This window comes from Halichoerus grypus, chromosome 13 (assembly GCF_964656455.1).
Source record: "Halichoerus grypus chromosome 13, mHalGry1.hap1.1, whole genome shotgun sequence".
NCBI classification, from domain to species: domain Eukaryota; kingdom Metazoa; phylum Chordata; class Mammalia; order Carnivora; family Phocidae; genus Halichoerus; species Halichoerus grypus.
In genome coordinates this window covers 52,323,133-53,476,565 of record NC_135724.1, presented here as the reverse complement: position 1 = coordinate 53,476,565, position 1,153,433 = coordinate 52,323,133, and the positions used below count along the sequence as shown (strand labels likewise).

The window sequence follows — 1,153,433 nt, the reverse complement described above, 5'->3', positions numbered from 1 at the left end:
ATCTGTCTTAGGAAGAAGAGAGGGTGGCACAAGAAGAGAGGAATACAGACTGAGTACATGCGAATAGATAGAGGTGGAGAAGTGTAGAATATTTTTAAAATATGGGATGAATGACTTGTGAGCTGGTGAGCTCCCCATCCCTGGAAATGCTGAATGACCATGCAGTAACAAAGCTTATATATAAACTTCATATGTTGACTAATCATGTGGTAAACTCTAAGGGCGTTGCTGCCTCTAGATTCCTTCACTGCCCAGGTTGGCCAAGTTGAATACAACTGGGTGAAGGTCATTATTCATTGAGATTGGAGGTGTTAGAAAATGTTCAGCCAAATGAAGCATAACGTCTGTGTTTTTTTTCCCCTCTAACTACCCAAATGTGTGGTGAATTTCTGATGTGGAGGTGGTGAGGGCTGACTTCAGTATGATGAGATGAATTTTTTTTGACATCTCTATTTTCAAGAGTATCATGACTTAGAATTTAACACTTCTAGAGAACATTTAGAGAGCATTGGTATTATCAGGGGCCATTAGAGATAACTGGAGGCAATCTGCTACAATTATGGCTGTTGGTTTTACTTAATGGATATATCTTTTAAAAATTCATTCTGTGTATTTTAAACTCTTATCAAAGAAATTACACATGTATTTTAACAAATCAGATTAAACCAAATTATTTACAAGGAAAATCAATATCTCCTTCCATCTTCCACAAATCTCAAGTCTTATCCCCTGGAGGCATTCACTTTTAACTCTTTCAATCATTTCTTCTGGCATCCTTCTAATATTTATTCTTTACTGATCTCTTTTAGAAATTATCTATTGGCTTCAGTTATAACTGATACAAATTTAAATTTATTTTCCTCTTCTGAGGTTTAATTCCATCCTCTGTAAAAAGTAAGAAAACAGTAAGCATTCAACTGGTAGCTCACCTCAAGGCTCAAATGAACCATGTCACTGCTACCGTTTTAAATCTGTCTTCCATCCATAGAACCATTGTGCATCCTCCCCTTTGGCCACAGAAGCTCACCAAGTTTAAGCAGGGCACATGGCTGCCCAATTCTTTGCAGCCTACAATGACTATGTGACTGTTTGACCAATGGAATATGAGTGGAAATAATGAGTACCGCTTCCTTAAAAGGAAATGTCACCACTCCAAATCTTCCCTTCCATCCTTTCTAAAACCTGGAAAACAAATATACTGCTGTATACAGCTTTGACACAGAGCAAAGGCAACACCTTAAAAGATAACAAGGCAGCAGGATGGAAGGATTCTTAGTTCCTGGATGATCTCAAGAAGCATAATTTTTCTCAACAGGATCAGCAGTTTGCCACTGATTTGGGTTACTAATGAAGAAAATATGATGTTATCTTTACCATGTTTTCCTATAATCTCTGGACTTCTTTGTGACAAAGAAATGTTTTTATTGTTTCTTTGAACCACTGTCTTTCAAAGTATCTTTGTTACAGTACCTCAGCCTACATATTAACTATTGAAAATACTTTGTAAACTTTCCAAGTTCTAATGTTCAGTTACAATTTGGCTCATTCATATATAGTCATTCACAATCACTGCTCATTCACTGTGCCCTACCAAGTTCCCATCCCAGCTAAAAATTAGAGCAAGTCAGCCATGCAAATTAGCACAGAACTAGCAATTTACTAAATAGATCCCTTGTGGTTTTAAAGAGTTAATATAGCTTCTAAAAGTACCTAACCAAGCCTGCTAATAGTTTAAGTCCTGGAAGGACCTGGCTTATTATAAACTAGTACTTTTAAGTCTAAAGGTTTTGATGATAGTTTTATATATCTAGCTATTTGGATGAGAATAGCTAAGGAGTTCAAAGGCAATTGGTTGTTCAATCTAGCAAACATGAATTGAATAGCCAAAATGCATATAGCTCTAACTTAGTAAATCTCTCTTAATGGGGTGGGAGCAGTTATCTCCTGGGAAAATATTAAGAAATAGAGGCTTCTGGGAAAGACTTGGTTGCCAAGGCCTAAAATAACTAAGTTTTGTGGAATATAGAGAATAATAGCACTTAAACAGGCATCTGAGAATACATGCATTCCAACTGTCACCCTGAGTCAAAGGGAATACTTAGGGGGAGCATTCCAGAAAACCAGCTGGTTTTCCCCTTTAGAGAAAGGTTTATTTTGTCTTACACTGTAATGGTACTTCTGTTTTATAGTGATAGCCTGGCATATAGTATTTTGATGTCATTATGGCACATGCCTCTATACTTGATTTGAGCTTTTCAAAGAAACTTCTAAAATGAAATAATTGAATTGAATTAATTTATTAATCTCCCTCAATTATAATATATATATATATATATATATATATATATATATCCCATATATATATATATATATTAGTGACAGGTTGCATTCTGAAGTCCATCATCTAATAACTCTATGAAAACAATGAATATATATTGTCAAGTGATAAATTTGGACGTGCTGCCTAATAGGTATGAATATGGAGACAGTGAAATTGATAATTTAAAACTGAGGAGATCCCAGAAAAATCTGTGTATGTAATTGTCATTACAATGTTCAATTTATATTAGTATCAAGCTACTATCCACATAAAACCTAGGTAAGAATGAGATAGTTGCTCTGGAACTATAATTAATACAAGTACTGCTTATCACCCCTTATTTTAAAATCTGGAGATTTTATTTTAAAACCTTTCTCCCACCGCATTGGGCTCACTTTCAGCAGTGAGTCTGCTTCTCCCTCTTCCTCTGTGCTCTCTCTTGCTTTCATTCTCTCTTAAATAAATAAATAAAATGTTTATTTTTTAAAAGATTTTATTTATTTATTTGACAGAGAGAGACACAGCGAAAGAGGGGACACAAGCAGAGGGAGTGGGAGAGGGAGAAGCAGGCTTCCCGTGGAGCAGGGAGCCCAATGGGGGGCTTGATCCCAGGACCCTGGGATCATGACCTGAGCCGAAGGCAGACCCTTAATGACTGAGCCACCCAGGCACCCCAATAAATAAAATCTTAAAAAAAGAGAGAGAGATTCATCCATGTTGTAGCATTTAACAGAACCTCATTCGTTTTTATGAAAAAAAATCCATTTTATGGGTATATCACATTTTGTTTATCCATTAATCAGTTGATTAACACTTGACTTGTTTCCGGTTTTTGGCTATCATGAATAATGCTGCTATGAATATCTGTGTTCAAGTTTTTGTGTGGACATATGTTTTCATTTCTCTTGGGTTATACAGAAGTGGACTTTCTGAGTCATAAGATAACTATGTATTATCCTTTGAGGAACTACCAGACCGTTTCCCCAAGCGACTTTACCATTTTACATCCCCCCAACAGTGGAGGGTTCCAATTTCTCCATGTTTTTGCCAACACTTGCTATTACCTGACTTTTGGATTCTAGATATCCTAGTGTGGTATCTCATTATGGTTTTGATTTGCATTTCCCCAATGACTAATAATGTTGAGCATCTTTCCATGTGCTTGTTGGCCATATGTGTATATTCCCTGGAAAAATGTCTATTCAGATCCTTTGTCTATTTTTCAACTGGGTTATTTGTCTTTGTATTTCCCATAGAGTTATTTTAATTCCATCTGATATTACATATTCCATGGATACACAACTTCTCTTTCCCTTCACTAAAAAGGAGTTGAACTGTTTTCTTCAAAGGCTGAAGTCTTTTTAGAACATTTGTTTCCATGTGGTAAGCTTCTCCTTTTCTAGAGAGCATCTGAGATTTTTATTGCCTTCCTTAAGGCTCCATGACATGACTAAATAAACCCAACACAATTCTTTTCTGCAATAGTAGTTAGAGTTTTCCAACTGGAACATCTTTTATTGGTCCCTAGGGGACCAGCTAACAGAGAATGACAATGAGTTGGAGAGCTAGGTAAGCTGTGAAAGTGATGACAAAATTTTAGTGGTTTTCTTTTACCTTCTTCCAAATCTAATGTATTTTTCATAGTGACTTTCAAATTTTGCTTTTTATGTTCTGGATTCAGACAAAAAAAAAACTATTTCACAAACCTTACATAGTTAACTTCATTATGGGTAAACATTCATTTTTCTGTGATTTGTGTGCATTTGGCATTTTAATAAGATTTCCCCTCTACCATAAAGACATATTTTTTAAAGGTGCCTATGAATTTTATTTTTATTTTTTTATTAACATATAAAGTATTATTTGTTTCAGGGGTACAGGTCTGTGATTCATCAGTTTTACACAATTCACAGTGCTTACCAGAGCACATACCCTCCCCAGTGTCCATCACCCAGCCACCCCATCCCTCCCATCCCTCCCTACTCCAGCAATTCCCAGTTTGTTTCCTGAGATTAAGAGTCTCTTACGGTTTGTTTCCCTCTCTGGTTTTGTCTTGTTTCAATGAAACATAAAGACATATCTTTCATGGAACCTTTATGTGCTGAATAAATTATATCAATATATATGAGTAAAAAAATATGAGGAATGGACAAAACAGACAGTAATGACACTCTAACATACCATTTTATGTCTTTGATCAATAAGCAAAATAAAAAATGATAGACATCTGCATAAATCTGTATAAGAATATAATAGAATTGATAAACAATCAGAAGCTAGTTGTTGAGCAAGGAAAAGTCAAGAATCCTTTTCATCAAGAATCTTTTTATTTTATTATGTTATGTTAATCACCATACATTACATCATTAGTTTTTGATGTAGTGTTCCATTATTCATTGTTAGCATATAACACCCAGTGCTCCATGCAGTACGTGCCCTCCTTAAAACCCATCACCAGGCTAACCCATCCCCCCACCCCCCTCCCCTCTAGAACCCTCAGTTTGTTTCTCAGAGTCCATAGTCTCTCATGGTTCATCTCCCCCTCTGATTTCCCCCCCTTCATTTTTCCCTTCCTGCTATCTTCTTTTTTTTTTTTAACATATAATGTATTATTTTTTTCAGAGGTACAGATCTGTGATTCAACAGTCTTACATAATTCACAGCGCTTGCCATATCACATACCCTCGCCAATGTCTATCACCCAGCCACCATCCCTCCCACCCCCCACCACTCCAGCAACCCTCAGTTTGTTTCCTGAGATTAAAAATTCCTCATATCAGTGAGGTCATATGATACATGTCTTTCTCTGATTGACTTATTTCGCTCAGCATAATACCCTCCAGTCCCATCCACATCATTGCAAATGGCAAGATTTCATTCCTTTTGATGGCTGCATAATATTCCATTGTATATATATACCACATCTTCTTTATCCATTCATCTGTCGATGGACATCTTGGCTCTTTCCATAGTTTGGCTATTGTGGACATTGCTGCTATAAACATCAGGGTGCACATACCCCTTCGGATCCCTACATTTGTATCTTTGGGGTAAATACCCAGTAGGGTAATTGCTGGGTTGTATGGTAGCTCTATTTTCAACTTTTTGAGGAACCTCCATACTGTTTTCCAGAGTGGCTGCACCAGCTTGCAATCCCACCAACAGTGTGGGAGGGTTCCCCTTTCTCCACATTCCTGCCAACATCTGTCATTTCCTGACTTGTTAATTTTAGCCATTCTGACTGGTGTGAGGTGGTATCTCATTGAGGTTTTGATTTGGATTTCCCTGATGCCAAGCAATGTTGAGCAATTTTTCATGTGCCTCTTGGTCATTTGGATGTCTTCTTTGGAAAAATGTCTGCTCATATCCTCTGCCCATTTCTTGATTGGATCATTTGTTTTTTGGGTGTTGAGTTTGATAAGTTCTTTATAGATTTCAGATACTAGCCCTTTATCTGATATGTCATTTGCAAATATCTTCTCCCATTCTGTCGGTTGTCTTTTGGTTTTGTTGACTGTTTCTTTTGCTGTGCAAAAGCTTTTTATCTTGATGAAGTCCCAATAGTTCATTTTTGCCCTTGCTTCCCTTGCCTTTGGTGATGTTTTTAGGAAGAAGTTGCTGCGGCTGAGGTCGAAGAGGTTGCTGCCTGTGTTCTCCTTTAGGATTTTGATGGACTCCTGTCTCACATTGAGGTATTTCAACCATTTGGAGTCTATTTTTGTGTGTGGTGTAAGGAAATGATCCAGTTTCATTCTTCTGCATGTGGCTATCCAATTTTCCCAACACCATTTGTTGAAGAGACTGTCTTTTTTCCATTGGACATTCTTTCCTGCTTTGTCAAAGATTAGTTGGCCATAGAGTTGAGGGTCCATTTCTGGGCTCTCTATTCTGTTTCCACTGATCTATGTGTCTGTTTTTGTGCCAGTACCATACTGTCTTGATGATGACAGCTTTGTAATAGAGCTGGAAGTCCGGAATTGTGATGCCGCCAGGTTTGCTTTTCTTTTTCAACATTCCTCTGGCTATTCGGGGTCTTTTCTGGTTCCATACAAATTTTAGGATTATTTGCTCCATTTCTTTGAAAAAAGTGGATGGTATTTTGATAGGGATTGCATTGAATGTGTAGATTGCTTTAGGTAGCATTGACAACTTCACAATATTTGTTCTTCCAATCCATAAGCATGGAACGTTTTTCCATTTCTTTTGTCTCCTCAATTTCTTTCATGAGTAGTTTATAGTTTTCTGAGTACAGATTCTTTGCCTCTTTGGTTAGATTTATTCCTAGGTATCTTATGGTTTTGGGTGCAATTGTAAATGGGATCGACTCCTTAATGTCTCTTTCTTCTCTCTTGTTGGTGTACAGGAATGCCACTGATTTCTGTGCAGATTTTATATCCTGCCACTTGACTGAATTCCTGTATGAGTTCTAGCAGTTTTGGGGTGGAGTCTTTTGGGTTTTCCACATAAAGTATCATATCATCTGCAAAGAGTGAGAGTTTGACTTCTTCTTTGCCGATTCGGATGCCTTTTTTTTTCTTTTTGTTGTCTGATTGCTGTGGCTAGGACTTCTAATACTAGGTTGAATAGCAGTGGTGATAGTGGGCATCCCTGCTGTGTTCCTGATCTTAGGGGGAAAGCTCTCAGTTTTTCCCCATTGAGAATGATATTCGCTGTAGGTTTTTCATAGATGGCTTTTATGATATTGAGGTATGTACCCTCTATCCCTATACTCTGAAGAGTTTTAATCAAGAAACGATGCTGTACTTTGTCAATGCTTTTTCTGCATCTATTGAGAGGATCATATGGTTCTTGTTCTTTCTTTTATTAATGTATTGTATCACATTGATTGATTTGCGGATGTTGAACTAACCTTGCAGCCCAGGGATAAATCCCACTTGGTCGTGGTGAATAATCCTTTTAATGTACTGTTGGATCCTATTGGCTACTATTTTGGTGAGAATTTTTGCATCCATGTTCATCAGGGATATTGGTCTGTAATTCTCCTTTTTGATGGGGTCTTTGTCTGGTTTGGATATCCAGGTAATGGTGACCTTATAAAACGAGTTTGGAAGTTTTCCTTCCATTTCTATTTTTTGGAACAGTTTCAGAAGGATAGGTATTAATTCTTCTTGAAATGTTTGGTAGAATTCCCCTGGGAAGCCATCTGGCCCTGGGCTCTTGTTTGTTGGGAGATTTTTGATGACTGCTTCAATTTCCTTAGTGGTTATAGGTCTGTTCAGGTTTTCTATTTCTTCCTGGTTCAGTTTTGGTAGTTGATACATCTCTAGGAATGCTTCCATTTCTTCCAGATTATCCAATTTGCTGGCATATAATTGCTCATAATATGTTCTTATAATTGCTTATATTTCTTTGGTGTTGGTTGTGATCTCTCCTCTTTCATTCATGATTTTATTTATTTGGGTCATTTGTCTTTTCTTTTTGATAAGCCTGGCCAGGGGTTTATCAATCTTGTTAATTCTTTCAAAAAACCAGCTCCTAGTTTCATTGATCTGTTCTACTGTTCTTTTGGTTTCTATTTCATTGATTTCTGCTCTGATCTTTATTATTTCTCTTCTCCTGCTGGGTTTAGGGTTTAGGCTTTATTTGCTGTTCATTCTCCAGCTCTTTTAGATGTAGGGTTACGTTGTGTATTTGAGACCTTTCTTGTTTCTTGAGAAAGGCTTTTATTGCTATATAATTTCCTCTTAGGACTGCCTTTGCTGGATCCCAAAGACTTTGAACAGTTGTGTTTTCATTTTCATTTGTTCCATGAATTTTTTTAATTCTTCTTTAATTTCTGGTTGGCCCATTCATTCTTTAGTAGGATGCTCTTTAGCCTCCATGGATTTGAGTTCTTTCCGACTTCCCTCTTGTGATTGAGTTCTAGTCTCAAAGCATTGTGGTCTGAAAATAGGCAGCGAATGATCCCAATCTCTTGGTACTGGTTGAGACCTGATTTGTGACCTAGGATGTGATCTGTTCTGGAGAGTGTTCCATGTGCATTAGAGAAGAATGTGTATTCTGTTGCTTTGGGATGGAATGTTCTGAATAGATCTGTGAAGTCCATTTGGTCCAGTGTGTCATTTAAGGTCTTTATTTCCTTGTTGATCTTTTGCTTAGACGATCTGTCCATTTCAGTGAGGGGGGTGTTAAAATCCCCCACTATTATTGTATTGTTGTCGATGTGTTACTTGGGTTTTATTATTAATTGGCTTATATAATTGGCTGCTCCCATGTTAGGGGCATAGATATTTACAATTGTTAGATCTTCTTGTTGGATAGACCCTTTAAGTAGGATATAGTGTCCTTCCTCATCTCTTGTTATAGTCTTTGGTTTAAAATCAAATTTGTCCGATATAAGGATTGCCACCCCAGCTTTCTTTTGGTGTCCATTAGCATGGTAAATGGTTTTCCACCCCCTCACTTTCAATCTGGGGATGTCTTTGGGTCTAAAATAAGTCTCTTGCAGACAGCATATCGATGGGTCTTGTTTTTTTTTTTTTTTTTTTTTTTCCAATCTGATAGCCTATGTTTTTGATTGGGGCATTTAGCCCATTTACATTCAGGGTGACTATTGAAAGATATGAATTTAGTGCCATTGTATTGCCTGTAAGGTGACTATTACTGTATATTGTCTGTGTTCCTTTCTGGTCTATGTTACTTTTAGGCTCTCTCTTTGCTTAGAGGACCCCTTTCAATATTTCTTGTAGGGCTGGTTTTGTGTTTGCAAATTCCTTTAATTTTTGTTTGTCCTGGAAGTTTTTATCTCTCCTTCTATTTTCAATGACAGCCTAGCTGGATATAGTATTCTTGGCTGCATATTTTTCTCATTTAGTGCTCTGAATATATCATGTCAGTCCTTTCTGGCCTGCCAGGTCTCTGTGGATAGGTGTGTTACAACTCTAATGTTTCTACCATTGTAGGTTACAGATCTCTTGTCCCGAGCTGCTTTAGGATTTTCTCTTTGTCTCTGAGGCTCATAAGTTTTACTATCAGATGTTGAGGTGTTGACCTATTTTTATTGATTTTGAGGGGGGTTCTCTTTGCCTCCTGGATTTTGATGCCTGTGTCCTTCCCCAAATTAGGGAAGTTCTCTGCTATAATTTGCTCCAATATACCTTCTGCCCCTCTCTCTCTTTCTTCTTCTTCTGGAATCCCAATTATTCTAATATTGTTTCGTCTTATGGTGTCACTTATCTCTCGAATTCTGCTCTTGTGATCCAGTGGTTGTTTATCTCTCTTTTTCTCAGCTTTTTTATTTTCCATCATTTGTTCTTGTATATCACTAATTCTCTCTTCTGCCTCATTTATCCTAGCAGTTAGAGCCTCCATTTTTGATTGCACCTCATTAATAGCCTTTTTGATTTCAACTTGGTTATATTTTAGTTCTTTTATTTCTCCAGAAAGGGATTCTCTGGTATCATCTATGCTTTTTTCAAGCCCAGCTAGTATCTTTAAAATCGTCATTCTGAACTCTAGTTCCGACATCTTACTAATGTCCGTATTGATTAGGTCCATGGCATTTGGTACTGCCTCTTGTTCTTTTTTTTTTTTTGAGGTGATTTTTTCCATCCTGTCATTTTGTCCAGAGGAGAATAGTTGAATGAGAGAACAAAATGCTAGCCGCGTAACAATGACCCCAGAAAAATATACACTAAACAAATCAGAAGAGACCTGCCAGAAAGTGGTCGCTTTTCTGGTCAGAGAGTTGTTGCTATTCTTTTCTTCGATCTCCTGTTGAGTTTGTAGGTGTTCAGAATGGTTTGATCCCTATCTAGCTGAATTCCTGGGACCAGACGAAATTTAGGTCTCCTAGTCCTCTGCCATCTTGCTCCTCCTCCATCAAGAATCTTTTTAAAGGTTATTATAATGATTTTTCTCCCCTGTTTAAAGCCCTCAGAAGCCTTCCCATTACTCTTACTTTTAAATTGCCTGTATTTCACAAGGTGTTAAAGGGAAATCCTGCACAAGCTGGGCCCTCATGGCCCCTTACACCTCATTTTCACCAAATTCCTCCCTGATTCTCTCAATTCCATCCATATTAGCCTTCATTGAATTTGTATTCAAACACATGAAGCTCTTTCACATTAAAAGCCCTTATATATAATGCTTCTGAGAACTCATGGTGAATTTGCACTTGTATTAAATGGTATTAGGGCCAGAAACCTAGAAATAAATAAATCAGACACAGGCTTTTTTTCAAGTAGTTCTCAAGGAAGTTACCTAACATAATTATGACACAAGAACACACAAAAAAATTACAGCACTCATGCAGGTTTTGGCCCCAATCTAATCTGAACTCTAGTTAACTGAGCTAGAATATGTGTCGACTGGGATAGTGAACTAATTGGTCTTCTTATTTCCTAAGGCAAAACCCAGACTTGATTGATCATACACCAAACAGTGCCAGGAAAGACAGAAAGCAAAGAGTGACAGAAAGTCATGCTGTAAGGGTCGCTCTAGGTCAGGCAAGCATCTCAAACAAATGGATTTAAAAAAGAAAAAGAGAACCTACCACAAAAGACCGCTAACAATATCAAGCCAGGAGACCCTCTCCTCTAGCAGAACAGTGACTTCATTGTCCAGGATGCCACCAAATCCATAGCACTTTCTCATCCTAAGAGAAGTGAGAGCAAGTTGTTGGTAGTGTTAGATAATATATTTGAAAACCCATCTATGATGTCAACAATATTCCCTTTTCTGAGATTACTTAAACCTTTTCATTTTTAAAATAAATTAGAATAACAGGCTCAAAAAAAGGGTGGGAAGGCAGAAAACCACATCAGATAGTGGAGGAAAAGTCATACAATTATTTTTCCCAGATAACATCAGGGCCTTACCCCAAACTGACTTACAAATAAATGTATTCAAACACTTAAGCAAAGGTGCTTAAGTTATTTAGGATTTTTAAGTCCCTAGCAACCAAAGTAAAGCTTTTCAATTTATCTTATTTATTAGTGATGAAATACACCAAATAGAGGCATTAAAGTTAGGGTCTGTAGTTCACACAACACCAAAATAAACCCAAAGTAAATAAATAGTTTCAAATTCTTTTAAATGTCTTAAAAGTGCTAGGAGAAATACACATCAATGTTGTTATAAATGTGGGATGTGGACCTATACCCCAAAACAATTAAAGAAGAAAAAGACAACAGAATTGAATACATGAAAGTTTAAACTTCCATATGAACAAATTATCATAAATGACCTAAAAATAGAAGCTGGGCAAACTATTTACAATTTACATAACTGATAACACATTAAAAATAAATACATAAATAACTAAGATCCAAGTAGACAAACAGGTAAAGGAAATTCATATGCAATTCACAAACATGAATTGTAAACTTGGGGAAAATTGTTTTGGTAATGTATATAAAAATTAATAAGATAAAGAGTAAACACCCAGATTGAGAAATAGATGAGGCTAATGTAGAAACAATTCCCAGAGCTTTCATAAATATATAAGAACATGTGCACTAGACAAGAACAGGTGGAAAATAATAATTTAGATTTTCTCAGGCATTTCTCTTGTCCATCGTCTCAAATAAATTGAGGTCTACTACTACCTTTCCCTCTTAGATTCTTTCAACAATGGCTAGAAAATGAAAAGAAAAAGGAGAAGGTGGAGAACATGGCCTGGGGAAAGATTTAGGTTGTTTCTGTGTGGTTGGTGAAGGAGACAGATTCAGAAGCAATTGTGATATATGAGAGAAAGGTGGAGGGGAAAAGTGAATTTTCTAATGTATTATTGAAGACTTGCTGAAAACCACTAGGGAACTTATTTATATTTTCCATTGTTTTCATACACTCAGTTCTTTTTTGCAGTGCTCTTGGAATAAACTGCGTGGGTTACAGCATTGCATGATTTATACATAACCTTATAGACACAGAATGACTGTCTTTATAAAGATCTGATGTCTTCTATAAGGAGGGAGGGAAGGAGGGAGGGAGGGAAGGACCAAATGCTTTTTGTTATTTCTGGGGGAATATAGAATAACCACTGATTTTTTTTTTAAAGATTTTCTTTCTTTATTTGAGAGAGAGAGAGTGAGAGAGAGCATGAGATGGGAGAGGGTCAGAGGGAGAAGCAGACTCCCCACTGAGCAGGGAGCCCAATGTGGGACTTGATCTCGGGACTCTGGGATCATGACCTGAGCCGAAGGCAGTCCCTTAACCAACTGAGCCACCCAGGCGCCACAACCACTGATTTTTTTTTAAGTTTTTCTCCTGTATTTTAGAAACAATGTATTTATTTTTCTTATTCTGTCCTCAAAAACATACATTTAAAAAAGTAGAAAATTTAAGACATTTTACAAGTTGGTTATACTATTTTTAAAAGTGGCATTGCCTTAGTATATTTTTTAAAAAAGTTATTTTTAGGACAATGGAAAAGTTGTCCAAATAAAAGAGGATCAACTTAAAGAGTTTTAAAACAAATTTAATATTTTTGTAGAATTAATGATTAATCTGTATGATTCGTATCACATTTATTTTAGCTTTAGAATATTAAATAGGGAAATTAAAGTTTGTAGTTTTTAAATAAGTTGACTAATAGTAACTTTCGAAAAGACTAAAGGGGAAAAGGGACACATTTTCATAGACAGGTTTCAAAATATATTACTGAGTTCTGCCTTAATATTTTCTGAGTCAGTATAAACCGTTTTCACTATAGATGTCTTTTCACTTTCCCCACAACATTTATGTTGGACGTCAACAATGAAAAAGTGGTAACACCATACAGAACTTGACAGTGACTGTTCTAGTTCTAAGTATGCTGAAGGTCTGTGCACCAATAATGTTCAACATGTATGTTTCTAACTTTTACTCCTCAGAACAAGTAGGGATGTATGCCAAATATGCTGCCTAAGAAAGCAAAATAGAACACAGAAAATAAATGGAATGTGTACTAGATACACAAATGCTATAGTCGTGCTAAATTTAGGCAATTTTTCATTGTCCATGTAAATGAGCTAAGACTATGTCCAATTTTATGAACAATAATACCCTTCCAATTTTTTTTAAGTATGCAGATTTTCTAAGGCCTACTAAAGGAAAGTTGGCAAAAATCCCAGCTTTCTTAGGAGCCATGCAAAAACATCATATTTTAAAAGTCAGAAACAAATTTTTGTATGAATTTTAGCCTCGCACAGGCTAGACTAGAAGAATCATTATTTTAAAACCTATAAGATTTCTGCCCATTTGCAAGATTTCATGAATACTTTGTGGAAGAAGGAGGTAGTGAAAAGTTAATGACGATTCCTATATATAGTAGGTATTAAAGGGGACTGAAATAAAATATTCAGTGGAATTTGGAAGCAGGAGTTAAACTGAAAAAGTCACAAAATCTCTTAAACCTTAAGCTCATTTTGTAGATGAGGCAAAAATTATGTATTGCCTGTGATGGTTCTGGAATTTTCAGTGTCAGATTCTAAATTATATACTGTGTAGCACTCAATCAATGTTAAATAGATGAATATATAGTATTTTACATTATGTTACCTGGAGTAACTCTACAATAAGATAATGTGTCTCCATTTCAGATATTAGTGGGAGCTCTTAGACTATTCCACTTGGCAATAATCCCATCAAATAGATTATCTGGGGCAGTTGGTTCAAGTCTGGTTTCTGTAGAATAGGAAATACTATAATACTATATGCTGACTACGTAATTTAAGATACACATTCACATGTCAATGGCTTCAGAAATCCTGTAGTAGAGACACCTTTTAACTTTGCTTAACTCATTGTTTCCCCAAATTATTTGACTATTGTTTAGTCAGTTCAGGCTGCTATAACAACGTAGCATAGACTGAGTGGCTTAGAAACATCAAACATTTCTTTCTCACAGTTCTGGAGGCCAGAAGTCTGAGGTCAGGGTGCCAGCATGGTCAGGTGCTGATGAGGGCCTTCTTGCAGGTTGGACACTGCCAGTTTTTTGTTGTACCTTCACCAGGTGGAGAGTGTGTGAGCTAGAACACTAATCCCATTCATGAGGACTCTACCCTCATGACTGAATTACCTCCCAAAGACCCCACCTCCAAATACCTCACACTGAGGATTAGACTTCAGCACATGAGTTTTGAGGACACAAACTATTCAGTCCATAACAGCTACGAAATCTTTATGGCTTTTTTTTTTTTTTTCATATAAAACACAGTAACATTTCTACTAGTTTGTCTTCTAACAACACTCTTTTTAAAAAGTCAGATCAAGGGAAATGCCTTGATTTTAGGGAAAACTGGATCAAACTGATGGAGTAGCTGAATCAAAGCCGGTATCTATAGTCTGTCACAAATGTTCTTTCCTAAGGCAAAGTAGGATGTTTCCATTGGCTGTGGTCTTAATAGGGAAATGTGGATAAAATTCATCCAATGAAATTTCATAGGACAAAATAACTGAGATAGCATTTAGAGAAATTTTTTAAAAAGCAGAATAATTTTGCTTAAGATGGCAAATTTTCTAATGCCTAGAGGAAGAGGAAAGAAATGAAAAAACAGTATTTCTCTAATTAAAACTTACATGTGATGGAGTAAAAATCATAAATTTCTTCTTATAATTTTTTCCTTTTTTGTCCCAATTGTTCTTTTGCTCTATTTTTATTTATTTATTTTTAAAATCTCAGGCTTATCAGTCAGGATTGAACCAGAAAATCAGAACCAGTAGGAGATATATATTAGATTTACTATAAGGAGTTTGCTTATGTGATTTGGGAGTCTGGGTAGACATGACAGAAGTATGGCAGGGTATTAGGGTATGAGGAAGGGCAGGCTAGAATTCACAGGCAGAAACTGCATAGGTGGAGTTTCTCCTTCATCAGAAAGCCTGAGTCTCCCTTAAACCCTTTCAAAGTGATTGAATCAGACCCACCCAGATTACCTAAAATAATCTCCCTTACTTAAAGTCAACTGATAATAGACTTCAGTTACATCTTCAAAATACCTTACAGCAACACTTATATTAGTGTTTGAACAACTGGGATTATAGCCTAGTCAAGCTGACACATAAAACTGACCATCACAGGGAATATGAATTCATAGATACACCATACTTTCTATAGACTCTAGATGTGTTTTTACCAACAACCAACCACACACACACACACACACATATACGTCAAATCACATGGTAACATGCCATAGTCTAAAACAAATACGACATATTTGTTAGGATTAGGTTTGACTTTATGTAACAACAACAAGGTAACATTGTTGTTTTTAAAGATATTGCTCTTTCACATAAAAGCAGTGTGGAGATACACTACTCAGGACTGGTATGGTGGCTCTTCTGTTTCACCAGTGATTTAGGGTCTCGTTTTTCATGTACCTTTCTGCTTTAATCTCTTCAGCAGATCTCTCCCATTATCAAAGTTAACTCACAGTCCAAGAAAACTTCTGGAGCTCCAGTCTTCATTTCTGTTCTCTCAGCAACAAAAAGGACAAAAGAGAGAAAGGCTCTCTGCCTCCCCTTTTAAGGAGCCTGGAAGTCTCACATGTCTGCTTAAACCTCATTGGCCAGGATTTGGTCACATGCCACATATTGCTGTGAGATAGGGTAGGGAATGTAGTCTCTGGATCAAGGAGGCAGTGTGCCCAACTAAAATTTGGGGTTCTATTACCAAGAAGCAAAGTGAAAATGGATGTTGGAGTGGGCTACTAGTATCCTTTGTGTCACCAGGTAGGCGGCTTTAAAATCCTTGAGAACATTTAACTTCTCATAGTTTTAGTTATAGTTGTTATAGTGCTGGCTCTTTGAGATGGATTTTGAAGGGTGAGTTGAGTAGGCATTATAGATAAATTTATCAAGTATACTTGTGGTTTTTTATTAACTATTTCAGATTTTGACAGGTTAGCAATTTCTACTACCTTTCCATTTTTAACATATGCCAGCCATTCTATCCAAAATGCCTGACTTAACTTTGAAACCCTTATTTTGGAAATAATTTCAGGATCTGTGACCAAATTATTTGGAATTGACATCACATCACATTAGTTTGGCTCTTTGTGCCAGTTCTGGCAACTGGTATTTTGTCTTGCTCCCCAAAGTCATTCTCACCATATATCCAGTTTTAGACAATGAATTTGTGTTTGTGCTTCTGTTTTTACGTTTCTCTCTCACATATATCTTAGATTCTGTGTTAGATGAGGAAGAGGGGTGGTCCTGCCTTGCTTTTACCAGTATGACCTTAGGCTTTGGTATGTTTCTGATGATGTTACTGAAGTGAATACAAATTTTTTTTTTGCCAGTTTTGATTTCTGAAAATTATTTGAAGAAATACATTATACAACATTTGCCTTCTCTCTTTCTCATCAGTTACCCAGAGTAAAATTTCTCTTTAAATATTGACATAAAATTATTACTCTTGTGTTCAATAAAGGAGGCTTAAACATGTGAATCTAAGAAGTGTGCTATGTAGCAAGTGGTAGTGTTTTGAAGAGGACCATAATTTACTTTTACATTATCAAACCTGCAAAAAATTTGCAGGGAGAAGTGGGGGAAGGTTAAATAAAACTATACAATTCTATTTGTAAGAAGAAATGCCTCATTTGTTCATTACTAATTTCTTTGATTAATATTAAAATGCCCTGATTATGCAATAATGAGGTTGAATACCTTTTGCTTATTGCTGTAATTTGTAATCATTTGCAAGGTTGCTGAGTAATAATTTTATTATTGTTGTGAGGAGATGAGTCTATTAGGAAACAGTGATTGCCAACTGTGTATTCCTTATAGCACCATGGAAAGAGAATTATGATACCAATCATTGCTTGCCATGAAACATTGGTCTTTAATTGGTGATACCAGTGTACAATAACAGCTAGCAGAGAACTGCTTAAAGGTATGTTTTTTCCCCTAGATGGTCATAAAGGGACAAATGTCTTCTCACAGTCTAAATAGGACTGAGGCCTGCATTTTGTGTTCTCTACAGTTTTGAGTATTTTTGTTTCCTCTCTTTGTTTTGGCCTACTCCATTTTTGGCATAACCTTTTGTAAAAAAAACTATCAAACTATTATATATTTCATTTTACTTATCATATGTAAGCAATTCATAAATTTAGACCACTATTTGGTTTCTATGTTGTTTGAGATTTTTTTTTCCCCTTCATTCAGAAAATAGATGAGTGATTTTGGCTTAGAAATATGGAGAGCTGGAAAAAAAGCAGCAACCCCACTTTACAATAAAAGAAAATCTGGACAAACTGCAAGTTAATGTATTTTCTTAAGTCCATCAGAGAACTGAGGTAACAGGGCCAGACTCTGAAAGGATACAGTATATGATAACATTTATATGACATTCTTGAAAAAGCAAAACTCTAGAGATGTCAGCAAATAGATGGGTGGTTGCCAAAGGTTGACATTTGGTGAACGGGGTGACTGTAAAGAGATTGCAGAAGGGAATTTTCTTTAAAGTTTTTATTTAAATTCCATTTAATTAACACATACTGTAATATTAGTTTCAGGTATTCAATTTAGTGATTCAGTACTTCTCTACAACATCTGGTGTTCCTCCCAAGTGCACTCCTTAATCCCCATCACCTATTTAACCCATCCCCCACCCACCTCCCCTATGGTAGCCATCAGTTTGTTCTCTGTAGTTAAGAGTCTGTTTCTTGGTTTTCCTTTCTCTCTCTCTTTTTTTTTTCTATGTTCATTTGTTTTGTTTCTTAAATTCCACATGTGAGTGAAATCATCGCAGAGGGAAACTTTTAAGATGATAGAAATAAGGACCTCTTAGTTTGCTCAAGACTGTCCCAATTTTTGAAACCAAAAGGCTATGTGCTAGGAATCCCTCTTCCGGGCAAACCAGGATTGTTGGTGACTTTACATGGAAGTACTCTTTTTGGTACTGGCTTGGTAGGTACTTGGCTCTATGTCTTTGTTACAACCAAAAGGTGAATTTTACCATATGAAAGCTTCTCAAAAACTCAGCTAATATCTCAGGGATCCCAGGACATAATGCAGGCTGTGACAAACAAATCTAAGTGTATTGAAAATGAAGAGAACTAGATCAAAAATTGAATCTGACCACATAAATAAAAGTAAAAAGCAGGTATGTAGAGTTTTAAAGAGCACATGATAGGAATCTGCAAATATTTGCAGGGCTATCATGAAAAAAAAAATGGATTGAATGAGTTCCGTTCTAGCAGCATGGTGTAATTAATACTCCTACCTTTGTATAATATACAACCTGAACAACTGTGTTCCATGGCTTTGCATGATTAGGTTTAATCATTAAAGATCTGGAGATCTTATTTTCCTTATTCATAAAATGAAGAAATCACAATAATAATCCCTATTGTAATTATTTGTTGAGATTATGAGCTCTCAAATTGATCATAACTGTACTCAAATAACTGGCTCCAAATCTATCTTCCTCCAGACTTTGGTTAAGTTATTTAACCTATCTGTGCTTTGGTTTTTCTATTCTTAGAATAATCAGTTTAATGGCACCTCCGTCCAGTGTTGGGATAAAGGTAAAAAGAGATCATGTGCATAAGGGATAGCATAATGCCTGGCAAATAGTAAAAATAGACAACATTATATCTGATATACTTTAAGTGGCTTGCTAGCATTCTCATTTAGCATTTCTAGTTTTGGGACTTATGTAATACAGAAGAATATAAGATTTAAAATACCAAAATGGACTCTCTTTTCTGTTTCAAAAAAAATCAGAGTTGAAATTCTTATAAATTTAACTTTATCACCTACATACAAGAATGGAATTGATAAGAACATAGAAGAATGTTACAAGCAGGAAATAATCACATAACAGAAAAACAGATATCAAAAAACTGAGTGATTTTCTTTTGTGTGACATTGTGTCAGGCCCTTTTTATCATAAGCATAGACACTCTTGTATTAAACACATAGCAGAATTAAAGGGCTGAAATGCTTCTTTCTGCTCTACTGCTATAAATCTATAGAAAGCTACCACAGACAGCTGTGCAACTGTTAATACAATAAGCAAGAACTTCTGGGGTTTTTATTATTTTTACCTGAAGATGTCTCTTCTTGGTAATGACAAACGTGTTTAAAAAAAAAAAAAAACACCTGGTTTTTCTCAATACACCTTTAAAGGTTTTTAAATTGTTTCATATCTGGTCAAGTTGAGATTTTTAAGAACCTTATTTTTAATTTGTAATAAAAAATTTACAACTTGATTTTTTCAAAAAAATCAACAAACGGCAAGCACCCGTTAATAAAGGTCTTAAATAATTGTAAAAAAAAAAAAAAAAAAAAAGACAATAAGCAAGGACTTCTACATTCTGGTTCCACATGCAAAGAGATTGGAAGTTTCTACCTCATTCTAACAACAAGTAAAAAGCTGAACAAACTGAAAAATCAACAACTCTTTTCAGATTTATAAGAGAGGGGAAGACATAGGACAAACCGCTGGCCCCCAAATTGTAGAGACAGATGAATACAGGTCATTGCCACTTAACAGAGCAGAGACTCATCAGCAGAACCTTTGTGAGAACCAGTGCCAGGATAGGAAAACCTAAACCTGATGAATTTCTGGAGCCTCAGTGTGAACAGCTATCAGAGTTAAAAACTCCAGAGGGGCCCCCAAAAGATTATGAGATTTAGCTTCAGAAACTCCATCAGGTTTGCATAGTAAATATCACAGTAAAGTCCTCTCATGCTCCTGGCAGGGGAAGAGGAAAAAGAACCATTATGAACTATGCCAGAGCACTCCATTCCTATTAACAAAGCCTTTCCATGGGAGAGACTGGTTAACAAGAGCCTAACCTGCTAGGGTTCTATCAGAATCTGACAAACCTGGGAAGGAAAATACCCAGCTCCAGCCCTCTCTAGCCATCTTGTCCCACCTAAGGGGAGGAGAAAAAAACAAAGAAGAAATAGTTGTAAAGTTCCCAGTCCAGAGGCCACAGGCTCACTGAAAGACTGAAATCTAATCCCAGGACTGTAGAACACTTCCACTTTCCCTGCACCTCACCACCACAGGACTAAATTACAGCAGTTTCTTTCACTCAGTACATCATATGTGGCTATCAGGAAAAGAAATGACACCACAATGTGAAGACATAGAGCAAGCGCCAGAACCAGGGCTGGCAGCAATGGTAGAATTGTAGACCAAGAATTGAAAAGAACTGTGATTAATATGCTAAGGGCCCAATTGGCTAAAGTAGCATGCAGGAACAGATGGGCAATGTAGACAGAAAGAAGGAAATCCTAAGAACCAAAAAGAAATGCTGGAAATTAAAAATACACTAACAGAGATGAAGCATGCTTTTAATGGGCTTATTTGATAGGCTGGACATGGCTGAAGAAAAAAAAATTTTGACCTGATAAATCAATAGAATGTTTGAAAACCAAAAAGCAAACAATGAAGTAAACATAACAGAATATCCAAGGACTCTGGAACAACTACAAAAGGTATAGCATATGCATAATGGGAATACTAGAAGGAGACAAAAGAACAGAAGAAATTTTTGAAAGAGTAATGTCTGAGAATTTCCCCAAATTAATGTCAGATATCAAACCACAGATCGAAGCAGTGCAGAGATCACCAAGGAGGATAAATGCCAAAAACCAACCAACCAACCTATAACTTTGGCAAATCATTTTCAAGCTACAGAAAATCAAAGAGAAAAATCCCGAAGGAAGACAGAGGGAAGAAAAAGCACCTTGCCTATAAAGGAACAAAGATAATTACATATGACTTCTCCTCCAAAACCATGTGAGTAATAAAAGAGTGGAATGAAATATTTATACAGTGTTTAGAGAAAAAAGTCCACCAACCCAGAAATCTATAAAATTATTCTTCAGAAGTGAGGGAGAAGTAAAGACTTTCTCAGACATACAAAACTTGAGCAAATTTGTTACCAATAGATCTACCCTGCAAAAAAAAAAAAAATGTTAAAAGAAATTATTTAGAGAGAAGGAAAATAATATAGGTCAGAAACTCATATCTATACAAAGGGAGAACACTGAAGAAGGAATAGTAAAGGTAAATAAAAACTTTCATGCTTCTTGGGGCACCTGGGTGGCTCATTCAGTTAAGTGTCCACCTCTTGGTTTCAGCTTAGATCATGATCTCAGGGTCATGAGATTGAGTTCCATGGGTAGGCTCCAAGCTCAATGCAGAGTCTGCTTGAGATTCTCTGCCTCTGCCCCTCCCCCTGCTTGTACTTCTCACTCTCTTTCTCTCAAATAAGTCTTTTTTAAAAAAAACCTTTCATTCTTCTTAATTTAACATATAATAGTTTGTTCAAAATCATGATACCAGTGATGTATATGTAATTATACATATATGTTTATTTATGCTTATATATAAGTGAAATGAATGACAGCAATGATAGAAGGGGTAGAAGGAAGGAATTAGGATTATTTCATTATATAAGGTATAGTGTGAAGTGGTATAGTATTATTTGAAAGTGAATTTGGATATTGGCAAACTCTAGGGCAACCACAAAAAGAAGTAAAAAAAAAAAAAAAAGAAAAAGAAGTATAACTGATATACTAAAATGGGAAAGAAAATGGAAATATGTAAAATAGCTCAATTAAAATCACAAAAGGCAGAAAAATAGTGGAAGACAAAAATTAGGAACAAAAAGAATAAAAACAAAAAATAGCAATGAATATGGTAAACATTATTCCAACTATGTCAATAAGTGCTTTTAATGTCTATGGTCTAAATGCATCAATTAAAAGACAGAGATTGTCTTAGTGGATCAAAAAACACAACCTGACTATACATTGCCTACAAAAATACACCTAAATATAAAGACATCTATACATTGATAGTAAATAGATGGGGAAAATAGACCATGCTAATACTAATCAAACAAAAACAAGAGCAACTGTGTTAATTTCAAACAGAGCAGACTTCAAAGCAAAAAAAGCTATTTGGGATAAAGAAAAAACATTACATAACAGTAAAAGGGTCAGTTCTCCTAAGACACAACAATTCTTAATGTCTTTGCACCTAATAACAGAGCATCAACCTACATGGGGCAAAACCTGATGGAACTGCAAGGAGAAATAGATGAGTCTACTATCATCACCCCTCTCTTAGAAATGGACAGCAAGCAGAAAAGCAATAAGGATATAGTTGAACTCAATACCATCAATCAATTAAATACAATTGGCTTCTATAGACTACTTCATCCAACAATAGCGGAATATATCTTTTTTCTCAAGACAGTAAACAGGAAATTCTAATCTTCCTGGTATACTGCCACTCACTAGAAGTATATATATATACTGCACTAAGTAGGGGACATACACAGTGCTAGTTGTAGAAGTTACAAAAGTGAATATGGATAGATATATAGATCAACAAAATAGAGTCCAAAAATTAGGCCTCATGTATATGGTCAATTAAATTTTGACAAGAATACCAAAACAATTCAGTGGGGAAAGAAAGATCTTTCAACCAAAGATGCTGAGTCAATTAAATGTCCACATGTAAAAAAAATAAAATTGAATCCCTATCGCACACCGTATTAAAAATTAATTCAAAATGGATCAAAGGCCTAAATGTTAGATCTAAAACTGCATAAAACTCATAGAAGAAAACACAGTTATAAATCTCTCTGGCTGTGAATTTGGCCACAGATTTCTTGGATATGACACCAAAAGCACAAGTGAAAAAAGAAAGCATAAATAAATTAGATTTCATTAAAATTTAAAACTTGTGTGCTGCCAAGGACACCATCAAGAAAGTGAAAAGACAACCCTCAGAATGGGACACAATATTTGCAGACCATGTGCCTGATAATAGACTTATATCTACAATACATAAATAACTCTTATAGCTCAGTAATAAAAAGACAACCCAACTAAAGTATGGACAAATGATCTGAATAGACATTGTTCCAAAGAAGATATACATATGGCCAACAAGCACATGAAAATGTGCTCAGTATAGACTAATAACATCATCATTAGGGAAATGGAAATCAAAACCAGAAGGAGATGTCATTTCATACCACACTGGAATGGCTAGAATAAAAAAGACAGGTAATAGCAAGAGTTGGGAGGGAATATGGAGAAATTGTGTGGTGCCACCACTCTGGAAGACATTCTAGCAGTTTTTTAAAAGGTTACACATAAAGTTAGCACATGACCCAGCATTTTTATTCTTAGGTGGATAATGGTGAAAATTTGAAACATATCCACAAGAAAAAACTTGAACATGAATGTTAATACCAGCATTTATCATAATAACCCCAAATTGTAAGCAATCCGAGTGTTCATTAACTGATGAATGGATAAATAAAATATTGTATATCCAGATGATGAAACAGTATTCGGCAATAAAAATGAACAAAGTACTGATGAATACTATAATATGAGTGAGACTTGAAAACATGCTGAGTGAAGGAAGCCAGTAACAGGAGGCCACACATTGTATGATTCCATTCATATGAAATATTCAGAATAGGCAAATCTACACAAACAGAAAGTAAATTAGTGGTTATGTAGGACTAGGGAGAGAGGAGAGGTGGGAAAAGGAGAGACAGCTAACGGTATGGAGTTTCTTTTAGGTGTGATGAAAATATTCTAAATTGGATTGCAGTGATGGTTGCACAATTCTGAGAATATACTAAGAAAAAACATTGGACACTGTAAATGGGTGAATCATATGTATGAATTGTATCTTAATGAAGCTGGGTTTTTTTTATTGTTACGTAATCACCATACATTACATCATTAGTTTTTGATGTAGTGTTCCATGATTCACTGTTTGCATATAACACCCAGTGCTCCATTCAGTATGTGCCCTCTTTAATACCCATCACCAGGCTAACCCATTCCCCCACCCCCGCCCCTCTAGAACCCTCAATTTGTTTCTCAGAGTCCATAGTCTCTCATGGTTCATCTCCCCCTCTGATATCCCCCCTTCATTTTTCCCTTCCTGCTATCTTCTTCTTCTTCTTCTTTTTTTTTTTTAACATATAATGTATTATTAGTTTCAGAGGTACAGGTCTGTGATTCAACAGTCTTACACAATTCACAGCCCTCACCATAGTACATACTCTCCCCAATGTCTATCACCCGGGCACCCCATCCCTCCCACCCCACCACTCCAGCAACCCTCAGTTTGTTTCCTGAGATTAAGATTTCCTCATATCAGTGAGATCATATGATACATGTCTTTCTCTGATTGACTTATTTCACTCAGCATAATACCCTCCAGTTCCATCCACGTTGTTGCAAATGGCAAGATTTCATTCCTTTTGATGGCTGCATAATATTCCATTGTATATACACCACATCTTCTTTATCCATTCATCTGTCGATGGACATCTTGGCTCTTTCCATAGTTTGGCTATTGTGCACATTGCTGCTATAAACATCGGGGTGCACGTACCCCTTCAGATCCCTACATTTGTATCTTTGGGGTAAATACCCAGTAGTGCAATTGCTGGGTCATATGGTAGCTCTATTTTCAACTTTTTGAGGAACCTCCATACTGTTTTCCAAAGTGGCTGCACCAGCCTGCATCCCCACCAACAGTGTAGGAGGGTTCCCCTTTCTCCGCATCCCTGCCAACATCTGTAGTTTCCTGACTTGTTAATTTTAGCCATTCTGACTGGTGTGAGGTGGTATCTCATTGAGGTTTTGATTTGGATTTCCCTGATGCTGAGCGATGTTGAGCACTTTTTCATGTGTCTGTTGGCCATTTGGCTGTCTTCTTTGGAAAAATGTCTGTTCATGTCTTCTGCCCATTTCTTGATTGGATCATTTGTTCTTTGGGTGTTGAGTTTAAAAAGTTCTTTATAGATTTTGGGTACTAGCCCTTTATCTGATATGTCATTTGCAAATATCTTCTCCCATTCTGTCGGTTGTCTTTTGGTTTTGTTGACTGTTTCTTTTGCTGTGCAAAAGCTTTTTATCTTGATGAAGTCCCAATAGTTCATTTTTGCCCTTGCTTCCCTTGCCTTTGGCGATGTTTCTAGGAAGAAGTTGCTGCGGCTGAGGTCGAAGAGGTTGCTGCCTGTGTTCTCCTTTAGGATTTTGATGGACTCCTGTCTCACATTGAGGTCTTTCAACCATTTGGAGTCTATTTTTGTGTGTGGTGTAAGGAAATGATCCAGTTTCATTCTTCTGCATGTGGCTGTCCAATTTTCCCAACATCATTTGTTGAAGAGACTGTCTTTTTTCCATTGGACATTCTTTCCTGCTTTGTTGAAGATTAGTTGACCATAGAGCTGTTATTTTAATGATCCCTGTCATTGCAGAGTTCCTAACCCAACTAGGTAGAATGGCAAATGAATACATACTTAAGTGATAATAAAAGCATGAGTAAAGCCCCCTTGGAGCAGAGTGTGGGGAGGCCTCACATTATCATACACTCATGTATGTGTGTATTTACCCTCATAGTGCCAAGGATTGAGTTTATAAACTCAGCACCCTAGAAGCACTTTTACTATACTAAACTTAGATATACTCAAGTTATACATACTGAACTTACCCCAGATAAAAAGTATATATTTCAAACTAAAATATAGATTAAAATCTTACCTTTCTTTATAAAAACTGAAAAAAACAAATGAGCACAAAACCATATCATGACAAATTATTTTGCAAAGGCATGCAATGTACCTATGTATGTTTTTACATGCTCTTAATCAATGTAATTATACTCATTTATATCTTATAAGGTAATTTTACACATATATCTTGAATATATTGGTATGTATCAACATATTTTAGTTTTAAATATATATCAATATATTTGTTTTTTTGTGGGGCGCCTGGGTGGCTCAGTTGGTTAAGCGTCCAACTCTTGATTTCAGCTCAGTTCATGATCTCAAGGTCATGAGGTCAAGCCCAGCGTCAGCCTCTCTGCTTGGCAAGGAGCCTGCTTAAGATTCTCTCTCTACCTCTCCTGCTGCCCCTCCCCTGCTCTTGCTCTCTCTCTCTTAAAAAAAATAATATATATATGTATATATATATTTGGTATTTTGATATATCTATAATACATATAAATTTAGTGACTCTGCATATTTATATCATTTAAAGGGATACCAAATAGTTTTATCATAGCATACAATTAAATAAATGTGATGCAATCAATGTACACATGGAAAAAACATAGAAAATGGACCAGAAAAATCTCTTCATGTAAAATTGACAAAGCAAAATCAGGGAATAGTAAAATTATAAGGAAATCTTAGTAGTGTCTAGTTAAGTCTCTTTCAGAAATAAAAATCCCATCTACTGTCTGTTAATCACGCAGTTATGCTTTGATATCTTCAGTATGAGAAGCTCACTCCTTTACCAGTCTGCCTGTCCCAACACTGGCCAGCTCTAATCTCTTGGAATATTTGTTCAGAATTTCTCTCTTTGCAGTGGCTCCAGTATGATTTAGGTTTATCTTTTGGAGCATCTGAAAATAGGTTTATTCCACATTAAAATCTTACATATGTATCATTCCTTACTACCTTTTCAAGTAGTTTCACATACCTCACCTCATTTCATTCTACCTCTAAGGCTTGCAGAAGTCGGATTATCTCAATTTTGCAAAGAAACAGCAGAGTCCTCTGTTACCAGCATTTATAAAGAAAAACAAGAGAATCCCATTTAAGTGGGGAAATTGTATTTGTTTATTTATATGCTTGTTTGTTTTTCAAAATGTTAGAGAGTGCTCAGAAACTTGTTCAACTCTGTAAGAACAGGTACATAACACAACCTGGAATCCCAGAACCACAGCTTAGAGTGGTTCTGGCTGCCACTGAGCCCGCCCACACCCCCAAAATCAATGCCTTCCACTCAGGCAGCTTGATTCTGACCTGACTTATGTGGGTGTATCTCAGGGGTGGAATATAAGTCACATGTTTCACCTTAGTGACCAGGGAAGCTAAGAAAGGTGGGTTTTGCTGAATATTACATGGAGAAGGCAAGATGACAATATAAGAAAATATCAAAATATGTAGAGAGTGATTAAATTATTTTGAGCTGTCAAAAAAGACAGATGGCAGCTATGACTTCCTGAGTCCTCTGATCCTGAGTTCCCCCTCTCAAATGATCTTCTATGCCTTTCTCTTCTGTTTCTATGCATTTTAAACTTGTTCATGGAACTTGACCTCTATATCTGTTTAACTTAAATTTGCTAGCTTGAGCTCATTGCTTCCAATTTTTTGGATCATGTCAAAACCAGTTTTGTCACTCATCATAAGAGCATGTCAAAAACCAGTTTTGTTTATTAACACCTCGAATACGTGTCCTTCTTCATTCTATGGGGGCATATCAGAATCTTTCTTGGGCAGTGATGATGGTTTAAAAAAACATTACCAAGGTTACTCGAGTTATATTGTCTCCTTTAAGAATCACTACTTTGTATACTTTAAATATATTTTAATTTTATTTGTCAATTATACCCTAATAAAGCTGAAAAAAAGATTATTAGTAAGAGAAGATGAGTGTAACATAAACAGGAACTCTCTGTACTATCTTTGCAACTTTTCTGTAAATCTAAAATTACTCCCAAATCAAAGTTTATTAAAAATAGAAAACAAATGAATCCCTACTTTGCTGGATAGTGACTCAAACTTCTGTGGATTTGCCTTTCTTCCCCATACCTCTTTTTTTTTTTTTAAAGATTTTTATTTATTTTTGAGAGAGAGAGCACGAGTGGGAGGAAGGAGCAGAGGGAGAAGCAGACTCCCTGCTGAGCAGGGAGCCCAACGTGGAACTTGATCCCAGGACCCTGGGATCATGCACTGAGCTGAAAGCAGATGCTTAACCCACTGAGCCACCCAGGCGCCCTTCCCCATACCTCTCTACCCTGTCCTTAAGAATGTCATGAAATGTCAGGTCACCTTTGCCAGTTTTACTACCTAACTGTTACAATCTCCACTTTCACCTCCTGCATTTTACTTACAGTAGGTACTCGTCCCAATATTTTTTATTCTTACCCATAACATTTTATTTTCTAGTTGTTAAGAGTATTTTAATGAATGCAAGACATATGGTCAGGGGAAGGAGTACAGAAATTTGACCACTTCAAAAAAATGTCAACTATTCTAGAAATGATTTCACCGATTGATTGACTCATTCATTCAAGAAACAGTGATTGCAGACTGTGGGGACTCACCTTTCCTTGGGAAAACCAGACCCTCCTCCTCATGCAGTAAAGCTTTCAGGCACTGTACCTTCCCCTAGTCCTGAGAGAGAGGGGTGATGAGAGCCAGGTTGAGAACATCAGAATCATTTTGTGGGATTCATATGTGGACGACATGCCCCATGCTTACAGCTAGATGCAGAATGAAGCTGCCCAATGACAAGCAGAGCCCAGAGTTCCAGGAAAGAGGGGAGCCTTGATGGCATCCTTTGAGCCCTGGGTCCTGCTGTATATAAAGCCAATGCCAGTTCTTGGCTTTTCAGTTTAATGATCTGATAAATTCCATTTTTGTTTAATCTAGTTTGTGTTCCACTTCTGTGACTGCAACAGAAAAGGACACTGAAAGAACACTAAAAATATTCTATCCTCACTCTGACTTTTAGGTGTATTGGTGAGTTTTTTCTCTTTAATCTTCAAAAGTATATACTGGAAATGCAAAGAGGCTCTGCCAGGGGCTATTCTGTTCTCTGTAATACAGGGAGGCATTAGTCATAATGCACACGGTGTAATGGGTAAGGTTAATAACAGCATGTTTGAAGTATTAGAGGAATATCAAGGAAAAAATGACCAAATGCCAAAACACAGAACCCATCCCATCACCACCTTCTTCCCACTCAATGCCTGTGGCCAGATACTTATAATAGTGTCAAGGCCTGGATCAGTGCCTTCACCTCCTCTCAGATCCTGCTCTCAAAGAGGCTTCAATTTTCCTCTTGGTAGATTCTAGAGTCACGGGTGAATTTATTTTTCTCTTTTTTTTTTTTCCCTAGAATTTTTTAAATGTTGGTTTGTTTCTGGTTTTGGGTTTGTGTGTGTGTGTGTGTGTGTTTGGTAGAGTTTTTATGTTGCCTTTTGCAATATCCAGTCTTAAAGGTTAGCCTATGAGCTTATGTTAATTTCAGTGACTATTGGCTCTGTTTTTTGACCTTCGCTTGAATCATCATTCAGGTACTTTTTTTTCTCTTCCGTTGACTTTGGATCTGGAGATGCCACTGGCTATTTACTGCACCTTGGTATACCCAGAGAAAGCAAGGAGGGTAGGAGTTAACCTTGCATGTAATGATTAGAAGATAGTTACTTGGTTTGGAACAGGTCTTAACTTGCATTCGTTGGTTGGCTAATTAGCTCTAAGTCATATATTTTTGACCTTCTAGAAAATGGCAGTGTTTCATTCTGAGTCATCAGGCTGATTGCTCTTTTGCTTTAAAAAAAAAAAAAGAAAAAGAAAAAAAAAGAGGTTCCTGTGTTTTAATTAACTTAGCTATATTGTTTATGGAGAATTTAACACCCTTTGGCTCTGACCTACAGTTCTTGCCAATGGCTAAAATTTTCTAATGTTCAGTAGAAGCTGCATTACAGGACTAGCTCACGGGGTATTGGCATTGATGAACTGATCTTTTTGAAGATAATAGATTAATTTGCTGCCCACAGTTTGCGAAACCCAATGGCATCGTCGCCATATCTTAATGATATTTTATCCCTCAAGCAACTAACACAGTTTCTAGCACAGAAAGGGCCAAATAAAAGTTTTTACATGAATAAATAAATGAATGGACTCATTTTCTATGTTTTGACAAGATTATCTTGAGTGACTAATTTTTTGTAAAGTGTACAATGTTGTACACTTAGGCTGAAAGAAATTATTTATGTTGGGTGTTCTTTTAGGCTGAGTTTATTAAACTGAAAGAAATTATTTATGTTGGGTGTTCTTTTAGGTAAGGAGGGATGAAAAACAAGTATTTTCTACAACCAATAGAACTTTGCTGTTTGGGGTATAATTCTCCTTTATAAAGGTGTTTTCAAAGCTTTTTCTCTCTTTCTATAAAAATGTCTCTATATGCCTTATGCTGTACCTACCATTTTGCTGTGTTTCTGTTGATTCCACGTATAATAGCTGAAATATTATTCACAAATTGTTTCCTACAATCTTAACAAAAAAGTTAAAGGTTATCCAGCTTAATTATTAAAATAACTATAAAGCATTATGTAAAGATGGCTTGTTATCTTAGAGAACAGAAAAATAAAGACATCAAAGGAAAAAAAGTGTGAATCAACAAAGAATCTTCAGAGAATTCATCTTCTTACATATTATTAAGATAGTCTGATTTAGTCTCATGTCATGTTTTAATCTGCATTAGGAATGAGAACTGAATCATAATAGGACATATTAAGCGATAAACCAGTAAAAGATGATCACGAATGTGAGAAACAAAAATCTATTTATGTACTTTGACAAATAGTATCGGTTCAATAAAAATAATATTCAACGTTTCTGAAAGTGATTGTATTTATTATTGTACTTAAATCTGCATTTTCATTTACTTCACTTCTCCAGAATAAAACTGCCCACCTGTGTCAGGAAGTTCACAGCTACAGCTGAATACAGAGCTGTTTGTTTTATTATCATGCACCGCTCCTGGTTCAGATGCATAGTCTTGATATAATGACATTTCCTAGGGAGGCTATACAAGTAAGAACTTGGACTCTGGGAACAGAGTGATGCATTTAAGTCTTAATTTAGCCTCTTGGGCAAGTTAATGTAATGTTACTAAAATCCAATTTTCTCATGTGAAATGTAAAAGTCATAACAAGTTAGAGGCTTTGAGAGGCAAATGAGAGAATATATTTAAAGTGCTTAGCATGATATCTGGCATAGTAAGTGGTAAGAATAATTATTATTAACATAGTATATAGGTGAAATCTTACAAGCCATGAGGCAGTAGTTTTATCTGTTTTCTGAAAGGTTTTACAAAAAAATTGGAATTGTGAATTTCTAAGTGTAATAAAAAAAAGACTTAAGACAATCACATTTTCCCAACTTTTTACTTCGAAAAATTTCAAATACATAGAAAGCTACCAGAATAGTACAATGAACACTATATATTTACCAAGATTCACCAACTGTTCACTCTTTGCCACGTTAGCTATATCTCTCCTTTTTCATGTTTTAATACATATGTGCAATCTCCTAAAGGACCTTCTCCTATACACCTTCAGTATAAGGATCACATTCAGGAAGTTTAACACTGATATGCTATTAAGTAATATACTGCTTATATTCATATTTTACCAATTGTCCTAATAATGTTGTTTATAACTGTTTTATTTTTATTTTGATCCAGAACACAATGATCTGGGATCATTATTTGCTTTTTTGTTTTCCTGTTTCTTTTGTTTTTCTTTTCTGGGTTGTTTTTTTTTTTTTTCCTTAATAGAGAAAATCCCCAGCATTTTTTTCTCATCTTTCGTGATCATTAATTTGAAGAGTATAGGTCATTGTTTCACGACTTGTCCCTCAGTCCTAGATTCACGTTCATTTTGTTGGCCAGATACTGCCGTAGCTGGCGCTGGCTCCCTCTTGGGTGCCTCCTGAAGGCGGCACCTGGTGTCTCGTTCTTTGTGATACTAAGTTTGATCTCTTGGATCGTCTACCAGATTTCATCATTATACAGGCTCCTCTGTTCCTTTACTGAAAAATAATCTATGAAGCAACACTTTGAGAATGGGTAGGTCCTGTTCTCCAGCAACTTTTCACCTAGTAGTTTTACTATTGGAGTTATGATTTTAGCCTGAATCAGTTATTACAATAATGTAACCATGGTTACAATGGTTAATGTGACTTCTCTAATTGTACCAATATTTCTACAATTATTAGTTGGTATTCTTCCATAAAGAAGATCTTTCCCCCCATTTTAGAATCACGATGAGCTCATAGATCTTTAAAATGGTGGTTAAATATATCAGAGCACATTTAATCTGTACAAGATAGGTATGCCAAATATTTTTTAGGTCTGGAAGATTAGAACTGTGCATTGTCCCTGCTGAGAACTATCCTGATTCAAAGCTTGTAGCAAAAGGACAAGTGTATATTATACATTCTTTCTTCATAAGGATTTCTAAAATTGATGTAGCTTTTAAAGATAAATTTATGCTTTGTTGATAACATGTTAGGATTCTTGTAGTGCTGCGCTCTCCATATTGATAGACCTCTGACTCAATTAGTTTTTAAATATAAATCTCTATTTCCTATAATACTGCTTAGGATATAAAATAATTCCCTTTATTTATAGCTATTTAAAACACAAAGGCTTGGAACTAGTACCAGAGGACAGAGCTTTCCATTTGTTTATTCTAAACGTATAAATCGTATATTAGATAAAAAACACAGACCTGTACCTCTGAAACAAAAAATAGATTATATGTTAAAAAAAAAAAAAAAAAGAAGATAGTAGGAAGGGAAAAATGAAGGGGGGGAAATCGGGAGGGGTAGAAGAACCATGAGAGACTATGGACTCTGAGAAACAAACTGAGGGTTCTAGAGGGGAGGGGCGTGGGGGGATGGGTTAGCCTGGTGATGGGTATTAAAGAGGGGCACATATTGAATGGAGCACTGGGTGTTATACGCAAACAGTGAATCATGGAACACTACATCAAAAACTAATGATGTAATGTATGGAGATCAACATAACAATAAAATAAAATTTTAAAAAATAAATTAAAAAAATTTTTAAAAAGTTATTATATACTTCAGGATTCTTTTTTGGAATACTTATTTGTTCTGGTCAGAAATAAACAGGTTTTTGACCTAAAGGGAGAGATCTGTACTGAGTTTTCATTTGCAGAACTATTATGTTTAGAATGACTGCCCTAGAAAAATTCCCAGTTCTGCTGATTTCCCCAGTCTAATGTTTTAACCTGAAGGGTTATTATTAAGTCAGTTGTCTAACAAATCACTGTCTCTTTGGAAGCAACCTGTTTTTCCTGTCTCTTTAATTTTAAGATGTTCTCTGCATTTAGCTTTTCTAAAATTTCACTACAATATATTTAGTTAGGAAATTATTTTTTACTTATCCTTCTATTTGAATATTGCTTCTCGCCCATTCTCTCTCTTCTTTCTTCTGAACTCTTATTGTGCATGGGGTCTTTTTATTTTAACCTCCATATCCTTCACACCCTGCATTGCCTACCCTTCACCTCTTTGGACAATATCCTGTGTGACTTTTTCCTATTTCCCTACTGACCATCTCTTTGTCTTTTCACCTGTATCTAACTGCCTATATTTTCTTCATCTGAATTTCAATTTAGATCTTTTCAAATGTCTTTCCTTTTTAGCACCTTGTTTTCTTAGTATTTTGCTTCCTTTGTCATATAATTTCAGTTCTTTTTAAAGTTTGTAATTATTTTAAAACCATTTTTTTATATTCTTCCTTGAGATTATTACACACTTTCCTTAAATTCTTGGGATATTTTATCTAACCAAAGTGAATCGTTTACTTAACTGTTATGCCATTTCATAACTGTGAGTTCATCTTTAGATAGGCTGGCTTCCTGTGGGAATCCACACCGGCCAGAGTTGTGGGAGTATCACTTCAGAGCAGTTTGCTTTTGCTTTGTCTATGATCCCAGGTGTGTCATCATCCAGGGACTTTTTTCATGTTAATTTTTTGGCTTGGATTTTATTGATCCAGAATTTATACCTTAGAGGGTTATAAGGCCCAGATCAGACTCTCAGGAGAAGCTTTTTCCCATGAAAACATCAAAAGGAAACAATGCCTTTCTTATCATCTCTCTCTGAGGTGGGTGATGTTTTCCTGCTACCCTCTTACTGGGAGGACCATCACTTGAGGGTTTTATCTTAATGTGGGTTCTTAATCTTCACACCTTGCCTTAGACAGCCCAAGGTCTATGGTTTCTCCCCACATGGGTACTCAAACACAAGTCCCTAGAGTTATGATGAAGGCTGAACTACCCCAATGCCCTTCCCATCCCACTGAGTATCAACATTAACTGCTGCAATTTCTGGGTCCATTTTCATCTTCAGCGTCTGGGGTATCTTTTTCTTTCATAAGATTGTAGCTTTGTATATAACAGAATGTGTGTTATTTGATTTTTACATAATTTCTAGGTATTTTAAGAAAGATGGCTTTTATGTTATCAAGTCAGACATAATGTTACAACTGGAAGTCTAATCCCATAGTTTCTAACTAGTCTTCTCTTTAAGATAGACATTAAGATTATTTATAGTGACATGATTGTGCCATGTAACCTTGTTCAGGACAAAGAAGTATAAATGGAATTCCACTGGGTGAGGCTTCCTTCACTTTCCTAATAAAAAAACAATGAACTTTCTGTTTCTTCCTGCCTGGAACTTTAAGCAATGCCTGGAGGTGGAGCCCCCACCTTGGAGCCAGGAAATGAATGTAACGTGTTAAAATGGTAAAGCAGGAAGACAGAGGAGTCTGGTTCCTTGACCACGTGCCCCAGATCTGAACTCTAACATAGGGATTCCTTGTTGCATGACAAAAGTAAACTATTTTTTCTAGTTTAAGCTGCTGCTTTTCAGACACTGGTAAATGCAGTATAATGTAAATGGCAGTTTCAAACAAATATATTTATAGATAAAAAGTATTCAGGTTTAAATTTTTTGTATCTAAATTGCAAACGCAGAAACATGAGACTAGCTACTACATTTAGCCACATTAAACATATTGCATGTTTAGGACTTGGAACGCCTCATGCTTCTGGCACTTGAAAAAATACTCTTCTCTGTAAACACTGTGCTTTTCCATGTCCTCATTCCTTTTCTCCTGCTGTGCTCACAGTTAAACTGTCCTCTGTACTTTGTTTATCTTATTATTTTGCAATTATTGCTTCATGATGAGCCTTCCTTACAAGAGAATGACTTCCTTGAACATAGAAGATATGCCTTAATCATTTTGTATCCCTAGCACTAAAACAGGTCTGGTATTGCTATATTTTTCATTGAAGTATAGTTCACATATAATATTAAATTAGTTTCAGGTGTACAACATAATGATTCAACAATTATATATACTATGAAGTGTTTACCATGATAAGTATAGTTACCCTCTGTCAACATACAAAGTTATTACAATATAATTGACTATATTCCCTATGCTGTACTCTTCATCCCCATGACTTATTTATTTTATAACTGAAAGTTTGTACTTCTTAGTCCCCTTTTACCTATACCCCCATCCCTGTCCCCTCTGGCAACTACCAGTTTGTTCTCTGTATTTATAAGTCTGTTTCTGTTTTTTGTTTGTTTATATGTTCATTTGCTTTGATTTTTAGATTCTAAATGTAAGGGAAATCATATGGTATTTGTCTTTCTCTGTTCTCACTTATTTTACTTAGCATAATACCTTCTAGATCCACCCATGTGGGCGCAAATGGCAGGACGTCATTCTTTTGTATGGCTGAATAGTATTCCATTATGCATATATACTGCATCTTCTTTATTCACTCACCTATCAGTGGACACCTTGGCTATTGTAAATGATGCTGCAATAAACATAACGGTGCATATATCTTTCTGGATTAGTGTTTTCATTTTCTTTGGGTAAATAATCAGAACTGAAATTACTGGATTGTCCTATATTTCTATTTTTAGGTTTTCGAGCAATTTTTGTACTGTTTTCCATAGTGCATGCACCAATTTTCAATCCCACCAACAGAGCACAAGTGTTCCTTTTCCTCCACATCCTCACCAACACTTCTTATTTGTTGCCTTTCTATACTAGCCATTCTAACGGGTATAAGGTGATGTCATATTGTGGTTTTGACTTGCATTTCCCCTTTGATTAGTTGTGTTTAGCATCTTTTCATGCATCTGCTCTATATCTTCAATACATAACTGTCTATTGAAGCCTTTTGCTCATTTTTAAATCAGATTATTTGGCCATTTTTTTGGTGTTGAGTTGTATAAGTTCTTGATAGACTTTGGATATTAACCTCTTATCAGATGTATAATTTCCAAATATCTTCTTCCATTCAATAGGTTGCTTTTTTGTGTTTCCTTCACTGTGCAAAAGTTTTTTAGTTTGATGTAGTCCCAATTTTTAATTTTTGTTCTTATTTCCCTTGCCTGGTGACACATATCCAGAGAAATATTTCTAAGGCAAATGTCCAAGAGTTTATGGTTTATGTTGTGTTTTAGAAGTTTTATGGTTTCAGTTCTTACATTTAGGTCTTTAGTCCATTTTAAATTTATTTTTGTGAATGGGATAATAAAGTGATCCATTTTATTCATTTGCATGTAGCTGTTCAGTTTTCCCAGCACCATTTATTAAAGAGAATATCTTGTCCCCATTGTACATTCTGCCCTCTTTGTCATCAATTAATAATGTAAGTGTGGGTTTATTTCTGGACTCTGTATTCTTTTTGACTGATCTCTGTGTCTGTTTTTGTGGCAGTATTATATTCTTTTTATTACCATAGCTTTGTAGTATAGCTTGAAAGCTGGAAACATGATACCTCTAGCTTTGTTTTTTCTCAAAATTGCTTTGGATATTCAGGGTCTTAGGTGGTTTCATACAATTTTTGGATTATTTTTTCTAGTCCAGTGAAAAATACTATTGGTATTTTGATAAGTATTACATTGAATCTGTAGATTGCTTTGGATAGTATATGTTAATAATATTAATTCTTCCAGTCAATGAAAATGGTACATATTTCCATTTATTTGTGTTGTCTTCAATTTCTTTCATCAATGTCTTAGTGTTTTCGGAGTACAGGACTTTCACCTCATTAGTTAAATTTATTCCTAGTTATTTTATTCTTTTGATACAATTGTAAGTGGGATTTTTTAAAATTTATTTATTTATTTGAGAGAGTCGGGGGGAGGGGCAGAGGGAGAGAATCTTCAAGTAGATGCCCCGCTGAGCACAGAACCCAATGTGGGGCTTGATCTCATGATCCATGAGATCATGACCTGAGCCAAAACCAAGATCAGTCGCCCAACCAATTGAGCCCCCCAGGTGTCCCTGTAAATCAGATTTTTAAAAAATTTCTTTCTGCTATTTCATTATTACTGTACAGAAATACAACAGGTTTCTGTATATTGATTTTGTATCCCTCAACTTTACTGAATTCATTTATTAGTTCTAATAGTTTTTTGGTGGAGCCCTTAGGGTTTTCTATATAAAGTATTATGTCATTTACCAATAGTGACAGTTTTAATCCTTTCTTACTAATTTGCATGTCATTTATTTCTTGTCTAATTGCTGTGGCTAAAACTTCCAACGTCATGTTGAATAAAAGTGGTGAGAGTGGGTGTCCTGGTCTTCTTCCTAATCTTAGAGGAAAAACTTTCAAATTTTCACCATCAAGTACAATGTTAGCTGTGAGTCTATCCTATATGACCTTTATCATGTTGAGGTATGCCCTCTATACCTACTTTGTTGAAAGTTTTTTTTATCATGAAAGGATGTTAGATGTTGTCTAATGCTTTTTCTGCAGCTATTGAGATGATCATATGATTTTTATCCAACATTTTGTTAATGTGGTATATTATGTTGATTGATTTGCAGTAATTGAACCATCCTTGGAATAGATATCACTTGATTGTGGTGAATAATTCTTTTAATGTATTTTTGAATTTGGTTTGCTAATGTTTTGTTGAGGATTTTTACATCTATGTTCAACAGGAATAATGGCATTCAGTTTTCTTCTCTCCCTCTCTCACTCTTTGTAGTGTCTTTGTCTGGTTTTGTTATTAGGGTAATGCTGACCTTGTAGAATGAATTTGGAAATATTCCCTCTTCTTTTATATTTTGGAATATTTTGACAAAGATAAGAATTTACTTTAAAAATTTGGTAAAATTCACCTGTGAATCCTTTTGGTCCTGGGCTTTTCTTTATTGGGAGTTTTTTATTACTTATTCAATTTCCCTGCTAGTAATCAGCCTGTTCAGTTTTTAAATTTCTCTCTGATTCAGTCTTGGAAGATTGTATGTTTCTAGGAATTTATACATTTCTTCTAGGTTACCCAATTTTTGGTGTAAATTTTCATAGTAGTCTCCTATAATCCTTTGTATTTCTGTGGCATCAAGTTGTAACTTCTGTCCTTTAATTTCTGATTTTATTGACTTGAGTCCTCTGTCTTTTTTTCTTGAAATGTCTGGCTAAAGGTTTATCAATTTTGTTATCTTTTCAAAGAACCAGCTCTTAGTTTTACTGACCTTTTTATTTTTATTTATTTATTTTTAATTTAATTTAATTATGTTAGTCACCATACAACACATCATTAGGTTTTTTTTTTTTTTTTTGCGTATTCTTTTCTTTTTACTATGTTATGTTAATCACCATACATTACATCATTAGTTTTTGATGTAGTGATCCACGATTCATTGTTTTCATGTAACACCCAGTGCTCCATGCAGTACGTGCCCTCCTTAATACCCATCACTGGGCTAACCCATTCCCCTACCCCCCTCCCCTCTAAAATCCTCAGTTTGTTTCTCAGAGTCCATAGTCTCTCATGGTTCGTCTCCCCCTCCAACTCCCCCCTTCCTTTTTCCCTTCCTTCTCCTAATGTCCTCCATGCTATTCCTTATGTTCCACAAATAAGTGAAACCATATGATAATTGACTTTCTCTGCTTGACTTATTTCACATAGCATAATCTCCTCCAGTCCCAACCATGTTGATATAAAAGTTATATTCATCCTTTCTGATGGCTGAGTAATACTCCATTGTATATATGGACCACATCTTCTTTATCCATTCATCTGTTGAAGGGCATCTCAGCTCTTTCCACTGACCTTTTAAAAAATTATTTTCTTAATCTGTTACCTTTATTTCAACTCTGAATTTTATTAGTTCCTTCCTTGTACTAATTCTTGACTTTGATCTTCTTTCCAGTTTCTTTAGGTGTAATGTTAGATCATTTATTTGAGATTTTCCTAGTTTCTGAGGTTGGACTATAAACTCTCCTCTTAGAACCTATTTTGCTAGATCCCAAAGATTTTGAACCATTGTATTTCCATTTTTATTTGTCTCCAGGTTTTTTTTTAATTTACTCTTTAATTTCTTCATTGACCCTTTGGTTATTGAGTAGCTTGTTGTTTAGTCTCTATGTGTTTGTGTTTTTTCCAGCTTTTTCTTTCTTGTAATGATTTGTAGTCTACTACTGTGGCTGAAATAGATGCTAAATGTGATTTCAACCTTCTTAAATTTATTGAGACATTTTTGTGGTCTAATGTGCTCTATCCTGGAAAATATTTCATGTGCACATGAAAAGAATGGGTATTCTGCTGTTTGCAGATAGAATGTTCTGCAAATACATGTTAAATACATCTGGCCTAATGTGTCATTTAAAGGTGATTTTCCTTATTGATTTTCCATCTGGATGATCTATTCATTGATGTAAGTGGGGTATTGAAGTCCCATAGTATTAATGTATTACTGTCAACTTCTCCCTTTTTGTCTGTTAATATTTGCTTTATATATTTAGGTGTGCCCATGTTTGTTGCATAGATACTTACAATTGTTATATCTTCTTGTTGGATTGATCCCTTTAACATTATGTAGTGCCCTTCTTGATCTCTTGCTGCAGTCTTTGTTTTAAAGTCTATTACGTCTGATAAAAGTTTTGCTATCCCAGCTTTTTTTTTTGCTTCTAGCTGCACAAAGTATGTTTTTCCATCCTTTTATTTTCAGTCTGTATGTGTCTCTAGGTCTGAAGTGAATCTCTTGTGGGCAACACACAGATGGGTCTTGATTTTTTATCCATTCAGTCACCCTATGTTTTTTTTATTAGAGCATTTAGTTCATTTCCACTTGAAGTAATTTATTGAAGCATTTAGTCCATTTTAATTTAAAGTAATTAGTAAGTAAAGTAATTATGTACTGATTGCCATTTTGTTAATTGTTTTCTGGTTGTTTTGCAGTTCTCTGTTCCTTTCTTCTCTTGTTTGCTTTCCTTGTGATTTAATGACTTTCTTTAGTGTTATGATTGGATTCGTTTCCCCCTTTTTTTATTTATTATAGGTTTTTGGTTTGTGATTATCAGAAGTTCATATACAACATCCTGTGTATACAGCAGTTTATATTAAATTAATAATTGCTTAAGTTCAAACACATTGTGAACTATAAAACATTCAATCACTATATTTTTACTGTCACACTCCTATGTTTTATGTATGTGGTATCATGTATTACATCCTTTTATTTTGTGTATCCCTTGACTAGTTTTGGAGATATAATTGATTTGTTTTTTAACCTTCATTCTCACTTTATAAGTGATATGTTTGCACTTACCATTGAAATTTTTTCCTTTCATAATTTTCTTACTTCTGTTTTTGGCCTTTTCTTTTCCATTTAAAGAAGTCACTTTAACATTTCTGGTAAGGTCGGTTTAGTGATGATAAACTCCTTTAACTTTCGTTTGTCTGGAAAACTGTGTCTCCTTCAATTTTGAATATTTTTTGCCAAGTAAAGTATTCTTGGTTGTAGGTTGTTTTTTGTTTTTGTTTTTTTCCTTTTAGCACTTTGACTATATCATGCCACTTTCTTCTGGCCTACAAAGTTTCTGCTGAAAAATCAGCTAATAGTCTTGTAGGGTTTCCCTTGTGTGTAACTGTGTGCTTTATTTTGCTGCCTTTAAGATTATCTCTTTGGGGTGCCTGGTGGCTCAGTCAGGTAAACATCTGACTTCAGCTCAGGTCATGATCTCAGGGTCCTGGGATTGAGTCCTACATCCAGGCTTCCAGCTCAGTGGGGAGTCTGCTTGTCCCTCCCCCTCTGCCCCTCCCCCTGCTAATGCTCCTTCTCTCTCTCTCTCTCAAATACATAAATAAAATCTTTTTTAAAAAAGATTCTCTCTTTATCTTTAGTTTTTGCCATTTTAATTCTTGTGTGTCTTTGTGTGGACCTCCTTAGGCTCATCTTGTTCAGGGTTCTCTGTGCTTCCTGGACCTGCATGTCTGTTTCATTCTCCAGGTTAGGCAAGTTTTCAGCTAGTCTATCTTCAAAGGGTTTCTGCTCCTTTCTTTCTCACTTCTCCTTCTGGGACCCCTATAATACAAATATTATTACACTTGATGATGTCACAGAAGCCCCTTAACCTATTCTCATTTCTTCAAATTCTTTTTTTTTTTTTGCTATTCAGCTTACTTGCTTCCCATTATCCTGTCTTTCAGATTGGTGATTCATTCTTCTACATCCTGTAATCTCTTTTTGTTTTCCTCTCATATATTTTCCATTTTAGTTATGGGATTCTTCAGCTCTGATTGGTTCTTTTTTATATTTTCTATCTCTTTGTTAAAGTTCTCACAAGTTCATCCAGTCTTTGCTCAAGTCCAGTGAGTATTTTTATGTCTATTACCTTGAACTCTTTATCAGGTTGATTGCTTAACTTCATTTTGTTTAACTCTTTTTCTGGGGTTTTGTTTTGTTCTTTTGTTTGGGTCATATTCTTCTGTCTCCTCATTTTGTCTGACTGTTTGTTACTGTTAAGTTGGTCAGCTACATCTCCTGGTCTTGAAAGTAGTAGTCTTGGGTAGAAGGCATCTTCTGGTACATAGGGCAATCCCCTCCAGTCACCAGAACCAAGTGCTCCAGGGGTGTTCCCTGCGTGGGCTGTGTGCACCCTCATATTGTGGCTGAGCTGCAACTGCTGTGGACACTCTGGTCTTTGGGGCTGGCTCCTGTTACAGCTGACTGAGAAGCCCAACTGTAGCTACTGTGGGTGCCCTGGTCAGTGGGCTAGCTACCCACTTCCCCAAGTCAGAAGTTACTTTTGGAGGGGCATCAGTCCCAGCTGGGACTTCTTGCCAGGTAGAATGTAGTGACAGTTGCTCTGGGGGAAATTCTAGTCCCAACTGAGGCTGTCTGATGGATGTGGCAAGGAAGAAGCTGCTTTGGATGGGCATCTGCCAGGGCAGCTGAATTGGATAGGGCAGGTTCCTAGAGAAATGCTTGGGGCAGGGGTAGAGGGGGTAGGGAGGTAGAGGTTTGTGGAATTGGTACTAGCAAGGTAGAAGGAGAGTGTCAGGACGGGTTCCCACAAGCAGTTGGCTAGCTAGGCTAAAGTTGAGCAAGACATATCCTAAAATTAGCCAGCCAATAAATCTTTACCAAATCCCAGGCACTTTTCAAATTGCCACCTCCATGACGAGTCTCAGACCAAGTGCTATAGTGTGTAGGCCATTGAAGAGCAGAGACTCAGTTTCCTATTGTCCTCTCACTCTCCCAGAGTTAAGCCCACTAATATCCAAAGTTCCCAGATCTAAGCCCTACTGATTTTCAAAGCCAGACTTATGAGGGCTCATCTTCCCAGTGCTAGTTCCCAGAGACAGGGGTGCCCTCTGTGATAGTTTGATCCCCTTGCTCCTCAAGGAGGACCTCCACACTCGTGATATCTCTCCCACTTATGCATCACTGTATGCCAGGTGCAATTTCACAAACATATTACTCTTTTTCTCTTTACTTTTGTTCATGTTCTCTTTCTGAAATGTTCTTCCCCCTCACACCTGGCTAACTCCTGCTCAAGTGTTACTTTTGCCTAAAGCCTGTCCCTCCCTATCCCAAAACCAGGCCTTATGATGCCACCCTTCCATGCTTTCTTATCCCTGTGCTTACCTCTATTATAGCATATAGAAAAATATTTTTAAATGCTTACATTTCCAAAGGCATTCTTTCTAAATCAGTTTAACAACAGCATGCATGTTGTTAACTAGAAAGTTAACAACAAAATGGAATAAACGAAAAACCTTTGCCTTTCTTTTCCCAAAAACTCACTCTTTCTTTGTTTTACAAAAAATAGATTTTCCTTATTTTTAAGTTTTTATTCTAACCTTGTGAAACTAACAAAAACTAAGAAATTCTACATTCCATGAATATGAGTAACTTATGACAGAGAATAAAAACTCATCTTTAAAAGGTAATTAAATTAGGGGCACCTGGCTGGCTCATTCAGGAGAGTATGTGACTCTTGATCTCGGGGTCATGAGTTAAAGCCCCACATGTGGCGTAGAGATTACATACATTACATACATAACATACGTACATACTTACATAAATGTAATTAACTTAGTAAATGTTAAACAGTTTTCTGGGTAATATTTATTTCTATATTTAGCATACTAAGCATGGTAATAAAAGTAGCAGATTGAATTGTATATGTTGCATTTTATGATCCTGTAGTATTTAAAGTTACAGAAGCACCCAAAAACAGTTGGCCTCCATATGAAACCATATTTTAGGAAACCACATGATACCTTCTTTATCATAGAAATACAAATGCCTGCAATATCATAGAAAACAGGGACCGAAAAGGAAAATGGGCATGCTAAGACTACCACATCATCTCCTGCCAAATTTAACAGTTTTTAAAGTTATGAAGTAATTCAGTTTTGAAGTTAATTTAGCTTTGTGGCAGAAAAAAACCTAAAAGTTCTTATTTTTCCCCCACAATATCCATGAAATATCACTTATATTTTCTCTTCTTGTATCTCAAGAAATACTCTAAATACTTAGGATATTGAGGGAAACTATAGAATCAAATAGAAGCCCCTGAACTCCTCCTTAGTCCCCCCATTATAGTGGCTATGAAAAATTGCACAGCCCTGATGCCTCTGTTTTAAGTTTTCCCTTACTTCTTAACCTTAATTTATCCTTCCATGATTTTCAATAAGTTCTAGTATATCTTAAACACTCATATTTTCTTGACAATCCCAGTAGCAGTTGATGCAGTGTGATGTGCATGAAGCCTGGATCCTTCTTAGTTTGGCTCTTTTCAGAGATCCTAGAACTCCACCAATCATGGGCAGCCATAGAGTGAGCTAGAAAATGGGATTGAGTAATTCTAAGAGACTAGACATTGGCTTGCAAGGATGTGGGCTTCTACCAAAAGGATAGAAATTGTGTTGATGTGTGTGCATATGTGTAATATAATAATATTATATATTATTTATATATAAGTGGGTAATATATATAGTATATCTATCTATTCCATACATATTATCTATATGTATGTCTAAATCATAATATATTCTTATATGCAGCTCCTTGGAGCATATGTGCCTAAAAAACATATGTGGAACAAGCAACCAGAAACATGTCCTATTTTAAATAAGATAGCCCTAGGCAAAATGTGCTTCTTAGCAGCAATAATTAGCTTTGTTTATGTCACCTGGACAAGTTCAACAATGAATGGGGTCCCCTTAGAAAGCCAGGAGAATGTAAATTCTTAACAAAACCCTGCTTCATTCTCTCCACTAATTTTCCCGTGCTCCTTTCAGGGCTTCTTTGCAGTTTTATTTTTTTTTTTAATTTTTTTATTATGTTATGCAGTTTAATTTTTAAGCAGGTTTAAGGGAGGTGACAAGTTGTTATTGTACCTAATGTCACCCTGAAAAAGAAACGGCCCTACAGAGTAAACAGCAGTGACATCTTCTTCAGTCCAAGGAAACTGTTCTTCTAAGAATCCATCTTTTTAATATCAATAAGAGCCTTTGTATAGTAGTAAACTCTTCTAAAATTATACAGCCACAACTAATTTTCCCAATTTTTTGCCATCCCACCTTATTTCATCATCTTGTAGGGCTGATACATTTCCTTAGAGAACTGGAATGCTATAGCAACAACCATTTCCTATGCTCCCAGCACTCAAAGAGTTAAGAACCGAGGCTATTTCTCATCAGAGTAGTGGGTGATATGCCAATTGTGACACCAACTCTCAGTCAGTGAGTTCGGTTATTTTTGTAACGATTGTCAAAAGGAACATGGAACTGAGCACACTGTGCCACCTGCTTCAGAGTGGGGTACAACTGGCGGCAGGGGAGCGGAACAGGAGCCAATGCCAAGGATGGTTATGGATCTACTGGAGCCATAAATAGATTTACTCATTGTTGTGTCAATGAGGAGGTCACAGTAGGAGGACCAAGTGAATAGTGTAGCTGTGGATTTCTAGACATTCTGTGAGATATTGTGATTCTCAGTAATAACCAGGCGGTGGTTATTGCTGATATGTTTTATATTGTTTTAAATCATATAACTTCTTCAAGTGCCTGCCAACATTTCTAGGATTTAAAAACAAGTCATAAATTCCAAAAGGTTGAGAACCACTGCGTTGATAACTAAAGCCACTGCATTAATAAATAAAGCCATTTGTAAAGAAGCCTAATATTTTCTTCTGCATAACAGAAAACAGTTATCCCAAAGTTAGGGGGGTTGTTATACTAAAGAGTTTAGCAATTTGGGTTGACTCTACTGCATAACAAACTACCTGAAACTTAGTAGCTTAAAATAATGACATTTATTTTACTCATGAATTTGTAACTTGGGCAGGCCTCAGTGAGGACAGCATCTCTCTCCCACTCTGGTATCTACTGGAACCATTGAAAGGTTAAGGGCTAGAATCCTCATTTACTCACATGTCTGGTTCTTGACACTGGCTGTAGGCTGGGACCTCACCTGGAAATGCCAGTCACAACACCCATACACAGCATCTCCATTAATCTGGTTTCCTGAAGACATGGTATCAGTTCTCAGGGTGAGTGTCTCTAGATAGAAAGCCAGAGGGAAGCCATGTCTTCATGGCTTCAACACATGAAAGTGTTCTAGGAGTCAGCATTAAAAGCCATGCAATATCATGTCCACCACATTCTATTTGTCACAGTACTCACGTAGGCTCACCCAATGTCCAAAGAAATGGGAATGGATTCTACCTCTTGGTAAGGGATTGCCAAAGTTCTGGAAGAGCGCATCAGACCAAAAATGCTGCTGTGGCTATTTTAGGAAAATATAACGTGCTACAGTCGGCCCTTTGGTCATATAATTCATATCCTTCCCACGTGCAAAATGCATTTTAGTGAATTTTTTGTCCTATTTTTCTGATGCTTTTTGGTACCCCTTTGCATTTTTTAAAATAGTGGAGTTTTCTTTTCCTTTTAAAATTATACTTTTTGCTCTATGGCTTGGAAATTATGCTTCCAAAGAGTTATAGTCTTTATGATTTTCTTCTAATGTATAGCCTAGATATTTTGACATATATGCAAACCTAACAGATTTTTTAAATAATCAATAGCTTTATGTTTGTCCCAAGCAATGCAAGGATGTTACCACACTTTAACTCTGATTGTCCCTTCCAGCTTGTTATGTGTCTTAGCTCAGGCTGCTATAACAAAATAGCATAGATTGAGTGGCTTAAACAACAGACATTTATTTCTCATAGTTCTAGAAGCTGAAAGTGCAAGATCAAGTGCAAGCAGATTTGTTGTCTGGTGAGAACCCTCTTCCTGGTTTGCGGGTGGCCGCCTTCTTGCTCTATCTCACCTGGAAGGGAGAGAGGGCTCTGTTTTCTTCTTAATATTTTAAGGGCATTAATCCCATCATGGGGCTTTATCCTCATGACCTTATCTAAATCTAATTACCTCCCAAAGGCCTTATTTCTAAATATCATCACATTGGGAATTAAAACTTCAACATGTGAATTTGGAGGGAACACAAACATTCAGTCCATGGCATTATGCTACTACTTTATAATATTTTAGATCTGGCTTATTTTCCCACCAAAAATTAAGTATTGTTATATTTGCTTTAAGAAGTTAGAAAAAAATACAGTGGATTGTTGTTACATTAACCGATGTTTTTACCAATATTTTTTTCTCATCACTTTTTTTTATTGGGATATAATTCACATATGATTAAATTCACCATTTTAAAATGTACAGTTCAATGATTTTAGTATATTCACAATGTTGTGCAATCGTCACCAATATCTTAAAATATTTTCATCACGCTCCCCCCCCCAACAAAACAAAGTCCATATGGGTTACCAGTTACTCCCTGTCCCACTCCCCCAAGGTTCTGGCAACCTCTAATCTGCTCTCTGTCTCTTGTAGAGATTTATGTATATAAATCATACAATATGTGGCCTTTTATGTTTGGCTTCTTTCACTTAGCATAATGTTTCAAGTTTCCTCCATTGTTGTAGTATGTATTAGTACCTCACTCCTATTTATGGCTGAAAAACATTTCATTGTATCCATATATCTCATTTGGTTTATCTGTTCATCACTTGATGGGCACTTTGCTTGCTGCTTCCACCCTCTGGTCATTTGAATAATGTTATTGTGAATGCCAAATTGATCTTTATAGAGGCTACGCTATTTTGGATTTCCACCAGCAAGCAGTCTCTGAAGGTTCCATTTTCTCCACATCCTGATCCATACGCGTTATTTTCTGTTTTGTTTTTTCTTTCTGATTGTAGAAATCCTAGTGGTGTGGAGTAGTATCTCATTTTGGTTTCAATTTGCATAAGCCTGATGACTAATGATGTTGAACATCTTTTTATGCACTTGTTGGCCATTTACATATCTATCTTGGAGAAATGTCTGTTCAGATATTTTGCCTATTTTTAAATTGGTTTATCTGCATTTTATCATTGGGATATAAGAGGTCTTTATGCATTTTGGATACTAGACCCTTATCAGATATATGATATGCAAATTTTTCTCCATCCTGTGGTTGTTTTCTCAATTTCCTTTTTTTTTTTTTTTTTTTTTAGAGAGAATGAGAGAGAGCACATGAGAGGGGGGAGGGTCAGAGGGAGAAGCAGACTCCCTGCCGAGCAGGGAGCCCGATGCGGGACTCGATCCAGGGACTCCAGGATCATGACCTGAGCCGAAGGCAGTCGCTTAACCAACTGAGCCACCCAGGCGCCCCTGTTTTCTCAATTTCTTAATAGTGTTCTTTGAGTCACAAAATTTGTTCATTTTGATGAGGTATTTTTTCTTTGTTGCTTGTTTTTGGTATCATATTTAAGAAACTATTGCCTAATGCCAAGTATGAAGATTTACACCTTTGTTTTCTTACAGATTTTATATTTTTTATCTCTTACATTTACTTTTTTTATATTTTTGAATTAATTTATGATATGAGGTAGAGGGTTGAACTTCTTTCTTTTGTATGTAGCCATCCAGTTGTCCCAGCACCATTTATTGGAAAAAATAGTCTTCCCTCCTTGAATGGTCTTAGCACCCTTGTCACAATCAATTGACTATGGATGTTTGAGTTCATCTTTAGACTGCTGTATTCCATTGATCTATATGTCTATGTCTGTGCCAGTACCACATTATTTCGATGACTATTGCTTTTAGTAAATTTCAATTTCAGAAAGTGTGAGTCCTCTAACCTTGTTCTTCTTTTTCAAGATTATTTTTCCTATTCTGGTTTCTCTGATTTCCATATGGATTTTAGAATCAACTTGTCATTTCTATAATTAAGGAAGTTGAAATTTTGATAGGAATGGCATTGAATCTGTAGATCAACCTGAGAATATTTCCATCTTAACATCTTAATATATACTGTTCAGAAAATATATTTGCTTGTTATTGAATTCTAAGTTGAAATTATTTTTTCTTAGCATACTGAAGATAGTATTTAATAATATTTTCCCTCCATCACTGCTGCTGTTGTCAATCTGTCATTCTTTCTATGGAGCTTGAGGCTTTACTCTTTCCTATACAATTTAGAATCAACTTTTTAAGTTAAAAAATAACTTTTTGGAGTATTATTTAAAGTTGCAATGAATCTTAAGATCTTTCTTAAGTTCAGCATGAAGAACAGTAGCATGCTTACTATATTAAGTATTTTTTCAATGAAAAGGAATATTGGTCTATAATATCTTTTATTAAAGTTTTATAATAATCTACATGTTGTCCTTGCCCATTCTTTGTTAGATTTATCCTCAAATATTTATATTTTTGATGCTATTATAATTGCTATTAATTTTCAAGTTTTATTTAAATATTTTTTTGTTTGCATGCATGGAAGTACAATTGACTGTTTTTATGTTCCTCTTATATGCAGCAACTTGCTGTACTCTCTTAGTGATTCTAATTATCTGTACATCCTAAGAAGAGTTTCTATATAGTCACTCACATCATCTGAAAATAACAATAATTTCATTTCATTTCCTTCATTTCCTTCACTCCAGTGTGTATGCAATCAATACTGTGATTGTTAGGAAGTTTAGCATAATGTTTAATAAACTGTAAAATTAGACATTTTAATGTTGCATCTGAGGTTAAACAATTGCTTTTAACATTTCTTTAAGTTGGTGTTTCTTGTACCATTTACTTAGTTTCCATTTTGCCTATAATGAGATGTTATGGTTAGAAAAAGTAAATAAATTATTTTATTCCACTTGTCCCATGTTGGAAATGGGAATAGGACCTGGAATTTTAAAGTAGTGCCTTCTTTAACCCCATCATATTTAGTCTCATGACATTTAACCTCACCAACATTTCCTAATCTGTATAAACTAAGCCATTTATTTTCTGATTTATATTAAATATTTTCACCTTGGATGAACTTAATGACTGTCAAGATTAGCTGGTTACCTAGAATGTAACTATTTCAAGAACATAGTCAGCAACAAATTGATATTTATCTTCTCTTCAGAAAATTAAAAGGGTGCCTTTGTTCAAGCATTTTTGTAAATTTCCTAGTTTTACTGTCATTTTAGCAAAATCTTAAAGATCATCTTTTATTTTTTAAAGCATAACTTAAAAATATAGTTGAATCTGAATTTGTAATGGTATTCCCAGAAAAAACAATCCCAATCCATTTAAGTGGGAGTTAATTTTATGATAAATAGGGACTTAGGGATATGTAATCAGCATTTGAAAATTTTCCTCATACAAACCTTACTTATGCATAAAATACCATAAAAAAACTAAGAGGCTTAATTTATTATAGTGGTATAATTTGATGAAATTTTAAATTAATCCATTTCTACCTTCAAGTACAAAGCACACAACATGGGTGTTTTTTATCAGATAAATATATAGTAGGTTTCTACTAACTCATTTATCATATGCATGCAAGCAGACTATAACAATGTATGCTAAAACTTTGAGATAATCCTTTATAATCTGTAATTCAGTTTTAGATAACAATCCTGGTGGCTGATGGCCTCTTGGCATTGGCTAATGGCCATTTGGAAAACTATGAAGAATTTCAATTAATGCCTATCTTAAGGATGCTTGGATATTACTCAAATTTATTTTTTAATGTAATCTTGTGCTAGTCTTTTTTTAATTTTTAATTAAGTTTTTAAAATTTTAATTCAAGTATAGTTAACATACAGGGTTATATTAGTTTCAGGTGTACAATATAGTGATTCAGTAATTCTATATATTACTCAGTGCTCATCATAATAAGTGTACTCTTAATCCCCATCACTTATTTCACCCATCCCCCTACCTACCTCCCCTTTGGTAACCATCAGTTTGTTCTCTATAGTTAAGTCTCTTTCTTGGTTTGTCTCTCTCTCCCTCTCTCTTTTTCCCCCTTTGCTCATATATTTTGTTAACTAAATTCCACATATGAGGGAAATTATAGAGTATTTGTCTTTCTCTGACTCATTTTACTTAACATTATTATCTCTAGATCTATCCATATTGTTGCAAATGGCAAGATTTCTTTCTTTTTTATGGCTCAATAATATTCCACATACATCTTCTTTATCCATTCATCTATCAATAGACACTTGGACTGCTTCCATAATTTGGCTATTGTAAATACCACTGCTATAAAAATAGGGGTGCATGCATTCCTCTGATTTAGTGTTTTTGTATTTTGGGAGTAAATACACAGTAGGGTGATTACTGTATTGTAAGGTAGTTCAATTTTTAAATTTGAGGAAACTCCATACCATTTTCCACAGTGGCTGCACCAGTTTGCCTTCCCATCAACTGTGCAAAGGGGTTCCATTTCTTCCACACCCTTCCCAATACTTGTTTCATGTGGTTTTGATATCAGCCATTCTGACATGTGTGAGGTAATATCTCATTGAAATTTTGATTGGCATTTCCCTGATGGTCAGAAATGATGAACATCTTTTCATGTGTCTGTTGGCCATCTGTAGGTCTTCTTTGGAGAAATGTCTATTCATGTCTTCTACCTATTTTTAATTGGGTTATTTGGTTTTGGGGTATTGAGTTGTATCAGTTTTGTATATATTTTTGATACTAACACTTTATTGGATAGGACATTTTCAAATATCTTCTTCCATTCTTTTAGTTTTCTTTTTTTTTTTAATTTTTTTTATTGTTACGTTAATCCCCATACATTACATCATTAGTTTTAGATGTAGTGTTCCATGATTCATTGTTTGTGCATAACACCCAGTGCTCCATGCAGTACGTGCCCTCCCCAATACCCATCACCAGGCTAACCCATCCTCCCACCCCCCTCCCCTCTAGAACCCTCAGTTTGTTTTTCAGAGTCCATTCTTTTAGTTTTCTTGATTGTTTCTTTCCCTGTGCAGAAACTTTTTATTTTGATGTAGTACAATAGTTTATTTTTGCTTTTATTTCCCTTGCTTCAAGAGACATCTAAAAAAAAAAAAATGTTGCTACAAGCAGTGTCAGAGAAATTACTGCCTGTGTTCTCTTCTAGGATTTTCATAGTTTTAGGTCTCACATTTAGGTCTTAGTCCATTTTGAGTGTATTTTTGTGTATGGTGTAAGAAAGTGGTCCAGTTTCATTCTTTTGCATGGAGCTGAGCATTTTTACCAATACAGTTTGTTGAAGAGACTGGTTTTCTTTTTATTGTGTACTCTCTCTTCCTTTGTCAAAGATTAATTGATTATATAATTGTGGGTTTATTTCTGAGTTTTCTGTTCTGTTCCATTGATCTACATGTCCATTTGTATGCCAGTATCATACTGTTTAGATCACTACAGCTTTGTAATAAACTTGAAGCCCGAAATTACGATGCCTCCAGCTTTGCATTTCTTTTTCAAGATGCTTTGGCTATTCGGGGTCTTTTGTGGTTCCATACAGATTTTAGGATTGTTTAGTCTAGTTCTGTGAAAAATACTGTTGGTATTTTGATAGGGATTGCATTAAATCTGTGGATTGCTTTGGGTAGTACAGACATTTTAATAATATTTGTTTTTCTAATCCATGAACATGGAATGTTTTTCTATTTCTTTGTGTGTCATCTTCAATTTCTTTCATCAGTGTTTTATAGTTTTCAGAATACAGGTCTTTCATCTCTTTGGTTAAGTTTATTTCTAGGTATTCTATTGTTTTGGTGCAACTGTAAATGGGATTGTTTTCTTGATTTTAGTTTCTGCTGCTTCATTATTGGTGTATGGGAATGCAACAGATTTCTGTACATTGATTTTGTATCCTGCAACTTTCCTGAATTCATTTATCAGTTCTAGTAGATTTTTGGTGGAGTCTTTGTGGTTTTCTATATACAGTATCATGTCATCTGCAAATAGTGAAAGTTTTACTTCACCCTTACCAATTTAGATGCCTTTTATTTCTTTTTGTTGTCTGATTGCTGTGGCTAGGACTTCCAGTATTATGCTGAATAAAAGTTGTGAAAGTGGACATCCTTGTCTTGTTTGTGACCGTAGTGGGAAAGCTCTCACTTTTCCCCATTTAGGATGATATTAGCTGTGGGTTTTTCATATAAGGCCTTTATTATGTTGAGGTATGTTCCCTCTAACCCTGCTTTGTTGAGGGTTTTTATCATGAATGAATGTTCTACTTTGTCAAATGCTTTTTCTGCATCTATTGAAATAATCATACAGTTTTGTCCTTTCTCTTATTGATGTGATATATCACGTTGATTGATTTGAGAATATCAAACCACCCTTGCCTCTCAGGAATAAATCCCACTTGATCCTGATGAATGATTTTTTTAAGATTTATTTATTTGTTTGAGAGAGAGAGAGACAGAGAGAGGGAGGGCAAGCATGAGTGGGGGGGGGCAGAGGGAGAGGGAAATAATCTCAAGCAGACTCTCCACTGAGTGCAGAACCCAATGGAGGGCTGGATCTCATGACCCTAAGATCATGACCTGAACCGAAATCAAGAGTCAAATGCCTGACTGAGCCATCCAGAAACCCTGGTGAATGATTTTTTTAATGTATTGTTGGGTTCAGTTTACTGGTATTTTGTTGAGGATTTTTATAAATATGTTCATCAGAAATATTGGCTTGTAGTTTTTTGTTTTGTTTTGTTTTGTTTTGTGGTGTCTTTACCTGACTTTAGTATCAGTGTGGTACTGGCCTCATAGAATGAACTTGGAAGTTTTCCTTTCTCTTCTATTTTTTGGAACACTTTGAGAACATTTACTAACTCTTCTAAGTGTTTGTTAGAATTCATCTGTGGGGCGCCTGGGTGGCTCAGTTGGTTAAGCGACTGCCTTCGGCTCAGGTCATGATCCTGGAGTCCCGGGATCGAGTCCCGGGATCGAGTCCCGCATCGGGCTCCCTGCTCGGCAGGGAGTCTGCTTCTCCCTCTGACCCTCCCCCCTCTCATGTGCTCTCTCTCTCTCTCTCACTCTCTCAAATAAATGAATAAATAAAATCTTTAAAAAAAAAAAAAGAATTCATCTGTGAAGTCATCTGGTTCTGAACTTTTGTTTGTTGGGACGGTTTTTTTATCATTATTATTATTGATTCAATTTCATTGCTGGCAATTGGTCTGTTAAAATTTTCTATTTCTTCCTGCTTCAGTTTTGGTAGGCTATATGTTTCTAGGAATTTATCTATTTCTTCTAGGTTGTCCACCTTGTTGGCATATAATTTGTCATAATATTCTCTTACAATTGTTTCCATTTCTGTGGTCTTGGTTGCTATTTCTCCTCTTTCATTTTTGATTTTGTTTATTTAAATCCTTTCTCCTTTTTTCTTGAGTCTGGCTGTAGCTTATCAAGTTTTTTGATCTATTTAAAGAACTAACTCCTGGTTTCATTGATCTGTTTTATTGTTTAGTTTCTATATCATTTACTTCTGTTCTAATCTTTATTATTTCTTTCCCTCTGCCAGCTTTGGGCTTTGTGTGTTCTTTTTCTAGCTCCTTTAGGAAGAAGTTTAGGTTGTTTATTTTAGAATTTTTTGTTTCTTGAGGTAGGCCTGTAATGTTCTAAACTTCCTGTTTAGAACTGCTTTTGCTGCATCCCCAAAATTGTGAAACACTGTGGGTTTTTTTTTTCATTTGCTTCCATGTAATATTTTATTTTTTCTTTCATTTCTTGGTTGAACCATTCATTATTTAGTAGTGTGTTATTTAACCTCCATGTATTTGTGCTCTTTTCAGATTTTTTCTTGTGGTTGATTTCTAGTTTCATAGTGTTGTGGTCAGAAAAGATGCCTGATAGGACTTTGATCCTTTTGAATGTTGAAACTTGTTTTGTGGTCAAATATGTGATCTATTTTGGAGAATGTTCCATGTGCACTTGAAAAGAATGGGTATTCTGCTGTTTTAGGATGGAATATTCTGAATATATCTGTTAAATCCATCTGATCCAGTGTGTCATTCAAAACCACTGTTTCCTTGTTGATTTTCTGTTTGGATGATCTATCCTTTGATGTGAGGTGTTAAAGCCCCTTACTATTATTGTATTATAATTGATTATTTCCTTTATGTTTATTATTGTTTTATGTATTTGAGTGCTCCCATTTTGGGTGCATAAAAATTTACAATTGTTATGTATTCTTGTTGGATTATCCCTTTATTATTCTATAGTATCCTTCTTTGTCCCTTGTTAACAGTCTTTGCTTTAAAGTCTATTTTGTCCAATATAAGTATTGCTACCCCAGGTTTCTTTTGGCATATTTTTGCATGATAAATGTTTCTCCAGCTCCTCACTTTCAATCTATAGGTGACTTTTTTAAAGTCTGTAATGAGTCTCTTGTAGGAAACATATAGATGGGCCTTTTTTTTTTTTTTTTTTTATCTACTGTTACCCTTTGTTTTTTTTTTTATTTTTTTTATTTTTTTATTTTTTATTTTTTTTAAAGATTTTATTTATTTATTTGACAGACAGAGAGAGATGGTGAAAGAGGGAACACAATCGGGGGAGTGGGAGAGAGAGAAGCAGGCTTCCCGCTGAGCAGGGAGCCTGATGTGGAACTCGATCCCAGGACCCTGGGATCATGACCTGAGCCGAAGGCAGACGCTTAATGACTGAGCCACCCAGGCGCCCCTATGGTTATATTTCTTTTTTTTTTTTTAATTTTTTTTATTGTTATGTTAATCCCCATACATTACATCATTAGTTTTAGATATAGTGTTCCATGATTCATTGTTTGTGCATAACACCCAGTGCTCCATGCAGAACGTGCCCTCCTCAATACCCATCACCAGGCTAACCCATCCTCCCAACCCCCCTCCCCTCTAGAACCCTCAATTTGTTTTTCAGAGTCCATTGTCTCTTATGGTTCTTCTCCCCCTCCAATTTCCCCCCCTTCATTCTTCCCCTCCTGCTACATTCTTCTTCTTCTTTTTTCTTTCTTAACATATATTGCATTATTTGTTTCAGAGGTACAGATCTGAGATTCAACAGTCTTGCACAATTCACAGCGCTTACCAGAACACATACCCTCCCCAGTGTCCATCACCCAGTCACCCCATCCCTCCCACCCCACCCCCCACTCCAGCAACCCTCAGTTTGTTTCCTGAGATTAAGAATTCCTCATATCAGTGAGGTCATATGATACATGTCTTTCTCTGTTTGACTTATTTCGCTCAGCATAATACCCTCCAGTTCCATCCACGTCGTTGCAAATGGCAAGATCTTATTCCTTTTGATGGCTGCATAGTATTCCATTGTGTATATATACCACATCTTCTTTATCCATTCATCTGTTGATGGGCATCTTGGCTCTTTCCACAGTTTGGCTATTGTGGACATTGCTGCTATAAACAGCGGGGTGCACGTACCCTTTCGGGTCCCTACTTTTGTATCTTTGGGGTAAATACCCAGTAGTGCAATTGCTGGATCATATGGTAGCTCTATTTTCAACTTTTTGAGGAACCTCCATACTGTTTTCCAGAGTGGCTGCACCAGCTTGCATTCCCACCAACAGTGTAGGAGGGTTCCCCTTTCTCCGCATCCCCGCCAACATCTGTCATTTCCTGACTTGTTAATTTTAGCCATTCTGACTGGTGTGAGGTGGTATCTCATGGAGGTTTTGATTTGGATTTCCCTGATGCCGAGCGATATTGAACACTTTTTCATGTGTCTGTTGGCCATTTGGATGTCTTCTTTGGAAAAATGTCTGTTCATGTCTTCTGCCCATTTCTTGATTGGATTCTTTGTTCTTTTGGTGTTGAGTTTGATGAGTTCTTTATAGATTTTGGATACTAGCCCTTTATCTGATATGTCATTTGCAAATATCTTCTCCCATTCTGTCAGTTGTCTTTTGGTTTTGTTGACTGTTTCCTTTGCTTTGCAAAAGGTTTTTATCTTGATGAAGTCCCAAGAGTTCATTTTTGCCCTTGCTTCCCTTGCCTTTGGCGATGTTTCTAGGAAGAAGTTGCTGCGGCTGAGGTCGAAGAGGTTGCTGCCTGTGTTCTCCTTTAGGATTTTGATGGACTCCTGTCTCACATTGAGGTCTTTCAACCATTTGGAGTCTATTTTTGTGTGTGGTGTAAGGAAATGGTCCAGTTTCATTCTTCTGCATGTGGCTGTCCAATTTTCCCAACACCATTTGTGGAAGAGACTGTCTTTTTTCCATTGGACATTCTTTCCTGCTTTGTCAAAGATTAGTTGACCATAGAGTTGAGGGTCCATTTCTGGGCTCTCTATTCTGTTCCATTGATCTATGTGTCTGTTTTTGTGCCAGTACCATACTGTCTTGATGATGACAGCTTTGTAGTAGAGCTGGAAGTCCGGAATTGTGATGCTGCCAGCTTTGCTTTTCTTTTTCAACATTCCTCTGGCTACTCGGGGTCTTTTCTGGTTCCATACAAATTTTAGGATTATTTGTTCCATTTCTTTGAAGAAAGTGGATGGTATTTTGATGGGGATTGCATTGAATGTGTAGATTGCTCTAGGTAGGATTGACATCTTCACAATATTTGTTCTTCCAATCCATGAGCATGGAACGTTTTTCCATTTCTTTGTGTCTTCCTCAATTTCTTTCATGAGTATTTTATAGTTTTCTGAGTACAGATCCTTTGCCTCTTTGGTTAGATTTATTCCTAGGTATCTTATGGTTTTGGGTGCAATTGTAAATGGGATCGACTCCTTAATTTCTCTTTCTTCTGACTTGTTGTTGGTGTATAGGAATGCCACTGACTTCTGTGCATTGATTTTATATCCTGCCACTTGACTGAATTCCTGTATGAGTTCTAGCAGTTTTGGGGTGGAGTCTTTGGGATTTTCCACATAAAGTATCATATCATCTGCAAAGAGTGAGAGTTTGACTTCTTCTTTGCCAATTTGGATGCCTTTGATTTCTTTTTGTTGTCTGATTGCTGTGGCTAGGACTTCCAATACTATGTTGAATAGCAGTGGTGAGAGTGGACATCCCTGCCGCGTTCCTGACCTTAGGGGGAAAGCTCTCAGTTTTTCCCCATTGAGAATGATATTCGCTGTAGGTTTTTCATAGATGGCTTTTATGATATTGAGGTATGTACCCTCTATCCCTATACTCTGAAGAGTTTTGATCAAGAAAGGATGCTGTACTTTGTCAAATGCTTTTTCTGCATCTATTGAGAGGATCATATGATTCTTGTTCTTTCTTTTGTTAATGTATTGTATCACGTTGATTGATTTGCGGATGTTGAACCAACCTTGCAGCCCAGGGATAAATCCGACTTGGTCGTGGTGAATAATCCTTTTAATGTACTGTTGGATCCTATTGGCTAGTATTTTGGTGAGAATTTTTGCATCCATGTTCATCAGGGATATTGGTCTGTAATTCTCCTTTTTGATGGGGTCTTTGTCTGGACCCTTTGTCTTTTGATTGGAGCAGTTAGTCCATTTACATTCAAAGTAATTGTTGATAGATATGTATTTATTGCCATTTTTTTATTTGTTTTGTGGGTTTTTTTTGTTTTGCTTTGCTTTTAGTTTTTCTTTGTTCATTTCTTTTTTTCATGGTTTGTTGGCTTTCTTTAGTGATATAATTGGATTCTGTTCTCTTTATTCTTTGCATAGCTATTACTGGTTTTTTGATTTGTGGTTACCATTAGGTTTGTATATAACATCTTCTGCATAGAGCAGTCTATTTTAAGCTGATGGTTGTGTAAGTTTGAATCCATTCTTTACCTCCCTCCTGCCCCCATTTTAGGTATATGGTGCCATATTTTATATCCTTTTATTTATGAATTCCCTTTTACAGAAATACTTATTTTTACTGCTTTTGTGTTTTTACTCTTCAGACTCTCAGTTATGCTCTTTCCTTTCCACTCAAAGTCTCCCCTTTAATATTCTTTTTTTTTTTTTTGTAGGGCTAGTTCTGTGGTCATGCCCTCCTTTAGTTTTTGTTTGTCTGAGAAACTCTTTCTCTCTCCTATTCTGACTGATAGCCTTGCTGGATAGAGTATTCTTGGCTGCAGATATATCTGCACTTTGAATATATCATGCTACTCCCTTCTGGCCAACAAAGTTTCTGCTGAAAAATCCTCTGACAGCTTAATGGGATTTCCCTTGTATATAACTGTCTTCTTTTCTCTTGCTGCTTTTAAATTTTTTCTTTATTGCCATTTTAATTACTATATGTTCTGCTATGGACATTCTTGGTTGAATTTGCAGGGCTGATTTCTGTGCCTCCTGGATCTGGATATCTGTTTCTTTCCCCAGATTAAGGAAGTTTTTAGCTATTATTTCTTCAAATAAATTTTCGGCCCCCTTTTCTCTCTCTTCTTCTTCTGGGATCCCTACATTGTGAATGTTTTGCACTTGATGAAGACACTGAATTCCCTAAGTCAATTCGCATTTTGCATAATTTTTTCTCTCATTTGCTCAATTTGCTTACTTTCCATTACTCTGTCTTCCTGGTCATTAATTCATTCCTCTACTTCTTCTAGCCTGCTATTTATTCTATCAAGTGTATTTTCAATTTCATTTATTGTGTTCATCTCTGATTGGTTCTTATTTTCTCTTTGCTAAGGGTCTCACTGACATCCTCTACTCTTTTCTCAAATCCAGTGAGTATCTTTATGATCATTATTTTAAATTCTCTATCTGGCATATTACAATATCTGATTTGCTTAGGTTTCTTGCTATGGTTTTGTCCTATTCTTTCATTTGGGACATATTCCTCTGTTTCTTCATTTTGTCAAACTCTCTGTGTCTCTTTCTGTGTGTTAAGAAAGCCAGCTACATTTCCTGCTCTTGAAGGTAATGGCTTTATGAACAAGAGGTCCTGTAGTGCCCTGCAGTACATGTTTCCTATTCCCCAGGGCCTGGTACTACAAGGAGTGTCTTCTATGTGTGTTGCCTATGCCCTGCTATTGAGTCCTGGCATCTTTTCATTTCAGTCCAGTTGTCTGCAAAGGCTCTCGTTGTCTCTTGTGAGCAGTGTTTGGTCCCTGGCTGGTTCAGGTACATTTTAACAAGGTCTGCACTGGTCTGCTTGTGAAATCTGACCTGCTGCCACTGCCAACAGAACTGAGGCTCCACAAAAGGCATGGGGCAGGAGATAGTGCTGGTGAAATTTGCACCAGTCTTCTAGGGGAGGGGGCCCATAGCTCAGGAATTGAGGCAAGTGTGACTGGGAAGGGTGGATCCACTGAAGCACAGGGAGGCAGGGCTTGGTGTAAGTAGGTTAGGTAGCAAGTGTCCTCACTGGGCTGGCTCTAGCTGGTGGTAGTTTGTTTATGCTGTGGGGCAAGGGAGAAAAATGGTGACTGCCAACATATCTTTTCCCGGAGGGGTCTCTTGTGATCCCTGCCTTTCTGGGCCATGCTCTAAGATGAGTAAATCCCTTTTCTCTCCCATCTGTACCAGTGTCTTTCAAACTGTTTCTTCCCTGCTGTATTTCCACTGCCTGTTTGTTATGCTATCTCTTGAAGGGTGAAGACTGAGCTTCCTAATGCCCTCTGTGCTGTCCCAGAGCCAAGCCCCCTGATTTTTAAAATTCCAGGCTTTAAGTCTCACTGGTTATAATAACTCATGAAATTCAGCCCCTCTCACTTACCAAGCCAATGTGGGGGTTCATCTTCCCCTGCTGGATCCCCAGTGTGATAATCTGTTTTTGGCCTTTCTCTGTGCCACTGGCTCCCTCCACATTGTAGGTGGCCATGGTCTGTTTCACTCCCAAAACAAGTCTTCACCCATCCTACTTTCTTTGATGCTGCCTCTTCTCTACTTCCAGTTGTGGAGTTTATTTTGCCAGTCTTCAGATCATTTTCTGGGTTATTTATGCTGATGTGAGTCTTATCTAGTTATATCTATGGGATGAGGTGAGCTTAGGGTCCTCCTACTCCATCATCTTCCCCCAAATCATATCTTCTGATGGATTTTACTCTAATTTCTGAACTAACTTCCTATACTTACAATTGCCACATTTCCACAGTTGTAGAGCTGGTTGCATCTGTGTAACAGAAGGCAAGTGCTGTACTTATCTAATGAGGGATCATTACACTTACCTTCAACTGAAAAGAATGAAGTTACATTCTCATCCACTGAGAGTTATCCCTAAGACACAGTGTGGAGGGTGACTGGTGCCTAGGTCAAGTCTATTCTCAGATAGGGATTTTTGTTTATCTGGAATTTTATTTTCTTCATAATCTTTCTGACCATTTAAAATTAGTAATAACTCATATTTATTCTTTCAACCTGGTAGGTGAGAATTATTACTCAATGTCAATTTTAATCTGACACATGTCATTAATAGCCTATTGTGGGCCAGAAATCCTCATTTCCAATGATACAATGTGATAAGCATTCAGTCAAAGGACTCCTTTGGTGTCATCCATAGTGACCTTAATGGATGGAAAAGTTCAGATTGGGTATCCTATCTTAAACTATTCCACAAGAAGGATACGTACCTGAAGCAGTATCTACTCCTCTCATTTTGGGAAAATCTTAAATTATTGAATATAAATGTATTTTTCTACCATCTTACATCTGTCTAGCATAAATCATTAATCACTTTCCTACAAGGTATTGCTTGGAGCACATTTGTTAGCCTAGCATCCTCCTCATCAACCACTTACTCCTGATATCACAGGGAATGCTATCTCCATGCACATGCCTCATCTATTACATTTCATATAAGTGATCTTGGCCTATGCTTCCTGGTCCCAGCCTCAAGGAAGGACACCTCAAAAGCCCAAGGTTCTTGCTGTTTTGGTATGTCAAACTGTCAACAGTGACTGCTTCAAAGACTGGATCCTGTGCTCTAAAAAATATAATTTCAGAGTTTTGCTGGTATGACATCAGGTTGGCAGGCTAAATAAAGAGACTATACCATACTTATTTGAATGACATACTGTGATTTAATAATCATGGTTTCTTATTCTCTAGAAATTAACATACTGTTAAAATAGTTCTTCCTTTTATACATGATTTTTTATAGTTCTGATAATCCCTTTATCAAGATACTGACTGCCTAAGATAAGAGAGAATGAGTGCAAAGAGAGTGTAACATTAATATATAATGTGGTTCATGGCAAGTATGCAGAGAAGTCTCTTAACAAAGGCTACCTGTTAGTGCTCTTTTTAGTTATTGATGGATGGTTCTAAGTAAAAAAAGAAAGAGGGAGCATTGTAGGTAAGAAAAAAGATGTCTAATTCCCCATACATATATACATACAACTTGTGGGTTGATATGAAGACCAAAGGAGGAATCGACAACCACAGCATCAGAAATGACTGTTGAAGAAGTAACTATTACTGCAGGATTCATAAATAGGAGAAGGCACCCCAATTATGAGCAAGGGTTTCTTGTTATTGGTGCTGGGACTATTAATATTTTTAAATTGTGGCATTTCAAAATATTAGAGAGCAAAGGATGCATAGAATTGTCAGCATATTTTCTGGCATGATGTTGGTGTTAGAGTTAGAGAATACTGGGGGTGGCTCATTTTGTTGGCAGTGTAGGGACTGTTGAAGAATAAAGCTTTTGGGTTGACACTGTGAAGTTGGAACCCTGTATGGCACAGCATAACCTGCTCTCTTGGCATGTATGGCTATAAATTCTCTCCCAGAAAGACTGAAACAAGGTATTCACTAAATTGTAGAGAAGACTACATTTTCCCAACCTGCCAAACTTCAGTATTATAGCTTGTAAATATTTGCAAATTTGCTAGGTAAAAATTAAAATTTTTTATTCTTTGAATTTATATGTGTTTATTTTTTTATTTTTTTATTTTATTATGTTATGTTAATCACCATACATTACATCATTAGTTTTTGATGTAGTGTTCCATGATTCATTGTTTGCGTATAAAACCCAGTGCTCCATTCAGTACATGCCCTCTTTAATACCCATCACCAGGCTAACCCATCCCCCCACTCCCCTACCAGGGGAAAAAACTCTTACATGTGTCATTGGACTATTTATATTTCTCCTCTTGGATTTATCTTCATGCCCTATTGTTCCAAAGGTGAATTTCCATTTTTTTTTATATTTTATTCATTTGTTTCTAATTCATAAAGCTTTCATTCATTATCATATTTTACTGCACATATGATAAAATATAACCCAAGGATTCATTATTTACCTTTTAATTTGGTTTAGGATATTTTGTGATGAAAAGTTAAATTGTATCAAGTTTTCTTTATGGTTGCATTTCTTGGATTCAGCCTTTGAAAAGCCTTTAAGCAAAAAAGACTCTACTTCTCAGAATGTACAAAATGACCACTATTTTCTTCTTACCATCTGAGTTTTACTTTCGAAGAGTTATGGGATGTGTCTAGTTATAAAAAGAGTGGAGTAAATACTTCTTTTACTAACTATTTTTAATGACATGGATTAGTAGGAATAATTGCTTTCCACATGGAGTGATGAAGCACCAAAAAAAACAGAATGTTATTTTACGAAGCACAGATTAGTGCATTTTAGGGCAGGCAAGCTGGGAATGGGCACTTCCATACAAAGAAAGGAACAACACCTTATTCTCATACATTTAGCTATCTTGAACCATCTTGGACTTGGTCCTGAAGGACTGAGCTTCCTGGAAAAATATGATAGATCAATATGAATAACCTCATATTTAAAGGTTACACACTCAACCATACCAAAGATTCTGATGTGTTATCTGCCCCTGTTCCTAGAAGGAAGAAAGAAAATTTAGAAAGAGGGAAGGAAAAAAAAAAACTTCTTCAAAAATAATTGTCATGAAAATAATAAATGCCATGTGATTAATGTTCTTAACAATGTTGTAATCTTATTTAAACCCATGTCTATTAAAATTAAGCTACAAATATGTATCTGTTAATTCAGTCAACATGTATTGAACACCAATTATTGTCCTCTTTCTGTTTCACAGGGATTATATTCTCACTCTAGATCTGGGTGACAGGCCATAAAAAAATAATAACTGAACAGGAAAAATTTAAATAATGATAAATGCTATGGAAATAAATACAGTGATGTGACATAACATGACAGAGTTGGCTGGATGGTTAGGGAAAGTATCACTGAGGCAGTGACATTTAAAGTAAGATTACATAACAAGAACCACACTTACTCCTCATTCTCTTATCCCCAGTAAGGGATATTTGCTCTTTTTACAATTTAATAATACAAAATCATATTGGGATTATTAAAATACCTGGAATCTTGAAAGAATCAACATTTATTTGAGACATTTGTTTTCTATTATAATTTTTATTTCTCTATAAAGAAATAGTCTCAGAATCATTTGTAATTATAATAATAATTTTTAGGGGTACCTGGTTGGCTCAGTTGGTAGAGCATGTGAATCTTGATCTTGGGGTTGTGAGTTCAAGCCCCACATTGGGTGCAGAGATTACTTAAAACTTTTTTAAAAACCTAAAAAATCAAAATAAAATATTTTAAAAAGTAATAATAGCAATAATTCTTAAATTCATGTCTATCATTGATAAATTATGGTTTTTCAAAAATAGGTTTATATTAATCCAGAATTTTTTAAATATTCAAAATCAAAATTATAGGGATTAAGGAAGGCAATGCTAATGTACCTGTTAAGTTATAGAGATATTATAGATAGATCCTGATAAATTTAGGTAATCAGTACAAGTGAATAAATATGAATATGGATTTTAAGAACACTGACCATTAGAAACCTAGAATGTAGGGGCCCCTGGGTAGTACAGTCAGTTAAGCACCTGCCTCTTGGTTTTGTCTCAGGTCATGATATCAGTGTCTTGAGAGCAAGCCCCATGTTGGCCTCCGAGCCCAACAAGGAGTCTGCTAAAGTTTTCCTCTGCCCCTCCCTGTGCTAACTCTCTCTCTCGAATAAATAAATAAATCTTAAAATAAAAAGAAACGTAGAATGTAGAATTTTAAAAATAATCAGAATATAAGTCATTCAGTCTAATGGAAAACAAGAAAGAAGAAAAAAAAACAAGAAAAATAGAATAAATGAAAAGTGTGAATTTAAAAGGTAGAAGTTACTCCTAAACTATAAGTAATGAGGATATATGTAAATAAGTAAAACTCATCAATCAGGGACTCTACAATTAGATTTTTAAAAATTGAACATGTTCTGGTGCATCTGAGTGGCTCAGTCGGTTAAGCACCCAATTCTTGATTTCGGCTCAGGTTGTGATCTCAGGGGGTCATGAGATCGGGCACCCTTACCAGCTCCATGCTCAGGGTGAGTCTGCTTGTCCCTCTCCCTCTGTTCCTCCCCTTCCCCCTCAAATAAATAAATATGTATGTAAATGTAATCTTTTAAAAAAATTGAACATATTTTATACAGAAAGCACTCTGAAAAAATTTCTCGTGGATACATAAGAGGATATGTTCACAATATTTTTTGAACCATTCATGATAGTTTAGAGTTGCAGGTAATTTAGGGTGTATCCCTGGAGTTCATAGATCAAATATGGTAGATGGACACCATGTGGTTTTATACAGCAGTTTGAAGCCATATTTTGAGTATATTAAGCATACTCAAAGAATAGAGTGGAATGAGAATAATAAGAAAGAAAATGTGAGCAACAATACAATTTTTATAAATTAAAACTCTACATAACATAATGCATATATTCATACAGAAAGATACAAGTTAAGCATATTTAAATTGTTGCTTTTATAAATTTGACAGCTTAAAAGAAACAGGTCATTTCCTTGAAACCACAAGCTACTACAATTCAACAATGATTATCTGAAAAACAAAACAGATAATCTGAATAGTCCTATAACCATGAAATAAATTTAATTTGTAATTTAAAATCTGCCATAAAAGAAAATCCCAGGCAAAAGTCATTATTCTGAAGGATTTCACCTAAAAAATTAGTGTTAAATTACATCATGATAGAATCACAGAAAGCATATGAGGATATAACACTTCTCAACTCATTTTCTAAGGCCAGTATTACCCTTATACCAAAACCAGATAAAGATAGCACAAAGCAAGAAAACTATTGACCAATAACTGTCTTGCATTGAGATGCAAAATCCTCAATAAAATATTCAATTCAGCAGGGGATAAAAATAATTAAATACTACAATCAAGTAGACTGTATAACCCTGGTTCAACATTTGAAATTTAATTAATGTAATCCACTATATTAACAGGCTAAAGAAGAAAAATTGTATAATCATAGCAGTTGATACCATTTCACAAAATGCAACATATTCATAATGAAAGCTCTCAGCAAACTAGGAATGGAGGAAACTTCCTAAACTTAATAAACAGCATCTATTAAAATAAAGAAAAAGAGCTAATATCATACTTAATTCAGCAAGACTGAATGCTTCCCTACAAGATTCTACACAAGGCAAGTTCTCACTGCTCTTACTCAGCATAGCTCTGGAACTTCTAGTTGACACAACCAGGCAAGGAAAAGAAATAAAAGGCATATATATTGGAAAAATTTTCCTTACTTACAGATTATTTGGTGATTTTAACATTAAAAAATCACAAGGAATCTACAGACGAACAAAACCCTGCTAAAATTAAGTTTATCAAGATCTGTATTTTGAAAACTATAGAACACTTATGAAAGAAATTGAGGAAGACACAAAGAAATGGAAAAACATTCCATGTTCATGGATTGGAAGAACAAATATTGTGAAAATATCTATGCTACCCAAAGCAATCTACATATTCAGTGCAATCCCTATCAAAGTACCATTGACATTTTTCACAGAGCTGGAACAAATAATCCTAAAATTTGTTTGGAACCAGAAAAGATCCCAAATAGCCAGAGGAATGTTGAAAAAGAAAACAAAAGCTGGGGGCATCACAATTCTGGACCTCAAGCAATATTACAAAGCTGTAATCATCAAGACAATATAGTACTAGGACAAAAAAAAAGACACATAGGTCAATGGAACAGAGTTGAGAACCCAGAAACGGACCCTCAACTCTATGGTCAACTCATCTTCAACAAAGCAGGAGAGAATATCCAATGGAAAAAAGACAGTCTCTTCAACAAATGGTGTTAGGAAAATTGGACAGCCACATGCAGAAGAATGAAATTGGACCATTTTCTTACACCATACACAGAAATAAAATCAAAATGGATGAAAGACCTCAATGTGAGACAAGAATCCATCAAAATCCTAGAGGAGAACACAGGCAGCAATCTCTTCGGCCTTGGCCTCAGCAACTTCTTGCTAGACATGTCTCCAAAGACAAGGGAAACAAAAGCAAAACTGAACTATTGGAGATATTTGCAAATGTCTTATCAGATAAAGGACTGGTATCCAAGATCTATAAAGAACTTGTCAAACTCAACACCCAAAGAACAAATAATCCAATCGAGAAATGGGCAGAAGACATGAACAGACATTTCTCAAAAGAAGACATACAAACGGGGGCACCTGGGTATCTCAGTCAGTTAAGCTTCTGCTTTTGTCTGCCTTTGACTCAGGTCATGATCTTGGGGTCCTGGGATCCAGCCCTGCATCGGGCTCCCTGCTTAGCAGGTAGTCTGCTTTTCCCTCTGCCCTCCCCCCAACTTGTGCATTCTCTCTTTCTCTCTCTCTCAAATAAATAAAAAAAAAAAACTTTAAAAAAAGAGAAGAAGACATACAAATGGCCACCAGACACATGAAAAAATGCTCAACATCACTCAGGATCAGGGAAATACAGATCAAAACCACAATGAGATACCACCTCATACTGGTCAGAATGGCTAAAACTAACAAGTCAGGAAACAACAAATGTTGGATATGGAGAAAGGGGAACTCTCTTACACTGTTGGTGGGAATGCAAAGTAGTACAGCCACTCTGGAAAACAGTATGGAGCTTCCTCAAAAAGTGAAAAATAGAGCTACCCTATGTCCCAGCAATTGCACTACTAGGTATTTACACAAAGGATACAAAAATAGTGATCCGAAAGGGCACCTGCACCCCAGTGTTACAGCAGCATTGTCCACAATAGCCAAACTATGGAAAGAGCCCAGATGTCCATTGACAGATGAATGGATAAAGAAGATGTGGTGCATATGTGTGTATACACACACACACACACACACACACACACACAAATATTACTCAGCCATCAAAAAATGAAATCTTACCATTTGCAACATGGATTATGCTAAGCGAAATAAGTCAATCAGAGAAAGACAATTATATGATTTTACTCCTTTGTGTAATTTAAGAAACAAAACAGAAGATCATAGGGGAAGGGAAGGAAAATTAAAATAAGAGGAAATCGGAGAGAAAGATAAACCATTACAGACCCTTAATATAGGAAACAAACTGAGGGTTGCTGGAGGGGAGAGGAGTGAGGGCATGGGGTAACTGGGTGATGGGCATTAAGGAGGACACGTGATATAATAAGCACTGGGTGTTATATGTAACTCATGAATCCCTGAATTCTACCTCTGAAACAAATAATACACTATATATTAATTAATTGAGTTAAGTAAAATAAAATTTAAAGAAAAAAGAAAAAAAAATAAGACTCTGGTAAGAAATGAAACAAACACTACAGACTGAGAGAAAATGTTTGCAAACTAAATAACCTACAAAGGACTTGCTATGATCTGAATGTTTGTGTCCCACAAAATTCATATGTTGAAACCTAGTCCCCCCTCGATGTGATGATACCAGGAGGTGAGGACTTTGACAGGTGATTAGTTATGAGGTTGGAGCTCTCATAAATGGTATAGGGCTCTGATAAAAGTGACCTTCCACCAAGCTCCCTAGTCCTCTTCCTACCATGTGAGAACATAGCAAGAAGGTGGCAATCTGCAACTCAGAAGAGGACCGTCACTAGGACCAGACCATGCTGATACCCGATGTTAGACCTCCAGACTTCAGAACTATAAGAATTAAGTTTCTGTTGGTTTTAAGCCATTCAGCCTATGGTATGTTGTTATATCAGCCAGAATGGGTTAAAAATACTAGTATGTATAATATATTAGGAAGCATCAAAACTCAGCATTAAAAAATATCCAGTTAGACAATAGATAAAAGAAATGAACAGACATTTTACTGAAGAGGATGTACACATAGCACATAAACACATGAGAATATGTTCAATACCATTAGATATTAGAGAAATACAAATAAAAACCAAACTACCCACCCCTTAGAATAGCTAAGATGAAATATAATGGCAACACAAAATGCTCTTGAAGATGCAGAGTAACTAGATCATGCATACATTACCAGTGGGGATGTAAAATGATTCAGCCATTCTGGAAAATCATTTGTCAGTTTCTTTTAAAACTAAATATGCACAGGGAAATGCAGCTGTATGAGTGGAGGAGGGAGTCATGGGCTCAGGCTGGAGATGAAGGCAGGAATCAGAACTTGGAGGGCCTCAGAAGTCACACAGAGGGCAGCAGGAGGCCCCTAAAAGCTTTCCATGGTGTATGGCAAGATAGCCTTCATGTGCTGTGCAGTTATTTTTCACTTGGATATTTTAAAACTAGAGAGACTATGGGATAAAAGAGACTTGCCAACAAGTTACTATTGCATTGTAGATATTAAAACATGTCAATACCTAGAGAAAAATATGTCAGAGCATTAACTCTAGAGCTACCATGCCTGGATTTAAATCTTTGTTCTATCACTTGCTAGCTATGTGACCTTAGGCAAATTGCTCAGCTTTTTAGTGCCACAGTTTCCTCATCTATAAAATGGAATAATAGCAGAATTGCTTCAGAGAAAATAAATGAATATAATAAAATGCCTAGAACACTGCCTAGAATACAGATAATGTTCTAGAAGTCTTTGATATTATAATTTATAAGATCCTATACATAGGAGTCTTTGAATATGACCCTCAAAGGCACCCTGTTTGGTACTAAGGGAGACAGTTCTGTTAGACTATGTCCAAAGGGCCTCATTAACTACATATGGTAAGGTTACCAAGGTGGACCTTGTTAAAATATCAATTCTCTTTTAACTCTGTTTGGCAGCAAAGACTCCAAGGAGACCATTAAAGTGACACCCTGGGGTATTTCAGAAGTGTTCTCTGCATCCTTGTGCCACCAGCTGGACAGGCCTGTCAGGGTAGCCCAAAGCAAAACTTGTGTGAAGGCCAAACGTATCTTTGATATTAGATACCAATATACTCTCCTTCCAAACTTGAAAAGATGCAATACTTTCATTACTAAATGAAGATACCTCTCCGATCTTGCCATTACTGCATGGGCTATTACCTTTAGATCCTTATTTTAAAGTATAAGTTTTTACTTAATATTTATAGTGAATAGTTAATGAAATTTCCTGGCATTTAGTAAATTTTGGAGCTCACATTTGTTTCTTGAATCCTACAGCTTACTTCTTTGTTTGGTTTTCTTCTTGCTGAAGTATATATTTGATAGTTCTTTTAATAAGAATGTGTGGGTGGTAAATTCTTCTGGTAATTGTTAGCATGAAACTGCTTTATTTTTCATTTAGTCATGAATAATAATTTATCTGTGTATAAAATTCTAGGTTTACAGTTACTTTCAGCACTTTCAATTTGTTATTCCATTGTCTTTTAGCATTTATTGTTGCTGATGCCTCTTGATTTAATTGGTCATGCTATGGTTGATAATAGGTTGCTTCTCTCTGGTGCCTTTTAGGATTTTTCTCTTTATTCTAATGTTCTACAACTTTACCACTATATGTCTATGCATTTATTTATTTTAAAAATTCTGCTGAGTACTTGGAGTACACTTTTGCTCTGGAAAATTGCTCTGATCGTTGCTCCATTCTGCTCTTAACTGAATTTCTGGCTTCACGAATGTAGAAGCCTCACTATGCATCCATAATGTTTTCTTTCTAGGTTGTTTTTCTTTTTCTTTTTTTGCGTGGTTTTTCTTTTACTTTTGTTTCTCTTGTTTTATACTTGTTTCTGGGTGATTTTTCCAATACTGTTTTCTAATTGACTGACCCCTCTTAAACTCTATTCTAGAATTTATACCAGGCTGCATTGCCCCCTTCTGGAAGACCCAGGGCTTTAGTTTCACCCATTCTTTGATATTTCCAATCCAGTAAGTCCTTTTGGACTTTGAACTCAACTTTGAATATATTATTGGTTACTGCTTTGTGTTTGGAACAGAGGGGATAATTAGAGGATTAATTAAATATATCAGTTTGTGCATCTAACCACTGTTTTTCGAAGTTGTATGTTATAAAACCTTGCTGAAGTATTTAGCATTCTATAGTACAAATGCATGTTATATATACATCCTTGGCTAAAAGAGCCAAAGTGGATCATTTGAAATGTCTAAGTAAGTTTTAAATTCAGGAGCAAAAACACCTTTAGACATATGGAGACAAAGTTCTTAAAATACTTAATTAGTTCATCAACAGATGTCAAAATGAGTCATTACAGTAAGCATCACAGTAAAAAATTGAACACTAAATTTTTTTTTTACATTTTTAAAATAATTTTAACAACTATTCAGAAAACAAGTCTAAGTTCCTAAAATATAACAAATACTTCTGAAATTGCTTTAATGCCTATAGAATTTTATGTCTTTATTATATTTTATTACAGAATAACTTAATTTTGTAGTAGCATCTCTTGGTATTTATGTCATTACAAGCTCTTTTACTAACTTTTCTGGAAAACTGAAGCTCTGTCACTACTTCTTTGGTTAACTTTAACTTTTCACTGTATCTTCTAACACTTTCCATCTTCTAATACAAAATACTTCCAAATTCAGTATTTGCTTTCCACCCCAGTAGCATCATAGCTTCATATATTGCAAATAGTATGCTTGAAAAGTCTCATCACTTGATAATTCTATACATAATTTCTATTTTTTACCATTATACAAATGTGAGCTCTCTTGTGAGAAGTAGTTATATATAGTGGAAAAGAACATGCAATCTGCAGACCAACTGCCAATGTTCAAAGTGTTGAGACCATGAGCAAGTTTCTAAAGCATAGTATGCCAGTTTCCTTAACTGTAAAATGGCGATATTAATAGTGTCAAACTCATTGAGTTGTTGGAATGATTTAGTGAGTTATCATAAGTGCTTAGAATAGTGCCTTATATGCAAGAGTTGCATATATTTCATATATTGATAGGTGTAAAACTTATGGCTGTAAAAGCTATCCTATATGTGCTTAAAATAATTTCCTTTTATAACCCAAACTGATACTGATTGTTAGTCATAAAATAATTAAACTACTTTTTAGAGAGTGATGTTGAAATGAGAAAAATGAACATATGAGAAATATCTTAGGAATAATTTATGCAATTCTGTGTCATAATTGTTTATAGCATACTAAAAAACAATAGGAATGAACAAGCAGTACTAAGAAACATAATGTTCTTTAAAGGGTAAAATAAGTCTTGAGTTACTGTTAACATCAATTACCATATTTCTTTGCTTCTCATTTATTAAAATATTTTAAGAGTTGAATGTGGATCTCTTAGGACACTTTCAGTGGAAATTCCATTTTAAATGCATAGCTTTTAAAAGGTAAACTTTATTATAAGTGAAACTTTAAAAGAATCAAATTCAAGGGGCACCTGAGTGGCTCAGTCATTAAGCGTCTGCCTTCAGCTCAGGTCATGATCCCAGGGTCCTGGGATTGAGCCCCGCATCGCATCAGGCTCCCTGCTCAGCGGGAAGCCTGCTTCTCCCTCTCCCACTCCCCGTGCTTGTGTTCCTCCTCTCGCTTTGTCTCTCTCTGTCAAATAAATAAACTCTTTAAAAAAAAAGAATCAAATTCAAATAAGCAAATTAACTACTACATATTTTTCTACTTTTCCTAAAATGTACTATTCTTTAATTTCAAGGTTATGCAACTTTCACCCTGTCACTTTTATATCAGAAGCATACTAGGTTATTTAAATATAAATCTGCAATACTATTAATTCAATGGCAATATATTCAGATGTAAACCAAAATGGACCTAGTTATGGAAAACCTGAATTAATTTTGCAACATATTATTTAACAAAATACTTTCAATAAAACTTTTATGCCAACAGAAATATGACAAAAGTTTTTATACTTCTAGTCATATTAGCAACATGTAAGATGCACCAACAACTTTGTAGCAGTTTTATGTGAAGAAAAATATTCCCATATTCCATGTACACTTCCAGATTTCAGAAAAGATAACATATGAAAAGAAAATGGGTAGTTCTGAGTTGAAGAAATGTTCCCTATTTGTATGTCTGTCCTGATTTATTTTATGTCTTTAATGCAAAGTACTTAAATCTAAGTACTTTAGCAATATAAATTTAGGTTACTGCATTAGCATCATAGCAACATAAGACATCTCTCCTTTTCTGCCCATCCAACAACAAATTTGGCATTCATCCACAAATAATAGTGTCTGTGTGGGAGTTGTCAAATACAGCACTAAGTACCAATGGACCAAGGAAGAATAGTATCATCCCAAAGTTAGCAGAAGGAAGGAAATAACAAATATCAGAACCGAAATAAATGAAAAAGAAGCCAGAAAAACAAAAGAAGAGAAGAATAAAACTAAGAGCTATTTTTTTTACATTTTTTACTGTTATGTTAATCCCCATACATTACATCATTAGTTTTAGATATAGTGTTCCATGATTCATTGTTTGTGCATAACACCCAGTGCTCCATGCAGAACGTGCCCTCTTTAATACCCATCACCAGGCTGACCCATCCCCCCCACCCCCCTCCCCTCTAGAAACCTCAGTTTGTTTTTCAGAGTCCATCATCTCTCTCCAGATATTATCTTATATGCAGAAAATTCTAATTACTCCACTAAAAAACTGTTAGAACTCAATACATTCAGTAAAGTACAGGATACAAAGTCAACATACAGAAAGAACTTGTGTTTCTATACACTAACAATAAAACATCTAATAGAAATAAAGGAAAAAATCTATTCACAGTAGCATCAAAAGCAATGACATACTTAGGAATACATTTAATCAAAGAGGTGAAATACCTGAACACTGAAAACTATAATATTTTGATTAAAGAAGCTGAAGACACAAATGGAAGAAAATTCCATGTTCATGAATCGTAAGAAATGATATTGTTAAAAATACCTATACTACTCAAAGCCATCTATAGATTGAATGCAATCCGTATCAAAATTCCAATGCCATCTTGACAGAAATAGAAAAAGAAATCCTAAAATTTGTATGGAGCCACAAAAGACCCTTTTTAACCAAAGGAATCATGAGAAAGAAGAACAAAGCTGGAGTGCAGCTTTGCACTCCCATGTATTTTTTGCAGCATTATTCACTATGGCCAAGGCATGGAAACAACCTAAGTGTCCATCAATAGATGAATGGAATGAATAGAGATTATGTATATATGCAATATTATTCAGCAATAAGAAATGAATTTCTCCATTTGCAGCAACATGGATAGACCCTGAAGGCATTATGCTAAGTGAAATAAGTCAGACAGAAAAAGACAAATACTGCATAATCTCACTTAAATGTGGAATCTAAAAAAGCCAAACTCATAAAAACAGAGAATAGAATGGTGATTGCTAGGTATTAGGGGATTGGGGAAATGAGGAAATGTTGGTTAAAGGGTACAGACTTCCATTTAGAAGATGAAAGAGTTCTGGGTATCTAAGGCAAAACGTTTTGGTTATACTTACCAATAATGTATTAAATATTTGAAGGTTGTTAAGAGAGTAGTTTTTAAGTATTCTCACGGGAAAAAAGAAATGTAATTATGTGACATGATAGAGGTATTAGCTAACACCATGCTGGTTATCATGTTAAAATAAAAGTATATCAAATCGACACATTGTTTGCCTTAAACTTACACAATGTTATATGTCAGTTATATTTCAAAAAAGCTGACGATGTTTTTAGTTAAAAAATAAAAATGAGAAATGTACATTTATTTAGACTATATCAGCATATATTTATATTTCTATAAATTTTAGGCAGATAGCTTATACTATCTATATACTGTATTATGTATAAGTTATATAACATATATTGCTTTCTTATTGTTGTATGTTATGTTAAATAAACAATATTCCCATATGATTCACTAGTCCAGCCCCTGAAAAAGCAGCATGTATATAGTGGATAATGTTGGACTACCAGAAACTTAACAAAGTTGGATCCATAATCACAGATGTTGTACAGGCATAATGTCTCAGCAGAGCAACAGACTCTGAAATTCATGCATGGCTATTAACATGGTAAATTCATTGTTTTCAATTTAACCAGAAAGAGAATCAGAAGTTTGTATTCTCTTGAAATAGACAACAATATATATTCATTGTCTTGCTGCAGGGCTGCATCTTGCCTCACTGACTACAGCTGTCTGTCCCAATAAAGACTGAAGACGACATAATCTTCTGGATATTGATATTCTGCAGATTATAATATTTGCTCACTGTATTAACTGACCTCAGAGTAATAGAGGGGCCCTAAAGTAAGATCCCGAAATGCATAAATCATAAAGAAATTGATGCATTTCAAAACATTGAAATTTAAAATTCAAAGGCAAGAGAATGAATTAGGTTATCTAATAGGAGGAATGAGAAAGGGGAGGTGCACAAGGTTCTCCAAAGGTTTGTTTGGTTCTATTTTTCAAGTGAGATGATTGGTACTTGGTTGTTTTTATTATCATTATTATTATTTATATTGTGCATTTATATGTTATACTGTTATTTTACACATGTGTTGCTCAATAAATTTTTTATGAGTTAGCAGAGCTCTTATCAAAGAAACAGAGATAAAATTTAATTATTATAGAAAAGAATAATGCATCGAAAGCAATAAAAAAGAGATTATATAACATTGGAAACAGATCTGTAGGATAGGTTTGAGAAATTCAAACAAAATAGAATGGGAAAGAACATAACGCTTAAAAAGTTAAGAGAAAAAAATGGTGCTATAGACAAAGCATAACTGACATCTGGTATTCTAGAACAAAAGGAAGATAAGTATGTTTTAAATGCATAGAGCAAAAATTCCCTGATATAGATGAAGAAAGAATAAACGTTTCAGTGGTACAGAATAATGAACATCAGAGATAACTTAGTAAAGCTACTGGACTTTAAGGATAAAGAAGTAATTATATGGACATTGGAACAAAATATTAGGTTGGCCTTATAATTCTTTACTGCCATATTCAAAGATGAGAATGAGATAATAAATAGATAACCTAAAATTCTAATGAAAGTCATACCCAGCATGTTGCTATTCAAAAATCAAATCAAGAAACACAATATTCTTAAACATTCAATAATTAAGAACTTGCAGCATCTATGAATATACTTCTTGAAAAATACCTGTTGAGAATAAATGCTAACCGACCTGAAAGTTGACTGGCAAAGCCACAATAAAGAGATGGATTATTAGCATTGAATCATTTTCATATGAAACAAAGGCTAACAACTGTAAACTCTGTGATTAAAAATGGAATATAAATGTTATAAATATGCATATAGTAATGATAATATAATAATCTTCAGGGGATAGAGAAGTGGGGTATAAGTTATCTTCCTTCTTAGTGGAATAATATTCATATCTCTGATGACAGGGAAGTACAGGCAATTTAAATTCAGCCAGTGGTAGCAGTGTTAACATTTTACCAGTTAAGACATAGTTTAGTCATAAGATTCTATACCTTATAATTTTTTTTCAAATATTCTGTTTTTTATACTGTCTGAATTTGTATTTATATAGGTACATTTTAAAATATTTTTATTAAAATATATATTGCCTACCGAAAAAGCCCAAGTAATATGTGTACAATTTGATGAATTATAACAGTGAAAATATCAGTGTAACCACCAACAGGTTAAGAAATAGAACAATGCTAGAATCTCAGAGATCTCTTTTGTGTCCCTTTCTAATTACATCTCCCTATCTCCTTCCCAAATGTAACAACTAACCTGACTTCCAACATCAGAAAGTTTTGGAAATTTATATAAATAGAAAATAATGTTTTATAGCTAGCTCTTTTGCCCAAGGATATACTGCTCTTGTCAATTTTTTCTGCCTCAGCTGTTGTGGCTCAAATTAGCAATTCCTTAATGGCTAATGAAATTTCACAGCTCTTCATGTTTATTGGCTATTTGGATATATTCCTTTGTGAATGACTATTCAGATTCAACCTGTTTTGTTTTTTTTTTTAATCATCTCTTTGTTTTATTGGTTTTTAGAAGTTCTGTAAGTTTTCAAGATACAAGTCTTTTGTGGGTTTTATATGTATTAAATATCATTTAGTGTCTTGGCTTGTCACTTTTATAAAGTTCTCTTTTGATTACATCTAATTTTAGATCAGTACAAATTATCAACCTTTTCTCTTATAGTCAGTGATTTTTGTGTCCTGTTAAAGAAAATATTGACTATTCCTTGTTTGCAAAGATATTCTCCTATGTTATCTTCTAGAAGCTTTATTCTTTGGCTGTTCACATCAGTACTAATATCTAATTTCTTTTTTTTTTTAAGATTTTTATTTATTTTTTGACAGAGAGAGAGACAGCGAGAGAGGGAACACAAGCAGGGGGAGTGGGAGAGGGAGAAGCAGGTTTCCCTACTGAGCAAGGAGCCCAATGTGGGGCTCGATCCCAGGACCCTGGCATCATGACCTGAGCTGAAGGCAGATGCTAAATGGTTGAGCCACCCAGACGCCCCCTAATATCTAATTTCAATGGAGATTTGTGAAGAAGATATTGAAGAAGGAGTTTGAAGTGTGAGGGGTGATATTTTTAACAGCTTTATTGAGGTATACAAAAAAAAACTGCACATGTTTAATGTATGCAGTTTAAGAATTTTGGACATATCAATACACTTGTGATACTATTAGCACAATCAAGGTAATAAACATACCCATCACCTCCAAAAACTTTTTTTTGTTTGTTTGTTTCTCTTTTATGTGTATGTGTGGGGAGGGAGATAAGAGCACTTAACATAAGCTCTACACTCTTAACAAATTTTTAAGTATATCATACTGCATTGTTAACTATAGACACTGTGCGGTACAATGGATTTCTAGTGGTTATTCATCTAAAATAATTGAAACTTTATACCATTAAACAGTACCCCATTTCCCCTTCCCTTCAGGCTCTGGCAAAGACCATTTTTTCTCTGTTTCTATAAGTATAATATAGATGCCTGATATAAGTGGAATCATACAGTATTTGTCTTTCTTAGATTGGCTTATTTCACTTAGCATAATGTCTTCAAGTTTCATCCATGTTATTGCAAATCTTAGGATTCCTTCCTTTTAAAGACTGTTTAATACTTCCTTTTAGGTATGTAACTCATTTTGTTTATCCATTTATCTTTCTATGGACCTTTGGGTTGTTTCGGTATCTTGGCTATTGTGAATAATGCTGCAGTGAACATGGCTGTAGATATCTCTTCAAGATCCTGATTCCTTTGGATATATAACCAGAAGTGAAATGGTATTGCTGGATCATGTGGAAGCTCGCTTTACTTTTGTGAGGAATCTCACTACTGTTTTCCAAGTGGATACACCATTTTAAATTCCCACCAACAGGGCACAAGTGTTCTCTTTTCTCCACATTTTTGCCAACATGGTGTTTTTATTTATCCATGTATTTACTCTTTCCAATGCTCTTTTTTCTTTCTTACATCTCCATACTTCCATATGGGGTCATTTTCCTTCTGCCTTAAAAATTCTGTATATTTCCTTTTGGAGGGTCTGCTGGTGATACATTCTTACAGTTTTCCTTTGTCTGAAAGTGTCTTTATTTTTCCTTCATTTTTAATAGTGATTTTACTGGGTTAAATTTTAAGTCAGCAGGTTTTTATTTGTTTTCAGCACTTGTAATTCAGTTGTTTTCTGGTCTCATTTTTTTGCAATTGATAAATCAATTATTGGTCTAATTTTTGCTCCTTTGAAGGCAAGGTGTTTTTAACCTCTTGTTAAAAGGTTATTTGTCTTTGGTTTTCAACAGTGTAACTCTGTACACAGTTGTAATTTTCTTAGTTTTTATCATGCTTCGGATATATTTTAATTCTTTAATATATAACTTGATGCCTTTTATCAGTTTTGGAAAATGCTCACCTGTTACCTGTTCAAAATCTACTTCTGTTACATTCTTTCTGTGCTCTGTTTTGTGGAGTCCAATTACATCTGTATTAGGACTTTTCATTGTGTTACGTAAGTCTCATATAAACTCTGGTTGTTATTCTGGCATATTTTCCATTCTACTAATTCTTTTTCCAACTGTATCTAATATGCTACTGAACACAATAGTTGAATTTTTATAGCCAGTTTTTGGGTTTTGAGTTCTAAAACTTCCATTGGGTTCTTTTTTATAGTTTCTTCTTCTTTTCTAAAACCCCTTCTTATCTAATTTCTGAATATACTAATTACATTTATGATATTTATGTTATTGATAACTATAAGTCTGTTTTTGATAACTATAAGCACTGGGTCTTCTATAGCTCTATTTCTTTTTCTCTCCCTCTTTCCCTCCCTCTCCCTCCCTCCCCTTTTTTAATCATTTGGTCTTATTCCCTGATATATCTGGTAATGCTTGATTGAATGCTGCTCATTGTGTATGAACAATTGTATTGATTGGGTGCTGCTAATTGTGTATGAACAATTGTAAGGGCAGTTTTTGGCTCTGGCTAATGTTATTTTCCTCCAGGAATAATTTGCTTTTACCTCTAGAAAGCAGTTATGTAAGGGCAGAATCACTTTCACACAGAGATTGAGTTAACTTCATAGTGTACTTTAGCCTTTGTGGAAACCAGATTTATCTGTGATTCACTCCTATTTCTGGAGTTTAGCCAGCTTCTCAGGAGTTCTTATGAGAAACCTTTCTCCTTGCTGGACTCTAAACTTCAACTTTTGTATGTCGAGCTATTAATACTTTGGAATCAGTGCTCATCTTATCAGCTTCTCATTGTGATTTGGCAAATGGCCAGATTAAAGGCTAGGTGAAATGTAGGTTCTTCCTTTCTCTCTGGGAACTTTACACATTAAGTACTTGCTGCCTTGTTAGCTTTGTGATGTTAATGCTTATGTTTTTAATTCCCAACAATTACTGTTGCTCTCAGTGGAAGGATTGGTCAGTAGGATGCTAGTCTGCCTTTATTGGAAATGTAAACGATTTTATTTATTTTAAAGGCCATATTTCTTAATTTAAGAAGGTATAGGAATACATTTTTGACAGTAATTTGCGGTTTGGAGAGGGACCTCTTACACTTTGGTAATTGTAAAACTAGTAAATTTTTGTCCAAGTTGTTGAAGAAGGTACTTGGACAGAAAGAAAAAGAAAGCAGTTGGTAAGGCTCTTGACCTTACATTTGCTCTCATTTTGACTTTGTTTTGCTTTTATATTTCATGAATTGTTTCAGACTCCAGCCTAGCTTTATGGAGTCATAGAAACATAAAATATTTGAGTTGAAGTTAGACTTCATCTTTAACATTTTTCAAATTAAATCCCCTATTTCCATTTTGTCATTATATCCTATCATTTCTTCTTTCTGCAGGCTATTAGGTTTACTTTCTACTCTCTTTATTTCCATTGTCACCATCTTTATCATGTCGGGTATGAAACACATTTTACATCCTGTATTTCTAAGGTAAGTAGTTTAAATTTTCCAACTCTCTTTCTACTACAGTGGAATTGTTACTTGATAGGTATTTTCAAGAGACCCGCTAACCCACCTAAGAGCAGAGTGTTGGTAGGAGGATGGAACAAATATCTTCAAGGAAAGAGTCAATCTCAGATTAGAGGCCAAAGATAAAATTTCTACTGGCTGTTTCATAAGTAGACAATTTATACTTATTGTCAATGAGCCTACTGTGATTGTGTGAAGGGACCTATTTCCTTATAGTATATGCTTGAATAATTCTCCAACTAATCTCACTATTTTCAAATGTATCCTTCTAGTACTTGCTGGAGTAAACTATCTAAAATACAAATATGAGCACATTAATAGATTACATTACTATATTAATATACATATTACATAGTAACATATATTAATATCATTTTTCAAACCTTTCAATAGGTCCCCGTTACTTAAACATAAAGTTCAAGTTCCTTATGCTTTTTATGGTTTGTCTCATACCTCCACTCCAGTTTATCTAAATCTAAATCTTTCTACCTTACATATATATTATGGCATTTTGGCCATAACACAGGTACTCTTTACATACATGAGATTATAGGTATGTGATTACATCATGTGGAAATTTAACACACATCTTGTGAGGAGACTCTCTTGCTGGCTTAATAAAGTAAGCACTCGTGTTGGGGGAGCCCATATGCCAAAAAAACTGAGTAGACCTCCAGGAACTAAAGGCAACCTTCAGCCAACAGCTAGCCAGGAACTGGTATTCTCAGTTCTATAACAACAATTGAATTCTGCCAACAACCTGAGTGAGTTTGGTTGTGGATCTTTGCCTAGTCGAACTTCTTATGGACCTACAGTCCTTACTTATAAATGGAATGCAGAATTGAGAGTCTGAAGCAGAGAACACAGCTAAACTGTCCCCAGATTTATCTCACACCAAAACTGTGAGCTATAATAAATGAGTGGTATTTTAGACTGCTAAGTTTGTTATGATACCTTTTGCACAACCACAGAATACTAATACTCACTTTATGCTGTTTCTTTTGCATGTATAATTCCTTCAGCCATGATGCTGTACCTACTGACCTTTGCTCAGATAACAAACTACTATTTGCCATTGATGACACAATTTATCACTTTTACAAAGCCTGTGAGTTCTTCCCTAATTCTGCCTTTTTGCAAAACACAAATAATCTTTCATCTTGCTCCTTAGCTTAATTAATTTTAAACCTTAATTTTTGTGCTATTTCACACTATAGTAGGTACATTTATTTTCCATACCCTAAACCTGAGGATAGGGCCTGTATCATGTTTATCTTTGTGTTCACAGTACCTACCATCTGCCTAGTACTATAGGTACCCAAATATCCCTTGTTAAACTCTTATCCAGCATCTTACTATTGCTCTACTTTACTCTTGTTATTCCCTTCCCTAGAATATCCTTTCTGTCTCCTTCCCTTTATGCAAATCTAAATCATTATTCAAGGTCAACTGCAATTTATTCAATTCCTCTTATTATCTGTGAATATGTATGCTTAAGTCTAAAAATTCATAACAAAGACAAAGTATAGATTTGATTGCAGAAGGTAGGGAAGTTGCCTGGTTCTTACCATGCCTCACTGCTCAGAGCTACTTCTTGTTCTCCATTCTGTGCTGGATAGAAACACTGCCTGTTGCAGTGAAGCAAAGCATCAATTAAAAGCAAACTGTTTCTGTACCCTTACTGTACTTTCATCTAAATTTCCTGTGTTTAATCATTCATGTTTTTGAGGGGCATCAAAAACTTGATTGTTTTAGTTTAATAGGGTTGCAGGGGGGAAGTTTGTAACAAATAAGAAACAAATGGCTTGTAACATTACTAAGCAAAATATATATACTTTGATAAGAAAATTTCAGAAATACCAGTGAACAATAAATTAAGTACATAGTCAATTTACTGGAGGGGAAAAAGACCTTTGTTTTGACAACTAATTATTGTATGCTCTCTTTGGTTCCAGTATCATGCTAAAATGTTTTACATATATACACCATCTTATTTAAGGCTTCCACAGTATTGTGGGTCAGCATGGTATAACTGTTAAACAGCAGAGATTGTGGACTAATAATAATGCCTTTTTTTCCCATGGAGTTATGGAGATATCCTGAATTAATATATAATTGTGGAGTAATAATAATGCCTTTTTCCTGCCATGGAGTTAATGTAAAGTACTCTTAGAAAAGTGCCTAACATTTAGTAAATGCTAGCTATTATTATTATTATTATTATTATTATTATTATTACTACTACTACTATTATTGAAAAAACATACTTACAGAGCTCAAGTTACTGGCTAAAGGAACATCCCTAATAGGTGCAGCTTCTAAAGTTTAAACCTAATCTGTCTGACTCTAAATCCCATGATCTTAACCACTAGGCTATCTTGCATGGTAATCATTTTTTAGGTTTATTAGAGACAAGGAAGTGTAAATTGAAATAATGACATTTCTCATTCAAATAAGCAAAGATTAAAACAAAATGTGGAACCAAATCTCAAAATTGCCTTGTAGAAGTGAAACCACTGAAATTAGCAGTCTAATATTATTGCAGGAATTTAAATGATTAGACCTTGATAAAACTAATTCTATCATATATAACATATTATTTAATAGTTTCTATCCTAAGTGGGGAAAAAAAACAAGAAACTAGTTACAAAGATCTTGATCCCTGAATTGTTTACAATACCCTTGACTGTCCAAGAATAGTACAATGGTGGGGTGCCTGGGTGGCTCAGTCTGTTAACAACTGCCTTCAGCTCAGGTCATGATGTCAGGGTCCTGGGATCAACCCCAAGTCAGGCTCCCTGTTCAGTGGGGAATCTGCTTCTCCCTTTCCCCCTGCTGCTTCTCCCCCTCCCCCCTCATGCCTGTACATCCACATATAGTCTCTCTCTCTCTCAAATAAATAAATAAAATCTTTAAAAAAAAGAATAGTACAATGGTTAAGTTGTGTTATTGAATATTTCATTTTTATATACTTACATTATTGGATATTATATTGCTATTAAAGTCATGTTTTTATTTTGTTTTTTTTTTGAGAGAGAGAGAACACATGCATGTGTGCACACAAGTAGGGGTGGGGGTTGGGGGGGAGGGGCAGAAGGAGAGAGAGAGAGAGAATCTTAAGCAGGCTCCATACCCAGCACAGAGCCCGATGTGGAGCTTGATCCCATGATCAAGGGATTCCCAAAATCAGGAATCCAAAGCTTAACTGACAGAGCCGCCGAGGTGCCCCTAAAGTCATGTTTTTAAATAATACTATCATATAGAAAGATAGTAAAATAAGGCTATTTTTAAAATAGAATAAAAAGATAATTTTGGTGCATTTTATGAAAGAATTACCTAAGAAAAATTTTATATACAAAATAAAATCTAGGGGCACCTGGGTGGTGCAGTCCATTGAGCACCAATTCTTGATTTCAGCTCAGGTCATGATTTCAGGGTCATGAGGTCAGGCCCATGTTGGGCTCCAGGCTCACCATGGAGTCTGCTTGGGATTCTCTCTCCCTCTGCCTGTGCCCCCCACCTCAAAATAAATAAATAAATCTTTTAAAAAATGAAATCTAAAGTATATAAAATCATAATTGAAATAGTGTTTATATATGGGTAGAATAAATGACTGATATTTTAATTTTCTATTTAAATATTTATTTACCATTTATACCTCTGTAATGAGCATGAGTTACATTTAAAACCAGAAAAAGGATAATATATGTGAGCATTCTTCTAGTTTTGGGGTTATTGGAAGACTAAAAATAAAGGATTGTGAATAACTTCAAAATATAGGGTATTTGTAATATCATGAAAGCATTATTGCTATAAACAATCCACCAATTGATCTAATAATATAGGTTTCCCCACTATCTGAAAGTAGACGGTTCCTATGGAACCTTGTGTAAGCTGAAGTGGCATAACGCAAAGAAAAATTCCTATTAATTTTAATTTACATGGAAAAAATTTTGAGCATTCCACACCCAAAAAATCACCCCTCTTAGGCTTTTCTGTTACCTTAGGGCACATCTTGCTAGTAAATGCATGAAATAAATCAAGAGAAAGCACAGTTGCTCACAGATACAATTCAAAGCTACGGCGGTTGGGGGCTGAGATGTCAAGTGTAGTTCCTGGGGAAGGAGGTTGGCGGCGCCACTCTCGCTGCTCAAGGTACACACTGCATCTGATGTAAAACAACTGCTGAACACTGTTTCCACTTCTCACCTTTTTCCATAAAAACGTAAATCCTCTTCACATTTCTTTCAGTTAATGAAAGCAGGTTCTAATATGAGTCTTCTGTGAAAGCTAAGTGGCATAACACAAACTCTGGAAAAGTGGGGGCACCCTGTACTACACTATTGCCGCCCAAAGCTGGTATTTCAGGAGTAGAGATATTGTAACTTGAAATGAGTCTCAATGCATTTCCACTAATCTCATGATTCTGTGAATTGCCAGTGGATACTATGAGAGAAAGGAGGAAACACACTCAGCCCAGTCCATGTCTCATTCTCCTGTCCTATTTTTTCCATATCCTAGTGGTGATGAATAATGATCGACCATGGCCACGCCTGACCCTTTATAATCATTGCAAGAGCCTCATAGCCTATAAGCTCGAATCAACAGAGAACCCTATTTATATTTTCTATGTTTAACATAGCTCATAGTTGAGTCTTTTTAACTTTAGTGACAATGCTACCCAGGAGAAAAGAAGATGCAAAATATTCACGTCTTCACAAAATGTCAGTTATCAGCATGTACATATTGCATCTCCCTAATGACTTGGTTTGATAAAAGAGCAGAAAACATTACCTTGTTACTGTGAAATAAATGCTATGAATCAAAGCCTGACCTTCTGCATTCCCTCCATGGTAAGCCTGGCTGTGTGGCTCTTTTATGACAGCATTTAAACATATTTAAGTGTCTCTAATAATTGAAAATAGCCTTCCTGGCACCAATATGCCCTTTTATTTCTCCTCCCCCTCACTGTCAAACTTCTTAAACTGTTGGCTCTCTCTACTTTCTCATTTTCTTTCTTTCATCAAAGAAAAGCAATTTAAGCTGGCTTCTACTCCCAGCACTCTACTGAGGACTATTGTTAACGTTACAAACAATCTTCATATTGCTCTATTCCATGGCCACCTTTGGGTCGTTATTTAAATTGATCTTACTACAGTATTTGACACTAATGAAGACTTCCTTTAGAAACATTTCTATTTCAGGGCACCCGTGTGGCTCAGTTGGTTAAGCATCTGACTTGATTTCTGCTCAGGTCATGATCTCAGGGTCAGGAGACTGAGTTCCACCTTGGAACTTCTCCCTCTCCCTCTGCCCTACCCCCTCACTCACTCTCTTGCTCTCGAAAGAAAGAAAGAAAGAAAAAAATTTTATTTCTTTGGCTTCTATGGAACACTGCTATTTCTTCTTTAATTCCTTTACATGGTTGCCTTTTCTTTGTCTTCTTTGTAAATCTTCCCTTCCCTACTATGTTTATGCCACAAATCTGTGACATCTGTGACATCCGTATCTTCTCACTCTCCATGGACAGAAACATACATTCCCATGACTCCACATTTACAAGTTATATACACTTTCTCCTAAGTTCAAAATTTGGGATAACTAATTTCCTTCTTTGAGGTTTTCATTTTGATTATACCGGGGCCTCAAACTCAAAATATGTAAATCTACTAAGTTGTTTGAGTTTGGCTCTAACTTTCCCAATTTATCAGCTGTGTCACACTAGACATATTTATTTTTTATTTCTTTTGAAGGAGAAACTTTGGGAGAAGTAGGGTTTATTTATTTTTTTTAATTTTTTTATTAACATATAATGCATTATTTGTTTCAGGGGTACAGGTCTGTGATTCAACAGTCTTACACAATTCACAGCGCTCACCATAGCACATACCCTCCCCAATGTCCGTCACCCAGCCACCCCATCCCTCCCACCCCCCTCCACTCCAGCAACCCTCAGTTTGTTTCCTGAGATTAAAAGTCTCTTATGGATTGTCTCCCTCTGTGGTTTCTTGTTTTTTCATTTTTCCCTCCCTTCCCCTATGATCCTCTGTGTTGTTTATCAAATTCCTCATATCCGTGAGATCATATGATATTTGTGTTCTCTGATTGACTTATGTCACTTAGCATAATACCCTCCAGTTCCATCCACATCATTGCAAATGAGAAGATTTCATTTTTTGATGGCTGCATAATATTCCATGGTGTATATATACCACTTTTTCTTTATCCATCCATCTGTTGATGGACATATAGGCTCTTTCCGTACTTTGGCTATTGTGGACATTGCTACTATAAACATCGGGGTGCACGTACCCCTTCGGATCACTACATTTGTATCTTTGGGGTAAATACCCAGTAGTGCAGTTGCTGGGTCGTATGGTAGCTCTATTTTCAACTTTTTGAGGAACCTCCATACTGTTTTCCAGAGTGGCTGCACTAGCTTGCATTCCCACTAACAGTGTAGAAGGGTTCCCCTTTGTTCGCATCCTCGCCAACATCTGTCATTTCCTGACTTGTTAATTTTAGTTATTCTGACTAGTGTGAGGTGGTATCTCATTGAGGTTTTGATTTGGATTTCCCTGATGCTGAGCGATATTGAGCCTTTTTCATGTGTCTGTTGGCCATTTGGATGTCTTCTTTGGAAAAATGTCTGTTCATGTCTTCTGTCCATTTCTTGATTGGATTATGTTCCTTGGGTGTTGAATTTGGTAAGTTCTTTATAGATTATGGATACTAGCCCTTTATCTGATATGTCATTTGCAAATATCTTCTCCCATTCTGTCAGTTGTCTTTTGGTTTTGTTGACTGTTTCCTTTGCTGTGCAAAAGCTTTTTATCTTGATGAAGTCCCAATAGTTCATTTTTGCCCTTGTTTCCCTTGCCTTTGACGATGTTTCTAGGAAGAAGTTGCTATGGCTGAGGTCAAAGAGGTTGCTGCCTGTGTTCTCCTTTAGGATTTTGATGGACTCCTGTCTCACATTTAGGTCTTTCATCCATTTTGAGTCTTTTTGTGTGTGTGGCATAAGGAAATGGTCCAGTTTCATTCTTCTGCATGTGGCTGTCCAATCTTCCCAACACAATTTGTTGAAGAGACTGTCTTTTTCCATTGGACATTCTTTCCTGCTTTGTCAAAGATTAGTTGACCATAGAGTTGGGGATTCATTCCTGGGCTCTCTATTCTGTTTCCATTGATCTATGTGTCTGTTTTTGTGCCAGTACCAATCTTGATGATTACAGCTTTGTAATAGAGCTTGAAGTCTGGAATTCTGATGCCACCAGGTTTGCCTTTTCTTTTTCAACATTTCTCTGGCTATTTGGGGTCTTTTCTGGTGCCATACAAGTTTTAGGATTATTTGTTCCATTTCTTTGAAAAAAGTGGATGGTATTTTGATAGGGATTGTATTAAATGTGTAGATTGCTCTAGGTAGCATAGGCATTTTCACAATATTTGTTCTTATAATCCATGTGAGCATGGAATGTTTTTCCATTTCTTTGTGTCTTCCTCAATTTCTTTCATGAATATTCTATAGTTTTGTGAGTACAGATCCTTTGCTTCTTTGGTTAGATTTATTCCTAGGTATCTTATGGTTTGGGGTGCAATTATAAATGGGATCGACTCCTTAATTTCTCTTTCTTCTGTCTTGTTGTTGGTGTATAGAAATGCAACTGATTTCTGTGCATTGATTTTATATCCTACCACTTTACTGAATTCCTGTATGAGTTCTAGCAGTTTTGGGGTGGAGTCTTTTGGGTTTTCCACATAAAGTATCATATTATCTTCAAAAAGTGAGAGTTTCACTTCTTTGCTGATTCAGATGCATTTTGTTTCTTTTTGTTGTCTGATTGCTGAGACTAGGACTTCTAGTACTATGTTGAACAACAGTGGTGATAGTGGACATCCCTGCTGTGTTCCTGACCTTACGGGAAAAGCTCTCAGTATTTCCCCATTGAGTATAATATTCACTGTTGGTTTTTCATAGATGGCTTTTATGATACTGAGGTATGTGCCCTCTATTCCTACACTCTGAAGAGTTTTAATCAAGAAAGGATGCTGTACTTTGTCAAATGCTTTTTCTGCATCTATTGAGAGGCTCATATGGTTCTTGTTCTTTCTTTTATTAATGTATTGTATCACATTGATTGATATGCAGGTGTTGAACCAACCTTGAAGCCCAGGAATAAATCCCACTTGGTTGTGGTGAATAATCCTTTCTGTTGGGTCCTATTGGCTAGTATTTTGGGGAGCATTTTGGCATCTATGTTCATCAGCGATATTAGTTTGTAGTTCTCCTTTTTGATGGGGTCTTTGTCTGGTTTGAGGATCAAGGTAATTCTGGTCTCTTAAAATGAGTTTGGAAGTTTTCCTTCCATTTCTATTCTTTGAAACAGCTTCAGAAGAATAGGTATTAATTCTTCTTTAAATGTTGGGTAGAATTCCCCTGGGAAGCCATCTGGCCCTGGGCTCTTGTTTGTTGGGAGATTTTTGATTACTGCTTCAACTTCCTTAGTGGTTATAGGTCTGTTCAGGTTTTCTATTTCTTCCTGGTTCAGTTTTCATGGTTTATACGTCTCTAGGAATGCATCCATTACTTCCAGGTTATCTAATTTGCTAGCATATAGTTGCTCATAATATATTCTTATAATTGTTTCTATTTCTTTGGTGTTGGTTGTGATCTCTCCTCTTTCATTCATGATTTTATTTATTTGGGTCCTTTCTCTTTTCTTTTTGATAAGCCTGGCCAGGGGTTTATCAATCTTATTAATTCTTTCAAAGAACAAGCTCCTAGTTTCATTGATCTGTTCTACTGTTCTTTTGGTTTCTATTTCATGGATTTCTGCTCTGATCTTTATTATTTCTCTTCTCCTGCTGGGTTTAGGCTTTAGACTTTATTTGCTGTTCTTTCTCCAGCTCCTTTAGGTGTAGGGTTAGGTTGTGTATTGGAGACCTTTCTTGTCTCTTGAGAAAGGCTTGGTATTGCTATATACTTTCCTCTTAGGACCACCTTTGCTGTATCCCAAAGATTTTGAACAGTTGTGTTTTCATTTTCATTTGTTCCATGAATTTTTTTAATTCTTCTTTAATTTCCTTGTTGACCCATTCATTCTTTAATAGGATGCTCTTTAGCCTCCATATATTTGAGTTCTTTCTGACTTTCCTCTTGTGATTGAGTTCTAGTTTCAAGGCATAGTGGTCTGAAAATATGTAGGGAATGATCCCAATCTTTTGGTACTGGTTGAGACCTGATGTGTGACCCAGGATGTGATCTATTCTGGAGAATGTTCCATGGGCACTAGAGAAGAATGTGTATTCTGTTACTTTGGGATGGAATGTTCTGAATATATCTCTGAAGTTCATTGGTCCAGTGTGTCATTTAAAGCCTTTGTTTACCTATTGATCTTTTGCTTAGATGCTCTGTCCATTTCAGTGAGGGGTGTGTTAAAGTCCCCTACTATTATTGCATTATTGTTGATGTGTTTCTTTGATTTTGTTATTAATTGGCTTATGTAATTGGTTGCTCCCATGTTAGGGGCATAGATATTTACAATTGTTATATCTTGTTGTTGGATAGACCCTTTAAGTAGGATATAGTGTCCTTTCTTATCTCTTATTATAGTCTTTGGTTTAAAATTTGATATAAGGATTGCCACCCCAGCTTTCTTTTGATGTCCATTAGCATGGTAAATGGTTTTCCACCCCCTCACTTTAGTCTTTGGGTCTAAAATGAGTCTCTTACAGACAGCATATCAATTGGTCTTGTTTTTTTATCCAATCTGATAGCCCGTGTCTTTTGATTGGGACATTTAGCCCATTTACATTCAGGGTAACTATTGAAAGATATGATTTTGGTGCCATTGTATTGCCTGTAAGGTGACTGTTACTGTATATTGTCTGTGTTCCTTTCTGGTCTATGTTAATTTTAGGCTCTCTCTTTGCTTAGAGGACCCCTTTCAATATTTCTTGTACGGCAGGTTTCATGTTTGCAAATTCTTTTAGTTTTTGTTTGTCCTGGAAGCTTTTATCTCTCCTTCCATTTTCAATGACAGCCTAGCTGAATATAGTATTCTTGGCTGCATAATTTTCTCATTTAGTTCCTAAATATATCCTGCCAGCCCTTTCTGGCCTGCCAGGTCTTTGTGGATAGGTGTGTTGCCAATCTAATGTTTCTACCATTGTAGGTTACAAATCTCTTGTCCTGAGCTGCTTTCAAGACTTTGTCTTTGTCTCTGAGACTAGTGAGTTTTACTATTAGATGTCGGGTGTTAACCTAGTTTTATTGATTTTGAGGGGGTTCTCTTTGCCTCCTGGATTTTGATGCCTGTTTCCTTCCCCAAATTAGGGAATTTCTCTGCTATAATTTGCTCCAATATACCTTCTGCCCCTCTCTACTTCTTCTTCTTCTGGGATCCCAATTATTCTAATGTTGTTTTGCTTTATGATGTCACTTATCTCTCACATTCTGCCCTCATGATCCAGTAGTTGTTTATCTATCTTTTTCTCAGTTTCTTTTTCTCCATCATTTGGTCTTCTCTAATTCTCTCTTCTGCCTCATTTATCCTAGCAGTTAGAGCCTCCATTTTTGATTGCACCTCATTAATAGCCTTTTTGATTTTGACTTGGTTAGAGTGTAGTTCTTTTATTTCTCCAGAAAGGGATTCTCTGGTATCTTCTATGCTTTTTTCAAGCCCAGCTAGTATCTTTATAATTCTCATTCTGAACTCTATTTCTGACATCTTACTAATTAATGTCTGTATTGATTAGGTTCCTGGCAGTCAGTACTGCCTCTTGTTCTTTTTTTTGAGGTGATTTTTTCCATCTTGTCATTTTGTCCAGAGAAGAATAGATGAATGAGAGAACAAAGTGCTAAAAAAGTGCTAAAAGGCTAACAACGACCCCAGAAAAATATACACTAAACAAATCAGAAGAGACCAAAGATTGGGGGGGAAAGAAAGGGGGAGAAAAAAAAGAATATGATCAGGCTGTGAAAATAACAGAGCCACACACTAGATTTTGGGTGTATTTTGGTCTGTTAGATGAAAGTGCCTCCCAAAATTTTAAAGAAAGAAAAACTTATATATATACAAAAATAAGGGTGAATACGATGAAGGGATGGAATATGAGTGCAAAGAGGAAAATTAAAAAAGATTTTAAAAAAGGAATTGATAACAAGTTGGTTGAAAAAAAGAATGAAAAAAATTAAAAAAAAAGAATGTGATTAGGCAGGAGACTAGGACAACATCATACACTAGATTTAGGGTATATTTTGGTCTGTTAAAATAAACTGTATCGCAAAATTTTAAAGAAAAAACCATATATATATAATAAGGTTAAATACAATGAAGAGATAGAATATGACTGTAAAAATGAAAAATTAAAAAAGATCTTAAAAAAAAGGAATTGATAAGATGTTGGTTGAAAAGGAAAGAAGAAAAATTCAACTAAAAAAATAGAAAAAGAAAAATAGAAAAGAAAAAAAATTAAAAATTCATGGGAACAAAGCCATGAATTCTATGTGCTGTATTCCCCTAGTGCTGGACTTCTGCCATTCTCATTGATCGGTAAACTTGGTCTTGGCTGGCTGTTCTTGCTGATCTTCTGGGGGAGAGGCCTGTTGCAGTGATTCGCAAATGTCTTTGCCCGAGGCGGAATTGCCCTGCCCTTGCCAGGGGCCAGGCTAAGTAATCTGCTCGGGGTTGCTCTTGGGAGCTTTTGGTCCCTGTAAGCTTTCCGCACAGCTTTGGAGGACGAGAGTGAAAATGGCAGCCTCCCAATCTCCGCCCCAGAGGAGCGGGGAACTTGGGGCCCCACTCCTCAGTGAGCCCCCAGAGAAAAGCAGTCAATCACTCCTGTCTCCCCGGTCTCTGGCCGCAGTCCGTGCTCACCTGGCCTGTGACTGAGCGTTTCTATCTCTGGCACATGACCCCATTTGGAGTCTCCAAACCCAGCAGATTCCTGGGGTGTGCTTCTGTGCCGCTCCTCCCTGGGGGAGGAAGGGGAGTCTCCCCAGATCTGCCGCTTGTTGGGTCCCTGCTAGAAGGGGATCACGGGTTATGGCAACCCCGAGCTGAGAGCCCACTCCTCGGTTCTGTCTCTGCAGCTGGCTTCCCCGCTCCGATACCTAGGAGCTCAGGCACCCCCGGTCTTTCTGTGACCCTGAGGATCCTGAGACCACACTGTCCCAGTGAGGGTTCCACCCCCCACTTAGCCACTGGAGTGATGTCCCAAGCAGAGCGGACTTCTAAAAGTTCCGGGACTTCTCAAAGTTCCGATTTTGTGCTCCACTACTCTATCACTTGCCAGTAACGGCTGATGGAGGCCCCCTCCCCTGCCATCTATCTTCCCGAATATCACCTCGGATTCACTTCTCCACATGTCCTACCTTCCAGAAAATGGTCGCTTTTCTGTTCAGAGAGTTGCTGCTATTCTTTTCTTCTATCTCCTGTTGAGTTCGTAGGTGTTCAGAATGGTTTGATCCCTATCTAGCTGAATTCCTGGGACCAGATGAAATTTAGGTCTACTCCTCCGCCATCTTGTTCCTTTCACACTAGACATATTTTTAAATAAACTGTCTGAGACTTCTTCCCTTGTTTGAGTTATTGGGAAAATTGATTAAGATAATGCATGGAAAGCAAACACAGCATAGCTCCTACCACATAGTAGGTGTTCATCTGTTGTGCTCCTTTCTTGTGATTTCATTCTTAGTACATGCCTTGTTAATACACCTGATTGTTCAAGTGAGTAACTTGAACACCAACATTTACTCTCCTTTCTGTCTCACACTCCACATTGAATCACCTAGTTTTGCTGATGGCCCTGTTTAAATATATCTCAAGTACATCTACATCTCTGGTCTCTACTGGCATTTCCCATCATTATCTTCTGAGTGTTTCTTCAGTCTATCATCATTATCATCAGAACCTACTGTTTTTCTTGTGTTCGATCTCATTTACTTCTAATGCATAAACCCCAAAGTCACCAGGTAAAATTTCTTTTTTTTTTTTTTAATTTTTTTATTGTTATGTTACTCCCCATACATTACATCATTAGTTTTAGATATAGTGTTCCATGATTCATTGTTTGTGCATAACACCCAGTGCTCCATGCAGAATGTGCCCTCCTCAATACCCATCACCAGGCTAACCCATCCTCCCACCCCCCTCCCCTCTAGAACCCTCAGTTTGTTTTTCAGAGTCCATTGTCTCTCATGGTTCTTCTCCCCCTCTGATTTCCCCCCCTTCATTCTTCCCCTCCTGCTACATTCTTCTTCTTCTTTTTTTCTTTCTTAACATATATTGCATTATTTGTTTCAGAGGTACAGATCTCACCAGGTAAAATTTCATGACATTAACCTAGATGAATCTTTTTAGCTATTAATTATCCCTTTCAATGTAATTCCCAGGCTGTTTAATTAAACATGGAAAGGCTTTAGAGATAGCTCCCTCACCTCATCTGTCTTCATCCTTTGGCATTCACTTTATTATATGCTCTGACCATACTGTGCAGTGGTCCTCTCTTGATTTTTCTTATATTTTTTTTTAAATTTGAGTATAATTGACACATATTACATTGATTTCAGGTGTACAACATAGTGATTCAACACCTCTGTACATTATACTGTGCTCACCGCAAGTGCAGCTGCCCTCAGCCACCATATAACGCTATTACAATATCATTGCCTTTGTTCCCTGTGCTGTGCCTTTTATTTCCATGGCTTATTTATTCCATAACTGGAAGCCATATCATCTACCCCTTTTCACCCATTTTTCCCACTCCCAAACTCCCCTTCCATCTGGCAACCGTCAATTTGTTCTCCATGTTTACAGGTCTGATTCTGCTTTTTGTTTGTTTATTCATTTTTTGATTTTTAGATTTCACATATGAGTGAAATCATATGGTATTTGTCTTTCTCAGTTTGACCTATTTCACTTAGCACAAAAACTTCTAGGTTTTTCCATGTTACCACAAATGAAAGATCCCATCCTTTTTATGGCTGGCTGTGAAATACTCCATTGTATGTATATACCACATCTTCCTTAACCATTTTTCTATCAATGGACACTTAGGTTGCTTCCTTATTTTGGCTATTGTAAATAATGCTGCAGTTAAACATAGGGGTGCATATGTATTTTTAATTAGTGTTTTCATTTTCTTTGGGTAAATACCCAGTAGTGGGATTGTTGAATTGTTTGGTATTTCTATTTTTAATTTTTTGAGGAAACTCCATACTGTTTTCCACAGTGGCTGCACAATTTGCATTCCCATTAACATTACACAAGGGTTCCTTTTTCTTCACATCCTCCTCAACATTTGTTATTTCTTGTCTTTTTTATTTAACCATTCTGAGGTGGAAGGGATATCTCATTGTGGTTTTGATTTGTGTCTTATCTTTATTTTAATATGATTTTATATACTTGCATATGACAAATATTTTAGTGTATGGTTTAATGTCATGATTTACAAAGTTATGGTGAGTCTTTTTAAATAAAAATAACACAAAAAAACATTGTTTTCCCCCACCTTGAAAACCATATGAAATTATCAAAGGACGAGCACAGAAAATACTATGTCTCATTATCTGATTACAAGACCAGACTTAGGCAGGTGCTTAAATTCTGTGATAACTTATAAAAATATCAGTAAGAATATGACAATAAATTCAAAAATGAAATGGTGATTATAAGTACAACAAAACTTGTTCAAAACTTGAACAATTAGGTACAGAACATAAAGCATGTGGGAGAATAGGCTTATGAGAAACAACTCAAAAATATTTCCAGGTGAACAGAATATCCAAGCAACACTAGAATAGGGGTTTAATTCCAATATACTACTTGGCTTTGGAAGAAGATGCCTTCTGCAGTATAGATATGTTCTCTTTGTTTATTTAACTTGATTCAGGACTTTTAGTGAGACTTTTCTTATGCCAACCTTGACTTACCATTCACAATACATTTCTAAAATATAACCTTTAAGTTTGTAGAGATTGCTGTTCCTAGAACATGCCATATTTTTTTCTCACCTATCATTTCATAGTTGAAATTTTCTTCCCTATTTTTATGTTCTTTTCTTTAGCTAAATTTTATCCATCCTTCATGTCCCATATGTGACATTCTCCAGAAAGGCTACTCTGAAGTCTCAACACTCGGTCTGGTTCCTCTCCTATGTCTTATCATATTGTTGCTCTTCTCACTCTGACTTGCGTTCACCTCATTCTTTGTATGTGTCCCTATTAGACTGTCATTTTCGTAAGGTGAGGTACCTTGACTCATTCATCATTATATGTCCAAGAGCAGGCAGAATGCCTGCCTCTTAAGAAGAGCTCAGAATGCATTTGGTATCATGTATTTAATACTTTTAAATGTGGAAGTCAAGAATCAGTGATAAAAAATCCTCTGCTTCGCTATAAAATTATTTTCTTAAAGTTTCCTACTTTCAATAATTTTCTTCAGCCATTGCTAATAAGTGCTCTATTTTAAAATTAGGTCTAGTGACATCTCTTCCGGTAATGTGCTTAGTGTACTTAGGAGGCTGTCAGCAAAGTCCTTTCTCATAATGAAGATCCCTTTTTTAATATGGGCACCACTGTTTGTTGTTGCTTCTTTATTTAATATTTCTCTTTTTTTTAATTTCCTTTTAATTTTATTCTTTATCATTTGTCATCACCAAAGCATCTATTTTCTTTTTGCTATTGTTTTCAGGGTGAAGGAAAATGACCTTATTGCACTTCTCAGTTGCCTGACAAGAGAGTCATTTCTTCCCAGTGATTATGCTGATAGCCCTGGGGCAGTCATTATCAAATATGATGCTGCTGAATTTTATGTACAAGACCATGACAGTAGTTTACCACTCCAAAGAACTAAGGAAAGTTTTTAGACAATTAAAAAATCTCTTAAGCTTCTGGAAACTTCCTGAGGCCTTGGCAGTCATAATTATTTGCCTAAAAGTTACTGCAAAAAAAAAAAAACTCTTTTGATTATAATTTACTAAAGTCTTAAAATGAGATTTTATTCTCTGTTTTTACAAAGAAAAGCAAAAGCAAAACTGGTGATACAAGTGCCTATAGAGTAATAAAAGTACCAAGTATAAAAGAAAATATGAATTGACATGAGAAAAGAGAACAAAGATGTTTTCTTGCTTTAAAGGAGTTTACAGCATGCTGGAAAAGACAGACATGTATAGATAGAAATAATCTGAATATATTCACATGTGTTCTGTTATAAAAACGGGCATGGTCTGGAGGTTCAGAACATGTGCATGATCTTAGACACCAAGGTCTGTCAACAGTTTTTGTATTACAACCTCGTGTAAATTCATTACCTTTCTAAACCTTCATTTTCTCATCTGTAAAATTGGGTTATTAATAAACCTTATCTCACAATAAATTATTAAAGATTAAATAAGGCAACACATGTGCCTGCTGCATAGCAAATATTCAATGCATGATAACTATTATAATTTACAGAGGGCTAAGAGAGTCCAGAGGAGAAAGTTTGACCTATGCCTGGAAGGGACAACTGAGGCACAAGAATAGGCCACAGGGGATATCCTTGTGCTATTTGGAAGGCACAAGATGAGTAGCAGCACTTTGTAATCCACACATGTTGTTGCAGATCTGCTGACTGACCTTATTGGTGAACACTTCCCTGGAGCCTCCTTTAGCTGTCTGACACCTGCACATATGTGTCATGTTTAGCTTTGTGACAAAGTATGGCTTCTGTAGGATACTCTCATTACCAAAGCCAGGGAAAAGAAGATACGGATTTAGTCCATCCATGTGGGTTTCTAGCTCATCTTATGGACTCCACCTAACTTTTGGTCTTCCCCATTTGCATCCATACCACTTTGCCTCCCCTGTCAACTTCAAGATCTAGCATTATATGAGGACACAGCAGTCTTACAGAGACTTCCACAATTGTATAAGCCAATCTCCTGCAATAAATCTATTCTCTTTCTCCTCATCCTCTTCCTCATTATCATTGACCTCCTGCTCCCCCACCACCCCTCTTCCTCCTCCTCCCTTACTCCTTCCCCCTGTCCTTCTCACCTACTTGTTTTTCTTCTCTGATTGAACCCTGACTGATGTTCCAATTTCTCTTTATGGGGCACCACTCTATGGCCTTATCTTCCATTGCATACATACATCATGCCCAAAACAAAAACATGAAAATTTCCCCATCAATGTCTCTAAATACAAGAAGAAACTTGTGACTACCAAGACATACATATATTATATACATTTATTTCAAAATTTCATTATTTCATATTTTTATCAATGAAATAAATGAAAATATAAATGCATAAATGAAGTATTTGAAATCTGAGCTGAATGGCCAGCTGAAATAATTTCCTCAAAAGCAAGATTACAGTACTTGAATTTCCACCATAACAAACATTACATAACATTGATGAGGCAAACCATTTATAAGATTGTGTATTCTAGAGGACAGTCCATGTGTCTCTAATCTTCTTTGTAAATGTTAAAGATCTTTTCAAATTGTCAAAAGAAAAGAGCAAAATAGGATAGAATGGAAATAGCTATTAATAATACTTACATCAAGATCTTTCTTTTACATTTCTATTAGGAAGGACTTTGCCATTTAAAAGATTAGCATCTGAAACAAAGGAGAACTTCAGTAAGAAAATTACAAGTAAATAATTATCTTTCAAAAATATATACTTATATAAAGAAACTATTCTTGGTTCCCATCATTTTCTTTTGCTCCCACTCATGATTTTCTCTACTGCACTGGTGTCCATGGTAACATCCATAGCTAACTAGTGGATCACTACCAATGTCCTGCCACCACCAATCACTATTTTCTTGAAGTCAATGAAAATTCCCTCTAATTTCGGTGGTTTCTTGCCCACCCCTCTGATAAACAAGACTTGAAGACATGAACACATGACTATCTGATGCCTTATCTATTTTACCACAATGGAAAATTTTATCGAGTTAATAATGTTTTTTTCATAAACACTTGGACAGATTGAAAAACCTTCTTGTTCTTTTTACATAACAAACATGAACATAATAGACTAACCTATGTCAAATTATTCAGAAAAGGCATGTGCCTTATGTACCATATTGATGAGTATTTCACAATGTTTTTTGTGTTAAAAGACTTTATACTATTAAGAGCAACATACAAGAATAATACATAATTTAAGAGAATGCAACATTTTTATTTTCAATTAAGTACAGACTGCTTTTTCCTTTGTGGGAAAGTTAGGGAGTGCTAGAGCAGTGTTTTTTCACATTACTTTCCATGATTGATTCATGAAATCAATTTGGTTGGTCAGAGACAGCCTTCTTTTATGACATCAAAGAAAATTAATAGAATAGAATAGATAAATCAGAGTGCATCATGTGTGGGAAGAGTTAATATTTTATGAAACTTTTAAAATTAAAATATATTTCTCACCATTTTTGCTGTCCTATACAATCTAGAGATATAATACCAACCTATCTCTTGATTCTGTGAGATTTACTTTTAATTTTGTTCTATGAGATTATTGTCTGGTTACCAATTGGATATTTATATAAATGTTTCAACTTTTGTCTAATAGTTACAGATTGAAGTAAATTTTTCTAACGAAATCAGATTTCTTCACTGGCATCAAACTCCCTATATTCATTTCCTAGGGGTGCTATATACCACATACTAGGTGGCTTAAAACAACAGACCTTATTCTCACATTTCTGAAATCTATAAGTTTAAAATCAAGATGTTGGCAGGGCCATGCTCTCTTTTGTAGCTTCTGGTAGTAAATGGGCCTGCATCTGCATTATCCCACGCTCTGTCATCCTATGGCTGCCTGATCTCTGTCTTCACACAACATTCTCCTTACTGCATGTGTCTCTTAGTACAAATTGGCAGTGTTTCTGCTGAGATCTCTGACTGCTCTATGAATCACATGCCTAATCTCTTCACCAGAAGATTACCCAGACATACTCTTGACTCTGTTTCCAGAGAAGATATCTGGAATTTTAGGGTGATAATTTTCCCAATTATAAAGTTCTATTTTCTTTTTGCTTAGCAGTTCCTTTCTCAATTTATCTCTTCCCCTAGTATTTTACTATAAGCAGCAAGGAGAATTCAGATTGAACTTGGATAGAAAGTTTTTGGACAGTTTTTTCCCTTTTCTTGGAAATCTCCTCAGCTAAATATTCAAGTTTATCACTTAGAAGTTCTACTTTCACCCAACAGAAGAAAACAATTTAGTCAAGTTCTCTGCAGTTTTATAGGCAATATCACCTTTGATCCAACTTCTAATAACATGTTTCTCATCTCCATCTGAGATGTATCCAGAAGGACCTTTAATGTCCATATTTACCAACAATCTCTTCAAGTCAATCTGTTTTTCTGTTATGGACTACAAAATTCCTTAAGCCCCTGCTCACTGCCCGATTCTAAAGATGCCCACATTTTTAGGTGTTTGCTACAGTAGCTCCCCACTCCTGGTACCAACGTATGTATTAGTTTCCTAGGGCTGCCATAAAAAAGTACCCCAAACTGGGTGGCTTGAACCAACAGAAATGTATTCTCTTATGGTCTAAAGTCACACAGAAAGGGAAATGCAAATTAAACCGACATATACATCCTTCTCATCCATCAAATTGACCAAAATTCCAGAACTTGAAAACAATACTGTGTTCTTTAATTTTAAAAATGCCAGTTATACATTATAGGTACTCCATGATAATACAGTATATTCAATTATACTTATACTATTTTAATTCTTTAAGAAGTGATCTGTATTCCTAGTATGCAAAGCTGATTAAACATTAGAAAAGCAACCAATGTAATTCATTATGTGAATAGGCTAAAGAAGGAAAATCAGGGGCACCTGCATGGCTCAGTCGTTAAGTGCCCGGCTCTTGATTTCAGCTCAGGTCATGATCTCAGGGTTGTGGGATTGAGCCCCATGTCAGGCTCTGTGCTCAGTGGGGTCTGCTTGAGATTCTCTTCCCCTTACCCCCACTTGCACGCACACACTCTCTCTCTAAATTAATAAATCTTTTTAAAAAAGGATGGGAAACCATACAATCATGTCATTATATGCAGAAAAAAGCATTTGACAAAATCCAGTACTACCCAAACGTGGCAGACTGACACTACCCAACTTCAAGACTAAGTATAAAGTTACAGTAATCAAGACAGTGTGATGTTGGTGAAAGAATAGACAGATCAGTGGAACAGAATTGAGACTCTAGAAATGGGCCCACACAAATATAATTAACTGATCTTTGACAAAGAAACAAAGGCAATTCAGTAAAAAAAAAAAGAATAGTATTTTGCATGAATTGTACTGTAACAAATGTACATACAAAAAAATGAATCTAGACACAGACCTTTCCCCTTTTACAGAAATTAACCGAAAATGAATCATAGACCTAAATGCATCATGCAAAACTATACAACTTCTAGGAAATAGCATAGAAAAAAATCTAGGTTTGAGTTTGGTGGTAACTTTGTTGATATAATACCAAGAGCACAATCCAGAAAAGAAAAAATTGGTAACTTGGACTTCATGAAGATTAAGAATCTAGAATATGAATGAAAAAATGCTAGGGTTTGCTACAGCTAGGTAGCAGGCACATAGTTCATGTTTTATACTTTTCTGGATGTCTGAAATTTTTTAGTAATAAAAATGATTTAAACTTTAAAAAAGAAAATATATTTTTTCTCCATAACTTTTTCTAAAAATGTTTTATTTAACTTTGTACATTCCTTTTGAAAAATATATCTTCTTTATTACTAAAGCTGTGTTTTGAGTGATCTAACATGATTGCTTGAGATGCAGGTTTTTTACCTATGTGTGGTACTGTAACCGAAAATTTGACTCAGGACATAGACACCCAGTTGCATAACACTATAGTAGTTTCTTTTCTTTTATCAATTCTTCCTGTGTATTTATATTTATAATCTCCACAGATAGCTACTTAGTCTATTGCTTGTTAAAGTGATCTTTACATAGGTTATTTATGATATTCAGTACTTGAAATCTGAGATAACATCCCCAGGAATAATTAGCAAATTTACATTAAATTCCTTTAACTACTTTTACTTCTTCTATCTGATGACCTGTCTAAGCAGCCTAAGAGACTATTGATAGTTTGAGTCTTCCTTAAGCAGCAACTTTCAAAATGAAGTCATTGAGACAGTGTCCTGTAATGTGGAAGAATATATTAGGACACAAATATAAAATGATTACACTTTTTCTGAAAGACAATATTGAAGGGAGAATTGCCTATTTTATATACAGATATAAGTTATTACCAGTTAAACTTCTCCCATTGACACTAGACTTCAGTATAAGCTGTGTTCTGGGCATTCAAATACCCCTAATCCTAGAATTGTGCCTGACTTATTGTACATGTTAAGTAAATGCTTGTGAATGAATGAATGAATGAAAGAAATAACATTTGATTTGGTTAAGCATTTGTCTGGGTACAAATAAGTTGTACACTGCACAATATTTGGGGTAACAATCACATCATTAACATAGAATTGTATGTTGGGTATATCATTTTTTCTGGTGCTTGGCAGACAAGTTTCTCATTTTAGCTAAAGTAGTATGTATTAAGTCAATCTTCTGACATGAAATAGGGAAATGTTTAAGAAAGGTGCAACTACTATGGATTATGGCCAGCAATTGTCCCAGTGGTAGTGCTGCAAACGGAGTTGTTAGGTGCTAAACAATTTACTTCCTTCTTGTACATTAAAAGCTTCCCAGAAGGAATTCTTGCCATTTAGGAGAGAAAAATTATGTAAAACACTTAAATCACAATAATTTAAAATTATGCAAAATTTTAAATATTTAAATAAGGGGTCATATTATGAATAACCTGATTTTAAGGGGGAAAACCTTGATAAAATTGACATTTTATTTTTTTTAAAGATTTTATTTATTCATTTGACAGAGAGAGCAAGAGAGCACAAGCAGGAGGAGCACAGAGGGAGAGGGAGAAGCAGGCTCCCCACTGAGCAGGGAGCACGATGCCAGGCTCGATCCCAGGACCCTGGGATCATGACCTGAGCTGAAAGCAGACGCTTAATTATCTGAGCCACCCAGGCGCCCCTAAAATTGACATTTTAATGTATCACACAGCTTCAAATGTTGTAACCAATACTGTCAATAGAATCAACAGATAAGTTGTATTTTACAATGGTAGCTTATTTGGCACTTCCATTTATTAAAAAAAAATCCACTTTGGGTGAAACTTAATAATTTGTTTTGTGGAAATATTACAAATATTAAATTTTAACTATTTGGCATATTTGTTGTGTTTTGTAAAGCTTATTTTAAAATAATATTTTACTTCCACACAATAAATGGGCTTCAGGCAATTTCATACCTATTTTGTAGATATGTAAAAAAGCATATTATTTGGTTTTAAATAAATAATTGTCACACATATTTTCTACTCTATTCTTAGCCAATATATATCACCTACTTATCTCTTCAGATTACTGAGTGCCTGTGAACTCTTCTAAAGAACGATTTGACAATCTGTCTAAACCATTTTTTATCACACTGCTTGCAGAAAACTATTTTGACTAGAATATGAAGTGTCTGTAGCACATTAAGCAAAAAGGGGAAAAAAGCAATTCATTAATAACCATAAAATCTTTGAAAATTTAGTTAAATAATTTCATGGTACATTATACTACTTAAATTGCCCTAAATGTAACATAAATAACATATCTATGTTAACATGTGGTGGCTAATCTCCAAAAATGATTAAACCATTCCTCCCTGTTTTCAAACCATTGTTCAGTCCCCTGCCACATTAAATCTAGATGATTTGCTTTAACCAATGGGATGTGGCAAAGTGATAGGCCATTTCCAGACCTAATATTTAAGAAGACCTGGACCCTTCAACTTTCTGTGATTTAGGAAGTCTGCGTCACCATTAAGAAATCTTTCCCTGTTAGAGAGGCCATATGGTGAGGCCACATATTAAAGCTATGTGGAGGGGGAAAAGCTCTGGAACCACACTGATAGAGTGAGAGGCCCAGCCATTGCAGTATCCTAGCTAATTCCAGAATTCCATCTATCCCTGCTGAGGTACCAGTCACATGAATAAAGCCCTCTTGTAGATTCCAACCTCAGCACATCTAACTGCAGCAATAAAACAGACCCTGAGTTCTAGAGGGAAGGGGAGTGGGAGGATGCGTTAGCCTGGTGATGAGTATTAAAGAGGGCATGTACTGAATGGAGCACTGGGTGTTATATGCAAACAATGAATCATGGAACACTACATCAAAAACTAATGACGTATGGTGATTAACATAACATAATAAAAAAATAAAAAGTATTAAAAAGAAACAGACCCTGAGTAGACTAACAGAAGAACTGCCCAGCTAAGCACCAGTCAACTCTTGAATCAGAAGACATAGGAAAAAAATTAAGACACTAAGTTTTGGGCTGTTTATTATACCACAATAGATAACCAAAACAGAAATTGGTATCAGAAGTGGGTACTGCCATGGCAAAAAGTACAGTATTGGTTTTGTTAGCAGGTAGCAGGGAGAAACTGGAAGGACCTGAAGGTATTGTTAATAAAGCCTGGAAGGACAGTATAGAAATCATGATGGGAGGCTGGAGGAAAGGGAACCCATATTATATAATACCCTAATATTCCATTAGAAAAAAGGCTGCTTGAGATAATGTGGAAGATAGAAAAAGCATCAAAGGAACTTGTGATTTTAGCTGTGGAGATTTCCAAACAGAGTTGAAAGTGTCAGTTGACTTATCTTGGCCCCTTTGATGAAGTATGGGAGGCATGAGATAAACTAAGGAACTTTCGGCTTGCAAACAGTATTTAGAGGGAATATAATGAAACCAGGGCTTGCTAAGTGTGAAAATACAACTGTTTATCATTCTAAGTATCTCCTGTATAAAGACCCTCAGAATAGTAATTTGCTTCAGGACAAAGATCACATCTATATTAAAATACAACCTCAGGAAAAGATGAGATCTAGGTTGCACCTATAAGTTTCTTTGTTAAAACCTCAGCAAAATTTAAGGCAAGTGTGCAGGCTATCTTAAATAGATGAAAAGACTTCTAAAAGTCTAAGGACATTCTTCATAGACTGCCTGTGATAAGTAATAAGGTATCTAAGAGAATGTCTAAGAATCTTAAACATATTGTTCCATAGCAAACTGACCCATGAGCCAAGTAGAAAGGAGCCTGTCTTATGGCTTCTGTCCGATAGAATGGGTTATAACATGATACATAGATAGATGACTTTAAAAGTATATAGGGTCAATACTAGCTCAGACTAAATGGTAAGGAGACATTCTGAGAAGAAAGGAGACCTCTGAGCTCTCTAGCTCCAAGAACAGAAAGCTGACTGAGGGGGCGCCTGGGTGTCTCAGTTGGTGAAGGGCCACTCTTGGTTTCACTGAGGTCATGATCTCAGGGTCGTGAGATTGAACCCGTTAGGCTCCTCAGTCAGTACAGAAAGATTCTCTCTCTCTCTCCCTCTTCTCCTCCCCCAGCTCACTCTCTCTCTCTCTCTCTCTCTCTCTCTCTCAAATAAAATAAATAAAATCTTTTTAAAAATAATAAAAAATAAATTAAAAAGCAGAGAAATTTCCTTAAGCTGCCTACACAGGCCATTTTTCATGAAAAAGGAAGAATAAACTCAGAAATCAGAACCAAGAAGACAGAGCTGAGTGATCAGAAGAATCACTCCTAGGAAGCAGAATTGGGTCTAAATCAATGCCCATTCCCTGTCCGCAAACCAGGGCAGTTGGTGACATATACCTGTGTGTATTTCAGAATTTCCATGTGCTGGTGTCTTTTATATGCTTTCCCAAATATTTTTGAATGAATTGATTCCTCAGTACTCTCATTTCTGCCTTTTCTTTGTTATATTTTGCCAATTCCAGGCCTAAGCCTTAAAAATTCTCTGCATCTTAAGTTTTTTGCATTTTTGCAAGCCCTAAAAGATCACATATGAAGGCCAGTTACCTTACTGAAGAGATGAATATAGGGAGACTCCATGGAGAGCCCTCATGGAGAAGGAAAGGTTTCAAAACCCCTTCAAGAGAGTTAGAGAAAGAGAGTGACCAGGCCGACTCATTGGCACAGGTGAGCCATGTCTTCAAGAACCATCCAAATCAGGCCACCAGACATGTCAGTGAATACATCTTGGACATTCCAGTCTCCAACCAAAATATGCTGTGTGTAGGAGTCCTGAAATAAGAGCAGAAGATCCAACCCACTGAACCCTAGCCATGACATAGGATTCTGAAGATAATAAAATGGTGGTTATTTTAAGATACTAGGTTTTAGAGTGGCTTGTTATGAAGCAATAAAACAATGTGTTTTATAAACAAATATAACTATTACATGAACCTGTGATTCTCAAAATATTGCTGCTCTGGAGGAAATGCCTGTGGTGGATCCATCCAGATAGTAGATTCACCCTAAAATTTATGGCCTACCCACTTAATGCCACAAACCTACAGAAACTGAAATGTCCACCATACTTTTATAGAAGAATGCAAAGTATAAGTAATGTGAGTTTGTATTGTGGGTTATTAAATAATTTATAAGGACAACACTTCATTTTTTTCAGCAGTACTTTAAATTGCCACTTTTGAGGGTTGGCAGTCATCGATTATAAAAAGTACTTACACATTCTTACAAATTGAAATCAGACCTGCAATTGGTATTTTTTTTGTTTTGTTTTGTTGTTGGTTAATCCCATCATGGATGAATGATTTAAAAGAGAGTTTTTAAAGCATAAAGACAAAGAGAGTGATAGAAATGTGAATACTATTAATGGTAGTGATTCAGTCATATGTCTTCAAAGAATTATGAGGACTAAGTATATAAGTTAATTAGTGTTTTATAAATGTCATCTCCAAAAAGCCCTAAAATGTGATTAAAATATATAGAACTAATTGACTATATCAAACTAAAAAGCCCCTGCACAGCAAAGGAAATCATCAACAAAGTGAAAAGACTGCCTAGAATGGAAGAAAATATTTGCAAATCAAATATCTGATAAGGGGTTAATATCCAAAATATATAAAGAACCTATATAACTCAATGACAGCAAATAAATAAATAAACCAATTAAAAATGGATAGAAGATCTGAATAGACATTTTTTCAAGGAAAACATACAAATGGACAACAGGTACATGAAAAGATGTTCAGCATCACTAATAATTAGGGATATGCAAATCAAAACCATGATGAGATACTGAATGGCTATTATCAAAAAGACAAGACATTAGTGTTGGTGAGGATATGGATTATGTGTATTGGTGGGAATGTAAGTTGGTGCTGCTACTATGGAAAACAGTATGGAGGTTCTTCAAAAAATTAAAAATAAAATTACCATACGATCTTTCAATTTCCTATCTGAAGAATATGAGAAAACTAATTCAAAAAATATATACAGCCTCCTGTTCATTGCAGCACTATTTATAATAGCCAAGTTATGTAAACAACCTAAGTGTCCATGAATGGATGAATGGATAGAGAAAATGGATATATGGAATATTATTCATACAAAAATAGAGGAAATCTTTCAACATGGAAGGACCTTAAAGACATTACGCTAAGAGAAATAAGTTAGACAGAGAAAGACAAATACCATATGATCTCACTTATGTGTGGAATTAAAACGAAAACAAAAACAAAAACAAGTTAATAGATACAGAGAACAGAATGTTGGTTGCCAGAGTGGATGGGGTGTAGAGGGTCAAAATGTGCAAGCTTTCATTTAGAAAATAAATGTCATGGGGATGTAGTATACAGCATGGTGAATACAGTTAATATTACTATATTGCACATTTGAAAGGCCTTAAAAGTCCTCTTCACAAGAAAAACAAATTATTTTTTGTAACCACATACAGTGACAAATGTTAACTAGATTTATTGTGGTGATCATTTCTCAATATATACAAATATTGAATTATTATGTTGTATACCTGAAACTAACATAATGCTATACATCAATTATATATCAATTTAAAGAATTAAAAAAATATAGAAATATTTAATGTTTCTTATTTTTATGAACTGGCAATGTAATTTGTTTTATCCTATTTTGAATCATTTTTGGAGACACAAATTAATCAACCTCAAGCATAATTTTGAAGTACCCAAAGAACACCAAAGGATATCTATTAAATATTTGAAATTAAGTTTAAGGAAATTCAACTGTGTCCCAATAAATTAATGTGTCTTATGGCAGAGAACAAATGCAAAAGCTTTGGAAGAATTGTGTACAGTGTCACATTTAAACACAATGGCTAGAGATGCTGAAGTACTGGCAGGATCATTAGTAAATTTGCTGTGAAAAAAATGAAAAAAATAACGTTTGGGCACAGAATGATTGTAAAGTGCTTTCATCAAGACATAACATATTTTAAAATTCTAGATATGGCAGAAACCAACAAAATGATTACTGTCTTAGTGGATATATAATTCATATATATATATATATATATATATATATATATATATATATATATAATTAATTAACAACTGTTTTTCAAATATGAGTGAATAATAAATTCCATGAAGCCTTTTTTTTTTCAGTCAAGCATTTCAAATAGCTGTGCGTAGAGATTTCTAAATGAATTGACAACTTCATCCTAAACAGTAACATGGACAAAACATGATATATTGGGTTAAGCACCAATACTAACCATGTACTTACTCTTAGGCTAAGAAAACCTGTTTGAAGCATTTAAACTGTTACAAGAGAAGCAAATTATATTCTGTGTGGAATGTATAAGGAATGTTTTGTTGCATTGTTGCATTGGGTATACACAATCATTTAGGAAAAGGATTTTAAAATTTGTTAAAAGTGTCACTTATATTAAGGGTATACCTCCAATTTCTTGACTATTTGTGAAGGGATGGGAAGTCCATTCAAACTGAACTGCTATTTCAAACTGAAACATGTTGACTTTCACTCAGAAAGTCTAAAGTGTTTTACCAGGTAATTAGAACTTCAAGTTCCTCTGAAAGAAATATTTAATCAGTATGATTTATGTGCATAAATTTCCAAATTAACTTATTTTGTATGTATATCTGCTTATTTGAAAAATCTATCATCTATCTATCTATCTATCTATCTATCTATCTATCTATCTATCATCTATATATACATATGTATATATATATACACACACATTAGAATGGGCTACATTAAATTGTGACAATAAACAATCCCCCATATTGCTTGACTTACAAAACACGATTGTGTGTCCTTCTCAGTTTGTCTGGGACTCTGCTCCACAATGATGGCCTTCATTTTAGAACTGATGTGACAGATAGCCACCATTGAAATATTGTCAACTGCCATGGCAGAGCAAGGACATATAAGGAATTGGGCACTAGCTCTTAAAAGCTTGCACCAGGAAGTGACCCACATCATTCCATTTACCAAAGTAAATCACATGACTAAATTTCAAGAGGGCAGCAAAGTGCAAGGCTACCATATGCCAGGAATCAGGAGAACTAGAAAATTGTGAGCTACCCTAATGACAATAGTTTCCTTACAAGTGAAGTTTTCTTAAGTACAAAGCCAAAAACAAAACCCATCTACATGATACTTACATTTCAGACCTAAAGACACATGAAGATTGAAAGTGAAGGGATGGAAAAATATTTGCCATGCAAATGGAAGCAAAAAGAAAGCTGGAGTAGCAATACTTATTTCAGACAAAATGTACTTGAGAACAAAACCTGTAAAAGAGACAAAGACACTAAATAATCATAAAGGGAACAATCCAAAAAGAAGATATATCAATTGAAGTATTTATGCACCCAAATACATAAAGCAACTATTAACAGACATAAAGGAAGAAATTGATAGTAATACAAGAATAGTGGGGGACTTTTAACACCCCATTTATATCAATGGATAGATCATTCAGGCAGAAAATTAAAAAGGAAACAGGGGTTTTGAGTGACTCATTTAATCAGATGGATCAACAGATATTTTAGAACATTCCATCCAAAAACACAGAATACACATTCTTTTCAAGTGCACATGAAACATTCTCCAGAATAGACTCCATTAGGCCACAAAACAAGTCTCAACAAATTAAAAAAGATTGAAATCATATCATTCATCTTTTCTCACAACAATAGTATGAAACTAGTAATCACAAGAAAAAATCTAGAAAAAAAAACACAAATACATAGAAGTTAAATAACATGCTATTAAGCAATGAATGGGTCAACCAAGAAATCAAAGAGGAAATAAAAAAAAAAGGAGACAAATGAAAATGAAAGCACAATGATCCAAAATCTTTGGGACACAGCAAAAGCTATTCTAAGAGGAAAGATTATACCAATACAGGTGTATCTCAAGAAAAAAGAAAAACTCTAATAAATAACTTAATCTCACACCTAAAGGAACTAGGAAAAAAAAAAAAAAAGCCCAGCTCCTGTAGAAGGAAGGATATAATAAAGATTAGAATAGAAATAAATGAAAGAGACTAAAAACACAATAGAACAGATTAATAAAAGAAAGAAAAGATCAACGAAATTGGTAAACTGCTAGCCAGTCTCATCAAAAGAGGGAGGGAGGGACAGACAGAAAGAGAGAGAGACTCAAATAAAATCAGAAAAGAAAGAGGAGAAATAACAATCAACACCACAGAAATAAAAAGGGTTATAAAGAATGTTATGAAAAATTATATGCCACCAGTTAGACAACCTAGAAGAAATGGATACATTCCTAGAAACATAACCTTCCAAAACTGAATCAGGAAAAAAAAATTGAACAAATTGATTATTAGCAATTAAATTGAAGCAGCAATCAAAAAACTCCCAACAAACAAAAGTGTAGGATCAGATGCCTTCACAGGCGAATTCTACCAAACATTTAAAGAAGAGTTAATACCTATTCTTCTCAAATTATTCCAAAAAAATAGAAGAAGAAAAGCTTCCAAATTCATCCTATGAGTCCAGCATTACCCTGATACCAAAACCAAATAAAGACCCTACAAAAAAAAGAAAATTGTAGGCCAACAACACTATGAACATAAGTGCAAAAATTCTCAACAAAATATCAGTAAACTGAGTCCAACCATACATTAAACAAACTGAGAGTTCTAGAGGGGAGGGCGGTGGGGGGATGGGTTAGCCTGGTGATGGGTATTAAAGAGGGCACGTACTGCATGGAGCACTGGGTGTTATACGCAAACAATGAATCATGGAACACTACATCAAAAACTAATGATGTAATGTATGGTGATTAACATAACATAATAAAAAAAAAGAACTTAATGAGAATAAAAAAAAAATCATTCACCACATCAGGTGGGATTTATTCCAGGGATGCAAGGATTCAGTATTTGCAAATCAACCAACGTGATATATCACATTAAAAAGAGAAAGGATAAAAGCCATATGATCCTTTCATGCAGAAAAAAACATTTGACAAAGTACAATCCATTCATGATAAAAACTCTCAACAAAGTAGGTTTAGAAGGAACATACCTCAAATATAATAAAGGTCATATATGAAAAATCCACAGTTAACATCATACTTGACCAGGAAAAACTGAGAGCTTTTCTTCTATGATCAGGAATAAAACAAGGATGTCTACTCTCACCACTTTTAATCAACATAGTACTGGAAGTCCTAGCCACAGCTATCAGACAACAAAAAGAAATAAAAGGCATCCAAATTGGAAAGGAAGAAGTAAAACTTTCACTATTTGCAGATGGCATATTTCTATATATAGAAAAACCTAAAGACACCACCAAAAAACTACTAGAACTGGTAAATGAATTCAGCAAAGTTACAGAATACAAAATCAATGTATAGAAATCTTTTGCCTTCCTATACACTAAATAATGAAGTAGCAGAAAATTAAGAAAATAATCCCAGGACACCTGGGTAGCTCAGTCGGTTAAGCCTCTGCCTTCAGCCCAGGTCATGATCCCAGGGTCTTGGGATCCAGTCCCCCAGGCAGGGAGCCTGCTTCTCCCTCTGCTTCTATCTGATGCTCCCCCTACTTGTGCTCGCTCTCTCTCTCTCTGACAAATAAGTAAATAAAATCTTTTTTTTAAAAAATAAAGTTAATCTAACAAAGTTCACATATGTTTTCAGGAATTAATCCTCAGCATTTAACTATATTGGTAAAAATAAGCAATTGTTCATTTTGCTTTTGATGCATATGCAGTTTTAATTCTTTAACTTAAAAATTTTTTAAAGCAAAATTATTATATTTAGGAACCTCATCTTCACCTCATGTTAAGCCAAATGTGACTTTATCATTGACATATCAAAAATGTTATCATTTTTCTTATTGAGTAATATAATTTTAAGTATGCAATTCTGCAAATTGATTAGATTTAGAATTAATTATATATCCTTTAACACAAAAACTTGTTTTTAATCATATTTACATCTATAATTACTCTACTTATGGCAAGTGAGATCATTTTAAATGTATGGCAATGACCAAAGTTATTTTAAATACACGCATTTTAATAAAAGGTCACAAATATAGAGTAAGCAAATATATAGGTGGGACAATTTAAATACTGATGTACAATGTGAATACTCATGTTGACAAAGCAGTAATCTAGTGAACAGATTAAAAACTATTTAATTTAAAATAGAAAGATAATCAGCCTAAGTTTGTTCTGAGTTAAAAGTGAAAAGTTGGGACTTTTGATCATGACTGAAATTTGGATTTGGTAAAGATTTTTTTTTTTTATGTTATGTTAATCACCATACATTACATCATTAGTTTTTGATGTAGTGTTCCATGATTCATTGTTTGCGTATAACACCCAGTGCTCCATTCAGTACGTGCCCTCTTTAATACCCATCACCAGGCTAACCCATCCCCCCACCCCCGTCCCCTCTAGAACCCTCAGTTTGTTTCTCTGAGTCCATAGTCTCTCATCGTTCGTCTCCCCCACCGATTTTCCCCCTCTTCATTTCTCCCTTCCTACTATCTTTTTTTTTTTTAACATATAATGTATTATTTGTTTCAGAGGTACAGGTCTGTGATTCAACAGTCTTACACAATTCACAGCGCTCACCATAGCACATTCCCTCCCCAATGACTATCACTCAGCCACCCCATCCCTCCAACCCCCCAACACTCCAGCAACCCTCAGTTTTTTTCCTGAGATTAAGAATTCCTCATTATCAGTGAGATCATATGATACATGTCTTTCTCTGATTGACTTATTTCGCTCAGCATAATACCCTCCAGTTCCATCCACGTCATTGCAAAAGGCAAGATTTCATTCCTTTTGATGGCTGCATAATATTCCATTGTATATATACACAACATCTTCTTTATCCATTCATCTGTCGATGGACATCTTGGCTCTTTCCACAGTTTGGCTATTATGGACATTGCTGCTATAAACATCGGGGTGCACGTACCCCTTCAGATCACTACATTTGTATCTTTGGGGTAAATACCCAGTAGTGCAATTGCTGGTTCGTATGGTAGCTCTATTTTCAACTTTTTGAGGAACCTCCATACTATTTTACAAGTGGCTGTACCAGCTTGCATTCCCACCAACTGTGTAGGAGGGTTCCCCTTTCTCTGCATCCCTGCCAACAACTGTCATTTCCTGACTTGTTAATTTTAGCCATTCTGACTGGTGTGAGGTCGTATCTCATTGAGGTTTTGATTTGGATTTCCCTGATGCCGAGCGATGTTGAGCACTTTTTCATGTGTCTGTTGGCCATTTGGATGTCTTCTTTGGAAAAATGTCTGTTCATGTCTTCTGCCCATTTCTTGATTGGACTATTTGTTCTTTGGGTGTTGAGTTTGATAAGTTCTTTATAGATTTTGGATACTAGCCCTTTACCTGATATGTCATTTGCAAATATCTTCTCCCATTGTGTCGGTTGTCGTTTGGTTTTGTCCACTGTTTCTTTTGCTGTGCAAAAGCTTTTTATCTTGATGAAGTCCCAATAATTCATTTTTGCCCTTGCTTCCCTTGCCTTTGGCGATGTTTCTAGGAAGAAGATGCTGTGGCGAGGTCAAAGAGGTTGCTGCCTGTGTTCTCCTCTAGATTTTGATGGACTCCTGTCTCACATTTAGGTCTTTCAACCATATTGAGACTATTTTTGTGTATGATGTAAGGAAATGGTCCAGTTTCATTCTTCTGCATGTGGCTGTCCAATTTTCCCAACACCATTTGTTGAAGAGACTGTCTTTTTTCCATTGGACATTCTTTCCTGCTTTGTCGAAGATGAGTCGACCATAGAGTTGAGGGTCCATTTCTAGGCTCTCTATTCTGTTCCATTGATCCATGTGTCTGGTTTTGTGCCAGTACCATACTGTCTTGATGATAACAGCTTTGTAATAGAGCTTGAAGTCTGGAATTGTGATGCCGCCAGCTTTGCTTTTCTTTTTCAACATTCCTCTGGCTATTCAGGGTCTTCTCTGGTTCCATACAAATTTTAGGATTATTTGTTCTATTTCTTTGAAAAAAGTGGATGGTATTTTGATAGGGATTGCATTAAATGTGTAGATTGCTCTAGGTAGTATTGACATCTTCACAATATTTGTTCTCCCAATCCATGAGCATGGAATGCTTTTCCATTTCTTTGTGTCTTTCTCAATTCCTTTCATGAGTATTTTATAATTTTCTGAGTACAGATCCTTTGCCTCTTTGGTTAGATTTATTCCTAGGTATCTTATGGTTTTGGGTGCAATTGTAAATGGGATCGACTCCTTAATTTCTCTTTCTTCTGTCTTGTTGTTGGTGTATAGGAATGCCACTGATTTCTGTTTTCTTTTTTGTTTCCATGAATTTTTTTAATTCTTCTTTAATTTCCTGGTTGACCCATTCATTCTTTAATAGGATGCTCTTTAGCCTCCATGGATTTGAGTTCTTTCTGACTTTCCTCTTGTGACTGAGTTCTAATTTCAAAGCATTGTGGTCTGAAAATATGCAGGGAATGATCCCAATCTTTTGGTACTGGTTGAGACCTAATTTGTGACCCAGGATGTGATCTATTCTGGAGAATGTTCCATGGGCACTAGAGAAGAATGTGTATTCTATTGCTTTGGGGTGGAATGTTCTGAATATATCTGTGAAGTTCATCTGGTCCAGTGTGTCATTTAAAGCTTTTATTTACCTATTGATCTTTTGCTTAGAGGATCTGTCCATTTCAGTGAGGGGGGTGTTAAAGTCCCCTACTATTATTGTGTTGTTGTCGATGTGTTTCTTTGCTTTTGTTATTAATTGGCTTATATAATTGGCTGCTCCCATGTTAGGGGCATAGATATTTACAATTGTTAGATCTTCTTGTTGGATAGACCCTTTAAGTAGGATATAGTGTCCTTCCTCATCTCTTATTATAGTCTTTGGTTTAAAATCAAATTTGTCTGATATAAGGATTGCCACCCCAGCTTTCTTTTGGTGTCCATTAGCATGGTAAATGGTTTTCCAACCCCTCACTTTCAATCTGGGGATGTCTTTGGGTCTAAAATAAGTCTCTTGCAGCCAGCATATCGATGGGTCTTGTTTTTTTATGCAATCTGATAGCCTGTGTCTTTTGATTGGGGCATTTAGCCCATTTACATTCAGGGTAACTATTGAAAGATACGAATTTAGTGCCATTGTATTATCTATAAGGTGACTGTTACTGTATATTGTCTGTGTTCCTTTCTGGTCTATGTTACTTTTAGGCTCTCTCTTTCCTTAGAGGACCCTTTTCAATATTCCTATAGGGCTGGTTTCGTGTTTGCAAATTCCTTTAATTTTTGTTTGTCCTGGAAGATTTTTATCTTTCCTTCTATTTTCAGTGATAGCCTAGCTGGATATAGTATTCTTGGCTGCATATTTTTCTCATTTAGTGCTCTGAATAGATCATGCCAGTCCTTTCTGGCCTGCCAGGTCTCTGTGGATAGGTCTGTTGCCAATCTAATGTTTCTACCATTGTAGGTTACAGATCTCTTGTCCCAAGCTGCTTTCAGGATTTTCCCTTTGTCTCTGAGACTCTTAAGTTTTACTATTAGATGTCAGGGTGTTGACCTATTTTTAGTGATTTTGAGGGGGGTTCTCTGTGCCTCCTGGATTTTGATGCCTGTTTCCTTCCCCAGATTAGGGAAGTTCTCTGCTATAATTTGCTCCAATATACCTTCTGCCCCTCTCTTTCTTTCTTCTTCTTCTCGATCCCAATTATTTGAATATTGTTTCATCTTATGGTATCACTCATCTCTCGAGTTCTGCCCTCACGATTCAGTAGTTTTATCTCTTTTTTTCAGCTTCTTTATTTTCAATCATTTGGTCTTCTATCTCACTGATTCTTTCTTCTGCCTCATTTATCCTCGCAGTTAGAGCCTCCATTTTTGATTGCACCTCATTAATAGCCTTTTTGATTTTGACTTGGTTAGATTTCAGTTCTTTCATTTCTCCAGAGAGGGTTTCTCTAAGATCTTCCATGCTTTTTTCAAGCCCAGCTAGTATCTTTAAAATCATCATTCTGAACTCTAGTTCTGACATCGTACTAATGTACGTATTGAGTTCATCCCTGGCAGTCGGTACTGCCTCTTGTTCTTTTTTTTTTTGAGGGGATTTTTTCTGTCTTGTCATTTTGTCCAAAGGACAACAGATGAATGAGAGAAAAAAAATGCTAACAGGGTAACAACGACCCCAGAAAAATATACACTAAACAAATCAGAAGAGACCTGAAACTGGGGGAAAAGAAAGGGAAAGAAAGAAAAAAGAAAAATAAAAGATAAAGTTTAAAAAAAAAGAATATGATCAAATATGAACATGCTGGTGCATAGATCAGTGCCGCACACTAGATTTTGGGCGTATTTTGGTCTGTTAGAAGAAAGTGCCTCCCAGAATTTTAAATTAAGAAAAACTTATATATGTACAAAAATAAGGGTAAATATGATGAAGGGATGGAATATGACTGTAAAGATGAAAATTATAAAACATTTTATAAAAGGAATTGATAAGAAATTGCTTGAAAAAAGACAGAAGAGTTATTAAAAAAAAAAAGGGAGAGAATATGATTAGGCAGGAGAGTAGAACAAAGCCACATACTAGAGATTTAGGGTATATTTTGGTCTGTTAGAAGAAACTGTATCCCAAAATTTTAAAGAGAGAACAACTTATATATATACCAAAAAATAAGGTTAACTACTATGAAGGGATAGAATATGACTCTAAAAATGGAAAATAAAAAAGATTTTTTAAAAAAAGGGATTGATAAGATATTGGTTGAAAAAGGGAAAAAGAAAAATTTTAAAAAAAAGAGAAAAAGAAAAATTAAGAGAAAATTTAAAAAATTAACTTTGAAAGACTAAAGAATCACAGGGAAAAAAACCATGAATTCTATGTGCTGTATTCCCTAGCACTGGAGTTCTGCTGTTTTCATTGATCGGTAAACTTGGTCTTGGCGGGTTGTTCTTGCTTATCTTCTGGGGGAGGGGCCTGTAGCCACAGTTCTCATATGTCTTTGCTGGAGGTGGAATTGCCCCACCCTTGCCTGATGGGCTAAGTAATCTGCTCGGGTTTGTTCTCGGGAGCTTTTGTTCCCTGCAAGCTTTCGGCACAGCTTTGGAGGCCGAGAGTGAAAATGGCGGCCTCCCAATCTCTGTCCTGGAGGAGCCAAGAACTCGGGACCCCACTCCTCAGTGAGCCCCCGGAGAAAAGCAATCACTCCCGTCTCCCTGGTCTCTGGCCTCACTCCGTGCTCACCCAGCCTGTGACCGAGCATTTCTATCTCTGGCACCTGACCCCGTTTGGAGTCTCCAAACCCAGCAGATCCCTGTGGTGTGCTCCCGTGCCACTCCTCCAGGGGGAGGAAGGGGAGTATCCCCGGATCTGATGCTTGTTGGGTCCCTGCTGGAGGAGCCGTGGCCCGACTGTGCCGTGGATCACAGTTTATGGCAACCCTGAGCTGAGAGCCTGCTCCTCGGCTCCGTCTCTGCAGCCGGCTTCCATGCTCCAATACCTGGGAGCTCTGCTGCACTCAGGCACCCCCGGTCTTTCTGTGACCCTGATGGTCCTGAGACCACACTGTCCCAGTGAGGTTTCCACCCCCCACTTAGCCACAGGAGCGATGTCCCTCAGCAGAGCTGACTTCTAAAAGTTCCTATTTTGTGCTCCACTGCTCTATCACTTGCCAGTAGTGGCTGATGGAGGCCCCCTCCCCCACCGTCTATCTTCCCGAATATCACCTCTGATTTACTTCTCCACACGTCCTACCTTCCAGAAAGTGGTCACTTTTCTGTTCAGAGAGTTGCTGCTATTCTTTTCTTCGATCTCCTGTTGAGTTCATAGGTGTTCAGAATGCTTTGATCCCTATCTAGCTGAATTCCTGAGACCAGACGAAATGTAGGTCCCTACTCCTCCGCCATCTTGCTCCTCCCCCCCGGAAATGGTAAAGATTTCAAAGATCACTTCCAGTTAGAAGAAACTGATCTTCTAGGACTCCTTGTCAATAAGCAAATTTTTGGAAAAAATACATTGTGAAAAATAATTTACATAAAATACTTCTAATGTGTACACATTGATGCCACTATTTTTTACTATAAAATATTTGTAATTATTTAAATCAGTAAAGATTTTCAGGTCCATAGTGATATTTAAATTGTGACATATTTTTTTCCTCTAAGTTGCTTTTTGGGGATATACAAGAAGAGTGAGCGTTCCTTACCAAATAATTTACTGCCGTGAAAGTTTACTCTTAGCCACAATGGGCCTTAAGAAGACCAGAAATTACTTGCATAGGCCATTTGAGAGATATTGAAAAGCTCTCTAGCTCCCATGAAACTGTAGCAAAAGCTTTGCTTTTTTAGTTTATGGTGTGAATCCTTAAAACCTAAACAATGCTGAGGTCATAATATTCTCACCTGATAACTATTATTTATAATTTGCATGAATGAGGTATTTGAAAACAAACTTTGTTTAGCAAGGAAGGAATAAGGGCTAATGTTTTAACTGAGTATTTGAGAGAAAAGTGAGGAATGTGAGGATCATGGGGAAGAACATGGGTCAAACACAGAAATTTCACAACTTTGTTCAGGGCTATCCCTAACAGTTCATCTAAAATCAGTTACTCGTGGCATCCCACCAACCCTCTGTAGATGCCTGAGAATTCAGATCTAAAGCCCAAATACTAATGGAGCCAATATGGGGAATTTCCAAAGTCATGTTTTCAGCTTCACAGTCATGACACCATGAGAACATTCTCATCTGTCTGTGTCAAGAAGGGTGTCCTGTGGATAAAGGATTTTGCCAGTGAGCATCTGAGATCCTGTACCTCTGCCTCCTGTATTAAGTCCAGGATCCCCGAGCACTGCTTAGGGAGCACATTTGGAGTGGAGTCCCTATGAACTTAGATGTGTCAGCATGCTATTGAACACCAATCTGTATGTAGAGTTGGACAAAACTTAGTTAATACAAATATCTTAAGAACCACTTCTTCAATGGAAGAAAAGTATTTCCTGAGTTAAAGTCACATTTCTCATATATCACTGGTTTGTGGCCTCAGGAAAACAGCTAGATATGAAGACAAAAAAGCTATAAAGTAGGCACAGGAATACTTTCTTCACATTAAAGGATGGGTATTAAAGAGGGCAGGTACTGCATGGAGCACTGGGTGTTATATGCAATGAATCATGGAACACTACATCAAAAACTAATGATGTAATGTATGGTGATTAACATAACATAATAAATAAATAAATAAATGAAATACCAAAAAAAAAAAAAAAAAGACAACTACTAAGGAGATAGGAAAATACTTTGATATTCTAAGAATAAAAAAAATTCAAATAGAAGCCAGAAGAATATGAAGTATACAATTTATGCACACACAATGTGGAAAAATTATAGAAATAATTACTGTTTAGAGGTGTGTGCATTTGATAATTTTAGAGCAAGAAGGAATCAAAGATATATTTAATCTGGTCCTGTTTTATACACTGAAAGTATAATTTATTCCGTAACCACTATATCACTGAATGGAGAGCAAAGCTATTTTTATCATTCAAAATTTAAAGAAAGCAATATAAAAATTATGAGGCAAGAAAAAAATTGATAAACTTGATTTTATTAAAATTAAAACTTCTGCATAAGACACTGTTATAAAGTCAAAAGATAAGCAACAGCCTGAGAGAAAATATTTGCAGAACACATATCTGATGAAAGACTTGTATCCAAAACAGACAAAGAACTCTTAAAAGTCAAGAATGGGAAAACAAAAAAATTGATAAATTCAGTCAAAAGGTCTAAAGGTCTGAAAAAGTACTTCTCCAGAAAAAATGCACAGATGTCAAACACATGAGAAGATGCTCAACATCATTTGTTATTAGGAAAGTGTTAATTAAAACAATGCAGTATCACAGCATACTTATTAAAATGGCTAAAAAAAAAAAGGAAAAAATAAACTGGCAATATCAATTGCTGTTAAGGATGTGGAACAATAGGAACTCGTTCATAGCTGGGGTGAACACCCAAAGTGCTACAACCATTTTGGAAGACAATTTAGCAGTTTCAAATAAAGTTTAACATAGCTTCAGCATACAATCCAGCAATCATGCTCCTTCTTATTTAACCAACTGATTTTAAAACTATGTCAGTACATGGGGTGGCTGGGTGATAGACATTGGGGAAGGTATGTGCTATGGTGAGCGCTGTGAATTGTGTAAGACTGTTGAATCACAGACCTGTACCTCTGAAACAAATAATACATTATAGTTAAAAAAAAAAAAAGAAGAAGATAGTAGGAAGCGAAAAATGAAGGGGGGAAATCGGAGGGGGAGACAAACCATGAGAGATGATGGACTCTGAGAAACAAACTGAGGGTTCTAGAGGGGAGGGTGCGTGGGGGGATGGGTTAGCCTGGTGACGGGTATTAAAGAGGGCACGTATGGAATGGAGCACTGGGTGTTATATGCAAACAATGAATCATGGAACACTACATCAAAAACTAATGATGTAATGTATGGTGATTAACATAACATAATAAAAAAAGATTCATAAACTGCCACATACACACACAAAAAACTATGTCAGTACAAAAGCCAGCACACCAATGTTTATAGAAACTTTTGTCATAATCACCAAATCTGGAAGAAACCAACATGTCCTTCAATACAGGAACTGATAAATGATGGTATAATAATAAAATATGATATAAAATATATGGATAATGGAATATATTCAGCCATAAAAAGAATGACCTATCAAGTCACACAAAGATATGGATGAAACCTAAAAGCACATTGTTAAGTAAAAGAAGCCAGTCTGAAAAGGCCACAGCCTGTCTGACTCCATTTATGTGACATTTTAGGAAAAGCAAAATTATAGAGTTGGTACACAGATCAATGAATGCCAAGGCTTCTGGGAGAGTGGAAGGAGCAGAAATTGAATAGCTGAAGCACAGGAGGTATGTTTAGTGTGCTGAAACTATTCTGTATGACATTATTTCAGGATTATAGGTCATTATGCATTTGTCAAAATCCATAGAATTTACAGTGAACAGAACAAGTCTTCATGCAAGTGAAAAAAGTATCATCTAGGGGGCTGGGGGATCCACAGGATGGAATGTAAAATATGACAAGGTAATCTAACTGTATAAGAAATATATGAAACACTGAAGGGGTAGCCGTAAAAAGTTGCTTACCTAAATAACTTTCAAAAATGAGTGTGGAGTCTGTAGGACTAAAGGCAAATGGAACTGCACACAAACTCTGTACTGTAATTAATAAAGTGGTTTTCCATGGAAGTACAGGTTAATAATTCTGAAATCACAATGCATGTATACTAGAATTGAACAATTAGGATGGCAAATGGTGGGAGCCAGGCTTTCACTGTTGGAGTGGGAATTTACATAAAAACAATGGATGGAGGCTACAAGATCCATGCAGTAGTGGATTGGAGTTGGAGACATCAGTATTAACTCACATTTAGCTTAATATAAATACAAATGGTTACACACGGAAATAGTTATAGATGTGTGTATATACACAGGTTAGCATACACACATGTATTTCTTTATTGTGTCAGCTGAGAAGGACTTAAAGAAATGATACTCCAGTAGCAAAGAGCACATGTAGTGCTAAGATCTTGGTTTCCAATATCATTTTTTGATCAAAGGAACTAGAGATACAGACTCCCAGTTATGGACTGAAGAAGTCATGGGAATAAAAGGCATAGCATAGGGAATATAATCAATGGTATTGTAATAATGATGTATGGTGACAGATTGATGGTAATTACACTTGTGGTGAGCATAACATAACGTTTAGAGATGTTGAGTCACCATATTGTACAACTGAAACTAATGTAACATTGTGTGTCAACTATACTCAAATTTTAAAAATTAATTATTTTTTAAAGGGAACTTCAACTCCTTGGAGAAATGGCTTATTCCAGGCCTGGGGCAGGGAATATAGAAGATGAGCCTGGAATATCTTGTAGTGCTAACAACTAAGAAAGTGTTCAAAAAAACAAAACAAAACAAATCAAAAACTCAATCCACACTGATGGAGGATGTCAACAGAAGAAGGAGCTAGAACAATTTGACCAATAAAATGTCTAAAGTAGTATTGGATCATCCAAAACTTAAAGAAGGCAAAGATATGAAACAAATATCCATGAATTCATACTGATAGAAATTATTAAATAAATAAATTGCAGTAGATAGACAAATCTCCTAGACAGAAAAATTCCAAAAAATTTATGTAGATATGCTGTTCTCAAGGAGATGGAGCCTAACTTCTCACTCTTAAAGTCTGGGCTGGATGTAGTGACTTCCGTTCCACAGAATGCATACAATATGGAAAGGAATAGTGTAGCTTCACAGTGGAGAAATCAGACAAACACTCCCTCAGCCATGTGATCAAGGATGGCATCCACAGTGACAAATTATTTTGATAGTATATAATCTTGATGACATGTGATGAGAATGGCAACTTATCTCTATGATCTTTCTCCCAAAAATGAATAACCTAGTTCTAATCATGAGAAAATCATCAGACAAATTCCAATAGAAGAGTATCCTACAATTTACCTGGCCAGTACTCCTCAAAGCTGTTAAAATCATCAAAAACAAGGAAGGGTATGAGAAACTATTACAACCCAGGGGAGCCTAAAGAAACATAACAACTAAAGATAATGTCATATCCTGGATGAGATTTTGGAACAAAAAGGACATTGAGAAAAAAAAACAAGAAATACGAATGAAGTATGGACTTTAGTTAATATTAATATATCAAAATAGGTTCCTTAGTTGAGACAAATGTACCATATTAATGTGAGATATTAATAATAGAGAAAACTGGGATTGGACACATTAGAATATTCTGTATTATACCAGGGTCCTAGGATCAAGCCCCCGCATCGGGCTCCCTGCTCAGTGGGGAGCCTGCTTCTCCCTCTCTGCTACTCTCCCTGCTTGTGCATGCTCTCTCTCTTTCTCTTTCTCTCAAATAAATAAATAAAATAAAAAATAAGAAATAAAAATCAAACCTAGAAGATATTTTTATTGGACAAGCATATGAATTCAAGACCCAAGTTCCTACATCTGCACATCTAGAATTTATTTCAACATTTTATGATTACCTGGGTTACTCAAATTAGTAATGATTTTTATTGTTAGTAAAAAAAAAATATGGTGAAATATAATGGTTTTGTTTTTAGAAATTGGAAATATACTACCAAAGAATAAGAATATCACTAAATAATCTAGAACATTTTTCTTCCCATGTTTATAGTGATCTTTTCTCCAATTGCGATTAGAGTGCCACTGGCAGAAGGATCACATAGGGTCCATGCTGGAAAGATTTATTCCTGTGGCCAACCCCAGAACTATTTAATAAGAATCTCAGGTTAGGAAAGTGTGGCCAGCAGGGAAGGGGAGACCAATATAAATCTTTAACAAGATTTTCAAATTAGCCAGTTGTCATCATGACTTCTGTGGTTAAACATTCTGTATTGAGGAAGTAAATTTTGAAGTTCTCTTAGAACAGTGAAAGGTAGATTTTGTTCATACATGAGCATCATAGATCAATTTTTCTGTCTCTTTTCCTTCAAGTATCACATAATTAATACAAAGCTTGTATTTGCAGATAGGCATATAAATTTTGATCAATGTTTATTGTCCTGCCAGCATACTCTTTATTTGGTAAATTAATTGATCTTGTTTTTCTAATTTGTTTTCTGAAAAATCATTAACTGAAATTGTTTTCAGGAGTTCTATACATTGGACCCTTTTTTAAAAAACCATTTTGTCACCCTCATTCATTCATGTACCATATAGTTTATTCAGGAAGGTTTTTGAATAGCAATTTTAGATAAATCCTAACAAACAAAACTTGTGGTACTCTATCAAACAATTAATTTTCAATAAGCTCCTATTTTGATAACAGTTGGTAGATCACTTTTTCTTGTATGAGTATGTGTGTGTTTCTTTTTAATTTAGAAATGTTTTCATTCAATATTTCCTTGGCTGAATGATATTCCATTCCTGTTGAAAGTCTAGCAGAGGCTTGAAAGTCCTAAGCTCGGTTCCTGGTTCATTTTTTACTGGTCTTTTTTTTTCATATTTCTTTTTTTGTCAGTTTTTTTTATCATGAAAAGTGTACTTTTTAATCCCCATCCCCTATTTCCTCCACCCTCCCACCTACCTCCCCTCTGGTAACCATCAGTTTGTTTTCTACAGTTAAGAGTTTGTTTCTTGGTTTCTTTCTCTCTTTCTCACTTTTTCTACTTTGCTTATTTGTTTTGTTTCTTAAATTTCACACATGAGTGAGATCATATGGCATTTCTTTCTCTGATTTATTTCGCTTAGCATTATACTCCATCCATGCTGCTGTAAATGGCAAGATTTCATTCTTTTTTTATGGCCAAATAATATTCCATTTTATTTGTGTGTGTGTGTTGTGCATGAGCTGTGTATATGTGTGTGTGTGTGTGTGTGTGTATGTATATATATATATATATATAATGTCTTCTTTATTCATGTATTGATGAAAACTTGTTTTTACTCTGTTTTTATTAAAAATCATCTATCTCTGATTTTTTTCTCCAACTAAACTTTCAACAATTCAGATGTGTTAGACATTTTAAATTACAACTCTACCCATGTCCTAAAATGTCCTAGAATGGGAAATTATTCATTTTGTCCAGAAGCATATCATCATTAAATCAGCATCTTCTTTAGTTTATACTTGGGTTATAAGGGCAGTAATATAAAGAGAGATTATTAGCCAGTGGCAATAATCATGAAAGGTAAGTTGTTTTTAGTATTGTGATACACAAAACTTTCTATTTCTCTTATGCATTGTTATCACTTTATGAAATATCATCACAATTTGATTTTTAGACAGAAAAGAAAAGTATATTTTTGAGGGTGAATGAAAAGTAAAACCAAGGCTAATGGATGAGAGCTACATAGAACTCAATATAAGAACCTTCAAAGAAGCTGAGAGCCACCCAAGATGACAAAACTATGTCACAAAGTGATGACACTTATCCCTGAAAAGTACAATCAGAAGTTGAACAATTATTTGGTGCAGTTAAGAAAGAGAATGATTGAAATAAATGTTCTAAGACCTAATATAGCTATAGCTCTGTCTTCTGTATTAAGCCACCTAAGTTTAAAGAAAAAAAAAAGGAGAGAAAGAGGAAGGGAACATTAATATAATACTTTAGTGCATTTGTTATGACATATGGATTTTTAATTTTTTTACTATGTAGATATAATGATTTATATATAGATTTGCATAGAGAATTTTGTGTATAGAATTTATGCATAGAATTATATATAGAATTTATATATAGAATGTGGCTTATAAGCCAAATTTAGAGTCTTAAAAAAGACATTTTATTTTGAACATGAATTTATGGATTAGGAATGTGGGAAGGACATAGCTAGGAGATTCTTCCTTTGTGATTTCTCATGCAATGAGATTATGGATGGGGCTGCAGTCATCTGAAGGTGAACTGGGGTAGACATCCAAGATGGCTCACTCACATGATTGATGGCCATTGGCTGGAAGCCCTGCTGGGTTGTCAACTTGAGCATCCCCATTTGACCTCTCCAGCGTGGTGGTCTCAGAATAGTCGGATCTGTGGTTCAGTGCTCCAAATATGAGTATCCATCAAAAAAAAGGCATAAGGTACATTTTTTATGACCTACCTCTTAAATCCCATAACATCACTCTTAACTTCTTGCTACTGGTTTCAAGCAAGTCACAAGTTACATGACAATTAGAGTTGAGATGCATTGAGCTAGATTCATTTAACCAATTTGGATTAGGAGCCTTAACGAGTAAAGATAGTTGACATTTCTTGATCATGCTCTTGAGCTGTTACTACTTTTTAGTTCCCATGTTGGAACCCAGCCTTTATCTGAGGAATAGGTTTATAGTTGCCGACTATTCTTCTGATAGAATATAGAGTCATAAAAATGATTTCTATAACATGAAAATTGTTCATTTTATTTTTTAGTCATAAAAATGTCAAATGGTATGACTTTGTTGCACTCACCCATACAAATAGAGCTCTGTTAAATTTTGCCTAACTTCTTGGCAGATGAATTAAACTTGATAATTTACTGGCTGAGAGGAGACATGTGGTATAGAATTGCCCCTGAAATTTATCAGTATTACAGAACAAAGGTATGTGATACTATTTATAAGTAAAACTAGTGTTCTTCTCATTACACAGAGGAAATCTATCCTAAAAAAATCCAAAATATGTGCAAATATGTAGTCATAGGACATTATTCATATTTTAAAAAAATCAGAAACATCTTAAATGTCTAAGGTTAGAGAGGTCCACTGAAGAATGTAGCAAATAAATACATTTGGGGGCAACTTTAAATCACAGGGGAAATCATATGGGAAAATGCTTATGAAAGTGCTTTTCAATAAGTCAGGATATAAAATTATATATGCTGAATTATTTCAATTGTAAATAGAAAATAATAGAAAAAAGCAAAAAAAATATAGTCTAAGCCAATTTATATAGAACTTTTATTTTTTATTTTATTTTATTTTTTTATTTTATTATGTTATGTTAATCACCATACATTACATCATTAGTTTTTGATGTAGTGTTCCATGATTTATTGTTTGCGTATAACACCCAGTGCTCCATTCAGTATGTGCCCTCTTTAATACCCATCACCAGGCTAACCCATCCCCCCACCCCCGTCCCCTCTAGAACCCTCAGTTTGTTTCTCAGAGTCCATAGTCTCTCATGGTTTGTCTCCCCCTCCGATTTCCCCCCCCTTCATTTTTCCCTTACTGCTATCTTCTTCTTCTCTTTTTTTTTTTTTAACATATAATGTATTATTTGTTTCAGAGGTACAGGTCTGTGATTCAACAGTCTTACACAATTCACAGCACTCACCATAGCACATACCCTCCCCAATGACTATCACCCAGCCACCCCATCCCTCCCACCCCCCAACACTCCAGCAACCCTCAGTTTTTTCCCTGAGATTAAGAATTCCTCATATCAGTGAGATCATATGATACATGTCTTTCTCTGATTGACTTATTTCGCTCACCATAATACCCTCCAGTTCCATCCATGTCGTTGCAAATGGCAAGATTTCATTCCTTTTGATGGCTGCATAATATTCCATTGTATATATACACCACATCTTCTTTATCCATTCATCTGTCAATGGACATCTTGGCTCTTTCCATAGTTTGGCTATTGTGGACATTGCTGCTATAAACATCGGGGTGCACGTACCCATTCAGAGCCCTACATTTGTATCTTTGGGGTAAATACCCAGTAGTTCAATTGCTGGGTCGTAGGGTAGCTCTATTTTCAACTTTTTGAGGAACCTCCATACTGTTTTCCAGAGTGGCTGCACCAGCTTGTATTCCCACCAACAGTGTAGGAGGGTTCCCCTTTCTCCGCATCCCTGCCAACATCTGTCATTTCCTGACTTGTTAATTTTAGCCATTCTGACTGGTGTGAGGTCGTATCTCATTGAGGTTTTGATTTGGATTTCCCTGATGCTGAGCGATGTTGAGCACATTTTCATGTGTCTTTTGGCCATTTGGATGTCTTTTTTGGAAAAAAGTCTGTTCATGTCTTCTGCCCATTTCTTGATTGGACTATTTGTTCTTTGGGTGTTGAGTTTAATAAGTTCTTTATAGATTTTGGATACTAGCCCTTTATCTGATATGTCATTTGCAAATATCTTCTCCCATTCTGTTGGTTGTCTTTTGGACAGAAAAGGAAACAGTCAATATATAGAACTTTTAAAATTGTTTTATTTTTACAGTGTATACATTTTCTTTTGATGATCAAGAAGACCTAAAGCAGTGTTTTTATTATTGAATGTTAAAAAATAGAATGTATTTTCATACCTTCTATACATATCCTTCCAGATAATAAAAGACTTACTATTTACTTCCTTCATTTACTTGTTGTAACTACAGCATTATCTGGCTCATCTAATGATGTCAAGGCCATATCAAATATTATTTATTTTTGTTGCTTTTTCTGATATACCTTGACAAAATTCTTTACTCTTAAAATTGTGTTCGCATAAGACATTTTTAAAAATTAAGATACAACTTACAAAAATAAAATTCTTCCTATTAAAGTATACAATTTAGCATACTTAGCTATATACTTAAGTAAACTATTTCAGTAGTTTTTAGTATATTCATAAAGTTGTGCTATTATCACCAATATCTTAATTCCAGAACATTTTCCTCACTTCATAAAGAATCCCTGTACCTCATACCTCATTCATATCTCCCCCAAAGACCCTAACAATGACTAATCTTCTTTCTGTCTCTGTGGGTTTGCCTATCATGGACATTTCATAGAAATGGAATCATAATATGTGGTCTTTCATATCTGGCTTCTTTCACGTGGTATATGTTATGAAGATCTATCTCTGTTGTAGCATCTATCGTCACTCCATTCATTTTCATGGCTGAATATTCCATTACATGGATATGCCACATTTTGTTTATCTTTTCATTGCTCAGTGGGCATTTGGGTTGTTTCCATTTTTTTACCATTATGATTAATATTTCTATGTACATGTATGAACAAGTTTTTATGTGAATATGTTTTCCATCCTCTTGGGTATAAACCTAGGATTAGGTTTGCTGTGTCATATAGTAACTCTATGTTTAATTTTTTGAAGAACTACCAAATTGTTTTCCAAAGTGGCAGCACAATTTTACATTCGCACCAGCCATGGTTCCAATTTGCCTACGTCCTTGCCAACACTATTTGTCTTTTCAATTATAGCCATCCTAGTAGGTATGAAATGGTACCCCATGGTTTTGAGTTGCATTTCTCTAATGACTAATGATGTTTAGCATCTTTGCATGTGCTTATTGGCCATTTGTATATCTTCTTCAGAGAAATGTCTATTCAAATCCTTTGTCCATTTTTCAGTTATGTTTTTTACTGTTGAGTTGTAAGTGTTCTTTTTACATTCTGAATACTAGAGGTTTATCAGATATATTATTTGCAAATGTTTTTTTTTTCCAATTCTATGGGTTGATAATGTCCTTTGAAGCACAAAAGTTTTTAATTTTGATAAAGTCCCATTTATCTATTTTTTCTTTGTTTGCTTTGCTTTTGATGTTATATATAAGAAACCATTGCCTAGTTTAAATTCACTAAGATCCACACCTATTTTTGCCTCTAATAGTTTTACAGTTTTAGCTCTTATCTATAGGTTTTTTTTTTTCACTTTGTGTTAATTTTTTAGATGATGCACAGAGGACTTTATACAGACGTTCTTTATTTTTTTTTTAAGATTTTTATTTATTTGAGAGAGAGAATGAGATAGAGAGAGGGCATGAGAGGTGGGAGGGTCAGAGGGAGAAGCAGACTCCCTGCTGAGCAGGGAGCCCAATGTGGGACTTGATCCCGGGACTCCAGGATCATGACCTGAGCCAAAGGCAGTCGCTTAACCAACTGAGCCACCCAGGTGCCCAATACAGACGTTCTTATTACACTTGACACTACATCATATTACACTTGACACTACATCATTCTCTACTGAATTTATTCTTTACTCTCTTCCTGTAGATTTTGATCTCCTAGAATACTACACACAGTAATTAATAATAATAGGTCCTGAAAAAATAGTAATTTCTTAAAATTGAATTGGTTTCAACAGATTAAACATTAGCATTGATGTGTTATCCCAAATTATTTAATTTTGATCACCAAAATAATTCTGAGTATCTGTACCATTAATAGTTATTTTCAACTTAATTTCACCTTATTGTGATATTTGCCTTTTATGGAAGGTAGTGCAAAATTCATATGAGTTGAGATAATGATGTATTCTTTACACTTTAAGTGATTTTTGTGGTTGTTTTATTTTATTTTATTTTATTATGTTATGTTAATCACCATACAGTACAACATTAGTTTTTGATGTAGTGTTCCATGATTCATTGTTTGTGTATAACACCCAGTGCTCCATACAATACATGCCCTCCTTAATACCTATCACTGGCCTAACCCATCCCCCCACCCCCCTCCCCTCTAAAATGCTCAGTATGTTTCTCGAAGTCCATAGTCTCTCATGGTTGGGTTTTATTTTTTGTGATTTTTTTTTTATATTTCAAGATTTTATTTAAATTTTATTAGTTAATATATAGTGTAGTATTAGTTTCAGGAGTAGAATTTAATGATTCATCACTTACATATAACATCCAGTGCTCATCACAACAACTGCCCTCCTTAATACCCATCACTAATTTAGCCATTCCCTCACCCACCTTCTCTCCAGCAACCATCAGTTTGTTCTCCATAGTTAAGAGTCTCTTATGGTTTGCCTCCCTCTCTTTTTTTTTTTTTTTCCCTTTCCCCTATGTCCATCTGTTTTGTTTCTTAAGTTCCACATATGAGTGGGGGCACCTGGGTGGCTCAGTAGGTTGAGTGTCGGACTCTTGATTTCAGCTCAGGTCATGATCTCGGGGTAATGGAATCGAGTCCCGTGGCAGGCTCTACATTCAGCACAGAGTCTGCTCCAGATTCTCCCTCTCCCCCTCCCTCCACTCACTCTCTCTCTCTCAAATTAAAAAAAAAAAAATCCACATGTGAGTGAAATCATCTGGTATTTTTCTTTCTCTGACTTATTTTGCTTGGCATAATGATTTCAGTGGTTTTATTTGTTTAATTGGTTCCTATCTTCAAATTTCTCCTTTATCCCCAGAGATAACTCTAAACAAAACAAAATAAACATAACACTAATAATTTCTTTTTCTTATATCAGTGGTATTGTATTACTGACCTATATTTTCAATGATTTAAAAAACTTAACAAACTTCTAAGGCCATGCCAGATACTTGCAAGTTGCTTTGCTCCCAGGAGAGTGAGAAACTGACTGTTTTACTTGAGCATCCATAATGGTGGAACAAGAAGCACCAGAAAGCTAGAAAGTATGCACCAAAACCATAGGATAGATATGAAGCTGCTCTGTGTCTTCAGGTATGCAAATCGGAAGAATGATTTTGATAGTGTTAAGGATTTGTTGTCAGAGAAGGAAACTTGTCAGATAAATTACCAAACATTAGCTTGAGATTCATGGTGTGGTTTTCTGTTAATCAGTTGTTGAGTATCAGAAAGCCCAAATGAACTATTAACTTGTCATTCACTCCTTTCAACAGATAAGGAACTCAGTTTTAAAGTGCAGATGTAAGATGAACTACCAGAACTGAGGTCTGATGGAGTGGGACCCCCAATGTAGACACACATGACCTATTTTATGTGAAAGGAGAGATGTTCTGGGAGGAAGACAACAGCAAAAAGCCAGAGTGAAGTTCTCTAAGTGGTGATCCAAATAACAACCTAGACTAGAGGAAGAGGTAATCTATTATCTCCTCCAGGAAGAACAAGGAGTCACAGGTAAGTGCTTGGAGTCAACCAGCATTTTCAATGACAGGTTAGTAAAGAAGGGTCAGGTGTCTCAAGCATGCATGAGAAAGATTCTAAGTGGACATGTATAAAAATAAACTTAGAAAATGGAGCACATTGCAATTAAGTATTGAGAAGCATATATGGTTTGTACTTAAAATTTTTGGTTTTTGTTTTGTTTTAAATGCTCACTGATGGGGCATATTAAGTTGTTTATAGATAAAAAGTAGAAATTATAGCTATATGTGTTTTTAAATTAATAAAGACATTTTTATGAAATCAAAAACAGCTAATAAAATTATTTGCAATGCAAAGTAAATCATGAACCAATTGTAAGAAACAACACTTACCTTAATGGTTTCCATCAATTACATGTGGTGATAATTTTAGTTTCTAAAACAATTATTAACAACAATATATTTAATGGCATTAGCTGTTGCTAAGAAAAGCCTGTGCTGTTGCTGGTAACAATAATTCATGCATTCACTAACAGGGGGAGGAAGGACACTACATCAATTTCCTTTTTTTTCTGTTAATGAAGTAAAATTTAATATCTATTCTTCATTTAAGAGTTTGTTAATATGTGTGCCTGCAATGTTAAAGAAATACAGGTTTTTTTCAGTAAAATATTCATTTAGTAACATTTATGGAGTGCAAGCCATATGCCATGTACAAGTCTCTCCTCTTATGCTATGACTATTAAATGGGGCAGTGGGAATTTGAGATGAGAGCTTGATAAAAAAGAGGTTAGGTTCTTATAAGTACTTATTCACATGCATTTTGAGGAAAATTTGTATGTAGAGTCTGACCTAGCTATAAAACTTCAGACCAAATCAAACTTTTTGAAAGGTACAGAATTACAGAGATTATTGAATGTGAAGGAATGGGTAAAGATGAAGAACATTGTATACAGGTGCCTATTTAACTAGTACTGGCAAGCATTGGTCAGATTTCCTTAGTTACTCAGAGCAGCCCCATTGGAGAGAATTACCCTGAAGCTAGTGGCAGTGGTGGTGAACCTGGGTATCTAACTGTCACCCCCTTATCCCCTACTTTCTCTCCTAGAGGTCCAAATGGCATTAAAAAAACAAGATAGTCAAAAGTGAGCTTATATTCCCCTACTACAGGGCCCTTCTCTCACATTTTTAGTCTTGGCCAATGATAACACCAGTCACCTTGTCACAGAATACAGAAATTTAGGACTTAGCACAGACTGAACATAGGCTGTCCTTACACTTTAACTTTCTATCATGATAAACCTATATCCATGGTTGAGTCAAACTCTTTAATATCCCAATCATCCATCCCTTTGTTCAACCTCTAGTATGACAACAGTTGTCTTCCAATTCTGGACCAGAATTATGGTTTCCTAACCTCCAGCCTTCATTGCTTTCAAGTATTTGTTACCAGAATAATATCATCAAATTACAAACCCTCCTATTACTCTCTCACTTAAAATGCACCACAGTTAAAATCTCAGAAAATAATGTCTCTGAGGCCTACCTCAATCAAACTCCTTTGTTTTTCCCCAGTTGTATCTCCAGCTTCTTCCAATGCTTCAACAATATAAAATGACTCGCCTTTTTCTATGCATAATAGGTTTTGTTCTATTGGGACTTCTCTCATTCTTCATATCTCCCTTGCTAAGTCTTATTCATCCTACTGTCCTTCAGTTCCATGTTCAAATATGTCTCTGTTAAAATAGTGATCAATTTTGTGTAACTGGAGCATATGGTCATATGTAATGGGCAGTGGTAGAATTTATTGGGGTCAGATTATAAAGGATCTTATATGACAAATGGAAGGGGCTCTTGAAGTAACTAGAAAGTAAGAGCAGTGGCAGATTGGAGGGATTATCAAAAGCATTTCTGAGGGCAAGAATTGTGCCCATATTAGATGTGTGAAGCAAAGGAGGAAAGTAGTAGACTATTCCTCAGCTTTGAGCTTGAGAAACTGGGTAGATAGTGACACCATTATTTGAGATAAAGAATATAGGATGTTGACAAAAATGAGGAGATTTTTTTTCCTAGATAGAGGATTTCAGATATTTGAAGGGTATAGAACATGGCTCTTATTCTCATACATATGAAGGTTGAGTATGCTGGGACCTTACTACCAGTGATATAATTTCAATTTAGAATTGGACAAATTTCACTCAAAGATTATGGTGAAGTCCCTGTATACCAGAGGAATTTTGAAAAGGAGTAGCCATATTGCCACCTCTGCCCTAATATCATCCTTCTTTACTTTCTTAAAAAGCATCAAAGTAAACAAAGGAAATATGATCTCAAAGGCCACTCGCACAACAGCAACAACATACTGCCTCTCTCTCTACACCATCAACACACCTGGAAAAAAAAAAAAAACAATGGATCAAGGCTTATACTTAATAAAAGAAGTAATGATAACATGCTTTTGTGGATGCACCTGGGAATCACTTAGAATAACCAAATAGTTAAACCAAAGGATATAAACAAAATCATGAAAATCCAAATACCAGACAAATACCTTTATTTTAGTTGAAGACCAATCTGTTAACTCTGAATAATCCTATGTGAACAAGGATATAGCTATTTCTTCATGATGTCACTTGTCCAGAAAGTTTACTCACTGAGATTGTTTCTTAAGAAGGGGGGGGAAAGCTTTTTTTCTAAGGTTTGACTCACTTTTTAGTGTCCTAAGATGAAGGAAATAATGTTCCAAACATCACAAAAGGGCAGGTCTCAAATCAAGATGAGGAGTAAAAAAACACAAGACATATTTATATGTTAAAATAAAAAAAACCTCTTTATCATAGAGGAATGTAAAAGCTCTTGGATATACCTCTGTTTTATACACAACAGATTCAATCTTTCCATAAGCATTTGCTGACAACTCTCTTAGACATTTAAAATACAAAATGAACAAGTCCTCTGTCTTCTGGGCTAACTGCTCCTGTGCTTTTATTTCTGTCTCTTATAATATGGGTTCCAGTTCTGGCATCATTCTGCTTGTCCTACTCTGGACATATTCCAGTTTCTTACCAAACAACCTGAAATATAACCAGCAGACTGAATTCTAACCCTTCAGCCATTGACTGAGATAAGCTGGAAACAGGAGAAGCTCAACTCCCCAGATCAAAAAGCTAGTATGTCTGTTAATGAAATTATATCTTACATTCAATTTTAAAGGAGACGTGCTTACTTTCGGTTCACACTGAGCTTATATTAAGCTTTGGGTTTTTTGCATAAATCGTCAGTTTGTTAATGTAATATGGTGCTATTCCTTGGAGCACCGTGCATTATCAGATTTAATCAACTTGGGTTCTTTATTCAATCTAGTGACAAAATTGTAAAAAGGACACGGGAGAACCCTGTTCTATGCCACTATCAATTTTTCTGCTTGTCATCCTCAGTGACTGACACAGTGCATTAGTCAACACTCTTGGGATAAAATTGTTCAAATAAATGTGATTTTAACTAATTGGACTATAATATAGCTCTCATTTTTCAATCTTGGCTACTGGATATCAGTGACTTATTTACATGCATTGCTGAAAATCAAGATATCTTCCCAGTATTTGTAAGCTTCTGGTCTAGTCAATAATCCTATCTTGTTACAAGTTAGCCTATGAGAATTTATTCCTTATGCATGTGTATTTATTTATAACAGTGACCAGTTTCTTGGCTTACTGAATTTACTGAATCATCTTTTTCATAATCCTTTGAAGAGTTTTGCTGGGGACTGAATAAAATTTGGCAATATTTAATATCAGAACTTTTCTGTAGTCCCTTTTAAAAAATATATTGAGATTGGTGCAACTAAAGTCACCCAATACTTCTCTCCATATCCAGGATTTTTTTAAGCTTATTTACAATACTTAATTGTATCTGCAAGTTTATTCAATACATTTTACTTTAAGTACACTTTAAGTACCTAAGACTGTCACACTGTATCTCACCTCCATAGGGCTTCAGATCTCTCTTATTAAGTTTTAATTTAATTAAAGAATTACATTACAGAACTTTCTCTCTGATTAAAAAAAATAGTAACAACAAAAATAAGTCATGTAGTTTGGTAACATTTTGCCATCTAAGCATTTTGCTTAGACTGTCTTTGGTCCTATTCCAATTTTGTTTTATAAAATCCTATACTTTATACTAAAATCTTTAAAGTCCTATTCTTTATACTAAGATCATAAGAAGGGAGGTTGGTCATGTTTTCAGAGATATCCTTGGTTGTAGGTTTCTCTTTTCAACATTTGAAATTGTGATTTTCAAAACCGAAGCTAAACAGAAAATCCTCTTTGAAATCATTTTATTATTTTTTAATTTAAGTTCAATTTAATTAACATATAGTATATTATTAGTTTCAGAGGTAGAATTTAGTGATTCATCAGTTGCATACAACACCCAGTGCTCATCACATCACAAGCCATCCTTAATGCCCATCACCCAGTTACCCCATCCCCCCACCCATCTCCCCTCCAGCAACCCGCAGTTTGTTCCCTGTAGTTAAGTCTCTTATGGTTTGTCTCCCTCTCCATTTTCATCTTATTTTTCCTTCCCTTCCCCATATTCATCTGTTTTGTTTCTTAAATTCCACATATGAGTGAAATCATATGATATTTGTCTTTTCTGACTATTTCGCTTAGCATAATACCCTCTAGTTCCATCCACATCATTGTAAATGGAAAGATTTCATTCTTTTGATGGCTAAGTAATATTCCTGTGTGTGTGTGTGTATCACATCTTCTTTATCCATTTATCTGTCATTTTATTTTTTCAGAAGATTTGCTCCCTGTCAATTTAGAATAATTATGATTGTACTAATTTCAGAATGTTTCATACCTGTTGAATATTATTCCATTTAAGGGTTTCTCACTATTAGATCATATCTGTTTTCTCTATGTATTTTGGGAGTGAGGGAGCAATGTTTAATTGTACTTAATATCTTTTCTATCATTATAATTTCCTTCCTATGTCATTTTTACTTAAAGAATTCCAATTTTGTTTATTATTTCCCTTATTTGTATCAAAGTAAGACATGCACATAGTAAAAATTAAATAACATTAAATAATTTATGGTATTCATCTCATTCCTTACCACCTCCAGTCTTTCTACTGGGAAGTAAGTATTTTTAGAAGTTGTTACAGTGATTCTTCTGGTGCTTAAAACTGGTAACTCCATTTTTTTTTTAAGATTTATTTATTTATTTATTTTAGAGAGAGTGGAAGGGAGAAAGAGCGTGAGAGTGGGGAGGGGCAGAGGGACAGAGAGAGAAGACTCCAGCAAATCCCCTGTAGAGCAAGGAGACTACCATGGGCTCAGTCAGTCCCATAACCCTGAGATCATGACCTGAGCCAAACCAAGAGTTAGACGCTCAACCAACAGCACCACCCAGGTTCCCCAAAACTGTAACTCTTAATAATATAGAGATATTTCTTGATTTATCAAACACATTTTTGATTCTCCTATGAATGATTAAGAATTAGCTCAAATCAAATATCCCTATCTAGCTGCCTCATAATATTTTCAGTTTTATTCATTATATTATTTTTGTTCAGTCATTGCTTGGTTTTATAAATTTAAATATCCATATTTGTATAGATATTTTTAGATATCTATATAGATAGAGATATATTTATATATAATATATATTTATATAGATATAATTGACATATATTAGTTTCAGGTGTACAAAATAATGATTTGATATTTGTATATATTAAGAAATGATCACCATAAGTCTATTAACATCTGTCACCATAAGTAGTTAATTTTTTTTTTCTTTGATGAGGACTTTTAAGATTTATTCTCTTAGCAACTTTCAAATACACAATACAGTGTTATTAACTATAGTGATCATGCTGTATATTACATCCCCAGAATTTACTTACTTTAAACTCAAAGTTTGTATCTTTTGACCACCCATTTTGCCTATCCCCTACCCTCATGGGGCAATGACCAGTCTGTTCCCTGTATCTATAAGTTTGAGATTTTTTAGATTCCATATGTAAGTGAGATTATATGATAATTGTCTTTTGCTGTCTTATTTCTCTTAGCAAAATGACCTCACAGCCCATCCATGATGTTACAAATGGCAAGATTTGCTTCTTTTTATGACTGAATAATATTCCATCATATACATACTACATTTTCTTTATAATTCATCCATCAATGGACACAGGTTGCTTCCATATCTTGTCTATTGCAAATAATGCTGCAGTGAACATGGAAATGCATGTATCTTTCTGAGTTGGGGTTTTCATTTCCTTCTGATGAACACCCAGAGGTAGATTTGCCAGATCATATGTTAGTTTTATTTTTATTTTTTTGAGAAAACTTCATACTGTTTTCCAAAGTGGTGCTCTAATTTCTTCCCACCAACAGTGCACAAGGATTCCCTTTCTCCCACATCCTTGGCAACACTTGTTATTTCTTGTGTTTTTGTTACTAGCCATTCTAACAGGTGTGAGGTGATATTCATTGTGGTTTTTATTTGCATCTCCCTAATGATTAGTGATATTGAGTACCTTTTCATGTAACTGTTGGCCATCTGTATGTTTTTTTGGGAAAAATGTCTATTCAGATCCTCTGTCCATTTTTTAATTGGATTGTTAATTTTTTTCTATTGAGTTGTATGAGTTCATTATATATTTTGAATATTATCCTCTTATCAGATATATGCTTTGCAAAATTTTCTCCCAATTAGTGGGTTGCCTTTTTGTTTTGTGAATGGTTTCCTTTGCTGTGCAGAAGCTTTTTATTTTGATGTAGTCCACTTGTTTATTTTTGGTTTTGGTTGCCTTTGCTATTGGTGTCATATCCAAAAAATCATGTGCACTTAAAAAGAATGTATATTCTGTTCCATTTAGATGGAATTGTCTATATCTATCTGGTAAGTTCATCTGGTCTAACATGTTTAAGATCAATGTTTCCTTATTGATTTTCTGTCTGGATGCTTTATCCACTGGTGAAAGTCAGGTATTAAAGTCCCCTACTATTATTGTATTTTCTGTCTGTTTCTCCTTTTAGGCCTGTTAATACTTGTTTTATGTATATTGGGTGCATAGATATTTACAAATGTCCTCTTGTTGGATTATCCCTTTAACATTATACATTCTTTAACTTAAAGTCTATTTTGTCTGAGGTAAGTGTAGCTACCTTAGCTTTCTTTTGACTTTTATTTGCATGGAATATTCTATACATCTTGATTCAGCAATTTGAGACAGTCCATCCTTATTTGAAGATACTAGCTCTCCAACTTTTCTTCTTCATCTCCCTCACATCCACCTTCTAAATTCTGTCAGGTATAGCTTTTTCTTTACAATAGCAATAGTGATAACATCATATGTTCTTCTGTAGCTATAATAAAATATTATATAAGTTGATTCTTAAATGTTGGTAAAGAGTATTATGTAATTACAGCTGTGTAACAAAAAGAACAACATACTGGTTTAAGATAGTATTTTAATCCCTGCATGCTCCATGTCACATACCCAGGATCCATTTGAGAAGAATGTTGCTTGAATGTATTTTTTGTATACTTCTTCAATTGCAGGAAATGGTGTTTTACTCCATTTTGTTTCATCAATAAACCATGGGTTTTTATTACAGTTCCTTATTTTTCCTAGGATTTCTCATTTTTCATACATTTTCTGCCTGAGAGAATAAATATGTGCAATCCTCAACATAACACTAAGAATCTCCAGTTCCCTATGTATTTCACATATTAATTGGAATTTATCCCATTCTTTTTAATGAAATGTAACATTCTGCATTCATTCAAAGTCCATTAACTTTGAGATCTAATTTGAACCAATGACTTTCTAGGCTTAGAAAGATGAGTCATCCCAGGGTTTGTTCCATCACATTCCTAACTCTGCTGCAATGTTCCTCTTTCTTGATTATTATCCTTGTTTTTCTGGAATACAATCTCAAAAATTTCCTCAGAAAGGGTCCATCAAAAGTAAGCTTTCTTGGGGTGCCTGGGTGACTAAATTAACTAAGCAACCAACTCTTGATTTCAGCTCAGGTCATGATCTCAGGGTCGTGATCTCAGGGTCCTGAGATGGAGCCCTATGTCAAGCTCCGTGCTGGGCATGGATCCTGCTCAAGATTCCGTCTCCCTCTGTCTTTCCCTTCTCCTGATCTCTCTCTCTAAATAATAATGATGATGATGATGATGATGATGATGATGATAATAATAAATAAATCTATATTTTTAAAGTGAACTTTGTTGCTGCAAGAATTACATTGTCTTTATTTTGCACCTAAAACTGAGTAGCAATTTGATCAGGTATAGAATTGTAGATTAAATGTTTGTAAATTTGCTGTAGTTTTTTTTTTTTAAAGATTTTATTTATTTGACAGAGAGAGACACAGTGAGAGAGGGAATATAAGCAGGAGGGGTGGGAGAGGGAGAAGCAGGCCTCCCGCCAAGCAGGGAGCCCGATGTGGGACTCGATCCCAGGACTCTGAGATCATGACCTGAGCTGAAGGCAGACGCTTAACGACTGAGCCACCCAGGCGCCCAATTTGCTGTAGATTTTGAATGTTTTGTAGAATTTATGTCCTCTGTCTCTTTCTGTCTTTGTGTGTGTATTTCTGTCTCTGTCTCTCGCTCTCAGATGTTAGGATATTTATTAATTATTAGTGTTATAAAAGTTCATAGGGATTTATATATGTATGTATTTTTAGGATCCATCTCTTGTCTACATTTTATGGATCTCTTTAATTTTGTTTGAATTTTTTAAACTAAACCAAAAACACTTTATGGTGTTTCTTATCTTTGTCCTCACTGTCTTTGATATTGTGCTTTTAATTTCCACACAGTAGAATTTACTTTAGTGTACAATTCTATGAATTTTGACAAAAGTGTAAGTAAGACAAACAGGATACAAAACTCTTCTGTTGTCCCCAAATACTCCTGTGATGCCTCTTTTCAGTCAACTCCTCCCCATATCTAAAACCCCTGGTAACCCCTGATGTGGAAAGTCTTTCCTATGAATTTGTCATATAAATAGAATCATACCATGTGCAAAGTTTGAATCTAACTTCTTTCCCTTAGCATAATACCTCTGGGATTTATTGTGTTGTATCAATAGTTCTTTATTCTTCCTACTGAATAGCATTCCACTGTATGGGTGTACCACAGTTTGTTTACCCTTTCACCAGTTAAAAGGACATTGGATTATTTCTAGTTTTGGATGATTATAAATGAAGCCACTATAAACATTCACACATAGGCTGTTGTATGAACATAGGTTTTCATTTCATTTGGATAATCACCTAAGAGGAATTTTGCTCTGTGTATAGTAATTATATGTTTGAATAAATAAGAAACCACTGCACTCTTTTCTAAAGTGCTATAACATTTTGCATTCCTGCCAACCATGCATGAAAGTTCCAGTTGTTCCATATCCTCACCAGTATTTGGTACTGTACACTGTTTTTAATATTGGGCATTTTGATGGTATACCATTGATACCACTCATGACTAATGATATTGAACTTTCATTCATGGGCTAATTTACAATCTGTACATTTTTTAATTTGATAAATTTAACATGTTAATTTCACAGATTTAATGTGTAGTGTGTTGCATTGATATATTTATGTGTGTAATATTATTGCCATTAAAACAATACTTATATCATTATAGTATAATATTGTTGTATACATTCATTATACTGTGCATTAGATCTCTCTGGCTTATTTATTACTCATTACAAGTGTGTACCCTTAAACACCATTCATCTTATCCCCTCCCCATTCCCCTGGTAACCACCATTTTACTCTCTTTGTCTTTTTTACAGGTTTGACTTTTTTAGATTACACATATAAGTGATATTATACAGTACTTGTCTTTCTCTGACTTATCTCAGCATAATGTGCTCAAGGTACATCCATGTTATCACAGATGGCAGGATATCCACCTTCCTCATGGATGACTAATATTTCACTGTGTATATACATCATATCTTTTTTTTAACTTCTTTTGACTCTTTTTTAAGGTTTTTATTTAAATTCCAATTAGTTAACATACAGTGTTACATTAGTTTCAGGTGTACAATATAGTGATTCAATACTTCCATACATCACCTGGTGCTCATCACAAGTGCCCTCCTATTTAACCCATACCTTTCCTCCCCCTTCCCCTCACCTCTGGTAACCATCAGTTCTCTATAACTAAGAGTCTATTTCTTGATTTCTCTATCTCTTTTTTTCCCCTTTGCTCATTTGTTTTGCTTCTTAAATTTCACATATGAGTGCAATCAGATGGTATTTGTCTTTCTCTGACTGACTTATTTTGCTTAGCATTATACTCTCTAGCTCCATCCATATTGCTGCAAATGGCAAGATTTCATTCTTTTTAATGTCTGAATAATATTCCATTATATATTTTATATATATATCCTTCTTTATCCATTCATCATTCAATGGACATTTGGGCTGCTTCCATAATTTGGCTATTGTAAATAATGCTGCTATAAACATAAGGGTACATGTATCCATTTTAGTTAGTGCTATTGGATCCTTTGAGTAAATACCCAGTAGTGTGATTGCTGGGTCATAAGGTAGTTCTATTCTTAACTTTTTGAGGAAACCCCATACTGCTTTCCAGAGTGGCTGCACCAGTTTGCATTTCCACCAAAAGTGCAAGAGTGTTCCTTTTTCTCCACATCCTTGACAACATATGTTGTTTCTTGTGTTGTTGATTTTAGCCATTCTGATAGGTGTGAGGTGATATCTCATTGTAGTTTTGATTTGTGTTTCCCTCATGGTAAGTGATGATGAACATCTTTTCATGTGTCTGTTAGCCATCTGGATATATTCTTTGGAGAAATATCTGATCATGTCCTCTGCCCATTTTTTAATTGGATTATTTGTTTTGGGGTGTTGAGTTTTATAAGTTCTTTGTATATTTTGGATACATCATATTTTTTACCCATTCATCATTGATAAGCATTTGGGTTTTTTCTATATCTTGATTATAATGAATAATGCTGTGATAAACATGGGTGTGCATATATCTCCTTAAATTCTTGTTTTAATTTCCTTTGGGTATATATCCAAAAATGAAGTTGCAGGTTCATATGATAAATCTATTTTTAATTTTTTGAAGAACCTCTATATTGTTTTCCATAGTGGCTGGACTAATTTACATTCTCACCAACAGTGTGTAAGGGTCCCATTTTCATCACATCCTCACCAGTACTTGTCTTTTGTCTTCTTGATAATAGCCATTCTAACAGGTGTAAGGTAATATTTCATTGTGGTTTTTACTTGCATCTTTCTGATAATTAGTGATGTTCAACAACTTGTCATATGTCTGCTGGCCATTTTGATATCTGCTTTAGAAAAATGTCTACTTAGTTTTTCTGCCCACCATTTAATCAGATTGTTTATATATTTTGGATATTAACCTCTTATCCAATATATGATTTGCAAAAATTTTCTCCCATTATGTAGACTGCTATTTTATTTAATAAACTATTTATTTTGCTGTTTAGAATCTTTTGAGTTTGATGTAGTCTCATCTGCTGATTTTTGCTTTTGTTGTTTTATTTGTGCTTTTGGAGTCATGTCCAAAAATCATTGCCAAGACCAATGTCAATGAGCTTATTCTCTATGTTTTCTTCTAGGAGCTTTATGATAACAAGTCTATGTTTAAGTATTTTATCCATTTTGAGTTAATTTTTGTGATTGGTTTGAGATAGGAATCCAATTACACTGTTCTGCATATGTCTCTCCAGTTTTGCCAGCACCATTTGTTGAAGATAACATCCTTCCCCCATCAGGTGTTCTTGGCTCCCTGTGAAATATTAGTGGCCCATATGTGCCAGAATTTAATCCTAGGCTCTTTTCTGTTCCATTGGTCTATGTGTCTATTTTTGTAACAGTACCAAACTTTTTATTAATATGATTTGGGGTAGAGTTTGAAAGCAGGAAGTGTAATACTTTTGGCTTTGTTCTTTTTCTCAGGATTTCTTTGGCTATTTGGAATCTTTTGTGGTTCCACACAAATTTTAGAATTTTTTATATTTCTGTGAAGAATGATTTTGGTATTTTGATGTGGACTACATCGAATCAATAGATGGCTTTGGGTAGTATGTCCATTTTAACAATATTTATTCTTCTGATCCAAGAACACAGATATCTTTCCATTTATTTGTGTCTTTGATATCTTTCAGCATAGTCTTGTAGTTTTCACTGTACATATCTTTTACTTTCTTGGTTAAATTTATTCCTAAGTATTTTATTGTTCTTGATGCTATTGTGATTGAGATAGCTTGCTTGCTTTTCGTTCTTTTCTTTTCTTTTCTTTCTTTCTTTCTTTTTTCTTTCTTTCTTTCCTTCCTTCCTTACTTCCTTCTTTTCTTTCTTCTTTCTTTCATGCTTCATTATTAGTGTAAAAGAATGCCTCTGATTTCTGTAAGTAGATTTTGTAATCTGCCATTTTACTGAAATCATTAATTAATTCCAGTAATTTTTGTATTGACTCTTTGGGTCCTTCTATATATAAGATCATAATAACTGTTTTACTTTTTCCTTCCTGATTTGGATGCCTTTTATTTCTTTGTTTGGCTAGTTGCTCTAGCTAGGATTTCCACTACTATATTGAATAGAGTGGTGAGACCAGACAACCTTATCTTATTCCCAATCTCAAAGGAAACCTTTTTGATTTTTCTCCATTGAGTATAATGTTAACTATGGGTTTGTCATATATGGCCTTTATTATGTTGAAGTATGTCGCTTCTATACTAAATCTGTTGTTTTTATCATAAAAAAGATGCTGTATCTTGTCAACTGCTTTTTCTGTGTCTAGCAAGATGATCAGGTAATTTTTATCTTTCATTTATTGATGTAATGACCTGTATTTATTGATTTGCATATGTTGAACCATCATAAATCTCACTTGGTCATGGTGCAAAATCCTTTTAATGTGTTCTTGAATACAATTTGCTAATATTTCATTGAGAATTTTTATATCTATATTCATCAGAGACATTGGTCTGTAGTTTTCTTGTGGTATTCTTATCTGGTTTTGGTATCAAGGTAATGCTGACTTCATAGAATAAGTTTGAAATAGGCGAAGCGTTCACCTCTCTCAATGAGCACTGAACACAATATATGGAATTGTTGAATCACTATATTGTATGCATGAAACTAATATAACACTGTATGTTAACTACACTGGAATTAAAATGAAAAAAGGGAAGAAGGGAAGAAGGGAAGGGGATGGGAGGGGACAGTGAAAGGGGAGGGGAAAGGAAGAAGAGTGAGTTTCCTCTTCCTCAATACTGTGGAAGAGGTTGAGGAAGATTGGTGTTAATTCTTCTTTAAATGTTTAGTAGAATTCACCAGTGAAGCTATCTAACCCTGAAGTTTTCTGTGATGAGAATTTTTTGACTAGTGTATCAATTTGTTAACTCATTATTGGTCTATTCAGATTTTCTGTTTCTTCCTGATTCAGTCTTGGTAGGTTTGTGTTTGTAGAAATGTATTTCTTTTTTCTAGGTTATGTAATTTGTTGGCATATAACTGTTCATAGTAGTCTCTTAAAATTTTCTGTATTTCTGTAGTATCTGTTGTAATACCTCCTTTCATTTCTAAATTTGAGTCTTCTCTGTTTCTTAGTCTAGATAAAAGTTTCTCAATTTTGTTTATCTTTTCAAAGAACAATCTTCTAGTTTTATTGATTCTTTCTATTGTTTTTCTGGTCTCTATTTCATTTATTCCTACTTTGATTTTTTTTCTTTCTTTCTTCTAACTTTGGCCTTAGTTTTTTCCTCTTTCTAGTTCCTTAAGGTGCAAATATAGGTTGTTTATTTGAGATCCATCTAACTTCTTAATATATGCTTTATTGCTACAAACTTTCCTCTGAGAACTGCTTTTGCAGCATCCCACAAAATTTGATATGTTGTATTTTCATTTTACTTGTTTTGAGATAATTTTTTATTTCCCTTTTGGTTTCTTTTTTGATCTATTGGTTGCTTCAAAGTGTGTTTTAAAATTTCCACATATTTGAAGATCTACTCTCTTTCTTCTTGTTGATATGTTATTTCTCACCATTGTAGTCAGAGAAAACAGTTGGTATGATTTAAATCTCAAATTTGCTATGATTAGTTTTAGGGCCATGATATGATCTATCTTGAAGAATGTTCCATGTGCACTTGAGTATAATGTGTATTCTGCTGCTATTGGATGGCATGTTCCATATGTGTCTGTTAAGTCCATTTCTTCTAAAGTGTGGCTTAATTTTAATGTTTCCTTGCTGATTTTCTGTGTAAACAATCTATCCATTGCTGATAGTGGGGTACTGAAGTTCCCTATTATTATAATATTGTTGTCTATTTCTTCCTTAAGATCTGTTAGTATTTGCTTGATATATTTTAGTGCCCAGATGTTGAGAGCATTTATATTTATGATTGTTATATCTTCTTGATATATTGATCCCTTTATTATTATATCATGACCTGCTTTATTTCTTGTTATCATTTTTGGCTTAAGGGTCTATTTTAAGTATGGCTTACATCTGCTTTCTTTTGGTTACCATTTGCTTGGAGTATCATTTTCCACTCTCCATTTTGAGTGTATGTCCTTGCAGCCAAGATGAATCTTTTGAAGGCAGCATATAGTTGGATCTTGTTTTTTGTCCATACAGCCACTCTGTGCCTTTTGATTGGTGAATTCAATTTATTTAGATTTAGTGCAATTATTGATATATAAGGACTTACTATTGTCATTTTATCTTTTGTTTTCTAGTTGTTTTGTATCTCTGTTTTTTCTTTTTCTCTGTGTTTCTGTTTGCCTTTTTAGGCTGTGGTTTGCTATGATGATTTGCTCTGTTTCCTCTTTTTAATGTTTTGTCCTTTTGGTCTAGATTTTTGTTTTATGGTTACCATGAGGTTTGTATAAACATCTCTTAAATAGTCCTTTTTCTGCTGATAGCCATTTGCCTTCATTTGCCGATACAAGTTTTGTCATTTATCCCTCCCCTTTCATGTTTTTATTGTAACAATTATTACTTTTTATGCTATGAGTTTATTACTAAACTGTAGTAGCATTAGTTATATTAATGTTATTTTCTCCTTTATCCATTATGCTGTAATTGTTTAACAACTTATTCTAAAATAGGGTTAAAATTTTCTGATTCTATTTATAACCTTACTCAAAGTTTTGTGTACTTTGTCTTTTTGTTTCAAGTAGAAGAACTCCTCTCAACATTTTTCGTAAGACAGGTCTAGTGATGGTGAACTCCCTCATTTTTGTTTGTCTGGGAAAGCCTTTTATCTCCTTCACATCTGAGGGAAAACATTGGAGGATAGAGTATTCTTGGCAGATAATTTTTTTCAATACTTGAATGCATCATTCCACTGTCTCCTGGTCTGTAGAGTTTCTGCTGAGAAATTTGCTGATAGTCTAATGGGGGTTCTTTTATAGGACTTTCTTTTTTCCCCTGGCTGCCTTTAAGATTCTTTCTTTGTCATTGGCTTTTACAGCTTCATTATCATGTGTCTTGGAGAGGGTCTTTTTGCATTGAGATGGTAAGGTAATCTATTAGCTTTAAGGAATTACATGTCTTCATTAAGACAGCTTCATTATCATGTGTCTTGGGGAGGTTCTTTTTGCATTGAGATGGTAAAGTAATCTATTAGCTTTAAGGAATTATATGTCTAGTTATTTCCCCAGGTTTGAGAAATTCTCAGCAATTATTTCTTTAAATAACCTCTCTGCCCTTCTCCTCTTCTCCTTTTGGTATACTCATTATTCTTATGTTGGCTTTCCTAATAAAGTCTGACAGCTCTTGTAGGGTTTCTTCACTTTTTTTTTTTTTTTTTTTTTAAGTAGGCTCCATGCCCAGCAGGGAGCCCAGTGTAGGGCTTGAACTCATGACCAAGATCAAGACCTGAGCTGATATCGAGTCAGATGCTTAACCAACTGAGCCACCCAGGCGCCTAGGACTTTTTCACTTTTTATTTTTTTTACCACTTCTTTTTTATTATTATATTAGTCACCATACAGTACATCATTAATTTTTGATGTAGTGTTCAATGATGCATTATTTGCCTATAACACTCAGTGCTCATTACAACACGTGCCCTCCTTAATACCCATCACCCGGCTACCCCATTCCCCCACCCCTCCCATCTGAAACCTTCAGATTGTTTCTCAGAGTCCATAGTCTCTCATGTTTTATCTCTGCCTCTGACTCCCCCCCTTCAGTTTTCCCTTCCTTCCCCTAATGTCCTCTGTTCTATTCCATATGTTCCACATGAGTGAAACCATATGATACTTGTCTTTCTCTGCTTGACTTATTTCACTTAGCATAATCCCCTCCAGTTCCATCCATGTCAGTGCAAATGGTGGTTAAAAATAGAGCTACCCTGGGGTGCCTGGGTGGCTCAGTCGTTAAGCATCTGCCTTCGGCTCAGGTCATGATCCCAGGGTCCTGGGATCGAGCCCTGCATCGGGCTCCCTGCTCCACGGGAAGCCTGCTTCTCTCTCTCTCCCACTCCCCCTGCTTGTGTTCCCTCTCTGGCTGTGTCTCTCTCTGTCAAATAAATAAATAAAATCTTAAAAAAAAAAAAATAGAGCTACCCTATGACCAGCAATTGTACTGCTGGGTATTTACCGCAAAGATATAGATGTAGTGAAAGAAAGGGCACATGCACCCCAATGTTTATAGCAGCAATGTCCACAATAACCAAACTGTGGAAGGATCTGAGATGTCCTTCAACAGATGAATGGATAAAGAAGATGTGCTTCTTCACTTTTTAAAAATATTAGTTCTCCTCTTCCATCTAAATCATTTCTAGATTCCTGTCCTCCTGGTCACTTACTCTCTCTTCCATCTGATCTGTTCCATTTCCAAGGCATTCTTCATCTCATTTATTGAGCTCTTCTGCTCCAGAATTTTTTTTTCAGAATTTCAAATACTCTGGTGAAATACTCCTTCTGTTTATTAATTTTATTCCTGAGTTCATTAAATTTCCTTTCTGAGTTTTCTTATAGTTTATTGAATTTCTTCATGTTAGCTCTTTTGACTTTTCTATAAGTTAGACTCCAATTTTTTGTGACTTTGAGTTTGGTTGCTGGGGAATTATTATTTTCTTCCCATGATACCATATTACGATTTTTCATGGTGTTTTATGAGATGTGACTCTGCAGGTGCTTTGAAGTAGTGAACAACTTTCTTATTTAGGTAAAGTTTTGTTTACTTTGACTTTAATAGTTCAACAGGTTGGAAATTAGAGGTCTTTCTTTTGTGTTCCAGCAAGTGGTGATATAGCACAGATTTTTAGTTTCTTTTAACCGAACTGCCCCATGGCTATATTTAGGAGTATACAATTTCTAAGGGGGGTCCCGGTGCAATCAGTGCTCCTAGGGTCACAGGTACCACCACCACTGCTGGGGTTGCTGGGATCACTAGGATCCTGGGTGCCCCACTGCTCCCAGAACCATGGAGAGTCACATGCACCACAATAGCTTCCCTGGTTCTGCCAGTCTTTACCCCCAAATCTGCCAACTCCAGTGAGTCCAATCCATCCGCCCTCAGATAAATAGATGTATGAATCTCGGTGTCCTGGTATGCCATGTAGGGAAATCTTTATTGGGTTATAGATGTCCTAGTGGTTGTAAATTGAAGGAGAAAGAAAGGAAATGACTCATTTGACCAAGATGCCAGCATCACTCCTCTGTATATCTTCTTTAGTGAAGTGTCCTGTTCAAACATTTTACCCAGCTTGTAATCAGTTTGTTTCTTATTATTGTGTATAAGTGTTCTTCATGTATTCTAAACACAGTTTCTTTGTCAGATATGTGATGTGCAAAAAATTTCTCCAGGGCTGTGCATTGTGTTTTCCTTCACATGATAGTATCTTTTACAGAGCAAAAGTTTTAAATTTTGAAGAAGTCCAATTTATAAAATTTTTTGGGTTGTGTTTTTGATGTCATAACTAAGAATTTTTCACCTAATTCAAGATACCAAATATTTTATCTGGTATTTTCTTCTAGAAGTTTTACAGTTTTAAGTTTTATATTTGGTTCTATGATCCATTTTAAGTTTACTGTTCTATACACATACCTCATTTTATTGTGCTTCTCAGATACTGTTTTTGTTTTGTTTTGTTTTTCTGTATGTGTTTTTGTATGTTTTTTGTTTTGTTTTGTTTTCTTTACAAATTGAAGGTTCATGGCAACCCTGCATTGAGCAAGTCTATCAGTGCCATTTTTCCAATAGCATTTGCTCACTTTGTGCCCCTTTGTCACATTTTGGTAATTCTTGCAATATTTCCAGATTTTTCATTATTATTATATTTGTTATGGTGATCTGTGATCAGTTATCTTTGATGTTACTATTCTAATTGTTTTGGGGTGTCACAAACTGCACTCATATAAGACAGCAAGCTTAATTGATAAATGTTGTATGTGTTGTGACTCCTCCACTGACCAGCCATTTCCCCATGTCTTTTTCCTCTCCTTGGGCCTCCCTATTCCCTGATACATAATATTGAAATTAATCCAGCTAATAATCCTACAATGGATTCTAAGTGTTCATATGAAAAGAAGAGTTACACATCTCTTCCTTTAAATCAAAAGCTGGTAATGATTAAGCTTACTGGGGAGGGTATGTTGGAAGCTGAGATAGACTGAAAGCTGGCCTTTTGTGCCAAACAGCCAAGTTTTGAATACAGAGGGAAAGTTCTTGAAGGAAATTAAAAGTGCTATTCTAATGAACACATTAATAATAAGAAAGCAAAACAGACTCATTGCTGTATGGAGAAAGTTTTATTCATTTGGATAGAAGATCAAATAAGCCACAATATTCCTTTAAACCAAAGCCTAATCCAGAGCAAGGGCCTGACTCTCTTCAATTCTGTGAAGGCTGAGAGAGGTGGGGAAGATGTAGAAGGAAAGTTTGAGACCAGGAGAGATTTAAGGAAAGAAGCCATCTCCATTGCATCAAAGTGCAAGGAGAAGCAACAAGTTATCCAGAAGATATAGCTAAGATAATTAATGAAGGTGGCTACATTAAACAAGATTTTCCATGTAGATGAGACAGCCTTCTATTGGACAATGCTGTCTAGTCTTTTCATAGTTAGAGAGGAGAAGTCAATGCCTGGCTTCAAAGCTTCAAAGAACAGGCCAAAATCTTGTTAGAGGCTAATGTGGCTGGTGACTTTAGGTTGAAACCGATGATCATTTACCATTCTTAAAATCCTAGGGCCATTAAGAATTATGCTAAATCTATTCTGCCTGTGCTCTCTAAATGGAACAACAATGGGTGACAGCACATGTGTTTACAACATGGTTTACTGAATATCTTTAGCCCACTTTTGAGACCTGCATAGAAAAAAAGATTACTTTCAAAATATTACTGCTCTTTGACAATGCACCTGGCCACCCAAGAGCTCTGATGGAGATGTACAGTAAGATGAATGTTTTCATGCCTGCTAAAATAACACCCATTCTACAGCCCCTGGATTAAGGAGTCATTTAAACTGGCAGGTCTTATGATTTAAGAGACATTTTATAAGTCTATAGCTGCCATACACAGTGATTCCTCTGATGGATCTGGGCAAAGCCAATTGAAAACCTTCTGGGAAGGCATCATTCTAGATGCCACTAAGAATATTAAAACAAGGTCACCTCGGTGGTTCAGTTGGTTGAGCCTCCCCAGCTCTTCTTGGGGTCCTGGGATTGGGCCCCGCATCAGGCTCCCTGCTCAGCAGGGAGTCTGCTTGCCTTCCTCTCCCCTGCCCCTCCCCCCCACTTGTGCTCGCTCTCTCTCTCTCTCTCAAATAAATAAATTTTTAAAAAAAGAATATTCAAAACAAACAAAAAGAGGAAGAAAAGATGGCGGAGGAGTAGGGGACCCTATTTCAACTGGTCCCCGGAATTGAGCTGGATATCTGCCAGACCACTCTGAGCACCCATGAAATCAGCCTGAGATGTAAGAAGATCTGGATCTCTACAAACAGAATATCGCGGGCAGTTGGTTTCGAGGTACAAAGCGGGGAGCCGTGATTCCGTGGGCAGATATCAGAGGATAAACGGCAGCGGGAGGGAGCCTGGCCGTGGGGATCCTACACCGCCAGTGAGCGACAGCCTCCCGCACTGGGGATGGGGCACAGACTTGCAGAGAGACTGGTAGTGGTGGGGAAAGGACTTTAGGGCAGCCCCCGGGGTGGAAACCCGTGGTGGCAGGGCTGCACGTTGGAACTGGGAGTAGCTGGCAGTTTTAGAAGCACAAAGGGCAGAGATGTGCTCCGACCTGGAGGCAGAACTGGGAGCACTGCAGAGGGGCACACAACCCAGGATGCTGCAGTGTATAGCAGCATGGACAGAAATGGAGACAGTGTGGCCTGGAGAGCTCACTGAAGAACAGACTGCGATCTCTCTGCTCTGAGGCAGAGGGTTGGAAACGGTCTCTTCTGCTCTGACTCATGGAAGAGATGCAGAAAGCCACCAGAGAACAAAAGCCCCAAAAAACTGATTCCCACTGAGCCCATCCCCCGCCACAGGGGGGCAGGGCAACTCTGCCCAAACAGGGTTGCTTAAGTAACAGCACAGCAGACCCCTCACCCAGAAGACAGGCTGGGAAAACAAGAGGCCAGCAACCCTAAGGTTCCTAGAAAACAGGTGCATCTTGCTTGGGTTCTGGTCAATAATTTGGGCTCTATACATTCCCTCAACCACCCATCAACAGGATGACTAGGAGGAGGAACCCCAAAATTGAAAAGACTCAGAGATTATGACTTATGCCGCAGATTTACAAATGGGTGCAGATATAACCAAGATGTTGGAGATGGAATTCAGGCTAGCAATTGTGAAGACAATAACTAGAATACTAGAATGGAGAAATCAATTAATGGCAACATAGAGTCTCTAAGGGCAGAAATGAAAGCTGAATTGGCAGAACTTAAAAATGCTGTCAATGAGATCCAATCCAATCTAGATAATCTAACAGCTAGGGTAAGTGAGGCAGAAGAACGAAAAAGCGACCTGGAAGACAATATAATAGATAAAAAGGGAAAAGAGGAGGCCAGGGAAAAACAACTCAGAATCCATGAAAATAGAATCAGAGAAATAAGTGACACCATGAAGCGTTCCAATGTCAGAATAATTGGAATCCCGGAGGGAGTGGAGAGAGAGAGAGGACTAGAAGATGTATTTGAGCAAATCGTAGCTGAGAACTTCCCTAATCTGGGGAATGAAACAAACATTCACGTCCTAGAGGCAGAGAGGACCCCTCCCAAGATCAAGGAAAACAGGCCAACACCCTGGCATGTAATAGTAAAACTTGCAAATCTTAGAACCAAGGAAACCATCTTAAGGGCAGTTAGGGGGAAGAGATTCCTTACGTACAGAGGGAGGAACATCAGAATAATGTCAGACCTATCCACAGAGACCTGGAAAGCCAGAAAAGCCTGGCAAGACATATTCAGGGTACTAAACGAGAAGAACATGCAGCCAAGAATACTTTATCCAGCAAGGCTGTCATTTAGAATGGATGGAGAGATGCAGAGCTTCCAAGACGGGCAGAAACTGAAAGAATATGTGACCACTACGCCAGCCCTGCAAGAAATATTAAGGGGGGTTCTATAAAAGGAGAAAGACCCCAAGAGTGATATACAACAGAAATTTACAGGGACAGTCTATAAAAACAACATCTTCACAGGCAACATGATGACAATTAATTCATATCTTTCAATAATATCTTTCAATGTGAATGGCCTAAATGCTCCCATAAAACAGCACAGGGTTGCAGATTGGATAAAAAGACAGCCCATCCATATGCTGCCTACAAGAGACTCATTTTGAACCTAAAGATACATCCAGACTGAAAGTGAAGGGATGGACATCCATCTTCCATGCCAACGGACCTCAAAAGAAAGCTGGGGTAGCAATTCTTATATCAGACAAATTAGATTTTAAACTAAAGTCTGTAATAAGAGACACAGAAGGACACTATATCATTTTTAAAGGGTCTATCCAACAAGAAGATCTAACAATTGTAAATATCTATGCCCCCAACATGGGAGCAGCCATCTACATAAGCCAACTGTTAACCAAAATAAAGAGTCATATTGATAACAATACGTTAATTGTAGGAGACCTCAATACTCCACTCTCAGCAATGGACAGATCATCTAAGCAGAAAATCAACAAGGAAACAAGAGCTTTGAGTGACACATTGGACCAGATGGACCTCATAGATATATACAGAACATTCCACCCTAAAACAACAGAATACTCATTCTTCTCAAGCGCACATGGAACTTTCTCCAGAATAGACCACATACTGGGTCACAAATCAGGTCTCAACTGATACCAAAAGACTGAGATTATTTCCTGCATATCCTCAGACCACAATGCTCTAAAACTGGAACTCAATCACAAGAAAAAATTTGAGCAAATCGTAGCTGAGAACTTGGAAGCTAAAGACCACTCTGCTCTAGAATGTTTGGGTCAACCAGGAAATCAAAGAACTTAAACAATTCGTGGAAATCAATGAGAATGAAAACACATCAGTCCAAAACCTATGGGATATTGCAAAGGTGGTCCTAAGGGGGAAATACATAGCCATCCAAGATTCACTCAAAGAAATAGAAAAATCCCGAATTCACCAACTCTACACCTTAAAGAACTAGAGAAAAAGCAACAAATGATGCCTAAGCCATGCATTAGAAGAGAAATAATTAAAATTAGAGCAGAGATCAATGAATTAGAAACCAGAATCACAGTAGATCAGATCAACGAAACTAGAAGTTGGTTCTTTGAAAGAATTAATAAGATCGATAAACCACTGGCCAGACTTATCCAAAAGAAGAGAGAAAGGACCCAAATTAATAAAATTATGAATGAAAGGGGAGAGATCACGACTAACACCAAGGAAATAGAAACAATTATTAGAAATTATTATCAACAACTATATGCCAATAAACTGAGCAATCTGGATGAAATGGATGCCTTTTTGGAAACCTATAAGATGCTAAGACTGAAACAGGAAGAAATTGACAACGTGAATAGGCCAATAACCAGTAACAAGATTGGAAGCAGTGATCAAAAACCTCCCAAAAAACAAGAGTCCAAGGCCTGATGGATTCCCCAGGGAATTCTACCAAACATTCAAAGAAGAAATAATACCTATTCTACTGAAGCTGTTTCAAAAAATAGAAACAGAAGGAAAACTTCCAAACTCATTCTATGAGGCCAGCATTACCTTAATTCCCAAACCAGGCAAAGACCCCATCAAAAAGGAGAATTTCAGACCGATATCCCTGATGAATATGGATTCCAAAATCCTCAACAAAATCCTAGCTAATAGGATCCAACAATACATTAAAAGGATCATCCACCACAACCAAGTGGGATTTATCCCTGGGATGCAAGGGTGGTTCAACATTCGCAAATCAATCAATGTGATAGAACACGTTAATAAGAGGAGGGAGAAGAACCATATGGTCCTCTCAATTGATGCAGAAAAGGCATTTGACAAAATACAACATCCTATCCTGATTAAAACTCTTCAGAGTATAGGGATAGAGGGAACATTCCTCAAGTTCATAAAATCCATCTATGAAAAACCCACAGCAAATATCATCCTCAATGGGGAAAAGCTGAGAGCCTTTCCCTTAAGATCAGGAACACGTCAAGGATGCCCACTCTTGCCACTGTTGTTCAACATAATACTAGAGGTCCTAGCAACAGCAATGAGACAACAAAAAGAAATAAGAAGTATTCAAACTGGCAAAGAAGAAGTCAAACTCTCTCTTTTTGCAGACGACATACTTTATGTGGAAAACCCAAAAGACTCCACCCCCAAATTACTAGAACTCATACAGCAATTCAGTAATGTGGCAGGATACAAAATCAATGCACAGAAATCAGTTGCTTTCTTATACACTAACAAAGCAACTGTAGAAAGAGAAATTAGAGAAACGATGCCATTTACAATAGCACCAAAAACCATAAGATACCTCGGAATAAACCTAACCAAAGAGGTAAAGGATCTATACTCTAGGAACTACAGAACATTCATGAAAGAAATTGAAGAAGACACAAAAAGGTGGAAAAATATTCCATGCTCATCAGTCGGAAGAATAAACACTGTTAAAATGTCTATGCTACCCAGAGCAATCTGTACCTTCAATGTCATCCCGATCAAAATTCCAATGACATTTTTCAAAGTGCTGGAACAAACAATCCTAAAATTTGTATGGAATCAGAAAAGACCCCGAATCACCAAGGAAATGTTGAAAAGGAAAAACAAAGCTGGGGGCATCATGTTGCCTGATTTCAAGCTATATTACAAAGCTGTGATCACCAAGACAGCATGGTACTGGCACAAAAACAGACATATAGACCAATGGAACAGAATAAAGAACCCAGATATGGACCCTCAACTCTATGGTCAAATAATTTTTGACAAAGCAGGAAAAAACATGCACTGGAAAAAAGACAGTCTCTTCAATAAATGGTGCTGGGAAAATTGGACAGCCACATGCAGAAGAATGAAACTTGACCATTCTCTAACACCATACACAAAGATAAACTCAAAATGGATGAAAGACCTCATGGTGAGACAGGAAGCCATCAAAATCCTAGAGGAGAACATAGGCAGTAACCTCTTTGACATCACCCACAGCAACTTCTTTCAAGATACATCTCCAAAAGCTAGTGAAACAAAAGCAAAAATGAACTTTTGGGACTTCATCAAGATAAAAAGCTTCTGCCCAGCAAAGGAAACAGTCAACAAAACAAAGAGGCAACCCACAGAATGGGAGAAAATATTTGCAAATGACACTACAGATAAAGGGCTGGTATCCAAGATCTATAAAGAACTTCTCAAACTCAACACCCAAAAAACAAATAATCAAGTCAAAAAATGGGCAGAAGACATGAAAAGACACTTCTCTGAAGAAGACATACAAATGGCTAACAGACACATGAAAAAATGTTCATCATCATTAGCCATCAGGGAAATTCAAATCAAAACCACACTGAGATACCACCTTACACGAGTTAGAATGGCAAAAATGGACAGGGAAAGACACAACAAATGTTGGAGAGGTTGTGGAGAAAGGGGAACCCTCTTACACTGTTGGTACAGCCACTTTGGAAAACAGTGTGGAGGTTCCTCAAAAAGTTAAAAATAGAGATACCCTATGACCCAGCAATTGCACTCCTGGGTATTTACCCCAAAGACACAGATGTAGTGAAAAGAAGGGCCATATGCACCCCAATGTTCATAGCAGCAATGTCCGCAATAGCCAACCTGTGGAAAGAGCTGAGATGCCCTTCAACAGATGAATGGATAAAGAAGATGTGGCCCATATATACAATGGAATATTACTCAGCCATCAGAAAGGATGAATACCCAACTTTTACATCAACATGGATGGGACTGGAGGAGATTATGCTAAGTGAAATAAGTCAAGCAGAGAAAGTCAATTATCATATGGTTTCACTTATTTGTGGAACATAAGGAATAGCATGGAGGACATTAGGAGAAGGAAGGGAAAAATGAAGGGGGGGAATCGGAGGGAAAGATGAACCATGAGAGACTATGGACTCTGAGAAACAAACAGGATTTTAGAGGGGAGGGGGGAAGGGGGATTGGTTAGCCCGGTGATGGGTATTAAGGAGGGCACGTACTGCATGGAGCACTGGGTGTTATACGAAAACAATGGATCATGGATCACCACATCAAAAACTAATGATGTATTGTATGGTGACTAACATAACATAATAAAATTTAAAAAAAAAAAAAGGGAAGTATCACAATCCCAGACTTCAAGTTATATTACAAAGCTGTTATAATCGAATAGTATGGTACTGGAACAAAAATAGACACATAGGTCAATGGAACCGAATAGAAAACCAAGAAATAAACCCACAATTATATTATCAATTAATCTTCAACAAAAGAGAAAGAATATTCAATGAGAAAAAGTCTGTTCAACAAATGGTGTTGGGAAAACTGGACAGCTATATGCGAAAGAATGAAACTGGATGGTTTTCTCTCACCATACAGAAAAATAAACTCAAAATGGATTAAAGACTTCAATGTGAGACACAAAATGATAGGGAAAAATCCTACAAAAGAGTACAGGCAGTAATTTCTCTTACATTGACCATAGCAACATTTTCTAGATAAGTTTCCTGAGGCAAGGGAAATAAAAGCAAAAATAAACTATTGAGACTACATCAAAATAAAAACCTTCTGCACAATAAAGGAAGCAATCAAAAAACTAAAAGGCAACCTACGGAATGGGAGAAGAGATTTGCAAATGACATATCGATAAAGGGTTAGTATCCAAAATATATAAAAAACTGATACAATTCATCATCCGAAAAACAAATAATCCAATTAAAAAATGGGCAGAAGACATGAACAGATTTTCTCCAAAGATGGCTAACAGACATATGAAAAGATGCTCATCATCACTTATCATCGAGAAAATGCAAATCAAAACAACAATTAGATATCACCTCATACCTGTCAGAGTGACTAAAAGCAAAACCACAAGAAACAATAGGTGTTGGCGAGGATGTGGAGAAAAATGAACACTTATGCACTGTTGGTAGGAATGCAAACTGGTGCAGCCACTGTGGAAAACAGTATGGAGTTTCCTCAAAAAATTAAAAATAGAACCACACTACCATCTGGTAATCACACTACTGGGTACTTACCCCTTTGGCCACTGCCCAAAACACAAAAACACTAATTCATGCACCCTGATGTTTATAGCAGCATTATTTACAATAACCAAATTATGGAAGCAGCCCAAGTATCCACGGCTAGATGAATGGATAAAGATTTGGTGTATATATATACAATGGAATATTACCCATAAAAAAAGAATGAATTCTTGCCATTTGCAACAACATGTATGGATCTAGAATGTATAATGCTAAGTGAAATAAGTCAGAGAAAGACAAATACCCCTGATCTCACTGATATGTGGAATTTAAGAAACAAAACAAATGAGCAAAAGGAGAAAAAAAGAGACACACACACACACACACACAAAAACAAACAAACAAAAAAAGACTCTTAACTGTAGAGAACAAACTAATGGTTACCAGAGGGTAGATGAATAGATGGGTGATATAGGTAATAAGGATTAAAGAGTATACTTATTAAGATGGGCACTGAGTAATGTATAGAATTGTTAAATTACTATATTGTACAACTGAAACTAAAATAATACTATATGTTAACTATACTGGAATTAAAATAAAAAACTTAATAAAAAAATTTGAGACTATTGAAAGAGGTGAAAATATCAACATTACCAGGAGATTGGAAGAAGCTGCTTCCAACCCTCATACATGACTTTGAGGTCTGCAGGACATCAGTGAAGAAAGTAACTGCATATGTGGCGGAAATAGCAACAGAATTAGAGTTGGAAGTGGGGTTTGAAGATGTGACTAAATTGTTGCAATCTCATGATAAAAGTTTAACAAATGAGGAATTGCTTCTTATAGATGAGCAAAGAAAGTGGTTTCTTGAGGTGGAACCTACTCCTGGTGAAGATGCTATGAAGATTGTTGAAATGACAACAAAGGATTTAGAATACTACATAAACGTATTTGATAAAGCAGCAACAGGGTTTGAGAGGATTAACTCCAATTTTGAAATAATTTCTACTGATAAGTCTGGCTAGGGATTTACTGATCTGTAAGTAAAATGTTATCAAACAACATCACATTACTGTAGAGAAATAATTTGTCAAAGAAAGAGTCAATTAGTGTGGCCAAGTCCATCATTGTCCTATTTTAAGAAACAGACACAGAAGGTTGACAGGAAGATGGTGACACAGTAGAAGGAACCTAGGCTCACCTCATCCCAGGAATACAACTAGATAACTATCAAATCATCCTAAATACCATAGAAATTGACCTGAAGACTGACAGAACAAACTCCACAACTAAAAAGAGACAAGAGGCCACACTGAAGAAGGTAGGAAACTCAGAGGTGTGGTTGAAGGGAGAAATGGATCTGGTTGCTACAGAGAGAAGGGAGCTGTGGTTGTGGAGAAGGTTAAGAGAGAAAGGAACACACAGGGGAATGCACCAGGAGAACGTTTCCCCATAGCCAGTGGCTTGGAGTGAGAGGGGCCGAATTTTGTGAGTTCTTACAACCAGTGGGGCTTAAAGCCTGGAGTATTAAAGGTCCATGGGCTTGGCTGGGATAGAGCCCAGAGGACACTGCACTGCTCTTGGAGAGAAGGCAGGCAAACAACCTGGGGGTTGACAGCATGGAAACAGGGATCTGAAGATACCTGGGACACACAGTGGGGAAATTATTTGCTCATCTTGGATCATGTCTCTGAGAGGCAGCATTCATGAGATACCTCTCCAGGAACAAAGGAGATGGCCAGCACCATTTCCTTACCCTGCCCCTCAGTATCAACACAGAGCCACCCGCGGGAAGTAGCACAGTGCTGGCACTGGCTGTCTAACTTGCTTACAGTAAGCCCCGTCCCCTGTGCTCTGGTAGAACTGCCATTCTCAGTCATGCTTGCATCAGTCCTAACAAAGAAGTCCCCTCCGCTAGAAGACCAGCACAAACCCCTGCTCACACTAAATCTTCCAACCAGAGAGTTTTGCAGGGCCTCAGTTCCAGTAGAGGTGGTGATAGAGCAGAAAATTTATTTGAAGAAATAATAGCTGAAATATTCCCTAATCTGAGGAAGGAAACAGACATCTAGATCCAGGAGGTGCAGAGAACTCCATCAAAATCAATAAAAACAAGCCAACACAAGACATATTGTAATTAAATTTGCAAAATACAGTGATAAAGAAAAAATCTTAAAAGCAGGAAGATGAAAGAAGTCAGTAACTTACAAGGGAAACCCCATAAAGCTAGCAGGAGATTTTTCAACAGAAACTTTCCAAGCCAAAAGGGAGTGGCATGACATATTCAAAGTGCTGAATGAGAAAAATCTGTAGCCAAGAACACTCTACCCAACAAAGCTATCACTCAGAATAGAAGGAGAGATAAAAAGTTTCCCAGACAAACAAAACCAAAAGGAGTTTGTGACCATTAAACCAGCCATGCAAGAAATATTAAAGGAGACTCCTTGAGTGAATCCAAAAGTTATAAAGGTAGGAAACACAAAGCAGTACAAATGAATATTTCTGTAGAAAAATCAGTCAAAGAACTCACAAAATAAAAGGATGTAAAATATGACATTATATGCCTAAAACATGGTGAAAAGAGGAATAAAGAATGGGTTCAAACTTAAACAGTCATCAATTTAATATAGATTGCTATATGCAGAAGAGGTTATATCCAAACCTAATGGTAACCGTATATCAAAAACCACTAATAAACTTGTGAAGAAAAAAGAGAAGGAAATCCAAATATACCACTAAAGAAAATCAGCAAAACATGAAAGAGAAAGACAAGAAAAGATCAGAAAAAAAATCTCCAGAAACAACCACAAAACAAGTAACAAAATGGCAATAAATATATATCTATCAAAAAATACTTTAAATGTAAATGGACTAAATGTTCCAATCAAAAGTTGTAGGGTATCAGAATGGATAAGAAACAAGACCTATCTATATGCTGCCTACAAGACATTCATTTTAGACCTAAAGATACCTGCATGTTGAAAGTGAGGGCATGGATAAACATTTATCATGCAAATGGATTTTAAAAGAAAGCCAGAATAATGATACTTATATTAGGCAAACTAAACTTTAAAACAAGACTATAACAAGAGACAAAGAAGGACATTAAATAATAATAAAGGGGACAATCCAACAAGAAGATCTAACAATTGTAAATATTTATGCACCCAACATGGGAGCACCCAAATATATAAAACAATAATAAATATAAAGGAACTTATTGATGATAATACAATAATAGTAGAGGATCTTAACATCCTACTTACATCAATGGACAGATCATCTAAACAGAAAATCAACAAGGAAAGAATGGCTTGGAGTGACACACTGGACCGGATGGATTTAACAGATACATTCAGAACATTCTATCCTAAAACAGCAGAATACACATTCTTTTCAAGTGCACGTGGAACATTGTCCCACAAAACAAGCCTCAACAAATTCAAAAAGATCAAATTCATACCATGCGCCTTTTCTGATCACAATGATATGAAACTAGAAGTCAAGCACAAGGAAAACTCTGGAAAGACCACTAATACATGGAGGTTAAACAATATGCTACTAAAGAATGAATGAGTCAACCAGAAAATAAAAGGAGAAATAAAAAAGACATAGAAACTGATGAAAATGAAAACACGATGGTCCAAACCCTTTGGAAGAGGGAAGTATAGAGCAATACAGGCCTTTCTCAAGAAACAAGAAAAATCTCAAATGAACAACCTAACCTAACACCTAAAGGAGCTAGAAAAAGAACAACAAATGAAGCCTAGGGCCAGCAGAAGGAGGGAAATAATAAAGATTAGAGCAAAAATAAATGATATAGAAACTGAAAAAAAACAGTAGAACAGATAAATGAAATCAGGAGCTGGTTCTTTGAAAAAATTAATAAAATTGATAAACCTTTGGCCAGACTTATCAAAAAGAAAAGAGAAAGGACCCAAATAAAATCACAAATGAGAGAGGAGAGATAACAACCAACACCACATAAATACAAACAATTATAAGAGAATGTTAGGAAAAAACTATATCAACAAATTGGGCAACCTGGAAGAAATGCCTAAATACCTAGAAACATATAAATCACCAAAACTGAAACAGGAAGAAATAGAAAACAAACAGACCGATAATCAGAAAAAACATTGAATCAGTAATTTAAAAAACTCCCAAAACACAAAAGTCCAGGACCAGATGGCTTCAAAGGCAAATTCTACCAAACATTTAAGGAAGATTTAATACCTTTTTTTCCTCAAACTAATCCAAAAAATAGAGAAGGAAGGAAAATTTCCCAGTTCATTCTATGAGACCAGCATTACTATGATATCAATACCAGATAGAGACAACAAAAAAGAGAACTACAGGCCAATATCTCTGATGAACATAGATACAAAAATCTTCAACAAAATACTAGAAAACTGAGTCGAACAATACATTAAAAAAAATCATTCACCATAATCAAGTGGAATTTATCCCTGTGTTGAAAGCCTCATTCAGGATTTACAAATCAATCACTGTGATACATCACATTAATAACAGAAAGGATGAGAACCCTATGATCATTTCAATAGATGCAGAAAAAGCATTTGACAAAGTATAACATCCATTCATGATAAAAACCCTCAACAAACAGGGTTAGAGGGAACATACCTCAACATAATAAAGGCCTTATATGACAAACCCACAGCTAATATCATCCTCAATGGGAAAAAACTGAGACCTTTTCCTCTATGGTCAGGAACAAGACAGGGATGTCCACTTTCACTGCTGTTATTTAGCATAGTACTGGAAGTCCTAGCCACAGAAATCAGACAACAAAAAGAAATAAAAGGCATCAAAATCAAGGAAGAAGTAAAACTTTCACTATATGCAGATGACATGATACTCTACATAAAAAACCCTAAAGACTTCACCAAGAAACGGGTAAAACTTACACACAAATTCAGTAAAGTCACAGAAAACAAAATCGATGTACAAAAATCTTTTGCATTTCTATATACCAAAAATGAAGCAGGAAAAAGAGAAGTTAAGGAATTCATCCCATTTACAATTGCACCAAAAATCATAAAATTCGTAGAAATAAACCTAACCCAAGAAGTAAATGATCTGTATATTCTAAAAACTATAAAACACTGATAAAGAAAGTGAAGATGACACAAAGGAATGGAAAGACATTTCAGGCTCATGGATTGGAAGAACAAATATTGTTAAAATGTCTATACTACCCAAAGCAATCTACACACTTAACACAATTTCTATCAAAATACTAATAGCATTTTTCACAGAGCTAGGACAAATAATCCTAAAATTTGTATGGAACCACAAAGACCCTGAATAGACACAGCAATTTTGAAAAAGAAAAGAAACGCTGGACGCATCACAATTCCAGACTTCAAGTTATATTACAAAGCTTTCATAATCAAAACAGTATGGTACTGGCACAAAAATAGATCAATAGAACAAAATAGAAAACCCAGAAAGGAACCCACAATTACATGATCAATTAATCTTTGACAGAGCAAGAAAGAATATGCAATGGAAAAAAGTCTTTTCAACAAATGGTGTTGGGAAAACTGGACAGTGAATTACCAAAGAATGAAACTGGGCCATTCTCTTTCACCAGACACAAAAATAAACTCAAAGTGTATTAAAGATCTAAATGTGAGGCCTGAAATCGTAAAAGTCCTGAAGAAAGCACATGCAGTAATTTCTCTGACATAGGCCATAGGAACTTCTTTCTAAATATGTCTCCTGAGGCAAGGGAAACAAACAAAAGTAAACTACTGGGACTCCAACAAAATAAAGTTTCTGCACAGCAAAGGAAACAATGATCAAAACTAAAAGGCAACCTACAGAATGGGAGAAGATTTGCAAATGACATATGTGATTAAAGGTTAGTATCCAAAATATATAAAAAACTTATAAAACTTGGGGCGCCTGGGTGGCTCAGTCATTAAGCGTCTGCCTTCTGCTCAGGTCATGATCCAAGGGGCCTGGGATTGAGCCCCACATCAGGCTCTCTGCTCAGCGGGAAACCTGCTTCTCCCTCTCCCACTCCCCTGCTGATGTTCCCTCTCTCTCTGTCTCTCTGTCAAATAAATAAACAAATAAATAAATCTTTTTAAAAAAACTTCTAAAAGTCAACCCCCAAAGAACAATTAAATTAAAAAGTGGACAGGAGACATGAGTAGAAGAAGGCATCTAGATGACCAACAGACATGAAATGATGTTCAACATCACTGATCATCAGGGAAATGCAAATCACAACTACAATGAGATATCACTACACACTGTCAGAATGACTAAAATCAGCAACACAAGAAACAAGAGGTATTGACAAGGGTGTGGAGAAAGGGGAACCCTCTTGCAGTGTTGGTGGAAATGCAAACTGGTGCAGCCACTGTGGAAAACATTATGGAGCTTCCTCAAAGAGTTAAAAAAAGAACTACCCTACAATCCAGCAATTGCACTACTAGTTATTTACTCAAAGAATATAAAAATATTAATTCAAAGGGATGCATGTTCCCCTATGTTTATAGCAGCATTATCTACAATAGCCAAATTCTGGAAAAAGCCCAAATGTCCACTGATTGATGAATGGATAAAGAAGATGTGATATATATATATCATGCATACACACATACACACACACAAGCACAATGGAATATTACACATGGAAAGAGCCCAAATGTCCACTGACTGATGAATGGATAAAGATGTGATATATATATATATATATATATATATACACACACACACACACACACATACATACACACAAACACACAATGGAATATTACTCAAGCATAAGAATGAAATCTTGCCAGTTGCAAAGACATGGATGGAGCTAGATAGTGTTTTGTTAAGTGAGATAAGTCAGTCAGAGAGAGACAAATGCTATATGATTTCACTCATATGTGGAATTTAAGAAACAAATGAGCAAAGGGAATTAAAAAAACACACACAAAGAGAGGCAAATCAAGAAACAGACTCTTAGCTATAGAGAACAAACTGATGATTACTAGAAGGGAGGTCGGTGGGGATGGGTTAAATAGGTAATGGGGATTAAGGAGTGCACTTGTTATGATGAGCACTGGGTGATGTATGGATTTGTTGAATCACTATATTGTACACCCACCTGAAACGAATATTATACCATATGTCAACTATCTGCAATTTAAATGAAAACTTAAAAAATAAAAGAAATTGACACAGCCACCTCAAACTTTAGCCAACACTACAGTCATCAGTCAGCAGCCATCAATGTGGAGGCAAGAACCTCCACCAAGAAAAAATTATAACTTGCTGAAAGCTGAGATGATTAGTGTTTTTTTTAGCAATAAAGTGTTTTTATTTAAGATATGTACATTATTAGTTTAGACATAATGCTATTGCGTACTTAGTAGACAACTGTATAGTGTACATGTAATTGTTATATGCACTGGGAAACCAAACAATTCATTTGACTTGCTTTATTGTGATATTCATTTTATTGCTGTGATCTGGAACTGAACCCACAACATCTCTGAAGTGTGCCTGTATATGATGCAAAGAATATATCAGACTTCTGTTGGGTTTTTTTTGACATATGAATATCTATATTGATTCCTTTAATGGGACTCATTTGAGAGTCAATGTTTCATTGTCTTCTTGCTTCAAGGGCTGCTATTTTAGAAGGGTAACACCATTTGTAGGCTAAGACATGTTTATTCTTTAGAGAATACTGAGATTTTCTTTTTATCAGTGGTATTTCAAAATTTTATGATGATATTCTCTAGTTGTTTTAAAATGTTTTGATGATATACCCTAGTTTGAGACTTTTAATTTAATGAGCTGGATACTTGGTTGGGGACATCGATGGAGAAGATATTTCAAGAAAACCATGTTGGCAGGTGAAATGGATTCCAAGATGCTCTGGGCCAGCACATGCAAGGTACTGGTAGGAGTGAAGGAGTTAAAAGAGGAATAAACAAGAAAGATGAAGATAGGGTGGATGAAAAGCCTGGCACTTGGAGTAGATGCATTAGATGATAAGCTGCCAGAAGGAACTTCCTAGGCTCTTCTCATAAGAATTGAGCCTCATTCTCTGGGAGAACTGGAGCAGCTTATCTTTGTGTTAGTGGTCAGGGCTCCTCACATAGTACTCTGCAGAGTGGGGCAGAGTTTTGTGCAGAACCTAATCAAATGGTCATTTCCTGACCATCCTAAGCTCTAGTGATCTGCAGATGCAGCTGTAGGACAAAGAGAGAATAATAGACTAGGTAGATATAGTTGGATAATTGGACAACATTAAGGACCAGTTTTGTTTAGAGATCTTCTGTTTAAAGCAAGTTAGGGCAGCATGGCTGTGTCTGCATCTCCAGCCACATTCATCTGCCCAGTGTGGGTACATTACAGGTGGAGAGTGGGAATCTTGCTCAGTGCAATTACATATATTAAGTTCTGAAATCTCATAATCATCCATTGCAATTATCTACTTGGTTCTCATCACAAAACTTTCACTCCAGTTGTTACCCAATCTCTATTTTAGGATTTTCGCAAACCCAATCTCTATTTCAGGATTTTCTAGAACTCTCCACTAATGAATAGCCCTCTCATCTGTTCCTGATTTTGCCTCCTATGTTCTTATCCCTTTCTTGATTATTTTTTTATGTAGTGGAGCCCTTTCTGAGGGGAAAGGAAAATAAAGGTAAATGACCACTGTTTGAGGGGGAAGGCTACTTCCCAGACAGGTCTGCTCCAGCAGTGTCTGAAACACACCAGCATTGATGCTAGGGAGCAAGGTGCTGGAAGGAGCCAACTCAGTCCCTCACTTGTCAAGGGAAATGAGATGAACAGACTGATTATCTGAGGAGGGGCCGAGGGGGGCTGGTGGGTTCTGGATAAGTGGCATCAAATACCCCACTGAATGCCTGAGGGCCATTTGAAGAGTACTAAAAACAGAGATAGACTAGAGCCTGAATGACATTCTAGAAGCATTCCCACCTTCGCACTTTAGTGGATCACTTGACCTACCATATGTATATGACCAACCTTTTGACCCCTATGCTCTTGATCAGCTTCTCTCAGAAGTCTGTGAACTGGAGCTGGTCTGCAAAATATTTGATGCTGGTCTGTGGGTAGATAAGAACCAAAAGTAAGAGTAAACATTAAAAAAAAATTATGAGTTTGACACTGCTGTGACATTCAAACACATTTTGTATTTTATAAATTTATTGGTTCTTGACAGATTAGGATTTTTAAATTTAAATCTGCTCTGTTCAGTAAGTGTTTGAAAAAAAAAGTGCATTTTTCAGGCTATTTTAAAATTTAAAATGATTTTCTCGAAAGGCAAAAAAAGGAAAAAAGAGAAAAACATTCTGCTAAAATGACTTAAACTCATTGTTTTAAGGACCAAACCCGTTCAGTTTTTCTTTAACTGAGGCCAGCCCAGGTGTGACTGTCAGTTAGAAATGGGTTTCCCACTGAATGGTGTTTTATTTCAGTCTTACCAGAATCATGTCAAGAGTGGGAAGGTCTCCAAACAGCCCTTTTTCTTGATTTGATTCTTTTAATTCTCTATTTTGTATTTCCTTGCATTTTCCTATTATTGATTAAAGGAGCAAGCAAGTTGGAATATTTTTCAGGACCTTCTTTGAATGGAAACAAACTGTAAAGAATGTTGCTTTTCAAAAATTGGATTTCTTGGGGTGCCTGAGTGGCTCAGACAGTTGAAGCATGGACTCTTGGTTTCAGCTCAGGTCATGATCTCAGGATCCTGAGATTGAGCCTGCTTGTCCCTCTCCCTCCCCCTCTGCTCCCCCCCCAACCTTGGGCTCTCTCTCTCAAATAAATAAATAAAACTTAAAAAATTTTTTTTCTTTTTCTTTTTTTTATTTTATTATGTCCTGTTAATCACCATACAGTACATCATTAGTTTTTGATGTAGTGTTCCATGATTCATTGTTTGCGTATAATACCCAGTGCTCCATGCAGAACATGCCCTCTTTAATACCCATCACCGGGCTAACCCATCCCCCCACCCCCCTCCCCTCTAGAACCCTCAGTTTGTTTCTCAGAGTCCATCATCTCTCATGGTTCGTCTCCCCCTCCAATTTCTCCCCCTTCATTTTTCCCTTAAATTAAAAAAGTTAAAATTTTATTTCCCTCACCTTTTGCTGCTGCCATCAGTGATAGCTGATTTTTTTTGTGTCCGTCATTGTCAACTAGAACACCTTAGCAGCTCCCCGTTGCTAGCTACATCAAAGCTAAATGAATCTTGCTCAAGGAGGCTGAGACTGTGGCTTTCCTCACACTGGTGAATGTGTAGATGTGTACAGCCGAGGCAGATAGCACTCTGGCACCTCTGTCACTTGACCCTCTTGTTTCCCAGGGGTAGCGAACAGAGTTGAGAGCCGCGCAGCAGCAAAGTCAAAGGTGTGATGTTGCAAAATAAAACCTCCAGGAGCTGCTTTGAAACATAGAATATTCACACTTCCACCTGAAATCTTTTTCCCAGTGTCTGTACAGTATTGGAATGTCTAACACAGGAACTGTGCGAAGTCTAAATTCTCTGAGGTACTTTTTGTGACCACCTCATTATTCTTAACTTGGGTATTATCAACCAGTAAGGAAAAGGAAAGGAGAAAGGAATTGGCTGAAATATCAGGAGGGTTCATTTTAATTTAATATCTGCAAAGAGCACAAATCTTTGCTACTAGATGCAGACTTGACTAGAACGGGCACCTGAGATTCTAAAACTGAATAGTCAAGGTGACAGGGAAGCAGCATGTAAGGGATGCAAAATGCTTTAAAAGTGGAACACCCTTACATCATTGGTCTTTTCAAGCAGAATCTTTTCTACGGGAAAGATTCCTCCATTTATCATAGGACTAATTAAATGAAAATTACCAAATTTTCAGTAAAGTAGCAACATTTATCTAGCACCTATTCGTACAGATTATCATCCTAGCACTCAGAAGGAGGCATCTCTATTAAGTTTAATTACTCCTGCTTGCCAAAGCAATGCTTCTATAGATTTAGCATATATATATATATATATATATATATATATATATATATATATATATAAAATTCTGTCTTATATTATCTGTTCCTATTTCTCATTTCTCACTAGACTGCAAATTGTTTGAGGGTAAAAGATGAAGTCTTACACGTCTCTGCAACCCCTTCAGTGTCTATCACAATGCTTTCCAAATATAAGATGCTCAAAGAATGCTTGCTAAAATGAAATATTGGAGGAATAATGCACTAGTCATGTGGGGTTCAGATGGAGAACATGACTACAGTTGAGAAGCAGGGTTAGTTATTAATTAACTCATTTGGTTCCAAAAATATTTATCTTGCACCTACTGTCACTAGCACACTCAGATGCTAGGGCTATAGCTACAAAAAAGGGCACAGATCATGTAGTCAATGCTCTCGTGAAGTTTACACTTGAGTTTGAGCCCAGGACTAAATGGGTTGACTTCTGGTGTTGCACCTGTCATAACTGTGCCACTGGTATTTATGCTTCTCCCCATCTCACCCATGATTCCTAACATGTACACCTGCACCCTAATTCCCAGCATTCTTCTTTGGTTGCTGACAGATGTGAAGGTAAGAGTATTTGACTACCACTCCCATTCTCTCTATACCCTAATAAAATAAAGACCCGGAGTTTTTCAGAACTATCTCACTCTTCCTGGTGGCAGGTTTCCTCCAAGATTTGTCGGTTTGGCCAACCCCATTAGCACACAAACACAGAGTCAGCAGCCAGGGAGGAAGGCCCCAGCATTCAGTAGAGGGCAGTGCAGCCCAGGACAGAAGAGGCAAGGGCTTTAGAGACTGGGGATCTGGGTTCAAATGTCACCCACAAATACATATTAGCTATGTGGCCGGATGCAAGTCTCTTTTCTTTTCTGAGCTACAAGTTTCTCAGTTGTGCCTAGAAAATAAAGATGCTCATGAATTAAAACTAATTATGAACATGGTAGAATGGAAATAGTATAATTTTGAGCATCACAATTAACTCAAAATGGATCATAAGCTAAAATAGAAAACCTAAAACTCTATGACTTCTTAAATAAAACAAAGGGGGGAAAAAGCTGTGTGACATTGGTTTAAGCAAAATTTTCTTAGATACAACACCAACTGTATGGCCCATAATAAATAAAATAATGAACTGGATTTCACAGAAATTAAGAACTTCTGCTCTTGGAAAGACACTGTTTAGAAAAATGAAAAGACAAACTACAGTCTTGGAGAAAAGCTTTGCAAGTAACATAAAGAACTTCTACCAATATCTATAAAGAACTCTCAAAATTCAATAATAATAAAATAGACAACCAATTAAAAATAGACAAAAAATTTAAAGAAATTTTACTAAAGGAGATAAATGAATAGCAAATGGGCACATGACAAACATGTCCAAGATCATTAGTTTGTAGGTAAATGCAAATTAAAGCCACAAGGGACTACCTCTACACATGTTAAAATGTCTAAAATTAGGAAGATCGAGCACACTGAATATTAGTGAGGATATGGAGGAATTTACATTCTTATCCACTGATGGTGAGGATGCAAAATGATCCAAACATTTGGAAGACAGTATGGTAGTCCCTTAAAAATTAAACATACACTTACCATATGACCAAAGTGATTACTCTCCTGTGTATTTTTCCAAAGCATATGTCCATACAAAGAGTTGCTCATAAATGTTTATAAAAACTGATTTTGTAACAGTCAAAACCTGGAGAAAAAATATCCATCAACATGTGAATGGATAAACAAATCATGTATATACTCAACAATGCAAAACCACTCAGATTAAAAAGGAGTGAATTATTATTATCAGTACACACAGCATCACACATGACTATCAGATACACTATATTGAGTGAAATAAGCCAGAAGGGAAAAAGTACATGCTATGTGATTCCTAGAAATGAATCTATGGTGGCAAAAGGGGGAACAGAATTTGCAGGGAAAGGGTGGGTATTGGAAAAGGTGGGAGGTGATCGAGGGACAAAGGACAATTTTGGTGGTGATGCCTATATATGTTCATTATCTTGATTCTGATGGTGGTTTTATGAAGATTTTACATATATAACACACACATCAAAACTGATCAAATTGTACAATTTAACATGCATTTTATTGTCTATCACTTCTATTTCAACAAAGCTGTTTCATAAAGCTGCATAGTTCTCTGCCATCTTAAACGTTGTATAAAAATAAAATTTCCTGGGGTGCCTGGGTGGCTCTGTTGGTTAAGCGTCTGCCTTTAGCTCAGGTCATGATCTCTGGGTCCTGGGATTGAGTCCTGCATTGGGCTCCCTGCTCAGCAGGGAGTCTGCTTCTCTCTCTCTCTCTCTCCCTCCCTCCCTCTGCCCCTCCCCACTGCTCATTCTCCCTCCCTCTCTCTCTCTCTCAAATAAATAAAATCTTAAAAAAAATAAAATAAAATTTCCTTTTTTGTTCTAACTTAGGAACATTATTGGGTATATTAAACTTGTTTTAGGACCATAGTAGACAGGTAATGTCAGTATCTCTAAAGTGAATTAGGCCCATTTACCCATACAAATGGTCCTGAGCATCTACGGTTTGTGAAATTTTGTTTCAGTTTTTTATATTTTATTGTCTATGACTTCAGATATCAAAATTACTGTTTTTCTGATTTATAGACTTAAACTTTCATAAAAATAGAACCGTTATCATGCAGTTGTTAAAAGTCAGCCAAAGAGTCTAAGGATATGTTGTAGAAAATACAATCTTTGAGGCCAGTAAATTCAAGTTCAAGTTCTTATTCTGCAACTTCGTGGCTGAGGATCCCAGGAAAGTTACTTAGCTCAAGCCTCAGTTTCCCTGTCATGGAATGGGACTGCTTTTGGCTAATTCATAGGATTAGTTGGGAGAATAAATAAAGTAGTATATATGCAAGGTCTAGTACACAGTAGACACTCTAAAAACTTTCATTCCTTATCTCACTGTATTATTAGATGAATTAACACTAGCTCTGTAACTGATAAACTCCCAAACCTCAGTGGCTAAATGCAATAGAAATTTCTTCCTTGCTCATAGAATATCCAATTAGTAGCAAGGAGTAGGTGGGAATTCTTTGGGGGTCTCTGCCATTTTCACCACAAAGCACACTTCATGTGTTAATATCCAGCTGGCCATGCTGAGTGAGGTACTGGGAGATATTATAAGACATTTCTATGGGCCAGCTTTGGAAGTAGCATCCATCATTTCTACAGGTATTCACTTGCCCAGAATACAGTCATATGACCATAACTGTAGGGTTGTCTGGGAAAGGCAGAGGAGCTCTGCCCAGGAAGAAGTGGGAATCAAGTTTTGATGAATAGCTAGCATGTTTCTGCCACATTCCCTGTATAGATTAAGAATGAATGAGGAACACTCAAATGAGCTTTAGGATATAGCCTTAGAAATACCTATTTGTTGTGCAGAGCTTATGTTATGGTATGTCTCAGAGAGTTCTGGTTGCAGGAATGTGACTTCTTATGCAATGTGTCCTCACTCTAAACATTAATGCTTACAAAACCGTAGTAACAATAATCACTGTGCACGTCATCAACTACCATTTCTTGAAAGCCAACTTTCCAACAAGCATCACTCTATTTTTTCTCTTCTCTTTTTTTATTTTTATTTTTTTATTGTTATGTTAATCACGATACATTACATCATTAGTTTTTGATGTAGTGTTCCATGATTCATTGTTTGTGCATAACACCCAGTGCTCCATGCAGAACGTGCTCTCTTTAATACCCATCACCAGGCTAACCCATCCTCCCACCCCCCTCCCCTCTAGAACCCTCAGTTTGTTTTTCAGAGTCCATCGTCTCTCATGGTTTGTCTCCCCCTCCAATTTCCCCCCCTTCATTCTTCCCCTCCTGCTATCTTCTTCTTTTTTTTTTTTTCTTAACATATATTGCATTATTTGTTTCAGAGGTACAGATTTGTGATTCAACAGTCTTGCACAATTCACAGCACTCTATGTATTTTATTAATAATACTTCATTAATTTCTGCTTTAGAATGAAGAATTCTTAAGGACAGAGACATACCTTGTTTTGTTTTATTTTGTTTTGCTGCAAGTCTCCTGATGTTGAATAGAGTTAAAAACAGACTATGACATTTTTTGAAAGAATGAATATCAGAAACAGAATCTTAACCCTTAGGAACTGTCCCTCAGTCATTTTAGCTTCCCAGACATGAATGTACACTACCATAGTTTTAAATTTATCTTAAAATGTCTTAGATTAACATCAATATTAATAACACATGTCTGGGGGTTATGCTTCTGAGGATCCTATAAATTATATCTTGTGAAAAATTTGTATCTAGAGAAACTGATTCTTAAGAGAATATGATTTATTCACAGGATTCTTTGTGTGTAACTTATCCAGCTATTCATGCAATCACTGGAAATTCACTGCTGACTTTCCCTAAATTATACCTTCCTTTACAAGAAAAGGAAGATGTTTTCCATCTAAACCTGCTGAACACAATAGTAAAAGCAAAAAAAACTCTGTACTAATAATGTGCATGTTTATTGTTGTTTTAGTTACTAATTTATGTTAATTTCAGGTCATTCCAATTTTATGAATTATTCTTTAATCTATATTCCAACAAGGGTCATATTTAAGTAGCATTTTCCTCCAGACAAATCAAAACCATATCTATCTTTATATGAAAAATTGAAATATGAACTGGTTTGAGAGAGTCAAGTTAAGTGTAATGCAAAGACAAAATATTGAAATTAATAATGTAATTATTTACTCTTTCAGTTGGCTGGATATATTGCATATAAAAGTAAAGGTCAAACTCTAACCCCATTATTTGTTTTATGAACAATTTTACTTAATGTAGTCTGTCAAGAACATTTATGTCTCTGGAGAAATGAGAATACTACCTAATTATGAGCAATTTTTTGAAAGGGTAGAAATGTCTTGCCCAATTAAAATACTTAAAGGAGAACTCTTTTTTCCAGCTTTATTAAGGTATAATCGGCAAAAATAAAATTGTAAGATATTTAAAGTGTACAACATGATTATATATATATATATAGTGAAAGGACTCCTCTCTTCTGGTTAATTAACACATCCATCACTTCCTATATTTCCTTCCTTCCTTTCTCCCGCCCTCTTTCCCTTCCTTCCTTCCTTCCTTCCTTCCTTCCTTTTCTCCTTTCCTTTTTTTTTCTTTCTTCTTTCTTTCTGGTGAGAACATTTAAGTTCTACTATACTAGCAAATTTCAATTTTAGAAAACGGTGTTATCAATTAGAGCCACCATGTGTTACATTAGATCCTCACATCCTCCAATCTTATTCGTTGTATAACTGAAAGTTTGTAGCCTTTTACTAACCTCATTGTATTCCCTCATTTCCAGACTCTGATTTTTCTATTTTCTGTTTCTATGAGTTCACTTCTTTGTAGATCCACATAGAAGTAATGCCATCATGCAGTACTTGTCTTTGTCTGTCTGGCTTACTTCACTTAACATAATACCTGCTGGTTTCATCCGTATTGTCACAAATGGCAGGATATCCTTTTTAAAGGCTGAATAATATCCTATTGTATATATACACCACATTTTCTTTATCCATTTATCTAGGGTGAACACCTAGGTTGTTTCTATGCCTTGACTATTGCGAATAATGATGCAATCAGCCTGGCCCAAGCTCTCAGTTGTCTCTCAAACTGTTTTTTTTTTGTGAGTGTCCAAGCTTCCTTCTCTGTTCTTAGTGGCTCCCAGTAGTTGAGAGTGTGCCAAGACCTCTGTGTCCCAAAGGGGAGAATTATAGTCAGCACCTAAATGCAGTTTGTTTGGAAGTTGAGCCCTCAGACAGCAGCTGGGCTAGTATATAGGTAAGTCTCTTCCAGGGGGTAACTGGGAAATGAGGATTTTGCCTGCTTCCTCTGTGCTGGGCCCAGGTGTATAGCCAAGGGAGGGGATTGCTGCACTTGTTAAGAACTGTTTGTTTCTACAGTCCTGGGAGACTCAGGAATACAAGCCCCATTGACTATTAGGGTCAGGAAATCTGAGGCCCACTCTGGATAGCAGCTGCAAAAGCTGGGGCCACAGATACGTATACAAACTCCTTCCAGGGAGATACTGGCACCTTGGTGTTATTATTGGAGTGGCTGGAGGGAGGAGGTGGGAGAGGAATCCACCAGCTTCTGTGGTCTCTGAGGAGGATCACAGCCAGTCCCTAGTGCCTGCTGAGTTAGAAGCCTGACAATCAGGCAGTGGTTTTTTTTTTTTAATATTTTATTTATTTATTTATTTACTTATTTATTATTTATTTATTTGCAAGGGAGAGAAAGAGTGCACGGGGGAGAGACACAGAAAGAGGGAGAAGCAGACTCCACACTGAGCAGGGAGCCTGACACCCTGACATGGGGCTTGGGGCTCCCTCTCAGGACCCTGGGATCATGACCTAAACCAAAGACAGATGCTTAACCGACTGAACCACCCAGGTGCCCCAGGCAGTGGTTTTAAAAGTATATAGGGGTGATTAACATAATAATAATAAAATAAAAATTTTTTAAAAAGTGTTAAAAAAAAAGAAATGGTAAGAATTCTTTCCATGTAAATTACAAATTTCATGTAATTCCAATAAAAATTCCAATGTGATTTATATCTAAAAAATAAAAATAAAAATAAATAACAGTACATAGGGAAACCTCTTTAAAGGAAAGACTGGGAAATGGGAGAGTTTGCCTGCTCTTTCTGTGCTATACTCTGGGAGGTAGAGGCCAAGTGAGAGCTCATGCCCATTAAGAATTGGACGTTTTTTGGTTTCCCATAGTCTTGTGGATCTCATGGACATAATCCCTTTGGCTTTCAGAGCTAGGTATTTTGGGAGCCCTCCCTCTGATGGGTGTCTTAAAAGTTGGAGTGCCCGATGTGGGGTCCCACCTTTCATCCCACAAGGAGAAGCTGGGAGTTGGGGGTTCCCTCCATGATATGCTGCAGTGCCAGGCATGGGGTTTATTGTAAGAATATGTCTCAGCTTTTCCTACCCATTTTGATGTGGACATTTTCTCATTCATCCAGTGTATAGGAGTCACTCATCTGGTTTCTGGTTCCTTCTCAAAGAAAACTGCTCTGTGAGTAGCTGTGCATATTTAGTGCATCTATGGGTGGACGGAGGCTCAGAAGCTCCTATGTCACCATCTTGATTGACTCTTTCAATCTATGCCTTATTTTCTGCTTTTAATTTCTTTTTTTTTTTAATTTTTTATTGTTATGTTAATCCCCATACATTACATCATTAGTTTTAGATGTAGTGTTCCATGATTCATTGTTTGTGCATAACACCCAGTGCTCCATGCAGAACATGCCCTCTTTAATACCCACCACCAGGCTAACACATCCTCCCACCCCCCAAACCTCTAGAACCCTCAGTTTGTTTCTCAGAGTCCATCGTCTCTCATGGCTCGTCTCCCCCTTTGACTTCCCCCCTTCATTCTTCCCCTCCTGCTACCTTCTTCTTCTTCTTTTTTTTTCTTAACATATATTGCATTATTTGTTTCAGAGGTACAGATCTGAGATTCAACAGTCTTGCACAATTCACAGCACTCACCAGAGCACATACCCTCGCCAGTGTCTATCACCCAGTCACCCCATCCCTCCCACCCCACCCCCCACTCCAGCAACCCTCAGTTTGTCTCCTGAAATTAAGAATTCCTCATATCAGTGAGGTCATATGATACATGTCTTTCTCTGTTTGACTTATTTCGCTCAGCATAATATCCTCCACTTCCATCCACGTCATTGCAAATGGCAAGATCTCATTCCTTTTGATGGCTGCATAATATTCCATTGTATATATATACCACTTCTTCTTTATCCATTCATCTGTCGATGGACATCTTGGCTCTTTCCACAGTTTGGCTATTGTGGACATTGCTGCTATAAACATCGGGGTGCACGTACCCTTTCGGATCCCTACTTTTGTATCTTTGGGGTAAATACCCAGTAGTGCAATTGCTGGGTTGTATGGTAGCTCTATTTTCAACTTTTTGAGGAACCTCCATACTGTTTTCCAGAGTGGCTGCACCAGCTTGCATTCCCACCAACAGTGTAGGAGGGTTCCCCTTTCTCCGCATCCCCGCCAACATCTGTCATTTCCTGACTTGTTAATTTTAGCCATTCTGACTGGTGTGAGGTGGTATCTCATTGAGGTTTTGATTTGGATTTCCCTGATGCCGAGCGATATTGAGCACTTTTTCATGTGTCTGTTGGCCATTTGGATGTCTTCTTTGGAAAAATGTCTGTTCATGTCTTCTGCCCATTTCTTGATTGGATTCTTTGTTCTTTGGGTGTTGAGTTTGATGAGTTCTTTATAGATTTTGGATACTAGCCCTTTCTCTGATATGTCGTTTGCAAATATCTTCTCCCATTCTGTTGGTTGTCTTTTGGTTTTGTTGACTGTTTCCTTTGCTTTGCAAAAGGTTTTTATCTTGATGAAGTCCCAATAGTTCATCTTTGTCCTTGCTTCCCTTGCCTTTGGCGACGTTTCTAGGAAGAAGTTGCTGCGGCTGAGGTCGAAGAGGTTGCTGCCTGTGTTCTCCTTTAGGATTTTGATGGACTCCTGTCTCACATCGAGGTCGTTCAACCATTTGGAGTCTATTTTTGTGTGTGGTGTAAGGAAATGGTCCAGTTTCATTCTTCTGCATGTGGCTATCCAATTTTCCCAACACCATTTGTTGAAGAGACTGTCTTTTTGCCATTGGACATTCTTTCCTACTTTGTCAAAGATTAGTTGACCATAGAGTTGAGGGTCCATTTCTGGGCTCTCTATTCTGTTCCATTGATCTATGTGCCTGTTTTTGTGCCAGTACCATACTGTCTTGATGATGACAGCTTTGTAATAGAGCTGGAAGTCTGGAATTGTGATGCCGCCAGCTTTGCTTTTCTTTTTCAACATTCCTCTGGCTATGCGGGGTCTTTTCTGGTTCCATACAAATTTTAAGATTCTTTGTTCCATTTCTTTGAAAAAAGTGGATGGTATTTGATGGGGATTGCATTGAATGTGTAGATTGCTCTAGGTAGCATTGACATCTTCACAATATTTGTTCTTCCAATCCATGAGCATGGAACGTTTTTCCATTTCTTTGTGCCTTCCTCAATTTCTTTCATGAGTATTTTATAGTTTTCTGCGTACAGATCCTTTGCCTCTTTGGTTAGATTTATTCCTAGGTATCTTATGGTTTTGGGTGCAATTGTAAATGGGATCGACTCCTTAATTTCTCTTTCTTCTGTCTTGTTGTTGGTGTATAGGAATGCCACTGACTTCTGTGCATTGATTTTATATCCTGCCACTTTACTGAATTCCTGTATGAGTTCTAGCAGTTTTGGGGTGGAGTCTTTGGGGTTTTCCACATAAAGTATCATCATCTGCAAAGAGTGAGAGTTTGACTTCTTCTTTGCCGATTTGGATGCCTTTGATTTCTTTTTGTTGTCTGATTGCTGTGGCTAGGACTTCCAATACTATGTTGAATAGCAGTGGTGATAGTGGACATCCCTGCTGCGTTCCTGACCTTAGGGGGAAAGCTCTCAGTTTTTCCCCATTGAGAATGATACTCGCTGTGGGTTTTTCATAGATGGCTTTTATGATATTGAGGTATGTACCCTCTAGCCCTATACTCTGAAGAGTTTTGATCAAGAAAGGTTGCTGTACTTGGTCAAATGCTTTTTCTGCATCTATTGGGAGGATCATATGATTCTTGTTCTTTCTTTTGTTAATGTATTGTATCACGTTGATTGATTTGCGGATGTTGAACCAAACTTGCAGCCCAGGGATAAATCCCACTTGGTCATGGTGAATAATCCTTTTAATGTACTCTTGGATCCTATTGGCTAGTATTTTGGTGAGAATTTTTGCATCCATGTTCATCAGGGATATTGGTCTGTAATTCTCCGTTTTGATGGGGTCTTTGTCTGGTTTGGGGATCAAGGTAATGGTGGCCTCATAAAATGAGTTTGGAAGTTTTCCTTCCATTTCTATTTTTTGGAACAGTTTCAGAAGAATAGGTATTAATTCTTCTTTAAATGTTTGGTACAATTCCGCTGGGAAGCCATCTGGCCCTGGGCTTTTGTGTTTTGGGAGATTTTTGATGACTCCTTCAATTTCCTTAGTGGTTATAGGTCTGTTCAGGTTTTCTATTTCTTCCTGGTTCAGTTTTGGTAGTTGATACATCTCTAGGAATGCATCCATTTCTTCCAGGTTATCTAATTTGCTGGCATAGAGTTGCTCATAAAGTGTTCTTATAATTGTTTGTATTTCTTTGGTGTTGGTTGTGATCTCTCCTCTTTCATTCATGATTTTGTTGATTTGGGTCATTTCTCTTTTCTTTTTGATAAGTCTGGCCAGAGGTTTATCAATCTTGTTAATTCTTTCAAAGAACCAGCTCCGAGTTTTGTTGATCTGTTCTACTGTTCTTTCAGTTTCTATTTCATTGATTTCTGCTCTGATCTTTATTATTTCTCTTCTCTTGCTGGGTTTAGGCTTTATTTGCTGTTCTTTCTCCAGCTCCTTTAGGTGTAGGGTTAGGTTGTGTACTTGAGACCTTTCTTGTTTCTTGAGAAAGGCTTGTATTGCTATATACTTTCCTCTTAGGACTGCCTTTGCTGCATCCCAAAGATTTTGAATAGTTGTGTTTTCATTTTCATTGGTTTCCATGAATTTTTTTAATTCTTCTTTAATTTCCTGGTTGACCCATTCATTCTTTAATAGGATGCTCTTTAGCCTCCATGTATTTGAGTTCTTTCCGACTTTCCTCTTGTGATTGAGTTCTAGTTTCAAAGCATTGTGGTCTGAAAATAGGCAGGGAATGATCCCAATTTTTTGGTACCGGTTGAGACCTGATTTATGACTTAGGATGTGATCTATTCTGGAGAATGTTCCATGGGCACTAGAGAAGAATGTGTATTCTGTTGCTTTGGGATGGAATGTTCTGAGTAGATCTGTGAAGTCCATTTGGTCCAGTGTGTCATTTAAAGTCTTTATTTCCTTGTTGATCTTTTGCTTAGACGATCTGTCCATTTCAGTGAGGGGGGTGTTAAAGTCCCCCACTATTATTGTATTATTGTCGATGTGTTTCTTTGCTTTTGTTATTAATTGGCTTATATAATTGGCTGCTCCCATGGTAGGGGCATAGATATTTACAATTGTTAGATCTTCTTGTTGGATAGACCCTTTAAGTAGGATATAGTGTCCTTCCTCATCTCTTATTACAGTCTTTGGTTTAAAATGTAATTTGTCTGATATAAGGATTGCCACCCCAGCTTTCTTTTGGTGTCCATCAGCATGGTAAATGGTTTTCCACCACCTCACTTTAAATCTGGGGGTGTCTTTGGTTCTAAAATGAGTCTCTTGCAGACAGCATATCGATGGGTCTTGTTTTTTAATCCAATCTGATAGCCTGTGTCTTTTGATTGGGGCATTTAGCCCATTTACGTTCAGGGTAACTATTGAAAGATAGGAATTTAGTGCCATTGTATTATCTATAAGGTGACTGTTACTGTATATTGTCTGTGTTCCTTTCTGGTCTATGTTGCTTTTAGGGTCTCTCTTTGCTTAGAGGACCCCTTTCAATATTTCTTGTAGGGCTGGTTTCGTGTTTGCAAATTCCTTTAGTTTTTGTTTGTCCTGGAAGCTTTTTATCTCTCCTTCTATTTTCAATGACAGCCTAGGTGGATATAGTATTTTTGGCTGCATATTTTTCTCATTTAGTGCTCTGAATAGATCCTGCCAGTCCTTTCTGGCCTGCCAGGTCTCTGTGGATAGGTCTGTTGCCAATCTAATGTTTCTACCATTGTAGGTTACATATCTCTTCTCCCGAGCTGCTTTCAGGATTTTCTCTTTGTCTCTGAGACTCGTAAGTTTTACTATTAGATGTCGGGGTGTTGACCTATTTTTATTGATTTTGAGAGGGGTTCTCTGTGCTTCCTGGATTTTGATGCCTGTTTCCTTCCCCAAATTAGGGAAGTTCTCTTCTATAATTTGCTCCATTATACCTTCTGCACCTCTCTCTCTTTCTTCTTCTTCTGGGATCCCAATTATTCTAATGTTGTTTCGTCTTATGGTATCGCTTATCTCTCGAATTCTGCCCTCGTGATCCAGTAGTTGTTGATCTCTCTTTTTCTCAGGTTCTTTATTTTCCATCATTTGGTGTTCTATATCACTGATTCTCTCTTCTGCCTCATTTATCCTAGCAGTTAGTGTCCCCATATTTGATTGCACCTCATTAATAGCCTTTTTGATTTCGACTTGCTTAGATTTTAGTTCTTTTACTTCTCCAGAAAGGGTTTCTCTAATAAGTCCCATGCTTTTTTCAAGCCCAGCTAGTATCTTTAAAGTGATGATTCTGAACTCTAGATCTGACATCGTACTAATGTCCGTATTGAGTAGGTCCCTGGCAGTCGGTACTACCTCTTGTTCTTTTTGTTGAGGTGATTTTTTCCGTCTTGTCATTTTGTGCAGAGGAGAATAGATTAATGAGAGAACAAAATGCTAGCAGGGTAACAACGTCCCCAGAAAATATACTCTAAACAAATCAGAAAAGACCTGAAGCAGTGGGAAAAGAAAGGGAAAGAGAGAAAAAAGAAAAAGAAAAAAAAAAAAAGAAAAAGAAAAAAATAAAGATAAAAACAAACAAAAACAGAACAAAACAAAACAAAACAAAAACAGAATGTGATTAAATATGATCAGGCTGCCACACACTAGATTTTGGGTGTATTTTGGTCTGTTAGTAGAAAGTGCCTCCCAAAATTTTAAAGAAAGAAAAACTTATAGATCAGTGCCACACACTAGATTTTGGGTGTATTTTGGTCTGTTAGTAGAAAGTGCCTCCCAAAATTTTAAAGAAAGAAAAACTTATATATGTACAAAAATAAGGGTTGATATGATGAAGGGATGGAATATGACTGTAAAGATGGAAATTATAAAAAATTTTATAAGAGGAATTGATAAGAAGTTGTTTGAAAAAAGAAAGAAGAGGATTTAAAAAAAAAAGAAAAAAAAAAGGGAGAGAATGTGATCAGGCAGGGGAGTAGAAAAAAACCATACACTAGAGATTTAGGGTATATTTTGATCTGTTAGAAGAAACTATCTCAAAATTTTAAAGAGAGAACAACTTATATATATATGCCAAAAATACGGGTAACTACTATGAAGGGATAGCATATGACTCTAAAAATGAAAAATAAAAATGTTTTTTAAAAAAGGGATTGATAAGATGTTGGTTGAAAAAGGGAAAAAGAAAAATTCAAAAAAAAAAAAAGGAAAAAGACAGTTAAAAAAAAAATTAACTTTGAAAGACTAAAGAATCATGGTAAAAAAGCCATGAATTCTATGTGCAGTATTCCCCTAGCGCTGGAGTTCTGCCGTTCTCATTGATCGGTAGACTTGGTCTTGGCTGGCTGTTCTCGTGGATCTTCTGGGGGAGGGGCCTGTTGCCGTGGTTCCCCAATGTCTTTGCCCGGAGGCGGAATTGCCCCGCCCTTGCCGGTTCCAGGCTAAGTAATCTGCTCGGGTTTGCTCTCCGGAGCTTTTGTTCCCTGCAAGCTTTCTGTACAGCTTTGGAGGCTGAGAGTGAAAATGGCGGCCTCCCAATCTCCGCCTCGGAGGAGCCGAGAACTCGGGGCCCCGCTCCTCAGCGAGCCCCCAGAGAAAAGCAGTCAGTCACTCCCGTCTCCCCGGTCTCCGGCCGCACTCCATGCTCACCAGGCCTGTGACCGCGCGTTTCTATCTCTGGCACCCGACCCGGTGTGGAGTCTCCAAACCCAGCAGATCCCTGTGGTGCGCTCCTGCACTGCTCCTCCCAGGGGAGGAAGGGGAATCTCCCTGGATCTGCCGCTTGTTGGGTCCCTGCTTGAGGAGCAGTGGCCCGACTGTGCCACGGATCACGGTTTATGGCAACCCCGAGCTGAGAGCCCGCGCCTGGGCTCTGTCTCTGCAGCCAGCTTCCCCGCTCCAATCCCTGGGAGCTCTGCCGCACTCAGGCACCCCCGGTTTTTCTGTGACCCCGAGGGTCCTGAGACCACACTGTCCCATGAGGGTTCCACCCCCCAGTTAGCCACCGGAGTGACGTCCCTCAGCGGGGTAGACTTCTAAAAGTTCCGATTTTGTGCTCTGCGGCTCTATCACTTGCCAGAAGCGGCTGACAGAGGCCCCTCCCCCGCCGTCTATCCTCCCGAATATCGCCTCAGATTCACTTCTCCGCACGTCCTACCTTCCAGAAAGTGGTCGCTTTTCTGTTCAGAGAGTTGTTGCTATTCTTTTCTTCGATCTCCTGTTGAGTTTGTAGGTGTTCAGAATGGTTTGATCCCTATCCAGCTGAATTCCTGAGAGGAGACGAAATCCAGGTCTCCTACTCCTCTGCCATCTTGCTCTGCCCCCCATGTCTGCTTTTAATTTCTTGAGGGTCCTCCATACTGTTTTCCTTAGTAGCTGTAGCAATTTGCATTCCTACAACAGTGTAAAAGGGATTCCTTTATCCATAACCATATGAATTCCTTGTATATATTGGTTATTAACCCCTTATCGGATAGGTGATTTGCAAATATTTTCTCCCATTTCATAGGTTGTCTTTTCAACTTGTTGATGGTTTCCTTTGCTGCATGGAAGCTTTTTAGTTTGATATCACCTCACTTGTTTTTTGCTTTTGTTGCCTTTACTTTTGGTGTCAAATCAAAAAAATCACTCCTAAGTCCAATGTCAGCTTACCTCCTATGTTTTCTTCTGGGTTTTACAGTTTCAGACTTAACGTTGAAGTCTTTAATCCATTTTGAGTTGATTTTTGTGTGTGGTTTGATACTGGTCCAGTTTCATTCTTTTCCATGTAGCTGTCCAGTTTTTCCAGCACTGTTCATTGAAGAGACTATCTTTTCTCCATTGTGTATTATTGGCACCTTGGTCAAGGATGAGTTTACCATAATGTGTGGGTTTATTTCTGTCCCACTGATCCATACATCTGTCTTTATGCCAGTACCATACATTTTTTTATTACTATAGCTTTGTAATAGAGTGTGAAATCAGGAAGTATGATGCCTCTCTGTTCTTTCTCAAGATTGCTTTGGCTATTCAGGATCTTTTGTGTTTCCATACAAAGTTTAGAATTTTTTTTCTATTTATGGGAAAAATTCTGTTGGAATTTTGATAGGCATGACATTGAATATGTAAATTGTTTGGGGTACTATGGACATTTTAACAATATTAATTTTTCCAATCCATGAGCATGGAATATCTTTCATTTATTTGTATTTTGTTCAATTTTTTTATCAATGTTTTATAGTTTTCAGTGTATAGATCTTTCAACTTTTTGGTTAAATTTATTCTTAAATATTTTATTCTTTTTGATGCTATTGTGAATGGGATTGTTTTAAAAGGAACTCTTAAATATAATACTTCTAGACAAAAAAAACTGGAGTTTTTTTCTCAAAATGTATACAGTAATACATTCATTTATTTTTTGTTATCAGGGTATTCTAATTCTTTTTCTCCCATTTACTCTTATGCTGATATGTAGTTGGCCCAGGGTCAGGTACTATTAGCAGTCCTTACTATATATGGGTAAACATATGTACTTCTTTGTTATTTCTTGTTTTAAGATTCATTTATATTTATTTTTAACTATGAGTTATTTCCAACCTGTTAAAATTATTTTAAAAACATTTTTAATCCAGAATGTGAAAAGTCACCCTACTCAAATGAATTATTTTGACAATTTAATGAAGAATCAGATTATGAAGGGCTTTGCATGCTCTACGTGAAGTTTTAGTATCTTAAAGGTCAGGAGAATGTTCTGAAAAATTTTCAGCTGTACAGTGAAATAGATAGCTTATTGTTTTAGGAATTTGATAAAACTTGATGACTAATTGGATGTAGTGGATAAGGTGGGAGGAAGAGTCTCAGAGTGCCTTCTATATTTCTGGCTTCAGTATCTGGGTACACGGTGGAAGGGATCGTCAGTGGGAAGGCTGTGTGGAAAAGTGCTAACGCCGGATGGAAGATGGCCCATTTGGTTTGCATCTACTGAATTTGTGAGATCTATACATTTCTTGCAGGTGGACATGTTATGTGTGTAGAAATGCTAGTTTGAAATTCAGCATCCAACAGTCCTAGCTTCTAAAATTTTTTCATCCTTTGGTTTCCATGGAACTTCTGCATAGCACTGTTTCTCTGGGTTTCCTTCCACAGTCATGTTGGACTTTTCTGTCTTTACCCATGTGTATAGCAGAGACCCTCCAGAGTTCTGACCGAGGGCCCTTTCTCTTCAGAGATTTTGCCCTCCCCAGGGCCTCAGCTACCATCTTGGGGGCATGATAATTGCAACTTAGGAGAGGTGCTAAGAAAGCTTGGGGGCAGAGAGCTAGAAGGAAAACCTGGAAACAGTAAAGTAATGGAAGTTTCTAGTGGGAAATTTGAAAAATCAGTTATTCGCAGCATAACATTGTAATTAGAGATCAAGGAAAGGGACCTGCAGAGGGTCTTTTCTTGGGAAAATTAGGCCACCTTTACCTGAACAAAGTCACATTGCAGTGCACATTGCTCACACCACATTGCAATGGGTGAGGGTGGGGGTGTGGGGGAGGTGACAAGAAGAGGAGATAGTGTTTAATTTGTGAACAAAAACAAAAGAAGGTTTGGGGCAGAAGTTAAAGAAATTGTAATTCCAGCATTTATATCTTTAATACAAAAGTTAAATAAAGTATAATGCAAAAATGTTCATTGAAAAGCATTTGAGAAAAACAAGACTTTTATTTCACCATATTAAAAAGGAAAATAGGCATGATGTCTTCATATATCTCTCCTCAGTATTTTTTGTTGTTGTTTAGCATGAAAAAGAAAGCTTTCCATTTTTTAAACTTGATGAATGATGGGTTTTAAAACTTGGCTACAGGTTATATTATATCACACATAGGCTTCTACTAAATTTTATTAACATATATACTGACATCACAAAACATTCTCAAAGCAATTCGGGTTAATTCAGTCCCACAAATATGTATTGATTTTCTATTGAGAGGCAAGTATTATGCTAGGTAAGGGGATCCAAATAGGGATAACTACAGTCTCAAAAATACAATGCAGATAACTTAAAACTTTTAATATAATGTGGTAAAATCCAAGAGAGTAGTAGGTACTGTGAGCATTGGCAACAGTTAATCCAACCTAATGATTCAGGCATGAGGAACACTGAAGCCAATGTTGAAGGAGAAATAAATATTAGCCAGCAAGAGCAGAGAGAGGGCATTCAAGACAGAGAGTATAGTATGAGAAAAATACAGGTATACTCCAGAGTGTGTTACATGAATGGCATCATAAGCAGAGTCTGATTTACTGAAACATAATTATAAATCATGGAGTAAAGGCTGAAGAAATAAAGCCTTCATAAAGACCCAAGAGGACAGTCTTTTGGTCCTTTTGGAGAGGTTTCACACTTGGAGAACCAGAACGTTTCCATGTGCCACCAAGCCAGGCCCTAAGCTCCATGAGAACAGAAGGACCTCATTGAGTGGTGTAAGAATTCTGGAGATGCATAGTCTTGACAGTTGCACTACAATGTGAATGTACTTACTGCCACTGAATTGTACAATTAAAATGGTAAATTTTTCATTATGTATATTTTATCATAATAAAAAATGTTAAAAAAATAGATAAAAGCAAGTTTATGGAGAGCTTTATCTGTTATTATAAGAAGCTAAATTTTATAACTGTATAAGGAGCTAAACTGTAGGTAGAGCACTGGAGTAACATGGTTGGAGTTATGTTTTTAGAAGACCATTTTTGTGGGGCGCCTGGGTGGCTCAGTCATTAAGCGTCTGTCTTCAGCTCAGGTCATGATCCCAGGGTCCTGGGATCGAGCCCCGCATCGAGCCCCGCATCGGGCTCCCTGCTCAGTGGGAGCCGGCTTCTCCCTCTCCCACTCCCCCTGCTTGTGTTCCCTCTCTTGCTGGGTCTCTCTCTGGCAAATAAATAAATAAAATCTTTTTTTAAAAAAAAAGAAGACCATTTTTGTTACAATGAAGAGCAGGAAAGACAGCAGGGTGGGGTGTAGGAAAGAAATTAGGAGGATAATAACCCAGAGGTGAGATGACAAAAGTCTGATGGGGATATGTAATAGAAATGGAAATGTAGGAAGGATTCAAGGTGAATTCAGATGGTAAGAGGAGCCAAGAGTATTTGGTGATGCCTGAGAAGTGATGGGTGAGCACAGAAGTCCAGCATGACTTGCAGGTGTCTCCTGTTGGTGCCTTGGTGGATCACAATGCCATGAACCCATATAGTATAACAGGAAAAGAAAGAAAATTTGAATGGAGGGAAAAGGCAGAACATTTACTTTAGAATTATTGAGTTTGGGATACCAGTGGAAGTTTCAGGTGGATTTGTCTTTGGATTCACAAATATGAAACTTAACCCAGAGGTCTAGGCTGAAGATACAGATCTGAGATCACCATTTAAGCATTACTTAAAACCATGCGAATGAATGAGAACGCTTTATTAATGCAGAAGAAACTTGTATGTCTTTCACACTTACCATTCAGTCTCCCTTCCAGTTTATTTTCTTTAATAACTCTACTTCATTTTAATGGAATGTTACCTGTTTGACCATGTTGTGGTCCAGGAGGAACACACCCATTTTGATTTAACCAAAGACATGGAAACTTCTGAATGGTAACCCTGTCTGTCCATTGTTTCTAATGTTCTGTTCTTACCAACATATCACTGACTTAGCCTCCTTTAAGTTATCTACCCCAAAAGTAGGTCTGTGTGTTTCTTGTACAGTTAGGGCTCTCACATGTGCCTACTACCGCCAATATGCTTCAGAGAGGGTGCTGTCGGTCTTCGTTCCCTGTGGTGGCGGCTCTTACTGACCACTAGAAACTCAGTGGCTTAAAGCAACATGCATTTATTATTTTACAGTTCTGGAGATCAGAAGTCTGAAATCAATTTAACTGGGCTAAAATCGAGATCTTAGCAGACTGACATCCTTTCTGGAGGCTCTAGGGGAGAATCATTTCTTTACCTTTTCTAGCTTCTAGAGACTATATATTCCATTGCTCATGGCGGCTTCCTCCATCTTCCAAGTGCAGCAGTCAACCACCTCTGCTCCCATCATCCCATCTTTTTCTTTCGCCTTTGACTTTCTTGTTTCCCCCTCATAAGGGCCCTTGTGATTACATCTGGCCCATCAGGGTAATACAGGATGACCTTCCCATCTCAAGATCCTTAACTTAATCACATCTGCAAATTGTCATGTAGGATAACATTTACTGGTTCCAGAGATTAGGATGTGGACATCTCTCCAGGGCTACTATTTAGCTATCACATTGTCTGTGACTAGAAATGAACACAGTCGCTAGCCCTGGATTGCCGTAGTACTTCTAGGCACTATAAATATAAATAAGGTAACTGGTCATACCTAAATTTAAATAGCATTCCTTGATTCCAAAGAAGCATATGCAGAGTAACTACAGAATAAGTGCTATCAGTTTTAGTTGCACAATATCACTTGCACAATATCTAAGTAATTCTAAGAATTACGTGATTTTATAGCCCGCCAATATAACATTTTTTCTTTCTTTCTTTCTTTCTTTCTTTCTTTCTTTCTTTCTTTCTTTCTTTCTTTCCTCCTTCCTTCCTTCCTTTTCTTTTTCTTTTTCTCTATCTTTTCTTTTTTTTTTTTTTTTTTACCTCAGGATCAAATTCTCCTTCTTAATAGCTCCCTGAACTTGTTTTACACTTGCCAGTCATGTGTCCTTATGGAAGGGTGATAAATCCAGGTACCTGCCTTCCATTCTGGAAGTCAAAGAATCAAATGTTTTCTCTCCCTCTCCTGGTACAGCCAGGGGTTACTGCCTGACTGAAGCTTCGCGGGTCAAATGCTCTACCCTGTGACTTGAATCTTGATCCAGTAACGTGAGGCCAGAAGAAACAGTTGGCATTTACTTATGTTGACCATGTAGCACCAAACCAGACTGCTTCTGTCTTTCAGGCCTCCTAGACCTCCTGTATTGCCTTAAATCTTGCCCAGTTCTCAGACTGCTTTCCAGCCCTCCCCTCCATTCTGGAAGCTTTCAGTATCTTTCCAATGAATTACTTTCTCCTAAGTTAGCCAAATTTGGTTCTGTCGCTTACAGTTAGAAAACCCTAATAATTGTAGTGTTACATAGATATTATCATTGCTAGGTTCAATCTACCATAAGAATTTTGTAAGAAAATTGATTTTCCGCTTCAAGTAATTTTATTCAGTAATGTCACCTGATTTGAGTTAGGGCATTCTTATTTAGGTGGCCTCATTAAAATTCTACGGATTAAACATGTTTACAGATCTGGAAAGGCAACATAGTTGCTTTTTCCAGATTAGGAAGGCTATTTTTTTTACTTTGCCTTTTTATGGAATCGTAGTTGAAGCATTAAGCACCTCTGAATAACCATTCTTGAACTGCCTGGGGAATATCTTTTAGAGCTTTGTTAAAGCATTGGTGATCATAGTACTACATGCTGACGATTTACCTCCATTTCTTTGGATGTTTCGTGGTTTAAAGACTTTTTTCTTTAATGGAAAATCACTCAGTGAAATTGCGGAAAAGTGAATATTTATCTGAGTCATATTTTTTATGGAAACCGTTTTTCACTTCTCTGCATTTTTAGAAGTGTTTCTTTAAAAAGGATATTCTATTAATATTTATAATTAGATATCACACAAAGCAGATGCTAAATCTTATGCTATAACTTTATGGGTAAAATTACATAAAGAAGATTATATACTCTTTGGCATAATGTTCTTTCTGGGAGCTGTAGAACAAAAGAAATTCTCCATGAAGACGCCTTTTTTTTTTTTTTTTTAGTAAAGGAAAACAGGAAGACGGTGATTAACTATGATTATTTTAACTATTATCCAGAACATTAGTACTTAATTGATTGACTTTTTTCTCTTTGATCCACATCTCAGTTCACCTATTCACACTATCTCTATTCTTACTTTGAAGCCACGTGGATTCTTCCTATTTGCAGAGCACGTTAGAGGTGCCGTCCTCAGCCTCTGTGAACTGACCTGGCTTCCAAAGACACTTTGGGGGCGAGGGGGAGGGCAGGGGGAGTTAGTGGGGAGTTTACTGAAGTCAGAGGCCGGATGGGAGAAAAAGGGATTGGTTTTTGTGATTACCGTTAGGCCAGTGCCAAGAGAAACCAATGGAATTAATCTTGTGTAATCTAATACACACAGCCACCCAAGAGCCATCTTTGTATTAGATGGGGAAACTGAGGTTCCGAAGAATACATGTTTGAAAGTAATGGCACGGGCTTTGCACGTCAGTTCTCGTGAGTCTAGCCTCTTTCCACTACCCCGTCTCCTCCCTGGCGATTACTTCTTCAAAAATTCTAGTAGGGACCCCGAGGATGGAGAGGAGAGGACAGCAAACCCTCTGTCCGCCAACTTGATCTCCTGTGATAAAAACTGTTAAATGAGTTCTGACTCCCTCTCTTAAAAAGACAAGGTTAGGGACAACGGCTGGCAAGATAAAAGGGAAGGTTCAATTCTCCCGAGACGCTGCGCCAGGGAACGGATAGGGCACGCCCACTAATGGGTGGCCGCCTTTCGATTCCATCCCAGGGATGCGGGGCTTTCCCCTCCGTCCGGGTGGAGTGCGTGTGAGTGCACTTGCCACCGGAAGCCTGAACGGGCAGAACCCGCAGGCCAAGAGCAAGCTCCGGGAGACGCCGGGCGCCTCCCCGCGGCCTCGACGCACGTGCCTGGGCTGGGGCCAGGGCTAGTGGCCGCGCCGTAGTAGCTGGGGCGGGTGGGAGAGGCTGGCTCCGGGCCGCGGCCGCCGCCCGCCCGCCGGCTCCGGTGGTTGGGCGGAGGAAGCGCGGGACTCCTCCTCCCCACCGTATTAACATGCACCCAGGGGCGGGTGACCAGCCCAGCCTCGCCGCCCCAGCTCGCCGCGTCCCGGTGCTCAGCCTCCGTGCCAGAGGCGAGCGCTGCGCTCCAGGCGCCGCAATCCCGAGGACACGGCCTCTCCGACACCTCCAGCCGCGGAGAGTCGGTAGCATCATCGGCGGGAGCGGTCGCAGCCTCCTCGGCTCCTCTCTCGAGTCCTTCTCATCACCTCGCTGAGACCCTGTCCTGGCCGCGGGGACACCCCTTTTTGTCCTGCCCCCAAGGCTCGTGGGACCGACGGACGGACGCAGGGATCCAGGGCCGGACTGCGGGCAGCGGCAAGGTAACGCAGGGCTGCGCTGCTGGGTGGGGGCGTGCGCGCTCGGCGGCGGCAATCGGAGCCCGGGCCGCCGCCACCACCGTGATCCCCGCGCGCTGGGTGTCTCTTGCCCGCCGCTCGGTCCCCGCTCCTCTCCCCCGCGGAGGGACGATGGGCTGGGCTCCCCTGGCCGCTTCTCCTTCGCCATCCGCCGCCTGCGGCGCACTCCCGGACCCCCTGGGGACCCCGGGAACACGGGCGCCAGCGTGCCCCTCTCCGGGCTTGCGGTCCTGGCAGCTCCCCATTGGGGCCCAGGGAGGGACAGATTTCTAATTGCGACAGGGTCCTGGAAGGGGGAGGGGAGAAGAACACTAGTTCCCGTCATCTCTACCGGCCAAATTCACATCTCCCCCCGCCCCCAACCCCTGGTACACCTTGCAGGGGAGGAGGAGGCTGCTCAACTGCAGGGGAGTTCTTGACAGGCTCCTGGGTCGTTTGCAAAGCAAGTTGTTGCACTTGCTTTTTAGGTGACATTTTGGCTTTGGTTGTGGAGAGAGCCTCCTCCTGTGTGTGTGTGTGTGTGTGTGTGTGTGTGTGCGCGTGTGTGCGCGCGCGCGCGCGTATGAGAGAAAGCCAGAGAAACAGAGACACAAAGAGAGACAGAAGCACGCAGGGGGAGACCGAGATACAGAAAGAGAGACACACACAGAGGATGGGATTCAAGGGGAGGTCACCGTCGAGTCGCCCCTCGCCCGCGGCGGGGGCCAATTCCCGGCGAATCGCGAGGCCAACCTTGAGACACGGTATTCAGTGAATTGAATGAGCGGGGCTGGAGCCGAGACCAAACAGGGACTTCTCCTCGGGGCTGGGAGAGATAACAAATTGCACTTTCATTGAGGGGCGGCTGCAGCTGCGGGAGGGACCTTCGGAGGGCCGCGTGGAGATGAAGACCCTGCATTCAGCACTCCGGCTGCTGCGCTCTTCGAGGAAGGCGAGCTGTCCCTGCTTCACCCGGTGGCCCCCGGGAGGCCGTGGGAAGGGGCGACCCGCGCCGGAGACACTGAGTGCCTGTGCCTGAGGGCGGCTCCCGCCCGCGGCTCCCGGGCTCGCCTTCCTCCAGGGCAGTAGGGCTGCGGAATTTTCTGTTTGAAAACCTGTGGTCGTGCGGAGGGGAGGGGGTTTGAAGTGGCCAGAGGGCCGGGACAGGGACGCGGGTGGGTAGACGTTATTTCTTTTATGGACTTAGGCAAGACTACATTTACACTCCTGACACAGTGAGCCTGGCTTGAGTTCGTGAGAGATCGATGCATCCTGTCTCCCTTGGCATAACCTGTAAAGTTATGGAATTACAAGGATGAAAAACATATAATAAAAGTAACTATTAAAAACAGATCTTTATCTTTTATAGTCTTCATCAATGGCTTTGTAGAGTGGTGATGGATCAATCTGAGTTACAACTGTAGTGAGACACTGGGATGAAGAATGTTTAGAACTAGGAAAGCGATTTTAGGACCGAACTCAGAAACATCTTGCAAATTATTTTTGCCAGGAAGAAGCTAACTGCCTTTTGACTGTTATTTATAACGGAATTTCAGTTTCAGGAAGCAACTTTCTGTTGGCCAATGTAATTTTGCATATATAGCAATACTCGTTCTTCCAACTTGGACAGAAATGACATAGAGGCAAGAAATGTTATAAGTATCCCAATTTCTATAATGTCAAAAGGATAAAGTTTTCTTTGCTTCAGTTTTTACAAAGGAAATTCAAAGCCACAAAAACACATTGAATATGTATCTATGAGAAATATGTGAAATTTAAATGTCCATTGAGGTCATCAAAATTACTCGGTTCAGAAAATCTGTATTCTGGCATAAATAGGAAATGGAAAAGTTCATAGAAATCTGATGTCAGTAGCTATGTTTTTGATTTCCTTTGGATTTGTCACTTCAGGTTAAAGTTGCAGCAGGGGAAGTCACTGCTTTGAAATATTCCAAGTTTCGGATCTAAAATTCCATAACTACTTTTGAAAATTAAAAAAAAAAAAAACAGACTCAAGAGAAAATGTTACTTGAATGAGAAAAGCCTTGAGCACATTTGCAAATATAGGATATTAAAAAAAGCTAGATCTATCTCTATTTCTCTGTATGTTTCTATCAAGGTTCCTATTCTAAGATTAGTTTGCCAAATAAAATATCGTATCTCAAATATTATAGGCAATATTAATACTGGCAAACTGAACTGATTGAGAGATTCCTTAAAAAGTTGTGAAGGAATTTTCTGACAAAACTCTTCAAATAACACATGAGCAGTTGAGCTTTTGAGAGATAATATGCATGTGAGTTTTCCCTGTGGGGAATTTTCATCGGTTAGTATCTTTCATTTCTCCTTCAACATAAATTTTTTTTCTGCGGGGACTAAAACCTTGATGAAACATATCAGCAATTATTGAAAGCAAGACCTTCTTAAAATATTACGTAGCCCCTATAGAGAACTAGCTTAAAACTAAGTGATGTTCTACTTTCTAAATCCTTCTAAGCTTAAGTGTCCTATTGAATCAAACTTGGAAATATAAATTGCATACACTTTGATTTAACTCTATTAGATATGTGTACCTTTGTTCCATATAGCCATCTAGATTCATTATTTTTTCAAATCTAAAATTAAAACTGGGAAGAAGGGAACTGAATTTTTACTAACTCCTCATTTAGAGATATGTAGCATAGTAATAGTTTCAGCTACAACTGAATTGTGGCAAGTACCATATTTTTTTGTATAGCAACTTCTAGAAACAACAAAAAAAATCAGCATTCTGATTTTGATTTCATTAAATATTTTAAATTGAGAAAGAATAGTAAAATGCTATCTAAATGTGTGTTTTTATAGTGAAGTTTATATGATAGAGTCCAGTTCATCTTCTGGTGTCTTCTTCATCATTCCCAGAAATTGCTCCGCCCTTTATCAGATCCACTGTCCTCCCTGCAGAAGTTTTCTGTTCCTCTCAGGAAGCATTGAACTGGAGGGTTTTTATGAAGATTGCATCTCTATAGAAACCACACTTGCCTCTCTTTGCTTAATTTAAGGAAACAATGTAGTTGTAAGTTCTTTTGTTTCTTTTCTCTTTTTCATTGGTAATTATTTCTTCCTGCTAGAGGAGCAGCGCCATTAAAGCAGAAAGGCTGCAAGGACTTTTCAAAAATCTCAACACTTTGCCCCACCCCTCACCTTTCACATTTACAATCTTTGCCTTACCTTTGTGGGATGTTGTTCTCTTAATACATTTTTATTTTAAAGAAATACAATCACAAGAAGGCCCTTTTCTAGCATTCCCCCAATTTTTGTGCTACTGAGACACTTGGAGCTTCAAAAGCACCCTGTGTCTTGTGCAGTCTTTTATTCCCAGAAGATCCTGAGGGCTTATAATTCTCCATTTTCAAAGAGAAGGATCTTTTCACTGGCTCCCAGATGACTTTCTCTACCCCCCCACAACCTTTTTTAAATCATGGGGAATTTATAGTCTGATTCCTGTTACTGCCCAATGAAGGTGATGTTCTCTAGATGTGTGGTCTATCAGGAATTGCTAGAGATGCTGTTCCTTCTTCTACCACAGAGCAGGATTTAGAACTAGTCTTCAGGCATTTGCTTTAATTTATTAAACATCCACTAATAACATTGTATGAGATACTAGGTACCGGCTGGTTTTCCTTTAACACATATTTGGTTTATGCAAAAAAATAACAAATATACATTTAATACATAAAGCATTAAAGTATTTATGCATATTTGCTACACACACACACACACACACACACACACACACCACCTCCAGAAGTTGGTATTGCATATGAGATGTGTTGACCCATCAATTTTACATTCTTCATTCTAATAAATGGCAGGGACCAGACAAGTGGTGTACAGGTGAGAAACTAGAGTTATTCTCTTCCTTTATCGACTTAAAGGTTGGTGTGTATTGTTTTGTTTTCTCCTTCCTGTAGGAGTTCAGGATTGCAAGGTAAGTGAATCCCACTTCAGAAGACCAACTCATACACAGGAAGCCCTCTGGACATACAGCCGTAGATCTTTGGCCCAGATTCCTGGACCTTTTCTTGGGTAGTTGAGAACCAGTAAAACTGGGATATGATTGCCCCACTTGGGATTGTTGTGAATGAGATATCAATGCTCTGGATCTGCTGTGAAGTTGCAAACCCACTTTCCTCCTGGAATTTGTGCAAAACCCAACTGTTCATTTTTATATTTACTTATCATCATTTGCTCACCTGTTGTCATTGACAATTTCTAGATTTTTTCTCTCAACATTTTGTGAGATTTATAAGCAGCAACACAAAAGCAAGCCATGAAGAGTGTAGTTAGTTGGGCAGTGTATTAACTGTCCAGTCCTGTGACAGTTTCTTAGTATTCAGCAGAGTAGGGGCTTGGTAAAGCCCTGGTTAAGCAGTTAGGAGAGGAGAGTTTGTGGTAGGGCTGGTTATCTCCCCAGCTCTTGTGTCCCCTTCTGCACCAGGAGGGCTCAAGACATTGAAATGGCTCCCTCAGGCGGCCTGTGGGGAGGTCTCTCTCTCTCTCTCTCTGTCTCTGGGCGTGTTTCCAGCCCTGCTGCTTTACTCTGTGACATGGTTTTGGCTAATTTGAAAACATCTGCTAGAGTGACTTCCCTTTTAATTCTACTACTGGAGAACATTTATTAGTATATGATGGGAGGACTGGCATTAACCCTTACTCTGACTTCAAGATCATACCCGTTGTCTGGAGACCCTGTCTTGGTTTCAGTTTCAGTGGAAACTCAGAGTGAAGTCTATTTCTGGACTAGAAATTTCCCTGCTAGATATCACTGAGATTTCTTTACAAAACACATGCTGCAGTTTCAGAGGCAAATGGCATTTTGATCTTGTCTCAGACTTTGCAAACAACTATTCCATGATATGATTCATCCTACTACTCTAGTAAAAAAGCAAGGTACAGTCACTCCCTTGGAAGCTCCTTTTCCAGACACTAACCCAGAAGGCTAAGTAACCTTTTCATTGTTTCCAACAGGGAGGCTTTTTTCCATTAGAGCCTCAGGATGAGTGGAGTGGGAGGGGTGGAGGGGTGGGAGTGCGGACAGGACCTTGAAGCAGTAAACACATTTGGAAGTTTATTGTGTGAACCCTTGCCTAGGTGATTTAGAGACTCACCTGATTCTATAGCTTCTGTGAAGCAGGATAAGATGTCTTTCCCCCACTTTCCCTGGAACACTGTTTCTTACATTATTTGCTCTTTCCTAGAACTCAGCCAAAAAGTAATTTAATCAGTGAGGCTCTCCAGTTGAATGCAGTTTTAGTGCTTTATACTTTTTTCACGGTCCTTTCACAGTAAATAACAATGCTTTTTTGACTTTTCTGATTATCCTATCAACTGTCTTCCTCACTGAACTGTGCATTCCATGAGGTCAAGAACTAAATACAGCCTGTTCACCAGAAATCAGCAATGCCTAGCACAGTCCCAGGCATTTAGTAAGTCAGTAAACGTTGGTTAAGCGAATGGGTTAATAAACAAATGAGTGAATGGAAATCTGTATTCAAACTGTGTAAGGACCATAACTGAGGGTAGTATTATGTGGCTTTTAAAAGCCCCCCACCTCCCCCCGCTCCTTGCAAACTTAAATTCTGCATTCTCTACTCTAATAATACTTGGTAAACACAGGGCTGATCCCAGCGTGGCCAACGTGTGATGGGGTAGGTTTTGCTACATTTCCCAACCAGGGAAAGTGCAGTCCACTGGAAAACAGAGGAAGGTTCTGAAATAAGGTAAGGATTAAAAAACAGAATAAAAACAAACAAAAAAGCCTCCTGTCCCTTCCTCTTCCTCCTCTTTCTTACTCAAAATAGCCATATGAATAGCTTAATCACTCCACCTGCGTGTTTATTGTGCATGGAGTGCCCCTCTCCCCAGGCTTAGCACTGGCTCATTTCTTACTCTCCAGCCCAAAGGATTGAGGACTCCTTCCTACGTCTCCATGGAATCTGATACATATTTGTTTCTTATTTCATTTCTGTTTATGTGCCTACCTCTATGAGACCATAAGCTCAGAGATACCGGCTAGTATAGGAGTCGCATATGGAAGAGATACAGATGTTCAATGGACGGTGAAAGATTGAATCAGATCACAAGGCTGAGAGACAAATCTAGTGGGTTGGAGAGAAGTGGATACAACTGACTTTTTGCTTGAGGCTGATTTCTGTATAAGTACTTAGAACCTACGTGGGGTGGCTCTCACTAATAGGTGATGTTGGAATCTGCCATTTAAAATTATATGGAATCACAGCCTTCCAAGTAGTTCCGTGATTTTTTTTTAAATACTAGTTTCTGGCCAGGCATTTAGTATATTCTATCCCACTCTGTGCTTCTGAGATACTCGGGTGGTGCAATGAGGTGGGCTTAACCTACCACTTGGCACCCTGCTTTAGTTGCCACATCCACTATTCAGCCTTCAATGAGGGTAAGTAAGCCCCAACATGGACATGGCTCATGTTATTATAAACTATGATGTGTAATAATTTATCTAGATTTGCTTTTCTTTTATTGGAAATTTAAAATATCTTACTTTGATGATAAGAATCCTAGGGGATGTAGATGATTGATGTAGATATTGGCATGGATGTAGCCCCCAAGGATGGGCAAACAGACAAACAAAATTATGCTATCTCCTGTGTACTCATTAGCATGGAGAATACAGAAGTGCAAACATTGTTCAGATCCTTGGGTGGCTTAAAATCTAATCCAAAGGATAAGATTAAAATGTAGAAAATAATTAGTAAGAACATGTTACAGAATAAAAGTAAGGGCTCAAGTATCTGGGACCAGTCATACTTATCCTGGGTTTTTATGGAGTGGCAGAGTGCAACAAAAAATGGGATCATTGTGGAATGTTCCCTAAAGACTAAGGTCTTAAACTGGGCTTCCCTGGATGGGTAAGAGTTAAATGGAAGAAGAGATAAGGCAGAACATTTACAAAGACGCGGAAACGCAAAGCGACTTGGCATATTCCTGATTCAAGGAGATAGTCATCTGCTCTGGTTCATCCAGTGCATTTTCATTAGAGCTGGAGATGAATTTGATTGAGAAGGATGGAGAATGTTTAGGGTTGATAGGAATGTTGAAGGATTTTGAATAGACAGTGATACAGAGAAGTGGCCTCTTAGGCTGTTAGAAGTAAATCTGTCTACCACCAGATTGGAACAGAGAGAAGCATTAGGAGGCTGTTCATTAATTGTCACATAAATGATGAGAACCAGGTCTAAGGAAGTAAAAAAGGGGGAAAAGGAGACATGAAATATTTTGGAAAAAATTTCAACTAATGTTTGACTCCTTCCTTTCTCTTTTACCTATACCTGTATCACAAACTGTTTTTTTTAACTCTTTATCATTAATTAAAAATTATTGTGAACTACTTCAGTAACATCGAAAAATTAAATATTAAAATAAAACCTATGTATCCACTCCCCAGATTATGAAATAAGTCATTATACATACTGTTAATACTCCCAGAGTACTCTTTCTCCAAGCATATCTCCCCTCATGGTACCCTCTCTAGAGGCAGACCTCAGAGATATTCCAAGTTAGGTTCCAGATGACTGCAATAAAGCGAATGTCACAATAAAGTAAGTTAAATGAATGTTTTGGTTTCCCAGTGCATTTAAGTTATGTTTACACTATACTGTAGTCTATTAAGTGTGCAATAGAATTATTTCTAAAATAAATGTATGTATTCATACCTTAGTGAAAAAATACTTTATTGCTACAAAATACTAGCCATCCTCTGAGCTTCCATCAAGTTGTAATCTTTTTTTAAAAATTTTGTTCAAAATATATTAATTTCGTTGCTTTTTTTTTTAATTATGTCATGTTAGTCACCATACAGTACATCATTAGTTTTTGATGTAGGGTTCCATGATTCATTGTTTGCGTATGTAATCTTTTTGCTGGGGGGTGGGTCTTGCCTCCTTGTGGCTGCTGAGTAATCAAGGTGGTGGTTGCTGAAGGTTGGGTGGCTGTGGCAATTTCTTTTTTTATTTTTCCTTAAACATTTATTTTCATTTTATACTTTTTAAAAGGATTTTATTTATTTATTTGATAGAGAGCGTGCATGAGAGATCATGAGCAGGGGGAAGGGGTAGAGGGAGAAGTAGACTCCCCACTGAGCAAGGAGCCCAATGCAGGACTCAGTTCCAGAACGCTGGGATCCTGACCTGAGCTGCCCACAGACGCTTAACTGACTGAGCCACCCAGGCGCCCTGTGACAATTTCTTTAAAAGAAGGTAGTTGATGAGGTTTGCCACATTGATTGACTCTTCCTTTCACTGGAAAGCTTAGAGGTCATTGTAAGGTTATTAACTTTCCTAGTTTCAATATTTTTGTGTCTCAGGGAACAGGGAGGCTGGAGGAGAGGGGGAGAGACAGGGAATGGCTGGTCAGCCGAGCAGTCAGAACGCACACAACATTTATAGACATTTATAGATTAAGTTCATGGTCTTATAAATGAATGGTTCATGGCACCCCAAAACAATTACAAAGTAACAGCAGAGATCATGGATCGCAGGTCACCATAACAAATATAATAATAGTAATAATAATAATAATAATAAAATGAAAAGTTTGAAATATGACAAGAATTACCAAAATGTGGTAGAGAGACATGAAGTGAGCAAATGCTGTTGGAAAAATGGTGCCGATAGACTTGCTCAATGCAAGGTTGCCACAGACATTCAGTTTGTAAGAAAAAATGTAATAAAGTGGAGTGCAATAAAATGAGGTATTCCTGTACTGAATTCTGTGTTTATATTCCCATGCATTTCCTTGTGCTTTGCTATGTATTTATGTGTACTTAAGCAATATAGTCTCATTTTGCTCTTTTTAAACTATTTAAATAGTAACATGCTCTGTAGTCTTTTTCACCTTACTTTAATTGATTAGTATTTTGTTGATACATGTAGATCGTTATTAGTCATTTCTACTGCAATATGGTATTCCATTGCATAATATATCATGATTAATGTATCAGTCATCTGTTGGTGGACAGTCAACAAGGCTGCTATGAACATTCATATGCATATTTCCTGTGCTAACAAAGGAGACTCTCCTTAGCATATCTCCTTAGGAGTGGAATTAGAGGAGGGTGGGATTTGTACCTTCACATTTAGAGGATAATGCCAAATTACCAAAAAAGCATTCTACCTCTTTATACTCCCACCAGCAATCTAGAGGAGCCCTTTTTTTTTCCCCATATCTTTGCCAATATTTGGTGATACATTTTATTTTTTGCCAGTCTTATGAATGCAAAATGATAGCTTTTTATAGTTTAAATGTGTTGTTCCCTGACTGACTGCTAGTAATGTTGATCATTTTTTCCTCTTTTGATTAACATTCAGGTCTCTTTGGAATGCTTATTCATACATGTTGTCCACTCTCCCACAGCTTTAAAAAAAAGTTATTGATTTGTAAGGGTTACTTATATATTCTGAATACCGGAGTTTTTTCTGTAATATGCATTTCAATGATCTTCTCCCAACTGGTGGCTTGTCTTTTCATTTTTATGATGTCTTTGGGTGAAAAGAGTATTTTATTTTGAATTCCAGTATAATTAACATACAGTGTTATATTAGTTTCAGGTGTACAATATAGTGATTCCACAATCTATACATTACTCAGTACTCCTCATGTTAAGTGTACTCTGAATTCTCATCACCTGTTTCACCCATCCCTCCACCTACCTCCCCTTTGGCAACCACCAGTTTGTCCTCCGTATTTTAGAGTCTGATTTTTTTTGTCTTTTTTTTTCTTTGTTTTGTTCTTAACTTCCATGTAAGCATGAAACCGTATGGTATTTGCCTTTCTGTGACTGATTTATTTCACTTAGCATTATCCCTTCTAAATCCATCCATGTTGTTGAAAATTACAAGTTCTCCTCCTTTTTTATGGCTGAGTAATATTTCACTGTGTATATGCTCCACATCTTTATCCATTCATCTATGGATGGATACTTGGCTTGCTTCCATTTATTGGTTATTGTAAACAGTACTGCAATAAACATAGGGCTGCATATATCTTTTAAAGTAGTGTGTTTGTATGCTTTGGGTAAATACCTAGTAGTGTAATTGCCAGATCATAAGGTAATTCTATTTTTAAGTTTTTAAGGAACTTCCATACTGTCTTCCACAGTGGCTGCCCCAGTTTGCATTCCCTCCCCAACAGTGCACGGGGGCTCCTTTTTCTCCACATTCTTGTCAAGTGTTGTCTTCTTGATTTTAGCCATTCTGACCCATGTGAGGTGATATCTCACGGTGGGTTTGATTTGCATTTCCCTGATGATCAGTGATGAGCATATTTTCACGTGTCTGTTGGCTATCTGCATGTCTTCTTTAGAGAAATGTCTATTCATGTCTTCTGCCCATTTTTAAATCAGATTATTTGGTTTTCTTGGTTTTGAGTTGTGTAAGTCCTTTTCATGTCCTAGATAGTCTGATGTTTTACCACAAGCAGGGATTTCTTTTAAAATGATTGCTTCAGAGCCCTCTCTATCCTGGAAGGCTGGTCAAATCTCACCTCTCATAGGAAGTACTCTAGGCCAGGGTAAACTCTCTTCTGAATTCCAGTTACATTTTTCTGGATCATTTACTCTATGATTTACATTTTAAACCTTTTATGTGAATACTTCTAGATTTTAAGCTCCTTTAAGGGATTCATTGGCTTAGGTATTTCTGTCTCTTTCCAAGGCCTAAGCACAAGAGCCAGAAGAGTGGGTTTTCAATGGGTCACAGTTGCTTTCTTGATGATTAGTAATTAGTTACTGGAGATGACATCGGCTGAGTTGGGATTTGGAATGTGACAACATTGGGATTAGTGACATTGCTGGAACATATAAGAATTTGGGATAGGGAGCTAATTCTTAATGAGTAAATTGAGTTCATTTTGTTTATGTCGACTTTTGAGACAATATTGGACATGTTCCATCAGCAACTTGGAAAACATTAAAACCGAGTTTTAAGAAAATGACAAAATTTGCGGTGTTGACTAGGGGGTTAACTGCTGGGAGGTGATCCGTAGATTCATGATACTAACAGCTATTTCTGTGTTCCAGATAGGGATGTTCCCCCAACCCCACTCTGGATTCTACTATCCTGAGTCATCTAACTAGCTAAATGGCTTTGGGCAAGTTACTTAATTTTTCTGAGCCCGGTTTTCTCATCTGAGAAATGAGGATAATTATATTTACATATCAGAGTTTTTGAAAGGATTAAATGAGCCAACCTATGTAAAGTAATTCAATGGGGGTCACCCAATAAATGCTGTTATTAACAATATATTTTATCTGGGGGCGCCTGGGTGGTTCAGTCAGTTAAGCATCTGCCTTTGGTTCAGGTCATGATTCCAGGGTCCTGGGATTGAGCCCCACATTGGGCTCCCTGCTCTGCGGGGAGACTGGTTCTCCCTCCCCCCAACTCCCATCCCCTGCTCATGCTCTCTCTGGGGATCTCTCTTTCTCTCAAATAAATAAATAAAATCTTAAAAAAAAAAAAACCCAGAATATTTTATCTGTAAGAACTAATCTGCCAACCATTTTTTTTCACATCAAAGTAGCATCAAGAATTTAAAAAATACTTGTCTACTCATGAAATATTTCTTCTCCTATAGAAAATTCCTACATCTTAGTTCATGTTCCTTTATTATCTGACACCAGTGACAGCAATTTGCTGAACAAGTTCAGTAATAGCTAGTATTTATTGAGCACACACTGGTCTTTGTGGTCTTGCAAGATACAACTTTCAGTCTTGCCTGCATGCTCCATGTGCTGCATCTATAGGGAAAGAAGCCTCAGCCCCCACAGCCGAGGCTCGTCTGATATTGTGGTGAGAATACATTATTTACTAAGGCATATTACCAGGACAGGGGAAAAAATCCAAAGGCTACCCAGAAAGAGGAGGTTACACTGGATCCTTGCAGAAGAGCATGTCGTAAAGGTCCTGGGGAGCCCTGAGGTAGTTGTACATTGGAAGGTGGAGCACACATGTCTTCTAATTACATCCACCTTCCCTGCTCCGTGGGGTTTAACTTCTGCTTTCTCCTAGAAAGGACTCAGCAGATGAAAACCAGTACAAATCAGGATGAGAATTTTACTCATTGATTAGGTGGTAAAATTCCATTGTTTTTTCATTAAAGGACATGTTTGTGGATAATTAATCCATTAAGTAACACAATATTTCTTATCTTTGTGATTTAGGTTTAAAACCCCACAGAACATCATACAAAATATATTTTCTCAAGTCTTTATTCTTTCAGGAATTCCTTTTGGGTAGAAATGTTGTCACACATGAAATGGCTTGATATGCTCCATAGAGAAATGATAAAGTCACATTAATGTAATTTAAGTGTTGGCAATACTAATTTACAGATATGGTGTGTTCCAAAGATGTGCTTATAAGATGAATATTTTTGGACATCAAACAGGATTATCCCATAGAAATTGCTATCTGATGGTGGCTGGCTTCTAAAGATAAATTTCTAGAGTATTTTTGACCCATTTTCTACAAACAGTATTACTCTAATGAATACCACATCTATCTAAAATTCAGGACTCTGTATCTATTAAAAAAGAGTAATTCTACATTTTTTTAAAGATTTTTATTTATTTATTTATTTTTTCACTGGGGAGGGTATGTGCTATGGTAAGATTTTTATTTTTAACTAAACTCTACACCCAACATGGGGCTCGAACTTACAACCCCAAGATCAAGAGTTGCATGCTCTGCAGACCGAGCCAGCCAGGCGCCGTAAGGAATTCTAAATTTTGACTGGGGACACACAGTACTCCTTCTGCCACAGAGTTAGGAACTCCCTGCTTCTGCCAGTGGTCAGATGCTAGATGATGCTCAGGCAATATTCACAGTGGTATCGTTTCCATTGAGCCAGGACCAGAATCCAGTGAGGGGATAAGGAAACCAAAAGCTCTTACTCATTCACACTAATAATTGTTAATGGTCTACATTTATACAAACTATTTCTCTTTATTTAAATTTGAATAAAGGAAGAAAACTCTATAGATCAAGACATGTATGTTATTTAAAAGTTAGATGTCAGTAGGTTAGGAGTGATAAGCAGAACTGTATTTCTTTGTACTTAGGTCATTTTTGCCAGATTTTTTTCCCTATGCATTTCAGATCCTGAAGATGGCCACTATTGGATGATGGGAATTAACCAATTCATTCATTCACTTATTTAGTCAACAACAATTTTTTGAATAATTGGTATATGTTAGGCACTATTCTAGGTGCTTTGAATTCGGTCCTGCACAACAAAAACAAAAGAGGCATGCCATTGAGGAACTTAGAATCAAGTGGGAGGAAACACACAATAAACAATAAACATAATAAATACTTCATTTACAATGTTAGAAGGATTAACAGCTGTAAAAAAGATTGGATCGGATGAAAGAGATCATTGAAGTACTGTTCTTCGATAGATTTCTGGTATAGAAGGAAATGAGGTTTTTGTTTGTTTGTTTTTTAATTCAGACCTTCACTTGAAATGTTCTAGCTTTAGGATTTGACAACTCTCTAAGAGAGATGTGTGATTACCTTCACTATTGTGTCATTCTTTTATCCTTTCTGTTTTAACAGCTGTGTGTATACTCTGCAGATATAGTATCTCCCATATTGCATTATAGCTAGTTGGGTTTTTTAATCTCCCACTAGACTATAAATTATAACATAAAGCATGTTTCTTACACACTTCTCTTCCTGCAATAATAGTGCTAGTAATAATAATAGTGATTATAAATCTTACTGAATGCTTACTATGCCCTAATGCACTAAGCACATTATGGCAGCATTATCTGGAAAGTGATATGCTTTATAGAATATCTTCTTAGACCACAGAACTACCAAGGGTAGAGCTGATAATTGAACTGAGGTCTGTTAGCACTAAGTTCTTTGTTTTGTTTTGTTTTTTGTTAGCACTAGGTTCTATACTCCCCTGGTGCCTAACCCAGTGCCTGGCACTTGGCTGGCATCCAAGAAATGTACAGTGAAATGGAAATCAAATAAGCCATAATCTTGTGAAACTCGTAAGTCTCACAAATGTGTCTCCAGTTGCCTGTAAGTTATACCCTCCTCTTGTTTTAAATTGTTTGACTTCAAGATCTCACTGTCCCAAGAGGTGGTTATTTGGAAATTTCTTGAAGTGACACTTTGCTTATTTTTTTTAAATTTCTTCCTCCTGTTTCCATATATCTCAGATGTGGAGAACACGATAGAAATAGAATTACTTCTGTTGAAATCACAACCCTCTAGTTTGAAGGCAGAACTACTTTGCCCTATAATGTCTGTTGTAATAAAGAATCTTCATGGATCCTTTTGTTGTTGTTGTTGTTTTAGTTTTACCTTGATTTTTGCTAGTACCTGCTTCAGTGGGTTCTTTCAAGATGCAGGTACTTTGATGGCATCAAGAACCAAGTGCATAAATAGGTTGTGTTTGGCTTGACATTTGCTTTCTACCTGCTTCTTCCTACTTGTCAGAGAAATTTTGTGTGACAGAGGTGAATCTCAGTGGGACCTTCTAGGGGTGTGACCATCTGCTTGCTCTGAGGAAAATCAGTCCCTTCTTTCCAGGAAAGGGCCTGTTGGCCGCAAGAGAAACTTGAGCTGTCTGCTTCCCGTTGAGTAATCTATTTGAAAGAATAAATGAGAACATCCCTCAAAGACAAAGAAACACAAACACAGATGAGGTCTTCCATAAGGAACACAATTTAGAGAACACAATTAACAAACCTGACACATCTTTTGCAAGGTTCAGATTAGGACTTTGGTGGCAAGGGGAAACAAAGATGTTAGATCATCCTCCTAAGATATCCCTGAAAGAAAGAGCTTATTGCTTCTTGCTTCTTAGGATTCTTTGCAATCCAGCATGATGGAATTAAAAAACTTCCAACTGTTTAAATACACATTGGTAAATCAACATTATTATACCTTAACTCCAGAATAAGGTGATTCAACTGACCTATAAAGCAGTAGAATGTTCCTATAGTTTTTTTTAACTTTAATTTTTTAAGAAAAAGGCAAGTTGACTGTATAAGTATCTCTGCCTCAGATAAATAAGTGTTGATACAGGGTGTTTAGCTCAGGTCAATTAACAGAAGCTGAAATGAAGATAAGTACAGATAAAACTGAATGCCTTTTATGAAGTCCTTGCTGTCCTGATAGTGTCACAGACAACAAATGCATTTTATAAATGAAATACCTTAAATCTTTCTTCCCATGTTTCTATACAGATTATTTCTAATGTTTTTGTTCAGAATTTACATTCCTGACCCCAACTGAATTTGAATGTCTAATTGACATAGGACATAAACTTAGTAGAAGATCTAGACAAGTACTAGTAAAAGTAATGTACTAACAGTAATGCATTAATTTGTTGAAGGCAGAAAATAAATGGCCAAAGGCTTGGCTATTTTTCAGTCTACAAGTGTCCTACATTGAAATTCGAATTCAATTTATATTAGACATGCTCTTAAAATTAATTTGTATACACACGTATGGAGTATACATGAGTCAAAACATTTATTAGAAATTCTGTAATTGAGGGGCGCCTGGGTGGCTCAGTCGTTAAGCGTCTGCCTTCAGCTCAGGTCATGATCCCAGGGTCCTGGGATCGAGCCCCGCATCGGGCTCCCTGCTCGGCGGGAAGCCTGCTTCTCCCTCTCCCACTCCCCCTGCTTGTGCTCTCTCTCTCGCTGTGTCTCTCTCTGTCAAATAAATAAATAAAATCTTTAAAAAAAAAAAAAAAAAAGAAATTCTGTAATTGAAATTGAGAAGTTCACATCACACAGTTACATATGTTCAGATAAAGGTATAAGAATAACAAATATTTTCTAAGATATTTTGTTCCATCTACCTGGAATTTTGCTCCACCTACTCTCAACTCCTTTTCACAGGACTGCTTTTTTTTTTCCTCATTAATGCCACTTATGACTACCCACTGAAAAATGCTTTAACGTGTCCCCATTATTCTCTTTCTCAGCATCCTGGCATAGAGTTTCTCAACAAATATTTGTCAAATATTGGTTCTTAAAAAAAGTTTTTCCAGAGAATGAATATGAAGTAACAAAGTTCTCAGTAATTTAAATTTCTTGCTTATAATACCAAGGCATGTTTGAACACAAAGTTTCAGTCATTTTTAGTTGAATACATGGAGTTTAAAGTTTTGGTTTTAAGTCTGAGTCCTACAAATATGTCAACTCCTAATAAGTGTTTGGAACTCATCATCAGAAATAGAATCATTCCTATTTCAGACAGGCTAATGAGAAAGAAGGTCAGAGTAGGATTCAGTCCACTGAGGTCAGTAGGATGATGGGGTGTTACAGAATGCTGGGGCAGGACTGAGCAAAGTCACTAATTCAGCAAGTGAGTACCAGGGGAGGAGGGTTTCTCAGAGCTGGGGATCAGTGATGGAAAGGAAGTGATGGGAAGGAAGTGCAATTGTTCTTTACTGAGCCTTTTAAGGCAGTTCAAAGGAAGCTCCTTCTCTTCCTACCATCACCTTACCAGCAGCAGTGCTCTCAAAGTCTGTTTACCCTTGTGTCAACGGACAGGGATAATTGTGTGATTTTGAGGTTCTTCAGATGAGACTGGTATTCCATGAAAGTTTCAGTGAAATATGAAATACACACTAAAGTTGAATGACTTTACAAATCATGTGATTATAATGATCAATAGGCTAGGGACCCAGCAGTTAAATTTTGAAACACTAGGAAACCCATGTAGGGAGATTGAGTATGTTTTATGTAAACTAGGTAGGTAGTAAGTGTAACAAAGGAAGCTGAAGATGAACTAATTTCTTTGGGGAACTATGGGATATATTTTTGAACAGGGAGACTGATGAATGTGATGAAGGGAAAATGGGAGAATGAGGGCAATGGGGTGGTGTTGGGGGTAGGTAATGAGGTGATGTTGGGGGATAAGTGAGGCGGATGGTGTTGGGGGTAAGTATTGAGGTAGTGTTGGGGTTAAGTAAGGGGGTGGTGTTGGGGTAAGTAATGGGGTGGTGTTTGAGGGATAAGTAATAGGGTGATGTTGGGGGTAAATGAGGGGTGGTGTTGGGAGTAAGTGAGCACTGGGAGGGAGCATGAGATATTTTAAACAGTTGTGGGTGTTGAAAATCTTGGGAATAAAATATCTAAGAAGGATTTGTAGAAGTTTTCTATGTCATACACTATAAACATCCTACAGAAAGATTTACATTATTCTTCATAATTTCTGGAACCATTTTTTAATCCATCAAATGGAGTCAGGTTTCAAGTCATTACAACTGTGTATATACTAATAAGAATGAATAAATAAAAGTTGAATACTTTTAAGGATCATGGGCTGAAACATGATGGCCAGAATCATTTTAAATAGGGAATTAAAGTAATGTGGGACCTATTAGGTGCTAGCATCAGTCTAGTATTTCAAAAACCTTTATTGGTGATTTCTTTGCCATGTACTATGTTTGGTACTGGGGTAGAAAGGTACCAGGTCATGGAGGGATTAGCATATAAGCAAAATTCAGCAATATGTTGTAATAAACTACACAAGAGATACTGGCAGAACCCAGGGAAGATGGTATGTAAATCTTCCAAATGAAACTACGTAAGTTCTTGAGTTGTTTTTCTGAAGGGGACAGTCCATTATTTTGATGACAAAAATTAGCCCTAGTAAAAGGAAATAAATACCCTTTCTCTGGTAATTGCTGTTTCTCTACCTCAAAATATCTTCCAACTCTATGCAGTGGGCAATTCAAAGGTTGTAAGAAGGAAGTAGAAATGCCATTTCAGTATATAATTGTTTTAAAACCATATTTACTGTGCAAGGAAGAGAAATTGGTAAACAAAATTAAGATCATACCAGCATAGTATATTATTTTATATCTTGTTAATTGATCAATTATTTAGTAATTCTGAGAAATGCAAAAGAGGTTGCAAATGTTATCCCTAGCTTCAAGCATCTCCCCTAGCTTGCATGTTAGAAGGAACTTGATTATTTTCCCTATCTCTAAAGTTTCATTAAAAAGTCTTTGTCAATATTTCAGTCAGTCGATATTCTTCATAAAATTTCAGAAACGAAGCAGCCCATCTTTTCCTAGAGCACTGTCATTTCTCGGGAACTTTATTGGATTTTCCTCTTGGCTGCTTTATTGTTGTTTTGGAAAAATTGTTCTTCTTTATCTTGGAGACATATATGGAGAAAACCAAAGTCTTCCTTCCATTGTTAGAGATTATTCCTTTGTTTCCTAAAGACAAATTGAACCTTTTATAATGGTTTCTAAATTATTGATGATATTTTCTAAATACTTTATTGGCATAAATTGGACTTCGAATGAACAGAACTGTTAATAAAGTGCTTTGGGTAAACATAACCATTATTAGATCTCGTGAATTTAAACCTATGGGCCTAAAGAAAGAAGCCAGCTCCCCTTCAAAAAGTTGCCTCGCTAAATCCAAATTAAGAACTAATTTGTCATCATTTAACTCTACACGTACATGTATCAATAATCCTCGACCTTGTCTAGATATTGGAATCATGTAGAGAGCCTTGAAGAAAAAAAAAGACTGATCTAAGGTTCTATCCTAGACCGCCTCAATCTCCATCTCTAGGTTCAGGTGTGAGCATTTACGAAGCTTGTCACGTGAGTCTGGGGCACGTCTAGGGATAAAAATGGTTGACCAACAGCAGTGGTTCTCACAATTCAGTCTCCAAACCAGCAGCATCACATCATCTGCAAGTTGTCAGAAATGCAAATGCTTGGGCCCAACTCAGACTTCATGAATCAGAAACACAACCATTGGCCATTAGGTTCCTGCCTCTGGCCAGGTACTGCTATTGTATGTCTCAGCCTACAGGTCTCAGACAATTATGCTTGGGAATTGGCTCTTTTGATAAGAGGAAAAGACATAAAAGATCACTGCTGGAAACAAGAGCTCCTTAACAGTCTCCTGAACTTGGCCCTGTTGGTCTGCTCTCAGACAACTTCCCTGCTTACTTCCAGAAATACTTCTCTGAGCTCTTGACCTTCTCTTTGCTACCAAAACAAACTTTCGCCTTTTGAGCTTCTTTGCTGATTGTACTGGCCATCTTTGGTATAGTCTACTCATTTCTAAACACTGCAATTATGATACCCTCATGTACATCAACTTGACTTTGAGCCGCCGAGCACCCCCCGCAGCTCTTCATGAACTCACAGCCTGTCCTCAACTTCCCTGGCCTCCCCTCCTGAATCTATGACCTGTTGCTACCCCGGCTTTGGGTGCTATGCAGTTTAATCTTTTCATGTATCGAGAGACGGGAGTTAAAAAAAAAAAAATTCAGAAATTAGGCAGTTTCCATCTCTTCAGAAATACATTTTTGTAGAGGGATTTTATTACTGTGATTAAAGACTTACGAGTTTGTAGAACATCTGGAGCAATTGCATTCAAATAGACCAAAACCCTTTCCAGAGTTAAATTATGAATGCAGCTAAATCACGGGAACTTCACATCAGTGCCCTCCCTCCAGTGGTTTGGGGATCAACAAATGATTGAATAGTGGTGGCTCTTTTGTGACCTTTTAAGTTCTCTACTTCAATTTCCACTCTCTCCTACCTTGTACCATGTTTTCTGGGATGGTAGGAGTTACCTGTCCTGAGCCCTATTCTCTCTCTTTGCTTTGTACTGTACTACCCCTCCATTACTTAGAATGTTATGCCAGTATTTTTATGTGACTATATTTTACGTTTCATGTACATTATACGTCAAATTGCACAAGCCAGGAATCTGCGGCAGTTTCTGAGGTAGCCTTCAAGTAAGTCAAAAGTGAGGTAGCCTCCACTTTCACTTCCTCACATTCACTCATCAAATTCTACCAACTACCTACTTTTCTCTCAAATAAACTTCCCTCCCACAACCCAGGAACCTCAGGCTACCTGGTCACCTTCATCATCTTTTTCCTCTGCTAACCTAAGAACCTCTGTATTGCCCATTCTATGTTCCCTCCGATGCTCCTCCAAACTGCCCTCTGAAGTAATACTAGATAAATCATTTTAAAATGTTTTTATTTAGCTAAGTTTCCAAATTAAATCATTTGATGTCTAGCCCTCCATGACCCCTAAGATAAAAAGTTGCAACTTAGGGTGGCATTTAAGCTCGTTATGACCTGGTAAGTGTTATTTTCTGGCCTTAACTCTTAACATGTCATGTGGTTTTATGCCTCAGGCCGTCTTCTTTGTCATTTCCTAAATGACATCATGTTTCATCATGTTTCTCTTTAAGTCTTGCCCCTATGGTTTCCTCCCCTTGGGTATCCTTGCTCCTTTCCTGCGTGGCAGACCTCTCACCGTTGTTCAGGACACCATTGTTCAGGCTTTGGCAGCTCACCTTGGAAGATTTAGTTACCAACTTCCTCAGGCTCCAGCAGTAGCTCATGTGTATGTATTACAACATGTTGCAAAATTTTGCCACCAAACTAGTTTTCCCATGATCTGGTTGAGAAGAACTAGCTTCTTACAGGACCAGCAGAAGGAAGCATTCTCCCCCCCCCCCCCCCCAGAGGTTGGGAGTTGGGAACACAACAGGATACTGTGGGAACAAATGATAAGTATGGGGGACTCAAGGTGGGTGAACTGGGTGATGGAGGCCTAGCTGCATGAGAGGAGGAAAGAGAGTGATGTGTGGACTCTTTCTATAATTTGGGCAGATTCCAGAAGAAAAAAGGTTTAGGGGAAATGTTCAGAAAACAGGGTATAACTCAAAAAACAAAGCGAGAGAAATGAAAAGGTAGAGAAAATTAGTGTATCAGTTATCTTTTGTTGCTTAACCAGTCACTACAAAACTTAGTGATGTAAAACAACTATTTATTACACTTGCAGATTCTGTGGGGCAAGAATTCAGACAGGGCATAAACATTCTTTTTGGAGAGACATATGTAGATGAGCATCTATAACACATCTTATAATGCAAAGCAGCAGAGGAAAATGCTGTTGTATGGGGACATAATGCTTTGGGATAGAAAATAGGATGGAGAAGACTTTATGAAAGAGTTACCTTTTGGGTTGGGCTTTGAAGGAGAAGTTACATTGCCAGGCTCAAGCCCAAGATCTGAGTGAGTAACGAAAGGGCTAAATATGTTTAGGCAGTGCATAATTTGTGGGGGCTGAAGCCTAGCATGTGTGGCCAGATACAGATCCTAGAGAAGCTTGGGGGCATAAACTAAAGAGTTGGATCTTATTAGTCATGCAGCAAATAATCATTGATTTTTAAATATCATTAATTAATTAGCAGAATTGTCTCTTGTAGAGCCCATCCAGATTTCAATACTAGCATACTCTGGAAATAAGAGGAAATAAATGAGAGTCAAATAGATGTGTATGGGGGTTTATGTTCCCAAATCTTTAATAGGTAGATGCTTTAAGATTCTGTGGTTGAGATTATGTAATAAATGGTCAAACTGATAAAGAGTGTCCTTGCTCTCTACCCTCCAGTAATCTTTCAGAAAAGTCACTTGCTTGGTTGGGACAGGAATCTAAGCTCCGTGAGGGCTGCTATATTTATAGTAGCTAAAACAGTGGCTAGTATATTAGTAAATATTAGGTTAACACATGAATTAGAGAATTTTTTTATGTGTCTCCATCAGTATGTACCCATTTCCCTTTAACCTCTTCAAAAACAAGGTATTCCTAATAGAACTAGGTGGTTTCTGGAAGTTTGGTTTTGGTAGCTGATATCTACAAGCTATTTGAACACTTTTTGTTAACAGTTGGTTATTAAGTCAAAAATAGTTCCCAAGAGCAAATTGAAATTATGTAGAATTATACTATGCTGGAACAGAAAATGTTCCCAGAGAGCTTTAGTCCATTTCCAGCATCTTATTACAGTTGAGTAAATTGAGACCTAGAGAAGTTAAATGACTTCACCACAGTTACCTGTCTAGTAAATGTCAAAGCTAAGGTTAGGAGTAGGCTTCTAATATGCAGTCTGGTGTTATTTTGATTCTATAAAGCTGTATACCCCTTTGATTTAAAAGTCAAATCTTAGCTTGAACTGTATGAGAAAAAAAATCTCCGTCTGGTTTTGCTGAATTTCCAGAGGAAGAAACCACCTCATGTGGCTGTTGAAAAATTTAAATCCTAGGGTGGAAGAATTCAGGAGAGGAGAGGAAATTAACGGTGTGGTATAGTTAAATAACTTCATGTTTGAAAAGGCCTATGTGGATGCTCGTACATTTGATTAACTTCTTGTGAGCTTGTTTTCCAAAATTGAATTCAGGTAGACTGGTTTTTGTCTAGAGTAGAAGCTCAGTGATTTATAGAATTATAAATATATATTCTAATATGTTTTCTTTTTTAAATTTAAATTCAATTAGCCAACATAGTACATCATTAGTTTTTGATACAATGTTCAACGCTTCATTAGTTGCATATAACACCCAGCGCTCATCACATCACATGCCTTCCTTAATGCCCATCACCCAGTTACCCCATCTCCCCACCCACCTCCATTTCCGCAATCTTCAGTTTGTTTCCCAGAGTCAAGTCTCATATAGTTTGTCTCCCTCTCTGATTTCTTCCCATTCAGGTTTTCCTCCCTTCCCCTATTGTCCTCTGAACTAGTCCTTATGTTCTACATATGAGTGAAACCATATGATAATTGTCTTTCTCTGATTGGCTTATTTCACTTAGCATAATCCCCTCCAGTTCCATCCATGTCGATGCAAATAGTGGGCATTCATCCTTTCTGATGGCTGAGTAATATTCCATTGTATATATGAACCACATCTTCTTTATCCATTCATCTGTTGAAGGACATCTGGGCTCCTTCCACAGTTTGGCTATTGTGGACATTGATGCTATAAACATTGGGGTGCACGTGCCCCTTCTTTTCACTACATCTGTATCTTTGAGGTAAATACCCAGGAGTGCAATTGCTGGGTTGTAGGATAGATCTATTTTTAACTCCTTGAGGAACCTCTCTACTGTTTTCCAGAGTGGCTGTACCAGCTTGCATTCCCACCAATAGCGTAAGAGGGTTCCCCTTTCTCCACATCCTCGCCAACATTTGTTTTTCCCTGTCTTGTTAATTTTTGCCATACTAACTGATGTAAGGTGGTATCTCATTTTCTAAAGAATATAATATATACTCTCTAGAAAAGACCTAAAGGGTTGCTACCTAGGACCTGTATTTTCAGGTTGGAAAAAGAAGATCCCCAAAGAGAATAAGTAATAGGTTGAAGGTTACAAAACTATTAATGATGGTATCAGAGCTGGAAACCAGAACTCTTCATTTGGGATAAGTAAGTACTGCTTTTCAGGTATAAAATCACATCCTTAAAGGAAATATTTGGGTTTAAGGTGGTGCATTCAAAAATGTTTTATTTTTTTAATATTTTATTTATTTATTTATTTTATTTGTGGGGGCACTCACATGAGGGAGGAGCAAAGGGGGAGGGAGAGGGACAAGAAGAGTCCTGGCTGAGCGCGGAGCCTAACATGGGGCTCCATCCCATGACCCCAAGCTCATAACCTGAGCCCAACTGAGAGTCAGATGCTTAACCGACTGAGTCACCCAGGCACCCCTAAAAATATTTTAACTTTTTGATGTCCATTCATGATATGAAACATAACAATTAAATACCACAAGCATGCTGCCCATAGATGATAGAACATCATCACCAGCCATGAAGTACTCCATGTGCTGATTTCCTGATGTTTGATCCCCTTTCATTTTCTGCAATGAACTACTCTCCAGAGCTTCCCTTGTTGACATGCTCTCACTGCTTATTCTTATACCATTATATGCCTTATTCCTAGACAATCTGTTTTTTTGGCTTGCTTTTGAACTTTGTCAAAATGGCAGCAAAATATTTGAATTCTTCTGCAAGTTGCTCTTTTTTTGGTTTATCAATATGCTTCAAAGATCCATTCATGCTGATAGACAGTTAATATATTTTCAGTGTTGTACCAATTCTAGCTTAGGACTATTCCGTAATTTGTCCATCCATTTTCGTGTATTTGGTTTGTTCGACAGTTGTTTTTGTTTCTATATTTGTTTGTTTTTGCTATTACCAACCAGTCGGCCACATACATTCTTATGCATGTCTCATGATAAATCTGTGCTAGAGACTGTGCAAAGCAGTGTGCCAGCTTCTCAACATAATGCCCAGCTGTTTTATAAAGGGGCAGTGCCAATTTGGGATCCCACAATTGGTGCATCAGAGTCCCCAGTGTTCTCAATCTTTGCCAGTACTTAGTCTCACCAATCTTCTTATGTTTTGCCAATCTGCTGGGTGAATATTAGTATTCACAGGTTATTTTTTTTATTGTGATTTGGGGTCTATTATTTTTCCGTAAGAAAAACACATACAAAATTACAAGAAGATTCAAAAAGAAGACATTTTATAAATACTCACTTGAGATAGAATAATTAAGAAAAACTCAACACATTTACATGAAGACAATCTATAATGTTTTTGTTAGAGGATAGATATTTTCACACATTCAGAGTGATGGTTGTTGACAGATTCAGCAATAACACCTTCATGTTCATTAATAATGAATTAATCAAATATAATTAATATTATTAATTCAATTAATAATTCAATTAATACAAATAGTAATTGAATTAATTAAATAAAGTTCAATTTATTCGTAGTTATTCCTTATCCTCTGTTTTAACTCATCCTGGAAAAGAATATAGCAAGATATAATAAGAATATAAGAATATATATAAGAATATAAAAATATAGTAAGAATATACATATAAATTATATATGAGTTATATATATAAAAGACTCAAGATGAAGTCATATATTGACTAAATAGATTATGTTGAAGGTTATAGAAGTAATAACACTACTCTTAAAAGCCATTTTGAGATTTTCGCAATTTAATCTTTTTAAAACCCTCTTATGCCCTTGGTTGAAAATGCTCTGGCTGTGCTTATTGTATGACATTTAATGACATAGTAGTGATGTGACACAGGCTTTCCTGGCTCAGGGTATAGGTTGGGACTTGATATTGTGACACCAACTTCCTATTTTAATGTGGTGGTAAAGCATTGGAAACCCTAGTACCCACTCCCACCCTCCGCTGAGTCAAGTAAAGGCACCTTTGCTATAATAACTTGTTACCAACAATAGAGGAATACACTCAGAGAAGTGGAACATCTTTTGGTGAAGACCTAGTAAGTGCCCAAAGTTAAATGAGATTTAATAAATACCTCCCTCTCTGATCACAGATATATGCAGTATACATTCAGGGTTGGCAGAAAAATTTGTGTTTGTAGTATGAAATTATTTTGGAATGAGACACTGAATGTTGGCATAACAGGGTCATGTCATGCATTACCCTTGCCATCAGGACTTGGTATGGTCACATATCAATAATCAGAAGGGAGGAATTAGGAGACCCTGTTTACTTTAGGATCCACTTGGAGCTCAGCATTTCCTCTATAACTTACAGTTCAAACCTGTGACCATCCCAGAGTATCTCTTAACAGTGGATGACAGCAGCAAATTTTTTTTCTCTCTGAAGCTGGATTTAACAGGCCTAGTCACTCTCGATTCCTGTCCACCCCTCCTACTCTCTCTAGGTGGGTTCCAGCCTTTGGTGACAGCAAGGATCACAATCTAAAGTTCCAGCTGTGAAAATTGTCAGAAGCCAAGTTAACTTACAAAACCTCCCAAAAGAAAAAGCTCTACTAATCCAAACTTCCTTCATTGCATTATGAGGCCCAGTAGAAAAGCTCAGGCTATGTGGAGTCCCAAACACCTGTTTTACTTGCACTGGCAGATTTGCAGGATTTAAGAACTGACAGCTTCATAGCCAAGGATGTCCCTTCAGGTCCCACCCTTTGTTCATTATATAACCCCCTTCCCTACTCCACCTCCAACCTTCACCCAAGGTGGACCTAACCCATCTGCTTGTTGCTCTGTCCCATTTATTTTTCACTTCCTCTGCATGTGGTTTTTGCTCAATATGATATCACTAGTATGGGAAAGCAGTCTCTCTGCTCCATTTGGTTAATTAATCTCCGACTGTGTCTGTGGCTCACCTTGTTCTTCTGTTTATAAGATTATAAGAACTCTGAAACTTTCCCTTCTTAGTTTTCTTTATATATCACGCCAAACAAACTATAATTTTCAAATTCCACTACATTAAGGTCTTCTATTTCTACTAACTCAAAATCTATAATACCTCAAACATTAATAATCTCATAATCATATCTCAAAAGATGATCTTCTGAAACAAATACGTTTCATATACTTCTGGGTTTTTTTTAAATTTTTATTATTTTTATTTAGTTGAGAGAGTACGAGAGGGAGAGATCATGAGCAGGGAGAGGGGCAGAAGGAGGGAGAAGCAGACTCCCCACTGAGCAAGGAGGCTGATGTGATGAGGGGCTCGATCCCAGGACCCTGGAATCATGACCTGAGCCAAAGGCAGAGGCTTAACTGACTGAGCCACCCAGGCACCCCTATACTTATGTTTTTTAAGATAATAATAATAATGGACCACTTTTACTAAATAGCCAGACAACGTCCCCAACATTTTACATCAATTAAGTAAATTACCATATCCCCAAGATGTGGGTGTGGAAACTGAGAGAAGTTGAGTGACTTGCATTGACAGACTATTCTTTTCAGAAGTGTAATGCAAAGGAAGAGAAAGTACAAGGAATGGGTATGTAGATGGTGGATTTAGTTTATCATTCAACTGAATTCTTATCTGAACCCTGTCCTCTTTCCTAGAGAAGATGGTGGCTCTGTGCCTGGCCCAGTGTTGGGGAAACACTGGAGAGGGATAAGAGATGAAAATGGCAGCTTTCCTAACTTGTTGGTGCTTATAGACTGTTTGATGGGGCAAGAAGTAAACATATAGAAAAATAGAGAATAGGTGGTGCTTTTAAAGCTGGGTTGTGAGGTAGTTGCTTGGAACTTGGCATACCTTTTATGTCAGGAATTTGCTAACAATAGGTACTTTGACAGCTGCATCTGTAAATCCAGTTTGTCCCTTGACACAGCTGAAATCCTGTGTATTTGTTATGAAAATTTGTATGAGAAATAATGTTGTGGTACTAATAATTAAATGAAATGAACTATACAGTTGAATAAGACACAAGTTTTAATGCTGGTACCTGAAGAGAAGCTGACTTAATTAGGAGTGGGATGAGGTAAGTGAAGCCTTCAGTGGAGATTTCTGAATAGGACTTTGGTGCTTTCAAAGATCTTAGAGGAGGCTGCATGCGTTCATTATCATGTTTAGTTTTACTCTAAAGCATATGGCTCTTCATTCTTTAACTTGGTTGCATTCACACTGCTCTTAACACTCATCAACCATTATTAGAGTTTTAGGTTGAATCATGAATGGAACAAAGAGGAAAATGTTAAGGTCACTATAGGTCCTTGACTCCCTAGGAAGAGTTTCACCTCCTACACACCTGGCCCTTAAGTTTCCATCTGGCCTGTTTCCACAATACAAGGACCTAGGTCCATATCTTCCCCAATTTCTGCCTTGTTGTTTCCCCTCTCCAGACTGCTTCCTTTCCTCTATGTACAACTCCTTGGGTGAATTCTACCCATTTTTATAGCCTCTGCCCTCTCTTATGCAGTCCCTAAGTGCTGCCCAACATTGACCATAAGATGATTGCTGCTTCCACTTTCCTTGAAGTAGCAATATTTGTACTTGTCATGTCCCACCCTTACCCATTTTTAGAAAATGGGTATCTAATTGACATAAAATATTATAATAGTTTCAGGTGCATTAGATAATGATTTGATAGTTGTGTATATTGCTAAATGATCACCATCATAAGTCTACTTAATAGGTGGGTGGTGATGTCATTGTGGCTTTTTTTAAGTTTATTTATTTATTTGTGTAAGTATGATCTCTATACCGAACATAGGGCTCGAACTCATGACCCCAACATCAAGAGTTACATGCTCTGAGCCAGCCAGGCATTCCCAATATCATTGTGTTTTGAGTTGTATTTCTCTGATGATTGTTATATTGAGCACCTTATCATGTGCCAGCTTCATATACTTTTTTTTTTAGTAGGCTCCACACCCACCGTGGAGCCCAACATGGGGCTTGAACGCAAGGCCCTGAGATCAAGACTCAGATGCTTAACCAGCTAAGCCACCCAGGTGCCCCACCAATTTCATATACTTTTAACTTAACCTAATATATTTCCTCTTTCATTGCAATGTGTTTCCTTTCTGATCAGTGCTACTCAGTATTCTTGAAGGTACCCAATCACATTTTGTCAGTTTTACATTATTTCAGAATTAATTGAGTAGATTTGCATATATCTAAGGGGAAAACATAATAATTTAATAATATCTAGAATATATTTAGATCTTATCTTGGCCTGGGCAGATGAATCTTTGCTAAGTATGTTATGTGTATTATCCTTTAATTCTTGCCAAGTGTGATATAGTAGTATTATTATAGATATGGAAACTGGAGCCACAGAATTGTCCATGGTTACAGAGGAAGTAACTTATGCAACCCGTAGGGAGAGAATGTAGACACAAGAAGTCTGGCTCTAGACGTAGCATACTTCATTACTAGTTTCCACTTTTTTATTAATATACATATTTCATACATATTTCATCTTCTTTAAATCCCTCCTGAACAAGATGGGTTTTAGAAAATTTTTTTACTATTATTATTTTTTTAAGATTTTATTTTTAAGTAATCTCTGTACCCAACGTGGTGCTTGAACTCACAATCCTGAGATCAAGAGTCACATCCTCCACCAGCTGAGCCAGCCAAGTGCCCCAAGATGCTTTTTTTTTTTTTTAAATTAATTAATTTATTTTAGGGGTAGGGGCAGAGGGAATAGGGATTTTGGGCTTTTGGGATATGGCAACCTTCATGTTGTCAACTAAGTTGTTTTTCTGGAATCAAGTAAAATTAGACAGAAGTTTGCTTAGATACCCTTCTAAACTGCATGGATCTTACTGCATCCTTTTAGGACTCTCCACCAACCTTCCCCAAGTGCATAGTAAATTTGAATGGCTTCATATTCTCTGCCCTCATCTTCCTTCTCTCAGGAGAGAATTTCCAGAAGAATCCTGAACCCTACATGGGGCTCAATCCTATAACCCCGAGATCACAATCTGAACCGAAATCAAGAGTTGGACTCCTAACCAATTGAGCCACCCATGTGCCCCACCAAGATGGGTTTTTTAAATAAATAAATCTGTTTCTTATTCTAAGAGTATGGGCAGAAAGTAGTACAAGAATTCAAGAGCAAAAGCAATCACAATCAATATTTACATTTACAAAGAAAGAGGCTTTGTGGACTTTAACTCAAAGGAATGAATGAGACAGAACTTTCAAATGATGTATCAAGCCCATTTGGTGAGAGATTTTTAAGGAGAGGACATCTACTTCTACAGTGGCCTCAAGTCAGGCTATACTGATTTCCTAAATGCATTAAAGGTGTGGAGATGGGAGTTGGGGGGGGACCAGAAATGATTGGCAGTTGATATGCATGTGTAATGTCAGTTGCATTGGTACATGACTAACCCAACCATCACACAGGCACCCTGATCCATTGAGAAATTTTACCGTATCTGTGCTTCAGGGTTCTGAACAGGGGCTGTAACTTCCCTTTGCTATTGCTTTTCCCTGGAAGATAGTATGATCTTAATCCATTTTGTAGGAAAAATGCTGGGCCAATGGGAACATCTAGACAATTGGGTGTTACAGGAGTTCATAAAAATTTCTATGATGTAGGGTTCCTGCCCTTAAGGAAATTATTATCATGTCAGAGAGAAAAGACCAGTGCAACCAAACTCACCAGGGGAAAAAATTAGTGGAAGACTTTACGGAAGTAACTATCAAACCATTATAATGTGATGATATTAGGGGGCTTGCAGATGCAGAGAGGAAAGGAATAGGGTTGTTCCTTTGCCTTCCAACCTCCCCTTGGTGAGTCTTACTGTTTAGATTACATGAAGGCAGTGATCATGTCTACCTTGGTCACGACAGGGTCTTCAGCACCTGACATAATGCCTAGCCTTGTAGCAGATGTTCAGTAAATGTTTAGAATGCATGAATGAAGAAGCATGTGACGGTTGAAAAATACAGGGGGAAGTTTTCTGCATGCCTGAAAGCAATGTTTAGCGAATTGACTATACTTTGTGTCCTTAAGTAGATGGGTAAGCATCCTTGGCACTGGTTCAATTCTATTTGCAAGGTTGAGTTAAGTATGCCCTGTCTTAGTGGCTGTGCCATCGAGCCAGTCCCTGGGAAACGGAGCTGACGCTTTCCTTCACCTTAACTTCAGCAGTGGGGCAAAAGGTGCCTGAGCTCAAATCTGGCTCAAATTAAGAGCATGAGCATGAGTAGTCACTGGTGTCCAGCTTCAGTACTTGTGGCCAAATATTAAATAGTTTTACAGTTAGATTTCAAAAACAGTGTACAGTGTATTATTATGCTCAAATATGTTGCTAACTCTCTTGTAGTAATGATTTGTGAAACCATTTAGTTTTTTAAATTTAATACTTGTGCTGGTTTTGAAAGATTTTCCTAGATTTGGAGCTTGAAGAAGTAACACCAAAATTAAATACAATGCCCACTGAAGAATATGTAGTTATGTTTCATTTCCCTGGACACTTGCACAGAGTTTGCTATATATTAGGCATTACAAATGTGTGGGAGTGAATGGGTAGATGGACATAACTATATTTTAGATTTAAAAGGATTTTTTTCCAGTAGAATAAACAATAGCAGTAAATGTTAAATCCATGCTGCTAGGGTAATCTACCAATAAATTGGTTTTGGGAAAGGAAACGGAGATTAAGGTGAATATTTAGTCATCAATTTCATCAGCTCTTGGATTTCACTTTCTTTCCAAAAATAAAAAGGAAAGAAAGAAAAAGGGAAAAGAAAGTCTTCTAGGAAAAAAAATACTTAAGCAAAACTTTCTTTTTCTTTTTTCCAATTTGTGATTAATAACTTTGCACTTTCAGATATGCAGTGAATTGAATCAGAATCTCACAGAGAACAGTATGCTCAATATTTGGTCACAGTTTGAAGGCATTCCCAGATGGCTTTAGAGAAAAACTAATTTTAAGAGAATGCAGTATAAATGACTTATTTTATCCTTGAAATTATTAAAGGTCCCTTTATCTCAATGACTGTGGTCACCTGGTATTATCTTCATATGAAATGTATATGAATTTAAATTTATATTAAAGAATTTGGATAATAATAAAACTGGGAAGATGGTATAACAACCAGAAACAGAAGAGATGGATTCTAGCAAATATTTGTTAACATTTTAAGCTTTCTCCAAACTGGAATGAGGATTTGGGGCTTCTGGGATATTGCACCCTGCATGTTGTCGACTCAGTTGTTTTTCTAGAATCAAGTAAAATTAGACAGAAGTTTGCCTAGGTACCCTTCTGCCCTACATGGATCTTACTGCATCCTTCTAATAAGACTCTTCACCAGCCTCCCCCAAGTGCATAGTAAATTCGAATGGCTTCAAATTCTCTGCCCTCTTCTTTTCCTAAGATTGATGATATCTCTTCTGGCCCCCTCCCACTTGCTACTTACTATCTCACACCCTCAGGGGCTTGTGGTATATCACCCTTCTAAGGATATCTATAGATGTTGTTCTAGGGTGAACAACCTTTTAAGAATCCTATGAACTGACACAATTGAAACAGGTACATGATTAGCTTCTGTGTTAGAAGAGGCTCATTCAAGAAGTACTGATTTCTCTCAGTGACAGAAATGTGAATGAACATTTCTACCCTAACTTTCTATCAGACCTTAGAATTATCTAGCAACTTCTACTGATGAAATATGAATTTGGAAAAATTTTCTCTTAGGTAATTAATGATGTGAACAAAGTTGAATTATTTACTATACTTTGTTGTAGGAGGTTGAGGATTCCAACCTACAGTAACAATTTAGGGTAACCATTCTTGTAGCTTGATGTGAAATGCTTTGCATTTAGTAGGCAAACAGTCCTAGAGTGAATTAAAAAAATTAACAACCTAATCATTTTCAGTTGCTAAATGAACTGTGCACTACTTCTTACCTTAGTATTAATGCAAATGTTCTGCTAGTGAACACTGCACAATTTCCATTATTCATTTTATGGAAAGCTACATAAAGTTCTCCATAAAGCCTTAAGAGGACATTTTTTGATTAATCCATTTTCCAGATGAGGAAGCAAATACCAGTGGAAGTGAATATTTATTGGTTTTGGAAGAATTGGTGGATCACATTTAATGATAACCAAAGAGCAATTGCATGATATTTTTTAGGTTTGAGCTATAAAATATACTCTGTACTGGTACTATATAAAAGATCATTCTTTTATGAGTTAAATATAAATCAAATTAAATCTTGAAAAATGCATTTTGTGGGCAACCATATCAATAATCACAACACTTAATAAAATTAGAGCCTCTTCCAGAAACAATTAAGTTTCATAATTTATGTGTATAATTTAAGTTTATAGATGTAATTCATTCACAGTCTCATTTACCAAGCACACATACATAATTGGCTTTTAAGTGACTTGTAGAGTATATTTACAGCTATAGGCTAGCTTTTTCTTAAATAAGGAATATTTATTATACTCAGGAATAAAAGTTTTACTCTTCTTTGTTATGACATAAAGAGATAATATTAGTATTAACATTTTTACATAGGTGGTTCAAATTGTTTTGACATTTGGACTTTGTAATATTTAGAAAACAGATATTTGGTTTTTTTATGAATTCATTTGTAAGTATATCTATATCGTTTTCTTTTTTATCTATCAGAAGATAATTTATGGCTAAATTACATTGAAATATCTGAATGTTTAAGAAGGGTAATATATTTTTGAAGAAAAGTTAATACATGTCTAACAAATTCACAATTTTGTGGTTTAAAAAATATTGTAAATAAGCTCATTGAAGAAAAAATTCAAAATCATAGATAAAAATGAATAAAATTTCATTGATCTTACTAATATTAATATATGTATGATCAACTCATCCAGATTCTTTTATTTTTTATATTTTATTTATTTGTTTATTTTGAAAATATTTTATTTATTTTTTAATTTTTTTTTTAGAGAGAGAGAGGGTGCATGAGCAGGGAGAGGGGCAGAGGAAGAGGGAGAGAGAATATTATGCAGGCTCCGCAAACACAGAGACTGACACGGGGCTCTATGTCATGACCCTGAGATCATGACCTGAGCCAAAGTCAAGAGTCAAATGCTTAACTGACTGAGCCACCTAGGTGGCCCTAAAAGATTTTATTTTCAAGTAATCTCTACACCCAGTGTGGAACTTGAACTCACAACCCTGAGATCAAGTCACATGCTCTACCTACTGAGCCAGCCAGTCACCCCTCATCTAGATTCTTTTAGATGTCTTTTTATACTAAAATGTGATCCTACTATATATACTGTTTTATAATCTTTTATTTTTTTATATTGCATATTTTTTTATGTTATGTTAATCACCATACATTACATCATTAGTTTTTGATGTAGTGTTCCATGATTCATTGTTTGCGTATAACACCCAGTGCTCCATGCAGAGCGTGTCCTCTTTAATACCCATCACCAGGCTAACCCATCCTCCCACCCCTCTCCCCTCTAGAACCCTCAGTTTGTTTTTCAGAGACCATAGTCTCTCATGGTTCATCTCCCCCTCCTATTTTTCCCCCTTCATTCTTCCCCTCCTGCTATCTTCTTCTTCTTCTTCTTTTTTAACATATAATGTATTACTTGTTTCAGAGGTATGGATCTGTGATTCAACAGTCTTGCACAATTCACAGTGCTCACCATAGCACGTTCCCTCCCCAATGTCTATCACCCAGCCACCCCCTCCCTCCCACCCCCCACCACTCCAGCAACCTTCAGTTTGTTTCCTGAGATTAAGAATTCCTCATATCAGTGAGATCATATGATACATGTCTTTCTCTGATTGACTTATTTCACTCAGCATAATACCCTCCAGTTCCATCCATGTCGTTGCAAATGGCAAGATCTCATTCCTTTTGATGGCTGCATAATATTCCATTGTACATATATACCACATCTTCTTTATCCATTCATCTGTCGATGGACATCTTGGCTCTTTCCATAGTTTGGCTATTGTGGACATTGCTGCTATAAACATCGGGGTGCATGTACCCCTTCAGATCCGTACATTTGTATCTTTGGGGTAAATACCCAGTAGTGCAATTGCTGGGTCGTATGGTAGCTCTAGTTTCAACTTTTTGAGGAACCTCCATACTGTTTTCCAGAGTGGCTGTACCAGCTTGCATTCCCACCAACTGTGTAGGAGGGTTCCCCTTTCTCTGCATCCCTGCCAACATCTATCATTTCCTGACTTGTTAATTTTAGCCATTCTGACTGGTGTGAGGTGATTGTTTTATAATCTTTTAATGTGATGATATTGTGAGTCCTTTTACATGCTATAAACATGGAATTATATTACCAATTTTAATGGCTACACATGATGTCATTGTATGAATCCAATATACGAATTATGTATTACATTATGTATATGTGTGTGTGTATATATATATACATGTATTGTATATATGTCTATATGTTTACACACATATATAAAAATATAAGTTAAAACCCATTTTAACCCCTATTGTTGGGCATTTTAGTTTAGATCCAGCTTTTTTTTCGAATATTAAAAAGATTTTGTTGAACACACTTGTGCGTTCATGTATGACCAAATATCTTCTTGGGATAGATTTCTAAAGTTGTAATTACTAAATTAAAGGCAATGTGCACATTTTTAAAGACCTTTTTCTTGACCTTGCTGAATTGCCCTCCAAACAGATCATACCAGTTTAACTTTGTCAACAGTGTATGAATACCCTTTCCCTCAGACCTTTTTTTTTAAAGCTTTTATTTATTCATTTGAGAGAGAGGGAGAGAGAGCAAGAGAGCATGAACAAGGGGGAGGCAGAGGGAGAAATAGACTCCCCACTGAGCAGGGAGCCAGATGTAGGGCTCGATCCCAGGACCTGGAGCTCATGACCTGAGCTGAAGGCAGATGCTTAACCATCTGAGCCACCTAGGCGCCCCTCCCTCAGACCTTTCTAACAGTGATTTTTATTATTTTGAATTTTTGACAAAGTGCTTGAAGTAATCTGAGTAGTAGTCTCTGAAAACATGAGTCTACATCCTAATCTTAGTGCCTGTCAATATCACATAATATGGCAAAAGAGTGAACGTGACCTTATAATGCAGAGATGTAATTAAGTTGATGATCTGAGAGGAGGATTTATCCTAGAATATGTGAACTCTAAAAAAATAAAAAAATGCAATCACATATATCCTTATAGGAGAGAGGCAGAGGAAGTGTTGAAATGGATACTTAGGAGGGGAAAGGTAATATGAAGACAGAGCAGAGGGAGATGCAGCAATAAGTTGATGAATGTTGACAATCAATCACTAGAAACTGGAAGGGCAAGGAATGGATTCTCTCCTAGAACCTCTGGATGGAATGTGGCCCTTTAGACACCTGACTGGCCTTCAGAACTGTGAGAGAATAAGTTCTTGTTGTTTTAAACCATTTGTTTATGGTTATTTGCTACAGCATACCCAGGAAGTTAATACAGCACCATAAAGAGCTCACTATGTATGAAGAGATATTTTTTATAGTTTGAAGGAAAATTTTCTGATCCAAATTCTCAAGTATCATCAATACCTAGTCAAGTTCCCACTTTGTCTTTAATATCTATTTATAGTTCTCTCTTCTTATCACCTCAGTTGCCCCCAGCAGGTCCCAGAGCTTTGGGTTACCTCATTGGCTTTATCCTTACATAAGTTCTCCTCCCTCACTTGGAAAGCCTCGTTCATGGTCCAGACTTCAGTTACTACAGTGCACTGTTAAGTCTCAAATTCTTATTTCTGCATCACCTCTCAGGGATCAGATGTAGACACTATACAGTTACTCTCTGGATCCCTTATTAGTACCTCAGACCAAGCAAATCTATTGCTAAACTGCACATCTTGCTCCACTGTGATTCCTACCTCCCTGCACCTCCTTGTTTAAGCTAGAATAGAACATCTTCTCATGTATAACTTCCACATGAAACCATTCCCAAGGTATTCTTGGAATGACAAGGGAGGTCTTTGGATCTCTTATTCCTGCCTACCTACCCATCTGCCATGCTGGCTTTGGAAATCTATGCTCTAGTATTGGAACCAATAGCAGTTTTCCAGTTCGTGTGTGCTCTCACGGCTTCCTGCTTTCCACAAACCATTCTCTCCCTGGATGTTTCCTTTCACTTAGGTAACTACTAATTCTTTAAATCTTAATGAGAGGTCTCCTGTATCTGAGAAACTTGGTTAATTCTCCCAGTCTGGTACAAGCAGCATTTCTCCGTGGTCTCCATTTTATGTTGAGTAGTAATTTTTGTAAATCCTCGTTAGACTGTGAGGTTCTTGAGAGTAAGGATGGTTTGTCATCCTTATCTCCAGTTCCTACAAAAATGTTTACTAATTAATGGAAATTAATAAGAAAATTAGCTGAGATTTATTTAATACTTAACATATGCCAGGCATTGTTCTGAGAGTTCTACATATTTCTAATCTAATCTAATTCTTACTATACCCCTAGGAAGTAAGAATTATTGTTATCTTCGTGTTAGTGATTAGGAATTTGATCCACTGAGAAGTTAAGCAAATTGCCTAAGAACATATATTTAGCATGAAGTGGGCCCATATTTGAATACTGACAATCTGACTTGAGAATCATTATTTTTCTGATATAATAATTTTTATACTATACTTTTCTTTCAAGCATTGCTTTAGCCGCATCCCACAAATATTGCCTTCTTGTATAAATTGAGTTTTTTATAATTCCATTTATCTTATAAACTTGTTATTTGTTAACTTGTATTAATTTTTAGTGTTTGCCCTATGATATGCAGTACACCCCTTTAATTAATTAGAGCCTACTTTCAAAGATCTTTATATCACTTCATGCAGCATGTAAGGACCTTATATATATTCTCAATTCTTCCCTCTCATCTTTTGTGCTATTGTTGTTATAAATTTTACTTTCTTTTTAAAGTTTATTTATTTATTTATTTTTAAGTAGTCTCTGTATGTACCATGGGTCTCAAACTGATGACACATGATCAAGCACTGCATGCTCTTTTTGACTAAGCCAGCCAGGTGCCCCTATACATTTTACTTTTACAAACACATAATATGTTGCTACTAATTTTGCTTTTGACTGTCAGTTATGTTTTTGATCAATTAAAAATAAGAAAAAAAATGAATTTTATTTTATATTCATTGATTCCATTTTCAGCATTCTTTTTCTTTTTTTTTTTTGACCATGTGAGATAAGTTTCTCTTGCTCTTGCTATATTTTTCTACAGACCCTTTACAACTTTTTATATCAACTCAAGTTTTTTTTTTTTCTACTTTCCTCTTTCTCATTCTGGACCAACATTGATTGATTGATTGATTGATTGCAAAAGGTGATTTTATTAAAGCATGGGGACAGGACCCGTGGGCAGAAAGAGCTGCTGCCCATTCTGGAACAACATTTAAACAATCTCTAAACAACTACTTTAGGACAAAATTATTCTTTTTCCCCCTTCATAGAAATATATCTTATATTCCTTGAATACTTTTTTTTTTTAAGATTTTATTTATTTGTCAGAGAGAGAGAGAGCACAAGCAGGGGGAGCGGCAGGCAGAGGGAGAAGCAGGCTCGCCACTGAGCAAGGGGCCCGATGTGGGACTTGATTCCAGGATCCTGAGATCATGACCTGAGCAGAAGGCAGATGCTTAACAGACTGAGCTACCCAGGCGTCCCAGTGCTTGTGTGTGTGTATGTGTGTGTGTGTGTGTGTGACCTTCAATTTTCTTTTTTTTAATTTAAATTTAATTAATTAACATATAGTGTGATATTAGTTTCAGAGGTAGGGTTCAGTGATTCATCAGTCTTATATAATACCCAGTGCTCATTATACCATGCGACCTCCATAATGCCCATCACCCTGTTACCCCACCCCTCAATCCCCCTCCCCTCCAGCAACTCTCAGCTTGTTTCCTTATGATTAAGAGTCTCTTATGCTATGTCTCCCTCTCTGACTTCATCTTGTTTTATTTTTCTCTCCCTTCCCTTATGATCCTGTTTTGTTTCTTAAATTCCATATATGAGTGAGATCATATGATAATTATCTTTCACTGATTGACTTATTTCACTTAGCATAATCCTTCTGGTTCCATCCATGTTCTTGCAAACGGCAAGATTTTATTTTTTTTATGACATTTTCAGAATCCTTCATTTCTTTGTGTAGATGTTATGTTTCTGTATGCCGTCATATTCCTTCTTCCTGAAGAACTTCCTTTGCCATTTTTTGTAAGGTAGTCTGCTAGCAATGGATTATCTCAGTTTTCTTTGAGAATATCTTTACTTCTTTATTTTTGCAAATATTTTCACTGGGTATAAAATTCTGAGTTCACTTTTTTTTTTTTTAGCATTCCATTGTCTTCTAGCTACAAGTCCACGGTAATTTTTATTTTTATTTCTCTGCATATAATGTGTCTTTTGTAGCTGTTTACGTTTCCTCTTTGCTTTTTTTTCCCTCCATAGTTTGAATTTGATATGGCTAGGTGGATTTTGTTAGCTTTTTTCTTTTTTCTTTTTTTCCCCCTGCCTCATGTTCTCTGAAGTTCTTGGATTTGTGGTGTCTTTACTTTTGGAAAATCCTCAGCCATTATTTCTTCAAATATTTGTTATGAATATTCTTTCTCTTCTCCTAGGATTTCAGTTACGTATATGTTAGACCATTTAATATTGTTCCACCAATCTTGGATATTCTGTTGCGTTTTTCTTCTTCTCTTCACTCACTTTTCTTTCTGTATTCTAGTTTGAGTAATTTCTATTGATGTATCCTCAAGTACCTTGAGTCTTTGACTGTGTTGAGTCTACTAATAGACATGTTGAATACATTCTTTGTCTATTTTACTGTGGATTTTTTTTTAATTCTAGCACTTTCATTTGATTCTTATTGTTCCTGTCTTTCTGCTGAACTTTCCAATCTGATCTTATATGCACCTTCCTTTTCCATTAGATTCCTTGATACATTAATCATAGTTATTTCAAATTCCTATAAGATAATTCCAACATCAGTGTCATAGCTGAGTCTGGTTCTGCTGATGCTTTGTTTATGGGGAATGTATTGTTTTTCTTATCTTTCCATGTACCTTGTGTTTTTTTGCTGTTGTTGTTGAAAACTGGACACTGGAGTAATTCAGTAGAGACTGAGATAAACAGTTTTTATGCTTAGAAATGGGCATGCTTTGGGCAGAAGACATGAACAGACATTTTTCCAAAGAAGACATCCAAATGGCCAACAGACACATGAAAATGTGCTCAACATCACTCGGCATCAGGGAAATCCTAATCAAAAGCTCAATGAGATACCACCTCACACCAGTCAGAATGGCTAAAATTAACAAGTCAGGAAATGACAGATGTTGGCAAGGATGCGGAGAAAGGGGAACCCTCCTACACTGTCGGTGGGAATGCAAGCTGGTGCAACCACTCTGGAAAACAGTATGGAGGTTCCTCAAAAAGTTGAAAATAGAGCTACCCTACGACTCAGCAATTGCACTACTGGGTATTTACCCCAAAGATACAAATGTACGGATCTGAAGGGGTACGTGCACCCCAATGTTTATAGCAGCAGTGTCCACAATAGCCAAACTATGGAAAGAGCCAAGATGTCCATCAACAGATGAATGGATAAAGAAGATGTGGTATATATATACAATGGAATATTATGCAGCCATCAAAAGGAATGAGATCTTGCCATTTGCAATGAAATAGATGGAACTAGAGGGTATTATGCTAAGAGAAATTAAGTCAATCAGAGAAAGACAAGTACCATATGATCTCACTCATATGAGGAATTCTTAATCTCAGGAAACAAACTGAGGGTTGCTGGAGTGGTGGGGGTGGGAGGGATGGGGTGGCTGGGTGATAGACATTGGGGAGGGTATGTGCTATGGTGAGTGCTGCGAATTGTGTAAGACTGTTGAATAACAGACCTGTACCTCTGAAATAATACATTATATGTTTAAAAAAACAAAAGAAAGATAGTAGGAAGGGAAAAATGAAGGGGGGGCAAATCGGAGGAGGAGACGAACCATGAGAGACCATGGACTCTGAGAAACAAACTGAGGGGTTTGGGGGGGGATGAGTTAGCTCGGTGATGGGTATTAAGGAGGGCACATATTGAATGGAGCACTGGGTGTTATATGCAAACAATGAATCATGGAACACTACATCCAAAACTAATGATGTAATGAATGGTGATTAATATAACATAATAAAATAAAATAAAATAAAATAAAATAAAATAAATGGGCATGCTGTTACTTTTTCTGATTCTTTAGTGCAGTGGTTTGAGTAAGTCTGGTTAGGAGTTGGGTTAGCTTTGAAGTATGTTGTCACTGGCATTAACCTCAGTGGACTTTGTGCTTCAAATCCCTCTAGTGACACCTTGTGCTTAGGATTGGGTCTGGGTTTTCTGAGGGTTTTTTTCCCCCCTCAATATCTGCTTCATTTTTAGCTTTAGGTCTTCCTTTTGCACTGAACCTCAGAGAAGGTTTCCTCCCACACCTTTGTTCCTCTCTGAGTAGTGTTTTCCACACATGTAACTTGAGATGTATTAGCAAGACATGGTGGTGACAGAGTGTTTTCTGTTGTTTTCATTTACCCTTACTATTGGGCAGATACTATATCTTTGGGTATTCAAGGTGTGGCTTCCTTAGTTCTCCTGCCCCTTCCCCACCTATAGTTCTGAGCCAAGCATATGTATTTTCCCTTTTCTCAGGAGTAGGTTGTTCATTGTTTTGTTTCTGTTTTCTTCCCATAGCTGCAGTGGGTTTTTTTCCAGTGCCCTAAGGTGTAAGTATTAATTGCCTTTTTCCCAACAGATTAACGCTTTTTTTCTGTAGGGGAGATAGGGAAGAAGGTTCCAGATGGAGTTCTGTGACCCTTTTCTACTGTTCCCTTTCCCCAGGTCTTTTCTCATCTTTCCTTAGATGTTGGGCCAGTTGTTTGCACAACCCACCACTTCAGCTGTCCAGTGGGTACAAAAAGTTCATGAATTTTCAACTTGTCCAGTTTTTCATTATAAGTTTAGGAATGATCTCTCCCAGCTTTTCATATGCCTAGGTGGAAGTTGGAAGTCTCCAGAGCTCTTATTTTTTACTAAATCATTACAATGAGGTATTCAGGACCCCTTTACACAAAATTTATTGAAAACTTGAAAGATCTTTTGCTTATGTAGGTTATATATATTAGAAATTAAAGCTAAGGTATTTTTAAGTAATGTATTAATTCATTTAAAAATAAAAATAAGGGGCACCTGGGTAGCTCAGTCAGACACTTAAGTCTGAGTCTTCGTTTCCACTCAGGTCATGATCTCATGGTCATGAGATCGAGCCCGGCATCAGGCTCTGTGCTCAGCTTGGAGTCTGCTTCAGATTCTCTCTCACTCTGCCCCTCTCCCCTGCTTGCATAGATATGCTCTCTCTCTCTCTCTCAAATAAATAAATAGAATCTATAAAAAAGTTATGTTAATATGCAATGGACTTATCTTTATTTTTTTAAGATTTTACTTATTTTTTTGATGAGAGTGTGCACGTGAGAGAGCAGGAGCAGAGGGAGGGTCAGAGGGAGAGAGGGGCACAGGAAGAGAGAGAGGCAGACTCTTCACTGAGTGGGGAGCCTGATATGGGGCTTCATCCCAGGACCCTAAGATCATGACCTGAGCCAAAGGCAGATGCCTAACCAACTGAGCCACCCAGGTACCCTGTATTAACATAACTTTTTTGGAAAATGAAACATATTTTATAGAACAAAATATATTTAGTTATTTTATTGATTGTTTTATAGTTTCCCTAATCTATTTACTGTCTGGTTTAAGACAGAATGCAGCTGGAGTCTCATATCTCCTTTCTGTATTTGGTGGATTGCAATGTCACATAATACAACCTCTGGAAAATTCCACTGTAAACTCATGAGAGAATGAGAATGGAAAGTGGAAATGATGACTTATTTCTTAGTATTATTATGAAAATAGTTTTGATCTTGCAGACCCCCTGAACAAAACAAGGATTGAGCACTTCCAATGGATATAGGATCACTGAAATAAGTAATAAATGCAACTATGCCCTTGACTTCTGACCCTCACAGTGATGAGTATAAATCAAGTCCCAGGGTGTTAGGAAGTATAGTTTTCTTATAATATACTACACTTTTGAAATTTTGAGAAAGAGAAACATATAAAAGCAAAACTAGGTCCAGTAAGTGACTGAACTCATTTTTGAACCCAGGTCGACCTGACTGTAAAACCTGTGTCTGTCTCCCATGCCATTATGTTTCTGATGGATTGAAAAACAGGCAAATCAAAATGCACTTTGCAATTAGTGCATATTTCCTATATCATCTTATACTGGTCTTCAAAAAACTGATAACAGCATCTCTTACCTTCTATAGCTATAAGTAAATATTTAGAAGATTACTGGATCTTAAAGAAAGTTAAGTAATGAGCATTACCTTTGGGCATTTAGAATTATATAGGTGTATGTGTATATAGGTAGTTTGTAGACTTCTTAATGTTTCAGATATTAACCAAACATCTTTAATATTTTTTCAAAAGTCACATTCTATGTTCTCCAAATGTCTTCTGGTAAAATTCTTACTTGAATTAGAAAATGGCTCATATCAATAAGTAATTCTTCACATTTCATGAATGTAAGTGTAGAATTTATTATTAATGAAATGTGTCTATTCTGATATTACCTTCTAATGTAGCATAACTCAGATTAGCAGCCTATTAACAGTCTGATCTTGGTATTAGCTCATTATGGAATTTGAAATTATTATAAATTATCCACAAAGGACACAATTACCAGGGCATCTGACAATAAATAATGACAGGATAGACAATATTTTGTGATGAAGTGCGAACATATGCTTTGTTCTTTCTTAAAGGCCACTGCATCTTTATAGACGTTCATGATGTATTAATATGTCACTACACAGTTAAGTCCTGAAGCATAAAATATATTCTAGCCAGAATGCTTGCCAAGATACTAGTGCCAGAATTGAAATACTGTAATGTGTTTATTGAACAGCATAAACATAATGAATAGGATTGCAGGTTTGTATTTTACTGTGAAACCTCAAAGCAATTAAAAGAGAAAGAACTGACAAGTTCTGTAAAAACTAAAACTAGATCAATTCTCAGGGACTCACCAATAATATAATTTTTAATGCAAAGCTCATGATATAAATAGCCCCCTTTATTTTTTTTTAGTTTATTATGTTACAATAGCCCCCTTTATTGAATTCCTACTGCATTTCAGTGTGTTAGGCTCTTTCCTGACTTTGCTTCTATTTTTCACAACTACCCTTGGAGGCAGGTGCTACTTCCATTTATAGATGAAGAAACTGAGGCTCAGATAGATAAGAAACTTAGCTTAAGACACAAAGCTAGTAAGGAACAAAGCTTATATTTGAGCTTGTATCAGCCGAAGTACAAAATTTGTATGTATCATTTACATTCCACCAAGCTTAGTTTTACAACAGTAGAGTAAAGGTAAACCAAATTTATAGTAAAAAAATTACTATTTGTTCTTGGAATATTGAGTTATTATTCCTTTGTTAAAAGACAGTTCAGTATATAGAATTACATTGTAATGAACTTTACAAATCTGTAACCTAATTTATTACACACAAGTTTTCTGATTTAAAAAAAATTAATTTCTAATGCAAGTAACAAAATAAATTTCAGTACTACAAACTAATTTTTTGTGGCTTATATTTTATAAAACATTGTCATATTATCACATTTAAAAAATCAATTTCATAATTCAAGTTGTAAGACACTAATTGGGAAAGTTGTCCAGAACATGATACTGTGGTCTAAATTATGGGTTCCATTTCCATGTAATTTTTATTCATCCATTGTAAACATTAGTTAATATATTATTACAAGTCTCTATGCTGGATACTAAGGTTTATATGGAATATGAAACATGGTACTTGATTTAAAATTTTTTTGAGAATTATTTATTGATGAAAGATTGTTCCTCTAATATCAGCAGCCATCATGTAAACATGTCCTTGACCATAAATAGGAAAAGGAATGAGAACCATTTCAATCAACCCAGTGTGCTAAGCACAATGTTGCCTTATATAGTATAACAGAAAACCCTGTAAAGTGATCATCATCATCTTTACTTTATTTTAAAGATTTTACTTGTTTATTTGAGAGAAGGGGAGAGAGCTCACAAGCAGGCGGAGGGGCAGAGGGAGAGGGAGAAGCTGACTCCCCACTGAGCAGAGAGCTTGATGTGGGACTGGATCCCAGGACCCCAAGATCATGACTTGAGCCAAAGGCAGACGCTTAACTGACTGAGCCACCCAGGTGCCCCTCATCTTTACTTTAGAGATGAAGAACTAGGATTCAAAAGAGAAATAACTTGTGCAGATTGTTGCAGTTAGTAATTGGGAAAGTTAGAATTCGAATATGAGAATATCAAGTTATATAGCCTACGTTTATTGGATAATATGAAGATACCACTGACCCTCACTTTGCTGAGAGAGAATATAGTCTCTCTGTTACTTACCACTATTTTTGTAACAGACTAAATAGATGTCATAATAACAATGATTATTTATAAACTGAGCATCACATAAATATAACTCTTCAGCGTACTCTAAATCAGGTAACTTCTATTTATTTTTTTATGGCTAAAACAAAACAAACTATCTCATCTTTATTTTGAAAAGCAATTTCCAGAGATGTTGTAGAAATAGTTTAAACACACTCTAATCCCTTCATAAAAAAGAACCATGATTATTGACATGTTACTAAAAGTTTACTATATTCTTAGTCTTCTATTCTTTAAATGAATCATCTTATTTAGTAATTCACAACAATTCCATATGGTACTATTTTCATTCATAGGAGAGTTGAAAAACAGGGTTAACAGGGTTGAAAATCTGATCAGTTTGACATGGTTAGTGAGTATATAAGTCTGGCATTGAATACAGATTGTTGAATTCAGAGCTTAAGGAGCTTAAGGATGAAGGGTGATAATTCATATGTATCTTGATCATCTCGTGGCACCTCAAAAGTGAAATCATTTCTGAATTGTCAAGGGTTGTGAAGTGTGGATTTCTAAAAAACATTATCTTGAAGTACAGAATATATAAATAAAATGCTAGCAATCATAATTTCTAACTTGATGAGTTTTCAGTGACCATATCCATGTCATTAGCCTCCAGTAAGAAATAAAACATTATCCATTCTTCAATAGCCTCTTATCTCCTCTTGGAGCCATTGCTGCCCTTCAAAATAAACCACTGCCCTGATATCTAACACTATATTTTATTTTTGCCTGTGTTTGAGCTCTATATAAATATGGTTATACTATATGTGTTCTTCTGTGTTTAGCTTCTGACTTAGATTAGCTTCCCTAGAAACTGAGATGGAGATTGACATGCAGGAATTTTACTGGGGAGTCCTCTTGGCATCATTACCTGTGAGGGAGTGGGGGGAAGGGTGTTTCAGTAGAGAAGGAAGTTGAATTGAGATGCAGTTGCACCAAAGGACTCCAGAGCTGGGTGACCCAGATGGGCAAGGGGGCCGAGCCCTTATACCCCCACTTTGACCATCCTTCTTGAAGAGGAGATTGAAGAGGTGCACTTAGTACCCACACTGGGCTAATAAGATTCACTTGATTCATTTAATCTCATGGGGTAAATGTTCTTCCAGGATTTTAGTTAGTCTGTTTTCCTGGGAAACCTTGCAAGAGGAGGGCTAGTGGGGTGAAATAAAGCCCTGCTACAGCAGTTGGTCTCTGGGTCACAATTAACACTCATCATCCCTTTCCTCTCCTACTAGGGTCTCCTCATTCTCAGCCCCTCTGCTTGTCTAGATGGATTATCATGTAGAGTGATCCAGACCACCTTCTCTAAGGGGTCTGAGTTCCTAAACACCTTGTCCTTCTCAGGTTGTTGCACTTCACTGTTTACCATCGGTCAGGAGGGTATCAAAAATGCCCTAGTGAATTACCTGAATATTAAACATGATCATTGCCCCCTCATGACACATCAGACTTATCTCCTCCTGATGATCAGAATTCCTGCCAGAATTGTGACTTCCCTGTTTGCTGGTCTGTTGATACAAGATGCTCAGAGTCACTGGGTGGCAGCTTTAGCATAAAATTTCATTTTTCTTGGGGTGCCTGGGTGGTTCAGTCAGTTAAGCATCTGCCTTTGGCTCAGGTCATGATTTCAGGGTCCTGGGATCAAGCCCCGTGTTGGGCTCTCTGCTCAGCAAGGAGTTTGCTTCTCCCTCTCTCTCTCTCAAATAGATAAATCAAATCTTTTTAAAAAATCATTTTTCTTGATGTATCCTCTTTGGAAGTGCTTCCCCTCTGGGAAACTTTTAGACCTTCAGGACCTAGGGTTTTGAGTATGGGAAGAATATTTTTCCTACATGGGTCATTGGGAGAAATGGCAAATGAACCACTCTTATATTTGCCCTTGGTTCTTAAGCAATCTTGGTGTATACTGTATCTTACCCCGTGCTGCCAAAGTATCACTCCAAGCTGGCACCTCAGTTGCAAATTCAAAAGGCCATTCCATCAGTGTTAGGCTAGCAGCTTTGGGGTGTGATAGCATTGGTGGATCCTCGTAGTCATATGTCCACCTCCATACTTCATTTGATGTAGGTGGTGCCATGGTTCAATGCAATGTTCATAAGATCCTATGCCAATGGATTCAACACTTTGTAAATCTGTGGACAGTGGTGCTGGCTAAGATCCTTTGGGCAGCAAAAGCAAACTCACACTTGGAATATGTATCAATTCCAGTTGAGATGAACCAATTCCTCTTCCAGGGTGGAAGTTTTCCAGTGTATTTCAGCTTGCCAAGTGTCTGGTTGTTCTCCCAGAGGGATGGTGCCAAATCAGGATATCAGTGTTTGTTTCTGTAGCTGGCAAATGTGATGTGTGGCCTGGGCAGTGGGTAGATCAGCCCTAACAAGTTGGAGCCATGATGTTGGACCTATTCATAGCATCTGGCTCTCCTACCACAGCCACTCTGCTCATGTACCCATTGTGCTACCCCTGGAGTGGTCAATGGGGAGTTGGCTGATGTCAGCTGACTAAATAATCTGTCTCTCGGATTGTGTCTGCCTTTTCTGTGGTGGCAGCTCTCTTGTAGGCTCCAACATGGGATAAAAAGTTCTTCAAGCTCTTCATACTTCATATTCCCAAAGGTCTTTCCAGCTCTCTCTTCCCTTGACCTCCTTCCTCTCAATCTTCCATTCATTCTCTCTCTCCAGGACTTTGATTAACAGGGCAAATCACACACTACTGCCTGTAATTTTGTATACTATCTCCAGCAGTCCTGTACGTGTCTTTATTCCCCTTTTCCTAGTTGGTGGATACTTAAGTGTCTGTAAGCACTTTTGCAGGACTGTGGGAAACATTAACACATATGTGTGATGAGCTTCTGGGTTCTTCTTCATGGGAAACCTGGTTTTTTTGTTTTTGTTTTAGTTTGTAGGCTTGGTACCTAAAAACTGGCTTGGGTCCAGAAATTAGGCAAGAGATCATGAATTTTTATTGAGTCAGCTCTTCTCAATTTCATGATCATTCACTTTACATTTGTTTTAAACATATAACTGGGAACAAAACCCTTGTTGGCTGCCCATCTATCTCTGCAAAGAATGCTGAGTTTTATTAACCATCTCCATTAGCCTATATGGGTCAACAATCCCTGGCTGCCATGCTGACTGCCATTCTTGATAATAATTGTGTTCATCATTGCTATCAGAAGTATTGCTCCATAACAGCATCTCCTATGATCAGTCCTAGCCTTGGAGGACAGCACCACTGAGCATGTCAATGTAATTCATGCCTATTTAGTGCATTTCTTATGACTTTGGCAAACCGTGTCCTCTGGAATCTTCCATAGAACATGGTCACCTAGTGGGTTTTTACCTTAGTATATTCTGAAATATATACTGTACCATACTCACTTTTCTGTACCTTTTTTTTGGTTTTGTTTTTTAAGTAAGCTCTATGCCAACCTGGGGCTTTAATTCACAACCCTGAGATCAAGAGTAGCATGTTCTATCAATAGAGCCAGCCAGGCGCCCCACTTTTCTGTACCTTTTGATCTTTTGTTTTCCTATTGTCTGCCCTGGTGTGTACCATTGCTCCCTCCAAATTTCCAGAAGCCATCTTAGCAGCATGTTAGCACTGTCTTCCAGGTTATTTTCAGGAGTTAAAGTCTATATTGTAGGTGATTGTTCTCCTATCAGTAAACTGGCCCTTATTAAACTTTATGTTCCTCCCCACTTGGTCCAGGATTCTCAGGATCCAAACGGAACCCATTCTCTCAGCTCTGGCCATGTATGTTGGCTAGGTCCCACACTTCTTTTAGTATATAAGCCCTCTCCTCCCTCAGTGGACCCAGCATGTACCCAGCTAGGTTATGTTGTGACTTCTGACAGGTCAGAGGGGAAATGGGTTATATTCCAATGGTGACACTATTGTCTTGCATCATCTTTATACAGGGAGTGCTGCCAGCCTTAGAAGAGTGGAGTGAACCACTTGGTTAGGCCCAGGGGCTTCAGGGAAATCTAGTGATAAAAAATTTTCAAGTATATTGACCGAGATATTCATCCTTCCCAACAAAGAACTTGGTCTTGGTACAGCAGACTTGCTAGGGCTGACCAAGAAGTCAAATTTCCCCTTGTATTTAAGCTCAGAACCTCATCATTGGCCTTTTCTGCTGACTACAGGCACGAGAACCTCTTTATATGATACCAAAACTTTTTTAACCAATTTATACTACCATCAATAATTTATGAGTCTCATTGTACATAGTTTCATATTCCATTTTAATTTTTGGAAATATGATACTTTATACATTATATACTTTATATATGTACACATATGGGTATTTCTGATAATTCTCAATTAAAATGCTACATTATTTAGAAATATTTATAATGCACCAACTTAAAAAAATAAGTTTCTTTTATTTGGTTGTTTTGATTATGCTAGTATTGAAAAATCTGGCTGGATTTACTGAATTTTTCACCCTATTTAATTTTTTTAAGATTTCATTTATTTATTTGAGAGAGAGAGACAGAGAGAGTGCATACAATAGAAGAGGGAAAGGGAGAAGCAGGCTCCCTGCTGAGCAGAGAGCCCCATGCGTGGCTCAATCCCAGGACCCTGAGATCATGACCTGAGTCGAAGGCAGACACTTAACTGACTGAGCCACACAGCTGCTCCTCAACCAATTTAATTTTTACCTGCTTAAAGCTTTAGCATAAAAGAAAACAAAGGATTTGTTTTCCTTTCAACAATGTTAATTTTATATTTTATGATCCCTTCAAAAGGAGATCAATCTGTTGTTCTAATATTTTCTAGATATGTGTAGTCTTTGATAGAGATAGGAAGGCCAAAAGTTATTATTTCTCAACATGACATGTTTCTATCAGGTGCCCAAATTCATGGATATCACATGGTGGTTGGTTACCTTCCACATGTGAACTTTTCTACAGATTTTAACCTACTTGAAAAGAGGATTATAGGAACTAAAGCAGAAAGAAACAAATAACAAATATAATCTAAGGTATCATTGTTTTTCAGCATTATTTTTTTAATGACTACACTCAGTAACCACCTTTCCTCACTGAATCTTTTCATTAGGGTTATTTTCTTTGTAAAAAACAAAACCTATGAGGGAGCAAGATGGTGGAGGAGTAGGAGACTTAAATTTTGTCTGGTCCTGGGAATTCAGGTAGATAGGGATCAAACCATTCTGAACACCTACAAACTCAACAGGAGATCGATGAAAAGAATAGCAGCAACTCTGAACAGAAAAGCGACCACTTTCTGAAAGGTAGGATGTACAGAGAAGTGAATCCAAGGTGATACTTGGGAAGATAGACGGCAGGGGAGGGGGCCTCCATCAGCCACTACTGGCAAGTGATAGAGCAGCAGACCACAAAATTGGAAGTTTTAGAAGTCGGCTCCTCTAAGGGACGTCACTCCAGTGGTTAAGCGGGGGGTGGAACCCTCGCTGGGACAATGTGGTCTCAGGACCCTCGGGGTCACAGGAAGACCGGGGGTGCCTAAGTGTGGCAGAGCTCCCAGGTATCGGAGCAGGGAAGCTGGCTGCAGAGATGGAGGCGAGGAGCGGGCTCTCAGCTCAGGATTGCCATAAACCATGATCTGCGGCACAGTCAGACCACTGCTCTTCCAGCAGAGACCCAACAAGCAGCAGATCTGGGGAGACTCCCCTTCCTCCCCCGGGAGGAGCGGCGTGGAAGTGCACCGCAGGGATCTGCTGGGTTTGGAGACTCCACACCGGGTCGGGTGCCAGAGATAGAAACGCTCGGTCACAGGCCAGTGAGCATGGAGTGAGGCCAGAGACCGGGGAGACGGGAGTGATTGACTGCTTTTCTCTGGGGGCACACTGAGGAGTGGGGCCCCAAGTTCTCGGCTCCTTCGGGGCGGAGATTGGGAGGCCGCCATTTTCACTCTCATCCTCCAAAGCTGAAAGGAAAGCTTGCAGGGAACAAAAGCTCCCGAGAGCAAACCCGAGCACATTACTTAGCCCTGACCGGGAAAGGGCGGGGCAATTCCGCCTCCGGCAAAGACATTTGGGAACCACGGCAACAGGCCTCTCCCCCAGAAGATCAGCAAGAACAGCCAGCCAAGACCAAGTTTACCGATCAATGAGAACGGTAGAATGCCACTGCTAGGGGAATACAGCACATACAATTCATGGCTTCTTTTCCCATGATTCTTTAGTCTTTCAAAGTTAATTTTTTTAACTTTCTTTTTTTTCATTTTCTTCTTTTTTTTTTGAATTTTTCTTTTTCCCCTTTTCAACCAACATCTTATCAATCCCTTTTTAAAAGAAATCTTTTTTATTTTTCATTTTTAGAGTCATATTCTATGCTTTAATAGTAGTTAACCTTATTTTTAGTATATATATATAAGTTGTTCTCTCTTTAAAATTTTGGGATACAGTTTCTTCTAACAGACCAAAATATACCCTAAATCTCTAGTGTATGGCTTTGTTCTAGTCTCCCGCCTGATCACATTCACTCCCCTTTTTTTTTCAAATCCTCTTCTTTCTTTTTTCAACCAACTTCTTATCTTATCCATTTCTTTTACAAAATCTTTTATAATTTTCATCTTTAGAGTCATATTCCATCCCTTCATCATATTTACCCTTATTTTTGTACATATATAAGCTTTTCTTTCTTTAAAATTTTGGGAGGCACGTTCTTCTAACAGACCAAAATACGCCCAAAATCTAGTGTTTGGCACTGATCTATGCACCAGCCTGATCATATTTAATCATATTCTGTTGTTTTTTGTTTGTTTCTTTGTTTTTTATCTTTTTCTTTTTCTTTTTTTTTTCTTTTTTCTTTCTTTCCCTTTCTTTTCCCAGTTTCACGTCTCTTCAGATTTGTTTAGTGTATATTTTTCTGGGGTCGTTGTTACCCTATCAGCATTTTGTTCTGTCATTCATCTATTCTCCTCTGGACAAAATGACAAGATGGAAAAAATCACCTGAAAAAAAAGAACAAGAGGCAGTACTGACTACCAGGGACCTGATCAATACGGACATTAGTAAGATGTCAGAACTAGAGTTCAGAATGACGATTTTAAAGATACTAGCTGGGCTTGAAAAAAGCATGGAAGATATTAGAGAAACCTTTTCTGGAGAAATAAAAGAACTAAAATCTAACCAAGTCGAAATCAAAAAGGCTATTAATGAGGTGCAATCAAAAATAGAGGCTCTAACTGCGAGGATAAATGAGGCAGAAGAGAGAATTAGTGAGAGAGAAGACCAAATGATGGAAAATAAAGAAGCTGAGAAAAAGAGAGATAAAAAACTACTGGGTCATGAGGGCAGAATTCAAGAGATAAGTGATACCAAGACGAAACAATATTAGAAAAATAAGGAGCCCAGAAGAAGAGAGAGGGGGCAGAAGGTATATTGGAGCAAATTATAGCAGAGAACTTCCCTAATTTGGGGGAAGGAAAAAGGCATTGAAATCTGGGAGGCACAGGGAACCCCCCTCAAAATCAATAAAAATAGGTCAACACCCCGACATCTAATAGTAAAACTTACGAGTCTCAGAGACAAAGAGAAAATCCTGAAAGCAGCTTGGGACAAGAGATCTGTAACCTACAATGGTAGAAACATTAGATTGGCAACAAACCTATCCACAGAGACCTGGCAGGCCAGAAAGGACTGGCATGATCTATTCAGAGCACTAAATGAGAAAAATATGCAGCCAAGAATACTATATCCAGCTAGGCTGTCATTGAAAATTGAAGGAGAGATAAAAAGCTTCCAGGACAAACAAAAACTAAAGGAATTTGCAAACACTAAACCAGCCCTACAAGAAATATTGAAAGGGGTCCTCTAAGCAAAGAGAGAGCCTAAAAGTAACATAGACCAGAAAGGAACACAGACAATATACGGTAACAATCACCTTTCAGGCAATACAATGGCACTAAATTCATATCTTTCAATAGTTACCCTGAATGTAAATGGGCTAAATGCCCCAATCAAAAGACACAGGCTATCAAATTGGATAAAAAACCAAGACCCATCGATATGCTCTCTGCAGAGACTCATTAGACCCAAAGAACCAGAGACCCAAAGACACCCCCAGATTGAAAGTGAGGGGGTGGAAAACCATTTACCATGCTAATGGACACCAAAAGAAAGCTGGGGTGGCACTCCTTATATCAGACAAATTAGATTTTAAACCAAAGAGTATAATAAGAGATGAGGAAGGACACTATATCATACTTAAAAGGTCTATCCAACAAGAAGATCTAACAATTTTAAATATCTATGCCCCTAACATGGGAGCAGCCAATTATATAAGCCAATTAATAACAAAAGCAAAGAAACACATTGACAACAGTACAATAATAGTAGAGGACTTTAACACCCCCCTCATTGAAATGGACAGAGCATCTAAGCAAAAGATCAATAGGTAAATAAAGGCTTTAAATGACACACTGGACCAGATGAACTTCACAGATATATTCAGAACATTCCATCCCAAAGCAACAGAATACACATTCTTCTCTAGTGCCCATGGAACACTCTCCAGAATAGATTACATCCTGGGTCACAAATCAGGTCTCAACCAGTACCAAAAGATTGGGATCATTCCCTGCCTATTTTCAGACCACAATGCTTTGAAACTAGAACTCAATCACAAGAGGAAAGTCAGAAAGAACTCAAATCCATGGAGGCTAAAGAGCATCCTACTAAAGAATGAATGGGTCAACCAGGAAATTTAAGAAGAATTTAAAAAATTCATGGAAACCAATGAAAATGAAAACACAACTATTCAAAATCTTTGGGATGCAGCAAAGGCAGTCCTAAGAGGAAAGTATATAGCAATACCAAGCCTTTCTCAAGAAACAAGAAAGATCTCAAATACACACCCTAACCCTACACCTAAAGGAGCTGGAGAAAGAACAGCAAATAAAGCCTAAACCCTAAACCCAGCAGGAGAAGAGAAATAATAAAGTACAGAGCAGAAATTCATGAAATAGAAACCAAAAGAACAGTAGAACGGATCAATGAAACTAGGAGCTGGTTCTTTGAAAGAATTAACAAGATTGATAAACCCCTGGCCAGACTTATCAAAAAGAAAAGAGAAATGACCCAAATAAATGAAGTCATGAATGAAAGAGGAGGAATCACAACCAACACCAAAGAAATACAAACAATTATAAGAACATATTATGAGCAACTATATGCCAGCAAATTATCTAATTTGGAAGAAATGGATGCATTCCTAGAGATGTATCAACTACCAAAACTGAACCAGGAAGAAATAGAAAACCTGAACAGACCTATAACCACTAAGGAAATTGAAGCAGTCATCAAAAATCTCCCAAAAAACAAAAGCCCATGGCCATATGGCTTCCCAGGGGAATTGTACCAAACATTTAAAGAAGAATTAATACCTATTCTTCTGAAACTGTTCCAAAAAATAGAAATGGAAGAAAAACTTCCAAACTCATTTTATGAGGCCAGCATTACCTTGATCCCAAAACCAAAGACTCCATCAAAAAGTAGAATTACAGACCAATATCCTTGATGAACACAGATGCAAAATTCTCACCAATATACTAGCCAATAGGATCCAACAGTACATTAAAACTATTATTCACCACAACCAAGTGGGATTTATCCCAGGGCTGCACGGTTGGTTCAACATCCGCAAATCAATCAATGTGATACAATACATTAATAAAGGAAAGAACAAGAACGATATGATCCTCTCAATAGATGCAGAAAAAGCATTTGACCAAGTACAGCATCCTTCCTTGATCAAAACTCTTCAGAGTATAGGGATTGAGGGTACATACCTCAATATCATAAAAGCCATCTATGAAAAACCCACAGCGAATATCATTCTCAATGGGGAAAAACTGAGAGCTTTCCCCCTAAGGTCAGGAACACAGCAGGGATGTCCACTATCACCACCGCTATTCAACATGGTATTAGAAGTCCTAGCCACAGCAATCAGACAACAAAAAGAAATAAAAGGCATCCAAATTGGCAAAGAAGTCAAACTCTCACTCTTTGCAGATGATATGATACTTTATGTGGAAAACCCAAAAGACTCCACCCCTAAACTGCTGGAACTCATACAGGAATTCAGTAAAGTGCCAGGATATAAAATCAATGCACAGAAATCAGTGGCATTCCTATACACCAACAACAAGACAGAGGAAAGAGAAATTAAGGAGTTGATCCCTTTTACACCCAAAACCATAAGATACCTAGGAATAAATCTAACCAAAGAGGCAAAGAATCTGTACTCAGAAAAGTATAAAATACTCATGAGAGAAATTGAGGAAGACACAAAGAAATGGAAAAACATTCCATGCTCATGGATTGGAAGAACAAATATTGTGAAGATGTCAATGCTACCTAGAGCAATCTACACATTTAATGCAATCCCTATCAAAATACCATCCACTTTTTTCAAAGAAATGGAACAAATAATCCTAAAATTTGTATGGAACCAGAAAAGACCCCGAATAGCCAGAGGAATGTTGACAAAGAAAAGCTAAGCTGGCGGCATCACAATTCCGGACTTCAAGTTCTATTACAAAGCTGTCATCATCAAGACAGTATGGTACTGGTACAAAAAAACAGACACATAGATCAATGGAACAGAATAGAGAGTCCAGAAATGGACCCTCAACCCTATGGTCAACTCATCTTTGACAAAGCAGGAAAGAATGTCCAATGGCAAAAAGACAGTCTCTTCAACAAATGCTGTTGGGAAAATTGGACAGCCATATGCAGAAGAATGAAACTGGACCATTTCCTTACACCACACACAAAAATAGACTCCAAATGGTTGAAAGACCTAAATGTGAGACAGGAGTCCTTCAAAATCCTAAAGGAGAACACAGGCAGCAACCTCTTCGACCTCCGCCGCAACAACTTCTTCCTAGAAACCTCGCCAAAGGCAAGGGAAGCAAGGGCAAAAATGAACTATTGGGACTTCATCACGATAAAAAGCTTTTGCACAGCAAAAGAAACAGTCAACAAAACCAAAAGACAACCAACAGAATGGGAGAAGATACTTGCAAATGACATATCAGATAAAGGGCTAGTATCCAAAATCTAAAAAGAACTTATCAAACTCAACACTCAAAGAACAAATTGATCCAATGAAGAAATGGGCAGAAGACATGAACAGACATTTGTCCAAAGAAGACATCCAAATGGCCAACAGACACATGAAAAAGTGGTCAACATCGCTCAGCATCAGGGAAATCCAAATCAAAACCTTAATGAGATACCACCTCACTCCAGTCAGAATGGCCAAAACTAACAAGTCAGGAAACGACAGATGTTGGCAGGGATGCGGAGAGAGGGGAACCCTCCTATACTGTTGGCGGGAATGCAAGCTGGTGTAGCCACTTTGGAAAACAGTATGGAGGTTCCTCAAAAAGTTGAAAATAGAGCTACCCTATGACCCAGCAATTGCACTACTGGGTATTTATCCCAAAAATACAAATGTAGTGATCGGAAGGGGTACATGCACCCCGATGTTTATAGCAGCAATGTGCACAATAGCCAAACTATGGAAAGAGCCAAGATTTCCATCGACAGATGAATGGATAAAGAAGAGGTGGTATATATATACAATGGAATATTATGCAGCCATCAAAAGGAATGAAATCTTGCCATTTGCAATGACATGGATGGAACTGGAGGGTATTATGGTGAGCAAAATAAGTCAATCAGAGAAAGACATGTATCATATGATCTCACTGATATGTGGAATTCTTAATCTCAGGAAACAAACTGAGTGTTGCTGGAATGGTGGGGGGCGGAGGGATGGGGTGACTAGGTGATAGACATTAGGAAGGGTATGTGCTATGGTGAGCACTGTGAATTGTGTAAGACCGTTGAATCACAGACCTGTACCTCTGAAACAAATAATACATTATATATTAAAAAAAGAAGAAGAAGAAGTTAGCAGGAAGGGAAAAATGAAAGGGGGGAAATTGGAGGGGGAGACGAGCCATGAGAGACTATGGACTCTGAGAAACAAACTGAGGGTTCTAGAGGGGAGGGGGCTGGGGGATGGGTTAGCCTAGTGATGGGGTATTAAAGAGGGCATGTACTGAATGGAGCACTGGGTGTTATATGCTAACAATGAATCATGAAACACTACATCAAAAACTAATGATGTACTGTATGGTGATTAACACAACAATAAAACAAAAACAAAGCCCCTGTCATCATTTTAGTTATTTTATATATTCTATGATGTAGATATACCATTAAGTGCATTATTGCTGGACATTTGGGTTGTTTTCAGTCTTTCTGCTCTTGTCAAAAAAGCTAACATACAGCATTTTGTAGTAGTTTGATTTGTTAACTAAGCTTAAGTTCTAGAAGGAATTGCTAGGTTAGGTTAAAGAGTTTTGCTAGATATTGTCAAATTACTTCCCGAATTATTCTTATTTGATAATGTCTTACCTTCACTGTTGAGGATTCAATTTTCTTACCCTTTTGCTGACAGTACTAACAATGAGTTGTCTTTGACAGTCTGATTTATGAATAATATATGTTATTGTTTTAATTTTATTTCTTGCTTACTAGTGAAAGAATATTTTAGCACACTTGTATCAGATATTTTACTATTCCATTTGCAAATTGTCTTTCATCCCTTTTTAACTGTTCATCTTTTATCAATTACTGTCCACTCTAAACCCTTTGCTATCCCATAAGCCAGTACATCCTGTAGGCCATATCCCACATGTCAACGTCATGTTTATGTCTTGCCATTGCTTTTCAACTCTTGCTGTAATTTTGACAAATTCTTTTTTTGTTTAGGATTTCTGTTTTGGCTTTATGCTGATAAAGACCTTTCTAAACCCTCTTTTTCCCCCAGATTTAGATCTTAAATTGGACATGTCAGCCACAGTGGACTGCTTACTTTTCTATTTCTGTGCTCCTTCATGGCATTTTTTATGCCTAGCAGAGCACCACCGCCCCACTCATATATATATTCATATGCACACCACTATAACTACTACCAAGAATATGCACCTGACAAATATTGACCCTTTTGTGAAGACTTAGATCAAGGATAACCTTTTCCTTGGAGCCTTTTCTAAGTCTCCTCCTTTCATCCTCTCTGTAATGTTCACTGTTCTTTCTCTTATTCTTCCCTCTACCACCCCAAAGTAGCCATCCTAACACCTCCAACACTTTAAGGCTGTAACTTGGTAACAGATTTGTATGCTTTTATTGAGGTGTAAGTTCTTTGGACAAAATTCATATTATGTTCCTCTTCAAACCCCCAACCGGATAGCATAGTTACACACAGACGTCTGTTGAGATACATGATTGAATGAAGTAATTTGCCCAGGCTTAAGCTCAGAGAGCTGCCAAGAAGGCCAGCCGAACCTAATCCAACACTATTCTTTTGACTGCACTGTGTTGCTGCTGGTCTACCTGTGAAGTAATAAGGACCAGTGATGGATATCTTTAGGTCTTTTTTTTTTTTTAAAGATTTATTTATTTGAGAGAGCGAGAATGAGAGGGAGAGAGTACATGACAGGGGGAGGGTTAGAGGGAGAAGCAGGCTCCTTGCTGAGCAGGGAGCCCGATGCGGGACTCGATCCAGGGACTCCAGGATCATGACCCGAGCTGAAGGCAGTCGCTTAACCAACTGAGCCACCCAGGCGCCCCCAGTGATGGATATCTTTGTGCAGATACTTAATCCAGAAAGTTCAAATTCAAATACCCTCTTTTTCTTATCTAGTATTCATCCAGCTGGAACTTATTTAATTTACTTGTATAAAGATGACACCTCTTTCTCTTATATAAGGGAAAAACTTGAGCGCCAAATTGTACTTTGGGGTGGTTTAATGGAAGATTTTTCCATTTTCTTTAGAATTAAATTTCCTCCCACCCCCAATTTTCTTGTTTCTTGCTGCAAATGTTACTTTTTTTCCCCCTTTTAACTAAATTGTGTTTTGCCCATTATTTTTTCTGGTTGGTAAAATTTGTATTGCTAAAGTGGGATTAAACTTAACAGTTATCGTTTTGTGGCTAGAATTGCGTAGAATAAGCCCCCTTATTACATAAAGTAAATGGATTTCATGCTTCAGCAACTAACACAAAACTAATTTAATGTGACAGGACAACACAATTTTAAATGTAAAGATCCAAATGATCATATCATCAACTTCTTTTGAGTTGGAAGCGACCACAGAAATGGTTGGCTCTTTAAATCACCAAAGTCAACATCTTAAGAAAGATTAATCCTTGGGTGCCTGGGTGGCTCAGTCATTAAGCATCTGCCTTCGGCTCAGGTCATGATCCCAGGGTCCTGGGATCGAGTCCCACATCGGGCTCCTTCCTCGGTGGGGAGCCTGCTTCTCCCTCTCCCACTCCAGCTGCTTGTGTTCCTGCTCTTGCTATCTCTGTCTCTGTCAAATAAATAAATAAAATAAAATAAAAAGAAAGATTAATCCAGCTTTTTTTTTTTAAAGATTTTATTTATTTATTTGACAGAGAGAGAGAGATAGCGAGAGAGGGAACACAAGCAGGGGGAGAGGGAAAGAGAGAAGCAGGCTTCCCGCCGAGCAAGGAGCCTGATGTGGGGCTCGATCCCAGGACCCTGGGACCATGACCTGAGCTGAAGGCAGTCGCTTAACCAACTGAGTCACCCAGGCGCCCCAATCCAGCTTTTAACTAAGTCATCTTTTTTTCCCCATATTTTCTCAAAGGTCACTCATTTCATATAGTTCTAGTTATTATAAGTTTATTTTCTATTTCAATTTTTTTGGCCCCCTTATCTCTCCATCAAGTGCCTGTTTGTGGACATGTACTCAGTGGCTCTCATACTTGGACTATTACAATACTCTTCTGACCGGTTTGCTCATTCCCATGTAATTCACCCTGTCCCACAACTTCTAATTCATATTCCACATGAATTGCAGTGTGCTTGGGATGCAAAAGGACACCTGCTTACCAATGACTCTCTTCCCACCTAGTGCAAAGATATCGGCCTCTTCTGGGCATATGACCTTGGACATTTATTGAACTTCTGTTAACCTCAGTATTCTCAGTTACAAAGGATGAGAATACCTCTGTCACCTCACAGAGTGGTTTCACAGGTTAAATGGCATGTACAAAAGCCACTATTACAACTAAACAGACTTCGTGGTACAATGTCCCAGAGTTCTAAATCTGTTCTAGTGAAGTGTCACCAGAAATGTCTAATCCTGCCTCAACATAGTCTTGTGAATGTTAGAGCCCCGCTTGTGTGTCTAAGTTCTTCCCCTTATGGACACTCTCTGTCTGAGCTCAATGTCTGCAGCCTGTTCACTGCTCCTATTCATGTGCTAGTTATTGATACTATGGTTGTTCCTGTTTATGCTCCTTGAGAGCTGTACACTTTTGTTCAGTGCCCTATTCTTTTCAACTCTCAAGACAGTGCCTTTCATGGGGGAAACCTTGGGGTGCAGTTGTTCTCACTTTTTTAGCACTCTGGCACCCTCACTTGGAAGCCAGTCCACCATTCTTTAAGCCAGTTTAGGTTCCCAGTGAGTGACACCATTGATTCTGTTGCTATCAGTGAATTCACTGTACCCAGTCTCTGTCCTGAGAGAAAATCTTCTGAACATGCAACATAAGCCAATTAGGTAAGAAACAGTAAAAGCCACTTTGTATTACCTGTGAGAGTGTGAAAGGTCAACTGTGAGAATTATCATGCTCCCTTTCTACCATTTATTTTTGTTGTTATATATATATTTTTTAATTCTCAGGAGGCAACCAATTTTCTGAGAAAGAAAAAGAGATTGGCACTTTGAAAATTATTTATTTTATTGTTTTTTGAATAGTGCTGACCCAGTGAAGAAATATAGGGTCTTTTTGTTGTTGTTGTTTTTAAAGATTTTATTTATTTATTTGAGAGAGAGAGAGAATGAGAGAGAGTGAGCACGAGAAGGGGGAGGGTCAGAGGGAGAAGCAGACTCCCTGCTGAGCAGGGAGCCCCATGTGGGACTCGATTCCAGGACTCCAGGATCATGAGCCGAAGGCAGTCGCTTAACCAACTGAGCCACCCAGGCGCCCGAAATATAGGGCCTTATCCCTTCCTTCTCCTTATGAGTAATGGTGACTATTTCTGTGTGGTGTCCGGATTACAGAAAGTATGCAGAGAAAATGATCTCATATATGCTGCTAGATCTATCACCTATGTTGTCCAACAGTGGGAAATGGACCAGGAATTTATACTCTGATTTGGATCCCATCAAGGATAGCTATGACATTAATACTCCTGCTTTGCGACAGCTCCATTCTGGGCACTGATGTCAACCCAGTTTCAAGTTGTAGTTAGTAACTGCATAGAAACCCCCTTTTTTTTTCCCAACCACTAACTACGCTATGGGCTGGAACCGCATTTATGGATGTGAACATTTTTCCACCTGTGTGTAACTGAATATATTTAATCATAAGTAGATCTCTGGTATTCTTGTTCTTTTTCTATGCAGTGAAGGTACCATTCTCCACCCCACTTATTCTCTATCTCAGGGATTTGTTCAAAGAAGTGGTAGGTTAGAGGTGTTTCTATTTTTAGCTTTTATTTCAAAATTATAGGAAGGAATAAGGAACAGTCCCTTTTTAATCATACCGTGGATACTCTATATAATTGTCCTCTGTAAACCGTGCAGGGATGTTTCCTTCTCCTGACGAGTCTTCTGTGACTTTGCTATGTTTGCCAGTCCCTTTTATGTTTTCCACATATTATTGCATCCTCTTACTTACCAGGATTTGGTATTTACATTGATATTTTTCCTTTGAGGGAATTTGAAAATAAATAGACATAATGACAAAATTATGTAGAATAAGAAAATAGAGAGTCCATTACAACTTATTAGATTTATTTTAACCCAAAAAGCTATTTCCCAGGGGGTGTATGTGAAAGTAAATCACTGTTTATCTATATGTTATATTTTATATAGTAGTCAGCTCATGATATCTATACTATCCACCTTGTGTATTACCTGTGACAGGTATATACACTTCTATTGTATAAGCTTTATTTTAACTTCTTCCTCCTACTTGCCACATTTTCTTACTGCCTCACAGAGCAGTTGCTGTATGCTCAATAAATGCAAACTCATAATAATTTTTAGGAAAGAATAGCTTCACAGGAAAAAAGATCAAAATGTATTTCAAACTAAGCTAGAACTGAATTTTGGTTTATCTCACACTATTAAATGAGATTTCATTTGCTTACATTCCTAAGTGCATATCTTTAAGAGTTGACTATTCTTTCCAAATAAAATGTAATAAAACCCTCGTGTTTCTGCATGAAACAAAGATGTGTTGGATACAGAACATTTTCTCCACCATCTCCAAATCTTTTCGCCTTCCTTCCTCTAGAGTTCTGACTGGGGTGTTTGGCGTAAAGCCTCCCTCGTCCAACACTGGCCATCTGTGGGATCTATACAGGCCCTGAACCTCAGACTATTTAGTAGAGACCGAGTTTTGACTGGGATTGAGACGCTTAAAAGTTGATGACCGGATAGTGTAGGAAGGAACAGCCAGGTTGGAACACATGGGGAAAATAGGCTGCAGAAGGGAGTCAGAGAGAAAAAATAAAAGTGAGATTTGTTTCTCTTTAATATTGCAAAGCCTAATAGACACACAGCATTTTCTCCCAGAATATCACATCGGTCCTACAAATAATCCATAGACTCTCAACTAGAGTTTGGCAAGCAAAAAGAAAGAAAGGAAGGAAAGAGGGAGGGAGGGTGAGGAGAGGAGGAAGGGCTATTTCCATTCCAAGAGACAATCTCTACCCTTTGAGTAACTTTTGCTTGAAGACAAGAAGATTCCTCATTTTGTGATGTAACAAAACATTGATTTGCATAACTGAAACACTTCTGAAAACATAATTTAGAATTTGGCAGGGATATGGACTTAATGGGGGAGGGAAACTTTATCATCACAATTTTTATATTTTAAAGCATGGTGAAATATTACCTCTCATTTAAGAAATTGTTCTCTTAGGAGAATTTTCAGCTAAAGACATTGCTTTTTCTTTTCCTTTTAAAACAGGATAGCATTAAACATTGTTATTATAATACTGAGCTTAAGAGATGGAAAGAATTAAATAATTAGAATTGTTAATGTCTTGGTCAAATTGCATTACATTTTCTGAATTTAAAAGAATTCAACCTGTATGTTCCAGGTAAATTGTAGTTGATCATGGAGAAATGGCCTTTTTGGCAAAACGTAAGTACTTTGTTTAAAGACCAAATGAATATTACATGTTCTTAATTCCCATTAGTGACTGACAGGTCATACATTACAATGGAGACTTTTAAACTGCAGTAGGGCTTATGATTAAAAGTGAATTATAATGTATCAACTTTAAGATTTGCTGACATTTCCAGATCAGGACTAATTGTACCTTACGTGAAGTTATTTATGAAAGAAACCTGTAGTTTGCAATATTGTTCAGAAAAAAAGAAAAACAAAAAATGGAAAGGATTTCTTTTAATCTGATATGGGCCTAGGCCTCTTTCTACCATAACTGATATATTGAGCCATTACCTTCCACAGTATGATATTAAGTGAGGATTTCAGAGTATGCAGTAATGTTGGAGATAAGAACGTCTAAATTCACACCGTCACCGTCAAACCTGGCTTGACCTGTAAGCATTTCAAATAATTTCTCTGGGGGGATGAAAGAGAGAGAGACAGAGACAGAAAGAGAGACAGAGAGATTTTTATGGGGACTGTGGTGAAAACAAGTCAGACCACATTTTCTGACAGCCCAGACTTTTCTTTATGGCCTCTAGCAGTCCTTTTGACTTTCTTCTTTTTGCTTTCTCTAATATTGCTTGTGAAATTTTGCCTATGGCAAACTGCTTTAAAATAGAAGTATTACATAGAGTAGGAATAAAGTGAAAAGTGAGTATGATTTACAACATATAAAAGACCTGACTGGCTGGCATACATACAAAAGGGCTTCTAGGTATTTAAGGATGAACTTTCCCTAGGCAAGTATATGACTGAAAACAATTATAATAATTATTATTGTAGACAGATTAATCCTTTTACAAAGCAACTTTTTACCAATTCAGCACTTTTAAATAGTAAGTCAGTGCTTTAGAGTGGTGAAGTCTTGAGGTCAGAAAAGTTGACTTTGAGGTCTGGTTCTCAGGTTCATGGGCAATGTGACCTTGGAAATGTCATTTTAATCCATCTGAATTTTTATGATCTGTAAAATGGAACTAACCATGTTTGTCCTCCCATAAGTTCTTGAAAAGCAAGTAAGGTAATTCATATTGTTATTTTGAAAATAACTGCTTTAAATGAGTGAGATGATTATTATTTCAGTTCCTAACAATAATGTAAGTGGAAATATCTGTTTCTGATTAACCTGTTTTGTTCATCAATGTAAAAATAATTTCCTCAAATTTAGTGGATTTAATAAAACATTGTAATAATATAATTGTGAGTTTGACTATGATCGCTCATACATCTTAATATCCTAAAGAAATATTCAACTTTATTATCACAGCTACATAACACAAAATAATTGATTTCTATGTAGGTACTTAATGGTATGGAGTAGCGACTTCAGCTGTTGCTCTATGTACAATAAATCTTACTGTTCTCTAAAAGCTGCAGTCAATGGCCCCCTGATATTGGGCTGTGTGTCTGTGGTTACTTTCTTTCAAGGGGCCCTGGGCACATTACTCTCTCGTCTGTGCCCCTCAGTCTGGTACTTAAATCACTTGGGTGCTTGTTAAAATACAGATTCCAGGCCCTTTCACCAGTGAGGTTTTGGGATTATGATTTTTTAATAAGACCTCTAGGTGCTACTGATGAACACGAATGATTAGGTATCACTATTGAACACTAAATTCTGAGTGTCTGACAATCAGTAAATGTAATTCTTCCAAATTGTATACAGGGAAAACTCAGGGGGAAAAAAAAACCTTTATCATGCCTAACATAGTGGCCAGTACTTTTGTTTTAGACCTTCTTCTTACCAGCAGTGTTGGCTAACCAGTCTGTTCCATTCAGGATGAGTGGCTTTATTTTTGAAAAAAATAAATGCAAATATGAGGTTTAAAGATTTAAACCTCTTTGACCCCTTTTGTTCGACCACAGCCTGTGAGTGTTCACTGCGAAATTACAGAGCCCATTTTGGCAGAAGAGTTTTGCATTGCCAACTGTAAGAGGCATTGATTTGGCTCAAAGTACAGCTGAAATAAATGGTTGAAACTTTTCATCTGACCACTGACCATGTGGGAATATTTCCCTGGCCATTACCGACAGGGTGTAAGTTGAGTTCCTGCTTTTTTACATGACTGATCCACCCTGATATTATTCTAGCTATCCTGATCATGTCTTGACTTCAAAGTAATTTAGAAGATTTTGCCATTTTTCCGTTACGCAACAACAGTTAACTGGTGGTAGATGCTGGGAAAAGGGACATCTGGTGTTCTCATGGGTAGTAAACTTGGTAGAAGGTGGTAGATGGAGGTAGGGGAAAGGGGTGACTGTTCTACGACAGTGGTTCTTGCAGTGTTTGCGTTAACCAGCAGGATCCCCAGGACGCGCTGGAGCTTGTCAACAATGCAAAGGTTCGGGCTGCTCCCCAGATCTACTGAATCGGAAACTCCGGGAGGGGGAGGGGGGGGGCGCTGGCAGTCTGTGGTTCTTATGCACGCTAAAGCCTGAGAACCACCGCTCTACAGCATCGTTCGTGAGCCCTGAGAGGCAGTCCAACTACGCATGCTTCCTATATTCCCAACCTAAAACAGCTCCCAGTAGTCCGGCACGAAGCAGCTCGCCCAAAAGTATGCATGTGACACCGGAAGCACTGACCTGACGGTTTACTTCTATTGATTCGAGTCAGTGCCGCTCTGGTCCAATCTTCTCAGAAGCGTATGGCCATCACCCATCACTAGCAGATGCTGTAGCAGCAGGTTAGAAGGCTCTGCCCATCCATTCTCTGTTCAGAACAACAGCAGGAGAATTGTCCTTTGTGATACATTTAGGGCAAAACTTGCACGATTTTACCGAATAATACAGGTCAGCTTTTCTCTCGCCAGTCAAACCCGATCAGCCACCTGTTAAACGTCTTGTCAAAAATCTTTGATGGTTTCTAGTCCTAAAAGCCACACCTGCTCCCTCCATGGGGCAGGTCCCAGATTTGTTGGCATCCCAGTGCCTTTCCTGGTAATGGAAATGATTCTGAGACTGGACATATCTAGCTTTCTGTCCAAATCAAGTCACTACTTTAGTATACAAAATAATTAAGCTGTACGTATACACACAATTATGTATGGAAGGAGAGAATGCGGGTGTTGGGAAATCTAGGGCACTTACAGAGTAAGTTAGCTACACACAACCTGACGGTTTCTTCCTCTTTCCCCTTTTTTCCCCCTTTCCCATAGCTGGCTCTTCCTATGCCTACCTGCTTTACCACCTGCCTCTCTTAATGAATGAAGCCTGCCTTGGTAATTTGTAAGAAAAGAGTCAAGCATCACATACTTTGAGATTCATTGCACTGAGTCAGAATGCTGGCTTTACTCTCAAAAACCTCAACAAAGGATTTCTGAGAAAAGATGGGGATAAAGCTTTCATAAACATTATGGCATAAAGAAAAAAAAACATTCAACATCAGTTATTACGTTTACATTTTTGTTTCTCTATGCATTAGCTGTTTAACTTTGGGCAAATAGCTTGCTGACCCTGTTTCATCACCCGTAAAGTGGGATAATACTTATTTACAGGATTTTGTGTGCCTCATATAATTAATATAAAGTACATGCACATAAATGATGCTTAAAAACTAGTATCTGTCATTTGTTCCTGTTGTTACATTTAGAATTTCCTGTTGGCATCAAAAGATTAAATTGATTTGCAATGCAGAAAATGGTAGTTTAAAAAATAGAACTATATTCTTTCTTTTTAATAATTTGACATTGAAATGTGTTATCAAAAAGATGTTTTGAAATCATCTTCCCTGAAGGTCTTTAAAATAGGTCACATCTGATGTAGAATTGTCTGGCTTGTCTCCGATGACTAAACTCTAGAACTTCTTCCCTATTTAGAGGTTTAGTGATTTATCCCTGGCCTAATGGACACATAGAAAATTGATTTAAGTGACACAGATGAAAGCAAAGGGATAACAGTTGCTCTCAATTTACCAATTTCCAGTGTTTGTGAAGTGGTTCCTATATTTATCTTTTAGTAGCCGCAATAATGCTTTCAACTGTCATCCCCATAATCATCTTCCATCAGTTTCAAACATTTTCTGTAATAGCTGTTCAAGCTAATAGGCATTTCAGAGTTGGTAAATAATTTGTCCAGGATACAGAGGGGCCAGGCATCTCTAATTTCAGGTTTGTGTATCAACAGCATATCCACTGAACATAAATGTAGTTTCCCCTTTCACTCTATTTGACTTTAATATTTAAGATAATTGGAAAATGTGAAAAGTAATATTTCTAATAATGAAAAAATTGCTTTATTAAGGTCTTTTTTTTTCTGTAGTCCTGCAGAAAAGTCGAGGGGATTGTGATATAATCAGAAATACATATTTGGTCTTGATTCCAGTTTCTGGCGTAGAGCTCCCTTTCCAATTCCCCAAGTGATGAAAGCAATAAAAGTGATTTTCGTTATGTTACTCAGGTGATTTGGAAAGTACTGAAGGATGGGGCTGGTTGCAGGTGGAGCCAACCAGTGATCAAGGGGCATGGAACTTTCAGCCCCACCCCCTGACCTCCAGGGAGGGGAGAGGGGCCGGAGGTTTAGTTCAGTCACCAGTGGCCAGTGATTTAATCAATCAGGCCTATGGAATGAGCCTCCATAAATACCCACACGGAAGGAGTTTGGAGAGCTTCTGAGTTGTCGATGCGTGGGTATTTGTGGAAAAGGGCTTGCTTGGAGGGCATGGCAGCTCCTTGCCCTTTCTCCATACCTTGCCCTTTGCATCGCCTCTGTCCGACTGTTCCTGAGTTGTATCCATGGTAGTAAATGGGTAAGTAAAATGTTTCTCGGAGTTCTGAGAGTTGTTCTAGCCAGTTAATGAAACCTGAGGAGAGGGTTGTGGGAACCTCCAAACTATAGTTTTTCCTTTAGAAGCACCGGTGAGAATCTGGAGTTGAGATTGGTGTCTGAATGGGGGGGAGCAGGATTATAGAACTGAGTCCTTATTCTGTGTCATCTGACGCTATGTCCAGGTACATCGTGTCAGAATTGAATTGTAGGACATCCAGCTTGTATTGAAGAATTGCTCGGTATGGGGGGAAAAAAACCCCACACACATTGGAATTGGGGTGCAGAATCTTAGGGACAAATCAGAATGTGTAAGTTGCTGTGTACTGTTAAAACAAAATTGAGCTTGAGTGAATTTTAGAAATCTTACTAGTTTTAGTCAGTGATTCGCGGATCGGGCAACATTCAGTCTAGCATATAGAAAGGAGCACCAAGGAGCTGTACAAAACGAGAGATGTTTATAGGTAGAACGGAACAGGAACAAGGAAGTTACACCAGGCAAAAATGCAGGTTGGTTTTTGCAAAGTTACTTTCCTTTAGGGACTGGCTGGGGTCTGTCCCACAGATTACCTCACTAGTGCTGATTAGGCGATTCCTGTTCTGGGAGAGCCAGAAACTATAGTTAAGTCTTGGTTTGGTGATGTGGGGATTGGTATAGTGATGCCAATTTTTGGTTTGTTTGCTTGTATTTAACACTACTCAATGTGTTTAAATGCTGGAACATATGCTGTTCTTTTTCCACTGCTTGTTTCACATGAGTATACCTTCTCTCCCAATATGATTTTATATGCCCCATGGTTCTGAACACATAGTAAGAATTTATAAGTATTTGCTGACTTTACTATTAGTATCCAGTGATATTTCTAAAAAATACATATGGCAGAAACAACACACATTTTGGTACACCGTAACTGATATCGTGGTGTATGTTCCATTTTCTCTTGAGAATTGATGCCTTAGGAAGTCATTAAACCTTAAAAATAAAAGCACACACTAAATTAGAGTAACATATTGATGAATGATCTATAAAACAGATGTTTCTGCTCATAAACCCAGCTTAATGGCCAGATAAATATGTCCCGAAAAAAAGTAGAATTAAGAAAATCTTTACCTTGAGCTGATTTATTTAAATATTAAATACCATTGGCTCCTAAGATGGGAGAGGATTGAACTACAAGATTACCATTTAGTTTATCCCCATATATCCTAACCTTCTATTAAACACAAATAACAGGTGAAATTTACTGATTTGGGTGCTAATGATTCCAGATTTGTGATCGTTTTACCCCCACTAAAAGTTGTGGGCTTGGGGCACCATGGTGGCTCAGTTGCTTGAGCGTGTGACTCAATTATGGCTCAGGTCATGATCTCGGGGTGCTGGGATGGAGCCCCGTGTCGGGCTCCCCGCTCAGTGGGGAGTCTGCTTGTCTCTCTCTCCCTCTGCCCCCTTGCGCCCCACCCCCCCGGCTCTCTTTCTCTCTCTTAATAAATAAATCTTGGAAAAAAAAAAAGCCATGGGTTTTGTGGTATGCTACTTGGAGAAAAAGGACTTGGTACTTTTGGAAATGTAATCAAGAACAAAGTATTTGAATAAAAGTATTTGGGGACTTGAACATATTCCTTTATAATAAATGGATGTTGATAATTTCAAGTGAATGTTCTCTGTTCAAGGATGGTGAGTATAGGACCCAAGAAGTATTATGATATAAGTAAAGTGTGGTTTCTAAGTATGCAGAAGGAAACAAAATTTTTAAATGTGACCTGGACTTTTGTAATATAAAACAGTTTCAGGATTAGTGCTCACAGCTGCCACAGACAGAAATCGGGCTCCTGAAACTGAGGAATCGAGGCTCCTGATGACTTAGAAATCGTGGTTTTTGAGGAAGCTACTGCTAATGACGATTAGAACAGCCTGTTAGACTTGGTACTCATTAGGCATTGTGTTAAGCCCTTCGAGTGATTGATGTCCTTCTCATAAGTACCCTAAGGTGGAGTACTCTACCATACCCATTTGACAGGTCAAGTCATAGACACTCCGTGTTTAAGTGACCTGCCTTGGTCACACAGCTAGTTAGTAGCAGTGGGATTCGAACTCAGTTGTGTCTGGCTCTGGAGCCCATATCCATCTGGCTCTAAATTCTATGGCAGCTTTACCCCTTTACTTTTGTTCTTTCCCCCACTTTGAAGTATTGCACAGATGACATTCTAAATAGTTCAGGGAGCAAATTAGTGCAGGTTATGCAATAAAAGTTTTGGAAACAATGAGCACAACCTAGGCAGGACCCCTTAATTGAGTGAACCACAAGCCCTGTGCTCCAGCCCATTGGCCCTCTTCACCTACCTAGAAGACTTGCTACCTAAGTCAGAAGGATTAAGTCTTCTAGGAGATACAGGAGATGTTGCTCTTCTTGGACTTCTTTTGGCCACCCAACCCCCAGCATGAGTTCCTCCCCAGAGGAACCAGCCAGATTGTTCTTGGAAGGAGAATATGCTTAGCTTTCTGTCAGAGATCCCCAATACCAGTGCTGCTGTCAGCTCCATGTGGTTGGCTACATGGGAAACCTACTTTGTTGATTCTTGGTAAAGGCTTTTCCTTAATGTATTTTGGACCTTACAATAATTACTAAGAATAACCTCTCCCCTTAATTTTGCTACTTTGGAGAATGCTTGGTCCTCACCATCATGAAGGTCCCTGCCCTTGAGGTGGCAATGGAATTCGGCAGTCATGGTCTCTTTCACAAAGTGAGGGGAAATAGACCTTCAGATGGTGTATCCCCATGTGTATCTCAGGACTATCATCTTTGTGTCTCTGTAAAACAGACTTTGTATTATGGAAGTTTCACAGTTTGCTTTCCTTACTGTTTTTCTTTATTTTTGGAATCAAGTGTTAAATTTTTATTTCTTCTTGGGAGTAACCGTGGCAAAATCCTCTATTCCAGACTAACTCATCATGTTTCACATATTTACAACCAATCACTCTGGTTCTCTTTGCCTGAGAACTATGGAGTGGGACTCTGCTAATCTTAGTTAAGCTCAGGATGGCACGCAGTATGTCTGTTTTGTAGGATTCATGTTTCTTGAGTAGAATAAAGCCTGAGTCTGACTCCTATAGGCTGTCACTTTTCCAATAGTCTAGGGTCAAAGTGCAAGTGATCATCAATTTGTCTTTATCCTGGGGTTTAGAAACATTGTGATAGTTCCAGCTCTCACATTCAGTGTTAGCTGGGCTATTGACTCTGAGTGGTTTTTAGAATTCCTTTTTGGTATTCAAGAGAAGCTGTAAAGCATCCTTGCTTTCCTACAAATTGGGAGGCTTATAATTCAATGGGTATTGACTTAAGCAGTTTGTTATAAACTCTTAGGGTATTAAAAAATCATTAGGTTGTAAAAAAAAAAAAATGCCATTTGGCCCTCAGAATATGCATTGTATTTCTCTATATTTGCCAGAATAATTCACCTTTTAGTCTTTCCTGCATCTGTTTCCATCCTTACTCTTTAATTAATGGCAGATATTTATAGGGTACCTACTTTATGCCCATTAGAATTAGTAGGTTAAGGAATGCTCATCTGGTTGGAGATCATGCCCTGAGTTCTCTCACTGAGACAGACAGTAAAAATAGGAATCTTTAAAATGAGACAAAATCTTATTTATATTTTAAACTTGCTACTCAATTTAAATGAATTTATCTTGATTGATTTCAACCCAGGAGATGGCAATACTTGCCTCCCTAATTTTTTAGAGACTGTCACAGTGGTATAAAAAGAAAAAAGGTAAGATTAAATAAGTTAGTGCTCATTTGTAATTTCATCTTCTCCTCCTCCATATTTCCGATGTTGAGAGGGGGAAAATATAAGCTCAGATAGGAAATTCCAAATGCCATATGCTAGCTCTCTTAGAACATGTGTTTTGTGTTGGAACATTTCAAAGTTAAATATAAAACTCAAATGAAAGACTGAATCAAAAACTGGAAAATTAACATTGATGTTTCTCGGTAAGATGCTTCTCTTTTTGACACTATTGAATACTATCCTGACTATTCTGAGGAAGATTTTATTTGCACTAGTGGCTTATTTTCAGCATTGTTGGGCCTAAAAAACATATTCCCCATGTGTATCTCAGGACTATCATTACCAAATGAGAGGTGAAACCCCTGTAAATCAGTTTATGAAATCCTTTATGATAAATCTTAAAATGTCACTTTTGACATCAGAACCTTAGTAATTTTTCTCATCACCAATCTTGATTGCCAAAAATAGATTTGTTCCCACCTGCTTAAAACTATTTGATTCACTGGGAGAGGAATTTAAATTACAAAGAAGGGATATTTTAACAATAAAACTGAAGCTTTCATTTAGGAGCTCTAATTTCATGAATAACTACTTCGGAAAAGCAATTGAGGCCAGAGATTTGGGGGCTTTCTGTTTTGGAGGGTTTTTTTTTTCTTTCTTAATTCTTCAAAAGAATCTTTCCATTTACAAGTGCATCTTTCTGTGCTTAGTTTAGATGTTGTCATGCTTTGACTGAAGTAAGTTCTTTACAAAATGCCAATGAAATAGTGAAGAAAAAGGAAATGAAATTTCAGTTCTCACACTTTCAATAGCTCCTTGTTTCTTCTTGATTGAAGAAGTGATAATTGATATTTCCTAAAATTTCAAAAATTTATTAACCACAAAATCCATGTCTTCTAGTAAATGGATACTTCTTAAAGCTCCTGAGGCTCAGTGGGCCTCACTGTGGCTTTCTCCTTTCTCTGCCTACTTCTGAAGAAAGTCAAACTTGATTGTCCCATTATTACACTCAGCCATATAGCCACTTTTGTGCTCAGTCAGTATTTATTGCACACCTTCTATGTACTGGTTACACTAGGGGATGGGACTTGAGGGCAGGTGAAACACTGTGCCTACCCCCAGAGTTCATGAGCTGACAGGAGAGACAAAAATCAATAGAGACAAATGTTAGTCAAAATTGGGTCCTCAAGTAAACAAGCTGTAGATGGAGATGAAGAATGGGGGTGGGGGGTACTAGTTTAAATAGGTGGGGTAAGGATGGCCTCTTTTAAAGAAAGAATCTTTGAGATGGGACCTAAATTGTGAGAAAGAATCAACCACACGATAAATGAGAGTTACAGTACATTCTAGCTAAGTGCAAATACGTGCAAAGGCAATGGGTGGGAAAGATGAGCATGCTCAGGAAACAGAAAGCAAAAAGACTGCTGTGACTGAAGTGTAGTGAGAGTGGGACATGGAATAAGATAGAGTCTAGCTATGCAAATAAGAGTTTAGGTATAATTTTCAAAGACCACAGTATGGCATTGGAATTCTAAGTGCGAAGGGCACACAACAGAATGGAAGGATGCAAATGACAATCTCATTCATGTCTTAAAATTGTTCCTGTTACTTCAAGGAAACTCTATCTCCTAGGACTTTGACAATCATTTTGGGATCTGCTCTAAATAAGGGCAATAAAAGTCTGGTTCAAGGTGGTAGCAGAGAACATAGAGAAAAGTAAATCAAGTCTTCATGCATTTTGGGGATTGAGTGGATATGAGTTGCCAAAATGGATCCCAAAGTGCACAGTCATGAACTGGGGGAGGGGAGGGACCAAGGGCAGCTCCGATGTTTCTGATCGGTACAGTTACTCCCTGGTGCCATATCAGAAGAGGAAGAAGCTTGGGACACGGAATAGATGAAGGTCAGGTCATTCTAAGTTTGAAACATTTTTCAAACACCTAAGATGTCAAAGGCAGTTTGAAATATTCAGCTGAATCTCAGAAATGAGACTTGGCCTGAGGATAACAATGTGGGAATCATAAAATATAAAGATATTTAAGTCCATGGGTCTGAGTGAGATCACTTTAGACTATACAGTTATTTTAGAGAGCTCAGGAGATCATAAAATTTCCTATCTTAGCCTTTAAAACTTAAGCAGATTGATCAAGCAGGTGGATCAGCCAAGATAAGACCTCAGCAGTCTCTTTTATTAGTTGTCCTCAGGAAGACATTTTAAGTGTAATATGACATGCAGCCAAATTCCTTTTCTTCCTGGAGCATCTGAAGCTTGGTTGTAGTCTAGAATGAAGGATAGTCTAGTAAATGGTCTATTTTGAGGAATTAATCCCCTGATGAATATCTCCTCCTGAACCAAATAGTTCAGTTTCTTAAGTGTTTGTAACCTAAACTCCACAACAAATCAGTAACAATGACAAAATCAACTATCTCACTCTCCATTGCTATCTAAGATTTTTTTTTTTTTTTTTAGATCAGTTTAAAGAGGACCCGGTATTAAAACAACACACAAATGTGGTGGGATCAAGGTCAGAGGGCTTCTCCATTTCCATGAACTACTGTCTGGAATGTTGAGAAACTCCTTTGGCCCCAGTGAGATGATTGATCAGCCTGACATCTGTTTCTGGGTGCAGACTTTAACAAAGGGTACGGATCTGCTTCACTGTGAAACAACATAAGAGTCCCTATTTCTACTTCAGCAACTGTGTAAGTTGCTGCTGTGGGGAAGGACTAGTTAATTTAAGTTGCAAGCCATAATTCAAAGGCGCTGCTGTTGGTTATGTGGTTGCTTTGTCAATTGCCTTCAAGCTAAGGTGCTTTTCATCAGTTAATGCCATAGAAGTCATCATATAGGTGGCAACCTGCTATTGGTTGGGACAAACATCACTCATCATTCAAAGTTGCAAAGCAACAACCAGTGGCAACTCTAGAGGATGGTGTAATGGATAAATAAGACTCTGAATTGCACAAGGAATTGAGACCCTTGACATGTAAGATGGTGGTTCAAGTTGGCCAAAAGCAAAAGTATGATGAAGAAAGCAAACTTTCTGAGCGCATACATAGCAACTGGACTCTGTCATCTTTCTTGAATGAAAGAATGGGAAAAATAATCTAGGTAAATTTTTCTAGCTGGAGAAGTCTCCTGCCCCATGTTGGTGAGGGGGGAAAAAGTGTCTGCATTTTAGAAAGTGATCACAGGAGGAACAGTCTTCTCTAGGAAATATTAGTTTTGTGGCATACAGAAACTGTCCCTGAAGATGCTGTATATCCAGTTTAAAGCATATTTGTACACAGACTTGACCAACTATATCAGTTGGGATAGGCTGATTTAGGTTGAGGCAACAAATACTGCTAATGAGGTGTGCATTCTGGAGTATGTAGTCCTGCACCCAGCTTCTTTGTGCCTGGATGTGTGCAAGCTAATGGAACTGGCCACTTAGAGATGAGAGCAAAAAGAACCTGGAGGCACCATGAGAGAGATCTTACAGATTTGCTCAAAAGGTGCATGCACACCTAGGGCAGGTTTATTCCTAATTGTCAAAATGTGGAAGTAAATAAGATGTCCTTTGGTAGATGTGGATAAATAAACTGTAGTATGTCCAGACAATAGAATATTATTAGTAAGAAGGAATGAGCTATCAAGTTATGAAAAGGCATGGAAGATATTTAAGTGCATATTACTAAGTGAAAAAAGCTATTCTAAAAAAGCTACTTTATGATTCCTGCTATAGAACATTCTGGAAAGGGCAAAACTATGGAGACAGGAAAAAAAATTAGGGATTGCCAGGGGTTAAGAGGGAGGGAGAGATGAATGGGTAGAACACAGAATTTTTAGGGCAGTGAAGCTATTGTGTATGATGCCACAGTGGCAGTTACAACTCATTCTACATCTGTCAAAACCCATACATTGTACAACACTGAGAATGAACCCACATGTAAAATATGGTCTTTGGGTGCTAAGGATGTGTCAGTGCAGATCCATGAATTGTAACAGGTGCACCACTCTGGTAGGAAGTGTTGATAATAGGGGACGAATGCATGTGTGGGGGCAGGGAGTTTATGGGAAATCCCCGTACCTGCTTCTCTATTTTGCTGTGAGCCTAAAACTCAAAAAGAATAGTTTATTGTAAAAAAGGGGGTACTTGTTTTCACAATTCACTGGCCAAAATGGTGTGAAGTCTATTTCATCCATAAGGAAAAATAATATTCTAAAGAATAATACCATCTATAAAACCTACTCTTCAAGATCAAAAGCTCTATGATTTATCCCTATGTCCACCACAGTAACTAACATTGTGCCTTATGTGTAGTTGGTGTTCAAATAGTCAAGTAAAATTGAATTAATTTTGTAGAAGTATCTTAAAAACATGAAAAAAATAGACTTCTAGGTTAAATGAAGACTATTCACAGTATTTAAACTATCACTAATTACAGGTTGTAGTAATTGCACATCTTAGTGGATAGTCATTGTGTGCCACCAGCAGACTCATGACACTATTTCATAATTCAGTTGATCAGAAGGCACGTTGAAGAAATTTATTCAATATGCATGTATTAGATGGTCTGGATTTACTGAATGTAATAGCCTCTGTTTTGATTATAAAGATAAACATCCCTTTGTAGTAATTTTGGATAATACATGAGAATCCATGAAAATAATATTTAATGCAATCAACAATAGAATTTATAGTTAACTTTTTTTACTATCACTATTTAGTTTAAAAAATTATGGCAAAATACATATAACAAAACTTACCATCCTAACTTTTTTAAAAATTAAAGATTACAAAAAATTTTAATGAATTTTTTTAAAGTAATCTCTACATCCAACATGGGGATCAAACTTAAAACCCTGAGACTTAAGAGTCACATGCTTGGGGCACCTGGGTGGCTCAGTCATTAAGCATCTGCCTTCGGCTCAGGTCATGATCCCAATGTCCTGGAATCCAGCCCCACATCGGGCTCTCCGCTTGGCGGGAAGCCTGCTTCTCCCTCTCCCACTCCCCCTGCTTGTGTTCCCTCTTTCGTTGTCTCTCTCTGTCAAATAAATAAAATCTTTAAAAAAAAAAAAAAAACGCATGATTTACTGACTGAACCAGCCAGGCGCCGCCGTCTTAACTGTTTTTATGTGTTCAGTTTAGTAGTGTTAAGTACATTCAATTACCCAATCTTGAGGAATTTTTTGTCTCGCAAAACAAACTTTGTATCCATTAAACAACTTCCCATTTCCTCCTCTCCCCAACCCCTGGTAACCACCATTGTACTTTCTGTTTCTATGAATTTGATTATTCCAGCTGACTTATGTAAGTGGGATCATACAGTATTTGTCCTTTTGTGATTGGCTTATTTCACTTGGTGTACTGTTCTTAAGGTTCCTCCATGTTATGGCATGTGTCAGAATTTCCTTCCTATTTAACAGGTACTCCATTGTTGGTGTATACCACATTTTCTCATCTGTTGATAGGCACTTGGGGTTCTTCCACCTTTAGGCTGTTGTAAATAATGCAGCTATGAATGTAGGTGTATAAATATCTCAAGATCCTGATTGCAATTTTTTTAGATATATACCCAGAAGCAGAATTGTTCTATCATATAGTAATTCTATTTTTAATTCCTTGAAGAGCTGTGATACGGTTTCCCAAAGTTGCTATACCATTTTAAATTCCCACCAATAGTGCACAAATGTTCCAATTTCTCTACATCCTTGCCAATGTTTACTTTCTGTGTGTGTTTCTGTTGTTGTTGTTTTTATGGTAGCCATTCTGGTTGGTTCATTTGCTTTTCTGATGCATTTTTGAGATCTATTTTTTTGTTCAAATTTTAAATTCTAGATCTATTTTGATATATTTGTATGAAATAACTTAAAATATGTTAAATACATTATTGGTTAAAATGTCTTTGGCAGTTCTAAGTAGAACTTTCCCTCAAATTTACTGAAACAGAAGAGTTGAAGGTAACTACTTAGGGGAAATCCCACATTATAGTTTTGAGAAATTCTGCATTAAAGTTTTACTTTACCCCAGATAATAAGAACAATCTATGGAAGAGATGTTTCAGGGAATACACTTAAATGCTCTTAAAGGGAGCAGAATGGTTTGTAGAATTAGGACATCAGGATTCAAATCCCAGTTTTCTCTCTTAAAAGCTGAATGGTCCACAGATCCATTGACTTTATTAGATCATGAAATATTTCTGCAATAGGAAAATTACAATTATTTAAGTCTTATCCAAAGATCTTTATCAGTGTCAGTTATTCCTGGGATTTTTTTTTTATTATGGTATGTTAATCACCATACATCATTAGTTTTTGCTGTAGTGTTCCATGATTCATTGTTTGCGTATAACACCCAGTGCTCCATTCAGTACATGCTCTCTTTAATACCCATCACCAGGGGCGCCTGGGTGGCTCAGTCATTGGGCGTCTGCCTTCGGCTCGGGTCGTGATCCCAGGGTCCTGAGATCGAGCCCCGCATGGGCTCCCTGCTCCACGGGGAAGCCTGCTTCTCCCTCTCCCACTCCCCCTGCTTGTGCTCTCTCTCTCACTGTGTCTCTCTCTGTCAAATAAATAAATAAAATCTTAAAAAAAATACCCATCACCAGGCTAACCCATCTCCTGAACCCCCTCCCCTCTAGAACCCTCAGTTTGTTTCTCAGAGTCCATAGTCTCTCATGGTTCATCTTCCCCTCCGATTTCCCCCCCCTTCATTTTTCCCTTCCTACTATCTTCTTTTTTTTTTTTTTTAACATACAATATATTATTTGTTTCAGAGGTACAGGTCTGTGATTCAACAGTCTTACACAATTCACAGCGCTCACCATAACACATACCCTCCCCAATGTCTACCACCCAGCCACCCCATCCTTCCCACCCCCCAACACTCCAGCAACCCTCAGTTTGTTTCCTGAGATTAAGAATTCCTCATATCAGTGAGATCATATGATACATGTCTTTCTCTGATTGACTTATTTCGCTCAGCATAATACCCTCCAGTTCCATCCACGTCATTACAAATGGCAAGATTTCATTCCTTTTGATGCCTGCATATATTCCATTGAATATATATACCACATCTTCTTTATCCATTCATCTGTCGATGGACATCTTGGCTCTTTCCACAGTTTGGCTATTGTGCACATTGCTGCTATAAAGTTCGGAGTGCACGTACCCCTTTGGCTCCCTACATTTGTATCTTTGGGGTAAATACCCAGTAGTTCAATTGCTGGGTCATAGGGTAGCTCTGTTCTCAACTTTTTGAGGAACCTCCATACTGTTTTCCAGAGTGGCTGCACCAGCTTGCATTCCCACCAACAGTGTAGGAGGGTTCCCCTTTCTCCACATCCTCGCCAACATCTGTCGTTTCCTGACTTGTTCATTTTAGCCATTCTGACTGGTGTGAGGTGGTATCTCATTGAGGTTTTGATTTGGATTTCCCTGATGCCGAGCGATGTTGAGCACATTTTCATGTGTCTGTTGGACATTTGGATGTCTTCTTTGGAAAAATGTCTGCTCATGTCTTCTGCCCATTTCTTGATTGGATCATTTGTTCTTTGGGTGTTGAGTTTGATAAGTTCTTTATAGATTTTGGATACTAGCCCTTTATCTGATATGTCATTTGCAAATATCTTCTCCCATTCTGCCGGTTGTCTTTTGGTTTTGTTGACTGTTTCTTTTGCTGTGCAAAAGCTTTTTATCTTGATGAAGTCCCAATCGTTCATTTTTGCCCTTGCTTCCCTTGCCTTGGCGATGTTTCTAGGAAGAAGTTGCTGCGGCTGAGGTCGAAGAGGTTGCTGCCTATGTTCTCCTTTAGGATTTTGATGGACTCTTGTCTCACATTTAGGTCTTTCAACCACTTAGAGTCTACTTTTGTGTGTGGTGTAAGGAAATGGTCCAGTTTCATTCTTCTGCATGTGGCTGTCCAATTTTCCCAACACCATTTGTTGAAGAGACTGTCTTTTTGCCATTGGACATTCTTTCCTGCTTTGTCGAAGATGAGTTGACCATAGAGTTGAGGGTCCATTTCTGGGCTCTCTATTCTGTTCCATTGATCTATGTGTCTGTTTTGTGCCAGTACCATACTGTCTTAATGATGGCAGTTTTGTAATAGAGCTTGAAGTCCGGAATTGTGATGCCGCCAGCTTAGCTTTTCTTTGTCAACATTCCTCTGGCTATTCAGGGTCTTTTCTGGTTCCATACAAATTTTAGGATTATTTTGTTCTATTTCTTTGAAAAAAAGTGGATGGTATTTTGATAGGGATTGCATTAAATGTGTAGATTGCTCTAGGTAGCATTGACATTTTCACAATATTTATTCTTCCAATCCATGAGCATGGAATGTTTTTCCATTTCTTTGTGTCTTCCTCAATTTCTTTCATGAGTAGTTTATAGTTTTCTGAATACAGATTCTTTGCCTCTTTGGTTAGATTCAATCCTAGGTATCTTATGGTTTTGGTTGAAGTTGTAAATGGGATCAACTCCTTAATTTCTCTTTCTTCTGTCTTGTTGGTGTATAGGAATGCCACTGACTTCTGTGCATTGATTTTATATCCTGCCACTTTACTGAGTTCCTGTATGAGTTCTAGCAGTTTTGGGGTGGAGTCTTTTGGGTTTTCCACATAAAGTATCATATCATCTGCAAAGAGTGAGAGTTTGACTTCTTCTTTGCCGATTTGGATGCCTTTTATTTCTTTTTGTTGTCTGATTGCTGTGGCAAGGACTTCTATGTTGAATAGCAGTGGTGATAGTGGACATCCCTGCCATGTTCCTGACCTTAGGGGTAAGCTCTCAGTTTTTCCCCATTGAGAATGATATTCACTGTGGATTTTTTGTAGGTGGCTTTTATAATATTGAGGTATGTACCCTCTATCACTATACTCTGAAGAGTTTTGATCAAGAAAGGATGCTGTACTTGGTCAAATGCTTTTTCTGCATCTAGTGAGAGGATATGATTCTTGTTCTTTCTTTTATTAATGTATTGTATCACATTGATTTGTGGATGTTGAACCAACCTTGCAGCCCTGGGATAAATCCCATTTGGTCGTGGTGAATAATCCTTTTAATGTACTGTTGGATCCTACTGGCTAGTATTTTGGTGAGAATTTTTGCATCCATGTTCATCAGGGATATTGTTCTGTAATTCTCCTTTTTGATGGGATCTTTGTCTGGTTTGGGGATCAAGGTAATGGTGGCCTCATAAAATGAGTTTGGAAATTTTCCTTCCATTTCTATTTTTTGGAACAGTTTCAGAAGAATAGGTATTAATTCTTGAAATGTTTGGTAGAATTCCCCTGGGAAGCCATTTGGCCCTGGGCTTTTGTTTGTTGGGAGAGTTTTGATGACTGCTTCCATTTCCTTAGTGGTTATAGGTCTGTTCAGGTTTTCTATTTCTTCCTGGTTCAGTTTTGGTAGTTGATATATCTCTAGGAATACGACTGTTTCTTCCAGATTATCTAATTTCCTGGCATATAGTTGCTCATAATATGTTCTTATAATTGTATTTCTTGGGTGTTGGTTCTGATCTCTCCTCTTTCATTCATGATTTTATTTATTTGGGTCCTTTCTCTTTTCTTTTTGATAAGTCTGGCCAGGGGCTTATCAATCTTGTTAATTCTTTCAAAGAACCAGCTCCTAGATCATTGATCTGTTCTACTGCTCTTTTGGTTTCTATTTCATTGATTTCTGCTCTGATCTTTATTATTTCTCTTCTCCTGCTGGGTTTAGGCTTTATTTGCTGTTCTTTCTCCAGCTTCTTTAGGTGTAGCTTTAGGTTGTGTTTTTGAGAACTTTCTTGTTTCTTGAGAAAGGCTTGTATTGCTATATACTTTCCTCTTAGGACTGCCTTTGCTGCATCCCAAAGATTTTGAACAGTTATGTTTTCATTTTCATTGGTTTCCATGAATTTTTTTAATTCTTCATTAATTTCCTGGTTGACCCATTCATTCTTTAATAGGATGCTCTTTAGCCTCCATGGATTTGAGTTCTTTCCGAATTTTCTCTTATGATTGAGTTCTAGTTTCAAAGCATTGTGGTCTGAAAATATGCAGGGAATGATCCCAATCTTTTGGTACCAGTGAGACCTGATTTGTTACCTAGGATATGATCTATTCTGGAGGATGTTCCATGGGCACTGGAGAAGAATGTGTATTCTGTTGCTTTGGGATGGAAAATTCTGAATATATCTGAAGTCCATTTGGTCCAGTGTGTCATTTAAACTGATTTCCTTGTTGATCTTTTGTTTAGATGATCTGTCCATTTCAGTGAGGGGGGTGTTAAAATCCCCCACTATTATTATATTGTTGTCGATGTGTTTCTTTGCTTTTGTTATTAATTGGCTTATATAATTGGCTGCTCCCATGTTAGGGGCATAGATATTTACCATTATTAGATCTTCTTGTTGGATAGACCCTTTAAGTAGGATATAGTGTCCTTCCTCATCTCTTATTACAGTCTTTGGTTTAAAATCTAATTTGTCTGATATAAGGATTGCCACCCCAGCTTTCTTTTGGTGTCCATCAGCATGGTAAATGGTTTTCCACCCCCTCACCCAATCTGCGGGTGCCTTTGGGTCTAAAATGAGTCTCTTGAAGACAGCATATCAATGGGTCTTGTTTTTTTTATCCAATCTGATAGACTGTGTCTTTTGATTGGGGCATTTAGCCCATTTACATTCAGGGTAACTATTGAAAGATAGGAATTTAGTGCCATTGTATTGCCTGTAAGGTGACTGTTACTGTATATTGTCTGTGTTCCTTTCTGGTCTATGTTACTTTTAGGCTCTCTTTTTGCTTAGAGGACCCCTTTCAGTATTTCTTGTAGGGCAGGTTTCGTGTTTGCAAATTCTTTTAGTTTTTGTTTGTCCTGGAACTTTTTATCTCTCCTTCTATTTTCAATGACAGCCTAGCTGGATTAGTATTCTTGGCTGCATATTTTTCTCATTTAGTACTCTGAATATATCATGCCAGTCCTTTCTGGCCTGCCAGGTGTCTGTGGATAGGTGTATTGCCAATCTAATTTTTCTACCATTGTAGGTTACAGATCTCTTGTCCCAAGCTGCTTTCAGGATTTTCTCTTTGTCTCTGAGACTCTTAAGTTTTACTATTAGATGTTGGGGTGTTGACCTCTTTTTATTGATTTTTGAGGGGGGTTCTTTGTGCTTCCTGGATTTTGATGCCTGTTTCCTTCCCCAAATTAGGGAAGTTCTCTGCTATAATTTGCTCCAATATACCTTCTGCCCCTCTCTCTTCTTCTGGGATCCCAATTATTCTAATATTGTTTCATCTTATGGTATCGCTTATCTCTCAAATTCTGCCCTCGTGATCCAGTAGTTGTTTATCTCTCTTTTTCTCAGCTTCTTTATTTTCCATCATTTGGTCTTCTCTCTCACTAATTCTCTCTTCTGCCTCATTTATCCTAGCAGTTAGAGCCTCTATTTTTGATTTTTGATTGCACCTCATTAATAGCCTTTTTGATTTTGACTTGGTTAGATTTTAGTTTTTATTTCTCCAGAAAGACTTTCTCTAATATCTTCCATGCTTTTTTCAAGCCCAGCTCGTATCTTTAAAATCGTCATTTTGAACTCTAGTTCCAGCATCTTACTAATGTCCATATTGATCAGGTCCCTGGCAGTTGGTACTGCCTCTTTTTCTTTTTTTTGAGGTGAGTTTTTCCGTCTTGTCATTTTTTCCAGAGGAGAAGAGATGAATGAGAGAACAAAATGCTAACAGGTTAACAATGACCCCAGTAAAATATACACTAAACAAATCAGAAGAGCCCTTAAACCGGTGGAAAAGAGAGGGAAAGAAAGAAAAAATAAATAAAAAAGAATATGATCAGATATGATCAGGCTGATGCATAGATCAGTGCTACACACTAGATTTTGGGCGTATTTTGGTCTGTTAGAAGAAAGTGCCTCCCAAAATTTTAAAGAAAGAAAAACTTATATATGTACAAAAATACGGGTAAATACGATGAAGGGATGGAATATGACCATAACGATTAAAATTATAAAAGATTTTATAAAACGAATTGATAAGAATTTGGTTGATAAAAGAAAGGAGAAGAATTAAAAAAATAATAAAAAGGGAGAGAATGTGATCAGGCAGGAGACTAGAACAAAGCCATACACTAGAGATTTAGGGTATATTTTGGTCTGTTAGAAGAAACTGTATCCCAAGATTTTAAAGAGAGAACAACTTATACATATAGACCAAAAATAAGGTTAACTACTATGAAGGGATAGAATATGACTCTAAAAATGAAAAATATATTTTTAAAAAAGGGATTGATAAGATATTGTTTGAAAAAGGGAAAAAGAAAAATTTTTATAAAAAAAATTAACTTTGAAAGACTAAAGAATCAGGGGAAAAAAGCTATGAATTCTATATGCAGTATTCCCCTAGCACTGGAGTTTTGCTGTTCTCATTGATTGGTAAACTTGGTTTTTGCTGGCTGTTCTTGCTGATCTTCTGGGGGAGGGGCCTGTTGCCGTGGTTCCCAAATGTCTTTGCCGGAGGCGGAATTGCCCTGCCCTTGCCCGGTCTTGGCTAAGTAATGTGCTCGGGTTTGCTCTTGGGAGCTTTTGTTCCCTGCAAGCTTTCCATTCAGCTTTGGAGGATGAGAGTGAAAATGGCGGCCTCCCAATCTCTGCCCCGGAGGAGCCGAGAGCTCAGGGCCCCGCTCCTCAGTGAGCCCCCAGAGAAAAGCAGTCAGTCACTCCTATCTCCCTGGTCTCCGGCCACACTCCGTGCTCACCTGGCCTGTGACTGAGCATTTCTATCTCTGGCCCCCGACCCCATGGGGAGTCTCCAAACCCAGCAGATCCCTGCGGTGCGCTCCCGCATCCCTCCTCCCCGGGGAGGAAGGGGAGTCTCCCCAGATCTGCCGCTTGTTGGGTCCGTGCTGGAGGAGCAGTGGCCCGACTGTGCTGCAGATCACAGTTTATGGCAACCCCGAGCTGAGAGCCCCTCCTTGGCTCCATCTCTGCAGCCGGCTTCCCCACTCCGATACCTGGGAGCTCTGCGGCACTCATGCACCCCTGGTCTTTCTGTGACCCCGAGGGTCCTCAGACCACACTGTCCCACACTGTTCCACCCCCTGCTTAGCGACTAGAGCAACGTCCCTCAGCGGAGCCGACTTCTCAAAGTTCCGATTTTGTGCTCCCCGGCTCTATCACTTGCCAGAAGCGGGCAACGGAGGCCCCTCCCCACGCCATCTATCTTCCCGAATATCGCCTCGGATTCACTTCTCCACACGTCCTACCTTCCAGAAAGTGGTCACTTTTCTGTTCAGAGAGTTGCTGCTATTCTTTTCTTCGATCTCCTGTTGACTTCGTAGGTGTTCAGAATGGTTTGATCCCTATCTAGCGGAATTCCTGGGACCAGACGAAATTTAGGTCCCTACTCCTCTGCCAACTTGCTCCTACCCCCGGATTTTTTTTTTTTTAAGATTTTATTTGTCAGAGAGAGAGAGCATGTGCGAGCAAGTACACATAAGCAGGGGGAGCCTCAGGCAGAGGGAGAAGCAGGCTCTCTGATGAGCAAGGAGACCAATGTGGGACTGGATCCCAGGACCTTGGGATCATGACCTGAGCCAATGGCAGACGCTTAACTGACTCAGCCACCCGGATGTCCCTATTCCTGGGATTAATAAATATATTCATCACTGGGTTCTGATTCAGGCACCATTCTTGTGATATTTGCTAGCTATGACTTTCTGCTATCTACTCTGAAATGTCCTATCATGTTCTTAAAACTTTCTAATGTTTGTCATCATTATGTTATCTACTGCTCACAGGAATAAGTTGTCTTTGCCCTGTCTCCAATCTGTTGCCTTCTCATGTAAAAACTGATGTTTTGTGGGAACAGCTGTTATCAGAGAGATGAGAATGAAGAGGAGATGAAGTTGGGGAGGCTAGTAAGGAAAGAACCAGGTTAAGGATGGGTCTCTTGTGCCAAGCTTGGGAGACCATACCTTTTTCTATAGGGTTTGAGTGCTAAAGTGGGAAGTACTGGGGTATACAGTATGGATGGTGGATTGGAGACTAGCTATAAACACCAAGATAAGTTCAGAGATCTTTCCAATGTTTTGAGAGAAATAAAATTGTATATTAGGGTAAGAGCAATACTAAAGAGCCATGAAGAAGGAGAATAGACAGGACATAGTAAAGTAAGGTATAGAGAAGGAGAATGACTTCAAAATTTCTCATTAGGAGATAGTGGAGCTAATGACTAAAGGTTTTGATGGAAAGAAAAAGGCTTCCATTTTGGACATGTATCCATGGAACATCCAATTTGGAGATACATAGGAGTATATGGGTATGCAGTTTTAGAGCCCAGGAGACCTGAACATATACAGCTCTAGGAGTTTTCAGTGAGGAGGCAGTGATTGAAGCCATGGGAATGTTGGGAAAGGATGAACTTGCCTAGTGAGAGCAAGTAATTCAGGAACACAACTGTGATCAGTAGCATGCCAGGGATGGACAAAGTCAGAGAAGATAGTGAAGAATAACAGGGAGGTGTAATGAAATAGTGAACTACAGCAGACAAGATGACCATGTTTTTCTTAAGGAAAGTCTTTATTAACATCAGATACCACATTAGCAAGGAAAAAAATTTCTCCAAACTTCAAGTGTAACTCAAAACCTGTATGGATTTGGCACTCTGATGCCTTCTCTATATCTGGTTGTAATAAGAGGTAGATATGATGTAATATAAAACACACATCTCAAGGTAAGAAATAGAACTCACAAAAACTGACCCAGAAGAGTGACAGTGAGATGTGTTAGAAAGAGCTTGAGAAGTAGAAGACCTGAGTGCTAGTTCATATTTTGGCAGTGAATAGCTATGTGATCTTGAACATCTAATTTAACTTGTCAGAAACTCAGTTTTATCATCTGAAAATTAGTCATGTTCTTCATTTCCTTCCTGCTCTAAAATTCTATTTTATTATTTTAGAGAGAGCATGTGCGTGAGCAGGGGTGAGGAGGGGCAGAGGGAGAGGGAGAGAATCTTAAGCAGGGGTTTGATCTCATGACCCTGAGATCATGACCTGAGCTAATTGATATCAAGTGTCAGACGCCACCTAACCAACTGAGCCACCCAGGCAAAAAAACCTTATTTTAAAATAAAAGTCATACATTATTTTTATTCGAGGTCAGAGAAATATGCCCTAGAAGAAATGGTATAATATTTAATAAATTAAAATTTCCACTAAGGAAATGTCCATCAGTTATTTTCTATAACTTTTTTTCAATTTGCTTAAGCACTAAAAGGCAGTTCAGCCTTTATCCCACCCTCTACTCCCCACATCTGACAACCCCCAATCTGTTCTCTGTATCTATGAGGTCCTATTATATATATAAGATATATAATATTTATATAAACTACATATAAGAGATCATACAGTATTTGCTTTTTTTCTTATTTCACTTAGCATAATACCCTCAAGGTCCATACATGTTGCAGATATTAAGATTTTATTCTTTTTTATGACTGGATAGTGTGTGTGTGTGTGTGTGTAATCACCTTTATTCATTCATTGATGGACACACAGGTTGTTTCCATATCTTGGCTATTATAAAGCTGCAGTGAACATTGCAGTGTGTGTTTCTTTTTGAGTAAGTGTTTTGTTTTCTTCAGATAAATACTGAGAAGTGGAATTACTGGATCATATGGTAGTCCTCTTCTTGATTTTTATTTTTATTTTTAGGAAGTTCCATGCTGTTTTCCACAGTGGCTGCTTCAATTTACATTCCCTCAACAGTGCACAAGGATTCCCTTTTTTTCCATATCTCTGCTGACATTTGTTATTTCTCACGTTTTTGATAATAGCCATTCCCCAACAAGTGTAAGATGATAGCTCATTTTAGTTTTGATTTGCATTTCCCTGATAAGTGATGTTGAACATCTTTTCATGTACCTGTTGGCCTTGTGTAGGTGTTCTTTGAAAAACTATCTAATCACATCTTCTCATTTTTTTTTTTCTTTAGACAGAAACTCCAAAAACAATGGTTCAGGTTGGAGTAGAGGCTTTGCAACATCATCAGGGACCCAAACTTTGTCTGCATCACTCTTAGGCTTTTCCAGCTGTGGTCCTTCTCTTCTTTTCCAGCAGCCAGTGGTGCTGTTCACTTGTCATGTAGAAGAGTGGTTCTTAAGTTGGGTATACACACCTGGAGAACTTAAAAAAAATCTCAACACCTGGGCTACATCCCAGAACAATTGAATCAAAACCTCTGGGGGGAAGGATGGGGAGGCAGGTGGGACCCAAGCATTCTGCCCATTCTAAAGCTCAACAATTTTACTCACCCACCACGGTTTTGTTTCTAATGTCACATTTTTTACCTTTTTATCATGAGTACCCCTTAACTAATATTGTAATCAATTTTACCTTTGTCTCTTAGCCTTCATCCTAGCTTTATAAGTGATTAATCCACTACCTTTACTATATATTTACTGTTCCAGTGAGGTTTATTCTTTAATATGTGTCAGTGATAACTTTTATTTTTTTAAGTTTTTATTTTAATTCCAGTTTCAGTGATACCTTTAAAATCCTCAACTGGTCAATGATACAGCCTTGCTTTAATGTTTGTCACATAAATTTTTAAAATACAGCCTTGTTTTTTTTTCACTCATATACCTGTTATTTCCCTATTAGGCTACTTTTTTTTTTTTTTTTTAAGATTTTATTTATTTGAGAGAGTGAGGGTGAGAATCGGGGGAGAGAGGCAGAGGGAAAAGCAGACTCCTCTGAGCAGGGAGCCCAAGCAGGGCTCGATCCCAGGACCCCGAGATCCTGAGCTGAGGGCAGGAGCTTAACCAACTGAGCCACCCAGGTGCCCCCCATTAGGCTACTTAATTCTTTTCTACTCTGCAGAAAGGCTAACATGCCTTGTAGACCTGTTTGTAATAGAGGCCCAATAAATGTCTTGTAACTGATGGATATCACCTACATTGCCACTCAACCTTGCCCCATCATTTCTCTTTTCTACCCTTTTCATCTATTCCCATGGCTTTTATTACCATTCCAATGAGGATTTGAGTAGTTAGAGTGCTGTGGGTGTTCAATAAATATTAAAGAACGGCACACTCCGCTTTCTAATTTAAATCTTGTTTCATTTACAAGACAGGTTAGAATTGGTAGTTTTGCTTATCTGAGTATTATAGAGGCAACACTTCTACCCCAAATACTTTTGCTCCACAGATTTTATACCCTAATTATACCTATTATGCATCCGTGATGCTTCACTATTTTTCTTTTCTTTCTTTTTTTTGCTTCATTTCCTCTGTTTTACCTGACATCTCCACTATTCTAAGCATAACCTTACATGATGCTTGTTTTCATTCTTGCATTTCTAAGTCTTAAAATGTTGGTCTCCCAGTTACTTATCTTCTAACGTTCTCTAAAATAATGCCCACTACTCCGTTTCCCACAAATGCTATTCATACAAGATCTTTTTCATTAATACAAGGCCCTAAGAGGACTTTTGCCCATGCTTTTTCATTCCCACCTGTATTAACTTTTAACCAGCTCTTTGACCTTGGATAGGTCTACCTATCTGGGTATGGCTAAGACAAGAAGGGTAATAACTGTAACTCCTACTTCTCCATATTGCCAGTGTAACATTTATCATGATGAACTGCAGTTATATTTGGTAATTTGCCATATCCAGTGGACTATAAACTCCGGAAGGGATGTTTCAGTTCTGAAAGGAGGTCATAGCTATCATTGTAATCACCCCACAGCCCATCTTTGGTCATAAATGTGCTTAAATATTTAAGTAAACGACCCCTTTAAGACTCTTCATCAGCCCACATCACTACATTTCCTAAATCCTCCGGGCAGGGTTTAAAGTCTGTGGTTTGTATTTTATATGTTTCTTTGTGCTTTTCTATGCTTGGAAAGCTTTCATAGGCTTTCCTCTAAAGACCTACAAAAACTTCATATCTCTACAAAAATGATTTGAGCAACAGTATGACATTACTGTCAATTGAGGGGCATGTTTACCCTAACTCTGTTCCACATTGCTCCACAATTAATATGGGATTACTCATAACTTAAGTGATGAAAATAAAGTATGAAATACAAATCTACTATTTTATTATATGTATGTTTCTCTGTATTTTTATTGTATATATTTTAGAAGTCTCCAGATGGCAAGAACCCTGAATATGCAGTTTTTTTTGTTTTTTTTTTTGTTTTTACTGGAACAGCCTGTCAATTCTATGATACCCTGTAATTTTTTAAAGGTCCATATGCTAATTCCCATGGTTATTATTTTATTATATAATATGGTAAATTATTCCTTGCAGCAACAAACAATCTGCACCTCTCAAATCAGATGCTGCCTGATATCACCTGGGAGTACATATATGAAAAGAGTGAATAAAGGAAAGGGAAACCTAGTGGTCTAATGGCTTGATCAAGGGAGTAGTTGTTAGTGACAGTAACACTGAGTTCTATTTCTGGCTCTGCTTTCCTTTCCTGGCTACAGTACAGGCTGCTGAAGCTCTCATTATTACTTACTTTATTGTATTGTATTGTTTGTTAAAATGATTATTTCCATGGCAACAAGGCACAGTTCCAGGCATCAGGGAGGCATGACAGCCACAGTGGAGTTGGGAACCAGCAAAGATAAAGGGGGTGGAGGAAAAAGGAGTGGGGGTATGAAGAACTTTGAGGGCAAAGATGTAGGATGGATCTGGCAAAACACCAAAGATGTTCTAATTTGAAATGTCAGTTAATGGAAAATTTAGGTTTCTTCATGTTTACTAAGTCTAGTGAATAACATAGCTGTTTTTATTTTTCTAATAGTAAAAAAGTAATAGAAGACTACCCTGAGATGATATTGCTGATGCAATTATAAGGTCGCACTTGTAGACCTGAGTAGGTAGTTTTTCTTGATCTAGGCATCATTCTTCTGAGTGTTCAAATGATCAATGATAATAGGATAATTTTAGCTATGTCAGAATGAGGGAATATATACAGAGAGAGTACTTGATCTAGAGGCAGCCCTGATGTGTTTAAAAAAGGGGGGGGGGGGAACCTCGCACTGTTGCCATTGAGGTTCAACCTGTTTTCCAGAGATGAAGGCATAAAATTCTTCTGATCAATAAGACACAGTATATGAAGATTGATTAATCCTTGCCATCACATTCTGACATCACAGTGGACTGTGGTGGTTCCCCAGGAAGACAAAAATAGGTAACAGATCAGTGAGAATAGTAAAGATCGCAACTTCTTGAGCCCTTACTAAGATCTGAGCACTGGTCTAATCAATTTCAATGTATTAACTTAGTAAATTCTTTGATAAAAGGACAATCTTCTGAAATCTTAGTGTGTGCAGTTATCTCCATAATGAAAACTTATTTCTTAAAGTGTCCTCACTGGGCCCCAAGAAACCTAGATAAAGATGTTAGGTAGGTTAGATATTTCTCATTTGTCAGATAGAATATTGAATCATACATTTGAGTCCATCATTAGTACTCACCTTAAACATGTACTAAGCCCCCATTGACAAGAATTGCTTCAAGAAATTTGCCATTTTAAGGTATTACCATAGAACATAGTGTTTAGAAGCTTTTGAACTTTTGCACATCATATTGGCAGAGTGAAAGGGTATTTTGTGCTAATCTTGTCCTGTCCACTGAATTCCAAGAAATGATCCAGACTTAACTTACTAGATTGAGTCATTGAAATGATCTCAGTGAACATTATTCTCAAACTTGTGGATTTTGTGTCAGGGACTGTGGGTTCAAATGGAAATGGAAGGATTTAGTTTCTTCGCTTCACTATCAGGATACATGGGTTTTCTCCATTTGGTTACTTAAAAAGGCCACGTGGGTTAAAAAAATAAAAATCCATTATATTTGACTACTTTGTATTGTATATAGCATAGTCCCAAAACGATTCTACTTGATCCTCATGGGTAAACATTCCTTTGAAATATTCCTTGTTTTATGAATTGGGGATGGGGGCTGATAGGTTATACAAATCCATACATAGTTCATTAAATGACTAATCCATTTAGAACCCAAGTCTCTTAAGTCCCAGTCTAGTGTTAATTCTAGCACAGCCTTCTGCTGCTGAACCAGAGATATCTTATATCATGATTTTATTAAGATTATATTTTCAAAATTTAATTATATGGAAAAAGAAAATGAATGCTAATGAAAACCATGAAAATCTCATTAGTACACTGAATATTTTGGGTTCAAGTACATAATATTTTACTTGTTAATAAATTTGCTTACACAGTAGTTGAATTTTACAAGTTAAAACTCCAAAGATAATCTTTCATTTAGATGAATATTAGAACATTATTCCCCAGGTGATGTTATAATGTTTTGTTTGTACTTTGGTACTATCTAGAAGATAATGCAGTAATTCTTAAGACATTTACCCTTTGTAAGAAGCAGTGAGGCTAATTAACGTCTGATTCTATTGCTAAATTCTGTTAGAAAGCATATCTAGAAGATAATGCAGTAATTCTTAAGACATTTACCCTTTGTAAGAAGCAGTGAGGCTAATTAACATCTGATTCTATTGCTAAATTCTGTTAGAAAGGATATCAGTAAAAGGCGAAAGATTTGATGCGACCTGAAGAGAAACCTCTATTAGGCAAAATACTGTGGTGGAAGGACATGGCCAGGAATCCTGTTAATTTTAAATTCCATTACTGAAATACTGGCTGGACCTATACATGTTACTGGTTTCCAAGTTATTTGGTTGCCCTGGCTTTGAAATAATTCATCACATTGCCATTTAACCTACATTGCTAAAAGGTAGTGTCAAATTCATTTTAGATTTAAAGAATTTTAGGAGACCCATTTAACAATCTTTATTACATTCTTGTTGGATTTTAAATACTGTGCTGAAGTGAAAATTGTACACATGTGAGATAAGGTGCTCCCATAACATTTTATGCTAAGTGCCCATCGGTAGATGAATGGATAAAGAAAAGGTGGTGTGTGTGTGTGTGTGTGTGTGTGTAATGGAAAATTACTCAGCTGTTAAAATGAAATCTTGTCATTTGTGACAACATGGATAGAGCTAGAGGTTATCATGCTAAGTGAAATAAGTCCAAGACAAATAGTATGTGATTTCACTTAGATGTGGAATCTAAAAAAATAAAACCAATAAAAAAAACCTCAAACATTCAAACAGAGCAAACAGGTGATTGCTGGAAGGGGATGAGGGATGGGGCAAAATAAGTGAAGGTACTAACTAGCTTCCAGTTAAAAAATGAAGTCACAGCATAGGGAATATAGGCAATAATAATGTTGTATGGTGACAGATGGTAACTATACTTACGGTAACTCACCACAACAGGTGGTGAATGTAAGATACAGAGTTTTATTTATTTTAGTTCCAGCATAGTTAACACACAGTGTTACGTTAGTTTCAAGTGGATGACATAGTGATTCAACACTTCCATACATCACCCAGTGCTCATCATGACGAGTTCACTCCTTAATCTCCTTCACCTATTTAACTTACCCATCTACCCACCTCCCCTCTGGTAACCATCAGTTTGTTCTCTATAGCTAAGGTATTTCTTGGTTTGATCTCTCTTTTTTTCCTTTGTTCATTTTTGTTTCTTAAATTCCACATATAAATATCATATGGTATTTTGTCTTTCTCTGACTGACTTCTTTCACTTAGCATTATACCCTCTAGATCCATCCATGGTGTTGCAAATGGCAAGATTTCACCGTTTTTTTATGGCTGAATAATGTGTGTCTGTGTGTCTGTGTGTCTGTGTCTATACATAGGATCCCAGGATCGTGGGGTTGAGCCCCACGTCTGGCTCCCTGCTCAGCACAGAGTCTGCTTCTCCCTCTCCCTCTGCCCAACACCCCAACTCTCACTCGCTCTTTCTGTCTTTATCTCTCAAATAATCTTTATAAAAAAAATATTGGGATGCACGTATCCCTTTAAATTAGTGTTTTTTGTATTTTTTTGATAAATACCAATAGTACAATTACTGGATCGTAAAGTAGCTCTATTTTTAATTTTTTGAGGAACCTCCATACTGTTTTCCAGAGTGGCTGCACCAGTTTGCATTCCGACCAACAGTGCACAAGGTTTCCTTTTCCTCCACGTCCTCCCCAACACCTGTTGTTTCTTGTGTTATTGATTTTAGCCATTCTGACAGGTGTGAGGTGATAGCTCATTGTAGTTTTGATTTGCATTTATTTGGTGGTAAATGATGATGAAACTCTTTTCATGTGTCTGTTGGCCATCTAGATGTTTTCTTTGGAAAGATGTCCACATATTATGCCCATTTTTAATGGGATTATTTGCATTTGGGGCATTACGTTGTATCAGTTCTTTATATATTTTGAATACTAACACTTTATTGGATATGTCATTTGCAAATACCTTCTCCCAGTCAGTAGGTTGCCTTTTTAGTTTTGTTGTTTCCTTCCCTGTGTATAGCTTTTTATTTGATGTAGTCCCAATAGTTTATTTTTATTTCCCTTGCTGCGGAGACATATCTAGAAAAATGTTGCTACAGCCAATGTCAGACATTTCTGCCTGTGCTCCCTTCTAGGATTTCATGTCTCACATTCAGGTCTTTCATCCATTTTGAGTTTATTTTTGTGTATAGTGAAAGAAAATGGTCCAATTTCATTCTTTTGCATATAGTTGACCAGTTTTCCCAGCACCACTTGTTTGAAGAGACTGTTTTTTCCCATTAGATATTGTTCCCTCCTTTGTCAAAGATTAATTGACCATATAGTTGTAGGTTCATTCGTGAGTTTTCTATTCTGTTCTGTTGATCTACGTGTCTATTTTTGTGCCAGTACCATACTGTCTTGATTCCTACAGCTTTATAATATAACTTGAAGTCCAGAATTGTGATGCTTCCAGCTTTACTTTTCTTTTTCATGATTGCTTTGGCTATGTGGGGTCTTCGGTGGTTCCATACAAATTTTAGGATTATCTGTCCTAGCTCTATGGAAAAATGCTGTTGGTATTTTTGCATTAAATGTGTCAATTGCTTTGCGTAGTATAGGCACTTTAATATTCTTCCAATCCATGGATATGGAATGTCTTTCCATTTCTTTGTCTTTAATTTCTTTTACCAGTGTTTCATAGTTTTCAGAGTATAGGTCTTTCGTAGATCAGGTTTATTTGTAGGCATCTTAGTTTTTGGTGCAATTGTAAATGGGATTTTTTTCTTTTTTCTTTTTTCTTTAAGATTTTATTTTTAAGTAATCTCTACACCCAACATGGGGCTTGAATTTACAACCCCGAGATCAAGTGCCACATGCTCTATGGACTGAGTCAGCCAGGTGCCCCAGGATTGTTTTTTTAGTTTCTCTTTTTGCTCCTTCTTTATTAGTGTGTAGAAATGGAACCAATTTCAGCATATTGATTTTGTAAATACATAGAATTGTTGATTCACCATGTTGGATGCCTGAAGGTAATAACATTTATGTCAACTATACTTGAATTTAAAAAAATGTAGAAAAGATTTCATTTTTCATACAGCCTCTTCAAAAAAAAAAAAAATCATCATTCCTATCTTTGAGGGTTAGCAAGTAAATATTTAAATATGGGAGCCAGAGACAGAAATTACAAAATAGGATTTTTTTTTTTAAGATTATATTTATTTATTTATTAGAGAGATATAGAGAGAGCACAGATAGGCAGAGTGGCAGGCAGAGGGAGAAGCAGGCTCCCCGCCAAGCAGAAAGCCCAATGCGGGGCTCGATCCCAGGACCCCGGGGTCATGACCCGAGCGGAAGGCAGATACTCAACCAACTGAGCCACCCAGGTGTCCCAAAATAGGATTTTTTTTTAAAGTTGTAAAGTAATTGATTCTCCATCAAATTATTGGTGCAGTTTTATTCATCATAGATGAAGGAACTTTGCAAAACAATTTCATAAAAAGTAATATTTTAAAAAATGTTATGCTATATTTTTATTGTCCCCAAGTTAATTATTTCTATATTTTGAAATTTTGCCTATAGGGGAATCTATTAATTGACCATGAGAAAATAATTTTTATTTTGCATTAGTTTCATTACCTAATGATGGCAAACCTTAATTGAATACTTAAAATTTTGAAAGGACTGCAAACCTGAGAGGTAATTCCTATGATTTCCTATAAAAGATTACTCAAGTGGGCTGTAAAATGGAATCCAAATGAATTTGACTACAAAGTATGGGCTTAGTCACTGCATTCTACTGTGTGAGATGTGAACAACTAGAAAGGTAAACAAAGTCCCTGAAAGTTTGGGATAGAAAGAGCTGCTTTCTCATTAAGAAGGAATCAAGAAAGATACCATAAAAATGGCAGCGCTTTAGTGGCGCTTTGGAGGATGAATAGGACTTGAACATACACATGCTAGTGTTAAAAGTCAGATTAATTACAATTCTAGTAAGAGTTTATTGTGCATTAAAGAACAATTTATGAACTGGGAGTCTTCACACTGAAAGTAGGATGAAGCTTAAAGATGCATTGTCACAGGACCACTTAGAAATGTGGAAGTTATGTAACCTTTAAAGTGAGTGGTTATAGCAGTGGAGGTTTTCAAATGGCAGGGATATGGGTAGAGTGCTTATCTCATACCATTTTAGGAAAATGTTTTAAATCTTGTTATTTCTTGTAAATGCCTCTAATAAACAAAGTTTTGCTTGTGTTGTAGAATATACTATATTCGGTTTTGCTTATGTGGGTTAACTGGCTTTGTCAGTGTGGTAGATTCTCAAGCATGCTCTCCATTTTAATTGAACACAGTGAATGAAGAAGATTAAGTGCCAAAGGAATAGGAAATGGGGATCCTCCTACCTAGTTGGTTTCTATCTGTTGGAACATGAAATGAAGAGTAAGACAGAAAGTTAGAAAGGCGGTAAGAAGCACATTGTGGAGGACCTGAAGTATGAAATAATAGGAAAGCATAATAGTGTCACTGATTGGGGAAACTTTGACTTTATTCCATGAAAGATTATTTTAGAGGATTTGGAGAAAATCAGATTGATCAAATATTACCTGTGGACTGACTCTTGTAAAAATATGTTCCCTACAGCTTCCAGCCATTGGTTATCATTGTGATCCTATTTTATGGTATAAATACACATCCAAATATTTGATATTTCATTTTTGTATGTCTATATCTGAAAACAATTATAGGCCTAGATAAAAGAATGGCCATACAAGGTCTTAAACTTCTAGGTCTTAGCAGAAGCATAGTAATTTTTTTTTTCTAAAGATTTTATTTATTTATTTGACAGAGAGATAGCGAGAGCAGGAACACAAGCAGGGGGAGTGGGAGAGGGAGAAGCAGGCTTCCCACTGAGCAGGGAGCCCAATGCGGGGCTCAATCCCAAGACTCTGGGATCATGACCTGAGCCGAAGGCAGACGCTTAACGACTGAGCCACCAAGGCGCTCCCATAGTAATTTTAAAATGAGAAAACCAGTAAACCATAGGTCAACCATATCAAATAGTATCTATAGAATATAAGAAAATATGTATAATCTTTGAGTAGTATTTACCACCTGAGAAATGCTACATGGTAGGCTGGTGGAAACTAATGAATATTTATGAGGAAATTAAATTCTATTCTTGACTAGTCTTCCTTAAATCCCAAGTTAGGGTGTGTCTCACACATTAATAATCTGCTTTAATCAAGTCAGCAGTGAGGGAAGTTATATGTATATGTATAGCAGAGTAGAATTTAACTGGTATCTGCATCCTTAATTTGCCTTCTAGAGTATATTGTAAGAGGCTGAGTCCTGATGCCAGAACAATGGATCACAGACAATGACCTATCTCATTAGTGCTGCGTCAGAGTAAAAGATAAGATGGGTAAACTATACACAAGCAGTGAGCTGAGATACTGTAAAACGATAAATAGGGAGTCAGAGTTTGGGTAAAATGAAGAGCTAGTTTATGGTGAATATCTGCTAGATTATATTCTATTCTTAGTGATATTTCTTTATGCTCAGTCCAGTGTGCTTCTTAGGATTGGGAGCAGATTTATAAAGTGATCAAACTGCACATACATCTTTAGTAATGGAAAGAAGGAATGGTTTGGGAGAAGAAGAAAAAAATGGAGATGGGTTAATATACATCTTACTTCTCTTATTACTCTTTACCCTCCATTTGTACTCTGTTGGTAGACTTACTTTCTCCAGTCAAAGCAAATGCTTGTGCTTCTGTTGAGCTTGCTGAATTGTCAGGCTTTTAAAAGTCATTGTAATTTTGAAGGGTTAGTTATTAAGTTTTAATGAAAACTAGAACAAGAATATTTTCAAAATGTAACTATATCCCTTTTATTTTGTAATGGATTGGGAAAATCCTCAAGGACTATGTATTTGGGATGCATTGTATTATCCACTTGACTACAACTCCTTTTAATACTCATGAGTGTAATTTTACTTTAAAAAATCTTATTCATTCTAGGAAGAATATTTGTGTATAAGGGTTATAACACACCAACAGCAATATTTTATTTGCATTCTTCTTCCATGAGATTGCATCTGGGGTTTTGAACATGAAATTGGTGCGTATCACATGTACTTTAATTAACTCTAAATGTTTAAGCAGCGTATATTGGCTTAATCATTTTTTCAAAATTGATTGCCTTTTTCTAGTATAAAACATTTCTTTAGAGACCTCTTCTTTCATTTAAATATTTTTATTAGCTCTCAATTGTAGAATATATGCCTTAATGTTGAAGTTGAGTGAGCTTCAGTTATATTTTTGGAACATAGGCTCAGCAACTAACTTAACTTATTTATCAAATACCTACTGAGTGGTCAATATACAGAAAGTATTGAAGAAATGGAACCTCTGCTCTAAAGAAGGTTTCAATTTAGTTACTCATAACCTATCAATGTCATTGCATTACAGGTGGACGTTGATCCCATCTAGGCTTACTTGTAAGGCACAGACTGTGTGGTATATTCAGGGAAGGAATAATCTGTAAATTGGAATTGTGTTCTTATCCTTTCATGTGATTCAAGAAAGAATTGAAAGATGGGTAGATTTGGAATTGATAAAGGGATAGTCGAAGGGACATTATTTATCAGCTATCTAAGACAAGACCCTATCATGTTGGCTTCACTAATAACATATTTATTAAAATTATGGTGGTAGACAGTAGAACCAAAGGAGATGAAGAACTGTTGGGTTTTCTCAAGGTACAACTAAAAAACCCTTGGGAAGAAAGTAGCTGTGTTTTTCCCCTCTTCTCTGTTCTTCTCCTTCTCCCTTCACTCTTGTTCTCACTGTCCTCATTTGGTTCTTCTGCTTCTAAGTGCCTGCAATCTGAATCTCCTGTGTATTAATTAGCACAGATAGCCCCAAGGGCTTCCATGGCTCCTGATTCTGCATGATACCAGCTCTAAGAACAGCTAGTAATTGATTTGGTGTTGGAGGCTATTGGTATCTTGGTGAAATTCTTCAGAGAGGATATAATTGATTTAAATGATGGGTAGAGGGTGGACTCAGTCCAAAAAATGTGATGACACAGGATGGGAGATCACATGCTATGAATATGAAATCAGGGACCCACCCCCTGGAAGGGAAATTGTGTGAGTGGAGTTGTCAAGAACTCTCAGAAAATGGACTGAAGAGGTAACCCAAGTACATTAAATGCAGAGGTACATGGTAAGAACAGCCTGCTGTTGATGGAATTGTGAGACAACCAAGCTGTGAGGAGAAAGGGTCTGTCTATGGGAAGAGTAGGAAATAAAAATGGAAAGATGAGGGGTGCCTGGGTGGCTCAGTCGTTAAGCATCTGCCTTCGGCTCAGGTCATGATCAGGGTCCTAGGATCGAGTCCCGCATCGGGCTCCCTGCTCGACGGGAAGCCTGCTTCTCCCTCTCCCGCTCCCCTTGCTTGTGTTCCCTCTCTCACTGTTTCTCTCTCTGTCAAATAAATAAAATCTTTTTTAAAAAATGGAAAGATGTGAGCTTTAAATTGTTGTTTCATTTGAACCCAAGAAGACAGGATACTAGCACTTAGAGAATGCTTATTATGTAGACTCTTAGGTTCTTCCATATTGTGTAGACTGCTTCCTCACCTCCTCCTAAGCCCACAAGTACATGAGGAGCTGCTTTTGTTTAATTTTGCTTTTTTTCTTTAAATAAAGCTAGACTGTAGATTCATAGAAAGTAACTGTTGATTCCTATCTCAAGGTGTCAGACTAACTTACTAATACTCTAGGACTACCACTCCTTTCAGTTTGGGTGTTAATTCTATTTCCTCAGCATACTTCATAGATGTTTATGTTGAATTATAACTGTATGATTTTGTGACTAGAAAGTTATAGTTTATTGCATTGTTCCTATGAACTTGCCCTTTAAACTTTGAAGGGATACAGAATCCATGTTTATTTTAAAACATTGAAGCAATACAAAAGGCTAAATGTGAAATACAAAATGTAAAATGTGAAAGTTCCTGTTCTTACCTCTTTCCTGGCCTCCACATTCCCCATTCCTCCCCATTCTACTGTCTTCACTACAGATAACCGTGGTTTGTAGTATCCTTGGTTCTAACATACACAAACACATAAATAGGCAGGTAAATTGATAGTCTTAGTTTTTACATAAATGGATCGTGCTGAATATTTTATTTGGTAACTTGGCCTTAGATTCTTCATTGAACAACGTATCTTGAGGATCTTTCCCTGTCAGTAAATGTAGCTCTACTTCATTGTATTTAACTGCTTTGTTATTCTGTAATAGGGATTTAATTTAGTCGTCCTCTTAAGTTCATGCTCATAAAAGTTAAGGAATTATATTCTTAGTATTAATGCACTAATATATTTTCATATATTGTTCATATATCATTATGTCATCGTTTTGTGCCTCCATAATGGATGATGGACTCCAAACTGTAGAATTGTTGGATCAAAGCATATATACTCCTTAAATTTTGATACAGCCAAGTTGCCTTCCAAAAACGCTATACTAACGTACACTCCCACCAACCGTGTAGGAGATTATGTTTTCTGCTCCCTCATGAGTTCTATAAAGAATATTTTCTTGGTATCCTTTCAAAGGGAATCATGATTATATTCATTAATACCTCAGTGTATGGGTTATACTATATTTAATAAGAAAGCAATATATATGTGACAATATAAGGACAATGTAAGATAATTTTTAAGTGATTGAAGATGAAGTTAACTTAAAAATTCTAAGGAATGTAATCTCTTGAATGAACTTGTTTATCCTTCAGAAAGAAATGTTTATTACACCAAGCTCCATGAGAATGAAATTCATTTTTTCTTAAACAAGAAAAAGGTGGCGAATGACTAAAGGTTTTAGAGCTTTTATAAATAGACATTTTCAAGCAATACATTTGCATAAGTAAAATTAGCTCAGAGTCTAGAAATAATGAACTGAGGGTAATATGCCAGTTAATTTCTATTCTGAACTTGATTTTTCTTAATGACTAGAATGGTAGTAAATACTCTCTCCAATTGCAAAAAGCAGAATGTATCATTCACCTTTTTTTTTTTTTTTTAAGCCTCTTCTATATGCAGATGTGGAGGGAGCATCATCTACAAATGCAGCCATCAGGCCAGAATCTTTGCGTGTGTGTGCATGTGTGTGAATGGCAAATGGATAACAAATAAAATCCTCTGAAATCCTGAACATGCCTGGGTTCCATGGCAAAGTCCAGACCTTCAAAAATCCCTTATGTTGGGAAGGGAACAGTTCTCCCCTTGATTCACTAGATGGAGTCAGAATTTATGGAATCAGAAGCCTCCGGCAAAGTCTTACTCATTCCAAATGAGTTATCTAGATAACCATTGCCAAGGAAATTACATATAAAGTGTGCTCTGGATGGTTGTGGATTAATCTTATCATGCCCCAATGCACAATGCCAAATTCCAAACACTTGAAAATCTAGGGTGCTGCTTTGTTTCCAATACATGCTTAATGAATCTGTTAAATAAAATTTGTTTCACCTCTAGGATTAAAGGAGAGTAATATAGCCAACTAAGAATCACTGACCAAGTGCTCAGAATCCTTCTTCAAATAAATCCTGACTTTGTTTTAGGACTGTCATTTTAAGACAAACAACCATTTATTCTTCTGCCTGAGAAAGTTTCTTGTTGACACTAGTTATATCTTGCCTAAAACTAATATTTCCTAAATCAATGGGTATTCCTTCATAAGAAATGACAAAGATCACAGTCCTCAAATAGCAACAGTAGAATTCCTATCAACTGAGATTGTGGTAAAGATACATCACTTTGGTTTCATTGAAATTCAGATGACCATTTATAACAGTATAAGGCTACACGAGATAAAGTGGAAGGAGAAAAGACACAGAAATCGGCCATTTCTATGTGGATTCCAATAAGGGAGTTGTGGTTTTTACATCATGGAAAATGTAATCAGATTGAAAGCTCTCGAGATAGAAGAGAACAAGTTATAGAACTGGAGTATGTGCCAGAAGTAATTACTGGATATACTCAAAAATAATTTTTAGTAAGTTATATAGGAGAGTACAATGACACTAACAGCTGGTTATTGCCTTGAATCGCATACAGTATTTGAAATAATGCCATTATATATGCCAACTGTTATTTATGCTTATGATAATTTTAGGTAACTATTTGATATATTTTATGATCAAATATGATCCAATGTTTTCAGTTTGTTTTCCTACTCTTCTGAAAGGTTTTTCTTATTTTAGAATCTACAGATTTTCCTTTTTACATAGATATATCAAATATAAGTGTATTATAAACTAAAACTACCCATGTCTGCCAAATTTCTATATATCAACATTTATAAATGATGAGTTTAAACCAATAAAAAGTTGCCTTTGTATCATTGCAAGCAATGGGCCTTACGGATGGCCTTAAATACTAACTAGAAGTAAGGATTTGCTTTTTGAAGAAAGCATTTATTCTGTATGATAAATTCAACTCTCAAGTCATAATTTAAAGGATTTTAATCTATTGCTGCTTATTCAGTGTAGGCCTTTGCACACATACATGCTGAGATTTCATTTCATGCCAGGTGCTGTGCTCAGTGCTGGGGTGGGCATAAAGATTCACTAACCCTGTCCTCATGGCATGTTCAGACTAGTATGATGCCCAAGGCTTATGATAAAGACAATAAAATAACATTGCTTTTTTTTTTTTAATTGTAATGTTGAATTAAATTGACCTTGGGGACCCTTATAAATAATGCTTAGAAAACCATTTGCTTAAGAAAGAAGAATGAAGCTTTGGTCTAATGTTGGTTGGTTTCAGTTTTGAATACCAAAATCTATGTATCACAAAGGAGACAATTGGCTCCTAGCACAGTATACTGTAGTGGAAGGGTCCTGAGCAAATACTGAATTTATGATATGTTTGGTTGACTAACTTCTGACTGAATGCCAGCAATAAAATGTCTTGATGAAGCTCAAATGGGGTGAAAGTATTGACAAGATTTAAGTTTTCAGACTAATTTAATCCACTTAACCCAAATGGTGATATTGACCTTAGAATAATATACTGTAACTTCATTTGGTTCTTTATCAGTATCTATTTACATTTCTTTAAAAAAACATGTTTAGGACTCTTTGACCAGCGGGAAATGTTAGAGTACACTGACAAAATTGCATCTGACAAAAGAGAAATAGAACTCATAGTTAAGAAGTACCCAAACACTATTTAATTTCTGGATTTTTCTCCCCAAATTATGTGAATCAAATTTCTTTTTTGTGAACTATGCATAAATTGCTTGAAAAGCATTAAATCCTCCGTTCCTGGAAGAAAAAAAGTGATATTTTAACCTTTTCTGATCAGTTTTTTTTATTACTAAAGTGGTTTATTTTTTATTACCAATCCAGTAGTTAAACTACAGATTTACAAATTACTCATAATTGTATCACATTAAACTATTTTTAACTCCCTAATATGATCAATGTGGGATTCACTGTATTTTCTATTTTTTTTTTTTTTTGGTTCATTAACATTTACCTTTTTACTGGTAAAAACATTTAAAGCTACCATTGTTCAATTTAAATGATCTGTGGTATCCCTGAGCTCTAAAAGAAAGAAAATGAGAATCTTTAGATAGAATTTTTAGACCATTTTTTAACTTCCTCTTTGAATTTTTGTGACAGTATTTGCATTCTATTCTATTACTATAATCCAGAATTCATTTTAGCCTTACAGTTGAATAGATCTAATGCCCATTGGTAATCATTGGTTGTACTTCTTCCATTCATCTCTTGGATGGCTCTAATAGTTTCGATTATAAATGTTCCTGGAAAGATATTACTAAATATTTTTGCTTAATAAAACATACAGGTATGGGGGCGCCTGGGTGGCTCAGTCCGTTAAGAGTCTGACTTCAGCTCAAGTCATGATCTCCGGGTCGTGGGATCAAGCTCCACATTGGGCTCCAGGCTCAGGGAGGAGTCTGCTTATCCCTTTCCCTCTGTGCCCTCCCCTCCACCCCATGCGTGAGCACATGTGCACGCTCTTTCTCAAATCTTTAACAAAAAAACAAAAACAAAAACAAAAACACCATACTGCTATGTTTTTTTTACCCACATGCTACTTGGCAGAGTATAAACCTATTTTCTTTTTCGTGTGTACATATGTTTAATGAATTTTGCAAGCATTGTTCCATTCATCCTACTATGATCTGACGTAGCCAGTGACCAGCCACCTCATTTTTTCCTTTAATATTCTTTCCTGCCTATCTTCCCAAATATTTTCTATTTTTACAGTGAAGTAACTATTACATGATGTCTTAGGGTTGACTATTTTCTTGAGTTATTTTCCTAGAAAACAGTGTGCTCTTTGAACCTATAGGGTAAAATATATTTTCTTTCAATATCCTTGAATTACATTGTTAAATATTTTCTGGTTCTTTTTATTATTTTTTAGGAAGTCCAATTACTGCCTTCCTGAAACAATACAACCCAAGGAAAAATACTTTTCTCACAAACTTGCTCTTTGTGAGAAGATAAGTATCATTTATTTAAATATTAAGTCAAGTATTTATACTGGTCTCTGTTCTCTCCAGACATGTAAGAAATGCAGATCTAGGGAGGATCTGGTCTTTAGATGAGCAGAGTGATGGGAGACAAATTGAAGAAAAAAGCCTAATACGGGAGAATACCCTAAAAGGGAGAAGATACATGAGAGGAACTGAAGGAGACTGATGGGTATGCGTTTGTGCCTGTGTCTGTGCCCCGAGGGGAAAGGCTGCCCAGAGTGGGGCACTGTGTACAAGCAGAGGATGCAATAGATGCCTAGTTAACATTTGATATTTGGATTCTCTTTTGCACCCAAGTTAGAACTCCAGAAATCTGCTTGAATTCCTCCCATTTCCTCACCTTATTTTCTCACCTCCATTGCTCCATCAGTACATCTCTATTTTCTGTTGATTCTGCTTCTGATCTGGCCTTTCCTGTTAATTACCCCTACTTGTCTTTAGTTCCTGCTTTAGTTAGGCCTTCATCCTTTACCCTTAGGTTATTGCTGGAGCCATTTTATTTTCTCTTTCTCTATAATCAATTAACACTATTATTAGAGTGATCTTGCTGAAATTCATATATACCTTTCTCCCAATTAAGTTTTTTCAGCAGCTCCCTACGGTCTATGCTAAAGAGGATAAAGCCCAAACTCTTTGGCATGGCATGCGACCTGACTTTAAGTTCTTTTTTAACCATCTCCCACACACTCCCTGCGCTCTAGCCATACACAGTTGTAGGTATTATTTTTATACTTTATATATTTGTTCTTTCTTTGACCTGTACCTTTTCCGATGTTTTCCTCTGCCTCCACCTCCCTCTGACCTCCTGTTTCTTTAAGACTCTGCTTTAGCAGCTCCTGAAGTTTTCCTTCATGTTGGCACAAATAACCACCAACAAGTACATCCAGTGTGGGGTAGATGACCCTCCTAGTCCTCTTTATACCCTACTATTTTGAACTCCTTCCTGTAAATCTTTATTGAATATTTGTACCATCTGATGACCAACTGAATCTCTTAAAAGGTCAGACCTTGGCTCTCCATAGCTACTGCCTTCCATAGCATGTAGTAAGTGGTAGATATGTGGTAAAGGCTTGTTAAATGAAGTAGTCTTTAGGAAGTATTTGTATTAATTTACATGTGTGTAATGTAAATATTAATACTTAATGTTAGCTATTTCATGTCTGATTATATATGCCATGTGGCCTAGTAAGCTTAAACTCAAGAAAGAAACCATATATTCTTTCTCTTAAACTATGTCTACCCCATCTCATAACACTGTTTATTAAATACACTGAAATTACATGGTCTTTTAGTATATTGCTGATGTACAACTTGGACTGCTGCTAGAAATGTGTGCTGTATTCTGCTTTAAAGGAAGAGATTATTTTCTGTACCTGAGAGCAGCAACCTGGTTTTAATAATCTCTTTAGAGAGATGCATTATTTCAGGTTAAAAATGTCCTCCTTCATGATAAGAAATTAAAACAGCATCTTTTTTTTTAAGATTTATTTATTTCACAGAAAGACCATGGGTGGGGTGGGGGATGAGCAGAGAGAGGGAGGGAGGGAGGGAGAGATGCAGATTTCCCATTGAGTGCAGAGCCTGAGGCAGGGCTTAATCTCACAACCCTGAGATCATGACATGGGCCAAAACCAAGGGTTGGACGCCTAACTGACTGAGCCACCAAGGCGCCCCAAAACAATAACACCTTGATCAGAATTACACCACTGAAGTCTTGGGACAGTGTTTAGTACAGCACTGAGAAGTCTTGCTGAAAAGGACAGAAAGGGGGATGATGTATTCAGAGACCATAGTTTGCCTGCTTTGCCATTTTGTCTCAGGTTAATCCTGGATACCAAATATTTACTCTGTGCAAATGTCTCCTACATTTGTAGTCTTCCTGCATTTTCTATTCTTAATTGAAATAGAGGCATAAGGCCTGATTTTAATAGACAATGATTGAAGACTCAATAATTAAAACTAGAAGTTGCAAGGGTGACAAAAAGGCTTAGGGCAGTGATGAAATAGAGCAGGAGAGGCTAACAACATTTGAAGTGAAGTTGAATTTGAGTCATCTAAGTCTTTGTGGATTAAGAGGGTTGTCTGTCTTAAATCACAAATGCATGTGATGTGATCTGCCCTAGTAACTATTACATGGATAAGTGAACAAAAGGCAAATTTTAAAGGCAAGATGCTTAAATGCAGGATGTCATAGTGCCATGCTTTGGCACAACAGAGATAATGGAATTTTCTTTGGCTTCTCTTCAATTACCTCCCTCCCCTGGCCTTGCACTTGGCCATATACATTGTACTTAAGTAGGCAATCACAATAGATTTTGTTTCCCCTTCTAGACTGTAAACTCCTTAAGGATATTGTCAGTCTTATGCACACATCTCTGTATCTAGCAATGTACCCAATACAACAAATTGGGTTTTTAAGGTTTTTTGTTTTTTAATATTATATTTGAGAGAGAGAGAATACGAGCAAGGGGAGTGGCAGATAGAGGGAGAGAGAGAAGCAGATTCCCCACTAAGTGGGGAGCCCCACATGGGGCTTGATCGCAGGGTCCTGGGATCATGGCCTGAGCTGAAGGCAGACACTCAACCGACTGAGACACCCACGTGCCCCAGGGTTTTTAAGTTTTAATTTAAATTCTAGTTACTTAACATACAGTGTACTATTAGTTTGAGGTATACAGTATACTGATTCAATGCTTCCATACAACACCTGGTGCTCATCACAACAAGTTCCCTCCTTAATTCCCACCCACCTCCCCTCTGGTAACTCTGTTCTCTATAGTTAAGAGTCTGTTTCTTGGTTTGTCTTTTTTGTTGTTGTTGTTCTTTTATTTCTTAAATTCAACATAGGAGTGAAATCATAGGTTATTTGTCTTTAACTTGTTTCATTTTGCATAATACTTTCTAGCTCCATCCATGTTCTTGTAAAATGCAAGGTTTCATTCTTTTTTATGGCTGAGTAATATTCCATTGTATAGTATATACCACATCGTCTTTATCCATTCATTAATTGATGGGTACTTGGGCTGCTTCCATAATTTGGCAATTGTAAATAATGCTACAATAAACATAGGGGTATAGGTATCCCTTTCAATTAGTGTTTTTATATTTTTTTTGTGGTAAATACCTAGTAGTGTGATTGCTGGATTGTAGGGTAGTTCTATTTTTAACCTTTTGAGGAATTTACATAAAAATAGGTACATAGATCAATAGAAGAGAATAGAAGACCCAGAAATGAACCCCCAACTATATGGTCAATTTATCTTCCACAAAGGAGGAAAGAATATACAATGGGAAAAAGACCATCTCAACAAATGGTGTTGGGGAAACTGAACAGCTACATGCAAAACAATGATACTGGACCACTTTCACCATACAACAAAATAAACTCAAAATGGATGAAAGACCTGAATGTGAGACCTGAAACCATAAAAATCCTAGAACAGAGCACAGGCAGGAATTTCTGATAGTGGCCCTAGCAACATTTTTCTCAAAATGTCTCCTGAGACAAAGGAAGTAAGAGGAAAATTAAACTGCAGGGACTACATCAAAATAAAAACCTTCTGTACAACAAAGGAAACAATAGACAAACTAAAAGGCAACCTATTGAATAGGAGAAGGTATTTCCAAATGACATACCTGATAAAGGGTTAGGATCCAAAATATATTAAAGAACTTATACAACTCAGCACCCAACAAATAACCCAATTAAAAAATGGGCAGAAGACATGAACAGACATTTATCCAAATGAGCCCACAAATTTTTAAAATTCTAGGCCTTAAGTCCCTCTGGCTGTAAGAACTCAGGAAATTTGGCCCCTTCCACTTTCAAAGCCAAATGTTATAGGGATTGGTCTTCCCCTTGTGGGCCCCCTGGTGTGATAGTCTGTTTCTCGCCCTTCTCCGTGACCCAGCTCCCTCCCAGTGACACATAGTCAAGGTCCATTTCACTCCTAAACTTCATCTCTGCCCTTCTGACCTTCTTCTATATGACCTCCTCTCTACCTTTAGTTCTGCCAGTCTCTAGGTTGTTTTTCAGGTTTTTATGCTGATGTGAAGGTTTTCTAGTTGTGTCTATGGGACAAGGTGAGCTCAGGGTCCTCCTACTCTGCCATCTTCCCAGTGTCTTCCTTGATTATGTTATTTTAGACTAAAAATGTACAGTTGACCCTGGAATAACCCAGGGCTTAGGGGTGCCACCACCCCCAAAGTCAAAACTCCATGTATAACTTTCGTCTTCAGGGGCCACCTGTACACTGTGCTGACTGTTGTGGAATCATATGTTGTTAGAGTTCATTGATTACTTCAGATGAAGGATGCAGAGGGAGGTTAGCATTTTCTTTATTTTTTGTATTTTCCACAGATATCACAAGCATGCCTTAGCTTTGAAAAACATCAAAAATACACATGCATATACACATACAATAGAATTAGGGAATAGAGAAACAGAATGGGAATAAAAAAACAAAAAACACTGTACTTAGTGCCACTGTTTCACCTTTCTTTCTGAGGTCCCTAGCAATGTTCCTCTAGTGGAGACAGAATCCAAGCTCTGTTTCCTTTCTCTTCCCAGATACATGAAATTGGAATTAGCTGTTGGTGCCATTAAATCCTAAAATAAGATTAGGTAGATAATGATGATAAAAGAAACACCAAGGAAAAGAGAAACTCATTGAGAAGCAATTTCTTTCTTTCTTTCTTTCTTTCTTTTTTTAAGATTTACTTATCTTAGAGCATGACTGTGCATGAGCTGGGGCGTGGGCCGAGGAGGAGGGAGAGAGAGAGAATTTCAAGCAGACTCCCCACTGAGCATAGAGCCCCACAAGGGGCTTGATCTCATGCCCTGAGATCAGGACCTGGGCCAAAATCAAGAGTTGGATGCTCAACCAACTGCACCACCCAGGTGCCCGCCCCCCAATTTCTCTTTAAAAATGCTGCTTTGGCTGAGTGATCTCGTTAAGTACTATAGTTTTAACTACTTGTATACCTTTGGTGCTCCAGCTTCTATTTCCATCCTGACTTCTTTCATGAGCTCCAGGCCTCCTACTCAATAGATAAGTGAACAAATTAATGTGAATATTCTACAGGAACTTTGTATTCATGATGTTACAGCCCTCCTACTTTTTCCTCCCTACTCCAGATTTGTTTTTCTGTCTACCTTCTCAAGCTCAGCTCAAATCTTTAGATCATGCCCTTTCTCCTCCACACTTGAAACATTCTGTATGTCCTGCCAATTTTGCCACTCGACATTGTTTTTCAAATCCAGCCCCTCCTTCTGGTCAGACTACCTTTGTGCTGAGACTCCAATCCTTGCCTTCTCACTGGGGATACAGTGCTGGCCTTCTACTTAGTTTTTCAGCCTCCAGTCGTGCTCCCTGTCCAATCCTGTAACAGCAATTGTGACAACCGTGCATTCATGACTATATCACTCCCCCTACTCAAGCCTGCCCCAGCTCCATATCCTGCCCAGTCCTTTGTATGTCCATCCACATCCCTGGATTATTCTAGTTCATCACCTCAGCACCATTCTTTTTTTTTTTTCCCCCCACTAAGGCAAGAGTTGAGCCAGGTTTTATTTCCTCTCAGAATTCTTCCCTGATACCATTTGCCAGGCCTCCCAGCCCCATCCACACATTTCTGTTCCCTTTCACTCTGGGCAAAACTTCTGTCCTGTTTGTTCCCCTCTTGGGCATAATTCTCTGTCACTAACTATGGCATTGAAGTGGAGCATTTGTTCTTACTCTTCCAGCATTGTACCTGGCTGTTCAGTAGGTGTTTTAATTTTACTGCAGAAAATATAAGACAGTGTCCTTAGATGGGTATTATAATTCTAGGGCAATCAAACAATATTGAATTATTTGAATTAGAATTAGAAATACATGTTGTAGGTAACTAAGGGATTGGTAATGATTCCAGTTTCTTTTCTTTTTTTCTTTTTTTTTAAGATTTTATTTATTGAGAGATAGCAAGGGTGAGAGCGAGACAACACAGAGGGAGAGGGAGAAGAAAACTCACCGCTGCGTAGAAAGCCCAACATGGGGCTCAATCCCAGGACCCTGAGATTATGACCTGAGCTGAAGGCAGGCGCTTAACTGACTGAGCCACCCAGGCGCCCCTGATTCTAGTTCTTGATGATTATAATCAGAGTATGAGACTGGGGAGCTCTTGTCAGCCAGAGACAAGGTATAAGAACAGTATTTGGCTTCTCAGTAAAATATACACATACACACAGGTACACACATGCACAAGCACACACACACTATTTGGAAGAATTATTCCAGCTGAAGAGTACATCTCAGCTATAGGGAGAGGCAGTTCTATTTCTGGCTCTCCCACCACATGATTTTGTGACCTTACAGATCTGTCTTTGCTTATCTGAATCTGTTTCTTTTCCTTGGAAAAACAGCTCCCCGGCTCTGTCTGTGTGTGTCTGTCTCAACTCCCCTTACCACAGAGAAATGTAAATTTTAATAGCAGTTGTATTTCAAATAGCATTATATGGGATGAATTTTTAATTAATCTAAAAATGTTTCAGTAATATTATACCACCCTTAAAAATGAAGCTTTATAACTTGTACTAGTCAGGATTCTCCAGAGAAACAGAATTACTAGGATATAGAGTATATGCATGTACATGGAGACAGAGAAAGATTTATTTTAAGGAGTAAGCTCATGATTGCAGGGATTGGCAAGTTCAAAATCTGAAGAAGAGACCAGCAATCTGGAGACCCAGGGAAAAGCTGATGTTGCAGATAGAGTACAAAGGCTGTCTGCTGACAGAATGCTCTCTTTCTTGGGCAAGTCAGTCTTTTATGTAAGGTCTTCAACTGATTGGGTGAGGGATATCCACATTATGGAGGGTTATTTGCTTTAGTTGATGATCTCATCTAAAAATCCCTTAACAGCAACATCCAGGCATGTTTGTCCAAATGTCTGGGTACCACGGCCTAGCCAAGTTAACACAAAACTAACCCTCATGATATCTAAATCATAAAATTTAAATACCATTGGCAAAACTTGGAGAGAAAAATGTAATGGGTAGGAAGGACAGTTTTGTTAGAAAATTCCTAAAATTTACAATCAAAACTTTAACTATAATGGTGCCTCTGATTTATCATCATTAAAACTATGTCTTAGGTCTTACATTTAAACTTTTTTCTCATGAGAATCAGGAATTTTTCCCAGTGTGGTTGTATTATGTATCTTGCTCTCTGATTTAAAGGTTATTAAAGTGAATGCATTGCTTATCTTCTTTGTACAAGTACACATTGATAAAACAAGATTCACTATTTTTTTTTAGCTTTTTGAGTAAAATATGTGATCAACTAAATACTAAAGTAGTACTTTTTTAAAACAACCCACTTAAGATTCCTGAAGAAACTAATTTACTATTTCTGAGTATTCCTTCTGTTTCTGTAAATCACTTTTTTTGGTATAACATTTGGTAAAACTGCTAATTTCCTAAGGAATAATTTGATTTCTTAGTACTTCTGAAAGAAGTGCATACATTTAACTTAGTTTGGAAGCTTTGTAAACTTTTATTAAAAATAAAACTTATTTGGTAAGATGAAGGCAACTTGAAGATGCAATTAGGAAAGTGATCATAATGGATACGTTCTTGAATCTAAAAATATTGAATCAAATTATTGGGTTTATTTTTCAAATAGCTCTGAAAGCAATATGCCAACTAATTCTTCTGAAATTATACTATGCTGGTTCCTCTGATGTATCTACACTGTGACTTCTGAATAAATAACTATAAGATGTGTTTGGATGTAATTGGTGCTTAAAATTTGTTTGCTGGATGGTCTTGAAGTCAGTCCTTTATAATTTAGGTCAGCCAAGAAATGCCAGTGTACTAGATTAGCACAGTTCTTGCTGTTTTTGTTCAACAGCTGCAGGGTAATAAAACTGAATACTAGATAGAGCTGTATACCAAGTTACTATTATAGAATTTACATATTATGAAAGTAAAGAGCAAAAAAAATCAAGTTTTTCCATGAGATTACTTGGCTATTTGTCCATTTGTCTGTATTGTGTTTGATTTATGGCATGAATGGTCAGAAATACTACAGACTTTTTAAAATAACCTCTAGAAATATGCATGGCAAGTGTTTTGTATTTGTAATGTTATCTCACATTGTTAGGTAAAAAGTTCACTTTTTGTAAGGATAACAGACATGTTCTTAACTGTAATGAAATTTTTTTAAAAATGTGGAGGCGAGAGACAAATAAATTTTTGGAAATTATCTGTTATTTTCATCATTGCCCCACTAAGAATCTTGTATTTTTTTTTCTAATCACTGCCGCATGAAACTTTAATACCACAGATACATATATCCTGCTGATGTCCTCTGGCCCTTGGAACACAAACCATAGTAACATCTAAGATTTCTCACTTTCCATGAGAAACAGTCCCCTTGTTGAAAATAAATAATTTAGCTCTTAGCTCTTCTCCATCAGATTTAGAAATAGACTTTTAAAGGGATTCAGACTTTTTTCCCTCAGAACCCTAAGTTTTTAAGAAAAACTCAGTTTCCCCAAACTCCCTTAAAATGGTTCAAACTTTTCCATTCTTTTATTTATATCTGAAAACATCACAAGAGATTGTTGAGTAATTAGGACCTAGATAGACTGTTTTCAGAGTTTCAGGATGATAGAAACCCGTTTGATAATTAGAACTTTGGTTGGTGAAATCCAGACTTAGAGCATTTTTATTGGAGAATGTGGCCCCTGACTATATCAAATAAATGAGTCATTTGGACAATATCTATATATGTCTATAAATGTTTGGCCAAAGTTATGATTTGTTGCAATTAAATATAATTCCACTTGAAAAATCAGACTCTCTTGCTAAAGAGGAGAAATAAGATACATTTATACTGATAGGCATAGGGTTTTGATTTGTTTTATTTTTTCTCCCTAATGGCCAAGCTATTCACATCATTGTGGGAACAAAGATCTAGCTTTTGACTTAATATTTCAGAGGTAAAAAGCATTATTACATGTATGTTGTCTAGTGGTTGCTCTAGGAATTACAATATGCATTACTTTAGGTTAATAATAAAATGCCATAAAACTTGGAAACTTAGTTGCAATAAAGCTACATTTCCTTCCATCTGCTTGTGTTACTACTGTCCTATTTTTACATCTTTAAGTGCAATGATCATTTTACAACTCTTTATGCAGTTAACTTTAAAATCAATCAAGAGAAGAAAAATATATGTTCAGTCTTTTATCCTATGATCCTATGTATTGACCTTTTTTGGTGCTTTATTTCTTCCTGTGGGTTTAAGTTACCCTTGGGCATGACTTCTATTCAGCTAAGGGATTTCCTTTAGGGCAGGTATGCTAGCAGGGGATTACCTCAGCCCTTGCTTATCTGTAAATATCTTTTATTCATCTTTATTTAGAAGGAAAGTTTTGCTGGATATAGGATTCTCAGTTGACAGATATTGTTCTTAAACACCCAACATTTGAATATGTCATCCTACTGCCTTCTGACCTCCCTGTATGTGAGAAGTCATTTTTCCTCTTGTGTTCTCCATGATTTTCTTTGTATTGGCATTTCAGTAATTTGACTAGGATGTTCCTAGATGTTGTGCTTTTTTTGTTTTTTGGGGATTCTTTGGGCTTTTTGTGGATTCATGTTTGTCATCAAATTTGGAAAGTTTTCAGCCATTTCTTAAAAATTCCTTTTTATCCTTTCTTTTTGGGACCCTCATTTGCACATATGTTAGTATGCTTGATGATATCCTATAGGCCTCTATTCATTTTTTTTCTTTCCATTCTTAATATTGCACAATTCTTATGGCCTATTTAGGTTCCGTGATTCTTCTTCTGCAATCTCAAGCATGCTGCTGAGCCCCTTGTGAATTTATTTCAGTTACCGTACATGGCAGTACACATTTCAGACTGGGATCAGAGGAAGCTAAAAGTAGATGTAGTTGCTTCCTACCAGTTATATTTCATGCTGCTCTTGGGCTGTGGAATCCCTAACTATAGAGTTTCATCAGATGTGTAGATTTGTGTAACCGCTAGAACAATCAAGATCCAGAACTTTCCATACTCATGTGGTTCCCTTCTGCTACCCTTTTAAAGCTATATATCTTCTATCCCTGACCCCTGGCAACCACTGTTCTCTACTTCTATAATTTTGTTATTTCAAGAATATTACATAAATAGAATCATGCAGTATTTAACCTTTGGGGATTGACTTTTTACACTCAGCATAATTCTCTTGAGAATCATCCAAGCTGGGGCACCTGGGTGGCTCAGTCGCTAAGCATCTGCCTTCAGCTCAGGTCATGATCCCAGGGTCCTGGGATCGAGCCCTGCATCGGGCTCCCTGCTCAGCAGGAGGCCTGCTTCTCCCTCTCCTGCTCCCCTTGCTTGTGTTCCCTCTCTCACTGTGTCTCTCTCTGTCAAATAAATAAATAAAATCTTTAAAAAAAGAATCATCCAAGCTGTTTTGCCTAACAATAGTGAATACCTTTTTATTGCTGAATGGTGTTCCATGGCCTTTTACCCATTGGGTCATTTAGGCTTTTCCCGTCTTGGGCTCTTATGGACACAAAGTTACTATGAACAATTGTGTACAGGTTTTTTTCTTTAAGATTTGTTTATTTTAGAGGGAGAGCAAGCAAGGAGGAGGGACAGGGGAGAGGGAAACAGAGTCTTAGGCAGACTCTGTGCAGAACATGTCCCATCACAGGACTCCATCTCCTGACCCTGAGATCATGACCTGAGCTGAAATCAAGAGTCAGATGTTTAACCGACTGAGCCACTCAGGTTCCCCAATTGTGTATAGTTTTTTTTTTTTAATTTATTTGACACGGAGAGAGAGAACACAAGCGGGGGGAGTAGGAGAAGGAGAAGCAGGCTTCCCGCCGAGCAGGGAGCCCGATGTGGGGCTCGATCCCAGGACCCTGAGATCACGACCCGAGCCGAAGGCAGACACTCAACCAACTGAGCCACCCAGGTGCCCCTGTGTATAGGTTTTTATGTGAAGATAGGTTTTCATTTCTGTGGGACAAATGCCCAAGAGTGCAATTGCTGGGTTGTGTGTTAAGTGCATGTTGAATGTGTGTATGGTTTCAATTTTTTATTTAAATTCCTGTTAACATAGAGTGTAAGATTAGTTTCAGGAGTAGAATTTGGTGATTCAACACTTACATTTAACACCCAGTACTCATCACAACAAGTGCCCTCCTGAATGCCCATCACCCATGTTGAGTTTGATAAGATACTGCCAGACCATTTTTAGAGTGGCTATGTAATTTTACGCTCCCACCAGCAATGTATGAGTGACTCAGGTTCTCTACACCCTGGCCAGCATTGTGTGTTGTCACTGATTTTAGCATTCTGATGTGTGCATAGGGAGAGATTTCTTTTTAAGAAATCTTAAGTAATTGCAGGAAAGTTGGGAGCCCACCTGTACCTCCAGTCTCTTCCTAAATAGCATGAAGATTGTGAAGGCCTAGCCTGAATTTTAAAATTTTGAGCAGCTGCTGTGACACATATGCACATAGAGGTGATGTTGGTTTAAAAGAAGGTTATGCTTAGTAGATAAGGACGTATGGAGATCATCTTGCTCTGTGACCTGAAGACCAGGGAGCTTATGCTTTGCACAGAGCCTCCGCACCTGTCACCAGTGGGAGTGATAGCCAGTGACTGTTTCTATTTCCTAGCCTGAGAGTTTAATGCATTTGAGTAGTACACATCTGGGCACTAAGACTGCTCAGACCATATGTAGGGGGAAATGTGTGATTGTTAGCAGCAACGTAGGAATTACAAATTTGAGTTCATGCATTTTTTAAGATTTATTATTTTAATAATAATAAATAGGGTCAGAGGGAGAGGGAGAGAGAAAATCTTAGGCAGGCCCTGCACCCAGTGTGGAACTGGAAGTGGGGCTCGATCTGTGAGATCATGACCTGAGCCAAAATCAAGAGTCGGATGCTTAACCGACTGAACCACCCAGGCACCGAGTTAGTGTATTTTTTTAATCTATAGATCTTTTTGTCACAGGGACAGAGAATATGTAACTTCAAAGTACCTAGATGTTGACAGAAACTCATTAAACACTGATGAGCCTAACACTAAACTACATGACAAAAAAAAGAAAACTTGAAAAACATAGTAGGGAAAATATATTTAAATATATAAACTATTAATTATAAATAAGATCTATTTAACTATGTATTTAAAATATAAAGTTTCAAGATTTCCGCGTTTTAGGATATAAAATGTTTTTCATTCTTAGTCAGAAACTATTGTTTCCTCTAAGCCAAATTTGTTCATCATTTAAAAAATAAAAAAGCAAAACAGGAAAAAGTTGCAGAGAGAGCCTTTCGTAATGAAGAGGGAACTACCTTGTGATGGAGAAACGGAGATCTGATGAGTGCCAGTTGCCGGATCCCACAGCCTCTTGGGGGACCCGAAGGAGGCTATGCTGTGGTGGTTTTGCTCGGCATGGGTCTCCTCCTTGATGCTGCTTGTAATAACTAGACTGAACAGCTGTATCCACTTCAGGTCATTTGAAACATGTCAGCTCCAGAAGGAAGGTTGATCAACGAGGCATTGTGACTTGTTGCCCCACGCTCAGGAGGAAGCCTTTATGGAGCCAGTGCATCCCCTGGGACATAAAGAGAGAAAGGAAGAATAAGACAAAACAAAGCAAAACAAAATAGGAGATGAGCAGCCAAGTGTTCTGGAGGCAGAGAGCAAACAATTAAAAACCAGAAAGCTTTGGTGTGTGATTTGTATTTTAAATGCTATCAACTCCTGATTTTCAATAGATCATTTAAAAACAGAGTTTTCTGAGAGCTAAAATTGTGACTCAAATGCTTGCTTTCTTGCAGTTACTTCCCCTGTACTTGATATATAGCCTTTTGGTGGTACGGTTGTGCTCAGAAGACTTAAGAGGAATGAGTAAAGGAACATCTGTAATTCCAGGTGGATAATCCTCATAATCACAGAGGACATTAATGTTTAATTGTGCCAAGGACTAAAAAAGTCACAAGTGGCCCCTCTTCTCCATGAATCTACAACCACCTGTACAAAAGTAATAGAGAGTCACATAGAGAGGATCATTGATAAGGAAACATGAAGCCAAATAAGAAAATGGGCTTAGACATTTCCATAAAATACTGGTCATGAGTGTATGTTTTCAGGAAAAAGGCAAGAGTGTCTACAGAATTCTGAGTGGTGGTTATTGGGGAAAGGGAATGTTGGTTTTTCTTTATTCAAATGGAAAGCTTAAAGAAAAGACAAGGTGTTGTGTGTGGGGAAGTGGATGTTTGCTAGGAGACTTCTCAGGCATCAGGGGCTACTTTATGAAACAGGAATCACAGGACATTTACCTTGGTTTAAAGGAAGCTGCCCTGTGGTCTGTGTATATATGTGTTCCCTGTGGTCCATGTATACGTGTATTTATCACAGCCATTTAGAGCAGTGAGTTTGACTTAGCAGGTGCTAAGTAAATGGCATAAGCTTGATCGATAGGACTTTTAAAAGGCAGAAGGGATGGCTTTCCAAGGCATGGTAAGAGAAGTGTTGGTGAGAGGCTAACTGCAGAAACATGAGGGGTAAGGTGTCAAGGAAATGGAGAGATGTGGGAGCATTTTTCTCTGAAGGCCAGAGTGTTTGGGCATACATAATAAAATGGGCCTGGCATATTGCAGATAGAGCCTGGAAGCATAAGATTCTCCTTTTATGTTGCATGAGAGAATAGCCAAAGTCGGGTAAGAAAGAAATCTGGCAAGAGGCAAGGAGGTGTATCTTCATTTTGATGAAGTTGGCACATGCCTCTGAGTGATTAAAAACATGGTTTGATGTTATTGAAAAAGTTGGGCAAACTTTTCTAGAAGCAGTACTATGAATATTTTTGTTCATTGGTGATCTTATTGTGTGGCATATTTCAGGACTTCATAGGGTTTTTTTGTTTATTTTTTTTTAGAGAGAGTGTGTGTAAGTGGGGGGAGGGGCAGAGGATGAGAGAGAAAGAATCTTATGCAGGTTCCACACTCAGTGTGGAGCCCAATGTGGGGCTTGATCTCTCAACCCTGAGATCATGACCTGAGGCAGAAAGCAAGAGTCAGATGCTTAACTGACTGAGCCACCCAGGCTCCCCAAGTTTGTTTTTTTTAGGAATTTATTTGAGAGAGAGTGAGTGAGAGAGATAGAGAATGAGTAGGGAAAAGAGGGAGAAGCAGGCTTCCTACGAGCAGGGAGACCAATGCGGGGCTCGATCCCAGGACCCTGGGATCATCACCTGAGCTGAAGGTAGACGCTTAAAGGACTGAGCCACGTAGGTGCCCCAGGACTTCAAGGTTTTATTTAGGATTTGTAAGTAAGTTCAGCAATTTGTGATGTACAATTCTACTTATAATAGAAATAAAAAAATAAATATTTCAAATATGCTGACACAAACTAAAGGATAGTTTTAAATCTTAGTATAGTTCAAAGGAAATGTATAAAATAAAATTTGAACCCAGTATAATCTAACAATTCCATTTGTACATTAAATCTAGGTTATTGAGAATGAAACTCGTATTTTGATATACAATTAGTTTTTCAGATTTGTCTTTACTTAAAAGGAATCACAATAAACTGAAGCAAAAATGCATGATTTTAGATACTGATTTTTCTTCAGTTTATTTTCAAATGGTGTAGATTTTTAGATATAGTACTGTATGTATATATATCTTTTAAAGTTAGAAACCGAAGTCTATTTACCTAAGAGACAATTAGCTAGATTTTAAAAGAGAATGACCTAAGATTTTAGCATGTGTAATAAAATTAAATTTATCTCAGAGCTATTAAAACTTACAAATGTGACCCTGGAATGAATAAGTATGGCTATTTTTATAAATTCTTACAAATCGGAAAACTCCTCCCCCAAATATGTCAAGCTTAATTTTCTGCTCTGTGGAGCACAGCTAGTAGGGTAGCAAAGCCCAGTGACATTTTCCACAGTGTGAGTTGCCAATCACTAGAAGCCCGTGGCAGTGTTTAAATCTACAGCAAACGAGCTAACAACTGGTTGAAGAACGGATTATGTAATTCTTCAATATTTCTTTGTGTGGTGTTTACATCACTGTCAGAATCCTGAAGGCAGAGCTTGTGACTATCAGCTAAGGTAGCATTTTAGTACAGCTATGAGCCAATGTAATCTTTGCTTTTGCACAGGCTATTTTGGTTAACTTCTCCATCTTTTGCTAAACTCCTACTAAAGAAATGGGTATTTGAGTGTGTTCACTTAAGTCTGTGTTAGAGCTGTGATTTCAGTGGTCATTATTTCTGCAGCATGGCCGATATTAACTTTTAAGTCTCCTGGAGAGCATTAATTAGTAAGATAATATGCCTCTATTTGGGTTCTGATAATGCTTCGGTAGTTAGATGAATCCTACAAATTGAAACATTGGTAATGGCAATGGAAGAGTTAAATTCAGAGGAATGAAGAATATTGTATGATTAGAATTAAACAAAAGTCAAAGAGGACCTCTACAGTATAATGGACTGTAGGGAAAAATACTTGTATGCCATAAAACTTTATTAAGGTTCTAGAAGAAATATGACTGTATATGGTTCTATTGCATTTCCTTATTTTTTTTTCTGGATCTGTAAATGACATTGTATGTATGCGCAATAATATCTCATTTACTTGGAAATGGGGTTGAACAGAAAGGTGGTAGATGAGGACATTTTCTAGATAATTGGAACATATCCCAATTGCCAGACTTAATTTATTTTGCTTTTTAAAATTGAGTATTTATGTATTTCCCAGCCTTCTTTTAATAGAAGGTGTTGATCATAACATTTTTCTTTTGCCATAAGCATGTTACCTTTTAGAATTTAGAAAAACAATATATTGATAACTGGCCTTATTGAAGGCACTGTATTATAGACCCTGTGGGCATTTTAGAGGCTAATAGAGATCCTGAACATCTGACATTCTATTGGTAGAAATCAGTACTTGTATGACTAGTACTCATGTTTCATATGTCAATTATGATTTAGTTATAATTCTGTCTTCCATAATAGACTATGAAATCCTTAAGGGACAATATATTCATTTTTTTTAAAATGGGACTTTCAGAGAAAATCATGGATGACTGCAGTTGAGATCTCAAAGTCACTACTGTTAGTAGATTGATTTGAGTTGATAGAGATGGAAAATTCTAGAAATTCTATCCTTATTGGAAGAAAATGTGATTGTCATTGCAGTTTAATGTTGAGGAAAATTGAAATACATGGTTTTGCATTAGCACCTTTATATAGCTAAGCTAGAAGTATATTGTTAGTTTAGAAAAATATAATGCCTCATTAAAATGTTTCAAAGCACTCAGTTTGGTACACAGAAATTAAAAATATTTCCAAGCTAGCCCAGAGTGCTAACTCTGCAGTATTACCAGTATCCAATATCTCCTGCCATCTTTTGAGAAGAAATAAACACTTTGTAACAGATGGAATAGTCAGCATTTATAGTAAAAGCCAGATATTATCTTTTCTTGTTCTACCAAGTGGTAAACAGATAACTAAAGCATCCATTTTCGCAAAGGGGTTGAAATATAAAAAATAGTTCTTTTCCTTTCTTTTATTTTATGGAAGAATATATTCTCAGAAATTAGTACTTGGTTTTAATTGCATCCTTTGGAAAGCTCTGAGAATATGGCGTGTTTAAACTATGAAAATTGAGACAAAAGGATACATTCAGGAAAAAAATTCACTGAATTATTACATACACAAAGTAAACCATATGAATCTTAAGTGTACAGCCTAGTAAACATGATGGCTCCTGGGTTATACTTGTGTAACCCCCCATAGTATAAAGGTACAGAATATTATCTCTAGCCCAAAGAACTCCTGTGTCACCCTTCCTAATTAATACCCCAGAGGTAATTACTATCATGCATTTTTCCACTATAAATTAGTGTTATCAGTTTTTTGAATTTTATATAACTGCAATACCCTATGCTCAATTTTTGTTTTTGTTGTCACTCAATATTATCTCTGTAGGATTGATGGTGTTATAGGCAACAGTATTTTAATACCCTTGTGGCTGGAGAGCGGTCAATTTTACAAACAGAGCATAATATATTAATCAGTTCTGTTGATGAGAGTTTGTCTTGTTGGTGGTTTCTGGCTTTCATGAGTCAAAAAGCTGTGAAGATTCTGGTTCACATCTTTTGATGCACACACATGGTCATTCCCTAGGATGTACCTAGGAGTGCAATTGCTGATCAAAAACTGTGCATTTGTTCACCTTTAGCTACACAATCTTTTAAAGTAAGTGAACCAATTTACACTGGACCAGTCACATGTGAATTTCATTTCCTATATCTGCTAACACTAGGTTTTTACAAAAAAAGCCATTTTTCTAAAAGCTATCTCATTTTACCTTTCATATTAGTCTATAATCCATCTGGCATTATTTTTATGTTTTGGGTAAAGTGTGAGGCAGTGGTCAAGACCCATTTCTTTTTCCACATGCATTTTCAATTTATCAAGCGCCATTTACTGAAAGATCCAATTCATGGTTTTCTGCATTCATTGAGATGGCATTTTTGTCATAAATTAGGTAGCTATATATGTGCGGGTGTGTTTCTTGACTGTTCTGTTTTGTAAGTTACTGGCATAAAGTTTTTTTTCTGACACTTGTTTACTGCAAAGATGTCCTTATTTTCATGTGATACTGCTAAGTTTCTCTTTTCCTAATGTCTTAAGAGTTTCTAGAAACAGCGTTTGTTTTTTTCCATTATATACCTGGTTTCAACTCAATTGATTATTGTATTCATTTTTATTCATTCTTTTTATCTATTATCTTTGAATTTAGTTTGCTAGTCTTTTTCCCAGGTGCTTTTAAAATGTTTTTAAACTTTCATTTTGAAGCAAGTTGAATTTTAAAACATTTGCCAAAGTATTATTAAGAGTTCTTGGGCGCCTGGGTGGCTCAGTTGGTTAAGCGACTGCCTTCGGCTCAGGTCATGATCCTGGAGTCCCGGGATCGAGTCCCACATCAGGCTCCCTGCTCAGCAGGGAGTCTGCTTCTCCCTCTGATCCTCCTCCCTCTCATGCTCTCTGTCTCTCATTCTCTCTCTCGCAAATAAATAAAATCTTAAAAAAAAAAAAAATAAGGGTTCTTATAAGCCCATCACCCAGCTTCACGAAGTGTCAACATCTTATATAATAACATAATATTATACAAATATACAAACATAATATTATACAAAATTAATATTGATACAATTCATAAGCCTTTTTAAAAATTTGCCAATTGTGCTACAAATGTCCTTTTTCTAGTTGAGGATCAAATCCAAGATCATACATTGAGTTTAGCTGTCATATCTATCTTCCCTTGAGGTAGGGAACTTAGACTTCATGTATCTTCATGACCTTGACATTTTTGAGGAGTGCTGTCCATTCAGTTTGGGGAATTTCTCTGAATTTGTGTTGTCTGACATTTCTTCATGATTAAGTTCAGGTTCCTCTTTTTTTTTTTTTAAGATTTATTTAGAAAGAGACCATGTGAGTCAGGGGAGGGGCAGAGGGAGATGGAGATAAGCAGTCTCCCTGCTGAGTGAGGAGCCCCATACAGGGCTTGATCTCAGCAACCTGAGATCAAGACCTGAGCCAAAACCAAGAGTTGGTCGCTTAACTGATTGAGCCACCCAGGCACCCCTCAGGTTCCTCATTTTGGCAGGAATACTTGAGAAATGATAAGGTAATCTCAGTGTCTCATATCAGGAGGTACATAATATTGACATGTTTGATTCCTGGTGATACTAAGATTGATTACTTGATTGAGGTGGAATATGTCAGTTTTCCCCACTAATTTATATATATAAATTATAAAATATATAAATCATATATATAAATTTTTATAGTTAATAAGTATCTTGTGGGGAGACAGTTTTAGACTATGTAAGTATCCTGTGTTATTTGCCCAGTAACATTACCCTCTATCAGTGATTCTTGCTTCTGCAATAATTATTATTCTGGTGTTTGTGAAATGATTTTTTATTTGCATCATTCCTTCTATATTAATTTGAAATCTACTCTAAAAATAAGCTGTCTCGTCCTTATTTATTCATGTAATTGCTTACTTGTAGTATAGACTCAAGGATATTTATTTATTCCAGGAGATCAAATCCACTCTAGTTAGTTCACTTTATTCTAGGTTTAGCCATTGGGAGCTCCTTTAGGCTGGGTCCTTTATTCTTTTGACATGCCATCAAATTTTGAGCATTTGCTTCCTTTCTGACATTACAAGATCTTGCTGGCTCTTCTTGCCCCATTCCCTTATTCTCCTCTCTGCCTCATTCCTGAAATCAACCATTTCTCCTAGGATTTTCCATTCATTTTATTGAAGAAGGGTATTTGGAAACCAAGATCTGGGTGTTCGGTGTGCTCATTGAACTTGGTCATTGCTTCTAGGTCCTCTCTCACCTAACTGAGCTAGGACATATGTACATATATACAAACAAGCATATACACACATCTATTGTTTTTATATCTATTTGTGTCTATACACACAAACCCAAATACGATTTCACTGATAGATCTGACTTCATTCCCACATCACAGGGTTCATTCTGGCAAACTCCCCTCCATTACTAGTGATTTTTAACAATGAGAAACATCACTCTAATTATCATCAATAGATTTCATTATTAATCTGTGAATACACAAAGTGTTTTAAATTGCAATTTCATACCACTGTGAAAAACAAATCTTTAACTACAATACAGCATGTGGGTAGCCTTACGGTAAGCAAGCAAAACACTTTTTCAAAAGTTACTTAGGTTAATTTTCTTTCCTCTCCCTTTCAGTGTGGTTATATTATTACCTTATAGTGCAATATATATGAAAGGTATTTCTGAATATTAATTTCATATTCTGTTGCCTTACAGAATTATTTTATTGAGGCACTACTGTTACTCGTTAGCATTTTCCAGATGCCACATCATTCATAAGTAAAAAGGTTCACCTCTTCCTTACCAATTCTTATAACTTTAATTGATTTATTTTGTCTAAGTCCTTTTGCTAGTACTTTCAGTATAATAGTGAAGGAGATACTGTGCATATTCCCCCTATTTCAGGTCTGAATAGAAATGCTTCTAGGGGCACCTGGGTGGCTGAGTCGGTTAAGCGTTGACTCTTAGTTTTGGCTCAGCTCATGATTTCAGGGTTTTGGGGTTGAGGCCTACATCAGGCTCTGTGATCAGTGGGGAGTCTGCTTGAGGTTCTCTCCCCACTTCAACATTATACTGGTTTAATAACAAACAAGTTTTCTTTTGTTTCGAATTTATAGTGTGTTGGAACTATATATCTCTAATGGGGTCAATTTTGGTAGTATGTGTTTCCCAGAAAATTTTCCTTTTTATCTAGATTTTAAAACTTAAAGAAAAGATGTTTACATAGATAGTCCCTTATAAGTGTAGATGTTTGTAGAGTAGTTCCTTCTGACTTTTTTGCCTTTTTTCAACAGTTAATTAATCCTTGTCATTCCTTAATTTGTATAGTTTTACCTTCATATATATATATATATATATGCATATATATCCGTATATATATATGCATATATCTCTCTCTATATATAAATAATAAAGGACTCCTTTCCAGATATATAAAGAAACTCCACAACTAAAATAACTTTAAAGTGGACAGCCTATTAAAAAAATGATAAACTTTGAATTGGAACTTCATAATAGAGAATATCCACATAGTCAATAAACAGATTTAAAAACTTCGCTAGTCATTGGGAAAATGCAAATTGAAACCACAGTGTAATGTGATAAGTCCCCTAGAATAACTAAAATGAAAAAGACTGGGCACCTGGGTGGCTTAGTTGATTAAGCATCTGCCTTCAGCTCAGGTCATGATCCCAGGGTCCTGGGAAGGAGCCCCACGTCAGGCTCCCTGCTCAGTGGAGAACCTGCTTCTCCCTCCCCCTCTGCCCCTACTCCTGCTTGTGCTCTCTTTCAAATAAATAAAATCTTTAAAAAAATAAAGTAAAAACAAATAAAATGAAAAAGACTGAAAATCCCAAGTATTGGTGATGACATGAAGCAAATGGTAGTTTTATATACTGCTGGGATAATAAATGTCATACACACACACACACACAACAAACATGCATGCAGGACTGGCTGAAAAACAACTGAATTGGTCTCCAGCTTATAATTTGATAGTTTTTTTGAAGAGGATTTGTAGGAGAAAATGCTTTGGCTTTTCATTCTCTCTAAAGCTAAAGGTTGACAGAGGTGATGAGAAGGCACCAGAGGCTTGGAATGTTGGATGAGTTCTTCACGTAATGATCGAAGTTTATTCCCTAAGTCAACAATGAAGAATGCCTGTGATGGTGGTAGATGACAAGAATGGGCAAAACATTATAGAGCTCAAAGGCATGAACTTCATAAGCTGGAGTCATTGAAAGGCACCAGTATGGGAGATGTGGGATGTTTCTGACTCAGGAGAAGCTGCAATGAAAGAGGAGTCCTCATGGGAGAACACTGCAAGGAGTTCCAAGTCCTGCATCCCAGCAGTTGTCAAGTGAATGGTGGAGATTGGGGAAGCAAGGAGGGACGAATGAGGGGCACAGGGGTGGGGGGCACCTAGGATCGGTAGTCAGGCCACTCCAGGTTGGTTGGGCTTTGAAAGGAGAGCTCTTCCAGATGCACAGGCCTCAGAGTTACCAAGTCTCTCCCACAAGTGTGAAATAGCAACAGCAGATGAGTGTAGTGACAAATGGGCGAGGCCATGCAGGTAAGCGTAAGGAACAGGAAGATACCAGTAGACAATTGTATATCTTAACTAGGGAAAGGGTGTGCAAAGATAATTGAAAGAAGAAAAAACAAATGTGATAACAAAAATGTGCAAACATTTTCATCATCATTGTCACAAAAAGCAAGTTAAAATCAAAACCAACCATAAAGTTAATTTTCTTCATGTGCTAAATATGAAAAAATTTAAAATAAATTACAACCAATGACAGCAATGAAATCAAACTGCTTGTCATTCTCTGTCACAACTGGCACAATTATCCTATTCTAAGAAGACAGCTGTCAATATACATTGAGATCTTAAACATGTTGATGTCGTGGTTCTACTTCTGAGAATGAAGCCAGTGCTTAGGAATGTTGATTTGGGAAGCAGATGCTGGAGTCAGGCTATCTGGATTCAGGTTGTAGGTCTGTTTCCTAGCCATGTGGAATCAAGCAAGTTACTGAGGCTCCTTGTGCCTCAGTGTGCTCATCTGTAAGAGGAGATTAATGATAGTATCTACCAGGGCACTCCGGTGGCTCAGTCAGTTAAGCATCTGCCTTTGGCTCAGGTCATGATCCCAGGGTCCTGAGATCGAGTCCCACATTCTCCCTCTCTGCTTCTCCCTCTCCTCCCAGCTCTGTGCACACGCTCTCTTTCTCTCTCTCTCTCAAATAAATAAAATCTTAAATATTTTATTACCTACCTTGTGTTAGGAGGGTGTTAGGAGAGTTATTATATGTAAAGCAGTTAAAATAATATGCCTGCCAAATGCTAAGCACCCCATGAGACCTAGTTACTATTTTAGGTCCACAATTGCTCATCAAAAATTCTAAAGTTTTCAGAAATCAGACCTTGTTAGATTTTTAGAAAAGTAACATGAGATATTTAGGCTATATTATATAATGGCCCCCCCAGGGTGTTCTGGGGTAGGACCCAGAGTTAAACCCATTCATAATTCCATTGTGAATTATAAGAATATTCATATTGAGCATTCTAAATAATAAGTGGCTTCATATCAGTTCAGGTCAGATCAGATTTTCCTACCAAATGAGAAACAAGAAAATCCTTAAGAGAATTTTTAGAATTTGGTGTTGTCATAAGGGATTATAGATCTACATTCCATAATAAAAAAAAGTGAAATTTATCCAAAATGTATAATGCATTATTTCTTTTAAAAGATTTATTTATTTATTTTAGAGAGCATGTGTGTGTATGTATGCAGAGTGGATGAGCAGAGGGAAAGAATCTCAAGCAGATTCCCCGCTGAGCATGGAGCCAGATGCCTGGCTCAATCTCACAACCCTGAGATCACGACCTGAGCCAAAATCAAGAGTCGGATGCTTAACTGAGCCACCCAGGTGTCCCTGTAGTGCATTATTTAATAAAATGTTTACAAACTATTGAAACTTTGAACTGCTTGTTGTAATGTTAAGAAAATAAACAGAATATAGTATTGTTACATATCTAGGGAAAATCTCAGCATAGAAACATAGTCTGGAAAAGATACCATATTATTAGTAATGGCAATGATGATGTGCTGGGAATATGATTAAATATTTTTATTTTCTGTTGGCAGATTTTTAATAAAGATACTATTATGAAAATCTATCAAATAGACCTTAGTACATAGCTTTAATTGTTCTGTAAATTTGGCCATAGTAATTTGAACAAGTTGTCTTTTGTCAGTTATCTTTCCATGGTGGTAAACGTCACTATAAATCAATCTTTCGTGATAGAGTTAAATAGAAAAATTTCTTTGTGGCTCAGTCGGTTAAGCGTCTGACTCTTGGTTTCAGCGCAGGTCATGATCTCGGGGTCGTGGGATCGAGCTCCACTCTCAGCACAAGCCTGCTTTGGGTTTTCTCCCTTTTCCTCTCCTTCCCCCTTCTGCCCTTCTCTCCACTGGCACACACAAGTGGGCATGGGCACACTCGCTCTCTCTAAAATAAATAAAATCTTTAAAAAAAATAAAGTAAAATTTCTTTGAGTGTTCTAATGTGTTTTATGTGCTGAATTTCACTGACTAATTTTAGTTGCACTCAATCTACTAAAACTCAGTGTAAGTAAACTTAAGGCAAGTTTATAAAAAATAGTATTTTATATGAAACCAATAGTAAAAGTTAAATTTTATATGTTTGCTGTTTTGCTATGGATAGCATCAAAATACTCCAAATGAGCCCTCCAACATGGGAGTTCAGAAAGTAGCAAAGACTGAAAATCAGATAAACATGGTTTAAGTCCCAGTTATACTGCTTTCTTGTTGTCAAACTTGGGTAAATTCCCCAGATCTTGGTTTCCTTATTTGCAAAACAGATTTAATAACATGTCATCTGAAGATGAAGTGAGATAATTTCTATAAAGTACCACCCACTGCTTTATATTATGTGCTCAATAAATGGGTGTTCTGTTTTCCTTTCACCGAGAGCAGAAAAAAAAAAAAAAGGGAGGGGATAAAATAATTACTCTTTACTGAGCCACTGTTAAAAGCATTTGTATTAATTAGTCCTTTTCACAGTCCTCTGGAGAGGGTGTCCATAGCTTGCCCAAGAGGCAGGTGGGGGCTGAAGTGTGACATGAAGTCTCAGCATTGGACCCAGAGCCCGCATTCCTGATGACTAGATAAGCCTGCGAATGAACTGTTGGTTAAAAGATAGGATGAGGCTGTTATTCATGTGGTTTGATGTGTATATAATAAGTAACTACAAAGCTCTGTTAACGGGTTCGTGCTTGTTTTCTGTTTCTCCCTGTGTTTCAGCACCTTGTGAATGGTGCTCTGGAGCACTTTCCGTGATTACTACTCATACCTCTTCCTGGGACACTGTTGAAAGGACCAGCAAACATCCGGTTTTCTCAGATATAATCTCAGATTAATGGAGTTGTGGAGCAGATTAAACTCGTCTCACTAAAATCAGGTAAGTTTCAAAATACATTTACTCTTTGGTGATGATATCTGACATCATGACCTGCTCAGAAGTATTTCTGCTTTGTTATAAATTGGAAAGTTATAACTAAAGAGACACATGTTGGAGGGGAAAAAATAGTCTACAACAAAAAGGCATTGGTATGTGGCTGGAAATGTTTATTATTAGCTAAGCATATGCTGATGTATTTAGAGATATTTTTATTAACTTATGTAAAGTATAGGGACTTAACATCTAGTATAAGGGGAGTTTCATGACAAGCATTCTTCTTGTAAAATATAACTGCAATACAGTTTTATGAAACCTGTAATTGCTACAATCTACATTATTTTTATTGCTGTAAAATAACTGTAAAATGGAGAAGGCTATCCCCTTGAAATGGGTTGTGATGAAAATGTACCTATTGAGATTATCTTTATGCAGATCCTTCCCTAACTGTGAGCTTCCCTTACCTGTACTTCAAATGCATGTAAATTTGCTTCTGTATATCTTTTCCACAACATCAACATTTTCTGCTCCAGTATATGAAATTACCAGTCACTCTGGTTGGGATTAATTAGCAAAACAGAACTGGGATTGAAAAAAGACAGTAAAATTGAATCAGATGGCAGAATTGAAGCAGTTACTGCAGGCAATCCTGGGACAGGGGGTGGGGTGGGTTGGCGAGGAATTAAATGAGCAAAGGTGATGTGCCATCTCTTAGAAGTACACTCCAGTAGCTGCCATGCGTGGACACAAGCTAAGTGATGAAAACAGTGCTTTGGCCATGACATGAATTTATCTTGGGTGGATAGATGTTGAGAAATACAGGTCATCCAAAGGTTTTGCTTCTCAAGCATGCAAGTTATTCTGCATCTCACATACCTGAGATTCCAGGTGAGTCAGTACCTCTTAGACATAAATGGAAAGATGCTGCATATTTAGTTGGAGGACTAGATCTCTTGGAATGCATGTTCACCTTCAACCTGTGACAACTTTTCAAGTTGTCAAGTATCTTGTGAGCAATGTAGGGAAGGGATATCCCCAAAGTTTCCTGGTGAACAAAACCTTGTAAATGGAAACTGGGAAGACTGAAGGCATGTAAATGTCCCTTGATCATAGCATCGTGGCAGAGAACATGGGCTTTAGGAACAGATTAATATCTGTGGTTTGAACTCAGACTCTGCCACCTTTTGGCCATGACTTCGGCCAAAGAGCTAATTTACAAAGAGTGCTTAGTACTGGTCTTAAACAAGTGTTCAATAAAGACTATACTTAAGTGATTGTGCAAACATTTATTAGGGTTTTTGTAGATTCACTAGTCCTTGATTTTAATACTATTTTCTCTGAGGACTTAAATTTCTCATCTGTAATTTCTCCTACCTTAAATTTTCCTTAGTCTTATCTAGTCAACCATAGGAAGATATTACTAAATTTTTCAAGAATAGAAATTTTTTTAAAAAATCTGGCGTGTATTATATTTCTGAAGGTTCTTGATATTTTAAACTTTATGATTTCAAACCTGCCACTTTGTAGCATCTTGATATTGGGTCAATTACCTTCCAAATCTTTTCATCTTTGAAATGAGAATAATAGAATATCTATCTACAATAATTTTTTGTGAGTAATAAGACCTAGTGTATGATAAAGAAATACCCAATGCATGTGAGCTATTACTAATACTACTACTGTTAGTATTGTAATTATTCTTCTTAAATACATTCTTATCTACCTCTGGTGTGATTGCTGCTGTTGTCTTTAATTGGTGGACCTTGAAGCAGGATGTTCTACAGAATTGCTAATAAAATATTAATATATGCAAAATCTCAGGTCATGGTTTAAATCTTGAACATGATTCATTATGTTCATCATTTTATACCCATAAAATATATAAATTTAATTTAAATGCAAATCTTATTTCATGATGTTACTAAATTACCTCCAAGGACAACCACTTTTAAAATTCCCAAACTTGATTCTTTCCAGAGGAAACTACATAACTTCTATTTTAAATTGCTTCACACTTTGATGATTCTTAATAGCAGAGTTCAGCCATTTCAACCGTAACTTTTTGCTCTTTAAACTGCTGACCCAACCTATTGAATCTGTGAAATTATAAAATACTAGGTAATCAGGATACCATGACTTTCTACTCCTACTCCACCTAAACTTCTAACTTTATATGCAGTCTTATCTCTAGGAGTGCTTAGAACTTGATTCCATAATCCGGTCTTTTCCATAATCCAATCTTAATGCTCAATTCTGACTCAGATATTATTCACCATAGTACAGTACTGGGTTTCAAATAACCAGTGAGATTTAGGAAGCAGAAAACTTTGGCTTTCTCTCATGTGGAGACCTGATGCTGACCATGAAAAACTATGTAGTAGAATTGATGATGATGTTCTTTATGAATTGTTGAAGACAAGAAAATGAAAACTTTTTTAGATTTTCTGTCCATTTGATTTTCTTCATTTTTTTGTTTTTTTTAAGATGTTTTAAAATAAGTTAATTATATGAGCAAGCAAGAATAAAAAATCCATCTTTTAATATGCATATAAAGATTTATGGCATATTATACTGGGTTAACCAATACAGTAAATCATTAATATATCTAATCTACCTTTTTATATGATCTGGGCTTAAGCCAGGTTTTTTTTTTTTTATAAGAACAGTATAATTATTTTACTGAAGCATTTACAACTATATATACCATTAGGTCTTTCATAGAGGGCAGCAAGGCAATATTAGACCTTAGAGCAAATTTTGTAATTTTTTTTTTACTAGCCACTTATAGTATTTAGCAGAATAAAAAGTACTTCTATGATTTTACGAAAGTTAGAAACCGTGATTTTACGAAAGTTAGAAACTCTGAGTGAAGAGAAAGCAAATGTTTAAAACCATTTAGCCTTAGTGGTGTAAAATATTTCTTCAATATTTAAAACATAAGATCTTTGAGAGTGTTTATCCAAATATTTAATGTATTTTTCTACTTATAATCCTTGAACATAATCTTGTATAGTGCAAAGATATAAATAACAAACTCAGAAATCCCATTGCCTATCATTAGAATCCAAGCATTACCAAGTTCAGGGGCTCTGTTTTAGGTGACCTCAGTGTTACTAGAAATAAATACTCCGTGTTACTGGAAACACTCCACTGCCAAAGTAGGTGCTCAGAGGAGACTTTGGCTTTTGGAATATCGTGCATTACCAGATACTTAATCTTGTGGCTTTTTAAGATCTATTGCCTGGGGAAGGGAAGTAATATTTATTGTTCACCGCATGCTAAGAACTTTACTCCAAATCTGGAGATGACTTTGTGAGATGAGTCCAGATATTCCTGTTTTATTTATGGATAAAATGAAGATCAAGGAATTAAGTTACTTGCTCAAAGTCATACCCCCAAGAAATGCACAGAGGCGTGGTTGGAGTGGACATAGAGACTAACCTATATCCATTTAAATTCAAAACTACCTTCTATTTTATCATGTTTTCCACTTTATTATTCTATCAAAGACTCTGAGAAAAAGTTGCCTTCAAAGTTAGGAGCAAAAATCTGTATTTTTTTGTCTGACAGGAATATGCAATGTCAAGAACATTAATACCACTTTTTAAAAGTTTCTAGATTGTCTATCCTATTTCTCATATAGTTTCTGAGGATTGTTTTGATTCTTGGGCAGGAGTAGATCCCAGGGGTAGATTAGTAGAATGGTGAAGGCATAAGGGGAAACTTAGGTATCTGATTACATACATCTAATGTATTCCAGGTCAGTTTCAGAGAAGAAAAATTCTATTCTCCAGTGTTCCGAAGGACACTAAACATTTGGTTGTTATTGGTGGTTAACAGAAATTTAAAGCCGACTTTAATTGCTATGACCTTTCATTAAGTCAATACCTAATCATATTTGGTATTGTTTACTGCAGTGTTCAATGATAATACAATTGTCTTGTTTAAGTTTGGGAAATCTGCAGAGGCAAAAATCTCTTAGTACTTAACGATATTTTTTGTTTTTCAAAGTATATAATACATTATGTATACTTAGTGTACATTCTTATTTAATCTTATTTCTACTTTATAAGAATACTGATACTTCTCCTCATTCACATTTTCCTTATGTTATTTGCATAGTCTTATCCTGAAAATATATGGATAATAGCAGTAATTCATAATTCTTGGTATGAATTGACAGGAAAGAGCATAGAATTTCGTACAGGTCTGGAATTAACTAGATTATATTTATGGCACACTTAGATGCACCTGAGCTCTTAAATAATATTGAAACTCCACTTGTCTTCAATATTTTAGAGATTTTTCTAGAGGAGTCATTTCATACATAATCTTATTTAGGTTCACTCCTATAATATGATTTCAAGAAGACTGTGGTCTAGTGAATTTTCCTTTTCCTTTTTTTTTTTTAATAAAAGTCAATTTTGTCTAGGAACAGCAAAATGTTTAGTTTGTTTCTTGGCAAATTTACTAAGATCTACATGGGTATATTGAAAATATGACAGTATAATTAGTTGTTGGTTGTCAGGCAAAAAATAAGGTGGGTACACAAATACCTTCTACCTCTTTATATTTGCACTAAAGCTAAGTCTGTGTGAAAGAAAGAGCAGTAGACATAAAGTCAGAAGACTAGGTGACTTCACTTACTGTGAATTTTGGCCCCTTTCTTGGCATCTTGAGATGTAGTTTTTTGTTTGTTTGTTTTAAGGAAAAATAAACTTCCCTGAGTGGGAATTGAATGAGGTAGTGTTTGGAAGTGTCCTAGAATTTTAAGGCTCTATAAAAATGGTACACATGAATGTTGCTATTGCCACTGGTGTAACATGGAAACTTTTAATGTAAGAAATTTAAATGTAAAAGTCTTTCAAATCTTCTAATTAAAAAAATTCCAAAGTTAAGCATTTTTAGTGGGCTTGTCATCACAAAGTATTTACTATGTCAAAGCATGTCTCCCTTCACTTAACATACAATAATTTGTGTTTTTCATTGACAGGACATTGCCTTCAGAGTAAATAATATTGACATTCAGTATTTTATTTTTGTTAAATAATAAACCCTTGTTGGATTATTGAGTCATGAAGATTTGGAGATCCCTAGCACTGGTGTCAGAGAAATTTTATGCAAGGAGTAATTAAGACTCTATAATTTTAGCAGTTCTGATGAAGTCAGTTAGAATTATGTATATTCCATAATATAAATTGGAAACTGGAGTGAATTCATTAGTAAGTGTGATTAGGAAAGATAATTTATAAGAAGCATCCCTTTCCCCCTGTAGGCTGTATTTCTTGACTATAATTGTGGACTTGTCCATTTCTTCTTTCAGTTCTAACAAATTTTGCTTCTTGTGATATGAGGCTCTGTTAATATGTACAGACCCACTAAGGATTGATGAATTGACCTCTCTATCATTATGAAATGTCTCTTTTTTCCCTGGTTATATTCCTTGTTCTAAAATCTTATTTGACCTTAATAAAGCTATTCTGGCTTTTTATTAGTGCCTGCATGGGATATCAAATTTCCATCTTTTTACTTTTAATGTTTCACTTAAAAATTTCCACATGATTGTGTTTTCTCCACTCCTCCTCTAGTGCACCTCCATCCCATTTATAGACTGTGTGTCTGTGAATGGAACACCAGACACTCAGTTGCTCAGGACAGAAACCAGGGAAATAGCTCAATTCCTCTTTTATCTGTCAAACGTATCCTAATGATTCTCAAGAAAATAACACACATTCATCCACTTTTCTCCATATCTACAGCATGTACCTAAAGAGGTCAAAATCTTCACTACTTCAGAGTTCTTGACTTCTCCCTAGCTCTCACCCCTGCCTACCTTTACTCCATTGTCTACGCAGCAGCAAGGGTGATCTCCGCATGCATTGTATCCTACCAAACCCTGTATAAACCCTGCAGTCTCTCCCATTGCACTTAGAATGAACGCCAAACTCCTACCAGGACCTAGAAGGTCCTGTATAATTGATGTCCTAACTCCCTCTTGGAACCCATCTCACCTTATGGACCACACAGCTTTGGTTCCACCTGGTTTTTCTGTTTCTTGATCCTATGAAGTTTTTTTTCTGTTTGGGACCTCAGCTGTTGCTTATCCCTTGGATAAATTCACCTCAGCAGTTTGCATTGCTAGCATTTAAACTGAGACCTCATGCATGCAAAAGAGAAATCTCTTCATTAATTCATCCTTTCAACAAATATTGGTTCAGTGCATGCTAGATGCCAGACACTGAGCTCCATGCTGAGAATAAATTGGTAAGTCTAAAGATATTTGGTCTTTGCGCTCAAGGAGTTTACAAATACGTGAAGAAGATAGACCTCATTCAGTGCAAGTGCAAATATTCCCTGACGGAAGTCCCATAAAGTGAGCACAGCTCTATGAAACCCATAGTAAAACTGAAATAGACTGAAGTTGTAAATAGGCTTCCTTGCAGGGTTCTTTGACCATGATCTGAAGGGGAGTAAGAGTGAAATGGCACTTTGTAAATTCAGTAGAGATGAAAAACACATTAATTGAAATTGTAGCTCATATACAGAACTGTTAAGACCCATTATGACCATTTTGATTGGACTCATCATGATTAGTAATTAGTTGCAACAATCCTCAATTTGGCACAATCTGATCCTGTATCTAAAAGCAAAATTGCGGGTTTATTATTTTAAATGGAGAACAATGATATTTCGTGCACCATGAGATAGAAAAGGTAAGAGTAATGACAAGTTTTTAAAATACACTTCTGATTCCCTTTTGTAAACGTAATAAAATAAAAACTGACTTACATGACTGTAGAGATTATTTTAATGAAAACAAATGCTTGCATTTCTAAAAACACATTTCTTAGGCCTCATTTAAATACCTCAACCCAATTCTTCTTTTGACCTGGTCTTAAACCCAGAGGCATAATGGACCAATATAAGGGACAGGAATATCAGAGTCTTTTGGATCTGTTTCTGCGTCTGTCACCTCAAATGGCCTGGGTTGAAGGTAAAGCCAGTAATCTAGTTAGAGGTACGACATTTCATATATTCTGTCAAATTGACTGAAATGTAAGAATTTGCTCTTAAGTCCCATTTTCCTTTTGTCTTTTCAGCTGTGCTGAAATTAATATTCTCATCTACAGAGTTCTTTCTGCTTACCTATATTTACCCAAATTTTATTTATTTTTATTTTTTAAAGTTGAGCTTAAAACTAAACTTCCTCAGCTTCTGACAACTTTAAAAGTTTCTCTGCCAGCAAATTCTGGTAATCTAAGCTTAATGATATTTAGCCATGTTACCCTGCTTTCCTATGAAACTGTTTTAAAAGCCACATTACTTTCCCATCATGTATCATTTAAACCTTGATGTTTAATAAACCACCCCAAATCAAATGGCTAAATACAACAACCATTTATGTAACTCCAAATTCTGCTGGTCTGAGTGAGGTTCAGCTGATCTCCTAGGTTAGCTCTTGGATATGAGATCAGTTTGAGAATCAGCTGGGAGCTGCTAGTCCTGGGCTGCCTAACAGATCTGGCAGTTGGCTGGTGATTTGGACCATGTGCTTCTCATCTCCAGCAAGATGACCTCTGCCTTTTCTCGTGGTTATCAGGTATTAAAAGCATCCAGAGGGGAAGCTCCACTGTGTAAGCCTTCTTCAAGACTTTGTTCACATCACCTATGCTAATGTTGCATTGGCCAAAGCAACTGACTTTGGTTGGGATGATTTGTAACATCACTATTAATACAGGGGGGGAATGAATTTGTGGTCATTTTTGTAGTTGACCGCATCCTCTGATTAAACAAACAAAAAAATCATGTTCTTTGAATCCCTCAATCGATGCCACCCATTTATGAAAAATACAGTAATTTCTAACTGAATACCTAAGTTGTCACAGATGAAGCTATTAAATTCACTTAAGTATCAATTGACATTTTTAGTGTTAGCACATTAATCCCATTTTCATACAAGTTGAACAGAAGAAATGGGATAACACAAGTCTTGACTGAGCAGCTTGAAACCTGTGGATTTCCTTTGATTTGTGGGCCTGATTTGTTGCTGCAAAAGCATCTCTTGGTTATGGTATGTGGCCAAGGAGTCCTGCTTTGATGATGTCAGGAAGCTTCTTAACTTCCTGTGCAAAAGTGTTTGCAAAAAGGCCCCAGTCTGAGTTTAGAGATGGGTCTTTACAGCCTCAGTTCGTACAGATCAACTTCCAATTGCAATCTACAAGGGTTCAACTCTATAGGATTACAAAATGCAAGAGAGTGCAGAGGTTTTCCATTTCCCTTAGGGCAGGGTGGGAAGAAGTTTGAAACTACAGCAATTACAACCATTAATATACCATTTCTCCATTTCACACCTGCCTCTGAGTCAGGATCTTAGGAATGCTTTTTAAAAACACTTTCTTTTGAGTTTTCACTTTGTCTAAATTATGGGAAATTTGCAGTAGTCCTAGTGATACTCCAAGTCTTCGGGAAAATCAAAGGACCAGTAAATAACTCCATGAGGAACTTTAAAAGCTCAGTAGTGTTTGACTTTGAACAATAATTAAAAATTGAACACAAATTATATATTTAATGTAATAGGTGGATTGAGGTTCTAAAACTATTAAAAACAAATTGGTTCAAGAATCTCACTCCTAAACTGTTTGAGGGTTGCCAAAAGAGGGGTATAAGGGTGGGTGAAATGAATGAATGGGGCCAAAAGGTGCAAACTTCCAATTAAAATAAGTTATGGGCATGTAATGGAGATATAATGTATAGCATGGTACCTATGGTTAATCATACTTTGCTGCATATCTGAAAGTTGCTAAGAGAATAGACCTTAAAAGTTCTCATCACAAGAAAATTAATTTGCCCTGAAGTATTTAACAGAATCCATAACAAACTCAAGCAAATACAAAGGAAACTCTTCAGCCTGAAAAATGACATTGCAGGAAACTTGTGGTTAACGTCAGATTTAACAGTGAAAAATACTTTCTCCCTAACATCAGAAACAAGGCATAGATGTCTAATCTCATCTTTACTGAATATTTTACTTGAGGACATTGGCAGTGCAATAAAGCAGGAAAAAAAAAAGGCATGAGTTTGAAAAGGAAGTGAAACTTAATCAGAGATGATTCAATGTTCTTTGTAGAAAACTCTAGGAATGTGCAAAAAAAAATACTTTAGAAGTTCAGCAAGTTTTTAGGAAACACAAAAAATTAATTGTATTTCTCTATACTAACAAATATTGGAAAGTGAAAATTTAAAAACTATATAATAGCATAAAAAACATTAAATACTTGGGAATAAATTGAGCACAATATATTTGATATCTGTAGGCTGAAGACTATGAACCATAACCAGGAATTTTAAAAGAAGTAAATGGGGAGGTAGTCTCTGTTCATAGATTAGAAAACCACTATTACTATTTTATTATCTCCAAAGTGATCCGTAGTTTCAATGTAATCACAGAGGAAATCCCATAAAAACATCTTAGTAGATTGACCAGGTGATTCTAAGACCAATGAGAGATCAAGGGAAAAAAATAATTAAAACAATTTTTAAAGAAAAGAAAGTTGAAAAGCTTACAGTATTTTTCAACTCTTACCATATACTACATTTGAAAATTATAATACATTAATCAAGACAGTGTGGTGGGTCAAGTATATTTATATAGGTCAATGAGAAAAAGTCCATGAATATGGTGCATTGACTTTTGATAAAGGAGCCAAAGTAATTTGATACAGAAATGCTAATTTTTTCAATAAATGATGCTGGAAGAATTACATATCCTTATGGAAAAAAATAAACCCCAATCATTACATCACCTATAAAGAAAACTAACTCAATCTTGATTATAGACCTATAAATAATGAACTATAACTTGTAAAAGAAAACAAAGGAGATTATTTTTGTGACTTGAGGTGAGGCAAAAAGAATTTGTCATAAAAGGAAAATGATAAATTGGACTTTTTAAAATTAAGATATATTGCTCTTCATAATATACTACTTAGAAAATTAAAGGACAAGCCTCAGACTGGGAAAACATTTGTAAAACATGATAAAAATTGTGCTTAGTAGAGACAAGGACGCTACAGTTTAACCTAATTATTTGACTAGATATTTCACCATAGAATATATAAGGAATGGCAAATGAGCTCATAAATAGGTGCTCAACATCATTAGATATTTGTAAATGAAAACCACAAATGAAATCACACCCAGCAGGATGAGCAAAATGAAAGCCTGACAACAACACATGCTAGCAAGGGTATAGAGCAACTGGAAATCTCCTACATTGCAAGTAGAAATGCACAGTGGTACAGCTGCTTTGTGAAACAGTTTCTTACCAAGAAAAGAAGCACTTTCCTGTGGCTCATGACCTCAGCACTAGGTATCTCTCCAAAAGAAATGAAAACACAAGTTTACACAAAGACTTGGTTTCAAATGTTCTTGGAAACTTTATAATAAAAACTGGAAATACCCCCAAGTGCCCATCAACTGGTGGAGAAGTAAACAAACTGTAGAGTAGGGATAGAATGGAATGCTATCAGCTTTTATAAAGGAAGAGATTATTAATTCATACAACTTGGATGCATCTCAACATCATTTTCAAAGTGAAAGAAGCCAAACACAAAACACTGCATACCGTATGATTCTACTGATAGAAAATTCTGAGAAAAGCAAGCTAACAGTGACAGAAAGTAGAACAATGGTTTTTAGCAACTGGGAATGGAGTGGTAGTATTAACTACCATGGGCACAAGGGACCTTTCTGGGGTGTAAAGAATATACCATATCCTGATCTAAGTGGTGTTAATACAAGGACATATAATTTACAAATACTAAGTTGTGCATGTTTATTGTATGTGGCTTATGTTTCAATGAAGCACAGATAGAAATACTTGATTTTCTAAAGAGAACATAAGGGTGATTCATATTTACAATCTTGAGTAATTTCTATTACTAGATTTCTAGATTGAATAAAAAATTCCAGAATTTAAAAGTTTTTGATTACCTAAAACTTTGAAGAGTGAAACTGGACAAATAGAATTGCCAAAAAACATTGGGTTTCCTGCATAAAATATTCATGAAAAAGTGTTTCAGAGTATATTTAATTCCCTGCTACCTCCTCATTTTATTATATAATACCTACAATCAAGAGATGTCCTAACTGGTAAAATATAGAATGTTCTTGTAACAGTTTTTGAATTCTATTTCCAATTATTGAACTGACTTATTTTAATATTTTCCCCAAATGACCTATTGTTCTGCTCTGGCTTTTCTTGGAGTGCTCAAAAGCTGGGTTCCATGTTCAAATGGATGCTATCAAATTTGGAAATCATTAGTGTCCTTTCTTAGAGTCTGATTTTAAAGTGAGTGTGATCTGTGGGGTGGAAGTTCCTTTAACTTAGAAGTTGCTAGTGATAAACTCTCAGTACCATACAAAGCAGCCCTGCTGTTATTAACCATAATTAAAAGGTCACTGGCAAATTACCCCCATCCCCAGCCTTGGAGCTGCCGAGTGTTTTGCATAGTTGCTTCTTATCAGTATGTAACATTTCTTATGGCTAACACAGATTGACCCTGTGTAAATTATTTCTACCAACTTATTTTATGTTAATATTTGTCTTCTATAAGTTTATAGCAAATACAAATGCCGACAATATGAAGAATTGATTCTGCCTATTGAAAATGATTTCTGTATTCAACTGCATAGTCTTCAAACTGAGAGGAGAAAAAGGCATTGATGACATTGCTTTTTTAAATTATCATATGGTTTCACTTATTTGTGGAACATAAGGAATAGCATGGAGGACATTAGGAGAAGGAAGGGAAAAATGAAGGGGGGAAATCAGAGGAGAAGATGAACCATGAGAGACTATAGACTCCGAGAAACAAACTGAGGGTTTTAGAGGGGAGGGGGGTGAGAGGATGGGTTAGCCCGGTGATGGGTATTAAGGAGGGCACATACTGCAGGGAGTACTGGGTGTTATTCGAAAACACTGACATCAAAAACTAATGATGTATGGTGACTAACATAACATAATAAAATAAAACTTAAAAAATATATTTTATAAATGATGACAAAGTTAATAACCATGTTTTTAAATTGTATCTAGTGCTGCTTGTTCAAAAATAGCTACTTTTCCATCCCGAAGTTCTGGAGTTAAAAGTGTTCTAAAGGTTATTTTAATGTTAGCACTCAAAAAGACTTCATTAAATTTCATAATACCTAATAGATAAAAGGAGAGGAATGGTCTTGGTAATTTTCACTTCACTTCCTTTAAACAACATCTGAGAATCATCAGTTATTTCTGTCATCAGTCTTCTATTTCAATCTAAGGCATTTAGTTTCTTTTTGCAGTAGTATTTCTGTGTGTGTGTTTGTGTGTGCGTGTGCACATGTGTGTAAAATTAGGGTTTCCACCACAGATTTTTTTCTTAAAGCTTGGAAAGGGCAACTTTAATTCATTATAAATAAGGGCAACGATGAATTAAAATCATAGCTGTTGATGGTGTTTACAGGAGAGAAAATGGAGGGGACTTAGACCCATTGATTATGAAGCCCCACATTTGAAAGATCTCCTGCTGACGTTATGTATTTGCCTCCTACTCTGTTTTGTTACTGCTTTGGCTAAGAAGAGAGTCAGCATGTACTGTGGGGGTGTGTTCCAGAGAACAAAAGAATTTTAAGATTCTCTAGACTGTGACAGAATATATCATTTATTGAGCTATAATAAAAGAATACATATATTTAATTCAAAAAAAACCCTTTAAAAAGTAGGTCCGGTTTAGCTGTTCAGCTTGAATGCATCTAGAAAGAAAAACAGAGCTCATCAAATAGGCATCTTCTTCCATATTTGGAGTTGTTGTGGTCTTCCCCTAGCCCACCAGCTAAAACGACGCAAGCAGCTCTAAAATCATGGGAGGGACAAACACTGGAAATATGAGCAATAATACACTACCTCACTCTTCTCATAACTGCCTCTTTTCAAAGCATGCTGTGTTTAGGGGGGAAATGCCCCTAGGGCTTTCTACTGTGCTCCATTATTTTTTTGAAAGTGTTTCTTCTGGAATTGAATTAATATTTGATGACATTCTTACCAGGAAATGTTAATGGCAAAGACAAGGTTGAAAGTAGAGGGAGAAGAGACCAGGGATGGGTCAAGTTCCATCTGGGGATTCACAGACTGAGACCTGATCAGGGTTGGATGGATTGGCCTCAAAGTTGGTGGGGAAGAAGGTAAAGATACAAATGGATGAGTGGGAAGTGCTGAAAATTTCTCCAACTGCTACCAAGTTCTGTTTCTAAAGTTCAAATGTGATTTTCCTACTTGGAAACTTTCAGTGGCTACTGTCTACAGTATGTAAATGAGATGGGGATTTAAGGGCACAAATGACCTCTCTTATCAACTTGTCCTCCTTCTCATTTTAATCCTGTCCCTTGAAATGCTATACCCCGAGTGCACCTAAGTAGCCTTGAGCCTTTTCCAAAATATCTTTCCTTACCATTTGTTCCTGGTGATTTCTCTCATAATCTTCAGACTTAGTTGAAGTATTTCTACCTTTCTATAATATACCCTATGATAACTACTGATAAGAGGTAAAATTAATTTCTTCTCCTGGGACCTTAGGTGATTTATTAATGCATCCATAGTAGGGCTTGCTTCATGTGCTAGGTTTATTCGTTTTGGTTTCCAAACAGGGCAATGCATTACTTTGTCTTTTTAGTCTTCACATTCTTAACATTTGTCATGTAGCAAAATAGGATAACCACCAAATGGTTAAATTTACTACCCAGAAGAAGAAAATTTAAGACAATACAGCACCATGTTGAGAAAAAAACACAGAAAAGCGTTAAGGGCTATGTAATACCAAACACTATTACTGTTCTTTGCTGTTCCACAGATGATGCATTTAGAACTTTAAACTGTTATAACAGAGGTAACTATTAGAAAAACAAGCAGATGCTAGGAATTTATTAAAACACAAACAAGAATTAACAATAAAAAAATTAAAAAAAAAAACAAACAAGAAAAAGACTCTTGGATATATCTTGATGAAAAATTCTGTATTAATCAGAAGCTCTATAAAGTACTTTGGATATTAATAATAAAGTACTTTGGATATTAATAATAAATATAAGATACTTTAAGACCTAAATATAAAAGATTATAGTATAATGTCCTTTTTTAGACAGGTAGATAAACTGAGTTTTTTATTATTGAAATATGGTGATTTAAGATGGACATTCTTAATGGACTTGCAAATTGAAAATGACATTTTTGAAAAACAAAGAAAAGAGACCTTGCTCTTCCCAGTTTTCTTTGCCTCAATATGGAACTCTAGTGTCTTCTTCAAGAAAGCCTTGGTGAGGGGGAGGAGCAAGATGGTGGAGGAGTAGGAAACCTAAATTTCGTCTGGTCCCTGGAATTCAGATAGATAGGGATCAAACCATTCTGAACACCTACAAACTCAACAGGAAATCAAAGAAAAGAATAGCAGCAACTCTCTGAACAGAAAAGCGACCACTTTCTGGAAGGTAGGATGTGCAGAGAAGTGAATCCGAGGTGATATTTGGGAAGATAGACGGCAGGGGAGGGGGCATCCGATGGCCGCTTCTGGCAAGTGATAGAGAAGCTGAGCACAAAATCGGAACTTTTAGAAGTCTGCTCCGCTGAGGGACGTCGCTCCGGTGGCTAAGCGAGGGGTGGAACCCTCGTGGGACAGTGTGGTCTCAGGACCCTCGGGGTCACAGAAGGACTGGGGGTGCCTGAGTGTGGCAGAGCTCCCAGGTATCGGAGTGGGGAAGCCGGCTGCAAAGACGGAGCCGGGGAGCGGGCTCTCAGCTCGGGGTTGTCATAAACCATGATCCGGGGCACAGTTGGGCCACTGCTCCTCCAGCAGGGACCCAACAAGCGGCAGCTCTGGGGAGACTCCCCTTCCTCCCCCGGGAGGAGCAGCGTGGGAGCGCACTGCAGAGATCTGCTGGGTTTGGTGACTCCACACGAGTCGGGTGCCAGAGATAGAAATGCTCAGTCACAGGCCGGGTGAGCACGGAGTGCGGCTGGAGACCAGGGAGATAGGAGTGACTGACTGCTTTTCTCTGGGGGTGCACTGAGGAGCGGGGCCCCGAGTTCTCGGCTCCTCCGGGGTGGAGATTGGGGGGCCACCATTTCACTCTCATCCTCCAAAGCTGAACGGAAAGCTTGCAGGGAACAAAAGCTCCTGAGAACAAACCCAAGCAGATTACTTAGCCTGGACCAGCAAGGGCAGGGCAATTCTGCCTCCTGCAAAGACATTTGGGAACCACGGCAACAGGCCACTCCCCCAGAAGATCAGCAAGAACCACCAGCCAAGACCAAGTTTACCGATCAATGAGAATGGCAGAACTCCAGTGCTAGGGGAATACAGCACATAGAATTCATGGCTTTTTTTCCCCCTGATTCTTTAGTCTTTCAAAGTTAATTTTTTTAATTTTTTTTTCATTTTCTTTTTCCCTTTTTCAACCAACATCTTATCAATCCTTTTTTTAAAAATCTATTTTTCATTTTTAGAGTCATATTCTATCCCTTCATAGTAGTTAACCTTATTTTTGGTATATATGGAAGTTGTCCTCTCTTTAAAAGTTTGGGATACAGTTTCTTCTAACAGACCAAAATATACCCTACATCTCTAGTGTATGGCTTTGTTCTAGTCTCCTGCCTGATCACATTCTCTCCTTTTTCTTTTTTTTTTTAATTCTCTTTTCTTTTTTCAACCAACTTCCTATCTTATCAATTCCTTTTATAAAATCTTTTATAATTTTCATCTTTACAGTCATATTCCATCCCTTCATCATATTTACCCTTATTTTTGTACATATATAAGCTTTTCTATCTTAAAATTTTGGGAGGCAATTTCTTCTAACAAACCAAAATACACCCAAAAACTAGTGTGGGGCACTGATCTATTCACCAGCCTGATCATATTTGATCATATTCTTTTTTTTTTTAGTTTCTATCTTTTCTCTTTTTTCTTTCTTTCCCCCTTTTTTCCCCTGGTTACAGGTCTCTTCTGATTTGTTTAGTGTATATTTTTCTGGGATCGTTTTTACCCTGTTAGCATTTTGTTCTGTCATTCATCTATTCTCCTCTGGACAAAATGACAAGACGGAAAAACTCACTACAAAAAAAGAACAAGAGGCAGTACTGACTGCCAGGGACCTAATCAACATGAACATTAGTAAGATGTCAGAACGAGAGTTCAGAATGACGATTTTAAAGATACGAGCTGGGCTTGAAAAAAGCATGGAAGATATTAGAGAAACCCTTTCTGGAGAAATAAAAGAACTAAAATCTAACCAAGTCTAAATCAAAAAGGCTATTAAGGAGGAGCAATAAAAAATGGAGGCTCTAACTGCTGGGATGAAAGAGGCAGAAGAGAGAATCAGTGATATAGAAGACCAAATGATGGAAAAATAAAGAAGCTGAGAAAAAGAGAGATAAAAAACTACTGGATCATGAGGGCAGAGTTTGAGAGATAAGTGATACCATAAGATGAAACAATATTAGAATAATTGGGATCCCAGAAGAAGAAGAAAGAGAGGGGCAGAAGGTATATTGGACAAAATTATAGCAGAGACTTCCCTAATTTGGGGAAGGAAACAGGCATCAAAATCCAGGAGGCACAGGGAACCTCAATATCATAAAAGCCATCTATGAAAAACCCACTCTTCAGAGTATAGGGGTAGAGGGTACATACCTCAATATCATAAAAGCCATCTATGAAAAACCCACTCTTCAGAATATAGGGATAGAGGGTACATACCTCAATATCATAAAAGCCATCTATGAAAAACCCACAGCAAATATCATTCTCAATGGGGAAAAACTGAGAGCTTTCCCCCTAAGGTCATGAACACGGCAGGGTTGTACACTATCACCACTGCTATTCAACATAGTATTAGAAGTCCTTGCCACCACAATCAGACAACAAAAAGAAATAAAAGGCATCCAAATTGGCAAAGAAGAAGTCAAACTCTCACTCTTTGCAGATGATATGATACTTTATATGGAAAACCCAAAAGACTCCACCCCAAAACTGCTAGAACTCATACAGGAATTCAGTAAAGGTGCAGGATATAAAATCAATGCACAGAAGTCAATGGCATTCCTATACACCAACAACAAGACAGAAGAAAGAGAAATTAAGGAGTTGATCCCATTTACAATTGCACCCAAAACCATAAGACACCTAGGAATAAATCTAACCAAAGAGGCAAAGGATCTGTACTCAGGAAACTATAAAATACTCATGAAAGAAATTGAGGAAGACACAAAGAAATGGAAAAACTTTCTATGCTCATGGATTGGAAGAACAAATATTGTGAAGATGTCAATGCTACCTAGAGCAATCTACACATTAATGCAATCCCTATCAAAATACCATCTACTTTTTTCAAGGAAATGGAACAAATAATCCTAAATTTTGTATGGATCCAGAAAAGACCCTGAATAGCCAGAGGAATGTTGAAAAAGAAAAGCAAAGCTGGTGGCATCACAATTCCGGACTTCAAGCTCTACAAAGCTGTCATCATCAAGACAGTATGGTACTGGCACAAGAACAGACATATAGATCAGGGGAACAGAATAGAAAGCCCAGAAATGGACCCTCAACTCTATGGTCAACTAATCTTTGACAAATCAGGAAAGAATGTCCAATGACAAAAAGACAGTCTCTTCAACAAATGGTGTTGGGAAAATTGGACAGCCGCATGCAGAAGAATGAAACTGGACCATTCCCTTACACCACACACAAAAATAGACTCTAAGTGGTTGAAAGACCTAAATGTGAGACAGAAATCCATCAAAATCCTAAAGGAGAACACAGGCAGCAACCTTTTCGACCTCAGCCGCAGCAACTTCTTCCTAGAAACATCGCCAAAGGCAAAGGAAGCAAGGGCAAAAATGAACTATTGGGACTTCATCAAGATAAAAAGCTTTTGCACAGCAAAAGAAACAGTCAACAAAACCAAAAGACAACTGACAGAATGGGAGAAGATATTTGCAAATGACAAAGCAGATAAAGGGCTAGTATCCAAAATCTATAAAGAACTTAACAAACTCAACACCCAAAGAACAAATGATCCAATCAAGAAATGGGCAGAAGACATCCAAATGGCCAAGAGATGCATGAAAAAGTGCTCAACATCGCTCAGCATCAGGGAAATCCAAATCAAAACCTCAATGAGATACCACCTCACACCAGTCAGAATGGCTAAAATTAACAAGTCAGGAAATGACAGATGTTGGCGGGGATGCAGAGAAAGGGGAAGCCTCCTACACTGTTGGTGGGAATGCAAGCTGGTGCAGCTACTCTGGAAAACAGTATGGAGGTTCCTCAAAAAGTTGAAAATAGAGCTCTATACGACCCAGCAATTGCACTATTCGGTATTTACCCCAAAGATACAAATGTAGTGATCCGAAGGGGTACAGCCCAATATACTATGTTGAATAGCAGTTGAATAGCATGGGATTATCTTCTCCCATTCTGTCCGTTGTCTTTTGGTTTTGTTGACTGTTTCTTTTGCTGTGCAAAAGGTGTTGAGTTTCCATAGCCAGACTATGGAAAGAGCCAAGATGTCCATCGACAGATGAATGAATAAAGAAGAAGTGGTATATATACACAATGGAATATTATGCAGCCATCAAAAGGAATGAGATCTTGCCATTTGCAACGACGTGGATGGAACTGGAGGGTATTATGCTGAGTGAAGTAAGTCAGAGAAAGACATGTATCATATGATCTCACTGATAATGAGGAATTCTTAATCTCAGGAAATGAACTGAGGGTTGCTGGGGTGGTGGGGGGTGGGAGGCATGGGGCGGCTGGGTGATAGACATTGGCAAGGGTATATGCTATGTTGAGCGCTGTGAATTGTGTAAGACTGTTGAATCACAGACCTGTACCTCTGAAACTAATAATACATTATATGTTAAAAAAAAAAGAAGATAGTAGGAAGGGAAAAATGAAGGGGGGAAATTGGAGGGGGAGACAAACCATGAGAGACTATGGACTCTGAGAAACAAACTGAGGGTTCTAGAGGGGAGGGGTTGGGGGGATGGGTTAGCCTGGTGATGGGTATTAAAGAGGGCACATATTGAATGGAGCACTGGGTGTTATACGCAAACAATGAATCATGGAACACTACATCAAGAACTAATGATGTAATGTATAGTGATTAACATAGCATAATTAAGAAAAAAATAAAAAAGAAAGCCTTGGTGGGTATATTCTACTGATACTCTTGGAAAGCAACTGCACTCTGTGTAAGCAAAGACTCTCATTGAGAATTGGCTTAATGCATTGTTTTAAATTTTGCCTGCGCTTGAATTGGGCTTGATTTTAACATGGTAATGACTTTCAGATTGCTTCCTGTCTTTTACACAGCGCAGTTACATGGTTCACCAGTTCATATATTAGTAACTCTTATTCTCCATAAAGATTTGGAAATTTTGCTGTGTGAAGCAATAGAAATGCCCTGAATTTTCCTTCAAATCAAGAATGCCAAAACCATAAGGGAGATGTTGCTTTAATGACGTATGGAATAAAAAGAATCCTGGGATGTATTTGAGCCATTTGCCATGTCAGGATGCTGTGGTAGGTCTTCTTTTTAATGAGGTCTTTCCTTTTTAATACCAATTGCTCATAAGCAGAGACCTATTCATTTTAAAAAGACAACTTTTAGGTTTTTTTAATATATTTTAGCCACTGTTCTATATGTTCACAACTGCAACGGCTGTTAAAAATTGTTTGTGATCATTTGTGGGATCAAATTCTAATTACTCTTCAGCTGCTTCCCCTCCATCCTATATCTGCACTTGAGACTCTAGAGGGAAAAGGAGATACTTAAGGGGAAAGAAAATCATGGGTGAGTAGGGAGTATGAAACTCACTTTGGGGGAGCTTGTTAACTTGCCGATTTTTTAGTATCAGTGAGTACAGTACAAGAATTATTCATGAAATACCTTGGAGCCCTGGAAAACATATTTTCCCTCCAATTCTTTTGATCTCAACTTCAGGAGTATAAAATAGAGCAAGAAATAGACTCCTTTATTGTTAGAGTATACAGGAAACTCCACTGAGTATATTTTCAAAGGTAATTACATGCCATGGTATCTTTAAAAATATGATGAATGTTTTAAGGCAGTAGTATACCTATTTCCATGTGACGTTACGGTCAGGCATGGCCTATCCAATGTTATTAGAGCAGAGGAAACATGGTGATAAGCCCAGTGAGCAGACTCTGTGATTCGGAAAATATGGTACCAGCTGAAGATTGTGAAGCAGGTGAACGTGTCAGCGACAGAGATCCAACAGCAAGTCGTGAGTGGGCATCCTAACCAGTGGTAGAGCAGAGCAGCAAGGAATCTCAGATCCATAGTCTGACTATGACCGTGTGTATGAAACAGAAAAGTGTGAGGACTTATTTTTATTTCCTATGCTCTTTCAAATTTTGTTTAGAAACAGTAAAACCTGGCCAGATTTCAAAATAGGCAAGTGTCCTCTCCTCTTTGGGTATCTCCTGTCTTGGGTATGTCCAGTGTGGACCTGGCCAGTAGGCCTGGGTGCAGGCCATGCAGTGAGATGAGTAGGGTAAGAGAGGGATTGCTAGTAGAAAAGGTCCCCCCCCACCTACAATTTTTTAAACCCACTGAATCCCTAGAAGGGTGTAGTGGCAATAAACAAGACCCCTGTCCTAAATAAACTGGAAGCTCAGCAGGTATATGGGCATGGAGAAAAGTCATGGATCTAATGGCCAAATTGTGGCACAGGGTATCCAGCAGGGCTCGGAGAAGGTTAATCCTGATCATTTAATCACAACCGGGGCACTGAGGAGAGCCAGAACTTGAGAGCTGGAGTGCCTTGAGTCCTTCCTGACATAGTCAGGACACGGCTGCAGCCATGTAGACAGAGAGCAGCGGCAGAGGACCGTGAGGAGGCTGACGCCATTCATCCCTGGCCTCCGTCATTGTTGTCATTTGTGCTTGGAGATCCCTCTGCTAATCCCTGGTGCTCCGGGGCACAGTGGTAGCGAGGGAGAGAAGTGTGGTTTCTAGGATGTCCTGGAAGACTGTGGTAGAGTGGCAGTTGAAACAGGTTGCTACTTAGATCTCCCCTGGCCCTGCCTGATTCCTGTCTTCCCCATCCACCCTGTAATAGCACTTTACCGTAGGAGGCAAGTGGAGGCCAGAGGCGCTGCTTTTCTGTATTGTACCCCTGTGCATAGTACATAGAACTTGAGGTATTTTTATATCCAATATAGAGTTTAAATACTACATAGTTATTCATTATGATACCCACGTGAGATTGTTATTCTTGCTGCTTTCAGAGTGCCCAGCACTATATAATACATAGACAAATAAACATTGGCTGCCCAAACTTGATGAAAAATAGTTAGATGAGAATATCAGTATGATGGATTCCCTTGGGCACAGGAAATGTGCTTCTTCTGATTTCCCTTTAATCAATCATATTTTCAACCAGTAGAAAAAGAAATCCTGGATAGCTATGGAAAAAGATTTAAAAAATTTTTTTCTTCTACATTTCTCCTTCTATTTTTATGCCAAGTACCTATGGTATATGTTTAGTAGTGACAGATCCCAATCATTCTATGAGCTGCTTAGCCCATCACATATGAAATATATCATCAGTTCAACCATTTATTCATTCAATCAATATTTATTGATCAGTTACCATGTGCCTAATATCTTGCCGCTTCTTTCATTCCTACTTCAGAGTAAAAAAATTACGATGATCTATCATGTAAATATTAGAGACACTGTGAGTATTTATGAGTTATATTTAAAAGGTTTGTGTGTTTTATTCCTTTTTCTTTGGTAACTGGGCTGAATTCAGTTTCATTAGTTTAACTTTGAAAATCACTTTATTTTAAAGTTAATTGATTGTCAGGTGGATTTAAAAGGTATAATTACAATTAATTTGGTAATTATAAGCATATTAATAGTATTCAATGCATAATACCAGAAGATTATAACTTTTCCTTTGTCTACTTAGACAAGGAATTTGAGGAAATGTACTGTTATCACGTACCTGTAAAAAAGATCTATCAAAAGCTCATTAAGAGGAGAAAGAGAGAATTGCCAGGTACCAGGGATGTTTGCTGGGGCACGGAAGCCTTTAATTCATTGTGAAATGTCTAGAAAGTAACATGGTAGTCTATAGAGTCTATATTATTAAAAGCATATAGATAACAAAAGCAATAATAATGTATATCCAACTTACCTTATGCCATATACTACTGTAAGCACTTCACATATATAATATAACTACATTCTTATTACTATCCCCATTTTGCAGATGAGGAAAGTGAAATTGAGTGACTTGTCCATCTAACAAGGGACAGAACTGGGAAGCCACCCTAATGGTTTGATTCCAGGTTTGGGGTTCATAAGCCCTCCCTCAAATTATTAAGTTAATACCTCTATTATGGATAATATTTTAACATCATGGAGAATACATTTTAATTTAATTCCCCAAATTTAATTTTTGGGAATAAAATACAGCATTGTTCTTCAGATAAATGCTACCTATGTTGTCCCTCTGTAAACCATGAAGGAATAACAGTGTTTTCAATTATTGAAATCAGTACATTTTCTTTATTTCTCCAGACATTGGGTCTTTTGTTATCTCTTGCCAACTAGCATTCCACCTGTTTGATTTTTTTTTTTTTCTCTTGACCATGCTCCTATGTACATCCTACTAAAATCACTGGCTACATTTTATGTCATAATCACTCTGAGGCTCTGTTTTGTGGATATCCTCATTTACTCATTTGAGGAATATTTATGGTGTGCTTGCTTTATCCAGATACTGGGCTAGGTGCTGGGGAAACAATGGGAAATAAGACCAACAAACCTGGTTCTTGGCCCAAATGAAGCTTTTATTTTAGAAGGAGACACATGCAATAAATCACTACTACATAATAACTAATTCCATTACAGTTCTAGAAATCTTAGGAGATTGTAAAGCCAGGCAAGTTTATATAGTAGGAGATTTGGAAAGCCTTCTTTGAGGAAGTAATAATTTGAGTTGAGAAATAATACAAATTTAGGAGCTGGTTTCTGAATTGCTATCCCAATCTCTGGCCCCATGGTGGTTCTCCATCTGGGCTCCAGACACTCCTCTCCTCAGCTGCATTTCTCTAACAGACCCAACTTTTTCCATCATGGAAATCTTGTTGAGTCCTGCTCCCAGCAAGTTCTGGTCACGTCTTTGTTTCAGTTTCTTTACCACGTGTCCCTGCAGCATGCTCTCTAACCATCTGTAGGGCTAACCTTTGGTGAAGTTCAGCTTGTTATGTGTTCTAGTTCAATTTATTTTAATAGTAAATGCCATCAATTCAGAGCCCACCTGCTGGCTGTCTTCTTGCTCTCACACTTCCCGATTGATTAGCTCTCTTTTGGTTCAGAGGGAAGCCTGGTGAATTTCTTACCTCAGGTATGCTACTAGCCAGTGCCCATTGGCAGGAGAGAAATGCTTACCATCTTGGGTGGTTGAATCATCAATCTAGTTGGTTTCTTTTTTTTAAGATTTTATTTATTTATTTGACAGAAAGAGACACAGCAAGAGCGGGAACACAAGTAGGGGGAGTGGGAGAGGGAGAAGCAGGCTTCCCGCCGAGCAGGGAGCCCAGTGTGGGGCTCGATCCCAGGACCCTGGGATCATGACCTGAGCTGAAGGCAGACGCTTAACCAACTGAGCCACCCAGGCGCCCCATCAATTTAGTTTTTTACAGTTGAAATTTTCTCTAACAAGGATAAGATTGTACAATCAGTTTTAAGTAACAAAAATATCCCTGACTGACCAGGATGCACTTCCCTCCTATTGCTGCATGGCTGACTCCTCCTCCTTCAAGTCACCTTTCTCGAAAATACCTGCTCTGGCCACTCTCTTCAATGTTCCAGCTTACATCAGCTCTCATTGCCCAGTACTTTCTATCAACCACCCCAGTCTGTTTCTTTTCTTTATTCCATAACACATGTCACTTTCCAAACTACAAGAGAAATTACTTATTCATTACATCTATTATTTGTTTTCTGTCCTCTGATACTAGAGTGTAAGCTCCATGTGGAAGTTGTTTTATTTTACTGATGTATGCCAAGCACCAGGAATATTACAACCAACAAATAGTCACTGGATGATTGAATACAATATACAGAAAATATTACAAACATAGTTCTTCAGCTAAAGAATAAGTAGGTTATTTTTTAATAAACTTTAAAAGTCTAGGAAGGAAGTGAAGTAAAATGTGGAAAAGCAAAGCTTAAATGAGTTAGTGTCTGCAGGTGCAGGCGTGCGTGCTAGTCTGGTTAATACCAAGATGTCACTGTGGAGATTTAGTTAATAAATTCTTTTTATTTTTTCCTAAACAAGTTTTCCAAGGGTATTATTATACTTTAAAAGCATTTATATGGGTTAATAAGAATTTTTAAAAATGGCAAAATTCTGTATGTTGGTATGGAATTTATTATAAAATTAAGTAGGAGTTTAGTAATAAAAAGTGTTGAAATAAAACTGATAGATAAATCTAAGCCTATAAATACTACAATTAAATTTAATAGTTTTGTCAGAAATTTTATGATTTAACTCCATTTTTCAAAATTGAAGTACCTCCTCCCTTAGTGTAGGATAAACTTGGTGTAGGATGTAGTGGTTTACACCCTACAGTCTGGAATCAATGTGTTCAAATCCTAGATTTGCATCTTCTTTAGTTGTGAGATACTGAAAAGATTTTAAAATACATTTTGATTTTTTTGTATGTATATCACTTAAAACAATACCTGACAAAGTATAAGTACAAAGAATACTTACTACTGAGCCATCCCTTAGAAAAAAATTTTTATGAAATTATTGGCGTTAGATCTAGAGAAAACCATATATATGATTCAAATGTAGAATTAAGTACCAGTCATACACTGCTAAAAATGTTTCAGAAGAGAAAATTCTAAATGATACACCAATGGCCTATAATTTCTCATGTTGGAATCAATATAGAAATCTCAAGAAGAAAATAAACAGAACTTGACTCTAATATAGCCCCTAGACTATTCTAAGGATTTGTTACAAAAAGACATTAAGAACCTAGTATTAATATTTCACAAATGTTGTTCATACATATTGTATTCAGTGCTATAGATAGAAATTGCAAAGACATCCCTGGCCTTTTGGGCTTATTATCTAAATAAAGCAGACAGAAGTGAAACAACCACTGTAATTATCCCAGTGGGCACTCCAAAAAAGTGTGGCTGATGTGTAAATTAGAAGGTTTTATGAATTAGAGGGTAAAAAGATTTTGCCTTTGTCAAAGTATAGCTGTATGCAATAAAATGCTGACTAGTTCTGCTCAAGTTAGTACCCAGGAGCGCTGCCACAGATGGATTTTACCCAAAGGGAGAACACTTCCTTATTAAATAGGATGCTTGGGCCCAATGCACTGCAATTGTGCTTTGACTCATACCTAGGCTTCCTTTGTTTAATGCTGAGAATTTTTTGAGTTGTTTTCTCTTTAGACTTAAACTTTAAAGGAAGAAATAAGTCAGCATTGTTTACATGCAAGCATAGGGTAAATGTGCATTTAATGAGCTAAGTAAAGAACTTGAAAGAATTGAACCCAAGAGAGAATCGCTAAGATGGTTTGTAGGGCAGAGGATTGGAGAAAGCTTACATGAATAAAGAACTGGGACAGGGAGGGTGCCTGGGTGGCTCAGTTGGTTAAGCGACTGCCTTCGGCTCGGGTCATGATCCTGGAGTCCCGGGATCGAGTCCCACATCGGGCTCCCTGCTCAGCAGGGAGTCTGCTTCTCCCTCTGACCCTCCTCCCTCTCATGCTCTCTGTCTCTCATTCTCTCTCTCTCGCAAATAAATAAAATCTTAAAAAAAAAAATAAAAAAAAACTGGGACAGGGACGTGCTGTCTTACATTCGAGAATAAGTTGCAGAAGCATTGAAGCAAGAATGAATGAAAGCTTTTGCTTTGATACATGGAATAATATTTACCATTTAAATGCTAATGCAAAGGGTGACATTTTTGTGGCTTCTAGATAAGTATCTTGGGTCCTTATCTAGTGAGTGCCTCATTACATGCCAGACAACTAAACCCAGGGTACAAAGAGGAGAATCAGATGGTTCCTGCCCTCAGAGAACTCACCGCCTAGTGCAGGAATGAATATAACAACACTATGCGAGGGGGAGCACAACACCAAAGATGTGTTCAGAGTATTAGGAAATCACATAAAAGGGACATCTAACCTAATGGGAGGAGCGGAATGGGTTGGGGAAGCCTCGAAGATGTGACAGATGATCACAAAGAATGAGATGGGAACTTTCCTGGGTAAGATGGCAGATGAAACTTGGTAGCAGATTTTCAACTTCAAAAACACCAAATTAACATGTGTGTACTCATAAACATAAACCGCACAACCATGTTAGAGAATGAAAACAAAAAAAGAAAGTGTATCATTGAATGCAATTTAAAAAAACCCAAAATGACAGCCAAGGAAATTAAGGGTATCTTCTGAATGAGAACCATCAATTCCCATGGGAACGGCTGACTCTAGGCAGACCAGACCTGGTGTGAACTTGTAGCGAGGCATCTCACAAGCGAGAACAGGGACCCAGGGATTCTATCAAGGACAGCAAAATTCCTCAACTGACGCTCTCCCATTTCTCCTGTCATTTAATAGAGTACAACAAATATGAATACATCACAAAATATTTAGCCCTTAAGTGTAGCTCAGAGAGGGGGGAAAAAAACACTAAACCTGATTTCACATTTCTGACAAATGTCCAAGAAACCACTCCTACCATCTCAGAGCCAATACTCAGGTCCTCCTTCTCTAGACTTTGAGAAGGGATAGGAGAAGAAAGGAGCTAAGCGTTACTGTAAAAATTTCATTTTCAAACAGGCTATGAATGGTCTTATTGCCCCCATGTTGCAGCTAAGAAAAGAAAGTTCTGGAATGAGAATGGGCCTTTATTCCTGTTGATTTTTCTGATCATGTTGCCTCCTTGGCTTTAATAATTGTCTTCCCTTCTCCACTAATCTTGAAGATGTTGGGTAAGGAAATAAAAACGAGGTCAACTGAAACTGTTTAATTTCTCTTGGTGTCTCTCAGTTCTGTGATTCAAGTTTTGGAGAAGTCAGAGGCTAGCTTTTAGAATAAAGTGCTTAGTTCAGTCTGACCCCTAACCTTTCAGAGTTCACCCACTCGTCCACGCCTGCTCTTAGACTTTTTCACATCCCATCAGAACTGCAAACATCAGTGCAAATTCCCTCGTCCCCTCTTGCTTTTGAAATGTACCTCAGCATTTTAAAACTTTTCTCCTCTGACCCACAAAATTCAGCGCTGGCTTATCTTCTCCCGTATTTTTAGTATTCTTCCTGTGGGCACTATTTTCATTTCCCTAAGTGGTTTAAAGGCCCATAAAGGTATATGGTTATGCTGTAACTTTCTCCTTGAGTGTTCAAAGCACAGTGATGAGCAAACCCCATTCTCAATGAATGCTGTCAGAGAGCTTACTGGTCACCAAGTGCTGAATTGAGAATGAAATCATGTATGTTGCCTTTTTTGGCTCCCTATGTCTAACCTGGTCACTGTACAGGTCTATGGTTTGTGGAATGTTTCTGCATGCATTATTTTACATGGCATCACAAGTATTTATATGACTTAGTTGTAATGATCAGGAGGTGTTTACTTTTCGATTCCCTTGCTAATGAATGAAGCAATTACACTTGTTCTTGTGGCCTCTATATCATTAAAAGGCTTGGATTTCACATGTCTTACTGTTTAATAACTTATTTTAGCTTAGTTGGAGCTTTTAAAAGGTGAAGTCCATTTTATTTGGCAAAGAGTGTGATAGCAGCTCCTTTGCCTGGGGCTTTGTGTTTGGTTAATGAGGTTGGTTGCCAGCTTTCACAGAGAAATGGAAGTTGTCCCTTAACTGTTCTCCTCCTTTTTTCTTCCCTTACTTGAGGTTCAGTAATAAATCTATTACTATTTGTACAAATTTAAGCCTTTTAATTTGTGAACACAGCCTGATCTTACTTTTGTAATTTTTTTGTTGAATACTCTCAAGGTCGGTCCCTACATTTTTGTTCATCTGATGGAAAGATTTTATGATTTTCCCGAACCTGAAAAAAAAGAGTAAGATATTTAAAGTTCTATGTAGGGCAGAAAAATAGATCATTCTCTCTTTACTTGGGGTTTTCTAGTTTGATTTATCTTCCATAAAATTGAAAACAAGACTGGAGGTAACTATTACAGCTTACGGTATGTGAATTATTTTACAGAGCAGATACGGTCGTTTTAATCACTATTTCATGCTTTGGGCATATTTATTAGCTACTTTTTATGTGTTTCAAATAAATTGATATTTGTTAAGTACTTAGTAGAAATCAGCACACAGCTAATAGGATACCTTGACATGGCTGTAGGTGTTTGGTCAATGAGCAGTTTAAACATGGAACACAGGCCACAGCAGAGCAGAGAGGAACTTGAACTCAGGACAGGACAGTCTGGAGGGCGCATGCCCACTTGGCCACTTGTCAGATGTGTGACTTCCTCAGGTTACGTAGTCTCAGTAAGCTCAGTTTCCTGATGTGTGTATATAAGGGGTAACAGTGCCTTGGTCATCAATTTGTGCTAAGGTCCTAACAGGACGGCAGGTGTTTAACGTGTAATATGGGCGCTGGCATAAAGGAAACCCTCAAGTTCACTACTGGTGTGCAGAGCAGTGACGAGCCAGGGTGCAGAGAACACAGGCTCCCGAGCCTGGTCCTACCATTCTCTACTTCTGTGACTGGGCACATTATTTCTCCAAGCCTTAGTTTTTTTCTCTGTTAAGCAGATAATAATTTACTAGGGGACTGTTATACATAAGTTTAAAAAAATATGTAAAGTATCTAGGATATTGTGTAGTATTTAGCAAGACTTACATGATGACTCTTTGAGCACATGTGTGTATGAAGCAACGTATTTGCCAAATAAATGCACTGATGCATTTTAAAGGTGGAAATCAGAGATGGCATTACAGAGAGGCTCTTGCAGACTGGAAAGTCTGTCCTTGAAGTGACATGAAAGAGGAGTAGGAGTTTGCTGCTCCTGGCAGTGGATATCCCAGCAAGTGGGAAAAATCTGGAATATTTCAAACACTTGTGTCTCTTTACTCTGCAACATGGAGATTCAATTCTATTGTGTTAAGTTTGTCTTTAGGGATGCCTTCTTTCCAGGACTACCTGGACACATTCTGAAAGCATTTTGGTGCTCAAAGAAAGGCTTGCTGCATCAAATCTAAAATTCCCAATTTATTGATTTGGGTGGTTTTACTTATTAGCACTGAAATGGTTCTGTCTGTATTTGCAGTTCTTGTGATTCTATTATGAAGTCAGCTGATACGCCTTTTCAAATTAAAATTATAAGTTATTGCAAGAGAAAAACAAAAAACTCCCTCATTCCCTAAAGAATCCTTTGCCTATATATAACCTAAGAACATAAATAATCTGCTTCTCTAGAATAAAATTTAACAGGCTTAACAAATTCTCATGTAAATTATTTAAATTGCCTTCAGGTAGATAACTCACATCCTAGGCTTTATAGTAACATGTAATTTGAAACAAACATACCAAATCCCCAAAAGAGGCTGAGCATTTCAGTTTATTAAACAACTAAAAATAGTCAAATCCCTAACTTCTCTATCGTTTGGGAAACTCATTATAAAATAATTATAAAAATGCAGTAAGTTATAGTACCCTTTACATTTAATATTTAATTTTTTCAAAGCTATTCAAGGCAATAACTTAAAGCCAAATAGTTTTATAAGGCTTCCATTTTTCCCTCCTCCTTGCCTCTCCTCTGCACCACCCCCATCTTCTCTCTCTCTTTTTAAAATATGCTTCTAATATTACATCAAAATTTTTGGAGAGACAGTAGCCTGATTGTTTGAAAGGAAACCAACTGTTGGTCTCCCTGCTTCCTACATAGGCTTTCTGTCAATCACTCTACTTGTAGCTCACTCTCCTAGAAACCTAGCTAGATCTGACATGTGAATCATCATGCCACTAAACTTTCTTCCTTCCTTTCTTTTTTTTTAAGATTTATTTATTTATTTGATAGAGAGCAAGTGGGTAGAGGGGCAGAAGGAGAGAGAGAACCTTAAGCAGACTCCCACTGAGCATGGAGCCTGATAATAGGGCTTGATCCCAAGACCCTGAGATCATGACCTGAGCCAAAACCAAAGGTTGGACACTTAACCAATTGAGCCACCCAGGTGTCCCACCACTAAGCTTTCTTCACACAGAGTTGAGGCAGTAACCTTCCTCCAATCTGATAATGCTGTCACCCATCGTCCATCAGTTTTCCAGATTCAAAATCTTGTTGCTCTTCTCTCCTCTTCTGTAACTCTCTGTCCATGGTGTTTCAGAAGTGGCACACTAATGAGTCTGATATAATTGTACTCAATAACTTCCCCCAAAGCAAAACCTAAAATTCCTCTGACAAATAAACAGTAGTCATGCCAAGTTTTCCTGTACTCTCCTCCCAGTTTCTAATTAAAAAAAAAAAAAAAGTATGTATGTATGTATGTATTTATTTATTTATTTATTTATTTATTTATTTAGAGCTCCAGCGAGAGCGAGTGTGGAGGGGTGGGTCGGGTCATGGGAAGGGGTAGAGGGAGAGAGGGAGTCTCAAGCAGACTCTCTGCTGAGCATGGAGCCCAACGTGGGGCTCGATCCCACCACCCTGAGATCATGACCTGAGCAAAAATCAGGAGTCGGATGCTTAACCAACTGAGCCACCCAGGCGTCCCTCTATTATACATTTTTGTTGGCTTTCTTTCAGTATATTGAAAGTGATAGGTATTATTGTGAAGTGATTAAAAACATGAGCTTTATCATGAAAAAGGCTAGCGATGGTTATGTACTTCAAATTACCAACTCTTTGATATAGAGAATATTATGGAACCTGTCTGAACAAGACTTTATCATTTGTAAAGTTGGGACAACAGCAGTACTTAAAAAATTGTTAGGAGGATCAGGTGGGACAGCATATATAGAAACTGTATGCCGTGATTGATTCAGTATGACCTGTGCTATTTCTTGTTATTGTTTCTTCTTGTACATTTGCTGTCTCCCTTCCCTCTTCCATCTCTGCTCCGCCTGCATGCCCCTGCACCCCACCCCAGACATGCACGCCCAGATCATGAGCTTCTTGAATTCAGGGTCTCTTCTGTCTCTTGTTTTTTTGATAGTGGCCATCCTAATGGGTGTGAAATGGTATCACATTGTAATTTTGATTTGAATTTTTCTAATGATTAGCGATGTTGATCATCTTTTCATGTGTTCTTTGGCCACTTGTATATCTTCTTTGAAGAAATGTCTATTCAAGTCCTTTGCTCATTTTTGAATTAGGAATTCTTCATATACGTTGGAAATTGAGTTTTTTTTCTGATACATGCTCATTCTATTGACAATACATTTATGAGATGAATGCAATTTTAAAATCCTCAAAATTAAAAGTATGTATATATTTGTGTATGTGTACACACTTACATTCACTTATGCATACATACATACCTTATCTCTTCTGGACAAATTACTGATATATATTGGAGCATGGCATATATGTGTGTGTGTGTGTGTATGTCTATATACACATATATATGACAGGCCAGCATTGCATGCTGATGTTAATTAGCAACTAACTAACCCATTCTTAGTACACAATTACAACATAAATTGCAGTTGACATTATCATAATCAGTTTCTCAATTCTGTGAATTCAAAACTAAAAAATGTAAGGTGAATAACTGCTTAGCACAAAAATGTTTCAGTGAGGAAAATTTGCATTCTCAATTGGAAAATAGTTAAAATACTTATAATTTTGCTGAGAAACAGCACATGGGTGTTCCTTTCATCTTGCTATTATCTAACTTATCTTGAAGACTTTTCAAACCAAATGCTAACATCCCGCCAAGAATGCCATTAAAAATAAGCCAGAATTCTCAGGACTAAGGTGATATCCTCAGCCCATTTGACTTTTTACCTTTCCTAATATACTTCAGAATTGACTCCACTAAAATAATGAGGAACATTTCTCTAACAGGCATGGAAACAAGAGAGCATTCTACTTTACATAATGGAAGTTGTATAGTTCTAGCAGGAAATGAAGTGGTATGCCACACCAGTGTCCTTTCTCTATGTACATCTAGTTGGTGAGTAAGCAGGGTCCTGTTTTTACTACTCAATTACATTAGCCAGTTTGGAGAAAAAACTGGAATTCCAGCAGCCTAGGCCCTCACTGTTCTATGAGATGCAAACCTGACCAGAGACCAGAAGAGGAGGGAGGTTTCTGCCTGGGCCACTCTCAGCTATGGGTTGTCAGTATGGACACAGGCAAATATCCTACCCTGATGAATGGAGCTCCATACTTGGAGCTGTGGCCCTCTGCTTCCAGTTTTGTTTCTTGTCTATGTTACCCTGGACTCCCAAAGTTACTAATGAAAATATAGAACAAAATCTTTCTCTTCTTTTGGCTCAGACAAAAAGAAATGAACATAAGCCATTCAACTGAGCTACCAATGTTGGACTAACTAGACTCATTCATTCATTCATTCATTCATTCATTCATTCTTTGGCCTTTATGGACCAGAAACTATTCTGGGACCTAGGAATCTAGTCAACAGAAGAGGTTCCAGCTCTTAAATTCTAGTCGGACAAAACAAACTGTAAACAATTACATGGATGAGATCATTTCACTCTGTGGTAGGTGCCATGAAGAAAATTAAACAGGATAAAATGATCGAGTCAAATGAATATCTTTGAATTGTGGGTGGTCAGCAAAGAAGGTGACCTTTGATCTGAGAACTGAATGACCAAAAAAAAGCCTAACTTTGGCAGTGGGAGTTGAGAAAGAGGGGTGTGTTCTCAAAAGAGAAGAGTACAGAGATCCTGATGTAGAAGAATATATAAAGAATTCCTACAGATCAGTAATAAACCTATCATTTGGGGGATAACAAAAGAAAACATGTTTTGACATGTCGGGACTCAGAGTGTATAACATTTACATATAAGATCATGAATAACACATCTGAGGAACTACTTCATCTGATCTAAACATTCCCTGAAAGGGAAGACATTTTAGAGCAGAAATAGTTGTGAGCAGTAATAATGTTAGAGCTCAGAATCAAGTATAAGTGAGTATTATTTTTAATGTGGGTATGAAGTTTTGTGGGTTTTTTTAGGATTTATTTATTAGAGACAGAGAGAGAGTGTGCAGGGAGGAGAGCAGACTCTGTGCAGAGCACGGAGCTGAAGTGGGGCTCTATCTCACCACCCTGAGATCATGACCAGAGCTGAAACCAAGATCAGGCGCTTAACTGACTGCACCACCCATGTGCCTCGGGAGTGTGAAGTTTAATGCAACTAAAAAAAGCATTTCTGGAGAAGAAATACAAGATTTTTTAAACTGTACAGTCAGGAGGGGCATGGAGTGTGTGTGGGGGGGTGCGTATTTGTATGTGGGGTGAGAAGAGGTGTGAGGAAAGCAATGTATAAAATGCTACTCAAGATTTTATCTTACATGTGATATTGATAATCAAAGTGCTTTTAAATTTATAGATAAACCCTAGTAAAATATAACTGGTATGCATAATTTATAAGTGATTGAGGAATTTTTTTAAACTTTATTATTTTAGCAAAATGAGACAAAAAGTGATGTGCTAATAACATAGTCAACAAAGTCATAAGCAAGCTGAAGACCAAATATTGCCATTTTTGTGGATGCAATCCCCCTATTAAAAGACAAACCCTCTTTAGAATGAATCAAAAAGCAAAACTTACATGCTTTGTATAAAAGGCTCACCTGAAACAAAGAACACACTTTTTTCAGATGAAGACACAGGCAAAGCTTTATCATACAAAGGAAAAAGAAAATTCGCTGTTACAAATGAGATCATTTTTCTTTTGAATGGTCTGAGAGGATTTTGTTGGTCCACTGGAAAGCTATTGATTATTTGTAATTAAACATTTACTGATCTCTTATTAGTTTTAATACTTTTCCAGTTGAATTTATCCTAAGGAATGACTTAGACCACTCTGTAATAGACTTTGCAATAATAAGTTTAAAAAACATAAACTACTATAGTGTACTATAGAGGATGGATTAGTTATAAACAAATTATAATTTATAAGAATATTACATAACTATTAAAACCTGATAGCTGATATTATCCTAAAGTAACTTTTTTTAAGGAAAAACATTCTGAAAGAATACAGAACAGATGTTAATAGTTAATTTTTTCATTCTTTTTTAATATACTCTGAGTATTTTTTATGATTAATCACAACTAAAACGTTAATATCTTTTTAAAAGCAAGACATTTCAACTTAAAGACAATATGACAAAATATGATTTTCATTTTCATAGATGCTCAGTGTATATTATTAACTTTGGATCAATTAAGTAATATTTATAATTGAGGAAACTCTTCTGAGCAGTACTAAATCATGGTCATGAATGTAGAGTTTGTTCTACGTTAGAGTACAAAATAATAATAAAAATAAATATATATAAAATATATATAAAAAGATAAAAATAATAATAAAAACTCAAAACACAGGAATGATTTCTTCTAAGAATTTCAAAATGGTTTAGAGATAGATCTGTTGGGTGTTCTTTTAAAATGAATTTGTTAGCAAGACACTGTCAAATGGAATGATCATAACTAAAAATAAAGTATGTTTCAGTGGTTCATAAATTTTATTTAATTTTACCCAAAAGGCTTATTAAAGAGTAAATTGCTGAGCTCCAGCCCTAGCGTTGCTGATTCAGTAGATCTGGGCTGACTGACACCCAATAATTTGCTTCTCTAACAAGTTCCCAGGTGGTGCTAAGGCAGCTGCTCGAGGAAACCACTTTGAGAACCTCTGGTATTCTGAACCTAGGAAGGCGCTCAAATTACCTTGCTTGCAAGCAAGCAAGTTAGCCTGACAGTTTTATGCACATACTAAAAGAGGACACTAGACTCTAGGTTAGAGATGCATGGTTTGCATGAAAGCTTCAGCCAGAGATCTATTTTTGCTCTGGTTCCTGTTTCCCATGCCCCACGCTCCACAGGAAGATGCTGTAAGGCCAGATGTTTACCTGCCTTTGCAGTAGGTTTGCATAATAGGAGAGAAACACTAAGATTAGGAGACTCTAAGCTTTCATCAGCTGCTACACATCCCTCTTCCCTCCATTATCCTGGAATGTAAGCAAATCTCTTCCAGGAAATTAGGAAGGAGATGGCTTGGTCTCCACATCACTCCAGTGCTCTCTAGTCTAATGGCGCCACTGTGTCTAGCTTCTAAGGCTGTCTGTTATGCAAAGACCCTTCCAGCAATCTGCTCAGAAGGCTGGGGATCCTATGGAAATGTGAAAATAACCAGTGATCATTGTTTCTCAATGATGGGTTTAGAGGATATGCTAAAATGACAGCTATTTTACATTTCCAACTAAATACTTTTTCATTTTTCTCTTCATAAATAAGTCTTAACAATAAGAATTTAATTTTCCCGTATGTATATTATACTTCAGTAACTTTTTGCCCACAGCACAGGGCTTCCTTGGCACTATGAGGCATAGGTGCATTTCCTTCAGATCACGAGGCTGCATGGTGGGAAGAGAAGGGGTTGTCACAGCTGGATTCACCTCCATGGATTCTCTTCTTTACTCCTTCTTAACGTTGTACCTTGATGCTAACCCATACTTAACCTCTCCAAGCCTGTTTCCTCACTTAGAAAGTGGGCACGCTTTCCTTATTCTGTTGCTAGAAGATAAAAATAATATTTAATGCTTTGTATAGCACCTACTCCATAACAAGTGTTCACCAATTGTAAAAGTTATCAGGTATGCCCTGTACCCCTGTAACCCGAAGTGATGCACAGGCCTGTTCCGTGCCAAGTCGGGCGAAGCACGAGTGTCATTACCAGGAAGACAACTCCAGATGATGCACCATTTATGGTGAAGTGCTGTTTGGTGATTAAGGATGGTGGAAGTTTAAATCCATCCTCTGAGCAGGAAACAGCTGCTTCACCGGGTATAGGAGAGCTGCTAGGACCGATGCCACCTGTTCTACGAATTAGCTCCCAGGTGATGGGAGAAGATAGGAAACTATGGTTTCCCGTGGTGATAGCCTGGCCTCAGGAAGGCCGTTCCAGGTATTTGTTGAAGCTCTGGAAGCTGAGGTTGCCAATATGTAGAGGTAAAGAATTGCTTTGGAACACAAAATGTTTCGTCCAGCGGAGATGCAGACATTACAGAGCTATGAATTAAGGCATCCGAGCGGAAAGTGGCATTAACTGCAGGCTTGAGGAGAGAAGGAAACTGGAATGAAGCTATAAAATGATGCAAGATTGAAGGAAGATGAACTAACCAAATTACAGATTTTAGGAATGCAACAAATTGTATCAGAGAACGTGTAACTCTGTGCGCCTGCGTTCTGTTTGGGTGGTCTGATTCATCTGCTCATTGCTAGCGTTTCAGAGGCTGTCCTTTCCCTTAATCTGCTGTGCCCTCCCCACCTTCACGTGGAGGGAGTTTATCACCTTCTCTACATTTGTGTGTTCTGAGTGTGTGTGTGTGTGTGTGTGTATACTTCACTTTTTAGGGTAGGACAGCTAGCAAGGTAACTGACACAATCTCTGTCCTCAGTGAATTCACAGTTGACTAGAAAAGTAAAGGAAATGATAAAGCAAAGTCTAGCAAAATCCAGACATGGGGAGACTAGGTCATAATGCATGGCTGTCTTCAGAGAAGTTGGCTTGAGTATTGCCTATTTGGTAAGAGCCTGGATAATGAAGTGGGAATCTCAGTATTTTTTTCTTTCTCCCTGATTAATCTAAGACTGTTATTGTACTATTTTAACTTATTTTTTCCTTGCTAAATTATATAATACAATATAAGTGAGATAACGGATGACGGACCCATAGTAAGCACTCAGTACTGGCTCAACTGACTCTCTTATTACTTTTATCATTAGCATCTTTAAGCACAATTAATAACAGCTTTTCTTAAGGAGTCCAGGCGGAGGACTCTTAGCATTATATGATGAAAATAACATTTTTCAAACGTCGACTTGTGTTTCAGGGACTTGCTTAAGCACTTCACCTACCTTTCTTTGATTTTATGAGTAGTCCTAAGAGCATGATACCTTTTTTATGCCAGATGATGCAATAGAAGATTAGAGAGTGTATGTAATTTGCCTCAGGTCATACAGCTAGTAAGTGATAGAGCCAGAGGAAGTGGGTACCAGCTCATACAGGCATTATCTCCATTCATTCATTCATTCTTTCTTTCTTTCTTTCTATCCTCTATTTATGTATGTATCTATTATCTATCTATCCTATTATTCTGTCCCCATCCTTGCACACTGATTTAAAAAAATCAATCCTCTGGATATCTACCCTATCTATTCCTACTAAATGCTAGACATTGTGCTCTGGGGAGTAAGAGACAATCTCTATTCTGGAGACACAATACAATGCAATGCAACAAATGTTTATTGAGACCCACCTAAGATCAGACACTGAGGCCACCATTAGGTATCATGCTCTTAGGACTACAGGGGAAGCCAAATGTATAACCAGATAACCACAGTACAGTGTGGTAAATGCTTGTCATTCTGGTGAACATAGATTCCTTTGGAACCACAGTGGCAGAAGAGTACAGAAATGGAAATGTTTTAATATCTGAATGATGTTGGATGCTACACATGCCTCGTCTCGTTCACTCCTTACACCCACCTTTGAAAGATCACAGAGGACATGTGTGGTCTTCACACAAAACCCTGACTCTTATCCTGTGTAAACAGGGGTGCCATCAGGGAGGTTGGGACATTGGAGCTGTGTCTTCTAGATACATTTTAGCTGGGAATATAACTTAACAAGTATGGTTCGTCTGGGAAGAATGCAGTTTGGCCTGATTAGAAAATAGGCTCTTTTTCAAAGGATGAGCAGAAAGTGAGTTGGGGAAAACTATTTAGAATAAATCGATGCCAGAGGCTTTGAATGTCATGCCAGAGAAAGTTCTTGATTCACCAGTGAAAAACAAAAGCATGTCCCAAAGGATAAAAAATTATGGATTTGAGATACCAGTGTTTGGCTCAATTTACACCCTTAGAATTTATAATTCACTGATTTGCTTGTATTTGAAAATGGGAGGAAACAGGATGGGGTCAAAGAAGTAGAAAATACCAAGTAAAGAAATGGAAGATACCAAGACATACTTTTTTTGGCATGCCCAAAAAATTAAATTATTCTGTAATCTGAGAGAATGCCTCATGCATCTGATTTTCTCTGATTTTAGACAGTTGGTAGAAAAGGGGTATAAGTATATCATTTTTAAGTAAATGGTGATTTTTTTCATTATGTATTCCTAAAGTGGGTTAGGCTTTAAATAAGTTTGTATTTGATTTGTCTTTGAAAATGGACTCAAAGTTTTGCAGTTTCACCACCCTCGTAAAAACTTTTCTGCATTAAGTTTTCAGTCTGCTCTTTCCTGGGAATGTAAGAAAGTCCTTTAGACATGGATTAAATTTAGGAAGTGAAGTGGGAATGTATTATTTTAAAGTGATCCATCTTATTCTTAAAGCTTTGAATTTTCTCCTTGGTTGGGAGTCAGGGTGGAGGGTCAAGGGGGCTGTAAATGGGCTGCAGAAAAACATTGAAATGCTTTTAAAAACAATAAGGGTTTCTCTGACATGAAGTGTTTTTGTCATAATGCTATTGATTTTAGTATTCAGTAAAACACATGCAAACATAACCTCTCTAACAAATGCCAAATGGTCTTGTACGTATCGGGGGAAAAAAATGAGTATTACTAGTGACATGTGGCCCAGACAGTTTGGTATCCTGTGACATTCTAATTGTTTTGTATTTGCATGCAGAATCCTGTAAGAGGTCACTCTACTTTTAAATGAGTCAGTATTGTTTTGGAGCGTTGTTTAATCTGATTTTGCCAACAGCAGTGTTCTTACTTTAGTCATTGCAACTATGATCTCTTTTGACATAATTGAATTTAACGTAGAGACTAGATCTTACCTATTCCTTCACCTAGAAATTAGGAGATGTGTTTTTGAGTCAGAGTTGACTCTATCACTGACATTTTTCAGAGGTTATTATTGCAGGTAATGTTTTCTGTATTCCTGCCTGGCATGTATGTAATAATTGCATGCTTCATAATTGGAGCCAGTCTCTACCTTTGCACATTTGTTTGACCATCTTGCACTATGCAGAGAGAAGAAATTTCTGTAGTATCTTCCGAATGTTAGAATCATAATGAACTTCATCCTTCAACAGCATCATGACACGCCTTGGGTTCTCTCTCCTTTTTCCTTTGTTCTTTGGAATAATACTGTGTATACTGTAATCACAGCTTTATCCAATTGACCAAGTAGTAATATTAGGATTTGCAAGGGTATCCCATACTCAGAAATTTGCAGTGGGCTGCAGCAGCTCTGTGCTCACTCATGCTGTTGGCACTCGCTAGGAACATGAGGACAGGGATCAGCTGGTGCTGCCAAGCAGCCCTGAGCCTCTTCTGCAAGGTGTTCTATCCATGTCATGCCATTCCACACCATCTTTCTAGCCTGTTTCTCCCTTCTGTGACCTCTAGTTCCCACTGGGGTAGAAAGATTGTCCTTGAAATTCTATTTGGCCTAATTTTTACGTGCAAGATGTAATATAGGTGTGTGTGTGTGTGTGTGTGTGTGTGTGTTTAACCTCTAAGCCCATTTTTGGAAAATATATTAAAAGATGTAGGGAAAAAATTATCCTAAGGACCTAATCAAAGAGCAGTATTTATAATGGATATTTTCTTCTAATTTGTTTAAACAATAAGAAACAAGAAAGTGTATGATAGTAGATGAAAATCATGAAATGTAATAAGACATCATTTGACAACATGCAAAATGATCATATGTTGCTACATTAAAAAACTCACTAGAATACAATTTAATCGATCTGTTTTAAAATAAGTATATATATATTCAAACATTAAAAAGAATACTTTCCTGGCATCGACAATCACTGAACATTTTGATAATGGATGATTATTTAGACTTCTTGCTTTTATTTCTGTTTTCCAAAACCAGCCATTTATTGTTTATATAATTCAAAAAAATTAGAAATGGGGAAAAATGGATTTCCATGAGCAGGATCAGTTTCTCATTACTCTGATCCATTTTTATGGTTGCTAGATCTGCTTAAGGACAACTCCACATTACTTTAGCTATTCAGCTTTGAACATTGAGTTTATTAATGACAGAAAACACATTGAAAAAAACTTTATAATGTTTTAGATGGAGTCCATCTAGCAGTGATTTCTGTATATTGTTGTGATTCTGGTAAAAATATTTATCAGTCACCTACTTAATCAGTCTGTATGTGAGACTCTGACAAATGTCTTTTAAACAGTGCCCCAAGCAGTGCCTGGATGGCTCAGTCAGTTAAGCATCTACCTTTGGCTCAGGTCATGATCCCAGGGTCCTGGGATCGAGTCCCACATCGGGCTCCCTGCTCTGCGGGAGTCTCCTCTTCCCTCTGCCCCTCCTCCCATTTGTTTTCTCAATCCCCCCCCTCTCTCTCTCAAATTAATCATAATCATAATCATAATAAAACAGTGCTCCAAGCGATTCTAATGTACAGCCCGAATTTGGGAACTACTAGCTAGAGGCAGCTTTGACAAAATACTTTTCTAATTTTATTTTTATGCAATTTGAACCATTTTGCTTTTGTGGTCCTCTCCCTTCAAGGTCAATGCTTCATGATTTTTCTCAGATCTACAATTACCAATATTCATTAAATTTCTGAGTGTGTATAGGGCTAGTACCTTATTAGGCTTCCTTTGCCAGGTGAGATTTCAATAATAAACTCAGTGAGACCTGCAGTATTATATTGCACCATATTTGTGGTTCTCATGGTAGATAGAACTATACCTACTTTATTGTAATAACTGAAATCTATTGGTGGCATTAAATATGATTGTATATGAAATAATTTAAAGATTTTTTAAGAAAAAATATATATAGTAACACCTATATATACATAATAACTAGAATTTGGAAAGCTAGTTTTTAATTTTAGAACACTGGGTCATCTGGTTGTGGAAAGTTCTAAACAGTGTGCCTAAGTAAATATTTAATAGTCTCTTATGATAAGGACCACACTTACATGCATAATATCAAGCAGAAGAAGTCCTAGTCTCCCAGGGTCACCCCTCCCGTGGACAAAACCAGAGAAATGGGAGCAGCTCTGTAGTTAGTTGTATAAAGACCTTTCCTTCCCTTCTGATGAGCCTTGGCATCTTCTCAGTCTGTATTTCAATTTCCATTTATATTATCTGTCTGAGCTGGACTGAGGGCAGGAAGCCCAGATATCCTCATCACTGCCATCACACGTAATGTAAATATTCGAATTAGATTCCTTGTATTTTCAAAGTCTGACATCTTGGGTTGAGCTCAGAGCAAATATTTGTTTTAAAATGAAACCTTGATTCCCACATCTTCCTATTCCTCCACTTACTGTGCTTTTGATTTTTAAAAAGATTAATAATATACAACTGTATTTTAGTTTCTCTTTTCAAATGTTCACTGTGTTATTAACAAATAAGAAATATCAAGACATGTTGACAACTCCTAGTATGGCTATTTTAGGACCATAAAAAGTACATCATAGATCAAACAGTAAGACAGACCACATATGTGGTTTTCTTTTCATGTTTCCTTAGAAATTTTCATTTGTCCCTTCCCTTTTGATATTTATTTTTTATGGTTAAAAAACTTATGGGGGAGGGGCACCTAGGTGGCTCAGTCGGTTAAGCATCTAACTTGGGCTCAGGTCATGATCCTGGGGTCCTGGGACCGAATCTCAGCTTGGGCTGCCTGCTCAGCGGGGAGGCGGCCTCTCCCTCTGCCGCTCCCCCTACTCGTGCATTTTTTCTCTCAAATAAATAAATACAGTCTTTAAGAATGATGGGATTAGGAATGTTAATCAGTAATCACCCAGATTTTTAAGGTTAACAGCTCAAGTAATGGCTTTCTGTTTGTTTTCTTTTCTTGGATTTTAATTTGCAATTTACATCTTCACCCTTGGAAAACCTAAAGGTGTTACTTAGACGGGCTGACTTCAGTAAATTCTAAGAGGTTCAAGAGGGACGAACTTCATTCCTACACACTGTGATGAGGCTCAGAGGAGTTGCCCGCTCTGTTAGTTCCTGCCTGTGCTTTTGATCTCCGCAGATACTGGGTTTCGCTAAGAAAGAAGGATTCAGTGGTTAGATTCCATAGATTATCTCAACTAAAAATCAAGTTTTACACTTACATTCTATAAATTTCACCTACAGAATACTTTTTCATTTCAGTTTTTCATAATATGTATTTCTCCATCGATTTTAGAAATTGTGCACATGTAGTATATAAATACTACCTGGTATATAGATACAGTAACAACCTAGTACCTAGCATATAAAAACGAATGAATAGAAATATTTTTTGCAAGATTTGAAATGGTCACCATTCCTCTTTCTTTGTTACAAGAACAGAGACAGTAGGTCAAGCCATTGCATTTGGAAAGCCTGACTTTGGTAGGATGAAATGTAATGTTTTACCAAGTAGAGTAGCACTGCTTTTCAGTAATGCCTTTCTTTCCAGCTTACATAAAATGTTATATGAGAACAATCCAAGGAGAATAGAATTTATCTTGCTTATTTTCTGTCGCCTTCCCTAGAAGTAAGTCCTATAAAGGCCAAGTTTTCTGTAGGCTTCGTTCTTTCCTATATCCTTAACATCACAAATAGTGATGCTCACTGACCTCACTAAATATTTCTAAATGAGCGACTGAGGTGTGAATCTCCAAATCCTGCTCTTCTGTCTCATCCCATCCCCTGAAAGATCCTACAGCAATTTTCGGTCTGTGCCCGCAGCAAACTCTGTTCTTTCTGCCTTGAATTCTGGGGGCCCAAGAATCTTGTCTCTTGGGGTGGCTTCTTCTTACACCCCTTAACGTTGGGATCATTTCCGAGCCTGCACTGAGTTACTAGTTGATGTTTTTCACTGCCTGTCCCCTGAGGGACTACAGACACCGTCTTCTCTCAGCTTTGAATTGTCCAGGCTTTGAAAAGTAGTCCTTTTTGCCATATTTCTACTCATAGTGAAGGCTCAGCCTCTGGTGTTCTGTTTCCTTTCAAACAGGCTCACCTGGGCTTGCTTGCTTGCTTTTAGGTTGGTTGGTTGGTTGGTTTTTATGAACTGCTCGATTTCTCCCATTTCTCCTCTGTCATACAACACTGTTTTGCCTCACAAAACAGAAGACTTTGTCTTATGGATCCTGAAACTGTGGTTGTCAGCATTTTTGTCCAGACTCTGTCCCTTAAGTGTCTGTCAGGAAGAGGTATAAAATTACTGTGTTCTGGGTTGGCCAAAGCATCATTTTTTTAAAATCAATTTGTCCACATTTCTTTCTCTGAGTAGGGAGGTTTTACCCTCTGTCCAGGATCAAGTTCCATCAGCCCCGCTACTTCAGAAGTCAACAGGATGCACATAGTTACTTTTTCCCTAAAGTCTGTCAGAACTGCCCTGTATATATATATATATATATATATATATATATATATTTTTTTTTTTTTTTTTTTTTGAACAAGCCCTGTATATTCTTAACATTGTGTTAAGGTAGTTTCTCTTGTCCTTCCACCAACATTGTATCTTCTTTTCAATTTGCTTCTTTGCCTCTGTTCCTCCTTTAGACTTTTGTTTTTAACTTTTGAGTCTCTTCTTGGGATTCTAGATCAGAAAGATACCTACAGACATGAGAGCTTTCAATTTATTTCTGAGCTTCAAGTCTGTAATAACTGCACTGACTATTTCACTGTGTGGGGTTACATGGCGAAAAAGCATTGATAGGATGTCCCCTCACCCTAATTTGTTCTTGAGCATTTAGGTCCACCACTCATAGTCTGGGTCCCTCGTATCCAAATGATCAGGACTTAGATGAGAACAACCAGTGTGACTGGAGACCCATGAGGCCATCCATCACTCCAACAGCCCCATGAATCTAAATTGCCTCCTCTAGGAAGAACGGCATTTATACTTCTGACACTGAAGGGCTTCTCTTGACTTGGTTGGCCACACGGGACTTTTAACTGGACATGACCTGTGGCCAAAGCTTTTGAATCCCATCCATATGTTCTTTTATGTGTTTCCTTTAGCAAGAGGATCATCTGTGTTTGTTTCCACATTCAAGCCCTTGAACTTTAATTCTTTTGGCCTGTTAGGACTCTGGGTACCAGGTTTCTTGGATCAGACAAAAGCATATTGATTCTTTGGTTTGGATATGACTATATTCGGCTTGAAATTAAAAGTTGGTAGAAATAGTACTTTTTTACTTACTCGTTAACTTCATTGACTAAAACCTTGTGCAAGTATGTAGATGACTTCTTGGCAAAGTCTGTTTACTAATTATGTCTCCATTATGGTTAGCATGTTTGAAAAGATTCTTTACTTTAAAACTGCTTTATCTTTTCAAAATTTATAAGCTCTACCACTGATAAAGCCTTCCATAGAGTCTGTCATTTAATGTTGCACAAAAGTTTTTGTGAGAAAAGAAAAAGATATGTAGAGTTAAACATAATGAAATTATTTTTGCCACAGTTGGCAATCCCCATGCATTATTATTTATTTTTTAATTTATTTTTCAGGGCCGTTTACCCATCGGTGACAACTAATATATTTAGGTGTTGGTACTGGTTTCAGGAAATCAAAATAAGTAATCCTTCTGCTCTCATCTCACAAATATTTCCGTGTCTCATTTTACATATTAAACATCCTCATTTTCTTTATCACTCATGTTGCCAAAGTTCAGGAGCCTTTTCTTTATTCTGAAAGCACATCAACTCATCAATTTTCCTTTTGAAAAGTGACTCCCAGAAGTAAGCAATACATATATATATATGCATATATATATATATATATACACATACATATACATACATCTCAGGTGGGTAGGATTGTGCAAAGACCCATGAGATTATAATTTCTTTATTCTACTCAGTTCTGCAACCTAGTATTTTATTAGCTTCTTTTGACATCAATGTATATAACAGAGCAATACTAAGCCTACCGTGCCCTTTCCTATTGCTTGTCCCATTCGTTTTGTTGTTTTCCACATGACCCAATGTCAAAACAAATTTTCCCCATCCCATATGGCTAAGGTTGACACAATGAACAAGCTCATTACTATTTTTGAAACTAAATATTATAAAATTATGTAACTGAGACAAAACAGTCCAGACAGGTTGTTATAGTGTTTGCTGATGTATAACATATTTCCTGTAATTATTTGCTATCATCCTATCCATAGTCTATACAATTTAACTTTAACTTGGGGGCATGCTGCCATGGCATAACTGGAAAGCATGTTCTTTTCTTTCAATGCTGGCCCTGTTCTACGATCACAGAAAATGTTGCTTCTACTTTTTAAATGCGTAAGTTTAACAAGGCTTTCCTTTCTTAGCAAATTTAGTTAAGGATTTGCTAATGCTTTATGGCATTAATCCCTTCCATGGCAAACCCTCTTTTGTAGGTCTAAAACATTTTACTATTTTCTGAAATGATACATCAAATGTGCTACTTTACTTGGGTGGAAATGCAAATTGACAAATTTAGTTAATATTAATTTATGGCTTTGTACGTATTATTTTCAGTTCTACAAGGGACTAATTTATTAGAATACATTTTATCATCAGGTACCTTATCTCTACCAGCTCAACATTTTGTCTCACCATTAGAAAAATCTATTGCATTTATTCTTTTTATCTGGATGTATTTATAGCAATTAAGGATACTAATCATGTGGATTATTATTAAAAAGCATTAGACATTTCTTAGTGACTCAAGTACTCATAAAGTGTAGAATGATTTTTAGGGTTTATTAAATCACTACCCTTATAGGAGTTGCACTCAGAGAAAATCTCTATGGTACATGGAATCATAAATATAGGACGTACACCTATTTATTTGTATGTATTGTGTATGTGTGTAAGTAGACTGAAGGAAGTTAAGAAGTGAGTTCAACTTTGTGTTTTCCAGGAAACCATGAATATTTACCTTACAGAAAAATAGCTGCAATTCTCTTCACTTAGTGATAAAATGACAAGTGGTATATAGGAGGAGTGCATGAAAGCTAATTATAATAATATAACCAGCATCAGTGGAAGCTTTGTAGATGGACCACATTTTAAAATATTTGAAAACAAAGAAACAAAAAATATGCAACTGTAAGACTCTAACATTTCCCTAACTTTTACATATCTCAAAAGTAGCTGTCTTCAGGTCATTGAAATAAAATATAGATACGTGTTAGCACCCAAAGGTATTATTATTTTATGGGAATTTCAAATGGTGAAACCTGAAACTAGAATAAATTTAGGCAGAGAGTTTATTCCAGAATTAGCAAACATCATTTGTGTATTTCTTATAGGATATCTCAAGATCTAGCCAAAGATAATTTAGGGTTAGAGAGAAATATTTCTGCTAAGGCCGTAAAAAGAAAAATAGGTGCATTTTGGGGGAATATGAAGGATGGAATTAGTAACAATAGTACAAACATTTTCTCAGAATTCTTTATCAGAAGTAATCAGTTACTGAGTATTTCATACCAATTCTCTGCCCAACACGGTCAGACTCACAAAGTTACAAATTACAATGATTGCTTACTTCATAATTGGGAAGATAAGACACATGGAGCCTCCTCCATAGAAAGATATCACAAAGGGAAATGTGTCACTGTAAATGCTAAAAATTGTATTGTTTTTATCAGACTGTAGAAGAGTCTAATGCCAACATTTGATAAACTGCTGTTTAAACTTACTACAAACCAATGAGGGGATGATGAGGTAGCCAGTGGAGGAGCAGGGTGTGGAATCGTGGAAATATTCCTCGTCCCAAAGATGGAAGACATGGGTTTTCAGCCCAGCTCTACCATTAACTAGGTATATGATGATTTGAAGGCAAGAAGTAAATACTTAAAAATATGCCAGTCATAGGCTTTTGAACAAGTAATTCACTCATGCTAGACCTCAGTTTCTTCATTTGTTTCATACAAGAACTTGAAGGCAGGAATTTTATCTGTTTTGTTCATTAATGTATTCTAAGCACTAAGAACAGTGTCTGGTAAGATTTTTTCAATAAATATTTGTTGGAGGGCGCCTGGGTGGCTCAGATGGTTAAGCGTCTACCTTCGGCTCAGGTCATGATCCCAGGGTCCTGGGATCGAGTCCCGCATCGGGCTCCCTGCTCCTTGGGAGCCTGCTTCTCCCTCTGCCTCTCTCTCTCTCTCTCTCTCTGTCTCTCATGAATGAATAAATAAAATCTTTAAAAAAAAAAATTAAATAAATAAATAAATAATAAATATTTGTTGGAAAGATGAATGAGCAAATAATTGCCAGGGTAACGACATTCGTTAACATTGTAAGTTGATTAATTTTTACCTTGAAGGGTTGGCAGGGCTTACACACGTGAGAAAAAAATTCTCAAAACTCACTTGTATAATGAAATTGTCATACAAGTATTGAACATCAGGAATGTGAACTACATGTTGAAGCTAAATAGCAGCCAAAAGCTAAGTGCCATATTTGATAAAATCAGTGTAAATGTCAAGAAATTTTAATAATGTTACAAGAAAATAAGCTTAAAATGACAATTTATTTCATGATAACTGAAAAGAAATTGGAAAAATAATGACATAATGACCTTTTTATGAATAAATCAAATTTTTGGTTAAATAGTCATGGGTATATCTTGATAATTTTCATGGCAGTAATAAGAAATAACATCAATAAAATTACCTGGCATGGTTAATGAGTGTATGTAATTAATGAGAACCACGGTGTTGAGATGATATGGCTAAGTTTTACCAATCTTCAAACAGTTGAAAAATGATTTTTTAATATTTGTAAATTTGATAAAAATATTTCTGCTTTATAAGAGATATTTAGTTAAGAAAGAAGCAAAATACTTAGAATCCTTTTAATATTTAGAATGTGAAACACATTTAACTCATTTTTTAATTAAAAATATCAGCACTCAAGTGTTTGTTGAGCTATAAGTAGATGAGATGATTTGTTTACCTACAGTTATGTCTGAATTTTATCCCTCACACACTTTGGCCGGTAGGACCAAGATTCAATCAATGTTTTATTTTTAAAGTCCATGTAGTCTTCACCAAATAAGAAGGCCCTTTGACTATTACCTTACATTTATTCTAAATATTCACAGCCTCTTACGTTCACTAACCTTGTTATGGTAGACATTTCACAACATATACATCACCCTGTACACCTTAAACTTACACCATCTCCTATGTCACTTAAATCTCAATAAATCTGGGAAAGAATAAATTAATAAATACAGGCTCTTGCGACTATGGACTCTGAGAAACAAACTGAGGGCTCTAGAGGGGAGGGGCATGGGGGGATGGGTCAGCCTGGTGATGGGTATTAAAGAGGGCACGTACTGAATGGAGCACTGGGTGTTACACACAAACAATGAATCATGGAACACTACATCAAAAACTAATGATGTAATGTATGGTGGTTAACATAACATAATAAAAAAAATACAGCCTCTTGCAATCACTATACAAATACATGACTCGCTGTATCTAAAATGCCCAAGACAAGGGATCCTGGCTAAATAAAATTTAGTAAATGCCAGGGCTACTTTTGTTCTTAATCTAATGTTCAGAAAATGTATGGGTGTTTAAAGTTTTCCATCCATATATATTTTCACGAATGTTATTAAGATTACCCTGTGAAATGTTGTTATTCCTATTTCATTGAAGAAGAAACACAGACAATGTAAGTGACCTAAGCTTAGTTATTCCACAGCTGTAGAGAACTAAAGTTAAGGACTAAAATCCTGCTGTTTGCTACTTTAGTGCTTGTTCGTGTCCCTGTCACCCATGTCACCATGGCTCACAATGTCACTGCCTTCACAAAAGACTGCTTCTAGTAGGATTCGAGCTTGTTTGAGCCAGCAGGTAGACCAAGGATGCTGGTGTTTACAACAGCATCGACCATTAAGGAATACTTTTTGTTTTGGGGAGAAGGGATGATAGAAGGTTTTCTTGTTGTTTGCTTAGGAGGATTACAGCATTCTTTCAAATGATCATTCTGAGAAGAGAAGTTCTATATCAGTATAAAAATAACCCTTCCATATACATATTTAACCGATCAAACATGCCGGATTTTAAAAACTATAGATCTGTGATGAGAATATTACTACCAAATACTAAACAACAACAACAAAAGAATAATAAAGAGCCAAAAGTATGGGAGGGCCTTTTTTTCTCTCCTGCATCAATGTGAACATGTCCAGGAATCACCAAAATACAGAGCTGTCTCCCACTATCAGGTCCCCTAATTAAAGGGCTGTGCCACAGTAGGTTTGTAAGATAAAGTAGGTGGAGAAAGAAGCTTTTAGAGGAGTGGGAGCAGAGTGAGGACAGAAATTCTATTTCCAACAACTGAAACTCCATGAAGAATAGGATTTAATACCAATATTCTTGCTATTTGGACAAATAAAAATTCAGCAGCCCAAATACATAATGCAAGAATAGACAATAGCTTTGTGTCGCCCCTGCTGAGTTCCATCACAGTGGTATCTCTGGAAATTGTCTGGGTTACAGTAATATGTGGTAACGATCCACAAAAAATAATTAGCACTAAATCACCCCCCAAAAAGATAGTTATAGCAAGTGCAGTTACAGTTTTTTTATAAATATATATAAAGCTACTTCTGGGCAGGTTCCTTTTAAGATGCAAGAAACAGTCTGTGGTTCCTGTATTAATCTACTAGATATCCTTCATGAAACGTGTGACATACAACTTCCCCCACATAAAACCCACACTAACTATTCTTACTTTCTGAATACTAACTCACCTTGGGTTCAAAGTCACATGACATCCTAAAATGATCAGAATTGGAGTTACAGCTAAACAGTGCATGCTGGCTTATACACACACATAGACTCAGACACACACACACAAATTCTCCTTTTGTGAAATGGGGTTGCAGATAAAAATGTAAGAGTTCTGTAAACAAGTTTTATTTTTTTTAAGATTTTATTTATTTATTTGACAATGAGAGACACAGCGAGAGAGGGAACACAAGCAGGGGGAGTGAGAGAGGGAGAAGCAGGCTTCCCACTGAGCAGAGAGCCCGATCCCAGGACCCTGGGATCAGGACCTGAGCCAAAGGCAGACGCTTAATGACTGAGCCACCCAGGCACCCCTGTAAACAAGTTTTAAATAACACCGTGTAATTCCGTGTGTTTATTAAGGTACTTTCTGATGGAAGAAACTCATAGCATTATTGGATCATGAAGACCTCCACTGCACACGATCTCCAGTTGGAGTATGTCTATTTTTCCCATCTTCTGTGTCACCTACATGCACAGGAAGATGACCAAAAGGCCACTACATTGGGAAGGGGAAAAATACTTCTATTCTGGTGACAACATTTTATTCCAACTCTTCCTCTTTTTTGAAAAATCAGCGTGAACCAAGTTACTAAGAAAATGTATTCATGAGTTAGAACCTATATTCATTAAAGTCTAACAAGCAACTGAAATAGGAAATGAGTCAGGAACCAATATTCATGCATATTTAACAATGAAGTTGACACACATTCCTTTAATGCATATATATTTATATTTATGCATATATATATATAGCAGAAGTCAGATACATAGGAATAGAATTTCTTATTTAAGTCTGACTTTTAGTTTTAAGGTATCACATAGAATTTAGGGTGCCAGATATTCATTACTCGAGTTTCTTTGACTATAAAATTTAAAAATATATATATAGCATTTGAAAATTACCTATGGTAAAATCATACTGTAAAATATGTTGTACTTGTATCATGAAATACTCTTAACTATGGGAAAATACTATTGTTTATTTTAACCTCTGTGTACAAACAGAAACTCTGAACTGATCCCAGAAGGTCAAGAACTCATTATAATTCCTCAAACTGTAGCCAAAATAATCTGACCATAGCGTAATTATGATCATATCTCTCATGCCTCCCTACTTCCGTCCTCTCCCCAGAAACCCATTGTCAGTGGCTTCCAATATGTCCTAGATAATGAGCAAAGCCATCATACAGCACACGAGGGCTTGACTGTGCAGGTTCTTCCTACCCTCCTGCAATCACATGAACGCCTCTCTCTGTTTCTGCAGCCTACAGGATATTTACACATGCTCTTTCCTTGTAAAATCTCTCCTTTACTCTTTCCCTGGATACTCCCACTTATAGTTCATATCTCAGTTCAAGAATAATTTTCTGATATTTGAACAAAGGCTTTCCTAACTAATGAATTCTACCTCCAAATATAGATGTTGCTTCTTTGTTACCTTTCCATAGGACTGTTTCTGTCCTTCAGAATACATATGTATATCAAATGACAGTTGGTTGGGGTGAATATTGATTAATATCCATCTCCCCCACTTAAAGGCCACCAGAAGAGAGAATAGGTACTTTTTTTTATATACAATGTAACAATATGGCTAGTATGCTGGGTAGCATGTAGTGAGTGCTCAGTAAATATTTCTTGTGAGAATGAGCCAAGTTCTGTTCTGGCACTTAATGATATTCAAGAGACAAAGAACAGCTAAAATCTCTGCTTCTGGGAACCCTCCTACACTGTTGGTGGGAATGCAAGCTGGTGCAGCCACTCTGGAAAACAGTATGGAGGTTCCTCAAAAAGTTGAAAATAGAGCTACCATACGACCCAGCAATTGCACTACTGGGTATTTACCCCAAAGATACAGATGTAGGGATCCGAAGGGGTACGTGCACCCCGATGTTTATAGCAGCAATGTCCACAATAGCTAAACTGTGGAAAGAGCCAAGATGTCCATCGACAGATGAATGGATAAAGAAAATGTGGTATGTGTGTGTGTATATATATATATATATATATATATATATATATACACACACACACACACACACAGGAATATTATGCAGCCATCAAAAGGAATGAGATCTTGCCATTTGCAACGACGTGGATGGAACTGGAGGGTGTTATGCTGAGTGAAATAAGTCAATCAGAAAGACATGTATCATATGACCTCACTGATATGAGGAATTCTTAATCTTAGGAAACAAACTGTGGGTTGCTGGAGTGGTGGGGGGTGGGAAGGATGGGCTGGCTGGGTGATAGACATTGGGGAGGGTATGTGCTATGGTGAGCACTGTGAATTGTGCAAGACTGTTGAATCACAGATCTGTACCTCTGAAACAAATAATACAATATATGTTAAAAAAAAAAAAAAAAGAAGAAGATAGCAGGAGGGGAAGAATGAAGGGGGCGGAAATTGGAGGGGGAGACGAACCATGAGAGAGTATGGACTCTGAGAAACAAACTGAGGGTTCTAGAGGGGAGGGGGGTGGGAGGATGGGTTAGCCTGGTGATGGGTATTAAAGAGGGCACGTTCTGCATGGAGCACTGGGTGTTATACGCAAACAATGAATCATGGAACACTACACCAAAAACTAATGATGTAATGTATGGTGATTAACATAACAATAAAAAATAAAAAAATAATAATAAAATCCTTGCTTCCTTAGGATTTACATTCTAGCAAGGGGAGAAAGAGAAAAATGAACATAATAAGCCAGTAAATGATAGAGTCTGTTAGAAAATTATAAATGCTAGGCAATATAGAAAATTTATAGGAGCAAGGTGTAATTTATAAGAATGCCAGGGGTAAGGACACATATGGAGACAGGTTGAAATTTTAAATAGGACTTTTAATAGATACTCCTCTTTGAAAAGGTGACATTTGAGAAAAGGTTGAAGGAAGTGACAAAATTCACCAAGTGGATCTCTGAGCATTCCTGGGAGAGGAAACACCCAGGGTGATAGTTGGGAGGGCTGCTGGAATAGCAATGTGGCCCATGTACTGGAGTAGAATGAGCAAGTTGACAGTAGTGGTCAAAAACATTAGAGAAATGATGGGGGCCAGATATGTTAATGGAAGTAATAAAAGGTATAAGACTTTAAAATGCATTTTGATTCTGTCTCATTATTATTAACCACAATTTATAATACTGATTATAATTTGCTACCAGATAGAGATAAGTTTCTTATATCTTTCCAGATGAATTCCCCAACTGCTCAAACTAGAAGTCAGTCCTATTTCAGGCAAATTTTTGGGAAGAACTTTTGTCTTAAATTTCAGAAGTATTATTTAGTTGTGTTCATCTTGAATGATCATTGAAATCTAATTTATCTTGGAATGTTCATGGTTAGGAACTGGCTTTATCATTCCTGCTTGCTAGGCACTGAGATCTCTGTTTAAATATTCAGTTGTACTTGAGGCTTCCTGAGTCATAGCCATAAGAATGAAGATTTTATTGAATTGCAACAATGGTCGCGTTCTACGCTGATTTAAAATAAAGGAAGCCTGCACGGATGGGTTTTCTATGTCTACCTGGACTTTATAAAGTTTCCTTTTAATTTGAATAAACACAGCCTGATCTTAATTCCAGAGCCTCTATCAGTCATATCCCAGTAGATAATCAGTTTTAAATTACTATAAGTAATTTTAATTTTACATTAAAAATGTTAACTATTTGACTTTCCAAAGTTACAGGGAAATGGAACATTTTCCAGGATAGACCATAAGCTAGGCCATAAAGCAAACCTCAGTAATTTTAAAAGGATAGAAATAATGTGTTCTCTGATCTCGATGGAGTGAAATTAGAAATCAATAGCAGTTAAAGATTTGGGGAACTCACAAATGTATGGAAATTATACAACACATTTCTAAATACCACTGGGCCAAAGAAGAAATGAAAAGGGGGGTGCCTGGCTGGCTTTGTCAGTGGAGCATGTGACTCTTGAACTCAGGGTTATGGGTTCGAGTCCCACATTGGGCATAGAGATTGCTTAAAAATAAAATCTTAAAGAAATGAAAAGGAAAATTAGAACATACTTTGAGATGAATGAAAATGAAGATACAACATATTAAAATTGATGGAAGGGAGATAATGCATTACTCAGAGGGAAATGTGTAGCTACAAATGCTAACTTCAGAAGGAAAAAGGAGTTTAAATCAATAACCTAATCTTCCATCTCAAGACATTGGGAAAATAATGAAATCTAAAGCAAGGAGAAGGAAAGAAGCAATGAAGATTCAAGCAGAAATTAAGGGAAAAGAGAATAGAAAACAACAACAGAGAAAAATAAATGAAACTAAAAGCTGGTTGTTTGAAAAGATCAACAGAATTGACAAACCTATAGCTATACTGCCGAAAAAGAGAAAAAAAGGCTGAAATTGCTAAAATCAGAAATGACAGTAGGATGTTACCGCTGCTTTTACAGAAATAAGCATTGTAAGAGAATACTATGAACAATTGTACACCAACAAATTGGATGTGGTAGGACCTTTATTTCATATCATATATATAATTAACTCAAAACATATCATAGTTCTAAATACTAAAAGCTAAAACTATGAAACTCCTAGAAGAAAACATTGCGGTAAATCATCATGACATTGGATTTGGCAAAGGATTCATGCACCAAAAGCATGAAATTTCCAATGTTACAGGGAAAAGTTGCAACAACAACAAAAATAGGTAAATGAGACTTTATCAAAACTAAAATATTTTGTCCTTCAAAGGACACCATAAATTAAGTGAAAAGACAACCGATAGAAGGGAAAAAAATTGGCAAATCGTATATTTGATAAAGGACTTATACCTAGAATATATAAAGAACTCTTACAACTCAATAATAAAAAGATCATCCTAAAATTGGGCAAAGGATGTTTCTAAGGCAGGTGTATAAATGGCCAATAAGCACATGAAAACATGCTTAATATCATTAGTCATTAGGGAGATGTAAATGAAAAGCATAGTGAGACACTACTTCCCATCCACTAGGATGTCAGGTACATAATAAGTCAGATAACAAAAAGCATTAGCTAGGCTCTAAAGAAATGTAAACTCTCATAAACCGCTTGTGGGAATGTAAAATGACAATCCCTCAAATGATTAAACATATGACCCAGCAAGTTTACTTCTATTTATATAACTAAGAGAAATGAGAACATATGTCCATACAAAAACTTGCACACTTCATGTTTATAGAGGCATTATTCCTTAGAGCCAAAATGTGGGAAAAACTCATGTTGGAAAGCTTAACAAGTGGATAAAGAAGAGCATGTGTTATATCCATAAAAGAAAATAGTATTAGGCAATGAAAAGGAACAAACCACTGCTACATGCTATACCATGGATGAACTTCATAAACATTACACTAAATGGGGCGCCTGGGTGGCTCAGTCGGTTAAGCATCTGCCTTCGGCTCAGGTCATGATCCTGGGGTCCTGGGATCGAGCCCCATGTCGGGCTCCCTGCTCAGCCAGGAGCATGCTTCTCTCTCTCCCTCTGCCTGCCCCAACCCCCCTGTGCTCTCTCTCTCACTGTCTGTCAAATAAATAAATAAAATCTTTTTTTAAAAAAACAAAAACATTGGGCGCCTGGGTGGCTCAGTTGGTTGGGCGACTGCCTTCGGCTCAGGTCATGATCCTGGAGTCCCGGGATCGAGTCCCACATTGGGCTCCCTGCTCAGTGGGGAGTCTGCTTCTCCCTCTGACCCTCCCCCCTCTCATGCTCTCTCTCTCTCTCATTCTCTCTCTCACATAGATAAATAAAATCTTTTAAAAAAATAAAAATAAATAAAATAAAAAAAACAAAAACATTACACTAAAAGAAGGAAGCCAGACACATTATATGACTCCTTCATATGAAATGTCCAGAATAGAGAAATCTATAGACAGGAGATTAATGGTTGCTTGAGCCTCAGAGGCACAGGGATGAGAGGGGGGTGGGATTAGGGAGGGTGTGAACTGAAGGAGTATAGGATTTTCGAAGGAATGATGAAAATGTCCTAAAATTGACCATAGTGACAGTTGCACATATTTTTGAATGCACTAAAAACCATTGAATTGTACAATTTAAGTGGGAGAATTGCATGTTATGTGAATTATTTTTTAAGAAAGCTGGTTTTTTTAAGTGATAGGAAAAGGGATTAGCATAGATAATTGGAATCACAATAGCTGCAAATCTCAGTTTAACAAAATAACATACCTACCCTAATATTATACTGGGGGCTGTTGGTAAAATTAATGTGTCTGGGTTTCATTCCTTAGAAGAAAATCTAATGAGTAAAGGGAAAATGATTAATCAGTAGATGGAGAAAGAAAGAGGAAAGGGTCTACCAATCCCCATCCATGTAATTTAACTGCCAGTTATCAGTATGCAGCTAGTAAAGGCCTGGCATGCTCTGATCAGTCAGGGCCACTTGGTCTTGCAGAAGACAGTCCTTGTAGTGAATCCATCGATGCTACTGACCAACTAGGTAATACAAAGCCTATCTCAGTTCAGCTGCGTAAGTGTGTGAGTATCTTAGCTAAGGCTGCGCTGAATTTTAACTTTTTTTCTGATGGAATATATTCTTAATAGTTGTTGCCATAAATTTGGGCATAACCAAAAAGAAATACTGTCTAGGAAATCCATTGTCTTAGAAGAAGATCCTTATACAGTGTAAGACCAGGTGTGCCTTGGAGGAAATTTTGTGTCCTATCCCACAGTTTTTTCCTGCGTAATGGCCATTCTAGAAAAACTAAAAATGTTTATTGGTAGCACTTCTCTTTATTTAAAATTGCAAAATACAGAATCTGCGATCAGACTTACATATGATCTTATCACCAAAGCATTTCTTTTTCTGGGAAAAAAGATATAAACTCTAAAAACAGTCTGTGGATATGATTGTGATGCTCTGCTTCTGAACATATGTCAGGTAATAATAACTGGTGGTGTTGGGTCAAGTGTTGGAGGGATTTCATGGTCAGCCAAGACCGGGAAAAGAAAAGTGAGCCCCAAGAACAGACCTGAGGGTGCTGGGGAGGCAAGAGGGGGAAAACTGGGCTGGAATGGATGGTTTAAGAGATCAAATCATTTCCCAACATAGGGGGAGGTTAACCAGTGACCGTTTTCCTTCTCTCCTCCCAAACTTGTTAGAATGGAACATATTTGTTTTGGTGCTATATTTCCCAGGACTAGCATAACAAATTACCACAAACTGGGGTGGCTTAGAACAACAGAAATGTATTCTTTCACAGTTCTGGAGGCTAGAAATCCAAGACCAAGTTGTTGGCAGGTGTTGGAACCCCTCTGGCGCGCGCACGAGCGACTTCCTTGACTCTTCCTAGCTTCTGGTGGCTCTTGACAATCCTTACTGTTCCTTGCCTTCCAACTTTAATGTCAGCTTTGTCTTCATGTGAACTTCTTCTCTGGGTATCTCTGTGTATCCTGTCATGTTCTTATAAGGACACCAGTCACTGGATTTAGGGGCTACCCCAATCCAGTATGATCTCATTGTAACTAATTATATCTATAAGACCCTAACTGTGAATGAGGTCACATTCACAGGTACCAGAGATGAACATATCTTTTTGCAGGCATATGTCAACCCACTCCAAATGCTTTCTTTGGAGAAGTGTTAGGATAAGCAGGGAACCCTTTTACATATATTGAATCAGTGTCACTCTCGCTCCTTACCTCATTTGCTGTCGCAATGTGTACCAACCCTGTCAATAGAGTCATATCCCACCTTGGCCTACTGATAGCAGAAGAGTAGCCTTGAATTGCAAAAAGCAGCTTGGGGGCTGAGGGACTAAGTGGGATTATTTGCTCAACTTTAACATTTTTAGATGTTTTGTAGCTGAAATGACTTCACAGGGTATATAATGATACTAGATAGAAAACTACAGCCCATGGGTGCTGTATTTCTCTGTATGTTTTATGGGGAATTTATCTCAGGGATACTATTTTGTGAAGATATATAGTCACCTCACATTGCATATATATTTCATATATAAAAACCTCTACTAGCTTTAATGCAAGCCACACAAAAAGTAGCATATACTGAATAAACTGAATACACCGTATACTGTGACTTTTTGATGGATCCTTCTAAAAGGTTCCAGATGAGGAAATCTTATATAAATTTATAAGTGAGAGCTTTTCAGGGGTGCCTTGGTGGCTCAGTTGGTTAAGCATCTGCCTTTGGCTCAGGTCATGATCTCTGGGTCCTGGGATCGAGCCCCACATGTGGCTCCCTGCTCCATGGGGAGCCTGCTTCTCCCTCAGCCTGCCGCTCCCCCTGCTTGTGGTCTCTCTCTCTCTCTCTTTCTGTCAAACAAATAAATCTTTAAAAAAAGTAAGTGAGAGCTTTTCAGACGCAGTTACAGTGGTCAGAAGTGGGCAAACAATTACACAGTTCTAAGAAATGATTTTAATGCTATGAATTCCATTTAATACTATTAATACTACTCACTTGCATAAAGCTGGGATACACTCTGCAAAGATCATGAAACCCACATGTTAAAAACCAAGGAAGTATGAATTGCATGTATTTTTAAGCAATTGACATGTTTTCTCTTTGCATAAGGCTGTTTGACTTCTCTTCCAGCATAGTTACTTTTCATTCACCCCAGTGTTTGAGGGATTGGAGCTAGACCTAGTTACTACTGAGTTTGTGCAATCTAATCTGCCACCTCCAGGTTTTTCCAAGCTACAGATTAGGTGCTCTTATTTGGGGTGAAATTATAATTAGAAATTATAGCACATGGGGTGCCTGGGTGACTCAGTCATTAAGCATCTGCCTTCGGCTCAGGTCATGATCTCAGGATCCTGGGATCGAGCCCCACATCAGGCTCCCTGCTCGGCGGGAAGCCTGCTTCTCCCTCTCCCACTCCCCTACTTGTGTTCCTGCTCTCGCTCTCTCTCTGTCAAATAAATAAATAAAATCTTTTAAAAAAAAAGAAATTATAGCACAGATAATATCAGTATAATACTATGTTGAGGTAGTACACATGAACTATGAATTTGGTAACTGCAACAGGTATTACTTTTCTCACCAATTCTAGAAACTCTAATTGGAAGATTTGTTGCGTTCCTCTATTTTATGAAATGTCATCTCTGGATGTCTTCTCTGTTTTTACATTTCTAGCTATTCCTCTTATTTGGATCATTTTGCAATCAAATGGATTGCAATATATCATGTAGCCTCCTGGCCACTTTATCAGACAGAATGATTCTTAGGGTTAGTGTGCATTTAGGGAAGAGAGCGGTACTTTGGCTCATACTCAGGGACATCTCCTCACTATCAGAAACTTTCACCCATCTCTCATTCAAATCAAAGCTCATTTTCTAAATATTGCAGATTTTTATTATAACCTATTTATCTAACATTCAAACTTCTGCCAATTTGAATGGTCCCGAGTACAGTCATGAAAGGAAAAACACCGTTAAAGAATCACAAAGGGAAAATTGGTCATAGTGTTCACATGCTTTCCTTTGCAGGACAGCAGACATCACTATGTTCTCACAACAGAGCCTACTGACCATGAATTACATGCATCATCAAAGTATTGATTTAATAAGCATGATTACGTGATCTCTCAGGCTTTCAGGTCTCCTCAAGTTACATTCAGCCATTGCAGCATAATCAATATTGACATTATTAGATTAGAAGCAGGAAGGGCAAAAGCAAAGGGAAATGGGTGGGTGAGGTCAGCCAGTTAAAAATACTAAGAAGTAATCATTGAGACTGGTGGATGACAAGAATTATTACTCCCCAAACTTTCAAAACTGAGACCACTTAGTGGAGGCACCTAAATAATCACAAAGACAAGATGGCGCAACCACAGGTGTCTATAATGATCACATTGAACCATCAAGAAAACATGAAAGTACATTTAGTACATTTTCTCCAGGGCAAGGAATTACATAGTATTTATTTAAAAAGTTTCCAACAAAAGTGTTTAAATTTTTTACTATCTCAGCATTGAAAACCAGATTTCTGTTATCTGTAGAATTCTTTCATTCGTAATAATTGTTCCCTAAGGGTAGCAGATAAATGATGTGTTTCTCTAAGATTGCCTTATTTCCTGTCAACTCATATATGTGAAATTATATACTATTTTAAAAGGCAAGATCACCATGGTAATGTCTTTGTAAATCTCATTCTTACTAGAGGTTGGCAACTGTGATCACATATTAGAAACACCTGGGGAGTTTTAAAATACTGCCCACTCCCCTTCCCCACTCCAGACCAATTAAATCAGGATCTCTAGGCATTGGGTCCGGGCTTGAGTTCTTTGTAAAATTTTCCCAAATGATTCTAATATGCAACGAGTTTGGAGAAGTTCTGATCTAAATGAATAGAAACCTTATCATACCCCAAGAATCTCAAACCACTTTCTAAATTGGGAAGATCCCCAGTTAATAGATGGAATTTGGAGACAGCTAGCCTTTATACCTTCTGGAATGAGTCAGGACGAGAGCTGCCTCTGAAATCCTGTGTCTCTGCTTAAGAAAATAATTCACAGGGAAAGGAAGATTCTCTTATGGAAACTGTTACTTCATAAATGTTAGAGTGATCAGATCAAACAGTAAAAGGACATGGCGAATAAGGAGTATTATTCACCATGAAAACTTTAAGGTCTAATCAACATCTGAGACCTGCCCACACAAAATGCATGACATCCGTTCTACAGAAAATTGCTCTTGGAACTCTACTTTTGGAAAGTAAGCTTACAAATAAAGCATCTGATGACTGGATAGAAAAACCCAAACCAACTACTAATAGCCATTGAATTCTTCTCAGAGGTTTTGGAAGCTCAATTTGGGGGAGGTGGGCAGGCAGGGTGAGGAATTTCCATTTTTCAAGTGTAACAAATAATCTGAAAGATATTTCTTTTATTAGCTAGGAAAAATACTGATTCCCTTTCTGTGCTATAATTTTTTAAGTGTCCTTCATTTTCAGTAAGAGCTCCTCGTAAGAAAAACCTATTACAAATCTTTAAAAATGTTGCTTTTGTGGTGTGCCTGGGCGGCTCTGTTGGTTAAGCATCTGCCTTCGGCTCAGGTCATGATCCTGGGGTCCTGGGATCGAGCCCCACGTCCGGCTCCCTGCTCTGTGGGGAGTCTGCTTGTCCCTCTCCTTCTCCCTCTGCCCCTTCCCCTGCTCATTCTCTCTCAAATAAATAAATAACATCTTTTTAAAAAGTGTTGTTTGTGTGATAAAACTACCAAAATATTTCATTTTGGTGGAATATTAATTTATCACAAAATTCACTGTTATGAAAAATATTCCCTGAAGGTTTTTTTTTTTTTAAGGTTTTGTTCATTTATTTGTCAGAGAGAGAGAGCATAAGCAGGGGGAGTGGCAGGCAGAGGGAGAAGCAGGCTCGCCGCTGAGCAAGGAGCCTGATGCGGGACTCGATCCCAGGACCCTGAGATCAAGACCTGAGCCGAAGGCAGATGCTCAACCGACTGAGCCACCCAGGCGTCCCTTCCCTGAAGTTTTAAATTAACAGATCATTTATCCTCTGTTACATATTTTGTACTCCTTTGAAACGGTGCTGTTTGAGATGTTGGGACACACACAACGTAGGAGCTTCAAGGAGGAAAGTGTCCCTGAGAATAGATGTGTCCCTCCAGATGTCTCTAGGATACTAGCAGATCGAGGCTTTGCCTTGCATCTTACTTTACCTAGGCTGCAGCCATGAGGAGGACAAAAAGAAACAGCCATTGCAAATGGTCTACCAGGAGAGGTGCCACATGTTAATGAATCTGTCCCGTATTAGTCACCCAGTAATGCTTGCTCAATACAGCAGTGCGTCCCATCGGCAAAACTGATTTTCTCACAGAGTGGCATCTGGTTCCACTGGTGGGAGAAATTTTGACCTTTTTGTCTAAAACTAAATTTTAACACAGAGCTTTTGAGCAGTTAAAATTGTATTATAAAATGTGAAGGATTCTGTCATGAATGACATGCTTGTATTTTAATCATTATCTTGCTAACATGAAATTGGCTGCAGTCGGGAAGCCAAACTTTCTAAGGAAGAGCTAGCAAGAAAACACTGGAAACAGAATTTAAATAGAAGTTCAGAATACGATTATTTCAGAAGTCAGGTTTTCCAGCTGGTCCTCATGCTTAAACCTAGAATGTTCTAGGTAGATAAATGCATTTGTACAATATCTGTGATGTTCAATACCTTGACTTCTCATTTGGCATTTTTCTTTCATAGCTTTAACAGTGATTCTAGACTTTGTCAATGCTTCATTCTAATATTTTTATTTCTGGGTGAAAATAAAATATTAGAACATGAATGGCATTGTTATTTTGCTTCCCAAAGGGAAATTATTTCTATTTTCAGCATGTTCACATTATAGTCAATATCACATGAAAATTAAATAGGCATGTGGAAAGGTCAAGCTGGTATTTCTTGGATACACTTACTATGATATCTGACTGCAGTTTGTCAGCAATTCAATAAATTAGCAATAGACTTATAAAAAGAACTTCCTAATATTATAACAGTTAATATTTATTATGACTACTCCGATTTACCAGTTTTTAATAATTATCAATCTGATACATTTTTGGCATATCATAAAAACCTTGTTCAAATTAATATCCAAATAACTGCCAATCACTAAGCAAGAAAAAAATTACGTAAAACCCAACACTCATGAAAGAACTCTTTAAAAATCATTATTTGTATCATTGATCTTATTCTTCCCTGATCTCTAATGTCTAATTTCTTAATAGTCTTAATATTTAATATCTCAAAAATACTAACAGATACTAAAGAATTTTGCCATATTTTGGTACAAATGGAATAAATGGAACTGTAGTCACAGTACATGAGAGTGGATCCAATTCAGAACCATTACTGCTAACACTAGAAATAGAAGGTTAATCCCATACTGTGAGAAGAGAAAGAGGGAGAGGTGAACTGTGGTCAGTGTGGCAAGAGTAGTGGGCTAAATTATTATCCTAACACCCACTTCAGCATCAAATAAGCATTTACTCCTGTCTATATCCATCTCTCCTTCATTGGTTATGTTTTCTTCCCTGGTATATTTTCTATTTAGCCATGCTATAGAATAAAATTATCCAGGGCACCTGGGTGGCTCAGTCGGTTGAATATCCAACTCTTGGTTTCGGCTTGAGTCATGATCTCAGGGTCATGGGATGGAGCCCGTCATCCAGCTCTGCACTGGGCAGGGAATCTGCTTGAGATCCTCTCCCTGCTCACTTCCTCTTTCTCTCTCTCTCCCAAATAAATCTTTAAAAAAATAGAATAAAATTATTCAAAAATGCTATGTTCCCTTCTAAGAGTTTCAAAAATAGCAAATTAAAACTTTCATATTCTAATAATTATGTATATATATGTATTTATAAGCTATTAAAATCAAGTGAATTGTACTTGTTTCTGTCCCTTCAACTCTTAGGAAGGTGAATTTTGGTCTCTGAAGAGTTTGTCTAACAGTTTTAATTATACAGAAATGGAACAGACTGCCATATGAGGTAGTAATCATCTTGTCAGAAGCTGAACAAACATTTGCAGTAGCCAGCCTCCAATTGACCCCCACTTCTTGGTATTCACACTCTTGTGTAGTCCTGTCCCAAATTTTAGTAATTATGTGTGACCAGTAGAATATAGAATAAGTGATAGACTGTCACTTCCAAAATGAGGTTGTAAAAGACACTGCATCATCTATTTTGGTCAATCCGTCCTGCTCTCTTGGATCACTTACTCTGGGGGAAGCTAGCCCTATGGAGAGACCTGTGTGGGGAGGAACTGAAGCCTCCTACCAGCAGCAGCCGTCTGAGTGAGTTTAGAAGTAGAGCCCCATGTCCCAGGTGAGCCCTCAGATGTCTGCATCGCCAGCTGACAGCTTGACTGGAATCTCATGAGAGATCTTGAGCTAAGTGGTTGCCAGATTCCCAAACCTCAAGCTGTGTGACATAATAAATGTTTGTTGTTGAAGGCTGCTAAATTTTGAAGTAATTTTTTGTGTTGCTATAGGTAGGTAACACACCATCTGACAGGAATACTTCTTTTGGGTGCAAGGTTAGAATTTATGATTACAAACATGTCTTCCAACTCTAGCATTGGTTAAAAAAATGTAGGTGGGGAGAAGTTTCTCACTAAAACATAAGGGTTGTTCAGCTAATTCAGATATCAGTGAGTGAGTTGAGGGGTGTTGCTAATGGGGTGGTTTTATTCTATATAATATACTTTGGAAAATCAGATTAAAGAAACATGGCTCCCTGGTCAAATGGTCTCTTATGTATTCTACAAATTTCAGGTTCTGTTAAATCATTTAGGTTAGTAATCACATTTAAAGAAGCCAAATGTCACAGGAGAGTTCCATATACAGAACAATTGAGTTTTAATTCTACTAACTGGTTTAAGGGATCTTTACTCTTTGAGAGAAAGAGTCTTAACTGAGGCACAGGGACAAGGAAGAGGAATGTGAGTATTTCTACGTAGGTATTTATTGCATACCTGGAAGAGTTTTGGAAAGCAAGTGAAAAGCACAAAGGAAAATTCAAAGGTGAGATTGAAAGATTCCATAGACAAATTCTGCCTTCTTCATGGTTTTACCTAGGGCCATGATGGCAGCTGGTGCACCTGGATAAAGCCCTACCATCTGCTGCCTTCCCATAGCTTCCAGCTTGCCTCTGCTGGAGGTGAGCTTCCAGAAACAGTTGGGAAGACTAAGAACCTCAGGTTCTATTAATTCAGCTCAAGGTCCCTAAGGACTAGCTTAGTGAATCTAGATTTAGCAGATTGGCCTACATTTGCCTATATATTCCTACCCTTCACTGTTAAAAGTTGAAGGAAAAAGAGCAAGTGAAAGAAAGGAGTCCTATCGGGGTTTGGCTCAAGGCAGGGATTCTGAGCAGCCAGGTGGCAGACAACCTGGGCAGAAGTCCAGACTCGGAGGAGGCAGGGGCAAGGTGAAAGTGGATGCTAAAGTGAAGTGTAAATTCAGGTGGGAAATGAATCTTAGGAACAAGTTACCGATGCAAAGGCAATAATCCAGCCACTGAGAGGGAGCATGTCAAGGACCAAGAGCAAGGCTTGTACAGTCCTCCCTGGGAAACATTGAACTTGAGCTTCCTTCAGCTTTTGGACTGGATCTCAAAATATGAGCTCGCTGGGGAGTACAGACATGTGATGTTGTAGAGGGGATCTGAGTCTGGAAATGAGGAAACAGACGATTGCCCTGGAATGATTTCAGCATGTGGATGTACTCCCCACCTCTTCTTTTTTCCTCTTTATTTTTAGTGCAATGTACTAGGATTTGCCTGGCTCCAGAGAATCCTAACAGCTTTCCCTGAAAACACAAGAATCTGCCGGACAAACTTTATGGATTTTCCATTTTATAATTGATTTTGCCTGCCATAACCATGGCCCTCCAGAAAGTAACTTAACAAAGCACATATGACCCATTTATAAGAAGTTATGGGAAAACATCTTCATGTGTGCTGCTTGAAGAAACTTTGCTTTGTAAATGAGTGTTTGCTTTCATTATGATGTAATATGTCTTAGGCAGTTCTGCAACAGCAGGACCATAGACAAGAGTGGCTTAAAAGCAACCCAAATTTATCTCTCACCAGTTCTGGAGATTCAGAAATCCAAGAGCAGGGTGCTGGCAGATGTCACGCCTGATGAGGACCCGTTTCTAGTTCAGAGGTGGTCATCTTCTCACTCTGTCCTCACTTGGAGGCAAGGGAGCTCTGTGGGGTCTCTTTTAAAAGGGGACAAATTTCATTCATGAGAGCTCTACCCTCACACCTCCCAAAGGCCTTCCCTCCTCCTAATACCATCACACTGGGGATAAGGTTGCAAAATAGGAATTTGGGGCAGACGCAAACACAAACATCTCGTTTATAGCATCATAATCGATTCAATGTTAACCATGTTATTTTTAATAAGTAGGGAGTTATTTTATTTGTAAATCATTTTCTGTTGTTTATGTAGTTGAATGTTCTGAAGTAGCTGCAGTCTATTTAAAGGAAATAAATCATTAAAATACGAAAGGCTGTGTACGAAGAACACCTTTCCAATTTGATAGCCACCCATTGTCATAGGACATGTTGAGAAAAACCATGATTGATTGATTTATAAATATTTAAGTTCTAGGCACCAGGTACCAAGGTAAAATGAGCAAGATCAGCGAAAATCCTGCCTTAATTGAACTTAGAATTCCAATGGAAAGGAAAGCGTTTTTCATCTAAAATTTTCTTTGTCTTCTTTAGCTATGCATTTTGCAGCCGGTCAGATTTTAGAACCATTTACAAAATCTTTATTTTTATTTAATTTTGTACTTTATTTAGTATTTAAGTATTATTTAAATGTAACACTTAAAACAATTTTAACAAGAATGCATTAAAACTAATGAAAGATTTTATTAAACCTCCAATGAGGCATAATTGCATTTCAGATAATTAAAAGTAATGCAGAATGATGCCTACTCTGTTTGTTTTCTATGGCTACTATGATAAATGACCACAAACTTAGTGGCTTAATACAACACAAATTATCAGTTTGGAAGGCCAGAAGTCTGGCATGAGTCTCATTGGGCTGAAATAGAAATGTCAGCAGGGCTTCACACCTTTCTGGAAACTCTAAGGAAGAATCCATGTCCATGCCTTTTCCAGCTTCTAGAGGCTGCCCTCATGGCTTTGCTAGTGGCCCCTTCCTCCTTCCGTGAAGCCCACAGTGACTGGCTGAGTTCTTGTCATGCTGGTATCTCTCTTGTTACTCTTCTGCCTCTCTCTTCCACTTTTCGGGACCCTTATGATTACATTGGTTCAAACTGGATCATCCAGGATGATCTCCCTATGTTAATATGAGCTAATTAATAGGTTTAATTCTGTTTGCAACCTTAATTCGCCTTTGCTGTGTAACCCAATATGGTTCCAGATTCTGGGCCTGAGGATATGAGCACCTTTGGAGCTTTTATTCTGCCTCCTATAGCTGCTAACTTTTCTGTCAGTGCAAGAAATGACCATCCAGTCCAGTACATATCTGTTCCCTTCAGGAGGAGAGTCCACCACCTCTTTGAGTTACCTGCTTCCATTTGTATTAACATTTTTCCAGTTGCCTATGCTTAATCTGAAGTCCACCTTGGACTATTTGAGCCCTTTCCCTTTTCCCTACAGCTCTGGGAGTTACGAGCCATTATTCTTTTCCATTTGGAAACAGTTCGTCCTAGCAACCTAAGTGTCCATCAGTAGATGATAAGGAAGATGTGGTTTATATATACAGTGGAATATTACATAGCTGTACAAAGGATAAGGTCTTGCCATTTGCAACAACATGGGTGGATCTAGAGGATATTATGCTAAGTAAAATAAGTCTGACCGAGAAAGACAAATACCGTATGATTTCACTTGTATGTGGAATCTAAAAAACAAACAAAAACAGAATCAGACCTATAAACACAGAGAACAAACTGATGGTTGCCAGAGGGGAGGGGGGAAGGGGTGGGCAAAACGGGTGAAGGGGAGTGGGAGGCACAGGCTGCCAGTTACGGAATGAAGAAGTCATGGTAGTCAATGATATTGTAATAGTGTTGTATGAAGACAGAAGGTAGCCACACTTGGCGAGAGCACAGCCCAACTATAGACAAGTTGAATCACTACATTGTATGCCTGAAACTAATGTAATATTGTGTGTTAACTATACTCAAATAAAAAATAAAAAAATAACCTGCTGCTTTAAAATTCAAAAAATAAACCCTTTCACAATTAAAAAAAAAAAGAAAACAATACATCTTCAGAAACCATCATTGCACTCAAGCTTAGTTACTGACAGATGTAGCAGAGATGTAAATTGACTTTAGCACAGTATTAAATATGTTTATCTTACAGGTTTGATAAGTGGGAATAATAGCAGCTAAACTCTTTGTCATTATTAACTCATTCAATTATCTTAACAATGCTGTGAGGTAGGTAGGTACTTGCCTTGGGAATGAAAAGCTTGATGGGAAGGAACATAATTTCCTGTATGTCTACCAATCATGATTCCACAGCCTTTATATCTAGCCTTGCAAATAAAAACTAGTAAGTAATAACATTTTACTTTGTATTGATAACTGTGGAACCATTTGTTATGAAATTGTGTCCTGGTATAATTATGACCGCTAATATTTGTGCATACTTACTGTGCGCCAACACTGGTCTGAGTGCTTCACAGGGCGAATCTCATTCAGTGCTCCTCACAGATTTGTTAGGTAGGCGGCGCTGTCCTCATTTTACAGATATGGGTACTGAGGCACGCTGAAGTGAAGTAAGTTATCCAGGAACAAGCAGCTACAGATTACTAGTCCTAGCCCCAAGAGGCTGGGGACAGAATGCTGGCTTCTTACCCACTCTGCTGGGCTGCCCACACATTGCCTTCATATTGCTGTGTCTGTGAGCCTTTTAAAATTTATTTCTTTTCTTGTCTGCACCCTGGATCAGTAGTTCATTTGAACAGTTTTATTCTTGTTTCCTTGCATGCCATTAAATGCTAACAATTACTCAATTTCGTTGCACTTAGTACAAAATGCATTTATTTCTTTTGTTTGTTCTTAAGTGGGGCCACTGTTCCATGATGATACAAGACTATAGTGTAAGTATTCGGTATTTTCTCTTCATTAATTTTTAATAGAACCCACTTAGACAAATATACACACAGCATGTCTGTGCGTATGCACGTGTGCACACATAAACACAGAGATTGTACAGGAAATACTTTTACTTCATTAGTTAAGGAAATGAGAAGGGCTAAGGACTAGCTCACATTTTCGCAGTTTTTCTCGCTTTATGCTGCTACTCTGCAGCAAAAACTTTCTTGGAATTGCTGGAATTTTAACTAAGTGCAGAACTACGTAGCTATGGGTGTGTAACTTAAAGATACAAATGGATATGTTTTTCTCACCTAAGACGAGGAAAAGAGGTACAAGAGAAGAGAAAATAGAATCTTAATGTTGGAAGGGATCTTAGTACCTAATGATCTAATACATCTTCCCCAATCATGAAATAACTTTTAGTTAGCATCTTTGGCATTTTTAATGATAGCGGACAAACTTCTCTATTCATTCCATTCTAATGGTAAGCAGATCTAGTTGCTAGAAAGTTGTTCCATCACTGAGAATGGGTTTCTGCTCACTTCTTATTTCTTTAGTATTAGATAACTTAGCACACTGCTTCACAGCATGGCCCTTAACAGGAGTCCAGTATATATCTGTTTGATGTATCCTTGTTCATTCACCTTTTAACACAATGGACATTCAGGTCAATTTAGCAAAAGTCTGTTCACAGCCACTAGCAGATAGATAGACTCTCTTTTTTGTAGTTCACCTGCTACAAGAGACCGAGTCACACACAGATCACTTTAAACATATATTACAAAATATGCAAAGGATGCCTCAAGATTACACAAGAGAGATTTTGGATGGGCCAGGGAGATGGAAAGGAGAGGAGGGATCACACAGTGTATTCTGGAATAAATCAGTTTGAGCTGAGTCTTACAGATGAGGAAGAGTTACCCCTGACGAAGGAAAGCAGAGGTGACAGGACACTTGAAGAAGAGGAATAGAAGCAAAAGAGCAAGGAGACATCATGGTGTCAGAACAAGAGAAGCAGCTCCATAATGTGGGAGTATAGATTAAAGCAAAGAGCACACTGCAGGCTTGAGGGGTGAATGAAGCCAGGCCACTGAAGGCCATGAGTACTGTGTGTGGTCACTTTCTGTTTGTGGCAGGTGGCTATCAATGGAGGCACAGGGTCACACATGAACAGCTATCCTCTTTTCCTTAATTTGGCTTCTTTTCAAGCAAAGCAGCTAATCCCTTGACCCCTCATCCTCCAGAACATATTTTCAGTCCTGTTCCCATCATGGGCATTGTCTGAATATCTTCTAGATACCAATGTACTACTTGAAATGGGGACTCCAAAACTGAATTGAATATTCTGGTTGTTTCCTGACAAAATCAGAGTATAGAGAATTTTCTTTTGCACAGTCTAATCCTATTAACATAATCTCTTTGTGTTAACTTTTTGGTAAGCCATGTCATACTGTTGATACACTTGAGTGTGTAGCCAATTAAATTCTGAGTCTTTTTCAGATGGCCTACTTTGTAGGTAGGACTTTCTAATCCTTTCTTGATGTCTTTTTATTTTATTTAATCTTTGTGCATTTCTTTGCATTATTAAATTTCACCCAGCTCACCATGCCTTATCTTCCTCATGATTCACTGGAATCCAGACTATGTCTCCTGTATAATCACAGATTTTGCTTTTTGCCATTAACCTATCTGATAAGCATGCTTTTACATCTTGGGGCAAAGCAGCATAGATCTGTTTGTTCCTAAGAATCTGATACCATCTAAAAGGAATGAGAAAGATTCTCACTCATCTCCTCCCACATAAAATATATATGTAACATTTATCTAGAAATATGAGTATGAAGTAACAAGTGGTTTAACCATATGAGATATTCATCTATACTTCATATGTCTATGCATAACAAAATAAACTGAAACACATGCCCCTAAAGAAGATAATGCTCCTTTGTTTTCTTTCCTGTTTCAGACAAAGGTAGAGACATTATTAAATATTTAACCATAAAATAAATGATCCTTGTTTTCAACTTACATGACCCTGAAATTATATGTACTCATTCCTTGATTTTTAAGATCCATGTCCTCTTTATTATATGGAATTGTTTCCATTTTCAAGAGTTCTTGTCCTTAACATTATAGACTGGAAAGTATACAAAGTAACAGACAATTTAACACATAAAATAGAAAGCAGTAGATAACACAGATTATTCTGATGGACAGTAGATGTTTCTTGGGAAAGTCTATTTTACCAATCTATTTGTCTTCTCTTTAAGGGTGAAAATAGCCCTTTGATGAAACTTGACTATTTTTGTTCTTTATATTATATTATTATCTCTATCATTTATATTACATATCACAGTGCATTAACCTTGCTGCCAAATATTAGGTGTTATACTATGTGATGACACATAGGTCAGTCCCCAACCCAGTAAATCTCAGAGGACTATTTTAGTTTTCTTTAGAATTTGGTTTATTTTGAAAGATCCCATTACTTCTCCTCCAGTGTGATGGAGAGCCAGGAAGAAACAGAGCCTCTCCACTATCACCACTGACTATATAATATCAGTAAACAGTTTCCAAGCAAAATCTCTCTGCCATTTGGTAGGGAGAAAGTTGCTGGACTTAATTAATGGATAAATTATCTTTCCCTTTGTCCTGCACCCCAGAGTATCCAATTTGTGTATGATTTAGGCACAAATCACGGAAGGAGGAAGGGGCCACTAGCAAAGCCATGAGGGCAGCCTCTAGAAGCTGGAAAAGGCATGGACATGGATTCTTCCTTAGAGTTTCCAGAAAGGTGAAAATCATTTGTTTTCCAAATGACTTTTTAAACAGATAACCTATGTGAAAACAGTAAAGAATTATTTCTTTGGGTTTGTTCCACATTCCGTATCCACACCCCCTGGTCTCTCACTACCATCTCTGGTACTTCCCTTCTTGCCCCTCTGTCTCTCCTCTACCTTTTCCAGTTCCAGTCGAAGCTCCCCACTGTAGTAGTGGTTTGCTTGTCTGCTGTATAGGAGTCCTTGAATTCATTGTGTGCAAGACACTGGCTACTGCAAAAATCACCGATGCCTTGCACATACGTGTGACTGATGTGTTCAGACGTATGTAGTTGTTTTCATGACAGATAACACACAATGTCAGGTACAGGCCATGCTCAGTTTGCTTGGCTGTATTCCTAACTTGAAAACAGCAGTAAGGTCTGTGTTTCATGAGATTTATATTAGGGGCATAGGAAGATAAAGGGTTCGAAGTCTCTGCCGGGCTCCCACTCTTCCCAGTCCCGCAAGGTTCAAGATCACACAGGGTTCCAAAAACAAGGAAAAAGCAAATGCCTAGGAAATTAGTGCATCCTCCACTCTTGCATTCTGTTTGTTCTGTGATCATTTTCATTTTGGAATATGCACTAGGATAAGGGAGGTATTGCTATAATGAAGTATCAGTTGGGAAATTATTCAAATGAAGTCAGTTAAATTTTATTTTTTCCAAGTGACATTATAATTCGGTTGCGGTATATACTGTTTTAATATACATATATATTATTTTCAGTTTTCCCACTTAATTTTGGTATTTATACTATTCTTCCCTTTGGAAAGGAAAAGGAAAAAATGATGGTTGATAAGTCTTTATGGCGGGGGGGTTAGGAAATGAAATATAAAACAATGTGAATCTAAAACTATCTTGTCCTTCAAAAATGGAAACCTTAGAGTAATCTATCAACACATGGTCTTAACAGTTATTTTGAAAACGGGGATCTTTAGGGGTGCCTCAGTTGGTTAAGCATCTGCCTTCAGTTCAGGTCTTGATCTTAGGGTCCTGGGATCGAGCCCCATTTCAGGCTCCCAGCTCAGCGGGGAGTCTGCTTCTCCCTCTCCCTCTGCCCCTTTCCCATGTTCTCTCTCTCTCTCCCTCAAATAAATAAAATCTTAAAAAAAAAAAAAAGAAAATGGTGGTCTTTATTTTGTCTAAATACATATTTGACTCTTCTAGGGAACATTCTCAAGGCTAATCCTAGCCCTGAATTTGGGGTGATAACATGATTGGATAAGTCACATGCTTCTCCAAGTGGGGGAGGGGGAATCCTTGCTTTTAGCTGACAGACTTGGACAGTTTTTTTTTTTTAATATATGTATAGCTCCTGTCACAATCCATAATAATTTTTTAATAAGGAAATGAAAAATGAAGTGGCCAATTTATAATTTGCTATAATTCCCTTTCATGTTGACGATCATATTAATTCCTAAGGGTTTACCTATTGCTGGATTAGTTTATCTTCTGGAGGGTAGGAAGTCAGCAGGTATCTCAGTAACACAAAATCCTGAAAGTAAATCAATCAGGGGAGAGTAATAGAGCTTTGGGTCTTTAAACTAGAGTATATAAATATTCTGGGAGACAGCTCATTGAGAGAAATAAATGATTAGACTGTCAAATTTCTTTGATGAATATGGTTTTAAAGCAAGTTCTTGTTAACAATTGTGAAATGCAACCATTTCCATATTGAACCCTAACTATTTAGCCAGATGTTGCCAAGGAAGGGGATCTATATGTTAGTGTATATGACAAACCCCAAGCTGCAGGTTTAACAACCTAACAACTTGGCATCAGTCTCTGTTTTCCCAACTGAAGAGACTTTAGCCGAGTGCCCTCCTCCAGCTCCTAAGTCAGATAATGGTTTCCTCTTGCTATGTTGATGATTTTGGCATCCCACATACCATTTTGACATTTTGCTCAGTATTTCTCTCATTTTCTTATTATGGATCATGACACCCCTCTGCTTACTCTGGCAGTTCAGTATCCTGCACTTACAAGGTTTTCAAAGTGTCAACACGACTAACCCCTCTACTCTGCTTTCTGCAGGCTTTTCTCCTTGAAGTGAGAATAAATACATAAACATCAGGGTCCTCGGCAGCATGTTCTTTCTGCTCTGTTAGCCAATCAATGCCACCGTGACCTTGTGGGAGCTTTAACAGTGCTCTTCATATCTACTCTGTCCTGAGGAAAGGACCCAGACATTGCATTCCTGCTCCTCCTTTCTGGCCATCTTCATCCTTTCTTTTGGTCAAGATGCATTTTTTTTGTGTCTTTGTGCTGCCAAGGAAGCCCTGCCTTATAGAGCAAGAATAGTCCAATTGTTGTCTTTGTAGCACACTGTGCTTTTCAAGGAGGATACTTTTTTAATGATTTCTACAGTTTTAGTACTTAAAGGTCTCTCAGGAGAGAATAAAAGCCAGAATATTAGTATAGTCCAAAATATTTTTTCAAGGCTTTTAGCATAAAAGACACTCATAAATAAAATGAAAACCGTGGTTCATAATGATGTATGTATGAATACACACACACACACACACACACACACACACACACACACACACATATATATATATATATATATATATATATATATATATATATATATACACACGCCCAGAGGCATATTTTTCCCCTAAGGATTCTAAGTTGAGTAGGTCAGAGTAAATGTCACAAAACACAAAGGAGTAAAACTAATTTTTTTGAAGTAGCAAAAGTTGTGTACAGAAGTATAATTTTTATTCCTAGTATTGCTTTTGACTAGGTGTTGCCCCAGGGCTGGCCAGAAGAGCAGCACATCAAGTGATTTGCTTGCAGTAATGCAGACAGGCAGTGGTTCAACTTGGATTAGCATTTCTGCTTGTTGCCTTGAATGGTCAGAGCGCTCCACATCACTCAGTCCTTGTTCTTCAACATGAATATTAAATAAATTATCGGTTGGGACATTAACATCTGATCTTTATTAATTCTGTTGCTAAAGAAACTGAAGAAAAATTACTGACAATGAATTAATTACCTTGGGAGTAGTTGAAATTTTCTAGGTCAAAAGTCTGTAGTATTTTACATTAAACATGGTTGCCTTTGTATCTTTTTTCTTTGCTTTGGCACAAGTCAAAAAAATTAAATTTATATTTAGCTTATTTGGGGGAAAGTTTAATTTATATCACCTCGGTAGAGGTTTAAGGAGTAATGCCTCTCAGCCTTAGTTTTAGAACTGAGGCATGGGGGAATGATTTATAAGAAATAACCCAGACTCCAGGATAGACCTAACTGTGGCAGAAAGATGCTGAGTTTCATTGGTAGGGCTCTTTCCATGCTCAGAGTTGGCAATTTGCTGACTATGGAAAACAGTGGTCACTAATGAGTATAGTTAAATACACACACACACACACACACACACACAAATAAGTAAAGTCAGCTTGAAAGAACCCAGAGCAAAGGGTGAGGAAAAACAATTTTCTTGGCAAGATGGTAGAGAGGCCATATCCTGTTGAATGAAGTCATGAGTTGAGAGCCCAGAAATGTGCAATTTGGGACTAATGAAAACAGGTTGTCATAGTCATTTGTCAACCCTCTTCTTTCCACCTCCCCTTCCCAAATAGGTTCCGTAAATTGTGGCAAAAGGCAACCTAAGGGACAAATGAACTTGACTGTGTACTCTGTTCCATAATGCACTGAGTCCAAAACTCTGTGGGCTTTAATCTGGTGTGTCTGACACTAATTCCCGCAGTATTTCCCACTACGCCCCAGTGCCTCTTCTCTGCTTTGACCAGGTTGGTTTGATCTCTTCACTGGTCCATCAAGCGAAGCCTGTGCCTTTGTTTATGGTTTCTCTCTCTCTGCCTCTTAAAGTCTCTGCATGTCTTCCTAGACTTTTTTCCACTGAACTCCATGCTATTCCTTGCAGTATAGCACTTGACTGCAGGCTGTCTTGATCCATCCTTCTGTATGTTAATCTTTCCTCTTCAAGTAAGCTACTTCAGGTCTTGGCTTACTCATGTGTGTTTTTACACCTATCAAAGCACCAAGGGTCACTGCGGAACATTCTTTGATTCAGTGTGTCTCTGTGAGAAGCAAGAAGTAGAGTCAGATGGGAAGGAAATGTTTGCACTTCAACCTTTCACCAGTTTCCATAAACTGGGACAGGCCAAGTTGCATGTATTTATGTAAAAAAAGATGCTAAAATTTTTATGCCTTCTTAGTGACCTCAGAGTGTGGTCTGATTGTCTGAAGGAAAATATAAACAATGTGATTGGAAGCATTATTTTAGATTCTGGATGCACTTGCACATGTAAGACTAGAAGTAAGAGTGATGTCTTAGATAAGTCATGATGGAGTCTAACAAAACCTAGATATTAGACCTGCCTCAATTGCCAGTGGATAGGCACTTCAGAATTAACATCTTGAGCTATCAATTTTCTTTCAACAAGCTGGGTGACCATGGCCATGGTATTTATCTTCTCTGGGTATGAATGTCCTTGTTGAGGTTCAAGGCAGTTTGGACCAGTTGATCTATCTCTAATTCAACCTTGCCAGGGCCAAAGTTTCTATTTCCATCTAATTGTTGATAACTGAGGTCATCAATCAAAAGCAGCGCCTTTAAGATTTTATTTATTTTAGAGAGAAGAGGGGGTGTGCAAGTAGGGGGAGGGGCAAAGGGAGAGGGAGAGAATCTCAAGCTGAGTGTAGAGCCCACTCCGTGCTGAGTGTAGAGCCCAACTCGGGGCTCAATCTCAGAACCCTGAGATCATGACCTGAGCTGAAACCAAGAGTCAGATGCTTAACCGACCGAGCCACCCAGGTACCTCAATAGAACCACCTCTTAATGCAAAATAGGATTCCTGTGGCTCATAGCACTTAGAATGATCATTTCTAGGAATTAGGATTCTAAATTCCACATCTTGAGAAGGGTCCTCTTGGGAATCATTTGCCATGGGTAAGCCTTTTCTCTCTCCTACAACAGCACCTGCTTTACATAGCACAACATAGGCACAATAAAGATGTGCTGATCTTCAAAGTTATTGCGTATCACAGGGTGAGGAAAGGGTGAGATGTTATCTACCAAGGACTTATTTTTGTCTTCTCTGATGCATAAAAATTTTAGAAAGGGATTGGCAGGGGAGTTGGCACAGAGGTGGTAGATGCAGAGCCAAACCTGAGAGCAGGGAGAGGTGGATGCAACGGACCAGTACAGATGTAAACGGAGGGGACTGTGGGAATTTCATTGAATTCCAAAGGAATTGAGTCTTTTCTTGAGCGCGATCTACCAGAGATTGGGTAGCTTTTTATACTTATTCCGGCCCAAAGCTATTAGTATCTATACCAACCTAAATTGTGATCACCTTGAAGTAGGAATAATGTCTTTTGATAATAATAGCCCTAAGAAACATCTCTGTCTTTTTTGCCATGTTCCTATATCTCGGAACACTATTTTCTTGTTCTCACTGAAGCTTATCTTTGGGGTAAATCATAATCGTACTGCTTATTCTTTTGTAACTTCATAGCATCCTGCCAAAGGTCAGTTAGGGCTGAATGAATGGACTTGATTAGCCATAAAATCCTAGTGCATAGTGTGCTCATGTATTTCTTGGGATTTTTCCTTCATGTGACTTGGTTGAGTTAATGAATGATCCTTTGCTACTTCCCCAGAAGCAGAGCATGTTGGGGAGTAGCTGATATATCACTCCCTACAGTCCACACTGCAGCCATTGCCTGCATTTATCCTCTTCCAGAAATTTCAAATGCTAGCTACCAGCACTGGGCCCATTGATAACAATCTTTAACTGCTACGTTCCTTGGAATCTGAAGATCAATCTCCATGGATCTTAAAAGCATTCAGCTTCAAAAATTCTTGAAAGTGAGAGAGATGTGACTTTGTTTAAGAAAGGTGGCTCATGATTAGTGGTACAGCCATTGTGATAGATGAATCAGTTTCTGATGTTCAGTTCTGTGGTGATAAACAGCACCGACATCTGGGGCAATGTTCTCTTGTCTCATCATCAGCAAAAGTTTTATCCTCAATGGCTGCATTTGAATTCAGCAAAAACTGTTATTTTTGGATTTGAAGGTAAACCTAACTGCTTTGTTTTGTTTTGAATATGCAGCTTTTCCTTTCTTAGCTATTAGATTTAACAGAAAGCACAAATGTTTTAAAAGCCCATTGCTGGAAGAGAGTTATGAGTGCTCTTTTGTGCAAAACAAAGGAGTCTACAATTCAGTTTCATGGGCATGTTGCATTTTTTTTTTCCTTTCTAACTCCTCAATATTAGTGAGCTCAGTTTATTTTCAGTAGATACAATGAAGCCGTTTGCCAACCCCAACTTTAAATATTTTTCCCAGATCCGCCTATCGATACTGAATACTGTCAATATTTCAGAATATATCCCCTCCAAATTGCTCTTGTGTCAGGCTCCATTTACAGTGGTCTAAATGAATAGACATCATTTGCACATTCACAATAACAGAATGACAAAAATGAGACAAAACAGAAATGCAACCCACTCAAAATTCCACAGAATTTTCCTCTCTATTGCCCATGAGGATGTCGCTTCTCCAGTGACATAGCACTGGTAGACTCTCCCTGAATGTTCCTCATGGCTTGAGACAGCTCAGTGTAGCTCCTTGTGGGGACACACACTTCAGTTCTAGGTGCCTGGATGCTTGTTAGGCTCTAGAGTTCAGAGCTCACGGGAGCTAGGGTGGTGCCTGGGACAGAGTAAATGAGCAGTGAGTCTGTGTTACCCACTTCTCTGATGATGCCAAAATAAATGTGGGGCTTGAAAAGAGGAGCCATAGGGATGATGGATGCTTTGGAAATAGATGAAGAGGGTTAAGTTATTTGTCTTCAAGACATATGAGCTGAAAGTTAAACCACTCTTCTTTTTCCCCTGGTAGCTTCGAGTGTATGTCCAGGTTGCTCTCCTCAAGCTCCAGTCTGGAATGCGGTCATGAGATCCTCACTCATATTTTCTTTAGTGAAGCTCAGCTTCCATCAGTTTTAATATTGGCTTCTGTGTTGGATTTTCTTTGAACCAGGGGCTGTGAGGCTACCAAATATTTTTAAATCCTATTTTGTTGTAAAAAGAAAAATAGTGTGTGGTCAATAAATAATACTCTGTTTTCACTGGATTTTAAGTGAGGCAGAGCACTTGTGGGCATCTGCTTCCTGATCTGTCAAGTGAGACACTGAAGTTTTTGTCTTCTTAAACTTTAAGCAAATTCTGTACTTCTCCAAAGAGGCCCTACCATGGGGGATGGTCTCCAACTTGGTTACTAAGAAAAACACTGGGGGCAAAATAAGGACCCCCTTGGTCCCATCTGGCCTGACCATGACTTAGTGTGCCCCCTCTGAGCTCAGTGCTCCCATCTCTAAGGTCCAGTTCTCAAACTAAATGAACTTGACAGACCTTCCAACTTGAAAACTTACACAGCCCCACGTCTGGAAAACTTTCTTTGGTGGGGATTTGTGTCTATGAGGCTTTTAAAAAGAAAGACAAATACCCATCCCTCTCTCTCTCTCAATGCACCTAAGTGTGTTTTCCTGGAGGCTGGGGCCCTCTTAAAGTCCCTTTCGTGTCTGTGTTTCTAGAAAGTATTTAGTACTCTAAAAGTCCAGTTGAACTTGGTTGCCTGGGGCAGTATAGATTTTACTTGTGTAAATTCTACCCATGGTTTTGTGATCTCTTTCAACCAGAAATGATGCGGGGGGGGGGGGGGATTGTGTTTTTATTTTTGTGTGTAGGTGTTTTGGGTTCTTTTTTTTCAATTTTGAATATATTAGATATAGTAGCTGACTCAACTTTTATAGTTAGATTCTTCTTAAACCCATTTTAGGATTTTGTTTTATTTTTTCAGTATGACATGGATCTGCTTTTAAATAAATGAAGCAATCAAATGTTTTAAAATGTCTTGTTTTATAGTTCAGCCCTACATGGGGAGTCTATATGACAGAAGTGACACATTGTCACTCCCCTTCATAGTGGGATGTTACATTGAACCGGGTACAAAGACTTGGCTTCTCTCCTTACTTAAATGAAGTTTCTCAGTAAAAATGCTGCTTCCGAATGATGGTGACAGGCACGAGAAGGTGCAATGCCACCACATAGGAACATAAAATTATGAGAACAAATATTTCTGGGCTGAAAAAAAAAATTAGCCCCTCAGCCATTTCATTAAACATGAAATATAAAAGAGCAAACTCTTCTTTAATGGCGATCTTCAAAATCATTGGCATCAGGACTTTCTCAGGTACAGAGAAACAGTGTGACACTGCAGCTGATGAGTTTATTTTTTGCTGCTACGAAGTACTCAGGGAGGTGACAGCTCTGAGTGTCGTACCTAATAGCAGGACTGAGCTCACCACAAATTATAAACACAGAGGTTAACCTAGTGATAAGTTCTCGCACCTAAATATTGTGCCCTCTCAAATAACAAAACCTTCTGTTTCTTCTAAGGCATAACTTTTTCTTTTGAAGCTGCTATGTGGGCCAAGGGCAAAGAAAGCATCTTGGAGTAGAAGGGAAAAGAACGGTTTCCCCAAGATACCTGCAGATACCGCTTCTACCTGGAGTGAACCTCCAGGAATTTCTGCCAGATTTGGATGTGCAGTTTGCTTGGTGGAACTTAAACCCTTTTCTCTCCAAAGAGCCCAGGCAGGTGACATTTCCCACCCACAGGCATGTGACTGAAGGATATCAGCTTAGAGACTTTAGATGCAACTGTGGACCATAGAATAAAAGGACGAGATAAGGAACGTTTGCAAATAGCCTGGGGTTACCGGGAGATTGAAAGTTGAAAACCAAATACTAAAATCCTTCACTACTGAACCGCTACTGATGAGACTTATAAAGGCTCACCGTGTTGCCTGACTCCTTTGGGCAAGGACATCTAGAACCAATATTCACTGTTTCTCTTTGCCACAACATCCAACCACATCAGGCCATGAACTTGAGAGGCTCCTTAGTGCTTCCAAGCAGTCAGGAGCACATCTTTAGTCTGTTGTCCTTATTTTATAAAATGAAATCCATTTGTACTTCATTCATTCACTCCTTTATTCATCAATTCAAGAAACACATGTGGAGCATTTACTATGGCCAGGTGGTGTTCTATGCATTGGAAAGAGAGTATAGACAAAATGGACCAAGACTTCTCCTCATGCCGTTGACATTATAGAGTAGGGAGCATACAACAAGGAACCGAGTAAGTTCTGACAGCACAAACAGTGTCTGATATGGTGATAGGGGCCCTGGAGGGAAATAAAGCAGGGCTTTATTCCAGCAGAGTTGGAACCGACAGTACAGGAGTAAAGGAAAGAAAGCCTTGCCGAGCTGGTCATATTTGTGCAAAGATGGGAAGTAGACAGATGCTCTGTGGACATCTGGATGTTCCAGATGGGGACAGCGCCCAGGGCCCTAAGTGGGAGGCTGTCTGGTGAATCTGAGTGCGCTGATGCGCGGGGGGGTGGGGTGCTGGGGAAGGCTGAGGCAGGAGGGTACAAACATCACACAGACGTGGAGCCCACCGTGAGGACTTCGGCTTTACTCTGAGGGGGCAAGGAAGCTACTTGGTAGGCTTTGAGAAAGGAGTGACACGATTTGACTGACAATTTTTTTTTTCTTGAGGTATAATTGACATAGAAAATTTATATTAGTTTCAAGTGTAATTGACTGATTTTGTAAGAGTCTCATTCTAGCTGCTGTGTTGAGAAAAGGCTGAAAGGGAGGGACAAGGGGGCATCATTTGTAAGCTTGAGAAGGATAATAGGTATCCAGGTGGTATGAAGAAGGACAGCTTGATATATGAGTCTGGAGTTCAGGGGAGCTCTCCGTTGATATTTCTAGCTCTCCTTTTTCTACTTCCATAGAATAATGTGTCTAAATGTCTCCCCTCTTCCCCCTTGAATAATTAAACAGATTCAGCAGCTTCTGTAAGAAAATGATATAAACGGCAGTTAATTAAAGCAGAGAGCCATTTGTGAGCCTGATTTGCAGGAAAATAATAGGGAAGAAAAGAAAGTTTTACTTCAGTATAAAATAAATCCTTATGCAGTGAAATACTGACAAATATTGAGGACTCCAAGGAGAAATTTGCTTAAGGAATTGAAAATATGGTTAGGGCTCCTGCGCATGTTCTTCAATTCACTGTGAAGGTCATTGTTAATTGTTTCCTTTGAGTTTTAAAGTCAACATTGATGCTTGTTTCTTCAGGGTTGTTTTTTTTTTTTTTTCCTTCCCCCTGCTAGGCTAATTAATGCAGTTATATAGGAATCCAGGATAGGCTTGTGGAGAGGCAGCATGAGCCTGCAGCTGGAGCCCCTGTGTGAAGGGCAAGGAAGCCAGGAGTGCCCTAAGTCTGACATTTGAGGGCGACTTTGATTAAAATCACCAAGGTTTTGTTCATCTCTCTTTCCCCTGGTGCCAGGCTAATACCCAAGGAATTAAAGTAGTTTTGCTATGTTTTTCGCTGGAATATTGAATTTTGAGGTCTCTGTATATACCAAATTCTTAGATAACAGGGATTTAATTATATAGTAGAAACAAGAGTGAAAACTCATTTGATACTCCCACATCTATCACTGAGTGACCTTGGAAAAGGCATTTGATCCTCTTGACTGCAGTATCTTTATCTTTCAAAATTCTGCTAAGAAAAATGCAAGATGACATTTCTAAGGATGCTTTCACAGGCATGGGGCATAGAAATGAGTTAGTAGATCATAGTCATTAAAACCACGAAAGCTGAGTCTAGACTCTCCGGTTCCAGTTTTGGTTCCATTCTTTACCAGCTAGATGAACTTGGCCAAGTTTTTTTTTAACTTCTGTGTGCTTCAGTTTTGTCATTTGAAAAATGGGACTGATAGTATTCTGTCTCATTTAACAGTGATTCTGAAGATTAAATGCCTTAATCCATACCAAAGGCTTACAAGTGCTGAACACAGGAGTGTGCTGAGTACCGGTTTGCAGTGACTCTTCCTACCATGATGGGCAGCAGTGCTATAGCTGTCGCTCTGTTCCTCTTCCCTTCCCCACCCCGGGTACTACTGTAGGTAAACTTCTCAATGTAACCAAACCTGCTTAGAGGGTACTGGAATCCCAACACCTAATTTTGGAAGGAGAGACCTTATCTCATTGGGCTTCACAGCTTTGAAAGAATTGGTATCTCTCTCTTGCTCTTTTTTTTTTTTTCCCTTGAATGGAGAAATAAAGTTCATACAAGTTAACAAATGCCATGGGGAGTTGACAAGAAAGCTAACTAACTTTGAGCCTTCTCATTGCAAATCAGTGAAGATACTTGACCATCTATTGTACAGTCCGCAACAATTCTTAGACACCCTTTGTTGCTCTTTTTCATCCTGTGATGAACTAGAAGAATCTTGTTTTCTCTTCCAAATAATGACCTTTAAGACTGAAGGGCTGATTCACAAGAAGGAGATGGGGTGCAGTCAAATGGCAGGGGTGCGGGGACATGCGCTGTGGACTGTGGGACTCGCGCTGGCCAGCTGCTCTCTGGAGCAATAGGTTGTGGCCGGGTTTATTGTCTGCTGGATCCTCAGCACCCCCAGAAGTGTGGAGCAGGGAGCAGACACACTCGGTGGGGAAAAATGGGAGTTAGAGGCTTGGTAACGTCCTAGATACTGCTTTAACATCTCACTGATGGAAATGTTCTCAAGCTCTCTGTGCTAAGCAAACAGCCCACTTTAAAACAAGTTTTTAAAAAGCAAAAAGCACCCCCAAACAGAATACTGGTAATAGAGCATTCTAAGTCAGCGAGTAACAGAAAACAAGGTTGGGGTGGTATGAAATAATAGATACATAATACTTACTTAAAATTAAATATATATTTTATGGAGTTAGCTGTATACATACAAGTGCTAACAATACAATTAGTGTGTACTTTTCTGTTACTGCCAAATCATCCAGTTGTGTTTCTTCTGAAACTGTTATACATAAATGCTTTGTTCTAAAAATTCTGATTAAAATGTGTTTGACCTTCTGAAATAATACCTGCCATGGCTTTTTTTTTCTCCTTTTTTAAATACGGGAAGTGAAAAAAATAATTTAGAACATTTCCTTCCCATTGTTAAAACAAAATTCAACTGAGTAAATTTTAAAGATCTTATTGGCTTTATTCAATGATTCATGAATTGGGCAGCATCCAATCTAGCAGATAGAAAAGAACACAGAGGAGCTGTACAAAATGAAAGACTTTTATAGACAGAAGGTGTAACCGAACCAATGTGAGTTCGCTCCTTGGTGAGTCAGAAATTGCACCAGCTTAAGCTGTCACACAAAGAAAACTTTTATTTGCAGCAAATAAGGAGATCACTGGGAATGGCTTCCAAAGCCATGACTCTCCAAGCAAGGGTGAATGGGTTCCTTTGGTTTAGGGTTGGGATGGATATTTACATAGGGAAGCCTTGTCATCATACCTAGAGGCAGCCATAAGGCTGTGCATTCGCCTTGAAGAAACATGCCTTTTCATATATTGTGTGTTATGTCAATGAGGCTTGTGCTCCTCCTTGGGTAGAGATTTTAGTATTACAATGAGGTAAAGGTGATTGTAGGTCCTTCCAGAGGTCACTCCAAGCTCCATTTGCGAAGGATTCTGGGGTTTAGCTCAAAAGGTCTGGGTGATCTGGGCAGGGCCATTACTATCACCTGAGGGATGGTTTTGGGTTTCATTTGCCTGAGTTAAGAGGTAAGCCTGAAAGAAGAGCTTAAGGAAAAATGCAAGACAAAGGTTAGTATGAGCAGTGGGCAGTAAAGGTCAGGTCTTGGGGTCTAGCTCGTGACAGAGGGAGCAGGAACAAGGAAGTTATACTAGCAAAAAGCAGATTGGTTGTAGCAAGGTCACTTTCCTTTTAAACAGGTTATCTCACTAGTGCTGATCAGGTGATCCCTGATTGACTGGTTTAAGATTCCATTTCTGGGAGAGCTGAAACTGTAATTAAGTCTAGCTTTGGTGATGTGGGGATTAGCATAAGTGACTCCATTTTGAGACTGTTGTCCTCTTTTAAACAAATATCGATGTTAAGAACTTCATAAAACCTAATTATGCTTTATTACATTTTATAATTTTATCATGCTCTGCTTCTGGGGAATACCAGATAAATATCCCCTAGACACACATGCACACAAGTACACACCCACTCTCTCTCTCTCTCTCTCTCTCTCTCTCACACACACACACACACACACAAATAAAAAACTAATAAACTGTTCAGTAATAAGAACTAAGACAAAAAAATACAGGGGAGGGGGAGTTCTTCCTCATCAAGTGGTGCTAAAATTGCAGGTTTTCAGTGGTAATGTTTGCATATGTATTTAAGGCACTGGATTTTTATGAAGAGTCTCCCATCCCATGAGGATGACTTAAAGGGAAGCTTTGCATATGAAAAACCGATGAATCTGAGCCCTGCCCCCCAATCTTGCTTTCTTTTCGGGAGGTAGGTGTGATCATGTTAGGTGAATAAAAGAGCATGTTTGCATTTCATTGATATAAATGCTCTCAGGCTCTCTAGAAATAGCAGCAAAATCAAATCTTACTTAAAAAGGAAGCCTAATGCTCTTGGCAAAGTGATACTGTCCAAGCGGATTCTGATGATGCATCATTATTCCCTGCTGTAAGGTCAATGAATTGCTCTGGGACTCTGTGTTATCTCTCTGCTGCTGTTCTCCGGAACTTGCTGCTCATTTTGAAATCTAGGCCTATTGCTTATAAAGAAAAATAGCTTTGCTAGGATTAAGACTTTGAAGCCATTGGAATGTTTGTTTTATTGCATTAAAAAAAAGCAATAAAACTGCTAAAACAGCAAGCTTTGCTTTTTTTCTAAAATCCCTTACTTTACTGAAGAAATGTGCTGGAAAATCTCTTTGTAATATTAGCTCCTGAATGAGAACATATGTCTTTTGTGGGTTTCAGGTCACATTTGTAACTCATCACAATAGATGTCTCTGTAATACTGATGGAATAAAGGGTGTGCATCAAATGTTGGAATGCCACAGCAATTAATATGGAAATATTTGGACTTTACAAAATTAATAGCCATAGTCATAGCCCTCATGAATGCCATGTGCCAAGTGTTCTCCTAAGCATGTGTAGGGGCGTACACAGTTTGAATACTGGGGTGATGTTTTGAGTAATAACAGCAGTTGTTAAAATAGTAGACTAAAAAAAAATAAAAAATAAAATAAAATAAAATAAAATAGTAGTCGACTGCAGCTATCACAGCTGCCAGGTTGTACCAGAGGAAATTGCTAATATTAGATCACTCTTAACCTATGAAGTGGTAATTGCATATAATTTAATATGACTATACTTATAATAAGAATAACGAAAAACTGAATGTTTATTGAATTTTACAAACTGTTGAGAAATTGTATTACCAGACACTTGCTACATCATAACAAAAGTTCTAGCGATTTGTAATGTTGTCACAGTGTACTTGCTGAAACCCATTAGATTATACTGGATTGCAGCAGATAGGGAGATGCAAATAGCTCGGATTTATATTGTGCCCTTTGGCCTGTGAACTAAAAGCAATTTCATCCTATATTCTTTATCCTCTTAATATCCTTGTGATGTGGATAGTGATAGGATCCTTCCTGTTTTATGGTTGGAGAAAATGATGCAGAGATCAAGTAACCTACCTAGAATCACTTAAGTATATTGGCTTGGGAGGGGGACCAACATTTGATATGGAATCAGCAAAGAGTGACCAATATTTATCGTACTGTCATTGCCATCTCTCCTCTCACTGACTTGGCGACTCATAGCAATATGATTATCCTGTCACGCTTAAAGCAGTATTTACTCCAAAAGCAGTATTTACTCCAAAAGCAGTATTTACCACATGATTTTCTATTAGGTTTATTGTGTAAATTAGGTATTTCCAATTTTTTTTAAAGATTAATTTATTTCAGAGAGAGACAGGGTGAGAGAGAGCAAGGGGAGGGGCAGAGGCAGAGGGAGAGAGAGAAAATCTCAAGCAGACTCCCCGCTGAGCACAGAACCCAACATGGGGTTCAATCTCATGACGCTGAGATCATGACCTGAGCCAAAATCAAGAGTCAGATGCTTAACCGACTGAACCACCCAGGCACCCAAGGTAGTTTTTATTTTTAAGAGATAGGATTTAATGTTATAGTGATGTCGAAAATCTCAAATATCAAAATCTAGGAAAAAGGATGTTATTGGATGTGTAATTTTTTTTAATTAGAAAACTAAAGTTATTGGTTGAATTCTTAAGAAGTGGCATATTAATCTGATGAAAGCATGTTCATCTTAAGTATTCTCTCTTCCTACAGAGGATTTTTAGGAGGAAACGGGATCTTGTTAGCCACACTTCTGCTGGCATTCTTATCTATGAAAATACACTTCAAATTATGGTCCTAACTGCATATTAGATAATACTATTGTATTAAAATGACATTTTTTAAAAAGTTTATTTAATCTCTACACCCAATGTGGGGCTCGAATTCATGGCCCTGAGATCAAGAGTTGCATGCTCTTCCAACTCAGCCAGCCAGGCACCCCTCAAAATGGCATTTTTGATGTACTTCAGATAGAATGATTATGTAGGAGAATGTCTTAGTTCTTAAGATATGATGCTCACATATTTAGGGATAAAATGTCATGATGTCTGCAACTTCAAATGACACAGCAGAAAAGAAACAAAAAGAAGCAAGAATAAGCAAAATAATAATTGATTAAATGAGATAATGGGTACACAGATGTTTCTTATATTATTAATTTTTCTGAAAGTACGAACAATTTGGAAATATCAGTATAGAGAGAAAACATTCCAAAATATAGATGGCCTAATTTTTAAAGTTCATTCACATGTCGCTTACCTTTTAACCACAGTGTAGGGTAGCCCATCTAGGAAAAAACAAACAAACAAAAACAAAAAGATAACTGGGGTTCCTTTTCCCCAAAAATGAAAGCTACACACCTGAATGAGATATCCCACTTTGCTTATTTTAAAAATGGTAAGTATTTCTAATGCCAAGGGGAAATCCCCAAGTGATAATATTTATCATCTAAGTAAATGGGCTGAGACATAAACATTGTGGGACGTGGGGATATCATGGGATAGCACACTGCTGTGGAATTGTGTTTGGTATTTAAATTTGTGTTATCATGGGTTTGATAATGAAATCTAAAACATATAATCATGTACTATAAAGTGACCTTGAATTACCTCTGGATCTGACAAGATCAGTGATGCCGAGTATCTCCTCCCCTGGGGATGGATTCTCCTCTCATGATGCCCCTGCAATGCTGAGCCTTGGGAGAACCTGGCAGTAAGTTTACTGAAGCAGAACTGGGGACAGGACTGCCCTAGTACTCTGTGCCCATCAATTTCCTCCACAGCCCTGAGAGATGACCACACTAATGCTACTTATAGCTTCTGTTACTCTTATTTAAGGAATACTTACTATATGCCAGGCACTTCCTACCAGGAAAGAACTATTATTATATTCATTTTACAAATGAGGAAATTAAAACTGAGAAAAATTTTAAATAACGTGGTCCAAGAAACCATTTTCTAAATTGTTTTAGACAGACTTTTGATGCACGTGGGTGAGTCCAGCACTACCCACTTCACCATTACACTGTAGCGCATGAGCTTCACAAAGTGTTGCCTAGTGGCAGTTTCATTGACAAAATTAGTTCTGGGTTTGGGGCAGCCAGGAGGGCAGGTGGTTGGCAGGTGTGTGCATATTCTCCCTTTTCTCTCTGACGTATTGTCACCATGCTTTCCTGCTCTGCGGCAGCTGAGCAGCTCATGGGCACATTGCATCAATGCGTCTCTAACCTTGTCGTGTGTACTCCATGCATGATTGTAGGCGGCTACCTAATTCCTAATGTTACTGCCTATCCTTCTCCCTTTGTTTTCTGCCATAGTGTCCTAATGTTTCCGAAAAAAATGTTTGAATGGTCATAATAGCAAGCTATTTTTGCTCTGCTATTTCTCAAAGGAAATCATGACTTGTTTCTAAAGTAGAAAATGTTTCTTTAAGTTTGTACTTCCAAAACCAGATCTACCCCCAAACTCTCCTGAATGTCTAGCTACTTTCATTCTCTTTCACTTCAAGTCTGTCTCCCAGAATGCTGGGCATGTTTGCCGATACATGCTGGAGCAAGTCAGCTGTGACAATGGACAGTGTCCTTGAAAGGGCGATCCATGAGCAAAGTTAATTCCTGTGGATTAAAAAAAAATAGAATGCATAAAATATTTCCAGATGAATCTTGATAAACTTGTCATACAGAGAATACTCCTTTGGCCTCTAAAAAAACTGGGGAGGAACCTGGAATCTTCCACAAACAATGAAATGGAGTGCACTTTATTGTTACAAAAGACACATTCTACAAAAAAAATCAGAATCATGCATTAAGAGGTCGAAAGCTGTGATGAAGGGGAACCGCTTTTGAATAGCAGGTGTGTTTGGCACCTGATGGTTTCCATGAGGAAACCAAGATAATGCATCATTTTTCTATATAATGGCAGATGACCATCCCACAAAAATAACTATAAGGGAGAAAATCCCAAGATAGTATCACTGGCCACTAAATATACAAACAGAATCATTGATGGGCTTCTTTCCAAAATATTCAGGAGCACACCAATGTGTGGCAATATAATGGCAGTCTTCAAAACCCATGGTTTTTAAAAACAGAATAAAGGAGGGGAATGGGGCTTCCTACTTTCTGCTGGAAGCATCCCATCTCTAACAGGCAGGGTTTCGGGATTTTGCTTTTCTATTTGTTTAAGATAAGTGGCAAATTATTTCCTTTTCCACACTCATCCACTCGACAAAGATTTCCCTCTTTGTAGGCGCTGTGTAATTTCTTTTTTTTTTTTAAAGATTTACTTACTTTATTTTAGAGAGAGAGAGGGTGCTTGTGTAATTTCTATCATATATTCGTATTTCATATGAAATCATTCTTTCAAAGAGTTGTTTTCTAAGCTGATATGGTGTATTTTTGTCTAATTTTCTTTAATTTTGGTGAGATTTCATCATAATGACATAATGGAAGTGAAAGACAGTCTATGAAAATTCACAGATTGATTCACTCACAGATGCCATAACCAGAGTGCAGTTCCCAAGCCCTAGGATTAGCATCACCTGAAAACCTGTTAGAAATGCAAATTGGAGGCCTGACCCTAGACCCACTGAATTGGGCATCAGCAATCAGCATTTGAAGAAACACCATGCATCAGAATCCCCTGGAGGTTTACTCCATCACAAAATGCTGAGCCCCATCCCCACAAATCCTAACAGAAAGAGCCAGTAACAGAAGAAGTTTTGAACAGTGACGAAAGACATGACCCAAGGCCTGGTAACTTATTGCTTTGGCTTTTAATAGACAAGAAATGAATTTCTCAAGTTAACCAAGAGAAGAGATGAAAGGCCATTGTTTTTGTCTGCTTTACTTCTCAGAATCTCCATTAAAAGAGCAAAGTGATAGTGAATGATGGACCCATTAACTGTGAGATCAAAGGGCATGTGTATCTTCTTTATATCCAGTATCCATCATCATTGAGCCAAAATGAAATTGTGTAAGTTTGTATGATTGCATGGAAACCACATGGTACTTATAAGAAGCCCATCAATTGTTGATCTTTTCAACAGAAACACAGCATGTCATAAAACAGATCTGAAAATTTTGGCAGTTTCTAATAAAATGATTTTATATTCCATTGTTCTCAACAACTCAGTTCATATAGTTGTAGAAATGTTGGCATTCAGAGCCAAGGGCCACGAAAGAATTCTTGAGACGTCTTTGGTGCAAAAAGGTGGTTTTATCAAAGCACAGGGACAGGACCCGTGGGTAGAAAGAGCTGCACTGGGGTCGTGAGGAGTGGCCCATTATCTACTTTCAAGTTGCGAGGGGGTTAGGGACAGCGTAAGCCTCTAAGGAATTTTGGAAACAAGGTTTCCTGGGCCTTGAGGGGGCTAGCTATTGTTAGGAAAATGTCATTTATTACTGCTTAGTAAAAACTCAGGAGACCCTTCAGATGTCTATCAGTGGGTCATATGCTTGGAGGATGATTGCCAACACATAACTTGGGGGGCAGAGATAAAGGAAGTTTCCAAAGGAATCTGTATATGTTAAAGTAGATTTAAAGGACCCTGAGTGGTCAGGCTAAGACTGCCTTTTGCCCTTAGCAGAGTGTCGGCATTGAGACAGCTGAGCAACTACAAGAAGGTCACTCTACCTGTTTCAAGGACTTGTCAATGGGCTCTAGGCAGTAAGGAAATTCATTTTTTTTTTCTTTTGCTTTTGTTTCCCACATCAACATCATAAAAGATAAAGTTATTTCTAGGGATCATACAGGAATTACCCAGAAGTCTCTTATCATGTGAGTCATGTAAGGACACTTATGAGTCTATTCTATTGGCTTCATTTTCATACTTATCCATATATAGGAAGAGAAAATTATTACACAGCTTAGTCTTTTTTTTTTTTTTTAGGTTTTCAATCTGGTCTTATATAATTTCTACTCATCAGAAAATTTGATTTCAAGAGATTACTGTTAGTCTGATATTGATTATCTAGGAACTTCCTATCATCAAAAAAGTTATTTTGTGAGGATCCTATATCCTTTATCTCTCAACTTTCATTTTTTCTAAGACAATATGTTTATTTTTTCTGTAATGGTGTATTTAAATATAACTTTTAAATTTAGTAACATTTAAATAGCTATAGTATATTTGTAAGAGCATATAATGGATGAAGTTACACATCATGGTGCTCATTCTAACCGATAAAATATACCAGCTAGATTTTGATGCATAAGTACATGTGATAATATACATTGCCAAGGCTATAAGGAAAAGAAAGTACACATTTTTTTCATAAAAAAATACATATAAATACTGTGGAAATCAAGTGACCAGTAATCACTCACTGGGATTTCCTTGCCTATTGAAAACAACTTGTATCCAATAACTGGTATTGCATTTCAGTCTATGTGGTTACTTGAGAATTTCCAACATAAGTAAATTACAAAATATAGGAAACGTCTCTTTGGAGGGCAAACTTGACATGCTTGAAGTAAGATGAAAGACGATATTTAAATAAACAGAGCATAGAAAAAGGATAAAAGATATGGGTGAGGAAATGATATTAAGGCAGTCTTAATGGATTCAGTGTTGATTTGCTGAACCACATCCAAAATTGAAAAAATATGCTCTTGAAATTGTATCAACTTGGGTGACCTGCACTGAGAAAGGTGATGATTTCACTTTTTAACCTTCCAAAACAATAACATTTTAGACTCTGTAACTGAAAACATCCATGAACATGCAGATAGCTAAGGAGGCTTGTATGGTTTGCTTTTATTTTATTTTATTTTATTTTATTTTATTTTATTTTATTTAGGTTTTATTGAGAGAGAGAGAGAGAGCACAAGCAGGGGGAGCAGCAGAGGGAGAGGGAGAAGCAGACTCCCCACTGAGCAGGGAGCCAGATGCTGGGCTCCATCCCAGGACCCTGAGATCATGACCTGAGCCAAAGGCAGATGCTTAAGTGACTGAGCCATGCAGGCGCCCCTAATATAGTTTGTTTTTAAATTGAAGATACTTTGCTTAACATTTGATTTGAGAGAATTGGTGTTGACATGCTACAGTTCTGACTGTGTCTCTTGCTGTAACCACTCACTCTGATTATCACTGAACTGTATACCACTGGCTAATTTTTATAATGTAAGACTATTTTCTAAGGAAGGAAATCAGCTTTTGGTACTATTTCCAAGGGAAGAAATGGATTTTTTTAAAGAGATTTTTTTTTCTCTCTCTTCAGGGATGTTCTAAGTGTAGACTAAATAACTGCAAAGACTGATAATTCTCATTAGGATTTTTTCTTCTCTAGTTCCTTGGTTTAAAAACCTAGACTCCCATCAAATAAATGATAGAACAAATGGAATTTTCCAAACAATTTTAATAATTGATTTATTACTTGGGGGGGTAGATCAAAATATAACCTTTGTACATCTCATACTTAAGGACATTGATAACTGAGGCTTCAAAAGATACAAATGGAATGGATTCTCTCAGTCACTTTTTAGTAACTACTCCTTGGTCGTTGGAAGATATGAATTAAGTCTTACAATCAGAGCCGCTGCACTATAGACTGTGAGATCAACAGCACCCTCCAAAGCTGTCCAGTGTACAACTCCAGCATCACATAGTTACCCTACTTTTCCTTCTGTCTGCTCAGTGATAAAGTCTACCTACGCTATCGTTCTCAAATTTTGATGCATGAAAATACATGGAATATTGTGTTATCAATGTTCTTTTTTTTTTTTTTAACTCCTTAAGAAATTGTAATTCAGCAAATTGGAGGGGTGGGGGACATTTCACAAATCTACTCTATAAAAATGTTACTCCAAGTAGTAATTTGGATGTAGGTGGTCCATAGATTACTCTTGGAGAGATCTTTGCCTAAGATTACACATTTCCAACTATCTAAAATCATGAAGCAGCCCCCATTGCTGATTCATTTGCTTTCAGCAGTGTGAAAGAACAGTTACATATTGTGATTAGAATTAATGGTGCCACTGTAAATGTATAATCCCTCATTATCTTGTATCATCATGTTATTTTTTACTGAATAAACCTGCTCAATAGTTACTGAATACATTTTTTGAAGGAAGGATACCAAAAATGAAGAGTGACAAGGAATATAATTTTTCAAATTTCTAATATATATTTACATAGTTGAAAAAAAAATTTCCCAACACCAAGAATGCTTTTCTGCTTCTATTTAATTAAAAGAAAACAGTTTAGCAAAATGTTGTCAGAAGTTGTCAAATTGACTTACATTAAAAAGCTAGAATTATTATGTGATCTAAATGACTTCAGATTTCAGCCCCTTTTTTCTACTTAACAAGGGCATAAACTTGACCTTTGGTTATCAATAGAACATAGTTTGGAATTGCCGTTTAAATTTAGGTCACAAATTATGGAAGGTCTTCAGAGAACTTTCATACATATAATCTCATTTCGCTCATGATACTTTAAGGAAGGTGGTATTCTCTTTCACAAATGAAACAAACTGAGAGGAAATCTACCTTCTGCAAATAGAGGCACAGCATACCCGAATACTTTACATGGTAAGTGCCATTTATAGATTGTTTTTGTAGTTAAGGAATCCTAGTGAGTTCTTCATTTTGCATATATAATAATATTGCATCATAGTATTTTTATTACAGCTTTACAAGTCACAGTAACTTATTTGACACTAGTTATGATCAGTGATATGAAGTAATTATAAAGAGATTGATGTTAACATAACTCAGTTTAAGAATTCACGTGTTACTGGAGCCATCTGTACATAATGAGTTTCATCTACTCATAACTCAGGCCACAGTTGCTTCCTTTTTTTCCCCTTCCCAAATGGTATCTATTATTGCTGCAAACAGAAATTAACTCTATGTAGCATAGGCATATCAGGAAGTTGTTAGAAGTGTCTTGGGGAAACTAAGAAATTTGAAGGGAAGGTGACAGAGCCAATCTTAGAAAAGGCAGGAACCTAGACACTCCAGGACACGTGGTGGCAGGAACAGTGGGACTGACGTACCCAAGTGTCTGACTCTCCCTGAAGCCAGACAGTAACTTTAACCATGCCTTCTGTCTTTGGTTTCTCCGCTCAGTACAAATTCCTAAAAGAAAGAGGCTCCAGGGACCCCTCTAGCTTCCAGAACTTGTCTCCCCCAAGAGTATGCCTGTTGGAGGAAAGGGAGTTCCACAAAATGAACTAGGTGTAGTTTTGAGAAGGGGGATGAGTATTAGCTGACAAACAACAGCAAGAGAGCAAATCGCTCTCAATTTGGGGGAAACAGTAATGATGTGGTTTGGAGTGTTGGGGCTCAGAGCCAACAGCCAAGAAAGAATTCTTGACATGTTTTTGGTGCAAAAAAGTGTTTTTATTATACCATGGGCAGGACCCATGGGCAGAAAAAGCTGCCCTGGGGTTGTGAGAAGCAATTGATTATATACTTTGGAGTTGGGGGAGGTAAAGACAAAGTGAAGTTTCCAAATGGATTTCCTTCCTTCCTTCCTTCCTTCCTTCCTTCCTTCCTTCCTTCCTTCCTTCCTTCCTTCCTTCCTCCCTCCCTCCCTCCCTCCCTCCCTCCCTTCCTTCCTTCCTTTTCTTTCTTTTCTTCCTTCCTTCCTTCCTTCCTTCCTTCCTTCCTTCCTTCCTTCCTTCCTTTCTTTTCTTTCTTTTCTTTCTTTTCTTTCTTTCTTTTCTTTCTTTTCTTTCTTCCTTCCTTCCTTCCTTCCTTTCGATTTATTTGTTTGTTTATTTCAGAGGCAGGGGTTGGGGGTGGGGCAGAGGGGCAGTGGGAGAGGGGAAGCAAACACCCCACTGAGCAAGGATCCTGTTGCGGGGCTTGATCTCCTGAGTGGAAATCATGACCTGAGTGGAAGCCAAGAGTCCCACACTCAACCCCTTAACCTACTGAGCCACCTGGGTGCCCCTCCAAAATGATTTTCATATGCTAAAGACTTACAGGATCCTGAAAGCCTGGCTATTGTCAGGTTTAGGTTGTTTTTCCCTCAAGCAAGGCATTGACATTAAGATTGGGAGTTCCTGGAGGAATGTCATACTCTGCCTGCCTCCAGTATTTGTCAGTGTGCTGCAGGTTATAAGGAAATTTAATTTTATCTACATTTCTTTCTGCCTTTGTTCCCCACATCAGTAATACATCACCTCCTTACTCTCCTGAATTCAGTCACGCACACACACACATATGCATATATACACATGCACACACATACACAAACACCTATAAACAGAAAAAAAGAGATATTAGAGGTGACCATGTCACCTCTTTAAGTCACAGTCTGACTGGAGAATGGGGTGTTAGAATTGAATCCATCTGGGCTTGTCAGGCTTGACCTCTTCCTGAGACAGACTCACACGCAGGCACTGGTGCAGCTGGGCCCTCCAGCTCCCTTGGGGGACGCCTCTGACCAAATGGCAGCCTGCAGTCCCTCATGTGGCCTTTTCCTTGGCAGGCAAACCCCTGAGAAAGATGCTGACCTGAGCATGCTCTATTCCTTCCATCCCATCACCCACTAACTTGCCATGGGGGGAAAGTGAATAAAAAGACCAGATTCTAGCAGAAGTGTCTTCATAAAAACACCAGGTAGGCAAACTTAGGGCCACCCACCAAACAATGTCCATTATAGCTTTAATTTTTGTATCATAAAGGTAATTCTTGCACAGTGTAAAAATCCAGTCAACAAAGGAAGGTATAAATAACAAAATTAAACTTCCTCCTAATCCTACCACCCCACAAAACCAGTAAACATTCTGATGCTCATGGTTCTTTCATTCCAGACATTTATGTACATTTTTTAACACATATATCTTAATTCCCATGTCTTAACACACACACTTAAGAATGCTTTTTTTAAAAAAGATTTATTTATTTATTTTAAGAGAGCATGCTGGGGGAGGGGGGAGAGCAGAGGGAGAGAATCTCAAGCAGACTCCCCACTGAGTGCAGAGTCTGACACGGGGTTTGGGGCTTGATCCCCCCACCCTGAGATCATGACCTGAGCTGAAATCAAGAGTTGGTTGGTGCTTAACCAACTGAGCCATCCAGGTGCCCCAAGAATGAATTCTTAACTGTGCTTTGTGTATGGCTTTTTGGAGAGCATTTAATGACAATACTTTACCCTTTGTTGAAGATGCTGGTGGTACAGATATACATAGAGAGAGGCCCAGAGGGTTTCCAAGGATGATTACTGAGTTCCTGTAGAGTTCCTGTAGTCTGGCTCCAAGTGTTTTTAAAACCATGATATTATACTGGAATGCATTCCACACATTTCTGAGTATGGAAAAATAAAGGAGAGAAACCCTGATACCTCACTCCTATCTGGAAGAGGTATCTAGCTGCTAGTAATAAGTCAAGAAATGCTGGTCATAATAATGACTTTACATGCTTTACATTTATGATATTATTTGCCTTTATTACAAATTTATTGCCTTTATTACAAATCAACAAAGTACAACATATAATCATCTGAAGCAAAGAGATTAAGCAATTTCCTAGGGATGCACAGCTAGAGAATTCAAGAGCTGTGCTAGAGTCTCTCCACTTTGCCTCTCAGTTCTACTGGTAAAGTAAGGTTTCAAAGCAGATGCTTCAGCAAATTATTAATTATATATAAATTGAAAGACTTTCCAGTGCAGGAACTATAAGTATCTTGTCTTAGAGTTAACAAAGTGGTGAGGATCATAGCCGAATTTGGTCATTGATGGGTGCATTCAGGAGCAGTAACAAAGCATGTTTCTCACTAGGGCTTCCTCTATCTTAAGACCAAGCCACTCACTTGACCGTGTCTTCTGGGAAAGTTAGTGGAGTTTGCATAGTTTTGTCTTGCTCTGTGTAGGGTAAATATGTCTGGACAAGGAGGAGTAGTAGACATGATTGATGTACTTTCAAGGATAGGAAAACTACTTATATGTTGGTCTGCCATGCTAAACTGCACCACTAAGCAAATCTCTGGGAACTTCTCAATAAATGTTTGCTAAATAAAAATGAGGGGAAAAGAATAAGGGACTCATATCCAAACAGTTGGTTATTCAGTATTCTAGAGATTGGTAGGAACATAAATCTTACATGCTTATAAATCATCTAGAACAGAAAATTATCTAGATAGTGTTATTTTCTTTCATGTAGTAAAAATCATTTCCTCAAAGGTAAATATCTATGAAAATAACTCAACATGGGAAATAAACAATATTGCATTAAAGTGTTAAGATAATTCATTTCAGGGTGTGTGGGGGGGGTGCTACAATTTATTTCTAAAACATAGAGGGTCTGAGCTATAAAGTGCAACCTGAGAATCATGGAGTCGTTTTTGACTGGTTTTTGAAAATATTTGCTATGTACTGCCATGACACATGAGCCAACAAATTCCTGAGCATCACTAGGAAAAGATACAAAAACACAAGTGAAAATATTATAACACTCGTACATCATTCCAAGCTTTGCCATTCTATGTGTACTTTGCACACTACCTCTCCAGGAGGCCTCATGGACATGAAGATCAGAGAAGGGAAAGTTCAGTGACTAAAGTCAATATGGCATTTTTACTAAAATAATTGTATTAATATATCCAACACTGCCTTAGTCCTTACTTGTATTCCAGTCCAGGTGGGGGCTCCTTTACATGTATTTACAGATTGGATCCTCACAAAATCCTATGATGCTGGTAAAAGTATTTTCCTCCATTTTACAGGGAAGGTTACTCATGATCACAGAATGTAAGTGACTCACCCAAGTCCTCCAACTAGTAGTAAGTGGCTGAGGGAAGATTTGAACCCAGGCAATCTGGTCCTAAAATCCATGCTCATAACCATGACACTAAACAGGGAAGGTCATGGATTCCATTATGGGAAGAGGAAGGCCGAGAAAAGATATTACGGACATTTTTAAAACAGTAAACCATGCCAACAGACTTAACTTGGATGTGTCCTTCATCTATCAAAACACTGAAAATCAGTTATATTTTCAGACAAATAAGAGAGAGTGTTTATTTAGACAGTGCAAACAAAAACAAAAACTTTAACACATTATTCTAAATAATGCTAGGAATAAAATACCAGCAAGTTCAAAAAAGGCTTAGATAATTTCATGGATTATACATCCATAGCCAGAATAACTGCTATTTCACCAACAAACATTAAAAATTTTCATGTATTTCACATGCTGGTAATGTCATGATGTCACTCCTGGCCCCCTCTTTGGGGGAGGGGAAATACACCAGTTCAGAGCCTTGTGTTGCTTCTCTCCCTTCTTAATGGGTGACTGACTATCATGTGCGATAATTTCGTTTACTTTCCCTTCACTCCCATCTCATTTTAACAATTTTTTCATACTGGTGCATCTTGAGTCTTGCCATTACTCAAACAACTTCATGTGTGAAATTGCTAATTGTCAGTAAATCATTCTTATATTAATGTTCTTCTTTATTCTTATTATCCCTCTTCTTTTGAGAATCTGAGTTCCCCATCCCAATCACTCAAATCTTTCTTTATTTTTCTGGACTTCCAGTCTCTTCTGGATAATTTCATTTCCTACCTTGACTGGTCAGTCATTTCATTATGATCTGCATCCACACCTTCAATTCCTTTACCCCATAGTCACTGAACTCACCATGCCATGATCCCAACCTTAAATCCAACCAAAATTTCTCATCTGCTTCTGCTTTTTAGCCAGCTAGAGGGTATCTAACAAATACATTTCCTAATCTTTGACATAGAGATATTAAATATATGATAAATGAGTCAACAAATGCATGAGACATAGAACATCTATTCTAACTGGCTGTCATGCATTTGTGATTTCCAACCTCAGATGGTTCATTAATACCCATTGGCAAGTAGCACTTACAGCCCTTTACAATACCACGTGATGGTTGAGAAACTGATAGTGGAGCTACATTCTTTTTTTTTTTAAGATCCCTTTTTTTTTATTATTATGTTATGTTTATAACGATACATTACATCATTAGTTTTGGATGTAGTGTTCCATGATTCATTGTTTGCGTATAACACTCAGTGCTCCATTCCGTATGTGCCCTCTTTAATACCCATCCCCGGGCTAACCCATCCCCCTACCCCCCTCCCCTCTAGAAGCCTCAGTTTGTTTCTCAGAGTCCATAGTCTCTCATGGTTCGTCTCCCCCTCCGATTTCCCCCCCTTCACTCTTCCCCTCCTGATACCTTCTTTTTCTTTTTTTTAACATGTAAGTATTATTTGTTTCAGAGGTACAGGTCTGTGATTCAACAGTCGTACACAATTCACAGCGCTCACCATAGCACATACACTCCCCAATGTCTGTCACCCAGCCACCCATCCCTCCCAACCCCCACCACTCCAGCAACCCTCAGTTTGTTTCCTGAGATTAAGAATTCCTCATATCAGTGAGATCATATGATACATGTCTTTCTCTGATTGACTTATTTTGCTCAGCATAATACCCTCCAGTTCCATCCACGTCATTGCAAATGGCAAGATTTCATTCTTTTTGATTGCTGCATAATATTCCATTGTATAAATATACCACATCTTTTTTACCCATCCATCTGTTGATGGACATCTTGGCTCTTTCCACAGTTTGGCTATTGTGGACATTGCTGCCATAAACATCGGGGTGCATGTACCCCTTCGGACCCCTACATTTGTATCTTTGGGGTAAATACCCAGTAGTGCAATTGCTGGATCGTATGGTAACTCTATTTTCAACTTTTTGAGGAGTCTCCATACTGTTTTCCAGAGTGGATGCACAAGCTTGCATTCCCAACACTGTAGGAGGCCTCCCCTTTCTTCATTTCCCCATCAACATCTGTCGTTTCCTGACTTGTTAATTTTAGCCATTCTGACTGGTGTGAGGTGGTATCTCATTGAGGTTTTGATTTGGATTTCCCTGATGCCGAGCGATGTTGAGGACTTTTTCATGTGTCTATTGGCCATTTGGATGTCTTCTTTGGAAAAATGTCTGTTCATGTCTTCCGCCCATTTCTTGATTGGATTCTTTGTTCTTTGGGTGTTGAGTTTGATAAGTTCTTTTTAGATTTTGGATACTAGCCCTTTATCTGAGATGTCATTTGCAAATATCTTCTCCCATTCTGTCGGTTGTCTTTTGGTTTTGTTGACTGTTTCTTTTGCTGTGCAAAAGCTTTTTATCTTGATGAAGTCCCAGTAGTTCATTTTTGCCCTTGCTTCCCTTGCCTTTGGTGATGTTTTTAGGAAGAAGTTGCTGCGGCTGAGGTCGAAGAGGTTGCTGCCTGTGTTCTCCTTTAGGATTTTGATGGACTCCTGTCTCACATTCAGGTCTTTCATCCATTTTGAGTCTATTTTTGTGTGTGGTGTAAGGAAATGGTTCAGTTTCATTCTTCTGCATGTGGCTGTCCAGTTTTCCCAACACCATTTGTTGAAGAGAATGCCTTTTTTCCATTGGACATTCTTTCCTGCTTTGTCAAAGATTAGTTGACCATAGAGTTGAGGGTCCATTTCTGGGCTCTCTATTCTGTTCCATTGATCTATGTGTCTGTTTTTGTGCCAGTACCATACTGTCTTGATGATGACAGCTTTGTAGTAGAGCTGGAAGTCTGGAATTGTGATGCCACCAGCTTTGCTTTTCTTTTTCAACATTCTTCTGGCTATTCAGGATCTTTTCTGGTTCCATACAAATTTTAGGATTATTTGTTCCATTTCTTTGAAAAAAGTGGATGGTATTTTGATAGGGATTGCATTAAATGTGTAGATTGCTCTAGGTAGCATTGACTTCTTCACCATATTTGTTCTTCCAATCCATGAGCATGGAATGTTTTTCCATTTCTTTGTGACTTCCTCAATTTCTTTCATGAGTATTTTATAGTTTTCTGAGTACAGATCCTTTGCCTCTTTGGTTAGATTTATTCCTAGGTATCTTATGGTTTTGGTTGAAGTTGTAAATGGGATCAACTCCTTAATTTCTCTTTCTTCTGTCTTGTTATTGGTGTATAGGAATGCCACTGATTTCTGTGCATTGATTTTTTTTTGTGTAGTTTTTAATTTTATTATGTTATGTTAGTCACCATACAATACATCATTAGTTTTTGATGTAGTGATCCACGATCCGTTGTTTTCGTATAACGCCCAGTGCTCCATGCAGTACGTGCCCTCCTTAATACCCATCACTGGGCTAACCAATCCCCCCTCCCCTCTAAAACCCTGTTTGTTTCTCAGGTCCATAGTCTCTCATGGTTCATCTCTCCCTCCAATTCCCCCCGCCCATTTTTCCCTTCCTTCTCCTAATGTCCTCCATGTTATTCCTTATGTTCCACAAATAAGTGAAACCATATGATAATTGACTTTCTCTGCTTGACTTATTTCACTTAGCATAATCTCCTCCAGTCCCATCCATGTTGATGTAAAAGTTGGGTATTCATCTTTTCTGATGTCTGAGTAATATTCCATTGTATATATGGACCACATCTTCTTTATCCATTCATCTGTTGAAGGGCATCTCGGCTCTTTCCACAGTTTGGCTATTGTGGACATCGCTGCTATGAACATGGGGGTGCATATGGCCCTTCTTTTCACTACATCTGTGTCTTTGGGGTAAATACCCAGGAGTGCAATTGCGGGGTCATAGGGTAGATCTATTTTTAAATTTTTGAGGCACCTCCACACTGTTTTCCAAAGTGGCTGTACCAACTTGCATTCCCACCAACAGTGTAAGAGGGTTCCCCTTTCTCCACAACCTCTCCAACATTTGTGGTTTCTTTCCCTGTCCATTTTTGCCATTCTAACTGGTGTAAGGTGGTATCTCAATGTGGTTTTGATTTGGATTTCCCTGATGGCCAATGATGATGAACATTTTTTCATGTGTCTGATAGCAATTTGTATCTCTTCTTCAGAGAAGTGTCTTTTCATATCTTCTGCCCACTTTTTGACTTGATTATTTGTTTTTTGGGTGTTGAGTTTGAGAAGTTCTTTATAGATTTTGGATACCAGCCCTTTATCTGTAGTGTCATTTGCAAATATCTTCTCCCATTCTGTGGGTTGCCTCTTTGTTTTGTTGACTGTTTCCTTTGCTGTGCAGAAGCTTTTTATCTTGATGAAGTCCCAAAAGCTTTTTTGCTTTTGTTTCGCTAGCTTTTGGAGATGTATCTTGAAAGAAGTTGCCCTGGCCGATGTCAAAGAGGTTACTGCTTATGTTCTTGTCTAGAATTTTGATGGATTCCTGTCTCACATTGAGGTCTTTCATCCACTTTGAGTTTATCTTTGTGAATGGTGTTAGAGAATGGTCGAGTTTCATTCTTCTGTGTGGCTGTCCAATTTTCCCAGCACCATTTATTGAAGAGACTGTCTTTTTTCCATTGCATGTTTTTTCCTGATTTGTCAAAGATTATTTGACCATAGAGTTGAGGGTCCATATCTGGGTTCTCTATTCTCTTCCATTGGTCTGTATGTCTGTTTTTGTGCCAGTACCATGCTGTCTTGGTGATCATTGCTTTGTAATATAGCTTGAAATCGGGCAACGTGATGCCCCCAGCTGTTTTTCTTTTTCAACATCTCCTTGGCGATTTGGGGTCTTTTCTGATTCCATACAAATTTTAGGATTGTTTGTTCCAGCACTTTGAAAAATGTCATTGGAATTTTGATCGGGATGGCATTGAAGGTATAGATTGCTCTGGGTAGCATAGACATTTTAACAATGTTTATTCTTCCGATCCATGAGCATGGAATATTTTTCCATCTTTTTGTGTCTTCTTCAATTTCTTTCATGAGTGTTTTGTAGTTCCTAGAGTATAGATCCTTTACCTCTTTGGTTAGGTTTATTCCGAGGTATCTTATGGTTTTTGGTGCTATTGTAAATGGCATCGTTTCTCTAATTTCTCTTTCTACAGTTGCGTTGTTAGTGTATAAGAAAGCAACTGATTTCTGTGCATTGATTTTGTATCCTGCCACATTACTGAATTGCTGGATGAGTTCTAGTAATTTGGGGGTGGAGTCTTTTGGGTTTTCCACATAAAGTATCATGTCGTCTGTGAAAAGAGAGAGTTTGACTTCTTCTTTGCCAATTTGAATACCTTTTATTTCTTTTTGTTGTCTGATTGCTATTGCTAGGACTTCTAGGACTATGTTGAACAACAGTGGTGAGAGTGGGCACCCTTGACGTGTTCCTGATCTCAAGGGAAAGGCTCTCAGCTTTTCCCCATTGAGGATGATATTCGCTGTGGGTTTTTCATAGATGGATTTTATGAGCTTGAGGAATGTTCCCTCTATCCCTATACTCTGGAGAGTTTTAATCAGGAAAGGATGTTGTATTTTGTCAAATGCTTTTTCTGCATCAATTGAGAGGACCATATGGTTCTTCTCCCTCCTCTTATTAATGTGTTCTATCACATTGATTGATTTGCGAATGTTGAACCACCCTTGCATCCCAGGGATAAATCCCACTTGGTTGTGGTGGATGATCCTTTTAATGTATTGTTGGATCCTATTAGCTAGGATTTTGTTGAGGATTTTGGAATCCATATTCATCAGGGATATCGGTCTGAAATTCTCCTTTTTGATGGGGTCTTTGCCTGGTTTGGGGATTAAGGTAATGCTGGCCTCATAGAATGAGTTTGGAAGTTTTCCTTCTGTTTCTATTTTTTGAAAGAGCTTCAGTAGAATAGGTATTATTTCTTCTTTGCATGTTTGGTAGAATTCCCCAGGGAATCCATCAGGCCCTGGACTCTTGTTTTTTGGGAGGTTTTTGATCACTGCTTCAATCTCGTTACTGGTTATTGGCCTATTCAGGTTGTCAATTTCTTCCTGTTTCAGTCTTGGCAGCTTATAGGTTTCCAGGAAGGCCTCCATTTCATCCAGATTGCTCAGTTTATTGGCATATAGTTGTTGATAATAATTTCTAATAACTGTTTCTATTTCCTTGGTGTTAGTTGTGATCTCTCCCCTTTCATTCATAATTTTATTAATTTGGGTCCTTTCTCTCTTCTTTTGGATAAGTCTGGCCAGTGGTTTATCGATCTTATTAATTCTTTCAAAGAACCAACTTCTAGTTTCATTGATCTGATCTACTGTGTTTCTGGTTTCTAATTCATTGATTTCTGCTCTAATTTTAATTATTTCTCTTCTAATGCGTGGCTTAGGCATTGTTTGTTGCTTTTCTCTAGTTCTTTAAGGTGTAGAGTTAGTTGGTGAATTCGGGATTTTTCTATTTTTTTTGAGTGAGGCTTGGATGACTATGTATTTCCCCCTTAGGACCGCCTTTGCAGTATCCCATAGATTTTGGACCAATGTGTTTTCGTTCTCATTGATTTCCATGAATTGTTTAAGTTCTTCTTTGATTTCTTGGTTGACCCAAACATTCTTGAGCAGAGTGGTCTTTAGCTTCCAAGTGTTTGAATTTCTGCCAAATTTTTTCTTGTGATTGAGTTCCAGTTTTAGAGCATTGTGGTCTGAGAATATGCAGGGAATAATCTCAATCTTTTGGTATCGGTTGAGACCTGCTTTGTGACCCAGTATATGGTATTCTGGAGAAAGTTCCATGTGCGCTCGAGAAGAATGAGTATTCTGTTGTTTTAGGATGGAATGTTCTGTAAATATCTATGAGGTCCATCTGGTTCAATGTATCATTCAAAGCTCTTGTTTCCTTGTTGATTTTCTGCTTAGATGATCTGTCCATTGCTGAGAGTGGAGTATTGAGGTCTCCTACAATTAACGTATTGTTATCAATATGACTCTTTATTTTGGTTAACAGTTGGCTTATGTAGATGGCTGCTCCCATGTTGGGGGCATAGATATTTACAATTGTTAGATCTTCTTGTTGGATAAACCCTTTAAGAATGATATAGTATCCTTCTGTGTCTCTTATTACAGACTTTAGTTTAAAATCTAATTTGTGTGATATAAGAATTGCTACCCCAGCTTTCTTTTGAGGTCCGCTGGCATGGAAGATAGATCTCCATCCCTTCACTTTCAGTCTGGATGTATCTTTAGGTTCAAAATGAGTCTCTTATAGGCAGCATATGGATGGGTCCTGTCTTTTTATCCAATCTGCAACCCTGTGCCGTTTTATGGGAGCGTTTAGGCCATTCACGTTGAGAGTGATTATTGAAAGATATGAATTAATTGTTATCATGTTGCCTGTGAAGACGTTGTTTTTATAGATTGTCCCTGTAAATTTCTTTTGTAGATCACTCTTGGGGTCTTTCTCCTTTTATAGAACCCCCCTTAATATTTCTTGCAGGGCCGGCTTAGTGGTCACAGATTCTTTCAGTTTCTGCTGGTCGTGGAAGTTCTGCATCTCTCCATCCATTCTAAATGAAAGCCTTGCTGGATAAAGTATTATTGGCTGCATGTTCTTCTCATTTAGTACCCTGAATATGTCTTGCCAGGCCTTTCTGGCTTGCCAGGTCTCTGTGGATAGGTCTGATGTTATTCTGATGTTCCTCCCTCTGTACGTAAGGAATCTCTTCCCCCTAACTGCCCTTAAGATGGTTTCCTTGGTTCTAAGATTTGCAAGTTTTACTATTACATGCCGGGGTGTTGGCCTGTTTTCCTTGATCTTAGGAGGGGTCCTCTCTGCCTCTAGGGTGCGAATGTTTGTTTCATTCCCCAGATTAGGGAAGTTCTCAGCTATGATTTGCTCAAATACATCTTCTAGCCCTCTCTCTCTCCACTCCCTCTGGGATTCCAATTATTCTGACATTGGAACGCCTCATGGTGTCACTTATTTCTCTGATTCTATTTTCATGGATTCTGAGTTGTTTTTCCCTGGCCTCCTCTTTTCCCTTTTTATCTATTATATTGTCTTCCAGATCGCTTATTCTCTCTTCTGTCTCAGTTACCCTAGCTGTTAGATTATCTAGATTGGATTGGATCTCATTGATAGCATTTTTAAGTTCTGCCAATTCACCTTTTATTTCTGCCCTTAGAGACTCTATGTTGCCATGAATTGATTTCTCCATTCTAGCCATTGTCTTCACAATTGCTAGCCTGAATTCCATCTCTGACATCTTGGTTATATCTGCATCCATTTGTAAATCTGCAGCATAAGTCATAATCTCTGAGTCTTTTCTGTTTTGGGGGCTCCTCCTCCTAGTCATTCTGTTGATGGGTGTTTGAGGGAATGTATAGAGTCCGAATTATTGACCAGAACCCAAGCGAGATGCACCTGTTTTCTTGGGACCTTAGGGTTGCTGGCCTCTTGTTTTCCCAGCCTGTCTTCTGCGGGAGGGGCCTGCCGCGCTGTTACTCAGGCAACCCTGCTCCAGCGGAGTTGCCCTGCGCCCCTGTGGTGGGGAATGGGCTCAGTGGGAATCAGCCTTTGGGGCTTTTGTTCTCTGGCTCCTTTCTCTGGCGGCTTTCCGCGTCTCTTCCACGAGTCAGAGCAGAAGAGACCGTTTCCAACCCTCTGCCTCAGAGCAGAGAGACCTCAGTCTGTTCTTCAGTGAGCTCTCCAGGCCACGCTGTCTCCGTTTCTGTCCGTGCTGCTATAAACTGCAGCATCCTGGGTTGTGCGCCCCTCTGCAGCGCTCCCAGTCCTGCCTCCAGGTTGGGGCACGTCTCTGCCCTTTGTGCTTCTAAAACCGCCAGCTGCTCCCAGTTCGCGCGCGCGCGACTCCGCCGCTTGGGGTTCCCTCCCAGGGACTGCAGTTCGCGTGCACGCGACTCCACCGCTCGCCGCTCGGGGTTTCCACCCTGGGGGTTGCAGTTCACCGGCGGGACCCCGGCACACCAGGTTTCCGTCTCGGAGGCTGCAGTTCTCATGCACGCGACCGTCGCTCCGGTTTTTGTCCAGAAGTGCTGCGGTTCGCGCGCGCGACCCCGCCAGTCTGATTTTCCACCCTGGGGGCTGCCCTAAAGTTCTTTCCCGATGCTACCAGTCTGCGAGTCTGTGCCCTCTCTGCAGCGCGTGAGGCTGTCACTCACCAGTGGTGTAGGATCCCCACGTCCAGGCACCCTCCCGCTGCCATTTATCCTCCAATATCTGCCCACAGAATCACGGCTCTCCGCTTCGCACCTCAAAACCAACTGCCTGCAATATCCTGTTTGTAGAGATCCAGATCTTCTTACATCTCAGGCTGGTTTCGTGGGTGCTTAGAGTGTTCTGGTAGATATCCAGCTCAATTCCGGGGACCAGTTGAAATAGGGTCCCCTACTCCTCTGCCATCTTTCCCCCGACTCTGTGCATTGATTTTATATCCTGCCACTTTACTGAATTCCTGTATGAGTTCTAGCAGTTTTGGGGTGGAGTCTTTTGGGTTTTCCACATAAAGTATCATATCATCTGCAAAGAGTGAGAGTTTGACAACTTCTTTGCTGACTTGGATGCCTTTTTTTTTCTTTTTGTTGTCTGATTGCTCTGGCTAGGACTTCTAATACTATGTTGAACAGCAGTGGTGATAGTGGACATCCCTGCTGCGTTCCTGACCTTAGGGGGAAAGCTCTCAGTTTTTCCCCATTGAGAATGATATTCGCTGTGGGTTTTTCATAGATGGCTTTTATGATACTGAGGTATGTATCCTCTATCCCTATACTCTGAAGAGTTTTGATCAAGAAAGGATGCTGTACTTGGTCAAATGTTTTTTCTGCATCTATTGAGAGGCTCATATGGTTCTTGTTCTTTCTTTTATTAATGTATTTTATCAATTGATTGATTTGTGGATGTTGAACCAACCTTGCAGCCCAGGGATAAATCCCACTTGGTCATGGTGAATAATCCTTTTAATGTACTCTTGGATCCTATTGGCTAGTATTTTGGTGAGAATTTTTGCATCCATGTTCATCCAGGATATTGGTCTGTAATTCTTCTTTTTGATGGGGTCTTTGTCTGCTTTGGGGATCCAGGTAATGGTGGCCTCATAAAACGAGTTTGGCAGTTTTCCTTCCATTTCTATTTTTTGGAACAGTTTCAGAAGAATAGGTATTAATTCTTCTTTAAATGTTTGGTAGAATTCCCCTGGGAAGCCATCTGGCCCTGGGCTCTTGTTGGGAGATTTTTGATGACTGCTTCAATTTCCTTAGCGGTTATAGGTCTGTTCAGGTTTTCTATTTCTTCCTGGTTCAGTTTTGGTAGTTGATATATCTCTAGGAATGCATCCATTTCTTCCAGATTATCGAATTTGCTGGCATAGAGTTGCTCATAATATGTTCTTATAATTGTTTGTATTTCTTGGGTGTTGGTTGTGATCTCTCCTCTTTCATTCATGATTTTGTTGATTTGGGTCCTTTCTCTTTTCTTTTTGATAAGTCTGGCCAGGGGTGTATCAATCTTGTTAATTCTTTCAAAGAACCAGCTCCTAGTTTCATTGATCTGTTCTACTGTTCTTTTGGTTTCTATTTCATTGATTTCTGCTCTGATCTTTATTATTTCTCTTCTCCTGCTGGGTTTAGGCTTTATTTGCTGTTCTTTCTCCAGCTCCTTTAGGTGTAGGGTTAGGTTGTGTGTTTGAGAACTTTCTTGATTCTTGAGAAAGGCTTGTATTGCTATATACTTTCCTCTTAGGACAGCCTTTGCTGCATCCCAAAGATTTTGAACAGTTGTGTTTTCATTTTCATTGGTTTCCATGAATTTTTTTAATTCTTCTTTAATTTCCTGGTTGACCATTCATTCTTTAGTAGGATGCTCTTTAGCCTCCATGTATTTGAGTTCTTTCCGACTTTCCTCTTGTGGTTGAGTTCTGGTTTCAAAGCATTGTGGTCTGATAATATGCAGGGAATGATCCCAATCTTTTGGTACTGGTTGAGACCTGATTTGTGACCTAGGATGTGATCTGTTCTGGAGAATGTTCCATGGGCACTAGAGAAGAATGTGTATTCTGTTGCTTTGGGATGGAATGTTCTGAGTAGATCTGTGAAGTCCATTTGGTCCAGTGTGTCATTTAAAGTCTTTATTTCCTTGTTGATCTTTTGCTTAGAGGATCTGTCCATTTCAATGAGGGGGGTGTTAAAGTCCCCCACTTTTATTGTATTGTTGTCAATGTGTTTCTTTGCTCTTGCTATTAATTGGCTTATATAATTGGCTGCTCCCATGTTAGGGGCATAGATATTTACAATTGTTAGATCTTCTTGTTGGATAGACCCTTTAATTATGATATAGTGTTCTTCCTCATCTCTTATTATAGTCTTTCGTTTAAAATCTAATTTGTCTGATATAAGGATTGCCACCCCAGCTTTCTTTAGGTGTCCATTAGCATGGTAAATGGTTTTCCACCCCTTCACTTTCAATCTGGGGGTGTCTTTGGGTTTAAAATGAGTCTCTTGCAGACAGCATATTGATGGGTCTTGTTTTTTTTATCCAATCTGATAGCCTGTGTCTTTTGATTGGGGCATTTAGCCCATTTACATTCAGGGTAACTATTGAAAGATAGGAATTTAGTGCCATTGTATTGCCTGTAAGGTGACTGTTACTGTATATTGTCTGTGTTCCTTTCTGGTCTATGTTGCTTTTAGGCTCTCTCTTTGCTTGGAGGACCCCTTTCAATATTTCTTGTAGGGCTGGTTTTGTGTTTGCAAATTCCTTTAGTTTTTGTTTGTCCTGGAAGCTTTTTATCTCTCCTTCAATTTTCAATGACAGCCTAGCTGGATATAGTATTCTTGGCTGCATATTTTTCTCATTTAGTGCTCTGAATATATCCTGCCAGTCCTTTCTGGCCTGCCAGGTCTCTGTGGATAGGTCTGTGGCCAATCTAATGTTTCTACCATTGTAGGTTACAGATCTCTTGTCCGAGCTGCTTTCAGGATTTTCTCTTTGTCTCTGAGATTCATAAGTTTTACTATTAGATGTTGGGGTGTTGACCTATTTTTATTGATTTTGAGAGGGGTTCTATGTGTGCCCTGGATTTTGATGCCTGTTTCCTTCCCCAAGTTAGGGAAGTTCTCTGTATAATTTGCTCCAATATACCTTCTGCCCCTCTCTCTCTTTCTTCTTCCGGGATCCCAATTATTCCTATGTTGTTTCATCTTATGGTATGACTAATCTCTCGAATTCTGCCCTCGTGATCCAGTAGTTGAAGCTACATTCTTGAGCAGCTTAACATCTCTAAACTTCAATTTCTGCATCTGTAAATGGGAAGTGCCCACCTTAAAAATTGATTTTTTTTCTTATTGTGTTTCCTCGGTTTTCTCTATTGAATATATGCAATTTTGAATTTTTCAAAGAAAATATGTTTTTAAAATTTAACAAATATTTAATAGATGTTCACTGTGTTTTGGATACCATGAGGGTACAAGATGAATGTGCTATGCCTTCTGTGATTCCAAGGACATCATTAGATGTGCTTCTAGTGAAAATAGTCTTAAGTAGCCTAAGTGTTATAAGAGAGGGATAAAAAATGTTCTGGGTGAAGTCTGTAAAGGGAAGGAACAACACTGACCTGGGTAGAAGTCAGGAAATTGTTCACAAATGAGGTAAAAAGGGCTAAATTTGTCTTTTTTGGGACACCTATGTGGCTCAGTCGATTAAGCATCTGTCTTTGGCTCAGGTCATGATCTCAAGGCCCTGGGATTGAGCCCGGCATCAGGGTCCCTGCCCATTGAGGAGTCTGCTTCTCCCTCTCCCTCTGACTCTCCTCCCTGCTTGTGCTCTCTCTCTCTCTCTGTGTCTCAAAAAAGGAATAAAATCTTTAAAAAATATTTTTTTAAAAATTGTCTTTTTCATTATATATTAAGAAAAAAGTTTAAAAAATAAGTTTTTGTGTTACTTCTTCAGTAAACACCTTAACTCTTTTAGTTTTATTTTTGTGAATCAGAAAATAGACAAAAAATGTCTAGATCTATCCATATTGCCATGAGTAGAAAGGGGTATAGTGAGACTAGAGGCTAAGGCTGTTTTTCCCTCTTATATAATTACTAGAACAGCGCTAAATTTGTTCACTTATCATAATTCTTCTAAAGGAATACATATTTGCTAAAATATGATTCAAAGAAATGCTACTGTTTTGATAATTTATAGAACAAAAGAACTGGATTATATAAAGTATTTTCCACTTGATATATTCTCTCAATCAAGGTTAAAAACCTTAAAGAAACCTTCCAACGGAAATTATTGTTCTCAGAAGGCAGAATGGAAGAGTTTATGATTTGGAAATTAAATTGGCTGGGTGAATAAGAACAAACTGGAAACTTACAGCCCTTGAACTGGGTGGTGTTACAATACCAAATCACACGTTTTCCTTAGATACTGTCAAATGAAAATAGAAATTAAAATTAAACAGAGCTTATTAAGAATTCTTAGTCTGAAGAGCACTTCATCAGTTCTGAAGTATATGTACGTGTCATGGCTAATTAAAATTGAATTTTAGTGCTACTAATATAATCTGCAATCTTAAGAGTCTGCTATCTGGGAACTTATCCAGTATTTTGTCAAGATGTTCTTGGTACCATTATTAGTATTCATTGGGGACCATTATAGTTATATCTAGTTGACCTTCCATCCAAAAAACTCAACAACAAATCAAAACAAGAAGCTTCACATATCTTGTGTATAGAGAACAGATTTTTTGGTGTAAATGTAGATATTTGGAATTCTCAAAATGAATTGGGGTAAAATTGAAATATTTAGACTTTTAAACCATACTTATCAAAACCTTTTTTTAAATGTTGATGTTATAGATTTATGACAAGACGAAGATGTAATTTATGTGGATTATTTTTACTCATATTAAAGTAAGTATAGGAATAAAAAAATAATGAGAGGCTTAAGAGTATTCTGAAGGAGAAATATTTTGAAACAAAAATACTTTCCCAGATGACCTATGCAATCCTTTATTTCCATCAAGAAACTATCTTCTATCTCTAATCATTAACTACCTGAACCCTTCTTTTCTTTCTTTTCTTCCTTTTTTCTTCCTTCCTTCCTTCCTTCCTTTTTCTTTCTTTCTTTCTTTTTTTCTTTCTTTCTTTCTTTCTTTCTTTCTTTCTTTTTCTTTCTTTCTTTCTTTCTTTTTCTTCCTTTCTTTCTTTCTCTTTCTTTCTTTCTTTCTTTCTTTCTTTCTTTCTTTCTTTCTTTCTTCCTTCCTTCCTTCCTTCCTTCCTTCCTTCCTTCCTTCCTTCCCTCCTTTCTTCCTTTTCTTCCTTTTCTTTCTTTCTTTCTGAGACAGAGTGAGCATGTGTGAGTTGGAGGGGGGAGGCAGAGGGAGAGGGAGAGACACTTAAGCAGACTCTGCACTGAGCCCAGAACCCAACACCAGGCTCAATCTAACTACCCTGAGATAATGATCTGAGCCAAAATCAAGAGTCAGACACTTATACAACTGAGCCACCCAGGTTCCCCTGCTGTGGTGGGGTTAATATATATGCACAAATTCTTTGATAATATTCCCTCCAGGTGGTGGATCTTAACTCCTCTCACCTTGATTGTGGGCAGAACTTAATGACTTGCTTCTAACAAATAGAGTATGCACAGAGAAAACTGGTAACTACAGTAGAGAAAATTGGCATTCATCATCTTAACCAGGTTAAGGTTAACTACACTGGTGACAATTCATGTCAATATCAGGTACCTTAATATGATGTGATAAGGTGATAAGAAGGGCATTTCACCTTCTTCTAAACTTGTACCTCCAGTCTACTTGTGAGAAAAATACCAGAAAACTCCAAATGGAGAAACATTTTACAAAATATCTGACCAGTACTCTTCAAAATTTTTAAGGTCCTGAAAGACAAGGAAAAATACAGAATGGAGGGGACCAAGGAGTCAAGACAACAAAATCCAATGTGCTTTTTCTGACATAGATCAGGACCAGAAATAGAACATTAATGGAAAAATAAGAAATCTAAGTAAAGTCTCTAGTTTAGGTCATAGTATTCTACCAGTGTTTCTTAGTTGTTAATTGTGCTACGGTTATGTAGGATAACTTTAGGGAAACTAGATGACAGGTATAGGAACTCTCTGCACTAACTTTTCAATCTTATTAATACCAACTGTTATTAATGGACACAATGGGCTAGGTATTGTGGAAAAGTAGCTACATAGTTCATCTACAGTGCTTATACCCTATCCCCTACTAACTTGTATATTTTATGGGCATTTAATGTCCACTTCTTGTCTACTAATGTTCTGTCTTCTCAATTGGATATTTTAGTTATGGTTCAAAAACCTTTTGTATCACTCATGGTCCTGGCAGGAAATAAGTTGCAGTCAGATGATTTAAATAAAGAAACTTAAGAAGAATTTACTTACTAGCAGGACTAGAAAACAAATTAAAGGTTGTTGAAGAGCCCAGAGAATAGCAATGGTAGGAAAAAGTTATTTCCATTAAAAACTAAGAAACAAGAGAATAAGCCCAGAGAGGACAGGAGCCCTAAAAGAGAGATCATTCAATGGGAATTAGAGTCTTCAAAAGTTAAAATTGTTCCTGATAATTTTGCCAAAACAATAAAGATGCAGGGAGAAAAATATTTCTGTCTCTCTCATCCTACTTGCTAATCTCCTGCTTTCCTGAAGATGTTTCCTGTAGGCAAAATCCAATCAAAAGCCTGCTAGTTTGACAACATGTCCTAGAGATTAGCCACAAAAGCCTCCAGAACAGGGCAGAGCAGTATGGAGAAGGGATCTTGGAAAAGTAATAATGGAGAAAAACCAACATACCTACATAATATAAATTGAAATAATTAAAATATTCCTGAATATGACACGGCTCTTCTTCTAAGATAACATATCTGACGATAAATAAGCAATAAAAAGGGCCTGGTAGATAATCTTGAAATTAATTTGTATTAAGTACAGACCATTTAATGAAACAAACACTGGTGGGTGGCTTCTTCAGGACCATGGACAGATTCCCCCACGGCGGCTTTCTGGTTTTCAACAGTATGTATTATGCTTTTCTTCTCTGGATAAAATTTCCCAAGTTATATTGAAAGCTATGTATTGAAGCTATTATCTTACTGATTCTATAAATATTTTATGATATTACAGCTAAAACCGTAGTTAAAATGATTAGACTCTTCAGTATAGAATTTTTCACTCATATGGCAGCCCATATGAGCATCTCTGCCACAATGATGCTCTTAAGACTAATTCTCTGTCCTCTGTACAGGATGTGGAAGGGTGATATTTTATGTTACAGAACCAAATGCTGGAAAAAGTGAGTCTGTCACTACATGGCTTTAAGAAAATTTGCATTTCTGGCACAGAAAAGAATAATTAGGTGTAGCTTTTAGAATTATAGTAATGCCTTTACATATCTATTGACCTTCAACTGTTACATAATCTTGAAATTTATTAAGATCATTATAGATAATGAAATTCCAGATGACCTCACAAGTCACATTTTTTCAGCTATGTAAACGATCATTTCCTTAAAACAGAAACCATAGTACTGTGGGGTTTTTCGTCTTTTGGGGGGAGGAGGGTGTTTTCTGTGGATTTTTTTGTTTGTTTGTTTTTGTTTTTTTGCACTTAGCACATCTTGTTCAGATGTCAGGAGCACCCACTAATACCTCAGATTGCTACATAAAAGGCTGCATCTTTTTTGGTGCTGAATCACAGACTAAGCCACTAAACTACAGATCCACTAAACATGGATTAGTTCTTGGAATACTTATACAATTTAGGACATATGAAGAACATTAAACTAGGCCACTCTCATTCTCTAACGAATTATAAATTTTACTTCTTCATAAACATGTTTCATGCTCAGCTGAAGATAAGAAAATATATATTTACATTTTTATTAAATATTAGTTAAAAGAAAGCAATATTTATAAAACATTTGTAAAGTATAAAGAAAAATAATACACAGAGCACCTATGTAGCTTACACACAGCTTTAAAGGAAAATGGTAACAGTATGCTGAATGTATATTATTCCCTTGATGTTCTTTCTGTTTCTCTTGAATTTGTCCTTTTATTTTCCTTCTACATTTTAACTCCTTGAAATTAAACATTCTGGTTTTATTCAGTAAATGTTGTATAAATTTACCCACATATTTGCCTCTTTTTTGTCCCTTACTATTCTTGCATCTCAGACTTCCATCTGTTGTCATTTTCCTTCTACTTAAAATATATGTTTTAGAATTCCCTTTAGAAAGGAGCCACAGAACTACACATTCTTTATTTTTAATATGTATGAAAAAGTTATTAATTCTGTTTTGTTCTTGAAAGATATTTTTACTGAATATACAATTCTAAGTTAGTAGTATTTTCTTGTGCCCCTTAAATATATTATCCCACTAACTTCTGGCTTCCACTGCCAGTTCTGAGCAATCGCTTATAATACTGTAGTCAACGTTTTAAGAAGGTACCTTCTGTTCTAACTTTTAAAATCACATCTTTACCTCTAGTTTCACCCTAATATGTGTAATTTTTATTTATTTATCTATCAATCATACTTGGAATTTTGGCACTTTCTCACAAGTACTGTAAGAATCAGAAACAGGCCAGACTCTGTGTCATGAAGCTTATAAGGAGAAACAAACACCAGAAACAAGGCTGGTTTGGAGCAAAGGGTTGTGCATTACATTTTGGGTATTTTGAATATGATGTGTCTTTATGGTATTTAAGGAGAGATATAAAGTAGACAATTTGACTATCTATGTCAGTAACTCAGAGAAGTTTGGACTGAAGATATAAGCTTAAACATCACATAAGTACAGGAAGAAGATAAAATCACAGACTGGTTGAAATTTCCTAAGATTAGAATGTAGAATGAGAAGAGATGAGGTCTTAGGATAGAGTCTTGAGAAACTCCAGGAAATGGGGAATGAGGACTGAGAGGAAGCAACAACATATTAGGGGGAAATCAGAAATAGTATGGCTCACAGATTGCAATAGAATCTTTAAAAGAGAATGTTCCTAAAGGAAGAGAATGATCAACTATTTGAAATGCTGCTTAGTTAAGATAGCACTGAAAAATGGCCATTTAAGTTACTGCCATGTAGAAATAAGCCCTGAAGTCAGATTAAAATGGGTTGAGAAGTAATAGACAGGGAGAAAATGCAGGCAAGAAGTCATGTAGAAGTCACTGTAGGTTAGAGTATGAGGCAGTAAAAAACAACCTGAAAATTTCAATGGTAACACTATCACAGAGGCTGATTTTGTGCTCAGACTGTTTTCCATTGTGGATTGACATCAGCTCTGCTGATGCCCTACACCATTTAGGACCAGGTGAAGTGGCAGCCATTATCTGGCACATGAGGGGGTCTTAAAGAAAAAAAAAGTGGCAGGACCATGCAATTACTCTAAAAGCTGCTTCTTGAAAGTGGCACATATCACTTTCACATGTATTTCATTAACTAAAGAAAGTCACATGGCCAAGCCTAATGTGAATGGCACAGCATATAGGAAGGGAATATTTTAATTAAATATATAATCTATCATTTGTATAGAGAGCTTTTTTCATTATTTTCACTGTAAATGAGGAGAATGGGAAATGAGAGAGTGGTCAGATTTGTTGATTTTTTTAAGGGAGATAATTGATGATGTTAATTATGATGGGGAAGACTCTAACTAGAAAAGAATTACTGAATATATTGGGAAAGAGGGGTTGGTTGATATTTTGAGGTTTCTAAGAAATAGAATCCAAATCATGAGGGGTAGCACTACACCTAGATAGGAAGAACTTCTCCCTCACTAATGAAATAAAAGTTAAAAAAAAAAAAAAAGGTAAGAGCTTATCTAAATAAATTTATACTAGACAGAATTCCAATATGTATGAGGACTTCTTTTTGTGAAGTAGAACACAAGAAATCTAAGATGAGAAAATTAAGACATTTTTCAAAGGTCAAGAAAAGAAGTTTTGAAACATTCCATGTGGAAAAGAGAGGGTAGAACAAAAAATACGGTCAAATTGCTAAATAGTCTTGAGGGTCAATTTGATTTTGCTGATTATAAAGTTAGAGCATCACCATCTGCCCTCTTGTGAATTCTCCAGCTCTATTTGCTCAGATGTAGGCAAAATAAAACAGATCAACAAATAAATCATCCATCATTTCAGCTTTGCCTGATGGAAATGAAGAAATAAGAACAAAGATAATAAATTGTAGGCAAAAGTGTAACTGAAGTTCTGAACCATGGAAATCAAGCAGAAAAAAGAATGAAGTGAAGATGAGAAAGGTCTATTGTACTGGGGTTGAAGGTAGATCAAATTGGGCATCTTGATGAGAGAGAAGAGGAAGTCATTGCACAACGAAGGTTCAAAGGAGAGGAAGTGTAGGGAGTGAGTGCTTTTAGAGTTAGTGATGTGGGATTTGAAGAGTTTAAGGCATGACAGGTTTGGGAATATGAATGTGGAAGTAGAAGGGAGTAAATTAGGTAGCTTGGAGAAAGGTGGCTGAGAGGTTGGATGGGTTATCCACTTGTGTGCTGAAGAAACCTATTGTCATAGAATGAGAGAGAGACTACATGCTGGGGCCACAGCTCTGATGAATAACTACTGATCTGATTATATGTAACTTCTGGTGACAAGAGCAACAGATGGAGGCCTACCAAAATATGCTCCTCAATGAACAGCCCTTTTTTTCTCCAAAAAGGTAGGACTAGTAAAGGTAGATAGAAATGGGGAATAAATCTAATCTTCTGTAAAAGCATCTGACGAAAACCAACACTCATTTGTGATAAAAAAAAAAAAAAAAAACTATCAGCAAACTAGGAATGTAGAGAATCTCTTCAACTTGATAAGCAACATCTGTAAAATCTTACTACTAACAATAGACTTAATGGTTAGAAATGAGAAGCTTTCCCCCTTAGATCAGGAACAAACCAAGGATGTTCCATCTCACCACTTTCATTCTACATTGAACTGGAAGTCCTAGCTAATGCAGTAAGACCAAAAAGAAAGAAAATATCGATAGAGACAATAGAGTGATCTGTTCATAGATGTCATGATTGTCTATGTAGAAAATCACAAGAGAATTGACAAAAACAGTACTGGAACTAATAAGTAATTTTAACAAATTTATAGGTTATAAAAATACAATAGCATTTGTCTCAGCACCAAAAAAAAAAACCCAACCCTAAAATACTTTGATATAAATCTATAATAATATATACAGGATCTATATGAGGAAAACTATAAACTCTGATGAAAAAATCAAAGATCTAAATATATGGATAGTCCATGTCCACACATAGGAAAAGTCAATATCATTAAGATGCCAGTTCTTCCTAATTTGATCAATAGATTTAGCACAATCTCAACAAAAATCCCAGCAACTTTTTTATGAGCATCCACAAACTGATTCTAATGTTTATATGGAAGGGCAAAAAACTCAGAATAGCCAATACAATACTAAAGAAGAATAACAAAGTCAGAGGACTGACTACTGATACTACTTGACTTCAAGACCTAATACAAAGCTACAATAATTAAGATGGGATGATATTAGTGAAAGAATAGGAAAAAAATAGTTCAATGGAATGAAATAGAGACATAGATTCATACATTTATAGTCACTAATAATTGACAAAGGAGCAAAGGCAATTCAATGGAGAAAGGATTGACTTTTCAACAAATGGTGCTTAGAAAATTGGACATTCTTATACAAAAATAATTTCTGCAGCCATTACACTTTTCACAAAAATTAAATCAAAATGGATCATAGGCCAAAATGTAAATCACAAAACTATAAAACCTGTACAAAATAACATAGAAGAAAAAATCTAGGTGACCTTGAGTTTGATGATGAATTTTTAGATATAATACCAAAAGCACCATCCATGAAAGAAAATATTAAGTTAGGCCTTATTAAAATTAAAAACTTCTACTCTGTGGAAAGCACTGTCAAGAGAATTAAAAAAGCCACAGACTGGGAGAAAATACATGAAAAAGACAAATCTGCTAAAGGACTCTTAATCAAAATATACAAACTCTTAAAACTCAACAGTAAAAAAAAAAACAAATTTAAAAATGAGCAAAAGACTTGAACAGATAGTTCATGAAAGAAGATATACAGATGGCAATTATAATATGAAAAGATGCTCCACATCAGCTATCATTAGGGAAATGCAAATTAAAACAACAATGAGATCCCATTACAAACCTATTAGAATGGCCCAAACCCAAAACACTGACAACACCAAATGCTGGCAAGGATGTAGAGCAATAGGGAAAAATCCTACATTGCTGATGGGAATGCAGAATTGTATGGCCACTTTGGAAGACAGCTGGGCAATTTCTTACAAAACTGAGCATATTCTTACCATATGATCCAGCAACCATGCTTTTTGATTTATCCAAATGAGTAGAAAACTTATGTTTACCCAAAAACCTGCCCAACAGATATCTATAGCACCTTTATTCATAATTGCCAAAACTTGGAAGCAACCAAGATATTCCTTAGTAGGTGAATGGATAAATAAACTGTGGTACATCCAAACAATAAGATAATATTTAGCACAAAAATAAATGAGCTATCAAGCCATGAAAAGACTTGGAAGAACCTAAAATGCCATATTACTGTGTGAAAGAAGCCAATCTGAAAAGGCTGCATATTGTGTAATTCCAACTATATGACCTTCTGGAAGAGGTAAATCTATGAAGACAGTGAAAGATTAGTGTTTTCCAGGGATTCCTGGGGAGGGAGGGAAGGATGAATAGGTAGAGCACAGAGAATATTTAATATAGTGAAACTATTCTGTATGATACTATAAAGGTAGATGTATGGCATTATATGTTTATCACAACCCATAGTACTGTACAACACAAAGAGTCAGCCCTAATGTAAACTGTGGGCTTTAGTTAATAATAATGTGTCAGTATTGGTTCAATCAGTTATAACAAATGGACCGTCCTGATGCAAGACGTTAATAATAGGGGAAACTGGGGTGGGGGATGAGGAGAGTATAGGGCTTTTTATACTCTCTGCTCATTTTTTTCTGTAAATCCAAACCTGCTCTAAAAACAAAGTCTAATAATTAAAAGAAATGTAGTATTAACCCAATTCCTTAACCCAGCTCTGTGGAGGAATCAGTTAGATGTTACCTACCCTGTTTAAGTGTCTTGTGCTTTTCTTGATAATCACATCTCACAATGATAGATGCAAGGTAAACCCACGGACTCATTCATTGTTATACTAAGCTACAATATGTTAATGCTTGGCAAAATGCAAATGTGTCTATATATGTTTGTGTATAGCATGCACACATTTTTCCTAAGCATTCAAAATAGTATTTAAAAAGCTTGACTATGAACATAGATCAAAGTTAATAAGGAAGAAAATTAAAGAGAATAACTCAATCAGTTGGTAAGAGATGGTAAATTTAAAGGATGCAACATGTTTGTATATTCTAAAATTTCATGTTTATTCCTTTTTGTCTCCACTTCTTTGGTACAAGCATTGACTTGTTCCCGTAAATTTCCAATGTCCATCTTCCTTCCAAAATGCATTCCTGCTCACACTTTGGCAAGGAGAAGGTCCATCCACCTTAAATGAAGCTGGACTGCCGGCCATGTGGTGTTCTACCCTTGCTATGAAAACTGCATTACTGATTGCTTTAAAAACACACCAGGCCATTACTTGAGTGTCCAATATCTGCCAATGTCCTTGGCACAGAGGGTATGCTCCAAATTAATGCTGATCCTCCTCACTTTTGGCCATTAAGTGAGCCAATCTATTTTAATGAAAGGAGGAAGAAATGTCCTTTTTTACTTGTCACCTAGACCCAAAGATACTAAGGGAAGTATCAAAATAGTTGCTGTGTTTCTGAGTATTTGCTTTTAAGGTTCATTTGGTAAATCAGTTCAATAAAAATACAGCAGTGAGGCACTGAGACCTGGGTCATATGAAAGTACTCTTCAAAGAATGGAACTCTGTTTGCCCCTTTTAACTGTTAATCTGTTCACTCTTTCTCTTGAGAATCTTGGAAATTGTGTGAGCCTTTCTTTAAATATAGAAGTGTCATTCATTGGTAGCAACATAAATGCTACATAAAATAGCATTTTGTCACACATAACATTTATTTTAAGATATTTCATTGAAGTATCTCCCACTTAATGTACAACTAGTTAACCCCATTATGTTTTCACACTGAAGAATTTTTTAAATAATCAAGGGTACTATTTATAAAATAAAAATGGTTTATGCAGATGGCAGAATTTCAAAGTATTTTTTTTTTCAAGATTTATTTATTTGAGAAAGAGAGAGAGCATGCAAGAGCAGGGGGAGGGTCAGAGAAAGAGGAAGAGAATCTTAAGCAGACTCCCCACTGAGCATGGAGCCCAAGCCAGAGTCTCAATCCTATGACCCTAAGATCATGACCTGAGCTGAAACCAAGAGTCAGACGCTCCACCCCGGTGCCCCCAAAATATTTTAGAGTTTATCACATTCTTTATTAGGTATGTAGAATATCAGTGGTACCAGAGAGTCTTGCATCTTATATAAAGGGAAGTTGTTACAAAATAAAATGAAATAAGTGAAGAATAAAAAACACATTTGGTATTACAATAAAATAAATTTCCGCTTCCCTGATAAATTAGACTGTGCTTTTCATTTATTGTTTTCCCTAATTATTTATAGATCTAAAGTGTCATCTTCATTTTATTGTGCATTTTCTTATCAGAGGAAGGACACACTATATCAAAAATTAGATTATAATCCTAATAACTAAGGTAAAAGATTTAGTGTTTATATGTTTTGTTTTATAGGGGTTCTTTCCCTAAATCAACCAGATAATTAATCATGTTTCCCAGAGCGGAAAATTGGCCTAATTAGACCAAGGTCAAAATACAATTCACTGCTAAGGTTAATTAATTCTGATCCCCTGGCTAGGATTAATAACTAATCTAGCCATCTAGTGGTCAACATTTATGAGATTGTATTTTACAATTATATTAGAGTAGGTAGACTGTTTTAATATTGGCTTTCATGTCTAAGAGAAAGGTATACGTGATTTTTCTGTACCCATTTCAAGCTATAAATAAATGCGAAGATTATCACAGACAGCCTTGAAATTAGAAATGTTTGTGTGCACCCTCTGCCTCCACCCCACCTCTAAAGCAATGAGTTCCTTGGGGCAGGGACCTTGTCTGATTCACCATTGTGACCTCTGTGCCTAGCACAGTGTCTGAACAAGATAGACCTTTGATAAATCTTGTTAAATGAATAGGAAAAATGGGCCACTGTGGGAATGAAGTCATAGTCACATATGCGGTTTTATATGCTTCCCCAAATAAAACAATAAAATGATGGACAACTCTGCCTCTTATCTTGTAACTGTGTGCTCTGATTTATCTGTGATCTAGTGCTCTGATTCCCATCTCCATCCACCCCTCATCAGTTTCCTTCACTTTCCTTTCAATCTCGAAATCACCTTTGACCTTTTATCTATTGTCATCCTTTTTCATAGCCTGTTTACAGTTGGGTTTCTTGGAGGCATTGTCATCACTTAAAGTCTTATCTTTCTTATCTCCTGAGGAGCAACTGCTCCTCATTTCGGGGCTCTCTGGCCCCCACTGAAACTTCTTTGGCCAAGGTCCCCTCTTTGGTGCCAGATTGAGATGTCTTCCTACCTGGACTCTGAATTAGTTGATGCCCCCTGCCATGTTTTCTTTCTTTGCCTTTGGTTTCCAAGACATGGACAGCACTCACTACTTTGATTTTCATTACCTAACTCTTAGGAGCCCAGAGCTTATTCTTGCCTTTGTCTTGTTACTCTCAAAAAACATCCCCTGGGATGGAGGAGGAGGCCCCCTCTGGTTTTCCACTGTCGATGCCTATATCTATATATGTATCACTTAAAAATCTTCCTTGAGCTTCATGGGGAACCATTTCTATTAGAATTTCCCATTGACATTTTTAGTATAAAATACCCAAAATGTATCTCATAATTTCCCTGCTGTTAAACCTGCTCTTCTTCCTGTGTCACATCTCTGTGAGTGGCAACATCATCTCTCTGGAGACCCAAATTAAAGTTTGGGAATAACCTCCTCCGTCATTAGTCCTCAAACCATTGGATTTTATGGTCTTAATGTCTCTCCGGTGCATTTCCTTCTCTCCATTCTTCCCACTGACTTTGTGTTGGTTCAGGGGCCTACCTGGTATCATTTCTTGCCTGAATTACTTCAATGGCCATCCAGCTGGTCCCTTCCTATCATTTCCCATACCTATCTAAATGCAAAGCTGGTCAGATCATTTCCCTTCTCCACACCTGTTGATAGTTCTCTGCTGCCCTCGGTGTAAAGATGAAACCCCTAGGATTGATGTTCATGTTTCAGCCCTATTTATTCTGGAATCTGCTTCAAGGAAGGACAGAGATTATGTCTCATCAGTTTTTATACCCTCAAAAATCTACCTTAGTGGCTTGTACTTAATTAATGCCCAAAACCTATCTGTTCAATACATAGGCAAACAGATGAAAATACAAATAAATGTTATCATTATACTTTAACACATGGGAGAGAAAGTACCTTATGAAATAACATAAGTGTAATTTATTTGTCACTTTATCACCCATAGATTTCTTATAACCTGGCCTCCTTCATGATAAACATAAATATTCATGTTAATGCTGATTATTGGCAAAAAAACTTCCTGAAAAACATTTCAAATGATTAGAAATTAAGTTATATTAATTTCAGCAATAGTGTATTTTTATACTCATTAAAAATTAATGATTCGGGGTGCCTGGGTGGCTCAGTCGTTAAGCGTCTGCCTTCGGCTCAGGTCATGATGCCGGGGTCCTGGGATCAAGTCCCACATCAGGCTCCTGCTCAGTAGGAAGCCTGCTTCTCCCTCTCCCACTCCCCCTGCTTGTGTTCCCTCTCTCGCTGTGTCTCTCTCTGTCAAATAAGTAAATAAAATCTTTAAAAAAAAAAAAGTAATGATTCATGGATGATATATTGACACCCTATTAACATAAATATTTGTATCATTAATGATATTGTTAAAAGCATATGGCACACCCATTAGGCTACTTAATTTTCATAAAGGTCTTATGGTGGGGTGTAACTGTCCCTATTGTAAAGCACTGCACCCTATCCCCTTCTCTTACTTGTCCAGATTAATAGCAGAATCAGTCAGTTTGGGCGTTTTGGACACAGTTGATGTATTTTAAGGACTAAATGACTCTGGCAGCATCCTATGATCCAGCAAGACCATCTCAAAGTCATCCTGTTTGATGACACTTGAAGCTCAGTGTCCCTTGCCCTTCCATCAGTACCATTCATTAGGCACAAGCTGCCTGCCTTCCTGTCACAGAGTTAAGTGATGTACAACTGGAGCTTTGCAGATTCTAATACTGCAGGGAAAAATGTCTTCCTGTTGGGAATATCTGCTCTTGCAAAAAGAAACCCAGGAGAGAAGCAATATATACAAAATGTGATAAATGAGCACAGTTTTAAAAATGTATACAAAATATGTATATGTTTATATTTTTAAAGAGACTTTCTTAGAACTGCTGAAACCTGAAAATGGGCTTGCATTCTCTTTCTCTTAACTGGGTGAATGAGCTGTGAATGATCCAAATAAGAGAAAGGGTCAGAAGGAAAGCTGAAATAGAATTCAGAAAAGCCTCATTAGTACAATAAGTTATGTTATCACAAAAATAGCATCCCAACACTCACCTGTAGTGATAGAGTCATTTTACATGGTGATTCATTGCTTTATCCTGTCCGGAGAGATTAAAGGAAGATCTTGACCATTGTTTCCCTGCAGAAGCTTATTGAGTGATTGCTGATATTTCTGTGTAAGATGAAGGGAAAAGTGATTTGTCACCAAATCTTTCAAGCAGGATCGGTGCCAACCTATACCAGTTCTATTGGGGGCTATCTAGGATATTCGCTGAGGAAGCACTTGAAAGGACAAACGTCTTACTGGGCTCTAATGTGATATCAATTCGCATCACCCTTTGCCATTTGCAATGAATAGGTTTAAACTAAAGCCCCCCTCCCCCAAAAGTCCCATTAAGCAATCTCTTTCAATAACTCTAACAATAATGAGAAGAGTTAATGCATACTCAGGGCAAAGTCTGTAACACTGTAATATTGGTCCATCTTTTTTCTTCTGTACTTAGGAGTTATAAAGAAAAGATGTTTATCATTCTCTACAAGCTGCTCATGAATAATGCCATTAGTAATTCACCACCCCGCCTTGTAAAACCACCCCGTCTGCAGACCCACTGTCCTTACAAGTTTAGAAAATCTGTGAGATTTATTGTTATCTTGACTCACTAAGCAAAGTGGCTACACTGGACAGCATGGGCCCTTCTCACTCTTGAACCTCAGTGCTCTGGTGGAAAAACCTAGTGTCTACCTTTAACTTCAAAAATGCATTATTATAAGAGGATTAAGCTACGTTAGCCCTTTTGAATTTTATTGTTCCAACTTCTGGCCAATTCTTGTGCTTCTTTGCTAATTCTAATTAATTCTAATTATTAATGCTGTGAGCTCTGGCCTCCAGGTCAAGAAACTGGATTTGTGGTCCTAGTTTGGCCAATAATAGCCTGAGCAACGCCAACAAGTCTCTCTTGGGTTCAGTTTCCTTATTTGTAAATTAAAGAGTTGAACTAGATCAGAGTTTTTCCTTGCACGCCAGGATTGCCTGAAAAACTTTGAATGGATTCTAAGGGCTCACCCTGACCTAGTGAACTAGAATCTTCTGGGGACCTGGGTTAAGGAACCCTCTAAATTTTCTTAGGTGCTCTTATGCAGCTGTTTTCTATCTGAGAGCCACTGACATACATTTTATGTCCACCCCTGCTCCTCAATTTCATGTTCATTCTCCAAGGGGCTAGCACCCCCCTTTTACCTGCAAAGTTTACTGTTCCTCTGGCCCATTTTCCTGAGTGGTATCCTGTGCATAGGAAATAGTGAATGAGTCAAGGCAGTAAAAATCATGTTTACAAGTCTCTTTCACTGAATCATCCTTTCCTTCTCCTACTCCAGTACACATCGGGCATCAGTGAAAATCTGGGGAGTCAAATTTTGCAATCAGTAGTGTCTGACCTCAACAACAAGAGAGCCGGGTCATGCCGTGACCTGACTTTTGCTACATCTGTACCCATATCCTGCCATCACTCTCCATCTTGGACTTGATGCTTCTGGTTCTGATCCTAGGTCCTTCTTCTTCCATTCATTTATTCATTCCTTCATCTGTAAATGCTTACCCAACACCTTTTAATTACCGTACACTTGATAGGAAAATGAGTTCGATGGTGACCCTAACTGAAATGGTGCTAGCTCTCAGGGAGTTAACAGGCCTGTGAGGTACACAGACAGATAATGACTTCACAGGTAAAAAATGTGTGAGGAGTGATAGAGGTCATAGGGCATGCCATGGGAACACGCAGGAGGATTAACTAACCCAGTCCACGTAGTTAGGAACAGTTTTCCGAGGAAGCAAATTTTAAGCCCAGGCAGAACTGCTGAAGAGAATTTAAGCTGAAGGAGGACATGCTCAAGTCCAATGAAAAATCACCTGTGAAGACTCAGAATTTTAATGGGGTAAAGCTGAAGTCAGATGGCAATAAATAAAGGAGTAGGTGGAGGGCTAGAAGTATAGACAGTGAATATTTTGTCCTTTCTATTCCTGGAAATCTTCCCTCTGTGTGCTCCCTGTGCATCCACCTCAGTATTACACTGACTACATGGTAGTGGCCAAGTGCTATGTATCTATCTCCCCCTTTTACGAAACTCAGATCTTTTAAAGCAAAGGCAATCTTGTTCTTTGTATCTTCAACCTCTTACACAGTGCAGTACATACAGTAAATATGCAAAATTGCCTTTCGAACTCAGCCTCCCTCTGCCTCTGTCTCCATCTTGGCTTCTCTTCCACCACCGCCCTTATGCATGGATTCTAAGGGCTCACCCAGCATCTTCCTGATCGATTATCTTGACCCCAAACCTGTCCTCCTACCCTCCATTCTTCACTTTATACCCAAAACAAGTTCTTTTTTTTTTTTAAAGATAAATATATTATGTCTTGTGTAAACCCTTCAGAGGTTAGAGGACAGAAATTGCCCATGTGGCTTTTCTCCCTTTCTTTCTGTATCTGGCTTCTTCACACTTTTTATATCATCATGTTTTCCACAGCAGTATAAGAATGCCTTCCCACAAACTTCCCTACACAATGAAAAAATCATCATCTCACAAGTCAAAGTGCAGAAGTAAAATGGTTTCTAGGCTCTACCTGTCAGGCCTCCAGCCTCACTTCTTTGTAATGAGTCTGGCTCAGCCTTTCTCAGTGTAATGCTTCATTATTAGTCTGGTAGCAAAATGGCTATAGCAACAGCTGTAAGTGTCCAACTCCAAGTTGATCATGTCTAGAAGAAAAAGAGGGACTTCCATGTCTCTTGTGGTTTTCGTATGATTTTTCCAGGGAAAGCCCAGCAACTTACTCTCAGGCTTAATATTCAAAAATGAGAAAAATGGAAGAGTTACTACCATGATTGATGTGGTTTAATCGGGATGTACCTGCTGGTCTGGGGCTGAAGTCATCTTCTCCTGAGCCAGGAGGGGTGGATGTGTGACTGGGGTTAGGGTTCTGTTAGCAGCCACATAGGGGCAATTATTGCTGGGTACACAGCTAATGGTGAGAATTGCCCTCAATGCTTTCCTGATCTCCCCCACACCACTTCCTCTCCCAGGAATAAACCACTCTCAATAACCCAAATATCCTAGTGCTATCTGGAAGTTTCTTCCTTACTTCCTGTTCTCCTTCCCTTGGCTAACTCCAGGCTCTGCTTTATAGTGTATTTTTAGACATATTCTTCTCTCAGAAAAGGATTTAAATTTGATATAATGTAACCATCATAAATATATTTAAATAAAAAACATGCAATCTTTTTTAATTTTACTAAGTTAAAACAGAGGAGCGTACATTTCAAATGTTTGATGGCTGTATCAGTGTAAATTATTCAACTTGAAGACTTAATAAAAAGAATACTTTGAAACAATCAAGGCAGACGTGTTTGTCAAATATTCAGGATTAAAAAGGAAATCTCTTACACATACACACCTGGCTACTGTTCTTTAAATGAAAATGTTGTTGGGGCACCTGGGTGGCTCAATTGGTTGAGCATCTGGCCCTTGATTTCAGCTCAGGTCATGATCTGAGGGTCGTGAGATCCAATCTCATGTCCAACTCTGTGCTTAGCACAGCTCTGCTTGAGATTCTCTCTCCCTCTCCCCTTCCCCTCCTATCTCTCTCTCTCTCTCAAATAAATAGATAAAATCTTAAAAAAAGAAAATGTTGTTTCCTTTTGTGACCCTCCTATTGTCTAGCAAGAACAACTTTAGTTTGCCTGTTTTGTCCTCTTTTTATGGCTCCAGTTCATTCTTCCTAGTAACTCCCAGGTTAACCTGTGGTAATTCACCACTGCTATAACCTTAATCCTCACTCCGTGGGCACCACAGCCAAAGGAGCTCAGGTCTCCTGCCTTCTGTTGCTGGTGGATGTGGGTGCACCATTATACTAATCAGTTTACTTCAGTGCCTGTGCATTGATTCTTGACCCTTTCCTCTCCCCTTTGATGGAGGCAACAGCTTTTATCACCCCTATGTTCTTTTCCCTGGCTTTTCCTCCGCCAGAGAACAGTTACTGTTGTTTACTTTTCTTCCCACTACTTGGCAACTTAATTGTCACTGACAGCTACTGTGGTCATGTAGGAACTCTTTCTTCTGTGGTGACAGATTACTTGACTGTTATGGCTGCCATTTTGGCTTCCGCTGAATGAATGTCTGGATAACTGGCTTGTTCTCACAGCTCTCATTCATATTCTATCTATCTATCTACCTACCTCTCCCTCCCTCCCTTCTTTCCTCCCAATTTGTAATATTTTTACTGTAGAAATTAGGATCTATTTTCCAAACACACAATTTACAAGTGAACTTCCAGTCACAGTCTGCAACTAAGGTGGAGACAACCTCTACAGGAAATCATAATGGCAGAGATGTTATCTCTTATTTCCTCTTCGATTGTTTCAAGAATAAGAGCAATTTCCATTTTAAAATTTGTGTGATAAAATGTCTCTATGTAGCTAAATGTTCACTGAAAATTATGAAAAATTCTTCACAGATACAGATCCTCATGGTCAATTAAAATTCTAAGTATTTGAACTGAAACAGATATCTGGAATCATCATTTGAATGGAAAAAGTAGCTTTCCTGCAAAAAATGTTTGACTTCTGGTTAAAAACTCACAATTTGGGGCATCCATTCTGCTCTACACTTACCAATGATTTAACACAAATAACAAAAAAAGGAAAGTTTAAAAGACAGAGTTAGGATTCCAACCCAGATAAATATATCCCTGGGCAGAAAATGTCCAAAAACAGGCATTGGTGGGTGACAGTTTGTGCTTTTGGGGTTACAAAGACTGACGTGTTCCATGTAGAGGACGGTGTGGACCGAGGCTCTGTGTTTAGTCTGTCAAGGCCAAGAGGCTGCTCCCAGGCACTCCCAGGAACCATGACATCTGTGGAGCCACATGAATAGAGAATCAATCTGCAGAAAGGCTTGTTGACTATCCCTAATGGATAATTCCTTTGAAGCCTTTAGGATTCAGGTTAGATGTTTTCCCTTGCAGGGTCTGCATTCTTGCCTCCTTTTCTTCTATGATGACAGAAGGGTGGTCCTTCTTCCACTTCAGTGCCAATCCACCACCTGTGCTTCAATCCTGTCTACTCCAGCTTTGTAGGAGGCAAAGCAGAGAGCCTTTCTCTTCTGTATCTTCAGCTCCTTGGTCTTTGCAGCCTCTTTTAAATAAACACTTAAACATATTCAGTTCACCCTCATCCTAAAGAAATTATTTCTTACCTACATGTCTCCCTCTATTATTAATCGATGCCTTCTGTGAATCTTTTTGTAAATCAGCAAATAAGGATGCCTTCCGGTGAAATAAGCAGGAACGTTGTGGAAAGGAATGAAGGTAGGAGTAACGTAGGAGTTGGGATATTCCTCTCTTTTGTGAAGTAGGTGGCTTATTCAATGGCTAAGAATAAAGAGGATGGAAAAGAGAATTTTGGGTGTGGTGGCCTGGCATGAAGAAGTAAAAAGTACAATACTGAAGCTTTGAACGGTGGTTCAAAAAGAATATCCTTATCTGATAGTAGGAAGACCCTTGACTGCTGATGTGGACCCTCTCCAGGTTCCAGGTGGATATTAAAGGCTGGTGGCCACAGTTTCTCTCCTCTGACCTGAGGAGGCCCTCAGATATGTGGGCATCACTGATCCTTAGACCTTAATGAGGGTGACATTGGGGAGCAGGAGCCATTTCCTTGTACCCTCAGCGGGTGTGAATACTTTGTGCTGCTTATTTGCTGCTTTCATAGTAAAACAGGTGCAAAAACCCTGAAAACTAGCCTTAGTCATAATTTTTTTTTTGCCAATTTGAGCCTCAGCTCTCCTTTCTTGTTTAACCTACTTAGCTAACCTTTAGAGTCATGTGAAAGCTGAGAATGCTTGTTTTAGGCAATTGTGAAAGGAAGTCTATTGTAAAGGAAAAATAATGAGAAATTACTTCTCGGATACCTATTAACCCAAACCTCCTCTCTCAGTCTCCAGGCATCTACAACTCAACAGGTCAAAAAATTAACTAATCTCTGCTCTCTAGCCCACTATCATTTCTTCTAGTATCTTCCAGTTAAGGCATCATCCACCTTCCCATCATCCACACTAGGAACTTAGCCCAGGGCTCTCAGTTCTGCCCCCCCCACCCCCAACCTGCTGAAATAGGCAGCTTCTTCCACGTTCCCGCAGCTACAGTTCTAGTTCTGTCTCTCAAAAAATTCCTTCTTATTGGCCCTCTACCTCCAGTCCCATCATCCCTATGCCTATCCTTCACACTATATGAGTTACCTGTTTAACCAAGTGCAGTTTTAATCAGGTCAGTCTCTTGCTTTAGAATTCGCAGTTGGATGTGGTTTCTCTTTATTTAAGGCCGTGCTGTCCCATGGTACTTTCAGTGATATGGAAACATTCTGGATCTGTGCTGTACAGTATGGTGGCTGTGAGTCACACATAGTGATTGAACGCTTGAAATGTGGCTGGTACAACCAGGGGATTGAATTTAATTTAATTTAAATGTAAATAACCACACATGGATAGTGACTTTCATATTGGACAGTGAAAGTCTAAAGGATAAAATCCAAAGTCTTCAGCATGATAAGATCCTCCAAGGACCAACCACAGCTTTGGTGCCTTCCCTCCCCCCTCCCATCCTCTGGGCACCTGTGTTGCAGACTCACACAGCTACTTATCTCCTCAGAACTGGAAAAGGACCTCATGTGCTGACTTATTCTTTGTGTGTGTTGGTTTGTGCATATCTTGTCTGATACATTCTTTCTCTTCTTAGCCTCCTGTGAACAACTATAAATCTCGTAAGGCTATGCTCAAATGTCTTCAGACATAAATTGACTTCATTTTCAGGGTTCCCATCCCAATTTGTATATTCTCTAATAAAGCATTTAATGTACTCCCTGGCAATGATTTGTTTCCTTATCTATTATCCTAAGTCTCATTTTTTCCCCTTAAATGGTCAGTTAGAAAACAAGTTTCAAAATTTATGACTTATGATAGATAACTAATATGTTGGGAGGAAAAGAGTCAAGCTAAATTTCAAATGAATTATGAAAGAGAAGAATGAAAAATAAAGTAGGAAGAGGATCATCGTAGTTACCATCACTATATACTTCAATGCATATGTCTTTTGAGGGAATTTAAGGGAAAGAGTTGACTTTGACCTTCACAGAACATCTAACATTTTCCAATTCTAAACTGTATTCTTTTACCTCTTACTTCATCTGTATTTCAAATGTTTCTATTTGATCTCTTAAAACTAACTAAATGATAAATTTTCCATTGAGCACACCATATATCTTTCAAGGTTAAGCAAGAGTAAAACACTTTTCCTGGATTTTCCATTGTGAAATTGATTGGAGGGAGGGGGATGATATTTTTGAAGTGGTTCACTGTGGTAGGAAAAAAAACAATTGTCAGTTAAAGCTGCTAAATACAGCCAGCCTTGAAAATGTTTTATAATCATTATAAAAAATCAAAGTGAATTAATAATATTTTTTAAATTTCCTGGGAAAATAACTCCCTGCTCATTGAAATATCTTGGCAACATTCCCACCTTTTGAGCTCACTGGAGGATGAAGAGAATAGCATCTTTCTTGTCCTGATTTTATAGAAGGCAAGGTAATCTGCTATGTTTTTGAGGATGATATTACCATTTTTAAAAAAGTGATTATTTAAAAGAGTCTGCTCCTTAGTACCTATTCAAATTATTCTGGTTTCATTGACAATATTATGTGCAGACAGTTGAAAGAATTATGGCTATTAAATGAAGTTGAATGTTATAGGAAATGAATACATAATGACTGGGTTTCTGTTACTTTCTATTTTTACTATGTTTTATAGTCAACCAGATTTAAAACTATGACCCATGAGTTATTTGACAGTCAAATCTAGAAATGCTCATAATCCTAAGCCTCTTGTTTTTGTGGGAATGGTATCAGGAAAGAATTTTGAGAGTGCCTAAATGTTAACCCGGGTACCCCCTCTTTTTATTCCTTTCTGACTGCCTGAGGCTGAGTGGGAAAATTTTCTATGTTCCAAAGCACTCTGTATACATGTACATTTATCACTTAATTTACTGGGTTACATTGCAATTAGATGTATATATTTCTGCATCCCCACTGGCCTGAACTCATTGAAGCTAAGTACCATGTACTATTAGTCATCAATGGAGCCCAGCACATTACCTTAATCTAGAGATGCACTCAGCACATATGAAGAGAAGGAAGACAGAAAGGAGGGAATTATTTTGGGGGCAAAATTAATGATGAGTGCATTCTCATTCAATTTTAAGAGACCTAAAAGCTCCTGATTTTAGGAGACCTAAAGGCTTTAAAGTAAGAACCCAAATAAAAACTCATGGCAAAACAAACTTAATATTTTTAAAAAATTAATTGAGAACTACTTCCATATTAAAGATCTGAAAAATGGCACTGACGTCCACCCATTTCTGAAGTATTTCCTCATGACAAATTTGGGACCTTTGAAAATATTCAGTGGCTATTTCAAGAATGTATTTTTGCAGCTTCGGAGTATTTTATGCTATCTGCTTTAAAATAACATCTTTTTTTAAGAGTTCAATATTTTAATGAAATGATTTAAGGACCACTTCAGAGAGACTATCTGCCAATGTCCTTTGTACTATTAGAATGCAACACGATTTCAATTATTGTTTCCCAGTCAAATAATATTTGTTTAGCATACGTCATTTATGTTGGAATAATTGTTGCCATGTGAATGAGGGAATAGGTGTGGCTCTATGTTAATTTTGTTACTATGTCTCTGTTATGTTTTACTGATACATGAATGCCACATTCCAGGGTCTCCTAAACTAGAGGGTCAGAATTTAATTATGTTCTCGTCTACATCAGTAATCTACTGATTACAGCCATGCCCACATCATCTTGATCCACCTCGGATTATGCTGGTTATATTTATTAGAGAATTGTGGTCTGATTTGGTGAATTTACAGTGGGGCTTTGGAATGGATACCCAAGAAGTCACCATTAATTGTTTCGTTGCTAATTTTAGAGATTAAAAGATGATTTTTGTAAAGGCTTTGCCTGAATTTGCATGTTAGCAAATCCCGTATGCAGCCAACTTCCTTAAGAAAACTTACCTTCAAGTGTCATGTGCAACCATTGAGCATTCAAGGACCTTGGTTGCTGTCCCTTGACCAGTAGCTACTCGCATAGCACTATGCTATGCTCTCTCCTTTATCTACCATCCCCAACAAATTTCTTTTTTGTTATACATCTCAAAGCTTCGTCATCTTAATATCTAACTTCATTTCATAAATCCTATTCTGAAATATCTTAGCCTGCATAGTTCACCAAGCAAAAGAATGGTATGAAATTTCTGGTCAGAGATGACAAAAATCTTACTTTAAAACCACTGCTATCTTTGTTCTGCCAAACAGAAGTATCTAAAATGTCATGAATTGTATTAAACATTGGCAAAGACTTAGAGTTTGAAAAATTATAAGAATGAATGAATACTTGCCAGCATTAGTGTGATGTTGCATTTTCTACTTTGGTTATTATCAAGTACGGAATTTTTACTTAATTTTTTTTCTTTTAATCTTTTAGAAATATTTAACTTTTTTTCTGGCTTGCCATAATGTGTTCTTATCAATGTTGGTTTTAACTGGATTTTCTTTTTCTACTGGATGTGGTCTTTCTAACCAAATTTTACTCAAAGTCTAATAGAATTCAGTAGAGCAGATTCTCATTACAAAGTCATGGTAATAATGAAATGAAATGACCCTAATTTTCCTAGGACCTTCATATTTCCTGCTTTTCCTACCTCCCTAGCATTCTGAAGTAAATCCTTTTGGAACTGTAGCTAACAAAATGGTAACACTATTGTGGGAATTGTGACCAATCACTTGCCTCACACATGGAAATTAAGGCAAGAATTGCCCTAGCTTCAATATACAGCTTCTCTCCCTGCCCCATCCAAAAGATTGTGTTCCAATGAAAGCTTTCTCAAGCCAAAATAGTATAAAGTGAAGAAGCAACTTTTAATTTTTTAATTAATTTGAAATTAATTCATTAATGTGAAAAAATTAATTAATTAATGTGAAAAAATTCCTAAGAATCCCCAGACCCAAAAAGTAACTTCTTTTAGGCTTTTCTCATACCTTTGGGCACATCTTGCTAACAGATACACAAAATCAATCACGTGAGGCACAGATGATGGCAGATACAGTTCAAAGCTATGGTGGCTTGATGCGGAGATGCTGAGAGTAGTTCCCAGGGACGGAGCTTGGCAGGGGCCATCCTTGCTGCTTGAGGACATTCTCCCTCTCTAACAGCTCACTGCCAGACAAACACTTAACGCTGTTTTCATTTTTTTGCAAAACTCCTCTTCAGATTTTTTCAGTTAGCAAAAACAGGTAATAATGTAAGTCTTTCATAGAAGCGAAGTGGCTGAATGTGAACTTTAAAAACTAGGAGATACCTGTATACTAAAGTTAGTCAATTATAATTTACCTGTGATCTACTGGAGGCATTTGTCCTAAAATAATTACAATCATGGTGTTGAGTATCACCATAATTATCTAAGATTTTTTGAAAATTCTGATCAATACAAAAAAGAGAGATCTATAAATATTAGAAACAGTAAAATAGTGATTCTTATTCTTTATATATTCTTAAATATCTTTTAGATCAAGAGGAATCAATTGAAGAAAATTTACTTAATGAAATGTTGGTAATTTGGCAAGATAGAAGATTCAATAATCAATTTATTTTTATTTTTTTATTGTTATGTTAATCCCCATACATTACATCATTAGTTTTAGATGTATTGTTCCATGATTCATTGTTTGTGCATAACACCCATTGCTCCATGCAGAACATGCCCTCTTTAATACCCATCACCAGGCTAACCCATCCTACCCCCCTCCCCTCTAGAACCCTCAGTTTGTTTTTCAGAGTCCATCGTCTCTCATGATTTGTCTACCCCTCTGATTTCCCCCCTTCATTCTTCCCCTCCTGCTATCTTCTTCTTTTTTTTTTTCTTAACATATATTGCATTATTTGTTTCATAGGTATAGATCTGAAATTCAACAGTCTTGCACAATTCACAGCGCTTACCAGAGCACATACCCTCCCCAGTGTCTATCACCCAGTCAGCCCATCCCTCCCACCCCACCCCCCACTCCAGCAACCCTCAGTTTATTTCCTGAGATTAAGAATTCCTCATATCAGTGAGGTCATATGATACATGTCTTTCTCTGTTTGACTTATTTCGCTCAGCATAATACCCTCCAGTTCCATCCACGTTGTTGCAAATGGCAAGATCTCATTCCTTTTGATGGCTGCATAATATTCCATTGTATATATATACCACCTCTTCTTTATCCATTCATCTGTCGATGGACATCTTGGCTCTTTCCACAGTTTGGCTATTGTGGACATTGCTGCTATAAACATTGGGGTGCACGTACCCTTTCGGATCCCTACTTTTGTATCTTTGGGGTAAATACCCAGTAGTGCAATTGCTGGATCGTGTGGTAGCTCTATTTTCAACTTTTTGAGGAACCTCCATACTGTTTTCCAGAGTGGCTGCACCAGCTTGCATTCCCACCAACAGTATAGGAGGGTTCCCCTTTCTCCACATTCCCGCCAACATCTGTCCTTTCCTGACTTGTTAATTTTAGCCATTCTGACTGGTGTGAGGTGGTATCTCATTGAGGTTTTGATTTGGATTTCCCTGATGCCAAGTGATGTTGAGCACTTTTTCATGTGTCTGTTGGCCATTTGGATGTCTTCTTTGGACAAATGTCTGTTCATGTCTTTTGCCCATTTCTTGATTGGATTCTTTGTTCTTTGGGTGTTGAGTTTGATAAGTTCTTTAGAGATTTTGGATACTAGCCCTTTATCTGATATGTCATTTGCAAATATCTTCTCCCATTCTGTCGGTTGTCTTCTGGTTTTGTTAACTGTTTCCTTTGCTTTGCAAAAGCTTTTTATCTTGATGAAGTCCCAATAGTTCATTTTTGCCCTTGCTTCCCTTGCCTTTGGCGATGTTTCTAGGAAGAAGTTGCTGCGGCTGAGGTCGAAGAGGTTGCTGCCTGTGTTCTCCTTTAGGATTTTGATGGACTCCTGTCTCACATTCAGGTCTTTCAACCATTTGGAGTCTATTTTTGTGTGTGGTGTAAGGAAATGGTCCAGTTTCATTCTTCTGCATGTGGCTATCCAGTTTTCCCAACACCATTTGTTGAAGAGACTTTTTTCCATTGGATATTCTTTCCTGCTTTGTGAAAGATTAGTTGACCATAGAGTTGAGGGTCCATTTCTGGGCTCTCTATTCTGTTCCATTGATCTATGTGTCTGTTTTTGTGCCAGTACCATACTGTCTTGATGGTGACAGCTTTGTAATAGAGCTGGAAGTCCGGAATTGTGGTGCCGCCAGCTTAGCTTTTCTTTTTCAACATTCCTCTGGCTATGCGGGGTCTTTTCTGGTTCCATACAAATTTTAGGATTATTTGTTCCATTTCTTTGAAAAAAGTGGATGGTATTTTGATGGGGATTGCATTAAATGTGTAGATTGCTCTAGGTAGCATTGACATCTTCACAATATTTGTTCTTCCAATCCATGAGCATGGAACGTTTTTCCATTTCTTTGTGTCTTCCTCAATTTCTTTCATGAGTAGTGTATAGTTTTCTGAGTACAGATCCTTTGCCTCTTTGGTTAGATTTATTCCTAGGTATCTTATGGTTTTGGGTGCAATTGTAAATGGGATCGACTCCTTAATTTCTCTTTCTTCTGTCTTGTTGTTGGTGTATAGGAATGCCACTGACTTCTGTGCATTGATTTTATATCCTGCCACTTTACTGAATTCCTGTATGAGTTCTAGCAGTTTTGGGGTGGAGTCTTTGGGGTTTTCCATATAAAGTATCATATATTCTGCAAAGGGTGAGAGTTTGACTTCTTCTTTGCCGATTTGGATGCCTTTGATTTCTTTTTGTTGTCTGATTGCTGTGGCTAGGACTTCTAATACTATGTTGAATAGCAGTGGTGATAGTGGACATCCCTGCTGCGTTCCTGACCTTAGGGAGAAAGCTCTCAGTTTTTCCCCATTGAGAATGATATTTGCTGTAGGTTTTTCATAGATGGCTTTTATGATATTGAGGTATGTACCCTCTATGTCTATACTCTGAAGAGTTTTGATCAAGAAACGATGCTGTACTTGGTCAAATGCTTTTTCTGCATCTATTGAGAGGATCATATGATTCTTGTTCTTTCTTTTGTTAATGTATTGTATCACGTTGATTGATTTGTGAATGTTGAACCAACCTTGCAGCCCAGGGATAAATCCCACTTGGTCATGGTGAATAACCCTTTTAATGTACTCTTGGATCCTATTGGCTAGTATTTTGGTGAGAATTTTTGCATTGTGTTCATCAAGGATATTGGTCTGTAATTATCCTTTTTGATAGGGTCTTTGTCTGGTTTTGGGATCAAGTTAATGGTGGCCTCATAAAACGAGTTTGGGAGTTTTCCTTCCATTTCTATTTTTTGGAACAGTTTCAGAAGAATAGGTAGTAATTCTTCTTTAAATGTTTGGTAGAATTCCCCTGGGAAACCATCTGGCCCTGGGCTTTTGTTTGTTGGGAGATTTTTGATGACTGCTTCAATTTCCTTAGTGGTTATAGGTCTGTTCAGGTTTTCTATTTCTTCCTGGTTCAGTTTTGGTAGTTGATACACCTCTAGGAATGCATCCATTTCTTCCAGGTTGTCTAATTTGCTGGCATAGAGTTGCTCATAATATATTCTTATAATTGTTTGTATTTCTTTGGTGTTGGTTGTGATCTCTCCTCTTTCATTCATGATTTTGTTGATTTGGGTCATTTCTCTTTTCTTTTTGAAAAGTCTGGCCAGGGGTTTATCAATCTTGTTAATTCTTTCAAAGAACTAGCTCCTAGTTTCGTTGATCTGTTCTACTGTTCTTTTGGTTTCTATTTCATTGATTTCTGCTCTGATCTTTATTATTTCTCTTCTCCTGCTGGGTTTAGGCTTTATTTGCTGTTCTTTCTCCAGCTCCTTTAGGTGTAGGGTTAGGTTGTGTACTTGAGACCTTTCTTGTTTCTTGAGAAAGGCTTGTATTGCTATATACTTTCCTCTTAGGACTGCCTTTGCTGCATCCCAAAGATTTTGAACAGTTGTGTTTTCATTTTCATTGGTTTCCATGAATTTTTTTAATTCTTCTTTAATTTCCTGGTTGACCCATTCATTCTTCAGTAGGATGCTCTTTAGCCTCCATGGATTTGAGTTCTTTCCGACTTTCCTCTTGTGATTGAGTTCTGGTTTCAAAGCATTGTGGTCTGAAAATAGGCAGCGAATGATCCCAATCTCTTGGTACCGGTTGAGACCTGATTTATGACCTAGGATGTGATCTATTCTGGAGAATGTTCCATGGGCACTAGAGAAGAATGTGTATTCCGTTGCTTTGGGATGGAATGTTCGAATATGTCTGTGAAGTCCATTTGGTCCAGTGTGTCATTTAAAGCCTTTATTTCCTTGTTGATCTTTTGCTTAGACGATCTGTCCATTTCAGCGAGGGGGGTGTTAAAGTCCCCCACTATTATTGTATTGTTGTCAATGTGTTTCTTTGCTTTTGTTATTAATTGCCTTATATAATTGGCTGCTCCCATGTTAGGGGCATAGATATTTACAATGTTAGATCTTCTTGTTGGATAGACCCTTTAAGTAGGATATAGGGTCCTTCCTCATCTCTTATTACAGTCTTTGGTTTAAAATCTAATTTGTCTGATATAAGGATTGCCACACCACCTTTCTTTTGGTGTCCATTAGCATGGTAAATGGTCTTCCACCCCCTCACTTTCAATCTGGGGGTGTCTTTGGGTTTAAAATGAGTCTCTTGCATATCGATGGGTCTTGTTTTTTAATCCAATCTGATAGCCTGTGTCTTTTGATTGGGGCATTTAGCCCATTTACATTCAGAGTAACTATTGAAAGATAGGAATTTAGTGCCATTGTATTGCCTGTAAGGTGACTGTTACTGTATATTGTCTGTGTTCCTTTCTGGTCTATGTTGCTTTTAGGCTCTCTCTTTCCTCAGAGGACCCCTTTCAAGATTTCTTTGGGCTGGTTTCGTGTTTGCAAATTCCTTTAGTTTTTGTTTGTCCTGGAAGATTTTTATCTCTCCTTCTATTTTCAATGACAGCCTAGCTGGATATAGTATTCTTGGCTGCATATTTTTCTCGTTTAGTGCTCTGAATATATCCTGCCAGTCCTTTCTGACCTGCCAGGTCTCTGTGGATAGGTCTGTGGCCAATCTAATGTTTCTACCATTGCAGGTTACATATCTCTTCTCCCGAGCTGCTTTCAGGATTTTCTCTTTATCTCTGAGACTTGTAAGTTTTACTATTAGATGTCGGGGTGTTGACCTATTTTTATTGATTTTGAGAGGGGTTCTCTGTGCCTCCTGGATTTTGATGCCTGTTTCCTTCCCCAAATTAGGGACGTTCTCTGCTATAATTTGCTCCATTATACCTTCTGCCCCTCTCTCTCTTTCTTCTTCTTCTGGGATCCCAATTATTCTAATGTTGTTTCGTCTTATGGTATCGCTTATCTCCCGAATTCTGCCCTTGTGATCCAGTAGTTGTTGATCTCTCTTTTTCTCAGGTTCTTTATTTTCCATCATTTGGTCTTCTATCTCACTGATTCTTTCTTCTGCCTCATTTATCCTAGCAGTTAGTGCCCCCATATTTGATTGCACCTCATTAATAGCCTTTTTGATTTCGACTTGGTTAGATTTTAGTTCTTTTACTTCTCCAGAAAGGGTTTCTCTAATAACTTCCATGCTTTTTTCAAGCCCAGCTAGTATCTTTAAAGTGATGATTCTGAACTCTAGATCTGACATCGTACTAATGTCCGTATCGAGTATGTCCCTGGCAGTTGGTACTACCTCTTGTTCTTTTTGTTGAGGTGATTTTTTCCGTCTTGTCATTTTGTGCAGAGGAGAATAGATTAATGAGAGAACAAAATGCTAGCAGGGTAACAACGTCCCCAGAAAATATACTCTAAACAAATCAGAAACAACCTGAAGCAGTGGGAAAAGAAAGGGAAAGAGAGAAAAAAGAAAAAGAAAAAAAAAAAAGAAAAAGAAAAAGAAAAAAAATAAAGATAAAAACAAACAAAAACAGAACAGAACAAAACAAAACAAAAACAGAATGTGATCAAATATGATCAGGCTGGTATATAGATCAGTGCCACACACTAGATTTTGGGTGTATTTTGGTCTGTTAGAAGAAAGTGCCTCCCAAAATTTTAAAGAAAGAAAAACTTATATATGTACAAAAATAAGGGTTGATATGATGAAGGGATGGAATATGACTGTAAAGATGGAAATTATTAAAAATTTTATAAAAGGAATTGATAAGAAGTTGTTTGAAAAAAGAAAGAAGAGGATTTAAAAAAAAAAAGCAAGAAAAAGGAGAGAATGTGATCAGGCAGGGGAGTAGAAAAAAACCATACACTAGAGATTTAGGGTATATTTTGATCTGTTAGAAGAAACTATCTCAAAATTTTAAAGAGAGAACAACTTATATATATATGCCAAAAATACGGGTAACTACTATGAAGGGATAGAATATGACTCTAAAAATGAAAAATAAAAATGTTTTTTTAAAAAAGGGATTGATAATTAAAATAAAAAAATAAAAAATAAAAAAGGGATTGATAAGATGTTGGTTGAAAAAGGGAAAAGGAAAAATTCAAAAAAAAAAAAAACCAGTTAAAAAAAATTAACTTTGAAAGACTAAAGAATCATGGTAAAAAAGCCATGGATTCTATGTGCAGTATTCCCCTAGTGCTGGAGTTCTGCTGTTCTCATTGATCGGTAAACTTGGTCTTGGCTGGCTGTTCTTGTGGATCTTCTGGGGGAGGGGCCTGTTGCCGTGGTTCCCAAATGTCTTTGCCGGAGGTGGAATTGCCCCGCCCTTGCCCAGTCCGGGCTAAGTAATCTGCTCAGGTTTGCTCTCGGGAGCTTTTGTTCCCTGCAAGCTTTCCGTACAGCTTTGGCGGCCCAGAGTGAAAATGGCGGCCTCCCAATCTCCGCCCCAGAGGAGCCAAGAACTCGGGGCCCCGCTCCTCAGTGCGCCCCCAGAGAAAAGCCGTCAGTCACTCCTGTCTCCCCGGTCTCCGGCCTCACTCCGTGCTCACCCGGCCTGTGACTGAGCGTTTCTATCTCTGGCACCCGACCCCGTGTGGAGTCTCCAAACCCAGCAGATCCCTGAGGTGCGCTCCCGCGCCACTCCTCCCAGGGGAAGAAGGTGAGTCTCCCCGGATCTGCTGCTTGTTGGGTCCCTGCTGGAGGAGCAGTGGCCCGACTGTGCTGCGGATCACGGTTTATGGCAACCCCGAGCTGAGAGCCCGCTCCTCGGCTCCGTCTCTGCAGCCGGCTTCCCTGCTCCAATACCTGGGAGCTCTGCCACACTCAGGCACCCCCGGTCTTTCTGTGACCCCGAGGGTCCTGAGACCACACTGTCCCACGAGGGTTCCACCCCCAGTTTAGCTACTGGAGTGAGGTCCCTCAGCGGACCCGACTTTTAAAAGTTCTGATTTTGTGCTCCGCGGCTCTATCACTTGCCAGAAGCAGCCGACGGAGGCCCCTCCCCCGCCGTCTATCCTCCCGAATATCGCCTCAGATTCACTTCTCCACACGTCCTACCTTCCAGAAAGTGGTCACTTTTCTGTTCAGAGAGTTGTTGCTATTCTTTTCTTTGATCTCCTGTTGAGTTTGTAGGTGTTCAGAGTGGTTTGATCCCTATCCAGCTGAATTCCTGAGACCAGATGAAATCCAGGTCTCCTACTCCTCCGCCATCTTGCTCCGCCCCCCCCCCATTTTTTCAATAATCAATTTTTGTGAACATTCTTTTAGAAAACAAAATGGGAATATCTCATTTATCTTCGCAGAATTACGTGATATAGCTAGTAATCACTTAAATAAGAAGTACATATAATCCATGTGAATGGAAAAATCATGAGAAGACATATTTCTATTTTTTTTTTAAAGATTTTATTTATTTATCTGACAGCAAGATATAGCAAGAGAGGGAACACAAGCAGGGGGAGTGGGAGAGGGAGAAGCAGGCTTCCGCGGAGCAGGGAGCCCGATGCGGGGCTGGATCCCAGGACCCTGGGATCATGACCTGAGCCGAAGGCAGATGCTTAACGACTGAGCCACCCAGGCACCCCGAGAAGACATATTTCTAAAAGAGAATGGTACATATTGTAGATATTTCAGTTCTCTACAGTTTAACAGATTTATTGTAATCCTAACAAAAACATCTTTTTTTAAAACTTTAATTATTTTTAAAGTTTGCCAGAAATACTGAGGAGGAAATAAAACATAAAAATGAGTCAGGAGATCAAAAGGCAGCATTGAAAGACATTTGTCCAACAATAATTAACATCATGTGTTATCTTGAGAATGGAGAGATGGATTAGTTAGCCCAGAAATAGATGCTGACATATATAGAAATTTAACATATTATTAGAATGATCATAAGTCTGTGAAGAAGAGAAAAATTATTCAATACATAATATTAGAATACTTGGCTAACAAAAAGAGAATGAAATGGGTATAAATGCTCATCTCATAGAATGCAGTAAAATAAATCCTTAAGAATTAAAAAGTTATTTTTTAAAAGAGCACTTGAAGAAAGTTTGATCTAATATTTATCAAATGTGTAAATGGTAAAAAAAAAAAAAAAAACTTGTGCTTTCAAAAAATATAAAAATAATAGAAAAATATTTAATATCAAATTTCTTCAGTTTCTAGGTATCAAAAATCTCCATATAAAAAGGCATAACAGAATGTTGCATATTTATTATGCAAAATAATTATAACAATTGAGTGAAAAGACTAAAGTATTTCAATATATAAATGGACACAGGCATGGACAGACAATTCACAAAACAGGAACCATGATGATCAAACAAACATGTAGGAAGTTATTCAGCCTTATAATTAATAAAAGAAATGCAATTAGGTTTAATTTCTCATCTATTAAAATAAAAGCCCACAATAAAAGTAAGGCTATTCATCATCACTAGAGTACTGTGCAAATAGAATTTATACTATTATATATAGTATACAAATAACTAATATACTTATTCTACAAAAGCCATAATAAAATGTATATCCATTGATGTCCTTAATCTTATTTCTTGCACTCTGCCTAAAGAAATCTTTCAAAATACATGAATCTTATAACTTTATATTTCCAAATTTTGGAAACAATAGGGAAAACCACATGTAAACTACAGTACATTCATTTAAGAAACTATTATGCAGCCATTAAAGATGACCATTAACAAAGGCTGCAGAGCACTCAGAAAACACTTGTAATCCTATTGTAAGCAAATAGACACAAGATACAAAATTGCATATGCTTACAATAATGTAGAATATGGTTATTAAAAAAGACTAGAAGGAAATGCATCCATAATATTAACAGTTGTGTTTGGGTAATGAGACTGAATTTATAACCTGGACAATTATAAATGTATTGAAATTCAGAGCCTTTTGAAGAATGGAATTATTTATCTAGATAATCAAGCTATCACTATGCTGCTGAATTCCCTATAAAGCTCTTGAGGAAATGTTTTTCAATCACAATGAGACCCTCACATCCTCTTTTTGATATCAAGAATGCCAACACTCTCAGAAGGAAGAACTACCAATGAGGGAGGTAACCTTGTCTCCCCATCTTTTCCATGGTCTTAAAGCTAACTCATTAAAATAGTTTTCTTGTAGTTTTCCAAAAATGACTTAATACCTAAAGGCATATCTAGAAATCAGAGATTCTCCATGTATATGCGCTGATTATTTTAAGGCAATGATTAAATGGGAGAACATTCCCCCCCCAGTTCAGACATGTCAGATGATATTAACATAATTACCTTTTTCTTTTTTTTTTTTTTTTTTTTGAGAGAAAGGCAGAGAGAGACAGCAGGGGGAAAAGCAGAGGGAGAGAGAGAACTCAAGCAGATTCCACACATGGAGCCGGAGGTGGGGCTTCATCTCACAACCCCAAGATCAGGACCTGAGCCGAAAACGGGAGTCTGACGCTCAACCTCTTGAGCCACCCAGGCACCCCAAAATAATTATCTCAATTCACCAAATTTGACACCAATTGTAAAATACACTGTGTGTACCACTGAGTCAAAAAAAAAAACAAAAAACGTAAACTATGATATGCCATTGACTGTAAGAAACAGCCTTGTCTCATAGATGTTAATTTTTTAAACGCATATTAAAATTGATGAAAACAATGATGCCAACTTGCTTATAATCACTCCTCCTTTACCCTAATCAGGAAAAAATATCTGACAAGCAAGAAGAGAGAAGGCTATTGGCCTCCAGGGTGGGCAGGAAGTCTGAGCTGATGACCAGTGTCTCTGTGCTGCTTCCTTGAGCAGCTTGCACACAGGCTCAGTCTGGGTTTCCAGTTTTCCACTTTCCTGCTCACAAATGCTCCGTTATCATTCATTGCCAAAAAAAAAAAAAGAGAAGGTAGGTCTATGGTAGGCCTTTCATCTAGAGCACCACCCAGGTGTGTGGGTGCCTGCACCTCTGTTTGGGATGATGAGCACTTGAGCCAGAATATGCCCCTTGCTGACCCTCTCCCATTTAGTTTCCTGTTCCTCCTCCCAAAGCTTGCTTTTTGCTTGAGCCACAAGATGCTGTGGTGTTTGTGCACCATTCCAATGCAAGTGAGAATGGCATTGTTATAAGGAAGATATCGAATGTATCTTTTTTTTTTTTAGATTTATTTATTTATTTGAGAGAGATTGGAGAGAGGGTCAGTGGGAGAGGGAGAGAATCCTCAAGCCGACTCTGGGCTGAGTGTGGAGACTGACACGGGGCTCAATCCCAGGACCCCGAGATCATGACCTGAGCCAAAACCAAAAGTCAGTTGATTAACCAACTAAGCCACTCAGGCACCCCAATATTGAATGTATCTTAAGTGAATTTAAGTATATCATTGAAAAGCTTAAGTGTGCAACAAACCATTTGATATACACCTATAAGGAGTTTGGGGAAAAAGATTATTTGTAGCTTGAAGCCAAGTACCATAAAAATCTTGTCCTTATTCATGTTAAAGTTCTGGCAAAGTAGAGAATGTTAAAGATACAATTTTTAAAAAACTGCACAGGGGAGCCTGGGTGGCTTAGTCCGTTAAGCAGCTGACTTCAGCTCAGTAGGGAGTCTGCTTGTCCCTCTCCCTCTGCCCCTCCCCCTACGTGCTATCTCTCTCTCTCAAATAAATAAATAAAATCTTTAAATCAACTGCATAATGGGAACATTTACTACAATATGGTAACTTGAGTTTGCTCATTTGCTGATATTTCTGGCAACTCTTTCATCCTATTAAATTTGATGGACTTCATATTTCAGGTTAAAGAGTTGTTCTATTATCAATGGTAATCCTCATGTATTTTTAGAGGACTGGAAAAGATGGTATCTGTCTGAGGCATTATTTAAATATGGATTGTTCAAATACCTTCTTTAATGATATCTACTAGTTGTTTACTGGCCACATCACAGTACTTAAAAGAGGAAAAATACACGTTGTCATGGCATTTATGGGGGTAGAAGCTCCTGGCTTTCATTGATAAAACACTGATTCAAGGGACACCTGGGTGGCTAGGTCAGTTGGGCTTCTGCCTTCGACTCAGGTCATGATCCCAGAGTCCTGGGGGAGCCTGCTTCTCTCTCTCCCTCTGGGCCTGCCGCTCCCTCTGCTCTGCTCTCTCTCTCTCTCTCTCTGTCGGTCAAATAAATAGATAAAATCTTTAAAAACAAAACAGAACAAAAACACAATACTGATTCGAGATGCCCTGGAGCCTGGTTTCTTTCCCAGATGGGAGGTATGTCTAAAAGAGGTCATGACCCTCTCTTAGAAATACAAGAATTGATTTCAGCTTCTTTCTCCTCAAAGCTTTTCAGCTGCCCACATACTACAGCACTTACAAGGCCTCTGAGGAAACAGTGCTGGCTCCCTACTCTGGTCAGGCAATGTTTTCTCCTTTCTCAATCTCCAGTATTCTAGGGGTTTCAGCCAACACCTGAATGTAAATGATTTCCAAATCTTTGCATCCTCTCTTCTTTTAGAAATTCCAGTCCTATATATTCTGCTGGCAGCTTGAACCCTGCATGTCTAAAGTGGAACCCATCATCTCCTCCACGCCTGTCCTTCGTCCCTTTCGTATCTCATTTAACACATTGGGAACTTCCTGAACTTTGTCCCCCTACCCCCCTCACATTCCATTCATCCCAAGTCTTATCAGTGTCATCATGGTGTGCCTCTTCACACTGCAACCAGAATTATCTTCCTCAAATACAGACTTGACCATCGCTGCCCTGACACTGCCAGAGATTCACGTCCAAACTCCTAGAACTCTACCATTCGAGGTCCTCTGCATTTTGAGATCAAGCTATTTCTGCAAAATTTCTGCCCTATAGCTTCCTAAGAACCCTATAATCCAATTCGCCAGCAAGGCCTCCTTCTCCACATCCTTTCTATTCCCGGTCTTTGTGCCTCCTTCCATATTTGGAGAGTTCTCTCAGTCTGGAAAGCCTTGCTCTGGAAGGGTCGCGCTTCTGTTTTTCTTTTTATTTTTCCCTAATTTTCCCTTAATATCCATTTACTTGTGCCTCTCTTTGTGAAAAGCTTTAAGATGGCTCACAAAAATACGTGTATTTGAAATACTGTGAAGTTACCTGGGTGGCTCATTTGGTTAAGCATCTGACTCTTGGTTTCAGCTCAGGTCATGATCTCATGGGTGGGGTGATCGAGCCCCGGGACTGGCTCTGCATTCAGCAGGGAGTCTGCTTGAAGATTCTCTCCCTCTCCCTCCACCCCTCGCTTGACTCATGCTCGCTTTCACTCTCTCTCAAATAAATAATCCTTAAAAAAAAAAAAAAAAAAGACGTCATGAGAAAAATGACATAAATGTAGGCACCTAACTCAAAATCAGAAACCAGTTTAGTTTAAAAATTTTTTTAAATGATGATAGATTCCATGTACTTGCTAAAGGCAGCTTCACCACTGGGATAGCCTTTACCTATGCTCCGTCTGGTTCTTTCTTATTCCTCTCTCCTATTCAACACATTCTAGCTTGTACATAGTAATATGTCTTTCTGTCCAAGTAGTCAATAAACACATTAGAAGTTCTGTCATATTCATATTTGTATTATCGACAATGTGTAGGCACTACTCATGTAGGAAATGTGTTTTTATAAACGAATAATGAATAGTTCTCAAAGAAGATCCACATGGCAAGCAGGATTGTCATTTCTCTTTTTCTCAAGTTGGGAGCAAAAAACTTTCATTTTACACCTTAAACACATGATCCATAGAAGATTTGCCTGTAACCAGGTGAGGTTGGCTCTCTTCCCTATTTCTCTTTTTCTTCCCAATTTCTTCCCTTTCTTTCACAGACCATTTCTCCATGGCCCTTTTCCAGTTTATAATAATTTATACATTAGCATGACCCTTGACAGCTGTCTCCTTTACTGTAAGGTTCATAAGAATGGACTCCTGGGGGCACCTGAGTGGCTCAGTTGGTTAAACATCTGCCTTCGGCTCAGGTCATGATCTCAGGGTGCTGGGATCGAGCCCCGAGTCGGTCTCTCTTCTCAGCGAAGTACCTGCTGAGCCTGATCTACCCTGCCTGTGTCATGGGGCGTGAAAGACAACCCACCAATGGATAATAGCAATAACAAAGATGCAAGCAGAGTGTGGGTTTTCTACGTTCTGATTTTCTTATTCCTAAGGTTTATCTTCTGTCTGCAAACTCCCTCATCTTTGAGTGTGACATCTGCTGTAGAGAATAGGGTTGTCCTTATAAAACCAGTCTTCTATGAAAAAAACCAGTACCATCTGATCTTCCGATGATGATTGGAAAATAAAGTCACCAGAGGAAGCACACAACTTTCTTTCATCATTTTTAGAATAATAAAAACACATTGGGGGCAACAAGCATAACACATTTGAAGCTTCTTCTTCTTACTGCTGCCTGTAGAGTTGGTAAAGATGCACTCGGTCCCTCCAATGCCTTTTTTTTTCATGGGGTTGTTTTCATGAGGTTTTTAAAAATGATTTTTATACTCTTTTATATTCTATGTCTCATGAATCTTGGATGGAAATTGCTTAATTTAAGAATCTTCAAATGCGCAATAGACTATCTGTGATATAACTTTGTTACATTTCTCTACTATATTATTGTTTCTCTAAAAAATTAGTCAGTGATGGGGGCAATTTTTTTTGGTGTTTTCTTTCTTCAAGTGATCTTTGTGAGTTAAAGTAAAATAACCTTATAAATTCTGTTACATAATAGAAGGCATCCTAAAAATCTCAAAACTGACATATAAATGAATTTTGTTAAATATAAAGGCAGAGTTACAATTTAAAATGACTATTGGTAGAGTTTTTTTCACTGCCAAATGTTGACTCAGAAATAATATGAATGTAGAAAATATTAAGTAAAATGCTGGGACATGTTTTAAATACATACATATATATTTTTTATATTGTTATATTTTTATTTATTCTATAATAAAATAATTTTTATTATTTTAATATTTTTAATATTAAAATATTGATTAAATTAAAATATTTAAAAATAAATATTATTTTAATATAAAATAATTATATTTATTTTTATTTATTCATATATATATAAAAGAAGCCTTTGGTGTCAGTTCTGAACAATTTTAAGATTGTATTGACTTTGAATTTACTATTCCAATTTGATAAGATTTTTTATGTGCAGCAAAGCTAATGGTTTAATGATTGAATCATTAATGGTTTAATGATTGAATATATATATATAAAAGGGATTTATATTCCTTTGTTTCTGTATTTTTCACCAACATTAAGAAGTATTTCCAAAATTTCAGCTTCAGTTTCCATCTTTGAAAAGTAGAGACCAAGAAAAACTCTTTAAAACAATAGCTGCTGGAAATTAACCTCTTCTGCATCTATATTATTCTGTTAAATTTCCAGACTTTCACATTAGCTTTTGGACCTGAGCCATTGAAAATTCTTTGTATTGATGGGGATGTTTTTGAGTTTGCTTGGAGTACAAAAATGTACTCAAAACAGAAAAGTCAAGGAACCAGTGTGGAAGAGATTATACAAAACTCTGGCTTTCAGCTTTGTTTCAAACAAATTTCCCTCCTCACATTCATTCATCTTTTATTTAACCAATATTTATAAAACAGTAACAAAAAAGACATCTTCAAATATCCTCAAAAAATCCATTTATAAAATCCTATGGATACAGTTATTGCTATAATCATGTCCTTTTTTTTTTTTTGTCCTTGTTTTAATGAAAAACTGTAAAGCTATTTAATTTTATTTGTTGTTAAATTAATCTCTTCATAGATTCCAGGATTGAAATTGGTGTTAGGCCAGTGTTTGACTCCTTTTGTTTTTCCCCCAAAGCTCTTGTTTCTGGGCAGTTTCACAGTCATAATATTGGCTCCACTTTAGTACAACTACAAACCCTCCCTAAGCCTTTATCTTTGGATGGAACAGATTGAAGAGGTGAGTTATTAGCGTTACTCGACTGATGCTTTCATGTTTGACCTAGTTTCAATAATGAATGCATAATTTGGAAAACATAAAGAAAATGTATAAAAACTGAGATAAAAAACGAACGTAGCCAGAGTTAGCAGGGCCCCAGTACTTAAACCCAGGCCAGGCCTGCATCGGGCTCAGACTGTTCTCCGCAGCGTGCCCCCGAGAAGCCCTATGGTCAGAGCAGAGAGCATGGAGACCACGGAGCCCTCAGCGCATCTCCCTGGAGTCTAACGACATCCTGGACAGCACTGACGTCTTCTATGCCGGGGCTGGCTCATCAGGGCAGGCAGTAGCCTGCACAAATGCCACACAGAAATTTAAAGTGAACATCCATAAGGGGAATGTGACAATCTCCTGTACCTTATAGCTTTACATCAGCCTTTAAGGGCAAGCTGATGAAGATGTCTTTTCCTGGAATTTGGATCAGTCGTGCCTTTCTCCGGTGAGAAGTTGTTTTCTATCTCTGCCTTCCTTCTCACATGCAGCTCATGAACAACTTCAGACCACTCTTTGTCCACTCTTAGCCTGAATTCCTCCCAAGCCTATATGACCCATGATCTGGTGTCTGCATAGCTTTAACCCCGTCTCAGTTTACAGCGGCCACGTTGGCCTCATTGGGTTCTCTTTTCCCACGTGAGGGAACCCTGGCTCTTCCGTCGCCAGCAGCTTGCGACCTCCAGATCTTCCCTTGGCTGCCTCCTCTTGGCTTCAAGGTTACTTCCTCTCAGGGGCACATAAAATGTTACAGGATCATAGAAATAGGGAAGATCAACAGCTTCTCCCTTTACAAAGTCTTCTCCGGCTGTGTCCGTCTAATAGGATGCCTTAAGGAGCAGCGTCAGAGAACAAAGTTCAGATTAGTCGGGGTTACAGAGTAAATGTGTTCCCATAATAGCATCTGCTTATAAGGATTAAATTACTTCATGTACTCTGTTACCACGTCTAAGAACTGGCTGTTTGGGTGAGAACAAGTTGCAGTCGTTATCAAATGATAGGCTTCTAAAATCCCCATTCCTTCTGTGAGTGGCACACTTGAGAGATCCATGAGTGTTAAGGCTGAGGGCCACTCTGCTTTCTCTTTTTTTTTTTTTTTTTTTTTAAGATTTTATTTATTTATTTGACACAGAGAGAGAAAGCACAAGTAGGCAGAGAGGTAGGCAGAGAGAGAGGGAGAAGCAGGCTCTCCACTGAGCAGGGAGCCGGAGGTGGGGCTTGATCCCAGGACCCAGGGATCATGACCTGAGCCAAAGGCAGCCCCTTAACCGACTGAGCCACCCAGGCGCCCCTCCATTCTGCTTTCTCTTAGTCCACTGACTCATCAGGCACTTTAGAACAAATAGAAATTCAAACCAAAGCTTTTGGGTTTTTTAATGTTTTTTTTTTTTCCCTGCTCAGGACAATAGGAGATGACTATGACATAGAATGCCCCTCCCTCCCATGTAGGAAATATTATTCATCAGAGATTTTTAATAGTCAGAAACAATGTCCCAAACCAAGTATGTTGTTGAAGTTAATTTAGTTACCTAAAGTTGATTATTCCTCCCCCTCTGTCATCTCTTTGCAATGAATCCCTGTGTTACTTTTTGTTTCTCTTGTGATGATTTAGAAATATCAATAAGTAAATTTAAAAAAAATATTTATTGAGTGTCTATGTGCTGTGCCCTGTGCTAAGTTTGGGGATAGATACAAGCTTTGTGCATCCATGGAGCTTACTTTCCATTGGAAGAGATAAAAAGCAAATGGGTAATTCTCTAGATTACTGTATCACTGCAGTTGACTAAGTATTCTAGAGGAAATATGGAGCACCATCTTACCAGACTGTTAAGAGGTATCCTAACCTACTCTGTGGAGCTCACAATGTGCTTCCCTAAGGAAGTACCATATAAGCTGAGTCCTGAAGAATGAAAGACAGAAGAGGGGAGAAAAGAGTAAACTTTGTGCTTGGAGCCCTTGAAGGATTTTAAGCACATATGTGACATGATCACATTGCACTTATGGGAGAGCGCTATGGGTACTCTGTGGAAAATGGATTAGAAAGGAGGAAAATGAAAGCAGAGAGAACAGTTAGGAAGTTATTAAAGTTGCCTGAGAAGGAGATAGTGGTGGCTTAGATAAGGTAAGGGTATTGGAGATGGAGAGAACAGGTATATTTTTTAGTTATAATTAAATCTTATGTAAGTACTACATGGGGACTTGCAGAATTCTGATTAATAGTGTGTCTGTGGTTTTCATCATTTAGCATTCAGGCTTTATTTAAAGTAAAATTTATATAAAAACTTCTTTGATATGAATTGTTAGGCTGAACATTTAGAAATACACTTTGGTTATCGGATCTCATGGAGTAATCATAGGATTCTTGATGCAATCATGAAAGGCGTAGAAATAAAATGTAAAACTGTAGGAAAAATGTCATTTTCCATCTGTCATGGCACATGTATTTTGATGAGCTAAGTGTAAAAAAAAAGTTGTTTAAAGAAAAAAAAATAATTTCAAATATACCTCCATGAAGGAAAAAAACCAGAACATTTATAACTATTGGTAAGGAGGTATATGTTAAGTAGATTCTTTCTAGATACTTCCTCTTTCTAAATTAAGAGAATAAAAAGATTCTTTTACACTATCAGTTTCTTATTTAACGTTTTTTACATAAGATTAATATGCTTTGAAGCACTTCAAGTGAAAGCAGTTATTCTCAAATAATTTTCTCAATTCCAAGATAATTTAGCATTATTTCTAGAAAAAAACATTATAAACTTTACTTGTATTTTATTTTATTTTTATTTTTTAAAGATTTTATTTATTTGTTTGACAGAGAGAGAGACAGCGAGAGAGGGAACACAAGCAGGGGGAGTGGGAGAGGGAGAAGCAGGCTTCCTGCCGAGCAGGGAGCCCGATGCAGGGCTCGATCCCATGACCCTGGGACCATGACCTGAGCCAAAGGCAGACACTTAACGACTGAGCCACCCAGGCACCCCTAAAACTTTACTTGTATTTTACAAAGAAGAAAACTTTGGTCCTTAGAACTTCTGTGATAGCAAATTGACCTGTTTCTTCATAGCTCCAAATCTAGAGATGAAGTTTCACTGAAAATTCATAATCTATGAAGTAAGCAACAATATTTACTTTTTTTTGTTTTATTTTTTTAAGTTTTTATTTAAATTCAGCTAACATACAGTGTAGTATTTTTAAGTAGATTTTGCTTTTTTAGAATAGTTTTAGATTTGCAGAAAGCACAGAAAGTTTCCATATACCCCCTCTTTCAGACAGAGTTTTATCCTGTTATTAACATCTTGCATTAATGTGGTACATTTTTTCACAATCGGTGAGCCTTTATTGATACATTAATATTAATTAAAGTCCATAGTTTACATTAAAGTTCACACTTTGTGCTGTATATTATATGAGTTTTGATAAATGTATAATGTCACATATCCAGTGTTAAAGAATCATACAGAATAGTTTCACTGCCCTAAATATCCCCTGCATTCCATGTACTCATCCCTGACTCTTTCCCCCTGAACTCTTGGCAACCACTAGTCGTCTTACTGTCTCTATTAGTTTTGCCTCTTCCAGAATGTCATATAACTAAAATCATAGTGGCTTTTTAAGACTGGTTTCTTTCATTTAGCGATATGTATGTAAATTTCCTCCATGTCTTTTTTTGTAGCTTCACAGCTCATTTCTTTGCATTGCTGAGTAATATTCCAGTGTATGGATGTACCACAATTTGTTTATCCATTCACCTACTAAAGGACATCTCGGTTGCTTCCAGTTTTAGATCTTAAGAACTTCTGTGCAGGTTTTTGTGTGGACATTACTTTTCAACTATTAGGTGGATACCTAGGAGTGCAGTTGCTGCGTTGTATTGTGAGACTATGTTAAGCTTTGTAAGGAATTGCTAGACTTTGTTCCTTTGTAAGGAATTGCCACTCTGCATTCCGTTCAGTAATGAATGAGAATTCTTGTTACTTCGTAAGGTCTGTGTCTAGATGCATTTGTTTGTGTGTGGACAACCAGTTGTCTCAGCACCATTTGTTGAAAATCTGTCCTTTCTCCATTGAATTGTCTGTGCTCTTTGTCAAAAGTCAGTTGACTACCTTTGTGCAGGTCTGTTTCTGGACTCTGTTCTGTTCTATTCATCTGTTTGTCTCCTCTTTTAGGAATACCGCACTGTCTTAATCCCTGTAATTTCATAGTAAATCTTCAAGTCAGCTAGTGTCATTCCTTCAATTTTGTTTCTCCTTCAAAATTGTGCTATCTGGGTATTTTGCATTTCTATATAAACTTCAGAATCAGTTTGTCACTATCCATAAGATAATTTGTTAGGATTTTGATTGGGATTCTTTTGAATCAGTAGATGAGATTGGGGAAAACTTAACACCTTAATAATATTAAGTCTCTTATTTATTTAGCTCTTCTTTGATTTCTTGCATCAGAGTTTTATAGTTTCAATGCTTACTTTTTAGATGACATATTACAGAAGTTAAAATTTCTCAACCTAAATGTGATAAAACTTTATTAAGACATACTTTTAAACTACTACTATTTTTAAGTAATACTCTCCAATAATCAAAACAAAATCAGAAGAACTTGTTGCAGCATCTGGGGAGGTCTTATGGAAATAAAAATTATATCAGTAACAAGAGTTAACAAAAACAGTTTCAATAATTTTTATGTGTAAAATACTACATAGTAATTGATGACAAAAAGGCTAGTTGCACCGCATTCATCATATGAAGATGTCTTTCAGAAATAATGCAATTTTTTATTTTTGGTGGTATGATTCCTGGATGTTTATAATATTTGATCCCCTGCAAATTGGAAAGGAACCCAAAAAAGAAAGAAAAAGTAATAGTTCATAATTTTTAAGAGTCTTTACAGTGAGATAAACTTTAATATGACTAAATGTGAAATAATAAATCATTGACAGTCAATGACATCAATGTCATTTAAAAATATCTGCAAAAATATTATTTCTGCCAAAGAAATTCGGTAACTAAAACGTCTACCAAGTGAATTTATTTGATTTAACTTAATGACGTTTTGAACTGTTGCAAAGAGAATCTAAGGTAACCTATATGAATGAATCCAGTTGGAAAATACTGCCTAACATAGGTTGGTTTTCAATAAATTTTTGAAATTGAATGAATGACTATTTTAAATTAACAAGTAAATAGAGACAAAGGAAAGTATTGACAGTTTTAAGATGAAACCAATTAGCACACAGAAATAACCCAAAAATGCATACCATAATTTTTTTGGAAAAATTAGCTTATCGATTAGCTTTTTATTGATCAGAACAAGGAGGAAAGATAGATACCAGTGTCCTTTAGATATAAAATCTAGTTACACAATGTATTCTAGAACACAACTAAACTGTTGATTTAATTTAAAAATAACTTTAGTTATTTCATAAGAAGGTTAGTCTCTTCATTCAAATTTTCAGGAAAATAATTGTACATTAGCCCAAATTTCAGAACAACAATATAAAAAATGAATGGTGAGAATTCTACTTTGCTTCTCATCTAACTGAATTCATTTGTATTCATATGTATGTATTGGGTGTACATTTAAACACAATTTTCTATACATCATAAGTTATAAGTTACATATATATATATTTATGCATATAGCATGTGTGTTTTATATACACACAATATTAACGTATTAAGACTTGAAAAGGGGAATTTCTCTAAAAATAGTTCTAGTTCTTAGTACTTCAGCACCTAACATCTCTCTATATAAAACATAAAGTAAGACACTTTAAAGAGAAGTACAACAAATACTTGTTTGGTACATATATGGGAGCATTCATAGGAACATTCACTCACACCTTATATACATTCACTAAATATGGATATAATAGTATCCAATAGGCACTGTCTAGGGCCCTGGGAATAAAAAGGTAAATAGGGAAATGATGACTAGGAGAATACACAATCTAGTGGAAAGACAGGAATGTATACAGATCATCAAAATAAACTAAATTGAGTGATCTGATATACATATGTTCACAGAACATCAAAGGAACCAGGGAGTTGTCTGCAGGGAAAAATCTCTGACAGTACTGGAGTGGACTCTGAGCACATATGTTCAGGCCTCAGAATATCCTTGACTTTTGCAGGGTACTTAGAATTACACCAGTAAAGCTGCGTACACATGATAGCTTGCATTAAAGCATGATGGGATCCCAGGATGAGAGTTCTATGTGGCAAAATAGGTAGAGTCCACTCCTAGCACTAAAAGAAGCACATATGGTTTCCCTTTTATATTAAAAAAGAAAAGGCAGAGGACTGTTGATATTTAACACCACCACCATTGAACAAAATCAGCGTGTCTGTTGCTGAGGGTTACGTATAATCCCAATTTATTGAACAGATTTAGAATAATGACCTAATATTTGCATTGAGAGGTTTGTCTTCTCTGGGTAAAGTAAAATTATGGTCTGCCAAAGTCCAATGGGAGAATTCTTGACTTCTGAAAAAGTCTATTTTCATGTGCCATTAGCCAGTAAAGACAGCTATCTGGTCTCCCCCCCCCCCCCCACACACACACACACAAATGATCCTCGTCTCCATATTAACAAATATAAATACTTATTCTTCTATTTGGTAGTATTAGGATGGCTGTGAATTTTCTTCCCCCAGGGTTTTGGTTCTGGTGCTTAATGTCGCACTATAAACTGTGCAGAAGCAAATTTATGTCTTGATCAATATGAGCAATTAAAAAGTCTTTGTAAAGTGGCTAAGCCTTTGAATTCATTTAATTATTTTAGATCCAATGGGAGAAAAGAAAAGGTTACTTTTTCTCAAATTTTAGCCAGAATTATTTCAAACACTTGAAGAAATTTGTTCTTTTTGCTGTACAGATTTGCTTTGCGTAAACCAGTTCTATTAGCCTAAAAATAGACTCCTCGTAGAATATTATTAACTCTTCTGTGTGGGCACTTCTGCACATTCTGTACTGTCACTCCCTGTAACAAGATGAGAAAATACCTCCGGGTCTCTTTTTTACTGTGAAAGCTTCCTGGAAAAATAAAATTACGACTACTCAGACCATATTTGATGTGACGAAAAGTAAAGTGTCAGATGTTAATAGTAGACCAAAAGGCAGAATAAATTTACAGGTATGACTAACACTTAGCATTATTAAGGAAATGATTCTACATGAAACACATGTAAAGATTATTTGGTTGTCTTCCAAGGAAACCTACATGGAACTTAGTTCTTGGATTCTAGAAGAAAGGATGAAATCCATGAAGCTTACTTTTTTGAAGAAAAGAGGATGTGGACTACCTAAGGTAGCCACAAAATTTTAAAAGAATAATAGTTTACAAAGCTAAAAAACAAGGTGAAAAGCTGAGGAAAGTGAAATGACAGTGCAAAAGGTATTGGAGACTTAGGTTGATAATATGGCTTTTACCTTGAGATAATTTTTGTTTCTCTAAACTGCCTACTTTTGGTAAATATGCACACACACACACAAATATATAAAATATATATAAATATATAAAATATATATGATATATAATAATGTTTAATATATAATGTAAATACATATATATATGAATAATGTACAAGGGAATCTTCTCTTTGATCTATCAGTCCTCATATCATCTATGAAATCTTGATATATCCCTCTTCTTTCTAAATACTTACTTCCTCAGTTAGCCTTTCACATTAAATCAATTAACAGTCATTCAACTTTGTGCTACAGTTAAAGTTGTCTACCGAAAAAAAAAAAAAACTCAATTAGGGAAAATCATTTGCCTGGTAAACACTAAGTTACTTACAAAAGGAATTGATGGCTTTCAGCATGACATGTGTATTCAACTTTCTTGTGTAATCAGCATGCCAAGAATTTGATTTAATGTATTTTTTTCTCTAAAGAGGTTTTCTTGTTTGTGGGTTCTTGCTTTATTTTAGTTTATCTTGGCAGCTTGTGTTTCTATAACCATTAGCCATTAGCTTGTCTGTGAAGTAATAGAGATTTGTTTATAGTTGCTATTTCTAAGGGCCCAACTATGATCATCTTGATTTGAAAATCCCTTCCTTCCTTGTCTCCCATCTTCTCCAAACCTTGTTCTCTTCCTCCTGCTCTTTATGAAGTGCGTTCAATGTTATCAACTATTGACAGACAACAGCTTACTGATGGAAAATAGCTCAACACTTTTATTTACTCAATGCTCTACCTGTGTGTGATCCAGTATTCATAAAGCCAGAATCATAACCTGAAGATCTTCTATAGGCAGTGTTTTGCTGGTAATGTTTCATAACCGACTTTCAGAATAACATGTGTGGTATTGGCCAGCTTCTATGGTGTGTTTACTTTGTCCACGGTCATCTTCAAGCTACACAGATCCCTGCTTTAGGAAGAGAAGAGCACAATCTCTCCAACCACTACCAGCAGGCTCCAGACCAACCCTAGAAAATACTTTCAAGCATGAGATTCTGCAAACCCCAACATCATCTTCTCTTGAATTGGCTGCGCTTAGCACCACAAATTGGGAGACACGTTTTGCTCTTGGTGTTTGTTCTAAAGGAGGAAAAGAACCCCGGTATTACTACTATCGCTACTATCGTCTCAGTAAGAACTCCCCTGATCTCTTTCCTTGGAGCAAACATAACATTATCTACCCCAAAGTGGCAGCTGTAGATGTGTTTGTTTATTAGAAGAACACATAAATAAGGCCCATGTGAGAAGCAAGAGTGCCAAAATACCAGACACTTCAAAAGGAGAAAAAATCCAAAGGGATTTTAACAGGGGACTGATAAAGTAAATTAAAGGTTGATTTTTTGTCCAGACACAGTAGTAAAGATGCTGAGTGAGCCCTTGAAGTTCTCTAAGAAGATCAGATAGAGGAGCTTTGGGTTTTGTTATGTATAAAAGTGTTTTTGACCAAGATGATAGTGCTGCTTCTCATTTACTGATCTATATTCATATGTCCCAGATAGCCATTACTGAATTTTCTCCTTTATACTGCAGTAGTATATTTTTCACCCAACTGTGAAATTAAAAAATTCTCCCTGTAGCAGTTGGATACAGTTTGTTAGTTCGTATCTTATCAAAAACTGCTTAAATGTATCTCTGGTGGCATTTCAATGATAATTAAAAGCAGAATTCCAATGTTTCAGGAGTGAAGAATATATGCAGTTACTCCTTAACTCCTCTGGTGAGAAACTTGTCCATCACACAAAGTAACAGGAATCTGGTTCTTTCCATGGTCTTTAATTTGTCCCACCATTTATGAATAACCAAGGTTAGAGAATGGATTTGATAAATGGGTCTATATTTTTTAGAAAAAGGGCAAAGAATCTAAGACATAAATTGTCTTATTAAGTCAGGTCAAATAGTCAAGGAAATGCGAGGCACTATTATTTCACTTGGGCAGTAAAAGAATATTGTTTGATTTTTACTCAAGCCCATCAGTAGCTTCTGTCTATCAGCAAAGGTTCTTGGTGCAGGAACTGCTCAGCACCCTGCAGAATATTCTCTGTCTCCAGACTTTTCTTCTTTCTAGACTTCATTGCCCACCCTTGCAAATTGCTTCCTAAAGCAGAGGTCAGAACATTTAACTTCCCAGTAACTCTTTGCATAAGGCCAATTCCTCCATTATTTCTTTCTGGTTAGAGGTGATTTCTCCTGCCTCTGAACATACCTAGACTATGTTATTTAAAAAAAAAAAAAACAAAAAACAAAAAAAAAAAAAACTTCACCATGTTAAAAAAAAAATTGAGGAGAGAGAGAAAGGGAGGTAATGCAAATGATAAAGCAAAGGGGGAAAATGTTCCAACATTTATACAGGTGAATCTGGGTAAAAGATATGAGTATTCTTAGTACTATTTGTGTTCTTGCAACTTTTTTGGATTTAAATTTTATTTCCAAGTAAAGAGTTAAAAAAACAAAAAAAAAAACAAAACCCTCCAGTATCTGATCCCAATCCAATGAACTCAGTTATAATTCTCTTCTAGGTGCCATCTGTTCCATTCATGCCACGTGATCCAAATGATGGTGGTATTGTGTTTGGATTAAGCCTTGCAAGGTGTCCACCTCCTGATAGAGCAATGCAGGGGAAGAAGTCAAATATATGGGGACTTGAGAAAGTATCATTCCTCTGAGTTAGGGTGACCAACTCTTCCTGTTCCCTTGGGACAGAGGGGTTTCCCAGACATAAGAATTTCAGGGGCTAATCCCAGGTAAATTGGGATGAGTTGGTCATCCATTTTACTTTGGGGAGACTCTGAATAGATGAGTTTAGCTGATGCCAAAAACAGGTTTCAGGAATGCTGGGAAATGAGGCTTGAGCAGAACCTTAAATTACAAATGAAGGCATTTCAGCTTCATTCAGTGCACAATGGGAAACCAAACAAGCACATTCAACTACAACAGAACAGAGTTGTATTACAGGAAGTCTAAGTTGTGTTAAAAGAAAATTAATCGTTGATACACACGTGACTGTTCGATAGGAAGACTATGTCAAAGATTTGTGTGGCTTCATTTCATTGTTCAAAGATTCCCATTGTCTATTCAGTGAAGTCCCAGTTCCTCAGCTGAGAATGAAAGACTTATTTATAAGAACTCCCGTGTATCCAGGGCTGTATTATTGAGTCTCCCAACAATTTGCAAAGTTCGTGTTATCATGTCCAGTTTGCAGATATGGGAAGTAAAGATCAGAGAGATGAAGTGCTTTCCCCAGTTGGAAATCATACCAATATCTGCCTCCAGATTCTTGCTGTTCTGTCCTAGTTAATCAGCCAGAGCCTCCCCATAGAAAGCCATGTCCTCTAGCATCACAGCTCTCACCACCTCCTGGATGGGCCCAGGCTCTCCTCGGGTGGGCATGTCATCCTCAGGCTCCACCCATCCAAACCCTATCCATCCTTTAGTGATCCTCCCTCCATGCAAATTCCTTGATATTAATCCAGGTAGAAATTATTTGTCTCCCCTCTGAACACCTGGCATATTTTGTTTGTCTCATTCACATAGCCTTACCTTTTGGACAGTTACATGAAAAGCAATGTAATGGGTTACAAAGTATAGATCATGTTTTCAGACAAGATCTAGGTTAAATTCCAGACCTATCCCTATCGTAGGTTGTATATAATCTTGGTCTGTGGCCCCGTGCTGTTTGAGTTTCAGTTGCCTCATTTATAAAATCAATAAAAGATTACATTATTTATAGGATTACCACAACAATTAACAATATAAGTGTCTACAAGATGACTTACTGTAATATCTGACCATTGTCACCAATTAAATTTTAAAGCTACTAAAGGCAATAATTCACCTTGAATTTTTTTCTTGTTTGATTCCAAGCCCTATGTTTTGAATATATAAGGTACTCAATAAAGTGTTTGTTTAATGAATAAAATAAGGGTTTTATATAGGGTGGTAGCATTAGACTGGAAATGATTTTTCAGGAAGAATAATGGAAATAAAATTTAAATACAGAAATATGAATAGTACAAAGAATACTCACATACCTTTTATCCAGATTTACCTGTATAAATGTTAATACATTTTACCCCTTTGCTTTATCATTTGTGTTCTTTCTCTCTCCCTGTCACACATAATATTTTTTTACACGGTGAAGGTTTAAAAGAATTAACATAGTATAGATATGTTTGGAGGCAGGAGAAATCACTTCTAATTGGAAAGAAATGGAAGAACTGGACTTAAGAGATTTTATAAAGATTTAATAAATGGTTTGGTATGTATTTGATGGGGCAACTGGGGGAAGAATAAAACACCTGAAGTCTTGATTCTAGGATTTATATAGTAAAAGGAAGTGTTAATTTTAATTTTATTAAAGATAAAATTATCAAGCTATTAAAGCCAGATTGGAGAGGGTGAGGCTTCTAGAAGTTAGAATTTGGCCTGCGTATCATTCTAGGCCAAAGTGCTGGTCATACCAGCAGCGTGACTTCGAATGAATAACCCCGGGCCTCTGTTTCCTCACCTCTCCTAGAATGATGATACTTCCTATAATGAATGTAAAACATTTACCATGGTAGCTGCTATGCAGTCAACGCCGAATCAGTGAGAACAACAACAAAAGCTAGGATTACTCTAACGTTAAAAGGAAATGGTCTAGGAATTGGTGGAGCACAGCCTGGGAAGTTTTAGCTCCGGAGCACTTGGTCTTGAGTGTTATAGCCAAAGCGGCTTTTACCCGACACTGAAGCATTTGCAGCTGCTAAGGAATCGTATCATTTAACACATGCACTCTCCTAGGCTTTTTTGTCGCTGCCGTTGCTATGCCATGAGCTCTGTTGCTATGGGGAATGCCTTGGGTGTTTGCCAGATTAGGATTGGTTATTTCAGCACCCTTATGTTCACAGTTGACATTTTTCTATGTTGAATCATGCTATCTTATCTTAATTCGATGGGTAGGCTCAATAATTGTGATCAGCTCTGAAAGAACTGAAATTAGTTATAAAGGAATCAGACCATGTCTCTCCGTAGAAAACTTAGATTAACAATTCAAGTAGTACGTGTAGGAAACATGCACTTACACACGTACGTGCAAGACTCAACGGTGATATATTTAGACGGTTGCCTGTGTTTAAGACAGGTGACTCTGAAGTCATGAAACTCAGAAAAATCAAAAGGGATGATACACTGGCATTTATGCAGGTACCATGAGCAGAGAAATGACTTCCAGTTGGAGGGGACCACATCATATCAACTTCATTGACAACTGTCAGGATTCAAGTAACTGCCATGTGGGAGTCATTCTCCATAAATGTAGTTCTCTGCTTATGCTTTCAGGATGTTTGTCTTTGGTGAAGCTTCTCTACCATCAGATCAACTTTCTAGTGAGCTGTCCTTGCCTCTGTAGCATGGCAATGCTGATTGACTATTTCAGACAGTTGCCAAATTTCAAATTGCCAAAATTTGAAACTCTTTGAAAAGAAAAAAGAAAGTCATTACCACAATGATTGTCTCCCTTCTTGATCTTCTTTATCTCAAATGCGAGGAGAAGTAACCTTTGGAAAATAAGACCTATGAGCTTCTGTACCCTGATTGCTTAGTCACTAGTCTATTTAAAGAGGACAAGACCTGAATTTCTGATTTTTCCAAATATATATTCACAAATGGGCTTGTAAAAAGGATATAAGTAAGTTGGCTTTACTGGAAATCAAGATTTTGCTACTTAGAAGCATATGATGAGCATATTTTGTAATATTTTATGGCATTTTTTACTCATCAACATTAGAGAACACTGGAAGCTGGGTTCATGAGCAAATTTGACATTTCCACAATAAAATTTATTTTAGCAAATAACTTTGAATCATTTCCTGAAAGAGCTTATTCTCACCTGCTGAGTGGATTTTTTATCTCAATAATTCTTCTCCTAAAAAATACTGTCTTTACCCTTAACTCTAGAGAACAAACTGATAGTTACTGAGGGGAAGTGGGTGGGGGGATGGGTGAAACAAGTGAGGGGATTAAAGAGGGCACTTGTGAAGAGCACTGGGTGATGTATGGAAGTGTTGAATCACTGTATTGTACGCCTGCAACTAATATTACACTGTATGTTAACTATACTGGAATTTAAAGAAAAACTTGAAAAAATACTGTCTTTAACAATTAAAGAGGCTGTACACATTTGGGTTGCACAATTTGAGGTTAATTTCAAGGAATTATTTATATAGATCTTTTTAGACTATTAAGATATATATATAAATAAATACAGATATGCTCTTGAATAAAAGGTAAGATTTTTTAAATTCTAAAATAGAAAATGGTAAGCGAAGACTTCAAAAACATAATTCCCATGACCAATTCATGATGTTATAATATATATACTTTCATACATATTTAAGCCTTAAAATTGTGACATATTTAGCAACAGAGCTCAGTGAAGCCCAAAGAACAGAAGCAAGCACATGTTCTTATCTTCATCTCCCCCTTCCATTTATCCCCCCTACCAAAAGGAAACAAGCAAATATAAAATCGGAATGAACAATACTACTATTCTGTTTCAAGATTTGTAAAATAATTTGAATTATTCTTTTTTGGGGACATTTGGGAGGATAATAAGTAATGTCATTCTTTTTTTATTGTTTATTTTATTTGAGAGAGTGAGAAAGCACACATGGTTGGGAGGGGCAGAGGGAGAGAGATCTCAAGCAGACTCCACACTGAGCACGGGAGCCCAACATGGGACTCGATCTCAAGACTCTGAGATCGTGACCTGAGCCAAAATCAAGAGTAGGACGTGGCTCGCCTGGGTGGCTCAGTCGGTTAAGTGTCTGCCTTTGGCTCAGGTTGTGATCCCGGGGTCCTGGGATCGAGTCCCACATTGGGCTTCTTGCTCCGTGAGGAGCCCTCTTCTCCCTCTCCCTCTGCCTGCTGTTCCCCCTGCTTGTGCTCTTGCTCTCTGACAAATAAATAAATAAAATCTTTAAAAAAAAAAAGGGGGTAGGATGCTTAACCAACTAAGCCACCCAGGCACCCCAGTAATGTCATTCTTACTTAAATCTTCAAATGCTTTTAGATGGCCTGAAGTATATGAGATATGTAACATGGCAGAATAACACTTGCAGATTTAAAAAAAAAAAAAAAAAAAGGAACAATTTGCTTCATGTTGTATTTCATAGGCATTTCTGACCTAGCTACCTCACAGATTCCTAGATAGCTCTCCAGCGGACCTGTTTGTACACATACAACATTCTGTTCTTACTGTCATCACTTTGTTGCCTGTTCTTCCCAGTGACCTTCTTAATGTCTGGGCCTTATTTTGTGTCAGTTTGTAGCTGAATGACCTGGATTGGTGATTGCTGTATATTTTAACTCATCTTTCCCTTCCCAAACTTGCTCCTTCCCACACTGTGTTCAACTGCTATCTAACATCCCATGCCAGACATCCTGGGGTCACCTAGGGAGCACCCCATCTCTTTTATTGCATCTCCAATCAATCATCAAGTTCTGTTGAACTCCTTTAGATCCCTCACCATTCATTTCTGGCCACCGCCATATTAGGTCATGCCTTCACTCATTCTTGCTGAGACTGCACCAGTAACTTCCCTCTGGCCCCTGTGTCCAGTTTCACTCCTCTCCAAGAATTTCCCTAAAACACAAATCAGGCTTGTAACCCACCATACTTATTTGCATGTCTAGTAGACCTTTTATGAACTTAATATGTCCAAATCTAACACTTGAGCTTCCCTAACACCCCAGACTTTTTCAACCTCTCCATCAAAGTAAATGGTACTCTATTATTCCCATTCCTGAGGCCCCAAACCTTGGAATCTCTCTCTTCTCTTTCACGCCAGGTATTCAAACAAACAGCACATCCTATTGACTTTGCCTTGAAAATATGTGTAGAATGTTACCATTTCTTCCTATGTGCCCAGCCACCAGCCCACTAAGCCACCATCCCCTGACATCCAGACCTCTGCAATAGTCCCTGACAGTCTGCCTGCACCTTTGCCTTCTGTGGTACCTAATTGGACTCAGAAAGAGGTGAGTGTAAGGTACAGTGAGTGGATTATTTTCACATTTGACAGATAAGGAGTCTGAGACACTAAGAGTTTGACTGTGAGTGATAGAGTGAGGATTTGCTCCATTCCTAAACTCATCTTCTGTTCACCTATGACCACTGAGGCCTATAAAGGGTTAAGAGACAGGTTTACAAGGACTACCTATATGGGAAGAACAAGGATTGGAACTAGACACAGTACGCTGCCCATCCAAGTATTGCATAATTCATGCAGTGAAACAAACACTAAGGATGCATTTATTTTGAATAATAGCATTTTAAAATGAAAATATGCCTGGGAGTTCAGCAAATTGAGCTTTAGTGAATTCTGTAGGGAAACATAAACCCTTCTTTTGAAAGCTGAAATTAGGTCATTGAGAAAACTGAAAAATTTTTAATGTATTTGCACAACAAACAGTATGTGTTAATAACAAATGCAACAATGGTAGATAACTTGAACTTTCCGTATACATTTTATAAGGTTATCTTCCTTGAGTGTGACATATATGTGGATATATATATTCCATAAGATTCAGTGGGCTTAATATAAATGACTTCATTTTGGCCTGTTTTTTATTTTTAAAAATTGGAAAAAAAAAGTGCATTGTTTATGCATTCCTTATTTGCTCAGTCTTCAGAGGGCCTGTAAAGTGTCTTGTCATTCAGGGCTGTCTTAAAATATAGCATATTAATTAAAAAAACTTGAGTTCTAGTAAGGCCAACAGATCAGGAGATGACCACCATTGAAAATACATTAATAAAGGAAAGAACAATAACCATATGATCCTCTCAATAGATGCAGAAAAAACATTTGACAAAGTACAGCATCCTTTCTTGATCAAAACTCTTCAGAGTATAGGGATAGAGGATACATACCTCAATATTATAAAAGCCGTCTATGAAAAACCCACAGCAAATATCATTCTCAATGGGGAAAAACAGAGCTTTCCCCCTAAGGTCAGGAACATGGCAGGGATGTTCACTATCACCACTGCTATTCAACATAGTATTAGAAGTCCTAGCCACAGCAATCAGACAACAAAAAGAAATAAAAGGCATCCAAGTCAGCAAAGAAGAAGTCAAACTCTCACTCTTTGGAGATGATATGATACTTTATATGGAAAACCCAAAAGACTCCACCCTAAAACTGCTAGAACTCATACAGGAATTCAGTAAAGTGGCAGGATCATCAATGCACAGAAGTCAGTGGCATTCCTATACACCAACAAGACAGAAGAAAGAGAAATTAAGGAGTCGATCCCATTTACAACTGCAACCAAAACCATAAGATACCTAGGAATAAATCTAACCAAAGAGGCAAAGAATCTGTACTCAGAAAACTATAAACTACTCATGAAAGAAATTGAGGAAGACACAAAGAAATGGAAAAACATTCCATGCTCATGGATTGGAAGAACAAATATGGTGACGATGTCAATGCTACCTAGAGCAATCTATACATTCAATGCAATCCCCAACAAAATACCATCCACTTTTTTCAAAGAAATGGAACAAATAATCCTAAAATTTGTATGGAACCAGAAAAGACCCCGAATAGCCAGAGGAATGTTGAAAAAGAAAAGCAAAGCTGGCGGCATCACAATTCCGGACTTCCAGCTCTATTACAAAGCTGTTATCATCAAGACAGTATGGTACTGGCACAAAAACAGACACATAGATCAATGGAACAGAATAGAGAGCCCAGAAATGGACCCTCAACTTTACGGTCAACTAATCTTCGACAAAGCAGGAAAGAATGTCCAATGGAAAAAAGACAGTCTCTTCAACAAATAGCGTTGGGAAAATTGGACAGCCACATGCAGAAGAATGAAACTGGACCATTTCCTTACACCACACACACAAATAGACTCCAAATGGTTGAAAGACCTCAATGTGAGACAGGAGTCCATCAAAATCCTAAAGGAGAACACAGGCAGCAACCTCTTCGACCTCAGCCGCAGCAACTTCTTCCTAGAAACATTGCCAAAGGCAAGGGAAGCAAGGGCAAAAGTGAACTATTGGGACTTCATCAAGATAAAAAGCTTTTGCACAGCAAAAGAAACAGTCAACAAAACCAAAAGACAACGGACAGAATGGGAGAAGATATTTGCAAATGACCTATCAGATAAAGGGCTAGTATCCAAAATCTCTAAAGAACTTATCAAACTCAACACCCAAAGAACAAATGATCCAATCAAGAAATAGGCAGAAGACAAGAACAGGCATTTTTCTAAAAAGACATCCAAATGGCCAACAGACACATGAAAAAGTGCTCAACATCGCTCGGCATCAGGGAAATCCAAATCAAAACCTCAATGAGATACCACCTCATACCAGTCAGGATGGCTGAAATTAACAATTCAGGAAACGACAGATGTTGGCAGGGATGTGGAGGAGGGGAACCCTCCTACACTGTTGGTGGGAATGCAAGCTGGTGCAGCCACTCTGGAAAACAGTATGGAGGTTCCTCAAAAAGTTGAAAATAGAGCTACCATATGATCCAGCAATTGCACTACTGGGTATTTACCCCAAAGATACAAATGTAGGGATCCGAAGGGGTACGTACACCCTGATGTTTATAGCAGCAATGTCCACAATAGCCAAACTATGGAAAGAGCCAAGATGTCCATCAACAGATGAATGGATAAAGAAGATGTGGTATATATATATACAATGGAATATTATGCAGCCATCAAAAGGAATGAAATCTTGCCATTTGCAAGGACGTGGATGGAACTGGAGGGTATCATGCTGAGTGAAATAAATCAATCAGAGAAAGACATGTATCATATGATCTCACTGATAATGAGGAATTCTTAATCTCAGGAAACAAACTGAGGGTTGCTGGAGTGGTGGGGGTTGGGAGGGATGGGGTGGCTGGGTAATGGACATTGGGGAGGGTATGTGCTATGGTGAGCACTGTGAATTGTGTAAGACTGTTGAATCACAGACCTGTACCTCTGAAACAAATAATACATTATATGTTAAAAAAAAAAAAAAAAAAAAGATAGTAAGAAGGGAAGAATGAAGGGGGGGAAATCGGAGGGGGAGACAAACCATGAGAGACTATGGACTCTGAGACACAAACTGAGGGTTCTAGAGGGGAGGGGGGTGGGTGGGATGGGTTAGCCTGGTGATGGGTATTAAAGAAGGCACATACTGAATGGAGCACTGGGTGTTATACGCAAATAATGAATCATGGAACACTGTATCAAAAACTAATGATGTAATGTATGGTGTTTAACATAACAAAATAAAAAAAATGTTAAAAAAAAAAAAGAAAATATACCTTGTTTTTTATGGTACCTAAGAGGAGGTAGCATGCCCTGGGAAGGAGCATACAGGAAAGCACCGGCATAGGTCAGGAGGCAGAGAGAGAGAGGAAGTGTGGACAAGAGTCTTTACTGTGGTCTCTAAATGAAGTGTTGAAAACAAGACAACAGGCCCAAAATGGAGTCACAAAATGGTGCCAGGCACCATGTCACCAAACCAAGACTTCATTGCAGTTTTGTCTCTACCAGAGATGGACTCTTAACCAACTGAGCCACCCAGGTGCCCCAGAGATGGACTCTTAAACCAGTTAATCAGGAATCACTGGGTCAGCACTGATGAGATAATCTGCTTTATAGATCCCTGCCATCCCCTGGGGGAAAGTGACCTTGCTACACGAATCCACTTTTGATAGTATAACTTCCTTGTTCCTACTTCCTTCGGCCTACAAATTCCTCCTTCATTTTGTACAACTCCTGGGAGCTCCTTCTATCTGCTAGATAAGATGCTAATTGGCTTCATGAATTGTTGAATAAGACCATTAAGATCTTTAAAAAAAAAAAGATTCAACGTAATTTATTTTTCTAATCATAAAGGGTAGAACAGTTTGTATTCTTTTCACACTTAAATAAATGTGTCTTTTAAAAATTATTGTCCACAGTAGGGAAATGCAAATCAAGACCATAGTGATGTACCACTTCACACCCATTAAGTTAGCTGTTATATTTTTAAAAAATATATATAACAAGTGTTGGTGAGGATGTGAGGAAATTAGAAATCTTTTGTATTATTGGTGGGAATCTAAATGGTGCAGCCACTCTGGAAAATCATATGGATGTTCCTTAAAAAGTTAAACACAGAATTACCATATGATGCAGCAATTCCACTCTAGGTATATACCCAAAAGAACTGAAAGCAGGAACTCAAACAGATACTTGTATACAAACATTCATACTAGCACTATACACAACAGCCTAAAGGTGGAAACAACCCATGTGTCCATGAACAGATGGATGGTTGGAAAAAAAGGTGGTTTATGCATATATAGGAATATTATTTAGCCTTAAAAGGGGCTGAAAGTTTGATACTTGCTATATAGTATGGATGACCCTTAAAAAATACCATGCCAAGTGAAATAAGCCAGACATAAGATGGCAAATACTGTATGTTTCCATTTATCAGGGTATCTAAAATGGGCAAATTCATTGAGACCATAGTAGAATAGTGATTATTAGGAACTGAGGAGATGGAGGAATATGGAGTTACAGTTTACAGGTATAGAATTTCCATTTGAGATGATGAAAGTGTTCTGAAAATGGATAGTGGTGATAGTTATACAACATTGCAAGTGTGCTTAATGCCAAGAATTACACACTTAAAAATCACTGAAATGATAATTTTATGTATATATACTTTACCACCATGAAAAGTATGATTCGAGAAAGAAATTAAAATGCAAATCAGAAACATAGTGACTTTATGATGTGCTTCTTATGTACTGTATTGGAAATACAAATTGTTGTATGTTTTGCTGTCTTTCATGAATATTATGATTTTCATTGAACCTTAAGTTTACAACCAAGCTTGATGTGTTTTAATTAAAAATCTTATTGAGATTATTGTAGCTTCACATACAGTTTTAAGAGCTAATACAGAGAGATAGCCACATACATTTTACCCAGGGTCCTCCAACATTTCAAAAAACTGTAGTATAATATCACAACCAGGATATTGACATTGATAAAATCCATCAATCTTAAGACTTCCACAAGTTTACTTGTATTCATTTGGAGTGTGTATGTCTATGTACTTAGTTCTATACAATTTTATCACATGTATTTAGGTTCATGTATCTACCATCACAGTCGAGATACTGAACAATTCCATCACCACAAGGATCCATGGTTTGACCCTTCCATAGCACACCCACTTCCTCCAGAACCTTCCCTCTCCACTTATCCATCCCCACACCCATCCCTAAACTCTGGCCAAGCATTAATCTGTTCTCTGTCTCAGTAATTTTGACATTCAAAAATGTTACATAAGTGAAATCATTTATAAATGATATGCAATTTTTTTAGGATTGGCTTTTATCACTCACACAATTCCCTAGAGTTTCATCCAAGTTGTTGTTTGTATTAATGTCCATTCCTTTTTATTGCAGAATAGTTTTCCATTGTGTGAATGTTTATTCACCTCTTGAAAGACATCTGGTCTTTTTCCAGGTTTTGGCTACTTTGAAGAAATCTGCTATAAACATATTTCAAGTTTTTGTGTGAGCATGTTTTTATTTTTTGTGGAATAAATGTGTAATTGCTGAGTCATATTGTAATTGCATGTTAGTTTTATAAGAACCTGTCAAACTGTTTTTCCAAAGTCCTGATGTCATTTTACCTTCCCACCAGCCATATGTGAGTGATTCAGTTTCTCGGCATCCTCATCAGCATGTGGTGTTGTCACTAGCACTTAATTTAGCCATTCTCTTAATAACAATACTATTATTTTAATTTGGACTTCTCTGACCAATAATTTGAATATTTGTGTATGCCCTTATTGCCATCTCTATACACTCTTTGGTAAAATATCTACTCAAGGCTTTGCACATTTTCTAATTGAATTGTTTTATTACTGTTAAATTTGAGTTAATTCTTTATTCTAGATACCAAGCCTTTGTTGGATATTTGATTTGCAAATATTTCCTCTTAGTTGCTTTTCATCCTGTTCACATGGATGTCCACAGAGCAATAATTTTAAATTTTGACCATATCTGTTTGTCAATTTTTTCCCTTTCATGGATCATGCTTTTAGTATCAAGTCTAAAAACTATTTAGTCCTAGATCCCAAAGATTTTTTTTCTTTTTTTTTTTCCTGAAAATTTTATGGTTTGATACTTTATATTTGAGTTCATGATCCATTCTGAGTTAAATTTTGTATAAGGTGTGAGATTTAGGTCAAATTTTATTTTTTGCTGATGACATCCCCTTGTTTCAACACTTATTTGTTGAAAGGCTATCCCTTCACCATTGAATCACATTTGCACCTTCATCAAAAAAAGGTTCAGCATATTTGTGTGCATCTATTTTGGGGTTCTTCTGTTCCATAGAATTGTCTGTATCTCCAGAAATACTATGTTGTCTTTACTGAAACTCATATTAAGTAATATGAGTAGATTGATTTCTCATTTTTACTCTTTGTCACAATTATTTTAGCTGTTATGGGGTCTAGTCCCTTCTATATAAATTTTAGAAAAAGTTTCTTTATGTCTATAAAAAACATTGCCAAGATTTTGATAGGAATTGCATTAAGCCTATAGATCAATTTGGGGAAAACTGACATCTTTACTATGTTGAGTCTTTCAATGCATGAATGCAATGTCTTTCCATTTACTTTGATCTTTTTTGATGTCTTAATCAATATTTTGTCATTTGCAGTATATAGATTCTGTATATGCTTTCTTAATTGTTTCATTTTCTTTGCTATAGTTTTACATGGTATTGTGTTTTTTGTTTCCAAGTGTTCATTGTTAGTGTATAGTAATGTAATTGGCCTTTGTATGTTGATCTTGTTATCCTGCAGAATTTCTGAGATCACTTATTAGTTCTAGGAGTATTTTTGTAAATTCCTTGGGATCTTCTATATACATAATCATTTCCACGTAGAGATAATTTGATTTCATCTTTTCCAGTCTGTATGCTATGTATTTCTTTTTCCTGGCTTAATGCAGTAGCTAAAACTTCCAATACTATGTTGAAGAGAGAGTGGTGAGAACAGACATCCTTGCCTTGTTCTGGTCTCGGGGTAAGCAGTCAGTATTTAAGTATAATCCTGAAGTATGATATTAGCTTAGATTTTTTTCTGGATATTCTTTATCAAGTTGAGGTGATTTCCCTCTACTCCTAGCATTCTGAGAGTTGTTTTCATAAATCTATGTTGGATTTTGTAAAAAAAAAAAATTTTCTGTATCAGTTGATGGGACATTGTGATATTTTCTTCTTTAGGTTTTCATACATTGACTGATTTGATTTGATTTTTTTAAGATTTTATTTGTAAGTAATCTCTGTACCCAACATGGGGCTCAAACTCAGAACCCCAAGATCAAGAGTCACACAGTCCACTGACTGAGCCAGCCAGGCACCCCACATTGACGGATTTTAGAATCTTGAACCAACTTTGCACAATTGGTGGTGGAATATAATTTATGTGTTGTTGGATTTAATTTACCAGTATTTTGTTGAGCATTTTTGCATTTAAATTCATGGGGGCTAACTGGTCTGCAGCTTTGTTATTTGGGGGCTTTTTTGTAAGGTTTTGGTATCCTAAATGAGTTGAGAATTGTTCCCCTCTCTTCTATTTTCTAGAAAAGATTGTGAAAAATAGTGACAATACTTCTTTAAATGTTGGGTAGAATTCTCCTGTAAAACCATCTGAATTTGGAGATTTTTTTTTTTCAGGAGTTTTAAATTGTCAGTTCAAGTTCTTTGATAGTTATAGGGCTATTCAAATTATCTATCACACCTTGGTTGAGTTTTGGTAGTTTGCAGTTTTTGAGGAATTGGTCTATTTTTCCTACATTGTCAAATTTTTGAGCATGAAGTCTTTTTTGTAATGTCCCCTTATTATCTTTTTAACAGGCACATAATCTATAATGATGTTCCTTATTTGGTTTCTGCAACTGTGATATGCATCTTTTCTCTTCTTAGAGATTTTGTTCATCCTCTCCTAGTTACTTTTGGTAGGAACTTAAGTTACTGATTTGAGATATTTCCTCATTTATAGTGCTATAAGTTTCTTTCTTATTATGGCTTTAACTGCATCCCATGTATTTTGAGTTTTCATTTTCATTGCTCTTTGACCCATGGATTATTTAGTAGTCTGTATTTTAATATCCACGTATTTGGAAATTTTCTTGTTAGCTTTCTGTTACTCATTTCCAGTTAGATTCCATATGGTTGGAGAACACATTATGTTTATTTCAATACTTTTATTTTTGTTGAGGTTTGTTTTGTAGCCAAGGAACTGATCTATCTTGGTAAAGGTTCAGTGGGTGTTTGGAAAAAAAAAAAAAATGTATACTCTGCTGCTGTTGGGTGTAGTGTTCTGCATATGTCACTTAGAGTCTGTTGATTGTGTTATTCAGATCTTCTATGTCTTTGCTGACTTTCTATCTAGTTCTATCAGTTTTTAAGAGGAAAGTGTTGGAGTCCCTAATTATACTTGTGGATTTTCTACTTCTCCTTGAAACTCTATCAGTTTCTGTTTCATGTATTTTGAGGTTCTATTGACACACATCTTTAGGATTAGCATTGTTGGCTTCCCAATATATTGATCCTCGTATCATCGTGTTATGTCCCTCTTTTTCTCTAGTTACATTTCTTGTTTTGATGACTATTTTATCTGTTATCAATACAGCCACCCCTGTTTTCTTAAAATTACTGTTTGCATGGTATTTTTTTTTCTGTGAATTTGAAGTGATTTTCTTATAAACATCATATTTTGGGGTCATATTTTATTTCATGCCACCAATCTCTATGTTTTAATTCATGTAATTAGGCCATTTGTATTTAAGGTAATTACTGAAATGTTAGTATATAAGATGGCTACTTCATTATTTGTTTTCTGTTTCCTCTGACCCTTTTTTTTTTTTTCTGTTTCTCTTTTTTCGCCTTTCTGTGGGTTACTTGAACAGTTTGGGGGAGTCTGTGTTGATTTGGTTTTAATGCTTTTTATTGCACTATAATACACATAACAAAACATACCATTCTAACTATTTTTAAGTGTAGACATTCAGTGGCATTAAGTACATTCACACTGTTGTGCAGCTATCATCACTGGCATCTCCAGAATTTTTTCATCATCCTCAACTGAAACTGAGGACCCATTAAACAGTAATTCCCCATTCCTAGTTCCTGTTAACCACTATTTTGCTTTCATTCTGTATGAATTTGCTTATTCTAGGAACTTCATTTAAGTGGAATCTTGCAATATTTGTCATTTTATGTCTGGCTTATTTCACTTAGCATAATGTCGTCCAGTTTCACCCATCTTACAGCATGTATCAAAATTTAACAAGGCTGAATAATATTCCATTGTATAAATAATTATGTTTCGTTTAATTGTTCATCTGTCAATGGACATTTTGAGTTGTCTCCCCCTTTGGCTATTGTGAATAATGCTGCTATGAACATGGGTGCACAAATATCTGTTTGAGTCCCTGCTTTCAAATATTTTGGTTATATACCAGAAGTGGAATTGCTGGATCATATGGTAATTATACATTTAGTTTTTGAGGAAGCACCGTGTTATTTTCCATAGTAGCTATGTCATTTTATTTTATTTATTGTATTTTTAATATTTTTTTTCTAGCTTTGTTGAGATAAAATTGACATGTAACACTGTGTAAATTTAAGATGTACAACATGTTGATTTGATGCTTATATATTGCAAAAGGATTCTCACCATAGTGTTAGCTAACACCTCCATCACATCACATAACTACCATTTCTTTTTTGTGGTGAGAACATTTAAGATCTACTCTTTCAGCAACTTTTAAGTATACAATACAGTATTATTAACTATAATAATAATATTGTACATTATATTCATCTTATAACTGGAAGTTTATACTCTTGTACCAACATCTCTCCACCTCTCTCACCTCCAGCCCCTGGTAATCTATCTCTATAAGTTTTTATAAGTTTGGCTTTTTTAGATTTCCACCTATAAGTGATATCAAACAGTAATTGTCTTTCTCTTTCTGACTTATTTCACTTAGCCCTCAAGTTCCATCCATGTTGTCACAAATAGGATTTTCTTACTTCCTGTAGCCACATAATATTCTATTGTGTTTGTCTTTGTATGTGTGTGTTACACACATAGGTACCACATCATCATTCAGCCATTGATGAACACTTAGGCTATTTTCACATTTTGCTTATTGTGAATAGTGCTGCAATGAACATAGGATATCTCAAAGATACCTCCTTGAGATCCTATTTTCATTTCCTTTAGATATATAGCCAGAAGCAGGATTACTAGATCACATAGAAGTTCCATGATTAATTTTTTGAGGAATCGCCATACTGTTTTCCATAGTGGCTGTGCCAATGTACAGTCCCACCAATAGTGCACAAGGGTTCCCTTTTTTTCCAAATTCTCACCAACACTTGTTATCTCTTGTTTTTTTGATGATTGCTCTTCTAACAGGTGTGAGATGATATCTCATTGTGGTTTTGATTTGCATTTCCCTAATGCTTAGTGATGTTGAACATCTTTGCATGTACCTGTTGGTTGTTTGTATGTCTTCTTTGGAAAAATGTCTATTCAGTGCCTCTGTCCCTTCCTAATTGGATTGTTTGTTTGTTTGTTGTTGTTGTGAACTCCACCAACAATGTACAATAGTTCCAGTCCTTCCACATCATCATGGACACATCTTATTTTCTGTTTTGTTTGTCTTAAAATGGACAACCTAATGGATATGAAATTATATCTCATTGTGGTTTTGTTTTGCATTTCCCTAATGATTAGTGATGCTGATCATCTTTTCATGTGCTTTTTGGCCATTTGTATATAAAATGTGTATTCAAATTCTTTGCCCATTTTTTAATTGGGTCATTTGATTTTGTCATTGTTGATTTATAGGCATTCTTTTCTTGTTCTGGATCAGATATCAGATATATGATTTGAAAGTATTTTCTCTATAGTGATTTGGAGTATATCTGTTTGCATAGTTCTCATAGTGGTTGCTCTAGGTATTACAACATATATATGTGACTTATTACAGTCTACTAGTACCAACATTTTACCACTTTAAGTATGGAAACCTTAAGTCCCTTTACCTTCCACACTTTTAGGTATCATTTTCTTAAGTATCAGGTTACTATTCTATTTCTTTTTCAATCATCAAATTAACTTATGAAACTCATAAGTAAAAGGATTGTATATATCTGGGTTTCTGCTCTTTTCCTTATTCCTTCTTTCCTTATGTGCTGAGATTTTTTTTAAATTTCCTTTTTGTTTGAAGATCTTCCTTGAGACAGCCTTTAAGGATAGGTTTGCTAGTGAAAATTCTTTTTTAATTTTTCTTTGTACAAGAATGCCTTCATTTCCTCTTCATTCCTAAAGGATAGTTTTTCTGAATACAGACAGAATTTGCAGTTGACATTTCTTTTACTTCATCATTTGAAAAAAAATGCCACTTCTTTCTGGACTCCATGGTTTCAAATGAGAAATTTGCTGTTATTCAAATTGGTGTTTAAATACTTCAAAATGCTTGTTTCTCTCTCGCTGCCTTCAGATATTTTCTTTCTCTTTCATTTTCAGAAGTTCAGTTATAATGTGGATAGGTGTGTATTTCTATGGCTTTTATCTGTTGGGAGTTTTCTCAGCTCCTTGGATCTGTGATTGTGTCTATTTTATCAAATTTGAGAAGTATTCAGCAACTATTTTTCTCATCTTTTTCTGAGACTCCAGTGATATGAATGTTGGATCTTCTGTTATTGCCCTACAGGCACCTGAAGTTTCTGTTCATTTTTTTTAAAAGATTTTTTTTATTTATTTATTTGACACAGAGAGACACAGTGAGAGAGGGAACACAAGCAAGGGGAGTGGGAGAGGGAGGAGCAGACTTCCCGCAGAGCAGGGAGCCTGATGCAAGGCTTAGTCCCAGGACCCTGGGATCATGACCTGAGCCGAAGGCAGATGCTTAACCGACTGAGCCACCCAGGTGCCCCAAGTTTCTGCTCATTTTTAAAATACCCTACTTTCTCCCTGTTGTTCAGATTGGGTGGATTCAATGGATCTGTCCTCTGTCCTCTTCACTCTTCTTTTGAGTTCATCCACCAAGTTGGTTTATTATTATTATTATTATTATTATTATTATTATTATTATTATTTCTGTTATATTTTTCAGTTCTATATTTTCCATTTGCTTCTTTTTATAACTTCCATTTCTTTGCTGAAAGTTTCTATTTTTTCGGATATCCCAAAAGATTTTGTAATGGATAATTGAAAGAGTTACATGATGGCTGTTAAAAATCCTTGTCAGATATTTGAACCATCTGACTCGTCTCAATGTTAAGATCAGTTGATTGTCTTTCTCATTTGAGATTTTTCTTGATTTTTTAGTGTGGGAAGTGATCTTTTATTGTATCCTGGACATTTTGTCTGTTAAGTTAGGAGACCCAAGGTCTTATTTAATTTTTTTCATTGTCAAAGGCAGTCACAGATTTAGAATGGCTACTTTCGTGGGCCATGATTACAGTGGCAGTTTATTTTTCAGTGCCTTTCCATTGTTATTTTGGTCAGCCAGGTTTATTTAATGCTGCTGGGCTTTTTCACTGGCCTCTGCTGGCACTACCTGAGGGAGCTGAATGGATTTTGATAGCCAGGCCTTTGCTATACAAGAAGACTTTCTAGGCCAGGCCATTTATTGCCAAGTGTTAGAGTTTTAATGAAGGAAACTTGAATAACAATATCTGAAAAAAGACATAAAAATGGAAAATAGATGTTCAGAAAAAAAAAAAACACAAGGTGCTGAAAAACCACATGAGTCTCCTTTACAGCCTTTTCTAGGGATGGCGCTATATAATTCCCATCCATGATGGAGGTAAAGGAAATAACAAGAGGGTCCCTCCTATGTTTCAGTTCATTGATTTTCTGGAATAGGCTGTCTCACCTAATTATCAAGAAAACTAGCATTATTGCACTGTATTTTAGCAGACATATTACTGTGATGGCATTACCTATGGGAAGTATGTGCACAATTTATTTCTACTGAAGTGACCAAAGAAGAAACCAAAGAAATTAAGTTACTACGAATGGCATTATTTGGGAACTGTACCGTTCATGGCATACTTTCATGTAGGTTAGCTAACAACCTTCCAGGGTGAAACCTGTTTTCCTCATTGGGTCTTCTAAAGGCACCATGAGAAGGGTGGCTGTGTGGCTCAGTCAGTTAAGCATCTGCCTTCCACTCAGATCATGACCCCAGGGTCCTGGGATTGAGCCCCACATCTGGGCTCCCTGTTCAGCAGGGAGTCTGCTTCTCCCTCTCTCTCTGCTCTTCCCTCCACTCCTGCTCTCTCTCTCTCAAATAAAAAATAAAATCATAAAAAAAAAATAAAGACACCATGAAGAATGTAGGTATGAATAATAAAAGTAGTTCAACTAATTGCTAACCCTTTAGATTTTTCTCCAACACTTGTCATTCAGAATATTTTCTGAGTGTGAATTCTTATGTATTTACCTCTCAGAAGTTATGAATATATACAGATATATACATATTAGCAGATACATCTTTAGCAGTTCAGCACTTAAATAAGTATATGAGCAAATGTGGTTATAAATTTGTAACTGTAAGTCATATTTTGGGTTCTTATGTCTTCTTATTGCTGGATTTTCATTGAGCAGAGTCTTCAGGAGACATGATATCAGCTACATCTACTTGACATTAAGTGGGAGAGTCAGAATGAAGAATTTAATATCTTGGAAGACACTAAAGCATAGTTTGTTATCAGCACAAAGCATTTTAAAAACCCTGGTTATTGCAGATAATGGTGTGTATTGACATTGCAAAATATTATAATTAAAGAATAGGCTTAGTATAGTACATTAAACTGCATTGCCCTGTGTTTTCCATTATGAAATAGCTTTAGGGTGACTGTTTCCATTCAGACTAATAGCAAATGCAGCCAGCCTTTTTGACCAAGAGCTCAATTTTGTTACTTCATTATAATAATTATTGGCAAGAAGATGCAGATGTATATTGATTTAGAGGCAAACTTACATTTTATTATTGTTATTTCTCTGCCACTGGACAAGTTGACACAATATGGTATGCATCATTTAAAAAAAAAGACTTGAAATAGATAAATTTCAGAAAATTTAACTGGGGTTTTGGGATTTCAGATTATTCACTTAATTAGTTTTAATTCTTAGCAGCTATAGAGAATGATTTTTTAACTGTCACAGAGTAAAAGATAATTTTTCAAATGTTATGGAATTTGCTTAAAGAAGTTTAAATTGAGGGGAAAGCATTTCCCCTCATCTACATGACTCCTACATCTCAAGCTTAAGCTGCTTGGGGACATGGACCTTCCTGACTTTCTCCATCTTTCCATGGGTACTACAGAACCCATGCCACCCCTGTTTATGTAATGACTGGGCTTTGATCATATGTATAAACTGGTATATGTAATAATAAGTTCTTCTGTCTATGAGGCATTATAGTTTTGGATCATCCATAATTTCAAGCCAGTGCTTCTTAAGCAATCACTTTTTTTACCAGTGATTAAATTTAAAATAACTGAAATTCATATGACATTTTCTTATTTAAAACTTCAGGACATTTTACCATCACAGTGCCAGGTCGTAAAGCTCCATGAAGGCAGCAATTTTGTTTGTTTGTTTGCTGCTCTGTCCCTAGCAACCTAAAATAGTGTCTGGGACATAGTAGCCACTCAATTTCTGTTGAAAGTATGAACACTTTTCTTTTAAGATTTTATTTATTTATTTGACAGAAAGAGAGAGCAAAAGCATGGGGAGCAGCAGCAGAGGGAGAGAGAGAGAAGCTGGCTTCCTGCCGAGCAGGGAGCCCAATGAAGGACTTGATCCCAGGACCCTGGGATCATGACCTGAGCTGAAGGCAGACGCCTAACCACCTGAGCCACCCAGGCGCCCCTAAACACGTTTTTTTAGACACTGAAAAAATAGCCATTATAGGCTGCCTTTGTTGATGGGATGAAGACCTCAGATTTAGTGTCAGGAAATCTAAATTACTGTCCTAGTTCTATTATTGATTTCCTGAGTGATCTCAGGTATTCTACTTAAACGGTCTGTGCTTTTCATATCTATGAAATGAAGCAATGAGACTTGATGAATGATAAAGTTCAATCCATATTTAAATGTGTATAATTCATGGATTCATGTTTAGCAGCATGAGGTTGGGAAGTGACTGGCTGGAAACAAAGTTACAGTTTGTTGGCCATGGAATCAGTGTTGCCAACTGGCATATCTGTGCTTGGAACTAAAACTCTGGTCTCTGGCTACTAAAATTTGGCTCTACCATTGAACTCATCACCAACTTGATAATAATATTAAGGCTTTTCTATACTTTGGCATAGAAAATTTACTTTTAGGAAATAGCAAAATCTGACACAGAAGAGTGAAATGTAACATAATGATAAAAAGAACTAGATTTAAACCCTAGATCCAAAATTTTCTGAGATTTTGGCCAAGTAATTTAAATCTCTTTGTGTCTCAATTTTGGCATCTGTAAAAGGGGATAATGATAATAATATCTAAATGAAGCAACTTATTTCAAGTTCCTAGGACATGGTAAGCTTTGGAAGCCTTATAGCCCAGCTGATATAAATGAATTAGATAGGTGAGTGAAATGAATTCATGAAAAATAAATCTGTGTATTTGGCTTGAAACAAGCACGAAGAGGTGAACATGTTGGAGAGTGCATGACTGAGACTGACTGTGGGCCTATGTCGTAGCGCCCCCTACTGACCAGCTGTCATAATTTGGTCCATCTCTTAACATCTCTGCATCTCATTCTTCTCATCTGTAAAATGGTGATGATAATATCACCTACCTCATAGAGTGATTGAGAATTTTAAATGAAACAGTCTTAGAACAATGATGGCATACAGTAAGCACTCAGTGAATGTGGCCACTCTTAACTGTGTTTCATTAAGTCCATCCAGGGGGACTAGGGTTGGAATTGAGAGAGGTGTGAAAGACTCTCAGCCCAATGAGTGAAGAGAAAGCAATGTGAATTCACTAGAGCCAAATAGGTTAGGATAGTCTACTGTAATTTTTTTTTTAAGTAGACTCCATGCCCAGTGTGGAGTCCAATGTGGGGCTTGAACTCACGACCCCAAGATCAAGACCTGGGCTGAGATCAAGAGTCTGATGCTTAACTGACTGAGCCTCCCAGGCACCTCTCTACTGTAATTTTTTTTAAAGAAAACTACTTGAAAACATATTAGAGCTTTGAGATTATTAGAAAGAAAGGCTATACAGATGCAAGATGTTGAAAGTCTCCACTTAAGTCATTGACAAAATATACCACAGTCTCCAGTTTATTCTCAGGCAATGAGCCTTCCTTTTAACCAAAAAGATATGCCCAAGGGAAAAGGTCTTTTAGTCTCCTGCCACATGGATTAAAAGATATTTCTAACTAGTGCTCTCAAAGTTGTAAATAGATTGTCAATCTTTTTGTACCAGGGCAACAGCTGTGATATCTCAATGAGTCACTACCCACCTTCTGTTCATCAGGGAGCCCAAAATCATCTTGTCTGTAGAAAAGTGAGTTGTTGTTGTTGTTGTTGTTGTTGTTGTGTGTGTGTATGTATGTGGGGAGGGGGCAATGCCTTAAAATTTCTTCAGAGTCCGTTAGCTAAATTCCTGAAGCTGCAAAGTCACCACAGATGGACAAATATAGGACAGAATTGGAAGAACAGAGGTCAAATTTATAAAGACAATTAAAGGGAAGCTGTCTCTACTACATGTTTTAAAGTTCAGTTCTTTTTGGTGATTAAAGACACATGAAATAAGCCTATATATTTCATGATTGTGAAGTCTTTTAATTGGAAATATCTTGGTACATATGGCCATAAGTTACCTAATTTTAAAAAATCACCTGTGGTTGTTGAGAACTAGAACATTACCCTTTCTTACAAGTGCTTTGGGGTCTAAGGGCCCTCTTAGCAGAGAGTAATAGAAAGTTTCCTCCTTTAGGAGCATTGTTTCTTACACACTAAGGTCATCTAGACTGAACTAAGTGCTTCTTTAAAATCTAAATATCCCTCAAAAGTGTCAGGTGGCTTTATTACTCACACTTTAAAGTACATTACTTTTATCACTGATTTTTCTGTCTTCACCAACTGAGGATTTGACCTTGAAGGCAGTGGAGTTTCAAATGGAAGATTAAAATTAAATTAAATTAGAAATTAAATTAAGTCAAAAACTGAGGGTCTTCTGAGGTGTGTTGGCTCAAATTAGGAACTTTGGTCAGATGTCCAAAGAGTCATTTGGGAAGGAAGGAGAAGACATTAGGAGGTTTGACAAGAACAGAGACTAGATTAATTTAGTTTGTAATTATACTAGGATTTTCAGAAACAGATTGTCTATTTCCAAAAATCCTATATATGATACTTAAACTGTAAATTAATAATGCTTGAAGCACTTACTAAAGTCTGTGCTAGTTAATTACAACAGGGCGAATGTTAATGGCTACAGAATTAGCAGGGCCCAGAGCAAAATGAAAATGCAGGCCCCTTGTTCAGAAAGCAGGACAGAAGAGTTGTTAAATGTACTAAAGTATAAAACTGTTTCCTTTTTTCTGCCATTTCTCTCTCAACTCATCATAGTGGTTTTTATTTACTATTTAATGTGGTTCCAAAAAGAGAAAAAAAGTTATTAGCATGCATTTTACCATTCATCTTTATATTGTATAATGCAAATATGGGATTATTTAACTTACATGAAGAATCACCAAAATTATACAATTTGTACGTTGTAGATCATGCATATGTATGTTATTCTTACCAGAAGAGAGGAAACACTACACAAAACTTCTCTACCATTTTTATTTCACTTCTTGATATATGCACACTGTACCAACACTCTCTCCCTTTGGCTCACTGATGAGTAAGGAAGGACTGCAGCAAAAAGAAATATGGCTTTCCCTTTCTTTCTCTTTTTATGTCTTTATTTTCACCATAAGCAGGCTACTAATTCAAGGGGAGAAATGCAAAAAATAAAAGATATGATAGGATTTCTTGTGTTGGGGAGGAAAATTTTTCCCTCTTCTATTTTAGGTTCTTTGACTGGTCTAATAATTAAATCAACATAAGACAGAGTAGCAGGAGAAAAACAAATTTAATTTCATACAAACAGTAGCCCATAAAAATATGAGACTCAAAGAAGAAACTAAACCAGCAGCTTTTACATGTTTTAGACAAAGAAACAATAAGTTAGTGAAAAATTGACAAAAAGAAGGTCAGGCTTTGGGTAGTAAATTAGTGAAGAAATAACAGGGCTTGTTGATAAAGCCTTCTCTGAATTCCCTGTCTCTGATGGTAAGGATGTCTCTTTACCTCCTGTACAGGAAGAGTATCATACACATGGGAGATTTATTTCCTGCTTTCAGGGGACAGAAGCACCTCAGAGAGTCCTTCGTGTACTGGCTGTTTCCCAAGTAACTTTAATTCGAGATAATCAATATGCCGAAGTGGCATGTTTCAGGGTGGCCTTCCCAGAACCCCATCAGTTGTCATCCATGTTTCTTAGAATACAGTTGCCTTCTTGTGAAGTTCAAAGCAAATTCTGGCTTCCATGGAAAGCATGGCCTCTTGGGATTGTCAGCTTCCTCACTTAGTCATAGACAGAGCATATACTTAACCTCACTCACACCGAATCTCACTGAACTCCCAGGAATTGTGAGTCCACCAGAATTCACCATTATGCACATTATATGCAAATGAGGCCATAAGCAAAGGCTGGGGGCATGCATATGGTGCAGATACCCCTCCTCACTCAGATGCTCCACTACCCCATTGGACTTCACCCACAAAAACACTGGTTCAAATTATAAAAAAATTAAAGCAAGGGGCTATTCTGAATATGGGCTCCTGGGCAGTCACCCAGGTTGTACACTCATGCATCCAGCCTGCCTTGAAGTTTTTTTTTTTGTTTTGGGGGTTTTTTTATACACAAATGGCAAATCACTTAGCAACATGATTTGCAAAAGTGGAAACCTTTTTTTATGTGCACTAACACTGTCTCAGACATATAGGAAGTCAGAATAAATTCAGATCTTGTTCTGAGATTCTTACTTCATCATTTGCAAGAAGGAGGAGCCCAGAAGGCAGAAAGATAGTTTAACTTTGTCTTCAAACAAACACAATGTTTTATGGACTATAACATTTCAGTAAAACATTAAGATAAGACATGAGACTTCACAGAAAGAGGTCAAGAGGTAATTGAGTAAAACAAAAAACAAAACAAACTGAAAAGAAACTGAGTGGAAAGACAGCTATACTGAGAGTTAGTGGGTCTAAGTCTAGTCCTGGCCTTGCTATTGGCTAGCTGTGGCCTCAGGCATGCTGCTTCACCTCTCTAGCCCTCATTAATATCATCCATAAAAAGGGTTCAAACTCAGATGGTTTCCAGGTTAAAATTGTTCAAATGAAGACACATTTATAGGGGCACCTGGGTGGCTCAGTTGGTTAAGGGTCTGCCTTCAAGTCAGATCATGATCCCAGGGTCCTGGGATGGAGCCCCACTTCAGGCTCTGTGCTCGGCAGGGAGTCTGCTTCTCCCTCTCCCTCTGCCTCATGTTTTTTTTTCCTCTCTCTCTCTCTCTCAAATAAAATCTTTAAAATAAAAAAAGAATGAAGATAAATTTATAAATTAAGAAATCTATTTTAAAGATATACTTTTAGACTTTAGAGAATTCTTTCCAGAATTTCCAGAGGTCCCCAGATGTGCCTTCAAGCACATGTGCTTCCTCAGATGTACACTGGGGCCTGCAGTTTGAATAATCACTTTTCCCACATTCCTGCATCTTCTTTATCCTGAAAGACTCTTAATCATTGCCAAAAATCCAGGGAGATTTGGGAGACGTTGAGGGACTTATAGGTCCATGGATTATTTCAGTCCTGTTTTCATTTTTTCTTTAGACCTTTCAGCTCACGCCCAAATCAAAATTTACCTTGCTACCTGAAAGTTCTACTTCATGACTTCTTAAGTAGTATTATTAATATTTTATCAGAAGATTATTGCTATATTTTTAAAAGGGCTGCCAAAATATAAAATATGATTTTTATTACATCTTGTGGAAAATCGGTTTTTTTCAGAGAAAAATAGACTCAATCCTATAGTCAATAGAGAACTAAATATTTGGAAATGAAAGTGGGAGACAGAAGGGAATTATAATATGTTGAGTTCCTGTTATGTACCAGGCATTGTGCTTTCCATATATTATTTTATTTAACCCCTTTATAATCACTATGGTAGGAGGCAATAAGAATATCAGCCATCACCTATGCTAGACCAGAAAGTCTTCCAGAAGCTTTTAATGCAAACTCCAGCCACACTTCTCTCCCACATTCCAGTATTACCTGACCAACTGCCTGCAAGGTCACTGGGCATTGACGTCTCAAAATCAGTATGGCCAAAGTAAGTTCATCCTCTTTCCCCAAAAGCCTTTTTGTATCCACAGCCCTTCTCATCTCAAATGATGGTGAATGTACTCTTCCAGTCCTTTGGCTAGAAGCCTTAGGACCATCCTTCTCTCCCTCTTTTCTCTCCATGCAGTACATCAGGAGATCCTGTTGCTCTCACTTCAAAATAAGCCCAGCATGAATCTGACTGACCACTCCTCATCAGCTCCTCCTGAGTCTGAGCCAATGTGGCCTCTCTCTACAAACTTTCCTTCTGCCTCTACATAGACCACCCCCCACCACCACCACTGCCATGGTCTGTTTCCAACGGGCAGCCAGTTTGAACCTGTTGAAATATAAGCATTGTCAATTCTGAGCTCAGACTCCTGCAGTGGCCCCTATTTCACACAGCGTGAAAGCCAAGAAGCTGGGCCACCCTTGATCCATCCCTCCCTCCACCTCCCCACAACACTCCCCACTGTGCTGCCATTTTCTCTACTAATCTCCCCTTTCTCCTTTCACTCCATCCCTATTGACTCACAATTCCAAGAACAACCACACATACTCCCACCTTCCAGCCCTAACCTTGGTGGTTGTGTCTGCTTGGAACACCTTTCTCTTTCACATGACTCACTCCCTCACATCTTTCAAGTGTTTGGTCACATCTTACTTTCTTAGTGAGGTCCCTTCACCTCCTAATAACCTCCAACCCATGTACTCCGGATCCCCCTTAACTTGGTCTACCTTTCCTTACACCCATAGCGTGTTTCACATTCTAAAATACTCTGTACTTTATTCCTTCACCATGGTTATTGTTTATTTTCTATTTACTCACCTTCACTAAAATGAAATGTTCATTATTCCAAGCACCGATCATAGTGCTTGACATATGATAAATGCTCAATAAATCTTTGAGACATGAGTGAGTGAGTGAATGAAGACACAAATGACCTCATTTATTCCTCATACTAACCTGACTAAGGTTTCCTTGCCTCCATTCTACAATGAGGAAATTGAAACTCACAGAGGCTAGGTAACTTTCACAAGCCAGAAGTCCTATAAAAGGCAGAGCTGAGATTAAGAGTGAGCTCTCTGATCTGGACCTTTCCCCCTTTATCACACTGTGTACTTTATGAAAATATCAGTATTCCATAAAATGTGATGCATTTACATTGTCCATTTCCCTTTCTCCACACTCTCAGCCAATATTTTTTTAAATGAACCTCTTAAAATGATGTAACTAAAGTGACTGGCTTATAAAATAACTTACATGACAAGAATGATAGGAGGTATATTAGTTGGGACTCTGGCTGCAGAGTCATAGAACAAAACCACTTGTGTGAGTCAAAAAATTAAATGACTTGAAAAATATCAAGTAGAATGTGTCATAAGACTATATGAGTTCATGAAAGCCACAGGAAAAAATAAAGAAGTAAGAGCAGGAAGCAGATGAGTTTGGAGAGCTCTCACTCCACCTCCCATCAGTGTCTTTTTCACTTTTCTTTTCCACAGATTACTAGTATTTGCTCCCTCTGCCCATAAGGGACAAGGTGACCACTCTCCAGCCATAAGTCTTTCACCTAAATGAGACTGAAGTCTCCTAGTCCCAGATTAGAAGCTCAGCCTAGATGAGGTCCCCCTCCCTGTCCAAGCAACAATGGCCAGGGATCAGGACTCACTGACAATGATGAAGGGCATCTTTGAAAGTTGGGGAATGCAGAGAAACGGGCTGAGCAGACACTCCAAATGCAGATGACTGTAGAACCCAGTGGAACCATGGAAAGCACACTATTGAATCAAACAGCTTAAGTTCAAATTCCCATTTTGGCTTTTTGTTGATTTTGTTTGTTTCTTTTTACTTTCACTCTTGTTCTTAGATGTAGGGACTAAATATTGGTTACTTGGTGATAAGAAAGAAGAAGAAGAAAAAGAAAAGAAAAACCCTTGGAGTAAAGGAAAACAAGAAAATAAAAATAAAATAAGATAAAATACTAGAGAATCCAGAAATTCTGCATTCTAACTTCAGTTCTGTCACCAAGGAGTAAATGCCTTGGGCAAGTAATTCCCTGGTTTCAGGTTCCTTATCCGTATAAATAAGGAGATGAGGCAAGAATCAGTAGGTTTCCAAAAGCAACTTGATCAGGAGAATGAACTGGGGGCCCAGATCAAAATGCAGATTACCCTGATTTCACTAATGAATATTCTGATTTAATAGATCTTGCATGACATTCTATAATTTGTATTTTTTGGCAGGTTTCCAGACAATTGTGATGATCAACCATACTTGGAAACCATTAGACTATCTGATATTTGAAACACCTCCCAGTGTTTGCGATATTTGTTTACATTAAGATTATCTAACTTACAAAACATTCCAGTTGTAATAAAATTGATTTCTTATTGTATATCTGGGTGTGTTTTTGAGAAATTCCATAATCTTTTCATTTTGTTTCTGTAGAAAATTAAGAACAATATCCAGCACAGTATCATTTTTGTCTTTTATAATGTGGATAAATGAAATACATATATAAATATAATATCCCCAACATGTTTTATATGCTATGAAAATACATGACATTGTTGTGTTTTTATAGTTCTTCCATTTTACCACCCATAGTTAAGAATAAGATATTCTTAACCTATCAACTTTGCCAGGCTCAAAATATTGCTCGGACAAGTTCTACAGAGAATTGTATTGGCCCTAGTCTTTTTGAATGCCAGGTATTCTTTTTGGAAACAAACACAGTTATGGGTTTCTAAAGGGGTTGAACTTCAAGGCAGGGATTCTGGAATGTCATTCTGCCTTTGTGCCTCTTAGCTGAATAAAAGTGGGCAAAACACATCACCTCTTTGGGCCTCCAATTCCTCTTCTGTGAAATGAATTCCATATTCATTCAGGCACTGTAATTCCTATAAATAATTAGGAGGTAAAAAAAAAAAATTATTCACACCAGTATTCTTAATTCCAAATGTCACTCTATCTCTGCTTAATACTTAGATCTACTATTTTTCTCATTCCCTATGGACACTCTTTTAATATGCTACCTAGGGCTGCAAAATGATATTGCTTAAACAGAACTTCTGTTGATACTTACACTTTCCAGCACCAGATCATTTTTGTGTGTGATACAAGTCTCTTTCCATGTGAACTATCGGAGGAGAAAAATCACAGCTCAGCATAAAGCATGTGATAGGATTGGAAAAGTTACCTCCCATGACTCTAGGCCTAGTTACAATTCCATCTTGTCACTTTCTTCAAAAAGCATCAATAATTAGGGGTCATGGTTTGTTTTGAGCATCAGCAAGCCCTTGGTAGTGTGCTTGGGAAGATTATGCCCTTATTTGTGTCCTCCTGTGATGTCAGAAGAACCACCCTGTGATACCTTTTAGCCCTTTATTTACAGCTGCTTAGTTGCAGCGATGATAAAAGAAAGAATGCACAGGAAGTGAATACAGTCTTGTATGTAGAATGTATCCTACAAAATCAAAAGATCAATGCATGCACTTTATTGCTTTTTAAAGAAAATAAAATCTTTAATAGTAGAAAAGTAGATTGTAGAATATCAAACCTATTTATTGTGGTGACATTTTTTTGTGGTGGGTTTTATTTTCTGGAAAGCATAAAAATACAAAATATAACATCATGCAGAAACACATTCATGTAAATTTTCTATGAAACTCCCTTCTCACATCACTGAATTTAATGTTTGTCAGAGTAGTTCTTAAGAGATCTTAAGTATCTTTTTGTTTCAGGCTAGTAGTTCCATCTAATCATTGTGTTTTGTTATGTTTCAGAACAGCTGAGCATCACATACCAAGAGTGACAGCCAGTTTAAAAAAAAAAAAAAAAAAAAAAGACCTGCAAAGTTTGGATCTTTTCCTGCCTTAGAAGCAAGAAAAATGGAAAATTGATAATCAAAGGTAAAATTGTGTCATTTCTCCTTATATAACACAAACCTTCTTTTCCAGCTATCTTACGCAAAACAATTTTTTTTTTGCAGCATAGTATATTTGAATATAAATATTTTTAGCTTGTAATTCCAGTCATATTAAGAGGCTGCTGAGTTTAGTCTGTGATTTTTAACTCCCTAGTTGCTTGTTACAGAATGTGGACGTGACAAGTTTTATATGTTTAATCTTCATTCTTGTTGTTAACCTAGAACGGCAGATGAGGCAGATGCCATTTTCCTGACTGTGGACCAAAATAGTGTTAAGCATAGAATTATGAAAGTAGATGGCATCGTATCAGCTTTTAATTTTTTTTAGTGTTGTATACAGGTTTGAACTTATCAGGACAATGTGTCCAACAAGATCTACATGCTCTAAGAAAGGCAGAGGAAATGCAAAGCTGTGATCTCCACTCCTTTCCTATCATTATGGAGTTTTGATAAGGGAAAAAAGGAGGGCCTTTATGACGTCCAAATCTGAAACACCACATATGAGGTGTCCGACAGAAGGGGGTTAATATTGCTGAATATATGAATAAGCTGTCATTTTTCCTGGGCTCGCTTGCTTGAGGCAATGATTTGGGTGTGGTGATTAACTGGGAAGCTCATCCCAAGGATGGGAGTCAGAGGTCAGGGAGAGTGAATTGGGGAAGAAGCCAAGGCCAAAATAAGGGGGGAGTAGAAAATTCCTCGGTGTGGACTGCAGGAGCGCAATTCCCTGGGACCTAGAGGAGTGTGGGGGACCTCCCAGAATTTCTGCCTGCAGGATGTGTGGCAAGAGGTTTATCAAAGGGCTTTCCCCTGTTGGTTGTGGATTGCTCCCAGGGACGTTGACTTCGCCTACAATGCTGGGCTGTGCTGGCCCTGCGTGGGGCCGGTAGACACTCAGTGGTCACTTGAAGTTGGACGCTAGAAAGGTGGAGAGAAGCCGAGTTGGTGCAGAACCATCTGTCTGTGCAGCTGTGGCTGAAATCACAGGTGGACCAAAGGGCATGATGCAGGGAACCAGAGGCATCTGTTATACTTCCTTTTACTTTATTTTAAATCCTAAAATAAATCACATTGTCCTCCTCGATGAACTATCTCCAGGAAGAAAATGTTTTGTTTTAAAGACCCAGAAAGTTATATCCAAGTGTCATAGAACCAGAGTGAACTCTGTTTCAAAACTAATTTCTTCATCAATGAATTGTCTATGTTCAGAGTGAGACGCACATCTTGGTCGACAGGTACATACATTTGAGACATTATATATTAAAATTTGAAGTATGACCCAAATGTTGGAATTGTTAAAGACAATAGCGTTTCATTGTATCTATACTTACTATTCACTGTCGATGGTTTTATGTACGAGAAGGTGTCTGATACTCAAAAAAACAATTCATTTTCCCTGTTTGGAAACAACCCAGTTAACAGTGTCATCATTTGTGTGAAAAGGGTGACTTAAATTATGCATGTCTGAGCATTATGGTACAAGGATGGACCACTGGTGAAACAGCTTTAACACATTAAAGTGAATCAGGGGGGTTTTGGCAGATTTAAGTAAAGTCAGGTGAAGGCTGCAGTTGTCTTGAGAACTAGTAGATCCTATGTTCAGAGGAGGAGTGTCATGTGTGAGCTCTCTAAGAAGCTGTACAAGTAACCAGCAGCAAATATTTAAATTGATGTGCATTAGCATGCAAATCTCTGGTGAAGGAAATGAAATGTAGGGGTAGAGGAAAAAGAGCAGCAGAGAGACTTAAGGCAGGGGAACAAGGGAAGTAGTGGCAGATGTCAAGGCAGAAATAACAAAGGGTAGATAGAATCGGACTCTGGGATGAAGAGGACCCTGTGGTATTGGAGAGAGATCTCTTAGAACCACAGCCTGAGCCCAGAAGGCAAACTGAGTGAACAGTCCCAGTGAATATTTGAGGCTGACAAATTCGTGAGTCATCAAAGATGCAGCTATTTTGTCTTCTCACCTGAACAATGCAGTTGCCTCTCCGTGGTCTCATTAGGCTCTAAAATCTTCCGAAATAAAAACTCTGATCATGGCTGTGCTTTGCTCAGAAAATATTCTCTAATTTACCAATCTATCATCGTCCAAACTTCTTAATGAAACATGTAAAAGCTGCCACTCTAATTTCTCAGACTTACTTCTTCTTGGCTTTCCTCACCAGTGGTCGAGACCATTGTGGAGTCATGCAAATTCTGTAATTTATCAAGTCTTCCAAGTGGTTGTGACGTATTTTGGCTCTCAAACATAGATTGGTCTGGCACAAGACCCAAGAATTTGCATTTCTAACAAGGTCCCAGGTGATGCTGCTGGTCAGGAGACCTCACTTTGTGAACCACTCTGTAAAAACAAACAATCTAGGCTCGCAGCTACTAATTCCTACATCGCAGTTTGAGTCAAAGACAGATTGCTGTACAAGGGCTCACGTGCCAACATCACCATTGTGCGAAGGTGCCCTAGTTTAAGAACAGAGTCTGAGTCTTCTGGTCAAATATCATCTTCATGTCATAAAATTCCCAATAAAAGCTTTGTGATACATTTTTATATCCCCTCCTGGGTTATAGACAGTGTAGACCTATACATACTTGATGCATGGATGCATGGATGCATGGAAGGACAGATGGATAGGTTTGGCAGCCAAGGGTTAGTTTCAGCAAGAACCTTATCTCCTTGCAAAGAAATTGTCCTGGCATATGCCATTAGGGAAAGACGAATTTCCTTCACATGAACACCTTCTTATCGTATAAGACTGTACTCAATATATAAGACATTTTAATTAGATGGATTAGCTCTATGCATTCAGAGCCTGAGTGTCTGGCATCAATCGGATTGTGCTCCTTAATAAGTGGAGTCTTTCACAAAAGACTTTTTTGCTATTTGATTGAGTACAACAGGGGGCAAATGTCATTTATATCAAGGAAAATTGTACATTTTACTTTATAAAAGAACCACTGGGTATGTGAAATCAGGAAATCACATCTATTTAATAAATTTCTTTGCAAATGTCTCTTCCTTGAGTTTAAATTTTGCAGCTGCAGCATAATTTGAGTGTTTATTCACATGTAGGACAATTGTGCTTTCTGGGTCTTGCTTTCTCGCATTCAAATGTGTTCATGTATCAACGTTGCACATTTTCCTTCTGCATCTCTTATCTGCGTACATCATCCCATGATTGGCTTGGTAAATTTATCCTACTTTTCTTGCTAAAATAACTGTTCCTGCTGTCTGTTTTCTGCCTACTCTTTGATTTATTCCAGAAATTGGGCTCAGTGCCGACTTTTATAACTCAGTGCGAAATTTATTCTGTATGTTTTTAAACCAAGTTCCCACATATTTTTTTTCTGTTATGTGTTCTATAGTGGTGTCAACTTTGAAATGCACCCTTGAAGAAACCTATTAGGGCTATATATTAGCATAAATAAGAACAAGAGATGATGACATGAATCTTGAAAATTTCTTTTTGAGGATTTATTTCTTAATTCACTTTAAGAGTAGAAAATTCAAATTTTCATGTCATGTTATGGCATGCCTAATGTGAAGCTTAAAGGAAAAGTCTAGTTTCAATTTTTTTACTTTGGTACATGTCCTTGGCTGAGTCCTATCACCTCGGTAACCTCCATTATAAAAAGAAAGATTTACAATCACCATCCCTGGGATTCACTCCAGTGTCTTACCTTGCAATGTCAGGATGCAGATCATATGAAATGCTCCTTAAAATCAGGCCCAGAAGTACAAAGGAGTCAGTCAATCAACTTTCAGCACATACTTGACAGTGAAGTTGAAGGAGCAGGGTTTTGGATACAGAAAGATCTGAGTTCAAAACCTAACTCTTTCCCTTATTACCAATATGAGCTTGGAGAATTTCCTGAATCCCTCTACGTACCTTAGCATTATCACCTGTGAAACGGGGGCAGAGTTAGTAGTACCTGCCAGGTTGCTTTCAAGATTAGAGATAATCCAAAAAATGTCTAGCACTTCTATACTGAACATGCATAGCTCTAAGGATATGGGCAGGCCTCTAAGCTGGCCAGAGCCCAAACCATGGTCTTAAAAGTTAACAGAAGATTACATTCTTTTTCTCCAATATAATTCTGCCAGGCTAAGAAATTTTTATTTGTGACTCTGAAAAATGAACAGAATTTAGAAAATGTATCCATAATTTAGTCATCTGAGACTGGCAACACTAATGGGAAAATTCAACATAGTTTTGCATCTAGACAGGATACCTGGTTCTGTACATTGTAAATAATTACACACAGCAAGCAAGCCCCTTGTCATCAAGAGTGACCTCTTCGGGGTCAAAGCATGAAGTTTGCAAGTTGCATTCTGTCTCCTGTCTTGTTATCTAGCCACACTTTGGGCAGAAATTAAAATAAAGATTCTCCAAGACATAGGTTTAGCCTGAAGGAATAAATGTTCATATACTCTTGATTTATATCTGATTCCAGGAAGTTAAAAGGTATTCCTTTTTTTTCCCTTTCTTGTCCTCTAACAAAGAATTTTATAGCCAATTTGCCTGATGCAGCCTTTTACACAGAAGCAAAAGAAATCAAATTTTAGTCAGTAAAGGATTCGTTTACTACAGGATTCATGCAAATATTAAATATTTTTCTGCTCTTTGTGTTTTTGAGGTTGAATTGTCATTTTGATATCGATGAGCTGCAGTGCTTTCTCAGCAGTAATTCAGATCTGCCTACTTAATAGGAATAGATCAATAAAATTTTGGTGGAATCTTTCATCAATCTTAGCAGAAGACCCAATCCTATTGTTGTTTTTCTCTATTTGAATATTCTTTAATTCCTGTGCAAGCTGATGCATTTTGAGATAAATCTTACTATTTACTCTTGTATACTTTTTATGTCAGAAATAATTTAGGAGCTAAGAACTACTGGTGCTATTTGAGTACCTTGATGACTTCAGACACTGTAAGAGAACGGAAATCGAATTGTGGAATGTTGTGTTTACTTGTCATATCTTAGAGACATATCATAGTCAAGATGAAAATCATCATACTGATGAGGCTGCTTCAAGCCCTAGGAAGGAGAGAGAAAAAGAGAGACACACACACACACACACACACACACACACACACATAGTGTGTGGTGGTGGTTGTGGTGGTGGTGATACTGTTTACTTAGATACTCTGATCCTTTCACGGTAATACAGTTATATATAACTAGCAATAGCTAGTTATTAAATATGTTGTATATATTTTATATTAATATACAAATATATGATATTAAATTTTAATATTATAATGATTAATAATATTGATAATATTATGATGATTAATTTATTTCTCTATATACCAATTATTAATGAAGACATTTTTAATGAAATGACCTATTAAGTACTCGGAAAGAAACATAAATATTCTTTACTGTATGATAGAATACCTTCTTTATAAATGGAGTGTAATAGAGTTTATCACAATTCACATTTTTGAGTATTTGTCAACCCTGTAAGAAAACCCAAGGATAATGCTTACTATGCAGTAAAATAATACAGCTTGACAAGAATTATCTTAAAAGAAAAAAAGAGGAAAGGCATGTTGGCTGCGTTTATTTGATTCTTGTTGTATTATCCTCATGAGCTAGAAGTTTTCATCTAAAATATCTTACTTATTTAAAAGCTAAATTTAGGGAAAAGATAATACTATTTGAAACACCCCAGCATTAGCCCTGGGATCCTTTTATCCTCCTCTATAATCTAGGAATTGTAACTCAAATAAGGTACAGATTTGAGAAAATGATCATGATGGTGATGCACACTGCCCATCTCTCTAGCAATTCAAATAGTTGAGGCCATTCTTGGTGTTTCTTTATGATTAAAAATATAATAGCAAACATAGATTAAATACTTAGGTATGTGCCGGTGTGGGGGAAGCATAATATTATCTCATCCCTCTGAGGGTCTTCCCCAGGGTATGAGAATTAAATTGATATAAAATGGATTAACAGCAGAAGAGCACTCAAATGTATTTACGTTTAATGTGACATGGGAGCCTTCATGAGGAAATGAAGAGCCAAAGAAGTGGCAAGACCTCAATGTTTTTACAGTAGGTTGAACAGAGAGAGACAGTTGTGGAAACATAACTAAACTGTGTGGGGTGGTAAAAGGAAGATAAGAGGTACTTTAGCAAGGTCTGTTTGTACAGAATTCTTCCTGCCTCCACTCCTTGCTTTGGTAGTAAGAATGTTTCTCCTGCTACAGGAAGGACATCTTTCACATAGGAGCTTTATCTTGTACTTTTAAGAAACAAAGAGGAGGTCAGATTGCAAGATGTTCTTCTCGTACCTATTTTTCAAATGCCCTTGGCTCAAACTAATCCTTATGCCAAGGTGGCAGGTTTGGAGGCAGCATATCCTGCCCCCTTCACCAGACATTGTTTTAAGCACTTTACCTGAGTTACCTCATTTAATCCTTACTACAGCCCTCTGAGGAAAATTGTATACAACCATAGGAAGAAATCAACAAATCCACCACCATAGTAACCAATTTCAGGATGCTTTCCTCAATGATCGGTGAAGCTCCCAGAAGATTCTTTGGAGGCAGTGTGGTGTTCACATATCCTCTCTATCACGTAGAGGATACGAACAACACACAAAGTATCATTTAGTGGTTATGTATAGACATCCTCATTTGGCAGCTGGAGAATACCACTTCTTCCCAAGTGAATGTGTAATATTTCAAAATTATGTACCAAGCCATACATCAATTCTAAAATGTACTTTTCATGTCACAGATGCAGACACTGAGAGAGGGAGGAACTAAATAACATGGCAAAGGACACAGAGCTAGTATGTAGCAGTCTGCTATCAGAGCCACTCAGCTCTAGCACTCTCTGTCCTTATGGGTCATCACACAGGTGGAAGACACACAGCTGATCTCTAGGACATAATTTATATATCAGGAGAAGAGAGGCAGAGAGTAAATCCAATTCATTATGTAATGTTTTGAAGCAAGGATGTTGTCAATTTGGGATTAACCAATTAGAATGTTATGCCACCTAGGAAGCTAGACTTACAAGAAAACAATCCAAACCATACATTAAAAGTAGATTTTAAAAGTTGCTAAGTGTTCAAAAGCTAAAACAAAGCAAAAATGGCATAATTTTTATTACCCAAAGTTAATTTTTTCAGAACTCAGACCTGAATTATTGATCATGTTTAGGGCCTATGTATGAAATGTGAGGACAGCCACTGGTGTTTTCACAGTCACATCAAACTCATGACGAACTCATTTCATTACCCTCCCCCTTACCCGCACGGCACACATCCTGAGACCCCCAGTGGATGCATGAACCACGGATGGTACCAAATACACCACAGACAAGTAGGGATTTTTTTTCTTAAGCATACACACCTATGATAAAGTTTAATTTATAAATTAGGCACAGTAAGAGATGAACAACAATAACTAGAAATAAAATAGAACAAGTATAACAATCTAGTATAATAAAAGTTATGTGAATGTGGTCTCTCTCTGTCAAAACATCTTATTGTGCTGTACTCACCCTTCTTCTTAAGATGCTGGGAGATGGTAAAATGCCTACGTGATGAGATGAAGAGAGGTGAATGACCGTAGGCGTTGGGGCACAGCATTAAACTACTATTGACTTTCTGACAGTAGGGCAGAAGGAGGATCGTCTGCTTCCAGACCACAGTTGACCATGGGTAACTGAAACCACGGAAAGCAAAACCGTGGATAAAGGGGACTCCTGTATTTCCAAAACTGAACTCATATACGCCCCCTCCCATCTGCTCCTCCCTCTTGTGCTATTCTCTGGCCCCATCTATGCCGCCACCACCCACACACCCAACTGCTTAAGTTAGAAACCCGGGAGTCATCTATGAAATCTCTTTGCCCCCAACCCTTCACAAATTTGAATGAATTTATTGAATGAAATTCCATATTCTCCTTCTAATATTTTAATGCCCAAGGCGTCACATGGTGACCATCAGAGAGAGTGTAGAGATGAGACTTGCTGTTCTAACGTGTTTTGGTTTTTCTGCCCACACTGTTCAATTCTCTTGCATGGTTTTGTTTTGGGTTTTGGGTTTTTTTTCGCATTTTATTGTTGGTGATGGTATGGCTGTTGAGTATAAGTACATTCGTGGAGGATCCACGACAGAGCAGTGGAGATGTTTTGTCCTCTCCATGAAGTATTATGTCTGTTGATAAATACAGCGCTTTGCCTTTGGCACACACACGCTCTCAGTGGTATTGCCCTCTTTAATTATGTCCCCTGGGGGAAAAAATCAGTTTCCTGGCAAGGCAGCTTTCCTAATCAAAGACTTCCTGGGTCTTGAGTAATAAGAAACTCAAATGTTTCAAACTGCAACTTACACTGGGGCTTAACTGGGCATGTATTTTATTTATTTGACAGAGAGAGACAGCGAGAGAGGGAACACAAGCAGGGAGCTTGGGAGAGGGAGAAGCAGGCTTCCCGCCGAGCGGGGAGCCCGATGCGGGGCTCGATCCCAGGACCCTGGGACCATGACCTGAGCCGAAGGCAGACGCTTAACGACTGAGCCACCCAAGTGCCCCTGGGCATGTATTTTTATCTCCTTTGGGGATCAAGAAACTTTAAATGTTACCTATTTAGAAAATATTTCATGAGGGACACAAGGAAGGTTTCACCCATTTTGATCCATTTTTATTTAAGAGAAGTTTCTGGTAAATAATGTATGCCTTGGTATTAATAGCTTGAATAATTTATCTCTTCCTTGACTTTTAAATGACTGCTTTCCAGATAATTTTATTATCATTTTTCACTTGAATGTGTTTCTAGGTAGGGAAAATTTTGCATTGATAGAATATGAAGGAAGGTGCCCTGGGCAGGTAAACTGGAGGTCTGAGTTCCAACTGGAATTTAACAGTGAGATGAACCCTGCCCCTCAACCTCTCACCCCAGGGAAAGAGTTAACAGAAAAAGGGAAGAATTATGGATTGAACTTCAGGGAAGCCCCTCATTTAATGGGCAGGAGAGGAAGAAGGAATTAGCTAGGAAGTCCAAAGAAAATCAGAGCTGAACAATAGTGAAATGGTTACAAACAGATTCTACTCAGGACTATTGCAATAGGGAAAAAGAGACCCCAGTAGAGAACGGGGTTCAATTCTAAATACACCACAGACAAGTAGGGATTTATAGCCAGAGTGTGGAGTTGGGGTCAAAAGATGGAAATGACTAAGGGGAAACATCAAGAGTAAGAGAGGATTCTGGTGAGTCAGACCTAACAGGATTCTTGCTGAAGGCAGACCAGGGTGATCAGATACCAAGGGCAGAGAGTGGAGAATTTGATCAGATATTGAGGGTGACCAGTTATGAAGGGTGAGGGGCTCTCTCTAAACCGATTTAAAATTCTCACTACAACTAGGCAACGCAAGCCCAGCAAGGACAGACGCTGAGCCTGAGGTGGAGTCCCAGAAGGCTCAGAGGAGCCTGAGAAAAGTTCATCAGGGACACAGTCTTTGTCAGAAGGACGCACAGCCAGGAGAACTGGGATAGTTTTTGTCATGAAGGCTAAAAACAAAGTTCTAAGATTCAGACTAGCAAATTTAATTAACAAGGTCATATCATAATTTTAAACTCAGAAATTTCTTTCACCTGTGACATCTATTTGATAAGTTTTTAGGATTATAATTTGTAAAATTACCAAGTCAGTCATCCCACCTCACCTCTCTGACTTCTCTAGCTTCTAAAAATAGGACCAACATTACCTCAGTGTCAAAATCTTGGGGTCATCTTTGTCTCTCCTCTCATCACATTCCTACTGATGCAGCCCTTCCTAGGTCTTCGTGGTTTTTTCCCCCGGTGCTTTCAGATCCTTCCCTCCCCAGCATCCTCTCCACCACCCTGGGTCAGGCCCTCACTGCCTCACAACCCAGGGGCTACAGTAGCACCCCTACAAATATTTGTGCCTCACACTAACCTCATTCTACAATTCCATTTCACAAGCCATCCTTAGATTAACCTCCCCAAAATACCATTTCTGATATATTTTTAATAATTAGTGTTTGTTGAGTCCTTATAGACCAGACACTATGCTAAGTGTGCTATTTCATTCAATTCCTAGAATCAATTTTTGTTTGTTTGTTTTTTGAGAAAGAGAGAGAGCATGGGGGGAGGGGGGAGAGGGAGAGGGGGAGAGAGAATCTCAAGAAGGCTCCACGCCCAGCACAGAGCCCCACAGGGAGCTCGATCTCACAATCCTGAAACCATGACCTGCGCCAAAATCGAAAGTCCGATGCTTAACCAACTGAGCCATCCAGGCGACCTTAGAATCAATTTTAAACAATAGGTTTTATTATTTCTACTTAGCAAATGAGCAAATTAATCTTTAGAGAGTTTGAATAACTTACCTAAGGTTGCAGCAATTAAATAGAAAATCTGTCTGACTCCAAAACCTGAGCCCTTAACGATTGTCACATAGTACCTTCTGTGACCACGAGTAGAAGGAATGCTGGCCACTCCGGGCAGATACAGCTAGGTGAATTATAGTTAGATTGCAAGAGATCCCCTTGGTCTCACCAAATGGACAAAAGCTTATTCAAGATTGTTAAGCAGGGGATGGGGAGGAACATGTTTAGATGGTGAATGGGTTAGAGTGTTTAGAGCCTGGGGAGTGAATCCCTGCCCACCATGAGCCCTGTCATGAGCCCTAGCCTCAAAGCATGTGCTGTCCACTCTGCATGGGATGTTCTTACTGAATTTCTCTTCCTCACAGATCTGCTAGACATTCCTCCAAGGTCGCCTTCCTGGAGACAGAGTGTGTCTCTCCTCCATACCCCTGTAGCCTCTACCCAAAGCGCTTAGGGTGTCAGGAGCCTATCGTGTTGCAGACCGTTGTGCAGTGGTTCACATTTAAGTCTCACAATCTTGTCAGCATGCTTCTACCCTTATTTCCTAGGTGAGGAAAGTAAGGCTCATGGATTTTACGTGACTTGCCTTTCGAGATTGTATCTGAATCATCTTTGTGTTACCAATGCCTGGTACCTACTAAATGCTCAATAAATATGTGAGGAGTACATCCATTACCTTTATCTGTTTATATATTTTATTTTATTAAAAATATTTAAAACTCCTAGGTAATAGGACTTATCTTTTCCATGTTTTTGTATTCCTCATAATACTTAGCTATTTGTATTGCACAGAGCAAATACAAGTACTTCATTTATTTATCTAGACAGGTCTTCATTTTACATTATTCCCCTCATTTGATTTTGAATGCAATGCACTTTAGAGTAGGGTTTTAAGTGAATACTGTTTTGCCAGAAATTAGTATAATGCCAGGTTCTCTTGGAAGGCCATTTCTGCCCTAGAATTATATGATGTTTATGTGCTAGGTAACTATTGTACCCGGTAGAATGAAAACAGAGGTGGAAATATTACCAACTCTTATTGAAACTTGACTATGTAACAGGCACTATGCCATTCACTTGACATACAATGTATCATTTTATTCTCATAATGCCCTATGGAGTAGGTATTATTTTTAGCCCCACTTTATTAATGAGCAAGGAAGGCACAGAAAGTTAAGTCATTTCCTTAAGGTCACACAGCTCGTAAGTGGCAGACTGGAATTTGAACCCAAACACCATGTCTCAGAGTCGATGTTCATTCACTCAATTAATAAGTATATTTATACCCTCGAATATAGCAGTCTTGATTTTAGGCTCTAATAGATGGTCAATGAATGTGTATCTGATTGTATGAGGTCTAGCAAGGGCATTTGCTGACTGACGTGTAAAAGTGGAATTATTTTTTAGTGGTCGATGGCTCATTTCAATGAAAAAATTATTTGTCTAAAGCATCCATTTTTAGTTTTCACATTTTACATGCTGTACCAATTCATCCTCAATTAAAAGAAAGCACTTGCAAAGTGACTAGGAAATAGTCAATTATTGTATGAGCTGCCAAGCTTCAGGAATTAGCATCCTAGAATTTGCACGAATGTTAAACCAGGAAAAAGAAGTCCTAAAACACCATTTCAACTGCTTTTGAAATTCTGTCAGATATTGGTAATTGTATTATAATTTAAATTTTGGCATCATAGAATTTTAGAGTTGGATGGGAACTTTGAGATCATCTGTGCCAACCTTCTACTTAATGCCAGAAGTGTTCACACACATTTGGAAAATAAGACATTTGATAAATATTCCTCTAACATTTGAGTAGAGTTGATGGAAAAAATCCAGGGCAGTTTTTACACTATTATATAACTTTGTGCCTTTGGCTAGTAAAATATTACAATATTTAGCCAATCCAGTCCAGCAGGGGCTCTTGGCACTCTTTTCTGGGTCTTTCCCGTGCTTACACACCTGGCCCTTTGAGAAAAAGCTTGCCAACCTCTGCTCTGAAGGATGGCAGCTCTTTATGTTTTATTTTTAAATCTTATTTCTCATTTCATCCATCATGTGGAATAAAATGATTGACAGAATAAACAACGCAAACACAAAGAGCCTACACATGGCTTGACTTTCTTCCCACTCTGTCTCATGAGTAATTGTTCTTTCTCACTCCCTCTCCTACCTCCAGCCCGCCCCCCATTTCCCTCTCTCGCACACCCACTTTTTCCTGAAGCTGATTAACTGGGCACAATCCTGGTCTTTCTTTTTGTGACATTCAGTCTGAATGTCATCAGTTGCTCTGGGATACGAATGACATTGTTGCATAATATATTTCTAAAAAGACATAGTATTGCTGTTTATGATCATTTAAAGATATCATTCATTGGTATCACATGTGTATGAGACTATGACTTTTTTAAATAGAATTAGGTGCAAGTAGTCACTTTTTCAGTAAATCCTTCTCCATGTGGCCCTGCCTGTTTGCTGTCTTTCTCATGATCCCTCCCACTGGCTACCTCCTCATCAACCAAGGCAGACAGCTTTCTTAGAGGTTTTGCAAAAGGCCACCTCTCACTACTCCTTCTGCTCACTCTCTGGTCTTTTTCCTGCTTCCAGAGCCCTCCTTGGGGTCTTTGTTACAATATCATCCTCTCTGCGTGGCCTTCAGTGACACTCTATAATGCCTGCCTCAAGCTCCTTGTTTGTGACATTCATGACAGTCATCACAATATGTAGTTTTCTCATTGTTTACATTTGGGTTACGTGTGTACACGTGTGTGTGTGCGCGTGCGTGCGTGTGCGTGCATGTGTGTCTGTGAGGTGGTACCAGTCCTCTCTACTGGAATGTAAACTTCACAAGGTCAAGGACTGGATCTGTCTTGTTCACCACTGTTTTTCTAGTGTCTAATATAGTACTCAGTATATAAATATCAAATAAGTGAATGTCCTGAAATTCTAAGTGTCAAAATGCTCAGAGATACTAATGCATATCCAAGTGTCATTGAGACTTTTACCCGATTTTGCTGATGCCATTTTTTGCATTTTTTTTACTAATAGATTATCACTGAAGAGTCATTATTCCAGATACTGTGTACACATATCCCTTTCTTCTTCACTAATGGTAAGATGGGTATATTTGTCTCAGTGATGCCTCTGGAATTTACGTGTTCACAAAATTTGGGAAGTTGGAAATAGTCGTCTGTCTATATAACTCAGATGCCTTTTTTCAACGACATAGAACTTCAAGAACAGCCTGAAAGACCAACAGGAAGGGAAGGTATTTAATGTTTTTATAATGAAATTGACTGTAATCATTTTTATCAGAGCGTTCAGGAAGGCTTATAGTAGAAAGGCAGTCAAAAGACTGTGTGATTAAGCTTTTCTAAGAAAATATGGTGAGACATCAGTTTAGCACACTGGACAGTGCCTAGAATGTATTACTCACATATGTAATAAATAGTTCTGGAAGGTACTGATTATGTTTTATCACTAATTGTTGGGACTAATTGTTTATCTGGCAGTTAAAACTCTTAGGAACATTATTTTACAGATGCTTACATCATTCCTTCCAGTCACTATTTCGGAAAGAGGAGATTATTTGCCTTAGGAATCATACCTGTTTATTGAATTGTGAGAGACTGAGTTCCATAGTCCTAATGCTCGTAAGAAAGCCTTTGTGAAAGTTGGCATTGGGTGGAATACTCATTGGGTGGAGGGGTCAAAGGCAATTTAAAAGAGTCCACAACTTCCCATTTATCCTTCCTTACCTTCCTGTAAACCAAAGGGAAGGCTGCAGCATTCTTTGTAGTCATGGAGAACTATGTCTATGAGAATACAGACTGGCCTCTGAGAATGATGGACCAGTGTACCTGACAACTCTCATTCTGGGAAGCACCCCCATTTCCTACCCTCTTCTTCATGATTGGGGAAAAGTAGGAGAGTTGTACAATGTGACCTAACAGGGTTTTTATAGAGCATATGAAGGACAAAATGCTAAGATATTTACCGTAAGTGGTGCTCCTTCTGTCAGCTGCTTGGTTGCCCACCTACAACATATGTGCGTAATGTTCTTCCCTAGATTGGAAATCCCAAGGTCTTCGTGGGTTCCTCTTAAGCATATGGAAACTTTAAAGGCTCTTTTTTTAATTGAAGTATAATTGATATACAGTGTTATATTATTTGCAGGTATACATTATAGTGATTTGGTACTATTATACACTAAAAAATGATCCCCACAGTTACTGTTATGTGATCCAGTTACTGTTACTGTACAGTTATTACGGTGTTGCTGACTATGTTTCCTATGCTGTACTTTCCATCCCTGTGATTTATTTTATACCTGAAAATTTGGACCTCTTATTCCCTTCACTGGAATTCAGGTATCGCTCAGTCTCTCCAACTCCTCCCCCTTCTGGTAACCAACTGTTAATTTCCTGTGTCTATGAATATGTTTCTGTTTTATTCTGTTTGTTCGGTTGTTTTGTTTTCCAGATTCCACATACAAGTGAAATCATGTGGAATTTGTCTTTTTTGACTTATTTCACTTAGCATAATACCTTATAGGTCTATCCATGGTGTTGCAAATGGCAAGATTTTATTCTTTTTTATGGCTGAGTAATATTCCTGTGTGTGTGTGTGTGTGTGTGTGTGTGTGTGCATACTACATCTTTTTATTGGTGTACTTTGTGAAATAGTCACCACAATAAGTCTAGTTACAATCTGTCACCTTACAAAGTTAATACAATATTATTGACTATATCCCCCATGCTGTACATTACATCCCTATGACCTATTTATTTTATAACTGGAAGTTTGTACTTCTTAATTCCTTTTACCCCTTTCACCCTCCCCACCCCCTTCCTCTGGCAACCACCAGTCTGTTCTCTGTATTTATGAGTCTAGGTTTTGATTGTTTTGTTTTTCAGATCCCACATGTAAGTGAAATCATGGGGTACTTGTCTTTCTCTATCTGACTTATTTTACCGAGCATAATATCCCCAAGGTCCATCCATGTTGTTCCAACTGGCAAGATTTCACTCACTTTTATAGCTGATAATATTCCATTGTATCTATATACTACATCTTCTTTATCTATCCATCCACTGATGGACACTTAGGTTGTTTCCACATTGGAGATTATAAATAATGCCACAATGAACATAAAGGTCATCTATCTTTTCACATTAGTATTTTTATTTCTTAGGATAGACATCCAGTAGTGGAATTGCTGGATTATATGGTAGCTCTATTTTTAATGTTTTAAGGAAACTTCATACTGTTTCCCATCACATGTGCACAAATTTACATTCCCACCAACAGTATGCAAATGTTCCCTTTTCTCCACATCCTTGCCAACACTTGTTATTTGTTGTCTTGTTGGTAATAGTCATTATGAAAGGTGTAAGGTGATGTATCATGATTTTGATTTGCATTTTCCTGATGAGTGATATTGAGCATCTGTTCGTGTGCTTGTTGGCCATCTGTATGTCTTCTTTGGAAAAATGTCTATTCAGGGCGCCTGGGTGGCTCAGATGGTTAAGCATCTGCCTTCGGCTCAGGTCATGATCTCAGGGTCCTGGGAGTGAGTCCCGCATCGGGTTCCCTGCTCAGTGCAGAGCCTGCTTCTCCCTCTCCCTCTGCCACTCCCTCTGCTTGTGCTCTTCTGTCTATCTCTCTGTCAAATAAATAAATAAAATCTTTAAAAAAAAAATGTCTATTCAGATCCTCTACCCATTTTTTAATTGGATTGCTTGTTTTTTGTTATTGAGTTGTATGAGTTCTTTATATATTTTGGATATTAACCCCTTATTGGATATATGATTTACATATATCTCCAATATCTTCATTAGGTTGCCTTTTCATTTTGTTAATGATCTCCTTCACTGTGCAGAATGTTTTTAGTTTGATGCAATCCCATCTGTTTTAGCTTTTGTTGCCCTTGCCTGAGGAGTCTGATCCAACAAAAGCATTGCTAAAACCAATGTCAAAGAGCTTACCATTTATATTTTCTTCTAGGAGTTTTATGGTTCCAGGTCTTGTTTTCAAGTCTTTATCTCTTTTGAGTTGATCTTTGTATATGGTATAAGACAGTGGTCCACTTTTATTCTTTTGCATATAGCTGTCCACCTTCCCAGGATTATTTATTGAAGATATGTCCTTTTCCTGTTGTATATTCTTACTTGCTTTGTCATGAATTAATTGACCATATATGTGTGTGGTTTTTTTCTGGACTCTCTGTTCTGTTGATCTGTGTTTTGCTTTTATGCCAATACCATACAGTTTCAATTACTACAGGTTTGTAGTATAGTTTGAAACAGGAAGTATGATAATTCTGGCTTTGTTCTTTTTTCTCAAAATTGCTTTGGCTATTCAGGCTCTATTTCGTTCCACATAAATTTTAGAATAATTTGTTGTAGTTCTGTGAAAAATGTCATTGGAATTTTCATAGGCATTATATTAAATACATTATATTAAGGGGTACCTGGGCGGCGCAGTCTTGACTTTGGCTCAGGTCATGATCTCAGGGTCATGAGATCAAGCCCCATGTCAGGCTCCACACTGGGTATGGAGCCTGCTTAAGATTCTGTCTCCCCAGTCTCTTCAACAAATGGTGTTGGTAAAATTGGACAGCCACATGCAGAAGAATGAAACTGGACCATTTCCCTACACCACAAACAAAAATAGACTCCAAATGGTTGAAAGACCTAAATGTGAGACAGGAGTCCATCAAAATCCTAAAGGAGAACACAGGCAGCAACCTCTTCGACCTCAGCCGCAGCAACTTCTTCCTAGAAACATCACCAAAGGCAAGGGAAGCAAGGGCAAAAATGAACTATTGGGACTTCATCAAGATAAAAAGCTTTTGCACAGCAAAAAAACAGTCAACAAAACCAAAAGACAACAGACAGAATGGGAGAAGATATTTGCAAATGACATCTCAGATAAAGGGCTAGTATCCAAAATCTATAAAGAACTTCTTAAACTCAACACCCAAAGAACAAATGATCCAATCAAGAAATGGGCAGAAGACATGAACAGACATTTTTCTAAAGAAGACATCCAAACGGCCAACAGACACATGAAAATGTGCTCAACATCGCTCAGCATCAGGGAAATCCAAATCAAAACCTCAATGAGATACCACCTCACACCAGTCAAAATGGCTAAAATTAACAAGTCAGGAAAGGACAGATGTTGGCGGGGATGCGGAGAAAGGGGAACCCCCCTACACTGTTGGTGGGAAAGCAAGCTGGTGCAGCCACTCTGGAAAACGGTATGGAGGTTCCTCAAAAAGTTGAAAATAGAGCTACCATATGATCCAGCAATTGCACTACTGGGTATTTACCCCAAAGATACAAATGTAGGGATCCGAAGGGGTACGTGCACCCTGATGTTTATAGCAGCAATGTCCACAATAGCCAAACTGTGGAAAGAGCCAAAATGTCCATCAGCAGATGAATGGATAAAGAAGATGTGGTGTATATATACAATGGAATATTATGCAGCCATCAAAAAGAATGAAATCTTGCCATTTGCAACGATGTGGATGGAACTGGAAGGTATTATGCTGAGCGAAATAAGTCAATCAGAGAAAGACATGTATCATATGACCTCACTGATATAAGGAATTCTTAATCTCAGGAAACAAACTGAGGGTTGCTGGAGTGGTGGGGGGTGGGAGGGATGGGGTGGCTGAGTGATAGACATTGGGGAGGGTATGTGCTATGGTGAGTGCTGTGAAGTGTGAAAGACTTGAATCACAGATCTGTACCTCTGAAGCAAATAATACATTATATGTTAAAAAAAGAAGAAGGAGAAGAAGATAGCAGGAGGGGAAGAATGAAGGGGGGAAAATCGGAGGGGGAGATGAACCATGAGAGACTATGGACCCTGAAAAACAAACTGAGGGTTCTAGAGGGGAGGGGGGTGGGAGGATGGGTTAGCCTAGTGATGGGTATTAAAGAGGGCACGTTCTGCATGGAGCACTGGGTGTTATATGCAAACAATGAATCGTGGAACACTACATCAAAAACTAATGATGTAACGTATGGTGATTAACATAATAAAAAAAAAGACTCTGTCTCTCCCACTCTCTCTCTCAAAAAAAGAAAAATACACACACACACATATATATGTGTGTATATGTATATATAAATGTATATATATATATGTGTATGTATGTATATAAATAAATACATTACATTAAATAAATAAAGATTGCTTTCAGAAGTATGGACATTCTGACAATATTACTTTTTCCAATCCATGAGCATGGAATATCTTTCCATTTATTTATGTCTTCAATTTCTTTCATCTGTGTCTTATACTTTTCTTTCACCTCCTTGGTTAAATTTATTCCTAGGTATTTTATTCTTTTTGATGCAATTGTAAATTGGGTTATTTTCTCAATATCTCTTTCTGATATTTTGTATCCTGAAACATTACTAAGTTGATTTATTAGTTCTAAGAATTTTTGTTTGGTGTGTGTGTGGAGGAGTCTTTGGGTTTTCTATATGTAGTTTCATGTCATTTACAAATAAGGATAGTTTTATTTTTTCCTTCTCAATTTGGATGCTTTTTCTTTTTATTGCTTAATTGATGTGGCTAGGCTTTTCAACACTGTTGAATAAACTTAGGGATAGTGGGCATCCTTGTCTTTTAGCTTTACACAACTTCTTATGATCTTAGCTGTGTGTTTGTCATAAGGCCTTTATTATGTTGAGGTATGTTCTGTCTGTACCCATTTTGTTGAGAATCATTATCATAATTAGATATTGAATTTTATCAAATGATTTTTCTGCATCTATTGAGATGATCATAGGATTCTTATCTTTCATTTTATTAATAAGGTATGTCACATTAATTCTTTTGCAAATGTTGAGCCCTCCTTGCATCCCTGGAATAAATGCCACTTGATCATAATGTATGATCCTTTTAAGGTATTATTGAATTCAGCTTGCTAATATTTAGTCGAGGATTTTTGCAGCTATATTCATCAGGATATTGGCTATTTATTTTATTTTGATCTATGCTTGTCTGGTTTTGATATCAAGGTAATCTGTCCTTATAAAGGGAGTTTGGAAGCTGTTTCTCCCCTTCAATTTTTGGAAGAGTTTGAAAAGTATAGGTATTAACTGTTCTTTGAATGTTTAGTAGAATTCACCATTAAAGCATCTGGTCTTGGACTTTTACTTATTGGGAGATTTTGATTACTGATTCAATCTCTTTACTATCAATTTTTCTATTCAAATTTTCTATTTCTTCATGATACAGTCTTAGAAGAATTTCTAAGAATTTATTCATTTCTTCTAGGTTGTCTGATTTATTGGTATATTAGTGTTCATTGTAGTCTCTTATGAGCCTTTGTATTTCTGTGTCAGTTGTAACTCATCTTTTATTTCTGATTTTATTTGATCCTTCTATCTTTTTTCTTGATGAGTCTAGCTAAAGTGCAGTCAGTTTTTTTATCTTTGCAAAGAACCAACTCTTAATTTCACTGATCTTTTCTATTGTCTGTTTAGTCTCTATTTCATTTATTTCCACTCTGATGTTTATCCTTTCTCTTTACTAAATTTGGGTTTTGTTTGTTATTCTTTTTCAAGTTTTTTTAGGTGTAAAGTTCAATTGTTTATTTGAGACTTTTCTTGTTTCTTGGGGCCTGTGCCACCATGAACTTCCCTCTTAGAACGACTTTTGCTGCATCACACAGACTTTAGTATGTTGTAGTTTTCATTTGCCTATAAATATTTTTTTAAATTTCTTCTTTGATATGACCCAGTAGTTGCTCAGTAACATGTTGTTTAATCTCCACATATCTGTAGTTTTTCCAATTTTCTTCTTGTAATTGATTTCTAGTTTTATACCATTGTGGTCAGAAAAGATGCTTGATGTGATTTCCACCTCCTTGAATCTATTGAGACTTGTTCTGTGGCCTCACATTTGATCTATCCTGGAGAATGTTCCACGTGCACTTGATAGAATGTGTATTCTGCTGCTTTTGGATGAAATGTTATATATATACATATACATATATATATACACATACCTATCTAGCTAGCTATATATATATAGATAGATAGATATCCATATACATGTACACACATACCTACCTATATGTATGTATATATGTAGGTGTTAAATGTTTATAAATTATATATAATATGTGTATATATATATATATATTTGTTTATAAATCATATATATATAATACATATATATCTTATGTCCATCTGGTCTAATGTCCTGTTAAGGCCAGTAGTTTCCTTATTAATTTTCTGTCTGGATGATCTATCCATTGAGGGTGTTAAAATTCTCTACTATTATTGTATTACTGTAAATTTCTCCCTTTTGGTCTGTTAATATTTGCTTTATATATTTTGGTGTTCCAATGCTGGGGGCATATATATTTACAAATGTTATATCTTCTTGCTGGACTGACTGCTTTATCATTATGTAATACCCCTTTTTGTCTTTTATTACACTATTTGTTTTAAAGTCTTTTTATCTGATATAAATAAGACTACCCCAGCTTCTTTTCATTTCCATTTACATGGAATATATTTCTTTATCCCATTACTTTCAGTCTGTGTGTGTCCTTCTTAAGTGAGTCTCTTGTAGGCAGCATATAGATGGGTCCCTTTTAAAATCCATTCAGCCATTCTTTGTCTTTTGATCTAAGAATTTAGTCCATTTATATTTAAAGTAATTTTTGATAAGTATGTACTTATTGCCATCTTGTTCATTGTTTTCTGGCTGTTTTTGTAGTTTCTCTGTGTTCCTTTCTTTCTTTCTGCCCTTGTGATATGGTAACCTTCCTTAATGTTATATTTAGGTTGCTTTTTCATTTTCTTTTCTGTATTTACTATGTTTTGTTGTTACCATGAGGTTCATATAAATCATCCAAAGTATATAACAGTCCATTTTAAGTTGATAGGTTAAATTTGAACACATTTCAAAATTCTACATTTTTATTCCCACCCTTTCTACTTTTTATGTTTTTGATGTCACTTTTCAATCTTTTAACTATATGTATCCCATGACAAATTTTTGCAGTTTTAATAATTTTACTACTTTGGTCTTTTAACCTTCTTAGTAGCTTTATAAGTGATTAATCCACTGCCTTTACTATATATTTACCTTTTCCAGTGACACTTTTACTTTCATGTGTTTTCTTTTTATAAGTTAGTTCCCTTTCTTTTCAACTTAAAGAAGTCCCTTTCATATTTCTTGTATGGCAGGTTTAGTAGATGATGATCTTTTGTTTGTCTGTGAAACTCTCCTTCCATCTGAAAGATAACCATACTGGATAGGGTATTTTTGGTTGTAGGTTGTTTTCCTTTCAGCACTTTGAATATGTCATGCCACTTCTAACTTGCAAAGTTTCTCTTGATAAATCTGCTTCTAGTCTCATGGGGATTCCCTTGTATGTAACAAGTGATTTTTTTTTTCTTGCTGCTTTTAAGATTCTCTCTTTATCCTTAACTTATGACATAGTAATTGTAATGTTTCTTTGTGTGGGTGTCTTTAGGTTTGTCTTGTTTGGAACTCTCTGAGCTCCCTGGACCTGGATGTCCTTTTCCTTTATTAGGTTAGGGAAATTTACAGCCATTATTTCTTCAAATAAGTTTTTTGCTCCTTTCTCTCTCTCTTCTCCTTCTGGGACTCTTAAAATGCAGATGTTATTGTATCTGATATTGTCCCAGTGCTTTCTTAAGCTATCTTCATTTTTTTTTAATTCCTTTTTTCTTTTTGCTGCTTTGTCTGGGTTAGTTTCATTGCTTTATCCTCCAGCTCACTAATCCATTCTCCCATGTCATCTAATCTGCTGTTGAACTCCTCTAGTGTGTTTTCAGTTTGGTTATTATGTTCTCCAGGTCTATAACTTCTGTTTGGCACTTTCTTACGTTTCTCTCTCTTCATTAAAGTTCTCATAGTTTTCATCCCTTCTCCTGGGTTCAGTGAACATCTAGATAACCATTACTTTGAATTTTTCATTAGGTGGATTACCTCTCCCCATATCATTAATGCATTTTTCAGAGGTTTTGTCATATTCTTTTGTTTGGAACTTATTCTCTATTTCCTCATTTTGCTTGACTCTTCGTGACAGCTACCTCTCTCAGTCTTGAAGAAGTGACCTTGTGTAGGTGATGCTTCTTCTCATTCAGCCCTGCCCCAGCTTTTGGTTGTTTCTCCAGCGTGATTATCTAAACTGCCTGATTAATTCTTGATAGGTCCACATTGTTGAGAGTATGCCAGACCTTCAGTGATCCAATGGGAGGAATCTCATTTAGTACCTGGTTTCAGGCTGATCGAAGCCAGGACCTAAAGCAGCAGCTTTTAAAGTGTGCAAAAATATACAGTCCCATGGGGTAAACTTATAATTCCTGCAGGCCTCTAAACCAGGAGATCTGGAGGTGCCCCCTGAGTGACAGCTGCAAAATCTAGATGAATGTATAAATTACTTTCTGGGAAATTTCATCAAGCCTAACAAGGTCGAGGGGGATGTGCAAGTTTGGTGTGCCCTACTAACATTCCCTGGGTGTGTCTGCTTAGCCTCTAGATGTGTGGGAAACCTGAAGCCTGTCCCTCAGGCTGAGGCTTTAGGCTATGTAAATAGACCTTTTTCACAGGAAGACTGGAGTTGTGTTTCAGTCTGCTATCCATGCAGTGCCCTGGGTGTGGTGTCCTGCTAGCTGCTGTCTTTCTGATTGTTATGGATCCATGTATGTCTGGAACAGCAACCCTCTTGGCCACTAGGGCCAGGCAATCTAGGGCTTTAGCTAGGCAGCTGGAGAATGTAGGGGGTAGGGCACTCTCACTGCCTTCAGTGAGGCAGGAGAAAAATGTATTGACTGCTGTGTCTGTGGTCTACAATGCGGTATGAGAGCCTTGTCTGTGCACTCACACTGGCTTTAGGCTGGGAGTGGGAGAATACCATAACCACTCATGCTCATCAGTTCCAGTCAGGGAGTAGGGGAGTATCCCAACCACAAGTGCTGGCAGACTTTAGCAAGCCAGTAGGTGAATGCTGCAACATTTCTTGCTCAACTGCCCCAGCCAAGGAGCAGGGATGCACAGCAAGCACCTGTACTCTCCAGCCTCACCAAATACCATGACCATTTGCCCTCACCCATTCCAGCAAGCAGAGGGAGGATGCCCCATCTGAGCTTGTCCGCTTGTGCTAGCAGACTCTGTGGAGAGTGTAACAATGGCACCCACCAGTGCCTCAGTCTCTAAGGAGTATTTCAACTCTCCCCTACCCTTCTCCCCAGATCAACAAATGAATCTCCCCACATCTCATCCAGGTGTTTTTCAAAGCACTATTTTTTCACTGGATCTTGAGTGAGCAAGACCACATGTGAGCCCTGCCAGAGAGGAAATTCAATTTCCTTTAGCACTTTAGGACCTTTAGCACTTTGGGACCTCTAAACATCAGCACCAGTGATTTTCCAAATAGACATTCTGGCTTGTCTTTCCAGTGCATTTCCCAAGGGCCAGGGTATCCCATGTGGAACACCAACCTCTCACTCCTCCAAGAGAAGCACCTTTCTGGTGAGCTCCCTCCCTATTGTGTATACCATGCTGGGGATGTGATTTTCTGTGAGACTGTATTTATTCCTCTCCTACTCATCTCAATATGGTCTTTTTATCCTTGTTATGGAGGGGAGTTCATCGAGTTTCCAGATCTTTTTTGGAGCAAAATGATACATATGAAGCTGTAGATTTGGTGTGTTTGTGGGAGGAGGTGAGTTCAGGGTCTCCCAGTGCCACATCTTGGACCACCTCCTGGGTTAAGTATCTTTAAAATCTATCTTTCACATCTTAATTTTTTAGGTGCGGGAAGGGGAGAGGGACAGAGAAAATCTTAAGCAGGCTCCACACCCAGTGTGGGGCGGGGCTCAGAGCTCAATCTCACAACCCTGAGATCAAGACCTGAGCCAAGATCATGACCTGAGCCCAAATCAAGAGTTGGACTTAACCACCCACCCAGGTGCCCTTCACATTTTATTTTCTGATTTGCTACCATGTTAGAAGAGAAATTAGCAATAACATAGTATTTTATTTTATTTTTTTAAAGATTTTATTTATTTGTCAGAGCAAGAGAGAGAGAGAGAAAGAGAGAGCACAAGCAGGGGGGAGGGAGAGGGAGAAGCAGGGGGATCAAGCGGGACTTGATCCGAGGACCCTGGGATCATGACCTGAGCTGAAGGCAGACGCTTAACCGACTGAGCCACCCAGGCATCCCAGCAATAAAGTAGTATTTTAATATCTGTTTTCCAATTTTGTAGCAAATATGTGATTCTTATAATTGTGCTTAATTGTGCTTTTCAGACAATACTTTTTTTTTTCTGAAACACCATTATCAAGTCAATTCCTAGTGAGTACATTAGTGTGGTAGTACCAATTTTGCTTCTTTTTTAAAAAAATTATTTATTTGAGAGAAAGAGAGTGAGAGAGAGCACAAGTGGAGGGCAGGGGCAGACGGAGAGGGAGAAGCAGACTCCCCGCAGAGCAGGGAGCCTGAATTGAGGGCTCCATCCCAGGACCCTGGGATCATGACCTGAGCCGAAGGCAGATGTTTAACCAACTCAGCCACTCAGGTGCCGTGCCTCCCCCGATTTTACTTCTTAATGTCAACTGACATTTTTTTGTTTCATCGATTAATCAATTATATAAATGTTTCCAAATGTTTTCTCATTATCATTCCTCTGAATCTTAGATCTTCCTTTTACTTATTTTTCTATCTCCCTCTTTTCCCTGTTGCACTTCTCTGACCCTCCATTTTTGCAGTAAAATTTGACTAACGGTTATACGTAGGGTGTCAATAGTCAACACCCTGATATATCAGGAAGAAGAGATTAAATGATGTTTCTTTTTATTTTTTGACAAATACTTATACTTTTGAAAATACATTACTAGCTTCTTATCTATTTTTTCAGCTATACAGTATCACATCCTACTTTGTAAAGAGTGAATATATTAGGTAGGTGTATAGCTTTGGAATAATCTTGAAGATGCATGGTAGCCTATGTTGATGATCAAAACTTTCACCTTAGTTATATTTGGATCAGATGGTTTCTTTTAGTTCCTCTTCCGAAATGACTGTTCCTAGAAATTTCAACTGATATTACAGTATTCTGAGTCAAATGACTAGAAATACAAAAGTATTGTTATGCAAATATGTGTCTTCAAAGTAGAACCAGAAGGCTACCTCTGTAAATGGACAGAAAACTCGTGTGAAGGAAATTCATCTTCTGGACATACTGTTATGCTACCTTTTGCTATTTCCTGTAGGATGTTCCTATTTTCCCTTGAGGGGAAAAAATGGTTTCATTAATCTGGGCCAGCTATCTGTAGAGGTTTTATCCGTTTTAGAGGTTGTCTTTGAAAAGTTTCTTTGATATCTATATATTTGGGTTTCTGTGATTTAAAAATAAAAACTCTTTCAACACCATATGTAACCACTGTTAGAGTAATGGGGTTGCTGCTGTGAGGTTGCACAACAGACTTGAGGCAGGTCAGGGAAAAAAAGTCATTTTAGGGTGTTAAGCATCTTGTATGTCCTTAAAAGTATCTTTCAAGAAGAGGAGTGTCCCTATTTTTCTAGAACTATAAATGCATGACTGAAATATACAGATGCATAAAACATATGACATATTTATACTAGATGTATATATATTTACATATACGTGTGTATATATGTGTAGATATAAATGCACACACATATTACATTTGGACAACTAGATAATTGAAGCAAATAGCTATGGAGATGTTTAAAACGATGCTATGTAAGTACTTTAAACTATGCATTTGTGCATGGTATCTAACAGGTCAGCCCTAGGCTCGCTCTTTCACAAGCTTTGTATTGTACAAAGAGATGATCATAGAAGTTATCACTTTGTAATTGTTGAGCAAATGAGTTTGTGCACAGCTGAGATCCCTACTGCCATCTCTGCACTTGCGGGCAATACAAAGTCAGCTAAGAGACAAAGTGTTTAATAATGAAAGAGAGATCCACTGTATCTATCTTTGCAATAGATTTTATTTTTTCAATGTGATGCCCCTCCCCTACCCAGGAGAGGGTTCACTTACAAAAAGCTACAGCTGTGTCCCTGTTCTGTGTGCACTATCTTAGCCAGGTGCTTCTAATTGCAAGCTTCCGTCTGGAAGCCTGAGCCCAGCTGTGCTGGGATTGATTCCTGCCACACAGGAAACTAAAGAGAAAGCCTGAACTAGGTCAGAAAATTGCCTCACTCATCAAGTCTCACCAGCTCTGGCCTGTGCACTTATTTCCTTGTTTGCGGCCGCCTTGTACATTGGTCTCTGTGATTCCCTGGTCTTCTGGCCCTGAAAAACTGAGAGCATCCACCTGTGGACCCAGCTCTGTGCTCTGACTTTGGGACAAATTCTTGGCTCCAGACCAAGACATAAAGGGCAATACATCTCTGGCCAAGAAACAAGTCCCTCTGTATCTAGTCTCACTGTTTTGTCAACTTGAATCTAGTTTCTTCAGTGTTCCTCAGTTTTCCCTGTGATTAGACTTCATGCCCTGTTTTGACTCCTTTCTGTTTTTGTTTTTTGAGTCCACAGCTTAGCCTTTCTGGGGTTACCACACTGCCCTCGGCCTGGGCCTGTCCATGAACCGTGTACGCCTGCCGCTTGAATCTTCATGATTGCCACACAGTTAGATACAGGGTCTGAGTCTTTTGCTAATAGTGTTTGGGTCTCTGCAATGTATTGCAACACAGTTTGAGACCATTCTGTTGTCCCTAATGATTGGAATTCTCCTTTCTGTGCTCTGTCAATTGCTCTGCATCTGTTCTGACTCAGCTCAGGAAACAATTCATGAAGTCTTCTTTGGCCTCACCCTACACCCCCACCGTCCCATTGTGAGGCTGGGCTAAATGCTCTTTCACGGTGATCTCCTGTTGGCCTGGGCATATTTCAGATATATGCACTGATTTATATTTATAATAATCCATTTATGTATCTCTTACCTCTCCCTCCCGCACTCCCCACACTAGTCTGTGTGTCTTTGGGTGCCTGGCACAGTGTGTGCCTTCTAAATGTTTCTTGGACTAATGAATGAATCTTCAGACTTATGTTCCTATGTGCTAAGTGTACATACAACAGCCCCCCCCTTATCTGAGGGAGATATGTTCCAAGACCCCCAATGGATGCTTGAAACTGTAGATAGTACTGAACCCTATAAATGTTAGGCTTTTTCATATACATACATACCTATGATAAAGTATAATATATAAGTTAGGGACAGTGAGAGATTAACAACAATAACTAATAATAAAACGGGACAATTATAATAATGTACTATAATAAAAGTTACATGAATGTGGTCTTTCTCTCTCAAAATAGTTTATTGTACTACTTGCCCTTCTTCTTGTGATGATGTGAGATGATAAACTGCTTATGTGATGAGGTGAAGTGAGGGGAATGATGACGGCATATGAGATAGGCTACTATCGACCTTCTGACAATACAGCAGAAGTAGGATCACAGGTTTTTGGACCATGGTTGACCAAAGGTAACTGGAACTGCAGAAAGTGAGACCACAGATGAGGAGGGATCACTAACCCTTTGTCTTGCTACTCTATTAATCTCCAAAGCTTCATCCAACTATCACAAGCCTTCACTGGCTATTGTCTGTTCTTAAGCTGTACTGTTCGACCCCCATCCTAGACCACATGCTGGCTTGCCTGATGCCCTATAACCTGATTCCCATGTGCCTTGTCATGCTCATTAAGTGGGTGGTCTCCAGGAAGGTTCACTGAAATATCTAATGATATTAACAAGCTTAGATAGGATAGATGTGTTCTCTGTCTCAGGCTGGGAAATAATCCATATCAAGATAATGTGATTCTTATAAACGCTGAACCTTTGAAAGAACATGCCAAGCACTAGAACATTCTCCTTAAAAAGAAAATTAAAAGTATTGAATGAATCACCTTTAACACTTTAATGACGATTAACAAGATTTCAAAATATTTTATGGTAAAGGGTTTCTAAAAATTCAAGGCCATTATTTCAGTGTGAGTGGATGGTGTCTGCTGAGACCCTAACTCTGTCTGGGATCAAAAGCTGTTTCGGACCTTGTGAGCCAGAGGCTCTGTTCTGTCATTGTTTCAGGTTCTGGGAGATCTTGGAATGCTGGAGATCTCCTTTTCCTCAACCTACCAAAATTCAATATTCTAAACTATATTTGGTGAGGGATGTGACTACTTTTAGAGACAGTATTCAATGATTTTTTCCCCCAATAATATTATTTTTTGATAATACTCATTTTGGGGACAAAATCATCCCACACATTGTCATCAGAAGTCTGTCTTGTACACAGCATTCTGTTGGGATTTTGCTCAAAATCTCTGTGAGAAATTGTGCTTAGATTAAGACAGCAAGGAAGAGGGAGAGAGTGGCCTTCCCTTTTGATATCCATAAAGCAGAGCCTGAGGAGGGTCCATGGTCGAGGGTCCATGGTTGTCTCATAACTTTTAGGTCATAATCTATTCAGTCAGTGACTACAGTTATTTCCTTCAAAATTAAAGAACGAATCAGCATTTCTAATTGCTCCACCCTCCTGGGTATTTAGGATCATTTGATGATGTTAGATAAGCATTACTTAAGATTATCATTTTTTGATACATTCCTACCAGAACATTGTTTCTCTCCCATATTCTGAGTATAAATCTACCTATCTTTTTGTCAGTCCATTTCAGGGATTTTGGTCTTGATGTTTCCTTAGCCTACAATGTTCTCACAGGCAATTCCTTCTTACTCTCTAGTTTCAGATATACATCTTCAAAAAAACATTCCCTAATGGCCCTTTCTAAAGTGTCCCCAGTCTCCACCCCACCTACCCCACCCCTGTTATAGGCACATTCTGTCACATCAACCTATATTCTTAACACATTGTAGCCTGAAAGATCCTGTGTTTACTCGCTGTCTATTTGCATCTCTTCCAACAACCACCATTAGAATGTGAGTATTGAGGATGGGGACTGTGTTTATCTTGTTCTCTGCTCTATCCCCAGCTTCTTTCAAACTGCCCAACCTATTGTAGACATTCAGCACATATTTGTTGAATGAATAAAAGAAAGAAAAATAAGAATGGATAGGTAAGAGAAGGAGGGAGAGAGGAAAAGAGAAGACAGATGAAGAAAGGAAGGAGTGAAGGATGGAAGCCAGACATGATGAATGATTTGTTTGTATGACTGAGTACTTTAAATTTGAAAGAAAAGGAACCTGTGGAAGTGGTGACCAATAACTCTGCCATTTTTTGATCTCTCCTTTTATCAGGAGAAACCTTCATACTTCCCTCGCTGCTTTGAGCACAGATTTCATCCTTACCTGTCTATCATTGCTCAATTGACACTGCAGATTTTATAATTACCAGTTATCTCTCAGTGATTCACTTCAAGATTAAACTGTGGACAATGGTTATGAAAAGTCAAGAGTGGTGTGAAATTCACCTTTTCATATTGGATTTCTGTCATGACATGGATTACATACAGAACTCATATTGTCTGATTATTTCCTTTGCAATGAAGGCTTTAACTTCAGCCTTTTCACCAGTGACACCATCTGATGACCTGTAAAAATTTAATTGGGCACTCTGATATATTTAGTAGCAGCTCACTGCTCTTTTTAACAGTTGCTAACATTGTGTGAACAACTGGGCGCTTAATTTTATGGGTGTTTTTGAAACAAATGATGGTTTTTAATGGTCTCTTAAAAATAGCATTATAATTAATCTTCATTAGTTTTCAGTCAAGATAAATATTCATGTTCAAAACAGTGATTGTGTTGAAGAGAATCTATTAGATTGAAATGTAATCCAGTGCATTCTTCTTTATTAATTCAGCCAGCCCCCTCTGCTGTTAAAAGGTATTTTTTTTTCATTTTTAATAGCTTTTTTTTTTTTTACCTCAAAGAGATACTTAAAATTCAGTCATTGTATCAAATAAAGAATAGATGCGTATGTCAAGTGATTTCACCAGTGAGTATATTTATATATCCAAATGATGTCTCATTTCATAGGAAATCTTAGCAAAAGCACAAGTTTCATCACATTGTTACTGAATTAAAATATGGTAAGAGAAAATTTCCAGTTTAATAATGATCAAAATCTTTGTGGGTAGATAAGCTACTCATCCAAATGGAAAATAAACAGATTTTTTTTAAAGGGTACTTTTTTTAATGAAAAGAGTGAGAGTTGGAATTCAGGAAAAAAACCCTGGGTTCTAGTGTAGCTCTGCCACCAATCACTTCTGTGCCCTTGGGCGGTTATCTTCACAATAATGCCCTTATTGATAAGAATGTTCTATCAACCTTCCAATGAGTACAAAGTGCTTTACAATCTTAGTAGCATTACAAAACAATAAAATTAAATTTAAATTAAAGCAATTTCAGAGGGTATAAGCTTCTCCCTATCTTATAGTATACTAATTATTGGTGGCTCTATCATTTAAAATACTGAGATAAAGTTATTGGTATTTAAAAACATGTATAAAAGTAATAGAAGTTACCATCTTTGTCATTAAAAAAAATTAAGGTTATCCAAAAGAAGGTGTCAACATTTGCATTTACATCATTTATAATGCAAGGGAAAAGATGTCTTCCAGAATGGATCGCTGTAGATTCTCTTCCCAACAAGCAATCATTTAACTGGATAGAATTACATTTTTTAAATAATTATTTAAAGAGAATTGTCCTAAGGACATATAGCAAATAGAGAAGTGTCCATTCATTTTCTCACTTTCTTGTACTAAACCTTCTTTAAGTCAGGAGTCTGTAGCATTTAGACTATGACCCTACCTCCCACCCCAAGATTAAACTGTGCTCTAATCCAGGCAAATACAACTATGAAGATGAGGCTCTTTCATCCCCCAACTCCCATTCTGGGGCCACAGTTTCACCTTGGGAAAGACAGCCTGCCAGTGTTCTCATTTCTTCCATTTTACAAAAAGTAAAAGGCAGGTATGTCTAAGAGGTCCAGGGTTCCTTTTCTCTACTTAACCACTATTTGAAGACAGAAACTTTGCCCTTGGCATAGCAAAAGAAGAATACTAGTGTCCTGGTCACTCTCACCCCAGCTCACTTATAAGGCCAGGGTTCCACATGGGGAAAAGCAAGCCGAGAAAATGGGTATCATCTCTGCTACCATCCATTGGTGAGGCAGGGTATCACTCTGAGAAAAGTGAGTCACTGTGTTCTGCCCCCAGCTCTTGTGTGGTGGTACAGAGGTTATGCCAGGAGAAGAGGTAGGTCTCCAGGGGTGATGACATCTACAGCTCTGCCTGAAGGAGCTGACTTTATTTGGAACAGAGCATGGAGAATTCTATACCTAAGGACATTGTCAAAAGCAATGAACTTCTTGGTATAGTACAATTGGGAAGGCACTCATAGTTCCATGGTACAAGCAACAACAAGCAAATTGGCAGAGCAATCAAAAATTTAGGAGAGAGCCAAGTAGATCATGGTGGTCAGGAAGGCTATGTGCAAATTCTAGGCTGTACTTACCCAGGAGCAATCAGAGCTGGATGTGGACAGACTTAAAAATATCCCCTAAGCCACACCAGATCAATAAACAAAGGGCAGAAGCCTCACTGGCACTAGGGGTTTTATCAAAAACTGGGTGAACAACAACCTGCCTTGACCCAGAGGCAACTCCTAGGAAAGGAGGCTCAAGAATGAAATCAGACCTGTCCTTGGCAGTCTGAAAGACTGTGCACATGCCTACAACTGTACCTTCTCAGTGCTGGGAGAGGAAAAATTGAAGCTAGTAGTCCCTGACTAAATGTGAAGGCAACCACATATGAACTATTTAAACCATGATAGCAAATGTTAAGCCCTACACACATCAAATAGTAAAGAGTACAAATATAACTGGCTAACAGAGCTTCAGCACCTTTGACCAATAAGTGGCTTATGCTGTCCCGAGAGAAATCCCTAGGTAGCCAGGCTAAAACATAAAATAAAAGGCTGCACACTATGGGAGAAACAGATTCCAAATCACTAAATACATAAACAAGTGGTGAAGAAAACTATCAGCCCATGCGGGTAGGAGGTGGGGCAGTTGGTATACAGAGTTGCTACAATATATTACTTAAGATGTTCACTTTTCACCAAAAAAATCACAAGACATGTAAAGAAACAGGAAAGGATATCCCTGTATTAGTTTGCTAGGGCTGGGGTGCCTGGGTGGCTCAGTCAGTTAAGATCCTGCCTTTGGCTCAGGTAATGATCCCATGGTCCTGGGATCGAGCCCCATGTCGGGCTCCGTGCTCAGCAGAGAGAGCCTGCTTCTCCCTCTCTCTCTGCCTGCTGCTCTGCCTACTTGTGCTCTCTATCTCTCCAACAAACAAATGAATAAAATCTTAAAAAAGTAAATAAAGTTTGCTAGGGCTGCCATAACAAAGTATCACAGACTATGTGGCTTAAACAACAGCCATTTATTTTCTCAAAATTCTGGAGACTAGAAGTCCAAGATCAAGGTGTCAGCAGAGTTAGTTCCTTCCAAAATCTCTCTCCTTAACTTGTAGATCATCATCTCCCTCCAGTGTCTTTGCATGGTCCTTCTGTGTACCTGTCCTAATCTCTTCTTATAAGGACATCAGTCACATTGGACTAGGGCTCACCCATATGACCTCATTTTGCCTTATTTACATTTTTAATGACCCTCTCTCCAAATATAGCCATATTCCGAGGTACTGGAAGTTAGGACTTCAATATAGGAGGGTTTTTTTCAATATAGAAATTTTAAGGGGAAACAATTTTGCCCATGATGAAAAGTGCCTCAGAGAAATGTGGGACACCATTCAGCATAGCAATTTATGTATAATGGAAGTACCAGGAGAGGTAAAAGAGAAAGGGGAAGAAAAAAAATTAAGGAAATAACGTCTAAAAACTATCTAAATTTTACAAAAAGCATTGATTTACACATCCGAGAAGCTCAGCAAACTCCAAATAGGAGAGATACAGTAGATCCACACCTAGACATATCATAGTCCACTGTTGAAAGAACAAAAATCTTAACAATACGAGAAAAATGACTTACCACACTCAAGGGAACCTCAGTAAGGTTAACAGTTGACCTATTATCAGAACAGTGGAGGCCAGCCGTCAGTGAAATGATATATTCAAAGTGCTTAAAGTAAAAACAAAATACAAACAACAAACTGTCAACCAAGAAACTTTAGCAAAATAATCCTTGAAAAGTGAAATCAAAATAAAGGCATTCCCAGACAGACAAAAGCGGTTTGTTGACCTGACTTAAAAGAATAATACTAAACGAAGTGTTTCAGGCTGAAAACAAATCACACTGGAGTATAACATGAATATACGTGAAAAAAATAAAGTGCTAACAAAGGTAATTATGTAGGTAAACATAAAAGACAGTATAATTGAATGTTTATTCCCTTTTCTTCTCTAAACTTATTTAAGAACAATTGAATAAAACAGTATGCATAACATGCTATTGTTGGATATAGAACATATAGAAATTTAATATATTTGACAATAATAGCACAGAAGGTGGACAGGAGCAAAACTGAAGTGGAATAAGAAATGTCACCAGGTGATGGCTCAAATCCACAGAAAGAAATGAAGAGAATTAGAAATGATATAAAAGAAGGTTAATATAACAAATCATATAAAGATATAATTGCTCTCCTTTTCTGAATCAGTTTCTTTAAAAGGCATAACATATAAAGTAATAATTATAACAATATGTTGTTTGGTTTGTTACATATGTTTAGCCCAATATATATATACATATGTATGTATATTGGAATTAATTTTGTATAAGTCTGAAGTAGATTTTGGTAAGTTAAGATGTACTTTGTAAGCACTAGATCAATGACTAAAAAAATAATACAAATATATACAGAGAAATAAAAATTATTAAAATGAATAAAATATTACACTTAAGATATCTATTTAATACAAAAGAAAACTAAAGGAAAATGGAGGAACAAAACATATATGAGACATTTAAAAAACAAAAAAATGAAATGGCAAATAAAAATCCAAACATTACAATAAAAATATTAAATACAAACAATACAATCAAAAGGCAGAAATTATTAGATAGGATAAAATGATAGCTCCAACTATACACTGTCTATGAGAGACACAGTTTACATTCCAAGAGTCAAATAAGTTGAAGATAAATGAAGGGAAAGGAAATGCCATGCAATCAGCAACCTTAAGAGACCTGCAGTGGCTATATTAATATAAAACAAAATAAATTGACTTTCAACAAAAAATGTTGCTAAAGATAATGGAAATTTCATAATGATAAAAATATCAGTCCACAAGGAGGATATAACAATCATAAACATATATGCAACTAATAACAGAGCCTCAAAATACAAATAAAACTGACAGAATTGAGGGGAAAAATGGAAAACTCAGTAATAGTAGTTGAAGACTTCAGTACTCTACTTTCAATAATGTATAGAACACCTAAACAAAAGGTAAACAAGAAAAGCAAAGACTTATAAGCCAACTAAACCTAACAGTTATCTATCAAACACTCCAGCCAACAGCAGCAGAATAAACATTCCCCTGAAGTGCACATAAAACATTCTCAAAGATGTACAATGTGGCCCATAAAGCAAACTTTAGTAAATTTAGAGGATTAAAATTATACAAACTATTTTCTCTGACCATAGTGTAATTAAATTGGAAATCAACAACAGAAGAAAGTTTGAGGAATTCACAAATATGTGGCATTAGACAACATATCCTAAATAATGAATGGGTCAAAGAAGAAAATCATAAATTAGAAAAGAACAAAAATTAAAATAAACCAGAACTTATAGGATGCAGTTAAAGCAGTGCTCAGAGGGAAATTTATAGCTGTAAATGCTATATGAAAAAAAAAGGGGGGGGTGCCTGGGTGGCTCAGTCGTTAAGCACCTGCCTTCAGCTCAGGTCATGATCCCAGGCTCGTGGGATCAAGCCCCACCATCGGGCTCCCTGCTCTGCGGGAAGCCTGCCTCTCCCTCTCCCACTCCCCCTGCTTGTGTTCCCTCTCTTGCTGTCTCTCTCTCTGTCAAATAAATAAATAAAATCTTCAAAAAAAGAAAAAAAGATCTCAAATCAATAACCTAGACTTCCACCTTAAGACACTGAAAAAGGAAGAGCAAACTAAATCCAAAACAAATAGAAGGACATAATAAACACATAGCAAAAAATAAGTTAAATAGAAAATAGAAAACAATAAAGAAAAAGCAATGGAATCAAAAGTTGATTCTTTATAAAGATCAATAAAATTGATATCTATTAACTAGACTGATCAAAGAGAGAAAACTCAAATTGCCAAAATAAAAAACTGAGCATCACTACTGATTTTACAAAAATAAAAAAGGAGTATAAGGGAACAATATAAATAATGTATGCCAACAAATTAGATAACTTAGATAAAATGGACAAATGTCTAGGAAAACACAAACTACTGAACCTGACTTAAAAAAAAATAGAAAATCTTAAATCTAAAAATAGATTTAAAATAGATTGAATTTTTAAAATTTAAAGTTCCCCATAAAGAAAATCCCTGGCCCAGATCCCTTCACTGTTGAATTCTGCTAAACATTTTATGAAAAACTAATAGCAATCACTTATAAACTCCTCCAAATGATTGAAGAAGAAGGAACACTTTTAACTCATCCTATGAGGCCAGCATTACACTGATACCAATCTGGCAAAGACATCACAAGGAAAGAAAACTGTGGACCAATATCGCTTATGAATATAGATGCAGAAATCCTCAGCAAAGCACTAACAAACCAAATCCCAGCATCATATAAAAAGGATGATACTCTTTGACCTGTTGGGATTTCTCCCAGGAATGTGAGGTTGATTTAATATCTGAAAAGTAATAATATAAAATATTATGTAATAGACCAAACAACCAAATTCATGAGACCATCTCAACAGACATGGAAAAATATTTGACAAAATCCAACAGCCTTTCCTGATAAACATCCAGCAAAGTGGTAATAGAAAGACGCTTCCTCAAGCTGATAAAGGGCATCTATGGGAAACCCACAGGTAGCGACATACCCTTTGGATGAAATCAGCTTCATGAAGTGAACACAGCTTTGTTTGCATTTTGAAAGAAAGTGATTTGTAGTCAGAGAAGATGGTTGGAGAAGGAGCCAGCCTGGGATGGGGAGCATGGCGGGGGGGGTTGACTGGTATGGCAAGACAGGCAGGAGAAATATCCTGGGACTCTAGGGGCAGATGACTCTAAGAAATAGTAAAAGGATAAAAGTAAATTAAAGAAATGTGTAGCAAAGAGTGTTTGAAAGGTATCAAAAACAATTTCAAAATATTCCCTCAAATGACTCAACTAAAAGGAAAAGAGGAGACAATTTTATTTTCCTTCTCTCCTTCCTCACATTCTCAGGATCCCGATTACTCGTACTATTACTACTATAATTTAGTTTCATTGTGGGCTACATAAACCTGTAGGGAAGCTGGACATCTAACCAGCATAATATATTATATTATATTCCCCCAAAATATAGTATCTCTGGGGCTGGGCTCTAAACAACCGACTGAAATGAACTTTGGGAACCTGACATAATTATAATTTGGAGACTGCTTGTGCACAATATTTTTTTTACAGATGATTTGTTTTCCTAATTATGGTTTATTAAACTTACTTCTACAGTTTCCATTCCCTGAATACACGCTGGGGGAATTAAATGGTTTGAGAGTAACCACCATAGCCAAACACACACACACAAACACACACACACACACACACACACACACACAGTATTTGCTTTTTTTTTTTTTTCTTTTTCTGGATGCAACAGAAATCTTCTAAATATGTGAAATGTGCAGTTGACCCTCAAATAACATTAGTTTGAACTTAAATGCAGATTTTAAAAATAATACAGTGCAGCACTGTAAGTATATTTTCTCTTCCCTATGATTTTAACATCGCCTTTTCTCTAGCTTTTTTATCAAAATACAGTATATAATACATATACAGAATATGTGTTGATCGACTGCTTATCAGCTTACTGATAAGTAAGGCTTCTGGTCAATGGTAGGCTGTTACTAATTAAGTTTTGGGGGAGTCAAAAGTTGTACATGGATTTTCAACTGTGCATAGAGTCAACTTCCCTAACTAACCCCTATGTTGGTCAAGGGTCAACTGTATATATTTAATATTTCAAGACTTGAATGATTCCCTCCAAAAAAACAACCTTTTTAGAAAAGTAAAAATGGAATTAAATGGTAAGGATTTAAGAAGAAAAATAATTTTCAGAATGCTCTGAGTTAAGATTAATGGTGATTAGACTCATTTGAGTTGGATTTGGATTAGTTCTGAACTTGCTGTAGGCTGGGCTTTTAGAACAGGATTCCAGGAGTGAGTCGAGGGAGGTGAGAAATGATTTCAAGAGTAGCAGCTCAGGAGATTCTCTACTGGCTTCTGCCTGGCAATTGTGGTTTAGGAGCCAAAAAAACAATGTAAGCAGCCAAGTAGTGAAGCAGGGGGTCTAAAACCAGTTGGCATTTTAGCCTTCTCTGAACATTATAGTAACCACGGAATATTTTAACCCCAGGTACTCTGTGATAGGCAGATTCCTGTGCATCACCCCCCATGAACCCTGATCTTGTGTAATCTCTTCCCCTGTGGGTGTGGATGGGACCTGTGAGCATGAGAAATACTGTCCCTTATATAGCAAAAGGGATAGGATTTCGGTTGACCCATTTAATCACATGAGCCCTTGAAAAGCAATCTCAGGTGTGATCTGGCAAGATGGCCTGAGCCCCAAGTCATACAGCTCAGCCCATCCACATTTTAGTATATTCATTCACAATGTTGTGCAACCATCACCATCACCTGTCCCCCCAGAAAGAAACCCTGCAATTCCTTTATTTGTAATGGTGAGGAAGAAGACACTGCCATCTATTTGGGGTCATGGAAACAAGTAAACTGGAAAAAGGGAAAGGATTAAAGGGGGCAAGGGATGGGTCAAGGAAGGTCTGTCCTCTCTGTAGATCTAGACTCCTGTGCCTCTGCTAGAAGGCAGGCATCCTCAAAACAGTTTTCCCTAGTAAATACAGCTTGTGGAACGTTCCCTGTGTGATTCCATTTAAACCTAATGGGAGTGTCAGGGCTTATAAAACAGCTGAATTGTGAATTACATTCCTCACCACTGGGCTCTCCCTTTCCTTTCAGAAGGGATTCAGGCTGAAGTCGAATCTAAGTGCAGTGTGTGTTTTGCTTCAGCAAAGAGACAATTGTAATCAAGTGGTGCTGTGTTTCAGCCAGGCAGTTTTAAAACAAGTACTGGCATTGGGTTGCTTTTAATAAGGCCTATGTGATTTTCTTTCATTTTCTTTCTAAGTTTCAGGCACAAGAGTGTTAGAGAAAAACTAGAGCATTTTATTTTTGAATTGCCAGAATGTGACTTGAATATTCATTAAAAGCAAATAGCGATCACAAAATGCATGAATCTTGTCCTTCCTGAAAGCCATAAACTCTGAATTCATCTAAGAATTGACTCAAATTTGAACGGTGGCCACACCGGCTGCTCATCCTGATCTGTGGCGCCTCCTCTCAGACCCAGTTTGGGTCTATCTGGAAGTCTTTATATCAGAAACATCAAGTCCTAAATTAGATCTATTGTTCTGATAGCATAAGCTCTGGTAAATGTCTTTCTTCAAAAACGCTATTTTTCTAGGTACTATTTTTCTAAAGAAATGAGGGAAAATAGGGGGTTTGGTTTGGGTTTTTGTCTGTGAGGATAAGCAGTGCATCCCTAGATCTGTGAAATTCTGTTCCTCTCTTCCCTCTGCCGGCTGAAAAGAAGTATTGCTGGTCCTTCGTGTTTTCTTCCTGCAAGTGTGGGAGCACATTTCTGGCCAGCGTCATTCAAAGAGCTAAAGGAGATGCAATGGTCAATAGTAAAATTTCCAAAGACAAATGAAATTTCTCCCACTTCTTCCTTTTCCTGGTCTCTTCCTACAGCCTCAGGATGTAGAAAGGTGACACATGCAGGGCTTGGGGGCACAACAGCTGAGAAGACAGCTTATTTCTTCCAGTAGGATGTTCAGGTAATAGTTATAAAAAGAAGTGAATTCCAGAGAAGGGTGTGTGTGTGTGTGTGTGTGTGTGTGTGTGTGTGTGTGTGTGTGTTGGGGGGTGGGGGTGGTCCTCAGGAAGTTTCACGATTCTGTATGACCTATAATTATGTCAGTAATTTTTCAGTATCGTAGCTACCTCGGCACTGAATAGGCTCATCTCTTAGTTGACATAAGGAATCTCTCTTTTCCCTGTCATATGCTACCGCTACTGCTGCTTAAAAAAAAAAAAGTTGTTTTAAGTTTTTTTTTTCTAAGTTAAGCAGTTTTTTTGTTTAATTACTGCTTTCAAATTTTCCTTTCCCTTGACATTGGGGTTAAAGAGGTAATGAACATTGTGAGAAATAGATTGTATTTAAATTATTTTAAGTAGCAATGACTTTCTGTCATCAACATGTTTCTTTGGGTTAACCAAAAGTTCAAAACTAAATCTAAATTGCTGAGTTGAATTAAATACATTACGCTCACAAATTCAATAATAAATGAATATAATATGACTTTAGGAAGCATGACTGAAAGTCTTGGAAGTAATTTAAAACTTGAGATTTAATTTACAGTTTAATTTAAATGGGCTTTCTACTTCTGAAATCACAGACTTTTATTTCATATTGTCTATTCTTAAGCATTATTGGTTCTCCTTTCCCCCCAAGAAATGATATCTAAAATTCACAAGCGTATGTGACACTGGGGACTTCACCATTAGCATTCAGAGTTTACCCTGTCTCCCTTACTCTGTCACATCAAAGCTGGAGGAAAGGTGCACTACACATGGTTATGAACTAAGGCTGTGCACCTGAGTACCATTTCTATGCTTGGTATCTGTTTCATCCACCCTTCCATCACTTGGTCACTCAGGACTAATGGTGCTTTCTGAGCACCTATCCCCTGACAGCTCATCTTGGCTTTAGAACACTGAGTACACCCCTTGGCTGAAAGCAGAGTCTCAGAGCATTCCATATCATGCGTGTTCTTCTCCACCACCCCAGTGGAGGCTCCTTTTATGAAGGAGCATTGTTTCAGTCGCTTGCGTGTCCCCCAGCACCCAGCACAGTGCTAGTGCTCAGGATGTGTGTGCGCTTGTGTGTTTCAACCATTGTTCATTGAATGAGTAAATGTCCAAGAGCTAGACAATTTGATAGTCTGTTTTATGATTTCTCTGGGAGTTAAAGAAAAGGAAGGGAAGAAGATTGGACAAACCTAATAGAAATAGAGTGGTTACAGGAATAATTGTAATAACTAGGAAGACTTGCACCTTAAGCTATTTTACTTTAGAGAAGGGAAAAAGATTGGTTGAGTCACCAAGACCAATCTCTCATAATTATATTCTTATTTTCTACTATATATTCTGGGATGAGAACTAGACAGAGTAGATAGGAATAATATACATAATCTGTAATCTAAAAACAATGTATCAGAAAAAGAATGTTATCATAAAAGCAGTATATTTGAAGAATTTTCAAAAATAAAAAGCATAGGAGACAGCAATGAAAGAGAAAGCATAGGAGACAGCAATGAAAAATGAACAATACTGAAGTTGGAACAATAAATCAAGCCTGGTTCCTTAAATTGCCCAGTAAAAGTGGCACACCCTTGGCAAGGCTGATCAAACAGAAAAGGGAAATTCTAAAAATAAATGATGTTAGAAATAGAAATAGGGATGGGATGCCTGGGTGGCTCAGTTGGTGAAGCATCCTTCTCTTGATTTTGGCTGAGGTCATGATCTCAGGGTCATGAGATAGAGACCCTGGTCTTGGGCTCTGTGCTGAGCAGGGAGTTTACTTGAGATTCTTTCCTTATCCCTCTTCCTCCACCCCTCCTCCCTCATGCACACTAAAATAAATAAATAAATAAATAAATAGTAAAATCTAAAAAAATTAAAATAGAGGTATAACTATTTGGGGGGTGGATTCAAGAAAGCATAAGAGATTACCTTGTACACATTGGAAAATTCTGGATGCAATTATTATTTTTCTAAAATATATATATTTTCAAAATTGACTAATGGAATAGAAAATTTCAAGAGAACAATCACAGAAGAAATTAAGGTAGTCAAAAATCTATCCATAAAATAAGCGTGAAATTCAGAAAATTTTATACATTATTCCTACTACACTTTAAAAAATAGGGCGCCTGGGTGGCTCAGTTGGTTAAGCGACTGCCTTCGGCTCAGGTCATGATCCTGGAGTCCCGGGATCGAGTCCCGCATCGGGCTCCCTGCTCAGCAGGGAGTCTGCTTCTCCCTCTGACCCTCCTCCCTCTCATGCTCTGTCTCTCATTCTCTCTCTCTCAAATAAATAAATAAAATCTTTAAAAAAAAAAAAGAAAAAAAGAAAAAGAAAAAATAGATAATTGTATATTTAAAAATAAAAACAATATATTATTTCTTAATCATTGTTAATATAATATTGATGATATATATGATATCCATATAATTAAATTTATATAATACAAAGAATAGATGTTTATAAGTTATTTCTGTTATAAAACCATATCCAGATAATAGAAAAAGATTGCAAATATCTTGGCTAATTAGGAAAGGCAAGCAAAACTCTGATACCAAACTAGATGAGAGAAGACATATGCAAAAAGAAAAACTGTAATCCAGTCTCACTCATAAAAAAACGGATGCAGGAGTGCCTGCCTGACTCAGTCAGAAGAGATGCGACTCTTGGTCTTGGGGTGTGGTCATGAGTTTGAGCCCAACATTGGGTGTAGAGATTGCTTAAGTAAATAAATAAATAAACTTTAAAAAAAAATAGATACAAAACTCCTAAATAAACTATTAGTGATTAAAATATAGCAATGCATCTAAAGAATTAAATATGCTAAAAAAGAATTAAATATGCTGACAGAGTGTGGTTTATATTAATTATTCCAAGGTAGTTTGATTTAGATATCCATTGTTATTCCCCATGTTAACAAAGAAAGGAAGAAAAGAACGTATGGTTGTTGCAAAAAAATTTTTAAAAAAAACCCACCATTTAATATAAAACTCACTGCTGATTTTGAATGAAATAGTGAACAAAGAATAGAGAAAACGTTACCAAACTTGCTGGAGCAAGCATCATAATCAACGGTAGGACATTAACTGCTTATCAATGAAAATTATTAACACCAGGATGTATCAGCTTCTCAACACTATAGAATTCCTAGTCAATGCAATTAATCCAAGAAGTGTAGTGGGATGAGAAGAACAAACTTTTATTACTTAAGATAATATTATTGTCTTTGTGGAAATAAAAGGTAAATAGACAACAAATTATTAAAACTAATAAAAGATTTAATCAGGTTGGACAGAATAGAAGTCAATAAGCTAACAGTGGTTTTCCTATACACCTTCACTAAGCAGTTAGAAAAAATGTCTTAAATGCCCTTCACTATGATAATCAATATCCTAAAATACCTAGGAATAGATATACAAAGACACATAAAACACATCGAAGAAAACCATTAAACATTTGGGAAGTACATAGACGCCCTGAGTAAATAGAAAAATATGCCAAGCTCCTGGATAGGAAAACTCTGTTTAGGATACCAGTTCTTCTAACATTACTCTATAAATTCAACACCATACAATCCCAATCAAAGGCCCAGAAGGAGGTTGGTTTTTTTTTTTTTTAAGATTTTATTTAATTATTTGAGAGAGAGCAAGCACAAGTGGGGGGAGGGGCAGAGGGAGAGGGAGAAGCCAGCTCCTCGCTGAGCAGGGAGCCTGACTGGGAGCTCGATCCCAGGACCCTGAGATCATGACCTGAGCGAAAGGCAGATGCTTAACCGACTGAGCCACCCAGGCGCCCCCAAGAAGGAGTTTTCGTCAGTTCTGAAAAGTTGACCTGAAAATTTTTCTAAAAGAGGAAATGGGCAAGAAGAGCCAAGAAAATTGGAGGACAAAGTAGGAAAAAAAAAAAAAAAAAAGGAGGGACACTTTCTCTACCAGGTGCCAAAACACACTGTTGAGGGTTTTCAACACCAACCCCCAAGCATCTTTCCTAATTATGAAACAATTGTGAATAAATTCATGAGCTAGTTAAGAATTAAAATACAGTTTCCTTCACTGGCAATAAAGCCAGAATGGAGAGTGCAGCCTGGGCTTCCTGGTTCTTCCCTCAAATTTAACTTACCCACTGGGTCACGGACAGAACCACTGGGGAAAGTGGATTGAGCCGGAAAGCATTGACAGGATTCTTACCTCGGAAGGTAGCAGAGAGGGAAGTCACCTGCTTGCCGGATCTGCGGGTCCCACACACAGAGCAAGAGCTTCAGTTTCTCAATCAAATAAATCACTTCTCCTCCCAAAGGAATCAGTAAGTTAGTGTAAAGAGAGAGGAGGGGGAGTCCCTATTAGGAAACATGGTACTGAGTAATAGAGTTTCCTAACGCAAAGGATAAAGCAAAGAAACTGAAACCGTTTAATGTTGACACAAGAACGGACACGGTAGTTGGAGGAACAGAAATGAGTACCCAACACATTCAGGTCTATGTCAATGTGCATTACTTGATGAAAATAGCTATGTCAGTTGTGATCATTTCAGCTGCCAGTAACAGAAAATCTAATTTGTATTAGCTTAAAATTTAAAGGAAATTAGTTGGCTTATGTAACTGAAAAATCGAAGGGAAAAAGGAGGCTTCAGGTAGGACTGAAAAATCAAAAATTAAAAATGGAACTACCATAGGATCCAGTAATTCTGCCCACTTCTAGGTATATATCTGAAAGAAATGAAATTACTATCTTAACCCAAGTTCATTGCAGCATTATTTATAATAGCCAAGACATGGGGGAAAAATCAACAACAACAACCTAAGTGTGCATTGACGGATGAATGGATAAAGAAGTGCTATGTGTTACTCAGTGAAATATTATTCAGTCATAAAAAAGCAAGAAATCCTGACATTTGTAACAACATGGATAGACCTTGAGGGTATTATGCTAAACTGAATAAGTCAGACAGAAAATGACAAATAATATATGATCTCACTTATATGTAGAATCTCAAAAAAAAAATCTACAGAAAGTAGATTTGTGGCTGCCAGGGGCAAAGAGGATGACAATAGGTCAATGTGGGCTAAGGGTACAAACTTCCAGTTATAAGCCAAATAGTTCTGGGGATGTATTATACAGCGTGGTGACTATATTTATAATACTGTACTGAATATTTGAACATTGCTAAGAGAGTACATCTAAAAAATTCTCACCACACACAGACACAAAAATTGTAACTGTGTGAGGTGATGGATGTGTTTACTAACCTTATTGTCCCTATTGTGGCCATCGTTTTGTAATGTATACATACATGAAATCATCACACAGTGCACCTTAAACTTACACAATATTATATGTCAGTTACATCTCAACAAAGCTGGAATAGAAAAACCACACTACTAAATAACCATAGGTCAAAGAAAATATCCCTAGGGCAATAATATAAAAGCAGTTTGGATGGAATGGAAATAAAAGCCCAATACATCAAAACTTGTGAAATGCAGTTCAAGCCATATTTATAGGAAAATTTATAGCACTAAAATGCTTATATTAACTGAATGATTAAGTTATTGGTTAATTCAACTAAGTTAATTAGTAACATCATTTTTACTTAGCATTTTAGAGTTTAGAGACAGCTTTATTCATACTTTGTTATTTGGGCTTTGCTCTGAAGAGACAGAGAGCAGTCGAATGGGGAAGTCAAACCAGGTTTAGTGGATGGCAGACAGCCTATATTCTTCAAAGCGCAGTGCTCATTGGAAAGCCTCTCTGCCTTCTGATCCTAAGCTAAATCCAGCAGCTTCCCCCCAAGTCCTTCCCCACCCCGCCACATGGTGTCACATAGTGTCCTTGTACTGTTCCACAGCTCAGATGGCCCCCAGCAGAGAGAAACAGAGTGGAGCATTCTCTAATCTCTACCTGTCAAACATAAACAAAAGGCAATGATTTGGCACAAATGGCCTTCTTTTCCTGTTTCTGCCCAACATAAGTTTCATTTCAGTTACCAAATTATTCAATCAAACCAAGCTGATAACAAAGTCAATAATCACTTTGAAAAGAAGTTCCCGCAGTAAGCAAAATAGAGCTAATCGAGAATTCAAAAGGGAGTGGAAATAGAAAGACCTCCGAGGCATTGAAAGAAGGGGTCAGGTCAGAAAAAATTGCAGGACTTAATTTCAGGTTGTTTGACTGGACCAGGTAATTATGTTCTGAGGTCATCTAAGAAAATCCCTCTGTGTTTAAATGGAAAAATCCATTTTGTTTTCTTTTGGGTCAGGGACGGATGAAGCACGGTGAATTGCAAGTAGGAAGCCCTATGATATAAAAGCTACAGCAAAGAAACACAACTTGTAAAGTTTGTAAAACAGAAATTGACAGTTTTGCTCTCAAATGATTTTCATATGTTATTAAACTCTAGATCTAGACTAAGTATAAACTGATAGTCTTGTCCTGAGTGTAAAGAAGTTTCTTCTCTGATAAGGAGAGGATAAAGGTTTTCTGAGTAGCAAGCTTCTGATTTAAGCTGGTTTTGCTGAATTAAAGGAAGCAGATTCTTCAATGAAGATAAAGCCTCTAATTAGCATGTAAGTGAATCGGATGCTGATGCATATAATCACTGCTTGGGGAAAACAATCAAACCTCAAGAACACCCATATTTTTTTTTTCTGCCTTGGTGACTTGTCTGTGCAGTAAATAATTAGCTTCTTGATTTTTAAAGGGGTTGACATTTGGAAAGATTCTGCAAATAGTATTTTTCCCTCTCTTTTCTTCATTTACCCATTTAATTCTACCATTCATTTACACCAAGACTGCCTGGCCTGCCACAGTAATTTTCTTCTGGTACATATAGAACAATATAAGATGATCTCTTCTATATTTACGCCCTGTGAGTACAGGAAACCCTCCTGATTTGTAGACGTGTACTCTGCAGTTTTGAGTGTGCAGTGTGTTCTCCATTAACCATCCTGATACCTGCCCCTTGCCTTGATAATCAATTATAAAAAAACAAGTTTTAAAAAGAAGAGAACGTACCTAATTTTAGCAATGGGGAGATCGTTAAACAGGCTCTTGTGAAGAATCATTTTTCCCATAAAGGAAATCCTCAGGATAAATTAAATGAAAAAAAGAAAACCACCGGATTCAAATTCAAATCATGAATTCTGTGGTTCCAGAGACGTGATAGGTTTGGGAGAATCCTAACTGGAAGCAGGCCATGGAAGTGAAGGGAGCGATCTGATTTGCAGGGCCCAGTGGAAAATGAAAATGAGGGGCCCCTTGCTCCAAAAGTACTAAGAATGTCCAGGCACCTACAGCAGAGGATGAGACCAAGCGTGGGGTCCTTCCAAGTGCGTGGCCCCAGGGGAGCATGTAAGTTGCCTGTCCGTGAAGCCAGCCGCAGAGAGAGTATGTGCCCTTGGAGCCAGGCAGGTCTCGGTGGGAATCTTGTTCTGACACCAGCTGCCTGACCGTACCAAGTCACTAAATCTGTCAGAGCCTCAGTTCCCCCATGTGCAAAAATAGAGGCAGTCTACAGAGGTCTCCCATGTGAAATCTAGTGCCACGCCTGCTGTCAAAGACCAACAAAACTAGACACTAGCTAACACGGTAAGGACAGACTTTATTCAGTAATACAGTATTGCAATCAGGAAAAGAGTCCAGTGTAACTGAACTCAGCTTCAATTTGTACCAAGGTGACTGGTCATTTTAAAGGAAGAATGAGGAGGTAGGAAGGGGGCAAATGGGAGCTGGGTGCTCAGGGAAGTGAGAACTTATCAGAAGTTAGTCCACATGACACTTATGTGGTTTGCTAAGTGGCACTTATCAACGTTAAGGTGCTCCCGTCCTCCAGAGGCTGGGACACTGGGGCCCTGTCTTCAAGTGTCACTGGAACAGTTTTCTCAGGCAGGCTCTTTCTGGGGTCCTGGTCACCTAGGGATGCAGCCTGGAGCAGTTAGAAACCGTCCGTGTTTGTTCAAGTCTTTACAGGCCAAGGTTGAGGCCTAGAGGAGGAAGGGCTCAGGGGAGCCTGGCTGGGGTTTGGTCACAGAGACGGTCTTTGTCACTTTCTACTTCTCCAAACATACGTTTCCTCCATCAGATCAAAAACAAGAAAAATAGCCATCTGGAAAAGTCCAGCTCATTTCCTTAATTTATGTTTTACTTTAAATCATTCCAGTTATGTTTAATAAGAGACTTCACAAAAAGCAACAGTGTGGCACAGTGAAGTGGGATTTAAAATTAAATCCAGGTTCCTCAAAAGCAAATTTTATAGAGGAAAGCATTACCATATGTCTATTTTTAGGCATAAAAAAAAACTTGGAGTCTATTGTTCCTGGTAAATAGGAATGTAGCTCTTTGACTAAATGTCATAAAGCATTTCTAATAGAACAAAATCCAACTTGAAATTCCCTTTAAAATTGGAATTACCTAAAAAAAGGGAATCAAATGACTCCTAATGTAGCTTAAGGTACTCACGTTATTTTTGTCTTGTTTCTTAACATTTTTAACAAAGAAGAATTTGATGAGCATTTAATTAAACTATGACAGGAACTTATTATGAGAGGTACATCTGTTGGTTAGTGGTTGGTTTGAAGAAACATCCCATTTCTTCAAAATGTTTAAGGTGTACTTGAGGGAGATTGTTTAAATCACAGATTCCTGGCTCCACTCAGATTTACAGAATCTGAATTTTCAGAAATCTCGTTGTTAACAAGCTAGTGACTCTCATCTACTTCGAAGTTGGACAAACACACTCCACTCACCTCTGATTCATGTGGAAGCAGATGATAGAAGAGTCGACAGGTTGTAAGGAAAGACACATCTGTACTTCCATCCCTATCTCCACCTTCTTCCCTTAAACCTCCATTCTTCCAGTCAGCAAACGTTACTGAATACGAAGTTGCCAGCTCATGTAAAAGTACTTCCAAGTAAGTTAGAAAGCCCATCCTTGTCTTTTAAAATTGTGGCACAAGTACTACCATAGGCATTTATGTAACCTCTTGGTGCACCATTTTTCCATCTGTAACATGGAGATTCAGAGGATTTAATCAGATCCAATGTGTGAAACATGTCGGGCTTTACTTCACCTTGACACATCGCTTCTCGGCCTTTTGGCTAAGATCAAGTGTACTTCACCTTGACACTTTCAGCTACACTGGAGACGGTAAACCCAGATTGCTCATGAGTCATTGTGGGGAAAAACTGAAAATACCAAACCATGGGTCCCTCATCAAAGACTCGGAGTGTGCTTTATGACCACTGGTCTTAAACTGGGCTAGCTATTCAACTGATTTCTTTTACATATAAATGAGTGTAGCTTGGCAAGTGTGTCCTTCGGAGCTTCATGAGTCAAAGCAGCTGATCTAATGCTGGTCCTGCTTGCCTCAGTTATTGATTGGAGGTGTTTTAATCTCTCGATATTTCAGTGTTAAATGCATTAGTTATACAAAATAGGCTTTCTTGAAGGATCTGTGTGAGGATAGTAAAGATTAGGTTTCACTGTTACTATCAAGTCTCAAGCTTTTGATAACTTATTTCCCTAAAAGAAAGTATTCAGCTTCCCTTAAACTTAGAAACCTAAAAAGGCACCTAGGGAAGTATCTTGTTTTCAATGCATAGGAAAGCTTCCAATGTTGAAAACCCCATGACCCATTTAACAGTCATCACACCATTGCCCTCAGTGTCTAGCGGTAATCCCCCATGGGCGGCTTCACATTCTGTGTGTTTGCATGGCCTGTTTAAACTGCTGTTAGGTAAACTTGCCACTTCTTATGGTTCAGAGCTCTTGACCAAATGCTTTCCTTCACAGAATGCCAAAATGACCTGCAAAGATAATCTAATAACTAGCTTAAATTTCCATATGGCTTTGGCATCTTTATACTCCTAAATAGCTTGCTTTTCCTGGTATCATCTATAAAATTTAGGAGGTTAAACATCAATGGGAATGTTGATTTCAGCCATGGCTCTTCTCTACTTAGAATTGAACACCTTTTAAATAAGTGTTAAAATACCACTGGTTACTTAACTGATTTATTTAATTCATTCCCTTGACATATTTGCATTAGTTATGCATTTAGATGATAAAATACCTAAAGGACAAAATCTCACTCTTTTTTATTTATTTATTTGACAGAGAGACACAGTGAGAGAGGGAACACAAGCAGGGGGGGTGGGGGAGGGAGAAGCAGGCTTCCCGCTGAGCAGGGAGCCCGATGCTGGGCTCAATCCCAGGACCCTGGGATCATGACCCGAGCTGAAGGCAGTCGCCTAACCAACTGAGGCACCCAGGCGCCTTCATTCTTTTTTTTTTGTTTCCCCTTAAGTAATCTCCACAGCCAACATGGGATCAAACTCATGACCCCGAGATCAACAGTCTTGTGCTCCACTGACTGAGCCAGCCAGGTGCCCCGGGACAAAATCTCATGCTTTAACCATGGACCTTTGGGTAGCAGAGCATAAAGGTAATCCATTCATACATTAATTCAACCAATATCTATTGGATATCTGGAATGAGCAGAACCAGTTCCTGCTCTCACACCCTCTTTCAGTCCTGTGAAAGAAACAAACATCAGCAAACAATCACTCACTATATAATAAGAAATCATGAGGGCGCCTGGGTGGCTCAGTCATTAAGCGTCTGCCTTCAGCTCAGGTCATGATCTCAGGGTCCTGGGATCGAGTCCCACATCGGGCTCTCTGCTCAGCAGGGAGCCTGCTTCTCCCTCTCCCTCTGCCTGCCACTCCCCCTGCTTGTGCTCTCGCTCTGTCAAATAAATAAATAAAATCTTAAAAAAAAAAAAAAAAAAGAAATCATGATAAACACTATGAAGAAATAAAGAAGACAAAGGTATGTGAGAGAGGAAAATGGGAGGATGATGTAATATAAATGCAAGAGGGCAGAGTATTTACATCAAGTCACATTAGAAATGATGCCTCCAAACAGATTATGAAAACCCTTCATTTTCCAAACCGTAGCTGTTTCACATTAGGGTTTTTTTTTTCTTTTGTTTTTCTCTACTTCATCATTTTAATTCCTCATTTTGCATCTATTCTACACATGAAAATACAGTGCTAACACTTGCAAGGTATAGATTAGGTTTTGAATGCCTTGGTAGATGAGGCCTTTACTGTACTTTTGTTAACTCTCAGTTCTGGCAAGTTTATGCCAGATCCAGTCAAATGTACCAACTACAGCGAGCTCTCTTCATTACACATAATTTTTTTAAAAATAAAGTGCAAGAAGGTGTTGAAGGCAACAAGAAAAACAGCATATTTGGGGGAAATTACACTGAGCTGAGAACCACAAAAATGAAGGTTCGGCTCTCTCTTCTGCACCTCCAGCCATGTGGCTTCATGCAATGAGGGAGAAGCAAAGAAGAGATCATGAGAGTTAACTGTGGAAGGAATCTTAGAGCTCTGCTGGGTTCAGATCTAACAATAAGCTCCGTTATTAGATAGAGACAGCAGATTCTTTAAAAAAAAATCTTTGGATTCTTTTTAGATTATCAACATGTCTCTTGTAAGGCATTATAAACTCATGTTTCATTTAAATACAACCGAACAAAGAACAGCTCTATAAAGACAAACAGTGCTTGACTTGTTGCTGTTGGAAAGAAATAATCAAAGTTAAATCTGTTGTCTCATTTAATGCTATTGTTAATACTTATGCTCTAAATAACTGAACAGCATTCTAAGCTTGCTGTTGTTTTCCAGTCTAATGATGCCAGACAAAACAAGCTGCCTCTGCTTTTGTTCCATGAGATCCTTGTCACTCATTATTTACTGTACACATTTTAGAAACAGAGTTACCTGCGGATGAAATAAACTAATCAGGAGCCCAATCACATTTTTCGCATGTGACTATAGCCATAAGGAAACACAGGTGCTTTCAAATCGTGTAGAGTTGCTAAAATTCTCTCTAGTTATTAGAGATTCAGGTCATTTTCTATTCCAGTTGGTTGAGTGTTTTTTATTTTGTTGAATTTGTTAAGAAAGGTAGAAAAAGAAAGTATTTTTGTTTCCTAGTTATTTCTTATTACACAGTAAGGAAAAAAAAAAAAAGTTTGACCCAGTCACAGCCCAGAAGCCTAGAACTAGCAATCTTATCAAAATGGTATTATGCTGAACAAAATAAGTCAATCAGAGAAAGATACGTATCATATGATCTCACTGATAGGAATTCTTAATCTCAGGAAACAAACTGAGGGTTGCTGGAGTGGTGGGGGGTGGGAGGCATGGGGTGGCTGGGTGATAGACATTGGGGAGGGTATGTGCTATGGTGAGCGTTGTGAATTGTTTAAGACTGTTGAATCACAGACATGTACCTCTGAAACAAATAATACATTATATGTTAAAAAAAAAAAAAAGGAAGATAGTAGGAAGGGTAAAATGAAGGGGGGAAAATCGGAGGGGGAGACGAACCATGAGAGACTATGGACTCTGAGAAACAAACTGAGGGTTCTAGAGGGGAGGTGGGTGGGAGGATGGGTTAGCCTGGTGATGGGTATTAAAGAGGGCACATACTGAATGGAGCACTTCGTGTTATACGCAAACATGAATCATGGAACACTACATCAAAAACTAATGATGTAATGTATGGTGATTAGCATAACATAATAACATTTAAAAAATAAAATGGTTGAAGATTTCTTGCTATTACGCACTGGCACCATATGGAATTGAAATAAGAAAGCCTATCTGGAAAAACTATTGCCATTGATTTTTTTTTTTTTTTAATGTAGTGATGTTGAGAAAGCTGTTTAATATCAAGTGGCTGCCCCCATGAAGTAAACAAGAGGAAAATTCCCATTGGTAAAACGTGGGGATTCTGAAGTGGAAAAGGTTTAAAGTCCTTTTACTGTCAAGAAAACTAATGGAACTAAGATTTGACTTTCAAAATTTAGATTAATGGAAAAAGGAGAAAAATGTTCTGAGCAAGAAACAAAATCTCTTTAGCAGAACCTGGAAATTTTAATACTCTGATTTGTCCTATGTGTGTTAGGTGTGGTGACTCATCCATTTATTCAGGAAACATTTTCTGAATGCCAACAGTATGCCAGAAAAGATATGCTCAATGAAAACTAATGTTTGCACTGACGGGACAAGAAAGGATAAGTTCGATGACACACAAATGGTTTTTATCTGAAGTTTTCAGAAAACTGCATGTTACGTTGGTTCGATTAGGAGTTTATGATATTGGTTAAGCTTGGCAAACATAGATTAGCTGTGATTTGATACTTTAAATAAAATGCTAAACAAAATTGCTTGCCTATGGGGGAGAAGACATCTGGCATAATAATGTACATGGCAAAACTATTTTTAAATAATATATTAACTTTTTTAGATGTTTGGCAATTGGTTTGCCTTCCAAAATTAAGACTAACATTAACATGAGTTTCTGGGGGTCATGCTGCAATTATAGAAACTTGGCAGTGATGAGACTTTAGATTTATTCCTGTGATAACAGATTCTCTCTCCCTCCCTTCCTTCTAAGTAGAGCAGACAGCCATTTTTATGGAAATTTAGGAGACAGAAACTTGCTGAACCTCTTCAAGCCCTGAGATAATCTAATTAAAGAGTGTCTAGCTAGAGCAGTAGAGGTAGAAAGAACATTAGATATAAAATATCCACCCAACGATCTGACCCAAAAAATGTTACTGACGCACCAAGAGATGACTACTTATGTCAGTTTGGGCAGATAGTAGAACTAGATCTAGAATCCTATCTATTAGCTCCTAGTTCAAGGATTATTACATGAACCATTTTCTTCTTATCTTCTGCATGCATATCTCTTGATAAGTATTTCAAGTTTTATAAGTATTTGGTTGCAGGGAAAAGATGAATTTCATTTATTTTCTTCAAAATAAGCTGTTCCTATAAATAAAGTTACTGTCTCATAAATAAGTTCTAAAGAATGTTCTTTGATGCCTTCACCATCACCTTTTTGTTGAAACCATTGGCCTTGTTTTCATCTCCAAAAAAAAAGTCTTATTGGGTTGTGTTTGTGTTTAAACTCTGGGAGTTTAAGCCATGAACTAAGAAAATCTTTGCTATAAATAACCTGGTTTTTGTTGACTCATTTGACTCGGGAAGTCTAAAATCGGGTGATAGCTCATATCTAAATGTCACTGCCTCTTAGGGTCAAAAGAGATTTTTTTTTTCTCTATTTCTAATGAAGCAGCTGATGTTGAAAGAAAATCATTCATAGGACATTACTAGAATTTCTGTCCACTTAGTTTTCTATGTGTAAAGAATCTCTTTGCTTATTTATTTTGTTTCTGGCTAACATTAAAATAAGGTCACTTTGATTTATGCATTAAAACACTGTGACAGAATTTTTAGATTTGCTTCTTTCTTTTTTTTTTTCCCCTTCATTATCCTCAGATAGCACTGCCTGAAGGTGACTTTCTTGATTTGAAAGTGTAAAGTTGGAGGATTAAAATGAATAAATCTTCTCCCTAGAAAAACATACTATCTTAGTGATGACAGGATATTTTAATATCTTCGTTCTCTCCCACCAAAGTGTGAACTCTTAATTCTATTTTCCTCTCAGATAAATAGCTGTGTCTTCTCGGGTCTGTATGGATTTTTACCCTGGAGTCCACTTTGTGTAAGAAACTGGCATTCACCAAACCCTGCTCTTTATTTTTGTAATTTGGTTATGTGTTAAGAACCTGGTAACTTTGACATCTGTGGGTAACAGCATGAATATAAAAAGCGCTTATGCCACCCTGTTTGCCCAATCTTGCCTCTTTCTACTTGATATTTCCCTTCCTCCCCCTTGAATCTTAATCTTCATGGTGCACGTCTGTTATTATGTGCTGCTTTTAAGGATGAGGAACCTAAGATTCAGGGAGGTTAGGAAACCTGCCTCCAGTCTCACTGTTTGTAGTGGGGGAGCCGGATTTTGAATTAAGCAGACTTACTTATAGAGTAAGTTCTGAGCCCAAGTTCTGACTCCAACCTTACTAACACTGTAAAGATATGCAACTCACTTAAATGCCCTTGCCTTAGTCTCATCTGTCAATTCAAGGTGTAATAACAATACCTCCCTCATGGGGTTGAGAGAGTTAAGTGAGTTAACACTTATATGTAAATCATAATGCTTATAACTATAAAGATAATGAAAATTAAGAAAATGATGTTGATGATGACAGTGAAGATGAAGAACATTGATTTCTAATGTGATTAATACATTGACTATTTAGGACAGATCACAACTTAGAGAGGCCAGTCTCAATCTGTGGGGGGAAAAAAGTTTTTCACCTTCCCAGTGAAGTCAGATTTCAGTTAAAAATACAGTAAGGGCTTCTTTCTTGCTTTGTGCTTCTAAAATATCTTGGCTCAAGAGAATTGTTCTAAAGAAAAAGTCTGCAGAAAAACATTGACTTGGAGTCTTTGTTCCATGATGCTGAATGTCTACACAGAACCAGTGTACCTGTTTAATATTCATCATCTGTTCTTCTGGGGTATGTAACACAGGCAGGCAGAGCATATGCCCTCAGTCTTTATTAGGCAGCTGCAGGAACCAAGAGATAATTAAAATGTAGACACAGGTGTGTGAACACACCCTTAAAAGCATATATGACCTTAAGTCAAACTGAAACTCTTCTCTTGCATTGCAGCTGGGGGCTGCAATATACTTAGGAGCAATGGAAATTTTGAATTACAAAGTTGACCATTCTTCCTGTAACGTGAATGGATATTTGAATGGAGAGAAATCATGACAGCCTCCAAGTAAGAAGGCAATCATTGCCTCTTGCTCTTCACCTTCAAGATCGCTCAGACAAGCAGGCCCATCTTTTTAGACCTATTATGATGTCAGAAAAAAAATTTTTTGTGGAAAGGATTTCAAAACAGTGTCATCATTATTCATTATGAAATATTAATCATTAATATAATGGGACTGTTATTAGAGATAATTCTAACTTGGAATGTGTTGGCAGCCATGTCATTTTCCTGAAATAATGCTGATGGACATTTCTTGGGGTTCTGGGAATGAGTGCTGTGCTGGGCAGTCTCAGATTTGGTTAGTTGTGCTTCACATCATTAAATTATAAAGCATTTGAAATAGCAAATGGTTAATTGACCAGGAGAAATTTAAACAGTCATAAGATTTATCCTTTAGATGTACATATTATTCTTTTTTTTTTTTTAAGTAATCTCTACACCCAGTGTGGGGCTTGTTGCGTGCTCCACTGACTGAGCCAATCAGGCATTTCTATTATATTCTTATGAGAAAATGTTTATATTAATATTTAATTGTCCCAAAGAAAGACTCAAATAGGGACCAAGGATTTCTCAATAATTTTGCTTTTCCAAGAAATATTTTAATCAGATATTTGAATATATATATGTATCAGTGCGTATGTGTATATATATATATACATGCACACTAGATATGTAATATATATACAAACATACCCGTATGCATATGTATATATTTATATTTAGTTTTCAAATTAATATTTTCCATTTCTAAAAATCAGTCCTAAGAAAATAAGTCAAATATTTATGTTCATATTATAGAATTAGGCATAATAGTAAATTTTGAAGTATCTAAAATAGACAAAAATAATCAATCTCCCACATTAACTTAGATTCTCTGATAAAAAATCACATTCCTCATAAATTATTAGGGGTCCCCAAAGAAGCATATCTTGATTGAATAGAGGTAAGAATGAAGATTATGGCCTTACAATAACACTAGTTTTTTATGTAAGACTAGTTTCTGATGATGCTTATAGTCACTAAAGTCTGAGAAACAGTGCTTTTATTTACTTTAAAAAAATTTTTTAATCACTTAGGTAGATTTCTGGGAAGCATGCATTTAGGTCTGCTTTATATAGATATGTATATTTGCTCTATATATTTAAAAAGCTCTATTGTTCTATATGTTTATGATTATTATCCCATCTTTGTGCATTAGACCTTTTTGTCTATACAGATATATCTCTTTTAGTCTTGTTCAGTGCTCTTCGTCATGCGTTCTGTTTTATCTCATATAGTTTCCTTGCCTCCTTTCTTGTTATTATTAGTCTGGTTTACTTTTTTTTTTTTTTAAAGATTTTATTTATTCATTTGAGAGAGAGAGACAGAGTGCGAGCAGGGGTAAGGGCCGAGGGACAGGGAGAAGCAGACTCCCAGCTGAGCAGGGAGCCCAACGCAAGGCTCCATCCCAGGACCCTGAGATCATGACCTAAGCTGAAGGCAGCCGCCTAACTGACTGAGCCACCCAGCCGCCTAACTGGCTGAGCCACCTAATAGTCTGGTTTACTTTTTAAATCCACTTAACTATCAACATTTCTGTCATTTTGTTTTAGATATGTCTGTTGTAAGCAGACGTTTTGTTGTTTCACATTATGCAAGAGTCTCTCTTTTAAGCAAGGGATTTTATCCATTTGAATATGCTGTAATAACTCATGTTTGGAATAATGACCGATTTTGTTTGTAATTTTTTTCTTTTCTTTTATAGTTTTCACCAATTTTCTTTTCATTTTTTTTTTCCTCCTAATGTTCAAGAATGTTAGTTCTAGCCCTGTAGGAGTTCTGTTTAAATCTTTAGCATACTGATCGATGTATTGATTTTTCAGTATCTGTATCCCTCCACAATTTAAGATAAGAACATTGACATGTTTTCACTTTCTTCTGACAAACTTCTTCACTCCCCCTGCCTGCTTGATCCCACATTGAGATCATCTGGGATCTCACCTCAATGTTATTCTTGTTTCACATTGTACACCAATTACTTATAGTTATGTATGTTTAACTAGTTCTCACTATTTTCCAGAGTCAATTTTATTTTTCTTAGGTAGATGTCTTGCATCACGAGAATACAAACCCTTTCTATCTTTCAAGATAAAGGCTACTTTAGCTAGGCATAAAATCAGAGTTTCAATAACAGTTTCCATCTGAATTTTGAAGATACTGCTCGCTGTCAGGACACTTAAGAAGGAAATCTATAGAACTGATTCTCCTTCTTAAGTCAGAAGCCTACAAGAATGCATGTTATTCTTACTTTCTGAAACATCAGCATAATGTGTCATTTCAGCCTCTTCAGTCCCTCTTTTTGACAGTTAGAAGATCTTCTCTGCCTAAACCCTTATGACTCCTAAGTTCTGGATATGTTGATTAACTTATTTACTCTCCCACTCTCCTCTTTAATATGATTTTATAAAACAAATGTTGGAACTTGTAGAACTATTTGCAATTCTCTTACCTTTTTTCTTACAATTTTTATCTCATTGTTCATTAATGTTATATTTGGGGAGATTTCCTCCCCTTTATCTCCTGTCTCATTAATACACTACTTCTCTTACATCTCAGTTATAAGACCAATGATGCAATAATGTTTAGCCACACTATTGATTCTTTTTAATACTCGTGATTTAAATGTACTTCAAGTACTTCAGATACTATCTCTATATTTATTTGTCTAATTAATGTATTCTTGTTTAGTGCATGTAATACTCTAATATGTATAAAGATATTACTCATTTACTATAGCCTTTCCTTTGCTCTTTTATACATGTCTCCTAGGGTATTCTCTTTATTGTTGAGTTTTGTCTTTCTCTTTTGATGGTATTGATTTTTAGCAATGGCTTAATTATTCTTTGTGGTCTACTCTCGTTTGCGTTTGCCAGTGTCTGTTTCCACCCCTAAGGATACAAGTTCTGATTATGAGATCTGGCTTAGGGGAGACACTCAGGCTCATTGCAGTCAGGTGTGGCTCCATCTTACCTTCTAGGTAACACTAGCTACCTGGGCCCTTTCTATTCCCAGAGCCTATGTTCACTACTTTATCCTGGAGGCTAAACATGCTTACATTGAACCTCTCAGCCACTGCGCAAATAGTTACCCAGCTGATCAGCCTGGGGATTTCCTTCATGATTCCATGTTGATCCTGCCTCTGTTAACACAGGAAAGCCTCATTCTCATCTCTCTGGCAGTCAGCTGTGGGGATGTATTTATCCAGCCTGTTTCCTTCCCTTTCTCATGACTTATGCTTTATATCTCTCAGAGATTTTGTAAATTAACTCTTTTCTGATGGTGGTAGTCTTTTCTTCCTTTTATTTTTTTTTCTTTTGGTGATTTTTGTGGAGGCTTTAAAAAATACATTGTTTCCAAAATATATATATATTCTCAAATATATATTCTCATATATATTCTCATATATATATATATGGCATATGTTGTTTCCATAATTTTCCAGGGCTTGAAGCAAAAGAGATAGTAGACAAATGTGACAAGTTTACCATCAATACATCAATACCAATTTCCTGCCCGCCCTTTGACAACTTGCTTTAAAGGGTATAAATTCTAAATTTAAAACCCTAATAATGTAAAATTATTTTCCAGCCATCCATTATCCATTTTATAAGCACTCTTCTGCTTACTCTGTTCTTAAATACTTCATCAAATTTAATTTTAGACTCCATAAGGAACCCACAGAATAGATTACAGATAATATTACTCATACCGAAAGAAGTAAGATTAGAGAGGGACAAATACTATATTTAAGATGCTTATGGCTGTTTTGTCACCATTCACTGCCATCCTCACTGTCTTCTTGCTATTACTGACTACAGATGTTTTAACACCTGGATTGTTACTCATTAATTGTTAGTCAGAGGTTAATTGATTTTTTTTAACTGGGCTCTCAGCTTAGATTTTGGAAAATGAGGAATGGTTTCATAAATTGTTACTCGAAACTACTTATCTTTATAAGTAACTTTCATATAACTTCTCAGTATCTGAATCACATAATTTTCCAAGACTAATAGTCTTCTTTCAGAATTATGATTCATCACAGACATATGGTTTCTGTGGAGGTACTAAACAAGTCTGATATTTAGCTGTTGTGAAAGAAATTGGGGTGGAAAATGTGGAATTAAGCATTTGCCTATAAACTCTGTTTGAATCAAAAAGTAGTCAACATGAATATTCTGAAATAGAACTAGAAATTATGAAACACACTCACACATTCACAGGTTAGGTCACTTCGTGAAAATCAAATGAAGAGATAAATTGGCCAGTATAACTTGTACTTTACAACACAGATTCATCATTCCCGGTATATGATTTCCAGTGTAATTTTAATAAGATGTGAGGCACCTCCCTCTTTCATTTATTCAAGAAATATTTATTAAGTACCTATTATGAACCAAGTGCTTCAGATACTATCTCGCTGGGAATTTAAAGACAAAATGCCTTTGCCATGGAAGAGCTTACATGCAAGCAGGATAGTAATAATTGCTTTTCTTTTCTTTTTTTTTTTTTTTTAGAGAAAGAGAGAGTATGCACATGCAGTGGGGAGGGGCAGAGGGAGAGGGAGAAACGGTCTTAAACTGACTCTGCGCTGAGTGTGGAGCCCAACGCAGGGCTCGACTTGGGGCTTGATCTCACAACCCTGAGATATGATCTGAACAGAAACCAAGACTCAGATGCTTAACTGACTGAGCCACCCAGACGCCCCAGTAATAATTACTATTTTGTAAACACAGCAGTCATGTGTGTGGCAGGTGATAGAGATATCATATATCTATCACATTTAATTCTCATGTAAATCATATAATGGAAATATTATTAACCCCAAAAGGACATTGAGACTTAGAAAGGCTAAGTCACTTGCCAAAGGCCATGTAGCCAAAATGCTAAACTAAGTCTAACTCCAGAACTAGTTTTTGCCACTGAACAGCACTTCCTGCTCTGCTAATAACAAAACAGACAACACATTTGCAAGTCACTGAATTTCTCATGTCTCTTTTTTCTCAGCTGTACATATGAAAGTTGGTTTCAGGTGGTTTCTAGAGTCCTAGCTCTCAAGTTGTAGATGTTTGATATGTTCGCTGTTGTGTTCCCAACACAACAGCAGATGGCAGTAGAGAGCAAAGACCAGCTAATCCAGTTCCCTCTCTTTAGGCCCCTCTGATTCTAAGGATTCTTTTTCCTTTCTGTTACTAGATTTTCCACAGTCACTAAAACTGTAAAAATACTCTTATACTATAGTGTATACTGTGAGGAATATTTTATCGTATGTGTTAAGAACAAATAGTTGCTCATCATAGTTATCAATATCTGCAAATAACCCAAACATCTAAATCTGTGTTATTGATATTTTAAATATCTGGAACTCAAAAGATTAAAGTTATGGTTTCAAAATGTAAACATACATGAAAATACATAACTATATATACTATATTATACATATGATATACATATAAATATAAACATGGAACACATTAATATGTATGATTTAAAATTTATACCAAAACACAAAGTATATAATTCACTAATTCACTCAATATTTATTAAGCAGCTGTTAAATTAGGTACTATTAGAAGCCTAGAGATCAGTAGTAAACAATTAATCCAACCCTGGTCAAGCCTATGTTACTCTGAAGAGTCAGCAGTCAGTTACATAAAAAGAGAGGATGCTGATATATATAGTATGTCAGATGGTAATAAATGCAAAGGAGAAAAAAATCAGGGAAGAAGAATATGTTTATGTGAGGAGGGAGGGTGTGTGCATGTATACATATGTGTGCGGGTGTGTATGTATGCGCACTGATTGGAAAGTGTAAAATATATACAGGATACTATTCTTTTACTCCAAGTGGGAATCTGTTAGTGAGAAAATCAAGGTAGAACATAGATACCAGATGTGTGGCATAGAAAGCATCAGATCAAGAGCAGCAGGGCTGTGAAATGCTGATGCTAACCCTTAAAAGAGAGGGTAAGTGTTAGGTCCATAAAGGTGTTCCAAGTGGGTGAGATTACATGAGAAATGCTTGGATTTGACAAGGAATACAAAAATCCTCTCTCTTCTGACCTTTATTTATTCAGATAAATAAAAGAGACTTCCCTCCTATGCAATATTGCCTTACCCAGGTTCATATACAGATAGTCTTCCAAATCTTTGGACTTGAGATATGCAGTCATTCCTTCAGAGCAAAGCCAAAAACCATCCCCTCATAGCTTGTAGCGAATTCCAATTCTGAATACTGGTAGGAGAGTGAATGGAATACTGCTTCAATGACCTTATTCTGTTTTCTGTATAAGCCATCAGTTTCCCCCCCATGACAGCAATTCTACTTTCATTTCTATCACCTAGAAACTTCTACATGCATATCACATGTTCTTAATGTATAGACTCTGAGTCCCTAATTTTCTATTTTTATTTTCTAGAGGTTTTTTGGTTGATTTATTTTTCTAAACTTAGAAAAGCATTAAGTAGGGGCGCCTGGCTGGCCCAGTTGGTAAAGCATGCCACTCTTGATCTTGGAGTTGAGTTCAAGCCCCACATTGTACGTAGAGGTTACTTAAAAAAAAAAAAAAGAAGAAGAAGTAAAGAAAAAGCATTAAGTATACCTAGAGGAAGATTTCCAAAGACATATGTACAGTACGTCAGATGGTAAAATAAATGCAAGAGGAAAAAAAGAAAGTTCCTAGCCAACTTCTCCAAGCTACTACCAAATCTAGCCCACAATTAGTCTAGTTCTCATCTGGATATGCCTGTCCATTAGGGAGATAAGAAGGTACAGTGGGCTTAGAATGGCCTGGAAAACCCATTGTAAATGAAAGTGTTTTATAGACTCGGGAGGTCAACCTTGCCTGAGATTGGTTTGGATATTGGAAACCACAACAAACTCCCATGTATTTTTTTAGTGAACATCTCAGTTCCTAGGTGGCCTAGGGGTCTCAGCCTCTCTGGAATTCTCCAGACTATACAAGGCCTCAGACAACAGCCCTGTACTTTGGTCTCAATGATGAATTAACATTTCTTAACCTCTGAAGATTACTTATAATATACCAGTTGTTAGTTTTCTTTGGAATCATCCAAGTAAGAGCAGTCCTGAACATCAAGTATGGTGGTCATAAAAACATACCACTCACATTTCTTATTGCAGGGGCATAATTGTCTGCAGGCTCAGCTGCCCGCCTTGCTTCTTCAACTACGTTTGTGTCAAGCCTGTGTTTGTCATGTGCTGCTCCCAGCCAGTCACTAAGCACATCAGAAGCACAGAGACAGACCCATCCCAAGAACTGGGGGGCCCCTCCTGTGGGGGCCTTTGGCTTGCACACCTCCCATCAGCCTTCCCAAGAAATGCTTTGTAGTCTGAGACTTCTCCTTCCTTCTCTCTCTCCTTCTACAGGTAGCAAACCCACTTCAAAGTCTGAATGCTCTCCTCACCTTCTCCTGCTCCCTCCATAAATCTCTTGCATTTTCAATATCACCTTTGGCGTCTGCTTCATAGCAGACCTGAATTAGCACATCATGTGACTGTGTATCTATCTTTACTGTGAAGACCATCAGTCCTTTGTTTTTCTACCTTCTTGGTATTCCCACACCCTTTATAAGAGCACTGTCCTCTTCTGTGAACGTCATCAACCTGACTGACATTGAGAGACTGGCAATAGTGGGGTGAGGGGGTCCATCTGTACATCTCACCTTTTCATTGATGACAATGCACTTGTAAGCAATCCAAGGCATTCTGATGTTTCTCTTAAAATTCTATGACAGCCCATTGATCTGGTATCTCTGATGGCATTAGGGATACTTGGCAGCACACACATCTCATTATTCTGTGGTAGCATTGATGTGGTTTGGACTATAGGTGAGGTTCGGTGGGGTGAGGTCTGGAGCCGACGACCAAGAAAGAATTCTTGAGATGTCTTTGGGGCAAAATGGTGGTTTATTAAAACACAGGGACACAATCCATGGGCAGAAAGAGCTGCTGCACCGGGATTGTGAGGGATGGCTGATTATATGCTTAGGAGTTGGGGGAGGTAAGGAAAAGGGGAGGTTTTGAAAGAACTTTCATATGCTAAGGAGGACCTACAAGATAATGGAGGCCTTGACATTGTCAAGTTAAGGTTGTTCACGCCTCTGGTAAGGCATTAACATTAAGATAGTTGGGAGATTCCTGGAAGAATGTCACACTTGTCTCACCCAGGAGTAGGGGGTGGGGAGAGGTTGTAGGGTGTCAGCTTATGCTGTCTTCAGTCAGCCTTCTGTTCCCTCATCAGCATTAGTGCTGTTCATCAAATATTGCCAGTTCCCTCCCTCCCCCTCCCCCACCCCGAGCATATGGTAGAATTACATGTGCCCCCTTTAAAGCTAGATGTGACCATAGGACTTCCTCTGGCTATTAAATATGAGCAGAAGTGCCATGTCGCTGCTGAGAAGAAACTTTAGGAACCAGTGTGCGGTCCCTAGTCTCTTCCCACTATGCTCTGGTGAACTTGGAAACATGTGTCCCGATGAAGCCCTCGTTAGCCCGTGCCAAAGCGCCTCCTGCCAACCTCACTGGTCATGTTGTGTGAGCGAGAAACAAACTTGTGGTATGTTAAGTCACTGGGCTTTTAACAATTATTTTGGAATTATTTGCTTCCACAACATACACCGACACAAACCTTTTCCCACTAGAAATCCTTGAGAACAGAAAGCATCCTTATCAACTTTTTGCTCCCAAAGCACGTAAAATAATACTTCATGATAAGTAATTCTTGAAATAGTGTTTAAGTCATAGAATCTGATCTCCACCTGATTCAAGGTTTTGGTGGCTAACTCATAAATATAAAGAGAGAGTTTTCTTTCAGCCATTTGAAGAGTATGCATTTCCAAAGCCAATGCTCAATATGAAAACAGTGTTTATTTTCTTTGAGTAAAATGTTACTAAAGAAGGGATGTTGTGAAGGATTTGATACTGTGGCTGAAAATTGAACTAAATTTTGCATGTTACCAAATATGAACAATCACGATTCAAATTGTCATCATCTAGCATGATCGTCTTGGGTGTGTTTGGGTCTTCTACTTTTAGAGTGAAAGTTGAGAAAACAATTAAAAAGAATAAAGTTACAGGGGATTTTCAGTTAATTAAATTCATGCTAATACTTAAACCAGGGTTTGTTTCTCCTCCTAAAGGAACGATACATCCCTATGTCTGGGTGTACTATTGTATAGTTATAATTTATACTTGTTGATTTTCTGTAGTTATTTACATGGAGCTGTTACATGAACTGATGAAATCCATACAGAATAGAGAGTCTTCTCAACTTAGAAGAAATAGCAGTTTCAAAGACAGACTAACAGCTTACTTTGCCATCCTGCGACGGCTTTTGATTAAATCCCTTGAGAAAAAAAAATTAATTTTAAAAGAGCCATATCATTGGAGATTTTAAGGTTTTTTTTTTTTCTCTCTCCCTATCAATACAGTATCCCCCATGGGGCTTCCATGGTGACAAGTTTATATACTACCACTCAGAAAAATCTTTAGAGAATGAATATTTATACCTAGGGGATCAGAGAGCAGGTGAGAATCATCAGGAGAAAGCGCTCCATTCTATAAAACCAAGTGACAGAATCACCTGAAGATAAACGGCAAAGAAGGAACAGGGTGACAGTCACAATTCCCTTTGACCTCACCCCAGTGGATCTCAGGTTGCTCTCTCCTTAAGAAAATTATGGAGTTATGAAGTGGCTTTTTAAATTTTTTATAATACTCTTGCTTCAAAGTGATCCTGATGCCATAAAATCACTTTTAAGGTTTATCTGCATTTGCAGAATCTACATAAAAATGAAAAATTCCATATTTTAAATATATTTTTAAGTATCCAATGCTGAGTACCAGACTTTTCTCATCATTCCAGAAATAAGGTAATAGAAAACTGGATTAGCCAGGATGTGGTAGGGTAGGACACCTTTAAATGTTTCCCAGTAGCTTGGCATCATAAAAGCTTACTGACTCTGATGGGCTGAAGGAATCCGACCCTTTTAGGAAACTTAACTGCAGTTTCAAGGACACAGGCTGTTTGGAGAAATAAAAGTCATACTGGTATATGAATTTTAAAAAAGAACCAAACCACATATAACAGCACATTCTGATGACTCTAATTAAATATGATAACAGATGAGAAAAGGATGAGTCTTTGCCATAAAGGGTGGCGAGAGGAAAATGCCACATTACAGCCTCAGCCATGAATCAAAGTTTCCAAGCGCTCTTTGGAACATGTTTCAAGAGCTACCTGCTGTTTTTCTGAGGGTTCAGTAATGATCTCACACCTTTCAAAGATAAGAGACAAATGATTTCATCTCTCTACCTCCCTACTTGGTTTCATAGACTAAAGTAATAAACATTTAATGGAAGATAAATCAATACTTTAAAGTTCTCTGTGTTATTTTTTGTCACTTTTTCAGAACAGGTGACATCCAAGGCTAACCTCTGGGCATTTACCTGTCTCAAAATGTAGATAGTAAAACCTGTACCTGGCATTACTAAGATGTTAGAAACTGTCCAAGTCCCCATTGGATTATTAATGAAGTGGATAGAATTTCATATTAGCATTAAAAAGGCCTGTTTTTAGTGTCAGCTTTAAACTTTGCTAAAGCTACTTTAACTTCTATGAATGAAAGTGGAAATAATACCTACCCTGCCTGCACCTCACAGGTATCCTCTGAAGATGGAGTAAGATCTGTAAATGAAAGAATTTGTATGTGGTAAAACTCCATATAAATCTGAAGACTTATTATATAAATACGAATATAATATTAGTGCTTGTTTTCTGACTTGAAATATTTTCTCCCTAAATTTTTCAATAAGAGAACCAAAAATATTAGCCTATTTGGCCTCAGCAGGGTTTAGCTATATGCCCACAGAGACACAGGGCCATAAAGAATGTATGGGAACTTGGCATTTGACCCACCTGCTCAGGTAGATGTGTAGAGAGCTACTAATCACACTTTACTATAAATGTTTAACTATCTGTCTCCCCTGCTAGAGCAGGGGTAATGTCTGTCTTGGAACCACTGTATCTCCAGCACTAGGCATAAGGCCCAGCTTAGACTAAGCCCTTAATAAGTAAGAATGAATACATGAAATGCGATGGATGGATGGATGGATGGATGGATGGATGGATGGATGAATAATCCCAGAGACAATTATGACTACACTCAGAAGAAAGCCAAAACTTAGTCCAAACCCATGGTTACAATAGTATCCTAGAAGAGTACAGGGTAGGCAGTCCACATGTGGGCAGTCTGTCCTTGGGTAACATGCTGGAGATGGAGACTGACCAAGAGCAAGGCAAGCCCTCTGACAGATTGCACGTTAGCAAACTCAAACTCAGAAATAAGACTAAGGCAGATAGCCAGCTCACAGAAGGGAGTTGGAATGCTTATCAGTTTACCAGAAAAGAATTTCCATAAGGGGACCGAGGCAAAATTCCAGACTAAGGAATGAAAGTCACCAGAGAGCTCAGGTTTGGGCCAAGCAAATAATTTTGAGAGCAGGGAAATGATGGAAGACTGGACCAGGGGGATCACTGCAGGAGCACATGCCCTAGATAGGACAACCAGCCTGAGTAACTTGGCCAAACAGCAGGAGGAGACCTGAAGCCAGCCAGCCAGGACTGACTCGGGAATTAGAACAGTACTGGGTTGGCATGCCGGCTGCATCAGTGAGCCCACTGACACTGAGCTAAATATAGCCCAGGCACTGGCTGTCATCTGTGTAGCATGATCATCCATCCCCACGTGTATCAAGTTTTTAATATCCATATGAGATCAAAGCTTACATGTGGACTAATGGCTTGCAAAGAAACATTTTAAAGAACTCTGTATACAAGTAGTTCTCAGATTATAGAGTATACTCAGAAAGGTGTTGTTATAGAGAGACAGGGACAAATGTCAGTTCTTCTTTTTCAACTCCCAGGCAGCATTTTATACCCGCTTTTGCCTTGGCAACTAATATTCAGACTTTCCGGAATTGTTGGCATTTACGGTCAGAATTGTCCCCACACCCTCCCCTGGTTTGGGGCAGGACTGGCCTACCAGAGACCATAAGTTATCACAGTTTCCAATTTCTATCAGTCCACCCACATTCTAGAATTTGTTTGACTGCCAAAGGAAGAAAAGAATAAAATTATCAAAGCCCCCCTTAAATCTTATTTTACAATACGGGTGAGTGGGTACTGCATGACTGACAGGACTCATCAAGATCAGTGCTACTTCTGACCAAAAAAAGATTTGCCAAACCGCACGCTTCATGCTTTGTCATGCCATGAAAAACTCCAAAGTAATTTAGAATCAATATGGTACAAGATAAGTATAAAAGGCAAAATTTGAATTTCATTACTTTAAAATGTCAGGAATGGGCTCTGTTGGCTTAGATTAATGTTGCAATTCTTCCTCCAAATGTGAGTAATCACATTTCTTCAAAAACTAACACATTTCTTGAAAATGGCTGAATAAGAGTTTTTAAATATCTCCGGTATGAAGTAATTCACCAATTTTCCATTCTGTTTTTCTAATAATCTATCCAGCTGAATGTGTGATAGTTGGGATGAACAGTGTCCTTCTAATTCAAATAGGGGTTTTTGGGGCGCCTGGGTGGCTCAGTTGGTTAAGCGACTGCCTTCGGCTCAGGTCATGATCCTGGAGTCCCGGGATCAAGTCCCACATCAGACTCCCTGCTCAGCAGGGAGTCTGCTTCTCCCTCTGACCCTCCCCCCTCTCATGTGCTCTCTCTCTCTCTCTCATTCTCGCTCTCTCAAATAAATAAATAAATAAATCTCAAATAGGGGTTTTTGTTCCTCGTTAAACCTCAGCAGTATAATGGGAGAAGCTATTTTATAGGTGAGAAGCAGATGCATGCAACTGTAACAACTAGATTCTTGATTTGGTTGAAGGTGATTGACCACCATTTTTTTCTCCAGGGAATGTGTACCTTCAGACATGATACAAATGGACGAAAAGTAACTTTGACATCCACCCCTAGCTACTGACACCTAAGTCACATTGGACTTGGTTTCTAGTTTGTCAACTAATCTTATCAGAGATAGATAACCTTTGAAAGTATGTTTGGGGGGCACCTGGGTGGCTCAGTCGGTTAAGGATCTGCCTTCAGCTCAGGTCATGATCCCAGGGTCCTGGGATGGAGCCCCTGCTCAACGGGGAGTCTGCTTCTCCCTCTCCCTCTCCTCCCCCTGCTTGTATTTCCTCTCTCTCTCTCTCTCTCAATCAAATAAAATCTTTAAACAACAACAAAAAGTATGTATGGTAACTAGTCTTCATCTCATAATTAGAATCTGGTCTGTTTCTTGGATCCTTTGTATTGCTATTGGCTTCCCATTCACAAAGCTTGATCATATCCCCAAACACAATTTGGGGATATAAACTAAGTAGTCTCGTTATATTCACCTCAGCAGTATTTATAAAATATCATTCTAAATAAAAATGTTTGGATAATCTGTAATTTCTTATTCTACTATTATCCATATGCAGATTAATATGCTAATTATGCATCTGTTATGATAAAGTAAGCTATTTTATTTCCCTGCAAGATTGCACGAGCATTTTTTTTCTTTTTCTTTTTTTTTGGGGGGGGTCGGTATGAATTTATTGATATGGGTAGACTGACCAGAGATTCTGGATTCAAAGTTACTGGATCAGCTTGATTGAAACCTAGATTCAATGGCAACATTGCTTCTCCAATGTTAATGCAAGCCCTGGAATACAAAGAGTAGTTTCTCTTTTCCTGACTGAACTTGACTGATACACCATCTTCAATCCCACTTGACCTACGGCAGCCTGAAGCACCCAGGAGAAGGTGTTGGAAAATGCGGGTGCCATTGTTTTAACTGCAGATCTCTTGCCCCTGCCATTGGATTGTTTTAGGCCTATTCCACTCTTTTTTTTTTTAATTTTCTTTTTTTTTTTTTTTAATTTATTTTTTGACAGAGAGAAATACAGCGAGAGAAGGAACACAAGCAGGGGGAGTGGGAGAGGGAGAAGCAGGCTTCCCGCAGAGCAGGGAGCCCAATGTGGGGCTCAATCCCAGGACCCTAGGATCATGACCTGAGCCGAAGGCAGACACTTAACGACTGAGCCACCCAGGCACCCCGTGCACGAGCATTTCTTATAAAGACAGGGAGCTCTTGGAGAATTTAGAAATGGTTACATTAACAATGAAAATATTCATTCTGCTTTTTTCAGAGGAAGTTAAGGAAGATTTGACTTTAATTTTCTTCTGGAAATCAGACATCGGAATAAGTTACTAACATAGGCTGGAAAATATGCTTTATAGCAGAGCATCCCTTGTTCCAGGATCAGGTACCTGGAGCAAAGAGTAAGGGTCATTAGAATCTCAGTCTGGTCTTATCAATATTCCATTCAGGATTAGTCATACCTCTTAACTCTGGCCTTCTGGACCGGCTCAGCTTAGAGACCAAAGGTGAAGGCACTGTTGTCCCCAAATTTGAACTCCGGACCTATATATCCAAATATCTTCATCTGTATGTTCCACAGGTACTTCAAACTCAGTCTCTTCAAGACGGAACTTTGTATCAACCCCATATCCTACAAGGCTATATAGTCCCAATGCACTCTTTTGATTACTACTGATCTAAAATCATTTAATCAGTCATTTTTATATTGTTTTTCTTTCAAGAAACATTTATTGAGAACACTTCAGGCACTGTGTTAAGTGCTAGCTAGGGATACAAAGAGATAATGCCCTGATACACATAATTAAACATTTCCTTTACTTCAATCCCAGCATGGTACACAGACCTATTTTTTAACCATTTATAATTATTCATTGATCTGCATGATTTCTTATGAGGCTATGAACCCCCTGGCATATTTAAAAATTTCCTTTTTAAATGTTCCAAGATTTATTCAACATTTATTGGATGCCAAGATGATATGGAAAGACACCCAGTTTTCCTAGGCTAGGAACAGTAGGTCTGATGAATCATTTATCAGCATACTCACCCCAATTGATCTTGCTCACTTCTGGTCTATAATTAGGTAAATATTATCATTGAGATTTGGGCAGTAGCTCATATGCAATCTTTAGATGCTCTCCCAGTAAGTCAACAATTGTACAACCAACAACGAGGAGTAAATTTTGCAAAATTCTATGTGTGATTTTATTCATCAGAATTGAAAACAGCTTATAAGTCAGTTCTGTTCTGGTTAGCGCCTTTGTATAGTCAGTAGGCAAATGCCAGACGAAGACATACAGATTGTAGGTAAACGGAAATTCCGTGTGGAATCTTCTGTTAGTGCTATAAGGTGAGCGTGGTTCCTGTGAGGTCACCACCACTCTTAGTAACTATTTAAAGTAGTGTCTGGTTTATATATATTTTTTTTAAAGTTTCAAAGATTCTGAAAGAATATTAAAGGAATACCCTTTTTAAACAGAGAATGCTAAAATATTATAGATGGCATGAGCAACAACAAAACATTCTAGTTAACATATCCATTAAGTGGTAGGGAGGTGACGTAGTTATAAGATTATGAAACTGGGGTGCCTGGGTGGCTCAGTCGGTTAAGCATCTGCCTTTGGCTCAGGTCATGATCTCAGGGTCCTGGGATCGAGTCCCACATCGGGCTCCTTGCTCAGTTGGGGAGGCTGCTTCTCCCTCTCCCTCTGCTGCTCCCCTGCTTGTGTTCTCTCACTCTCTCTCTTTGTCAAATAAATAAATAAAATCTTTAAAAAAGAAAAGATTATGAAACCAAAAATATTGTTCTTAATTTTGCAGTATTTGCTACAATCTGATCTCCATTTCCTAGAAACTCAAAATATAGATAACTCTAGAAATTGGAACTCAGTTATCAAGAATTATTGAAAGGAGTTTGTTCCCTTTTTCTTTTATTTTAGACACATATGAAACTAATGGTTTTTTCCAATGGGGGGAGGGAGATAATTATAGGGGGTTTTATGGAGTGTGACTAAGTGGATAAGTCCTTGTAGTAAAGGGGGATGAGGTAGGTACCTGAGTGAGTAGGGCTGTTAAGAAGAGATGAACAGGGGGCGCCTGGGTGGCTCAGTCGTTAAGCGTCTGCCTTCGGCTCAGGTCATGATCCCAGGGTCCTGGGATCGAGCCCCACATCAGGCTCCTTGCTCAGTGGGGAGTCTGCTTCTCCCTCTCCCTCTGCCTGCCGCTCTGCCTACCTGTGCTCTCTCTCTCTTTCTCTGTCAAACAAATAAATAAAATCTTAAAAAAAAAAAAAAAGAAGAAGAGATGAACATGCCATTCTGGAGTATTGGTATCCAGTAGAGTAGACCCATCCCTTAGAAGGGATAAAAATACAATGTTGACTTGGGAAATCAACTTGTGTTATTATAAAACTTCCATTAGTTATTCATCTCTTATGGATACAGTTATTTCATTTATAATGGTGTTTATTGCTGTTTGTTTTCTTTGTGGGGAGAGGAGGCGGCAACATGCAGAGTTTCCCCAGAACTGCCCCATGGTAAGAGGCAACAAGACCCTTTCCTAGAGATCACTACAATCACTACAATTCTTTCCTAGAGATAATCTTCATTTTACATGAGGTCGAGACTTGGAATTTGCTTTTTTGACAAGTGTGCCTGCTGATTCTCAACATTGGACAATCTAGGGAAATGTCAGCTTGCTTAATTGTGTGCCCATTGATTGCAGTGTTTGATTGCATCAAAATAGGGGTGTGTAGATACGTTTTCCATGGCTTTTTACTGTTGGAAGTTACACCCTTTTGTGAGGCCCTAAACAGCATTTAGAGAGAGTCCATTCACTCTTGGGTATCTCGACCATGACTATCCCCAAAAAACAGGCATTAGGTGAAATGATTGACCTCCTTAGGAAAGAAACAAGCTTTAGAAGACTCTGTGTAAGAAATATCACTAGTCCTTTGTACTTTGCCCTTTTCTCTTGTAAGAAATTTGTTGTCCTTTGTTTTTAATTGTTTGAAAAAATTCTGGTTTGCCAGAGATGAACTTTGCCTTCTTTTTCTCATTTGTCATTTACTTATTTATATTCACTGAGTGCCTGCTAAATGTCTTGCTAATTATCTTTGAAGTTTCTGCATTTAATATACAGTACAGAAGAGGTATTCTCTATTACTTGGTTTATGTTTTGTGATAATTTTAAATAGTTTTAAAATATATAGTTGTGACCTTTTTTAGTCTTCAATACTCACTGGTAAGACAGTGTTTAAATGTCATCTCAATTAATCCCCACTTGGTTTTTTTTTCATTTACTAACACTTAAGAAAATAATAAATTAAAATCTCACCACCAAGTTTCTCCTTCAGTTCTTTTTTCCCTCTCAGTAAGTTTCTCCAGAGATTTGCAGTCCTGTTGCTCCAATGTATCCTAAAAAGATACACACAAAGGGAAAAAACAAATTGCTTCTTTGGATATTAAAAATCAGAATAGTGGTCCATAAAAGCTTAGTGTAATTGACTGCTTAACGCTAGGGATGTTGAATTATAAAATAGAAGATGTGTCTGCTTTTCCAAGACAGTCTTCAGAAATGAAAGGCACAAAATAAGATGTAGGTTACATCTAAACTGATCAGATTTTGAACTTCCCCATAGAGAATATTCTCCACCTGGGGATTTTTACATGACTGAGCTAAATATAAGATATGGTCTGTTGGAGGATTTTAATATCAGTAAATGCCAGTTTCATCAGAACACAGAAAGGGATCTGCCCAAGATCCATTGAATTAGATACTGTTATGACTCATACATTTCTGCTTTGACAAATTTCTGTTTTAATGTCAGACATTTGGTGATTAATTCCAGGTTTGTCATTTTCTATATTTGCATAAGGTCCAGCAAGAGTGACTATGCAAATGCTTTTCTTTAATTGAATTTGACTGTATTGCCTATACTGGTGTAGAAAGTATGTTTATAGTAAATATTTCCGATAGAAATTAAGTATGTGCAAATATTACTACAGTAATGAAAGTTGTATGAGGAGGTCTACCTCTTCCTTCTGCTTCCAAAGACAAAAGATCAGGAGAAAAGTTGAAGTCTAGTTTTTTGGTGGATAGATATATACATATTTTTAGTGGTTTTAATATAAAATATTACATTTTGTGTCAAATGATTTCAAATGTTTTGAATAAATCTTTTAGAAGGAAAAAATGATTCTCTGTTCTGCCATGAACTATTAATCATCTATAAGTTTTGAATATTTTGTGATATTTCTTTTAGCCAATAGTCCAAAAACTATTAAAAATTAAAAGAAGTGCTGGGATACCTGCGTGGTTCAGTTGGTTAAGCGTCTGACTCTTGGCTTCAGCTCAGGTCATGTGCCCCAGGTCGTGGGATTGAGCCCCGCGTCGGGCTCTGCACTCAGTGTGAGTATGCTTGGGATTCTTTCCTCTCCCTCTCCCTCTCCCTCCCACCCTGTTCCTCCCTCCCCTCACCCCAGCTTCACCCCAGCTTGCTCTCTCTCTCTCTTTCCTCTCTCTCAAATGAGATAAATAAATAAAATCTTTAAAATTTTTTTCAATATAAAAAATTAAAAGGAGTTTTTATATTGTTGCTTTGAAACATATTTTTAAATAAATTAATAATCTTAGGGGTATCAGGACCTATATTAGTTTTTTTATCATGGCATAACAAATTACCACAAACTTTGTGGCTTAAAATAACATCAGTTATCTCAGAGTTCCATAGAAGTCCAGGTAGATTTGGCTGGGTTCTCTGCCTTGCATACCACATGGCTAATATCAAGATAATATCAAGGTGTCACCTAGCCTCGGCTTATATGTGGATGATCTGGAACAAGAATCTGATTCGAGGCTCATTCACATCATTGGCATAATTTGGTTCCATACAGTTATAGGACCGAGGTTTCCACTTCCTTGCTAGCTGTCACCTGGGGCTGTTCTCGGCTTCTAGAAGACATCCACATTCCTTGGCTCATGGCCACTTCCATCTCAAAGCTAACATTGGCATGTAAGATCTTTCTCGTGCTCCCAGTCTCCCTGGCTTTCCCTTCTGCCTTCTTCTTCTGCCTTTTAAAAGGCCTGTGTGATTGGATCAAGTTTAGATGATAATGCCCATAGCTCAAGGTCACCCTCATTGGGACTTTAACTACAACTGCCAAATTCCTTCATGGCAGCACCTACATTAGTGTTTGAGTGAATAACCTAGGAACCTGGGGACCATCTTTAGAATTGTGCCTAGCACAGAACTCTTGTAATACAGCTCGCTGAAGGCCGTCTTCATCTTGCTGACAAACTGCCTGTGAATGCTAGTTTACAGATATAAACATCATAACGTTTCAGAAAATATCACGCAATACAACATTAACAAGGAATTTAGAAGAGTTTGAAGTGTTTTCTTGAGCCACAAATGTGAACTAGGTTACATTTTATGGGGAATGAAGAAGAGAGTATTACCTTAACTAGGACTTTAAAGGCATTTGACTTTTGCAAACTTTCTAAGTGACATCAGTGATTACAATAGTACATTATGAAACTCACAAATCCAAAATTGTCTACTCTAGTACTATGGGAAGAATGGCAAATCTGTTTAAGAAACAAAAAAAGACACCAAAAAACCCCACAAAAAATGCACATCAATTATAGGAACAGCTATTTTATCTCTTTCTTTGAAGAGACACATAATTATTAGAAATATAGGTCTTATCAAGACATTTATACAACACAATGGAATGAAATATATTATTTTCCATAAAAATCAGCTCACTTTATTGTTTATGCTATTTGACATACCGACTCAAGGCCACAGTTAGATCAACCTGTATTTCCAATACTTTTATTTAAAAGAGTTTATTCACAAAATAAGATTTCAAGCCCTCTATTGTCAACCTCTTTCTACTTAAATGCCCTTTAATATGTTGGGAAATTATTATTTAAATCCCTAATAGAGATGAAGAACAATTAGTCATCATCCTTTGTAGGAGGGCCCTAGGAGGAAAAAAATTCTTCCCCATGAGTAGAACCACATGACAATGGAACTAGTAGATTCTCCATTGCTAATGGTCCAGGTGGAAGGGTGGGATATTAAAGAAAGGTTGCAAGATTGAAAGTCGGTACAGCCCCATCCTTACTCTTACATTGTTTTGTCATAATAGCAATGCTAATATAATAATGTCTTGGGAGGAAGGGGTTAATGTAAAAAATACAGAAGATACTTTCAAGTTAGAAATAGGATAATTATAAGAGAATGTTGCACAAATGAAACCCGGACCACTAGATAAAAAGACACTGGCTGGGGATTCCATAGGGATGCCACATTTTGACATCAAGAATGTTTGTTAATCTTTTAACAATCTGGCCTCTGTACCTGTAGTCTCAGGAGGCCTGTCTCCCCGCCTATGTTCTTCATCTAGACAAAGTTCTAAGGACTGATATGATAAACCTTCTGTAGAAGAATTAACCTTCATCCTCCAGAGGAAAGAGGATTAATAAGTACCGTGTAACATTATGATGATGCTGAATGTGGATAAGGATCTTAAAACCCATTGGACATTTCCATTTACCTCCCTAAAATGAGTCCTTGCATGAGCCAACTACAGGGAAATCAAATATATTTTACACTGCCATCTTCCCCCAATTTGATTGCAAAGCCAGATTTCCATAAAATTGGGGAAACCCTTTGGGTTCTCCATCTGCTCTGTTCTACTGCTGTTTCCCCTGCAGCTCATGAGTATGCACCCGGAGTCGTGGAAATGCAGACCCTGTGTCTATTTGGCCATTCCTTTAAAAGCTTCTCTCTGGGGCTTCTATACTGTGGAATGAGATATATGGGGTTCCGTTAAGTGAAGGTGTGGAGCTCTGAGAATGATAGCTATCTCACTATTAACATCAAGCCTCGCGGGAGCAGACCTGTGACAGGTTGCTCACTGGCAAGCATGTGTGGGTACTTCTAGCCACAATAAGAAAGCTGCCCCTTGATACAGGAAACTGAGCAGCTCTTTATCTTGATGAAACTTGCCTAAAAAGAATACAATGTTGAAACCCGAAGCCCATCTGAGATTCCAGTTCTGTGCTGTAGCCCGCTGCCATATTCTTATGTTGGCTTCTCAAATAATACATTTTCTTTGGAACTTCATCTCCCAAGCAGTCTGCTGGTGAGCACCATGTATTTCCAATCTGTGATATCTTGGCTGAAATCAGTCAAGTCATGCAGATTTTTTATGACATGTCAGGATGTGTGTGAAAGCGACAAAAGAGAAAAGAAGCTGTACTTAGTCTTACTTGGTACGTCTTTGCCCCATTGTGAAAATGGGGGATTTCTTTTTTCTCTTTCTTTACTTGAGTACAGATGAAAAATCTCTCTGCTCTTAAATGGATTCCTAGATCTTATTATGGATAAAATGTTTTAAGAATTGTATAGAGAAAAGCTATCCACTGAGCTGAATAAAATTCCATTCATAGTGTATGCATTATAAGTATTTTTTCAACAACAAAATCCAACTTTATCTTTTTTAAATTTCATTTTGATAGAACATTTATCCTCTTAAGTTTTAAATGTACAGAACATTATTGTTGATGATAGGTACCCTGTTACACAGCAGATCTCTAGAGTAGATTCATCTTAACTGAAACTGTATGCCTCTTAATTAAGAACTTCTCATTTCTCCTTCCCCAGCTCCTGGTAACCACCATTCCAGCCCTCTGACTTTGTGAATTTGACTATTTAGGTACCCCATGTAAGTGGAATCATGCAGTAGAGTACTTTTCTTTCTGTGTCTGGTTTATTTCATTTAGCATAGTAGCCTCGAGGTTCATCCGTGTTATCATATATTACAGAATTTCCTACTCTTCTAAGGCTGAATTGTATTTCATTGTATGTATATATCACATTTTCTTTATTCAGTCATCTCTCATTGGGCATTTAGGTTGTTTTCACATATTGGCTCTTGTAAATAGTGCTGCAGTGAACATGGAGTGCTAATATCTCTTCAAGATCCTGATGTCCATTCTTTTGGATATTTACCCAGAAGTGGAGTTGCTGGATCAGATGGTGGTTCCATTTTTAATTTTTTGAGGAACTTCCATACTGTTTTGCAGAGTGGCTGCACACATTTACATTTCTACCAACAGCGCACGACGGTTCCCTTTTCTCCACATCCTCACCAATACTTGTCTTTTTTCTATTATCCATTCTGATAGGTGTGAGGTGACATTTCATTGTGGTTTTGATTTTCACTTCCCTGATGATTAGTGATGATGACCTATATGTACCTGGCAGCCATTTGTGTGTCATCTTTGAAGAAATGTCTATTCAATTCCTCACCCCATTTTTTAATTGGGTTAATAGGGGGTTTTTGTTGGTGGTGTTGGTACTGAGTCGAATGAGTTCCTTACATATTTTGGAGATTAACCCCTAGCCAGATATATGCAAATATTTTCTGCCATTCTGTAGGATGCCTTTTCACTCTGATGGTTGTTTCTTTTCCTGTGCAGAAGCTTTTCAATTCAATGCAGTACCCCTTGTTTTTGCTTTTGTTTCTTGTGCTTTTGGGGTCCTATCCATGAAGTCATTGCTAAGACATGAAGCTCGCCCCCCCTCCCCGGTTTTCTGCTAGGAGTTTTATAGATTTCGGTCTCATGTTTAAGTCTTTCATCCATTTTGAGTTGATTTTTGTGTATGGTGTAAGAAAAGGGTCCAATTTTATTCTGTTTTATATGGATATCCACTTTTCCCAACACCATTTGTTGAAGAGATTATCTTTTCCCCATTGTGTATTCTTGGCACCTTTGTTGAAGATTAGTTGACTACATGTAAAATCCAACTTCACTTTATAATGATTATAATTATAGTAGCCAATATCTAGTGAGGGTTTTCTGGCACACTGACCTAGGCTCTTTATACATACTACCTTATTTAATCCTCACAATCACATATGACAGTATTACTGCCAACAAATGATAGATGAGGAAACTGAGGCACACAGAGGTTGAGGCACTTGTTCAAGGTCACACAGCTGGCTGGTGATAGCCTTGCAATTTGAACCCGGAGAGTCTGAGCTATTATCCACTATGCTACAGTTGTTCTGAAAGGTATATTATTCTAAAATGTCTTTAGAAAACAGTTACAAGTACTCACTTGCCCCATCTGAGAGTTCTTAAATACAAAGCTCTTGTCTAGATTGGTAGAAAGGAAATAAGATGAAGGAAGACACTTTTCCAAATTTTTATTATGTTCTCAACATGTGAATTTATGATGCTAGCTCAAAAGTAGTATATCTTCAATAATAATTACAACTAATGTTTGCAACATTATACAAAAAGCTTTCATGTACAGTTCCCTTAATTCTAAGGATTGAAATATCAAATGCATGAAAAATAGCATAGGGGTTAAAATATTGGTTCCTATTTTTTGTCATTGCTTCTTTTATATATTATTTAAGTATCTCAACAAATAGTGTTACCATTATCACTTTACATTTGAAGAGTTATACTCCAAGTAGTTAAAAGACTCCCCCATGCTTATAGTACCTAATAATGAGCCTCAATGGTGGGAAGGCAAAAGGGGGAAGAAAAATGAATTATCAAGAGGAAAAATAACCCATAAAATATTTTGAAAATATTTTCTGTGTGTGTCTTGATGGTCAGTCAATATTAATTTGTTACTATTTCTGGACCAGCTAGACCCTTAACTATTCCTTTTCTCTCTTTTCACACTCATTTTTTGGGTCAATTTTAATGCTTATTAAAAAGCACAAGAAGATGAAAAGATTAAACAAACCTACTTTATAAAATAGAAGATTTGAAATGGAGGGAGATAAAAATTAAAACAGAACTATCTTCAAGCTTTCTTCATTCTTCCTCTTCTGTTATGCTCTTATAAGCTTCTGTTATTGACTGTGAAATATGAAATGAATTATTCATAAGCCACATACATGGCTGAAGGCCCATACATATGCCTTCAAGGGTGTGTGTTTATGTGAGTGCATATTAAAGTCAGTTACTAAAAGTTACCAACACTGCCTGAAAAGAATGACCCAAAACCAGCACTTAAAAAAAAAAATTAAAAGTACTTGAGGTCCAAAAGTCCAAGTGATAAACAGGTATATATTTGGAACTCACATAGGGCAACCTGGTATTGAACCATAGCCAAACTACCTTCCAAAGAGAGTGTAGTAAGCCAGCAGGTATTCAGGAACTCAAAGACTACTGATAGTGAACACAGCCAAATAGAATCCAGGTGATATTAGAGGACAGAGACATAGCAGCTAGTCCTTGATCATTACTTCAAGAAGCATACTACAGTTCCCCATCTTTCTGTGCCATATATGAAATATGTCCATCAATGCCTAAGGCAACAACCAAAATTAACTGAATGAGTATGCATCATAAGTTGGAGTTACTGCATGGTTAAATCATTATTTAATGTTGATTGAAATTTGTTATCAAGTCTCTTGCCCTGATTTGCCACTTTGTAATTGTGGAATCTAGAATTCAGAAATCCTTCTTTGGGTCTGTGAGGAATTATGCTTGCATTGCTTAATGATACATCTAGAGTTATCAGAATGAGCAAATTTAACATCGAAAGATTATCAAAAGAAACTTAGGGATGTGATAGCCATGTCTTTGCCAATTAAAGGGTAAATTCAGTTTTATGTTCTCTGTATCTGAAAAGCTCTGTCCAAAGTTTCAGAGATCTGTTAAACCTTATCCTTCCTAAATAGCCTTCAAGAGAGAGAAGGAATGGCTCAAAGCAGAATAAAAGAAAAAGTTGGATTAGTGATGAGCGTCTACCTTTCCAAAAGTCATGTTCAGATTTGGTACAGTGATACAAATATGTAGCAGCTAGTGTGGCTTTCACCAAGTCTGAGAAGTTTTAAAGGGGAGTCTCCATATAATACATAAAATGAGAGTTAAACTCACTGGTTCTGGATATTAACTGAAACAATGGATACCACCCTCACCTCTTTTTTTTCACATGCTAGCCATTACTCTTATATAGACTCTGTATCCATAGATCCATATAAAGAATCCACATTATAGGGGCACCTGGGTGGCTCAGTCAGTTAAGCATCTGCCTTTGGCTCAGGTCATGATCTCAGGGTCCTGGGATTGAGCCAACCGTTGGGCTCCCTGCTCAGCGGGGAGCCTGCTTCTTCCTCTCCCCAACTGCTCACATGCATGCTCTCTCTCTCAAGTAAATAAATAAAATCTTAAAAAAAAAAAAAAAGTATACACATTATAAAATGTCTATAGTCACAAGTGGAGCAATTTACTTTTCAAATTGACCCTAAAACATTGTTTCAGATCCCTCTAACAAGGTGGCTATGATATTTTACAACTGATACCTTGTTGCCCTTTTTTCTCAGCTATTCTTCTCTCCTCAAGTACAATTTTGCCAGTTCTCCCGATTCAGTAAACAAGGAGAGTTTGTGGCCCTGTACTGTATAGAATCTGTTAGTAATGAACTGACAGAAATCATGATTACATTTACAGGATTCTCAAAGGAATTTATCATGCAAAAGCAGTTTCATACAATCTGCCCATATTAACAGAGAAAATGTTACCAGGTAGAATATACTGAAGAGAAAATAATGGCACTTTTGATTTATTGACTACTTATATTGAGCTTTATTTATTTTGGTTCTGAGTTTCATTCTGATTTTTTTTTTCCTGTCTCATTCTTAAGCATAAGAAATTTACAATTCCCTCTGTTCTTCCACTTCAATCCTGAAAAAAATTTTAAATCGTAATGGATTGAATGGTACCCAGCTGAGGCTTTATATGTATAATCTGTATTGAGAGAGTAAACAAGATAAACATACTCTTTGTGTCAATGTGACAATCTTAAATTCCTCATGAAAAAAGTATTTAGAACAAAGATGTGCAGTGATGCAAATAATCACATTTTGTGGGGGAGGGGTGGGAAAGAATCTATGAGATGGCATCCCTGTAGTTTCTAAGGGTTCTTGAGAAAGAAATACTGATGCAGAAATGAAAAATATTCTACTCAAGTTAAATGAGCTGTAAAATTTGAGGGAGAGGCCACTATAGGAATTTTTTTCTGTCTCTGTGTATCATGTTACGACTCATGTTAATTTGTTCATTTGCAAAGGGAGAAGTTAAGTTAAATGTTCCTCAGGATCTGTCCCCAGCTACTGCAATTCCAAGTGCAGTGCTCTTGCACCAAGATTAATTTGCATGTCACCAAAATTAGGCTGATCGTATGCTAAGAATTTTCTAAACAGAACAGAACTGAGTGCTGCATTTTAGAAATCAGATTAGAGAGTGGACTGTAATCGATTTGGAAAGAGGTGAACCCTTGGAGATGAAGACAAAGAAAATCAAATCCTTAGGCAGAAACCATTAACAACTTATACAGTGTCAAGTGAGTAGGTGGCTCTCTGGCAGCAGGAAAGCTTTTGAAGTGTCTAAGTGGCAATTTCCTGTTGTTCTCAGGGCTACAGATTTATTTCAGGAACATTCCTAAAGCCCAGAACCTAGTGAGGTGGAGATACATGATCTCCCCTCATCTAAGATGAGATACTATTTTCTGTGGAGTAAATGACCAATTTTTGTGCCTTTCCATCCCTGAAGATTTTTTTAAATCATTTTTTTTCATCAAGAGCCTTAAAACCTGAAATAGGCCCCAAACACAGCATTTGACTTACATTCTTTCACTTAATGGCATTTCAGTATCTTTACCACTGACTCAGATACCTTCTAACCTGTAATTTAATAGGTATTCTTTTCTCTGTAATTGCAAAGAAAGTAAATTTTAATTCAGTGGAGTAAGACAGCTAAGTGGAAATTTGTGTAGAAAACAGAAATAGTCTCATCCTCATTACATTTTGGAAATTATCAGCACAATATTTATTGCCAGGTGGACTGGGGAGACCCCACCCCAGGCCCTGAGGCCTCCACCCAACAACATTCCCTGGGATGTCACTGGAGGCTCCTGGTCTTGTAAGAAAGAATTCAAGAACAGCCCAGACACCACGGCTGAGGTGCAAGTAGGAGAGTTTATTGAAGTGAGAGTCCATTTTGGAGGTGGGAGGGCAGGCCAGCTCAAAGGACAGCTGCCCACCCTGGGGTTTGGGCCTCTATCTTTTATTGACAGTTGTTAACTAGGGGGGTGGAATATTTATTATTTGGGGAGGGGATTTGGGAGCAGGGTTTGAGCCTTTTTTCCCTTACTTGGTCAGGGTTTCCGGCCTTCTTTGTCTCGATCTGGCTTCTCATGGCTTGGTCTGGGGCTACTGCCAGGACAGGTCTCTAACTGCCCCCCTCCCCAACAGCTAGCCCTGACTCCGCCTGGCCTCCAGGCACACTGGTAAAGCCTAACTACCTGCCCACTCTAACATACTGAGGTGATACCCTAAGTAAGTGAGATAGGCTCCATATGAAGATAAATGGAAAATAATGGTAGAGTATAAATACTGTTAATAGAAGTTAGACTTAAAAACTGGCTTCCAAGAGCCAACATACTTCAAAATCTAAGAATAGCAACTATTACATAGCCATGTAGCTAGTTAGTAAAAAATAATAGTTTGTGTTATTCAAGTATGTATCTCTGATCATGCTGAAAAGTCCCTGAGTAGGGACTAGAATTAATAGATTTTAAGGACATGTAGTATTCTTTCCTAGTGGCTTTCATCTCAAATGTACTAAGGCTATTTCTCTCTGATACTTTCTGCTTCTAAGCTTCAAGTCACTTTGCTTTATCTAAGTGCTGGCGAAAACTGTTCAGAATTTTACAGATTCCTATCAAAGCCTAATTAGAATCACAAATTCTTCAATTCTTCAAATGGGTACAAAGGCACGGTCATCAATTGGCAAAGGCTTCTTTAGCTCCCAGCCTGGCCCCTTCCTCTTTCATTCTCACCCACACTCGATTCTTTTATTTACCTAATGACTTTTCAGCTCCTTTGAAGCTATTACCCTGCTTCCAATGCTCAAGTTTTCCTTTTGTCTCTTGTCAAAATTAAAAAAAAAAAAAAAAAAAAAAAAAACTATATTCAAAGTCGATCTTTGAAACCAAGCAGATCATTTAATTCTGTAGGCTTCTGCGCCTTTTATGTAAAATGGAGAGTTTTGTAAAATAAATCCCATAAAGAGGCTGCAAACTTTCTCTGCCTGATAGCAATTCATGTTGCTCTATCTCCACCATCCTCTCCTGTGATTCTCCTTGACAGCAAGCTGGTGGGTTGTCACAGTCTGGGGTCTTTGGGAGCTGTGGCTGAGCAGAGAATTGGACAAGACTGGTCCCTAACTGCCTGTGTAAGCCAATAAGAATCCAGACTCCCTGCCCTTGGTAAAGCAGCCTAGCAGAGAGAGAATTACTGAAATTTCAAGTCTACCAGGAGGGTGAGGAATAAAATCTGGAGATGAGGGGAGAGTATGCAAAGATGCTAAGGTTAGAATGATTGAGTTGTTGTGGAGGAAGATCTTTTTCTGCCCTTCAAGGTCCTTTTAGCTGGATTTAGAATCAAGTTGACATGGGACAGATTAACAGGAGAAAATCAAATTTAATAGGTGTATATACAAGGAATCCATACAGACATGAAATTCCAAAGACACTGAGGTAACATGAAGCTTATATGAGTAAAGGAGAGGGGTCAGGTCTGAAGATACAAAGGGGAGGAAAGCTATAGCGCCAAGGAGAAAGGACATGTTTTGAAAAGCACAGGTTGCTTATTATGCAGATAAGTTTCTTTTTTTTTTAATTCTTTATTGTTATGTTAATCACCATACATTACATCATTAGTTCTTGATGTAGTGTTCCATGATTCATTGTTTGCGGACAACAACCAGTGCTCCATGTAGAACGCACCCTCCCCAACACCCATCACCAGGCTAACCCATCCTCCTACCCCCCTCCCCTCTAGAACCCTCAGTTTGTTTTCCAGAGTCCATCGTCTCTCATGGTTTGTCTCCCCCTCCGATTTCCCCCCCTTCATTCTTCCCCTCCTGCTATCTTCTTCTTCTTTTTTTCTTTCTTAACATATATTGCATTATTTGTTTCAGAGGTACACATCTGTGATTCAACAGTCTTGCACAATTCACAACACTCACCATAGCACATACCCTCCCCAGTGTCTATCACCCAGTCACCCCATCCCTCCCACCCCCCACCACTCCAGCAACCCTCAGTTTGCTTCCTGAGATTAAGAATTCCTCATATCAGTGAGGTCATATGATACATGTCTTTCTCTGATTGACTTATTTCGCTCAGCATAACACCCTCCAGTTCCATCCACGTTGTTGCAAATGGCAAGATCTCATTCCTTTTGATGGTTGCATAATATTCCATTGTATATATATACCACATCTTCTTTATCCATTCATCTGTCGATGGACATCTTGGCTCTTACCACAGTTTGGCTATTGTGGACATTGCTGCTATAAACATCTGGGTGCACATACCCCTTTGGGTCCCTACATTTGTATCTTTGGGGTAAATACCCAGTAGTACAATTGTGGGTCATACGGTAGCTCTATTTTCAACTTTTTGAGGAACCTCCATACTGTTTTCCAGAGTGGCTGCACCAGCTTGCATTCCCACCAACAGTGTAGGAGGGTTCCCCTTTCTCCGCATCCCCGCCAACATCTGTCCTTTTCTGACTTCTTATTTTTAGCCATTTTGACTGGTGCGAGGTGATACCTCATTGAGGTTTTGGTTTGAATTTCCCTGATGCCGAGCGAAGTTAAGCACTTTTTCATGTGTCTATTGGCCATTTGGATGTATTCTTTGCAAAAATGTCTGTTCATGTCTTCTGCCCATTTCTTCATTGGATTCTTTGTTCTTTGGGTGTTAAGTTTAAGAAGTTCTTTAGAGATTTCGGATACTAGCCCTTTATCTGATATGTCATTTGCAAATATCTTCTCCCATTCTGTCTGTTGTCTTTTGGGTTTCTTGACTGTTTCTTTTGCTGTGCAAAAGCTTTTTATCTTGATGAAGTCCCAATAGTTCATTTTTGCCCTTGCTTCCCTTGCCTTTGGCGATGTTTCTAGGAAGAAGTTGCTGCGGCTGAGGTCGAAGAGGTTGCTGCCTGTGTTCTCCTTTAGGATTTTGATGGACTCCTGTCTCACATTTAGGTCTTTCAACCATTTGGAGTCTATTTCTGTGTGTGGTGTAAGGAAATGATCCAGTTTCATTCTTCTGCATGTGGCTGTCCAATTTTCCCAACACCATTTGTTGAAGAGACTGTCTTTTTTCCATTGGACATTCTTTCCTGCTTTGTCAAAGATTAGTTGGCCATAGAGTTGAGGGTCCATTTCTGGGCTCTCTATTCTGTTCCATTGATCTGTGTGTCTGTTTTTGTACCAGTACCATACTGTCTTGATGATGACAGCTTTGTAATAGAGCTTGAAGTCCGGAATTGTGATGCCGCCAGCTTTGCTTTTCTTTTTCAACATTCCTCTGGCTATTCGGGGTCTTTTCTTGTTCCATACAAATTTTAGGATTGTTTGTTCCATTTCTTTGAAAAAAGTGGATGGTATTTTGATAGGGATCGCATTGAATGTGTAGATCGCTCTACGTAGCATTTACATCTTCACCATATTTCTTCTTCCAATCCATGAGCATGGAATGGTTTTCCATTTCTTTGTGTCTTCCTCAATTTCTTTCATGAGTATTTTATAGTTTTCTGAGTACAGATTCTTTGCCTCTTTGGTTAGATTTATTCCTAGGTATCTTATGGTTTTGGGTACAATTGTAAATGGGGTCGACTCCTTAATTTCTCTTTCTTCTGTCTTGTTGTTGGTGTATAGGAATGCCACTGATTTCTGTGCATTGATTTTATATCCTGCCACTTTACTGAATTCCTGTATGAGTTCTAGCAGTTTTGGGGTGGAGTCTTTTGGGTTTTCCACATAAAGTATCATATCATCTGCAAAGAGTGAGAGTTTGACTTCTTCTTTGCCGATTTGGATTCCTTTTATTTCTTTTTGTTGTGTGATTGCTGTGGCTAGGACTTCTAATACTATGTTGAATAGCACTGGTGATAGTGGACATCCCTGCCATGTTCCTGACCTTAGGGGGAAAGCTCTCAGTTTTTCCCCATGGAGAATGATATTTGCTGTGGGTTTTTCATAGATGGCTTTTATGATATTGAGGTATGTATCCTCTATCCCTATACTCTGAAGAGTTTTGATCAAGAAAGGGTGCTGTACTTTGTCAAATGCTTTTTCTGCATCTATTGAGAGGATCATATGATTCTTGTTCTTTCTTTTGTTAATGTATTGTATCACGTTGATTGATTTGCAGATGTTGAACCAACCTTGCAGCCCAGGGATAAATCCCACTTGGTCATGGTGAATAATCCTTTTAATGTACTGTTGGATCCTATTGGCTAGTATTTTGGTGAGAATTTTTGCATTGTGTTCATCACGGATATTGGTCTGTAATTCTCCTTTTTGATGGGGTCTTTGTCTGGTTTTGGGATCAAGGTAATGGTGGCCTCATAAGACGAGTTTGGGAGTTTTCCTTCCATTTCTATTTTTTGGAACAGTTTCAGAAGGATAGGTATTAATTCTTCTTGAAATGTTTGGTAGAATTCGCCTGGGAAGCCATCTGGCCCTGGGCTTTTGTTTGTTGGGAGATTTTTGATGACTGCTTCAATTTCCTTAGTGGTTATAGGTCTGTTCAGGTTTTCTATTTCTTCCTGGTTCAGTTTTGGTAGTTGATACATCTCTAGGAATGCATCTATTTCTTCCAGGTTATCTAATTTGCTGGCGTATAGTTGCTCATAATATGTTCTTATAATTGTTTGTATTTCTTTGGTGTTGGTTGTGATCTCTCCTCTTTCATTTGTGATTTTGTTGATTTGGGTCATTTCTCTTTTCTTTTTGATAAGTCTGGCCAGGGGTTTATCAATTTTGTTAATTCTTTCAAAGAACCAGCTCCTAGTTTCATTGATCTGTTCTACTGTTCTTTTGGTTTCTATTTCATTGATTTCTGCTCTGATCTTTATTATTTCTCCTCTCCTGCTGGGTTTAGGCTTTATTTGCTGTTCTTTCTCCAGCTCCTTTAGGTGTAGGGTTAGGTTGTGTACTTGAGACCTTTCTTGTTTCTTGAGAAAGGCTTGTATTGCTATATACTTTCCTCTTAGGACTGCCTTTGCTGCATCCCAAAGATTTTGAACAGTTATGTTTTCATTTTCATTGGTTTCCATGAATTTTTTTGATTCTTCTTTAATTTCCTGGTTGACCCATTCATTCTTTAGTAGGATGCTCTTTAGCCTCCATGTATTTGAGTTCTTTCCGACTTTCCTCTTGTGATTGAGTTCTAGTTTCAAAGCATTGTGGTCTGAAAATAGGCAGGGAATGATCCCAATCTCTTGGTACCGGTTGAGACCTGATTTATGACCTAGGATGTGATCGATTCTGGAGAATGTTCCATGTGCACTAGAGAAGAATGTGTATTCTGTTGCTTTGGGATGGAATGTTCTGAATAGATCTGTGAAGTCCATTTGGTCCAGTGTGTCATTTAAAGTCTTTATTTCCTTGTTGATCTTTTGCTTAGATGATCTGTCCATTTCAGTGAGAGGGGTGTTAAAGTCCTCCACTATTATTGTATTGTTGTCAGTGTGTTTCTTTGCTTTTGTTATTAATTGCCTTATATAATTGGGTGCTCCCATGTTAGGGATATAGATATTTACAATTGTTAGATCTTCTTGTTGGATAGACCCTTTAAGTATGATATAGTGTCCTTCCTCATCTCTTATTACAGTCTTTGGTTTAAAATCTAATTTGTCTGATATAAGGATTGCCACCCCAGCTTTCTTTTGGTGTCCATTTGCATGGTAAATGGCTTTCCACCCCTTCACTTTCAATCTGGGGGTGTCTTTGGGTCTAAAATGAGTCTCTTGCAGACAGCATATCGATGGGTCTTGGTTTTTTATCCAATCTGATAGCCTGTGTCTTTTGATTGGGGCATTTAGCCCATTTACATTCAGGGTAACTATTGAAAGATAGGAATTTAGTGCCATTGTATTGCCTGTAAGGTGACTGTTACTGTATATTGTCTGTGTTCCTTTCTGGTTTATGTTGCTTTTAGGCTCTCTCTTTGCTTAGAGAACCCCTTTCAATATTTCTTGTAGGGCTGGTTTCGTGTTTGCAAATTCCTTTAGTTTTTGTTTGGCCTGGAAGCTTTTTATCTCTCCTTCTATTTTCAATGACAGCCTAGCTGGATATAGTATTCTTGGCTGCATATTTTTCTCGTTTAGTGCTCTGAATATATCCTGCCAGTCCTTTCTGGTCTACCAGGTCTCTGTGGATAGGTCTGTTGCCAATCTGATGTTTCTACCATTGCAGGTTACATATCTCTTCTCCCGAGCTGCTTTCAGGATTTTCTCTTTATCTCTGAGACTCGTAAGTTTTACTATTAGATGTCGGGGTATTGACCTATTTTTACTGATTTTGAGGGGGGTTCTCTGTGCCTCCTGGATTTTGATGCCTGTTTCCTTCCCCAAATTAGGGAAGTTCTCTGCTATAATTTGCTCCAATATACCTTCTGCCCCTCTCTCTCTTTCTTCCTCTTCTGGGATCCCAATTATTCTAATATTGTTTCGTCTTACAGTATCGCTTATCTCTCGAATTCTGCCCTTGTGATCCAGTAGTTGTTTATCTCTCTTTTTCTCAGCTTCTTTATTTTCCATCATTTGTTTTGAATTAGAATGACTAATTCTCTCTTCTGCCTCATTTTTCCTAGCAGTTAGTGCCCCCATTTTTTATTGCACCTCATTAATAGCCTTTTTGATTCTGACTTGGTTAGATTTCAGTTCTTTTATTTCTCCAGAAAGGGTTTCTCTAATAACTTCCGGGCTTTTTTCAAGCCCAGCTAGTATCTTTAAAATCATGATTCTGAACTCTAGTTCCGACATCGTACTAATGTCCGTATTGAGTTCATCCCTGGCAGTCGATACTGCCTCTTGTTCTTTTTTTTTGGAGGTGATTTTTTCCATCTTGTCATTTTGTCCAGAGGAGAATAGATGAATGAGAGAACAAAATGCTAACAGGGTAACAACGTCCCCAGAAAATATACTCTAAACAAATCAGAAAAGACCTGAAACCTGGGGAAAAGAAAGGAAAAGAAAGAAAAAAGGAAAAGAAAAAAAAAAGAAAAAGAAAAAGATAAAAACAAACAAAAACAGAACAAAACAAAAAAAACAGAATATGATCAAATATGATCAGGCTGGTGCATAGATCAGTGCCACACACTAGATTTTGGGTGTATTTTGGTCTGTTAGAAGGAAGTGCCTCCCAAAATTTTAAAGAAAGAAAAACTTATATGTGTACAAAAATAAGGGTTAATACGATGAAGGGATGTAATATGACTGTAAACATGAAAATTATAAAAGATTTTATAAAAGGAATTGATAAGATAAGAAGTTGTTTGAAAAAAGAAAGAAGAGGATTTAAAAAAAAAAATTAAAAAAAGGGAGATAATGTGATCAGGCAGGAGACTAGAACAAAGCCATACACTAGAGATTTAGGATATATTTTGATCTGTTAGAAGAAACTGTATCTCAAAATTTTAAAGAGAGAAAAACTTATATATATATGCCAAAAATAAGGGTAAATACTATGAAGGGATAGAATATGACTAAAAATGAAAAATAAAAATGTTTTTTAAAAAAGGGATTGATAAGATTTTGGTTGAAAAAGGGAAAAAGAAAAAAAAAATTAAAAAAAAATTACCTTTGAAAGACTAAAGAATCATGGTAAAAAAGCCACAAATTCTATGTGCAGTATTCCCCTAGCGCTGGAGTTCTGCCATTCTCATTGATCGGTAAACTTGGTCTTGGCTGGCTGTTCTCGCTGATCTTCTGGGGGAGGGGCCTGTTGCCGTGGTTCCCAAATGTCTTTGCCGGAGGCAGAATTGCCCCGCCCTTGCCAGGTCGGGGCTAAGTAACGTGCTTGGGTTTGCTCTCGGGAGCTTTTGTTCCCTGCAAGCTTACCATACAGCTTTGTAGGACGAGAGTGAAAATGGCAGCCCCCCAATCTCCGCCCCGGAGGAGCCGAGAACTCGGCCCCACTCCTCAGTGTGCCCCCAGAGAAAAGCAGTCAATCACTCCCGTCTCCCTGGTCTCCGGCCACACTCCGTGCTCACTCGGCCTGTGACCGAGCGTTTCTATCTCTGGCATCTGACCCCATGTGGAGTCTCCAAACCCAGCAGATCCCTGTGGTGCACTCCCACGCCGCTCCTCCCGGGGGAGGAAGGGGAGTCTCCCCGGATCTGCCGCTTGTTGGGTCCCTGCTGGAAGAGCAGAGGCCCGACTGTGCCGCGGATCACGGTTTATGGCAACCCCGGGCTGAGAGCCTGTCTCTGCAGCCGGCTTCCCCGCTCCAACACCTGGGAGCTCTGCCACACTCAGGCACCCCCAGTCTTTCTGTGACCCCGAGGGTCCTGAGACCACACTGTCCCAGCAACGGTTCCACCCCCCGCTTAGCCACTGGAGCGACGTCCCTCAGCGGAGCCGACTTCTCAAAGTCCCGATTTTGTGCTCTGCTGCTCTATCACTTGCCAGTATCGGCTGACGGAGGTCCCCTCCCCCGCCATCTATAATCCTGAATATCCCTTCGGATTCACTTGTCTGCAGGTCCTACCTTCCAGAAAGTGATTGCTTTTCTGTTCAGAGAGTTGTTGCTATTCTTTTCTTCGATATCCTGTTGAGTTCGTAGGTGTTCAGAATGGTTTGATCCCTATCTAGCTGAATTCCTGGGACCAGACAAAATCCAGGTCTCCTACTCCTCCGCCATCTTGCTCTGCCCCCTGCAGATAAGATTCTTAGGTAAAGGAGAGCCTCTGTCACTAGCTGTCTTCCTGGTACACGCTCTCCTTTGCAATGTAAATTTAGACAGTTGAGGTCCTGGAAGAGAGCTTTTCCTGCAGCTGCTGGGTTTTGATTACTCTTAACTCAAAATAATGTTCATGCCAAAGTGGCCCATCTTGGGGCAGCCTGCCCTTGGCCCCTACAGAATAGACATGAAACGTAAAGCTTGGAGAGACCTGGGAGGCATTTGCAGAGGTGAAGGCAGAAGTCTTCCAAAGAACCCTGTAAACTGAGTCTCTGTGAGAAAGGGGAAGGAGACATGAAGATGTTGAATCAATTTTGTCACATTAAGCATGAGTCTTTCTGGATATCTCACCAGTAAGTCCTTTCGGTCCTCAACCTTTTGCATTTTAGAACATAAAAATCTCCATAGACTTTTGTCCAGCCTTTAGTTGACACTGAATGAGTGTAGGGTCTACAGTACATAAATATAAATAAAACAAACAGGCCAGATGAGGCTTAGGTGAACTGAGATGTCCATGCTTCATGGGTGGTGGTGTGCTGGTGGTTAAAATGTAGGACCCATGGACTCATGTTGCCAAATAACTCAGGACTTCAAGAAACACTTGAAATATTTACCTTCATGTGAAACCTCTAAAATAATTTTTAATTTTGGAAGACAAGTCAAAGAAATTGAGTTTGCATCTCTCAGTCTAGCCAAAGTCATTGTTTTACTCAATAAGACACAAAAGTTCAGAAAAATAATCACATAAATTGTGTCAGTGACACACAGATGTTTAGTGTCAGAGCCCCACATATGAACACAGTCTCCTGATTCTCAGTGAAAGCTCTTTCTCACATGATTATGAAATTCAGGAAGGGTTTTTTGTGAGTGATCAAGACTGAAAGAATTTCAGGTTAAATAACACAGTAAAACACAGTTCTCTAAAAATACCTTAAGTAAGACAAATTTTCCTCATTCTGAAATTATCTCATTTATTTTCCTCAAATCACTGAATAATGAGTGATCACCAGTAATTTTTTCTTATGCTTACTAATTGAAAGTTACTTTGATAGAAAATAAAAAGGAAAATGAACTACTTCAGAGTCTAAACATTAAGTTGCCATACAATGGGAATTTGCATTCTCCTTGTTAATCATCTTTTAGTTAAAAGCAAACCCATTTCTTTAAAAACAATAGAATTGTTCATGACGAATATGGCTTGAGAATAATCAAGAAGAGCTAAGTTTCTTTCTGTAACACTTTTCTTACCTTAATAATCCATTTTCCAAAAAGATTAGTTCAAAAAATATTCAACAATATGTCATCTGATTACTATTCAGGCTGTGTGTGTTTGTGGATGTGGGTGTAGTGTGTATTTAAAGTACCTTAACTAATCTCTCCAGCAATTCTTTTACCCAAGCACTGTCTATACCATTTAGTTTTGCTTATAAAAAAGAGAGATTTTTACATGCCATAATTCTCAGATAATTCAATTGATAACTTTTTACAGTCTTTTCTGCCTGTAATCATGAGTATGCTACGTGACAGCATAAGAAGACTCTGTCATTTCTTTTTTTTTTTTTTTCCCCAAATGATGGCAGAATTAGTTTAGTGTGGGGGAAATAAGACCAGCTTGTTAAATCCATTACAATCAATGTACCTAACACTGTGCTAGCCACAAAGTCTACAGAATTATAAATGTATCTGTCCTCAAGAAGGTAGTATTAGTGAAGGAAGAGTCACTTACAAAGCACAAAAAGTGATGTTTTCTTGAAGTAAGGACTGTTTGTCCAGAAAAGTGACCACCTTGGTTATAAAGGTGGTGAGCATTGCAGCCCCCTACTGAAGATTATAAACATGTAATGCTACAGATCTTTTCAGGAGCCACATGAATAGACCATTGTATATCTATGAATAATTCAAAGGTACAGTTTTACTTACAATAATTTGTAACAATGCTAGATAATTCATAGCAATGACATCTTTTGGGTTGTCTTTTTATTTTTTTTAAAGATTTTTTTTTTTATTTATTTGAGAGAGAGAGAGAAAGAGAAAGCAGAGAGGAGAGGGAGGAGCACGCTCCCCGCTTAGCTCGATGTGGGCTGGATCCCAGGACCCTGAGATCATGACCTGAGCCAAAGGCAGTTGCTTAACCAACTGAGCCACCCAGGCATCCCTGTTTTGTTTTTTTTTAGATTGACTAAAATTAATACAGTGACAAATACTACATGGAAGTTGCTAAACGTCAGTACTAATCTGGAAAAGACAAAATAAGATACCATTTTTTCACTGAAATTATTAGAAACAAATTTGATAATAAAAATATTTTGGTACAAAAGAAAAAATATTGTGGCACAAATATAGAAAATACATATGCTCTACATTGCTGGTTGGAATGTAAATTTGGTGATCATTTTTTTGGTTGACAATTTGCCAGTATTTCAGTTTTAAAATTTATGATTAAACAATTTTGTTTCTTAATATCTAACTAGGATGCAAGAATGTTCGTTGCTGTATTTCTTAGTAAATCTTGGTAACATTCTAAATGTCTACCAGTAGGGGAAATTAAATTTCTTATGGTATAACCGTTTTATGGGATCCACTGCAATTACTGAAAACAATTTTAAGTAATCCATATTTCCTAAAATAGACCTCAAAAAACAGTGATCTTGTGTGCTCAACCAACTATAAGGTTTCCAGCCTAGCTGTTGATAATTGGGAGAGGAGTTAGCTTTTTCTGAAATGTGTGAATGTTTTACAATATCCTGTATTATAAAATTAAAAATAAATATGAATTTTAAACTAATAAGCAGAGCAGAAATTAGGGAAAGGTTGAAAACTATTCTTCTAGCACTTTCTAATCTAATTGAAATATAGAAGGTTGATTTAGAACTATTTTATTGAAGAGCTACACTTGGAAACAATTTGAGTTCATTGGGTCCAACATTCTGTAGAGCACAAGAACATTCACTCATTCATTCACTCTTTCTGTTAATTCAGTGCGCATTAATTCAGCACCAACTAAGTCCCAGCCACTGTGGATACAAAGGTGACCATAATGGTTGTTGTAATCAAGAAGCTTACTGAGAGAGGCAGAGAGAGGGGAGGGAGGGAGAGGCAAAAGGAGGGAGGGAAGAAGGGGCTCACAAGCTCTTGGGAGCAATCCCTAAGAAAATTAATAACACTCTAATTGTGAGCAGTATAATGTATGATGGGAATACCTGGGTTCTGGAAATTTCCTAGTAGCTCCTAATTCCATTCTATAATCCCTAAGACTTGGGCTCATCTGCCCATGAAATGGAATCAGTCCTGCTATAAAAGGTCTTTATGGACAGACTTTTATTTAGCTGCTTCTATTTTTTTTTAAGATTTTATTTTTTTATTTTTTTTTAAAGATTTTATTTATTTATTTGACACAGAGAGAGAGAGAGCACAAGCAGGCAGAGAGGCAGGCAGAGGGACAGGGAGAAGGAGGCTCCCCGCTGAGCAGGGAGCCGATGCGGGGCTCGATCCCAGAACCCTGGGATCATGACCTGAGCCGAAGGCAGCTGCTTAACCAACTGAGCCACCCAGGTGCCCCAAGGCTTTATTTTTTTAAAATGATCTCTACACCCAGTGTGTGGCTCAAACCTACAACCCCGAGATCAAGAGTTGCATGCTCTATGGACTGAGCCGGTTGGGCGCCAGGCAGCTTCTATTTTTAGAGAGAAGTTTCCTCTTTGTCTCCAAATTCCAGCAATTAGACGCAAGGTTAGTCTTCCTCATACCGCTTTCAGAGATAAAGCAACTCGGACCCAGTTATTAAACCTCTTTTTTTTTTTTTTAATTTTCTTGATTTCCTCTATTTTTCAAAGCTTCATTGGAGAAAAACCAAGGTAGCTGTAAGCTTAACATGCTGCTGCTCCCTAATGGTACTCTGCAGAACAGTGGTCTTTCTCAGTATATCCATAGGTAGACTAGGAAAAAATGGCAGCTGGTCAAATAATTTGGGGAAAAAATAAAGTGTAATTGAACTGTTTATTTTACTACAGAAATCTTTAGAGCCTTGAATTATTGTATCATAAAGCTCCAATAGGAGTAAAATCTTACTTAACTTCACATTCCTTTTTGTGAGGGGGTGATGTAGCTATTATTATCTGGAAAATCTTGAAGACATAGTTTGGGAAATCCCTTCCAAATGTTAGTCTGAAAATAACATTAACTGCCTCCCATATGAACTGACTTTTCCTTAGTTACCTTAGGTAAACTGCTATCACTTTTGCTCCATGGTCACTATAGTTATCTTTACATTATTTTATTAGTTATTATATGACATTTCAAACCTGGGAAAAGAGAGAAAAGAAATTATTTTGCTTATTACTTATAATGTCACATTCAAGTTTGTCCACCCACATCTTTTCACATGGCCTCAGTCACCACATGTGGTTTCCGATATGGAAAGAATTGAATAGTATCTCTTAAGCTTTTCTAAGTTGCTCTGTGGTCTCCGAGTTAACTTTTTCATTGAAACAACATTTTCCAATCAGCAGTTACTTATTTCCTTACTGTTAAACCTTTGGTTCCTTCCAATTACCTCTTACTATAACGCTGCAAAGAACTTTTAACATTCATTATATTTTTCATTATTTTTAGACAGATTCCTCAAAGACTCATCTGCCTTTGAAACTTACCGTCGTGAAGCTCTTTGATGTACCTTACTGAAAAGAACTCTTTGAACTACCCAGCTACCTCTAGAGTTTTTACAAATCATTCTTAGACACTGTTGTTGACTTCCCATCAACTAGATTTAACCTGAGCTCCCTGGAGAACAAGCAAGGCCACTTTGGGGCAGACTGACCATGCACCTACTGGGCACACTTAGGATTTTCATAAGCAGGTCATCATTTTATTTTCTCTTAAAGATTTTATTTATTTATTTGAGAGAGAGACAGGGAGCAGGAGCATGAGCAGGAGGAGGAGGAGGGTCAGAGGGAGAGGGAGAGGCGGACTCCCGCTGAGCAGGGAGCCTGACACGGGACTCGATCCCAGGACCCTGAGATCATGACCTGAGCTGAAGGCAGATGCTTAACCGACTGAGCGCCCCCAGGCACCCCAGTAGGTCATCATTTTAGTTCAAACTTTAGTTTCATTGATGCCACAGTCATCAATGCTTTCAGAAGTTGGGTACAAATATATTTGTAAGTGCGACATATATTTTATTATATCATCTAAAAAGAAATCAACTTTATGCTACAGATTAACCAGCTAAAACTCAACGTTAGTTTTGTTTGTTTTTAACCAGAGGACTTCCTGTAACAAATAATTTTTTAACCTTCTCTACCAACATGGAAACAAGCCAGAAACACCCATGTTATTAACATGATAGCACCTGGCTTTTTCAGAAATCAAACTTCGTCAAGTTTTAGTCATTCAGACCAGTGATTTCTTTAATAAATATTCACTGACCCCCTATTAGTTGCCAGGCACTGTTCTACCACTGGGGACACGGTCATGAACAAAGCAGACAAGAAACTTTTCTTTGCAGAGTTTACATTCTAGTGCGAGGAGAAAGACAGTAAAGAAAATAAAGTAGATCCCATATATGTAAGGTGATAGATGCTGCAGAGAAAATAAATAAATCAGAAAAAGTGAGAGCAATGTCAGGGCAGAGAGATAGTTATACATTTCGATAGGGCCATGAAAAACCCTAAATAGGTGATAGAGGCATGTGTGAATCTAAGGGAAGAAATGCACAGCAAGGGAAGTGACAAGCCAAAAAATACAATATAATTGGGAGTTATTGCGCACAAGAAAGAGCAATAAAGTCGGGAATTAGGAAACCTAGATTTTAAGGTGAGCCCCTGTAGTATGCACCTAGTATGTGTCTGTTAGCAAGTCGCTCAGCATCTTGAAGTTCAAGTATACAATGTGGCATGAGCCTGGGGAATGGAATCATGTCTGAGTTCTTACATTCTCTATTCACTAATAACAGAGTCCTTAAGAGGACATTAGATGGCATTTAGCATATTTATTTCATGAGGCATAAAAACACATGGTGCATTCAAGAAAACTCTCCATCGCAAATGCTTAAAGTAAAAGGGTTCAGTGCTTAAATGGTAAACTTCAATAATCTGGAAAACAAAATTACACCCAATCCCTCATTCCCTGAAACTGATTGGTGGAATGATACTAGGAGCAAGAAGGGTAGAGGGGCGCGACAGTAACAAATTTCACTTTTCATGTATTAGAGGCACCAACAGTTTCACTACAGTTCCTATTTAGTTTGATATGACGCATCATTTCAGCACGTGGTGTGGTGTGCTCTGTCCATGCATTTTTAAAAACTGTGCAAGATCTGGTAGTAACTTATTTGCTACCAGTTGAAAATAGTAGGTTGAATTCAAGTTAGGAGACCAACATCCCATAGAACAGAGCAAGGTAATGTGTTCACTATGTTAAATTTATGATCTGCCATGGGCTTTTTTATATTTCCTTAAAAAACTGCATAGAAACACAAAAGGAATAGATACGTATGTCAACACAAAGAGATGTTTCCCTGTGTATTTACTTGCTTTGGGTGAACTTTGGTGGTGTCACAGAGGAAGAATTCCCTCTGCCCTTCAAGCTGGAATTAAATTGATATGAGACACATTAACAGGAGAAAATCAAACTTAATACTGTAGGTAAGGGGAATCCACACAGACATGGAAATTCCAAAGACAGGCTGCATCACACTATACGAACTAAGGAGAGTGGTAGGAGTCTGCGGATACGAGGGGGAGAATAACCATTAGCAAGGAGATGTGTGGAAAACAAAGGTTGCCCTATTATATAGACAAGTTTCTTAGGTAAAGAGGAATCTCTATCAATAGCTCTCTTCCTGATACAAGCAGGTAGTTGGGGGGAGGTAGAGAGCTTTTCCTGAACCTGGTGGGGTTTGATTGCTTTTCAAGCAAAATAATCCTCATGCCAAAGTGGCCCATCTTGAGGTGGCCTGCCCTTGGCTCCTACAATGGTTAAAAATCCATAGGCCTGAGACAGTCTGCATGGATAGCATCTCATAAGGGAAAGGAGGAGCTAAATGTTTAGAATCTTCTCAGCTGCTTTGAGTTTATTTCTAAATTTTTCTATTTGGTTCTACTGTGCAGCTGTTTCAAGGAAAGAGACACCCTTTATTCTTCTCCAGATGGAAATTATTTTTTTCCTTTTTATTGAACTAGATCAGACTGAAACAGATTGGCTTATCAAGAGCCATTTAGGGAAGGCATGGCCATCACATGCTACCTAAGCAAAACCACTGGGAAGGCACCACAAAGAATCATTTTAAAGTTCAGCTCTAAGTGAAATAAATGAGATCCAAGGTCATTTATTACTCAAGCTTTGCCCAATGCTGCTGACCTGGAAAGTAAGTTATTTTTGGCACCATAAACTGAGGTGTGTTTTATATTTTGCTAGGTCTGTGTTTTCACAACAATGATATTCTAAGTTGATCTCAAACCAATTAATATTTTATATAACAAGTGAATCTGTATTAACAAGAACCTCCTCCTATTGTAACTGAACTAATGTGGGTTCATTCCTTGGTGAGTCACAGATAGAAACTACATCAGATGAGTTGTCACTCAGAGGAAACTTTATTTGCAGCAAAGAAGGAGATCACAGGGAGTAACTTCCAAAACTGTGACTCCCTGAGCAAGGGTAGGTGGGTTCCTTTTATTTAGGGTTAGAATGAATATTTAAGAAGGGGATCCTTATCATTTGTAGAGGCAGGCGTAAGGTCACGCATGCACCTTAAGGAAACATGCCTATACATAAGCTGTACGTTATGTAAATGAGGCTTATGCTCCCCTTTGAATGGGGGCGGGTTTTACTATTATAATGAGATCAGGATAAATGTCAGTCACTCCATAGTCTCTCTGCTCAGGCATGAGCTCTAACTGATATGAGTGGTCTGGGCTGCCAAACTCTGTCTGGACCATCCTTCTTGCTTGAGGGGTCGTTTTGGTTTCCATCACGGGATGGTAGGCCAGTCAGGTCTTTGCGTGAGTTAAGAGATAAACTGGAAAAAAGAGCTTAAGGAAAAATGTGGGACAAAGGTTGGTGAGTACAGGCAGGTGGGTGTAAAGGTCAGGTCTTGGGGTCCTGCTGATGACACCATGGAGAAGGGAGGGAGTATGAGGGAACTAAGTTTTTTGAATACTTATTTATTTGCTCCAGATTCTGGACTATAAAGTTAAATATGCCATTTAATTTAACCTTAATACAGTATATTGTTATTCTTATTTTTAAATGGGGAACTGAGACTCAGAGAAGTCATACAGTAAAACCTCCAAAATCTCCATGCCTCTCCCAAAGAAAGCATGCTGACTTGCGTTATCTAGCCAGATTCACCGGTATAGTGTGCCCTTGGCATTAAACCCAAGAGCAGCAGTGTGGTTGCGGTAGAGTCAGGATGGACCCAGGGAACAAGTCTGTACCCCGAGACACGCTCTTCTTCCGCGCTGCTGGGGCAGCTAGTTTTTTCAGGCTGAGTCTCCCTGGGGCTGAGCCGCCATCCCTACAATTCGTATCTTAATGACCATTCCCATGATTAATAATGATGCCTTGGGAAGTAACAAAACTCTCAGACTCCCGAGACCAAATGCCAACTGATACATGTATTTTGTGAGATATCCCAGGACTGAGCCCAAGGAAAAGATGTTTGCATCCCTTTTCTGAGAGATCGTTTCACTGAGTGGTCTGTATCACAGCCCAGAAAGTCACTATGTAACCACAGAATCAGAAATAGGGCAACAGGCACTAGTAAATGGATAACAGTTGAGCTAGTAGAGTGTAGTATGATCTCCCGGTGCTTTTACCAATCTGAAGAACCAGAAAGAACTGTTTATAATCAGAGCTCCTTCCTCTAGATGGTGTACAGACTCAGAAATTCTTATTCTCTCAACTATTCTCTTGGTATTTTTTTAACCTTCTGGTAATACTCAATCCCTAAGTATTTATTACCCAGTAGATTATGAGAGTTAAGTATTCTACCCTGAAAAGCACAAAAAGCTATTGCAAACTCGGGAAGGTAGATTTGGCGTCATTATTTTCTTGATGCAGCACATTTAATCTTCTTTACTTCCTGTTCAGAATGGCTTGTGAGACTCTGGACACCTCAAAGTGAGAGAGCTAGGGGCATAGTGTGTGACCCTTTTAGACAAAAAGACACCAACTCACCCCTAGAATGGTTTTCAACAGTTTAGAAGCCTTAGCCTAGCACTTGTTAGGCTAAATTCATCTTAAGCCAACTGGTGTGTGTGCGTCTTTGTGTGTGGGGATGGCGGAGGTCAAGAGGAGTCAGTTGGAGAACCATCTCTGCCTTTCATAGAACAGAAGCACTATTGCGGCCACATGGGCCTGACAGTGAGTTTCAACCTAACCCTGTCACTGCAGAAAGTCTGGGAAGAGCACGCTCTGTTTTGACACTGAGACTCACTTCCCACAACGAGGAAGCAGATTCGGAGTTACTCCTCTTGTGGCTGTCTGTATTTGGCTATTTTAGAGATGGGACTGCTTGAATCAGAGCAAGAGATTGTTTCAAATCAAAGTAACAATTTTCTAAAAATACTCCTGATTTCCTTGGTAACTGAAAATGTCAGTTTGAAGAGTTTTAGTGGTCATGTAAAGAATCCAAGGACTATCCTATATATATATATATGCTAATGAATGCATGCATGCATGCATGAATGAATAAGGGTATGTTAGATTAACATTCTATATATAGTTCTTTTAATTTGTAATTGCCAGCTATAAATCGGACTTGGGTGCCAAATGCCAACTGTAGAAAGTAAAGATCTAAATTCAGGAAGCTTTTAATTTGATACTTGTGTTCTGGTGAGAATGACAGTGTCATAGTCCAAAAGTAAAGTGAAAAGGGCCTCTGGAGTCAGAGAACCCAAACTTGAACCAGTTACGTGACCATGGGCCAGTCACTTTACCACCCTGCAGAACTATTACCATGTTGGTAAAATGGTTATAACAGCAATACTCACCTGAGTTCCTGCATGTATCATATGAGATGTGTGTATGAAATACTCAGTGATGTGTAGAGTGCACACACCTGACTTTGGACGGGGTCGGAGCTGTCTCCCTGTACACACTCCAGGCCTCAGATGTCATTTCTGTCATTTTCCCTCTGATTGTCTTAGTCAGTGCTAAATCTCTAAAACCTGGAATTGTACTTGCTTCTTAGTGCACAAGAAGTAATTGAGGAACACAGGAAAGCAGGTAGGTTAGGTGGTGATCTTATCCAATTTGCCCAGTGTTTGTGTCTCACTCTCTCTGCCTGGTCCTTTCACTTTGATGACTCAGTAGCACCGCCTGCCCCACTCTTGGTTTCTGTTTTATTCCTGGATTATAGTCTCATGGGTCAGCCATCCGGGTCTCGGACGCTACAGCCCCCAGTCAGACCCATCACCCTCTCCCATCTCCAGATCTGCCCTGGGTGCTCCATGATTAGACACAGCAATACCCTAAGAGCACAGAGAGGGTCATTATCATCATCCTACCATCAAAGGGGTGGCTTTCAGAGGGTGATAGTGGTGTACTCTTCACCAAATACTTCTATTCTCCCCTTTCCAGTACATAAAGAGTTGTAATCCCCTAGCTGCCCTGAGTTATCTGTGGCCACATGAGTTGCTTTGGCCAAGGACACATGAACATGATGGCCGTGTGGCTTCTGCACCAAGCATTCAGAGCCAGGGGAGAATCAGACGTACTCTTTTTCTTGTCTTGGTGAACACAGAAGCGAATCACTTAGTGAAAAACCTTAGTATTGACATGGCCAAGGGGAGATATTCATTTGATCCAAGTCAGAAATAGTGGATGCTTGCCCAGCTGTGGTGTTCCCTGTCTGCTCAGGCCTTATCAGGGAAGCTGGGGTTCCACAGGGACATGAAGTCAGGGCTCCATCATCGGAAACTCCAGACCCCACCACAACTTTCCCTTCCAGTCCTAAAATTGAGCAAGAATCTTTCTGATGTGGATACTTAATCTAGAAAAGGAGTAATTCAGGGATGATTTAAGAACAGAGCCAACACCCAAATAATTAGCAAGTAGGATGATATTTTTATATATGGACACTCTCAGAGATTACCAAAGAGAGGAATTTAAATTCGACTTCCCAAATAAATAAATAAATACAACTTCCAAAACATGACTTGTAATTTTGCACTTCTAGATTAGATTTAAAATTTATAAAAAGCTTTTGGAAGATGGGAGAGGTCCAAGATCAGAAACCTCAGCTCAATCACATAGAGATAAATGCCCAAGACGAATAAAAGAAACTCACGAGTTTTACAAAATACACACTTGCACAAAGCTCTACATACACATGAACACATGTCCCCATATGTGTACCTTTATTGTTAAGCATAAAATGCAAAATAATTTTTTAAAATAATTTGATAAATAAATGAAAAACCACCTGCGGTGCTAGGCCTTTCCAGTTTTGTCCCTACCTGTACAGCCTTAATGAGTTCAGATGACCTCTACCATCCTCCCTCTCCTACCTAAAATGTGTGTTCGAACGAGATGCCCTCCAGAGCCTTATAATTCTAATAGCCTCTTATCGTTCCAAGTGAGTGGGAACATACTCTGTCATAGTACAAGAACAATTAAACCAGTACATTTTGCAAAAATAAATGTATTGATTCACTTCTGCTTGACTCCTTCAAGACATCTTTTTGAGTTAGGTTAGGACAAGAAATATAAAAAAGGTAATAACATTGAAATAAACTGGGTTCAAAGAAAATACGAGAATCAGCAAGTACACTCACTGAAAGGGTAAAGGTAGCTGTGATTACATGTTAAGTGGCTGAAAGCCACGGCAAAAAGTTCACTAGGAGAGTTTTATAGCTTTCCTAGTATTAAAGGCTTAAAGAAAAAATTTTCTACGTAACACATTTTAAAAAGGGTAAATTGGATAATATTCTTGGTAGGATCAGTTATGGCAGCCATGCTCCTACAAAGTGAGAAAAAACAAAATGAAAAATAGGCAACATCTCTGAATAGGCAATTCATGGTAAGAAAACCCTAAACAGGTAATAATTATTAAGAGATGGTCAAACTGTATAGAAATCAAGAAAATACTAATTAAGCCCTCAATAAAATGCTGATCCATAATCATAACACTGACAAAAACTAAAACGTCATGCAATACCAAATGCTGGTGAAGATGTAGAAAAATGGAGACCCTAATGAAGTTATTTAGGAAAATAATTTCACTGAATTTATTGAAATTAAATATGTACACATCTAACAATCATGCACACACAAACAATTGTGCTATTGGATATTTCTTTGATAAGTCAGGTACTCAAGGAAAAAGTGTATTGATACTCAAGACAGCTACTATCATTGGTAAATTTACCAATGTACGAATAGGATGGCATGTTGTGGAGTATAAAGCCAGTAACTTAGATGTATATGCAGTAACATGAGGAGATCTCTAAAAACCATGTTGAATAGAAAAAGAAAGATATTTATACCACAGTATCATTTATGGAAATTAAACATGCTCCATGCCAAAATCGTTCAAAGCGTGTGTGTGTGTGTGTGTGTGTGTGTGTGTGTGTGTAAAAGTAGAATAAAAGAACATACTTTAAATATACTGTAAAAACGGTCTAAGTGGGAGCGGGGTGTAGGATTAGTGACCACCGATAATAGAGAAAAAAGTTGAACTGCAGAGAATTATATAAAAGGGCATTTTGTGGATTGATAATGTCATAAATTCAAGTCTATGATCATCTTAAACTTGCTTACCCGAGGTCCATATTTTAAAAAAATTAAAGCTTTAAAAGTTGAGAAAAACAAAATTAAGAACATCTGAAGAACAACCATAGAAACAGCAGCTCTATTCGAGAGCCTTTGTGAAAGCCAGGCTTGAATCTCTCACACACAGTAAATTTACGGTAGTTTCAAGGGTTGGGCGTTCTCACTTGGGGAGAGCACAGGCGATAAAAACTGGCTGCAGGCACAGCCGTTGAGGGTGGACTTCATGCCAGGGTCCCCTGCCCCAGCACAGGATGGGGCACTTCACCCATACTCAAGTCTGTAGAATGAATGAACTTATATTTTCAAAAGACATAGTATTCTTGTGGCTAAGCCGTGGGACAAATCTGAACACACGAGAGAGGTTTTTCCATTAAGTAAACAGTAAGGGTTGTATCAATTGTCCTCAGTCCTGCAGATAAGGGGCTCATCATGACAGTCACTGCAACTCGAGACCAGTGCTGTTGTTTGGGCCCTGATTTATATTGCCATTCAAACCTTTCAGACTAGGAATCCAGCTTCTTTGCTTCCTTTCAGCTGAAGCTGGACTCAGGGCAAGGTTTAGCCACACAATGACTTCATTAATGCTGAAAAAAAAAAAAAAGGAATGGACCTATTTTAAGACTTCATCATTCTCACACTTGAAAATAGAGTGCCGATTACTGACACTATCATAAAAGGAAAAAATAGACAAAATCATTAAATGAAGTCACATTGCTGTATCAACGATTATCTTTTATGCTTAGCTTTAAAAAAAATTATTGTATGCCTTGTTAGTTAAATTTTCCATTATTATTTTATTTTTGCATTATTTTGGATTATTCTAAATTTCTTCCAGGGCTGATTCATGCATCAGATCTGTGTCTTGGCAAAATTTAGCACTTCTTCCCTCTAACGCAGGAAACAGACCTATTACTGTGCCTCTGCCTTCCCCCATCACTTTAATGATACCCTGTTTAGGAATATTTTAACAGGAGACCATGAGAAGAGCTGATCTTAAAACAAATGGTATATAATTTACTGTTGGCGGAAAGTCGGGCTTTGGGGGAGAGGCACATGCGTGTGTGGTGGGTATGCAGGTGTGTTCCTGTGGGTCTCCTGTCCTAGATCCCCCTGCGCAGACATAACCAGGGATTCTGGCTAACTGGCCAGTCCTGCAAGATAGAAGCATCTTATTTAATTACACTTACATAGTGTAATAACTCCAGGAAGAGACCTGACTATCCTTTAAGCTAAAATAAACTAATTGATGAGGTGGCCAAAAAGTTATGTTTGTACTTGGAGACAGAATATTCTTCCCCAAATACTTTGAACTGAAGAGTTAAACAGGCATGTCTGGAAAATACCCATTTTACATAATAAAATTAAAAGCATTTCTTATTTGAAGAAACGACTTGCTCTTTTGCATAAAAATCAGTTCTAAATATATTTAATATGTTTAAGTTTTTAAAAAATAGTTTATTTGAAATATTGGGATTCTTTTAAAATACACGGAGATGCCAGGAGGTTTTGGAATCTACATAAAAATGATTTAATCTTCATAGGAACAGATTGGTGAGTCATATTGAAAATTTTTAGTTAACACATTGAATTTGTGCATTTTTGTTAGTGTCATGATAGCTTAAAGATATTTAATAAATTATTTTAAGTCTTTCACTGGATAAATCTTGAGCAGCATAAATGCTTATGGACTGTTACAATCTACTTTAGTTTGAAGATCACTGAGAAAAGAAGGTGAAGCGTCTTTGAAATTACCATGTAAGTCCCTGGATAAAACTCCTTCAGTGCAAGCATCTTATTTTTATACCTTTTTTTTCTTTTTTTAATGTGGATGTTGGGTAAAGTAAGGGGCATCATCTAATGCAAGAATGTGTAATGTTGGGGAAATATCTTTGTGATTAAATTGCTGGCTTACAAGTGAGGGGGTCCTAACACTCAGAGGAAGGTGCTAGATCATTAGATTGTGCTCAGAAATGACCTTCAAAATGGAACTTAGGTGATGATTATGTTAGGTGAAAAGGGCTCCAAGCAGAAAGAGTCATTAATTTTGGAAAGTTTCAATCAATGATGCTTTTCGCTTCACTCTGCTGCTTCACAAAAGACTGTTTTTCAAAGATGTGAAATTTCCTATCAAACTCATGTAGTGGAGTAATTGCTATTTTACAGTATGGCGGGGCGGTGGGGGTGCTCAGTTGAACCTTGATTCCCTAAATCAGAATCCCTTTTGGAACTCTTCCTTCTACTTTCCCCCAAGGCTTAAAAATTCAGAATCTGAATCATTTTAATGATTTAATCAAGTGACAAAGTCACAATATAGATATCTGAGCTGGAAGTTCTTCTGGTTTCTACATGGTCTATTATAATTCTGTATTTTCCTGTAGCCTAATTTAACTCCCTTCTGATGAAGTTTAAATCCATTGCTTATCATTTTTCCCTCATAATAACCACTCTTCATTTGACAAATATTTAATAAGTGTCCTTTATATGCAAATTATGTCAATTACTCTCTCTTAAATATATTGTTAAACTTGCCAGTTTTATTTTTTTTTTTTTTTAAGATTTTATTTATTTGTGAGAGAGACAATGAGAGACAGAGAGCATGAGAGGGAAGAGGGTCAGAGGGAGAAGCAGACTCCCCGCTGAGCAGGGAGCCTGATGTGGGACTCGATCCCGGAACTCCAGGATCATGACCTGAGCCAAAGGCAGTCGCTTAACCAACTGAGCCACCCAGGCGCCCCATAAACTTGCCAGTTTTAAATAAAAATAAACAAACTTGCTGGTTTTACTGGATGCTGTAATGAGCCATCCAAATACCCCTTTAGAACCAAGGTCTTTATTCCACTCCCTGCTGGGAGTGTTGGCTGTTGGCACGGATGCCTCTCAACCACATCCCTTCTGGGGAATCAGCTTTGGTTGAAAGGACCTGCCTCACTCAAGACTGTGCTTCCTTTCCAGAGCAGCCCACATCCAATGACTAGTCAGTGAGGGGGATACAAAGACCCAGCCCCCTTTCCTTAATTTGGGAAAATTCCAAAGGGCCATCCCAGCTCCAAAGTTCAGCATTTTCCTTCTTCACCCAATCCTTCTTGCCTTGCTACCTCAGTAGTGGTTTTCCCCAGTGCCACCCTCCACTGACCCTCCTGCTCTCAAATCCCCATCTCAGAGTCTGTCTCCTGGGACCCCAACTTAAGACAAGAAAAACTATAGGGTATCACCGGTCAACCATTCTTCACAGTTCCTTGTCATTTCCATCATCTCTGTTAGCATCCAGAGCAGCACTGTATTTCTGGCTACCAGAATTTCCACTGCTTATCAGATTCTCGCCGTTAAGCTACCATATTGAGCTTCTTCATTATCAGTACATGCATCGTTATTCCTACAAATAAAAATGAATTTCTTATTCACATTAACTTTGCATTGTTGATGTCTAGTGTTAGTAATAGAGATTGACAGTGTGTTGTATCATATAAGACAATATTGAGTAGGTACTGACAGATACTCATCTTTTAAACAGATGATGTAACATATGGTATCAGTAAATATAGGACAGTACTGTAAATATATTTTCTTTCCTTTATGATTTTCTTTTCTCTACTTTATTGTAAGAATAGAATATATAACAGATCTACAAAATATGTGTTAATAGACTGTGTATGTTATTGTTAAGTCTTCTGGTTGGCTATCTTTGTGAGTCAACAGTTAAATGCAGATTTTCCACTGTGCACAATGCTGGTGCTCCTAATTCTTACATTGTTCAGGGCTCAACTGTACAAATAAACCTACTGAAAGCATAACGTGCTATACCAGAAAGCTGAGTCAATACAAGAGTCAACTGAAAATACTCTGCTGGACCAGTTAATGATTGTTTGCTTTATTTTTTTAAGATTTTATTATTTATTTGAGAGAGAGAGAGCACACTGCAGGAGAGTGACAGGGAGAAGCAGACTCCCTGCTGAGCAGGGAGCCCAATGCAGGACTCAATCCCAGGACCCTGAGATCATGACCTGGGTTGAAGGCAGACGCTTAACCGACTGAGCCACCCAGGTGCCCAATGATTGTTTGCTTTAAAAAGAAAAAAGAGGGGAGCCTGGGTGGCTCAGTCGGTTAAGCGTCTGCCTTTGGCTCAGGTTGTGATCCCGGGGTCCTGGGATCGAGTCCCGCATCAGGCTCCCTGCTCAGCGGGGAGTCTGCTTCTCCCTCTGCCTGCTTCTCCCTCTGCCTATTATTCCCCCTGCTTGTGCTCTCTCTCCTCTCTCTCTCTGACAAATAAATAAATAAATAAATAAATAAATAAATAAATAACTTTTAAAAAAAAAAAGAAAGAAAGAAAGAAACCTAGCATGGAAAATCCATCTTCTCACCCTCTTTAAGTATAATCTGGACACTGGTGGACATACTGGCATGCCACCAGTTAAACTGCACAGTTTTAGGGTAAAGTCCAGTAATTTTGTTGTTGTTTGATGGCAAGCATCTGATAAGCAGTGGAAGTTCTAGTAACCAGAAAGACAGTGCTGCTCTGGATACTGACAGAGATGATGGAAACAGCAGAGGGAACTGTGAAAAATGGTTGACAGGTGATACCCTATGGTTTGGGGGATTCTCTTCTAGAACACTGACCATCCTTTGCATAGAGTACTATGTGAAATGAGCCCTAAAAGTCCTTAAGACTGATCTAGAGGCTAAATTAGAGATGTTGTGTTTGGGGGCAAGTAAACCACTTTGACACCTTCAGTTTTGAACTCATGGGGCTCTGAGTGGGCAGCTGCATTGTCTAAGATCAAAAATACTTTAAAAGGCAGTTTTTTACTGGCAAGGTACTTCCTGACTTCAGAAAATAGCACTGATGGATCCAATTCAGAAAAAGGGTTCTCATTGTCTAAACCTTCTTGTTGTACAACCAAAACTCTGGCAGCTGTGTTTATCTTTTCCCTTCAAGCCTGGAAAGTTAGCAGCTTAGAGATGAGGGCAGTACTGATCATAAACCCAACTGCATTTGCACAAAGCAGTAGAGCTTGCCTATCCTTTCCTGCCTTAAAACTGGTGCTTACTTCTCTCCCTTATTAATAAATGTGTTTTTTGTGGCATTTTTTTTTTAGAATAGAGTACTTTTGTCTGCCTCAAAAACCTGTTCAAGCAGATATCCTTTCTTGTCAATGGTTTTCTTCATGGCATCTGGGAACTCATCTGCTGCCTCTTGGTTGGCAGAAGCTGCTTCTCCTGTTGTCTTGACATTTTTTTTTTTTTAAGCTAAACCTCTTTCTAAAATTATCAAACCATCCATTGCTGGCATTAAATTCTCCAGCTTTAGATCCTTCACTTTCCTGTTGCTTTAAGTTACCATATAATAATTTCACTTTTTCTCAAATCATATTAGAGTCTTTAGGTATGCCTTTCTTAGAGCAATCCTGCACCCACATAAAAAGCTGCATTTTCAGGTCAAAAGGTATTTCACAAAAAGTGCAAGGTTTTCATTCCTGCTGGTATAGCTACAACAGCTTCTGAATTTCCTTTTCTTAAAATGGTCCTGGGGCGCCTGGGTGGCTCGCAGGGTTAAGCGGCGGACTCTTGGTTTGCAGCTCAGGTCATGATCTCAGGGTCCTGGAATAGAGCCCGGTGTTGAGACTTCATGCTTAGCGGAGGAGGGGAGGGGTGGTCTGCTTCAGGATTCTCTGTCTCCCTCTGCCCCAGGCTCTCTCTCTAAAATAAATCAATCTTTAAAGAAATGGTCCTTACACTGGACTCATTGATCTTGAACTGGTGGGCAACCAGAGCTGCAGACCTCGATCTGTGGTACTTATCAAGCAACTCGAGTTTTTCGTATAATGTCAGGACTTTTCTGCCCTTCCTGGGAGCACTTCCAGGGTCACTAGCGGCATCTCGTATGAGTCCTGTGGTGGTACTCAAGGTTTTTGGTATTATACTAAACATGATGAAAAATACGTGAGAACTAGGAGAGATCACTTTTTACTGTGATAATTTGCTAGCGGGACTAACTGCTCATGTGGAGATGATTAGCGTCATACGGTATTTTAAGCAGATACTCGCAACACTAGTGCTCACAAAGGCAACCAGAAGGGGCTGCAAAATTATTACAGTAGTGCAGTATGGACTACAGTTAATTTTATGCAGTTATTTACTACTACATTTTTACGTTCATTTACATCTCTCTTAACTGCAAATGATACCATGTATGTTCTGTATGTGTGTAAGTTTTGATAAATTCTAACTTTTTATAACAGATTTGTGAATATTTTATGGTAGTAAATGATAAAATAGACTAATATCTACATATATTTTATGCATTCGTGACACATCTTTTTCTCAGTCTTTTTTGATATTTCTAGGCTAAGCAGTTCATCTGCAAGTTTCTTTCAAATTGTCACAAACCTGAAAAAAAATTCCAATACATTTATTCAAAAAAATCCTCATATAAACGGACCTGTGTATTAGTGGACCCGCACAAAACTGTAGTGTTTCACCAATCAGCAGAGCAAATACTGAATCCTAACAAAGCAGTTCCCCTGAGCACCTGTGTTTATAATGCGGATGAACTGCTTTGGCTTATGATCAGACATTGCACCTTATACTTAAGTCGAAGCTGGGTCAGGAGAGCATGAGAGTCCTCCTAACTGAGACCACTCTTGGCTTGATCTGTAACCTCTGGTTACACTGGGGTCGCAGAAGCAGCTTATGGGTGTCTGGAAAATTAAAGACTTTCTTCTGTTGCTTGTTAGAAATAATTGTCTCTGAACTCCAGGGAAAACAGAGTATTCAGTCCCAGAATGTTCCTGTTTTCTTTCTCACTATTCAATTATATTTGTCAAGTATTTATTAAACATCATTAATTTATATGAGGGTCCTGGGTTATGTACTTAGATGAGTAAACAAAACAGGCACAATTCCTGCCCCTAAGTTCTTTTTTTTTTAAGATTTTTTGTTTATTTATTTGACAGAGAGAGACACAGCGAGAGAGGGAACACAAGCAGGGGGAGTGGGAGAGGGAGAAGCAGACTCCCGGCCGAGCAGGGAGCCCGATGCGGGGCTCAATCCCAGGATCCTGGGATCATGACCTGAGCCGAAGGCAGACGCTTAATAAGACTGAGCCACCCAGGCGCCCCCTGCCCCTAAGTTCTTACCTTTGTTCACTCTCTTGAACATACTACCTATGAGGGAGAGAAAAAGAAGCTAGGAAAGCATGTGGTGGATGATATGTAACATATTTTCAGGTTTTCTGCACACACAGGCCTTCTTTTAATTCTCTGTTCAGAGCACGTGGCTCATTCATTTGCTTATACTATATGGTCACTTTTAGTTTAACTACCAAAATGTGATTTTTTGGATGTGGCTCAAACTGAAAATTCTCCACCCTTTTTCATCATCTGTAAATATTGTTGGAGTGATGAGGGGCTGGGAAGATGAAGGGAGGAAATACTGAGCATTTAGTACATTCCATGTGCATGGTACATAAGATAGGGCATTGAATCCGCACAGTGATTCTGGGAGTTGGATACTATGTTTATCTCTATGTATGAGAAAACAGAGACTTAGAATTTGCAAAACTTCCTAAAGATCACAATAATAGTAAGTGACTGACCGGGACTGAATCCAAATTTATCTGCCTTGTCCATGATGATTCTGCAGGTAGAAACCTCACGCTCAGGGCTATCTAATCTATCATTATACCCAGAGCTGGAGAAGCAATTTCCCTAATTCAGTAAACATTAACATTTTGGAATGAATGCATTTAAGATGAATTTGAGCAATAGAGCTTGGTGGGCATAAGAAATTCAGAAGAAAAGTATTGCAAAGATTGGTGTAGGGGCGCCTGGCTGGCTCAGTTGTTAGAGCATGTAACTCCTGATCTCAGGGTTGTGAGTTCAAGCCCCACACTGGGCATAGAGATTACTTTAAAAAGACTGGTGTAACACTTGAGGCCTTCCTCATGTATACTGCCACATGTCCACTCACAGGTCATTTTTAAGTATGAACTCTGGCTATATTTCCTCACACATGTGCTCATCTTCTTAGATTCTTCCACAGCAGCTTCTCCAAGAGAACATACAGAGAAGTTTCTGAGTAACCTGCTCCTCCCTCCACCTCTGTCTCATGTATCTTTGAAATGGGAGTCATTGCACACTTAAATATCGGTCGAGGGGGCTGGGGCACAGATTGAAGACTCCAGGAAAGCCTAAAAGTGCTGGTCTCAGCCTATCAATAACAAATGTGGGGGTTGGACCGGCCCTTGTGGTTCCTATGATGATTGCAAGATGCCCTTCCACAACAACCATCAGGAAACTATTAAAAAATAGAGGTTGATTACTTACAAGAGCTGGCAATTACACACCATACCTGCGGCTACACAGGGAGGTTGCAGACAGAGGAAGAGCATGCACAAACTGGGGGTTCTGCTGCTTATTGAGGCCGAGGCCTACAGTTTTATGGGCTCACTCTTCTTTGGTGAATTTAAAACATAAAAGCAGGAATTTAAAGCATGAGAAAAGATCAGTTATCAAAATTAAACAAAATCTCTAAAACAAAGGAGCATCAGTGGGGTGAAGTAGCCTGGCTCTATCAGTCTTGTGGCTGACTGTGTGTTTATTGGAGATCATCATCTTTGAAGTGGATGCCTTGGCAATTAAAGCTTTAAATCAGGCACTTGCATAAGGAAAGAAAGAAAAGGAAAAAAAACTGTCAGGGCTTTACAAAACAATCTACCCTCTAATGCCCTGGGTAGTTGATAAGCTCAAAGTCAGAGGGAGGGCATGTTGTAACTCAGTACATATTGAAATAGGACTATAGTAGCAAATCCTACATTACACAAGCAATAGTCTGAAATCCACTCAATAGCTATTGTCCCAAACTTGAAGGGTCCCACAATGAAATGAAGTCAGTGACCTTGGGGGCCCTAGGAATCTGGTCAAAGCTTTGGGTAATACTGTGAAATATTTTAACATCTTGGGCCATCTGGTGTAGGTAGATATGAATCTGTCCTGAGTTGTTAGATCATTCCCTATGTCATCTAAACCAGTCTCTCAGTCCTCAGAATAGGTCAGTTCAGGGAAAGGTTGAGTTTCATTTCAGGAGACTTCCAAAGTTAGGCCTATGTGGAACAAGTATTTGCATCAGGCATTTAATAATATTAAGAGGCATTTCTGCAGAACAAAAAGCAAAGGGTAATGGAGCAGATTATAACCCAGTTTCTGAGTTCTGAAAGCCACCAGTGGAGATTTCCAGATATCAGGCTGAAAGCATCTTCAGCTGGAGGACAGATGGCGGCATTCTGATAGAATCTCTTGGTTTGCAGTTTGAAAGTCTCTGGTGATCTTCCTGAGGGGTCCGCACAGCAACAGGCAGGAAGACCGTCTGTATAGGAGTTGGTGTGATTTCTCTGAAGTTTGTAGCAGGTTCTCCCCCTTTAGTCTCCATGGCTTTAGGAAAAGGGCAGTTTTAGTTCTTAATGATTGCAAATCAGAAGTGGAAGAAAATTGGAAATGTTTGGAGAGTTGTAGCCAAATACTAGAGGAAACTAGTAGAATTCAGCATCCAGTCCAGTTTACAGGTAGAAAACAAAACTTCAGACAATTAAGAGCACTGGAATCTAATATCCACACACGTGTATTAGTTTCTCCTGAAATGCATTTTTTTCTCTCTACAGTTACCCCTATTTCTGTCAAAGATAACCACAGTAAAACTAATTTGTGTGCAAATTTAGTCTAGTTTCAATAAACTTGACCTAATTGTTTAATAGCAAGTGACCATATAGAATTTATAGTCTGCTTTGCTGGAACTTGTCATAAGAAATCTCAGATTGAATTTGTATCAGACTTGCCTGCAATACCTATAGACTTGGGTTAATGCGTCTCTTTTTGAGGTCCCCGTACCTGCCAGGAAGTAACCTTCTTTACTTAATGGGCAAGGCCGCTGGAAACCCTGTATGGAAGGTGTCAGGCCAGTATTTCCAAGGGTCTGTACTGGCTTCTAGCAATTCAACCTTAGTTTCCTGAAGTCATGTGGTTATACCTGTCTATGTATGTCTCTGTCAAATGGGACTTTCCTGTCAAAGCCTTGGTGATGGAACCAATCTCTCCAATTCTATCCTGTTTAAAGGACAACAGATTCTTATTGGACTTAAATATGTTGCCATAAAAATAAGAATACTCACTTTCTGAATTCTGGAGGGATCAGTTTACCAAATTGCTGTGAGAGTTAGCCTATTTTCCTTATATCTAGAAAACAAAAGATTACAAAACCAGCAATATTTCAAACAAAAGGCGTAAATATTATAATCTACCTCCTCCATTTATTCAGTCCCATGCAATTGATTCTTATGCTGCTTGAATTCAATTTTTCCATTCGTTTGGGAAATTTTTTCCCAGTTCAGTTTTATGATCCTAAAATTATCAGAAACCTGTATTCTAGGGTCTTTTTCATGAATCTCCTTAAAGATGAGACATTTTTGCAGGAACTCAAATGTAAAAGCCTCGGAGTCAAAGAATAACTAAATGACAAAAGACTTAAAAATGGCACGGTTAAAGGTCAGAACAGAGTCCATTACAATGCAATTGATAAAAGGAAATTTGGTTATTTCTGTGACATACAACATTTTTAGTTTCAGGTGCACAGTAGAGTGATTCAACACTTCCTGAGCTGGTGCTCATCATAAGTGTACTCCTTAATCCCCATCACCTAGTTCACCCACCGCCCCCTCTGGTACCCATGAGTTTTTTCCATATAGTCAAGAGTGTTTCTTGGTTTGCCTCCTTTTTTTGTCTTTGTTCATTTGTTTTGTTTCATAAATTCCACATGAGTGAGATCATATGGTATTTATCTTTCTCTGACTTATTTTGCTTAGCATTATACTCTCTAGCTCTAGCCATGTCGTTGCAAATGGCAAGATTTTGGTTTTTTTGTGACTGAGTAATACTCTATTATGGATGGATATACATACACACACTTCTTTACCCACTCATCAATCATTGGACATTTGGACTGTTTCCATAATTTGGTTATTGTTGATAATGCTGCTATAAACATTGGGGTCTTGTGCTCCTTCAAATCTGCATTTTGGTATCCTTTGGGTAAATAGCTGGTAATGCAATTGCTGGATGATAGGGCAGTTCCATTTTTAACTTTTTTGAGGCACCCCTGTAATGTTTGTTTTCCAACAGAGCAACAGTTTTCCCCTTTCTCCACATCCTCACCAACACCTGTTTCTTATGTTGTTCATTTTAGCCATTCAGACAGGTGTGAGGTGATATCTCACTGTAGTTTTGACTTGTATTTCCCTGATAATGAGTGATGTTGAGCATCCTTTCATGTGTCTGTTGGCCATCTGTATGTCTTCTTTGGAGAAATGTCTGTTCATGTCTTCTGCCCATTTTTTGACTGGATTATTCATTTTAAGATAACTACAATGGGTAACATACAAGGACATATGAGGTTGCTAGGAGTTTCATAGAGTTCCTAGAACATTTTATTTTTTTTATTATGTTATGTTAATCACCATACATCATTAGTTTTTGACCTAGAACATTTCAATAACCTATATCCAGATAATGTAATCTAACAAAGTTTGGTATCACCTGTTTGATGATGCTTCCCAGTAATTTAACATACATACCAAATAAGCTCAGTTGGTTTAACAAGTCTTTTGAGATGTTCCAGGAACCCTCTGGAATATCCCAAAGTCCTCCTGAACCCCAGGTCAAAAAGACTTCATTTAGAATTTGGGGGATGTTAGTCAAATAGAATCATAGGTCACTATGAAACAATACTTAGTTTTCTGTCTAACCAAAGTGACGAAGACTTCACAGTCAAATAAAGAAGGTTACATAGTTCTAAGCTAAACTCAGGTCTTTTAATATCAAGACGATGGGGTTATTTTAGGAATCAAAGACCTGATCAAACACAGGAAATTATTTTGATTGATAGAACACAGCATCACAGAATCCTTGTTTTTGAGGCAGATAATTTTTTAAAAAAACCCTTTACAGTCTCTTATCAAGAGCAGACCAATAATTCAAGAATACTTTATCCTTTTACCAAGGAAAAAAACCTAATTTTAAATTTGCACCAATGTACTTTCAATATTAAAACTAATTTAGTTAATCAAATTTATTCCACTCTTAGCCAGTCCTGACCACACATAAAATTCCTTCCCAAAGATCCCTTTTCCATAAACCTTCAACAGCTTTCTTTTTTGCATTCAGATTTTATCCTATCCTATCCCTTTTTCCCAACCTCACTTTAGAACAATATTACTTTTCCCTCAAGAAAAATGCATTTCCATTCCTCATACCATCTTTTACCAAAAGCACGAAACTTACTTTGCTTACATACAGAGAGGTTTCCCTTATGATTTTTAGTAGTTTTAACCACATATATTAATTAGAATTCTTAATTCTTAGGAAGCTTGACTAAGAAATACAGAATTGTGAACTGTCTTTATATCAGCGTTCTGTGAATTGGCAAACTGAGAAATACTTTGTACTATAAAAAAGCACATATTTCTAGAACTCATAATCTTTCAATAAAGCATAAAACGTGCTAACAGACCCAAATTTTATCTTTAGTTTCTCTAAAAGTAGAATAAAACACCAAAAATAGATAAACCTATGTACAGTAATTAATGTTCATTATTCTATCTTATTTGGAGATGATTTAGGTAGTGAATTTAACTTAACTCATCATTTAACTTAACAAAACTTTAAAGTTTCAGATTACCAAAAAAATTGGGGGAAACTACTTTAAAATTTTTATCCAAAAACCTTTTACCTTATTTACATCTATTCAGTTTACTTGTTCTTAACAATTATGTTTAAATTTCCCACAAAAAACTTTGAGACGTTAAACAAAGTCTACCATTATTCTAAATTTTGCTGACACATTTTGCAACAGCGATAACATGAATTCAACTAGTAAACCCAGATAGTTACTTATCTGCCTTATATTTAATATCAATAATTTTGAAGACATGTCTGTTGTAATCAAACCAACAACCTTAAATTAGCTTTAATACCAAATGTTTTCCCAGATCACATGAATCTGAAATTCATTTGGATTGTTTTCATTTTATTTTCGAGAATTTTTATGAATACTAAATTTATAGATGTACTTAGTTTTCTTAAAGCCAATTAAATGAGCTCTTTTACAAGTTAATTTTGGCAATAACATTCAGAGGTAGAAAAATACCATACATCTATAACACATGAACACACAGGCAGATGCATACAGAGACCTTATAATTACGGTTCTTTAAATGTTTAGCCATGAGATGGGTACAATAATGCCAAACTCACTAGTTTACAAAAGAACAGTTGGATTCAAACTGTTTTTCTGGAAGATGGAATAAGTTAAGCTTACCGCTCAAGTGGCTAACCTCTTTCTCTATTTGTAGAGAAGACTTTTACAGTTCGTATCTGTCCCTGGAAGTAATCTTAAGGAGGCTGTGATCTAGAGTCTGGGCAAAAGAGCCTTTTTTTGCAGCTTGTATTTTTAAAAGACCTCTTTTCCTTTCTTTCCTTCTCTTCCTTCGTCCCTCCTCTTAGGCCAGTGTGGGCATTGTTTTAGAGACCTCCTGGGTGTTGACATTTCAAAGACATGGTAAGACTTAACCTCTTCAAGGGGCAGAGAAAGAGTGCAGGTTTTCTCCTAGGAGTTTTAGTGCCTTTCAGATGGTTTTGGCAGCCCCAATTAAAATGTAGCAGTGCTGTCGTGTAATTAGGGTGTGTGCCCTGTAAAGAATAATTCTCTGGACTCAAGGTCAAATGGGGCCTCTTTGGGGTTGGAAACAATGATGTGGTCGTGGGGGTCCCTATGGTCTTGGAAATGACAAACCCGTTGGATTATGCCAATTTTGCACAGCAAGAGATGAGCCTCATCTTCATGTTTTCCACTCACTGTGAGCCTTAGCCATGATCACTGTGATGGAAGGAAATGAGCGTTTGTCTGGATGGATCTTTAAGAAAGTTATAGATTTCAGAGTCTTTGGAGATACCTACCAGTTGACCCATTTTAAAGGCATCTGTGAATAAGAATGTGGAGCCTTTTCAATCAAAAAAGGAAACCCACAAGAGCCAATTAGTTCCCCTTTCTCCTTCCTGTTGTATACAATCTTTAAGAAAGGGTTAAATTTCAGTTAGAATAGTTTATTTTCAGTTTTTATTTCTTGACTTTTTTGTTGTTACCTTAATCTTGGGTATTGTTACTGGAAAATTTGGGATGACATCACCATGAGGCCTCTTCACAGGTAGCTGCTTTTCTTTGCAGGGTCCCAGGAGACCCCTCTGGGATTGGGCTCTGCCTCCTCCGGCGTGAGAAAGCCCCTAGGCTTCTAGAGCTTAATACCAGAGTCTTAGCATGCTGGTGTGCCTGGCATTGAGTAACACCCAGGAAGCATCCCTGGGGTTTTGCATTTACTGAGCAGCTGCTAGACCTCCTCAGGATCCTTAGGAGGTGCTGGCACCAGATGTCCAGGACATTTATATTTTTCCATCAATTTTTCTAACACACAACACCAGTAATCAGACCCATAATATTCTATTGGATCAAGGGATGAAGAGTGACAGCAGGGAAGTGGTGACCCAGAAACCATGGCCTCTGTTGTGTTTTCCCTCTGGTGGTGTCATTGGTTTCTTATTGCAATAATGTGCTTGCAATCCAATCTGCCCTTCTTAGCTCTCCTTGGCCTTTCTCATGTTAGTCAATATGTCTCATCAGACAATATGACCTTATCACGCTGCTCTGGGGAGACTGTTCATGACTGTATCATGACTTTTTGGGTTGGATACTGCAGGCAACACATTACAGGGGCAATACGTGAGAACACATAGAGGTGCCTCAGACCCCCAGCAAACATGCTCAGTTCCCACATGGGGTTACCCCGAGTTAGGCAGCTGGTAAGCAAATTACAGGTAAAGGGCATTCTCCTCTGTTAATTGCAAGAGCAACCATGCAATCCTGCTAACTACATCCATTGTTTCATGCCAATCTCAGTCCATCCATAACTAGTCTTGTAGTTGGACTGGCCCTTGTGGTTCTTATGATTGCAAGATGCTCTTTAGCAACAATTATCAGGAAACTTTGAGAAACTAGAGGTTCATTACTTACAAGACTTGGAAATTACACAGCACACCTGGGGCCACACAATGAGTCACAGGTAGAGTGAAAGCATACACAAGCCAAAGGTTCTGCTTTTACTGGGGTGGAGAGTGGGGGCCTAGAGTTTCATGGGCTCACTCTTTAGTGGTGGATTTTACAAAGCATGGGAAGAGAAAAGGCAAGTGGCCCAAATGATCAGTTATTGAAATCAGTATCTCTAAACAAAGGAGCCTCAGTGGGGTGGGGTGGCCTGGCTCGATCTCTGTGGCTGACCATGTGTTAATTGGAGATCTCCATCTTAGATGACTTGGCAATTAAAGTCAGGCATGTGCATTACAAAAAAAGAAAAAACTGTCAGGGCTTCTCACTAGAGTCTGTCTCTAGGAAAAAGAAGTTTCTCGTCATACTGGAGGGAATAGGAGACAAAAAGAAGACCCTAACTGTATACTAGTTACTTAGATGGATATAATAATCTGTTAATCGCATGTGTTTATTATTCTTTGGTCTTAACGCTGTAAAACTAATGGTCTGAAGCTAAAAGAGGAGCACTGTTTATTTTTCACATTATTTGTTTTTAATTATCCTGCTTTGTTCCACCAATGATTTGAAGTGGCCTATAAGGATAGTTAGATCCGTGGAGAGAGACGGATAGATCTAGCAGTAGATATACCAATAAAAATTAACATTATTGTCGTCTGAATTTAGGCCCCTGGATGATGACTGACATCAGGTTGATATTCCTAAAAGCTAAAGCAAAAAGGAACGGTCTATTAAATAAGTCATTCATATATATTCATGGTCATGAAAGATAGCATTCTCTAATGAAGCAAAGATTTTCCTGACACCTCAGTTTGACAAGGACTTCTTATCTGACGGGTGGTGGCCAGTATTTTTTATGACATTCTGAGAACAAATTTAACTTTTAAGCAGGTCTCATGGGAAACTTTAGTTTTGGGGAGTTTTTTTCCCACCTTAATACAAGATGAGGGCCTAATGCCTGAATCCAACTCAATGGAAGCAGTTTGCTAGAGAAATGAGAAAGCCTGGGGACAACATCCACAGCTTTTTGACAGTGTCCCTTTGTTACCAGAAAAAAGGATGCCACAAACATCCCTCATTACCGGGCCCGTCGTTTTCCTCACCCACACATAGTGTGTAGGCAACTAGGTCATCCAAGTCTTTTCTGCTAAGCCCCAAGTGGGCTGAGATTTTTGAAACAAGTGCCCTTGGCCATCACTACCCATTTATTAGAATTGACAAAATTGAAGTCTATTTGTCATCATGGGCTGGACTCTCTGGGGTCAATATGTGCTTCAGAGAGTAGGATTATAGACACCATGTTCTGTGTGTTTTTTTAAGTGTATTTTTCTAGGGAAACGACTTCAGAACTTTCAATCCATGAAAGGGTCGCAGGAAGGACTGCATTGACCACAGGTCCTTTAAACACTTGTCCTTCAATAAAGGTGAGCAGCAAACTGTTCAAAGGCCTACTCTCTGGCAAGGACCTGGGGCCACTGTTCAGTGCTGCTGATGAAAGGCAGAGCCATGAGCACTAATGATCAAACCCACAGTCGGCCAGGGCAGGCTTGTGAGAACTAAGAGCCTCACCCGGCTGGTGCCACCCACCTGTACACGGAAAAGGTGAGACACAACCTGTCAAAAATGTTCCTTGAGTGTCAGCTGTGTGCCAGAAAATGAGGACACAGTGTTGAACAGATTCCTGTCCAGATTGTGCTTATTCTAATGATTATACAATAATTAACTACTATTTTTCTTATTTGCTGTAAAGGACAGGAAGGCTAAAATTGTCCTTAAAAAATGAGCTGAGTATTTTCTAGAACACCAAAGAGAAAACATGTCTCAGAGTCTCACCAAGCATAGACAAGGATGCAGTATTTAAATTAAATTTAAATAAATAAATAAAATTTAAATTAATCAACTTAATGCTTATTTTTAACCAGGAACAGATATACAAAATGCACTACACATTTGAAAAGTAGTATACCCTAAGATTTGCAGCTCAGAATGTCTGGATTCAGCACCAATGAACTAGCTGTGTGATCTTGGACAAGTAACTTAACACTCTGTGTCTCAGTTTCCTCATCTGTTAATAGGACCTACCTTAGAAAGGTGTTTTAAATAAATGACTGATATATGTAAATGCTTATGGTACCTGCTACATAGTAAGCAGGTGTTGTCAATGATTATTTAGTGTCTTGTGCTACTGGTTTTCCTTAAAGCTAAAATGAACATCAAGAATAAGTGACCCCAATGGAAATAAATTTTTAAAAATTCAAATTAAAAAAAAATCCAGATATTAGAATTTAATATTTTCATAAAACAATTATGATTATGAAATAGCAAGGAAAATTATAGCATAAAAAGTGAAAGGACAAAGCTGAAAAAGGATCTCTGGGGCAGATTGCTTGCTGCTCAGCAAAACTGGATTTCTCATCCTCGTATGCCCCAGCCCCCTTTGCAGTTCGGTGGGGCCAAAGGGGTGGTTTCCGGCCAGTGGAACCTGAAAAATGTTGTGTGTCCCTCCCAGCCAGCCCGTGAACACCTCCCTGGCACAGTCTCTGTGCGACCAGGACCAGTATTTCACGGTCTGTGTCCCTAGCAACACAGGGGCTGGGAAGGTGGACAGAGGTATCAAGAACCATCTGTACTGTGCTAAGGAATTTGAACTTTTTCTTGGAGCCATGGGATCTCCAGAAGTGTTTGTTTTGTATAATCAGGTAAGTCACTCCTTTGGCTGGGGGTAGAGGATAGACGCAAGAGAGCAGGAGAGGTGGGCTGGGGCCAAGGCTGGAAGCAGTTAAGAGACTTGCATAACCAGCCCAGTGGGATGGAAGGAGGAGATGGACTCCAAAGGAAACTGGGAAGGGAGAGTCAACAATTGTATTGGGTGTGGGAAGTTGAGATACCAGGGTAAGAAATAAAGGTGGATAGAGATGGGGGGCGATGGCTGTGCCTCATGACCTCTGGGTTTTCTGAGAAGTGAGAAAAGCCTCATTAGCACCTTCTCCTACTGTCACATCTTATTCAGTCTGTCCGTCTCAAGCTACATGCTGGCGGCTTCATTCATCCCTGCCCTTTCAGGTACTGTGCTCTGCCTGGAAGACTGTCTAGAAAGTTCCCCCACATCCAGCAACACCTCTTCTCTCCCTCCTCCAGACATGCTTGGTTGCTCCTCCTTTGCTCCCTTCTCATCTCTTTAGTACTTAGGAAAATGTGCTCAACATGCTTACTTGACATCTCCACAACTAGATGGGAAGGACATTGATGGGAAAGATCTATTTTTTCATCTTGGTATTTCTTATTACTAGCAGAAGGCCAGATATAGTGGGTTCTCAATAGATGTTTAATGAATGAGCTAGTTACTTGAGAATAAGAGGACAGGGAAAAAAAGTAGGGATCCTAAAATAGCACAATCCTTACCTCCATTCTCATAAGAATCTAGGAGGCTACATAGCAACACCTGGGTGGACTGACAGTATTGAAAAAGATTATAATTAAGGTTGAAGCAAAAAAACCCATGCAGTCCACACAGTTGTAAGAGTCTTGTTCCTTTAGGACAAATTTACCAATTTATAAGAAAACTCTGCTGAGGAAAAGGAGCACATAAACACACTTGCATGTGCAGCAGAGAGGAAGGAAAAAAATACCCCCACTTTTCTAACACCCAGCATTTTCCAGAATGGTACAGATACAGCATACTCAAGTGAACATCACCTTCACATAGTGAAATGAATGATGGGTACCTTCTACTCTTAATACATATAGTTTTCCATTGGTTATGGAGTCTAGACTTCTTGTTGTTTACCTAGTAGTCTCTCCCTTTTTCTTAATTATCCGAATTCCAGTTTTATTTTAAGTAGCAATCTGGCCAGCTGAAAGCCCACATATACCAGCCTGCAAGGCAGTGAGATGTGACCATTTAAATAAGTTCTGGTTAATATTAGGAAAAGGGTAGTATGGGACATTACCTGGCTTTTCAAAAAGCTGACTCAGCTGGGAGATTTGCCCCTTTAACCTCCCACTTAGCTTCCTCTGGTCTTGTGTCTAAGGGCTGGCACTCTAGCAGCTATCTTGGAACATGAGGTGGCCTTAAACTTGGCGGTAACTCTAGAAAGAAGAACATAAAGATAGTAAGCACTGGAGTCCCTGACAACCAAAGAATCAAAATACCAGCTTGTTTTTCTTGAAAAAAGTTACATCTCAATGTTTACAATGGAAAACACAGTAATGGTCTGAAAAAAACAAATCTAATACTGTGTACTAGGGCTTAACTTCTGGTAACTAACATAAGTGCACTAATGATTCTTAATCTAATTTTACTATGATAGCCACATACTGCAGTGGAGGCTCAGGTGGTTACACATTTTTACCTCAATGAAAAAACTGGCGAAATGGTATAAGTCTGCATTGTGTTCTGCAATGTCTGAAAGAGCCTGCAGGTAAAATATAGCATATTCGTACTCCCTGAATATCACAGATAAGCACACATTCTGGGATGTTGTGCAAATCATTTGCCTTTTGTACATCTTCAGTCTTTAGAGAGTCAGATATGACAGTCCAAAAATCCTTTTCTCTCTTTTAATGCTTCTCTTCTTCTTTTCCACCATCCTGGCCTCCCTACCTGCTACAGCTCCTTGTGCTCTCATGGGGGTATTCATTGCCCAGTGGTTCCTATTCTTGGGAGGGTGAAAATGGACCTTGGCATATTGATATATAATTAACATATAACACTGTATAAGTTGAAGGTATATAGCATGATGATCCAAATGATACCAAAATATTATATCTTAAATAGTCTCACTACACACACACACACACACAAGTTAACTATGTGGGGTGATAGATGTGTTAATATTATCGTGGTAACTTTCAACTATATAATACAGTATTTCTGACTAGTTACCATGCTGTACACAGCAGGCACACCTTGGGGATATTGCAGGTTCAGTTCCAGACTACTAGACTTCAGTCTTTGGGCTGAAGAATGGATGTTAGCAGGCATGAAAACCACATTCAGCTCATTGTACATCTCCATCAGAGCTCTTGGGTGACCAGGTGCATTGTCAGTGAGCAGTAATATTTTGAAAAAGATCTCAACAATGGGTTTAAAATTTTCAGTAAACCGTAAATAGGTGTGCTGTCATCCAGGCTTTGTTGTTTCCATCATAGAGCACAGGCAGAGTAGATTTAGCATAATTCTTAAGCACCCTAGCATTGGCTTCAACTTAAAGTGACCAGCTCCATTAGCCTCTAACAAGAGAGTCAGCCTATCCTTTGAAGCCAGGCATTGACTTCTCCTTTCTAGCTGTGAAAGTCCTAGATGGCATCCTCTTTCAATAGAAAGCTGTTTTGTCTACATTGAAAATCTATTGTTCAGTGTAGCCACCTTCATATATTATCTAAGCTAGATCTTCTGGATCACTGGCTGCAGCTTCTCCATGAGCACTTGCTGCTTCACCTTGCACATTGATGTTATAGAGACGGCCTCTTTCCTTAAACCTCATGACCCAACCTCTACTAGCCTCAAGCATTTCTTTCATAGCTTCCTCACCTCTCTCAGCCTTCACAGAATTGAAGAGAGTTAAGGCCTTTCTCCTGATCAGGCTTTGGCTTATGGGAACTTGGGGGCTGGTTTGATGTCCTACCCACACCACTAAAACTTTCTCCATGTCAGCAATAAGGCTGTTTCACTTTCTTATCACTGTGTGTTCACTTGAGTAGCACTTTTAATTTCCTTCAAGAAATTTTCCTTTGGCACAAGAGGCCTAGCTTTCAGCCTATCTTGGCTTTCAACATATCTTCTTCGCTAAGCTTAATTATTTCTAGCTTTTTATTTGAACAGAGAGATGTGTGACTCTCACTTTCACTTGAACACTTAGGCCAACTAATAACTCTACAATGGCCTCTAATTTTAATATTGTTGTGTCTCAGGGAATAGGAGAAGGGGCAGAGATGGGCAGCAGTTTGGTAGAGCAGTCAGAACACACACAACTTTTAAGTTCACTGTCTTAATATGGGCACAGTTTCTGGTCCCCCCACTTACCATAGTAACATCACCATAGCAAATATAATAATGATGAAAATGTTGGAAATGTTACAAGAATTACCGATATGTGACCCAAAGACATGAAGTGAGCAAATGCTGTTGGGAAAATGGCACCGATAGACTTGCTCAATTGAGGGTTGCCACAAAACTTTTTGTAAAACACACAGTATCTGTAAAGTGCGATAAAGCGAAGCACAAGAAAACAAGGTATGCGTGTACACCCTGGAACTTATTCACCTTATAACCAGAAGTCTTCACCCTCTGACCAACATTTCCCCACTCCTCTCACCCTCTGGAGCACCACTGTACTGTGTCATATGGAGTTCATCTTTTCTAAATTCCACCTGTAAGTACCATCATACAGTAGTTGTCTTTCTCTGATTTACTTCCCTTAGCATGACAATCTCAAGGTCCATTATTGTTGTTGCAAATGACAGGACTTTGTGTTTTTTTATGGCTGAAAATATGCCATTTTGTGTATGTATTTATGACATATTCTCTTTATCCAGTCATTTGTTGATGGACACTTAGGATTTTCTGTATCTTGGCTATTGTGAATATTGCTGCAGTGCAGGTATCTTTTCAAGATCATAATTTTATTTCCTTCAAATAATACCTAAAAGTAGAATTGCTGTATCATACAGTTCTTTTTTTGAGTAACCGCCATACTGTTTGTTTTCCATTATGACTGAACCAATCTATATTCCTACCGACAGACACTGTCATTCTTTAAATGGGAATAACTACAGGTCAGTCCCATTTCAATCATGAGAACATTAATCACACTCATAGCATAACTTACATGTGTTATTATTCAACGGTTTTCCAATTTTAAGAGTGAGGAGAAGAAGAAAAGAGAGGAACAAAGAGTGAACCCTATTCGGTCACGAGCATATTATTATTTGTGTCCTTCATTAGACCTTAAATTCCTTGAGGGAAAGTATTACTCTTTATTCCTCCTCTTTATGTCCAATATCAAGGCTAGTGACAGGCACATTTTAGCCTGTCGTTTACTTGTTAAATGAGTGATAACTACGCAAATGTTTGCTGCTGGCATGGTGGTTGTCCTAGCATCAGCTGTAACACAGAAGGAATAATGGATGTCACTGAATGCTTGCTCTGCTTAATGCAGTTCACAAAAGATTACTAATGCCAGAGAGTTAAAAGAGCGACCTGGCCATCTGCATCCACGCATTCATGGAAGGGGTCGAGAGAGGTTTGGAGCATAAGTGGAGTTAAAAGAGAATTGGTGGCTAGCACTCCCTTCCTATTTCCTATAGCAGGCTTCATCAGCATTTGTTCTCCTACTGTGATTAACCCAGTTTCCCATTTTGTGCATTGGCTCAAAAGTCAGAAAAGTTAAATAAAACCCCTGAAAAGCAGCATGTTGAGCACTCATGCTACCTGAATGAAAAGCATATGGTAATTATATAGAAACTGTGATCATTATTTTTCCCCATCACTGGTTTTGGTTTGTCTGCCTTTCACAGCGTAAGAATAAAACACTTTTACAGAACAATTCAGAAAGTTAGAAAATGCTGGGCATGAAAAATGATTTTCGTTTTTAGACAGATGTGATATATCTTCAAGAAGCTATTTATATCTGACAATTGTACCTGTCTTTGAAAAACTTTATTTTTAAAAAAATTGTAGCATGATGGAAGACTCTACAGGTTTCTGCACAGAGTCTTTGGTAAGACTTTTGCTGCTTGGATTTACAGATAGTAACTAAGAGAACGAGCAAACACTTTGTAAAGATAGATATTTTTATTTATCTAACTATACTCGAAAAAATATAATTAGGTGTGTGATTTTGTAAAGAGATGACAAGTTGCTATCTTCATTTCACACAGTAACTGGACATTTGTACTTGTTATATCATAAAGTTCTACTGAAAAATCCTAATGAGTGGCCAGATAGAGGAAACTGTGCAGGATTTATTAGTAACTCCACTTTTAAAAATGGTTTATGTGACAATTAAGCAAGTGAATAGTCACATTTTCAAAATTTGAAGTCTTACCATCAACAGAATGAGCAGCAGTAAAAAAGGGAATCATAACAGAAGCAATAAAAGGCAAACTTAAGACAATCTAAAATTAAAGATAGGTTGAATTATTTGAAATTATTTTCTAAGTGAACATTGACTCAGATTAGTGTAGGTTATACATGTGTATTGCATAAGGCCTTGAAATAAGTCTGTAATGACAGAATAGCAAACTAACACACAATCACAAAATATCTTACTAGGGATGAAATTAATAATATGCTATTGTTCTTATATTGAGTACATGCATGAGCCAGGTGCTATGCTGAATGTTTAACATGTCATTCCATTTATTCTCAATAAAACCCTATTTCCATGCAATTACTGTATTTTTTAATTGAATTAAACATTGCCACTACCTGTATTTCATAGAATGGGAACAGAAGGGTGAGTCTAGTTCAAGATGAGCATATAGGAGGACCCTGAACCTACAGCTACATATGGAACAGTTTCCTTAAGTAGGAAAATACTAGCTGAGCAACTTCTACACATTGGACATATGAGAAAAAAAAATCAAAGCACGTAGGAAAGGCTCAGACAAAATCTCACTATAAACTCAACCCTGGCTCAATGACCTGCAATCAGGAAGGAACTCTAACCCTGAGCTTCTGCCTGAGGAGCAAAGGGTTTGAACTGCACATCTGGCACCCTAACTTTTAAGACATGCACTTGAGAGACAAAGCATCCAGCTTTGAAAGTCACAGGGGCTTGCATCCACAAGTCCCACAAACTGAGAAATAATTCCTAAAGGGATTTTTCAGAATGAACACTCCAAGACCCAGTGCAGAGATAGCCCAGGCTTCCCGTGAAAGAGACTTACTTGCCCATCTATCTTAAAGCTTCAGCTGGAGGAGCAGGCATCTAATTTAACAGGTATCTAGAAACCTACTGAAAGAGGGCAGGAGTCCCCACTGCCTCATTCCAGCCCTGGTATGTCTTGGAAAGGAGCTGTACACTCATCTGGCACTCCAATTTTTGCCACTCCACTCCAAGGGACACCTCTAGATCACCTGGCTTTGGTGGACAGTGGGTCTTGCACATGAAGGTCCTACAGTGCTGTTAAAAATGGAGAAACACTTCTTAACTGGCTACCCCACCAAAGGCTCAGCAGAGAGACAGCAGACTGAATCAGATCTAGGAGCTGACTACAGTCCTCTCCAGAGACCTCAGAAAGTGGGCACCACCTTCACACTTCCACTGCCCTGCCCCACATGGTTCATAAAAGGAGCCTGTGGCTGGTGGCTGGCCAGGCTTGTGTTCAAGGGTTCAATGGATAGTACAAAAGAAAGAGTTCCTAACTGGTTATCAGCCAGGGCTCAGCGCAGAGGGAGCAGACAAATGCCTATTTACCAGTTTTCCCCTGAATCAAGTATGTTTGCCTACATTAAAAGATGCTTACTTCCAAAAAAAAAAAAATGCTTACTTCCAATCAGCCTGAAACTAGGTGCTGAGATCTTTCTCTTTGAAACTCTGACAGGTCTTGACAAAATCTCAACTACTGGGAACCACTGAAAACAAAGTAGGTTGCTTATATAATCAAAAAGGTTTGAGAGACAATGGAAAGCTAGCAGCTGAATGGTCAACTCCTACACAAAGCCAGTCCTTCAGAACTGGGAGGGGTGGCTGTTGTATCTAATGCACAGAAACTAAATAGGGAATCAAGGAAAATACAAAACATCAGAAAAAGTCCTTACTGAAATGGAGATAAGTGATTTACCTGATAAAGAGTTCAAAATAGGGGTTATAAAGATGCTCCCTAACCTCAGGAGATGAATGAATACAGTGAGAACTTCAACAAAAAGATAAGAAATATTTAAAAGTCCAAAAAGAACTAACAAAGCTGGAGAAATACAATAACTTAACTGAAAAGTACAATAGAGGGAATCAATGACCTTAAAGATGGGTCAGTAAAACTCACCCTTAAGTTTACCACTTAAGGAAATTGTTCCATATGTAGCTGTGGGTTCAGGGTCCTCCTATATGCTCATCTTGAACTAGACCCACCCTTCTGTTCCCATTCTATGAAATACTGGTAGTGACAAGGTTTAATTCAATTAAAAAAACATACAGTAATTGCATGGAAATAGGGCTTTATTGAAGAATAAATGGAATGACAAATAGAGTGTTTCTCCATTTGTAACAGCACTGTAGGACCTTCATGTGCAAGACCTACTGTCCACCAAAGCCAGGTGATCTAGAGGTGTCCCTTGGAGGGGAGTGGCAAAAATTGGAGTGCCAGATGAGTGTATAGCTCCTTTCCAAGAGATACCAGGGCTGGAATGAGGCAGTGGGGACTAAATGGAGTGACAAAAATTGGAGTGCCAGATGAGTGTACAGCTCCTATCCAAGAGATACCAGGGCTGGAATGAGGCAGTAAATGGACTAAATTCTTTAATCAGAAAGACATTGAGTGGCCAAATAGATACCCATCTGTCTACAAGAGACTCACTTCAGACTCACCCACTAAGAGTAGAAACAATTTTTAAAAAGGATGAAAAAGAGTGAAGACAACTTAAGGGATACATGGGAAAATATCATATATGCCAGCATTCCTTTTATAGTGGTCCCAGAAGGAGAAAGGAGAGAAAAGAGGACATCAAACTTAATTGAAATAATGGCTGAAAACTTCCCTAACCTAGGGAAAGAGAAATCCAAGTCCAGGAAGCCCAAAGAATCCAAGTAAGATGCCTCAAAGAGACCCACAAGACAAATTATAATTAAAATGTCAAAATTAGAGGCAAGAGAAAAAACAACTTGTTACATACAAGGGACACCCTTCCCCCATAAGATAGAAACTTTTCAGACCAGAAGGGAGTGGCATAATATATTCAAAGGGCTGGAAGAAAAAAACCTGCCAAACAAGAGTACCCAGCAAAGTTGTCCTTCACAATTGAAGGAGAGATCGTTTTCCAGACAAGCAAAAGCTAAAGGAGTTGATCATCCACTAGACTGGCTTTATAAGAAATGTTAATGCTAATTAATAACATGAAAACATAAAAGTGTAAGTTTCGTGGCTAAACGTAGATATATAGGAAAATTCAAAATGATCTAATGATGTAAAGTTGGTAGGTTAATCACTTATAAAGCTGTTATGAAGGTTAAAAGTAGTAAAACTATGATGAAAATAATTTGTTAAGGGATACACAAGATAGAAAGATGTAAATTGTGGTATCAAAAATATAAAATGCTGTAGTAAAAATATTGAGCTTTAAATACATTTAGACTTAAGTTGCTAACAATTTAAAATAGAATGTTATCAGTAAGTTACTTATGTAAGCCTCTTGGGAACCACAAAACAAAAACCTAGAGTAAATACACAAAAGTAAAACGGAAAGAAATCTAAGCATACCACTACAGAAACCATCAAATCACAAAGGAAGAGAGCAAGAGAAGGAGCAAAGGAATTTTTAAGACAGCCAGAAAACAATTCACAAAACAGCAATAAGTACATATTTATCAATAATTATTTTAAATGTAAATGGACTAAATTCTTTAATCAGAAAGACATTGAGTGGCCAGATACCCGTCTACAAGAGACTCACTTCAGATATAAGGATACACACAAACTGAAAGCAAAGGGAGGGAAAAAGATATTCCATGCAAATTGAACACCAAAAGAAAGCTAGGTAGCTACACTTATATCAGATAAAATAGGCATTAAGACAAAGATTTGTAATAAGAGATAAAGAAGGTTATTACATAATAACAAGGTCAATCCAGCAAGAGGATATACTATTTATAAATATTTATGCAACCAACATAGGAGCATCTATATATAAAGAGTAAATACTAACGGACATAAAGAGAGGAATAAAAAGCAGTATAATAATAGTAGGGGACTTTAATCCCTCACTTTCATTAATAGCTAGATCATTCAGACAGAAAAATAAGGAAACATTGATCTTAAGTGATACGTTAGACCAGAAGGGCTTATGAGACATACAGAACATCCCATCCAAAAACAACAGGACATACATACCACTCAAGCACACGTGGCACATTCTCCAGAATATTTTCAGGTGTAAAACAAGTCTTAATAAATGTAAGAATATTAAAATCATATCAAGCATCTATTCTAACCATAATAGGTAGCAATCAGTTACAAGAAAACTGGAAAATTAACAAGTACATGGAGATTAAACAGCATGCTAATGCAACCAATGGGTCAAAAAAGAAAAAATTTTTAAATTACCTTGAGACAAATGGAAATACAACATACCAAAACTTATGGGATGCAGAAAACAGTTCTAAGAAGGAAGTTCATAGCAATAAATGCCTATATCAAGAAACAAATATCCTAGCTTAATGCCTCAAGGAACCAGAAAAAGAAGAACAAGTTCAAAGTTGGTCAAAGGAAAGAACAAAAATCAGTGCAGAAATAAATGAAAATAGACCTGGTTCTTTGAAAAGATAAACAAAATAGACAAACCTTCAGGTAGATTCACCAATTAAAAAAAAAAAAGAGGACTCAAATAAATATATTCAAAAATGAAAACGGAGATGTTACAACTGATATCAAAGACATGCAAAGTCTCATAATAGACTACTAGGAACAATTAGAAATCAATGAAGTGGACAACCTAGAAGATATGTTTGAATTTTTGGAAACCTACAACCTACCAAGACTAAATCATACAGAAGTAAAAAATCTGAACAGACTGATTTTTAGTGAGGATATTAAATCAGTAATCAAAAATCTCCCAAAAAATAAAATTCCAGGATCACATAGTTTCAATAGTGAATTCTACCAAACATTAAAAAAAAAAAAGAATGGCAAACTCTTCCAAAAACAGCGGAGGAAAGAACACCTCCATGAGGCCAGCCTTACTCTGATACCAGTGCCTGACAAGAACACCATAAAAGAAGAAAATTATAGACCAATATCCCTGATGGACATAGATGAAAAATCCTCAACAAAATATTAGTAAGCCAAATTCAACAATACATTACAGGTAGCCCCTCCCTTCCAAAAGTTCATGTTACACCACTTCACTTTTACAGAAGACCTACATTAACACCTATTTTATGAAAAAAGCCATTAACATAGTAATATAGGTCTTTCATTAAAGCAAAGTGGCTTAACACGATCTTTTGGAAATCATGAAGTACTCCATTTTATTGCATTTCAGCTTATGAAAGGTTTTATAGGAAAACTCTTTCAGAGAGTGGGAGAAACCTATAAAAGGATCATATACCCTGATTAAGTTGTATGTATTCTGGGCTGCAGGGATGGTTCAACATTTGCAAATCAATGTGATATAACACATTAAAAAAGGAAGGTTAAAAATCTTATGATCATCTCAATAGACGCAGAAAAAACACTTGATAAAATTCACATCTACTGATGATAAACTCCCAACAAAGTGGGTATATAGGGACTGTACCTGAACATAATAAAGTCCATACATGACAAGTCCATAGCTAATTCATACTCAGTGGTCAACAGCTGAAAGTTTTGACTCTAAGATCAGGAACAAAACAAGTATGCCCACTCTTGCCACTTTTATTCAACATAATATTGGAAATTCTAGCCAGAGCAATTAGGCAAGAAAGATAAAAGGCAAGGTTCCTTTCTAAACAGGAAAGGAACAAGTAAAATTCTATTTGCAGATGACATGATATATATAGGAAACCCTAAAGTCCACCAAAAAAACAACCTGTTAGAACTAAAACAAATTAAATAAAACTGCAGTATACAAAACCAATATACAAAAATTGGCTGCGTTTTATACACTAATAAACTATCAGAAAAGAGAAATTAAACAATCCCATTTACAATCATATCAAGAATTCCTAGAAAATACCTAGGAATAAATTTAACCAAGGAAGTGAGAGATCTGTACACCAAAAACTAAAATTGATTAAAGAAATTGAACAGGACACCAATAAATGGAAATATATTCTGTGCTTATGAGGAATAATGTCATTAAAATGTCTGTACAACCCAAAGCAATCTATAGATTCAATGCAATCAAAATTCCAAATTTTATCAAAATATCAATGGCATTTTTTACAGAAATAGAACAATCCTAAAATAACTATAAAACCACAAAATGCTCCAAATAGCTAAAGCAACCTGAAGAAAGAAAGAAAAAACTGGAGGCATTATGCTTCCAGATTTCAAACTCTATTACAAAACTATAGTAATCCAAAGAGTATGGTAATGGCATAAATCAGACACATAGATTAATGGAACAAAACAGCACAGAAATAAACCCACGTTTATATGGTCAAATAATTATGAAAAAGGAACCAAGAATATACAAATGAGAAAGGACATTTTCCTCACTAAATGGTGTTAGGAAAACTGGACCTATATATACAATAAAATAAAACTGGACCACTCTCTTACACCATACAGAAAAATTAACTCAACATGGATTAAAGAACATAGACGGTAAGCAGCTTGGTAATGATCTTGGCCATGATTTTCTGGATTTGTCACTAAAAGCAAAAATAATCCAGTGAGATTACATAAAACTAAAGAGCTTCTGCACAGCAAAGGAAACCATCAACAAAATGGAAAAGCAGCCTACAGAATGGGAGAAAATATTTGTAAATCATATATCTGATAAAGGGCTGATATCCAAAATACATAAAGAACTCCTACAACTCAACAGCAAATATCCCAAACAATCCATTTAAAATATGAGCAGAGGATCATGAATAGACATTTTTCCAGAGAAGACATCTAGGGTCAGCAGGTATACAAAAAGGTATTCAACATCACTAATATTCCAGGAAACACAAATCAAAACCACATTGAAATCATCTCATACTTGTTGGAATGACAATCATCAAAAATACAAAAATGCCGGCAACGATGTAGAGAAAAGAGAATGCTTGTGCACCGTTGAAATGCACTGGAATGCAACTGATGCAGCCACTATTGGAAAAAAGTGTGGAGGGTCCTCAAAAAATTAAAAATAGAACTATTGTCCAATCCAGCAATTCCACTTCTGGGTAAATTAAAATGAAGTTAGGTTGAGATCACGATGGTGGAGCAGGAAAATCCTGAGCTTATCTCCTCCCACAGAAACATCAAAATTACAACATATCTGTCTCTCTGGAAATGACATGTAAACTAACATAACAGCTCTTCCACAACTAAAGGTATAAAGATGAAGCCACATTGAGATGGATAAGAGGGGCAGAGATGCAGTCTGGTCAGGATCCACTCCTCCAGCACAGCAACTCACAAGTGGGATGGATATCACAAGTGCAGAGGTTCTTCCTTAGGAGAGAAGAGTTCAAGGCTCACATCAGGCATTCCTATCCTGTGAACCTGCAACAAGAAATGAGCCCCTATAATTTTTGAAAATTAGTAGGGCTTAACTATGGGAGAGCCAGAGGGCTACAGAAAAGAGACTCTGCTCTTAAAGGACCCATGCACAAACCCAATCCTAGACTCAGCACAGAGGCCTCAGTTTGTAAAGTGTCAGGGACTTACATGAAGGAGATCTATTGACTAATTTTAGAGTGTGTTCTGGAGGGGTAAATCTTTCCCCAGGAGCATAAGCACAGACTGGTACCATTTTTCTTAATCTCCTTCTATCTAGCTGGCCCAGCACTAGCAGACACCATTTCTGGCACTCTCCATTTATCTTCCTAGTACCATTCACTCTGCCCACCAGTGATCCTGCAGCTTTTACAGTAAAGCATTACAGCCAGCCAGACTGGGGCCAGCTCCACCCACCAACATGCCTTTAGCAGCCCAGCCATAACAGGAGGTCTCATACAGCCCAAATAGGACACTACTGGAATCCCTGGTTCTGGTGACCAAAGGGATTTGCACTTCTGAGCCCCACAGGACACCTTCTACATAAGGCCAATCCTTCAACACTGGGAAATACAGCTGATCTACCTAATACACAGAAACAATCACATAATGTCAGGGAAAATGAGGAGAAAGGGGAATATGTTCTAAAATGAAAAAACAAGACAAAACCTTTTTTAAAAAGTAAATGAAACGGAGATAAGCAATCCACCCAATAGAGTTCAAAGTAGTAGTCATAAAGATACTCACCAAACTCAGATGAATGGGTGAACACAGTGAGAACTTCAAAAGAGTTAGATTTTTTTTTTTTTTTAATCAGACCTGGGGATGCCTGGGTGACTTAGTTGGTTAAGCATCCAACTCTTGGTTTTGGCTCAGGTCACAATCTTAGGGTTATGAGATTGAGCCCCATATCGGGCTCAGCATGGAATGTGCTTGAGATTCTTTCCCTCTCCCTCCGCTCCTCCCCCCACTTGCACTCTCACTCTCTAATAAGTAAATAAAATCTTTAAAAAAAAATTAAAAATCAGACCTGAAGAATACAGTAACTGAAATGAAAAATACACTAGAAGGAATCAACAGCAGATTTCATGATGCAGAACACATCAGCAATCCGGAAGACTGGCTAATGGAAATCACCTAAGCTGAACAAAAAGAAAAAAAGAATTTTTAAAAATGAGGATAGTTTAAGGAACCTTTGGGACAAAATTAAGCATACCAACATTAACATTATGGGGGTTTCAGAAGAAGAGAAAGGGGCAGTAAAGTAAAGCTGAAAACTTTCTAACCTAGGAAAGGAAACAGGCATCTGGGTCTAGGAAGCACAAGGATTCCCAAACAAGATGAACCCAAAGAGAGTCATACCAAGACATATAATTAAAATGTCAAAAATTAAACACAAAAGGAGAATCAAGGAGCAGCAAATGAAGAGCAACTAGTTAATACAAGGGGGCCCCCATAAAGCTATCAGCTGCTTTTTTAGTCAAAACTGAATATCTAAGGTGACTCCTTCTAGCCTACAAAGTGCTGAAAGGAAAAAATCTACAACCAAGAATACTCTACCAGGTAAGTTTATCGTTCAAAATTGAGGGAGAAACAGAGCTTCCCAGACAAAAGTTAAGAGTTCATCAGCACTAAACCATACTTATAAGAAATGTTAAAGAGACTTCTTCAAGCATAAAAGAAAAAATCATCTGAAAGAAAAGTTCTTAGTGTTAAAATCACAATGTGGTGGGCATTTGGGTGGCTCAGTTGGTTAAGCATCCAACTCTTGATTTCTGTTCAGGTCATGATTTCAGGGTTGTCAGATCAAGCCCTGCATTGAGTTCTGCACTGGATGTGGAGCTTGCTTAAGATTCCCTCTCTTCTCCCTTTCCCTCTTTCCCCCCATCTCTCCTCCTCTCTTAAAAAAAAAAAAAAAAAAAAAAAAAAAGGCAAAATGTGGTAAAGATAGTGGATCAACCACTTATCAAGCTAGTATAAAAGTTAAATGACAGAAGTAATAAAATCAACTATATCTACAATAACTAAGGGATGCACAGAATTAAAATATGTAAAACATGTCAAATACATACAATGTAGGGGTGGAAGAATAAAAATGTAGTTATTTTTTAGTGTGTTTGCACTTGAGTGACAACAACTTAAAATAGACTGCTATATCCGTAGGGTGTTTTATATGGACCTCATAGTAACCACAAACCTATACACAACAAATAAAGAGAAAGGAATCCAAACATAACACTAAAGAAAGTCATCAAATCACCAGAGAAGAGAGCAAGTGAAGAAAGGAACAGTGAAGAACTACAAAAACAACCAGAAGCAATTAACAAATTGGCAGTGAATACAAATCTATCAATGACTACTATAAATGTAAGTGGAATAAATTCTGTAAGCAAAGGATATAGGGTAGCTGATTGAATTAAGAAACAAGACCTGTATCTATGCTATCTGTAAAAGACTTGCATCAGACCTAAAGACACATACAGACTGAAAATGAAGGGATGGAAAAGATATTCCATGCAAATGGTAACAAACAAACAAAAGCAATACTATATCATACAAAATAGACTTTAAAACAAAGACTGTCAGAGAAAGACAAATACCATATGATTTCACTCATATGTGGAATTTAAGAAACAAATCAGCGAAGGGGGAGAGAGCGAGAAAGGCAAACCAAGAAACAGACTCAACTATAGAGAACAAACTGATGGTTACCAGAGGGGAGGTGAGTAGAAGCATGGGTTGGATAGGTGATAAGGATTAAGGCGTGTACTTGTTGTGAGTACAAGGGGTTTTATGGAAGTGGTGACTCACTGTATTGTGCACCCGAAGCTAATATTACACTGTGTATTGACTAACTGGAATTTAAATAAAAACTTTTAAAAAAGATAAAACAAAGACTGCAACAAGAGAAAAAGTAGGGCATTACATAATAATAAAGTGATCAATCCAACACAATATAAACAATTATAAATATGTATGCATCCCACATAAGAGCACTTAAATATATAAAGCAAATATGAACATACAGAAATTGTAATACAATAATAGGAGGGAACTTTAACGGCTCACCTACATCAATGGAGAGATCATCTAGACAGAAAATCAATAAGGAAACAGTGGCCTTGAATGACACATTAGGACCAGATGGGCTAAATATATAAATACAGAATATTCCATTTAAAACAGCAAACTATTCATCCTTTTCAAGTGCACATGGAACATTCTCCAGGATAGATCACGTTAGGCCACAAAACAGGTCTCAATAAATTTATGATAGAAATAATATCAAGCATCTATTATAACCACAACAATATGAAAGTAGAAATCAATTACAAGGAAAAAAATAAACCCCATAAATGTGGAGGCTAAACCAAATTAAACCATACCTTGAAAGGATCATACACCATAATCAAGGAAGGTTGTTCTAATATCCACAAATCCATTAACATGATACAGCACTTTAACAAAGTAAAGGATAAAAACAATATGATCATCTGAATAGATACAGAAAAAGCTTTTGACAAAATTCAACATCCATTTATGATAAAACCTAACAAAGTGGGTATAGTGGGAACTTCAACATAATAAAAGCCATGTATGACAAAAACCACAGCTAACATCGTACTCAGTAATGAAAATATCAAAGCTTTTTTCTAAAATGAGGAACAAGACATGTTGCCCACTCTCACCACTATTATTTAATATAGTACCGGAAGTCTAACCCATGTCAATCAGACAAGAAAAAGAAATAGAAGGCATCCCAATTGGTAAGGAACAAGTGAAACTCACTATTTGCAGATGACATGATACTCTATATAGAAAACCCTGAAGACTCCCCCCAAAAACTATTAAAACTAATAAATGGATTCAGTAAAACTGCAGGATACAAAATTAATATACATAAATGTATTGTTTCTATACACTAATAATCAGGAAGAGAAATTAAGAAAAACAATGTTATTTACAATTGCATCGAAAAGAATAAAATACCGAGGAGCAAATTTAACCAAGGAAATGAATGGAACTTGAGGACTTTATGCTAAGTGAAATTAGAGAAAGGCAAATACCTTGTATCATTTATAGGTGGAATTAGAAAAAGAAAAAGAATTCGTAGAACAGAGAGGTGGTTGCCAGAGGCAGTGGGTTGGGGAAAGTGAGTGAAATGTACAAACTTCTAGTTATAAAATAAATCCTCAGATCATGTACACCACAGTGACTAAGGTTAATACTATATTGTATTTTGAAAGTTGCTAGAAGAGTAAATTTTAAAAATTCTCATCCCGGGACGCCTGGGTGGCTCAGTCGTTAAGCGTCTGCCTTCAGCTCAGATCATGATCCCAGGGTCCTGGGATCTAGTCCCACATCAGGCTTCTTGCTCAGCCAGGAGCCTATTTCTCCCTCTGCCTGCTTGTGCTCTCTCTCTCTCTGTCAAATAAATAAATAAAATCTTTAAAAAAAATGAAAATTCTCATCCCAAGAAAAAAGAAATTTGTAACTATGTGTGGCAATGGATGTTAACTAGACTTACTGGGATGATCATTTTGTAATATACACAAATATCAAATCATTATGTTGTACACCTGAAACTAATACAGTGTTCTATTTCAATTATATCTCAATTTTTTTTTAAGATTTTATTTACTTATTTGACAGAGACAGAGATAGCGAGAGCAGGAACACAAGCAGCAGGAGTGGGAGAGGGAGAAGCAGGCTTCCCGCTGAGCAGGGAGCCCGATGCAGGGCTCAATCCCAGGACCCTGGGATCATGACCTGAGCCGAAGGCAGGCGCTTAACGATTGAGCCACCCAGGCGCCTCTATTTCTCAATTTTTAAAAACCACAAGGATGTAACAGAGGCACTGATCTTTCAGGGGCATATAATTTGAGAGGGTTGATAGGTTAAGATGTTGATAATTACAACTACTACAGCTGTGACTGTAAATATTCAAAAAAAATTAGAGCTGGAGTAGCATTCTCACAGTGTACTCCCATTCTCATTAAGGAACTGAATTAACTTTATGCTGGTGGGTGGGAATAGGGTAGTATTTTTCTTGGGGGTGGAGAAGAGAGTGTTCATGAAGAAATCACAACTGGTAAGAGTCATTCTCAGGGAAAGAAGCGAATGCTAGAATTCAGGTGCTTCTTGGGCATTCTGTCATGGAATATTGGAATAACTCATTTTCTGCCTTTCCAAACACATTTTAGCCCTGCTCTTTCCCTAGAAGACAAAGAGGGTGCGGGAGCTTTGTTAGTCCCTAATAGTTGCTATTTTCCCTTTCTCCGAAATGGCAAGGGACAAATACTTGATAAAAAGAAAATGTATCAAGAATTCACTCTGTATCATTAGGCATTAAAGATAGGGCAAAAGGAATCAGTAGTAATCGCACACAGGTGAGTCAGGTAACATTTCTTGGTCCCACGGCTCTCTCAGTCTAGCTGAGGTGACAGAGCTGCCCAGGAATAGTGGCGTAAGCAGTGAGAGTTCAACACGTAGGACGACAGACACACAGTGAAGCCAACAATTGTCTCTTGTCTAGGAGCCCAGGGAAGATATCATTCAGAGATTACATGTGAACCAACCCGAAAAGATGAGGGAAGCTTTTCTGGATGAAAAAGGTGGCAAGGTGTTCTAGAAGGAGGTACTTTGAGGGCACACAGATGTGAGAGAGGCAAGGCTCATTCTCAGAGCCTTCGAGTACTCTTAAATGGTGGGAGCATCTGCTGCTCGGGAAGAAATGCCTGGAGAGGATACAGAAACAAAAGATGGGACCCAGATTTTTGAAGTACTTTGTGCATCACGTTAATGGTTCTTTAACTGCGGTCACTGGGTACCATTGGCAGGCTTCTAAGTGGAGCTCTGACACAATTGTTTTACAAAAATTAACACTGGCTGTAGAAGGAAGATGGACTGAAAAGAGAAGAATGTGGTGATATGATGGGGAGGAGGGGTGCAAGCACAGCCGGACACAGCTGGGGGGGGGGAGCAGTGCTGTTGTCCCCATCCCCATCCCAGACCACCCTGCAATGCTGCCACAGAGTATTCTCTACAGCAAAAGCGGTGCTGGCCCTATGCTCAATGCCTCCCAAACCACAAGCTTGAACACCACACATCTGACACTCACACCCTAGAGCTCTGCCTGTTCTACCACATGATGCTAGAATCTTGAGCTGCAGAGCCCAGCTCTGAGCTATTACCCTGCTCCTGCTATAGATACTCTTGAGCTGTGTTGTCTTGAGAAACCACTTAGATTGTACCAACCTCAGCATTTTTTCAATCTATAAAATAGGAAGAGTCATATTCCTTGGCTATTTGGAAAACTAAATAACATTTATGAATTTCTTTTACAAATTATAAAATGGATTCCATTTACTAATATAGCTTAGGCCTATTACATAGGGGTTTCCACAAGAACCATGACTTTAAAGGATATTCTGGAGAGGGGCTCAGTTCCTGGATTTTAGGAGGAAGCTCATGGCATGGCATGACATGGTACCAGCCTGCTGAGTTTAATCCTGGCTCTGACCTGCACATGCCCAGGATCCCAAACCAATTAACTGAATTCTCTGTGCCTTCATCTCATCTATAAAATGGGGTTTAAAAATACCTCCCACCCAGGGTTACTAATAAGGTTAAATGAATTCATATAGTTAAGAACTATCGCTGGCCAAGAGTGACTGGCTGATAAGGGGTAGCAATCACTCTTCCCCTGTGATTGAAATTTAGGACTTGAAATTTTAGGAGTTCAGTCATTATCTTTACTATAATGGATACAGCATGCAAAGTAATGGCTGTCCACAGGCATCCAAGTCCTAATCCCCAGAACCTGTGAATATGGGAAATTTCATGACAAAAGGTAATGCAGATGGCATTAAGGTTCTTAATGAGCTGACTTTAAAATAAGGAGATTATTCTGGATTTTTTCGGTGAGCCCATTTTAATCACGTGGGTCCTTTAAAACAGAATTTGACAGGTGGGTGAGAAAGAGGAGATGTAGAAAGATTTGGCCTGCTATTGCTAGCTTTTCAGGTGGAGGAAAGGGGCCCAGAGCCTAGTGAGACCCTTACATGCTGTGCAGAGTCTGATGTGCAAGGGAGCAAGAAGCTACAAGGTGTACCCTACTCCCAATGAATGTACAAAATAAAAATGTAATAGAAAATAACGAACTTAAACTGAGTTCCTTTAGGGGTTCAGTTATGAACTCATTCAGAAAAGGAAGAGGCTTCTCAAGACTTTAAAACCTAAAGTATGAAGACTTGAAGCATTAAGGAGCAGGTGGGATTTAAGCAGGGCCATGCGTCTTGTGGGGGGAGGCGGGGTGGAAGACTGTCAACCCTCCTAGGTTCAATAGCTGAGTCTATGAAATAAACTGACAACAGGCAGATTAACAGGAGAAAAAGCATACAAATGTTTAATATTACCTGTCTGGGGGCATTAGAGGGGGAAAAAATGAATACCCTGAAAAGATGTGAGATTTGAGAACTTATAGATTATCTTGATAGGGAAGGCGGAGAGATGAGGGAAATGTAGGCCACTTAAGGGACTGTAAATGATGTTTGGGAAAGAAGAACGGGCCCTCAGAAGAGTAGATGGGAGGTATGATAATGTGTGACCAAGTTTATCTGGGTATGGTGTCCACTTCTAATCTCTTCTCCTGTGGTAAGAGTCTGTTTTTCCTGATGATAAAACTCTGGCGAAAGGATGGATGACAATTGAGTTCCTTTTTGGAAGATCTGCCTTTAGGCAGGTAAGGGAAGTTCAGAGAGAACCTCTCCCTGTATATGCTGTTTTTCTAATGCCTTCAGCTCAAAATAACTCTTATGAGAAAGAGGTATCGTTTAGGATGGCATATTCTGCCACTCTTCACCTTCAACAAACAGTTCTTAATACCTGAAAGAGTCAGAGATGGATATGGTGTGGTGTTTGCCCTTAGGGCTGGAAGGAAGAATTGAGGGCTTTGATAAGAGGAGAAGCACTAGCTGCTGAGTGGAGCACAGACTCAGACTCAGAGGCAGGGGTGTTGTGACATTTGTGAAGAATGGTAATTGTGGATCTGACCAGGCTGTACGAGGTGAAGGTTCACACAGGTGACCAGTAAGAGACTACGTCAGTCTTCAAATCTGGCTGCACATCAGAAACCCCAAAGGGAACTTTACTGAATCATATGCTCCACAAGTGGTTCCTAGATCACTATGTTAAGAATAGACTGACCAAATACAATTACCAGTGGATCTTGCTACACAACCAGAGTTGAGAACTACTGGAACAGGTCACACAGTGGAAACTGGATTATAGAGGCTCTAAATTTCAGATTACCTGAAGCCAGTGAGCAGTAGATTGCTGTGGACCAGGCATGATGGAGGGGCTCCCTATCCAAGTGGCTAAGTATGGATGGAAAAGAAGACACAGGTACACTGATATAGTCATGGTGAATGGGTAGGAGGGAAGGAGTATGTAAACAAGGGCTAGCTAAATTGTCAACCCCTGAGGACACAACGATATTCACTGCTCCACCCCTGGGTGCCCAGCACCTCAACTACACAACATGAGAACAGGACAGCTATTTGCTGAATAAATAATTGAATAAATATACGGAAAAAAATCTAGAAAGCTGGAAGCTCAGATTATGGTATGACCCAGACCCGATATGGAAACTCAAGAGGAAAAATGTTTAGAGGAAAAAGTGTGAATTCAGTTTTAGACCTACCAAGTTCAAGTAAACTGATGTGGTAATAAGGGTTCTAACAGTTGACAAGCCTATCTGGTATATTAAGGGAAGTCCCAGGGCTCCTGAGTTTCAAATTTCTGTCACCCCCTCCTGTTTCATTTGTATATGACAAGGGGACTAAAATAAGCATTATATTTCTAAAAGGCTAAATCTACCCTGAGATCCACTGAGTGCCACTAGAGGGTGTGGCATCTGCTACAGAGAATTCTTGACTGACAAAGACACTAAGAACAGTCACAATGGAGAAGCAACACGGAAACCATGGAGCCTAGGAAGTGCAGCCATCCTAAATTGAAACAGGAAAAAATTAAGGCTATAGGAAATGTATATCTTCAAAGCAAGCTGCCAGCTTCCCAATATGCCTCCCCAATCCAGCACATCCCAACCAACAACACACATACCCATAAAGGCAATTATGGGTCCAAAGAGCCTATGTAGTAAATTCCTGACTTTTGTGGGAACCGTAATATCATATGCCAAAGGGAAGAGGTCAATGCACAATCAGAAATCAACGCTATCTCTGATTTCTCCAAGATCAACACCAACATTTTAACTTTAAAAATACTCCCGATTACTGGGGCTCCTGGGTGGCTCAGTCGGTTGAGCATCTGATTCTTCATTTTGGCTCAGGTCATGATCTCATGTTGTGGGATCCAGCCCACGCTGGGCTCCATGCTTTATGAGGAGCTTGCTTAAGGTTCTCTTTCTCCTCTCCCTCTCCCCTTCTCCTCGCTCTTGGGCACACACTCTCTCTAAAATAAATCTTTAATAAATAAATAAAAATGTTCCCCATTACTTATAGCTTGATTTTTTAAGTGATTTTATATAGGTTATTTTGATGAAAGCAGAAAATCTTGGTTATTATATATTATGTAGCTGAAATTAATAGAATAGACCCTCTCTTTAGTGACGATTTTTCCTCTTCTGACTCATACGATTTTTCCTTTCATCCTCCCCACTCAATATGGATCAGTGAATATTCTGGTAGTCTAACTCATGTATATGTCAGGGCTAAAAACAGAACATTAACATTGACTGAAGGTTGGACTGGCTAATGTTACTATCTAGGTGAAGAAGAACAGGTTAATTAACAAGGCAAGAAGGGAAAAATGGGAGAGAGAGGAGGGAAGTTCTCTTAGCTTTTCAGTACTTAACCCACCTGCTCCATCCATCATATTCAGGAAACGAGGAAAAAAATATTAATAGCATAGAGAGGAGAACTGACTTCCAGTTACCTCCAGATCTGTGATCCTTCTTTAATTATGGAAGAAAAAGCATCTGAAACTGAGAAAACAAAAGCAGCTCAGAAATATAAAGCTACTTATCCTTCTGAAGTCAAAATGATCAAGTCTTGCTTACAAAAGTCTTCTTACTAATTTATGAACTATTTTTATTTTTGTGAATTATTTAATAACAATACAACCTTAAGTCACTGATACTCCCTAGAAACTGTAGCTTCTGTAGATTCCTCAGAATTTATCCTGAACATTCTATGCGATTACGCTCTTAAATCATCCACCAGGACTTGTAAGGCCATCAGTTCCTTGACCCTTCTCTTCCTTCAAACCCTGTTACCAAATACTTGGTGATCTTCCTTCCTAGAACCGGAGGCACTACCAGCCCTGGCCTCCTTCCAAACCATTAATGCACCCACACAGCACCTCTATTTGTGCGAATGAAGTTAAACACATTTATCAAGTTGTCAGGGCATATGGCCATTTCCAGTGTCTGTTTGCTGATCCCTGTCCTTGTCTTGGGAATTCTCTCCATACCTATGATATCCTTCTCCCAACCTCTCTGCCTCCCTGTACTCTCTCCCTCTGTTAAAACAGGAACAGATTTGCTATCATCAGTTTGTTTTTGATAGAAACACTTTGAGACAAAATGCCACCTCTTTCAAACTATCCCATTCAATGCCTGTATAAACCAATCTCTACCTGTATTAACAGAAGATTTTTTTTTTTGTTTAGAGTTGAAAGAGTTCCTAAGCTAAACATTTAAAAGGGATGACTTTAAATGCCTTGAAGATTGATTAAATAATTAAATGCCCAGAAGATAAATCTGCTTCAGATGTTAAGCTGCCTAAAGAAGAAAACACCCCCAAAAGCCATTAAATCCTTGGACCAGAGCCTTTTATTTCTTTCACCCCACCTCTTAATCTCATTCTCTTTCTATTCCTCTGCCCACGGCTGCCCGTATATGGTCTAGAACCAGGGCCAGTTCTCACAGTGCCCTCTGTCTCTCCCACCAAGAGCAGGGAACCCAAATACAACCCTATTAGAGGTCTATCTAAGGTTTATCAAACTGCTACTTCCTTCCGGTGTCGTCCCTCTCCATTTTTCTACGTTCCCACTGGCGCCATGCTGCTCTAAGCCTTATCTTCTACCACCCCAATTAAGAATCAGTGCTAATGCCCTGTTGGGGGAAGAAAGGAAGAAGGGATGTTTATGACCATTCCACAGCCTGGTGACTATGCAGGAAAACTTCAAAAGAGCAATCGTTTTAGCATCCAGAACACTCAGGACCTTATGGAGAAGGAGATGTTCAAGAGATTCTGCATGGACTGAGGATGGGGAGCTAGCAGCCTGGCAGCGTGAAAAGGCATCCATATATCTCTGAACCATGGAGATACACACCATTGAGAATTCAGGTATTAACATACATGGACACCAATATAACCAGCATGATTAGAGTACATCAGAAAAACTGCTAACATACACAGAGGCGTATACATGCTCACTGACAAAGCAAAACAGAAAAAGACTACACGTTTGGCTGTTTAAAAGTGATCTGCGGGGTGCCCGGGCGGCTTGGTGGGTTAAGCATCCAACTCTTGGTTTCGGCTCAGGTCATAATCTCAGGGTTGTGAGTTGGAGCCCCAATTTGGGCTCTGTGCTCAGCGGGAGTCCTCCCTCTTGCTCCCCCTCGGCTCCTCCCCACTCATGTTCTCGCTCATACTCTGTTACCCTAAATAAAAAATAAAAAGTAATCCAAAAAATGGTGACAAGGTGGCATTTTTTGACCTCTCCAAATCACTGCCTAGAAACAGAGCAGCTAGGTAGCAAAAGCAAACTCCCAGACATTTTCAATAAAGTGGTGGGAAAACATATCCCTGTCAACCCCTAAATATGTGTGGGTTGGAACAAAGTACTGATGATATTAAAATCTTCATGGTATCAGCAAACATGTTAAAGGAAACAGAGAGTAAGAGTGCTTCCAGTGGCCCCGAGAGGCCGAGTCTTGTCGTCTCCCTCTGTGGGTAAACACAAGAGAACCAGTTAGGTCAGATTGCACTTGAACTGCCTGGGCCCATGGGCCCTTAAGAGAGACCCTTAACAGACATAATTGACTTTTGTCTCCAAGACAAAGCCCCTTGTTGAGAATAAACAGCTGTGAATAGAATCCAAATTGAGCAAAAAAGAGACTAGGGGCAAAGGAAAGAGAAAATCTAGATAAAAGTGGGGAGGGGATGGGGCGCCTGGTGGTTCAGTCGTTAAGCGTCTGCCTTTGGCTCGGGTCGCGATCCAGGGTCCTGGGATCGAGCCCTGCATTGGGCTCCCTGCTCACCGGGAGGCCTGCTTCTCCCTCTCCCTCTCCGCCTGCTTGTGTTCCCTCTCTCGCTGTGTCGGATAAATAAATAAATGGTCACAATTTTTATGCTCCTGTAAGAAGAACTCAGGGAGTATTGTTCTGACAAGGTTTTCCTGAGGAAATTACTGGAGAACAAGTTCAAACAACCAAAATGATTGAAAAGACCTCAACAGTAGGACTGGTAGTAAACATTAAATGTATATTTATTTGTATAACTCAGAACAACTATATTCTAAGGGAGAGGTTATAAAATGTAACAGTAATTTGCTATATATACACACTGAATTAAACTATCTAAAAACGAAGGAAGGCAGATTAGAAAAAGATGAAAAGTACAATATGCTCTCTGATTGCCTCAAAGGTATCAATGGGGGCCAGAAGATTAGTTGAAAGTAGATTCTGGGATCTGGGGGACAAGGTGAAGAATAGATCACTAGCTAATCTCAATTTTATTCATAGTAGGATATTAAGAGAAAGTAGTTAAAAGGGAATTAGAGTCATCACACATATTAATAAAATCATAAATTATAATTCATATAAAGAAATAAAAGCCGTCAGAACAAAGAAACAACTTTTCTCAATACAAAAAAGTTATGCAAAAGAGTGCAAGCAAATAATAGAGACAGGTGCTTCTCAAACTCTGTAGTGGAGGACCAGTTGTTCACTTTTCCCATCAATTGCACCTTAGTACTTTTGCAAAGTACAAAATCACATGCTTAGATTTGTCATGCTTAGCTGCATGGCAAATTAAGTAAATATTTTCAAATGTTTTCACTTTCTGTACATATATCACGGCTTGGTAACAAGCAGTGCATGGACAAGCACTGGTATAGACCACACAGTGAAAAAACAGGAGTTTAAGAGCAATATAGACACAAATAAATAGATAGTGTGTGTGTGTTGTGTGTATATGTGTGTACATATACATCTATATATATGGAAATATGTGTAACAAATATGACAAAACTGATTTAAATAAACAAGAAGAGTAATTCCATGGTGGCCTAAGTAAGTAAACCAAAATCTAAGCCTGTAAATGCCTCAAGGTTACAAAGTTGAAACCTAAGGACAACCAATCACAAAGAGCCAGCTGGGCTTAAGCATTAGCCAATCAGCAGTTTCCTTACTTTGCTTCCATCTTTACTCTATGGGAGTCTCTCTCCCTGTTGCTCCTGAGGCTCCTGACCACTTCCGTTTTGGTGCTGCCCAATTAGAATGGATTGTTGCTAAAATAAACTCTTAAAATTTTTAATCTGCCTTAGATCTGTTAACACATCAACCATTTAGATCCTGTCAATAAATGTAGAAGAGCTTAATTCACCTACTTTTTAGAAAGGATTTTCAGATTACCTAACAAAGCAAAATCCAAAACTCCAGATTACTAAATATATTTATATTTTTATATTTTTATATATTTTGTATAATTAGATATTATTTATATTAGTTTACATATTTTTTCTCCACATGGAATAATATATATAATTATTTCAAGTGGAGAGAAGTCTACAAATCATGTTACTATTTACCTAATAAAGAGAGATAAAATATGTGATATATTTGTATTAATTTTATATACTTATATATAAGCATATATTAAAATATTGTTACAGGATTTCTTTTCCTTCAGTGCCCACGGTTCTTGGTCATGCTGCTTCGAAGAATGAAGAGGTAGACCAGACGAAGAGTGGTGGGCAGCAAAGCAGTTTATTGAGCAATAGTACAAAGCTGCCAAACAGGGAGGGGAACCCGACGGGGTTCCCACCAGAGTTTCTAAGTCTAGGGGTTTTTACAGGCCTGTTGGCTGGCTGTTAATCCGATTAACCCTCCATGAGCCTGTCACCCAATCAGGTTTTTGTCATCTACCTATCACGTGGGCAAGGGTGGAGGGCTCCTTCCAGGGTGGTGTAAAATCCTTTTAAGGGTGGTTTCCTCTTGAAGAGGGGGTAGGAGGGTCCTTGTCCCTGCCTGCCTTTCTTCCAACTATCCTTCATTAATATAAATGAAAGAAGAAATCACAGCATTTAAAAACAAAATAGTTGCCTAAAGGCAGAGACAGGAAATAGGACAGAGGAGATAGGGAGAGAAACTAGATTTATGTTGAAAATTTGACTTTAGAGTCATATAAAACTGTGCATAATTATAAAACAGAATTAAACTTAAAGCACTCCCTATCAAAAGCCAAATGAGATGACTATGCCTGTGTATCCAGTAGGTGGTGTAACAACACTAAGAGGACTATTCCAAGTGACTAAAACACAGTGATTTGACTATTAATCTTAAGTGGAATGTTATCAGAAGGACAAAACAACCACAAAGAAGCTTCAACTTTTTTAAATTATTTTTTTGGTGGTAGACTTAATAACTATTCTGAGACTGTTGTGTGTGTGTATTATGGATCAAGTGAATGAGTAATTACAGTCATGATGTGAAAAACTTTAGTATTTGACATGGAAGAAGGACACTCAGAAAAATTCCCCTACACCTAAAAGGAACCAAGGGCTCCTTGAAGAAATAGCTGATTACAGATCTGTGGCAGGAAATGTACAAGATAAGCCTAGACTATCAAAGGCTGCTTCCATGATACCAAGTTAAAGAGGCTCCCAGGGGCCAACGATGGGAAAATTTGAAACAAATATAGTAGCTGCAGTAGATCAAAACACATCAGATGGGTTAGAATTCGTGAATTCCTAATGCTACCATGAAAATAAAATACTAATGATCATCCTTGGAAAATCATTTTACAAGCTAGCAAATAAAGGGACGAGATCATTTATTCTGCCTTCTCTATACAAACTATTCCAAGCAACTAAGTAGTTGATGAGGAGATGTTTCTCTAATAGAAGTATTCCATCTAATAAACGAAGGAGTGTTTAAATTCCAATATCACCATTTTACAGCCTTTAACTACTAGATCTAGACAATGATAATCAACAACAGTATCACAAAATATCACACACATACACGCGCACACACATACACACAATCACAAAAAAGCCACCAGACAGGTGCTTCTGGAGGGAGGTATACGCTACCACCTATAGCATATTTGTGCCAAAAATTGAACCCCAATCTGAGAACGTCCCTACAATTGTCCAACACTAACCACATGTGGCTACTGAGCGTGTGAAATGTGACCCGGCCACATCAAGACATGCTGTAAGTGTAAAATACACACCACATTGCAAAAACTTAGTGTATATTAAAAAAAAAAAGTAAACTACCTCAATTTTTAATATTGACTACATACTACAATAATACTTGGATATACTAGGTTAAAAATTATATCATTAGAACTAATTTCAACTATTTTTCTTTTTTAAAAATGTCTTATTTTAGGGGTGCCTGAGTGGCTCAGTCATTTGGGCGCCTGCCTTCAGCTCAAGTCATGATCCCAGAGTCCCAGAATCAAGCCCTGTATTAGGCTCCCTGCTCAGCAGGGAGTCTGCTCCTCCCTCTGCCCTTCACCCTGCTCATATTTGCTCTCTCTCTCTCTCTCAAATAAAATCTTTAAAAACAACAAAAAATAAAATAAAATGTCTTATTTAAAAATACCTATGGCTCATATTCAATTTCTATTTGGACAATGAGTCCTGCTCTAGTTCTAACTACCATTTATAGGAAACACCTTGGACAGAAGAACATGTTGGATGAAACCAGAAGAATGGAAACAGAAAAATGCAGGCTTTCAGAAACTCTGCAATTCACATTTCTCATTTGTTTTATTTTTTTAAGATTGATTTATTTACATGTCAGAGAGAGAGGGGGAGAGAGAGAGCATGCACACAAGCAGGGGGAGTGGCAGGCAGAGGGAGAAGCAGGCTTCCCGCTGAGCAGGGAGCCCTACGCGGGGCTCGATCCCAAGACCCCGGGATCATGACCTGAGCCAAAGGCAGACGCTTAACCAACTGAGCCACCCAGACGTCCCTTCTTTGTTTTAATGAGAGAGTCAAAGTAACTAAAAACATATGAGCCTGAGTATCATGTGTAAGGTAGTTTTAAATATTAATATCTATGAAATCACGGACTGTGGTTACATTTTCTCCATCGCTTATAAAAATAAGTGCATGACAATTAAAAACATATATATTAGCATTGCATAAAGTAGTTTATCATCTGTAGTATGTGCACTGCATGATGGAAAATACATAGTTATTTCTTACTATTAGAAAACCTTTGTTTAGTATTCCTTGCATTCTAAAACTCTAAATCTCATTTCTACCTCTCATGAGAATGAACTTGCTTTAAAATAATTTTCTTAGTTAAAATCTAATACAGAAACAACTTGGATATGTAAAATTTTTAAATCCTCCCTGGTCTCTCTTCTATCTTGACTATTTCCCCCAAATTAGAGATCAAATTAATACATTTGAAATTTGGAAACTACAAAAGTTACATATTAAGGTTACGCAGAGTTCAGTTTTAATATGGTATTTCTTACATACCTAATAGGTACCCAAAAATCTTAGATATTTGTCTCTCAGTTCATTGAATCAGAAATTACATAATGGTACCTAAACTTTTACTTCTATTTTTACTCCTTTGTAAAAATTAGGTGACTTTAGCATACTTTAACATTTTATCAGGACAAATAACAAAACATCTAACTAACCCACAGAAAGATATATTACACACCCACATAACAATACACTAATACTATATATAGAGAAAATAAATCTTAGAACTTTTTTTCCCTTTACTCACACTGCATGAAAGCGGGAGAACACTAGGGGGCAGTGCTGTTAGCTCAACCATTTCCCCTGGGATTGGAAAGAAGAGTTCACATCAAATTACCAACCACTACTGCAATAAATGGAGTATAATGGCGACAAAACAATTTGTTTAACCTCCCTTTTCTAAAGTTATATGGAATACACACACACACACACACATTACAGTCTCTTGGAAGAGACAATTTACTTGAACACTGAGCCCATTAGTTTGGTGACAATCTCAGTAACATCCTCAATTCAACTCAGTTGAATTCCAAGTCAAAAAAAGTGTATTAAGAAATTAATCTATAATGCCACCTACTACCTACAAAAAGAATAGGGTCTAAACTGAAAGGTCGAAACTAAAATAAATAAATAAAAAACTATGAAAGCCTTTTTACATTTTCTAAAATTGAATTTTTTGTCTATTTTAAGGGCATAAAATTCCTGTGAGCAGGGACTTGATGGTATATTTTGTGGAGTATTGGGCAGTCTACAGATGTGTAATATATGGTAATAAGATAAACATTTACATGCCAGACTCAGAACAAGGAGATGGCTAAGTCTCGATGCCTTTTTAATATACAGTGAATTTTCTAATAAGCAACAAATCCATTTTTTTTTTAGAATATTAGAACCTATGAGTACTATAGGAGTATACTCTGAATAGTGGGTTTGACCTACTTAAATTTTTATACAAATCATTCTACAGAGGGCACATTATTTAGTTTTGAACAATTCTTGAAGTCTGTTTGGAATATACAATTTAGCAGCAGGTGGTTCAGGTGATTATAAAAGTGCATGATTAATATAATTAATACTAGTTGATTCTGATTCATTTCTTCAGATCTTTTTGGCTTTGAAATTGTACCTGGAATTTCTATAGCCTATTTATTTTTGGATTTTATGAACAATAAATGGCTCACCCTCTTTTATACAGTGATAATCACCTAGCTTTTGCAACTAGAAATTGCAGCTCACTGTGGTTTCTACCAGATTTGAGGTATTTTTAGTCCCTTATCAGTCAGAATCCCATGGGAAAGAGACCTCACTTCAAAGAGTTGAAATGAGAATTTAGAGAAAAGACTATTTACAGAGCTATGGGCAGGGTAAAAGAAAGCAGCCACAGAGGTTGAGCAACCCAGAAAGAAGCCCAGGGGGAGTGGGCCCAACCCAAGGCCTGAAGGGAGAGAAGAGGGGAGAACTAGTGTTTCCTGAGCCTGTAGTGACTGGAGCTGTAGAGAAAGCTACTCTCCTAGAGGGATCACTACAGAAACACTGGTGCTGGGAGGAAGTGGGCCACATAGACCCAGATCTGTCCACCCCCCACCCTCTGAACCTCAGCCAGTACCTCACGGGACCACCCAGAGCTGGGCAGGGAAGGGTGGACAGCTCAGGGGTGAGAGTGGCCACAGCAAATGAAGAATCACAGGACCACTTAATGTGCTGACTTAATGATAAAGACAGTCTTCTTATTGGAGGTCGTCTACAAGGTTTCTTCCTTAGCTTCTTACTTCACTCACCACATTCTTACCAAACCAAAGAGAAAAACGTTATTTTAAGGAAACCCTTTCTTATAAATGTCAAGCTTCTAGATGGAACTTTGTATTCCCTACCTCATCTATCTTGTCTTTTGTGTCATTCAAGAGCAAGCACTTTCCAGGATATAAAAATCTAGAACTTTTTCTTCTCATCTTCTCAACATGACAAGCTTTTGGGTGGATTCAGTGAAGTCTCTGCTCCTTGAGTTTGGAGGGCTCAGTGATCCAGCAAGAAGGGAGACTGGATTCATGCTCTCCTGTATCTCTAAGGAGTTCCCGTTAAAACCCTAGCTACACTAATCACCCCAGCTTGAACCACTGGAATCTCACCTTCTTGGGTGGCTAATTTATAGCTTTTCCTTTCCTTCTTATAATCTACTTTAAACTCTAGCAGAAAAAAAAAATTCAAATGCAAAACATGTTGTCACTTTCATAAAATATTGTTCTGTGTCCCACCCTCCATGCTTCCCCACCTCCCCCTTCCTGGTTTTTACTGAGAGGATAGAAGGAAAGGAAGTCTTGGTGGTTTTGTTCTAATTACATTAACAATTATTAAATGACTGTGATTTTTGGCCCAGATGTATGGACCAAGCTCTTGAAGAAAGCAATTGGTTAAAGCCAATGACTTTCTTGCAAAACGCATATTCTGCCCCGAAATTTAATCAGTGAATGAACATTTATTGTGTTATTTTTCTCTTCTCTTTCCTAAGAGTCCTCTGCATTATTCAAAGGGAGCCTTGTCTTATTTTGTTTCCAGGCTCCTTTCCCTTCTCTTTCCCCTGCACTGTTGATTCCTGTCTTCTTCCCGCTTGCAATACTGGTGCACTGAGTGGGTCCTGGGTGTGTGGGCTTTGCACATGTAATCTTTGCTTCTTCATCTCCTTGCTTTGAAGATAAATCCTTCACAGAAATGCAAAACAAAGGGCTTTGTACATTTCTGCCAGGGGTGAGGCTATTTTGTGATATTTTACAGCCTTCCCTATATGCCACCGAATCACAGAACTGACTTGATTCTCTTCCAACTATTCTGACCAAAATTAAAAACTAGATTCTGTTACCTGCATTGACTCAGATTTTAATACTGCTCAATCCTCTTGCGATTACCAGGGTACACTCCCTCACAGCATTTACAAATAGGTCTTAAAGGTCTCTCAGGGACCACTTGTTAGCTAAATAATCTTGAGGGTTATGACAAAGAAATTTTAATTTTTTAAAAATGTGTGCAATTATCAATGCCAATATCTACAGTTCAGCTTATTTGTACAGGTTGTACAAGTTATGAACAATAAGACCTAATTTAAATAAGGTGGTAGCTTTTATGTGAATTTTTATTTTTGGAAAGAATGAAAAGAAAAGCTAACAGATCTGTGCCTTAAAACCAATACCTATAACCTCAGTTTTAAGAAGCAAGCAAGGGAGCCAGATCTCCCTATTTTGCAAAAGAGTTGCCTGGCCATGGATATTCCAAGCAAGAAATCATTTGAAAAGAGGTTTTAAATCACTAAAATAGGGGAAACAAGTCTAAGGAGATAAACCAAAAAAGTGGGAATTTTTTTAATGAACATTTTTAAGGCATATAGAAATTGCAAAAAGCAAATGGATTTTTTGGCATATACTGTTTTATTAAGCCAGATTTATCCTATTTATTGTGGAACTACATGATTGGATTGGCCATCAAGGGTGAGAAATACTGTGATATAGAAGCCCAGTCTCTAATTTATCCTCAATATATCATTTTTAGAAATATCACAAAGAAATGCAGTTTTCCATAGTCTTCAATATAAACAGTATGTCAAGGCCAGGGAAAAAAGGGGAAGTTAAAATTGTTATAATGAGATAACCAACCACCCTACTCAAAAAACTACACATAATACAGTTTTTGTGGAGAAAAGGGTAGAAGATCTTAGAACCTATTCTGGAAGTTAGCTGTAATATTAACATGTTAAAGCAGGAATGTGCTAGAAAACATGTGATGTGTATGGTTAGCTGGCTGAGCCCAGATGGGGCAAGGTCTGGGGAGAAGGGAGAAAGACAAAGCCTACCAGGAAGTATCTTCCTGATTCTCTAGGCTGCTCAGGCTGTAGCCTCCAGGAGAGACCCCCACAGGGGTCTGGGTGCTCCAGGCCGTGACTGTAGGAATCAGCAGGGCAGCTCGCTGCCTCTACTGTGTAGTTTCAAGGACCCCAACCCCTAGATTCCCTGGCTCCCACTGGCCAAATCCTGGAAACTCCCCCGGCAAAGCTTTCTTGCCTAGCTTAAGGCTTTGACTCCTGATATAAGGCAATAATGCCTCTTACCCCTTCCTTTCAACTCTACCACATCACCAAAAATACAGAGGGAGATGTACCAAAACAAGGTGTCTGAGAGTCCAATTTAATTCTAGTCATTTGAATATTTATGGAGAAAGCCTGAGCAAGATATCAGGTAAAATTCATGAAGTCTCAGAATGGACTGATGCTTTAGAGATTCAGGAAATGAGGTTCTTCACCTAAAATCAGGATTATAAGAAGTCAATGCATACTTTTGGGATTGGGGGGGGCAGAATAATTGGAGTCTGGGATGGATAGTGAATACTATATAAGGCTCATCTGGTCCTGTTTAAATTCATTTGTCATCCCGGGCAAGGTTTCATACAGCCTCTGTATGGCTACGTCCCGTGGCTAGCATTCTCTTCATCCGACGACATCGAGCTGCTCATCAGCTTGACTCCTGCCCATAGCAGCTGCAGGAATAGGTGCAGTTCCTCCCCTGTGTGTTCCACCACTTTAATAAAATACAGGATCGGGCGCCTGGGTGGCTCAGTCGTTAAGCGTCTGCCTTCGGCTCAGGTCATGATCCCAGGGTCCTGGGATCGAGTCCCACATCGGGCTCCCTGCTCGGCGGGAAGCCTGCTTCTCCCTCTCCCACTCCCCCTGCTTGTGTTCCTGCTCTCGCTATGTCTCTCTCTGTCAAAAAAAATAAATAAAATCTTAAAAAAAAAAAAAAATAAAATAAAATAAAATACAGGATCCCCTGGAACCTTCTCCTCCTCATCCTGGACAGGTTTAGTTTCTATTCCCCTCCTCTGCTGGACTCAGAAAAGTCCCTGCTGACTGCCAACATGGGCCCAAGCTGCACTGATGATAGAAACCACAGCCAGACTCCATCCCTCCCAGCCAGAAGCTGATTTGGATGGGGCTGTTGGAGAGAGAAGCATAGGAAGATACTGAGCACCCAAGGACCTAAAAAGTACTACAATGGAAGGGGGGCGGGGCATGGGTCCTGGTTCTCTTCCATAAAGTCATGGGAAAAGGGCAGCAATAAGGAACTTCATACCAAGGTTTGCCTCCAGTTGTTTATCCCAGTTGAGTAGTGAGAGTCCAGAACTGGTGCTCAGGAAATTTCCAAGCACATTAAAAGCTCCCCCGACCCATATCCACAGGGTCGTTTAAAGGATTTCCAGGTCTTGGTTGAAAGTGAAGGAACACTGTACAAGCCGTAAGGAAAGTACATGCACAGTTGCTGTTAGTCTAATGATATTCCATGAGTTAAAGACAAAATACTCCTTAAAATGCATCTAGAAATCTGTAGAGTACATAAAGACAATATCATGATTTATATTTCATTAGATAGTCATTGTAGGATTATTATCTTTGAATAAATTATGACTTGAAATGTATCTAAGGAAATTACCACAGTGAAAATAGATACATCAGAACATATACTTTTTAAACTTTAATAGTTATAATAATAATTACGACACTAGCTCATATTGTTGTTCTGTGGATTGAGTTTAAATATGTAAAGTACTTGGAACAATGCCTGGCCCAGAGTAGGCCCAATATAAGTACTTGCTATTATTATGCAGACATAATTTTTAATAGTTATGGTTATAATTGAATTTTAGAAATGTAAAATAGGATGAAAGATTACCATTCATTTGAATCAGTGGCTTTCGATTTTTTTTTTTTTTTTTAGTAACAAAAGCCATTTTTCAAAGATCCTTTCTGCAAACAAAGGCAGCAGAGTGGATCCCAGTGAGTAGGCCAGATAAAGAGGAACCTCTCTGCTTAAGTGGGGCCCAGATCTCCATTATCAGCACTCTCCCCTGCAGGCAACTCTGGAACCCAGTCTGAAAACTAAGCCAGGGTACCCTACCATTTCACAGATGAGGGAAGTAAACCCTAGGGAGGTAAATGCCCTCATTCTCAAAGCTAGCACATGCGGAGTGCTTTCCAGAAAATAAATAGTACTTAATCTACCTGGAAACAAATGCTCTTTGCAGGACAATACTCAAAATATTTAACCAGTAACCAGTAAGAATATCTCTGCCTCGCTCCAGCCTGGTTCTGTAGATCACTCTGGTGTCAGGCATTAACTCTTTTGTTGCCAAATTAGAGGGCATTTTTGTGGGAGGCAGGTTGTTACAGAGGAAGGGCTGGGGACCCGGGGGCTCAGGACAGTAGTATACAGTTGACACTAGTCTTAACAACCGGTGATTTCGACATGTAACGTCATTCTGAAAGCCAGCCCTGGGTGTTTGAGAGGACTTCTGCAGGCTGGAAAAAAGCCACGTCAGACTGGAACCCTGCTGAGTAAAGCTATACTATAAATGGAAACTCTGGAGAATGGGATCTCTTTCCTCTCATTTGCTCTTTCTAGAAATTAAAGTTCTTCTCCTCTTCCAAGATATTTAGGCATTTATTGTCTTCCAAAAGAAGGAAGTCCTAATGATGTTCACCATTTTTTAAAGAAGGTAACAGTATAAATCACCTCTCTTCGATGGGAAAGAGTACTGTAAACCAAATATCCATTGCCATAAATGAATTTGTACTAAAGAGGCATTGTTAAAATAAAATTCTTAAAACCAGGTCATTGCAGGCAGCTGAACAGTAGTTGTCTGGGTTAGAAAATGTAAGTGATTACTCTGTGTTTGTCATCCAAAATAAGTTGAAGAACCCAAAGTGATAGCTGAAAGCTACTAATTGTAAGAGTTGATCTGTAGCTCTATCTTTTTTTAAAAAAATTACAAAAATATGTCATTTCCTTGTACTTACTGAAATAATGACTTCTGCTGGTGGTTCTTGTACGGACTACCTACCTACATAATAGGCAGGTGATGGTGATGGGAGAAAACAAGAACAAAGACCCTGCAGGTGTCCCGAAGGAGAGAACTGGTAGGTTGGATGGGAATGAGAAGGAGGATGTTCCGGAAGTGCGTGGGGAGAGAGTAGAAGGGGGAGATAAAGTGTTGTGTTAGTGGGACAATCGAAGCATACACAAAGACCTTATTAATTTGAGCTAGGATAGCTTCCTGCCACCTCATGAAGTTTAGACTACCCCTTATCAAAGGCAGATCTGTACCTCTTTAGTATTCCAGAAAAATGTCTGTGCATCACTTTCTGGCTCCTGGGGGGAAGGAGAGAGGCATGGGAGAAAATTCATTTAAGTGTAGCTTAAAATGAAGAGCATTTGGCTAATGAGTAAGCAGCTGTTTGGTTAAGCAAATGACTCATCCTGGGATATTTATGGAGCACAACTATTTTTCAAGACTGTAAAAATGTGAAGTAAAAAAAAGTCTCCCTAAGATCCAAAAACAGATGTTTCTGCATTTATGAAAAAAGTACTACTGAACAGTAAGCTCTTCCATCAGGTTTGTCAATTTATCTATGAAAACATGGGAGTCTTCTTAAGAAGCACTACATTTATTTTCACTGAACAGAGAACATTTGCAGATTGGTTATTTTATGCCAAGCATTGTTCTATACCAAAAGATAAATAAATAAGAAAAGCCCCTTTAAGGAGTAAAGTCTGATAGGAAAGTTATGTATCCCCAAAATATAATGATGAAAAATGATTTTTTAAAAACAAAAAAAATAAAATGACAGCATATATGGCCACAGGCTATAATTGACATAACTTTTTCTTTGCTTATAATATAGTTATATAATTATATACAATTATATAAATGTTATAGAAGTCTATATTAATGTGTTGTATATAATGAATAACATAGTTATTAATAGCTCATAATTAATAGTTGATATTTACTGAGAGGTTACCATGAGCCAAGCCTTGTGCATCTGAGGCCTCCTGTTAGAAAAGCATGTGTTGGGGCACATGGGTGTAGGTTGAGTGACCCACTCTTGGTTTTGGCACAGGTCATGATCTCATGGGTCGTGGGATTGGGCCCTGCATCTGGCTCCATGGTCAGTGTGGAGTCTTCTTGAGATACTCTCTTCCCATCTTTATCCCTCCCCCCACACTCACTCTCTCAAATAAATAAATCTTTAAAAAAGAAAAAAGAAAAGCATGTGTTCCAGGGCACCTGGCTGGCACAGTTGGAAGAGCGTGAAACTCTTGACCTTGGAATCATAAGTTCGAGCCCCACATTGGGTATAGAGATTACTTAAATAAAACTAAAAAGAAAAAGAAAAGCATGTGTTCCAAAGAAAGTTTAAAATCGAACTGAAGGAAATAGAAATCGTATTGAGAAGAGGAGAGAAGTGTGTCTATAGCCTGAGATAAGAGATGGAGCATTGTATTTGGCTCAGAGGTACTTGCTAATCAAGATAGAAAAGGAAACAGGATATGTTACAGAAGCTCAAGGAGGCAGATCATCTAGCTGGTGTCTTTGAATAAAAGTCCACACAGGAATTAGATCTGAAATTACCTTTGAAGAATGGGTAATATTTGAAAAGTAGATGGGATTTTTGAGAAGAGAAAATGGCTTGAGCAAAAACAGTGAGGCAGAGGGGCACCTGGGTGGCTCAGTTGGTTAAGCATCTGACTCTTGGTCTTAGCTCAGGTCTTGATCTCAGTGTTGTGGGTTCGAGCCCCACACTGGGCATGGAGCCTACTTTAAAAAAAATAATAAAACAAAAAACAGTGAGGCAGAAACAGGAGACACTCACTGCTCACTGAGCACAGGGATGCTCAGATCAGAACATAGACCCATTTGATTAGGATGGAGGACACACATGGGGAATAAAGGGTAGCAAGAGTGGTCAGGAATCAGAGGTGGCAGGGCAGGAGAAAGCCTCAAAGACAAATGGAGAGGTGGCAGGAAGATTATTCTGGCTGAGCACAACAGGCATGGCTACATGGTTAGGTCTGGAAGTGGGATTCTGGTTAGGAGCTTACTGTAGACAGGTCTGGGGAAAAGGTGCCACAGGGCTTACCAAGGCTGAGGAAGACAGAATGACGATGATTGCTATGCTGTGAGAAGCACTGAGAGAAAACAACTAAAGATGCTTTAGCATCTGAAGCCTCTGTGAGCGGGTGGACATGATAGGAGTCTATCTGTCTCATTGGACAGACCATTCTTTCAGACACGGAGCTCAGAGAGCCCGGTAGTGACAGACACATCGAACAGTCTTGCAGGCATCTAAAATATGTGGAACTGCACCTCAGTAGCTACGTGGAGACCTGGGATAACTGAAGGGATGAGATGTCCGAGAGAATGTTGAGGAAAAGCACGCTGACTTGAGGGGACTCTTGAAGATTACTTGCACTTAAGAGACAGCACTTTTCTAGGCCTGCTGTAACCAAGCACCACACAATAAATGGCCTGAGCAACAGAAATAGATTTTCTCACAGTTCTGGAGGCTAGAAGTCCAAGATCAAGATGTTGGTTTCTCCTGAGCCCTCTCCTTGGCTTGTCATCCCATGGCCTTCCCTCTATACATGTCTGTGTCCCAATCTCCTCTTCTTATAAGAACACTAGTCATTTTGGATTAGGGCCCACCCATACGACCTCATTTCAAACATAATAACCTATTTAAAAGCCTTTCTCCAAATACAGTCATATTCTGAGGTACTAGGGGTAAGGACCTCAATATATGAATTTTAAAGGGATGCGATTCCACTTAGGAGGTAAGAGAACTCCTAAATGGGGAAAAGGAGGAGCACTAAAGCTTTAATAGAAGTACAGGACCAGAGAAATGCATACTCCTCTTTTTGTTTGTATTTTAAGCGGTACCAGAACTGGCCTTCTCTGAGATCTGGCCCAATTAAACATCTCTCATTATATAATAACATTGCAAAGTTAATTTTTAACATCACGTTTGTTCTCAGTTCTGCATGCCATGGAGCAGAGTGCTTGTATTGAGCCAAGAACGACCTAAATAGACTGGCATGGGAAGATGGCAGAGTAGGAGGATCCTGAGCTCACCTCTCTCACAGACACGTCAGGCCTGCAACTACATCTAGTGCAACTCAGTCTGAAAATGACCCAAACACTAGCGAACAGCTCCTCCACAACTGAAGATATAAAGAAAAGTCCACATTGAAAAAGGTAGGAGGGGCAGGGACACCGTGGCCAACTAAACCCCCAGTGCAGCAATCTACAAGCAGAAGGGTTATCACGGGTGTGGAGATCCTCCCTGAGGAGCAGGGGTATCACCCCGCCCTGGGGATCTATACCAGGAACATAAGCCTCCATGATGTCTGGCTTCAATCATCAGTGGACCTCAACTCCAGGAGAGCCTCAGGACTGTGAAACTGAGAAACTGCTCTTAAAGGGCCAGTGGATAATAGCACTCACCCCAGGATTCAGCACAGAGGCAGCAGTTTGAAAAGTGTGTTCTATGAGAAAGAGATTTAATTGGTTTTAGGACATGTGCCAGAGGGGCAGTGATCCATGTGAATTTTGTGTAGGAATACAAGTGTTGACAGGTGCCATTTTTCTTTCCTCTTTTAGCCTAGCTGGCCCAACGCTGGTGGAAGCCAGTTCTGATACTCTCCATCTACCTTGCTAGCATCATTTGCCTCATGTTGGGTAGCCCCTGTGGACTCAACTCCCACCTGCCATACACGGTGGGCAGATTGCTAGAGACCAACTATCCCCAAAGCAACTACCACTCCATTATATGTGGCAGGCAGCCTGGCCAAGACCAGTATCCCTCCCAAAGTGTTTCCTACCCTAGGGAGGGTGGGCGCTGGCCCTGCCCCTCAGCAGGCCCACATAGTTGTGGCCAGGCCTCTCATCCAGCTGTACTGGAGGTTAACCCCAACCACCAGCATGCCGGCAGCAGTTGCAGCTGGACCTTTCAGCCAGCCCTGCCCACCAGTGTGCCTGCACTAGTCACAGCTGGTCATTGCTGACAGCCAGGCTGGGGGCCAGATTTGCCCACAGCGCCTGCAGCAGTCATGGTCCAGTCACAATAGAAAGGTGCATGCAGCCCACACAGAGGACACCCCCAGAGCACCTGATTCTGACAACTTGGGGGATGCACTAGAAGGACCAACAGAAAGACCTCCATATTAGGCCACTTCTTTCAAGACCGGGAGACCTAGCTGACCCACCTAATACATAGAAACAAACACAGAGAGACAAAATCAGAAGACAGAGGAATATGTTCTGTATGAAAGAACATGACAGAACATCAGAAAAAGAACTAGATGCAATGGAGATAAGCAATCTATCTGATAAAGAATCCAAATTAATGGTCATAAAGATGCTCACCTGATTTGAGAAAAGAGTAGAAGAGCTAAGACTTCAAAAAGAGAAAATATTTAAAAAGGATCTATCAGAGCTGAAGAATACAAAAACTGAAATGAAAAATACACTAGATGGAATCAATAGCAGATTAGAGAATGAAGAATGGATCATCTGGAAGACGGAGTAGTGGAAATCATTCAAGATGAACAGCAAAAAAAAAAAAAAAAGAACTTAAAAAAATGAGGCTAGGTTAAGGCACGACTAGGACAACATCAAGCATATTAACATTTGCATTCTAGATGTCCCAGAAGGAAAAGAGGGAGAGAAAGGGACAGAAAACTTATATTAAGAGATAATAGCTGAAGAAACAATAGCTAATTTGGGGAAGAAAACACATCCAGGTCCAGGAAGCAAAGAGAGCTCCAAAAAGATGAACCCAAGGAAGTCCCCACCAAGACACATAATAATTAAAATGGCAAAAATTAAAGATAAAAAGGGAACCTTAAGGCACAAAAGAAAAGCAACTGTTAAATACAAGAGAATGCCCATAGATTATCAGCTGATTTTTTTTTTTTTTTTTAGGAGAAATTTTGCAGGCCAAATGATATAGTCAAAGTGCTGAAAGGAAAAACCTACAACACTCTATTCAGCAAATTTTTCTTTCAGAATTATAGAAAAGATAGTTCCTCACACAAATAAAACTTAAAGGAATTCATCACCATTAAGCTGTCCTTACAAGAAATGTTAAAGGGACTTTTTAAAACACAAAAGGCCATAATTAGAAGAAAATGATGAAAGAAACAATTTCACTAGCAAAAGCAAAAATATAGTAAAAGTAGTAGGTCAATCATTTATTAAGCTAGTATGAAGGTTAAAAGACAAAAGTAGTAAAATCAACTGTATCTACAATAACTAAGAGATACACAGAATAAAAAGCTGTAAAATAGCATATAAAATATGTCATATACATAAAAGGTGAAGAGGGAGTAAAAATGTAGTGCTTTCTTAATGTGTTCAAACGTCAGCAACTATCAACTTAAAATACACTATTATATACAGGATGTTATATATGAACCTCATGGTGACCACAAACCAAAACACCTATAAAGTTACACAAAAAATAAAGAGGAAAGTATCCAGGCATAACACTAAGGAAAGTAATCAGATCTCAAGGGAAGAGAGCAAAAGAAGAAAAAAGGAACAAAGAAGTACAAAAAACAGCCAGAAAACAATTAACAAAGTAAGTACATACCTATCAATAATCACTTTAAATGTCAATGGACTAAATGCTCCAATGAAAAGACATAGGGTTACTGAATAAAAAAACAAGGCGCGCCTTTACACTGGGTACAAGAGACTCACTTCAGACCTAAAGATACGGACTAAAAGTGCAGTGATGGAAAAAGATATTCAAAATAAGGGGTAGCAATACTTATAGCAGACAAAATAGTCTTTAAAACAACGACTGTAGTAAGAGAGGAAGAAGGATATTACATAACAATAAAGGGATCATTCCAACAAAAGGATATAACAGTCTTACATATCTAAGCACCCAACATAAAGCACCTAAATATAAAAAGCAAATATTGACATATAAAGGGAGAAATTGACAATAACACAATAATACTACCAGGCTTTAACATACCATTTGCATCAACAGATAGATCATCCTGACAGAAAATCAATGAGGAAACAGTGGCTTTGAATGACATATCAGAATAGATGGACATAGCAGATCTATACAGAACATTCCATCCAAAAATAACAAACTACACTAAAAGAGATGGCTCTTGGGATGGAGCATTGTATTTGGCTCAGAGGTACATTTTATGTTGTTTCATTTTACATTGTTTTCAAGTGCACATGGAACATTCTTCAGGATAGATTACATGTTAGGCCACAAAGCAAGTCTTAACACATTTAAATAGATTAAAGTCACATCAAACATCATTTCCAACCACAACTGCATGAAACTAGAAATTACAAGAAAAAAACTGGGGAACAAAACCACAAACACTTGGATGCTAAACAACATGCTACTAAACAAGCAATATGTCCACAAAGATAACATAGAGGAAATTAAAAAATAATCTTAAGACAAATGAAAACAGAAACACAACAGTTCAGGGGCGCCTGGTTGCTCAGTTGGTTAAGCATCTGCCTTTAGCTCAGGTCATGATCCCAGGGTCCTGGGATAGAACCCTGCATCGGGCTCCCTGCTGAGTGGGGAGCCTGCTTCTCCCTCTCCTGCTCCCCCTGCTTGTGGTCTCTCTCTCTCTCTCTGAAATAAATTTTTTTAAAAAAGAAACAACAGTTCAAAATCTTTAGGACACAAAAAAGTAATTCTAAGAATGACAGCTACAGCAATACAGGTCTACCGCAAGAAACAAGAAAAATATCAAATAGTGAATCCTTAGACCTTAAGAAACTAGGAAAAGAAAAAAAAAATAAAACACAGTAGAACAAAGGAAATAATAAAGATCAGAATAAAAATTAATGAAACAGGGACAAAAAAATGATCAGTGACACAAAGTGCTGGTTCTTTGAAAAGATAAGCAAAACTGGGCGCCTGGGTGGCTCAGTTGGTTGAGCGACTGCCTTCGGCTCAGGTCATGATCCTGGAGTCCCTGGATCGAGTCCCGCATCGGGCTCCCTGCTCGGCAGGGAGTCTGCTTCTCCCTCTGACCCTTCTCCCTCTCGTGTGCTCTCTCTCTCTCAAATAAATAAATAAAATCTTTAAAAAAAAAAAAAAAGAAAAGATAAGCAAAACTAATAAGGCTTTATCTGGACTCATCAAGAAAAAAAGAAGAGAAAGTGGACTCAAATTCAGAAATGAAAGTTACAACCAACACCCCAGAAATATGAAAGATTATGAGAGACTACTAAAATAAATTATATACAAACAAACTGGACAACCTAGAAAAAACAGATAAATTTCTAGAAACATTCAATCTTTCTAGACTGCATTAGGAAGAAACAGAAAATCAGAACAGAACAATTACTAGTAATAAGATTGAACTAGTTATTTAAAAAAATCCCAACAGGGGCACCTGGGTGGCTCAATTGGTTAAGCGACTGCCTTCAGCTCAGGTCATGGTCTCAGGGTCCTGGGATCGAGCCCCGCATCGGGCTCCCTGCTTGGTGGGAAGCCTGCTTCTCCCTTTCCCACTCTCCCTGCTTGTGTTCCCTCTCTTGCTGTCTCTCTGTCAAATAAATAAATAAAATCTTAAAAAAAAAAAATCCCAACAAAGGAAAGTCCAAGAACATATGGTTTCACATGTGAATTCTACCCAATATTCAAAGAAGAGTTAATATCTATTCTTTTCAAATTATTCCAAGAAATGAAGAGGAAAGAATGTTTCCAAATTCATTTTACAAGGCCAACATTACCCTGATCCCAAAACCAGACAAGGACACTACAAAAAAAAAAAAGTATAGGGCAATATACTTATGAACATAAATGCAAAAATCCTGAACAAAATATTAGCAAACCAAACTCAATAATACAATAAAAGCATTATTCAACATGATCAAGTGGGATTTATTCCAGGGATGCAAAGATGGTTCAACAACCATAAATCAAAGGATAAAATTAACAAAGGATAAAAATCATATGATCATTTCATTAACAAAGGATAAAAATCATATGATCATCTCAATAGATGCAGAAAAAGTATTTGACAAAATTCAACATCAATTCATGATAAAAAGTCTCAACAAAGTGGGTTTGGGGGGGAACATACTTCAACATAATAAAGGCCATATTGGAAAACCCAGAGCTAACATCATACTCCAAGATAAAAGCTGAAAGCTTGTTCTTTAATAACAGGAACAAGACAAGGTATGCCCACCCTCACCACTTTTATTCAAACTGCTAGTAGAAGTTTCTAGCCACAGCAATTAGAAAAAAAGAAAAAGCATCCAGATTGGTAAGGAAGAAGTAAAACTGCATCTGTTTATAGATCACATGATATATCCATAGAAAATCCTAAAGAGTCCATCAAAAAACTATTAGAAGTAATAAATGAATTCAGTAAAGTTGCAGGAAACAAAATTAACATACAGAAATCCTTTGCATTTCTATACACTAATAACAAATTAGCAGAAAAATTAAGACAACAATTTCATTTATAATTGCACCTAAAAGAATAAAATACCTAGGAATAAACTTAATCAAGGAAGTGAAAGACCTGCACTCTGAAAAATATGAAACATTGATTTAAAAAATTGAAGATAACACAAACAAATGGAAAGATATTCCATGCTCATGGATTTGAGGAATAACATTGCTAAAACATCCATATTACACAAAGCAATCTACAGATTCAATGCAATTCCTAATAAAATACCAATAGCATTTTTCACAGAAGTAGAACAAATTTGTATGCAACTACCAAAGACCCCAAATAGCCAATGCAATCTTTTTTTTGTTATGTTAATCACCATACATTACATCATTTGTTTTTGATGTAGTGTTCCATGATTCATTGTTTGCATATAACACCCAGTGCTCCATGCAGAACGTGCCCTCTTTAATACCCATCACCAGGCTAACCCATCCCCCACCTCCCTCCCCTCTAGAACCCTCAGTTTGTTTCTCAGAGTCCGTAGTCTCTCATGGTTTGTCTCCCCCACCAATTCCCCCCCCTTCATTTCTCCCTTCCTACTATCTTCTTTTTTTTTTTTTTAACATATAGTGTGTTATTTTTTTCAGAGGTACAGCTCTGTGATTCAACAGTCTTAAACAATTCACAGCGCTCACCATAGCACATACCCTCCCCAATGTCTATCACCCAGCCACCCCATCCCTCCCACCCCCCACCACTCCAGCAACCTTCAGTTTGTTTCCTGAGATTAAGAATTCCTCATTATCAGTGAGATCATATGATACATGTCTTTCTCTGATTGGCTTATTTCGCTCAGCATAATACCCTCCAGTTCCATCCATGTCCTTGCAAATGGCAAGATTTCATTCCTTTTGATGGCTGCGTAATATTCCATTGTATATATATACCACATCTTCTTTATCCACTCATCTGTCGATGGACATCTTGGCTCTTTCCATAGTTTTAGCCAATGCAATCTTGCTAAAGAACAAAGCTGGAGGTATCACAATTCTGATTTCAAAAAAATTACAAAACTTCAGTAATCAAAACAGTATGGTCCTGGCACAAAAATATAGATAAATGGAATAGAATAGAGAGCCCAGAAACAGGCTGACACTTATATGGTCAGTTAATCTCTGACAAATAAATTAAATGACCACTTTCTTACATCATACACAAAAATAAACTCAAAATGGATTAAAGACTGAAACATGAGACCTGAAACCGTAACTCTCCCAGAAGAGAATATAGTCAGTAATTTCCTTGACATCAGCCACAGCATCATTTTTTAGATATGTCTCCTAAGTCAAGGGTAACAAAAGCAAAACTAAACTTTTGGGACTACACCAAAACAGAAAGCTTTTGCACAGGTAAGAAAACCATCCACAAAATGAAAAGGCAACCTACTGAATGGGAGAAGATATTTCCAAATGATATATCCAATAAAGGGTTAATATCCAAAATATATAAAGAACTCCTACAACACCGATAAAACAATCTGATTTAAAAAAAAAAAAAAGTAGGGCACAGAATCCTGAATGACATTTTTCCAAAGAAGACATCCAGATGGCCAACAGGCACATGGAAAGATGCTCAACATCACTAATCATCAGGGAAATGCAAATCAAAACCACAATGAGCTATTGCCCTACAGGTAGGTATCAGAATGACTAGTAGCAAAAAGACAAGAAATAGCAAATATTGGCAAGGATGTGAGAGAAAAGTAACCCTCATGCATCATTAGCAGGAATGTAAGTTAGGGCAGCCACTGTGGACAGCAGTATAGAGGTTCCTCCGAAAGTTAAAAATAAACTACCATATGATCCAATAATTTCACTTTTGGGTATTTACCCAAATAAAATGAAAACACTAATTGGAAAAGATAGATATAGTCACTCCTATGTTTATTGCAGCATTATTTACAATAGCCAAGATATGGAAACAACCTAAGTGTCCATCAATAAATGAATGGATGAAGTGGTGTATCTATATACAATGGAATACTATTCAGCCGTAAGATGAGATCTTGCCCTCTGCAAAAACATGATGGACCTAGTGGGTATTATGCCAAGTAAAATAAGACAGAAAGATAAATACTATATGATTTCACTTATATGTGGAACCTAAAAAACAAGTGAACAAAAACAAAAATAGACTCATAAATACAGGAAACAAACTTACTAGAGAGAGGAGGGGATGGGGGGGAGGCCAAATAGGCGAAGGAGATTCAGAAGTACAAACCTCCTGTCATAAAATAAGTCATGGGGATACACTGTATTGCATAAGGAATCCAGTCAATAATACTGTAGTAACTTTGCATGGTGACAAATGGTAATTAGACTTGGGGGAATCATTTTGCAATGTTTAAGAATATGGAATCACTATGATGTACACCTAAAGCTAATAGGATATTTTATGTCAATTATACTTCAGTAAAAAGAAGTATGAAAAGTATGTGTTTCAAGAAATCAGAGGAAGGAAGCATCATCGGATTGGGATGAATAAGGAAATTCTTGTGAAATATAACCTGTCACTGTACCATATCTGTATATGGTATAGTATACCACAAATTCTCCCCTCATCCTAGGAAAACCAGACTGTATTCAATCAGTTCTTTATTTCAATTTAAAGCTCTTTATTCCAGCCCATACAAAATCTGAAGGGCACTAAAGACTTGGAATAAGCTTTTCTTACCTAGTCAACTCATTCTCTAAGCTCTTTCCAGGCTCCTGCTCTTAGCTATTGGACCTTCTAGAGCATGACAGACCACCCCTTAGCAAGGGGCTGAGAACATTCCCAGGGAACTCATACATCCTTCCCCTCCCTTGTGGTTCCTAAATCCTTTTGTAACCCTTTTAATTCCCTCATGCCAAAGCCCTGCTTCCTCCTGTTTAGCATTCCAGTGTGGGTTATTCATTTCCCTGCTAGCTTTGAGTCATATCACAAAAGGTGACAGAGGAGGAGGTGGGGAGGAAATCCAAGCCCTCTCTGAAAACAACTATGATCCCAGTCTTTTAAAAAGGTGTTTTCCAGGTTAATAAAGTACATTTTGCCTACAGGGACAAATACCCTATACTCAGCCTATCCAGAAATATGGGGCTCTTGTAGGCAAGCATTTCTAATTTTTAATTTTCTTGTATTTTGAAACTTCACTGTTTCCAATGTGTTATTTGAACATCTTTTAAAAATAGGAATATATGTAAAAATGAACTAAAATCTTGCCTTTTAAAAATAACCTCAGAAAATGGGCAGTAGTGAACATATGGATATATTATCTGGACTCTAGAGCAAGAACAATGCAATGCAAATTGCAGAGACTTTTTTTTTTCCTCAGAGAGGAATAAGAAAGACAGTGGCGGTAACACCTGCACATCTAAAGCAAACCTCAGTTATTCCACTAGAAATCAGTAAAATGTCTTTCCTTTTGCAAACACAATTTAAATTACATTTAACCAAATCATCATGGGCACAGATGAAAATCCTATCTCATTTTAGACAGAAATTATTAAGACATAAGCACTTTCTGCTCCTGCTCATCAGGCACTACTCCAAAATCTGGTTATCTCCAATTTGGCAAAATCTTTCTTATCTAACTGAGGTTCCCATTAAAGCTGGGCCCCTGCTCTCAGGCCCTGCTGCCTCCAATTAGCCAAGACCCGTGTGAGGCAGTGTGTGCCACCTTTAGTAGGGCTGTGATGCATCAGATCAGCTACTTTTGCCCATTCCTCTTCTCCCTTCTCACCATTTTTACCTCTCATTTTATCTTCAATAGTCAGTGCAACCACCCCACCCGGACAAATGCATTTACATTCCACATATCCTTTTTTTTTTTTTTAAGATCTTATTTATTTGACAGAGAGAGACACAGCAAGAGAGGGAACACAAGCAGGGGGAGTGGGAGAGGGAGAAGCAGGCTTCCCGCTGAGCAGGAACCTTGATGCAGGGCTCGATCCCAGGACCCTGAGATCATGACCTGAGCTGAAGGCAGATGCTTAACGACTGAGCCACCCAGGCGCCCCCCACGTTATCCTTCATTTGAATCAACTACTAGAATTTTGCTGTGCTGTTCCCCCAATTTATATGCCCTCCCCTCCCTCCCTGCCCATCAAAATCTGTCCTAGATTTATCACAGTAAATTCCAAATGGAAGAGAAGTTCAGTGTGCGAAACCAAACCATAAGAAAACCAAGGAGAAGAGAATGAAACGGTCTTCAAAAGTTCTAAAGTGGGAAGAACTTTTAATTTTTGAAGAAACCGTAATTGATTATAGGACGTTTTAATATTTCAATACAACTTTAAATTAAAGTCTTAATAAAAAGCTATGTAAAAATATCAACACATGTCAAGACAATTTTAAGGAGAGAAAAGATAGCTACTAAAGAGTAATATATGAACATGTTAATTCAGTATCACTAGTAATTTAAAGAAATACAAGCTTAAATCATGAGATGCAATATTTTATTAAATTATCATATTATGTCATCAGAGATTTGGTCTGATGATAATAGTATATTTATATCTTGCTGGCAGCATTATGACTTAATACAGATCTCTTGAAAAGCTATTTGGCTTATACATTAAAGGCTAAGAATGGATTCATGCCTTTGACTCAATGATTCCATTACAAGAAATTATCCTATAGAAACAATATAGTCTCTTCAATAAATGGTGTCGGGAAAAATGGACAGTCATAAGCAAAAGAATGAAACTGAGCCACTATCTTACACCACACACAAAAATCAGCTCAAATGGATTAGGGACTTGACCTTAATACCTGAAACCATAAAACTCCTAGAAGAAAATATAAGGAGTAAGCTCTTTTACATCAATCTTGGCAATGATTTGGGGGGTGGGGGGCAGATTTCAAACCAAAAGCAAAGACAACAAAAGCAAAAATAAACAAATGGAATTACATCAAACTAAATAGCTTCTGTACAACAAAGATCATCAGCAAAATGAAAAGACAACCTATGGGAGAAAATATTTGCAAGTCATATATCTGATAAGGAATTAACATCCAAAATATATAAAGAACTCATAAAATAGAAAAATCGGATTTAAAAAGGGGCAGAGGATCCACATGGACATTTTTTTCAAAGAAGAAATACAGATGTACAACAGGTACAAAAGATGCATGCCCTTGATTGATGTTCAGCAAAACCACAATGAGGTATCACTTCACACCTTTTAGAAAGGCTAGTTTCAAAAAGACAAGAAATCACGAGTTTTGGGAAGGATGTGAAGAAAAAGGAACCCTCCCATACGCTGTTGGTGGGAATGTAAATGTAACAGTCACTATGGAAAACAACGGAGGTTCCTCAAAAATTTAAAATTACAACTACCATATACTCCAGCAATTCCACTTCTGAGTATATATCCAAAGGCAACGAAATCACTATTTTGAAAAGACATCTGTATCCCACAGTTCACTGCAGCATTATTTACACTAGCCAAGCAACCTAAATGTCCATTGATGAATGAGTGGATAAAGAAAATGTGATACATTCACACAACACACAATGGATTATTCAAATATGTAAAAGAAAACCCTGCCATTTGCAACAACATGAATGGACCTTGAGGACATTATGCTCAATAAAATCAGACAGGGAAAGACAAATGTATGATCTCGATTACATGTGGAATCTTAAAGAAATTAGCTCACATGGATAGATCTTGAAGACATTAAGTGGGATGTGTCAAACAAAGACAAATACTGTATGGTAACTCATATGTGGAATCTAAAAAGCCAGACTCATTAAAAAAACAGTAAAATGGTAGTTAACCAGGGAAGAGGGGTGGGAAGAGAGGTAAGACAGACGGTGTTTAAGGGTACAAATTCGGAATGAACAAGTAAGTCCAAGAAATCTAATGCACAGTATTGTAAATATAAGCAGTATTATATTATCAACTTACTAGAATAGAACTTAATCATTCCAACCCCTAAGAGGAAATAATTATGTAATATGATAGAGCTGCTAATTATTGCTTCAGTGGCAATCATATTACAGTATATAAATGTATCAAATTAACTTACTGTACCCCTTAAACATTTATACAATGCTGTATGTCAAATGTATTTCAACTTAAACAAATAACAACAGTGAACTCATAGAAAAGATTGGTGGTTGCCAGACAGGCAGGGGTGGGGGATGGACAAAATGGGTGATGGTGGTCAAAATTGGAAGTTTATAAGATAAATAAGTCCAGGGGATATAATGTACAGCATGACAACTATAATTGACAATACTATACTACATAGTCATACTATACTACATATCTCAAGTGCTTTTATACTTTTTATTTATAAATTTTGGAATCCTACCCAGCCATATGAATCTCTTACTGACCTCGCCTCTGTTTCAACCATTTATACTCCCTTTTCTATAGTAGGTCTTTTGACATTGAATTTATTCAGTGTCATGCTCTCATTTACCTGCTTAATAGAAAGGTCTTCATGTTTCACTTTTAAACCAAAGCAGGAGCTCAAAGACACCAGCCCAATAGAGAAGAAAATATCTGTGGTCATACTGGAAAAGAGACAAACCCTGCTGTATTCTCAGAAAGACTGGACTTTTTCTTCTCTTAAAGTGAGGCTTTTTTGGTTGAAGGATATTGAAATCTGAAGCTTCCCTTAGAAAGCTGCAGTTTTTCAGAAAATATTTTTAAAACCTCAATCAAAAGATCCTAATACATTATCTTCTCCTATAGACTCACTGCTACTCAACTTGGATACAGAACCCTGGGCCTTCCTGAGAACTTTCCAGCCTAGATCCAGTTTGTTAGTTTTCAGAAAGAACAAAATCATCCAAACTAGAGCAAAAAACCACACCAACGACAAGGTAGATCATGAAGCCTACCAACAGATTCCCTGTGGTGCTCACTCAGGAGGCAACAGGTGAACCAGGAAAGGCCATTGCTCCTGACACCTGAACCAGACCAGAGAAGCTCTTGCCCCAGCTCCCTCTCCTAAAAGAGGGATTGATCCCTAAACCAGGCTATTTGATCACCGGTAAAAGGGGCACAAAGCTAACAGAGCTCTTCCTAAGGAAGAAGAATTGCAGCTTCCAGGAAGGAAAGAACTAGTAGCTTATTATTTGTCATTGGTCCCAGCAAAACCTTATAGCCTAATTAAGAACAAATTTATTGCCTACTTTTTACAAAGGGCAAAGTGATGGTTAATGTTATGTGTGAACTTGACTGGGCCACAGTTCTTAGGTCATTCCTAGCCTAAATAACACTGTGAATATATTTTTTTTAGGTGAGATTAACCTTTAAATCAGTAGACTTGGAGTAAAGTAGATTACCATCCATAATGTGGAGGGGTTTCACCTAATCAGCTGAAGTCCTTAATAGAAGAAAGATGGAGATCTCCAAAAAGGAGGGAATTCTGTCTCCAGATTGCTCTCACACTCAAGCAACATTCCCTGGATCTCCTCTCCTGCAGATCTGGAACTTGTCACAGCCTCCACAGACATGAGACATTTCCTTAAGATAAATCTATGCATGTATGTATATACACACACTCACTCACTGATTCTATTTCTGTGGAGAACTCTAATATAGGCAAGAAAAACCTGGTCATTCTCTTTGCTGTGCCTATTCTCCTTTACTGAAAATTGCCTTTTCCAAATTGGATATAAGCAGTTTAAAGGCAGGACCCAATATTAACGTTTCTGTGTTCTTTATAGAATCAAGAAAGAGCTTTGATTGTAGGTGTTCAATAAATATTCGATTACTCAATTTGAATAAAGAGCCAGATGATAACTTAATATTGCCAAAATTAAGTCTTCCTGGGCAGTGATTTGTTGAGGTCTTTTTTTTTTTTTTTTAAATTAACTGTTAGATGTGACAAGACTGCTTACTTTAGTTCATGCTTCATTGTTATCATTTTAGAGCACCAAACCTAATTAATGTCGAGGCCCGGAGTCTGGTTCAGATTCTGGGTCATTGCTACAGATTGAAATCTGGGTGGAGAAAGCAACTCAAAGTTATCCTCTGGCTACTGAAAGAAGGTGGGTGAAGGTAGCTCTTCTTTGGTCGTAATAATCTGGGGCAGATGTAGGGTACTACGGGAGGTCAGATGTGGGTCAAAGGCTAACGCAGCCATCCCAGTGCTCAGTTAGGCCTGAAGCTTTCTCAGGTACGAGGACACAACGTACAGCTAGACCAAAGAGTAGAACAGAAGCAAACCTCATAGGTCCAGGATACAGGACTTCTGTGGGGTCCTCTGACCAAGGGAGCAGACATATTTACTTTCTAAATCTCAATTTAAAGTGAATTTTAGTCACATTGCAAAAAAATCTTTTGCATATTTTAATGTTGATATTAATACTGAGATACCTCTAATAGAATTTAGTAAAATATCCTTGGTTCTAAATTTCATACCTGTTTATGGGTTAACGGATTAAAAACAGACTAAAAATTGTACTACTGTCAGACTGATAACAGCTCAAGATATTTATTTCCTCCTTTGCTTCCCTTAAGATTTTCTAAAAGGTGCACCACTTGATGTGTTTCATTGATTAATCCAGTATTTCTTCCTCATTTTCCATATGTTTGCCATACATATTTGCTGTAACTTGTAGCAATTACTTTTGTGTAAAACAGCTTTTAACAGTTGTACCTGAGTTAAAGTACGAAGTATTTTCATTGCCAAGGCACTCCTTCTTTGGAGGACTTTTTATTGTTATTGCTACATAATCGTGTCTAATGGCTCCAATAAGAACACTAGGTTGAAGTCTTTCTGTAGTTACATTTTCCCGGAGCCCCAGGACTTGAAAGATGCAAACAAATGATCTCATATTTTCCCTATGAGATTTGAAACTAAAGCACTGATCATTTAGCCAAAATAAAATCCAGTGAAATATTTTTATGTGAAAGAAGGGACGGGTAAATTGCATAAGTACAATAGCATTCAACTCATCTTAAATTCTGCATTTCATTTGTGTAATATGTTTGCTTCATCCTGCTCTGAAAAATTGTGTTGTTTCTCTTCTTACAATGACAAACATTAATCAAACTTGCCATTATTACCTAGCACTGATTATACGCCCACATCCCAACAAATCTGCTTGCTTCTCTGTATGTGCTTTCCATCTTAACACATATACAGACTGACTTCAGGGGACCTTTTGTCAGCGATATTTACCCCTAGAGTCTTCCCATACATATTCTCCACATGAAAGGCCCTTTATATGAAGCACCTGTCAGTGTATTAATGGAATAGAATGTGCAGCAGGATATTTTATAAAAACCAATGGTCACTATATAAATGGGAGACCTCATTATGCTTCTCTACCATATGGTATTCACAAAGGAGTAACTAAAGACTTTCTTTTTTAGGCAAGAATTGGATGTTTTGATTAACCAATAATGACATTTCTAATATAGCTCCATAATATTAGTATACTGTAAAATTTGGTGCATGGAAATTAAAATATTTTGACCTGGAGAGTTAAACCACCTTCATCTTCAATGTTTCCTCTAAACCCTTTCATACTAACAAAATGATCATTATTTTCTTTGAATATTATTAGGAAAAATAGTATTTCTCTTTCAGAACATACTCCTTATCTTCCCGATGCTATTCATTACTTCTTCTTTCTCCTTGTCTCATTGCAACACAGATCTCTTAAAAGCAAGTTGAACTTGAAAGTGGCTCTTCAAAAAAATTCAGTGGTTTTATCACTAGTTCCTATTCATTACTTGTCTTCTTGATGCAAAATGTCATCGGTTTTTCTGATTATTAGCTCAATAAAGTTGGTCAGGGAAAATAAGAAATAAAAGACTTCCTTTACATGTTATTACTTATTAGCTGTACCAGGAAAGGTTTGATGGGTATGATGATTTAAAGTTTTCAGGAAAGGTATTTTCTTTGAATTTCAATTATCTTTTTTTCGAGATAATATTTGCCCATATATTTATTTATTTTAAGATTTTATTTATTTGTGAGAGAGAATGAGAGACAGAGAGCATGAGAGGGAGGAGGGTCAGAGGGAGAAGCAGACTCCCCGCTGAGCAGGGAGCCCAATGTGGGACTCGATCCCGGGACTCCAGGATCATGACCTGAGCCGAAGGCAGTCGCTTAACCAACTGAGCCACCCAGGCGCCCTGCCCATATATTTAGAATACCTGTTCTAAATCATCCTCCAAACATTACTCTGCTCTTCCCAAAACTTCATGGAACTGTTTTGTCTTTGGAAGACTAGGAATATAAAGCTGTTAACTACATAAAACTTCCATGATGCCTTTATTTAGGTAAAGAGATGACAAATGACATTTTTGGGTAGCTTTCTATATTTTCAAGTTTTAAGATGTATATTGAGCCATTTTAATCAGCAGCTATTAGTTAACTGCCCACCATGGGCCAAATGACATGCTGGTCAATGGGCTCATAAAGAGAACAGGGATACACAGGTGCTAGAAATTTTCTGCACAAAATAAAAGACTGAGATCCACAGTTTGAAAATGATGTAAAATTGAGACAAAATTTGGCTTTTCCCTTAATGAAGAAAGAGCCCCTTTACATGTTCAATTCCTTAACAAAAGATGACTATGGACAGTGAAGTGTTTAGGATTCTAAGAGAAAGAAGATTTGGGGGCCTGGCAAACTTATGCTCCCATCCAGAGCAGATACATCTCCTCCATGGAAATGGTATCAAAGGAGAAAAGATGTGAAGGAGTTAGGTAAATTTTCAGGATTAGTCTCAGGAACTTTCTCCAGTAAGTCATTTTACCTGTGAGGGTAAATAGGCAAATGGAATATTCAAAATATTCAAAACAGCTGTTGAGAGAACATGAGGAAGGGTTGACAAGGAAAACATGGGCTCCTTCTTGGCATCAAGTGTCCAGTGCAGTTGAAAACCATACATTTATCCTGAGACCCATCGGCACAACTGGGTGATTTTCTAAGAAGTGCTCAGTTTTACTTACATAAGGGAAATAAGTAAACCCCCAAATTTTTAAATAGCTCCACATAATCTGAAGCCAAAAGTAGACTCAAATATGCCTTAAGCCAAAATAACTAAGTACAGGCTTCAGAAATGGAACAGGGAGTGATAAATACCACCATTACCCCTATACGTGTTATCTTCTCTGGACAGACTGTAATTTTTAAATGGAGCTTAGATGAGCAAACTCTCCCCCTACCAGTGGTTATCAAAATTGAGGGTGCATTAGAATCATCTGAGGAGCTTGTTGAAAGGGATTGTTGATTTGGTTTGTGATTCAGTAGGGCTGGGGTGGGGCCCTAGAATTTGCATTTCTAGTAAATTCATGAAAATATTAACTGGTTGATACATCTCTGTGCCAAAGGTCTAAAATGGTGAATTACTGATATACCCAAAACTCCTCAACTAATGGCATTGACTCCAAAATATAATCTTAGTGCTATATAAAGATAATAAAAGGTCACAACTAAAAATGTAAATCTATGGAAACCATAGAATGTCAAAAAGTGTGTTATCTGCTCCTATAAGCAGGGCATTATCTTTAGTATTATCCCCATTTTAGGGAAAATCTTAAGTAACGTATGCCTAGCTACTAAGACTAGGACCACAGTCTCTTAATTCTCATAAAGTCACCACTAACCTGTATCTTGCCAGGTCCCTGTGACAGTTTTCTGTGTCTTACACGGTCACCCAGCAGTTCTGAGCCAGCTGACTAGCCCTTCTTTTCCCACACCACTTTCTTGAGGCTCTGTGCCACCTTCCCTCCTACTTTCCCTTCTGCTTCTTTTAGAAACCCTTGCTGTCTCCCCCTCACTAGACCTTGAAACATTGGAATGCCCCAGGGAGCTTGTTTCTTGGCTGCCTCCTCCTCCCTCCCTCGATGATCTCATAGACCCAGGGCTGTAGATAACACCAGCATGCTGATATCACCCAAATCTCCATCTCCAGCGTGGACTCAGCTCCACATTCATCTAACTGCCAACTGAGCATTGCCACTGGAATAACTTATGAGCATCTCAAATGTAACAGGTCCAAAACAGAATCCTTAGTTGCCTTGAACCTCCTTCTCATTTCAGTAGATAGGACTCCCAAATATCTGTTGTTCGGGACGAAATCTCAGGTGTCATCTTGGATTTCTTTCATGTGCTAAGTTTCCACAAACCCCTTGGACCAGTTTTTGCGCCCAAATGGTTTCTGGACCAACTTCTTTGTACCATCTCCCCTGCTGCAACCACAGTTGAAACTGCCTTCTCTCTTCCCCTAAGTCGTGGCCATGGCTTCATCTCACAGTTCCCATTGTCCCCTCCATCACTCCATGCCCCACAGAGCAGCTGGAGTGATTTTGCTTTAGGGTGAATCAGACCTCCGGAATTCTCGGATCATAACCTGCCAGAGGCTTCTCTCCATAAATGGGATAGAATCCAGTCTCTCACCACAGGATGACCAGGGCCCTATTTCTCCATCACTTCGTCTTCTACCACTCCCCTACCCAGCCATTCATGCCTTATTTCTCCCTCTTGGCCATAGCAAGCTTCTCCTGGCTCTGGGCTTCCCCCCTTTATAGCTGCTGTTCCCTCTGCCTGCCTGCCCTCTACCAACCCAGGCCTTTCTTAACCAAAGTGGTCGTGGTTTGCCACCATTCCACTCTATCCCAGATTTATTTCCTTCACAGCACTTATTTGAAATTGTTGATATAGTTGTTTGTTTAAATGGTTATTTGTATCTGGCAACTAGAATGTAAACTCCAGGCAGGCAGGAATTTTGTATTCTTCATTGCAGGATCATTTAGAACAGTATTTAGAACACAGCACATAGCACAAGCATGTTGACTTGGTGAACTTTAAATACGTTGTTCTACTACACCATGTTGATGCCTCCTCAGGTATCACTTCGTAATCTGATCAGAATCTACTCCAATGTCTGCATAATGGATTGTTCTAATCAGTGATAAATTCATAACTCAAATTCATTATTCTTAAATCCTAGAAGGCATAATTCCAAAGACAGATGCATGAGCTGCTTAAAAGAAGTCACATGCCATTGTCTTTATGTTGTCTTAAGTATTTAATTCTAATCCAGATCATAGACTATGCTTTTAACTCAACATAAACTCCTTGTGGCTAGTAGTTTTCAAAATATTACAAATGGGGTCAAGTTTCTCAATTCAGGTCCTCTAGAGTATTCTAGATAGACTTCAACTTAGAAGTACTGGATGTTTTGGGGCACCAGGGTGGCTCAGTTGGGTTAAACGCCCAACCCTTGATTTCAGTTCAGGTCATGGTCTCAGGGTCATGAGATTTAGCCCTATGTCAGGCTCTGTGCTCTGTAGGGAGTCTGCTTGAGATTCTTTCCCTTTCCCTCTGCCTCTCCCCCAACTTGTGCATGTGCGTGTGTGTGCGCTCACACACATTCTCAAATAAATCTCTAAAAAAAAAAAAAAAAAAATTAGTGGAAATTTCAATATTGACCCACAGCCTCAGCTCAAATATATTTGACAATGAGTACATACTCTGTGGTGGTGTTCATTTTGTGTACCAAATTTAGGCCACAGAAAAGAAATAAAGAGAATCCATGCCTCAAGCTGTTTACAAAGTTGTTTTTCCCCTATGTTTAAATTCTGTTACTATAACTTTAAAAACCACAGGAATCTCTGCTTGGCCAGGTACTAAGGATTTGAAACATCATTTTACTCTGCTTCAGATTTGGAGTTAACATAAGTTGGTCACATTCCCTACCATGGTCAGCTAAGTCTCTAGTAGAGTCTTTTGTAAACATGCAAGAATAAGAGCAAGATTCATTCATCCTAATCTAAACCAAGAAGAGATTCCCTTGTTTCCATGGCAAACTCCCTGTGTTCACAGGTTTGGACTTTCTCCTCATATTTATGTGCCACCTCTTAAAAGCCCTTGACTGATAAAAGCGTCCACTGGTTAAAATATACCTCATTCTATACTAACTCCTGAAACACCAAATGTATTGAAAGCTACTGTTGGCACCTTAGAAGTTAAATTACAAAAGTGTCCACCGGAGGCATACCGTGTACCATCACTATGCTAGATTTTGGAGGATGCAAATTTATCAATGTTCGTCTTGCCAATACCCCCTCCTCCTCATCAGCCCAGCCCACTCTTAAATGGTGGGTTTTCCAAAGTACCACCATTGATGTGAACACCCCTGGATGATTTCACCCACCACATGATGACCTCCATCTACTTATCCTTAGCCCCATGTTCTTTTCCCAGCATTGCTCCTGCTCCCATCTATCTATTGGACATGAGGATAGCCCAGGGATGACTCAAATACCACAAATCCAAAACCAAACTCATTATCTTCATACCTCCACTGACATATCTGCTCTAACTCCTTTCTTCCTGTATGAAGATCCCAATTCACAGGATTAACAGGACTATTACTGACCCATTTCCCCAAACTGGAAACATTTCTTTCCTAAGCTTTCTACCCAAAATAAACTGACCACTAAATCATATAAATTATAGTAAAGAATATACCTCTGGTCTGACTTCTCCTTTCCATCCACAATTTTCCTTTAGAAGCATAATTTATATCACTCTTATGGTGTTTGTGAGATCTTGAGCATGGATGGGTAGTCTATATACTTATTTGGTTCATCATCTTGGCCCACTCCTCCTAGTTTTATGTTAGGAATGGCTCCTGCGTGGCGAGCAGCACTGTCTAGTAGAAATGTAACATGAGACACGTGCAATTTTACATTTTTCTGGTGACATTATACATGTAAAAAAGAAACAAGTGAAATTAACTTGAAGATTAATTTAAGCCAATACATATAAAATATTAAAATTTCAAACTGTAATATTAAATGTCTAATAATGGATATTTTACATTTCTTTTTCTTAGTACAAAGTCTTCAAAATCAAGTGCTAGTGACCCCATGTGGCTAGTGGCAGTCCTATTAGACAACATAGATGTAGGGGTGAACTGGAGGGGGCTGACACTCATGTAGATAGATGTACCTAAAGCTTCAGGCAGAGATGAGGCCATCCATTGAGGTACTGGCAATGAAAAAGACTCAATCCATAACCACACTGAAAAATAGGAAGGGGAGCTGTTAGAGAACTTATACAGCAGATGGAATCAAGTTGAGGATAAAACCACAGCCCAAATAGGGGAGATGTTTAAGGGTACAAACTTGCAAATAGAAGATGAATAAGTTCCGGAGATCTAATACACACCATAATGATTATAGTCAATACTAGAATATATACTGTAAAATTGCTAGCAGACTACATCTTAATGTTCTCACTACAGAAAAGAAATGGCAATTATGTGACCTGATAGAGACTTTAGCTAATGCTACAGTGGCATTCATGTTGCAATATATGTGTATCAACTTAACACGTTGCACACCTGAAACTTACACAATGTTATATACCAATTATATCTCAATATTTAAAACAAAAAAACCACAGCCCAAAATACAAAAGAGAATGCACCTTCACAGGTAAAGTAAAAAACAGATCCCATTAGAGAAGCTCAGCAGCCCAAACACAATCAAGGGCTCAGGGGCAAGTGCATCACTAATTCACAAATGGCCTTCAGAAAAAGTAAGGCACCTCATCCCCATCACACATGCCCCCATCCAGTTGTGATACTTTCCTCCAGGTTAATGGCCCAAGAACTATTCTCTCAACAAAGTGAAAGGCCCTCTGTTGGTTTATCTTGGAAAGAAGCAGATGAGAACATGTCTGGCGGGGAGGGGTGTGGGTAAGGGACAAAACGGCATTGGTTCCCAGGATAGGGCCCCAAGTATGTATTCTCAAGTGGGGTCTCCAACCAGAGAGGCTCCCAGGGCTATGCTGCAGGTAAGGAAACATTCCCTCTTCTGCATCCCCAAAACAAGGCAGCTCCACCTATCCTGCCTTCCCTGCAACTGTAGACGGCAGACTGCAGAGATCAGAACCCACATTAATAGAAAATTTAATAGGGTTTCTGATTTGAGCTGACAAGATTCAGTCTTCAATCCAATCTTTCAACATAAGTGTGAACAGACAACCAAGAATTGCCAAACTTTGAAAGAAAAATCAACACCTTCAAAGAGAAACATCAAATTCAACCAACTGAAAACCTAACCCCCAAAAAACACTGTTAATAGAAAAAACTAAGACAACTTAATATATAAAAATATATAACTCTTGGGGCGCCTGGATGGCTCAGCGTCTGCCTTTGGCTCAGGTCATGATCCCAGGGTCCTGGGATCAAGCCCCGCATCGGCCTCCCTTCTCCACGGGAAGCCTGCTTCTCCCTCTCCCACTCCCCCTGCTTGTGTTCCCTCTCTCACTGTGTCTCTGTCAAATAAATAAATAAAATCTTTTAAAAAATATGTAATTCTTATCCTCAAATATTCAATACTTAATAAGAAGACACCTTTTTTTTTTTTTTCAATTCTCAGGAGTTAACCATATGATCAGGAAACACACACTCTCAGTCTAAAGACTGAACAGCAGAATGAATCCAGCTAAAAGAATGAATTTTCTGGAAGGATTCTCTAAAATATCATGGAAACAAACATAAGGATGGAAACAATGAGAAGAGTCAAGATGTAGGAACAGAGAATAGAGCCAAACCTCAAACATCTGTCTGACAGGAGTTTAAGAGCAAAAACTGAAGGAGAGAAAACACTGAACAAATTAAAAGAAAATTTCCCTGAAGGACACATCGTGTGTCCAGAACACTCAGACATAAATAAACATGTGAATAAATAAAAGGTTCTGGGTTGGGGGTGGTGAACACAGATTATACACAAAGGAATGTGGAACCAGTAAGCCAGACCCTTCAGTGATTCTTTGTGCAGCAGACGTGGGATGCATTTGCCAATGTGCTGTGGGAAACTGAACACTAGCTTGTATCTAATTCATACTTAAATTTAACATGGGAAGACAAAGGGTGCTTTGAACCAAGTTTACCAAATGAAGTCCTTTCTGAAAAGTTAACTAGGAAATTTCAGCAAGTGAATCCAAGGAAGAAGAAAGAATAAGGTACTAGAAATGGTACTAAAGAAAAATCTGACCACTAAGGTTCAAATCCCTAATTGCATATAATACAAAAATAGAACCTCAAAAATTCTCAGATCTTTTCAAAAAGCAATACACTAGGGTATTATCTCATTCCATAGAAGGATCAAAGTGTCAGACATGGCCTGTTACTATACAGCCATGGAAGCCTTCACTCTATGTGACTCAGTCTGAGAATCCACACAATCATACTAGCATGACCTGAGCAACTGGGGTCCCAACTCTGGGGGCCCTGCTTTAGAAGACCCACTGTGGACCTCCCCTGACCATGCCCCTCACAGCAGCATGATGCTGGAATTCCCCATCAAGTGCCCTGAGTCTACTTCAATGCCTGCATAGCTCTTTCCTGGGTCTGCAGAAAACCCCTGTCTTTCTACTGTCTGCCCTTCTGAGGTTGACCAGGCACCAATGTGTGTACTCCTCAGATGAAGGAAGGCCAAAGGGTATGGCTTGCAGGGAGTAGGGTGTTACAGCAGAGCTTGGATGCCATCCAGGTGCATGCTGTTCATGGTGTGGCACGATCCAGATGTGGAAAGAGAAACGGGCAAGGCCACGCAAGCTAGGACCCTTCAGTTGTGTTCCCGACCTAAACCTCAAAATATTAGAGATTGGCTTACCCTCATCTTTGATAGTAGAAAGACAGGAAAGGAAGAGAGAATTCAGTAAATAAAGAAGTGAGGTCAAAAGCTGACTTAAGAATAACACCCAACCAAACATAGCAACTGGAGAGAAGAAATGAAACCTCTAAGAGGGAATGTCATGGGGGTTCTGCAGGAAGTGACAGAAAACTCAGTTAAAGGTGGCCTAAGTGATATGTATACTTGTTATTGCTCATACATCAGGGAGGAAGGCCTCAGGAAGTCTTTGGTGAAATCCTCAATAACCTGTCTCCCTTCCATCTTTCATTCTTATGTCCACGGTTGGTGCATGGCTTGGTCTCCTTGGCCATTCCCCTCAGGGGCTTAAGATGATGACCATATCTCTGAGCAAGGCACCTAGTCAACAGTGTCCAGAAGCAGGGAAAGAGCAAGCCTGTCTTGTGTCCTTTTTATAGAATATGAAAAGCCCCGAAAAACTCCTCTGCCCCCTACTTCCCAGGTCTCATCTTCCAGAACCCATCACTGGCTAGAGAAAGTGCATTTACTATCAGCCAGGACAGACTCAGGCTGATACAAGGTTGGCCCTGATACCTCTAAGGGCCAGCAAACCCTGAAACAATCGTGGGCTCTGTCAGACAGAGGAGGGGGCATGGCTGTTGAGCAGATACCTCTGGGGAGAAAGGCTAGAGTGCCAAGGACTGAAACTTAGAACAGTGGTTCTCCAAATTGGGTCCCCAGCAGCCCAGCAGCAGCACCTGGGAATTTATTAGAAATGCAAATTCTCTGGCTTCACCTCAGACCTCTGGAATCAGAAACTCAGGAAGTGAGGCCCAGGAGTTAGTGTTCCAACAAGTCCTCCAGGAGGCTCCAAGGCACTCTGAAATTTGAGAACCACTGCCAGTCCTTGATTCCCCTAATAGGATGAATCCACAAAGGAGAAGCCAGGAGGGGAACAAGTAGATACCTGTAAAAGCAACCCTGGGCAGGGAAGGAGAGAGTTGTCAGCAGTGTCTGATGCAATAAAGAGGTCCTAGGTTTTATTTAAGAACCACTGCCAGTCCTTGATTCCCCTAATAGGATGAATCCACAAAGGAGAAGCCAGGAGGGGAACAAGTAGATACCTGTAAAAGCAACCCTGGGCAGGGAAGGAGAGAGTTGTCAGCAGTGTCTAATGCAATAAAGAGGTCCTAGGTTTTATTTAAAGGGCTTCTCAGAGATAGGAAATTGGGAACTAGAACTTAAAGCAGTTATAATTCAAGTGAAGAGCTTTCAGGGGAAGCCTGTACAATTTTAAGGCAGAGGAGAAAAAAATCCAGTGGAAAGCTGAAGATACTGGAAATAAATACTCAAGGAGGAGTTTCTCTGAGGACCTTCAAGAGAGATTAGACCACGCTTGCCAGTATGTGAGCCACCTGCCATGGGTGGCTGTGGAGCACTTGGAATGAGGCTTTGTCTAAACTGAAACATGATGTGGATGGAAAAGACACACTGGATTCCAAGACTTAGCATAAAAAGAAAGGACAGATGATAACCCAGTAATTATTTTGTATTGATTACATGTCAAAGTACTTTTTGATATATGGGGTTAAATATTAAAATTTCACTTTTTTTTCATGCGGCCACTAAAACGGTTTCAATTACCTGTGGCTCACACTATGTTTCTCATGGAGAATTCTGGTATACAGCAAAAGAAAGTCTAATAGTTTTGGAGAAAAACTAGGTGAAAGAGTTTAGAAGTTTCAGGTCAATCTAAGGGCCTGAGGAAAACACCACATGCAATTCTTTCAAGATTCTTCTCATTGTGTCTTAAAATAGTGAGTGAAAAATATTTCTGCCCCTTCAGGGAAAAAAAAAATTATAAAGATACAAGTTAGCCTGTAAAAGACTGGCTACAAATTTAAAACTGTCAAGAGTTGAGTTCACTGAGTGAGGATATGATTTGGTGCTGAAATTTCTGCGTTTGAAAGAAGTCTTCAGTAGGTTGTACTGAACTTTTGGTGGGTGAGGGAAGAAAAAGGACCAAACGTCATCCCTTGCCTTTTTGGTTTCATGCTTGAAAGGAAAAGGTAAGGGATAAGAATAAGATGTTGAGGTCTCCATTGCGGTATGATTTCAGAAATGCACCAAATGTCTAAACACAGAACTTGGCTAGGAAGAATCTGGTACCAATGACTAAAGCAAACAGGAAGAGGGTGCTCAATGGGGACTTCTGAAAAAGGCCTCATGTTACCTCCTGAGAAGCTGTCACTCAAAAAATTCCTCTCAATGCTTGGAGCAACATAGGTGAGGGAAATAGTGCTGAAAATCCTATTTATAACTCCATATTCTTAAATTCCACAAAACCTGCCACAAAGGCAACTTTCCTAAAGAAGATTAAACTGCCTCAGTGTCTGTTTCGAAAATTGTAAACTCTTAATTGCCTTTTTCTGATCTTCATTTGGTTTTTTTGGCCAATCCTAAGTACTTGTCTTGGCTACGAGAGGACTTTTTGTTCATTCTGTAGGATCTTTTTGCCTCCCTCAAATTACATTCTCTGAACAATAGCATTAAAATCCCAGCTACAAAACCATATTGCCCCCACTCTCCTACTTCCTCTACCTACTCTTCCCATATAACCACATCTTCCTCATGGTTTAAAAAAAAATGTGAAAGGGGCAAGAATGTAACAATGACCTCACTGGAGAATGTACTCCCATCAAATACAGACTTTAATATTGTCATACTGGGATGCACATGATTTAATATGAAGGAGATGAATGACTAAGCTAGTAAGAAGGAAATTCCTTTCATTAGAGCTATGAATTTAACTGCTTTGCTTACAATGGCAAAAAGCTTTTAATAGATTTCAAATTTTCAAGTAACCAGCGTCCAAGAGAATTTTGAAGCAAGACACATTGAATACATTTTCAAGGTTAACAAGATAAAAAGGAATTATCAGTGTCATTATAAATGAGTAGGTAAAGGTTTGGAAATATCTGACACATGTAAAACCTACCTGGTTAGTCACTTACAACACAAATGTCATCCCCTGAACATAAGCACATTAATTTCTTATTGCTGCTGTAACAGATTACCACAAATTTAGTGGTTTAAAACAGCACAAATCTGTTATCCTACATTTGGTCAGAAGTCCAAAATGGGTCTCACCGTGCTCAAATCAAGGTGTTATCTGGGCTGTGTTTCTACTGGAGGCTCTAGGGGAAAGTCCTTTCTCTTGTTTTTTTCCAGCTTCTAGAGGTCACCTGCATGCCTTGGCTCATGGCCCCTTCCTCCATCTTCAAATCAATCTCTGACTGAGACTCTCTTTTCCTCTTACTTACAAGGACACTTCTAATTACACTGGGCCCACTGGATAATCCAGGATAATCTCCTAATCTCAAGACTTTTATCTTAATCCCTCCTACAAAGTCTCTTTCACCATGTAAGGTCACTGCTATGGATTGAAGGTTTGTGTCCCCCCCAAATTAATATGCTAAAATTCTAACCTCCAATAGTATTAGGGAGTGGGGCCTTTGGGAAGATGGGATTAGTGCCCTTATAACAGAAACTCCACACAGCTCTTGAGGTCTCCTTCTGCCATGTGAGAGTACAGTGATTAGTTAATAGTCTACAACTTGAAAGAGAGCTCTCACCAGAACCCAACCCTCCTGATCTCAGATTTAGATTTCCAGAGCTGTAAGAAATGTTTGTTGTTTAAGCCCCTAATCTATGGTATTTTTGTTATAGCAGCCTGAACTGACAGTAACATTCACAGATTCTGGGGATTAAGACATGGACATCTTTGGTGGCCATTATTCTATCTACCCAGGAGGGCTCTAACAATTTACTTGCTGGAAAATAAATGAGTAAATATTAGAATTCCTTTAGAGTGAAACATCTTTATTTCACCTCCATTTTTGAAAGGTATTTTCTGTGGGTATAGATTTCTAGGTTGATAGGTTTTTTGTTTTGTTTTTTTTTTCCTTTTCAGTCCTTTAAAGATAGATCTTGGTTACATTGCTTCTGTGAGAAATATGCTGCCATTTTATCTTCATTCTTCTGTGTATAATATCCGCTTTCTTTGGCTGCTTTTAAGATTTCCTATTACTGGCTTTATAAAACTTGATTATCATGTGCCTTGGTATAGTTTTCCTATTTCTCATGTTTATAATATTTCTCATATTCATTGATCTTAGTGTTGTAGTTTTTATTAAGTTTCAGCCATAATTTCTTCAATAACCCCTTCAAGGACTCCAATTTCACATATCGTAGTCTAACTATAATCCCAACTTGGCAATGCTTGTTTTTAAGGGATTCTTTGTGCTCTGTTTCATTTTGGATAGTTTCTATTTCCATGTCTTCAAATTCACCAACCTTTTTCTTCTGCCACATCTAATCTGCCATTAATCCTATCCAGTGTATTTTTCATCTAACAGTTTTTTCTCCAGAAATTCAATTTGGGTCTCTTTTATACCTTCTGTATCATTAACTTTATTTGATTTTATCTTGTTGAGTAATGGATTTTTTTGTATTCCTTAGTATTTCTGAGCCTTGTTCTCTGAAACAGTTAAATCACTTTGAAACAGCTTGATCTTTTTTGGGTCTTACTCTTATAATTTGTTAGGCAAGTCCAGAGTGGTGCTCAATGTAAGGCTAGTTCTTCCCACTACTGAAGCAAGACCTTCCTGATTCTACCCAGTGTCCCATGAATTCTGAATTTTTCCAGTTTGCCTGTTGTGAATAGGCACTACTCCCAGCACTGAATGAGGACCATCCACTGTTTGCTCATCTTTTTTGATGAGCCCCAGCCTTGGGTAATTTCTTCACAGGCATTTACTGGTCAGACCCTTTGCAGATCTCTGGGATTCTCTGTGTAGCTCTCTCCTCTTTGGTATTCTGTCCTGAGAACTCCATCTGTCTTGGTCTCCCTGGACTCTCTCTCCTAAACTTGGAGTCAGCTGGGCTCTGCCTGGATTCCCCTCCCTGCACCAGAACATGGAAACATCTTTGGAATAAGTGGGAGCAACTGTCAGGCTCACATCCTTCTTTCCCATCTCTCAGGGATCACTGTCCTTCCTTGCCTGATGGCCAATGCTCTGAAATCTGTTTCATATATTTTTTCCAGTGTTTTTGGTTGTTTCCAGAAGTAAATCTGGTCCCTTGTGACTCTACCTTGGGCAAAAGTACCTCATCCCTTCAGCCATTTGTGGTCTCTTTGAGAAGTTCCTAAACTCCTATGTATTATTATCTCAAAAAGCTCCTTCACATAGGTCTTATAGAGAACTGAGACTTTCCATTTATTTGAACACAACACTGTGCCACTAGAGATAATTATTTTAAAGCAAAAAGTTATTTGACTTAAGTGTGATTGGAACTTTCTAGTGTGAAATAGTTTATTGTACTTATTAGTAAAAAATATTAACTTTTATTGAAGTACATTCACTGATCCTTCACTCATCCTATTACCATCTTCAAATGTGTCAACTAAAATATGTTCACACCACTTAACATCAAAAGTTGTATTTTGACAGTTTAGAATCAGACTTCTGAATGGAGACAGTGCCCTACAGGGCCTTTTATTTTCGTCCCTTGAGTGGCATCATATAAACATGGTTTTAATTTATGTAAAATGGGAAATGTTATTAAGATAACATCTTTTTAGGAAGATAGCTTTACCCTAAAATATATTTGATCTTTTAATTCTATAAGTCTTTATCTTTTCTACATTGGACCACTTTCTTCCTTAAAATACCTGTGTATTTGCCAATGATAAACAATTGCTATACCTTTTATATATTGAAAAAAAAAGATAAATATTTAAATATTAAGGACAAGAGATGAAGTGTCTTCTAATAATGTTAAAACTAGTTTTCCTTCTTCAGTGCAATCTGACAATGGTGGAGGTAAAAATTTCCAAGCAAAAAGCCCTGGATGAAATAACTTCATCCAAACCACTGAGTTCCCTTGGCCATTTTCTTTCCATCTGACTAAAGCCTAATTTATGAGAATTCCCGAGAGATGACTACAGGGTTCTACACCCAATTTCAATGTGGCAGGCGGGGTATGGAGGTTTCCCAACACCATCAAGCAATTCTTTGACAGCTGGGTGTCCTATAGGTTTGCTCAATTCTGACACTATTAACCTGGAGATAGTATCAGACACCACAAGCAAAGGGTTCAGTCCCACAAGACTATTCTCCTTCCTCCCCTTCTTCAGGTATCAATTCCCAGATACCTGTACTTCTGACCGATTGGCTATCAATCAGAGGTTTCCACAACCCCTTTCTTGAGCTCGATTAATTTGCTAGAGTGGCTCATAGACTCAGGAAACCACTTTACTCACTAGATTACCAGTTTATTACAAAGGATATTAAAGGAGCCCAATCAATAGGCAGATAAAGTGATACATCGGGTAAGGTATGGGAAGAGGATGCAGAGCTTCCATGCCCTATCCCAGGACTCCATTCTCCCCAGCCAGCCATGTGTTCACCACATCCTGTCCTTTTGGGTTTTGTGGAGGCTTCATTACATAGGCACAATTGATTAAATCATTGACCATTGGTGATTCGACTCAATTTCCAACCCCTCTCCCCTCCTTGGAGGTCAGAGGGTAAGACTGAAATTTGCAACCCTCCAACCACATGGTTGGTCCTCCTGTCAACCAGCTCCCATCCTTAGGTGCTTTCCAAAAGTCACCTCATTAGGGGAGGGGGTTGGGAGGATGGGTTAGCCTGGTGATGGGTATATGAGGAGGGCATGTTCTGCATGGAGGACTGGGTGTTATGCACAAACAATGAATCATGGAACACTATATCTAAAACTAATGATGTAATGTATAGGGATTAACATAACAATAAAAAAATTTTAAAAAATAAAAAATAAAACAAAAGTCACCTCATTAACATAACAAAAGACATCTTTATAACTCTCATCACTTAGGAAAGCACTGCCAGGAACCAAAACCAAATATTTCTTACTATAAATCACAGTATTACAATGACATAAAAGCTTACTGTGTGCTTTATACTGATTGAAATATCAGACACCTTACTATCATTTAAGCGTCAATATTTCAATGGTTAAAATGTTTCCATTTGGAAAATACAGAATAGAACACTAAGGACTGTTTATTCAAAAATCTGAGATAAAGCTATTTTTTAAAGATTTTGAGAGAGAGAGAGCATGCACAGGCACAGAGGCAGAGGTAGGGGAGGAGCAGAGGGAGGGGGAGAGAATCTCAAGCAGACTCTGTGCTGAGCCCTACTTGCAGCTCTATGCAGGGCTCGATCTCATCACCCTGAGATTATGACCTGAGCCAAAAACCAAGAGTCTGATGCCTAATCAACTGAGCCACCCAGGCCTCCCGAAGCAAATTCTTAGGACAATTAATTTTAAAAGATTTAGCTTATTTTCTATGCTGCATATTTGGTTTACAACCAAGACTTGGAGGAGAGGACCTTCATTCTTCTAATGGCTGAACACTGAGCCTAACCTGTATGTAGATGAACCCTTGCACGGTTAAGTAGGCCAGTGCCCTGGACACCAAGAGAGCAACATGTAGCAATCGGTCCTGAATGGTTTAAAGAGATTCCAAGTACTTCTTTACTGACTATAAACTCTCTCCTGCCTTAAATTTTTATTCCATTGCTTAGGATTCTGTGGTAATCAAGACAAATTGCTCAGTATCCTCCAAAATCTTTCATGTACTTAAGGGTGTAATTATTGACCTGATAGTAATCTTTATGTAAGATAATCTCATTGAAGTTTGATAAATGAGTCTATGTTCACTTAAATGATCAATATTAATTTATCCTCTTCTCTGTGAACATTTGCAGTGGGTTTTTGTTTTGTTTTTTTTTCCTATTCTCAGAACACTCTTGTGTACCTCTCAACTCAGTTGAAACACAAGACTAGTGGGGTCCAGGCTGCATGCTTGTGGCCAAGGTCAGCCAGTTCACTCATTTGAAAAATCAGCCCCTTGAAGTGGTCATGGGGCCACCCAGTTATCTCCATTCAGGTACCTGCTTAATAAGTAACAAAGGGGGACTAGACAGTTGTGTGGAATTAACTGAGAACAGCCTTTGCCCCCAAAAGGAAAGCCTGCTCCAAAAGTGTAGAATTGGTCACAATGCCAAAGGACCATTATTTGACACATTATGGTAAAAAAAAAAAAAAAAAGTTTAAAGGAAACTTCCTTGGTATTTTTCCATTTGGCATTAAAAAATAAAAGCAGTAAGAAAAAAAAAATTCTCAGGGATAATTTAATTCCCATATAAGTATGATCTGAGTCAGTGTTAGTTGACTTCAAAACCTCCACACATGGCACTGGAATCCATCTTAAAAGCCAAATAATCATTAACAAAAATGTAATATATCATTGGTAACTGCCTCGCTGTAGTATAGCAATTTCCCTATGTTTTTCTACCATCCCGCATTTCCTATAAAAGATCTCAATTCTAATAACCTGAATCTTCAAGGAAATGCACACTCCATTAATAAGTTTCTTCTTTGTAAACCAGAGATTTTTGGAATTACGAAAGATTTAAGTGGAGGCATCTGAAATTAGTCAGTTGGAGAGTTGGACTAAACAATAAACCAATAAGCTAAAGAAAAATTTTAAATGAAGGACCTGTACACCAATTTCAAGATATTTTGACAACTACGCTCTAAAAATTTTCTAGTATATTCGTCATGAGACACATTTTACCCTAACATTTAAAAACCATTTAAAAATTATAAGATGCCAACCTAAGTGTATTAGATGTCCACTTCCACTGCATTATAGTCATTTCCTCCCCCCTAGAAATATTTTTGTATGTATTTGTACGTGTGTAATTTGATGCCTTTAACACCAAAAATGCAGAACCACTACAAAACCACTGTCAATCACATTTAAGTCACTCATTTTGTTCTGACTGGAAAATTAATGCTTGAATAAGCTCCAGATAAATTGCCTTTGTCTGATAGCATGGGGCACACATGTGGGACTCTTAGCTTTCTTCCACTGCTGTCTAGGGTCTGAAAACCCTTGTTTTTTTAAATGAAGGACAAATAAGACAACTTCTTACTTGAATAGTTATTTGCCTTCATGTACTGCTGTTTAAGGAACACTTTTCTTACCTTTTCTTCCAGGTTTGGAGTCCTTACCAATCTTTCCATTTCTCAAACATGGATAGCTGTCATTCCATGTAATTTATCACATTTATATCTATTTTTTTAATATTGGCCTATCAAAATTCTTTCAGTTTTAATACAATTGGAAAACACAGGGAACAAACAGTCCCTTTTGAGGACTAGTAGGGATAAAATCATCTTTTCCAAGTGAATTTGCCTCAGGCTAGCACAAATGAAAGCAGCATTCAGCAGAGTCACCTGGAGCTTCAAGTAGAAGTTGGGGCCAGTTCCAGTGCCATCACTACTTCCTAAGTTTGAGAAGTTCTGTGCCTATTCATTGTTCATTCACTCATTCAGTTGGTTTGCATTAAGTATTACCATGTGCTATTCACCAGGACAAGAAGCATAGACAACATTAGGAAACAGCCCCTGCCCTCACAGAGCTTCCTGTGTAGTGGAAAAGACAGAGGCTTCTAATAATTCAGCCAACAAGTATAGTGTGATGTGTGCTGAGGGCACGCATAGTCTGTGTGAGGGGATTTGACTCCATGAAGAGGTAGGTACCAAATGATTGCAGATTTAAAGGATGAGAGGAGTTAACTAGGCAGAAGACGGAACATCATTCCAGGATAGTGAACTTACCCCTTAATTTGGGACCAACAAAGATGGGGATGTGATTTTCCACAAATGATGAAATAATTGGCTTCTGTCTCATTTTTGGAGTATTTGTCCTGTAGGGTTTATTAACTAATGCTATAAGGTCTTTAGGGATGCTCAAGTAATTGTGTATGAAGTGGTAAATTTAATAGGCAAAAAGCCCCAGTCAGCTTCTTCCTGAACATGAAAATATTTAATTAGTGGCATGAAAAACCAGAGTAACATGGGATTCACTTCTCACTGTGCCTTCAGATCTCAGATATTGTTCTAAAGCTGCATTTATTCTAATGTTTCTCCTAACATATACCATCCGTTTTAGGATTTAAACAAAGGAATTTGTTTTCCTTAAAGAAACAAAATATCATGTGGACTACAAAACATGCAGACAGGTGGTCTTCAGTAAGATATGTTTTTCCCTAATGTGATTTATGCTTACTATTTAGTCCAATTATTACTAACACCTCACCCATCTTATGAATGATCTTCTAAGACAGAAAATAACAGGTTTCTTTTTGAGAACAAAGAACTAGTATTATGCCAGCTGTTTTATCTATGTGATATTAAATGCAAGCAATTAAATGTTATATTGGGTCAACCACACACCCAATTCAGTCCTACATAACTTAGGAGATGATGCTGTCCTATGTTTAAAAAAAGAAAAAAGAAAAAAAAAAAAAAAAAGATGTTACCTAATAAAATACAAGAAAACTTATTCTGACCAGTGAAATCCTCTATAGTAAGACAATGGAGAGAGGACAGCCACAGTCCTATGAAGAAAACCAAACCCCTGCCACATGATTCAGTGGAGATAATTTAATATAGGGAATTGGTTACAAAGATGGTGGCAAGGGTTGAAAAACAGTAGTGGTAGGAAGCCTGGGGTGGGAGAAGGAAACACAGAGGAAAGGTATGTAATCAGAACTCAAAGCCACAGCTGGGTTCCTCAACCATTGAGGTCCATTGAAGAAAAAAAAAAAGAGAAATACCCTGGCTTCTTTCTTGCTCCTACCCCTCAATTTCCCACTGATTCAACCTACCTCTAGCCAATTGTAAGGGAGGCTGGGAAATGGAGTTTGCAACCAGCCCCATATTGCAGAGCAGGGGAAAGGCAAGAAATGAACCTGTAGGCAGACAGATGACTGGCACAGAGCTGAAAACAATGCTGAATGGTCCCAGGCATAAAGATGCAGGGCCCTACAACCACCGGTGCTTCTGTTCTTAAACTTTTCTTCAAAACAGTCTTTCCTCAGAGCCACTGTTAACTGTTCCTTACTGAATGTGTTATTTTTCCTTCTATACTGTCACCAATGTTAGACACTCGTATTTGGCTAATCCTGTATAAAAGATGCCAGACTAATAAGCTCCACTAACCCAGTGCTTGAGAAGCCAGGCTGTAGGTAACATACACAACCACATGCATAGTGCAAAGAAAGAATTCTGGGAAACTAACAGCAGGGTGGGGGGTGGGGAGGAGTAACTAGTCCATACACAACCCAAAGTGTGTAGACTAGAGTTCGGTGGTTGGCATGGGAGAAAGAATGGTGGGATGGTGTGTTTAGGGATAGGGGGGTGGGGGAGCATGGAGGCCCAACCTAGAGGCATCTCTCCTACCCTCCATCCTGCTGTCTTTATTGTTGAAGGTCCATCCAAAGAACAAAACAGGGATGCCTGTGTGGCTCAGTGGGTTAAGTGTCTGCCTTCAGCTGAGGTCATGATCCCAGAGTCCTGGGATCAAGTCCCAAAGCCAGCTCCTTGCTCAGTAGGGAGCCTGCTTCTCCCTCTGCCTGCCACTCCCCCTGCTTATGTTTTTTTTTCTCTCTAATAAATAAAGTCTTTAAAAAAAAGAAAAACAAAGAACAAAACAAGGAGCTTTATCCCATTCATAAGACTGATTTCTAACACTATCAAGAACTTAGTGCAAAAATTGTATATATATCTTCAAATTAAAGAAGTCCAAAAACATGTCAGGGTTTAAATAAAATGAGACAAATATGATTCTTTTTCTTCAATCAAAATTTGGTGTTAATTTTAGCGGTGACTCAGCTCATTGCTGGCATCCTTTATTAGCAACAAATCAGAACCTTTCATTATGAATAACTTCAATCCACAAAGAAAATGATAGGATTTTTCCGAGGAGATTTTCGTCAGTTACAGACCAAATCATTCTAATGCTTGCCAGTTTTCTTCAACAGAGGAAATACTCATAAGATTTGTTGTTTGTTTGCTTGTTTTAGATCTGGTAAATTCCCAGAAAAAAAGATTTTTTGCAGATATAGTAATGTAAATAATTTGAGATTTGACCAGGCAATAAAGCACATATAAAGTGGATCAAATCTATTTTGATTTGGCTTGGGAAACGACTTAATTTCTTAGTGTTTGGCTTTGTATGTAAGATGTTGATTTCCTTTTCATTAATTCCTGTTGCTTATGGAAACCATACAACTGACACATTAGTTAAGGCCCTGGACTAATCTGGTTTAATAACTATTATGAAGTGTGGCGAGCAAATGAGCCAAGCCATAGTTTTCTTGATTCATATTTACCCACCACATTGTTAGACTGGGCCATCCCTGGTCAGAGAAAATCCAGTTACACTGCCATCTGAAACAGCAACTGAGAATCAAGAGGCTTTCATAAGAGAAGCTCATTACTTTTCACATTTTTTAAGTCATTTGTGCAACCAAAATATTCAAGGAAAAACAAGGAAATAAAGTAACCTAAGCTGTGAAATCCCTAATCAGACAAATGTCGATATTAAGTATACATGCTACAGCTTTCTACCAAAGTCAAAACCATTACCCAGCATTATTAAGATTCAAATTTTGAGATGCCATTTCCTAGAAGATGAGGTTGCTGATAGTATTGTCCTCAGTCTTGGCTTATCTAGTAATTTTCATCTACAGAGATTCTAAATATGTAGCCTCAAAGCATCTTCAGCATCCATTCCCGGAACTGTATGTTAATATATTCATTATACTTGAAGAAAATCTCATTATTTGAAACCATTGCTTTAGAGAACATATTAACTCTCGAAATTCTATAAGAAGATGCTTTTGTATTTCTTTTGTATAAAAGATCCTGAGCAAGTATATTTAACAATTCTTGGAGATGTTTTTCTTCCCTTTAACCCTTTGACCTTTTTTATTTCTATTTCTATATTATAAGTGTTAGAACCAACCCTAGTGTTCAGTGATACTTCCAAGGCTTGTATCTTGCTCCAAACAGAACAATTCTTAAAATCTTATATATTCCCAGTGAAATATAAAGAGAGCAAAGAGTGGTATAGATTTGTTGCCTCAAGTTTGCTTCTGTAAGATGGCTCGTACTTTCGATGGTGAGTTCTATTTTCTTCTTAAAGCACACTATTACATACAATTGGAGATGTTCTATCGGAAGTAATGTTTGTGAACTCACATTCCAGGCACTGTTCTAAGGAGGTTATGTATATTAACTCATTTAATCTTATATCAGTCTGATGGTGAAAATATTATTATTCTCAATTTAGAGACAAACTAAAAACAGACAGCATGTGGGATTCAGACCCACACTCTCTCCCCACACAGACTGGCTTTCAATAGCTGGAGAAATGGCTAAGAATGAGATTCTTACCCTAGACGTAAGGAATTCAAAGTGTTCTTGAAATGAAAACAAAGTTAACAAAGGCCACCCAATTGCTTATTAAAAACAACGAAGCTTGGTTCTTAGAACACGAGCCGCATTCACCATTTTGTCCAGGGATACCACGGACAGACTTCCAATCCCACCTCACCTGGGTAGAAGGCTCGGTAGGTCCCTCTGTCCACCCCAAAGGCCCAAGGTAGAAGCACAGCAGAACCTTCTCAATGAAAAGAGGATTCTTAACTTCTTGATGTCTTCACACCCTTCTGAGGGGAAAGACACTTTCTTCAGTAGTCGTGTTAATCACAGGCAGTAATTCTTAAACCAGGGATATCCATGGTCCCTGGAAGTGGCATCTGTCAGTCTCCTGCAGCCTTGGTCCCAGCTCATACCATCAGCAGAAAGTTGGTTGGGGCAGCTAGCTTTAGAACATCAGCATTAGAAGTGCTCTTAGGGAAGGGGGCACTCCAGCCATTTTTTGGAGTAGCCAAAATCTACTTTTTTCATATTTTCATTGGGGGGTGGGTACTAAGCAGGAAGAAAAGTAAAGACCTACTTCTTCCATCTTCTCCAATCATTTGTGTGTGTGTCTGTGTGTGACAGAGAGAGAGATAAAAGTGATGAAATATGCATGAAAGACTATTAGTTGGCTGGGGCTGCCAAACAAAGTACCACAGACTGGGTACTTAACAGAAATTTACTCTCACAATTCTGGAGACTACAAGTCCAAGATCAGGGAGCTAGCAGGCTTGGTTTCTGCGGAAGCAGCTCTCCTTGGCTTGTAGATGGTCATCTTCTCCTTCTGTTTCCACGTGGTCACCCTTGTGTGGGTCTGTGCCCTAGACTCCTCTTCTTATAAGAAGGCCAGTTATATCGAATTGGGGTCCACCTTCATGACCTCATTTTACGTTAATTACTTCTTTAAGGACTATTTCCAAATACGGTCCCCTTCTGAGGTACTAGAGGTTAGGACTTCCAACATGTGAATTTGGGAGGAACACAGTTTGGTTCACAACAGACACCTAAATCCAAGCACTGTGATACTGAGGAGATATGAGCCACACGTATAAATTAGAGAAGATTATACAATATCACTTTAATTGCTTTATTATATTAAATAGAACCACTTAGAAGAAAATTGGGATGTTGGTTGTTATTTGAATTTGGGTTTATTTTTAATGTCAGTTTTTCTTAGGTACAGGTTGCAGTCAGAGTTATCTCCCCTTTCCAATGGTTGAGCAGTTCTACGGATTTGCAAATTCACAAAGAGAGTAATCCTATGTTAGGCCCAGACTGTTTCCTGGCAGCTATGTTCTTTTGCTCACGCCAGGAAAAAAAAAAAAAAATCTCTTTCACAGTAGATAATCCTCCATCTTTGTAGTTGATCACCTTTAAAACCTTAACATGAATAAGTTCTTTGATGAGGCCAAAAAAAAAAAAAAAAAAAAAAAAAAAAAATCAAAATAACGTTTCCTAATTAAGTCAGCAAAGCCTGACCATCTGTGAAGCCAAACCTCCCAACATCCAAGTTTTTTTTTTTTTTTTTTTTCCTTTCCTTCCTTCTAAAATTTCTATTTGCCAGTTTAACCTCTTTGATCCTTGGAAAATGACAGAGGTGAACAGAGTCAGAAATGGGAGATGATAGGACTCAGTGAAATTAAGACAGAAGAGTGATCCCAGAGAACTAAATAACCAGAAAAGAGTTGTGGGATAGAAACCTGACTGGAGAGCAAGAAGGAAAATGGTAACTGATTTTCCTTGAAACCAACTGGTAAAAAAAAAAAGCTGAAAATGAACCCCCCCCCTTTTTTTTTAATAGCAACATCAAGAGAGGCCTTAGGTAGAAAAAGCCCAAGAATGTGACCAGTCTCCAGTCATTCTCATCCTTAGGCTGAATCCCTCCTACTAAGTGCCACGTCTCCCAAATTTGACCCAAACTGCAGCCCCCTTACCCAAACCCTAGAGGGTATTTTAGGTGTAGAAAAAATTTCTTCATAGTTTGGACAAAACAAAGAACTTCATTCAAATTTCGAGAACTCATTTCCATTCAAGAGATGTTAATGATCTACTAGTAGTAGGTACTATATAAAAGGAATTTCTGCCCTCCAGGCGAAAAGAGGCCCCAAACAGACGAAGTTTCTGGTCTTCTCTGACTGCAGACCATCCTGGCTCACTGTGGAGGGGTGTTGGCACCCCTTACTCCTCTTCAGGAAGGAGGTGACCCGCAGAGGCTCCAGCACTTTCCTCAGGCGGCTTTGGTGATCATGGCTTCAGATCGAATGCCTTTGTTCCTTTCTCATTCTCTGAGCACTCAAGTCTGAATAGGAGAACTCCAAGTCTGAGGAGGATTTTCCCAGATAATCGTTTCTGTCTTCAAGTCCTGCAGAACTTACTATCTTCTGTAGCTTTGCCATCCAGGGGAGGGCATCTAACAGAGATGGAGAATTCAGTCAGATGTCTGCCTTCGAACACGGGCACTTCTAGTTCGGAGTCCTTGGGCAAGTGACTAAAAGCTGCTCTTTTAGTCTCTGTTTCCTCCCTCATAAATTGGGAAGATCACACTCAGAGGGTTGCTGTTGGAATGCAGCATAGACGTGTGTGCCGATCCCTGGGCATAGAGCCTGGCTTATGTTACTATTAATTGGATGGGTGATCCCTGATGACTCTTCTCTTGGGTAAAGAAGGTATTTCTCTCTGAATCTCTAGAGTCTTCCAGCCTTCTGAACTGACAGCTTCCCCCTTCACCCTTTCTAGAATTGTCTCCAGATTCTGGGCATCAACCTTCTCTCTCAATTGGTTTACCTCCAGCCTGTTGCATTTATCATCCAATTGTTAAGACTCCTTCCACCTCTGCTCACTTTGGCTCCTGTCCCCAAGGCTCTCAGCCAGCACCTCCATTTAGGCCAGGAGCACTGTGGGAGAAGTAACACATCGCTGGAGGCTGAGCTTACTCCAGACGCCAGGGCACATCCTTCTCCTTGTCTCACTAGGCTCCATTTCCATTATGAGCCTAGTGTTCTTCACCACGTTCCATGTTGGACAAGCGCAAATCGCTGGCCGAGTAGAAATCCCTGGCAAATTCTAAGTTCAATCCAAGCTAAAGGTTTTTGCTCTAGGTTACAAGTTCCATTTATATCCTCATCTTCTGATTTACTAGAATTTAATCATAGTTTTTCTTTACTGCACATTTGAAGTATTATGGCGAAAAGTATATATCATTTACAGGGGAAGAAAATGTTATTCTCACTTCAGAGCCTGTGGCTTTCTCCACTGTGATGGACTAAGGTGTTCATTTGTTCCTGCCAAGTTCCTTAATAGACTAAAGGGATCTTTCATACACCATTCTCTCTCTGTCTCTGTCTCTCTCTGTCTCTCTCTCATCTCTGTGGGAAATTTTTAAGTCCTTACTAAAACTCAGGAAATACAAAATTATTTCATTCATTTAAGCTCATCTGTTTATTATGTTCTATATATCTGCCTTAAAAGGCTCTATAAAGAGAACAAACAGAAGAGGTTTCAAAGCAAGGTGAGGACTTTTCAGAAATCTGGATAAAGAAAAGGAAGCTTTAGTGAAAACAACTGTGCAATTTTAGGATTTATTTGTCCATTTTAAGACGTTGAAGTTGACTGCAGTGCCCAACACTTGATTTACAGAGACCAATTTTATAGGATTTGATTTTACCTGATCCACATGGTTCCTTTTTTTTTTTTTTTTTGACTTAAGTTATTGCTTTTAGCACCTTTATCAATAGGTGGGAAGGAGGAGCTGACAAGAAGCAATTAATCCCAACCCAGATGTGCTTTTACTCCTTAGCAACTCTTAGTAAGGCAGTTCTGAGTGAAAGAGTTCAACATATCGACTAAAATAGGGTCCATTTCATCTATTGTTGTATAACAATTTACCCTAAAAGTTAGCAACTTAAAACAATAACCATTTAGTATCCACGTAGTTCCTGCAGCCAAGAATTCCAGGAGTGGTTTATCTGGATGTTCTGGCTCAGTCTCTGACAAGGTTGCCCTCGAGGTATTGGCACGTGTAAGTCATCCGTTAACTTCACAGGGACGGCAGGATTTGATGTTGAGATGGTTCACTCACATGACCAGCAAGTTCATTCTGGCTGTTGGCAGAAGGCATCAGTTACTGGCCATGTGGACCTCTCCACGGAGCTGCTTGAGTGTCCTTATGATAGCCAGTTTCCCCTAAACTGAGTGATCCAAGAGAGCAAGGCACAAGTCCAAATGTTGTTGATCACCTAGCCTTGGAGTCAGATCATGCCATTCACCCGCTCCTGGCCCCCAGCAGCCTCCCATTGTTCTCAGAGCCATGCCAAAGTTCTTGCTATGGTGCACAGGGCCTTACGTGGTCTGAACCTTATTTTGTTGACCTTCTCTTCACTTCATATCATGCCAACTACACTGAATTCCTTACATTCATTTATTCATTACAGAACATTAATTCATCCAATACTGACACGCAACATTCTCCTCCTAGTGCACAAAACAAATAGGCCTGCCTCGTGAAACTTTCGTTCCAATGTCTGAACACCCACCAGGCACACCAAGGCTCCTTCCCTCCCTGGCACCCACTACTCCCTCAGCTAGAATGTTCTCCAGATTTTCACAGTCGCTGCCTCCATCATTTAGGTTACCAAGCTCTCCTCAGAGAGTCTTTCTCTGATGCCCTCACCACTTTCTCCATGCTCTGCTTCATTTTCTCTCAAACCACCTATCATACCTGACATTCTTCCTTCATCTACTCAAAGTCCAGCTCCATGGGTATACTCAAAGATCCAAGAAGACCGTGGAGTTCGGGGGCCAATAGCCCCAAAGCATTGACCTTTTTAAGGTGTGTGTTCTATTTGATGCCCACACTGCTGCCAAGACTTCAGCTGACTGCTCTCAGCACATCTGCCTTAGCAGCACCATCTTATTCCCCGCTTCTACCCCACTCTGAGCTTAGATGCTAGATAACCACACTTTAGAGTAGCCAGTGTCTGTCCCATGTCTTCATTCTCACAGCAATCATGTCATGGTCTATTATTCTTTCCATTGTATAGTTCAGGAAACTGAGGCACAGAATATAAATACCTAGCACATGGTGACCCAGGTAATAAATGTCAGAGCCAGACTACAATGAATGCATTGTATTCAAATGTATTTGAATGTATTCACCCTTCGCCACCCTAATACCTGCCCATCCTTTTCTAAAATTGCATGGAAAACAAAGATAAACTGGCTCTGAGCATCTGAGGGGACCTCCTAGGAGTCAAGGGCATAAATGTTAATGCATGGATTTGGAGATATACCTGTTTAGGTTACTTCTGATCTAGCACTGCACCTCAGAGAGGTGAAAGCGTTAGGTGGCTAAATTCCAGATATGCAAATTGTTAACATATTCTTTAAGCAGGGATTGCAACAGAATGCACGTTAACTTGAAAGCATATGTACAGTAATTCAGTCTAGAGTATACACTTCACTCCCTCCACATATTTCAGAAGCTGGCCTCTCCAGGGCATACCCACGTTTCAACCTCCATTCAGAGCTCACTCACTCATTCTCTTCATTCAGAGCTCATAAGCCCTCCATGTGCTCCCTCCATGACTTCTCTGCAGACTCGTTTTTAATAAAGGCAGAGGCCTGTAGCTCACGTGTCAGAGCTGACTGACTTCAAATGCCCATGCAAAAATCAATCTCTCTCCTTCCGTCCACCTTCACTGGCTTTTAACGTGCAGATTAGAACTCTCAGTCAGGGATCATCATTCCTGGTTCTGTTCTTGGATAATCTAACATTTACCACATCACCTCATACAGGTCTCCAAATTGTGAATCGTTTTATACATAGCATTTCACAAAGGTCTCAGCATTCCAAGAGCATCTTATTCATTCACTCACTCACTCACACACATTTAAATTCTTACTGCAGGCCAGAAATTTTGCAAGGGTTATCAGACAACATGGCCTTTTCTCAAGGCATTCACAATCTAATAGACAGGAATGTGCCCAGATTTCAATACAGTGTTGGGGAAATAATGGCAAAATGCATATGGAATCATGGAGACGCTTGGGGGAGGAAGGACTTATCCTGGAACAAGTGGGAGTTAGGCCAGTGAAAAGCAATGGGATAAGGCCCAGCACCAGCCAGAAATGACATGATCTGTGGGGAAAAACTACAGCTGACATGTCCCTGGGGGGCGGGGGAGGGGCAGATTATGGAACAAGAATGGGAATGGAATAGAGAGAGGCACAGGTCAGATCCTAGAGGCCTTCATGCACGGAAGGCACTTGGACCTGAAGGCTCTCGGCACATTCACGTCAGGATGAGATCATGGTTGAACGTGGTCTAAGGTCTGTGTGGACTTGCAAAGGGAAAGTGGTAGGAGGCACCTCCTGAGTGACAGCGGTGCAGGCTCTGACCCCATCAGGGAGCACTCTGTAAGACGGTGGCTTGATTCTAGAGGATGATCCCAGGAGGACTCCAACCAGAGAACTGTGTATTATGGGCTGGTTACATCTCTTATCAAAGTACTTAACTGAAGCTAATGTTGAAGGTTTGATTTTATACAAGGTTTGTATGGATAAAATCTTTTCTTTGGTAAAAGACAACCTCCCAAAGCCTGATGCGGAAAACGGCAGAATGGAAAAGGGCTTGGACTTTCAACTGAGCCCTGGGCTCAAATCTGTGTTCTAACACTAGCTGTGTGACCCTAGATGAGCTCTCTGATCATGGCTGTCTTCATCTGTACTGTGTCGTCATATATACACCGTTCTAACACGCTATTGGTACTCAGACCCAGTAGTTATGTCATTTGCATTACTGTTATCACCACTGTTGCTTTTGCAGAGAGGTAGGCAGGAGCAGCAGATGGACCACTGCACCTGTCTTGTTGATAGGAGGAAATGTCAAACTGTGTCATCTGCCCATCCTTGGGTGTGGTAACCGGTTATCCAATAAGCAACGACAAACACCAAGATACTTGCTTGAGTCATTCTTGAACAAGTGCTTCTCAATTCATTTTGCCCACCACTGCCAGATTTACCTCCCCCAAATACTGCTATTCTATTTCTGTTTTAGAATGTTCAGTGATATCTTATTACCAATGGAATTAAAACCCCAACATCCTGGGGCGCCTGGGTGGCTCAGTCAGTTCAGCGTCTGCCTTCAGCTTGGGTCATGATCCCAGGGTCCTGGGACGGAGCCCCACATCAGGCTCCCTGCTCAGTGGGGAGCCCGCTTCTCCCTCTCCCTCTGCTGCTTGTGCTTTCTCTCACTCTCGCTCTCCTGCCTCTGTCAAATAAAATCTTTAAAAAACAACAACAACAACAACATCTTAACTACTCAAGTCTATGTTTGATCTAACCATAGCATATAGTTGCATTTCTATTTCCCTAAGGAGTGGTGGCATAGAAATCTCATAGGACATATAAAATGAGGGTATTTGTACCTGCTTTTTCCATCTCACAGCTTGTGGTAAGGCTCACATGAGATAGTATCTATGGAGTGTTTTATAAACTGTTAAAAAAAAAAAAAAAAAAAAAGGAAAGAAAATAGCACTTACGGAGGGCCTACTATATGCCAGGCAAGTATGTATTCTTTATTCTGTCATTATAGTAACTATTAGGGTGTTTTTTGGTCCCATTTAAAAAGATTAAAAATAATCTGAGGCTCAATGAGATTAAGTCCCTTGGATAAAGATGCATGGCTCTCAGGAATGAAATAGAGGTTTGATTTCAGAATGGGTTTTTTGATTCCTTATTATTTGGTTTCTTCAGAAAAGACCCTCCTTCACTCTAGCCAGAGGAATCTAGTTACTGCTTCATGAACCCATGTTCTCTTTGCTGTTTACCCAAATTATATCCCCTCCTCATGGCTCTGCTTCAGGCCTGCCCTGGCAGCATCCCAAACAACCAGTCATATCCCTTTCACCTCACCTCTTTCTTTGGCATGAACTCCTAATACAGACAGCATAAGGAATCTTTTGTACTACTGTTTTTAATTATTTAATTCTAAAAAGCTTATTTTACTCTATATATGATCTTATGTCACCAATAAATCTTTAAGTTTTTTGAAGACAGAGAATACCTGTTTCTATAATGTCTAGCATTCGAACTATTGATCCATCCATCTATCTTCACCAGCATATGGCCCATGCCCTTAGATATTTACACAGGTACTGAATGAACAGAGGAATGAAGGAATCAGTGACAATGAGTTTAAATCATCTGGTCTTTTAAGTCTCCTCTGGAGGGCCTTCTCCTTCCAGGGAGCCTACTAGCTCATCTCCTATATATAGATCTTGAAGGCATTCTGTTCAGGACCCTTGAGGGAGATTCACACAGCTGCTATCTGCTCTTACAGAGTCACAGGCACGCTAATTCAAAAGGATGACCTACAACAGAAATGCCTGTTCTTTGTCACTAGCTCCTTTTTAGTAAATGCAGTTCCATTTTTAAGTGACTAGGCAAAGTCACTCAATAAAAGTAACACTTAGCTAGCATATCTAACCCAGAGAGACCGCCCTTCCTGCACAGCTGCTCCCTGCCTAGGACAAATCATAGATCATATCTGTAACTTAGTGTTTAGGAGTCCACTCGACTGCTTTTAATGACTTCCCATGACCGAGACTTAGCAACCTGCTGTCTTCAGACCACTGGGTCTATGGGAGACAGTTTTGGAATCCTGTGCAGGAAGATATGATCTCTTTTTAGAAGACTATAATGTGAGGAGTCTCCCAGCTTTTCTGTATAATTGTGGCCCCTGGAAAACATTGTACCAGGTCCTCTCCTTCTAGCCTACCCCCTCCCAGTGTCCCTCAATTCTGTCTGAACAAGAGATCAGGTTCCAAACCAATAGAGTTATGAGAAAGGGAGCACTCACACCAGCTCGTCAGTTCCTCTCTCAGGGTGGCTGGACACAGGCTAAGCAGGCTGTGAGTAAGGCCAGTAGCCAATGACCAGGAGGGCCAGGCTTTCAGAAAGAGGACAGTAAGCAGGCAGAAGGAGCAAGCCCCGGCCGGGGCCATACTCTTATGTTGTCTTCTCTGTTCCCAGAAGCAGATGGAGAAAGAATGGAGGAGATCCCTTCCACTTAAAGAGCAGAGTTTAAACTTTGGATTAAACTTGATTTCTAAATTAACTATGAAATTACCAAAAAGGTTATGAAAAAGACTCCAACTCCTTAGCAGAAATGGGTTGAGAACAAATGGAGTTCAGATATGGAAAAACAACATGACATTTCTGCCACCTAAATTGTGCCTATAAATTGTGGCTCTGCTGCATGCATTTGATTTTATTCATGTCCATGTCCCTCAGCAGACTATAGGCTACAAAGACGACAAAGGCCATTGTATTTTCCTCTCATTTTATCCTCAGCTCTGAGATCACTGGGTGCTCTCCAGAGTAACAAAAGACAGAGCGACAAAGAGTACAGTCTCTGAAGATAGAGGACTGGAGTCTTAGAATATTAGTTGCATAAATGAATGAATTCCTAAGTGCAGTGCATCACCCAGTGATCTATCTTGAACCCACCCCAACTCCCAAGGTCAAATGTTTCCCATTCATCATCTGTATGTTGTAGAGCCTACCCACAGAGCAAGCTGAACCCCTCATCTCTGTCCTCCTCCCCTTGCCCACATCACCTCCCAGACTTTCAAATGTTCCAAAAGAAATCAGGCTGAGGCCCAGCTTACTTTACCTGACTTCCACACTGCATCCTGAGTGCATGTTCTTGAAACTGGATCTTTTTTTTTTCCCCCTTGTGACCTGTACCATTGATTTAAGTGTTTTATATTTCTGGCCCATAAGTGCATAGCATCAAGTGGTCGAATGGATATGGAGTGAGAGTTTAGGGATAGGGAAAGCCAGTGCTTAAAGTGATTTTGTTCAGTGGCCCTGTTCCTGTTGCAGTTATGCCCTGGATTCCATTTTTCCCCATGACATACTCTGAACAGAGAGGACACATTCCCTCCAAATGGGGCTCAGTCCCTGCTACCCTTTTGTCACCTCCCATACTTTAACTTCATTTCAGCCATATCCCTTGTGCCCCTTAGGGATCCCAGGAGGTGCAGATTTGCCATCTGCTGGGGAGCAGGGCCTGAGCTCTTCTCAAGGCTATTTCTGCATCATTCCATCTTAGAGGCTGATACCACAGCTTCAGTCTAGCACAAACCCTCGGGAGATGGTGGGCTGTTCCCACCTGCAACTGAGCATATGAAGATGCCTAGGAGGCACCTTTTGTTGTTTTTGGCTAGATCTGCAGGGGAGGCAAAAGGGCATAAGAGGACTTTTTGACCCACAGTCTGTGGGAGGTGGGATGTCATGAATTCTTTGGTTTAGGCTATATCCATTCATTCACCTACCCACCTTGAGGTACAGGGACAATCTCCATCTGCCCAATAGCTTTCAAATGGCCCTTCCCAAAGGGACAGGGATATGCCAGATCTCTTTAGATTTAACCATGTGGGAGTTAGAAAGGAGCCTTATTAGGCTGTTTAAGTCATTCGGGATACTCAGATGCAACCTTTCTACTTCTATGACTGGGCCTGTGGGTGTTTGGGGTCTGCCACAGCAGCTCTCGTTAAGAGAAAAGTGCACATAAGGAAGCAATCTAAGCAGCAAGATGGGAGGGAATGCTCAGAGACCCAGGGCGGCTGCCAAGGCCATGTAAGCTAGAGGGCGGCAGATAAATCCACCCTGCCATTGTTGGAAGAGGAAATGAGTCACAATGAAGGCCAAGATAATGTATGAAGCAAAATGTGAACTCCTAAATGACTTCCTGACTTCCTGTATGTTGCATTTATAGTCTATACTTCCAAAAACAAAACAAAACCAATTTCTTTAAGTGCAATTAATTATTGCCATAATCACTTTATATTTTGAAAGAATCCTCTGTCCAAAAGTAACACTAAACTGCTGTTGAGATTTGTGGGAAGGAGGACATTCAAAGTGATTCACGTTCAGATTGTTTTGTCTGGGATGAGTGAATGTCCCATTCTGCCCCCAGTCTTTCCTTCCCAAATTCCAGATGTGCTATATTAGAATTACCTGGGAATAATTAATTACAAACACAGACTCCCAGGCCCTATCGGGTTCTGTTCAATCAAAGGGGAATAGGGCACAGAAATCTACATTTTAATAGGTACCCAATACATTCTGCATCACATCCACACTTGACAACTACTATGTGGCCACGGTCCAGCCCTGCCCCTCACTTCCAGTCCCCGAGGAAGGCATGTGCTGAGAGAGGAAGCTAATGGCTCATTTCCAGGCTTAGAATTGAGTGAACGGGACAAGACTGCAGGAAAAACTCCTTTTGAGTTCCATCCACCTACGGGGCCAGAGCCAAAGTAGACAGAAGAACTGCTGTTGTCTATTTCAACCCCAACCCCTAAGCCCAAAGCTTGCATCTTGCCTCTCCATGAAAGGAAAGGCAGTAACTACAAGTAAGATCCCAGCATGAGTCTGAAGGGAGCACAGGCAACAGTGATTTTGCCACCAAAATGAGTGAGCTGGGAGGCGCAGGGAGCAGTTCATGGAACCGGCCCAACCTTTAGCTTGGCACAGTGTCTGTACCCAGAAGCCATGCTGTGTCCTTAGGGGGAGATAGGGGCAGAGAGTAGAGAAAATGCTGAACACAGTGGTTAGGCCCCTTCCAAGAAGCTGACAGAGGAGCCATTGTAGATCGGCTTTCACATAACCATGACAACAGGGTGGACAGTTTCCAAAACCACAAAAAAGGAAGCGTCTATCTCGTGATATGTCAAGGGCCAATGGGTCATTGCTGTTCTTCCTTGATCTTAATATGGTTTCCTACACGTGCTGGGCTAAAAGACCAAGAGCTCCCTAACCATTCTTCACCCATATTTTAGTGTCACTAAGTGAAAAGTGGCATCATAATCACCTCATCATGCCTGCTCTTGGGATTATGTCCCTTTGGGATCCATGGGATGTGCACCAAGTGTGGAGGACTCTTACCACCAAGAGTCACAGGCCACAGCATCCGGGGCAGTGACCACGTGTACACCCTGTCAGGCCGGGGCCTTTCTAATGAAGGACATGTTTAGAGCTGCAGAAAACTCAGGGGCAGCCTACACAAGCTCTGCATCTCAGTCCCCCACTCAAGATGTTAAATGCTAAAAATGAACTAATGCAGACTTCTAAAACAGGCTGCTCCAAAAACTGCCTCAAGAAATAGAAGTCATGATTTCACTAGAGTATTTTAAAATATGAGCCTCCTGGGAAAATTTTGCTGTGTATTTGATAGCAGTGGGCTCAGCACAGTGTCAGGCACAAAGTAACTACTCAAAAACTTCTATTATTTCTGCTCTTAAAATAAAGTCCATAGAAAAACAGGAAAAGGGTGTTCATAGCAGACCATTCACAAAAGAGGAGGTTCATGTGGCCCACAAAGCATAGGAGTCATCCTCATTAGAAATTAGATCTAAATTAAAATAAAACACACTTCCCCACACATTGAATTGGCGAATTTTTCTTTCCGTCCAGTGTTGGCCCAACGATCAGCTTGACCCTCAACCTTTCCATAACATGATCTGCCAATTCATCTTACAAGATTACAAATTTCAGAAATGTTCATGTATACTTTGGGGCAATAAGCACTGGTATGGGATTCATTCTAAGAAAAATATAGAACAGATGCAAATATTTATCTATAAAATGTTCTTCACACTGTTTATAAAAGCAAAAAAGAATTATCTAAATAATTCAACAGAGATTTGACTAAAAATATTATCATACAAGATATTGAGACCTATCTATGATGTTGCAGACCATCTTTCTATTATCATGTGAAGGCAGTCAGAATAGCCATTCTTGGGGAAAGGAGCTTACAAAAACCTGAATTAAGGTGTAGGAAAAGATAACATGTAATAACTGATTGTTTATGCTTGGTAAAATTATAGATTTATTGTTTTGTTCTGCTTAACACCATTTCCTAATTTTTCTGTAGTCCATTACATTGTTTTTGTACCAAGAAAAGCAATAAACAATTTTGCCTTTTAAGAATTTAAGATGTAGTCCCAGACTTAAATGCATGTTTGAATTGGGATTCTTTCATCCCACTAATACTCAGAGTACTTATATATGCCCAACTCTGCTGGTGCTGGAAATAAAGTATACATGTTAGCTCTTAACTGCTGGCTTAGTACTTGTTTTACTATTAACAATATTATTTGCTTTCATGCTAGCATCAAGATGAGTAGTACTATTATTAAGGTAGTGAATATAGATACATAAACAGGTCATTGCAGCATAGTAGTTCAAGCACAGGGATATATGGAAGGAGTCACTATCCCAGACTTCAGGGGCCAGCAAAGGAAAGGCTTCCTGGAGGAAGCGATAATTATAAGTTTAAGCCAAGGAGTGGCTAAGGGAAGGAAAAGAGAAGAAGCAACGTTGCTGGCAGAAGGAAGAGCACATGCAGAGAAGTCAGTAACTGAGCTATGGGACAGTAAAGAACCAAAGTTTTTAGTTCAGCTTGGATGCTGAGAATTAGGAAGGGAAGGAACTGGAGATGGGGCAGGAGGAGTTGTCAACTGTGCCAGGGACTCTGAACTTGACTCCGAGCTTTTGGAGAAGATTTGCTCTATGGAAATGGTCCTTGGCATGTGAAGAAGGAGCTTGAGGCCAGCAGGACTGGAGTCATGGAGCCTGATCTCTCATCTTCTCCTTTTTACTCTGCCACGTGCTATATATTCCTCATCTGCACATATGTGGTCCACCAAAGATGTTAGTCTTTGTCAGTTCAAGATACCTCTGTTAGATTTTCCATTATACTTCTGACTTTCTGAAGAACCCAGTGTTACAGCTGAATTCAGATAACACTGCCCCTGCCCCGATTCACTGTTATTGCCCTTAAAACTCCTTCCTGCTTCTCTGGGGAGAGATCTTATTACTGAGCCTATGGGAAGTATTCCAATTCATTAAAAGCTGCATCATTCAGGTCTCTCCTCCACTTTTCTGGACCTGTTACCTTTGTCCCTCCTGGTTCATTTCTTTTATAGTTTTAAACTAATGTCACACCCCAGGTTCTCTCTGAGCCTTCCTTACCAACAGCTGAACACTTTCCCTCTGCCCAAGAAATTTTGATAAACACAGTAAGGTAGTTTTGCTATGGGTAGACAACAAAAATCCACAGCATAGAGTTTAAAGTTCAGCAGAGAAAATAGTTTGGTCCGTATTATTGGTGCTTCTGCTAAAATACATCATAGGGATAGAAAATGTTTACGTGGATTCATCTGTCCCAGGGAGAAATCTGGGGAACCTTTTCAGCACACACTTGGAGACTGTGCAGTTCTGGGAGACAGCCTCCAAGGGACACACAGCAGGGCGCCTCATGGCCTCTAAATATCCTAACTGGACAAGAGGTGATTATGGCAGGACTTCCCAACATTGCCATCAGTTTTGCACTTAGCTACATTTGTGGTTTTCTGCTTTGCTTAAGGTGAACCACACACCTTGGCCCCGTAGGGTAAGGGGGAGGGGTTCCCGCTCTCCTGACACAGATGCAGTGACCCAAAGCTATTGCTGGAATGGTCAGGACTGTGGGATTTGCTTTGTCAACTTATTTCAAATTCATTTGTAAATCCATGGGGATAATATGCTATGCCTTAATAGTCTCAGACTGCCATATCTGGCTTAGATTGATTAGATTAAGTGAGCATGATTAGTCTGATGTTCTTTCTAAAAATGAAATCATATACAAAAACAACCACAAAACAAATTGGCAATAAGTACATACCTATCAAGAATTACTTTAAATGTAAATGGTCTAAATGCTCTAATCAAAGACATAGGGTGACAGAATGGATTAAAAAAAAAAAAAAGACCTGTCTATATATGTGCAAGACACTCACTTCAGACTTGAAGACACATACAGACTGAAAGTGAAGGATAGAGAAAGGATGTTCCATACAAAGGAAGCTGGGGGGAGCGGGGCTGCAGAAACTTGTATCAGACAAAATACTTGTATCAGACAAAATAAACTTTAAAATAGGACTATAACAAGAGACAAAGAAGGGTCTTACATAATGATAAAGGGATCAATCCAAAATGAGGATCTAACAATTATACATACCTATTCACCTAACTTGGGAGCACTGAAATAAAGCAGATATTAAACATAAAGGGAGAAATTCAAAGTAATAATGGTGGACCTCAACATCCCATTTGCATCAATAGGATAGATCATCCAGATAGACAACTTATAAGGAAACAGTGTCTGAACAACACACTGGGCCAGATGGACTTAAATATATACAGCGCATTTCATCCAAAAACAACAGAATACACATTATCTTCAAGTGCACATGGAACATTCTCCAGAATAGACCACATGCTAGGCCACAAAACAAGTCTCAAAAAATTTAAGATTGAAATTGTATCAAGCGTCCTTTCCAATCACAATGGTATGAAACTAGACATTACAAGAAAACTGGAAGAAAAATAAACACACACACAACCCATGGAGGCTAAACTACATGCTACTAAACAACCAGTGGGTCAACAAGGAAATCAAAGAGAACATTTTTTTTTAATGTTGAGAGATGAAAACACCACAGTCCAAAATCTTTGGGATGCAGCAAAAACTGTTCTAAGAGGGAAATATATAGCAATACAGCCTCAAAAAACAAGAAAAATCCCAATCTAACCTTACACATAAAGGAGCAAAAAACAAAACCATCACCAAGACATAAAGTAAATGGAAGGAAATAAAGATTAGAGCAGAAATAGAGATAAAGAAAATAGAAAACATGAAATCAAGAGCTAGTTCTTTGAAAAGGTAAATAAAATTGATAAAACTTTAGGCAGACTCCAAGAAAAAGAGGACCCAAATAAATACAATCAGAAATGAAAGAGAAGTGATAGTCCTTTGTGTTGTGTGGTGTCAGCATATGATTTTTCATTGTCTCTGACAACCTAGAAAATAAATGGATAAATTCCTAGAAATGTGCAATCTTCCAAAAGTACATCAGAAAGAAATAGAAAATCTGAAATACTAGTAATGAAATTGAACTGATAACTAAAAAAACTCCCAATAAACAGAAGTCTAGGACCAGATGACTTCTCAGGCAAATTCTACCAAACATTTAAGAGTCAATATCCATTCTCCTCCAACTGTTCCAAAAATTAGAACAGGAAGGAAAGCTTTCAAAGTAAACTATACGAGACCAGCATTACCCTGATACTAAAACCAGACAAAAACATTGCAGAAAAAGAGGGGGAGAGAGAGAGAAATCAATGGACATAGATGCAAAAATTCTCAACAAAATATTAGCAAACCACATTCAACAACACAGGAACAGGATCATTCACCATGATCAAGTGGGATTTATTCTGGAGATGCAAGGATGGTTCAGTATCATTATCAATGCAACAATTAACCAAATGAAGGATAAAAATCCTATGTTCAACGCAAAAGATGCAGAAAAATCATTTGACAAATTCAATATCCATTCAAGATAAAAATTTCCAACAAAGCTGGTTGAGAGGGAATATCTTAAAATAATAAAGGCCATATATGAAACCCCCACAGCTAACATCATACTCAGTGGGGAAAAAACTGAGCTTTTGCTCTAAGATCAGGAACAAGACAAGGATCTCCACTCTCACTACTTGTATTCAACAGAGTACTAGAAGTCCTAGCTGCAGCTATCCAACAAGAAAAAGTCATCATCCAAATCAGTAAATAATAAAAATGTCACTATTTGCAAGTGGCATGATTCTCTCTCTCTCTCATATATATAAATATACATATAAATATATATTATAAATACATAATACATAAATATATTTATATATTTATATTTATATAAATATATTTATATTTAAAAATATATTTATATTTAAATATATAAAATATAATATATTTTTATATTTATATTTTATAAAAATAATATAAAAATACACATATATACATCACATATATTTAAAAATAAATAAAAATATATTTATATTTAAAAATATACATATATAAATATATTTATATTTAAAAATATATAAAAATATCTATATTTAAAAATATATATTTATATTTAAATATAAATATATATAAATATATAAATATACAAATATATAGACATAGATATATAAATATATATAAATATACATACATGCATATATACATATAAATAAAAATATATAAATATAAACGTAAATATAAATATATAAATATATATAAATACATATAGATATAAATATATATACATACATATACATTCTTAAACATACATACACACATATATACATATATATTTATATATAAATATATTTACATATATAAATAAATATAGATATAGATATATAAATATAGATAAAAATATAAATACATACATATACACACATACACATATATATACATATTTATAAATATAAAAATATAAATATAAATATATAAACATAAACATAAATATAAATAGATATAGATATAATATATACATACATATACACACATACAAACACATACATACGCACACATACATATATACACACATATTTATATATAAATATAGATACTTAGATATTTATATATTTATATATATAAATATATAATATATATACATATATATGGATATAAATATATATACATACATATACACACATACATACACATATATACATACAGATTTATAAATAAATATATATATATTTACATATATTTATAAATATATGTAAATATATAAATATAAATAGATAAGTATAAATATATATAAATATATAAATATATAGATACATATATATAAATATATATAGATATAAATATATATAGATATAAATATACATACATACACACACACAAACGCACACATACACACATACACACACATACATACATTTTTATAATATATATCTATATATATTTATATATAATATAGATATATAAATATAGATATATAGAAATATATATAAAAATATAGATATATATACATATACACACATACACACACACGCACACATACATATATACATATTTAAATATAAATATGTGTATATATATTTTTTTATATACATATTTATATATAAATAAATATAAATTTATAAATATAAATATATAAATATAAATATAGATATATAGATAAAATATAGGTATATAAATATATAGAGATATAAATATATACACATACATATACATACATATACACACATACATACACATATACACACATATATACATAATTTATATATAGATATTTATATATAAATATCTATATATATAAATATATAGATATATAAATATAAATATATAGTTATAAATATATATAGATATAAATATACATACATATACACATACACACATACATTTTTATATATAATATATATATTAATATATAAAAATATAAATATATAGATATATAAATACAGATATATATATAAATATATATATACATATACATACATATATACATACATATATATGTATATTTATATATAAATATAAATATATATATATAGAGATATAAATATATACACACATACATACGCGCACACACACATATACATACATATATAAACATATATAACCATATAAACATATATATACATATATAAACATATATATATAAATATATATAAATATATATAAATATATATATATATAAATATATATATATAAATATATATATATATAAATATATATATATATAAATATATATATATAAATATATATATATAAATATATATATATAAATATATATATATAAATATATATAAATATATATAAATATATATAAATATATATAAATATATATAAATATATATAAATATATATAAATATATAATATAATATAATATATAAATATAATATATAAATATAAATATATATAAATATAGATATAAATATATAGATATAAATATACATACACAATCATACGCACACATACATACACACTAATACACACATACATACATTCTTATATATAAATATACATTTTTATATATTTTCATATTTTTATAAATAAATATATAAAAACACATAAATATAAATATATAAATATAGATATATATATAGAAATTATATAAATATATATAGATATAAATATACATACATAACACATATACACACATGCACACATACATTTTTATATATAAATATATAAATATAAATATATACATAGATATATATATATTTATCAATATAAATATATACATACATATACATATACACACATACATACATATATACACATTTATATATAAATATGTATATTTATATATATTTATATATAAATATATAAATACAGATATGTAAATACAGATATGTAAATACAGATTATAGATAGATATAGATAGATATAGATAGATAAATAGATAGATAGATAAATAGATAAATAGATAGATAGATAAATAGATAGATAGATAAATAGATAGATAAATAGATAGATAGATAAATAGATAGATAGATAAATAGATAGATAGATAAATAGATAGATAGATAAATAGATAAATAGATAAATAGATAAATAGATAAATAGATAAATAAATAGATAGATAAATAGATAGATATAGATATAAATATATACACATATATACATACACACGCACACATACACACACATATATACATACATATTTATATATATATATATTTATATTTATATTCATATTTATATATTTATATATATAGATATATAAAAATAGATATATACATACATATACCCACATTTACATCCATATACACACATACACACGTATTTATATATAAAATATATATAAATATATATTATTTAATTCTTACACACACACACAAATATATAAATATATATTATATAAATATATATTAAGTAAATATAAATATAAATATATAAATATATAAGTATATAGAGATATATATACATACTTATACATACATATACACACATACACATATATACATATTTATATATAAATATACATTTATATATAAATATATATATATAAATATATAAATATAAATATGTAAATATATATAAATATAAATATATAAATGTAATATAGATATAAATGTATATACATACATACACACATACACACAAATATATAAATATATAAATATATAAATATAAGTATATATACATGCATATACATATACACAAATACATACATACGCACACATACACACACGTATACATATTTATATATAAATATATATTTATATATGTATAAATATATAAATTATGTAGATATATAGATGTAGATATATAGATGTAGAGATAGAGAGAGAGATAGATAGATAGAGATGATATATATAGATATATATAGATATATATAAATATATAAATATAGATATATATATATAGACATATCGATATATATAGACATATATCGATATATATAGACATATATCGATATATATAGACATATATCGATATATATAGACATATATCGATATATATAGACATATCGATATATATAGACATATCGATATATATAGACATATCGATATATATAGATATATATCGATATATATAGATATATATCGATATATAAATAGATATATAAATATATACACATACACACATACACATATATACATACATATATAAATATATAAATATAAATACATATATATAAATATATATACCTACACATACATACACATATTTGTACATAAATATAAATATATATATATAATATATATACATACATATACCCACATATACATCCATATACACACATACACACATTTATATATAATATATATTAAATATACATATTTTCTTACACATACAAATATATATTTATACATATTCAGTAAAATCACAGGATATAAAATTAATACCCAGCAATCTGTTGTTTTTGTACACTAAAAACAAAGTAGCAGAAAGAGAAATTAAGAAATTAAGAAAAGAATCCCATTTACAATTGCATTGAAATGGCGCGCCTGGGTGGCTTAGTTCATTGGGCGACTGCCTTTGGCTCAGGTCATGATCCCGGGGTCCTGGGATTGAGTCCCACATCAGGCTTCCCTTGCTCTGCGGGGAGCCTGCTTCTCCCTCTCCCTCTGCCTTCCATTCTCCCTGCTTGTGCTGTCAAATAAATAAAATCTTAAAAAAAATTGCATTGAAATGAAAATACTTAGGAATAAACTTAATCAAGGAGGTCAAAGACTTGTCTTCTGAAAACTATGAAACACTGATGAAAGAAATTGAAGACAACATAAGCAAATGGAACATATGCCATGCTCACGGATTGGAAGAATATCATTAAAAGCTCCATACAACCCAAAGCAATCTACAGATTCAATGCTATCCCTTTCAAGTACAAATAGTAGTTTTTACAGAACTAGAATAATCCTAAAATTTGTATGGAACTACCAAAGACCCAAGTAGCAAAGCAATCTTAAGAACAAAGCTGTAGGTATCTCATTCCAGATTTCAAGATATACTAACAAAAGCATAATAATCAAAACAGTGTGACACTGGCACAAAAACACACATAATGGATCAATGGAAAAGAGCGAGCCCAGAAATAAGCCCACATCTATATGGTCCATTAATCTACAATGATCTACAGTGGAGAAAAAGACATCTCTTCAATTAACAGTGCTGGGAAAACTGGACAGCTACATGGAAAAGAATGAAACTGGACCACTCTTACACCATACACAAAAATAATCTCAAAATGGATTAAACACCTAAATATGAAACCTAAAACCATAAAACTCCTAGATGTCATCTCGGACATCAACCATAGACACATTTTTCTAGATGGGTCTCCTAAAGCAAGGATAACAAAAGCAAAAATAAACTATTGGAACTACACCAAAACAGGAAGCTTTTACAGAGCAAAGGGAACAAACAAAATGAAATGGCAGCCTATTGAATGGGAGAAGATATTTGCAAAGGATGTATCTGAGATGAGGTTAATATCCAAAATATAGAGAAAGAACTAATATATCTCAACACCAACAAAACAATCCAATTAAAAAATGGACCATGGACCTGAATAGACATTTTTCCAAATAAGAGACAAATGGCCAACAGACAAAAACATGTTGAACATCATTAGTCGTCATGGTTATGCAAATCAAAACCACAATAAGGTATCACCAAACATTAGTCAGAATGGCTAGTATCAAAAAGATAGGAAATCAGAAGGGTTGGTAAGAATGTGAAGAAAAAGGAACCCTCACGCACTGCTGGTGGGAATGAAAATTGGTGCAGCCACTGAAAACAGAATGGAGGTTCCTCAAAAATTAAAAATACAAATACTATACAATCCAGTAATTCCACCACTGGGTATTTACCCAATGAAAACAAAAACACTAATTTGAAAAGATACATGCACCCTTATATTTATTGCAGCCTTATTTACAATAGCCAAGATATGGAAGCCAGCCAAATGTCCATCAATAAATGAATGGATAAAAAAGTGGTATAAAGATACACAAGGAAATATTACACAGCCATAAAAAAGGAGATCTTACCATTTGTGACAACCTGAATGGACCTAGAGAGTACTACACTAAGTGAAATAAGTCAGAGAAAGACAAACTCTGTAGGATTTCACCTTCATGTATAAACTAAAAGAAACCAAAACAAATGACCTAAGCAGAAACAGACCCATCAATACAGAGAACAAACCGGTGGTTGCCATAAGGCGGGGGGGGGGGGATGGACAAAATGAGTTAAGGGGAGTGGGAGGTACAGGCTTCCAGGTATAGAGTGACTGAGTCACAGGGATGAAAGGTGCAGCATAGGAAATCTAGTCAATGCTATTGTAAGATATCGTATGTTGACCAATGGCAGCTACACTTGTGAACATAGCATAAGCACATATAAAGTCACTATGCTGTATACCTAAAATTAATATTGTGTCAACTATACTTCAGTAAAAAAAAAAAAAAAAAAATGGGGGGAATAAAAAATGAAATCATCCAAAAGGGTGAGAAAAGAAAATTGTGTGTGGAAATCATAACATAATTTGAGTAAAGCAGGTAAGGGCCCGAACTCTAGAGCCAGATGCCTGTATTTAGCCAAGGCTCCATAATTTACCAGCTTTCCTTACTTGAAAAATGTTACTTCTCCATAGCTCAGTGTCTTCATCTGCAGTGGGGGGATAATTGTACCTACTCCGTGGCATTGTTGAGGTGACCTGAGCTAATGAATCTGAAGTACTTAGTATCGTGTCTGGCATATAGGAAGGTCTCTATAGAAGGCAATTCTCACCCTCTTCCTCAAGTTATCAGTAATAGAGGTCTTTATTTCTCTTTTCATTTTTTATAAGATAATAAATTAGAGTACTTAATTCCAACCTCCTTTCCCACCTCTTTAGGGGTGTTTTTAAGGTACATAATGAACTTTCAGCCTAATGACTGAAGAAACACTTCTCTACACTCAAATGCTCCTCCAAGGAGAAGTGCTTAAGTGCATTTCTTGGCATTTCATTACATGGCAACTTCACTGCCAAAGGGGTTGTCAATAGGTCTTGATCCAAAAACTGGACACCTAGCTCCTCAACAACGAAAAACTGCAGGTGTGTCCTTACCGTCAAATTTGTGCAACAAACCTCTTGAGCATCAGATGCTGTGCTAGATACACAGATAGAAGATGGGGCAGATAGGCTCCAGGAAGAAGAAATAGTGATGTGGATGGGGGTGGAAGGAAGGGGAGATCCAAAATGTTCACCCATAGAAACAGGAGCTGCTAACTGAGAATGTAGGGAAACGGTCATTGGTGGTGCGGGCCACACAAGAGAGGAAAATCCCCAAGCAGGTCAATCTGCAAGGTCTTTCAGCTTTACGTGACTGGTTTGCAAGTCAGATTATCCCAGCTTTTTGAAAAAATAGGGAAGAATGTTCTCATTGGTGTACAACTCAGCAAAAATCAAATTATTCTAACATTACATTTTTAAAAATATATTTATACTGCTTAATGATGTCATGTACAATGTACATTTACAATTTGTATTACTTAATTTCAGTTGCTGGTATCCCTATCAATTATTCCAATGGACTTCATAGTCCAAATACAAAGTATTTTTCAAAGACCAAATACAAAATAATTCCAATTTGCCTTTCTTATCCCATTACCAGAAATGTTTTTCAGTATCAAAACTAAATCATACACATAAGCTAGAAGCCTAGCATTTAAACTTCTATGCTAATGTGATGAAAATTTATTTAGGCTAAGAAATCACAACTGGCTGCTTCCCTCATATGCCACAATGGCACATTTCTAATTCTTATATTGATGTGACAACTATATGTCATACTTAATGGGGATGCATCATTCATTCAACAAATATTTATGTAGTCAGACACTGTTGCTAAATGTAATTATACATGCTCATTTGAATCTGGAATGTACCATAGAGTTCTTTCAACCTTCCAATAAAAGCATTTATACAAGAATTCAATCATACGCTCTTCAATCAAGCCATCGGTTTTCCTAAAATTTTAAGATGTAAATATGCTGTTACACTGTTACTCATCTACTTTTGTCCACTAGTTTTAGTACCAATTATTCTTGCCTGAATCATGACCAGCCTTTGTGATCTTCTAATAATCTAGAAGTGATGCTGGTTCCATTAACTCATTGATATTCTACTTCAAAAAAAAAAAAAAAAAGGCAGCTTTGTCTCTTTAGTATAAACCATGTATTCTTATTTTATTCTACCATTTTTTTGCTCAGATTTTCTGAATCTGTTACCCCAGGATTTGGTCAGAGGGAACACCTTCAAGCAAGCTGTTTTGATATGTCCCCAACACTTTTTTGAGCTTTCTCTTACTTTTTGATATAAAAAGATGTTCCAGGATCATCTTGTATTTTCCCCAGCCCCAGCCCTGGACAAGATAGAGAAGCCATTTCTCCAAGGAGCCCAGATTCCTTTTAGTCAAGAATGGTACTCCTAATCCAAGATCTGCGTATTAGATGTACTCACTGCTCCTATGGTATCATTGCTCCCAAGTCTTCTCAATAGTACTAGGAAATACATGTACGTGCACATATTTTAATGCATATATACACATCTGTATCTTAAAAACCATTATCTTAGACAAGTCATGCTCTACCAGGGAGATTTTGGTCCCAAGGGACATTTAGCAATGTCTGAAAAGATTTCTGGTTGTCAGAGCTGGGGAGGGTACTACTCACATCTGGTAAGCAGAAGCCATAGATACCACAAAATATCCTACAAAGCACAGGAAAGCCCTCCACAACAGAGCATAAGCTGACCCCAAATGTCAATAGTGCTGAAGTTGAGAAATCCTGGTTTATATGGTTAGCTCCAATTTCAATCCAGCACCACAGCTTTTGGCTCTTGCATTTCCTTCCCTGACAGTGACAAACATGGCCTCCTGTGTGCCTCCTTATGTGATCAGTCCCCAAACACACGGAGAGCGCTTTCTGATTCTGTCCCATACCTCTGCAGAAAAACAAACCTACTTACTGAAACTATTTGTTTAGATGGATTTTTTTGTCGTCTTTGTATATGTGTATTTGTCTTTGTTTCTTTTTGGTCTTTAACCTGGAGATAGCCAAAATATCTTATTCAAAGTTACTTGGGTTGTTTTTTCCCCCCCTGAATCTAATTTTTTTTAAAGATTTATTTTAGAGAGAAAAAGTACAAGAGAGCATGGGGATGGGAGGGGCAGAGGGAGAGAATCCCAAGCAGACTCCCCGCTGAGCGTGGAGCCCAACACGGGGCCTGATCTCATACCCCGGAGATCATGACCTGAGCCAAGAATCAAGAATTGGCTGCTTAACCACCTGAGCCACCCAGGCACCCACCCCCTCCCGAATCTAATTAATGCATGAGATCAACTTGACCTTTATTGGTTCCCTCTTCTCTATATGTGTAGCTTTAAAAATAAACTAGGTTTTACCACCAGGTCTATATGTCCTGGACTATGGAGAGCTTTAAAAGTATAGCCCTATTAGCCTATTCTCTGGCTTAACTTCTTATATGAAGGGAGGTTATTTTCCCTAATATTGTTCTCTCCTTATGCATTTGCCTTAAAAGAGCAGGTTAAATTTGATTTATGACAAGCTGTAAGTATGCTGAGACTGTAACAGGCAGAGCCACGGCATCCTGAGGCTGAGCCTGAAAGTGACAACTCAGGGTTAAAAACCAGTGGTCAGCCTTCATGTGTAAGTTAGAGGTAGATGGGCACTCCTTAGCATAGACATACTACTCTTAGGGCTAGTGTAGAGGGAGTACAAAATAAAATTTCTACATTTGCAGATGACCTGGTTTTGGGGATCTTCGTAAAAAAAGAAAATGACATAAATCTTATTAAATAGAATTGTAACCAAAAAAATGTAAAATGATGCTACTGGGCCAGTTTCCTCAGGAATGATGTATTTTGAACTCCCATTTACAATTCAAGATTTTAGGTCTTATCACAGAGTGTGACCAAAAGCAGGTAAAGCAAGCAAGCACAATAAAAAAAATAAAAGATTTATTTCCAAACCTACGTTTCTCAGTAGACCACTCTACTGAACTCCAGAACCTCAAATCTAACGGTAGGCTGAATATTTTCACCAAGGCCCCCAAGTCACCTACTCTCATCAAAGTAGATTGTGGTTTTGACTCCAACTTACTGTCAGGATGAACTGTTATGATGCTGATGCAGAAAGCGGGAACATGCTCATCTCCATAGCAGGGCTCAGAAACTAGGTAAGGAGGTACTGACTCTGTGACTTATTTAATTCACTAGCAGTATGTGTTGATGTGCTCATGACCCTCAATAAAGACCTATGTGGGTTTTTCTGTTTATTCTGACATTTAGATATACAGTTTACAGTGTGGATTGACAAACATTTTGTACTTGTCTCTGCAAAAATCCATCTAGCCCCTTGCCCCCCTGTTTTTTTTTTTTAAACAAAAAACTCATTAAGTTTAACAGAATTTGCAGATTCACACATATGGAAATTTGAGAGAACCTAACTTCAAATGTATATCTCCTGACTTGGAAGTCCATGTTCCTTCCAGCACATCTGCTTTCTTAAGTAATGCAAAGTCCACACAGCAAAGTTTCCCTGGTCATTTTACCATCCTGCACAGAGAAACAGTGCTTGTGTACACACACATCCATGGTTTTTCTCAGATTCTTATAACACTTCATAGTCGTCCCATGTTACAATCGGGGAAACGGATTCCGAATACGGAATTATCTTGCCTGTATAACACAGATAGAAAATGACAAAACCAGAACGATAAATAAGATTACAATTACTAGTTCAGTTTTCTTTACATTTGTGGCTCATGAAAAAATGTTTCCTGGTACATGTTTTCTACTACTCTTGGGATGTACAATCATCCCAGATTGCATCAGTATACTGGGAAATCAAATCATCCCTTTTGCCACGTAGTGATTGTAAATGCAGCACAACTATAGTTTTAGAAACCTGCAAGTTAAATTTTTGATGGCTAGAGAAATTGTTAAAAATGCAAAAAAGTGTCTAATAATCCTCTCTAGCAGTTGTCAACACTGAAAGTTTCACTTTTGCCAGAGGAAACAGACAACCGACCTAAGCTAACTTACATGAATCAGGTTGTAGCGCTCAGTGTTTAGACTCTCAGAAAGGGGAAGCAATTGACAAGAAGTGATTTCTTCCTTTAAACAAGATGTGGCTATTGACTGCTATCTGGTCAACAAGACCTTTTACATCAGTAGACATTGTTCCCCGTACATGGACTCTTGGGTGGGGTGCAATGGCACAGAAGAGTGCTAGGCTCTAAAAGCCCAATAAAATACAAACATTTACCTGGGAGCTATCAGGGAGGAATCCAAGGGTGAGATATGTGGTCGTGGGCAGCACTAAATATACCCTGGAGAAGAAATGGGGCATTAACCAGACATGCCAAGTGGCATCAGTGGAAAGGCACAAGAATTGAAAGAAATCCACTATAATTTTCATAAGCTTAATGGTAGCCTGGGTTATAATGCATCAGAGAAATAGTGAGAGCAACTAGCATGGCAGATCTACTCCATCCTACTAGTTCTGCCTCAAAGCATTTGTAAAAAGATTTCTTTTCTCAGGCCAGTAACTTCTGCAGAAAAGCCATCTGGGCAAGGACTCCCCTCCCGGGCCGCTTCATCTGTGTGCCTTCCACTCCACAGTGCTTCCTGCACTAGCTCTTCTCTATCATTGTCATTTTCTTATTTATTGATGAAGAGCACAGGTTTGAAGTCAGACAGGTCTTTGTCATGAGCCGTACAGCCTTAGGCAAGTACCCTAAATTTTCTGAGTCTCTGTTTACTCTTCCATAAAATGCAAGTGATGAACTTGTAACATTACTATGAGGGTTCGGTGAGAGAATACAAGTTAACCGCTATAGTACAGTGCCTGGCACATCAGAACACTCACTCACTGCTGTTACAGTCCATATCACCTTATATCTGGCAAGTGCAGATATAAGGTGATATTGGTCGTCCCATTTTATAATTGGGGAAACAGATTCCGAATGCAGAACTATGCCGCCCATATAACACAGATAGAAAATGACAAAACCAGAACGATAGTTTTGAAGCCAGTTCCTACTTGATAGCAGGACTCAAGAAACCTACCATTTTTCCACCACTGCCCTATTAGCTTGCTAAAGGAATACCACGACTATGGTATCCTCCTGTGCAAAACCCATCAATAGCTTCTCCCTTACCGATCCAGTGAATTCACCATTTAAAGTCATTCACCACCTAACTTCAGCCTACCTTTCCAGGCTTCCTTGCCAATTCAACTCACCAGGAAGCTCTATGGTCTGTACCTTATGGATGTGTGCAACCTTCAGACAAAGCTAAGGATGTGAGATGTGTGAATTACAGGTCTTTTCAAGTGCCTACCAGGGGGACCAAAGTTATTCAAGATGCCTACAAAACCCAGTACCGGAGAAAGGTCAAGGTCTTCATCAGTCTTTCTTGTTGATCAACTTTAGGTCCAGGAATCTTCAACATGGCATGTAGATTATTTTGGCTAAACTCTCATTGAGCTGGGCAGGTCCCAAGTTACCCTAATTTGTGGAAGGGTGTGGGGAACTAGCTGGTCCCAGTGGGAGGGGGTGTGGATGGAGAAGAGGGAGGGAAGGGTAGGAAGAAAGAGCAAGAAAGGTCAAAGCTTTCATCGCTTTGCATATTTAAACTGCATAACTCCTGTGCCTACACTGCATACAGGTTCCTGAGAGGTCCACAGCCAGTGTTTGCAGCTTCCTTCCTGAGCCTGGCCTCTCTCCTAATTCACCTTCCCAATATTTCTTCCATCTGCCCCTTCTTTCCCAGTCCTCCACTCTGAGCTGGCCTAGTTCAAGGCCTCATCACTCCTAACTGTGGCCTATTGCAGTAGACAACCGCCTGGCCCCTCTCCTTTCACTTTTTCATATTGTCCCTGTCCCCCAGGAGGGGGGACTCTGGAATAAGCTGCAACATAGGTAGAAAGCACTCTCTCAGAGAAAACTTGTGGCAAAAGGCCTTAGAGACCAATTCAATGGCCTTCCCAGGGTGCACCTCTAGTTCCTGAGCCCAGAATTCTGGGATCCAGTCCCCTGTGTGGCATTTTCTCACTTAACCCCCTTTAATGCCCATGTTTGGCTGGTTAGTACATGGCTGGTTGTCTCTTCCCACCTGTTAGAGACTAAAGAGAACCTGGGACACATCTGAAGAAACGGGCTCAAAGAGGTGAAATGACTTATTTGGCATATATTCACTCAAAACTAGAATTATGCTGTGTGTTGGTTTCTACTGTATGCAGTTTGTGTATTTCAAATCTGAGTCAGGCCGTGCTTCATTTTCATCGCAACAGACAAGATATTAGAACAGCAGCAGAGCCCACAGCTAAGTCCACGAGCCTGATAATAACAGGTATGGTGTGTCTCAAAGCTCAGCTTGAATAGAGATGATCGGGAAGAGCCAAAGGAATGCAGATGTGTAAGCAGCCTCTTCATCCTCCAGAATGTTAATATCCTAGCACTTCCATCTCTAGCCCAGCCTTTAGCTTGTTGTCAGAGAAGAGAAAACCAGTACAATGGTTTCCTTTGGATACTGACTTTCCCATATAGACAATTTTCACAAAATTAGTAGGACTATTATTACTCTAGCAGAATATTTGCTATGCATTCTTACATAATGCTGCATTAAGAACCACCCAAAGTATGCTCAACTGTCAAGCCAAAGTCTTACCTTACTTATGCTGTTCAGTAGCAAATGACCGGTCAACGGGGCAGAGCCCTGATATTGGCCAGGTAGGTCTGTCTAAAGACTTGACAAACTCTCCCATTTGTAAGTACTAGTGTAGCTCACTACTCCATAACAGGATGTAAAATTATATATCCTGCTTTAGAAGATTCTTCCAGAAATGAGGACATAACAATAAAACTGACAAATAGATATTTGATAATTTGGACTGAACTCCAGGGCCTCCCCAGTCTTCTCCTTTGGTGCAAGGGGAGGATGCTGCTGCCCCTGTCTACGGGTCCTCAGCCCCCAACGCAAACCCCTTGTTCTCTAAAGGTGCCATAGTCATTCTGTGGGAAATTCACTGTAGTGTGTATAAAACAGGGAACATCCTGCTGTATCCTGAGCTCTTTCTTCCTACTGTTCCCACCTCTCCTCCATCCACACCCTCCCACAAGCATAGCTCCTCCACCAAGTGGGAGACAGTGAAGCCTAATGGTTTTAAGCACAGAATCCAGAGCCCGCTTTTCCTCACTGGCATCCTGGCCCCATCACTTACTGTCTGCATTACTTGAGATAAGTTACTTTACTTCTTTGTGCTTCAATTTCCTCATTTGTAAAAAGTGGAAATTAATAGTACCTACACCCTAGAATTGTTATCAGGATTTGAGAAATTCTGATACATAATTAACAGGTCATCTGAAACAGAAATGTAGTCTTTCAGGGTGTCCTTCTTCATAAGTAATTGAACTTGGAAAAAAAATAAATAACTCAGGAGTTTCAGAGTCCATAGTATTTAATTTGGACAAGCTTTTAATAGAAACCATCACCATAACCTCATTGGGCCATCCATGACCATCTCCTTACAGAGAGTGGTCACATTAACAATAGGTTTTTATATGGTTTCATTTGGTCATTTATAGATGCCGGTCCAAGTCAGAAGGAAGAGTAGGATTTTCAGGGTGATAAAGGGGGATGCTGGAAAAGTCAGGAAGCTTTTGTTCCTAATAAAAGAAAAAAATCCCTACTGTCATTTTCCTACTTTACCAGTTAGAGCACAACAGAAATGGAAGAGAGTGATACACTGGGTCTCAATTTCACCAAGAAGGAAATCACACTGTGCCAGTTTTTAGAAGTTAAATGGGAATCACTGGACAGCAGTTCTGTCAATGTGATTGTTTAGAACAATCATATAGCAAGTGAATAAGCATCCAAGCTCTGTAAACGCTGAACAGTGGGTATGGATTTTCTCCCCCTCAAAGTCCTATAGTTTGACCCACAAGAGCTTTGGGGGAGATCTGAGAGAACAGGGTTGTTTCTGTTGTATGGCTTCTCCCCGTTTGAAAACTGTTCTTATGGGAGGCCAGCAGACCCCTCACTGTGAAAAACTGCTGTCTCCCAAGCCTCAGTGCTGGTTGGGTTTGCATGTGCCGTCCTGCCCACTCTTGACAGACGGCAAGGAGCCCAGCCCTTCCATATGCTCCCCTGTTCTCTGGGAAGGTGCGGGCGCACGAACAGATTTGGCTGGTGCAACTGTGACCGTGGGTGTCTCTCAAGCAGCATCCCTGTCCGTAGGCTATTTAGCACCAGGAGAGGCTCCAGCAATTCAAACATATTCCATGGTGGACGACACAGAGAGCAAATCAAGTTCTCAGAGGTTTGGCTACAAGTCTACAGATCTCTCCAGGGGGGGTTAATTAGCTCCCTTGAGCAAGGGCAATAGGGTTTACGGTAGCATCCCTTTCTACAGAATTTTTGGGCATCTTGCTATAGTGGACAGTAGGGAATTTTCTGTTCTCACTGGCCTATTCTCACGTAGGATCTAAGTCTTGTCACAACTCCCTATTCTTTCACAATGGCAGTAAAAGATCTTCAGAAACGACATTCTCCCAACAGAGAACTTTGCAAATTTTGCATCCAAATGGTATTTCAGAAACAGTCTGTTCTGGGCTGGTATGCTGTTTTCCTTGTTTTATCTTTTCATCCCCCTTGCGATCATTATTTTCAAAAACCCAAAGCTTAATTGAGTTTGAAACTCTCCAAGTTTACAAAAGAATTCCCAGGAACAGATCAATCACATGTTATGTTTGTGATTCAGTTCTACAATGCCTTTTCCAGTTGCAATTAACAGTTTTGATTCTTTGTGTTTTCTTTCCAGCTTTGTTCCTTTTTAATCTTCTTGATTACCTCCTTAGGTTGGAACTGGGCTACTCATTCCTTGAGCTATGGTACTGTGAATTGCCATTTTATTCACCGGGTCACCCACTACTTTACATCTTGTGAGGTTCACTTCAAAAGGCCTCTGACTGGGGCTCAGTTAGCATGCTTTAAGTATTCACAGTTATCCTAGCAAGTAATTGCCATAGCTGAGCTTCTTACACTCTGCTTATAAAACTATTAAAATTCTTTTCAAAGCAGCCATAGTGACCATTGGAAGGGTTCTTAATTAAAGAAGAGTTCATAAATTGCTATGCAAGTAAAGCATGGGAGTTTCAGTCCAAACTAGTCATGCATTTCCCATTGGTCATTTGAGTACTATTCTCTTGGTTTCTGTTTGGGGAGAAAAAAAAAAAAAATCTCATATTGTAATGTTTTTAAGTTACCAAGACATATGGTAGATTAGGGAAAGAACATAATTTCAGTCATTGTATATTCATGACTAGATTCAAGAGTAGAATTTAATTTAACAATAAGACCTTGAACTTGAAGATTTTTCTTCTTTCAGTTGGAATTTTAATCTACTTTGAAATTTTTGTCCAAGTCCAAAATGGTCTACATTTCAAGTCTGCCACTAAGAAAGTGTTCTGTTCTTAAATTGCAACAGAAAGTAGAAAGGTAATTATATGCCTCTTAAAGTGAATCTTGAATTTTCATTTTCTATCCCATGGAGTGATAAATATTTCTATTAAACACAGCTCCTATTTATCATTTCACCTGTATATTCCATTACAACTTCCTGTAAAATATTCAAGATACCTCTTCCTCCCCGTGAATCCTCCCAGGACCTTAAGAAGTAGAGGCCATAGAACCAGAGAGGGCTGGAACAAACCCGAGATCATCTAGTTCAGAAGTTGTTTTGGTTTTTTCCTTCAGCTGTGGAAACCCCTTTTCAAACAAAAACTTACATAGGGGCCTGATATATAAACAGAAACAATGGACTTTTCTGGAGGAGAAGACAGAGTTTCCCCAATTTGGCTTCCTCCAACTCCCAATACTTCAAAGTCAGCAACGGGCCTTTTCAAATCACAATTCTTGCCCCACACCTCAGGCTATTTTAAAAGCTGGGGGGGGGGGGGGTTGCAGCAAAGGCACAGAAAGGGAACTGGCTTGGATTTGGGCAAACTCACCTGCCTGCCACAAGGCTGAGGCTTCAGTCTGGTCAGGCCCTTGCAGACCCATCATCATCCCAGAGCATATATGTTTCTATTTAAGGCTCAGCCCCATTCCCTCCCTGGCTTTGCCTTTCTCCATATATTTTATGCATTTATAAATTTAAATATCCTCCCCGCCTAGATCCTAAGACCCTGGAAGAACTGGCATTACCCACGTTTGCTTCATATGGAGCAGCTGCTCAGGCCAGTTATTGATGTGAACTGAAGTTGCCCCACCTGAAATGATTAGGCCCTGCTAGGTAATAGCACTAGAGTTGCTAGGAATACAAGAAATCTGAGTTTAGTTGGTTAAAGTTTAGATATCCATACAGAATAGATTAATATGTAACAATCTTATTTTCAAAATAAAAGTGGACCTAAGAAGAATAACCCTTAGTCAATTGGAGTGTTAAATATCCTAGATCATCGGTTGCAATATATTAGCAGGTATCTGGGGCACCTGGGTGGCTCAATCAGTTAAGCGTCCGACTCTTAGTTTGGGCTCAGGTCGTGATCCCAGGGTCGTGAGATCAAGCCCGTTGTTGGGCTCTGTGCTCAGTGCAGAGCTTGCTTGTCCCTCTCCCGCTGCTCTCCTCCTACCCCCACTTGCATGCTCTCTCTCTCCCCCTAAAGCAAATATCTTTAAAAAGTGTTAGCAGGTATCAGAATCACCTGCAGCACTTAAGACAGTTTCTGATTCAATAGGCCTGAGGTGTGAGGATTTGCGATCTAAGAACTTTCCGGGTGATGCTGAAGGTCTGGGGACCCACTTTGAGAACCCACCACCACTGACCTTTCATTGTCCTACTCTAATTTAACATTGAGTAGTTTCAACCTCTGCAATATGTCAAATCTGTCCCAGCTAAGTAGATGTTATCAATTAACCTCTTCGGCAGCCCAGCTACAAAAGGAGAAAAGCCAAGTACTGGGATTTAGTAAAGGGAATCGGGACTTCTTTCAATTCCTGCTAAGAATTTCACAGAGGAGCCATCAGTCAGTTCATTAAGAAACTGACTTGGGTTGCAATTCTGTAAGGCTGAAAATGTATGTAATTTCCTTGCTAGGTGATTCAGTAAGCTGACACACCGTGGCACTCTATACCCCACAATGCCTGATACTCCGGTCATTGAATTTGCAAATTACAACACCTTGCTAGTTATCTAAGTGTTCTAATCCATGTACCCACAGTCTTTAGAATACATTTCTCCTGATAACCATAAAATGAGGGAAAAAGAAAAACTTGCTTTCAATAAGGATTCAATCTTGACCTTCTTTACATGATTACTACACATCATCCCCTTCACCCACCATCAGAAAAAAAACCACACACTTTCCTTCCTATGTATGAGTTAATTATGCAAAAATCAATTCAGTTCCACAAATATTTGTGTACTGATAAGTCAATCACTGTGCCAAGAATAATCAAATACATACAAGATCCAGCCTTCATCCTGAAGGCCTACCCAGTATGTTTAAAGCTATGAATTTATCCCCAGTGTGACTCAAAGTAGGTGCCCAGTAAACTTTGTCTTCAAAAACCAATTTACCTGATAGACATTTACCATCCACAACTTGCTTATAGGAGTTACATATTTGCTCTACTTGTACTCCTCTAATTAAGCTAGGGCTTTCTCGGTTCCGTAGAGAAATTCAACTCTAGAGGGTTTAAATATCTATCCTCCAGCAATTCGTGGGCCAAAACCAGGATTAGAACTAGGACTCCTAATTCCCAGTGAGCAATCACCCTGGCAGGTTTTGTAGAAAACCTCCCACTTCCACCTAGCCTTTTCTGTTAGCACTGATTTTTTTTTTTTTTTAGACACTATTGATGACATCAGAAAGATCCCTATTCTCATTTTCTTCAATATTTTCCTATGTTTAGAAAATGAGATATCCCTTCTCAATCCCGTATTTCTACCCAGGAGAGGAGGTGGGTCACCCCCTGAAGCTTGCTACAAATACAGCTCCAGGATCACCATCCCCCGGATGCTGCAAAGGCTGGAGCAGGCGGATGGCAGCGATTCCTAATTACCAGTTGCGCCCTTCTTGCAAGCAGGCATTTCTGGAGTTTTAATTGCTCCAGAGTCCGCCGAGATGGTAAAACTTGACTCCACCCGAAGTTCACTTACCCCAGTGTTCTGGTTTGTTATCTAACTGGCTCTCCAATTTGAATTTGGCCCATAGGAAGCAGCAGATTGTGATGGATGAAATTCTGATCTAAAACTACTTGATTTAAAAAAAAAAAAAAAATTCAACCCCAGTCTGCATGCTTTGTCTTCAATCACTACATTTCTCTCAGTTTACGCTCATTTGCCAGTGGATAACAGTACAGAAGTTGCCAGCAAATGTATTCCATTTTCACTTCTTTGAAGACGGGGGTGACAGGGGGAGAGCTGTCCTGTGGATAGAAGATAACCTCCCCACGTTACTGCTTTTGGGACTCTAGCATTTGCGTAAGGGTATAATACCCACGCTTGTTGGAAAGATGTTTTAAGTATTTCTTATTACCTAGGAATACTAGATAGCTGACAGCAGGCATTCAATTTTATAGTCCAACTTGTAGAAGTTTTTAACCATGGGAAAAAAATAGCAAATGATTACTTCCTATATCTAAGCCACTGAAAGTGAGCTCCGAGAACCTCCAATTGAAAAATTTCCCGTCAGAAAATAATGCTAAAAATCAAGAAAACTGCAGTTTATGTGAATAAGCCTTGAACCAAAGTTGACTTAAAAATAGAGAGAGGGGCGCCTGGTGGCTTTTGGTTTCAGCTGGGGTCGTGATCTCGGGGTCCTGGGACCCAGCCCCATGTTGGGCTCTGTGCTCAGCGGGCTGTCCGCTGGAGATTCTCTTTCTCCCTCTGCTTCTCCCCCTACTTTCTCTCAAATAAAACCTTTTAAAAAAAATTGGGGTGAAAAATTGTGTTTTTTCTAGAAAACAAATTGAATATACCACAGCTATCTAGGTAAGAGAAAATCCTGTATGGAGTATCTACTTCTAGTACAAATTTCAGTGTTCTGGTAAAGAGAAAGGCAAAATTACACAGAAGTTGTCTTTTAAGGCAGGCAGTCAACAATAACTGAACACCTTCTGTTTGCAGTACACCAGAGAGATGCCAAAAATGGAGCATATGTATGGTCCCAGCTGTTCAAGGAGTTTACTATTAGCACTGTTTACCGAAGAACCAAGAGAAGTCTATAGATTTTTACAGTTACCAGGGTTTTTTTATGCAGACACTATCAGAGAAATAGAATTATCACTAAAGAAAAATCAGGAGCAAGAAGAGATCCATAGTCAGTAATAACAGACTAGTATCCAGGATTCATGGGTGTCACTACTAGAGATCTGGTCCCTTTAAAATTCAGTCTGAGACTACAAGTTGCAGTTCATGGTTCATCCAGATGGTGTGTCAATAACTTGACACCACAGTGTGGATTAACTTTGTTACTAAAACCTCAATTTCCATCCAGTCATTTGGGTCTTGAGTAAGAATGTTGGTGCTCTAAACCTGTAAGCCATGACTCCAGCAAGTCATTCTTGCCTATGGGCAAAAATCTCACTTGCTAAGGGTCTTCAGCAATTGGTTTCAGCTGTTTCAGACAGCAACTCCTTTACCGTCTTTTGCCTTCAACAGCAAAAGGCTGTCAGGCAATGAACACCCAGGTGGTTTTAAGTACAGAATTATCACCGTATCTTAGAGTTTCCAATGGAAAGAAAAGCTCATTTGTAACTTGTGCTCCCAAATACAACCACCATATTTTTAGATAGTATGCTTGTGATTTCAGCAACTCACGCTAGGATTACCTAAGCAAACTATACCTTGCCACCTGAACTCTGAAAAATGGGAGGCTTCCCATTACTGTGGGTTAAACATCTTTAAAACTGAAAAATGCAAGTCTTTGCCTTGTAACAGTTACTCAAGATTTAGGAGTAGGCTCCCCCTAAGCATAATGCTCCAAACATTGTTATAAGTTTATTACTTTTCACGTAGTTCATTAAAGTGGGTTCTAATTAACACAGAATTTGATGTCATGTGAGATTTAAGGATGTTTTCTCATGGAGAAATTTTTGTGAGCTAGCAAAAATGCTTTCTTTCCTCTTAAGAATACCACTGAAGATAATCCCACACAAGCAGAGAATCCATAGGAAACACATACAGCTTTTGATGGCAGCGGCTACTACCATTTGGAGCTTGACGGCAGAATCACCAACGGAACATTCTGAAAATACAGATGGCCCAGCCAAACCCCAGGTTTTCAGGGGTGGGGGCCAGAAATCTTTTTCAAGTGTGGCGGCTGATCCTGAATCACAGCCAGCCAGAGTTGCCACCAAAATTCTATAGTTACCCACTACTTGAGATATTTAATCAGTGACTTAGGAGGGTACAATTTTCATCCCATAATGACCTCTAAATAATGCATATTTATACTTCCTAAACATGCACATAATCATGCATATATCCCTTCCCCCATCCATGTCTTTGTATATTGTTCCCATTTTTGCCTGTGAGCCAAATGAACAGAAATTATGTCTGATTCAGTGTTCAGTACAGTGTCTAGAACACTGGCACCGAATAGGTGTTAAAAAAAAAAACAAGAACTACATGTTGCTCTCATACACCATTCTTTCAATGCAGGTTTTTCAGGTTTAAAATACACTGTTAACAAATCATACATGCAGAAACAAAACTTAGTATTTTCCACAAGTAAGTTAAGCTTACCTCTTGAGACCCCAATTCCGGTTGAGACCAAGAACTTGGATTACTGGTGCCATGAAGGGAATAGTCGCTCCGTGTGAAGTTCTCTTTCAGGCAGATATATGGTCAAAAGAAATGGTCTTTCATACAGCCAAGAGGCTTACCTGGCATCCGGAGTGGGGCTGTCTCCTCCCAGCCCAGCCTCGTGGCTTTTAGCTACAGCTTATCCCTCCTCATCATTGGTGTCCGCTGAGAAGTAGGCACACCTGCTTCACGTCCCCTGTGCTTCGAGTGTTTCTGACACCTGTGGTCTCTACCACAGCCTTTGGTCAGGAAGTGGGTGCACCTGTGTCCTCCACACCCCAACTTCAAGCTTCTGGTTCCTTTAGCACCTCTGCAACTGCTCAGGATGGCCACCTGTTTCTCCCTCTCCCAGCCAAGGGAGTGAGAGGTCTCTGAGGTCATTTGTCCACCGAGTCAGCCCTCTCCCTCTGTGCTCTCACTCAAATAAATAAATAAAATCTTTAAAGAAAATACTTTCCTCAAACTTTTAGTTTTAACTTAAAATGTGCACATGTGTAATTCATTCACTAACCTTTTCATGAAGGGCCAAGGCCTTTTTTATTTTTGAAAGTCAATCTATTGGTTGGAGTTCCAAGTTGTCTTTCTTGCATGAGCTGCATTCCAACTGTGTATCTATAAATTCAAGTTTCCATTTTCTTTAGATTTGGACATGCAAAACAATCTGAATGCAGAATCCTTTGAAATTGTCATGACTCCTCTATTACTTAAACTTGTCTCCTCCACAACTCCTTTGGCCGCAATCTTTCACCACCCCTGTCTATTCAATCTTCACAAAACATTCTAAATGCAAAGAGGAACAATGCCTTTTAAAAAAGATTTTAGAGGCGCCTGGGTGGTTCAGTCGGTTAGGTGACTGCCTTCAGTTCAGGTCATGATCCCAGGGTCCTGAGATTGAGCCCTGCATCGGGGGCCTCTGCTCTGTGGGAGCCTGCTTCTCTTCCCTCTCCCTGCTGCTCCCCCTGCTTGTGCTCTCTCTCTCTCTCTCCCTGTCAAATAAACAAATAAAATCTTAAAAAAAAAGAAATCTCACCTTTTAAAGTTTCTTTAAAAAAAAGAAATTTTAGAGAAATGACTCTCCTGCCCTCATATTGCAATGCTCTGTAATATTTAATGAAATTACATCATTGTAATTCCAAGTTTGACTAAAATAAATAGATTTAAGGAAAAGTCTGGGAGAGCCCTAGAGTAGCTTCAGCGTGTGAGGATTCTTTGGGCTGCCAGTTGGAATGCAGCTCATGCAAGAAAGACAACTTGATTTTATTTATTTATTTGAGAGAGAGAGCACAGAGGGAGAGGGAGAGGGCTGACTCGGTGGACAAGTGACCTCAAGAGACCCCCAGGCTGAAGACTGGCTGTTTGCAGAGAGAGCAACAGGTGTCCATGAAGCTGGCGGGTGGTTTAGGGTAGAGTTTTATTAAAAGGGCCTCTACTGTACTGAGAAAAAAAAGGCCCAACATCAGATAAAACAAAATGCAAGGTATAATAATTTCAGAAAAATGCACTCGTGTAGTGGAAAGAGCACTTTTTCGATGGGGGAAGGAAAAGGCAAAAGTGAGGAAATTCTAGATTCTAGACAAGGACATTGCTAATTGGGGAGTTTGGGTAAATCAGTTACACTTCCTGGAGTTCACCTTTTTTCTTTTATAAAGGTAGGCTAAGTTCTCTTCGGCTTCAAAGCCTTTTATCCATACTTTCCCACGGTTCCTGCGGGTAAATATGGTGTAGGTGAATGGAGAGTCAATCATCCTTAACTTTCTCATCTGTAAAATGAGGGAGGGACTTAAGCTTCAATCAGCAATCCCTCAGCTATGTTCTGCAGAGTGATCCTCCTCAGAAAGGGCAAGAGATGGTCTTCAAAAAGCTCAGAGACAGTTTTACAAAATGCTAGGGTACAAATGTAAAAGAAGGTTTATTTACTGCAAAACTTCACAGTCTTTAATAGGTGAAAGGGTGTTGTGACTCTCTAAAAAGAGGATATAACAGCCAGCTTCCACAAAATATATTGCACCAAATCTCTCTTTCTCTCTCTCTCCCTTTTCTCTCCCTCTCCCTCTCTCTCGCTCTCTCTCCCCCATAAAATCTCTCCCAGGACTAGAGATCCACAGAACACACTTTGGGGAAATTCTAGGCCAGCTATTTCTATGGTCCCTTCTAGCTCCAAATTCACATTTTGCTGGGGCCTGCATCATTGATTAACTGAGACTTAACAAACAAGGTATTGGAAATGGCCAGAGAGATAACGGAGGTCATTTTTAAAAGACAAAACCTTGAATAAGGTCAGGAGGGGAAAGTTATCAGAACCTTCTTTTGATGTTTTCCTTGGTACCAAGTAATGATCACCACTGAACTTTGTCATTATAAAGAAATCTGTGTACAGCATTGGCATATGATGGAGGTGACTTCCAGATTATGTTTATTCGTGCGTTGGTCCCTCCCTTTATGCACATACATTTCAACTCAACTGATTTATTTTTCTACTATTAGTGAAGGGACTAGATACAGAAAATAGAACAGAAAGTAAAGATAATAGTAATGAATAATAATAATGAGTAAGAGAGTTGGGCCTTTCTATCAAGAAACCTTGCAAATTCATGCACCTTCAACAGTCCAGAAAATGTATTTATCTGTACCAAATGCTGTTTTTCATTCAACTTATATTTTATGTACAACGTGTAAGTGAGCCAGAACAAAGGTGTATCTTGAAAGACTGAACGATCTCAAGACTTCTTATGGAATGAATAGCACTTTAGTGCATCATCAGCTAAGAATTGTATAAATTATACTCATAAAAGTGACCCACCTCCCTGAAAGATCATGCAAATAAAGGCCCACGGAGGCCAACTGCCGGCCACAGGTTTGTCTCTTTTGTTTTTGTTTTTTTGTGTGGTGTGTTTTGCTGAATAGTGCTGGACATATTCATGTTACTAATGTTACTGGCTTTACTAATGTCACGACATTTCATTATTGCCATTTTTCTAATGAGGCATCTGGTATGAAACAAAACAAGTTAAAGGTTAGAGGCAGCTATTGTAGAAGGATCTTCTCTGAAATGTTTTCCATGATAATATCACTTTACCCTGGAAGGAATGGTCAGCCTAAATAGCCCACAGACAGCTTTCTTCATTGTTTCTATAAACATCCAACATCTATTAGACCCAGTGGAGTAGACTACATACTACAAATATGGCTCTTGTTTATGGTTATATCTAAAATTTAGAGAATTTGAAAGGGTATAGTTCCTCTGAGGTTTGAACCATATGCTGCAAAGAACCAAAGGACTGTTTTTACCCATGCATATTCACAGTGTGAACATAGTGCTAGTCACTTATAAATTTATATATGTCTATGCATTATATTTGTAATGTTATCTCAATTTTCTTGAGTCTACAGTGGAAGGATTTGGACTAGATTGTAAATAATATCAATTTGAAAAGTAATTTTTAAAATTATTATATATCATTTTTTAAAGGAAGTAGATTTTTCACAAATCGGGTGAATTATCACATTCACATTCCCAATGAGCTTACCCTTCTGTGAGTTTGCGGTCCACTTCTTCAGCTGAAATAGCGTTTGTAAGCAGTGCACTGATTTCCTACATTTCTTTCCTTCAGAATATCCCCAAATATCTCCATTCATGTATGAATTTAGTCAGTAGGTATTTAGACAATAAAAATAGAATGGGGATAGAAAGATGTATGAGAATTGGTTCTTGCCTTCCCGGAGCCTGCAATCTGAAAGAAAAAACAGGACACTTAGGAAAATACTGAAGGAATGCCTTCAATATAATATACACATGATGAATATTTTCCCACAGTCGAAGTGCTGCTATAGCTCTAAGGAGAGACAGATCACCCCCAGATGGAATGAGCAAAGGAGCCTTCAAAGAAGGAGGAGGATTTGAATAAGACTTGTAAGAGATGAGTAAGATTCTGAGGACTTTCCACTTAAGCCAAGTCCTGGAGCCAAAAAGAGACCAGGTATTGCCTAGGATTCATAAATGTCCACAAGGTCTATGCAAAGGAACTTGGGCTGACGCATTTGGAAGGACAAATCTGAGCCAGTTTCCAGGGAATTTGAAGCAGCTTTTCGGGAATGTCTAAAGTCAGTGCTTTCTTGCTAGGTGAGAAGAAACCATGGCACATTTATGAGTAGGTTGTGCTAGTGCATGGGGGAGCTGGGCAGAAGGTAGAGGCAGGAATATAGCTCCAGAATATGAGATAATTACAGTAATACAAACTGGAGGCAAAGCCAGATCGGTTGTGGAAGCTAGAGAAGCCAAAAGAAGGGAGAAGATGCAAGAGACCTTCAATTATCCATTAAATTAACATTGATTGAGCACCTGATATATGTCACTGTTTCCCAAACATCCATCATTTATATACCACTATCATGACTTTCACCACATCTGGCTCTATTGGTATTATTTTTTTATTTATAATTTTCTACAAATAGACTCATTTTTTTATTTAAATACATTTAATAAAAAAACAACAACTTGATATCCCTTCCATTTGCCTTGTCTCCAAGAGAAGTTAACCATGAAAACAAGAATTCTAGTTCTAGGAGCGCCTGGGTGGCTCAGTCGTTAAGCGTCTGCCTTCGGCTCAGGTCATGATCCCAGGGTCCTGGGATCGAGCCCCGCATCGGGCTCCCTGCTCAGCGGGAAGCCTGCTTCTCCCTCTCCCACTCCCCTTGCTTGTGTTCCCTCTCTCGCTGTGTCTCTCTCTGTCAAATAAATAAAATCTTTAAAAAAATAAAATTTAAAAAAATAAATTCTAGTTCTAGGGTTTAATTTCATTCCGACTCCCTATATATGGGCTGCTTACCCCTAGTTGCCGAGAACAAGCGTAAGAACCTACCTTTATTTTTTGAGAAAACAAAAGGGAGAGATTTCTTAGGACAAGCAGAAGTGGTCGAGTACATTGGGAAGCACTTCCATGTAGGCAGTAAAATATTGCCACCTCTGAGGATCTGGGAGGCTGAGGGTCAGGGGTCAGAGACATCTGGGTCAGAGCCCCACCTGGAGATGAATCGACCGCCTAGAACAGCTCAGGATCATGTCTCTGATAGCTGGGAACATGGTGGCCCCTGTCCCTAGGCAACCAGCTCCTAAATTCCTTCATGAGCTTCGGCTTTTACAGTTTTAGGAGACTGTAAAGCTTATTATTGATGAACAGCAGACTGGACATAAACTAGAAAGTATATCGGCCTTAAGTATAACCATGACTGGCTCACAGCAGAAGGGATAGCTAGAGAGGAGGAAGATGGGTACAGAAAATAGTGGCAGAGCTTTGTTGGAGGTGACACGTGAAAGGTGAAGGGGTCATGATGGGGTTGGGGGAGCAACTGCATTTTGAAAGACGAGGAGGAATCACGCGGCTGGGAAGGGCATTCTACCAGAGGAGGAGGTCGTAAAGAACGGGGCAACAGGTGGATAAGGAAACTGCAAGCGGCCTCGTGGCTGTAGCCCGGGGTTTGAGGCTGGAGGAGGTAGAGGTGAGGCGGGAGGAGAGTAACAGTGAGGCCAGGAGGGACCATACAGGCTGTGCGAGGAACTGGGTTTTATTTTTAAGGAACTGGAGAGTTTTGTGCAGGGAAGGGGTGTGATCAGATTAGGAGGTTAGAAAGATCATTCTGGAGGAATGCGGAGGGTGAGGTGGACAGAGCGACACAAGAGGCAGTGGGACTTGGACAGAAAATCTGTTCTATTATTTCTTTTTTTTTTTTAAAGATTTTTATTTATTTATTTGACAGAGAGAGACACAGCGAGAGAGGGAACACAAGCAGGGGGAGTAGGAGAGGGAGAAGCAGGCTTCCCGCGGAGCAGGGAGCCCGATGCGGGGCTGGATCCCAGGACCTGGGATCATGACCTGAGCCGAAGGCAGACGCTTAACTGACTGAGCCAGCCAGGCGCCCCTGTTCTATTATTTCTAAATCTCTTCCTCCTTTGCCCATTTTGCTGTTATCAGTACATGCAACCCAAACAAGGGATCTCCAAGGCAGGATTTTGTTACATCAAACTCCCACATTGTAGAAAATAGCTTCCTGAAGTCAGATTCCTTTCTTCTCTTAACCAACTCAGTCTAATCAAACACAATCACATGTGGCTCTTTCCGTCTCCCCAAGGGCCAATGTTCCTCTGTTACCAGTCTTGGAGTATCCACTCAGAACATTTATGGGACATGCAAGTGAGCCAGCAAGCTGATGGGGCTTTTTTTTTTTTTTTTTTTGGCCTCCTTTTGTTTTATGCATTTAACATTTATTGAGCACTTACTCAGTGCCCGGCATTGGGCTAGTTGCTGAGCAATCAAGTCCCTTAAGGATTTCACATTTGGAAGGAAGACAGAATAATATGCAGATTAACTACTCTTCAGTGAGTTAAATGTTTAAAAAGTGCTACAAATGCTGTTCTTTCCAAAGGGCCATGAATGCCCAGATCCAGGGAACAATGGTGGAGGGGGGGAGACACAGTGAGAGATCCTGAGCCGGGGATCCGCAGCCTCAGATGAAGAATAACAATGTCCTGTATGGGTACACATGTAAATTACCTCACACTTGCAGCAACCCACAGGCGAGACAAATTGTGGCACCCATAACGGATTCCCTCTCTGTCTCCCTTTCCAGTTCTCTTATCCCGTGGGAGTGCAGTAGATTCCCTCAGCCCAGCCCCCCACCGCCCATGGAGCCAGCTTGATGTGATGATTAGTCGCCACTGGGTTCCAACCCTTTGTGCGGAGGTCGTGTTTGTGCTTAGAAACGTTTTTCTCCCCAATTTATTTTTTCAGGTTTTTTCCGCATACATTCAGTGACCCAGAGTAATTCTCAGAGTCTAAAAATGAAAAAGGAATCTTGATAGAAAGCTTAAGTTAAACAACTCTAAAGGGATTTCCTCATCCAAAGGACACAAAATGCTGACCATGTTTAAAACTGGGGATGGAGCTGTCAGTCACATGCCAAAGACCTTTGTGGGAGAACCCTTGCACTTTATACAACTGATCTTTCCTTAAAGAGCATCCCTAAGGAGAGAGAGGGGGAAAGAGAAAGAACAACACATTTCAAAGACCACACAAGCAAAAAGTAGGATAGTAAGAGAAGACGCCTATTTCTTGTTAAAGATGCTTAGTGCTGGATTGAAGGTAGGCTGAAGCTCGAGGTGACCGGAAGGACGTTTGCTGAAATGTGATCGAGCCTGAGCATCTTGTGTACAGAGAACAAGAAATAGGGCAAAAGCATCCCGGTTTTGAATCTCACCTCCTAAGTAAGAATCCAGAAGTTGTGTTCAAATCTCAAGTGAACCATTTCCCTACAGCCAACGTTCCTTTAACATTCCCGTCCCCATTTGAAGCCACTTGTCATCCCACTTACACCCTGAACACTCACCACGGGTCGGTCCCGCCTGCATCTGGTCCACCGGGATTTTAGGCTGCCCGTGTAATTTGGCTGGGAAATGAAACTTGTAACCCCACTCACATGGAATTTTGTCTTGATGCAGATTTGGGAAGAAGAAACAATACCCCTCAGCAGTCAGAGGGAAATCTGCCACAGACAGTGGTTACCATTGAAGGTTCTAGTGAGGACTGTTCATCGGGTGTCACCCTAATGAATCATAGTCTTTACTGTGGCTTCTCTCCCCACACTTACTTCTTTCTTTGGCTTCAGGTCCTTACGTATCACTGTAGCAGAGGATGGCTCCCTGAATGGTATGAATTACCCCACAGCCCATGCCAGCATTAGCAGATAGTGAGGAGAAGGGGCCCGGGGCGAAACTGAAAATGTCCAGGTTAAGCTCAGAGAGGTGCAGAGGAAAAAAAAAAAAGGCATTTTGTATGGAAAGCTTCCTAAATTATTCTAGGTTTCTAGCATTTTCCCCCTTTAAATAGCCCCTCTAAAAGTGTAGATAAGGTATATATGAAGTACATGTCTATGTCCCTGAAATACGTAATTTCAATTATTGTTTTATTAGGTAATACTAATGTAATAATAGATGAGTAATCCTATTTCAACTTGATGTCAGAATGCATGGTTTTTCGCCAGTGTCCTCTTTGCAATTCTGCTGATATTCAATGTTTTAAATGGAAGTACATTCTTTGTCGGCACCTCAGTGACAGCAAAGCGACAGAGCTGCTGCCCCACATGTCAGCCTGCCCCCTGAAGTTGTGCTGTGCACAATTTAGGCAGCCGTAGGCTGCAGCCTTGCTGGCATCTCATCAATAGGGTAAGCGACAAAGACAAACTTTGTCATTGATAAGATAGCTGTGCCTAGCTTGAGCTCTGGGGTCCAGCTTCCTGGATTAACTCTGAGCAAATTATTTAACCTCCGCCTGCCTTGTTTTCCTCGTCTGGGAAATGCAGATAAGTGTACCTGCTTAATAGGGCTACCATGATAATTGGGTGGGAAAATACATATAAAGCACCTAGGACAGGGCCTGGCACACAGACATATCTATTTACCTAATATTTGCTGAAATATACTAACAGGTGTAAACTTTATTAAACTACCTCTTTGGGGTGCCCAGATGGCTCAGTCAGTTAAGAGTCCGATTCTTGATTTCGGCTCAGGTCATGATCCCAGGGTGTGGAATCGAGCCCCACATCAGGCTCCACACTCAACAGGGAGTCTGCTTCAGATTCTCTCCTTCTAGCCCTCCCCCCGCACCACTGCTCACACACTCAATCTCTTAAAAAAAAAATTAATTAAAATAAAATAAACTACCTTTTTTTAAAAGGTTTTATTTATTTATTTCACAGAGAGAGACAGAGAGAGAAAGGGAACACAAGCGGGTGGGGGGAGGGAGAAGCAGGCTTCTTGCCGAGCAGGGAGCCTGATGTGGGGCTCGATCCCAGGACCCTGGGACCATGACCTGAGCCGAAGGCAGATGCTTAACGACTGAGCCACCCAGGTGCCCCAAATAAACTACCTTTTTAATAAATAAGCCAGTATTTTTGTATAATTTTCAATGTGTCCAGGTCCGCAAAGAATTTACAAAAGACTAGTTATGAAAGACATTCTATATGTCATCACCTGGCAGATCATATGATACAATTATCATCATTTTATACATTGTATATTGGTTTGCTGTCTGTCTCCCCACACAAGAATGTACTTTCCATGAAGGCATGGAGTTTTTGAGTTGTGTTCATTACTGGATCTCTGGTCCCTAGACTGTACCAGTCATTTGGTAGATACTCAGTAAATATTTGTTGGGAAAAACAGGAATACACAAATGTTAGCTCTTTTGTGGATAACTGAAAGGTGATTGTCTACACTGGCTCACTTCTATTTTGAGGCTAAAAACATTATCCACATTTTATATAAAGGTCTAGGTGGTGGGGAGAAAAGCGTATGAGTATCTATGGCCTTAGGATCAGCAGCATTTACAAGCCAACATCTTTGACTTGTACAAAGTCAGAGTGATAAAGAAGATCTCAGGGTCACCTATCCATACCTAGCAGAGGGTGCACTCTGCTAGGCAGCTTATTAAATGCTTAAGCTGGGTGGTCTTCTTCTATCAAAAAGAGGCAATCTGGGGCTCCTGGGTGGCTTAGTCGGTCAAGCGTCTGCCTTTGGCTCAGGTCATGATCCCAGGGTCCTGGGATTGAGCCCCGTGTTGGGCTCCCTGCTCACAGGAAGCCTGCTTCTCTCTCTCTTTCCTTCTCATGCTCTCTCTCTCTCACTCTCTCTCTGTCTCTCTCAAATAAATAAAATCTTAAATAAAAAAGAGGCTATGTGACCAAGTATGGTGGTATTATCTTTTGGCTTTTTCCATTTTTTCTTTTAACCGCTAAACTTTTCTTCCAAGGAAAGTCCAAAAGATGTGGATTGCAGGGTGGTCCCTGCCGGGCTGCCCCCAGCATCCTGAAGTTTCTTGGAGCTACTAATGGGGCAGGAAGAACATGTGCTTTAAGTCTTACAGACCCCTCAAGTCCTAGCTTACCTGCTTACTGGTTGTGCTCCTTGGGCAAGATATTTAACTTCTATGGACCTCAGTTTCTTCATCTGTGCAAAGAGGAGAGAGCATGCCACACTTGCAAGGGTTCCAAAGAGTGTATATTGAGTTCCTGATACATAAAAGGCAAAGCTTGTATTTCACTGGATTCAAAAATCCCACTGAGATAATGCCAGAGCCTAGCGAGAGTGTTAGAGCCCACTGCAGAAAACGAAAATGGCCTTCCTTCATGACATTCAGTTTCTTAGCAGCCAGGTTCCAACCCAAAAGTCTCCCTGACTTCAGAGATGTGCAGAGAATTTGACCTAGAATCTTCTTTGTTTCTACAAATCATTTCCACTGCAGCTCAACAGCCTCTAATTGCTGAAAAGCCTGAAGAGGGATGAATGGGCCACAGGACAGATTCAACCTGTGTGCTGGGGATTGAGGCAGCAAAGCAGGCTTCCTTCAGCAAGTTCCATTCGGCACCACTCCACTACTTACCCAGGATCACGGTGCTGATGCTGAAGATGCATTATTCCTGGGATAAAGACAGTCATTTTATTTCTAAATTACTACAATTTATTCCATGAAAATATCATGTTTCCCAGGCAGGAGACTTCCCATTCGTGTATTTATTTGGCTACCATGCAGTGAGTACGTACTGTGTGTCAGGGACCTTCCCAGGAAATGGTGAGATGAAAATGAGTGAGGCCTGCTCCGCCTCCTAGAATCTCGTAGTCTCCTGGGACAGATATGCATGTGACACAATACATTACAGCAAGCACTTCCGGTGCCTGGTGGGGGTACGAATAATGTGCCGTGAGAACCCACAAGATGGGCGTTAACTCTACCAACTGGGTTCAACAAAGGCTTCCCCCTAAAAGTGACAACGGAGCTGGCAAGTGAAGGAAAAGTATGACTTTAAGTCTAACGGAGGGAAGGAAGAGGTGCATTCTGAGAAGAATCACAGACATGAGAAATAGATAATCTAGATCAGTAGTTCTCAAAATGCAGTTGTTGGATCGGCATCACCATTGCCAGGGAATTTGTCGGAAATACAGATTACTGGGAACCACCCCAGAAACTCTGAGCACGGTATCCAGCAATCTGTGTCTTAGCGAGCCCTCCAGCTGATTCTTAGGCTCACTCAAGTTGAAGAACCATTGTTACAGTCAAGTGATGGTATCCAGTAAAAGAAAAAATATGTTAACAAAGTATTTATCTTTATATAATACAGAGATATCTGGATAGATACAGGTTTTCCACCCCTACTCCAACTTTTCCACAAAGGAGGAGTTAATAAGATATGTAGCTCACGAAAGGAGATAAAGGATATAGCCAAGTGAAACATAATGAAAGTAGAATAAAATTAGAAAAGTAACGAAACCATTACCATTTTGTCATACATTTCCCAATAAATGTCCTGATACTCAAAGCAGGTGGAAACACATTCATCTTCCAAGAGTCACAGTACCTGTGAGATTAAACAGCAGCGGTTAAACACACAGCCTTATGAACGTGGAGACCTGAGAGGGGTCCCCCCCATGGCCCTCATTCAGAAGACACTCTGCCGAGGTCGATGACATCCAGACAGTAAAAACCATGCAAGTATAAACACCTGTTTCTTCTCACTCCCTTCCACCAGCCTCATATCACATGGAAGGAACCCAGACAGAGGCCTGAATATTGAGGCCACATTCGCTACTCTCAGACCATCCAAGTCACATCTGGATAGTATCATCAAAGACAAAAGAGAGTGGAGGCAAAAGTGCCAGAGGGGGAATGAAATAGTCAGGTTTGAACAAAATACAGAGTAAGCATTGTCCATCACCCTGAGAACCTCGTCTTTGAAGGAGGTGCTTCTCTGGACTGCCTGAACCTCCTAGGTTGAGATGTCTTTGCACTCCTTACCTCTTGCAGCTTCAACATGTGTTTTTTTCCAAAAGCTTTTTCCTTGGCGCATTACAGATGCAACATGCCTCCACACCAACTAGGGCTTGATTAGAATCTGACTTGTATTATTCTCTGATTGTTTCACGCTTACGTAGTTTATTTCCTCAACTGTGTCAGAAATTAGAAGGCCTCTCACTTCCATGAGGAGGCTGTCTTTGTACCTCCTCTGGAAGGAGGAATGAGAATTGGCTCCATGAGCAGACATGAATGTTTGAGAGAACACAAGGCACAAGGACACTGGAAATCATGGCATGTGGGGAAGTGTACGTGGAGCCCAGTGCTGGTGGCATAAGGGGTGGGGGAGACAGTAGAAAAGGCTGTCTGGTGGGTGAGGTCTAGATCATGAAAATCTCTCACTCGGGGTCATATGCAAAGGTTTAGATTATATTGTAAAAGTGTAGGAAGTCTGGAAAGAACTTAAAGTGAGAAATGTCCTGATCAGATAACAAAGATCACATTACAAATCATACTGTTAGGATTATGGGAAATGCCGTGAGGTGTGTGCGTGTGTGTGTGCACGCTAGAGGGGGTGGGAACAAAGTCATTATGACTTAGTGTTAAGAGCAGGGTAGGTTCAAAATTTACTATCTGTATTATCTCAGAAGAGTTGTTTAATCTTCAATAGTCTGTCTTCTTATCCAGAGAAGAGTCCCTACCACATACTGTTTGAGGATGAAATGAGCTAATGCATTTAAAGGGCTCAACATCGGCCTGGTATATAGGAGCTCAACAATGTTTCTAATTATTGTGGTTACTAGAGGCAGAAGGATCATTCCTTTTTTATTCACTTAGTATTTATTGGTTACTGTCTTTGCTTTTCCTACCAAGTCCAGATGAGACTCGAGCAAGGGAGTCAAGGGCTTGGAATAGCAGCAACAGAAGCAGGAGACCCGCCATGTTCTTCCTGATCAGCTTTGGGATTGGAGCAGAGTTTGGACACTGGGAATTTGTCATGGCACCAGTCCCGTCCCCAGTGACATTCAGCAGCCCCTGTGTGGAAGAACAGAACGATAGTGATGTCACTCCTTGGTTTTATGTTGTCCAGAATAGATGAGGCAGAAAGAAGAATCATAGAGCCAGGAGCTGAGGGTGCTTACAAAAGAATGTTTGACGTGATGTGTCTCCTAGGCCAGCAAGGGAAGGAAGCAAGACCCTGGGCATTGACAGAACTAGAGAAAAAGGAGTTGTCGAGGAACTGGAGAACAGAAGAAACTATCCTGAGAGCGATCAGAGAGCTGGAATGAGGAGAAGGGAAGGAGGAAACATGAGAGATGGGAGGTGGGAGTGGGAATAATAAGAATCCTTAATTCTTCTCACAGTGCCCAGGGCACTGCATGTAATTCAATACATGCAGTTATTCAATAAATAGATGTTGAATTCAATAAATAGATGTTGAATTAAATTCATATGCATAGATGTGATTTGACTCCACGCCCAGCACATTGAAAGGATATAATCTGTGGTCTTACAGGGTAACACCCTTATCTGTCAAAACTAAGTGATTTTCATCCAGGGACAGCGAATGTCCTTATGTTTTCTTCTCTGTCACAGCAATGGTGTTTCAGAAAGCTTCGTGGAGAAGGATTTGTTTGTTTAAGATCGGGGTTAGAAATCTAGAGGGGAAAGAACAACCTGTTCCGAAATGAACAAATAGGGATAATAAATGAAAAGGAGTCTAATTGCTAGACATGTGAAGAGTAAGAATGAGGTCCTATAAAAACTATGCGAACAGGGAAGCAGCAGGAGCGGTGTTTGAGAAATTGCGAATCTCATGCCCATCCACAGCAGCCATTGCAGGGGCGGGGGTGGGGAGGCGGGTGGAGAACCACCTGCAGAAAAACACTCCAGGTGCATGGCGTTGACAATGGTTAGCCGCAGAGACTGCCCATCTCACCCTCTGGGTGCTGACCACCTCTCTCTCTGATGATAGCAGTGAAAGAATGAAGATGAAATCTGAAGGACTGTGTATAGGCTATTGAAGCCGATTGAACTTAAGGTGGTAAAGGCCACTTAAAGATGCCTCAGCCAGTTCTGAATGGGCTGCTTCTGAGACTCACATTTGGGCCCCCTGTGACATAGAACACTGGTGGTGCTTCTCTTATGGTTGTAGTTGGCCCAGAGGGGCAGGACGGTCTCTTTCCTTGGATAGGGATGCTTTGGGGGGCCTGCATGGTTCTGCCACAGACCGCTGGGTCCTGGCCATTCTGGGTAGGGAGCTGGGCCGGACTAGGTGTGGAAGGTCGCTGGGCAGCTTCTCTGTTTCTTTACCTGGGGCTACATGGATCTGCTTCTGTCTGCATATCTACTCCTCTCCCCTCCCCTCCTGGCTTCCTCGGCAGGGCCCTGTCTCTGCGGCCCCACAGTTTCAAATAGCACTTGACTTCTCCTTCCCGTGGTGCCAACACTGGCCTTTCCTCTACTTGACTTTGCAGATAAGCTCACCAGGGTTCAGTGACTCTAGGAACATTTCCATTTAAATTTCCGGGAGCCAGCATCTGATTAACTCAGCTAAGCTTCTGCATGGACGGCCCTAAGTTGGGTCTTCAAACCCGGTGCAATCTGCTCGGAGGAGGGAGTAATTACCTTCAATGTTCCTGGCCTGGACAGCAGCCTTGGAGGCTTCAGGCAGGGGAAAAAAAATTTCCCCAAAGCGGGTGTCAGCTGAGGAGCTCCCACAGAAGGGACCACTCTAGGTACTTTTGGAGCCTCAGCCCTCAGTAGATTTGTACAGCAAACTTGGGAAGAAAAGCAAGCAGCATATAAAAGAAGGAAATTTATGAGAAAAAAATAATCTTTGATTCAGGTAAAAAAAAAAAAAATACATAGTCTGGCTCTGAAGCAAGTTGTCTAGAATGTGCCAGAACATGTTCACAGGACTATTTAGCTAGTTATGAGAGATGTAGACAAAAATAACTCCACTTTCATCAGAGGCTATTTCCACTGCTTCTTTTCAAGTTGTATTGTGCTGCTTTGATTGTCACTGGTTTTGCATTTTTCCTTCTCCACCATGGCTGTCTTTATATCCCATTCAGGAGTTTTATTCTATCATCATTCCTGTTTCTCCTACATTGATCAGTGGCTTGCATATCTTTCCTAACATTGTTTTTCAATAGACATTGACGGTCTTTGCTATTTTCTCTGAAAACTTGGCAGATATGTGTTTTACTCCCATAAGATAGGGTCTCCCCCTGCCACAGTGCCTCCCCAAGAGCTATTGGTCATGGCAGGTCAAGGCAATCACGTTCTGTCCCAGGGGAATCCATCTATAGGCATAGCTGAGGTAACCAGACCCTCTCCTAGAAATCCCAATGGGGTCAATTCCATGGAGAGCATATAGAGTCAGAACAGCAGCCTTCCAAAAATCACCAGTCTAAAATAATGCTGTGAGGTTTTTATAATGTACTGCCTCAATTATCTCCACAATAAAAATCCCCTCCTAAATTCTATGAGATTTTACTCAACAGGCAGTTAAGTATATACCAATATTAATGAGGACTTACTAACCATTTCTCAAGAAATATCACCCTCCACCTTTTTATGCTCAAAAGTCAAAGTGAAACCACTTTTTAAAAGCTTTGTATGAAGACAAAGGCAGTTGGAATTGTGCTACCTACAGGGACCAAATTGGAGGAGGTTTGGGTTGTTGCTTTTTTGTTTTGTATTTTTTTTTTTTTGTACAATATCACATCTTTTGAAAGGGAAATGTTCGCAAGGCATTTATTTGTAGAAGCAGACTGACTGAAGGAGGTATTCACAAACCAAATCCAACTGCAGATGATTAGAATAGCAATTAATGTTAAGGAAAAGCCAGAATACATTCTGGGTCTGTAATATGGCTTAGCATTATAATATGGTGTGTTTCAGACTGTGCTTATTCAAAGGTGCTCCAATGGCATTTATATGACTTTAAGTATAGAACACATGAAAATCGTCAGGTAGGGAAGTCTGGAAAATTGAAAGAGAATGGCATTCGGCCATCTTTTGTAGCTACAGATTCAGAAGGTCAGAAAATGTCTGAAAAGTGGGCCTTAACTTTGGGCAATGTTAACTCACACCCTCCCCTCTGCTGGGTTTTCTGTTTACTTTTACCCTAAAATGGAATAGCTTTGTTTTTCAGTGGTATATTAGTGAGAACCATTCCTCCATTTTTTTGTAATTTTTTATTTAAAATCATAAGCCCGTTGAGCATTCATAAAGTTCTTCCTTCTCAATCCCCATAGAATTGGGATTTATTACTAAGAGAATAAAAAATTGCTGATAGAAAACCTGAATCCATTTTTTATTTAAATTCAATTATTTAACATATAAAGTATTATTGGTTTCAGAGGCAGAGGTCAGTGATTCATCAGTCTTATATGATACCCAGGGCTCATTACATCATGCGCCCTCCTTAATGTCCATCACCCAGTTACCCCATCCCCCCACCCACCTCCAGCAACCCTCAGTTTGTTTCCTATGGTTAAGAGTCTCTTATGTTTGTCTCCCTCTCTGATTTTGTCTTGTTTTATTTGTTCCTCTCTTCCCTTATGATCATGTTTTGTTTCTTAAATTCCACATATGAATGAGATCATATGATAATTGTGTTTCTGTGATTGACTTATTTTGTTTAGCATAATACCCTCTAGTTCCATCCACGTCGTTGCAAATGGCAAGATTTCTTTTTTTTTTTTTTTTTTTGATGACTGAGTACTATTCCATTGTATATATATATACCACATCTTCTTTATCCTTTCATCTGTCGATGGACATCTGGGCTCTTTCCCTAGTTTGGCCATTGTGGACACTGCTGCTATAAACATTGGGGAACCTGCATCCATATTGCATAGAATTTTGTTCTGTGCAGAAAGTCCCCTATGTGTTTAGACTGTGGCAGAAACACACACGTGTGAGCAAAGAGGCCTGCAAAGGGAGGCACTGCCCCAGCGGGCCACAATCTCACCCTCCTCAGAGGTACTCTTTCCTCTTCAGTGTCCTCCTGAAAGGCCCAAGCAAGAAATGATTGCTTCTTTTAGATTCCCTTGCCTCTCTCCACCCCTAGATCTAGTCTGTAGCTACAGCCAGGGAAATCTTTAGTACCTGGATGGCCATGTCACTACCTGGTTTAAATTGCTCTCATGGAGTACCACCACCTGCAAAGCCACATCCTGGTACTAGGATAGCTTATGAAAGCTCCTCGGGATTTGGCCTTGACTTCCCATCTCGCTTAAGAATAGGTTCAGAGGCAAGCATCAGAAAACAAAATAACAGTGGCGTAGGCAAAGGTAAAGGTCTCTTTCCTCCAGCATAAGCAAGATGCAGAGCTGGGCTGACACAGCACTCCTCTGTGGCCAGCACCTTTATCTTGTGCTGCTCCAATGATAACTTACACCTCATGCATGTCACATTCCAGCCAGGAAAGGGGTAAAGAGATATTTAGAGACATTTTCCAGAAACTGCACGTGCCATTTCCAATCACATTCCATTAGCCAGAATTAGTTACCTATGCACATCTAGGGAGACTAGGAAACATAGTCATTATTCTGAGACTACTTTATACTCTTCAATAAGGGAATCCTTTCTCCCTCTCTTCCATTGAATGTTACAACCTGGCATGGGCAGGTCGCATGGAGGAAAGCCAAGGCAACTTGACCCTGAAAAAATTTTTGGTGATTTCTTCATCCCAATTTCTCTGAAAACCAGAACACAGTGCTCCCTGTTCTCCTGGGCAGGGTCCCCCACATTGTTCTTTCTAAAGCAAGTCATGATGGTCTGGCTGTCAGTCTTCACTGAATGAGAGAGTAGAAGCCCTTCCCTTGGTTCTTCTATCTGCATGTAAAGAAAAATCAAGAACAGTAGCTCTAAATAAAGACATGCACAGAAATCAAAGTGAAATAAGGACTTGCCAGCTTTGCAAGACTATTTTCCCCTTGTCAGCATCTTCTAATATGTGGTTTGTTTGTTTCTCCCTCGGGTCAAATAAATTACCTACCTTGAGAATTTCCTTTACAGTGCTGGATCATTCTTGCTTTAGTCATAATTGGTACAGCAATGCTTCTGCTCCAGGTGTAGGAACTCTGTAAAAACCAGGCACATCTCGGGCACCTGGGTGGCTCAGTCAGTTAATCTTCCAACTCTTGGTCTCTGCTCAAGTCATGATCTCAGGGTTGTGGGATCAAGCCCCACGTCGGGCTCCACGCTCAGCATAGAGTCTGCTTAAGATTCTCTATCCCTTGGGGCGCCTGGGTGGCTCAGTTGGTTAAGCGACTGCCTTCGGCTCAGGTCATGATCCTGGAGTCCCTGGATCGAGTCCCGCATCGAGTCCCGCATCGGGCTCCCTGCTCGGCAGGGAGCCTGCTTCTCCCTCTGACCCTCCCCCCTCTCATGTGCTCTCTCTCTCTCATTCTCTCTCTCTCAAATAAATAAATAAAATCTTTAAAAAAAAAAAAAAAAAAGATTCTCTATCCCTCTCCTTTTGCCCCTCCCCCACCCCATTCCAGCTCTCTCTCTCTCAAAAATAAATAAATAAGTCTTTTTTTAAGGTGTTAAAAAAAAACAGATACATCTCACACCTCAGAGCTCATCTCACGGTGGCCAATATAGTCAAGAAATTTTCCAAGTCAAAAATCAGAACATATGGTCTGACAGTAAAATCCGAACTTAGGAGGACAACAAAACACAATTTTGAAGTCATAGTGAAGAAAAATATCAGAGATGATCACTGTAGTCATAGACACCCTTATGAAGGCATGTTGACGCACACTTCCCACCCTTGCTCAAAAAGGAAGGCATGAAAGGCAATTTCCCTTTCTATTTTGAGAAATCTTTTATGGCCACTTAAAATCTAATTCAGGGGCTAGCAGCTTCCTTTTCCAAGAATACAGAAGATAATAGGAATTATTATTCCTCTTTTTTTGTGACTAGGTCATGTCTCTCTGAGAACATCATAAGCCTTTTGTCCATTAGGGATTTGCTATATGCATTTCGTTGTCTGCGCATGAGGGATGCTCAGTTAATTCTTCCCAGTTACACTGCAGGATGGAACAAGTGTTGTCCGTGGACGTCACTTATAAACCTTAATAGGAGAGGGGAAGAAAGAAGTGGCAGAAAGAAGTGCATGGAAAGGGAGTTTAAGAGTAAGGGAAGGGAAGAATGAGAGAAGGAAGAGCAGGGGCCCCCAGGAATTGTTGAGCCATTGAAGGCTATGGATCATCTGCCCCCACTCCCCAGGAAGCCACCAAATGTGTTGCTTTACCTTATAATCACAAGTTGATCAATTGCCCTTTTCAAATGACAGGAGAGTAGGAGTGTAAGATTTCCTATAGAAAAATATAACTGGGCCAAATAAGTTGTTTATTTGGCCTGGACCAGAAAGACAGATTGAGCATTTAGAAATGTTTATGATTGTTTATTGCCATTTTTTCATGACCTTGTTTGCCCACATCATAGAGAAAAGGGATTAAGATCTCAGTATCCTTTTTACAAATATTAAGAGGAGGAAAGCTAACTTATTTATCCTTGCTGCAACTTATTACCCTCTAAGAAAATATAAGTGCTTGGCTCTATGTTGAAAATGGCCCACTTACATTTTAGTAAAACTCAAGCTGTGTATGTTTAATTTACAAAACTTATTGTTGGCTACATCATTTAACTAATTCATCATGAATGGCTTTGCAAAAGCTCTTCATTTGCTCTGCTAGTCCTCAGGTAACATTATTTTATGTGAAATGCTGTTGTCATATTAAAGATAACTAAATATTGAATAGTGATTGAAATAATTTTGTTCATTTTGGAGTAAATATGTATAATTCATGTGTTCGGCTCTTGCCAGTTTCACATTTTACTTAGCAGAAAGTATCTACCTGAGACCTGGCTACTTCAGAAGGAAATTCTGAAGCATTATTTCATTATTATTTTATATACAGGGATTCTAATATGTGTAATCATAAGGCTTTTTATGTGACTATAACCCTACTCGGTTGTTATTTTTGTGGGCTTCTTTTTTTACTTTTAAGTCCATATTTAAAAGGCAAAAATGTCTTCAACAGGACCTGTTTTATATAGAGAGACTCCCTCATGCAATGGATTTTTCCATCTAAATTAGTTTGTGCCACAGTTTTGCCAAAAACATGTACCTAATCTTCTTAAATCCCTCCTTGCCACAACTCAATCGTAGGATCATAACTTCATACAAAGCAGTCCCAAAGTATTTTATGCAAAAATCTCCTTCATTAGTCTCTCTTCAGGGGGCAAGTTTTGATTTAGCTGACCCACAGGTATCATGAGTCCTTCTTGCCTTTTTATCTCTTTCAGTGTCAGTTTCTTTCTGTCCTTCAGATAGTCTTCTGTCTAGGCATCACGTAGTCGGCAGGGCAGGCAAGCTCCTCAGACTTTAGCATCAAGATAGGTAGAGATAGGTAGGATGTTCTCTGATGAGGTATGGAATCTCAGAAGTCAAAGGTTCACAGAGGCAGAAGGAGCATCCATCTGCCTGCTCCTCCTGTACTCTGAAACCAATGGTCTCTGGAATACCCATGAGATGGTCCCTTCCTTGTGCATGGCCCTTCTCTCATCACACAGTCCTCTTTCCACTAAATACACCTGACTCAAATCACAGTCTGGACCACACTGGTAAATTTTGCATTGAATAAATATTTTACCCAGTTCATACCATCAGCCAAGCATTTGCTGGGCACATAGCCCCTGCCCTCAAGGAGCTCATAATTTAGTAAACTAACCAATTTTGAAAGATTCCAGTGATTAAAACCCCCCAATCAGTTTTGCTGAGCCATTAATGCAGAAGCTGAGAGACTAGGAGGAAAAGGGGGAGTCATAAAGTCTGGATCAAGATTTTCAACATTGTCAGGAACTCCCACATACAGGACAGCCCATAGAATAAATGAGACCTGACCTCTCAAAAGTATGCATTTTTCTTCATTAGGCCATGTGTGTGTGTTTTTATTTGTTGTGGTTGTTTCTAAATTAAACCATTTATCTCTCCCTCTCTGAATATCTGAAATGACATTAGTGGTATTTTGGACAGTCATGTTGGTTTTTCAAGACAACTCCTATAGGAAGCTTTCAAAATAAATCAGGCTGTTAATAGGAACCCAGTCAACTCTCAAAGAAGTTAGAGTCAAAAGAACATACTCTGTCCTGTGGAACAGCAGTCTCTGCTACTAAAGAGAAGACCTGTGCTTGGGATGAGCTGAGTTCCCACTGGTGGATCTGTAGGATTCACTTCTCTCTGAGGCAGATCTGCCTTCAGGCCCAGGTCCTTTATGTCCTCAGGAACATTTCCAGGGCCTTTCCTTTGGCCATCTTGCTACCACTTGTGAACATTTAACCAGAAACCTTTAAACCAGGAAAAGGAGATGCCATGATATTCAAACTAGCCAATTCAAGTTCTTCAACAGCTCTCTGTTTGTTAAGAAGAAGCTCTTGGGGCACCTGGGTGGCTTGGTCAGTTAAGTGTCCGACTCTTGGTTTTGGCCCAGGTCATGATCTCAGGGTCGTGAGATGGAGCCCTGGGTCAGGCTTCTCACTCTGCTTGGTGCCTGCTTGAGATTCTGTCCCTCTGCCCCTTCCCCCATTCTCGCCTCCACACTCTGTTTCCCTCTAATGACAGAGAACAGGGGCAGATTTTCTCTATAGCTCTGATTTATTTGCCACCATTACTGTTTTCAACTCTAATTACTGTGGTGTTGGGGGTGGGTATTTGCGAGCTGTAATTGTTACTACAGAATTCTAATGGGAAAGCATGTGACAGAAGATAAAAAGATATATCTTCAAGTTATAAGGGGCCAGTCGCTTCTCTTATTTTTTCCATCCACATTTATTTTATTTACATTAATGGAGTACTTACTATGTGTTTACCTAACTGGCCTGGGACTAGGTAGGAGGATAGAAAGGTGACTAAGAAGTAAGCCCACCTGCGAGAGATGAACTAAACCAGCCCAGGACTGCCTGAGACAAACAATTCCACAGGAGCTGAGAGAGTGTGCAGCAGACACCATGGAAACAGAGGGGAACTAACTCTCCCTGCAAGGGGGATCAGCAAAGGCTTCCCAGAGAAACTGAGCCCTAAAGGGTTGTATGCTTTACGCTTAACAGACAGTTAAGACTAAAAGCAGAGAAGCAAGGGAAAGATCCATCCAGTTATTGGAATCCTAGAGGGAGGGGGTTTGCTTTCAAATAATCTTAAAACAATTTAGCATTCCTTTTCCAGGTTTACTAGCTTTCACCCCTCCCGTCTCCAGGTATCTGACTGGAGTGGGCTTTCCCACCCTACAGAGGTGATAGAGCTTTTCCAATCATGTATTAAAACTGCTTTCAAGGACCCTGCTGAGTTCTTCTGCCAGAAAGGGAACACAGTAGCAGACACTCAAAAGAGCAACATCTATTTACCCAGAGAAGCATTAACCATTTTCCCTCTCTTCTTCTTCCTTGCCTCCAGGTCTCTGCAGAAGACGGGTCTGGAACCTAACCACGGGGTGTCCATGACCCCCGAGGTTGCCGCCCACCAGCAATGAAAGGGTTATCAGGCAGCCGCAGCCACCACCACGGCGTCACCTGTGATTCGGCCTGTGACTCGCTGTCGCACCACTCCTCGGACCGCAAGCCCTACCTGCTGAGCCCGGTGGAGCACCACCCCGCGGACCACCCTTACTACACCCAGCGGAACTCCTTCCAGGCCGAGTGCGTGGGCCCCTTCAGCGACCCGCTGGCCAGCAGCACCTTCCCACGCAGGCACTACACGTCGCAGCAGGAGCTGAAGGACGAGTGCGCCCTGGTGCCCCGCACCCTGGCCACCAAGGCCAACCGCATTCCCGCCAACCTCCTGGACCAGTTTGAGAGGCAGCTGCCGCTCAACCGCGATGGCTACCACACGCTGCAGTACAAGCGCACCGCCGTGGAGCACCGCAGCGACAGCCCCGGCCGCATCCGCCACCTGGTCCACTCGGTCCAGAAGCTCTTCACCAAGTCGCACTCCCTGGAGGGGCCGTCCAAGGGCAGCGTGAACGGGGGCAAAGCCAGCCCCGACGAGACGCAGACGGTGCGGTACGGCAAGCGCAGTAAGAGCAAGGAGCGGCGCGCGGACCCCAAGGCCCGCCCCAACACCTCCCCCGGCTGGTGGAGCTCCGATGACAACCTGGACGGCGACATGTGCATCTACCACGCGCCCTCGGGCGTGATGACCATGGGCAGGTGCCCCGACCGCTCGGCCTCGCAGTACTTCATGGAGGCCTACAACACCATCAGCGAGCAGGCGGTCAAGGCCTCCCGCAGTAACAACGACGTCAAGTGCTCCACCTGTGCCAACCTGCCTGTCAACCTGGACGCGCCGCTCCTGAAGAAGAGCGCGTGGTCCTCCACTCTGACGGTCAGCCGTGCCAGGGAGGTTTACCAGAAAGCCTCGGTTAACATGGACCAGGCCATGGTGAAGTCAGAGTCATGTCAACAAGAACGTTCCTGCCAGTACCTTCAGGTACCATTTATGTCAAGTGATGGATGCTTAGAAATTGTACCTGCTAATTGTGTGGTGTTTTCTCCTGGGCCCTAGTCTGGGCTCTGCTGTGAATTGTCTGCATGAACCTGAGCAAATTATTTAGCGTTTCTCTGGCCAACTGCTCCTATCAGGAAACAAACCGGCTACCCAACTCCATCCAGTTATCTTGAGACACTAGATATAAAAGTGCTTTGAAAAGCATGCCTACAGAAAGGCAAGGAGCTATTAATGTTCAGTGTTCCTCTTTCGTCTGAGGGAACATGGGATAGGGAGGTGAGAAAAGGGGAGTCTACACAGAATTTTAAAATAAATCCACCTTTTTTTTCTTTTTTTTCTTTTTTTTTTTTTTTTTACAAAAGTCAACAATGATCTTTTGAATTTTGGAAGGAGTTTCATTAGATCTATCCAGAGGGTGTTTTTTTTTCCTTTATTGTAAAATTCTGCCTTAAGCTATTTGTTTGGGAAATTTGATCTATCTCCTCACCACTGTAATTGTTATCACCACCTCCATCACTAACCACACTCCCACCCAAACCCCCACCCCCACCCCCCAGAGCACAGGGAATTGGAACAATGCCCTGGGCCCTGAGGAGGTGAGATCAAGCCAGTTTGGGGACCTGACAAGCACGGCTGCAGAGACCCAGGAAAACGGAGGAGGAAAAGCAGGGGGAAGCAGCCACGAAATAAAATGCAATTAGTGTCAGTGTGTAAATCCCACACACGTATAGACCCAAGGCAAGCCGCTCCTCCTCTTTCAGTCTCATGTCTTTCGCTAATGCCCTTCCATTCACTGAACCTAGAAAACGTCAGGAGCAGAGTCTTTTTCTTTTCCCCCTCCCCACCCCACCTCACCCCCCCCCCCCGGGGCCAATTCCTCTATCTGGTAATTGTCATTTTTCCCAAGATAATAACCCTCCCTGAAAAAGGACCCTCATATTTTTCCCTTTCACGGTGTCTTTTTTTCTCTCTTCTCTCCTGTACACCCATCTTTAAAAAAAAAAAAGTTTTTATTGGACTATAAAGGCATGCCATAATCATTTCGCACTCTCATCCTAAGAAGAAATGCAAGGAAAAAGTCTTCCACTGAGAAATTCAACTTTTTGCTCTCTGAATTGCTCCTGACAAATCTGGCTCCCTTGAGAATGCCTCTGCCAAGCCCTGAGAATATGCCAGGCGGGCAGTCACCGGGCAAAGATATCCCAGTATTCAGAAGAAGCCACCAACATGCGGATAGTTTTCACAAAGAGCACACAATTCAAATGGTCAGTTTTTCCCACTCAGAGTGGTATTGCCTCCTTTACTATAAGGTTGCTAGAGGAGTGAAGCCATCAAGAATTATTAATGGAATTTTAGAGCTAAAGAGTACATCTATTCCAACCTCCTCACTTAGCATATAAAAAACTAGCCTCGAAGAAAAGTAAAGGCTTAGTGGGTTATTCTGTTATATTGTTAGTATAGAGGGAGGAGAGAATCCAAGTCACTTAATTTATAGAAATGACTATAACAAGGGTTACAACTGAAGTTTTAGAAATTGTTTAGGCATATCAATCTTACCCACCACCTAGAATAAAGTATTTTGATTAGAACATCTGTCCTGAAGAAAGGATGGGTAATGAGATAGGAGCCCTAGAACAGGATAGTTTATCTATGAAAGTTCTGTAATGGGTGGGAAAACAAACAAACAAAAAAAAAAAAACCCACAACAAATTAAAAAAAAACCTGGACTTTAATAAGTAGTGATGAGATTAGATAAGAAATATCAGATTAAGGAAGAAAACTCTACAAGGATCCAGGAACAGCCTTTGTTAGTGACAAAATGCCTTTTATGTGCTTGCATGATTGCCTACGTTCTTCTTGCCTCAAATTCCTTTTTCTTTCTTTTTATGCCTTTTTGCAGTAAAAGGCTCAAGTAGTGGAGAAAAGTGGAAGGATAAGGAAACTGATATTGATTGAAAATCTACAGTGTATCAGATGCTATAGCAAATGTTTTCACATTTGTTATTCCATTTAATTTTTAAGATAATCCTGAGAGCTTGATATAATAATCCTCTGATTTTACAAGAAAGGAAACTGAGATGAGAACTATCAAGTGATTTTAAAGCCACATGGCCAATAAGTTGAAGAACTGAGAATTAGACTTATATCTATTTGATGCAAAATAGCTCTTTCCAGTACATCCCAGCACAGCCCTGGAATCAAGGGCATGAAAATAGTGAACAGGAGGGAAAAAAATCTGTAGAGCAAACGTATTATTATTAAAAGCTTTTCAGTAAAATGAGAATGAAAGCTTGAAGATTTAAGTATGAGATTTAGTATCATAGCATTATTAGATCTCATATTCAAAAGATTTGGGAATTCTGTTTTCAAGGTATTTACCTTCTTTTAAGCCAGTTTCTTAATGAAATATTTGAGGCTTACAGAGAGGTATAAAGAAAAATAATAATAAAACAAACCCAGTTATATGTAACCCAGCTGGAGAAATAAAACATTAATTACAATGGATCACTTATATACCTTCCCCAATCCCATTTCCTTCCCTTCGTCCCCAGAGTAACAGCTAATCTGACTCACTACCCAAAGGACCTTTGCTTTTAATTCTGAAGTTATTGAAAGATTGAAAGAAATTAATATTTTCTATCATACATTGGGCAATAATTAACACTGGGCCAAGCTAGTTAAACCCTTTAAATATAAACTGAGCTCAAAGGCACACCTTCTTTAATAAATATTGACATTTATTGAGCTCCTATTCTGTGCGAGGCTTTCAGACTGGAAAAAAAAATTTCCGTATTTCAGTGTGAGCAGGTAGTGGGTCTAGCAGACAAACTAAACGTACAACAGTGTGTTCTTCCCACCCAGCATGCAGAGTTAGTTAAAGCGCTCCTCAGAAGAAGGGGAAGAAGGAGTTGCACGTTCACAGGGGGAGGGAGGAGAACAGGAAACTCCTGAAACTGGACATTCTGTCCAGCTCTCTTCTTTCTTTAGAAAAAAGAGGGACTCCACCATCCTACCGAAGCTCCTCTCAGGAAGACAGGTGTAGCCAGCCCCTGCCCGCTCCCATGCAATGATTTCATTTATAAGCTCATTCTTAGAAGCAAATTTGGGGAAATGAAGAAAAAAATGTTTTCCAGTTCTATTATCTTAATTACCAACTAATAGTGAAACTGGATTTACAAATGTTTGACTTCAACCTCACAAAGTTTAGTGGATAAAGCACTGAACTTCAAAGGAGAGGGTCTACGTTCTAGACCCTGCTTGCCATTAACGGGTGAGCGGTCACTGATTAGCCAGTGACCATCATCTCAGCTCTCTGGGTCTCCTTCCTCTGCTATAAGATGAGGCATTTGGCCTAGAGGACCTGCGATCTGAGTTCACATTTTTAACCTCCTTAGTTACATACGAGGAGTACTAATTAGAGCAATTTTCAAGAGTTGCAAGGCCTGGAAACTCTCATTTAATACATGTCTACCAAAAGTACATGTTTTTCCAGTGTTATCTAATTTGGTCTGTAAAACTCTGTGAAGTATTTTACAGCTGAAGAAACTGAGATTTAGTAAATGAGGTTAAGTAGCTTGCCTAAGGACACACAGTTCGTACGCGGCAACATGGAGGGTCAGAACAGACTCATCTGCCTTCAAAGCCTGGGGTTTTCTCTCTACCATGTCCAACTCCGACCAGTTCCAAATATAAAACAGAGGGAGGAAGTGGCATGTATCAAATACTTGTTATGTGCCAGAAACCACACAGTATCTCATTTCATACCTGAAGTAACTTTGTAAAGTATTATGTTTACTCCAGCTTTGCAGGTGACTAAACTAAGGCACGAACAATGAAATCACTTACTCAGGAAGGCATAGATAGTAAGTAAAAGAGCTAAGACTTGCTCCGAGATCCGTCTGAGTCTAAAATGTGCTCCAGGAATGGAAATAAATGCTTTTTACGTTCATTTTATTCCCCGCTTTATTCTGTAGCAAATGTATGCACTCCCCTGACCTCATCTCTGTATGTGCAGTTAGGCACGCGGTACAGGACATGTGACCCATCCTAGACGAGCAACCGAAGGACTGATCTGTCCCTGGTTTGATTCGAGACTGCACAAAGGTTAAATTAATAGTCACCAATAATAGAATCTAAATACGAGCAAAGTTCTGATTCTCTCTTTGGAGAATTACCACTTGGAATTACTTTAACTTTAGCCATTGCCATGGTTATACAGAAAATGAGGAGTCTGTAGGTATTTGGCCTCTGATTGACATTGATTTAGAAATAAAATACTGTAGCTTGAAATTATGGCAAGATCCAGTTAATACAGTCAATTGTGATCTGTGCTCACTCACAAGCTGTTTGTAGTTAATAAAAAAAAAAAAAAAGACTCCCTTTTTTCCCCCAATATTGTTATTTTTAAATGTCAAGAATCAGATGTCGGCTGTTTAGAATCTTGTACCCCTGCCAGGGACTGGTACAGGGTTTGGAGCAGGGACATGGATTTGAAGACATTAAAACTGTTTAATTCTCAGTTGAGATGTGGTTGGCTTTTATACATTTGGAATAGAGCATTTATGGCACATCTCCGGGTAAGTGCTAATAGTTAAGTAAATAAAATAGGAATGGGCTGGAAGGAGTAAAAGGAGTTTTTGTTGTTGTTTTGTTTTGCTCTAAATGACCAGGATTCTTGGTTCTGTATATGCCTCTTTATGTGAACGTTCTGTGTTGAGTGACTAGCATCTAAAGCCATTCAGAGGAGCAAGATTTTAGATTTCCAACTGTTAACCTGAAAAAAAAAAAAAATCCCTTCAATCATGTATTTTGCATTCATCCAGCAGCAGAAACAGGAAAAGGGAAACAAAACGCTCTCTCCGGTAGAAGTAGAGACACACAGGGAGAGAGAGAGAGAGAGAGAGAGAGAGAGTGCAAGACAGAGACGGAGAAAGAAAGCCACTCTCAGAGATGAAATTTTAGGAGAGCGAAATGATCGACCTTTTTAAGGCTGAGTGGGTTTCTTCAGTTTGTGTGCAAGTTTCAAGAAATGGAAGGACTGACCAGGTTTGGGTACAACTCTTTTATTACTTTGTATTTGGTGATAGTGTGTTGTTGGTTTGAGTGGGGTTTTCTTTTGGGGGGAGGGGATAGTTTTGTTATTTTATGTCTTCTTTAAATAATAGCTGGTAAGACTGAAAGAGCTAATAAACTAATGTATATACAGATGGTAAGTAAACAGGTTGAGACACTGGATACCTACAAATCGGTGTCTCCACAGAGGCTACATAAAATCTTTCATGGACACATTTGATCTAAGATGCTAGGGGCTATTAGAGGACATTGTGTGGCTACTGATTGAAATGTGATCAGTTGTTTTCCATGGCAAGGATCCTGAATGCTTCCTGAATGCTTACTGTTCCTCTGCAAAATTAAAATTTCTGGAAGGCTGGGTTTTTTTTTTTTCCTTTTTCTTCCTTTTCCTTCCTTCCTTCTTGGGGTTTTTTGTTGGGTTTTTTTGTTTTGTTTTGTTTTGTTTTTGTTTTTTGTTTTTTGTCTCTTGGTTAAATTAGACTCCACAAAAGATCACTGAAGAATCATTCATAACATGCATGAACCCAGGATTTTTTTTTTCCAGTGCAAGTGCAACTATTTTTCAAAATTTTGTTCAAGATTATTTCAATCTTTGCCTAGTGGGAGTTTTTCCTTCCCTGGGTGAGGTTTTCTTTCCTCTTGTTTTAGAACAATTTAAATTATATTAAATCAATTAAAACTATTTATGTGAAATGTGTGACAGTGCTGAGCAATTCTGCTAGTGACTTAGGTTACTTGGTTACTGCAATGCTTGCTTGCTGCCTTTTAAAAAAAAAAAACCGTCAACCACATTAATTAATAATTTTCTTTATTTTTAATTTTAATTGCTTTAATAATACATTAAGGAGTGTCAGGATTCTTGAATGTATTTCCTTCTTGGCTTACACAATCTTCTCCCTGTTTTTTCACTGATCTTAGTAAATATATCCTCTTTGTTGATAGAAAAAAAGGTTACTCCTGCCTGATCCTAACTTTGAATGTAGAATCAAATGCGCAGCTAGCAGAATCCTGGTAATTCTCTCTCATTCTAATTCTCACTATTGCCCATATCCAAATAATAGTGGAAATGTGCGGGAGACAACTGGCAAAACATTGTCAGAAAGCAGGGGTCCAGAAAGAGTCAGTGGTAGCCAAAGGAAGCTCGAAAAAGAAATAGGAAATCCTTCTTAAAATTTGTTGAAGAAACTTTATGATTCTTGGTCTGCAATTTCATTATTCTAAAGTACTTAGCCACCATCAAAGTTTCCGTAACACATGTTTTCTGATCAGACAGAGTCCAATCTACTAATGGAAGGTATAGCTCTGGTTAGCACAGAAGAGAAAAAATTAGCCTTGGATCTCTTCATGGCCAGTGGCCTTTATTTCCTCTTTCTCTATCCTCTTTAGAAAACAGGTTGCTTGGTTGCAAATTAAAGGCAAAAGCTCCAGGTAATCCTTCACACATTCTCTGGAGAAATATTCATCCATAATCTCTTGTCCACTTGAGATCATAGCTTTGCACAACTTTACATAAACAGTGATCTGTGAATGGTAGAGCACACTGGTCTGTTGTTCAAGAGTTTATAGGGGCTACTAAAGAATATATGCAGTATGACCAAGTTGGCTTTGACTTGGTGATTAGATTAGGTTTTCACTATTTTGTTTTAGGTCCAAAGGCAACAACCTCTCTTAGTAGGTTATTGTGCTTCCTAGTATGCTGTTGAATCATGGAGAAATTCCATCTTTTTAGGTCTAAACAGTTGAAACCAGAACTTCACGTGGTTCAAACCATAATACCCCTTGGTCAGATTTTTTTCTGTCATTTGCCAGCTTGGTAGAGAAAAATTAAAATTGGCCTTTTCAGGTAAAACCAAGATAACAATGATATCCACAAAGAGTTATGTGACCTCACTGATTTGTATTACTCATTTGAAACTTTGAACCCATAACTTCTCCCATTGGATAAAAATAATATGTGTGTGTAACTTCCCATCCAGGGCTCATTTATCTGATTCTCATGATCATCTTGCTCATCCCCTATCATTAGGTTCTGTCCCTAGTAACTGCCATTTGGAACACCGTTATGGCACGGGGAAATTTTTTTTTAGTTTATTTTTGTAAATGCATATTTAAATGTTTTTATAAATTCTTAGACTGAAACCACAGTGGGGGTGGGAGGTGTGCTTTAATTTTTTTCAATGAATGATTTATTCTCCTTGAACCCAGTCCTCTCTCTAGCTAAAAGATAAAGATATAAAGAATGAATTAATTGCTGTTATACAATTAACAAAGGTAAAAGAGGGAATATAGTTTAAAGAGAAGCATGTCATCTTGCTCCTTGTGTTGCTTTTGACCAGTTTTTTATTTCTGGTATTTTTTAACTCTTTTCTTTCTTCGAGAACATTTGTATGACCAAGGAAATTCTGATTCTTTGGTCTTTTAAGTATAAGAATATATAAAACTATCTTTAAAAACAGTTGTTTTTTTATTTGCTCAAGTTAAGCAGTATACCCTACTTTGTTTCCATTTCTAAGATAAAGAAACTTCTAATTACATTTGCAAAATAAGATGTCTAGACAAGTAGATTTTTTCTTTCATGCACTTGAAGTCACCATTCTCTATCAGTTGAAGTTTCTACTCACTGTTCTCACAGAATTAGGAAATTTCCTACAAATTCAGTCTTGTGACATCACAGAACTGTCTGTGAAGCAGAATTACGTGGAGTCCAGTGTTACCATATGTAGTATGCATGTGTACAGATCTATCTATACACATTATACCTGCATAGACATCCCTGCACCCATACTTCAAAATTTGCATTTATATGTATGCTTTCTTTGATCTCTGATTCATGACATAGGATCCATTTTAAACACACAATTTCACTATGTCCATAGAAGAAGAATGACTATAAAGTGGGGAATCACATTTTTCAAAGATCTCACTAGAAAACTCATTACTTTGCCTTTACACTGATTTTATTGAATTTCATCTCAGACCATTAGTATAAACCAGTTAGGGGTGTCCTACTTCCCTGGTGTGAGGAGAAATCCCTTTCATACAAAGAGACATCCAACAACAATGAAAGGAAATGACTTCTGCTCTGCTTGCTTTTTTTTTTTTCCTCCCACTGTTTAATATTGGCTTGCAGAATTGTCTAACTGCTCCCTGATTTTACTCTCCTGGTGCCTAAAATCTGTGTAAAGAATCAAGCAGGTTTTGTTTTTTTGTTTTTAGAAAAATAATAGTGTTAGCATTTTAGAACCTCCTCATTGGAAGGCCATCTGGTATACCGTCTCATTTACAAATTTCTCCTTGCAAGGTGGATATAGCAATTCCCTGCCTACCTATTTCTCATCTAATAATCACCTTATGGAAGAATTCTTTGAGATTATTTAGTCCAACACCCTCTTTCTAAAAATGACAAAAACAAACCCTAGGGAGACACCTTGGCTGATACAAGATCAGTCATCTTGTCGGTAGCAGGCTGAAACCAGCATACTCACTGTCCAGCTACAGCCCTCTTCTTTTTCACATTATGTCTCACACATCTGTGCAAACCTTTAAGGCTCTTTTCAAAGACTAGTTTACCCATCCTTACCACATCTTTTTAAGGCAGTGGGGTCAAGGCACAAGGAGGCAAAGGGAGGAAAGACTGATCTCAAATTTAGATTTGAAGCATGTTTATGGCTTAAAAGATTCACAAGAGATGAAAACAGTTGTTAACTAAATGATTACCTGCAATTTATAATTCTGTGGTTACTAATGGGGCAAGGTAGTAAATTTTTAACTTCTGAAAAATAGAAATAGGTATATTTCTCCTGTTATCCCTGTCAGTCCTTCCTGCATCTCAGTGGTCTCATTATGAATAAACCATGTACCAAAGGAGGACAAATGGAGCAGAAATGCCCCATGTTTGGATATGTCATCTTTAAGCACTACACTCGGAGCTCTGGGACTGGTCTCTGAAGACCATGTACTTTCTCTGGATCTTACATTATCTTGGTAGCCAGCTCCCCACACCTCTCACCTTACTTTTCTGGGATAAAAATTGCTAACATAGCTGGGACCATACGTGTAAAATCATATATATGCATAGCCACTTGCTCTGTCCTGGAATATTTAGGACAATGATTCCTTAACTTTATGTGCACAAGAATCACCTTGAAAGTGGCTAAAAAATGAGGATTTCTGACATCAACCCAAAAGATTCTGAATCTGTCGTTCTGGGGTGATTCCAACACAGAGATCAATCTAAGAGCCACACTGTAACCCAAGTCTAGGGAACTATCAGATTACATTTATCATTGTATTTACTGAAGGGGGCAGTAGAGTCTAACAGATGAAAATGAGGGCTTCAGGTGCCCCATTAGCTTTACTATCGCTGCTGACTTCCAACATGATTTTGGCCTCCCTTCACTTAGTACTTCCATTTCTGTACCTGTAAAATGGGCATGATAAGATGATTCTTTTGTTTGCTCGTGTCCTAGAAAAAAATTCATTTCTGATTCGGGCAATAAACGAAAAACAGTGTGAAATGTTTTGGGTTTACAAATCTTCAGACATCAAAATGCTTCACTGCTTCTTCATGTGTTTCATGTGCCATAACACTTTTTATATTTTGTTTGACCCAACTTTCATTAAACCAGGATTATGTTGAGCACATCTGATTCCCTGGTAAAGGAAAGCTCTCTCCCAGCATCAGATGCCAGTCAGTCTTCATCCCCATGTAGGTTCAAGGCTCCTTTGCCCATGTTCGAACTGAACACACGATGCTTTTGTCCACAGATGAAAAGATCACAAAGGGTAGATCTTTTGCCAGCTCAGCATCAGTGGGTCAGGTTTTCCCATGGCTTATATTTGCCCACAGAACACAATCCTTCTGGCTTCCTGAAGCTTTAGTTTGTTCACGAAGACCTGCTTTTGCTTTCATACCTTAAGTCTGCCAAGACTGCCTTATTCCAAGCAGCTTTGGTAAGTCAACAGGACAAGTGTAATCAACAGCTATGGAACTTGTCTACTAGGGGACTCTATCCATTTGCCTCCCTTAATGACTCATCCAGGTGTTCTGAGGAGTATTTCCAGCACATGACTTTGATGGGTGGGCATTCTTCCACCACTGCTAGCAGATGACCACAGGCCCTTGTCCACCTCTCTTTTTTGCTCAGGCCCAAAGTCCCATATGAATCGCCTCCATTCCCAAGCTAGCTACACATAGGCCACCTGCCAGCACTAAATAGGTACAGAGAGAGGTGCGCCTTTCAAGTCCCTTTACAAATCCCAACTACGTTTAATCTTTGGAGAATTAATGTCTTTTTTTTCTTTTTCTCTCCTTAACTAGTACAAGTTTAGCTGGCTTTTCCGTAACTCAGGGGGTGTCAGTGAAAGTAACTGTCATTTGTTTGCAAATGAAACCTGAGCTTTCTGAAAATGATTCCCATGTAAAATCTTTCCCCCATAACACTCCTCCAGCCTTCCAGTTGATTTTAGATAGTTTCCTGTTCTCCCACCTCTTGGAAGTATTCCATGGCACGCTGAGCAGACAATTTTCGTCAAAAAAAACCTATAAATAGCTGATTTTTCCTGCTTGCTGCCTTCTCTCTAAGGCTTTCACAAAGGAGGTGAAACAAATCCACCAAAAACAAGAACCCTCTGCAAGGGGTGTGTGGTGAGGCTTATAAAAATTCAGATCCATAGGCCGAAAATTGTCGTGTAGGTCGCTTTGCCATATTTGGCTTATGCAATTGCTGCACAGAAAAGGAAACATTTTATTTCATGCCAGATGATCTCATGAACTGAACAATCAATCAAAAATGTCTCCTACGAGCTTTCATGCTTCTTTAAAAATACATATTTTGACTTTTCATGCTGCTTTTTAAAAAAAATCCCAAAGCCAACTGTTATTAGATTCCATTGGTAAATCTAGATAACCTGTGGCCGTTCCATGGTAGGAAATTGGACACTCCATCCTTGTTTCTCCTCCAAACTGACCTTGCTTGCCTTCTCTTTGTCCTCTATGCCCCACCCATCAGTAATATCACCCCATCTCGCAGAGTGGTGTTATGGAACTCCCTGGAAGACTGTGTGCATGCTGGGCAAGACCTTAATAACGCCCTTCACTGATCTTACTGCAGTGACCCTCAGAAATCAGTTATGTGAGGTTAATTATACTGCTTCCTACTTCTACCTCCCCATCCCCTGCACCCTACTGAGCACAAGAGAATTGGGCTTAGCTGTGCTTTCTCTTGTTCCTGTCTTCCTCGTCTCTCTTCTTCCCTGATTTTTTAGGTAGCTATTTTATTATATAATTGGGAATGGAAGACTACCACAAAACCATACTTACAAGGAGGAAACTGAGGCCTGGAGAAATTAACTGGCTCGCCCATGGCTCCTCAGGTGTAGAGAGCAGTGCAGAAGCAGGGCCAGCAGGAGATTTTTCCCAGTCCCTCTTACCTCACGTTAGCTCCGCACTCATGTAGCACCAGGCGTTCATTTATCTTGGTATTCTGTGTGTTCAAGAAATTCTGCTGCCTGCCCCACCCCTGCTTTTCCCACTCCAGGCACTGACTAGGTCTAATTTTGTTGTGGTGTAGTCTGTGGCTAGAGTTTCTGGAGAGTGCATCTCGTTGTGCCTTTCTTTATGAATTCCCAGCAAGCGTGCACAGTCAGTTGAAGCAGGTGTCAGAAAGAACTTCGATGGCCAGTTAGCCCAGTGCTCTTTACACTTCTGAAACATGGAATTTCTTGTTCAGATGCAGCCAACTTTATGAAACAATTTAAAATAGAAGCAAGAGTAGGAGGATTCGAATCCAAATCCCTTCCCCCTCAATCCACTGCCCTGCTAAAATCCTGATCAAAGTCCAAAACATGTTAGGTAGCTATCCCAAGGTTGGTAAGTTTAGCAGCAACGGCTCTCCCCGGCTGCAGTCCTGGTGCCCCATCCATGAAAACAGCCGATCATGGGGCACCCAGAGTTCCAGATTGAGTCACACTATAAAATCACTTCTTGGCTTTGACAGGCAAATTCTTATATCACCTCATACCTTCTTCCTTGCCTGTGACCTAGAGAGAGGAACTGACATTTTTGAGAACACCCTTGATTCCTTTCCATAGCACCATACTGAGCATCTTCTCATCTCCATTACATGCCAGATGCTCTTGCATGTGATAACGAATGATGGCAATGAGAAAAAGAAGGCAGAGAAAAGGCGATTGAAAAAGTTCTACGGGCCTATGTTTAATATATATTGTCCTTATTTCTGAAAGTTACTGGGGTAGCTGTTCATACCCTCATTATACACAAAATGGGGTAACTAATTTGCTTGAGATTATACTACTAGTATGTGACATAATGGAGATTTAAACCCTGCTCTGATTCCAAAATCTGTTCACTTTCCAGCATATCATGCTGCCTCTACTTTGGAAATATTCCATTTGTTCTTTTCCTGAAGGATTGTTTCTTGATGAGAATCTATTTTAATAACAATTTTTAAAATGATCAGCTATGGTGAGGGACACCTGGGTGGCTCAGTTAAGTGTCTGCCTTGGGGTCAGGTCATGATCCCCGGGTCCTGGGATTGAGCCCTATGTCAGGCTCCCTGCTTAGCAGGGAGCCTGCTTCTCTTTCTGCCACTCTCTCACTCTCTCAAATAAATAAATAAAATCTTTTTTTAAAAAAGGATCAACTATGGTGAAAAAACAGAACCTGCCTCTAGGACTGGCTATAAATTTAAGTCTAGCTTGGAAAGTGGCCATGTTAGAAAGCAAGGAACATGTGAGATTTGTTTACAAAGTCAGATAGACAAACTGTTAAATTGTAGTAGAACAATAGTATTTCATGTAACTGGAAAATTATACCTCAATCTATGAAACAACCATCTCTCAAGGTTGTTTTGATTATTATTTGTTTCAATGGGAAACAACATTATTGACCCCTTGAGACTGCCAACCTGACTGTAGTTATGATGTTGTTGATAACACTGTAAAGTTATGTCCAAATAAATGCGGTATTAAATGCCCATTTAATATCCTTTGCTTGGTTTAATGTAGGGATGTTTGCGCCCATGAGAAGTGATTTCACTGAAATGATGAGGAAATGAACTAGGAATCCCCAAATCCAATTCCTCTATAAGTCACTGTGACTTTATATTTTGTCCTTTTGGGAGACCAGAGTGTTATTTCTCAGGCATATTGTGAGTCAGAATTCTGCTTTGGTGCATGAGCTCCATATATCCCAGGTTGTTAACTAAATATTTAAGAAGTGCACCAGTTTTACTCTTTGTTAAATTACTACTCTAGATCTTAAGGAAAAGATAAGTTCCCCTATAGGTCTACCTTTAGAATGCTTCTTAATTACCTATAAACATATAACTTAACTGAGTCGTATAATATACAGTGCAGAGCACTCATGTATGTCACCTTAGAGGTGGCTGCATATATCCAATAAATATATGCTGTTCAGGGATGTTAGTAGAGTTTAAACTAAATTCTTATAATACGTAACAATATGGAATGGTCAGACTTCAGAAATGCATCAGTATCTGATAAAATGCAGTTAAGTCATGAACTTGGAAGTTAATGTAGTCTGTATTATCCCACTTCTCAACTCATTTGGGATTTTTCCTCATGTACATATATCTCACTGCAGGTAATTCAGTGTTCTAGGAAGCCCTTACTTAATGCCCTCCCCTCTTTGTTTAAACCCAGATGAAATTCATTTGAAGGAATGGATACAGTCTTAATATGTCCCATAGCCAGAGGTTCAATATTTTATAAAATACCCTCATGCATAGGAATGTAATGTTAAGAATTCACTAAAATTAAACCACACCAATTTAATTGCATTTAATTAGATTAATGGATGAATAGAATGTAGCATTGTATTTCTTAGCTTCAACCAGGGATGAATCCACCCAACTATCAAAATATGTAGTCCCTTTGCATTACCTAGATCATAAGTGTATAATAAAAATTTTTGTTAAGTGGTTTAATAGAATTGCCATTCTCAACAAGCCTTTCATTTGACCGAGATTTATTTAGCGACTGTGTGACCCGGACTGAAATCTGGGAGAGGTGACTAGATCAACGGGGGAAAGGAAAGACCAGTTTGGGGAAAGGGACACAACACATAAGGTAGCCGCCCACCCAACTTGTGAAAATAAGTAAATGAAGGACAGGATTTGGTTTGTAGTTGACAAAATGATATAGGATATTTTTTTCTAAAATACTCAAATTTCCCAAAGATGAAGGATACATTTAGCCTGGAGGCCAAACCCAAACAATTTAACTCTCTGAGCAGTATTTCTAAGGATGAGCAATGATACAAGGGAAGAAAGAACAGGGAAAAACTCCCCAGAGAGGCCTAGAAGGCATCAGATATCAACCAGGCTGAGCCCAACTACTAGGCTTCTGGCCCCAGAGGCAGTGGGGCTGCCCAGGCCCTCTAGAAGAAATCTGGGCAGAGAGCAGAGCCCTGGTGGTAAGCGGAGGCATCCTCCCATTCATTCCGCATCTGGTACTCAGCTCAGCCACAGGCCAGCGAGACGGGATGGTGGGATTCTGTAGATGGCCATGCAACACCGTGAACCCAGAGAACGGAGATGCAGCTGGGGCTGCCCTTGGAGACCTAAAAGTTCACAGGCACAAGAGGAGTCCTGAGAGAGCATATGAAGAGGTAGCCCCAGGGAATAATGAATGGGTTTATTATGCCAAAACTGAACTGTATCCCCAGCTCATATATCTGAAGGTGCTACTGTTAGATTAGGAAGATTTCTTCCTAACAAAGGCATCAGATCCCAAGTTAGGGGGAGACCTTCTTAAAAATGTGTAATGGGAAGCTGGATAAACATGTCAGGGATAGAGCAAAGGAAATTTGGGCAGATGGTCATTTTAAAGCAAATAGTCTAGTTCTATATTGTCCAGTATGGCAGCCGCTAGCCACAAATAGCTATTGAAATTTACATTAATTAAAGTTAAATAAGAACACACACTTCAGTACCTCCGTCACAATAGGCCACATTGCTAGTGCTCAGCAGTCAGGGGTGGCTGGTGTTACCCTATGGGACAAATAGATATAAAATACTCCCATTGTTGCAGAGAATTCTATTGGACAGCATTGTTCTAGTTGTTTTTAATATAATGACTTCTAGTAGTTGTTTTTAATATAATGACTACTGCTAGATTTGTGCTTTGCCAAGAGAAGGTAACATCCTGTTGAGATAGCTCATGATTAGAGGTGTCAGAACCAGCCAGTCCTTTTCCACTCACACACATGGGCCCGGGGAGGCCCAGGGAATGAGGGCTGTCCTGCGTGAACGCTGTCCTCCACTCACTCACTGTGTGGCATTAAGTAAGCCACTTCCACTCATCCTGTAGCCCCTCTGTTGCAAAATACTTACCTCGGGAGTTATTTTGAGGAGTAAATTCTATAAAGGAGCTAGTTTTCAGTAAGTAAAAGCAACTTTCCACTAGAAACATGACGACGAGTTTGGGATTTGCCCAGGTTTCAGCTACCATGTATCCGTCAGTCATTGTGCACGGGACATTGTGCTGGGCACCTCATGCAGTTTCCCTTGCTCTTCCCCTCTGCCCTGGTGCTGTCCCGCCCAGGAGCCCTACTCTGCTCCTACTCTGTATTGTGCACCCGGCTCGCCATTAGCCCCCCCAGGCAGTACCTAGAATGTTTCCACTCATGCTCTTGGAGCTTTGGGCTGAAGTCTCTCCTGGACAATGCAAAATTGTTCTCCCATTCACATTTATTTGTAAATTATGACCTGTTGGCACCTCTAAGAACTGCATCTGGGTGCGAATAGATCCAGAAGTTGGCAATGCATAGTAATATGTGCATGGCCGTTCACACAGCAGGCGCCAATCAGGCTCCCCTCCCCACCAACAGGTATGGTTGGTCTCATAGTTGCACCTGAGCCACTCCTGACCAACTCAGATTCTTCTGCCTTTGATCAAAGGGCAAGAGCTTTCTAGAGAGGCCCTTAGAGTATTCATTATCGGTTATGAGGGCAGTGTTTAATTTAACCCTATTCACTGAGGTGAGCGAATCTCACACCTTCCCACTGCACGCTAAAAAATTAATGTACTGATCTATGGGTGTCAGTGTGAGACTTATGCACACCATTCTGAATTATAAATAATAATTACCTACTTGGATAATAGGCAGTAGTCTCATGGAATGATAACCACGATGTACTTTTTAAAGTAGGCTTCTGTTTTAAGGGAACTGGTATTACCAAAAACATGCTGTCTGGCCTCATTTGTTTATTTACCAAACTTGAAAAGCCCTATTTTCTCATACTACTCTCTGAAAACAAGTGTTCTTTGGCCATCTTTGAGGCCTGGAAAGAAAGAGATTGCTTCAGCCCAGCAGGCCAGAAAAATGCTATTGGTGGCAGGCCAGTTGGAAAGCTCACTTTCTGGAAACCGCCTCTCTAGAAGAGCTTCCTAAGGCAGAATTCCTTGATTCAGACCCTCAGAGGAAGAGTGGCCCCAGGCCTAGAGCATCTGCGGGGAGTTCATTCATTGGGCTGAGGCAGCCCAGAAGCAGAACTGAGGAATAGCTTGACTGATGACTGAATTAATCCTACCTTGAGGAGACCCCTTAGTGGGCAGGGTGGGGGGGTTTAAGGAGAACTCAGATGAAGAAAGGCAGGGCATACCCATCCCCCTACTTCAAGTGTTCTTAGCCTGGGGCTATGGACATTTAAACCATGCAAGAGTGCACTCTACGGGGTCAGTGAACTCTAGAACTTAAAAAGCCAAGGAGGAAAGGTGTTTGTGTTCATCCTGCTGGGGAGAAAAGTCCACAGCTTTTATCATGTCCCCCAAAGAGATAAAAAGCCACTAACAGGGGCACTTAGGTAGCTCAGTCAGTTAAACATCTGCCTTTGGCTCAGGTCATGATCCCAGGGTCCTGGGATGGAGTCCCGCATCGGGCTCCCTGCTCCGTGGGGAGCCTGCTTCTCCTTCTGCCTGCCACTTCCCCTGCTTGTGCTCTCCCTCTCTCTCTCTCTCAAATAAATAAATAAAATCTTAAAAAAAAAAAAAGCCACTAACAAGTTTAAGTTATGGTATCATTAAAATTAGGTCGTTTTTCCTTAAAAACTTTAAATGGATGACTTCCTTTTTTCCTTATAATAGTTCATTAGAAAAACCTTTTGGGTTATAATCTTAGACTAATTTGAGGAATGTGCGGTTTTTTTTTTTTTTTTTAAGATTTTATTTATTTATTTGAGAGAGAGAATGAGACAGAGAGAGCATGAGAGGGTCAGAGGGAGAAGCAGACTCCCTGCCGAGCAGGGAGCCCAATGTGGGACTCGATCCCGGGACTCCAGGATCATGACCTGAGCCGAAGGCAGTCGCTTAACCAACTGAGCCACCCAGGCACCCCAGGAATGTGCGGTTTTTAAAGAGTTGTTATTGTGGGTGCATATTACCTGAAATAAGTAATTCCTCTGTTGGAACTTGGAGATCCTATTACAAAGTCAAGTTTGTAATATGATTTATTTGTAAAGAAGCTTTCCCTGAGTGATCGAATGACAAAAAATGAGGATTTCCCTTCTATAAGGGTTGAAGCTGAGAAGAGAGGGAAATTCAAAATTTTGTAAAAGCAGTTCCTACTCTCATAGCCCAGTGGAACTAGATTCTTAGATAAATATAAAACGAAACAGGGGTGGCTGGGTGGCTCAGTCAGTTACGCATCTGCCTTTGGCTCAGGTCATGGTCCCAGGGTCCTAGGATCGAGCCCCGCATTGGGCTCCCTGCTCAGCGGGGAGCCTGCTTCTCCCTCTCCCACTCCCCCTGCTTGTGTTCCTTCTCTCGCTGTGTCTCTCTCTGTCAAATAAATAAAATAAAATCCTCAATAAAAAAAAAGTAAGAAGAAGCATAGACACTTAAACACAGAATATGGGGGCTTAATAGGAAGGATTTCAAGCTGTGGTTTAGAAAGAAAGGATAGAAAAGAAAGGTTTCCCCATTTGAAATGCTCTATCTCTGAAGCTTTGGAGCCAGACAGCTGTGCTCAAACCCTGTGTTTACTGAGCATGCAACTTTGAGTGAGTTACTTAACCTCTCCTGTCCTCTGGAATATGAAGATAATACCTATCACATAGGGGGTTTGAAGGGATTAAATGAGTTAATGTAGTGTAAAAGGTGTGGAACAACGCTTGGAAAAGGGACATTATGTAATGCCTCAATTAATGCTATGATTTGTGTTAAGCCTAAAAACATGGTGGTAGCAACGTGAACTGAAACAAGAGACCAGATTTAAAGGCACCGAGGAAATCTTACAGCTAGAGATCACAACGATATTTAGTCAGGCTTTTGATGAAATCCTAAGTGTCTGTGTTGGTTTCTTATTGCTGCTTTAACACATTGCCACCAACCTAGTGGCTTAAAAAGACACACACGTATTACCTCATAGTACTGGAGATCAGAAGTCTGAGATGGATCTCACTGAGCCAAAACCAGATCAGCAGGGTTGTGTTCCTTCTGGAGGTTCTATGGGAGAATCCATTTGCTTGCCTTTTCCAGCTTCCAGGGGCCTTGCCCATATCCCTTTACTCCCGGCTACTTCTTCGATCGTCAAAGCCAGCAAAGCATCACTGTTCTCTGTGTCTGTGCTCAGGGCTCCTTCTCTGATTCTCCTTGCTTCCCTCTTTCCTTTACAAAGACCCTTGTAATGACTTTGGGACCACCCAGATAACCAAGGATAATCTCTCCATCTCAAGATCATTACCTTAATCACATCTGCTTCTCCCTCTCCCACTCCCCCTGCTTGTGTTCCTTCTCTCGCTGTGTCTCTCTCTGTCAAATAAATAAAATAAAATCCTCAATAAAAAAAAAGTAAGAAGAAGCATAGACACTTAAACACAGGATAATCTCTCCATCTCAAGGAGAGATTGTGCCATGGAAGGTCACGTCTTCACAAGTGCCATGGATTAAGACGTGAGCATCTTCGGGGAGCCCCTATCTATTCTGCCTGCCACACGATCTACCACCTAATACATGATATACTTCTTAAGCCTAACCATTTTGTAAACTGTGTGAAAAGTACATGAAAGCATCCATCCAGGGCATATCAGCTAAATGAGACCACCGTATATATGCAGTACTCCCTGAAGACTTCTTTTATGCGAAGATGGAATTTTCAATTTTTGTATCTGTTAGATTCTTTAAACTATTAGACTATTTAGACTATAAAACGATTAAGTTAGTCTATTTTAAACTATTTAAACTATTTTTAACTGTTGGGTCTAGCTTCCCCTTTGCCTATGAATTCCATATTTGCTGCTTCCTTTTCATTTAAAATGTTTATTATTCACTTTATAGTAAAACACCAATTCTTTATATACTTGAAATCTCCTTCCAATATCTATAAATGTAAACAAGTACATTTTTACACATTTGCAATCAATGTGCTATACATATTTTTGCCTTTTGTGGTACATAATACAATTTTTAATTCAAACACTTGTGAGCACTAACTATAATTTAGGTACTCTGTGAAGGACTAGGAATACAAAGTTGAAAAGACATGACTCCTGTCCTCAAGGAGCTCTTACTATAGTGGAAGGGGGAGGGATACTGATGATAAGAATTTTTAAAAAGGAGAAAACATTTTTAAAATATATAGAATTACCTAGACTTGGACATTGAACGACTGAGGTGTCAGGAAAGAAAGAGTATTGATGATCCGTCTATGGTTTGAAAAACTGGGGGCATGTCAACATATCCAATTGAGAGAGATAACATGGGAGGAAAAATAAATTTGGATGGGGAAGATGATTTAGTTCTAGACATTTTGAATCCGATGTGCCTTTAGAATATCCAGTTGAAGATGTCCCATAGGCAAGCATTCATTCATTCAAATACAACTTGGAAGGTTCTTACAATAATCCAGACAAGAGATGACTGTGGTTCAGACTAGGGGAGAAGCAATAAAGATGGAGGGAATTCAAGATAATCTCTCTACCTGACCTTAAATGTGTCAGATTGGTCAAAAATCCTCAGGTGAGGAAGATAGAATGGAGGCAGCTGAACGTATGATTCTGGAGTTCAGGATGATGTCAGGACTGTAGAAAGGTTTAACGGGGTTATCATGTGGCAAGTAGAGCCAAGTTTGAGAGTGAATGAGATCACATTGGGGCATGTGTAAGTTAGAAGATGAGGCAATACAGGCCAGTTTCCCGGGCTACACAGATGTTAACGCACAGACGGGAAGCAAAGAGAAGCAATAATAAAGAGCTGGGCGCCTGGGTGGCTCAGCCAGTTGGGCATCTGCCTTCAGCTCGGGTCATGATCCTGGAGTCCCGGGATCGAGTCCTGCGTCGGGCTCCCTGCTTGGCGCAGAGTCTGCTTCTCCCTCTGCCCTTCACTCTGCTTGTGCTCTCTCTCTCAAATAAATAAATTCTTAAAAATAAAATAAAATAATAAAGATCCAGAAAGATAGAAAGGAAATCAAAACAGCATGGAAGCAAAGGGAGAAGAGGATTTCAAGAAAGGGAAAGTTCAACGAGATCAACTACCAAAGACTGGTCAAGTTGGACAAGGAATAAAGTCTATAAAGGAATCTGGCAATTAGGAAGTAACTACTGGATGTGCCAGTAGTTTTCCTAAAGTGTTAGAGTAAAAATCATTTTGTATTCATCGGTATGCATACATGTGCTTATCATTTTAACAAATGCTTATTTATTTTAATGTCTATCATTTTAAAGAAAATATGCGTAGCTATTGAATATGCTAATACAACATGGTCAGAATATTCATTTCTCAATTATTTAATATTTGAATTTTTTTAATTTTTCACCATTACGAATAATGCCATAAAAATATTTTTCAATAAAATGTAGAAACTTTTTTTCTGGTTAGTATTTCCAAATGTTATGCACTATTCTTCAATTCAAAAAAAAAGTACAAGTAAATCTTCGTATCTCAAAATAATTTAAATATTCTAATTTGGAATAATTATTCTGCAGAGACTTTTTTGCTCTGTCATTTTCAGATGGAGATAATCACAAATGTCTGGACTATTGTCAAACCTCAGGTGCACACTTCTAGAACAAGCATCTCCGTAGCAACTACATGCTGAAACCCTCTCGATGTAGCAGTATAACATAATAATCTGTACATGAATCCATTTTCTTTCTCTATGTTACAAACAGTTTAACACCCATTTGTAATAGGTTTCTTCACTTTCAAATGACTAATTTCCCACCTATTAGCTATTTTTGTTGACCTCACTTTACTAGAGATCCTCAATCTGAGTTTTATTTTAGCAATCACAATTCTCTCATCTAATTAACAAAAAAATTGGGCCATTGCCTCAGTGGCCTGCATTCAACCTTATTTTGACTGGCAATTTTCTAATAATATCTCACTGTCCTTCCCACCCCCATCTTTCGAATAGTAGTTTCTGTTTCACGGAGTTCATCCTCTCCCCCATTCTCTTTTGCCCCATTCTATTTCTCTCTCTCTCTCTCTTTGCCTTTCCTCTTCTTTATCTAGTAACCTATCCAAATCTTTCACTGTTACAAATAACTCAAGAAGTATCAAATTATTTATTCAGTAGAAATTCCTAGAATTAGATTAGCCCAGCCAATGGGTGTGCAAAATGTGAAGGATTTTTGCACATATTACCAATTGACCTCTAGAAAGACTATCTGAATTTTTACCCAGTACCAGTTTCCATTCTTGACACCTTTTTAGAAGATTCTTCTCTGTTGTAATACAAATCCACCTTCCTTTAACCTGGATGTAAGTGCCATATGAAGTAAGTCAATCACTCTTTCACAGGGCAATCAGTCAAATGCTTCATGATTTATTATTCGCTCCTAAGTCTTCATTGTTCCATCTTCAAAAGACTTAGTTCCTTCAGCAATTCTTCAGCAGTCCAGAACTGGACTTTAAGCACTTTCAGCATCACAAATGACAAATCATATCTAGTTCCAAGAAAAGCAACATCCCTCTTAACTTGTGATATAATTGTGTGAACAATATTTCAGTTGGACTTCACTACGTTCATTGAAAATCTTTAGATATGAACACTCTCCTTCTATCAGTGCACTAACTTGTCTAGCAGTCGTGCCAGACCCTGTCTTGCACTCAGGTAAAATCTGTACGCCATTTTTTCACGGAAAATCACATTGACATGTTTCTCCCACCCTGAGCTGTACACTTAAATGGTTTGACATAATGTAAAATATCATATTTCTCTTTATTAAATGTCACCTTATAGATATGAATATATCTTTCTAGCTCAGGGCCAGCCCTCACTGTTGTGTAGGTTGTGCATTATCTAACTCCAGGGAACACCATTTATATTAGGAGTTATCTTAGTGTTATTTATTACTATAATTTTCCAGCTAAAGGCAGTAGAATCTTGAGGAAGGGACAGCTTGCTTCCAATTCACCCACCTAAAAGTGCCATTTGGACTACCAAAAAGAGTTTTCGCTGTCGAAATTAGAGAATATGAAATCTGAAATACAATATTTTAAATATTTTCCCAAGATGTATTATATTGTAAATCTCATAATAGTGTCTAATATATCATCATCGAAGTTAATAATTAAAAAAATGTTCAGAACAGGGCCTAAAACAGAGGCTTATGCATTCAACTACAGACCATCCTATAGTTTTTCATTCAAGTTATGAACCTCCTATCCAGTCTATACTTCTTTATTATATTTACAAGTTTTTCATCTTATTAAATGATACTAATCTGTTCTTTGTACCTGTGAGCTCATTTCTTTTTTAAAAATCAGGTATTGGGGCACCTGGGTGGCTCAGTCAGTTAAGCATCTGCCTTCAGCTCAAGTCATGATCTTGGGGTCCTGGGATCAAGCCCCGCATCGGGCTCCCTGCTCAGCAGGGAGTCTGCTTCTCCCTCTCCCTCTGCCCCTCCCCATGCCCACTTATGCTCAATCTCTCTCTCTCTCTCAAATGAATAAATAAAATCTTTTTTTAAAATCAAGTATTACGGGGCAGGTTCATACAGTTAAGATACATTTATTGGGGAGATTTTTTTAGACTACATAAGAAAATAAAGAAGATCATAGAAATCACCCAGAGATAATCACTGTGAATATTTTTGTGTTGTTGCTGTTCTTTAAAATACTCATAATATTGAGCAACCTCTGAATAAACTCACCAAACAGAAAAAAAGAAAGCATCACATAAACACTAGTAGGAATGTAGAAAAGAACAAGAACAAATATACAGTAGATATTAAAGCTATCATATGACTAGAAGAGAAACAGACTTCATACCAATATATTAAAAACTTAAGTGATTAATTTCTTAGGAAATTAAATTCTTCAAAATGTGATAGAAACAGAAACCATTAGGTGTATAAATATAAAAGTTACCCTGTCCATTTCTTAATTCCATCAAAAAGCAAATGATAGTTTAAAGTAAAAATTATAACATTTTATTATGGGGTTTATGATGTATTTAGATATAAAATATATGACAATAACATAAAGGATGGGGATATAAATAGAATTACACTGTTCAAGGTTCTCACAGTTTGCATGAAAAGATGGGACATTAAGTTTGAGTAGACATTGATATGTATAATCTTTAATCAGTTTTGAGTTGATTTTTGTGTATGTTGTAAGATAATGGTTCAACTTTTTTCTTTTGCATGTGGCTATCCAGTTTTCTTAATGTCATTTCTTAAAGAGACTATCCTTTCCCTGGTGTAAAAAAAAAAAAAAATGAAACCATATCCATGACAATTTATGAAATTGACACATTAATTTAAAATTTACTCAGAAAAAAGACCAGACCCAAAGAGTTCTAGGAAATTTGCAAGGAAGAGGTAATCCCTGTCATACAAAAGTTCTTCTAGAGATCTGAACAAAAGAGATGCCAAATTCATTTTAGGATTTATATAATCTTAGACAAGGGCAGTTTGAAAAAGGAAACTTTTAATGCAATTTTTTCACAAATCTGATGCAAAAATTCTTTGCTTTAGAATTTTTTTTAAAGATTCATTTATTCATTTGGGGGGGAGGGGCAGAAGAAGAGGGAGAGAATCTCCAAGCACACTCCCCACTGAGCACGGAGCCAGACACGGGGCTCAATCCCACCCATGAGATCATGACCTGAGCTGAAACCAAGAGTCGGACACTTAAACAACTGAGCCACCTAGGTGCCCCTGATGCAAAAACTCTTAGAAGTGTATCAATAAAATAAATAATTGTAAATAATTTAAAATAACATGACCAGATGGGATTTATTTCATAATGAAAGGAAGGCTTAACATTAGAAAAGATACTCACGTAATTCACAGCATTAGGAAATTAAAGGAGAAAACACATGACTATCTTAATATATACAAAAAAGATATTTTGTAATATTCAACAACTATTAATGATTTAATTAAAAATTATGACAAATTAGAAATAGAAAAAGAATTCTTAAAGTGTATCTACAGATAAATAGCTCACAGGAACTTTGTGCAATGTTGGATCATCCCTTTTAAATCCATGAAGAAGATGACAAACCTCCTCTAAAATGTATTAAACTACATGTTGGCCAGTTATTATTATATGGTTATATATAATTGACATATAACATTAAATTTGTTTCAGGTATAAGACATAACAATTTGGTGTTTGTATATATTATGAAATGATCACCACAATAAGTCTGATTAACATTCATCACCATATATGATTACAAAAAATTTTTTTTCTTGTGATGAGAATTTTTAAGATCTATTCTCTTAGCAACTTTCAAATATGCAATGCAGTATTGTTAACTATAGTTACCATGCTGTATATTACATCCCAGGACTTATTTATTTTATAACTGGAAGTTTGTACATTTGATCTTCAACAATTGCATCCACCCCCAATCCTCCACCTCTGGCAACTGCCAATCTGTTCTCTGTATCTATGAGCTCGCTTATGTTTTTTTGGTTTTTTAGATTCCACATATAAGTGAGATCATACAGTATTTGCCTTTCTCTGTCACTTAGCATAATGCCCTCAAAATCCACCCATACTGTCCCAAATGGCAAGATTTTTATGGCCGAATAATATTTCATTGTATATGTACCTCATCTTCTTTATCCATTCATCCATCAATGGACATTTAGGTTGTTTCCTTATCTTGGTGATTGTAGACAATGCTGCAACGAACTTGGGGGCGTTGGCCATTGGTTCTTTGCTGACATTTGTCTGTTTGCATCATGTCTGTATACAGCTTGTCCTCTATTATTTTTTCCCCTAGAAAGGTTCGTTTGAGCAATATAACCCAAATCCTCACATGTTCAAAGCTATATTTTTATTTGAGTCTTTATACTTGAAGGAGAGCTTGACTTAGATAGAAAATCCTTGACCCCTCTTCTCTGGGATTGATATCTCAGTGATGTTGTTCTGGTATGTGCTGAGGTTAAGTGTTTCTGTGGGTTATCTGATGTCAACCTCATTTTCTCTCCCTTAACCTGATTTTATCTTTTTGCCAAAGGGTTCTTTCCAATAGTTTTTCTAGGCTATGTCTTTCTGTTGACCATTCTGGATGCCTTTTCACTGATAAAATGGGTGCCTTTTCATTAAATATATTTGGGCTTTTTTTATTTCAGAAAACCCTTATTGAATTATTTTAAGATAATTATTTTATGCTATTGCTTTGCTTTTCTTCTTCAGAATTACAGCTATGCACATATTGGATATATTTCCTTGTTTTTCTAATCCTTCTCTATCTTTTTCTCTCTGCACCATTTCTTTGCTGTTTTTCATTTTTATCTTTTATGTCCCTTCCCTTCCTTTCCTTTCCTTCAATTCTGCCAGTTCCTATTTCATATCCTCCAGCTGTCTACCAGCAATCTTTTGTTGTATTCTCACTTCTTCCCCGAGTTCTTATAATTCTTCTTTGTGATCTTCTTTTATAGCTGTAAGTGCTTCATTAATTATTCTTTTGAATTTGGGTTATGCTTTATGGCACATATTTTCCCAGTGCATTTTTATAAGACATCTGTGGCTACCCCTTTTTATATTCCTTATAGTACCTGTATGTGTATTCCTTTTATGTTACTCCTATTTGAGTGAGTTGTATTTTCCTAGAGAATCAGAAGGTTCCCTTGGAGGGAATGGTGGGCAGTAGCTCCCCAAGAATCAAGGGCTTCCTTTGTTGTTGCTACAGTTATAAACTGCTTCTTTATAATATGATGCATCTATGGAGTCCCACATCCTCTGACTCTCAGACCAAACCTAGTTGTTTTTACCCTCAATTACTTCATGGATGACCTCACAGGCTGCCTGTCACATGGGGACAAAAATGATACAGTCATTTTTAGAAAGAATTGTTCTGGCCCTTAATGAGATTTGCCCACTTACTCTCCACCACCTACATTAGTCCCAGACTTTTCCACAGCTCTTTCCTTTCAGACTGAGGTCCTTATTGTGGGGGACTGTATGTTTGACAGAGCTTTCTGAGCTCTGCTACATCTAGGTCCCCTTTGTCCCTCTTATTTACCTACCACATTATTATGACTTCCCTCCTTGGCTTTCTGCTGGACTCTGGCTTTGGAGTTTGTGGATTTTCTGCTGGTTTTGCTGAAAATGTGATTTGTGGGCTTGTCTTCATTTTGTTGTATTGTTTTTGTTGTTGCCAGGAGGAGAAGAGAGAAAATTCAGTTTCTGTGAAAACCAATCCTGTTAACATTTAGAAATATTTTCCTTCTGTTTTCTTTCTGCAAAGATGACTTTGCGTAAGAAAGCTCAGAGCATGTGTTTACTTATCAACCAAGTTGATTTTCTAAAATAAAAATAAAGGGCGGTGCCTGGGTGTCTCAGTCGGTTAAAGCATCTGCCTTCCACTCAGGTCGTGATTCTGGGCTCCCGGAATCGAGCCCCGTGTCATCTGACTCCCTGCTTAGTGGGGAGTCTGCTTCTCCCTCTCCCTCTGCCCGCCCACCCCCCAACTCGTGTTCTCACTCTCTCGCGCTCACTCCCTAATAAATAAATAAAATCTTTAAAAAAATAAAAATAAATAAAAACAAAGCACAGTCAGCTTAGCATCCTACTTCTTCATAATCCCAGGCTGCTTTTCCTTGTGCTCAGAGACCTTCTATTTAACAGCCTATTCTAGGATGATGCTGCATTATAAATTCAAGCCCATCAAGCTGTTATCTTTTGGTTGATTCAAAAGCCTTGTCCATCTTTGTCTTACTGCATTTCCTTTAACAATCTTTAAGATTTGCCACTTTGATTCTGGAGTCCTACGAAAAGTTCCTTGAGTACATAAAAATGTCATTTGCATAGGCACAAAAACTTAAGCTTAATGTTTATAGGTGTGTCTTTTTAAAAAGGAAAACATTTTTATTGAGAAAATTAATTTATTCTATTAATTTATTAATCTAATAAATCTTATGATATTTTAAATTAACATCCTGCAAGCAAATTTTCTAAGCAAAATGTATGTGTTAGACTAATAGTGGATCTACCAGGCAGTAGTGACATCACAGCCATGTTGACTAAGGAAAGAGAGAATGGTCGGATTTTATAAACAAGAAGAATAGCCCTGACTCCCAACACTGAATACATGCCTTAAATTATTTTGCTAGTAGCAATTATACTGTCATTACCCTCTCACCACAGTCTGCCAATTTAAGAGCTCTTTCCTATATTCATTCAAAAAAAAAAATGCTTATTAAATGTGTACTATTGCCAGGCCCTATGTAGTTGCAAAGGATACAATGATGATCAGAAACAGACACGATTCCTCCTCTCATGCTCCTTATTATCTGTCAGTGGGGAGATAAATATTACTAAATTCAATTGCACAAATAAATTTAAATTTACTGCATGGCAGAGCTACTGTTGAACTGGTGGGAACTCCCCCTTGTCTGCAGTCAGTGCTGTCATTTTCTTTACTGGGAGGAATTGGCTGAATTCCGCTCCCCACAGGACTAGGGCCACTATGGATTCTAGGGAATGGGCAACTGGTATTTCTTAACACTCTTAAAAACCTTGCACCTAAGATCAGACTGTTGGGTCCCTGAGCCCAGAATGTTTATTCCCTGCCTTTCCTCCAAGCAATGCATTCTCCATACTTGCCTTATTAGAAGAGTGACCAATGGAGAGGCAGGTCTCTCCATAGTTCATTTAACTAAGAGACTCAACCCACGCAGGTCTCTTCAAAGATGGCAAGAGTGTAGTGGCCCACGCACCTTCTGAGCCTACTGCAAACCTATCCCAAGTGACCACTTTGCTCGATACCTATAAAGGAGATTATGATACTCTAATAACATATTGACTTAAGAAGTTCAGGGAAGCATGTCCCAAGAAGTAATGGTTGAGATTAGGTCTGAAGAAAGAGCTAGAGTAAATTAGACAATGAGCCAAGGGAATCATGCAAAGGCAGGAAAAAACAAAAGGGTCAGAGATAAATCTAGTGTGGCTAGGTCATGAAGACGGTGCAAGATGAGTCTGGGAAGATAGGCAGGACTCTATCACTCAGGGCCTGAGGGGTCATGTTTAAAATTTGAATCTTTATATCCATGCTTTTGTGTGTAGGGGGTAGACACAGGGAAAACTGATATCCACTTTGCCTTCTGAAAACATACCTTTAGATGGAGTGAAAAGACAAGTAAAGCAGCAGCAGAAGAAACAAAAGGTAAATAGAGTATTCCAGGTGCAAAACAATGGTGGATGGACTAGGGTGGTGATGGTGATATTGAGGCAGGTGGGATACTGTCCAGAGATTCCAGATCTACGGGACTTGGTGATGTAGAGGGAGAGGGAAGTGTCCAAAATGAGACCTATGTTTCTGACTTGCACGAAAGATGGGGCTTCCATTCACTGAAGTGGGGAGCTCTGGAAGAGCTGCAGTCAGGAGTGGCCAGGGGAGGAGGGAGAAGAAAGTGAACTTGATTTGGTAGGTGCTGCTGTAGATGAAGTGCTGTGAGGTATCTAAGGGAAGTTGTCAAGTACCAAAAGCTCCTATAGGAAATCTGGAATGAGAATATAAACTTATGAGTCATGTACATACAAGATGTTTTCCTGGAATTCAAAGCTCTCTTCACCATGCTGCTTCTTCTTCTTCTACACTTTCCATCTTGTAGATCATTTTCTTTGATAGAGAAAATGAGAGAGTTTGAGAGCTTAATGTTTTGTCATCTTCCTCCTCCCCCCCACTGCCCTTCCTCCCCTTCCTCCACCTTCATCATCATCTGTTATACCGTTATACCATCTGGACCAAGGCTTGGGATTATCCTTGTTCTTCTACTTGTTCCAATTCACATCTTTTTAAAAGGCCTCTTTTTTTAAACTGTCCTTGGCTTTTTTTTTAATTCCTTTTAATGTTTTTTTCTTCTTCTTCTTCTTTTTCTTTTGCAATTTATGAACTTCACTTTATTAGTGCTTTAGCCCTCTTGGTGCAATTCTTATAGACACTCATCACTTACCTGTATTCGTCCTTGATGGAGAACCCATCTCTCATGTCTGTAACAAGCTCCTTTAATATGAACGCTTTAAAACTGTCCTTCTACAAGCTCTTGATTTCTTTAAAGAGCTTATTTTTATTCTCAAACTAGATCATTTGATAGTATATCAACAGAATTAAGATTTGTGATCCTACTTTCTCCCTTGAATCATCTGCCCTTATCAATCAAAAACAAGTCTGCCCCTTATTCTCCTTCTCTTTTTTCCTTTCTTCTTTCTTCTCTTTCTCCTTCTCTTCCTTTATTGTAATCCTCCTCTTTTTTCCTTCTGCTCTCACTCTGTTTGATTTGGGTTTTTTTTTTTTCTTTATTGAGAATTAGCTATGACTAAACACCAGCACAAATGGTTCTTTTGGGTAGGTCTATTGCTCATAGGTCCCCAAGGGTTTCCCACATTTGGTATTATCCTCACACTCTCCCATTTTCTCCCTAGCTACCTTCTGCAGAATTTATTTCATATAATTAATTCTTATCATTACAAACACTATATGGCAGTGTTTCCATGACAAGTTAATAATTTTATTAATATGTGTATTGAGATATAATTTACCAACCATAAGATTCCCTTATCTAAAATATACAATTTAATGGTTTCAGTATATTCACAGAGTTGTGCAAACATCACTACAATCTAACATGAACATTTTCATCACCCCCGTAAGAAACCTTTTATTCATTAGCATTCTCCTCCCAGTACTGCTACCCCATGCCCAGGGTGACCTCTAATCTACTAGCTATCTCCATAGATTCTGCCTATTCTGGATATTTCATATAAATGGTATCAGACAATATGTGATCTTTTGTGACTGGCTTTTTCAACAGCATACTGTTTTCAAGATTCAGCTATGTTATAGCATATATCAATACTTAATTTATTTTTAATGCCAAATAATATTCCATTGTAGGATGTTTCACAAAAAGATTTATTTATTTTAGGAAGAGAGAGAGAGCATGGGCAAGCACAGAGGGGAGGGGCAGAGGGAGAGAGAGAAAGAATCTCAAGCAGACTCCCCCCACTGAGCACAGACCCAGACACGATGCAGGGCTCAGTCCTGAAACCCTGAGATCACAACCTGAGCCAAAACCGAGAGTCAGATGCTTAACCCACTGTGCCACCCAGGCGCTCTGGATATACCACATTTTTTAATCCATTCATCAGTTGATGGAAATTAGGGTTGTTTCCACTTCTTGGCTATTGTGAATAATGGTGTACAAGGCTTTCTGTGGACACATGCTTTTATTTCTCCTGGAAATATGAGTAAGAGTGGAATTGCCGAATCATATAGTAACTCTGTTTAACATTTTGAAGCAAATCCATCACTTAATTATTGCTTTTTCTTTATCATTTTTCACTGGAGGCAGCCATGTTCTTATTAATTGAGGAGAGGAGAGTTTTGGGGTCTGGTTCTGCAATGTGACAAAGACCAAAAAGGTTTAAAAGACTTTAAGCTAAAATTTCTTTGCTCAGTCAATTGATAATCTTGGATGTGTCTCATTGTTATGATTGCACATTTTACTTGGTAAAAGTTGGATTTTAATAAATGCTACCTGTTCAAATTCCATGAAGTGAAACACCTGGGAGAGGACCCTGCAACACTTCCTTCGCCTATCTGGGAAGGAGACTCACACTTGAATTAAATGAGATTTTTCTGAGATGTTTTCTATGGAAGTCATTTTTTAAAGAAAGAAAAAATGTTTGCCCAAAGGTTTCCAAAACAAGCTTAATTCATTTAAGGAGAATTAATGAATTATTAAAGAATATGACTTATTTTTTAAGTGAATCTGATGTCCAGTGGACAGATGCCTATTGTTATTTTCCTATTGGAACCCTAAAGGCTCTCTCTTCATTAGCTACTAGAAGGTTGTATCCAATTTATGTGTGTCTGCACTTATCATCAAAACTGTAAAATGCATCTGTCTTTCCGTCTCTAGTCAGACAACCAGATTTTTTTTTTTTGAAAATTGTAGAGCTCACTCCCCCACATGTATTTCTCCTTGACAGAATATACATTATCCACTGTATGTACTGCAAAGTAAATCAATAGCCTAAGAATCTACTGAGATAATGAAAGAGAGCAATGTAATTTTGCTGGGACAGCGAGCATGCAAGACTCTAACTACAACTGCTAGGCAAAATTGCATGGGCTTGAAAAATCCACACTATTTACTTAAGTGTTATTCTGCAGTTATAAGATTTGATTTCATTAAGTATCTTCATCTGAATGAAAATGTAAAGTTGCAAGTCTAGAGTTGTGAGCCATGGCCAACCACTCCCCACCCCCCAAGTTCTGTGTTTACTGCCTTACTCACCCACTTTGCATCGGCAAATCATAGAGAGAAGCTAAATGCTCTCAGCTGCACTATACCAAATCAAAGCTGAGATGAATAATGAACTTAATTTTCCATAAAGACATTCTGTTTGGCATTTCAGCTAATAAGGTAAGCTAATGGCAATTCGGGGCTATGGAAAAGAAAATGAATAGTCTCTCTTTGTGTTTGATTTCTGTGCTAATCCATAATTTTTCTTTTAACATGCTGGAGTTAATTTCATGTTTCACAATATATGTGAATTTGGGATGAACAGTTTTATAAAGAGTACCCCCAATGTACCCCTTTTTTTTAATTAGGCTGCTTGTGGTACTAGAGGGGCTAAGGGAGAAATCAGCTTTTTAGTAAGAGTGGCATCTCTGTAATAATATTTTTGCATCATTAATGCAAAATGAATTTACTTAAACGGCAGAATATTTAGATGCAGCAAAGACCGACAAAATTATTTAAGCACTGCTTATTGAATATATTTGGCATGATATATTGTGAATTGATGTTGAATGTGCTCTAGAGAAAGCAGAATACATACATCATGTTGGTTTCTGAGTCATTTTGTTTCTAAGTACATGTTATTCTAGAGAAGGTAGTAATTTTCAATTGCTAAAATTATTCCACAGCTTCGGGTTAGGTGGGTTTTATTTTGTAAGATTGTATTTTTAAAATAGCAGCATACTGGTAATGTGAATTTTCGTTATTATTACTTACTGGATTTACCACGGCTTCAGTGATTTCAGTTCATGTGGAAATGTACTTGTTTGTCCATTAAAGTTCAGGGGACTAAAAACCATCAGACCTCTCCGAGACTCTCATTGCTACCTTGGCTGCCATGTAGCAAAAATAGGAATAAAACAATTACTGGTTGGCTTAGCTTTTTGTGATACAGTTTTTCAGTGTTTAACACAGGGATTTTTATTTCAGTCAGTTCACAGCACAAACTAGCAAAAACTTAGCAAGATGGGGAAGAAATACTCTTTTCTTTTTTATAAGAATAACAAAAATGAAAAATGCAATTAAGATTTATGTTTCCTGGGCTTAATGCCATGTCACCTGAAAAATCCAAGACTCTATTCTCTCAAAGTAGGTGACCTCAAAAGAGATTTCAGAAGTTCTATGCAAAACAGCAAAAGTATGTGGGAAATTTTGGAGAAATGAAAAGGAAATGTTGGGGCGCCTGGGTGGCTCAGTCGTTAAGCGTCTGCCTTCGGCTCAGGTCATGATCCCAGGGTCCTGGGATCGAGCCCCGCATTGGGCTCCCCACTCCCCGGGAAGCCTGCTTCTCCCTCTCTCACTCCCCTTGCTTGTGTTCCCTCTCTTGCTGTGTCTCTCTCTGTCAAATAAGTAAATAAAATCTTTAAAAAAAAAAAAAAAAAAGAAAAGGAAATGTTTCTTCTATTCCTACTGTCTAATCTTCCCATTCTGTTTTTACGTGTGGGAAATGAGCTGTGGGCACCGGATATTTTTGTTTCGTGGAAATCTTTAAACATCACAATCAGACTTTTATAGAAAATGAAGAACTTTCATCCTTCCTCCCTTTAGAATGTTCCCAGTGTCTGTTTTCCCTTGAAGTATAAACAAGATGCTAAGTCTGAGCATGACTCTGGCTACTACTCATGACTTAGTCCCTCTTACTGATCACCCATGTTTCGCCTACAAGTTTTAGGCATTTCTTTTGAAAACCCTCTAATTTAGTAAACCTAGGAGGAGGAGGAATGTGGCATTTTAGTCTATCACAGTTCATTTTTAAGAACACCAAGACAGACATATGTTACTCTTCATCCTTCAAAGTTTTAAGATACGTTCAATTTCACGGTTATTCTCTGTTTGCAGAACTCTGTTGGAAGCCCAAATATGGTGGATTGTTTGGGATTTGTAAGGTGTTCATTTTCTTTTCCTCTTTTCCCCCTTTCCCTCTCACACCTCATCACCCCAGGCCATTCTTGACTGCCCCATGCACTGTTTTGCTTCCTTAATTCTGGTATGTTCCCCATTCCCCTTCTCCTCAGTATCACTGGCCCAGAACCTATGCATTGCACCGTGTCTATTTTAAAGCTGGAAGAAACAAACCAGAAAGCAAACGTTTGCAACCACCAAGTTGTTGTTTTCTATTCCCTGTCATTCATAAACTAAGAAAACTTTTATACCAGCACACCTCTTTATCCACGATTGCTATCCAAAACCAACCTGGTGATGAAAATGCGCAAGACTGTTTGACCAGCATCCTTTTCGTGATTCTTTTTTCTACGGTGGTCAACCCACTCGTGCTTCAAGATGAGATGCAAAGTTGTTAGTCCTTTCAGACATTCTTAGCAATGCCAACTGCAAGGCATGTGTTATTTACAGACTCACATGTTAACTCACTGTGCTTGTTAATTTATTAGGGAGAAAATCTAGTGAAAAGGGCACCACCAACTTCCCTATGCCTGCGCGTGCGCACACACATGTAGGCATCCACAAAGACCACGGAGTAGCCATCTACTGGGGATGCTCCTAACTGAGCAGCAGCTTTGTCACAGATGGCCCACCATCATAAGAAGTTCTTGGCACTATGGCAAGGAAGGCTGAGCAGGAGGCAGCCAACAGATTTGTTCCCAAATACACGTGAAACCCATTCTTGGGGACAATCAGGATTAAGTGGAGGAGGAGCAAAGATGAGAGGGGACTAAAATATCACCAGACTTGGTTATTAATTGTTAACATTACCTCATTTATGCTCATAGCCTGGGGGACCCCAGGATATCTGCATTATAAAAATAAAGGCATTACTCCAAACCAATCATCTCTAAAACGAGGCTCAGTGTCTTTCCTCCAGACCTCCTTACTCTGTGTTTCCTACCCCTGTAAACAGCACCACTCATTATTTTCAACCCAGAAACACAGGGGAAAACTTTGATTTTTCGCTCTACCTCACCCTTACATCTCCAAGGTAGACTCATAAAAGTTGGTTGGATGAATGAACAGATGGATGGATTAATCCCCAAGTCCTAGAAATTTTATTTCTATTCACTTCTCTCTGTTCTCTCTGCAACTCTCCTAGTTAAGTCCGACAGTTTCTCACCTAGATGAGAAATACCTCCTAATGGTTACAAATACCTCCTAAGTGGTCTCCCTGCCTCTAGTTTTCCCTTAATCCAGACATTTGTATATTCCAGCTCAAACGATCTTTCTAAACTACAAAGTGAATTACTAAATCTTCTGCTTATAGATCCTTCAATGGTTCCTCCTTACCCTCGGGATAAAGTCCAAACTCCTTACGGGGAACAAAATCGGGGAACTTTTTCCTCCACAGCCTCGCTGCTTCGTGTGCCCTCTGTTGACTCATTTCAGCCACACTGATCTACTTTTAACTTTCTCATAGGTGCAGTGTTCTCCTGCCCAGGCCCTTTGCACAAGGTGCTTCTCCTTTTGTCTCTTCTATCCATCCAGCTCAAACTCCTTTCTTCTCTACTTAGCCCCTTTACAACTTTCTCATCTGGTCTGAGACGACGCTTCCTCCAGGAAGCCCTCACTGACCAGCCAAATTTGAGCCCCGTCCCCTCTCCCAATAATTCTCTTAGCACCCATTATTTCCTTAACATGCTTCTGCTCTTTTATATAGGATTGCCTATTCCACTAGCCTATCAGTTCTGTGAAAATATCCAGCCTCTTAGTCACAGCTGTGGCCATGAACAAGTGCAAAGTCAATTCCATTTGAATACATGAATAGATACTCGGACTCCTTAACAAGCTTCATTACCTTTTGTTCTGATGAGGTTGCAGAAACCAACTGCAATGATTCTTTGTTACTCATTCCTCCAAAGTACTGTGCTAAAGCAGTTCCCATAAATTCTCCAGTCTTGTTCTTATTCCCATTTTATAAATGAGACCACTGAGGATCCAGTTGCCATAAATGAGCCCGATATTAAGGCGTGGGCCCCTCACTCTGATTCTAGGGGCCAGCTCCTTCTATTCTACACACGGTCCACTGCCTGCTTCATGTGAGAAAACATTTAAACCTTAGAAATGAATTATGGATTATTCATAGGCTTTCCGACCTCCAGTAGTCTGCTCTGAATGTATTTTTTCCTTATTGTTAATCTGAAGGTAACTTTCTTTGTGCCATATTCTTTATTCTCAAGCTTTTTTCTACAGGCCCTATGTCTGCAGTGTTTTCTGCCTTTCTTGCTCTCTCTGTAGTGAGAATAACTGGGCCTCTTATTTCTGTTTCATTTCCATTGTCCTTTTTTGGGGGGGAGGCTTTTTTTTTGAGGGAGAGAGAGAGAGGGCATAGAGAGGGGGAGAGGGAGACAGAGAATCTTAAGCAGGCTCCACACCCAGCACAGAGCCACATGCGGGGCTCGATCTCACGACCCTGAGATCATGACCTGAGCCAAAATCAAGAGTCAGACACTTAGCTGACAGAGCCACCCAGGCGCCCCATTTTGGGCTATTTTAATGTTTTTATTACAGGCTATAAAAGTATCCAGAAAGATAAATAAATGTGATGTAATGATATATATCCTAATATGGAGAACTTTGTTTCAGTACATTGTTTTTCTTCACAGTAGTCCATTGTCCTTTTCAACACAGACTTTTTTCCTGGTCCTGCTCTATGATTACTCTTTCCACGGTGCTTTTCCCTGAGCTCAGTTATGCCTTAATGCTTGTCAGCCGCAGCCTGATGGCGGACTACTTAGGGGGCTTCCACTGGTCTTTCATGGGAAAAGCAAATTTCTTCTTGTTTCCGCCCAGCGGCTTAATTAGCAGTACTCTCTCCAGATGTACAGCTATAGAAAGAACATACACAGTTTCTGGGAAACAACCCACTTTGTGCTGACCATGATCGTCTACGGTGCTTGTGATCCAAACCAACACACGGATGTACACAGTCCCAAAATGTGAGAGGTGATTCAGCATTGTGTGCACAGCAAATGCTTTCCGATTGGACAGACTTGGGTTTGAACCCTCTTTCTACCATGTCTCTATCTGTGTGTCCTGGAGCAAGTCAATTACCCTTTCTGGGCCTCAATTTCTTCATCTGTAAAACAGAGACAATAATGGTGCTTCGCTCATCAGAGTAAGTATTCACCATGATGACAGTGTGGGTGCTTGAGGTATCTGGAAAAAATAGCCCAAATATGGCCACATCTCAATCCCAGGAGGTTGTGAATATTACCTTCTGTGACAAATGTGGCTTTGCAGATGTGATTAGTCAAGGGAATTGGGAAGTTGGGTTATCTGGGTGGGCCCTAAATGTAATAAGTGTCCTTATAAGAGGGAGGAGAGAGACCTGACCACAGAAGAAGGCCACATGACCACGGAAGCAGAAGAGAGATTTGAAGATGCTAAGCTGCTGGTTTTGAAGCCAGAGGAGAGGGCCTAGAGCTGAGTAATGCAAGGAATGCAGCTCTAGAAGGTGGAAAGGCAAGGAAATGGATTCTCCCCTAGAGCTTCCAGAGGAAGCTCAGCCCTGCCAAGAACCTGGTCTCAGCTAAGTGAACCAATTTTGGACTTCTGGCTCCAGAACTGGGAGAGAATAAGTATGAGTTGTTTTAAGCCACTAAGTTTGTGGTAATTTGAAGCCACAGCCTCAGGAAAGTAACACAATGGTGATATTTTGGGAAATGAAAGATGACTCCAAATGAGCTGATAACATAAGAAAAAAGACATTACAAAGGCTGATATGTGGGGCGCCTGGGTGGCTCAGTCGTTAAGCGTCTGCCTTCAGCTCAGGTCATGATCCCAGGGTCCCAGGATCGAGTCCCGCATCGGGCTCCCTGCTTGGCAGGAAGCCTGCTTCTCCCTCTCCTACTCCCCCTGCTTGTGTTCCTGCTCTTGCTGTCTCTCTCTCTGTCAAATAAATAAAATCTTAAAAAAAAAAAAAAAAAGGCTGATATGTGGGGTGGAGAGGCCCTCCGAGTATTCAGTGTGTGGTTGGAGATACGGCAGTGTCGTGTGTCCAAGGGGGGCCAGAAAGAAAAGGGCATAGGGTGAAGCCATGTGCGGGGATTTAGACGTGAGCAGAAGTGAGGTCCTGCGGAGAAGGGAGTGCTGGCCGGTGGCTGGGGGTGGGATGTGCTGATGGAGGGCGGCTGAGCGAACGGTAGAATGCCCTGTTCAGGCAAGAGCAAACAGTTATGAAGGAAGGCTGGTGTGGGGACTCTCCCTGGGCCACCACGCATGCTGAGGGAAGGAGGAAAGGCGGATTTAGAAAAGAGAACCTGTGTCCTGGAAACAATACGAAAGGAGCCATTTTCTCTTGTTCTCGGCGCCATATTCCCAATCAAAAACCACAGTCCCGGGAAAGGAATTCTGAAAAAGATTTGTTGTGCTTGAAGCCAATTCAAGACTATTAGCAGGCAGTGACTGAAGGCCTTCTACTTCATCTATTCTAGCCATACCCAGGGAGGTGTAGGCCAAAGTAGAGTGAGTGCATTTGCACTCTCCACATGTTGTACATAATTTGGTATTTCCTACAGAACACACTGTGCCTTTTCACACCGCCATGCCTCCCTGTGCGCCATCTCTCCTCTCCTGTAAGACCTTCATCTGCCTGGGCCCCACTGGCAACGTCTTGCCCATCATTCAAGTCTTGAATGAAGTCTGACCTCCTTGAACCAGCTTCCATGTTAATTGCACTATCTAGGATGTATTTGTTAGCAATTTCCACACTTCACTGTAACCACACTTGAATGATTGCTCCCTCCCCTGTACTGATTCCACCTTTCCCTCAGTAGACTGGGGGCAAATGCCAGTCTGTTGATACCACAAGGCTTGGCATGTAGGAAGCATTCCATAAATGTGAATGGTTGCTAAGAAAGTGGATCTTAAATGTCCTCCCCACAAAAAAGGGGGGGAGGGGATATTTAATTGATGGGATGAGGTGTTAGATAAAGCTAGGTGGTAATCGTGTTGCAATATAGAAGCATATCAAACCAATACGTTGTATACCTTAAACTTACACAATGTCATGTATCAATTATATCTCAATAAAAGTGGGAACAAGGGAAAAAGAAGATTTGAGGGGGCTTCAAGAACAAAAAAATAAATGTGAATGAATGGATGGATGAATTGATTCACTAATTTGTACCCTACAGGCAGAATTATCATGGGATAAGGAAAATAATAAAATTTATGAATCCCAGGGTCAGTGTCTAAAGGAAGAAAGGCCTTCCACCCAGTTCTCTTGAAAGTAAGAAATTATAAAAGTAAGTAACACCAGAACTGCTCCATGCATGATGTAGGTATTAATTCCTTTATCATCTATTGTATAGTTCAAATCACAACTCAATATCTGATCTAGAATTTAAGAACAGATTTTCTTCACCTTCCAGACTGAATTTGCCATTTCCTTTATGACATGATTTTTTTTTTTTAAATCAGGGCAGGCTACAAAAGGAAAATAAAATACCATGTTAAATGCACACTAATTTATTTTCAAGTATAATAAAGCCACAGGTTGATTTTTACCTATTGTCTTTCACATTTGAGGGCAAATTGTCTAAAATTCACAACTGTTTTCTTTTCTTTTTTTTTTTTAATTTTATTTATTTGTCAGAGAGAGAGAGAGCACAAGCAGGGGGAGTGGCATGCAGAGGGAGAAGCAGGCTTCCTGCTGAGCAGCGGGCCCGATGCAGGGCTTGATCCCAGGACCCTGGGATCATGACCTGAGTGGAAGGCAGATGCTTAACCGACTGAGCCACCCAGGCATCCCCACAATTGTTTTCTTAAAAAAAGATAACTTTATCATGTGCAATGAATGCTACTCTTACTTATGGTTGCTACTATTATCTTTTTATTACAAACATAAATAACAAGAGCAGTAGTAAAACATGTCACATTCACATTTGGAATAACATGAACTTATGTGAATTAAATACATCACTAAGAAATTATCAAGTGACTGAACATGTATAGCATCTACCTACAACAAGCAAGCAACTCAAAAGGCACAATTCATGTGCCCAAGTCTCAGGGACAAATTATAAACTACTTTATCCTCATTGTACATCCATCTGAAATATTTAGTAAATTTAGAATGACATAGTTAATACCCAGCTCTAAGAGTTCACTCATTACTCTGAGCAGAGAAAGTGGTGGCTCGTTACCAAATAGAGTAACGGGGGGGGGGGGGGGGCGTGAAATCCTCTACTTCCCATCTACAGGAAGCACATATAATGTGAACACTTCCTATGTGTGGAAGGCACAGTGCCAGGCATTGTAGGTGGTACAAATATGCGTACCAACCATGCCCAGTCACTGTGCTTGACAACTGTTGAGCATTTCTAGTTACACTTGTTTATAAGCCACCCAATGGGGTATTTCATAGCAACTGAAAGACCCTGAGCAGCATGACTGAAACTGATGAATGGCTAAAAGAAAAGTTGCCTTGAAAAAAGAGCAGCTAACATCTTAGGATTTCCTTAGGTCAAGTAGCCTAGTTATATTTTTGCTCGCTTTCATTACACCAGAATCAAGTCCTGTGCTTGTGGAAGGAGAATGATTTTGTTGGGCTAAAACACCAGGAAAACTGTTCTTTTACCCATTCACTGAAGATTTCTTACCGCAGATGGGTGACTATTATTTCTGCCCTCTGCCTCTTTCCCTCCCCAGTTTTAATTCCATGGCTCCATCCTAATCTACATTGTTTTTAAATTGCTTAGAAACAAGATGTCATCAACTAGTGATGTGCTGGGTAAAAAAAAAAAAGAAGAAGAATGTCTCTTTTCCAAACTATCATAGAATCTAGAAAGAGAAAAAAGTGGTTAGTACTTGCTGCATTCCTCCATGCACATGACTTTAATAATCTGGGATATTTTGCTTTCTTAAAATGAAATGATAGGGGCACCTGGGTGGCTAAGTTGTTTAAGCGTCTTCCCTCCGCTCAGGTCATGATCCCAGGGTCCTGGGATCCAGTTGCGCATTGCGCTCCCTGCTCGGCAAGGAGCCTGCTTCTCCCTCTCCCGCTCCCTCTGCTTGTGCTCTCCTCTCTCTATGTCAAATAAATAAATACAATTTAAAAAAAAAAAAAGAAATTATAAATTAATGTTTTTAAAAGTTTGGTATATTTGGAAGTTTTATTTACAAAGAGTATATGTTTATATAAAGTATAAGATTAATAATGTCCCTTGCTTGCCAAAATTAATATCTTCATGCCAGAGTCAAAAATCACATACAAATAGAGCTGAAAAGAGTCATAAAAGGGGATATACTTAAATTTCACATATGTCTAAGTGCTTCATTTTTATAGAAAAGAAATAAATACTCGAAGTTATTGGGGAGGGAGAGCTAATTCATTATAGTGGAGGTTTAAACATAAAAGGAAGAAAACAACATATGTTTGGATTCCAAAATCCTGTTACATCATAACACCCTAAATTGGAAAGAAGATGGAAAACATATCTTGAAAGCCTAGTCCACATGCTTGGCACACCCTCACAAAACCCCTGTGCCATTTTATTAACACACTTTTTCACACGTAGCTGCTGGATCTAATGAGAGGCTAAATCTTGCCTTTGTGGTAGAAATTGATTTATTTTTCCCCCTCATTCTGAGTTCTCCTGTAGCCAGCCCCAGGGCTTCGAGAGCCTGCTTCATTGTTCATCATTAGTATTTATCACTTTTACAGAATGCCACGGGGTACTCAGAACTATACCTGCCTATTCAAAAGAAAACACAAAATCCCCGGCTCTCGAGAGGAGTGGGGGGCGGGGGACCATTAAAAGCATTCTCAGAGTCTAAGAAAAGGAAAATACAATAGTGATGAAACAATATGCCCAGTAGGAGGGCCACTTAGGCTACCTCTGAGAGGTGGATTCCAAGGGGAGAGGAAAGAATGTGCGGTTGAGGACTCTTTTTCCTTCTTAACCTAACCCCCTCCGCGCTGACTTCAGGTCAGTGCGCTACCTCGGAGCACGAGCAGGGGGCAAGCCGGGAATGGAGCAAGCCAGGTATTCGAGTCACGTAACAGGAGGGGCGAAAAAATGTAGGGCCTCCTAGGTGGGCAGATACCATTCACCTGCCATCTGTGTGACCTCATTCAGAGTCGGGAGGATGCTTGAGAAGGGAAGAAAGAGAACCTAATCCCATTACCTTTTATGAGTACTCAGAGAAAACATCTATAAAAACGGAGGATAAAAATGTTGCATAGTAATAACATGCACCCGTGGTCTCACACGGACCTGATTTCCTCTTTCATATTACCCAATAAATGCAATTTCCTCCTGACGTGTATTTTTTTAAATAAAGAAAATCAGTAGGATTCTACAATAGGTGTATTTTTCTGGGTGGGAAAGTGATGCATTTGGTTTCATTTCCTCCTGGTGTCGTAATCCTTTTCCATCAGCAATGCTACCAAGATTGGAACGCTGATTTTAATATTTCATACTTTAATTGACTGTAGTTCTCCCGTATATCTATTCAGTTTGAAATTTTGGATGACAGTATATTTTCAGCTCAACCTATTTTAATTCTTATTCCAGACTCTGTGGAATCATATGACAGCAGGTTTAAGGCTGATATTAACCACTTCCTATTTTTGGCAGGTTGGTATAAACATTACTAAATAGGTCTATAAAGTCAGGTAAAATATACTCAAAATCACCTTTACATGCATTTTCATAACCACAGTGGCTGCCTCAGAGCTGACACCCAATAGATAGCCGCTGAAGGAATGATGGGGGAAAGTACATAATTAGAAGGGTGAACCAAGAGACAAGCCTCCATCTGCAATTATAAGAAACTCCTTCCCTCCATGTTTAGGCTTCCATTAAATTACAATCGCCAAAAAGTAAAACTCAGATGAGATGCGCTTCTACACCCAGTGATGGTGATGGGTTCCAAAAGTGCTAGAGTTTATATGTTAGAAAGGAGAATAATTCATGTGAGGTCCTCCTAACATAAAACTTGTCTTTCTTATATAACATCAATGGTAAATGTGGCATTAGAGTTCTGCTTCTTTCTCCAAAGGATATTTTTTTTTAAAACACCCACAAATGTCATCCCATCTATTTTTAAGCAGAGTGCTGCTGGGTAACCAGCTGAGTCGTCTAAACCCAATAGGAAAATTCTACGTTTAAATAAGCTGTTTTATCTCATTGAAAATAAGTGGTGCAGACTGACACAGAACATATGGATTTTTGCATACGGTAACATGTAAATTTTCTTAACTTTGAATATAAAACTCTAGCCCAAGCTGAAAAGATAGGAAAGCAAAATATATTCTTTAGTAATCGCTCTTTAACGGTTCCAATTTCTGCTTCTCCCACCCAACTTTCATCGATTTCCAGTGAAAAACCTGTTCCTTGGGTTCTCTTTGCAGGTGACGAAGTAATATTTGTAGATTGAGATACTGTAAAGACAACACAAATTCTAAAAAACAGACCTAGATGAGTTATAAATTTTTCGTTTTTTCATAGATTTCATTTTTGTAATGGATTTGGGGTTTGTCCACAGAATTTATTTTTCAATACAAGTTATATTTGTTAATTCTGAAAAAAATACTGACAGTACAGAATGGTATAGAGTTAAAAGTAAAAGCCCTCTGCTTCCCAGCTCCCCATTTCTACTTCCGAAAGAGAACCACCACCATTATCATGTTAACATTTTCCTTCTGATATTTTATGCATGTATTCAAACACAATATGCGCACACATTTCCTTTCTTTCTTTTCAACAAACCAGTTTCATACTGTAAGTTACTGTTCGGCGCTTGGCCCTTTTAAACTTTATAATATATTTGGTCTTCTTTTCATGGCAGTACATTCAGATCGCCTCATTCTTTTTAATAACTGTGAAATGCTTCATTATAGGGGAGTGTTCATCCCTTTTGCAAATGTTTAATGCTCATCCACCATGTGCCAGGCACACTTCCAGACACTAAGAATACAGAACTGAATAAAACAAAATCCCTGCTTCACAGAGACCACATTCTACTGTATTTTAACATTTGAGGAACTGGCATATTAACAATACATAGTGAGCAGCATTATTCACTCTCACGGTTTTAACTGTTACAAACAATGCCGTAAGAAATCACCCAGTAAATAAATCTTTATACTCATTTGTCAGTTGAATAAATTGCAGATATTATTCTTATTCACTCAGCCTTTCAGTCAATTCTTTCTTCCTATCATCAACTTCTCTAGGACTGGATTGTGAATGTTTTAGTGTTAATTAAATTAATGCAATAATAGAATTTTTACACTTAGGTACTTAACCTTTGTAAATCTACCTCCTTAAGTACCTTAATAAAGATACTAAAATTCATCTGAATTGAATCCTTCTGAACCAGCCTATGATAATGCTCCAAAGGAGAATTAGGTCAGATGAACTACTTTCCCTCCACTTTTATTGATCACATGTGCTGAAAACTCCTAATTTAAATATTTCATGATAACCAAATGCTTCCCAGACACAATTTTTATGTCTCCTTTTAGCTTCTGTGTGGCATAAGAACAAAGGAAAGATGTTTTGTAAATCAAAACAAAACGAATAAATGTATTTCTCCATTCATAGCAAATTCAAGAAAATTATGCCTTCTACAAAATTGGGCAAAAAAAAAAAAAAAAGAATTGTTACTTAGGTGATTCTTATTCAAAAACCCATCCCTCAGAAACCCCAGAGAGGATTTCTACTGTCATAGTTTCTATTGTCTTTATGCCCCATATATTTCTTGCAACTGAAATCAGGTCAAAATTTACATCTAGGAGCACCTTGAACGAAACTAGAGAAGGAATTCACGTTGCCAGATGGGGGGTATACCAGGGAGAAAGTAGTCTCACCCCCTCTACCTCAGTGGTTGGAGGGGAGGGTCTCCCGTTCCTGCCCCCTACTCCCATCCCCAGAAAGTATTCCCTACGTTTCAGACTTCCAGTGATATCAGGAACATTTGACTGGTTTGGGTAGAAACAAGGAAGCTACTTAAATTTTTTTTTTCTAATTTAAGAACTATGTCCTTGTAGGAAAAAAGTTCCCTGTGGACATTCTGACACAAAACCGTTTTGTTTTGTTTCGTCCAAATCTGTCTCAGGGAAAACAAAAATAATTTTTTTGTCAAATGGGATATCATAACTGGAGCTTAATTTAATGTTTTGCTATTAATTCAAAATTTTTTACTCTGCACAAACAACTGCCAACTTGAGTGGGAGGCTAAGGGCCCACTCGACCAGCTATAGTGAGGGGTGTGTGAATTGCAGAAAGCCGGCATGGTTACTAGGGGAGGCATGAATATCTGAAGAATCTGAATCAGGTCAGTTTGACTTATTACCAGAAAGGTAAAGAAAGAAAAAAGGCCAAAAAAAAAAAAAAGAAAGAAAAAAAGGCCAAAAAAAAAAGCACTTCTCAAAAGAAACATATCTGCATTGTTACTGTCTGTAAGTAATTCGTAACTTCTGTAATAGGATAAATATCATCCTCGAATATGAAATCTGCCTGTGTGTTCATGGATGTGTGAGAGATGAAACACCGAAGACTGAATTGCAGTCAGTATTGGCAATAGAAGGGATAATGGCTGGGCATGCCATCCACAGAGATTCTTTTATATCCAAGATAATCATTTACCATCTTGAGTAAGACACTCTTACCTCGTCACAGTTTTTACTATAAAAGGTTGGCATGATCTAGGTTTATGATAGAAAATGCAAGCCATGTGACACATACCTATCCTTATAGATCAATGCCACTTTCATTTCTCTGTTTACTGTCTTTCATTTGCACAGATTTCTGGAGTGAAACCAATAATGACATAGACTTGACACAAAGTCTAAGCTCCCAGAGCCTGAATCTTGTTATGGTTCTTCCCTTCTACACATGGAGACCACCCTCCATTTGTCCTCTCCATACCCAGACAGGGAGATAAAACCATTCACAAACTATGATAAGCACTCATTTAGATTAGCCATTTTTTTTCATTTTGTTGAGTCCAGTGGATAGATAAGTAATTGCATTATAATGGAGCTGAAACACAGGTCCAAGAGAGGAGGGACCTGAATTCTAGCCCAATTCTGCCACTTAATTAGCCATATAAACTGTAATTTACATTCTGGCTGTCAGTTTCTTCAGGTGTAAATGATGATATGTATCAAAACATGATGTGAATAGATCTTCAGCTGAAGAAAAGTTATAGAATTTGATAAACTAGTGACATACTCAGGTTTCTTAATTGGCAGACACCCCGTGATCTTTACGATGCTGACATGGATGGCAACTCTCCAAGAGAACAATGCCGTGTAGAGTATCTCCCAAACCTCTTCCATCTTGGAACCCTCTTCCATGAAGCATCTCTATGGATGAGTGATCCATGAAGTATGTTGTAGAATACACTGGGTGAGATGACAATTTTAGGATTTTGCTTGACTGGTCCTGCCACAATCTGGTGATGGGGCTGTGTGGGCCTAGTGGAGTTCCATCAACCCTGCTGTGGAATGTGGTTGTGGTTCCCTGGAGACCTTCACAGAAACATCCAACTTCAGCTCCCTGGAGGCCACCACGGCCTCTCCTTTGGATGCCGGTTATACGTCCACCCCCTACGAAACCCACCATAGATACTACACCCATCCCCATCAGCGTCGTCATGGACAGGGCCCCTCCCGACCTGTTCTGCTGTGGTCCCTCCTGCTTGCCCACATTGGATGCCACGTTTCTTCCCTGCATTGGTGGAGAAAAATCCAGGACTAAAGATTCCCACACTTACTTCTCAACCATTTAATAAGTCAGGTATATCTCAGGTGATAGAATAAAAGATTTCATGAGCACTTTTATTTTATCTTATTTTCTTATTTCTTATTTGATACTCTGCTTGGAACTGGGTATATAGACATGAATAAGACATAGTTTCTGCCAGACGAATGATATCACCGCCCTCTCAAGTTGCTTACAGATTGGTGGGTAAGAAAGATTTGTAAACAAATGGTCTTAAAATATTGTGATAGTGTCACATTAGTAGTATGTGCAGGTTGTTACAGTAGATCTTAATCTTTTTAGGTTAGCTCTATATTTATTTTATTAAGGCAGGTCATTATGGAATTCCTCATCTTTTTCGAATGTAGAAGGGCTTAAATAAAGGATTTGAAGCTCCTATTTATTTCATGCGGTGTGATAGTTCAGGTGACTAGATTTTCCTGTTCATCGGTCAGTAAGAAACAAACATTTCATAAATGGCTTCCCTGCTCTTGAAAACCTATCAATTAAATTCAGAATGACTTATTTCATCTTATTAAAGAGAATGCACCTGTCAGGCACTCTGCTATGCACAGGATCACTCTGCTTCGATGGCCTGTGTGGACCTTCTGAACAGCTGATTAGGGACTTGGTGTTTACACTTAGGTCTTTGGCCCAAATTAACTCCTTAGAAGAATGAATGGAGCATATACAGCCCACAACTGAAGAGAATCTATATAACAGTAAGCACTGAGGCGGCCCTGTCTGCCTCCGGAGTCCCGTGCCCACTACCCCGGAGGCTGCCACTTGAGGGTACTTCTGTGTGGCCACCTGGCTAGACTAGAGTACCCAATTACCTAATCAAACATGAATCCAGGTGTCACTATGAAGGAAGTTTGTAGATATGGCTAATATCGACAATCAGTTGCCTCTAAGGAAAGATTACCCCCCGATAATGTGGGTGGGCCTCATCCAATCAGGTGAAAGTCCTGAGAACAAAGCTGAGGCTTCCTAGAGCAGAAGAAACTCTGCCTCAAGACTCAGCTCCTGCCTAAGTTTGCAGACCACCAGCCGTCCCTACAAATTTCACACTTGCTGCCCCCCACAACCATGTGAGCGAGTTCCATAAAACAAACCTCTTTTTTTTCTGTCCTGCTCTGAGAACATCTTTTGATCCACTTTCCCTTACACACCAGCCTTGGAGATTTTCCCAAGTGCACTGATCTTCCCCATCCCAAGCCTGTTCCCACCCCCAGGCTGAAAGAGCCTTGAAACTATTGCATATTCCTCTATCACAGTTCAGCTCCGTTATGAATTAAATAGGCGGTAGGGGCTGGCCCCATGAGGGAATTAACCATCATGGATGACATGATTTCTATATGAAAATACCTTTTGAATTCCAAAAAACAAGCTTTTATCTAATAGGAATTTTATATGCATTTTTTACATCACTTATGTCCTTGTAGTTAGTTCCTGATACATGCGTTACGATCCTCATTTTGTTTGAGAACACTGAGGTTAAAAGATGTGAAGGTCATTGGACCAAAATCACACATCTGGGAAGTAGCAGAGTCAAATCTGAATCCGTGTTTACCTGATTCCAAACTCTATACTATATTCCTTGCACCATGCTCCTTCCCTGTAAGTGAAAAACTACCTGGGTAAGAATTACCTGGTAGGAAAATATTCCATTTTTTTCTGTGACACTTTTATAGGAGTATTGTATTGAGAAGGATTGGAACGTTACCTAAGTGACAGATGTTTCATATGGACATCAAATACCGTATCAATTATAATAAAAAGACAGGATTGTTCTAAGGTGAATGAAAACCTTTTTAAAAATTATTTTAGCTTTTAAAAATGTTTTGAACCCCACTGCTCCTGGCCCTCAGTGGCTGATATATCAAAAACATGCAAAGGCATTTCAACCCTCAGGCTGCCTTGACCTGGCCTTGCAGAGTTTATCCTAACCCAACTGATGGACTCCATCCATCTGCTTAGGCATCCCCGCCCTGGGCCAGTGCGTTCTCCGACTCTCGGCTACACAGGGGCCCATTCAAAAAGGACACTCCTGTTGTCCTCATTCTGAAGTTGGAGAGCTGTTAAGAATATTCTTCTACGAAATTTCAACCAGTGAAAGTAAAGGTAACTAAGAGAGAGCTCAATTCTAGAAGTATTACTTTAGGGTCTCAAAGCTATTCATTCAACAAGCACATATTAAACATTTACTGTACAGGAGGTACTTTGGGAAAAACAAAGATGAATCACATTGTCCTATGATTAATAATGAACGTGGCAGTGCTCTGTGCTAGATGCTCTAAAAACAGTGCTTTTCAAGCCAATGATAGCAACCAATTAGTGGTTCACGAAATCAATTCAGTGGGTCACAAACAACATCATTTTTAATTAAGTAGAATACAATAGAAGAGAATAGAAAAGAAGATAGAGTACATGGCCACAGAGAGGTTAAGTCTTTCTTTCTTTCTTTCTTTCAGTTGTATATGTGCATATACTGGTTTCCAAAGGAAGATGTATCCCTTACTGTGAAATGTAGTCAAAACCTATTTAAAAGCTACTGCTCTAGAGAGAGCAAAAGAAGAAAACAAAAGCTTTGCTCTCAAGAAGCTTGCATCTTGCTGGGAAGATAAAGCTAATTAATGAACAGCAGAATCCTTTGTATAAAGCAGCTAATGACTAGAGGGTACAATGAATGTTGCTGATTTAGTGTCCCCGTGAGATTAAGACCAGGGAAAAATCACTGTGACAGTTCATTAACTCCTTCCTCCTTGAAAAATTCCTCACTTGGTTTCCAGGACAACACACCTCGCTGATCTTTCTCAGAATCCCTCGCTTATTCCTCCTTAGCTCCCCATCTCCTGTGGTTGGGTCAATGCCAAATGGGTACAGCTCTTAGGCCAATTCTCTCTCCTACCGATACCCATTTCTTAGGTCACCTCAGTCATTATCTGAGCTTTAAATACCATGTGAGGGCCCACATTTGTGTTTGCAGCCCTGACAGCCTGAACTCCCAGCCTTGCATAGCCAGGGCCCTAGTTAACCTCTCTACTTAGATGTCTTGTGGGCATCTCAAAGTTAGTATGTCCCAAATTGAACTCCTCATCTTGGTCACCCCAGTCCACACCTCCCTTAGGGTTTCTCATCTCAGCTAATGGAAATTCAATCCCTCCAGCTGATCAGGCCAAAAATCATGGTTTCGTTCTTGACTTTCCTCTATTCTCAATTCCCATGTCCAAATCATCGTTGAGAAGCCCACTGGCTCTATCTTCTCCTCACCTCCTCCACTACCACCATTCCTCACCTTAAACCCCAGTCTGGATTAATGTGTGAGCCTCCAAACTCTTCCCCAGATTCTACCTTATCCCCTCTAGCAACCTCAACTCAGCAAGCCAAATGATCCTTTTAAACCACAACCGGTCACATCTCTCATCAGAGCCTCTGAGCTATTCCTATGTTACCGAGGAAAAGCCACAATCCTTCCAATGGGCTGGGAGGCCCAGTGATCAGGACCCCATGCCCACCCATCACCACCCTGTGCTCACCTTGTTCTGTCTCTTCTCACTCCCCTGCCCCGCGGGGCCTCCGCAAGGCAGCGTGGCAAGCAGGTCTCCCCAGCAGGACTTTCTTACTCTTCTTTCTGCTCCAATCACTTGCCCTACAGATCTCCCGGCTGACCCCCTACCCATCTGATCTTTACTCAAGGTCACCTTCTCAGTGAGGCCTCCGGGGACCATGCTCTGCAGCACTGCAAACTCCACCGCCCTCCTTCCTCCACGGGCACACTCTGCCCTCCTCTCCTGCTTTCTTTTTCTCTGCAGTACAGCTCACCATCTAACTAACGTCCATTTTACTTAGTTTATTCATGCCCGTCTTCCTCCTTGTGCATTATACCGTCTGTATCCCCAGTTCCTAAAGCAGCACCTGTTTCACAATAATAAGCTCAATAAATCAGCATCGAATGAATGAATAAATCTTTTTAAAATATTTTGAGTCACTAAAAGAAATGGTACTTTTAACTCCACCTTAACCACAAAGTAAAGAAAGACCATAATAAAGTTTGGTCTCAGAAACCTCATCTCAAACTCTACACTGAATACTCCAGTTGGGACATTTCCTTTTGATGGAGCCTGAGCTAGTTTGGAAGTACTGGTTCAGACAGATGCTGAGTGTGTCCTACTCATCTGTGCACGTGTGTGTGTGACAACTCCTGTTGGTTCTGTATCATGCTGCCTAGCGGAAGTGGGTGGAAATACAGCCTTAAAGTGCAAATCCTCAAAAGGCCATTTCCCCATATGGTAACTATTAAAGTGGAATTTTGTATTACATGTGCATTAAGACACCCAAAATAATATTCCATTCTTTCTGGATGTCAAGAACTACATTCACGCAATTTGAAAGATGATGGTTTCATTGAATTAGAATGGACAGTGTTCATGAAAGAAAGATTCTATTTTGGCCCATTTAAATACAGTATACTTTTAGGTGTTGTGAATGTAACATGGAGTAAAAAATCCAAACAGCACCAAGGTGCACTAGTAATTAGATAAGAGTGATACAAAAAAGAAAAAGCAGGAAATTTTGAGCTGTATCTCTTCTTAAATCTTTTGTTTTATTCTAATAGACACCAAATAGCTAAGTTAATGGTTCACAAGTGTAATAATTTATGGCCTATTTGAGAAACTTAGTATCTCAAACTTAATGGTAAACTAAGGGAAAAATATTTGCTGAAATCTATTTCAAAATTTGTAATTTCAGGGGCACCTGGGTGGCTCAGTCAGTTAAGCGTCAGCCTTCTGGCTCAGGTCATGATCCCAGGGTCTTGGGATCGAGCCCCAAATTGGGCTCCCTGCTCAGCAGGGAGTCTGCTTCCCTGTCATTCCCCCTGCTCATGCTCTCTCTCTCTAATAAATAAAATCTTTAAAAATTCTTGTAGTTTTGAAATTAAGTATTAATAATAGAGATGATTGATTTGATGCAAACTAGCTGTTCCAAGATCATCAGACTTTAAGTTCTAAGGGAAAAGATCCATACTCATAAACACTGACAAGTAGTGGGGTCTCAGAACTGCTGAAAGATTTAGAAGATTTTAGCCAACACCAAAATTTAGTATCGATAAATGGTATTTCTACATCTGGGCTTCTGTTGACTTCAGGAAGACCACTAACCTTCTACCCACATCTCTGCTTTTGAACACCAGATACAGAATTCAAATTTGCCTCAGGGAATTCAATTTTTGGAATTATAGCTCCAAATCACAGGGGATAGAATGGACAGATGCCCCCACACATGACTGAATCAACGATGGCTCACCTAGCCATTGCAAGCCAAACGATATGCCTCCAGCATGCCAGAAAGACATGTGAGAAATGAACAGTTGCATTAAAAAATAAGAAAGGGCTCTAAATTAGCGTATCTCCTAAATGGTCAATGGAAATAAACGTAAGATGCTTGCTATGGACCTAAACCTCTGTTTTTTTAATCTTGCTGTCTTTTAGGATGTTTGTGTTCTTGCTTATATTTCACTAAAACTTGTAGCCAACTACAACTGCTGGATGATGAGTACTCTGTGGTTCTTTCAAGCATCTAACCCTCCCTACTTGTTACAGTTGTCAAAATGTTAACAGCATTGTAGCTCCCAGTAACTTAATACTTGAGTTTTATGTTTAATGGAAAATTGCTAAGTTTTGAAACTTACAGACAGCGAATGATATGTTGAAAAGAACACAGAAATTTGAAACAAACCTGCCCTTCAATTCTGAATATGATTTACTAGCTGTACAATTTAGTGTAAGTTATTTAATAGCACTAAGTCTCAATTTTGTCATCTTTGCAATGGGATTAATAACAACATAGGGTTTTGTATCACATGAGATAATGTTTGTGTGTTGGGATTGTAAAATGGCTACCAGCAAGTCCTAAAGCTAATTACTTTACTATGGATGTACCGAATGAGAGAGGAAATATCTTTGACTCAGCATTCCAAGCAAAGGTTGAGATGCTTGCTTACAGAGCAGGCTTAGATCACACGCTGAGCCCTGAGCCAAGCAAGGCAACTGGGGAATGTGATGTGTTGATTGGCTAAGCCAACTGCTGTGCTACTCCTGAGACACATGGACCTCAGGTGGGTTTCCTTCTGGGGAGGAAGGGTTCTCCAGAGCAAAATCATGGAGATGTGACTACAAGAACCAGAATTAGAACCAGGGTGGCAAAACCCACAGATGTCCACTACAATCAAAATGCAGGGCGGACAATAAAGAAAATTAATTTTCCTCCCCTGTCCTCACATTATACCAGAATGTGGTATTTTAGTTACTACTTCTTGATGTGGAATCACAAGGCATCTTCACGACAGACAGCAGCCCCTTTGGTGTCAGCTGTCACCTCACTAACATTTTCTACCAGCCCCCAAAGGCTCATGGACCACTCCCCTCCTTTGAGGGGTCACAGACCTTGCCCCTTACATTTCTCCCACAATCCCTTTTCTCAACAGCATCCACGCACTTCACACATAGACGTTCAACTCCTAAGGAATGGTTTTATCACCAGGGAAGATTTTTAAGAACAAAGTACAAACCCAGTAGGTGAATCAAAGGTACTGAAATACTTCACTCAGCTTGACTTGCTTTAAAGCTATTTTTCCATTTTCCTTCATCTCTCCCCCAGATTTGCCCAATCACTTAAAACTTGTAAACCCCTTTGAGACCAGAGACTGTGCTTTATAAAATGCTTTTGGTGTATTTACCCAGCACCTACTATCATGCTAAGTACCCTGTAGATACCTATAAATGTTGGTGGGTGAGAATAATTCCACAGGGTCACAGTGACTGAATCACTATTGCATAGTACTGTCAATAAAGTTTTGTTTAAGAGTGTTGAAACGTTTTTATTTGGAGGGAGATATAGCAAAGGGGCTAAGCCCTATTTAAAAAGAGGTAGGTATTTACTCTTGTCCTAAAAATGTCATTTTTAAGCAACCTGAAGCAAATTAAGTTTTGCACCCCCCTCGGGCTTCATGGGGAGTTAGAAAGGGCGGTTGCCAGGGAAATCTGATTGGAAAACACCAATCAGACCTTGGGATCTGCACATCGCATAATTGTAATTTTCCTATTCTTGCTCTTTTTTTCTGCTTTTGCTATGAGAAGAGCAAGCTTAAAAGGCTACAGGGACATTTATGCCAAGTCGCATTTGTCAAGTTGAAAGCTGTGTGGAGCAGAAAAGCAGTTCTCCCAGCTGTAAAGAAGATGCAAAGGACCCGAGTGAGTAGGGAATCTGAGAGCTCACTAAAAGTGCTTAGAAGGTGGAGACATTCACACCATTTCTGTAACGTTGTAGGCAGGCACTTGAAATCCAGGGGGAAGCCTCCTTACCACTGGGGTGCATGCAGGCCCCCACAGCCATCCTTGAAAGATGTGGCTGTCCTGCAAGTTTTCTAGTCCCCCCAGCTGTCCCACAACAGTAGTTGCTAAGGGCACCAGGAAGACAGCAAATGCTGTTTTACTTCTTAATTATTTTAAGTATTTATTATTGTAAGCCCTCTTCAACAGTGCTGGCAAATTAGTGACAAGATAATATGTATGCTGATTTCAATAGCTACATTTCATGTTTATTTTAAAAATAAAGTACAGTTGAGTGGGAGCATGCCCTCCCTTCCCCAACCCCATTTATTTGTTCAGTCACTTAATGCCCATTCATCACAGGCAGGGTGACATTAAAGCTTTGATGTCAGGCAAAGCCAGACTCCTACACATGATTACGACCTTGAGATAGTCATTTCTGCTTTTTGAGTCTAAGTTTTGTAGCAGTAAAATGGACAGAGTAATACCTATCTCATAGGACCGCTGGAAGTATTCACATAACAAAGGTATCTCTTCCAGCCCTCTGAGGTTATTCCAGAAATGTCAGATTATTCCATAAATATCAGCCTCCTAGCTCTCCTTTCATAAATACAGTTTTTCCCCCTCATATTTACCCTTCTTCATCAAGCTCAGGTAAGACCCAGTAGGTTGACCCCCTCAGCCATAGCCAAGCGCCCTCATTTACCTGGTTGCTTTAGTAGAAACACTCAGTTGTTGAAGACATCCACGGCTGCTGAGGAGAGCCTTGCGACGATCAACCTATTATTGATGGCCACCATTTTAATCACTGCTCTAACTTGCTAGATTGTCTTTATTCCTATCTCATCAATTAAATGCCTAAATTATTTCTCCCCGTTTCTCTGGTTCCTGACGAATTAGAGCTTTAAGTCCTACCTCAGCCTTAGATTCTCTGGTTTTCCACCCCAAACCTCTGCCATCCAGAACTGCTCACACAATTACACTGGCCTCCCCTGGTGTATTTCAGGACATACGCTCCATTTCAACTGTCCCAGCTTTCTAAGGGTCTGCATTCCTTTTGTGGCTCTCAGATTTCCCAAAATCTCACACATTTTCATCCCTCCAAACCTCACCATCCAACCTCCCATCTCGAGATAATCCGCTCTGCAGGAGTCACTCCCACATGGCTTCATCTCTCAGACCATCATCGACACAAAATGTCTGACTCTCTCTACATGTAGTTACACTATACTGAGTGCAGCCCAGCAGAAGTGTGGGGCTCAAACCCCAAATCCTGTGGAAGAGCCTTTTGAAAGTAAGCCTTCTCATGATGAAATTGTATGTCTTATAACTTCTACTTCAAGGCTTGTAATCCTACCTTTGTTTTATTAACATTTTTTTTCCTCCAGACAGGTCTTAAAACCATAGGGAAGTTTTCTTTTTTTCTTATGTGAAATATGTATTATTTAGGTTACCATAAAATAACAATTGTGACTCAAAAGACAGCCAAGATCTGAACACGGCGGGGAAAGGGGGAATCGCTGTCTGTGAAGAGTAGACCCTATTTTGGGTATAGTGTCAACCTATACCAACCACTAAGTTCTCTGGACCTCGATTTCTTTATTTGACAGGCTAAGATTAAAACAATTCTTCTTAGCCTTCAAGGTAGTTGTAAGGACGATGAGACATTATGTGAGCTTATGCATTTGCAAAAGCATGACACAGATGAATGCTAATTATTGTTATTAATTTGGTCACCATTAAATAGGAACATTAAGTTCTGTGGTTACTACCCCAGAATATATCCATTTCTTGTTTTTATTTTTGCACATGTTCTTTAAAAGGCATTTGATTCTAAGACATATGTTTTGCATTTTAGCATCTTTAATATTGGAATGAATCATATAATCTAGGAAGAGTCAGAGTTTAGTTGGTGGCATTGATTTCTTTCTCAGTGGCACAAAAAAAATATTGAGGGTTTTGCATTGGTATCTTCGATTCAGGAAAATGTGGCATTTGGATACTAGAGGAAAGCTGCAGATGGGTCAAAGTAAGAGTACTTCATCTATTCAAAATGGAAACTTTGTTAACCAAGTGGGGATATGACCCCCCACAATCAGCAAACTGAGACCCTCAGAACATAAGGTGTTATCTTGGATCATATAACTTTTAAGGGTTCTCCATGGGAAAGATTTTTTCAAGGACCCCTAGTTTATCATAGCTTTTGCTCACAGATCTCTCAGAATGAGTGTGATCCTCTTTCAACTGAGTTTGGGGAAACCTAAAGGGGAAAAAAAATTGGCAGCACCAGAAGACAGTCTACTTTCAAAGATCCTAAAAGAGACAGAAACACATTTTTCTGTATGAAATTTTTATATTTTTATATAGGATAACATGTATATTCCATCTGCTTATATTCTTACACTAGAACATCTACTTTAATGAGTAGAAGATGGTCAGCTAAAATGCCACTGCTTTTTTAATCCCCAAGTTATTTATGGCTGGCCATACTTTAAAAGTAGCCATGAAGAGACAGATTTCTAACCTTTTTCTCAGATTTTTATGGTGCTTTGAAGTTCACAAACTATATTCACACACACAATTCTACTATCATGCCCATTTTAGAGATGGAAAAACTGAATCAAGGAGGTGAAGTGACTTATCCAAGGTCACACACAATGAGTGAAAGCAAAGCTGGATTTGTAGTAGGTCCTAGAAATAGCCAAGTAAACCTTAAGAAGCTTGCCCTCCTTTACCTTTACCTTTTCAACCTCTCCCCCACCTCTGGACTCCAAGCTGCACAGAGCAGAAACTTCATGCAGCCCAGAGGCCCCCAAATTCCCACTCTTGGTCTGGACAGTTCTCATACATCTGGAATACACAGCTCACAGGTCAAGGTTTTAAAACAAAAACAAAGGGGCGCCTGGGTGGCTCAGTTGGTTAAGTGACTGCCTGCGGCTCAGGTCATGATCCTGGAGTCCTGGGATCGAGTCCCACATCGGGCTCCCTGCTCAGCAGGGAGTCTGCTTCTCCCTCTGACCCTCGCCCCTCTCATGTGTTCTCTCTCTCTCTCTCATTCTCTCTCTTTCAAATAAATAAATAAATAATCTTTAAAAAAATAAAAAATAAAACAAAAACAAAAACCTTCAAATACAAATATACTTCCCAGGGAGGCTTTTTCCCCTCTAGGTTTTCTGCTTTGTGAACCAAAAAGAGGCATTTGGGATTCAATCACTGGGAAGCCAGGCAAGATTCTGGTGGCTCCTCTCTTGGTCCTACAGAACAGCGATGAGACCCCAGGACAGAGAGCTGGGAGTACTTCCTGATGGGAACTCTCACTTAAAAATTATGGGAGTAGACAGTATATTAGGACTTTATGTTTTTGCTTAATCTATTTCAATTATGTCTTCTCCTCCTTTGAGGAAGAAGATTGGAAGCAGGCATCAGAGTCTTCTTGGAAAGCCAATGTCATCCATCATGAGGGAGCACCTGAGTGCTACCAATAGGGCAGAGCTCCCCTAAAAGAGCTTTACTGAGCATTCCCTATGCACTTGTGGGCATACCTTATTTAATCCATGCCTAACTGTCTATGGGGTAGGAAACAGACAAGAAAATTGAGGCATATGCCTAGTTACTGACACAGCAAGAACTCAGACCTGGGTAGTCTAGATGCAGAGCTCACACCCTTGACCCCCAGCAACACTGCTTCCCCCATTTCAGTGAGCTTACCCAGTAATTAGAGAGATGACACAAAGACACATAAAACAAGTAGTGCATATAAATGCCATTGTGTGATTATGCACATTAAGTACACAGAAGGATGATGTGGATTAGTTTTGGGGCCATAGAGTCTCCAACACGACCATATAACTCAGCCCTTGTAACATGACATCAGTCACAGCCAGTGCGTAATGAATGGGAAGGGCTGTGTGCCAATAAAACTTTATTTACAAATACAGATGGCAAGCTGGATTTAGTCTGTAAGCTATAGTTTACTGACCCCTTATGTAGAGATACATGCTATAGATTTCATTAAAAAGATCAATTTAATCTGGAGCAGTTGGAGGGAGCTTTAGAATTGCTGAGTTCAGCCTGGAAGGAAGATTTGAGACAGATTTACAAGACCCTACATGACCTGGCTCCGCACCCCTGGCCTCTCCTTGTATCCCTTTCCTCTTGCTGGGTACTCTCCGGTCACACAGGCATTTTCATTCCCAGGCTTTAATTATACACCAATCTCATTCTTATTCTGGAGACTCTGCACTGGCTGATCCTTTTGCCTGGGAGCTCTTCCTAGCTCTCCTCCAGGCTGGCTCCTTTGGGCAACAGATCTCCTCCGGAATATCACTGCTTTCCTAGTGGCTTCTCCAAGGAACAGGCTAAAGTAGTCCCCCTCCAGCCACGTTATTACATTAACCCATCTTATTTTCCTAGTGGCATTTATGATTCCTGAAATTATCTTGTTCACTTATGTGTGTGCTTGACTATTATCTATCTCTTCCTGCACTACTTCTAGAATGTATGCTCCACAGCATGAGATCAATGTTTGTAACTGTTCACTGCTGTATATTCCCAGCACCCAGACCATGACTGGAAAAGAAACAAGCAAAAAATACTTACCGATGTGACAGAAGAGGGAGAGAGGCAAAGAGAGAGACAGGCAAGGAGATTGAGAAAAAGCAAGCATGCCCCACTAGGTCATATTTCATTCTCTCCTGTTCTGTAACTGAATAGACTATGGCTATGATTAGAATGACCCATCATTCAGTGCCCATACACTATTTCAATTAAGAAAACATCCTCGTCCTGGAATTAGAGGATGATAGCACTTGGTTATCGTCATTCTTTGGTCAGAAGCAAGTCTTCTGTATTTCTGAACTGTGACAAGTGGTCTAAGTTATAGACTGGCTCTTCCTGAAATAGAAAAATGCACACAAGTCCTCATTTTGTTTGATCAAAAATAAAGCTCTCTATTGGAGTTTAATGCTTAAACATATGCATTAAAAAGCAAATAATCCTTTTTCTCTAACTCATAACTATTGTTACATCTAACCTTTATTATATTGATTTTATTATTGTTTCTTTAACATTTGTTGGGTCCAACCACCTCCAAGGTTGGTACAGACATGCAGGACATCTGGCTGGTCTGTCATTAACAAGTGTCTATTTGCTCCAGCTTCCCTTCCTTACTAAGACTTCTATTCCCTTAAACTGCCAGGACCAGTAATACTGAAGGCTTTCTCAGACAGCTGTAAGGTTGTTTCTTTGGATTTCCCTAAATTTTTTCTTTCTGTGCAACTGAGGCAGAAAGACACATCAACTTTTGGCTAGATCCCAGTGGTAGCTGTGCCCCATGATTCTCCTCTCTTCCCATTCAAAAGGGAGTAACATTGGGGGTATAGCTCAGTGGCAGAGCATTTGACTGCAAAAGGGAGTAACATTTCACACTCGGGCCCCTTACAAATTGGTATGCCTTCTTTGAAAATTATACACCCGGTCACTGTTTCCCTTTTGCTTTAGAGTTTAAAAGAGTCAGAATTAAAATTCTGGCTCAGTTGTAGCAACTTCAGCGACATTATTTTTCTTCTCCAAGATCTTGATTTTCTGTTTCTTTACATTTTTTCCTAGAACTGATTTCTGTATTATTTTATAGGTAATCTTGTTGTAGGCTACCTTTAGGTGTATGAATAATGCATTAATTTTTAAATCCCATTCCATACAGCTTCTTAGCTACTATCATTTGAAAACTGTTTCATTGAGAGGTATACAGATTAAATATTTCCCAGTTGGTTCCCTTAGCAACAGTTGCAACCCGTTTCTAGTGCAAGCTCAAGTTTCTACCATAAACTAACTTTGGGAAAAACATCTAAACAGAAATTTGCCATGTTTTGTTTCATGATTGACATGACCTGATATAAGTCTGTCCTTAGTCCCTGACATATTCCAGAGACTAATGCTTATTTATGAACTGTGCATCGGTACCAAGAAATGGCCAATGCTGTATGCATCATCTATGACCCTCAGGTGTACCAACGTAATTTATAAAATATAATTGCTAAGCCAATAATGAGGTTCTGAACATGATCATATCTTTGCAGTGAGTCACCTTCCAGTTGAAGGAAAACAAGACTGTTCTAAACATCTATAATTTCACTAAGAAATCTTCCTTGTTGCTATAGTGATTTTGATGCTTTTTAGCTAAAAAAGTAAAAACTCTACATTGCTATTACCATGATCAACAAATAGCAAATGGATCAGATGCAATGGATTACAAAGGTGACAGGGGACTACAGTTGTTTGATTCCATAGGTGCCAAAGATCATAGCCCAGAAAGAGAGACCGCATCACATAGGGGTCAAGAGGAAGGCCCCGGGAGCTGCCAGGTTGGAACTCTGCCCCTTCATAGCTGAGACTTATATATCCCTACATGGGGCTTGATCTCACGACCCTGAGATCACGACCTGAGCCAAAATCAAGCATCGGATGCTTAACCGATGCTGAGCCACCCAGGCACCCCTCTCTTGTGTTTTAGTGGGACATCTATTCTTACTTCCTAGAACCTATAACATTTAGAAACCTGTGTCTAATATGTGTAGGTGTCATTGTGGACAACTTTATGAACCCTTCAGAGTTAAAATTCATATATTATTAATCATAAAATTTAGGTTAAGTAAATTCTAATCTTTGGAGTCAAACCAAAACGCTTTGAATGCCAGTGCCGTTATGTGTTCTTTTATTAGTTGTGTGTTCTTTGGCACATCCCTTAAGTTCTCTGAGTTCTTGTTTCTCATCTGAGAAATACAAAGAAAAATTATGCTGAGTTGTTACGTTGATAAAAAAAGATACTGTAAGCAAATCCCTTAGCATAGTTAAATGTTAATAACAAAAGAGTATATTATTTGATGGATAATCAATAAGTGGTTAGCATCAAAATATTAAATACCTGTTTACCTTCTCAGTGAAACTTGGCCAGTTCCCAGGAGCCCCTCGTGGCTACTCCTTCCCCATCACCATTACTGGTAACTCCTACTTCTAGTCTCTCTTCGGTGCATGTTCCATTTATGGCACCCTATCTTAAACTTGCTGATGGGTTGATCTGGAACTGTTCCCAAATGTGTTTATGCTCTGTCTTCTCATTGCTGTTAAAGCATGTTAAGGGCAAAAACCAGCCTCCTTTGTTTTCTGGTTTCTTTTCATTAAGCCCTATGCAGTGTTCTATGCACCATGGATTGTTTGTTGCTTCTTAATGGATAAAAAGAGTGGTCATTATGCATTTCTTTTACTAAATGGAGGAGTAATGAGATCCTAGGTTGAGTCCATGTTGAAGTGGAAAATCTAAGTGGAACTGAAGAGAAAGTCATAAAGAAGCCCTCTATAGCATAGTGTAGTGCTCTGCTGAATTCAAAGGAAATGACTGTAGAAAAAAAAGGAGCAGTGTACTAAGAACATTATCTTATATGGTACCCCCAGGTGGGGACTTAGAATAGGATCCAGCAAAGCAAGAGGAAAAGAACAATTCAGATAAGTAGCTCTACCAGGTAAGTAGAGAAACTCTTCAGGGGTTGGGGGGGGGGTGTATTCAGAGGCCAAGGAAAATTTAAGAAAAGGCCACTAGCTTTCATGAGATCATTGGAAACCTTTAAAGACTGCTTTAAGCAGATCTATGGAGGCTGAATTCAAATTAAGAGGGGTTCAGAAAGACTAGGTTATTGGGAAGTCAATGTAGCTGGTTTAGGAAGAAGAGAGATTCGATACAAGACAGTAGAGATGGGAGGTGTGAGGAAGGTGGAGATAAAACTGAAAGATTCTTAACTTTTAAATGACAATTGAAAACAAATAATTGAAAAGTTCAAATAAAACTGTTCTCCTTTCCAATGGCATTCTTATTGGAATTATTTCTTGGAATTCTTCTTATTCTTATTAGCATGAGAAAAATGAGAAGTAAATCAAAGCCAATGGTTTTAATTTTTCCTAAGACACAGGATGTTTTAAAGATTATGACATGGATTTGCATGGATTAAAATATTTTCAAACCAATTATTACAGTAAAACACCATTATTGAGAAATGAATGTCTGAAGTTTTAGATAATTTATCTATATTACCCACATTCAGGGTCATAACAAAAAAAGGAAAAGAAAGGAAAGCAAAGCATAGGATTTTATTAAAAATGAATTATCTGTTTTCTCTGTGAATAGGTTCCTCAGGATGACTGGACAGGGTACACCCCTCGAGGTAAAGACGACGAAATTCCGTGCCGGAGAATGCGGAGTGGCAGCTACATCAAGGCCATGGGAGATGAAGACAGTGGTGACTCTGACACGAGTCCCAAGCCTTCTCCCAAAGTGGCTGCACGAAGAGAAAGCTATCTCAAGGCTACTCAGCCATCCCTTACAGAACTCACCACACTCAAGTAAGTGTTTCCAATGCTCTACGTCTGGTAGTCCAGCTCCTTGTTTTAGCACCTAGAAGCAGATGGTGTGACTCCGAGAGTAACGAAGGCAGAGTCCACCCTATAGATGCAGCAGTGCAATGCACTGAATGGTCTACTGATTTTGACCTGGTGTCTGACTTGTGTATCCAGTGCCTTCAAAGACACGGGCATCCAGGTGTGTTCTGCAGAAATCATAAACTGAACCCTAAAGCCCAAGAAGAAGTTTGAAACAATCCAGAATGGCTTCTGAAATGAATTAAGGCTCCTGGTCAATGAGAAGGTCTATGTCTCTCAACTCTTGGATGTTTTCTTAACCACTAAATCTGCAGGTCAACTCTTCCTTATAAGACCCTTGAATTTTTCAGATAATTGAGTAATATAATAGAGCAGATGATCTTGGAGAGGCTTATAGAAAGTGGCTAGGCTTAAAAATTGAGTCATATGTGAAGGTTCTTGATAAAGGTTTTTAATTTGGACACTAAATACATATAATTTATAAGACCTTAAAAATGGTTTTGGGGTGCTCCTGACTGGCTCAGTCAGTGGAGTATGTGACTCTTAATCTTAAGGTTATAAATTTGAGCCTCACATTGGGTGTGGAGATTACTTAAAAATAAAATATTTTAAAAAAGCGATTTTGGGTTTTGAAAAATATGATTATAAGTAGTTCTTACCTCCATTTGTGCTATTTGTAAATAGAGAACAGCACTACAAAAGAAACTACGAAATTGATTATTTTAAACAAGACCCAATTGAATTTTTAATATTACTTTTGGAGAGTAAATCAGAACCTTGGAATATATCAGGGCTTGGATCATCATTTGAGAAATATGGGTATTCGTATTTTTAAGTGCCGTTTCCCATATTTTGAGGAAATACATACTACTATTCATGTATTCATATTATGCCACAAAATAAAATATTAAAAGACAAAATAAAATAGAAAAAGGCCAAAGCTGTCAGGCTAAGGAAAACAAACTAAATTATTAACAGAGAACACTGAAAAACAGTGGATTATTTTATGATGGAAACATTTAAATAGCAAAATGCACTATATCTTAAGTGGACAGAGGGAGTCCCCTCACAAATTTTTTTTCAAGGAATCATGTGGGCCCTCTCCAGATCATTTCAATAGAAAATTAATACCAATGGCATTAGTAAACTAACCCAACAAAGGAGCTCTTCTTTCTTTCCTTCGGCTTCCAGTTGCCCTTCTTCTTTGCCTTGATTACTGCAGGTATTGGTTTTCTAGGGCTGCATACCAAAGTCCCACAAACTGAGTAGCTTGAAACAACACACTCCTGTAATGTCACAGTTCTGGAAGCTAGAAGTCTGACATCCAGGTATGAGCTGGGCCACGCTCCTTGAGAAACTTGTTGAGGACAATCCTTCCTGCCTCTTCCCAGCTTCCGGTTGTGGCTGGCAATCCTTGGCATTCTTTGGCTTCCAGCTGCTGCACTTCAGTCTCTGCCTTTGTCATCACATGGTGTTCTCCCTTCTGGGTCTTCCCACAGCTGTCTTATGACACCACTCATATTGGATTAGAACCCTCCCAAATGACCTCATCTTAACTTGATGAAATCAGCAAACCCCCGTTTTCCAAGTAAGGTCATGTTCACGGGTACTGGGAGTTAGGACTTTGATCTATCTATGTGGGGAATGTAAGTCAACCCATAACAGTGCTACACAAGGTCAAAGTGGATCAAGGATATGAAAAATAGAAATAGGTTTTTGTTGTACTTTGGCACACTTCACAGAGGCTCAGAAAATTAAATATATATGCATTCTGAAAAAAAAATTAAAAAAACAACTGGATTTGTAATAAAGGCAGTCTGCCAAGGTCGTTTAAAATGAGGGTGGCCAAGGATAACTTCTGGCAAATATCTTCTATGGACTTTAAAATATCTCTCCACTAGAGACAATAATAAGCAGACACAGCCATGGTGTTAATTAACATCCTCCAGAGGAAGCAAAAGAGGGAATGCTTTGGGCAAGAAAGTCACTTAGACCTTCAAGAACTCAGTTCCCTCAACAAGCAGTGGGATTCCGTAACCTCCAGAGCCCCTTCTTCCACTTTCATATCCTGTTAGTTGATCTATCAGGATGCATTTGTCACATTGGCTGAATGACACGTTAGGTCTCGGGTAATGAGACACAGTGATTGCCACTACTCACAGTGATACCCAGGTATGAGGAGAACAGAAAGGAGCGGAGCACAAGAAAGCTGAGGGGAGTGCTCTAAAGAGGCTGAGGACAGGGGTAGGTGCAGAAATCACCTCTCACAATTGTGCCTTGGGCTAGTCTCCTCACAGCTTCAGGGCTGTGGGGGATCTGCTCTGAAGTCATTAGAACTCTTTCTTTTTCATTTTGCTTCCTACATAGTATCATCTTCCTTTCAAGCCCCGGGCCCTATTTTTACAACCATCATATATTTCTTTGACTGCTTCAAGGTTTTAAGAGCAGCAGTTTTTAAGAGTTTTAAGAAAAAGACAAACACAGGTAGTGGCTAAGCTATTGGTGGAGAAGGTCAGCTATTTCAGACACTGAAAACAGTCACTGAGCTGAGTTGAGTTAGTGACTAGTTTCTTCCTCCAAACCTACAGAAATTCAAAATGGCAACCACTTTATTGGGGGATTCCTAATAAATTGAGAAACTTCTTTATTTACTCAAGAAGGAATTTCACCAACCCTTCTCTATTCTTTAGCAAGCAAGACAGCATCTGACCATCATTCAAATATGCCCTTATTCTCTTTCCCACCATCCCATTCCCCAGGCTTATTTCCCATAGATCTGTTTATCTCCATTCATTCCTCCTTGACCTGGTTTAGGGATTCCATTCCTCGCTACAGTCTACGTATTACGCTTCCATCATACTCAACTACAGATGAGCCTAGTGAGTTCTAGTTTAATGGTATTTAAAGAGGCACACAAGAAGACAAGGGAAATATACTATGGAGGCAAAAAATTCAAACATGACATGACTTATAATCACTGCTGTCTTTTATTCCTTAATGATGTTTTGACTCAAGACCATTATTTCTCTAGAAGTTTGAAGCATTCAGTCCCTCATGAGAAAAAAATAAAGATCCCCATATCCTGGAATTCTAGTTCCCCAAAAAAGAAAACTATATTTTTGTTCTTACTTCTTTGACATTTAAGTCAATTTTTTTTTCCTCCTTCCTCCTCAGCAATTCACAGCTTTAGGGATGAATCATAGCCATGAACTAAGATAACTAAAATTAGTCAAGTGAGATTGGGGCAACATTTTGTTTGAGGTTTTCAACTCCTATCTTCTGTCAGAAATGTTGGAGAGAAAGTACTCCTGTACTTTCTTACATTGTTTTTCTCTTTTCTATTTTTAAAAGGCATCTTGAGGGTTTATTTACGTCACCTACTCAATGTTAGTTATTGTGTCCTAAGGTCAGTTGAATATTCCAGAGTCCTGAGGAGGCTTCAGACAGTGAACTCCATCTTTGGGCCACAAAATTCCTGTAGCTACTCACTGAGAACCATTATATCTTTCATTCCCTTGTTTCCCTCCACAGCAGGTAACATATCCCTTCACCTCACCACTAGCTTTGCTTTCTTCCTTTGGTATTAGCTAACAATGAACTTGAATTATCACCCAAGAATATTAGTATTTTCAAATAATAACTTCTTGATGCTTAATAGTAAATTCTCAGGCAAGTTGAAGAGAGGTTTAGGGGCCAGAATTCCCTTGTCGCCACAGCTTGGCTCTGATGAATTTAAATCTTAGTTGGATTTGTTATGATTTGCTATTTATTCTAGCATTGAGACTACTACCTGCAACCCTGATTAGTTAAAACTATGTCCAAAGCCCATCTTGGACTTTTCCCTTCCAATATTCTGTAGAAAGAACTTTTTAAAAAGTGAGCTGCCATTTAAATTCAACTATCCATTAATCCTAGGCAAATAACACTAAAATTCCTTCATACTTCTTTATCCCTTCATCCAAACACTAAGAAAAATTTTCTCCTGGAGGAAATAGGCTCTAACATTATAGACTTTGAAAGGCCTCTGGAATTGGCAAGGAGGGCTCCAGGCTGCCGAGCATGTTTGGCTTTGGGGGTGACAAGTTAGATAGAGGTCCGAGCAATTTTGATAAACTATCTAACAAAAGGTTTCAAGAAGGTTCATATTCAGTCCTAAATGTCTTGAAGGTAGATAGTTTTCCATTTTCAGGATGGCTAATCCTCTTAATCTTCATTCTTTTCCTGATCCTGAACCCTTTTTTTTTTAATATATTGTGAAATACTAAATAGCTGTGTGACTTTGGCAACTGGTTTAATGTCTCTCAGCCCTAGCCCCCAACACACACCCAAATTAAATGAGAGGCTTAGGCTCTTAGCATGGATGGTACCGTTAAGATAACTCCCATCACAACTCCCCCACCCCACCCCAACTGACCAGCATCAACCAATCCCAGCATTAACGGGTCCCAGCACGCTTCCCACTGAACACAGACCCGGTTTCAGAACTCTTCTCAACACGATTCTCCAGCCCCCACTTCCCATTGACTGGTGATGCCATGGGGTCCTGTCTGTCATCTATACGGTCTCTGAGAGAACTTTCAGCACTACGGTATAGAGTTGTAAGGATGAGGCCCAGAAGATCTGGGAGCTCAAAGTTTAAAGACAAAAGGAGCAGTATTGGTAAATAAAATAATTTGAGAAGAGATAGATGGGGTGTTCTCCTACAACTTTAATTCTGGAAATTTAAATGAAATCAATTTTATATCAGGAACCCAAAACAAGCTTCTTGCTAGAGTCTCTGTTTTTGGTTATCTTTGTATAAACTTCTTGCTCCTTTTTTCCTCTGTAGACATACTGTGTCCTCTGCCAGTTCCTCACATTCCACAAGCTCCTCCTGCCCACCTACAGTTCCTCAGTTCCTTCTCTCCCCAGAAAAAGGGGAGCTGGGGTATATGAACATGAGAGCATTGAAGATCTTTTTCCTAAGGATATAAACCATATTTATAGCCATATATAACATCCCCTCTTTGTCCTAAGTGGTATGAAATGTCTTTGTTTTCCTTTGTTGTCTATTTTCCCCAAATGCTTTGGCATTTCTCTCCTACCTGACCCTCAGTATAATTTTACACATAACAGTAGATGCTCTTTACAATGGAAGAGAGAACGGAATAACGCAACCCGACACTACAATACTGTAACTATAATTCAGTGATATAAACTCAAGGTAGGTTCCCATCCTTTCCCGACCACAGTACTTTCTTCTATTACATTCTATCTTCCCAACTCCCCCACCCCCAGCTTCCAAAATGATAACAACTAAAACTCATTCACTTGCTCATAGAGAAATTATCTAAACATGTTTCAACCCCTTGCTAGAAATAAACCTCGTTGAAAAAAAAAAAAAACAGTAACTGGTACAAGAAATTGCCTGTTATATTCAGCTCAGATCACCATTCCCAGCTCAAGAAAAATTAATTCCTCTTTGGGGTATGAGTGCCCTCCTCCAAATGAGATGGATGTGTGTGAGCACTGTAGTCTGTACCATATCTTGGTCTCTTGCGATATAATTGCTTCTAGAAAAGCCTGTTTGGTAAGGAAACTTGCATAGATTGGCCTGTCCCTACAATGATCATGACCCCAAAGGAAAGAACTACTTCTGTATCTGTGAGGGAGGTGAAACAATGAAAGGAAATTCAGACACATTTTAGAGAAAGGAAGATTTTAAAACATTGAAGAGAGATTTAAGTTTTAATGTTCTAAATGCCTGACTGAGTGCTAAGGGCTCTACATTCTTTTTTTTTTTAATCATCATATCTCTAAAAATGAGATTTTCTCCACTTTACAAATGAGGAACCTACATCTCAGGGAGATTAAATAACTTGTCCAAGGTTATATGTCAACTAACCGTCAAAGGGAAGATTGGAGGCCAGGCGTTGAAAGCAGAAAGGATAAGAAGCTGGGTGGCATGATGGGCTTCCCCAGACCACAGAGAAGAGCTACATAAGAGGGGTCAGCACGGAGGAGAAAAGGAAGGTCGCCCAGGTGTGGACACCTGAGAAGCGGCATCCAGGAAAAGAGCTGAGCAAGCAGAGTAGATTTGGGGGTGGGGGCGTGTCAGAGGCTGCAGTGAGGTACATCCCGGCCCGGAAGCACAAGCAGGCTCACAGGCAGCTCAAACATGAAGGGCTTTGAGAAGGTTTTGACTCAGGCTTGCCCTGGGGTGAATGCAGAAAGGACCAAAAGACCAATGGATCAGAGATAAAGGAGGTGTTGGCTGATGGAGGTTACAGGGAGAAGTGATAAGCTCTTAGAAGCCTGGGTCCAGCTGCCCTGGGACTATGTAATAACAAACCCTGTCCCTGTATCCATTCCGTGGCTGTATGGTATATAACCTGAGCTGTTTTCTCAGGACCTGGCGAGGCTCCCAAAACTGGAGAATGTGAGCAGGGAAAAACCCCTGAAGAGGGTTCTGGAAATGAAGATTCCCCAGTCCCCTCAGGTGGTACTGATTGGAAATGCTACCCACTAGCCTGCCAGGAAGACTTGTGTTTGCAGAGACCTTTAAAATTCCTTTACATTGCCTGTCTACTGGCTACCATGCCTTCAATTTTATATCTACATTCACTATTAAAGTGCAGATAACCAGGTAACAGAGAACACCCTGATTATAATCAGAAATGGTATTCATGTAATCATTCACTCATTTATTCAATACCATTAATACTGAAGTACTGTGGGAGACATTTGTACTTGGTTTCAATAAATTTATTAAATGCTTTACTAAAATCTGGTTTTCCATGGTCAAGTAGAAAACACATATATGTTTTTATTTAGACATATTTTTATATAGACATATATTTTGTTTTTAAATCTATATTGTATATAGATAGATATGTTTTATATAGGCATATATATTTATATAGACATTCTATTTCTACATATTTATATAGAAATACATATATTTTTAGAGATATACCCTAAAAGATACTCTATATAGAGTATAGACTCGAGTCTATATATAGTATAGACTCGAGTATATAGATGTGCTCTAAAATCTAAGAATGGTGGAAGAAGGCACTACAGAGAAGTAAACTTAAAATTCAGAGGCTGAAGGTATTAAAGTTTATTATTTTGTTCAGAATTTTTTCTGGTCAGAACAAATCCACTTTACTTGAGAGTGTTTTCTTTTTCTTTTTTTCATTGCAGATTACTGTTGTCAGCATAGTCCATGTTATTAGTTTTGCTTTCATTTTATATCATTAAAGCAATCCTCCTCATGCCCCTCAGATGGTAGCGCACTCTGAAGGAAAGAGAAAAGCTACTTTAAAGGAAGCCTAGGCAGACATATTAGGAGCTGCCTCTAATCATTTTTGGAGGCCGGATGTGTATGAGTCCTAAATAAATGTGCCTTTACAGAGAATGCATATGGAATAGCAAAACCATTGACATTCCTGTATATAAATAAGAGGAAATGAGATCAAAACTACAACCCAAGGATTGAGGTTAGTTGCAAGGAGAAACTTCGAATTGCAAAGTTATTAATTATGGAATAAATTCATTTGGGAAGTTGGAGAGAAATTTTTCCAGGTACTTTTGAAAACAACCTGAACTGTGTCTCTCTGAGAGCTTTGATAATTCTGCTGGGTGCCTTGGGTGGAGTTGAACAGAATCCCTGTGTGAGATTTTCCCGACCTGTGGAGCCTAAGATTTCAGCTGAAGACCAATACCATGTTCTTATTGTGTATATTCATCCTGTATTTTTAAGTGAAGCATGCAGGAAGATGAGATTTCTAGGCATCCACGACTCACTGAGAACATCACTGTTCTTCCCGACTCTTCCCCTTCTGTCACCTGAGTTACCATTTTCCTAAATTCAGTCTTGAAACATTGCAGCTCAAACTCTCACCTCTTCAAGCTTTAGGGCTTCACGCCTCATTTGAATGATCACAAGGACCAATCTCTCCTGCTGCCACAAGCCTGTCTCTACAATAACTCCTTCTATAGACTCTCTACCAGGTTACTGAAACATCAGCTCTGAATCCCATTGTGTCTCTGAACATAGTCCTCAACAGCATTCAGTGTCCCAGTAAGACTCCATTCTTGTTGGAGATCTTCTTTCTGCTGTTCCCTTACACACATTCAATGCTTTGATCAAACTGAGCTACTAATTGATCTTAGGATCTACTTTGCTGGCTTCAGACCCATGCTGGTCAGGGTAGGTTAGATTATGCTAGGAGTAAAAGAACAACTCCTAAATAACAGAGGCTTCCAATGACAAAAATGTATTTCTTGCTCATGCTACATGTCCATCTTGGGTCAATGGGGAGCTCTGGTCACTGTGATCAGTCAGGGACCAAGTTGTGGATACTCTATATCAACAAAGATTTCCAAAGTCACCAAGGCAGGACAAGAGCACAGCATCTTAATGCTTCCATCCTCAAGTGAGACAAATCACCTCCATTCCCATTTCATAGGCAAAAGCTAGTGGCATGGCAATGTCTATCTTCAAAGAGGGCAGAGAAGGCAATCTTACCATGTGCCCAGGACATGAACACACAAAACAGTATTTGACAAACAGCACTAATGACTACTGAAGTCTATCCTTCTGAGACCAAATATCTGGCTCTCTCCCTCTCCTGCAGGCAAAACATATTCATGCCCCATCACTGCCATCAAAGGGAGAAAACCCAAATCCTAGTCCTATCCTAAACCTCAAAGTTTATGATGTGTGGGTAATGAATGATAGTCTGTAGAGCAGAGAATAATACACTGTCATATCTACATTTGATTCAGATGTGGCTCCTCTACACACCTGGAGACCTGCAAACTCTAACAGAAAATGACCTGCCCCCTACACACCCCATTTATCATGGTGGAACAAGGACAAAACATCCACAATAAGGACTTCCATTCAAAGAGAAGAAGATGGAAGACAACAGTAGTCATTGGTCCATAGCAATTCTGCAATCCTACTGGGGAAGATGTTCAGGCTCCCTACCCTCGGGGAGGCAATGTGTTTTGATTAGGCTACAATTCTGCTCCCTAGGAGCAACTTCCTTGTACATTGTTCTGTCTCCTAACTCCCTGCTCTGGAAGAGTCTTCCATTTCTATTATCCTCCTTGACCATATCCAAAGTACACATATGGAAATGTGTGCTCCTTGGACCCCAAGAGACATTTTAGGACTCCTCTTGTTACTACATCTTTTAATTTAGGCTTTTGGTTCTTTTAGCAGTATAACTCTCTCACAACTGTAGCTTCTTCTCTATGGATTCTGATGAGTTCCCTGTAAAAGTCATCACACTCATAGAACCCTCCTAGATACAACGATTGTCTTTGCTCTATTTGTTTGCCCTCCCACCCCCATACCTCTAAGATACTTATCAACTTATTAGCTGCTTCCCTCTGAATCATTTTGTCTAATCAAAGTATTTATCTAATTGCATCTTCATTCTAAATCATTTTGACTCCATTCAAAGGTTTGAACAGTAGGGTGAGGTAGTCATATCCTTGACTTGAACCTTGCCGCCAGCGCTAGTTTTCATCATACCTTCATCACTCAAACACCTTCTCAGGTTTACCTTTTACAAATTGGGTTGAAATCAGTTGCTTCTTCCAAACCCTTCAAGTCTTCAAATGTCTAGCCTCTCCTTATATAATCTAACCAATTCTTTCTGAATTTATTTCAAACTGCATAATACCTTGTTGAAGGCTGCCAACAGCAACCAACACATGCTATTAACATTGTGTTTTGCAACTACCTCCCCTAGAGTTATGAGTTCAGTTATTACATCATCTACCTTCCAAGTTGTTGCAGACAACAGTTTACCAAATGATTCACCACTGCATAACCTAGATCAGTATGTTTCCAGCCTTTAATAATTACTTGTTGTTTGCTACCAATTTCTGAAGCTATACCCATATATTTTAGGGTATTTTGTTGTTGCTATTCCATGAGTACCCCATTTCTGGTACTAATTTATGTGCTAGCTAGGCTAGACTAGGTTATGCTCTGTTGATAAACAACCCCCAGATCTCAAAAGTTTATTTCTTGCTCACAGTATGTGTCCATTGTGAATTGTCAGGAGACTCTGATCATTGCAGTCACTCAGATACCCAGAAAGACAGATGGTATATCTCAATAGGTGCTTCCATGGTCACCAAATCAGAAAAAGGGAATGTGGTGAATTGAGCACTGTTTCCTGGAAATGATGCATGTCATGTTTGCTCATGTTTCATTGCTAAAACCATCCACATGACCACACTAATTTCAGAGAGACAGAGAAGTGCAATTCTACTATGTGCCCAGAAAATGGAGAGCTCGGGGTATTTGGTGAATAGTAATAATGGTACCTCATGGTCTTTGTTTATCCCCCAGGAAAGCCATCTCCTCTTCATTTATTCATTCAGTTAAGACTGACTACAGCATATTGCTAAAGAGCACAGGCTCTGAGAGAAGATTACCTGGGCTCCAAATCATAGCTCTGTCACTTCTAGGTGTGTCGTGGTGGGAAAATCATTTAACCATTCTGTGCCTCAATGTCCTCATCAGTTATAAGGGATGATAATATTTCCTATCTCAAGAGTAATTGTAAAGATTCAATAATGTAACATAAGTGAAACACTTTGAACACTGCCCAGCACATGGTAAGCAAACCATACATGTTAGCTATTACCATCATTATTATTATTTTTGGTCACCTACTGTGTGCTAAGCATTAGGATACATTAGTAGTCAGGATTGCTAGTATAATAGAACTTACAATGTAATGGGGGAGAAGAGTAGGAAAAAAAACTTCATTCTTTTAAATCTTCCTCTCAAATGTAACCTCTCCCTGTTGGCTGTTCTTTCTTCCTCCTAAGAATTCCTGAAGCACTGTCTTCAAACGTTTCTCAAGGTAGTTGTAGCCTTCTTACCTATGTTTCTATTTTCTCTGTCCCCACATCAAATGCTATCTGAAGTAGTGTTTGCAAAGCACTGGGCACAGGGTCAGCCCCGAGGAGGTGCTGAATGAATGCTAACTTACTACTAAACAGTCCCTATATGCCTCAGGTGGCTTGAACAGTAGCTTTGTAGAGTGGCTTTAACCCATAGTTGTTGAGTTGAACTTTCATCTAATATCTGCCCATCACCCTTTGGCTGTGTCTGTGTTCAGACTCTTTACCCTCCCTGTGCTTCTGAATCTGTGGTTCTCTGCAAAGTTCCCTGTTCCTTCTCAACCCTACTTAGCATCACCAGCCCACCTGGAGGCTGGGAGCTCAGTCTGGCAGGTACACATTAGCATGTTAAAAATATCTATGCAGCCATCCCGAATATTGTCATCCACTCTGCACTTTAGCATATTTCTGTTAGTTCATCTGGGGAATCCCTGTTCATTCTAGTTCTCTTAGGAGGAGGGGAGAGGCTATAAGACCAACATTAACTAGTCCTTTTAGAATTGGAGAAGGAGTCTCTGCAATAATCACATTAATGCTTCGCATTCTTTCAAATTGATTTGCTATCCAAATAAACCAACGAGGAAGAAATATATTTGATCATCTATCCTGATAATAAGTAATATTTTAATACTCTTTCAAGCCTACTTTTCAAACTAAAAATTACAAGTAATAATTTATCAAGTGTTTTCAATGCATCTCATTTGATCCTCCCAATGGTCTCAGAAGGAATTTAGAATTGATCTTTACCAACACTTAACCAATAAACCAAGGGTTCCACATGGTTATGAGCCTCAGGAGGTAGAGCCCAGCTTGGTCTTGGGTCTTAGGCTCTAGCCATCTGCTTTCCATTCCAACTTTCATCCTTCCGCTGCCTCGTGGAGCTCTGGGAACTTTTCCCCAAGTAAGACTATCTTCACCATCTGGACATTGTTCTGGGCTTCCAGCTCAGAAACTTCTTTTAGTTCTTTGGACCATTTCTCTTTCTCAGAAGAGGTAGAGCTGAGAGCTCTAGGCATAGATCCAGGTTACCACCTGCATATGAAATTGCCACCACCTCGGTAGCATCATCCCTGGGCCAGATTTTAAGAGAAATGGATGCTGTGCTACGGGTTTGGGCTCCTGAGGAGACTGGGCTGATCCTAGAGCTCATGTCTGGAGAGGCAGAAATTAAAAAGCCAAGAGAGAACTGCTTTCTTGTATTGTTTCCCTTGCTTCCTTTCACCTAGTGAAGAAAGGTAATGTCAGGGTTTCAGAGTAAGAGAAGCTGAGAATTAAAATAGCCACATTAAAAGACCATTAATTAATTAATTAATTAACATAAAATAAAATAGCCATGTTCTGTGCCCTCATCACTGAAAGAAACCGCTCGGCATTGTTGGCTCGTCCAGTCTGCCAGTGAGAGGCAATGGTGTGCACCTCTCCTCAAATCCAATGCCATTGGCCAAGATGGGACTATTTATACCACAGAAATCAATAGACCCTACAAATCAGAGATTTTTTTTTCCTTCTCAGAGAGCCAGGTTTTAAGCATTTACCTGTATACCACTGCACAGTATCTTCGTGTAGCCATCCTTCAGAAAAAGGACAAAAGGAAAATCTTAGAAGCAAAACCAAGAGGAACCTCGGAGATCATTCCAACCCAGTTATATTACAAATGAGGAGGTGGAGGCCCAGAGAAGAGCAGGGACTTGCTTAAACTATTTGACAAATTTTAGGATCCAAGTCTTCTCACTTACAACTAAGAATTCTTTCCAGAGAAATCAAAGTTTTCGAGCTGCTACATTCCCTGAGGGAGACAAGAGAAAGATAAGGCTCTGTCTCTACTACACATATATGATTAAGTGCCATCAAAATGAAGAAAACAATTGTGTATAATTATTTGTAAGTTTCAAAATAACATTATGCATGTTGCCTCAGACTAAAAGTGCTGTAATTGTTAAGAAAATACAAAGTTATTACGATAGAAACAGCAAGGGATAGCTTCATATAAGAGAAAGGATTCAGCCTGGAATTTGAATAATTACCCAGAGATAAGAGACTGGGGAGGGGGAATGTAGGGGAAATGTGTCTGAATATAAAGGAACCAAGCTGACTGATGCAGGAGAAGGGGTATTTAAAAATGGGAAACTATCTTCGGAGAGAGAGTGAAGACTTTTACAAGCAAGATCCTTAAATTAGAGAATTCGTTTTGTTTGAATCCAGTTAGTGATAGCGAATCATTGATGACAGAGGAAGAAAATAATGTCAGTGTTGTTTTAGAACAATGGCCTACATAGCACGGAATTTTAAAAAAGCCAATTACAGGAGAACTTTTCTCCCATCTAGATGAGAGAATGTTCTACACTATTTACATGGGAATCTACATCTGGAATGATGTTTTCTAACATCTCAGTAGTCATTCTCTCTGTGAGGAGAGTTTATGGGTAATTTTTGTTCCCTGTCTTTTGCTTTTCCCTATTTTTTTTTCTTTTTGTTTCTTTGGGGTTTTTTTTCCCTAATTCCTGTGTTGCTAATTTTAACAACAACAAAAATCACCTCAAAGGATAATGACTAACACCTAGAAGCACTTCCTATACACCAGTACATATAGTAATTCTAATGGTACCTCAAGACAGGAATTATTATTATCCTGAATTATACAAAGAGGAAACTGAGACACAGGAGGTTAATGGACTTACCAAAGGTCGCAGAACTAGATGTCCATAGCCAGGATTTAAATCCAGAGCCCATACCATTAACCACTATTCTACACTGCCTCTGGATGTGAGACACACAGGCAGACAGTGTAAAATCAAGTAAATGAGCCCAAGGAGAGTCATACCGATCCAGGCATGAAGCACAGAAGTATAGACTGGGATGATGCCAGAAAGGCCTGCTAAGAAGATAAAGATACTAAAAATCAAAAGTCAACCAAGAATGGTCATGTCCCTTGTTGTTGTTTTCTCTTGTATGTTGTGGTGATACTCCACACCACAACAGATTTTATGCCTACACGCATCTCTTTTCTGTTTAGGAATAATGGGAAGATTTCCATTTTTACTATTATAAAAATACTTGTAAGAATTTCAACAGCACCAACAAGTATTTTAATAATATGTAAAAGTCTTCCTCCCTCTCCATCCCTTTTTACCCCTTACAGGTAAGAATTTTAACCAATTTTTGTGTATCCTTTCAGAAATGCTCTATGCAGACATTATATAAACATATGTCTATACTTTCTTTATATGCATGGTTCTGCAATTTGCCCTTTTTGCTTAAAATTATTTCTTAAACATTGTTTTATATACATGCATGTAGATTAGTTTTTTAAGAAATTCTTCTTGGCAACTGCAAAGTATTCCATTGTATGGGTATACAATAACTTAGGTAACCGCTTCCCTTTTTGCATGGAGAATATTCTTTATGCAAAGCCAAAGAAGGCAAAAAGGCTTAGTTATAAGAAAAAGAGATATTTACAACATACCAAAATGATTATTGGATTCTAACTCTTGGGTAAGAGGGCAGGAAGGAGTAAGAATTTTAAAGTAATTTCCATAAACATGAAGGCTTAGGATCTCAAAGCACTTGATCATTTGAAGAGAATGAAGACAAACAAAAAGCATGATGTAAAGTGAAATGTTCCCAGCCATCAAAATCAAAGAATATAATCACAAAGGCTGCCTTTTTAATTCCTTGCAGGCAGGACTGGGTTCTAAGACTATGCCACTCAGAAGGTGAATATAAACAATCTACCATTGCAAAAACAATCCAAGGGGCCATTGTAAAAATAAGTGAATTTTTGTTTGTTTGTTTGTTTGTTTTTGTGACTTACAGTCATGGTGGTATTTGATCAATAGCTAGAAACTTCCAGGTTATTTTCCTTTTTGAATATTTTGAGATCAGTTGAGCTGTTTAGAAAACAGATTAAAATCTTCCTATTCTTTCCCTGGCTGTCATGGGGAAAAAAAAAAAAAAGAACAAGCAAAAAAGCAATCATCTTAGGTAAAGGAAAGTCTTAGTATTAGCAGGAAGGAAAAGTGACCCTTGCGGGAGGAAAAATCTTAGGTTTTCTCATTTTGTTTTCCCAAAATAAGGTAAATCCATTAGATGCCTATGCTGTTGACCCCCCTGGCCTATCCCTGAGTTTATTTAAGAAGTTACTATGGCAACCACCCACGCTTTAAGTAGCTGAGCTGAGCATTGTGGAAAACAGCTTGGTGAGCCTCTGTCTGGTTCTCATGATCATTTCCTGTACGCTGATGGTAACTACATTATAGCTAAATGACAATTTAAATATATTAATAATGGTTTTTGTTCTCCTTTAGTTTTCTTTAAAGATTTATTTATTTATTTGAGAGAGAGAGCAGGGGGAGGGGCAGAGGGAAAGGGAGAGGGAGATAAGCAGACTCCCTGCTGAGCACAGAGCCCAATTTGCCATGGGGGGTGGCGCGCAATCATATCACCCTGAGATCATGACCTGAACCAAAATCAAGAGTCGGACACTTAACCAACTGAGCCACCCAAGGCACCCCTGTTCTCCTTTATTTAAAGAAAAAAAAAAACACTACTTTTTAAATGACATGATAAAATAATGAAAATATAACATTGCCATTTGAGTCTGCTGGCCGCCCTCAACACTGTGAGAAATGGAATAATCTCAGGAACTAGAGAAATTCAGTGAAGAAACCCCAGCAGGGACAGCACACTTGGCCACCGCCCCCTCCCCCCACCTCCTTCCCTTTCCCATCATCACAGTGCCCACTCCTCAAGCGCCTACCATGATAGTCAGATCACAGAACTGCTGATGTTGAGGCAGCCCAAAGTAATAAGAAAAGGCAGCTCTTGGGGTGTCTGAGTGGCTCAGTTGGTTAAGCGGCTGCCTTAGGCTCAGGTCATGATCTCAGGGTCCTGGGATTGAGTCCTGCGTGGGGCTCCCTACTCAGCGGGGAGCCTGCTTTTCCCTCTCCTTCTGCCGCTCCCCCACCTGTGCTCTCTCGCTCTCTCTCTCAAATAAATAAATAAAATCTTAAAAAAAAAAAATGAAAAGGAAAGAAAAGAGAAAAGAAAAGGCAGCTCTGAGGACAGATCTGGACTTTACCACTTTGCAACCTTAGACAAGTTACTTAACTTCTCAAGGCATGGCCTTTGTTGTGCTTTGTGGGGTTTTGTGCAGAGGGGGTTCTCATTTTTAAAATAGTTCTGATTATTTATAATTAAATAAATATTGTGAGAATTCAATGAGCTAACAAATATTAAGCACCTAATCTGAGATGTTTTATTCAGTAAGCATGTCTTTAGTGTTTCTTAGGCACAAGATACAAATTTTACTTAAAAATAAAGAAACAAACCAACCTAGAAGAAAAAAAACAACTGGAAAACCATAAAAACAGATACATTTACAGAGAATAGATTACTCACACATGTGCAATGTGCCAAGCCAATTATGTAGACCCTGGCCGGCTCTGTGAGATTCTTCCTCCTTCCCAAGTCGGTCCTGGACTATATTTTTCTTCTATTTTGTATCTGCCCTTGGTCTTTGATCCCTGTAGTCTCATCCCTGGTCTCAGGCTCCAAATGGAAGGTACTTCCCTGACTGACCTGAAGGCTGCTTGGCTGAAGGAGCAATCTGCTTCTGCCAAGCCCTCCCCATGTAGACCTATATGGCTGAGAACATATATGCCTTCCCTGGAAATCCTGTGTCTGTCCTTTACCCACTTCTCACTGATGCATCTCCTCTGTTGGAAGATTTCACTGGCAGGTAGCTGAGACTGATCTGTGGTTTGGTGAAGTTAAGTGTTTTACTTATTGTTCTAAATTAATATCTTTGCCTGTGTTTCCAAAAAATCAGTGTTTGAGGAGTAGGGTTTATAGTGGATCAGATCCTTTGGCTTAGTACCTCATGATGCACTGATTCCTTGACTCACTTGACCAACCTGGGTGAAACCCACCCCTCTGATAGTTTACGGGACAACCTACCTGATCCACCACTAAAATGTTAAGAATGTCCTGTTTCCAAGCTCACTAGCCTTTAATAGTAAAAAAACCAACTTTCTTTCTTCTCTTATTGTTCATATTTTCATTGTCTGATCTATACTGTCAGGTAGATTCATTGTCTGCCTCTGAGTACAATAGTTAAAGAAACTCTGCTGTTGTACCACTGGAAGAAGAAACTACTGGGAAATGCATTTTTTAATTATTAAAAATGAATTCTGGTGATTATTTTTACCAACAAAGTACCTGTGGCTAGAATTTGCTTGAACAGCATGATGAGAACCCACCCACTCCCATTTCCAAGGTGACTTCAGCTCTTAGCTTAGTGGCTGAGAGCTTGTGACTGATAGGTCCATACCATATTCATGGACCAAGCTCAGGTGACCTAATTTGGTCTCTTCCCAGGATCTCCTGGATGGATTGTCACTCAGTCACGTTTTCTCTCTTCTAGGCTCCTCAAGAGAACACACTACCCAAGTCCTTTCAGTGGAGTGTCATAACTATTAGAAACATTTTCCTTATGCAGTAACTATAAGAGTATTTCATTTTTATGTAGTTTCTACAGTTTAAAAGTTTGTTATTTATGATCTCATTTGATCATTAAACAGCCTCCCTTCTGCAAGGAGAATCCATTCCACCACTTACAGGTCATGAGCAGAACTGGGGCTTAGCTCAGGTCTTCTTACTCTTCAACCAGAATATTTTCTAAAATATTAAATGCCAATGAGAAACAAGTAAGGGACAGAATTTTTAAGAAGAGAAAGGCATTGTTTCTTCCAAATCTTCACTATGAATAAGTTCCCAAGACAACCTTGAGTCTAGAGTTCTAAGTGCTGTGCCTATCTTAATCACAAATTAACTTACCTCTCTCTACCTCTACCCTAGAACCCAGAACAGATGCAAAGGGAGGACATCAGTAGTCAACCTCAGTGATGATATTTGCCTGAGGTTGCTGGGGAAACCCATCTGCCAACTGGCAATAGCCAATAGCCCATGAGTCTTACCTCCTTAATCATGTTAACCCTTTTATCATCAGATGAGGTCTCTCTATCCTTGACCAAGTCCTGTAGCCCTGCTCATTCTACTTGTTCAGCCTTTTAGCATTACTACATGCCTAAAGAGATCATATAATGAAAGAATAATGAGTTTTGTTGTGGGTTTTGGTTGGTATGTACAAAGAGAACGTGTGTGTTATTTTGGGTAATTTGCATTCAACAGGCCATGCAACGCTAAGGGGTAAAAATAAGGGTGAAAATATTTTTTAAAGATATCTAACTTTGCCCCCAATAAGAAAATCCCTGTCTGTTTCAAGGGATTTGGGGACTTCTTCCGAGCTTCTCACAACATCCAGCTTCCCTGTCCCTTAGGACACTCCATAAGTAGCTCCATGATCCTCCTGATCCAGGCCAGTTATATTATGTCCAAAGAGTGTTAAGGATGATAATTCAGAAGTAAGTGGGTAACTCATGAGGAATGAATTTGGCTGAAGTTACTTCCTCCTTACCAACAAAGAAGTTTTCATTGGATCATTCTACAGTCTCTAAGATATTCTGTCTTCTCCAAGACGCATTATTCCACCCCAAGGAATGAATGTACAAGCCTCCCAGTGGGACCCAAGGAGACAGCAACTTTGAGGAAGACAGCCGTGGTGGGAGAAGAAACTAGTGACGCACTTTCTCTCCACCATATGTTATCAAATTAGCCAGATCCTGTGTGCTCAGAATTGGCAGAGCTTCCTCTGTTGCTGGATACGTTGGACAGTAGCTCACAGCTACGCAGTTACCTTGATAATTAGGTGGCATCCCTGCCAACTTTTGCAATCTGCCCTCCAGGAGGCAGCCAGCCAAAGCATGCCACGCGGGAGCCCATGCGGATGATTCCACCCCATTGTTCTAGGTGAGCCTTTCCTGCCCCACACAAAATCCCCAAGTGCGAGAAGCTCTCTTCACACATAGTGGAACCTTCTACATTCAACCTAGTGGAAGTGCCAAATGGGGAACATCCTGGGTTGGTTACTCGTGGGCTCCTCTTCAGGCATCACTTCCCATTGCCATAGTTATGTTCAGTAAGGTGTTAGGAGCACAGTTTTTGTTTTTGTTTTTTAATTTTTTTTAATTTATTTATTTGACAGAGAGAGAGAGAGTTAGCAAGAGCAGGAACACAGCAGGGGTAGTGGGAGAGGGAGAAGCAGGCTTCCTGCTGAGACAGGAGCCCGATGCGGGGCTCGATCCCAGGACCCTGGGAACATGACCTGAGCTGAAGGCAGACGCTTAATGAATGAGCCACCCAGGCGCCCGAGGAGCACAGTTTTTAACATGGAGGGTTCTGAAGTCAGAAAAAACATACCAGTGCCTATAATTGAAATGGGCTTCAAACATATATCGCAATAATGCATGTTGTCAACTACTCGGAGTCTCTTATTTATATGTTATGTCCTGTCTTATTGCTGGTCCCTGAGCTGCCTCCCATGCTGTCATGGTTAGAAAAGGATTAAAGGAGGAGCCAGAGAGGGGCAGGTATGAGGGTAGGCAGTAATAATAGGCCACTTGGGACCCAGCCACCCATACCCCACCATTCAAGGGAGAAACGAAGAGATGTGTACGGTTAGGAGTGAAATGTTCCAATGTGTGGGATATCTTTGCTTGTTCATTTATTCATCTATTCAACAAGTACTTAATACTTGCTGGATACCAGACACTCTAGTTCTAGGTGCTGTAGATACTGCAGGAAGCAACAGAGATAGTAACCCCATGGAGCTTGTATTCTAGCAGGGTAGACAAAAATAAGTAACATAGATAAGTACAGGGCAGGTCAGATGGGGATAAGTGTTGGGAAGGAAAAAATTAAGCAGGGGAGGTGCCTTTCAGACAGAGTGACCCTGGAAGGCCACCCTGGGAAGAGATATTTGGGAGTAAGGTCTGCAGCTGTCCAAGGGAGAAGGATTGAGGCAGGGAGCAGTAGGTGCAAAGTCCCTGGGGTGCACCTGGTGTGTTTGAGGCACAGCAAGAGGGCTTCTGTGGCCAGAGCAGGGTGACGGGTCCCAAAGGGAATGGAGCCAGACTGACGACAGGCCTGAACGTCACTTTGGACTTTATTGAAGGAGATGGAGAGGGAGATGGGGAGATATTAGAAGAGAAATATTTAAGAAGATATTTAAGAAGAGAAAACCAGGAGGGAGGGAGATGGGGGAGATGGGGAGATATTAGAAGGCTTTCAGAAGAATGGCCTTTTCAGAGAATTTCCCTGGATGTTTTTTTGAGAAGAAACTAAAGGGGAGCAAGGTATGGAAGCAGAGGAAAGTGGTGGCAGTATTCCAGAGCGGGGGTCACAAGGGCTTGGATAGGTGGCAGCATCAGGAGGCAGTGGACAGACGCTGCATCTCTTCTGAAGGCAGAGCCTGTGGGGATCAGATAGGGATCGGTTGGGGATCAGATAGGGATCTGAAGAAAGAGCCGAGGCAAGAGTTCTGGCCTTGGGGTGGAGGGGCAAGATGAGAAGAGCAGATGTGGGAGGAAAGGATGGAAGGAGCTTCTTTCTACATATTAAGTGTATAAAACCGATCAGAAATCCAAAAAGACATTTACTGGGCATCCTTGTTAAAGGCCCTGCACCATGCCATGACTTAGGCCAGGGGAGATGATGAAGATGAGAAGTGCCTCCCATTGGGTATCTTACCTGCAGTACCAGGGACTCCCTGAAGCCCACAGGAGGCATGTGGAGCCAGAGACATCCCCACTGCTAGCAAAGAGTGGGGACAGTCCCCAAAGAGGGTTTTTTTTTTTTTAAAGATTTATTTATTTATATATTTGAGAGCGAGAGAGAGTATGGCAGGGAGGGGCAGAAGGAAGAAGAGAGAATCCTCAAGCAGACTCCTTGCTGAGCGCAGAGTCTGACAGGGCTCGATCCCACAACCCTGAGATCATGACCTGAGCCAAAACCAAGAGTCCGACGCTTAAACGACTGTGCCACCCAGGTGCCCTCCCCAAATAGGGTTTTAATGGGGTTTCCTTAATGCCTTTCTTTCACAAAACTGCCCACAGAGTATATAGGAAAAACACAGCAACTTTTAAAAACATGAACCGATAGTTATTTAAGAAAATTATAAATGCTGTAATAATTTCTTACAAAAAAGGTCCTCATGCAAAATCAAGGCTGTGCATCACTTTTTCTTACTCTCTTCCCAAGCTCAGTCACTAACCCAAGGTCAAGCTCCTCTTCAAGGGTGCCACCAACTTACCACTCCTAAGAGGACCTATTCTGTTTGGGGATGCTAAAAATTAGAAATATCAAGCCAAAACCTATTCTTAGTCCAGGCCCCATAGAATGTGACCTCGCAGAACAATTATCAATATATCTAAGAATCTGCCCATTTTTAGCATAACCCACCTGGCCACAGGTGTGAGACAGGCTGGAACCTCCACCACAGAGCAGCAGGGATCAGAGAAGTTCCAAATGTGCAGAGTCAAGCCTAAGTCAGCTGGTCCTTCTGCAAGGCCATCTTGCTGACTAAATCACATTGTCTGTCTTAACCCAGTCCCCCAGAAATGGAGGTAATGCCCCATTACCCCTGAGGTAATGCTTCCATGAGATCCGTGGAGGGAGGGAGGTGTGAAGCTGGCAAGAAGGCAAAGCAAACACAACGTGAGACAGTACCAGGCTGGCAAGAGCTGTGTGGGAAAACCTAACTGCTTATGTGGTTACCTCTCTGGCAAGGCAATATGGAACCCCCTCATGCTGGAACAGTCCATCAGAGAGAGAAAGGCAAGCAGTTTGTCTGCTACTTCCTTCCAGTTCTGGTCTCTCATTGGTCAAAACGTGCTCCACAGAGTATTAACTGGGCCACACTTTTTTTTTTTAAGATTTTATTTTTATTTATTTGAGAGAGAGAGAGAGAGAGCAAGTGAGAGAGCACAAATGGGTGGCAGAGAGGGACAAACAGACTCCCCACTGAACATGGATCCCCACGCAGAGCTTGATTCCAGGACCCTGAGATCATGATCTGAGCCCAAGGCAGACACTTAACTGACTGAGCCACCAGGCTCCCCATGGACCACACCTTTCAGTTGCAATATTTGGCCCCTCCAGTCACCCAGTAAGGAAGCCCGAGTGTCCACAGGCCCAGTGGTTGGTTTCCTGGGAGCTGAGGCTGAGGGGTCACCTGGGAAGTGCATCAGCTGCATCCAGTACATTGTCCTAGCAGTTCGGCTAACTCAGGCCCAACGTGGGCTGCCACCAGAGCCACGGAATCCAGTCTGTGTGCTGAGGTGTGGCAGGAGCAATTGCAGGCAGGGGTAACACACGCTGTCAGGTCAGTGGCATCACCCTGTCCCTTCGGGTCTGCAGTGGATGCTGGGCCAGCAAGTGAGTTACAGAGCTCAGCGTCCCACTTCCAAGGTGGAAGGGGTTGAGAGGAGGGAGGTGAGAGGTCAGAATCTCCATCAAAGAGATCAGTATGACACCAAGGCAGAGTGTCCCATTGTAGGGATGCTTCGGTGGCTCAGTCAGTTAAGCGTCTGCCTTCGGCTTAGGTCATGATCTCAGGGTCCTGGGATCGAGCCCCGCATCAGGCTCCCTGCTCAGGGGGAGCCTGTTTCTCCCTCTCCCTATGCCCCTCTCCCCTACTTTTGCTCTCTCAAATAAATAAATAAATAAAATCTTTAAAAAAAAAAAAAAAAGGAACGTCCCATCTTAATGTCCTAGGTACACACAGCTCAGCTAAGGGAAGAAGATTGCTGCTCTGCAGACCTGTGAGTACCCGGGCCAGCCCGTCGTGTAGCTGGGATGTGGGCTCCTGGGATAAGATACCGCCATGTTGGATATGGATTGAGTTGGAGCTCTAGCTGGCTAAAGGTGGAGGGTCCTCCGTGTGGAGGTAGGAGGGAGCAGTTAGGAACTGACACATTGCTTTGCCATTAAAAATGATAAATTGCCTGTTTCCATTTTAATTGTGCTTCATTTTAATTGCTCACCCTGAGCAATAGGCTTTAAAATGCTGAGACTGTTATACTTTCTAGGAAAATAGATTTTAATTCATATAAAATACATGGCCATTTATGTATAATACTGGATAGTACATAATGAGTATCATTGACACCTATGTCAATAGTCTACGTGTTTGTGCATGAATAAGGTTTAAGGTGTCTATCAATATCCACCACCACCTCCCACTTCACACACAAGTATGCACACACATATATCATCTTGTTTCAATAAATGGAATCGTGAAACACAGACTAAATTTGACAGCTCTGGATTCAAGCCAGAATTAGGGAGTCCATAGCTCACTGCTCTTATGAGCCACTTTGTGTTTTTCTGAGCCTGCTGTAGTAACAAATGTGTATAAAATTATAAGGAAAAAATGCTATTTTTCACAGCTTTCCCATCTATGCTGATTTCTAGTGAGTACCACGGTGCTGTACCAAGCCAGTTTTGATTAGTAATTATCATCATGCCTTGCAAAGTTGCTAGAAGATAAGGTGCTTGTCAAGTATATTATTACAATGCCTGTCCCTCCTTTTCCAAGGGGTATCATTTCTCATATCCTGATGAGCTGCCACCAATTCCCCACCTGTTCTCCAGAAACATCATCATCGTTGACACGTCTTTATTGCCTCAGCCCAAAAGCCATGCCCATGGCAGACCATGGAGGTGAACCTGCACTAATTGATTCTGTCATTTCTAAGAGGCAGAAACCACATCTGCAGGAGCCTGGTTGGTTCTTTTGTTTTAATGAAGTAAACATAGCTTCCATGTTTGTCTATGCCTGTCTGCAAAGTGACAGTGATTTATCTCATGCTGAAAGCAAGTTCAGGGGCCTCCTTGAGAAGCACATAAATCTACCAGCCCCCAGTGACAGATGTTGAAGCCCCGCCAGATACCCTCACAATGAGTCCTTCGGAGGAAAAGTTGCTCACCTCCCAAATGCCAGAAACTTCGTGCCCAATTCGCGATCCCTCTTTTCTCCCCAGATGCCCTTTCCAAATTCGGTCGTGGACACATCGCATTTAAAAGAAATGCAAGCAAATGCACTTCCTTCAGTTAAATCTAGTGTCTGCCTCCTGCTTTCCCTAAAGCAGCTAGATAATAATCACAGTCTATTCCAACGTCCTCATTTTAGAGACTAGAGAAACAAAGACTCGGGGAGATTTTGACACTGTCCATACAGAGAAGTGGCCTCCTTCACCCAGGCACCTGCTGGCTCTACCACTAAACAAAGAGAAGGAAGTTCATTCTAAAATCTCTTTGGAGATTTAGAATTTTAAATTTTTCTGCTGATTCTAACATATCATTTGAGGCATTTTTCCCAAACTAAAAACAAACCATACTTAGTAAGCATTTAAAAGCCATGAGGGGCTTATCAACATTTGCCTTATATTTGGGCTAAAAGAATCTTCTTTGACTCTGAAATAACTTATGTACTAGACTTACTGCTTATAACAGTTTCCAAAGTACAGCTTCTGACAAGTAAAAATATTATTGCCTATTATCTTAGTATGGTACCTAAATTCTGATATTTCCTTATTATTTTTTATTCATTCAAACCTATTTGTTTCTCAGTGTGACACTGTATGTCACCTCTTTTGTATTTGTCATTAACTCTTTAGTCCTCATCACTCTTGAGATCACTCGTGTCTTCCCAAATGCTACAGGCAAGGGACATTTCTGAGTTCTCATCTTTTTTGACCTAATATTTTACACTGTTGACCATGATCTTGAAACTCTTCTGTTGGCTTAAGTGACACTCTTCTCTCTTTTCTCTCCTAAACATCATGCCATTCCTTCTCGGTGTCTTCTAGAGGCTCCCTTACCCTCCCATCCCTTCAGTTACTGCCATGCCCTATGCTTCTCCCTTAATCATTGTCTCGTCTCAGGCAATGCCCTCTTTATTTTTTTTAGATTTATTTATTTATTTTAGAGAGAAAGAGAGCACATGTGAGCTGGGGGAAGGGCAGAGGGAGAGGGAGAGAGAGAGAGAATCTCAAGCAGGCTTCTGCACTGAGCACAGAGCTTGACAGAAGGATCACCACAGGGCTCAATCCTGAGATCATGACTTGAGCAGAAACCAAGAGTCAGCCACTTCACCAACTGAGCCACCAGGCACCCCAGTGCACTCTTTAGACAATCTCAGTTACATTTGCAGATTCACCCATTGTCTTTGGTTTTCATTCTCAAGACCCAACTCTTCAGCCCAGTCTTTCCTGAGTGGTACAACTTTTAGAAGTTTCCAGTTACCTCTGACTGACTCGCTGGCAATTCGGTATTGAAAGTTTTCACAACTGGGTTCTTCACTCTCACAGGCCGCACCTCTCCCCTCCTCTCTGCTTCCTTCCTCCATGAATGACATGTGCATCCCAAGCCTGCCTGAGGTACACACCCAGGCTCCTCTTCGCCACCTCCCTTTCTTCTAGCTTCTATTTCAGTAGGTTATGAAGGTCTGTTAATTATGTCTCCTAAATATTTCTCTAATAAATTCTCTTCTTCATAAGATTCTTCTTCAAAGCTTTTGTTACAGGATTTATCTCACTGTGTTGTGACTATTTGTCTACATGTCACTCTCCCCTACCAGACTAGAAGCTAGGATATATTGGTAGCTAAGATTGTCCTTCCCATCTGTTTCTTCGGGGACTAGCACGTAGGTGTTGGCCCACAGTAGATACTAAATTAATTCTTGTGTGAATGAATGAAACAATAAATATATCAATAACATTAAAAGATTTTTGAAAATGGGGGTGCCTGGGTGGCTCAGTCATTAAGCGTCTGCCTTTGGCTCAGGTCATGATCTCAGGGTCCTGGGATCGAGCCCCACATCAGGCTCCCTGCTCAGCAGGAAGCCTGCTTCTCCCTCTCCCACCCCCTGCTTGTGTTCCCTCTTTGGCTGTCTCTCTCTGTCAAATAAATAAATAAAATCTTTAAAAAAAAAAAAAAGATTTTTGAAAATGGAAAAAATTAACTATAATATCACCACATAACAGGGGTGGCTTTGTTGTTCTTTGTTATCAGGTCTTTTCAATGTTTTGTCTGTAGGCACACATTTTTTTGGTAGTTATAATAATAACAGACATAATTTTGTGTTCTGTTTTTCACTAAAACATTGGTTCATAACCCTTTCTCCATGTGTGTATATGGGCTTTATAGTTATCTTTTATAATGGCTACATTATATGGCAAAAGTAATTCTAGAATGATAGTGACAGGATTGCCAAACCAACCCATAAGGATTATATCTGATAAACAAAGCTGAGTGCCAGAGGAGCCTGCCAAAGTATAATGACCTTGAAAAACTACTTATCTCAAAGCCCAAATTTTCCCATTTGCCAAATAAACCTAATCATAGTTGTTTGCAACCCTCAAAAGGTGCCATACAAGTAGAAATTATTTTTAGTATCTTATAGGCTTGAAATATGTTTGCAGAAAAGTAATAAGTCACTTTTCCTTTGTCTCTGCCTTTGAAGGCAGAGCAGGGTAGTGATAACCTACCTTCCCAGAGCAGCAAGGATTGAGAGGATTAAGTGGGGAAGCAAGGCAGAAACATTTAATTTCCTTTGCTGTTTTGGAATCATTATTTTCATCTTTTAGAAGTTTTCTCCCTGCCTTCCCCCACGATATTATCATCTTTGCCTGAAATGATCCAGCTTTAGGGTGCCTGGGTGGCCCAGTTGGTTAAGTGACTGCCTTCAGCTCAGGTCATGAACCCAGAGTCCTGGGATCGAGTCCCGCATGAGGCTCCTGGCTCAGCGAGGAGCCTGCTTCTCCCTCTGACCCGCTCCCCTTTCGTGCTGTTTCTCACTCTCTCTCTCTCAAATAAATAAATAAAATCTTTAAATAAAAAGAGAAAAAAAAAATGATCCAGTTTTAGCGAGGAGTTATCCCTAGTCCAATTCTCATGTTTCAGATGAAGACAGAGAGTTTCCGAAACCCTAAGCAATAAAAAAGTCCACACATCCTTCCTCTCCATGCCCCTTCCAGGGTGGCTTATTTCTGGCAAAATTATGGAGTCAAAAGAGTGATCTTCCATGAACTCTTCAGGAGAAATGAAGACCAGTAAGAATGGAAAAACCTCTCAGAAGAGAGTGAAGTCCCCACTGTCCTCATAACAATACTATATTCTTATGACTCATCTGTTAAATAATACTAAGCACAGTGAAATTACAAGGAAATCCACCATGTTACTATAAGTTCATTTTCCTCTTGTTTATTTAATGTGACAATATATATCTGCCAAAAAAGACAAAGCCATTTTGTGATGTTCCTGCTTTGATTATCATTAGCTTTTTTCCTAAACTTTGTTTCAGAAACATAAATTGTCTCGCAATGCTCATTACCATTTGTTGCATAAACAACCAGGCTTAATTCTCTAATTTTTGTCTCAAAATCTACTCTATTATAATAGCATTTTCATTTATGACAATGTGAAAGTGCAAATGATACACTCCATGAAATCTCTCTTAAGTTGCTTTCCCCATTGAAATACACATGTTTGCCACTCTTTTTTGAAATGACGATTGTATATATTTAAGTCAGACAGCATGATGATTTGATATACATATGCATAGGGAAATGACTTCAACAGTCAAGCTAATTAACATATCACCTCCTCAGCTAGTTACACTATGTGGTGAGAACACCTGAAATCTACTCTTAGCATATTTCTGGTATTCAAGACACAGTTATTAACCATAATCATCATGTTGTGCATTCGCTCTCTAGACTTATTCATTCCACATCACTGCAAATTTGTACCCTTTGACCAACATCTCCCCATTTCCCTCACCCCCAGCTACTCTCCACTTCTAGGAGTTGACTTTAGATTCCACATGTAAGAGAGACCATGCAGTATTTGTCTTTCTGTGCCTATTTTGCCACTATACTTTAACCTTAAGCTACAAGCCAGAGTTCATCATTAATATCAAGCTTTTGGTAACTATACAAGACATTACCTAAAAACTTCTTGATCTCAAATGCCTTGTGTTATGCAAATCATGCAGTGCCCGAAAGTAATTTACAAATGAAAATTGTGTTAATTTACTCACGTTGTCTATTATCTTAGCTTATTTTTGAGGGACATCTAAAAGGCATGGTCTCGGGATGCCTGGGAGGCTCAGTCGGTTAAGCATCTGTCTTCAGCTCAGGTCATGATCCCAGGGTCTTGGGATCGAGGCCTACATCGGCCTCCCTGCTCAGCGGGGAGCCTTCTTCTCCCTCTGCCTCTCCTCCCTGTTCCTGTGCTCTCTCTCTCTCTCTCTGACAAATAAATAAAATCTTTTAAAAATAAAATAAAATAAAAAAATAAAAGGCTTGGTCTCTGTTCAAGTAGGGCCTCAAGTTCTCACCTGTGACAGATGATTACTCAAATGCTGATACTTTCTCGTTAGACTCAGGCACTGTTAAAGTCTGTGGATTTCCTGTTGGCACGCAGCTCAGTTTGTCCAAACCTTTCCTTAAAAAATTTCTCCAGTTGGACAGCACCCAAACCACTGATAGCCTTCTGCACTGAGGACACCTCTCTTTATCAGAGATTTACTCACTGAACACACATCTACCTCTTTGTAATTTTTACTCATTTGTTCTCATTAGATATTTTAGCATATTTTAACACACATACACAAAAAAACATTCTAAGATCTTCTAGCAAATGAGTAACCTTTATGCTCTACTTTTCTATAAGATCAAGTTTTATGTTACATATCAGACTTCAGTGTTTCGAGCTTTCATTTGTCCCTTAAAAACCTATCAGACAGATATAAGTAAATTTTCCTATAGCTGGGAATCAGTACTGAGGTACATTGTTAATATTTCTTCTGAGTTTGTTTCTATTACCTGTAGCTACTTTTTGTTTTCTAGTATTAAATATGTGACTACCTAGTCATCATCATAAAAGTCAAATGGCAGCCTTCGGCTCAAAATAATGCCCTGGAACCATCTCAGCCGTTAACCTCTGTGGAAGGTAGTATAACGACCCCCAAAGATGTCCATGTCTTAATCCTCAGATCCTGTGACTGTGACCTTACATAGCAAAAGGGACTTTGCAAATGGGATTAAGTTATGGATCTTAGACAGAAATGTAATCACAAGGGGTCTTATAAAAAGGGAGGCAGGAGAGTCAGAGTCAAAGAAGAAGAGGTCAATAGAATCAGAGGCTAGAGAGAGAAAGAGGGATTAGAGACTACCTTGCTGGCTTTGAAGATGAAGAAAGGGCTCACAGGTCAAGGAATAGAGGCTGCCTCTAGACAGTGAAAAGACAAGGGACCAGATTTCCCTCTAAAGCATCCAGAGGCGACAGGCAACTCAGCCCTGCTGATACCTTGATTGTGGCCCATAAGACCCACTTTGGACTTCCCACCTCTAGAACTGTAAGATAATAAATTCATGGGCTATTTTTAAGGTCACTTATATCTAATGCAATTATTGATATGACTGGACATAGGTTTATAATGTTATTATGATTTTGTTTTTCTCTGATTTTTGTTCTTCTATGTCCTCTTTCCTGCCTTCCTTTGACTCATTTGAATACCACCAGTATTCAATTTGTCTATTGGCTCTTTACGCCACATGTATAGAGAAAGTAATGTCCTATATTAAAGGATTACAGGATTACAAAATACATACCAAATTTTCTATATTCTACTTAATTAATATTAATTAATATTTCCCCCAACAATATGACACTTGACTCTCCCCTTTTTGTTAGAATCATCATGTATATTACATTATTCTCATACACTAAAAATCCCAATTTCATACACTAAAAACCATAAATCATTCTACATTTGCTTTCAACAACATACATATTTTAAAGATCTTAAGAGGTAAAAACAATAGTCTCTTTAGCCAGATATTCACCATTTTAGTTGTTCTTCCTGAATTCTTCATGTTCCAATTTTCCCTCTGGTATCAGTATCGTTCACTCTGAAAACCTTCCCTTAGCGTTTTTTTTTTCTTAAAGCCGATCTACTAGGGATACATTCTAAATTTGTGGCTTTTGAAGCCACTAAGTCTGTGATAATTTGTTAGAGCAGCCACAGAAAACTAATATAAGCTCTCATTCAGAACAATTTACCTCAACAGACACAAATAAAATGAATACACAATTGCCGCACAGATTATGAAGAACATGAGAAGGGGGGTGGCCATTATTTTCTCAGTTCATCAAGTGAGGTGGATATTTAAAAAGGGAGGCAGGGTTTGGGATTCACTTTATAAATATGGAAAAGGCCTTGAGGCAGGAGTGCGGTCATCCCATTCGAGGAACTGCAAGAAGGCAGATGGGTGGCAGGAAGCCAGGAGGGCCAGTGGTTAGCCATGAGACCAAGGAGACTGGCAGAGCCCCCATCATGGGCAGTTTACAGGCCTTGCTGAGAACCTGGAATTTTAGAACGCTTCTAGGGCTCATTGTCTTCTGGATTTAGTTTTTCACAAGATAAGATTTCCAGAATGGCCCTCCCCTAGCTCTGGCACAGGGCTCTGGCTCCAGGTCTGGCCCCAGCTCTGCACATTTTCCTTGTCAGCTGCAGCCCTGTGTGGGCGCCCTGAAGCACAATGTGGGGGTGGTGCAGTTGGGCAGGAATGGGGCCCGTCATTAGAGTCCTAATCACGGAACACACTGACACTGTGGGTGGCTTGCCATTGATTGGAAGAAAATATCTTCATCGTTTGGACACCTGAACAGATGAGTAAAAATAGAATCTCCAGGATTTTTAAAAAATAACACACACACAGAGCAGATCCAAATCTCTCCTGAGACTATAACCACTTGAGAAAAAAAAGAGGAAGAAAATGGAGAACAAACACTGATAGAAAACTAGGGAAGAGGATCGTAATTCCACAGACCCTAGGTTGCTGCTGGGGGTCGGGGGAGGGAGTGGGGGCACTGGAGGAGGAAGCAGCCTAGGTAGACATCTTGTTCTGCTGCCTTAAATGTGGAACGAGCCATTTCCAGGAATCCCAGGGTGTGGTGCCCAGAGACACACTATGGTTTGGAGACCTAGTACTTCTCCCTTAATCTACCTCCTTACACACGTGTGTGCAAACATCCACACACAGTTTCTTTCTTTCCATTCTGGCCTTTGGCAAGGACTCCCATTGTGGATGAGAGACCATTTGTGTTGGACACTCAAGATCTAATTACAGAAAGAAATGAGCCCACCAGGCAGAGGGCCAAGGCAGGAACAACCTTACCTCAGCACTCGAATCATCCATTTTACATAAGAGAACACATAGTATTCCCACCTCCACCACCATCACCACTCCTTCCAGAAACTGCTTTGGCATCCACAGGAAGGGAAGAGCCTTATCTCAATACAAGCATGTATGTGAATACAAATAAGCAACTTTAAAAAGATATTACTTTTTTATTTTTTTGGGGGGGATAATAAAAATGTTCTAAAATTGATTGCGGTGGTGGTTGCACAACTGTGAATGTACTAAAAACCACTGTATTGTACATTTAAAATGGGCAAGCTGTATATGTACATTTCATCTCAATATAACTGTTATAAAAAAAAGTCATATCTTTTTAGGGTGCCTGGGTGGCTCAGTTGGTCAAGCATCCGTCTCTTGATTTTGGTTCAGGTCATGATCTCAGGGTCATGAGATCGAGCCCTGCATCAAGCTCCTGGCTCAGCAGAGAGTCTGCTTGAGATTCTCTTTCCCTCTGCCCCTCCCTCCACTCACTCTCTCTCTCTCTCTCCCCCATAAATAAATCTTTTTTAAAAAAGTAATATCTTGGGCGCCTGGGTGGCTCAGTCGTTAAGCATCTGCCTTCGGCTCAGGTCATGATCCTAGGGTCCTGGGATCGAGCCCCGCATCGGGCTCCCTGCTCAGAGGGAAGCCTGCTTCTCCCTCTCCCACTCCCCCTGCTTGTGTTCCTGCTCTCACTATCTCTCTCTCTGTCAAATAAATAAATAAAATCTTTAAAAAAAATCTTTTTATGGCTCAATATTACCCCATTGTTTGAACATACAACATTTTATTTATGCATTCATCAGTTTATAAACATTTGGACTGTTTTCATGTTTTGCTTGGCTATGAATAATGCTACTATGAACATTTGTGTATAGACTTATATATAGGCATATGTTTTCATTTCTCCTGACTATATGCCTAGGAGTAGAAGTGCTGGGTCATATGGTAACTTCATGTTTAACTTTTTGAGGAATCACCAAACTGTTTTCTAAAATGGTTGCACCATTTGACATTCCCCCAGGTGTGTATGAAGGTTCTCATTTCTACACATCCTGGCCAACACTTGATATTATCTATATTATTGATTATAGCCATCCTAGTAGGTATGAAGTGGTATTTCATTGTGGTTTTGATTTGCATTGCCCTGATAACTAACCATATTGAGCAACTTTTCGTGTGCTTACTGGTCACTTGTATATCTTCTCTGGACCTTTATCCATTTTTAATTGGGTTATTTGTCTTTTTATTATTGAGTTATACAAGTTCTTTATGTATTCTAGATACAAGTCTCTTAGCAGAGATATAATATACAAAAGTTTTTATCCCATTCTATGAGTTGTCTTTTCATTTTCTTGATGGCATACTTAGAACTGCAAAACTTTTTAATTTTTATGAAGCCCAATTTATCTATATTTCCTTTGATACTATCTTTGTTACTGTAGCTCTGTAATAAGTTCTGAAACAAGAAAGTGAGTCCTCCAACTTTGTTCTTCTTCAAGATTGTTTTGTCTGTTCCAGATCCCTTGAATTTCTATAGGAATTTTAGGATCAGCTTGTCCATTTCTGCAAAGAAGCCATCTTGGATTTTGATAGATCAATTTGTGGAGTTTTGCCATCTTAACAATATTAGGTCTTCCAAACCATGGACATGGGATGTCTTTCTATTTATTTAGGTCTTCTTTAGTTTAACAATTTTGTAGTTTTGTGATTTCAGAGTATAAGTTTTGCACTTCTTTTGTTAAATATAGTTCTGAGCATTTTATTCTTCTTAATGCCATTGTAAATAGATTTTTCTTAGTTTAATTGTTGGTTTGCTCATTGCTACTATATAGAAATCTAACCAATTTGTGTATATTGATCTTCTATCCTGCAACCTCCCTGAATAAAAGGATACCACTTTTGAACTGGGATTAAAATATACAATTTTTTTAAAACAAGAAAAGTCACAATAAATGAGGTCAAATACATTTTAAAATAAATTTATATCTAAGTTTGAAAAAGAAGTGAAGTCATGTTCTTGTTCATAAAAACAAAGGGGAATAGTACACTGAAGGTCTGTAAAGAGGTATGATAGTTTATCACTGGAATAAAAACATTGCCAATGTTTTTGTTGAGATTTTAACTTTTAGATTATTTAACATAAAGTTCCCTTGGTTCTGAAGGGATTCATTTCCTTGCCACCTCAACACTTTACAACATAAGCCAAATTTCCAGACTTGTTTAGCATCCCAGGTTAGAGGCCACCTTACAATGGCATAGTTGCCACACATCTAACTTAACAAAAACGAGAGGGGCAAGATTTGGTGAACCTTCATGAACCACTGACCTTGCTTTCTTCTTTCTTGAAAACAAGTTATGCCATTCAGAAGGCATTCTGAATCTTTGCCCATATTCTCCCCAAGCTAACCTGATGCATATGCCATAAGCACCAGCAAAGTCCCTCCTTGATGACTAGTCTAGAGCAACTGGATTGACCTAATGTTTCATACTTAAAATCTTGTAGCAAAAGTGAACTTTAATGACCACTGAAGCATCCTTTGCACCTTCAGACCAAGATGGTTATCAGGGAAGCTTGGGATACATAGATTCCATCCAGAAATCTCTTACACAGTGTTTAAACAAATAAGCAAACAACAGGAGCAACAAGGATAGGTGTGTTATAGTTAAATGAAGGTACACAGATGTGCATCTCCCACATAGATGAGTAGCAGTTGAATCAATTAGTCCAAAAAAAGAAAAGATGTGAATTTATTGAATTTATAAGAATTTGAACAGCAAACAATCTGTTTTAAAATTTTGACTTTACTTAATGATATGTAATGGGCAAATATATTTTTAAAACTTTAAAATGTCCTTTGAAAATACACATATATCCTTTGCTCCACTCATGGACATCTATGCTGTAGATAGTCTTATCTAAGGGCACAAATATTCAAGGGTAAAAAACTGAAAGCTGCTTATATGTCCATTAATAGGATAATGTTTCAATAAACTATGAAACACTTCCATGGGATACTATGCAACCATTAAAAATAGTGATGGCCTCTAAATGAACAGACATAAAAAGTATATAAGATAATTTAAAAAACATATAAATATATATATATATCACATATGCATGGCATCTGACACTTCTTAAAATCATATATTAAAAAATTAATATCTCTCCATAAAGATATTGATATATGGATATAAATTGGAAAAAAAATATATGAAAGGATCTTGTGGTAAGACATCCCCCAAAGATGTCCATATTGTAATCCCAGAACCTGTGAATATGTTGCTATACGGCAAGGGAGAATTTAGGTTATCAATCAGCTGACCTTAAAATAGGGTGATTATCCTGGATTACCTGGATAGGCTCAATGTCTATATGCGTAAGTGTCCTTAATAAATGAAAGAGGAGGGTCAGGATTAGAATCAGAGTGATGGAACCTGCAAAAGGCTCAACCTGCCATTGCTGGCTTGGAAGATGGAGGAGGGGGTGAATCAAAGAATGAAGCTGCCCATAGAAGCTAGAAAAGGAACCAGATTCTCCAGTAGAGCCTCCAAAAAGAAACCACCCTACTGACAACTTGATCTTAGTCCAGTAAGATGTGTTTCATACCTCTGACCTCCACAACTATAAGATCACAAATTTGTATTGTTTTAATCCACTAAACTTGGACAAATTTGTTATAGCAGCAATAGGAAATGAATACAGATGCATCATAAAGAATACGTTATCTTTAAAGGAGTAGAACTAAAGTGTGAAAGAGAAGATACTTTTGGGTTTTTACACTTTACAGTTATTTATCTTGTTTTTATATGAACATATATACCCTTTGTAATTTAAAAGATTTGCTTAAGCCTGTGGGGTTGCCCATGAGAGAAGAGTGACATACAACTCTAAAAAAGAAAGTGTGCACTCTCTCCTCTAAGTAATGTCCTATTAAGGATGTTGGAGAGAGAAGGGATAACTTCATTCCATTTGCATCAGAGCAGGCTTCCTGGTAGAAGTGGGATTTAAACTGGATCTTAAAGAATAGATAGAATATTGGGGTGCCTGGGTGGCTCAGATGGATAAGCCTCTGCCTTCGGCTCAGGTTGTGATCCCAGGGTCCTGGGATCGAGTCCCACATGCGGCTTCCTGCCCAGCAGAGAGCCTGCTTCTCCCTCTCCCTCTGCACCTCCCACTGCTCATGCTCTCTCTCTCTCTCTGTATCTCTCTGTCTCAAATGAATAAATAAAAAAATCTTAAAAAAAAAAAGAATAGAATATTGACAAGCAAAGACAGAGACATCAAAATGAAGGGATAGTGCGAACGAAGGATACACCAGGCACTTTGGAAGACCATCAGGTTTTATTCTCATGGTATACAGCAGAACAGTAGGACTTAAAGCCTGCAAGACGGTTTCAGTCTGATCCCAGAGGCTTGGATGAGCTCCAGTGCGTATGGCTTCATTTGTGAGGTGATATAAACCAGTGACAGTGTTGGCATGGGGGGAAAGATTGATTGCATTACGTTTTAAGATGAATCCTTCAGTGTGGAGGGATAAAGGGAGACTGGACAGGAGAACCCCACCAGGGTCTAGGCCTTGAGATAAGGACAAAATGAGAGGGGGCAATGGCTAGATATTTGGGAGACACTGTGGAAGCCAGGTCTGGAAGGCTTAGTTACTCACCAGCTGTGGACTGACAAGAGAAGGAAGCAAATAGAAAATGTGCACATGACAGCAGGTTGGAATATACTGAGTTTTTGATGCCAGGAGAGTCTCCTGCGTAGATGCCATGTGGGAGGTGGGAGAAGGGTGACTTATACAGCTCCGGGACTGGGCGGGCCATGGCCGAAAACTGGACAGCACCCAGGTGCATCTCCACAGCAGGATTCACCTCTCTGCCACATCCTCGCCCCTTCTCTTGGCCCAAATGCTTCCCCTGCCTGCTATCCCAATGAATTTTTATCCCTAGGATAGTGGTCATTTGTTCTTCCCATACCTGTTTCTACTTAGCATTTCTACTTCATGGATGGAGTGGCTCTGAAGTCTCGCACGCTGGAACATTCTGAAGGGTGCGAGTCTCTCTCCATGTGTGGCAGCTGTGCGCGGGTCTCTCCCTGAGCCTTCCAGCTAGAAATTCCCCAGCAGCCCTGAGCAGCCTGCGCTCACAGCCCACACTATTTGGAAATCTGTTTTTATTCCTCACTTGATCCTTCCATTAGAAAGATCTTTTCTTCCCTACATCTGCTAAAAAGAGAGGCATGACCTGCTTTTTATATGCCTCATAAAAGGTAATTAGTTCAAGACTCCAATATGCATAATTAAATATTTCTTTTATGGACATTATGTCTTTAATCTGAAAGCCTTCTCAAGTCTCACTGAAAACAGTGCTAAGTGAGCAACTGGTAAAAAGGAGAAATAAAAGAATGGACAGGGCAGACTGCTTCCTTTGGGAGGATTCACTCCATTTGAGTTCTGCAGACACGTGCACACCAACAGGGTCCCCCTGATCTCAGAAGAGCATCTCCCACCCCAAGACTCTTACATTAGATCTGAAGAACCTGTTTCTCGTAAGCCTTTTCCTCTTAGTACTCAGAGGGAACAAGGGACAAATTATTATTAGCTTAATTGTGCTATTGTACCAAAAGCAGAAGTATTTGATATCAAAATGCAAGACATTTTTCTGACCACATCTTGCTGACCCATTCAAACTTATCCCTGATTTGGAACACCTTTTAGAATTAAACATGCTTAGGGTCTACCCTCAGCTATCCTTGGAATGACATTTTCATCTCTTTACTTTTACAAAAGGAGAGAACCATACCAATATTGCTTTAAAAATTCCAAGTAAGAAGGCTGAGAATTGCCTTCTTTCCCTTACTTTCAATATGAAATAAAAACCAATAGGGGGCGCCTGGGTGGCTCAGTTGGTTAAGCGACTGCCTTCGGCTCAGGTCGTGATCCTGGAGTCCCAGGATTGAGTCCCGCATCGGGCTCCCTCCTCAGCGGGGAGTCTGCTTCTCCCTCTGACCCTCCCCCCTCTCATGTGCTCTCTCTCTCTCTCAAATAAATAAATAAAATCTTTAAAAAAAAAAAAAAAACCAATAGGACTCTAGGAAATGTAAAGTTTTATAACCTCCGCTAGCCTCTCTACTCAGCCTTGAATGCATATTCTCCATCATCTCCACTTCTATGAAATTATCCCCCTTTTTTTTTTTGTCTTCAATATTTTCCCTTCAGTTTATTCTCTGGATGATCACTTTGGATCACAAGGGTTGATACTGAAATGGCCCTCCTTGGTAAGGATACATTTCATCATAGAGTTCCTGGTCACTGTGGAATATTTCTGAATTTCCCTCTGAACATCCATGTATGGTCCTTTCCCCATTCTCTGCCAAAATACCCCAGCCACATTTATGAATGTGTATTTAAAGGGAAACTGAACTATCACTGAAATACAGGTTTTTAAAATGTATAGGACCTTACTAACTGTATTAAAGCTAATGGGTTTACTTTTTCAAAAAAATAAAAGAAAAAGAAAACTAAAGTATAATATATAGGGCCTTGAAGATGATTTTATGAGCACACATACAAAATAGTTTTTCCAAGGATCTCTTTGAATCAGTTTCTTGAAATGGCAACTGAGCAAATGCTACATCCCGGACTTTATCACCTTCAGGGTTAGAGAAATAATGTGATGTCCCCAAAGAAACATGCTGGCACTGGGGCAGAGGGGGTGAATAGGAAAAGCATTTTCACTTTTAGGTTATGATGGAGAGTCAGCATAGCCCCAAAAGTGGCCAAGGTCCCTAAGCAAAGAAGCCAAGAACTGGGTCGAGGTGAAAAGTGAATGTATGTGTTCCTCCCAGAGGTCAGTCTCTTGGATCTAGGTTGAGGCCACAAGAGCATGGTGAAATGACAAAACATGATAGGCTGCTGGCTTCCTGAGGATTCATCTCATTTGAGTTCTACAAACACACACAAATATACCCTCCTGACCTTCTAGAGCTACTTCTCTTGGAGACAGAGAGCTCTAGATGATGATTATGAGACTGGTAAACTTTAAAAGCCAAAATTAATTTTTCCTTTAAAATTAGCCACATGTACTCTTCTAGCTTTCCAAAGATTTATATTCCTCCTCTGGAAGCAATTTTTTTTCTGAATGCAATTTTATATTCAGGGTGCAATCTATGTTTTGGAGGCTGATGATTCAGTGTAAGAATTACACACACTGTCCATTCCCCTCCCCCTCTCTTTTCTTTCTGCCTGATGGCTGGTCATTTTACTGCTCATTCAGTCATGTGCCAGCAGGCGAAATCAGACAAGTTGACAGGTGTTGGTGAGGGCTGAGGTGTCTTGGCAAAATGTACAGTGAAGTGAGTACCAGTGCGGGATTGGGAGGACGCAGTTTCAAGCTGTGCCCCTACCACTTACCCGATCAGACAACAAATGGGATGGCTGCCCTGCATTTGGGCTTGAAAGTCACACTCATCCTTGATTGAAACCTCAGCTCTACTGCTTATTGTTGGTGTAACTGTGGGCAGGTGAATTAACTTGAACTCAAGTCAATTTATTGATCTAAACATTGGGAATGATAATGATACCTAACTTATAGCATTGTAAGAAAACAATTCACATAGAAAGCACCAAACACAGGGGCTGATTATGTAAGAGGTAACTTGTTATCACAGTTGTATAGAATCAAATGTGTCCCTTAACCCTCTGTCTTCAGTGCCCTCATCTGTGAAATAATGCCTACTCCACAGAACTGTGAGAATTATCCTATTTGATAATATAAAAGTATTATGCACATAATAGCCAATAAAATACTAGTTATAGCAACTTCTAAAAAATTTGAGAACAATAAGAAATCTCATATACTACTTTGGGAAGCTATTTAGCATTATGTACTACAGCTGAGCAAGCACTGTCAGAAAAGAAGTCCAACATCATCAAGCAGAGCAAGGAGTCGTAAGACCCCAAAGGAGACCCCTGGCTGGCTCAGTTGGTTAAGCATCTGCCTTTGGCTCAGGTCACGATCCCAGAGTCCTGGGATCGAGCCCCACGTTGGGCTCCCTGCTCAGGGGGGAGCCTGCTTCTCCCTCTCCCTCTGCTGCTCCCCCTGCTTGTGCTCTCTCGCTCTCTGTCAAATAAATAAATAAAATCTTAAAAAAAAAAAAAAAAGGCCCCAAAAGAGACGCCTGGATAGACAAGCAGGGTGGCTTGCCACAACTCCATAGTTGCCAAAAAAGTGGGCTCTGCGATGTAATAAATCAGAGCAGGACAGTTTACTAGTCACAGCATAGCAAACACTAGGAACATCCCGTGGTTGTGCTGGTTCCCCTGCTTCCCAAACCCACTGGGCAACATGGTGTGCCTAAATGGAAACCACTCACACGGTGGGCTGCACCACAGCCGAGGAACATGGGGCCCAGGCTCAGCACCTTCTGTGGCAAGCGGCAAATCATCCAGTAGCACGACTGCTGCACTGTGCTCGCCGTGCCTGACACAGTTTCCACGTGACCAGCTACAGGAACTGCTCAGGATCAGGTACGGATATGGCTTGAAGTTCAGCACACCGAGGAAGGACGTGCAGGATTCCTTAGGGCCCATGGCGGACTGTCTCCCCAAAATACACAGCTCATAAACCAGTATTACCATTCCTAGCTATATATACAATGGAAATGCATGCACATGTACACCAAAAGACACACAAAACATTCATAGCAGTATTATTTTTAACTGTCCCAAACTGAAACTGACTAAAGTGTCCACCAACAATAGAATGGATAAATTCTAAAAGTATATGCATACAATGGAATACTTATACCAGTATGGAAACTACAGCTACACCAAACAACCAGGATGAATCTCATAAACATTATGTTGAGTGAACGGAGCCAGACACAAAAGAATACATACTTTATGATTCCACTTATCTGATGTTAAATGCAAGCCAAACAAATCTATAGTGTTAGAAGCCAGGACAGCAGTGACCTTTAGGGAGGAGGAGGTAGTGATTGGTGGGGAGGCTCTGGGATACTATTAATATGCTCTTTCTTGATTGAGAGTTGGCTTCATGGGTATATTCATTTTGTGGCAATGCATTGAGCCGTAAACCTATAACTTAGGTACTATTTTGCATATACATTATATTTCAATAATAACAACAAAACAATTTTTTTTAAAGAAGTTAGACCAAGCAGAAAGAATGGAATGATCAGGCCCACCGCCACCATCATGATGAGCCTTTCCTGCCAGCAACAAGAGAGAAAGCAGCCCTTATCGAGCCAGCCCTTCTAGCAAGATGAGTTGGCCTCCTTTCCATTCCATGGCTCCAGCCACCAGAAATGGAATTCCCTCAGACATCCCAGATAGGGACTCTCCTAAAAAAGCATTAAAAAGGACATCAGCAACATTCCATGACAGTTCAGATAATAATCATACCATAAATGACTTCTCCGAACTCTTGCTTCTAGAACTCTTGCTTCTAGAATCCCCAATTACCACAAGTGCTCCTATCACTGACCATTACATATTCTTCCTAATTACCTTGTCACTAGAAGGAAAGGGACAATGACAGACTCGAGCCATTGACCAGACCTTTATTAAGGCTTAAACAGGAGATCTGAGCTTCTTGTATGCTAGCACTCACCAAGAGGAAAATTCTGGCAAATTTGAAGAGTGTACGGATGCTACCAAAACCCAGAATTTGGCAATTGCTGCAAAACGTTCTTCAGACAGCTGCTGAAAATTATTTCTAATAAGTAGGAGGTTGGAGGTGGGATACCAGCTGCTGGGAGAGAGTGGGGGACGTAAGCAACCTAATTTTGGGATTGGAGACTAGGCAAAGAAATTTTATTTCCCAGCTTGGAGTCCCAATAACAAATACACACACACACACACACACACACACACATTATTTCTGTTACTTTTTGGCAATTTATAACTTGGCAGTTTATAACATCTAACATCTGACTGTCAGGCTGCACAGAGTCTGAATCTACTTCCCTCTCTCATCTGCTTAAGTTAATGTAGCATCAGTCTTTGGGGCTTCCAAAACACAGTATATTTACTATTATGTAGCATATAAAATCAGTTTAAAATAAATAACATTTAGCAATCAATCAAAACTATTTAACTAGATTTTTATCAGTAGGGCAAGAAGTTATTCCAGAGACCTGTGTAGTTAGTTACACCAGAATTTGGTCCACCAGTTCTCACCTTCATCTCCAGAAGATCAATAATCATCTTATCGAAAAGCAAACAGGAAAGCTGGAATCATCAATTCACACTGATGTTATAGAATTGTACTAGAAACCCAGTTTAATAATTTCTCATAGAAATCTTTATCCAAGTATTTATCATCCAGTATTTTTATTGTCCATTTACTTGTCTGTTCCCTCTGAGGACTACAGGCTTCCTAACACCAAAGATTTCTTAATATATCATAAGCTCCAGCATAGTTTCTAGCACAAAGCTGGTAGTCAACACATTCCGCTGAATGAACAAGTATGGGTGCGTGGCCAGTAGCATGGACAGGGAGAACATGGCCAGTAGCATGGACAGGGAGAACGTAAGTGCTGATTGATTCAGCTCAGCCCACGTGACCAAGGTTTGCCCACCAGCTAGTTTTGATCATCGCTACCGTCCACCGAGGCTTGGAACACAATGATCCCCATTTTTCCCAGACTTTCTCATCCTTGCTACATTTTTAAAAATAGACTTTACTTTCTTAGAGCAGTTTTGGACTCACAGCAAAATCGGGCAGAAAGTAGAGAGTCTCCATCAACCCCTGCCCCCTCCACACACATGCACAGCCTCTCCCATTTTTTTTTTTTTTTGGACATCCTGTTCCACAGTAGTACATTTGTTAGAATCAGTGAACCTACACCAATACATCATTATCACCCAAAGTCCATGGTTCACGTCAGGGGTCACCCTTTGTGTTGTACATTCTATGGGCTTTGAAAAATGTGTAATAATCCACCATCGTAGTACCCCTACCTTAAACATTTTCTGTGCTCTGCCCTACTCATCCTTCCCTGCAACCCAACCCCTGGAAACTTGATATTTTTTATTGTCTCCATAGTTTTGCCTTCTCCAAATGTCATATGGCTGGAATCAAATAGTACGTAGCCTTTTCAGATTGGCTTCTTTCACTTTTCATGGCTTGATAAGTACTTATTTCTACTAGTTCTCATTCTTTCTGGGGAGGAACCTACAAATTCATTGTCTCAATCCTGATTGCAACTAAAATTGTCTGGGCAGATTTTAAAGACACAGATGCCCAGGTACATGCCAAAGACTTATTTAATCAGTCTGGGGTGGGTCCAGGCATCAGTATAATGTAGTATCTCCCCAAGAGATGCTCCCCAAGTGATATGACCAGAGTTGAGGACCACTGCTATAGTTGGTGCATTTGTTCTAAACACCTCAGAGTTGATGAGTGTCTCTAATAAAGGAGGCTGTGGCTCTTTCCACCACATGTCCCACAAATAATACCTTATTTTAAAATAATCACCAAAGTTATTATCTCACATCATCTCTAGCACTGCCTAATTTTTTTTCACCTCTGCCAGCTTGTAGTGTCATTAAGAGTGTAGATGACTTGGGGCACTCAGTCGGTTGAGTGTCCAACTCTTGATTTCGGCTCAGGCCATGATCTTGGGGTCATGAGATTGAGCCCCACGTCAGGCTCTGCGCTCAGTGGAGAGATTCTCTCCCCTCTGCCCCTTCCCCTGCTCTCTCTCTCTCTCAAATAAATAAATCTTTAAAAAAAAAAAAAAAAAGAGTATAGGGGCCCCCGGGTGGCTCAGTCGGTTAAGCATCTGCCTTCGGCTCAGGTCATGGTCCCAGGGTCCTGGGATCGAGTGCCAAGTGAGGCTCCCTGCTCACTCTCCCACTCCCCCCTCCCCGCCCCGCCACTTAGAAACAAGAGAACAAGGCAAAGGGGAAGAACTGTCACCTGGCATCTGAGGTGGGACCCTAGAAATCTACAGGGAAGTACCAAAGATTAGAGGCTCGATACAGCAGCTTCCTCCAGAACCTGGGCCCTGACAGGCAGGAAGTTGTCCTCCATTGCCTTTTCAAGAGCTAGAGCAGTTCAAGCCAGCCTGCATAACGCCATTCTCTACTTGGAATAGATTCTTTGCATTTCAAGGTGACTTCATGGACTTGATAAGGTTTTCTCATTGTATGTATCATTTGACAGGAAAATACTCATTCCTGATAGAAAGATTTAGAGAAATTGAATGCTTTGAGAATTCTAAGCCTGTGTTAAAAAACAACTAATGCTTCTACAATTCTAACTCAAAATTTGAGGACAAACAGACAAACTAAATGGACAGGTAATTTTTATCCTAAGAGATGAATCATAAAATGCCTCCACAAGAGGTCTCTCTCTCTCCACCTCTCTATGTCCCTCCCTCCCTTCCTCCCCCTCCTTTCCAGCATTTGTAATTACTATATATACATTTATGAAGAAACTTAGAGTTGCATTAATCTTGACAAATTCATAGAGCAAGGACAGCAGCTTCTTTTTATAAAACTCTTCTAGATAAATCTATTTTTATGGATATTTTATATGCAATCCAAAGATGTTGCACTTTTTTGCTTGTTGAGATAATCCATATTTTTCAGCTTTTTGATTTAGCATTTTGAGATAGCAATCCACTGTCCTCCTTTATGGCATATGGCATATGCCCAGTCCTTCATATGGCCATGTCCACAACTTCATGGAGAAACTTTAGTCCTGATCCACATCAATTTGCGGTTGACCTGAGTGGAAAGTTTCACTATTTTATCACATGGCTTGGGTCCACAATACCTAATCAGATAATGCCATGTTATATTAGGAGATCTACAAAGCCACTCATTGCAAGAGTTTACATAGAGAAATATCTGTGAATAAGCTTCTCTGCCAAAAACTCACCTTTGACTGAACCTCATTCTTCACACACACTTTTTTTTTTTAAGATTTTTTTTTAAAGATTTTTTTTTTATTTATTCATTTGAGACAGAGAGATACAGAGAAAGAGAGAGCATGAGCAGGGGGAGGTGCAGAGGCAGAGAGAGAAGCAGGCTCTCCACTGAGCAGGGAGCCTCATGTGGGATCACGACCCGAGCCGAAGGCAGAGGCTTAACCATCTGAGCCACCCAGGCGCCCCCCACACACACTTCTAATTCACATTCATTTCATCAATCTTCATCATAAAAATATTTCTAACTCAACATTAAAACAGTCATCACAAAAGATCTTAATTAATAGCTAAATGTCATCATCATTACAGATATTTTTTCATGGTACCGTAACATTCCTGTGTTGAATATGAGCATTAAAAATGTTACTTATGGGGGCGCCTGGGTGGCTCAGTCGTTAAGCGTCTGCCTTCGGCTCAGGTCATGGTCCCAGGGTCCTGGGATCGAGCCCCACATCGGGCTTCCCGCTCAGCAGGAAGCCTGCTTCTCCCTCTCCCACTCCCCCTGCTTGTGTTCCCTCTCTCACGGTGTCTCTCTCTGTCAAATAAATAAATAAAATCTTTTAAAAAAAAAATGTTACTTATGCATAGCTGTACCACCAGTTTCTCTAAGCTTCAGAACAGGACACAGGGGACCTTCTTTTCATCATTACCTGCAAGGACACTGAAAATGTGGGCACTGGTGCTCCACACCACAGACTGCTGAGGTGTATGGGCTGATGGTAAGCAGCTGTGTGGGCCCCCCCACCCCACCGGAACCAGGCCTCCCAAGTGAGGGGCCTAGCAGAGGCAGCCTGCCAGGAAAACTGGCAAGTGAGGATTTGAATAGTTCTGGAAGATCCCAATCTACTATTTGGAAACTTCTGGACAGATAATCTCTCAAGTCTCCAGGGCTAACATGCTATGATTTGAATAAAGTATGTGTCAAAACACTGCTAAAGTTTACTCTTTTAAGCATGCCAGCATTTACATCATCGATTTTCTTAGCATAGAATAAACCAACAAGCCTGAGTTCCAGTCCACAAATTCTGAAATCCTTAAGCTTAATAGCACTTTGATTTAGGAAGTCATTAGTCCCCAGAACTGATAATTCTCTGGGAATATGTGAAATAAAGTGATACATGATTTTACGTATGGAATAGGGTCATCAGAACAGCGTAATCAAAGATGTTCTACCTACACCCTTTTCCTGATGGCAATATAGGATTAACTACTTTAGCTAATTAGGAAAACATTTTGATCTAAGACAATAGTTTGTGCATAATGGGTACTCAGTAAATATTTATCTACTATTACTATTGTCAAGGATATTTAGGCACCTCATATGCAAACACAGTTTTATCCTTGGTGAAGGAAGGAAACAAAACAATGAGAAGATAAGGTCTCTGAGAATATTAGTTTATTAACAAGGGTTCTTATATTCTGGGAACTGACAGAGTTCATGTGCCTATTAGGGTGCTCTCTTGGATTCCTAGCCCCAGTTCCGATGCGTGACGAGGAGGTTTCGCCACACCAACAAGCGATTCTCTGAACATCAGCAGGGTGTCCTGCCATTCCACTCAATTCTGACACTGTCTACTCAGTCATAGCATCAGATCCCACAGGGTAAGGGATCGGTCCTGCAAGACTCCCCCCACCTACCCTCGCACCCAATTCAGACCCCGGGCCCAAGTCCAGGTTTTCACCTGTGCTTCTGATGAACTGACTATAGATTAGAGGTTCCAATGACCTCTTCCTTCCTTGGGTTCGATTAATTTGCTGGAGAGATTCATAGGACTCAGAAAACATTTCTCAGTACTTAAGAGATTACTGGTTTGTGATAAAAGAGTATAACTCAAGAAGAACCAGATGGAGGAGATGCATAGGGCAAAGTATGTAGAACTGGGCAGAGCTTCCATTCCTTTTCCAGGTACACCACTGTCCCCACACCTCATTGACCCAGAGGTTCTCCAAACCCAGTCCTTTGGGGTTTTCACGGAGGCTTCAATATATAGGCATGGTTGATTAAATCACTGGCCATTAGGGATGATTCAACCTCCAGCCCCTCTCTCCTCCCAGTATGTCAGGAGGTGGGACTGAAAGTTCCAACCCTCTAATCACAAGGTTGGTTGCCCTGGCAACCAGCCCCCAACCACAGGTAGGGTCCAAGAGTCATCTCATTAAAATAGTAAATGACACCTTTGTTGCTCTTGTCACTTAGGAAATTCCAAGGGTTTTAAAAGCTCTGCCAGAAATGGTGATGATGACCAAATATATATCTATTATAAATCACAATTTCACAAGCTCCTCATTACCAGTGAGTAAGTCAAGCACTGGGAATGAAGCCCCCTGAGATACTGTTTTGCGTTTTTTTTTTTTTCCCCAGCTCCCATGAGTTTTATATTCAAACTTTCAAACCTCCCTTGTATAATATGTATCATCATCGTGCTCTTTCACATAAAAAAGTTCTATGGAATTCTGCTTTCAGCTTAATTTTAAAGCAGGAGTAATAATGTTGTCTTTCTTTAAATGGGAGAGGCGTAAGTTCATTTTTGGGAGGAACACCCAAGTAAGGACTAGGAGCCTAATTCAACATAAGGAATGAAGAGGGGAAGCCCTCTGCCACTTGATACTGGAGTTAGAGAGGGCTCCCAGTTATTCTTTTCAAACCTTAATGCACATAAGAATCACCCGGAAAGTCTGTTAAAATGCAAATGCTCATTCAGTAGGCCCAAGTGAGACCAGTGAGTCCACATTTCTAACAAGCTCCCAGGTGATGCCCTTGCTGCCGGTCCTAGGACCAAATTTTTTAGTAGCTTGCTTTTAGAAATACCCTGAGAGCCTAAATTAATTGTTCTGGGGTGGGGCTCAGAGATAGAGGAGGGGTGAAATTTAAAATAAAATTCCCAAAATGATCACATGAATGTGTAGTTCGGGGAGGTGGGGGGGAAGCTTCTGTTTCTAAATATACTTAAAGACAATAGGAAGATAGGCCAAAAAAAAAGTTTATTAACTGTTTTTACCATTAGAGCCTATGGCTGTTCTAAAATAATCAGATCTTGCAATATATTCACAATTCTATCTGATTTCAAATTTATTCTTGTTTTTTCCCTAACGAGCTTTACCACTTTCAGCTTAAATCCTAAAAATGCTAATCAGAAGGGAGGAATGTTCTTTTAGCATTAGATATTTATCTTGTACATAAAAGCAGACAGGGGCACCTGCAGTTTCACAAAGAGCCCAGGGGGAGGCTATTAATAGAGGTCAATTCTGGTTAGCTCCGCCTAACTAGCTAGCCCACTGAGCTCTTCTGAACCTCCATTCCTCATGTGTACAATGAGAGCCTTAGAAAGGATGACCACATCCATGCAGACCTGACACCCTTTGATTCTTTGATTAAGTCACCAATGGCAAACAACAACTTGATCTGTGCGAATTATCTTGTCCTTGAAGGTACCTTTCCTGCAGACTTGCATCATGCCTGTGCTACAAGAGATGCACGAAATCCTGGCCAGAGCGAGCCTCTGTTCATTCCTCAGTGTCGACCGCCCCCTGCAGGCGCCCCCCGGGACTGATTCTTCTCGCGGTCAGGGCTCGTATCCCTAGAAACACAGACTCGCTCTTTCCTTCATTTAGACCATTGGGCACAGGAAAGACTAGGACAGAGCATAAGTGCCTTTTTCATTAGAGAAAAGACAAAGACCAATTAATAAAGACCCAAAGAAGAGGAAGGGCACTCAGGGGTTAGAAGAGGGAAGGAAATGAGGCGAGTCTGAGCTGTCTGGGCAGCGGCCTCTGAAAGGGGAGCTTTGTTTTTGTCTAATCCCCTAGCTCCCTTCTTCCTGTTTCATACACGTTAGTTATCAGAATCTTGGGATTTTTCACAGCATAATATGTATATTCTACTACATTGCTACCATAATACATTTTGACCAGAAAGCTTTTATCCCTTTTTATGTGTTAGTAAGTGAATGTTCAGTGCTTCTCTATGGCAAAGTTAAACCATCCCTGATAGGGAGAATATTATCTTTCCATTCCCTTTCATTCAAAGCATAAGAAATTACTATGATTTACCACAGTGCAAGGGTAATAAAAGTGGGTAGAAGTCATCTTTTCAACATCTAAGCATGTATCTAGAAAAGCTTCTGACTGCCAACAGTCCTAATTATTACTTTGTACCTAATCGATTTAATCAGAGTACATGTGGTCATTTGAATACTATTTGATTCTGGTGATAATGGGGCACATTTCCATTTTGCTCACGAATGCTTTAAAATATGTGCCTGCCTTATATCGTAGACGATTGTACTTTCTGCTCAGAATTCTGTGAAGTTAATGATTCTTCCCATTTCCTGGAAAACCTTTTTTCCTTTCTGTTTGGATGAATGAGTAGTTATTTTCCCTAGATCTAAGTTTTAGAAGTGGCACATTTCTACATCTAAGGCTGAGTAACACATAGTCAATGAATGTACATTCATGTGTGTTTCATGGCACATCAACGTTGTATCTTAAATGCCTTTTCCTATGGTCATCTCCAGGCTTTTCACGCCTTAATTAAGGCATCAGGATGGCTATATGGAACTGTAGTAGCCAGTGATGTGTTGGAAAGGCAGGGGGCAATATTCAGAAGAGGAGTCTAGTTATTATAAACTACCTGCGCTTCCCAGAGAAGCAGAAAACAAGAATGCTGCATTCAGGGGATGCCTGGGTGGCTCAGTCGGTTAAGTATCTGCCTTTGGCTCAGGTCATGATCTCATGGTCCTGGGATCAAGCCCCCCATCGGGCTCCCTGTTCAGCTGGGAACCTGCTTCTCCCTCTCCCTCTGCTGCTCCCCCTGCTTGTGCTCTCTCGCTCTCTGTCAAATAAATGAATAAAATCTTTAAAAAAAAAAAAAAAAGAATGCTGCATTCAGAGAATAACATGAGTCCCACCACCTCCCTTGGCTCCTGCCTGCCTTCCTTCCTCTCTAGTGACAGTAGTGCTGACCCAGAGGGCAGGGAAACGGAATATCCCGGGGCTCCAAACACAGTGACACCTACCCAGGTCCTTGAGCCATGGGTACGTTTTCAAAGTGTACTTTTTTTTTTTTTTTTTTTTGCTCAGTGCCACAAACAGACCCTGGTTCATTGTGACAGAAGTTTTAAAATTTGGAGGTTAAATCGACTCTGCTTGCCCTTAGGTATGAACTCAGTTCCAAACATCTAGCTTTGGACCAGGTGAGGACCACATTGTTTAGTTTCTTTTTACCCAGTTTCTTTCTAACCCATTCATTGTCTGAGGATGGAATTATTTTTTATTAAATTTTTATTTTGATATAATTGTAGATGCACATGTAGTTGTAAAAAGAATGCAGAGAGATCTCATATACCTTTTACCCAGTCTCCTCCCAATGGTAACATCTTACAAAACTATAGTATCACAAGCAAGATACTGACACAGCCAAGATACAAAAGCTTTCCATCACCACAAATAGCCCTCAATGTTGCCTTTTTATAGCTACGCTCACTTCCCTTCCACCCCCACTTCTTTCTTTACCCCTGGCAACCACTAATCTCTTCTTCATCTCTATGAATTTGTCATTTCAAGAACATTCTATAAGTAGAATCTTATAGTATGTAACCTTTTGGAAATTACTTTTTTCACTTAGTATAATTCTCCAGAGATCCTTCCAGACTGTTGCTGAGTAGTGTTCCATGGCATGGATGTACCACAGTTTATTTCACCTTTTACCCATTGACAGACAACTGGATTGTTTCCAGTTGGAGACTATGATGAATAAACCTGCTATAATGTTCCTATATAGGCTTTTGGGGTGAACACGGGCTTAATTTCTCAAAGATAAATTCCCAGGAATACTGTTGCTGGGTCATAGAGTAGTGCATTTCATTTTTTAAGAGACAGTCACACTTTTTAGAGTGACTGCACCATTTTACATTCTCACCAGCAATGTATGAGGGATTCTGTTTCTCTAAATCCTATCAACATTTGCTGTCATTGGGGCGCCTGGATGGCTCAGTCGTTAAGCATCTGTCTTCAGCTCGGGTCATGATCCCAGGGTCCTGGGATCGAGCCCCACATCGGGCTCCCTGCTCCGTGGGAAGCCTGCTTCTCCTTCTCCCACTCCCCCTGCTTGTTCCCTCTCTCATTGTGTCTCTCTCTGTCAAATAAATAAATAAAATCTTAAAAAAAAAAAAATTTGCTGTCATTATGTTTTTAGTTTAGCCATTCTGAGAGGTATGTAGTGCTACCTCATTGTGGATTTTATTTGCATTTCCCTAATGGTTAATGATGTTCATCGTCTTTTTGTGTGCTTATTTGTCAAATGTCTGTCTCTTCAGGCCTTTTGCCCATTTTCTAATTAGATTTTTTTCCTGTTGGATTTTGAGAGTATTTTGTTTATAGCAGCTACAAGTCCTTCATCAGATATGTGATTTTTAAGATCTTCTCATCTCTAGCTTGTCTTTTCATCTTCTTCATAGAGTCAAAGAGCCAACGCTTTTAATTTTGATTACATCCAATTTATCAACTTTTCCTTTTATGCATCATTCTTTTAGTGTCAAATCTAAGAACACTTTGCCAGGCTTAGGATCCCAAAGATTTTCTCTGTTTTTTCCATGTCTTATATTTAAGACTATGATCCATTTTGACTTAGTTTTTTTTTTAATTTTATTATGTTATGTTAATCACCATACATTACATCATTAGTTTTTGAGGTAGTGTTCCATGATTCATTGTTTGACTTAGTTTTTTATAAGGGATGAGACTTAGTTTTAAATTTTGTTGTTTTTGTTTGGGGTTTTGCCTATAAAAGTCTGATTACTCCAGCACCATTTGTTGAAAAGACTATCTTTCCTCCATTAAATTGCTATTGCAATTGGCAATAATCACTTGGGCATATTTGTGTGGGTTTATTTCTAGATTCCCCACTCTGTGCCATTGATCTACATGTCTATCCCCTACCAGTACCACACAGTCTTGATTACTGAAGCTATACAGAAAGTCTTCAAATTGAGTAGAGTGAAAATAAATAAATAAATATTGAATAGAGTGAATCCTACTTTATTCCTCAAAATTATTTTAGGGGCACCTGGGTGACTCAGTCAGTTAAGCGCCCGACTCTTGACTTCAGCTCAGGTCATGATCTCGGGGTTGTGGGATTGAGTCCCATGTCTGGCTCGGTGCTCAACACAGAGTCTGCTTGTCCCGCTCCCTGCCCCTCCCCCACCCTCACCTCACCCCAAGTATGCACACACATTCTCTCTGTAAATAAAATCTTTAAAAATATTTTAGGTATTCTAGTTCCTCTGACTTTCCATGTAGATTTAAAAAATAATCTTGTCTATATCTAAAAATATGGAATTTTGATAGGAAATGCATTAAACCTGCCTATCAATTTGGGGAGAATTTACATTTTTTGCGGGGCGCCTGGGTGGCTCAGATGGTTAAGCCTCTGCCTTCGGCTCAGGTCATGATCCCGGGGTCCTGGGATCGAGCCCCACATCGGGCTCCCTGCTCCGCGGGAAGCCTGCTTCTCCCCCTCCTTCCTGCTCAAGCTCTCTCTATCTCTGTCTCTCTCAAATAAATAAATAAATAAAATATAAAAAAAAGAATTTACATTTTTACTACATTGAACATCTCCATTGATCTAATCTTCTTTGATTTTTTTTAATCTTCTTTGATTTCTTTCATCAGCATTGCATAGTTTTTAGCACACAAGTCTTGAGGATGCTTTGTTAGACCTACACCTAAGCATTGAATTTTTTTAAACAGTTGTAAATGGTATTGTATTTCTAATTTTGGTGTCCATGTGTTCATTCTAGTATACAGAAATACAATTGATTTTTATATGTTGATCTTGTGTTCTGGTACTTGACTGAATTTACTCCTTAGTTCAGGAATTTTTTTTTTTTTTTTTTTTTTTTTGTAGATTCCTTGGTATTCTCTATGTTGGCAATCATATCAACTGCAAATAGGACAGTTTTATTTTTTCTTTTCCAATTTGTATGCTTATTTCTTTATTACGCTGACTAGAACTTCCAGCACTATGCTAAATAAGAGTGAGATTGAACATCCTTCCCTTGTTCTAATCTTGGAAAAATTCAGTCTTTCACTATTAAGTATAATGTTAGCTGTACACATTGTGTACTATTTCAATTCTTTTAAATCGGTTGAGGTTCACTTTATGGCCCAGAATATGGTCTTTCTTTATATATTTTCCATGGGTACTTGGAAAGAATGTGTTTTCTGCTGTTCTTGGGTAGAATGTTCTTTAAGTGTCTATTTGATTCTATTGGTTGATATAGTTTTGAGATCTTCTAGATCCTCCTTGATTTTCTGTCTAGTTGCTCTAACAATTGTGGAGAAGTGGTTGTTGAAGTCTCCAACTGTATTGTGGATTTTCTGCCTCTTTCAGTTCTATCAGTTTTTGTTTCATTTGTTTTGAGATATTTAAGATTCCTTTGTGTTCTTAATGAATTGGTTCTTTAGTTATTTTGTAATGTCCTCTCTGGGCATTTTTCTTTACCAATAACCTTTACTAATAAAATGTCTTTATCTGATATTAATAGAGCCTGTTTTCCGTTGTCTGTTTACATGATACAATTTTTTCTATCCTTTTATTTTCAACTTGTTTACATCATTATATTTGAAGTGGGTTTCTTGGAGACAGTAAATAGTTGGTCATGTTTTTTAATACAGTCTGCAAATCTCTGTCTTTTAATTAATGCATTGAGACTATATATTTAATGTAATTATTATCTTAGGGTTTAAGTCTCCCATTAGATTTTTTGTTTTCTGTTTGTTATGTTTTTTTGTTTCTCTGGGTTTTTTTTCCTGCTTTCTTATGGGAAACTTGAATATTTTTCAGAATTCTATTTGGATTTATCTGTAGTGTTTTTGAGTATGTCTTTTTGGTATAGTTTTTTAATGGTAGATTTAGGAATTATAATTTATCACAATTTAATGTTACCATTTTACCAGTTTGAATAAAATATAGAAATAAAGAAAGATAAATACCATATGATTTCACTCATATGTGGAATTTAAGAAACAAAAAGATGAACATATTGGGGTGGGGAGAGAAAGAAAAAAGAGGAAAACAAACCATAAGAGACTCAAACATAGAGAACAAACTGAGGGTTGATAGAGGAAGTTGGGTGGGGGGTGGGCTAGAGGTGTGATAGGGATTAAGGAGGGCACTTGTGATGATGAGTACTGGATGTTGTATGTAAGTGATAAATCACTGAATTCTATTCCTGAAACCAATATTGCACCATACGTTAACTAACTAGAATTTAAATAAAAATTTGAAAAGAAAAAATAAAATAAAACAAAAGTGTTCTTAGACTCATAAATACAGAGAACAAACTGGTGGTTGCAGAGGGGTGGAGGTGGGGGTTGAGGGGATGGGCAAAATAGAAGTGAAGCAGATTAAGAGGAACAAATCTCCAGTTATAAAATAAATAAGCCGTGGGGATGAGAAGTAAAGCATAGGAAATAGTCATTAATATGGCAATAACATTGTATGGTAGCAGATGGTAACTAATTGTGGTGAGCATTGTATAACGTATAGAATTGTTGAATCACTACATTAAACACCTGAGACCAATACAACATTGTCAACTTTTTGGTTCTGGGTTGGGCTTATGTAGTTGGCCATATTTTTTATGTATACCAAAACCAGGTAACTGCCACAAATAAGAAAACTTGGAAAGCCATGAAAATTTAGTTTCCATCTGAAGGAACTCAGATATAATTGTAGAACCACTACTGGTAATATTTTAGGAACCATGGAAAAAGTACCAGGAAAAAAGTAAATATTATCTCAGTTTTCAAAAGAGAAGATTCCAAAAGTTGCAAATAGTTAATCTAATGTGAATGGTTTGTGATGATTTAGAAAATAAGAACTACCAAGATTTACTAACAAGGCAAATATAGAACTACCTCTATCTCCCTCTTTGAAATGGTTGAGACAGACACATCAGAGGAGTGTAATTGCATTTAGGATAGTATTTAAAACAGTAGATCACTATAGGCTTGCATTAAAGAATGAAGATCAGAAAAAAAATTAAAAATAAAAATAAACATTATAGAAATGTGGGCTGGGTGATAGGGGAATGTCTGAAACAGCCTTAGAGCAAAAACTATACTATTGATGACTGAGTCAGCTTGGAAGATCACTGATTCACCCAATCCCAGTCAATAACTTGACAAGTAACTGGGTAAGAAAACAGATGGCATCATTACAGGGAAGGTACGAGATGATTAAGACTATAGAAGTCATACAGATCTAGCCTTTGTTTCTGACTTTACAAACTTGTCAGCCTCAGCTTCCTCATTTGTAAAATAGAGGTAATAATGCTTCATAATTACTATAATAATACAGAATATTGGTGTGATAGATAAGACATTGTAAGTAAAGTACTTAAATGCATAGGACCTTGTAATACTCACTGATTTGGGGTATTGCTATGTTTGCTTCTGTTATCACATATGCTGGTGACACATAACTGGCAAGAACAGTTGATCAATTGCATGTATTTCATGGGATTAATCTTTGATTTCAATTTATTTTTTAAAGGGTTTTATTTATTTGAGAGAGAGCGAGAGTGAGAGAGAGAACATGAGCAGGGGCAGAGGGAGAGGGAGAAACAGACTGCCCTGCTGAGCAGGGAGCCCAATGCAGGGCTCGATCCCAGGACCCTGGGATCATGACCTGAGCTGAAGGCAGATGCTTAACCAACTGAGCCACTCAGGCATCCCCCTTTGATTTCATTTTAATAGGAACTAAAGTGTCAAAAATTGGAATGACTTAACATCATTTGATATGAAGATCTAAACGTTGTCCAAAGGGAGCTTACCAGAAGTTAGGAGTGTGCTTATAGGCCAAACAATCCAGAGCTTTCTCAGGCCATATCCCAGAAGGATTTTCTGTAAAATAGATGATAATAGCCATTCTGTATTCTGCACTTGTCAGCCGACATTTGGAAATTTAAGTTTGGTTCTGGGTGCTTTGTTGTCAAAGAGAAAGTAACAAACTGGCCCGACTTTAGAGATGAGTCGTCAAGGTAGTGGACAGCCTGAAGTCTTGACACAAGAGGACGAGATAAAGGGGGCATGTCACCCGGAGAAGAGAAGGCTTAGCTGGGATAGATAGCTGTGTTCAAAACAACTGAGGACTATTGCATGGAAGAGATGTCTTTTTTGTGACCTTTTGGCAATCCAGTAGTGAGTGTAGACATGGAGCATTTGACAAAGGGGATTAAAAGAAAACCAACATTATAAGAATTATTTAAGAGTCTGTCTTTAGCTGCTTTTTGTTCTTCCCAAAGTGAAGTCAGAATATGAAGCACTTTGTGAAAAATCTATCAGAACTCTTTTACACGGGTTTTAACCGCTCCAATTTGTCAATGTCAACTTATGTCTGTGGAAGTACATCTGCTCTGCCCTGACACTTTTTAAATTGAAGGAAACACTGTATTCAGCTCAAAGCAGTGTTTAGGTCACTGTTCCCCCCGCTCCCCTCGACAGCATACCGTCATGGGCTTTCTACTAAGGAGTACACTTGAATTGTCATCACAGCTTTCTTAGTGATGACATTTTTTCTTTCCTTACTGGTTCATAAACTGACATTATTGGCAACCGTCTTTCTGCAATCTCTAACTGCTTATGGAATTACTTTTTTGGATGTCTTAATTATTTCGATGCAATTTGTTCTCAGTAATGCTCTATCGAGTTTTAATTGTATTACTGTTTTTGCAGTTACTAGAGCAGTAAAATTATACTCACTTTTTTACTGTACTTTCCACCAAATAATAGAAGTATCATTTTTCTCTTTTCAACCATAGCAATAATAGTCCCTGAAATACTACTATATTATTTAGTGTGCTTAAAACTTACCCTAAATGATAAATAGTATGTCTTTCCAAGAGAGAAAAAAGTGACAGTTTGTTTTTATTATGTTGGTCCCCAAATTTGTTGGGAGTTTAATTGCCAAGAAATGAAATAGGGAAGATTAAGTACTTCTCTTAAAGAGAGATTGTTATTTCTGGGCATATCCTCCCAAGAATTAGAAGCAGAGACTCAAACAGATATTTGTACACCCATGTTCACAGTCACTTTATTCTCAATAGCAAAAAGTGGAAGCAACCCAAGTGTCTGTCAGTAGATGAGAGGATCAACAAAATGTAGTCTATACACACAATGGAATCTTATTCAGCCTTAGAGGAAGTTAGTTCTGCCATGTGCTGCACCATGGATAAACCTTGAAGACATTCTACTAAGTGAAATAAGCCAGGCAAGTACTATATAATTTCACTTGTATGAGATACACCTACAGTGGTCAAACTCAGAGAGACATAGAGTAGAAGGGTGGTTGCCAGGCCTGGGGGTGAGACCGCTTAAGATCTACTCTCAGAAAAATACCATATGATCTCACTGACGTGTAGACTCTAAACAAACAAAAACTGAGCTTATAAATACAGAGAACAGGTTGGTGGTTGTCAAAGGCGAGTGTTGGGTGTAGGAGAAATGGATGAAGGGGGTCCAAAGGTACAAGCTTCCAGTTAGAAAATGAAGAAGTACCGTAGATGTAATGTACAGCATGGAGACCATAGGTAACAATACTGTACTATATGTTTGAAAGTGTTAGGGGCGCCTGGGTGGCTCAGTCAGTTACGAGTCTGCCTTTGGCTCAGGTCACGATCCCAGGATCCTGGGATCGAGCCCCGAGTCGAGTCCAGCTCCCCGCTCAGTGGGGAGTCTGCTGCTCCCTCTGCCCCTCCCCCAGCTTGTGCTGTCTCTCTGTCAAATAAATAAATAAAATCTTAAAAAAAAAAAGTCTTGAGAGTAAGTCTTAGAAGTTCTCACCACAAGAAAAAACTCTGTGTGGTGCTGGATGTTAACTAGATTTATTAGGGTGATATTTAGCAATACTCACAGTGAATCATTACGTCCTACATCTGACACTGTCCATCTTATATCTCAATTAAAAAAAAAAAGATCTATTTTCTTTGCAAATTTCAAGCACACAGCACACTATTATTAGCTGTGATCACTATGCCGCACATCACATCCCTAGAGTTTATTCATCTGATGAAGTTATACTTTTAGTACTCTATTACCAAGTTAATCATTTTCACTTCAAGGACACTGGTTTCAAATTTTGCAGTCTGAGTATTATTGCATTTTTCTCTTCTTTGGCAACCTTACTGATACACTGGGCCAAGCTTGTGTACGTGGCTGCTCCGTGGCTAACGTAAGGGTGTCCCATCTTTGAGTCCACTTAAAGGGCATGATAATGAATGGGACTCGGCCAGGCCAAAATCTCAGTTCTGATAAGCCACAAAACATTAACTGAGCCTAAGCAATTTAGGGAGAAAAGTGGAAAGAGATAGATGTCATGTGAATAGGCCAACAAAGAAAAACAATTAATCTAACATGAGAACTAATATTTCTGAATATGCACATGCCCTTTCTTCTTGGCAAATCACCTTCCTTTTGAGGTGAAATGAAGTAATCAATACACTATTTCCTGGCATTTCTTTAGTGTTCCTACACCAGCAGCACATATCCATCCTGTACATTTTATGTGGAGAGCTCTGGGCTCCACTAAGCGGACAACATAAGAGTTCATTTCCTTATATTTAGCGTATGATTAAAGTATGTATTGTTTTATCAGAAATGACTCACCAAAATAGAACTATTCAATCCTTTCTGAATGATTTTTCACTTAGAAATTTGGGAATTATGCCTTATTTCATAACAAGTGACCAGGGTGAACGACTGTTGCAATGATGCCTCATTTGCCCATCTCAGCCAGCAGACACTCATTTTTCAAAACACTGGACTTTCGCTTCTTCTTTTGAATATACACTATTTATGAAACAGTCACCCCCCCATTGCTGCCCCCATAACTATTTGGCACAGCAGCATCATTTATGTTGGCAATATCGTTGCCCTACGTCAGGTTGCAAAATAGCCAAAGAAACACATTTGTCATCTAATTCTCAAGTTCTAAGGGGACATGAACTTTAGGTTATAAATGCTTCTAGCTAAGTCTCTCTTTTCCTGGAAGAGATCTTTAGGGGGAAATGAATTCTTTGGTTCGTTGGTTCGTTGGGATTGGGGCCATGAGCATTTATAAAGTAACCCCATGTGAATCATCATAATAGCACATAACACATGGCAAATATTTACTTGAGCTGGCAGAGCAAATAGTTCATGTTTGATAGCTACTTGTAGGATCCATAGAGAACATTCATTTTTAGAACCATTTCCCTTTTGTAATAATGATGTAGGAGGTTTACTTTTGCTGTTAAATTCTAGATCTATTTTAATTTGGTCCCTTTCTCAGTGCAATTGCAAAAAGTAGCTGCTCGTCAAATTCCCACATTTTGGTATTATTGAGTCTATTTCTTTTGACTATTGTGTTTAAGTAATTCCATACAAACTTCAAGAATGAGTGCAATCTTATACACTGCAAAGAGGATATTGGGATTGTGGAGATTATCTTTACCATCTGCGGACGTGGACCTGGGTGTGGCCGGATCTGATGTGCAAATGGTGTTCATAATTTATCAACATTTCTCTAATTTACTGAGCCTCTGTCCATTTTTTATTGAGTTATTTGCATTATTCTTTAATTTTTTTTTTTTTAAAGATTTTATTTATTTATTTGACAGAGAAAGACACAGCGAGAGAAGGAACACAAGCAGGGGGAGTGGGAGAGGGAGAAGCAGGCTTCCCGCTGAGCAGGGAGCCGATGCGGGGCTCGATCCCAGGACCCTGGGATCATGACCTGAGCCGAAGGCAGCCGCTTAACCGACTGAGCCACCCAGGCGCCCTAAGATTAAACGGGACGCCTGGCTGGCTCAGTCGAGCATGTGACTCCTGATTTCGGGGTTGTATGTTTGAGCCCCACGTTGCACATAAGGATTACTTAAAAATGAAATCTTAAAAAAAAAAAAAAAAGATTATAGGGGTGCCTGGGTGGCTCAGTAGGTTAAGCGGCTGCCTTTGGCTCAGGTCATGATCCCAAGGTCCTGGGATGGAGCCCCACCTCATGCTACCCGCTCAGGGAGGAGTCTGCTTCTCCCTCTCCCTCTGTTCTTCCCCCCTCCCCGCCCACTTGTGCTCACTCACGTGCTCTCTCTCTCAAATAAATAAAAGGATTATAAAACACATTCTTCTATAACATACTAGACAACTTTAAATTTGTAAATATTTGATTTTTAATCTTTTAATCTATATGGATAGTAGGAATCCATTTTTTTCCATGTGGACACACAGCTCATCTAACACCATTACTAAGTAATTGATCTCTTCCCTGCTTATTTGAATTACCACCTTTGCAATATACTAAATTCAGATAGACACTCAGTTCTGTTTCTGGAGTCCTTACTTTATTCCACTGATCTGTCTATTCCTTCGCTATACCACACGGTTTTCCTCTTTGTAGTTATAAAGTATATTTGAGATCTGATAGGATATTTATCTCCTTTTTTATTTATTTTTATTTTCTGGCTATTTTTAGACCCCCTCCTCTTAATCATCTTCCATATTTAATCTTCACGTGGCCTCTTAAATCCATCTGCTCAAGTTCCACGGCTACTTAACTCAGTCCTATCACTGGTTATTTAAATTATTGCTATATTGCAACCCCTTCACAGGCTTTCTTTCTCTCATTGTGCCAACCACAGTCTGCTCTCTGAACTCCCTCCATTAGGAAATCTGATTATTTTGAGGCCTCATATAATTTTTAAAACAGCTTTATTGAGCTATAATGTACATACCAAACAATTTAAAATGTGCAATTCAATGGTCTAGCATATTCAGATTTGTGCAACCATCACAATTTTAGAGTATTTTCACCACCCCAAAGAAAAAAGTCGTATCTTTTAGATATCAACCCCCAACCTTGCCATCTTCCTCCTCCTCCTAGACATTCCAGTCTAGGCAACCACTAATCTACTTTCTGTCTTTAGAGATTTTTTTTATTCTGGACACTTTATATAAGTGGAATCATATAATCTGTAACTGGCCTCTTCCACTTACCATGATGTTTACAAAATTCATCCAGGTTGTAGCATATGTCAGTACTAAACTCTTCCTCATGGCCAACTAATATTCCACTGTATGGATAAACCACATTTTACCCATTCATCAGCTGACAGACATTTAAGTTGCCCTACCTTTTGGCTCCTATGAATAATGCTGCTATGAACCTCATATAAACTTTAAAATGAGTTTGTTACACTCAAATAAAAAAAAAATCTGTGAAAATTTTTATTACAATTGCATTAGGTTTGTAGAATAATTTAGGAAAATTTTAATTTTTTTTCTTACAATATTACTTCCATCAAGGAAAATTATCTTCCTTTACATTTATTTAGGCCTTACTTATTGCCTTCCATAAAGTTTTATAGCTTTCTTCATAAAATTCTATTGCATTTTTTTATAATTTGTACTTATTTTATAATGTTTTGCCATTTTGAATGGATTTTTTTTTAAATTTCTATTTGGTGGTGGCAGTATATAGAAAAGCTATTAATTTTTGTGTTTTTTAATCCTGTATCTAGCTATCTTGTCGATCTCTCTTATGCATTCCAATAGTTTTTCAGATTTTTATCTTCCAGATAATTATATAATCTATGAATACACAAAGCTTATCTCTTACTTCACAATATTTATATTCCCTGTATCTTTTTATTTTCTAATTTCATTGGCTTTGATCTCCAGCATGATAAATAATAGCAAAGATATTGGGTATACATCTTTCTTATCAACTTTAACTTTTACTGCAAGCAACGTTTCAGCAAAAATAAAAGAAATTTAACAATGAAAGAAAAATCACCCTGAATCCCATGTGAAAGTAAGCTTGAAAAATACTGAAAATAAATTGTTTGTATATGTATAGAAAGGCAGGAAGATGGGCACCTCAGTGGCTCAGTCACTTAAGTGACTGCCTTCGGCTCGGGTCATGATCCCAGGGTCCCAGGATCGAGCCCCACATCGGGCTCCCTGCTCAGCAGCGGAGTCTGCTTCTCCCCTCCCGCACTCATGCTCTCTCACACACTCTCTCTCTCTCTTTCAAATAAATAAATAAATAAAATCTTTAAAAAAAAAAAAAGAAAGAAAGAAAAGAAAAGACAGGAAGGATATACACCAGATTGCTATAGGTAGTTCTTCTAAGGGTGCAGAATTCTGGAGCAGAAACGGGTGGAGAGGGAGACCCACTTTCTGTTTTACGCACTCCTGTATAGCTTGGCAATGAGTCTCTCCTACTTTGATAATTTTAAAATGCATCTTGAAAAAATCTGAAGAGTACAAAGTGTGTAAAGACTTTCTTTACATATCAAGATTTAAAGATGTGTGCATTGTTAATGGCTAAAATTTAAGATTTGTTCACTAAGTTCAGTCTCAACTAAATGACACAAAGATGAGATAGACAAGTAGATGATAGAAAGATTGGTAGAGATAAACTGATATAGTTGCAGATGTATACCCACTGTCTGTTACTAGAAAGTCCAAAAACAAAAAGATGGCCACAGAAAGGAAGTGGGTAAAAGACAAAGCTTACAGACCAAACAGGACAGGATTCTGGGATGGGGTAATCAGAGCTATTATCTCCCTCCTCCAGATGCCTGGGAAAATGCGAATGGGGAAATTATTTCATGGGCTGAAGAGAATTTTAATTGCTCTCTGCTATCATCAGACCTTAATGATTTCCTGTCAAAAGTTTTTCCTTCTGAGACACCATGGGGGAGTCTAGTAATCATAGGAAGCCATCTATATTATTCATCCCAGTATTTAGGGTGCCACATCAATGATAGTGCTCCCACATCTTAGTACTGCTTACATCTTAGAATATGACTAAATGTGCCCCTTCTCTTATTCCCTTTCAGGATTTCCAATGAACACTCCCCCAAACTCCAGATCCGGAGTCACAGTTACCTGAGGGCAGTAAGTGAAGTCTCCATCAACCGAAGCCTGGACAGTCTTGACCCTGCCGGCTTGCTCACATCACCAAAGTTCCGCTCTAGGAATGAGAGCTACATGCGAGCCATGAGCACCATCAGCCAGGTGAGCACCGTGGCTGTGGGCCATTACCTGCATAAGGGTTAGTGGACACGGGGCATGAAGTCAGGGGGTGGCTACTTGCAGAGTAAACCACTGATGGATCAGCCTGATCTACATGCTGTGCATGTTCAGTGACAGCAAGCACCTGGTATCAGCAGTCTACCAGGGAAGGGGTCCTCTGCAGATGGATAAAGGACACTGGAGCGAGTCCTTGGAAATTCATCAGCAGTCAGTCAGTACCAGCACACTTGCCATTAGGAAGTTGATGGATGAGGTTATAAAGATGCTTGAAGGATAGAAGGACCGGGTAGACATCCCTGGCAAAAACCACAGCAGTGTCTAATCATAAAAGTGCAAGTATTGAGCAGGTCATTAAGACAGGGGCCCAGGGACAGGAAGTGACAGACAATCTACTTATCTCAACTGGGTCCCAGGTGAATATTATATCTTGGTAATGAGACAAAAGCCACCTCTAAGAACCAGGGATTAAGACTCAATAAAGGCAACTTAATGCTATATCCAAAATAGCTGAAAGTCCTCCAGTTTCTCCCATTAAAGGTCTCAGAGTGTGGGAGAGGGCTAGGCTACCTAGGATCAGGGGCGGAGAGGACCTGGGACTCTTGGAGGACCTGACCCTGCAGCTTTTGGGGGGCTACCAAAGGAACCGAAGATACCCCAGGGGCTGGCTTCCTCTGGGAGCACAACAAGAAGGGTATTTTTTAAATAATGTGTAGGAACTCTGAATAAATTGCTATCACAAAAATAACTATTATACAATTAATTCAGCTAGTATTTATTGAGCAGAACACTGGACCAGATTATACAAGTTATTCGTCGATGAACAAAACAAAATCCATTCCCACTAAGAGCTTACAAGAGTACAAATAAGGGCGCCTGGGTGGCTCAGTCGTTAAGCATCTGCCTTCAGCCCCGGTCATGATCCCAGGGTCCTGGATCGAGCCCCACATCGGGCTCCCTGCTCCGCGGGAGGCCTGCTTCTCCCTCTCCCACTCCCCCTGCTTGTGTTCCCTCTCTCTCTGTGTCTCTCTCTGTCAAATAAATAAATAAAATCTTTAAAAAAAAAAAAAGTACAAATAAGATAAAAGTGCTATCATTATTATTTACTTGAACATCACAAGACACTTTGAGGTAGGCAGGGCAAGTATTATAAGAGTCACCTTTACTGGGTCAGACACTTTGCGAATTGCTTTATATTTTCATAATATTATTTTATAAAACACCCTGTAAGGTATGTAAGGAACCAGATGTTAAATGGGACTTTGTGGTCACAGAATAATCAACAAGATCCTGAAACTAAGGAGAAAACAGTGCTAAGAACCCAGGATTCTAAAGAGAGAGTTTCCAAGCATGCAGTCTAGGAATATACATTTTAACAAATATTCCAAGAGATTCTAATAAAGTAGTATTTTATCTGAATTTTGAAAAATGCTTCCCTAAAGCATATTCAAGGAAGAGTGAATGTGTTAGTTTTGTTGGAGTTCAAAATACTTGTAGAGGCAGCAACGGGAAATCTGTCCTGAATTTTGCACTGGATATATATTTTTTTAAAGATTTACTTATTTATTTATTTGAGAGAGAGAGAGAGAGCACGAGCAGGGGGAAGGGGCAGAGGGAAAAGGAAAAGCAGGCTCCCTGCTGTGGGACTCAATCCCAGGACCCTGGGATCATGACCTGAGCCAAAGGCAGACGCTTAACCTACTGAGCCACCCAGGCGCCCCTCCCTGGATATATTTAATGCATGGCTTTGCATGCCAGGCCCAGGGGACTGGACTTCATTTATTAGGAATGGGATTGATTAAAGATTAATTAAAACTCCAGCTTTTAAGCAGGCAAGAGATATGATCAGAACTTTGATATGAGATAATTCATATGGAAAAAATAGAGGAAAGATGAGAGAGGATGAATGGCTAGAAGCAGCGAAGCTAGTTTGAAAGACACTGTGATCACCAAGGCGAGAATTAATGCTACTAGCAGTGCTGCTGCAAAGGGTGGTAGCGGTGGTGAGGGTGGTGGTGGTGATGGGGATGGTGGTGATTGTGGTGATGAGGAGGAGGATGGTGGTGAGGGTGGTGGTGGTGATGGGGATGGTGGTGATGGGGATGGTGGTGATTGTGGTGATGAGGAGGAGGATGGTGGTGAGGATGGTGGTGGTGATGGGGATGGTGGTGATGGGGATGGTGGTGATTGTGGTGATGAGGAGGAGGATGGTAGTGAGGGTGGTGGTGGTGATGGGGATGGTGGTGATTGTGGTGATGAGGAGGAGGATGGTGGTGAGGGTGGTGGTGGTGATGGGGATGGTGGTGATTGTGGTGATGAGGAGGAGGATGGTGGTGAGGGTGGTGGTGGTGGTGGTAAGCCGAGCACTGAAGTTGAACAGTAGGCTGAGAACGGATGCATCTCTGATCTACCAGAGACCCTGAAATAGGACCACGCTCTTGCTTTGTCCCTATCATCAAAATAGAGCTCTTTACTCTAAATGCAGTCTTTTTTTTTTTTAAGATTTTATTTATTTATTTGACAGAGAGAGAGAGAGAGAGCACAAGCAGGGGGAGCGGCAGGCAGAGGGAGAGGGAGAAGCAGGCTCCCCACTGAGCAGGGAGCCCAATGCGGGGCTCAATCCTAGGACCCTGAGATCAAGGGCAGATGCCTAACTGACTGAGCCACCCAGGCGTCCCTAAATATTTAGATTTTAAGTGTTCAGACAGGAGAAACATGTCATTTCCCCCATCAGGACATTGCGTCTACACAGCTGCCTGGCTTGAGTCCCTGTGCCACAGATCTGACCTTCCTGAGACACTATCATGTCCCAGTGACAGCTTAGTAAGATAGCAACAAATCACTGAAGAGGCACATGTGGACCCTGATGCTACGACGGGTCAAGCTCTGCAATTCAGTGGTATAATCATTTAGCCTTAAGTAAAATACAGAAAGAATAGCTATCCTAAATGGATTCCTAATGATACATCATTTTTCTAGTCCCCATATTCAATTTTCAAGTAACACAATATCTTTAAGGATAATTTCCAACTATTGCAGTCCCAACACTGTCATTATTCAAAGGAGACTAGTTTCTTCTTCAAAGCAATACTACCATATATATTCTAGACTTTTCAAAAATTGGTCAGCTTTTCTGATGTTGGGGATATTCTCTTATAGATCTTTAGTAGCAGCTCTAATAGTATGGAATTTAAATGCATTATATCTATTCCCCTTTAAAACCTGATATATTATTCATCAAAGGCTTTGAAAGATCAAAGTAAAATGTTGTAAGCCAAGATATTGGTCTAGAATAAATAAATTGTTTATTTCTGCCATTCATACCTCATAGAAGTAAAATACCCCTAAAAACAGATTGTGCTTGCATGGTAGAGAAAAACTGAACTTTTTTATATTTATTCCCTTCCTATATTTTGTACTATATATACATCTAATAAAAATAGGGGCTTTTATAAAGTAAAGCTTCAGAAGAAAAAAATTTTTAAAGTCACATTTAAAAAATACATATTTGGTATAATAAAGTCATTTCCAAATTAGCCTAATTTATGTCTTCATTTATTTCAAGTCCAATTCTCAAATATCTTCATCTGGAGTGGTAAACGAGAAGCCCACAGACATTTTTGGCTGGCAGTGTGTTGGATTTCTACGTCATTTTTTTAAAAAGGTGAATAGGCAGTTATTATGTTCAGTGGTAATACCAGCAGGTTAGCTGTGACTTGTGACCTAGACCATCCCTTCATTGTATATATACAAAGAAATAAAAACTCAGATGAATTAAGTGTCTATGAAGACAGCCAGTAACAGAACCTAGAAACCCAAGTATCCTGACTCCTCACTGATAAGTTTCTTCAGTACCTCCTGGTCTGAAGGTATTGATGGCAACAATATTGCTAATAATAGTAGTAATAATGGAAATGATAACAGTGGAATAGTCATCATGCATTGCTTACCTGATACATACAAGAAGCTTTTCATATTATCTCATTAATTTCATATCAACTATAAAAAAGATCATTTCTTAATTTTTGAAATTCAGTCTTAGACAATTGGAATAAATTGTTTCATTCTTCCCACTACACTATCTCACAGAACAACATCCACTATTTGTGGAATATCTACCATGTGCCTAGAAATATAATATGCATTTTGAATATTTTATTTTTATCCTTAAAGCATCCATAGGAAATAGGCATCATTATACCCATTTTACCGATGAGGAAAGTGAGGCTCAGAGAATTCAAACAAATTGCCCATGGTAGAGTAAAAAGAGCATTAAACTATACCTAGGGCACCTGGGTGGCTCAGTCAGTTGAGCCTCCAACTCTTGATTTCAGCCCAGATCGTGATCTCAGGGTTGTGGGATTGAGCCCCAGATCCAGCTCTGCACTCAGTGTGGATGGAGTCTGCTTGTCCCTCTCCCTCTGCTCCTCCCCCCAACTCATGCTCTCTCTCTCAAATAAATAAAGAAAATCTTTTTTTTTTTTAAGATTTTTTTTATTTTTATTTGACACAGAGAGAGAGGGAACACAAGCAGGGGGAGTGGGAGAGGGAGAAGCAGGCTTCCTGAGGAGCAGAGAGCCCAATGCGGGGCTCGATCCCAAGACCCTGGGATCATGACCTGAGCCAAAGGCAGACACTTAATGACTGAGCCACCCAGGCACCCCTCTTTTTAAAAATAAATAAATAAACTACTCCTTTCCATATAATAAATCCAAATAGATCTCAAATCTAAACAATAACACAAAATGACAAAAATTAAGATTAGGAGAATATGTGTATGATACTGTGGTAAGAATTATATAACTTTTAATAAAATAAGAACTCCAGGAAACATAAAGTTAAAAGATTGACATCTGTTCTAACTAAAAACTATTTCTGTGTGGCAAAAGATATAAAGTTAAAATGCCATTGATGGAGGGGGAGGATATTAAACATACAAAGGAAAGTTTCCAGTTGCCAAAGGTATTTCTACCAATAACTATGAAAAGATAAACAACCTAAAAGAATGTGGGGCAAAACTTATAAAATAGCAAATCAGAGGGAAAAAATATAAAGGCCAATAAATATGAGGAAAAAAATGTTTATATATAGTAGTGGGCTGATAAAGACAAACTGAAAGAGCACAATATCATTTCTGACCTATAAGAGTTGCAAAACAGCTAATATCCAGTTCTGCAGACCATGCTGAGAAATGAGCTCCAGCTTCTTGCTGTTTGGAGTGAAGTCCTGCAGTTGTTTTAGAAAGTAAGTTGAGAAAATCTACAAAAATGTAAAACATATCTTTTGACACAGGAATCCCACTTTTGGAACTCTGTAATACAGAAATAAAAGCACCAGTATATAAAGATAAATGCACAAAAATGTTGGTCATAGCACAGTCACCAAGGACACATCTGAATCATCATTCACAAAGGAGTAATTGAATAAATTATGGTACCATCATACTATATGATATTATGGTGGTAGTGACCTAGTGTCTCAATTTCCCTGAGTCTCCATATAAAAGACAGAGTGACTAGGTAGAAAAACCCAAAAGTCTTGGAGAACATTTACAACAAAATGAGGCATATCAAGGTATTCCATGAACCCAAAATATAAGTGGATGAGAACAAACCACAAGTAGCCATAAGCCTGCACGGTATCCACATCTGTGTAGGAAGACACAGAGCGGAACAGTGACTTTTGTGACAAACTTAAGCACAGCAAAACAAAACAAGCAACACGTATTCACTGGAAAGGTCAGGGCATCTATCTGAGAACAGCAGGTGACACTGGAAGGGATCTGCCTTCTCTAATAGCAGGTCAATTCCAGGAGCCTGCAGGAAGGTCAAAGAAGACTGGAGCAGTCTGAACCCATCTGTACACCGGAAACCAACCAACCAGTGTCTCCATCCAGGACAAGGCCCGGGGGGTGAGAAGAAACAGATGGGAGGAGAATCAAGCATGAGCAAGATAGAGACAATAGCAAAGAAGAAAGGAAAAGGCCCAGGTGAAAGTTAGGGACAGGAGCAAAAGAATCAGGAACTCTCAGAAAGCTAAAAAAATAAAATAAAAAAGGAAGTCCTGGGAATTTGGGGGGATATATATTGAATGCACCACCCTCTCAAGGTCAGAAGAACTAATTTTACATTCAAAGTCACTATAAGAAGAAAAGACAGTAAGGAATAGAGTAACATTCCTACAGAAAATGAAAGCATGCAGAAAGACATACCCACAAAATAGATCAAAACTGTAACGCACTACAGTTGACCTCGAACAACATGTGTTTGAACTGTGTGGGTCCACTTATACATGGATTTTTTTTGTATAAATGCAGTATAATACTGTAACTTATTTTCTCTTCCTTATGATTTTCTTAATAACATTCTTTTCTTTAACTTACTTTATTGTAAAAATATAGTGCATCATACATAAAAGATATGAAATATGTGTTAATCAACTGTTTATGTTGTAAGGATTCTGGTTATTAATAGTTACACTTTTGTGGAGTCAAAAGTTTTATGTGGACTTTTTTTTAAAGATTTTAGGGGCACCTGGGTGGCTCAGTCTGTTAAGCGTCTGCCTTCGGCTCAGGTCATGATCCCAGGGTCCTGGGATCGAGCCCTGCATCGGGCTCCTTGCTCAGCAGGAAGCCTGCTTCTCCCTCTCCCTCTGTCTGCTGCTCTACCTACTTGTGATTCCTCTGTGTGTGTGTGTCAAATAAATAAATAAAATCTTTAAAAATAAATAAATAAAATATTTTATTTGAGAGAGAGAGAGGGCATGACCAGAGTGGGTGGGTAGAGGAGGAGGGAAAAGCAGACTCCCGGCTAAGTGCAGAGCTAAGTGCAGGGCTCAGTCCCAGGACCCCAAGATCATGACCTGAACCGAAACCAAGAGTCGGCTGCCTAACTGTCTGAGCCACCCAGGCACCGCTATATGTGGATTTTCAATCGTGCAGGGGTGAGGAGTCGATGCCTCAAAACCCCATGTTGCTTGTTCGAGGGCCAACTATATTTTAAAATGCACTAAATGACATTAAGAACATGATATAAGACATGAAAGAAAAAGATATATCTGAATTTCAAAACCTTAAAAATGATGTCACAAAACTCAGGAAAGAATTAGAAGTAAAAAGAAAAATAATTTCAGAAACGAAGATTAGACTAGAAAGAATATAGGAGCAAGTGAATAAGACATGTCATATACTAAGAAAAATAGAATCTAAGAAGGAAGGACATTTTTAAAATCAAAAAGAAGGGGAACCTGGGTGGCTCAGTCAGTTAAGCATCTGCCTTTGGCTCAGGTCATGATCTCAGGGGTTTGAGCCCCACATCAGTCTCTCTGCTCAGTGGGGAGTCTGCTTCTCCCTCTCCCTCTGTGCTCTCTCCTTCCCTGTTCTCTCTCTCTCTCTCTCTCTCTCAAATCAATAAAATCTTTTAAAAAATAAAATAAAAAAGAAATGAGGTAAAAAGGATTCAAGAGACATTGATAAATATTTTGGACAGAGATTGAACATATAGATAATAGAAGTCTCTGAAGAAGACAAAGAAAGAACCAGAATGAATAATAAAAATAATAAAGAAAACTTTAATGAAACAAAAAGATGTTTCAAAATTATATACCACATACCTGAAATTGACCCAAAACAATAACTAAGACATAGTCTAGTAAAATTACAGGACTCTGATTTCAAAAAAAAACAAAATAAAACCAAGTTCTTTGGATTTCTAGACAGAAGAGCAAGTCACTTAAAAAAGAACAAAAATTGGGGCGCCTGGGTGGCTCAGTCGTTGAGCGTCTGCCTTCGGCTCAGGTCATGATCCCTGGGATCGAGCCCCGCATCGGGCTCCCTGCTCAGCCAGGGGCCTGCTTCTCCCTCTCCCACTCCCCCTGCTTGTGTTCCCTCTCTAGCTGTCTCTCTCTCTCTCTGTCAAATAAATAAAATAAAATCTTTAAAAAATAATAATAATAAAGAACAAAAATTGATGAATCACTAAATTCTACTCCTGAAACCAATATTACACTATATGTTAACTAACTAGAACTTAAATAAAAATTTGGAGGGCGCCTGGGTGGCTCAGTTGGTTAAGCGACTGCCTGCGGCTCAGGTCATGATCCTGGAGTCCCTGGATCGAGTCCCGCATCGGGCTCCCTGCTCGGCAGGGAGTCTGCTTCTCCCTCTGACCCTCCCCCCTCTCATGTGCTCTCTTTCTCTCTCTCTCTCAAATAAATGAATAAATAAAATCTTTAAAAAAAAAAATTTGGAAAAAAAAATTCTCATCAGACTCTTTAACAATAATAGTTTATGACAAAAGAAAATTGAGTAATGTTATTATATTCAAGGGGGCAAAATGTGAACAAAGATTTTATAGCCCCCCAAAACTGACTTTCATATAAAAGGCATAGACAAACGATTATAAACATGAATGAATATAGGAAACATCATTTCCATGAGCCCATCCTGAGGAATCAACTAGACAATGAGCTTTAGACAACCCCAATGACAGACATACGAACTAGTGGTGAATAGGTGTATGGACTTATTTCTAGACTCTCAATTCATGTTCCATTGGTCTATATGTCTGTCCTTATGTCAGTCCCAAACTGTTTCGATTATTGTGGCTTTGAAGTAAGTCTTGAGATCAGGAAGTGTGAGTCCTCCAGCTTTGTTCTTTACCAGGATTACTTTGGAAATTATGATGTATCAATGTATTTTTCTTTGTGTTTTTTTTTCTTGGAATTCTTTGAGCTTCTTGATTTCTAACATCTGAGTAATGGGAGTTCCAGAAAAAATAAATAAAAGGAAGGCAATTACTAATGAAATAATTCAAGAAATGGTCCCAAAACTGAAAGACATGATTTTGCAGATGGAGAGGGCCCACCCAGTACCCACCACAATCGATGGAGAAATATCCACATAGGGAACATCATAGTAAATTGTTAGCTCATTTGGGACAAGATCCTAAAGGGCTTTCAAAAGGGGGTGAGAAAAAACAGTTTATATGGAAAGGCATCCACTTTTCCAAACTCTAGCATACATGGAGGCTAAGAGACACAGAGCAAAGCCTGAAAACATCGGAAAGAAGAAGGGATGCAGGCTAGAATCCTGAATGCAAGCACACTCTCCCTTAACAGTGGGGGTGGAATGCAGATATTTCCATCAATGCCAGGTGGCCACCTTGTCCAGGAAAGCACTGGAAGATGTGCTCCACCAAAAAGAGGAAATAAAACAAGAAAGAGGAAACAGGGACTCCACCACAATCAAGATAATGAAGGGCACCCCTACAGTGATAAGGAAGAGAGATCCCAGGACAGCAGTGGGCTTGGCAGTCATAGATCGCAATAGGAGAACAGAGGCTTCAAGGGTAATGCTTTAAGGGCAGGAAGGAAACCAATAGGTTACCAGAGGTCTACGAATGTATCAACAGATTCAATTCACATAAGCAAGTTTTTGGAAATACAGATGCAAATACCGTAAGATCCAGCTGGAAGAACTGAAAGAGCTTGCCTTTGGGGAGGGAGAATCTTGGGGGCAAGAGAGCGAGTAAGGTGGGTTAGGGGTTTGCTCTTTTTCTTTATAAGCCATCTAGAACTATTTGACCTATATCTGTAGAATTTTGATAAAGAATAATTTTTTTACATGAAAAAAGTAGTGGCAAGCATTAAATACGCAGTTATTTATGAGAGACTAAATGAGGGAAGAATATGTAGGTTATGTGCTTGGCAATGTAAATATAGCACAACTATTTTAAATGAGGAAAGAATAGAGAGTGTATATGCAAAAAATAAGAGGAATTGTTAACTGTTTTCAATAATGACATGGGTATGGTATTATTTGTATGCTATTCTGAGACGGTTGTGCATATGTTATAGAAGAAACAAATGAATATTTGCAGAATATCCCAATTCTATCATCTCCTATGCCCCCTGAGAACCAGGATTTTTAGTATGGAATCAAGGTATAAGTATAAATATAATATAGAAGAAGTTACTTTAAAACTCTGCAGTCTGAGGGACGCCTGGGTGGCTCAGTTGGTTAAGCTTCTGCCTTTGGCTCAGGTCATGATCCCAGGGTTCTGGGATCGAGTCCCATATTGGAGCCTGCTTCTCCCTCTGCCTCCCTCCCTCCCTCTCTCTCTCTCTCTCTCTCATGAATAAATAAAATCTTAAAAAAAAAATTCTGCAGTCTGAATTTTAATTGGACGTACTCACTAGATCTGCCCACCAAAAAGCCTAGTTTTGCCCACTGAACAATGATCAACCGTAGCAATGACAACAAAGCTTCCTGGGGCCCAGAATGCGTTCTTGTGATACCATTTCCCACTAAAAGAAGAAGGGCTTTTTGAAAAAAATACTGACTCCAGGACTGAGCAGGAAAGGTAGATGAGTTTGGAATACCTTGACATACCTGATATCAAGGATGCTATCAAAGACTACTCATTACATGTCAAAAGGATTCAGGAAAAAAAAAAAAGGATTCAGGAGCCAACCTAAGAGGCTCCTACTAGTTAAAGACCAGACAAATGTGAGTTCAAATTTGAAGTGAATTTAAAACCATCATATATTTTTAAATCTATGAGTTCATTTTGATATTTTTAAAAATTAATTGATCACTTTTGGTAGATAAGAGGGAACAAATTTATTATCTTGAAAATAAGAAGGGGGGGAAAAAACAAACATTTATTCTGCCATTTCTACGGGACCTCAACCATTGAGTAACCAAATAATGGGAGAGGAAGCATTTATTTATAAAAATGTTCCAACTAGTAATTGTAAAAGTAATGATGGAATTAGAATATCATCATTTTACAACTCCCAGTGAATTAATGGATCTAGGCGTTGAGCACCAATGACTCCTATCAACATCAAAAGAGAAACAACCCAGACATAATATGTCTCCTGATAAAAGAACACATGACCTCTAGTCTTGCCAAAGGGATTGAACCTGAGTCTTATAAAGCCCCTGGGTCTAGCTTACAATTTGCAGGAAATACAAAAGACAGAGGAACATGCTAAATCCTACCATGAGTACGAAATCAGCAAATCCAGACTGTGGGAAGCTTTACAGGTCAAACAACCCAGATGCTTCCATAAATAAATTTAAAAATGGGTGGAAGGAGGCCTATATGTTAAAAGTGAATTGAAAGATATATTGAAATTTTTAAGTGGGTGTAACTAAACTATAGGGTCCAAGGATGCACATGGGTGAAAAAACCCTAGCAATTCCTTATGAAAATAATTCTTTACATTCATATAATTTATAATTTATAAAAATTTGTAATTTATAATTCCTATAAAGAATTATTCTTTATAAAGATAAAACTCAGAGTAGTAGTTACTTTTGGAGGGAAGATGGGATTATGGGCTAGGATGGGGCATATAGAGGGGTTTCTGGGGTGCCTGGAAAATCTGTCTCTCTTGATCTGGTTAGTGGTTACAAGGGTGTTTGCCTTATTATGGTTCATTAAGTTATGCATTCACTTTGTGTGGTTTTTCTGTATCTGTATATAATAGAAACAAAAGGTTAAAAGAGAATGAAGGAGAATCCTGTTAAGATAGAAGTCTAAACCATGAGAGACTATGGACTCTGAGAAACAAACAGGGCTCTAGAGGGGAGAGGGGTGGGGGGATGGGTCAGCCTGGTGATGGGTATTAAAGAGGGCACGTACTGCATGGAGCCCTGGGTGTTATATGCAAACAATGAATCATGGAACACTACATCAAAAACTAATGATGTAATGTATGGTGATTAACATAACATAATAAAAAAAGAAAAGAAAAAAAAACTAATGATGTAATGTATGGTGATTAACATAATAAAAAAAAATTTTTTTAAAGATAGAAGTCTAATATAGAAGGTTAAATGGAAAAAAAGTGCAGAATTATATTTACTCTATGGTCCAATTTTTTATGAAAAGTAGGGGAGGGGGCATATATACTCTCTGAACAGTCACCCAAATTTAATAGTTATTACCTTAACAGGGATAGATATTTTACCATTTCTTTGCAATGTTTGACAAATTGATTAATAGGGGAAAATCTAATAAATTATATATATATAGGTATATATATATGCACACATACACACGTGCAAATATAGTTTTACTTTTTACTTTGAAATTTTTCAAGTTTACAAAAGAGTTCCTTGTAAAATATAAAGAACTCCTGTACATCCTTGACCCAGATTCATATTCATATTCCTTTTGGCTCAATTGCTCACTTTCTCTATTTGATAATTAGTTACAAATATCATGTCCCTTTACCTGTGAAAGCACTTCCAAGTATTTCCTAAAAATCAATGATATATATCCACATTGAATTTTTTAATATGGACATATATAATTATTAGCCTTGAAAACATACAGGGATTTTATGTCAAATTAGATAAAGTATGTGAAAATGCTATTTTAAGCTGCAAAGAATCATTAAAAAAAGGATGTCTTTTCCACTTGATATGCCTTAAGGCAATTCATCACTTCTATCTGAAGTTTAAAGAAATTTGCCATTATTGGAGTATATCCTCAGATAACACAAAATTAAGAAATAGTCAAAAGTTGCAATCATTTTCAGTATTTGCTCTAAGCTTATTTGTAGTTTAATCTTAAGTTTTTTTTTTAACTGCTAAATTCTTAATTACTCATTAATTTAATATTAGGGAAATTAGACATGAAGTTCTAGAGGGTGGCAGATATTTGAAGAATGCTCCCATGTCTCTAACAAATCAGCTACAAAGTGAGAAATTAACGGGAGCACCTGTTTTTTTTTTTTCTTTTCTTTTTTAGGTGGTGCTCAAACCCAATGTAAGTTATGTACAGAGGAATGCAAGTAAATAAAAACTGATTTCCTTAAAAAAAAACAAAAATGAAGACTTCATTTGGAAGATTTTAAAACACATAAATAATTTGTGGACTCTATCAGCTTTTTATAAAGAAGAATGAAACCTTCTTTAGATAGTGTAGATTGAAAATCTCCATAGTGCTTTTCAAAATTTTGACATATCTGGGTTTGGTCTATTTTTGTGCAGAATGAGAGTATCTTGCCAGAAAATATAGGGCCTGTTTCCATACTTTGCACTAAATTAAGCTGCATTCAACACTGAAATTATTTGACAAGCTGGTCAATTCCAAAAAGCACAATAATAAAAATACTAGCTTCTAAAATGTTTATACTAAAAACTGTTGCACTGAAACACCCAAACTCTGACCATGGACTAGCAGCTGTTCCCTAGGTTTGCGTTTATAAATAAGGAGAATTAGCACTGGGCAGGCACTGGAAGAAGACTTCCCAGCCCCACCGTCCTTTCCTTGGGAAAATAAAGCTCTTTTTCTTTAGAATTGATTGTTTGGGATTACAAACAAGATGCAGTTCAATTATGGATTGTAACACAGAGGAAATAAGATACACTGGAGTTTAGTGGAATCGGAGGGGGCTCTCTTGGGTCAGGAAGGGGGGTGAAGTTGGGAGATGCTTAAGGGAGAGGGTGCTTCTCCACCAGGTAGGAGTTACGGTACCCCACCTCTGCCCGCAGGTGAGCGAGATGGAAGTGAACGGGCAGTTTGAGTCCGTGTGCGAGTCGGTGTTCAGCGAGCTGGAGTCGCAGGCGGTGGAGGCGCTGGACCTGCCCATGCCCGGCTGCTTCCGCATGCGGAGCCACAGCTACGTGCGGGCCATTGAGAAGGGCTGCTCCCAGGACGATGAGTGTGTGTCCCTGAGGTCCTCCTCCCCACCGCGCACCACCACCACCGTGAGGACCATTCAGAGCAGCACCGGTGAGTGAGCAGAACGGCTGTCCCCCGGGGCCCCCTGTGCCACCACAAGCCTGGCCTCCGAGCCCGAGCCCGGGGCTACAGAATGTCCCAAAAGGCTGCCCCCGGTGTCCTCGCTGTTATCACACAGTCGCCAGTAACATAATACCACCCGTGCCCTACAAAGAATGGTTGTGCCTCCCTGCCTGCCTCTGTCCCCAGGCTTTGGCCACATGCACAGTCGTCCCTGCCTCCAAGCTCTGGCATCGACAGAGAAACTTCAACGACAGGTCCAGAATGGACAGCACTGAAGGGGGGCGGGGTCTTTCCAGGATCCCCACACAGCAGCATCCTAGCAGCCAGCAAACTCATCCCACCAGCTCCTACTGGCCACGGTCAGGCTCTTTTAGGGGTGACCCTTAGGCAAATCGGTCACCCTGATTGCTGAGCGCCACACCATGAGAATGCCTTTTATTTTTTTTATTCCAAGATATCCACAAAATGACTATCCCAAAACACCCGAAATATCACTGTAAGAAAATAAGGAAGAAACGGATGATCCAGATATATTAATTGAACATCTTATGAGTTTTCTTTCATTATAACAAAGACAGATTTCACTATTTTAAAACCTTCTGTCATATGTATACAGCACCTCTTTTTCCCTCTAAAATGCAGTTAGCTTTATGCAGTTAAACTGTATTTTTATCAGATTTTAAGCAGAGAGGCACAGAAGAGCTTCGCTGGTTTCCATGACACTGAAACCTGTATGGGAATATAGCCAGGGATTAGATCTATGTGTGTGTTGGGTTTTTTTTTATATTTATAACATTTGGGTCCAAGAAGAAAATCCCCTCCATCTTAACTAGGCTTAACTGTATGACATTTCAGTATAGCTCCAACAGAGAGTAGTTCTACAAAAAGATCATCAAACCTCGAGTCATGGTAAATAATAATGAATCAATTAGAAGGAAGAGCCTGTGCCAGAATATTGCAGTATTCAATGTTAGTTCTAGGTGCATCAAATGCCAGTAATTATCATTGAGCCTAGAACTTCTGCAGGCTTGAGAAGTAATAGGTCCTCAAACGGAGTTAAAATCCTACTAACTAGAGATATGGAATTGAGGTAGCAATTTGTAAGAAACCATTAGAGGTTAAATATGAGGAGTTCATTCCTGACCAGTGCAAACTAAGGTATCAGGATCATGGAAAGGGATGCTTCTAGAGGGCTCCACGGCTCTGCAGGGAGCCCAGCCACTCTGGCCTCGGCTGGCTGGCTCCAGCCAGATAGTGGATGTGCATTCTGGCTCACCAGGAAATTCTACAAGAACAGCCACAGATGAGGTTAACGAATAAGGTTGACTTATCAAATGAAAAACAAATTTTCAATCACCCATGGGCATATTTCTGTGTGTGTTTGTGTTCATGCAGTTAAGTGTAATTTGAAGATCTGCCCTGTGCCTATAGCATATTGCTGTGTCTCTTACTGTTCCCCATTTTCACCACCCCCACCCCGCCCTTTCCCAGTGTCTAGTCTGCCACTCGCTCTCACAGTCTCACCGCCTACCAGCTGGTTTCCTGTGCTGAAATCGCTCATTAGATACACAGTATGCGCGTCCTCACCCAGGTGTGCGAGGGGAAGGAAAAGGGCCACCAGCTGACTCCTTCCCCCTCAAGGAGCAGTGTTGTGGATAAAGTGGCAAGAGACTCCTGATTGGCTTTTTTCTGCTCACCTCTCAGAGGATTTGTGCTTTTGTCAGTGAAGAGACAATGTACTTACACCTCCCACATCCGTTCTCATGCTGTGCTCTTCACCCCACACACCAGGATGTCGGAGACCTTTCCCAGATACGCAGGGAGCTTCCTGGGGTTCAAACAATAGGGTTGCTAGATAAAATCCAGGGTGCCAGTTAAATTTGAATTTCAGATAGTCAATAATTTTGTAGTGGGAGGATATCTCAAAGTTGCATGGGGCATACTTATGCTAGAAAATGATTTGTCCTGTTTGGAGTATTTGCTAAATCTGACAAGCCTATCAGAGAAGAGGAGTAGAATCTGGGAGGGTGTCCTGTGTTGTTCCTTTTAGAATATAAATTCACCAGAGGGTCTTTAGCTGGGGGCCCTATGCAGGAGAACACACCAAAATAGAGAGAGGAAAATGAAAATACCAGAGGTGATTACATCATTCCTTCTCAGGCTCCGTGCGTCTCATCGTAAGTACTGGGCTACATCCACCTGCTTGCAGCTCTCAGGGTGGGAAGGCTCCACTCTTGGCTGCAGCTGCAGGGGGTCAGGGGCAGGAAGATGTGAGAAAGCATAAAATATCAGATTTTTGCACAGGGCAGCTGGTGACATCACCCTGCATCACACTAAACATGATAGATGATCTTTACAGTCATGGAAAAATTAACAAGTTAAGGACTAAACCATGGTAGTATCTTCTAAGTAAGCCCATCAGACATTTTATGAATGCAACCTTAAGAATTCTAATACCACCTTGGGTGCCTGGGTGGCTCAGTGGTTAAGCGTCTGCCTTTGGCTCAGGTCATGATCCCAGGGTCCTGGGATTGAGTCCCGAATCGGGCTCGCTGCTCAGCAGGGAGCCTCCTTCTCCCTCTGCCTCTCTCTGTCTCTTATGAATAAATAAATAAAATCTTAAAAAAAAAAAATTCTAACACCACCTTGCAGTTTCTCTATGCCATAGATTTGTCCTTTTAAAAAGTCATTACTTTATGATATAATAAGGTTCTCCATTCATTCTACCCCTCCCATTACTCCTGTGTGCTCTTCTCTCTTTCACACACACACTTTTCCTTTTCTCTCACATGATCTCAGTAGTATCATATTAATTTTCTTCTTCTACTGGTTTCCTTACATTGAATCAAATAGAATTTCCTGTAGAAAACACAGAATATCTACTTTCTCACACAACTTACAAATTTTTGAAAGAATACGCTCATTTGTAGAAATCAGGAAATTACTTTGCTCTAATTTTAACAATTTCCCCCATGTACACAGGTCAGATTTGCATCCGTGTTCAGTAGGACGTGACGTAAATTTTTCCTTTTGCTTCTCTTCTTTTGCTCATTATTCTTGGATACTCACAGCCAATTCTCTTTTTCCTAAACTTCCCTTTGCCTGTAAAAAGTTCTTCTGTTTTGTCAACTGCAATTATTAGCTATAACTTTTCCCCCACAACAATGCACATGCACTGAGTCTTTGATTTTTGTTCTAATTGTTCAAATTTTCCACACAATATATTAAGCTTTTCTCTTCCAGTCTTGTCCATTCTCCATATTAGCAAGATGAAATCATAAACAAAAATCCACAAGTGTCTGTTACCACGTGAGAGTGTTATGAGGATGGGCTCAGCCCTAGGTGGCCCCAAGTGTCCCCTAGTGACGTGAGCAAGAATGGTGACTCATCCTGGCAAATCAGGGCAAATTAGGAACTGAGTTAGAGAGTGACTTATAGTTCTGCTTCTTTTGCTTTATTGACTTTTTGGCTTGTGTAACTATGATAGAATCTTATATTCTCCAGCCCGTAATCTGCTTCCAGCACTCAGGTATCTCTCCATCTAATAAATTCAACAAGCCTTTATATAAAACCACTGTACCCAGACTATTAAGCTAGAATTAGAGCTACTGTAGGAAAGTACAATTTAACAGTGGAGCAATTAACCTCAGGACTATGAGAAAACAAGCACCCTTACCTTAGTTGCCTGAATATTTTAGGTAAAAGTAGAACTAGGTGCTGAAACTATAGCCACACATCTACTTCCGAGTAGTGGATTAAGCTTGCCTCATGTGGATGAAATATACCAACCCAATTGTATGTGTTTAAGAAGAATTTTTCTTTTTGCTTCCTACACGGAGCATCTAAGACCTATCAAAAGCATTAGCATGTTGTAGCGAAGATACACAGACTTGTATCTGGTGAACAAGCAAAAACATAGTATAATAATCGTCAGTGGAGGCAGCCATACAGATACAAATACACACGTGGTCAGAAAGGACAAAAATAAACCGTTCACAGTGGTCACCCAGCAAGTAGTAAGTGAAAGATTCAGTGGGCGCAGAGAGAAATATTTTTAAATAAGCATTGCTTTTTATGATTTTAAAAGCCAATATAATGTTTGATTAAAATAATACTCTGACAGAAATCGGCAAAATATCATGATATAGAATTCTGTTTTTTTTTTTTAAGAAAAGCATTCATTTTGAAATTACAAGCTTTTCAAAGAAGCTTTATGTAACAATAACACAAATTGATAAAGAATAAGTAGGTTCATTTGCCATACCGTGGCCCTTAAAGTTTGGTGTATGTGTTCTATTCTTTTTTTTATTAGGGGAAGCCTTAAAAGTTGATGAAGTTGAACTGATCTTTCCTTCAAGAAGCCCCCAGAGGGGCACCTGGGTGGCTCAGCTGGTTGAGCAGCTGCTTTCGGCTCGGGTCGTGATCCCAGGGTCCTGGGATCGAGCCCCACATCAGGCTCCTTGCTCGGCAGGGAACCTGCTTCTCCCTCTGCCTCTCCCCCTGCTTGTGCTCGCTCTCTCTCCCCTCTCTGTGTCAAATAAATAAAATCTGAAAGAAAGAAAGAGAGAGAGAAAGGGAAGAAATTGTAAACAAAAAAAAAATTTTTTTTAAGCCCCAGAAAGGTCAATGAGGCCCCAGGATAAAGCATCCCCCCAGGCCAGCAGCCAGTGTCCCCCAGCCAGGGAATCAGCACAGTGTACCCTCCTGGGTGTGGCTTGGGGCCACAGTAACACCAATATTTATACTTTTTTTGAACGAGATATTTTCCCTTAAATTGAGACGTGCTCTTCTGTAATCCTACTTCACAGTATATCATTGCTGTCATCTCTGACCTACCTACTCAAGTTCTTGCTCAGTTTAGCAAAAGTAGGTACCCTTTGATCAGCTGAGGTGGGGGCTCATGTTCTGAGAGTTCACCCACTGGCTTGAGTCTTAACCCCCAATCAGCCATCCCATCCAGGATACCCAATCCAGGTACCTTCGTGCACCCTACCTTCATGCCCCTTCAGTCCCATACACCCTGCTCCCCACCCACCCCCAATAACAAAAAGCCTTAACACACAAGTTCATGAGCAGAATAACATTAAGGCAATAATTTATATTTGCAATACACATAGTAGGCATTCAATAATGGAGGAAGAAAGGGGAGAGAAGATGCAAAAAAAAAAATACTTGTTTTTATTGCAATATAATTGACATATTACACTGTGTAAGTTTAAGATGTGCTACCTATTGATTTGAGATGTTTATATATTGGAATGTGATTACCACCATAGCATTAGGTAACACAGCGTTCAAGTCACTTAATTATCATTTGTCTTTGTGGTGAAAACATTTAAGATCTAGGGGTGCCTGGGTGGCTCAGTCATTAAGCATCTGCTTTCAGCTTCAGGTCATGTTCTCAGGGTCCTGGGATCGAGCCCCACATCGGGCTCCCTGCTCAGTAGGAAACCTGCTTTTCCCTCTCCCACTCCCCATTTGTGTTCCCTCTCTCGCTGTCTCTCTCTCTCTGTCAAATAAATAAATAAAATCTTAAAAAAAAAAAAAATTTAAGATCTAGTCTTTTAGCAACTTTGAAGTATATAATATAGTATTGTAGACTATAATCACAATGCTATGCATCAGATCTCCACAACGTATTCATCTTCTAACTGCAAGTCTGTGCTTTTGACCAACATCTCAATTCCCCCACCCCCCCAGCCCCTGTAACCACTATTCTACATTTACCACTAGTTCAGCCTTTTTAGATTCCACATATATGTGATATCATATAGTAGTAGTCTTTATGTGACTTATTTGGCTTAGCATAATGCCCTCAGGGTCCCATCCATGTTGTCAAAATGGCAGGATTTCCTTCTTTCTCGTGGCTGAATAATATTCTACTATATATACAAACCCCATCTTCTTCATTCATCGATTGATGGACTTAGGTTGCTTCCATATCGTGGCTACTGTTAATAACAAACAGCAGAAAAATACTTACATACCTCACAAACTGCACGTTTGATGATTGGATAATCAAGATAACTTTCCTAGAGAAATAGTGTTGCTATTAAAACAAGTTGAATCATAAGATATTAGCAGAAGAAACTTCTACATCATCTAGTCTGAGGGTCTGCAAACTACCATCTATGGACCAAATCCAACCCTCCACCTATTTTTGTAAAGTTTTTTTGGCACAGAGCCACACTTATTTGCTTACATATTGTCTGTGGCTACTTTCACTCTTTAACGGTAGAGTTGAGTAGTTGTTGCAGAAAACCAAAACTATTTACTATCTGAGCCTTTATTGAAAAAGGTTACCACCCCTGATCTAATCCACTGACCCCCATTTTAAGATAAGAAAACTAAGGGGGGCTTCTGTCTGGAGGCAAAGTCAGAATAAAACCCCCTGATCTCCCAGCCATAGCCCTTTGCTTGTTTGGGTCCCAGCTCTTGAAGTTATTTATTGCATGATTGTAAAGTTAATCTGAACTAATTTTCTTCATGCGTAAAATGAAATTAGAGTGCTGCTTCTCTTGCCAGCGTTAATGACCACTTTTGGAGCATCCTTAGAATTCAGAGAAAGCACACTTCTTTCTACGAGGCACTAATTCAATTAATAGGTTGTTTTTATAAAGCAGTGAAGGAAAGGTTCAGAAGTCCAAGGGGACAGACAGCAACCAGAAGTTTTTGAACAAAGAGCCTTTCTTTTCTATTCAAGATAAGATCAAGTAATAAATAATCAGATATTGCCTGGACTGGTTCCTTGTTCCGCTGCTAATGAGGTTCCCTTCCTTGAATTTCCCCAACCATCCAAGTAAAACTTGAGACCAGCCACTTACCCCCATCTGAGGAGGCAAAAAAAAAAAAAAAAGCAAGATTGTGGCACAACCTTATGCCTCTTTATGAGGTCACTTGTCTGGTTTTTATATCTGAGAAAACTGACAGTGGTAAGTTTTGGAAGAATTTTGGCTATAATCTTTCCTTTCTTCTGTGGGACACTTGAGTTGGAATTCCTCTGTATTCTAGTAGAAATATTATGAAATCACAAGATGCAAAAGCCTTACTAGATAGAGAAAGAAACAAAGTCTGAAGAACTTAGGCTTTCATCTCCTCCAGTTGTTTTGCTGTATATAAGTCACCTCTAAGGGGCGCCTGGGTGGCTCAGTTGGTTAAGCAGCTGCCTTCAGCTCAGGTCATGATCTCAGGGTTCTGGGATGGAGCTCTGCACTCAGAGGGGAGTCTTCTCCTTCTCCCTCTGCCCCTCCCCCTGCTTGTGCATTCTCTCGTGCTCTCTCTCAAATAAATAAAATCTTAAAAAAAAAAAAAATCACCTCTCAGGAATAGAGTGGCAAACTTTGAGATGTTGTGCTCTATAGACAGTCCTAAAGTCCACCTTTGCCCATATGAGGGGTTGTCACATGGCCAGTTGTGAAGGGGCTCCAAGGTTTTCTGGCCATTAGGGTTAATGTGAGGTTCAAATCAGTAAGGAAGTAATAAATCAATAAGGATGATTATTAAATCATCAGTAAGTATTATGTAAATTACACATTAAAATGCCTCTATCTGGCTTTGATTTTAGATCTCTCAATCTGGCTTACTTCATTAACAATGATAATGGCTAACCTTTTAGCACGTACTATTTGATAAGCATTTTGAACCAGCTGCATAGACTCTCTTGTGTAATCCTAATGAATATTCTAGGACATATATGTAATATATTATCATTCTCATCATACAAAAAAAAAAAATTAAGGCTTATGAAGTTTACACAACTTGAGCAAGGCCCTACCCCTAGTGAATTACAGAGCAGACTCTTAAATTCTCTTTACTGATCAATGAATGTTTAGTATAGTATACCTTGAAATAATTTAATACAAATCTGTCTGTGATCTAGAAGCTCTTCTTTCATTCTTTCTTCCCACAAATATTTATTTAGCTCCTGCCATGTTTGAAACTTGTGTCTTCCTTAAATTTTTCTTTAAAAAAAAAAAAACCCTCTTTTTTAAAAAAACTTTTGTTCATGTATTATTGACATGGTTTTTCATGTTGGTTTGTCTAAATGTGAAACATCTGTTTAAAGTTAAAGATGTAGGGAAAAAAATAAAGTTAAAGGTGTAGGGACACCTAGGGAGCTCGGTGGGTTAAGCATCTGCCTTCAGCTCAGGTCATGATCCCAGGATTCTGGGATCAAATCCCACATCAGGCTCCCTGCTCAGAGGGGAGCCTGCTTCTCCCTGACCTGCTGCTCCCCCTGCTTATGCGCTCTCACTCTCTTTCCCTCTGACAAATAAATAAAATCTTTTTAAAATAAATAAATAAAGTTAAAGATGTAAAAAATAGGAGAGGTGGCTCAAGATGGCAGCATAGAAAGATCCTGACCTCATCTCCTCCCACGGACACAACAAATGTACAAGTACATATGGTGAAGTACCCTCTGGAAAAGACCTGAAAACTACCTGAACAAGCGCCTCCACAGCAAAGTATAAAAGGGCTATGTCAAGACCAGTTAGAGAGGCAGAGATGCAATCCTGCAAAAAACCCACCCCTGGTGCAGCAGTTTAGTGGGAAAAGATATCACAAATATTGAACTTCTCCCTGAGGGGCAAGGGGTTTGTGCTCCACATCAGAGATCCCAACCCTTGAGACCTGCACTGGAGAGATGAGCCCCCAAAAATCTGGTTTTGAAAACGAATGGGGTGCACATCCAGGAAAGTCATGAGGCTGTAGGGAATGGACACTCCACTCTTAAAGGGTTCGCTTGCAGACTCCTTCACCCCAGGATCCAGTATAGAAGTAGCAGTTCATAAAGTAACCATACAATATAGAAAGGAAATTTATTTGCTACTCTTAAAGCACCTGCTAGAAAAACAGGAGCCTGTTGGGACTCTCTCCGGGGACAGAGATGCTGGCAGGCACCATTTTTGGTATTCTCCCTGTACCTTGCAAGTGTGAGCACTGGCAGGGGCCATTTTTTTCACTCTCCCTCTAGCCTGCTAGCCCTGACATATGTGCCCCATCCTTGCACACCACTCCACCATGACCACATCTAAGCCAGATAGCTGAGAGCTGGCCCTGAGCACTACTCCACCACAGCGCTGCCATAGTTGGTCAGTGCATGCATCCCAAACAGGGGACATCCCTTCAGCACCTGGCTCCAGTGGCCAAGGGGGATTGCATTTTGGGCTCTATGGGTCTGAAACAATTGGAGAAACAGTTCTAGGCAGGCTTCCACCCCCAGGGCACTGCACCAACAATAACTGAAACACACCTCCGTCCTTCTGTGAAAAAGGCCTATCTACCTGACCTGCAGCTTCAGCCTGACAGGTATGCTTCCACACATCTAGAAACTATGGAGGTGCTCTCAGGGAATGTAGACTGAGGAATACCATCTTTGAGCTCTCACTTGGCCTTGCTACAGCTTACTAGTACCGCTGAGAAAAAAGCTCATACACTCAGAGTCCAGAGTTTTCAACTGTCACTAAGGGGACACCTCCAGATCACTGGGTCTGGAGGCCAGCAGGATCTATGATTGCTGTCCCACAGGACTATGTATATTTGTCTACCTTAAAATCTGCTGCCTGAGGGTCTACCTCCAATCAGCCTGAAACTAGGTGCTGACTGAAATCCCTCCCTCTGGAACACTCACAGATCTTGGCACACCCTCAACAACTGGGGCCTGTCAAGAAAAAAGGCTGCTTAGACAATCACAAAGTTTCTAGAGACAGCCAGGAGCTAGAGCAAGGTTATAGGATAGGGTTTATCTCCTACACAAGGCCACTCCTGTAAGACTGAGAAAGAGAGCTCTTTCGCCTAATACACAGTAACAAACAGGCTTCAAGCAAAATGAGGAGACAGGGCAATGTGTTCCAAATCAAATAGATGAAGTCTCAGAAAAAAATTAATGAAATGGAGATAATTAATATTGCCTAATAAACAGTTCAGATTTATGTTCATAAAGATGCTCACCAAACTGAGGAAAAGAATGGGTGAACACAACAAAGAGATAGAAATATAAGAAAGTACTAAATAAGTCACAAGACTAAAGAACACAATAACCAAACTGAAAAACACACTAGAGAGGCTCAACAGCAGACTAGATTAAGCACAAGATAGAATCCATGAGCTAAAAGACAGGGCAGTGGAACTCACCCAAATAGAATAGCAAAAAGAAGAAACACACCAAAAGGTCAAGAGACCTACAGGACAACATCAAGTGGAATATTGGCATTATAGGGTTTCCAGAAGGAGAAGAGAGAAAGGGAAAGAAAATTTATTAGAAGAAATAATGGTTGAAAATTTCCTTAACCTAGGAAAGAAAGCAGACATCCAGATCTAGGAAGCTCAAAGAGTTCTAACAAGATGAACCCAAAGAGACCCACACCAAGGCACATTATAATTGTCAAAAGTTAAGGATAATGAGATGATGTTAAAAGCAGCAAGAGAAAATCAACTTGTTATGTACAAGGAAACCCCCATAAGACCATCAGATTTCTCAGCAGAAAATTTGCAGGCCAGAAGAAGGTGGCATAATATATTCAAAGTACTGAAAGGAAAAAACTTTCAACCAAGAATACTCTACCAAGCAAGGTTATCATTCAGAAGTGAAGGAAGGAGAAACAGCTTTTCAGACAAACAAAAATTAAAGGAGTTAATAATAAATTTTAAAAGGAGCTCTTTAAGCTGAAAAGGGAGGCACTAATTAGTAACAAGAAAAAAATATCAAAGTGAAAATCTCACTAGTAAAATTAGATATATAGTAAAGGCAGTGGGAGAGGTAAACCTGCTGTCAACTTTAAATACTTTGTTTTTTATATGGGCTGTTATATATGAGCCTCATGGTAACCACAAGCAAAAATTCATAATAAATACACAGAAGATAATGAGAAAGGAATCTAAGCATAACATTATAGAAAGTCATCAAACCACAAGAGAATAAACCAAGAGAAGAAGAAAGGAACAGAGAACTACAAAACGGGGAAAAAAACAATTAAAATAGCAACAAGTATATACCTATCAATTATTACTTTAAATGTAAATGGACTAAATTCTCCCATTAAAAGAGTGACTGAATGGATTAAAAAAAATGAGACCCATCTATATGCCACCTACAAGCAATTCAAGTCAGACATAAGGACACACACAGACTGAAACTGAAGGGACAAAAAAAGGTATTTCAAGCAAATTGAAAATAAGAAAACAGGAGTAGCTATACTGATACCAGAAAAAAAATGGACTTTAAAGCAAAGACTGTAATAAAAGACAAAAATGGGCATTACATAATGATAAAGGGGTCAATTCAACAAGAAGACATAACACTCAAATATTTAAGAACCCACCATAGGATCACTTAACTACATAAAGCAAATACTAACAGACCTAAATGGAGAAATGGACAACAATACAATGATAGTAGGGTTCTTAATACCCTGCTTACATCAATGGATAGATGATCCAGACAGAAAATTAATAAGGAGGGGCGCCTGGGTGGCTCAGTGGGTTAAACATCTGCCTTCGGCTCAGGTCAAGATCTCAGGGTCCTGGGATCGAGCCCCATGTCAGGCTCCCTGCTCAGTGGAGAGCCTGCTTTTCCCTCTTCCCCCCTGCTTGTGCTCACTTGCTCTCTCTCTCTCAAGTAAATAAATAAAATACTTTTTAAAATTAAAAAAAATTAATAAGGCAATACAGAACTCAAAAAACACATTAGTGTAAATGGACTTAATATACATGCAGAACATTCCATCCAAAAGCAGAATACACATTCTTCACAAAAACACGTGGAGCATTTTCTAGGATAGAGCATATGTTAGGCCACAAAACAAGTCTCAAGAAATATAAGAAGACTGAAATCATATCAAGCATCTTTTCCAACTACAATAGTATGAAACTAAAAATCAATTGCAAGAAAAAAATGGAAAAATCAAAAATATGTGGAGTGGAGATTTTTTTCAAAACTATGTGGAGATTAAACAACATACTACTGAACTAACGATGGGTCAAAGAAATAAAAGAATAAATTTAAAAATTCCTTGAAACAAATGAAGATGGAAATACAACATTCCAGAATCTATGGGATACAGCAAAATTAGCTTTAAGAGGCAAGTTCATAGTGATGTAGGCCTACCTCAAGAAACAAGAAAAATCTCAAATAAACAATCTAACTTTATACCTAAACAGAACTAGAAAAACAAATAAATGCTAAAATTAGTAGAAGGAAGGAAATAATAATAATTAAAAAAATCAGAGTCTTTTCTAAAAAGAAAAAAAAAACAATGAAATTAAGAGCTGGTTCTTTGAAAAGATTTTTTTTTTTTTTAAATCAAGAAGCCTTTAGCTAGACTCACTAAGAATAGAAGCGAGAAGGCTCAAATAAAATCAGAAATGAAAGAAAGTTACAACTCATACCAAAGAAATACAAAGGATCATAAGAGACTACTGTGAACAATTATACACCAAACTGGACAATCTAAAAGAAGTGGATAATTCCTAGAAACTTACAGTTTTCCAAGACTGAATCAAGAAAAAATAGAAAATCTGATAAAGCAATTACGGATTATGGATATTAAATCCATACTCAAAAAACTCTCAACAAATGAAAGCCCAGGACCCAACAGCTTCACTGGTGAATTCTACCAAACTTTAAAAGAAGATTTAATACCTATCCTTCTCAAACTCCTCTAAAAAATTGAAGAGGAGGCACCCCTTCCAAACTCATTCTATAAGGCCAGCATTACCTTGATACCAAAACCAGATAAGGACACCACAAAATAACGTTATAGGCCAATATCCCTGATGAACATAAATGCAAAAATTCTCAATCAAATATTAGCAAACCAAATTCAGTATGATCAAATGATATTTATTCGAGGGAGGCAAAGATGGTTCAACGTCCACAAGTCAATCATCATGTACACCATATTAACAAAATGAAGGATAAAAAACCATATCTCAAATACAGAAAAAGCATTTGACAAAATTCAACATTCATTTATGATTAAAGAAAAAAAAATCTTTCAACAAAGGGGTATAGAAGGAACATACCTAAACATAATAAAGGCCATATATGACAAATCTACAGCTAACATCATACTCAGTGGGGAAGAGCTGAAACTTTTCCCTTAAGATCAGGAACAAGACAAGGATGCCCACTCTTGCCACTTTTTTTCAACATAGTATTGGAAGTCCTAGCCCAAGCAATTAAGCAGGGGGTAAAAAAATGCATCCATTTTGGAAAGAAAGAAGTAAAACTATCACTATTTGCAGACAACATGATTTTACATACAGAAGAGTAATCCTAAAGACTCCACCAAAAAATGAAAAATGAATTCAGTAAAGTTACAGGATGCAAAAATCAATATACAAAAATAGGTTGCATTTGTATACACTAACAAACTATTACTAACAATTGTAATCTTTATAATTACATCAAAAAGAATAAAATACCTAGGAATAAAGTTAACCAAGGAGGTGAAAGACCTGGATTCTGAAAACTATAAGACACTGAGGAGAGCAACTGAAGAAGATACAAATAACAGGAGATATTCCATGCTCATGGATTGGAAGAATTAATACTGTTAAACTGTCCGTATTACCCAAAGCAATCCCTATGAAATTTTCAATGGTATTTTTCACAGAAACAGAACAATCCTAAAATTTGTATGAAACAACAAGAGATGCCAAAGAGCCAAAGTAATCTTAAGAAGGAAGAACAAAGCTGGAGGCATCATGCTACCTGATTTCAAACTATACTACAAAGTTATAGTGATCAAAACAGTATGGTATCAGCATAAAAACAGACACACAGATCACTGGAACAGAATAGAGAGCCCAGAAATAAATCCAGGCATATACAGTCAATTAATTTATTATATTCATATAATTTAACAAAGGAGGCAAGAACATACAGTGGGGAAAGGACAGACTCCAATAAATGGTGCTGGAAAAACTGAACAGCCACATGTAAAAGAATGAAATTATACCACTATCTTATACCATATGCAAATATTAACTCAAAATGGATTAAAGACTCAAATGCAAGATGAGAAATCATGAAACTCCTAGAAGATAAGCTCCCTGACCTTGGTCTTAGTAATATCTTTTGGGATCTGACTCCAGAAGCAAGAACAAAAGCAAAAATAAACAAATGAGACTATCAAACTAAAAAGTTTCTGCACAACTAAGGAAACCATCAACAAAATAAAAAGGCAACTTACTGAATGGGAGAAAATATTTGCAAATCACATATCTAAATAAATGGTTAATTTCCAAAATATATTTTAAAAACTCATATAACTCAATAACCAAAAAAGGAAAAAAATCCAGTTTAAAAATTAGCAAATGATCTGAATAGACCATTTCCTAAAGAAGACATACAGATGGCCAACAGGTATATGAAAAGATGTTCACCAACACTAATCATCAGGGAAATGCAAATCAAAGCCACAATGAGCTATCACTTCACACCTGTCAGAATGGCTATTATTAATAAGACAAGAGTTGTTGGCAGGATGTGGAGGAAAGGAACCATTGTGCACTGTTGGTAGGAAAATAAGCTGATGCAACTACCTTGGAAAATAGTAGAGAGGTTCCCCCCAAAGTTAAAAATAGAACTACTATATGATCCAGCAATTCTCCTTCTAAGTATTTAAAGAAAACAAAAATAGTAATTTGAAAAGATATATGCACCTCTGTGTTCATTGCAGCATTATTTATAATGAACTACATATGACACACACAATGGAACACTATCAGCTATAAAAATGAATTAAAGTTTGCCATTTGCAACAACATGAACGGACCTTGAGAGTATTACACTAAGTGAAGTCACAAAGAGAAAGACAAATACGATTTCACCTTTATCTGGAATCTAAAAAACAAAACAAATGAACAAAACAAAACTCGTGGATACAGAGAACAGATTGGTGGTTGCCAGAGGGTAGGAAGTCTGGTGCGTCAATGAATGGGTGAAAGAGAGTAACATGTACAAGCTCCCAGTTATAAGTCAGGAGGTAATGTATGTACAGCATGGGGACTATAGTCAATAATACTGTATTGCAAATTTGAAAGTTGCTGAGAAAATAAATCTTGAAAGTTCTCATCACAAGACAAAAAAAGATGTAAAACCAGTAGCAATTAAAATGGATAGTGTCCGACTCTTGATTTCAGCTCATGATCTCAGGGTTGGGAGATGGAGCCCCATGTCGGGCTGGGTGTGGAGCCTGCTTAAGATTCTCCTTCTTCCTATCCCTCTGTCCCTCCCCTCTCCCCTCTCTAAAAATGAATGAATGAATGAAAGAAATGGATAGAGAAAAAGCCTATGAAAAGTCTGGATTGAAAATTCTGTATTATGTTTTCTCATTTTGACATTATGACAGATTGAGAAGATCAGATATTCAATCCCTTGATCTAGTTCTAGTGTTGTCAGACAGCACTGAATAGAAAAAAGAACTTTTGCCAACTCATGAAAACTGCTCTGCAAACTGAGTAGGTGGTAAAGTCTGTGTTGAGGCTGATAAAATGAACAGAGGTAGTATTTTTTTGCTTAGCCTAACAATAGTTATATGTCAATTTTATCTCAATAAAGCTGGACAAAAGTACTACAATAATGTAATGCTGATCTGACTGGTCTTTTGAATGAATTGTGATCATTCACAACTCAGTTACAAAGGTCAATCAGAAAACAATTTAGAAAATCAGATTCCTCTAAAATGAGTATTTATTAAATGGGAAATTTCTCAAAAAAATTAATGACATGACAATATAGAACCTAACAATGCACTTCTTTATCTATAGTTATAAAACAGTGTCCATGGAGGTATCGTAAAGAAATTGCCATTTTTAAAAGTCTTTACAATAGTCCAGAGTTTTCTGATCCAATTCATATTAAACTTTAACAAATAGAGCAATGTAATCGCTATTAAAAACCATATTGTAATTAATGCTGACAGTCAGATGACCCTGCACAGTCACTTTAATGGCATTATTTTGCTCTAGGTGGTAAATCCAAGAGCAGAGGTTTTATGTTTGTCTATTACTCTTGCTACTGACATTCAGTTAAGCTTTCTGTACAACCTATAAATGCTGCCAAGTGTCTTTATTTAGAAATAGATCAAAATGAATAGGACCATAATTTTACTATATTGGCAAATAAGAAACAATCTTACATACGTTGTAATGATGAGTCAATGATCATATAACTATTAGCATTCTGAAAGCTCTCTTTGCCATCTGCTGGTGTCTTACCGACAGACAAATTCTACCAACATATAAGTAACTGGTAGAAAAAAAATACAAAAAAGAAAAATTATCAGTATTTGAGAATTCTAATAACCTTTCATTTAACTTACAGAAGAAAAGAACTAGTCTAAATTATCTCTAAGAGTGTGAAAAACTCAAAATTTAGTTTTTACCCCTACAATATGTTATGTTTTTATGGTTTCAGGGGATACATAATATTACTAAAATTAACTTTGCTTAGCCAATTTCGTACTTTAGAGGTATATCTCTGACAAGAGCTGTGATCAAGACAGAAATTCATGAATTTCTGTATAAGATTGTCATCCTGTCTCTCTTAGAGGCCAACCTTGCATTTCTTTTCCAGCTGATATTCTTATTCTGTCACATATTCTCTCCCACAATTTTAAAATTTAAGGAAAATTGATGGGTTCATATCATCTACTGCTTTGCTTCGGAAAAGCTTCTCTCTTCCGAAATGTTGATTATGGCCAGACAATCATAATGAGACAGTTTGTTTGTATCATTTTCAAAGAACTTCTTTCCATCAGCATTTTTAACTTTTTATTTCAAGATATAAATTTACAGGGGTGCCTGGGTGGCTCAGTCATTAAGCGTCTGCCTTCAGCTCAGGTCATGATCCCAGGGCCCTGGGATCGAGCCCCACATCGGGTTCCCTGCTCAGCGGGAAGCCTGCTTCTCCCTCTACCACTCCCTCTGCTTGTGTTCCTGCTCTTGCTATCTCTCTCTCTGTCAAATAAATAAATAAAATCTTTAAAAAAAAAAAAGATATAAATTTACAGGAAATTACAAAGATAGTACAAAGAAGGATCTCATATACTCCTCACTCAGTTTCCCCCCAACAGTTACATCTTATATAACTATAATACAATATCAAAACCAGGAAACTGACATTAGCACAATATACGGATAGTTCTTATTTTATCACCAGTAGATTCCTGCAATCACTGTAATCAAGACACAGAACTATTCTACAACCATCAACATCTACAGTTGTCCATGTTTTATCAGTTTGAGGTATAAAATCTTTACTCCTCCTAGTACCTTTGCCCTCTCCCATTTATAATATAATCATCTTAAATAGTTTATCCACATACATTGTGAGTCACATCCCACAATGCCATACTTTGTGCTTCATATGTCAAATTTGGGAAATTTGTCATAATTTTGGAAATTTTGTCATAATTTAGGAAATTTCAGAAGAGAGGGAAAATCTATTGTAGTTATCCTATTTTTTTGGCAAACGGCCCAATTTGAGAAATTGTCAGCCATTATTTATGACTTTTTTCATCCCCACCTCCCTCCTCCCATCCTTCTGGGACTCCAGTGACACAGTAGCCATGACTCCAATGAGTGATTTGAGCAGGGTGGTTTCCTCAGAAGAGGATGTAGGTGGGCAGGTACTGTTACACAAAAACAATTGTGTGTGTGTGTTGCCCCACCTAATGTGACCCAACTTTCACAAATAGGAGACAACTCAAAGTTACATTTAGCTACTACATCCGTATGTAGTGCCTCTTATCACTATCAGAGTCCATTATCTTCCTTCCTAATCCAGTCCAAGTATTATTTCTCACCATTCAGCAACTTACAGGCTAAATTACATACTCCTTTAAAATACCTGAGTACTCAAAACAAAAACTCAACAATCTTGATTTAGAAAAGGAAGACGACAAAGAATCCTCAAGGACATCCGTATCCATTGTCCTTCAAATAATCTAGGATGACTTCATTGGCAGATCAAGTCACAGCTGAACTTTAATATAGCACAACTTGTCTTAAATAATGCTAATAACAGACATTCTGTTTCTAGAGCTTATGGAATTGCCTTGTGTTTGTCAGATGGCAGCCATATCAAGTTTTACTGATGATGCATTTACCATATTCCATTAAATAAAAAGAATGTTGATGTAAATCCAGGTAAAATTCACACAAAATAACTTTCTTTAAAAAAAAAAAAAAAAAGATTTATTTTTAGAGAGAAAGCACAAGCAGGGAGAAGGGCAGAGGGAAAGGGAGAGAATCTCAAGCTGACTCCCTGCTAAGTGCAGTGCCCAAGGCAGACTCAATCTCACAACCACTGAGATCAAGACCTGAGCCAAAATCAAGAGTCAGAGGCTCAACTGACTGAGCCAGCCAGACGCCCCACAAAGTAACTTTTTCACTTAAAAATTAGTTACTTGAAACATGACTATCAGAAAAAGAAAGAAACCCAAAGCCCTTAATATTTCCTAAATTGCTTAAATCAAAGAGAATGAAAGCTCTTGGCTTCAGCCAAGTAGCTGTCTTGAAGTCTCTACTACTCTTATATAAGATCTGTTAGTACCTTGTGACCCAAACAATGGGTTAAAGAGTTTAAATGCCACTTAATTTATAGCTTTGCAGTGGTTCAGCAATTAGCCATTGAAACACAAACCTCCTGGGGCGCCTAGGTGGCTCAGTCATTAAGCATCTGCCTTTGGCTCAGGTCATGATCCCAGGGTCCTGGGATTGAGGCCCGCATCGGGCTCCCTGCTCGGTGGGGAGCCTGCTTTTCCTTCTCCCACTCCCCCTGCTTGTGTTCCCTCTCTTGCTGTGTCTCTCTGTAAAATAAATAAATAAAATCTTAAAAAAAAAAAAAGTAACACAAACCTCCAGTTCTCACACAGAAGAATTGTGTCATGAATATTTGTTGATAATTGATTGACAGATTAAAATGTCGGATTGCCTCAGGAAATTTTCTGCTCAATGAATGCTTGCATTTCTGGGATGATTCTAACACCTCCACAGAAGCAGAAAGTTCTTTTCTTTTTTCTCATACACCTGAAAATAAACCACTTCATTTTACAGTGAGTGGGATAGTCACATGTCTCCCCACACTATCTTGAGAAATGAAGTTTCAATAATTTCTTATTTGGGGAAAGAACTTCTAGAAATGGATGATAGCAAGAATCAAGGATACTGGTAAACATTAACTTCTACAAATAAAGGCCTCCACTTTATTCTCTAGCTGTTAATTCCACTTCATGTTCTTTCTCCCCACGCCTTCCAGCCAAAGCCCCACAGAGGTTACATCCCTACCTTTTCCCTCTCCGTGTCTGTAAGTAAGGAAATCATGCTAATAGTCCTGACGTGGTCTCAGAGCTCCGTTTCATCTATGGCACCTTGAAGCCCTCTTCAAAATTGTATATGTGTGTATGTACACCCAAACACATTGTTTAGAACTATGTCAAGAAATTGTACCCGGGGGCGGGGGGGGGAACTGAAAGGAAATGCACCAGAATGTTACATGGTGGTTCTCATTGGCATTGAAACCCAAGATCTGGTTTCGGGTTTTCTTTATACCCTTTTTCCCAAATATTCTACAGTGAACTTGTTTTATTTTAATAAAAGAAACTTTATTTAAAAAAAAAAACAGCTAACATTTCATGGTGAGGGCCCTATTTGGAAAAAATAATACATCTCACATCAGCAGATCTCATGATTTCACCCTTTGCCTTTTCGTTTTTGTAATTAAATGAATTCTCTTGGTTTCTGTGGTTAAATTGAATAACTAAAGATGATCTCTGGAAAGACGCTGCTTTGTGATTGTTATTTATCTAAGCATATAATATCTCCTAGAAAGGAATTCTAAAACAATAAAGTATTTTTTTAAAAAAAAAAAATCCTCTTGTTTTCCCTCTCATTGTGGTATCAGGTGAGGTTTCTGCAGATTTTGCAGGGTTTTCTTTTCTCCCTTCCGATGTCAGAGGCCGTTAATTTGCAAACGACAGTTGCAGGTGGTTTGCCAAGGAGAAGGGAGCAGAGGACAAAGGAATAAAGCTACATAAAACCAGCTTATGGCATCTTTAAAACCATAAATCCATGCCTTTGTAGCTTTTACTCTGACAAAGCTCACCTCTCAGAGGCATGCTTTCAGCTTTTCCTTGTGTTCCAGCCAGAAAATCTCCCCAAGCAATTATGGAGAGAGAAAAGATTTGTGCCGTGGCTGCAATCTCCTATAATAGTGTGGGCAGCCCACCTGTGTTGTCAGAAAGGCGAGAACCCTGTGGAAGGTAGACAAAGCGAAGTGGCTGAATGGGACTGTGTAGTCATGGAAAATATTCATCATCGTTGTTCACAGAGAAAGTGATGTTGACAAACTTGGACTAAAAAAGTCTGAGGAGCTCTCGCCTCACGAGAAGTGTCAAAGCAACGAAACAAAGGATAGTGCCTTTTGGGATTCTTGCAAACTTCAGCACAGCACTCTGGTGGAAACGGAGGTTTACCTCCTTAACTGGTGACATTTGTCGTTGCATCTGCCTTGCCTGCCTTTTCTTTGCTTCCCCTTTCCCTTCGTTTCCAGAGAGAACTCGAAGGCACCTGGTCATTTCTCACCTATTCTCACAAGAGCTCTAGGGGAATCATTAGGAAAGGTGAACAGAGCCATGCTAACCGATTCTTTCTTGGCTCATGTATGTTCTTCTGAAGCCTGAGAGCACACAGCATGAATGAGAGCCCAGAAACAAGGGACTGAGTTCCTTCATTCATATGGTCACCCTGCATGGACAAGAATGCTATAAGCTGGCGTCTCCCAGCCGAGGTCTTGTAGGACACACACTTCAGGAGCACTGTGAAGCCTTCATCTAAGGAATGAAAGAAAACGTCCATCTGCTTTGTCTGCTGAATTTTAAAACCTACATACATCAGGGGCGCCTGGGTGGCTCCATCGGTTAAGCATCTGACTCTTGATTTCAGCTCAGGTCATGATCTCAGGGGTCCTGCATCAGGCTCTACGCTCAGCAGGGAATCTGCTTCCCTCTCTCTCTCCCTCTGCCCCTCCCCCTGCTCATGCACTCTCTCTAAAATAAATAAATCTTTTAAAAATAAAACCCACATACATTAGCTCATACTTTTATACCTGTTTGTAGATCTGTGGCATTCAAACTGAATATGTGTAACAGGAGGATTTCAACCAAGAGATGATGAGCAAACCAAAGCTTACTTCCTGCCTTGTGCATTAGGGTTTTGCCATTAACCTTAATGATAATTATATGTGTTAATTCAGAGCCCACCTTCTGGGGTTGTATCTCCATCCACTCATACACAACCTCTGGTTCTGTTTGGAAAACAATGGACTGTTTGAACCTGCGTGTAGTTTGTAATGATCCTTCCAAATATAACTCTTTTTGCTTTTAATTCCATAACGGGGAGGCCTTTAACTGTCTTAGAAAATCATGCATGGCTTTGTTTTGCTTCCAAAGAAAGACTTAACAGGATTATATTACTAAATAGGACACCCACACTTCTCTCCCCTCAAATTGGTTCTGAATCAAAATGGTTTTTTTAAGAGGATTAAGAAACTTGTGGTTCTCAGATAAAGTTCTTCCTTAATTAAGGAGCTATTTCTGATATTAACACCACACCTCCAGAAGCATTTGGGCGTTTCAGAATAGGGCAGAATCTTGATAGTGTCCCTGCTTGCTTGCCTGTGTTTTCCTATATAACTCAAAATGGTAAGTCCTCCTCAAAACCTTTTATTTTTGGATTTCCCCATATGTTAGTTTTCTCTCTTTGCACACAGGCTGAAGAAGAGGCCCAGGCAAATAGGTGAAGCGTTAATGAAATGGGCATATGGATCACTGCTGCTTCCTGGCACTTCCTCTAAGGTGCCGAAAGCAAATGTGGATACTCTGCACTGCGCGTCCATCCAACCTTGGGGGTCCGCTGAACGCCCAAGGCCGCTAGGTTTTCCTGCATGCTCTGTTTCACAACCAACGTGTTTCTGTATTGCCCCCATGTCACACTGCGTATCAGGGGAAGGACCCCCAAATACTTATGATGTGCTAAAGGTTATGATGAAAGCAAACTCTGAGTTTTGAGAATAGAACTATAAGTGAAAGCATAATTCATCAATTTGCTTACTCTCCCTCCACCAAGCATGCTTCTATCCCATACCACATGCCTTCGGCTCACCCCAAAAGGCAATTTGCACATACTCAAATTGCTAACAAGCTACTGGAAAGTTTACTCATCTTCCCTTTTCAACCAAAGCCTCCTCCAACTTGGCATATCTTTCCAATTACTGCATAAACCTCAATTATCTAAGTTATGTGTCCACAAGCTTCCAACCTCATCCATCTTGGATTTACCCTGTCCTCATCCTTATCATTCCTTGCTCCTAATCTTCTCACTTGCCTGGTTCATATCAGCTTTTGTAAGTTTGGGTACCTAATAAATGATCTGGAAAAGGTGATGGGGAGTTCAATCAGTTGCAGCTGTGCAAACTCTAGCTCAGCTGATAAGGCCATGAATGGCTGGGGGGAAAGGAAGGCAGCAGAGAAATGGCAGCATGGCCTTGATTCAAAATCAACCCTGGTTGTACTTGGTGGCAGTTCGGGTTCTGCCCTGTGTATTGAGTTCTCCCAATGGCCAATGCCCGATTTTGCACTCAACCCTGTTGTATGAGTGTTAATTAAAGATCATAACAGTTTGAAAGGCTAATAATGGATCTTTTGCCAGTATTCACTATATCCCCCCCACCGCTCTGTCGACCCACCCCTCCCCCATCCATCGGAGCACATCTAAAGGATAACTCCACAAGGAAAAGATTATCAATAGGACTACTTCACCATCTTACAAATTTGGCTTTTAAACTAGCGGACGGATTGAGAGATAATTGTTCCATTTAGAAGAATTGCTTCTAGGGCGCCTGGGTGGCTCAGTTGGTTAAGCGACTGCCTTCGGCTCAGGTCATGATCCTGGAGTCCCGGGATCGAGTCCCACATCGGGCTCCCTGCTCGGCAGGGAGTCTGCTTCTCCCTCTGACCCTCCTCCCTCTCATGCTCTCTGTCTCTCATTCTCTCTCTCGCAAATAAATAAAATCTTAAAAAAAAAAAATAGAAGAATTGCTTCTATCTTGGTGTGTCTGCTTAAGCTTACTGTTCTGCAAGCTGCAAACAGTAGTAATGTAATCATTTGAACTCAAACTTGTTAGCACCTCTTTCGCCTTTCCATTTTCTCTGCTGAAAACCCCTACAATTTCAACTACAGAGGATAAAGGAGTGATTAGAGGGGCAGTTTTATGACTTGACCGAGCCCTTGCCAATAACCAGCTGGCCACTCACCTGCCATTTGACACCCTGTTTGGTTCCCTTTAATAGACCTGCTTTAAACCAAAGCCTGTTACTTGGAGGAAGTAATCAGCTCTTAATAATGGAGCCAAATAAAGTGGTCAGATGTTAATTATGCTTGAATAAAAAAATAAATAAGGTGGTCAAATGTTTCTCTAAGGAGAGCCCCGGGGAGGTGACCAGGTAGAGGGAATAAGCAGAAGCCCCAGGTAACACTTCCCAGTGGGAAGCCCGGGGTTGCCAGGAGGTGGAGGGCCTACCCCGGGCAAAGCAGACACCAGCGCACGAGCCCCATACCCCCCACTGCTGGTGCCCACAAAGTCCAGTCTGCTGGAGACCACAGAGGCTGCCGGTCCGACCCCTGCTGCAGTCCACGCCATCACCCACCCCCCTAGAACAGTCAAGAGATGAAGGTGGGGATGCATTTCTCAAAAAGGGCCAGGGGGGAGAGGGGGCCAATAATGGCAGTGAGATTCTCCATTTAGTAAACATTCCTTCTGGGTTTGCAAGCTCAGCCTTGAGGACTGCAGAATGAAAACCAAAACTTCTAGCCATTAGCCCACCATTCTGCCCGCCTCCTCCAGGCCCAGTGTGAACTTACCCAAAGGCCTCCAACCATCCTCACAGCCTATCCTCAAACCACCGTGGTTACAGTGAGATGGGTTTACGTCTTATTCCCAACCATACTCAACACAGCTGATCATCTGTGCGGGCTACCTGAACCGCTTCTCAGGTGGCTGGCCCATAGAAGTCTCACCTGGGTAGCTCTTTCTCTTTTCTGTTTTACTTTTCATTTTTGCTCCAATAGACAAATTGGGCATAAACATTTTATAACATTTCATAAACAGGCCAATTCACCCGGCTCTTTTTTAACTTGATTTTCATAATTCATAGAGATATGATCTGACTCACTTTTATAATAAAAAAATTGATCACTGGAGTCATGTGAAGCATCAGGCTATAGCATTTATCATCCCAGTTATCTGCCTTTTATCATATTTCGATGCCTGAAACAACACTGATATGCTTTTTTACTTACTTTTGTGTTGCCTTCTTACACCCTGGGGACTGAGATCACTGGATTTAAAGCGCAGGTCCTGCCTGGTGTGGCCCCTCCCACCTCTCGGATTTCTGCTGTTCTTCCGGAACTCTCCAGGCACAAGGCCTTCTTGTTACCACTTTCTCGGCCTTATTCCATCAAGGCTACCCTGGCCCTGCCCACGGGACTCTGCTTTAGTTCATGTGCTGATTTGCAAAGGAAACCGGATCTGGGCCTAATCTGGGGAGGAAGGCAGCCCCGCTATTCCCACACCACCTGCTTCTGATGTCTGTATTAACAAAGCATGGCAGGCAGTGGGAATAAGGAGAAAAAAGGAAATCAAGTATCGTCAAATTCTTCGGTTCAGCAAACACTGAACACCTCTATGCCAAACCCTAGTTCGGGGCTAGGAACACCAACAGCATAAGAAATTATCCCTGCCCCGAGGAGCTCACAGTCTAGCATGGAAGCCAACACTTTTAATTTTAACATCGTCTGCTCAGTTCTCAATTTTTGCACTGTTCTTACAGTGGCAGAATTCTCCAGGACCCAGTGCAAATGCGTATACTCTGCAGACTGAAAACCCTGGTGTAATCTGTCTCCCTAAATTACTACAGGCTTTACACAGCTGATGTGTGCAATTACTTTCAACTCCATTGGTGTTAGGAATTCTCAACTGCGGCTCAAAAGTGCTAACAGTACAGCTTACATTTGAACAGAGCTTATCAGATCAAAGGAGCTGGCTTAAGACTGCTGTTGATTTATCCATGTAGAGTGAAGGATTCTCAAAATGCATCTTTCTCAGTCTTAGGAGGACTTCTAAAGGAGTGTCTTTGGGTGAGCAGCGGGAGGCTGAATGGGACCAGCACAGGGTGAAGGAAGGTGTCCAGGGGGTGACATGGATATTAGGTTGTACCGCAATTTTCTAATTTTATTTGGTCTGAGACTTGGATTTGAGTCTACTTATATGTTGTTTTCCTGCATAGCACTTACCATCATTTGTAAATGCATATTTCAATGAGCCCCTTTAAAGAAGATGCTATGTTTGTATTCCCATCATTTTATAGCCAGTGGCTAGCATATAATAAGGTCTTAAAAGATATCTGTTGATAAATTACCTAAACCAGATAGACTTTATAAAGTTCCTGTATACCATTCTCTTTGGTAAGTAGACTCAACCAGATACGGCATCTCAAAGACAGGGATCTCACTTCTGTACTAAAAGAAACCTGGTTCCTCTCTCCTCTCTTCCTTCCACCTGATGATAACCAGAAAGGGAAGCTTAAAAATGCTGCATCTGAGTTACTGATGAGCAGCCTGGGTGAGCCCCCTCTCCGAGTACTTTCAGGTGCGCTCTTGAGATTTTTTTCTTCTCCAAGGAAAGCTCATCCAAATCCTTTTGTATCCTTTTGTTTCATTACCATTTCCAAGCTTTGGATCACTTCACTGTGTAAATTCTTATTGGACAGCAGTCAGCAAAACTAAAAGCAATGCTGGTCCAGATGCCCACCACAAAGAGGTCCCATTCCCCTCTGCCCTTCCTGAAGGTGCACTGGGGGAGGGGGAAGCAGAGCAGAGAGGGGCCCTCTGCTTCAGCGCTGCAGAACCTTGGCAGTGAGGCAGAATCCTGGGTGCTGGATGACAAGCCATGGTTCGCCCACCCCCCCATACTTCTCACACAAAATGGGGGAAGACCACCCCAAATAATCCTCAAGTTGGGGAATTCACAACTCTGACCTAAAGACCTTGCTTTACAATGTCAGACCTGTATTCTCTCTCAGATAGGAAGTACAAAGAAGGAGTTGTACAAGGTATCTCTGCCACTTTCTTGCAGAGGGAGCAGTGTCATTCAGAATTTCAAGAGAGATCGGCGCCCTGAGGGTTCCTCTGCTCCATGAGGGTCCTCTGCCCTGAGCACCATGTCACGCAGTGGTCCCAGCATTGATCCTTTCGAAGGACTTGATTCCAGGGCCTCTTTCACGTGACGAAAGGGCTCGAAGGGGACCCTTTCAGTGAGACAGATATAGCCCTTGCTATATACGATTCTCACCTTCCAGAAACGCACAACCAGTGCAGAACAGACAAATATGTCAGTGATTACAGCGCCTTGTTATAAGCGCAAAAGGGAACTGGGGTCCATCTTCTTCGCCTCCATCAAAAGCGAATGAGAACATACTCTTACAAAGACTTAAACCTGAACACCAGTCTGTCTCCTCTTCTTCTCTCAGACTGACACACAGTTATGGCAAGAGAACTTGCAAAGTCATGAAATATTGAGACATAAACCGTATTCAGATAGGAAGACTCACACGGGTAAATAAGCGATAAGCAGACAGATGCTAGATCTCGGCTTACTAATTAAGCAGGCTTTTAGTAACCTGTTTCTCCCTTTTATTCCCACACAGCCAACCCACAGTGTCTCCTGCAATCCCTGGTGACATTCAGCTCTCCCTTCCTGAGCTCAAGTCTTCTCTTAAATTTCATCTCAGAATGCCTTTTTCCCCTCCATTCCCAAACTCAGTGGTCCCAACATCCCCTGGATTCTTCTGAATACCTCTCCACCAACTTCTCACTGAGGGGACTTTTATTCTGCAGGGACACATGACTTTAGTGTTGTCTCCTTCCCTGCCATTTCTTGCTTCCTTGTCCCTGGCCAAGGAAGTTAGCATTGTCCTCTGACGGGAGAACCAGCTCTGGGATCTGTATCAAATCACTGCGTCATCTCTTGCATTTCTCTCTGCGTCCACGCCATGACATCACCTGACAAATCCCCTGATGTCATGCATACGTGCTTTCATTGGGCCTTATGTTCAACATTGCGTCATCTCTTGCATTTCTCTCTGCGTCCACGCCATGACATGACCTGACAAATCCCCTGATGTCATGCATACGTGCTTTCATTGGGCCTTATGTTCAACATTGCGTCATCTCTTGCATTTCTCTCTGCGTCCACGCCATGACATCACCTGACAAATCCCCTGATGTCATGCATACGTGCTTTCATTGGGCCTTATGTGCAACACTGGGCACCGACATACACATTTTCAGAGCCCAGCTAGGTCCTCGTACCTGCAAGTACTTTGGGTAAGAGAATTGTTATCATGTTTTCCATCATCTTCGGTCTTTGCCCGGGGGGTTGTTGATGTGTGAACTTCCCAAGGACGATGAAGGGAAGGGATGCAGCCTGTGCCCACTGGGTGCCTCGGTGCTGTTCCTGCGCATGGAGAAGGAATGTCCCAACGTGCTCATCATCCTGTGCACTCAGGGACTGGTATTAAATGAAGGGGGTCCATTTAATTTATCATCCAAACTGGGTCACTTTGGAGAATGGAAACAGCACCATTAATAATTACACTGGGATCTATGATCACCCTGCTGAAATGGCATTTGGAGTCTGGGATTAGGCTGTGTCCTAATGTTCCTTTGCTGATGGATCAGGCAGAGCAGGCTCTCACAGAGAAAGACACAACGGCTAAGGTGTGATACGTCCAAGAGACAAACACAAATAACTCATTCCAGCTGCAATATCATGTGAGGAAAATACTGATGTACAGGCAGTGTACAGAGCAAAACAAAACTGCATTTAACCCACCCCTTGAAGTTTCCGGAGAACTAGTCTGAAAAGTTTCAATGTTTCTTTCCAAAAAATAAACTGAAATAACCCCTTCATTTATTTTAGATTCCTTTCAGATAGCCTTGCAGATGGTTTGCTGAAATCACCACGCCAACAAAATCTGTTTGGTTCAAAAAATTAAAATAACCCTACCAAATTATCTGCATTTCTCTGTAATAAAAAACAGAATTTCTTACTTCTGTCTATGAAACTTATTCCCACTCTGCATTTTGTGAACTGAACTACATAAATAATTTCTTAAAGACCCACACATTTGTCCTTTATTACCCAGTTCTGGAACCCTGAAGTAGAGTATCATCAACACTCACTTTTTCCTGTTTGCTTTTCCACGTATTCATGTGTCTTCTCTTTACACAAGGCTCCTGTCAAAAATACCCAAAAGACATTAAAGACCAATATTAATAAATCCTAGAAGTGTTCTTTCTTCCTCTAATTGCATGCATCCCAGCTAGTCTCCATGATATCAGCTCAGTAACAAACAGATAAAGCTCAAATTAAAAATATGTCCCTCCAGGCAAGACACCAATGACCCAACGGGCCACTGGGTTGAAGAACAAGGGCATGAGTCACTGTGTTCTCTCTGGGGTTTTAATTCAAAATTGTTTTGAGAAGTTGTTTTTTTTTTTAAGATTTTAAAGTAATCACACCCAACGTGGGGCTCGAACTCACGACCCCGAGATCAAGAGTGGCACGCTCCACCGACTGAGCCAGCCAGGTGCCCCTGTCTTGACAAGATGTGAAAGAACACTAGCAGGGGACTCTCAAAATGACCATTTCTCATTCAGTCATGAAATAGAAATTTTTTGTTTAGTGTGAGAAACAGAACTGCCTCCCCCGACCCAAGGGAGCATGGCGTCTGTGCAAAGCCAATCCTGCCAACCTTTCGGGTCCGTCGAGCCCAGCACACAGCCCTCTCCGGGGCCTCTGCAGAACCACCGCCTCGCGAATATGCGAGGTGGAGAAACGCAGGGCGGTGACTCAGCTTCCGTAATCGTAACTGCTGTCACTGCTGTCACTGCCGTCTTGTTTTCACAGTTTTTAAAGCGTCTGTTCCTGGGTGCTTACGGTTTTACAAAGCAGTCTTACTGTTCCCAGTGGTACGACTGCCCAGACAGAGCCACGCCTGCTGCTCTGGGGACTGTCAAGGTTAGAGGCTCAGCGTGTGAAGGCGAGCTTGGGAGGAATTTGTCTAACGTAGGGCACGTTGATCCCCAAGGGAATGCTCTCTACCAAAAGCTGGTGGGTAAAGTCTCCCCCCTGGCGGCTGCCGAGGTGTGTTCACGGGGGACAGACGGAATACAGGCTGTAATGCATTCCGTGTACCGCACTGTTGCCACTAAGACATTTCAAGAAAACAGGGGATTTATCCACGTGAAAAACAGCCCCTCGCTCTCCTCTGAACATGCGTCCTCCCCACACGTCCACTTCTTCAGCGGAGATCAGGACCACCATCTTCTCGCACTTAAAGCAGTTCTGGCAATTTCTATCTTGTTTTCTCTCTCTCTCTCTAATTCACTACCAGTCCCGTTTATTTGTCCTTTATAATATTCTCATGTTTTCTGCTCTTCTCATCAGTATCCCTAACTATAACCATACAAACGTCCAAAGCATTTGAAGAGAAGGTGATAAAACTCCAAGCACGTGAATCAAAGGCTCTCACTGACATAGAGTTCAGATTCCTTGTCAGGACAGCTCCAAACATCCATCCCGGGGACCAGCTATGTCTGGTGATCCTGAGCCACAGCCTCCACACCATTTCAAAGATCCCGGAACCTGGAATAAGAGATTTCTCGCACCGTAATGTGCCTGAATTCCTATCCTCCTTCCTAATCCGTCTTTTCCCCCAAATGGTCTTGTGAACAGCCCGCATCATCAGACTGCACATTCAGGAGCTGGGGTTGATTCTGCCTTTGCAGAATTTAGGACACCAAAATGACACTTTGCTTCCCTTTGTTCTCGCAAGTTAGTTGCCTGTCCATTTCTAAGACCAAATTCCCATCTAGTCCTCTTTTCTAAGACTTGGATCCCTGTCCTCTGTCTTCTTACCCCGTTGCTGATTACTGCCTGGGTGAGCTGCCTGCTACCTGAGTAGCTGCAGGAGGGAGAGGCTACCTTTTTCTTACCTGTCCTTCCCCTCAACCCCAGTGGTAAGGGCCTGGCGGACAGGCTTCTCTGACTTTTCAGTTAGCTGTTGTTCCTAATCCAGCAGGTATGTCCTTCCGGGTCTAGGACCTCTGGCTGCCCATGGAGCTTTACTTAAGTTCTTCCAGCTATGTGAATTGCTCAGACGCCAGCTACCTTGTTGAGACCAGTTGGTTCTAGGATGGTGTATATAAGACCCCACAGCCTGCCTCCCTCCACTGGTTATCAGATCCAGCAAGAGAGTTCAGGAAGAGACTCAGCATCTCCAGAGCACCTCTGCACAGAAGGTCCATTCCCCTGCCAGGCTCCACTCTAAGCGGTCCACCGTGCCTCTCTCGGGAACTTTTGTCCTGCCATCCCATAGGAAACATGACGAGGGTGGCAACTTGTGTGCCCCCGGTTTTGACTTCTGGGGCAACCTTTTCCAGCCCTGTCTGTGCCAATGAAGTACTCACAACTGAGCGCCGTAAAGCACTCCTGCTTGGTTTAAAATTCAAGGCGATCTCAGGATACTCCTCTATTGAGAATGAGATAAATGCACACCTCTCAACATTGCCCTGGTACCTTGCCACACATTTAAAATCTTCAACAGTCACTTGCGGGAACTCTCAATGTCTCTCGGCCTCTCTCACACACAACAGCCCATCCGGCGACTCCTCTGCGGTTCTTGAGATCATATTGCAATTTCTCCTTCTCGGTCTACCTGTCAGCTCCTGGCCACGTTATTTCCGTTTATCCTGGCGAAACAGATTCCTGTTTGCTCCGGGCCCAACATATACCAACACAGCTTCAGATGGAACCTTCTCTCTTCTTTATCACCCTCAGTCCAAACTGCCCCCTGGACTCAGCTCCCCAAAGCTTCCCTGCATCAGCTTCTTCCCTTCCTGGGCCCCAGTGGCCAATCACAACGCATCAGCCACTCCAGCCCCTTGGCCTCCCCAGCTCCACGGACTGGCACGGAATTCTTCCCGTCCGTGTGCCTAGAATCCTGCTTCCAGCTTGCCCTGCTGTCTTGTTTGACGTTATGGCACTATCATTTTCCTAATTGCATATTATGACTTTACGTTCTTTAGAAAGCAGAGTCTTCACCCATTTGTGGGGAGGGTGTGATTGCGTCGCGAGGCCCCCTCGCAGGGCCCCCCGCCCTGCCTTTTCACCACTGACATTACAGAATGGAGACTGCCTGAAGAATCTTTGAGCCTGGGGAGCCACGAGGCCAGTTTGGTTTTTCTCCCTGCTTCGTGTGGCAGCTTGCCCCTCTGATAAGATCCGACAATTTGTACGCCACCAGCAACTGACATGGGTGCTACCAACCCTGAGCACTAGTCAGTCGAGATGCAAAAAGGAAATGCTCCTCCTAGCAGCCTCCTCGCCCAACATGTATTCCCTTTGGTCCTTTTCAAATAAACAAATTTTCAGTGAAGGAAATATTTCCGTCTTAAATGTATTGGGACACTCTGACTTCGGCTGTGAAATCACAGAGGTTTCGTGGCCCTGAGTATAATCATGTACCAAGTTGCCCAGAGTCCGTTCCCCTGGATATCTGACCTGCCCTTTCTCTTGCTCCAATCATATTCAGCAAGCAGCTCCACCAGTCCTCTAACACATACCTATGCAGTGATTGCCTTCATGCTAAAAGAGGTTTGCTGACAAGTTTCTGCCCATGCACAGTATAAGGAAATATTTTGTATTTCTTTAACATGCAAATTAGTGTACATAGGAAAGAGAAAAACCAGGTGTTAAAAAACTACAGTTTGCCTCACGTTTGCTCCTTGGGATTGGCAGTGCACATAAATATAATGGCTTTTATACTGAGAAACCCAGATGCCCGAAGCAAAGAGTGGAAGAGCTCTGAAAATGATCTGGGGTCCTGGCTTCATGAAGGTGTGCGTGCCGCCTGCCCATCATTACCATGAGCCGCTCCACAGTTACTAACCTAATTCCTAGCTCTGCATTGCCAGCACTCCAGTCTCTTCCACTGGTTCTCGAACACCAGAAAAGCTGGTTGGATTCCTAGGGACACAGTTTCTTGATTTCCTAATGGAGGAGAAAAGTTAATAAAGAAGGTTGGTTGATGATAGTAATTCAGCGCTAATGTCCATCTCCCCCTGACTCCAAGAGGGGAACTCAATAACAGAGTTTTGAAGCTTTAAAGTGCTGAATAGTTAGTAAACAACTGTCATATGCAAATCTCAGCCAGCTTGATCATCTGGCCCTAGCTCGAGAAACAGGGTTGCCTTCCTGGGCCTGAACCACTGCCAATGTGAATAAATGCTGTTAGGTACTGAGTGACCTTGGAGAGCTAATGTCTCCCTATTCCACTGTAAATTGGGAGTGGTGGGGAGGGCATAGTGATGCCTGGTAAAAGAATAAACTGCTAATTAAAATGATAAAATTGCATTTGAACTCTGGAGACCATGAGAACTTTATAATTGACTCTCATAATGTGCTTTGGATGCCCGTACGCAACTATTAATGGTTTGTAGGGAGGGGTGGGGAGTCCATTTCATTTTGTATTAACAATAAAAACACTCCAAAAAATACACATAATGGAAGTGATTACTTCTCTCCTCTTGGGAGAGACACTTAACCTTTGATCTCAAGCTAAATTACATTACCAGAGGCAGCTTATAAACAGCCAGGAATTTGTTTCTTTTGGTATTGCTTTGATGACATGTAAAATGATCAGTAAATTTTTCAGAGTTCTCCTAAGGATAATTCCTCATGCATTAAGATGAACTAAAAAACAAAAAAACAAAAAACCTTGACTTGAGCAAATATATAGAAAAGTAGGGGCTACCTTTATGTCCCATTATCAGGATTTTCTTCCTATCATTCCTTACATGAAATTCCTCAATGCTTTTTTAAAATACTATGGTATGGTGGAATTATGGAATTATTTAGGCCAGTATTTATTGTTAAATTGTTACAAACAATAAATGTAAATACAGGCCAATAAATTTAAAGATTAAAAAAAATGTTTACTTGCTTAAAACCAAACTCGTGTAAATTTAACCTGAGTAATTTTTGTTCATCTGACTCATGTTTTTTCAAATTAGCGTAGTAACTATGGGAATCATCTAGCCCAAATATTACAGGGAGTTTCCTTTATCAGGAATGGTCTTTATGTGGGTGCTTTTGAGGGTCCCTACTAAACCAGACCCTCATGCATGCCTTTGATCTATACCAAGTGGTGTTTTGTGTGGCGTGCCAATATCGCTCCATGTTCCCAATTTATATTTTTTCCTTACATCATTAAAAGCCAGCCACTCCGCAACTGATGAATTTACTGAACGCTGCATCTGAAACTAAGGATGTACTAGATGTTGTCTAACTGAATTTAAATAAAGAAATAAATACCCCTCTGCCTACACCTGAACCACAAGTCTTGGTCTCAGTGAATAATGGCATGAGATGTAGAGCTTAATTCTGTTGGTGGTGGTAGAAAAACTAATAAATTAGGGAACTTGAAGGGGGAAAAAATGAAAACTAAAACAGAATAGACATTATAAGGAAATTCCCTTAAAAAGAAATACTGGAGGATAAAAATGGGCAAACCAAAAGATCAATCACTTCCTTTCCTCGCTGCTTCTTGAATCTCCCTTCTTCTCTAATGTGCTCCCCCCAGCCTGCGCTTCCTCTGGACACCCGCTTACTTCATCTCATACCACACCAGCAGAGATCCTGCCCCGAGCAGGCCATTCCAGGCCACTCACAGACCTTGGGGCTGCAGACTCAAAGGTCCCAATGCCATCTGGAATCCCCAAATATTTTTCCAAGAGCTAAAACCAAAGCCAAGTAAATCTCTCCTTATTTGGTATTGCCCATTCAAATCCTGACCCAGCCCTGGAGATACCACCAAGAACCCTGGAGTTAAGAAATTCTCAACAATGCTTAGGAACTTTATAAAAAAGCAGGCAGGGGTGAGGCTTGTCTGCATTTCTCAAACTGTGTTGCAGAATTTTATGAGGTGTTGTAGAAAAAAAATTTAAAAACAAAAAAACATGTAGCTCACCTACTGAGATATATTTGGCTATACCACACATGTTATATAAACCTCTTAGGAAGTATCAGTGCTTATTACCATATTGAAGATTCCAAGAAACCCGACAGTAAAGGAACCTCTTTGATTCTAACTGATCCAGATTTTTCCAAATTGCTTTAATCACAAAGTCTCATTTTTTTCTCAAAACATATTTTTATCTCTCTTAGAACTGGTCTTCCAATGCTTACAATCTGGAAGCCATTTGAACAACTATGCCACACTGACCTGGATGTATTTCTGTGGGTCCAAACTCCAGACATGGAAAGGTGTTACCTTTAAATCCATCACCTGTGTTTTGGTTTGCTGAGGTGGGTAGCAACTCTCAACATGTATCCGCTTCCCACTGAAATGGTTGATTACCCCCTCTTCTTAGTGATGATGTTTAGAGGAAGAAAATGATAGGCCCACTAAAAGGGACACATGATACATGTTTTCTGGAACACACAAGGACAGAGCTTGTTTTTCAGACATTCAGAGTACCTTCAAAATGAGGGCAACCTGACCCTGGCTGATAGAAAATCCTAAAATTACATTTCTGAAACCTATTAAAGGTCAAATGGAGAATAGAGCTTATTTGGCCACTAGGTTTTTAACTTTGTTGATCCAGCTGATGAAAAGGTTTGTTGTTTCAGGATATCAATTATAGTCTGTGATTTGAGAGCATTTGGAGCATTTAACATGAGCAGGAATAAATTAATTTCTGCCAGACCACTGATCCTGCTTTGCAAATAATACAATAATACAAAGAATTTTCTTCAAAGATTCTTTTTTAATTTAGTAAACATTTGTTCAGTCTGCAAAAACACTGTGCTGGGAGGAAACAGAACACAGGGGTAGGACCTTAAGTCTTTCTCAGGAGACATATACAGTTGACCCTTGGGCAAGGTAGGGGCTAGGGGCACTGAGACCCACACAGTCAAAAATCCACTAACTTTTGGCTCTCCGAAAACTTAACTACTAGTAGCTTACTTTTGATTGGAAGCCTTACCAATAACATAAACAATAGATTAATACACATTTTGTATGTTATATTTATTATATACTGTATTCTTATAATCAAGCAAGCTAGACAAAAGAAAATGTTATTAAGAAAATTGTAAGAGGAGGCGCCTGGGTGGCTCAGTCGTTAAGCGTCTGCCTTCAGCTCAGGTTATGGTCCCAGGGTCCTGGGATCGAGCCCCGCATCGGGCTCCCTGCTCAGCAGGAAGCCTGCTTCTCCCTCTCCCTCTCCCCCTGCTTGTGTTCCCTCTCTCGCTGTGTCTCTCTCTGTCAAATAAATAAATAAATAAATAATCTTTAAAGAAAATCATAAGAGGAGGCGCCTGGGTGGCTCAGTCAGTTAAGCATCTGCCTTTGGCTCAGGTCATGATCTCAGGGTCCTGGGATCAAGTCCCCGCATCTGGCTCCCTGCTCAGCAGGGAGTCTGTTTTTCCCTCTCCCTCTGATCCTCCTCCCCCCTTGTGCTCTCTCTCTCTCTGTCTCAAATAAAATCTTTAAAATAAAAAGAAAATCATAAGAGAAAACACATTTACAATGCTGTACTGTAACAACTCTGTATATAGGTGGACCCATACAGTTCATACCCATGTTGTTCAAAGGTCAACTGTGCGCATATATACACAACCAAGGGCAAAGTGGGGGCCTGCTGAGGGTATGCTGGGCATGAATGAGTTCAACTCAGGCTTCTAAATTGCTGCTTGACTTTATCAGAAGAACTAGCAGACTATGCTGCCTTCTCTTATTATTTTGGTTGCGATGTTGCCAGCTAATAATGACCTTGTATGTATGGGTGTAGTTTAAGTGAGTGATTGTATCAGAAATCATGGTTTTCTACACAATTGCCTCTGATTTTCTCATCCTGCTCCAACAGAATCTCAGCAACTTTTCTGCTAAAGAGAAAAACCCCCTTCCCCAGGTTCTGCCTAGTATCTCTCAGGGAAGGCCTCCAACTGCCCCCAGCCCCACCCCCACCATTGTCTTTCCTTCTTCAGCTTCTCATAGACAATTAGTTGCTCTATCAGATCATAGAATCTTGGGTGGATTACTTTTCCTGTATGAATGAGAATGAGAAAAGGATTCATGCAAAGTGGAGGATTCCAACTTTCAAGAAAATTATGGCTTAAATAAAAATGCCTTACTCATGGTATTTTAACGAGCTGTCACAGGTCCTGGAGAACATCTTTCATGTCAATGATAGAATACCGTTGTTTGACCAGCTGGATCAAACATCACCTTAACTAACAATACGCACCGATTATTGACCCCTTTTATGTTTCAGAAACATCCCTATGTGCCTTACATTTGTTACCTTACTTAATCTTTGTGTCCCTTCAGTGATGGAGATATAACTTGCTCCATTTTACAGAGGAAAAAATTAAGAATCTTGGAGAACAAATAATTTGCCAAAGAACAGACACCTAGTAAGAAACCACAATACCATGCTCCTTCCCAAATACTGAGTTTATTTCACTCACTTTTTCTTAACATCATTTCTCAACAATATGGCTAACAATGTTTGCCTTTTATAATCTCACAAGTGTTCTCTGACATGATTTAATACTCCTTAATTATTTGCTTCATGCCTCATTTCCTCTCTGTGATGATAACCCTTTGTCTGATCCTCATTATTGCTATACATCCCTCACATGGGCAAAGCTGTGACTATGTTTATTACTAGCCACTTAAGCACTTTTTATTTCATCCTTCGCTTTTACTTGGGCCTCTAGAAGTGAAATGTATCATTTATCATCCTAAATAGAGATGGGGAACAAAATGCTTCCCTCTTAACAAATTTGGAGGCTTTCTAGTGTAACCTTTCCTCCATAAAACCTTAGGCTAGGTTTCAATAAAGCTATTTCTTTTTATAGCGTTGTATCAGAGCAGTTCTTGTTTATAGATTGTTGATATCTTTAGCTTGAGTTGTTTATTACGGAGAGAAATTAAATTGATCTCTTGAGGTTTTCTATATATTTGGCCTTTTCTCACCTGACTTCAGCTAACATCAGCATCTTCTCTGTATTTTATCAGTTACAACACTCAGTAAGAAATATATATATATATATATTTTTTTTTTTTTTAAGATTTTATTTATTTATTTGAGAGAGAGAGAATGAGAGACAGAGAGCATGAGAGGGAGGAGGGTCAGAGGGAGAAGCAGACTCCCTGCCGAGCAGGGAGCCTGATGTGGGACTCGATCCCGGGACTCCAGGATCATGACCTGAGCCGAAGGCAGTCGCTTAACCAACTGAGCCACCCAGGCGCCCAGTAAGAAATATATTTTCAATGTATTTTTTGTCAGGGGTTTGGACACTACTCTTCAATCAAATAATGCTGAGTGGAGAATGCACCTAGGAGTTCCATGTTAGGAGAGCTTTTACTAGAACCCAGTAAGAAGTCCTGTGTTTCAACATCACACCAGTCCTCAGAGAATGAGAATCCAAATTCCACAGTTGAAAGGGACTTTGAGTTCCTGTGGAGAAGCTGCCTCATTACAGATGAGGCAACAAAGATGACATAACTTAACAGTAGTCAAATACCTTGTTAGAGAAGAATCAGGATTCAAATCCAGGCCTTCTGACTCATAAATTAATAACATCTTTTTAGAAATTAGAAACCTGGAGACAATTGGGCCCAACTTCTGCTCATGTATTTCCTTTACTACATATCTAAAAATTGGTCAGCCGGCCTTGGGTTTTAAATCTAGAGCTTTTTCGGGGTGCCTGGGTGGCTCAGTCATTAAGCATCTGCCTTCAGCTCAGGTCATGATCTCAGGGTCCTGGGATCGAGCCCCGCATTGGGCTCCCTGCTTGGCGGGAAGCCTGCTTCTCCCTCTCCCACTCCCCCTGCTTGTGTTCCCTCTCTCGCTGTGCCTCTCTCTGTCAAATAAATAAATAAAATCTTTAAATAAATAAATAAATAAATAAATAAATCTAGAGCTTTTTCCAGAAAATCATGGTCTCCTAGTCAGAACATACTGGCTTTTTGAGGGGTAAGGATATAAATATGAACTCAAGCAAAGGAATCTGCAATTTATCCAGCAGTATCAATTGATGTAAATACCTTATATGCCATTCTCAGGGGAGGAAAATAAGCATTTCATTTAGTCATTATCTTCTACCATGTAAAATAACTAGAGATCAGAGTTCTTTGAAAAAGATGGTTATAAAAAAATAACCTTGAACTTTAAAATGCCTCCCCTTTTTATCAGCATCATACAGTGAATATGTGTCAGTCTATGGAACTGGAAACAGTTTTCTCCCTGAAGATCCTGGCAAGAGAAATTCTTTCCTATAGAAGCTCCTGGTCACAAAATCAATTTGAGAAATGCCCTTTGATTAATCCCTCTAAGACAACATCTCTGATCCTAAGAAACCAACTGAAGAATATGAGAAGAGAGTGTTGTTTTCAAGTCCACTTAAACCCCTTGAAACTTCTCTAGCGAAATGCCAACTTCTAGCTCCAATGCTGCTGCTGGAAATGGTGGTTACATTGAACCCTGATGAGCCTCCATTTTATGTTAAGAATGTTTGCACTCGTAAGCAGAGTTGAAATCATCCTCTCTTCCTTCACCAAGACAGCTAATCCCACACTTTCTTAGGTTCTTAGGTCTCACCAGATCCCCTATGATTCCAGTCTTGCCTCATCCCATTGGGACTAGATCATCTTAGTTTGCTCTGAAACCAGAACTGGTAGCATAGGTTCAACAAAGACCTTCTCCATTCTTCCCAGGCCCAAGTGTGTGAATGGTAGCATTTCTTTGTGGAGAAAATGACCATGGGTAAACAATATTTTTTTTCTCCTGGATTTTCAATGACTAAGCTTTGAGGACAAAAGAACAGAACACCCTTGACAACTGAATAGAATATTTAAAATCAGGACTTTTCTCATAAAAATTAGACTCTGTGATCACTGTACAGCTTTCTTCTGCCCTCAAGCCTGTGACATCACTGTCATCCTTTCTGAATCATAGATGCTATGCCTTGAAGGCAAGGTTACAGCTGGTCATCTTGTGGTTTCCTTCATTTAACCCTAAGCAATTTGAAGTGATGTTTTGATTTTATTTTGCTCCCAGTTCTGCTGTCACAATCATAGAGAGATAACAAATGGGGATCTCCAACCCATCTGTCCTGTCATGTAATGGCATGCCTCTACCAGAGAACATGAGTATTTCACCATCAACTAGAGATAGGAAAGCTACAAGTATTACACAACCTCAACCAAGATGTCTCGTGAGGAACTGCTGTGCCCTTCTCTTGGGGAATAGTTCACTATATGCTACTCTCTTGGGAAACAGCTCCCTATTAGATCCCTAATAGATGTCAGAAAACTATAGTGATGCCTCATGTCCCGAAGCTGGCTTTCTTAGCCAAAGCAGTGTTGAGCTCATAGGCTGCATCAAGTCCCCCATATAGTCTATAATGCCTACTGCACATGTGTCTTAAGTGATTAGTAAGGGACTGAGCACAGGGGTGACGGAGCTGTGGGGAATGATTAAAAACTGTAAATGGTCATCACATGCTCTTTCCTGGTGGTTTATAGTCAGTCCTTCCCGGTGAGACTCCATGTGTCAAGTGTCTCAATCCAGAGCTGTGTTTTTCTGGAAGTAAAAGTTGATACTAATTATCGTAACAAAAAGAATGATAAGGTTGTCACACAGGCACTTTTATGATTACAGAGATCTCACTCTTTTTTTAAGTTGGGAAGGCCAACTGGTACAGAATTAAGGAATAAATATAGGAGAATGGGGGTTAACAGAGCTTCTGTGAAAAGGTAAAAATCCACTGGAGAGGAAAATGACATTTGCTGCAAAGACATGGGGGCCTTGTTGATCAAGAACCCAATAGTCACAATTTAAGCACAGACCACCAGTGATGGTGATAGCTGTTCTTGTTCACTGACCATCCTCTGTAAGCTAGGGATTGCCCCCCAACATACGGAAACACAGGACACATCCCACACATGCATGTGTCATGCAAATATCCTACACACTGTAATGTATGGCAGAAATAAGTGCTTACATTTTCCTTTACTGGACTCTTGTTGTATATTTAGGTAGAAAAAGAACAATTTCTAAGACAGTTGGAGAAGGGAAAAATCCTATTCTGTTTTCTATAAATTTGGGGAAAAAGTTGAGTAGTACAATAACCTGTCAGAACATTGTAATATTGATTCTGCCCTGTTTTGATTCCAGATCCTTGCTAGTTCTCATAAGGAAAAAATTAAAATATATTCTATCCAAATGTATAAAGCAATTATTTAATGTTGTAGGGACTACAAGGATAAAAGCAAGAGTCCTCAAGAAGTTCACTCTATTAGGAAGATAAGACACAGAAATAACTATCATATTAAACACAATGTGCTTTGTTTTATAAAAGATGTAAATTCACACAAAGACTTTGAGAATTTCTAGAAGAGAAGGGGAAATGAGAGAAAGCTTGGTGAAGGTTTCATTTGAGCTGGGCCTATGAGACTTTAAGAGGCAGAGATATGGAGATAAATCCATTAACAGGTTAAGCATAAGGAATAATCAAACAAACGTTCTGAAGGTAGGAAAGCCCAGGGTATGTTCAAACAAAAGCAGGTAGTTGAGTTTTGCTGAAGCACTGGATCCATGAGGTGGATGGTTACAGACACACTAGAAGCATGGACCTTCCCAGCTCATGGAAATCACTTGCTGTTTAGCTGAGAATGCTGGATTGAATCCCTGGGGAGCCACTGAAGTTTTTTAAGCACAGAAATGTCTTCATAACTGCCCCAGGAATACACAGATGATGAGTCATGTTGGAAAAGATATAAGTGGTAGTTGGGCAAGAAGATGGAGAACTCTCTTGTTGAATTAGGGTCCAGGCCAAGGACAAAAACACATAAAACCTGTAGAAAGCTGTTCACTGGGGAAAAATACAGAAGTGCCAGAATTCACAGATGGCCCTAGGGGAGAGAGTCAGTTGCACAGATGTGATTAAGGTGTAAGATTAAAAGATTGTGGCCAAAGGAGTACTTTTACTCCTCAATCACTTAGGGGTGAAGTTGTTTTGAGAAACGCTGATATCTGAGGTATGGCTGGGCTGATGGCTGAAGAGCCAGAGTGGAGATAAAGATCACTAAAGTTGGGGAAGTTCTGTGAGGCCATAAACACGAGTGTTGACATCTCAGAGGATGGGATGGAAAGGTCAATTAAACAGGGGCTAAAGTCACTACAGAAGATGAGGAATATCCTGGAAGTTAGTAGATACAGACAGAGAAAATGGTATAAGTTATTTACCCTCAAAAGAGTCTATAGGGTGGTAGTAACAGAAAAATGATCTATAAATGACAGTGGGAAGTATGATGATACACAAAAAAAAACTGAGAACATTGATCACATCCAGGGAGAGAAACCTGACAACTGGGAACACAGAGAGGAAAGAGACTTCACTGGCTACCTGCTGAATCTTGAAGTTTAAACCATAAAAAGGTGCTACCTTTTCTAAGTAATTAATGTATTTTTCTGTGTATGCTGACCTTAGCATCTCTTCTCATGAAAGGGTAAGGAGAAGTGGCTTCAAGTTGGCAAGGGCTTGAGGGCAATGGGATTAACAAGGAAAAGTCAGTTTCCTTGAGGCAGAGATATGGAATGAGAGAGTGGCTCATGGTGGAAAGGGGTCCCACCATGGTGCATACTGGTACATATTGGAGCTCATACTGGTTCAGGACAGCCAACTGTGAAATTTTCAAGCAAGTTGATGTCAAGTTGGTAGCTTCCAAATAGCCATGTGGTAGAGTTTACACCTTGGAAATCAGCAAGTAAGATAAATTAGAAGCCCCTTTTCCCTTCATTCAAAGAGCCTACTGTTCAACTTTACCAGCACGCCTCTGCATAGGCATCATGGAAATTGCTGTTAGCTGGTAAATGGTGGAGTGAGTCCAAAGGAGCTGGGAATGGGCAGGTAACTGCAGTATTTTATTAGTAGCAGGGAAAATACAATTTATTCACCCGAGTTCCCATTAAAATGCTGGTATTCTGACCCAGCCCTTGCAAACTGACCTTCCTAATGTAAAACCGTGTCTGTCCATGGCTTGCAGCTTGGCGATATGAAGGAGTTGTTCTCAAGATATGGAAGTGAAAACAAAAGCACGTAAGACTCCTTTTGCAATTTCTTGGGCATTAGGTGACATGTATAGGACTCATTTTTTCCTGTCAGCTCCTTCCTTCCTTCCTATCTTCCCCTCATAGTCTTCTTTTGTAATCACATTTTCAGACATAGACATAGGCATCTCCAGTGGGAACTGAGATTACCCTTTCCCTTGCCTTGCTAGCTTAAACCAAAAATTCCATGTCTTGAATTCACTATGAGTAGCAACATGGACTAAAACCAGGTTCCTGGTTTTGAAATGGAGACTTTATGAGAAATATCCAAACCAATTATTCATGGTATGATAGGTCTTTTTCATTAAAAGCACGCACACTCAGTAAGCAAGCTAGATGTTAAGTAGGCTACCAACTTTTGCAACCAGTACTGAATTTCAACATTTATTATATTTTCACCATGTGAAAAGCACTGAAAGAAGTTAAAAAGTAAAGAAGAAAAAACAAAGGAAGTTAAAAAAGAAGTGCAAAAGGAAGTCAAATGCGTAGCCTTTGGTCCCCAAGGAATTTGGAAGGTAAGAGACATTTTGCCTAGAGATGAAAGGCTCAGACTCAGGTCAGAGAACCCCAAACTCTTCTGCCTGGAACTGTGTCATCATAGAATGTTCCTAATCTCTCTGGGCTTCAGTGTTCTCATTGTCTCAGTTTATTCAGGCTGCTATAACGAAATACCACAGACTGAGTAGCCTGTGAGCAAAAGAAATTTGTTTCTTAGAGTTCTAGAGGCTGGAGGTCCAAGATCAGAGTGCCTGTATGGTCAGGTTCTCTGTCTGGTGAGGCCCCGCTTCCTGGTTCATAAACAGCCTCCCACATAACCTCACCTGGCAGAGGGGCCAAGGGAGCTCCTTCTGGCCACTTTCAGAAGGCACTAATCCCATTCATGAAGGCTTCACCCTCACTACCTAATCACCTCCTATGGGCCTCCTCTCCTAAGACTATCACACTGCGTATTAGGATTCCAACAGGTAAATTTTAGGGGGCCACATTCAGAACACAGCACCCATCTCTGTTCAGATTGTGGAGGTGAAATGAGATCACACATATAAAAGTCAACCCAGTGCATGGTATTTGGCAGTTGCTCAATAAATCCAGTGGGGGCAGTGGTGATAGTGGTGGAGCTGGTAGAAATGATGAAAGTGATGGAAGTTAGTGGAGGTGGGAGAGGTGGAGGTCTTGGGGGTGATAGTGAAGAAATGGTGGTGGAGACAGGGACAGTGGTAGTAGTGATGGCAGAGTTGATGATGGTAGGAGTGAGAGAAGAAGCAGTGCTAGTGGATGGAGGTGGATGTGGTAGAGGTGGTGATGGTGAAAGAGAAGATGGCGGCCATGGGAGTGGTGATGGCAGCAGCTTTCATGCTAACAGTCATCCTCCTCTTCATCATAATTCAAGTACTAACCACAGTAGTATTTTACTAGAACGGCTATTTATGAGTATCCTATCAACAGGGATGTTTTATCCATTAGCACTTCTAAAGAGCAAGAGTATAAGATAACCAATGGGAACTGTGCTCTAATGGAATGCAGAGGTCACTGAGTGTGGCCGAAATGCAAATAATTAAAATACTGTGGACTAAGAGCCATAAGAGAGACATACAGAATGCTAAAGGAAGACCACAGAGGAATAGATTTGTGCCTAAAGAGGATTGGGAAGGCTCCACTGTGAAAGGCAGTGAGTTGTTTCCAGAAAATGGCAAGAAATTGTTCACATGGAAAACGATTTCCAGGCAAGAAGGCAGCACATGCAGAGGAGTGGAAGCACAGAAGTCTGTAGTGTGTGAAGGAAAGAGTAACGCCAAAGACTAGGGAACATGGAGAAAGTGAGGGAAGAAGAGGTTGGATCTACACTGAGAGGGGGCCTTGAACTTGATCCTTTGGACAACAGAGCCTTGTTAACTGTTTTTAGGTAAGGAAGTCACATTTATGGAGAATGAATAAAAGAGGGAAAAGACTGAAGACAGAAAGGCCAGTTGGAATACAATAGAAAGGGTCCAGATGAGAGGACAGAAGGGCTTGCTGGGCATGGCATTGGGGGTAGGGAGAGGAGAATGGATGTGAGGACAGGAACTGCAGGAAAAGGAGTGGGCTTGGAGGAAGTTCTTCCTAGCTTCTCTGCATTTAACCTGCCCTGATGTAGGCGATATGCTTGCCACACTGTCCATAAGCAGCTGAAATTAAGCCAAGAATGAGAGAGAACACAATGACGTTAAAAGAAGACAGAATAAGAACTAGAACTTAGTAGCAAGTGGTCTCTAAGTCTTAAACACTCCCTAGGTCTCATTAACCTTTAAGGTAGAGAAATGAAGAAGAAATGCCAAATTCTTTCTAGTGTTTCTCCAATCAGCAATTGAGTAACTAAAATAGTGACCATGTTTCCCATTAAAAAAGAAAATCTCCTGAAAAAATCTGGAATCTTCATAACTGATTTTTTTTAAAGATTTTATTTATTTATTTGACAGAGAGAGACACAGCGAGAGAGGAAACACAAGCAGGGGGAGTGGGAGAGGGAGAAGCAGGCTTCCCGCAGAGCAGGGAGCCTGATGTGGGACTCAATCCCAGGGCCCTGGGATCATGACCTGAGCTGAAGGCAGACGCTTAAGGACTGAGCCACCCAGGTGCCCCTGCTCTTGCACTCTTGTGTGCTCCCTCAATCTCTTACTCTCCCCCTCTCAAATAAATAAAATCTTAAAAAAAAAAAAATAGATGTGGCAGGGCGCCTGGCTGGCTCAGCTGGTGGAGCACGCGACTCTTGATCTCAGGGTTGTGAGTTCAAACCCAACAATGGGTGTAGAGATAACACAGAAATAAAATCTTTAAAAATATATAGATAGATATAAATAAATCAATAAAATTAAAATGGAAAGTAGAACTACTTCATCAAGACTGTATTTGTTTAGAATTTCCTACAGATAATACTCCCATCAGTCATGCATGAGTATATGTGGGAGAAAATAATTGTTTAGAAAGTTAGCTCCTGGGAAGGTCAGGTTCAAAATCTGTTTTCTACCTTTATAAAAATAACTGGCTCTATCTCAGACTTAAATAATCAACTTCCAAAACATGGTTATCATTTCTGCTCAAGTACAGCCATGAAGCAGGAAATCATGAACTGCCAATTTAAGAGTAAAGAGAATTTTTTTTTAAGATTTTATTTATTTATTTGACAAAGAGAGAGACAGCGAGAGAGGGAACACAAGCAGGGGGAGTGGGAGAGGGAGAAGCAGGCTTCCCGCTGAACAGGGAGCCCGATGCGGGGCTCCATCCCAGGACCCTGGGATCATGATCTGAGCCGAAGGCAGTCGCTTAACGACTGAGCCACCCAGGCGCCCCAAGAATGAAAAGAATTAAGAATCCTTTTCCTTATTTAGCAAGGTGTTTATTGAGTATCTACTGCATGCCAAGCCTGGGCACTGCCCCTAAGGACATAGCAGGAACCCTGACCCAGGCTCTGCCCCAACTTCAAGGAGCAGAGAACTGAGACTTTTTTTTCTTTTTTAACACTTACGCATATAATCATTTCTGATGGTTACAAGTGCTATAAAGAGAGAAATAAGGGTGGAGGATCCTATGGAAACCGTGAAATACGTAAACAGGGAAAATTCACTGCCCTGTCCTCAAGGAAATCTTTTTTTCATTCCTGGCGAGGGGATGCAAAGCACAAAGACCAGAGGAATGAATGAGAAGGAAAAGTTAACTGAAAGAAGTTAGTGTGGTTGCAACGCAGTGATTGGCAGGAGGGAGAGGGAGGCGGAGGGCGCAGGAGTGGTCTAAGACAAAACAAGAAGTATTAAGGGTCCAGGCAACCCAGAATGCTGTATGCTATATGAAGGGTTTTGAAAATTTTGCAATAGAAGGCTATTAAATGGCTTCAACAAAGGTCAAGCAGCTTAACCTATTCAAATGTTCTTTTTCTTCTTTCTTTAAGTAAAATTGACATATGACATTATATTAGTTTCAGGTATACATCATAATGATTCAATATTTGTATATATGGCAAAATGATCACTACAATAAGTCTAGTTAACATCTGTCACCATATAAAGATATTCTTAATAAAGTAAACTAAAATAAAAGTAATAGATGGAATTTGATTTCAATGTGCTTAGTAATGGAAAAGTTAACATTAGATGACTTATCAACCAAATAGCGACCATTTCACTTACCTGATAGGGGGTCAAATATTAATTTCAGGATATGGTTAATACAAGCATGGATAATCAGAATGGTTATTTACATTTAGAGACATTGAAATAGAAATTACTTAGAAATTTCTCAGAAACCTAACATGATGTTAGGCTTGATTGCATTTGTAGAAAACAGACCCTTGCATTTTTGCTTTAGGCTTAAAGAATGACAATCAACATTTTTGAAAATCATTTGCCAGGGGCGCCTGGGTGGCTCAGTCGTTAAGCGTCTGCCTTCAGCTCAGGTCATGGTCCCAGGGTCCTGGGATCGAGCCCACCATCGGGCTCCCTGCTCCGCGGGAAGCCTGCTTCTCCCTCTCCCACTCCCCCTGCTTGTGTTCCCTCTCTCGCTGTGTCTCTCTCTGTGTCTCTCTCTGTCAAATAAATAAATAAAATCTTTAAAAAAAAAAAAAGAAAAAATCATTTGCCAAATGAAAAGGAAGACCTCTGAGATCAATTTGTTTCTGCAGGGTGGAGATTGCACTCACGTAAAGACTTAGCTGACAAAGAGCAAAAAAAGAATTTGGGGGGCGCCTGGGTGGCTCAGTCAGTTAAGCGGCTGCCTTCGGCTCAGGTCCTGGGATCAAGCCCCACGTCCGGCTCCCTGCTCAGCGGAGAGCCTGCTTCTCCCTCTCCCTCTGCCTGCCACTCTGCCTACTTGTGTTCTCTATCTCTCTGTCAAATAAATAAATAAAATCTTAATAAAAAAAAAAGAATTTGGGAAATAAATGGCAGCAACACTGTCCAGGAAGATATCAGTTGCCAGGTTTGCTTGGAATGAAGTGGAATTCCCAGGCCTGAGTGTGCTCTGCTGGCGTCATTTAGCTCATTGATGACTGTAGGCCTTTTGAAAATCACATTAGAGTGCCCAATTTTCTAAGTCTCATCTTCTCTTGAAAAGGAATATATATTTCTGGGCTCCCACAGGATGCCTAATTTTGTACCATCGTTAGTGGTTATTACCACCATTTATCTTTCTAGTCATCCACCCGTTCCACTTCATGTAAGTCTAAATATGCCTCGCACACATTTTAAAAATGCCATTCCTGGTTACACTTCAAAGGGCAGAAATTGGTTAAAATGATCTCACTCCGACGATCTTATTCCAACAATAAAAAGTTTTAGCTTTCTTAATAGCATTTATTTCTTACATCATCATATATATAAGATTACAAAGATGCAGTGTGAAATAAAAAAAATATATATATATAATTTTGTTTTGTCTTAAAGATTGGGGTTGTGCAAGACAGTGAATATTTTTATTTAGCAAATACTTATCTAGCACCTGTATTTGAGCTATTGTTCAAAGATGCTGTACAAAGAGAAACACATCAAATATTACATGGGGCATTCTATTTCTGATTTATGGCAGACTTAAATTTACCTCAATTCTTTAAAACTGAATATATCCTGTTGCAAGGCGCCAAGCTAGTTCTGAAGACCTGAATAGAGATTTAGCATAGTGGAGTCCAATATTTGGCCAAAGCCATATTGGAATGTGTTGGGGAGGAAGAACTTTTTCCCTACCCTCTTGTGTTTCTCTATTGAGGCCTGCAAATTAAATTTACTCAAAAGACAGATTAGCAAGAGAAAAGACAAATTTTTATTCACATACATATACGAGTTTACAGAAAAATATGACTCAAGGAGGCAGCTAGAATTTGAGGCTTATGTACCATCTTAATAGGGGAAGGGGAGGGAAGGCTCTTACAAATGACTTTTTTTTTTTTTTTAGAGAGAGAGACCATGCACCCAAATGTGCACAGAGGGTGGGGAGGGGGAGAGGGAGAGAGAGAATATTAAGCAGGCTCCAGGATCAGCACAGAGCCAACGCAGGGCTCTATCTCACAATCCTGAGATCATGACCTGAGCCAAATCAAGAGTTGGACGCTTAACTGACTGAGCCACACAGGCACCCCCACAAATGACTTAAGAAAGATAAATGGGCTCTTGGGAGACAGATGAGGCCTGTGATAGTTTTGTGATAATGTCTCCTTAAATATGGTGATACTTCTCTTCTCTAGTGACAAGAGTCAATCTTCCCTGGTTGCAGAAACTCGTGGGAAATGGATTTATGACCAGTGAGGTCTTTTAGGAGTCTCTGCTTTTAGACAGATAAGGAAGTTTAGGGGGGAAAAGCCTATTCTCAAATGCTGTCAGCTCAACATAGTTTTATGCCACTTTGTAGTATTCTAGACACCTTCAAAAGGAACCAAGGTCAAAGAAGACTGCCCTTGATCCCCCATTGCTGGTGGCCATTCGGGCTCTGGGCTAGCCCTGAGGATAGAGCGCTCCACTGGAATAGCACAAGGATGGACACTTTCAGGTCCCAACATACTCTCAGGGGTCCAAAGTGTCAGAGATATGCTTAATTCCAGATTTGCACTGAGACAAGACCAGAACTGGAGAAGTCCCACTACCTAGAATATTCCTTTGTATATGGGGATTTTTAATAATGTCTCAGAATAGACTTGACCAGAAGCCAGGCTTAATCTCCCCCACTCTACCATAGTGGGAAACTCATATGGTTGCCCTCATCAACAAACACACTTTACCAGGGACCAGACAGTACATACTATTAATGGCATCCTCATTTTGACCATTGAGGAAACAAAGACACAGCAAAGTTTAGTAAGTTTTCTAAGGTCAAACGTCTGGTTGGTGGCACAGTCGATATTTGTACCTATTCAATTTGACTCCAAAATTCAAGCTCTTAACAACCAAGCTCTACTGGGCTAGGCTTCTTCCTTGAAAAGTTTTATTTTAACTGAACAAAAGTATAACAAACGGCTTGAAGGAGCTTTTATTTATAGTATTAATGTGACAATATCATAACCTAAATATTGCTAATAATATCAACCTCCTGACCCATCCTAGTGCAACAGATTCTTCAGATCTGACCATTTCTCCTGCCATGAGATAGTATCTAAAGCAGAATAACACTGTGCACTTTATACATAGGGGAGCCTGACACCTGACTCACAGTGTCAGCTCCTTTGCAGTCTGCCCCTCCCTCAATACCCATAACCTGCCCCAGACCCCAGTGTTTCCTGCTTATTGTCACTTGGCTCAGGGTCGGTGGCCTCTGCCAACATGCCACAGTATCTTCAATCACATCACTCAGAAGCTTTACACTTACTCCTAAAAATACCTGCTCCAAAGAAATTTTAAGTACAGTGGTGATGATGGATATACTCATGATTTCTCTAGAGCAGAGGTTCACTTGGGGAAGAAATGGAAGCTAAAGTTTGAATAGGTTTCTAGATTCCTAGAACTAGATAATCCTAGTTTTAGGTTATTCTTACGACTCTCCCCCATTGTTGGACATGGTGCCTGCCCAGTTTCAGGGGCTTAGGACACTCCAAGCCCATCTAGGGACCATGTTCTCCAGCCTTGGGTTCTGTTACCACACGGACTTTCAGGTGTTATTGATTTAGAAGTGTATTTGATCTCTTTGTGAACAGCATTGTTATAGGCAAGCAACACATTTTTACTGGACACATGCTGTCTGCCAGGCACCACGTTAGTCATAGTGGATACAAAGCTAAGTCAGGTATAATTCTCATTTTAAGTTTCCATCAGAGAGATAAGCATGCAGGCAGAGAGGCATGACAATTCAGGTGTGTACGATATGCCCAGGAGAAGTCAGGAAAGGTTTAATAGACCAGGAAATACTCGCGTTGGCTCTGGAAAATGGGTAGGTGTGCAGCAGCCGCTCACAGGACCATTTGTATACTAAGAATTGGCAGATTCGTATGTGATCAATTTCTTTTAAGAGCTACTGAAAATCTCCGGAGATTTTACTGAGGGTGGAGAAGAAAAGAGTCTTAATTTCAAATGTTCATTCCATGTCCTGTCAAACCATGTCTATAGTTGAGGGTTAAAACTATATTCTCCGATCCCGGATAAGACTGGAGCCGCATCGGGCCACGGCTTGACCGGCATTCTCTAGGCTGTCTACGCGATGGCGCAACAATGGCGCGCAAACGCCAGGGGGCAGTGCAGTTTCAGCAAAACTCCTAGGAAACGGTCCGGGTGTCGTTTTGACCAAGAAAGTTGACAGCATCCTGCTGCAAAGGTGAAACCCTTAATAAAAACAGTTCTACTAAGAAGGAAAAAAAAAAGTTTACAAATCCTTTCTTTAAAAGCTTCCTGAATTGCCATCCAAACTGCCTTTCAGCATTTGTCCACAGCTGAACGTTTTGCAATATTATTTGCAAAAGAATTACTGTTTTTCTTAGTACATTTTTTCTCAGCACAGCTGCCTGATCTTTCCAGTCCTCTGCCTAAGAAGCGGTTACTCTAACCAACCCCTTGCTAGCCGGAGTCACATTGTTGGGATTCTGTGTTTCGCCCTCTGCCCAACCGTGGGCTCTCCTCCCTCGGGGCCCATTCAACGCATCCAGCTGCCTCTTTGGCTGGCGCTGCGGCTCCCTTGAAGGTAATTCCAGTCCGGGCCTGTGTTTTGTTTCCAGCTCAGGAGCCGCCAGGTGTCTGCCCTCCCTTAACCCCCAAGGATGAGAGATCAAAGGTGTGCCTCCATCTGCCTCCTGACCAGCTCTTTAATCTGTTACATGTTCAAAAGGGACAAGTGCAGTATTATGCACTTAGGGAGGGAGGACGAATCAGGGAAATGGAAATGGGCAGAGTCCCAGAGTGTGTGAACTCACTAAGAGGACGTGGAACATGTCTACATTGTAGCCCTGCCATGTGGGAGTGTTTTCTTTTAAAAAGAGCAAGAATATTTCGGGCAAATGGAGATCCTTTCTCTGACTGGAGCCCTACTAAACCCATTTAATGATTGTACAGACCCATTTGGAGACCAGCGTTTAGAGAAATCTAACAAGGCAAAGGAAAATACTTTTTAAATTACGAAATGGAAATGATAAGGACATTTATAGCAATTTGGGCTTATTTAACTTACAGCAAAAAATGACGAACTAAAGACTTAAAAGAGATAGAACCGAAAAATTTTAAGAAGTATTATTTCCAATGGATCTTCTACTTTCCACATCCACAGGACTAAACAAGAGGGGAAATGCATTTTTTTTTTTTTTAAAGATTTTATTTATTTGACAGCACAAGCAGAAGGAGAGAGAGGGAGAAGCAGGCTCCCTGCTGGGCAAGGAGCCTGATGTGGGACTCGATCCCAGGACCCTGGGATCATGACCTGGGCCGAAGGCAGCCGCTTAACCGACTGAGCCACCCAGGCGTCCCGGGAAATGCATTTTTTTTAAAAAGGAGAAAGCAAATTCAGTATTAAGAAAACAATTCTGGGAGCAGTGGTTACGGAGGGGTCGGGACTCTTACCTAGACATGCGCGCTCACGCACGCAGGCGCTCCCCCGCCCACGGTTTTGGTTTCAGGGGTAGGGTAGAAAAGAGCTCTAGTCTAGTAAGGATTATTTCTGAACTTAAACTTGGGAATAATGTAGACAATTGGAGCACCCACAACTTTCTTTAGATTGCGAGGAAAGCTCGTTGATTTCCACCAAAGACAGAAAAGTGAGCAGGCACTGATTGGGTTTTTTCTCTCCGTACTCCTGTGCCGCGCATGCCCGGAAGCAACCTTCCGCTTCCCCTTCGCCTTGCTCGAGGCTTCCAAAAGGACCTGCGGACGCCTCAGTGATGCTGAGCTGCCTTCACAGACAGACTTCGCGAGGCAGCAGTGACCTAATATTAAGTCACACTGTCCTTCCGCAGTTACAATGGCTTTGAATCAAATTTGTTCACAGTACGTGGGAGGGAAGAAAAGTGGCACAGTTATTAATGGCTACGGTAAGAAGGGAGTCCTTATCAGCGGCATCAAATGTTCCATTCATCTACTCATTCATCTACTTAGCAAATGTTTACTCAGCACTACGTCCAGTCACACTGCTGGGACTCCGGGAAATCAGTGATGATCAAAGAGTCTTGCTTTCTATTCATAGAGTTTACGGTCTAGAGGTGGAGACTAGCATTGATGAAATACTGTCAGAGATAATTGCTCTGAAAGAAAGAGAGAAAGACAGTTCTTGTGGGAGAGTCTTCTGTAACAATGGAACTAATCTAGAGGGTCAGGGAGAACTTCTCTGAGAAAATCCTCATAAGCTAAGAGCTGAGAGATCAAGAAGGGTGAGGGAGGACACATGTTACTCTTCAGAGAACTGAAAAGGTGGGGTGGCTGGGGAACATGCAAAAAAAGTGAGGTCAGAAGACTGAGGCACACAACTGTTTCAATTGCTACATATTATCTCAATACAGAGCAAAGCAGCTTCTAAACAACCACTTTATTATACCCCAGATCTTATGGGTCAAGAATGTAGACAGGGTTCCACATTCAGCTGGAGGCTGGGCTGGTCTAGGGGGTCCAGGATAGCATTATTCACAAGCCTGGCACCTTGGCTTCCGTGGCTGGAAGTGTGGGCTCAGCTGAGACTGTTGAACAAAACACCTGTAGGGGGCACCTCCAGCATTGCAGCTTTAAGACTTCTTATGTCGCAGTTCAGGGCCCCCAGGGATAGAGTCCAAGAGATAGGAAGTCTTAAGGCCTGGGCCCAAATACTAGCAGAGCATCCCTTCCACCATCTTCTATTGGTTGGAGCAGTCAGAAAGACAACCCACCAGCCCCCAGATCAAAGAAAATGACAGAGATGTCACCTCTCAGTAGGAACCGGTTCAAATAATTTGTGGACATCTTTAGTCAGCCACAGTTCATCCTCTGGATAATAATTATTTAGACTCTTCTGTAAGGCAAAATATACTCCTTCTAAAGCCCTCCAGAAATCTCATCTCCTTATGGCATGAAGTTCAAGTTTGAGGTCCAGGTTCTCACCACTGAAATAAGTTTCAGGTGTTGCTGAGGATCCTCTGATCCAATTCTCTAGTATACTGTTTCTCAATAGGAAGACTTGTGAACTAAAATGAAAAGCTACCTGCTCCACACACACCAGCATATACTGATGATACAGAGGTGAGATCAATGCAGTGAGCACTCTCCGTCAGGAGTGGAGGAAGGAGGGGCAGGGAGCAATCACTGGTCCATAGCAATTCTAAAGTCCACATGTTGCCAGTTCCTTGACTGGGGGCCCTGGTCCTGTTGCCCAGGGATGACTCTTTGGCAGCTCTTATCTCCTCCTTCCAAACTCTTGGTTGCACCTTCTGAGTCATCTGTCCTGTTTCCTTAATGTCTTAGTCAGCTCAGGGTGCCGTTACAAAATACCATAGACTGGGTGGCTCAAACAATAGATACTTATTCCTCACAGTTCTGGAGGCTGGAAAGTCTGAGATCAGGGTGCCAGCATGGTCAGGTTCCGGTAAGAACTTTCTTCCTGGGGCGCCTGGGTGGCTCAGTTGGTTAAGCGTCTGCCTTCGGCTCAGGTCATGATCCCAGGGTCCTGGGATCGAGCCCCGCATCGGGCTCCCTGCTCAGCAGGAAGCCTGCTTCTCCCTCTCCCACTCCCCTTGCTTGTGTTCCCTCTCTCACTGTCAATCTCTCTGTCAAATAAATAAATAAAATCTTTAAAAAAAAAAAAAAAAAAAAAGAACTTTCTTCCTGTCCTGAAGATGGCCTCCCAAAGGCCCCATCTCCAAATACCATCACACTGGGGATTAGTTAGGGCTTCAACATATAAATCTGGGGGACAAGACTCAGTCTATAACACATAAGATGTCATTTGCAACTGATTAATTTTGTCAGTCTATTCCCTGCCCATTTTTGTCCACACTGATAATGTATCCACTAATACACTTCTCTTGAAATCTTCATGGGCTTTCTATGAATCCTATTAGACTTCACTCTGTTAGACAAAACACATCCACAGTTTTCCTACAGACAGGCCCTTCTCTGGACTGGGCTCAGAGTCAGAGTGCTATGGGACCACCCTCTTAGGGTTTTTAGAAGCCCTTTCATCTCTTTATACGTTTTTGAGGCACACACTTAAATCTTTCTAAAGTCATAAAAAAGGATCTTACAGCCACACCCCTGAGATGATCCTCATCCTCAATTTCTTACTTTGGGAGACTTTGGCCCTTAGAAAGTCTAGGATTGTGAAACCCTGTTACCTTTTTAAAAAAACTAACAAGTCCTAGCTCTATATTTCCTCTAGATTTTGCTTGAAAACTGAACAGTCCCTTTTTTTAACACATTTTTATCTGTACTTTATCATATGCAACTGTTTAAAAAAACTAACTGGCACTCTACATGTTCTTCCTGGAAATCTTACTAAAAATTTGCAAACTCATTAGGTATATGAGTTTATATATATCTAAATATATTATTTATATTAGGTATATTTTCTGTTTTTCCATGTTACTACAGGTTGTAATGTTGCCAAACTTCCCACCACTACATCGGATGACTTGACTTTCCTTCCAGTCTCCAAGGATAGCCTTTTCCCTGTCCTCCCAGCCTCCACCAACAGTTTCCCCAGGGCCTTCTAGCTCCTTCCCTCAGCTTATATTGTTTGTCAGAATGTCTACACATGGCATCCATCAGAGTAGTCTCAGGACTTGTAACGTGGTGTATCAGGGTGTTCAGAGGGAGTAATCCAAGAGACAGGAAGAGGCTGCCAGGTTCATGGGCCTGGGCATAGACACTGGGAGAGCATGATTTCCACTTTGTTTTAAAGGTAATAGCAGTCAGAGTCTGCCGGAATTCAAGAAGTGGGACACAACCTCCATCTCTTTGCGGGAGGTAAATGGAAGAATTTGTGGGCATTTTTATTCTGCCACGAGTGACATCATGAAGGGCTGTGCAAGTCCTGTTAAGGCTTTTGATCTTGGTCTTAAGAATAATGAAAAGCCATTTAAGAATTTTAAAGGTTGGAGGGGCATGACATAATTGGGCTTGCCTTTTGAAAAGACCACTCCAGCTGCAGTATGAGAATGCATCGGAAGGAGGACATAAAAAATTGAATGGTCCTTTCTTAGTTCCTCTTTCTCAATCCATATCATATTATACAGATTCGTGTGAGCATTGCTATGGTAGCTTGCCCTAAGGTGATGACAGTAGAGATAAAAGAACTGCAGATTGAGATATTTGGATATAAAATCAATTAGCTGATATTTCCCGAAGTCCATTTACAGCATAACCTTGTCTCCAACTAGTTAATAAAATTACTTCTTGGAAATCTTTTTAACAGTATAATCCTGAAACCTAAATATTACTGTAACTTATGTATATTTACTCCGCACGGCAATGTTCACTAACCTCCATAAAGACCAGCCTCTGAGTAAAATAGACAGTGGTCAATATAATGAAATCTGAGGATTCTGCCCAATAGTATCCACAATTAAGACGACATGTTTGAATTACATTTGCAGGGATTGATAAAATTCCCTTTTTAGGATGTCGGGAAACACTTGGGAATGATCACTTATTCATTAGATAAATATTTGAGTATTTGCTCCACACCAGGCACGGTTCTAGCCACGGGAGTCACAGCAGCAAGCAGGACAGACCAGGTCTCTGCTCCCGTTCTGCTTACATGTTAATGAGGCAGACGGATATAAACGAGGAACCGAGTGATACATCAGTGACATAATCCCAAGTACTGATAACTGCTATAAAAGAAATAAATAAGAGAGAGGGTCTACAGAGTTCCTACTGGGTCTGTTCTAAATACAAGAATCAAGGAAGTGCTCTCTGAGGAAGTGACATTTGAAGTAAAATCTGAACGACGAGAAAGGGCTAGGTGTAGGAAGATCTAGCAGGTCAGGGGAAAGCTCTCAGGCCAGAGGGAGCAGCAAAGGGCACCTCAGGGGCAGAAAGGAATTAGCACTGCAGGGCACCCGGAGAAGACCAAAGTGGCCAACACATCTTGAAAAAGGGAGAAAGTGACATAAAATCAGCAGGAATATATGACATAGGGCCTTGACAGCTAGGGTTAAAAATTTTATTACTAATTCAACAATAATGAGATATCACTGGAAGATTTGAGTGAGCCCTGGTCATTCACACTTGAGCATGGATTATTTTAACTTGACTCTCTAAAAATTATTTTAGATCATCTGAAATTAATAATTAGGTGAGAAATTAGGCAGGAAAGAAGGTGGAATAACTTTGGAATTGGACACCTGTTGCAGAAAGCATACCCGGGTAGTGATTTCCTCTGGAAAACAATAGACACGGTCTGCACAAATCACCCACAAGATTAGGAATTTTGCTACACTAAAGATATCAAGTTGAGGGAAGAACAGTTAGCTTTCTTTTCCTTTTCTCTCTTTTTTTAAAGTTTTTTTTCAAACATTTGCAGACGATGAAACTTTAAAGGGGGGACGGGGAGGAGTAGGATCCATTGTGTGTATATATACATATATGTATGTGTTACGGCTTACCCTGAATTCCAGGCAATGTCAATGTCAGCCAGTCGCCAGATAACGTCTATCGTGTGTCCTGGAAGTCAACAGTGCTACGTGTAGCTTTTCAGCATCGACATCAACCAATTCTTAAATATTCAAATTTTTAAAAATATTCGTATTTTAAAATAAAATGTTTTCCCCTCATTCTACAATTTTTGTATAATATTAAAAGTAGCTATCTAATTAGATTTGGCTAATTCTATATTTTCACTACAACATAGTTACTTTGCAATATCTTTATAAAGGCCTGTTCTAAAATCAGACTGTTATTTGTTTTTTAACTTACCTTTTTGCCCTTATTCAATAAATGTATTACTGGGCTCTGGTCCACCACCACCCACAAATCCCATAAAAATTTGTTTAGATTTTCTTGCTTTACCAGCATAAAGCCTGATCAGAGCACCTTGATTAGAGCACATTGTTGTCCTTTTATCTGAATGGCATTTGCTGACACCATGGTTATACACAAAAATAAATATGGCTGAAAAAACAATCAATATCATGACCTGATTTCCTGTATAAGAATTCTACAGTTTAAAAAAAAAGACAGGATCATTGCTTAATAAGCCAGTGACTCATCCCTCCTGGCATAAGTGGACTTGGCAAGTCCATTTAGGTTATGTTCGTGGTTGATTGTCAGTGACTGTTATTTCCCAGGTGATCTGTGGATAGTATATTTTTACGTATGACAGTTTTAAAAGGTTTTGAAATTACTGGAAAAATAATAGCAAATGCTAAGCTTACTTATGTGTGCCTCGTTCAGTTAAATTATAACCCGCTTTATGAATAGCTCAGGAAGTATTCTGAAGATCAAGATTTTCTTCCCTGGGCCTAAGTGGAAAGAAACACCACTGATGACAACGTTATGCTAGCCCTGATTCACACCAACTTGCAAGAGCGAATTCTTATATTTTGAGGTGTTTTGTGAGCCCATTATCAAACATAGCCATTATTATAAAAGATATAAACTTCTAATTAAATAAATTATATTAAAAACAAAGGTAATAAATACTTAAAACTCTATCCTTCCTCATCATTTGACTACAGTTTACTTTCCATACTCTTGAGGTTGTTTACAACAACTGTACTTGCATGGTCAAAATACTACCGAATGGTATTGCTCCTTGCCCATCTCTTTTCAACTCCACATTCGCGACATCAGCCTGGTAGCTTGAAATACGCCATGGTGGAAGTATTTACCTAGTGTTAAAGTTGAAAGCGTTTTAATTTAATGAAAATAATTTATATGACAGTGTGGAAAATAGTTCAACAGTAAACCACAGAAGAGATAAAATGATAATAAACTTATTGGGGAAAGAGCAGATTGGGATGAAACTCAATGTGTGATTTTGTCAAATCATGATTGACTTGCTAGCTATGAATACAAGAATTGGACCAAACTCAACAAAGGCATTCTGTGTGAATCAACTGACTATATGGAACTTGAAATAAAGAGCATTGTGTATTTTATTATTATTTTTAGATTATTTATATCAATAAAAATCATGATAAACACACCTACATTTTTACGCATACTTTTTGCCCTGAAGAGTCCCTTATTAAACATTGACCAGACACTACTGGTTCTGCCGGAAAGATGAAATTTGATAGGTAACTTAAAAGCAGCTGTTTTAAGAAAGTTGTAGTGGAGAGCAAGTTTGTCTCTTTGTTAACAGTCTGTTAAAAGCAGTGTGTGTTCACGCTCATACCAATTTGGCTTATCAATTTTGAAAAGGGTTTTGTTTCAATTTTTAATTTGAAACTCCTCTGGTTGGAAAGAGAACCAGAATGTCAACCACATGAAACCGTAAATAGACATTTTTGCTCAGCCTAAAGTATCATGGCTCTCACATAGGGTTTGGGGAATATTGTTTATTTATAACTATGACCTACCAAAAAAATGATTTTTTAATCAAATCATTGGATCCAGTTTATTTATCTCAGTTGAGTATTTTCACCTTTAAATGCACCAAAAAGGCACATGAATATCCAGTCAAGAGTAATGTCTACTTGCTTCATGAACAATTTGACACACTCAGGGAGCCCTTTCACTGACCTGCAGGGAGCAGGATCACTGAACACATCCAACCAGTAAATGGCCTGTGGCCCAACCACCTCAGAGAAGGAAGTTGCCTGATCAAACCATGGTTTTTAACCACCTGTTACATATTTCGACAGAAACCCTGCCCCGACATGTATCAAATGATCTCTATACATAGCAGTAAATAGAAAGTACTAGACACTGGTGTCCCGTTGTGTGAAGTTTCATCAGTTCATTATCCAGCATGATTTATTTACAGAAATAGTCATTCAGACCGACTTGGCCGTTGTTTTATCCAAAAACGTGTCAGATCCCTTATTCAGCGAAAAACTCCCCCAAATGGTTTGAGTGGGGTAAATGAAGACACCATTTAGTCTAATCATGGACTGAAAATTAATTTGTTCTCAAAGTTGATGTCTGTTTAGTTAAATCCCCAAAATGCCAGCAAAAACTCTAGATCCGAAGCATGTGTGTGTTTTGAGAAGACCAGAAGAGGTCATTTGGGTCCATTATATAACTGCCACTTTTTGTTTTTATTCAAGGTGTCATAAAACTGAGTTCTGCAGTTGAAGGTACGTTCTCACCACCACAAAACCAATACTGTTTTGCTTGAAGGTTGCCTCGCGTGGCTTTGTAGGCAGAAAGCGTCTGTGGCAGCGGTGTGTGGTGCCTGTTCTAATCGCCTGCTGTCAGCCTTCTGTCTGTGTCTCTCCTCGTTCTGGTCATTTTATGCCATGAGTTTCTCGGGCCTCCACAAGTGGCATGAACACTGACCCAAGAGGGCACCTTTAGGAGAGTGAACGCGTCTGGTTCTGTTCCCTGGTGTGATTGCCTCCGATCCAGGGCTCTTTACAGATCCCCTTGCTCTCCAGCAGCCTTATTTGAGGTTGGACATGGAGTCTTGCCAGGAACCTTGCCCCCCATTCTCTCAGCAGGGCCTTCTCTCTACAGTGTTCTGGTCCCTCATCCCAACATAGCCAACGTGCTTGCCCAAAGAGGTGGCGTGGAGTTGTTTAAGCTCCCTGACGAGAACACTAAGTGGCGAAGGCATTGACTAAGCCTCAGACGCAGCTTTTTCTCGGGCAGTGCGATCCACCAGCCCCAGGAGGCATTGGGAGGACCAGCTTCCTTCAGTGGTCTTTGTATCACCCATACCTAGCGAGTGGCAATCCCCTTTAGTCGTGCATCCAGGAACCTAAGAAGAGGGGGGAAGGGGGTTTAAGGAAAGAGGATTGGTGTGGGAGAGGACAGCAGGGTTTTGCTAACCCCCAAGAATGTTAAAAATACCCCGTCGTCTGAAATGATTGGTTATTGGTATAAAATTGATCTCCTTATCCTCATAGAAGCACACAGTCCGCAAGTAGCGAATGTGTCATTTTCCCTTCTTGTGAGTTTCTGTGTTTGCTTTGGGTGTGTGTGTTCTCATTTATTGGGAGTCTGTCAGTCATGCTTCGGAGGTTCCTTCATCCCTACTTAATCAGGGGAGGCTCCTTGGAAGAGGTGGTAGGCTTTCAGGTGAGTCTTCACATTTAATGGGAGCTGTGGCTTGATGAATGGGCAATGCATGGAGGTGGGAAGTGGAAAAATGCCAGGGGGTAGGAGTGGTGAGACCATCTGCTTAATTCAGGCAAAGGGATTGGATGGGCTGGGGTTTGAAGGCTGGGAGATGAGGGAGGAGCTCAGTCACATACCCACGGGACTGGCGGACCCGAAATGGGGAACTCTGTGCCTCAGGTAGATATGGTATCTTCACGTTTTACAAAACAAAGTTGAAAAGGCTGTATTTCTGACAGTCACGGTGGAAAGCATGCCGCTCTTCTCAAGTAAGCAAAGGACCAGGAGAAGGTGCAGGCAGTGGTGTTACCAGGTCGAGAAAGGAGCAAAATGTCACAGAGGGCAAGGGAGGGTACTGTGCGAGTTCCAGGCCTCCACGAGGCCAAGCAGGAGTCGAGTTTTCTCGGCACGGGAACATGTACTGAGAGACTATCCAAGCCTCTCCCGGCCTAACAAAACAGAGACACAGCAACAAAATGAAGCAGGTCCCTGAGAATGGCCTTGTCTGCAGAAACTCCCCGTGGCAAGGGAGCCGCTGAGTTTCAGTCAATTATCTGTAGAATTCCAGATAACAGTTGGTCCACCCTGGGCTGTTTTGATGTTTTATCAAGGAATGGCTTTGAAGTCCGAGCTTTACGTTGCCTGTTTGGCTTAAGCACCGTATTCCACTTGCAACAAAAGGATGGAAAGACAAAATAAACGTTTTAAAAAGCCAGGAAGCCATGAGAACGTTAGATAACTTAAAAACTCTTGTTCTGCTGGAACTATTACTCCGTTCATCGTTTTGCTAGTAACTCCTGTCACTACTGGGTAGCATAGCCTCGCTGAACCCCCCAAACAGGTTTGTGTTGTCCAGAGAATGATGAGAGTCGGGAAAAACAAGGGCAAACAGCAGAATGACTACTTGGGGCTTTTTCAGCAGCCTCCTTATCTCTTGGCTTCCTCTGAGCCCCTGGGGCTCACGGGAAGCGCGCTGGGGCAGCTGTGGATATCTGAGGTCGGGCCCACTTCGACTGCTGCTTGAGCATCTTTGGGGCAGCTTCTTGGCTGAGGGCTGTGGAAGCTGGAAGGCTTGGGAGCATGCTCTGTTGTAACTGTGTTAGAACACGTGTGCTCAGGGGGTTGTCTGGAGTGCAGTCTTGGCGGGGCGGGGGGTGGGGGTGCGTGTGCTCAACGCATGCATTCTTGGTGCATCTGGAATGTGAGATTTTTGACCAGCATGCTCAGTGGAATGCGTGTGAGACTATCTCTTGGTTCAAAATCAAACCTCAGACAATAGTCCTTATGAATGCTTAGCTGCTTACTCTACTTGCTATTTTCCATCTGTGGTATGAACTTCAGGCAGCTTCCTCCAGCTAATCATGTCAAGGAGTATATAAATCAGTGGAGGGGATCCATGCCCAAAATGAAACCTACCTTTTCTTTAGGAATGACTCTGTTTTGGGATTATCGTAGAACTCTAAAAATAGCAAGTAATTATTTTAGGTAGCTTGTCTTTTCTTTTTAAGGAAAAACAATTCTCAAAGTTTTAAGAGAAAAATCAACAAAGATTCCCTGTGCAACTTCCCACCAAGTGTTTTTGTCATGCAACTTTCTTCTTTCTCTTTCTCTGAAGCAGGGGTGCCCCCTTCAGCATTTTGCAGCTTCACGTAAGCTTTTTAAATCAGCAGAAAGGAAAAAGCTATTTATATCGCATTAATGGTAAGGTTAAAAGTCAAATGTCCTTTCACGTTTTAAAGACTGAAAATTATGCTTAAACAGTAGCACACATCAATGCTGTCGTGATTTTGCAATGAAGAAAAATATTTGACCAGAAAAAAACTTAACTTTGAAAGAAATAGTTGCAAAGTTTTATCGATAACACCGATGAATTCCCGACTCTAATTTTTATTGATAATCCCACTGGGAGAAAATCAGGGTAAGAGAGAAAAATCCAGAAGCAAACTGGGAGAAAGGGGAGGTGGGAGGTGTTTGGGGCATGGTAATGGGAGAAAAACTCTTTCATCCAATGGAGGCAAAACCATTCTGTACCACGAATTCCATGATAGAATCTTCTAAATATTCCTCTTAGAAGGGATTTTCCCTCTTGAAATTGAAGCAGGGAGAAGGCAGGGAGCCGGGCATATATTTCCACAAGTAGGACCAGCACACCAGCCTCATCAAGGAGAAACAAGAACGCAGGTCACAAAGAGTTGAGTCATGCCTGAGTGAGGCCTGCCCTGACATTCTATAGGCAGCTCCTTCTTTCCAGGGAGGAAGGGTCCAGCCCCAGCCAGCAGATGCACGGTGTGTTCAGACACGCAGCAAGGGGAGCACTCGGGAGGAGGCATTCAGGCTGCAGGGACAAGATGAGACAGCAGAGGCTGATGACTGATAACCAGGGTGTGTTCTGCGAGGAGAACTTGCCTCAGAAGTGATTTGTTTAGACCTCATAGGTAGGTGAGAATCCAAAATACCAAAATGGCATCAAATTCTTCTGAAAGCCTATACAAGGGAATGAAGTTTGGCTTTTTTGGAAAAGTTCCACGTCTTCAAAAATGGGAACAGATGAGCCACTGTGAAAAAAATCTAACAGACAAGATGGTTCTCCAAGCCCTGGCCCGCAATCATCTCCTGTGTGGGCATGCTGTGGGGCTTCAGTTAGCCGTAGAGGTGAAACCTGTGTGAACAGTAAAATCTCCTCTGTCTCCATGACCAGCTTCCATTTCATCAACAAAAGCTCCCCGGGGCATGTGGAGCTTTTGTTTTCCTTTTTTCTTCTTGTCACTTCATTTTATTTAGATAGGTTTTAAGTATCTTACTTCTCCATGGTAATGGCTCATGAGCCACAATCCCCTTCAGGGCGGGGGGCCTTAGGACTTTTGTCACATCTGAGGTGGTGCTTTCTACGGCCTCATAGCCTCTGACGCAGAAAATGAAATGACTCCTCAGGCATAGGAAGAAAATAAGTAAAAGCTTTAGTCAATCTTTGTTCTCATTTTCAAAATTCATAATACCCACAGCTTAATGTCTATATTGTAAATCTATAAAAATTGGAGCTGTGCTTCCAACATGAAGCTATGATCTGGCTTTACCTGCATGTTGAATACTGAAATACTGTTTTCCATAGTAGGACATGCAGTGTATCTCAAAATATCCCTGTCAGAGTTCATTTGGGCTGCTGCAGCTTGGTGGCTTCCACAAGAGATTTCTTTCTCACTGTTGAGGGGGCCGGAAGTCCCAGATCAAGTCACCAGCAGATCTGGTGTCCAGTGCGGTCCCTCTTCTGCTGAGTTCTCACTGTGTCCTCACATGGTGGAAATGGGAGGGAGCTCTCTGGGATCCCTTTCATAAGCACCCTAATCCCATTCATGAGGGCTCCACTTTCTTGTTCACCTCCCAAAAGCCCCACCTCCTAATACCATCACCTTGGGTGGTAAGGTTTCAACATATGAATTTGGGGGGGGACACAAATGTTCACACTATAACCCCAAATGAATTTAACATTTAAAATATATTCCAAATTTATTAATGTCATTTCCTCCCTAGCTGAATTTTGTTCTCGTCATTGTGTCTATTTTTTGAGCAAAGCCCGTATGCTCAGTTGTCAAGTTAGACGGGGGTAAATCCATTAACAAATAGATAGCTGATGGACCTATTTCTAGTAATAAATTTAGAATGAGGTCTCAACATTTTTACCCGTGGGAAATCAAAACCAAACATATTTTCAGACCTTTAAGTCAGATAGCTACAGATATAGGGAAGGGCTGCCTGGGGGAAGGAGTTTCTCCTGGTTCCACCAGAATGAAAGGCAGAAAGCAGTGTGTCAGGAAGCTAAAAATGGAATATTGTAGAAAGTGAAATCAATACTCAAGAGTTTTTTTTTTTTTTAAGATTTTATTTATCTATTTGACTGAGAGAGACACAGCGAGAGAGGGAGAGCACAAGCAGGGGCAGAGGGAGAGGGAGAAGCAGGCTTCCCGCGGAGCAGGGAGCCTGATGCGGGGCTCGATCCCAGGACTCTGGGATCATGACCTGAGCCGAAGGCAGATGCTTAACAACTGAACCACCTTGGGATCATGACTTGAGCTGAAGGCAGACGCTTAACAACTGAGCCACCCAGGCACCCCAAGAGAGTTGTTTCTGCAAAGAAACCTAGACCTCCTGCTTACAAGGCTAACTTTGAACCTGGATCACCCTACTGAGCAAACAAATGTTCTCTTCTCAAATGTATTTTGCTGAGACTTACCATACTTTGGGTGAAATTTTCCTATTACATAGCAGTGTCTCCGGGCAGGATGAGCATTAAGTCAAGAATTTACCAAATAGCTTCCAAAAAACTAGGTTCCTCCTGAAATGGCAATGATGACCCAGTTTGACCCAGAAACTGGCAGAGGAGTCAAGGTGTGCCTAGTTTCCAGTCTTTCTTGGGGTTACCCTCACTTCAGATAGCACTAACCTCGAATAACTCCTGGCAGAGGTTCAGAGCTCTCTCACATTCATCCTTTTTTTTTTTTTAAGTTTTTCTTTCTCCTCTCCTCCAGCTACATTTCTTTTTCTGCCCTATGGTAGAAAGTGAACAGGGTGCCCCCTCAGGCAATAGAAAGCCAACCACTAATTGGATGAGTTTGGCCACTAACCACCATTTGCCTTGTTGTCCAATAAAATGGAGACCTCTATTTCTCAGGGCAGCTGTAAAGACCAAACAATATATGTAAAGGACTTAACATAGTGTGCAGAATACAGTAGGTGCTCAATAGGCTCTTGTTCTCTTCTTTACTTTTGCTCATTCTCTGCAGTCTTCCCAAGCCTTCCTACAGCACCCCTCTTCCCAGTGCCCAAAGATCTCGCAAACAAATAATCACTTCCACTAGGATTATATCGTAGCCTGCGGCTGAAAGTCAGTTTGATTTGGGGCAAAGCCATAGACAAACAACCAGCCTAAACCTTAGCTTTCCCACTTTGAGAGAACTTAGAGAGAAGCAGCTAGGAATAGGGTTCCCTGATTACCTCACCAGGAGCCATGACATCTCTGTGGGGAGGGGAGCAGCTCCCCAAGTGAGCAGTGCCAGGAGCCAACCCCAAACTGGGGGTGTTCTCATCAGATGGGATTGTCCCCTTACCTGCTCTTCTAGTCCCGGGGGCTGGGAAGAAAGGAAAGGTTTTCAGGCTGGTTCAACAAAGTGTTAAAGACTAATTTCATCAATATTAATAATATTTTCTTATGAAGTAGTTTATAAATTCACAGTGTTCCTCAGTGCACCATTTGTCAACACTGAAAGTTTTTGAATAAGGAGGACTAAAGTGATTACAACCACAGATATCCAGAGAGCAGCCTTCTGTAAATCTTTGAACTTCTGTAGCCAAAAACTATTCTCTGCTGAGTAAGAAGCCTTGAGCACCTGGCAACAAATTAGCATAACCCAGAAAACCACTTGCATCCAAAGCGCCATAACCTAACCTTCACCACCCTCTCTGGGGTAGGAAATAGAAATTTATAAATCAAAATCAAGCTGTAAAGGAAAATCTACCAATTTTAGACAATGGCTTCTTTTCTTTCTCTTCTTTTTGTTTTTTAAGTGTGTAAGTTTCAATGTCTGTGTGTTTGTTTTTATTACTTTTAGCAATCTACCGGAAGTTGTCAATGTAAACAACGCTCCTCCTTTAAAAGAATACCTAAGTCTATTAAGCTATGTAAGAAGGCAGCTTTTAAGGACAGTGGTCTAATCAGCAGTCTTTGAAGCCAACTCAATAGGGGTATCAGAGCCACTTCTAGTACTACTATCCTGAATTTAGAAAATGGCTTTTACATTTTAAATCTGCAATTATAGTCTGAACTAACTGTTCATTTTGGAGCATACCGTAATTCAGACAACTGCTAAAATCACTTGACGCTGGGGTTTGGAGTTTGACCTTGGAAATTACACCCTCTTAAATTATCTATCACACCCATTAAAATTAACTGTAAAATCAACTTGAAGATGATCCCACGTATATTTGGTATTTAACTAAGTTTACATACCTAAATATTGCTGCACGTGCACATACAACAGCTCTGTCGAAGGCATGAAGGCTTTAAGTTGAAAGAGCACGCATACGACTTTGGTTTGGTTTTGCTGACAATAAAGCCAAAGCATTTTCACAATAATATGTCAGTGAAATGCAAAATCAGATGCCAGTCCCAACACTGTACAGATCAGAAATGTTTTGGAGATATGTATGGATGTTCAGGGGTTTCCTAGTTTTAACCAACACATATGCTTAGGTGAACACAAGAGAGCTACCAGATATGGCTCTGTGGAACGGAGTGTTGGTTGAATATATGCCCATCAGGAAACAGAGGCTAGTTTAATTTCCTTTCAAGTATTGATTTTATAGATGGCCTCCTCAAATATAAACTCCTAACACGAGTTTGGAACACACTGTTTTGGAATAAAGTATAGGATAGTAAAAAAGACATTCCTAGTTTCAAACTTTGGAGCCATGACTTCTTGACTGTGCTATGATCAGAAGCAAGTGACTGAGCCACACGGGCCGTATCTGTAAAACGGGGTGAGAGCTACTTGGCACTCCAGATGGTTAAAGGCTTAAATAAAATGAGATAATGTTGAAGTATATAGTAAAGTGTTTGGCCTACAGACACTCAATATATTTTAGGTGTTTATTTATGTTGTTTTGTTTTTACTTTTATGACATTGGCTCAAAACTCCTAGAAGTTGAAGGGTGCCTGGCTGGCTCAGTTGGTGGAGCATGCGACTCGATCACGGGGTTGTGAGTTCGAGCCCCATACTGGGTGTAGAGATTACTTAAAAATTAAAAATCCTTAAAAAAAAACAAAAAACCCTTCTAAAGGTTGAACTGCTGGGTCAAAGGGTAAATGCACACGTATTTGTACTAGACATTGCCATGTACCCCTCCGCAGGAGCTGTGCCTTTTCACTTGACTGGCGATTTATAATAATATAAAAAATGCCTATCACCTGGGTATGCTTTTTAAGTCCTGGACAAAGAGCTAGACTATTGATAAGAAATGAAGGCAAGTAATAATACAAAGAGCTCACATTTGCTGAGCACTTTATAAACTGTTATAAACTTTATAAACTGTTCATAGTTATAGCAAGCAAAGAGAACATTATCTCATTAAAACTTCACAGTAACTCAGTAGTTATTTTTATTATCATCTGGTTTTAGAAAGGAAGAAACCGAGGCATGGAGAAGTTACTAGCTCAAGGTCATAGAATTTTTCAAACCCAGGACTGAGTAACAATTGAACCCTTGAAGTCATCTGCCACACTACCCTCCTTTTCTATATGCCTGCATCTCTGGATAGGTTAAAAGTGGTTTTATTTCAGTTTGTTATAAACTGTCCAGGAGATACCGCACACAGTGAAATCTCCAAGTTTATATATAGTACCAACCGCTTCCAGGCTCAATTTCACAAGAGTCAATGAAAGAGCAACTGGTTAGTTTTTGTAAATAATTACAGTGGAGCATATATAAGTAAACATAATCCAGAATGTGTGTCTATCAGTGACAGGCATTGGTTTGGCTGGTCCTATTTAAGAAGGGGATCTAGATGTTGATGGAGACTGCTCCCTGGAGATCCTGAACAGAAAGAACACCATGGCCTGGAGATGAGGTTTGAGTTTCACCTCCATACTTACCTACCTGCATGCCTTAGGCAAATCAGTTCTCATCCTGCAGGGGAGTAATGAGGTGATTTAGGAGCTTCATAGGCCCAGGAATCAGCTTCTTTTAGAAAATCCACCCTGTAGGGGCGACTGGCTGGCTCAGTTGGTAGAGCATGTGACTCTTCATCTCAGGGTTGTGAGTTCAAGCCCCACTTTGGGTGTGGAGCCTACTTTAAAAAATAATAAATAAATAAATTAAATAAATAATAAAACAAGGGAGATTAATGGGGCACCTGGGTGGCGCAGTTGGTTAAGCAGCCAACTCTTGGTTTTGGCTCAGGTCCTGATCTCTGGCTCGTGAGATGGAGCCCCATGTCAGGCTCCGTGCTAAATGCAACCTGCCCAAGACTCTCTCTGCCCCTCCCCTGCCCCTCTGCAATAAATAAGAAAGTCCACACTGCACATTTCAAAAATTTTACAATGATCCCCATTCCCATTAATGAGCTTTCTGTAAACATTTTGAAAGAGTTTTTATCTACAATTAAAATTACACATATAAAACTTAATTCATTTACAATTAGCTCTGATTCCTTGGCAACTGTACATATTTCAGAATTTCTCACAAAATGAAAAATACCTAATCTACAAAGTATGTATTTTCAAATGTAATGGTATTTTGTTACAATTAGTGATATTAACATAATGGTAGGTTAGAACAGCATTTCATTAAATTTTTATTAATTTTGTAGTTTTTATTCACGGTTTAGTGCCAGTCACTCTTTTTTCAAGACTCAAATATTTTATATCCTCTTGAAATTCTTACAAGCTCGGGCCTGCCACCTGCAGCACATAGGACCTAATAGGAATACCTAGCCTATGTCCTTATGGGATTGCTGTGGGGTTAAGTGCACTCTCTCTCTCTGTCAAATACATAAATAATCCTAATAATAATAATAATAATAATAATAATAAAATCATCAAGAAGAGAAAATACATTTCTAGTATTATATTTATCCAAAAAATTCACGTGTGTGGCACCTCACATGCGAGGTTAAGAATCCAACTCTTTTTTTTTTTTTTAAGATTTTATTTATTTGCGAGAGAGAGAACGAGAGACAGAGAGCACGAGAGGGAGGAGGGTCAGAGGGAGAAGCAGACTCCCCGCTGAGCAGGGAGCCCGATGTGGGACTCGATCCCGGGACTCCAGGATCATGACCTGAGCCGAAGACAGCCGCCCAACCAACTGAGCCACCCAGGCGCCCAAGAATCCAACTCTTAAGGACTAGAAGTACCTCATCTCTAGAGTGAAGTGTGAATATTTGCTATCATGAATTTGTTGCTATGTATAGAAAAACCAATCTACTATTGATACCATAGAGGACCAAGATAAAGTTGACCCTCGAACAGTGTGGGGTTTTGGGGCACCAACTTCCCGCATAGTCAAAAAGCTAAATATAAATTTTGACTCCCCAAAAACTTAACTACTTACAGACCACTGTTGACTGGAAGTCTTACCAATAACATAAACTGCTAATTAATACATATTTTGTATGTTATATATATATATATATATATATATATAATATGCTGTATTCTTACAATTAAGTAAGCTAGAGAAAAGAAAATGTTATTAAGAAAGCCATCAAGGGAGCACCTGGGTGGCTCAGTCGGTTAAGCGTCTGCCTTTGGCTCAGGTTATGATCTCAGGGTCCTGGGATCAAGCCCCACATAGGGCTCCCTGCTTCTCCCTCTCCCTCTGCCGCCTCCCGTGTTTGTGCTTGCACTCCCTCTCTCTGTCAAATAAATAAATAATCCAAATAATAATACAGTCATCAAGAAGAGAAAATACATTTCTAGTATTGTACTATATTTATCCAAAAAATTCACGTGTGGGGCACCCCACATGTGAGGTTAAGAATCCAACTCTTAATCTCATTTCAGGTCTTGATCTCAGGGTTGTGAGTTCAAGCCCCATGTTGGGCTCTATGCTGGGCATAGAGCCTGCTTTAAAAAAAAAAAAAATCCACCTGTAAGTGGGCCTACACAGTTCAAACCCTTGTTGTTCAAGGGTCAACTATATATAATATACTGGTATATATATATGTGTGTGTGTGTATATATATACACACACACATATATAATATACACACACATATATATTATATATAGTACATTATCTTATTTTTATAAAACTGCCCTTAGAATCTTTAGTAATATATTTAATAGCTATTTATTAATATATGATATATATTAATTATATATAATTAATATCTATATATATCTATATATATATGCACAGAGTAGTATTATATAGAAACATGTTGTCTTACTTTTATAGAACACCTGTGTAATCGTGTTTGCTGTGCTTCTAAAGGGTATGTTTCAGTATAGGGTAGTTGTTAAGAGTTTAGTTCTAGAGTCTGACTGCCTGGGTTTAAGTCCTGGCTCTCCTATTTACTAGCTGTGTGACTGTGGGCAAGTTAACTAACTTCTCTGGGCTTCTCTTTCCTCACTCACAGTTGAAATGACAATAGTTAATATATAGCAAGTTGCATACACTCAATAACAGATGACCATACTAGTAATAGTAACAGTAGACCTATTAGGAAAAAGGCTGAGAATGATTCTGGACATAAGGGTTTGCTGCAAAGCAAAGAAGCCGTAAGGTTGCTCTGCTTTGAGTGGTAGTCATGACTTGGCTCTCAGCTGGGAAAGGTCTTTTAAATTTACCCATCAGTGTAGGAAGAAGGCAAGCACGGGCGCCAGTTTGGCTTCCCTCAACCCTGTGTCTTCAGTGGAGAATGTCGCACAGGGAACATGACTGAGTCCGACTAACCAACCTCTCGGTGTGCTGGGTTCTTTCAGTTTGGGAGCTTTGTCAGTTTCCATTACTTGTTCAACCAAGGATTCATTTCAGACCCCAGTCAAGGGGCCCTCTGCTCTGTTTCTTGACATGGCAAGTCCTAACTTTCCTGGTTACTTTGAAGTGCTTTTGAAGATCGTATCCTATTATTGCACATTAGAAAGAAATATGGTTTTGATCACGGGAGTGGCCCATTTTCCGTTGCTTGGCCCAGAAATCAAGGATTTCGGCGGAAGGCTTGGAGGAAGAGCCCCTTGGCTTTAAGAACAGGGCAGCATGGCTCTCAGCCCAGAGCAGGCCTTACACAGGACTTTTATGCCAAGTTACTCCATCTCTTTCTCGATGTCTATTTTTTTCCAACAAGTATTTATTAAGCATCTATTGCACCCAAAACACTACTATCCTAAGAGCTATAAGGGATACAAAAAAGAAAAATCGTCATGTAATCTATCTCATTAGGCTAATCAATTTAAAGGGCAACTCTATGAATAGCAGTAGTGCAATTATGTCAAATGGTATATTTCTTATCTTCATCAAACTGATGCCTCATCATCACATGCATCCAAGATTTAAGAGTGACCCTTACCTAGGTCACTATGATAGACACTATGCCAAGCTGACTCTTCAGCAACCTCACCTGTAAGCAGATTCTAGGCAAAGGGGCTGTGCTTCCTACACAAAATTCTAGTCCTGTGATAGTCCATGACCTTTGGCTGTCTCCACAAGACAGCACATTCAAGCTCTTCCTATGCTTTTGTACGGGTCCCTCTGGACACAGCTGAGAGCACCCAGGCCATGGACCACAGCTTGGGGACTTCTCTATTTGAGACCAATGGCAGTCAAGAGCTGTACTAGGGAAACAAAGGTACAGCATAATATCAGTTTTTACGTTCTTGTGGGGTTATTACTGAATATGGAGATGAAATAGATCAAATGAATAAGACATTATACAACCATTGCTGCCTAGTGAATATCCTCTTTGATACCATACACTGATGTGACAATTGTAGCATCTTGGCGAACTTTACGCTACCCTGAGACCTGCTTAGAGCTGTTCTCTTGATGATACAGGAATCAAACACTGACAGGATCAAGGACTGATGGAATGGAATGTTCTGTGGATGTTAAAAGACAGCAAACACCCAGGGCGCCTGGATGGCTCAGTCGTTGAGCGTCTGCCTTCGGCTCAGGTCATGATCCCAGGGTCCTGGGATCAAGTCCCACATCAGGCTCCCTGCTCCTTGGGAGCCTGCTTCTCCCTCTGCTTCTCTCTCTCTCTGTCTCTCATGAATAAATAAATATATAAAATCTTTTTTAAAAAAAGTTTAAAAAAAAAAAAAAGACAGCAAATACCCAATGCCTCCAGAGCTTGATATTACTCTTTAAATTTTCCCACTCCTAAAAATGTAAGATTAACAGAAGAGTCACTGGGATCTTTATAAAGTACATTAACACAAGGACGTTCCAAGCAGTGAAATGCACATCAATATGACTGAGAGAAGAAAACAGAAGTATGAGATCACAAGACAGAAGAGGGGGGGAAGCTGTCTAGCAGAAAAACAAACACAGTGGATAGTGAAACACCAGGTGATTTGTGAGTTGAAAATATTTAAAAGCACTAGCACAGTGTAAGGATCAGATGGGTCAGTCTTTTTTTTTTTTTAAGATTTTATTTTATTATTTGAGAGAGCACAAGTGGGGTAGCGTCAGAGGGAGAAGCAGACTCCCTGCTGATCAGGGAGCCTGATGCAGGACTTGATCCCAGGACCCTGGGATCATGACCTGAGTCGAAGGCAGTCGCTTAACCAACTGAGCCACCCAGGCGCCCTGGGTCAGTCTTTCTAACCACTGCAATTGGTCTTTACCACAACTCTATTGTATTAACATATATATTTTTAAGATCTATTTATCTATTTTAGAGAGACAGTGAGAGAGAGCACGACTGGGGAAGAGAGGGAGAAGCAGACTCCCCGCTGAGCAAGGAGCCCCATGCAGGGCTCGATCCCAGGACTCTGAGATCATGACCTGAGCTGAAGGCAGACACTGTTTAACTCAAGTCTTTCTTATTTAATAGACCCTCCTTACATTTAATTCTACCTTTCAAAAATAAAGAAATTGGCAATATCTGATCTGTAACCCCACATTCCTCTTCCTCATATCCATGTTTAAATAGTCATCAATTTCATGAATCCAATCTCTTTCATCCCATATATTTGCCTTGGTCTTGACAGGGTCTTCCAGGCTCCCCAGTCTAGTTTTCTTTTTAAGGAAAGATCAGTCACCTTAGAAAGACATTTGAACTGGTTTCAGATACACAACATATAACTGAAAAAAAATTGTATTGAGCCAGGCACTGTGGAGGTACTGGATTCAGAGATGGTTAAGACACAGGGTCTATTCTCTTGGGAAGACAGAAGTCTATAATTACAGTACAGTGATGAAAGATTATGAGAGGTACCTTCTAAAAGTTAAGAGAGGACAGGGACAGGGTAAATAATTCAGGAAGATTTTACAGGACAGATGATAACAGATACAAAACTTAAAAGACAAGTAGGAGTTTGCCAGGTAAAGAAAAAGGACAAAAAATTACAGGCAGAGGAAATAGCATGTGTCAAGCAGCAAGCAGGAAAATAAGAGAAAGGAGCAAAAGGTGTATAGGGAGAGAATAGTAAGAAGCAGAAGAGAGTGGGTCAAATTATAAAAATCCCAACACAGAGTTGGACTTTATCCTTAGGAAGTGAGGAGCCATTGAAGATCTTAAAGCTAGTGAATGCAATGATCAGGTTTGTCTCTTTAAAAGATAATTGAGAGTCCACAGACTGAGGGTTTTAGAGGGGAGGGCGGTGGGGGGATGGGTTAGCCCAGTGATGGGTATTAGGGAGGGCACGTACTGCATGGAGCACTGGGTGTTGTACGGAAACAATGAATCGTGGATCACTGCATTGAAAACTGGTGATGTACTGTATGGTGACTAACCTAACAAAATAAAATGTAAAAAGATTAAAAAATAAAAGATAATTCAGAAGACAGTGTAGGGAATTAATTAATAAGGGTTTGACTGGAGGCAGAGAATCCTGTGATTATTATGGAAGACCCTGTCAAGACCAAGGCAATCTATGGGATGAAAGAGATTGGATTCATGAAATTGATGACTATTTAAACATGGATATGAGGAAGAGGAATGTGGGGTTACAAATCGGATATTGCCAATTTCTGTATTTTTGAAAGGTAGAATTAAATGTAAAGAGGGTCTATTAAATAAGAAAGACTTGAGTTAAACAGAAGAAAGTTGTCAGCAAATAACCAATTGCAAGACGGAGATGGTGGCCATCAGTTGAAGGGAATCCCCATTAAGGTACATCCCAGGAAGCTTCTCGCATCCCGGGGAGGTTACCTTCAGCCAATCATCTCCCTCCCGCACAGGAGAGGCCACACTCACTGCTCACATGTGAATGAATCAATTGGCTGCATCCGTGATTTAAGTCTAAAAACTTCCAAGGGGATGGAGCCCCATTCACTAACAAAAATGGGACAGACAACTGGACTCTTGACTAGTTTGTATATGAAACTTTCTGTGATCAACAGGCTAGAACAGTTAGACTTTATATTGTAGTAATTTCTGTGATTTTTATTTTTTTTAGTAAAGCGACAGAAGTTTATTAAGTGAAGATACAGAAAAAGCTCTCGAGAGGGGTCCTGACACAGTTGCCCAATTTCTGTGATTATTATACCCGTTTCTCAAATTCATTCTAAACCCCACTCTAACTGAAGCCAGGAAAAGTGTCTTTTTTCTACTGTTACCCAAAATGCCTCATTTTAGAAAATAAAATTAGAAAATTTGCTCTGCTTAAAAAAAATTAGGACATAATTAAATTGAAATAGCAGGTGAGAAATTTAATATCTGGTAAAGATTAGAATTATTTTATTCACCCCCAATAAACCCATCTGTGCAAGTATATAACAGATAAAGTCCCTTAGTATTTGAGATGAAGCTCATCATGTACGAACATGGTAGCTTTCTAATTACCTCATTTCATGTAGTTGACTATAATAGCATAATTTGAGTTAACAATCCATGGAATGTTTTGTATAAAAATCATAATGTATGACTTAGTAGGTCATGAAATAAGAGAATTCACATAGAAATTCAAGCAATATTCTCAATATAATTTACAAATGTCTGGATTTCATTCATATAATACATTACACATAAACAAGAAATTGAAAACTTGGAGAAGCAAAAGGTAATTAGACAATGATAGTGAAGTCAAGAAGGAAAGTCCAAAAATGTCTTTTAACCTTTCGGAAAACAAAAAAAGGAAAGGGAGATCAAAGTTTTCAATGAGAGGAAAGAATCTCATTTGGATAGCAATAAATACATAATATGTTTTTTTCTTTGGAATAGATTATAAAGACTATAAAACACTGTATTTTAGAGGAATGGTTCATCTTTTTTAACTTAATTTTTCTTCATAATATATACAAGAAATACAAGTCTATGCTGGTAGGTCCAAATCTTACTTTGTTTAAAGAAAAAAGTCTCCACAATACTCATCCAGTCACAATGTCATGGTTTTGTGTATCCCTGCAGATATTTTCTACACATATACACAAATGCAATCATAATTACATAGTGTGTACACAAACAAAATCATTCTCATCTGTTCTACAACTTTTTTCACTTGACATTGTATCTTTAGCATGTTTACATTAGTATACATAGAGTTGCTTCCTTTTTTTTTTAAAGTAAGCTCTATGCTCAACATGGGGCTTGAACTCACGACCCTGAGATCAAGAGTCACATGTTCTACCGACTGAGCCAGCCAGGCGCCCCAGGTTATTTCCTTTTTAATATCTGCATAAAATTCTACTTTTATGGATGGCCATAGGTTATTTAACTTATTCCTTTGTGGAAATTAAAGTAGTATTTAGTATTTTTAGAGCTGAAATTCTTAATCTAGATCAATGAATGGGTTTTAGAGGGTCCCTTCGACCATCTGAAATTATAATCTCAATTTGTATATGTATACGTGTGTGAATTATCTCTGGAGAAGAGCATCTATAGCTTTCAACAGATTATCTAAGAAGTCAAAGACCCCAAATGTAAAAGGGCCTCTTCATTATAGAATCTGTAGAACTGCAACTTCGGTGAAATTTTAGAAAACAGGATTGAATAGTTACAGAATAGTGTTTCTAAACTTTTTAAAAATCCAAAGCACCTCTTGATATACTTTACATACATACATATACATGATCACCATTAGCATAAATTCCCTCTTTCCACTCAGAAATTCTAATAAACTTCCCCAAAAGAAATATACAAAGCATCCCCCTTTCCCTGTTCCTTTTTGTGGGCACCCCCCCCCCCCCCAGTCACAGGAAGAGTCATAGCACCTCCAGCCAAAAAAAAGTGCCCAGGCTTCACTTTCAGTCACTGTAATATAAAAACCAATAAATATTTCATCTTACAAATTTAAAATTATGTTCTCATAGGGTTTCACTTGTAGTAATATGGCAGAATCCATACATCCGTAAGTATACATATATATCCTTCAAAACACCCAAGATCTAATGAGTTAATAAGGAGTTACTGGAAAGCGGGAAGTTAGAGAGGTAACTAAAACAGTAAAGGTGCTTCTTCTGCACGGAGGGCATTTGCTGAATCAGGCTGATCACAAGTTTAGGTTCTGATAATATCCTAGAGTAGGAAGAAGTGAGCAGACGTTAAAGCCCCAGTCTTCCCAAGGAGACGTCTAATGAGAAAACTATCCCATAAAACTTGCACCCCAAAAGATTACACTCTACAGGTGAGCATGAACCAGAAGGTAAGTATATCCCTATGATCCACTTCCCCTTCCCCCCACTCCAAACAAAACATAGCAAAATAAAACACACATACACCAAGAAAACTCCTACCTTGGTACTAAAGTACTGAAGCTTCATGAGAAGCTGTAACCACACATGGACTTCTTTCACATCCTGGGCCCAAAGTTACATCGGCTGAGTGGTTCAAAGGACCTCAAGCTATGGATATTTCCATGATAATCCTTTACAGAGAAAGGAATATTTTTCTAGGCCCCAAAGAACTTTGCAAAATAATTTTGCAAGGAACATGATCTTCTCACTGTCAAAAATGACTAAGCACACAAGGAAACAAGACACCATGAAGAAGAGAACAGTTGCAACCAACGATTAAGATGTTAAATTATTAGAATTAAAATAAACAGGCTTTGGGCGCCTGGGTGGCTCAGTCAGTTAAGCGTCTGCCTTCGCCTCAGGTCATGATCCCAGGGTCCTGGGACTGAGCCCCATGTCAGGCTCCCTGCTCAGTGGGGAGTGTCTGCTTCTCCCTCTCCCTCTGCCCCTCCCCCTGCTCATGCTCTCTCAAATAAAATCTTTAATAAAAATAAATAAAATATGCTTTTCCCTTCTAAGAAAGGTAAATCTTAAAGTTTGTGGGATTCAGATGTTATAAATATAGTTATAATATACATATACTGGCTATGTGTAAATAAAAGATAAGCTTTAGAAGATCTACAGGGAACAAGAAACTAAAAGTGATTAGGAGATTTGAAAAAGTAGTTACTTCTGGGGAAAGGAGAGGTGGTTTATAATGGGGAAAAGGTGCAGAGGGGGCTGGGAGCTGGGTGCTTTTAGGGTGCAGATCACATTCCAAATCATGATCCTGGATTGTGGTTTGTAATTATTCTTTAAGAATATTAGAGAAAGAGCCCTTTGATAAAATAATAAAATAAATACATTATAAGGCAACCTATCCTTTTTTTTTTTTAAGATTTTATTTATTTATTTATTTATTTAAGAGAGAGCAGGGGCGCTCCCACACAGGCTGGTCGACGGCTGGGGGCGGGGTGGGGGGGAGCAGAGGAGGAGGGAGAAGAAGAGGGTAAGAATCCAAGCAGACTCCACACTGAGCACTGAGGCTGAGGTGGGACTCTGGGCTCGATCCCACAACCCTGAGATCATAACCTGAGCTAACACCAAAAGTCGGAAGCTCAACGACTGAGTCACCAAAGCACCTCTAGTCTTTACAAAAACTACCCTCTGTCCCGTTTCCCCCCCTGAAGAGTCTGTTATGCCCTCCTGTTGGAGAATCAGCTGGATGATGTTTGAGGTTGTAGAACCCAGGGGAATGATTACAGAGATAAGGTAGGAGGAAGCACGCATGCTCAGAAAGCCCCTTCTACCTCATGGATCTGTAATGGGGGAGAACATAAAGAAAGACTAATGAACATTCAGACTGAAAAATCCACTCCCTGCATTTTTGTGCTTGGGACCTGGCCCTTGTCTGAAGCCCTACAACTTCTCCAGTCTGTTTGTCCCAAGAGCATACGTAACCTAAGTATTAGTCATCACACACCAGAAATAATTGGTAAAAAAAAAAAGTTAATAATGCTAATAAAATATTAGTACTATTTTTATAGACGATGTAATTCTCTCAGAATTAAATGTTTAACAACTTGAGATGGAATTCACAGACCATAAAATTCATCCATTTAAAGTATGTATTTAGATGTTTTGGGGTTTGTTTTAGTAGATTCAGAGTTGTGCAACCATCACCCACAATTTAAGTTCGGAACATTTTCATCATCCCAATTAGTCACTCTCCACTCCCTACCCCCAAACCTAGGCAACCACTAATCTACTTTCTGTCCCTCAGAATTAAAATTTATGCTTCTGGTTTAACTGCCTTAAAGCAAACTATTTTGTATCATGAATCCTTGAAGCTGTTCCAATTCTAATCTCCTGAAAATAATTCAGGAGAATTATTGCTAATTCAGCCTCCAACTGTTTCCTTTGGGGCATCTGTGTGGCGCCACCTTGAGGAACATTACACATGCCAGGCAGCTCCATGACAAATGCCTGACCAGGAGGTGGTCTCTCCCCACCACCATAACCCACTCAGGCCCAAACACACACACAGCCTCTAACAGGATGTGAGGATAGAAAATGCCAACACAGCAGCATATAGGTCTTGGCCACCAAAGCTAATAGGTGGAATATATCCATTCCTAAGATAACCTCATGAATAGCTGTAGAATTTGGCAGGCATGCAATCATAGGCGTATAATGGGCTAGAGATAGATTTCCATGGAGGAGGAAGAGAAGCCTGCTTGGGAGAGAAAATGGAGAACCACCTCCTTCGGGAAGCAGGCCAGTAATGTCCACTGCCAAGAACCCTGGCTAGGTGGCAGGAGAGGCTCTGTGAGGTGGGCACTGAGAGGATGCAAGGGCTCCTTGTTTTGGTTCTTCCCTTTCGCACACTCTGTGCATGTGGTGGTAGATTTTCTTCTACAAGCATCCGTGAAAGACCATGATTTTGTCTTTTGGGATGGGAGAAGCACCCAATGAAAGCTGCCTGGGGCTCTGTAGTCTATTTCTTGGAGTTTAGATTATTTTGCTCTTGAGGCACTGTCTCAGTCTTTGGAGGCTGCTAGAAAAAATACCAGAGTCTGGGTGGCTTCACAACGGACATTTGTTTCTCACTGTTCTGGAGTCTAGAAAGTCTGAGATCAAAGCGCCAGCAGGGTCAACATCTAGTGAGGGCTCGCTTCTTGGGTTGCAGGCAGTAGCCTTTTTGCTGTGTCCTCACATGACCTTTATATGTGGCGAGAGAGAAAGACAGGCATCTCTTCTTGTAAGGACACTAATCCCATCAGGAGGACCCCTATCCTCATGACCTCATCTAAACCTTATCACCTCCCAAAGGCCCCACCTCCAAACACCATCATTTTAGGGGATAGAGCTTCGATGTAAGAATTTAGGGAGGACACAAACATTCACCCTTAGGTGATATGGCCTAAATCAGATGTAATATTGTGACCAATCCTTCCCTTGGCTTACAGAGAATAAATAGAATAAACTTGAATTAAAAGGGGGCAGGATATTCTTCATCTGTTCATTTCCCTTGTTCTTATAATTAGTCTTTATCGTGACCTTTGGGGGCATCTTGAATCTTTTAAAAATTAAACTGTTTCTGTGGAGGTAAAAATCAACAGGCTTTTCCCTTCTAAGAAAGGTAAATTTTCAAGTTTGTGGGATTCGGGTGGTGAGTGAGCGAGCCACAAAGTAGTGTCGTACAACTCAAAGAAAATGACAAGGCAGAAGTGAATGGGCAGCCGGGCTGTTCCCCTTGAAATTCCAGGGGCTCCTTGAGCCCCTCTGGTTCCCGGAATGCTGTCACTCGGCTACCTGTGGCGGCTGAGGAAAAACCCAGCAGCTCCCCTAAGGGAGCCAGGGGCCAGATCCCCAAAGTGATGCCCTCAGAGCCCCGCACGTGCTCGGTGGCACAGGCGAGCACAGAGTGGCCGGTCACATTCTGGCAGCATGTCTGCAGGCGAGACCCCCGCTCACAAAGGGACCGTTCACACCCTGGTCACCGGTGCCCACTGTCTTCACAGAAAAGGCTGACATGACCCGATCGGCCGGGCTCCTTTTGTGTGTCCTGAGAAAGGAGGGGCAGAGGTGAGAGGGGGAAAGCCTGGGTTCCCCTGAGCGCCGGCATTTTATTAATCTCATCTCAAGGGCTGTCACTCACCCAGGAAGGTCCTGAAGGCACCTCACTTCTGTTTCTGAAGCAGCAGGATGCGGTAGCAGCTGTCTGGGTGCCCTGGAGGCCCCAGGAGGAGGCAGGTAAAGTATCGGAGCCACCCGGACTGGGCACTGAGGGGGACATGGGAACAACCAGCTCGGGACCAGCCACATCCCCCCCACTGCTACGGAAAGTTCCAGCAGCTGGGAAGCGCCAAGAAACGCCTTCACATTATAGGTGACTTTTCCTCATCACCGAGCCTTGAAGAACCCGAGAGAGAGGTATTAGCAGCACTTAAAATGGGCTGAATCCCTTATAAGGATGAACTTGTGATTTGGATCCCTGATACATGTGAAGCCTGGAAATAGACTAAAATCAGGGCTGGAGTAAATAATAGCTCTTTGTTGCAATTAACAACATGAATTACAATTAATGACAATAAGTAACAATAGTATAAGCATTGACTTCACCTGGGTGGCTCAGTTGTTAAGCGTCTGCCCTCGGCTCAGGTCATGATCCCAGGGTCCTGGGATCGAGCCCCGCATCGGGCTCCCTGCTCGGTGGGAAGCCTGCTTCTCCCTCTCCCACTCCCCCTGCTTGTGTTCCCTCTCTCGCTGTGTCTCTCTCTGTCAAATAAATAAATAAAATCTTTAAAAAAAATAATAATAATAAGCATTGACTTCGTTCTAGGCCCTGCCCTAGGACCTTGGCATACATTATTTCACTAAATTTCTCACCACCTCTATCAGATAAGTACTTTAGCATGCCCGGTTACAGACGCAGAGATTCAGTGCCCAAGATCACCCAGCTAATAGGAGGCAGAGCCAGGACTGAAACCCATGTCTGTCTGATTCTAAAACTTTAAGCTGTGCCTGGAAGGGATGACGTTACTCAGGCTCTCAGAAGCGAGTACTTTTTCCAATTAGCCAGGTCAGGATTGAGCAAGGAGTTGGTAGGAAATAGCCACCTGCTGCCGCCCCAGGCTGGGACAAGGGCAAGGCCCTGTCACCATGATCTAGCCTTATTCTTGGTCTTTCCCACAGGCACAGGCTGTGTGAAGGGGGTGGGGACCTGTAGGGACATGGAGACTGAACTCTGGGCTCCCCCTCATCCTGCTTTCCCATGCAGACCCCATCTTGGGGTTGAGAACTTTGCCCATCCTTCCCAGATTCCAAACCAAGCATAAATCACAAAATAACTAATCTAAGTGTAGATTCAATAGGAACACATCCACTTTCAAGGGTCCCCAGGTACCCATCACTCCTTAAGAACCAGCCCAGTGCCTGGGTGGCTCAGTCATTAAGTGTCTGCCTTTAGCTCAGGTCATGATCCCAGGGTCCTGGGATCGAGTCCCACATCGGGCTTCCTGCTCAGAGGGAAGCCTGCTTCTCCCTCTCCCACTCCCCCTGCTTGTGTTCCCTCTCTCGCTGTCTCTCTCTCTGTTGAAAAATAAATAAAATCTTTAAAAAAAAAAAAAGAACCAGCCCAGGTCACTTACTTTTAAGGTGAACCCTGGTGTGCACTGGAGCCACCTGAATGCTCGCAGAGCCCACCTGGGGGGTTTCTCCATCAGTAGGTCTGGGGTGTAGCCAGAGAGTCTGAGACACAATTTCCAGGTGCCCTGACACTGCGGGTTAGACCACCTTTGAGAACCACCACTTTCGGGGATGGAAGCTTTAGCTCTCTCATTTCATTGTGGGGCACTTACCACTGCCCATGTACATGTGATAGCAGCTCTTCCCAAGGACTTCCATCCTCACCACCTGGGCTGGTTTCCCATGGCTGCTGTAACAAGTTGCCATGATCTTGTGACTTAACACCAATCATCTTACAGCTTTGCGGTCTAAAATAGGTAGGCAGGGCTGCACTCCATTGTGGAGGCTCTAGGGGAGAATCCACTTCCTTGCCTCTTCCAGCTTCTAGAGGCTGCTTGGCTACTTGTATTCTTGGCCTTGTGGCCGATGCATCTCCAAAGCCAGCAGGATGTAGCATCTTAAAACCTCACGTCCCCCATCCCCTTTTCTCCCCAACCCGTTTCCACCAACACCTCTCCTTCTCTGATCCTGACCCTCCTGCCTCCCTCTTATAGGGACCCTTGTGATTACATTGGGGCCACCTAGATAATCCAGGATCATCTTGCCATTTTAAAATCCTTAACTTAATCACGTTGGCCAAGTCCCCACTGCTGTGTAAGGTAACACACTCACAGATTTCAAAGATTCAGAATTTAGAGACTATTGTTTGGCCTATTGCCCCACCCACTCTACCACCTGTTTAAACAGCAGGTGTCCCTCCTTCCCACAAAAGAACACCCAAACAGTATCGGGATTTGAGCAATGCAATCCTTCTTACTTTCCCGGTAATAAAGGTCCTTTATAGGACAAAGGTCTTGTCTTTTATTACAAGAGGGAAGAAGTTAGTGAAGTGCCCATCAAGATGAGCCTCTTAAGACCATGCCCCAAACACCAGCTAAGTCTCCCCATACTTGCCAGACTTTTTAGAATCTAGAGCCGCCGTGCCTCCTCTTCAGAGCCAGGAGCCTCCGGTGGCCCCACTGGGCTTGTTCACTCCGGGCTCAGTCAGAAGCACCCCCTTCCAAACCTGCTAGCAGGCCGCTTGTGAAAGACACAGAAAGAGGAACTGAATTAAAAGTCTTTCTTGCCTTTTGAATTTCTGATTATTACCTTCAGAATTTCTGGGCTGAGGTCCCAACCTCAAGGCTGTGAAATTTCTGTTGGTGGGTATATTAATTTGCTGAAGCTGCCATAACAAAGTACCACAGATGGGGTGGCTTAAACAACAGAAATGTATTTTCTGACAGTTCTGGAGGCTGGACGTCCAAGGCCAAGGTGGGGGCAGGTTGCTTCTTCAGAGGTCCCTCTCCTTGGCTTGCAGATGGCTCCCTTCTCCCTGTGTCCCCACATGGTCCCTCCTCTGTGAACATGTGCCCCTGGTGCTTCTCTTTTTTTTTAAGATTTTATTTATTTACTTGACAGAGAAAGAGTGAGAGAGCACAAGCAGTGGGAGCGGCAGGGAGCCCAAGGTGGGGCTCAATCCCAGGACCCTGGGATCATGACCTGAGCTGAAGGCAGATGCTTAACCTACTGAACCCCTCAGGCGTTTCCTTCCCCCCCTTCTCTCTCTTCTTATAAGGACACCAGTCTTATTGGATTCAGGCCCACACTAATGACCTCATTGTAACTTAATCACCCCTTTAAAGACCCTGTCTCCAAATACAGTTGTTCTGATGTCCTGAGAGTTGGGGGTGGGCGTGGAGACACAGTTCAGCCCGTATCAGTGGGCTGGGGCCCTAGGAGATTCCAGAAGGTTACTTCTAGTGTATCAGGTGGGCTAGATAGAAGTAGCATGAGGGTCGGGGAGAGGAAGGCCAGGCTGTTGAATTTAAGAGAGTGCACCTCAGCCCAGAACGGCCTTTTTGGTCTTAGATTAGGGGTGGAAGGAACACAGAGAAGGTCAAAGTAGCCCCCAAAGGCTCAGGCTCAGTCTGCGTGAGCAAGCAGCAGCATTTAAGGCCCACCTTCCCCAGAGCCAATTCTCTGCAGGTTTTTTGCTTAATACATAATTCACAGCTAATCACAGAAAGTCCACCAAGTCCTTACACACCGCCGACACAGGGGAACCCAAGGCGCAGACACGGAGCGTTTGTGTTTGAGGCTCTGAAAGGGCTGTGTGAGAGAAAGTGATTTCATTCTCCAGGCATGGTTCTGAGAGGGAAGTCAAACTGCCCACAAGCTGAAACAAACCGAACAGCCTTATCTTAGTCTTGATTCCCCGCTCCTCTTTCTTCAAAGCCATTTAGAGGCAGGACACTGCGAACTGTCACTGTCAGAGTAAGTGCCATTGCAAGGTCCTCCCAGGACATGCTGGGTCTATGACTCACAGGACCTGGAATCTCTGACATTTTTCCTTGACAAACCTTCATTACTTGCTGGTCAGACTCATTAACCAACATAGGCTTAAAATATATAAATATATAAGGACACACACACAAGGAAATAAGCCGGTCCCAAAAGAGACAAATACCGTATGATTCCACTTACACAAAGGACCTAGAGTGATCAAATTCATACAGACAGAAAGTGGAATGGCGGTTGCCAGGGGCTAGGGGAGAGGGAAGGATGGGGAGTTGTTTTATGGGGACAGAAATTTAGTTTTGGGAGATGACAAGAGTTCTGGAGCCTGCTTGCACAACAATGTGAATGTACTTACTGTAGACTTAAAAATAGTTAACATGGTAAATTTTGTGTGATATATATTTTAGCACAGCTTTTTTTTTTTTTTTTCCTTCCAAAAAGGCTGCTGGAAGCAATCATATAATGGAAAAAACACATGGCTGGGGTCAAGCCAACCTAGGTTAACCCCATCTCTGCCACTCACTAGTTTGGGGGCAATTTTCTGTTTTATTTCCATGTAACAAATCACCCAAAAACTTAGTACCTTAAAACAATAGCAATCATCTTGTTAGTCCTGTTTGTAAGGGCCAGGAATCTGGGAAGACCTTCTGCTGGGTATTCTGGTTCAGGGGCTCTCCCAGGCTTGCAGTTGGTGAGGCGCTAGAACTGGGGGCTTGCTGAGCATCTCTCTCTCTTCCAATAGCCTCAAGGCTTCTCCATGTGACTTTTCCACATGGCTGATGGCGGCTTCGGGGCAACTGGACGGCTCCTGTGGTGGCTCAGGGCTTCGGGCAGGCAGCTGCCCCAGGGAGAGAGGTAGAAATTGCATCACCTTTTCTGATCTAGCCTCAGAGGTCATACAGGTCACTGCCTTCACACTCCCTCAGTCAAAAACAAATCATACACCCCCCAGATTCAAAGGGAGGGGAACGAGACTCCACCTCTTGACAGGAAGTGGCAAAGTTCCAGAACAGGGCTTGGCCAGCTATGCCCTCAGACCAAATCTGGTTCACCTCTCCAGAACAGCCGCGCTCACTCATATGCATGTTGGCGTTGGCTTTGGCTTTGCCACGATGGCAAAGTTAAGTGTTTGGGACCAGAGAGTGCATGGTCCACAAAGCCTAAAATCTTTTTTTTTTTTTTTTAAGATTTTAGTTATTTATTTGTGTGTGAGAGAGAGGACAAGCAGGGGGAGGAGGGGCAGAGGGAGAGGGAGAAGCAGGCTCCCTGTTGAGCAGGGAGCCCAATGTGGGGCTCGATCCCAGGACCCCAGGATCATGACCTGAGCCGAAGGCAGATGCTTAACCAACTGAGCCACCTGAGTGCCCCAAATATTTACAGCTCTTTTTTTTTTTTTTTTAAAGATTTTATTTATTTATTTGAGAGAGAGAATGAGATAGAGAGATCATGAGGGTCAGAGGGAGAAGCAGACTCCCCGCTGAGCGGGGAGCCCGATGCGGGACTCGATCCCGGGACTCCAGGATCATGACCTGAGCCGAAGGCAGTCGCTTAACCAACTGAGCCACCCAGGCGCCCTACAGCTCTTGATAGAAAAGTTTCCTGACCTGTTCTGGAAGAATCTGTCAGAAAATACGGTTGCATCCACCTCTGGCAGGTTACCAGCCTCTCTGAACCTCTCCTCCATCTCCAAATCTGTAAAATGGAATGAAGGTCATGTGGAAAAAGTACTTAGCACAATTCCACGCCTACACAGGTAAAGTATAAAATGTAGTTCTTCCCTTTCCTGGCTTTATTATGATTTGAGAGCCACAGAATGATGTTTGTGGCCACAATAGGTCTATTAGCAGTGTCAGAAATTCCCAATTTTAGACACTCCTTGGAATTAAGGCAGACTTTACAGAGAACCTTTTTTTAAAATACACTTTTATTACTCTGGAGGAAAGAAATGTTTGCAAGAACTTTTCTAAAAATTCAATGCATTCATTTATCAGACTCGCTAGAGTTTTACCCTTCAAAGAGGGAGCATCTAAGGGAATGAAAGAGATCTGGAAAATTTGGAATTGATTGAGTGGGGAAGAACAGGGTGGCAGCAGATCTCCCTTTAGCTATGGAGAGAAAGACTCAGGAAATTTTACCTACTTTACATTTGTGCTCAGAGCTGCCTCTGCCTCAGACGAAGCAAAGGAAAATGTTTTCTTGGTCTCCCCTTACCCATCACCTCCCTTTCCCATTGCTCGGACTAGCTAGCTCCACTCCAACTGCCTGCCACCTGCCAAGGTCTCCCTTGGATTTTTCTCTCATCATCTGGCTATTGCTAAGGCCAATTCCCCAGCAACTCCCTCAAAGATTATCTGCGCACGACCCAGCTCTCCTCCTTGCACCAAATTCACAAAGGGGCATCGTAGAGCCTATTTATTAAGTGCCTTTGGATTCTATCTCTTTATAAGCAAGTTTCTATTTAAGAAAATAGAGACCCCCAATTAGCACTTACCATGGTAACATTAGACCTGCCAGTCCCAACTTTTCTACTCATTTATTCAAAACCATCAGTTATCAACTCTATGCAGCGTATGAAAAATTATTTTCTATCTCCTCTCCAAGTTTTGTTTGATTCCCATCACTTTTAAAATCCACTTAGCTTCACTCTAAGCAATGTTGGAAGAACTGTTTGTTTTTAATGCAGCTATTTGTTGCCATGTTATTTTTATATCAAATATTATGAGTGTTTTGGGGTGGATGCGAGGGGAAGTATTAGAGACCATTCCCTTTGGCCCTATTAATTTTTACAGCACTCCCCCCCTCTTATTTACTTAAATTTGCAATTTCATGCAAATTTTATAAAACTATCCCCAGAGCTCCAACTCAACATTAGCCAAAGGCCAACTCAATTTATGCTGCTCCAGGAAGAATTGTGGTTTGGGGGGCACCTGGGTGGCTCAGTTGTTAAGCGTCTGCTTTCGGCTCCGGTCATGATCCCAGGGTCCTGGGATCAAGCCCCGCATCGGGCTCCCTGCTCAGTGGGGACCCTGCTTCTCCCTCTGCCTGCCTCTCCCCCTGCTTGTGCTCTCTAATAAATAAATAAAATCTTAAAAAAAAAAAAAAAGAATTGTGGTTTGGAAAAATTACTCAGCTGGCTCCCAAAAAAGTAACAATTGTTAGGACTGTTGCTGTTGTTCCTACTACATCTGCAGAGCACTTTGCAGTTTACAAAGGGCTTTCACACCTGCTGCCTCTTTCATGTTCACCGTAACAACTACCTTATAGTCATGGTCCCATTCTACAGATTACTATAAAATGAAACAGAATGCACTCTACAGATTGTTACAAATGAAGCACAGAATACTTAAGTGCATTGCCCGAGATCACAGACCTACCAATTTACAGAACTGGAATTCCGAAGACTTTTGCTTCATCCAGGCATTCCGTTCATTTATAAATTCATACCTTTTTTTTTTAAAGATTTATTTAATTTTAGAGAGAGAGAGCAGGGCAGGGGTGGGGGGAGAGGAAATGAGAGACTTAAGAAGACTCTGCACTGAGCATGGGGTCAGACACAGGGCTCTATCCCATGACCCTGACACCATGACATGAGCTGAAATCAAGAGTTGGCCACTTAACCGATTGTGCCACCCAGGCACCCCATAAATCCATACTTTCCAAGTGTCCTAGGCACAGGGCCCTCTCAACCAACACTGTTCCTTTTACTCCTTTCTCCAGAATGCCAACCCTTTTTTTCCTGAGAGAGATTAGGTTGATTTTTTTTTTCAAAGACTTTTATTTATTGGGGTGCTTGGGTGGCTCAGTTGTTAAGCGTCTGCCCTCAGCTCAGGTCATGATCCCGGGGTCCTGGGATCGAGCCCTGCATCAGGCTCCTTGCTCAGCAGGAGGCCTGCTTCTCCCTCTCCCACTCCCCCTGCTTGGGTTCCCTCTCTTGCTGTCTCTCTCTCTCTGCCAAATAAATAAATAAATAATCTTTAAAAAAAATTTTTTTTATTTATTTATCTGAGAGAAAGAGAGAGCATGAGCGGGGCGGGGCGGGGGGTGGCGGGGCAAAGGAAGAGGGAGAAGCAGGCTCCCTGATGCGGGGCTGGATCCAGGGACCCTGAGATCATGACCTGAGCCAAAGTCAGACGCTTAACCCACTGAGCCACCCAGGCGCCTTGGTTTGATTTTACATCCAAGACCACTTATAAAATAGAGTGCTACCCACATTTCACTTAAGCTCAAAATTTTTTTCTCAACAACATACTTCCTAATCTAATCTCCCTTTTGTTAGTAACAGCAAAATGGACTAAATGACAGACATTGAGATATCTTTGGTTGTTTAGTTTATTTTGTCCTTGGGAAATAATTAAAAATGAAAATATGTCTGAGATTGTCAGTGTTTCAGAAGTACTTTTATGACTGAAACTATTAATTTAAAGGTCACGTGAAATCAGAAGTTTGAGGGCATCTCTGGCAGGAGCACTGCTAGTGAATATACTGAACAACAGTTTTAGCCTCAGATTCAGTTTTGTCTCATCACATACCACTTACCTGGCACTAGACAAGATAAATAAGACACCTGGTTGTCATGGAGATGGGCTGGCATAATCTCACCACCTTTGCATGGAACTATCGCTTCGGAGTGTCACAGGCCTTTTGCACAGGATGCACCTGGCTTAGTAGCTGCTAAGACAAAAGGAAGGGATTTCTCTTATAACATTATCATGCTGTTACTGTATACTATTTATTGAGCACTTATTATCTGTCAGGCAATGTGGTGAGCATTTCTCATATGTTACTTCATTTTATTCTCCCAACAACCCCCTAAGGAAGGTATTCTAATCCTCATTTTACACAATAAGAAACTGATATTCAAAGAGAGTAAGCAACCTTCCCCAGGTGGCACACTTTTAAATCAAGGTCCCCCTCTAAAACTTACATTTTTTTAAATTTTTTTTTCCAAGATTTTATTTATTTATTTGACAGAGATAGCGAGAGAGGGAACACAAGCAGGGGGAGTGGGAGAGGGAGAAGCAGGCTTCCCACTGAGCAGGGAGCCCGAGGCGGGGCTCCATCCCAGGACCCTGGGAGCATGACCCGAGCGGAAGGCAGACGCTTAACGACTGAGCCACCCAGACGCTCCTAAAACTTACATTTTGAAACATCATGCAATATTGTCTCTCAGGCATGGAAAGCAAAGAAGTTGTTGTTTAATAGATTTCTAGTAATTTAAGTAGATAATTTTAGGGCTGGTATCTTACCCTATTACCCTAGTAATCTAAAGAAATCCAGTTGACAGGCCTTAAGCAGAGTTTGGAGAGGGTCTGCAACTTTAAATTCTCAAGTACTTGAACTTAGAGTAAGCAGGTCCCATGCATATCCTGCCCTCCCACCCTCTCTGGCTGGAAATCATGAGTGTTGGTTATGAAGGCAAAGGAAAACATACTTGCAAGTGCTTTTGTTTTTGTCTTGTTTTTGTCTTTTCTGAACTCTAGAGAGCATGAAAAAGTTTTAAACCACTAATAAGGATCTATCCCGCAAGACATCAGAAATTCATGGCAATTTCTGCCTCTTCCAAAGCTCAAGACAGCAGAGGCTGGAGGTAGTCACAGTGTATGATTTGAACGAGTGGTGGAAGGTGGAGGGGTGCAGGCCCTCTGGAGACAGCCCCAGCTGGAGGCTGCAGAGCTGCTGGGATGGGGTACAATGGCAGAAGGCTGGTAAGGACTCAGCTGAAGAGCAGAATGGGCAAGGGACAACTCTGCACCCTCGGAAAGTGTGTCTAGCTTATAAAAGATGCATCACCTTCATGGTCAATTACATCTTCTCTGTGCATCTCCTATTCGTAGGTGGTTACTGGGCTGCCATGGGAGAGCATGGAACTGCTTGAAACTGGGCAGTGAAGGAAGGCTCTCTAAAGAGAGAATTTATGAGTTGAGACCAGAGTGATAAGATCAAGTTTTAATATTAGACACCAGGGAGAGGCAACTGAAAATGTGTTCATGCCTGTAACATCTGTGCCGGGCCCTTCATGTTATGGAAACCCAAACATCTGAAAAGTATAGAATTTCCCCCCTCGGGAAGTTTGCAAGATGGTTTTTTGTTATATTTGAATATTGTTGTATCCAATAATGTAGGAAGGAGAGGAAGGGCAAAGAGCCTACCTCCTGGGTGTCAGACAGAAGTGCCACACTGTGTCACCTTACACTATATTCACTTTCTCATTCATCTCATTACACCATGAGATCATCAGTGTCACTGCCCTAACTCAGCAGATGAAAAAACAGAGGTCAGAAGAGTTGAATCCTATGAGGTCATGTAGCCTCTAATTGGCAGGTCAGGATTTGCACCAGGTCTGGCTGACTTTGAAGAACGACCTTTTCCAGTCACCACGCTACTATGGATGAAGTTGGGCCACCAAGGCTGAAAGTCTTTCTGAAATAGAGAAATCTTGGTCTGGTGATATCTTGTATAATAGAATTTGTCATACAGAATCATTTAATCCAAGAAGTAAATAGAGTAGTAAACAAAGATCTACCTGATCACTAATTTTCCTCATTCTCGTCCAAGAGCATTGGAATAGTACTGTAAAAAGCACTGCGATGAGGTTTGTTTGTTTGTTTTGGGGGTTTTTTGTTTTTTGTTTTTGTGTTTGTTTTTGGTTTTTTTTTTGGAGAGAGTGTGCGTGAGCACAGGGGGTTGGGGGCGGGAGGGGCAGAGGGAGAGAGAATCCTAAGCAGGCTCCACACCCAGCACCGAGCCCAACACAGGGCTCGATCTCATGACCCTGAGCTCATGACCTGAGCTAAAGTCAAGAGTCGGATGCTTAACTGACTGAGCCACCAGGCGCCCCTGTGATGGATTTTATAATAAAGATATGTAGGAGCTACTAATGGAACACAAACGAAGTGAACCTTGATGAATGAACAGGAGTGCTCAAGGACGCTTAGCATATATAAATTCATTTGCATAAGTCTAAGTCAAATAAATAAGTAAATAAAATTTTAGAAATAAAATCAAAGGGACTTAGATGGGAAAGGCATTCGTTTTCTCAAATAATAGCAAATCTAGAGGTAAGGCAGCCAATGAATATATCCAAACCAGCTTCCTGCCATCTTTCCACCCATCATCCTCAGTGTGGGTTTGTCTGCTCAGGCAGATGCCCCTTGTGGTCCCCAGATGGCAGCCATACTTCAGGGTATCTCTTGCTGATGACAACGTCCAGAGGAAGAAAACGAATGTCCCTGCCTTGTGTTGCTTTAACTAGGGAGGTAAACCTTCCTAGAATCATTCCCATCAGATGTCCCTTCAACGAAGATTCAGCCTCCAAATCTAGGGCAGGGGCTGACTTCCCAAAAAGTCATGGCTGCTTGGAAAAGTTAACAGCACTGAGGTCCTGCTGGCAAGGAGGGCGGTGATGAGAGAGCAAACAGCAATGTGGGTGCCACAGGCAAGAAGACATGTAAAAAAGATGGCATTCTGGAAACAATAAGCTGTTAGGTGTGAAAACATCAGGAGTTCTATGCCAGTGTTCATGGTATCTTATGGGTCAATGTTCCTTAAGCTCCTAAAGACAGTGAAATATCAAACAATATTAAGAGGCTTTCATTATTTTTTTAAATGTGGGATTCATATAAAATTTCCTTCAAAACCAGGGCACCTGGGTGGCTTGGTTGAGCAGCTGCCTTCGGCTCGGGTCATGATCCCAGGGTCCTGGGATCAAGCCCCGCATTATTGGGCTCCTTGGCTCAGCAGGGAGCCTGCTTCTCCCTCTTCCTCTGCCCCTCCCCTGCTCCTTCTCTCTCTCTCAAATAAATAAATAAAATCTTAAAAAAAAAATCCTTCAAAACCAAATGGTTAAAAAAAGAAAAAATACACAGCAATATATATGGTAAAAATGAAATTAATTTAGTCAGGTGTCACAACAGTGATGACCTAATAGTGTATCTAATTGGTATTCTGACATGTATATGTTTTTATAATTACAACATATGTTTTTATGATTACATTAGTAATGATTTTTTTAATTGGAAAATTTAGAGAAGCCCAAAGAATAAAGTAAAAATCATCCATAAGCACATCACATGGCTCTAACTGCTTCATGTCAGAGTACACAGTTTTATACAGAATTACAACAGTGACTTTTTTTCTTTGTTAGCGTGCACTTTCATGTCAATTTCTTCTTATCATAATATTCTGTCAAATTTTCTGCCAAACAAAGGCAAGCTACTGCTGATCAGTTTAGGGAAAAGAGCAACAGAACTGCTTCTAAATTAAAGAATTTAAAGTTGCTGTTTTTGTTTCTTTTCTCCCCCTAAAGAGGTAAATTTCTGTAGCCTTTCTACTTAATAGAGCAGGTTCTCTAAACCCAGACTCTGTAACATACGTAAGTAAGGCAAGTGGCAAAGTGCTGGTGTGGGATGCTGCGAGAGCAGCTGCAAGCACTGGAGCAAGGTCTCTTCCCAGCGAGATGCAGAGTGGTTTATGAGTCAAGGTGGCAGGTCCCAGCACTCAGAAGGGGATAAGGATGTGCTGGTTGGAACCTTCAGGAAGGCTGTGTCTGTCCCATGGGCTTTCATGGAATGACCACTACAAGGGGTCGTGGGGATGTGCAGATTTCTTTACTTTTTCATTTCCAATATAAAAAGGAAATCTGAACATCTCTCCATATAATAGCAAACAACAGCAAGACTTCTCTTCTAATGTCGGAAACTGCCTGGGCAGGACTCCATTATTAGAGGTTGCTGTTTTATTTTAAGTCCCCTTTTTCTTTCCAGGGAACTTGATGGTTTTAATGACGAAGAGTAAAAGCAGTCGGGAGGATGCAGAGTTCCAAGGCCCTTTTGAAAAGTGAGCAGGAAACCCAGTTATTCAGAATCTCCAAAGCCCTAGACTTCATGTGAGACTTTCTCCTGTGGGCAGACCGGTCAGCTGGAGAGTGACAGTTTCTGTTCAGTATCTTCAACCCTTGCTCCAAGTGTATCCAGCAGCGTGGAAGCAGGCATAAGGACAGAGCCAGTGAGACCAATTAGAAAAGTGTTTCTCAGAATATTGTGGCAAACAAAATTCATTTTTACCTGTTGCCCAGAATGTACACAGATCTGGATGCACACACAAACTGAAACAAGTCTCACAAAACAGTACTTACTTTTTCCTTTGTCTGACGCAATCTCACATTTTCTAATCTGCTTCATTTTTTAAATGGTGAAACTGCATGACCCACCTCAACTGATTTCATGACCCCTGAATAAGTCACAACTGGTGGTTAGAGAAACCGTGAGTTAGGAAGTTGCTGTGATCCTCCAGAGAGGAGGTAATAGGATCTAGTAAAGCAGAAAGAGGGCTTGTAGGAGGTAGAAAGATTCCAGACGGATTTAAGAGGAGGGAGGACTCAAAGAAATTAGAGATAATGCCCAGTTTGGGCTTGAGCTCTGGGTAGATAAAGGGATCATTTGCAGAGATGGGTAGCGTTAACTGCAAGACGTAGTATGAGGGTCAAGATAAGGAGCATTTGAGGAATGCCCCTTTTTGGGGTAAACACAAATGTCTCCCTGAATTTGAAGCAGAGCGAAGAAAAACTAAGGACCACATTACATAACTCCAGAGTATGTTCAACTTTTGCTAAAAGAGAGAGCAAAATGGGGCGATGGAAAAAAGGCAATCATTAACGGGGAGGAGTGGGCTCTGAGCCTGCAAATTCTACTTGGAAAGGACAGTCCGGCTCCAATTCCCAGGGAAACAGCCCAGATCAAAGACTCACCTGGCGCTCTGCTATTGGTGCGCACAGGGCTTTTGTAAGGCTGAGAATAGGGTAAGGATAGCCTATGGCTTTTCATTTACCAAACCCGTTGGCAGGAGTTCACTTCTTTACGCACAAAGTTGGCGTCAAATTTAGAATTCCCCATCACCAGTTCAGAAACTTAACAGGCATTTCTCAGGCACTTCTTAGAAAAATGGGAATCCATTAACTTTATTCTTCATGCACGCTCTCTGACAGCATCGGGTCAAAGGGACTTTTTTCCTTCCCCTTTTCATAGCTTCCACAGTGGCAATCCTTCTCCTTCTAAATCTTTTCTTTTACAAAACAATAGGGAGTGGTGGTAGCCTGTGGCTAGTTGAAGATTTCGAACAATAGGTGTTTCTGAGCCGAGCTTATTGAAATGGTCTTGTCTGTGTCCTGGGGGAGATTGTAAATGAGATGTCAACAGGAGCTCTTTTGTGCAGATGGCATTCAGCCTGAAAGAGAGGAATTTCCTTACTGTGCTAGTATTTAAAGTAGATTTGTTGCTGCTTTTGCTAAAACTTTTTATCCAACTGCCTGAGCTAACAGCACTGAATGAGTCACTCGGTGTGATTGTGACTTCCTTCCCTCCTTAGCAAAGCCCTGACTCAGTCATTTACATTTAGAAAGGAAGACTCCTAAGAAGATTTCTTGGATTTTCATCAGTTTGAGCCTCTTTTCTAGACCGTCACGTGGACCTGAGCTGTCAGCAATCCTGTTACCCCCAGGAGAGGGCAGCCTGGCCAGGCTGTTTTTCTCACTCCCGGGAAAACTCCTGGCTGTTTTGCTTGCTTGCTTTTAAAGTCCAAGGAGAGAGAGAGTTTCCTGCCTTAAGCCTTTTCCTTTCTCCCTCCCTTTTTTTTTTTTTTTTTGTAAATGACAGGCAATTTCAGTTTACTATAATTACCACGGAGGTTTGACTAACTCCACCCTTAGATGATAAGGCAACTGCTTTATTACCTCTCAGCCAGGTGCCTGAGGGTGACAGGACTTGCCTTTATCTGGAGACCTGACAAGGTATCAGCAACTGCAAATGGGCTGAATCTTTGAGCAGTGGCCATCCAAATGCTTCCCTTCTCTGTGATCCATTTCCCGGCTCTTTATTGGTAGTTACTTTCAATCCAAACACCAGCGCTGGTTTCCTCTAGTTTTTCCGCATTCCTGCACCTTGGCATGTCAGCCGTCATACTGCTATCGCAATTACAAACGGTGTAAATTACAAACCCCGGCCCCAAGCCTGCACCAGACTGTATTAACATCCTCTGGCTTGGTAGATTTGCTGTGGGTATAGTTGCCTTTTCAAAGAATTGAGGCTTGATATAATCTTTCACCTATGACCAGAAATCCAAAATAATCAAATCGTTTTGCCTTTACTTTCTCTGGTTCTTTTTTGAAAAGGAGAATGTTACCCCCAGCAGGAGGGAGTGCAGTGCTTGTTTTAGATACTGAACATTTCTAGTGCTTCATCTATGTATGTCTGCTGTTCTCTAATGTGTTTACCTGCCCCTCGGTTTATTCTTTAATTCAAGCTCTTACATGGATTATCTCCTATCAGGTTGGAAATGTGGTGTAAAAATGTGCGTTTTGAAAATAATTTTGGGGGCGCCTGGGTGGCTCAGTCGGTTAAGCATCTGCCTTCAGCTCAGGTCGTGATCCCAGGGTCCTGCGATCCAGTCCCCATGTGGGCTCCTTGCTCAGCGGGGAGTCTGCTTCTCCCTCTGCCCTGCTTGTGCTCGCTCGCTCTCTCAAATACATAAAATGAAAGAAAGAAGGAAAGGAAAGGGAAAGGAAAGGAAGAAAGAAAGAAAAGAATTTTCAAACTGTGTGTATTAGGTAGGGCTCCAGTGAGTTAAGAGCGCCTCTGCAGAGAAACTTCTAGGTGAGTGTTCTCAGCTGCATGTTACTGAGCATGGTGCCCAGCCTGGACCTAGTACAGAGCCACCGTCCTGTGAATACAAATTATGGTGGGTCGAGAAGAACATTGGTTTCATTTATTTTACTGGGAAGTAACTATAGCCTGAGGGCAGGGTGTGAGAATGAGAAAGAGAATGACAGAAAAAATGAGTGAAAACACATCCACGCAACCTTGCAAATATGAGGTGTTTATCTTCAAGAACACGTAAGACTGTCCCATTCTGTGGTTTATGTACACATCATTCCACCTTGTGGGGAAAGGTTACTTGAAAGCCCCTACTAGCATCCCAATTACCATTTTCACAAAAATCAAAACTAGATGTTTCTGAATACAGTGTGTGAAACCAATGAGCACCCAGAACTCCAACACGGTCAAGAAAAGAGAGACGATGTCAGGAGTATCATCAAACCTGATCTTGGATTTCTCTTTTCCTTAAACATATGGAAACCTTGCCCGCCTACAACGCAGAGTCCGCCACCACCCCTCCCCACCCATCCACCATCCCCCCATCCTTTCCATAGGCTTGGTTGGGACACAGCTCCAGGCAGGGCCTGAGATGCCTCTGAAGGAGAAAGTCCCCAGCTGGAGCACTTACTGCTCCAAGGCTTCCAAAAGGAGCAGGGAAACATCATTCCTTCATCTGCAATTCTGAAAGCCATTGGCCAAAACCTGACCTTGGAACTGCTTGCAGTGTGACTGGTCTACCTCTTCTGGCAGACAAACAGGTTAGAGTACGTGATTCAGAGGTGCTGCCCCAGACCCCCGGGGTATGGCAGGTATATTTGCTTTCTACAATCCAAAAAAGTTCTAAATTCCAAACACATTCAACCAAGAGAGTCAGATAAGGACTTTTAGATACAGCCAATATTCTCATACGGGTTCAAAGGAGAATCTTAAGGACAAAACTAGAAGGCAGCTATTTCAAATCTAAGTAAGGAGACTTAGGTGGGAAGAAGTCAGGCTCCAGCCAGACTCCACCCTGGAGAACCTGGGCAGCTCACCCTCTCCAGCCCCCTCCTCACTTGCGGAATTGGGATTCTAGGTACAGTGCCTGGCTCTCTTGGACACAGTGAAGGCGGACGAGGTGGGGGCAGGTAGACTAGTAAATCGATACCAATTTTAGTGCGGGCCTCATCAGTCTCCTAGGTTATTTTTATTAATTTTTGCCAAATGACAAAAATCCAACTGTAAAGTAGAATTTGTAATGCAATTTTTAAGGGGCCCTTTCCATACCAACTGTAAAGACTGACTGGAGGACCGAAGTTCTGTTTGTAGCATAGTATAGACAGACAGGCCTGGGGACACCTGGACAGGTCCTTCTCTGGATCTGTGTTCTCATCTGTCAGGGACACAGTTGGATAAGGAGGTGTCATTTTAAGCGCTGATTCAGTTATTTGAGACTCAGTAGCAGGCTGGTCTCCTTCCTGGGCTGAGTTGGCTGACAGAAACTGTGTTCTACAGATTAACCCAGGCAGTTTTCCTGTTTTTCCTTTGAAAAGGGGGGTTTCAGAGAGGAAAGAAGAATGGAGTGGGATGAATAATTAACTGCCTAACTACACACACCAGGGCGTCCTGTGGCCTCCCACATGCCCTGCTCTCCAGACCCAGATAATTACTCCTCATCGTGCTGAAACCAACAGGAAGGAATGGTGGATGCATTTTCTTTCTTCTACACTTCCCCACACATCCTGTTTTCCCAGGTTGGGGGATTTGAGCTTGCCTTGTGCAAAAGCTTCTGCTCCGGGCCAAGCCCTCCCTGCAGACACCCCCCCACCCCCCCCACCCCCCCCCCCCCCCCCCCCCCCCGGTCCATAGGACAGCAGAAGCAGGCAGCTGATAGGGCTGCCCTCTCTCCAAAGCCCAGGCCTTGACAGTGAGCAGGGGCTACCGACACATCCAGCTGGAAGTTCCAGTCAGGACTTAGCCTGACTGGACTCGTGACACACGCTGATTTGCACACAGGTCACTCGCTGCACAGCCAACTGACTTTCTCAAGCAGGACAAGTTGGCAATACGTGCCTGATACCCTGTTCCCATCGACCGTCAGCTACTCCATACAGACCCGGGGTGAGGTAGGCTTGAGTTCTACTTTGTTTACCAGACACCAAACAACATGGCAAGAGAGTCCTGTTTGGTTGTGTGATTCCACTCCAGATTTTTCCCTTTATTCTAGGCTCCAGGTCCCACTGTGCAGGTGCTACCAATTCTCATGAAATAAGACCAGGAGGTAAAGAAAGTTCTTGGCTCTCAGATATCCACCTTGTGCAAGCAGAGAATAGCAGAATATTAAGAGGGCAAAGAAAGGCAGATGCACGGGAAAAGAGCAGTTAGCATCATGGGCCCCTCCCGAGGCCATTTGCTGAGGGCCCGTGGGTAAAGCCAAACAGAGGATGGAGGAAGTTAGGTGAACAATCCATAGGGCTAACTGCTTTCAGGTGGCATTAGTGTGGGCTTTTTGCATACTAGCTCATGGTGAAAGTTGGCCAATCACAATCACACTCGGCCAGCCCTTGGCCAATGCCAAACAGAAGTGGGCATCGGTGACAGGAGATTCAATTGTAATATCCAACGTCACAGAAAATGGCTTTGCCGGGTATTCATTTCACTTCTACCCCAGTGACCTCCCTTTCCAGATTAGTAGTCCTTTTTTCTTTTTCTCCAGGAAATGTCTTCTCATCCCTGTTCATTCCTTCATGTAACAAGTACTTTACTACGGTACTCCCATGTGCCATGCACGTTCCAAGCACTGCAGTCATCATGAATAGAATGGACAATGCCTGACCTGCTGGTTCTTACATCCTTAACTATATTCCTTTCTCAGAATTCCTACTCAAGGAAAAAAAAAATTACCTACAGAGTCTATAGGAAAGTATCACTGTGAAGTGACATCTGACAAGAAATGAAAGCTAGCTGATGAGAAGCTTAAAAGAAAAATTTCCTTCCCCACTCCTGGCACCATCCTTACCCCAGGCCTTGTAGTCCTTAGTCTGCACTAACCTGAGGAGTTGGTAGACCAACTGCCCAAACAGGAAACCTTATATAATTTGCTAACCCCGACCTTGGGCCCTGAATCTTCCCCTCCTGTAAACAATCCATTCAATCCAGGAAAACCTGCAGACTGGCTGGGACAAATTTTGAAAAACACACACAATGTTACAAACATTGAAAAAAAAAAAAAATCCCTAAGTCCTAGAGGAAGTGACATATCTGACTCAATGGTAGAAATCACTTCATAAAGTGACGGAACAAATGGAAACTTAATCCTAACAGATGAAACTGCCAGGACAGTCACTTCTGTACATGGATGACTCAACAGCACCTGTTGGAAAGACCGGGAAAATGAGCCGTGAAATCCTGATCACATTCCCTTCTGGAAGCAATGGCCCTGCCTTGCAAATTAGTAAGCCCCGTGTTCTCAACATCCTGCCTTCAGTATTTGTGCCTAGATCTTAAGGAGGCTGTGACTCACCGTGGCTACTGGTCAAATGATTCTTACTCAGAGCTGTGGGCTTTTAATCTTTAGTACTAAATGATCTAGGCAAATACTAGCCAAATGTCTGTCTACTTTCAAGATGTTCCTCAGGCAACAACTGGTTTTCCATATGGTAACCCTCAATTTCTAATATTATTTAACTTGCTGCCAAGCTTCATTAAAAGTCCACATTAGAAGTTTTAGACCTCAGTCCCCTAACCTGGGCCTTCTAAAATGACTTTCCTCCAAACATCGTTTAACTTCCTTTAATTTTGTTAATTAATGGAACTTTCTGAAGAGCACAGTTACTTTGATCTAAACCTCTTGCTTAGTTTCCAGTTAACATTTCCAGAGGGAGAAAGAAAGGATGCCCTCACAACTGGCGGGAGCTATCAGCAGCTCACAACTGTAGCCTTCCCTCCAAATCAGAGACATCAGAAGGGGGAGTACCTGAGAGAAAGAAGACTGGTTAAAAATAGTGCCCTTGGCACTTCTGTGGGTGTTTGCCCCACACAGAGAATAAAAGCTAAACTGGTACTGCAGGCCCTACTCTCTGGGAAGCTGGGCCTGCAGTCTGGGAATCCTAAATAATCCTTACAAGTAGACTAACTGGAAGCCAGAGATGTGAATTAAAAATGTTCCTGCCCCAGAGAAAGGTTTCTACATACAAGTCACAAAATTACATAAAAATTAAAAATGCAAAATGCAAGTCCCGCCTGGCAGGAATCCTCAGTTTCTTGGCTCTTACTCCTTGCTGCCACCCACCTAACCAACCGGCTACAGCAGTTCTTGCTTTTCAACTTGCCGCCATAGAAAATGTTACCCTAGCTGCTGTTGAAAAACAACAACAAAAAACACAACTTCAACCCAGAGATCTTATGCTACAGCTAGGGTAAAATTTTTGGTAAGGCGAGAAGTTAAAAGGCAAGACGTTCTGAATCTTGACTAGCGCTCTTGATGTCTTTTTGGAAGACAAGTCTAGCAAAGATGTCCTGCCCTTCCCCTAGCGTGACTTACCTCGGGTCTGAGCCGCGGATTTCAGGGTACCTCGGTGATGTTCCGATCTTAGCCACAAGGCGGCACTCGAGAGCAGGGCTGCCCGCCGCAGTACCTTTTTCTCAGCTTCTTGGCTGGGGTGTGGGGCGGGGTATGGGTGGTGGTGGGGGGGGAGATGCTGCTGGCTTTTTTTAAAAAATCCATTTGTTCTCTGAGATGATGCCACTTGCCATTTTATAAAGCAAAGGTTGCCACGTTACCTGTTGCCAGGTTCCTGGGAGGGCTTGGGGGAAATGTGGGCGAGAAACGTACAGCACGAAGCCCTCCAGCTTGGTGCCTTTCAAGCTCTTTGGACGGGGCAGGCGCTGACGTTTGGAGAGCAGCTGCCGCGCATTGCCCGAGCATTGTTTGGTTGTAGTTCTAACAGAGGAGTGGCTGCCTGTTACATCATTTCCAGGCATGAAGTGCCTGGGGCTTTTTTCCCCCGTTTTTAATGAGTAACTCTGACCCCTCCCTCCCTGGATTTTGGTACAGTACAGGCACTGTGCGCCACAGCCTCACCTCAGGAAAGCCCAAGTTTTGTAGCAACTTGTTAAAACAACTTGGGGGCCTCTTAGAAAAGGAAAAAAAAAAAAAAAAGCTGTGACTCTGAAACAAACCTTCCCATTCTTCCCTGGGAGAACAATGTTGTGTTTGATTAGCAGCGGAGCGCGGCTGCCCCCGAGATCTGGTCTCCCGCAAGAGCCGGGCTGCTATCACATGAATAGATCTCCAAGCCAGACAAGCCGAGGCTTGGGGCATTTGTCTGGCATTAGGAAGTGTCTGGAATACTAGTAACTACCAACTGGCAAGTCCTATGACTAAAGAGTTATTACACCACCCCTCCCTCTCTGTCCACATTCCCTGCCCTTCCCCTACACGCTCACACAAGCGTGCTTTTTTCTACTTCGGCGGAGGAAAGGTTACTTAGTCTCTGTGGTTTCCGTGGAGGCCGGCTTTGGTGGAAACCGTTCTCATAGCCACGGCCCTGGAGCCAACACTAACCCGGAGAGCAGGCGAGAAGCCGGGTCGCGCTCCCCGGAGCCCCGCGCGGGCCCCGCCCTCTCACCGTGGGGCCGGCTCCGAGCCGACCACTGACCGCCGCACTTCGGGTGGCCTGGAGATGTTCAGCTGTAAATATTTTGAAACAAGGCAGCGATTTTTCCATGTGTTATTTTGTGGAGCTTCCTTTTTTTTGCAGTATTTTTATTTTTATTTTATTTTGAGAGACAGCGCGCACAATAGAGCGGTTGGGAGGGGTGGGAGGGGCAGAGGGAGAGGGGGAGAGAGGAACTTAAGCAGGCTCCTAGCCCAGCGCCGAGCCAGGCCAACTTTTGCAGTATTTTTAAAAGATGCGGCTGGTGCACCCCTTGTTGACCACTCCAAATTTGTTCATTCTCCATGCCTTTGACAGGTTCCTGCAGGGTGCAAAGTACAGTGTTGGGGGCCGGTTGGGGGCATTTTCTCCTGGGAAGCATCACGCTTTACTGGATAAGGTATTTATCTAAGGTTTAATGGGCGGATGAATACAGGTGGTTTGGTGGTAGGAAAAGAGCTGGGATTGAGGCCTCTGAGTTATGCTAACTCCACTACTTAGTAGCTGTGTAAGACAGAGACCTCAGTTACCTGCTCTGAGCCTCAGTCTTACCATCAGACAAATGGGGAGACTAAGAGCTTCCTCTGTCATGAGACCATGTCTATTAAATTCTTAGCACAGTGTGTTACAGAGTAAGGATTCACTCTCTGGTGATTTGATCTAATGGTACTCGTGGAGAGTATGAACTAAAGGGGCACCCTGCTGGCTCAGTTGGTGGAGCACACGACTCTTGATCCCTGCGGTCCTGAGTTCAAGCCTCATGTTGGGTATAGAGCTTAAAAAAATTAAAAAAAAAAAAAAAGTCTGGACTAATGTTCCATTTTATCATCTTTGTTTTCACCTGGGTTTGTGCTTTTACCTGGTGAATGACTCAGGCCAGAACGCTGGTTTGTCTGGCACTTGGTGGGGGAGTCGTCCAGCCTGCACAGCGAATCACGGCGGGGAGCTGACCTCCTATTGTCAGTTCAGCACTTCTCGGCCTACTTGATGCCAAGCAGCAATCTGATTCGCAGCTTTGCCCTGGTCTGGGCCAAAATGCATTCCCAGGATGCCAGAATATTGGTCATTGCTACCAAACATCCGTGTTGGTAACGCTCCCTAACCTCCCTTGGTTTCCTTCTTCAGCTTTTTCACTTCACTCTCAATGGGTCTCTACTTCTCAAATTCTTTTCTAGCTTTTATTAATATTCATAAAACCACAGGAGCTCATTTGAAAGAAATCTTGTCACCTACTTCAGGCTCCCATCACACGGTGGTACAATTTTAATAACTTCCCAGCCAAAAGATGAGCTGGCCTGTGCTTAACACCTCTGGAGACCAAGAAGCTCATTACCTGGCGAGAGCCCCATATTCCTCCTTTGAACAACTGAACTAGAGAATTATTCTTAGTGCCTCTCTGAGCTCTTACCTCGGTGGTTTCCCACTATGCCTTATATAAAACTAGTCCATGCCAACCTCGACACAAGAGGCTTCAAAATCATTGGAAATTCTTCTGTCTTCCTTCTCTTGCAAACTAAACATCCTCTCTCCTTAATCCACTCCTCCTAAGATATGGTTTTTCTTTCCTTGGAGCACTCTGCAATGTCCCCTTAAAGAGAAGAGCCTAGAATGAAATGCAGCACCACAATCCTCTGGTTGTTCTAGATGTCACACTTGTACGCAGACAGACCCTCTTAGAAATAGGCAGCTTTACCTGGTGCTAAAACCACAAGCTTGTATTTGTGCACTGGCCCCTCTATGTCTAAGTTTATGTCCTTCCACATTTCTTTTTTTTTTTCTTTTGGCCTCTTTACATCCTTTTGCTTTCTAAAATAGCCTGTAGTTTCAAGTTACCTCCCTCATATGTTCTTATCCCACATGCATTACCTCTGCCCTTGCCGCTGGATTAGTAAATGTTTCCTGTCAGTGCTTCTCACACTATCTCTGGGGATGGACCAGTTTGTTTGGTGTCCAATCTGCTGCAGATCGATATTTTGGTAAAAATGCAGTAAAATTAATCACTGGATAAAGGAAATTAAAAAAACGAGGCACCCAAAACCAAGCCCTGGTCTTCTTTTTGTTAGATTCAACCAATGAAATAGTCTTTAGAATTGCTGTAAAAGTTTCTAAAAGTTTACTCAATTTTCATGGCATATCTCAACGTACGCTCATCAAATAGTTTGTGACCTGACACCTGTCTGTGGACCACACTTTGACCAGTGCCACGCTATGCATACAGGTGCGCTGGAAGTACTTCACAACTGGCTCTCTCAGGCAGGGGTAGTATTTCCCAATATCCATTGTGTTAAATATTCACACCAAGATCAGTTTCAAGCTATCAATGAAATGTCACTAAACAGAGACCTGGGAAGAGATGTGCAAAATTAGCTAGCAAGCTGATAAAAGCCAGTTCCAGCAACCCCACTCTTAACCCCATTTGATTTTTTTAATCTTCTTTCGAGGGCTTGTAAACTGTTGTTGGCCAGACCAAATTACCCAAATCAAGAGACCTTTGCCCTCCACAGAAACTAGACAGTGGGTTGAGGCGGGCCTTCTCTCTCTGGTGGTCTTCAGCTCAGTAAGTGCAGACCATCTGATACAACTCAGCAAAACCAGGATTGCTCTGACCGTGACTTCTGTGTAGAAGCCAGCCACTACTAAACGCAGACCAACGCAGCTTGCTTTGTGGTTAATAATGTCGGAGGGTAACCTGTTTACATCAAAGAGGTGTTGTTTGACTACTGTACCACTCTATGTATATGTATATTTTGGAATTCTTTTGTTGTCCTTTTGTGGTTTTTATCTGTAGTACTTATGGGCTTGTTGTATTTGAAAGAGTTTCTAAAAAGTAACAAGGAAGTGCTAAATAATTCCTAAACATAGCTTTATGGTATATGACACATTAGCTTAGCCCATCAGAAGGTCTTACTCTTTTTAAGATTTTATTTATTTATTTTAAAGAGAGAAAGAGAGCACCAACGCGAGCAGGGGGAGAAGTAGAAGGAGAGGGCAAAGCAGACTCCACGCTGAGCTCAGTCGGTTGAGCATCCATCCGACTGATGCCCCAGGCAGAATGTATTATTAAGAAGCTAGAACATGTGGGTTTGAGCCTACATCTGTTTTGTGGCCACCTGACACATGTGTGCTCTTGATCACAGAAGATAACCAGAGTGATAAGAAAGTCTAGATTTTTTTTCAGAAAACCTTCACCACTACAGAAAAAAATAATTCCTGGCACAGGTCTTCCTGAGGCTTTCAACACTAGCATTATCTTCCCATGCAAATAGAGACAATATTGAATCGTCGGCTAGAAGCTGAAATAGGATAGGAATTTGTTCTCATTTTTTTTTACTTCTTCTCCTTCTTTTCCTCCTCCCCTCCCCCACCCCTCACCCTCCTCCTTCTTCAATCATTTCTTAACTTGATGTAAAAGCCGGTCTCTGGTCTCTATGCTCTGCAGTATCCTCTGAATCAAAGTGATGCCATCAAAATGTGTAACTCTGCTCTTGCTGACTCTTCTTATAAATAGGAGTCCTTTCGCCAACTTTGAGCTGGGGCAGTAAACCATCGGGATCCAAATAAGGAAAAAAATCAGTTTATTTGAAATGAACACATAATACATCAAGCAAAGGAAAGCAATAATAATGGTTAATATTATTATTATTAGTTTGTTGAATAATTATATGAAAAATTATTACCATATCTTTTCTTTTTAAAGTTCCAATTGAATAAAAGGAGCACTTGCATTTTTTAATCACTGTTTTGAGAATGTTACTCTCAAACAAAAGAAGTGTTTCACTGATGGCATGTAAGCCACTTATTTTCTCTTTCTGTCTTGACCAGACAAGATTTATTTACTTGTGTTTTCATCTCCTTGAACCTCACTCTACTGCACCCCTCTGGGCACTCAGACTCCAGTGGATTCTAAATTATTCATGGTGCTGAATCATGAGAGTAGAATTAGGAAAATAAAAAGATCTTAGGAGAGAAGAAAGAATTTAGCCTGCAAAACCAGGAAAGAGTGATGCTGGGAGAAATTGGGAATTTGGTTGTCCGATTTCTGGAGCAGCCTCGTATGCGAAAGAATTGGGTCATGAGAAGGAAGGGGGTTATGGGAAGTGTGAGTTGTGTCTTGGATGTCCTTTCTTCTCTGGCAGAGGGCATTCTTAAAGATTGGAATTCCTTTTAGATTTCTACTTGATAATTGATGGGTGGTGCTTCTTTGAGTGTAACTCTGATAACTGTGGCAGATTTGTGCCAAGCCCCACACTGCAGTGAAATCTCATAATGAAGCCCCTTGAATCTAACACCATAGCAGGTGATTCCTGTCTTCTGTTGAGCTCCCTTCTTCGAGTGAGGCAATCTCAAATTCTTACCTCTTTTGGGCATTGGGGCTGGGCCAGCCTATTGGGAAAGACATGTCCCCAGGATTCTCCCCGTCCAGTCTAACCCTAGTGGATTTCTAGCATTGCCGCTGCGGTCCTGCAGGTCCCCATTGATCTAAGTACTCAGTTATCCCTACTGATCCAGGAGGGGAGCTGACAACAGCCACCAGATGGCACCAAATTGCAGTTGGCCCTGGGGAGTGTCCCCAAACCCCATCATTACACTGGAAATAATGTGACACCCTCCTTTCTCTATTTCCCATATCACACATCACATCATGGCAAAATTTCTACTGTAAATCACAGCAAAAGAAAGAATACTCTATTTGGCTGCATTGTGCAGTTTTGATTGTCCACACCGAAAGAGGAAACAGGGTGACTAACAAGAAGCCATAAACAACCCCCAAAGATCAGACATTTCTTTGTTAGAATGGGGTATTTCATTTCTTTGGAAAACGAGTGGGCCAAATGTCCTGAGCATCCATTTTCAACAAACTAATGAGTTCTCACTGTAACGACTTGTCTTAAGAGAAGTAATAAAATGATCTGGTTTCACTAGATTTGAAGAGATTGATCCTATCCTACTTATGGTCACTCCTCCTCCCACCCAGTCTGAGCCTCGGCCTCAGCAGGGTTATCCCTTCAAACCTTCCTGGGAAGCAGAAGGCAGCTCCTCAGTAGGTCCGGTGCATGACACTAAACTAAATTGGGTGAGGTGAAAAATCAGCAGTGCATGGGTTTGCATTACTTAGCCTGAGCCTTGGCTGTAGCCTAGTGGGAGAACCTGAGACCAGTGTGGCTCTGCTCCTGGCTCTGCCCCTTGCAGGTGGGCACCATGAGCCTCCACTGCTTGCATTACCTCTGAGGCACCTTAGCTGAAAACTCTAGATGTTGGGCTGGGAATTGCTGAGAGCTCTGTTCAAATTGTTGAAGGATGTATATAGTCCGTGCACTAAGCTTAGGTAGAAGGTTTTCCCCGGGTGAGCCTCGGGCAGTCATTCATCCTAGGTAACTTGAGTGGTGGCTACATTTATATTGTTTACATTACCCCCCACCTCCAGGGCATATATATTCCATCAGGTCATCCCTAGGAAGTAGCAAAATATTTCGGTCCCTATCTCTTTTACGGTTAAGGAAATTACTCCAAATCACAAGCCAGTGGAACCACAGGACAGCATAATAGGATCCTTCTGTTTATTGTTCCTTATAGGACACTTCCTTTGAGTGGCCCCAGGAAACATCCAAATATTAAAGCAAGTTATTTCAATTTAGTGAGATGGTCCCAGTGGCAGCTCAAACGAGAGTTGGGATCGTGTGGTCAGGAGTAGCTGATTTGGTGTAACAGTGACCGCCTGTTGTGAATGGGAAAGGCATGGGGGGTGGGGGCATGTGACGGAAACACAATAGTTTGAATCATTCTTAAGAGGACTTAACAAAAGTCTTTAGAAAGCTGGCAGGGAGTTCACTTGAAAACGTAATCATTCTTTCTGATCTGTATTTTGTACACCATGCTCCACAAATGGAAAGCTGAAAACCAGTGTGTAAATCTTCTTCATATAACCTCAGAGTTGTGATCAGGTAGTTGGAGAGAAGAGCAAAGGCTACTTTAGCCAGAGCCTCTGGGAGGATCTTGACTAAACTGTACAGGTCCAGAAAGGACACCTTTCTGCACAGACCCTGGACCCTGAGTTGATTAAGTAGCCTTGAGGGACAGCATTTTACGGAGTAGGCTCATACAAGCCGATCTCCCACCCCTCCAACCCCCACCACAGATTTAGAAACAAGGGAGACTACACTAGGATACTTTTGTGCAGTATATTCCCTCTAGAATATACTGCTCAGAAATAACAACAAAAAATTTCAGAAAAGAAGTTTATATAGTGAGCATCTATCCGGAGGAAGGAAGGTGGGAAGGAGAGGGGGAGGGAAGGAGAAGAGGAGGGAAGAAGAGGAGGAGGGAAGGAGGGAAGGAAGGAAGGAAGGAAGGAAAAAAGGAAGGAAGGAAGAGGGGGGAGGGGGAAGGGCGCAGGGAAGGGTGGGAGACAAAGACAGGAAGGAAGAGAGGGAGGGATGGGAGGGAGGGAGAAAGAAAGGAAGAAACAGCCCAGGAAGCTGGGACAGCTCTGTGCGCCGCCGTGCCCACCCCCCGGCACTTCCCACTGTGGTTAGGATCAGACCACACTTGCTCACAACCTCTTTGCTTTCTTTCCACCACTGCAATCTTCTCCAGTGAGTTATGTTGTTTAACATTAGCTATATTTCGTATTTTCCTGAGCAGGCAGAGACTACGCTGGGCTTATCTACATGTATATACATTCTCTCTCAGGGTGTACTGCTGCCTGGGAAGATTTCTACAGATGGCTATCTTATGTTAATTCATATTAACTTCCATTTCAGAAACGTCCATCTCAGAGGGTGGTGTTTTCCGGTCTTTTTTCCCCTCAGTCTTGTGGGAGCGTCCCCTCGTAGGAGGCTCAACTATCCCCCCGAAGCAGGGATCTCACTTACTCTATCAACGGGCTTGTTTTCATGCTCAGTGTCTCTTTGTGTTTCATGTGCCCTGATTTCCAGTGGATGTTAGTTACAATACAGAAATTGAAACCCACACAGAAATCACAGTGTCTCTGTTTTCACTGTCTTCCAGTGTCATCTTGCATTACAACATATAAGAAGACACCACCTCCAGTCCCACCCAGAACTACCACGAAACCTTTCATTTCTATCACAGCCCAGAGTAGCACAGAGTCTGCCCAGGATGCCTACATGGATGGACAGGGCCAGCGAGGAGATATTATCAGCCAGTCTGGACTGAGCAACTCCACGGAGAGCCTGGACAGTATGAAGGCTCTGACAGCCGCCATTGAAGCTGCAAATGCCCAGATCCACGGCCCTGCGAGTCAACACATGAGCAACAACCCCGCCGCTGTCACTACCACGACCACCATAGCCACTGTCACTACAGAGGACAGGAAGAAGGATCACTTTAAGAAAAATCGATGTCTCTCTATTGGGATACAGGTAACAGCCTCCCTTTCTGTCCTTTGAAATAGGGACCCCAAAACTCAAGAAATTAAGCACTTTTATTTTTCCAGAAGATTTGCCATCTGGCCATTTTGGGTGATAGGGCCATGTGGGGGACCAGATTTTCAAATGATTGGCACTGGAATTCCTACGTTGTTGAATGTGACTTAAAAATTATGAAGAGATTTTGTCTGTAGGCATTATTAGAGGCTGCTATTTTTGTCCTCTAAACTGAATGTGTGACTCAAAGCATTGGGATAGCTAAACAAACATGAATACAATCACGCACAAAGTGCCCTCAATTCCTGATGCACATTTTGATTCTCAAAAAAGGAGTGGACATCCAAGAATAACCTGGGTTACTGAGCTGTGTTATACTATGTTCGACACTACTGAGTAACCATCTGAGAACAAAAATGTGAATCACTTCTCATACACGTGGGAGTGAGGGGGAGCAAGACCAAAGTGACTGGTAGTGTAGAAAGCAATCACTCACATCACAGCTTCATGAGCAAAGAATGTGCAGTAGTTTCAGCATAATTGTTGGTTATTTAATCATGCATTTCAAAAAATGGTAGATAATTCAGCAGGCTTCTCAGTTCAGCCCAGTGTTTTCTGCTGCTCAAAGATAAGATCAAACTGATTCTTGTTTTTCACATCTGTTCAGCTTGGCTTACCCTGCTAGAAATTTCCTTCTCTCAGTGGAGAAGAGTCATGCCTTTCTCCCTTTTTTGTTGTGCCATATCATGCAGGTGCCCTTTGAATAATAACTTCCTGATGTGGCAGCCAATAAATCTATTCACAATGAACCAACTCTAAGGCACATCTAAAAGCCAGGCGTGGGGTAGGTTTTCACAACGATGATGTATTTTCACAGTGCATTCTGCACAGTGCACTTCTAAAGGGCAATTAAATTTTGTCTAGTAGCAATGAGTCAGATGGTTTTATTTATTTATTTTTAATCTTTTTTTTTTATTTGACAGAGAGAGACACAAGCAGGGGGAGTGGGAGAGGAAGAAGCAGGCTTCCCGCTGAGCAGGGAGCCCGATGCGGGGCTCGATCCCAGCACCTGGGATCATGACCCGAGCCGAAGGCAGACTCTTAATGACTGAGCACCCAGGCGCCCCCAGATGGTTTTATTTTATACATATATAACCTACAGGTTACCATAGCACAAGCTGTCAAGTTTCCTAACAGAACTTGTGGCACTGGTGCCTGGTACTAGAAGACACAGCAGGAGGCACATGCACAAAGCCAGCCTCCACCCCCATGCCCACTCCCACCTCCCCCTAGAAGCTAACTGCTCTCCCAACTGCCCAAGGGATTTGGAGGAGTAGGGAAGAGCAGAGGCCGGTTCTCTGTGCTGTCCAGGTAAATGACGCCATCTTCCTGAGCCTGTTTCCTTAACTATCCCTCACAGAACTATTTTGAGATTGAGTTAGGCATCTGCCTTCTGCTCAGTTCGTGATTCCAGCTTCCTATGGGGGTACAGAATTTCAATTTGGGATGATGAAAAAATTCTGGACGTGGATGATGGTGATGGTAGCACAGTATTGCGAATGTACTCAATACTGGCTGGAACTGTACACTTAGAAGAGGTTAAGATGAAGAATTTTATGTCATGTATATATTACCCATGATAAAAAAAAAAAAATCTACTTTCCTTATCTGGCCCATAGCTGGCACAGGGCCATGTTAGTTTACTTCTACTTCCTTAATGTTCAGTTAAGTTTTTTCTTTATTTTACATTATTTTTCAATAGATAAATATTCCTCTGTCTCAAAATTCGAAAGTTACAAAAAGGTGTTCAGTGACTAGTCTCCCTCCCATTCTTATTTAATAGCCTGTCAGTTCTCCTTGCCGGAGAAAATTAATATAACCAACATTTGCATCTCCGTACAGAGATACTTTGTGCATATTCAAGCAAATATATATTTTAACTTATTCCCCTTTTTTCACCCAGATGTTAGCATATACCTCACCCTATTCTATATCTTGCCTTTTTGCTCTTAATAATAGCATATTTTAAAGATAGTTGTTTGTCAGTCTTACTGTTCATTTTATTTAAAAGCTTCTATATATCCATCTTAATCACCTCCCAGGTCTGCCGGTTGATCTCATAGGTTCTTCTCCAAAGAATTCTTTTTTCTTTTTTTTTTTTGAATAATCTCTACACCCAATGTGGGGTTTGAACTTACAACCCGGAGATCAAGAGTCACAAGCTCTACCAAGCCAGCCAGACGCCTCTTCTCCAAAAAATTCTTACTCAGAATAAAGCATTCATATACATGAAATCCACCTTACATTATTGTCATTTTCACCCAGTCAGATGGAACTACTCTGAAATCCACATGTAATGTTGGGGAGAAAGTTTTGTTTCAGACACCATCCCGCCACTTAAATATCTGAATATTTTAGTGAGTGGAAAAATTGCTCTAACTCTTCCTTCAATCACTGTTCACTACTATAAAAACCATCTGGAAGGACTGAGTACTTTATGTGGTTGTTTCATTTAGCCCCTACAACAACCCTATGGCATAGGTGGTACGATTATCTCTACCCTATAGATGAGAACACAGAGAGGTTGATAACTTGCCCAAGGCCACACATCCTACATTGACAGCCTAGACTGTACCTTGGTGCTTAATGTGACCATGCTATACCACTTCTTTGATGGAGAATAATAAGTAAAAATTCAAAATGCAAAACAGTCATCAAATTTCATTACACTGTAACCCAGTTTAAATCCTAATCCCCAAAATATATAACACTAGGATCTTGAACTCTTTCCCACCCTTTACCTCTTTAGGGTCAGAGTTTCCAAACCTTACCCAACATTTTTAATTTAATCTATGCCTAACAGCTAACATTACAATCATTTACTCTACAACCTGTGTGAGTTTAGGCTAATTACTTAATGGTTCTAGTTTCCTCATCTGGAAATTTACAGTAACAGTCACTATTCCACAGGGTATTTTATTATAGGTTGTAGTAAAAATGGGCTGATACATGGGATACCTGGGTAGCTCAGTCGGTTAGGCATCTGCCTTCTGCTCAGTTCGTGATCTCAAGGTCCTGGGATCAAGCCCCACATTTGGGCTCCCTGCTCAGCAGGGAGTTGCTTCTCCCTCTCCCTGTGCCTCCCCCACCCCTGCTCATTTTCTCTCTCTCTCTCTCTTTCTCAAATAAATAAATAAAATCTTTTTTAAAAATTGACTGATAGAATATATGTAAAGTTCTAAGTGTAGTGGGCTCACTAAATATTAAATCTAGTTATTATTATTACCTTCCTTTAAAATCATAGCCAAACTTGCTGAAATTTTTTTTTTTTTTTTTTTTTATTTGCGAGAGAGAGAATGAGAGAGAGCACGAGAGGGAGGAGGGTCAGAGGGAGAAGCAGACTCCCTGCTGAGCAGGGAGCCCGATGTGGGACTCGATCCCGGGGCTCCAGGATCATGACCTGAGCCGAAGGCAGTCGCTTAACCAACTGAGCCATCCAGGCACCCCAAACTTGCTGAAATTTTATCTGCTAAGGGTTTTCTTAATTTTGTTCAAGACAGAGATAAAATTACTATGCAATTTCTTGAAACATTCTGAAAGTCACTTCACAAATTTAAATATACTATGTAAGAGTGGTGACATTTGTGCATTTTTGTCACAAAGATAAATTTACATACAAAGACTAAAGCTTGGAAGATAAACACTTTGATGCAAAGCAGCTATAGGTTTAGATAGGTGGGGTGGGGCTCGAACTCAGAGTACAAGGTCCTCCATCCACAGAATGCAATGTCCTCCATCCTTGTCCTTGAGACCCATGCATCCTTTCTTTCTCCCTTTCTCTATGCATTGAGGATCATGGTTCTTAAGGGAAATACCTATCATGCATCATTGGGTTAAGTTTCATTGGGTAATTTTGCTACTACCCCATATTGTAAAGCTACAACATCCTACTTTGGCTGACACTCTAAGCCTTTTTCATTGACATGAGTGTAGCCACATGGAACCAGTTAGAATCCCATTCAGGAAAATAGAAACCATGCTCAGTTCTCAAACAGAGACAGTTTGATACACAATGTTGGTTCTACAGGTATGGGAAGGTTGAGAGAGCAATAACGCGATGCACTGAGCCATTACCACTTCTAGGACTAAGGCAGCAAAAAGGGAAAGGTGGGGTTCCCAGAATTGAGATGCTCAGGGGAGAGTCCCCAGTACAGCCAGCCTCGGACCACCACAGCGGGTGTGGTCAGCTGGTGCTGGGATGTCCAAGGGAGCAGCACATCGGTGCATGGGTCAAGAGGGCTAGAAGCTAGAGCACAGCTGCCCTTGTATGCTGGAGCAATGCCCACAGAAGGTGGAAACAGAAAGAAAGTCCCTTCCCTCCTCCCACCTTCCTTTGTTAGAATATAACTGGAAGCTGGCCAGCAACAAAGCCTGGGAAATGTAGTTTGCAGAGTCCTGGCCCCAGTGCCACAGAGCAAATGGGTATAAAATATGGGCCTGGAGCTGCTAGACAATAAGTAAGTCACCAGAAAAAGTCACTTTGTCCAATAAATAAATAAACCATAAGCATGTGTATTAAAAAGCTTGAGATGGCTAGGGTGAATTTGTAGTCTTAGTTCACTTAACTCTTAAGTCTTAGAATACTTAGTTGGCATTCTAGTGGGAACATTTCATGGCACTAAATATGATTCTAGAATATCTTGAAGTATGTATTGTTTATAATATGGTCCAAAATTCAAGTCAACTACTTTATCTGGTGCTTTTTCTGGTGGTCTAGTGCTGGGAGGGTCGGGGAGAGGGTAACTGGTTGCTTCGGATTTAGAGCAAAGTTGTATGTCTTTCTAAAAAGTCAAGGGTCACGTTAAGGTTAATTTGTTTTTCTTAAAATTACAAAATAAGTAGTATATGCATACGGTATTGTCATAAAGGATTCATACAGTATGAAAGGATACAGAACAAAATATGAAATGCCCCCATCTTTCTACTTCTGACTCCTACTCCCTTCCCCGAAGGTAGCAGGGGGTTACACCATCTTTTAGTCTCTCAAGTGTCATTTTTTTTCAAGTACAGATGAGTTTCATGTAGCTTTAGACCTTAACCTCTCCACCTCCGGATATTAGATTGTGACTTCCCTCCATGATCATTGAACTCATGTTGTAGAACAACCTAAAAGAGCTTTAAGCTTGATCTTCACATTACATAAGATGTGGTTGCTTTCTCATTCTTTGAATTAAAAAGAAAAGAAAACTAAGTTATCTGAGATTGCACTCCTAAGATTTACTTATCTGTTTCCTTTAATGCCTATCCAAGTGTACAGAAATACATGTTATGACCCATGTGAAGAGATGAGTCCCACTGCCAAGTTGAGTGAACTATTTCAGAGAATGATACAAACCAAGTGAGTTGTTACTATTAATTAAAAGAGGACCTTGAGAAATAAAAAAGTCACATCATCCCTGATTCATAATCAATGGACTTAAACCAATGAAGTAAAGCCATAGAGGTGGTATTGATAACGAGCCTCTCCTTGGTCTGACTCTAGTCAGGCTGCTCTGAGTTCTCTTCCTGACTGGGCCTTGACTTTTGTACTTGTGTGTCCATGTTTGCATTGCCCAATTTTAGTGAGAATCTAAGTCGGTTTAGCCAGAATGCCCCAGGACTGGTGTCTGGTCACGTTCCTCATCTGATCATGTTCCCCATCCTCCATCATCCCCCAGCTGATGTGCCTGATCACCCTGGCCTGCCTTCAGCAAGGACCCTTTGAGGTCCCCTCTTATCCCTGATTGTCTCCTCTCTGTAATTTTCTACCCACTGACACCCTCCCACCCTGCTCCCTTGGCTGTAAATTCCTACTTTTTCCTGTTGCATTTGGAGTTGAGCCCAAGCCCGCTGTGGTCCCTATGTCTATCACAATAATCCCCCTGAATAAAGTGTACCTTGCCAATTCTTTAACAAGTGTCATGAATAGTTTTTTCTGTAACAGTACTCAGTACATTCAGACTTTGTAAACTTTATTTTGATGTCCTTGAAATCAGAATCAGTGCATATTCAGGAAGAGATTTTTTAGGGGGACTTATCTCAAGTCAAAACTCCTGAGATAATTTTAATGGATTCCAAAAAGAGATATTACAGTCATGGTTTCCAACCATTACACATTAAAACTAGAAATTAATGCTAAGCAAATAACAAAAGCTTACCATCTAAAAATATTAAAAAATATTCTAAATAACATTTGGATGAAGGAGGAAATTCAAGATTATTGTGAAATAAATGACGAGAATCCTATAAATCATCACTATGGGCTGTGGCCCTAGCTGTGATCTCAGAAGAATTCATAGCCCTAAGTTCTTTCATAGTTAAGCAAGAAATATTACAATATAAACAAAACATTCAATTCAAAAAACTATAAATGAACAATAAATTGAAAGGAATTATTAATGATGAAAGTAGAGATAAATGCATTGGAAGACAAAAACAGAGCAACAGCAAAAAAAACTAAAGTAGAATTGATACATTAAACCAAAATTGGTTCTTGGGGAAAAACAAATAAATAATAAGTCTGATTGAGAGGGAAAACACAAATCAATGATATTAGAAATGAGAAAGCCTTTTTTAAAATTATAAAAAAATTCTTGTGACAATTTTATGCTGGTAAATTTTAAGGTCAAAATAAAATAGACATACATGTAAATTAGTAATACTAATGTAAGAGGAAGTATAAAATCTGGGAGGGACACCTGGGTGGCTCTGTTGGTTAAGTATCTGCCATTGGCTCAGGTCATGATCCCAGAGTCCTGGGATGGAGCCCCACATCAGGCTCCCTGCTCCGCGGGAAGCCTGCTTCTCCCTCTCCCACTCCCCCTCCTTGTGTTCCCTCTCTCACGGTGTCTCTGTCAAATAAATAAATAAAATCTTTAAATAAATAAATAAAAATAAATAAAAATAGGGGCGCCTGGGTGGCTCAGATGGTTAAGCGTCTGCCTTCGGCTGGGATTGAGCCCCACATCAGGCTCCTGGCTCAGCAGGGAGCCTGCTTCTCCCTATCCCTCTGCTCTCCCCCTGCTCATGCTCTTTCTCTCTCTGTATCTCTGTGTCTCAAATGAATAAATAAAAAATCTTAAAAAAAAAAATAAAAATAAAAATAAAAATAAAATAATATGTCATTACCAAATAGTGCATGTTACAGAAATTCAAAGTTATTTTAGCTGTAGGGGGGAAAATATGATATCAAGATGCATGCTACGAAATATATTATTGAGGGATGCCTGGGTGGCTTAGTCGGTTAAGTGTCTGCCTTTGGCTCAGGTCATGATCCCAGGGTCCTGGGGTGGGGAGCCTCCTTCTCCCTCTACCTGCTGCTCCCCCTCCTTGTGTGCTCTCTCTCACTCTTGCTCTATCTCTGGCAAATAAATAAAGATAAAGTCTAAAAAAAAAGAAATATAGTATTGAATAAAATTCAGAAGGCATTCCAACTATTAACATGATATTAACATGATATAAGACATCTATAAGAAACCTAATTAAACATATTTAAAAGTGAAATGGTAGAGACATTCCAATTAGATTCAGAAGCTAGATATAGGTGCCTATTTTCACAGATTTGTTCCGTACTATTTGCCCTCATTAGCCAATACACAAAGCAAGAAAGTGACATGTGGTCTAAACATTCCAAAGAAAGAGTAAAATTGCTTTTATTTGTGGATAATATGCATGTCCTCTTAGAAAATCTAATGGAAACCACTGAAAAATTATTAGGATTCACTAGAGTGAAAGAATACAATATAAATACAGAGATATCAGTAATGTTTCTGTATATAATTTTTTTCAAGATTTTATTTATTAATTTGACAGAGAGAGACACACAGAGAGAGAGGGAACACAAGCAGGGGGAGCTGGAGACGGAGAAGTAGGCTCCCCGCTGAGCAGGGAACCCGACGTGGGGCTCAATCCCAGGACCCTGGGATCATGACCTGAGCCGAAGGCAGATGCTTAACGACTGAGCCACGCAGGCACCCCCTGTGTATTTTTTTTTTTTTTAAGATTTTATATATTTATTTGAGAGAGGGAGAATGGGCATGAGAGGGGGTAGGATCAGAAGGAGAAGCGGGCTCCCCGCTGAGCAGGAAGCCCAGTGCGGACTGGATCCTGGGACTCCAGGATCATGACCTGAGCCAAAGGCAGTTGCTTAACCAACCAAGCCACCCAGGCACTCCCCTCTGTATATTATTAATACATAGAAAGTGTAATGGAGCAAAACAAGCCCATTCACATTAGTAACAAAAACTGTAACAGGACTGAGCTTCACAAAGAATATATAACACCTATTTGGAAACAATCTAAAAACTTTCCTTTAAATAAAACATAAGAGATCTGAAAGTGGAAAACTATTCAATTCAATATTCCTGCACAGGAATACTCCATAGTATAAAGATAGCAATTCTCTCAAAAGTTATACATTGAATTAAATTAATAAATTGAAAGAAACACTAATAAAAATTCCAATGTGAGTTTTATCACTAGGTAGAAGCTGGAAGGAGAGAGATTTGACAATTTGTTTTTTTTTTTGTTTTTTTTTTTTTTTTTAAAGATTTTATTTATTTATTTGACAGAGAGAGACACAGCGAGAGAGGGAATACAAGCAGGGGGAATGGGAGAGGGAGAAGCAGGCTTCCCGCGGAGCAGGGAGCCTGATGCGGGACTCGATCCCAGGACGCTGGGATCATGACCTGAGCCGAAGGCAGACGCTTAACGACTGAGCCACCCAGGTGCCCAGATTTGACAATTTGATGTTAAATTTATTTAACATTTATTTAACCCAGGAATTTAAAAAATTACATTAAAAAAAGAATTACAGGAGGAGTCATGCCATAGAAAATACCAAGATTTATTAAAAATTAGATTGGGGGGCACCTGGGTGGCTCAGTCGTTAAGCGTCTGCCTTCAGCTCAGGTCATGATCCCAGGGTCCTGGGATCGAGCCCCGCATCAGGCTCCCTGCTCCGTGGGGAGTCTGCTGTTCCCTCTCTTGCTGTGTCTTTCTCTGTCAAATAAATAAATAAAATCTTAAAAAAAAAAATTAGATTAGGAAAAAAAATGGGAGGAGTAATAAGACCAGAAGATCAGTAGACCAAAAACAAGGCTATATACATGGGAATGTATGGGTGAAGTTTGGTAGAACATAAAGTTGGCATCTCAAATTAAAAAAAATTGAATTAGTTGATAAAAGGAGCCAGATCAATTGATGATCCATGTAGGAAAAAAAATGTTAAATCTCTACTTTGTTTCTTAAGCACAAACATTTCAGGACAGTGGATTTAGGAACTAAATATGGAAAAGAAAAATGACAGCATAAGAGTAAATACTTTTAAAATATGTTCAGGGTAAAGAAGGCTGTTCCAAGCCATACAAAATTCACTATATAGTGATTTTAGGATTCTGAACAATGAAGGATAAAGTTTAAAAAACAAATAATAGGGGCACCAAGCTGGTTCATATTAATAGATGGACAAATGTGCTGCAAAGTTTGAAAGTGATTCTTAAGGGGCTTTATCTTTCTACATTTTATATTTATGTATTTTAATTTCATATAACTTAATTAAATTGCTTTTATTTTTAGAAAAAATAATTTATTAATACACAGAAAAAAGAGGAAAAAATCTAATTGCTCTCCACAGTCATAAGATTTATTTCAAATTTAGGTTTGTCCCATAGGCTATCATTTACATATATATATATATATATATAAAATTTTAAAGATTTTATTTATTTGACAGCAAGAGACACAGCGAGAGAGGGAACACAAGCAGGGGGAGTGAGAGACGGGGAGAAGCAGGCTTCCCGTGGAGCAGGGAGCCCGATGCGGGGCTCGATCCCAGGACCCTGGGATCATGACCTGAGTGGAAGGCAGATGACGCTTAACGACTGAGCCACCCAGGCACCCCTAGGCTATCATTTAAATATAGACACATTTTCTATGTGAGCTGTAGTCTACATAGCTATTTAGGAACCATGGCATGATATTCAAAGTCGATTTCTTAGTTTAAGGGGGAAAAAAATGAAGATACTATATAGTTTATCTTAAAAAGTTAAATCTAAATCTCTCAATATCAACAATTCTAACTACAATAAATGAAATTTCTTCCTTCTTTTGTATTTTGTTATCTGCAAATTCAAAACTTCCAAGAACCCATTTCCATGCAGTGCTCCTTTCTAATATAGTGTTCACAGGTAAGAACATACTCACAAATCTATGGAGCAATCATAGACATTTATCTTAAGAGTGAATAAAGTTTCATTTTACTAAGATCAGCAGAGTCAAAGCACATGCTAACAGTGTAGTGATGGCCTTCATCAATACACAAATATTGAACAAGAAGACTACAAATCACAAAACATTCCAGTAGTACTGCAGATGTTTCTGATAAAATGTGACATTTGTTTTTCAAGCAAGATGACTAAAATTGGGCACCTCTGCCTATTTGGTTATTTCTTCAGGTGGATGATGCTGAAGAGCCTGACAAAACAGGGGAAAATAAAGCACCCAGTAAGTTCCAGTCCGTAGGAGTGCAAGTAGAAGAAGAGAAGTGGTGAGTCCATTTGCATTTGTCCTCTTTCGTCTTGATATTGGCAAGTATGGTACCAGTATTTTCCCCTGACATAAACCTACAAGATTCAGTGATATTTTCCATTAAGTTTGGAAGCATTTAGCTGATTCCCTCCTCTACTTTAATACTGGAAACGACTCAATTTAAGTTTTTGCTAGAATATTAGAGTAAGCACATCACATCCACATACACATAAACACTGTGTGCAGTACTGTTGTGTTGCCAAACCATTCTTCAAAAAACCTTCCCATTTTGGACTGTAGACTTTTTAAGAGAAGAGGACTTATCTTATTCCTATTTTTATTCCTAGCACTTAATTGTGTCTGGTGTTTAGTATGCACTCAATGATGAAGAGGGAAGGAAGGAAGGAAGGAAGGAAGGAAGGAAGGGAAGAAGGAAGGAAGGAAGGAAGAAAAAAAGAAAAGATCTATCATTATCTTGAATCACCAGTTCCTTTAGATTGCTCTTTAAAATAATCCTACTCTAGAGTCTTAATATCTAGACTTGGGAAGTTTAGAGTTTCAGAAACTAGAAGGAACTTCTGAAGTCACTACATTCATTTTATGAATGAGAACTTGATCTAGAGAGGTATGTGAGTTTCTCAATAAAACTGTGAGGTACATGATGGGTAGAACTATGTTTTATTGATAGTAGTACCCCCAGCTTCTAGAACTGTGTTTTCACATACTAAGTATACAATATATATTGGTGAATGAAGTAGAACTGCAGTTAAAGTAGGAGAAAGAGCTCTATATTATAAATCAGAGTATCAGCTCAAGTTTGCCACTCACTTTCTGTGTGTTGATTAGAAGGAATCAGTTGGAGGTCATCCATCCATCCATCTATCTATCCATCCAATAAATATCTACAGACTGCCTCCCACATGCAAGGCTACATGCAACATAAACTGAGTATCTGGAAAAAGGTTATGCATCAGTTTATAGAAGATGTGTAATATCAGAGCCTTCCGGTATTGACACTGCACTTGTATCTAAGAGGTTTTCAATATATGTATATATAATATTTTCTATAATTTCATAAAATTATACAATGTTGGAAGCCCAGAAAATCGACACAACCATTGTGGAAACTAATATGACAAAAGTTGGCAATAGTTATATATGTATCCACACCCAACGACCCAATACACACATTATGGAGCTATCATGAATGAAATTACTCAAAGGAAGGAAACCAATTGCGGGACATTATCTACCATTGTAAAAGAAAAATAATAATTACCAAACGTCAAACATTAAGAGAATATTTTTATAAATTTTAGCACATCACCAAGGTAGAATAAATAGCTATTAAATGTATTTTGTAAAGAAGATACAGAAACATGGAGAAATCGCCATGATACAATGTTAAGTGAAAAAGCTGAATACACAATATCTATGTAGTCCATAAAGATGGACACAAACTGAAATGTAATCTGTAAAGATGGTATGTTTAGGAGTGATTTTTTTTTTTACTCTAAAATATTTACTCACTGTATCTACCTCAAGTTTTAGTAATCATTATTTTCAAGCCAACCCTTCTGATACTTGTTCCTTTAAGTGTTTTGGAAAATTTTTTGAAAATGTTAACATAGGAGACATGAATGACTCATGGTAAGAAAACATATTCTTCCTTTCCCCACCGGCCCAACCTGCTTGTTTTCCTTAATGGTGCGGTGGTTAACAGCATAGGCTCTTGAGCCAGAACACCTAGATTCAAATCCTGGCTCTACCGCATGCCAGGTGGGGCCCTTGATCAAGTTAATAAATAGCTTTGTGCCTTGGTTTCCTTACATGTAGAAAGAGGGATAATAGGTGGTTTCTGGTCCAGCATGCAAGGAATTTAGAAGTTGTCGCTCTGTCCTAAAAAGTAAAAAGGTAACAAACTGAAAAATCAACAACTCTTCCACAATCAGTCAGAGAAGTAAGAGCACAGGGCAAACCCCTGCCCCCAAAATTGGAGAGACAGATATACAGACACAGAAAAAAACAGAGTAGAAACCCACAAGCAAAAACGTCCGTGGGAAGCAGTGCCAGGGCAGGAACACCTAAACTGCACTGACGAGCTGCTAGAGGCTCAGTGAGGACAAGTCTGAGAGTGAAATATTTCAGGGGGACCCAGTAATGGGGGAGAGGGGGTATCTCCATAGTTTTGTGAGTTACCTCCAGGAGGTTACCAAGTCCTCACAGTCAATATCAAAGAAAACTCCCCTGGTGCTTCCAGCAGAGAAAGGAGAAACCATCTTGAAATACGCCAGAGCATTCTAAACAAGATCTGCCCTCAAGAGAAACTATTTCCCCAGAGCCTAACCTGTTGTCTTATCAGAGTCTAAACTACCTGGGGGAAGGGAAGTACCCAACTCCAGCTCCCTCTGGCCTTACATGTGGAAGAAGCAGAACACCCGACCCCTGCCCCCTCTAGCCACACAAGGTGGAGAGAAACTGAAAAGCACTGTTGAAGTTCATGGTCCTGGGGTGCAGGTTTACCAAAAGATCTTCTAATCAATCAGAATGCTTCACCACAGTTCCTTTTACCCAGGACACCATGCCTACTTTTCTTTTTTCTTTTTTTTTCTACTTTTTTTTTTTAAGATTTTATTTATTTATTTGAGAGAGAGAGAGAAAGCACAGAGGGAGAGTGTGAGGGAGAAGCAGGCTCCCCGCTGAGCAGAGAGCCCAATGCGGGACTCGATCCCAGGGCCCCGGGATTACGACCTGAGCGGGAGGCAGACGCTTAACCGACTGAGCCACCCAGGCACCCCCATGCCTACTTTTCAACAATAATTTACAAAGCGTACTAAAAGGTAAAAAGCACAGTTTAGAGTGCCTGAACAAGCATCAGAACCAGAGTCAGATATGGCAGGACTACTGGAATTATCAGACCAGGAATTTTTTAAAACCATGATTAATAATGCTAAGTGCTTTGATGGAAATAGTAGACAGCATGTAAGAACAGATGGAAAATGGAAGCAGAGATGGAAATTCTAAGAAAAGATAAACAAGATTTGCTAGGGATCAAAAACACCGGAACAGAAAGGAAGACTGCCTTTGATGGGCTCATTAGTAGACTAGACACAGCTGAGCAAAGAATCTCTGAGCTTGAGGGTAAAATAATAGAAATTCCCAAAACTAAAAAGCGAAGAGAAACAAACTGGAAAACAAAAACAAAACCCAGGATTTCCAAAAACTGTGGGACAATTGTAGAAAACACATGCATAGGATCACCTGAGTGGCTCAGTTGTTAAGTGTCTCCCTTCGGCTCAGGTCATGATCCCAGAGTCCTGGGATCGAGCCCCGCATTGGGCTCTCTGCTGGGGGGGCGGGCGGCTGCTTCTCCCTCTCCCACTCCCCTGCTTGTGTTCCCTCTCTCACTGTCTCTCTCTCTGTCAAATAAATAAATAAAATCTAATTTTTTTTAAAGATTTTATTTATTTATTTGACAGAGAGAGACACAGAGCAGGAACACAAGCAGGGGGAATGGGAGAGGGAGAAGCAGGCTTCCCGCTGAGCAGGGAGCCCGATGTGGGGCTCGATCCCAGGACCCTGGGATCATGACCTGAGCCGAAGGCAGACGCTTAACCGACTGAGCCACTCAGGCGCCCCCCAAAAAAATTTTTTTTAAAGAAGAAGAGCATCTGAGAAAGAATAAGTGAAGGCCGAATGAAGACTTTTTTTTCCTCATTTTTTTTTTTCATGTCTTTTATCTCATAAGTTTCCCAACAAACCAGTGAGAACTCTCAACTCAAACACAGAGCTTGTCCAAAACCAAAGAGTTAATAAGACAGAGAAGCCTGACTTGGAATGCCAGTGTCCACACCTACACTCTGAAATGTTTGTGACCCCCCCCCCTTAGAAGAGGCCTAAGTCATATGAGTGACTTGATCCAGAGGATGCATTCTGTCCTCAAGTTCAAATGATGGAGACATCTGGAGATGCAGAGAGCTCTGTTCTAAAGGTGTCTTATAGTCCATCCTTTTTCAGCCTGAAAGGCTATAGGAACTACTTGAACTAACAGCCTTTCTTTAAAAGCTAATCATCACTAGCTGCTATGGAATCAGTTAATTGTAATTAAGTCCTCATTAATGTACAATTAAGATGCTTGCCACTCCTTAACTAGTCAATAACCAGAAATCAGTGAGAACATAGCTGATGAGCCCTTCCAAACCTCCAGGGTCAGGATTAGGTACCTCTATCTGAAACTTGTCAAAATGCTCCAGGAACCTGTTCCATAGTCTTTTCCAAAAACACAATGGAGCGCTTAGCAGGTACGTGTATGTAGCCTGTTTTCCATACATATGGAAGCAACAGAAACCTGTTAAGAACTCAGATAGAGCACTTCTGCTACTACAGACTTCAGGGTAATGAGAAGCCCCAGAAGGCTGCAGCCTGGGCTGGTCCTTAGACACCATCTTATCCCTCAGGCACACAGAGAAGTCCTGCCCTGACTTACAGAGCAACCTGGTATTGAAACTAGGAGGCAGCTCCAGGCTCCACATTTCAAGTCTCATACCCTCTCTGCTCCATTCTGCTAACATTCAGATGTACTGTCTGAAGTCACATGTACTTGTCTGTATTCAAAGGCAATCTGAACACAAATTGCTTGTATGTAAATGGACTGAATAACAGCAATGATACAAAGAATGGGAGGGAGGAATTAGGATTATTTAACTACACGGTACTTACACTCCCGAAGTGGTATAGGGTTATTTGAAAGCAGACTTGGGTGAGTTGTAGAATGTATAGCGCAAACTCTAGGGCAACCATTAAAAAGAGTAAAAGAAACACAGTTGACCCTTGAACAACACAGGTTTGAACTGTGCAGGTCCACTTACACGCAGATTTTTTACAGTGTAGTATTGTTAAGTGCATTTTCTCTTCCTGATGATTTTCTTAATAACATTTTCTTTTCTTTAGCTTACTTGATTGTAAGAATACAGTATACAATAGGTATAACATACAAAATATAGACACAATCCATGAAAAAAGTAATTGATAAACTCTGGACCTCATTAAAATTGAAAGCTTCTGCTCTGTGAAAGAGCGTCATGAGAATGAGAAGGCAAGCCACACATTGGGAGAAAATACTTGCAAAAGACACATCTAATAAAGGGCTGCTATCCAAAATATACAAAGAACTCTTAAAACTCAATAATAAGAAAGCAAACAACCTGATTTTAAAAATGGGCAAAAGACCTTAACAGACACCTCCCCAAAGAAGATACATAAATGGCAAGTAAGCATATAAAAAGATGTTCCACATCATATATCATTAGGGAATTGAAAATTAAAACAACAATGAAATACCACTACTCACGTATTAGAATGGCCAAAATCCAAAACGCTGACAATACCAAATGCTGGTAAGGCACCATTAAGTCTCATTCATTGCTGGCGGGAATGCAAAATGGTCCATCCACTTCGGAAAACAGTTCGGCAATTTCTTACAAAACTAAACATACTCTTACCATACAATCCAGCAATCGAACTCCTTGGTATTTACCAAAGGAGTTGAAAACGTATGTTCACACAAAAACCTGCACGCGGATATTGATAGCAGCTTTATTCATAATTGCAGAACTTGGAACCAACCAAGACATCCTCTGTAAGTGAATGAGTAAATAGGCTGTGGTACAGCCAGACAATGGAATTTTATTCAGCATTAAAAAAGAAATAAGCCATCTGGCCACAAAAAGACATGGAGGAAACTTAAATGCATATTACTAAGCAAAAGAAGCCAATCTGTGGGATTCCAACTACATGACATTCTAGAAAGAAAGAAACTATTGAGATAGTAAAAATAATGATCAAGAGAGGAAGAGGAATGTTAGGCATAGCAAAGAGGATTTTTAGGCCCGTGAAGCTACTCTGCATACTACACCACTACGATGGTGGATGCATGTACCCCCCCCCAAGAGTGAACCCTAACCTAAACTACCAACTTTGGATAGTACTGATGTGTCAATATAGGTTCAGCATTGTAACAAATGTACCACTCTGGTGGGGGATGTTGATAAAGGGGAGATCCGGGGGCCGAGGAGGGGCAAAGGGTATATAAGAAATCACTGTACTTTCTGTTCGACTTTGTTGTGAATCTAAAACTGCTCTAAAAAACAGAGTTATTAATTAAAAAAAGAGGAGTAGTAGATAATAGTGTTAGCCTCAGAGTGTTGTCTTAGGGTGTGTGGTGTAATATACATAAAACTTTTAGAAAAATACCTGACATATAGGAAGCACTGTAAAAGTGTTTCCTATTCTATTATGTACCCAAGTAGAATCTCTCTAAAGAGCAAAGTCTCAAGAAAGCAATTATACCACCTTTCCTGAAACAATAAGAAAATTATCTCAATTTTAAAATTTTGCGTTAAACATTTCCCCTGCAGTCAACTATTCTGTTTTATCAAATAAACACCCTAACATGTATCCAACTACAGGAATGCTAAATACTGCATTCTTTGGACACACCTAATAACAACCCCCAAATTTTGAATGAGCCACTTTTACCATGTTTTGAAAAAGTTGAACATTTAATGAATTACTGAAGTTTGTAGGATGGTCAGTTTCTCAGTACTTTGGTTTATTTCAGAGTCATCTCCCAAAAGGACTGGCAACCCCAATTTTCCTGCTTAATTTTTCAAAACATACCCTTCCTCAAAGGTCACTTTATAGTTAACTGCTGTAAAGTAAATAAGCATTTAAATGGATGTTAATGATTGTTTTCAACCTCTCCAAAAGAAATCCATTGTCAAACAGGGATTACTTACAATTTCCGTCTCTAATTAGGATTCTTTTCTTACAATTCTGCTGGTAGTAATTCATTTAGATAGGATCTTAAAAAGCAAAACTGGGCAAATGAGATTATCTAATGACAGCTAAGGGATTTTTTTTTTTAATTATCTAGTGATAAGTTGTTTTCGGGTTGAATGACTAGTACGATCCATCTCTTCCTTCCCCAAATAGACAGACTGATAAACAACTGTAACCTAACAAAAAGTGAGAGAAAGGAAATAGAGCCAGGGAAAGAAAGAGATCATACAAAGAGAGGAAGATTAACTAAGACTTTGTAAGAGGCCAAGAAACTCATTATCACCTTCTGAATCCATCACAATTTAGGAACCAAAACTAACACACCAAAGTCCACCTGGCTGATTTGTCTATGAAGGGGTAGACTTTTAAATCTAGGTGTTCTGCAGTGCTACAAATTAAAACAAAAGGAATAAGTTAATAACTCATCAGTAAAATGTACTAAGTAACCAATCTGCTCCAAAAAGAGGACTCTAAATGGAGTATTCTAAAAATCTCCCTGGTGTATTTGCAGACGGCCATGATGTCCTCAAAATGTCATCCATAGCAGATGTGCCACATCCCTTCTCCAGGGCTACCTTGTGGTGGGGACCGTGCCTTGAGGAATGCTGTCTAAAGGTCACTGGTTTAAATGCCATGGCAGCGCCAAACCAGGGATAACGAATGCATGCAACAAGACTGTTTCTCTTAAGCTAGTGAAGAAATTCCTCATCTCCATCAAAGATTAGCTGTCTTTCCCCAATTCCTGTTTCAAGGGTCAGTGGCCCGTTGGATAGGATCCACACAGCATACAGTATTTGTTGATATGCGGAACTGACTGATTTCAAGCAAAGCCGGGCAATCTTGCCAACACCTCCCGCTCTGTCTCTGCTCTGTATCCCAATGCTTCCTAGCATCCTGTCCCCATTCTCTCTCATCCTTCTGACTGCTCCCCAGGAATTTGCATGAGGTCTCCTTGTCTTTCGAGCTGATAATTAGCAAATCCAGTAAACCAATCCTTCCTATTTACTAAGGTGAGAAAGCTAAGAGGCTCCCAGGGATCTCCCCTTTCCTTCTAAGTAACAATTGTATATTAACCATGGTTCATACAAGGCTTTTTTTTTTTTAAAGACTTTCTTACATGATCCCACTAGTGACTCTAAGACTCTAACAGTGGACACAAAAAGAGGAAGAATATATTTATTTTCGTTATAAAAGTGGTATGTAAATTTACTTGGAGGAAAACATAAAGCAGCATGTGGGCAGTTTATACCTCTCTGATGGGCTTTGGAACAATGAAAAAACTGTGTATGTGTATGTGTGTATCTTAAGTATTATCTATCTCTTCCATAATAATTATGTATTATTAAATCTAATTAATGATTTAAAAGATACTATTTATACATTATGAAAATTTATAAATTACAGAAGTAAAATTCCCCATAATTTCACTCATTAACCATGAATTCATAAAGGGATATATTTTTTACCCATACTTTTTCCATAAACATTTTAAAAGTTACTAAAATTGTTCTATGTATAAAATTTAGTGGGGCGCCAGGGTGGTTTAGTTGGTTGGGTGGCTGCCTTCAGCTCAGGTCATGATCTCAGGGTCCTGGTCAGGCTCCCTGCTCAGCAGGGAGTCTTCTCCCTCTCCCACTCCTCTGCCCCTCCTCCCCTGTTTGTGATTTCTCTCTCCCTCTTTCTCTCTAATAAATAAATAAAATCTTAAAAAAATAAAATAAAATTTAGTAATAATTTGGAATACCTGGCTGGCTCAGTCAGGAAAGCATGTGACTCTTTTTTTTTTTTTTTTTTTTTAAGATTTTGTTTATTTGCGAGAGAGACAATGAGAGACAGAGAGCATGAGAGGGAGGAGGGTCAGAGGGAGCAGCAGACTCCCTGCTGAGCAGGGAGCCTGATGTGGGACTCGATCCCGGGACTCCAGGATCATGACCTGAGCCGAAGGCAGTCGCTTAACCAACTGAGCCACCCAGGCACCCAAGCATGTGACTCTTGATCTTGGGGTCATGAGTTTGAGCCCTATGTTGGGTGTAGAGATTACTAAAGAAAAAAAAGCAAAACTTTAAATAAAAATAAAATAAAATCAACTAATGTTATAACAAAAGCTTTCTCATTACTAAAAATTCACAACAAATATTTCTTTTGATGGTTATACAATATTCAAGAATAAGTATGAATCATAATTTGCTTCCCCTGTCTCCCACTGTTGAGTATCTCCATTATTTCTAGATTGACTTCTGGTTAAAGACAGTGAAAAAAATACATACATCAGGGCAACTGGGTGGCTCAGTTGGTTAAGTGACTGCCTTCAGCTCAGGTCATGATCCCAGAGTCCTGGGATCGAGCCCCGCATCGGGCTCCCTGCTCAGCGGGAAGCCTGCTTCTTCCTCTCCCAGTACCCCTGCTTGTGTTCCCTCTCTTGCTGTCTCTCTCTCTCTCTCTCTCTGTCAATTAAATAAATAAATAAAATTTAAAAAAAAATACATACATCATCTTTAGACCTTCTGAAACTAAATGGCAGTAAAATGATTTTTTTGCTTGTTTGGGCATAAACTGCCAAGGATGAAGAGAACAGGAGAGAAAAAAAGAACAGTGACATTTAGGAAGCTGGAAGGCAGACAGACAAGTGATCGCTGACTCAGCTGACCAGGGAAAGCAGAATCTAAAGCCAGTGATGCAAAAACCCAAGATTCACAAAAGGCATGGGGCCAGACAGCATTGAGCGCTCTAAAAAGTAGGGACAAAGGAGCTACAGACTCTTTGTACCTGCAGAGCCCGGCGACAGCCCTTCCCCACTCTGGCTGAAAACTGGAGGTTTCTCTTGTTCAGCTGCTAAAACAAAGGGTCTCAGAAATGGAGGACAGCAGCACAGTTGAGGGCACCATTACGAGCCTGAAAATAAAAAGATAAGTGAAAATTTACAAACAGAATGCTGAGCCACCCTGCCCTGAGCCTTCTTATGCTCACACTGCTCCCAGAATCCTGGCAGCCAGGCTTATTCCCTCTAAGCAGAAGTATGGAACAATCTATTGTGGGGGGACTGACCAAAGACACACTGACATCAGGGATTTTGCAAGGTGAGAGCCCAGTGAGATCACCTACACTGAGGATCATGGGGATAAGCCCCTCCCTACAGCACAGACTTCTGAAGAGGCTTTTACTGTGCCTTTCAAGCATGAGCAGACAGCTAACAATCAGCAAGCTCAGATCAGGGCTGTAAAAAGAGAACCAAAAGTTTTAAGGAATATTCAGAAAATTAAAAAGTTATTTTTAAGAGAAAAGAAGGGAAAGGTGGGCAAGGAAAGCTCCATGACAGAATGGGTGTGTGTGGCTTAGTCTGTTAAGTGTTGGGGTGTCTGTGTGGCTCAGTCTGTTAAGTGTTGGACTTTAGATTTTGGCTCAGGTCATGGTCTCAGGGTCATAGGATCCAGCTGCACATGCGGCTCTGTGCTGTGTGGAGTCAGCTTGTCCCTCTCCCTCTGCTTCTCCCCTGCTCATGCTCTCTCTCTCTCTCAAATAAATAAAATCTTTTAAAAAAAGGAAAAGAAAATTGATATAGTCTCTTACAGAATATCTTATCCCCCTGAGGAGGGGAGGAGGCGGTGGGGTGCAAAGAAAAAGAAAAGTGCTCTTAGAAATTAAAAACTGAATAGCAACACTGGAAAACCCAATAGAAGAGTTGGAAGATAAATTGAAGAAATTTCTAGAAAAAGTACAAAAGGGGAAAAGCAAAGAAGTAATCCAGGAAACAAGTAATCCAACCCAAGAAAGGGGGAAAGGGAGGCCTCAAGATGATTGAGAAATCTCCAGACAACAGTTGTGAAGCAGGTCTAGGGAGGGACCAGCTGTGGTGGAGCAGGTCAGAAGCTCTGTGAAAGATCAATTCAAGAAGACCTGTAGCATACCTATGTGTTTGTTTCAATGCATGCACAGAAAACTACACATCTGGGGGAATTCTGAGGATTGAGTAAGTGCTAAGTACATAAAAAATTAAGCAAATTTTTTTTTTTTTTAGATTTTATTTATTTATTTGAGAGAGAGAGAATGAGAGAGAGCACATGAGAGGGGGGAGGGTCAGAGGGAGAAGCAGACTCCCCGCTGAGCAGGGAGCCCGATGTGGGACTCGGTCCAGGGACTCCAGGATCATGACCTGAGCCGAAGGCAGTCGCTTAACCAACTGAGCCACCCAGGCGCCCAGCAAATTTTTAAAAAGGAAAAAATGTGGTAGAAAGTAGAATATAATATGGCATAGTAGTTTGCTAGGGCTGCTATAGCAAAGCATCACGGACTGGGCAGCTGAAACAGCAGACATTTATTTCCTCACAGTTCTGGAAGCTTAGAAATCCAAGATCAAGGTGTTGGTGGGGTTGGTTTCTTCTGCGGGTTTTAGCTTGTAGATAACTGTCTTCCCCCTGTGTCTTCAGGTGTTTTTCCCCTCTGTGTCTGTGTCCCAATTTCCACTTCTTATAAGGTTATCAGTCACACTGGATTAGGGCCCACTCATATGACTTTATTTTACTTTAATTACCTCTTTAAAGCCCTGTCTCCAAAAACAGTCACATTCTGAGGTACTGGAGGTTAGGACTTCCGCATCTGAATTTGTTGGGGGAGAAGTGCACACCTGAGGCCATAACACACAGTCAGCTGTATATACTATTTCCTGCTCATAATAATATAGTCATAAAAAGCAAGTTCTAAATATTGATCCAAATTTACAATGTAACTATATCAGGAGAATGGAAAAAAAATACTGGAGCAGACCAGAGTGCATGTGTGTGTGTGTGAGAGAGAGAGAGACAGACAGACAGACAGACACACAGACAGACACAGAGACAGGGAACGGAGACGGAGACAGTATGAAGAGAAGGAGTGAATGAAGATGAGGTGAGAGAAATCTAAAGGTTCATCTTTCCTAAAGACAAAAACTAAATTGTTAACAAATAGCAATGTTTGTTATTTAGAAATAGTATTTAAAAGTGGCTGCCTGTGGAACAGAAAATTACTACATCAGCAGACCAGGAATTTCTATTTTTCATAGCCAGCCTTGTAGAACCACTTGATATTTTAAAATTGTGTGCATGGGGAGCCTGGGTGGCTCAGATGGTTAAGCGTCTGCCTTCTTCTCCCTCTGCCTCTGCCTGCCGCTCCCCTTGCTTGTACTCTCTCCCTGTCTAATAAAAAAATTAAAAAAATAAAATCTTTAAAATTGTGTGCATGTACAACTTCGCTAAAAATCAAAAGGGAATGATCAAAATAGTGATGTATAATATTGTGATAAATATTTTTTTTAAGATTTTATTTATTTGACAGAGAGAGACACAGCGAGAGAGGGAACACAAGCAGGGGGAGTGGGAGAGGGAGAAGCAGGCCTCCTGCTGAGCAGGGAGCCTGATGTGGGGCTCCATCCCAGGACCCTGGGATCATGACCTGAGCCAAAGGCAGACGCTTAATGACTGAGCCACCCAGGTGCCCCTGTGATAAATATCTTTGTGCAATAAGTATTTTTGCCATTTCAGATTATTCCATTTCTGGGTTTAAGAATTCAAATATTTTTTAATGTTCTTCATACCAATTTGCAAATAGCTTCTGAAAAAATCTGCACCCACTTTACACTCAGAGGGAGGCACTTGAGTGCACAGATACCTGTCCTCTTTAAATCCCTTTATTGTTGGGGCGCCTGGGTGGCTCAGTCATTAAGCGTCTGCCTTTGGCTCGGGTCATGATCCCAGGGTCCTGGGATCAAGCCCCGCATCGGGCTCCCTGCTCCATGGGAAGCCTGCTTCTCCCTCTCCCAGTCCCCCTGCTTGTGTTCCCTCTCTCACTGTGTCTCTCTCTGTCAAATAAATAAAATCTTTAAAAATAAAATAAATCCCCTTATTGTTTTAACAGCTTTATTGAAACTGACATACAATAAACTATACATATAAAGTATATAATTTGATAAATTTATATATATTTATCAGAAATACATATATATGTATGAATACATATATATAATGGAACTATCACCACCATCAAAATAGAGAACACATCCATCACCTCCAAATGTCTCCGCTTACCCCTTCATAGTCAGCCCCTCTTGCCCTCCCACTTCTTCTCCCCTACGGCTTTCCCCACTTGCTGCCACTTGTTTGCATTTTCTAGAATTTTTTAAAGATAGAATATCCTTTTAAAATATTTGTTGATATATGTATATGGATCTGTTTTTGTGTTCTCTGTACTGTTCCATAGATCTAATTGCCTATCTTCATGCCAATACCACACTGTTCTAACTATTGCAGCTTTATAGTAAATCTTGAAGTTAGATAATGTATGTCCTCCAACTCCTTTTTTCAAAGCTTTTTTTTTCTTGAAATTCTAGGTCCTTTGCCTTTCCATAATGAGTTTTAGAAAGAGTTTGTTGTTAATTTCTATTAAAGACCTACCGGATTTTGATTGAGACTGCATTGTATACATCACTGCCAGGAGATTTCACATCTTAACTATCTCTCTTTATTCATTCATTCATTCATTCATTTACTTGTTATTTATTTTAAAAGATTTATTTATTTGAGAGAGAGAGAGAGCATGTGAGCAGGGGAAGGTGCAGAGGGAGAGAAGCAGACTCCCCGCTGAGTGGGGAGCCTGACTCGGGGCTCAATCTCACGACCCTGAGATCACAACCTGAGCCAAAACCAAGAGTTGGACGCTTAAACAACAGCCACCCATGCGCCCCTCTCTCTTCTTTTATTTAGCAATATTATATAATTTACAGTGTAAATGTCTTGCACATATTTTGTCAGATTTGCCCATAGATATTTCTTTTTGTCCCTGATATTATAAATGGTATTTATTTTTACTTCACTTACCGTCTATTGTTAGGTCATAGAAATACCATTGATTTTTGTGTGTTGATCTTCTATCCTGTAATGTTCCTAAACTAGCCTACTAGTTTTAGTGTCTTTTTTGTAGGGTCCATGTGATATTCTAGACTACCATGTTATCTACAAAAAAAGAGAGATTTATTTCTTTACATCTGGATGTATTCTTTTTCTTATTTTATTACACTAGCTAAAACCTCCAATATAATTTTGAATAGAAATCATGAGTATGGTCACCCTTGCCTTATTTCTGATCTTCTGTAAAAATATTCAATCTTTCACCATTAAGTATTATGTGAGCTTTATGTTTTTTGTAGATGCCCTTTATTGAATTGAGGAAGTTCCTCTCTATTTCTAGTTTGTTGAGAATTATGATCAGGAACGGATGTTGGATTTTGTCAAATGCTTTTTTTTTATATCTAATGAGATATTACAAGCTTTTTCATTTTAAACTATAAATATGATGAATTGCATTGATTTTTTTTTAAAGATTTTATTTATTTATTTGAGAGAGTGAGAGCACAAGCAGGGAGAGAGGGAGAGGGAGAAGCAGGCTCCCCGCTGAGCAGGGATCCCGATGCGGGGCTGGATCCCAGGACTCTGGGATCATGACCTGAGCCAAAGGCTTAACTGACTGAGCCACCCAGGTGCCCCTTGACTGATTTTTTAAATTATGGTAAAATACATATAAAATAAAATTTACCATTTTAACCATTTTACGTGTACAATTCAGTGGCATTAAGTCATTCACAATGTTGTACAACCATCACCACTATCTAGATCCAAAATATTTTTGTCACTTCAGACAAAAATCCCATATCCGTTAAGTCACTGTCTGTTTACCCTTCCTCCCAGCCTTTTGAAACTGCTAATCTGTTTTCTCTCTTTATGGATTTGCCTATTGGTTATTTCTTATAAATGGAATCATACAATATGTGGCCTTTTGTGTCCGGTTTGAGGTTCATCCATGTTGTAGCATGTATCAGTATTTCATTCCTTTTTATGGCTGAATAGCCATTATATGGTTATATTACATTCTTTATTCATTCATCTTTTAGTGGCCATGTTTTCTCTTTTGGCTACTATGAATACAGCTACTACAAACATTTGTGTACAAGTTTTTGTTTGAACATCTGTTTTTAATTCTTTTTGGTATTTACCTAGGAGTAGAATTGCTGGGTCATATGGTAATTCTATGTTTAGGATTCCTTTTTGAGGAAGCACCAAATTATATTCCACAGCAACTATACCATTTTACATTCCCACCAACTGCATATGAGCGTTCCAATTTCTCCACATTTTGGCCAACACTTGTTATTTTCCATTTTTAAAAATTATGACCATCCTAGTGGATATGAAGTGGTATCTCATTATGGCTTGAATTTGCATTTCCCTAATGACTACTAATGTCGATTATCTTTTCATGTGTTTATTGGCCATTTGTTTATCTCTTTGGAGATATATCTATTCAAGTCTTTTGCCCATTTTTTATTTATTTTTTATTTTTTTGGAAGATGTTATTTATTTGAGAGAGAGAGCATGCACGTGTTAGCCAGGGGTAGGAGCAGAGGGAGAGGGACAAGCAGACTCCATGCTGAGTGCAGAGCCTGATGCAGGACTCAATCTCATGACCCTGAGCTGAAATCAAGAGACGCTTAACCGAGTCACACAGGTGCCCCAACTTTTGCCCATTTTTTAAATTAGGTTGTTTGTTTTTATTGCTGAGTGCTGTAAGTGTTCTTTATATATTCTGGATACCAGACCCTTATCAGATATATGATTTACAAATATTTTCTCCCCTTCTTTGGGTTGTCTTTTTACTCTATTAATAATGTTTTTTGATGCACAAAAGTTTTTAATTTTGATGAAGTCTGGTTTTTCTCATCACTTATGCTTTCAATGTCATATTTAAGAAACCTTTGCCAAAGCCAAATAATGCAGATTTGCCCCCTATGTTTTCCTCTAAGAATTACATAGGTTTAACTCCTAAATTCAGGCTTTTGACCTATTTTGAGCTAACTTTCTATGTGGTGTGAGGTAAGGATCCAGCTTCATTCTTTTACATGTGGATATTTATTCAGTTGTCTGACATTAACTGATTTTTTTTTTAAAGATTTTATTTATTTATTTGACAGAGAGAGAGACACACAGCGAGAGAGGGAACACAAGCAGGGGGAGTGGGAGAGGGAGAAGCAGGCCTCCCGTGGAGCAGGGAGCCTGATGTGGGGCTCAATGTGGGGCTCAATCCCAGGGCCCTGGTATCATGACCTGAGCCCAAGGCAGACACTTAATGATTGAGCCACCCAGGCACCCCATTAACTGATTTTTTAATGTTAACCCAACTTCGTATTCTTGGGATAAGCTCAATATCATCATCATGCATAATCCATAAAGAAAGTTTTTGGATGTGATTTGCTAATATTTGGTTGAAAATATTTGTATCTGTATTCATGAGAAATATTGTTCTGTAGTTTTCTTGTATTGTCTTTGTTGTCTGTTGTTAGAGTAATGCTATCCTCATAGAAAGACTTAGGAGGTATTTTTCCTCCTCAATTTTCTAAAAGTGTTTGTGTGACATTGTTATAATTTTTCATTAGATATTTAATCGAATTAGCCAGTAAAACTGTGTGGATCTGGAGTTTACTTTGTGGGAAAGATTTACTACAAATTCAATCCTTTAATAGATATAAGACTATTTAAGTCATTGATTTCTTCTTAGTTGATCCTTGGTAGTTTGTCTTTCAAGGAATTTGTCTATTTCATCTAAGTTATCCAATTTATTGTATAAAGTTGTTCATATTATTACTTTCATATAATTTTAATAGCTATAGAATCTGTCGTGATGTCACCTCTCTCATTTCTGATATTGGCAATGTGTGTCTTCTTTTTTTTCCCTCATCAGCCTGGGTAGAGGATTATTTTTATCAATTTTTTAAAAGAAAAAGCTTTGATTTCACTGGTATTTCTGTTTTCCTGTTTTCTATTTCATTGATTTTTTGCTCTTTTTCATTTCTTTTATTCTATTTACCATAGATTGCATTTGCCCTTCTATTTTTTAATTTCTTAAAGTAGCAGTTGAACATTGAATTGAGACCTTTATTTTTCTGTACTATTGGTGTCTAATGCTATAAATGTCCCTTTAAGTACTGTTTTAACTACATCTCACAAATTGATTATTGTGTTTTCATTTTCATTCAGTTCAAAATACTTCCTAATCTCCTTTTTTTCTTTAACCCATAGTCTATGTGTTATCTAGCTCACAAATATTTTGGGACTTGGTAAATATCATTTAGTTATTGATTGCTATTTAATTCCATTGTGGCCAGACACCATACTTTATGTCTTGAATCCTTTAAAATTCATTGAGATTTGTTCTGTGGCCCAAATACTGTCTATCTTGCTAAATAATCTGTGTGCACTGGAAAAAAAGATGTATATTCTTCTATTTTCGAATGGAGTGTTCTATAAATGCCAATTAGGCCAGGTTAGTTTTTTAATTTCTCCATAACCTTCTGATTTTCTGTCTATATATTCTATCAATTATTGAGAAAGCAATGTTGAAACTTCTGACTGTAATTGTGAATTTATCTATTTCTCCTTATTCTATCAACTTCTGCTTTGTGTATTTTGTTTTTGCTTTTTTTTTTTTTTTTTGCTTTGTGTATTTTGAAGCTCTTGTATTAGGTGCACAAACATCTAAGATTGCTATGTCCTCTTCATGAATTGGCCCCTTTCTGATTATGAAACATCCCTCTTTCTCCCTAAGATTTTTTGTTATGAAATCTACCTTGTCTGATATTAAGAGAGCCAATTAAGCTTTCTTTTCTTTCTTTTTTTTAAGTAAGTTCTATGCCCAAAGTGGGGCTTGAACTCATGACACCAAGATCAAGAGTCACATGCTCTACCAACTCAGCTAGCCAGGTGCTCTTGAACTTTCTTTTCATTAGTGTTAGCATGAGGTAGCCTTTTTCATTCAAATTATTTATGTCTTTATATTTAAAGTGGTTTTTTTTATGGGTAGCATATAGTTGGGTCTTGCTTTTTAACCCAATCATACAACCTCTTCCTTTTAATTGGGATACTTAGACCTCTTACATTTAATGGAATTGTTGATGTGTTTGAGTTTAAGTTACCAGTTTGTATTTATTTGTTAACTGTATCTCTTCTTTGTCCTATTTTTCATTTTTTCCACCTTCCTTTGGATTATCTTTTTATGATTCTATTTTATTCCCTTTGTTGTCTTATTAGCTATAACTCTTCATTGAATTTTTAATGGTTGCTATAGGGATTATAATGTATATCTTTAATTATATTATACCTTCAATTGAAATTAGATCATTTCATATGTAAGAAACTTACAATAGTATGTTTTCATTCCTCTACTACCCAGATTTGTGCTATTGTTACCAAACATTTTACTGCTACATGTAAAATCCATAATATAGTGTTATTATTTTTGCTTTAAAAGTCAATTATCTTTAAAATGATTTAAATAGGGGCACCTGACTGGCTCAGTCAGTGACTCTTGATCTCGAGGTCCTGAGTTTGAGCTCCATGTTAGGTGTAAAGATTACTTAAAAATAAAATTTTAAACTAATTAATTAAATGATTTAAATAAAAGGGAAAAAGTCCTATTCATCCACAAAGTTATGATTTCCAGTGTTATTCATTTCTTTGTGTAGATCCAAATTTCCATGCAGCATCATTTTCCTTCCTCTTGAAAGACTTCTTTTAACCTTTCTTATAGTACATGTCTGCTCATGATGAAGGTTTTCTGCTTTTGTATATCAAGAGTCATTATTTTGCTTTTATTTTTTAAAGATGTGTTTTTTTCAAAGAGGAACAAAGATACCCCAGCTGTGGGTAGGTTTCTTACCCCGTGCACTGAATGTTGATAAATACTCTACTAGGACCCTGTAGATCCATGGGTTCTCTCTGTGCAGTTCTCTCTTCCTCCACACTCTGCCTTGCAAACTCCCACTGCATTGCCCTCCTGGGACTCCCAGCAATGTCTCATCAGCTCAGGAAGACTGCTGGCACCACACAGAGACCACTCCCTGGGCTGCTGCCTGGAAACTTTCTCTAATCAGTAAACATGGGCAATCATAGACCTTGTTTGTTTCCCACATCTCAGTGATCACTGTTCTTCATTGACTGATGTCAGGTATCTTGAAAATACTTTTTTCATACATTTTGCCTGCTTTTTTTAGTTGTTTCAAATAGAAGAATAAATTCAGTCACTCTTACTCCATCTTGGCCAGAAGCAGAAATCATCCATATAGGTTTTATTTGGCCTACAAGTGGGATGAGCCCTGTTATTGAGCATTGCTCTCCGGCTCAAAAGTCACAGAATGTATGGGAACGTACTGAAGACTTGGGGGAAAAATATTCCAGTCATGAGATCCAAATTGAAAGTAACTTTACCTTTCTGTCTTTACCATGTGGGAGTTGGATATAATTAACATCAGTAGCCTCTTTTAGATGTAAGTTCTCTGATTCAACATTCCAGCAGTGTTTCCTCAAATTTAGAGTAGCATGATACCTAGATAGAGATTCTTTGTTGAGGTCCAGGCCTAATCTCCTGGGTCTTGCCTTTCTGCTTATTGTCCTATTTCCCAGGTGGCTGTGTTGCTGTCCTAATCTGTAGTTCAGAAACAAGAGAGAAGTGTGGATAAGTCTATGATAAAGGTTCAGGCTACCCGTCCCTCTTGTAACTCAGCTACCTTTTATAAGGGTAAATATTTATGATAAATTTTGGAACATTTATAAAGCAATCATCTTTAGTCTTTACAAATGAAAACGTTAGGGAGAGTAGAGGCTTTGAAATTATATATTCTTGCTTATTTATTAACACTGTCAAATTGACATCTGTCTTTAGTGGTTGCATAGAGAGAAACTACTGGTCTAACAGCAATTTTCTGGAAAGGAAATTCCAAAATGCTATTTTTCTGATGTGTGTATATTAATTTTTTAAGATTTTTTTTACAAGATTTATCTATTTGAGGGGGGACACGCAAGAGCGAGTGGGGGGGCGGATTGGGCAAGGGGCAGAGGTAGAGAGACAATCTCAGGCAGACTCCCTGCTGAGCAGGGACCCCGACAAGGGGCTTGATCCCAGGACTCTGCGATCATGACCTGAGCCGAAATCAAGCGTCAGACGCTTAACTGACTGAGCCACCCAGGTGCCCCTGAAAGATTTTATTTTATTATTTTTAAAAGATTTTATTTATTTATTTGAGAGAGAGAGCATGAGTGGGGGCCAGGGGGAGGGGCAGAGCAGGGAGCCCCCTGACACAGGGCTTCATCCCAGGACCCTAGGATCGTGACTTAAGCCGAAGGCAGACACTTAACCAACTGAGCCACCCAGGAGCCCCTAAAAGATTTTAAGTATATCTACACCCAACGTGGGACTCGAACTTACAACCCCAAGATCAAGAGTCGCATGCTCCACTGAGTAAGCCAGCCAGGCATCCCTTAATATTTTTATCTGTGTCTTTGTAAACTACTTCTTAACTGGCTGGGATCTTTAGAGATCATCCAAGTGAAAGTCAGTGTTACTGCAAGGACTATTTGCCTTCAGCATCCAGGGAATTAGAGGAGAAACCTTTTCCTAGAATAAGTGGGTAGTAAATAACTTTGTGACCTCTTTTCTTTCCTCATCAACCGCCCTCGTGCCTGCCATTCCTTTATTAAATTGGTGAAGCTGGGTAACAGTGAATGTCTAGAGCAAGATCTGTGTGTTTGGAGGAGCGGGTATGCAAAGGGAAAGCCAAGATCTTTCCATTTATATTTCATTTACGGGATGAGAATGGGAGCGGATGGATATTTTGATGATTTGCATAAACATCTCTTGTCTTTCTTATGTCCATTTGATGGGGCCATCACCTTCTCTCCTGGTATACCTTTTGTACATTATGAAATGTACAAAATGCTAAAGTGTCAGGACACTTCTAATGCTAAGGGGAAAAAATGTTAGCATCGAAATGTGGTTGTGAATGACACCTGCCATTTCAGCAGGTCTGTGAACACACACACTGAGTCACAGGTGCTGAAGCTATTATCAGAGTTGCTCCCCATTTCAGAAACAAATGCCTCAGTGAATAAGGATAATTAGACTCTTGTTTTTTCACCAACATTACCTCTATTTCCAAAAAAATTCTAAGTTTTAAAAATTTTCCTTGCTTCACACATTAAAGCTCAGGGCTTCATAACTGGGTATAACAAGCATGTGCAAAGCTAGCATTGTCTTCTCTTTTAGCATAACATCAACTACTATAAAAGATCTCTTTTGATCATAAAGGACTTAAATACATAAACATTTGGGTTGTGCCTTTTCAACTAAGCAGGATGTGAAAACAAGAAGCCCAGATTGAGGTATCTTCTGTCAGCCAGTTCAGGGAGCACAGACTTAGAAAGACCGTTGGCAGTCAAAAACATCTCTCCTTTGCCAACCTGGAAGCTTTGGATCAATTCCCACTCCTCACAGCTTCCTTGGAGTACTGCATAGCCTAGGACCCACCCTCAGTATTACATTTGGCAAATAACTTCTTTTCTCTGCCAAGTTAACAATACCATGACCTAGCCAAATAGTCCTTACAATATACCTGAGTTTTAAAGGTGTGGCATTCATGCATTTGAAATTGTAAAAGCCTGAAACTTGGCATAATTCCTGATATGCCTCATACATTTTTTCCTCCTTTCCTTCCTCCCTTCCTTCTTTTCTTCTTTCCCTCCTTTTTTCTTCTCTCTGTCCCCCTCCCTCCCTCCATACTCTCCCTCCCACTTTCTTTCCCTCCTTCCTTCTGTCTTTCTGGCTTCTCTCCCTCCCTCTCTTTTTCTTTCTTTCTTTTCACATGTGTTTTACAGATAACTTAGTTTGCAAAAGAAAAATGATCCTCCGACTCACAAGCCTATGGCCTCCATATGACCCCAAAATAAGACAATAAAAACAAATTATGGGTGAGACCTCTCAGGCTTTTGTTAGTTACCTGGAGTCAACAGTCAAGGAGTGACCTAAGGCTCCAGTTGCTGGGGCGCAGTCAGTTCGAGGATGTTTTGTTGAGACTCCTAACCAAGGTTCCTATAGTGATAGCCCATCAAGGATACTAGCACCTGCCCAGGGGGCCTGAAGGAGGCTGGCCAAGTGCTGGGCCCTCTCTGAAGAGATCCAGCAATAACAAGCCCCCTGTCATCAATGTTCCTTCCTTTTTTTTTTTTAAAAGATTTTATTTATTTATTTGACAGAGACAAAGCAAGAGAAGGAACACAAGCAGGGGGAATGGGAGAGGGAGAAGCAGGCTTCCGCCAAGCAGGGAGCCCGATGCGGGGCTCGATCCCAGGACGCTGGAATCATGACCTGAGCCAAAGGCAGACGCTTAACGACTGAGCCACCCAGGCCCCCCTGTTCTTTCCCTTTCTTTAATTGGCAGTTGCATTACAATTACTTGGGACAGAGTCGTTATGGAGAAAACTTATTCTATTTTCCTTTGCTTAAAGAGACAGTCAGGTAAAAGAGCGATGAATGTGGTGGCTTTTGAATAATGAGTGGACGCTTGTTTGGAGGTCATTTTACAATCTGTCTCAAGGACAGTGCTGACCATATCGGAATGGGGAGCAGGAGAGCCGCTTCCGCCTGCATTTGTGACCAGGGTTGCATCCTGCCTGGGTTCCTCCGTTCACTATTCTAACTGCGAAGCTGATCTGACAAGAACGAGAGAATCTCTTTTTTAGAAAGTTTTAATTCTGGATCTCAATCTCCTCTCACCCCCACACCTTGCTTTTGATCTACCTTTTATATAATGAGACGTCTTGGGTTTTTGCATCAGTTAAAGGGTGCCATTTCACAAAATACCCAGATGGTTGCACTTTTGAAGAGTAGCATTTTCAGATCCCACATCTATTCAGCCTTGACAGCAGGCTTAGTGAAGAATGTCTAAAGCCTCCTACGAAGAAAGCAAGCACAGCACAGAACTAGTGTTTCTCCCTTTGAAACCAGAGTTAGCCCTGAAACGCAACCATTATGTGAATAAGAGGGATGAAGAAGATAACCAGGGGCCAGAGGGCTCAGTAACAGAATGACTGAGTTCATCTCCTCAAGATAAATTTATGCCTTGGGTCTCACACAGCTGAACGACTTACAAGGCCAAAGCATGGACGTTCTACAGATACTGACTGCACTTTGGTTTTTTGCTCATTTTGCTCATTAAACTTTGTTTAAATGCAGCCCCATCAAACAGGGGGAACGAGAAGGGCCTCTGTGATATACCATCTATGTGTTGATTTGTAACCCGCTGTACAGAAAAGTCGCAGCGGGGTGGGTGAGGGGGGCAGAAAACCCTCTAATTACACATATGAACTTGTTTCACAGAAGGGGCACGTGGGGTGCCTGGCTGGCTCAGTTGGTAGAGCATGCAACTCTTGATCTCAGGGCTGTGAGTTCAAGCCCCATGTTGGGCAAGGAGCCTACGTAAAATAAAAATTAAAAAAAAGCGGGGGGGGCGCCTGGGTGGCTCAGTCGTTAAGCGTCTGCCTTCGGCTCAAGTCATGATCCCAGGGTCCTGGAATCAAGCCCTGCATCGGGCTCCCTGCTCGGCAGGAAGCCTGCGTCTCCAGCTCCCACTCCCCGCTGCTTGTATTCCCTCTCTCGCCGTGTCTCTCTCTCTGTTAAATAAAGAAAAAAATCTTTAAAAATTTAAAAATTTAAAAAATTTAAAAAAAAAAAGGAGGGGCACAAAGCAATAGCAGAGGTGAATGCAACCAAGTGACTTTCCTCTTGCTGTTCAAAACAGACAGGTATTGTGTCCCATACTGGTTGATCCAGTCTTTGGTTTCATGGTTTTCTGCTCCTTAGGCCAGAATATTGGCCAGTCCTTTTCAGAAGTTGTAATTATTACACATTGTGCCTTCAGGGCATGAAGTACCGAAGAAGCTTCAAGTCTGGGGATTGTGGGTTTGGAAATGGTAAGCCACTGGATTCAGCTTAGAGGTTTATACCATCTACCAGCAACTGATCTATTCTTTTCAAAAATACAGAAATTAATCCAATGACTCCTTTTGTGTTCCTATCAGAGTTTTAAAACAGCAATAACAACTTGATTGTACTCTTCACTCAGAGGGAACTTTGCACTTGAAAGACATGAAACGTTTTGTAGAGCAGAACATTCTTTGAAAGCTCTGGGTGGAAGAAAGCACTTGCTTAAGGAACTTAATTGAGAGAAACAGTGCAGCCTGGACAGGGCTGCCTGAGTTCAAAGGCACCGCTTTTAATCCCAAACCTTTTTAATTTTACTTAACTTTTATTTCTTTCTGGGTGACTAAACTGCAAACTTCTATTAATCTACTGCCAAGTAATTTTTCTTAAGAAGGTGGATACTTTACAAGATTCATAGCCAGGAGCCCTCTGTCAGGAATGCTGGTGGTACAGTTTTGTGTAGGTAAAAACAGAGGCCCAGGAGAGGTCACTCTGTTTTGTATGTGGAACAGACTCTATCTCTGGCAAGTTTGCTGCGATTGAAAACAATAAGGCACTCCTTTAAGTCTGGAAAATGTAGTGCCCCTGGCAATACAGGATCTTGGAGAGTGAAGCCTAGTGTTTTCATAGTTGAGATTTTGTGTTAATGTCAACTGTTGCAGGGAGAGTCATCCAACTCACACATATGTGTCCGGAAAGAAAGCTGAGCTTCAGGAGATGACATTTAACATTTGGGTGGGCGGCGGAGGGATGAATAAGAAGAATGCAGGAAAGGCCTACTGCAGCCAAGAATTAAGTGGCTATTGGAAGAATCACATTAGCAAAACTGTTCTTCCTTTTGCTCTAGTATAAGATATCTGTAACATGGTTTTCAGACTTTCACACTATGTGATTCTTTTTTTTTTTTTTTTTTTTTGTATGGCCCATTCTAGAGTTAAAGAACTTATAAAATGACCAGGTAAAATACCCTCAACAGAAGTAATTTCTTGAAAACAGCAAAGGATGAGATGGGCCAGCTTTTTTTGGCCGGTCTATCTTCATAAAATGAATCATACTATATTTGATTATCTTGAGATCAACAATGCAGCCACCTTTTTTCTTGACATTTATTTTCTAGGGAAAAAAAACGGATTTATTGTGATGATTCTACTCTCATCTTTTTGTAACTTCTAGTCTTTCTACACTCTTACAAATAACAACTTACCTGTATTGTTCTGGTCACTTTTTCTTTTCCATGGACCAAAGTATTAATATTAATTGGCTTTAATAAGTGTTCCAGGAAAATGAAGAAAAAAGACATAATCTGGTTTATTAAATGTTATATTGACATTGTTTAGCGCACAGTCCTGGAAGACTGGCACCATTGAATAAGAAACAGCAATTGAAAATCAACTGGCAAATCAACCAACTTAACATGGCATGATCATGAGCCAGTAAAGAAAATGTACCACCTCATACCCGTTAGGATGTCTACTATCAAAAAGTCAAAAAATAAGTGTTGGTAAGGATGTGGAAAAATTGGAACACTTGTGCATTGCAGATGAGAATGTAAAATGGTAATAGCCAGTATGGAAAACAGTATGGTAGATCCTCAAAAAATGAAAAATAGAATTACCATATGATAGAGTAATTTCTCTTCAGCATTTCTACCCAAAAGAATGGAAGATAGGGTCTCAACGAGATATTTGTACACCCATGTCCAAAGAAGCATTATTCAAATAGCCAAAAGGTGGAAGCAACCCAAGTGTCCATCTACAGACGAACGGATAAACCAAATGTGGTATATACATAAAATGGAGTATTATTCAGCCTTAAAAAGGAAGGAAATTCTGACACATGCTGCAACACGGAAGAAGCTTAAAGACATTATACTAGGTGACATAAGCCGATCATAAAAGGACAAATACTGTATGATGCCACTTCTATGAGAGACCTAGAGAAGTCAAATTCCATAGAGACAGAAAGTAGAGTGGTGGTTGCCACAAGCTGGGACACTGGGGAACTGTTGAATGGGTACAGAGTTTCAACTGAGAAAGATGAGAAAGTTCTGGACATGGATGGTGGTAGTAGTTGCACAACCCTGTGAATGTACTTAATGCCACTGAACCGTACACTTAGAAATATGGTTAAAATAGTACATTTTACGTCATGTATATTTTTTCACAAGGAAAAATAAAGAAAATATTAGATCAGGAAGTTAGTTACCTTTAAAAAAAAAAAGTACAGAGTAGGGTAACAGGCACATGATGCCTCCTTCAGTGGACTTATATTCTCTGTCATTGTCACTTGCCTGCTGTAGGAGCCAATGAAGTTTTGTTTGAGTTTTAAATTACTTCAGGCCCACACCTTTCCCTTGCCCCTTGCCTGAGAAAGAATTCACTGCTCCTCTGTTCTTCCCCACCCCTCTGACCTTCATTGTAGGGGTCAACCAGAGATGTATAGAGCCATCTGGTTGAGAGACATCGATTACATGAATATCCTTATAAAATGCTCAGATTGAATCTGTGAACAAATTGTCTTTTATCATCTTGGTGCAAGGACTGTGGGAAGGGAAATTAAAGGTGCAGAGGAGAATGGTACCAGAGAACTCTAGAACTGTGAACTGTTTTGCCCCAGAGGCTTTGCCCCAAATGATAACAATGACCTATTCGATAAAGAAACAGGTGAATCCTTACCAAGGCACGGAGTTTTAATTTTAAGAGGAACCTCATGACGTTTTAGTTTGTTTTCATAAAGTCTTGCCTTGTAAGAACTGTTCCTGGAAAAAAAATGTAATTATGCAGGATTCACAAGAGGCTTGGGCTAGGTTGGGTTGGTTTTGTCTCCCCGACTTCTAAGCAAATGATGCAGACAAAGATAGAACTGAATTGTTTCCTCACTTCTCAGCAACCTGACTACCAGAATTCAAGCCACCCCAGACTTGAGGAGGAAGTTGAACATGGGACATTACACTGGCTTCGATAGCTGTACACATTGTTCTGCTTCTAAAATGTCACTAGATACGCTTTAATATGGTATTGAACAAAAACGAGAGGTCTGTGATTCTGTATATTAGAGCTACGGCAACTGATATGTTTGCATCAGGGGCCTACCTCCCCAGACTGAAAGGATGAGGCCTCCTATGGTCACACTCACCAGGAAAAGTAGAAATGCTTTTGCATCGAGAAAGAGCCTTGAACTAACTCTCCTTTCTCTATTCCTCCAAGCTTCCGCAGGTTCACTAGATCCAACAGTGTGACGACAGCAGTACAGGCCGACCTGGACTTCCACGATAATCTGGAAAACTCTCTGGAGTCTATAGAGGACAATTCGTGCCCTGGCCCAATGGCCAGACAGTTCTCCCGGGACGCCAGCACCTCCACGGTCAGCATTCAGGGCTCAGGAAACCACTACCACGCCTGCGCTGCCGACGACGACTTTGATGCGGATTTTGACCCTTCGATTCTGCCTCCCCCGGATCCCTGGATTGACTCGATCACTGAAGACCCCCTGGAGGCCGTCCAAAGGTCAGTGTGCCACCGGGACGGCCACTGGTTTCTGAAGCTTCTCCAGGCAGAGCGGGACCGCATGGAAGGGTGGTGCCAGCAGATGGAGAGAGAAGAGCGGGAAAACAACCTGCCGGAAGACAGTAAGTAATGGCCGCTGTGCACGCCTGCGCACCCGGCGCTTCCGGGCCGGGCTGACGCGGCGTCTGTGGACGTCGTGGTTCTTTCCCTGCGTGGTTCGCTTGTCTAGCTGCGGTTCCACACCCCCGCCGCGACGTGTGGGACGGCGGGGCGCTTCCGGCCGCGAGTCCAGCCGACCCCCGCGCTGCCCAGTAGAAAGAAAACCACTGGGCAGAGCCTTGGCTAGCTCTAGATCCTTTCTTCTCTGAAAAGGATCAAGCCCAACGTGGGGGTGGCCTCCAGTTTCTACACCGGTTCCTCTTTCCCGAGAAATTTCTGAAGGGGCGCTGATTCTCAGGGAATTAAATGCCCAATGCATCGGTCCACGTATTAGAACAAGGCCAATAATGCATAGGCCAGTAGAGACCATGCTTATTAACATTCATAAACCCGTTTAGCGTGCACTTTCTCTCATGGGATTCAGGGAGGCAAACCTTCAGCCACTAAATGAACTAACACAAATTTCAACTTAGCGGGGTTGAAATAAGTGATAAAATATGATGAATAAGTAAGATAAATAACGGAGGCCTTGCACACCATTATTTTCAAACTTTGCTTTTTAACACAATCATTCCTATTAACAATTGACAACAATAGGTAGCTGGCTGGCTGGTTGGCTGGCTCAGTTGGTAGAGGGTGGGAGTCTTGATCTCAGGGTCATGAGTTCAAGCCCCACGTTGGGCATAGAGCTGACTTAAAAAAAAAAAAAAGCAAATAATTGACAACAAAATGACCAGGTTACCTCAATTCTGAGGCATGTTTTCCACATTCTCAACAATTCTGAAATTGGGATATAGTTTATAATCAGTGTGTATTTTAATGCTGTATGTTTGTTTTCCTCTGAAAAACTATTATTAAGTGAGTGGTGGATCTTCCAACTGATGATATTTTTGAATCAAAGAAATTTAGGCATTTAGGGGTAGGCATTTAAGCCTGTCTTAATTTTTGCATGGGAACCACCTACAAGAGTATTGTCATGATGTGACTTTGGGGGCCTATTTTTAAAATCATTTAACTTTTTCTCGTAAAAAATTTAAAACATGCACAGAAGTATAGAGTTTAGTACAATGAACCCCCATGTACCCATCGCCCAACACAATGGGCCAGTCTCCTTTTCTTATCTTCCCCCACTTGTCGTTTTTGCAGATTATCTTAAAGTCCAAGGCATGCATCATGGCACTTTACTATGTATCCACTGATAAGGATTTTTTTTATATAATCATCATATATTATCATCCCTAATAAAAATATCAATAATTTCTTAGTAATTACACCCTGAGCCTACGTTAAATCATGTTAAATAGACTTACTAAATGAAACAAACTAATTATGTCAAGGGCCAGTGAGTTTTCCATAAAAGAAGTACTTTTTATGAAAATCAGTCTGGAAAATAACAATTAGCAGGTTGTGGGATTTCCTTGCTGTGTCTTGTTCTCAGCTCTTCTGTGCATTCATTCCTCCTGCCTGAACCCTATCCACTGGCTAACTAGCTTATGTGTTGTCTTTATGAACAGGTCAGAAAATCCATAAGTAGGTTTCTGTAATGTTCCTTTTGTCCTTTCATGTTATAAATGCAAACAACTTAGCAGTGGAAAAGTAAATCTCCTTGACACTTGCCCCTAACAGTTGGTGCCTCTGCAAGTTCACCTGAGTGTTGATCCACAAGCAGAATTAGCTTTTTGCCCTGGTGACAGGTGAAGGAGGCACCACCCAGCAGCAATGGATGGGGTAATTTTCAGTAAGAAGTCTTAGCAGTTGCATCTTCTTATTCTCCTTTCCCCTTGTGGGTATACCCAAAACTTATTAGATTTTCCTAGGAAAAATGCTAGTGTCTAAGGAGCAACAGCCTCTGGTGCACTGCTCAACAGAACAAGCTAATTTTCAGATTTCAATGCCTTCAACTCATTAATTCAGGACTCATTCTAGTTTCCTGGTTGACTTCCAATAGGATCCAGGAAAGCTGCTCATCTGTTTTCTTTTAATCTGTTTTTTTTTTTTTTTTTTCCCATCTAAGACTGTATCTACTTCTCTCAACCCAGCTTTATAATGATGCATGAGGATAGTCATTGTATAAAAATTTAGGAAAATCTTATGTGATGCTAAAGGAACTATGAAAACAAGTTAATGTGTTTTGACACAAACACATGTATTTGAAAGGTGAAAATTTTGTCAGAAAACCAGGTTCTCATCTTGTGTTTGGGATGGAAGAGAAGCATTTTTGTATTTAGATATGTACAGTATTGGAAAAGTCTCGAGGTAATGAACATGAAGGAGCAACGCATTCATTCACTGTTATAGAATTTTACTTCACATGTTACTTAAAATATTGATTTATGAAGAGGACTTAACAAATCTATCCCATATGAAGGTATTTTGCTATAACAAGATTTGTTCTAAAGAATAATAATTGCTGCCTTTGTACATGAAGTTTCCACCATTAATAAGCTATACCCCTGAAGGACATTTTCTTCAGAGTAGTGGTACATTTTCTCAGATCTACCACTTTATTTTACCAGGTTGCTGCCTGCAGGGGGAGGTGCAGTGATCATGGTTGCAGAACAGGCAGAGATAACTAGGGGTGGGAGTATTTTTTAGTACTTTGCTTTAAAAGTACTGAACTGAATAAATCAGTCTTAGATGGCAAGTATGCAATGAAACCTGCTTCATTGGGGCATTTCTCTTCCTTTGTAGTTTGAAACATATTTTAATATCAGAACCCTCTTTTCTAATTAAAAATAATTACACACAACACCAATAAATATAACAGAAAGAACGGTGAAGCTGTCTTGGTGATGGTCTGAGTTCTGTCGGCTCAGGCTCTACTGCCCCTTGGACCAAAGTCCCTAACAACCCCCCAATTCCCTCCCCTGGCCTCAAAAAGATCCTAGGGTTTCTAGAATACAGTTTTAAAGCCAATGGTCTGTGGTGAAAAGTCCAAATTATTAATTTTTTCAAATATAATTTTATAGCTGTAGATCAAACAGCTAACACAAAGTTTAGGTGTAAATGCCCTTTATGTATGCTTTTTTAAATGTACAAAGCTGATTCAAATTAGTAACATCTATTCATATAAGCCCATCTAGCCTAGAAAATATGACTCTTCCTTCAAGTCTCAGCGTGGGCCTCACCTTCTGGAAGTCTGCGGAATGCCTCCCCTCAGGCTGAATTGGGTGTGTCTCCCTGGTGATTCCATAATAGCCTCTACAGTTGTCTCGCAGCTATTTCCAACACGATTTTATAGTAGTCTATGTATCTTTCTCCTCCACCGAAAAATGAGCTCTCTGTGGACAGAAATTATTCTTATCTCATTCATCTTTATATCCACCACCCCTCTGATGGTTCCTGGTACATAGTAGGGGATCAGTGAATATATATTTGAGTCCTGGAAATATTTTGGAAATTCTATTTTACAAAAGTATTTTATCTTGCAAAATCTTTCCTCCTCAGAGAGTAACAGAATACTCAATGAGTAACTAGCAGTTGTTTTTGCCAAAAGTAGGAAGGGAGCTTCCCTGGTGAGGTGATGAGCTCTTCTGATAGAAGCAAGGATCTGACAGAGAGAGATGAGCACCTGCCACAGAAATGGTAGAAAGGACTTCTGTGTTGGTCAGCCAAATAATCCAGATGAACCCTCTATGTCCCATCCAACTCTTGGGACACGATTCCATTTGACAAGCACTTGAAAGCTTTATCCTTCATCCCCAAGAGCTTCAATCTACCAGCATTCCAGAATTCTAAATAGCACAGAGATAACTTCCCAGGCCAAACTTCCCAGGGCAAAGAGTTGCCAATTTCAAATGAGGCAAACTCGAATCAGTGAGTGTCTGACCAGAGAGCTGTAGCCACCCTCCATGGGAAGAAGGGACACTAGAAGCACATGAGAGAATATTCATCTTGTCCTTACAATACCCCTGGCAGTGGGCTGGAGACTTTGACAGGTGTTTTATTTGCCCTCAAAACAGCTCTCTGGCAGTATCTTGTCCAAGGTCACAGAACACAGAAGTGTCTGATGGAACAGATACAACATGAATAACAGTTGACAAGATAATAATACTCTGTGTGTCACTTGGTGCTGTCCTCTAAAGCCCTCCATACATATCTGTCCCTGGCTCCTTGGCAACCACAATTCTGTTCTGATAACTGGGCCTGGAGCTATAGAGGGCCTTTGTTTTACTCATTCTCTAATTTAGCCTTTTCTTTTTTATAATAAAAAAAAAGGAGGAAGGGAGGCCAATCCTGTCTGGTAGTCACAGCCAATGTCGGAGTAACCAGCTTTAAAAAAAGAAAATTTGTGTACACCCAGAAAAATAGCTTTGACAAATGAGTCGAGCCCGGATACATCTATCTCTTGGCCAAGCCACCTTACGTGTTTTTGGGTCCCATACAAGGAGGTACATTCAAGGTATATGATGTAGGTGACACCTTGATAGATCCCTCCCAGGAGACGTAGTCTTCAAAATCATCATGGAGGGAGAAGTAGTTTAGAGCAAGAGAAAGGAAGATTTTTTTTTTTTAAGATTTTATTTATTTATTTAAGAGAGAGCAAGCAAGAGAGAGCACGAGCAGGGTGGAGGGTGAGAAGGAGAGGGAGAAACAGACTCCCCGCCAAGCAGGGAGTCCGATGCAGGACTCGATCCCAGGACCCTGGGATCATGACCTGAGCTGAAGGCAGATGTTTAACTGACTGAGCCACCCAGGCACCCCGAGAAAGGAAGAGTCTGATCATATTTGCTTAATTTATTTTGGGGGGAGCACCAGAATTATCCCAGTTCTTTTTTTTTTTTTAAAGATTTTATTTATTGGGGCGCCTGGGTGGCTCAGTCGGTTAAGCGTCTGCCTTCGGCTCAGGTCATGGTCCCAGGGTCCTGGGATCGAGCCCCGCATCGGGCTCCCTGCTCGGCGGGAAGCCTGCTTCTCCCTCTCCCTCTGCTGCTCCCCCTGCTTGTGCTCTCTCTCTGTCAAATAAATAAATAAAATCTTTAAAAAAAAAAAAAGATTTTATTTATTTATTTGACAGAGAGAGACATAGCAAGAGCAGGAACACAAGCAGGGGGAGTGGGAGAGGGAGAAGCGGGCTTCCCACAGAGCAGGGAGCCTGATGCGGGGCTCGATCCCAGGACCCTGGGATCATGACCTGAGCCGAAGGCAGACGCTTAACGACTGAGCCACCCAGGCGCCCAGAATTATCCAGTTCTTAAATATTCAAAAATGTTTGGCGAATGCACTTAATGCCTCTGAACTGTGCACTTCAACCTGGTTGAAATGGTAGATCTGATGTATATTTTACCACACACGAAAAATCCTGCCCCCGCAAAAAAAAAGTCTGCAGCAGCTGAAAGTAGTGGAGCAAACACTCTATCATCATGTTCATAGTGATTCATCGCGCTTATAAGAAGATATTTCATTCACTATCTTCCTGAATTTGAAATACTCTGTGCTGGTGGAGGATAAAAAAGAAGCTAGGAGCACAACCTATTCGCTCAATGGCAGCATGAGGTCCAGATTTAGGTGTGGGGCGGTTGCAGTCATCTTTCTTGACTAGAGCGTTAAAAATGAAAGGAGCCATCCAATTTTAAATAATTATTCAGTTACCAATTATTTTATGATGCCATTGCCCTGACTCTGACAGCTGCTTCCTGGGGACGCTGTTTTTGGCCTTCCGGGACTGGAAAACACTTTCCTGGTTTACCTGAAGCTGTTAAATGTGCACGACAAGGGGCAGAAGAAGGGGCATTTGTAGTCGCCTGGTAACGTCGGATGATCTTTGCAAAGTGTAACCATACATTCTTTGGGTGTGTGGAGCTATTATGTGCCCTGATAAAATAAAAGCAGGGCAAGGGCTTCAGTTCTTGTTTTAAATGTTCATCCTGAACAGTCCATAGTAGGGTTTTGGCTTGGTAACCAAATAATGAAAACCTGCAGTGAGTGAGGTTTCCTCCAAGCCCTGGCAGCTGACAGAATGCTTGTTCCCCCAGCACTTGAAGTAAAATGATACAAGCTTTCCTCAGACAATGAAGCCCTTGTGTGAAACAGCTGTCTCGGGGAGATGGCTCAGTGCTATTTGACGGTGGCTTGTATGTTACATAGATACGTCTGGTATTATCTGACCGGGAATGAAACGGCCAGATGGAACCAAATGCTCCTAACTAGGAATGCAGTCTAGCAATGCGGGTGAAAAACAGAGGCTCAGGTTTCAGTGGCCCTAGGATGAAATACTGGTCGATTGTGCTCGGAAATCTATCTTTGCCTCCTGAATTGTGGACAACTCATATGCGGAATTTTCAGGCTTTATCTGAAATGAACTGATAAACCTAGAGCGTGTGCAGGAGGCAGATTAATTCCACTTTAATTTTGCCTGGTAATAGCATCCAAGTTAGTGAAACTTGGCCTTGGGTCCCCCAGAAGGCTTGTGAGCCTTGGCAGCAAATGTGGGGCTGGTAATGAAACCTGCAATGGGGTTTGCCTAGTTTCAGGTTAAGTTACGGAAGCTGTGCACAGTCATCATTATGACTGTCTGTCGGTGAGATCACCAGGGTTAATCTGCCAAGTGTTGCCTGTGGCGTGTCCCTGCAGCCTGTGGGTGGCAAGCAAAGGAGCTCTCCCTCTGATTTCATCTGCCTCAAGCCTTGTGTATTTCTAAGCAGGGCGAGGTGGGTGCATCCTAGTTCCTTTCTGTTTTATTCTCATCTTACTTTTGAAGTGACCTTCAAAATTCCCTCCCTGGGGCACCTGGGTGGCTCAGTTGGTTGGGCATCTGCCTTCGGCTCAGGTCATGATCCCTGAGTCCCGGAATTGAGCCCCGCATCGGGCTCCCCGCTCCGTGGGGTGTCTGCTTCCCCCCTGACCCTCCCCACTCTCATGCTCTCACTCACTCTCTCTCAAATAAATAAATAAAATCTTTAAAAAAAAAAAAAATTCCCTCCCTGCCCCAGCCCTCATGCATGCGCTTACGCGCACTGCATAGTCTCTTTTTTAAGGTCTGGCCAACCTGAAATTAGTAACCACAGAGGAAGTGGCAGTAATGAAAAGGAAATCGTGTATAATGTGTCTTATGTTTAACCTTCTGGAATGCTCAGTTTACTTTGCTCTGCATGGCGCTGGGCACAAAGAGGAAGGTTTTGATGCCAGAAGGACATCACAGAGCATCCTTTTGTGGGTGTGTTTCAGTGGGAGTGGTCTCGAGGCTGAGGAGGGTGCAGAGGCATGGAGAGGTGGAGAATGTGGCAAAGTGAAGGCCAGGCCAGCAATGGCTCTCCTGTTGTCCAGGGTGGTGGTGTGCCATATTCCAGACTCCCTCTGCGCTGCAGACAGGCAGAGATTGCAGAGGGGGACTGGGGCAGAATCGGGGGAAGATCTCCAATGGTTTTCTCCAACAGTAACTATTTATGTGGAATATAATTGCATGGACTTCAAACACTGTATTCAGTTATTTTCTTCTGGATTACCAAGGGAAATGTTAACTAATTTCATGTCCTTCAGCTTTCAAAGGCTCAAGAACTGTATTTTTCTATGTGATGTGTATGATGTTATTATTTCATAGCTCGTGTAAATTGAGATATGGATTGAAGCATAACCATCTTTTATGAGTAAGACTCCTTGAGTATGGACTGGGAGAAAAAATTCAATTAGCTGAGCTTTTGAAAACTTGCTCTTTACAAACAAAGCAATATTTCCCCCCGTGTTTTAACCCTGTGGAAGCTTTTAGCCTATGGGCTAATTTCTACTTGAGAATTTATTCTCTATTCGTTAACCACTGAGTTTGGGCTCCAAAAAAAAATTCACTCTTGTAAAATGCAGAGCAAGCACTGCCAGCCAGGAATAAAACAGATCCATGTTTTCTATGGAGACCCTTTGTTGACAGTAGGTCTGGATCACAAATGTGTTTGAGGAGCAGCTGGGCAATTGGTTGGAGAAATTCTTTTCCATGAGGACACACTTGTAAATAAGAATGTCTCTACATGAATAATCCCAACTTGAAATCACACAGATTTGGTGTGGCAAATCCACATGAATTTAAAGTAAGTGGGTGGATTTTTTAAAAATTCCTTTTCCTTCTCCTTTTTTTTCCCTTCCCTCTTATCCTATACAATGGGGGGGGGGGTAGGGGGGAGCCAGGTGAGTAAAAAGAAGTCAGCCTAAATCAGCCCAAATAGTATTATAAACAGAAACCCAAAAGGAATCATAGCCCAGCTAAGACTATATTAGCTAATTAATTAGTCAGGTCTGTAACTTAAAAAGTGATGCTAGGCATGGTAAAACCTTAAAGGATCAGAATGCATAAGGCCTGGAATGCTGTGGCTAATTTATTTTTCTGGTTAACATAAACTTTGTAGATGAGTCCGTTGGTTAGTTTCAAAACTTATTCCTTCAACAAGATACCAGGAATTACATGGGCACAGTGTGTGCCATTGAAGGGCTTGAGGTCTGGTTAGAAAGTCAGACAGATAAATAGATCACGCTGGAAAGAGTGTGGAAAGGGCAGAGACAGCTCTATGCATAGGGAATTTGAGGAGCAATGGGGAGGGAGAGGGGAAAGGAGACAGGGCTTTCTGGAGGAGGTACATCTGAGCATGGGGGTGGGGGATGGGCTAGTGGAGGCATGGAGGCAGGAGGCATCCCTAGCTTGGTGTTTAGCCTGAGCAAAGGCACTGAGAAGAGAGACAGCTTTTAGGTTTGGGCAGCTGGGGACCCAGAGCACTGAGGGAGGGGCAGAGGTAAAGCTGAACAGGTGGGCCTTGGCCTGCAAGCCATTGAAGAGAGTTCCCCGCTTACCCCATGGATGATAGGGAGCCATGGAAAAGTCTTAAGCATGGAAATTATATGAGATAAAAAGACCCTCTAGTCCCCCTACTAAAACCAAACCTCCAGGATTGGCAAGGGAGGGAGAACAGCCACACTGTGGATGGGGTGATGAAGCCTTGTCGCCCTAATGGTAATCAACTAGGGAATCCTAAGGGAAATATGATTTGGGGAGACAAGAGGTGTCAGGTGGCTGCTTAGCTATGCAACACTGAAGCTTGAGGGGTTGATATACGCTGGAGTTACAAATTTGGGAAACATAAACAAATTTCCAAAATAGCTGAAACCGGGAGAGTGATGAGCACATTCAGGGGGAGACAGGAAGTGCACTCCGGACTGAATTTTGTGTTCAGCATTTACGAAGTGAAGAGAGACAGCCCTAAGGAACAAGGAATGCAGGATCAGAGCCCGAGACTGTGTGTGGGGGGCCTTGGTGCCAAATGCAGAGCTATCTGGCAGGGGAAGGAGGGTGAGGAGAGGCCAGGCGGCAGAGGGTGGGGAGAAAAATGGTGGCTGAGGAAGTAGAGGAGCAGAGGTGTTCCATCCTTTCGAGAGCATTCTCAGGAAGGTATGACTCCACCATGCCTGCCATAACAAAGTACCACACACTGCTGGCCTGAACAACACAATGGTATTTTCAGTTTGGGAGGCTGGAAGTCTGAAATCAAGGTGCTGGTTTCTCCCGAAGCCTCTCTCCTTGGCTGGCAACTGGTCTAACCTCTGTGTTCTGATCTCTTCTTATAAGGACACCAGTTACATTGCATTAGGACCCCCACTAATGACCTCTTTTTAACTTAATTACCCTAAGCAGAGGCCCTATCTCCAAATACAGTCAGATTCTAAGGTATTGGGGGTAGGACTTCAGCATTTGAATTTGGGGAAGACACAGTGCAGCCCAGGACAAGGAAGAAGAGGAATTTTATATTAGCTGGAGGGGACCTTGAGATTGGGGAGGAGTTCCCCCCTCCCTCAGAATGGGAGAGATGGGAGGATGCTCACAGGCATCCCCGATAGTGTTACAGCACAGAGAGGCAGAGATTGCAGAGACAGGAACAGACTTAGAGAGCACATTCTCAGAGCAGCTAGGAGGGAATCAGGCCAACGACACAGGTAGATGGGAGGAATGAACGTAGAAAGGCTTTAGGGTGGGGGCAGGTACTGGTCGTAGCGAGGTGACATTGGAATGAACGTAAGTAATTCTCTCTTGGCACCTGACATCTCTGTTATTCAAGTAACCAGGAGGGTCTGCTGCTTACCCATCATGGAGAACCCCCACACTCTTTAGAGGCTTAGGGGACTAGACAAGTAGTAGGAGAGGCAGAACATTGAGAATATTCCTGCCTGATTCTGCTTTCTTCATCACATAGGAGGCAAGGTTATTGCTGAAGACGAGGAAGCAGGGTTGAGTTGCAAGTGAGTAAGAGTCAGAAAGGGAGGATCAGAGAGGGTGATAACAAAGATCACCTCAAAGGACTAATCAACAGCAATGAAAAATCAGCTGAGTTTGAAGATTATGGGTTTAGAATGGCACTGAACCACATGACTAAACACTGTTTGGAACACAAGATGGGCATCTAGCGCTCCAGGCTAGCAGGATTTACCCAGCATGCTCTGCACCTCAAGATGGACCTTGTTTTGCAGGACAGCTGCTTCTCCTGAGGAGGGTTCTGGCCCTTCATTTTGCAGTGAGCTTGTTTTTTGCACAAGGCCCCAGCTGGGTAGTATAAGTGTCTAACACTGGTTAGAGTGCTGTCTCCTCTGTGTATCTCTATCACCCAGCAATCAGTTGGCCATTGTTCTAGCTCTGATAGGTGGGGGAACTATGCCAGACTATGCCAGAAAATCTGGGCCCCTGAATAATTGTTAAGATGCCTTAGACACACAGACCAAAGAAATTACTGACACTCACCTAAATCTGCCTGAGTGAAAGCCACCAACAAAAAAGAGGACATTCAATCAGTCCACACTACTGGAGAGAGAGGTTGGAGTATGATTAGCAGGAGAAATAATTCCCTATTTTGGCCAAAGCCACCTTTTAATTTCCCAGGTAAATGCCCAAGAACTAAAGAATGTCGATAGAATAGAGGAGTTACCATTTCTGCTACATTCTAACAATTTTTGTGTATCATTTCATTAAATAATCAGCAATCCTATGAAGATAGTATTATGATTACTTGACAGATAAAGAAAACAGACTCTGAGAGTACCATAAACTCCCAAGATCAGCCCCTTGTAAGTAGCTTTCCTGACTTGCACACCTATGCTCTTTCCAGTACACTACTCCGAGAGGAAAAGTTAAGACTGGAAAAGGAGTATACTAGGTGAATTATAGTGTAGGTGACGGGGCTTGGCAAGCGTCCCGCCCAGCATGTCCGCTGGACATCACCACTGGTAGGACAGCCAGCCGCACACCTTGTATTGATCTTTAGCCTCCAGGTTTCAGGGACATGCCATTGAGGGCATAAGAAATATATCTATTCTCTGTTTCCGACGCCTAATGTGGGGGCCTGATGATTGTGGAGTTGGGCCTCATAGTTAAGAATCAGAAGCAGTGAGAAAAACCACTGCTTCTGCCTTTTCAGTTCTAGGGACTTAATTCTTCTTGGAATATTGAAGGATGCATATGTTAATTACGCTTAAGGACTTCTTTTTTCAAATGGAAGTTCTCTTGTGTTTATTACTGAGCCAACCTACCAGGGCAGAAACATAGAAACAAAGAGCAAAATCATTTTTCCCTTAACATACGTCCAACTGTCCAGATAGTGGTGATGCTGGTGACCTTGAAGCAGCTTAAGTCCATGTGCGGTCTCGCGTGTGAGTCCTGACAGACCCAGCTGGATTCTTCTTTAGCATCCTGTTGGAGTTGTACCTGATTTTATGACCAGTTCTCATCCAAATCCACTGGGGGAACACTTCTTGGCCGAAAGGTGCTTGATCCTGAAAGTCTTGTGAGCATGGAAGACATGGTGAGGAGCCGTCAACTGCACGCCACCCCCACCCCCACCCCCACCCCCCACCCAGGGTGGCGGAGAAAGGGAGAGAGAGCTATGCTTACGGATATGAAATACTGATTTGGACGAAGCAGAAAGTCAGGTCTAGCCCCAAAGGAAGCCGTCTTTGCTTTTTGCTGCTACCACAGCACACTTGCAGCTTTGCCGTGGATCCACTTGCAGGATTAAAAGAAATTGCCATTCCCTTCACCTCTGTGCCTTTTATACCACCTCCTTGTTCCCCAAATAAAAGTCATCCCCCACGGGGTCAGTGGGAGGGAGGAGGTGTGCTCTTTTCTCAATGTCTGGGGTTTTATCTGTATGTGGCCAGATTTAAAATCAGAGTTTTCCTAAGAGACCCATCTCACACCCCAAAATAGTCTTTCTCTGCTTCTAGTATGATATATAATCTTTAAAAGCAAAACCCAGACTTAAACCTTACATCCACTAGCATCTTTTTCAAGGGATCCCTGGTTCCTACATTCCTTTCACTCCTGAAATTTCTGTGTGCAGCAATTACTTCGAGTACATGTGCTTTGCTCTCTCATCTGGATGTGGGACAAGGAGGGGGTTTCCTGAACTTCCCCATTCTTCCATCAGCTTCCTACAGCTGTCCCCCTTCTGTCCAGTGGCACTGGCTAGAGAGTGTTGATCAAGGAAAGAAATCACCCTCAGATGTCTTCATGTAAGTAGATTCAGACCCAGGTTTCAATACGTGTTGAGAGAAAAGAGCGCAACTGGACAGGGAGGGAGAAGACGGGGCCCCGGGCGCCCTGGGGCCCCAGGAAAGGCACTTCTTAGTTTAAGCCCAGATTTTCTCACATGGAATGATGATATCTGCCCTGCCTCACAGGGTCCTGAGGGGATCTGATTCAATGTGCATGTGAAACACAAGGCAATAATATGAATGGACAGATCTTTGCAAAAACCAAACAGTGATGACCTTCCAAAAGATCTTCTTGGCTTTATGTGGTGAACTAACCGAGCCCTGTGCTCTCTATTATGATCCCCCATAGCCATCTACTGCAGGATGAGAAGTTTCTAGAATTATAAGTGGGGGAGTTAGTATGGAGGTGTCTGTCTCTGAAATGGAAGGAATTTAGTTCACCAGTGTTTTGGGTTGTTATTTTGTACATCCACTGAGGAACAGACTCACAGCTTAGGAGGAAAGGATAGGGTGAAAGGAATCTTAAAATGAACCATTAGCGGTTTTATAAGACACATAGGGAGACCAGGCTTACCTACATAAAAAGAGTGGTGCAGCAGATAAGGCCTATAATATGATTAAATATTACACGAATAAATGGTATAAATCTTGGTTAAATGGCATGCCTGAAGAAATACAGCAGAGAAGCATGATTCCAGAAGATGCAATGAATGAGGGGAGATGGATGGTACAAACCGTTGACTACATTTAAGTTGAACAATCTGGAAAAGGTACATGGACCAGAGTGTGAAGGAAACCAACGAAATGTAATCCCAGGAGCACATCCTCTTCATTAGCTTTTTTCTTCCTCATGGCCTACATAACAAATATGAAATTTACCTTCAGGAAAGGGAGTGATCTCACACACCAAGTGTATGTCTAATGGAAAAAGAGAACAAACTCCATTAGAGCTTTCTTCTTTCTTTCTTTTTTTTTTTTTTTAAGATTTTATTTATTTATTTGAGAGAGAGAGTGAGAGAGAGCACAAGTGGGGTGGAGAAGGAGAGGGAGAAGCAGACTCCTAGCTGAGCAGGGAGCCCAACGTGGGGCTCAATCCCAGGACCCTGAGATCGTAACCTGAGCTGAAGGCAGACGCTTAGCCAACTGAGCCAACCAGGCGCCCACATTAGAGCTTTTTTCTTAAAAATTAAAGTGAGTTTTTAGGGGGCGACTCTTGATCTCACAACCCTGAGACCATGACTCAAGTCCTGCATCAGGCTCTGCACTCAGTGGGGAGTCAGCTTGAGAATCTCTCCCTCCCTCTTCCTCTGCCCCTCCCCACCATACACACACACAATCACACACACTCTTTCTCAAATAAATAAATAAATCTTTTTAAAAAAACTAAAATGAGCTTTTAGTTCTCTAGAAAAAAAAGTGTGGAAGGCAAAGAAGTCGGAATTATTGTTTGCTTGCCCCAAGCCCTCCTGTTGCATGGTTTCACTGAAGGCCCACATCAGCATCTCCCTTCCCTGAGCCCAGGCAAGATAATCACTCAGACACTGGAAATGCACACAACCCCAGAGCCAGCAGGGAATTTCCACTCAAGGAACATGATGGCAAAAACCTGGAAAACAGAAGGGCCACGACTCCACCCCAGTTACTTTTGCTCCAAATCTATAGCTCTCACCAGACCATGCTGAATGAAGACAGATATCCCTTGTTTTACTTTCAAGAAGACACCCATCCAAGTTAACCCCTACCTACCTGGTTGGGTGTTGCCTGAAAGATTGCTTGGAGCAGTGATTTTTTCTCATTGGAGAATCACTGTCTTACTCAGCTACTCTTATTTTGGTAGTCTATCATATAGCTCGGGTATTTGGGTGCAATTGAGAACCATTAGCTCAAAGTTCTGAGGAATATCAGAATAGTTTGAGTTTCTGTGACAGTTTCCAGGAGTTATGCAAATTTCCCAGCCAGCAAACTGGAGACCCCTCAGTACTAGGTCTAAGCTCCCAGGATTCAATCTGAGGTTTGCTGGTGTCACCATCCGACCCATCAGCAACATAATTCAGAGATGTTTCCAGGGACCTGAGAGTTTGCCTAAAGCCACATGGTCACCTAGGAAATGCCTCCTCAGAACTGTCTCCGATCTGGGACAGGTCATTTAAAGCATATACTTGTCCCAGGCAACCAACGATGTGTGGTTTTTGGTTTTTTCCTCTTCTCTTCCGGGCAGAGCAAGCGTGGGGCCCACAGGTGGGACGCCCAGAGAGGCAGAATAGTGTCCTGTCCCTAGGTAATAACAAACATGTATTGGTCGTTCGCTATATATCAGACAGTGTGTGAAGCATTTCTGTCCTATGCATTACCACTTTCAACCTTCACCACAACCCTACAAACAGGTTCCGTTAGCCCCCCTTTACAGATGAGAGAACAGAGATTAAGTGACCTCTCCAGGGCAGGGGCTGGGAAGTGTGGGAGCCAGAACCCTCAGCTGGCTCAGGGCCTGAACCCTTAGCTACGATGATGCCCTGTGTCTCCACATGCTCTTTCCTTTCTGCTTCAGGGGTGTGAGAAAGAGAGAAGGGCCTCACACCACAGATCCATCGGTGATGATGGTTAAAAGATACCCATCCCAAAAGATGTTAAAAGCAGCCTGGAACAAAGTAAACACTTAGGCCTGAGGACTTGCTGTGCTATGGCCGTCAGGGGAACCCCCAGCTATCCCTGAGGAGGCAATTTCTGCACGGGGGCTGTTTGCTGTGACGGGTGACAGAGAGTGCATGAACGCCCTGACTTCCATGTGGGGGATGCCGAAATATTTGAGTCATGCCCAGGTATAATGTGTATCATAAACCGTTATCTAGCCTGGCAGTATTTTGTGGTTTTTGGGTTTGTTTGTTTGTTGTTGTTGTTGTTGTTTGAGCCTGGCAGTTTTAGACAGAGAAGAAAATTACTAGAAAACCCTGCACCAGCATGAAGTTTCCTTTTCTTTTGTTTCCTTCTCACACTTTGTGGGGACTGAAGTCGAGAAAGGGAGACCTCATTCCACCCTGGGTCTCGGGCTCTGTCAATTCACAACCAAACAACAAGGGCACAAACACCTCTTCGATCCTTTAAGACACACCCCCGCGCAGATGTTCACGCGGGGCAAGTGCCCTGCTGAGGAGTCTCCCTGTCTGGTTTTCAGTGCGGGGCCGGGAAGGGGCGAGCAGGGCGCCTTGTCCCCTTCCTTCCCGACAGGGAGGGCGTGTTGAGAACGGCCTGGTGGCAGCGCTCCAGCCGCGCAGCTGTGCCCCGGTCCCCACCGGGTGGAGGGAGGGCCTTGGGACAATGCAGACCTCGGGACAGCTCTGTGCAGCGCGGTGCTGCCCGTCTCAGCACGCCCGTCAGTTGAAAGGTTCTTGCCTTAGTCTGCGCGGAAGACAAGAAGTAGCTTGCAAAGGAGATTTTCAGCACAGTGCATAGGGAATTAAACCTGTATTAACAATAAAATTGGTCTGTGGAGTGGAAAAGCTGGAACGGTGCTGGCGTTCCCTAGGCAACAGGCTGAAAATGTTCATTCCTTAGAAAATCTTTCAACTGGCCATGGCGCTTTCCTGACAGTCCCGGTGGCTGGGCTCCGGAAAAATCCTGAAGGCTATGGATAGGATATGGTGAGTGCCAAGAGATCCCCAACCCCCCAGGTCAGGATTGCTTTTCTTGTGTTTGGATTTGGGTTAGAAAAGCGAGCTAGCAGACTGTGATGGCTGACACAAATAAATCCATAACTATACCGATAAACTCTTGAAATTCATCCTTGCCGTAAAAGGGAGGAAAAAAAAAAACGACCCTATTTGCCTCTTCTCTTGTAACCTCCAGCGCTGTGATGGAAAACTCCGTTTATTCCTAAGAAATATGCGGGATAAGCATGTGTTTTTTTTTTTTTTCCAAGTCGATTTTATACTTTATCCTAGGAGCCTCTGTTCCATAGACTGGCAGAGTAACAACGGCAACTGGGCAGTGTGTGTGTGTGTGTGTGTGTGTTCACGTGCTGTATGTGTGCTGTTTTCCCTAATTATTGCAGCATAACTTCCTCTTTGCTTTACCAGACTAAATCTCAACCACGAGACATAATGTGTAAACTTCTTGTATGTTTGCTTTTTTCAGTTCTAGGGAAAATCCGAACCGCAGTGGGCAGCGCCCAACTTCTCATGGCCCAGAAATTCTACCAGTTCAGAGAACTGTGTGAAGAAAACCTGGTAGGTAACATTCCCCATCACTACCAATTCCTAGTCAAGAGGAGAATGTGTTGTCAAGACTGGTGCCACTAAAGTAAAACTGCTTTTGAACCAAATGAAGGCCCATTGGACCCTCTCACCTGGAATAGAGTTTTCTGATGAATCTTATTTCCTGCTTTTCTTAAAATTAGAAATATTTATTTTATACTTAAATAATCTTAGGAAAAAAATCCAATCAAGTTGAAACTCCATTTCCTGTTTTGTTTTGGTTTTTTTGTAACGGAAATTTTTGCATTTTCCTGGCTTTCCCATGGCAGCCCTGATTTCATTATTCTTACCAAAATATGGAACAGCCTGATATTTCAAAAATAATACTACAGAGAACTATTCCGGATAATGATTTTCCTTCTGAAATAGCCCTCGGTGCTTATTTCATCATCAGGTCTCTCAGTTTTCATTCAAGGCCAGAGGTGGATGGCAGGCCAAAGTGTAGATTTGATCTCCTAGAACATATGAATCATTCATCCTTCTTGGACATACCAAAACCAAATAAAGCAAAACGAAGAGACAAAAACACCATTAGCATCAACATTTTTTAAATTGGCTGCAAAATACAAGGGCAAGAGCTTCCTCACATACACATGCCTTTTTAAAAATACTGCTTACTATGTCTGCAAGTGTCGTTCCACAAGAATAGCTTTTCTTGGTCAATTGTTGGTCAAGCTTGCTCTAAAATAAAGAACATGAAAAGCAACATGTTTTTCTTGTGGGAAGTAAAAACGTGATTATTTGCAATCTAATTGACTATGATTTTAGAGTTTTAACCACATCTTCTTGTTAACAAGGACAAATATAGGCCGAATGAGATTTATCAAGAGAGGGCTCTATCAAGAGAAAATTGAAAGCGTGCAAAAGTTGGTGCTCTCCATCCTTCTTCATCAGTCTTCTCTTTCTGAAGCCTCCCTTTGGGGGATCCTTTCCCTCCTCCTCACACCCACCGCCCACATCTGTAGTTTGTTTTCCCTTCCCTCCACAAAAAATTACCTGGCCCTTCTTCCACCTTCTCAGAAATTCCGTTCTGGATTATGAGATAATATAGATTAGTAAATGCATTGATAAGTGAATTCAACAAATATTTTATTGAGCTACTTTGTAAACTTGCTAATGTGTCACAGATCTTAATTAACATGATTCTTGGCTCCTTAAATGTACAAAAGTTCCAATAAAGCTATATTTCTCAATCTGGCTAAAGGATACAGGGAAGCCAATATGTACACACAGTAGGGCAAACACAGCACACTTTTTAACAGAATTATAGAATAAGGGGGTGTATTATGCAAATTTTGCAGATTTTGAACATGAAATCGCAGACAAGACATTTTTGAGAACTTTGCAGATTTCTAGGAAAGGTTAACTTTGTCACAGCCAGCTTTTGACATTTCCCAGCCCCTGGTGGGCTCACGTGCCTTAGCCAGTAGAGGACCTTAGTTGTAAATGCGGGCGAGACGTTACAGGCAGGAAGTGGAACCGCACTTCCAGCAGAGAGCCACTGATGGCTGCCTCAAGTCCCGCCCCAGAAGGGAAGATGGAGAGCCCGCCCTGTGCCGGACGCCATGCTGAGGGCTTTTAGTTATATGATCTGGTTAAATCCTCAGAGCGACCCTATGGAGCAGATAGCGACATTATTTTGATGACAGTTTTACAGCTGAGGAAGATGAAGATGGAAAAGCTAAATAACTTGGCCAGGAATAAAAAATAATAAATAAATAAATAAATAAATAAATAAATAAATAAATAAATAATTTGGCCAGGGTCACAGGGTAAGAGGCAGAGCCAAGATGCAAATCCCAGTCCGTTTGACCTGTGTCCCTGTTTGATCTCCCCTCAACCCCCAAGATGCCCAAGATATGAGTTCTATTCCTCACCCTCCTAGAGGGACATGGAGCTGATCAGTCAGCTCCACCTCCTCTGCCGCAAGAAGCGTGGTGGCATTACTTCGTGCAGCTAAGATTGGCCACGAACGGACCCAGCTCTCCTTCCTTGAGTTCTTACTCTGAGGAGGAGAACACTTGAAAACACTTGCATATTATCCCAGACTAGACTCTCAGGCATAGAATAAATGGATGAGAATTACTTTTTCCCAACAAAACTAAACTAAGGAACCCAGCCCCTCTCATCCTTCCACACCCTCCACCACCTCTGACCTACAAGTCTGGTTCAGGCCAAGGCAAGAGCTGCAACTCCTTGTGTGTGGAATGTCACATGACCCACAGATTCTCTTTCTCTCTGTTTCCCCATCTGTCCCCTTGACGATTCAGGGGCAGAGAGATTCTTGGTGAGGAGGGAACAAATTGCCCATCGTACAGAATTAAACAAACTCTTCAGGCCTACCCAACTATCATTTCATGCATTGCTGCACTGAAACATTTTTGCCAGTAGGGCTTGTAACCTAAAACACTTCAGTAAACTCCAAAATATGAACAATTTAGTTCTTAGTTACTGGTGAGATAAAGAAGACATAAAACTCCATTTGTGATATGCTTTGTTAAAGCTATTGTCTATTCTGAACCTAGATGTTGAGTTAACTTACTAAATGAAAAAACTCCAGGGAAATTCTTTTTTTTTTTTAAAGATTTTTATTTATTTATTTGACAGAGAGAGACACAGCGAGAGAAGGAACACAAGCAGGGGGAGTGGGAGAGGGAGAAGCAGGCTTCCCGCTGAGCAGGGAGCCCGACCCGGGGCTCGATCCCAGGAACGTGGGATCATGACCTGAGCCGAAGGCAGATGCCTAACGACTGAGCCACCCAGGCGCCCCCCAGGGAAATTCTTTAGTTTAATTCACATGTCAGTAGACTAGAGTTTAAACCAAATACTTACAAACTTCAGAAATTACATCTTCCAATGAATTCCAGAACTATGAGTATAGTTTGAGAAGTGTAAGTTTATAAATACGTTTTTACTTGTATTCATTTTGAAACCAGACCAATAATGTTAGTCCATCAATGGCTAAAAAGTTCTTTCCGACCTATTAACTTTGATGAGCACTGACCTTGCACTTTCTGAAAGTTGGTTTTTAATGGCCTGAGGTTTCATAGTATATCAGATTGGCTTGAATACCCACAGGTAACCAAAACTCACCCAGATGGAAGCGTCTGACATCTGGATGCTCCCACCCACCTAACCATGAATGCCTTTAGCTACCATTGGTGGTAGTGATTAACAATGAGCATGACCCCTTCAATCTCTTAGTTAGTTATGTTTTGTCTGTTTTACATCATATAAATTAGTGGCTCATACTTTGTAGCACCTCTCAGGGGTATATGGATGGGGCAAAAAAAAAAAAAAGTCAATCCTTAGACACTGAAGAATGTTTAATATTATCTAGAAAATGGGTCATTACAGACATCTATGTATGTTTGTAGGTATGTGTTCTCACATTTGCTATTGTATGTTATGGTTGATTTAAAACAAATTCATTTCCAAATGATTTTGTCAAAGTACTTGTGTGATAAAATGACTTCCTGCATTAGCAATATCGTAATGGTTAAACACATAGTACTTTAAAAATCCAATTATTTTATTACTCATAATTTGTTGACCCTATTGTTTCACTCAACATGATTGTTAAAACAAATCTTATTTTAGATTCCTTATCTGTTCTCTGAATAAGTTGGATGGCATGGAGTCGGATTCCAACTCTGATAATAACATATTGTATTTTTTCCCCAGAGACAGTATCTTCATTTAAATATGTTTTAAATGTATCTTGTCATAGTTTTTTGGAAAAGTTTGGACTCTCTCCCCATACCACATTGATAGATGTTGTATTACAAAAGAAGAGTTTTACATCCTTGACACTTGAGAATCACTGACTCAGGTGGATGAGTGTATAAAATTACCATTTGAAATGGAAACTTTAAAAAAGCATCAAACTCATAGAAAGAGTAGAAAAGTGGTTGCCAGGGGTTTGGAGGTGGGGAAAAGGGAGAGATTGGTAAAAAGGTACGGATTTTCAGTTATAAGATGAATAAGGTCTGAGGATTTAATGTGCAACATGATGACTATAGCTGATAACACTGTATTGTATAACTGAAATTTGCTGAGAGTAGAACTTTAAATGCTCTCACACACACACAAAAAGATAAATATGTGATGTGATGGATGTGCTTATTAATTCTATGGGATGAGTCCTTACACAATGTGTGCATATATCCAATCATCACGTCATACACTTTAAATATCTTACTGTTGTTATTTGTCAATTATTCCTTAATAAATCCTTGTAGATAGATGGTAGATAAATAGATAAGATTACCATTTGTAGCCTCACTTTTATCTCCTGTTTGAAAGCTGAAAGGAACTCATCCCCCTTATGTTATTTGAAATATTTGAAAATACCCCTTTGGTCCTGTGCTTGTTGTCCCAGACTGCCTCTAAAGCATGAATGTTTTTCTTTCTCTTGTACAGAATCCCAATGCTCATCCGAGGCCCACCTCCCAGGATTTGGCGGGGTTCTGGGACATGCTGCAGTTGTCCATAGAAAATATTAGTATGAAATTTGATGAACTTCATCAGTTAAAGGCCAATAATTGGAAACAGATGGATCCTCTTGACAAGAAGGTAGAACAATGTAGATTTTGTATGGTTCATTTAAAAACCTGCACAAACACTGGACAGTCTAAATAGGCTTCTGCATTCAGTCTTGCTGTTTACAATGTGAAATGGAGCTGATATCATATTAATCTCATTGTAATGACAATGTTTACATAGTAATCATTTGGGATATTATCTGTAATATGTTTCAGGCATATTTTTAAAGAAAAACTTGTCTTTGTGAATTGGAAAATGGGAATGTGGCATTTTTGTTAATTAAACTTTAAGTTAAACCATTTTAGTCACTGGAAGGAACTGCCTCCATTTTGCTTTTTAAACTAAAATAAATGACATCTTCAGTGCATGATTACATAGAGCAAGAGTTCAACTTCCTTACACCCCTAGGATGTGTTTCGGAGAAAAATAGGAAGCCCTGAAAACTAACTGACTTTGATAATCATTTCATAAATATAGTAATAAAGAAACCACTGTTGTTCAAGTTTAAAAATATACACCATAAAGTTTCACAGTAATCATAAATGTTGGGATTTTTTTTTAAGAGTTTTACTTTGGGTTGATTTGCCTTGGGGACTATTGCTCACTGGGTTCCTCATTCAACAGTCTAGAAATAAAGACTCAACTTCTCTTACTTTAATGAATAAACTGCAATTTTCACATTTGATTATTGTGGCTCTACCAGGCTCACACAGGTATCCAATATCCACCTCCCTAGGCTGGCCTGTCATGCTTGACTTTTTTAACCCTTTGCTTTCCGATGGCCTGAGGTCAAACAGTTCCGAGAGATTCCGCTTCTAAAAATTAGGCTTGGCTTTTCCCATGAAGCACTGGTAGCCCTGCCCTTTTCAGATCTCCTTACCTATCAGAGAGCTAACAGTAATCCAGTCCATTCTGCTGCTCTCCATCATAGTATCCAGGTTCATAGGGTCAGTAGACTTCCAGGAGAACTCCAGTGCCCAGGGCCATGCATAACTGACAGGAGGGTTATTGTCATTGTCCCTCCTCTCCAATGCTGACACCATCAACCTGGGGGTTTTTAGTGTTAAGCATTAAAGTTCCATTGATATACGTGTGGCCTCTCACTTGGGAAGCCAGACATTCGCACTCCATCTAGTTTTCTTTAATCTGTGTTTAAAACTGTCTACTAAATAAGCTTTTAAATTGTTCTTATTTTAAGAAAACACTACAGATGTACATATATACTTGTAATTTAGTTTCTAGAGCTGATCCATCTAATTTCTCATTCACTGATTTTTTTTCCAATATTACTGTTTTTTTTTAAAAGTACAAGTAAAGGAAGATATGACTAAAAAGTTTCCAATATTCTTACTTTTCAAAATATCACAAGTTACCCAAAAATGAAGATTTAAAGTGTCCAAAAATTGTGATGCTAAGAATTGACATATGTACCCTATTGACATTTACACAGTGAGTCATTAGTGAACTGGATTTCTAAGTTTTTATACACTTTGCCTATGACCAGAGCTTTTCAGCACCCCACGAATTTGCGGGGAAGACACGAACAAGCACAGTCAGAGTTGGCCAAATATCGTTTGCACTCTGTACTTCCCTTTTCTGTCCACCCAGACTCCACTTTAAACAGCCTGGGGGCAACTCCAATGTAGTAAATTTATCCAGGCACTTCACCCAGGCAAGTGAGGAGGATTTGCGGCAATGTGTGTGTTAGGACACAAAGAGTGCCCCCTGGAGAATCATAGAAACCCTATTTTAAGATAACCTTCACAGTTGTCATGAGAACTGAAGTATTTCACTAAAAATGAAAACAACAGATTCACGCAGACCTTTTTGGAGCCCGAAAGCTCACCAACCTTAAAAATTCCTTTGTGGTTTAGATTTGCTTCTTTCCCACTGCATTTTTTTTTTCCTGCGACCCAAGTGTTGAATGGCTTTTGTTTTTGCAGTGGCATTTAAAAATATCCAACCAGTTCATAGTTTGCTGATGCTGAGAGGGAACTTCTTTCAGTCCTGTGTTAAATTTTCAGGGCACAGTGTCTGTCCCTGTGATTGGAATTGCCTTCTGGGCCACCACAGCCATCCTGAGGCCCCTAAGGAGCGACATCCCAGCGGGATGTCTTAGAAGCTATCTTGGAACTGATTCCAGCCCTCCCACCCCCCACCCCCAGAAAAGGAACTATCAGTGTCCTCTCTCCAGGGTGACCCCGGAAAGTATATCTCTGTGTGTTTGTGTGTGATGTGCAAACGGGTATTATAACTCACTTTGGCATCAACAAAGCTAAAGAACACAATCTTACCGTCTCTTCTTCCTCATTTGGCCATTCAGGTTTGGGTGGGCCCCGGGAGAGGGCGGGGATGTTTTTAAACTCTGAGCGGAGCTTGCGCCCGCTGCCTCGCCTCCTTAGAGGGGACGCAGAGTTCCCGGAGGCGGAGGCTGCCGCTGCCGCCCTAACCCATCTCTGGCACCCGGAAGAGTCTGGAGCCTCCAGAGGGAACCACAATAAATGTGCTGGGAGCCGCAGCCTTTCAGCAGGGGGCATTTTAAATACCCACATCCTTCTCTTGGAGAGACTAGTTCTGCAATTCAGCCTTACCCTTGGCCTTAAGCTTACCGGTATTCTTTTCTTTCTTTCTTTTTTTTTTTCCCCGCAACTTTTGAATACCGAAGCCAGAATGATAATATATATATATATATATATATATATTATATATATATATTACAGTGTGCAGATCAGAACTAACCACCCTTAGGTTAAAAAAAAAAAAAGTGTGCGTGTTCTAACTACTGACCTATCCCAGTTTTCCCCAAGCTTGTCCTGAGAAGCTGTGTAATGTCCTGAACCTTCTGCTTTGATCAGGAGAGAAGGGCCCCTCCTCCAGTGCCAAAGAAGCCGGCGAAGGGCCCCGCGCCGCTGATCCGGGAGCGCTCGCTGGAGAGCTCGCAGCGCCAAGAGGCCCGCAAGCGCCTGATGGCCGCCAAGCGCGCCGCGTCCGTCCGCCAGAACTCGGCCACCGAGAGCGCCGAGAGCATCGAGATCTACATCCCCGAGGCGCAGACCCGGCTCTGAGCGCCCGGCCCCGCCGCGCGCCCCGCCGCGCCGCCTCCGCGCGCGGTCCTCCCTCCGCCCCCCTGCCCGCCCTCCGAGCCCGTCCGTTCCGGAGCTCAGTGACTTCCACTGTCGCGGTGTAGTTGTCGGTCTTGCAGGAGCCGTCCCCCAGTAGCCCCCCGCCGCCCGGACCGGTTTGCCCATGTTCTTTTCTCCACCGAGCTTCGCCACCCGTACTGACGCGTCACCCTGCCTCATCCGGAGAGCCGGCCCTTTCTTTTCTTGGCAGAACCAAACCCACCTGTGTAGAAATGGCCCCTTTAGGTCGCCCACCAGCCTCAGTTCTCCCAAGCTAGTCTGTCCCTAGAGTTCAGCAATATAAAATCATAGGGTATTTCAGAAATCCAGTATCACAGGGTGATCCTTTGGGACTTAACCGTCTTCCACGTGAAAGAAACTAGGGCTCCGATTCCCTTTATTTCCCCTAAACGGTTATTATTTTGTAAAGCAGATGGAGCACTTTATTTCCAACCTCAGAAATCACGCCATCTCACCGGAATCGATGAGTGACAATCCAAGAGGGGACCAAGTTGGGCCGGGGGTGGGGGACCTGAATGAGTAGTGGGGAAGGGAGAAGCGAAATCAGCAGGTGCTGGGGGTACCTGCTTCACTCACAGCTGCACAAACTGCCTCACTGTTATTCCATCAATCACTGCTTCAAACGTTTCAATCAGCAGAAGATTGTAAATTCGATCTTTCAGGGAAATTATTCTGAAAGGCAATAAAATGAAGAAAGGCAAGGAAGCACTGATAGTTTCAGATATACTACCTAAGGGGGATTTTCTTTTTGTCCTATTATTAAATTTAGACCTGAAATGTTTTATCAACTTTTATTGTACTATGTGTATTATATTGTTATTGTGGTGGGGGTCTTTAAAGGGGAAAGTGTTGGTCCTCTTAATTTGTTAGTGTCCATCCTGGGGGGCCTACATAATTACACATATATAAGTACACATCTGCTTAAGAAGTCCTGTAAATGGCAGCTAGGATGTTTTCAGAGAGAAGTTTGGATTTTCCCATCATCCCTTTGAATGCTATACATCCATCTGTTGTAACCCAGTAGTTTGTAATGCCAGACATATTTTCTCCTTTGGTCTTCTCTCACTACTATCCAGAGCCCTATCACACCCCAGCATAAGGATTGTGTCCTATGTCAAACCGATAGAATCAATTTCCTACCCAAGTAGATACGCAGCCTCATTCCAAAGAGCTGCCCCTCATCTTGAGGTCCCAGGTAGTGAGAGAAGAAATTTGGCCTGAAATGTTCAGCAACCACCAGGAAGGGGGGAAAAGTCATGATCCACAAGCACCGAAAGAAACCCAGGCTTTTGGCGGAGAATGTGCATTGACGCTTTTAGTCGTGACGGATGAGCAGTGTGCACTTTGCATCTAGCTGAAGTTATCTTTAAATGCCCTTACTCGTAGCAGTTTAAACATTTAGGATGTGGTGATCTTAAAGTATCACTGGCATTTTATGCCCAGCTCCCACCCCAAAGCATTATAAATTATCATTGAAAACTGGCAGACTAAAAACACACATCTAATAAGCTTGCACCAGAGCTCTTTTAAAAAATACACTCTCGTAGCCAGGTGCTAATTTAATTTTATTTATGAAATTAAGAGAGGTGATGGGTTCTGGCAACAACTATTTTCACGGACATATTCTAAAACCACTAGGGAATTCGCTACCTCTCAGAGCCATTGATGCTTTGAGCTATCTTTATAAACAGGGCACAAATGTTTACTGCTGTGGTTTACAAGAAAAGGGCTACTAACTTATTTAAAAACCTACCAACCAACTTTTAACTAGAGTGAACAAAGCACCTCGAGTGCTTTGCACAATTGGAGCTTACAGAGATTTTGAACTTCAAGTGTCCACTTGTGTTAAAAAGAATCTACCTTTTCTTTGCTTTGTAGCAGCAATGGAAGGTCACACAAAGTTTGCCTCAAGTAAGGCCAACTGCCGCCTTGGGTAGCCTCTAATCACATTCAATCCCGAAAATGACTTGGCACTCATAGATTAACGCGAAGGAAGCGACATCCGCTGGAAGACCCATGTTCCCAACTACAGCTCCATGCCCTGAAGTAGAGATGAGATTGGGATTAAGAAATAGATTTCTAATACGATTCAAGATCATCCTACACTATTTTCTTTGGAAACTGGTTTAGCCCAGGATATTTTAAAGAGAGACAAGAGAAGGCCTATTTATCTTGTCTATGTGAATGGTATTTGTATATTCATAAGCTATTTTTGGTAAGAATTTTAAATCTTTTAGCTGAATGCCTACAGGCATCATGACCTTTGCCTTCCTTAAAAACACAAATTGTACAAACACTTTATAAAAAGCTAATTATTGATCTTAAAACATGACCCCACATAAAGCTGCTTGTTAACCACTTGCCCCCTTAAGCTGACATCCATGAGCATAACCTTTGTTACATTGTTCTTTTTGATGTATTTGTAGAAATGTTTTTAGTTCATAATGGAAAATGTATGTACCCTGAAAAATTACTTATTTTGTTTAACTTTGGTATAAAGCTGTTTGGGCATTTTCTTGGGGAGGGGGGGATTACAAAAGAAGTTTGTCTCCCGCATCAAAAAACGTTCAAAGAAATTAAGTATTTATTATATTTTTTGCAGATGTTTCCATACAATTCACATAACCTTTTTGTAAAGAGAGATGAAGAAATGGATTAAAGATTTTTAATATTTGAAATGGTAAATAGAACTAATTTATTTGTAATATATTTCTGTTATTTATAGATGTTTCCTTAATGTTTTACTGTGCATTACCACTTTAATTTAAGCCTTATCCTTGTGAATTTACCATTTCTTTTTTAAAACATGTCTAGATGCATATTTTAAATAACTGGAATGTAAATCACTAGCATATCTGAATTCCCGATGTAATTTTTAAAAATTATTTTGGTTTGGGAAAAAAAAAGATTCCTTTGAAAGCCTTCAGATGGAGGGGTGGGGAACATTTTTATGGCTTTATGAAGTGGAATTTCATAGGCTTATTTACCTAGACTGTGTGTGGACAAAAAAAAAATTGTAAATAGATGAATGTTTCCCATAATGTAAAAAGAAGAAATTAATAAAATAATAATGCACTGCTTTCAGGTCTGTGTGTTTTCACTACAAAGCCCTGCTTCTTCCAAAATATAATTGTCTTTGGAGGGAATAGTTAAGCAATTAAGAAACATATCATTCTTTCATTGTAACAACACATATGCTAGCCACTGTTGTCGGTAGACCTTGTATCCTATGTAAGGGATCAAAACATTGAAAACCAAAAGGACTTTTACTATGATGATCACATGCGTATGAAAGTTTCAGGTCGGGAGCTGTATATTTCATGAAAGAAATTATTAGCCTCTCAAATATGTGCAAATTTGTGCCTATTTTACCCACTTGGATCTCTTCTCAAACATTTCATCCATTTTGTTTCCTACACAGCTCCTACATTTGAAAGATCAGAATAATGCTTTGTGGTTTATATTTCATCCCCGAAGTAATGAAGAACTATCCTCACTGAGGCTTAGTGATTTGCCCAGTGGGACACAATTATTAAGTGACAGATTTGGATCCAAAATCTAAGCCTTTGTTCAGCCTCCTCTTCAGTGGGGTCTCTGTCCTTCATCCCACATTTAAAATTGATAATTATTGGGGCGCCTGGGTGGTTCAGTCGTTAAGCGTCTGCCTTCGGCTCAGGTCATGATCCCAGGGCCCTGGGATCGAGCCCCGCATCGGGCTCCCTGCACCGCAGGAGGCCTGCTTCTCCCTCTCCCACTCCCCCTGCTTGTGTTCCCTCTCTCACTGTCTGCCTCTGTCAAATAAATAAATAAAATCTTTAAAAAAAATTAAAAAATAAAATAAAATTGATAATTATTTGCCACTGTCCATTTCCTCTGGTTTTCATCTCGGTCATATTCATAAACCTTTCTTTATATACAAAAATACAGATTTACCCCCCAAAAGGTAAATTAGAATGTTTTATGAGAAGTGGACTTACACATCTCTGAAAATGCCAAACTCTGAAACCTGTGTCCACAGTAGTTCTTCCCCACCAAGTTCTTGGGCAAACCCATCCATGTATATGCAACAAACGTGGAAATTAAGCAGATAAGCCAACATAAGCAAGAACTTTGCCAATTTCCAAAATAACACGATGTACTTTTGAAACTGTTTCAAAAGAGGATCGATCAAGTGGCTCAATCTCTGTGAAACTGCAAAGATCTCATTACCTGGGTTCATGCACTGACTATTCATGAAGTGTGAACCGAGATTACACTTCTTGCCTTTTACCAAATTAATTCTTATATTTCACCAGGGCTTCTTAAACATTTTGGCCAATCCCAAAACAAAACGAGTTTGTCTTCGCCTGTAAAACTTTGAATTTCAGTAAAGCAAATTTCAACTTCTCATGTTACAGGGTCCACTCCCCCCAAAAAATGTAATTTTATTTTTTATAGACATTGAACAAAATTGTTTGCTCTAAACATGAATTTTTTTTAGTATCTTTGAAAGCCACCCCTTGAAAATACAAATTGATTTTGGTTTAAATAAATGGCATGTTAAAAATCATAGCGTCTGAATGTGTTCATTCTCAAATGTCAGTGATACTAAAGGGTCTGAAATGTACCTGAGGTTTGCTCAATAGGCTGTTTGACTTTCAGCTGCTAAACCAAGATCAGATCAGCTCCTTTTGCAAACAGAAACTGGTGACCATGTCTGAAAACCCTCTCTGGGTCCCAACTCATTTACTGTGAGTTTACAGAGTAAGGTCTTAAATTCCTCTGTAAGTCACTCATTATCTCCCCTAAAGCAAAGAGAGGAAATTGTGTGCTGCTTCCTGGTCCATATGCTTCCCTCCGGGCTTACTGCTGGCTTAGGGAGGCATCACCAGACACTCACAAGAATGTGAAACCCCAGTACCGGTGGTTCCTGATTCCTGGTTCTCCATTTAGCCTGCCAATGGATTATTTCATTATGTTTCTATGTAAATGAGCACAAGCCTGAATTTATAGAAAATGGCTGAAAGCAGGAAAGCCCTCTGATAAACACCAGAAGTCAAGCTCTGCCATATAGCTGATTCAACTCGCTATTCATTGCACCCAATGTTTTCATTAGTACGTTTGAAGACTGCCATTCTTCCTCTTCACACTTCCTTCTGGGAGAAGTAGATGCTAATTTCCTCCTTCCAGATTACTTGATACATAAAGCATTGTCACAGAGAGCTTCCACAGAGGTCACAATAAAGAGATTTTTCCGTAGAAAAATTCACCTTTTCACTTTGGAAAGAGAGAAAGGGAAGCAAATAGTCATAGTTTCCTCTTCTGTTACAAAGGAGGAAAAAGCGTTCTCCCTATTGACACTAAGGAAGGTGATACACAACAATTACAGGTTTTGTAGGCTTAAATCCTGGTGCTTTCACTGCTTCTGGGGGTCAATGCTCTGCAAATAGAAAATACTCCTGCAAAGCTAGCCTTCTGAGATTTGCAGACATAGTCATCAGTTGATGAGCCCTTCCTTCTTCCGAGGGCTTTCAAATCCAATGCCTGCCAGCAATATCTATTATGAAAAATGAGGAGAAACATCTGGGGAGTTAGATAATACTATACGGTTGGCCCCATAAAGTGTAGTGGAGGAAACATCTCTCCAGATTAAAATAAAAACATTTTACTAACTTTCAAAGAGGGCCCATTTGAAAGGATTTTTGGTCCTAGCGAATAACCTCTTGCTATTGAAATTTACTTCTGTAAATTAATTTTTTTTTTTTTTTTGGTAATCTCTACCCCTAAGGTGGGGCTTAAACTCATGACCCTGGGATCAAAGGTCCAACTGAGCCAGCCAGATATCCCCATAAATTGCATTTTTAAAAATACCAGCTTTGTCACATCATTTCCTTTCCAGAATAAGCCCTTGGCCAATACAAGGTCTGTCTGTAACTCCCAAGTGTGAGAAGAAGCAGACCTCAAAGGCAGAACTTAAACAAAGGTAAGCAGGAGATAGGTTAAATAATTTACTCTTAGATTCCTTTCCAGTTTGATTTAATGTAACACTTTGGTCAACAGCCTCCCCTCTCCCCAGCACGCTCAATGAAGAGCTTTTCTCTCCTCTACAGCCTGGCCCCTCGCCAGAGCAGTACCTGGGAGATCTTGGTGAGCCTGGCACTTCCAATGTTGAGCTTGACAAGCATGAAAGAGCAACTCAAGGACTCCTGAATTGTTTCTTACATCAGTCAAGCAAGGCAATGAGTCTGAAATGATTGAAGGACGATCCTTTCGAAAGAGCTGGTGTCTTCGTGTCCAGGCTTGAGTTGGTACACCAAGGATCCCTTGGGTAGCAGACTGTTCAAAACGAAATCTTACAGAGAAAGGAAAAAACTGATCGATAGTTTGGAAAATTAGAAGAGTGGAGAGATGTTGGCACAGGAAAATGGTGTTTTTTTTTAATTGAGTGTGAGTGAGTGTTAAGCGCTTTGTAAAGAGCAGTAAAGTGAGGTATAATTATTCAGATAATTCTGAGTAATTCTAGAGACAAAGAAAAAAGTAAAACACCCTAACCATGCAAGCCTAAGATGTCTCAGCGTTAGACTCTTCAGGATCTGCCAGTGGCTGAATTCATCATGTAGTTGTTCTCAAGGGCACTTCATTTTTTTTATATTATTATGTTATGTTAATCACCATACATCACATCATTAGTTTTTGATGTAGTGTTCCATGATTCATTGTTTGCGTGTAACACCCAGTGCAAGCAAGGGCACTTCATTTTAAGATAGGTTAAGAGAAGGCCAAGGACTAGCTATTCTTCCAGCAAAGGCAACACATTAGAATTGGGTTAAATATTCAACTGAGAGAACTTGGGTTAAATATTAAGGAAATGCTTACCTGAGGAAAGTACGAGGTCTTGACTACCCTGAGAACCTTAGTGCATCATCCTGAGAGAAGTTACTCTGACAATGGTGTTGCCTCATGAAAGAGGGCAAGTCCCCGCATGGCTCTTAGTATTTAAATTTGTTTATTAGGAGCACCTGGGTGGCTCAGTCAGTTAAGCATCTGCCTTCAGCTCAGGTCATGATCTCAGGGTCCTGGGATGGAGCCCAATGTGGCGCTCCCTGCTCAGCGGGGAGCCTGTGTCTCCCTCCCTCTGCCCCTCCCCCTGCTTGTGCTCTCTCATTCTCTGTCAAATAAATAAAATCTTAAAAACAAATAAATTTATTAGATAATAAATGCAGAAAAGACAGGTCTCTCACCCCCTCCACACCTCGTAATCCCTGTTGGCTTCAGCCCAAAGTAATAATTTCCAAGCAGCGTTTCTGTCAGCGACTCCAGATTCACAAGCAGAGAGGATCCAGCTGGGAGGAAACAAGGGCAGAGGGAAAGTCCTCACACCCTCCAGGGGAAAGACCCATGTGACATTTTGATTGTAATATTCTGACGTGGGGTTGGGTAGGAACATGTTGCCATAGGCTTACAGATATTTCCAGCATTTCTCTTAGAAACTAGACTGACTCTCTGATCCGCTTCAGAATTGTGCCGTGAGTGGGCCTATCTGTCCAGCAGGGACAGGGCCATTCTGCAAGTGGGAAAGAGCTCAGGTTGTGGCCAGACCACCTGTGTTTGAATCCCGGCTCTACCACTGACAAGCTGTGTCTTTGGGGGCAAGTTACCTAACCTCTCTGTACCTCAGTTTTCCCACCTGTATGATTAGGATGAAAATAGCACTTACCTCATAAGGTTGTTCTAAGGATTAAATAAATCAACACATGAAAAGCTCTCAGTAGGGTGCCTGGCAAATGGTAAACACTCAAAGGTTCACTCCCCTTATCACCATCATCACCATTATTATTACACATTTACATTTGCTGGGAAAGTGCCTTGTGTCCTGGCTATATTGCTTCATATACAGTTCGCAACTTAATCTTCAAGTAACCCACAGAATGAGGTAGTCACTACAGGTAACTTACAGAGACTTTAGGGAGCGCCCCAAGGTCCCTGGTAACTGACAGAGCTAGTCTTTCAATCCCATCTAACTCTAGATTCTTTGTTCATATATGTACGATTTGTGCATGCAAAGCCATGTATCTGTCGTCGTTTTACTGGTGGAAAAGGTACACATATGAAAATTTCAAACAGAACAAAAGGGTAGACATTGAAAATAAGCCTATTTTTCGCTCCAGTTCTTTTCTGCAACATTCAACATCTTTGAACAATTTATTGTTTTTCCTTTTGAAATTTATCTATGCATACTCAAGCATATGCATTTTTTTATTTCCCCACAAACATGAAGCATACTAGACACATTCCTTTATTGTTTGCTTTCCTTCGTTTAATGATGTGTTGCTTCATTTCAGAACATTATGATCCACCTATTGTCTTTATTGGCTCCATAGCATTCCATTTTATGAATCAACCATAATATGGTATTTAGTCCCGAGCTTGATGAACATTTAGGCCGTTTCCACAGCTTGCTATGGCAAAAAAAATCTGCAGTAAAAATCGATTTACAATGTATCTTCAGTACATGTGAAAGGTGTATCTACAGGTTTTACTCCAAGACAATTGGACGTGTACTTTGTTTTTAAATATTGCTAATGAACTTTCCAAAAAGACTACCTTGATTTTCAGTTCACCAAACATGGATGAGTTTTAGCACCTACTTTTGCAAACAAGGAAACAAATCGTTCATAAAGTGAATTCCGAGGCATGTTTAGAACAACAAAAAAAATCCCCAAATCTTCCAGTTGGCTTTCAACAAGGAAGGAAAAAAACGTCTCTGGAAATGTGGAGGTGGTTCCAGTGTAATCTTTTATGTAACTCCCAGAACAAAGGTGCCAGAACTGAAGGAAAAGGTAAGCATAGATGTGAACTCATCTGGGAATTGGGTCAATTTGCATATACCTGAGCTGATAAGCCTAAGAGCCCAACAGGCTCTGACAGCATGGTCTGGGCTCACCCTGGGGCTCTGTCTGCACTGGGGCAGAGCACTTTGATGATTAGTAGGTTTATACCACAGGACATCAACTTCCATGCAAGGAAGGGGTTTTCTTTAGTTTTTTTTTTTTTTAAATGAAACTCCTAAAAAGGCTTTAAGATGATTTACAGAATTAAACCATAAGGCTCCAAACAATTTTTTTTTAAGATTTTATGTATTTATTTGACAGGGAGAGAGAGAGGGAACACAAGCAAGGGGAGAGGGAGTGGGAGAGGGAGAAGCAGACTTCCCGCCGAGCAGGGAGCCCGATGCGGGGCTCGATCCCAGGATCCTGGGATCATGACCTGAGCCGAAGGCAGACGCTTAACGACTGAGCCACCCAGGCGCCCCATCCAAACAATTTTTTAAACAAAAGAAAGAAAGGAAAAATTGGTGGATGACTTCACCAAGCTCTCAGGCCCCCAGGGTCCTGAGTTGTCAAATAAATACTCAGTTTCTTTCTAGACTTCCTGATAGCCACGGCAAAGTGGTCAGCATTTTAAAGTTTGTGTTGGGGAGCCTGGTGGGCTCAGTCGGAAGAGCAGGAGACTCTTGATCTCAGGGTTGTGAGTTTGAGCCCCACGTTGGATGTAGAGATGATTTAAAAATAAAATCTTTTAATAAATAAATAAAGTTTGTCTTCATTCAGTTTGGAGACTCCAAAACTTTTAAAGTTCCTTCCATGCCGAAAGAGCTACCAAAATAATTTTGCATATCTTGCAAACCTAACGTGTGAGGACAACTGCCTAGCTAATCACAGCACTGACAAATGACCACATAGAAATAAGTAAAACTACTTCTGTGTCTTTAAAATCAACCCTCTTTTACTTAACTGATTTGAGTGACTTTTGGTTCTTGGCAAACAAATAGTCCCATAAGAAGACAGAGTTAGTTCGGACATCCTCACTGAGACCGACATCCTTTGGAGTTCAATCCAAGAATATGTCCTTCCCTCTAGGAAGTAAGCAATATTTTAGTGGGTACTTTTTTTTTCTTTTCTTCTCCTTTCTTTTCTTTTCAAGCAGAACTCCTGACAAATAAGAAGTCCTCCTTTTCCTGTTCAGACGGGCCGATATCAGAGCGTGTGACTTTCAAGACCTATTTGTCTGTGAGCAGGAACTCTTCATTTCCCCAAAGCATCCTTTTGTCTCGATAAAGGTTGCAACCCTTTCTTCCCAGCAGGCAAGGCTGCTCTTGCAGGGCGGAAGTCACTGCTGTCCCTTGGGCTCTTACCACCTGACACTGGTGTTCATGCTGTGACCCGGAGGGCAGTTTCAGCAGCATTTAGGCAAACAGCCCTGTGCCTTTTAACACACATTAGGACAGAGGACTCTTCTTCAGTGTGGGAGAGCCAAAGAGGACTTCACAGAGCAGCTACGGTTCTAAGGTCTGGTTAATATTTCAGCCCCAGTACTGGAAAGACTATGCTTGGACATTGCATTTAAACGACCATTTCTTTATTAAGTGTAAAAGATGGGGCTGAACTGTCCCTACCCTCTCGGGGCCACATTCTACCATATAAAAGGTGGGAGAAGGGAAGGGAAGAAGACACACACTGCAAATGCAGAAGAACGCCAGACGATAACGTGAAGATAGACCAAAGCATTCTGCCTTTGACAAAGTACATCAGGTGATTAACTGCAGGGAAGGAGGCAAAGACTTATGGAAGGTGGGGTTTGACCTGCTGGCTTTTAACAGCCTCGAGAACAATGGTTCTCAAACTTCAGTGTGCCTAGGAATTACTCAGGGATCACTTAGTCACCCCAACCTTCCAAGCAGATCTTGACACAGTAGGTCTGCTTTGGAAGCCAGTTCTGCATTTCTAACAAATTCACCCTGTGAATCTAATGCTAGAGTTCATGAGCCACCCTCTGAGAAACTGTTGCCCAACAGTGGTCTTCCACCTGGGAAGCTTTAAGAAATCTTCACAGGAGATCAATTACATCAGAATGGCGTGGGAGGGGTGGGGAGGCCCAAAGTATCCACATCTGGGTGAAGCCAAGGTTGAGGACCCCTACTGCAGAGGCATTTTAAGCAAAAGGAACAGGTTGAGCAAAGGCATGGAGGAGGGCCAAAGCAAGTGAGTGTCTGAGGAATTAATTACAGGTAATTAGGTATGGCTAGGATGACAGGTGCAGAGCGGGGGCTGTATTTTAATTCATACGCAGGGCGAGGACAAACAAAAACTAGTGTACTTTGCACAAGGGGGGAAAAATCTATCCTTATCTAAAGCATTACTAGGAATTTTATGATCCACTTACTCATGGAACACAAACAATTTTTCCATTTGTATCTAAGGGGAATTTGTCTGGAGCATGAAGATGTCAGTCAAGTGCGAGGTTTCCCACTGAAGTTCAATATCTCTGCCAGTCTGGCTCTTCAGCAATCATTCTAAGAATTAGAACACAGGGGGCACCTGGGTGGCTCATTGGGTTAAGCAAACAAAGGACTCTTGATTTTGGCTCAGGTCATGATCATGAGATCGAGCCCCTAGTCAGGCTCTGTGCTCAGCATGGAGTCTGCTTGAGATTCTCTCCCTCTACCCCTTCCCCCACTTGAGCTCAAGCTCTTTCTCTCAAATAAATAAATAAAATCTTAAAAAAAAAAAAGAATTAGAACACAGAAGGCAGAAAGTTCAACATCATATAGCATACTCCCATAAACTGACTTGCTTGCATCAGTTTATTTTCAAAACCATACTTTGCAATAAAATGTGAATTAATTACTACACACCTGAGACTTTTCTGCATAGTCATGTAGTGGAGAGAATCAGTATGTTATAAAGAATCACCTAGGGGCACCTGGCTGGCTCAGTCAGTAGAGAGAGCATGTGAATCTTGATCTTGTAAATTTGAGCCCCAAGTTGGGTGTAGAGATTATTTTAAAACATTAAAAAAAAAAAAAAAAGAATCACCTAAAAGGACAGTTTTCTTATGTACCATTATCTAGCAGCCCAGATGGCTGCTAGAACAAAATACTATAGGGTAGATGACTCAAACAATAAACATTTCTCACAGTTCTGGAGGCTGGGAAGGTCAAGATCAAGGCACCAGTAGATTCAGTATCTGGTGAAAGTTCACAGTATCCTCAAAAGGCAGAAAGGAGTGAGGGAGTTCTTTGGGTTCTGTTTTATAAGGGCACCAATCCCATTCACGAGGGCTCCACCCTTAGAACCTAATCACCTCCCAAAGGCCCCACCTCCAAATACCATAACTTTGGAGATTAGGTTTCAACAGAGGAATTTGGGGGGCGCCTGGGTGGCTCAGTCGCTTAAACATCTGCCTTTGGCTCAGGTCATGTTCTCAGGGTCCTGGAATCGAGCCCCGAATCAAGCTCCCTGCTCAGCAGGGAGTCTGCTTCTCCCTCTCCCTCTCTCTCTCTGCTCTCTTTCTCTCTCAAATAAATAAATAAAATCTTAAAAAAAAATAGGAATTTGGTAGGGGTGGGTGGATGACACAAACACCAACTGAGTCTCTAGTAACCACCTTCCCGCTTTTGGATAGCCCCAGAATCTAGAGAATATTGGCCATGTGTACTCAATTATTTACATAGTAATCATTGCTCTTCTCCTATAGAGGCTTAAAGTCTGAGAAGTCAAATCCTATACAACAACAAAAAAAACCAGTGACCATTTGTGTCATAAAAATATCCTTAAGATCTGGTCTGTAAATGGACTCTCTTTCTTTCTTTCTTTCTTTCTTTTTCTTTCTTTCTTTCTTTCTTTCTTTCTTTCTTTCTTTCTTTCTTTCTTTCTTTTTTGTTTTATTGATTGAGAGAGAGAGCACGAGCAGGGAGGAGGGGAAAAGGGAGAAGCAGACTCCCTGATGAGCAGGAAGCCTGATGTGGGGCTCCATCCCAGAACCCTGGGATCATGACCTGAGCTGAAGGCAGCCGCTTAGCCAACTGAGTCACCCTGGCACCCCTGAACTCCTTATTTCAATCAACCTTCACAACAATGAATTTCCTGGACAGTCAGATTTGAGATTTCTCTCTGGATATTTCATATAAGAATGAAATTTGAACTATAGTTGACCCTTGAACAGCATAGGTTTGAACTGCATGGGTCCACTTATACATAGGTTTTTTTGGATAAATACAGTACAGTACTGTAAATGCATTTTCCTTATGATTTTCTTAATAACATTTTCTTTTCCCTAGCTTACTTTATTGTACGAATACAGTATATAATACATGTAACATGTAAAATACGTGTTAATGGATTGTTTATGTTATCACTAAGGCTTCCGGCCAACAATAGACTATTAGTAGTTAAGTTTTGAGAAGTCAAAATGTAGATTTTCAGCAGTGCAGGGAGTTGGCACCCCAACCCCCGTGTTGTTCAAAAGTCAACTGTATAAGGAAGGAAACCACAGATCCTGAACTTTCCAGGACAAATTAGATATTTTGTCTATAGTTGTTGATATTGATGTATATACAGATCTGGAAAGAAAAGTCCTTTGCCAGACCAAGTGGTTTAATATTTGGTTCAGAAACATATTGTTCTTGCCTTCATCAAATCATCGCTATTCCTCCCTCACCCAGAAATCTGTGCAGATTTTCTACAGATTATAATTTGCAAATCTAACGGGCCTCCAGAGTCATCCTCTCTGTCCTCCTTGCTTTTAAAAGAGCTCTAAGGCCTGTTGGTCATTTATATATGTACATGTGGTCTTATGTATATATAAATATCAGTGATTATACTGGCTTTCCATGGCCCTGGAACTTATCTGGGGCCATCTACTCTGTTCTTCCTCTTTCCCACCCCAATTCGTGACCTGTGGAAGTCCAAAGTAACAGCCCTAGATTTCTTCTAATTTTGAGAAAGGGGCTTAAAGTGTGTGGCCTTTGTAGCCTTTGGGTTCCTGTTTACAGATACAATGCTTATATTTGGAATCATGTTGAATCAGCCTCAAATTCAGCCCCTTTTTCCTTTTCCATACACATCCACACACCCACAATCCAAAAGGCTTCATGAATTCAGGATGTGGGCCATGAGAAGACAAAGTGAGTGTCAAAAGCATAAAAAAGTACTTGGCATAAATGGTTCTTAAAGTATAGCAGGATTCTCAAAGTATCCTTCAGCCATCTCTCCTCCATGGAAGCCTGAGGACCAACTTCCCAGCAGTCACAAGCACTGTCTCCTTCTTCCCTACATTGTTTTTCTCTATACCTCTTTTCACTATCTATCTTACAGTAGAAGATGCATAAATAAAATGTCTTCTTTCCTTCTCCCAACTAGAATGTAGCCCTCAGGACAGTAGGGATTTTTTTTGTCTGTTTTATTCCTTTCTGTATTTCCCAGCAACCAAACAATGCCTAGCATATAAAAGGCACTCAATAAATATTAATCAAATCGATGACACTTGAAGTTATTTCTTGCCTATTCTGTAATCATCTGTAACACATTATTCTGTAATATTTGTAATAAATTATTCTCATCTCTTCTGTAAAAAGTTACTCTTGCAGTTGTGTTTTTGTGTTAGTTTAGATAAAGAGGAATTATATCCAAAGGGCAGGGGATGATTTGGGATGAGGAGAGAGTATTAAGTGTAGGAGGCAGGTGGGGGATGGGGAGAAGGCATTAAGTGTAGGAGGCTGGAGGGGGATGGGAAAGGGCATTAAATGTAGGAGGCAGTTGGCCCTTAGGTAAAATCAGTAACTCAGAGTAAAGGATGACAATGAGTATGTAAGCCCCTGGCTCCTCTTTTCTGAAATTCTGAGAAATGTTGGTTGGGGCAAGTACAAAAGCCCCCATCAGATGACACAGGAGTTGTAGTACTTATTTATTTATATTTATTTGAAGTAGGCTCCACACCCAACACAGGGCTTGAACTCATGAGCCTGAGATCAAGAGTCATATGCTCTACTGACTGAGCCAGACAGGCACCCCTGATCGAACTTTATAAGGTACATCACAAGCATTGGTTTTACCATTAATCAGTCCCGCCCTAGTTCAGGAGCTGGGGGATTTGCTTCTCCACCACCACTGAACCTGTCCTCTTTGGGAATACAAGAGTTGGGGTATCCACACAGGGCCCAGTTTATTTGGAGTTTTATCTGCAGGGTAAGCCACGGGCAGTGTGTTCTGGCAGCTGAGGGAACTGCTGTCCTGATGCCTCAACAGCGCAGGGGGTGATTTTCTCCACAATGGAGCCCATGGTCAGGTGCAAATGGTGCTTCTCATGGGCTTGGCTTGGAGACTTTGACTGCATGACCCTTTCTCTTCTCCCTCCCTGTCGGCACCTCTCATTGAGAGCCCCAGCCATCTCCAAGGCCACGATGCCCCTGTCCCTCCCCCTCTCCACGGCAGCCATGATGGCACCTCACCTCATTACCTCATCTCACCACACCTACTAGCCCTTAGTCTGGTAATGCCTTGCTGATCTTCAACTGTTGGTAGGGCATAAACCCTATGCCTCTCTGTTCCTATCTCTCTTTTGATTCTCAAAAGTGTACTTTGAGAGGTGCCTGGGGGGCGCAGTCGGTTGAGCATCTGACTCTTGGTTTCCCTTCTGGTTGTGATCTCAGGGTCATGGGATAGAGCCCCGTGAGGGGCTCCCCGCTAGGCATGGAGTCTGCTTGAGACTTTCTCTCCCTCTGCCCCTCTGCCCTGCTCTCTCTCTCTCTCAAATAAATAAATAAATCCTTTTTAAAAATTATTTTTTTTTTTTAAAAGATTTTATTTATTTATTTGACAGAGACACAATGAGAGAGGGAACACAAGCAGGGGGAGTGGGAGAGGGAGGAGCAGGCTTCCCGCGGAGCAGGGAGCCCGATGCGGGGCTCGATCCCAAGACCTCTGGGATCATGACCTGAGCCGAAGGCAGATGCTTAACGACTGAGCCACCCAGGCGCCCCATTCTTTTTTGTTTTTTAAAGTGTACTTTGAAAGTAAAACCAATCAACAAAGTGTATGTGTTTTTCTTTGCATTTCTGCCATCACACTCCTCATGGTCCTTAAGGCCTGTGGATGCTTCAAGCTAAACACAGAAGCTGCACAAAAAAAGTGTGAAGAAGGAAAGCACATAAAGTCTTACTCCTTTTTTGGGGTGCCTGGGTGACTCAGTTGTTAAGCGTCTGCCTTCGGCTCGGGTCATGATCCCAAGGTCCTGGGACTGAGCCCCACATCGGGCTCCCTGCTCCACGGGAAGCCTGCTTCTCCCTCTCCCAGTCCCCCTGCTTGTGTTCCCTCTCTCTCTGTGTCTCCCTCTGTCAAATAAATAAATAAAATCTTTAAAAAAAAAAAAAGTCTTACTCCTTTTTTTACACAGGTAAGTTTTGTTGCCTCCATTTACATATGAAGGCACCGATGTGCAGAATCGTGACTTGTGCAAGATCACAGCCAAACCATTCTGTGCAGCAGAACTGGGAATAAGGCTCCCAACCCTCACACATATGGGCAGTGAGCGTTTTAGTCCTCAAGGTGTCTGCTCAAAAGCACGCTGAAATCAAAAACTAATGATGTAATGTATGGTGATTAACATAACATAATTTAAAAAAAAAAAAAAGCACGCTGAGGTTGGCTAATATATTCCATATGTAAAACCTTAATTTTCCTGTCTACTTCATGACAGAATGTCAGGAAGATTGAAGCAGCAGATGGAGCAGGACAGAATACTGGTCAAGAGCAGTCAGGGAGACCAGTCAGCCCAGAATTCAAACCCCAGCTCAGTCAGTTACCAACTCCATGACCTTGGCTAGCTCATTTCTTGCTTGGTAGGCCTCAGTTTCCTTGTCTGTCAAAACCAGATAATAATACCTATTTTACCGACTTCAGAGACTGTTGTGAGGATTCAACTGGATGGCATGTTTCACAGAAAACATTCAACAGAACAAGAAACGAGTGTTGGCGAGGATGCGGAGAAAAAGGAACCCTCGTGCACTGTTGGTGGGAATGCAAACTGGTGCAGCCACTGTGGAAAACAGTATGGAGGTTTCTCAGAAAGTTAAAAATAGAATTACCCCACAATCCTGTAATTGTACTACTGGGTATTTACCCAAAGAATAAAAAACACTAATTTAAAAGGATATATGCACCCCATGTTTATAGCAGCATTATTTACAATAGCCAAATTATGGAAGTAGTCCAAGTGTTCATTGATTGATGAATGGATAAAGATGTGGGGTGTGTATATATATTATTCAGCCATAAAAACTATGCGTGCCCCAAAATAATGAAATCTTGCCATTTGCAATAACATGGATGGAGCTAGAGAGTATAATGCTAAGCAAAATAAGTCAGTCAGAGAAAGACAAATACCATATGACTTCACTCATATGTAGAATTTGAGAAACAAAGCAAATGAACAAAAGAAGAAAAAAGAGAGAGAGAGGCAAACCAAGAAACAGACTCTTAACTATAAAGACAAACTGATGGTTACCAAAGGGCAGGTGAGGGGTGGGGATGGGTGACAAAGGTGATGGGAATTAAGAAGTGCACTTGTCATGATGAGCATAGGCTGATGTATAGAACTGTTGAACCACTGGGGGGCCTGGCTGGCTCAGTTGGTGGAGCGTGCAACTCTTGATCTCTGGGTTATGGGTTCAAGGCCCACACTGGGTGTGAAGAGTACTTAAAAAAAATAAAATCTTAAAAAAAAAGAATTGTTGAATCACTATATCACACACCTGAAATTAATATTAAGCTGTATGTTAACTATACTGGAATTAAAATTAAAAACTTAAAAAGAAAAAAGAAAACATTTAGCAGAGTCCTGGCACACATAGTAAGCATTCAATAATTGGTACCTTAAAACTATTACAATAGCATAAGTTTTGAACTTCTGTTTCTTAAACAAAGGCCTGAAACTTTTTAGTTACATCTTAGATTAGCTATTAAATCTAACAGCTTTTTAACCAGTTGAACAGGTTATTTCATGTTGTTCATTTTTTCTGAGTTAGTCATGAAGACTGGAGGCCCAGTCACTCATCTTTTTCCCAATGTAAAATTTCAAACATGCAGCTAAATTGAAACACTTCTACATTGAACACCCCAACATAGCCTCCCTACTGAGATCTTACCACTAACATTTTACTGGACTTGCTGTATCACCTAGCTATCCATAATCCATTTGTTTCTCCAGCCAATGATCTTTCTTATATTTTATGCATTTCAAAGTAAATTGCAGACATTTCCTTCTGAATAGTTCATAATACCCTCATTTCCTAGAGTTTACTGTTTGTTTAAATTTTCTAATCACTGCATTATGATACAGAAGCTACATTGGAGATCAGTCTGTCCCACACCCTTTACTCCACAGATGTGGAAGCTGAGCCAACCATGCATCTCTGAAAATGGCATGAGCTTTGAAAGTGGTGACCCCAAGCAACACACATAACCAGGTTTTAAGATTTTCTCCCTTTCATTTTTTAAAAATAGTCTTTGTTTCTTTTTTTCTTGAGACTTTTTTTTTAGAGCAATTTTATTTTTTTATTTTTTATTTTTTTAAATAAAATAGAGAGAGAGAGAGCGTGCACGAGCACAAGCAGGGGGAGTGGCAGGCAGAGGGAGAGGGAGAAGTAGGCTTCCCACTGAGCGAGGAGCCAGACGCGGGGCTTGATCCCAGGACCCTGGGATCATGACTTGAGTGGAAGGCAAATGCTTAACCGACTGAGCCACCCAGGCGCCCCTAGAGCAGTTTTAGGTTTGCAAAAAAAATTACAAGGAAAAGTACAGAGATTTTCCTTAACCCTTCAGCCCCCATATATGCATAACCTTCTCTATTATCAACATCACTCACTAGGATGATACATTTTTTATCACGGATGAACCTACAATGACACATCATAATCACCCAAAATCCATAGTTTACCTTAGGATTCACTCTTGGTGTTGTACATTCTACGGGTTTAGGAAAATGTATAATGACATATATCCATTGTTATGATATCATACAGAGTATTTTCACTAGCCTAAAAATCCCCCGTGCTCTGCCTATTCATCTCTCCTACTAACCCCGGACCCTGGCAACCACTGATCTTTTTACTCTCTCCATGGTTTTGCCATTTTCAGTATGTCATATAGTTGGAATCACAGTAGGTGACTTTTCAGATTGGCTTCTTTCACCTAATGATATGCATTTAAGGTTCTTCCATGTCTTTTTATGGCTTGATAGCTCGTTTCTTTTTTTTTTTTTTTTTTTATAGCTCGTTTCTTTTTAGCACTGAATAATATCCCATTGTCTGGATGTGCCACAGTTAATTTTTCCATTCACCTATTGAAGGCCATCTTTGTTGCTTCCCAGTTTTGGCAATTATGAATAAAGCTGCTATAAACGTTCATGTGCAGGTGTCTGTGTGGACATAAGTTTTCAGCTCTTTTTAGGTCAATGCCAAGGAGCACAATTGCTGGATCATAGGGTAACAGTGTGTTTAGCTGCCAAATTGTCTTCCAAAGTGGCTGGACCATATTGCATTTCCACCAACAATGAATCAGAGCTCTGTTGTTCCACATCTTTGTCAGCCCTCAGTGATATCAGCATTTCAGATTCTTGCCATTCTAATAGGTGTGTAGTGTTATTTCATATTTGTTTTGATTTGCATCATTTGGTTTGTTGAAGTCCATCTTGGATACTTCTAGGTGGTGCCATGGACTGATTTGTGTCTCCCCAAAATGTATATGTTGAACTCCTTGCCTCCAGTGTGATGGTTATTTGAACATGGGGCCTTTGGGAGGTAATTGGGATTAAAAGAAGTCACGACAGTGGGGCCCTCATGACTGGATTAGTGCCTTTATAAGGAGAGACACCAGAGACCATGTTTGCTCTCTCTCCCATTTGAGGACACAGCAAGAAGATGACCATCTGCAAGTTAGGAAGAGAGGTCTCACCAAAACCTGACTATGCTGGCACCATGAGTTTGGACTTCTCAGCCTCCAGAACTGTAAGAAATAAATTTCTGTTATTTAAGCCACCATCTATGCTATTTTGTTATAGCAGCCGGAGCTAAGACCAATCTATTGTAAATATATTGAAATTATGCTATTGACTGTAAATTAGTGCCTTGCAGAAAAGACTAATGTAATCTCAATTTGTTGAAAATACATTAGATAAAAAGTATAAATTAAAAAATTATAAATAAAAAATGCGATGTATTTACAAATCATGTATCTAATAAGAGGTTAATATCCAGAATATATAAAGAACTTCCACAACTTAACAACAAAAAACAAATAACTTACTTAAAAAGGAGCAGAGGACTTGAATATACATCAGTGCCCGCCTGGCTCAGCAGGTAGAACATGTGACTCTTGATCTCAGGGTTGTGAGTTCAAGCCCCACTTTGGGTGTGGAACCTACTTAAAAAAAATAATAAATAAATAAATAAATAAATAATAAAACAAGGGAGATTAGTGGGGCACCTGGGTGGCGCAGTTGGTTAGGCAGCCAACTCTTGGTTTTGGCTCAGGTCCTGATCTCTGGCTCGTGAGATGGAGCCCCATGTCAGGCTCCGTGCTCAATGCAACCTGCCTAAGACTCTCTCTGCCCCTCCCCTGCCCCTCTGCAATAAATAAGAAAGTCCACACCGCACATTTCAAAAATTTTACAATGATCCCCATTCCCATTAATGAGCTTTCTGTAAACATTTTGAAAGAGTTTTTATCTACAATTAAAATTACACATGTAAAACTCAATTCATTTATGATTAGCTCTGATTCCTTGGCAACCATACATATTTCAGAATTTCTCACCAAATGAAAAATACCTAATCCACAAAGTATGTATTTTGAAATGTAATAGAATTTTGTTAATAGTAAGTTTAACAATTAGTGATGCTAACATAATGGTAGGTTAGAACAGCATTTCATTAAATTTTTATTAATTTTGATTTTGCAGTTTTTATTCATGGTTTAGTGCCAGTCACTCTTTTTTCAAGACTCAAATATTTTATATCCTCTTGAAATTCTTACAAGCTCGGGCCTGCCACCTGCAGCACATAGGACCTAACAGGAATACCTAGCCTATGTCCTTATGGGATTGCTGTGGGGTTAAGTGCAGTGAGGACACTAGAAGTACCTCTTATCTCTAGAGTGAAGTGTGATATTTGCTATAATGAATTTGTTGCTATGTGTAGAAAAACCAATCTACTATTGATACCATAGAGGACCAAGATATAAAGTTGACCCTCGAACAGTGTGGGGTTTTGGGGCACCAACTTCCCACATAGTCCAAAAGGTAAATATTAACTTTTGACTCCCCAAAAACTTAACTACTTATAGCCCACTGTTGACTGGAAGTCTTACCAATAACATAAACAGATAATTAATACATATTTTGTATGTTATATATATATTATATACTGTATTCTTACAATTAAGTAAGCTAGAGAAAAGAAAATGTTTTTAAGAAAGTCATCAAGGGGATCGCTTCTCGGCCTTTTGGCTAAGATCAAGTGAAGAATTCATCAAGGGAGGGGCGCCTGGGTGGCTCAGTCATTAAGCATCTGCCTTTGGCTCAGGTCATGATCCCAGAGTCCTGGGATCGAGCCCCGCATCGGGCTCCCTGCTCAGCGGGAAGGCTGCTTCTCCCTCTCCCACTCCCCCTGCTTGTGTTCCCTCTCTCACTGTGTCTCTCTCTGTCAAATAAATAAAGTAAATAAAATCTTTAAAAAAGAAAGAAAGAAAGAAAATCATCAAGGGAGCACCTGGGTGGCTCAGTCAGTTAAGTGTCTGCCTTTGGCTCAGGTCATGATCCCAGAGTCCTGGGATCAAGCCCCACATCGGCTCCCTGCTCAGCGGGGAGCCTGCTTCTCCCTCTCCCTCTGCCACTTCCCCTGTTTGTGCTTGCACTCTATCTCTCTGTCAAATAAATAAATAACCTAAATAATAATAATAATAATAAAGTCATCAAGAAGAGAAAATACATTTCTAGTATTATACTATATTTATCCAAAAAATTCACATGTGGGGCACCTCACATGTGAGGTTAAGGGTCCAACTCTTAATCTCATTTCAGGTCTCAATCTCAGGGTTGTGAGTTCAAGCCCCACATTAAGCTCTGTGCTGGGCATGGAGCCCACTTAAAAAAAAAAAAAGGTTAAGATGGTAAATTTTATGTTATATGTATTTTACCACAATTCCCCCCAAAATAAAATATTATCACATAATAACTAAGTACTCTAAGATAGGAAAGAAAGAAAGAAGAAAGAAAAAAAGAAAGAAGAAAGAAGAGAAAGAAAGAAAGAAAGAAAGAAAGAAAGAAAGAAAGAAAGAAAGAAAAGAAAGAAAGAAAGAGGAGTGAGTTACTTTTTGGTGAGTGTCTACAGGTCTTTAAAAAATGCTCTACCAAAAAAATTTTTTAAATAAATAAATAAATGTTGCTTTACCAATAATTTGCCGTGTTCGTACAACCTTTATGGTTTAGGAAGCACATCGGCATCTACTACCTCATTTATCCTTACAAGATCTCTGTGAGGCAGATAAGGTATATGTTAATCCCACTTTATAAGAGAAGAAACTGAGGATCAGACAAGGTCTGCAGAATCAGCTGCAGAATCAAACTGCAGAATCAACTATTAAAGGCTGGTCTTCTGTCTCTAAAACTGTAGCCAATCCACTTATAGAAGCAACTGGCTGCTTCTAGAATCCTTTGTGGTAAGCCACCCCAATATCTCCTGGGGCTTGTGGTGTGTTACAGCACGGGTGGTTTTAACTCGGTTGGTTCAGAAGCCTCACCAACTGGCCAGTGCCACGGGTTTGCTTCCTGTATAGCCCAGTTCACTATACTGTACCTCATGGTCAGAGGCAATGGATCTAACTAACTCTGGCCAAACATCTTTCAAATGGATACTTTTTTTTTTTAAGATGTTATTTATTTATTTGACAGAGAGAGAGAGAGCACAAGCAGGGGGAGCAGCAGAGGGAGAGGGAGAAGCAGGCTTCCTGCTGAGCAGGGAGCCAGCTGCCAGGACCCTGGGATCATGACCTGGGCTGAAGGCAAATGCTTAACCGACCGAGCCACTCAGGAGCCCCATCAAATGGATACTTTTTTTTTTTTTAAGATTTTTTTTATTTATTTTTTTGACAGAAAGAGACACAGCGAAAGAAGGAACACAAGCAGGGGGAGTGGGAGAGGGAGGAGCAGGCTTCCCGCCCAGCAGGGAGCCCGATGCGGGGCTCGATCCCAGGACCCTGGGACCATGACCCGAGCCGAAGACAGACGCTTAACCGACTGAGCCACCCAGGCGCCCCTCAAATGGATACTCTTAAACAACAATTCTATATGGATGGAAAATTTGGATAGATTTTTTCCTTACTGCTACTGGAAAACTCAAAGTGCTTGCTGGAGGTGCATTAGTATTAGATGTGCAAGAGAATCTGAAACTGTTAGAATGCAGCCGGTTACAATTAAGAGGAAAGGTAACTAGACCTGGTTTAAACAATAAAATAATTTTGTTGGTTCCCATAAGTGCCAAGTTTAAAAACCATATAAGCCTCAGGTCTGGAATTACCTAGAGGTTTCTGCTAGAATCAGGGCTCCTGGATTCCACTCACTTGCGGGGCCCTCTTTCAAGCATCACTTCCTCTGCCTGGCTTCTGTCACGACTGCTCGGTGGACACAGTGGTGGTCTCACCTCCACATACATGGTGTCTGGAAGAGGAGAGATTGCTTTGTCCCAGCATTCTAGGCATGAGTTTCATTCTGATTGGACTGGTGAAGTGCCATGCCCCAACCAGTCCCTGAGGCCAGGGCAATAGTTTCACCAACTGACTTAGCTCAAGTCCTGTGCTCACCTCTACAGGCCAGGGATAATCACTTTTCCCTTAATCCTCCGGAAATGGAAAATTTATGCCATTAGAAAGGAGAAAGGGGAAATGGCTTTTGGGAAGGATCCAACAGGTGTCTACCGCAGCAGAGCTTCGCATGCAGTGTGCTTTGGCCCTAGAGTGGCCAGGTAAGGTACACCGAGTACTCAGCAGGCCTTGAGGCCCCAGGCAAGGTTGGGGGCAGCTGGAGTGCCCACGGATGCTCTCCAGCCTGGAGCTGAGCTTAGCTGTGTGTGCTACACAGTGTGACCGCTGTCTGTGTCTGCCATGGGAAGAAAGGATTGAGAAATACTGTACTACCAAGTCATCTGAATACTTCTCAATCCATGAAAGCAATTTATCAATCACGTTAATAGACTTAGGCAATCTCCTGAAAGCACTGCCTTTGTGAACTGCAATCCTATCTCATATTTCCATTTCCAGAAAAGACTGCAAAAACTAGTTTGGATACTACCTAATCTAGGTTTGGATCTGAATATAGGGTAAAGTACAGATAGCTTTGATAGCAAGAACAGAGTATTCTTCAACATTCCCTATATGTGGGGTTTAGGATTGATCCAGCTAGATTTGATTGTAAACGATAGTGGATCTAGACCAGGATTTCCTTTTTTGGGGTTTAATAGGTAAGCCCCTGACCTCAGCCTGACTGTTGTCATGGTCCTTTGACTTCCAAGGGCTGAAGGCAAAATGCAGGGTGGGAGGAGGGATATGTCCCTCACCAAAGCCACACATGGTCCCATCTCTCTCCAATTCTTAGCGTTACAAAATGTTGGCACCTGTTTGGAGTTTCTCCAGTGCTGGCCTGTGGCTTAGTTGCAGTGAACCCTTCAACATAAACTGACAATGAGGACATAGAAGAAAGGGGAAAAGAAGGGGAACCCAGAATTCCCCTTCCTTCTGTCTCTTCACCCAGACCTTTAGCAACACTGATGGAGCCTGGATCTTCCTCACTTCCCTCACCTTGCCTTCATTTCAGAGGCCCTGGCCATAGAATCTGGTAACTTACCAGTTAGAAATAAAGTCTGGGGTGGGAAATATGGAAGTGAACATGCAATATGCAGTCGCAGGGGGCTCCATGCTCAGGAGAGCCCTGTGCTTGGTTTAATGCTCTGTTATAGGGGCACCTGGGTGGCTCAGTCGGTTAAGCGTTGGCCTTCGGCTCAGGTCATGGTCCTGGGGTCCTGGGACCGAGCCCCACATCGGGCTCCCTTCTCAATGGGAAGCCTGCTTCTCCCTCTCCCACTCCCCCTGCTTGTGTTCCCTCTCTCGCTGTCTTCCTCTCTGTCAAATAAATAAATAAAATCTTAAAAAAAAAATAACTTTAGGGTGCCTGGGTGGCTCAGATGGTTAAGCGTCTGCCTTCGGCTCAGGTCATGATCCCAGTGTCCTGGGATCGAGTCCCGCATCGGGCTCCCTGCTCCTTGGGAGCCTGCTTCTCCCTCTGCCTCTCTCTCTCTCTCTGTCTCTCATGAATAAATAAATAAAATCTTTAAAAAAAAAAAAAAAAAAAAAAATAACTTTAAAAAAACAGTGCTCTGTTATAACCATCTTAAAATTCTTTTTTAAAATTCTTTTTCTTTTAAGATTTTATTTATTTATTTATTTGAGAGAGAGAGAGAGAGAGCACAAGAGCGGGGAGCAACGGAGGGAGAAAGAGAAGCAGGCTCTCTGCTGAGCCGGGAGCCCGATGCAGGGCAGGCTCCATCCCAGGACCCTGAGATCATGACCTGAGTTGAAGGCAGATGCTTAACCGACCGAGCCACCCAGGCACCCCAACCATCTTAAAATTCTTAATAATTGTACCTCTGCATTTGTGTTTTGGAGGTGAGGTCCAATGGCACAGCAGTGGATGCTCGTAAGCAGAGGAATTAGGTGTCGCCCGTGTCCTCACTGGCTCATTCTCACGGAGTGTGCAATCCCCATGCCCCAGGAGCACAGGATTTCAGTGGACTCACTGGGGATCCCCACTGGAGGTAGCAGAAGGTCGGGGAGTCAAAGTGGGTGCAGGTAAGGTGCTAGGTCTACAATTGCATAATTGGAGGGGCACCCTGCCCCCCAAGAAGCCATGCTTTCTATTCGAGCCAGAACAAGCAGTGGCGTTCTCAGAGTCATGAATGCTATCAGGGTTTTTCTTGCTCTTGTTACTTCCCCATATTAGCCAACAACTTACTTGGAAGATTTTATTTATTTATTTCATTTGAGAGAGAGAGAGACAGAGAGAGCGTGCACGCAAGTGGGGGGAGGGGCAGAGGGAGAGGGGGAGAATCTCAAGCAGACCCGGTACTGTAACCAGAACCTGCCGCAGGGCTCGATCTCACGACCCTGAGATCATGACTGGAGCCGAAACCAAGAGTCAGATGCTTAACCTACTGAGCCACTCAGGCACCCCAGCCAACCACTTACTTTGAAGATGGTGATATAAAAGGAAAGGGAAAGGAAGGGAGACCCATACATAGTTCCTTCTCCTTTCAGTCCTTCCTTGCTCAATAAGCCAAAGGTAGAGAATGTTGGTAGGACATGGGCATATTAAGAAGTGAAAAAACAACAAATAAACAAGAGATTAGTTACTTCTACAGAGCGTTTCCTCTATTCTAGCTACAGCAAAATATATATCGTGTACAAACTATGAAACAGAAACGGTATGATTTGGGTGATTCTGTGTATGTTGCATGCTCTTATATTTGCATTTAAAACTGGCATTCGTGATATAAAGATGAGCAGTAAACATTCATGCTAATAATGTAAAACTGTAGTTTTTCTTTACTTAAAACATTAAATAGCAAATGGAAAACACCATGACAGGTCAACAGAAAGGAAAAAGCATTGGATGTTAGCAGCATTCGTGGTACTTTTTTTCTTGTTCTTTGAAGGGGCCCCACACGTGTGTTTTGCCCTGGGCCCTGCAAGTTATGGGGCTGGCCCTGGCTGGAGCCCAGATATCTGTATTTGAAAGCTCCCTGCCAGAAGATTCCAAAGCACAGCGGAATGTAGAATCTGGTATCTCTTTCCCTGGCTTCCCAGGGCGCTATTCCTGCCCGGCCTGCTCCTGCACTCTGCACTGCCCCCCACCACTGCCCCTCCACCTTCGCCTCACGGAGTCCTGAGCACAAAGTAAAGATTCTCTGTGCTCACTTGTTGTCTGCCCCGCATAGATGCAGCTCCTTTTCTCTCAAGTAACATCTACACCGAGCTTCAGAGAGCCTTAATGTGAAAGCCGACAGTTTACCAGTTGCCAGGCTTGCCCAGCTTGCCCAGCTACTCTGAAGGGACAGCTTAGTTTTTTAAAAAAACCACTACAGGGGCGCCTGGGTGGCTCAGTCATTAAGCATCTGCCTTTGGCTCAGGTCATGGTCCCAGAGTCCTGGGATCGAGCCCCGCATCGGGCTCCCTGCTCCGTGGGAAGCCTGCTTCTCCCTCTCCCACTCCCCCTGCTTGTGTTCCCTCTCCGCTGTGTCTCTTTCTGTCAAATAAATAAATAAAATCTTAAAAAAATAATAATAATTAAAAAAAAAGATTTAAAAAAACCACTACATCCTAACTTCTGGAGGCGCCACATTTTTATTCCCTGGAGTCATAAGGTTCTTTCCTATCTGGTTTCCAAATGCCCCTCTGACTTCTCACCAAGTGTAGAATTACAGTCATTTTCCTAATCAACTACAGGTTTTCCTGGAGCTCTGTAGTCTTCAGGAACTCCTTGAGATCCTCCCCACTTCTGTCTCCAGGGGAAGACATGGCAACTGGGCAACTGGGCAGGCCTGGCACTCTGCCCCCCTCTGCTCACTGCCACCTCCCTCTCAGGGCACCAGCCCAGTCTGTCTCCCCCCCTTCCCCTCCCCCACACTGCTGCGTCACTGCTACCAGAAACAAAACACTTAGCCTTTCCAATTTAATAGTCTTTTTTTTTTTTTTAAGATTTTATTTATTCATTTGAGACAGAGAGATACAGAGAGAGAGCAAGAGCAGAGGGAGAGGCAGAAGCAGCCTCCCTGCTGAGCCAGGAGCCCGATGCTGGGCTCAGTTCGATGCTGGGCTCAATTCGGGGCTGATCCCAGGACCCTGGGATCATGACCCGAGCCGAAGGCAGACGCTTAACCCTCTGAGCCACCCAGGTGTCCCCCAATTTAATAGTTTAATGTAGGCTTTTCTCCTCCCTGGACGGCAGCATCATCCCTCTTGATAGTTTTCCCCAAGGAAAAGAGACATTTCATCATTTTGAGACCCCAGTCACAAACTTTTTATTTGCACTCTGTCACACAGTCAATCTTTTACTCATACTATGATGATCAGTATCTTGTGGGCCTTTTATTGATTTAAAAAAAACTACATTGTTACCAGATCTGTAGGTATTATTGCTTAAGTCCTTAGAAAGTTAGTGCTCTCAGAGGCGGGGCAGAGCATCTTTCGAGAAGCCAGTGTTGTGCTGGCCTAGTACAATACTTAGTTCTGAAGTAGAGCTCAGTGCTCTTCCTCTCAGGTCGGGCAGCAGCTTCAGCTGTGAATCAAAGTCACAAGAGGCAAGAAGCCTGTAGGTTGGTGAAGACATGCGCACACGGTGCCCCCTCACACACACACTGCAGGTCCGTGGGGACGGAAGCTCCTGCATTCCACCCCCTTCTGGACCTCATCCAACGTTACCCCTTCACCTGGCTGTTCATCTGTATCCTTTATAATGTCCTTTATGATAAGCTGGCAAACAAAAAAAGGGGGTAAAGAGAAAAGGAGAGCAAAGAGCAAAGACAGAAGAGTTGAAGGAGAGACATTGTCCTTGAGTAACTAGGGAATGAAGCAAAAGCAAGACACCCAAGAATAGACAAATGAGGTTATTCAACCAGTTATTGTTTCTAGTAAAAGACTGACTGTGGTATCTTAAAAATATTCTCTAGAGGATAAACAAGAGATGAGGGGACTCACGCTTGGAGAGATCCCGTAACTCAAAAAGGTTAAGAGACAAACCCAGTGTTTGTGTCTCATCTAAATGATCCAGAAAAGACCTTCTGCCTCCAAGAAAACAATGAAAAAGTATACCTCTGTTTCTGTTCCATGGTCATCATAAATTTCACATCTTTCACGAGAACAACAACAACAAAAATCACAAAAAGCAACATGAGATCTCTTCAGAGTGTTTTTCTTAAGGGACCCCAGAGGGAGGAGAAAGCAAACCTCTCTGGATGGTCAGCCCCTTAGTAAAGAGGAACTGGTATTATTTTGAACTTTGCAGGAATGATGCTCTGGTAAAAATTCAAACAGCTTTGAGAGAGAGAAAGAGAGAGAGAGAGGATTACCTTGTCTTCAGCAGAAGGGCCACCACTCTCTCCAGCCTACAACCCATTTCTGAAGCTTTTACACCACTTCCTCATATAACAAGAGAGAAGGAAAGAAGACAGCAGGAAGAGTGGGGAAAGGAAACTGACCTGCTGCTATTTTAAGACAGGGAGAAAGGCAGCCAGGAGGTGGGAAGAATAGGCGGGGTTGGGCCTGGCAGGACAAGATCAAAGGCTGCAGCCGGATTAGGAGCATTCACCTGCCCGGAGGCAATGTGGAAGCAGGACTCTGAACCCCGCCCAGGTAATGGTGGCTGTGTAGAGGTAGGTTCTGTCTATCTAACATGCAACAACCACATGTATTTGTAGGTCAATCTGCTTTGCTCTAAAACTTTTAAAGGGTTTCCGATTTAGGTATTTTTACCAGATTTAGAGGTGACATCCAGGCTTAGCGAGATGCCAACTAACTTCCCTGAGGCTTCACAAGTTCAGTTGTCTTTCACCTACGGCCCCAGTTGTTCTAAAACACCTCTCAATGCAATGTCAAAAAAAAAAAAAAAAAAAAAGCATTTAAAAAAAATCCAAATGCAGAGGGACAAAATCTTGGCGGCCAAAATTGTATGGGCTTTGAAAGAGAAATGGAGCCCAAGGACACGTATTGACTTGTAGTTGAGTGTCAAAAGGATGAGAGACCAATTAAAAAAAAAAAGAAGAAGAAGACTGGATGTTATCTGACCATTCACTCTTGAGCTGGTGATACACTCTTGAGGTCTGAATATGTCTCGGGATCCCTCGGTAAGGGACATTGCTGTTTGTAACTCAAAGTTCCCAAGCTGTCGGAGGCCCAGTTAATATCGACCTGCTGTCTGGGGGTCATCTCCGTGGACAGAATATGTTGCACTTCCTAGCTGCTTTACGGTGAACAGAGTTCCCCTAAACCGAACTATGTCTTCCAGTTACTTCCAGCATCAGGCCAGCAGGCACTGATTTACATCATCACGTACATGGCATTGCACATGAGCCTGAGAACCCTCCCTGACTCTCCATTTGCAGAGATTGAGTTACAAAAAGGAGTCACCCACTGTACCTGGATGCAGGTTTGACCTTGTGACAGTCAGTCTAATCGTGGCAAACGCCCTTCAAGGAAAACATGCTGTTATGTGAACCCAGTGAGCAGACACAGAAACAGGAAGGCTGAGATTAGAGTCTGCTTTACAGTTCTTTTGATGTTTCCGGAGCCAACTCGGGAAGCTCATGAGGTTCTCAGGGAGCTGATCAAAGGTACCTCTGCAGGTTCAAGTTAACACGGACTTGGCGAAACTGGGCAGCACCTGCCTGCGAATAGCAACACATTTCACCAAATAAAGTCAACCTTTGAGTCAAGCTTGGAGGTGGCAGTCCATTAGAGAACTTGCACAAAATTTTTTTCCCCCCAGCTGTATCTGAGGTCTCTGAAAGGGAAATAATGCTCAGCTTTGTTTTCTTTGCTTGGAGGTATTTATTTTAAAGCCGATCTTTGCCCCCTGGTGTAGACCATTTAAGACCTCTGGCTCTAATCAGCTTACATGGCCTTGTTTCAAAAAAAGGTGATATTTTGGGGTTGGAGGAGAGAAGAGTGGAAAGGCACTGTCATAAATCTTCACACTCCTTTTAAATGTGTTACTTCTTGAAGCTGTGCCTTTGGTCCAGGGCAGTCCCTCATCTCTATTTGGGAAAATACAGTTTCTCCAAAGACTTAACTTTTATACAGAGGAAATTGAAAGGAGCAGCACAGAGTAACTATAGACACTAGGATAAGTCTAAAGTTTCTCTGGGTCAAAAAACAAACCAAAACACCACCCCAAACAGACATGTACTTAAAAAAAGTAGTAGCTGCAAGGTTGCAGGCTCAGAAAGCTGATACTTAGAAAGGGAAATGAAATGCACTGAATCAGAGATTAGGTGTTAAGACTTACACAGAGAAGCTCCAAAACAGATTTCTTGGCATTGGAGAGTTCATTATTTCAGGCCCTGGCTAGTCATAGGACTTAGGAAATCAAGAGGATGTGTCAGATCCTGTTAAGTCTCCCTGAGAGGCAGAGGTGACCAAAGGGGAAAGCAATGGGGGACAGCACGGAGTTTGATAGCAGAAAAATAGAGGTACTTAGAAAATAAAACTTGTATATGATCATCTGCCAAAGCAACCATCAAATCTTTATTGAACAAAAGTATGATAAAAACGGGACAGGTCCAAGTTGTTTCATTTCAGGCATCGTGTGTGGAAAGAGTGGGAGCTTGCAGAATCGCCTAGTGAATGCGGGCTCTGTTAGCCAGAAACCACAGATAACTTGAACTTGGATGAGTCCCAGTTTCCTTAGCTACATAATGGGAATAACATCTCCCACCAGGGTTGTGAAGACTAAATGAGATATGTACATAAACTGTTCGATAAATATAATACTAATAAAATAAGTGTTCAATAAATATTGTTTCTTTTCCTTTCCTAATTAATCTCACATTTTTCATTGCAACATTGCGTTTATAGATGATACATTTATAGAAAACATTACAACTTGAAGGACTGTTGATTAGAGAATTTAAAATAAGTAATGTTCCAGATTGTGGAGATTTACTATACACATAAGCTGCGGGGCGGGGCAGGGAGGGGATGTTAACTAATATGATACACATTGACTTTTCACAGAATCATTTGAGTAAATCAAATTTCAAAGCAAAAATTTATCTTGAAACCCCTCTATGGTTTCATTTTCCTTACCTGTATGTTATTTAGTTAAATGTCTGGTCTATATATATGTTCTCTCCAAGTCTGAGTGAATTCCCACCATGGAATTTCATTTCATTTGCAAGTCAACCATTCAGCACTTCAAAGGTGGTACATTCTATTGATGTCTATGAAACATTTCATTCAAAGACTATTTCCTTGCCATTTGATGAAATCCTTGTAGTACCTATTACTGTATTCATCACTTTGTCATGCTTCCCTCATTTATTAGCTGTCCTCCTATGACCATCAACCATAAATTATTGCTATTTCTTTTTTTTTAAGATTTTATTTATTTATTTGTCAGAGAGAGAGAAAGAGATAAAGAGACGGAGAGAGAGCACAAACAGGGAGAGCAGCAGAGGGAGAGGGAGAAGCAGGCTTCCTGCTGAGCAGGGAGCCAGCTGCCAGGACCCTGGGATCATGACCTGAGTCCTGGGATCCTGACCTGAGCCAAAGGTAGACGCTTAACCAACCGATCCACCCAGGGGCTCCAAATTACATTTCTTACAAAAATTGTCTAATACCGCAACAAAAAGCAAAAAAACAATTTTTTTAAGGTATGGAAAGAGAACTCCTAGTTTTCTACTTATGTAGAGAAACTGGCTAATAAGCCAAGCCACAGGTTTTTGTTTTTGTTTTATGTTGTTGTTGCTTTTTTTTTTTTAATATTTTATTTATTTGAAAGAGAGACAGGGGAGAGAACACAGTGGGAGAGTGAGAGGGACAAGCAGATTCCCCACTGAGCAGGGAGCCCAATGTGGGATTGGATCCCAGGACCCTGAGACCATGACCTGAGCCAAAGGCAGACTCTTAACCGATTGAGCCTCCCGGGTACCCCTGTTTTTGTTTTTGTTTTTAAAGCTTTCCAGTGATTCCAATTCGCAGGTAAAGTTGAGAACTCGTGATTTAGCATTTAAAAGTAACTATAGTAAAATTCTAGTTTCTAGTAATGATGGAGTCATTTCTTTTCAGACTAACTTCCCTACAGGTAATAATAACAAAATGTGAACAAAAAATTAAACAAAAAGCTACTTGGAGGCCTGAGAATGACCAACAGCAGCAGGTAGAAACTGGAGGGTTGTTTACCATTAAAAGAAGGGAACTTGCAGGAATAAGATGCGCAGGTTGTGGCTTGATGCTTGAGGGCTCTCTTCTTCACTAGAGTGGGAGAAAGCTGCAGCCTCAGCGACCTGAGATATTAAGGACAGAGCTGGAGTTGGCAGAGCAGATGGAAAGTTAGGAGAGGAATCCTGCAAAGGAGGGAGCAGCAGAAGGAGCAAACCTAACTCTGAATCTAAACTCTGTCCAAAATCTTGGCCCGCTTGTGCAGGGAGATCCCTATAGGCCCACTAAAAGGCTACAGCTGAAAACTGAAAGAACTGATCAGACATTTGAGCTACTATTTATGACAGGGAAGACAGATTTTGAAGTTTCAGTCCTGCCAAATGAACTGCCTGCCAGAACAAAAATAACACTCTTCAGAGAAATGTAGCAGAATCCAGAATCCTTATTAAGATATCATCTATAATGTCCAGCATAAAGTAAAAAAAAATCACTAGACAAGCAAAAAAATAATGTGACCCTTCCTGAAGTGAAGTGCAGTCAAACTGACTGATTATGACATGTTAATAGACAAATACTTTAAAACACCTATTGTAAATAGCTTACAAGAAAATATACTTGTAATTAATAAACCGATGGGGAAATCTCAACAGAGAAACAGAAATAATAAAAAAAGAACCAGATGGGAATGATACATGTAAAAAATATAATGACTGAATGAAAATCCATTGGATAGGCTCAATAGCCTATTAGAGACAGCAGAGGAGTTGGTGAATTAAAAATTACTTAATAGAGAGGCACCCGGGTGGCTCAGTCAGTTAAGTGTCTGCCTTTGGCTCAGGTCATGATCCCAGGGTCCTGGGATCGAACCCTGAGTCAGGCTCCCTGCTCAGCAGAGTCTGCTTCTCCCCCTCCCTCTGCCCCCCCACCCCCACCCGTGCTCTTTTTTTCAAGTAAATAAATAAAATCTTTTTTTAAAAATTACTTAATACAAATTATTCAATTTGAAAAATAAACAAGATTGAAGAAAAACAGAGCCTGGAGACATGTAGGACAATGTCAGGGGATCGAATATAAATCTATGGAAGTTCTAGGGAGAAGAAGGCAGAAAACAAAATTTAAATAATGGCCCAATTCTCTCAAATTTGGTAAAAACGAAACATCAACTTACAGATGCAGTAAGTTCAACCCCAAGCAGGACAAATACAAAGAAAACCATACCTAAGCACATCATAGTCCAACTGCAGAAATCCAAAGATAAAAGAGCCAGAGAAAGACATTACATACAAGAGAACAATGAGACAATTGATGTCTCATCCCAAACAATGGAAGCCAGAAAACAAATGCCTTTAAAGTGATGGAAAAAAAACAAAAAGCAAAAACCATCAACCCAGAATTCTATCTTTAGTGAAACTGTCCTTCAAAGATGAAAGTAAAATAAATCATTTTCAATGAACAAAAACAGATGATTTGTCAGTGGCAGGCCTGCACAATTCTCAAGGAAATTCTTTAAGCTGAAGAGAAATGATAACATGTCATTTGGATTCACAAGAAGGAATGAAGAGCACCAAAAGTGATAAATATTTAACAAAAATAAAAGACTATATATACATTCTCTTTTAATTTTTAAAGAGACATGGATTTGTTTAAAACAAAAATTATACCATTGTAGTTAGATTTATTATATATCTAACTATAATATATATAAAAAACAAAGGGAATGAATGAACTCTACTGTTGCAAGTTTCCATAATTTGTATGAAGTTGTAGAATATTAACACTAGATTGTTGTAAATTTAAGATGTATGTTGTACATCCCTAGAACAACCATTTAAAAAAAGTATAGTTCATAAGCCAATAGAAAAATTAAAACGAAGCACTAAAAATATTCAATTAACCTGAAAGAAGGCAGAGGAGCAGAGGGAGAAAAAAACCAAAAAGACACATATCAAAAATTATATTAAATATATATAACACTGTATGTTAACTGGAATTAAAACTAAAACTTAAAAAAAGTAAACAAAAAATTATATTAAACATAAATCAAGTATATACACCAAATAAAAGGCAGAGATTGTTAGGCTAGATAAAAAAGCAAGACCTAACAGTATCTTATCGAAAAGGGATGAACTTTAAACACAAAAACACAGAGCTAAAAGTAAGTGAAAAGAGATCATGTAAATACTAAGCACGAAATTCGTTTCTATTTGGCTTCAATATGAATAGTTATATGGTCTTTTACATTTCACGTTCCAATTATATTTATCTGGTTTACGTCTACTTCTGTGACCCTGTGGTTGAGATGCCCTTCGGTTTTTTTTAATGGTTTACATTTATTACACACCAGTTATTATCAACCAGGATCTATATCAACCTCAAGAGATTAAAAAAAAATAAATAAAACACATGCAATTTTGGAGGACTCTTTGTTTTAAACCTTTGGGCTTCATTCGACCCTTGACATTTTTCTTTCAAATCACTCATACAGCTCCTTCTCTCTCCCTGCTAGTATGATTAATGAAACATCTTAACAAGGGAAGCCTTTCAGGACTCGCAGGTCTCCCTTATCTCTATTCAAAGAATTTCAGTCTTTGATCTAGCTATTAGAGCAGGTTATGAGTCTTAGTCATCTTTGTTTATTTCACTTACATTTGATAGTCTTTCCTTTTATTCACTTTATTATTGCTTTTTCTGGTTTACGTCTACTTCTGTGACCCTGTGGTTTAGATGCCCTTCGGCACTGTACCCGTCACAGGCTAGAACACACCCTTGCCTCACATACTTGACGTCCACCTCTTCGTTTTACTTATCGGTGTTGCTTTTCTATTTAGAAGTCTTTGAGTTTAGCTCTTTCTACAGAAGGGACTTTCTTAAGAAGTTGACAAAATTAGACAAGCTTAACTTTTGAAAGAATTTTTCTACATTCTTTAAGCAGTACGAAAGCTCTGATATTGCCTCAAACTCAGCCAGTTCCTAGCTGGAGCGGGGCTGGAAAGAACAGGACTGTAATAACAAAGAAACCTCACACTAAGCATGACTACAAAGAATGGTTTTGTGGCATGTGACAAATCTGGTCAACCATGTAAGTGAAAGGAACACCACCAACTCCCTTCTGGCTATCCTGGCTTCGTAAGTAATTGTCTATCCCAACAAACTCCACTTGTGTATGGCACCAGCTTTCACCCACAGTGACCTTAGAAAATAAACCTAATACACGAAGAATCCCATGGCAGACAGAACCCCACTGTTTTAATCACTTTAGAAAATGTTTTAAGATGTTTTAAGAAGTGACTTCTGTACAAATTCAGGCCATGTTTGAATGTAGAGGCCTAACGTAACTGTAGCACTTGATAAAGGTTATTTTAAAGGGCCATGTGAAAGACGGAAATACAGAGGGACCCCTTGGGTTGTTGTTTACTTCTAAAAACTTAAACCCTAATCAGGTACTTCGAGACCTTTTTTCAACACTGGCCATGTCTTAAAATATGCAGGACAGATCACCAAGGGATTTGGTGGTTAGCTAAACACTGATGGAATGAATCATTTCAGTTTGTCATGCAGTTTTAAGTCAAGATTTAAGGCCCTGCTTATGCCTCCTATCAAGAGTAAATATCACACATCCTGTTTATAAGTACTAGCTTGTTGTCCACGGTTCTTCAAAGAGCTCGTGACACCCCCTTAACTCACACCCCACCCTACCCCCAATTTCCTGCTCATTGGGTGCTATAATCCTACTCATTTTTAAGAAATGCCTCCCTCAACAAAATACTCTGCATTACAGTAAATTTTAAAGAAAATACTTTATTACATCATGAAAAAAAAGGGCATCAATCAACTAGATTCATACTTGTTTGAAAAAAAAATTGAAAATTTATTAATTAGACAGTATGTGGGCATCCTGTTCCACATGGGAATGAGAAGATGCTATAGGTTCTCTAAGTATTGCACAGTCTGAAAAAAAAAAAAAAAAAAAAAAAACGAACCAAAAAAGGGAAGGGGAGAGAGTGAGAAAAAAAATAATCACATGATCTTGGGAACCATCTCACATTATGAATACTCTACCAAGAAACATTTAAAAAAGAAAACCCTTTGTTTCTACAGTAGCTTTGAGTTTACAGTTCTTGGAATGACTGTATTCCATTGAAGACCTCTCAGTAACAGGAAGCTTCACTTTAGCAATCCCATGTGCAAATATTAATAAAAAAAATATATAAAATAATGCAGTTCGACTCTTGCCATCACCTCGGCAATCATAACACCTGTGAAAACTTTTCTTCTTGAAAATGGGTTAAGCTGTAAGTTTAGCCTGAAGCTCCATTTCCGCAGCCCGCTTGAGTGCAACATCCACTAGAAGCTGAAATCCACTAAAATCCTGGTTGAGGTCCGGCGGAGTAGGGGGCGGAGTGTTGAAAAGACCACTCTGCGGATTTGCACTTGGTCCAGATTTACATGAGTCCTCTGCGTACAGGAGGGAGGTGTCTGTGAAGCTGCCCGCCGCTACCCGCTGTCTGTCTGTGTTCTGTCCCACACCTACCGGCTGGCAGAGAGGGAAAGGCACGTCTTTCAAGGCAGTCACAGTGGTATGACAGATCACTGACGGACGCGCCAATATCGATCCTGGGCACGACGGCTTGGGCGACAGCGGCCTCCCCAGCGCTGGGTTTGGTCCAGCTGTACAGGAGTGAAATGGGCTCTCCTCTAGAGCTGGAATGAAGTTTTTGATGCCCATGGCTGACTCCACAGAGCTCGCTTCAGAAATCTTGGCCCCACGGCGGGAAATTGTGAACTGATTTGGATCTTTGCCATCTTTTCTCAGCATGTCTGGGAGGAGCCTGCGGCGGGCGTTGATGAACCAGTTACAGACCTGAAATCATACGGGTATGCTTCAACACTCGGCAGACACATTCTGAGAACCTTCTGTGGGATGCCTAATTGATATCTCTCTTTGCAGTAAAGAAGGCATGAAAAGGCTTATCGGAACTTCCAAAGTTATTTCAAGGTATTCGAGCACGGCCTAGAGAGAGGGCTATTTCCTGCCGTAAACCTCCTCCTCTTCTAATACAAATTCCCTTTTTTTTTTTTTTTAAAATCTCATCGTCCTTAAGCCTTTTCAGGAGGAAGAAAAGGATAAAAATTCTCAAATGTCTGAAAATGAGTTTAGGGAGGGAAGTTTACCCTTTAACGCTCCCCCTTATTAACCTATTACCTACTGCCCCAGCATTTAAGTTAACCAACTCCAGGAAAACTTTTCCTGTATGAAAAGGGCCACTCCTCCCAGTTACTGATTTTTCCCAGTTCCAATGACTGTGTCAACAGACATAACATGAATTACCTCACTGAAGTCTGTCCTTGTTTAAATATCAAACCAGTCTCCTGGGCAATAGAGGAAGATTTAACCTCCTCTTTATGTTTGGTGCATAAAAGAAGGCCCTTTTAGGCATTAAAGGAAATGCTATTTGACAGATGACTGTCAAGTGTTTCTGTTTCTCTCAATAGTCAGTTATTAGCTTTTAGTACTTTAAAGTTTTCAAGAGAAAATTCTTCTTCTTCTTCTTTTTTTTTTTTGAGTGGGGAGGCATTCAATGATTTGATAAACAGGAATGCTATAAAATGTCTTCGGAAAGGAAAAGAAACCACCTCCCCGTGCATACACTCGAGTTCTTACCTGTAGTGTAGACAGGTGTGTTTGTTGGGACAGTAATGCTTTTTCTTGCTCTGAGGGATAGGCATTGTATCGGTGCTCATACAACCAGTCACGGAGAATCTGAACAGACTCCTTGGGCAGGTTGCCCCTTCGCCTTCTCTTGCCTGCACCAGCAGAGGAGGAGAGGTCCAGGGGGATGTCCATGTTGTCATCATCCTCCGTCTCACTGCCTGATGCCGAAACAACACCTGGTCAAAGACAAAGGCTTTTATCAGGGGAGCACCGAATGCACAGCTTATCTCTTCTGACCATATAGTGTGCAACCATACTGTCTTGACTCCTGGGAGCCAAGCGAAGGACCAGTATTTTCTATTTTGATGTATCAGACCACATGTCAAAGTCTCAAGGGTAATCTGACCAGTGGCACGTTATAGATTCTCAACCAACTGTCAGGAGCCCTTTCATACCCACTTTCCTGTAGAATATAACTTCTCACATTCCTTCTGAGTGATGCTCAGAAAAGTCCAGTGCAGCAGGGAGGGGGGGGGCGGGCAACGCTGCACCCAAAGTGAATAGTTTGTTACATGTGAAACAGAAAAGGTGCTTCAGCAGATGGAATGTATCTAACAATCTTTTCTTTGAGGTCATTGCTAACTTAGGAAAAACAATCCAAGGGTCCTAATGTACATTTTAAATGCTACTCTGCCTCCTTCTTCCATTGAAAGCTGGAAACAAAAGGGCAGAGTCATACATTTATCCCACTTATATAAGGAGGGAAAATTACACACTTAACCCAGTTTTTATATATATATATATATATATATATATATATATATATATATATATATATTCGTTTTTTGTTTTTTTTTTTTTTTAAAGTAGGCTCCACATCCAGTGTGGAGCCGAAAGAGGGGCTTGAACTCACGACCCTGAGATCAAGAGCTGAGCTGCAAGCAAGAGTACGACACTTAACCGACTGAGCCATCCAGGTGCCCCAACCCAGTTAGATTTCTAAAGGTAAAATCTATGTCAATTTTTTCTGCCAACTCCATGGTCATTTCTTTCTCATTGCTACCTACATTTATTCAAACTAGACACCTACTTTTAATGGACAACACTACCGGTCACGTTTTACTAAATACAAACAGCCACTGAAGTTTTCAGTTTCATTACACAAAAATATTTTTCTACTCCTAGTACTTGAGTAAGAGGTCAAAAGATGCTAATACTGAATAAACTTTTTAAATTTCTATAAATTTCAACTGGCAGTTTAATCAAAATCTAAATACTAGATACCAAGAACTAGAGTTCAGTCTTAAATTATTACATGACAAAGAAAACTGAATATGCACCCCCCCCCCCGGAAACTCTCTTTTGTCTGTAAGTACTTTAATCCTACCAGAAATCTTAAGAATTCACAGCCATAGAGAATATTTACATCACATATAATAGACCGGGGTCAACAAAAATTCAGACCTGGCTCCTTTAACATTTAAACATAATTTTGAGAACTTTAAAAAATTTAAATTACAAATGCTACAAACCTTCCCCCCTTTCAAAAGGACAACTGGCAACTCTGAATGACTAAAGAAACATATTCTCTATTTTGAAGACAATCTAGAATGTTTAAAATGTAAATGAATTACAAACTATCGCATGCTTGAAAATACCAGTATTTCTATATAAAGACAATTAAAATAACATGAAATTGAAAGAAAATTCAAAGTTCTTAACTTTGTTGATGCAATTCAGAGTGGTTTACCTTGATAAAAAAATAAGAGAAATATTCCACAGTGATAAACCATTCGATGCATTAAAAAAATTTTTTTAACCCATCCTTTTAAGGCATTTTAACACTCAAAAAGTTACTCATTCCAAGATTCGTTGATGAGCTAGCTCGCAGTTAATTGAGTCTGACTTCACTTGGGGACACATTTTTAGTTTTGGACTGCAGGGGGCAGATGGTGCTGGAGGGAGTGTCCACAGAAAAGGCAGAACCTTCCAAAGACAAAGTAAAGCAAGTTCTAACAAAAGAGCAGGATGATCTTGCAAATTCACTTTAGCTCAAGGCTTAACAAACAGCCATCAATAAACAGCACAAGAATCCGAAGTTTTAACCGCCATGTATTTGATGTTCCCTTTCCCAGAAGTTTTCATTAAACTGCTTAAAAAAAAAAAAAGTTAAAAAAAAAAGAGGCACATTTAAAACTGAAACCGCTTTCACTGTAGAATAGATGAGAAACTTTTAAAACCTATATTGAAATTTGGGTAAAGAACTATTAATACCTTAAGAAATTAGAAATGAGTTCCTGTTTTACATTTACCTTAATAAATAAAGAAATCTAACTTTTAAAAAATGTGTCAAGTAATTGAATGACTAAGGCAAATTTGAATAAAGCAATTTGTTTAAACTCTTCAATGTCTGAAAAGCCAGACATTCTTCTCAAGGTTATAATCCCCCTCCCCCCCCTTTAAACTAGAAAAGTGTGAAAATTTCCTCAGTGAACAGTGAATTCCCAACTGTAAGTTGATAATAACAAAGAGTTTGAAACAAACAAACAAAAAACCCCTGAAGCCTGCCCTTTGATCTGCTTGCTCAGTTTGACAAGAAGCCTGATCTTTCAGAATAGGTTAGTGACACACAAAAGGGTTTCAGTTAAGCAACACTAAAGTGCAGTGTGACTTTACTCTATTCTCAGTTCATTTAAATAAATGAATGCCAGGCCTCTGGACCTCTTAACAAGTATTTCCAATATGTGCACAAAAGCTGAAGTAACAGGAAGTTAAGACTTCAAGTTCCTTGGCCACACCAGCTGATATTTCACGGCAGCAAACCACGTTTGCTGCTGTCAGGACTGTTTTCATTAAAACTCTCCCTCCGGATTGTGGCTCAGCTTGGAAAAACAAAAAGACTTTTCCACGTTACTCATTTCCTATTGTAACAGCTTTTGAAAAGTTTCCCGGTTACCACTTGTTTCCAAAGGTCCTGCTCTGCTTACACTTTAAAAAATGTGGTGGCGGGGGAGGGGGATCACAAGCCTCTTACCCCATCCACATACAAGGAAATGTTCAGAAAGCCACAAGATGGCCTATGGATCCCACAGCGCGAAAAATCAATCTTTTCTTAATAGCACCTGGGGTTGGGAGTGGCGAGGGAAGGCCAGAGATCGTGGTTGTGAAGTTGGGACTTTTTAAAAATATCTGGAAGATGCCAGAGAAGGATCTAGAAATAGGAATAATCGAAGGAAAAGTTTAAGTATACAATTAGGAAAAATGGAAACCTAACCTAACAAGTTTCCTGATTAGAGTATCTCAGGAGATGTCACGGGAATCGTAGTTAACACCCCAGGCACAAACTCCAAGGTGCGCTTGGCTGGACCCAGCTGGAGAGCAGTTCTAAAGCAAGAATTCCAAACTGACAGAGACTAGGAGTAAAAAGACTTCGGGGATATTCCTCACTGTATCTTCTCTGCTTGTTTTAAAGCCAGTCGCGGGGTGGGAACCTTTTGATATCCTCAGCTTTCTAAAGACGAGACACTATTATCACAAACCAGGCTTACCAAATCTCGGGCCCTGCAACTGAGTTTAAAGTACTTTTGTCTCCAAGAAAACTTGAAAAGATTTTCACAGACTTTTATAAAACAGACAACAGTCCAACTGCACAAGCCAGGCAGGACAGATTTCTTCCCGGCTCCCGGCTGAGCAGACCCGGAACGCGGGCCCCCTCCAAGGTAGTTTTAGGAAAGGGGCGGGGAGGCAGGACGCAGGAGGACAGGAGGAGAGGGAGGGGCCCGGGAGGGAGGACAGCCAGGGAGGCTTTTGTTCTTGCGAGTTTCTCAGCCTCAATTGAAATCGGCCCCTCCAACTACACGACTAGAGGACTTAAAGAGTTTCAGATTACAAGAAGAAACTAGAAAACGGTGCTGTGAATCTCAACATTCTGAGGGGTCTGCCCACCCTCAATAGGATTTGCCGGGAAAACCTAAAAAGGGAAAGAAACTGGGCAATCTCAGCAGTCTCGGCTCCCCCGCACAAGCTGTGAACCAGTCGCAAAGTTTCCCTTCCAACACGTCACCTTTCATTGTTTCCATGAGTCGGCGCTCGGTAGCAGGCAGGACCTTACCCGGCGCGCCCCGGGCCGCTGACCCCGAATATTCCCACCCCGCGGCCAGCCTAGTTCCTCTGCTGGGGGGATGGGGGGAGAGGGAGACCGGGAGGTACTCGAGGGGGGCTCCGGGGAAGGGCGAGGGGCGCTGGCGGTGGGGGGGACGAGGAGAGCCGCGGGAGCGTACCCGAGGGGCTGCGGGGGAGGACCTGCGAGGCAGGACCTGCGAGGCAGATCTGCGCTTTCCCCATCCGAGCCCGAACAATGGGGGGAGCCCGCCCCCGGCGGAAACCCAGCTTTGCTTTCGGCTCCCAAGAACCACTGTACAAAAACAAACCCAACTGATCTCCGTCAGTTCCACCAGGAGAGCGAGAACGCCTTCCAGTAAGGATCTAGACCGGTCAGTCCTTGTCGAGGTGACACAGCCTCCCAGACGCCACCCCAGGCGCTCCCCGCGCGCGTTTGTTACCGAGTCCTTTTAAAACATCCGAACCTCTAAACCCTCAACGTTCTCACTGTCCCTTGGGGGATGGTTCGCTGGGAGTCCTACCACCAACTACTATGACTGTCCCGGGTGTTGACATTTAATTTTACTCTCCCTGGGAAAACATGGGTTAAGAAACTCCGCGTGTTTTGAAGCCACCGGCCCAGAATGAAAGGAACAGAACTCCAAGGTGAAAACGTGGCCGAAGGAACCCTCTTGGGTTGAAGGCTGCCCCACTAACAATATTGAGTTTTGACTGTATCCGCTGGACGAGTCTGAAAGAATGTGGAGTTACAAAAACTCCGGGACGCTCCTGGGCATGCGCAGCAGCCCCCCCCCCGCCCCCGCGCTGGCTTCCCTGAGCGATTAACTTCTGTTTTGAACCACTCCACATAAATCACAACAGAAAAGCCAACTCTGGCTCACCACGGAACGTTCGGGGTACCTCCCAGTCAGGGACTCAAAAAGTTAACTTCAAAAGGGAGTTAACATTCTTTGACCTTTCGTGGCGGTGGGTTTTTTTTTTCCTGTGTATTTTGTTTTTAAACCAGACTGACGGCAAGTTTTAGTTGTAACGCTTCCAGAACGCTTCGTGGAAACAATGACAGACTCACTCTGTGCACTTACAACCAAGCCTGCTTGTCACACTTGGACTCATTCTGACTACACGCCGCTTTAAGCTGCTCGCCGTCAGTCCTAACTCTTCATCTTGCTCCAAATTCATCGTGGGAAAACTTTTAGAGGCTAGGAGTTTTTAAAAGTCTAGCTTTCCAATGCTACCGACACCCTCGGGCGGTTTGGGGGCCAGAGTCGCATTCCTTGATTGTGAAAACACCCCATCCCCAGCGAAGAGAGTGCCCGGGCCCAGCTGGGAGGGAGTGGGGGCCCGGGAGCACAACTTTCAGACAAAGGCGCCGCCGCTCCGCGGTCCCGGCCGGGAGAATCGGGGCGGGGGTCCCCCGACCCGGCCCACACCTCCGCCCGCAAGAACCAGCGAGAAGCCACGCGGCGGCTCCGCGGAGCGTGGGGTGTCCGCTGAGACAATGAAACTTGGAAGCGCACAAACAAGGCGCTGAGCGTGTTTCTTGACAACGTGCCAGCAGCGTGGAGAGGCCCGTCTCCCCACAACAGCCCCTCGTGTTGTGTCTAGAAGGAAAACAGCAACTGCCATTTCAGACGCAGCCTCAACAAAGAGAACCGCGGCGGTTCCTGCCTGAGAGCCCGGGGCTGAAAAGTCCACCAAGTCACTCTCGCCCCAAGCCCGGAGGGGCCCGGTGGGGCCCGGCGAGCACATTTCCCCGGCACCCGCGCCCACGGCGGGCACAGCCCGTCAAGCCTTACCTTTCTTGCTTTTCATTCTGGAGCTCCCCTTCCAGCGCGAGATGATGCTGGGGTCTCGAGGGGCCAGGAGCGGGGGCGAAGGGGGCGCGCGATTGTCCTCCTTCCGGACCGACTCTCCCGTAACTTGTAGGACGCGCTCCAGCCGTTATTGGTAATCAAGGCGCTCGGATCCCAGGCGCCCGCTCCTTGGGTGGAATTCAAGTGACACTTGGGCTTCCTCCTGCCGGGATCTTCTGGCAGCCGGCTTGGGGACTCTCCCTCGCCCAACTCGCTCCCCTCCCCACTCCTCTCCTTTGTTCCCCGCTCCTGCTCGTCGTACCTCGGCGCTGTCAGAGTGAGAGAGGCGAAGAGGGAAGGTACAGGAGGTCCTGCCTCCGCCCCCAGCCGCCCGCCCCGTCCCCCGCCCGCCCCGCCGCTCCTCCGCCCCTCCCCCGCACCTTCCAGTTGGGGAGGACAGCACCGAGCTCTCGGGCCGCGCTGCCTCACTCCGCGCCTCCCCGGCCGCTGTCACCCGTCCCTCGTGGGGGCGGCTGGGCCCAGAAACCCGATCCTTCCTCCCTGCTGCGCGCACGCCGCCCGCATCCCTCGCTCGGCGGCGGCAGCGACACCAGCCGGGCGCCCGGGTTTCTCCTTTGGGCCTTTCTTCCTCGGGCTGGCGAGGGTGCGTTTGGTTAGGAAATTGCAACAGATGGAAAAAGGCTGCCCCCTCCTCCACCCCGGGGAAGAAAAGGCTCCCCTCTCGTTTTTGACAGCTGCCCCAAACTCCACCGTCCCGGCTCTAGCCGCAGGAGAAGACAGCTGCTTCTGATTCAAGGGGCGGGGCACCGTAGGAAAAGTATTCAGGACAAGAACCAACTTCTTCCAGAATGCGCGGCTGCCATTGACACGCGGGTGCGGCGCGTCGCACCCTGCCCTTCCCGGGGCTCTTCCTCCAACCCGGACGGCGGTGGGTGGATGGGGGCGGTTGGGGGAGGAGAGTGAGACACAGACACCCCAGGCAAATGTCTGTTACCCCGGGCTAAGGCTGTGAGTTCCGGACTGGATTGCAAGGCAGTTTCAAAATCTAACACGTTGCGGACAGACACTTGTCATGCTCACATGCTCTTTAAAAAGTCTCAGCCTGGGGACTGCCCGGGCGCGCGCCCGCCGCACTGCAAAAACTCGGCCTGAAACCCCCACCCTCGGACCCAGGCGGATGCCGCCTTTAAGGAAAGGGGGCGACCACACTGGGGCTGCTCATCTGTTTCGGTAAACAGTCTACTTTTAGGACTTAAGCCCTGTTAGGGGACCCCTTCTCCCCTCGGGTATTTCAAACAGAAACTACCCATTGAGTAAACACATGTTCCTGTTGGTTTATTTTGGTTGAGAGTTAGGGCTCCAACAGGAGTTCCTTGATGAGATTACCCTTTTAAAAGACCAGATGCTGTTTGGCTGATTTCAAGAAACGCCTGCCCCCTCCCCGCCCTCTCCGCTGGGTCTAGTTTTCGCGTGTGTGTCCCGTTGTTTTTGAAGTAAACGAACTGTCGCATGCCGCTGTAAGACTTTCCCCATCACTTAAAAAAAAAAAAAAAGCCAAACCGTAAATAAGCCTAGTAGAGACGTCAGCGCCCGAGTCTGCCTCCAGTTTCGGCTCTGTGCTGTTTTTGTTTTGTAACTTCGATGGAGAAGCCGGCAGGAAAAGCTCCGTGGAAATAAGGTTAAACCCGAGGAAGACTAAGGCAGCCAAACGATGACTAACTAGACTTTGGAGCCTCTGTTTTAGGATTACACTGAAAATTAAAGCCAGCCTCCCACCCACTCGCCCTCCCAAAAAAAGACACCCCCGCCTCGAGAGTGAATTAAGGCCAGAGTTTACAAAGCTTGGGTGGTTTTACCAATTACAGGACTTAAAATGAATAAACAAGGAAAAAAAACGTCATTCTAAGAAGGCAGCAACCTTACGATTTTTTTCTTCTGTGGTTTGCCGACTGCTCGGCACCTAAGAGAACACACATCTAAAACGGCAAAGGGGGGGGAAACATGGTCCTAGGGGAAACCACCAGCCTGGAAGCTACCCTGCAACTTGCTGGAGCGCAGTTCCTTCCCCGGGCCTGGCTGGAGATGAATCAGCTGCTGCGCCCGGGTGCAGGACAGATGTGGGGCGGGGAGGGGGTAGGGGGCCGCCCGTTAGAGGGCCGCAGCGCTCTTGCATTTGAAGGGTTGTTTGTTGCGGGGATTGGTGGCTCGTATCCGTTGGGGAACTGGGAGGAGGGAAGAGAGACGCAGGGAGGAGGAGCCGGGGGCCGGCCGACGCTGCGACTCCGCGGTCTGAGTGGCAGGAGCCTCGTCTGGAACCGGGCGGTTACTGGGGAGACGCTTTGTTTGCTAACTTCGAAAGCTGCTTCGGCTGCCTCGGCCGCTTTCGAAGCCACTCCACAAAACACGCCTTCGGGTCGGCTTAACCCTCCCCCTGCCCGTTTACACAAGCCCGAGACAAAAATGTTTCCTTCTGCGTGGTTATCCTTGGCCACGCGGTGGCTCTCATTAGGTACACAAAGGTATCTTTTTCTTCGTCTAAGTGAACTTGGCTAATTACTGCGATTCTCAGGCAACCGAGATGGAAACCGAGAGTTGAAGCGACTTTATAGCTAGAAAACAAACTTTACAGGGGAAGGGGGAGGGGCGGGGAGAATTAGAAGCCTCTTTCAAGTTGCGAGGAGGAAAACAGTCGAACTTTAAACTCTCTTGCTGGAGGGCCGGCTTGATCCGGCCAGTGCTCACCTTTTGATCGAGCGAATCATATCAAAGCTGCATTAAATCTGGCGAGATGCACCAAAGAGGAACACCGGCACCATTCTGTGTGATGGCTCTCCCACCCCCACCCCTGCCCAAGGCTGGTCCCAAACTTGTTTAGAGCTTTGGATTGTTGCATTCTGGGAAGAAAGTGCCTAGAGTCTGCATAACACAGGGAAGAAAAACAACCCGAGAGAGTGGGCTCGAAAAACCAGCAATTGCTTCGGATATTTTTTATTTGCTTTTCTCAAGGTGGAAAAACAAGTTTCAGTTCTGGCTCTGTCAGTCCCTTAATGTCCCAGGCAGGGCTTCTCGATTAAACTGATTTAATGACTTTTGGGTTTCCTTCCAGTGCTAAAAGAAATGCTATGGATTCACTTTTGCTACATATTATTTGCTGAATTCATATGAATGTTAAATTGGAAAATTACTTGAGTAAAAGTGAGAAGGTGCTTGGTGCTGGAGAAGGCTGCTGATAAACATTTTTCACCATTATTTATTTTTTCCCTCTAGGCACACATAGTTCGATTTGGTGTCATCTTTTGAAGCTGCCTCAAGGCCAAGAAAAGACACAGAGTTGTGTAAGTTAAGTTACTTTTCACAGCCTGCAAACCCTTCCCAGGCAAAAACTCAACAAGAAACATAGAAAGGCAGGGGCGCCTGGGAGGCTCGGTCGTTAAGCGTCTGCCTTAGGCTCAGGTCATGATCCCTCGGTCCTGGGATCGAGCCCCGCATGGAGCCCCGCATCGGGCTCCCTGCTCCGCGGGAAGCTTACTTCTCCCTCTCTCACTCCCCCTGCTTGTGCGCGCTCTCTCTCTGTCAAATATATAAATAAAATCTTTAAAAAAAAAAAAAAAAAGAAACATAGAAAGGCAAATAAGCCAGGAAAGTGTGTCGATAGGTGCAATTATTTTTTATATATATACCAGGTCTGTCAGGTGATCAGAGAATGTATTTATTTCATTCATCTACTGGACCACCATTGATTAAGCATGATTTCCCTCCAGCAAGAATGATGACTCACACAGTCTCTGGATCCCTTTGGCTTCCAGTCTCTGGGGAACAGATACTTTTATAAAATATGCAGACTGCCGGGCTCCAAACAGTGCAGGAGGATTCCATAATCATCTTTTCACATCTCAGGTCAGAGGGTCTTCGGCTGCTTGAGGAGAAGCTGGCCATTGTCTTTCCAAGGGCTTGGGCTACAACAACCAGCTTGTGGTGATTTTATCCACCCGGATTACTCTCCTCCTCTTAGTTGCATGAATAATGTAACTGGGGCTACTACTTTCTTTTGTAATCACTTCCCTCCTGGTCTGCACTTCCTTTCCCAGGCTTTTGCCCTTTCTAGTCCAGTCCTCATCGCTCTTCACCTAGAGGGGGTTTGGAATCAAGGGAACAGAGCAAAAAGATTTATTAGTTGAGCACAGCCTCTCCCCTTTTATTCGCAACAGTGTGTATCTATATTGTGTTTTCCAGTTTATGAAACACTTATTTAAATACACAAACTGTAAGGTGGGCTATTTTTTCCCCCTTAAAGTCAAGATAAATAACACATCAAATATAACGAAACTAAAAGGTATAAAACCAAGTATTGGACATAGATATTTGGCTTCAAATCAGGTGATCTCTGTCATTCTTTGGGGGAAGGTCCATTGGATTTAGAAGGTGGTGAAGAGCAGAGACTAACCACAGATGATACACCAGGGCCTCCTGAACAGGTGGGGCATACTCTAAGATCTCCCTCGTCTCTGAAATTTACCTGTAGTTTTACAAGAGGCTGTCTTCCAATCTGCCTGCTTTTTGTACTGCCCCTTCCCCATTTTTAAATTTAAAAAGAAGAAAAAAAGCTATTCTCCAAAATTCAACAAGACAGCCATACACAGTGAAACATGAAAGATCTCTTAATTGCCCTCTTTGCTCTCCGTAGGGGCATATGTATACTACACACTAATATAAGGGATTTTTCATTGTTATTGTTGTTTTCAAGTCCGCTGTGCCCAGGATGGACCCACACCACTTGCTGCAAGTCTGGCTCTTTTTCATTAGTCAAAATTTGGCCTAAATGTCACTCCAGAGAAGTCTCTGTGACCTCCTGACCTAAATTCATGTACCCCCTCCCTCCTCCCCCCACCATCTAGCTCAGGGTTTCTCAGCCACAGCCCTGTTAACATTTGGGGCTGCCTAATTCTTTGTTGCAGGGGCTGTCCTGTGCAATGTTTATCAGTGTCCCTGGCTGGTAACCACTACTTGCCAGTATTACCCTCTCTACCAAGTTGTGACAAAAACATCTCTAGACATTGCCATATGTCCTCCAGAGGGGATAGAAATGGTGTGTGTGTGGGGAGGGGGCGGGAAGCAGGGATTACCTCTGGTTGAGAACCACGGATCTAGCTCAACCCTTTATTTCTTCCGTAGCCACAGTTTTTAATTATTTTGCTTATTTGACTGTTAACTTGTTTTCCTTTGACTCCTCTACTAAAATGTATGATCATTATTAAATCTTCATGCACTTAGCACAATGCCTCATACATCATAGATACTCAATAAATATTTATTAAACAAAATAATGCATGAAAATGAGACTGTAAGGGGATGTGCCTGGCTGGCTCAGTGGGTAGACCATGTGACTCCTGATCTTAGGGTCGTGAGTTCAAGCCCCATGTTGGGAATAGAGCTTACTTTTTTTCTTTAAGATTTTTATTTATTTATTTGACAGAGAGAGACACAGCGAGAGAGGGAACACAAGCAGGGGGAATGGGAGAGGGAGAAGCAGGCTCCCTGCTGAGCAGAGAGCCCGATGCGGGGCTCAATCCCAGGACCCTGGGACCATGACCTGAGCCGAAGGCAGACGCTTAACGACCGAGCCACCCAGGCGCTCCATGGGTATAGAGCTTACTTAAAAAAAAAAAAAAAAAAAGATGAGAGCATAAGAATCATTAATAAAAAGAATACAATCATTTGTTGAATATAACATTACAGGCAGTGTCCAAACACTTCACTTATTTAGTCTTATTTATTCCTGAAAACAACCCTAAGAAGTATTCCTTATTACCCCATCTGACAAATGAAGTTGTCAGAGTCTGGGGAGGTTGAATAATTTATCCTGTCACTCTGACCCCTAGTCAATGATCCAAACAGTAATGATATTCTGCAATTTGCTTTTTTCACTTATGTAACAATTTGCTTAGTGATGAGTATTTAAATAGTTTCTAGTTTGTAACTAAGCACAAAAAGATAGTCCACTTATATCTGAAATACTTAACAATTGAGAGAACATGGGCTCACCATCCAAATCGAAGGAGCTCCTCCTGATTGTAAACTAGTGTGTCTCAGCAGAATGTCAGCTTCTATGCAGATTTTTGGGGGCTTGAGTACATTTGTAGGGTCCCTGGGAAGTGGAATGGCTGGGTTAAAGGTATGTGTGTTCAGAATTTTCATAGATATTGCCAAGTGGCCCTCTAAATCATCTTACCTATTTAAAATCCCACCAAAAGTATGTGAGAAACCCTCTTGCTCTACGCCCTCGCTAATACCACATATTAACAATCAGTTTCATATTTGTCAATCACCTGGGCAAATAAACTGCACCTAATTTTTGTAAGGTTCACATTTCTTTGTTTGAGAAGGTGAGCACATTTTAATGTATTTATTGGCAATTTTTAATTCTTTTTCCTATTCATGACTTGTGTCAAATATTCTGTTTTATTGGTTGTTTTCATGTTCTTTTTTCTTCTTTTTTTAGAAGGGTAAGTAAGAAACAGTCTGCTTTTGCTCATCTGACAAAGAACTAAAAAGAGTGAATTAACATTGAGGGAACAAGGTTAGGTGAACAAATAATGAATGCAGGGAGGCGACGTGTCCGTTTTTAAAAAATATGTGTCATTTGGAATAAGTACCATATTTATGCAGTAAGAATAAGACTTTCAGAATATCATCCCCGTTTTTAACTTACTCCCTTTCTCCTCCTTCTGTCAAAGGGTTAATTCATTCACGTGTTTCCATTTATCACCATTACCTCTTCCCAACGCTGTGGAGGACCCATTTATAATCGCAATAAAATGATGAAATATCTAGGAATAAATTTAACAAGAAATATGTGCAAGTTTTATGAAAGAAACTTTAAAACCCTACTGAGGGACATAAAGGAAGACTTAAGTAAAATAAAAAATGTCATTTATTCTTTCTAGCAAGATTCAATAGTGAAAGCATAAAGATGTTTATTTTCCCCAAATCAATCTTTAAATTTAAAGCAATTTCCATTAAAATACCAACAGGATTTTTAAAAATTGCCACAGTTCATCAAAATTAAAGAGCTCACAATAGGCAGGGAAATTCTGAAAGAGAAAAGTAGGGGATGAAAGAGGGCAGGGGAAGCCCCTCCAAGTATCAAAGTATATTATTTTTTTAAAGGTTTTATTTTTAAGTAACCTCTTCACCCAACGTGGGGCTCGTACTTACCACCCCGACATCAAGGGTCGCATATCCCACTGACTGAGCCAGCCAGGTACCCCTAAACTATATTTAGAAGTTGATAATAATTAAAATGTAAAAGTTTTGTACTGAGAAAAAAGGAAGAGAAAACAAAGAACAATGAGACACATTAGAATATATACGGAGACTTAGACTTTTGGCAAAGGTGTCTTTTCAGATCAGGGATAAACTGAATTGGGACAATTGACTACTTTTAGTTAAAAATGAAGCTGGATCTCAATCTCACTTCTTTAACAAAAATAAAATTCACCTGAATCAAAGATTAAAATGTTGGGGCGCCTGACTGGCTCAGTCAATAGAGCATGTGACTCTTGATCTCGGGGCTGTGGGTTCCAGCCCCATGTTGGCTGTGGAGATTATGTAAAAACAAAATCTTTAAAATAATAATAAATAAATAAAATAAAGATTAAAATGTTAAGGTAATTAAAAAGGCACCTACGCATGTCTAGAACAGTGGTTCTCCAGGCACAGTGTGTGTGGCGATTTTTCCTCCCAGGGGACATTTGGCAATCTCTGGAAACATTTTTGGTGAGCTTAACTGGAGAGGAGGGGGATGCTACTGGCATCTAGTGGATAGAGGCCAGGGATGCCGCTAAGCATTCTCCCATGCCCGGCCGGACCACAGCGAAAATTACCCTGCCCACAGAGCCTGGAGTGCTAAGGTTGACACAGCCTGTTCTGGAAGAAGACATAAATATGATCTTGGGAGTGAGGGAGGCCTCTCTAATCAGGACATACAATCAAGAGACAATAAAAGATATAAACAATTATAAACATTTTGTGTTTTCAAAGAACTTTTGTTTGAGGAAAAACACCTAAAATTTTCCAAAAGCGAAGAAAATGGGAAAAAGATCCTTGCAGCCTATGTGAGGCATAAGACCAAGTTATCTAACTCATGGAGAACTACAGACCATAGGAAGGAAGAACTCTGTTTAAAAAGCTGGGCAACGTCCGTAGACAGGCAGTTCACCAAAAAAAAAAAAAAGGAATCCGAATTAAAAAACCGTGGAAACCTTATGTAGCAGTCGTTACAACAAAAATAGTAAATTAGAGGGTGGGGTGGGAGGGATGGGTTGACTGGGTGATGGACACTGGGGAGGGTATGTGCTCTGGTAAGCGCTGTGAATTGTGCAAGACTGTTGAATCTCAGATCTGTACCTCTGAAACAAATAATGCAATATATGTTAAGAAAGAAAAAAAGAAGAAGAAGAATGTAGCAGGAGGGGAAGAATGAAGGGGGGAAAATCGGAGGGGGAGAAGAACCATGAGAGACGATGGACTCTGAAAAACAAACTGAGGGTTCTAGAGGGGAGGGGGGTGGGAGGATGGCTTAGCCTGGTGATGGGTATTGAGCAGGGCATGTTCTGCATGGAGCACTGGGTGTTATGCACAAACAATGAATCATGGAACACTATATCTAAAACTAATGATGTAATGTATGGGGATTAACATAACAATAAAAAAATTTGAAAAAAATAGTAAATTAGACTGATTAATAATATATATTGATAAGGTTAATAATATATTAAAGATTAATAATATATAGTGATAAGGTTTTTTAAAGCAAGGTACAGAACAATTATCCCTTTTGTGTAAAATATTTTATGCCTATATTTTTTTGAATGAAACTCAAATATTAACTCAAGGAAATATTCACAGTGGCTACTTTTGAAGGAAGAAAAAGAAGGGAAAAAGATGCATAATAAAGGGGCTTTTACTTTTTTTCATCTTGTACTTTTTTGGTACAAGCCTGAGAAGAGAGAGAGAGAGGCAAGTATCCCATCATATGTGGGTGCAGGGGGCCTACATAACTTTATTTTACCTTCACTTACTCCTTCTTCTGTGCTCTTCCTTTATGTAGGTCTAAGTTTCTGACCTGTATTATTTTCCTTTTCTCTTAAGAACTTCTTTTAACATTTCTTGTAAGGTATGTCTGCCATGATCATTTTTAATGACCAAATAATAGTCCATTGCAACTGGGGATATAATTTATGTACCAATCCCCATTTATTGGACATTGAGGTTTCGTTCTGGTTTGAGTTAGAGGGGATTTTTGAAGATCCTATATAAAAATAAGCAGGGATCTAAAACAGGAGTTTGAAATTGTATTTGGGGCCTTTAAGTCTGGCTCTGCGGGCCAGGAACCATGGGTGGTTAATCATTAGCAAGTGCGAATAACCCCCAGTGACACCCTGGGAGCTCATTATTCATTGCCTTTTTCAGGACACAATAACAAAGGCTGTCAAACCATTTACATTGTTGAATTGGATGACCAAATTTAGAAAGGTTAACCCCGATGCAGGTAATTTTTATAGAAAATTTGGCCAAGTATTCCAACATGTAAAAATAGGGCAAGATGCTCTCCCACAAAACAAATTCATACATGCTATCAATGTACGGAGGGAGTCAGCATATCCCCTGAAAGGCCTGGAACATTTAAGTAAAGGCTTTCTCTTCTCCTGGCATATTTGTGAAAGCGAACAATCTGTTATCTCCTGAAGTGTTTCAGCAGGCCTCCACAGGATGTCATGAAAAAGCCAAAACAACTCTCCTATATTACCTTAAAAGGCAGGAAAACATCCTCATGTCCAAGCTACTTGGATATCCTTTATTTTTAAAACTTAGATATATTTTATTTTATTTTTCCAACCCGTTTTGGGAGCTGTCCTCAGCCACACATTTACAGAGTAGATGATCAGGGCTCCTCTTCAAGGGTGAAATAAATGTTTGAATCAGTCCCTATTTTTCTCTCCCCTTCTGCTTGTGCTTGGCAACAATCCACACCCATATGTACTAGTCCCGAATACATTTTTTTAAAAGACCTTAAAAATAGCCAGGTGACCTCAAAAACAAAGACTCTGTCATGCCTAGAATGTCTTTCTTTGTTTTGCTTTTTTACTTTTTATTACGGAAAAATTTAAATATCTAATATGGAGATCCTAGTATAATGAATCCCCACATACCCATCACCTAGATGCAACAGTGATCAACCCAACACCACTCTGGCTTCATATTCACACACTCCCTTTTCTCCTGTATTATTTTGAAGCAAATACCAGACATCATATTATTTCTGGATAAGCTCTTACAGTTAATATTCTGGCTGGTAACTCTTTATTCCCTAGTCTAAGTGGTCTGTTTACTAACGGGGCTGAGAAGGAGTCCCAGAATGATGCCCTATTGTATTTTCCTTTCTAGCTATTTCTGTTGCTATGACTAAACATTTTCTTCTTGCCAGGGAGAACAATTATATTTTATCTGTAGATGGCATTTTAAGGCTTTTAGTTCTCCTAGCCTCTTTTAGACCAATAATAGAGGTAAATTTTCTTTTTTGGACAGTTCTATCTTCAAACAGTTATTTCCATTTCTCCTATTTGAACAGTCAGACCATGTGTCCTGATTTTTTTTGGTTCAGGCAACATACTCACCAAATCAGTATCTCACTTTGAGATCTCTAGAACTACTGTTTTACTTTACTGGCCCTAAAGAAATAAATTACTTTTTTTTTTTTTTCAAGATTTTATTTATTTATTTGACAGAGAGAGACACAGCAAGAGAGGGAACACAAGCAGGGGGAGTGGGAGAGGGAGAAGCAGACTCCCTGCGGAGCAGTGAGCCTGATGCGGGGCTCGATCCCAGGACCCTGGGATCACGACCTGAGCCGAAGGCAGACGCCCAACGACTGAGCCACCCAGGTGCCCCAAGAAATAAATTACTTTTAAAAATTAATGGCTACAGATGTGTTTAAGGCCAATTATTTCCTCCTTGGGCATCGTGTGTGTGTGTGTGTGTGTGTGTGTGTGTGTGTGTGACAAGAATAGGAAGATGGGGGAGGAAAGTCCAGAAAGATTTGATACATCTAGTGTGGAGTTGTTTTCAGCCAGGACAGCCAGATGGTAACATGAAAACACACACAGGCCTATTCCACAGTGTAGAAACATGACATTCTGACCATAAAGTTTGAAAAAAGTAGAATTTCAGATAGCTAAACTGTTTTTACTTCCTCCCTCCCTTTCTCCTTTGCTTCCTTCCTTCTCTCTCTCTGTCTGTCTCTTAATTCTTGGATACATTATCCCTCATTGGAAATCAGAAATCTGTGATTTTTTCTAAATATTTTGTACTTCGCAAGAATCCCATTTAGTTTTATTTTATTTATTTATTTATTTTAAAGATTTTATTTATTTGACAGAGACACAGCAAGAGAGGGAACACAAGCAGGGGGAGTGAGAGAGGGAGAAGCAGGCTTCCCGCCAAGCAGGGAGCCCGATGCGGGGCTCGAGCAGGAACTGAGCCGAAGGCAGATGCTTAACGACTGAGCCACCCAGGAGCCCCTATTTATTTACTTTTAAATTTTAAGTCAGCCCCATGCCCCAACGTGGGGCTCAAACTCACAACCCTGAGATGGAGACTCACATGCCCTACGGACTGAGCCAGCCAGGCGCCCCTTAGTTTTAAAAACTAAACAAAACAACTGTTTCAAAAAAGGGTCTAGATTTCTTGAATTAGGTTCACTTTGTTTTCATCTAATAAAATCATATGTTCATCTATCAGCTTCTTTATGGGAAAGAATATAGAAAAAGCCTACACAAAGTTCTACTTCATCAGTCACTTGTCACTTCTTATTTGTCTGATTGCAAAGTGCATTTTCCAAACGGATTAATGATTCTGTAAGCACAGTGCTTTGCCTTCTGTCGACATTCTGTTGAGCCTCCAAGAATTCTTGAGATCCCCCATCCCCACCCCCAGTCTGAGATACACGCCCTTCTTTGTAGCTTTGAAATCCAATTCACAAAATAAAGTCCTCATTTTCCATACTAATGATATTTAGGAAAAGTTTCCTCTCCAATACAACTTAAATGTACACTTGCTTTCCCCATTTCTCCAAAATACATATCTTATTTTTTAAATTGTAACTTGCATGAAAAATGCAAAAAACCCTCTAATCCAGGGAAAATAATAAGACAAATTTAGTTTGTTGGACTTCAAGCTGTGAAAAGAAGGTTTAACGAAGTTACTGTTAAGGAATCCTTATCTGGTAACAGGCGGTCTAAGCTGGGGAAAAAAAAGCTTACAATGCTGGAATGGGAAGTTGACATTCATTCCTCATCGATTAGCTGATTAGCTGTAAGATTAGAGCCTCACCTCCTCCCCCACCGCCGGCCACTCGCACAGAGCAGTTGTCCCAGCTATGGATTGTTCTTGAGAAATAAAGCCAAGAAAGTTTGGAGGACTTTCAAGAGTTTGTACTCTTTCTTCTAGGTTAATGAAATTGAAGATTTATTTTCTTTTAGCTGGGGGCCTCTGGACCTACACTCTAAACTTCATCCACTCCAGACACAATTTCAATGTCCATAGAAACAAAACAAAAATAAAATTGTGTACTTCTAGGATTCAGCTTTATCTGTTGCATCAAGTCTGTCACCCTCAATGTAAAATAATGCCTATGTCCAAGTTGTGAGAGTATGCCTCCCCTCTCTCTTGCAGGTTTTCTTTTTCTTTCTTTCTTTCTTTTTCTTTTTTTTTAAGACTTTATTTATTTGAGAAAGAGAGAGCATGAGCAGGGGGAGGGGGAGGAAGAGGGAGAGGGAGAAACAGACTCCCCTCTGAGCAAGGAGCCTGAGGCAGGACTAGATGCCAGGACCTGGGATCAGGACCTGAGCCAAAGGCAGACACTTAACCGGCTGAGCCACCCAGGGGCCCTCTTGCAGGTTTTCTGCAGTGAGCTTGGACTGACTTACTTTTATCATCATAAAAACCAGTAGGTGTTATTTTTTTTAGTTAAAGAGAAGACTTTGGCCTCAGGTTCTAGGTACAATGAGAGGTTCTGCATGAATGAAATAGTGATATTAAGTCACTTGGCAAACATTGACAAATATTCTTGAGTGCTTACTATGTGTACAGTGTGAAGCTGGTTGGTGTGAAAATTAAGTAAACAAAGAACAACAGATGAATGTGCCCAGGAGTTCAAAGGAGGAGAAAAGATGAGTAGTTGAGTGAATTTCAAAAGCCGAAGAAAGTAGGACTGGCAAGGATTTGAGGAAAAGGAAGCCTCGTGTTCAAAGCTGGTGAGAGAACAACTCACCAATGTATATTTAAAGTCTTGAAAATGGGGGCGCCTTGGTGGCTCAGTCGTTATGCATCTGCCTTCGGCTCAGGTCACGATCTCAGGGTCCTGGGATTGAGCCCCACATCGGGCTCCCTGCTCCGCGGGAAGCCTGCTTCTCCCCCTCCCACTCCCCTGCTTGTGTTCCCTCTCTCGCAGTCTCTCTCTCTCTGTCAAATAAATAAAATCTTTAAAAATAAATAAATAAAGTCTTGAAAATGGGGGCACTCTTTGGAGGATTCATTGTAAGGTTTGGTGGTCTAATTTGGCAGATACATGGAAGGTAAACCTCAAAACATATATTGAGGTCAAACTACTAGGCTGAGGTGGGGTACGGGGCCTTATTTTGTAGGAAATGGTGACTATTTGGCAACACTTTTGGAGGACAGAGTTTGCCATTTTCTCCAGAATGAATTAGGGGCAAAGAGTCTGGTTAAAGGGGTTTTAAAAAATTGAAGGCTCGGAAAAAAGAAAAAAAAAATGGAAAGCCTGAAATGTCATTGTAGCTGTGAAAAGGGAAATGATTTTTTTCACTTGGTACTGGAAGTTTCTAAAAAATAAGACAGGATTTATGATGCCTTGATATTTGATGCTGTGCAGGCAATTACTACAAACACTTCAAGTATAGAAAACACTTTACCATTGTTGATGCTATAAAAAAATACTGAGTAACCTAGATGAGAACGTGGGCCTACTTCAGACCAGGCCAGTGCCCGAATTCAGACTGCAGAAGTCAGCAATTTCACTTTGCTTTAATTTTCCTGTTCACACAGCAGAGGTCAAAGGGTGCAACAGGCAAAGGCTTGCAAAATGCTTGGTTTCTTGGTCACCATCCTTGGGATGCCTACAAACAGGCTGTTGGCTCATTACTGCAGTGACTGAGATTACTTCCTGAGCGAGCTCATAATTATTATTTAAATAGGCCATTTCTTACTGTGATTGGCAAGATGTTACGAGATCTCTGGTCTGGAAGGAGGCTGTTCCTTAAAGGTTTTGTTGAATGAATCTGCAATTTGTAATCAGCTCTGGGGAAGGAGCACTGGTGTTGTGGGGTTAAAATAGAAATCTGTGGCTGTCAACCCTCATTTACTTTTTTGTATGTGTGGTAAATTCTACATAATGTAAAATGGTACATGGTACATTTTTAAGTGTACAATTCCGTGGCATTAAGTAACTTCACGATGTTGGGCAACCATCACCAGCACTAGAACCTTTCTCATGACCCTAATGGAAAGTCTACACCCACTGAACACTAACTCCCCATTCCTCCCTCTCCCCAGCCCCGAGCAACCTCTCTGCTACTTTCTGTCTCTATGACTTTACTACTCTGGATCCCTCAGATAAGTTAAATCACACAATATTTGTGCTTTTGTGGCTGGCTTATTCCACATAGCATAATGTCTTTAAGGTCCATCCATGTTAGAGCATGTGTCTGAATTTCCTTACTTTCTCATTTACTTTTGTTTTGTGATTTTTTATTTTAACATACTTTTGACTTTATAAAAAAGTGGTAAGAATAGTACAAAGAACTCCCATATACTCTTCACCACCCAGATTCTTCAGGTTTGGTTCATTATTTTACACACACACACACACACACAATCATTTCCCACAGATATGTCCCTTTTCTCTTGAATCGGTTGAGAATAAGTTGCAGATATGTTGCCCCTTGAGCTCCAAATACTTCAGTGTGTATTTCCTAAGAACAAGGACATCCCCTTACATAATACAGTGATCAAATTTAGGAAACTAACGGGGCACCTGGGTGGCTCAGTTGGGTGGCCGCCTCTTGGTTCTGACTCCAGTTGTGATCTCGGGGTCCTGGGATCGAGCACCCCATCAGGCTCTGCACTCAGCGGGGAATCTGCTTGAGGATTCTCTCTCCCTCTGCCCCTCCCTCCTGCTCAAGCTCTCTCTCTCTCTCTCAAATGAGTAAGTGGGTCTTTAAAAAAAATTTAGGAAACTGACATTGATATAATGCTATTACCCTAAATATGGACCAGATTCATATTTTGCTAGTTGTCAAATAATGTTTTTCATAAGAAAACAAAAATTTCTAGGCTAAGACCCAATCTAGAATCACAAGCTGTATTTAGTCAGTGTATCTCTTCAGTCTCCTTTCATCTGGAGCAGATGGTCTTTGTCACTCATAACCTTGCCATTTTTGAAGAGTAAAGTCCTGTTATTTTATAGCAGCACACTCACTCTGGCATTGTCTCACGTTTCTTCATAAATAGGTCACGGCTGTGCATTTTTGACAGATCACAAAAGTGACATTATGCCCTTCTCAGTACATTGTATTAGGTGGCACTTGATTTCAGTGTTGACTTGTCCCCTTACTGGTAATATTGACTTTAATTACTTGGTTAAGGTGGTGTCCAATCCGTTGTGATTCTAGCTTGAATCAAATATTACTATAATATTTACCTTTTTTTTTTTTTTAATTTTACTTATTCATTTAAGAGAGAGACCGCTAGAGCACAAGCAAGGGAGAGGCAGAGGCAAAGGGAGAGGGAAAAGCAGACTCCCCGCTGAGCAGGGAGCCCGATGCAGGACTCGATTCCAGGACCCTGGGATCATGACCTGAGCTGAAGGCAAATGCCTAACCGACTGAGTTGCCTGGGCGCCCCCATATTTACCACTTTCTAACACCATTTCTTTTGCATTTATTTGTTGGCATCTACTATTGTTGGCATCCTACTACTGTTCTACTAAGAGCTTTTCCTTCCCCATTTGTTTGCTTGTTTATATCAGTATAGATTTGTGGAATCCTTCTATTCAGTGAGCTATAACTGATCACTATTATTTATTTTTAATGCTCAAACTGTCTCACATTTGGCCAGTGGGAGCTCTTCAAACTGACTCCCATATCCTTTTGACTTGACTCTGTCATTTTTTGAGGACTTTCTATTTTCTGGTATGGGAAAATATTCCAGACTCATACTGATTTTTCCCTGTCCCAGCCCTGGAATCAATTATTTCTCCAAGAAATGCTGGTTATTTTCAGTAGAGTTAGAAATCAAGACTTGGGCTCTAGGTGTGCTTCTAACTACTGGAGTATCATTACTTTTAGGCCCCAGCAGAGGGGGCAGAGGTGGGCATGTGCACACACACACACACACCTGTATCCGTATGCTGAAAACCATGAATTCATGGTTTCAATCCAACACCACAAGACCTATTTCAGTCTCCCTGGTTTTCATAGTTGTAACTTTCTTCTCTGACGGGGAGAAACCTGTGTCCCCTTAGTCTCAAGCAATTAGCACATGTTCAATTCTAGAATATATCAACCACACCTCTGCAAAGAACAAACCTACTATTATAATTCAATACTTTTTTTCTTTAGTCTGAGGGTATAAGGTCAAAATACTATGTTCAAAAGTTACTTGAGTTAGTTCTTTATTCCACCCTCTTCAACATGACTGTTATTCTTTTGAAATACGTTTAGGTTTATTTTTAAATTTTTTATTTTATGGTTGCCCCGCATTCTTTTGATTTTGTCATTATTTTTTTATATTTAAAACAGTGCATAGGGGCACCTGGGTGGCTCAGTCAGTTAAACATCTGCCTTCGGCTCAGGTCATGATCCCAGCGTCCTGGGATCGAGTCCTACATCAGGCGCCCTGCTCAGCGGGGAGTCTGCTTCTCCTTCTCCCTCTGCCACTCCCCTTGCTCGTGCTCTCTCTTTCTGTCAAAATAAATAAATAAAATCTTAAAAAAACCCAAACAAACAAACAAAAAAACAGCAGCGTGGTTCCAGAGTCAATACTAAGTGTAAGGTTTACCTAAAGAAGGGTCAGTCCTGTAGGTTCCTCCCACCATGTAGGTAACCTCTCTAGGTAACCAAGATTATTAGTTTCTAGTGTTTCCTTCCTCTGTTTCTTTTTGCAAAAAAATAAGTCAATATATGTATATTTCTTTATTATACGATAGTACACTAGATCACCAATTCTCAAACTTTGTAATCTCTGGGTCTCTTCACACTATTAAAAATTACTGAAGAAGCAAAGAGCTTTTGTTTATGTGGGTGAAATCCATTATATTTACTGTATTAGAAATTAAAACTGAGAAATTGTAAAAACATTTATTTACTAGTTCAATTAAAATTAACAATAATAAACTCCTGAAATGTAAACATATTATAGTTTTGTGAAAAATGACTCCACTTTCTCAAATAAAAAAATAGAAAGAAGATGGCATTGTTTTACATTTTTTGCAAATCTCTTTAATGTCTGCCTTAATAGAACACAGCTGGATTCTGTTTCTGCTTCTTTAAGTGATCTCCTGCAATATATTGTTTTGGTAGTAGCATGTAAAGAAAAGCTAGCCTCAAATAGACGTGTTTTTGGAAAAGAGTATTTTAACAGTCTTTCCAGGTTTTGTGCATCTTCTTTGATATTACTTTAAAACACAATAGTGATAGTTTCTTAAAAGTTAGTTGCCATGTGGAATCTGAAGCCATATCAACAAACTTTTAAAAATTCTATTGCATTAAAATCTATTGATCTACTTTATACTTTGATAGTATTTTTTAACCATGCATGATTTTGTACCATCATGTTTTGGTCATTTGGAGAATTATGGTTCACTTAAGTATATGGATCTCCCAATGTTGATACATTGTATTGTACAGTATCAAAAATTGTTTGATTTAATATCATCTCTGAACCCATCACAAAAGTCTTTAAGCTGAAATCAGCTGAAAACCCCATAGTAGTGGATGGGATTTTTCCAAAATTCTAATTTTGACTTGAAAGTTTGAATTTTACCACTAGTAACATATAGTATCAGTTGTTTTGCTTGAAGCAATAATAGGCTCACTTCAGTCATAGCTAAGAAAAAAAAAAAACTGTCAAATACCCATGTCTGAATAACAATAGTTTGTCTATCATCTGTTCTTTGAAGTAGAAATGGTGTTCCATGAAAAAGTGGCTAGTTCAGCTTGTAACTCAAACAACAGCAGACATACTTTTCCTTGAGATAACCATCATACTCTGTGTGCATCAGAAGTGATTCATATATACTTCCCATTTAGTCACATAGAATATTGAAAAGACATGTCCTTAGGGTCAAGTTTCAATAATATTACCAATTTTTATTGCTTCATCAAGGTGAAATTGTGCCCCCCACCAAGAGTACGTTGCAGTAAGTGCACTTGTCACAAACTTGATTTGTGGTGGCCCCAACAGTTCTACCCTCATTGTTTTTGCACCATCAGTGAGATGCCAACATAGTGAAAAAAGACAAATGATGACTTAGTAAGTAGTATTAGGAAAATAGTTTTGATTTTACAGAGAGTCTCAGGGACTCTCAGGTTGTGGACCACATTTTAAGAACTACCTTAGATATTTTTTTGTACTTTCCTTTTTTCACTTAAGAAATATATTCTGGAAATCACTCCATATCAGTTTATAGAGATCAACTTTCCTACTTTTTTTTTTTTTTTTAATACTTCCATAGTACTCCATTGTATAGATGCACCATATTTAAATTACTTTCTTATGTTTGGACATTTAGACTGCAGTTACAAACAATTTTGCAGTGAACAATCTCGTGCATATGTATTTTCATAGTATTGAAGATGTATCCTGAGGACAACTTCCTAGAAGTGCAATTGCTGTGTCAAAAATAAACACGTGTGGTTTTGTTAAATGTTGCCAAATTCCACTTCACAATGCAAATTTGCATTTCTACCAGCAATGAATAGGAGTTCCTGTTTCTTTACACCTTATAACAAAGTATAATGCATAAGATAGAAACATAAATTAATCATATATTAGACCCATAGGTTATCTATGAAGCTGACACCAACTTTTCTGAGAACTTTCTTCTCTAATACCAGTCTATGGGATGACTGATTTAAGTAGACCCTAGCCAAAGCTGGGCCAGATTCCCTGTCCTGGGAACTCTGGAATTAGAAAGGAGGTCCCATTCTGTCTCTGTTAGGAAATGATGTAAAGCTGGGGCCAGTTCAATTATATTGGGTCATATGCCAACCAACGTAGAGAAGATCTGCTCTGTAGAAGCAGAGATGAGAATTACCCCATTTCCTGGTATCTTCTCTAATTCCTGTTTTAGATCCTGCAAGGGTTAGTTTAACTTCCAGCTCTTGGATTATAGTAGAGACTTGTTAGATGTTATTACTCCCAGATACTCTTTGTATTATTACTGACTGGCTGCTTATAATAAAAAGAATCACAATTGAGAAAAAGAGTTACAATGTAATAAGATATGATACTTGATCATAAACCTGCATTAATTAGGTTATAAGCTTTAGTTGCTTTAACAAAGACCCAAATAAATAGGAAAGAACTTTCTTTCTGTGCCAGTCTGAATATAAGCACTCCAGGGCTAATACGGCAGCTCTGAGGTGCTGAGGGTCACACTCCTTCTATTTTGTTGTTCTACCATGGCTGCTCTTGTTTTTGTTTTTTTTCTTTTAAAAATGTATTTATTTATTTTAGAGAGAGAGAGAGCGCATGCAAGAGACCATGAGTGGTGGGAGGGGCAGAGGGAGAGGGATAGAGAGAAATCTCCAGCAGACTCCTCACTAAGCAAGAAGCCCAACATGGCTTGATCCCAGGACCCTGAGATCATGACCTGAGCCAAAATTAAGAGTCAGATGCTCAACCAACTGAGCCCTCCCGGTGCCCCTGTGGCTGCTCTCTCATAACCTAAGATGCCTGCTTTAGCTCTTGCTACCTATCAACTTTTCAGACACTAGAGAGAGAGAAAGGAACAGGGCAGGCATGCCTATTTCTTTTAATAGCTTAAGAATATATGATATATATGAATTCTCACATCCCATTAACTAGAACCAAGTCACATAGTCAAACCTAGCTGCTAAGGAGGTTGAGGAATATAGCCTTTGGCTGAATGGCCAGGTACTAATCTAAAATTTGATGATTCTATTGCTAGAGGAAGAGGGGAAAATGCATACAGTCCCAGCTACAACCCACCCCCTGATCAGCCAATTATATATGCTCAGCCTTCTTCCTACATATAAAACACACTTTGTCCCCTGTTCAAGGGAAACAACACAAATTTCCATCTGACCACTTCATTCAGTTCAAAATCTGGGATCTCTGTGACATACATTCCCCCATCAGGACACTCTGTGACTCTTTCATGTGAGCATCTTCTGAAAAACAAGTTACCTGTGCCACTCACCAAAAACAATGGTGAATTAGGAATGGGATCGTAAGAATCCTCTTTCAGAAAAAGAGGGAAAGAGCAATCATTGAACTAAGGCAATGTTGTAATGCTTGCTAAGGTGAAAGGCTCCCTGCCCTGGCAATAAAGTGTGTTTCCGCATTAGACCCCAGCTCTGCCAGGCAGTCTCCTTCATCACCCTCTGTGGTTTTCGGCTTTGCCTCTGGAAGGTTCTTCAATCAATTATCCTTCATAGCCACATCTGAAGTGGTATTGAAGGGTATGCTCCTGCATGGGTTCAGTTGTGGGGGCCCTGGGGATTGCTTTAGGGGTTGAAGAATTCTAAGTTCTTGAAGATCAGTCTTGTGGATTCTTAATATATTATTTCTGGTATATTTCCTTCCATTCAACTCCTTGGTCAAGTAACCACAACCATACATAGTGTCTGGAAAGCCTGAAGAGCCTCCTCTTTTACTCACTAGCTGGTACATGGCTCATATCCACACTCAAAATATCATGAAGAATAACCTGATGCCATGGAAGCAACTGGCTTAGGTTGGAAAGCAACCAGACTTTATTAATCTGGCTGGCTCCTGTTGACTGGTAAAGAGCACATGAGAAAGGTTTTACCAAACATCCTTAGGGGAAATGTATTTCATTTCACTCTGCTTTCAAACCTGACTAACTCTTGCCTGGACTCATTCCTCTCATAGGACTTAGCTAAAGACAGAAAAAAACAATCAATATACATAAACATTCTGACTTTCCTCAAACACTTCTCCTAGAGCTATGAGCCTGACTGGGATGAGTGCTGCCTTCCAAGATATTGGAGGAGATAATCTGTCTGAAATTAATATAGCTACTGCCACTTTCTCTTGGTCGGTGTTAACGTGGTATATCTTTATCTCTTTACTTTTAATCTGTCTTTATATTTAATCTTGTATACAACATATTGCTGGGTCTTGTTATTTTTATCCACTCTGATAGGCCCTGTCTTTTAATTGGTATATTTAGACCATTCACATTTGAAGTGATTATTGATATACCTGGATTAATATATGCCATATTTATGACTGTTTTTACTCACTGTTCTTGTTCTTTGTTTTTGTATGTCCATGGGTTGTTTTGTTTTGTTTTGTGGGGTCTTCCATTCTTTTTCTGAGTTCTCTGTTTTTAATTGAGCATTTTGTATGATTCATTTTTTCTCTCCTCTCTTAGTGTATCAATTATACTTCTTTAAAAGCTTTTTTTTTTAGTCATTGCCTTAGAGTTTGCAATATACACCTACAACTAATTTAAGTCCACTTAACATTATAGCACTTCATGGGTAGTGCATGTACTGTGTTAACAGGATATCTCTAATTCCTCCCTCCCATCCCTTATGATATTGTTGTCATACAATTTACTTATCCATAAGCTAGAATTGTACTATATATCATTGCTCTTATTATTCTGAACTGTTATCTGTTAGATCGGTTAAGAATAAAAAAAATAATTTTATTTTACCTTCATTTCTCAATGCTTCATTTCTCAGACTCTCTTTCTTTATGTAGATCAGATTTTCTGACCTTTATCATTTTCCTTCTCTCTAAAGAACTTCTTTTAACATTTCTTACAAGGCAGGTCTATTAGAGAAAAATTCTCTCAATTTTTGCTTGTCTGAGAAAGTATTTCTCCTTCACTTTTTTTTTTAAAGATTTTATTTATTTATTTGTCAGAGAGAGAGAGCACACACAAGCAGGGGGAGTGGCAGGCAGAGGGAGAGGGAGAAGCAGGCTTTCAGCTGAGCAGGGAGCCCGACGCGGGACTCAGTTCCAGAACCCTGGGATCATGACCTGAGCCGAAGTCAGCGGCTTAGCCGACTGAGCCACCCAGGCATCCCTCTCCTTCACTTTTGAAAGATAATTTTATTGGATGCAGAATTCTGGGTTGCTGGCTTTTTCTTTTATTGCTTTAAATATTTTACTCCAAAAAAATAAAAAATAAAAATAAATAAATATTTTACTCCACTCTCTTCTTGCTTGCACGGTTTCTGAAGAAAAGGCCAATGTAATTCTTATTCTTGTTCCTTTATAGATAAGGTGTTTTTTTCTCCCGTCTCTGGTTTCTTTCAAGATTTGCTCCTTGTCTCAGATTCTCAGCAGTTTGAATATAATATGCCTATGTATACATTTTTTGTTACTTATCCTGCGTGGTATTCTCTGAGCTTCCTGAATCTGTGGTTTTGTATCTCATAAATCTTGGAAAATTCTCAGGTATGATTATTTTAAGTCTTTCTTCTGTTTTTTTTCTTTCTTTTCCTTCAGGTATTGCAGTCCCTATATGTTACACCTTTTGTAATTGTCCCACAGTACTTGGATATTCTGTTCCATCTTGTTCATTCTTTTCTTCTCTTTGATTTTGAGTTTGGGAAGTTTCTACTCACATATCTTCAAGCTCACTGATTCTTTTTTCATGTGTAGTCTATTGATGAGCCCACAAAGGCATTCTACATTTCTGCCACAGGTTTTGATTTCTAACATTTCCTTTTGATTCTTAGAGTTTCCATCTCTTTGCTCTTATCACCCAGCTGTTATGTTGTCCATCTTCTGCATTAGACTCCTTGACATATTATTCATAGTTATTTAAAATTCCTGGTCTGATTATTTCAAAATCTCTGCCAAATCTAGTAGTCCCATTTTAAAAAAAAAGTAAAAGTAAAAAGAAACAGGTAAAATTAAATTTTTTTTGAGGATGGAGGGGCAGAGGGAAAGGGAGAGAGTCTCAAGCCACCCAAGCACCTCTAAATTTAACTTTAATAATATATTTTTACTTGAAGCACCTGAGTGGCTCAGTCAGTTAAGCATCTGACTCTTGATTTTGGCTAAGGTCATGATCTCAGGGTCATGGGATCAAGCCCTGCATGGGGCTCCATGCTCAGCAGGGAGTCTGCTGGAGATTCTCTCTCTCCCTCTCCATCTGCCCCTCCCCCCACTCACACACTCTCTCTAAAAAAATAAATCAATAAATCTTTTTAAAAATGTATTTTTACTTAACCTAATATATCCAAAATGTTATCATTCAACATGTAATCAGTATAAAAATCATTGGATATTTACTATTTTTCTGTACTAGGTCTTTGAACCTCCGTGTGTATTATTACTTATTTTTTTAAGATTTCATTTTTAAGCAATCTCTGCACCCAACACGGGGCTTGAACTTACAACCCCAAGATCAAGTCTCATGCTCTACTGACTGAGCCAGCCAGACACGCCCTCAGTGTGTATTATTAAGTTATAGCACATCTCAATTAGGAATAGTCATATATGGCTGGTGGCTACCATGCTGGATGGCTCAGATACAAATCTCTATTTCTGATTCTTGCAATCTGAAATCACCAATTCTGTGATGAGATTAATTTTATAAAAATTATGGTAAAAAACATATAACACAAAAGTTTACTATCTTAACCATTTTAAATATATAGGTCAGTGGTGTTAAGTATACCAACATTGTGCAACCAGTCTCCAGACCTCTTTTCTCGTTGCAAAACTGAAGCTTTGTACCCATTAAACAACAATTCCCTGTTTCCCTCTTCCCCCAACCCCTGGTAACCACCATTCTACTTCCTGTTTCTATGAATTTGTCTACTTTAGATACCTCATACAAATGGAGTCATACAGTATGTGTCTCAGAAGTGGGATTGCTCGATCATATGGTGTTTTATTTTTATTAATTTTTTTGAGGAACCACCATACTGTTTCCCATAGCAGCTGCATTTCCACTAACAGCATGCAAAGGTTCCAATTTCTCCATATCCTTACCAATACTTTAATTTTCTGTTTTGTTTTGTTTTTTAATTTTTAATATTAGCTATCCTACTATTAGTGGGTAGAATGTGGTATGAGGTGATACCTCATTGTGATTTTCATTTGCATTCTCTATGTTTTTTTCTTTCTTTTTTTTTTTTTAAGATTTTATTTATTTATTTGACAGGGAGAGACACAGCGAGAGAGGAAACACAAGCAGGGGGAGTGGGAGAGGGAGAAGCAGGCTTCCCGCAGAGCAGGGAGCCCGATGCGGGGCTCGATCCCAGGACCTCGAGATCATGACCCAAGCCGAAGGCAGACGCTTAACGACTGAGCCACCCAGGTGCCCCTGTTTTTTTCTTTTTTAAGTAGGTTCCACGCCCAATGTGGGGCTTGAATTCATGACACTGAGATTGTGAGTTGCGTGCTCTACCGACTGAGCCAGCTAGGTGTCCTTCCATTCTCTAATGATTAGTGACGTTAAGCAAGTTTTCATATGTTTTTTGGCCATTTGCATATCATCTTTAGAGAAATGTCTATTCTAGTCATTTGCCCTTTTTTTTAATAGAGTTTTTTGTTGTTATTGAGTTGGAGACTTCTTTTTATATGCAGCGAATACAATCAGATGCACTTAGGGTAATCTCAGGTGGAAACTGCAAGTCATTATGTGGATTACTAGTGTTATGTATTGTATTTAGCAACACATAAGGTGGACATAAAGGAAAAAGAATCAAAGAAAGGATACAAACAAACCAACGACAACAACAAAAACAAAGTGGAAAGCACTCTTCTGACCTAATACAAACATGGCCTTCCATGTGGCATATGACTTGAAGTTCTGGTTGCCAAAGGTCAATGAAGAGATAATTAAGCTCAGTAAGGCCCAGAGATCTTTGGAATGGGGAACCAACTAAAGCAGAAGTACAATCTGGTCACCATTTTCATCAATATTTCCCTATAGCACTTTAAGTATTTAAGACATCTGGAATACATTTTGTTATTTAATCTAATTTTGTTTTTTTTTCCAAATGGTTATCCAGTTCTCAGCATCACCGATTGAATAATTCATTCTGTCATCCATCCTAATTTGAAAAGCTACCTTTTTTTTTTTATATGCTTAAATCTTAAATGAATTTGAGCCTGTTTCTGGTTTACCTGGTCTACTCCATTATTTTATTTATTCTTGTACCACAGTATTACAGTATTTTAACTATTGTAGCTTTATAATATCTGGGGGAAGTGTTTATTAATTGATTCCCAGTATTCATTCCTCCTTCTTCATTATAGTAATAATTCCTCACCCTCAAATTTAGCGGAACATGTATCTGTGGCTGGGAGCTATAGATCACAACCTGCCTTGCAGACTGGTGTGGTCATGTGACCAGGATGAAGCCCATAGTGAATGGAAATGAAGTGTGCAACTTCCAGGTCATCTCCTTATAGACAAATCTACTTGTTCTGGACTCTCCTGTGGGCTAGAATATGGATGTGGAGGTTAGCCAGCTTCTACCAAGTGGAAAGGATAAAAACCCAGATAATAGCAGCACGAGGTGAAAGAAATCTTCTAGCTCCTGAGTAACTTGGAATACAGCTTCATCATAACACTGAACCACTCATTTTGAGATAGTTTGGGGAGAGTTAAGAACCCTTCTATCTTATTTGAGCCCTACAGTTTGTGTCTTTTTGCCAAAACCTAATTAACAAATGGCTGTTAAGAATAACTTTTTTTTCCTATTCTGAATGTAATGTATGTCAACTGTAGAAAATTCAGAATTCAGTGAGCAAAAAGAAGAAATACACCATATTTCTTCATAATTACACAATGACACAAGTATTACAAAATTTAACATTTGAGGGTATATATTTCTGGTTTTCTGTGGTGATTTCTATAGTGATATATAAATATACAGATAGACAATAGATAGATACTTATAGTCACATAGTTACAGAGAAATGAATATATCTTTATAAAACAAAAACAGGATTATACTCCATATGTTGAGTAGTGTTATACTTTTTGCACCTAACAGTGTATATTGTGAACTTTCCCATGTTATTAAATATTCCTCTGGATGTAGTATAATTTACTTAACAAACCATTCATTGTTGGACATCTAGATTCTACAAATTTTTAACCATCATAAATAATATTGAAATAAAGACTTTTATAAAAATATATTTGTGTTCATCCATGATGACTTGGGATAAGTTCCAACAAGTGTGATTTCTTGGTCAAGGAATATGTAAAATTCTATGATTTTTTTTTTCTTACCATGCATTGTCAAGTTGCCCTTTAGAAAGAATATGGAAGTGTAGAGTAGAAGAGTATCACTTCTCTTTATTCTTTCTGACATCAGGTATGGTGAGTTTTTAATTAACAAAATGATCTTGCTAATTCCTCTTTTTTGTTGTTGTTTTCAAAGATATTTTAAAGGGAAGTTGGGAGAGACTTCGATGGTGTATGTTGGTAAAAGGAAACTGTGGGCTTAAATAAGATGGGGTCTTGAGGCCTAAAGAAGACGCAGAGATGGGCCACCTCTTTATTTAATTCCATTGGTAGAGCCAAGAGACCATTATTGGAAGATCATTTTGGTACAAGGAAGTACCAAATAAGATCCCAGGGTAAATAGGATCACCATTCCAACTGGGGCTAGACTTGGAGATAAAGCCTGGCTACAAAGCCAGGAAACGGCGGGGGGAGATGGTAGAAAAAAGGCTGAAGCATGAGGATCATGCTAGAGTGGCACGGAACATGCTAGAATAGGCGAGAGTAGTTCCTGAATTAGTAACGGGGTTGAAAGCATCAATTCTAGACTCAGACTGTCTTGGTGCGCCGTGTCAGGGATTCTTGTTATCATTACTGTAGCTAACTAGCATCATATATACTCATGTCCACTCAGTGTATGAGGCTTCAGGATCATTTAAGAGATGATAATTATTTAACATTTTACTATAATTATGACCAGTTCAGTGCAGTATGAAACAAAAGCAAGAGACAGAACTCTTGGAAAGGAATAGACAAAATTCTCATTTTGTATAAATGATATGATTGTGCATCTAGAAAACCTAAGGGAACTAATTATGTGCTCAGTAATGAACTGGGTGACCCTGGGCACGTTACTTCATCTCACTGAACTTCAATTTTTTCATTTATAAATTAGGATAATAATGATAAGTAACAATAGGGTTACTGTGAAGATTCAACAGGAAAATACATATAAACACACAGCATAGTGCCTGCCATTTGGCAACTGTTCAATACTAGTATAATTTTATCATTTATTATTGCTATTTTTATTATGGCAACTATAGGGTAAATTTTTAGGAGGACAGTAACTTTCCTTTATATCATCTATAAACAGCTAAAACATGATGGAGAGAAGTCTCTTTTATAGTAGGAAAAAAAACTTATAAAATTCTTAACAAAAAATACACTAGACTCTATGAAGAAAACTCCAAAATGTACTCAGAGGGGCGCCTGGGTGGCTCAGTCCCTAAGCATCTGCCTTCGACTCAGGTCATGATCCCAGGGTCCTGGGATCACGCCCCGCATCGGGCTCCCTGCTCAGCGGGAAGGTGCTTCTCCCTCTCCCACTCCCCCTGCTTGTGTTCTCTCTCTCGTGTGTGTCTCTCTCTCTGTCCAATAAATAAATAAAATCTTTAAAAAAAAAAGTATTCAGAAAAAAATAATAATTTGAGTAAGTGAATGAAACTACCATCTTCCTGAATGAGAAGGCTCAGTATTCTAACAACCAGGTTTAACAAAATTCCAGTCAAATCTCAATTCAAATTTTGGGGCAGAATTTTACCTAATGATTCTAAACTAATCTCGTTGTTAGAATGAGTGTCAAACAAGATGAACTTTGGGCAGTAATTAGCAGACTTGATTGCATTAAGAGCCAGGTCTCAAAGAATAAAAATGTTCACCTGACACATTTCTCTCTCTCTCTCTCTCTTTTTTTTAAAAAAAGATTTTGCTTTTAAGTCATATCTATACCCAAAGTGAGGCTGGAACTGACAGCCCTGAGATCAAGTTGCATGCTCTACGGAATGAGCCAGACAGGCACCCCCACATTTTTCTCTTTCAACATGAAAATAGTTATATTGATTTCATGAAAAAAAAAAACTTACTCTTTCTACTTTATTAAAGAATGCCAATGAGAAAATAAGCATTTCTTTTTAGTCACTACCCTATTACTATCTGGGGGTATTGAAGAATTAGGAATCTTTTATCCCTACATTTCTGAGTTCACCAAGTGACATTCAGTATCATCTCTTTTTCACACTTGAAAACACCTTGCGAGGTAGGTTTTATTTATTATCAGCTCTTTTTTTTTTTTAAGATTTTATTTATTTATTTGAGTGAGAGACAGAGAGCACAAGCAGGGGGAGTGGCATAGGGAGAGGGAGAAGCAGACTCCCCACTCAGCAGGGAGCCCCACACCATGCTGGATTCCAGGACCCTTAGATCATGACCTGAGCCTAAGGCCACGCTTAACGGACTGAGCCACCCAGGCGCCCCTATCAGCTGTACTTTATAGAGGGAAAAACAGATACTTACCCAATAAAGCTTGACAAAGCCAAAGAGTCAATCAGTGGCAAAGGCCAGAATTAGTCCACTCCCTTGACTGTAACATTCCCTGCCAATCTAATGAGCGGGATCCCGTGCCAGGTAATAGGGATGCAGACCTCTCATACCTGGGTCCTTCCTGACCCAGGTTCCTCCTACTTCTGCTGGTAAGGGCAGGGCGAGCCCTGTGCAGCGACCTGAGCACCCAGCTCCCTCAGTGAAGGGCGGTCTCTTCCACCAGGTCCTAGCTTCTCCCAGCTGAGGCAAATCGTTGCTGTCCTAGAGACTTCTTTCCCCCTTGTAACAGATAAAATGTTTTTGAACGATTCCTGGCCTGTGCTTCCTCACGATAAGCTGGTTTCTGTTTCCTGAACCCTTTCCACTCTGGGGGCAAGGGCAGGAGACACCTCCGGAAGAAAGAGGATATGATGAAGGGGAATGTTCTGTCAGACAGGAAGGGGAGGGGCCAAGTCTGCCCTTCATCGTTGCAAACCAAAGAGGAGCTGGAGGTATGAGAGTGCAGGTTTAGGTGTGTTCCAGTGTTCTTTCTGGGGTCTGAGACGTGGTCACATACTATGTTTGGGACAGAGGAAAATGGAGTATGGGTTCCCAAGCTGCTGTTGATTCTCAAGAAGTGGTACCAGACCCAGACTCTCCCGCAGGTGGGTATCATGGATTGGGGAAGCCGCAGAAGTGGTTGACTTGAGAAGTGGGAGCCTTGTGGGTCCCAAAGGGGCTAGAGTGGGAGGACCTGGCAGCAGAGGCTTGGGTGGACCCACTGGGCAGGGGCACGGGTGGAGGGTGAGGTATAGGCTCAGAAGAGGTTGACTAGGAAAGAGAGCCTGCTGGGCACTTGACCAAGCCCTACACTACTCTAGCAGCAAACTTCACCAAGCACACATGGGACATTGCCTCCGAGGCCCGCAGAGGCCTGGACACTGCACCATCCAAGCACCTTTTATCTGAAAGCCATCAAGAAGATATATAAGTCCTGCCCATTTTCCCAGATCAAAGAAGAAAGGGTGGGTGAGACAACATTTACGAGATAGAGTATTTTATCTAAAGACATTTACTCAACCAAATAAAGATTTTTATCAGCCCTAATGGGAAGCTGAACTTTGGACCAGTTGCTTACACTGACACAAACCTGCATAAATGGGAAGAAATGGGAATAATGTAAAGAACCGAAATCAAGCTTTCCTCTTGATACCTGAGAAATGAAGAGGGTGGAGTAGGAGAAGGAAGTCTGCTTGCAAATGAGCGCTCAAAGGGAACAAACTTGAAATTGTTTTTCCACATCTGAGTTGTATAATTTTACAACCTTCCTGCATTCTATTTCCTCCATGTTGTAGAAACTGAAAGGTTGAATTTAAAATAAAGTGGGCCTTTGGGAGCCATGGATTTCAGGATGATTATCACTATCTCTAGAGAAATTAATTATAGCAAAATAGCAATTACCACTGTGGCTACTTACAGGTTTCTTCTGTGTATGCAATTTAATACAAATTGGGGGGGGAAAGGGGTGGTTTAGTTGGTTGAGCATCTGATTTTTTACCTCAGCTCGGTCTTGATCTCAGGGTTGTGAGTTGTGTAGGACTATTATCTCCATTTCGCAAGTCCGGAAATGCCCCTTGGCATTGAGATTCCAAATTGAATATTCCATGACTTGGGACAGCATCCCCACGTTTGCCCCACACCTTTACGTTTTGTGTGTCCTGTCAAGTATTATGACAGTGCCCATGGAACACAGCCACAAGTTGGGGTTACATGGGCCTAAAATTCTAACCCAACTCCAGACCCTGAGAGTCATTTTGGAGGAAGCCTGTGTGCAGTGTTTTAACCTTATAAAACTGATGAGAACAAAGGGGAAAGGAACCTATCGTAAAGCACGTAAACGTAGAAGCTTCTGTACCCAGGTGTGGTTTCTTCCACGGACCAAGCTGCGA

General features: G+C 38.9%; 2 protein-coding genes and 5 long non-coding RNA genes across 20 annotated transcripts; 2 read left to right on the top strand and 5 right to left on the bottom strand.

The window, feature by feature from the left end:
* Positions 1-190,484: 190,484 nt before the first annotated feature.
* Positions 190,485-1,080,318, top strand: DLGAP1 (DLG associated protein 1). Of its 14 annotated transcripts, none has more exons than XM_078060565.1 (14): positions 190,485-190,835; positions 319,848-320,004; positions 509,779-509,904; positions 767,788-768,819; positions 830,840-831,054; positions 892,998-893,175; positions 906,701-906,941; positions 966,370-966,399; positions 1,015,655-1,015,944; positions 1,026,441-1,026,532; positions 1,053,390-1,053,811; positions 1,070,436-1,070,527; positions 1,074,977-1,075,129; positions 1,077,955-1,080,318. In XM_078060565.1, exons 4-14 carry the CDS (start codon positions 767,860-767,862, stop codon positions 1,078,162-1,078,164), a joined length of 2,883 nt encoding a protein of 960 aa, XP_077916691.1. In that variant the 5' UTR covers positions 190,485-190,835; positions 319,848-320,004; positions 509,779-509,904; positions 767,788-767,859; the 3' UTR covers positions 1,078,165-1,080,318. The 14 variants fall into 14 exon arrangements, with proteins under 14 accessions (XP_077916691.1, XP_077916692.1, XP_077916690.1 ...); XM_078060563.1 differs by having other exon boundaries at positions 190,487-190,835; positions 1,015,571-1,015,944; XM_078060566.1 differs by lacking the exon at positions 966,370-966,399.
* LOC118535414 (uncharacterized) lies at positions 462,534-517,683 on the bottom strand. The gene is made up of 3 exons (XR_013443376.1): positions 517,439-517,683; positions 508,830-508,893; positions 462,534-462,669 (listed from the first exon to the last, which is right to left on the bottom strand). It is a non-coding gene; the product is annotated as an uncharacterized LOC118535414 (long non-coding RNA).
* On the bottom strand, positions 623,981-749,303 carry LOC144379785 (uncharacterized). Its single transcript, XR_013443165.1, has 3 exons — positions 749,001-749,303; positions 632,766-632,904; positions 623,981-625,085 (listed from the first exon to the last, which is right to left on the bottom strand). It is a non-coding gene; the product is annotated as an uncharacterized LOC144379785 (long non-coding RNA).
* Positions 989,708-1,007,866, bottom strand: LOC118519958 (uncharacterized). Its single transcript, XR_004909440.2, has 5 exons — positions 1,007,449-1,007,866; positions 995,815-995,946; positions 992,883-992,970; positions 991,862-992,116; positions 989,708-990,018 (listed from the first exon to the last, which is right to left on the bottom strand). It is a non-coding gene; the product is annotated as an uncharacterized LOC118519958 (long non-coding RNA).
* A 34,497-nt stretch (positions 1,080,319-1,114,815) lies between the features above and the next one.
* TGIF1 (TGFB induced factor homeobox 1) lies at positions 1,114,816-1,123,639 on the bottom strand. The gene is made up of 4 exons (XM_036122343.2): positions 1,123,046-1,123,639; positions 1,122,609-1,122,934; positions 1,116,700-1,116,926; positions 1,114,816-1,115,898 (listed from the first exon to the last, which is right to left on the bottom strand). The coding sequence occupies exons 2-4, from the start codon at positions 1,122,622-1,122,624 to the stop codon at positions 1,115,323-1,115,325; spliced, it is 819 nt and encodes a 272-aa protein (XP_035978236.1). The 5' UTR covers positions 1,122,625-1,122,934; positions 1,123,046-1,123,639; the 3' UTR covers positions 1,114,816-1,115,322.
* LOC118554617 (uncharacterized) lies at positions 1,123,608-1,133,441 on the top strand. Its single transcript, XR_004926553.2, has 3 exons — positions 1,123,608-1,123,856; positions 1,125,894-1,125,961; positions 1,133,414-1,133,441. It is a non-coding gene; the product is annotated as an uncharacterized LOC118554617 (long non-coding RNA).
* On the bottom strand, positions 1,128,054-1,151,869 carry LOC118554616 (uncharacterized). Its single transcript, XR_013443375.1, has 4 exons — positions 1,151,479-1,151,869; positions 1,129,336-1,129,453; positions 1,128,669-1,128,771; positions 1,128,054-1,128,278 (listed from the first exon to the last, which is right to left on the bottom strand). It is a non-coding gene; the product is annotated as an uncharacterized LOC118554616 (long non-coding RNA).
* Positions 1,151,870-1,153,433: the final 1,564 nt, after the last annotated feature.

What these genes read in the sequence shown, in the direction of transcription:
- DLGAP1 (XM_078060563.1), top strand. Translation starts at nt 767,860, where the DNA reads ATGAAAGGGTTATCAGGCAGCCGCAGCCACCACCACGGCGTCACCTGT. An exon ending in GTTCCTGCCAGTACCTTCAG is followed by an intron (nt 768,820 to 830,839) that starts GTACCATTTATG and finishes CTCTGTGAATAG; the next exon opens with GTTCCTCAGGATGACTGGAC. An exon ending in ACTGAGTTCTGCAGTTGAAG is followed by an intron (nt 966,400 to 1,015,570) that starts GTACGTTCTCAC and finishes ACTGTCTTCCAG; the next exon opens with TGTCATCTTGCATTACAACA.
- TGIF1 (XM_036122343.2), bottom strand. An exon ending in CACACCTGTCTACACTACAG is followed by an intron (nt 1,115,899 to 1,116,699) that starts GTAAGAACTCGA and finishes GTATGATTTCAG; the next exon opens with GTCTGTAACTGGTTCATCAA.